At 43.7% G+C, this 1,127,827-nt stretch overlaps 10 protein-coding genes and 4 long non-coding RNA genes across 34 annotated transcripts; 7 read left to right on the top strand and 7 right to left on the bottom strand.

The window, feature by feature from the left end:
* The first annotated feature begins 83,094 nt into the window (after positions 1-83,094).
* Positions 83,095-92,125, top strand: IRF1 (interferon regulatory factor 1). 2 transcript variants are annotated; one of them, XM_090020581.1, is made up of 10 exons: positions 83,095-83,249; positions 85,419-85,510; positions 86,606-86,705; positions 86,906-87,082; positions 87,480-87,529; positions 87,661-87,796; positions 88,007-88,132; positions 89,336-89,379; positions 90,272-90,398; positions 90,939-92,125. In XM_090020581.1, exons 2-10 carry the CDS (start codon positions 85,424-85,426, stop codon positions 91,043-91,045), a joined length of 954 nt encoding a protein of 317 aa, XP_089876707.1. In that variant the 5' UTR covers positions 83,095-83,249; positions 85,419-85,423; the 3' UTR covers positions 91,046-92,125. The 2 variants fall into 2 exon arrangements, with proteins under 2 accessions (XP_089876707.1, XP_089876705.1); XM_090020579.1 differs by having other exon boundaries at positions 90,936-92,123.
* A 24,792-nt stretch (positions 92,126-116,917) lies between these two features.
* LOC149856237 (uncharacterized) lies at positions 116,918-170,115 on the bottom strand. The gene is made up of 3 exons (XR_016444491.1): positions 169,847-170,115; positions 133,066-133,229; positions 116,918-117,793 (listed from the first exon to the last, which is right to left on the bottom strand). It is a non-coding gene; the product is annotated as an uncharacterized LOC149856237 (long non-coding RNA).
* An 11,467-nt stretch (positions 170,116-181,582) lies between these two features.
* Positions 181,583-224,747, bottom strand: LOC149856236 (organic cation/carnitine transporter 2-like). The gene is made up of 10 exons (XM_090065293.1): positions 224,151-224,747; positions 209,666-209,769; positions 206,620-206,774; positions 205,459-205,630; positions 199,259-199,385; positions 194,088-194,188; positions 191,050-191,264; positions 189,694-189,876; positions 188,454-188,589; positions 181,583-186,610 (listed from the first exon to the last, which is right to left on the bottom strand). Exons 1-10 carry the CDS (start codon positions 224,541-224,543, stop codon positions 186,523-186,525), a joined length of 1,674 nt encoding a protein of 557 aa, XP_089921419.1. The 5' UTR covers positions 224,544-224,747; the 3' UTR covers positions 181,583-186,522.
* A 2,508-nt stretch (positions 224,748-227,255) lies between these two features.
* On the bottom strand, positions 227,256-277,459 carry SLC22A4 (solute carrier family 22 member 4). Its single transcript, XM_090064692.1, has 10 exons — positions 276,949-277,459; positions 259,979-260,082; positions 255,432-255,586; positions 245,352-245,523; positions 240,708-240,834; positions 238,458-238,558; positions 237,283-237,497; positions 236,451-236,633; positions 235,057-235,192; positions 227,256-231,849 (listed from the first exon to the last, which is right to left on the bottom strand). The coding sequence occupies exons 1-10, from the start codon at positions 277,339-277,341 to the stop codon at positions 231,738-231,740; spliced, it is 1,698 nt and encodes a 565-aa protein (XP_089920818.1). The 5' UTR covers positions 277,342-277,459; the 3' UTR covers positions 227,256-231,737.
* A 1,609-nt stretch (positions 277,460-279,068) lies between these two features.
* On the bottom strand, positions 279,069-309,610 carry LOC149856234 (uncharacterized). Of its 3 annotated transcripts, none has more exons than XR_016438351.1 (4): positions 309,499-309,568; positions 287,076-287,216; positions 282,120-286,453; positions 279,069-280,887 (listed from the first exon to the last, which is right to left on the bottom strand). It is a non-coding gene; the product is annotated as an uncharacterized LOC149856234 (long non-coding RNA). The 3 variants fall into 3 exon arrangements; XR_016438350.1 differs by having other exon boundaries at positions 282,120-282,231; XR_016438349.1 differs by lacking the exon at positions 287,076-287,216 and having other exon boundaries at positions 282,120-282,231; positions 309,499-309,610.
* Positions 309,611-316,242: 6,632 nt separating this feature from the next.
* On the bottom strand, positions 316,243-409,252 carry PDLIM4 (PDZ and LIM domain 4). The gene is made up of 7 exons (XM_090064564.1): positions 409,094-409,252; positions 384,968-385,119; positions 369,021-369,105; positions 334,091-334,269; positions 329,700-329,857; positions 322,891-323,011; positions 316,243-322,267 (listed from the first exon to the last, which is right to left on the bottom strand). The coding sequence occupies exons 1-7, from the start codon at positions 409,184-409,186 to the stop codon at positions 322,063-322,065; spliced, it is 993 nt and encodes a 330-aa protein (XP_089920690.1). The 5' UTR covers positions 409,187-409,252; the 3' UTR covers positions 316,243-322,062.
* A 54,744-nt stretch (positions 409,253-463,996) lies between these two features.
* P4HA2 (prolyl 4-hydroxylase subunit alpha 2) lies at positions 463,997-517,407 on the top strand. Of its 4 annotated transcripts, XM_090064955.1 has the most exons (18): positions 463,997-464,102; positions 467,007-467,058; positions 468,749-468,846; positions 477,794-477,902; positions 482,588-482,684; positions 490,575-490,726; positions 492,577-492,714; positions 494,534-494,773; positions 497,741-497,940; positions 499,291-499,467; positions 504,855-504,925; positions 508,413-508,512; positions 509,317-509,370; positions 511,362-511,421; positions 511,488-511,553; positions 513,760-513,828; positions 515,528-515,624; positions 516,859-517,407. In XM_090064955.1, exons 3-18 carry the CDS (start codon positions 468,838-468,840, stop codon positions 516,927-516,929), a joined length of 1,710 nt encoding a protein of 569 aa, XP_089921081.1. In that variant the 5' UTR covers positions 463,997-464,102; positions 467,007-467,058; positions 468,749-468,837; the 3' UTR covers positions 516,930-517,407. The 4 variants fall into 4 exon arrangements, with proteins under 4 accessions (XP_089921081.1, XP_089921080.1, XP_089921079.1 ...); XM_090064953.1 differs by lacking the exon at positions 511,488-511,553 and having other exon boundaries at positions 464,004-464,102; XM_090064952.1 differs by lacking the exon at positions 511,362-511,421 and having other exon boundaries at positions 464,005-464,102.
* Positions 517,408-563,005: 45,598 nt separating this feature from the next.
* On the bottom strand, positions 563,006-566,797 carry LOC149856231 (uncharacterized). The gene is made up of 4 exons (XM_090020731.1): positions 566,589-566,797; positions 566,469-566,501; positions 565,452-565,574; positions 563,006-563,329 (listed from the first exon to the last, which is right to left on the bottom strand). Exons 1-4 carry the CDS (start codon positions 566,742-566,744, stop codon positions 563,057-563,059), a joined length of 585 nt encoding a protein of 194 aa, XP_089876857.1. The 5' UTR covers positions 566,745-566,797; the 3' UTR covers positions 563,006-563,056.
* Positions 566,798-640,759: 73,962 nt separating this feature from the next.
* ACSL6 (acyl-CoA synthetase long chain family member 6) lies at positions 640,760-747,663 on the top strand. Of its 6 annotated transcripts, none has more exons than XM_090064730.1 (21): positions 640,760-641,045; positions 688,278-688,498; positions 694,568-694,682; positions 700,374-700,438; positions 701,159-701,260; positions 701,405-701,504; positions 703,102-703,280; positions 703,936-703,968; positions 707,100-707,151; positions 714,373-714,446; positions 719,998-720,075; positions 725,353-725,487; positions 726,612-726,746; positions 728,356-728,451; positions 729,632-729,704; positions 731,247-731,335; positions 733,172-733,288; positions 735,650-735,793; positions 737,238-737,339; positions 738,294-738,365; positions 742,317-747,662. In XM_090064730.1, the coding sequence occupies exons 1-21, from the start codon at positions 640,787-640,789 to the stop codon at positions 742,455-742,457; spliced, it is 2,382 nt and encodes a 793-aa protein (XP_089920856.1). In that variant the 5' UTR covers positions 640,760-640,786; the 3' UTR covers positions 742,458-747,662. The 6 variants fall into 6 exon arrangements, with proteins under 6 accessions (XP_089920856.1, XP_089920857.1, XP_089920855.1 ...); XM_090064731.1 differs by lacking the exon at positions 719,998-720,075 and adding an exon at positions 719,863-719,940; XM_090064729.1 differs by having other exon boundaries at positions 719,863-720,075.
* Positions 747,664-749,580: 1,917 nt separating this feature from the next.
* Positions 749,581-773,277, top strand: MEIKIN (meiotic kinetochore factor). Its single transcript, XM_090020633.1, has 15 exons — positions 749,581-749,591; positions 749,809-750,017; positions 751,895-751,985; positions 752,192-752,270; positions 753,465-753,525; positions 755,062-755,202; positions 757,630-757,749; positions 759,229-759,268; positions 759,783-759,847; positions 760,850-760,944; positions 762,407-762,589; positions 765,038-765,121; positions 766,808-766,936; positions 767,290-767,452; positions 771,806-773,277. Exons 2-15 carry the CDS (start codon positions 749,840-749,842, stop codon positions 771,850-771,852), a joined length of 1,476 nt encoding a protein of 491 aa, XP_089876759.1. The 5' UTR covers positions 749,581-749,591; positions 749,809-749,839; the 3' UTR covers positions 771,853-773,277.
* Positions 773,278-774,758: 1,481 nt separating this feature from the next.
* Positions 774,759-779,141, bottom strand: LOC149856228 (uncharacterized). The gene is made up of 3 exons (XR_016444409.1): positions 778,978-779,141; positions 775,782-776,015; positions 774,759-774,951 (listed from the first exon to the last, which is right to left on the bottom strand). It is a non-coding gene; the product is annotated as an uncharacterized LOC149856228 (long non-coding RNA).
* A 65-nt stretch (positions 779,142-779,206) lies between these two features.
* Positions 779,207-870,134, top strand: FNIP1 (folliculin interacting protein 1). 6 transcript variants are annotated; one of them, XM_090064406.1, is made up of 19 exons: positions 807,994-808,683; positions 810,212-810,280; positions 817,292-817,418; positions 826,990-827,133; positions 837,247-837,347; positions 837,639-837,713; positions 838,226-838,317; positions 840,924-841,007; positions 842,020-842,091; positions 842,885-843,020; positions 843,535-843,736; positions 844,531-844,616; positions 853,528-853,674; positions 856,114-856,283; positions 858,829-860,266; positions 860,656-860,824; positions 863,624-863,821; positions 864,304-864,419; positions 865,643-870,134. In XM_090064406.1, the coding sequence occupies exons 1-19, from the start codon at positions 808,673-808,675 to the stop codon at positions 865,719-865,721; spliced, it is 3,516 nt and encodes a 1,171-aa protein (XP_089920532.1). In that variant the 5' UTR covers positions 807,994-808,672; the 3' UTR covers positions 865,722-870,134. The 6 variants fall into 6 exon arrangements, 5 of the variants coding, with proteins under 5 accessions (XP_089920531.1, XP_089920536.1, XP_089920535.1 ...); XM_090064405.1 differs by lacking the exons at positions 807,994-808,683; positions 810,212-810,280 and adding an exon at positions 779,211-779,410; XM_090064409.1 differs by lacking the exons at positions 807,994-808,683; positions 810,212-810,280 and adding an exon at positions 781,330-781,349.
* An 11,800-nt stretch (positions 870,135-881,934) lies between these two features.
* Positions 881,935-886,871, top strand: LOC149856226 (uncharacterized). The gene is made up of 3 exons (XR_016438375.1): positions 881,935-882,026; positions 885,208-885,380; positions 886,652-886,871. It is a non-coding gene; the product is annotated as an uncharacterized LOC149856226 (long non-coding RNA).
* Positions 886,872-894,611: 7,740 nt separating this feature from the next.
* On the top strand, positions 894,612-1,126,863 carry RAPGEF6 (Rap guanine nucleotide exchange factor 6). 5 transcript variants are annotated; one of them, XM_090020827.1, is made up of 31 exons: positions 894,612-894,974; positions 945,935-946,005; positions 946,436-946,492; positions 947,521-947,604; positions 984,700-984,769; positions 995,653-995,796; positions 1,046,036-1,046,167; positions 1,061,544-1,061,727; positions 1,062,540-1,062,676; positions 1,063,547-1,063,705; positions 1,064,278-1,064,430; positions 1,065,250-1,065,414; positions 1,068,436-1,068,543; positions 1,070,519-1,070,722; positions 1,071,245-1,071,353; positions 1,073,761-1,074,004; positions 1,078,860-1,079,017; positions 1,080,699-1,080,713; positions 1,083,524-1,083,764; positions 1,085,776-1,086,159; positions 1,091,456-1,091,667; positions 1,092,468-1,092,591; positions 1,095,002-1,095,025; positions 1,098,489-1,098,709; positions 1,103,042-1,103,233; positions 1,107,214-1,107,339; positions 1,108,970-1,109,083; positions 1,114,636-1,114,861; positions 1,116,277-1,116,788; positions 1,120,927-1,121,238; positions 1,122,616-1,126,863. In XM_090020827.1, the coding sequence occupies exons 1-31, from the start codon at positions 894,906-894,908 to the stop codon at positions 1,122,639-1,122,641; spliced, it is 4,977 nt and encodes a 1,658-aa protein (XP_089876953.1). In that variant the 5' UTR covers positions 894,612-894,905; the 3' UTR covers positions 1,122,642-1,126,863. The 5 variants fall into 5 exon arrangements, with proteins under 5 accessions (XP_089876953.1, XP_089876951.1, XP_089876954.1 ...); XM_090020825.1 differs by having other exon boundaries at positions 894,613-894,974; positions 1,107,208-1,107,339; XM_090020829.1 differs by lacking the exon at positions 894,612-894,974 and adding an exon at positions 895,222-895,552 and having other exon boundaries at positions 1,107,208-1,107,339.
* The last annotated feature ends 964 nt before the right edge of the window (positions 1,126,864-1,127,827 follow it).

The following is a 1,127,827-nucleotide window of genomic DNA, read 5'->3' as shown; positions in this document are numbered from 1 at the left end:
ACTTTGTGGTGTCAGTGCAATTCAATAATACTTTTTTTGGCACTACAAGTTATATAGATATTGCTAAAGCATCAGCAAAAACCGGACTATCAGCTATCCGGTTAGGTACAAGCTACAGAAAGGTTCATGCACTATGTTTATGCCTTCTGAGTCCTTCGGTCTGCTTGTCATTAGAGTTCTGGTTGTTACCTAGTATAATGCGATCAATGATGTTTGTTCTCTCCTAGTCATATATTCTTTTTCATTGCTTTTTCATAGAATCATAGAAAATTCAGATTGGAAGGAACCTCAGGAGGTCATCTAGTCCAACCCCCTGCTCAGTTCAGCACCATCCCCAACTAGATCACAGACAAGGCTTTGTCAAGCCAGGCCTTAACAACCTTCAAAGATGGAGATTCCACGACCTCTCTAGGTAACACATTCCAGTGCTTCACCACCCTCCTAGTCAGAAAGTTTTTCCTAATATCCAGCTTAAGCCTCCCTTACTGCTACTTGAGACCCTTGCTCTGTGTTCTGTCATCTGTCACCACTGAAAACAGTCCAGCTCCATCCTCTTTGCAACCTCCCTTTCAGGTAGTTAAAGGCTGCTATTAAATTCCCTCTCAGTGTTTTCTTCTGCAGACTAAATAAACCTGTTTCCCTCAGCCTGCTCCAGCCCCCAAACCATTTTTGTTGATCTCTGCTCCAATTTGTCCACATTATTTCTATAGTGGCAAGCCTAAAACTGAACACAGTACTCCAGACGTGCCCTCACCAGTGCAGAATAGAGAGGAATAATTACTTCCTTCAATCTGCTGGCAACACTTCTACTAAATGCAGCCCAGGATGCCATTAGCCTTCTTGGCAACAAGGGCACATTGCTGACTCATATCCATCTTATTGTTCATTGTAACCCTCAGGTTCTTTTCTGCAGAGCTGCTGCCCAGCCAGTCAGTCCCCAGGCTGTACCAGTGCACGGGATTCTTCCATCCTAAGTATAGGACTTTGCACTTGTCCTTGTTGAATCTCGTGAGATTCCTTTTGTGCCCATCCTCCAGTTTGTCTATGTCACTCTGAATCCTAGCCCTACCCTACTACTACAACCCCAGCTTCGTGTCATCTACAAACTTGCTGAGGGTGAAATCTATCCCATCTTCCAGATCGGGAATGAAAATATTGAACAAAAGCACTCCACTTGATACTGGCTGCCAGCTAGACATTGAGCCATTGAGTACTACCCGTTGAGCCCAACACTCCAGCCAGCTTTCTATCTACCTTACAGTCCATTCGTCAACCCATACTTCCTCAGCTTGCTTGCAAGACTGCTGTTGGAGATGGTACCAAAAGCCTTGCTAAAGTCAAGGTATATCATATCCACTGCTTTCTCCACATCCACAGAGCTAGTTACCTCATCATAGAAAGCAATCAGGTTGGTCAGGCATGACTCGCCCTTGGTGAATCCATGCTGACTGTTTCTAATCGTCTTCTTCTCCTCCAAGTGCTTAGAAATGGATTCTTTGAGGACCTGCTCCATGGTTTTTCCAGGGACTAAGATGAGGCTGACTAGTCTGTAGTTCCCTGGATCCTCCTTCTGACCTTTCTTAAAGTTGGGCACTATGTTTGCCCTTTTCCAATCATCTGGGACCTCTGCTGATTACCATGAGTTTTCAAGGATAATGGTCAGCCTGGTGCAGTAGTCCCCAAACTGTGCTGCCTGGTCCAGTAGTCTGGGAGCTGACCTTGCCTGTGAAGACCTGGGTAAAAAAAGGCACTGTGTACTTCATCCTTCTCCTCTGTCACAAGGTTGCCTCCCCCATTCGGTAAGGGACCCACACTTTCCCTGACCTTCCTAATGTTGCTATCATACTTGTAGAAACCCTTCTTGTTACCCGTCATGTCCCTTGTTAACTGCAACTCCAGTTGCACTTTGGCCTTCCTGACTTCATGCTTGAATACCTGAGCAATATTATAATCCTCCCAAGTTATCTGTCCAAGCTTCCACTTCTTGTAAGCTTCCTTTTTGTGTTTAAGCTCTGATCTAAGCCAAGCTTGTCACTTGCCACATTTTTTATGAGATTCAAACAATTTTGTTAGTCTAACCAGAAAGAATTCTACCAAGCTTTCTTTGCTATAAGACTTCTCCCATTCTAGCATTTACTGTTGTTTCAAATAAGAATTTACCCTTACATACATTTATTTATATCGGGGTGTCCAACCTTTTTAAATGTGGGGCCAGATCACGAACTTTTTATTACCATGAGCCATATTCAAAGACGTCACAGGAAGTGGTGTCACATCAGGAAGTGATGTCACGTGACCTTTGACACCAATGAAGTTGCAGGGGTTGACATGGTGCTGGTTGATATGGCATGCATGCCCAGGTTGACGTGGTGCTGCAGGAGCTGCTTGGCTACATCCGGCTTGACTTGGTGCTGGAGAAGCCGCTGGGCCAGGTCAGGGTTAACCTTGGGCCTGCCTGGCCTGCCGGTGCCATGCTGCTGCAGGACCCACCTGGGCAGACCCGGGTTGGCACCAGCCAGGAAAAGCAGCATGCAGTTGAAGTCCCATGTGCAGCTGGGGACAGGAGGAGGCTGGCCAGGTCTGCAGCGGCCAGCAGAAGCGGCGGTGGAGCTGCGTGCCAGTCGGGACTGACTGGTGCAGGTTTGTCCCGTCCTGAGTGGCACACGACTCTGCTGTGGCTTCTGCTGGCTAGCGCGCACCTGGCCGGGCTCCTCCCGTCCCCAGCAGCACATGAGAAGCGGCCCCCTCGGGGCCTCGTGCACAGGCCGCTGGGTCCGGAGAGCCGCAGTGCCGGGGGGGAGAATGGCCAGGGGAGCAGGCGCCGCCTTGCTGTGGGGCAGGGCAGGGCAGTGGAGCTGGCTTGAAGCAGGCAGGTGAGGAGGCAGGCACGGGCCGGCAGTGCCAATGGCTGCTCCTTGGCCTCCCGCGCGGGGCTGTTCTGGCAGCGCAGGGCATGGGCACGGGCTCGTGTTGGGGCAGGGAGGCGGGGGCAGGAGCACGGGCGCTCCTGAACACACATCCTCCCTACCAGCGACCGGCATCCTCCCCGCCAGCGACTGGATGCAGACCTCCATCCTCAGCCGTTCAGGCTACAGTATACAGTATACCTGAACCGCCAAAGAGGCAGCTGGACATAGAGCACCTCTGGGCCAGGCTCCTCCTGCCTCTCGCCCAGCCCGGCTCCGGCAACTGCATGCCCTGCCGCCCTGGCCCAGCCCCGAGGCACCCCCAGCTCCGCTCGGGAACTTACCTCATGCCTCCATCCACCACGCAAGCGGGCAGGGCATGGGCCATGCAGTAGCTCTGCTGGCCATGCACCAGGGGCAGTGGTTGGAGCCAGAGAAGAAGCTGCATGCGCTGTCCCCAGCTTGTCTAATCAGGTGCAGCCGGGGCAGCCCCGCACCACACAGCACAAGAGAAGTGGTGCAGGCTCCTACCCTGGGGGTGTTTAAGAGGAGGTTAGATGAACATCTTGCTGGGATCATTTGACCCCAGTATTCTTTCCTGACATTGCAGGGGGTCGGACTAGATGATCTGCTCAGGTCCCTTCCGACCCTACAAACTATGAAACTACTACGACCTGGCTCACTGATGAGCCTGGCCCCGCGGGGGTAAGCAGCTCCCCTCCCCTTGCTGCTGGTTGGGGCCCACGGAACGGACCTGCCCGCCTTGCCTCGCTGCTGCCTCACCACCGCCACCGCTGCCATGGAGCACGAAGCAGGCGCCTTGGGCCAGATAAAGATGGCTTGGTGGGCAGCATGGTGGCCCGCAGGACGCATGTTGGACAAGCCTGATCTATATGAATGAACCTGAATCAGGATCATACTGAAGGATGTAATGATGAAAGTGCTTTGCATTATTTTTTAGCTGTCTGAATTACCCAATATTCAGATAAGCAACCAGACTTCCAGAACTATCTTCTGTTGAAAAGGGAAAATAGATTTATAGTAATACATTGTTATAAAACTAGAGTAAGATCATGGAAATGTAGGACTGAAAGGGACCTCCAGGGTCCCCAAATCCAGTCACCTGCTATCACTGCCAGCCATATAGTGTAATGCCTTTTATATCTGTATTAAGCTTTGTTAAAGAACCAGTTAGGTTTTTTGCTCTGTTACGCTGGAATACTTCTAAAACCTAGCTGCTCTGAGGGTTACAAGTTTTCTTTTAATTTTCAATCCAGTTTATGCCCATTCATATCAACATGGTTGGCTACTTTAAATAGATCTTTTCCCTCCCTCATGCATATTCCTTGGTGTTCTGATAGAGAAGAATTATGTACTTCTTGAATCTCCATGCCTTTGAGCGAAATACACTCTTTTATAGTCTCCTCTCATGACAGAGATTCCCTGATCACCCTAGTAGCCCTTCTCTACGTCTGTTCCAAGATTGTTAAACTGTACAGAATATTCCAGATAAGTTCTCACAAATGCCATGCGCAGTTACATTAATACTTCAAAGAAATACATTGATTGATACATCTTAGGATACCACTCATCTTCTTCATGACTATCACTTTGGTAGGTGAGAATTGCATTGTGATCCTCCAGTACACCTAGGTCCTTCTGCTCAGTTGTTTTCAGCTGATGGGCTTCTGGTTCATAGCAAAAATGTTGTTGTTAGAACAAATACAAGGTCATGTACTTGGGGAACTATTAAATTTCAGTCCACTTGTATTATGCCAGTCCTCAAAGTCATCTAGTTCCTACAGCAATATCTGGACCCTCCTCTGTATTGTTGATGTCTCTAAAAATTGTGCCATTACCACATTTCATCTGCATACCGCCACTTTCTTTTGCCAGTATCATTAATTAACAAGTTTTCAAGCAGCAAAAATCATGCCTCAGATTCACTTCATAGGCTACCATACTCCCACTGCAGTTCCACTGATCCTAGAGAAACCCCACCAATAATCTCCATTCAGCCTGATACTTCCCCTTTCACAACACCCATTACCATCTCCCCTGAAGGTCATTCATATAGATATTTAACGGTTCTTGTACTAATCCCCCCCATCTTTTCCAATTTAAGTAATACTTTCCCATATTGCATATCAGGTACTTCACTGGAGCCCAAACAGGAGACAGGTGCTGTACTTGCTTTCTAGATAATAAGTTCTTTTATCAAAGAAAAATACTAGGTTAGCTTGATATGAACCACTGTTGGTAAACCCATATTGCATTTTTCTTATGTCTCCATTTCTTTAATATCCTTTCCATTAAAATTCATTCTAAAGTCTAATAGCTTACATTTGCCTAGATCATTTCCACCTTCCTAAATATGGATTTTGCTATTCTTCAGTCACATTTTCCAACCTCAGCTTATTAAAAATACTTATTTCTGGACCTGTACTTTTATGTCAGTTCTTCCAGAATTTGGGGGTGGAAATTATACAGTTCCTTATTTTCTCTCCACAATCTGAGAACATAAGTTTGTTAGCTATGACAGCTTTTCTGTAATGTCCTTATTATTTACCTAAACTATTTCTGAAATGGCATCATTTTCTGTTGACTTATTAAATATTTTATGACAAAAAAAATCTATTGGGCACACTCATGAATATCTGAAGCCTACCTATACTATCAGCATTTGTTCTCCAAGGTAAAATCTTTTATAATAAAAGGATACAATTCCTGGAAGTACTTCTCTCTCTAATAACCATTAAGAATCCATACCCAAATCCAACCATGGGGGATTGCAACAGGTTGCCCTCCCCTGAGGCTGAATCAATTCAATCTTTGCAGGTGTCTCAAAACTGTCTATATTGAACCGATAAGCAAAAAAGTGATCTGACATTCACTTTTAAACCAGAAAGGCAGCCAGATCCTTGTAGTAGCCGGGGGGCACTAGAACAGGTATCCTAGCCTGCTGGCCACTGCAGAGAGCCAGGAGCCTGGCATTTCCCACCCTCATGCCCTCTTCTCAGGCTCCAGCCAGCTGAGAATTAGTCGGGAGTGCCAGGGGTGGGAGGGGGAAGTAGAGGGAAAATCCTTCTCACACCCCTCCCTCCATTCCTGCACCAGACCCTCTTCTGGGGTCTTCCCAGCATGGGGGAAGGAAGGAAAGGGGGAAGACCCCAGTGAGGCATTTCTCCCTCTATCCTCCATGCCCAGAGCCAGGAGCTGGGCAAGTCCCCTAGCCACACCCCCTACTCAGGTCTGGGCATGAAAAAATCCTTTCCCGCACCAGACCACCAGCCAGGGTGGGAAGTTGCTCCCTTTTCAGCCAGTGGGCTGGCTAAGGAAGGAATGGGTGGCAGGGAAAAACAGCTCCTCCCCCTGCTTGGCTCTGGACCCCCCTACCAGGCTGTGCCCAGCATGGGCAGGGGGAAAGCCTGCAGTGGAGGCTTTACTCTCCTGCTTGAGCTGGAGCCTGGGAGGGGGCTCCAACCATGCCCCCTCCTTGGCTGGAGGGCCAGCTGAGGAGGGAGTGAGGGGGAAAAATAGCCCCCCAACCTGGCTCCAGACCTCCAGCTGAGCTGTGCCCAGCACAAGTGGGAGGGGAAACCTGTAGTGGGGGTTCATCCCTCCCCCCCACCTGAACTGCAAGCCAGGAACCAGGCTGATCATGCAGCTCTTCCCCCTACTCCTCAGTTGGCAAGCCAGCTAAGGAGGGAGTGGGAGGAAAAATAGCTCTCCCCACCCAGCTTCAGACCTCTGTAAGGCTGTGCCTGGCAGCAGGGAGCACAGCTGTGGGGAGGAGCCCACAGTGGGGGCTTCACTCCTCCCGACAACAGCCAGCAGTGGAATTGGGAAATGAAAAGCTAGCACATCAAATAAGGTCGCCATGACCTCCCCACCCCACTTCTCTTTCTTCATTCCTTCCCTGCTGCCCCATCCCAACAACAGCCACCACCATGACCCCGCCCCTTCACCTCCCCCTAACTGGCGCCCGCCTGGCCCCATGCAGCCTCCCTGCCGCTGCTCCCTTCCCTCTCCTCTCCCTCCCTCCTTCCCCGCTGCCCAATGCCAACAACAGCCGCCACCGTGACTCCCAGTTTGGCTCCCCCCGCCCCACCCCACTCCCCTCCCTCCCTCCCTGCCCACCGCTTCCCCTCCCTGCCGACTGTTCTGGGGGGCATCAAGGACAGGTGGGGGGGCACCAGCACTGTGACCCCCACTTTACCCTCAGGCAGGGAGGCATGAGGAAGTCCCACTGCTTGGGCAGCCAGTGCGTGTTTCCTGCCACCATAAATTTCCCCAGCAGTGGCTCAAACTTGGGCCCATGCAGCCCAGGCCTGCGCAGCCAATTGCCACCTGCCTTCTCAGTGACACATGCGCAGTTGGTCAAAAGCATTACGGACAGTCAGACACACAGACCAACACACAGACAGACAGACTAAGCCTTTTATTATATTAGAATGTTTAAGTGCCTTGAAATTCTTTGGGTGTTTAAAAGCAAATTATTAATCTTTATAAGGGAGAATACCTGCAGATTTCATCTGGAATAAACCAAATGCAAGATCCACTCAGTTTTCCATTGATCTAATATCCAAAATACAAAAGTAAGGGCACAATCATATGCCTATATTTAACCATACAACAAATACTCCTATTTTCTGTGAAGTGGCTTTTTGGTATCATGTGGCAAAATGACAAATCTTATATGTAAAGGTATTTTTCCCTTATTTGATGTCAGAGCAAAGGAAACCACCAACCTTCCCCCACAATATGTAAAATAATTAGTAGCTTGTACCTCTTGCTATGCAAGAAAATTTTCCCATCTTGGTATTAATAGTCAAGGTGTGCGTATATAAACAGGTTCCAATGTCAAAAAACATAAATCAAGTATAGGCTTTCCTGAACATGAAAATGCTGTTTCTCTATTTGTTCCTCTTCAGTTGCAGCTTGTCCCTCTCTACAGAGAGTGTGACACAAGAATTTCTGCTTAACTTGAAAAAATTAATGACAAAAGAAAAGGCAAGCGAGGTGGGTTATTAACTCTTTTCCTTCATTTTCATTCATGTTTTGCACTATAGCATAAGTCTTGGTGTTGGCTGTTTTCAGTGCTGGTTGATGGCCATAGTTTCTTCTTTGTTAAACTTAAAATGATCAAGGTACTGTGTACTGAGCCTTCCGCTGTAGTCAGTTCAGTATTTGTTTCCCCAAAGGAAGTTCAGAAATAGAAATGTAGATAAAAAAAGATATGTAGCTTGAGATGATCCACAATATAACAATATCATTTACAGCTATCTTTTTCTGTTGTGTTTTTTGTTTTCATTTATATTTTAGATCTTTCTTCCAGTACCATACAAAATAAAGGTAAGACTTTTAAGGTTTCTTTTTAATATTATAATCATTTCATATTCTAGAAGTCCACATACATGCAAATGATTGAAGTTCATCTGCAATGCTTAGTAAGAGATAGTGTGAGATTGTGGGAGAATGAAAGCATGAAATAGAAGCATTAAAACATTAGACATGGCTCCATCCTGCCACGATTTACCGCAGTTAGTAGTAGTTGATTTAAGTTTAGGAAAACTACTCACATACACCAAGTTAAGCAAATGTGCAAGTGTCTGCAGGATTAGGACAACTGAGACACAATCTTACATGTACTAAAGCCAGTAGCCAAAACCTAATAGGAGAAAGATGAGGGTTTTTTAGCCTGTGATAACGATTACAAATTGTCAAGTAAATATGATTGGGGAAACTTAAAATATTCATTTACAATTTAACATCTGTTTCTTTGCCAAAAGATTAAAACTTTAATAAAAAGAATAAAATTTAATCTACAGCAGCATGTTATATGAGCCTTCTGTTAAACTCCAATATGTATTTTGAATATTGTCACTCTGTGCTGAAAAGGCCAGAGTAGATGAAATGTCACCTCGCAGTGACCTTTAGACAGGACAGAATGGAGTCACTGGGGACTTAGAGTTCATCTTCATTATGGGGGTCTCAAGCCAAGTTAACAAAATTAGGGGCTCAGCGTTATCAAAGGTAGCCAACGTTAGAATGAATACTTAATTGTTATCCAGTCAAACCAATACCAATGGATTCTGCATCTTTCTACAGTCTGATCTGATTTTTTATTTGTTCTGCCTTATTTGATGTGCTAGCTTTTCATTTCCCAATTCCAGTCATTACAAAAAATATAAAATACTAAATAAAAGAGAGCAAAATATCTATACAAAATATAATACCAGCAGTGTAACAAACCAAGTTGGTGCCCAGGACAAACCTTGCAGGAGAGCAGGGGTGCAGGTTCCAAGAGCCCGGGGGTGGTGGGGGGTGGGGAGAAGGGAGGTAGGTGGCAGCCTTGCCCACACTGCAGACTTCTAAACAGTTTTGGCTGAGGTGTTGTTCTGCCCAACCTGGCTCTGCCGTTCTTAAATCAGCAGCAGCCAGGAACTGTTTCAAAAGTTCCCGGCATGGGAGTTCTACTGGATAGGGGCGGTGCAGACCCTGTGCAGGTCGTAGGTGGTTCTGGTGCCTCTCCTAACTTGGCATCTGGGGCAAATGCCCCTCTTGCCCACCCCTAGTTACTCTACTGAATACAATACCGGTTTGCATGTGACCGGCACCACGTATGGATGGTTAATTGTTATGTGTGAGTCACTAATATTAAATGTTTTTAAATAGAATCTCATTTTGGTATTGTTTGATTTTTTTTTTCAGGGCACCAATGTTCATGATTGCCTGAATATTACCATGCAGCAACTGGAAATGTTAAAAGAAGACTTTAGGGAAAACACAGAGGTGAAGGACTGCCTTATTAAAATGTACCAAAATGTCAAGCACCTGAAAGCGAGAATAGCAAAACTAAATACAGTAAGTTTCTTCACATGTTACCACTGATAGTTAGGCATCTGGAAAATAATTTAAATTTACTACTACTTATTTACTTATTTATCTGCATTAACAAAAACAAAATGACATCATTCTGGTCAAAATCCTTGCTCCATTGATGTTGACGGCAAACTCTTATTTACTATAACAGCATCATATAAACTTTCGGTGCCTATTCATTGTGAAAACATCTACTTTATACAAAATTAAATTTACATTCCCTTTTATCTCCTACGTTTGTTTACCTACATGTTCTATTTTTCTTTTAAACTAACTTTGTAAACTTTTTAGGGACTTTAGATTTAGATTCTCATCCAGCAAAGCATTTTTTATTTGAATATAGAGTACTTAAATTGAGATGTATGAATAATCCTATTGAAGTTAATGGAATTTGGATAAAGTTCATAGTCTTTTAATAGATATATCGAAGTTTAAATTGAACGGGCAGATGAGATTAGTCAAAAGATCCAAAAAAGGTCAACTACAACCCATTACTCCAAGACTTAAAATAACCCATGGAGAAGCATTGCTATTTTTCCACATTTTTATTTTTTTAATTAACTTAAGTATTTTTTTCTTCCTCTTAGTAAAAAAAGATTGCATTGAATAAAATAATCACTCTTAATTTATGCTGTTTCTGTGTTTCAAACAATGCTTTCTTTTTTAAAATGCTGCTAGTTAAATATTAACTTTTTTTTTGTTTTAGAAAACTGCACAAAAGCCCTGCCTGATAAAGGATGTTGCACTGAAGACAGCAGAAAGACTTTATGCACAAATCTTTCAAAAGCTGCATGAATATTACTGATACCAGGAACATAAGCTAGCTGGATATTTCTGATAACACTATATGGAACATCATCAAATTAGGGAAAAATTACCACGGAATTTCAAGAAGATATTCACAATATTAACGTGAAAAGGCAAAACATGTTATTCAGTGTTTTTGTCTGAAATTTATAGTGCATTCATTTATTTATATATTCATTTATTTATTTATGCATTTATGTTTTATTTTATAGAATGCCTTTATATTTATATGGAGTCTTTATTTTTAAGTATGTCCTTAAGTCCCATTGAAACAAATGAGCTTTCCTGACCTGAATTCCAAATTCATTTCTATAAATATACTGTATGAATCAGTATGTGTATATGATCAATACTACAAATTATGTCAATATATTTATTATGGAAGCAGAATGCACCTAATTGAAGAAAACTTCAGGGTACTATTTATTTTCAAAAGACGTCAGATTGTAAGCTTCTTAAGGCAGGAAGTGGGGTCGCTATCTGTTTCATCAGTGTTGACAACTGGGCCATGATCTTATTATTACTGATTGATAATAATTCATAGTTTCATAGTTTCTAGGGTCGGAAGGGACCTGAGCAGATCATCTAGTCCAACCCCCTGCCATGGCAGGAAAGAATACTTGGGTCAAACGACCCATAATAATAGATTGTAGTTTTATTTAAAAGTTGTCTGAACCCATTTTAAACTGGTATTTCAATTAGTGAATTCTATGTATATGATTTACCAACATAAATAAAGATTTTGCATTTTTATATAAACAGAATCGAGAGGACTTAATGACGGAATTTTTCTCAAATCATGATTGAAAAGGTACTCTTACTAATGCCAAAAAATGTCATATTTTTATATCATGGAAGATATGATTCTTACAGGCAAAGTTATTTTTCACATCTATTGTTGTGAATACGTGTTTTGGCTCATAAGGTAGGGTGTTAAGCACCTTATGTATTGAACAATATTTGTGCTATATTTTTAAAGGAAATTATGAACAGAAAATGGATAGCTACAAGAGGATAGCTGATTGGCACAACTGACCTTGAATTCTGCAAATATTTGCACATGTGCTTTAATTTATTACCATGGCTCTGGGCCTTCTTTTCCACATAATTTTAATCATGAGTAGGGATGTACTCAAATCATGGAGCCTATGGCCAAATGTCATGGGCTTGCTGCAGCCCCGGGCTCCGATTTTACGGACATATCAAGGCCGCCCCCCAATTCAGCCAATCAAGGGGTGTCTGTAGGTGGCTGCTTTTCTGTGCACAGGTTCGGTATGAGTAATGTAAAAAAAAGGGTAAAAACTGACCATCTATATATTTAGGCTGGAAATCAGAAGGTTTCTGACCAGAGTACTGAGGTTCTGGACATCATGCCAGCAGGAGTAACGAGCGAAAAGTCTTAGCACAGAGCTTGAAAAGTTTATGATATGCTCTTTAGTTATGATGAGGGCTCTACCCAACTCAAGGAGGTGGCCAGTTGAATTCATAGGGAGCTCACAGGGCCGGCTGCCATTTTCATAGTCTGATCATGGTGCATCTGCCCCGCCCCCCCCCCCCCCCCGCATGCCTCTGACTGGCGAAGAGGCCCCAGTGGCCTCACCCCTCACTGCTAATTGGTTATGAGGGCTGTCCATCATGCAGTCCCACCCCTCACCACTGATTGGAGAGGAGCAGGGCCACATGATAGGCAGTTCTCTCAGCCAATCAGTGGTAAAGGGCAGTAGCCATCTTGGGCTCCCCTTCATGCCAACAGCCCCCTTCCACCCTGCCACCTGGTGGGCTGCATGGCCAGGCTCCAGTGCCCACTAGGAGCCAGCATTTTATTTTCAGTAAATGTTTTTTTTTCCATAGATTTTGCAGAAATCTGCACAATCATGATTTCAGTAGGTCCCTTCTTGTGATAGAGGGCTGGATTTGAAAACTCCAGAGGTCTCTCTCCAGCCCTGTGTGCTGTGTTTTTCCTATTTTCACATGGGGTAGAACCTGAACCCTTATGGTGTGTAGAGGAGCTACAGCAAACCTGACAGTACAGCTACTGACATGCTGGCAGGGTCCAGATGGTGAGGGACATAAGGGATTATACGTATGTCCATATCCTCAGCAAAGTTGATGACTTTGATGAGTAACAGATTGAAAAAATATGCAATGCTCTTCTAATGACACTGTGTGGGAGGCCTAAAATTATGTAATTTTCATTTAATTTTGTGTGACTCAAATGTTTGTTTGCAATAGGCTTTTGTTTCATTTATAATATGTCTGTGAGATTCTGCAATCAATTTGAGTTTACAATTTACTGTACAAACATAAATGGTTGTAGGGTCCAGGGCTTGCGCTGTGGTTTTTTTATCATGGGGCTCATGTAATTTTTAATTTACATTGATTTTTGACATTGGAATTCCCCAGTACTGCTCCCTGTTTCATTGTTGCAAAACCATGAAATAGAAGAATTACACCAACACAGTTGTTTTATGCAAGGCTCTACGTGGTCATGCGTGCTAGCGTTTTGGAAAAAAGTTTTCCAGAAACTCTGAACTTTTACATGCAGTGATGCAAATGACCCACTTACATCTTGTGAGCCTGCTCAGTGAAGTGTGCGTTTTGGCAGGAATGAGCAGTTGCACACACCTGAGGTAATGGTGAGGGACATAAGGGATTATATGTGAGGGACAGGCATTTGGCAGGCCAATTGGTGGATGAGTGATTGAAGTGTATTTTTGTGATTGAAGTGTATTTTTGTTGCTTGTATGATGATTGACAGGTGTTTGCAAGTTTTGATTGGATGAAAGATATAGCGCAATTTCAGCCTTTATAAGAGTTTTCAGAGCATATGTGTGAGGTCAGAGTCAGTCCTGGTCTGTTCCTGTCCTTGGTGGTCCTTCAAGTTGGTGGTAGTTGCTGATGACTTTGGTTTGAAGTTTTTGGTGGTCTTTTGGTGGGAGAATTGGTCTCTCATCATGGTAAGTGTCTCCTCAGAGTAATTCTCCTGAGACTGAGTGAGGGGCCCTCCTAGGATTGAATACCCGAGTAGAGCAGTTGCTTACTGATGCATAAAGGATTAAAGAGATATTTGGAGGTCAAACTACTAATATTTTGAGTGATAAAGTATCACTCCACCCTTTCTGATCAGGGGCAACCAAATCACTGTTCTGCACTGGGAAAACTCAATAAGGACAGTGTAGAGGATCTGATATATGAATGGCGTTGAGTGCTGGGTGGACTGAATACTTACCGGAGTTGTTTCTCTGTAAATTGTCTGTAAGAACATGACAGTTTGCGGGACGGAGTGAGGAATCTTGAGTGAGCAGACACTACCGAGTGTCTTGAGTGAGCAGAATGACTATGAGTTGTAGTGCGCACAGGGCCGGATTAACACATAGGCAAATGAGGCACATGCCTAGGGCCTTAAGTGAAGAAGGGGCCCAGTTGTGATTATTTTACATATTATAATTATTGAGTGAAAAAAAGTAGGGGCCCATGAAATGTTTGCCTAGGGCCCACTAAAGGGTTAATCTGGCCCTGGCTGTGCAACCATCATTGGGTCCTCCCTGGCTATGTACAGATGGTCAAAAAGCCAGAGGATGAATCAATTCAATCTTCGCAGACTAGTCTAATCTTCATAGACTGAACCAATAAGCAAGTGAACAAACATTCACTTTTGATTCTTGAAATGCAGCCGCATGCCTGCACTGGCCCAGGCCAGAAGCCAGGGGGTGCTAGAACACACCTCTGTGCTTAGCTGGAGCAGACAGCTTGGGCCAAGGCTAGCCTACCCACCCTGCAAGGGAAGGTTTGCAGGGAAGGTGTAAAGCATCCTGCGATGCTGGGAGACTGTGAGTAAACTAGTATCTGGAGGGTGTTACCAGATTTGCTCATCACTTTGGGGTGTGCTCATTTATTAGGGATCCATTACTAGGGTCTTTGTAAGTCTATCAATGTGCTGCTTGCATTACTTGTGTTTCTATATGGAGCTGTATCTCTCCCTTCAGCAAGTCCTCACCCCCCCATGGAGCTATCTTGCAGGACTCGTTTCAGTGGGGCTAGGTTTCTCCAGCCACCAGATCAGTCAAATACACACACACGCACACAGATTAACGTGACATGCCTGACCCGGTTGGGTAGATCAGCATGTATAGGCTGACACCCTCATATGCCAGGAATCAGTTCATTAAAGTAACAATAAAATGCAGTCAGACACAAGCACACAAGTGAACAGAATACATCTGAACCTGACTAGGTGTCCAGCTGACACCCTCATGGACCAGTATTCAGTTCATTAGGGCACGTCTGAGCCAAACTGGGCCAATCAGCCTGTACAAGCTGATCCCCTTATGTGTCTCAAACTCAGCATGTCCCCATCTTTTGCCCTAACTGTCCTAGTAGTGGTAGCCTCTTGCTGAGTGGACCCCACAGTATTTTTGGGCTTCACAGAGATCTTTGGCTTAGGTAAAAGAAATGTTGCTGCAAAGCAAGTGGGGAAGGGGAAGTAGAGAAGGAAAAATATACCTGGTTACTACCAGTTTGACTATAAAAGTTCTTTATTGCTAAGTATATGAAATTTATAATGGTACTTGTAGTAACAGACATACAAGGGAAAAAAACAAAAACAATTACAATATTACCCTGGTTTAATTGAGTATTTGGGGAAACTTAGCTCAAGCTTAACTAATAAAATTCAGGTTCAGAAAGCTATGCCTAGAGAGAAAAAGAAAAAGAGAGAGAGAAAGAGGGAGAGAGAGAGAGAGTGAAAGCTGGGATCTCACCGTTCCAAGGCACTCAAGTGACTTGTTGACAAGTAAAGTTCCCAGCACCATCGTGGAAGGGAGATGATCTGTTTCTCCCAGCTTCTTTAGAACAACAGCGGATGGCGTCAGAGAGATTTTTCTCTCTTGAAGCACCCTGTTTGATGCTTTACAGCTTTCTTATACCCTTAATCCAGCCTCTTCAAAGTATTCTTTTAATTGTGTGAATCAAGAGGGTCCCAAGCCATAATTGACAGGGAAAATCCTGTTACATAAACTGTTTCATTTTAAATGAATTACCTTTTTTGGTGACAAGGGGTTACCTGGTTTGGAACATCTCAAGAAACTGAATAACAACCAGGAAAAATATTAAATTTTAAGGAGTAATAAGACACCTAGGAGCCAGCTTGAAGTTCTTATGAATATAGAAGATATACTGGAAGGGATACCACATTGTTTCTTCTCAGATGGCCTAGCTATGCTTGCACTGTGAAGTCAGCATCAGTGTTTTGTATTTTACTTGTTACAAATAAGCCTCAGCTTAGCATGACTTTCAGATCTTACTGTAGTCTTTTAAAAGACTTCAGGGAATTACTTGGGGTGTTCATAAACGTTGTGGGGAGGACTTCCACCAGCCATCCCGGGAAAAGTACGACAGCATTTGTGGTCAGGGCTCCAACAGGCTGGACGCTGTGATAAGCCCTTAACCATTGTTCAAATTGTGCCCATACCCCCTCTGACTCAGTCTCTTGCCTCAGCTTTCCCTAACCCGGCAACCAAGTTTTAGTCAAGCAAGTTTAAATCGGCCTCCCATACTGGGACTGGGAAATGTATGGCCCAAGATGCCTATTAAACTTTTCTTCTGCTTAGTTTTGGGTAGATGAGGTGTGTGTGGGGGGTGGCTTGAGAAGAGGTGGACAATATTGCCAACACCAGTCCAATCCAAAATTGTTCACTGCAGAGAGTTTTCTGAACTCTTCATTGGCTGCAGGATGTGATAACATCACCCAACCTTTAGGCCTTAGTGCTGGCACAAGTGCTAGCCCAGGCATGGGTCCTGGCACAGTAGCTGGAGCTTAGTGGTAGCTGCGGATTTGGCATCATTGCTAGTTGCCATGCACCACACTGAGTTGCTACTACATGAGAATATGGTCCTACTCTCCAGCAGCCTCACTCCCCACCAGCATTACCCATCACACCTTCTGGCATCCCCTGTTCTCTTCATTCCTCCACGTCATCACTACAACCATGTCATCTATGGACTTGTTATGCTCACACAAGACTGTCAGCTCACCCCACCTCCAACATGGGACAGTTGGTCCATCCAATGTAGAAGAACCTGTCAAAGTAATAAAATGGGAAAGATTTTTCTTTTTCCTTTTTTGCCTTAAGAATAAAAAAGAAAGGAATCACTCACCTTATTTTCAGCACAAATATACATCACAGTTGGCCATTTTCATTATATTTGGCATGCCAGTATTTCTTTTCTGTGTGATCCATTACTGAGAACAACTAATGCAAATATTAGTCCAGAGTGCAGTAGCTCTGACTCATGCAGGCGGCAGCAGAGCGTGAATGGCCCTAATACAGACTGAAAGGAAGAGGAGGGGAGGCTTGTGGCACACCCTGCCCTGGGATGGGGTTGCTGTACCATGCCAGGCAGCCTGGCCACACCCCCCTTCCACTCTCTTTCCCCTTCCCCTGGGCAGTGTCCCCTGGCCGGTCAGCCCCTGCGAGCACAGGCGCCAGCCCCGGTGCTACCAGCCCCGCCACAGAGTTCCCCGTTGCCCTCAAGAGCCCTGCTGCCCCTTTCCCTTGCTGACGGAGCAGGCAACCCCCCTGCCCACCCTGCTCTGTTGCAGCCCCAGCCCCTCTGCCCTGCCCTGACCAAATGTCTGGGATTTTGCTTTGCTCTGCTGGTAGGAGCAAGGGGAGAGTGATCGGAGTCAGCAAGGAGCACCACAAGGGTCTGTGCACACCGCCGCAGTTGCAGACAGGTATGTCTGTGCTCTCTGTTGCCTCTGATCATCTTCCCTCTATTCCCACCAGTGAAGCAAAGCAAAATCCTAGACATTTGGTCAGATTTAAAAAATCCACCCAGATGGAGATCAGAAGGCTTAAAAAGAGGACATGTCCAGGAAAACCAGATACGTGGTAACTCTATTGGTAGGTGTGTTGCCAGCAGGTCAAGGAAAGTGATTACTGATTCTTCCCCTCTATGCAGCACTGGTGAGGCCACATCTGGAGTACTGTGTCCAGTTTTCAGCCCCCTCTACAGAAAGGATGTGGATAAATTGGAGAGAGTCCAGGGGAAGGTGACAAAAATAGTGAGAGGGCTGGGGCACTTGACTTCTGAGGAAAGACTGAGGGAACTGGGCTTATTTAGTCTAGAGAAGAGGACATAATAGCAGCTTTCAACTACCTGAAGGGGGGTCCAAAAGAGGATGGAGCTGGGCTGTTGTCAGCCGTGGCAGATGACAGAACAAGGCGCAACCGTCTCAAATTGCAGCAAGGGAAATTTAGGTTAGATATTTGAAAGAAATTTCTCAGGGTAGTAAAGCACTGGAACAGGTTACCCAGAGAGGTGGTGGAAGCTCCATCCTTGGAGGTCTTCAAGACCTGACTAGACAAAGCCCTGGCTGGGATGATGTAGTTGCAGATGGCCCTGCTTTGAGCAGGGGGTTGGACTAGATGTGACCTCCTGAGGTCCCTTCCAGCCCTCATTTTCTATGATTTTATGATTCTAATGGTCTTACTGTATCAGTCTCACTTTCACCCACAGATAACATTTAGTGTAACATAGTTACCTATTAGCCCTTATGAAAGGATGAATCCCACAAGAGAAAACCAAGAGTTCTACTTAAAATAGACTTTCAAATCCTCTCACCCCCCCAATATCCTTTCAACTATTTAACAGAGAATTATAGTCTTCCTATGTTTTTAACTATCATGTTATTTACATTCTGAATGATAACTTTTGACATCCAGTTTCTGTGGTAACATTTTCAAATGTAAATTCATGACAGTTGAGAGGGCTCAAGAAATCTCTCTTATACTCATTACTGGTACATCCTCAGTAGCTGCAACTTTATGGAGAAATTAATGAACAGAAAAGCATATTTTGGAAAGATGAGCAGTTTTGCAAATCATTATGTTATGTGTGTGTAAACAAAATGTTTTGTGGTTGTTCATAGTACGTTTCTGGAATATATATGATGGTTTAGAATATAAAATATATTCTACAAAGAGAACACTAAGAGCTGCAAAATGAATTTGACTTCGTCTGGTTGAGAAATGTCCTGCTACAATGCAGTTCTGTTGTCTTAAAGAGTATTACCTAGTTACATGATGATCCTACAAACACCATCGACTGTGCATTTCCATTTCTCTTGTTTACACTTCCTGGTATTCATTCAAACTAAAAGACAAACATGTTTTTACACGTATTAACAAGCCAAAACAACTTAATAAATTAAATGATTTCAAAGGAATTTGTCCGGTGCAATGTTTTTGGTTACTTTTTTGCTAGTAAATGTATTCTGAGTTTTGGGTAAGTAAATTTCACAGGCTCAGTGCAGAGATGTGAGAATGATTGCTAGCTTTTGTCATTCCTTTTCCGCCAGCATGATAGGATGCGGTGGGGCGCACAGAGTAAGGATTATCATAGCAGAGTGGAAACACTCATAGGCAATGCATAGGGGGGACACATACCCCCCAAGATTGCTGCCACTAGCTTCTGCTGGCAGTCTCTGCTCGCCACTCCACCCCCCATCAATACCGCTGCCAGCGTCTGCGGCTGGTCCCTGCTTGTCGCCCACAGCCATGGTGCCCCTCCAGTCTCAGGAGGCACCAGTTGTTCATGGAAACACTGATAATTTAATCAACACTGATTAATAAGAGGGAAGATCATGGACAGCTAAGATATTTATGCAATAGTCCAGAATGTGCTTAAGGGTCAAGGTAATCCTGATCCACAGCCTACTAACAAGACAGGCTCATCATGATTTTAGTTTTCTATTTATTTTGGTGCAGCAAGGGGATGTGACCCAACACATGGGGAGGCCCTGCCCTTCTAGGTAGGAGCTAACAACAAGCGAGTACCAAAGCACATGGTACTGAGGTGGGGCAATGCTGGAATTGGGAACAGGCGCAATTTGTCAAGTGTTTGTCACAAACACAGCATTATTGCCAGCTCTCATGATTTTTGTCATTGTTCTTAAAGTCTATGCTTCGGGAATGTGAAAAACTTAGCTCTTCCTTTTATACACACACACACCTGCAATATTTTTATATATTTTTAAAATCTTTTTAAATATTATAAAAATATTGCAGTAGCATAGACTTTAAGAATAACAACAAAAATCATGAAACTTGGCAACACTGACCTCAACAAGACTGGGGATTGGGATGAGAACACACACTGAAATGAATGGAGCACTTCAGGACTTTCAGAAGGACTGCTTCAAACTTCTCCAGGTGTGCCCATTCACCTGAGAGTGTGGATAATAGCAAATCTGTGGCCAATGTAACCTTAACTTTGCCTTTTTTCAGCAAGGTCCCAGTCTGCCCATAACACACATGTTCTCATTCTGCCTTTGTAAAGAGTGCAGGATGCTCAAGAAATAGGTAATGTGATCACTGCAGGACAGAGCATCACTCCTGACTTTGCTTATGCAATGGTAGGGTTCAGGTAAGCAGTACTGAACAGGAGCACCCCATACCTGCTGTCATTCCCTGAGCCTATACTCAGAATTCAAACCCCATGCTTGCCCCATTTTACAGTCACTCGATCCATGTAAACAATGTCACTGTGCTAATGTTGGTTTGTGTGTAATGCAATGCCCTTACTTACTTATAAAAGTCACATATTATTTTCAAAGTCCAACCTGCTCCCCACTAACAATCCCTATCTCAAGATGATGTTGTACACCACTGCTGACAGGCACAACACAGCTTAGCCATGAGAAGAGGCAGGCTGCATGCCTCAGGTATGCACACGCTTACTTCCATCAGTCTCTCTCTCTCTCTCTCTCACACACACACACACACACACGCACACACACACACACAGAGAGAGCAAGGAGTAGGCAGAGACACATAGGTCTCCCCAGCCAGAGGGTAGAAGCCTTTTTCACATTGCTTTATACTACAATCATAGGTCTGCAATGCTTCTCCAACTAACTTCTCCATCATCCAGGACCACTACTGGCAACACAATGAATGCAACTGGGATACCTGTAGACAATGTCCAATTGCAACCACCAAGCCCTGAGGGCCAAGTTAAGGTTTAGTGGGTGCACAACTTGTTTCTATTGCCTGGTTTTGGAGGTTTCAGTTCAGCTGAACTGCCCTTCCAGCATGTCATTTTACCAGGCTTTCTTAACTCTGAAGGGACCAAGTTGTCAGTAAATAAGCCTTATCTGACTTCCATTGCTACATGTTTATCTAGATGAAGAGCAAAAATGCTACTTCAGACAGTTGCAATCTCAATATAAATGATTCTGGCAAAAGATTTGGGTGGCATTAGTGAACTATGGCCAGATAACAGTTCTTCAACATCCTTTGCCAAATTTTGCACAATTAGAGGGCTCCGACTGTGTTCAGCCAGAGCAGTGTGTTGTATGCTAGGCTCTTACCTGCCCGGCAGCAGCAAGCACATTGGCACGGCACAGCTGAGCTCCCGGGGTAAAGGCAGCAGGGCACAGAGCCCTGAGCCTGCAGCGGGCAGCCCACCGCTGTTCTGTGGGGGCCACATGTCCCCTATGTCTCCCTTGGGGGAGAGCACAGCTGCTGGGAGCCATGCTCCCCCTCCCTCCATGCCTCTGGATGACCTGTCCCAGCCCCAGGGCCCCATTTACCCCAGCCCTTGCTCCTGCCTCACTCCTTCCCTCATGCAAAGTCTTGCAATGTTCTCGCAACAATTGGCATTACTGCAACGTTCAAGTGATGAGTAGAGACCAGAAGACAAGGAAAGCAGGTCTTACATCACTGAAGGTGCTATTAAATTTATAATGCTTATGCATGCTTATTGGAGAATAAAGTAGCAATGCCAAAGGGAGCAGAGATATCTGATTCATCTCTGTTCAGCACTGGTGAGGCCACATCTGAAGTCCTGTGCCCCCCATTACAGAAAGGATGAGAACAAATTGGAGAGAGTCCAGCACAGGGCAACAAAATGGTTCAGGGGCTGGGGGACATGGCTTATGAGGAGAGCCTGAGGAAGCTGGGCTTATTTAGTCTGGAGAAGACAAGACTGAGGGGGGATTTAATAGCAGCCTGCAACGACCTGAAGCAGGTTTCCAAAGAGGATGGAGCTGGACTGTTCTCAGTGGTGACAGATGGCAGAACAAGAAGCAATGGTCTCAAGTTGCAGCAAGGGATGTTTAGGTTAGATATGAGAAAAAACTCTCAGTAAAAATGTAGTAAAGACTGGAACAGGTTTCCCGGAGCGGTGGTGGAATCTCAATCCTTGGAGGTTTTATAAGGCCTGGCTCAACAAGGCATTGGCTGGGGTGTGTAGTGGAGATGGTCCTGCTTTGAGCAGGGGGTTGGATTAGATGACTTCCCGAGGTCCCTTTCAACCCTAATTTTCTATGATTCTATTGTATACAACCATCTCTGGTACATCTGATCTTTCACTTAACTTGTATTTGCATGTGTAAAAGGCAATCTAGGATTTTGGAAAGGGGGGTTGCAAATGGTGTACAGTACGGGTGTGTGAAGCGGGTCCTATGGTGTGTCCCACAGGAGTGCAGGGGGGCCTTCCACATGCTCGGCAGTGAACCCAGAAGTGGACCAGAAGTACTTCAGGTCCACTTCCCATTCTGCTGGGGAGTGCGCTGGGGGCTATCCCGCACCCCTCCAGTTTGGCAATGGGCCACAGGGGGATCCCAGGTGCCCCCAGACCCAAGAGGCACCAGTCACTGAGCTGGAGGGGCGCATGGCGGGGGGAGGGGGCCCACGCATTCCCTGGTGGATGCGCAAGTGGACTGGAAGTGCTTCTGGTCCAGTTCTGGGTCTGCTACCAAACGCACTGGGGAGCCCCCCATGCTTCTGTGGGATGCTCCATGTGCCCCAGCATTGCAGCATCTATGAGCCCCTGCTACCTAGAGGTATGTAGAAAAAACATTTAAAGCTGTCTCTATGTCTGAATCTCTGAATCTTTCCGAATCTGTCTGAATCGATTTGGAGGACTCCGATTCAGTTTTGGAGAGACTGAAGGGTCCTCTGATTCAATTCAGATTAGGAGATTCGGCCATCAAATTGGGCCGAATCTCCGCTGAATCGAATCAGGGACTGCAGTTTCTCACAGCCCTAGTGTTCAGATCATCATATATAACAACATATATTTTCTCCTATTAAACAGAAACTAGAAGCATTACTAATGCTATATTATTCAGGTTAAGGTAAAAGCAAAAACAAATATAAATTTATTTAAATGTGCACTAATTTGCTAGATAATATATTAAGTTAATAGAACACAACACACAAGGCAAAAATAGTCAAAAGACATTGTTTCATTAGTCCTGTAGTCATGATAGTGAATGTATTTCTTATTTAGATCTGTAAAACAAAATATAGCCTTCTTGAGTGCCTTGACAATGCCTTTAATGTTTCACTGTCAGTCATTTCTACATCTAAGTTAATATTATCACATCTGAGTTAAGGCTTTTAGCTAGAGCTGACACCAGTCTGCAGGGCTTTAAAATAGAAGAGAGACATTACTGGGAATAGCTAACAAACAGCAAAATTGCAGAAGAAAGGATAGCTTGAATAGTGGAACATTAAAACCCTTGAAAAGAAGAGGGGGTCATTAACACCTGTAGAGTAGATTATAATGAGCCATGAAATTAAGTGACTCCCCCACTGCCTGAATAGAAATGCCGTTGCCACTGCCTGACAACACTTGTGCATCTGTATAATGTTAGTACCATTTTGCTCAACAGTTTGTACATTTTTATGCTTCAATTTACATGCATAAGTATTTGCAAGGTCAGGGGCTGTGCTTGCTTAACATTGCACTGTTGTTTATGCCTATGTTTTAACTGCCTTATTGCCTTTTGGACAATGCTTTGGCATTTGGGAATAAGGATTTAAAAGTAAATAATCAAAATACGAAGTAAGGGGTTAGTGAGATAGAGGGCTGGCTATATCTACATTGTGTAGCTGCAGGTAACCATTTGGAGCTGCAGGTACCTCTAGCGGTCTAGCTGCAACAGCATGGAGTTCAGCCTGGGATAGACCCTTAAGGATGATCTCACCTGGGTTTTTCTTGATCCCCTGCTGCTGTGAGCTACATCCTTACCAGTCTGCCTACCTGAGCTGCAGCCACACCTCTGGAGTGCAGCCCAGACAAAAAAAAGACCTCAGAGGTATACTTCGAGCACAATGTTTGCTAAACTCCGAAATTTGAGAAATTACGTAAGCGGAAGAATCGAACAGCTAAAAGCTTCACCAACACCAGAACTCTTGGGAAATGTTGCAGAAAGCTATAAAACAAGAAAAGGGAACAGAGAAATTAAGGCAGGCAAAGCTCACAGTCAGCATCAAGCAGAAGACAGTGGGGATGTACACATGCTTGACACAACCAACACAAGACAGGGCAATGTAGTGGGAAAATGCAGTGTAGTATGTTTCTGCAGGAGTTTGTATGTGGCAGCACAGAGAATGACTATGGCATGACTAGTTCAGCGTCTTCTGTGGAGTGATGGACACTGGGGCAGCAACCGAGGAATAGACTATCACCCTACACTCATTGGCCACTACAGCTAAAACCAGAAGAGGAAACCCTCCACTTACACAAAATAAATATGTTAAAAGGGGACATTTTGTATTACCCTACAAAGAGAGAAATTTTGGAGGCTGTGCCCGAGTTTAAATCCTTTTCCCTAATGGATGCATCAACTGAGGCTCTGGCAAATGCCTGTAATAAAACAGGATGTCTATACTCTTCTTTTGGAAGACACTGCTTCCACTGAAGGTGAGGGGTGGGGGTCATGACCTGGATTTAGGGTTGGAACAAGAACAGGTTGGGAACTGCTGATCTAACAGTAGACAGTAGTATAGTGAGTTAGATTTTAACCAGTTCTCAGTGAAGTCTGACAGGTAAACCTTACTTTCCCAAATTAAGCTTAGTAGAGAACAGCAGTAAAATAATTAAATGCTTAATAGAAAATACTGCAGTCCTACTCTTTTCTGTGCAGTATTTAGCACTGTTATAGTCTCGGAAACTGAGAATTGGAATTCTCATTGTAATAGAGGTGAACATTTGTTCCTATGAGGACGTGGCATTTATAGAAATATCAAAAAACTGAAAAAGCTAAAGAAAAGGAACAATGTAATTTGTGGTCCGAGCTGCCGCTACAAAATTAAATTAACTTGGTATGCATTTCCTATGGAGACCAAGCATCTCAAAGAGTAGTGGTATCACACCAGGCTGCCCCAGATTGCCATGTCACATAAATATATACTAAGGAGAAATAGATGGCATCTTCTGCAACCTCCAGACAAGAGAGAGAGAAAAGGAACTATGCTTGCTGTTCTGCTAGGAAAGGTCTCTGTTAGGCAAAACTACAGCAGGTTGTTAGTAGGATAATAGAAGGTGTGTAAGTTTTGGAGCCGTTTGTTATATCAAAGTGGTTTTTTTACCTGCTGTTTTTCTGGGAAAGAGATACTTTACTGTATTTTAAAAGAGTTAACTTCAGAGCAAGAAAGTTTCTGAGGGCCTGCAGAAGTCTGTTATGAAGAGGCAATGGGAACTGGTCACTGAGCAGGAATATAGAGTCACAGAAGCATGGTAAAGTGGGGCTGAAACGGTATCTCTTCACTGCCTCAGAGATAAATACGCGAGAGACTGAATTGCTCAGCTACCAGGATAATTAGTAGGGCTGTGCGAGGCTTCGCACCGTGCTTCAGATCCGGAGAAGCTTCAGATGCTTCGGCGTCCGAAGCAGCATGTCCGGATCGAAGCGCTGGCTTCTTTAGGCTTTCCGAAGTGGTTTGGAGCTTCTGAAGCAGTTCGGAAAAGCTTTGGAGCCGCCTCGGAGATCTGACCATAGGGTATAATGGGGAAACAATGAAATATATATAACGTTGTTGTTTTTTTGGCTGATTTGGATGAAATTTGCAGGGATTGTATTTCAAGGAGATAAGTGCAGGAGTTTGGGGGAACTGCACCTCAAGCTGCAGACAAGCAAAACTCGTGACATAGTTAACAGTGTGTGTGTTAAGGCGCAGCAGGGTGCAAGCTTCAGGGATGGTCACCTGGCCAGGACCGTACCAGGGGGTGAGGAGGTGGGGTGAAATGGGGTGACTGCCCTGGGCCCCACACTTTGGGGGGCCCTGGAATTGGGCCGGTTTTGCTTCTGGGCACTAGCCACGCCCCCTCTGCCTGTGCCACTGCCGCCACCGCTGCTGCGTCCAGGCCCCACACAGGCCGATTTACCCTGTGCCCCGCACCCTGCTGTGGTTTTCTCTGCACCTGGCTCTCGTGTTAAGTTATACTTATCTGTCAAGGCAATGTTTTTTTAACAAAACCTCTTTACCATTAAATATAAAGCTACTGCATTCTGCTGATTGCTATTGAATGGGCAGGTTTGGTGTTTTAGGCGAAAGCTTCAAGAGATTACAGCTGGCTATTCACAGATGAAGTAACTGTTTATTTTTCAAGTGAAAAGATTTTTTTAAGGATCTGATCCTGAAATCTTATTTCAGTAGAAGTCTGGATTGACTAACGTAATTAAACATGAAGATTAAAATAAACAAAGGCTTAACAAGAAATCTTTTCCTATCAGAATGGCATTTTTTAAAATCAGATTTCACAATGAAAGCTGTATTATTCACTTCCTTACTGAGATTCAATAAATGGGAGAGGATAAGTTCAGGAGATTACACTTCTGACCCATTCAGAGCATTTTAGACAAATGATGAGGCTTCTGTATTTTATTTTGCTAGCTAAGAGCATCTATGCTGCTCCTGCATCTAAAATGACAGCAATCATTCATGAATTACTGGATTTAACAACATATATGACAAATACACTGCAAGTGAATAAGGTAACTCTCAGCTTAGATCTTTCTACTTCAAAACTTATATATGCAGTTATTTTATCCTTGTAAAACTTAACTTTTATTGAGACTTGATAAACATGCTACTACAATACTATTTCTTTTATTAGGGTTAATAGAGATGAGATTTCAAGACTTTAACCAATTATTATGTTCTCTTTCAGAGTTTTAGGATTCAAACTCCAGTTAAAATGGAAGTAAGTAAAAAGTTTGATACAATTAACTTCATGACGCTGGATGAGTACATATTACCAATTGTAGTGCCCTCAAACTGCAGTCTATAGTTAAGATAAAGAGATTATTCTTTCAATTTAATGTTCAAATGAATATTGAAAATGTAAAGGTATCCATTATAAGTTAATTGCCATGAAATTAAAAAAAGAAAAACTTGCTATAACTAAGTATTCAGTTAGCTTCAGTTCCAAGAAAAAGTATTTTGTGATGTGAAATGAAATCCAGCACAGTAAACTTCTTGTTTTTATATAAGAAAACATGTAATATATAGGTTACATAGTAAATAATGTGATTTTGCATTTTTAAATGAATTTGGTTGCCTTGATTTAGGTCTTAGGCGATAAGTGGCCACATCACAAAATACTAGTCACAGAAAAAGGCAACACAAAGGAAATAAGGTTTTTTAAAGTTTTTACTTTTAAAAAAGATATTTCACACACACACACATTCTTGATATCATTAACCAATCTATAGGACTGCAAAACATTTATCAACGTTGGACTCTGTTAAGCTCTAGGTATACAGTCAATTTTTGTAGCACTCAGAAGAGCTAAATTTCTGTGTCCTTTACTTTTAATGTTGGAGCAGATCACAGGCAAGAATTTTTGTGGGCAGGCTGCAGTTGCAGGTTAGTGCAGGTTTCAGTTAGTTAGGGTACAGACAGAAGTGCAGCTCCCTGCTGTAACTGAGAACATTTTGCAGGAAGCCTGCTCAGCTGAGGGAGCAGGACAGAGCCACGGGCAGCTCATCCTGGGGGGGGGGAGGGGGGCTGGTTCCCTGCTGCTGTGTGTCCCTCAGATTTGTGTGCAGAGTGGAGCCAGATGTGGGTTGCCAGGCTTGGGGCTCCCCTCCCTGCTGCCCTCCCCACAGTGCCTCCATGGCAGACCTGGGCAGGGAAGTTTGGCTGGTATGAGGCTCCTTGGTGCTGCCACCAGGAGTCTCACACCAGCCACACCATCATGGCTAGGTGCCCCTGCCTGCCTGGCAGCAGTGGGGGGTACAACTCCGTGCTCCTGCCAATGCTGCCAGATAGGCAGGGGGCACCTTGCCATGGTGGTGCAGCTCGTGGTACTTGCCATGGTGGGGCTCCCAGCAGCAAGCCTGAGCCTCCCTGACCTTCCGTGCTAGGTCTTGCCTGCTGGGCTGTGGAGGCCCCTGGCTCAAGGCAGCAGGGCAGAGAGTAGTGGGTAGTCCACATCTGCCCTGCCCATGGGCTCTGTTCTGGCCATGCTGCCCAGGGTGGGGGGAGCCGGGCTTTGTGCTCTGCTCCAGCTGCATCAGCCACCTCCTACCGTGGGTGGCAGCTGGGGCTCAGGTGCTGCTGGTGGGGGCAGGGGGCTGCAGGCCCTGGCTCTGGCTCCATAGTCCTGGCAGCTGGGGTCCCTCTCTGGTAGGGCTAGGGGGGGACAGGGGGCTGCAGGTTGTGAGAGAGGCACCAGCAGAGCTGGGAAGGCTGGGGGCTTTCAGTGGGGAGTGAGGGGCACTGGCAGGGCCCAGGGGACTGTGGGTGTGGAGTTAGGGACATTGGCAGGGCATGGGGGGTGGGCATTTTGGGTGGGGAGTGAAGGACACTGGCAGGGCTAGGGGGCTGTGGGTCAGGAGCAAGGGGCACCTGGGTGGGGTGAGGGTCTGCAGGTTGGGGTCATGGAGTCATGCTGAGGAAAAGGTTGGGAAGCACTGCCCTAGAACAAGCTCCCTCTGCTTCCTTTACCCCCTCCCATTCTGCATACAGTGACAGGCTGGGAGGCAGTGTAGACACAAGTTACAGAAGACACGTTATAATCTGAACCTTCATGCAATAACAGTTCCGATTTTCACCGGATCAGACATTTTGAAGAGGTCTGCAGCCACTCACTTGTTTGGTCACAGCTCTAGACTGCTTTCTGTGGTGACATCAGGCGAAAATTGTCATTTCTGTCTGCACCCTTAAGTGTATTCTGAAAAGACTACTCAGTAACATGTCTTCTGTGGGCTGTATTTGGTTCTGATTACTACATTGTAACCTGCTCCTGCTCTGGGAGCATGAGAATACATACAAACTAGAGATCTCCCTGAGGTCCCTGTTATCTCAGGTGAAAGCTTTAAAGGACTTCTCTTTCAGAATCTGCTGAGCCATTTTCCTCTGCAGCTCTGATAAATGGATTAGGCAGCTAGGTACAGACGTTCAAAAAGCCCAAGGCAGAATTGATCTAAGTTAAGCAATTTTCTGTAAGCGGTGTAGTTTAGATTGGTAGCAAACAGAACACACATTTGTACTTTGGGGAGGTGGGAATCTCAGACCGGGTTCTGCCATTTTTATACTAGTCTGTGTGTGCCGAAGCTTTGTTCTGTTATGGTATAGACTGGTTTTCAATCACTTACTTATCCCAGTGAAAGTGTAACATCTGTACCTGGCCTTTGCCTGTTTAGTTCTTGGTAATACCACCTTCAACTTGGTGTTTATCTCAATTTAGAAGGAGTTTCATTTGGTTTGTAGGAGCCAGAATTTCAGATTTAATTGGTTGTCAACCTCCCAGCACAATTTCTCCTTTCATAATGTCATGTTTTCCTAGGGCATTCACAATTTATCAGTACCTTAGGTGGTTTAGTTTTCTTTTGTAGGTACTAATTCTCACTGAGTAAGAGCATTTGGCTGTTAAACTTTCATTGGCCGGGTCCACACAAGCCAGGCTTACTACTTGTAGCAGATTTCCTTTTGAGAAAAAATGACATTCCTGCTTGCCAATTTTAAATAAGCAAAAGTTGCCTGAATTATCATTTTTGATAAAATCTGTGAAAGCCTGCAATGAAGGAAATGCTCACTTTGTAGAGTCAATGATGTTAGGGGTTCATATCCTAAATCGCACCAGTGGAACCAGCTGCCTTCTCAGTGGCATGCTAACCGATGATCAGATACTCTAGTCTGGGTAGACTGAGCTGTACAAGAGCAATCAGTTGGCTTAATTAAAACTGTAAAGGACTTGAACTCATTACACCACTTTAAAAATCATGCATATCTATTTACTTCAAGCTTTCTAAGGCATCTGCTTGGGGAGTGATTATTTACCCACTGACTTGAGCCCATGCACCCAGTGTCCCATAGGCCTTGAGCTATTATTGAGGAAACACCCCAACATGCATCTCTTCCAGTCAAGTCAGCTAATTTGTTTTACTGCCTGGCTGTTTAATGGCAAATGTACGTTACTCCCAGTAAACCTCGTACCATTCTCTCAGCTTGGTCTCCCTGCAAGACATGGGCAACTGGTGCCATCTTAGTTGGTGGGGCACGTACCCTCCCCCACGCAACCAGTTCTGCCAACTGGGCTGGGTCCCCCTGCAGCCAGTCCTGCGACGTCTGATCACTGTGGCCGATTGCGGCAGCCACTTCTGGGACTGGCTGTGGCTGCAGTGATCAGCTGGCATTTGCAGGGGGGGCACCGGCACTCTCAGAAGGTGCATGTGCACCCCCATGTACACCCTACGCATCACCACTGCGGCAAGACAAGGTGTTAGTTCTTTTCTCCCATGTCTGAGGACTTGACTTGCCCAATAAAATCATGTGTGCATTTTGACTTTCAGGTAGAAGAAAATGTACCTTTTTAGCAAAGAAAAATCCAGAAACAGCAACCACAGTCAGCTTCTTGCAAGGCAAAGAATACTCTTGGTCTCAGATCAAGGGCTCAGACTAAGAAATTATTTGGCTCTTGTTGCTACTCTTGATATCTGCAGAAAGTTCAGTTGCATCTTTTCCCTGTTGCTGCTCCGCTGTGGCTAGCTCATCTCCAGCTAACTCTTAAGGCTCGCTCCTGCTCCAGTTAATGCTTCCATGAGCCAGTCTGCCTCATCTAGATACCACTCTCAGTTTGATAAATTCAGCTTTAGCTTACTATCTCTTGTGTGGAGTTGCTTATCTGTCCTGTCATTTTGAAGTCTTTCTTTGAGAGTGGTTTTGCTTTCTGGAGTGGAGGTTCTGCACAGAAATTTGACTTCCAAGTTATTTTCTCCTTTCCTGAAATTGTAGTTCAAGGGAGATAACTTTGAGTTCCAATAGTGACTTTGAGTTCTCAGTAACTTTGAGTTTCAGATAGTGAACTGTCTGTCACTATCCAGCATGCTTTGCTTTTGCCTGGAGGTGTAGAATCTTATCTTCTAACTCCAGCAATGTACACAAGTCCTTAGCCTCTACCTCTTCCTGCTCTAGCGAAGTGGTTAATTAAATATCTGATTAAAGCAAAACATTTTTTGCTGCAATTTTCCCTGCAGCTTACTACAGAAATGCATAGCATGCTACAGATACCTTTTAATTCTCCATCTTTAGCTGAGTTTTTTAAAATTCTTCTATAACCACAGGAATGTTTTCTCTCCTGGCTAAAATACTCTAAAACAAATACATCTGCTCTGCCACCTTTTTCCTAGGAAAAAGCTCCTAGGTTGGTTTGTTTTTTGCACAGGCTAGGCAAGTGCAGTTCAGGTACTTTCCTGCCAGCCTCACTCTTGCCAGCGTAACTGTTCACTCTGCTCATATCTCACATCCCTTTCATTTATCCAGTCTATCTAATCTATTGTAAGGTCTTTGGGACTAGGGCTGTATGAAGCTTCAGTCCCCAATTCAATTTGGCAGAAATTCGGCCCGATCTGGTGGCCGAATCTCTGAATCCAAATTGAATCAGGAGACACTTTAATCTTTTCAAATCGAGTCAGAGCCCTCTGAACCAATTCAGAGAGGTTCAGAAAGATTCAGCAATTCGGACATAGACATAGCTTTAAAAGTTTTTTCTACATACCTCTAGGTACCAGGCGACTCGTGAATGCTGCAATGCTGGGGTGGATGGAGTATCCCACAGAAGTGGGGGGGGGAGAGGGGAGGAGTCACCAGTGCACTTGGTAGCAGACTTGGAAGTGGGCCAGAAGCACTTCCAAGCCACTTCCGGGTCTGCCAGAGAATGCACTGGGGGGGCCCCCCCGTGCCCCTCTAGCTCAGCGACTGGTGCCTTTTGGGTCTGGGGGGCACCCAGGGTCCCCCTGCAACTGACTGCGGAGCTGGACGGAGTGTGGGGGGCCCCCCAGCATGCTCCCCAGTGGGTCCAGAGGTACTTCTGGTTCACTTCCAGGTTTGCCGCCCAGCATGCACGGGGGGGGGGGGGCCCCTGTGCTCCTGTGGGACGCTCCATCTGCCCCAGCATTGCAGCGTTCATAAGCCGCACCTGGTATCTTGAGGAATGTAGGAAAAAAACATTTAAAGCTGTGCCTATGGCCGAATTGTTCCTTCTCTGAATCAGGATTGAATCTTCAGATACAGATTCAGCTGAATCGAATTGGAGACAGTGATCTGAATCAACAAATTGAATAACCGTCCCCAGTTCAGGCCAAATCTGAATCAAATAGGGCCTGTTTCGCACACCCTTATTTAGGTCAGAGGCCATCTCCTACTGTGTACCATGCCATGCACATTCTTAGTGGGAGTGTCTACACGAGATGCTAAATGAGCAGTAGCTTAATATTACTGTGCTGTAGTGTATCGGCAGTATTAAACTACTGCGCAGTAGCATCACTAAAAAGCCGTGCGCTGGTGCTACTGAACAGTAGTGCTGGTTACTATGCACTGATTTAGTACTTGGTTATACAAATACTAAATTTAATGTGCCATAACTATGACACATTAATGAACATGTAGACATGCCCAGTTGGTCTTCAGGCACTACAGTAAGAAACATGCTTAATTACTATTATTATTTATCTCTGTCTTTATTAATCATGCACCTAATTTGTACAAGCAACCACAAAAATGATGCTTATAGTTTCAGCTATTTGCAAACTGATTTGTGCCTGCAATATTGATGAACATGCATAGATAGGAATTGCACAAAGGTTTGATTTTCTAAGTTACTGGGAATATAAATATCAATTTCATAATCAGACTGCCTCTCAGCAGTGTTGAAACCCAAGGCAAGATTTATTTTTAACTGCACAATTACATTTAGCAGTTGATAGTTCTTGCAACTCCCTTTGAATAGTTTTCCCTTTTTTATTTCCTTAGAATGCAGGTTGTGCCAGCAAAATCTTTGAAGGGCTAACATCTCTGGAAACTCAGGTCGTGGAGGAAAAATACAAGGCTTTTTTTCAAAACGCTAAAGCACTGAATAAATTGCTCCCACAAAACATGGAAACAAAGGTAGGATTTTCCTTCTAAGCTATCTGTGTTCATTCTCTCAGAGATCAAATGCTTTTCAAAGGCAACTGAGTTTAGTACACAAAGGAGGAACTTCTGGGTTGATTTTTTATGCAGAATACCCAATTTGTTAGTGTGGACTTTTGCTTAAAATCTAATAGTCTATTTTGACTTTGCACGGGGATCCTTGTGTCTTGGAAAGCCACTTAACACCTTGTGTTTCTAGCTTCAGTTGACCTTGTTATTTTAGTTATTTTTAGTATAGCTGTTTTTGTTTTATCTCTTATTATTGAAAGAGCAAAATTGTTCAGAAATTTAATTGATTTTTTCCTGCAATGCTGACCGTGTGCATGTGTGCACATGTGTGTGTATGTATGTGTGCATGCATGTCTCTCCCTCTCTCTCAGTTTGACCTATTTGCAAAAAATGGAAATGTACAATCAAATATTTAATTAGATCATGACAGAGGAACTTGTAAAGATTAAGGGATGTTTGTACAGTATATTCAAGATGCAAAGTATATATTGAGTGATTTCCAACCTTTTGGCTTATTTTGCAGACAACTTGTGATACAGAAGGAATGAATGCAAGGAAATTCTTAGAAAAAGTGAAATATTTCCTTCTTTCCCTCCAGATGGAACAGCAGAGTTAACACAAAGTTTACATTTCTTCTAGTGTTATAATTCCTCACTTCCAGATTTCAAAGTGCCAAGAATATAATTTGTGTTTCCAAACGGGAGTTTAAATTCTGTACAAACAAGAGGTTCTGGTTATATGTACAATTGTTAGCTCTAAATCATTTGTTTTATCTCCTGTAATGTGTCAGACTAATCCTTGGTGTAACTCTGGTTTTACCAGTTACACCAAGGATGAATTTAGCGACATACAAGCAAAGGAAATATATTTATACAGGCATACCTCGTTTTATTGCGCTTCGCTTTATTGCGCTTCGCAGATACTGCGTTTTTTACAAATTGAAGGTTTGTGGCAACCCTGCGTCGAGCAAGTCTATCGGTCCCATTTTTCCAACAGCATTTGCTCATTCATGTCTCTGTGTCACATTTTGGTAATTCTTGCAATATTTCAAACTTCAGCAACCACCACCCTGATCAGTCAGCAGCCATCAACATTGAGGCAAGACCCTCCACCAGCAAAAAGATTACGACTCGCTGAAGGTTCAGATGATGGTTAGCATTTTTTAGCAATAAAGTATTTTTTAATTAAGGTATGTACATTGTTTTTTTTAGACATAATGCTATTGCACACTTAACAGACTACAGTATAGTGTAAACATAACTTTTATATGCACTGGGAAACCGAAAAATTTGTGTGACTCACTTTATTGCGATATTCGCTTTATTGCGGTGGTCTGGAACCAAACCCGCAATATCTCCGAGGTATGCCTGTATTCCACACCAGTTATTGTAGCCACTGTATGACTTCACATTTCATGAACTGTTACAAAATTCAAATGAAAGTATATAATAACGATATGTGGTATGACTATATTTCCTTTGCCTTTTAATCCTGTGAAGATTAGTTATGTGGGGATATAGGTCCACAAGGGACTGAATATTCTCAGGGGTTATGGAATGGAATACCCACAGATTCAAGTGTAAGGTCAAAGCTGTGCTAGATACATTTGCTAGTTTTGCAGTATTTGGTGGGGGTGTACTGTTCTTTTTTTGAACTTATTTATACTGACAATACCTTTGTTATAACTCTGTACTGGGAATAGCCTGTTATGCCAGAAGTGCTTTTGCTGGTGTAATTTATTGTGCTCAGGGAACTGGTTTTGGCTACACCAGCAACAGCACCTTTTCCAATATAAGATAGTGGGAGGGTTTGCCGTATAACTGTACTGTCAAAAGTAATCTATAATAGGCCTGACCTTAACAACTGTTTTGAAATCCACCAAGGATAACTATCAGAAGTAATTTTCACCTAATATTTCAACTATGTGTTTTCTCTGAAAGGAACTCATTATACACTGGTTATCAGCACGGGATGCAAGTGGTAGTAGTGACATACTGCTGACACAGGCATTACTTATCTAGGTTCAATGCCTATTGAAGAAGACCTGGCTACACAAGGGGCACAGGCAGAAGTGACCATTTTTGCCTGATCTGGCCACAGAAAGCTGTCTACAGCCATGTCTAAATACAAGTACATGGCTGTAGACTGCTTCAAAATGTCCAGTCACATGAAAATCTGAACTGTCATTGCATGAGGGTTAAGATTAAGATGTTTCAAAATAGAGTGTCTTCTGTAACTTGTGTGTGATGGGCTGGCTGGCAGTGACCTGGCCCAGGGGTTTTGAAAGGGCAAAAGATGATTGGAGGACTTGGGATTCCCTTTCTGCACCAATCAGGCCCCAGAGACTCACCCCCCGTGTCCCCTGATTGTCCCCTTGTGTCACCTGGAGGGAGATAAAAGGGGTAGCATGGACTGGCTCAGGAGAGCCCAGTGAGGGACAAGGAAGGAGCTTCACAGAGCTGGTAAGAGCTGAGCCAGCAGGGCAGGAGCAGTGCCCCAGAAAAGCCTGAAAGAGCAGGACTTGCAGGCAGCAGTGGGACCCTCAGCACAACGGCGTGTGGCTGGCAGGAGAGGCTCCCCACTGGGCTCCAGGATCCCTTGGGAGAGGCTGCAGCCAGCGGGAGAGGCTCCCCTCTGCTCCAGCAAGGATCTGAGCAGCAACCCGAGAGGCTCCCAGCTCTGCTTCCAGCTCCTCCAATCAGAGACCAGGCAGCTCAGTGTGAGGCTGGGGCTCGGGGAAGGTCAAGACCCCTAGCAGCCTGGAGCAGTGCCACCAGTGGTGGCTGTGTGGCAGCATTCCTGCCTACCACTGTGGAGATCTGGATTCAAGTCCCAGCTGAGGTGACTTGGGATAAGTGAGCTAATAGTGGAAAGGGGCCATTGTGTTTTCTCCCCCCTTCAGGTACCAAGGCCCTATATTTCCTTGTCATTTTGCATTTTGTGCCTTTTTTATAGTTCACCAACCCATATTGTTTGTTCTGCTGTTTATGTTTTATATTTTGTTAACCCTGTTTTTTTGTCAATGATTGTAAGTGTCTAACCTTTGTTGGATCCTGCCCCCTTGAGGCACTGTAGTGTCCACTATACCCCCCGATTTATACCTGGTATGTTCCCAGTATTAAAAGATATATGGCTAATTCCCCATTGGTGGTCTGGCTCTGCTCTATAGGGGGAGGAGAGTCCCTACACCCCCCACAGTGCTTGTGTACTTGCTTTGATCCCTTCAATTGGAGAGGGGGTTCCTCTTGGAGTACCGCCCAGGTTGCATGCGTCTTGGCTGCCTCCTAGCCTGTCACTGTTTTCAGACTGGGAGGGGGGAAAGGGAGTGGAGGGAGTTCAGTCTGGGGGGGGGTTCAGCCCCTGCTGGAGGGTGGGGAAGCTGTACTTGAGTCCACCTGAGGTGGGGGGGACTCCACTTCACCCACCCCACCCTCCAGTGCCACCTGGGGAACACCTAAAACAGTGGTTCCCAAAGTTTGGATGGCAACAGCAGGTGGGGTCGCAGGGGTGGGGGAGCTGTGGGTTGGGAGTGAGAGGCCATGCTGAGGAAATGAGGCCATAAGTGGGGTCATGCTGAGGAAAAATTTGGGAAGCACTGCCCTAGAACAAGCTACCTTTTTCCCCTCCCATCCTGAAATGTGAGCTGGCAGGAAGGAGGGACTATTGCTTGGGGAAACCAGACCCAGGCTGGCAGCCAGCAGCTAGATCCCCTTCCCCACCCTGTCCCCCTCCAGAACCAACAGTGAACTTCTGTTTGGTCCGGGGATCGTTGCAACTCAGAACACTTCCTGCAAAGTGTTCTCAGCTACAGTGGGGACTGCACACCTGTCTGCACCCCAAGTGTTGCAGGCAGTGAAGTGGCATTATCGATGAGGAATATGCCAGTATGTCACATGCTACCTTAGAGAATTCACCACCTGTTCCCCACTTACAAGACTGACCTCTCTGCTCACCCACAGAAGTGGCCTTCCAAGAAAGGAATACAGTGCAGAGGACCAATAGGATGGGAATCTTACTTTTTACCAGAGGCCTTCAGTCTGCTAGGCTCTAAGTCCAACAAATCTTAGCACTAATGACCAAATCTTTAAGGGCTTTACCTACTTAATTCTATTTAAACCAGTAGGAATTAGGTCCTTAAACATCATCCATCTGGATATAAACCACTTACAGAATTAACATATTTTCATAATAGATAAAAACAGGTAAAAAATATTTAGCATATGCACAATAGTCTAATTTTCTGAGGTTAACTTAGGGTATATTTAATGAACATGCTTTTGAGACTGCTCTGCGACAGGGTGCGTCTACACAAGATGTTTACTGTGGAGTAAACTAATTAGCTCTGCAGTAAATGACATGCCTCTACATGTGCACCCCTATTAGATTTGAGTTAGCTAATTAACTCCACAGCAGGATAGCACTTGTAAATGCAAGTACTATCCTGCTACAGAGTTTTTTACTCTGCAGCAGCCCACATGTAAATGCTGTTTTGGCTGGCAGGAGAATGAGGGTGTGTAAGTGCAGGGGCTGCCTGCTGGCTAGCCCCACACTTGGAGCACTTTTGTGCCCCAGCCAGCCACTCTGCAGCATGTTGAGCCAACAGGCATCAGCCCCAGGCTGGCAGGCTAAACCCAGAGCCCCATGCCAGCTGGGGCTGCTGCAACCTTGCTCAATGTGCAGCGGTCCTGGGTGCACATTCAAACAGAGCACCCAGGAGCAATAAATTCCAGGGCAATAAGCAGTAAGAATATGCTCAGGCATGCAAGGATGAAATCAAGAAAACCAAAGCACAATTAGAGTTGCAGCTAGCAAGGGATATGAATGGTAACAAGAAAGGGTTTTTACAAGTATATCAGTAACAAGAGGAAAGTCAGGGAAAGTGTGGGTTCCTCAATGAATGGGGGTGGCAACCTAGAGGCAATGAGGAAAAAGCTAAAGTACTCAGTACCTAAGGGACTGCTAGACCTAGTTTTAGGGAAGCAGAAATTAAGCAGCTGGTCATAACAAGGTATATGAGAACTCAGGGCATTATGGTGCATGCCTCGAGTTCATTGGAAGGTACAAGACCAACTGTCTTCAAACCCTAGAAGCTAGTGCCCAGAACTGCATGGTAGCAGAGCCACTAAAGAAATGAGTGAGGGTCCATGAAGAGCTGGGTAGTCAAATGACACTAGGCCTTCCTTGTTTCCACCAGTTAACATGGAGGGAAGGTAAGTTCCATGACAATCCCACTGTGAGATGGGTACATTACAAGTATTCTTGCAGTAGTTAAAAGTTAGCAGTACAGCTTTTAAACGTCCAGCCTCAAACTCCAGACCTGCCAATAATTTACGAAGGTTTTCCATACAAATTGTCCCATGTAGTTTTGAATAACAGCAGGTACAGGCCTGATGTGGAAGGACAAGAATCTATGAACTTCTCATTTATTTCCATAAAAAAGTCCTTATTCTCACAGCCTAAGGCTGGAGGCTGCAACTTTGTAAAGAAACTTTGCTGGAAAAATTTTCACTTAGTTTCTGAGAACTGTGCTGAGTCTGTTGGTAAAGTGTGTGTCCAACCCAAACAATCAGAAGTATTTGATGTTGGGATGTTTATGCTGCTCCACAATGTTCTCATTCTGGGAAAAGTGTGGAAAAGCCATGTCATATTGCTCTATTCAGCCAATTTCAAAGGTAAAATGGTTGCAGTATTTCAATAGGATCCAGATGTGAGCTCCAGCACAAATAACTCAGCAGTAAGCAGACAGGAGTTGAACTCCCCAATAGAGAATGGAAACAGATGCTTAATGTGGGGTCTCCAAGAGCAACTTTTCTGCCACAGAGCAATAGTATACTGTAGAGACATACAAAATGGGCTTTTGAGACAATGGGGGAATGTAGTTCATGAAAGTTAATGTATGGCAAAATGACTTCAAAAAGTTTCTTACATAACTCCACTCAGAGTATGAAATTGCTGTGAGTTAGTGTGTAGCTGGGACATTCCTCCCTCATCCCCTTGTCCCACAAAAAAGCCATGGGAAAGGCCCTTAGGAACAAAGGGCCTTAGGAACAAAGCCGCGGGCAACCAAGGCCCAGTTAAAAATATATACAATTCTACATGCAAAAAACATGTCCAATTTATGTCTGCACTTAGTGTGAATGGGAATACAAGCTAGTTTCATGTGCGTAGAAATGGCAACCTTAAAAGAAAGCTGCAGTACTTTTGATAAGGTGACAGTAGTAACTTGGGGAATGAAGAGCCAGTCTCTCTCAAGTGGTTCAGGGGGCATCGGGCATCATCTTGGTGCTGAACAATTCTGCAGGAACCTCACATACCACCTTGCTACCAAAATGATTGCTGCACATGCACAACCACTACTGTCACTACTCAGTAGAAAGCTGCATCTGCAAACCAGGCCTGGCCACTTTGGCATTCTGTCACCAAGAAGATGGACTCCTGTCTCACATCAGAAGTCAGTCTGTGGACAAAGGAGCCAAATCTCTTGTAGACCCAGTGACTGTATCCAGAGAGCTGCAGATTAGCAGCCCAGAACTGTAGGCCCATGGAGGAGTATGTCTTCTGGGCAAATAAATCAATTTCTTCTGCTCCTTGTCATTTCTCTTTCCCTGACATCATTCCTAGATGATGATAACGCTAGACAAGTATAAAAAAACCCTTTTACTTTGGATTGCAGTATCTCTTCTCCAACTTAGGGAAGATGAAGTTTGCCTAACCAGTTCAGCAGTGTCCACTGTTGTCTCGTTTATACTTAATGCAACTTTCGCTGCAAAAAATGACTGCTGCGAGATCCATTTCAAAGCTTTTTCTGAGGAAAGGCCAAGAACTTGCCTTTGCCCTTTACCTCTTTCAGCGAGGTTTTCTTATTTCAGGTCACCCAGGCTGATGCAGGTATTGTGTATGATAACAAGTTGCTGTTCATGCTTTTAATGCCCTGAAAAACACTTTGGGAAGGGGGAGGGGAAGAATCTGGGATCTTGGGTCTGATGCTGGGTGCAGTGGTTTTCCCAGGATGCAGCCTAGAATCCTTGTCATAAAATCATAGAAAATGAGGGTTGGAAGGGACCTCATTCAGTCCAACGCCCTGCTAAAGGCAGGACCATCTCCAACTAGATCATCACAGACAAGGCTTTGTCCTGTCAGGTCTTAAAAACCTCCAAGGATGCAGATTCCACAACTTCTTAAGGTAACCACTTCATGTGCTTCACCAACCTCCTCACAGGAAATAGATATATAGATATCTGCACGTCCACACACACAGATAGATATAGATATCTATCTGTATATATCTATATACAGATATCTATATGTATGTATCTGTGCATGTGTGTGCGTGTGTGTATAACTGGGAAAGCAGCAGTAAAACCAGTGTGGATTATAAAGTGTTCTTAGGAATTATTAGTTAAAATTCTGCTACTGGAGCTGACCTGTACATTGGTTGGGGTATTGTTCTTGGCTGGGGTGGAATGAAATTGATATCTGTCTATCTGTCCATCCGTAAAAACCCATGTATAGGAAGGAGGCACAGAAAGATTTAACCCACTTCCTGTGACTCAGACTTCTGTTGGTTACAGAAGACCCTCAAACGATTGTGCTTTTATTAGAGTGATCACCAATACCTCATTTCCAGAAGATAGAGGAACTCTATATGAGAGACCTCTACTTCCCCTTTTGCTGCCTTTGTCCATCTGCCATATTTTTTTACTAGATCTGATTATTCATAATCCAAAAGTTTGATGTGAATGCACAGGCCTCATTTTTTAAAAATCTAACAGCATTTAACCTGACATTCCTAGAAGACCAATCAAATATTCATTCTTGACAAGCACAAAGAAATGACACATTTTTCATGTGTCTCACTGCATACTGTAAGGGGACCCCTGCCTCCCAAAAACAGCCATGGCCAAGTCAGTGATCAAACATGCGGTAAGTGGCAGGAAGTTTGCTTCAGGTATGACAGAGGTGTGAGACAGCCAGGAATGTGGGTGGCCATGGAAATAAAATGCATTGTCATAGGGATTTTACTCATGCTCAACCCACACTAGTACATATTCAGTCTTTTTTGTTGAACACCAATCAAGAAAAATGCCAGAAAAATGGATTACTTTCAAATTAGGGCTATATGTTCACTGCACAGCTGATCCAGGTCACTACTAACCTTCCTTCTGTCTACACACAAACACCTGTTACCTGAATTTAGTGGAGCGTTCAATCCTGGCCAGCTTGGAGTATTACTTAAAGCTTAGGTGCTTTCACTGTCTCTGGTACCCTGTCCATTTTGCAGTGAGGATGCAGGCTAGACCATTCATAAATTCATAATTTTCTAGTGCCTTCCCCAAACTCTCTGCAGATGATCAGAAGGACAGATAAGTTCTCTCTCCGTTCACTGAAAGAGAACCAGACTGGTTCAGTTTACCTGTAGCACAAGGAGTCATAGGACAGTCCAGCAAAGTCCTAGCTGTATGCATGGGTGAGTGCAGCATCAATGAGGACACGGTAACTCACTGCCATGTCATGGGTCTGCTGTTGCCCAGGTGCGGCTAGTCTGGGTTTTTACACCTGAGTATCAATCATCTGAGGTAACTGCTGTGAATGTACTTGACATGACACTACAGAAATATCTGAAACAAATCTTCCTTTATCATTGTGTAGTGTAAATGTGATACATTTCACTAAACCAAATTGAATAATGAGTCAACACTAAACCTGATGTGAAACTAATGGTATGAGTAACTGTGTACTAGCTTACCTACAAATTGTTTCACACCCCACAACTGCAACTTGATGTTTAAAAAGATTACATCAAAGCACCAGTGTAGCCATTGTAAACTGTATGTACCAACTTGTTCTGATATGTTCACAAACAGTGAAATAGATACTTCTACTTTTACCTAAAACTTGACTTATTTTTCCTGATGGCAGCTGCAAAAGGAGCCTGAAACATGACAATGGCCTTATTAAAGAAATCCTGAAATAAGAGCAGTGTTTTGCCTAAATTCTCTCTCCTTCACCTCCTCTGATCTTTCCATCAGGCAAGATAGAGTTGGTGAAGACGCTTATGACAAAACAAGAGTTTTATGGGATTGATATTCATCAAACTCTAAACATTTTGCAAAAATGTCTGTCTTCGGACAAGTTTGAGTTGAAATGCTTACAGATTTTTCACTGAAACTTGTCTGGTTTTCTAGCAAGGCGCTAGGGGGAGTCCAGGTTTCCAGGGTTTGTGACTGTGAGGGCTGCCCTATGGCTGGGGGACATAGAGCTCCCAGCACTGGGACTCCAGGATAGTCCAATGTGCCAAGGCTTCCAGCTGGGAAACAGGAAGTTGTGAGAGTCCCAACTCTAATAAGGACTTGTCTTCCAGCTTTGCAGTGGGAACCAGAGCACATACAAGGTGTGTACACATGTCTAAGTTGACTTAAAAGAAGGCGACTTAACTTAGTCAGCTTAAGTTAAGCCATGTTGGAGTGTACACACATACAGTTCCTTGACATGGTGGCAGCCATCTTGTGACCCCTCATACTTAGAGTCAACTTAACTAATGAGACTCAAGATAATACACCTTGGAAGTGTATTATCTTGCACTGCTTTTAAGTTGACTACTCCACATCCATGTGTATGTTCTGACAGTTAAGTTGACATAAAAAAGTTAAGTTGACTTAACTGTCAGAAAGTTATTTCATGTGTACACACCCACAGACTCCTTGGCCTGCCACTTTTCCAGGCACCCAGCTTAGGTAGGCAGTAGCCCAGTGCTTGGAAATGCTGAGATCAGTGACAGCCCAGAAGGCACAAGTTTTGGAAACCCCAGCAGCTGCTGACTGACACTGATATTGTGACCAATTTTTTCCTGGTTCTGAGTCGCAATGAAAACAAATTTTAACACAACAAAACTTTCTACTATCCAGAAATCCTGAATTTGAGGCAGCTCTAAACATAGGTCCACTGCTCAAAAAGTTTAAACGCAGTACGGTACACTCTGAGGAAGGGAAATGCACAAACACTAGACTTGAGATTTTGATGGCGACAAGACTCAGAGCAGAGTAATCTCAAAGTTCAGGACATGCAGAGCTGTTACTCTGGTTTTGTGTCTGACAAAAGGCCAACACTCTGGAGTTCAGAGCTGGACCTAAACTTTACCAAAAACTTCAAGGGAAGAGTACCAATGTTTTGGTCTACATACATATTTAATAAAAATAATAATTATTTTAAATACGCCAATATTAATAGGCTGTTCTCAGAGAGCACAAAAATAAGCGATGGCCTTTGAATTCAGTGAAAAGATTCCTTGTCACTCAGCAGGACTTTGGATTTGGCCCTTGACGAGATCAAAGCCCTGCAATTGAAACTACTCAGTCACTCTTGCTTTCCATCTTCTGGTGATTCATATCCTGCTCCAACACAAAAGCAAAATTCTTAGAAATCATAATGGGTAAGTTTGTTCATTAGTGAGAAAAAAAGTGCAGATAACAGCCAGAATGACACAAGGTTGCCATCTATGGGACATGTTGCTCTTAAACACCAGCTTCCAAAGAAGAACACAAAAGACAGGTAGAGAAGAGTGTTATTGCTCAAGTGCTAATTCACCCAAGTCTGGCAGCATCCTGTGCAGTTTAACTGGGAGTTCTGGGGCTAGTACGTCAATCCCCCTGTGGAAGTTGCCCACCCCCCTTAGATAGCATACTTGACAGGGAAGTGGGAACTGGAATCTCTGACTACAAACAGTGCTGGAAACTTGCCTCTGGAGCCTAGTGGTAACAGCACTCCTATGGGAGGTGGAGACCTGATTTCTGATGATTGGCATGGTTTATGAATTTTACATTAGACTGGGATGGGCAATTATTTGGACCCATGGGCCACATAGGAATTTTTGGGGAGCTGACACAGGCTGGGTCACCACCCCCACCAAAAACAGCTCTGCCAGGCTGCTGCCACTGCCGCTCATCATGGGCAGGGGTTGCACAAGGTTGCGTCTCTCCCTCCATCTCTCTCTCTCCCCCTCCCTGCCCAAACATTCCTGGAGCTACAAGCATGCCCTGATCCATGATGTCCCAGCCCCATCCACAGCTTACACTAGCTCCTGCCCTGCATGTTGGAGGCAGCACTGGGCAGGTGCCAGTCTCAGCTGAGGATACAGGCAACCCCCACTTAATGCTGTTTCGCTTAGCGCTAGTTCGCTATAACTCTCATTTTAAATCGATACCTGATTCCACTTAGCGCTCAGCAAGTTTCCTTATAATGCTTGTAGTCGCCATCTTGGGTCATTAAAAACACTTGCAGTCACCTTCTTGGGTCATCAGAAACTTTCGGTTTCGCTTAATGTTTGGTTTTTCAGGAACTGATTAAGAGTGCTAAGTGGACGTTGCCTGTATGGCCAGCAGTTCACACTGGGGATCAGGGCATCAGCATGTCAGCTGCTACATCAGCGTGTCAACTGTGGTCCTGGGCAGTCGCCCCAGTTCCCACCAGGACCCTGCCAGCAGTGTCTACAGCTGATGCCAGTGCCTGCCCAGCTGGTGTAAGCTGTGGATGGGGCTGGGATCTGCCTGGCTGCCCAGCATGGCACAGCAGCTGGAGCTGCCGGTTTCCTGCGAGCAGGATCCCAAACTTTTGCAGCCTGCGTGTGAAATACAGTCAGTTGGTGGACCGGATCCAGCCTGTGGGCTGTATTTTGCCCATCTCTGCATTAGACATTCAGGATTCACAAATGGCTTTCACAGCAGCGCTAGAACTCAGGACTCCCCCTAGCGGCCATAATCCCTAAGGCACTCTCTTTGCTTGCTTGCACTCTCCTTGCTAGCTTCAAGACTCCTGCACCTTTAGCTTCAACAGCAGCAATAGCCAGAGTCCTTACATAGTTTAATCTATAGCAGCAGTTCCCAACCTTGAGGTCCCAACCCCATTTGGGGTTGCAACAATAAAAAAATGAGGTCACAAAGACACTCAACTGTGTCAACCAATTATGATGAATATGCTTCCCATTTGTAAATATGCAGCTCTTGCACATGGCAGTTATTTGTCCACGCACGACAGGTGCAGCGCCAACACAAGGTGCTCGTACATGACAGGAAACTGATGTAAAATCAGCATGTTGATACTGCCTGGCTGACATACATTATTACATGACAGAGGACTCTAATATGGATGCTTTTCTCTGAAAAGTTTCTGCTTCAAGTCCTAGCAGGCAAGGAGAGGCAAAAGGAGGGCAAGACACAAAAGCAGAAATTTGATTAATCCTTCACAAGTCGTTTACAAGTACTGAGGAGAGCGGGGAAGAATGGCTGCATGTGTTTTGTGTTTATTAGGATATTCAGGCCCAAGTGTCACACTAGTTCAGGGAATAGTAAAGCTTTTAAATGTGACTGAGCAGAAGAATTTGTGTTTAACCATGTTTATCTGCTAAATAATTCCTCCACTGGATAATGTCAGTTTAACATTCAAGACTTCTTCTATGTGTGTTGTTTGTGGTTTAAGGCTATAGTTAGAATGAGTTAGAATTTGGATTGATAAACTATGTATATGTATTTATTTTCTCTGGTACATCATTATTGAATGAATTCACTTTATTTTCTTTTGGTTGGTTTGTATTGCTTTGAGTGGGAATTTACAGAGGCGGTTGTATCGAGCAAGCGTTAACATTAACTGTGAACAGTAAAGGCAATCTAGTTTCCTGTATAATTTTTGTGTATTATATACTTTTAAGTCTCAATTGAGCAACTGCAACATCTAGGATTGTTTAATGGTATAGCAGCACAGTATGTCATGGATGGCCCCACGAGCAGCCGTGAGCTCGCGAGCGCCCCTTTGCCGTGCCAATTAGGGTGGTCTGGCATCCTCTACTCGCCCGCCACGTCTTTGCTGTTGAGGTTCAGAATGGGAGGCTGCCTACTTACACCTAACGACACCTTGCTGGTATCACCTCTGTTCCAAAGTGGGGGTGCTCTCACCCCAGCCTTATGGGCAAATGCGTGCCTCCAAACCTCCCCTTTAGCACGCCCCAAGCCTCGCAGCTGTCCCCGGGGACGTTGTCTGGTCCCCTGCCCCTCGGGTGCTCTCCCTCTGGCACCCTGGGCTTGTCTGGGTCTCCCTAGCCCCCCCCGGGGTCTCTGCCTGCGCTCACCGCGCACCTCGTCCACTCTGGGGCCTGTACCGCGCCCGCTCTGGGGCCTGTACCGCGCTCACCGCGCACCTCGCCCACTCTGGGGCCTGTACCGCGCTCACCGCGCCCTCTCTAGCGCTGCACCCTCTCTGGGGCCTGTACTGCGCTCTCAGTGCTGCGCCCTCTCTGGGGCCTGTACCGCGCTTGGGGCTTAGGTGGCCGTAGCCGTGCCTGGCCCCCTTGACCCTTTCTTGGGTCTTTTGCCCCACTGGGCAAAGTGCCACCCTTATGGGCCGGGGTCCAACCCCGTGCTCCGTGCCACTCCGGCACAAACAGTTGTGCCCCACTGGCACTGTGCCCCTACTGGGCACCCAGAGCCCCCAAGCTGCTGGGGAGCCCCGCTGAGGCCTCCTCACTCCCCTACAGCCTCACCCAGTCCTCCGGTTAACCATAACTCAAGCCAAGCCCGAACGGCTGTAACAAAACCAACAAAGAGCCTACCCGCTCGTAACGTAAACTCCAAGCCCCTCTCGTCAGGGTGTTCTCGTCCCTAGCATCACCGCAGCCGGTCAGTAAGGTAAAGCTGCAACCTCCAACTCTGGCCGCTCAGCTCAGCCACAGAGCTTCTGCTCCTGTGGCATCCAGAAGGGTACTGCTAGCTAGGGCTTTGGCCTAGCTGTTTATAAGTGCCTGGCCCTGCCCCCTCCTGGCCACATGACATGCCTGGTTGCCCTAGCAACCCCCATCTGTGTCGCTCCAGGGTGCTTCAGCAGCCCTATTCCTCCTGCTAGTAGCAGGCACCCTGGTGCCCTGATACACAGTAAATATAACCCACAGTAAAAGCAATGAAATAAATGTCAAATAAATGCATTTAATAGTTTGTTTAGACTTTGTATTCAATGTTGTTTTTTTAAATCTACAAAGAAGTTTAAATGATTTTAAATGTTTTAAACGAAATCTATAAAGACCATAAACGGTATAATGCCATATTTACGACTTGTTGATCTTGTCTCTATCATTTTAGGGTCACAAAATATGTCCAATGTTTAAATGGGGTCATACTGAGGAAAAGGCTGGGAAACGCTGTCTACAGGCTGGTGTTTAGGAACCTCCCTGGGAAATACAACACATAGGTTCGAATCCTCTCAGGCCATGGGCTTTGGTCCTAGGTCTCCCACCAAGGGTTCTAGCTACTAGGAACCGGGCAAACCCTTGATTGTTTTCTGAGTTGAATGTACTGCCATTTATGCAAGTTAGATATGGTCTGAACATGCCTAATGGATAGTGTCTATCAAGGGACTTGGATAGCGTTGAGGTGTCTCCCAGAAACAATTTAACTCCTAAGGAGCTGAGGTGGGAGTTGGGTGCATGTGCTCCAGGGCAGTGGGGTAGGGGCATGTTGGAGCCAGGGTGGCACAGGGGGCCCCCCCAGTGCACTTCCCAGTGGACCTGGAAGTGGACTGGAAGTACTTCTGGTCCACTTCTGAGGTTGCCACCAAGCATGCAGGGGGCTCCCCCACACTCCTGTGGGACACTCCATGTGCCCCAGCATTGCAGCAATCATGAGCCATGCCTGCTACCTCGAGGTATGTAGAAAAGTTAATTAATTAGAGTGGCTCTCAGGAGCTGCTTTAATTAAAGTGCCGACAGCGTCTCATGTATTCAGCATCTTGCACTTCAAAATGGTGGCGGGGATGCTTTAACTAAAGCTCATTCAATGAGGGTGCTGAATACGAGACGTGGGGGCTGTTGGAGTGTGCTAATTAGCATGCTCCAGCAGACTCGATTAATCAAGTCTGTTCTGACACTATGATTACAGCATGTCAGAGCAAGTATCCCACACATCTCCAGGCACTCTTAGGTGCTCCACCTGGATTACTTCTGAGCATGCACAAAGCCCCAGGGTAGGTGCCTAAGTAGGGTGATCACATGTCCCAGTTTGACCTGGACAGTCCTGGATTGCATAGACCAGTCTGGCATCCCAGCCGGTTGGTGAAAATGGAAACAAAAGTCCCAGATTGGTGCCAACCCACCCACACTGTCTGGTTCAGCTCCTTCTGAGCTGCAGCTAGAGGTGGGGGTGGTTTGGGCTGGGCGCTGCTTCTCCTGTCTGGGATGGGGATCGTCTTGGGCAGGACAGGACAGGGTGGCAGGGGAATGCTACTGTAAGCGCAAGCTGCTCATGTGTGTACATACGTCTGTGTGGTGCCCTGGGTGAACTTGTATTTTGGTGCCTGTTGGCGCCCTCCTGAGCAGCAGCTGGAAGTGGGTGACAGGCTGGGCACTGCTTCTCCTACGTAGGGTGGGGACTGGCTGGGAGGATGGGGGAAATGTCCCAGATTTCCTTAAAAATAATATGATCACTTGGGCTGTGAAAAGCCTTGGTCCCTGATTCAATTTGGCAGAGATTCGGCCGAATTCGGTGGCGAAATCTCTGAATCGAATCAAAAGACACTTTAATCTCTCCAAATTGAATTGGAACCCTCCAAATCGATTCAGAGAGATTCAGCGACTCAGACATAGAGACGACTTTAAATGTTTTTTCTACGTACCTCTAGGGAGCAGGGGCTTGTGAGTGCCGCAATGCTGAGGTGCATGGAGCGTCCCACAGAAGCACTTCCAGTCCACTTCTGGGTTTGCCGGGGAGCACGCGCCCCTCCCAGCTCAGTGACTGGTGCCTCCTGGGTCTGGGGATTGCCGAGCCAGGGTGGCACAGGGGGCCCCCGACTGCACTTCCCAGTGGACCTGGAAGTGGACTGGAAGTACTTCTGTTCCACTTCCGAGTTCGCCACCAAGCATGCAGGGGGGCCCGCCCCCCACACTCCTGTGGGACACTCCATGTGCCCCAGCATCGCAGCGATCACGAGCCATGCCTGCTACCTCAAGGTATGTAGAAAAAACGTTCAAAGCTGTGTCTGTGGCCGAATTGCTGATTCTTCGAATCAGCATCAAATCTTCAGATTCAGATTTGGCCAAATCAGTGGGGACGGTGATCTGAATCAATGAATTGAATCACTGTCCCTGATTCAGGCCAAATCTGAATCAAATAGGGCCCGTTTCGCACACCCCTAGTGATCACCTTATGCCTAAGGAACTTCATAGTCCAAAATGGAGGCATGCAATGATTTTTATTGCTGGCACAAGCCTAATCTGAATTGTCATTTGGTATTTTGCTGGCTAAACTCCACTTATACTTCACGGAGTTGCCTAAGGCAGGGGTTTCAAACGAACCTCCTGCCCCAGACTAGACGCTGACCATGGGGCTGTTTGCAGGCCAGATGCAGCCCATGCCACAGGGTAGCTCCAGGGTAGATCCCACTGTGTGCCACATCCCCCATGCCAGAATTAGAGCTGCTGCCACTGACAAATGTTTCATGCCAGGACTGGCTCTGGCTCTGAGTGCATAGCAGTGGTGGTGGAGGCTCCAGTATGGAGAACAGAATATACAGTACCAGCTCCAGCTCTGGCATGAACATGCAGCAGCAATGCAAAGCACAGGGTGCCAGGTCAGGCTTTGGCTTCAGCATGAATTACAGGACATGGGGACCTGGATCCAGATATGGCATGGGGCAGATATTGGTGCTGGAATGGAGAATAGGACATGCAGCTGTGGCATGGGAACACGATATGGGCACATGACTTGGGCTCCCTGCTCCATCGCAGAGCAGGGAGTGGTGGTGGCAGGTGGTGGGCTGGCAGCCAAGGAGCTGGGGCCATGGCAGTGGTAACAGGTGAAGTTGGCAGAGGGTGACGGGCTGCATCAGCCTTCACTTACCCTCTTGACACCAATCACAATGTGCACCAGGGCCAAAAGGCCATGGATTGTGTGGCAGGCCACTTCCATCCTCCACCTGCCTGGTCAGGCCTCCCAACTTCTGAGGGCCAGTCTGTAGGATGGCAGGCCAGATACAGCCCTCAAACTGTATGTCTGACATTCCTGGCCTAAGGAACCAATTTGAATTGGGCTCCAGGCAGCTACAAGTTAGGTGCTGCAGTGCCAAAGCACTTATGAATCTAGTCGTAAGTGACTTGCTCATGTAGTTACCATGGTGTAGAACAGAGAATTTAAAGCAGTTCTCCAGTGTCTGAGGCTAATCATTTTATGATATGTTTTTCAATAGTTCAGTTTGTTTTGGGCTAACATATGGAAGAAAAAGAAATGATAGTCATCATCAAAATTATTTACAATGAAGCCTAGTACTTTATGCCTTATGTTACTAATGCTACTTATACATAAGTAGCACGAGACATAAAGGGTGGTTTAAGATTAAGAGTTTGAAAGAGGGCTTAAGTAGCATAAGTCCCAAAGAGTAGTTTAAGATTAAGAGTCCAAAGGAAGGCTACGTGCATGATTAGGACCCTAGAGACCAGGTCATACGAGGAGAGGCTGAAAGACTTGGGACTGTTGAGCCTGGAGAAGAGAAGACTCAGAGGGGACTTGGTGGCAGCCTATAAGTATATCAGGGTGTACATCAGGGCTGGGGGGAGTGTCTATTCACCAAGGGCCCCTGGGGAAGACAAGAAAGAATGGGCACAAAGGCTAGGGATAAACATTCAGAAAGCCTGAGCCCAAATTGATTCAATCTTTGCAGGTTAGTCTAACCTGCCTAGGCTGAATTAGTTTGCAAGTGCACAGACATCCCCTCTGGACTGAAAAAAATGCAGGGATATGCCTGCAGTGGCTCAGGCTAGAAGCTGAGGGGCACTAGAGCAGCTCTCTGTGCCCTTCCACAGTGCTGAGCTGAGGGAGGGGGTATGGCCAGGCCCTGGCAGGAGGCTCTGATTAGGGAGGAGTCCCTCCTCACTGGTCAGAGAGGGATCCAACAGGAAATTAGTTACATACCAGGGGGCATTTATCACCCCATCAGCAAAACAAAAGAATCTCTCATTAGTTCAATCTCTTCTTAAACAACCTTCTCCAAAGAAGGAACAGAGGGACATTATCAGCTACCTGTTGATTAGCTCCAAAAAGCCCTAAGTGGAACCGTGCTGTCTGCCTTGTCTCCCACAGCACAGACCATAGCCAGCCTGTGGCATGCTAGCTAATGCTAGGAGGTGTCTGTGTAAGGCAGAGGGGAGGGGGGCAGCTGGAAGCCAGGCAGATGCCCTATACCTGCAGTTTCTGTTGGAGCTACAGCCAGGGAGCAAAGGGGAGGGGCCAGCCCTGCTGGATTGGAGCAGACAGCAGAGTCCTGCCTGGAGTTGTGAAGCAACTGGGATGCTGGAGGATTCTGATTTAACTTAAATCAGGAAGGGGTCTGGGACAGACATTATTGCATAAACTGGTTTGACCCAAATCAGTTAAGTCTGATACTACATTCAACCAGGTTTATCTCAAACTGGTTTCAGCCATTTTCAGACCAGTTCATGTGCACTTAACACCTGTTCTGTTACAGGTTTAAACCAGTTTCTGATCACTTAAACTGGTTTATGTGTAATGTCTGTCCCTAGCCAAACTGATTGAAGATTGCTTTAGGCCACATATAAAGAAAAACTTCTTTACAAGTTGAATGCCAAGAGTATGGAACAGGTTCTCGCCAAAGGTTGTACAGTTGATACTGCCTGGCTGACATACATTATTACACGACAGAGATATCTAATATGGCTGCTGGAGGATGCACCAGCATCCACCATGGCGATCTTCAAAAACCATCCTGTCGCCCATCTTGCTGGGGTCATCTGATCCCATCAGTCTTTCCTGACTAAGTGCTGCGGGGGCTGGACCTGATTATCTATAAGATCCCTTCCAGCCCCTAACAACTATGAGACTATGAAACTATACATGCCCATAACAATCCGCAAACTGATGAAGTCTCAAAGTATTTTAAGGGGTAACAGATACATAAAGGCTAGGGACAGAAGTTACACAGAGACCAGTTTAAGTGATCAGAAACTGGTTTAAACCTGTAACAGAACAGAAGTTCATTGCAGAAAAACTGCTTTCAAAATGATGAAAACTGGTTTACGATAAACCTGGCTGGATGTAGAATCAGACTTAATTCATTTAGGTCAAACTGGTTTATGGAACTTCTGTCCCAGACCTCTTCCTGGTTCAAGTTAACTCAGTCACTCAGCATCCAAAGATACTTTGCAGCCCTGAGCTATGCTGTCTGCGCTAGTGAAGCAGGGACTGCCTCACCCCTCTGCTCCCTAGCCCGCTTCCTGGCTACCTCAGTCAGCCCATAGGGATGGGGATCTGGGGAACAGGCCCCCAGATCCCTCTAGCCAGGGTCTACACATCTCATGAGGGGAATGAAAGCCCCTATGGTGGGGACTTTTTGACCCTTGGCAACCCTCTCTCTTCCCCTTTTCCAGCTGCTGATTGCTTCAGTGACTGCCACAGGAGGGAGGGAGAAGTCCTCTCAGTGGGGTGCCTGCCCATGCAGCCCAGCATGGGGCCACCAGGAGCCCCTGCCTTGGGATGGCTTCCCCCCACCCCAACCCAGGGTCCCCAGTCTGGGACAGCCCCAGGGAGCAGAGGGGAATTCTTTCCCTCCCAAACCCCCAGGGCTGCTTGCCTGTGAGTCTCAGGCAGCCTTAGGGAAGCAGAGGAAAATTCTGCTCCTCCACAGCTCCTGCGAGTCCGAGTCAAAACTAATGCAGGGGAGTGGAAGAATTTTCCTCTGCTCCCTGGGGTACCCTGGGCTATCCCTGAGACTCACAGAGGCTAAGGCAAGCAGCCTCGGGGTTCGGGAGGGGAACAATTCCCCCCAGCTCCCTGAGCTGGGGTGAGGGGAAGCCCCCCAAGGCAGTGGCTCCTTGGTGCCCGCATGCTGGGCTGCATGGCCAGGTACCCAGCCAGGAGGACTTCTTCATCCTCCCTCCTGTGGCAGCCACTGAAGCAATCAGCAGCTAGGAGGGGGACTGATTCCCCCTTGCTGCCCCGTCCCCACCCCCAGCTCCCCAGGGCTGCCTGGGCTGGGAAACCCAGGCTGGGGGAAACCTCCTGAGGGGGAGACTCCCCCAGGCTGGGCCAGCACCCAGACAGGGGGCTCCTTAACCCCCTGTGGGGGGACAGCATGGGGTGATGACTCTGAAACTCATGCTAAGCTCGGGCCTACTCACAAAAGTTAAAATACAGAATACTGATGCTAACTGCATAATGCAAGAGGATGTGAGTTCATGGCTAGGCCATCTGAGAAGAAATAACGAGGTATCTCTTCCAGCTTATCTTGCTATATTCAGGATGATTTCAGGCAGGCTCCTAGTTGTCTGGTGTGTAAGCGTGTAAAATATCCTTGTTTAATTAGTATGGTAAATATTTCTTTTGCGATTAGCTCCTGTTTATGTGCAGGAAAAGACATTCTCCATATGTGAGATGTGTCTCCTTCTGATTTAGTTTGTTTTTGTTCTCCCATGATATACGTTGTTTTCCAAGGACACGTATGTTTTTCCTGGTTGTTAATTGGTTTCTCGATATGTTCCAAACTGGATAACCTCTTGTCACTGAAGAAGGTAACTCACTCAAGTTAGAAATTTCTGATAACCAATAACGAGCAGGTTGATTAACAGGATTTTCCTGTCAGTTACTGCTTGGGACTCTCTTGATTTACGCAACTAAAAGAATGCTTTGAAGATGCTGAACTAAGGGTGTAAAAAAGGCAGTAAAACAGCAAACAGCGTGCGTGATTCAAGAGTGAGAAATCTCTCTGACACCAGTTGCTGATACGCCCGACTTACTGGAGAAGTTGAAGAGAAACAGACTGCCTCTTCGTCGCCTGTTTGGTGAGATATCCTCACCGTATAGCTAATTACTGGGCTTTGATTTGGTTTGGGCTCGCTTGACTTAACTTTGAATACTTGTAGTAAATTAAGCCTTTCTGTCACTCATCAAACGTGGTGTCGTGTCAATCCCTGGGCTAGTCTGGAATCCTAGGTTTTATTTGCTAATACGGGGTGGACACTTGCCTGGGCTGGCAACGGTCAGCAGGCTGGGAGATGAACTCCTGCACCCCTGCCTACTGGCCCGGGTCAGTGCAGACCTCCCCCTGCTTTTCCCAGCTGAAAACTGGATGTCAGTTCAGCTGGTTATCGGTTTAACCTATGCATCTTAGAGGAAGCTACCTTGATTGAATTGAGTTTGCCTCGGGCTTCTTGACTATCTGTACTTAGCCAAAGACAGCAGAGGGCAGTAGTTCAAGAACAAAGAGGTTACCGTTTTTGGACAATAGGTGGCAACATAGGATTAAAAAATAATACATGGAACATTGGGGGGGGGGGCCGGGGGGGCATCATCTTAGTTTAAAAATAGAAGTGGTATTGCCATTCTTTACATGTGTGAAACATCAGCTGTGTTTGACTAAGATAATGGTGCATTTGATCCTAAAGTTACTTTTCATTGCTCTTTTTTAGATTTTAAAAGGTATTGGCTATTTTATAGATATACAACAGCACAGAGTTGTGCATTAATATCTCGGTCATTCACTATCATGTAAATCAGGTCACAACATGAATAAAACACAACTCAACCTTAGAAGGTATAATATCACAGAACCAGGTGATAGGTGAGCAGTAATTCAAAATATCAGGTCACACTAGATACAAGGGGTAAACTTCAGCCTGGGGTCGCTCACTAACTTCAGTGAGGCTGTATCAACCCTGAATTTAACCCAGTGGCTAGGATTTTGCTTCGGATTCCCCATAATTACACTATCTCAAATGCAACTTCAGCTGGTGACTATTGGAGTGGTAATATGCTGCTGGCTTTCACCACTTGCATGGCTCAACTTTTGGCAAACACATGAACACCATGTGGCAAGGGGGTGACCACCCACAGACCGGCATTGTTGCAAGGGGAGGGAGGGTGACGAGCAGCAACTGCCTGCAGGTGCCACTGGCAGTGTCAGCGGCGTCTTTTTGCAGCAGGTACACTATCACGCTCAGGGGGTGCATGTGCACCTGCTTGCACCCCCTACGTGTCACCAGTGGTCAAACGGGTTTAAGTGCCAATGATCAACCTACACCAATTCCAGTTTCCATTGCTGCCTCTGGTACAAGGTAGACATGCTGATGGGCAGATGAGGAATTTCATAATACCATGAGGAATTTCCTCAAGAGGGTCCAGAGGAGGGCCACTCGTATAGTTAGGGGCTGACAGGACAAGCCCTATGAAGAGAGGGTGAGGGACCTAGACCTCTTCAGCCTCCACAAGAGAAGGCTAAGAGGTGATCTTGTGGCCATCAACCAATTCATTAGGGGGACGCAGCAAGGGATTGGAGATGCTCTGTTCGCCAGGGCACCTCCTGGGATAACAAGGAGCAGTGATCACAAACTGACAGAGAGCAGATTTAGGTTAGATATCAGGAACAACTTTTTCACAGTAAGGGTGGCCAAAATTTGGAATGAGCTTCCAAAGGAGGTGGTGCTGTCTCCTGCCTGGGGGGTCTTTAAGAGAAGGCTGGATAGGCATCCAGCTGGGGTCATCTGAGCCCAGGACCCTTTCCTGCCTAGGCAGGGGGTCGGACTCAATGATCTGTTGAGGTCCCTTCCCACCCTAGCATCTATGAAACCAATGTCTCTGCAGCCAATGTACCACAACTCATTTTTTAACTTAGATTTTTAAAATGAAAAGTCCAGAACCTTAGACTTTTACAAGTTTTCTAAATTATATTGTGTTTTCTAAATACAGCACATATTGTCCCTGCATATGCATGACTTGCAGCTATGACCAGTTCTCTTTTCAAGTAACTAACTACTGTCATTGAAATTAGCCATCACCACACATGGTCCAAAATGGATTCCCCTAGAAGGTCCCACTGAAGTCAAGGGGAACCTTACATGAGTTGTGCTTACATGATCAGCCACCTGCCCTTGCCAGCATAAGCAATCATTTCCTTTAGGATTTCTAAACTGATCTTATAATTTCAGCCTGTGTTGTTGCTATGTTTGCTTTTGCAAGTGGTCATAACACACTAATCATGGAAGCATGTTAGGAGTATAGCAGACAGGTCCAGAGCTTTGTTACCTCCACCAGGCTTGAGGACAGCACACAGACAGTCATCTACCACTACAATGATTTTTAGAAGGGCCTGTCTATACTTTAATGTGTGTGCACAACCATCATTAATAGTTATTCCCCATTAATAGTTATTAATAACTATTAATGATGGTTATGCACACATAACTATTCCTTCCATCCAAGAACAGCACACACCAACTGCAGAGACTTCCTCAGCATGGCAAAGGGTTTTTAAACTCGAAAGCTTGCTTAAAGTTTTTTTTTCCAACTATTTAAGTCAGTCTAATAAAAGATATCATATTCACCTAAAGAAGCTTGTCTGCCTATAACCATCATTAAGAATATCTGAACCAGTGTAACGCTAAATGAAATTTTGCCCTTAGAACCAAAATAAAGGTAAGGTTTTTTGGGTGGGGGTTACCATTCTTATCGCTCTGAGAAACATAACTTGCTCTGGTGTTTTCTGGCTTATGAATCCTTAGAGATCACACTGGGACTGAAGAAAGGACTTGCACTCTGAGCAGCCCCAGAATGGCAGTGCAATGGGCCTCTGGAAGACTGGTAGGGAGGAATGATGTGTCTGGATCTTGAGGCTGATGAGCAACTGTGCACTTGCTGTATTTTTCACTACCTTTATGGGAGTAAGTGAAAGAGCCTTGCTGAGGGGTCAGAGGAAGAGGAGGCGGGCAGCAGGCTCGCTGAATGCTCTGAACAGAGAGTGGGGCTCTACAAAATGCTGCAACTAGTTGGTAACTCAAGATGAGAAATAGCACCTAGATACAGGTGAAGGCAAATTTGTGAACAATGTATGCATCTGGTTAAATTAGCACATTGTGCTTGGCTCTGATGCAGACCGTGACTGTCACAACAATTTCAATGAATTTTCAAAAAAATGAAATAAAATGGCCCCACGTATGAAACATCCTGAATTGCTCAAAACCCTTCACTGAACACAAGCAAGTATTACACAAAACTAAAACCCTTTGTAAAAGTTGAAGAAGGAAAGCTGGGAAAGCACTCATATCCATGATTTGGAAGCAACAGATTTGTGTGTATGAGGTAGTCAAAAATGTTCTGCGGGCCTCACCATTACTCTCCCTTCTCTTTATCACCTATAATAAAACTCTCTCTCTCTAATGGGTTGCAGGCCCTAGATGAGTAATAAACCAATCATCTCTTGACTTCCGACTCTTTGCATAGATGGAGCAGTGTCAGTACTCTTCTCCAGTTACTGCATGTTTGGTTTGTGCTGTAGGAATAAAAAAAAAAAGAAAAAAGGAGAACTACCTGCTGTCCACGTCACTGGCCATGCCCTCTCCCTTGATGGCAGTGAAGACCAGAATCTCAACAAAGCACCAAGTGCCAACATGGGGTGTGAATACCTAGGCGAGCAAAATGCCAATGAGCTGGATTCATCAAAGGTTATACACAAGCGTGTAAACAAGAAGGGAACATCTGATTAAGAAAGTCCTAGAACAACAGAGTGCACTCAAGTAAACCAACACACTGATTTGATTGTTGGATACCAGTTCAGTGGCTGCCAGACACACAGCACATGCTGTGGAATGAGGATGATTTCATATACCTATTTGCTGCAGGCAAACTCACCCTCATCTCAATAAACCCATTTGTAAAGTGGTTTTATTGGCATTAATTAAAGCACTCATTAAAACACTCATTATGCATGAGAAGGTCAGGCACTTTTTTGTGAATTATGTTAACCCACAACCTCATTCAAGCATAGAGAGGCATCAGAGACCTGAAAGTTGTGACCCTAAATCTACCCAGGTGCTCTTTCAGTTCCAGGGGTACTCTCTTACAGGCAACCAGACCCTGCCACCCACTTGTTATTAGCTTCACAAGACAAACAAGCTAATGTACCACACCTATACACTGCAAAGGTAGCAGGAAGGATAGAAATAAAAAAAAAATAGCAAAGGTTTTGTGGTCATGCATAAAAGGGCATTGAAAGTTGATGTGGAAACACCCAACCCTAAACAAAACTTCATTTTAATACCACAGAGCCATTTCAGAGGGACAAAGCTGTATCAAAGGCAACAAACAAATGGGTGGGTAGAAAACAATGTTCCTGTAGCTCTAGAAAACCAAGAGAGGAACTTCTAGGGGGTACCTCAAGAGGGTGTCCGGGTAGAACAGCAAAGGATCTCATTAGCCAAAAGGTTTCTCATGCTTCCTGTCTCTCTGGTCATGTCTACATGGTAAATTTACTGTGCCCAGCAGCCGCGGAGCCCCCCGCTGACCCCCAGCACAGCCAGAGGCAAGCGGGGCCCATGCTGAGAGGGGGTTAACCCCTTAGTGAGTGGGAGGAGGTGGCTGCGTGGAGCCAGGCTGGGTCAAGCCCTGCCCAGGCCCCTACTTGGCCCAGCCCTGCAGGGAGCCATGCGACTGGAGCGGCACAAACACGCGTGCTTGTCTGCTGGCGTGTGAGTTAGTGCGGAGTTCATGCAGGAGGGTGCACAGGAGGGCCCGAGACCCTGCCTGCGAACCCCCCAAGGTAGACAGTCCCAGCCATAGCCAGTCTACCAGAGGCATGACAAGGGTGGGCACACACCGCACCCTGAGGGTCCCCTCGGGCTCTGCGGTCCCCCCACCCTGGCATCTCAGAGACGGCCACCCAGACGGAGCCCATGGTCCCGGGCTCCACGCAGGCAGAGCTCCTGGCTCTCAGCTGCAGGGGCTGCCTGTCCCTTTTTCAGGCTCTGGGGCCTGGGAGCGTGGCCACCTCCCCTTGTGGGATCTGCTCTTTTTTGGGGTCTCTGGGGCGCCAGCTGGAGGAGCTCCAGGCCACAGTCCAGAGACTGCATGCCATCAGGGACTGCGAGCAGGAGATCAACTCCTACTGCCAGGCCCTTCTGCCCCAGGAGCCGGAGGGTCGACCACAGTTTCCCTCCAGCACAAGGGAGGACTCCAGGACCTCCTGCTCTGTCCAGTCAGGGGCGTGGACCAAGGTGGTCAAGGGCCCCAAGGCCCGCCGCACCAAGGCCCCCGCCCCGCCGGAGCTTAACATCAGGTACGCACCTCTTGGTGCTCCAGCAGAGCCTGCAGAGTTGCCAGCTCCCGCAGGCAACACAGGCCCAACTGCAGCTACCGCCCCCGCTCTCCCCACGACAAAATGTGAGGTGTTTCTTGTGGGAGACTCCATCCTGATGGGGACTGAGGGGGCAATCTGCTGCCCCGACCCCTTAGCCCGGGAAGTCTGCTGCTTCCCGGGGGCCCGCATCCAGGACATTGCGGAGATGATCCCTAAGCTCCTCCAGCCCACAGACCACTACCCCATGCTCCTTATTCACGTGGGCACCAACGACACAGCTCGGAGCGCTCCCAGCCAGGTCATGAGGTGCTACAGGGATTTGGGAGTGGGGCTAAAGGGTCTGGGGGCACAGGTGGTGTTCTCGTTGATCCTCCCAGTCTCAGGGTAAGGGCTGAGGAGGGAGAGGAGGATCCACGTAGTCAACCAAAGACTGCGGTGCTGGTGTCATCCGGAAGGCTTTAGCTTCCGTGACCACAGCCCGCTCTTTGGTGAGAGAGGCAGCGAGCTGCTGGGAAGAGATGGCCTCCACCTCTCTCCCCTGGGGAGGAGGCTCTTCTCAGCCAGACTGGCTGACCTGCTCCACCGGGCTTTAAACTAAGCCCGTTGGGGGACAGGGGGACTACCACCACTGCTGGATCGCTGAGCAACCCTTGCAAAGCCAGCAGGTCAATGCACTTAAGGGAGCCCACCCCTGCCCCAGCCTGGCACAATCTGTGGGCAAGGCAAGAGCCCCCAAGGGGACACTTGCCCAGCTGTACACAAATGCCAGGAGTGTGGGGAATAAGCAGGAGGAGCTCATCCTCCTGCCCAATGCAAATAATTATGACATCATAGGGATAACAGAGATCTGGTGGGACTCCACCCATGACTGGACCACGGGTATAGCTGGCTATACCCTGTACAGGAGGGATCATGTAGATAAAAGGGGTGGGGGTGTAGCTCTCTATGTTAAGGAAAGCTACATGTCCCTGCAAGCTGATGCTGGCGACCAGGGTGGAGGACTGGAGACCCTCTGGGTTAAAATCTGTGGGGAACACAGCACAGGGGACACAACGGTGGGAGTCTACTACAGACCTCCCACTCAAAGTCCTGAGCTTGACCAGGAGTTCGACCGGGAACTGGCTGAGGCCACATGCTGCAGGCCCAGGGTTGTCATGGGTGACTTCAATAACCCGGACATCTCGTGGGAAGATCACGCAGCAAAATCCGAGCGGTCGCAAAGCTTCCTCTCATGCGTGGATGACCTCTATCTGACTCAAGAAGTCTATGGGCCAATGAGAGGTACAGCACTGCTCGACCTGGTACTGGCTACAGGGGATGACCTAATCGGCGACCTAGTGATCGATGGGAAACTGGGTGACAGCGACCATGAACTGATCACCTTCACCATCCGCCATAAAGCTGGCAAGTCAGTCAGCAACACGGAAGTCCTTGACTTCAGGAAAGCCGACTTTGACAAGCGCAGGAGGCTTGCCAGTGAGGCCCTAAGGGACCACAACCCCAGGGAGAGGGGAGTTCAAGAAGAGTGGTTGCTCCTCAAGGGAGCAATCCTCAATGCACAAGCTAATTTGATTCCATCTCCGAGTAAAGGCACCAAGAGGGCACAGCAGCCCCCCTGGCTCTCCAGGGATCTAGCAGACCTCCTGAGGCTAAAAAGAAAGGCCTACAAAGAATGGAGGACGGGATTCACCTCCAAGGAGGATTATTCTGCACTGGTCCAGTCCTGCAGAGAGCAAACCAGGAAAGCCAAGGCTGCAACTGAACTCCAACTAGCTTTGAGCATCAAGGACAATAAAAAGTCCTTTTTCAAATATGTGGGGAGCCAGAGGAAAAGCAAGGGCAACATTGGACCCCTGCTGAACTAGATGGGGCAACTGACAACTGACACCAGGAAAAAGCCAACCTATTAAATAGGTACTTTGCGTCGGTCTTTCATCAGTCCCATGGGACGCCCATGCCTGCCATGGGACAGGAAGGTCCGGGTGAGGGAGATCCCCTGCCCTCCATTAATGCTGACCTTGTGAAGGAACATCTTGAGAGGCTGGATACCTTCAAGTCAGCCGGCCCTGACAATCTGCACCCCAGGGTACTCAAGGAGCTGGCGAGGATCATAGCCCAGCCCCTGGCACAGACCTTTGAAAACTCCTGGCGCTCTGGTGTAGTGCCCAAGGACTCGAAGAGGGCCAATGTGGTGCCCATCTTCAAGAAAGGGAGGAAAGCGGATCCGGCTAACTATAGGCCCATCAGCCTGACTTCTATCCCCAGGAAGATCTTAGAAAAGTTTATTAAAGAGGCCATCTTTAACGGACTGGCCGACGCCAACATCCTGAGGGATAGCCAGCACAGGTCTGTTGCTGGTAGGTCTTGCTTGACCAATCTCATTTCCTTCTACGACCAGGTGACCTATCACCTGGATAAAGGAGAAGAGATTGATGTCATGTATCTTGACTTCAAAAGAGCCTTCGATCTGCCTTCACCATGATCACCTCTTGGTGAAACTGGCCAATTGTGGCCTTGGGTCCACCATGATCCACTGGCTGGGAAATTGGCTCCGTGGTCGGACCCAGAGGGTAGTAATTGATGGCAGTCAATCATCGTGGTGTCCTGTGACCAGTGGGGTCCCCCAAGGCTCTGTTCTTGGACCCATATTGTTCAACATCTTCATTAATGATGTGGACATTGGAGTCAGAAGCAGGCTGGCCATGTTTGCCGATGACACCAAACTTTGGGGCAAAACATCCACACCAGAAGACAGTTGGTTGATCCAGACTGACCTGCGCAGGCTCAGCAAATGGGCGGATGAGAACCTGGTGGTGTTTAACACCAAAAAATGCAAGGTTCTCCACCTTGGGAGGAAAAACCTGCAGAATCCTGATAGGCTCGGCAGTGCTACGCTGGCTAGCACTACGGAAGAAAGAGACTTAGGGGTCATCATTGACCACAAGATGAACATGAGCCTGCAATGCGATGCTGCGGCTACTAAAGCGACCAAAACACTGGCTTGCATCCATAGATGCTTCTCTAGCAAATCCCGGGACATCATTCTCCCCTTGTACTCAGGCTTGGTGAGGCCATGGCTGGAGTAGTGCGTCCAGTTTTGGGCTCCACAATTCAAAAAGGATGCGGAGAAGCTTGAGAAAGTCCAGAGAAGAGCCACTCATATGATCAGAGGTCAGGAAAGCTGACCTTACAACGACAGGCTGAGAGCCATGGCGCTCTTTAGCCTGGAAAAGCACATGCTCGGGGTGATCTGGTGGCCACCTACAAGTTTATCAGGGGTGACCGCCAGTATCTGGGGGAACATTTGTTCACCAGAATACCCAAGGGTGGTCGAATGGTCATAAACTGCTGCAAGACCATTTCAGGCTGGACATAAGGAAGAATTTCTTTACTGTCGGAGCCCCCAAGGTCTGGAACAGCCTGCCAGCGGAGGTGGTTCAAGCACCTACATTGAACACCTTCAAGAGCAAATTGGATGCTTATCTTGCTGGGATCCTATGACCCCAGCTGACTTCCTGCCCTTTGCGCGGGGGGCTGGACTCGATGATCTTCCGAGGTCCCTTCCAGCCCTAAAGTCTATGAAGTCTATGAAATCAATGCCCTCATGTCTGTGGCATTGTTCCTCCAAATTGGAAGCAGTGTAACCTAATTTGTGCAGTGTCAAGTGACAAGTACTTTTAAAATTTCATGAAACCACCAACATTTTAACAAGAGGCATAGTGGGGTTTTCAAAGTAGAACGGTATAAACATTTCAATGAGAAGGAATTGCCATAGTATGTAGGAGTCCTGACCTTGGACTAAGACCACATAGCATTAGAAGCTGCCTTAACGCAGAACAGAAAGGCATAGGTACATGTCATAGATAGTGATATTATATTCTTAGGATCTCATGGCAGAGTGCAAAATTTTATTTTTGCTGTGCTAGTTTTCAGATAGCGAAAGAGAATCAGAGAGAGATTAACATCACACATGGTGCTTGGAGTGGAATATGGAATAGAATTTGGATTGAACCATTACTCCTCGTACTCTAATCTCTAAATGAGAGAGGTTAACATGCAAAAAAAAAAAGTTTCTTCTTACCGATTGGCTGTACAAATTCATCATGCAGGTATAAGCAATCTCCTAAAGCACAGGTCATGTCTAGATGAGACTCTGATTGTGCAATAGTGCATTACTACTACACAGTAGCGCCATGTGGCATGAAGCATGATGCGATGCTACTGTGCAGTGGTAATGAGCTATTCTGCAGTCAGCATCACCTAATAGCTGTTCGGAGACGTTACTGTGCAGTCATTTAGTACTTGCATATGCAAGTCTTAAATGACTGTGTAGTAACAACTGGGCAGTCAGTGTCTTGTATAGATGCAGCCAAAAGATATGAAATGCTCAGAAAGTATAGTTAAGTCTATATATTACATTTATGAGGCCAGCAGCAGCATCATCAAACCTTGCTTTAGATGGGCTGATTTGTACACCTGATGCAATGTAGCCAGGTCCACATGGCACTGTCAAACACCACCACAAGGATGCAGGTGCACCACTTTGGTTACCACTACAGGCCACCCACACAGAGTGTGGTGCATTGTTTGACAGTGCCACAGCTTGGGATGATAAATTTATTGAGTAGACATGCCGTATGAGGATTAGCTTGGTATTAATACCTAAATATAACAGCTACATTAATTAGAATCTTAAGAAGAAAAGATGTGGAAAAAATAAAAATGAAAAATAATGGAGAAGTTTCCTTATTAATATTCTAATAATTTCCAGGAAAAGAGGGTCTATGCCACGGGACTCTCTCAACAAATTTGTTTGGTTGATTGTACAGTAATGTCTGTAAGTGAGAAAAAATTACGCTGAACACAATCCAATCTTCTACTTCAGAAAAAAAAGGTCTAGACCTGGGAGTGTCAAAGATAAAGCCTGAGCATAGTATCTGGCTCATGGAGCTCCTTTTTGGCACGTACAGCTCATGTCCCAGACTGGCAAGGGGTCGGGCTCTATGAGTATGTCTATACAAGACACTTACTAAACCTAATAACACTGTGCAGTAGTGTGCTGGTCAAAACCTGAGCTAAGATGCTACTGTGCAGAATTATTAGGCTATTGCACAGTAAGCATCACAAAAAAATGTATGCTAGCACTACTGTGCAGTAACTGTAGCAAGTACTAAACTAAATGCGCATTAATGAACGTGTAGACTTGCCCTGTGTGTAGTATGGATCTTAGACTGGCTGGGGCAGGTGCCATGTGTAGCATTAGTGTTGAATTGGGGCACTTGGATCTGGCACGAGGGAACACAGGGGTCTGCAGGCCCGACCAGCCCGTGGAGCAGCTGTGTGCCACTCATTTTAGACCACATGGCTCTGACAACAGATGGTCTAAAATATCCAGTTGTTGCATTACCAGGTGCATCTGATCTTCCTGCAAGACATTACCAATGTTTTAGTATCTAAAATTTTATCAATTGAACATTTGATTCTGGGTGCCAAGGACAATCCCTGGTAATATTTAACTCAATTGGATTGACTGACATAAATCCACAGGCTTAATTACACCTGGCCGCACATACCAACCAACAAACTCACATCATTTACTGGAAAGCAGGTGTTCACCAATATCTCACAAATGCAAACACCCAACAATACCATAAATAGGCACTAAATGCACTTACAGGAAAAGGCAATACCTTCAAGTTTCAACTTGATCAGTGTGATCAGTTCACTGCTAGCTGGCTATAAAGCAAAATCCTTAAATAGAGACTCCATTTTATAAAAAATGGAAGTAAGCAATGATAGGTGAATACAGAATTAAATACCCAACTAGAAATGCTCTGCAGTGGAATTCAGATTCTGTGTTAATAAAGGCAAGCAAAACTTCTACAATAGTGATATAGATAGAGGCCTACATAATGGGACACATGGTGCAAATATATATAGCTAATCAGATTCATCTGGAATGCAGGGTTGTCGAAAATTTTCTCAAAAACTACTGCCTTACTTTATCTCATACCTTGGTCATGGTGCAAAGTATAAATGGGTCCTACTATATTACAAAGATTAAATATTTCTATTTAAGGAATGCTCTTAATAGCTTTCTGTTAAGTCCAGGAAGAACCAATAGTTTCGTAATACAAAAAATCCTTCGTTGTATATTGATTATATTATTTCAAGTCAGTTCTGCATAGTATGACCTATAAGAAGAGTCACTCCCACTGTAAGACGACATGTAATTTTATGGCATAAAAGTTAGAATATTTTATTGTTTTATTTTCAGAAAAGCATTAAGGGAAACTTCTACTTAGCACAGGACTGAAACATCTCATTGCCTATTTAAACCAAAGTATATTCATCTGTAATGAAAGTTCGACATTCAAACCAAAGGAATCATCATCATAAAGAGCCAAGATGACAGGGAGTCCCAGAGAACCCCAACTGGTTAGATCATGGGCAGACGCACCCCCCCGGGTCCCACCCAGATCACTCAGGCATCACACTTTTGGGAAGCAGAGGGGGTCATGATGATCTGGCAGTTTATCTGGTGCCTCTCTACTAGCATCAAGGTGCTGTTTGCACACTCAGTCTTGCCTCATACCACCCATCACCAAGAAGCAGGCTCTTAGATTCATAGAAAATGAGGGTTGTGAGGGATCTCAAGAGATCATCTAGTCCAACCCCCTGCTCAAAGCAGGACCAGGCCCAACTGGATCATCCCAGCCAGGGCTTTGCTTAGCCAGGTCTTAAAAACCTCCAAGGATGGAGCTTCCACCACCTCTTTGGGTTATCTGTTCCAGGGCTTTACTACCCTCCAAGTGAGAACGTTTTTACCTAATACCTAACCCAACCTTCCCTTGCTGCAGCTTGAGATAATTGCTTTTTTCTGTCATCTGCCACCACTGAGAACAGCCCAGCTCCATCCTCTTTGGAACCCCCCTGCAGGGAATTAAAGGTTGCTATTAAAATCCTCCCTCAGTCTCGTCTAGTCTATTCTTCAATTCTCTTCTCTTCTCCAGACGAAATAAGCTCTGTTCCTTCAGCGTCTCCTGGCAAGTCATGTGCCTCAAACCCTGAACCATTTTTGTTGCCCTTCACTGGACTCTCCAATTCATCCACATGCTTTCTGCAGTGGGGGGGGAACTGGACACAGTGCTCCAGATGGGACCTCACCAGTCCTGCACAGAGGGGAAGAATCACTTCCCTCAACCTGCTGGCAACACACCTACCAGCGTAGCCCTGGAAGCCGTAAGCCTTCTTGGCAACAGGGGCATACTGTTGGTTCATATTTAACTTATTGTCCTCTGTAACCCCCGAGTCCTTTTCTGCAGAATGACTACTTAGCCAGTTGGTCCCCAGCCTGTACCATCCTGGGATTGTTCTGTCCTTTGTGCAGGACTTTGTACTTCTTATTGAACCTCACAAGATTTCTTTTGACCCAATCCTCCAATTTGTCTACGTCTTTCTGAATCCTAGCTCTACCCTTGAGTATATCTACTACACCCACCAGCTTGGTGTCACCTGCAAACCTGCCGAGGGCGCACTCTATACCATCTTCCAGGTTGTTGATGAAGAAATTGAACAAAACCAGCCCCAGCACTGACCCCTGGGGCACTGCACTTGATGCTGGCTGCCAACTAGACGTCAAACCATTGATCACTACCCTCTGAACCTGACAACTCAGCCCATTTTCTATCCACCTTACAGTCCATTCATCTACCTGGTCCTCCTTGGCTTGCTTGCAAGAATGTTGTGGGAGACAGTATGAAAAGCCTTGCCAAAGTCAAGGCATATCGTGATCTATCAAGGTATATCATCAATTTTTATTTTATATCATTATTTTTATCAAGGTATATCACATCCACAGAGGCAGTCATCTCATTGTAGAAGGCAGTCAGGTAGGTCAGGCATGACTTGCCCTGGGTGAATCCATGCTGGCTGTCCTTGGTCACTTTCTTCCCCCGCAAGCACTTGGAGGGGAAACAGATTCCTTGAGGACCTGCTGGCTAGAGGATCTTGCCCCTCTGCTTAAGGTCAGACTGATCATTATGTTTGGGGCCAGAAAGGAATTTTACTCGTGAACGATGGGATGGACCGAAGGGTTTTTGCCTCCCTGTGCAGCCGAGGTGTGGCCGTCTTCCTGGGATCTCTTGAGGTTGTATTGAAAACGTTTCATAGAAGCAGGATGTTGGCTGCCTTGGTTCCCATGCTTTAACTGTGGCAGGTTAGGGTCTGCGATCAATGTTGTGTCAAGGCTGAGGATCCTTTTATGTAGTTTAGGTTTTAGATCGTATAGGATGGTTGGGATAGGGATGATCCTGGCCCACGCCAGGGCTTGGAGGAGTAGCTGAAAGGGACCTCCAGAGCTCTAGTCCATCTATGACTTGACAATTGTGGGGCAGGGAAGGAGTAAAGGCAGCTTCCCAAAGAGGCATGGGTTACCCACCTCTTTGGCCCACAGATGTCACAGAGGGTCACAGTTACCCAACTAAGCTCGACTTGTCTGGGGCGCCAGTGCAGGCAGATGTGATGTGTTGCCAGCAAAGTTTCACCAACCAACCCACATGAGAAAAGTGACAGGCAACAACACCTTGCACCCACCCCGTGAGCAAAATCCCTAGGGAGACGTGCACGAGGCAAAAGCAGCCTGGTGTCAAACAACAACTACACACCAGAGCGAGACCTAGCAAAGACGAGAATACCCAAGTACCGGTGGGGGCACATTTCTCACAAAAAAGCCACTCTCTCTCCAATCTCAGCTCTGATCCCCAAAGGACACTTACAAAACACTTCTCAGAGACGTGCCCATGAACTCCACTTCATCAACCTCCTGGATACAAAAAACCATGGGCTAAATATAGACATTGGATTTATGACACATTATAACCTGCCTGACTCCGACTCCGCGCCCCCCGCCCCAGCCTGGCTCTCCCCCATTGACTCCTCAACCTACATCTTCACCCACTGCCTGTCCTGAGCAGCCCGCCCGGCCTCTGGCCTCCTTACTCTTGCCCCCCTCCAGGAAGAGCACAGCCAACTGCAGAGGCTTCCTTCGCCTAACCAAGGGTTTTTCAACCTGAAAGCTTGCTTCAATTCCCCCCCCCAACTATTTAAGTTGGTCTAATAAAACTAATAAAAGATATTATTGCTCTCGAGCAAATCCCGGGATGTCATTCTCCCCTTGTACTCGGCCTTGGTGAGGCCGCAGCGGGAGTACTGTGTCCAGTTTTGGGCTCCACAATTCAAAAAGGATGTGGAGAAGCTTGAGAGAGTCCAGAGGAGAGCCACGTGCATGATCAGAGGTCAGGAAAACAGATCTTACGATGACAGGCTGAGAGCCATGGGACTCTTTAGCCTGGAAAAGCGCAGGCTCAGGGGTGATCTGATGGCCACCTACAAGTTTATCAGGGGTGACCACCAGGATCTGGGGGAGCGTCTGTCCACCAGAGCGCCCCGAGGGATGACGAGGTCGAACGGTCACAAACTCCTGCAAGACCGTTTCAGGCTGGACATAAGGAAGAATTTCTTTACTGTCCGAGCCCCCGAGGTCTGGAACAGTCTGCCAGCGGAGGTGGTTCCAGCGCCTACATTGAACACCTTCAAGAGTAAATTGGATGCTTATCTTGCTGGGATCCTGTGACCCCAGCTGACTTCCTGCCCTTTGGGCAGGGGGCTGGACTCCTCCCGAGGTCCCTTCCAGCCCTGATGTCTATGAAATCTATGAAATCTCAGATTCACCCAAAGAGCCTCGTCTGCCTGGTGTCACCACCAAAGCCCTTGGGTTGGCACCACGGCCGCCCGGACCTTGACGGGGGAAATGCCGGGCGCGGGCCGTGCCCCGCACCCGGGCGCGGGCTCCGCCGGCCTGAGCCGCGCCGCTCACGGGACCGCGCGGGGCTGCCCCCGCCGAGGCCTGGCCGCGGCCCGAGGGCTTTTCCCGCGAGCCCGGGCTTTCCCGCCGCCGGGAACTTCCCGCCGGCCGCGAGGGATTCCCCCGGCTCGGACGGCACCTGCGCGGGGGGCCGGGCCCACAGCGCCCGGACCGCTGCAGGGGCCGCCCGCGGCACATCCTCGGACCCCCCCCCGCGGGCGGCCGCACCCGCGGCCCCGCACACGCGTCATGGGGAAACGCACCCTCCCCGCGATACACCCCTGCAAATCCCACCCGTCACGGGCCATAACCTCCCCGCCCCCCGTAGGCAGGTGCGGCCGCCCCCGGGCCCGGGGAGGACGCGGCCCCGGCTCGGCTGCTCGGGCCTTCCGGCCGCAGCTCCCTCTCCCGGGCTCGGGCTGCTATTGCCGATTCCCGGAATATCCTCGATTTCATTCACGCGCTCCTTTTGCAGGAAACCGAAACTTTGCTCTCGTGGTTAGCTGCAGACGTGCCAAGATAGGCGGGCGGGGCCCCTGCAGCGGGAGCCGGGTCTGTCTCTAGTCCTGCCTCGCAATGAAAGATGAACCCACGCACTTCAGTCACGTCAAGTTGCAATAAGGGGTTGCCATGCAAAGAAAAAGCAATAGGCAATATCCCGACAAGCTCAAGGTGGCCAAAGCCAGGACACCAGCATCTTGTCAAGTGACAAAGCCGGCAGCGTGACAGGGCTGAGAGAGAGATATTCCCGCATGGCCTGGGTCCACAGAAAAGTTATACCTGTGTGAGACAGGGAACAAAAGTTTGCAGCATTAGAGCTCAGGTGCAGGACTTCCTCTTTTTCAATGTACTGTTACTGTTTTTGGAAACATTAAGGGGGGATTGTATAGATCCGTTTCTAATAACAGAGCAGAGTAACATTTGACTATTATCTACAGACACTATGCCTATCCAAGCACACACTGTTTGCTGTGGAGCACATCAGAAGAGAAATGTGCTGGAGACAGAACCTGAAATCCAAGCTCTTGGGTCCCCAATCAGTGGCAAAGGGATTCACACTCGCAGTGGGAAGCAAGCATCTAGGGTTTTGTTTTGCACTCATATCAAAAAGCACGAGGTACTTGTATTTCGGTTTCATAAGGCCAAATTCTTGCAGGTACCTCATATGTTTTCCACCACCGGACGAAGACAGTTTCTAAGGACAGCTTTGAAGATTTGGGTGTGTGGACTCCAGATCAGAACCATGTTGTGGTTTGACCCTCAATCCAAATCCTTCAGTAGTAAAAAGACAACAGCCCAAATTTACGCTTGAGGTATTTCACTCAGAGTGCCCTGTCTCTGAAGAGCTTGTGATCCAAAGTCTCTCTGCACCAGCGATTCTCAACCAGGATGCCACGGCATCCTGGGGTACCATGAGATGCTTGCAAGGGTGTAATGGGGTGCCGTGCAATGTTAGCACTGTTAGGTGTTCAAGTGTGTGTCACAAGAGAAAACCAGAGATTTCCAGTAGGAATCCATAATGTTGAAAGCATCCTTATCTGTCATGGTCTTTTCTGAGTTCTTTGAAACAGAATAATCACCCTTATTATATTTTCCTGTTGTCAAAAAATGAATGAAAGCTAAGAGCTGGCATTTCTGAGGGGTGCCTTTAGTCTACAAAGCGATGCCTTGAGTCTAAAAAGGTTGAAAACCACTTCCCTACACTGTCTGGGAAATCACACTGATTGAGTGGATTCATGCTAACGTGGTGAAACTATACAATGTGGACAGGCCTAAATATGCCATCTTAACCACATTTAAACCACATCAGCTTGAACCTCTTTAAAACCTTGGGTTTAACCACCTTCAGCAATTACAGTTTGAATTCCACTGTACGATGACCACCTCACATAGCATCTGCAAAGGAGGTTTCCGTGTGCAGTGAAAGAAAGTGACAGCCAGAGCATGGAAAATATCACAAATTGCTGACTCAGAAGTCCAACTTCTCCATTTGTACAAGATAAGTCAGCAATTTTGAGATGAGAATCGGTTATTTATGTCCTTCCAACTGAAAATTTAGACTATAAGTGTAATCACCCAGCAGAGCGTGCCTCAAGTATTAATGGCATGCTTGATCTTTGCCAAAAGTCCAAGAAGAAGTGAGGAAACCTCTATCCCAGTAGCACTTGCATAAGGGTTTAGTTAATGTCAGGATGATAACAACAATCAGTAGGTGCATTAAAGGACACTTGAAAATGCTTGGGTTGGGCAAAATCTTAGATTAGGTTGACAGCAAGGGGATATATAGGATATGGGATTACGGGGGGGGATGGTAGAAAATAAAGTCATGCCAGATTCATCATCCTTTAGACCAGCATTTCTCAACCTGTGGGTTGCAACCCAAAAGTGGTCGCAAATATGTCAAAGGGTTACAAGCAAGTGCCAGAAAAACACATGAAAGCGCAGGCCGTGTCCAGCAGCTGGATGAAGCAAGTGTATGGAGGGTGGGGGCTGGAGGGACAGGGCTTGGGGGCTGGAGGGGTAGAGGGTGTGTGTGTGTGTGTGTGTGTGTGTGTGGAGGGGATGGGTGTGGGGGGCAGGTGTCTGCCGCACTGGGGGAAGGTGGCCATGTGCTGAGGCTGCGGCAGGGCAGGGAGGGCATGGGGCATCGTGGGTCAGGCACTGGCAGGACCAGGGGGGTGTGGGCTGGGACAAGCCATGGATTTTTGCAGATGGGTCCCAGGATGAAAAAGGTTGAGAACCACTGCTTTACACATTCTTCCTGAGGAGTTCCCCCCATTTGTCTCTTTGGTGTGGCATTCTGGCACCCTCTGCCTTCCCAGGACACAACTAAAGTGGCTGGAGGGACAGTGCTTTATTTGGATGGGTTATAACAGGGGTAGGCAACCCCCAGCACACATGCCAGAGTGCGGCATTCAAAGGCGTTTTGTTTGGTATGCACAACTTGGGGCAGACGGCGGGGGAGCCATGGGGGGCCCAATCCTTGTTGTGGCAGTGCAGCCCTGGCCCCTTCCCTTCCATCTGCCAAGGAGCGTGTGCACCTGCTACCAGCAAGGAGCCCAGCCAGGGCTCCACAGACCTTGGCACAGCTGCTTGCAGCCTCCCTACCACCTGCTGCAAACAGCTGGGGCTCTGTAGCAGGAGGCTGCAAGAAGCTGCACCAGGGTCCACGGTGCCCTGGCCTGGCTTGTTCGTGGCAAAGGTTGCACGTGCACCTTAAAGCATATGGCAGGGAAGCGGCCAGGGTTTGGGCCAAGGGGATTGGGCCCCTTGCAGCTTCTCCTGCTGTCTGCCCCTAGCATACCAACATCTTACAAGTCGAGGTTGCAGGTGTTTTTGGCACTCGGCCCCAAAACATTGCTGACCCCTGGGTTAGAAAGCTTTAAGGACCAAATGAGTTTGTCTAATAACATCTCTACAATCTCAACGACTGTACACAAGCATGGAGAAATGCCTTTTCTTGCTCTGCGGAGGTAAGCAGACATTTTCAGTGCAGGTCTTACTGAGGCTGTGTCTCTCATCTCCCAATGAGAATCACTTTCTGCTTTATTTGGTTTTTATCTATTTACCAAAAACTTGTGTGTGTGGCCGAAGGCTAGAGGACTTGATTCCATGCTGTTGCATCCCTATTTGTCTCGTGAGACCTTCTTTGGTATAGAACTAGGCTTTTGAAAGGGAGAAAATGTTGTGTGTTGCCCGTGGCATTTTCCTTCTAGCACTTGCTTGGACAGACAAATACTGAAGTATGTTGAAATATAATTGTGTGTCCTCGTGTGCTGTTTATATGACGCAGGAGTAGAACCCTTGCCAGTTTTGGCAGAGAGGAATTGAATCATCATCATTCCTTTTGGACGGGGAAATCCATAAGATTATTTCATGTTGTAGTAATACTTTAAATATGCAGGGCAAAGGCACAAGGCAGGAAAAATATGGGGAGCTGGATCATATTTGCCTTTCTCTTTCCATGCAAAAAGTGAGATTCTATAAAGTAGACAGGTCCTGGCCCAAAGTAGGCAAAATCAATGCTGACTGGCTCTGAGCATAATCCAGAGCGTACTGAAGTCAAAGGAATGAACTCTCTTTGGCTTTGCTGGGTTTCAGATCAGGCCTTTAAAACTACAAGAATATTTAGCATTACACAAACGTGCTCCATTGGAGTCGAGCACTTCTTGTGTAGGAGTGCTTGATGAAGCCTGATGAAGCCCTTCAGGGTCTTTGCAGCAACCTCAGTGGATCAAACCCTTAAGATCAGATTTCAAGAGAGGTCATATACCAATGTCAAGCGCTCAACAGCCATAACCAGGGCTGGACCGTCATGAAAACGGAGGTCACGTTTACTCAGTCACTGACCTACGGGACCAATTCTGTCTGGTATTTAAACAGCCAGCACTTCCCAGAGTGGCACTCTCCAGATATTTCAAGAGAGCTGAACCATCAAATTGCACCCGACCAGCTGACTTCATCTGAAAAATCTGCTTCTGTCAGGGCTGAGCCCTTCTCCAGCTTCAGGGCCTAGCACTCACAGCTTCCTTGGTGCTGATAGGACTATCACCTTTCAATCCAACTTGCAAATGGCATAATTCTGTAGTAAAGCCAAGCCTAATTTTACTTGCATCTTTTCTTGACATGTAAAGGGACTAGGAGTAAGACAGTAATGAACTGCAGTTAGCAGTAACCATGCCGATTTGGCATCTGCCCAATGTCTGCCTTTAGCAGACTATCTGTTGTTTACAAGCCTTGCTTAGAGAACCCCTCCCCTGTGCTTTCCCCTTACTGCGAGGGGAAAACCAGCCTCAAAGACCGTCCTCTTATTGTAGTGGCCAAATAATGGAGCTTAAATAATAAGGGCATTTGGCAAGATTCGTGTAATATTGTCTTAGCACAAGACAGCAAGCTATGAGAATCCCCACTGAATTACCAGGTTGATTGACCCTTGCCCATATAAAAATCAATCAAATTGCATTATCAACCAGTTCTCCTGCAATTATATTTGATCCCTATCTGAACAAGTATTGTGAATCGAGGTGTTCCAGGTTCCATAGTCAAACAGGACGTTAATGGTATTTATTGCTAGGAACAGAACCTGCTTATCACAACCTGTTATTTAGAGCTGTGTGACTTGTACAGCATTGAGCTGTGCCCTTGTTATGGTACAAGCCTATCAACTGCATTACAAAATTGCAGTAAAACGCTGGAGGCAAATTTGTACTTGCTGTCAGTTATGTTGTAACCCTGACACTATCGAATGCAGGCTTGCAAAAAGGAAATTCACTATTCCTAAACCATCTTCTTGAAATCCTCCAGGGACTGAGATTCCATAACTTCTAATGGCAGCTTGTTTCACTGTCTTGCTGAAATGTCACTTGCTTTGTTTACTCCCCCCACCCAATTTGATCTAAATCATCGTTGCTGTAGTTTAAACCTGCTGCCTTACGGCACACAAAAACAATCTTTCTCCATCTTCTTTATGGTAGCCTTTGGCATACTTGAAAATACTCACTTAATCTCCTTTTCTTCAAATTCAGCATACATAGTTCCTTCTAACTTTCTTCACACAGCTTCTTTCCTAATACTTTTTGTCATCTTCATCGCACTCCTTTGGAGCTTTTCCAGTTTCTCTACATCAGATTCCCTACCTGTCAGATTCCTCGAAGGGTGCTGCAGGCTCAGGTTTGTCCCTGCCTGAACAATCCCCCACACCCTGCTGCTCAACACCTCTCCAAGGAGGTAAGCACTGTAATATATACATTAGTTCTTTAAATTGGGCATCACTCCATTCACAACAGGTATGGAGGGTATCCTGACTCCAGTGAAGGGTGCCAGGAGTCCAAAAAGGTTGAGAACTACTGTCCCACATCTTCTTTAAAATGGGGAACCTAAAATTGCTTCACAGTATTCGAGCTGAAACCTAACCAGCCCCAAGAAGGAAGGTGCTATTATCACCCACTGCATCTTGTACACAATAATTCCATTAATGCAGCTGAAAATTGAATTTCCTCTTTTATGATAGCATCTCACTTATGACCACTGTTGAGTTTGTGATTCACCATAATACCTAGAGCTTTCCTGGCACTGTTACTGTTAAGCCAATTATGCCCGTGCTGTATTTGTAAACAGAAAAAGAATTCCTTTCCCATATGTAACATCTTACAAGTGTTCATCCTGAATTTCCCTTTGCTGTCTGTTAGGCTCTTCTGATTTTTATTCCTGTGTTCCAAAGAGTTTGCAGCCTCTCACTGTTTTGCATCATCTGCATATCTGATCATTCTACTCTCTATTCCTGTATCCTCCTCATTAACACAACTGGTAAACAACAGGGATGTCAGCTCCCACACAGATATCAACTTGTGGGAGACTATTGCCCAGGACCGTCCCAAATGGCATAAGAGTCTGCTGTAGGGATCTCAGTACTCTGAAACCTCACAAGAAGAAGAAGACTTGGAGAAGTGGGAGTGGCAGAAACAGTGTGTCGAGGACCAAATCCAGAATCCAGCACCACCCACCCCACATGGAAACACGTCTGAGTTTCAGTAGAGTCTGTCGATCCCGGGTAGGCCTCATGAGCCATCTTCAGACACAGATAAGACAATCATGGAAGACAATTACTTGCGACTGCAAGGGATTGCCAAAGAAGAAGAAACAACACTGGATCCAGAACAGACCCCTGTGGAATCTCAATCTGGCTGCAGTCCTTCAACAAGTGCAGTTTGCTGTTGTTAATTTAGGCAATTACATATCCACCTAATTCCATCTCACCCACATTTCTCCAGCTAATTTATGAAAACAACACATGGGATTGTGTCGAAAAGCCTTATGAAACTCCATTTTTTCAAAGGTGAATATTTTACTGATCCCAGAGGTGCTTTGTGCTGAGAATTTCGCAAGACTCATTAAATACACAGTTGGAATTGTTACCTAAGGCACCTGAAGCAGGAATTACTTAACAGCAGCAGTAGCAAAGAACTCCTGCCCTGAGGACATTAAACTCCCTAATAGCTAATACAGTGTAAAACCATCCAAATCTTTAGATATACTATATACACTCCAGACAGTACCCTCTTAAAGAACTGTTGCATGGTTCTCTGATGGTTATGCTCTTTGTATCAAGTTTCATTGCTTAATTATGCTCATTATTATTTCCAACCACTAGAGCTCTCCAAAGCTTGGTTTTCATTTAATCAAGCCATATTCACTTAATTAAGCTGCAAATGATTTAAGCAGATCTGCCTTTCAGATCCACAAATCCACAAGCCCAAAACCGTTCAGCCCTTTACATATTGTACTCTAGCATCCCAGTATTGTGTGATCCTCTGGGTCAGCTATCCTTCATTAGTAGCAGAGGGCATGACCCCAGTTTTGTTGCACATGCTACATGGCTCAGAGGTAGAAGGACAGAGTCTGGCACGTGAATGGATGCCTGCAGAATGAGAGATGTACCGGTTTAGCAGGTGGTGTGAGCCAGGCTCTTCTGCCTGCTAGGGTGACTGATCTGGCTTTCTGCATATCTCCTGGAGAGGAACCAGGCAGTACAGCTGTCAGAGACCTGGGCAAAGTGCGCCAGCTGAAGTTTTGCCAGGAAATCTAAATGCTGAATGCTGTGTCAATAGCTTGCTGGGGCAGGGCAGAGTTTATGCACTGCTCGCTGCTTGGAGAGGTCCTGTGCAGGACTTCCAGGCACAGACTTTATTTCTGGTCCTCTTCTGCAGTTGGGAAACTAACCAAATACCTCGGGTCTGAAAACTTGGGCCACCTTTCCCAAAACCCTCTCAGCAGCTTTTGCACATCCCTTACAACCAAAGGTGTAAGCTTTTGAGTTTATATATTACCTCTTTACCATGATATGGGTTCAAGTTATGGCACAAGGTTCCCAAACACAATCACTGCCTATGTAAAGCACAAGAGAGCACAAAGATATTTCTTATCCTGAATTCAGTGCCCCACAGTCTAGCTCACCTTGCCCTTGCAAGTCCCTAGAGTTCAACCCATGCTCAGGTAGGCAGGTTTCCCTCTTGCCTCCTACAGCAGCTCCCCTCTGCAAGGGCTGATGAAAATGGCAGTGGCTTCTGCTATTTCATAACCTCTCAGTCTTCTTCTCAACAACTTCAACAGGCGACTTGGTTGCTAAGCAGTGTCTTTCAGGCTTAACCACTTTGCCTGGGTAGGAGTCAGCGAATTGCCTGGATGGTTCTGTTTCAATGACAGAGGAATTAGGTTAGCCTTACTTTAGACCCTCAACAGTTCGCCCTGTATCACTGCCCATTGGAATCTTAGCTCCAGATGGAAGTAAATAGACAGCAGGAAGGCAAAGATCAGTATTACAATCCAAATTGAGCTTGTAGGCCGACAGAGTCATAAGCAGAGACCAGTCATCTCAAGCAGAATTCCTGAACTGTACGTATCTGGACGCACCAACTGGTGATCTTATGCCTCAACCCCTGGTTACCAGCAGCAACACAGGCTCAGCTTGGCTTTGGCACCTGTAAATTTGTCTCTGTGGAAGCCCATAAGAACAGATGTTTGCAAAGAACTGAAAGTGCTCATCGCTCAGCCCTTCCCAGGAGCAAGTCCCTGACCTAGGCCACTTCCTTTGGCAGATAAGGGATCTAGTTGTGCAAAGCTGGTAGAACTGTTTCAAATCTCAGCATCCTTTTACTTTCCCAAAATATGCAGAGAGATTGTTAAAACAAACAAACAAACAAATAAATAAAGGGCTGCTCCAAAACTGATGAAGCCAGCAGGGAGACTGATTGATTTGGATTGGCTCTTAGATGAGGTCATTCTGGGAAACTGTAAACTTCCCATCCCAGGATATATTTACTTCAGCCCAAATAGCAAAGCAATCAGACAGCCAACTGGCAGAGCTCCAACATTTTTTGCATGATTTTCCTCGCTGTCCCTTAACCAAGCTTTCTTTTTTGTAAGAGAAGCATTTATAAGAAATGGAAACAGCTAGAACTATGCAACTGCAATTCTAGCTCTGACACACAGGGAAAAAAATGTTAACTCTATTCTTCATCAACTGAAGTTAGGATTTTGCACACTGAAGCCAGTGATTCAATTCTTAATGAATTTAACTCTTTGCAGGCCTGATGGCCTAAAGGAAGGTACACAGACATGCCAAATGTAGCTAAGGGCATCATTTGGCCCTAAGTTGGTGGACAGTATTGGCTATGGATGAATCAGTACAATTCCCAAAGGCTAGAATTGGTTCCCCCTCTTCTCCAAAAATAAACAAGTGCCTCTGAGTTTAGGGGTGAAGAAGATCTGCATTAACGAAGGATCTGGAAGACAGAAAAATAAATTATAAAGGTGTGTGGGGGAGAGAGGAGGAAGCTGAGTGGGCTAGGAACTAGGGAGGGCTCGTGGGTGTTGCCATGGACGTTGATCCCTCCAGGACGGAAAGCAGTTGTCTCTTGGGGTAGCAGGAAAAGGAGTGAGTGACTTGCAGAGGGGTTAAAGGTGGACACCATGACATAAAGGGCATGGAAAAGGTGCAGGGGCCCAAGAGAGGAACAAAAAATATGAGCAAGGGACTAGGGGATCATTGATAGGGGATTGCAGGAGACCTGAAAGAAGCATGGGGAAGGGCAACTGGTGGCAGTCAGCTCCTGTCTGCAGGAGAGATACCTAGTACAGACAGAATACAGGAACAGGGATCCCGCGGCTACCCCTTGCAGGCTTTCTATACCAGCGTGATTCAAGATGCTGAACAAAAGAGGGACCTGGAAAGCTGAGACTACTAGATGATTATGAATATAGCTGCTCTCTGCAAAAGTTTTTAATCAACTTCCTCCCAACTGTTATTTAGGAAGCCTGGATTCATAGATACAGTATCTTCCCAATTTGCCAGTTGCATGCATTCCTGTATGACTATCACATCATCCAACCTGCACCCTGTTGAATCTTAACTTTGCCCCCTTGTTCTGTTCTGGTATTGAGATGTAGTATCAGTTATTTTGTTTTGAAGGCAATTCCCATGGCCAGAGAATTAGCCTGAAATCTTACTTCCGTTCCATACTGTGCTGAGTTTGCAAGTGACCTGGGTGAAGGCACCCAAAGCCAGGCTTTGTAATTTCTCTGGACCAGAACTTTAGTGATATTTTTAGCAATGCTTTAAAAAATCTGGGACTTTGAGCCTCCATTCCCTATATATAGAACTGGGAAATGAGTATTTCTCTTTCTCAGAGAGATTTTGTGAGGATGACCATATAAAAAAGAGGGAGGTATTATTCAGGCACTAGTGTTGGGGCCCTCATTGGTGTCTAGGATAAGTGTAACAAATGATGAGAAAGGAACAAATGGTGAGAAAGGAAGAGTCGCTGGAGTTTAAGGAGTATTAGAATTCATGCAGAGCAGAGAAGAACACTTTAATGAATGATTCAACTGTTTGTTTCTTGAAGCGTGCTGATACTCAGTCGTTAGAGGTCTGTGTCACTGTTTGTAAAGTGTACACGTTTGTATTTGTACTATTTTTGAACTATATGATTCAACACCTACCATGAGCAGGGCTTCGTTCTGGAGTGACTAAGTTGTTAGTATAAATAGAACACACGGGAATAAGAGATGGAATATTAACAACTTCTTGGTACTAAGAACGTGAAACACAAAGAAGTTGGTAAGAGACAGTTATTTAGTGTTGTTTTAATTTCCTGGTTTCAGTCACGTGATATCTAAAAGAAGGAAACAAATCAACACCACCCAGTTTATGCAAAAATCTTTTGCAGGTTATGCTGTGGTATTCTGCAGCGCAGACCTGGGGGAAGAACGTGAGTCTTCGGGCCAAACTCAATTCTCAGTTATGTTACACTGAACTGAGTGGAGTTACTGCAGACTTAAATCTGCAGAAGAAAGAGCAGAGCAAGACGTGATCATCCTTTTATGCCTTCCTATTCTACATTTATTTGCATTACAATGCCTACCCATAAGAAGTGCTCAGACTGAAAATACACAGCAATAGACAGCAAATCACAATATACATCTCACATGCCGATTAATGATACTGTGGCTCAGAATATAATAAGATTTTAAAGTGAAGTAAGTCTTATAGACCAGTGATCACGAATGACGTGTGCCCCGGAGGCTGGGGGGGGGCACGGCAGGCTCTCACAGGTGGCAGCGGGAGCATGGCAGAGGCAAGTGGGGACCTGCCACAGGCAGCTGCAGCGCTGCTGGCGTTGGAGGGGGGAAGTGGCGAGCAACGACCAGTGGTCGGTGACCACCCACAGACACTGCTGGCCATGTCGGCGGTGGCCAGCAGTGATCAGGGACTGCGCATAGACACTGCTGGTGGTGTCGGCGGTGAGGGGTGTGTGGTTTCACAGGGGGTGCACCGTCATGCTCAAGGGGTGCATGTGCACCCCTACACATCACCAATGCCAGTGGTTTTTAACCTTTTTTCATGTGAGGACCCCTAAAGAACTTCAAATGGAGGTGCAGACCCCTCTGGAAATTTTTAATGGAGGTGAAGATCCCTTTGAATTGTAAGTCTGGTATTCACATACTTTTGATTGATCATAGTCATCTTTTGCAGACCCTTAGACAGTCTGTGGACTCCTGGAGGTCTGCAGACCACAGGTTGAAACTACTGTTATAGACCATCTTTACACAACAATATTGCTGACAAGGTAACACATCTTCTCCACTGCTAGTTACCTTCAAAATAGTCTGGAGTGGTGCAATTTTTCAAATAAATGATAGCTCATTGTCTTGCACTGAGTGAAGGGACTGCTTCGTGCTGAGAATTGGACACATCCTGTCGCTTCTACCATCTTGTCTGCCAGTCTCTCCTGACCTTATTAGCCAGTAGGTCTTGTCCTTTAGATGGAAAATCTTTTGCAATAGGGACTGCCATTCCCTGTGCAAACGTAACTGCCCGTCCCAAAGGGTCCTGACCTGTGTGCCAGAAGTATAAGGGTTAAATAAAAATATATGAATAAATAAAGATTTCTGATTTTTATTTTATTTTAGAGTCTATGCTTCTAAAAAAAAAAACCAACCAAAAAGTCTAAGACATAAAGTATGCTTTTTCATCATAAAAACAGGTTGTCTGTGAAGGAAGGACAGGAGTTGGGTTAATCTAAGTTTGTGAACTTCAAACCCTACTTGAATACTGTCAGGATGCCAACATGAAATGATGAACAGTGTTTAAAAATGCATGCAGCCTGCTGGATCCCAGGCACGCTCACTCCCCTCTCCTCTCAGGGGCTCCGGTCAACACATCTGGCTCCACTGAAATGGAGGGAAGTCCTTCTATTGACTTTGGCACACGTGTAAGCAGCCCAACAGATATAAGAGAGGACAGAACGTGGGCCCCTGACGCAGTTACTTGCTTTATGTTCTTTAGGCTAGTCCTTTCAAATCAGTCCTTCCCTGACACACAGCTGAGGCCTGAGAGAGGATGGAGGTTGTGGGTGGGGGGAACAGAAATGTCCCCAGATCTTGCAAAAATGTCTTCATTGTTTCCATGCCCCTCTCCTTTGCAGTGGTTGCTGTGAAAAAATAGATGCATAAAGTAGGATTTATTTTAAATGGCTGCTATGAGCTGCTGAGCATGGTTCTGGCAGAAGATGCTGCTGGAAAATCAAAGATACCCACATTGTGCAAGATTTTGTAGCACTGTAGGAAGGAAAGACTGAAACCACTCTCAGCCCCGACAAGTCAGAATATAACTAGGTTAAGAGATCTAGTTTAGATCATTCAGATTTTGAACCTGGTTACAGGGAAGTGATGATGGTGGTACTAGTACATTTTAAATCAGATACGCTGTAAGCAGGGACCCTGACTCAGTTCTGGCCTCCACAGGACCGAGCTGCTACTTTTTAGACCCACACGTACATTCCCCAGCATTTAACATTCCTGAATTTTGAGCTGCTAATTAATGCAAGATCATGCCTGAATGCATGATAGATAAGGCCAGCACCTTGATTAAGGTAACTGCACAAATTGATTCATAACTCTCTTTCCAATGTCAGACCTTATGAGGAGAGGCTGAGAGCCATGGGGCTCTCTAGCCTGGAAAAGCGCAGGCTCAGGGGTGACCTGATGGCCACCTACAAGTTTATCAGAGGTGACCAGCAGGATCTGGGGGAACGTTTGTTCACCAGAGCGCCCCAAGGGATGACGAGGTTGAACTGTCACAAAGTCCTGCAAGACTGTTTCAGGCTGGACATAAGAATTTCTTTACTGTCCGAGCCCCCGAGGTCTGGAACGGCCTGCCAGCGGAGGTGGTTCAAGCACCTAAACTGAACACCTTCAAGAGCAAATTGGATGCTTATCTTGCTGGAATCCTGTGACCCCGGCTGACTTCCTGCCCTTTGGGCAGGGGGCTGGACTCGATGATCTCCCGAGGTCCCTTCCAGCCCTGATGTCTATGAAATCTCCATACTACAGAAGTGTAAAACTAGTCATTCCCCATAATTTCCCCTACACTTTTATTTTTCTCAGATATATTTTATAGGCTTTGCTTCCACTGGCCAAAACAGATACTTTAGAGCACTGGAAACCTCACAGGACTGATGCTGAACATGTACACGGCTACAAGGGGGGCCTTAAAGAGTGATTGCACGTGAGGACTCAGCAGGTGGCAACCTGCACAGGCGTGACACCCTCCAAGTGTTAAAGAGGACTGCGTTGCCGAGTCTTGCCAATGAGACACAGAGCCACAATCACGGGGTGCTGCTTTTAAAGTCCCACAGTGGCTTCTCCTACAGCGGGAGCGGTAACCTCAGGCGCACAGCCCAGCTCCTGGCTACCTCACTATACTGCCTTGTAGAGTCAACTGGAAATCGCATTGTTATTTCCTTCTGGTCTTAAACTTCTCGGGGCTGCCAAACAAATGGGCAGCTCTTCAGCCGGCGGCCAGCTGAGCTGCAGCCCTCCCCGCTGCCTTGCTGGGATTGTTCTTAAGAAAGAGCGTGGAGGAGCGCAGGCGCTGACCCCAAGAGCGCACGGCCTAGGCCCGGGGTTGGCAAGCGATTTTGAGCAGAGCACCAAAAACACCCGCAGCCTCGACTCCTGAGCTGCTGGCGGGGGGCGGGGGGGCAGGGCTGCTGCAAGGGGCCCGAGCAAAATGCTGACAACGGGCTCGGGGGGCCCAGGCCGTTCTGGCTCCTGGCCCGCCGGCCTCGGCCCCGGGCCGGGGGCGCAGGGCTGCGCCCAGCGGAGCCACCTGCGCGGGGCGGCGCGGGGACCGGCGCGGGGCGGGGCGGCCGTACTTCCCCTGCCTCCGCCGCCGCCGCCGCCGCCGCTGCAGTGACAACAGCCTGATTTCCCCGAAATGATGGTGGCGCCGCGGCCTATGGGCGGCGCGCGGGGCCGGGCGGCGGCGCGGATTGGCCGGCGCGCGCGCGGCCGGCGGGGAATCCCGTGCAGGGGAAGGCTATACCCGCGCCCAGCCCGCGGCCCGCACTGAGCGCTGCGCTGCGCTGCGAGCCGGCACCGACCGACGGGCTCAGCCAGGTGGGTGGCGCGCGGCGGCGGCGGCGGCGGCGGCGGCGGCGGCGGGCGGGCGGGCGGCGGGGGCCCGCGGGCGCGGCTCGGGCTGCAGCGCGCCGCTTCCCCGGCCTGAGCCGGGCCGCCGCCGGACAGCCCTCCCCGGCGGCGCGGCGCGGCGCGGCCCCGCGCCTCCGCTCTGCCTCGCCGCGCTCGGGCAGCAGAGGCGGCCGGAGACTTGAACGCGCAGCGTGCTTCTGGTAGAGGGGTAGTCACACACGCTCTTCTGCTGTAATTCTAGCACTGTAATAGCCTATATACTTTTAAACACACGCACACGTCTGTAATAGTCTATAAACTAAAAGTATATGAACTATTATAGACGTGTGCGTGCGTTTAAAAGTATATAGCCTATTATAGTGATATAATTCTTCTACTTTTAAATCGTACTATTATATTTATATAGTTATACTAGAAGAGCGTGTGTTTAAAAGTATACAGCCTATTATAGTGATATAATTATTCTATTATTATATCATACTATTATATTTATAGAGTTATACTAGACGCGCGCGTGTTTAAAAGTATATAGACTATTATATTGATATAATTATTCTACTATTATATTGATATAGTTATACTAGAAGAGTGTGTGTTTAAAAGTATATAGACTATTATATTTATATATATTATATATATAAAAAACGCATACGCTTTCTAGTATAATGATATCAATATAATAGTCAATACATTTTAACACTATTTCTAGTATAATTATATTAATATAGTCTGTATACTTTTCACACATGCACACACTCTGTTTCTAGTACAAATATTAACACATGTATTCTCGAGGCGCACACAGCAAGAAAACACCTGGTACTGTGTAGGAGGGAGCTGTGGAGGACGGAGGAGCTGTGAGCGGAGGCTGTTTTCTGAGGGGGGAAAAAAACAAGCAGGGATGTGCTTGAAATGGGTCCAAATGCTGCCAGCCTTGCAGCCCTTCACATTACTGCCTCTCCTGGCCCCAAAGCAAAACATTGCTCTCCACGTGGAGAACTGGCTGGCGGGAATGGGCTCAGCAGAAGAAAAAGGGAGTGCAAAAGAGCTGAAAGTTCACTTGGAGAAGAGCCTCTTGTTTAGTCTCCTCCCAGGTTAGGAAGGAAGCCAGAAACTGGACTGTGCAACTCTGCCTCCTCTGCCTGCCTGCTCAGGGAAAAAAAATTGCTGTTTGGATACCTCTGAAAACTGGAGTTCCGGTTTTGAAATTATTAGTCAGAATAACTGTATCCATGGCAAGAGCTAGTGCTAGAAGGAGAAGCTCGCAGCAGAGTGCATAAGTTTCTAGCAAACATGTTGCACTTCCTTGAAGGGAAGCTCGTTAGCACTAAAGAAGAACTGGACACGCCCCAGGAAATTGTTCTTTTTTTTCTTTTTGGTAGACTAAGAATCATTTTAGAGAGCAATGTCCTGCCCCCATCCTCTCCCCAACCCAGTTAAATACATTGTAACAGTTATTTAAATACTATAGTGTGCAGGCAGTGCTCATGAAAGCCTGGCAGCCCTGAAACCCGCTGTCTTTTGTTGTTGTGATTCATGGCAAGGCTGACACAGGAAGTGGCAGTTTAGACTTCCCTCCACTGCCCTACCAGCGCGCCTTGCCCACAACCTGCAGCAATTACCTTGAGAACGAAGAGGGAGGAGTTCAGAGCCCACAAACCTTTGATTCTTTTGCATTTTCCGCTGGGATTGCCAGGAAGAGTATCCTGGATGTGCCCTTGATTTGAGACCTGAGTATCTGTTCACCGGGTAAAGGTTCGAGACCAAAAATGCATTTCAAGTCAGCCGCCAAACAGGATCAGAAGATAAAAGTTCCCTCTTGCAACAGAACTGGGCAAGTGTCCCAAAAAAGGGCAGCGGCTTACTATCCCAGTGCTGGTGTCTCAGGTCATCCAGTTTCCTGACTGCACAGCTTCATTTAAGGAAATTACTAGAGCGATGATTTAAGTGGATTTAGACAACAGTGCCGTTCAGATACAAGCAGAAGGTGTTGGAAGAGATCCAAGTTGGCCAACTTGGTTTTTGCTGGCCCTTAGCTGTAAGGACAGTAGTAGGCGTGGCAGGGTTGCATTGCTAAAAAAGCATAGAAGGCAGAAGAACATTTACCTGTTTGCTGATGCTATTTTCCTTTCACAGACAAAATGCCAGTGACAAGAATGCGCATGAGGCCTTGGCTGGAAATGCAGATCAATTCCAATCAAATTCCAGGACTGATCTGGATCAACAAGGTGGGGACTCTGTCGTTACTTCTGTATCCATCGGTCATACTCAAGAGGCCCTCTGCTCTCAGCTGGTAGTAAATACAAATCCAGGTCACATACCTAGGTCAGAAGGAAATGGAGAGAATCTACCCACACTATGCAAGACAACGTTTTTTGTTTTCAGAAAAGTAGCAGCTGTCAATCACTTGACCCGACACTTTCTAAGTGATTTCAAGTGATTGACATCAATCACTTGACCCAACATTTTCTAAGGAATCCCTGGTTTGGGGGTGGAGAAAGAGGCAAGACAAGTTTGGGAACCAGGGACACTTCAGATGAGCCTGTAACTGTGACTCGTACTTAGGCCAAGTCCTTTTGTACTTGCTTAAGTCATCTGGGTTAGATCCTAACCATTTAATGGGACCATAAAACCGAATCTTAGGTGATGTTTAGCTTGTGTTCAATTAAAATCAACACTGAGTGAGAACCAACTGCAAAACCCTTGCACATGTACGGTGACTTGCTATCCCAGTGCTGGTGTCAGGTCATCCGGTTTCCTGACCGCACAGTTTTATTTGAGTAAATTACTAGAGTGATGGTTTAAGTGGATGCAGAAAACAGTGCCATTCAGATACAAGCAGAAGGTGTTGGAAGAGATCCAAGTTGGCCAAGTGTTTAGGCTCTTCCTTACCGATTCAGGACATACCTAATTCTCTGAATGTTTTCAACTACAAGGCACCTTGAATACACCTGAAAAAGGAAGTCTCCGTTTTCAATGAGTGTTACACTGTAACAAATAGTTTTTCTTGTGATGTATGCAGATCCTTAAGGATGGGCGGGAGTGGGGGACACGGGGGGCCTCAAAGTCTTTCTGAGACAAGACTGAGTCATCTGGTTCAGAGATTGGAAAGCCACATGACTTTTGGAGGAAGGGGGGGGGGCTAGAGGAAAGACAACCTTTATAGTCTGTAGTAAATTATGGAAGTAGGTAGATGTTTAATTCAGATCTAATGGTAGCCTTGTTTAGTTCCCTTGCTTTTGACAAATTGTCTCTAAGTTTATTTTGGGTCACAAGTGGGTGTATCTGTTTCCTGTATTTAACAGTGTATTGTTTAACTACAGGATAAGATGATGTTCCAGATCCCATGGAAACATGCAGCTAAGCATGGCTGGGACATGGAAAAAGATGCCTGCCTTTTCCGAAGTTGGGCCGTTCACACTGGTACGTGCTGGTGTTTAGGCACCCTCCATCATTTAAATACATAGGGTCTAATGCTGCCCTGACTTGAATCTTATGTAATTATCCTGTCTGTTTAGTGCAACAAAACAGAAATGGAAGGAAAGCCATCTATTTTGTGGGAAAGTATTAGACACTGCAGAGCACTCTGAAGGTCTGAATTTTACACCATCTCTTATTTATAGGGAGATACAAGATAGGGGAGAAAGAACCGGACCCTAAAACATGGAAGGCAAATTTCCGCTGTGCCATGAATTCATTGCCTGATATCGAAGAAGTGAAGGATAAAAGCATCAATAAAGGCTCCAGCGCAGTCCGGGTTTACAGAATGTTACCACCTTTAACAAAGCTACAGAAAAAAGGTACAAACATAGCAGCGCGCTTGCCATGTAGGAGATATTATTGCAGTCAACATTATGTTTAGCATTTCCTGTTCTGCTTGCCAGTGGTGTTATATAAATATTTTGAAAGTAACACCACACTTTTGTGCAGTCATTGCAACTACAAGTTATGATACTTTCACCTCCTTTCAATCCCAAGTTCTTAAGAGTTTTTAAACACTCAGTTCTTGCAAAACAGCTGGGAGGGGTTGGGGTTAGGGACAGACATTTGACAGCCATTCCCAGAGCAGGATCACATCTGTCAATGCTCAGCACCACTGGACCCCATTTTTCACATGGGGATTATGCTCATGTAAATGGAAATATCCAAATCGGCTGCAGGGCGTTTCTCACTTCTCCCTTATTCCTGTTTGAACAGAAAGGAAGTCAAAATCATCTAGAGACTCAAGAAACAAGAGCAGGAGAAAGGTATGTAGCAGTTTAAGGAAATCAGAGGCACTTTCTGAATTCCTCCTCTCCCCCACAAATGGAGATCTAATATATTTGTGAGTATGTTTTTGCAAAAAGAGATATTTTATTCTGTGCTCTTATCTTTCTAGTCATATGAGGACATGAGGTCAGATGAAGCAGTAGAAGCACTAAACAGCACAATGATACCAGATGACCACAGCAGTTACACAGTTCAAGACTATGCAGGACAGGAAGTGAAGGTTGAAAGCACATCTGTCACCCTCGGTGAGACTCAGTTTTAGTTCTTTGAACTTAACAAAAGGTGTTTTTCTTGCCAAACTTCAGCGCACGAGATCAGCTTCAGAAGAAAAGTAGAAATAGCTACCTTTTCCTGGGCTGATCTGTAACAGGTCCTTTGAAATGTGGTTAGCAAGGGATTGAATAGAGCTTTATCGTCTCCCAGAATCTAACTCACCCTTTCTGCACGTTCCACAGATCTCTCACCATGTGATATACACACTGCAGTGACCGAATGGAGAACCCCAATGGAAATAGCACTGGCTGACAGCACAAATGACATCTACCAGCTTCAAGTGTCACCTCTAGCTTCATCTTCCGAAGGTTGGTATTTTCAGAAAACACTGGGGTGCCAGAAAGAGATGATAAAAACCGAACAAAACAGCCCTATTGTACAAATGACAAGGGCCATCTGGATTTTCAGGATTAATGGGCTCCATTAAAACACTTCAAATGATTCAGATTGAGGGGCCCTAGATTGCAGCTCTTAAATGTGTATGACTCCTAGAGAAGTCCATGGGACTTGTATTTGTAGGAAAACCCAGGGTTTGGATCCAGTAAATTCTCTTTAGCTGTGTAACCTGACCCCAGCTCAGACTCATAATGGGATATACTAGGGTAATCCACTCTGTAGAGTATGTAATGATAGCCAAGTAAAGTAAGGGTGAAGATTTCTGATTTTGAGGTATCACAGTACTTGGTATGTAGAGAGGAGTTGGGGGGTATTTCCTATTTGTAAAGCATCTCCCAGCTTGCGTTAAAGGCAGGATGGCTTAGACCATCAAACTCTGGTCTTCCAGCCTGGCAATTCTAAGCAAGCAAAACTAGTCCTCTGCATCACCTAAGCTCACCTGCATTGGTTCACTATCTACCAAGTAGAAATACGATCCATTATGTGCTTATCATTAGTTTAAACAAGATGCAATCACAGAGTCAGGAAGTAGAATGCAGAAGGCATTGCATGTGGCAGACTTACATAAAATTAGGAGACAGGCATTTCTGCATGTTAGAATGATGTGTCATTTAAGGTGCAGATGTCCTCCCTGATCATATATGCAAAGCCAAAAGGAGTGGCTTTTGCATCAGGGCACGTAAGGATAAGATATTTCCCCCAGCCTGCTGGCAGGGTGCAGAGCAGATGCACAGCAATCCAAAGCTGTCACTTGAGTGCATATGCTCTTGTAACATGTTCAAGAGAGTGAGGACAAGTATAGTTTAGGAGTGATGCCACCATTCACATGTGGATCCAAGAAAGAGATTCTCAGAAATAACTTGTCTCAAAAAGATAAACTTCATGTTACTAAACAGAGTTACACAGGAAGAGACATGTGGGCTTTTCCAGTGCAAATGCTCTTCAGAGCCTACACCCACAGGGGTGGCAGAAACATGTAATCCTAAAAGACCCTAACCAGAATGCAAACTTGACTGTAGTAGTAACTAAATATACAAGTGTTTTATGCCAGTAAGAACATAGTACTAAAGGCAACATGCTTTTTCTTTTTTTCATGCATTCATAAAACATAACAGTGACAGATGAGGACCAAGAGGAAATCAAGACAGACCTTTTTAAGGTAAGAATCTCTTTTCTTTTCAGAAGAAACATTGAGCAAGTTGATATTGGCATCTAGGAAGAAAGAAATAGCATTTGGCATAGTGGTATTCTGGGTTAACGCAAGCAAACAGTTACTATAGTTGCGTCAGGAGGCTTTTGGGAGAGAGAAATAAAATTGAGAAGGAAAGGACTTTTTGCAGACATGATTTGGAATACACATATGGAAATATTTGGTTTTCTGTCACTCTCTGTCTCCCAGAGAGATTCAGTAGTTAAGTGAAGTGTCAGACTGAGACATTTACACCCCTGGAAGGAATATCCCTAGCTTTGGGAACAGATATGCATCTCCTACCTTGCTATGCATCTAGGCATGTGTCACATTCACCACTATTAGGAGATAGGCCCTTTCCTTACAGGAGTCTTCCGACTGTGGTGTGCTCTGCATTAAATTAAGTTTCTTCTGTTAGCATAACAGGAGTCTCACAGATGTAGCAAGAAGATGCTAAAATTTCCTTCCTTCTCTTTGGTGTTCCTAGAAGCAAGGGCTACAGGGAATGGGCATAGTATAGGCAAGTTTTGTGAACATTTCCCAAACCACGCTTCTTAGTCTAGACCTGCAGTAACTTGCTCTTCCAGTATAAGGCCACCTGAATAGAAGCTGATAATGGCAGCAAGGCTGTCAGCTAGCCAGCCGAGTCTTGGATCTTGCATAGGACACAATGAAACCTGCCCCTAGGCTTAACTGCAATGCCAAGTAGTCTCATAAATCCTGTATGGGCAGTATTATAGCTACTGAGCAGTTTGTTCAAGGAAGTTTGAACATTTAAGTCTAGCACATTCTTCTCTCCCACCCCCTTAAGAAAAAGCAGGAAGTTTCAGGCCTTACCCCTCATCTCCTTTGTTTCTTACAGCTGCTTGAACAAGACTGGCATACAACCAGCATTGGAGGGAAAGGCTATCTTACCAATGAGCCTGGCACACAAAGCCTGTGCAGTTACATATACAAGGAGCAGGATGCTGAAATTGATACCACCTCAGGTACAAATTCTTGAATTTCTAGAGGAAAGTAACTCAGAATGCAGCCAGGGGCAGAGAAAGAAGCTCTGTGCACAAGGTGGATAAATTGGAGTGAAACAAAATGGGTAGGATGCCATAACAATGAACTGCTCCAAAGTCTGCAGCTAGGATGTTAGTACAAAACTGAAGGTGTTTAATGGGATTTAAAATGGAGACTGCACTAGATTACCACAGATTTGTTTAATGGTTATTTTCGTATACAGACAGTGTTCTGGGTGGGATACTCTGCCCAGAAATTGGTGCTTAACGTAATCTGTATTTTGGCTGAATCAGCTTACCAAAGGGAATGGTTTAAAAACAGAAAGTTGTAACAAGTTTCATAGCCTATTTAAAGTATTTCTAGATAAAAAAAAGCTTGCAGCTCTCAAAATGCATTCAGGTTTCATTTAAGGAGTTTTACATTCGCTTTAAGTATTATTAGTAATTACCATAGTATTAGCACACATTACTTAATTGCGTACAATTATTTACTTTTCTTTTCCGATCTTCCCCCTCCAGAAGAAATCGAGCTGAGGCTTTGCACTGATATGAAAAGCAGCAGTCTAGAGTTCTCTTGGCTGGAGACAGTAAGATCTTCGAATATGCAAGCCATTCCTTGCAACTTCTAAACCATGTTCTTTCTTCGAACCACAAACGTTTACTCCTGGTATCTTCTGCAAGCCCTAACAGAGTGGAAGTTGTTACTGACTGTGGAGAAGGAACAACATTTACTATCCGTTGAACTTCTCTGATTCAAAGACCATTAAGAAGGAAAGCTCCATGATCACAGATATATCCCACCGTGTTAGAACTCTTCACATTGAAGTGATTAACTAAGCCATTGGCATATACTTTTATAATTGCTTCCAGTGTGAAGTTGTTCATACCATATTGTGAAAGGAGGTTCCATCTTTTCTGGGGGGGTGAAGGTCAAAGGTGCTGTGTGTCACGAGAAGTAGGGCTCAGATTTATATAGTCCTTGTCTGTCTTCTGTTTTTCATGCTGGACATTGCAAGCACTGCTTTTGGGGAAGATTACAGCTTTTACAGAAGCAGTGCTTCAGAGACAGACAGCCCTCCATCCCCCTACTAGTTCTGGTTGCTGCTTACCCAGATGATACCTGTGAAGTTATGAGCTTAATTACAATCATTGCATATTCCGATTCAACAAAAATTGCACTAATTGGCCCTCTCTTCGATTATTCCAGCATATAGAGTTCATCTCCAAATACAAGTCTTCATTTCTGTAAATACGTTTAATCAAAAAAAAGTTTTAAAAAAGTAAGTTTGACACAGGATTTGCTTCTGTGTATTAGTTGTTCAGAAGATCTACTCACAGGACCTTACCCTGTTATCATTATGTATGGTATATATCTATTTTTCACATACTTGCTGTCAAAAAGCTGCCACAGTGTGGGATTTCCCCCTCCACTGATGGCCATGCTAATTTATTTATATAGTGCCTTTTTGAGAGCCACCTCAGTGCTCTAATTTGTAAAAGAATACCTACAACAGAAGACACACTGAACTATGAAACAGCTCTTAAAGAAAACCAATGGCATGAGCCTAAGCAAAACAGTGCAAACTCCAGAATTGAAAGAGGGCTTTAGTTTAGGCATATCTGAAAAATCTAATCGGATCACTAAATAGTAATTGAACTTTCTCTTGTATATATTTTTGTATATATTGTGTTGTACATTTATTTTAATAAAAAATGTGTTTTATATATTAAATATACTTGACGTTTTATTGTCAGAAAAAGAATGAGAAGGTGTGTTACAAATTGTTCAAGCGTTTGATAATTAAGAGCTCGTTTGCTGGCAAAGGCATTCAGATTGCCAGTTCCCCTGCCTACAGGGTTGGTTCAAGTCCTGACTACCAGTCACACTAAACACATTAGGATCAATGGGATTTCTTTCTTCCATTTCCCTGGGAGTCAGGTTTGGAAGGCAGGGTAGATTTGCACCTTATAGACTAACCAAAGTAGATATATCTATTTAGCATAGCACACGAGCTTTTGTGAGCTGAAGCACATTTCATCAGAGAGAGCATGCGGGAGAGAGGGGACGTAATGCTGGGAGAGACAAGCAAGTAAATCCATAGGAACAGAGGAGTCAAAGCTGGCCCCAGTAATGGGATAAGAATTTGATAGCCCCTTTTGAACCAGACAATCCAGTCCATGGCTGACTTCTTGTTCTGCAATTTCCCATTCAAATCGGTTTTTAAAAGTTTGCTGTCTGAGGACAGCCACCTTTAGGTCAGTGACTATCCAGGAAGGTTAAAGTATTCTCTCATGGAGAGATTGACCAGTCTGCCCAATGCAGACCGGAGTGGGGTACTGTAAACAAGTGATGGCGTATACGACATAGGTGGAGTTGCAAGCGAGTGAACCTTGGATGTTATAATCATTGGACTGAATAACACTGATTATCTGGTCTGTACTGAGGTTGGGACAGAGGTCCTGTCTATATCAGGGATGTTAAAAATAAATAAAATTGCTGGACAAGGGCTTTTGTGACCAGTACAAAAGATTATGATGCAGTTAAATGATCCAATTAAAAATAACAGACCAAGCTAGGGAGTTGAGACCATGACCAAAACACTCGGGACCTGATCCAAAGTTCACTAAAATAAGTGGGGTGCTTGGAAAAATATTCCCTGAGCCTTAGCTCAGGCCTTGAATTATTACTGGGCTCCTTTAAAATGGGCTTATAGTTAGCAGCATCTTTGTCTGCCTGCTGGGAATGGTACTGCACTTCGGATTTTGGTGACTAAGGGTGTCTTTACATGTGCTGCTGGGTGGGGCAGGATGCATTTAATTACTCTGAGAGCTGTTCTAATTAAAGTGCCCACAGCATCACGTGTAGTCAGTATCCTGTGCTTCAAAATGGTGGCGGAGGTGCTTTACAGCTCTTTTGACCAGCTTTAGTTAAAGCACCCTGCCGACATTTTGAAGCGTGGGGACCCTGACTACGTGACGTCTGGGACTATAGGTGCCCTAAAGCATTATGTTCTAGAGCAATTCTATAAAGCTCTATATTAAAGGGGCTATTTCCCTTTCATATGCACTCAAGCTGATTTTAAGTCTTTTATAGGAACCACACAAGAGAATATAATGGTGGTGCCTTGGTTAGCTCATAAGCAGCCATGAAAATGAGAGAGAGGAAAAAGGTGAAACCATTTGTATTGAATGTGAAACAGTGTCCATATCAGCATTAAGAGACAAGGCTTCAGCATGCATCACTATAATGACAAGAAACCTACAGGCAACCCCTGCTTAATGCCGGTTTGTTTACTGCAGTTTCCCTATAGCACTTATTTAAAATACCTACCTGGTTTCAATTAGCACGCAGAGCGTTTCGTTATAACGCTCAGCACGGTGGGTGGGGAGAAGCAGTGGTGGCAGCGGTGGTGGCGTCGTCATCAAGTGAATCAGAGAGTGGCAGCCGGCAAGGCCCAGGGCGGGGTGGCAGGAGCCCGGGGCCCGCTCTGGCCGGTGGGCGGGGAGGAGTGCCGGTGGTGGTGAGAAGGGGCGGGCAGAGGGTGTGAGCACAGGGCCCAGGGCGGCAGAAGCACAGGGCCCAAGGCCAGGGCTGGCAGGATTGTGGGGGCCGGACCAGTGTCAGCCAGTGCTTAAGGACACGTGCGCAGTGTTCCCCACCCCAGGCCACAGCGGGACCAAGCCTGCAGAGCCCCCTGTCCCCGGGCTGCAGCCCATGACCCGTTCTGCTCCAGGTACGCACTCACCTGCAGGGTGCTAACACCATCCTGCGCTTCCCCCCGCACTAGCCGAAGCCCCGCTGCCTTCTTGCCATTAATCCCTGGGTGGGCGGGTCTTGGACTCAGGCCCCACGGGTGGGGTGGCTGGGGCTGTGCACGGGTGCGCTGGTGGCTAGCAGGTGCAGGCCAGCAGGGGCCATTGCAGCAATGGAAAAACGAGGCCAGGAGGAGCCAGCGTCTTCCTCGGCAAAGTCCGCGCAGTGCCTTGCTAGGAGCGGCAGGAGCGCAAGGCCAGGGCTGGCAGGTGGCGTAGAGCCCATTATATTTATTTACATTAAACCCTATGGGAAAATGGGTTTTGTTTAACACTGTTTTGCTTAGCGCTTGGTTTTTCCAGAACCAATTAAGACCGCTAAGCAGGGGGTTGCCTGGTATTTTGATTTTTAAAAAAATCCAGAACTTCAAACGTGTTATACAGCAGAAAACAATAAACTGCATCAGATTTCTTATGAATGGGCATTAGCCCATAACAGTGCTTTGGGTTGGTGGAGAGCTGGGGATATTCATCTGCACATTAAAAAGAGAGAAAGTCTGTACAAGATATGCTTTTAGGAGACAAGAGTGCTTGGGAACACCACTGTGATTACAGGCTTGAGACAGCTCTGGGAACAAGATGAACGAGGCTTAAAGATGGAGAAACCCTTTGCCTCAGTGAATCACAAATAAGACTTTGTAAAAATGTCCTGTGACTGGGATGCTCATTAGAAGCTCTGTTGTTGGAGACCTGCTAAAATTACCGGCCAATAGAGCACAGTGCTGTTTTTCTGTTTTGTCAGTCATCTGCTTTTCTGCAAGATTCCTGGATGTAAATGTGATTACTGTTAAATTAAAAGGTTTCATGGCTGGTATGTGTAAAGGAAATCAGCAGAGCTCTGGCCCCAGTGCAAACTGATGACAATGCTGGCTAGAGTAGATCTCCATATAGAGTTGTAAACTTGGAAGGCTGCAGGCCCTGTTAGGCACATCATTTAGCTCTGTCAGTCACAACTTGACTGCATTTCCTGTGCATTCTGCTCTTCTTCACTGGGAATAATTATATTAATTTCCTCCAGGTAGGGTGCGTTCCCAAGAACAAAACTTAATTGCTGATTGAGCCATCCTGAGCGCTGTGCTTTGGAGAAAGCTTCATGTCAAGGTTTTCAATTTCCTTTTGGTTTATACCCATGACACTTGAAGTAGTTTATAAGAAAGCTGCCCTCCTGGAAAAGAAAACACAGGACTTGTTTGACTTGTATACACCTTTATAGACCTGATAAGCTCCATTGGGACTTCTCCTGGCCTAAACAAGACCAATTCTGGCTCTGGTGCTCTGAGATGCAAAGGACAAGCTGCTATTTGGCATATGGTGATACTAACATAAGAGGAAACATGTCTTTGCAGAATGTCCAATTCTGGACATACCTCAGCAAAAACTTCGTGGATTATCTGGAATAGTCCCTAGGGCCACTTCATAAACACTTTGTGGGGCAGCTGTGCATGCGGAGCAGGCAAGCCAGGCTCTGCTGTGGCACTCTGGAGCACAGTCTGGGTGCAGCACGGACATGCCCGGACTGCCGGTTTTAAAAATAAAAGAACCCACACTTTATGTGAAGAACAAGGTCAGCATTTCCCATGGAAAGCAAAGGAGCAGCACCAGTTGGATTTTTGACGCTGTCTCTTACAAGAGCAACAGAAAAGTTTTTCTATGTCCAGGTAGGTTGTGTCCATCTTCATCTGCCAGTTGCTCATATTCAGGTATTTATATATGTTACTTTTTCTTTTTTTAAACTCTCAGTTAAAGTATTAGAGAGGACAACCTCCATCGGGAACAAGTTCCAGCAGGCTCCTAAAGAACTCTAAAATTGAAGACTGAAAAACACAAAGCCGTCCCACCCCACTCCCCGGCCACTTCATCAGATTTGGTGCAATGATCATACAAAAACAGAATTCCTTGGGCTTCAAAAGCAAAAGATTTTGTTGCTGAGGATATGCCTCCATGCATACATTTTATACACCTGCCTTTGTAGATCACTCACTGCGTTTTGATATGGAAACCTGTGAAATACTGCAGTACAAGGAGGCTCTTTTCCACGTGTGCTAACCTCAAAATGGTCGGACAAAAACACAGAAACTGGTACATGCGTGTACTGCCCTTCCAGCCCCATGGCATGCTTAACAGCTTAAAACACTTCGGATTGGACGTGTCATGCTGATAAACCCGATTCTGCACTGCCTAGCCCCAGTGAGAGTGCCAGGCACTTATGCAAATGATCATAAACTGTCATTGGATAAGAACGGTTACATTTTATACCCACTTTGCCTATGAACTACCTGCAGGAGGCACGGGGACAGGGGGGGGTTGGAATCTATCCTTAACTGTGCCTTTGCTTGCAGCATCCATTCCTGTTCCTGTGCAGTGAAATCATGTGACTTGTTATAATCTGTCCTATAAAGACCTACAGTCATTCAGACAAAAGTCCATAGAGAGGAAAAGACAGAGAAGTACTTTGGCTTGTGTTGTCACCCCTAGGAATTTACAACAGCAACATGATGAATCATGGAGAGGGAGAGCAAACTTTTCCCCTTAAATCTTCATCAGCAAATGTTATGCTGACTGTATGTTCTTCTGCATCAAGTTAATGCTTCCATTGATTTATGCCCCTTCTGTGAAATTAGATAATGAGGCCCTTATGAGTTATTACTTTCTCTACAAACAATCCTAAAAGGAAGAGAGTTTTGTGTTTTAGTTATGCTGCAGAGCAGGGGCAATCTTTTTGTGCTATGTTTGTATAATATGTGGCATGACTGGACCCGGACCCCTTCTGGGAGATTCCCTCATCTGTTACAATAATGAATAACTAAAACAAGCCTTTCTTGTAAACAAGGCATTGTACAAGCAGGTTTGTTCAATAAGTCATTAATGCAAAACAGAAACCAGGCTGAATTCAGTCAGACGTTTGGATATTAGTCATAGAGGAAAGTGGGGCTGGAAGGGATCTCCAAGTCATCTGGTTCAGCCTTCTGCTCAAGGTAGGATCATCCCTGACTAAACCATCCCAGCTAAGTGTCTGTCTAGCCTGCTCTTGAAATTTTCAAGGATGGAGATTCTACAACTTGTTTAAGTAGCCTGTTCCAACGTCTAGCAACTTTTACAGTCAAAAAACTCGGCCTAATCTCCAACCTACATTTTCTCTTTTGCGGTTTGAGACCATTGCTCCTAGTCCTGTCCCGTACAGGGGAAGGTCTAATCTCCCTCCACTTTACAGTCCTAGAAGCTGTGCAGGGAAACTATACAGGCCAGAGCAATGGACAAAGTCGAGTGTGGCGATGGCTGTCGGGAACCTCTGGGTTCCAAGTTTGACCCATTATGTCACCATTTACCCAACTAGTAAAATGGGGATAAACATTAACATTCCCTCCCTATGGATGCTGTAAGGATTAATTAGTTGTCTATTTCTTTTGTTTACATGTTAAAGAATTGGTGCGGGGGAGGAGATTAAGGTCCTACAGCCTTTCATGTCTTGAGCTTCATAGGATCAGTTTGACTGAATGGTAGACATACAGAGGAACTGTGCATTAGCTTCTTCAATGTCCCACTCCTTTGCTCTGTTTATACTTAGCCAATTCCCTCCTGATAAAATCCGAGGCTGACAAATAGCCATGCGTTCATGACCATCCTACTCTTTTCACCTTACACCTCTTCCTTCCTATGCTGTTTAGGCAGAAATTACAGCAAGTGGTTCAGGATATCTGGTAAAATCTAGCAGTTGTCATGGATGTGTTTGGTCTCTAGGTACTACCACGATACAGATAAAGAGTGGTGTTCCGTATCTTCACGCTTCAGACGAGTACCTCCCCTTTCCTGTTCCATAGTGGAACTAGACTCTATACAGGCTAAATGAACCCAAGAGGCTGAAATCCTAAAACATCTCAAATCCAGACAAAGCATTCACCCTTGGCCAAACCAAACAATTGTGAAATCACAGTGTCAGCATGAAATGGCAGAGTTGTTTCAACCTGCTGGCAATGGCAGGCAAGGTCCTTGTTCATGAAGGACAGCTATTCAGAGATGCCAGACAGCAGTGGTATAAACTAACAGATATCAGCCACTGACTGAAGAGTCTAATGCCAACTGATTTGAAGTTTGGCATACAACAAGACTGACCGATAGCCAAGTGGGTATGGGGTGTTGGTCTATGCCCCTGCATGCTCCGAGAAATGCAAACAAGCCACTGATTTTTGATCTAGTCACCAACGAGTCTTACCACAAAAAAACCAAAACCAAACACACCCTAGCTACTAAAATGAACCCATGAGTGAACCTTGCTATGATACTGACCCAGTGCAGAGGTATAAAAAGGAGCCTCTGAAAAGTGACACAAGTTGGACCTGGAGCCATAAACTAGAGAGCAATCGGCACAGCGCAAAGACAGACAACAACATTAACAGTCTTGGTAGGTCTATTTTCCAGAACCATATAAGCAAAGTGACTGAGAAAGGATGGGTGGAAAACCTATCGAGTGCCTTCTCCAAGAGAGAGGGTGAAACGTCTTGTTCATTTTGCTTGCAATTCGGAAAGAAAAGTTCTCCATGAAGCTTAAGGAAACCCACATAAAAATCAACACCCTGACACACATCAGGGAGGTCGAGGTGCGGGTATCATTACCTCACTAGCTCACATGCATCATGTTCTTTGAAGAATGCTCCAGATTTTGACAAGGACAGAGGAGACCCCAAGCAGAGATAACAGTCATACCCTGCAGCTTGGAGTCACACCAGCTAAGAACTTGTTCAGTAGCCACCTTTGGTTGCCTCTTATAAGGCGGGTGGTACATAATAGGTATAGGCAGGTGACTTTGTCCTCAGGCAAGTTCCTTCCCACTGGATTCTGGATCAATGGGATAGTATTTCTGCTTCAACAGAAGGAAACACCCAAACCACCAGGGAAACCTCTTCCAATACATATGTGAAAGCTTCAGCTAAGGACCACAGCCAGCAGGAGATGGAACTGCATGGATCGAACAGCCCGGGGCACGGGGCAGATTCCACATCCCTGCCGCACACTGTTCAGTGCTTTACATTGCGTCACAAATTCTAGACCTATGTTGCCATATAGGAAAGGACATAGGATCTTGGTTGCTAGCTAGGTTGTATACACCACTCTTTTGGAGCTTTTTGGGGAATTCCAGATGTTCCTATTTACTTAATGGGTGCTTCTGCTGCCATTGGAAATTAAGATAATGCCGCTCTCTTCCGTTATCGCAGCTCAGCTTGTGAGAAAGTATGTGGGGCAGTGGTCAAAATACAAGTTTCAGTGCAGAAAGCTGTAACTGACTGTAGAGCTTTGAGTAGCAGCAGAGGATATGGGGGTTTTGCTTATGCCAATCGTGTGATTTTTCATTTGTGTCCCTAGTGTTCAGCACAACACAGAGGAGATGAGTACAGCCACTTCCCAGAGTGAGTTCAATTACCAGAATTTCACATATAGGTTTCTCTCGCTTCATGCCGTACATGCGTTCCTGGAAAACGGCTCATAACTTGAATTTGCATAAAGGGAACCCACTTTGCAATGTAACAAATAGGGATACATTCAAGACCGCGACTGTACTGACGCCCAGACAATTTGATACTCACCAAGAGTGGATAGTGACCACAAGCACGGGGTGGTGGCGAATGTTACCATACTGGGGATGGCAACTACAGAAACACATGTTGCAGACAACGAGTGCAGATCCACACCGGAGACTATATTTTGATGTGCATCACTCCCACAGTGCACCGCACAAAGAGGCTGACTGTAGGCTTCCACTACACCGATCGCATGAGTGAATTTACCTCGAATATAATGAATTTTTGGTATAAAACGGGTCATTGCGTAAGAGTGAATTTGCACATACAGAATCCGCATAAAGCAAGGGAAACCTGTACTGGTTCTTTGCAAGGCACTTAAGCAAGACATCCCATGTTGGGCACAAGCCTAAGCATCTTAACCCCCCATATTTAACATTCACATGGCAACAAATGTATGCCACTCAGTTTGCTAATTTAGTTGTCTGACTTGACTCATTGACTGAACATTCTTGCAATCCTTAGGGAGATTGCTTATAGTATAAATCTACCCATGCCAGCCTAGTTGTTAAGCCCAGTGTATGTGTGAAGCAGCATAAAATGAAGTAGGTCAACAGGCACATGTCCCAGGCAGTGTACAAGCAGGATGGTGAGGTGCCTTACCCTCCTGCATCTCACTCCAACTCTCTGTCAAGCGCACAGCACTGCAGCAGCTTTCACAGAGAGCATTGCAACTTGTAGAAGACATATAATATAAATAACAGATCCTGATTAGCATTGAGGGCTAGAAGAACAACAAATTGCCTTTCCATATGTGCAACCAGAATCTTTACCAGCTCCTAAGAAATCCAATTAAAAACAACTATGAAAAGGCTAGCAACAGATGTCTCATTTGAGACAGTCCTGATGGATCAGAGTCAAGCCTTAGGACAGGAAGACCAGCACAACCCTTTATACATAAAGTCCTTCCAAGCTGCATTGCTGGCCCCTCCAACAGACTTGTCCCTGGAATGAGCAGCCATGAATTTGAATGAGCCAGATTAGTTTACAGATTTATACAGCATTGTCCCCTGAAAAAGTGTTAGCACATTTTCTCAGGTACTTCACAGATACTTAATGCAGGACAATGGGCTTGTACCACTGCAGGATCCCAAGATGAAAGGCTTTACCCCTAAAAAATGGGATGTCTGCACCAAAAATGAGCCCACAGGTGAAGACAGTGGGAAGGGTTCTCATGATAGCAGAGAGCAATACAATCGTGTTTAAACTAGGGAAAAGGCATCTTAAGTGTTACATACCAAATATTACTTAAAAATTATGATTGACAAAGCTTTGTAACCAACCCCAACACCAGACACATGGTGATACCCCATATACAGCAACACCATTCAGCCATAATACTCCAAACCACTGAAGCTTGTAGTAATGCTATAGCCACTAATGCCGTGACTGGATATTAGTCAGCTACAGATCAGGAAATCTGAATTCTCAGCAGAAAGTTAAACCAGTAAGGGACTAAAGTCATTGTTCTTCAGAAAGTTTACCTTGTAGCCCCTCACTGTACTTGTCAGCCTTCAAACTCCATTGAAATCTATTGACTGAAGTATAAAAATGGAAGAAAAATTATTTATTTGAAAAGCATCTAAGGACACTCTCTGTTCAGAGATGTGCCTAGGGCTTATCCTATAAGGAACTGAAAATCAAAATCAACTGTATCAGGTCTTTACTTCATGTAAAGAAATGTGGCTACATGCACTTCAGCAGGACCAGGCCGGTCTACAGAAATTTGGGATTTAAGCTCAGATGAATGAAAAATGAGGCGCTCTACTAGGGCTCAACACACAAGCCAATGCACCATACTGGACTTGCAAGCAATGCCCAGCCCACAGGAAAACTTCTCCATGTTAATAAGAGGATGTTGGCAACCTAGAAGTCCCCAGTTTGATTGCCTTTTTTTAAAAGAAGTGTTATTTGCATAATGCCTACATGAAACACATTGGGGGAACACATTTTCTTTATTTAGCTGATTTGGATAGTCCACTGTGTGTTGAGTACCACCAGTTCAGGGGGTCCCTGGTGGAGTGTCTGTTTCTTCTGCTCTGTGTACGGCTCTTTCATGATGTAATGGGGGAAGCAAAGAAACCCCAAACACGCAATTAAGACACTGGAAGAGATTTTGAAACCACAGCAATTTGCAGGCCCAGTACCCGAAACTACTTTTAACTCACTTCTTGCAATAAACTAGATTTCAGACTGTCCGTGTTTCCCTTTCATGGAGGGACTGCAGCTCAAACGAGTCATATCCTGCCCTCATTGATTTAGCATCCCCTTCACTTGGAGCTTGATCCAGAGCCCACTTACAGCAATGGGAATCTTTCCACTGGCTTTAAAGAGTCCCCCAAAGGCTGTTCGTGCCTCTGTTAGGCTATTACCTTAGTGCAGAAGAAGCTTTGATTCCTAGGCCTTGGTCTCTAAAAAGTTGTGCTTCTGCCACCCCCCAGATCCACTTAGAGTCAGCTTTCTGCAGAAGGCAGGGAAGATCTGTGTACATGCTGGTTTTGAACACCTAGCTGGCCTATATGAAATGGCAAGCAACTGCTGGTCCAGGAATCAGTAGATAGCAAGAAAAGAACAGCTCATGAGGAACTGTGGGAAACCACTGGAGGGTTAGCAGCACTTGGGTAGCATAAGCCTGCTTAGGTTAGGCAAACAGTTGATGGGTGGTTCACTCCAGGTTTTTAGTCTATGCCCTTTCTTGGGCCAACCGACTCAAACTGAAAGCAGCCCCACACTTACATGAAAGGTGTGTGCGTTTAGCGAGGACTTGAGCTTGGAACCATTCCTCAAGCTAATTAAGTACCTCTGGTCAAGGTGGAGTAGCCGACTAACTTTATTGGATGCTCTCGATTCACAGGGAGATGAGAGAAGTATTGGCTGTAGGGAATCGGATTAGTTATGTCCTTCATTTTGATACTTACCCATTACCAGCTCCTGCTTTTTCAGTTACACCTGTGAAATGTCTGTACAATCCATTTGCTAAGATTAAGCTTCTTTTTAGCAGGGAATTCTGGATCATTTCCGTCCATGTGCAAAACCATTCATCCCACTGGCTCTTTGGATAAGCTACCAAATGCCAGAAAATGAACCAAGCAATTCACACTTCTGTTAAAGCCCAGCAAAACAGCCAAGATACAACTCCGAAAACTGGGGAAAATGCTCATTGAGAAAACCAAATGAGTCTTTTCTCTTCTTCCTTGAAGAACTCTCATAAGCCAATACTGGGACACAGCTGATCAAGCGAGAGATGGCAATACTAGAAGATAGTAATGGAATTTGGATGCCTTACCAAACAAAGAAGCTGCAAGATACATTAAAAATGGAAGCATTCAAATTACTATGATAACAGGGATCACATAAGCGGTACAGCAGTCTGATAGTACAAATTATACTGTTTGGGAATGGCAAAGTCATGTACAACATTTTTATCGTGACTCCATTTGCATCCAGCCTGAGCTAAGACAGATGTGAACAGCCTGACAAGTTGACTGCAGCTTACCCAGACTTCCATGAATCATGATTCATCTCTTTGGCAACTGGCATCACTGTGTTGATCATCAACACCAGCATTAAATATGACATATTTTTAGTAATATTCCACTGAAACCATTGGAACATAAATGCCCCAAGGGCCTGATTGAATAAAGTGAGTCTTACTGGGGCAAACAGTTTTACTAAAGGGCCACAGGCTGGCCCTTACTTTGCAGCACGTTTCTGGTCATCTCAACAAGGCTGGATCCGATTCTTCCCTCATGTTAGCACATGCAGTGAAAGGAATTGGCCGAGAGCAGAATAAGGCCATGATTTCAAACTATGCAGAAGGCTTCCAAAAAATTAAATGCAAAAGGAAGTTATGCATTTTTAATACAGGTGATGCCAAGCATCCGTCTTTCTTCTCACCCTGAATTCTTTCCTACCACACACAGAAAATGACATTGGAAACTCTTGGATTGAAGGGGCAAACCAGCTTCAGGCTCCTGCGCAAAGAGGGTAGACAATTCTTATGTTGTATTGAAAAGAAATTATTCACAAACCACTCCCAACATAAAGGCACAAACTGAATGGCCTCTATTTTTAGATGCTGAACTATAGACATTTTGGCTTGGTTTATAGATGTACCAGGTTCACAGTCCCAAACGAAGTCTCTGGAAAAACAGAAGTGATCAGCACCATTAAATATCATGCCCGAGTTTAGCTCCCATTCCAAACCAAAGAGCACTGCAACTTCCTTCCAGTCACACATGGACATGATGGAGACTGAGATTTAAGCTCCCAACTCACTGGGGTAGTTAGAGGTTTGCACACACTTTTGCCATGTGGACCACACCTTAATAGAAAGATTGTTGTATGGACACCTCTTCTCCCATGGACACCATCTGTGGGAAGCTCTACCAAGAAAATACCACTGGGATACTAATGTACTTTTAGGTTTTCTTAATACAATTTAGCTGCTAGCAACAAGGCCATGACTCATCTGCTTCCAGCAGGCCAGAGCTTGAGCACCTCTGTGCTGCAAAAGCACGTGCTCATTTAATTTATGTCTAGGTTTTGAGGAAGCTGCTGCCACCAAAAGGACAAAAACCCATACATTTCTTCCTCTTGGTCTTATGAGAATTTCCGAGAGGTATCCAAGCACGTGAAGAGAAAGATGCTGGCAAAAGAAACAAGGATTCTGAACAGGGGGAAAGTCTAGATGGTAAGCAAGGAGGGAACGATTGGTACTTCTGTGATCATCACTCAGGAAAAGCATCTGCTAAGTTTAAATACTGGTAAAGAAGGGTAAGAGCTTTCTGTCATGAAGAGATCTTGCGCTGGTAAAGGGTTTTATATTTTCAGAATGCTGCTAATACCTTGATCGGTAGCATCTTTTCTCAGAGGAAGGGAAGACAATGCAAGGGAAGTAAGTCATTCAAGGCCCCAGAACAAACCAGAGGCAGGACCAGGGTTAGAGCTCTGGAGCTCCTGCAGTCCAAGATTACAATGTCTTAAGTCTCTCCCCCAGACCATATTTGCAGGATTTTGTATCAATTGGTAGCTTTTAAATAAAACAGCTGAGCTCACGTAAGCTTTGCTCCAGCAAAGTACTTAAAATATATGTAACTTAAAATACTCAAGTAGCTTCCCATGTACTTACGAACCATTCTGAATAACCTCTACTTTTACTACTTCTGGTCCATAGTCCTAGAGAGGTTTGTTGTTTTTAACCTATTCCCATGTGTTTCAAGCTGTATTCTACCTTATATAAAAATGCAACACTTCTTGTGCAATTAGTTTAGTTTAAAATCTGCTTTCCACAAAGAAACTCACTCCACTGTAACCCGCCTGAGGTATTCATGCAAAGCATCTACACAGCCTGAGAAAGTAGCAAGTGCATAAATATAAATAACTGTCCCTGCTGGCAGCCTCAGCCCAGACAGAAAGGCTTGAGAGAGAAACAGCTTTTAAACCGAAGTGGTGCACCACCGAGCAGAGAGCAGTGTGTGGGAAGCCTGCATGCTATCTGCTGCGTGAGGTGCTGACCTCATTCTCATGTGATCCTAAAAAAGCAGAGGAGGAAGAGAATGATGGGAGTCTTCATGAGCTCCCCCACCTTTGCCAAAGTGAGAAAGGGGAGAGGAAAGTGATGAGAAAACAATGCAGAGCTATGTAAAGGTCTCTGCTTGTGCCACAAGATGATGAGGTGGCAGTGGTAGGAAACCATTACACTGAACTGTTACAACATTGAATAGAGGTGTACCATATAGTATATTGGTTGCGTATTGGATCAGCACCAATAACAGGAAAATTAATATTATCAGCCTTAGCATTTTTTGGGTGATAATATCACTGATAACTGCCATGTGCATGTGTGCAGCTGCAGCATGCACGCAGCCAGACATGCAGCCCAGCAGTGTGAAAAGCAGCATCCGGCCAGTAAGTCTGTTGAGGAGAAGAGGTAGGAAGGAGGGATGGAGCGTGGGGGCGTCAATTGAGGCCCCCACAGTGAGGGAGGGAGTGGGACGGGGGCAGAGGCAGGTGCTGCCTGGTCAAGGCAGTGGATGCGATCCCAGGGCTGGAAGTGGGATGAACCCGAAGGCGGCTCATCCGTGGGGTGCAGGGGGGTGAGAAGGAGGGGCAGCTCTCTGCTGCTGCAGGCACCCCTGGGGGAGGTATGGGGGGGTATGTGCCCCCCCAGATGTGTGCAGGGTGAGGGCAGGTTGCCTGCTGCAGCTGCAGGCTCAGAGCCAGGCGCTGTACTGTTGCTTTCCTGGCAGGGGGGGTGGGCTGGGGCTGTGCTCAGAGTGAGTGGGGGCCAGGCAGGCAGTGGTGGCACGGGGGGGGGGTAGGCTACAGCCACCTCAAAATTCACCAAAGCTGTCCCATAGTTCTCCCTGCCAGTGCTGCTGCTGCCCACCCCGAGGACAGCCCTGGCCCGTCCCCCACCCCTCTGGGAAGAGGCTAGTGTAGTCCCTGGCCTTGAGCCTGCAGCAAGCATCCTGCTCTCACCACGTGAACAAATCAATGGAGGCACATGCCCCCATGCCTCCCCTGGGGTGTGCAGTGGTGGGGAGCCACCTCCCCTCCCAACCCCTCTGTACCCCTCCGTCACCATGGGGGCCTCAAACTTCCCCCCGCGTGCCCATTCCTTCCTTACAGATGCTGCTCTCCCAGCTGCCAGGGTGTATTCTTGTAAATTGGCTATCAGGTCGGTATTGGCCAAAATGGCTGATTCATAAGCAGCTATTAGTATTGGCCAAGAAAATCTTTATTGGTGCACCCCTAAAAAATGTAAAGCCTGATGTTTGGCTAAGAAATGTGCAGGCCTTATCTTGGGCTTGGTTTAAACTTACCTCTGCCACCACTGCCAAGGCACCAGAGTACAGGCATACCAATTCATGACTGCATTCACCCCTTGTGCTTTCAGGTGCACCATGGGAAGGCACCAGGTATTGAAAGGACCATGGCAGCTGCCTGATGGTGCACAAATACCTACCATTGCCTTCTGCCAGCAGCCAGCTCTAGTTTGCTTGGAAGAGGTGGCATCACGCTGCTGGCCCAAGGAGTTGTTCTGTCAGAGGAGCTTTGGACATGGAGGCACTCAAGGTTTTACATACATCTTCACTGGGAAGACCAGCTTCCTTCTGCTTGCCATGCATGGAGCGGCAAGCACCTACCCCATCTCATTTCTCCGTAAGGCTCTGAGAGGAAGTCACTTCAGCCTACTTTACAGAACAGCAGATGGTCAGTCAGCTGGAATAGTCTTCAGGACAGTTTCACAATGAATGTGTCACGGCCTGATAACCCCCAGACTACAAGGGCTCGTGCATCATGCGGAGAAATGAGAACCCGCTTTTTAAAAAATCTCCCTCAAGAGTATAAGCCTGGTTGTTTGACTCAGGAGTCAGCTAGTTGTCATCAGCATGACAAGGCACAGAAAGGCAATAATCACCTGAACTAGGATTTTGCCTCTGTGTTGAGAACTGCAAAAGAAGGTGCTGGGATGTTTGTGAACTATGTGCCTTTCCCCTCCGTTCCTCCAACCCTATTCTCATTCCCAGTCCTCCTGATCCCAAGATCTCCAAATTGGCCTCTGCCGAAGCAAAGGGCAGAAGTCATGAGAAGGGCTAACATGACTTGACAGCGCTTGCTGCCTTCTGTTGAGCAAACCACTGTTTCCTGAACTGAGGTGTCAGACATAAAATACTAGACAGAACAGAGCAACTGCCACTGGTGACGAACAACGGTGCTCTTTTCTCAATAGCAAACTCGCCTGTCTGCCATTCTGCCCTTGTACAGCCCTTGTGAGGGTGCGGGTGAGAAATTCTACTCCAGCATGGAGTTTGGAATTGATTTCTTACTCCAGCTGTTGTAGTTTCTATTCAGTAATGGACACACTGGAAATGCCTGTGGACTTTTGGCCCAAAAAGCCCAGTCTAATGCTACCCCAAGCTAGTGGAAGGCTTCCAAATGATTTCAGTGAGGACCAGGCAGATCGCTTATTCTGTAGTCCTGGACCTAATGCACTGTCTGCAGAGGCATCCATCCTTCTCTTTATTTTTCTTGAGGTTTCTGTCTCATCAGGAAGCAGCACTATTCCTTTGACCAGGTACAAGGCTAGCCAAGAGACTCCAGCAGGATTGAGGGCCCTTTATAGATCCACCAGTTGCGTGTTGTATGAACAATATTGTGTTGCTCTCGCCCTTATACGGTGCTCAGAAGAGTGCAAAAACACGTTTACGCTCCAGCCTGGGTCTGCAGGACAGCAGTGTTGCTGCTTTGGTGTAATAACTACTCCCAAGCACAGATCATTAGATAACAATTTCTGTGGTCAAGCAGCAGTGGCTTTGATGCTGCCAGTGCTCAGACAAGAATAAAGCCATAATGTCTCAGCATAGCAATAATATTTATAGACCCCTTGGTCACCTTTACAGTTGTTACATAGATGCATCCTCACTACAGCTTTATACAGTAGGACACTGAAGCTTTAGGACATGGCCAAAAACTTGTTTGCCATGACAGAGGGAGTCTCAGTTGGAAGAGGAATTAGGGTGAAGTCTTGACCCCACTCAAGTCACTTGGGGAATTTGAGTTCATGGGTCCAGGATTTTACCTTGGACATCAGATTTCCCTATGCCCCATGTGCTAGGCTCCCAGCACTCAGTTAAGCCTCTTGCAGTCACCTCATTTGCTCGCTCTCCCCACCCTGGTAGTTTTCCAGTACTTGGCACCCAGGGAGCTATAGAGAGTTTTCTTGTTGCAGCAGGGAGATCACCGCAGGCAATGTGGTGCATAAAGACTTCCATGCTGTCTTTTCTTGGGTGTTGGGTTACATTTCTCATCTTTTGAGGTTGGCTTCTACACCAAATTCTCAGGTGAGCCATTTCCTGGTAAAGTCTAAGCAGCCTCATAGGAAATCCAAGCAGTGCTTTTGCCATCTCCCCGTGTCTAGGGCTTTCTTTTTCAACAGCCTCTCCTTGCATGTGGGATGCCAAAGCCAGAACAAGGCTTCTCTGCTGTACGGCACAGCATATTTTGAAGTGGAGTAATGACCCAGACTGGAGTTTTTTCTGAGGGAGCATATGAGGCCCAAATTAAACCATCTGTATAAATTGCAGTGATTGATGCTGTCTAGAAACCTGCAATGACTCACATTTCTAGCAAAAGCTTTCTTGCTTACCCAAGGCATTTTACTAAACAAAGGTGCTATTTTAATGTGTCATATGTTGTAGTTATTAAATGTTGTGTAAAAGTAAACCTTAAATTCATCATCCAAAGCCCAGTGAATGATGAATCAGCATTAATAGGAAACTGCGTCTTTCCCCTTTTAAATAAAGTCTCGTCAATAAAATTAAATCTTCCCCTGACAAAAAAAAGATAAAGTCTAGGTGATAGCTCTGAGCAAGTCAAAAGGCATCTTACTGATGAGCTTGTTTCTGCTAGTACTGCTAATACAGGGCTGGGCAAAGTCCGGGCCAGGCCGGATCAGGCCCGTGGTGGACTCTATTTCCCAGCAGCACCTGCCTGCATCACGCAGCAGCTGGTTTCCATGAAGACCCCAGCAGCGGCAGGGCCAGGGTTGCCATGGAGACCAGCCCAGCCGCGCTGGCGGGGAGCTGCTCCGGGGCAGTGACAGCGCGGTCCGGAGCCAGGGCAGAGCTGCGATCCACTGCCCGCATGCCCCAGGCAGGAGTTTGCAGGCAACGGATTACGACTCCGCCCCGGGTCCAGACCACACTGTCACCACTGCCAGATCCCAGCCCGAGCCCCGAAGCAGCTCCCCACGCAGCCGCACGCCCTGCATTGCTGCTGGGGCTGGTCTCCATGGAAACCGTGGCCCCACGCTGTCGCAGCACCCTTGCTGCTGGGGCGGAGGGAAACCCGCCGCAGTGATGCTGGCAGGGGCTGCTGGGAAACGAAATCCGTCCGCTAGCCGGATGCACTAATTTCACCCACCCCTGTGCTAGCAGCAGAGAGGGATAAGGCTGTTCATAGAGCTGTCCTTCACAGCAGCACATCCCAGGGAAGCCACCTCTGCTTATCTAGTGTCTACTAAAGTGCTTGGGTTTGTTTGCATCGACCCCACAACTCTAGGTTTTCTTAACCCAAGTGGGTAGAAGAAGTGATCTGGACAGCAGACAATTACAGCCCCTAGGAAAGCCTGCAGTCTGTACCACGCTGGAGGCTCCCCGTGGTAGGTTTTATTTAACCTAGTGAGAACCAGGCCCACTATATCCGTCTCAAAACTTCTCACTGAAGCTGGTGGGAGTTGAAGACCATCCACACAAGGAGGTACGGGAAGCAGAGACAGCATTCAGTGCCACAAAGGATCAGGCACACTGCAACCCATGCTTGACTTCACACACCATTTTTGCCTGCATAAAGACAAACGTCACCAGCCTCCCCTGCTCTGCCTGGAGACAGCACAATACAGGACTCATGTCTTAAACACTCTGAGAAGGAACAAGCTGAATGGAGAAATGCAATGAGAAGGAAATATGGGGAGAAGCATCAGAAAGTAGAGGCCCAGCCTGAAAAAGGCAGAAGAGAAAGCAGAGCAAATCCAAGACATGGCATCTTTGCGCCTGGTCTCTCAGAGCCAGAGCCTGCTTCTTCTACAGTAAACGCTTACCGTGTTAGAGATACCCCTGTGTACACAGATACCTTGAGGGATTTCTAACTCTCCTGGTCAAGCCTCTGCCCTCAGGTTGGTTCCCAACACAGCATTTCATAGCACTTCTCTTCAGCTCGTCATTCTGTGCTCTCTCAGCCAGTCCCTGCTCTACCAAGTCACTGTTACTGCAGCCGTAACTCACAAAGGCCGAGACATCTGGAGCTGATAAAGCCTTTACTAATTATTTGCAACTCCCCTTCACAAGAGGAGTGAAGCACATGTAGTGCAATGCCCTTGTTAGTTTGAACTACAAATAACATTACAAATATGAACCATTCCTGGACACCAGGTCACACAGAACCCATCAGAAACCAACACCCATTAGAGACAGAGTTGCTCGAACCAGACCCAAGTTGTGTTCAGCCTAGAAACACACACGTCTGTTCAAGAGCCCTACAGTTTTCCCCACTCCCTTACCATATCCCTAATTAACTAGTCTGGGTATGTCCCACCCAAGAGCTGGGAAACACCCTTATACAGTTCACTCAGGACAGCAGCATTGCGTCTCTAGGTTTAATTAGCACCATGCATTGGAAATGGACTTGAACACAGCAGTCAATAGTGATTTAACAGCAGAGTACTTAACTGTGAGTAGGAGATCACAGGAGGTAACCCCATACAGCTCCAGGCCTCTCTGTCTTTTCAGAGCCTACCAGGCTGTGCTCCTTAGAAGCTGCACTTTCCATACACCCACAGGTAGAACAATACTAGAAAAGGAAAGCATTATTTTTTTCTTTCCCTCCTCAACCACAGCAAGGAGCAAGCACAAACTCCAGGCAGACTGAGGTGTCCCTACAGCTGTGGCTCTACAACTGGACCTATCTCAGAATCCCCTGCTTTGGGATATATGAAACAGCTGGCTCATTCCTCTCCCATGCAGCACTAGCTAGCATTAAACTAAAACCCCTGTTAAGATGATGAACAATAGTAACTGAATATGCTCTCTTATAAAAACCTTAAAAACAGAAGTTAACTCTGAAGGTGTAGATAAACTTTGGAGCTAACCCAGAAGACGTAGACACAGAGAGAGAGCGTCAGACATCCACATGCCCCAATTAAAGCATTCAAATAGGCATAAGGTCTGCCTATAGTGTAAACAGCAACATACTTCACTGGGCAGGGTCTATACTGCAGGTAGGACCTTTGTGTTTGCAGTAACTCTGCCTCCTACTTCCTTGCCCTCCCTTCTTTATGGGCTGAAGGATACAGCCTTCAGTTATGCTTGCAAATTAACACTGTGGTGTGTAAGAACCTGTCAGAAGTGGCTAGATCAACTCCTCTTACAATATGGCAGGTATAGCAGAGCAGTGTTAAGTTAGTGCTCAGAAGCCCAGGTGTTAGGCTCTGTTCAAACTAAGAGGTTTCTGTGGTCTCTGTCTAAAGTCCTCACCTCATCTAGTGAAAACGGTCGCAGAGAGAGAACAACACGCTCAGATATACTCTGTGTGTATGTCATGTTAGGACACATTTTCTCTCTCTTCAGAAGCAGATCTATTCAGATGTTTTTCATCATCTTTGTTCACTATAGCCCCAGACATATTTGGCACCTTCCTTTGTGGAAAAACCAAGCCTGTGGTTATGTGCGTTGGACTAATACACCTGAAACAGCAGATACAGTGCAGGCTTGTACAGTAAGATGCAGAAACGTGAGCATCTTCACAGGCACAGCTACCTCATTTCTAGTCTTGAAAAGCTTCCTAACGCTCTAAAACACTTACCATTTGTCTAGGCTGTTTGGGATGGGAAAACCCATCTAGCCTTAGTTTTAAATGGGAGAAGAGTGAGACAAGAGCCTCAGAAGAAGCCGGGGGGAGAAAAGAGAAAGTGTTGGCAGCAAACAAAGAGTAAGAGGGAAACCTGTGGGGCTCATGGAAGTGGGTATGCTTTTCATGGCTGTTTGACACAGTTGGCAGGAGCCTACTGCAATTATCTTACTTGGTCTAGCAGGTGTAGAGCTGTTAAGGGGATGGGGAATTCGGGAAAAGAATAAGCAACTTTCCAGTGGATGGCACAAGGTTGCTAAAGATTGCATTTCAAAGACCAAAATGCACCCCAGTGCAACTCAGGAAACCCAGCCAAGCAAGTGAGAAGCAATGAGATAACAGCCACTGTTCAGAAATGAGAACTGAGCAATAAGCATTGAGAGGAAAAGAGAAGTCTCTGGGCCAGTCGGATGTTTCTTTGTGTAACTTTTCCGGTGCAAACACAGCTACTCCCTTATTTACGGTAGTGTAGGGGGATCAGAGTCAAACCCGTGACAGTTGATGCTGGGGGTCATCACACTGACAGTGATGAGAAGGTGGCCCCATGGTATTTTGGACTACATGGCACAGTAGAGTGAAGACTTTATTCCTCTTCTCATGAACAAGTGCAATTGGAAAGCAGGCTTCTGACACATTCAGTTTAGCACAGGCTGAACTGAGTCACTTCCTCTGGAGTAAAACTCATTAAAAGTAAAAAGGACTCTGAGCTCTAAATTGTTTCAAGGGCTATTTTTAGTTATTTGTATCAGCCTTAGACATGCTAAAAGGCAGAAAATCTCATGCTAAAGAAAGCTTCTGCCTCAGATTCACTAAGATACTTCGGAGCCCAGCTGCAGATGGGGCCTGCTGGGGCTTACAGAAGTGCCTGAAGAAGTTAAAACCTAACTTCTGTCCAACCCTGGGCTCCTGGATAGCTGTGATAGCGTGCTTAATGGCTGGTGGGGTTGCCTTGGTATGTGTTAGTACACATGGGCCTTGCCTGCCACGTGGAGGCATTTTTTTAAAGCTGTAAAAATACTACAATCCTTGGAGGACTAATCTAAACTAGTTAAAAACAGGAATTTATAAGTTGTACTTTGGCAATAAGATCACAGGCTAATCAAGCCGGAACAGAAGCAGCCTTTTGGGTTGTAAAGTGTTGTGGCAATAACGTTCATGAAAGTGTGTGTGTGTGTGTGTGTGTGTGTGTGTGTGTGTGTGTGTGGAGGGGGGTGATTGGTAACTATGGCTTGTTGATCTCTGCACAGGAGTCACTCTAAGGTGCCTTGGTTAGGACCTTTACTGGTTACTTCTGAAGACAGGTGATGGTCTGAGAACTAAATAGGTCTAGAGACTGAGCTCCAGGGGAAATGCACACTGGTAGGGCAGCGAAGCAGCCTGGGTTGATTATGTCCTGGAGACGGGAGGGAAGGTGTCATGTGTTCAGGTTGGACAGTCTCGAGTGTCCCACGACCATTCGTTCCCTGAAGAAAATGTAGTAAAAAGGAACGCGTTATCAGGCAACGCATCTGTAGTCATTGTCTTTGTTCAGCTTTGCACTGCATTTTCTTATCTCCTGGAGGGGCAACAGCAGGACTGGGCCAGGACGATCAGAAGTAAATCCACTATTAAAACACAGGAAGGCTCTACTGCGGTTTGTAACCGAGACAGCTCTGTGTTCCCTTCTCTCTGTCACGTCTATGCTCATAATGAGGAGGCTGCGAAACCACTGCAGGCCGATTTCTCTCAGTTTTTTTATCAAAGTCATTTAGAAACGTTAGCCAAGATTAGTGGAGAAGCAACATCATTGAACTTGCATTCACCTTTAAGCAGCCTGGGAAATGTTAACCACAAATGTGAAGTGCACATCTCCAAAGCCACAATCTCTTGCTCGCTCTCTCATTCTTTTTGTACTCAGCAGCCAGGTCATTTGATTGGAGTTTTTAATATTGCAGGAAAGAAGAAATGAGAGCTCCAAGGGTCTATTTCCTATCGCTGACTCCTGGTTTCACAGCTTACCACAGCGGCCTTTGGTTTATTTTTATTCAGCATCTAGATCCAGGAAAGCCCTTTAATGATGTAAATGAGCAACCCTATTAGGTATTCAAGCCACAAATAAATCCATTCCTATGTATGGTTCTTTGGGTAAAGCTGATATCTTTTATTAGACCAACTCAAATAGTTGAAAAAAATTCTTCTTTGTAAGCTTTTGGGCACAGACGCCCTTCATCAGGCTGAGGAAGCATCTGCAGTTGGCATGTGCTCTTCCTGGATGGAATGGTCTGCATGCAAGAAAGCCAGTCAGTGACACTGTAAATTAAGGAGTCAATGGGCTATGTACAGCACTTGAAAGAGAATCAGAAATTTTTTTAAAGTTCAAGTTTCAGTAAAAAGATTGCCATTTTTTTTTGCAAAAATTCATATACATTTTCCCAGCTCCAACCATCCCCTCTAGTTTCAGTTGTGAAATGCAGTTAGCACTTGTACAACCATTTTCACTTACAAATACTTTAAGCATGTTCAGATCACTATAAAATTAGCAGAACCATTCAGGATTGTTTTACCATCAGTTGTGCCACAGATTTCCTGTGTGATCTTGGCTTCTCTGTAAATTGGGGACAATACTTCCCCATATTGCAAGGCCTTATTTATTTATTTATTTATTTTTAGGAGGAAATCACTGCTGCTCAAGAAAACCCTTGGAATCAATTGCAAAGGGCTGTAGAAGGCTAACGGATTACAATACTTTTTTGGACTCTTCAAATTCATTGGCTAACAACGGGAGATCCAGCACAGTTTAAATTCATTTCCAACGCATGTTCCAGGTCAGACACAGAAAGGTAAGCATCAGTGTTTGTACAAACGGATTCTCAAATCAATCCGATATGCTAAGCTGTCATTTGTTCTCCCTCAGCATCTTTGCAAGACAGGTCAAATAGTTGTCAAGAACTGGAGTGAGCTACTGACTCAGTTTAACCAGGTTTACATGGGCTGCGTGATTTACATTTCTCGGTTTAACCAGGTTTATATTACTAACTGTGTGATTTAAATTGCATGTTAATTATGGGGTGTGTGAACTGGGCCCTATTCAATTTGGGCTCGGTTTGCACACCCCATAATTAACATGCAATCTGAATCACGTACCTATTGTGCCCAGTGTCCTGTATTGTCTTCCAGCTCTACCAAGTTACACACCAATTCTAATTTAAATATTTTTCTCAATAAAGCTTTTTCAAAACAGCTGTCTGTCTTGTTACACAAAAGTGATCACAGGCTGTAGCCATCATACTTATGGAAAGGAAACTTGGAAAAAGAAGAGGAGGAGGCCAGGAATTCTGAGAACAGAACAGATGGTCTTGGGGCTTTTCTGTGTGAACTCATTGGGCTCAGTCAGAGGTAAAGCATCAGTTTGTGAAAATGGCTGGTGATTTATTGAAAATAGCCATCTCTGTGAAAGGCAGCCTTAACTGAGCGTTGATGGTGGCAGTGACGTATTAAGAAGCATCTGAGGTTGTGCAGTCAATTGCTTTTTCCCCTTAACATTTCTTATCATGGCTACCACTAATTAAACTACATTAGTGGAGAGCACTACCATAGATCAGACACTGGAGCCTGCCATTGTTTTAACTTCTGAATGGTCTATATCTAGGCTAATAGCCCCCGAGTGCAGCATACAGCATCAAGCAAACGCAATGGCTCACGTACTGATACAGGATTGCTCAGGAAGTGAATGACTTATTTCCTGTATGTGGCCCAATAGTTAGTAGCCACTGGGGTCAGCTGTTGTTACAGATGATCAGCCAAATCCCACTGCATTCATATAGCTCATTAATATCAATAGAGCTGCATCAATGTGCATGATCTGAGGAGTCCATACAAAAGTTGCCTTAGGTCAGTATGGGAAGATGCATCCGGGTTTTCCTGGACGTGTCAACTTTTTTGGCCCCCTGTCTTCCTGTCCAAGCGGGATTTTAAAAAGGTGTGTAAATGTCCAGGTTTTTGCTCTGCCTCTGCTTTTCCCAGGCAGGAGCAGCTTGGATGCTTGGGGCTGGGAGCGGTGGGCAAGGTGATTGGCTGTTGGGGGTCACGTGCTGTGCACACGGGCTCTGTGCCCGGAGCTGCGTGGGCAGCAGTGCTGTGGGGGGGTGGGGGGGCTCTGGGTGGGGAGTGAGGGGCACTTGCAGGGCTGTGGAGCAGGGCTGGGGGCATGGGGGGGCTGTGGGTCAGGAGTGAGGGGCACCAGCAGGGTTGAGGTACAGGGGGCTGCAGACAGGGCCATCCTTTGGGAGGGCAAATCGGGGCAACTGCCCCAGGCCCCGTGCTTTGGGGGACTGCACAGAGCTGGGCGGGAGCCGGGCAGAGCAGCCACAGCCCCGTCCCTCAGTGTTAAAGGGGCCTCGCACAGGCTGATTTGCCCTGGGCTCTGCACCCCCTTACGGTCATCCCTGGTTGCGGGCCGGGAGTGAGGGGCACTGGCAGAGCTGGGGGACTGGGGCATCAGAGTGAGGGGCAGAGGCAGGGCACAGGCATATCACTGGCCCACCACAATCATATGCCTCTCCCCTTCTTCCCCCACCCCCGTCTCTTCCTTCCCACAGGTGTCCTCTTTTTTGATCCTGGAAATGTGCTAACCCCAGGGAAGATCAGCTCTTCCCATGATTCACTCAACAGCCAGGTTCTTTAAAGAAAATCACTCATGGAAGGCAAAGGATGTTCAGTCAGGGACCTTTTAATTCAGCACAGGCCTTTCTTTCTTCAGTTTTTGGCAGTGGTTCGAAAGAAAAGCCTTGCGCAGTGCCACTGCTTCGGCCAACACTTCCCTAGGAGCAAATTCTAGTCTCAGGAAATCACCAGAAAGTCTAACATTGATTTCGATGCCATACGACTGTGATCTTTAAAGGCAAATCAAGTAGTGAGAGCAAGCACGGCAGCAACGTTAAAACCAGCAAAGGTGCAGAAACTAATTTAACTGCTGACTGGGATGAATATTAGGTTGTTCAGAAATCATCTGTCATCTCTTGCAACCTAAAAATACTTTTGCAGCTCCCTAATGTTATCCAGTCTGTTTCCTGTGAAAACATTCTTTTGAAGTTCAATATGGGAAGCATGGCTACTTCTTGACTGCTAGATAAGGCACAGAGGCATGACAACAGTAAAGGAATGAGACTTTAATCTTTGCCAGTTCCAAAATGGAAACATCACGTGAGCATGAATTAGGCAAGATTATGGTTTATCCCATAAAGTGGAATGACAATCCAAAATCTCGAGTCATCTGTAGGGAAATCCTTCAACAGTCATTTTTGGCTCTTTGTGCCCAGTTATAACTGTCAGTATCCAGTTGATTCTTCCCGTTACCAGCGTGAGGCGAGTTTTAGATGCCTGTCCTGTGGTGGGCTCAGCAGTCCCAGAACAGAAAGCTGTCAGGTCTTTTCATGTGACGCTCCAAAACTGTATGAAAAGGCCACCGTACCCAATCTGCACAGCTGCTGTCCTCTGCAAGCCAGGTCCCAGGATGGGAAGTTCTTAGGTCACCATCTCGCTCCATTTACTTTTCTTTCCAGACGCACATGTATTTTGTGCAATACAGGCATGCACTGAGCCCTGTAAAAAAAAATGGGCAAAGTTAACATCTAATGGAACCAAGGACTCTGTATTGCTTCTGGGTTAGCCAGTGATTACTCCCCTCTCTCCTTATTATGCCACATTTAGTCCATTATAAGAGGGTGCACCTTCCTTCTGCTAAATGCATGTGCAGTCCCATAAGCATATGGGGAGTAAGGTTTGTTATTTTTTATGTGTGTCATGATGCGTTTCTAGAAATGCTGTATTGCTAATCATCCCTGGAGTGTCTCCATGCCTCAAGCACCGGAGGAACCGACTGCCTCACCAACATTAATGAATGCAGACTGATAAGACTTGTGTGAGTTAGGCATGTAGGAGTATCCCCAAAGATACAGCAAGGAGTACAGTGCAGAGGGCTTCTCTGGGGCGGGAGTGTGTTAGTCAGGGCAGGGAATTGCAATTGGGCAATGGACCTATACTGTACAGGACTGCAGCGAGACTGTTCTCTCCCTTTGCAACCCACTGGAAGCTAAAGTGTTTGGTAGAACAGCCCAGTGGTCTGACCTGCCCAAGACCCTTCAGCAGGAAGGTGGGGAGACCATGGATACAAGGTAGTGCTGTGCAGAGATGTGTGTGCTAGCTCCTCAGCCAGAAGCCTCGTAACCTTGTTCACATGCACCTGGTCTAATAAACGTTTGCAGAGACAGCATATGAACATGAGTACTCTGATCCTGATTCAAGAGTTAAGACACAGATAGTCCAAGTACCTCTGCATAGCACTACCTCATACTATATAGACATATCCCTGAGTACCTGGACACCAGCTCCAAGTTCATGGTGCTTCCCATGCTCTGAGACCCCATCCAGTCCGCCTTTACCCGGCTAGCTTACAAGCTATGTAAGTCATTTCCTATGTGCCTCTGAATTTCGGGATTTCCCCCCCACCCCCGCTATCTCCAAGGTGGTTGCTTGCTTTCCTAGTGACCCGCAATAAGGCTGAAAAGGCAGATATGGAGGCTTTCACATGCTGTCCAGCTTGTAAATAAAAACCAGGTGGTGGCGTCAGGCAGCGCTGGACTCTGTCTCACATGGTTTTTTACCAAGCTTGGCTGTCTAACAGCTTGGCGTGTCGTCAGGTGATTGATGTCCTGTTTATTGCAGGGCAGAAGTGGACCGGGGAGGCGTCCGAGACATTAGAGCCAGGCTTGAAACAGCTGCCTCTTTCTCCAGCTGTGAATTCCTGCAGGGGAATTCCTCACTGCTATAACATTTTGGAGTCAGCGTCGCAGCTGCACTGCACCTTTGTGACCCTTCTTGAACAATATCTTTGCCTTCTACTTTTGACCCTTTCCTCCCCTCGTGCAAGGGCCCTGGTGCCAAAGGGACCTCTATGTAGTGCTGCAGTGGCCAGAAGAGCCATTGTAGCATAAATGCAAACCACCTCTAATACCTCCTTGCTGAGAAACAAGGCCCGCTCCTTCAGTCCTACCACACCAGCCCATTGCTGCTGTCAGGCTCCCCCGAGCTCACTGGGAACACACGCAAGACCCCACTTTTCCCCCCACGAACTGAACAGGCTGTCGGACTGCCAGGTCGAGCGTGTGTCTGGCAGGAGCAAGTGAGTGGGGCTTGTTTCTCAGTGGCTTTTCTGGGCTTGATGGGAAGACCCTATAGACTTGCTCTAAGGCAGGGGTGGGTAAAATGCAGCCTGCGGGCCAGAAGTGGCCCACCAGGCTGTTCCATCCAGCCCACGGGACCCCTAAAAAATGTAGAAAATTAATATATATCTGCCCCTGAATGTCTGTCATGGGGCCCTCGATGGCTTGCCAAAACTCAGTAAGTGGCCCTCTGCCCAAAATAATTGCCCACCCCTGCTCTAAGGAGCCCCTACTATAAGCTATGGCAGGGCTAGGCCAGCTGCCAGCAATAGCAGAACGGGGGAGGCCTCTCCACATCAGATCGTCCTGACGGAGGGACAGTTGAGTCCTCGGACTGTCCATCTGAGATCGTGCTCAGATGGATTATTAGAAGATGTCAGCAGAAGAAGGAGCTATGTGACAGGATATCACGAGAGGAAGGTGTATCCTAGGGTCTGACTCCCCCACAGGAAACCACATCTGGCAGGAAAGCAACACACACAATCTGGGACTGTCTGAAACCTCCCACTCAGTAGCTGTGGCGGTTTCTTGCAGTTGTGAATATCAGGAACTCCCACCTCTAATCTGCTGGGGACCTGCTGCAGCTTTTCAGAGACACCAGCCATTTCTCTAGCTCAGGCCTTTGCCACAAGCTTCTTCCTCTTGAGAGCGTTTCAGTCACTAGGGTATGCAGGGTTCAGCTTCTGCTTTTGAACCTACCACAAAAAATATTGAATTCCCTATACTACACAGCATGAGAAGGGTCACCCTTATGTTCCCAGGTCACACGGATGAGATCCAGAGGTGCAGAAAGACCAAGTCACACACCATGTCAGTCTCTGGGAGAAGTGGAAAAAGAACCACGGTCTCCTGACTTCAATGCTGTGCATTATTCACTAAATCATGCTTCCTCTCTGTACAGTTCATTACCGAGCTGATAACAGTTTATATACCTGGAAGAGAATGCTAGCCATGAGTAAAGAATCCAAATTTTGAGAGAAAGATTATTTTATACATCACAGAGCACTGCATCCCAAGAATCTGTCACGGGAGAATACCGGGCAAAAAAGTCTGTCCCTTAAAATGAATCATTCTGACAGCATCCAAAGCAAACAGCTCTGAGATTTTATTAGCACGATTTTGTGTTACTTACAAATTTGCAATGTAGAGCTGAATGAGAGATAAAGGGAGATAGTCTGAAAAGTCTTGTCCTTTCATTAAAACCCCCCTGTGAAATGTTTGGCTTTCCTTTGCTGAAAACTGAATCTATGCAACTCAATCACTACTGAAAACTGGGGGAAAAAACCATCAATTTTTTACTGAAAAAAGGATGCATGGAAAGCACACTGCCCAAAACATTTTTAATATGTAAATCTAATTTTCTATTGAAAATGAATTTCAACCAGCTGCACGGCAAAGCATTTCTTAGCAAGCACTTGTCATGGTGGTAAGGAGTCCCGGCTTCTGAAGTATCTTAACTCTGATCAATCCATGGTGAAGTATACAATATACAGAAACAGATCCTCTACCATTATTCAACTCACTGGCCAATAAAGTGACCTAGTGCTGAATGGCCAATATACCAACCAGCCAAATCAATGGTTCCTTTTGGCAAGTCCCACACCATGCACTACAGCAACAATTGATGTCTGAACCATGCTCCATCCCAAAATATAAACAAAACCATTGATGTGCAGAAGTTAATCAACTCAACTGACTACGAATGACCACCTTCTGGTCATGATCATCTGACCCCGGAGGTCTTTCCTGCCCACATGCAGGGGGGCTAGACCCAATGATCTTGTAAGGTCCCTTCCACCCCTGACATCTATGAATCTATGAAACTACCACATACATACCCTTACTAGAGGATTTCCCCAGCTTGCAACGAGGTGGCTCTGACAAGCTGTATAAGCAGAATAAATCCTCTCATCTCTAACCCCTGGCAACACAAAGCTTCATTCTGTCACACCCACTATCTCCTACAGATCAACAGGCCTAAAGTGACTGTGGGCTCCGGGCTCCCACCCTGAAACAGCAGCAGCTTCAGATCAAGCCTGTAGAGCTTTTGGGTTAAATAAATGTTACTGAACTGGCAGCCAACATACACATGCATATTATTATTTGAAACATCTATATTACAGTGTCAGAGCTTAAAACTGAGATGTCAGTATAAGGTTAGAACTTGTGTGATCCCAATCTCCTGTTCAAATCACACAACTCTCTCCAACTAGGAATTGTTTGCTCTAAAATAAAAACATTTTAAAAAGCTATCAGCATATATGCCTTCTTGTCTGGATGTTTCTGAAATTTTACATGGAAATATTAGAAGTTGCTACAACAGCAAAGACCTATTGGGTCATTGATGCCATCAATACCAAGGGTAAGATATAAATCATGGTAAAGCATGAGTAAGATATTAAACTGGTTAAAATCATATTCATATGATTTTAGTTTAAGCCAAAAGGTCAAGTAACCAAAACAACAAGCTCAAGATATTTTAACCTCGTTTTTGTTGTATCTGTGGCTGAAACAGCACACAATGCAAATACTTTCTCCTTCAATGATTTTTGGGATGGTTCAATGATGACAGAGATGTTACTTCAATTATTTCCATTCACAATGCTTCCCATTGCTATAGTGCTACAAATCCCATTGCTACACTAAAATGTTGCAGTTTCCCTTTACTGAAAATATTCATTACCCATGAATGTGAATCTTTCAAGCTTGTTTAAAAACACAGATAGAAAAAATGACCGTGTTCTCAAAATGCAAATGCATAAATAGAAGGATGTGGATAAAACCTAATGTTATTTGTTATATACAGTGAGTTGTTTGTTTAAATAGGCAGTTGAAGCCCCCCAGATATTGCATTTAATTTTGTAGCCCCAGGATGCACTTATATTACTCTGCCAATAATATATTTTTAAATGCAGGGGACATCATGCTTGACAACCAAAGGGTATGTCTCACAAAATATTACAGGAGAGACAGGGGAAGTGGTTTGGATAAAAATTTGCCCAGAACTCAAACCAAACTTCCATTCAACTGTTTTAAAAAAAACATGACATTAGAAGACACAGCTCTGTACTCCCTGGTGGGTCATTAATATGTATAGCAAAGGAAAGCTTAAAAAATCTGGGAGGTTGGGAGACAAATACCTCATCAGTCCTAGTTCCAGCCAAAGCAAGGCAGAAAGTAGCAGATACAGCAAGGATGAATTTTAATTTAAGCCAAAAGGTCAAGTAACCAAAACAACCAGCTCAAGATATTTTAACCTCGTTTCTGTTGTATCTGTGGCTGAAACAGCACACAATGCAAATACTTTCTCCTTCAATGATTTTTGGGATTGTTCAACAATGACAGAGATGTTACTTCAATTATTTCCATTCACAATGCTTCCCATTGCTATAGTGCTACAAATCCCATTGCTATCGTGCATATAAGACTCCTTGCTTTCTTTTGAAGACCAGATGTGTTTAAGGGAGCTCAGATAACCTCCTTATCTTAAAGCCTGAACCCCAAACTTTTGGATTTTTGCCTACCTCCCAAACAGTGACCATTTAAAGGCAGGTATGGGCTCGAGATACAACAGATTCAATTCAGATCGATGTCTAAATTTCAAAAAGACCCCACAGTCACGTTAGGTTGGAAAATATTCTGTTTGGATGCAAATCATTGGTGTACAAGCTTGATTTCCTTACAGCCCAGACAATAGGAAGACTGTTGCTGTGTAAGCCACAAGAGTTGCACTTTGTTCCTTTTGTGCATAGCAGGGTTGAAACCTTTGCAACTCAGATAAGAAGATGTGAAAATTATTCCATAAATCATGGGTAAGTGAGCTGTGCATGCTGAGGACTGTGGTTGATGGCAGGTGGTACACAGCATCCAACGTCTCTGCTCCTTCCTTTTGACGTGTGTACGGAAAAGCACTGAGACAATGCTGGATGTATAGCTAACACAGCTGTTCTGCCAAAGGAGATGGTTAGAGGCCTCCTCACCCCTTTTGGATTGTCCGTTGCTGTATGTGCAGCTGCAGTACAGCCTCCTTATAGTTTTATTTCCTATAAGAGTTTTCCTTGACCTCTACTCAATACTTGATGTCTTCTGGCCTGGTCCACATGGAAACCTATAGGGTTCACAGCTATTTTATTCCTTTTCAATCTTGGAAGATGTGGACAGAAGTGACAATTTTTGCTTGGTCTGGCACCTGAAAGTGCTCACAGCTGTGACCCAACACAAATGCATGTCTGCAGAGTGTTTTACAAGGCCCCGATCCTGTGACAATCCAAACCTTCATTGCATTACATTTTTTTCCAAAGCAGAGCACCTTCATTAACTTGTGTTTGCGTGACAAGAGCAGGGGCTGGCTGATGCAGTCAAGCACTGCTTACTCCCTGCACGTTTTTCACAATGGGAGGGCGGGGGGAAGGGAGAGGAAGGAGCTTGTTCTGGGGGGTTGCCCAGCCAGTGCTGGAGGGTGAGGTGGGTGGATTGGAGCTGAGACAGAACGGGAGCTGGGGCCAGGAGCTGCGGGGAGTGGGGGCAGAATAAGGGGAAGAGGCTGCAGAGACACAAATTGAGGTATTCCCCACCCTCCTGACCAGAGGATCGGTCTAACTCATGGTGCTTTCTGTAAATTACTGTGATTTAGACCTGGGAGCTTCACTTCTGTCTGCACCTTGGATCTCCAGCCAGTAGTCACATTGCTACTTGCTGAAGCTGAACTTGGAGAAGTCTGCTCTCAGAAAACACCCAAGATGCTGAAGCTATTCTGAGACAACTTAATAAGGAACTCTGGTTTGAGGCAGAGACCCAACACCAACACTGCTCGCAGATATCTAGTAAACATATCAGCCCAGGAAGTGAAAGGTTCATCATCATGTTCATTGTGGGCTCTTCCCTGCCACAGCATATAGAACTGTAGCCAAATCATCATGCCAGTAAATAAGATCTTTTCTGATGCTGGTACCAGCATATTAATGTGGATTTATGTTGTCCTCCTAATTGGTTACACACACAATTAAAATAGAATATCAGTTTGCAGAGAAATGGGCCTGAATGTGCAACTACAAAATGGAACAAAAGGGATACATGTAAAAGCCAGAGGAAAAGATAGTATGTTTTACAGATGTGCGACATATTTCTTTCACCTTGAAGTTATGTGCTCTGTTGTCTGGTACTTTCATGAAAATAAATTTCTCCCTTTATCACTAACAACCGCCAATACGTAACAAAAGTCCTCTGCTGGGCCAGTGTGATGGTTCCAGTACAAACACAGCTGATGAAATGTGTCCTAGCCCTCTCCCCAAACAGTTAAGACAGCTTGGTTTCAATTACTGTTATTAGCATAGACCGTTGTAAAAGAAGCATAAAGTTCACACAACGTTTTTTTGCATAGCATTTCATGCCAGCTTATTATGATGGTTTGGTACCAAGTGAGTAGAGAAAAGAACATTTTATAAATAAGGTAAAGCAAGGTCTCTAATACTTGTATTAGAATAGATGTCAAGAGGGGAAAAGGCCACAGATTGGCATCTGAGATGCATTAGAAAGTATCCAATACCACTTACAAAAGCTGTTTGAGAAAATTATGCTGGCACACATCCAGGAGGGGCCAGCAGGGGACTGCATGCTTAGGGGCAACCAACACGGGTTCATCAGTGGCAGGTCCTGTCAGACCAACCTGGTGGCCTTCTATGATCAGATCACCAGATCATTAGATACAGGGGTAGCAGTGGATATAGTCTTCCTGGACTTCCGGAAGACATTTGACACTATCTCTCACCCCGTTCTCATTAAGAAACTGGGGGGCTGTGGTGTCGATGCCCACACAGTCAATTGGGTCGCCAACTGGCTGGAGGGCCGCACCCAGAGGGTGGTAGTGGATGGGTCCTTCTCAACCTGGAAGGACGTGGGCAGTGGGGTCCCCCAGGGCTCGGTCCTCAGCCCCGCACTGTTCAACATCTTCATCAGCGACTTGGACGAGGGGGTAAAAAGCATCCTGTTCAAATTTGCTGATGACACTAAGATGTGGGGGGATGTGGGCACACTAGAAAGTAGCATCAGGCTTCAATCAGACCTAGACAGGCTACAAGGGTGGGTGGATGTGAATAGGATGGGACTCAACACAGACAAGTGCAAGGTGATGCACCTCGGGAGGAACAACCAGCACCATACCTACAGGCTGGGGAACTCCCCTCTTGTCAGCACGGAGGCGGAATTGACTCCAAGATGAACGTGGGCTGGCAGTGTGGGGATGCGGTCAGGAAGGCCAACCGCACCTTGTCATGCATCCACAGATGCATCTCGAGCAGGTCCAAGGAGGTGATCCTCCCCCTCTATGCAGCGCTGGTCAGGCTGCAGCTGGAGTACTGCGTCCAGTTCTGGGCGCCACACTTCAAGAGGGATGTCGACAGCATCAAGAGGGTCCAGAGGAGGCCACTCGTGTGATCAGGGGACAACAGGGAAGGCCCTATGAGGAGAGGCTATGGGACCTGAACCTGTTCAGCCTCCAAAAGAGAAGGCCGAGGGGGGATCTGTTATAAACTAGTCAGGGGGGATCAGCAGGCATTGGGGGAGTCACTGTTCCCCCGAGCACCGCCAGGAGTGACCAGGAATAACGGTCACAAGCTGGCAGAGGGCAGGTTTAGGCTTGATATCAGGAGGCGCTACTTCACCGTCAGGGCGGCTAGGGTCTGAAACCAGCTTCCAAGAGAGGTGGTGCAGGCTCCTGCCCTGGGGGTTTTCAAGAGGAGGTTGGATGAACACCTTGCTGGGGTTGTTTGACCCCAGTATTGTTTCCTGCCATGGCAAGGGGTCAGACTAGATGATCTACTCAGGTCCCTTCCGACCCTAGAAACTATGAAACTATGAATAGCAGAGCTACTGTGGGTAAAGAATACTGAAAAACCACAGCCTGAAGGATCTCACAGTAGGAGGCTCACATTAACTTCAATCAAGAGTACAATTAAAGGCATAATTTGGCCCAAAGAGGATGATGGAATTTGAACACTGATGCTGCTTACATGACCATATCACTTATATAGCTACACAGAAGAAAAAAGACCTTGAGAGTTTAACTAGGCTCTCAAACTTTTCACCACAGCTAAGTTCACCAAATCGCTGAAAAGCAGAACAGCAAACACTGATTTCACTATGAACAACACTCAGGCTGTGACACATGAGATTCCATACAAATAAGAAAACTACTGGGTAAAAGGCGCTGAAAATCACGGCACTAGCAAAAGCCCAAAGTTAAGTACAGTTAAGGACAGAAGAAAAATATCAGTAGTTCATAATGCCTCATATCAAAGTCAAGAACTACCTGGAATAGGAGAAATACTTCTGACCTCAATGGAGTAAGCAAAGCTTAAGATTTTTTAAAAACTGGTGTGGGAGAAAAGCCAAATCTTTTCCTGAATAGTGGGATCTGCTGACATATGGGCTGGGGACAGAAGTTACACATAAACAGGTTTAAGTGATCAGAAACTGTTTTAAACCTGTAACAGAACAGAAACTCAGTGCACATAAACCAGTTTCGAAATGGCTGAAACTGGTTTAAGATAAACCTGGTTGAATGATTTGGGTCAAACCGGTTTATGAAATTTCTGTCCCAGACCCCTTTCTGGTTCAGGTTAAATCCCCCAGCATCCCAGCATGCTTTGCAGCCCTAGGCAGGGCTGTGCTGTCTGCTCTCGAGAGTAGGGCTGGCCCTGCCCCTGCCCCTCCACTCCTGAGCTGGAGCAACGAGGGCAAGTTGACAAAGCAGGGTGGGGAACACAAGCACAGCTAGGGATGCAGCCCAGTCTGCAAGGGCAGGGGAACTGCTCCCCCACCCCCCAGCAAACCCCAGCTGAGATCTAGTGCCTTAAAGGCCCCCCCCCCCCTCAAATTTACTGCTGGCTGCAACTGTGGACTACAAATCCTAGAGACACCTGGAAGCAGGAAGAAGAAGTGATGAACAACCCTGCAGAGTCCTGATACTATAATTCTGGATTGCAAATCCCAGAGACCTCAGGGGCAGCAGGAAGAGGAAGTGAACACACAGCCAGAAAGCCGTAGTCTAGTGCCCTCCAGCTCCTGCCTTGAGCCACTGCAGACATGTGGCTGCATTTCCTGATTCAAAGGTAAATGTCTGTTCACTTCTGTTTCAATTTAATTTATGCATTTTAAACTAACCTGCAAAGACTGAATTGATTCAGCCTCAGTCTTTTTGACTGTCTGTACCTAGCCAAAGAAGGTAGATGTAGGCAGTAGTGTAGCTGAAGGAGGGTGACCAGCCCCCATTGCTAACTTAGGCAGGGCATTAAAATAGCAGCCACCACTGCTACCCCACTGCTACCACCAGCTTAGCACTGGCTTCTGCTCCATGCACTGCCACCCAGGGCACAGAACTCTCCACTTACACCTCTGGATGTATGAGATGAAACACCTTGCTCCAGCCTATTGTTTGGGGTGACCCAGGTTGGCCACACTCCCTTTTTGCAGAATGCCAATGATCAGGCTTAGTTTCATAAACCAAAATCCCAGCCCAGGGGGTTCTGAGCCCCCCAAGAGTGTGAAGCCTTCTGAAAACAGATTCCAGTTCTGGCCCATCCCTAGGGATGAGAACTGAATTGACAGGTGTCCATCTAGCCTATGTGAAATGGTATTTTTAAAAGTATTTTGCATTAAGAAGATGCAAAGGTAAAACACAGGCTTGATGTAGCAGCCAGGGCCTGAAAGGCACATGTCCTGGTTGCAGAGTTTCCTTGTAGAGAGAGGGCCAGGAGCTGTTCTTGGGATAGTCTGCCATTCCCATGTTCTCCCTGTCTGAGTCCAGGATGGGAGCAGGGGCAGAGAACTGACAAAAACAGGGGTGAAATAGGAACCCATTCAGCCTGTTTTTATTCTCCACAAGCCTTGGGTTTAACACTAGTTTGGAGATGGTTATTTTGTCCGACTGAGCCTCACTGTCTCATTTAACGAGGCACCGATCAAGGATATCCTGGCAAAGGTCACACTGACTGTTACTTGAATATACAACGCCTCCTCATACAGCTGAAAAATTCTTTGAACAACATTCGACTGTAACCACAGCCACACAAAACCAATCAGGCTAAGGAAGAAAGCAGAGAGCTTCTTACAAACCTGGAGTCAAGTGGTAACATTTTCACACATGACCAATGCAGAAATCCTTCTCTGCATCAAATCTCCCATCTAGAGCTGGTTTTCTTGACTTCAGCTCCCAGCTCACTCCAGCCCTGCAGGACAGTGTTGAAACCCTTTACTTCATTCTGCTTTGCTGATAGCAGTATATGGAGAGCTGAAACAGCCCAGCCTGCCATGCCATGCCTACTACCAGGTATCTGATTAAAGAAAATCAGCCCGCACTACTTCAATCTAATGGGAGAAAGGCGTAAGGGCTCTGCTAGATCTCGGTCAAAATATTTTAAACCAAACATGCTTTAGTTGAAAAGTGGCTTTTCATCAAAAATGAAAATGTTAATGAAAAAGTGTATTTTTTTTTGAGAATTTTTCCACGGTTTTTCAATAAAATGACTTTTGAACAGTTACAACACTTGAATCTTTTTTTTTTTTACTGAAATCATTCACTTTGAATCTGTCACATTTTTAGCTTTCAAAGCAACAAAAATGTCATAGAAAACTGAAGTACTTGATAAAATTCTTCCAAAATTTCCTGTGAACAATTTCTAGTGTTTTCTAAGTAGCTCTCCCTCTGCCCTGGGAAAGGACAATCTGCAAAAGTCAAGGGGATCCATACAAAGGTGATGAAGAACAGGCATTTAAAATTACTTGTACCAATCACTGAATGCCTTGGCCAGAAACAAAAGGTACAGTAACTCAGAGGACTGGGTAGGCTAGAGTAGGACCAAATGTTGTACACTGCAGGACAAGAGATTTTAGAATAGCTTTGATCCTATTTAACTGCAACATATTTGATTGTGCCTGAATAATGAGACTTGGTGGGAAGATCGTTGTATTTATGGTTATATAGTAGACTTCATATATGTTCATCTTAAATGTATATATAAAGAAAGAATAATAGTGATGTGTGGTATCAGTTCTAATGGTTTATGTAATTAATGGAGAATCACGTGCACTGTCACAGCTCAAATTTCTGCTAATATAGTCCTGTTCCCGTAGGCCTGTAGGAATAATAGGAATCAAACTGCAAGAATGGAACACAGGAGGACTTCATATTAATCAAATAGAAATACAAAGGGATTACTGAGATTACAGCTAAAATCAAAGCCAATACCTGTATGTTTGGAGTACCATTTGTACTACCAGCCCTTTAACCCTGAATGTCTAGAAGTAATACTAGGTAGAGAACTGACTGGAAATTCACTATATTTTTTTAACAAATGTAATTTTTGTTCCATGGGTAAATGTTGATTTTGCTGCTGTTTTTATTTTATGTTGGGATGATTTCCTGGTGGGAAAATCAATCTGAAATATTTCATATCAGGTTGCTTCATTCCAAACAAAAAAACCCACTTCATTTTATTGAACTGAATTGAAAGATTTTGTTTCAGGTCAGTTGGCCATGAATCGGTGTCTTCCTAAGCTCCTAGTGTGGTCCCTTGTGGAATATATAGTTCAGCCCTTCGAGCCTATCGTCTTCTCTATGGGCCACATTCCTAAACGGGACGAATCTTTCCTAATATGCTCTGCTGTCACCTCTGGATGAACTTTGGTAGGTCCACGAGCATGAAGCCCGGGCAGGAAGCCTAGAGAGGAATGAGGATATGAGGTATTTGGGCTGCAATTCTCACAGAGTGGTCTAGGAGCACAGGAGGGGGAAGTTCAACATTTAACTGAACTGAAACAAAATTTGTGATTTGGGAATGTTGGGAAATGTTTCCATAAAACTCATTAAACCACAGCATTTTGACATCACTAGACATAAATTATTCAGACTTTTTATTCTGCCAACAAGCTTTAGATCTTCTCACCCTGATTTGGAAGGAAAAATGCCCAAGTGTCAACATTTCCCATGGGATAGAAATTCCAATTTTCTGGGCTGTCATTAAGCCGCACTGATTAACGTCTGCAACCTGATTTGGGAGGAACCCACTAGAAATGGAGAAGAAAGAAGATTCTCCTTATGCAACAGGGTTTGTTTTTTTTAGTGTGATCTTAATTAAATCACCTGATCACTTTACTCCTAATGCTCTTCTTCCTATAGACAAGATTCACCAGGGCTTATTTACCTATTCCCTTGTCCCCATTAACCTGTTTACAAGAAAAGTAATAAATTGATAAAGCAGAATTGGGGCCATGAGTCACCTAACTCAGGAGCTAATATTAAAAAGGGGTGACTGCAAAGGGGAAAAAAATATCATAAAATGTTATCAAAACTTCTTGTTCATATTACCATATTGATTACATTTTGATGAACAACTGAAGTTTTGGGGAACTCTGGCCTGGTTGTACTAGAGACCCTTTGAACGCAGTTCTAAGATGGGAAGTTGTGTCTTTGGCAGACATGTCTCTTGGATGGCTGGCTGGCATAAATCTCCTCACATCTCCTCTGCCCATATGTTGAGCATTAAAACTGTTGTTGCTATGTCTGGTAAAATACTGAGAACTGGTACCTCCACTGGCTTCAGCAAGTGCAGAGGGCGTTCTTCGCTATGCAGACTCTGGCTCCAGTTGTTAAGATGAGTAAGGAACTATGGCTACTGAACTATACAATTCTTTTGGAAAAGTGAGGCAGGCATTCCCACTCTCTCCTTTTTTTTCCAAACTTATACTGAAGAAAACATTGCAATGGACATTAGAAAGAAATGCTCTCCACGAAGGCACGATGTCTCAGTATTTTCTAACACTGCCTGTGTGTGGGGATCATGCTCTGAGACATGTTTGGGTGGTTTTATATAACTCCATCAGTTAGTTCCTTCTTGGGACAGACCAAGCAGTTTGAAGTTACTAAGTCATGACCTAAGCAGCCCTTTTCTGGCACTGAGCTTATCTGTCTAGCCCAGCTGCCAGGCACTTTTATAAGTGGCACCATCCCATATAAAGGGTGGGGCAAGAGGGACGCCTTTTCATGCTGAAAGACCATTGCTAGCTATCTCTTTATACCAGACTCAGTTCCTTTATCAACTAAAAGAGCAAAACACTAATACAGAATGGTCCTAAAAATACCTGACTCTTTAGCTATACTCAGTGGGCATGTCTACACTAGGGTTTGCCCTGGAGTCTCCAGGAATTAGAGAGAAATCTCCAGGAGACTGCCAAGAGTCACTTGGGAGATAAATGACAGGGCATTTATGAAAATAAATATTAAATGTTGAATCTGATTTATACAGTTGCCCAGTGGGTTTTTAAAATGTAACAGTAATATGGATCTGCCTTCCTGATGTAAAGTCATTAAGGCCACTACATCACGTGATGAAACCTCCTGGGATAGATTCAAAGAGAGCTGGCAACCCTAGTCTATACGTGCACTTAACGCAACTGAATAAACATGGTGCAATTTGAGATGGAGTAAACTAATCCCAATGGCACCATCCACACGTCCATTTAAATGCAGTAATTTACTCCACCATTGGCTAGTACCTGTGTCTGATAGAACTATCCCATGCCAGAGTAAATTAATCTACTGCACACTAATTGTGGTGCACATGTAGACTGTGACACTTTATTGAGCAATAAAGTGCATGCATAGATGTGCCCAGTGAATATTGTTCTCTTCCTTTTCCCCTTATAATGATAAATCAATTTTTAAAAAACAAGGCAAGAAATCATATTCTACATTTGATATCTGGGCCCCAGGCACTCCATGTGACTAAGGCACTGGCACAGGAGTTGGAGCTCAAATGCCAATTCGGCAACAGTTGTGCTCTAGCTGTTTCAATAACATTACCACAGGATCACCACCATTCTCTTGGCAATGCTGCAATATCAGAAATGGCATGGAGCTTCTGGAGGCAATTGGCAGGCCCCTGTGTATTATTACATTATTGTGAGATGCCCCCAGTATGAGGTAATTGGATTACTTTTAAATTTTCTCATAAAGTAAGTGATCTAAACCAGAGCATCAGCAGATGTAAATCAGTACAGATTTATTCACTCGGGCATAGCTCCTGTATGATACCTGGCCCTTTTCCTTTTCAACCTCTGCAGTGGTGAAGAAAACCTTTAAAATAGAAGCTGAATGTACCCAGCTATAGAGGCAGCTTTGTGCAGCCTAAATGAACGAATAGCTGTGATGTGTAACATGTCCCTATCTATCTCTAAGAAATACTGAACTGAATCCCAGCAAGTACTATTCAGAGTGCACCATTAAACATTTTGGGTGCTGGTCAGATGAATGGAGATCTGAAGTGGTAGTGGGGGATTGTGGAGTACAGCAGGGGAGTCAGCTGATTTTAAGGGTAACTGAGGGTCACAAATCCCCCAGCACCATGAGCTACTGCTGAACTAAGCTCCAAAGTGCGTAGTAGGTTCAAATCTGCACAAGATTCCTGATCTTGCCTGCCTTCACAGTGAAATCATGGTCAGGAACCCCTGGAAAGGACACCCCAGACTAGTATTTGCATACAGTAATATAGGGCCAAAAACATTCACTGCCAGAGACAGCATTTGAGAAGAATTCTCAGGGACAAAGCAAAGTTGCAGTTGGCCTTCTCCTTCAGTGTACATGACTGAAAAAATGTTTACCGACTGCTGATTCTTGGGTTTTGGATTCCTCATGGACATTCATCCACCATGCTCCAACTCTCCGTTATTCATCGCTGACAGAAGCCAGGCCATTATTGTCCTCTATGTGCATCATCATCTGCCTACAGGCTCCAGTTAGGATTGAAGTCTCTTTGGACCAGGCACTGTACAAACATAAGAGGACACCATCCCTGAAGTATTTAGTGGAGGCCAAGAGGTTATGAGTATAACAAATGGTAAGGAGGTTGGAGTAAGAACTCTTAAAATATTCAGTTCACCAGGCTACTACAAAGTGTGCTGACATACGGGTAGCTCCCCAGTCTAACTCATGGCACTTTACAGAAAGTGCCATGAATTAGACCAAGTCTGACCCAACAGCTGCTCATTGTTGGCAGGGCCAAATTAACCCTTTAGTGGGCCTGAGGCAAACAAACTCATGGGCCCTGGGCTGGTCAAGTCCCCCTCTACCCATCTCAGTGCTTCCACCCACAGGGAGCGGGGCTTGGAGCAATGTTGTCAAGTCTCGCAAGAAAAGAAAATCAGCATTGCCTTTAAAAACAAGCCTAACACACTCCCAAAAAGGGGAGTGGGGGTGGGAGGTGTCTTTGGGCAGGGGGGGCAATAGGGTATGTTGGGGTATATATGTGGGGGGGGTTGTGGGGCAGGGTGTGGGTGTCTGGGCTGTGACAGAGGTGTGGAGACACCCCACACACTCCTCCCGTGGCGCACAGCTCCCCACCATCAGCAGTGGCTGCCTTGAGGGCCCACGCAAACATCAGCACCATGCAATGTGTGGCTCTGGCCAGTGCTGCATGGTGGTGGCGAGGAGTGCAGCCCTGCCAGCCACTTCTCTTGCATCAGGCTCCACATAGCCCACGTGCAGCTCTGTGGTATGGGGGGCGGGGAGAAGCAGTGTGGGCTGGAGCCAGCTGCCTTCCCCGCCCCCTGCTTCCCATGACCTTCACAGCAGGGTGGGGGGAAAGCAGCTGACTCCGGGGTTTCCCTCATAGCACAGTGCTGCACGTGCACTGCATGGAGCCCAACATTAGAGAAGCGGCTAGCGGAGCTGTGCTCCTTGCTTCTGTCTTGCAGCTGTTGCTGGAGCTGCACCCAGGCCTGCACTGGCTATAAGTGCCCCAAGGGCTGCTGCTGATGGTGGTGGGGGTTGTGTGCCATGGGGAGACTGAGTGGGGGGGCTCCACACCTCCCACCCTTCCCCACTGTCCTTCACGCCCTCACCCTGCCCACCTACTGTCCCCCCGGGTGTGGGCGCCACACTGCCACCCAACTGCAGCCGCACCCCCCTGCCAGGCACCTGCCCTCTCCCTGCTTGGTGCCCGGAGCAAGCCAGGGGCTGGGGAAGGCACACAGGTCCCTGGAGCAGCAGCACCAGCAGCCCCACTCAGAAGGGAAGGGAGGTGGATGGGGCCATTTGCTTCACTGCTGCAGAGGGAAGGACCAAGACCCCCATAAATCATGGTCCTAGGCAGGTGCCTAGTTTGCCTATGCGTTAATCTGTCACTGATTGGTGGATCAGGAGTGTGGGTGATCAAGCTCCACTTTGAAGCTCATCTGCGGAGCTGCTCTGGAGTGGGGTGGGGGGGAGGGGGGTGTGGATTGGCGCCTTCTCCAGTCCACATGCCCCATCCTCCAGTGCCAGCTGGGAAGACCCCAGACCAAACTCATGCTCCTACTTTCCCCCTCCCATTCTGAAGACAGCGCCCAGAGCATATGAACTTTAATGAAGGGCCTCCACTTGGGAGTGCCTTCATCTGAATCCTCATGCAATTAAGGTTCGGATTGTCATGTGTCTGGGCATTTTTCAAGTGCTCTGCAGCCGTGCACTTCTGTCAGTGCATGGTTGTAGTGTTTTCAGTGGCCGATCGTGTGACAAATCGTCACGTCTGCCAGCACCTAAAGTGCACAACTTGAACATTCAAACCCTATTAAGCATTGTTTGACTCTTCCAAACCATCCCCTTGTCTTTTCCCTCTGGTTCTTGCGATGTTTTTCATTCCTTTTACGTGTAAATATTATTTTAGCCCCTTTATGTCCCATGTCAGGCGAGTGCAGTGAACCATCTTATGGGGAGATTATCCAAACACTGTACAACTGCTTTAGCCTCCATTAAACAGCCTGATGCTGCAAGGCCCTATCTAGTTGCCTTTTCAGGGACAGACAAATCATTTTTCTACCACAGAGGTGATAACCCTGAAATATGTTTTTTCCTGTCAAAGATAAGTATTAGATACAAGTCCACCCCCTCATCAAGGTCTTGTATCCTTGCGTCTTATCGTCTACTACTAAGTACATTCCAGCTCGAGGGAGTCCATCCTAGACATCTATTAAAGTGGCCAAACCTTGGGCCTAACCTGTCCCCTACCCTTCTTGTAGCTTATGGCCAAATCCCACAGGCAAGGATAAGGCCTCTGTTTTTGAGGCAGGTATTGAAAAGAATAGATGCACTTAGCTGAGGCAGGTGCTTAAGTTTTCTTCCTATGCACATCAGTTAGTCTGCCAGCTGCAAAGCACAAGCTTTTACTTGACAAAAATATCTACCAGTTGCTCCCCAAAGACCTGCTAAGCACTCATGAAAAACCAACGTTTTCCAGGTCAGCGGCGTTGTGACTGACTCAGTCACTTGACCCTGACCTTAGCCATGGTTCTCAGGATATCCATAATCCTCCATTTCTTTGCAGAGGCTGCACTCCCACATTTTTATTCTTCCAAAACAGAGTCCTTCTTTCCCCACCCCCCTTCTACCTCTCCTACATGGCAGTCCTGCATACCTTCAAATGCTGAAGGGAATGGTTTATTTTTAACACTGGGGAGTGAGAAATAGGAAGTGAGCACTGAGAGGAGGCTTATGCAGATGTTAGATGCATGTTCGTACCACACTATCAGATTAAGACGGTGACTGTTCATTGCTGATACATCTTAGCGCTGTGAAAACTGGGCCAATGTGCAGGGCGCTGGAGGTCCCATAGTTATCGTCTACCTCTTATATAATCAACACTACTGTGGAGTAGGGAGATGATATTATTTTCATTTCAGAGACAGAGGAATTAAGTGGAGAAGTTGTGATATGTCGAGTGTAAATTAGGAGCCATGCTTAGACCCCCTGGGTAGAGCTCAGCTATTCCTGGCTCCCAGCCCTTCACTCAGGGCTAGACCCCACTTCTGTCATGACCATACACATGCAAAGCATAACTGAAGCAAAATTATATCTAACTGCTGAAGGATCAGCCGCTTGAGTGTGATCTTAGTTTCCCACTTCTGTGTTGGCACTGCTAATATAACCAGTGCTTAGTTCAAGTTAAAGGTAAACCAACATGATTTCAAGGCAAAGGACTTGAGCAGTAAGCCAGAGTAAATGGAAGAGGAGCCAAGAATGATGCTGCTTTGATGCCAAACAGCACTCCTTGGTGTCCTCACAGTTATGAGTAATGGGGATGAGAAATAGAGCAGGGGTATGAGAAACTTGGATTACACTGTAAAGCTCCCAGCAAGAGACGGGTACATTCACTTACACACAGCTTTCTGAAATAAATGACTTTTCGAGGTCTCTTCTTCTTACTTTTGGCCAAGCTGGGTCAAAATTAACAGAACTCTGGACCCCTGGAAATATCATTCTCTGGTGTGGCTGCTTGCTATCCTCCAGCCTGCAAGTGCTGAGCATCTTCGCAGGCAGCCCAGTCAGCCTACACTTACTGCTCCTTATTCTGCAGGTCCTGAGTCAAAAGTGGCTTTAGCACTTATTATCGTATGCTTTTTGCAGAAAGTTTTTTTTGAACTGCAAGCATTTACCAGTTAGAGCAAATCCAGGATTTTAAAAATGTTTTAAAAGTATTTTGCCCCACAGGATTGTGCAAGTGTTAGCTACTGTAATGTATTTTTTCCTTTTGGACTGGAGAACTGCCACAACTGACTTGGGGTTGTATGTGTTGTGACTCTTTAAATAACACTGACCACATAGGGCTCCTGAATCAGTCAGGCATGGGTGTTGTTGACCTAGAAAGTGGTCATCTAATAGCAAACATCTGTGATGCATGCATCCTTCTTTCTCTGATCACAGGTTTCCTCCCATTAGTCTAAGCAACTCCTTTCCTCCACTTAAATCTTGGGCCCTTCACCTCCCTCTTTCTTGCTTGCTTTGCTGGTTTCCCATGTTTGCAAAAACACCCAGCTCTTAATCACCCCTAAATCAAACTTCAGACTTACAGATAAGCTTACAGCAAAGGGCTAAATTAGAAGATAATGTAAACAGGAGTATAAGGTACAGAGCAGTCAGGGCTGTGATATAAATCAAATGCCTGGGGGAAAGGCACTGTAGCAGGAAAAACAACCAACAAGAGAGTAAAAAGGAACAAGATAAACCGGGACTCCCATACCTTACCTCACACCTTCCTGTTCACACTTTCCTGCTACAGCCCTACGGTGTTACCCCAGCTTGCATTTCAAACACCTCCTACCTGGTCTGATCGAGGTATCACTATCCTTTGGGCCACCTTAAAATTATGAGTCTAGTTCAAGAATAATGCAAACCTTCAGTATTGTGCTGCACGTTCACGCCCCCTCTCATTCGGTGCTTGGTACACAGCACATTGTCTTGGTAAACCTTGGGATAAAGTCCAGATGCTATTTGCTCACACAACTTTTACTAGTACAGCTCTGTAGTAATGCTCACCTGGCAACTGCTTAAACTCAAGGCCTGTACAAGTGTGGTTGAGGCAGGGAAGCCCCAGCATATCCCACTCATGCTGAATGGTGTTGTTAAGCAACAAGAACAAATGGGTTGTTTTGGGCGTTTCTCAAAAGTGCAACAAGACAACAGCACAGAAAAGCCTTTTTTCCAGCACTGACAACAGTATACATCTTTCAAATAATGGTTATAGAAACTGAACAAGGACCCAGGGACCTCAGTTCTGTCCCTGGCTTTGCCATGTGTCACTTGCTGGTTTTAAGCCAGCCATTTCGCCTCCATGACCTGATGTGACTCTTTGGGGATATTTGGGATAATGAATCTGACCTCCTCTGCAGAGCACTTAGGGATCTATGGATCATCTATGGATGAAAACCTGTGTGCGAGAGCCGACTATGGCAAACATACCAATGATACGCATGTTGGGTACCAGTTGTGTATAAAAGGAACGCTAAGGCTGCTACAAAGGGCAGGTCTGAGCTACGCCTGGTAGGCCTGACGTCAGTGGAGTTCAGGAGGGTGATGGGTCTACGTGCAGCAACGTGTGGGACTGGGACCTTATTCAGAAAGTGAAACAGGACTGTGCGTGGCTAAGTGGAAAGCTAGGCTGAACCCTGGTCTGGACATGTTTTTCCTCACCTGCTCTTTAGGTTTCCTTCAGCAGCATTAGAGGACATTGTATTCAAAACTAGGAGCTAGAATACTACCTGCAAGAAAATGTGAACACACACAGCCACTTTTTAGCATGGAAAACAGAGTAAGTCTTTCCCATTATGTTATGCAAACATCCATCCTGGTGCTGCTCATACACGTTTAACCAAGCTAGCAGGTTGCAATGACGGGGTGGAGTTCATAAGTGTTCCTAATGGAGACATAGTGTTGGCATCCGGCTTGAACAATTACATCCTGTCTCCTTAAATTCCCTTTCAATGTCACTAAGCCCAGGCAAGCTGCTCCCTTTCAGTGGGGTGGAAAGTGAACCCTGCTTTTGAAAAAGGGCAAAGGTCCAGCACACAAGGGAGGGATGGGGCTGGCATTACAGCCAGCCACCTTTGACCCCTCAGTCCAAATGACCAAGTACCCATGAACAGCTGGGGGCAGCCCCTGGCATAAATCCAGAGTGCATAACTCCAAACTCCAGTCCCTGGAGCCCCGGAGATGTCTTAACCATACTGCCATTAGGGCCCTGAACCCCTCATTTCTTGCTCTTAAAATATCAGCGTCCTTATCCCCAGTTACCAGCTGGAGACCACAGCATCCTTCTTCCCCTTGAAGAGGAAATGAGCTGCAGTCTCTCCTATGAGACCAGCTTGGCAGATCTGTCTTCACTCTGACATGCTCTCCAGCAAAGCCAGGGGAGGGGAGAATCGCTGATGCAGGTCAAGACTGTACTGAGTTTACTAGGAGAACTTGTCAGCTGGCTAGCTATTGCCAGATTCTCGCTGCTTTGCATTTCTGAGCAATTAAAGGCCATGGGATTGGTCCTCTCATTTTTTTTTTTTAAGTGAAGGTTAATATAGTTTCTACAGGATAAATACAATGAAGTGATACAGAAAGTGATTCAAATGATCTCTCTCTAACCAAATAAAAGATTCATTAGCAACTTTCCCCCCCCCTTTTTTTTCAAACTTGTTTCTCCTCTGGTGTTCAGCCAGCTGGAGGCATTGAGGGAAAAGTCAAGCACTTTTTAAATAAAAACATTAGATAAATATTGTGCAGACAGATAAATATTTTTAGAAAGCCTACATAAAAAAGATAACAAATATTGTTACTATTCAGTGATGGAAGATATTTTCCCATAAAAGAGCTGCAACTTGGAAAAGGTCTCTTAGAGCTAAGCCTTCAGCCAAAAATTGTCTGATCCAGTCCAACAAGAAATAAATCTGAGCATGTTCTTTTGCTACCCTTCACATATGCGTTTTAATAATAATAGTTTTAAAACAATACAACTTGCTGGAATAAAACAACGTAAAACCAAAATACCTATTTTGTTATTAGAAGAGCTCGTGGAAATGTGGTAACACACTATAGATGATATCGAGCGATAAATTCATTCTGGCAACTACACATGGTAAAATATGGAGGGGAAGATAATTACATACAAGAAGTGTGTGCCACTTGAATGGAGGGTTAAATAACTGCCAATAATATGATTCAGAGGTCAAAAATACCACCAAAACCTCTGCTCTCAGTGGTGTACTGTGGGTAACACAAGGCATAAAAGGAAAAGGAAGCTTAATGGCATGGTGAAAGCGTAGGTCTAGGGACAGGAACTGTGCCACAGTTCATTTAGCCCATGTCCTGTTCTTCCCTGCTTGTAAAACAGAAACATTGAGTCTAACCTAGACTAAATTCACTAACATGTATAAAGCCTTTCTCAAATGAAAAGAGCTAAAAAATATGAAACCATAAAAAATATAAGCCATCTAGAGCAGGAGGGTGCACCAGGGAATCTCACCACTAAGGCTAGTGCTACTGTGAGTGCTGTCTGCAGGACTCCCTTGGAGGTAATGCATCTCCCAGCTTCACAGCACATCTCAAAGGTTTGACTTCTAAATATATATTTGAATTAGAGGAGTAAAGTTTCCAATTTAAGAATTAAAACGGGTCATCTTTGACTCGTAAATGCAAAAAGGAAAGGGAACGGTGTCTAATTGCCTTTTAAAGTTCTCCCTGCTAAATACTGTTTTTTTTATTAAATGTGTTATGGTACTGCTATAGTAATGCAGCTGGAAAGCTCTGTTTCCCCATCGCTGCCTAAGAGCAACACTTACGTATGCATTTGTGATGTATTCATAGTAAGGGAGTCTGGGGACAAAAGATGTACCCACAAAGTTGGTTTGTCCATATGGAAAGGCATGACAGCATCAGCAGAAATAAAGGGAAAATTGAACTAAGTTACAGCGAAGCTCTAGAAATATTTGCTGTAGCAAAAGCCTGACAACAAAGCACAAAGTCAAGTGAAGTTTGGCGAACAGTCATGATTAATTCAAACATTTCCCTCTTGAATAGCATATAAACTTGTTATGCTATAAAGAGGGCTTAATTTACCAAAATGGCCCAGACTCCATTTATGGCTACATATGCTGCAATCTCAGTACATAGAGATCTGAGTACTTTTCTGTGTATTCACTCAGGTAATTGGACTGCTGATTGCTCTCAGCCAGAAATTATCTATGCCTTAAAAACTGTACCTACCATTTTTTGTGGGTCTGAGCACGAGAAACCTACTAGACTGCATAGGATCATAGAAAATGAGGGGTGGAAGGGTTTTCAGGAGGTCTCATCTAGTCCAACCTCCTGCTCAAGGCAGGACCATCCCCAACTAGATCATCCCAGCCAGGGCTTTGTGTAGTCGGTTCTTAAAACCCCCCAAGCATGGAGTTTCCACCACCTCTCTGGGTAACCTGTTCCAGTGTTTTACTACCTCCTGGTGTGAAAATTCTTCCTAATATCTAACCTAAACTTCCCCTGCTGCAACTTGAGACATTGCTCCTTGTTCTGTCATCTGCCACCGCTGAGAACGGTCCAGCTCCATCCTCCTTCGAACTCCCCTTCAAGTAGTTGAAGGCTGCTATTAAGTCTCCTCTCAGTCTTCTCTTCTCTAGACTAAATAAACCCTCACTGTGTCCTCACAAGTCATGTCCCCCAGCCCCCGTATCATTTTTGTTACCGTCCACTGGACTCTCTCCAATTTGTCCACATCCTTTCTGCAGTGGGGGGCCCAAAACTGGACACATACTCCAGATATGGCCTGACCAGTGCAGAATAGAGGGGGAAAAAATCACTTCCTTTGACCTACTGGCAACACTCCTACTGATGCAGCCCAGTATGCCATTAACCTTCTAGGCAACAAGGGCACACTGCTGGCTCATATTCAGCTTATTGTCACTGTAACTCCCAGGTCCCTTTCTGCAGAGCTGCTGATTAGCCAGTCAGCCCCAGCCTGTAGCAGTACATGGGATTGTTCTGTCCTAAGTGCAGGACTTTGCACTAGTCCACATTGAACCTGATGAGTCTATATGTTATTTAACATATCTCTAAAACATTCTTTACTACATAAGGATAGGGGTTGCCAAGCTTTTTTTTTTTTTTTACTTAAAACTGAGTTTTGACAAAACAAAAATCAAAATTGCTTCTCCATGAATAGCTGAAGTTTTCCACAGCAATTTTTGATGAAGATTTTAACTTTTTTGTTGTAGTTTTTGTCAATATTTTCCTTAAGAAAATGTTTTTCTCAGTAGAATTTGCTGGGGCATGTTTAGCCTGCATGGGCTACATCATACATTACACTTAGGACATGTTAACTGCATTTAAAATGCAAGCACCTGTGTGTTCAAGCAGTAAAACACATGCTAAATACCATCGTATCAGTGTAAGTTAGACCTTTGGAGAAGTATCTCCAAATCAGATTAAGTAACATGTTCAGCTGCTGTTGGCGATTATACAAGCAATCACCTAGCCAAGATATCAGCCAGGGACCCTTCTGCTGTACCAGGCCGCTAAGTGGGATGAGGGAAGCCACAGATGTCAGGAGGAAGGATCACTCCCAGATCTTTCACTTGTCAGCTTCCCCCAGCATCCGTTTGAAAGCTAGGTACCAGCTGATCCAGCCCTGGCATGGCAGCAGGGGCCGTTCAAGGTCATGCTGCGGCGTGGTGCCAGGGCTAGGACCAACCATCAGCCAGTGGTGCACGTTAGAGATCGTAGCAAACATTACCATGCGATTGCTGAGAACGTGTCCTAACTTCAGCACCTCACAGATTTAACATGTACTAAGTCCTGTGAGACAAGACCCCATGTGTACGAAAGAGTTGAAACCTGGGTTTCTTCACTATTTCCAAAACTACTGAGTTTAAGATGCTCAGTGACTAGGTGACACATTATATTTGTGCAGCATGGCAACACACCTCAGAAAAAATCATGAGACAGTTTCCTCATTACCCAGAATCCTGGGATTTAAATAAAAATAAATAAATAAATTGGATTCTTTTTATTCGCCGTCTGGGTTTTGAGATGTTACAGGTCATGATTTCAAGCAATTTTCCCCATGAGCCCACGGGAAAGAACCTTTAAAAATGAAATCTGAGATTCTTTGGCATTCACACAAGTCCAGAAGCCCGGGTTTCCAGGGAAATATCATGGATCAAATACCATGCGACTTTGCAGCAATAACTTTGTCAGTAGGAGATCAGTGGTCATCTTCAACTTTAGGGAGTCCCACTGACTACTTTGTCCACTGGATATAGTTTCCAAAATTAAGATGCTGAATGCCTTTACGCCAATGGGATTCATTGCTTCTGCCCTATTATTAATTCACTGTTTACAAAATCAAAGTGGTGATTTACCCATGCTCATATGTGTGAACACTGAAATATCTTAGAGAAATAATTTGCTTCTAAGAACTAGCTCCTGTTCCTAACTGGGAAATATTTGGGTGCTGTAATGCACAGTGCAATTTATTTTTAATTTCAAAGCTGCTGCTCCGGTAGTACCATTATGTAATCCGAGCAACTGGCATTTCCTACTGAAGGTCAGAAGAACAAAACCCAGATTACACATTTGCAACATAATACAAGACAGGCAATTTGTTGTCAGCTAGGTTTTTGTAAGAGAAAGATGAGCAACAGATCTGAGGAATTCCCATCCAATGCTACAACTTCATTCTTGTCCTGGAGGCAGGAGACTGGACGCCCACCTTGCTGGGTTATTTGCCTTCACCAATCTTTCCTGCCCAGAGCAGGGGGCTGGACCCGATCATCTCTTGAGGTCCCTTCCATCCCTAAACTTCTGTGAATCTGTGAGGCAGCAGCCCTTTAAACAAAATTGGCCTTGAAACTCGTTAAATGTTAGACTTTCCTCTCCCCTTCCTTTCCAGTTTGCCTAATACATTTCAATAGTGATCTTGGTTTGCCTATGACCTATATTCCTCGCTCAAAGACAATCAATCAGTTGCCATTTCTGAAAGGTCCCAAGCCTGTCTATGAAGTCAGAGAACTTATACCATGTAGCAATAACCTTTGAATTTGATATGTTCTCTGACATTCCCTCTAGTCTCAAAAAAGCATTTTTTCACACGGGCGATTGCCTCTAAGAAAGCCCAGGATAATAGTTTTGTAAAGTCATATTGTAAAGCCATCCAGGTAGGAAGCTTCACAAATCCTGGCACGCAGTCACTTTGGTGCAGTGCACCAACACCATAAAACAATCTTGTTCACTTGCCAGTTGTTCCATACCTGTCCTTCTTCTTGGCCCCTTGAGATTTGCAAATCAGCACACAGCAGATCTGAATGATATTTGTGACTAACTGAGGCATTCAATCAGGATGGAATTCAAAGTCCAGCTCATCAGAGAAGTTTAAACCATGCAGAAGTTCAACCCATGGCTGGCACTTAAGAATTAGACTGCCTACGCTGTGAACTTTAGCAAATTCTCCCACTACTGGTTTATGACCGGTGTAGCTCTGTGGAGTAGTGCAAACAAGGCACTAAACTGGATTAAAACATTTCCAAGTTTTAACATTGCATTTGTTCCACAAGTTTTCTATATTTGCAAGTTTCTTTGAAAACCCCCCAAAACAAGCCCGTTTCTCAAATGAAAATTTTCACCCAAAATGATAGGGCGGGAGTAGAGGAATCAGAAGATGAAGGTGGGGTGGGGGTGGGGGGTGGAAGTAAAGCTGGAAAAGCCAAAAATTAAAAAAAAAAGAAAAAGCATAACTAAAAAAACTGATTAAACTCTAATTTTTTTTTTTGAAAATTGATCATTGTATTTTGATTCAAAACTGGCCATTTTAAAATATAACATTTCTAATTAAAGAAGGGTGGGGATGAATCAGGTCCAGGGAAATGGGGCAAAGCTGCAATCCTGGGGCCATGTTTACAATTGCATCTACTGCATCAGCATGGTAGTTCTGTAAAGCTCTATTTTAGTGGGTGGAAAATGTTTTGAAAATGTTAATAGAACTAAAAAAATCAGTTTGTTGAGTAACGGTCAAACGAAGGGGAGTGATGGCTTTCAATCAGCTAGTCTGCCCCCACAAGCCAACTCCATGAAAACATCTGCCATCACTTTAGATAATCCATCACCATCTCTTCTGGGCTTTTCATACTTACGTGAACAGCTGCACGAGCTCAGTTGGCAACTGTGTTTACCTATGGCAAAGTCCTTAGCCTATCTGTAGTTTACCTCTGGCTTTCCTGTCCCACACCCTTTTTATTTCTTTGCTTCCTGTAAGTCAGAGTGAGACACATTTTCACATGAGACACACAATACCAGATGCATGTGGAGCATATACCACTTACAGGAGATTTATGGCTAGGTGACCCTAGTTCCTACCTGATTCCAAAGATAACAAGTAATGTTTAATGACACCTATAGAGGAATAGCAGATGCCACTCCTTTATAAGGCCTTTCTCTGCAGCACAGTTGAATTTGTTCTTTGAAACCACGTGACTAACTTTCACGGTGTCAGGTTTCCATTTAATTAGTACATCTTGTAGCCAGGGTTATAAAGCAGAGCCAGCAGGAACAGGGTAAGATCAGATAGTGCCAGCCTCAGCAGCTTGTGCATGTACGCACACCCGTCCACACGCATTCATTATTTCACTTCTTTTTTTTTGTTTTGTCATGAATTAAACTAGTAGGCAGTAAGCTTAAAACTAACAAAAGGAAGTTCTTTTTCACACGGCATATCAGTAAAGTGTGGCGCTCATTGTCACCAGATGTGGTGGATGCTGACAGTTTAGCTAGATTCAAAAAAGGTTTGGACAAATTCTTGGAGGAAAGGGGTATCGGTAGCTAGTGAGCACAGGAGTTAGAGATCCAGCCTCTGAATCAGAACTTCCTAGACCGTAAATGCTGGAGGCTGCAAGTGAGAGAGGAGCAGTGGGAAAATCCCTGGTCATCTCCAGTCCACTCTCCCTTTCCACATCCATTCTCTGCCTGTGTGACAGGAGACTGGGCAAGATGGATCTAGGGTTGGGGGCACTTGGGAGCTGCCCTGGCAGGTGGCCCAAGCACCAGGTGGCAGGGGGGCTGTGCGTAATCTCTCACCCCACCCTCAACCCCTGTGCCCCAGTTTTCCCACCCAGAAAAGCTAACATCCCATCCCCCACCTGGTGCCAGGGCCATCTGCCAAGGCAGCCCCCAGGTGCCCCCAACCCCCCACACCCCAATTTTCCTGCTCAGAGGAGCAAACAGCTCCTCCCCACCCATCCCCAAGCTCTCTCCTGCCCTGTCCCTCTTGCGTCCCTTTTGTCCCCAGCAAACAGCCATATCATGGCATTTCATTGCAAATTGCATTTTTTTTTATGTGGAAATCACCTAATTTAGTGATTTTCAAGCAAAATGCAAAATTGGGATTTAAAGCAGGCCCTAGTTATCAATAAAGAATACTGCGGGGCGCCAGTAGCTGCCTCGAGGATAATAAAGGCTGGTGGACTGGCTATGGAAATGGGAGCCAGGAATACAGATGTACCAGTCCCAGCTCAACCACCAGTTTGCTTTATCACCCTGAGCAGGTCGCAGCTGTCCCTCAGATCACTCATCTATCAAACGGGGTTAACAAGACTAACTGGGGCAGAGCAAGTGTGTGTCCCTACGTCCTATGTACTCTGCCCATTTCTATTTCAAGGCATTTGGAGCCATGAGAAATCTAGTTCATTGTTCGAGTACATGAGAAAGCAGAGGGACTCAGGACATGGAGATCTGAAAAGGCTTCCTGAGTGACATGGCCAACTCATCTACTCCGTGCACATCAGTTTCCCGCCTGTGAACTAGAGAGTGCTGTCCTACCTCGGAGAAGCATTGGGGGAATTAACACCTTTGAAGGGCCCAGATGCTCCTCATCAGTGTATGACGGTGATAAGTCCATACAGGGAAACAGATGTTAGAGCTGGTCAGGAATTTGCTACCAAAATGCCTTTCTCTCCCATGCAAGTCCCATTCCCTTGTTGCAACATGGAAGGTGTAATCAGGCTTGGGGGCTCAGGCCACAGAGGCAAGGGGCAGGCTGTAGCACCACCAGACACCAGAGCAGCGGAAGGAGACATGGATTAATATCTAACCAAGTCCAAATGAAACATACGGACATTTCCAAATCAATTTCTTTCTAAATCCTCCCCAAATAATCCATATCCTGACTTTTCATCTCTATTCAGGATGAACACCAATTCTGATACAGGATACTGGTAATTTCCCTGGAAAAAGAAGGAGGAAATTCTCCTTTTTGATCTAACTGTAACAGACCAAATCAGTTAATTTTAGTCTCGCCCTAACATAACACCTTGGTGGGAATTCATTACAGCTTTAGTCCGCAGACTGCCTAGGCCCTATCTTGCCCACACTGAAGTTCTTGACAAAATTCCCATTGGCTTGAATAGTACAAGTGCTGACTCCCCACGCGGAAGGGAGAACAAGCCACAGTGAGGTTTGCTTCCCCAAAGTGGCGGGGTGGGCATGCATACAGTTGTACTGAGCACGCATATGGGAAGGGCACTGGTGTGCAAGGGGCTGCCCACTTTGGACGGGCCTAGCAGGGGCTTTCTTTGAGCTCTGGTCGCTCGCAGCAGAACAGAGGTTCAGCAAGGAACAGCACAGAGGAACAACAGAGGGCAGCCAAACTGCCTCAATTCAACCTGCATTTGGAGAATAGGCGTTGTTTTGATCATTAAATGTTTTTCCCCCCCCCAGAAATAGTTATTGCTCCAAGTAGCAGCAACTGGCCCAAACCTTCTCTATTGCTGATTCACTTATGATTCAATTTTCCCATTATCATGGCACCAATGCTGGGAACCACTGGTGCGCAAAGGAAACCAGGCAAGTTTAAAACCTAAAATGTCCCAAGTAAACACAATTCACCTGGAGACTCACAGATCAGTAATGAGCAGAAGTGTTTGGGAGCCATAATCCTTCCTGGGCAAGACATGTGATACTTAAGCACTCAGGTTCTCACCCAAATCCCAGGTTCCCCATGGTCTAAAGAGCAATGCCAGCTCTAACAATTATTTTGTCAATGTCCCAGAATTTTTAAACCTAGTTTTTATTAGCACTGTTTATATCGGCAACAGTGTCTAAAGGAGGGGTAGGCAAAATACAGCTTGCGGGCCAGATCCAGCCCATTGAGTGATTTTGCCAAGCCCATAGCAGGTCCCTTGGCCCACCTATCCTGGGGCGGGGGCAGGCTGGGCCATGGTGCATGCAGCTGGTCCAGTCACCCCCGGGCGTGCAGTGGGGCTGGGGCAGTGCAGTGGTCAGGCTCCATCCTGGCAGCCCCAGTGGTGACATCTACTTCTGGCCACTGCTGCCAAACCCAACTCTGCTGCCTGGGCACCCCTGCCCATCCACCCCACCACTGGGGGTGGGAACCGCATGGGCAGGGTCCATGGCTGGGTGGTTGGCATGGGAGCTACAGGCCAGTGGAGTGCACTGTCTGGCAGTGAGACATGTGAGCAGGGCTGGGGAGACCCTGGGATCTTGGGCCCGTGACAGCGTGAGGCTGGGGCTGGGACCATGGTCGAGTCACGATCCGCTGCCTGCATGTCCCTGCAATGGGCACCAGTTCTGCAGGCAGAGGCATGCAGGGACCAGTTCATGTCTCTGTCCTAGCTTTGGCCCTGCGATGTCACCACCCCAAGATCCTGGCCCTGGCCTTGGGTGCAGCTCCCTGCCGGGCCGTGTGCCTTGTCCATGTGGCTCCTGGAATTGCAAGGCCACGACGGCATGCAGCCAGGGCCAGGACAGAGCCCTGGTTCTGCATGCAGGGACAAGTGGGGAGAGCATCACGGCTCTGCCCCGGGCCCTGAACCTGCGCTGTCACAATCCTGTGACTGCCCCGTGATCCTAGCCTCGCTCCCCTGTCCCGCTCCTGAACACTGCTCCCTGCCACCCACAGCCCCATCCCACCTAGGGAGTTTTGGCGAGTTGTTGGGTGAGGATAAAAGGGTCGGGTACTGATCTGGCCCACAACAGCTCAACAAAACTCCCTACGTGGCCCGTGGGCCCAAATGATTGCTCCCCCTCACCCCAGCTCTAGAGCAGTGTTTCTCAACCAGAGTCACGGCTCCGAAGAGGTTCCCAAGAATATCTGAAAGGGTCTTGAGCAGGTCCCCAGAAAAGCCTATGAAGGCATGGCTTTCTCCTTGCAGGCTGGCAGCGTTCCAGCCTGCAAGCGGCAGCTCGGGATGACTGGAGGCAGCGGGCCCATGTGCGTCTGCTCACACGGATGCACGTGGCCAACATAGAGCAAGGCCAGGTCGTGGGAGCAGCTCCGGCCACTGGATGCAGGGGTGGGTGGGTGGGTGTGTGTGTGTGTGTGGTGGGGCAGGGGGAGTGGGGGAAGAAGGCGAGGGCAGCCCTTCGCAGTGGCACAGGGCAGTGCCCATACACGCGTGGGCTGGTGATACAGGGCAGTGCCTATACATGCAGGGGCCTGCACTCACTGCTCATGCTCTGGCCCAAGTGGGAGGCAGCTGAGGGCCCTATGTGGCAGGGATGGGGGCAGGGGACTGCAGATCAGGAGTAAGGGGCAACAGCTTGGCCCAGGAGGCAGGGGGCTGTGGCTTGGGGGTGAGGAGTGCCAGCAGGGCCCGGGGGGCAGGGGACTGTGGATCAGGCATTGGCAGGGCCAGGGGGTGTGGGTCAGGACAAGCCATCAATCTTTGCAAACGGGTTTCGGTAGGAAAAAGGTTAAGAACCACTGCTCTAGGGGCTGTAAGTGAGGATCATTGTGCTTGACCCTGTTACATACACTTCACCAAACAAAGGCTTGTCCTGAGGAGTTTACAACCTTACTAAGCACAGCTCTCTGCTAAAGATAATATGACCCTATCTATGCTTTGCCCTGTACCTGCATTTAAAGCCAGGCCTGACCAGGCAAACTGAGTTGAGCATCATCCCTTGCCAACAACCAGTTGATTCTCTAATGCAAATAAACCCTTTGAACACAAGGACGTTTTAATTCTTTTCTCTGTCTGGTATCCGACAGCCAGTTATGCCAGCACCTTCTCTTTAAAGAGCTGTACTGAAGAGGCTGCTTTCTTTTTCTTCTACCACAGGTTGCAATTGGTGAAAAATGCTGCTAGCAAGACAGCTTGCTGAATATAAGGGCAACAGTTCAAAGTTAGGTTATGTCTTTGAACTCATGCTGGTTCGATATTGCTCCAGCTGCTTATGCAGAAATGGTCCTAAAGAGAGAGAAACAGCAATCTGGGATCATGACATGATTAAAATGGAAATGGCGAAGAATTCAGCAAACAGGTACACGCACTTTGAAAAAGTATCCAGGCTGAATTTATGGTTAAATCTGTTAGGTCACAACATTTTCCTTTCCTTTCAAAACACATCAAACAAAGACTGAGCTAACAGCAGCTTTCCAACAATCAAGGTCACAATGTGCGGGGGCGTCACTGACAGGTAAATGTTAACCCTGTACTTAAGCCCTAAGAAATAAAATCTGCATTAAAATGAAGGTTGGAAATATAAATTCATTCATTAGGGGAAGCAAAGCACTTTGGAGAATGTAGCTGTCCTCAGGGATAGAAACAATCTGCAGTGATAGACTCCCTAGAAGTTCACCCCTTTGTCAACACTTACATAAAAGCTATTTGGTGAAATCCCTATGGCAAAATTCCCCTGATGTCCATAAGACCGGAGGGAATTTCACTCTGTTTCTTGGGCCTAAACCAATTTGGAGTCTCCAAAGATCATTGCTTGGAGCTTAGAAAAGGTGCCAGAAAAGGAAGTAGCTGCTTTGATTTTTCCATGAAAGAAGTTCCTCAGCGGTGCCCACCGGTACCATGCCATTGCAGCAGCTGAAAGTCCTTGATTGCAAACACTACCCAGTCCCCAGATACGCCTCCTCATGCTGTGGACATGTTGCACAAGAGACTTGGTCCTGCTCTAGACTCAACCATGGAAATTAAAGACAGAAGTCGAGCTCATTGATGTTGAAACACATTGCTGAAAACCTGGGTCAGACCACAAAGTTCTATCTACTTCTGTAGTGAAAGGAATTGTTTGGGCTGGAAGCAAATGAGCTGGAAAATAAAGCTGGCATCAAGGACCTGACATACAGTTTGGGAATTTGAATGAAGAGAAGAGACTAAGTGAGGTATACTGTGGTGTCCCTGGTTCAGTGGCTCGCACCAATTCAGACTTTTGTGGCCACTTAAAGCTTAAAATCTGTGCTAGAAAACAAGAAGCTATCAATGCCCAGCTTAGAAGACTAGCCAGCTTACACACCTTAAGGGAAGTGAAGCTTATGTGCTTCCTACTCCATCAGATTCATAATGGAATACGGCTGAATTATTTTGCAACTATAACTCAGCCCAAATCCTGGAGATCGATGAAACCAAAACACCACTCTTTGTCCTGGAAATGCATTTTTCCAGCTGTTTCTCCAGTGAGAGGATAGGGCACATGCAGAGAACTTAATTATGTGCATATTTCTTTAAAATTCATACTAGATATTGTTTTGAGATGTGCTATTTAAATATTTTTTCATCCAAAAAATAGTAAGTATCCTCACAGACACTGGGTGCATACACACATACTAACTTGCTGACAGTTAAGCCGGCTTAACTTTTTAAAGTTGACATAACCGTCAGAGTGGACATGCATATGCGTAGCAGAGTCAACTTAAATGTGGCGCAAGATAATACACCTTCGAGGTGCATTATCTGTAGTCGCATTTGTTAAGTCAACTGAGTTCGCATGATGGCTGCTACCATGTCAAGGAGATGCATGTGTCTATGCTCCAATGTAGCCTATGTAGTTAAGTCAAGTTAGCTGAATCACCTTATTTTAAGTTGACTTTGTGTGTATGCACCCATTGAGATTCTGGGTGAAACAGAGATCAACTTTTCCAAAGGTGCATGTCTCTAGTTAGGCTGCTAAATTCCCATTTGGAAGCAGGCCAATATTCAGACATGGTAAACACTCCCCCGACACCCTAAGAAACTCAGCAGGAGCTGCTGGGTGCTATATCACTTCTGAAGAGAAGGCTGCTTCTCTTTGGGGTGTGTAGTAGGCTAATGCTGACTTTCAGCATCATTCACTGTCTTCACTTACAAAATGCTGTGCAAACTGTGCTGTGCAACTAGACGTGGTTAAAGATTTGGGGTGGGATTGTCAGGGCCTAACTGCCCCCATTCAAGTCAACCGTAAAAATGTCCTCAAGCTGCACAGGAGCAAAGTTAGCCAACTGCTGGTCCCTTTGGGGAAAGACGCCATGCTCATGATGCGTTCAGTTCTTTTCACCGGCTGGCTCCTTGGAGAATCCATAAACGCGTTTTAGTCTAGGAGAATCTGGTTGCTAGGAATGTCCTGGGGTGAAGATGACTTCAGATTTCTCTTTCAATTCAGCTTTCCCAATAACAGCCCTTGTCTTCTCATAGAGCACACATGTCAAAGTACACATAGGTAAAAAAAGCCTTAAGGAATGATATGAAGGTGTATGACTCAGTACTTTATTGCATGCTGTCCTTGGCATAAATTAAAAATAGAGCTATACTATAAAAATAAAATTCACAGAGTCAGGCATTAAAAAATTTGTGTCAAGAAGACTATTACAGACACTGTAAAAAAACAGCTGTGCTTAATTTCCCAGTCAGCCATAAATCAGCCTCCAGACACTCCTATTATCCAAGTGACCCTACAGAAATTCCAATTAAACAACTTTTAAAGCCTTTTCAGTGAATTCTGTGATACAAATTGCTGGCCCCATACTCCGTACAACTGGCTGTGAACTTCTACACAACCCAAGCAATTTGTTTTAGCAGCTTCTAGCCCTGTAATCAGTTGTGGGAGGGAAGGTTTGTTTCCAGAGGTGATGCAGAGCAAAGGCAGCTTGCCATCTTGCAGATTGTGGGTGAGGACAGATGCATCTCCAACACATGTGCCAGTGTCACAGACCTGTGAACGTGTTACACATCTATTAACCACAAAGCTTGTTTAGAGGAAGATGATGCAACTGCTGCATTGGAAGTGTGAGCTGCATTGTACAACGGCATTTACCGAGTCAAGAATGAGATGAAAGGCTGCTCAGAAATCTGGTGCGTGCTGTTACGTTTACTGACTGCCCCTGGAGAGCTTTGGCCAATGCCTTTTATTATCTGGTTAGGGATAAAAACACTGGGGAGCAAACTAGTGAATCTGGGTGGAACAGCAGGAGGAAGACGTATGAAGCATATCCCCGTAACATGGCCGTGCAAACCCACAGCCACGTAAACCCATCTACAGGGGCTGGCCCAAAGGTTGGAAACAACACAGGTCGATTTTCTTACCTGCTGGACCATCCGGCTCATCAGCTTTACCGTACGCTGGCTCCCCCCCATTCAGTGTACTCTCTCCCACCAGAGAGGCACTTTGGGAGCAGCAGCAGTTGGCAAGAACTTGCAAGGCAAAGGGGTCTATCTGTTTTGGTGACTGAGGCCCTTTTTATTGTAAGGAATTGGGATGATGCTGTTCCACCAGGAAATGGTGAGAAAGAACTGATTGGCACCCAAAAACAACCTACAGAGGGGTACATTTGGACCCCATTTTTTTATAGCCTGAATAATCAGTCTGCTTTTATGGGGTGTTTTCTTTTTGGTTATAAAGTGGCAGGCGGCAGTTAAAAGTGGCAAAACACCCTCTGCCATAACTATCTTCTGTAAACAGTTGCTCATGATGGAGGGAGCAGAGGGCAATTCTCTATAAGCCACTTGACAGATGCCGCTTCTATGGAATAATACTGGCAATGATGTAACTTTCCACTATACGGTCTTCCTATAAGCTATTATCCTTATCACCAAGTGGGAATCATTAACCCCAGGAACCAGAAGTGCATCCAGATGCAGACAGTGCATGACATACTTTCAAATAGGCTGGGCTCAGGCTTCATTTTGCAGGAGTTCTAAGCTCGGTGGCCATGCAATTTCATAGCTACTTGCAGTGACAGCTAAATACTCATTTGTATGTACAAATGCATGATATGAACAAGCCACTGCAGTGATCTGGACTCCAACCCATGCAGCTTCCCACTGAGCTCCATGGAGGGAGGGAGGCAAAGGAGAGGAATCCCAGTTTATGGCTTGCTCTCTCCCATGGAAAGACCTGAAACTTCTCCAGATGGGTATGTGGCCCAAGGATCAGACTCTTAAGTCACCTCAAGATACATCAGTGAGCCATGGCAAAGATTGAGGGATTGCTGATGACAGCTATGGGAAGTACATGATGGCCACAGCAAAATCTGGTGATAATCACAGCTGGGACTGGAAGTGCATAGGGACAACCAGAATAGTCAGAGTCATGCTAGGAAGGATCATAAAGCAAACAGCTCACTGTCTCCACCATTGCCAAGAATGTGAATGGCTTATAAACAAGCTAGAGATAATGGAGCTTGACAGTTCATTTCAGAGTTGCCACAGCCCTGCAAAGCCCTCCTTTTGGGCACTGACTGCAGTGACTGGGCTGCTCTGCTTGGGTCCCTATGCTAGTGCTTTTTCATTTTAGGCTTCCCTGACTCTGGCTGGAATCCAGGCACTGCCTCTCGCTCTAGGGGTAGAGACTCTGATATCCCTCTAGACAGCTGAGAGCCACTGGTCCAACTATCTAGGCCCCCAAGACTAGTGTCAGCTCTGCTGGAGTCACCAGTCACTGGAGCACATCCTTCCCTAGGGCTCCAGTCTTGTGGGCATGCTGGTTTTACAGTTGATCTCTTTGGGGACGTGATAGTTATTTAACCAAGCAGGTGCAGGCTCTGCAAAAGGGGCTGCTAAAAAGGACAGTTCCTTACTTTAGATAGCACACAGGCTATCTGTATCTGGGCAAGACACCACCATTCCCTGCCCTGGTTTTCCTACTACTCTTGAGCCTCCTTTGCATCAGGGCCCTTTCAGGTAGTCAGAATATCTCCCTTAGACTCCATTTCTTCAGATCAGGCTTTTAATTCACTCTCTGACTTTTATCTTCAGCTTCCTTTAGTTTTAGCTTAGGTCCCAATATCAAAAAGTCCCCTCGTCCACCAAAAATCTGCCTCTCTCCTACCCCAAGCTTCTTTTACCTCCTGGATTTGCCCAGTTCTTGTTTTTAAAGGATTCCCGTTCCTGTTTTGAAAGGGTAGTAACCAAATGCATCATTTTTCTTTTGTCCTTTCCTGAAGAAATTCCTTTCCTTCAAATGCTAGCCCTCTTCAGAAAAGTTGGAGATAACTCATTTAATCAGGGCTGCAGTTCCTCCTATGTTATGCCAGGTCAAGGTCTCCTTAAAAACGAACTGTTCACAGGCAGATGCCCCAAGTATCTCTCCTAAAGCACTTTTATAAAATGGTCAGTTCATAAACTGAGTCATAGGCTATAGTTTGTACATGGACAGCTTTTCCAAATTGTGACAGTGGTAACTTCTCATATTTCAGCATTCGTTTTGTTCCACGCTGGAATGAAAATAAAACCTTCCACACATCATCACAAAAGTGGAACAGGGCTGAAGTGTCCATATTTGGATCGGTATCTGCCTCTCCATCCACTGATAGTGAGAGAGCACTGTCGTGGGACAAGAGCTCCTGTTAGTGTACATACACACAAGGTTCATACCACCAGCCACTAATACTGCAACCTCTGACATCTTTAGCAGCCAAATGCAGAGGTACAACAATAGCTTTTGAACAGGAAATGCAAGCCATGATATTTAACTGCTTCCTCTGGGGGAAATTTTAGGTGGACAGAATATAACTACCCAAGATGTTGAATATTAATAAAAACAGAGAAGAAGAAATGATAGTCAAGGTTCCCCTTGCTCCGAGTCACAGATTCCAGGTGAACTGGCAGCCAGACACAAAGCTAAGGCAAAGCTCATTTCAGCATAAAACTACGAAGCAAACAAAGCAGCTGGCTGCATCCAGGGAAGGGCGGTCACTCACTATTCAGATATCGCTGCTTTATGAAAAGGATATTGGAGAATATCCCTTTTACTGTAATTAGCTGGTAGAACTGGTTTGACAGCACTCTGGGTCATATTAATGTATGCCAATTTGTGGTGCCTCACGTAGGAGAATAAATGTATTTACGGTGCTGTTATGCAAGAGAAAAAGAGACCTTTTTTCAGGTTAATTGTCAGTCTCATTTCAATTAATTTGTATACTGGAAAAGCACCAGTGGAGTCAGTTGTATAACTAGGGCAGGGCCTCCTGCGGCAGGGTTCACTTATATACAAATGCATCTCACCCACAAACCCATGGCCTTTTGTCTCGGGCAGGTGCAGCATTTCTTTAAATAGCTAATGCATCTTCTCTACATATGTCGAATGAGACCTTTCCACTTCTGAAGCCTGTGGTCTTATACAAGGTTCATACCTGGAGCACACCCACTGAAACCAATACATTTGTGCACCTTTTCTCCTTCTCTCCATAGACCTTTTTTAGGTTTCCTATCTGGACTTCTGACCCTTAGCAATGACACTAGGAACATAGGGGGAAACTGTAGGTTGTGCCACTAAAACATTATTAAAAAAAACAGGGACCTGATCCAAATATTAGTATAGTTATGAAGAGTCTTTAATAGGAGTTGGACTGGCTCGCATGTTGAGAAAGGGTTTTTAACTTGATATCAGTACAGGATTTCCTCTTTTACCCAAAGGTAATAGAAGACAGCAGTATTCTTTGCTGTGTTTTCATCGATAGATACTCAAGGGGGTTTCCATCCTCCAGTAACATATAAACAATTAATACTACCTTTACGCCTTGATCTCTAGATCCTGTCAAGTTTTTCTTGTTCTCTTCTCTCTGAGTTGATGAAGGCTGACTGCCAGCCATATTGTCTGAGTTCAATCATCCCAGATCTAGTCATCTAACGAAGGTGCCTCTCCCAAGTAGCATAACAAACTCCCACTGCAGTCAGCCATTGTTTATACAACCAAGAAATCATGCCTGGATAGGTAAAGACAAATCATGGCTGCATTTGGCTGTTATGCTTTAATATACAAGCACTGTAAATTAGACCTTTGTGGCTTGAGAGCCACTGGCCCTGTAGTGCAACTCATAAGCTCACCTACTTTTTTGCTGTTGTATTTTTTTGAGAATTACCAGCTATTTCTAGCATGTAGCACGTACAGTGAGACAATGAAACAGAACTAGAAGGACAAACAGGAAGCACATGATATTTAAGAAGATTTAAAGCTGACCTTACATATACTGTAAGGTTGGTTTCCAGCACTCCTCCAAACACCAGTTAAATCTTACTCTGCAGGTAGCCCCACTGAAGCAAGTTGGGCAGGTCCTGGATTAGGGGCACAGAGTCTGGCTCCTAATAAATTCACTGTCATAGCAAGAACACTTGTCTCCTGATGCAGCTACACACTTCACAGAAGAGGAAGGCATTTACAAGCGTTGCTGTCGCAGCTTCGGATGAACAGAACCAAAGTTTAGCATTTAACATGCTGCAAACAGACTCGGGGCCTTCTCAGCAGCTCTGACTGTTCGGGCACTACGCTGAAAACTAGAGTGAACTCTGTATTAGGGACTCAGTTGTACTCTGTTGAAAATCCAGTCCTCCACCAAATCAGCACAGATTGTGCTGGGGCAAAAAAAAATCCCCATTTAGCTTCCCAGATGTAGAAAGAGCCACGATTTCTGTGTAGCCGTGTCACTGTCAGGCAATGCACAACCCGGAGAAGGAACAGCTTACTTACTGGCGTTCAATGGAGACTGGCAGTGTCATTAACAATGTAGGTGACATGCCTGCAAACAAACTACTATGCTGTATGAACTGGGCAGAAAGTTAAGGAATTTCTGTATTATGAAAAGTGCTGCACCCAGGGGACTGAGCAGCCTCTGTAAACAGAGCTTCCTCTGTATGGGCTGAGATATAAACCCAGCCAGAAAGATTGTGATTGTGGGTAGGAAGGTCATGTCCCACAGATGCAGATGAACCCCCATGCTCTACTGAAACTACCTCTGTGGCAAAAAGATGTCATCACATTGGTCACAGGACTGTCCTACAGCCCCTGCCACCAAAGGCAATCCCGATAATGACTCTGGTACGGATATGGACACAAAGCCTACTCATCTTTTTAGTTTGCTGAACAGCTACCACACAGTGGCCACTGCCCTGGGCTAAAACTGAACCTATATACCAGACAATGCCTGTCCTCTTTCCTGTAGTACGAGGTGCCAGCCAGGGTAAAATGGGCTTGAGGTAAGGAACAGAAAAGGGCCCCAAAATAGGCTTTTTTCCCCATCCTTTCCCAGCAAGTCCCCTTTCTCCATACATGGCTCATCGCCACAGAAGATCACATCCCCATCCCAGTGACACCCCCTTGTCTACCACTTTTTTCTCCCTCCCATGCTCCAGAAGTGATGATGTCCTGCCATGCTCACTATTATCATCATTGCATTGAGCTCATCTTTGTGCGAGTGCTTCCAGAGAGTCCAAACACTGTGAGATGGAGCCAGAAAAAAACCTCTTGGTGGACACATGGCAGGGCCCTGGCAAGGACAAAGAAAGGCCTCCGGAGCCCCCAGTGAAGCGAATGCCCTGCAATCTCTCTTGCTTTTAGCACTACTCTCCAAGTCCACCCCTACGTGAGTGGAGCTCAGGGGCAGCTATCCAGCTTCCCATTGCCAGGATTTATCCACGTTGAGCACCTTGCAAGCCTTTCAGCCGTGGCTGAACATGACTCTGGTGCCTGCTGAAGCCTACTGCAGGAGGGAAACCTGTAGGCCAGGGCCTGAACCATCGCTGCTGTGAAGCGATAAGCATAGCTGCTGCAGCCGCTTTTCTTCCCCTGCAGCAGCTCATGATGAGACAGGAAAGGGTGGGTTGGGTGTCAGGTTGCGAACAAGTTGTGACAAACATGAGGTGAAATACTGAAACCCCTGAACTGTCAGCACCACTGAAGAGACACTGAATCTCCCTCTCAAGAGCATTTCACGCAGCTAACCAGAGAGCCTGCTGGAACAGGCCGTCGGGGAACCGGGGTGGCCAAGGCCCCTGCCTCGGTCTGGTGTGATGCAGGATGCAAAAATGCTTTGACTGAGTTTTGCCCCTCGAAATGCAAGAGGCAGAGGTTGGCCCTGTACCTCGGTGCATGGCTGCCCTGCAGGGAACGGTGGTTGATCTCCAGCAGCATCAGTTGTCTCTGAGCTCTCTGGTGCCACACCACACTGAAGCAGTATGCTCAACCCTATGGGAAGGAGGGGGAATTTAACCCAGACTCCCAGCTACAGAAAACAAAAGCAGGACTGAAAGCGAATTGCCCCCAGGCCTCTTCAACTGGGAGGATGCTGGGCCCTGAGAGGGAGTTAAACCTGGGGATAAATAGGGAGATAGCTCAAGCAAGCTCTGTAGACGCCTCTTTCCCCCTTCAAACCAGCTGTTTGCACAGTTTCCTGTTGCATGCCACAGGTGTTTGGACAAGAGGATGGGCAGGGAAATGTGTCACTGAACTGCAGAACCTGTGCTGCATCTCCAGCCTGCAGGAGGAGAGGAGAGAAGAAAGGAAACACAGAAAGAGGATATGAAATTCAGAGAAAACCACAACCCTCTCTCAAAGTGCTACAGACACCCCAGAGCCAGACTCCGATCACAGATTGCTGTAAATCTGGGTGCAGGCCACTGAAGTAGTTGGAGTCAGTCCACCTTGGAGTCAGTCCACCCTGATTGCCAAGGCAATCAGAATCGGCTGGCACAGGCAGGCAGATGTGTTGGGACACCCCATCCATCCCACCTAAGCATCGCTCTGTGTGCAGAGGGGTTGGAGAAAAGTGGTTTAAGCACCTTGACCTTCCCCTTCCTGAGATCAACGAGTTCACCTTCTAGTGCAACTTCCAGTGGCCTTGGGCTTGCTTTAACTGGAGGTGGCTTGTGCAGAGCCCTTAGGGTGTCTCTGCATGTGCTCTGGGATGTCCGTATGTGTGTGTGTGTGTGTGGGTGGGGAGGGGGGATTAATTACAGCGGCTTTTGGAAGCCACTCTGATTAAAGCACCTGCAGCATCTCATGTATTCAGCATCCCTGTGCTTCAAAACAGCAGCGGGAGCGCTTTAACTAAAGCTTATTTGACAAGCTTTAGTTAAAGTGCCCCTGCCACAGTAATTCTGAAGTAGGGGGACACTGAGTACGAGTAACACCAAGGCTGCTGGAGAGTGCTAATTAGCACATTCCAGCAGACTTGATTAATTGAGTCTGCTCTGACATGCTAATTAGCACACACCAGAGCCGCTTTTGGGCATATGTATATGTGCCCCTAGTGGTCGTTATACTAGCTGGGACCTGCACCCTCTAGGTTAGCGGCTCTCAATCTTTTTAGAGTCAAGGCACCTCCTGGAAAATGCTGGCTTAGTTTTCTCTTAATTTTTGACTGCAGAAAAAGAATAGAGCACTTCTCCTGTTGCAAAGGACTCAGAAAGAGCACAACAGGTCAGATTAATTTTAACATTGTGGATCCCTATTTGAAATCTCTGGGTTTATCTTGTGACTAATGCTTGTACACTTAACAGTGCTAACACTGTACAGCACCCCAAAAGGACTGCAAGGTACCCCGGGGTGCCGTGGCACCCAGGTGGAGAATCACTGCTCTAGGTACATCCCTTCCTGGAACAGAAGCTGCTTGAATGGTAGGAAAGAGCCGTACCCTGGCCAGGGAAACCAGGGGTACTCCCACCCCACGGGGGCTGAGCATTAGATATTTAGCCTGTGTCTGCTGCCAGGACAGCACAGCACTTGGGATCTTCTCTCTGGTGAGTATCATTAGCTGCCAGGGAGGCCAGAATTGCTTTTAAGCGTAGCCTAGTACATTGGAGGAGACTTCAGGAGCGGAGAAAACCCCAACTGATTTCGGCAAAGATTCCTTTACAAGTGATTTCTGCCAAAGAAAGACAGCCTGGCCTGACTGCTCAGCTCCACCAAACAAGTCAAAGGAGCAAATGAGGATTTCCACTAAAACAGAAGATCAACACAAACCAAGCAAAGCCTAAGGATCCAGAGGACAAAATCCCTTGCAGGAACTCGCACGGCGGGAGCCCCACGTGCACGCAGCACAAGCTCTCGGTAAGAGTTCAGGATGTGAGCCGTTTCCTTTTTGTCTTTGCTCTTCTCCGATGACCTGCTTTGGTTTGGAATAAGGCTGTTTTTGCAGGTGCTACTGCCCTCTACAGTCATGAAGAGGGATGAATAACAGGCCCTCGCTGCTGGAAAGTGGTGTGCAATGCCCGTAACCACAGCTGCACCAACCACACTGCAAGAAAAGTACACCCCAGTTTTAAGCGGCGTAGTGCTTTCTGCAGGAAATTCTCCCTTTGCCTGATGCTCAGCCTTACCCCGAAGAGAATTTCTTATCTCTAAAATGTGAAGAAAATCCATCTAGCCCTGGCTGGTTACAGAAGCACAACCTCAGCTGGGTAATAAGCCACAGTCCCTGACTCAGCTACTAAGGACATTTCCAAACCCAGCTGGGATCCTGGCCGAGACTGCCCCAGGGGATCAGACATTTGCACCCGTAGCTTTTGTAACTACAAAGTCAGCCTGGAGCTTAGTCCAGCGTCTGCCAAAGAGAGAGCACCAAAGCCTGTCTGCTTGTGTCAACCAGGAAAATGCAGAGAGAGGTAGTTGGCCTCAGGGAGAAGCCGAAGTAGAGGTGCACCTTGTAGACTAACTGATGCAGAGATGCATATGCTTTTAGGAGCAAGAGCTCACTTCATCAGATGCAGCTGTAGGGCCAGCGCACCACTGCTGTCCCTGAGCACAGAGGCTGCTTTGCCGAAAGACGGCAGCCTGCTCCCCTCCCCTGCACTGGCTGGGGGAACAGGACCACCAAATATAGTAGAAAAGGCTGCCTGCTATAAGGCTGCCACCCCCCACACCCACATACCAGGGCACTCCAGAAGACTGCATCTGCTGGGATAATGCAGCTGGAAATACCCTTCCCTCTAGGCTGTGCCTTCCTCATGAATAGCTAACCAAAAATTCACAAGCTCTTCACATGATCAGCCGAACAACCCAAACCCCCAGCCCTCGAATGCTCTGTGCACTTCTGCTTCAGGCCACAAGCATGAAGGCTGCTTTTCTCCTGATGGGTGTTATTTTCAGACTACGATTAACCAACTCTGCTGATTAATATGAAATTATAAACATCATCCGGCCAAGCTCATGACCCTGTGGCTTCAGTTTTTTCCTCTTCTGAAGTCAGCTGTAGGTTCAGCGACCAGATGTAAGAAGCAGGTACAGAGTGTTTTAGTCTCTGATCTAGTGATGTTGGACTTGACCGGGTTTACCTCCCCATCTTACAGCAAGGATTCCCTTAGTCTGGTCAGAGCTCTCCAGCTAAGTGAGGTTGGGCCGGGCTGAGATCTGATCTGGAGACTGCTAAGAAAAACTAGATGCGCTGCCCGTGACAGCTGTAGCAATTCAGCGGGTGGCACTGAGCTAGTACGGAGACAGGGCCCGAGCCTGAGGATGGGGCAGGCTGCGCTGCTGGCAGGTACCCTGGCAGTAGAGCACTACCATGCCTACGGCAACTACTGCTGCTCCAGGACCTGCTGCTTCTGCAGTGCTGTTGAAGGGAGCTGATAAAGGTAGTGGCTTCTCCTCAAGCACCGTCTCTCCGGCCCATGCTTTTAGCCTTCTACGCAGGCCGTGGGGGAGTATTTCTTTGAGCCTTTTCACCCTCCTTTTCATCTGAAAGGAAATGAGTGAGTAGGCGAGGGACAAGGCAGGGCTACATCCAAACTGCAGGGTTTTGCCAGCTCACCTTCCACACTGGCCTGCAGCCCTACCTGCTGTTAAACCAGCTCTGCCACATGAAGCGAGGCCTCTGCTGCTGCCCTGCACCTGGTAGGAGGCATGTGCGGACGTTCCCGTGCCTTCTGCCAGCTGCCACAATCCCTCCAGGAGCCGGGGCCTTTCCTTCAGCACACTTCCCAGTCTGCCGGCCCGGCTGCTGGGTGCAGCCATAAAGAGCAGCCAAAAGTGCATGCATGGGAATGCTCCCCTGCAGCTTGGCAGTGATGCCTGGTGCTTGCCACTAGAGCTTCAGGCATCAGAGGCAGAGGCAAGTTGAAAGGGTCCAAGATGGGACTTAGACAAGGACTCAGCAGTTCTGGGATCAATTCCTGGCTCTGCTACAGACTTCCCGACTGACCCCAGGCAAGCTGCTTCACCCCTTTGTGCCTTGGCTCCCCATCTGTGAAATGGGAGTAATTGGTCTTCTGCCATCTGTCTTGTCTATTTAGTTTGTGTTTGCATGGCCTCAAGAGCAGTGTTTGTCCAGATGTTGGCTAGAAATTTTAGATGTGGTTGCAATACTAATAAGAAATGAGTGTGGGGGGAGAGACATGCTAGGAATATAGCAGGGGAGGAATGAAAGTTTTGGGGCTGGAGATAAGCAGACAAGGTTTTTTGGGTAAATCTGATATCTTTTATTAGACCAACTCAAATCATTGGAAAAATTGTTCTTTGCAAGCTTTCAAGTACAAACACCCTTTGTCAGGCTGAGGAAGCACGCGCCATTGGTGTGTGCTTTTCCTGGATAGAATCTAAATATTGGGGCTGGAGATATGTATTGAGGTGGATCTGGAGATATTTATTGAGGTGACAGAAAGGAAGACATGAGGTAGGAGAGTGCACATACAAGGCAGGGAGAGGACTGGAAATGGGACAGAAAGGAAAGATGGGCTCAAGAGGATCCCCTAAAGCAGTGATTCTCAAGCTTTTTTGTACCAGGACCCATTTGTAAACAGCAGTCCTGACCCAGTGCCCCTCACTCCTGACCTGCTGGCTCCCACCACCAGGCCCCAGCCCCACCGTGTCTGTGGCAGGGTGGGGTTTGTGTGGGGTACGGGGGTCCCAAGGAGCCCCTTGCAGGCTTGAACGCCGCCAGCCTGCAAGGGAAGAGCCACCGTTTCCCACCTTTTTCTCCTTTAAAAGAGAATCCATTGTTAAAGTTTGTTCAGGACCCTTTCATATATTCTTGTGAAATATATTCATTGCTCACTTTTGGGTCACAACCCATGGGGTGAGCAATGCTGCCCTAAAGGAGGAGAGATGTGGAAGAGGATGACCAGGAGGAGTGGAAGTAAAGGAAACATTTTGGTGTCGCAATGCTATTGGACTGTCAAACTATTCTGAGTAAAAGCAAGACACTCCTCAGCTTGGTGTGGGAGGCAGCAGCTGAGCAGAAGGTGGGGTGGGTGGGTACCAATGCTGAATGAGAAGTTCTTTGCAGTGTGGCAGCAGCAAGTTATGCAAAACCCTGACCTAGATGCATTGGCAGATAAGGTTATAAGTGAAGGACAATGCAAAGAGATTCCTCAATCCCTTAGAGTTCTCCCCTGCCCTGAGCATTACTAAACCCAGCTGCTGAGCATGATTCAGCTCTGACTCATAAACAGGAATTTTCTCTTCTCTTTGGAAGACCCAGGATTGTTCCTCATCACAGGCACTTCCAAAAGCGTTCACTGCAGCAGAAAACTTCAGCCTCCCTTAGAGCAACTTCCCCCGGTTACTGAAGATTTCTTATTTTGCCCAGAGACACACTGCCTAGACTTTCCTAACCTGCCAGGCCAAAGCAATGAAGAATTTAAGAATATCCCTGTAAATGGGTTATGCCTTCCACAGCATGGCTGTGTGCTCGTGGAAAGTCACAAAGAAAGCAAAAAAAAAAAAAAAAAAAGTAACAGAGCAACCAATGTTAAACTAGCCAGGAAATAAGACTAATGGGGATTTCTTTCTTGCTCTCATCTCTTTTGATGCTGTCCTTGGAGACCTCAAAGTTAATATCCAGAGCCAAGACGAGGCCTGTGGTATCTGGTTCTAGGAACACCCCGTGAGTATGATTTTTTCTTGCTGTCTCTGCCACCGACCACAGGAGTTTAGTCTCCTGCTGCTTTCTTGGAAAACAGGAACAGAAGGGAAGTGAAAGACTGGAGGAATCTGTGGGGGAAGAGCAGAAGCAGACACGACTCCCCCGTCACAGCCACCAGAGAGATGGAGAAGCAGACGAAACAGAAGCTCCTTCTCGTACAAGGTTATGAAGCTTTATGTGTGTTATGACAGATACCAAGCAGAGACTAATACAGAAGATGTAGGCTCAGCACCCAGTCCTAAAAGACATGTAATCCTTTCCTTTCCTGAAGGTGCCAGAGAATCTGAGGTTTTTTTTCCCAGGCCCTTTGCCTAAACTCTTCTAGATGTGCTGGGTGGCGTTCCTGAGCTCTGTACTTTACATCTATCCCTGGCTAATGGGCAAGTTGGGTGCATTTTTTAAGCACTGATGCGGCGCTCTTTTAATGCACCTACATTTAATCTAGGTTCAGTGGGCTAGCGGTGCAGAGCCAGCCCCTGAGTGCTGTGAGGGAGAAAGGGGATGGAGGAAGGCTTACCAGAAAGACTGGAGCTCAGAATTTTAGGGCATGTATACACGTGCCTGATGCCTGCTCTGATGCATGCTAATTCTGTTAAAGCAGAATCCATTAGTCGTGCCTGCTGGAGCATGCTAAGTAGCACACTCCAGCAGCCATGGCTTCACATGTATTCAGTGTCCCTGCACTACAAAATGGAGGTGGGGGCACATCCCAGCCAGGGCTTTGTTGAGCCAGGCCTTAAAAACCTCCAAGGACGGAGATCCCACCACCTCTCTGAATAACCTCTTCCAGTCCTTCCCCACCTGCCTTGTGAGAGAGTTTTTCCTAATGTCTACCCTACACTTCCCTTGCTGCATCTTGAGATAGTTGCTCCTTGTTCTATCTTTTGCCACCACTGAGAACGGTCCAGCTCAGGGGTTGTCAACCAGGGGTACGTGTACCCCCGGGGGTACTTGAGAAGGCCCTAGGGCGTATGCACGGGTGGGTGGGGATGGGGTGCTGCCATGCACCATCCTGCACTGCCGCACAGGCACCGCTTTGCATCTGGCCATGCGCCACTGCCCCCCACAACTCCTGCATCTGGCTACCAAGGGTACAGTGCTCCACGTCCAGCCACAGCGGGTGCACTGATCCAGAAAGGTTGAAAACCTCTGGTCTAGCTCCATCATCTTTGGACTCCACTGCAGGTAGTTGAAGGCTGTTATTAAATCCCCCTCAGTCTTCTCTTCTGCGGGCTAAATAAGCTCAGTTCCCTCTGCCTCTCCTCCCAAGCCAAGTGCCCAAACTCCCTAAACCATTTTTGTTGCCATCCGCTGGACTCGGATGGGAGGGGGCAGAAGGGGCACATGCCACATGGAGGGGTGGGGGGGCACATGCCCCCCAAGATTTCTGCATCCACAGCAGGGTGCAGAGCTGCAGCTGGGCCAAACCAGCTCTGGGCAGGACCTGCCTATGCAGCTATGGCAGCAGCAAGGGGCTGTGGGTTGGGAGTGAGAGGCAACAGCATGGGCAGGGGCAGGGCACTGGCATATCGGGGCTGCTGATTACTACCCGTCAAGTCTGACAATCCAGTCAGTTTTCTATCTACCTTACAGTCCATTCATCCAACCCATACTTCCTCAGCTTGCCTGCAAGACTGCTGTGGGAGACGGTATCAAAAGCCTTGCTAAAGTCAAGGTATATCACATCCACTGCTTTCCCCACATCCACAGAGCCAGTCATCTCATCACAGAAGGCAATCAGATTCGTCAGGCATGACTTGCCCTTGGTGACTGTTCCTAATCACCTTAGTCAATGCTGACTGTTCCTAATCATCTTCTTCTCGTTCAGATGTTTAGAAACACTACGTGTTTAGAAACATCTATGCTAGGGACACACACACGCCTCTAGCTACAACATTGTGATGGATTACGAATTTCCAGGAACAAGAGTTTGCAAGCCAGTCAGCTGAGGTCAAATATTGTCAACTGGCTGGTCGGTTGCATATTTTTGACCAGTCAAAGATTAAGGCAATTTTACAAAAAATCTGTATTTTCTGTGGGTGCTGTTTGTAGCTATGTTGGTCTAAGGGCATAGACAGACAAGATATTTGGGTAAATGTGATATCTTTTATTAGATCAATTGAACAGTTGGGAAAATTGTTCTGTGCAAACTTACGGGCACGGGCACCCTTCTTTAGGCATAGGGAAGAGACTCCCTATGCCTGACAAGGGCACCTATGCCCAAAAGTTTGCAAAGAACAATTTCCCCAACTATTCAGTTGGTCTAATAAAAAACACCACGTTTACTCAGATAACCTTGTCTACATTTTTTTTGTAGCTTTATTGACAAAATATAATTTTTTATTGTTTTTTTGACACATTTCTTAATGGAAAATTTGTGCTTTTTCTTTGTATTATTTGGACCTATTGGCAATTTTTACGATTGTTATCCGATACTTGACTGGTCAATTGACCAAACTTCATTTGACCGGTCAAATACCCAACCCTGCCAGGAACAAAGCTTCTCTAAAATTTCACATGCAAAGCTACTTTAATAGAACATGATTTAAATTACAGGACCCAAGCACTGAGATATAAGGAAATACCAACACAATCTTAATTCGGCTCTATTGTTTCTATGCCTTATGGTATAGGCTTTAATTATACCATCACATCTTTTTCTCACATGGTTTATTCAGGGTATGGATGGATGGTGCTCACTTCTGGAGCAGCTATTCAGTATTTTATTTCATTGTTCAGTGTGTGGCCCCTGCACAGCACACTGTTCTCACCCTGCTCTGAAGACAAAATTTCTTTCCTTGTGAGGTTTCGTTTTGAGTTTATACTCATGGCTGCAGTGTCCACCTGCCTCACAAACAGCAATTATTTTCATGGCAATCAGAGAATGGGGGAAGTAATACACAGGGACCTGGTAGAACCACTAATTTTAGATGCCCAATTTGTGACACTTAGGACTTGATTTTCTGAGCACTGGAACAGAAAGGGGGCCCGAAAACGATCATTTAAAAATTATTATTACCATTATCTCTGGTGAAGGGGAGTCCAATACTAAAAGTTTGCCTGGGGCTGCCAGGAGTCTAGGTACGGTGCTGGGCAGAGGCAGGGAGATAAGACAACTCTCCTCTTTATGGTGTTACCATGAGACCAGCCTTGATCTTCCTGCCAGCCTGTGCCTTGTGACAACGTCCATCTTCTCCAACAAGAGAGTCCAGGCCTGTACAACCCTCATTCATCCCCAAAGCAAGCGCCTCCTATGCACTGAGTGAGCCAGGGGACCAGGGAAAACAGGACCATATGATTGTATGTGGATACTCAGTGCAGGTGAATTAAGAGAGTCTGAGCAACCCTGATTCAATGGCTGCTTAGCTTTTCACTGTGTGATGCTGCAGCCCTATCATGTGCGTCTGCTTGTCGTTAGTGCAAATTGCCTAGGTTTAAAAACTGAACCGAGAACAGAAACGCTGTCACATAGCATCACACTGACACCTGCATGGGCCATCGATGGGGACAGACTCCACAGACCTGCCCAGAGCAGAGGGACGCGTGGCAGTAATTAGCTGCCATCCTCTCTGGAGACTAGCCGCAGAGGGGGATTTTGACATACACTTTGCCTGCGAGGGTCACAGATATCGCTGGGGGCAGAGGATGAGTGAGATTCATGAACCTGGAGCGTTTCAGTGAGCGCAGGCTCTTCTGCCCAGGTCTCTCTCCAGGTTCATTCTGCCTCAGTCTCTCCGCTCAGTCCATTGTTGGCTTTTGTCGCCTCTCTCATGCCCACCCCATCCTTTCCACCAGTTTTTGCCTCACCAACAATCGCCATCTCCATTGCTCTGTGTCAACCTCTTTCCCCGAGTTCCTTGTCCAATCAGCATCACGCACTAATTTGTGATCCTCACCAGTCTTTGCCCAATCAGACCCAGTCTCTCCCCAACTCCCAGTCCAAGTTTCTCCCCCTTCCCTTCCCATGCTCCTTGCCTTCACCTGATCCCCCTGCCCCAGGACAGCCAGCAGCAGCGGACAGCTGCCATTTCAGAAAGCGTCCTGCTCAAGCCAAGGCTGGAGCGGTTGCTGCGGACACAGTCCTCGGGGAGTTAAATTTCCAAGTCTAGGCAAACAGTGAACTATCAGGACTTTATAAACTTGGCCAGATGTGGTCAGATTTTTCATAACAAAAGCAAGAGGCGCATCCCTGACACAAAAATGAACGGCTTGCTCCACCCCCCCGCCATTCCCTGCCAAAAACATGCTAAATTTCAAGGCACTGCTCAAGTCTGGGAGAGGGGAGGCACGGGAGCTGTTCCAAGAAGCAGCCACCAGAATTTTCTACAGTTCCCGTATGCCTCATCCTTGTATTGGGTGGGAATGAAAGACTCACACAGACAAACCAGACCCAGAGCCTAAGGCAGATGTCCAGCCTGAAAAACATCAGCTCAGAGTTCAGCTAAAGCCATAAGCTGCTGGGAAAGGGCTTTGCAATGAGATCTGATGAACAAGCCTACCAATATGCAGCGCTCTTGTAGCTCTGTGGGGACACAAAAGAAATTAAACTAAAGGAAAATTCCAATTACCCAGCTAATCCTGGGCTTGATTTTTGGAGGTGCTGAGGAATACAGCTGTGGCTGCAGGCAATGGGAGCTGCTGGCACTCAGCACCGCTGAAAATTGGACCCTATAAGAGACTAGTCACGCAAAGAGCCAGCAACACGTCTGGCAGCAGCTTGAATGGTCACAGGGATGGATCAAGTGACAGGAAGATTATCTACTTCTTGTTATTACTCCATTAACTCCATATCTGCTTCACCCAATCACCCAGCAGCCCAAAGAGAGGGAAGGGAAAAAAGGGAAAAAGCCAGGAGGGTAATGAAGACCTGCCCTACTGCCAAATGGACAACGGCAATAGCCATGGGCACAGCTTGCTTCAGACAGAAATCTTGCTGTGTCGATGGCCGGGTCCCCATCATGCACACAGCTGCCTTGTGTCCCCAGGCACCCTCATCCCCACACCTCCCTCACCAGTCCCGAAGTGCCCTGTCTCATCTACACACACCCCTGCCACCCGCCCCCAACCTTTCCCTGAGTATATTTGCCTTCTCCACCTTCCCCAACCACAGCCTTGTCCTTGGCCTCCCCAGCCCTCCCCTTCCTCACCTCTCTTGTGCTCAGTCCTCCTAAAGGCACAATGAAGACAATGGATCCCTCTGTGCTGAGGAGTTTACCCCCTGAAATCTCATCTAAGAGGCCCCTTACCTCCAAGAGTGTTTCCTCTTCAGCATGGTCTTGAAGGGATCACTGTGCCCCAGGGGGGAAAGCCTGGAGCAGGCAGATGGTCAGTCCAGTCCAGGCTTGCTGCTATGTCCAGAGGGATTTAGGGGTCCATTTGCTCTCAAAGCCACTTCCAAGGATATGTTAGTCCCAATCCTGGAGCCAGGGGCTATCATCTGTGAACCCCAAACTGGGCTGCTTTTCTCTGCGAGGAGAACAAAAGCTACGCACTTTCACTTTTCCTTTCCACAGGATCCTGCAGAAACGAAAGGGAGGGGGGGAAAGGGTTTGGGGAAAGTGAAAGTGCTGGGTGGAGGAGGTGGAGCGAGGCCTAGGGTCTGATCCAAACCAGCATGCAGAGCCCTCCCCAGGTTTTTTATACCCCAGGACCATTCGGAGTCCAAGAGCAGAATGGAGAGAAACCACAAGTATCCGGGAGGGGAAGGGGGCCCTCAGATGCTGTTTGGCAGTGGGAGAAGGTCCTGTCCAACGTGTCATTTGATGGGTTGTATAAGCAAAGTTCTGGCCCAGCCGGCTTTTGCAAGAGGGTTTGCTCCTCAAGGGGCTCCTGAGCCAGGCCTCACCGCTCAAGACAGTCTTCAAACTGCAAACAAATAGACAAGTGAGCAAACAAACCCCCCAAACCCCGATGCCCTGTTATGGGCACTGGGGGAGGAACTCCTTTGGCTCTGACCCATAGGCGCCGACTCCGTGGGTGCTTTGGGGCTCAAGCACCAACCAAAAAAAATGAGTGTGCGCTCAGCATCCATGAGCCAATTTGCATGCAGACATTAAAGAGAACAAACAACAAAAACACACTTTACCAGAAGCAAATTACTTTGACCCAGGTCTGCAGCGTCTGTAAAAAACAGGTGATTCAGAGGGGAGTTTTGGTGCTTTTAGTTGAAGTTGATTCAATCGGCTATTAGATAAAAGCCCCACAAAAGCCCCACGAACGCTCCCTATCCTTACAGACGTCAGGAGAGCCAGGCTGAAGTAATGCACTGCCTCTTCTAGGCACGCACAGGGCTCACACCAAGTTAAAAGTAAAGCATTGTTTGGGGTGGGGGGAGAGGGAGGAGGGGGTTATGTCTGCAACCAGGCACTGGCATAAACCCAAGTCAGCACCTTTGCTCCCACCCCAGCCCAGGAGCCTGGCCATTTATGGTCCTAGCTGGCTCCTTTCCTCCATGCTGATCCCTTACAAATCTCCTTCTCTCTGGGTTTTTAAGCTCCCAATGAGTCACCCTCTTATTAACAGCTCCTCCACAAGTGCAGCTACTCAACAGGGCTGGGTGTCCCCTCTTAAAGGGACAGGCCACCCTGTGACAGGTTGCATGTGGCTTTTTGCTCCATGTTTTACATTCCACCGTTCCGTTGGGACTCATCTTTGCTCCCACTGAGTTTATTGTCCTAGTCTCAGTCTCTCCTCTTTCAGATCTGGTGAACAACATCCAATTCTCCTTTTCCCAGTGCTTAAATTGGTCTGGAAAACACTGGGGTTTGGGGGAGGGGAAGGGGGAAGTGCGGGGTGTCTAACATCTATCCTTTGCCTATGTCCTGCAGCAGCCGTGATTAGCTGTTCTTTCCCAGGATGTGGGCAAATGGGGAATGCAACCAATCAAAAGAGGTTTCCTTCAGGTGGTACATAAAAGCATGCCTCTTGATACCCCCTGGCTTGCCTTTCTTTCTGCTACCTGTTGCATGCCATGCATGCACTTTAACCACCGCTTTCCCCTTTCCATTTAGAAAATTCTCCAGTGGAATATTTACAGTCATCTTCATTTGAAGTATACAATCATCTACACTCCCCCATAATGAAAAATCCCTGTGAAATCACCAGCATCAACATTTAACTAAAGGGTGGGAAGGATAAACTGACTGAATGCTCTAGATAGCTGCAAATTCCTGGAAATTAGGAACCAACAAATTCTTGATAGAAATGTGAGCAGTCAACACTTAATGGCAAAATGCTCCCCTGGAGCCAGGAATACTGTTGGGCCCCAACAGGAGGGGAGGCTGTAGGGAAACATGCATTCCTTCTTCCTCACACCCATTTAGCCATAAAGCCACAGCAACATATTTGCTCTTGAAAAATCTTATAACGTGTCAAAAGCCAAGCATTACCATTATTGCTCTGCATGAAGATAACCCAGAAGGCCTTGAAAAGATTGCATTCCCTCCCTTCAGCAACTTGTTCACTTCAGCCACTCCCCAAGCCCTAGTACCATTGACACAAAACAGTATATTTGTGTATCCAACGCTCAAAACTAACTCAAAAACTAACTGTGTGAGCGTGGGGGAAGTTCTTTCCTCAACCTACACCCTCAGGTTCAGATCGGTGGCTTTGGGTGATTACTAGATTGACCACAAAGATATTTGCTTAGCTTCATGCCCATTCTTTCCTTTTCTTCCTTTTCTGCTTGCAAAACAAATGGTTTTGGGGTGATGAGGCTGAGGGGAGAGGCTCTTCAGTTACAAAAGCTAACCCCTCCCCAGCCACGGGAAAGGGTCACACATTCTCACAACAAGGAGGCTCAAGTCCTGGCCCGTTAGTGAGGGCTACAGGTCTGACAACACGGATAGCTTAAGCCTGGGACGCTATACAGGAAGCTGGGATGTGGGCAGTCTGACAGACTCAGGCCAGGAAACAAGCCAAAAGCCAGAACCAGAAGGGAAGCCAGAGGTCATGGCGAGGTAGGAACCATAGAAACAGGCAGAAGCTGAGAGAAAACAGAGACCAGAAGACCAGCCAAGTACTAGGAGAAACTGGGAACAGGGAAACCAGCCAAGTCTCAGGAGAAAGGATGGTTAAAACATGAGTCTTACCACCAAATGAGCATGTCTACATGAGACATGAGTGAACGTCTCAGCACCTACACGTGCACCCGTACTTCGGAGGCAAGACACTAATCAGCCCTGCAGCAGGGGAGGATTTATAAATACAAATCCTACCCTGCTGTGGAGTTTTTTCATGCACAGCAGTGCACGTGTAGATGCTGACCTGGCTGCCTGGGGCAAAAGGGTGCTTCACTGACAGGGGGTGCCTGCTGGCTAGCCCTACGCTGAAGCACCCTCGTGCCCCAGCCAGCCCCTCTGCAGCACACTGACTCGGATGGAGCAGCCCCGGGCTGGCAGGCCGACCATGCGGGTTCCAAGTGCTGCGCATGAATAAGCTCCAGAGCTGATTGCTTTGGAGTTAATTGCCCCAGGGGTGCATGTTCAAACGGCATTCCCGGGAACAAAAACTCCAGAGCAATAAGCCCCAGATTTTATTTATGTGTACTAATTTCACATGTAGTTTTGCCCAACGAGGCCTTCAAACACCTGCAAGAGCCCAGCAGTTCCCAGCTGCCCGTCTATGGCACTCGCAGTTCCAGAGGCCAGCTGAATACTAGCCCCTCGATAACTTCTGCCACCATTGCTAGCAACTGTGAGAAATAGTCCTGGTCAAAACTGTTTCATCAAAATGGTTTTCAGCAGAAAATTGGATTAACAACTAGATGAATTTTGTCCACGGACAGCTTTACTTTCTTCAAGAGTTTTGGATCAAAAAAGCCAAGCATGTCCTGCATTTGAATTTTTACCAAAATTATCAAACTTTTTATGGCATATTTTGAAGAAAATATATTTTCCCTCAACATTTTCCAAAGGAAGCCTCTGATTGCTGGCAAAAGAAAAGAAAAGAAAAGAAAAGAAATAATAAAAATACTCACGATCCTCATGCCACATATCACTGGCTGTTCTGAAAAAAAAACTAATTCCACTGTACAATTATGCTGTACTATCACATAGCCTAAACAATCTGTTATTTAATCACAAATGGGGTAGAAACATCTGCACAAACTTCTAAGGCAAGCATCGGCTTTAAGAGAGCTAATGGAAGCAACACTTTGCAGGCCAGATCCAGCCTGTGGGCCATAGGTTGACAATCCCTGGTCTATAAGGGAAAAATCTGTCTCCAAAAAAAGCAGGAGCCTGTATCTAGCTGAAATCTGCACACAATTAAGCAACTGTAAATAGCAACTGGATGTAATACAGGTGTTTAAATAATATTGCCAAGCTCATGCTATCCCAAGAACTATTCCCAGCCAGGCTGTGTAAATGTGAGCTTTCCCCTGTGGCTTCTGGCTTTGCAGTAAAAGACACCTGACCTCAGTGCCAAAGACACCAGAAACTCAAAACATTATGCCTGGCAGGCTCGAGCCTGCCAGGGCATTGAACACCGATGGAAGCATCAGTGCTGCAGACAACTGGCCTGGAATGGAGAAACGATGAGTGTAGGCACAACTTTAACCCTGGATGAAGAAGTGTTAAAACTGGGGTGGGTTTGCTGCAGCTAAAATGCTTTCAGCTCTTTCACATGTAATAGTTGGCATGTACCAGCTGCTGCTCTTTTGAAACATTTCCTCTTTTGAATGGGCTTTCAGCGTTCCTACATCCACACCCATAGTTTCAAAACTAGAAGCAGATTGGCGGGGGAGGGGTTACCAAGTTACCATTGTTGACCCTTTGGTCCACCCAAACTTTAAACCAACTGCCTGGCAGTGGCATCAGCATTTTTACTCAAGCAGCAGTGAGAAAGTCACTTGACTTCATGGCTCATTATAATTTACTGATTTCTTCTGAACTCTTCATACCACAGATGTTAATGACCGCCCCCCCCCCGCTCCTTTTTAACCATCTTGATGTTGCACTAATCAAACCAGCCATTTTTCTGCAGTTCTGCTGTTTGTTGGCTACTCCTGGTAATGTACCGCCTATTTCACAGCCTTAGACTCATTTAACTCTAGCAAGAATCACTAACTCAGGTGTGGAAAAAATAAATTCAGGTGGAAACATTAATTCAGGTGTGGAAATAACTTTCAGTGAAGCATTGGGTGAACTGTCAAGATGCTCAAGAAGGTGAGATATTGTTTTATAAATTATTTTATAAACTGGAAAGCCATATATTTAATTCAAATGGCTACAGGACTAATGGAAAAACATCTTTTGATTTTTTCCCCCTAATTTAATGTGTTTTTATACATAATATGTGATATGGCAAAGTAATGCATATTCCAATAAAGTTTTGCTTCAGCTGAGCATATTAGTAAAGCTTCTAGTTTCTTTTTAACTAAAGAAATGTCCAATGTGTTACATATGATAAGGCATCATGCCATCTTGCACACCCCTTTTCAAAATCCTAGATCCTTCCATGCTCAGGGCCGCTTGACCGTATGTATGGAAAGTTAGCGTAACCTCCCATGCCGCTCACCAGTGTGTCTTGTTTGTATGGATTTTTCCAACTTTGCAGCTGCTTGAGGAAAGGACAGCTTGTTGCTGGGTTAGATTCTGGAAGGTCTTCAGGGGTTCTTGCCTGCCATGTCTTGCTGGAATAAATGTGTTTAATTGGGAGAAAAATTGTATGTACTGCCACTTCTGGTACCTTCCTTCAATCCTCCCATCCGCCTTCCCGTTTGGGGCTCCGCCTACACTCCACCCAATACCAACCAAAAATGTTATTTCTCAGTTTTCTAGGTCTGGTCTGGTATAGGTTCTTATATCCTGACCTTTTGAATTATACTAGTCAGATTTGGATGTTGTCTTGTCTGAGTTTTCTCAGGCCGTATTGGGTCTGGTCTAGACTCCTTCCCAACCCTGGGTTACCTTGCTCTCCAGTGTCTCTCTTCCTCTTTACGGTCTGTACTTGTCACGGTTCGGGCATCTGTCTCTCCTTTTCTCCTCAGGATCCTGATTGGTCCAATCCTGCAGGGGATGTCTGGAGTCCACAGCGCCACTTCAGGTAGGTCATTCAGCCCCCTGGGGTTCAGTTTATTTTTGGAGGCCCCTTCCTGGGGCAGCCACCACTTTCCTTCAGTGGGACTCTGCTCCATTCGGGGCCAATCTGGGTGTACTGGAGAACCCACTACCAGTTCCCTTGTCTCCCGTCCACCGGGCTTTTTATCCCAGCTTCAGGGGGTTGGCCTGTGAATCAGTGCTGGCATGCCACCATAAAGCATGCCCATGCCAACAGTCCTGGCTCCTCTGGGATCTGTTGTTCTTTTTTTTCTTCTTCCTCTGACGCCGTGTTGTTTCTACCATGGCTCCACTTCTGGCGCATTCCTGGTCAGTGCGGCATCCTGGCAGCTCCACTCTTCACCTGTTCCAGGTCAGTTTTTCCTCATGGCCTCACGCCTGCCACAGTTAGATAATTATCTTCTGATAGTCTCCCTGATGGTTTGGAAAACGACTTTTGAGACCCTGAAAAATACCCTACATTTGAAAGCCTGTCTAAAACTATCCTAACTACAGAGCTGGTCCAATAAAAAGTATAACCCACAAAAATCCTGCCCTTAGATCCTTGAGATTTTTCCCTGATTAAAGACACTTTTTGAGTAAATCAGAAAAAATGGACTTGGTTCACCCAAGGTCAGACCCCCGCAGTGTGTACAGATGGCTGCAATTAAGATTGCTTAAGAAACCAAAGTTTTGAACAGCAAGCCAAGAGTGAGTGAGAGCAAAGCATGTGCTTTCTTACTGGTTTGGGCATGGCTGAAGAAAACAGCTGGGCCCTTGTAGCCTGGCCTCCTTCTATATAAACCTTTTAATTTAGTTTGCTGTTTTGCTTCACTCCTGCATGGCCACAAGCTCTAGGAAGTCCAGTGCTGTTGCAGGGAGAGTTTTCTTAATGATTAGGTACTTTAAAACCATTTTATTTACTTTGGACATTTAATCAGTTGGCCAGTCTCCCTGGTGATTTCCTGCCAATCAGTTGCAACCCACACGTGGCTCGATGGCACGGTACTTGCAGCTCTCTGGAAATTGGCCGAAGCCCTGCCCACTTCTTCCCAGGGAGGCTCTGGGAGCACAGTCCAGCACTTCTCGCCACTCCAGCTTTCCCCACAGGGTGTATGCCCCGAATCTGCCCTCCTCCCTCCTCCTCTCCCTGCAGGACTGCTGGCTCAAGAGCGGGGCTGCCAGGGTGGGGGCTGCAGCCATGCCACTTACCCTGGGGTGTGCTCCCCATGGGGAAAGCCAGAGCAGCTCAGCTGTGCAGGGGGGACAGGTGGTCACCTCCATTCTAGGCTTCTCAGCACCACAGTTAAAAGGAACGAGATAGCACCCAACAGGACGCTGATGGAATGAGACCAAGGACCCATGAAACTTTCCCCCACACTGTTTTGCCCCTTTTGGGCTAAAACATGTCTTTGTGTAGCCCTCGCAGGTAGATCTGACAACAGGATGATGCCCTCACTTTGCTGACAGTAGCTGTTCGTAACTTTTAGAGACGGTTTTAAAAAACACACTTTGCTGTTTTGCTGTACGTAGTAATCCATCATAGGTGGATCCAGCACAAACACAGCAGATCCTGGGTCAAGTTATAAACAAGTGCAAATTCCAAGGGGAAAATATATTTAAAGAGAGCTTTGGATTTATTTTTAGAAGCACTGTAAATCACCAATAGGCTAAAAAAGAAGGGAAATTGGTTTGAAGACATAATCACTACGTCTTACATGCATGTTTTATTCATTGATCTCAAAACACTTTACAAAAGTGCATCATCATCACTACTGTAAGGGTCCAGAAACCGAGGCACAAGGCTGGAAGTAACTCGGGTTTACCCAGACCGTAGCAGAGCAATTAGCCCAGCTTCCTGTAGGTGAGACATTATTTCCATAAACCCGTGGCTCTCTTTTTTCATTTTAAAGAGACTTGAGCACTGTGTCTAAAGGTCAGTGGGACATTTGAAAATTTACTCCAAGGCCCCAAGTACTTAAGGCGCTTTAGCAAATGGGACTGAGGAGCCTGACTTGCTTCAAACTAGATGTTCAAAAGGCCTCTAGGCACCAAATCCAACCAGTGAAGACAAGCGAAACTATCAGACTCAGAGACCTGACTTCTACAAATCTGGTCCCTGGGCACTTGTGGAAGTTTCTCCCTGGCACTCAGATTTGGGCTCTAGTACTGAGAGCGCACCTTATTTTTGTGTGCAAGGTCCCCCAGCTGAAAAATAAGAATATTGCTGCTTCCGTGCTTCATGGGTGACTTGTGTGGAGAAAAATTATTAATACCTGCAAGGCACTTGAATATTAAGTTAGTGAGTGCTCAAAACAAAGGCAGGCATGGATAGGTTTACTCTATACAAATACTTTAAACCAATAATTAAAGTAATTTTCTCTTACATTTATCTTCCCTGTGCCCAGGTGTTTTCCTCCAAATACCGCTACAAGGTTGAGGGATGATCCCTGTTTTCATAAGTGCTAATGCCATCATTATCCTCTGCAAAGGAAACACAACTCTAAATATAAGTCTTGTCAGGAAAGGATGCTTGTGACAAGCATACAAATAAAGAGGCAGGGCACCTGTAGCAAGTGTATGTGCCATTTTAAATCTACTCATTTTATTGTATTTCAAGTTTACAACGGATTTTTCATATTTAAGAAAAAACCCACAAAAATTGTAGTTTATATTGGTCAGAGGCCTTCAGACTAATGATGCTTTGGAGATCTTATCACCTGAAAAGTTCTGTTCATGAATCGCTGCCATATAGGCAGCTTAAACTTCCAAAAGAGAACTGACCCATATATCCTTATTCCTTTTGGGATTCTTCATTCTGTTTCTTCAGGACAAGAAATTGGCTATTAAAATCTCCAAAATCCTTGGCAAGTTGTCATTGGACTTCCTCTTCTGCCCCTTCCTCAATCTTTCTTTTGAAAAAGACCAAGCAATTCTTGCTATAGGAATTAGTGGATTAGTTATAATTTTTATGCGAGAGGCAAGAAGTCTTGTGGGGGGGACAGGTGGTCACCTCCATTCTAGGCTTCTCAGCACCACAGTTAAAAGGAACGAGATAGCACCCAACACAGTTGGGATAGACATAAGCAAGCTTCTGGGTATCACAATAAGCTTCCTCAGGCCTCTATGAGAGAAGCCGACACAGCAGAACATTTTTTACTCTTTTTTTTTTTTTAATTTAGCCAAGGTCCTCATTGAACTCACTACTTTGAGTCAGATCCCAGCTGAGGAACTGTTTTGTTACCTTTCCCGCCCCCCCATTCTCACTCAGTTATTACTAGGGAAAGAAAGATGCAGTATTACATTATCATCTCAAATACAAACACTTTTGGGTTTGGATCCACAATTCATATGGAACTATATTTCTTTTTTTGCTATAGTTTGGGATGGGCTGCGGTCACACCACTCCTATTGAAGCAGTGCCACTCGCTAGAAAGGAATATGCAACCAGGGGGCCAGAACGATTGCACAAGCATGAGGAAGTATGACTGCATATTCTCTTCGTGGCAACACTCTCGGGGGTGGGGAAGAGTCCTGGTCCGTGCTCCAGGGGTTGCTTGCTCATATAAGAGTTACTGGAAAAAATTCATAATGTATCCTTCGTTGTTTTGGGAAACTGCCTTTTTAAGAGGTGCCAGCAAAGCAGAGGCTCATTATGCTGCGCTGATCCCTTGGAACTCAGGCATTGAATGAGACACGCATCTGTCAGGCTCCTTGGCTTTGAGGCATCGCTGGACAGCGCGGTCACACGGTTTGATTTCCAAAGGTGTTGAGCACTTGGTGCTCCCATGGACTTAAGTGAGGTTTCTAGCTGCTCAGCACCTGTGGCCATCAAGCTAACTGCTGTGCCTGCACGGATTAAGCAGGAGTGCTGTTTTTACTCATTTCCATGGGTTCTTTGCTTAGATCAGGGGCTGACGACCTGATATAAGCTGCAGACTGGAACAACCAGGCTCCAGTCCAATGTCAGCTGGGTGGCTTTGGCAGTGCATCAGCAGATGCTGGGGATTTCCTTGGGCCCACGCCGGTGCTACACAGATGGGAGTTGCACGTGCACCACTGCTGCTTCCCTCAGCCCCTGCCCTCCCGGTTGCAGCATAGACACAGCTTCCAACAAGTGAGGAGCTGCACTAGGACCAGGGCTCTGAGAAACAGTACTGTCCCATTTCAATTTGCGTTTCAAGGGAACAGCGTTTCATTTTGAATTTTGTTCCAATTTGAAACTGCTGTTCTGTTTTGTTTTGTTTTGTCAAAACAGTATTGCTGTTTTGACGTTTGACCCATAGGCTATAATGGGGAAGCTCAAAACAGCCTATTACTTGTCATTTTTGGCCTGATTTAGATGAAACTTGCAGGCATGGTAGCCCTTTTTGAGGTCATGAAGCCTGCCAAGGTGTCAAGAAGATAGGTGCAGGCATTTCAGGGAAACTGCACCTCAAAGTCTTGAAAGCAAAAAACTCATGGCACACGTGTGTGTTAAGCTACAGCGGGGTCAAAACTGAAGGGGTGGTGGCCCCTGTTGAGGCCACAAAGCTGCCAAGTTTCAAGGAGCAAGGTGCAGGAGTTCGGGGAAACTGCACCTCAGGATGTGCATAAGCAAAACTTGTGACATGGGTGACACTGTGTATGTTAAGGTGCAGCAGGGTGAAGGCTGCAGGGATGCTAGCCCCTGCTGAGGCCACAAAGCCTGGCAGCTTCCAAGGAGATGGGTGCAAGGCTTCTGGGTTCTGGTCCCTGCACCTCTGGCTGCTGACAGGCAAAACTCGTGACACGGGTGGGTGACACTGTGTGAGAGTTAAGGTGCACCCTCACTCAACTGACACCAAGGCAGAAAGCAGGGCAGTTCAAACAATGCAGTTCAAACAATGCTTTTATGCAGTTTTTCCATCCCTCCCCCAGAGTACCGGGATTGGAAGAGACCTCAGGAAAGGATGAGTCATTGGTCAGCTACACAGTCAGTAATGAGAGCAGTCCTCCCCAGCCCCCCTTGAAACATTTCGACTTGCCTTGTTTCGAAGCTCTCTGTTTCATTTCAATTTTGCTGTTTCGAGCTTGAAACAAGTCAAAACAGCATTGAAACGAAACTGCTGGCGAAATTTCGCACAGCCCTACCAGATACCTGTAAATTGCATCCACATTGTTATCACTTCTCCCCTCTTCCATTCCCCCAACACCCCAGGTGTGGCTGAAAGCTGCCCAGCCTCAGTGCTGTTTCCTGCTGGCTAGAAGCTGCACTCATGCTGCAATGTGAGACCAGGGCATGGAGAAGTGATGGTAGTAAGGGCATAGGCAAAGCCCCATGCCACTTACATGCCATTGAAGCTACCCAGTTCACGCTGGAGCCAGGAGAGCAGGAAGAAGTCACAGTGGCACAGGCACAGCTGGAAGCTGCACAGCTGCAGCATGGGTGCGGGCACAGGCAAAGCTCTCCAGCTCCAAAGACCGGATCCAGTGGCTCTGCATGCCTTTCTGACCGCTGGCCTAGAACGTTTCTGTTGCCAGACAATGAACTGAATGAATGCTGCCACCTGATGCAGAACATACACAACCAACAAGATATTTCTCAATCTCATCTCGATCTTTGGAAGAGGCTGGATCTCTCTTGTTTTTACCTAGTATCAATCGAGGAAGTGCTCTTAGCCCATTTGCTTTGCAAAGTTAACCTTCTTGCTGTGCTCTGCTTCCTAGTCATCCTTCCGCAAACCTGGCAGCCTCTGGCATTGATGAAGCTCCATTTGGTTGAGAAAACTGAAGTGCAGTGTTTTCGTAGAGAAAAGTGACTAAAATCCACTTGAAAGGCACTGAACAATGGAAGATAAAGCATAAGCCCTGCAAAATTTGAAAGAGTAAGGAGGAACAATTGAAAAAGGCAAAAGTCATTATATGAATGATGAACAAAACCCCCCAAACAAATATAAAGATGTAAAACCACTAGGATAATGCTTCATATTTCGAATTCTCTTCAAAATTATTTTATTCAGTATTTTACAAACAATATCATAGTTTTTATAAGAAAGTACATCAAGAATCAACTACTTGAAATCAACTTTGTTACATTTCAGAATATTTACATTCATAGAAGAAATGGGTTTCTGATTTATAAAAATATTTGGCTTTCTATATATATATGCACACACACACACAAAGCTGTAGGCAACAGTGGCATATTAGTGGTTCACGGTGCATTTGCAAGCAAGGCACTATGCTGTCATGTAGCGTGATAAAATCATTTTATTCAAGTTAAGGAATAAGCTGTCCAAGTTTACGGCCCACTCCTCAAGCATGCCAGTAACTTTATTCACAAGATTCAGCCCACCAGTTCAAAGGGGACCACTCCAGTGAATAAACTTACTCATTTACTTAGATGTTTGCATGTTTAGGGCCATGGAAGGCAATAAACAAGCCACCGTGGGTAACAACATAAAAGGGCATAGCTGTATTGTCCAGCCAGGTGCCTATGACAGTAATCACTAGCAGCTTCCAAGATGCCAGCCACATGGTAGTGGTGTTATGTTATACTGGATCTAGTGCTGTTACAGCAGATCTCCTGAAGTAATTAAAATCTCTGGAAGGAAAATGTTTTCCCCAAACATTTGGATGAATAAGAATTTGCAATTTTCAGTGTTGCCTGCATGTGAAAAGGCAGTATGCACAAAAGTGCTGTTTTCTGTAGCACCAAGGAAGGATTACGTGATTTAAAGCTTAAGACTGGGGATCAAAAGCCCCAGTTTTATACCCGACAATGTTACAGACTTTTGCTGTGCCCAGCAGCAAGTCACAACCACTCTGGGCCTTTCTTTGCCTATCTTGGGAATACAAAACAGCGCATTTACAAACAAATTAAAGGCCACATGTGCTCCAGGCTCACCTGCTACAGAAGGAAGAAGTATTAGAATTATATAATAAATATTACATTCAAAAGTAAACAACAAATTCTAATTAATGGTTTCAAAGTACAGATAATCCTGCTGAATATGTATGTAAGCCTTCACAGACACTTATGAAACCCTGATAAGGTGGTCTTATCTCCTTTTTATGAACAGGGTCACTGAGTTCTTGAGGTTAAGTGCTTTGTTCAGAGTGGTAAAGGAAATCAGTTCAAGAGCTAGGATTTGAACTCAGAATTTTCTGGCTTCTTTTCTAAGGATCATTTGGCCATGCCTTTCTGTTATGACAGATAACCATATAATCTACGTGGTCAGAGAGTGAGTTTACATACCATGAAGTCAATAAATCCTAGAAGATGAGTTAGAATATGGACCACTCTAAATAGTTTCCAGTTCTGGTGAACTCAAAGCAACCTGAATTCACGTAGTATTCTAATCCTGGATGGGCATTACAAGGAACTGAACAACCCTTTAACTCAAGGCCAGCTTCTGCCACTTTCTAAAGAGCATTTAATTAATTCTTTGAGAACAAGAGGACTAGCTCGAGACTACTTCATATGAATTAAGTGTGATAGAACAAGATTTTCAGTACTGCATACTGAAAATCTTCCCATCAATGCATCTATATTCCATACAGTTTTTCTTCTGTTCATTGAGCTAACTATCAGCATGTGAAGTGGTACTATTTCTGAAGTATTTATAATAATGCAGATCGGAGTATACAGTACTTCTGGATGGCTCCACCATGGAACTCAACCCTGTGCCTTAAAATACTTTTATGTTATGCCCAGAGGAGTCTCCTCCTTTTTATGTGGAACCTCCTTTAAACTAAAGAAAGAAAGAATGGAGCATTTCCAAAAAGTCTGGATTTGTCAAGAGTCAGAAGATCCTATCCCAATCAACGTAATACTAAAAGGAGGTGAAAGGCAAACCATGTCTTTCAAAGACCATGACTGAGATTGTATCCTGATATACAGTACTTTAGGTCTGAAAGATTCATTCTGAACACTTCATGTTCAAAGGTTAAATACAATGTGATGCTATCAGAACATCCTGCATGCATCTACAACTGGGCTTAGTCCCCTACCAAATGTTATTGACTGCTCACTGATCTCTCTGATAACAGTTTAGGAGGGAACGCCTTGGTTAGATTTTGAGTCTGAATCCTCTAAAATTGGTGCATCCTCCTCCATGTAATCTAGACGACCTACAGATTTAGACAGTATAATAATGCAGAACCCCACACCAACACCCAATATTAAATACCCATGCACCTAACAGAGGCACAAAGGAGGGTTTTCCATTTTTTAGAAGACCAGCAGGGAGAAGGAGGCATGTTTTGACATCAGAAAGGCATATTACTGGTTTGACATATCTGCGCTGGCAGCAAAATTGGGAGATTTTTCAAGTCAGCTGGTTCAGTCAATGGTCTTAAGATTGCTTAATGAACTGTGGAGCATTAAAAAAAAATTCAAGAAAGAAAATTGCCTTCAAGTAACAAAATAGAGTAAATCAGTGGAAAAAGCAAGTGGTAAATAAAGTGTTAATAATGTGTTAGATCTTGGCCAAGAATTAGTTCTAATTTTAGAATATGCATCAGCTGCAAGTACATGTGCATTAAGACCTCTTCTGAAACAATTCCCAACAACCTCATGCTCAGGAAGAGGTCATAGGAATACAGTAAGCCAGTTATGTAAGTAGAGTCATTACTGAGAACTCACAACTGATGTCTTCCACTTCAAACTCTTGTGGCTACCAGCCTTTTGCTGTAAAGTACAGGAAAAAGTATGCTTTCATATGCTGCCACCCATGTCAGTTTAGAACGGATCTTTTTTTTATTATTTAACCACACATATCTGCACTAACTTTTAGGATATCACTGTGATTAGATTTGTCTGTTTTATAGCGAATGCATAAAATGGGCACAGAAATGGCAAATTATACCATGCAAGAGCAAGCTTTAGAATATTTCAAAGGCTTTTATTAAACAAGGCCCCATATTAAGGGGGACTCATGGTTTCATGCATGGTCCTGCTACATAGATTTGCCATGTTGAGGCCATTGTGTAATCTGGAGTGAGGCTTTAAAACATTCACTTTAGGTTGACCACCTTGTGCACTAGCTTCAAGTCATACAGCATGCTATAAAATGCAGTTGCCAGGGATGCGCCACTGTCAAGAAAAGAGCAGCCCTCTGAATCAGCTGCATCTAACTGGTTACAGCACACGGAAACATATTTAGATTCTTGCCCACCCTCCAAAGACCCACACAGTGCAACATAATCCAACCTCAAGGGCACAGAAATAGTCTTATCTATGATACATTAACACTGGCCAACTTCTGGCTACACGTTTACAGGTACAGACAGGAGGAACCAGACAATCCAATTACTTACAGTATATACATGTGCATGTGAGAAAGTGAGACAAAAGGGGGGGTCTACACATTCTCCTATAAGGCAGGAAGTAGTGCACCAAAACTGCTGCTACAGCATGATCACCAGGTAAAAGAGCAAGAAATCCTGGTTATCTAAATGCTTAGCAAATGCTAAATTTAAAAAAAAAAAAAAGGAAGAAAACCAGTAGTAAAACGTAAAATGTTTGTAAACTGCATTACTAGCTTTGATTATAAAAAGGTTAGATTCTATTTATTAAACCATAAAAAGTACCACAGAATGTCTCCAATAGATTCATCTCTTAAACTTTTCCAACCAAAAATACTGCACTTTCAGAATTGTGCAAAATGAGATGCACAGAAAACATTTCCTGAAAGAAATACAGATAATACCTAGACAACTTCTGTTTCCTGGTATTATTTTCATCATGATTTCTTGGTTTTTTGCACTTTTATTTAAATGTCATGGATTTCATGATATTTGTAAGAAAACAAGTTCACATAAAATGATGCTATTGGCACTTAGTCAAGAAATTTTTACTGTCAGTAACACCCATGCAGTTCCACTGCCTTCAAGTCAATGCAGCCACACAGATGTAGAGGAGCCAAATTTAGCCATCAAATGGAAAAAAAAATGACAAAGGAAATTAAAAAATCTCATGAAAACAGACATTTGTTTGCTCCCTGAAACAAGCTGCACAAAGGCTTTAAGACCAACTTAAAGGATTAGCTTGTAATGTATTCTAGAAGAAAAACAAACAAACAAAAAAAGATAAAACCTATTTGCATTGTTTAAAATAAATGTGAATGGAATAAACCACATCCCAGTATCAGGTGTAAACGATTTCACCCTGTGGCCACGTTAAAAAGTTATTTGACATGCAGTGTGCTACCAAAACGTAACTAGTGCAAACTCTTTGCATTAGAAAATGCATTCCAGCTAAGATAAAACACAGTTTTCAAATTTGTTTCTCTATGCCCTTAAACCAGCACGGCTACAACCTACACCCCTTTCTCAGTGTTTTCCATTTTTCCCCTGCCTGAATTTGTTCATAAATGTGTCATGGACAATGCAACCTCTGTGAAAATGTATACCATTAGAAAACTGTCAACCCAAATGTTTTTGCTACCTTTTATCCTTTAAATAAGCTTTTTGCTCTGGAATGGTGGTGTCTGTCTGTCAAGCAATCCAACATCATTGGCAGTCTTTTGTTACTAATTAGTACGAGTTGGCAAGTTTTAACTCTTGCTGATATGCAGTATGTTTTGTGAAGGTTCCCTAAGGACTGAAGTCACTCCAGACCTCATCTTCAAGCACCTTTGTACACAGAGTTTCATCATTATTTGAAGATGCAGACTCTGACTCTGTTGATCACATAGTGCTCAGTATAACTGACATATTAAACAAATGCTGACAGAGATTTCAGGGAGGGACCTCCAGTATTTGTGTTCATATAAAATGGAACCTACTGAAAACTGTGCTTAATAAATAAGTTTATAATTACAGGAAATTAAATGTTGCCACCAGCACTTTCTTGTAGAAAAATTAAAGAAAAGTCTCTCTACTTTTCAGTCCATCATGAAGTATGCAGTGTAGATGCATCAAACAGCTGTGCTTTTAAGAATCACGGGACGTTCTTCTTCATCCTTTGAAACCCTTGGACCACTAGATGAATGTCTGTATTTGATTCTGGAAAAAATGGAAAAAAATAACTGATAATACAACACTCCTGAAAGAAACATCCTCTGAAATCCCAAAGTTAGTTTGTAGGAACTCTGATTCAGGAACATAGGCATGTGCCTGACTTTAAAATATCCCATTGACTTTAATGGTACAAATCACACCTTAGGCTATAAATGGACGACACCAAATGAAGACGGTCAGCTGTGCTGGGGTGTCCCAGAAAAAATGATCCACTTCACTGGGTGACACCAATTATCCACAGGTTCAGGCCTCTACTGCTCCTGACGCCCAATCCTGCAGGACAACTGCAAACCGGGGAACCCACTGTCACACCCCAACTTGGGATGAATCTCTGTCAATGGGGGAACCACCCAGGGCCATACAAATGTGATTTGTGTGTGTCCAAGGAATCGCCTGCCAGACAATTCTTAGAGTGCGCATCTGTAAGCAGGGAACCTGCAGTATTCACTGTGGGAATCTCCATCCTTCCTGGGGCACATCTCTGCAAACAGGGGAATCTGGGCAGGCACTCCCAGGGCTTCAGGGACCCAGTCCTGTGCACCCTAGGAAGGACTCTAGTGTGTGCAGGATATGTCCCTGAAGACCTGCGGCAGTTCGAGAGTGCAGGCACCTCTGGACTGCTTTGCCCTCCCACCGTAAAACAAACAGACACCTGTTGCAAAAAAAGCAGCGCAATTTTATACCACCTATATATTGTGGCCACAAATGCTGTGGTGCAACAAGAGGTAAGGATGTTTGTTTGCTAGACCGTTGTGTCACCACATAATTTGTATGGCAGCACAAAGGAGCCATTTGTTACTGGCCTTACAGTCACACACATGTTTAAGTATCTTCCCGAACTGGGGCCACAGTTAAACCCTGAGCGCCCGCGTGCCTACCTGGCTGTTTGGGTTAGGCCATCAAAGAAATGCTAACCTACCAAAACACAACTGCTCTGCCCACAGCCATGTCCAGCAATTTGGGAGAACAAAGGGGTGACTGCTGTCCTGAGTGGCCCGTAGTGTGCCTCTTAGTGCTGCTCTCATAAGAGCCCAAGCATTATATTGGGCTGCACAATCTGGGATGTTAAGGGACATCTTCTCAGAGCCCTGTTAGTTCAACAGGTTGAAAGTGTTCTGTACTTCACTGATACCCAGGTGACTTTCCAAAATAAGCACATCAGGAGAATTTGGATGATGCATGTCTATACTGGGGAAGACTTTCAGACAAACCAACCTGACTAATCAAAACCATCTGATCTAAAAACAAACAATGTCACCTTATGTACTCAGGTGTTAATGCTACTTTTGTTAACAGCTTTAAAATATGGTTAGAGTCTTAAAACTATGTGAAATGGCTTACTTTTAAACACAGAGGCTCTTTATGTGAACTTTTGCTTGCATTAAACACAGCAGTGGAAGCTGTGTTGAAAACAGGAAGTTCAAAGAACTGCAACTGTAGAGCCAAATTCTTCTTTTAAGGAAGCCTATCCAAAGCCTGCCCTCCTTTCCAAGTAATGAGCTAATAGTTGTTTCTTGTATATTTACGCCTAACCTCTTGACCACTTCTGTTACTTTACTCTAAATTCCATCCACTTTGTGAGCAACTGTCAAGCAGCAACATGTGTTGTATGTACAGCATATCAGTCAGACACCATCTTGACTCTTAACTCCATTAATATCATGAGTAAGACCCATTTTATTGTGTATTTCTTTTTTCTTCAAGGTTTCTCATCTGCCAGGCACTTACTATGCAGCTGGAATAAAACAGCTAGGAAGCAGCTTTATGAGGGTATTTATGACGAATGTTAGTGGTTTCCTAAGAAAGTAGAGTAGAAAACAACCTTTACCCTTTAACCTGCAGCATCTGCTCAATCGTGTCTGGAAGAGGAATACCATAACTTTCTGGGAGAAAGAGAGTAAGGATTCCTGTCAGCACAGTCAGGCTTCCCATCAGGATGTATGGGAGGAATCTGTCATAAGCACCTGGTAAAACACAGGACATGCTAACATCAGGTATACAGTGTTGTCAACCCCACCATGCCAAAAATCATGAGATGAAAGATAAAAATCAGGAGATTGGTAGGTAAATCATGAGATGCTATTTTTAAAGTATGTGTGTGTGTATGGGGGGGTGTTATCTGTGAAGGTGTTGGGGGCTGTGGGTGGGGGGTTTGGAGCCTGGAGAGGTAGGGTCCGCACACACCTTGGCAGGAAGTGGGGTACTGCGGGTCAGTAGTGAGAAGCAGCAGCAGGGCTGGGCAGGCTGTGGCTTGGGACTGAGGAGCAGACAGACAGAGACACAGATGTAGAGGCAGAAACACAGACAGCACCCAGCTGGTAAGTTGAGGGGAAGGGGCAAGGGGAGAGGGAGATCGAGGTTCTTGCGGTGAGGAAGGGAGTGGGGCAGGGGCAAATGGGGCCCCAGGGCTGAGGCACATCGCCCAGAGGTGTGGAGGAAAAGGGGAGCACAGCTCCCCACAGCAATGCACCCCCCGCCGGGGATGTCATGGTGGCATGTGCCCCTGCAGGGCAGAGGCGGACTGCCTGCTGCAGGCTGGGACTCTGTGCCCTGCTGCCTTTGCCCCGGGGGCTCAGCTGTGTGATGCCATTGCTACCCTGCCAGGTGGGCAGGAGATGTTGGGTGCATTGCTATGCATGGTGTGTCCTCTGCCCACCTGGCGGCAGGAGACACACTGGGGTTGGGTGGCTGAGCTCCTAAGGCAAAGGCAGCAGGGTACAGAGCCCAGCCCACAGCAGGCAGCCCATCTCTGCCCCATCACTGAGTCCTAAATTTCCAAATGAAACAAAGCATTCAGTGATCTTGGATTTCTAAATGCTTTCTGAGTTGAGGTTACCCATAACAGAAAAAGTAGAAGTTGCTGGGATTCCACTGTAGCATGTTTGCTAGCTAACCTGAGATAGATAGAAGGGAACTGCCTGGATTTTATGAAGCAAGATGAAGGAATGGCCATGAAAATATATGTTTAACCCAGTTCACTGGAGCAGAACTCAACCTATCCTTGCAATATGGTATTTTTTCTCCAAGGATACGCCATTTGGGGGGAAATACAATAACCAGAATCTTACCAAGGTACACAAAGTATGGCGAGAGGATGCTGCCCAACCTGGAGGCCATGGAACTTGCTCCAACTCCCATATTTCTCACAACTGTTGGGTACAGCTCAGCAGTGTACACATAAACCATTGAAAAGGCAGACGTGATTCCAAATTTCCCAAACATGACCAGGATAATGGACATGATCTGAAGAGCTGAAATAAAGAGCCGAAGAAAAAGCATAAGCACAATGCAGCACATCACCAGGCTTATTAGTTCAAGAGTTATTTTTACATTTTCTCTTCCATTAATCCCTGGTGTGTATGGGATTTGGAGTTTTGTGCGCCAACTTTCTTAATTCATTTAAAACCAGATTCTTGATAAAACAGATCTGCTTTTCTCACAAGGATATCTAGCTCTTCAAAGGTTAAAGGACTGAGATGAGAGCCCTTGAGAAATGCAGAACTGGAAAGGACCTTGTGGGCTACTGAGTCCAATCCCTCACTACTACAGGCAACACTTTTAGATAATCCACTTCATGAATTGATTAAAACCCTTATTAGAATTAGTTGAAGTTTTGACCTTGCTGCACCTTTTTGAAGTCTGTTCCGATGGGTAGAAAGCTTATCAAGAAGAAGAAACGTTAGCAATGTATTTCTAGGGCCTTCCTTCAATCCTAACTTGTGGAATGAATTCTGTAATAAAAACAGATCATGCCTCAGTCCAGTTGGCTTAAAAGCCAGGAAACAAAAAACATCCCCACCTCTGATCCTCTGAGGATAAGATGGTTTGGATTTTAGTTTTTATTTCTTTTGCAAAATAGGTGCATATACTATGACTGATAAGAACCTGTTCAGGGTCAAAACCACTAAGGGAAAAACAATGGTGGCAATTTTACTGTACTGAGAGTAGAGATCTAAAGTGATGGGACTCCAAGTGCACAGTGTCTTCCTTTAAACATATTTAACTACCAAACGTTCCCTTAAAAAACAGCACCACACATTTACTTTTCAGGCTTCTGCTCATCACAGGCTAATGCGGAAAATAATTGATTGACAAATGGTCCCAATTCTCTAGGGAAAGATCACCTACAAGTACCACCCAGGCAACCCTCATGACTTCTCTACTGGCTTTACTCCTGCTGTCACAGTAGGGTTTGACTGCGGCAGCATGGGAATAAACAGTGTTCGAGAAAGAAAAGACTCAGAAAAAGACCTGATGTCTCATGCAAGCTTCTGGAGCCACAGAGGTGGAGGAGAGGGACAAGGATAGGAAAGGACCATCTGCATTTGGTCCACAAGATTCCTCTCCTCCACATCTGCTGAGTGCTCAGCACTAGATTTCACCCCTATAGTATATGAGTTTTATATCAGCTAAAAGGTCCATACATGCAGGCACCAGCTGAATGAAGAGAAGAACACAGCCTCCCAAGAACAACGCAGCTGATACCGAATACCGTCGGGGAAGATTTTGGAGAAGCAGCCAGGAAATAACATAGGCTGGAACTTCGGTAACCGCCGAAAGGAAACAGTTTAAATAGGCATCTCCATGCAAGTTAGGAGTGTCAAGTGAGAGACCAAAATAGCCGACAGAGATTATCATCCTGAAAGACATGGAACAAAGGAAAGAATCAGACGACTTGGCTCCTCTCCGTCTGTCTATGACCAATCTGCCAAGAGCCACTCACGTTATTACAGTGCATTCATTTAGTGCCTAATTAATTAACATTGATTTAATGCCTACCAGGCTCTCTCATTTCTGAAACTAGCCTCAAAAATGTATCCGGCAGGGAACAGTCAGACAAGGCTTCCCAAGACTTAAATTCTTTGTCCAGTTTTTCCTTGAATTGAAAGCAATTTCTGAAAACCCTCAAGGCTCATGTGACTGGAGGATTCCAGGGGAATTTTGCTGGTGCCCAAGTACATGAAATCACAGCCTACTAGAAAGTCACCATTGCTGAATGTTCTTACGGGAACAGTGGCTGCATACAGCTTCCGCCGTCTTAGACCCAGTATGTATCTAGTTCTCTCCAATTATACTGCTGTAGCAAAACCAGTTCATGCACGTGTCATTCCTCAATGAGGCAGCATGGGCCCTTGCTCACTGAACTGATTCCTACCAGCACCTAAGGCTTTTAACACAGAGCTGAACAATCTGGATGGCAGAGTTAAGGGCAGCAGTCATGTTCAAGATGCATGACTGTTCACTGCAATAACAAAACCACTGAAAAATAATGACAGGCTTAGTATAAAAGCTCAGGGTTGGAGTAGTGAACTTGGCCAGCTTCCAAAGTTAGGACGCAGCCCTGATGAGATTTTTATTAACTACGGATAGCGAAGGGCAAAAGGGAACGCTGGGCAGAGGGAGCTGTGCTCAGAGAAAGAAAGCTCTGACTGCTCTTTCTGCTGACCTGCGTGCTTGCAGTGGTTTTGCAAAGCAAGGGAGCTAGAACCTGGGGAGGGAAGGTTATGTTTCAACAGGAAAAGGATAAACACTAGACTAGAGAAATGGGGAGTTAATGACTACTGGTCCTCTCTGAATGAATACATATGTGCTCTCCTTTACCATTAATTGTAGCACTGCCCACAGCCATCAACCAAATCAAGACCTACAGTGCTTGGCACTTTGCTTGGCCCAAAGTAAATAATCACCCTACTATAAAAAGCTTGAACTCTGAAAAGACAACCTCTTTTCCCTTCTAGCTTCAGGCACAGCTAAAAGGCTTCATGATTCAATTGCTTAAAACAAAATAAGGAGCTTCTGGTATACCTGTGGAGACATAAACAGGCCCTTTGTAAAGCAACATGACTAAGAGGTCACTATGACCTAGCAAGTTTCCTCCCATAACCTGAAAGCCAAAGCTTTGCCTGGCCAAAGAATTATTGTTCAAAGACTTTAATGAGATAGACAAACAGTTCTCCCAGCAAACTGTCCTTTTGAAACCTGCTGCTGACTGAATTTCCTTCTGTGCCATATGCAGATCTGCACGTCCACAAATTAAGCCCAAGAGATTACCCAATTCAGGGCTCCTTGCACCAATGCAGTTTACATTAGGCTGTCACACTCGAGAAAACAAGTTCTCATAGAGGGATTCACATATTACTTAATGATGTGGTTTCCCACTCCTGACCAATGAAAGAGACTGGAAAAGGGATCTGTTATAGACTCATTGCCTCTGAACCAAATCTCAAATGGTCTGAGATGGGTGATGTTTGGGAGGGAGTCACCCTAAAGTATAAAATATTAGATCCACAGTTCATAGTCCAGAACCATCTTTACATTATTCACAGAGGAGAAAACAGTGGTCAGCTTTTCCAAAGTAAAAAAAACACTATGATGGCTGCTGGCTGTGAACTCAGAGGACAGGGAGGTCAGGCAACTCTTCCAAAACCAGCAGAATTCCCATCCGCAGTGCACACTGCATGTGCTGGACACAGACATTTTAACACTAGGATTTTCCAAATGAATACTCTCTGCATGAAGTAAGCATATCTGGAATATGGAAACAAGACATCAGGCTTGAAACAGTTTTCTTCAACAAGTGAAAAGCAAGGTGGGCTAAATAAGTTAATGGGTTCAATACTTTTCTCATATTCACCATCTAATTAAAAATGTGATAGTCACTTATGTAAATACTATCTACAGACTATATAATAATTGTGGTTCTTTGAGAGGCTCGTCTTTCAGGTCTGTGTGTGAGGGAAGGGGGTGGGGGTGGAATCTAGTCCTGTACAGGGGAGGATCCTAAATAAATTAATTAATAAAATGTAAAAAACAAAACAAAACAAAACACACCAAAAACCCAGTAGCACTGCACTCAGTAGCTTGTATATAGGCAGAATTATTCCTAAAGACCTACTCCAAAATAATTCCCATGTGATTACTCTTACCCTGGAATATGAGCAAGTTAGGCTGAACAAGCTGAATTCACTTCCACAGGAATTTAATGAGGAAGAGCAAGTCTACCTTAAATTCACAGCCTAATATTAATCAGAATTAACTTCCTTGTACAGACAAACCCAGCCAAGGTAATTTTTAAACAATAAACTTGAACTAACTTCTCTAACAGCTATTAAATTACAGCTACAAAACAATAGTCCTAATTCATCTCTTTGTAGATCAAGAGATATTGACCCTGGAGGAACTGAATGGCAGCTGATGCTCCTCCACTCCTTATGCATTTGATTATTGTATTCATTAGGATGGAGATAACTGCCAAGAGTGTAAGGACAATCACTATGTAGCATACCCCAAATGAAAAACATCCTGCACTTCATCTTAACCTGACTTAAGCTGTTCTTTGTCCTTTGAATTCTCACTACTTGTGTCTGTGCCACTTCCTATAAATAATTCTTTAAGCATTCTTAGCCAGCAGTCACTTACTGTTGGCTTCATGCTTGTGTTCTTGGAGCATACTTTTACTTACCAAAGAATCACTGACATAATAGTGATAGATCGGATATTTCGGGTCCTCAATAGGTCCAAAAAGCTGTACGTCTGCTGCACCTGGGAATCCAAGTCTTGCATCTGAGGGGGAAAAAAAAAAAACAGTACACAACCATAGGAACAATGTCACTAGAGCACAAGGCTGATCATAAAGAAGACATGGACAGTGCTGATTATCTGAACAGGTTGTAGACACCTTGCTTAGTGAAGAGATTTATCTAAAGAGGATTAAAACCTGTGCATTGTTCCTAACAGCAGGAGTGATGAACATTAGAAAAACTACCAACCAGAATAATAGATTGCATGCTTTAAAGGAAAAGGTGTCGATTTACCTCAAGCTAATGCTTTAAGAGATAATTACAATTTTGGATTAAAAGTTGTAATTATATCATCACTTCTGTTCTTTACATATCATTACTGGGAGGGGTCTTTGCATAACTGCTATAAGGTACAAAAATACTGAAAGTTAGGGCTCTGATCTTGCAAATATTCAAGCAGTATGTAAATTTAGTTAATAAGAACAGGTCTCACTGATTTCAATTGGACTGTTCTTGTTTTTAAAGTTAAGCATCTGCTTAAGTACTCACTAGGATTAAGGGCTAAAAACTCTGCTTTTAGTAAAAACTTTGTAGCAAAAATATGTGGTAATTTCAAAACAAAACTGCTTTAGCATTTAACAATGAAAAGTGATTTAGACTTTCAACATACTGGTCTTTTGCTTAACCCACAGGAAATTCTTGGCTCCCACCTATTTGCTGACAATCCCTATGACAAGAAGACCCCCTGCCCTGATTCCCTCTCCCCCACCCCTTCTCCAAATATAAATAACAGAGACGCCAGAAGAAGCACTTTGGTCTTTGTGAACCCTTTGTGAATACATAGGACAACATTTTCTAGTAAAGAAGCCTTAAGTTATACTTGGCACTTTGGAATTTTCTATATTATTTGAAGTGGATCTAGGAGCAGAAGTCTCATCAACTTTATACTGCAACCCCTTATGGTGCAATATAAACTAACTGAAGCACTGCAGCTTTCTTGACCTATAGAAGTTTGCTATAATAGAAAATGGTCTTAGATATAAGTGTATCACATGTTATTTGCTTACCAATTCTTGATTGTGATGTTCTCATAGAAAGGATATTAAAGCAGTCTTGGATATGTCCTTTTTTAAGACCAGACATGCATTTTTTGTGTGAAGCTTCTTAATATTAAAAATAAAACTACTAACAATCCGGAATAACTATACAATACCCATGTTAGCTATTCAAGACTATAAAATTAGATTATGAAATTAGAAAAAGAAGAAATAACAGATCTTGCATTGATTCTTTTTAAATGATTATATATCCATTGTGGCAACTTTAAATATTTAGAAGATAACATCCCCTGTTTGATATAAGAGGGGCTTTTTGCATATAGGCTGCATCCCAATTGCTGCTATATATATGCAGAGATCAGCACCATTAGCCAAAGCAAATAAAAAAAAAGCTGTGCATTAAGTTCCTCTCTCAAAAATGACTGAGAAAGGGAAATTCTAAGAAACAGTATTTAAAGTCAATCCTCTCAATTCCTTAAACTTGCAAATAATACTTTACTTTAACTAGTAGCCAGGACTTCATCTCTTCAGAACATCTCATGCACTGTGTGTAAGTTATACCAGGCAGAGAATATAACAATACAGTCACACAGCATGAATTTTGGGAACTTTTACTTAGAAACATTTCCCCCCCAAAACATTACAATGGACTAGCGGCACTGTTTTCGCAGCCAATGTGACAACCAAGCACAGAACTAATTACAATGCTGTGCTAAGGTGGCTATATATAGTATATAAGATTCAGAGCTTGTGTGTGCAGGTCTATCTTGAGCTTCTGTGCACAGTGACCTTCTGCTGTACAGCGGTATCCTCAAAGGCATCCAACCACTGGTTTTGTACTGTAATTTACTCCCCCATTTTTCTGGTCAGCATCAGTTCTGTATTTCTCTCTGATGGAGAAGTTTTTGAGACAAGCTGGCTCATGTGGATGAGGAAGTATCTCATCTGTTCACATCAAATTCCTTTCCAGCTAGATCATTAAGAGATCTGAACTGGAGCTAAAGCATGGACCCTGAATGCAAGGGCACGATGTGTGTGCATAGAATGAAGCAATATGTAAGACCTGACAATATTCTTCATCAGGTCAAAGGGCGGCACAACTGTCTCCCATGTTGCACTGAAACCAATGGACTCAAATCCAAGAGGAAGAACTCTCATTATTAAGAGTGATTAAAAAGCCCACCTTTAATCTTCTATATAATGTATCTGCTCTAATGTGAATACAGCCTTTCAATAAGGCTAATGCAGCTACCATGGGCAAATGCAAGCTGTTTTTAAAGCAAGCTGTTTTAAATACTTGTTTCTTTCAGGGTACTGCAGAAGACAAGATAATAACAATCTAATGTTCACACACACCAGGACTCAGCTCTTCTACTCTGAAAATCATCGTTGTCCGTATAAAAAGAAAAACTTCCTACATTTTCAGTGGCTTGAATAGTGTGCCACTTCCATGAAACCAGGCTGCTGAATGCAGACAAGCATGCTAGCAGCCTCTCTGCCGCCAGCTGGGCCTTTCTTGTAAATCATGTGATCTTTCCTAAAGGCCCTGATTTTGCTCCTGTTTGTTGCTGAGAAACCAGCAAACAGGAAACTAAGAAAACCCAGGAACACAGTAAAGTTCAAAGTGTCACAAGCTGTGAAAAAAGCTCTGCCTGCTAATGATTGAATAGGCAGACAATAAAAGCCTTAATGGGGCAAGCCCTAGCAGGAAGCCTGGGAGGGCCATACAACTGCAGTTAAAGGAAAATAGCACTTTGAATTTAACCCCATAATCTGAAGCTTCATCTATTTAACTGAATGGAAGGAAGAGTGGACAAAATGCTGGCCATTCATCTGTCTGCTATCCAGGGATCCAACTGCAGGATCTGGAGCTGTTTCAAGACTCCAGAGTCTAAACAGAGCCTAGGCCACTGATTATCAACTACGGTGCTATGGTACCCTGGGGTGCCTTGAGAGCCTTTCAAGGGTACTGCAGAGTCTGGTATCTCTCCAAGGATTTCAGTGCGACTTCCAAAAGGGAGACAAAACCTGTAGAGCTAAGGTTCAAATTTATGGCTAAAACCAGATGCTGGATTTTCTTAGCCTTTTATCCTGGAATCCTACACTGGCCAACCCTATTGTCCCATAATAAGTAGATGAAAAGTATCCAAAGTAAGACAACTGCAGGTAATTTGCCATTCTACAGGGTGAGGGGAGAGGACAATGACAGGCACAGAGGGGTGCACACACATGTATGTGTGTGGGTGGGGGGGGAGGGGGGAAGGTGGCATGCATGTGTGTATCCTTCCTCTACCCAATTTAATGCAAATCAGATCAGCCCAGGATTAAACCTGAAGTCTGTTTTTAGCCTATGCTGTTTTAGCAACAGCTCTACCAGACAAAAAGACTCCAGGGACACCAGGTAGAAGCCAGGGAAGGATGTAGAGTAATGACTCTATCCTAAGAAGTCTTGACAGGCATGTCAAGTTGCACCTGCATCTTCTTTCATGTAAAATTTAGACTAGAGAGGTGTCCAGCAGCCCTGACCAGGACTGGGACTGCACTAGAATGGGCCTTGAACAATCACAGAATATATCCACATTGCAAAATGAAAACCTGTCCTGGTAACAACTACACCCAAGACTCACTCAGTGGCTCAGGTTTCAGCACAACCAGAGCATAAGCTCTTTGGACACTCTGACATTCTTCCTTGCTACTACAGCCCAGGGTAGAGGTACACCTGCCCCTGCTATAATCACCCCTTTGTCTTGGTCAGTGGACATACACTCAGGGAGTACTTACAAATTTAAGGAACGTACAGACTTTCCAGTTACTTGAGAGGTGGTTAGCTCTGTTAGTCTGAAGTCAGGTAGAAAAGGCAAGGCAGGATGATACGTCAAAGACCAATTAGTTCAGGGTCACGAACTTTCATAGGCAACAACCATAGCATCCAATAAAGTAGATCCTTGCCTGCAAAAAGTTCAGGTCTCTGAACCAGTTAGTCTCCAAGGTATCACCCTGCCTTACCTACTTCCAGTTACTAGGTACATTCCAGCCCTGAGTGAGCCTGATTTCCTGCCACTCTAGATGTGCAGTGCAGCATAGCAAATGCTAATCCATTTCTGCCAATGTCTGCACTGGTATCAGTGAACACAATGGATTCAGAGGCTACTTAGTGCGAAAGATGCAATTCTGAAGGCTCAGAAAAGTCTCGGTAGATAGTATCTCCATCCTGATGAAAGCAGGAAGTACTGAACAAAAATATTGGAAAGCCTGATCTCAGATGAATTAAGGTTCCAGCAAGGCTGTAGCTGGACATGGCTGGGCTTGGTCCTGTCATGCTGTTAGAGGCAGGGTTACATTAGATCCCACTAAAATAAAATGCCTAGACCCTGAGGGACACTAGTTGGTAAGGACATCCTCAAAACAAGGGCGGGGAGGGGACTCTCCTTTGTCAGGACTGGTCCCTCAGTAATGGGGGATTACAATTATCTCTTTATTTTTTAAGACAGGTATGGCCCTACTTTGCTGTCCCCTCACTCATCCTTTTGGAGGGTTGGGTTTCTGGCTGGGGCATTGGTCTTTATGACCAAGATTAGAGGCTACGAAAACAACTGAAAGAACTGCACCTTATAAAACAGCCTGAAAATCCAAAAACACTCCTCATCCCACAACTGGGTCCTGCTTCAGCAGACTGACAATGAGTATTTTCAGGTATTTATAAGATAGCAGAACGCATACATAGCCCCAGGGAATATATGATACAGCACTGAGCAAGGAGTAAGCTAGCCAACAAATCTAGCCCCTGTCCAAAAGGCACACATGGCTACAATATAGAACAAAGCCGTAGCGTGCCATCCCCACAACTGCAGAGGGGTCAGAAGTTTTATGAATATGGAAGACAAGGGAAGGGATTCACTCATTAGGTCCTTGAGGCAGGGATTATATTTTACCCATAGAGAAAAGGCCAGGCACATAGTAAGAACCATCCTAATGCAAATGAGAAAAACCAAAAGTTAAAAACAACTTTAACAGTAATCAGAGCACCACGCAGTTTCAACACATGTGAATTTTACCTCCACAGGGTCAAATATTACATCAGGAGCTGTAATCCGATTAAGTTTTGCAGCTTTACGGAGGATCATTTCTGCCTCTTGAAATCTTCCTTGGGAGATTAGCCACCGGGGGGATTCTGGGATGACCCTGCAATAAGTTTCAGAATAAGTATGTATGCCTTTCCAAGAGACCACTGTTGCAAGAGACAGGCATGCACATGGCCACAAGCACCAGCAATTTAACATGCTGGGAACTGGAGAGATTAAAATCGCAGAATGATGAAAAGCAGATTAGCGTACTGTAAAGAAACAAACTAAAACGTTTCCATTCCTTTCAAAAGACATGAAGGGGTGTGTACCATTTACACTTGCAAAGTACAGAAAGGAAATATTTTATCTAAAGAAATTAAGGCAGCATGAAACTGCACACGCTGTATTCCACTGGAGGATGGTATTAGTCAGACAATACATACAAAAATTAAAAACCGGAGAAGCTATTATTGGATGAGACACAGGGAATTTACTAACTATTCATCTTCACAACAGAAAGACTGGGGTAGGTAGTGTTTAAAAAGAGAAGTAGCACCACCTCATGGATTGCTTAGAAAACAACAGCACTCAGTTAACTTGTGAAGGAAAACAGGTCATAGAAATGCCCAAATGCTGCTTATTGCAAATAAAATGGCACAGGCCTCACCTCCCACAAACTAGTGCCTTCCAGCTGTGCCCTGATCAAACACTGACTCTCAGTGTAGCCCACAGACTTCAGTCATTCCCTTCTTCCTGCAATGCTAAGGGACTCAAACCACTGTTTCAAAAAACAGGCATGGGTTCGTGTAGGAAGGAGCTTTACAGCCTGCCCCAATTCACCCCGAGCATGACGTGGTGCAGAGGAAGGCAGTCAGGGCCAGAGGCTGTTCTGCTGTTTCTAGCAGACCTCAAACTAAGAGCATTTGTTCTTTCCTCCTTCACTCAAGAGAAGCAATGACAGCATGGACCTGAGAAAAATATTCCCCTTATTTGTGGAACAAGTAAACTGTGTTTATTCAAAGTGAATTTTAAACGCATTTAATTCGTCTTCCCCTTGCACACTGCACTTTACCCAGCTTGCCCAATTTCACTGTTGGGTTCTCACAAACTAGTGTAAAGCTACACTGTTCAGGCTATGAACACTAGAGAGGAGGACGATCATTTATTCTATAAGACCTGTTCACTTTCATCTTTTTCTCGGATTGAATATAAGTATTCTTAGCAATACTTGGGGGGAAATTCTGATGCGACAGCGTCTTGCTAATGGCAGCTGCATATGGCTATTTAACGGACACCATACAGAGATACACAATATTTACTTTGGTACACTTTGTTCATGGGCAAGTAAAGTTGCTGAAAAACAAATTTAAAAAAAAACCTGATAAGCAGGTGAATCATGAAGGTACAAGGGAAATAGCACATATATCAACCCAAGTCGAAATCCTGCTAGCATTTCCAAGCAGCCCTGTAAATCAGCACAGACCTTTCTGCCAGCAGGTGGCCAGAACCCTTGAGCTTCACCATATTAAATAATAAAAAACAAGGGGCATCTCATACTCTTCCAGAACATCAAGTCCAGCAAAACCCAAACCTTTGAAAACCAGGACAGAGTTAAGGATGCTGGGACACGTGCCTTAACTCTGTCCCCAAAACTTGCGATACACCAAAGCCAGTGGTCTGACAGCACTCCAGCAGCATCCAGTCTGACCATGCAGCCGTGCCAATCGGTGCAGTGATTAGCGGAGGCAGGAGAGCAGAGCTGAGCTCCTGATATGAGCTGATCTCATCTGTGGGCCTGCCCCATGGTAGACGAGGGAATCTCTGCACGATCAGAGAAAAGAAATCCTTGAGCACCAAGAGAGATCCAAGGTGCTCCTTTGGCAGCTCTATTGTGTAGCCTGTGTCAGCAGGGATGGGGGAGAGGGAGTCAGGGGTCTTCTTGTCATGGGGACTTCAGCAAATAGGAGGCAAGAGTATCCTGTGCATTTAATGGTGGATGGGAGAAAGTCTAGAAGTAGATAAGGCTATCTACCTAATGAGGAAGGGCTCATGAAGGGCAGTGAAGAGGATGTAAAATTCAGCAATAATATTTCTCTTTCTGGCGTGGGCTCCACAGTTTGTCTGGAGAGCAGATGTGGGTGGCTCCCACTTCAGTACCCTATAAAAGGGAGAGGGTGACTATAAACACACCATCAAATTGAGGCAGGTGTCACAAAACCAGGCAGAGGATTCTCTGGCTCCCCTGACAGCAGGTGGGGCCATAGGGTGGCCATTGGTTGACCTCTGTCCTCTACCGATACGAAACTGGACGCCTATGTCCTCTATTTTTTTCTTGAAAGACATAAAAGGCGTCCGGTTTTGTATCAATAGAGGACAGAGTAGCACAAAACTGTAAGGTCCTCTATGATGGCCACCCTAGGTGGGGGAGGCTACGTGGAGGCCGTGTCCATTACGAAAGAGAGGGCTCCCTGTGAGGACAGCTGCAGCTGAGGAGCTGTCTGCGACTGAGGGGGGTTTCACAGGCATTTTTATGAGGCCTGGATGATAGTCTGAATGCAAGGTAAGGATTTTGTCAGTTTTGTTTTCAAAGTATTTGATCCCTTGTTCTTTTGTTCTTCTTTTTTTAATTTTTCTGTCACTTTACTGAAGAGCTCTTGGTAAATTGTGATTTCTCAGCAAATCGATAACCTGTGCACACCCATTTCAAAGACAAGAGGACTGACAAGCTCACAGAAAGCCAGTGGGCATCTCTGGGAGCACCTGGACACCTAGGGTTTTGTCACAGCAGGTTACCAGCGAGCAAGGCTTACTGCAAAACAGCTGACTAGGTCACCTGCACTTACCCTGAAGTAAAGGACGGGATGCCATATTGCACTATTATGCATTGGAATGGGGTGTGAATTTGCTAGTGGGGCCTTGGGAGGAAATCAAAGCTCCCACCTCTGTCCTCAAACCTTGGCAGTTTTATTATACACTGACTGCATCAAGAATGTGAGGTGTGTATGTGCATGCCTTTGTGGTCTTCTCCACATCTGCTCCACTATCCCACATAATGTACTCCCCAACCCTGCTCCCCTTCCCAGTTCAGTAAGCCAGTTTAGAAAACAGTACCTTGGAAAATGTCACATCCTGCTGTCTGCTGCTATGCTTGGGTATTGACAGGCAGCAGCTTGCCTGGCTCATCGACACTAGCTGAGTGCTGACCCGGGCCTCTTACACCTACTATACCTCTGTCTGCTGCACCCAGCTTTCCCCAGCCATGCCCTTGGCTCACCTTGCTACTCTGATCCTGCCCCACACCTTCAGCTCTTGCCAGCTGCCCCCGGCAGTATAGTACCTCAACTTGTTCCTTGGTTTCAGAGGTTTAAATCTGGGTTACCTTCATGCCCTCCAGATCATGTCTCATATGGTAGAAGAGGAGAGGCCCAGATCATGCTAGTGGGGGGGTTCCCCCAGATATGTGGAGGCAGGAAGAGGGTCTCAAACACCTCAGAAGAGAAAGACCCTCCACAGACCAGGGCTCCTACTTGGGGGACAGGAAAATGGGCTTAGACTCCCAAAGAAGGGAAGGACTCTGCCCCAGATCTTAGCTCTCGAGGAGAAGCAGAAAGAAGCATCAGATACCCCCCGAGAGACCAGGGCCCCCCCCCAGATCCTGTATTTCTATCTAGGTCTTTGCTCTTTAATGAATATCAGGTTCTATATATCACTTCCTCATGAGGTGTAATCAAGATCAGAGGCACAGCTTGATTACTTGGCTTTATGCAAAAAAAAAAAAGCTAATAAAATCTGTCACTTTGAAAATGCTCTCGTCCATGGTTTCTCTCAAAACCCCCTGATTTATATAATCTCAAATTTGCCCAACTAACCCATTCTGCACCACCAAACCCAAGCAACTGTGTATATTCTAGAACTTTTGGACTAAGGAGGTCCACAATTTAATACCCAAGCAGATCTGCACAATCAAGTGCTTGCAGAACCTGAGAAACTTTACAAGAGCTTTTGGGGAACAGCAGAGGCAATAGCAGATAAGATTTACTGGGGCACTGGGCAAACAGAAAACTGGAGGCTTCCCACACCCCACTATTAACATGAACGAATCAAGGCAAGGCAAGGCATGGGGGTGCCCTGGGTGGCTGGGGGGAAGGAAAGGGCCCTGCAGCTGTGGCTGGGCCAGGGGCTCACTGATGTCATGGTGCTTGGTGGCCTGGGAGCAGTTGTCATGGAGCACGTAGCTCTCCACCTGAAGTTCTGCAGACCTGTGGACATTAGCACTCTAGCAGGTCAACCTGAACCCGATCTCGGATATGTCGGGCCTGCTGGGCATGGCAGGGGCCACTGGCTCCCCACCCAGTCCTGCCCCAGGCTGGCCCTGAGAGTCATACCTGCTCATCTGCCCGCGGAGCCTTGCCAGTGCTGCAGACAGTGCATGGCTGGGAGCCGCCAGCACAAGGTGAGGAGGCTGCCCCCACAGAACTGCTACCCCAGCTGCAGAGTCACCACATAGGAGTGTGCGCTGGGCAGCTCCACCAGGCCCCCAACCATGCACCTGCGCTGCAACCAGGTCTTCCCATAGTGCTGCCCACAGCTCAGGGCAGGACCCCTGCCAGTCCCCATGCACGTCAGCTCCGCCTCAGCCTGGTGCCTGGTGTCCTCCAGTGCTGCGGTGCCTGCAGGAAGGCAGCCATTCATGGCTTGCCCCCAGCACACAGTTAGCCTCCCCTGGGAATTTTTCCCAGGGGGCTCCTGAGCCCAGGCCCCGCATATTAATATGCCTGGGTAGCAGGCTGTGTCTGGGGAACTCCTTGCTCAAATAAGCACAAGCTTGGAACGCTCTTACTTGGCACCTGCAGGGTACAGGCTAAGTTCTGGGGCACTGAAAGCAAGCATGTAGGTTTCAGAGTGTTTCACAGAATCATAGAAGTAGGGTCAGAAGGGACCTTATAGATCTTCAAGTCCAACCCCCTGCCAGGGCAGGAGAAAAAACTGGGCTCAAATGATCCCAGCTAGGTAGGCATCAAGTCTCCTCTTAAAGACCCCCAGGGTAGGAGCCAGCACCACTTCCCTTGGAAGTTGGTTCCAGATCTTAGCCGCCCTGACTGTGAAGTAGTTCTTACAGATGTCTAATCTAATGTTTAGTGGAGGGCAACACCTTTAAAACCTTAACTGTAGCAGAGCTGCTGCACAGTTGTAATGTGTGCAGACTTCTCATCAACAGCCTTGATTTGGCTCCTGATTTTGTACCAGTTGCAAATATATTTTTATAACTCGTTGGCATCCAAATATCTGATCTGGGGTTCAAATTATGTTATTATTATAATACTGAATATAAAACCATATTTCATAACTCATCATTATTGACACGTAGTCCATGATGACTTTGGTCATTGGTTAGGGTTGCCGTTTCTACACCTTAGCAGTTCATGAAACAGCTTCAGATTTAGGTTATGCTTATGCCATCCAGCTTCGGAGCAGCAATGCTCCAGTGCTGCAACTTAGCTTTCAGAAGCGTTACATCTAAAGTGGGACTTCAGATGTTGTTATCATTATGCCACTCAGTGCCATGGACATAATAGCACTTTGCAGAAATGACCCATAAAATACATGTGGGCAGAGGGAAAAAAGAATTAAATCCCCTCACAGCTACTCTTTTCCCATTATTGAATAGGAAAAGGGAGATAAGTTTACTGTCCATCTCCCTCTGACTTTCAAATACAGCAGAGATCAGTTAACCTAAATGGTGCTGATTGATGGGGTTTAGGATTCTGTGTTAGTGCTACAGTGCCATCTGCCTGGTTGCACATTAGTTTACTGACCTGTTGCTTTACGTAGAACAGTGCTACCAATGGGCTGGATTCTGATCCCAGTTACACTGGTATAAAAGATATTTATACTGGCATAATTGAAAAGTGACTCTGCCTATGTCACTGACTGAGAGGAAGAACTGAACAGAAACAAGATCCAACAAAACTGATTAAACCTGCCTATTTCTATTATCTATGCTTTTAACCTAACTGCTGAACAAGAGGACACACACAGGCACACACGCAGTTTCAAGTAATAACTTGTTTCTAAGGGCCACTGCTGTGCCAAGATCCGACACTGTGGTCATGTAGGCCTTGCATCTGAATCCTGGCAGCCACAGCTGAGATTTTTCAAAGCCTCACACCTTTGAAGGTAGATGCACTCACCACCACAGAGGAATGCAGAGCAGCCCAGGTAAAGTAAGAGCCAGAAGCAGTGTCCGCCAGTCTCTGATGAAGTAAGCAAACAGCGGCAGCAACATATAGCCAAACGCATAAAATATGCAAACACCTAACGTGCAGTATATTATGCGAACTGATTTGCCAAGAATTTCTGTGCCTGTTCAAAACAAGGGAGTACAAATTAGCATTACGATAAAAACAAACAAAACAAAAGCAGTCAAATATGATAATGCTACATAAGAACCAGAACTACCCTATAACAAAACTACTCCTGACATGCTACAATAGATCATTATATTAGACGTCCCCCCCCCCGTTTTAAAGAGATAATCACTAGATCTCTCTCATATCACCGATCTTTCCTCCTGGGAAGTACTGGTATGAATAAAGACAGCAAAATGGAGAGTTTAAGCTCTTCTAAGCCAGCAAGGAAACTATTTCTGATTCTGAACTCCTAGAATTCTCCATCTAACACCTAATTAAAAACTCCTTAAAAAGCCTATTTTTCTAGGCTCTGCCTGGTGAATCTTGCATAAAAAAAAGTGTTTTTAAGTTAACCTCTGATAGCTCCACAAGGGTGTTCTGGCCAAAAAACAACCAACCAACCCCCAACAACCAGCCACATAGAAATACTTCTTCAGACCAATGTTGAGTCTATTTCACTTCCAATCAAATACCACTTACTCTTTGCTACAACAGAATGGATGAAATGACAGAGGTGATATGATAGTTTAATTTTTACAACAGGTTATTCTCAAGTCATCCTTCAATTTGTAATTGTTATAAACAAACATGTATTTAGATCTAAAGGACAGCATCTAAAACTTTGAATTACTGGTTCTGTGCCTCTAACTGGATATTAAGGAACATGTACCACAGCTCTCCAATTACAGGATGCTTTTGCCTCAGATAAATATCAGTTCCGATTTTCTTCGTTTGCTTATTTTAATTTGGCAAACAAAGACGTTTACTAGCACTATCTTGCTATTTTACCAAAAGGACATTTTGAAACAGACTGGAAATTACCCATAAGGCTATATTCTTATTAAAAGTGCTACTTGGGAATAAAACTGCCATTGCTAGCTGGGGATGGGAGGAAGACGACATTGCCACAGAACACAGGTTATGCATAACATATTTTCGTACCAAGCACAAAAGCCGCCACATAGTTAGAGATCTGTCCCATGCCGACGAGGACAAAGAGCATTGAAAACATCTCCCAGTTGATGGAGAAGACTTGCAGAAAGCTGAAGCCAGTTTGCACCCCCATGGTCACAAACAGAACATTCTTCCTGCCAAATCTTCAAAGAACAAAGACAAAAAAAAAATGTAAGAGGGTTATAAAATAAACCTTTGTGAAAGAAATCTGCGTGTCTACATGAACAAGGGAGCAACTCAGACAGCAGCAGAAAAGCATACATACATACACTAAGAAATACACTAAGACTCTCACTGGGCAAAATCAGAATATCTTAAGGGCTGTAATAAAAGGCTTCTTTGGAGCTGTGGTGGGAGGTTCTCTCTTCATTGTTGGACTGAACATGGACACGTGTAGCCATCTAGAAAAGGAGTTAGCCGCAATGCATCTGATTAGGTACTGGCGTTTCAAAAAAGCTGTTCCCTTTCTCCTTCGAGTCAATATCAAATCCATATTCCACTGAGACATTAAACATTAGGTGGAGAGGTGGAGTCTTTTAGAGAAGCAGCAAGCCTCAGGAACATACTAGTTTATGGTTATTAAGGAACCATTTCTGCAATTCTAACTCAGCTATACCAAGTGACACCTTGCTCTGTTAATAACTCAAGTGATTTCCAATGGGACTGTTTGTTCCTTACCAACATAAGGGTGAGTGAGTTTGAGACTAAGTTCTGGCACTTATGATTGGAACAGAAGTTTTAGCCTCAACGCTTTGGCAGGTTCAGTTTATATTTGTATTTTAGCCTGGTTATCTAAATATCATAGCTTAACCTTTCCTTCCTAGTTTGGTGGCTGAAACCCTGCAGATCACACATATAATTCCACTTCATAATTAAGCTTGGTCAACACACAGCAATTGTACAAGGAGGACCAGATATGGTAGTAAGGAGTATGGTATAAATTTTAGTTTAGCGTAAGAAACAATGATGCACAAATGAAGCAGCATAAGGTTTTAGCTCACCTATTCGCTCTGATCTGCTGCTTCCTCACTTAATCTTACCCCTTAGAGGAGGCGTGCTCAACTCTTGGCCCATGAGACGCATCTGGTCCCTGGAGCCGTGTCATCTGGTCCATGGGGCTCCGCACAAGTCCATGGAGAGCCCCCTGGGCTGTGGCCCTGCATGCTAGATCAGGCACAAAGGGTGGCATGGGGCCATGTGGGAGAGGTGTGAAGGCCTACTAAGGCCACGAAGGCCCAATCCTGCTGTGGTCTGGCCTGCAGACTGGCCCTGCACCTTTCATGTGACCCGCAAGGCCAAAATATTAAGCAGCACTGCCTTAGAGCATAATTGAACAGCACTGCCTGCTATGAGCCCAGAAAGGCAGACTGCAACATGTCTGTGCTACTATGTCAGAGGCAGACTTCTAGATGGTGCTACAGTATAAGACATACCATAGTGGAGAACTCCATGGGAGTAAAAAGTTGCCTAAACAATCTCCCATGGGATAGTGTGGTGTTCCAGTTATTGAGCTAGCTTCCATACATACATACTGCTGTATTAATATCAGCAGAAGATATGCTATATGTATTAGCTGAATTACCCTCGCCAACACCATCCTGCAGGGTTCTGTGGATGGATGAAGAAGAGGAAGACCTAGGATGGGCTGGACCAGCAACATCAAAGACCGATTGTAACAGGTATTGCAAAAGACCAGGAACAATGGAGGCAAGTTATTGCTCTACTGAAGGTGCCCAAATGGTTGGTGTAGCCTCAGGACTGACTGACTGACATATTAGCAGGGGTTGTATTTAGCAGTGTTCCTTTACATTATCACTAAAGTACAAACACTGCCGAGTCTTCCTTCACCAGTGTCAGATTCGAAGGGTACGTTTATACAGCAAAATGGTGATGTGACTAGATTGCACGTTAGCCTATGAATGATAGCTTAATTCACATAGCACAGGTAACAAGGCAACACAGATTTTCACACAGAGTTTGTATTCTGGTTGCCAGCATGTGTTGAAATCTGTGCTACCCCATTTTCACTAGTATGGTGCAGAAAGCAATATCAGTACTGATACAGCCCTGCAACAGAAGTCCGTCCTTGACAGAAGAAAAAGAGGGCTGGATCCCAGAGATGAGACCTCACTAGTATCCCACTAAAACTGACAGAGGCATTGCCCAGGTAAGAACTTCAGGATTTGGCCTATAAAGCTGTAAACCTATACAAGTTTTGTTGTTAAATCATCAAACAGAACCCTCCCCGCCACCATTATTCAATGGGAACCGAGTGGCTGCCACATGCTGGGATGCATGTTAGACTTCATCCAGCTTGCAAAGCACATTTAAAACAAAATTCAGCTATTTGAAATTCAAGAGTGCTACTATTTTTTTCAGCTTTGTGTGGACAAACAGAGCAACCCATGGTACCGCTATCAGTTGGGTCAGAAAACACAGCAACAAACATCTATGTTACGGAGACTGATAAGAAACATTGATGCTTTCCAGACCCCACGAACACAAAATGTTGGACTTAGACCTTGAATTTGACATGAGGTACAAGAGAAGCTATAAACATTTGTACAAGGGGAGCTTTTGACTTGGCCTAGGGAAAAGCAAACATGAGTTGGGCAAGTACCAAGAATAAAGGATAGATCAAAGAAAATCAAATAGTACACCAGGATCTGATTTTCAAGAACAGCCTGTAAAATTGTGTCTTTTCATGGATGAATGAGTTGAGAAGTGACCTCCTCCTGGAAAAAAGAGGCCCCCATAATAGCATTTTGCCTTGATTTTAGGTGCTGCATGCTGCACCAAAGCTTTGTCTACCAAATAGATGACCCAACAGCAAACATAACAGCACTCTGTCCTCGCTAGTGTTTTCTTATAAGCTACCAATACTAGCACTGAAAAAGGTCACAGAAATATGAGGATCAGTTTAGCCAAAGAGCATAACTTTTTACCACAGTATGAAAAGATTACACTGGTTGAATTCACTTTAGGAATTGTTTGAAAAATAGTAAATCAGATCAAGAACAAGTATATACTTTACTTGTCTGAGAGCTGTCCTGATACAAAAGATCCGATTAGCACGCCCACAAAAAACAAGGAGGTAGTTAAAGGAGCTTTCCAGTCATCATCACACACCAGATTCCACTGCAAAAGAAGAGGGCAAGACTTAGCATTAAAGCATTATTGACAAAACACCTAAGATTTTTTCCATTCTAAATTAACCCAAAGTAATCCAAATGTTTGGGGGCAGCAAATGATTATAGCGTATGTTCTGAAAGAAATAAACCCTTCTCAGAAGAGGAGAACAGTCAACCTGTTTGGGGGAAAGGAGGCAAATGGCAGGACCCAATTCCCGAATCTCCATCTGCAGCGGAGTCTGAATTCCACATTATTTGGAGAAAGTGAGACACCCGCAACATGCAAGCCGTGCATCATATGCAATCTTCCTCCAAAGCTTATGCCTTTGAACAGATACAAAGTAAATTGCATAATAACCTTTCCTCATGGTTTGTATCAACTCCCCTAAAGGCAATGGAAACACCCAATTAAAGTAAATGAGTGTAACTGAGCTAATTCTGACAGGAGTTAGACATGCCCTAACTTACTGCGCACACAAGAAGAGGATAATGTAATAAGCCTTCCATTAGAGCGCTGGGACAAGATGCAGACAAATGTAGTGCAAATACGACATATGTTACTGCAGTCTCCCTCCAAGCTCTATAAAATGAAGACTTGTGGGCAGAAAAAAGGTATATACAAATGAGCTAAAGGTTAAAAAATATGTTCTACAAACTCCATCAAGGAATATGATTTTTTTGAGTCCCTTTATAGAAATGCAAATTCAAATACTTACTTAAATAAACTGTTCAGGCTTTTTTTTTTTTTTAAGTTGGAGAAAACCAGAAGGAGGGAAGAAGATGTTCCATAAATTAAGTAAAGGTCTGTGATAGCTTTCAGCTGCTCACGTAACTCAGGGGAGTTAGTACAGACATTCCTGAAACAATACAGCATCAAGCACTTGAAATCTATATTTAAAAAAGAGTAGTTGCCAAGCGGAAAGATCGGTTTCATTTGTTTTACCTGAATATTTTTCACAATGAATGTTTGGTTTTCAAGCTATACAAAACAAAGACAATAGGGAAGTCAAGTCTCGTGCACATCCCTGTTATGCCGACAGCATAGGAACAGTTACAAAATCCACCCCTTCCGAAAGAGGGGGGGGGGGGCCTTGATCGTTAATTGGCTTTAACAAGGGACCACTGAGTTCAGGAGGAGGGAAGCTTTGACAAGGAGGCCTCACAGGAGAGTGAGCATGAGACTGGAAGCCAGAAGGCCTCATGCTCTATTTCTGGCCATGCAACTAAGTATGGCCAAAATTTACTCATCCAAATGGACCCCCCTCAACCTTGATTTAAATCCTAAAGTGCAGAACGTGATGCAGGTGGCCAGGAGGGAACTGCACAAGACATGGGCAATATCTGGGAAAACCCAGCAACTAAGAAAAACTACCATAATCACCCTCCTCACTGTGCACATTTGTGACCACAAAAAAAGTTTGTTAAGACAATACTCAACTTCCAATAACTACAATCATTATGCTTTTATTATGCTATTGTCCTGCTTGCACTCCCTACTAGTTGTTCCTTGATTTTGCCTGGCATTTGCATAAGGTTAACTGGCTTTTCTATTTACCTTTGTTAAACACTGGTGAAGGACTAGCTTCCCCTTCCTCCCCAGCCCATCATTAGTCTAGAACTTCTGCAGTCTTCTATGATTTGCTAAAAATGAACATTAATGGCTCAAATTTCCTTGGGTACTTTTTTAACTGCCCCCCCCCCCTTTTGTGGTTTGGTACAAAAAACAAACCAAAAACCACCAAACCTACATTCAAGTAATCCTGTTCTGCAGACTTCAAAATGCTTAACTTCAGAAAGTGAAATATTGTACTCCTTAAAAACTGGACAGTGCATTTCTACCTAGATACAGAACAGTTATGTTAACAAATAGTGCTGCCTTTCCTGTGCTGTTAAAGTCGTGGTTTGGAAAATACAGGTCTGACTCTCTCTATTAATAATCAACTGTAGTGGGCCCTTGAAGAGTTCCTGTTTTAATTTGGTAGGCCTTAAAAAATGTAAAATAAGAAGGGTGGAAAAAGAAACCTGCTTAGTATAATTCCACAGTAAAAAATATAAGCCAGCCTTCATTATCTAGTATTAGGCGCAAAATAATTTTCCAAGACAGGTTGATGGGATTCCCTTCAATAAATGTATATTTATTTATCTATTTATGGGATTCCCTTCAATAAATGTATATTTTGGACTAAAACAATGGATTAGACTATTGCCACAAGCAGTGTCTAACGTCAAAGACCTTGGTTGGGCAAGCCAGTTTACACAGATTAGAGATTTTGATACAAACTGTTCCAAAACCTTCCCACAGTCAGGTTCCACTGTTTATCTTCACTTAGTGTTCTGCCCTGTTATGGCCGATGCAAAATAAACTCTATTATCTTAACAAGAAAGCAATACATGGCTAATTGCTGAATTCACTCTAGTTTAGAATTTATTATACCTACTCTACAAACAAAAGAAAGTTGTACAACCTTTTGGGAAATTTTAGCAAAGCACATTTAGCACTTTGAAAATATGTAGCAAGTGGTCATCATCAAAATTTACATAACTGACTGTTTTCACTGGCTATCCATCAAATCACACATTGTACTTGACCATCGCCTAATATGCCAATATCATCATATAACACACAGTGAACAATATTTCCAGCAGGAACACTGTAATAATAAATACCTTATCCTTTGCTCGTCCCACCCTCTGCAGCAATTAATGGTATTAGGCATTGATTTACACATATTAACATGGGATAAAGATCCAACTGGCTAAAGAGTAAGTCATGCAGAATGTCACTAGATATGGGACAAGCTAGGTTTTTGGTGCTAGCTTTTACTGGATCAACTGCATAGCTGGATGAAATGCAAGACACACTTTTAGACACAACATGCTCTCACTGGACATTGTTCAAGGTATTAAGGTTTAAACCTTACCTTTTTACTAAGTCACAGCTTCTCTTCCTAGGTTGTGGTTATTACTTGAAATTCAATCAGCCCTAGCTGCCACAGAGTCAGCAACAGCTTCAAGATCTGAATGAAGCAGCACAAGGAATGTATTGGGGAGGCAAAGGTCACAATCAAAGAGAAAACCTACATACTAATCTGTTACACAACTCGCTTGGAAAGCCAGTGCCTCACTGCCTTAATTAGAGATGAGAAAGGACAGCTATAAGTGTCTGTACAGGGTGACCAAGGTCAAAGAACCACATGGGAAACCTGGGAATGGATGGTCAGGTCATCTGAATCCTCACCCTTCCCTAGGTCTTTATTTGCCTTAGTCTTCAGCTACCCTTACAAGTTGCACTGGCCTACCTCTCATGGCCAGAGGCACAATTCCTCCATCTGGTCCACACCAACACAGCTATACCAGCAAAGGCCCTAATGTAGACACAATTATACCAGCAAAGGTCTTCTGCCATTTAAGCTGTGCCAGAAAAAGAGTTCCCTTAGATTATTGCTGGTACAGCATTATTGGCATAGCTGTACCATCAAGCCCGCTCAAGGGTACACAAGGACTGACCGCTAGTTCATAACAACCCCCTGCGATTTGTATGCCAGGCACAAGTGGGGGAACACTAATTGGTTAGGGCCTCCTGCAGAAAACAGCAGGTCCTTTTGCTTTCAGCACAAAGCACGTTCCTCTGCAAGAAAAGTGAAACCAGCTCTATAACTAAAAACATTTTTTAAAATTTACCTATTATTTCATGAACTCTGAACCCTTTAATTCAGAGACTTATAAAGGAATGTTATATTTAAATAGTACCACTTCTTACAGCTACTGGGAGTTTAAAATTGTTAAACTGACTAGATTGGTATTTTCTCATCATATTCCCCTTAAATAGTTTATACAGCACCTTACATCCACTAGGAAAGCCTGCTGCAAGCTCTGTACAAAGTTCATGGGAGTGAAACAAAGACAACGCAGAGATATAACATTACAACTATGTTATCTGCAGAACCAAGCCAGACAACAACACTGGAAATAACAAAGACTATGATACCAAAGCAGAACTGCAAGGAATTCAAGTAGAAAGCAAGTGCTACCTTCTGTTGAAAAAAACAGCCAAGACAGCAAGGCTAACTAATCCCTCTAACATTCATGGCAAGTGCTATGAGACCTATAGTTGAATTCAGTGGTCAAGGCTGTTTCACCCACTGCATCACCAGAATCCCAGTTAACTCAGAGGGAAGACAAAATAGCAAACCCTCATATAACAGACTGGCAATTCAGTTTTACTACAAAAATCTGCAGTATTTCAATGCGTTGTAAAATCTAAGTCACGAATCCAGCCATAGCAGAGTTTTCCTATGGGGGGAAGAGGATTTTGCTATAAAGTATCACTGGTTGCAGGGTACACTTTGCCACCACTGGATTTGCTTGGAAAGTTACAGAAGTAACTGCAGGGCCAAGGATCTGTAATTTATTACCCCACATGGAGCAGGCGCGTTTCTCAGATTACGAAGAGCTCCCCCACTGCAGCAGCACTGCTCTGACATTAATGACGGCTTCATTTCCTTAATAGTAATACCACAACATTAAAACAAAGATAGAGCATGACAAATATCAAATACTTCCCCAGAGGCTTATTTGTTTACATCCCTGTTTATATATGAAAGCTCCTTCTGAATCCTGCAGTTAGCATATTTTTTCTGCTTTCTAAGATTACAAGAGACAAATGTAAAATTGTTAAAAAAAAACAAAACAACCCACCCCAACAGGGGGGGATTAAAACTTGTTCATATGTTAAAATCTTCCTTTTTAAAATTAAGCTGAGAATAATCGTCTTGTTTTCCAGTTTGGGTAGGTGTTATTCTCCGCTCTTATGTCCTACCCTGTAGATGGAGACAAGACCTTCAAATGATCTGTCATTCTCACCATTCAGTAGTTGTGACTTTGAATTTATTTCTGCCCTTATTTACTCTGCGTCTTTTGGAGTAACCCATGTACTGTATAAAATGCATGAATGTTGCTTGTCTTTGGAGAATGATCACATGTCCACATTACTATTTTATTTACATTTAAGAGACATTTGTCATTTTACTGTATTATATTAAATTATCCAAAACTATATTTATTATCCACATATGTAAAAACATGCTGCCTTTATTTTTTAAATCCTCTTGCAGTTCTATTAAGATATTGCGAGTCTCTTATCTCTACAGGTGATTTGGTGAGTGAGAAGGTTATAATTTAAATATTTTAAACAACGAAAGATGTCAGGGTTTTTGGGAGAAGCCATGGTTGAGGCAGCAGGGTGGACAACGATATCAGATAAGAGGGTGAAGTAGTCATTGCATTCTTTAAAAACCAAAGATATTTTTAGTGAGGCTAATGGAAACATTTGTTCTATAAATATAACATATCCATCACGTTAAAATTAAAGCTGTTTTCATTTTAACTGTAATAAAGAAATACTTTCCTGCTGTTTGCAACTATAATGCCACTTCACATGGCCAAGAAAACCCTTTCAAATGCTGTTGTCAAGAAAGTGCTTCTGTAACAGTGGCATTGAAGCCACCGTAGACTAGGAACAGAAGTTCCACACAAACCAGTTTAAGTGATCAGAAACGGATTTACACCTGTAACAGAATAGAATCTCAGTGCACATAAACCAGTTTCAGTAGTATCAGACTTAACTAATTTTGGTCAAACCAGTTTATGAAATTTCTATCCTAGACCCTTCCTGGCTCAACTTAAATCAAGAGTCCCCCAGCATGCTTTCCAGCCCCGGGCTGGTCTGTGCTGCGTGCTCCAGCAGAGGGTTGGGGGGGCAGAAGGCAGAGAGATACAAAGACTGTCATTCCCCTCCTCCAGGCAAACCCCAGCTGGGGGCTGGGGAGGGGTTAACCCTCCCCTTCCCGAGTACAGAGCTGCCTTGCCCTGCTAAACTTACTGAAAATTACTGCTGGCTGCAGCTGCAGCTGTAGACTACAAATCCCAGAAGCACCTGGAAGCAGGAAGAAGTGATGAGCAACCCTGCAGAGTCCTGATTCTGTTATGCTGGACTGCAAATCCCTGAGACCTTGGGGGCAGCAGGAAGAGGAAGTACTAGAGAGCAATGCTCTAGTGCTCCCGGGCTGCCCCTCCACCACTTATGGCCTGAGCCACTGCAGGCACGTGGCTGCAGTTCCTGTATCAAAGGTTTGCAGCTTGGACTAACTTGCAAAGAATGAATCGATTCAGCCCTGGGTTTTTTTTTTACTGTATTTAGCCTTAAAGATATCAAGATCTAAACTAGAAAGAGATTATAGTAAAATGGAAGTCTTAATTTCAAGCTAGTCATTTCAGTTTATGACCTGAAAAGCAAGCTGGATTTGTTTCTTTTTCTGACAAGATCAATGATAAAGGTCCCATAATCAAAACTAAACTTTTTTCATAATTGTGCTAGGTCTACAAGAGAAACAGGAATGAAACGCATCTAGCATTTAGCTTAGCAAGAACAAATGACATTGTACATGGAGAACAGATAGATTGATTACAAATGCTGGAGGAAATGCAAAAAGAAATACAAAAAAGGAAGAAATACAGTAAGAATCCTGACAGGGCTTCTGCTTCTACTTCTACTAGGTTACCATATGAATACAAATGAAGCAGACAGTAAAAGTTGTGCTTGGTTGAGACAGCTTTGATTTTGGCTTCAGCCACTAATTCTGTGTTTATAAAAATGTAGCATTTTAGAGACGAGTGAATCTAAGCTATTTACAAAAAGAACTGAACCGTGGACAAAACTGCCACGTTCTTAAGTTCAGGGTTCATCTAGGCCAAAAGCTTGTAACCATCAGCCCGTGGAAATATTTAATCTGCCCTGCAGACATGAGGCCACAGCAACATTTGCCAACTGTGGGGCCCTTGATGACTCTGAAACTCATGCTAAGCTTGGGCCTACTCACAAGTTAAAATACAGAATAATAATGCATAACTGCATACTGCAAGAGGATGCAAGTTCATGGCTAGGTCATCTAAGAAGAAACAATGAACCATCTCTTCCAGCTTATCTTGCTATATTCAGAATGATTTCAGGCAGACTCTTAGTTGTCTGGTGTCTAACCATATGAAATGTCTATCCTTGATTAATTAGTATGGTAGAGACTGCTTTTACAACTAACTTGTGTTTATGTGCAGGAAAAGACGTTCTCCATATGTAATAGATGTCTCTTCCTGATGTACGTTTTTACTGGTTATTAATCGGTTTATTGATATGTTTCAAAATGAATAACCTCTTGTTACTGAAGAAGGTAACTCATTCAAATTAGAAATTTCTGATAATCAGTGCTGAGCAGGTTTTTCCTGTCAATTACTGCTTGGGACTCTCTCCTGATTTACGCAACTAAAAGAATGCTTTGAAGAAGCTGAACTAAAGGTATAAAAAGGCAGTACAACAGCAAACAGTGTGTGACTTCAAGAGTGAAAAATCTCTCTGACACCAGTTGTTGATATGCCCAACTTACTGGAGAAGTTGAAGAGAAACAGACTGCCTCTTTGTCACCTGCTTGGTTAGAAATCATCACCTTATAGCTAATTTCTGGACTTTGATTTGGTTTGGGCTCACTTGACTTAGTAAATAAAGCCTCTCTCTCACTTGCCAAACAAGGTGTCGTGTCAATCTCTGGGCTAGTCTGGAATCCTAGGTTTTTATTTGCTAACAGCCCTCTCTCCATGAAGCGGTGCCTAGTTTCTAGCATCCACTCACCTCTGACCCAGATTGGATCTGGACTGCAGCCATAAAAAGTTGCTCACTGCTGATCTGGGCCAGTGGTTTTCAACCTTTTTAGACTCAAGGCACCCTTTGGTAGACCTGCAGCATTCCTTGGAAAATATCAGTGCTTAGTTTTCACTCTACTGCCTACAGAAAATTAATAGAGCAGTTTTTCTGTTGCAAAGAACTCAGAAAGGCACAGCTGTGGATTTCTGTTTGAAATCTCTGGCCATGTCCAGGCAAGCAGAAAAGTGTGTTTCCCTGGGGACAAGTAGCAGCAGCGCACTTTGTGCCACGGCCCCCTGTCCCTGGGGAATGCTTGTGCCACATGACAGGCGACTCTGGGTGGGGTATGGGAGGCTGGGGCTAGCAGCTGCGTTAGCCCCAGCAGCAGCCTTATCTAGGGTCCTGGGTAGCGCTGTACGAAACTTCAGTCCCCGATTCAATTCAGCAGAAATTTGGTGGCTGAATTTCTGAATTGATTCAGACAGATTTGGCGATTTGGACATAGACACAGCTTTAAATTATTTTTCTACATACCTCTAGGTAGCAGGGGGTCTGAACACTGTGGTGCTGGGGTAGATGCAGTGTCCCAGAGAAGCATGGGGGGCTCCCCAGTGTGCTTGGCAGCAGACCCGGAAATGGACCAGAAGCACTTCTGGTTCACCAGGGAGCGTGCGCGGATCCCCGCGAACACTTCTGGTTTGGCGACTGGTGCTTCCTGGGTCTAGGGAGGCTGCAGGGGGACCTCGGGTGCCCATTGCCAGGCTGGGGGTTGTGGGGAGGTCCCCCAGCACACGCTCCTTGGCAGACCCAGAAGTGGACCGAAAGTACTTCTAGGTTTGCTGCCGATCACACTGGAGAGCGCTCCCATCCTTCTGTGGGACGCTACATGCGCCCCAGCACTGCAGCAATCATAAGCCACGCCTGATACCTAAAGGTATGTAGAAAAAACATTTAAAGCTGTGCCTGTGTCCGAATCACTGATTCACTGAATCAACACCGAATCTTCAGATTTGGATTCAGCCAAATCAAGTCAGGGACTAATCTGAATCAACGGAGCAAATCACTGTCCCTGATTTGGGCCAAATCTGAACTGAATAGAGGCCATTTCGCACAGCCCAAGTCCTGGGGGTCTCTGGGAGCTGCAGCCATGTCTCTCCTGTAGCAGAGGCTGGTTGGCAGCTGGAACGTGGCTCCTGCCAGCCAGGCTCTGGTTTTGGGCAGTACGCACTGCTGCCATGTGTGTTGCTCCACTTTTTTTCAGTGTTATTTCACCATCCCTTCAGGTGTCTGCCAAAAGCCATTTTCCAGACCTCATTGCATGTGGGCTCTACATAGTTACAGGCATCTGCCCATGCACACTGATTTGAGAGATCAGGGCCTTGACTGTACACTTTATGGCAGTGGTTGTCAACCTTGCCAGACTCCATAACTCTTCCAAATTTAGCAGCACCCCATTTCAAAAATTAATTCCACTCATTTTTTGGCTATGGAAAAAGAATGGAGCGATTCTTCTGTTGCAAAGAACTCAGAAAGACTACAACAACAGGTCAGAATGTTTTTGACATTCTGGATTCCTGTCTGAAATCTTTGGGTTTATCTTGTAAACAATCTGTAGGTGTTCAAACACCTATTGTGCATCACCCTTAAAAGGATCTGACAGAATCCCAAACTGCTGTAGCATCCTGCTTGAGAACTGCTGTTTTATGTGCTGAGGCAGTTTCTTTGCATATACATCTGTGCAGAGCCCAGCACAAGGATGCATCAACACTGAGAAGAACCTCTGGATCATAGGGGTGCACTGATAAAGATTTTTTGGGCTGATACTGATGGCCAATTATTAGCAAGCCATATTGGCTGATACCGATCTGATTGCCAACATGCAGCCCGGCAGCTTGGAGAGCAGTCCGGCTAGTAAGTTTGTTGCAGGGAAAGGGGCACGGGGAGGGAAGTGGCATGGGGGGGTAGAGATTGAAGCCCCTGTGGTGAGGGAGGGAATGGGGCCAGGGCAGGGCCCGGTGCTGCCCAGCCAGGGTAGGGCAAAGCGCAGGGCAGGGCAAGCCCCCCATGCCCCTACCCTCCCAACATACTTACCAGCTGGACGCTGCTCTGCAAGCTGCTGGGCTGGCCATGTGCACGTTGTTGCTGCAGGCATGCACACGGCTTTTACTGGCAACATTATCAGCCACATCAGCCAAAAAAGGGCAATTGTTGATAATGTCAATTTTCCTTTTATCAGTGCTGATACGTTATGGACCAACGTATAGCTGCACCTCTACTGAATAGTACTGCAATTCCAATAATAATAATACATAAAACAGAGCGGAGAGCAGTTGGTTTAGGATCAACTTTCCTTTGTAAAGTCTAAAAAACACTATTTACATTTTGTTAGGGAGAGAGAAAAGCGTAAACGCCCAGGTATGTAAACACATGCCTCACCATGTTAAAGAATGACTGTAACAACTTTAAATTTAAGCTTTTGCCAAGGAAAATGTTACAAGATCCTCTAACTGTAAGCATAAACACAAGTATAAGAATAACACATAAGAATAGCAAAACTGAAACTGAGGAATGGATAAATTTGTAAGACTGTTGCATTATCCAAAGTCAGTTACCTCTTCTGTATTCCTTCTTTCCAGTCCCTTTTGTTATTATGTGTTATTCGTTATTTTTTAATTAGATTTAAATCTCCCCCTATCCATAAAAGCTCAGTGCAGCTTACAACAACAGATAAACAATCCACAAGATAAGAAACAACAGACTCCCCAGTCAGGTGTAAGGGGACAAATTAGAAGATGAAGGGTTACCATTCATACCTCCCCAGAAGTCCTTTCTCTGACAATAGAAACTTTAATTGAACCTACCAACTTCTTTTGGGGGAGGGCGAGGCAGGGGGAGAGGGGGATAAACTCAGGATTATTCTGCTCCCACTCACATGTGAACCACTCCACTGACACCACACATAACATTTTCAGGAAGGACTTAATTATTGTACTTAAGTGCCTTGCATCTTTTTCATTGCTGTTGCAAACCTCTGCTGTCACAGAGAAAGACTGACGAATGACATAAATGGCAATGTTCTACATGGCACCTGGTTTTCCCTATCCCTCTCCACACAGGTGTTTGAAAGGAGTCATAAATATAAAAAGCAGTCTATGGCTCCATAAAAGCATTAAGTAGACCAGCCTGATTCAAAAACAGAACACTGGGATTAATTGGTGCTTCTGGGTACTTAAAGAAGAAAGAAGTGAAGGGTGTTCTAGGCTTCTTTTTGCACCCTACAAATACACATATATGCTTTCACTGGAGAATCATAGACAATGAGGGTCGGAAGGGACCTCAGGTCATCTAGCCCAAGCCCCTGCTCAAAGCAAGAGAGTAACCTGCATAAAATACAGGATTTTTCTTCTTCTAGAAGTCAGCTAAGGCTAAATCTAGGCCAAAGGTTCTCACAACTGCTTTGATGAATCAAACAGACTTGGCCAAACACAAGATTAGTTAATCATGAAAACAGTGGGAGAGAGCCAACAGATTAAGCAAGTTTAACACTGAAAACCTGAAAGTATGTGAAAGGCCACAGCTCTTGCAAAACTCACCCAGAAGCATAAATGGCTACGATGCATGAAATAAGGGTTGCCGGCTACTGTTAACTCTCACAAGCATGGGGACCAGAAAGGATTTAAACAAAATATTTGCCAGACAGTGTAAATGGGTGTGTGGGGGTGTGCATGTGGGTGTCTAAAATTATATACAACCTCTCACTGAAGCAGCTCCCACTATGTTTAAGGGCAGGTCATCAGACTTTATTTTTCTGAAAGTTTATAATTCAACCATTTTAATTCAGAATTGGACTGAAGCTCATTACACAATTCCTTAGCCACGAGGCAAATTAGTGGGCAAAATCATCTCTAATCCAATTAGCGTGAAAAATTCAGTACTGAAACAACCCAGTGATATAAGAACTGGAATAATTCGAAAAGTGTTCAATCATCTTCTACAACTGGGTCTTAGGCCTTTCAGCATTCAGGAACAAACACTCTTGAACAAAGTTCAGAGCGGTTTGCAAAGCGGTACTGCAAAAGCAATTTAAGTGACACCCCTATGCTGGAAGACACAGAGGACAAAACTTCACTCAATCAGTTAACAAACAAACAATTCCTAGTAAAGTCAAGCGCAGTTCTCAAGAAAGCAAGTTTTTCCCTGTGTGCACTGGCCAATATAACAGTGTCATCTGGAACACTTCCCTACCCCCAGATCTGTTCCTAAAAAACATTTCTGGGCTGTGCTCAAGTTGTTATGGCAGCAGTTCTGTGCACTAAGCCTATGAATACTGAATGGGAGGGGGGGTGGGGGTGGCTGCACTCTCCATTTTAATGAACTGCTGCAGACACAGAAATCCAAGGCACAGAGGCGGGAACAGCAAGTTTTAGCTATACACATCTGCATCTGAGAAAACTCCAATAAAATGCAGGTGTAGCATCAGCCTGCTGTTTTAAAGAGTAGGTTTCAAACTATAGCATCCCTTTGTATTCATCCCTCTGCACTTTAGTCTTGCATCTCATCTCATACATTATGCAAGGTCATTCAGCCACTGAAAGCTCCCCACATGCTAACAATACTGATGAGCTTCAGGCTTTTTTGATTACCTTAACTGGACCTTTAATTACTTAATAAATACAGTGCAGCAGATTATAATCTTAACAAGGTCATAGCAATGATGAGGCAGTGTAAAAATAGGATTTGCAGCTCTGCCACTGACTGGTTTGAGGTTCCTTGGAAAACAGTCCTGTTAAATGGGCCTTTGAAAATGTAGCAGTATATAGGACTGCAGTCTGCAACAGTACAGATCAGAAGGAAAAAGATCGGCTCTTAAGAGAGATAAGCAACATTTTGGCACCATAACATAAATCCAAAACACAATTTTGGATTTAACTTGGAGCTTTTCTATCTTCAAGTTGTTTATACGTATGACTGATGCTCCCTATCAGTGAAGAACTTGGTACAATACTAATATATGAACAATGTATTTAGAAATGCATAAACATTTAGAAGAGTCACTGTGCACGTGGAACAGAGAAGTTTAGAACTATATACACTACTTTCCCCGTGTCAAAATTCATCTTGGGCCTTAAATTAAGATAGAAGCTGGGCATGTCTCCATCAGATGATTAATGCCCATTGCACTAATTGTCCTGTGAATTAGCATGGCTGGCAAAAACTGCGCTAATGCACAGTATATAAGTTGAATAAGCATTAAGTGTCACAAAAAAAATTAGTTTGTACTAATGTGCAGTGGTGCTGATTATGGCATCGTTAGTACCTGTTACTGCAGTACATAATTATGGCACATGAATGAACATAGACCAACCCTCCAGATGCCAACTTTAAACCTAGGACACTTACAGAGTGAAAAACTCCAAGCCACTGAAATATGCTTACAGCAAGAGACTGACCCTTCTTTAGTTACAGCAGTACTGCAGGCCCTCCTGCAAAGAAACACCATGCTTCTGCTTTTGCAGAAGTTCGGAGAAAGGCCATGAGATCTTGACAGAGGAATTTACATAGGATGCTGAGAAAGGCAAGTAACTTTCACTTACGGTTCCTGCCTCAGAGATGCTTTGCTAGAAGTGGGTGTTTAATCAAAACCGAGGCCATGTGTTGATGCAAGCTGAACGGAACTGTACTTTGGGTAGAGAAGGGTTTGCTGGTGACATGACTTTTGTTTTTACAGCCTGCCTTCAGGGATAGAGCTTCCAGTGCTGATCTTTAGTCTAACAAATCCTCATCCTGTTGCAACTGAATTTTCATCCTGCGCACTGCTGTCACCCAACACAAGCTCTCCAGCACGTGCTTATTGACCCTGTAAAATGCTTTGTGAAGTATCAAATATTTGTATGCCACTTTATAAAGAGCAGGGGCAGGCTCCCCCACGGGGGGCCAGAGGCAGGCTGTTTTTCAGACTTAAAGACAACCAGCCCTTCAATTAAGGAAACTTAAGGCCCTGCTACATGTTCAAATTAAAGCTGGATAGGAACCACCTCTAGTCCTTACACACCACCAAGCACTTACAGCAGGATGACTCTTTATAGCCGGACAGTCATTTTTACTGTGGGATAACTACTTGGCAGGTGCGCCTGGTCCCAACTTGTTGCACAATTCACCTGCCAACCGCATGACACACACAACATGCAGCAGGGGCTGGAGCTGCTCTACCTGCAGAGCCCGCAGGGGCAGGCAGCTCCCAAGAGGCAATGCCTCCAGCTCCCTGAGAAGCAAGCCAGACAACGGCTGGCCTCTAAGTCCATGCACTGGGGGTGCACGGGGGTGGGCGCACATGCACCCCGATTCAGGCGACGGGCAGGCAGCAGTGCCAGTGCCCTGCCGCAAGCATCAGCTGGGGAGCAGAAGTGCCACGGGCACTCCCCGGTCAGCGAGACCGGGTCCCCATCACTGACTGGGCCACGTGCCCCCCTGCCTAAGGTGGCACAAACTGCCCGTGCCCAAGTCGGTGGCTCTCACCCTCTTTTATACCAGGACCCACTGGTAAAAAACATGGACCTTGCGCCCCCAGCGTGCGGGACAGGGGCGGTCTCCCACGTTTTCCAACCGGAGGAGAGCATCCTTGTCTCAGGTGACTTCCCTATGCCTCAGGGCCCCCGGTGGCCGGCTGGGAGCCCGCGGGAGGAGGCGGCGGGCCGCACCTGCGTGACGATGGTGCGGTGGTAGACGTCCCGGCTGTACTCCCAGCCGTCCAGGCAGCGCTCCTGCGGCAGGCGGGCCAGGTCCACGTCGGTGCCGGGCCGCAGCCCCCGCGCCGAGAAGTTGGCCAGCTCGGCCAGGCGGTAGCGGCGGCAGCGGCTGGGCACGTCGCGGCCGCCCCGCAGCTCGCGGGGGAGGCTGGCGTTGGCCCAGGCGCTGCTCAGGTTGGCGCCGGGCGGCAGCGCGCAGTGGTGCTCGGGCACGCCGGCCAGGAAGACGATGGAGATACCGCTGAAGCCGTTGGGGACGATGCTGGCGCTGAGCAGGAAGAAGACGAGGCGCTGGAACGGGCCCCACTCGCCCAGGAAGGCGCTCAGCTCCTCGTAGTCCCGCATGGCCGTGCAGCGCCCGGCCCGGCCCGGCTCGGCTCGGCGGGCCCGGGCTTTCCGGGGCCGGGCCTGGCGGGCGGGGCCTGCGCACAACGCCCAGCCCGCGGCGGCAGGTGGCGGCCCCGGGCGGAGGCCGCCTCCTCCTCTGGGCGGGGCGCCGGGACTGCCCGCAGCCTGGAGCAGACGCCTCAGCCAGCAGCTCCTCGCCGTCCCCGGCTCCCGGCGCCGTGCGGAGCCCCGGGCAGCGCGGGGGGGTCCCTCAGCCCAGCCCAACCGGGCGGCGCCGCCGGCGGGGCGGGGCGGGCCTCCACGTGCGGTCCCGCTGCAGGGCTGCGCCAAGCCGGCCTGATGGCCAACAGCCCACGCCCCCCCCACAACCCCTCCATCCACCCCCAGAAACCCGACACCCCCACCCCTACAAACGGGAGCTTACCCCTGCAAGCCCCGACACCCACCTCCACAAACCCAACCCCCGCCCCACAAACACCGGCGATGCGTAGCAGGTGCACCCCGGTGCATGCGCACCCCTGCAAAAAGCAGCACTGAAAGTGCCGTCGGGCAGTTGCCACCACCAGCGGTGGCTGTGGGCCCTCTCCAGTCACCCCGGCCACTGCCACCCTGTCCTCCCCCACCGCTGCCAGCACTGCAGCTGCCTGCAAGAGCTCACCACGCCACGTTCCCGCCACCGACAGCACCAGTGCCACCTGTGGGAGCTCGCCGTGCCCCGCCAGCCCCCGGGCCATGTGGCGTTCATGCCCACAAGCCCGACACCTACCCCCACAAACCCCACCCTGCAGGCTCCCCACCCAGCCAGCTGCCCAGTTGCGTGCCGCTGCGCTCCGTGCCTCCACGTGGGCTCTCAGCTGGAGTGGCAGGAGCTTCCTGCAGCTGGAGGCACAGACTCACCCCAGTTAAATTATGCAAAATTATGAACGGTCATGCATTTTATGCACAAAACTGCACAAGCACACAACTGCATAATTCCTCCGGGGAATAACTGGAGGCCTCATGAGCAGGGGCAGGACTAGGTGCTGTAGCTGTAAGTTGCCATTAGAGGGCTGGGGAGCCAGGACAGGCATCTACCCCTGCTCTAGGGGTGGGGGCGGGAGAAGTCCTGGGATACCGGAGGACTTCAATTTGGGCCCCTCATCTGTGGGGAGTGGCTACATCTTAATGAAACAGGAGCTGGGTATGGACCAGCTGTCCCAGGGCCCAAGATGAACTCCTTTCAAGCAGCTTAAACATTCAGTCCCAGAGCTCTGGCTTATAGGCATTCAAGGTTTACAGTTTGCTCTTCAGGGACTTGGGGATAGTTAAAAGCAGACAAATGCATAGACTTTATATGGTTTCCAAACACAATTGCTCTTTTCTGTAGCTACCACAGTAATAGGCACACCTTCATGCATTTTCCTTCCTCAGTGTCCTATCACTTCTTAAGCATTCTTCAGGCATAGGGCAGAATCTCCTCAGGAAAGGCAGAGTTGCCCTGTGGATAAAGCAGTGAGTGGCCTGGGACTCGGAAGGCACTGGCTCCGTTCCAGTCTACCGGGTGACTTTGGTCAAACCACTTTATCCTTCTGTGACTCATTTCCCCAACCTATAAAATGGAAACAAAAGTAAAGTGCTTTGGCAAAGCACTTAGAGGCCTACTAACAAAAGTATTACAGCTTTCCTCTTTTTGTCCTGACATGGAGTATACATACATGCATGCAAACTCTGAAAGTTGGTGTCTTTTCATTATGCTTCTCCCCAGCAAGTTTACTGAGTCCTTTTCCTTTTTTCCCCTCTTCCATTCTCCTCTGTCAGATGAAGACTCCCTGGTCAGGTGATCAGTAATCCCTGACCTTACACAGCCCCCAGAGCCAATCTCCTTGTCTTTTGTAGCAGTGAGGAGCCAATGTTTTTGGCAGGTGTGCCGCAGATTAAGCCATGTGCTTTCCCCCAAAGGGCCACTCTGATCCCTTTCCCCCGTCTGATCTACTCCTCTGCTTTACACTCCCTGTGCTGCTCGGTGTCTGCCCCAGTCTGCCGCATACCACACACGCAGGCTTGTCTGTGCCATTTGTGGTGGGTGTGCTTTATGTCGGCCCCCTGCTTTAACATACCCCATGGCACTAGCGAGTCTCCAGAGTCTGCTCTCCCAACCCACACCTAGCTACGTGGTGCACACCAGTCCAGCCAGCGTGTATTCCCAGCTCTAGGAAAGCAACTAAGGAGCTTGGAAATTAACCAGGTAAACTAAGGGCCTTGTTATGCAGCAATTTTGGGCAGCTCCTGGAGCTCTAAACCCCTGGATTCCTGCCTGCCTCTGCTCTAAACTGAACACAGCAGTCTGGTAGGAACTCTACCAAAGATGTGACAACTGTGGCTTGGGATGTCTATAAAACAGAGTTGTGCAAGACTATTACTGTACATCTCCATTAAAATACACTACCATGGACCAAAAACAAATAAAAAGAAATGCTGACACATTGCATAATTGCCTGTTAAGGCCTCTCATTTATAGTAGCTAGGAACAAAGGGTGGTGCATTCCTAGGCTTGCCAACTAATGAAAACACACCAAAAATCCTGTGCTTTGTAATGATGATTTTGTTTAAAATATTTGGAGTAACCAGATACTTCTACTTGGAGCCAGCTGCAAGTTCATTCATATAAACACCCCTTACCACCCCCCACCCTCCAAACTCCTCAAAACAAGACATGTTCAGATATTTGATGCCATTAAGTTTTAATGTTACAGATTTTTTATGACATATACAAGTATGAGCCAGCATAAAAACCACGACATAAAAACAAAGCATCCCACAAATGTTTAGAAACATCCCACAAATGTCTAGATGTGCATCTTGACAAGCAACATAATACGACACCTCCTCTTGCAAGCCCAAATGAAAAATGAAAAACAGCCTTTTGAAAAGTTAGGAAATTCTTAGCTTGGGGAATATTTACACACCCAATTACCACAGGGAGACAAGGTTGCTGTGTAAACTGAAAGTCTAGAATTATTGTTTTGAAATTCCACTATGAGATAAGCATTTGACCCCCTACAAATGGATCAATGCTGGTAGTGATCTTGAGTGCTGACATCCATAGAAAACCCCCTCAAAAACAGTGCTTTACTGGAAGAGAAATCACATCAGGTTGACCTGGCTCCCCAGCATCTGCACAGCTCGCACAGTTCTGTGGTGCTTTTATTTTATGCTCATTAGATACAAGCACCAAGAAGCCATGCCAAAGTGCCCGAGCTACGCAGACACTGGGCAAGCAGGGTCAAAATGATACGATTCCTTTTCTGCTCATGGGCTACACTCAGAGGTGGGGCATGCCAAGCTGGAAGTAAAGCAGCGTTTTGTTTTGTTTTTCCATGTCTGTAAGCACCCCTTTTGTGCCCAGGTTGAAACTCAGTGTATTCAAAATGGATTTAAGATTAGCAAAAGGGTATCTGTGCCTAAACTAATTAGCTTGCAGGTTCAGGGCCTTATGATCCAGTTCTCTCAAAAGAGCACTGTCAGGATTAAGTGAAAAAAAACCCAAACAACCCTTAATCTTGGCAGTTGTCTCATTCAGGAGAGCTCACCTTAGAACTCCACTTACTGTTTTTGCATGCTTAATTCCTGCTAAACACACTTTAAAGGACTCCCTGAGACTTTCCGTTCACAAAGTGCTAATATGCAAGAGGCTTCGTTCTTCATTTATGACCCACAGAAAAAACAGGTTATTTAATAAATCAGTGCAAGTATTTATCACAATAAACAACATAACAAGTGGAAATGTGGCAGTTGCCACTTACAACTTAACAGATGCAGTATGTCGTGTTAGATCCCACTGGGGACAGAAAACTACAGATACAGCAGGGTACATACAAAATCAGAGGGGCAATACATGAAAAATAATGCAACTCCCTCTGCAATCAGTGGGCATGGTACAGCTAATGCTCCTCCCTTCCCAACTCCCAAGCACTGCTTTATAAGGATATCCAACTACTCATAATACACCCATAAATATACGTTTGCACATTAAGTCCCATCTGGTAATGTTTCTTCAAGGTTTATAAGGCAGCTACACTGGACAGGCAGATGGCCTATCATGACAGTTGTAGTGAAAAGTTGAATCAACTCACTGAGAATAAATTAAAGCTTTGTCAGCAGCATTTTAGACCCATGAAATTCTCTTAGGTTACAACATGTTAACTAAGAAATAATAATAAATATGCCAGCTGCTTAAGTTTCCTTGCAACCCTTGAACCTGACACAAAATTCTGATCTTTGGACTTCATTTTTGTAGGCATCAAGGACAGATTTACTGGCAGGGGAATAACATTTCCCTTACAAATGCTCTATCCAATGAGACAATCACATTCCTCCTGTTTGTTAATTTGGCTTGGACCCAGTTCTAAAGTCTCCAGTATAACAATGTTATATAATAAAGTCCCCTTCTGTTAAAAATTCAAAAATGTTCTAATAAAACAAAAAAGCTTGTTACAACTTGAGACACTTACCTAGCTGTGGTAAAGGTGTCAGTACCCACAACCCAGAAAATGAACCAATTCATAATGGGGTGTTAAAAACAATAATAGAAAAGGAAAAATTAACCTTTTTATTATCCTTCAAAAGGCAGAAGATTATAAAAAGATTTCAGTAGGATCTAGAAATATCCAAAGTCTATCATCATACAAAACATCAACTTTGTATACAAAATATTTTCATAAAAACATGGCCATGATACATGCTAAATCCCCACATCTGATGTAAACAAGCCCATCTCATGCTAATATACAATTAAAGATAATTGAAAGAATCTAAATACTTAGAGGTTTTTAAAAAAAGAAAAAATGTAATTCATTTTACATCTTTCAGTATGATCATATTATTCAAGAAAATTCTGTTTGAAAAGATGAACATTGTGGCAAGTATCATAAGATATGGCTTGCCTCATACCACATCATCATCATGGCAATAGTGTTTATACAAAAGCAACTTGATTTTCAGAAGTTGGAGACTTTGAATCTGTAACACTTCATTCAGTTTTTTACAATGGAATACTAAAACCGGATGGAGCCTTTATAAAAAGGAGATATAAAATACCTAAGATCATTCAGAAGCAAGAGGATATATATTATATTTAAAAATTACAACTATTTTCTTTTCATAATAAGAAGTGGTTTATTTGCAGCAGGCTAAATTTCTTCTGCAAGTGGGAATGACATGCCAGAAGTTGATTAGCTATATACTGAGCTGCTCTTTCAGAAAGGCTGTGCATCTACAATCCTGAGGGACACTATATAGGATGGAATTTGAAAGTTTATAGCATTTACAGGGAAATAAGGAAACAGCTTTACAGTGTCCTGCATTGCAGACAATTTGGCTACTCATCTGTGTTTGTGTTAACTTTTTAAATATTTATTTATAGTATTAGGATTTTGCAAAAGAAACTCCAACTTCTTTAGTGCTTTTCTTTTTAAAGATATAATAGGAACGTTAAACCTTTTTTGGTAAATTAACTATGGCTCCAGGTTAACCCTCATAAAAATTTCACTATAGGTGAAATTTCGTCTCCAGTGCAGAATATAGGATTCTGGGGAGGTAAGATTCTTGTGGGGTCTCTTCACATTGGGGTAAACTTTTTCTAAATAAACTATGTACAACACGGTACAGCAAAAACTCTGTTATCTGGAACCCAAGGGGAATGGGAGATGCCGGATAACCTAAAATGCCGGTTACCAGAAAGGCGTCTTTGCCTGCCTCCCGCCGAGTCCGCTGCATCAGTGCACCAGGGCACAGGCACCATGCTGCCTCTCCCCTACACATCCTAGAGTGAACAATCCCTTCCAGACATATTGGATGACATGTAAACTTTATTAGTTTATCAATAAATTCACTGTGGCCCAAAGTGGGACTTCCAGTTTCAATTTGCCATGTCGACCGGCATGCTGGTTAATGAAGTGCCAGATAACACGGCTTTTACTGTACATATTTAAAAGTGGAACTGAGGAATTGAAACTTGCTTCTAAAAAAAGAACATACTAAGAATCGGCTATACTCATTCACCAATGAAAAGACACCTTGAGCTTAAAATTACAACTACAGTTCTTTTTAATAAAAAGCAGTTTATCTGCAAAGGTCTAAATTTCTTTTGCAAGTGGGGGATAACAGATTGGGAAGCTGTGTTCTTTATCTTGATCACTGACCGGCTTACTCTAGGCCTATATAATTATGCAAATTGATTTTGACAAGAGATTTAAATAAGGTTGATTCTGCTTTGCACAGCAGGGTTGGACTGGAGGGTCTCTTCTATTTTTCTGTGATTCAAGGGGTCACTTGGTCTCTCTGAAAAAGGGTCAGCTTTTGGAAGTGTTGGTTGTAGCCATGTTGGGCTAAGGACATAGGCAGACAAGGTTCTTTGGGTAAATGTGATATCCTTTATTAGACCAAGTAAATAGTTGGAAAAATTATTCTTTGCAAGCTTTTGGGCACAAACACCTTCATGAATAGAGAGACTCTCTCTATGCCTGAAGAAAGATGTTTGTGTGTGAAAGCTTGCAAAGAACAATTTTTCCAACTATTTACTTGCTCTAATAAAAGTTATCAGTTTTTCGGGGAATTTATAGTACTGTCCAGTGAACAAAATCTAAAAGAGGTTCCAACCATCTTACTTTAAAATGTACTTACTGTAATTCAAAGGGCACACGTGTGCTTTGCTAGGAATGTTCAGCTGGAGTTTAGCCACAGACTTCAAAGGAGGCTAGGATCTGTCCCATAAAGATTTATGTACCCTTCAAAGGAGTCAGAAGACAGACATGCAGTTCCCATTTGATCAGTAAATTTGCATAGTTGGGAAAATACCCGCATTTTTATTTGGTCTTGTAATTCACCCTTAAGCAGCTTTTGAATCCAAGATTCATAGAGTCAGTGTTGTCATTCTTCTTAATGCTCATGAGTGTCCTGATTTTCAAAAGTATACCACACTTGCAGCTCCCAACGTCTCAATTAAGATTGCAGTTGTTTGAAACCTCTGAAAATCAGGACACTCATGACTCTTTTTGAGGAATCCAATGAAAGTAGATGGCATCTATAGAGCTAATATATGTATTTGGTGCAACAGCACCATGGTTTGTAGGGTCATAATTATAGAGGACCTATAGTGTTAATTATGATTTTTTTCCCAGTAGGAAATTGATCTGGAGACATCCTTGGTGTTTTTCAGATCACATGGACGTGCACAGCCTTAATCACGACAGGATGATCAATCTCATGGTTTTCTTGAGCTTCTTTTAAATTCCTCATGTTGCTGTTGTGCTGTCTGGTTTTGAAACTGAAAGTGAACAAAATTCAAGAGCTACAGACTGCTTTAGAGAAACTGCCAAACACTTCCCCTCCCAAAATGAAACTACTAAAACACTGGGGCTTCATCACCTTTTATCCCCCCAATATCCACCTTGCATCCAGGACTCTCTTTCTTCATGAGGAAGGAAGAGAAGATTTGCCACTTAAAACCATGTTATAATTACAATGTGAATATGTGCAGTTACTTCAAGCATAAGCCACAATGCACAGAGAACAATGATCATAAAATGCGATCTGTCCCTTCAAAGACAGGTACCTGGTTTCATGATGGAGCTCTTCACTCAACACGGGTGGTAGTGCTGAGTATGGGATTAATTATCAGCGTGCCATTGGAATGTTAGCAGTTGCCAGAACAGACCGCACCTGGCTCAGGGGCAACTCTGCACAGGTATTATAATCCAAACAGACACCATGTTGGGGCAGGTTAATAATCAGGTTCAACATTCTCACTGAACAGCAATTCTATTGTTGAAAACTCCTAATGGCAAATCATTATTATTTTAAAAGGTAATTATAACAAGCATTAGAGCCAGCTGGAGATTGGGCATACAGCATCTGTTTATGCATGTGCATGCCTCCATAATATTTCAGTAACCATGTTTCTTAAGGGTGACCCAAATAATCCAGACCAGTGTAGCGAGAGTGCTCTGGGTAGTGCTTACAGCTATATGAAGGGAGTAGGGGAGAAATCTGTGTAAGACTGTAGCATTAATAGATTATAGCACTAACTGGGCACATCTACACAATCATTGATGCACGTGGCTACCAGCATTACTGAGCAGTAGCACCAGCAAACGCCTTTTTAGTGACACTACTGTGAAATAACCTAATAATACTGTGCAGTAACGTATTAGCACTGTCCATGGTGCAGTTAGTGTCCTGTGTAGATGTGCCCACTGTTAAATTACAGCATTGATTCAGCTACCAAAAAGAAAGTCAGAAGACTGAAGTCCTGTATTTTTAGAATAGAACCCAATATGCATCCGTTCAAAGATGAAAAGAGTTCAGATGAAAGAAACAAATTTCACTAAATGAAAAGTCTATCAGTTCATCACCAAAAAGCAGGGGAAGTGCTGTATGCACATCTCCCCAGTGTTAAGCATGCCTCTGGCAGAGATAAAGATAAACAGGTGTATATGGGAAAAACACACAGAGAAGTGCCTGCCTTACATGAAGCAGGATTTGTGAGATGAGTCAATATCTTCTATTGGATCAAATTGTACAGCTGAGAGAGACTGGAGAGAGAAATGCTGGAAAGACAGCTAGGGAATTGCTCGTAGGCCTCCAGACTCCCTGCCTTTCATTTTCCAAATCTTAATTCTTCAGTAAACTATAAAACATAATGTATATATTGTGTGTGTGTGTGTGTATATGTGAGATAGTTAAAAAAATGAAATCTACAATCTATATATACATATAGATACATAGAAAAAGTAGGATATTGAAAAGGTAATTATTATACCTTAATAATAAAATAAATAAAAGCCTTAGTCTGTCTGTGCATAAAGCTTTATTCGCACTGTGTTTGGCTGTCTTGGCAGCCAATCAGAGTGTGAACAAATCGGTCGGGACAGCAGGCAGTGGAGCGCTGCCACGATGGTGGGGGACAGATGGAAAGTGGCAGTAGTCACGTGAGGGCGCAGGAGATGGGGTCAGAGCTGCCACAGCAGGGGAGGGACGGGGGTAGTAGCCCTGGGCTCTGAACGCTGGGAGGGAATGGGGTTGGGCCCAAATGGCAGGGGCGGGGCCACATGAGAGGAGCGGAGGGGGCAGGGCCAGATGCTGGGCTCTGTCCCCTCCAGCACCCCAGGGGGCAGGCATGGGGAGAGTGGCTCTGACCCTGGTGCCAAAGTGGGAGGGGCGAGGGTTGGGGGGAGCCTGGCCCCAGGCCTCTGTCTCCACCCAGCTGCCCCCATTGGTAGGTGGTAGCAGCAATGAAATGGAGGGGGGGGGGGGGCTGGCCCAGTCCCCTCTGCAGGCTGTGAAAACAGAGCAGATGGGGGGATGGGAGGGGTGCAAAGCCAGCGCTGCTGGCCCCGTCCCACCCCGCTGGCCACGCCCTGCCCCCAGCCCTGCAGGTAATAGCCATGAGCAAACGGGGTGGGACAGGCGTTGTTCAGGGGATGGAGGTAGGGCAGCCTGGCCCAGCTCCAAAGCAGTGGGGTGGGGAGAAGGAGTGGGGAGGGTGGACACAGACCTCTGTCTCCAGCCACCCCTCCCTCTCCCCATCATTCTTGACGGGCAATTGGCGCGTGTGCATGTGCGTGCATGTGTGCGTAATGCTATCATGTTATTTAAGTATGTAGGAAGATAACATTCCCATTTACTCTTTAGTGTGTGATGTGCTGATTATGCTTCTATAACTACAGAATATGAATAGATGTAAAATGCTAACACCCTACCCGAGGCATTCCTGACTCTGAAAGTCACTGAGCCATGCTGTTTCAAAAAAACATTAAAATACAACAGAAACTGCTTTTTAAAATGCACATCCTCTTTACCAGGGATCGGGCTGGTGGCTGAACTCTATTTCCCAACAGCCCTTGTCTATGCTGCTCCCAGCCAGCTGAGCCACATGCTCATGACAGCCCCATGCTCCCAGGGTCTAAATGGACACTGGCCTGTAGTGGTGCAGGTAGGGCACAGGGCTGAGCGGGCAGGTGCTCCAGGGTCAGGGCCAGGATCTTGCAGTGGTGACAGGATGAGGCCGGAGGGCAATGGATCACAGCTCTGCCTTGGCCTCTCCCCCCTCTCAAGCTCTCAGGGGCTTCCCAGCCCCACCCATCTCACTCCCAGCTGCAATGCCATCCCAGCCATGTGCCCTTCTCATGCGGGTCCCACCCCTGGTGGTGGGCAATGAGACTGGGTCTGGTGACAGTAGCCAGAAGAAGCTGCTGCCACAAGGGCTGCTGGGAAATGGAGTTTGCTGTGGGCCTGTTTTGGCCTGTGGGCCAGACTTTGCCCACCCCTGCTCTTTACTAATCTCATATTAATACTGTAGTTAATTTTTTTAAATTGTACCCATGTGATATGGAGCTGCTCCCAACTTACCACAAGAAAAAAAATCAGAGGTCACTTTGAATGTTTTGTTCTGTTGGAAACCATCTGACAAGATACTTATCTGCAGAGTGTAATTTGTTGAGTGGATCTGCCTATAAAAATTAAACCCACTTACCATTTTACTTTTAGCATCTGGTCCAAGTTTTCGGGGAGAGGATTTCCATAGCTTTCCGGAAGGAACAGAGTAACAATCCCTATCAGTACAGTCAGGCTTCCCATGAGAATGTAAGGCAGGAACCTATCATAAGCACCTGGCAGAATACAGGATATAGCAACACTGGTTATACACCAACAGTTACCACAAGCTCGTGGATACATACAACAGTAGCGTAATGTACAATTCATTTGGAATAATCTGTGATTTTATATTTCTACTTAACCCTACCACCACTACAAATTAATCACAGATTGAAGCTGTTTGTAGCACCTGCCAATAGTAACTAAAATATATTTCAAGATATAAAAAAGTCAAACTAATTCAAGTAAAGGAAACAGAGTTTTTAATGCAGTAAAGTATGTACTTGTGACATAACAGTATAAATTTCTGATTAAAAATAAATTGCTAGTTTTTATGATGCAGAGAGTTAGGATTAGCAGTGAAGATCTCTGGATAATGCAGGGCAAGCTAAAAAATTGTGACTTGATTTCTCTCTGGGTCACTAGGTGGATGAACCCTACAGCCTAATTTAACTGAAGCAAATATCAAGAGCCCACAAAATTCTCCTAAGCTTATCTAAATATACATGACTTTCTCCAACAGTGGAGCGAGGGGCTGAAGGCAGGCCCTTGGGACACATGTCTGAGATCCCATAATGGGCAGAGGAAGAAAGGCATAGAATAAAGAAGCTGGAGAAGGACAGAGATAAAAAGCTAAAGCGAGGGGAAAAGCAACCAAAAAAGAGCAACCCAGCTAGAGGGGCTTTAGGGCAGGAGGAGTCAGGCTTGGGTGGGATGGGCAGAAGGGACTGTGGCCACAAAATTGCATAGGCAACTTCTGCAGAGGTATTTTCTAACTTTGTAGACTTAAGTGTTCCTACAACATGCTCTTTGCCTTTCATTATAGATGGGGCAGTTAGGCCCAGCTTGTTTTTTCCCCCCCTCTTTTTTAACCTACGACCTTACACACAAAACTGAAATCAAGTATTCAAAGTTAGAGAACAACAGAACTGAAGTTGTCTGCAAAACATTCATTGAGGCCCCCTGTATGTGCACACAACATGGTACAGTCCTAAATTACTTAATCCCATGCAGTCATTTCACAAGACCCCTGCCTTTTTCAGTGCCCACAATGGAACTGCCCTGCAGATGACTTAGAATCTCTCAACCCAAGTAACAGCCTAAAAATGAGACCCCAAATGAGGCATTACATCACACTCAGGGCTGAAATGCTATTTCAGAAGTCAGAGACCAGGCCAATTCCAACTGGACAACTTTATGCATAAAGACTTTTCTGTGCAGTTTTCTGATCTCTGTGCTCAAAATCAAGCCAAGTCATAGGAAGCATCTTACCAAGGTAGACAAAGTAAGGTGCAATGATGCTGCCCACTCTGGAAGACATAGAGGTAGCTCCAACAGCCATGTTTCTTACTATGGTTGGGTAGAGCTCAGCAGTGTAGACATAGAGCATGGAGAATGCTGAGGTGATCCCAAACTTCCCCAGCATTACTAGGATGACTGACAGGATGTGTAGGGCTGAAAATAAAAATCAAATAAAGATGATAAATCTACATTTGATTCCTGCAACCATGACTTCTATGTACTTTTACACCCCAAGGGTTATTTCCTCCCCAATTTTTGTTTCTTTGCTCTTATAATAAAGACACTTTATTTAACTTCAGCATCCCATCCCTACATTTTACATTTCCTAGCTACCCAAGGGTACATGATAACAATAGACATGGGCACCTTATTTTGTACTCTGAGGATTTGATTCTCTCTCAGTATAAGAACCTTCTTAAAACGAAGGCTTTGACTCTGCAAATCAACATACGGCTTGCTTAAATTCATCCTTATTCAGCACAGCACATAAATATCACTGCTGTCTACATCAGGAGAACTTGTAGGTTTTCTAACTAGAGAGCCACCAAGATCACAACTGGATCTTTATTTTTCCAGCTTTATGCACTGGTTCCTCTAAATAGTTTAGTAAACAATTGATTTTCAGATGTGAAATCAATGATAACTACATATGGGGGGGAAAAATCAGGCCAGAATCAACTAAGATTTAGCATAAGTGTGACCCAGGACCATTCTGGTTCCCAACTTCTTCCTGGAACAATAAACATGCCATCATAAAATAATCATGGTATTTTATTTCTACATCATGAGTTGAAGCTCATACATGGGGGCACCAGCTGAATGAAGAGAACAACTCCTCCTCCTAAGAACAAAGTGCCAGCTATCGAATACCGCCGAGGCAGGGTCCGGAGGAGCAGCCAAGCAATCACATAGGCTGGAACTTCAATGACAGCTGATAGGAAACAATTGATGTAGGCATCTCCATGTAAGTTAGGAGTGCTGAGTGACAGTCCAAAGTAACCAACTGATGTCAGCATCCTGAGAAAGGTGTAAAGAGTAAAGAATCAGAGAAATGCTGCTCTAACATCTACATTACTCAAGATCCTGCTTCAGAACCGCACAATACAAGACCTTAACACAGCTGAGATGGACTAGGAATTCCAACAGATGCAACATAGTGCAAGCCTTTTAATGTTAAAAATGCATGAACAATCAGCTTCACAGCAGCTTTTAGAAAACCTGTTTCAACTGTCCCTCCTCCCATTTGTAGTTCATTTAATGAAAACCTCAGTGCATGTTTTTCATAATGGCAAAACACTATTACTAGCACAGTGAAGTCCTGAAACATTTCAGTGCGTGGCAAAGCACCAAGTACAATCTTGTTTACAGTGAACTTTTTCCTACAGCAAATTCAATTTCACTCATTAGTCCAATCAAAGAGCTCCACTGTGTCTCATCTATGTGACACTGTAAGAGGTTCAGATTCCAGACTTTAAAGCACTTCAATTTGATGTCCAAAAGGAACTAACTGGTTTCTCCAATGGGAGGTGGCATTTTCTACAGGAATAAGGATTAGGAAACTATGATATCTAGGAGCCCCAAACACGTATCAGAACTCCACTGTACAAACAGAAGATAAGATGGCATTGGGTTCCAATTATTGTTCTGCCACTGAACCTGCGTGGCTTTGAACATGAATATGGCTTACATAGACCCCAAGAAATAACAGTTAATTCACATGGAGAGGAAGCTACAGTTGTAGTCATTTTTCATTTTTAAACAGTATTCTGAATACATAAATGGTCTGGTGGTACAGCTATCTTGCTGGTGCGCTTGGGTGCTCACACTCCCTGCTTACATGTTTGCACACCCCATGGAGGTTCCCATATATAAACAGGTTCCAGATTATGAGACCAGTTATTACATAATCTTGTATCAGGCACCAAAATCAGGCATTGTTTCATTGACTGGATACTTTCAGGTGACACTAATACTTGCCACAAAAGCAGGGACATAACAGTGATTGTTGCGATGTTTCGGTTTTTGAAAAGGTCAAAGAGATCAGATGTCTGCTGTTGCTGAAGATTCAAATCCTGCATCTGAAGGGAAACAGAAAAGAAAACCAAAAGAACCCTTTGCTCTTCTAAGAATGGGAATTGTTCCCTGGGAGATCTCACAGATCAGTCTGAGCTACGGGAAATCAGCTGAAGACGCACATACACACACACGGAGGTTGCAAGTTCCTTCAAGCTCAGTGGATGAACAACTAGACAGCATGCTCATTCACTGCTAGCCACCCAGTTCTGCATTAGCAAAAGCACTCCACTGACAGGAAACTTAGTTGCTCTTTACCACCAATGCTTCTTTATTTTACTTGTGGCAAAGGACAGCTCTGATGCCACAACAGTTAGATTGCCTGTACTCCAATGGTCTTCTCTTGAGGAAATCTTTGCAAGAACTTCTCCTCCTTTGTGCCTTAAAAACCCTTCCTAGAAGTGACCTCATTACCAGTGGTTACTTTCAGCACAATTTCTCATCTCTCGCTGTAGCTGAAATTAACAATCGGTGTAAGAAAAAAAATGAGTAAGAATTCTAGGTTTTACACAGTATCAGCAGTAATCAATTACAACGGCACATGAGAAAAACTAGTATGGAGCTCAATAACTCACCAGAATGAAAATTACCACCCTTGCTCTCTTTGGTGAGAGAGGCTGAGACCTAGCTTGGTGCTGCAAACAGTTTCCATGCTGCTCTCCACTGATTTCTGCCACACACCCACCGGACTTCCTTGGTTTGATCAAACTAATTCAGAGCATAGAGATAAGCCTTCCACCTAAGAATTACCCTCTGCTTGAGTAAGTGGCCATAAATTATACACAGAATCATAGAACCAGAAGGGACCTGTATGATCATCAAGTCCGGTCCCCTGCCATGACCTAGGTATAGAAAGAAGTTGCTATTCTCTGGCAACTGTGTAGTATATAGATGCCATGTATACATAACATATACAAGATACTAAGGTAATTTTAGGGGAACAGTCAACTAAGGACCGAACAGCCATGGGGACAAAGCACCACAGACTAAATTATGGTACTGTGGCCTGTCTGGGCAAAACTTAACTGCTGCTTCCTTGGCTGTACAGAATTGGCTAGCTGGAAGATTTCATTTTCTAAAATTTTCTGTACAACATAGTTCTCGGGCTCCAAAATCACTTTAACAGGAGATAAAAGGTACAATTATAAACTGCTATCTGATATGACTTTTAGGGCTATATACTCATAGTTGTGCAGCTGGGATGGAGGGAGAGGGTAACAGACTGCCCTTTAATCCAAAAGTAAGGTGGCAGTGACGACAGATAAGCTTTTCTACAGCAGCCAGAAAAAACCCCCCAAAACATTTCCAGCATTAAAAGATGCAACAAAGCTATGGCTGTGAAATAGGGGTGGTGCCTCTGTCTCAGAGAGCTATTAGAGGAGGACTCGTATCTTCAGAGCCCATTTGCTTTTTGAGAAGAGATACAAGTGGCATAGCAAAAAGAAAACAAAAGGGCATGTGCACAGTTTAGTCTGTCAAGCACTAGATTTATCACATAGTACAATTTTATAGAAGATACAACATAAGAACTTATCAAAAAGGGCAGCATACCAAGTCAGAAAGACTGCTAGGTGTACACTGGAATTGCCTTCACTCTGCACATCCTTAGTAATGAGGTGCACTCCTTCAGTTCTGTGCTGTGGTTGATCAGTGAAGCCTTGCTTATTCCCTTGGTATTTTTGACTAGCAGTCATATATTTTAAAGCTTTGGGCACCAGAACAACTGCCCCTCATACAACCTCTCTTTTGGAAGTGCTAGTGTTAAGTTATCAGCTGTGAATGCTGCATCCAATTGAGATGAAAGTTTATTTTCCTTTGATTTTCTCATCTGGGTGAGGAAGCAATCCAGGTTTCCCAGGGACAGATTCCATCCTATAAGAGCCTGTTCCTAACTGAAAAGCACAGAGAGTCATTACTAAAAATGAGAGATCTTACTACCAAAATAGAAAAGCAAGTCTAATTTCTACTTTTCCACTTGTGATGCCAGCTGCATTACTGTCAGCATGGCTCATGCCAAATATGAACTATTAGCTACAAATCTGGTGGCAGAGCTATTTTTATTTTGGCTTTTCAAAAGAATATGGAAGCGAACTGTCCAAACAGGACGACACGAAGAATTATTAAGTAGCAAATCAAAGACAGGTAAAAATATACCTCCACAGGGTCAAACAGCACATCTGGGGCTGTAATGCCATTCATCTTAGCAGCTTTTCGGATGATGACTTCTGCCTCTTGAAATCTTCTCTGAGTGATCAGCCACCGGGGAGATTCAGGAATGACCCTACAACAAGTTTCAGAATAAAATGACTCCACATTTCCAGGAATCCCGTGACTCCACTGATTGTGTTCATTATCATATCTTTTCCCATCCCCTTAACAGATTGGTTCTTACGGTAGGGTCCAATCCAGCCAGGATGTAAGCATGTGGGTAAATTTACTACCATGAATTGTCCTTTTGACTTCAATGGTACTACAAGTACACCGGTAACCTAACTGACTAAGTGGTTGCATGACTGGACCCCTTTTCGGTACACATATCTAAAGTTAGCTGCGCTCTTGGTTTGGGCTTTTTATTTCTGAAAGGGGTAGCTAATATATATCAATGAAACTGAATATTTTTGCCATTTAATGAGTAACTTCTGTTCTGGCTGGTATCAAAATCAAGTATATATAAGCCAGCTGTATGGGAATGGCACAGGAAGCTGAAGATATGACACACAAATGCTTTATCTATGCAATGGATATTAAAAAAAAAAAGAAGGTGCAGACATTTAAAAGTTCTGTACCTCAGAGAGCTTCTACATACCACTTTCCTACCATAGGCGAAGCTGCTCAAAACCTGTCAGGTAGGAGGACCGTGGCAGTGCCATCTTGCAGCTATGACTGTATTTCACCAATCCAAACATGATCATGACTGTTCATATCAAACACAGAACAGAGGTGCATGGATCTCCTTCACCCCTTTCTTTCTGAGCTTTAAATCCTTCAACTGCTGTCTTGCCCTTCCTAGTCTGTGGTCCTTCTTCTCTCTGGAAGAACAGGTCAGAGACTAACTTTCCTGACAGATAACCTAGTGGCCTGCATGGCAGCTGCTAAAATTCTTTTCAAAGGCCTCAAGTGCCACCCAATTAATAGTTTTTATGCTACTAAAGTAAAATTAGGACCTCAATCCAACTTCATTACTTTACAGGTCATCCAATGAATAACAAACAAACAGACTGCAGAAACAAGGGGTATTCAGGACACCTTTGGAGTATCTCTCTCTCACTTTTTGATTGGATATTTCTTGAAAGGAAATGACAAGAGGCACTGGCACCGAAATACCTTTGAGTATCCGAGTCTAATGCTACTGGCAGATACTGTGCAAACTCCCCCCCCCCAACACAAAACACACTGCTGCCAAAGAACCTCAGTCTCCATCCACCTTGGTATCTTGATGCTGCACCAGACCCAGAGGATATCATTTAGGCAATATTTATTCAATGTTTGTGATGTGGACAAACAAACAACAACTAGGAAAATACTGGCCACACACTTTTTCACTAGTGCCCCAGCCAGGATTTTTCAGGAAGATCAGTGCAAATTATCTGGAGAGTCCTTAGGAGTTCTCGCAGATATTTATATACTTCTTTTTGAGATTTATCCTCAGCAGCTGTTTCTTTCTCTCTTGTTCAATAACAAAACAATGCTGTCAGCTGCAAAGGAGTTGCAAAGAGCCTGCATGCATATATCATGGATTCCAAAAGCATTTCAAATTAAATCATTTACAGTAATGCTTTTGCACAGGAAATCTGACCAATTCTCCATTCAGGGGATAGCAAACTGGTATTGGGGAAACAGTTCTGAAAAGGTTTAACATTCTCAGCAATTAAACAACAAAACAAAGCAGCCGAAACCCTGCAGAAAGGTTAAGTTCACCAAGATGGGATTTCACAGTCCATAAGTCTGGTTTAATCTGTTTTACTTAAGAGTGACATAAAACTATGGCTTTCTTTGATATATCAGAAATGAGGTGGCTTCAAGGAACGAGAGAGAAACTTGTGGGGCAAGACTGGCATGAAAGGAGAGAACTCTTTTCTGAAGGAAACATGCACCTTCTTGGGAGTAAAGGAAATACCCCACATTTCCCACCCCTACCTTCTAAAACAAGGCTCTCTCCAGGAAACTAGTGCACTGACTTCCCAACACAGATGTCCTGCACATAGCTTCTCTTCTCTCATCTGCTGACCAGGCCAAACAAAACATTAAGCCTTCCCATATTGTCTATGTTTTCTTTCCTTTTCACACTGGGAGTACATAATAAGCTGTGGGTGAGTGAAGGGAGAGCTTTAATATTTATTTAAATGTATGTCAGTTTGTAAAGCAGTGGGTGGATGACAGCAGTGCAGAGATAAAACAGACAAAAACCAACACACAGACAGCCAAGAGCAGAGTGTGGACCAGCCTCTGGGAAAAAAGTTGTTAAGGTTGGACAGATGGAATCAGGAGGGTCATGTTTTCAAAATACAGCATCCGAGTGCTACATGTGCAGAGCAAGGAACGTCTTTTTTTTTTTTTTTTATGTTGCTGCTGAAGCTTGCTTGTTCCTTTGGCAATCTGGCAACTGGAAAAAAGTAAAGATACAGGAAAGAGTGCCTAACGGTACTTCTTTACCCATGTGATACAATGGTTTGTTGGCACTTTGGGTGCAAAACCCTGTCAGACAGGCATTTCTCATAAAGCCTAAAGGCCAGATGATCCTTACCTACTACACTTGTCTACAGAGGCTTCAGACCTGTGATAGGCACTCATGTTCCTGGACAAAAAGTGGAAACAGAATTCCTAGCAGGAGGGTGCACACTCTAGCCCATCTCATCTCAGCTCACCCAATTGCCAAGAAAAGGCCAAGAACACTTACCTTAAGGCATGTGCCCCAGATACAATTTTAGGTCTTCGCAGAAGCTCCCCCTTGATGGGCTTTCAGAGCTCAAATACATGCCCTCTCCCAGAGGAACTGCCACCTTTGATCTCAGCTGTGTGCTCAGCCATACAGGGGTCAAAGGAGAACAGGAATACAGAAGGAACAGAGAAAAGGTTCTCCTTGCGGCAGAAGCCAGGAAAAGCATCTAACAGTCCCTGCTGATTTAAATGGAATTCTTTAACCAAGGATCCGAGGAGTCTCACCTACTTTAGATTTGTTTCATAAATGATTTAAAATGCACAGACCCCCCCCATAAACACAGGTCTCCAAGGAGCAGGAAGTGAGGCACCCCCAGTCTATAAAGGGGCCAGACAGGCCCCTTTATAGAATGAGGATTTTTAAGCCAGCACAGAGAGAGAACAGGATCTTGAGAAGAAGGTTTCTTTAGGCTAGATTAACAAACACCGGATTGCTCTGGAGTTGCTGATGCTGCTCTAAGGGACAGCAATGCCTGGTTTCATTCTGTGCAACTGAATGTTATGTATGGTATCAGGTACTTGTACTACAAAGGGTCTCTGCACTGCTACAGACTATTAATCCATCAAGCCACACTTGGAAGTGAGAGTTACCTAGTATTTGGAGCACATACTACCTACACAACATATAAACTAAGTGTTGAAAATTGCTGACATATGATCCGCTACAGACTGCTGGGCTAATCCATAGTTCTTTCCAATTTTTAAAGGCCACTTCAGAGGAACAAACACCTGGTTTCCTGAACCAATCCAGACTGCGCCAGGACTTTAAGTCTGAGCACAGATAGAAAAGTTACACCATACTACATTGCCTGGAAGAAGGCAGGATTGACATGCACCTCTCTTTTTTTTTTTTAACTCACATAAACATGGTTTTGGTGTTCCCTCTAGTGGGGAATCTGGGTACAACACCCAAGATGTACTTCTTTATAGTAACAGGGTTCGAGTGTTGTAACTCTTGCTTCTTACATGCTTTATGATCGCCCTTGTGTTGATTCAGGCCTCACACATGCAACCCGATTCAAACAGGTAATTCTCTACACATGAACAGATCCCCTCCAGCTTCACTACCTTCCCATATGGAACAAGATAGAGGATCTTAGTCTAAGTTAGAATCTTGTTTTCAAATGAGCCTGGCACCATTTGACTTCTCCAGGGAGCATTGTTTCCCCCACTAAACTTCTCTGACTTTTAAGATTTTGGTTTTTTGTTTCATATTGGTGCCAGGGTCAGCGAGAGTACACGAGTTGGGAAAAGATTATAGTCATTTAAATTCAAAGAGATCCCCCTCCCTCTTCAAGGGCAAGATATGTCGTATATAATGGTGCAGCTACATAGGGTAGTGGCAGAAGATTACACAAGAATTTTGTTCATTGGAAACACTGTACACTGCAAGATGCACAGCTTGTGTGTTGTTTCAATAAAGAAGATTTTATTATATTCCAGCAGTTGTATCTATATAGAGAGAATAAGCTTCAGAAAACAAATGAAAGAAAAAGTAAGAAAGGAAAGCTTGTACAGTGCAAATCAGCAATGAGAGATAAAAAAGGCAGTAAAGGTCATATGAAGCTAAGAGTCAGATAGTCTGGAAAGAACTACTAAACGGCACTGGAAAGCCAGCCTGAGGCAGACTCGCACAGTGTCAATGGGGATTACACAGACACTTGTTTAAAACTGGCTTAATGGTTCATCTCCAAGGCACTGCTCTTCACTTGGCAACCACAATGCCGAGAAGTGAAGGAAACAAAAATCCACAGCCAACTGAAGTTATAACCCAACTGGTTATATCACAGTTTAAAAGAGGCAATCAGCTACAGAAAGGACTTCCTGAAGCTGAACACCTTGCAATACAATTAAACTCACCACCACAGTGGAACGCAGAACAACCCAGGTACAGTAAGAGCCAGTAGCAGCATCCGCCAGTCTCTGATGAAGTAAGCAAATAGTGGCAGCAACATGTAGCCAATTGCAAAAAATATGCAAACTCCTAATGTAGAGAATATAATACGAACTGATTTGCCAAGAATTTCTGTGCCTGTTCAAAACAAGGGAGTGTGGATTAGCATTTAAACTCTTTTTATTTTTTAATCCATGTCTAAGTATTTTTTTCACATTTACAAGAATAAGCCAAAATACAACCTTAGAAAAGATTTAGAAAAGAAAAGAAGCCATTTCCTTTACAACACAAAGTGTCACTGTCAAGGAGTTCTGACCCAACATTAAAGGAACGTTAAAATGATGTTACTTTCATGGAAGAGTCCCTTAGATTTCAACTGAATATTGTATTTTGAAGTTATGCTGTTTTAAAGTTCAGCTATCATATTGTGTGGAAATATGACATCCAGCGTCCCCTGCTGATCCGACAGAAACAGACTTCAAGGAATACAGCATTACTATTCACTTCTCTCCTGGTAACACCCGTGCTGCTGCAGAACCATATAAAATATCTGAATAAAAAAGGAACTTTTCTTTCACTAGCCTTCTACATTTCTGCAGGACTAGTATCAACACTTGTTCAGGAGACAGGAGGGAAGAGTCTTACATTTCTTTAGTGAAATCTGCTATTTACAAAGTGTGGCACCAGAGGAAAAAAACCAATTTACAACATCTTTTGAATTTTTGTCCTCAACTGCCATCAGTTCAAAGACATTTGTGACTATAAATACTCTGATGTGGAAATTTAAACTGAACTAGTAACTCAATAGTAATAGTCTTCATAGCTTCTAGGGTCGGAAGGGACATGAGCAGATCGAGTCCGACCCCCTGTCTTAGGACACAGGAATTGGCATATTAGTCCATAACGCCCCCATATCTCTGTAATGTGTCCCACAGTAGTCAGGGACAGGTGCTTCTGAAGAAGATATATGTATCTGGTGATGCACAGTCCAGTTCCTTATAGAAATGCAGCCATACCATGGGGATCAACTTGTGCCTTGAATCTTGAGAACAGAACAATGGCACAAGTTGTTCACTGCAGAGGCTGTTAGCTGCCTGAACAGAGCAAGACTTAAATATTCTGCAAATTCATTGCTTCAGTGCCTTCCTACAGTGGCATGTTCAACAGGGTCACTAATTGTTGAAAGCAGGTGTCATGCAAGAAGAAAAACAAGGACACATGCGTGACCTTCATTGGCCAGATTTGCAAAATGCTGAGCACCCAGAAGATCCCATGGGCTTCAATGACACTAGTAACTGCACTGCTACTGAAAAATCACGTTGCTTGTCTGGGTGCTTAACTCCAAGCGCCTGTCTTTGAAAATCTTGGCCTAGGACATTTTTAAATGTCCACCCTCCTTTGCAAAGTCAGCCTTTTAAATTCGTCTTTGCATGAGAGTCCCTTTACACTTGCCTCTGATCTTTCCCATGACCCTTCTTTCCACCTTTTGAGTTTTTCTACATCTTTAAAGTTAAGTGAACTATACTAGATGCAGTTCTACGCAGAATAATGCCACCTCTTCCTAGTATATAATAGGATATCATCAGTACTGACAAAATCCAATGTCAGATTTGCTTTACTCACTTCTCTTGCTCCTGAAGACATTCTGATTACCCGAGTGCAGTGAGCTACAGCTCCACTTGCTCCTCTGCCAGCCAATTCCCAGTGTTGGCAGTGTGGCACTTAAGCATTGCATTCTACCACTATTGAGGAACGGCTGGTTGAAATGCTCCAACAGATTCCTCAGAACACTGATCTGGCCCTAGGGAAGGTAGGTAGGGGGTGTCTAAATGTGTTCCTATGAAAATAAAACAACTAAAAAAAATTGACACCACATAATCCCTAATTAAAATAGATATAAACTATCCCCTCAGGGTATTTACAACTCAAAAAATATACTATTGCATAATAAAACCCTGACAGTTAAATAAACTACCCTGTGTTTTCAGCCTGCTAGCCCAACAACGTGCTGAAAGAATAAACAACATGATGAACAGCCTCATGTTTTATTAGTAAAGCAAACTGACAGTGGCTTTTAATCAGTCCTGTCTTACCAATATTGGCAATACTGATTTTAGTTCCAATTCCTGAATTACTCCAATCATTACCTTTCATTTCTTCCTGTTCTGTGCATCTAGAGATGTCAAATTTCCAGAAATTTGAAAGCCATGGGAGAAAAAAACTAAACAGAACACATTTTCCCTTGGGATTTTTTTCCTCCCGGAAAAAAACAGAAATTTTGGGAAAATTGAAATATATGCAATACGTATTTTCTTAGCACCCTTTACAGATCTAAATTCACTTTGGTACTTTAAGAATATAACATTAATTCTGTATAACTTGGTTTGCTCATAAAAATATCATGTTTGGTACATTTATTACATTTAAAAGTATAATCAAATAATAATTACAAATTTACTAATTGAATTTACTTTAAAATGCTTTTAATTTTTGTTACAAATGGAGCTACAAGCTGCTGAACTCAAAGGAACCTAGCATCTCTTAGTTTTTGCTAGTTTATGAGAAACAGCAAAAATTAAAGTTGAAAATAGAAGAAACCATCAACATTATAGTAAAATAAAGGAAGTTATAATGTATTCTGAACTTAGTCTCCTCCACAGTGTCAAGCAGATACAGAAAGCACTCATTTTTCGAAAAAGAGCTGAGAAAAAAGGGGGAAAAACAAGACTCATTGAACACAAATTCTGCTACATGAAACTGTCTAATACCAATTTCTTTCACATGCTGCAGAAGATGGAGGAAGCTGAAGCATGCGAGAAACAAGAGGAATTAGATGCTGTGATGTGCAAAGGTCTTGCCACCACTCTGCAGAAGGGATATGCTTGGCAGAGTCCCAGACTGGATTCCTGGACCAAATACCTGAAGATACTCTGTATTCTGCAACATTTGAAAGTACCTTTCCAACATCAAGTCCTAAGTGTGTTGCTTGTTTTGTAACTCAGTCAAATGCAGCAGCAGTGCTATCATCACTAACATGTCTGCCTTTGAACCTTGGATCCACAAGATTTGCAGCAGCATTAACTGATTGGCAACAAAATTCTTCCTATCTGTTAACAGTCTTTCACTTTTCTTTCTTCTGTACTTGTAAGTGGAGATGCACTTAGATTCTCAAAAACAGTTGATTTTATCTGGGTAATTTGGTAAGGAATGTTTGACAAAAGTGCACTGTCTGATTCAGATGCAGTGACTGCTGAAGAAACTGGCCTTAGAATCTTCAGGGAGTTCTGCAGCTGAACCCAAAAGACATCCTCATTAAGCACAGTGTTCCTTACACTTCTGGGTACATTAAGATCCTCAGTTATTACTGTTTCTTGAAGACCTCCTTTGTTTTTTAGTAAATTTTCAAATGAGATCACCACTGTACCCCCTCTAGTTTTACTACAGAGCTTGAGTGTGTCACTACTTTATTCTTTGCATTCTTCTCTTCCTGCTTCTTCTTAAAGATTGCAGCTATGAGTATGTTTTATGTTTTATAACTTCTTTTGCTCTTCTATAGATCTTTTGCAGAGTGTCCAACTTCACAATATCATTAAAATGCAAGTTTAGCCCATTCTTTCAGCTCCTTTGTGCTGCTTCTGTATACTTTTGTGGATCTCACGGTCACAGGGCCAGGAGGAGGCAGGTTCCTTCTAATTCCAAAACTTTTAGACTTGGTCTGTCTCTTCTCCTGAGGCTTTTGAGCAAGCAGGGCAATAAGCTCCTTGTTTCTAATCTTTACAGGAACAAATGGATGCTGCCGCCAGTGTCTACTCCCAGTCCTTTGAGGCCCAGTCAGGAGGACAGGAACAGATCCACCAACCTCTAGACCAAAAGTCAACAACAGAGGAAGTCCACAAGCAAAGAAGGCACTGAATCCTTCTTCCTTCTCTTGTGAAAATGCCAGTGCCCCCTGGGACAGAAATTCAAATGCAAGAGCAAGATGTGAGTTGTACTGTACTGCTTGTCCTCGGTGTACAGGAATTGCAATATGATACTGTAGATAGTCTCACATAAAAGTCTTCCTATTACATAATTATTAGGAAACATTTTTGGTGAGTAAAGGGTAGCAATATATGAACACCTGATCTTAAACATTTTATTCATCATTCTAAAAGAAAATATTTCATAAGAGGTTTTTAAAAATTTTCCAAAAATTTTCAACTTTTTGGAAAAAACCAAAAAAAGGTCTCAGAAAAAAGACGGGGAAAATGTTTTTTTCCTCCAAATTTTTCAGGTTTTTTTTCTGGGCCTTCACATCTCTATGTGCATCCTCTCTCAAGTCAACTGTTCAAACACTTGCAGAACAGGGAACACATTTTAATAAAGAGACTGTTATGTGGACCCTTCCCTCCTGTTTCCAAGGCTGCAGGCCATTTTCCCTCCATCCATGCTCATTTGATATCCCTCCAGCCACTTCAGGAATGACCTACATTATAAAGTATTTGTGCATTTTAGCTCTCATTAACATGACTGGGAGCTAGAAAGAAGCAGGAGAGTCAGCACCACATGACAGCCAGATCCCTGCACCTGACCTGTAAGGTGTTAAACCAACAATTTGAGACTTTCTGATTTAGCCAGGTCTTATTCATGAATTTTCCCCTTGCTCTGCATTTCCTGTAAAACACTGTGCAGAATTTTATTAATCCCTTTTGAAAGCCTGAATCAGGTGCTCTTAAAAATAGAAGTCCTGGGCAGTTTCTGAACAATAGCTAAAGTTTCTGCCACCTTAGCCTAAGGAACAGTTCTGCAATACCCCAAAGCTTACTTATGTCTATCCCAATCATACAGTTGGCCCAATAAAAGATATCACCCAGAAGAATTCTTGCCTCTTAAGAAGTTTTACTATTTAACAGAGTTTTGTGGGGGAAATGTGGAAAAGAGAATAGCAAGGGTCCCTTCTTGAATTCCAGACAGGAGAAACTCCTTTGTAGACTGGAACAAAAGACTGTCTATGATTGATTTCATTGAGACAAGGATTAGGCCACAAGTATGACAACTTGGCCAAAAGATGGAGGAAGCCTCTTTTAGGAGATTGCAAAAGCTGACAGAACCAACGGCAGAGAAGTTGGTATGATCTCTCAAGGCTGTTTAGTCTTCAGAAGAGCCATAGTTAATAACACTAGAGAAGTGGTTCTTAACCTTTTGTGATTTGGGGCACTCCTCATGACACTCGATATAGTCCTCAGACAATGCCAGCTCTTAGTCTTCACCTGTGTTTTGACTACAGAAAAATGAGAGCAATTCTTCTGTTGCAAGGAGCTCAGAAAGACCACAACAGTTCAGGCTGTTTTTAAAACCATGAATTCCTATATGAAGTCTATGGGTTTATCTTGTGAATCATGTTTGCACACCTTACCATGCTAACACTGAGTGGCAGCCCGTGGCACCCTTGAATGGATCTCAAGGCATCCCAAGGTGCTGTTGCACCCTGGTTGAGAATCACTGCTCTAAAATCACATTCAAACTTCTGTGATCTGGAAGTGCCTTTGGTAGAGTTAATTCTACTGAAGAGCAATTCTCTTGCTTTGCCTGGAAGCATGAAAGCATTGATGACCACTGAACAGGCAGGGGGAAATTGTTTAGGATTCTCTTCATTCTTCTATGGGTGCAAGGAAAGAAAGGAAATGGGAGAAAATGGGGAGACACAATTCCTTTCCAGCAGTCTGAAGGTGTTTTTGGTTGCAAGGAAAATTCTGCAAAAGAACAACTGCACCACAATCCTAACGCTGCACCATGATAACTGTGTTGGTAGATAACTGAGTCACAAAAGGTGCAGTACTGGGATATTATGAGAGTGCCATTTGGATGCACTCCACTAGATGCTGGAAGTAGCTACTCCAAGCAAAGAGCCACTAGTCTACTCCACGAAAAAAGAAGGTAGTTCATACCAGAAGGGCTGATTAGCAGCACTGTTAACATCTTATACAATTAAACAACAACCACCAAAATCAATTTTAGCCGTGGGTCTGAGCTTCCACATTGTGTTGCTTATTCCCATTAATTTCTTTTTAACACCATCCTACGGGAGATTCTCAGAGACAGATCACTAATGATACTCTCAGGAGTTTTCACAATATGCTCTACAAATAATTAATTTGGTTTTCCTTGTTTAGTGATCCTTACTGTAACCAATTTAAGGGTTAACATCGAACCCAGTTTTGAATGATATTGTAGGGGGACACGTCTCTGGACTGATGTAAACAGTCAACTGAAGCAGAGTCTTTTAAGGTGAGAAATTTATTGATATCAGCTCAATTTCTATTATTTCATTTTTGGAAAAGAACAGCAGCAAAAAATCATAGGTTGAAAGACATGAAAAAGAGGACAGTATCTTGTAACATAGATGTTGTTATAGATGCACATCTCTAAATGAAAACGAAGCCTGGCAGCTGACTCACACAGAGCACAGTGCTAATGCAGTAGCTAATCCTTTAGAGACATGAGCAGCATAAGCCTTCAAGCACTTGGCTTATTCTCCAATAAAATGCATAGCTTACCCATAAACAAGCAAACTAAACAAAGCAAAACAAAAAGAAAAATATCCTGGCATAACAATTCTATCCTAAAGCCTCTTGGGCTACACACACTGTGTATCACTATGGGCTTTAGAGTCTATTGTTCCCAGAATGTGACCTGGACTTGAATAAAAATCCATCAAGTGGACAGACAAAGGTCACAGAAATTTGGGGTGTTAGTTATGTAATGCATCAAATCATTGAATACTGCTATAACGACAGAAAAGTCCAAGATCAAAAACCAGTCCAAGAGACACCTGTTATTTTGGACTGCAGCCTTTCAGTAGCCAAGTCTTTGGAATAATTCCACTGTAAACAATTTGAAAAAAAGCATTTTCTCTCCACTCAAGGTTGCTTCCAAGGCTGTTTTGTTTGGGGTTTTGTTTTGTTTTTTGCGAGAGAGCTACAGAAATTTCCTCTGGTGTCTGTTTGCTTGTGCTTCATGCACTTATAGGTTGTTTTAGGAGAAGTGTGACATTTAAAGCAATGATGTGGAATTTTACATTTTTGTATTCAATTCCTACAATTTTAGATTAGTCAATTCAAAAACATTTATTAGAGCAAAATATTAAAACATTAAAGCAAGCCTTTCATTTACATTTACCTGAACTCCTTGTCTTTCTTCTCCTTTGCCGGAAAAAGAGCAATTTTGCAATTCCGGGACAATACCTGTGTCTTTACAGTTTGGTATATTTTTATAGTAACTGTCTTTGAATACAGAGAGTAACAAACGTCTGAGACTATTTAAAAAAAAAAATACAGAAAAGCTTTCCCAGGCTGAAAGATGCATCTACAGAATTACAAGAAAGGCTTAGAAAAAAATAAGTTATTCCCACTAATGGAAGGACCAGTCCTGCCAGATGTAGTGGATCATTCTAGATCACCTAGTGAAGTTTTTTCAGGGCTTACTAGGTTGTTGTGAGTTTTGAGAAAATAAATTAAGAATAGTTAATGGTTCAATTCAAGTCTTTTGTTTGGCTTCTAGCCATAATGTTTGATTTAAAATGGGGAAATCTTGGGTAAGATCCTTACTTTACAAAACAGGACGACTGTCAATTAAATGTGTCTGGGTTATAATGTACTTGACTTTGAATGCCTGCTGTAAACATGCCTGGGCCATTGTTTCTCTCTAGAAGCTCTATGCCTAGCAAAAGCTCTAATGAATATAAAATGGGAAAAAATTACTCTCAGATGCAGTCATCAATAAAACATTAGCAACCATTTTTAATGATAAATGTCTACAATATTATTTTTCATAAATCACAGATTTTCTTGAGAACTTGTTTTTCTTTTGGCTAAGAAACTAAAAATACACAGGGAAGCTCAAGCTCCATATTTCGGTCATTTAAGGTATTTACTTCTAGAAACCACTATATCTACCGTGCAACAGGCAAAGTTCACATTTCCAGAACTAAAAGCCTTCAGCATGCTCTACTCATGCTGCCTAGTAAGAGCCAGAAAAACAATCTCATGGCTCACAGGGACTCCCAATAAACCCATCAGCTAAGTCACTAAATTGGTCTCTCTCACACATCAATATCATCTTTGGAAGGGTAGGGGTGAATCCAACCTACAGAGCACCTGCATTTCAGTAAGAACAAGAAAAGGGATACCGATTTAAGTGGGGGAAAAAAAATCACTTAAGGGGAGGTGAGGGGAAAGAGGCAAAAAGTTTTGGAGAGAGTGTCCCATCCCACAACACAGGACAGCTGCCTACAGTACTTATATACACCTGCATTAGGAACAGCATGCAATGAACAGGACCTAACATCCTAAACAACTTCCCAGCACTTGGGGTTGCAATGGTACAGTTTACCGTCATCAAAAGTTAAGATCATTTCCCAGTCGTTTAGACTGTGGCTTGAGCGAAAGCTTGCCAAAGCTGATAAGAATATTCCAAGTACCAAGTCCATAAAAAGGATGCATTGTCATTCTGATTATCTATCAAGCCTCTTCTCTAATGAATTGAATATCTGAATGCATATGGAATTTGCCACTCTTAAAACACTTAATTAATATTTCAAAAGAACATTAAAATAAATTTATAAAAATGAAATTAATGAGGTGATTTAAATTCATTAATTTTGGCTTCCTTTAGGTCAAAGCTGCAATTATACAAGTAAGAAACATCCTGACATTTTCACAGCCACGTTGTTTTAAAATTCAGGCTTTTTTTTTTTTTACATTAAATAAAATAGGAGAAAATTAAAAAACTTAGTGGACATTTTTTTGTGATTCTAGAAGAAAATCATCCCTGGTGTGGCATTTGCCAGTCACTTCAGTGACATTTCTGCCCACTCCACGTGAAATTATAGTCAAAAACCTTTCTTTTTGGCTCAACATATGCACTTTATGGGAAACTTCAAGCTGCATTAAATTTGACTGGCAGAAACAAACAGTTTCCCCCCATAATTTAACCTCTTGGGAAATCATTGATTAATACATCATATAGTTGTGGAATATGGATCATTTTAATTTACAACACTTTAGTTACTGAACAACGCAGTTCAGCAGTGACAAAAGAACATGCAGCTTGACTGAGTTTGTGGGTTTACCTGCCCAGCCTAATTTTGACCCCAGATCTTTTGTCACAGTGCTGAAATACAGGGAGCAGAAAGAAAGCTGCAAATGAGTGGGTGGAGCAAGGAGTGAGGCAACATGGTTTTCCAAACTGAGATGTGTTTGTTTCGATAACAAGCCTCGAACACTCCCTTTCACTATTGCAACAGCAACTGTTTTCTCTACTGAGAGGATGAGAATCAACAAGGTTTTCAGGCTAGATTGCACAGGATAAATTTCTCCATGAGAAAAGCATGAATGCCTCTTTTAACAGTTATTTCCACTAAGGACAGAAATACTAACAAAAGTACTGCAGTGCCACTGTAATTTCAAGGAACGGTCAAGGGACTGAAAAATGACTTCCAACTTACTTGAAGACTATTACTGTGCATGAATTATTAGAAATTTCTTCAAATTCACTAGGTGAGCAGCTCCCCTCATACGTACTTAGTGAATGCAACTCGGGCAACGAGCTAAGCACATGATTTATTTTAAACACTTCATTCTCACTGAAATCAACAGGACCTACACACACGTACACCTACCTTACTGAATAGGACCCCCCCCCACAAAAAAACCAGGAAACTTGATAACAGGTTTTTTTCTTGCTTCTGCATTTTTCACTTCTAAAGGTCTTGGGAAATCCTGTAGGGGGTTTTTGTATGTTTGTTTGACATAATTTTCACCCCCATTATTATTTAAAAGATGTATGCAATACTCTTTCATAATAATCTACTCTAATATATACTCAGCATATAGTCATGCTTGTTTAACCAGATTCCTATAAGCTCCCAAGGAAAAATATCTTCATGAATGTGATTAGGGAGGGTGGAAAATGTTGCGGTCTCCACAACGATGTTACTTTTGTTTTGTTCTTCCAAGCATTCACCACTATACAAAGCAAGCATTAACGCAATTCAGACATGTTCATACCTAATATGAAGGCCACAACGTAGTTAGAGATCTGTCCCATTCCAACTATAAGAAACAGTATTGTGAACATCTCCCAGCTGGTAGAGAAGATCTGCACGAAGCTGAAGCCAGTCTGCACAGCCATGGTTGCAAAGAGAATAGTCTTCCTGCCAAACCTTTTATAAAGGCATAAATGAGAATATTATACAAAATCCATAAAAAATATTTCTTGAAGGTGGGCTAAGCAAAAGAGCCTTGGTATAGACACCTAAGTCAAAGTCACATGGCTCATCAAAAGTGATAGCAGTCAAAAGCTTAAAAAAATACTTAAAATATAGGAGCTTTAGAACCCAAGAAATTAAATCAAAGAAGAAATTAAGAACAGAGATCCTGAAGAGTATTTTAAATCAGTATCATTGCAACACAGAACATATCATAGGTAAAAAGCTGTTAGAAGAATTACAAGACAGGCAGAAATAAAGAAATGACAAACAAGCTCACTTATGCAACGTTAGTTCAGTTTTTCTGCGCTATGATGCAGTCTTTACTTACATAAGCACATTTTTTCTGCCTTGTTCAGGGACCTGGATAGGTGGATAGGTGGTGCTTAGCAAAGAAACTGCCATTTAACAATTTATTTTATTCTAACTGTTCAGTGTGCTCTGTTGCCCTAATAAAAGCACATTTTTCAAAAAAAGCTCTGCAATAGAATCATTTGTGTCTTCATGGACTTTTCTATGACTGTATAGAATTTAAAGGTTTCATGGAGTCTTATAATGTTAGGCAACTTCAGTAAGAAGTAGAGCTGACCTAACAAGTATGAACATTACTCTCTTTCCTGCAGGACACTTCTGATTTTTGCCAACAAAAATAGCTCTGCACCCAGAGCATGGAAGACTGCACAATCCATACAACTGCAGTGTAATAGTCAAATTGCTCAAGGCAGCTAAGGAAGGCAAGAGTGATGTTTTTGGCCACTTAGTCTTTTAGGACAATGACAGCAATGGTTTACCTATACTTTCCTCCCTCTTTCACCTCGTTTCTTCTCAACTTCTTATCTATATACTTGCATTTTTCTCTATGGAAAAACTAGGTGTAACTTTATCTCGGAACTCAAAGGCATACACAGGTATGCATTGACTTGAGTGTAAATGTAACAACGTTACAAGGCTTGCTAAAATTTTATATATTCCTAAGAAATCCTATCGGTGCCCAGGCAGCAGCCAGCAAAGTGAATTTTTGTGAAAACAAACATATGTTCTAGAGATTTTTTTGGATGTTCTCAATACAGAAATGGCGCCAGAGAGATTTAGTGATTATCAAGTCTCATTTTAAGGATAAAAGATTAGCTGGCTTTTGTATCAGGGTCAAGAGCCAACAGATTAATTTTGGATCAAGTGGAATTAGATATCTGACATTTAAAGGATTAAAACATTCCATCGTTTCACAAATCTACATTCATCAATCCTCTAAAGTGGATTCCTAATTCAAGAATAGAACAATTACATAAAACCTTGAGGATGCTCTATAAACAGAGGACAGGGGAATAGACAATGCAACATGAGTTTTCAGAACAATGCTGCAGCACAAAAGCCAAATTTGATCCCTTAGTGAGTAAACAGAGCAGTTGGGATTAGAAGCTGAAAATGACTTTTCCAGTGTATGGCAGTGGTGAGACCATTACTGGAACACTGCTTAAAGACATGGAAGATGTCTGTAACATTTAATGAATATTACACGTTAGTCTAATGGTGGGTTGCTCCTGTATTGCTGCTCTATGATTAGAAGCAACTAAATCAGGCACGGTTAGACCAGGGGTGGGCCAAGTCTGGCCCATGAGGCCGTTCTACCCGGCCTGCAGTGCCCCTACAAAAATTTAGAAAATACTGATCTGTCCTTGGTTCCTGTCAAAAACGTCAGGGGCAGTAGGACCTAGGGTAATTCCTGGTGGGCTCCTGCAACATCAGGGCCTGCCCAGCCCCACCCCCCGCCAGAAGCCCCAAGAGGGGCTTCTGGCCTGGGACCATGTGGCTGCACTGCGCCAAAAACTCAGGTAAGGAGGGAGGACCATGGGCAGGGAAGGAGCCTGAGGAAAAGTGGCCTGGGGAAAAGCCACCCTTCCCCTGCACCGTGGCTGGTGCTCCCTGCTGCAGCTGCCCACAGCCCGTGAGGGGCTGTCCTGAGCAGGGAGAAGCAGCCCCAGGTGGGCTGAGAGAGGCACTGGGCACGGGGTGGACAAGGGACCCTTTTTCCATGCAGCTGCTTGGCGCAGAAGAAAGCAGCCCCCACTTGTTGCGCCAGGCAGTGTTCGCTGCTGCTGTCCGCTTGGAGCTCGGGCGCTGGACAGCAGAGGTGGCACTGACAAACACTGCTCAGCACAGCAAGTGGAGGGGCTGCTTTCTTTCATGCTGAGCAGCTGCTGCTGCCAGGCGCAGCCCCAACAGGCGAGCCCGGAGCTGATGCAGGGCCCAGGCTGGCAGTGGGGGCGGGCTGCAATCTGATGCTGAGCATGGGGAAAAAGCAGCCCCTCGCCTGCCCCATGCCTGGCACCCCATGCTGCTATCACTCACAGCCCATGTGGGGCCGCCTGTGACTGCTCAGGACAGCCCTGCACAGGCTGCGAGCCGCTGCAGCAGGGAGCGCCAGCCATGGGGTGGGGGAGAGGCCGCTTTCCCCTGCCTCAGCACCAGCTCCTTCCCTGCCGGCGAGCACGGAGTTGGGGCTGCGTCTTGCCCCCCACCTGTACCACAGGGCTGCGGGGGCACTGGGAGCGAGCAGGTCCGGGAGTCAGTGGGAGCACGGGGCCTGCACCAGTGTCCCAGAGCAGGGCGGCAGGAGTACAGGGTCCCAGCCAGCAGGGCCTCTATAGAGCTGGGCCAGCTCCCCACTCTCCCTGCTGTGCAATCCAGCCCAGCTGCACACACCCCTGCCAGCCTGTGTCCCACTCTGGGTTTTCCTGGCACTGGCCCTGAGACATTGGTCCCAAGATGGTGACCAGGGGGTGGGGCACCTGTCAAGGGGTGGGGCTACCCATGCGGCCTTCGACAGCTTGCCAAAATGGGTAAGCAGCCCTGCACCCGAAATAATTGCCCGCCCCTGACTTAGACTACATGTACACTGAACAGACACTTCTGGGAATGTCCTCCAGTTACTAATAATTAAAGACCAGTGCTACTTAGAGGGCTATCCCTAATGGTGGGCCAAAAACTGGTTTAATCAGGTTCAAGCGACAGAGGGCAAGATAAAGGACTTCTGGGCAGTTAAAAGGATAATCTATGAAGGATGGGGGAAAGAGGCATGTAAATCAGCCCAGAGGTTAAGGTGTCTGGGATACACTAGGCATACAAAAGCTGGGAGTAGGTCAAATCTCCTGGCAGACTGTGGTGTTAATTTCTCTTGTGCTTGTTATCCTGTTAAGATATCAAGCACTTAACAGGGAGGAAGGACATTCAGGACTCAAACCTGCTGAGGAATCACAGATGGTAAAAAGGCAGTGGCCTTGTACCCAGCCTAAGAGCAGGAGTATAGTGGAGGCCTAAGGGCCAGAAAGGCAGTACTCAGAGAGAACCCAAGAGTTGCAGCTAACCCTGACTTGACACAAGGCACCCTGTCCTCATGCTTAGGGTTTGAAAGGATGCTGAAAAACTGGAGAAAGTGCAGAGAAGAGTCAAAGAAATTATTTGTGAACCTCACAATGGGAGACAAAGAGCTATTCAACGAGACGACTGAGAAAGGACTTGGTTACAATGATTAGGATTTATGGAGAGAGAAAATACCATGGTTCTTTACTTTAGCAAAGAGAAGCATAACAAGAATGAAAGGCACAAGGCTGAAGCCAGACAAATTCAAATTGGAAACCAGGAACAAATTTTAACAGTGGCAGTGATCAACTGTTAGAACAACCTGCCAAAGAAAGCGGAGGATTTTCCATCTCTTGATTTCTTCAAGATCCTTTTCTGGAAGATATGCTTTAGCCTAACATATGTCATTGGGTTAAATATGGCTGCATAATATAATGGTTATACAAATATCAGACTAGATTACCCAATAGTCTTTTAGCTTTAAATTATAGCAAATATGTATCCATTCCTGATGAACCAAGTTAGGATTTTAAATAATTTAGCATCATCTTTATTCTTCCTATTTTGGAGCAGCTCAGTTTGTCTCCATCAAACCTTCTTCTGCATACAGGGACCAAAATTATACATTCAATTCAAGCCATCCCACTGCTCCTAGACTGGCTTCTCAGTGATGGTATTAACAAAGGTTTTATTCTTCAGGAGACTATTTGAAGGGAATTCACAGAAGAAACCGTTTCTGAAGTCAACTCCAGAACATCTAAGCGCATACATAAGTGCTTTGTAGAAAGTTCCTGATGTGAAGGGTGTTAATTCTAAAGGGGACAACTGAACAAATGGTAGGTTAGGACTGGGATTTTCAGACACACTTACGGAGACCCCTTATACCCCCCATGAAAATCTTAGCATATACATGAATTAGGACCCTCATTTTGTTTAGCATAGGTCACTAACACGTGGTCTCCGTTTCTAGACGCAGAAGAGATTTACCTGTCTGAGAGCTGTCCTGATACAAAGGATCCAATCAGCACCCCCACAAAAAACAAGGAGGTGGTTAGTGGGGCTTTCCAATCATCGTCACATACCAGATTCCACTGCAAGAAAAACAAAGCAAGATTTAATATTTCCTATTTCTTAATATCATTTTATAACTGGTTCAGCAGATGATTTAAATTAGTTATTTATTTTAGCAGTAGGCCAATTTCAACATAATTTGGACTCGTCTTCCTATATTTGTGTTTCCATTTGGCTGTGGATAAGGGGTATAGCTATTACACAGTGACGGGTCCCAACCAAGAACCCAAATGCAGAGACAGTAAACAGGAAAGGAAATGCAATCATTTCAACTCTGGGGAGAATGGAAAATGTAAGAACAGAAGCCAGAGAAGAGAAGAGAAGGACACTTGCCACTCCTCCAATATGCTTACAGTTGTAGCTGTGCCCCCATCCTCCCATTCAATTCCCCTATGGTTTATCTGACCACAGAAAAAGGCCAATCTGAGCTCAGTCATAGCTGTGGCCAGAAGACGTTGGTTGCAGTTGATATACCTACAGTGCTTGCAGTGCTTATCAGTAGGGACCTACTTAAATGGTAGTTTCACAATTTTTGCAGAAACCACGTAACATGTTTATCTCCACCACTGCTGTGAAAAATGGCACCGGCTGCGATTTCTCAGGAAATCAATCCTCCAAAAAATTAATAAAAATAAAATGCTGGCTCTTTGCTACTACTGCAGCCTGGCTTTGCAACGCGCCCGTGAGGGAAAAGCACCAACTGGCAGGGCAGCACAAAGAGCAGCAGCCATGACGGTAGCTGCCCTGTCGTACCTCTCTGCCAATCAGCACCGAGGGGTGGAGCCGCATGAAGGGCAGCCAGCAGTCAAGATGGCAGCCAATCCCTTGTCCCTCCTCCCACTGGGGCCTCTCTGCCAATCAGTGCCAAGGTGCAGGGCTACTACAAATCATCATAAAATCAGCTTTTTGGGTTGTGACCAAGCTACAAAAATTGCTTTCTCTTGCTGCAGGTTAGGTAGGTCCCTACTTATCAGCAGTGTTGGCTATCCAAAGACAGACATCCCAGAGAAGTCTAACTTTCAGAAAGGTTTGAACACCAGTTCATGCAAATCAAGACCTGTAAGAGTATCTTAAGTTGGGAACGCAGGACCTCTAGTAACTCCTAGTGACCTGTGCTACTGTGGCCATAAAAAAGGGGTGGAAGTTGGGTCTTGTTCACAGGCACAGAGCTGAGCAGAGAAAATGTGAGGAAAGCAGGAAGCTCCAAAGAGTCTGAGAAATATCTAAACCTCAGCCAAAGACATATCTGTACACTGTGCCCCACTGCTTACCTTCTCTACATCACAACGTAAAAATATTTGCTAGTACTGAACCTTTATCCTAGAAGATCTCTTTCATTAAACTGTCCTGGTTCTGAAGTTGTTAGATTACTATGGTTTTCATTTTCAGTGAAGAGAAGAAGGGCATTCAGGGGAGAGGAGTGAGGGCATTTTTAGTTGAAACATCAGCTCTGGAGCTTTGTTCTAGTTTGCCAACATGAGGACTGCCATGCCATGGTGAATATTTTCAGTCCCAGAAAACAGGAAATGATATGGTCCACCAGGAGCAAATAGTGGTTGGAGCTGATGTGGAACAGAGGTCAGGGAATGCACTTCACAGCATTATGTTGCACAGAAGTCCCTTCAGAGTTGGTCTCTGAACATACCATGGGGTAAAGCGGCTGGCATGCACATCCTCCTTCCCCATGAGGCTATGAGGAAAATAAGCAAGGATACTCAAAACTGAGAAATTCAACCTTATCCTTCTTTCTGAATGGAAACTGGGGAGCAGTGGCCAGCATAGCCCCTACAAGAAGTAACGTTAAGTGGCCACAGATATATGTAGACAATCCATGGGGGTAAGAGAAGAGGTCAAAACCTCCCACTTTCCCAGAAGGATTCAGCAGGAAAGCTGAGTTTCCAGTGTCCCAAGCTAGTTCTTTGGCAAGAAAAATAACACCACAAGAGCCCAAGTGGAAAAAGACCATTGCAGATGCCACTTATGTTAAAAAAAAAAAAAAAGGAGGCTCGTGGCTTAATGCAGGATAGAAGCAGGCCGAAGGCTTGAAAGTGGTGTGATCTCAAGTTAGTGAAAGTTTCCATTTTTACCAGAAGAATTGTCGTATTTCTGTATATGACAGAGGCAGTGTCAGGTTAAATACGCTGACTTTTTTCTCATATTAGCCATCCTCTGAAGCACATTCCATTTTAATAAACTACAGAGGTCATTAAGTGTTTGCCACCTTTTCTGTTGCTGATATTAGTCTTGATTAGACATGTAAAACACAAGTCATCATTGGAATAATTTCTCCTAATCATCAGCTTTAATTATTTCAGCCTACAAGCTAAAGTTTTTTAAACCTACATTACAGAGTAAACCTTGGGTAATAATGAAATAATCTAATTAAGCCTCAGATTAAAGCAGAGGTTAATTTTAACAATAGGTTTATAGCCATAATTCTTGGACTCCATGCCTTTACAGGAACCTGTCCCTAGGTAAATTGGAACATAGTTTTGGGAACTGTTTGCCAGCTTAAACAAATATTTCTTAAATGCATGGCAGGTAAAATATTTCTCCAGCAGAAGTTTCAGTTATTCTGATATTTAACCTGCTTTTCAAACAACAGACAGTTGCAAGCATTTGCTTGCATAAAGAAACTCCTGCCTACATACTCCATATAGGCAGTACTCAGTATTATGCTTAAAAAGAAAAACTGAATACAGGGTATGAGCAGTACACATTTCTTGTGTTTCAGTGAGGTTATCTTTAGTACTCAGCCCTGGCTGGTGTCTAGAAATAACACTACAATAAAACCTTGCATTCTTTAACCCTGATTTCTACGTGTTCTTTCTACACCCCAACATTGTGGCAGGAGATTAAAAAGGAAGGTCTGTACCAAGTATAGCTGATAGCATTCTTCAAAATAGCTTGTAAATTAATAAACATGCCTTTTCTTCCTGACATTTAAGCCTGTAGAGACTGAGACACATTAGACAACAAATGCTTTTAGATGGTTTTCATGGAACAGTGAAGTCTGAATGACCTACAAAGGACAAGGAACACTTCTGAGGTTATACTTTAGCGTACCACAGAAAACACGGGTTAAAATGCAAAATAATTTGGACTATTTCTTACTGCTGATCTGATTCACAGATTACTCTCCCCTGTCAGAAACAACATCTCTAGCAGCAGAATTCACTTAAATTAAGTCATCTAGCTCATCTCCAAACAATACAATGCACGTTTCAACAGGAGCTTTTCCAGTGTTTTTTATAGTCTACTTTGGAAAAGTCTCAAGTTCTGGGGCATTTATTCCTCTTATTGTGAGGGTTCACCCACAGTGTACATGAAGTAGTATGATTTGGTAGAAACACGAAATTCATCAGTTTTACTTCAACTCTACTTGTGTCAAGTTTGGGCAGGTTGATTTCTTCCTTAAAGGAAAACAAGTCATGCCTGTCAAAAGTTTTGAAAACAAAGATGTAGACAGATTCAATGCACGCTAGCATCAATGAGTGGGAAACATACAAACAAACACAGGGGCTTATGTCACAGTTTTTGCAGCATTTTAAAATAACTTAAGCCTGCAAGCCTGACTTTTGCAAAGACATTTGCAAAGTTCATTTCTGAAAATGAACAGAGATGTTTATGTAGAAGTGTTTTTGTCTCCATTAATGGATGGCTCTGATGATTTTATTGCTCTTTATAACTTTGCCTATCAGCAGCAGAATGAATTAAACAAGATTTCAGTAAATTTTACTGCTGCCATTTACAAATGAGTATGCAGCAGCCAATAAAACAAAACATAATATTTTGAAACGCTGGGAAAGCACTATAGGTATCTAAAGAGCTTCATAAGCATTAAGAAATACCTTGGGGAAATCAAGCTGTTTACATTATAATGGACAACCCCTCCCTTGTAAAACAGAAAGAATAAGTAATTTTCCATTTCAACAGAAGCAGTCATTTAACTTCAAAAACTATAACAATATTGACATTTCAGTTGCTAAAAATACCACCATATGCATTTCTTTAACACTAAGATTTCCATAACAGAAGTAATATGTTGGGTGCCTATCAGATGCAAATATGATACAATCCGATCTTGAATATAATTAGAAAGACAAAAACAAAACAAATCCCAGGAAAAATGGGAGAGTCAGGGCTACAGTTCTGAAATTTAGGCATGCAACTGTACATAGACAATATTAACTTTCAATGTTTATTCTCACTGGGAGGATGAAGAGGTTTAAATTTCAGTAATTAATTCTGTAAGGATGGATTTTATGTTACAAGTAAAAAAGATCACACACATACATAGGGGCTACGAACATAAGCAACTGCCATGATTGGCACCGAGAAACTGATTCCCCAATGGTTTCGTGATTCTATATAAATTAGTACTCGGCCTGTTTTAGAACACAATAATTTAATTGGCACATGATAGAACGAGAAACTAAAGTCTTAGGGAGAATTCAGAGTCAGACTGTTAACATTATTTTGGGCTATGATGCAAAAGTTGTCAAGATCCTCGGGACTGTAGACAAAAGAATATGGGGAAAAAAAGAGAGAGATTCAGAGACTAGAATGCTGATTTACAAACTGAAAATCCATATAAAATACCAGAATAAAATCACTTCCATTCTGTACTAGCATTGCTACAACAGTATAATTATATAATGATAACCATAGTTTATCATTTTAATCTACATAATTTATAAAGCTATATAACTAGAAAGCTTTAATTGTACCTGCTGGCCAGTTTCCATGCAACAAGCTCTTAAAGTAGGAATTATATTCCTTTAATGTTAAAGTCACTAATGAAACCACACCCCATAAATGGGACAAGGAGAGAGAAGGAAAGGAGAGAGAGAGAGACAACAACTCCCAAAGGTAAACCATACATATCTATGAAAACAAATAAACATGAATGCAGAATCCATCCATTAATACAAGATGGTACTCCAAGTAACTTTTTATTATATACACATGCACATCTTTTAGTTTTCTAGTCCTGAATATTAAAAGATGCTATGTTCACTTTCCAAGTCTACAGACTAAAGAACTATCCATGATTGATCTGATCTGCCTCACTTATTTAAATAGGGCTGATGACTGAATTCCTGACGAAAATCTGTCAGTACCCAACTACTTCACAGCTGATCATACTTCCTGTTAGTCTGGTCCTATTTGCCAGCCTGTGTGTTCCTTGTCTTCCATATTGCAAGCACTTAGGAGTAAAGAGCATTTCTAAAGTGCTTAGCATCCTGGAAACATCACTGCAGCACATAAGGGAAACAGCCAGCTCATGTGCCTACCCCTGTACAGAAAGTGTCTCCTGCATTCTCCTGGAGCCAAAAGCCCCCAGCATCCTCTCCTTAGCTATAAAGATCTCCTACTGCCTTTCATCCCCAACATATTCTAAAGAACAGTGAGGCTCTGTCAATTTTTTTAAGTTAGTGAAGTCATGAAGACTATATTAAGTGGAAAAATGAGTAACTCAAATTGCAGATACTGAATTTATCTGCAGCAGATGCAGAATTGAAACCTGCTGCAGATTCCAGAGCAAGTTTTAGGCAGAGTACAGTGTCTTGTGGGCAGAGGTCTCGAAAGCTTTGTTCTGTACAAAATGTAGATCTTCCCTCCCTCGTTCAATGGGAGAACACTGTAGAAGACATATTGTGCCCAACATGTAATGTACTCTGCCAAAACTTTTATAATACTGCAAATTGGAACATTTCCAAGGCTTGTACATTAATGCTACGATACTCACTATTGTACTGTATGAAATAGTCAACCTGAATGCACCAAGTTAGCCAAAACATGAAGGTTAATGAGAGGCACATCATAAACTCTTTCCATAAGTGCTTTGGACAGGTCAGGGAATGGGCAACACAATATGGGGGTGTTTGCCCTTTAGACCAGTAGATCAAATCTGGTATAGCTGGAGGTGACCAAAATTTACTTTGATTGAATCCTTAATGGCCTACAGAAAATACATCCAGTTTAAATTTAATCCAGATTCTAATGTACCTGTGGCTTAAAGACTGGCAGCAGTCACCAAGGGACATTAAGCCTCAGCCTCAGAAAAATTATTCTGCATGTGCTACATGCCCTGTTTACATAACCTAGAATGACAATGACTTCATTTGTTTTTTGCATCAGCATCGTATCGTTGACTCATTCACCTTCACTAAAACCTCAGATTCTTTTTGGCAGTACTGCTACCTAGCTGGTTATTCTCATAAAGGATTTTTCTTTCCCAAGTGTATTATTTTCAAAGTGCTTTTACTGAATATCATCTTCTTGATTTCAGATCATTCTCCAAAACCATTGTGAAGATACTGTTCTCCAGCCCCATCTCACCTACAAATTGTATAAGTTTACCTTCTAGTGTATTAATGAAAATATTGAACATTATTAGATGCAGAATAGGCTACTGCAGGACATCACCTAATTTATCCTCCCAACAGGAGAACAAATCCTTGATAATGACTCTGACTACAGTTTTTTCAATCACCTATGTACCCACCCTCATCTTGCTTATTTAAAGAAGGAAAACATATCACATGGGCCTGTGTAAACAACAAAACAGTAAAAAGTCAAGATATATCACATTTATGGCTTCCCAATCCAATAAGCAGCTTTGGCTTTAGTGCCTGAAACTTTACTCTTTTTACAAGCATGACATTAATGATTCAAGGCCAGGTTTTATGTTTCTTCTGTTGGCACAAGTAGCATATTAGCCTACATTCCTTTCCTATGTTGTGTGAGAAGATGACAAATGTTATTCCTGACTGTCACTACCGAGTTCATAATAGACGCTACTACTTTTAATTGACAATAACTACACCTAGCTATTTTGAGGTAATTAGCAGCCATATGACTGATGATACATTTTAGCAGTCCCAGAGTCAACTGACAAAGAGAGGAAAAACAACAAACTAAGACATTTGAATGCTGCATATACTTAGTAAAACACCAAACTTGAAAGATTTTAAGTTAGCTGATTATTTTTTTCCTTTCCCCAACATCCTGGAGCATACAGCACAGACATTATTCCAGTGTTTCCAGGTTTTGCTTTAATCCTATTTAAAATACATTCTTAAAACCTTTAAATGAGATCTACCCAATCATGCAGTCCTTAATACCATAAGATGGTCACCTTTCTAAATAGCAACTGTAATTTATCATCATTTCCCCCCAAAATAACAGCAATTAAATTTTAAAAAATCTAAACTTTTCTGCTAGAGTAACTGTAAATACACCTTTCAAAATATCTGCATTTCAAATGCACTATTCATTAACTAGCTAAAACGCCATTCTCCAGGATTCCTGGCCAGACATATCAAGAGGGCAAAGTCCCTGTAAACCTAGAAGGAAAGTGCATTCACTTTACCATTTAGGCAGGAGATTACCATATTTTAAATCTTTCTGTGATCACCAAATACCTTACCCCCACACTCCTACAAACCAGTTACAGCACATCAAATAGTGAACTCTACCTGCTGCAGGCAAAAGAGAACACTAATGATTCACAGGTTTTTTGATGGATTACTGCCTTAAAGTAACAGAGGAGATTGTTTTCACTGCTCAAAGCGGCAGTGCTCTTTGAAGGGATCATCACCCTTTTCCTCACACTGTAACTCAATCAGAAATAAATGATTAGCTCCTTTCAGTGCTCCAGCACACTGTCTTTTCCTGCATCATACTTTGCAGAGATCATAACACTAAGCAAGAAGCTTCAAGAGATTGGCAATGTAACTACCAGTTGCACAATAAAAGATTAACGCAGTATATAACTCTGTTTAAAAAGATTAAGTCTATGAATCACAGGAAAGCAGATTACACAGAGAGTTAAGTCTAAAGACAAACAGGTCAGGCAAAATGCAGAAATGGTCACTAACAGGCAAGACTGCAAGAAGTCTACAATGTACAAATTCTACTTGCACCAGAACATAAAGATGGCATCTGCTGATAAGGTTAAGTGCACTGAACCACGAAGAATATCACTAGATCCTGTATTCTTAACCACAGTGCCAGCATTAGGTTGATCTACTTAAAAACCACTGCTGAGAAAAGTCAGTTAATGAGTGGATAATCTCTGCAGGTACTTTACACCCATGGTTGTTGGCATTCAATTTGTATATGGAGGATTTTCAGTACTGCACCTTAGACTGGCGGAACTGTCTACTGTGGAGGAGTTCACGTTACAGTTACCCATAGCTAGAGATTATGCTCACTGCTGTAAAGTGAGCGTTAAAATGAGCAAGGGAATAAAACAGCCAGTTGGTAACTTAAAAAGAAATAGTACCTCTTCTCTCAGTACAGTCTGGCTCAGAAAGGGCATTGTAATTACTAGCTGATCAGTGATAGTGACGGTGGAGAATTCATATCCAGCAAGTCCAGCACCTGCAAGGTCTCCCATGACTTGCACAGGGCTGTTATTCAGGACACACCAGTTACATTAGCTCTTCAAAGCTAGGGACAGAAGTTGCACACAAACCAGTTTAAGTGATCAGAAACTAGTTTAACCCTAAAGCAGGACAGAAGTTCAATGCACTTAAACCACTTTCAAAAAGGGCCGAGACTGGTTTAACATAAACCTGGTTGGATGTAGTATCAGATTAAACTGATTTAGGTGAAACCAGTTTCTCTCCCAGACCCACCTCATGGTTTGAGTTAACTTACTGTTCCCCAGCATCCCAGGATGCTTTGCAGCCCTAGGCTGGGCTGTCGGATCCAGCGGAGCAGCGTTGGTCCTGCCCTTCTGCTCTCTAGCCAGAGCACTATCACTGCTCTGCGCTATCACTGCAGCCCCTCCCAGGCTTTTCTCCAACTCTGAACTCCAGCGGAGTGTGGGGGTGTGTGGCCAGGCCCCAGCCAGCACAGAGGTGGGAGGGGACAGATACCCCCGCTCCCACGGGATACCAGCTGGGGTCTGCCAGGGGAAGAGGGGGTGGGGAGGGGGAGAGAAGCCAGGCTTTCCCCTCCACTCCCTGATTGAGTGGAGTGGCAGCCTGGGAAGAGCTGTTACGCTTCCCCGCCAGGCAAACCCCAGCAGGGGTCCCATGCAGACTAGGGAGGGGGTTTAAACCCCTTTCCCCCCTCCGCCTCAGCATGCTGGCCCAGGCTGGGGCCAGGCTGCCACCCCCCCCGAGCAGGAAGTGGGGGCTAAGTCTGGGAAGGGTTTTCTCTCCCTGGCCAGGCAGACCTCAACCAGAGTCAGTGCAGGCCAGAGTGGGGGTTTAATACCCCCCGTCATACTCAGCTGGCCAGCCAGGGCCCAGGTATGCCCCCGCACTCCACTTGAACAGGGGGGTGGGAAAAGCCTCCAATGGCTTTTCTCCTAGTTCCCCCCCTTTCCTTTGGCAGTGACCCTGCAGCTTCTGGCCTGAGCCCCTGTAGGCATGTGGCTGCATTTCCAGAATCAAAAGTGAATGTCTGTTCACTCGCTTCTTGGTTCACTCCACTCAGTTTAGACGAACCTGCAAAGATTGAATAGATTCAGCCTTGGGCTTTTTGACTGTCTGTACTTAGCCCGAGAGCTTCACTGATTTTGTCTGTCCCCAGAATCAAATCAAAGCTTCAGTTTTCCTCTACACAGCCTAGCGGGTGTGCCTGCACTGTAGAATTAATACCACAGACTTGCCCCTGTGTACAAACACCAGGCTGGAGGGACTTAGATGTAAGCAGACATACTGCAATGGTCCCTACGGCTAAAGTAAAATGTGCGCCGGAGCCCAAGTACTTAAATTAGTGAAAGGATGGTAAGCAAGCATTTTCAAAGAAACCTCGCATTTGCTTCCCCTCTGGTTTGACTGAGATTGTCCCCTGGTTAGTTCATAATGATAGGCTGGAAGCCAGTCACAGACCTTGTTAAAACTGAGGGGTGTATTAACCCCTCTTCTTTGAGACTAAATTAAAAGAGCCTTTAACCTTACATGGAGTGAGACAGCAGAAGAAAATAGACGCTATGGCCCAGGACAATGGTCACATAGCAATACTTGAACATAGGTAAGCATGTGGGGTCAGGGGTTCACCTATGTCTAGCTGGGATGCACAGAGAAAAAATGCAGGGGTGAAGGGGATTTCCAGCAAGCTGTCTTTCAGAAGCAGAAAAGGAGCAAGAAGCAAAAACAGTCATGAGCGTGGCCCCGAGTGGCAGAGCCTCTTGAGGTATAGACTGGCTAGAAAAGCAGATCTAGAGAAGAAGAAAACTATCTGCTCTTTGCTTCTCTGAAATCAAGAGATAAAAGACTTTATGTGCATTGTTTGCAAGTTGTACCTCTGCACCTACCTATGAATGAGAGTTACTCCCAACATTTGAAAGCAGTCAGAAGAGCATAAAGCAAGTCAGATGCAAAAAAAAGAACTTAAGAAAGAAAAGCAACTGAAAAAGCAATTGCAGCAACATCTGGAGGTCTCCCAGAAGGGAAAGAGGACCTACACTTAGGAGATAAATTTGGGGCAGAAGCTCTCAAGTGTCCGGGCAGATTGCTAAACCCAGCTACAAACTCCACTTTGGACTGGCAAGACAGATCAAACATGGCAGCAAAAACTGATTACCATTGACCAAGAGGCTTCATGACAAGTGAGAGAAGGAAAGCTTTACCCAATCCAGAACTTGCTATCAGGGAGGAGCTGCAACAAGCCTGCTAAGAACTGAAACGAGCTGAACTAGGTTGAGAGTGAGGCCAGCCAGAGACTTTGGGTAACAAGTTATTTGCAACACTCTCTAACCCTGTGGCCTGCAGAGGACCCAGTCAGACTGTCCCAGTTCAGGGACAAATGCTTGCCCTGTCTGAGGAAAAGCAAAAATCTAGAGAGGCTGGAAGGCTCAGTGGACTTAGCCTCGTAGGCTGAACAAATGGCTGGATGATAAAGTTTAGGGTTCCAAGAGTCAACACAAGTGGTCCAGCTGATAGTGCAGCAAAAAAGAAACAAAGTTACTCAGATTTACAGATTGTAAGGCCGAAGGGACCTCGGAAGATCATCGGGTCCAGCCCCCTGCACCAAGCAGGAAAGATAACTTGGGTTCAGGTGACCCCAGCAAGGTATCCATCTAGAATCCTCTTGAAGATTTCCATCATAGGCTATTGCATCACCTCTGGAGGCAGCTTATTCCACCGTCTGGACACCCTGGCTGTGAAGAAGTTTTTCCTAATATTGAGGCTGAATCAATCTTCCAGGAATTTGTGGCCATTACTCCTGGTTTTCTCCTCGGGTGCCCTGGTGAACAGTTGCTCACCGAGCCCTTGATGTACTCCCCTAGTGTAGTGGTAAGCTGCTACCAGGTCCCCTCTCAGCCTTCTTTTTCTCAGGCTGAAGAGTCCCAGCTGCCTCAGCCCTTCCTCATATGGCTTGCCTTGTTAGACTGATCATATGGGTGGCTCTTCTTTGAACTCCCTCAAGCTTGTCCACGTTCTTGTTAAAGTGTGGTGTCCAGAAGTGGACACAGTACTCCGGCTGCGGTCTCACCAGTGCTGAGCAGAGCAGAGGAATCACCTCCTTGGCTTTGCTGGAGATGCATCGATTGATGCATGCCAGAGTATTATTTGCCCTACTGGCTACAGCATCGGACTGCTGGCTCACTGTCATACTGTGGTCTATTATTGCCCCCAGGTCTCTTTCATTCATGGTGCTAGTCAGTTTGGTGTCGCCAAGCCTGCAGGTGTGCTGGGGGTTGCTTGTCCTGAGGTGGAGCACTTTACATTTCTCGACGTTGAACTTCATAAAGTCTTCATACATGGTTTGGCAGGAGTTGCCAATCTAAGATAGTCAGGACACAGCTAAGGGCTCTTAGGAGAACAAAGGAAACAATCCCACCTGAAGTAGCAGAGGCTATGTAGAGTACAGCTGTTTAAGACGCATGATGGAAAACAGACTTTAATTCTATTAAAAAATATCCTGAGCAACTGAAAACAAGGGAAATTAGCCAGAGCCACTTATCTACATGCATTTCTGCTACTTTCAGTGCAGTAGCTGTAGTCATGTCAACTGGTGGAAGGATTATAGTAGCGGTGCAGGGCTGCCATTTCAAGCAACTTAGGGGAGCTATGTCCCTTTGGGAGTGCGTTTTTTCTTCTCTGCCTGACCTTTGTGCATACAATTAAAGGAAAGAAGTGCCTTGAAAAATCCAGTCTGCCTTGTTTCAGCACTGCACTGTATGGACTGTCAGTAGAGGGGCACAAGCATCACCTTAACATCAGTAACCAATGTACTTTATGGATAAAGGGTTTGTTATACCTTTGGTACACTGTCTTTCCAACAGATCTGGGTCACAGCAGACACCCCAGAATCTATGTTCACCCAAACATCTGGGACCAGTGTTCAATGGTCAGGGTGAACTGTTAGATGCAAAGGCAGAGCTACTCAAGCCCTACTTTGTCTCAACATTCACAAAAAGATTAACCTGCAACCAGACACCTAATAAAGATTATTTGGATAAGGAAGGGAACAAGCTGAGGGACGACACAGCAAAAGAGACGGTCAGAAAGATTTTAATGGGTTTGAATGAATTCAAGTCAGCAGGGCCTGATGAACTTTATCCCAGGGTACTGAAGGAACTGGCAAAGGAGATCTCAGAGCCCTTAGCAATGATCCTCATGAAGTGGGAGATGGGCAAGGTACCAGAGAGCTGGAAAAGAGCCAACACAGTGCCCCTCTTGAAGAAAATCCAATAAAGACAACCCTGGGGAACTAGACTCAATAAGCAGGAAAAGTTACTAGAGCAAATCCTAAGAAAATCCATTTTCAAACATCTGGAGGAGAAAAGGTTGATTACAAAGAGCCAACAAACTAAAAACAAATCATGTCAAACTTGATCTTCTCTGACAAAATAATGCTTTGGGCTGATTTGGACTTCAGCAAGGCTTTTGACAAGATCCCACATAACCTTCTCATAAACAAATTGGAGAATCATGAGCTAACCAAAACTACTATTAGGTGGACAGACAACTGTCTAAATAGCTGCAAGCAAAGGATAACTATAAATGGAGCCAAGTCAGAATGGCAGGAGGTTCTGAGTGGAGTCCCACAGGCATTTTAAAAGGGATGTGTAAAAGTCAGAGAGGGTCCAGAGGCAGGCAACAAAAATGATAAAGGACTTGGAAGGCAAAGGCAGACAAGGAGAGGGTGAAGGAGATAGGCACATTCAGCTTGCAGAGAAGGTACTTAAGAGGGCACATGATAGCAGTTTTCAAAGAGCTGCCATAAAAAAAGGAGAGTAAACACATTTTTTTCTTGCTGCAGAGAATAAGAAATGGATCAATGGTTTGAAGTTGCAGAACAGTAAGTTTAGACCGGATATCATGAAAAACATCACTGTCAGAAGACTGAGGCAGCTGGACAGACTACCTAGAGAAGTTGTCGAATCTCCATCATTGGAGGTGTTCAAGAGAAAGCTGGGCAGGCATCGGTTCATCCAGGCATAGCAATGCCTGTGTTCTACTATGGGTATTTCTCATGCTTTGGGGCTTCAGTTCGTCACATGGGGCCAGGACAGAATTTCCCCCCCTCTTGCTGCTGCATGTGTCAGGCAGTTTTTTCAGCCTTCCTCAGAGGCAATGTGTGTGTTGGCTTCAACTAAGGCTAGGGATGTGCCAATGGTCTTGCTGGGCCTTAAAACCATCTGCAAGCTTGCTCAAGATTCTTGGCCCTTTACTCAGAGTCAGACTGATCGACATTATTTGGGGTCAGGAAAGAATTTTGGGAGCAGTTTTGCACCACAGTGGTGACTGTGGCCCTTTTTCTCAGATCCTTGAGCTTATTTTTAACATTTTGTGTAGCAGCTGGACATACTGACTATGTAGTTTTGCTAAGAGGCTAGACAATGGATTTATATAGGATAGTTTAAAGTAGACATAGTATGACTGGAAGGGAACTTGAAAGGTCATCTAGTCCAAGCCCCTGCCTATGACTCAGTGACTACGACTCTCATAGCAAAGATAAGATTTCACATGCCTGAAATCACTTATTGCAAAAGATACCAGTAAAAGTCCTAAGAAGCAATATTTGAGGCTTTCCTTTTATACATGAAACAAGGCAAAAAAAATAACTTTTAATGAAAAATTTTCTAAGTCACTTCTAACTTAAATACTTCCAAATTAACAGAAATTGTACCATTGTTCCCAAATGAAGCTTTCTGATTTTGAGTCCAAAAGGCTCTGACCATGAAGCCACATCAGGAAGGCAAAGCCACTGCTAAATGAATTATAAGCTCCTCCTGTTTCAGTGCCAACCCTTTTTGAACTGAGAGAGCCAACAAAGACATGAAGATGAAGCCAGGAAGAGAGGAAAAGAAAAATAACACACCACAGAAATTCACATACTCATAGCCAAGACCACAGCTCCAAAGGCTACACAGTTACAGAAACCTGTCAACATAAACAATAACATCTAACTTTTTAATCAACTCAATCAGATAAATTAAAAAAAAAAAAAGCCCAAGAGAGCCCTCTCCACATAGTGTATCTGTAGTTTTAGAATTTGTAGGTACAATTTTTTAAGACAGTGATTTTCAACCTTGTTTTATTTGCAGACCCCTATAAATTTTCAAAAGGAGTTGCATACCCTTTGACTTGTAAGTGTGGGTATTTGCACACTTCTGATTGATGATAGTCATCTTTCATGGACCCCACAGAGTCTGCAGACCCCCAGGGGTCTGTGGACCACAGACTGAAAACCACTGTTTTAAGACAGCTTCCTAAAAGGTTCTCTGCTACTGCACTGAAGTATATAAAGGTCTTCAGCAAGGCACAAACTAAGTGGGGAAGACAAACTGTCCCCACTCAAAACAGACTATATTAGTCATCCTGAACCCAGGTGCTGCAGCACCTGGGGGAGCCTTCAGATCCCTTCAAGGGTGCTGAGGTGTGACATGCAATATTAGAGCTATTAAGTGTGCAAACACGATTCACACAATGAGCCCAGGGATTTCAAATAAGAATCTATGGTGTTAAAAACGTTTTGACCTACTGTGATCTTTCTGAGGTCTCTGCAGCAGAAGAACTGCTCTATTGCTTTTCTGTAGTAAAAAAAAGGAGTGAGACCTAAGAACTGGCATTTTCTGAGGGGCCCTTTGAGCCTAACAAGAGCCTTCAGTCTACCTAAGGGTGAACTGAGTCTAAAAAGGTTGAGAAACACTGGGCTAGAGGGATACCAAGGTGCTGTCAAATTCACAAATAAGCAGACTTGGCATATTTACCCAGAATTGTTTCTTAGTCTATAACTGGTTGCACAAGCAAGCTCCTGTCTCTGCGCAAAGGGATATTATAGATGGTAACAGGGCAGCCTGCAGGCACAGAGCTTCTGCACGGAGTCTTATTTGTAACCCTGGTAGGTGCAACAGTGATTTTCAAACTGACATGACTCCTTTATGCATTTGCAATTACTAGGAGTACGAAAAACCTCTAGAACTCACTTTGCGTTCTTTTCATATCCCAACAGCTCCCAAAGCGCAATCTAAAGCTGTGTTAAAACATGAGGGCCAATGAGCGAATGCCGCCCTGGGGATACTCCTTTCCCAGTCAGTCACCTTTTATCTTTCCAAAAAAACAACAACAACAATTCCTGACAACTTTGGGGAAAACATTGCAGAATATCCTGGGTGGTTTTATGAGGTTCAGCAAGAGCAGTTATCTTAACATTTAGTGTTGAATTCGGTGGATCTGCTCCCTGCCCCTGAGGGACACAGGCCTGCTTGCTGTGCTGAAAGACCATGGGCTTAAGCCCATCAGGAATTACTGGAAACCTCCTTAATAAGGGAGGCCGATGGGAACACATCAACTAATTCCAGGGGAGAAATAAAGAGGCAACAAGAAGGGGAGTGAGGTCGATTTTGTGGACAGATTCTGGGGCTGGCTGCCATTTCCACAGGCTGAGCATGCCAGGGCCCCCCCCCCCCACCTGACTGGCCATGGGGCCCCAGCAATCCTGCCCCTCCCCAGTTTGCCACATGACCTGAAAGTGCAGGTTAATTACCTTGATTAACCCCAAAGAAGCCATTAATCCATGTGTTAATAAGCATGAATTACTGGCTTCACTGGGGTTAGTCAGGGTAATTAAGCCACTGCTTGGAGCCACTCTTAAGTGGCATCCCTGCCCTAGTCCCTCCCCGTGCTCCCAGCCTACAGGGCTTCCCGCATGCTTTTCTCTGCTTGTCGGCAAGTTTATTTATTCTTTCTTGTTTTTTGGCCAACTGCCCACCCACCAAAAGTGCAGAGCCTGCCTGAAATCATTGTTTTTGAGTTCACCTGGAATTGCCGTTTCCGTAAGAACTGCACAACTGCGATTTCAGTAGGTCCCTACCTGCTCCATCTGCTGTGCCGTGCTCCCCACGCCCCCAGCCTGCAGGGCTTCCCGCATGCTCTCCCCTGCTTGTGGGCAATTTTATTTATTCTTTTTCATTTTCCTGCAGGGCTTCCCGCACGCTTTCCCCTGCAAGTTGATTTTAGTTATTTATTTTTGGCCATCCGCCTGTCTGGAATCACCATTTCCGTGAAAACTGCACAGCCCTGTTTTCAGTAGGTCCCTACTTACTTTACAGTAGGTAAAGCATCATGTCTGTCCCTGGCCCCAGGGGGTGACATTTAAAAGGCAAAACAACAATGGTCTCAGGCCCAGTTGGCTCCGAGTGGATCCCTCCTATCCATGCTACCCATGTCCCCCGGGCTTCAAGTGCTGCCATCTCCTCCCTCCTAGCTGGGGCCTGAGATGGCAGGGAGGTGGGGATGCCCCCAGAGGGGGGGATGCCCCAGAGCAACTAGACGTGGGGCAGGGGCATCCCCCCACGGCCAGGCCTTGCCCTCCGCTGCAGGGGGGCACTGGCGGCGAGCACAGGGGGTGTCTGTGCCCTGCCCGGCCAGGAGAGCCCCTGGGCCCCCACAGCCGGCGGCGGGCCGCACCTGCGTGACGATGGTGCGGTGATAGACGTCCCGGCTGTACTCCCAGCCGTCCAGGCAGCGCTCCTGCGGCAGGCGGGCCAGGTCCACGTCGGTGCCGGGCCGCAGCCCCCGCGCCGAGAAGTTGGCCAGCTCGGCCAGGCGGTAGCGGCGGCAGCGGCTGGGCACGTCGCGGCCGCCCCGCAGCTCGCGGGGGAGGCTGGCGTTGGCCCAGGCGCTGCTCAGGTTGGCGCCGGGCGGCAGCGCGCAGTGGTGCTCGGGCACGCCGGCCAGGAAGACGGCCGACATGCCGTTGAAGCCGTTGGGGACGATGCTGGCGCTGAGCAGGAAGAAGACGAGGCGCTGGAACGGGCCCCACTCGCCCAGGAAGGCGCTCAGCTCCTCGTAGTCCCGCATCCTGCCGGGCGAGCCGCAGCGGCCACGATGTGCTGGGCCGGGCCGGGCCGGGCCGAGCCCGCCCCGCCAGGCGCCGCCTCCCGCCCCCCGCGGCCGGCGCCGCCTCACCCGCGCGCCTCCGCCGCCATCTTGAGCCCCCTCCTGCCCGGGGGGGCTGCCCCTCCCCCCAGGGCATCGCCTCGTGCGCCGCGCTTGCCCCCGGCGTGGGGCTGGACGCGGGTGTCCTCGCAAGGGCCTCCCCGGGGTCTAACGTGGGCGGGAAGTCTCCACCAGCCCTTGAAATCCCCTCCCTCATGGATGTACTTGCTGGATCGCACAGGCTGCGTGGGTATCTGCAGTGCACATGCCGGGCTGTATTAGCAGTGCACAGGCTGTTTGCAGGGGTTCTCAGCCTTTTTGCACCTTACCTCCCACCAGGCATTTTGTCAAAAACCCTAGTCCCACCGCGATAAAAACACAACCCCACAGAATTGCGCTGCCCGAGGTATCTGTCAGTTCTTCTATTTGAAGTGCAAACAACGGATTTTTCTTCAGGCGGGCAGTGAGTTGAAGTCCCGCCGACGCGACCTTTGAGTCTCGCCAGTGGGAGCTTCCCCTGGGCTGAGAAACACTGCCGTATTGTAGATGCGTTTTATGTGCTTGTATACAGCGTATGAGCGCGTGTGCCCTTGCTGATGAAATGTATGTACTGTATCACCAATTTCAGCTGGTCTAATAAAAGATACCAGATTTACCCAAAGAGCCTCGTCTGCCTGTGTCCTTAGACTGACACGGTTCCAGCCTGCACCCCTGTATCACCGGCCCTCGCTCCTCTGGTTACAACGCTGCAGAAGGTAATGCAAAGCGTACCAGCCTCAGCTGTTACAACACAGATTTTGCATTTTTTCAACCCATTTTCTTGTGACATACAAAGGTTTTTGCAGGTGTTTCTAACAAGGAGGTGACAACCCTACTACCGCTCCCCACTGTTGGATGGAGGGGGCCTGCCCCCCACCAAGGTATCTCCTGTATTTGGGGGGGGGTGTCAGTGGCCCCCCTACCTTTGATGGGCTCTGTGTTAGCTGTTACTCCACAAGAAAGAGATCTGGGAGTCACTGTGGACAGTGGCTAAAACATGGGCTTGGTACTCAGCAGCCATCGAAAAGGCAAACAAAGCGTTTGGGATTATGAAGAATGGAATTGCAAACAAAATGGAAAGTGTCATCATACCCCTTTATAAATCCCTGGTGTGTCCTCACCCTGAATACAGTGCCCAGCTCTGGTTCCTTCAGCTCCAAAAGGATATAGAACAGGGCTGGGCAATTACTTTGGGCGGGAGGTCTGCTTACTAAGTTTTGGCAAGCCATCGGGGGCCTCATGACAGGTGGCCAGGGGTAGATAAATATTAAATTTTCTACATTTTTCGGGGCTTCACGGGCTGGATAGAATAGGCTGCATCTAGCCCCCGGGCTGCATTTTGCCTGCCCCAATATAGAAGAAGTCGAGAAGGTCCACGGAAGAGCAGCAACCAGGATTGTGAGTGGCATGAAGGGGCTTCCACACGAGGAGAGACTACAGAGGCCAGGACCATTCAGTTTAGAAGAGATGCTTGAGAGGGGACATGAGAAGGGTTTCCAATATGCTGAAATGGTGACGAGAAAGTAAATAGGGATTTATTATCTCACACAAGAACTAGGGGTCACAACATGAAACTAGTAAGTAATCAGTTTACAACTAACAGAAGGACATTCTTTTTCACATGGCAACATATAAACACGGCACTCATCGCCGCCAGATGTGCCGGAAGCCAACGATTTAGCTAGATTCAAAAAAGGGATTGGACAAATTCTTGGAGAAAAGGGGCATCAGGAGCTATTGAGCGTCGGAGTTAAAGATACAGCCAGTGAATTATAGATTCCTAGACTTTAAAGCAGGGGTGGGCAATTATTTCAGGTGGAGGGCCGCTTGATGAGTTCTGTCAAGGGCTGCAAGGTAGCCTGCCCCTTGACAGGTGCCCCCCAACCCCCTGGTCGCCATCTTGGGACCAGATGTCCTCCCCTTAACCCCTGACCTTTGCTACCAGAAATCCCTCACCTTGCCCTGGAAGTACTTCTTTTGGGAGGTGGGGAGGGGTGTTTGCCATCTTGGAATGGAAGAAAACCCCAATCATATACTAAAAACCACACATCTACTATAACCCGTTTTAATTTTATTTCAAAAAAATATTTTGTCCTGATTTGTGTGTGTTTGCATAGTGTATCTAGAGATGATTGCAAAATCAAAAGAAAGCCTTACTCTTGTGTATTGTGTAGGGGTATGTGGGGTGCGTGGTTTGGGGAGTATGTGGTTGGGGGTAGGTGTGCATGGGGTATGTGGCGAGGGTGGGTGTGGGATGTATGTGTACAGGTATGGTGAGGGGTTGGGGGAAGGTGTTGGGTGTGTGTTGGTATAGTGTGGGGGGGTGGGATGTGTGTGGGTTGGGTGTGGGCATGTGGGGGGCTTCCCCTCGCCTGCTGGCAGCAAGGGAAGCCCCTAGGAGAGGGGAGAGCAGTGGGGAGCCGAGCCTGGCACTGCCAGATCTCTTGGCCTGCTGCAGTCAAGCCTAGGTTGGCTCCCACTCCACCTGCCTGTCCCATGCCCGCTGGGCAGGCTCCTTCACGCCTCTCCCCCTCCATCACACACTCCCCCACCCAGCCATGCACAAGCAGGACCAAAGTGAGGTGCTGGCAGAGCCCGCCCTGCACCCTGCTCCCACCAGCACTGCAGCTTCCCCTCCCAACCTGCTGCCTGCACTGCTGCAGCAGGGACAGGAGGAGGGGTTGCTGAAGGCCAGGGAAGCCCAGCAGTTTCCTGGGTGGCTGCGGCAGTGGCACCAGCAGCCCTGCCTGGAAGCTGTGCCCAGTGGTCAGGGCTGGAGCCCTCCAGTGAGGGAGGCTGGGAGCACCGAACATGCTGTTCCAGGTGGGACTCAGTCCAATGTGGAGCGCAGCAGGGGCAGCCATTGGCTGGGCTGGATACAATTAATTGGCGGGTACCTGACTGCGGGGTGGATCCGTTTCATGGGCTGTATTTTGCCCACCCCTGCTTTAAAGACTAGAGGCTGCAAGTGAGAGAGGAACAGTGGGGGAAAAACAACCCCGGTCATACCCAGTTCACTCTCCCTTTCAGCATCTACCGCCATGTGACACAGGCTACTGGGCAAGATGGACCTATGGTTTGACCCAGTAAATGGCAATTTTTATGTTCTTATTCTTTGTTTTGGGCACTGATCTGTATTGGCAGATCTAGGATTTTGCAAAGCGAGGGGCAGATGGCGGGGTGCATCATCACATATGAAACAAAATGTATTTTTTCCAGTTAAAAATAAACTACAGACTTTACTAAAAATCTAGGGGCCCAGCGCTGTGTTATTCAGTTTAAGATTGAAGCAAAAACAAATATAACTTAATTGGAATGAGTTAAAAACAATCTGCAAGGCTGTGAAATAGGAGCTACATGACCAGGACCCGCTACAAGACAGCAGGCTTGCAGAACAAAGGATGGCTTGATCGGTGGATCATCACGACCCTTAAAAAGAAGGGATATTTGTTAATACCTGTGGAATTAAGAGTTTAGAAAGGATCAGGTAAATCAAGGGCAGACATTTATTTTGGGGGGAGGGCCACATAATAAGTTTTGGTGAGCCGCTGAAGGCCACATGGGTAGCCCCGCCCCTGACAGCTGCCCCGCCCCCTGGTCACCACATTGCGACCAGAAGTCCTGCCCCATAACCCCTGACCTTTGCTGGAAGTCCTTCCCCTGGCTGCCCCCACCCCAGGGCTCCTTGCCCCCAGCACAGCACTGGCTACCTCTGTCGCGGGGCTTGGCACCGGGTACCTGCAGCTCCTGGCACTGTGCGGGGACCTGCGCAGCAGCGGGGGAGGCAGTAGGCTCCAGTGCGGGGCTTCCCCTGCTGCGAGTGTTGGAGCTGCAGGCACGCAGTGCAGAGACCCAGCAATAGGGCAGGCTCTGCTCCCTCCCCCCAACAGCGCTGGCCAGAGCTGCACCCTGTGCTGGGCACGAGTGCCCTGACCTCCCCATCTGCTGCTGCTGCTGGCAGCGGGGGCTGCGTGCCATGGTGAGGAGTGTTTGGGGAGGTCCCTACATCCCACAGCTTGCCCAGCTGAGCTCCACGCTCCCGCTGCCCCCCTGGCCACGGGCCCCACACCTGCTCCTGCTTCCGCCCAGATGCAACCGCCTCCTTCCCCCACCAGCCCCATCACTTCCCTACCTGCTGTCCTGAGTAAACAGGTTTCAGCTGCAGCAGGAGCCCCCCTGGAAGCTGCTGGCTGGGCAGAGGGTGGAGAGCAAGCCTCAATAGGATATTTTTTGGGGGGGTCTCATGGGTGGAAAGGCTGGGCTGGGTGCAATTTGTTGGGGGGTGCAGTGGACCAGATGAAAGTGCCTGGCAGGGTGGATTCAGCCCACAAGCTGTATTTTGCCCACCTCTAAGGTAGATGATAGCGAGCCATGAAGTCAATTGACCGCTCAGCATTAATGCCCCAATTCTAAAAGCACACATATAATTTTATTCACATGATTGGGACAGCTCAGGGCCAGAATTAGGAAATTGGTTTCATCTGCTATCACTGCGCTACACTTAATTTTCATTGGAAGTTATGGAGCTAACTTCTCATTCATCACATTCGTATTAGCTGGAGTTGTGGTTCATTCAACTACAGTTCTGTTCTCCATCACAACACTGCATTAACATTTCCACCCACTGACTCCTTCTATTCAAGTTAAACGGTTACACCAACCATGACACTTTGTAGCTGTATATATCTCATGCATAGTCAGATTTCTCTGGGCTTTTTCAACGAAACTTCAGGCCTTGGCAGAATTACTCTTTGCCATTTTTACAGTAGCTATCTGGAGAGTCAGAAATAAAAGAAACATATTTAGCATGGACTTCTGAAACAAAGCAAAGCAAAATCTATTGTTTTAAACAGGTTGGCAACCCAAGATAATACCTCCAGTGGGAATAATGTTTTCAAGTGCTGGATTGTTTCCATTGTCATTTCAAATTATTATACGATTGTACTCTGCCAAAAGCCATTACCTCTGTTCATTCAAAAAGTTCCATCTGTCTTCTATCAGCCCTGATGTAGCTGCAAGCTAACGAGCTTACCAGTTAGGACCTGTCCCCAGCGGACTGACTACGTCTTGGAAACAGCCGTCTTTTGCTGCTCTTAAATAGCAGCTTTGAGGAGCACGACGGAAATCATCAGTTACTCTGATACAGCATGACAGTTTACTGATAGGAATTGGGACCCAACTGCTGTCAAGTAGTACTTGATAACGAATTCTGCCATCATTTACAGGAAACGTAGCTTTTGAGAGCACTTGCAACCATTGCTTTGCAGAGGGACTGTGCTGCACACCTTAATGTAGTTGGCACCAGTACTTCAGGCCACCCTTCCTTCCCTAAAAGTGGTAAACAGACACCAGGAGCAGGCAAGCGAACAACGGAGGATTTTGTTCTGTATTGTTTACTTTCAAACAACCAAAAAATGTAGCAGTACCTCATAAAGTCAATAAAGCTATGGTTCTGGCATCTAACTCACTGAATGGTTAGGAGTAAGAGAGCCTGCAAAATATCCAGATAGCCTTAAGAAAAAGAAACGGACTTTTTGAAGATCTGTCTGCCACTCCCTGTGGTCTTTACTTGCCAAAAGATGCTGCGCTGCCCACTCAGATAAGATATTCAAGGTCTCCCAGACAGTGGGGACTCCAACATTTCTTCCACAGACCAGTGCTCTGGTGACATGCAACTAGATATATATAAACCAGTTGTTCAGTACAAGCCAGTACTGTACTTTAGGAAAGGCTGTGGTCCAGCTTTTGGAGAAGTCAGCGCTGGCTCCTTGTGGGTTGGCATTCAGAGCACAAGTTGTGGCTCCCGCGAGGGAGTGGGAGACAGAAAATCTGCACCCCACGCTTGTGCCCGTGCATGGCATGGCCACTTCCTCAGTTTTGTTCCGTCTGCAGAAGCTTAAAGAGCAGAGGGAGCCTGTGGCTGAATCCTCTTAAGGCAGTTTGGGGAACATCCAAGACAAGGAGTGTGACCGGATTTATAACATCGCTCTTGGGAGACAGGCTCAGTAGCTTAGTAGCAGTGATCTGATTTAAGTGGCAGGCCATTGCCCAACTGCAGAGATGGCTCACAGATGGTCAAGGGATCTGGGCTCCTGGAAGCACACGCCTGAGGCAAAAAGCTGGACAGTGTTGTCCTTTGTCAGTCAGACAGATTTGTCCTCTTGCTACTAGCTCGCAAATAGATAAACACAGTGGGGGGGGCATTGCATTAGTACTTCATTTTATGCAGATTTATAAAATGCCAGTAGTTCTATTGGACCAACTTCAGGGTGTTGCAGGTCATTTGCATTACAAAGAGAACATGGGGAAGAAGTCAAGTTTTTCCCCTGGGGGGAGAACTGTCTGCAAACAGTGCATGCAAAGTCCTGTTTGCTTGAACACTGCAGGAGTCAAGCCACAAGAAGAGCGTGTCTCTGTCCACAGTTGCAAACTCTATTTCCAGTCAATATATAGGATGTTCTGAGCTATTTCTTGGGTTCCATTCTCCCTGCTTATTTTCGCTGTGTGCTTTTTTCTGTCTCTCTGACACCAGCAAGCACAGATCATCTAATCCACCCTGCTTTATATATCAGCCTGGCCTTGAGACAATGCTTCTACCCAGCCTTGACAGGGCACCCCGATTAGGGTCTAGCCTATATTGTTTTGGCTTTTACTAAACAAACAGTATTTATCTGCTTTGTTATTTAGGACCAAGGGAAGGGCAGCTATACTGACAATGCATTTTAATGAGGTTTGACCCAAATCATAATAAAATGCAGTAGTAACAAATAATGCTGTGTGAATAACTTATTTAACAGATCATTACTCAAAACAAGAAATAGGAAATTTTTGTTTCAGGACAAATGAAGCATTCAGGGTTGGTTTTTTCCCAGTATGTTTGGTTTTTTAGTTCCCTGTCAAACAATTGTAAAAGGAAACCTCATGTCAAAATTGATATTCAAAATATTTACAACAAAAATTTAAAATATTGGCAGCTTTCATTTTGTTTCTTCATTTGTTTTAGCTGAAGTCATCTAGCAGATTGAGCACATATTTGCAAATAGCTTCAGCTGATCTGAAACTGCATTCTTCAGTGAAAATACACCTTGTTCAAAATACTTCTTTTTGGTGTCATAACTCAGATTGCTTCACCAAGGCAGGCAGATCAAATTAGCCCTATTTAATAGATGGCAAAACTGCAGTATGGAGTTTGCCAGTGTACTCAGCGTTACATAGGAAGTAAGTGTAGTGGAGTTCATGGGGTAGAACCCAGGTCTCTCCTTAGGAACATTTTGCCTTCAAAGTCTTTGGCACATAATCCTTTGAGTGAGGAGGTGGGCAGAGCCCAAGTACCTCAGTCGAAGACAGATCCACCTGAATCAGGTATACTGTACAATTTTTGCCAATTAAAAACAAAGGGTAAAATCCTTAGCCTCATTGAAATCAATTGGAGTGTTGCCATTCACTGAGTACAACACAGCCTGCATGGGCCAACATGCCTATTCTTCTAGTGTTCCCTCTTGCTGTTTCACCACAACCCTCCTGCAAACCGATCCAAAAGATCTTGTGCCCTGATTTCATTTCAATTCTGCTGCAGCACAGATGTTATTTTTTGGCCCGCACTCAGTAAAGTAATTGCTTACAGGAGTGACAAATATATTACTGCCCTTAGTGCCCAATGCCCTAGCAACAAACATTTAGTGGCCCAATTCTCATCTGCATTAGAGCCATTTTAAGCAACTTCGCTAATGTAAAAAAAAAATTCCATCATCATAAAACTACTGCCACATGAGGCAGAATCAGGACCTTGCTCTTTATGATGGGCCAAGTTAGGAATTAATTGAGCAGAGAAGTTGTAACTCAAGTAATTATTTACTGAAGGCAGAGCTCACTTGCATGTCAAAAAGAATGTGAATGGGCTGTTTTGTTCTTTGGAATTAATGCCACATACTACAGTCCTGGGCATTTCTGTTCCCAGCTACACTGGCATAGGCACAGTAAAGCCCACTGTGTGCTTACACAAGTAGCATTTTTGACCAAACTAGGTGGTGTTAGGTGGGCTGGCTGGGCTGCTGGCCTGGAGGAGGTCAATGCAGCCATTTATGCAAGAGAGACAAGTAGGATCTGGCCCTTATCAGCAGGACGTACAAAGTGCTTGAGGACACAAAAATTCATTCTCCTTCTGTTCCAATAATAATAATAAGAAGAAGAAAGCCTAGTGGAGAGGGACTCATACACAAGACAATTATTAGGGAGAGACTGTTACAGTAATTTGCAGAGCAAGGAATGTTAGAATTAAGGAACTCCCCCAACTTTTTAATAGAAAAAAAAAAGACTGTAACATGTGAAGAAGCAAGCTGTTTGAATTGTGTCCTGAGGGAATAGATTAGACATGATGCCACTTCAGCCCTTCACAGGGAAGAAGAATTGACAGCTTCCTTTAAACCCTTCACTCCTGACTTACACGGCAACTTCTCTGTGGAGGTAGATATACAGCAACTATATTCAACTACTCCACAGAGAAGTTGCCATGCAAATATTATAGAAGCTTTCTTGAAGGGCAGCACCAGAAGTGCCATCTGTCCTGTATACACTAGTCGCCAATGGGGAAGTAAGAGGTGGGACCAGGAGCCAAGACTCCTTTGTTCTAATAGTACCTCAAGGGCTCCTTGTCAAATTAACAAAAAATCAACCCATAAAAGAAAGGCCAGATAACACCACATCACCTTTGTCAAAGCCATCTTCAGCTGAACCAGAGATTATTTCTACTTCTTGCCATTGTTGAGAACTATAAATATAATTACATTTCATTGTTTTTCTGACATGTGCCGTGGATCCTTCTTTTTGCTTCTAAGAGGGCATTTCCCCTGTTGTGGTTTGGGAGGCTCACTCGCAGGCATGGTAATGAGTCAGTGCTTGTTCACACATTGCGCTGAAGGGAACGGTAAGTTGTAGCAGGCACTAAGCTGCTTGATGCTGATCTAGTATAACATTTGCTTGCATCCACTTGATCAGACTTTGGGTGAGAGAAGAAGCAAAGGAAATTATTTCTTAACCTGTGTTTTTCACCTTCTAAATTCTTCTTACCTCTGACATGCTCTTGCATGTAAAGGTTGCTTAAAATTTGTTAGATCTGATGTATGACATGGCATAGCTTATATAATGGATAAGACTAGGTATATTAATATGAATCAGGACATAACCTGTTAGGTACATTTCTATATGTTTTAGTCTTATTTAGCAAGCCTTTGAAGCTGAGTTAGGTAATTGAGTATAAATTGGGTGCGCTTTGGCATCTTTGTTCTTCAGCCTTGAATGATGTTTCTTGCTGGATAAACCAAGGTAAGCGCTTCTTTAAAACTCAGTTTTAAACTTAGGTAAGAAGTCCTTTTCCCCTCAGAGGCTGCCACCTGTGAGAGGTTTTTCAGACTTTAGGACTAAATATATTTAAAATTAATCTTTTTCTGTATAAATTTTAAATATTCTATCAATAATGAATATTTGATTGTTTAGTTTGAAATACTTGACCTAAACTGATTTATTATCTACCATTTGTATTTCAATATTAACCTCACTAGTACAATTTAGACTTATTCTCTTGAATATTTGGTTTTGGTGGGACAGGCTCCCCAACTTACCTTGGTCCCCAGAACACCTCTGGGGATCCACAGTACCAATATTCAGCCTTTGAGCTTTTCAGTGAGGGACTACACACCTTGCGAACTCATTGATGCTGTTTCTCCTCTGTTTAGGGACACTACCACCCTGGTCTCGGAGCACTAAACAAAACACACAGATTTAGTCCTCTCTTTCCTTCATCAGGCATGGGTGAGATTACAAGTACATTTATGTCAATCTTTATACACACTTGGAATTTTTTTGCATTGGGCTCTCCATCACCTCAGCCATATTTCCAGGCTCCCTTCTGCCAAACAAGTGAGGCTCCTTCTACATCCTTAGTCCATTCCTTTCCCCTTCTATCAAGCCTCTGGGAGATACCTGCCCAGCAGGCTGGAAGCCTAATGAGGCATATCCAGCCTCCCTTTGACACAGTAAAATCTGCCTACTAATTCTTTTATGCCTGTCACTTCATTGTCCATGACCTTCTTTTCCCCGTTGACTCCTGCAGGATAAGGTCAGTGATGCAGATCAACAGCATAAGTTGAAACACGAGGGTACTAGGAAAAGGGGAATGAGTAGAAGCCAGAAATGGATTTCTTACCTGTGCCTAAGCTTACTCTCACTTACCAGGGTCTGGAGTCCCTCTTTCCTCCCCAGTGCACTTTCCTTATAAATCAAAGGTATTGCAAGCTACCATGTCTTTGGAACCCTACATATTTCCTGAGACGTATTCAAGCAAGCGGTCTGGAGTCATGGTTTGTAAGAGAGGTTCATATGGTAATGAAAAGTCAGGAAGAAATTGAATCTTTAATACAGTCACATGCACAGAAAAATAAAAATAATGACGCGGAGTGAATGTCAGATAGAGCCAAGTCATAAGAAAAGGCTCTAATTGCCTCCCAAGATAGCAATTTGGATATTTTAGCATATCAGATATATTAATTACAAGGAACTTTATATTAGAAGCCAGCTTCAATGCTGCAAGTACCAGGAAAATCTCCAGGGACTTCCAGCTGCAGGGACTGTTGTCTCTTAAATGCTCATGTCATTAGCATGCAACTTCTGTTAACAGTAATGCAGGGTGACCCTTGTAAATCCTTCACACATGGATGGGGAACAGGCCCCTAAGTATGTGCTAATTCCTTATACGGTATTTGGTTGTCCAAAATTGCCCACTGGGGCCTAGTTTTGCCTACGACCTATTTAAATGAATTCTGACACACATTACCGCTGCTTTGCAAATTGGATCCAGCCTTTCAGATCTGTCCTCATTTATCTCACTAGGAATTAAATTCCAATCGAGGTCTCAACATAGCCTCTAAACTAGTGATTCTCAGCCAGGGTGCTGGGGGCACCCTGGGGTGTCATTAGAAGGTTTGAGTGCTGCAAAGGGTAAGGAGATAAGCAGGTGTGAAGAGATAAGTTCAAATTCAGGCTCCTCCCTGCCTGGCTGCTGCCCTGGCCCCACTGCCTGGCTCTGGTACAAGGAGTTAAGCACTGTAATAAATAAGTTAGCTTTTGAAGTGGGGCGCTGCTCAGTTCACAGAAGTTATGGAGGGGGTGGGGGTCAAGTCCCATGAGGGGAGCCTCAAGTCTGAAAAAGGTTGGGAGTCACTGCTTTCGACATAAAACCAAACATCCAAGGTACCACGCCAGTGCTCTGCTTTAACCACAACAGTAAGAAATGTGACTGCTACTCACTATCTTTTACAACCCAGTTAGCTTTGACTCATGGTTATACTGTACGCTTCAGTACCTCATTTGCAACAGAATCAAGGGTAACTCAGGAATCAGGCCGTCTTTTGGGAGTCTTCCTCAGTGCTCTGTAGAGGTGCACCGTGCTAATGACTGTGGCTTCAGCAGGGCTACGTGCAGTGATGTACTGGTGATGTGTGGAAGTGGGCAGCTGCCTTCACTGTACCTTTTCGGGGTCACCTTATCAGCCAAACATTTGTTACTTTGGAAATACTTGGAAATGCTCTTTTTACAGGGCTTCTCTGAGGGCTGTCTACTAGGTATTCACTTCTCCGTAGAAAGAAAATTACCATTCAAAGGGCTTTACATGGCTTCCAGTTTTAAAAAATGCTTCCAGAAAACGAAAAAAAAAAACCTGCTGGTCCTGGGATCGCTCCAGTGTGTTCCACACTAAGGTCTGGAGCCGGTACAAGGATATGTGGCAATCACAAAACTCACTGACCTTTGCTCCTGTTACCAGAGACCTTTCTGTAACTCACCCTCTTCAGTAAAACCACTGCATGCATGCATTTCTCAGAGATATGTCCACTGGCAATACGCAGTGGGTGCATGCAGGTGCATGTGCACCCCCTGAGATTGGTCGCTGCCAACATTTTGCAGCTTGCTCCTTCCCCACAACAGCTTCTGGTATTCAATACACATGGCTGTCCCATGAGGAGCACCTGCTTACTTGCACTGCACAAGGATTAAGTCACAAAGCTGCAGGTCATTAAAACACTCCAAGCAGCTTTCCCCTCCCCTTCTCCCTCTGTGAGAAGCAGGGACAGTGGTGATATTTATTTCGGTGTGTTGATGCTATGGAGCCACCAGGGGGAAGTCATTCCCTTCTAGATATGCTGCAGTGTCACCAGACCAGCCTGAGAACTGGATGGGAGGGACAGGATGTTAGGATATCATATAATTTTCTGCAGCAGCCAGTGTTGCATTTTTAGCAAGTCAGATACCAACATTTGTCTTATTATATAAACAGTGCTTGAGATCTCAGCTGCTGCCTTGCACCAGAGATGGATCCTGCCCAAACAGGAGGCTTTTGCATGCAGCTGGTATACAGGAGGAAACAATATACCCGAGCCGTTGGAAGCCTCTCGAATTCACTCATTAAAAGGATGCTTGCTGTGCAGGGTTTGGGTTTGTCTCCCTCGCTAGTCATGGACACTCCATTACAAGATTCATTTCACATCCCAAGTCATTCAGTGTTGGGACTTGTTGTCTTGGACATTATTATATAAAAATATTCTCCTGGGGAGTCTGATCCTGCTGTGTCTTCAGCAGGACCTTTGCCACATGAAAGAATAAAGGATTGGATTGATAGTGAAAACAACAAAATTTGACAGAAAGAAATTAACTCCCTGGGGACATCATCTACCCTTGTACCCTTCCATGAGAAATGCCCCCTGTGCAGGGAGATCCTATTCAAGCATGCCTGCCTCCGAAGATCCATCCAGAGCACTGCACCTGCTTCTCTATCTACATCTCCGGCAGCTTGATTTTATACAAGGGAAAGTTTTAGAAATCACAGGAATTGAGGGTTGGAAGGGACCTCTGGAGGTTATCTGGTCCAACCCCTGGCTCAAAGCAGCACCAGCCCCAACTAGATTATCCCAGCCAAGGCCTTGTCTCCCTGGGTTTTGAAAACCTCCAAGGATGGAGCTTCCACCACCTCTTTGGGTAACCTGTTCCAGTGCTTTACTATCCTCCCAGTGAGAAATAAATTATTCCTAATATCTAATCTAAACTTCCCTTGCTGCAACTTGAGACCACTGCTTCTTCATCTGTCATCTGCCACCACTAAAAATAGTCCAGCTCCATCCTCTTTTGAACCCCTCTTCAGGAAGCTGAAGGCTTCTATTAAATCCCCCCTCAGTCTTCTCTTCTTCAGACTAAATAAGCCCTGTTCCCTCAGCTTCTCCTCATAAATCATGTCCCTCAGCCCCCTCACCATTTTCGTTGCTCTCTGCTGGACTCTCTCCAATTTGTCCACATCCTTTCTATAGTGGGGACCAAAACCTGAATGCAGTACTCCAGATGTGGCCTCATCAGTGCTGAACAGAGGGAAATAATCATTTCCTTTGACCTGCTGGCAACACTGTATGCCATTAGCCTTCTCGGCAACAAGAACACACTGTTGTCTCTTCTTCAGCTTATTTTCCACTGTAACCCCCAGGTCCTTTTCTTCAGAGCTGCTGCCCAGCCAGTCAGCCCCAGCCTGTAGCGGTGCATGGGATGGAACAATCCCAAGCGCAGGACATTGCACTTGTTCTTGTTGAACCTCATGAGATTCCTTTTGGCCCAATCCTCCAATCTGTTGAGGTCACTCTGAATCCTAGCCCTTCCCTCCAGCATATCTACTATTTGCCCCAGCATGGTGTCATCTGCAAACTTGCTGAGCGTGCACTTTGTACCATCTTCCAGGTCACTGGCAAAAACATTGAACAAAACCAGCCCCAGGGGCACTCCACTTGATACTGGCTGCCAACTTGACATCAAGCCATTGATTGCTACCCTGTAAACCCAATGCTTCAGCCAGTTTTCTATCCACCTTACAGTCCATTCATCCAGCCCATACTTCCTTAGCTTGCCTGCAAGAATGTTGTGGGAGACTATATCAAAAGCCTTGCTAAAATCAAGGTATACCGCATACACTGGTCTCACCACATTCACAGAGCCAGTCATCTTATCATGGAAGGCAATCAGGTTGGTCAGGCATGACTTGCCCTTGGTGAATCCATGCTGACTGTTCTCGATCACTTTCTTTTCTTCAAAGTGCTTAGAAATGGATTCCTTGAGGATCTGCTCCATGATTTTTCCAGGGACTGAGGTGAGGCTGACTGGTCTGTAGTTGCCTGGATCCTTCTTTTTTCCTTTCTTAAATATGGGCACTATGTTTGCCCTTCTCCAGTCACCCAGGACCTCTCCTGGTTGCCACGGGTTTTTAAAGATGATGGCCAATGGCTCTGCTAATATCTTATCAGCCAACTCCCTTAGCACCCTTGGGTGCATCCCTTCTGGCCCCATGGACTTATACATGCCCAGCTTTCCTAAATAGTCCCTAACCTGTTTTTTCACCACTGTTGGCTGGTCGCCTCCTCCCCAAACTGTGCTGCCTGGTGCAGTAGTCTGGGAGCTGACCTTGCCTGTGAAGACTGAGGTAAAAGGCATTGAGTGCTTCAGCCTTTTCTGCACCCTCTGTCATGGGGCTGCCTCCCCCATTCAGCAAGAGACCCGCACTTTCTCTGATTCTCCTTTTGCTACCAACATACTTGTAAAAACCCTTCTTGTTACCCTTCTCATCGCTTGCTAGTTGCAACTCCAGTTGTGCTTTGGCCTTCTTGCCTTCATCCTGGCGTGCCTGATCAGTGGTCTTATACTCCTCTCTAATTACCTGTCCAAGTTTCCACTTTTTATAAGCTTCCTTTTTGTGATTTAGTTTACTGAAGAGTTTCCTGCTAAGCCAGGCTGGTCTTCTGCCATGCTCATTAGTCTTCCTGCGCATCGGGATGGCTTGTTCCTGTGCCCTCGGTAAGGCTTCTTTAAAATACAGCCAGGTCTCCTGGACTTCTCTCCCGCTCAGACTGGCTTCCCGGGGGATCCTGCCCATGAGTTCCCTCAGCGAGTCAAAGCCTGCTTTTCTGAAGTCCAGGGCTTTGGTGCCCACTTACATCAGGGCTTTGGTCTCCATCCCCTGATGAACCCCATTTAAAGCCCTTCTCACAAAGTTAGTGAGTCTGTGAGTGAAGATGCTCTTCCCTTTCTTCACCAGGTAGCTCCCAGCACGCTCTTAGAAGAACATCCCATGGTCGAAGAAGCCAAAGCCCTGCTGGCGACACCGCTTGCACAGCCAGAGGTCTAGATCGTTTGCTCACCTAGTGTTTAAATCTTCTTACTCCCAGCAGTTCTGGGGGCTGTAAGAGGGATGGATCAAGAAGTCATCCTTCAGCAGAGCAGGGTAGACCCTGGTAGGGGCAGGAATGGAGAGCAAAACATGCCCAGTGCTACCCCTTGCTGCTTGCTTTAGTAACTACAGGTGAAATCCGAAGTCATAACTCCCCTCCAAGCCTGGCTCGCATGGAGCTGTGCTAACTCATAGTCAGTCTTGGAGAAGAGTGCTCAGGAACGCAGGGGGGAGAGGGTAAGAGAAGGAAAGATACTCACACCTTGCAAAAAGATAGCAAATCTTGTGCCACAGAGCACCAAAATCAAAGCTCGCACTGGACTCAAGCTGAAAGAAACAGAACAAGAAAGCCCTCCCTTTGAGTCGGGTAAAAACCCACAGCAGAAAGAGAAATGGATCGTTGCTACAGAGGGGGGCTCATTCACGGAGAAGTAGTTTGGAAACCCTGAAAGTGAGACAGAGAGACAGGGAATTTCAGGGCTCTCTTTGCCCACCAGGTATCACTCTGGCTATTTATTGTTTTGAAAGTATTACCCAGATAATTCTTGGATACATTAAAGCCACCAGTGACATCAGGCTGAGGGACCCACATGAGATTTCTGCTTTCAGGGCTTTCTTCTACCTTGCAGTAAAATTCCCTGACTTCTGTGTGTCTGAAGAGTTTGGGGATTCAAACTCAGTTGCTAGGTGGCAATGCAGAGCAGCCATAACAGTTCAGATCATGCTAAAAAACTCCCCTGTAGATTTTTACCTTCCTCGCGGACAACACCCCTTCTATGCCTTTTGGTTTGTCCTATCCAATCCTTGATGATAGCTGCAGCAAAGTCAAAAATAGCCTGCCTTTATTTGTATTTATTTGCACTGTGCTTATTAGTGCCTGGAAACCGCTGTTACAGCCCAAGATTTGCCAGGCACTGTACAAACATAGAACAACAAGCCTGTCCCTACTCCAGAGACCTTTTGCACCAAACCCAAATTTAACAAGGAACACTACAAGGCTTGACAAAAATCTGGGCAATCTTTTGTTAATACTGAAATGAGGGGCTGTGCGCTTCCTGGTTTTAATCAGGATAGGAAATGCTGAAAATCCCCACAAGGCCCTTATTGGTTCAGGTAGGTCAGGCTGGGCTAACACTCTACACCCCACCCCAAGCCGAATAAAAAGATTAAATTAACAACAATTTCCCAGCTTGAGGTCCCATTACAGCCTTTACTGAGGCTTCCCAGACTGGAAAGCATTTCAACCAAGACCAGTATGAGTTTCAGGGTTGCAAGGCAGAATGCACATGGATCTGGATCCAAGCATTTCCTAAGCCTGGGGCCCTGCTACACCAGAGTTGGGGGTTTCATGCTGGGCTTATGGCCAGTGAATTTGGGTTGACAAAAGCTGTGCAAAAGTGTGGGGGCAGTACACACAGGGTGCGTCTACATGTGCACTTAATTTGAAGCAATACGCTCTGGCGTACGTTGCACTGGAGTTCATTGCTCCTGGGCATCACATTTGCATGTGCGCCCAGGACTGGGCTGCCTGCCAGCTCTCCCTGTATTGGAGCACCCTTGGGCCCCAGCCAGCCTCTCCACAGTACACTGAGCCAAGTCAGCGCAGCCCTGGCTGGTAGGGGATCCAGGGGGTCAGCCTGCCAGTCTGAGGCTGCTGCAACCTGGCTCAACGTGCTGCAGAGGAGCTGGCTGGGGCATGAGGGTGCTTCAATACAGGGATAGCTGGCAGGCAGACCCACACTGAAACACCCTTTGCCCCAGCTGGATGGGTCAGTGCCTACGTGTGTGTTGCTACACAGAAAAATAACTCTGTAGCAGGATAGTGCTTGTATTTACAAGTACTAACCTGCTGCAGAGTTTCTAAGTTTCCTGTGGCTTAATACGGCCACCTGTGTAAACACTGACATGTTTACTGCGGAGCTAATTAGGCAACCCCACAGTAAATGTCTTGTGTAGACACACCTACAAATACTCCCCCCACTGGAGGCTCCTTTGCCATCAGCCAAGCAAGAGGAACTAGCTTTACACAGCTGCCATTCAGATAAGCATTGGTCGGTGGCTTTTCATGTTGATCAAACTTCTGACCGCTTTGCGATTACCCCATCAGACCTCCCGCCGTGGTGCCAAGAGCACAATGGGATTGGAAAGTCATTGTTCTTTATCTTGCTTTCACTCCAAACTCAAAACAGGTCTTGGAATCAGATTCTGTCTATTCAAGACAACTTCCTCTGGGGCGCCTGTGGAAATGAATTGCATGTAACCGGGCGGTGATGGAAAGTGAAGACAAGCTTCACTCATATTTCAGGAGGGAAGAGGGAGCTTGGGCCTTTTCTTTTCTATTCTTTTTTCCTTTTGGAAAGACTAAAAGTTGCATAAAGCCCAAGAAATTCATGCTGAAACGGGCTTCACAGTTGGTTCCCACAGCTTGTGAAAATATGAAACCCCATAAGCCTTGGGCATTTTCATGAAAAGCAGACCTTTACAGGCATGGAAGAAGGAATTGCCATAATTAATTAAACTGAAAAGGCTGTTCTGAGAGAGTGTCCCGCCTCCTTTTCAGCTCATAAGAGAAGAAAAGGGAGGTCAGCAAGGGCTTGTTTCATTTATTCTTTATTACAACAGAGGCTACAGAATCAAAACCGCCACGTGAATCCACATGGGACTTTTTAAGGCCAGCTCCAAATCTTGCCCAAGGAGGTTGGCCCTCCAGTCAAGGAGAGGGAGGCAGGAGGTTGCTGCTTTGCCAACTGCATCAGATTATTTTCTTTTCCCCTGGCTCAGTTCACATTACATCATAAAAACAGGGAGGCAGGATGGGACAGGACTTACCTAAATAAAAGAAAAGCAGCACTGTGGATCTTGGTCTGGCCTCATTTAGAAAGGGTTTAGACTTGGAGACCAGTGGCTCACCTTACTTTTCAGACAGTGAGGATGAGAAGGAGAAATTAAGTGGTTCATGGGGCTGCACAGGCTGCTGGATTCATCCAGAACTCGGGTGATGCCAGACAAATCCTTAAGCATCAGTTGAGGGCTGCAAACATCCATCATATCCAGGTGCTAGTGATGCAGTGAGAACACAGCCCAGTTCCCTTAATCCCCAGCACTGTGGCCTGTCTGGTCCTCATTTGTGCCATAGATATGTGTACTGGTTGGAATTGCAGAATACACCAGTGTTTGATCAAGACATAGCTAATGCTGAAAATCAAGCATCTGCAGTGGAGCATATCAAAGTACTTTACAAGCAGCGACCAGCGAGGCAAGGCATGTCAACACCATCACCTTCATTTCATCCAGGAAGGAACTGAGATTCAGGAAGGCTGAGCGACTTGCCGAGTAGCACTGTGTGACAGAGCTGGGAGCAGAATCAAGGCCTTGACTCCCAGTTCTCCCACACATGCTTTTGCCAGAGACCTGCAACTTGAACTGTATGGGCATAAAATACAGAGGTGTCACTTACCACTGACTTCACTGGCACATCCTCCCTGAAGAACAGGTCCAATGGAAGACAGCCTTGTACAAGACTCAGATATAAGTAATACGCAGCAAGACATCTTCTTATGTTGGGTATTATCTCTGAACACTCACCTCTTATACGGCCTCAATTTCTCAAGCTGCAGAAACATTTCCACAGTTTAAAAAGTGGAAACCTTGACAGACTGTTAGAAATCTGATGCCGAGGAGAGCTTTTTCATAAACCCCCAGGTATACAGGCACTTCAGACTTACCAGATCTGGCCTCAGGGAATGGAAAAAACCAAACAAGGGGCATGGGCCAGCAGGAAGCAAAAGCTGCAGGGAAGCCCAGCCAGAGAAGCATTAAGCTTTCTTTTAGCAGACATAAAAACATTTAAAAAAAAAAAAGAAGAGAAAATATCCTCCTTGGTGGTCTGTTGAATATTCAAACTAAGGTCATTTGCCTAAGTCAATAGCAGATGGTAATAAATAGTGGTGAGGAAAAGGTAGTGGTGTATTTCTTTCAGATAAGACTGGGATTCAAATGCTTTCATGCTGACTAGGCTTGGGCCAGGTCCTCCCTGCCAGTGGCTACCACTGTTCTAGAGAAGCATGCCAGTTGTTCCCATTTCATTCGCTATGCCCACTGTTATTTATTTTGCTAGCTTTAATAAAACTTTAATTCTTTGAAAAATAAAAATGGGGCATGTCTACATGTGCTACTGCACTGTAAGCTTACTGCGCAGTAATATATTGCACACTAAGCTTTCCCTGGCAGTGCTTCTACACGTGCCCATTAGGAGCAAATTTGCTCACAGCAGGACTAGTTCAGTCCAGGGCTACTCCTGCCCTGCTCTGTCCCCCTACCGTAGCCAGGCAGAGCTTCAGGCTCCCCCAGGTACCAATCCCAGGCTGGCAGGGGGCACCAGGGTCAGATCTGGGTTTCAGCAGGCAGGGGCAGCTGCCTTCCAGCCCCTCACCCCTGCCTCAGACAGCTGCCTGTTGCCCAGCCTCCAGTCAGCTGATCAGGGCAGAGTCTGGGACTCTGTCCCCTGCCCTGGGCAGCTGCCTGCTCCTCAGCCCCGCCATGAGATCGGATTCGGGGCTGGGCAGCAGGCAGTTCACTGGGGCAGGCGATGATGTCCCAGCTTCCGCTCCAATCGGCTGATCGGAGCAGGAGCTGGGAATCAGGCAGCTGCCCGGGAGAGCAGTTCCCCTCCTCCCCCCAGTCAGCTGTCTACATGTGCGCTACTGCGCAGAAAATCTATTATCTGTATTTATCCCGGTAGTAGCCAACCATGCAGTAGACTAATTTCCAGCACAATAAATGCTGTGCATGTGTAGATGCTGCTGCTTTACTGTGCAGTAGATTAGCCTACTGCACAGTAAAGTGTCTCTTGTAGATGTGCCCACTAGGTGAATACCTACAGTTGCCACATGGCTGGCATAGGCTAGAGTGAAGAGCATAGGGTGGGAGAGGGCTCAAGGGGTGAGTAATGGTCAAGTCAACTTCTTAGCTCTTTTATTTGGGCATGTCAAAGTACCTTGACACCTTGGCCAGGCAGGCCTCATTGCAGTGTGAAGTATGTTGATACTTTGTCACCATTTCACTGATAGAGAAACCAGTCAACCCAGGGGAATGGGGAACTACCAATAGCTGGCTGCTACTAGACATTCCCTGGGCTACATGAAAGGGTCTGCCTGGTCCAGGTTAGTTCTAAGAGACCATGTTCCCACCATTAGACCGCCCACAAATGCATATCCTGATTGGCTCTTTTCTCAGAGAGAAGAGCTCTCCAGCACTGCGAGAAGGTGCCCTGGTGCTGGTCAGGGCCAGATGCAACTTTTGTGCATCCAGCCACAGAGCAGGGTGCTATGGTAAAGCACATGCTTCCCTTACAAAGAATCTGCCCTGACCTCTCTGAAATCCAAACTGCTATCTCAGTCCAGTCCAGGAAGACAGCCATCCAGCACTGCCGCATACCGCCCTCTCTGCCTCTGCTCCTGCCTCCTCTCAGCAGATCCACGCCTGGGCCTACCAGAAGCCCCTTTTTCCACTTGTCTTCACTGCCAGGGGACAGCCTTCTTGGCAGAGCAAGAGTGAGCCCTTTGCAAATGGTTTGAACTTTGCCTGGCTGGCATAAAAACCAATGGCGCACCAGTAGGCAAAAAGCACAGGCTGTTTACCAGACAGGCCAAGATGTAGTCCCGATGAATCAGTGCTTGGCAGTGTTCAGTGTTTGGTCAGCCCATGCTGGATGTATTCTCTCCAGCTTGGAAGATGACTCTGATTTTTCAGGACTAATACTTTTCAAGACTGGCCTTTTTTAAGAACAGCCAAGCAGTTCCTTTGCTTGGTGTCTTTATTGGCTTGGCATCTCAAAGTGCCAGCCTCAGACACAGTCCACAGTCCTGCATCCGCTGCTCCTGATTCTGCCTGCTTTTTAGACCCAGACTTCAAAACTGAATTATAAAGCTGCTCAAATGCTTTTGTGGATCCAGAGATAGGCCTTTGGGCTGGGAGTCAGCAGCCTTTGTTTTCCCCAAAGAAAAGAAATAGCCTTGCACGTAAGCTGCCCTTACATCGACGGTTCCATTTCTGCATTCATCCTGGGGACTGTTCTCCCGAATGAAATAATAACAAATGCATGCAAAAAGAAAAAAGGATAAGAAAGGCTTCTGCCTCTCCTCTGGAACAAAACCCCTCCTTCCTTTATCTCTGCTGGGATCTCTCCATTCAGGATGGCACCAGCAGTTTTATCTCAACAGGAATGAAACAGTCAAGATTTCTCTAAGGCCCCCGAGGCAGCCATCCAATAACTAAAGTTAAACAACTCTAAACAAAAGAAGTCAGGCAAAAAAAAGGTGTGTGGAGGGGGAAATAGGTGGGGGCAGGGAAATGGGGTTGGACATAATGGTCTGTGCCTCCGGAGTAGGAAACTTTAATGATGATTTATGGAGAAGTAAAACAATTAGAACTTCAAAATCAATTTGGCTCCGAGCTGCCCTCCTGTGTAACTAATAAATAGTATCCACATCACGTTTGATCTGGGAAGACAGATTTTCCAAAATAACGATCAGTCCTGATGAGGTGCTGTTGTACACGCCGTGTATTACAGGCTTCCCAAATTCTTCCCTGGTTAAGATCTGCTGTTGTTCACATTCCAGGTGGGGAAGAAGAAAAGAAAAACCTTTCATAACTATGCTGCAGGCAAAGATTATGCTCCTAGCCCCACACTGTAATTTAACAGTCGAAGTCCTTGAACTCTGTCCAGTCCCATTATGTCATCTCATTTTTAGAAGCAAATAAAAAACCCTTTACTCCTAGAAGGGGAATTTGGAGTAGCACATTTGGGTTTGTAAATCTCAAGCTAGGAGTGTCTTGGAGTTAAATCCAACAGGTGAACAGGCAATTTACTGCTTTACATGGCTCCAGCGAGGAAAACTTGGTGTCAGAGAAGTAGTTGGATGAGCAGGCCTGCCTTGGAGTATATATAGTATGTGGATGGGGGAGAGAGTGAGAGCACAAGTAGCCCCCTTTCAACTTTTTATAAAGCTTCTAATCCATTTTTATTAAAAGATGGGTGACCTGGGAAATTTGGATCTAAAAGTTTAAATTTCCCTTCCCTATGCTTGGAGTTTGTTTGCATTACGACGGAGGCCGTTGCAGTGATGGATTCCAACTTCAGAACGAGAGTGCTCCCAGCTGGAGGTCTGGCGTGGGCCGCTCTTTAATGTGCCGGGTTTTTGAACAGCGCTTGCCACAGTAATGTGCAGAGACTATACCTCCTGTCCCAGCACGAATAATTTACCCTATTTTGTGGTGTCTGAGGGATAGCTGGCTTCTGGTGGGTTGCTCTCAGGGATATTTTAAGAAGGGAATTCACCTAGAAAGTAGAAACTTCCTCCAAAACTTAAATACAGACCCCTGCGCAAATGCAGGTTGGGATGACTGCATCAAGGGTCCACCCTTTCTGAGGATATTTGCTTCAGAGGGACGTTCTGGTCGAGGCTTTCCCCCAGAGCTGCAGGAGAGGAGGTTTCCGGTACAGAACAGAAATAAAACAGTCATAATGATGGGGCTAGGAACATCTTGAAACTCTTTGGGGCATGTTAAAGAAACCTGTTAGAGTTCTATTTTCTCAGTGAAGAAAAGCTCCATTTGCAGTTAAATACCTACCATGCACTCAGCGGTTGGACAGGGAGTAGTTCCTGACATAGTGCTGCCAGTGATCAAAGCTCCATGGCCCAAAGTGACAGAGGCATCTAGGCCCCAACTCCTATTCCCAACAACCAGCTCCCACTAAAATTAATAGGCGTTAAAGCCCTAGCTAAGAAGCATGCACTTAAATGCCTTGCTGGACCTTGTAAGCATTAGCTAGTCCTCACAGTGCCCCTGCTTAGTAAACTATTGCCATCTTACAGGGAGAAAGAAAGCAACTTTGTCCGAAAACAAGTCGGGGCAGAGCCGGAACAAGAAACCAGGACATCCTAACCCTCAGCATGGCAACTTATGTGGCAGTGCATGTACATAGGGATGGTTGTTTCCAGCACCAGCGGGCACAAAGGGTGCAGTGAGCACATACACCTGTACACCCATACACCTAATGCTGTGTCAGCACTTTCAGATTGGGTTGCTGCAGTACGTTCTGTTGAAATACATGCAGAAGCTGCAGCTGGTAGGAAACACAGTTGCACACTTGTTTGCCAGAATTAACCACGGGAACATCGCTCTATAAAACTGTTTAATAAAACAGTTCTATAAAGTCTTGTGGCACTGAGCATATGGTGCAAAACTCAACTGTGTTACTATAGTGGGCCTAATCCTCTTTTGGAATAAACTAGCATATCCTATAATACATATAGGATGTAAAAGAAGCCTTTATATAAATCAGATATATTCATCTATAAACAGTAATAAAGTAGATTAATGCAAACACTAATGCTCATGATTTCTGAAGTGAAAATGCAGAGCATTTAAAAGGCAGAGCAGAGGAAGAGATATTGGTGAGACAAGGATAAGGGCCTGATTTCCATACCAGGAGTCTATAGGCACACATCATGGCTGGGTCTGCAGAGTTTGTCGGGGTGAGTGTAAATTGTTAATTAATGAGGTTTGTGCTGTATGCTCACTCTGATACCTTGAAAGTACACACCAATTAGACATGCATCCACATGACAACTTATGAAAATCAGAGCTTGCAAAATGTTGCTCACAGTATATTTTGTCTTTTAAAATATGTATGGGCATCTAAAATTATTAATTTATTTTCTTAGTTAAATGAAACTTTTATTATTAAATGCCTCCAATAGGAATTTAATTTTTATACACCAAGTCTCCTAATTAAAAAAAAAAATCAATTATTAAAAACAGATTTATCAGGTTGTACCCTTTTAAGCAAGTGTGCGTCCCTGAAAGGATTGTTAAACCATGGTATATGTGTTCTCAGTCTCTGGGTACCCATTTGAAATGCTATAACTGTAGCAAACCCCCCATTTTTCTTTTTTTAATTTATTTTAAAATGCATTCCCTCCCCTTCCCCAACTATTTCTGACTTTTTCTCTCCCTCTCTATTCCCTAGATAAGTATAAGTATGCTAAGATGTAGGATAAGCTTTAACATTTTATGTATTAAAATTTAATTTTCTCTCTCTTCTGCAAATAAGTGCCCTGCTATTTTGATATAGATATCCACTGTTTTATAAGTGATAATTATTATGTTTTGTACTGATTTTTTTTACTGGCTTTATATTGTGTGATTACTGTTTTAGGCCTATATATGTAAGTTAGCATAAGTCACATCAAGTTTCCATCTTGTAATGTCAAGCCTCCATCTTATCCCCATCCCCGGTTGTGTAACCCATGACTCACACCTACCTGTCCTAGATAACTTGGTTCCTGAATGAATGGGGATGAATGAATGAAGGTGCTTGAGGGACAATGGCAGTGGATCCAAAAATAGCTCCTTCTGAACGACCAAACCATCAGAACTAATACCTGGACCAACGACCCAGCCCTTGGAGCCACCCTCAGCATTCAAGAAACAAAAGATGAGGCGACCCACCATTGTGCCAGGCTGCACATGCTCAGTAAGGACATCTGGAGCCCTCTGGGGCAGGACTGACATTGCCTGGACAGGCCCTCCCCATAGGAGATCAGAGGTAGTCTGCCCTGTAAAAGGGGTAGTGAAGACTGACTCCTTGGGATGCCCTCTCCATCTGGCCCAGCACCATGACACACCACCTATCCACCCAGAGGCGCTGCTGGTGACCCCCCTCTGGACAACACCTACTGGAAAAAAAACCCTTTCCAGCCTGGATAGGTAGCTATCACTCCCACCCCTTCTTCAACCAAGGACTTGGACTCTGTTTTTCTTCCCTACCTGGACTCCAACCCTCCCACCGAGTCTCTGTCTCTTGCTTGTGTGTGTGTGTGTGTGTGTGTGTGTGTGTGTGTGAATCAATAACTTCATGGGGCTGTGTAGCGTGGTGCCTGTTTAATAAACCTGTTATTTGGACCCCTGAGTTGGGTTTTGCTTTACTATGGTCCAATCTCTGCTCCTCGTCCCTCTAACTTCAGTCTCAGTTCTCCCTCTCCTGCTTCTGGCTCACTGCCACCTCCAACACCTGTCCTGAGCTCCTCTCTGCCTGCAGACCCCCTGTTTCTTTGCCACGGTCTTATCCCCACTGCCTTTTCCTCTGAGCAACCAGGTTTCTGCCTCAGTTTCTTTCCTGGCTGTGTCCTCCTTGCCACCACTTATTTGCCCCCCCCCAATATCTCAGCTGTCTGCCTCGGTTTCCAGCCCCAAGCTCCCAGGTTTCTGCCTCTCTCTCTTTCCTGGCTGTCTCCTCCTTGCCACCAGGCTTCTTTTTTTTGCCTCCCATGCACCAGTGACCTTGAGTAACCCTGGGGCCACTTGATCTTAAGCAAACCCAAGCCTCAGTTCCTCAGCCAGCTTCTCTCTAGTCCACCGGTTCTAATCCTGGTTCTGGCAACTTTCACTCCCTACACTTTAACTCTTTCTCTCACCTTAACCTTCCCCCAAGTATCCCAGGTACCCCAAGAACACACATACATACCGTACCATCCATGTTATGAACTTACCTGTATGTGTAGGTGGGTTGTATGTGCATGAACTGGTGAGTGTGTGTGTGTGTGTGTATATATATCTCATTGTGTGCATGATATCTGAATTAGTGATCCGTGTAGGTGTACTGAGTGTGCGGGTATGGACAATTGATTTTGTCTAACTTTTGGGGTGTATAGTGTATGTGCTTGAATTGGTGATAGGTATGCATGTGCCTAGGCTGGTTTGGGTGTGTATGTACCTGAGTTGGTAGTGTATGTGCGTGTGTGTGTGCACTTAATTGATTTGTGTGTTTGTATATGTGCAATTGTGTCACACCCTCCTGTCTTACAGCGCAATATTGAGATCCTGAGAGTTGGCCTGACCCCACAGGGCAACATAACAACCCTATTAAATCATTAATTATAAGAATATCATAAGTACATTTAACTCTTATAATTTAAAATCGTTTGATATTATTATTCGGCTTCCTGGAAAAGTGGCCAGACACTCAATACACGCCTCCAACCCCTGCTACAAAAAGGTGTCTGAAAATGTGTTTTCCATTAACAATTCAACATTGGTGGGGTAATTTTTAAATGCACTTTGCTTCAATGTCCTACAAATGTATGTAATGGTGGATGAATGGCATCTATTATCAGAAGCAGATTTCTGGGTACAATATATTGCTTGTTACAAGCTCAAAGTCTGCATTTACTTATTTTTGATTTGGCAAAAGATCTCTCCCTCACTCTTTCCAGTTTCCCTTACTCTATCTCCTCCAGCACTGTTAATACATTTTGAAGACAGACCTAAATACGGGATTTTTAATACGCTGAAAACATTCATCTGAGACATTCCATACATTTAGTGGATTGTCTTCCTGTTGGGAAAGACTTATGTTGACTAGCTAAGGCAGATGACCCAAGAGTCTCAGGGTGTGGGCTGAATAGATTCGAGAGAGGAACACCCTAGGAACAGCCAGATCTAGGAAAAGCCTTAAGCTGACTTTTATGCTATCCTGTTTTCTTTATTAACGCATCCATTCTCAGGGAAGGAGGAGTGTTTATAGAGCAGCTTTGGAAAGATGTCTGCCCACAGGGTCATTTTGAAGCTTGGACTGTGAGAGCATGAAGCTTGGCATTTTAAAGCAAAACACTTCTTCAGCGATTAAGAAAAGGGGAGACAAACACAAGGAAGAGAAATGTTATCAAACTCCCTTTGTACTTAAGTGTGAGCTTGTATTGGGAACCGAAAGCCTTTTAGCAGTCCATGAAAAGTGATGTTCAAGATGTAACTGCTTCTGCGTACATATCTAAGCTTTTGAAAAGCAGAATTTAAGTAATTGTCAAAATGTCATTTACCTTCCGCCAGGGACCTGCCCCTGTACTAACACTGCTTGAGCTAACGTGGTGACAGATTCTACTCCATTAGGAGCAGAGAAAAAACAGTTTTCAAAGGTAACCCTCAGCTAGCCAGAACTGTGGCAATATATTCCTCTGAGCAGATAATCCAATTCGATTTGCAACGTACAAGACTTTAAACTTGACCTGCAGCCAAGCAAGCAGAGAGAGGAACGGCCACGGCTCCACCGGTAACCAAACAGGCCTGTAATCAGGGTCTGGGTTAGCCTGGATTTACTGTACACTGGCCATTCTTTTCCGTAGGGACAATTATCTTACAGCAAAGCCGCACTAGCATGCAAAAAGGCATGTGTGGGAAATCTCTTGCATAATTCACAACACACAGAAAACAACTGAGCCATGGCTTCTTTTATATGGACGCAGATCTGTACAAATAAAGAACTAGGAGTGTTGACTCTGACAATATGAAAAGCAGAGAGGACAGTGAGTTTTAAACACATGCAAGTATGCACGAACACACCAACTTTAGGCATTGCAAATCTCTTATCTTACGGCTTTCAGAGAGGACAACTAAAATAGGGTTTCTGTTGTCAAGAATCAGTGTATGTAGAGACTTGTATAAAACATGCAGAGAAAAATGGCAACCTGTCCCCAGAAGAAACAGAGCAAAGCGTTTGCCGTGAGTTACAGGGGCCGCATCTTCTCAAGGACAAAGAGAAATATCTCTGCATGGATACCACTTACATGAATGCTAATTGTGTGCTAGCAGGACTCTTGGGTTCCTGCTAAATAGCAATGGTCCTTGGCCCTTTGGGCACTGCTGAATCCGTTTGTTGGGTGGAGAGCACTGGCGTTCTCTCCATGGTGTCATGTAGACACATACTTTGATCTGCTGCTTCCCATTTAACTGTAAAATCATTAGAACCTTTTTCGGAAGGGAAGACTTCTGTTACCATTCACTCCTAGAGAACAGAGATGCTTCCACATTACACAAGTAAGACCACTGCAAGTCTGCAGGCAAATTGCCTGAAAAGCCTCTCCAAGTTAAAAGGAAATGATAGTTGTAGGCTAATTGATCTAAAACTATCCTTTCCAGAAGGTAATTTTGAGCAGGAGTCTCAGTTCAAAGCTTCCTGCAGTGGAGTTTTCAGAGCTCAGCAGAAGCAAACCAGCATTGTTCACCAAATGACGGAGAGAAATCCAACACGATGGTTAAAATTGTGCAACTGCTGAGGCTGCCATCCCATTAAAGGACAATTAGGCCATGTGTAGGCTTGAACTTACAAGTTAGTATCCCTGACATCCCCTAGGCTGAGCTGCTTACTCCAAAATGTACAGCTGTGAGGCTCCTAATTTTTCACATCGTCCTTCCAAGCAAGTATAACACTGTGACAAGTAACTGGCTCCTGTTAAAATCAACGCAGTAACTGCAAACAGCCCTTTCCAGCACAGGCGGACTAAGCAGAGAGCTGAAGTCTGAAGCTTCAAGATGTTTCCAAGAATTAGCTAATGTAAAAAACAAACAGCATTAAACCAAACCACTGACAGAGTTTTCCTAACTACCAGAAGAGTGTCTGTCACTTTTCAGTATCAAACCTGCTAATTACATAAGCCATTATGAAATGCAAGTCACTGAAACTAATAACCAAAGACAAATGAAATCTGTGGGGATTTTTATGTCCTGCCTGGAGCATTTCTAGAGGGGCTGAATGCTTTCATGTTCCTCATGTTTTTTAACCCTACCTAGCAGACAGTCTTTTTGATCTTTTAGCAATCAATAGGTTTTAGGATAGCAATAATTTGAAGAGACTTAGGTTCAGTAATTAATACTTTTTCTCAGGGAGAAAGGATAATAGAACTGAGACTGGGTGGGACTGAAACACCTGGGTGACCTTCAGCGATCAAAATAGCTCTTTCTTGTTTCCAAGTCTGATTTTATTAGGATGGCAAGTTCTTCAGGATATAGTCTGCCTATTAACATGCCCCCAGCACCAGCCTCAACTGGGGGCTCTCAGAGCGGTTGTCATATGCACAGTGATTTATTTGGTGGAGTGAAAGCAATGTCCCGCAAACAGGCAGAATTTGAAAGGCTTCCCTGTGGGCTTTGAGCACATCAAGCAGCAACTAGCACAATGTGGGAGCTGTCGATGGGCCTGTCTACAACATCACAGCCAAACCCCTTTAAATTTAAAATATCAGCCTTTCTGCATATTCAGGCCAGGAAAGAAAATGATACCATCCTTGTTTTAGCTGAAATATCTAACTTTCCCCCCTCCCCTACTTTGTTTGGGCCCACAATACTAGGAAACACTAGAACAGCTACTTTTGAGAGATTTGGGGCCTTGTAGATGCAAATCTGACCAGAAGAGCTCATGACATTTCATTGCTCTCCATCCCAGACTTCTAACCCCAGTCTGGATCTGGACATAACCTCCTCATCCCAGTATTTAGTAAAGTCTACCATGCTGCTGCCTCATACAGCCCCACAGAGGATCTGGTGTGGGGCGCAGAGGTGGCATTCTCCAGTAGAAGGCTGGTTTTGTAAAGAATATGCCATAATACTCATGTTTCAGCAAAAACCCGGAGTGAGGTAGTCAAATAACAGCCTGTTTCATATCTAGGCTGGATAGCATGTAGAGAAGAATGCAAATAAAGAATCATCAGAATTGCATGTGGCCGTTTACCAGGTAAAGGCTCCAGCTGGTAAGATTTTACAAGACTGCATTAAAAGACGCTTGTCTTACAGAAGTGAAGAGCCCACCTACCAACTTCCACGGGATTTGGACTTGTTACTTTCGGCAGTTTAGTCAAAGGGATCTGATCCTGATGAAAGCAAAGCTGCCAGCTGAATGAGTAAAATGTGGAGGGAGAGGGGCTTGCGGCTGGGACAAGCCAATTTTAAAGGACCAGCTGTTCAACAGCTAGCGTTAGGGTTTGAACTGAGCAATCACATGATGGATGAGGGTGGGTAGCATGTGGAGAGAGACAGTTACATCACTCTTAGTGTTTTTTACTAGGGCTGTGCAAAATTTCTCCAGCTGTTTTGTTTTGACGCTCTTTTTGAGCTCGCAACAGCGAAATTGAAATGAAACAAAGGGCTTCGAAGCAGCCTCCAAACAAAAGGGCAGTGCAAACATTTTGAAAGATTTGAAATGTTTCGAGTTTTGAAGCTGAAGCTGGGCTTGCCTGCAGGGAAACAAAAAGCAAGGAGAGGGAGGGGAAGAGCGGGGAGGGCTGCTCTGATATTGACTGTGACAGTTTGGCTGCTTGAGATGCTGCTGCTGCTACTGTGCCGCTGACTCAGTTATAACCTGTTGTCACTTAAAGTGGTGGACTGGGCTGAGGCTCTAGGGGAGGAGGAGGCTTCACTGGGGCACACTACCGTGTCATGTAGAGGCCCCAGCGCCGGTGCAGGTGCGCCTTAACACACACACAGTCACATGTCACAAGTTTTGCTGTCAGCAGCTTGAGATGCAGCTTCCCAGAAACCCCTGCACTGATCTCCTTGAAACTTGGCAGGCTTTGTGGCCTCAGCAGGGGCTACCATGCCTGCTGTTTTCACCCCACTGTGCTTTCACACTTACAAGTGACATGAGTTTTGCTGTCAAGACTTTGATGTGCAGTTTCTCAGAAACCCCTACACCTATCTCCTTGAAACTTGACAGACTTCATGCCCTTAAAAAGGGCTCCTAGCTCTGCTATTTGCATCCAAATCTGCCAAAAAATGACAAACTGATAGGCAGTTTTGTGCTTCCGCATTATAGCCTATGGGTGAAACATGGGAACAGTGTCAAAACAGCGAAACAGTTTTGACGAAACGAAGAGGAACAGTGCTTTTGAAACGAAATGAAACTTGAAATGAAACACTGTCCCATCAAAATGGTGAAATGGTGAAACAGAAGTCAAAACAAAATGGTACTGTTTCACACAGCCCTAGTTTTTACCGATTTGGGCAAATGATTGTTGTTTGTTTGAAGGTACAAGTTCCCTGTGTTTCTGGAAATCAGGGCATCTGAGGCACTTCTGAAATTTTGCCTTAACAATTGTGATTTGCTTTCCCTATTTATACACACCACAAAATTTGGCCCTTAAGGTGATTTAATGCCCTTTTGCACCACTTTAATGGTGCAGCTGTTTACACATGCTGGTGGTGTAATGCGCGTTAAATGACTTCGGGATGCAAGAAAATAAAACATGTCTGAGGTGTTTTAGTTTGCTACCTTACAGCCTGGCTGAGCTGCGCAGGGGCCCAGTGCTTCCCTCAGTGGCTGTGGCACCCCTCAGGACCACCCAGGCCAGACGCCTGAGGGTGGGTGCCTCCTGCGCGACGCTGCCGCTGCCCTGGACGGAAGCACTGGTCCCCATGCCCCGCAGCGCAGGGACCATTTGGCCTGCTGGCAGCGTGCCCTCTCCTGCCCGCTGCCGGAGAGGCAGGTAAGGATTGGGCCCAACCCTCGTCATGGGGATTTACTTCACCCTAAATTGATGCAGTGTTTTTGAAAACCCACTGCTTCAGTTTCGGGAGAATTAAACTGATGTAAACCCCCGTGGCGTGTACGAATGGCTGGTAGTAACTTTCTGAACCTCCACGGTCAGGATTGACATTTTGTGGCCCAGATTGCTCGTCGGAGATGAACGTGCCATCCTGTCTGTCCTTAAAAACAATGAGGACGAAATGCCCTTCACTTCTCCACGCTAGTACCACGGAGCGGAGGCATAACAATCCTTTTCTGTGCCATGGGTGGGTAGCGGTGGTCAAGCAGGAGCAGGGTCAACTGCAGCTACGGCAGCTTTTCCTGTACTCCCTCAAATCGTTGTGCCTCAGTCACCTCCCCCGAGTTAGACACAGAGGGAAAGAATTAAGTAAACCCCTCCCAACCTCCACAATTCAAAAATATTAATTATAAATACCCTTCTTTCTGAAGCTTGCTTTCAGCTGTGTGCTTGCATTTCTTTTATGGCTTCCAGAGTGGAAACTGGCAGATAGGGAAGTACTGAACAGAATAATGAAATCCTCTGTGTCATGCTTGCGTTTCAGGTTTAAATTTAGAACATGTTATCATAGCAGTTTGGTTTGGGATATACGATGTGCTCCAGTGACTGAGAAAAAGACGGTGACTTCATGCTTTATGAGAAACATTTTTACAGATGTGGCTTAAGGAAAATATTCTTCAGGAAAACCAACCACATCTGCAGATAGTATGCTCATTATGTCACTAAAGCTACCCCTGTACTCCTAGCCTTTATGTACAGTTGAGGCCACTCTCTCCTAAAGAATGGAGTGAAGCAGATCAATATAAGATCTGTGCGCTGGAATATTGATTCTCTAATTTAAGTTATGGTTTGTGTAGAACATGAAGGAAACAACCTCCTAATTGAGTATGTCCAATACTAAAGGAGCTGTTGAAAGTCAGCAGCGGTCAGAATTAGCATTGTAGAGCACGCAATACCCCCAGCACATAGCTAAAAAAAGAAAAAAGTGAAAGATATCCTAAACCTGAGGTTTCTCAAAGTTGCCAGGGGATTTAGCAGCATGATTATCATTGCAGTTCCTGGGGGTTTTGCATGTAAATCCTCTAAGATGCTCTGAAAATCCCTCTGCCTCAACATAAAAAGAATACACACAGAGGGCCCTGATTTAGATCCTGTTACAGTCAAAGAGAGTGCTAACATGAGCTTCATGGAAAAGTGGATCAGGCTGAAAACCGATGTCAATGGGGAGGAGGGCAAAACCTTGCGGCCCTCACCGGGTGTGCCGCGTGGAATGGTGCATTCAGCTGGGTACGTGGGAGCCTGGGGCAATGACCTTTCCTGGCCTCCTCTTATCCAAGTCTCAGAGGGAGACAGCTCCATCCCAGCACCGTAGGGCTCAGTTGTTCCGCTGACCCATGGATTACAGTGCACCCACAGCTCATGATGCTGTCACAAACCTGAGGAGGAAAGATTTGTTTGTTTAGCTCCTCCTTCTCCAAATTCCCGAGAATCTCACATTGCCTTTTTCCTTAAAGTGAATTTCATGCATTTAAAGAAACAGATGGAAGCTTGAAAATGCGACCCAAGAACCTGAAAAGCTCAAAAAGAAAAAGAAAATCAAGAGAGAGAGAGAGAGAGAGAGAACTGAACATTTATTACCTTTATGAAATCTCTTGATTAGCATGTTCTAACCTGTGATTTTTAAGTGTGTGGATTGCCCTGCTGAGTGACTTCTGTACATTTGTCCCGTCAGGGAGATGGAGGTGAGCACATCAAACCTGCTCTTCCCTCCCTATACCGGCTGGCATGATGCCTGCAGGATCAGGGCCTAATCAATAAAGAACAGAAGAAAACAGGAGGAAGAGGATGATGATTGTGGCTAGTTTACTTTGCAGGCCGCCTGTCCTGTCTGCTCCCTGCGCTCTCACCACAGACCGTCTGGAAGGCCCAAATGCTTGTTTTGGTCATGCTTCAACGAGAGGAACATGGAGAAAAAGCAAGAGCTAGTCAACACCATTTGGCCCTTTCAAGAGTGCTTGTTGGTTTTTTGGAGAAGGAATAAATACTGAAAGCCAGGCATTGGTACAGAGCGTATACTTCATCTGCAGCAGAGAAAGGAGAACTGGAATCAAGCACACAGGGCCTGACTTGACCTGTACTCCCGTACCTCTATGGGAGCGAGAGAGACCTCTCAGGTGGCACAACAGAGAAGCTGGCACTGGCATAGGAGGATCATGCCTCCGAAGCCAATGTGACCCTGACTAAGTTCAAGCAGCCCAGAGGTTGTTCTTCAGCCTAAAATGGCCAGTGCACAGAGTACTCCAACCACTCCCCCTTCTGCCTCCACATCTGGATGCAGGGCCCAGGGGTGCCTTGGCGGAAGCAGTACAGGGGGTGCGTAGAGGAACCTGGCCTGGGAAAGCTGCACAAATAGAAATCAGCCTTAACAGAAAGGCAAATCAGGCCCTCCATCCTCAGAAATTAATTCTGCATAGATGGAGAGTGGTCACTGCTTCCACCAAATTTCACAAAAGTGGGGGGAGCTCAACACTTCTAAATCGGGATCTACTGCTATGCCCTGTGCCCGAGATTTGGGGTGCTAATGGGTCCCAGGTCTCCAGACAGGGCACAAGACTGAAGCGTGAGGCGAGACTCCATAGCTGTCCGTCACCTTGACTTCTGAACTTCGGGACAGCCTCACAGACTCCAGCCACTGCAAGGCAGTTTCCCTAGATTCACATTGGTACACCTGAATCATGAGTTCAGCCATGGGCTTTTAAAAATACATATATAATTAAAACATTTACAGTACTTTTTTTACCTGGTATTTTACATAAGTGTAATAACAGGGGTGGGAATGAAGCAACTTTCCAAGCATCTTCCTCTGTGCTCGCCAACACATCCTCACTTGTTTTGAGTTGGGCACCACAGCAAACACCAACGCACACGTGAGCAGCGAAGGACGATTTGGGCACTGTATAAAGGCAGGACATGCGATGCAGGAGCAGCAGCTGGGCTGCATTTGCCAGCTTCAAATGGTGGTGTAAGGGGCAAGGCATCATGGGAGGAACAGTAACGTTTGGCACGATGACAGTTCTGGACCATAATCAGCCTTTCATAAAGGCCTGGAAAGGGTGCAGGGGGGCAGTCGCTGATGCTGCTCTTACCTTTGCTGGAGCCATTTTAGCCCTGATGGCAGCCTTGAACCGGAGTGGTGTTAAAGCCACCGTTGTCTGCCCATTCAGGGCAGCACTCTGGAGACGCAACACAGAAATCTGGCCTTGAGCATGGCATTTCCCTCCAGTGTCCTTGTTGTGTCCTGCCTTGGAAGCCAGCCCACTTCCCCCAGACATAAATGATGAAGAACACAAACAGCCAACAGGAGTTGGCCGGGTGACAGCCCGACAGTGCTAGGGTCAAGCTCAAAACAAAATTCAGCCCATTTTATCAGTTCCTCCTATGAGTGAAAAGTCACTGGGATAACTGAACCTTGTATCAGGGTGTAGCCAAGAGGTGGTAGGGGGTGGGGAAGAGGTGGAAAGACCTCCATTGTAGAGCTTACCTTGGCATCTTGAGAAGAAATGGACATCCTCCCAGAAGAAAAAAAACTACTGTGGGAGTTACCGTCATAGTAACAGTTCACCAAAGGTACCCGATTTCCTTCAAAAGTTCACAAGGCACATCAATTTTCTTTTAAATAAAACAGTGAGGTAGACCTGTTGCCAGGGTGCCGGTGTAAAGCAAGCTGGACCTCCTCTACAGCTGTGAACTCTCTTGCTTGTGCCAGGCTTAGCAGTCGATCCCAGTAGGGCAAAAATGGCAATAGGCCAATCTTCCAGACCCAACGTTAATTGTAATGAGATGAGAAATTTGGCATGAGACAACAATTAACAGCTGAGGAAGACAGGGATTCATTATGTGATATTGGCAGAAATTAGGTCCAAATGGGCTTAAAAAATGTTTCAAGGGAAGTTTTCTGTGGAGAAGTTGGTTTGTTTGTTCATTCATTTTATACTAGTTACTGAAGTAGGACAAATTTTATTTCTAAATTTCCTTCAGCTGTGGCCCACCCACTGGTCCTTGGCCATGAGCTGCTGGGGAACATGGGAACAGGCTGGGTTTAGCAAGCTTTGCTTGTGAAAGCTCTGGGTGCACCTGTGTTCAAAGCAGCACTCAGGCTCTACAAACCAACTGAGGAGTCAAGTACAAGTCACAGAATAAAGCTGAACCAAACCATCTTGTACAGCCTCCCAGAAACAGAGGCTATTTCAGCATCGGGTCCATCCGGCCCTCAGGGCTCGTCTTCATGGGGAAATAGCCCAGAACAGCCGTTCCAAAGGCGTTCCCAGCTCTTGCTCTGCATTGCAATCGTTAGTTTTAGTCCACTTTGCAAGTGGATTAATCTAAACCATACAAAGGCATGCTTAGGGCTCATCTACATAGAGACCTGCACGAACCAATGTTAACAAGGATTAGTGACACTGCATTAAACCCCTGTGCGGACACTCCCATTCAGGCTTCAATGTTGCTGGGTGGGCCTTCAAATTGCTGCACCATAGGGTGCAGACAGAAGTGACAATTTCTGATCTGGCCACAGAAAGCAGTCTATAGACGTGATCAAACACAAGTGTATGCCTGCAGACCACTTAAAAAATGGCTGATTGGGAGAAAATTGCATGACGGTTCAGATGAAGACATTTCAAAACATCATCTTCTGTAACTTGTGTCTGCGCTGCCTCCCAGATAGTTGCTGTTTTCAGAATGGGAGCGGGGAAAGGGAGCGGAGGGAGTTTGGTCTGGGGTTTTTTCAACCCTTGCTGGAAGGTGAGGCAGGTGTATTGGAGCCTCCTTCTACTCCCGTTGTGGGTGGGCTCTAATTCACCCACCTCACCCTCCAGAGCTTGCTGGGGAATGAGCTCCTCCCCCTCCCTTTCCCCTCTCCCATTCTGAAAACAGTGTGAGCTGGCAGGAAGGAAGGGCCATTGCTAGGGGAAACCAGCTGCAGGCTGCAGCCAGCAACTAGTCCCCTCTCCCCTGGAGCAAACAGCGAACTTCTGTTTGGTCTGGGGGATTGTTGTACTTCAGAACAATTCCTGCAAAGCGTTTTCAGTTCAGTGGGGAGTTACACTTCTGTCTGTGCCCTTGGTTGTAACACATACAGGGGTCAGCAACCCCTGGCACAGGTGCCAAGCATGGCGTGCAGGGCCATTTTGCTCGGCGTACCACCGTCAGCCCGGGATCTAAGCAGCTGCTGCCAGCCATGGAGTCCAGGCTGCTTCCAGCAGATGGCTGGGAGTCTGCAAGCCCTGCTGGAAGCAGGCTGGGCTCCGTGGGCTGGCTGCAGCTGGGAGGCTGCAAACAGCCGCTCCGGGCTCCGGCATGTCGGCACTCTCGCACCTTTCAAGGTAGACATTGTGGGTTTTTTGGCATTCCGGCCAAAAACCATTGCCTACCCCTGACAAAGCATGAAGAATGGCTTGGTCTTTCTTGCTGGGACTTACATGGTATTGGGTTGTGATGCTGTGTGATGTGGAAATCTGTGCAGTAGGGTCTCGGTTAAGACCATTAGTTCATGCTGCGCAAGCCTCCAAGCAGCTGTCCAAGGATCACTGTGGGGCTTAACACCAGCTGAAAGACTTAAGGACAAAAACCCTTTATAGTATATACATGCAGCCCAAGAGCTCCTTGACTGCCAAACCTAAAAGACATCAATCCCTTTGCTTGCCTGCTATTCCATGCCAGTAGTTCAATGCGTAATCACCTGATCTCATGTGTTTTTGTTAGGTATGAACAAAAGGCAAGAGCCATCTTGGGACAGCTGCAGCTCAGAGTGACAGTGGATGCATCTACACGTTCATTAATACACTGTAGTTACTGTGCATTAAGTTTAGTACCGGATTAACCAAGTACTAAATCTATGCGCAGTAACTCACGCTACCGTGCAGTAGCACTGGTGTACAGGTTTTTAGTGATGCTTACCGCACAGCAGCCCACGGTGCGGTAGTGGCGTATTAGCGTGATTTTTGCCTGGCATGCTACTGCACAGTGATATTAGGCTACTGCACAATAAGCATCTCATGTAGACGTGCCCTGTTTGCAGGGATGCTGTAGGTTAGAACAATATGGCCTTCATGCCAGACAATTTTGCAGGTCATGGGGCCAAGGGGATAAGCAGCAATTCTCAACTATTTCCTTTTCCACCTCTAGCTTTCCAAGAGACTCAATAACAATTCTAGTTCTGAGTATAGGATAGGTCACATCTGGACCCAAATTACTGTGGTCTGAGAGTAAACAGTATCAGCTGCTTACTGTGTTAATTTACTGCCAATAAATGAATATCCATTTGCACTAAGAATCCAGGAGACTGCATCTTGTTACTAATGGTCTTGTGAGCAGTTTTCCAAGACAAAATGATTTTTGTTATATTGTTTATCTTTCCATTTTAAATAGTTTTGTCCTTTTTAAATCCCATTAATAAAGAGCAGAGCAAGAATGCAAGGTTAGCAGCGTCTGCATATTTTTAACTTCAAATTGTATGCTGTTCTCAGAAATAAAACCCTCTGTTATCTGTACTATAAACACAAGAGGCAGACTCGTCTGTAAGTGACTCATGTAGGGATGAGACGGGACCTTAACAAAGCCACACAGGACAGAACGTGTGAATGTTCTGTCCTTATTGAAACAGATCTGGTACAAAGGGCACGGTCCTGCAGGATTCATTCCTAAAAGCTGATAATAGGGGGAACACATTCAGCCTTCTTAATTGGACTATACCTTGGGCCTGGAGGAAATGGATTCCTTTTGCAGGGATCACGGCCATGCTTTCTTACCAGGCAGGCAAAGCAATGAGAGCTCCTTCATACGATGAGCAACAAAAACTAGGTGCCTATACATTCAAACAAAATTAATTCCACTGTGTATACAACACAATTTGCTCCGTATAGCAGGACTTGGACCCCACTGTGAAAATAAGGCTGCCATAAATCGAGATGATTTCCCAAAGGCAATACGGATAGACTGAGAATGCATTCTTTTTAATGTTTATGAAATGGCCAATCTGGTATCCACCTGCATCTTGATATTGTGGGAACATCAGTGTGCGTATGATGTATACATACCAGTGGGAGAATAGGCCCTGCTGTTGAAACTGTGGCCAAAATATAATTAAACGGGAGACAGGAAACCAACAATACAACTTTACTTTGTATTCAAACAAACTGCATTTGCCAAACGCGTTACAGAGTTAAATAATTGAGTTAACAGACACTGACAGTGTTTGCAAGGCTTGTTTCTGCCCCAGCCTGGTGAGGCAGGTAAAACAGCATGCTGATTTTAGTAATTTGTTACAAGACAAATAATGTAAATGAAATGGAATGAGTCCAGGAACCAATTTGCCACAGGATATTATTTTGCGAGGTGGCTCTGTTTCAAGCAGCTCAGGGGGATTGAATGAGTTGATTACTCATAAGAAAAAGGAGCCAGGAGACAAGTGTGTGGAAAAAATGATTTGTGGAAGCCTACTTTCAACTGAAGAGCGAGGTGCATCACAGTCCCCCAGCTCTGAGCTCACCAGCGTTATTTAGCAGCTGGATTAGGCTATGGAGGATCCTGCACCTAAGTGATTTATATGTTCCATACACCAGGGCAATGAAACAATGTATGAATTTCTAAGGTGCGCCTCATGTTCGGGTTGCAACACATCTGAAGGTCACACTGAACAGCTGCGGTGTGAAAAACAGCCTTACACATGAAGCTGAACAGGAGACACAAAGGTAATGAGAAGTGATAGATGGCCAAACCTAGCAAGCGTGTAATTCTTGCAACATTAAATTAGAAAAAGCTGGTGAGGCCAGGCCCATAGAGCATGGCCTCCTGTCCAGCTCTGTTTCAATCCAGTCTTGTTTGCTTGTAAAGCCTTGATGCTTGGCTCTCAGTGATGATGCTTCCGGCAGATTGCCAGGTAAGCATAAGATCCATGCCTGTTGCGTGCTGGCTAGCATCCTGTGTTGCTACAAATTGTCGAGTAATGAGAAAATGGGTAATGACCTGGAGAGGATGTTCGACTTTATGAATAAGAAATCTCTGTGGGAACCAGAAGGCTGTCATGTGACCAGCTGGAGCCACACGTTATCTAATGGGTACATACACTTTTGTCTGGTACCAGATGCTGTTACGCTGTGCCTTCCAGATCCTTGCAATGGACGGAAATGACTTTTCATTGTTCTCGCTCTGTTTTTTCATAAAGAGGACACTACAGCTTCTCTGTCATCTTCTGTTTCAGGGTACAGATACACAAATTACGGTGAGCTAAAATCTGAAGCTAGAGGTGACAATCTATGCCAGTCTGAAATCAGGCAGAAGTTAAGGCAGGGGGCTTCAAAGACTAACTCCTTCAAAGGCACGGGCTTTTGTAGGCAACAACCTACTCCACATCAGATACCTCCCATGTGCCTGCTGCTCTGTGGTAACTGTCCACGGGCCCGTTCTTACAGTGGGATAAGAGAGAGCTAACCTGTAGAAGCTTAGCCATGTTCCACAGAGGTAAGCAGGCCAGTGTTAGCCTACACTTACTGTGGGGTAAGAGCAAGTGTTGCATGGGGAGTCCTTACTGCCTTTTTAACTTTCTGTAATTTATTCCTTTATTCCTATGCATTTCACGGTCATGAATGAAATCTGCTTCACAACACCCTTAGGAGGAAGTCTCATCCTTGTTTTATGGACAGAGACATGGAAGCAGAAAGAGGTTATTTGCCCAATCTCCCATGGAAGCCAATGCCATGTTGGGAAGAGAAGCCATACCCCTTGACTTCTGCCCCCTTGCTGTCTATGACTTTTCATATGAGCAAGCAGGCATGACCTTTAAGTTAGAGCAATAAAAGTTAGAGGAGATGAGCCATAACTAATATATATAATTGTCGGGATCACCAAGCTCAGACGGTAGTAATCAATGGCTTCAGTTGGCAGCTGGTATCAAATAGTGTGCCCCAGGGTTCAGTCCTGGGGCTGGTTTTATTCAATATCTCCATCAATGACCTGGAAGATGGGATGCGGTGCACCCTCAACAGGTCTACAGGTGACACCAAGCTGGAGGGAGCAGTAGATACACTGGAAGGTGGAGCTAGAATTCAGAGCCATAGACAAATTGGAGGATTAGAGCAAAAAAAATCTCATCAGGTCCAATGAGGACAAGTGCAAAGTCCTGCACTAAGGATGGAACAATCTCACACACTGGTACAGGCTGGGGACTGACAGGCTAAGCAGAGCTCTGCAGAAAAGGACTTGGGGGTTACAGGGGACAATCAGAGGAATATGAGCCAACAGTGCACCCATCTTGCAAAAAAGGCTAAAGGCATACTGAGCTGCATTAGTAGGAGTGTTGCTAGCAGAGTGGGGGGAAATGATTCTTCCTCTCAATTTGGCACTGTTAAAGCCACACCTGGAGTCCTGTGTCTAGTTTTGGGCCCCCCAGTACAGAAAGGATGTAGACAAATTGGAGAGAATCCAGCAAAGGGCAATGAAAATGGCTAGGGGGCTGGGGGACGTGACTTAAGAAGGACAGGCTGAGCGAACTGGCCTTATTTCGTTTGGAGAAGAGAAGACTGAGGGGGATTTAGTAACAGATTTCAACTACCTGAAGAGGGGTTTGAAGGAGGATGGAGCTAGACTGTTCTCAGTGGTGGCAGATGACAGAAGAAGGACCAGTGGTCTCAGGTTGCAGCAAGGGAAGTTTAGGTTAGATATTAGGAAAAAAACCCTCTCACCAGGAGGGTAGTAAAGCACTGGACAGGTCACACAGAGAGGTGGTAGAATCTCCATTCTTGGAGGTTTTAAGACTTGGCTAGACAGAGTCCTGGCTAGGACGATATATTTGGGGATGGTCCTGCTCTGAACAGGGGGTTGGACTAGATGACCTCCTGAGGTCCCTTCTAACTCATTTTCTATGATTCTATGAAAGAAACTGCAAAAGGGCCCAATAGTTAACACTAAGGTGCTTGTCTGTATGAAAAGCAAATCTACTTTACAACCTCAGAATTAGGTAAGACAGGAGCCCACTTCATAAAATTCCTTGTAACCAATTAAGTTTGGCCCAGTAACATACAAGGCTAATAAAAAAAGTCCAAGTAAATGTTAATGACAATTGCAAAATAATACATTCCCAGTAGTGACCTCAAACACAGGGCAATAATATTTTATACTTGAATACTGCTAACCCCCTAATCATTTACAGTTGTCCAAAGTATTTATGCTTAAATGGTTCAAACCATTAACCAAGTCTAATGATATGCAAGGGAAAAAAAGAGACTCAATTGTGTGACAGCCTTTGAGCATTAGCTGCACTTTAATAATTAGAAGCCCTTATCACTGGAGGGAATTGTGATACATTATTGTTAGCTGGAATGTGCACAGCAGGCCCTTCTCCTGCAGAGAAATGCCTTGCCCTGTTGCCAAAAGAGTTAGGCATGCACACAAAGAGAAGTGGCAACCCTACATTTACTAAATACTGAGCTCTTCAATGCAGCTGTTCTCTGGATTCATGATTTTCCAGCACAAGCTTGTGATAAACCCTGCCAGCTCGACAAGGACATTCAGTACTGAAAAATCCTAAACCCTAGGGCTGCAACATTAGCAGTTTCCATTATATTCTTTTGCCATTTGCTCTTCCCAGCATAAATCGACCTACCAAAAATGGGACACTGAGCAATCCTGTTCTCTGAAGCCGAGAGCTTCAAATGTAATAGCAAATCTGATATTTTGAAGCCCTTTCTGTGAGCTGCAGCACCTGGCAGAAGACTCTTTCAGTAGGTGACTTCCATGCCCAGCACTGGTCTCAATATTTGTGCCCTTTTTTTCCCCCGCTTTCCTCAGACTCTTTCCATGCAAAACCAGCATGGGAAAGAGCAGCTGCCCCGATGTCCTATCAATATTCTTTTCAGTCTGCAGAGAAGGGGCAACTATAATGCAAGTGGGAAACATTTCTTCTTTCACAATACAGCTTGCCCAGGTGCATGAGGTGGGGAAAGGAGGTGACTGTGGTTCAGTAGAAATAGTTCCAAGCAGTGATATCTTTTTCAGAGGTTTTGCTGTGCATCCTTTTCTAGAGAGTGAGCAAAGGACATCTGCTCCTAAAGCCATCTCATCAGCTTGCACTGAAGGCTTTCCTTGGGGTCAGATGGACCGCCGCGGGCGAGTTCCTGCTTCCCTCACAGTTCCTGTTTGCTGCTTTTTAAGCAGCAGGAAGAAACCAGCTCTCTGAACAGGGCACAGGAACTGTAGCAGTGTGCACTTTAACCCTGACTTTGACACAAATAGGTGATGTTTTTTTCCGTTCTGTTTTTAGGCTGTTTGTACAGTTCAAATCCTCACTAAGCAGCCTGTCTCCGGGTGACTACACTGGGAGGGAAGGGGACACAGAGGCACCACTTTCCCATGGCGGGCACTATAGCACTGTCTGGAGTGCAACGTCACAACTGCGGCTAGAACACAGTAACAGCATTTGCCTCCTGCCTCTTCTCATGGGCGATCAGTAGCTGGGAGGTGAACTTCATACAGGAAAACAGTGTCTAAGCTGCTTAGTTTTACTGAACTGGTAACAAAAGGCACAGGGGGTGATGTATAATTCTAAAGATAGCTAAAACTATAACCAAAGCTAGATCAGGTCCATCATGGACAATGCAGGAATAACTGTAATGGAGGGAGAACAGAGAAATCAGAAACATGAGCACCAAAAACAGTTTAGGACTAAGCCAGGTGGCCCCAGTACTATTTTAATGCTGCTGTTTCCACAGGGCATCTATACACATGCTCCGGGTTGGAGGGAGGTGCGCTTTAATTAGAACAGTGCTTAGAGCTGCTCTAATTAAAGTGCCCACAGTATCACATGCATTCAGTGCCCCACTCCTCAAAATGGTGGTGGGGGCATTTTAACTAACGCTCATTCAATGCTGAATATAGGGAACGCTGGATACACATGGCAAGGAGGCTGTTGGAGCACACTAATTAGCACACTCCAGAAGACTTGCAGCAGACTTGATTAATCGAGTTTGCTCTGATGTGTGCTAATTATGAGTCAGAGCACAGGTCTGTCACATGTATAGGTATGCACAGTGCCCTAGGGCAGGGATGTCCAGCACTGGCCCATGGGCTGCACATGGCTCAGGGGGGCCTGTAGCTTGCTCTACTGTGGCTCCAGACCCTTAGAAGTTGGGCAGCCCTAGGGGATGTGGAGTCAGAGAGTGCCGGATGACAGAGGGTACTAGGAGCAGAGCTATAATGAAACCAAAAATAGAAGGAAAAAACCACACTATGGGTTGTAGGTGCCAAGTGTGAAGGTTAATTCTCTTTGATAAACTCAGAGGAGGCTTGCAGACCTCGAGTAAGGCTATGCGATTTAAACGTGAATTTCCCTGTTGTTACTATTTTAAATATCTTTTTTTCCTTGGCACAGTCACCTCTATGTGAGATCAGATTTAGCTTAGAGACTCTTTCACTCCATCGTCAGTGCTACATTGCAGTTATTGTACTTAGTTTCCACATGGCTTCAATCTTTTATCACTCTGAAAGCTGCAGCGGCATGTATTACTGAAAGGTATGAAATGAAAGCAATGCAATAAAAGTCTGTTTTTTTTCTTAAAGTGCCTTATTTCCTTTTGCGCTTTTTAAAATGTTTTCCTTACATTTTAAAATGAAGAGAGGGGGAAAAAAAAGAATACTGGTTTTATATGAAACAAAGTAGAAAATTAATCAATATTTACACAGATCTTGGACAAGGCTATGGCAGGAACTAAAAACCCCAAAGCAGAGTGTCAAAAGGAAGGAAAAAACCTGCTCATACACTTTCAACACCATCCCTTGGAGATCCCTAGTGTAAACCGTTTTATCTATAAAAAGGCATTTTACTGAGACTCCAGTCATCAGAGTTGATTACAGCCATATTTTAAAACTAGCGCCGTGCGTGTGGGTGGGCGAGCCACCTTTTAACCTCTCCAGGAATAGAGTATGGGTTTAGACAAGTTCAACTTTAGCATTTGGATAAACAGCTACCACGTCATAGCCTTCTGGGGGCTTAACCCTTTCCTTCGCATGTGTTTCGCAGTACAGCTGCTCCTCAATGAAGAAATACCCCCTATGCTTCAGGTTTAGGCCACAGTCATCGCACATGAAGCATTCTGGGTGGTAGAGCTTGTCCCGGGCTTTGACGATCGTCCCTCTGTGGAAAGCAGGAGAAAGAAGGCTAAAAACCAAGCTCTGTGTCACAGCAGCAGCAAGCGTGTGCCCCGCGGAAAAAGAAAATGTGGAAATAAAGGGCTTTGTGAGACGTCTACAATCTTTCGCATTGTGGCTTTGAGAGACGTCTACAATTTTGTCCATCTCCCTGGTCTCCACGATACTGTCTTTGCTCCCTTTGCTAGCCATCTAAGGTCTTTCCCTCTAGTCAACCCTCTAGTCATATAATGGCTTACTTCAGCACATGCTTTAGCCCTTATACTTCCCACTTCCAAAATGCCTGGTGGCTTCCTCACTTCTTGCCTAGATCTCCCCACGGTTTCCTTCTTCCTGCACACCACTCCTGCAACACCTTTCCCATGCCAGGGTGGCTATCTGGCACCATGTCCCTCAAAAATTCATGCCTTGTGTAATGCCTTATTCCTGTTTTGGCTCTTACGTCCAGGCACTGGTTGGCAAAAAAGACCAGTCAGCCTCTGCCATGAATTTTAGCATATGCACTTCTATTAGGTGAATGGAGCAGTTAAATGCCTGTGGACAGCTAACAGCTTTGCTCTATTCCACGGTATTACAGAACTTGAACACTGTCACCCAGCATGTACTTACACAATCCCGTTTCCACATCGGGTGCACTCGGGAAGCATTTGCAATCCAGACATGGCACCGCCAAGTTTTGATACTGGCGATTTGATGTTTCGAGGGCCAGCCAGCCTGTTGTGTTTTTCACCTACCAAAAGTTTTGAAAAGATACAGGTTAAAAGCTGTCCCCTTCTAAAAAAGTCAGGCGATTATGTTTCTTCCTGGGAAAACATGCTATCTCGAAAGGGCAACAACAATTATTTCTTGCCATTTGCTAATAAGAGAACAATAAAGAAAGTAGAGGAGCCAATTAGACCGTAACAAGCTGAGTGTTGACCTTCACAGAAAAGTGACTGGCCTCACACAAATCCTTTGATCGTCACGAGGAAGCCAGGACGGAGCCTCTGGGGCTGGCACTGAACTGCTCAGAGGGATAGCAATGAAACAAATGGAGCCCAACCATTAATTCATCCTGATCTAAACATGCACCATCAAGGATGGGCTGAGCCCTCTCATCCAGGATCTGGGGGAACGTCTGTTCCCCAGAGCGCCCCAAGGGATGACGAGGTCGAACGGTCACAAACTCCTGCAAGACCGTTTCAGGCTGGACATAAGGAAGAATTTCTTTACTGTCCGAGCCCCCAAGGTCTGGAACAGCCTGCCAGCGGAGGTGGTTCAAGCACCTACATTGAACACCTTCAAGAGTAAATTGGATGCTTATCTTGCTGGGATCCTATGACCCCAGCTGACTTCCTGCCCTTTGGACAGGGGGCTGGACTCGATGATCTCCCGAGGTCCCTTCCAGCCCTAATGTCTATGAAATCTATGAAATCCAAACAGACCAGGACTGAATTTGGCTGTGAGATTCGGCCGGGAGCTAAGAGACAAGTACAATGAGAGAAAAGGTCTGCTGGTGAAAAAAAGAAGAGTAAAAGCAAGGGAGAGGAAGATATATCCAAGATGTATTTTGATCTATGACCACTCCAAGAGAAAAAAAGATGAACAACTTTTTCAGTATAAACCAAAACCACACAAAACCAAAATGTTTAAACAAACACAGTTATATGAATTTCTCTTCTCAGGAATTGTATTTGTTTTATTACATCTGTCAGGAGCTGAGAAGATTTTTGAGACCCTAAAGTAAAACAGCATATTCAAAACTGACCCTTCCCCCCCCCTTTCATATTTGGTTTTGTTTTACACTGGAGACCAGCCAAGAGAAAAGAAGCAATGAAAGCTTTATGCCTGTGACTGGTACACTGGCAAAGCACGGAGAGTAACCAGGCGCTCGCACTGTAATCACACACGTATGTCTACCTTGAGGACAACTGGCAATCAAAAAACTGCAAGATCCTTTGTAATCCCTAAGATCACAGCTGCCATTTCGAGCGTGCATGCCACCAAGCCTTCAGTCAGCAACCCAGCCCTATCCAGCCAACCACTTAAGCATGTGGTTAAGTTTAGGCACATGCTTACATTCCTTCATGACTTACATGACTTCAGTGAGACTTTAGGACGTGGAGAGTACTTCACTGAGTAAAGAATAGATACCTAAACCCCCACACATCTATTTTTGAACCTTTAAGCTTGATCTAACTCTAAAATGCCTTATCTTAGTATCTAAGCAAGTTCATTCTCAGCATTTTAGTTGTCAGTGTTTAATTATGCCAAGTGGTTTACCATACTTTGGATGGATTTATACAATGTATTTCTGAACTGCATGACTCGGTAGTGCTTCCTTCCCTTCTTGTTTAGAATTTGCTTCCTACAATGATCTCGGGATGAGAAACACACTGCATGTCTCTTCAAGAATGTAGGTGTAATGGGAAGGGAAACTTTTCCAGCTTTTGGCATAAGCCTGGGTATGTTCCTTCCCACTCCTATAACTGTTGCCAGCACACCTGCAGTTTCATCTTTTTTCAAAGCTCTTTGCCTTTAATGTAGGGCAGCTACTATATAACAGCATTAGCAGGTGAATAAAAGGACCTAAAAATGGCCTTACCCCACAAAGTTAGGGTCTGCAGGCCTTTGAAGTGTTCTTCTCACCTTGCAGTGACAGCATTGACCTACAGTCAATGCTGCTCATCCAAAGTATGCTAGGATCATGGTTTGATAGTCAGACAATTAAGATCAGGAAGAGGGGGTCAAAGATCGTTTGACCCCAGTACTTTTTCCTGCCATGGCAGGGGGTCAGACTAGATGATCTGCTCAGGTCCCTTACGACCTTACAAACTATGAAACTATATGAAACTATGAAGACTATGCTCCCACCAAAGCCCCTGCTCCAAAATAAAATAAAATCTTAAGGTTTTGAGAAAAGTTGGAATAAAAGAGCCCTTCGGTATGGGCGAGACTGGCTGACCCCGAGACTTATGCTCTGCAGGCTCCTCGCATGCTTGGTTGGACTCAAGCAAAACTTGTTCACCACCTTGGTGAATATGAACCAAACAATCGTGCACGCTGTTAACTTCTCACAGCTCTGAGATAAGTCATAACTTCGTTTGCCCGTTTTTAAATGTTTACTGCACTACATGGGAAGCTGCTATTGATCCTAAGGGAAGAAACTTGTGGAATGAAGTGTTTACAGCAGAGCCCCAGAGCAGGAGAGATTTTATAGTAAGGCAGGACCTTCACAGTGCGAACTGGAATGATGGGCCCTTTCTCTCTGCTTTTGCAGGCACAAAGCCCCATACTAATTTATGTTCCTCTGCTAGGCAGCTACATACTTGAACTAACCAGTCCTGAACATTCTTGTCTAGGCTTTGTGGTCAGAGTACTCATCTTTCACGGTTGACGGGCACCCACCGAGGCAACTGATATGTTTCTTTACAAATCCTGTAAGAGCCTCAGCAGGAAGGATTTCTTATTAGAGGCACAGTGTGGTATTGTTCATAACTAAGAAAAAATCCTTCTTCTACCTGGAACATTTCACATATATTCCAGATCTTCATATGAAACCCCAAGTCCACTAAGGTCATGGAGCTCATGACTTTAAAGAGAAAATGCACCCTAAACTTGGACCCCCTAAACTGTCTATATTTTGGTATAAAGAACAAGAAATAGGAAGGCCTTAACCCCCTAGGATGGTTAGAAGCTTTTTCAGATATTTCAAAAATTCCAAATGAAACCAAATCTCTTAAACTGAAACATTTCCCCAGAGTAATGACAATTCCCAATACTTCTGCATCAGAGCACAGAGGCATAATTCGTTAGAAAACAAACTTGAGAGAAACTGAAGAGTCTAATTTCAACTAAGGCGAGTGAAATACAGAAAGAGGCTAAAGAAAATAAAAGTTCAGATTGCAAAAATCCATAATGATCTGAGTTCTATGTTGCCTAAGTCTCCTTTCAGACGGGAGTATTTAATTTTAAATCTTTTATTAAATAAACCTCAATAACTTTTCAATCATATAAACTGATTCCATAGTTGCAGACTGTGTCACGATAATGTTGCAGACTGTGTCATGATAATGTAAAAAACATTAGGAGCTGAGCAGCAGGTTTAACCTGACTGAGAGAGAAAGGATGTTGTTGGGTATAGGCCAGAAACTTGCTCGCTGATCTTCTGGTTGGTATTGGTCATCGACTTTATAGCTCCAGACCCTGATTCAAGGTGTTGCCACAATACCACGAGGCTGGCATTACAAAACCCCTATTGAAGGAGAAGAAGGGACAATTCCTCAAATGGTATTGTGCTTTTAAAACACCCTGTTAAAGCCATGGAAAAAGCAAGGTCCCTGTGTGCTCAATACTTTCCATCATGAAAGAAGGGGAGGAAAATACAGTCCTTACCAAGCGCTGATTCAGTCACTTTCGGATTTCTCTCTCCTAGTAAGGAAGTTTGGCTTTTGGCTATGAATGATTAGTACTTTGTGGGAAGATCTGAAGGTACGGTCAGAGGCTGGTATTAGTGCCAGTTCACTGTGCCACCCTAGAATGCCAGGGAACTTCCATGCCTGGGCTACTACTGCTCGTGCTTTCCTTAAGGCCCTTCTCCTGCCAGTCAGTCCTTGAAAATGTCAATAGCTGCTACAGTGAAAGCTTATGCACAGGCCTTCTGTCACAAACCCATGACTACAGACTTATCGCTTGCTTGAAGACACCCAGTCCCCCTGCAGCTGTGCCACATACAGTGTTCAGCAAATGCCCTTGGGCTTCCATTTGTCCTGTCTCAGCCACTTGCCTCTGGCAGGAGATTGGTAGCAACTTTTTAAGTAAAGTGAGACAGCAAATTAGAGAGAACCCCAGATATGGCTTCCATCCTTGAGCCATACCTCAGTGGTATGAATGTAGTTGGCTGGAATTGGGTGCTTTGGAGCAAAGGGGAGCAGGACTTGTTCAACTCAAGCCAACTGTGGCCAGAAGGCTGGAGGTCGGCAAACTCTCTTATGGACTCTCAAAAGCCACTGACTTCTCCAGAGCATTGTGACCCTTAAGAAGTCAAAGGTCTCTACAAATGTGCAGGCTTGATCCACTGATTCTTGCACGTACTGATGTCAGTGTCAGACTTGTGAATGAAGTCCCACAACAGCCTTTTATGGTCAGAATGGATCATCTAACATGTAGGGAAAGCAAGGAAAATGTAGCTTACTACATTGCCAACTCTCACAATTTGATCACAGTATTGGGTGTTTTTCCGCAGGGCTCTGGCTCCTGAATTCATGTGATTAGGAGAGGATCTCCGTTTATTAAATACATTTATAGCCCTGACTGTAGAAAAAGCCTTGAAAAAAATGGAGCCCCCAAAGCCCAAATTTCTACATGCAAATAAAAAGAGTACAACATTTATTGTTTAAAATGTCATGGTTCTTGGGGTCTGCCTCAAGATTTGTGAGTGTTGAGGGCTGGCAAACCTGGGTTATATTAAATCATTTGTTATCAGAGAAGTTAGTTGCAGACCTGGGAATCAAACTAGGATCTTCTGACTTCTGTTCCTATATTTCTCAAGACTATCCATTCCCTTACATAAATGCCACTTATTTGAACAGGCAAATAATATTCTATTATGTACTGAGACAGCAGGTCTAAAAATATTAACATTTAACTGGATGCCTACGAGGAAAGAGCTACAGAGCTGATAAGGCTGCAACTCTGGGTCGCTTCCACAGGATGTCCAAATCAGCCCAAAGCTGCTGACTTGAATGCTGACTTGAGATGTGCATTCAAGCGCCCAAGCCTGTAACCAGAGCTCTGAAAGTTCATTGCCATAGATGCGGTTAATGCTGGAAGGGTCTCTGCCGCAACTCTCGGCACAAAGGAGGTGAGCTTCAAAACAGCAGGAACAAGAGGAGTCAGTTTCCCAGGTTCTTTTAAAAAGCCTGACAAGTTTGGGATATGACTCAAGAGGGAGAGAGCTACAAAGTGGCATCACAAGGAATAACAAGTCTCAGCCCAGGACTCCAAATCTCCAAATGTGAAGCCTAAAGGCAAGCTGCCCTCAGCATAAGGGTAGGGAGAATTAAGCTGAGGCTAATCCCTAATGTGTCAGGACCCAAGCAATGTCCTTGCACCCTTTTTTGCTTTGGTTTCTTTTCAGTTTCCAGCATAAAGAGTGAAAGAAAGCTGCTGGCAGGGTCAGTTGCTGAGGTGGTTTGTGGTTCAGGACACAGTAGAGCCAGAAGCATTTGGGAAACAGCTCTCTGCAAAGCAAGTGAAGCTGAGGTCACTCGCTCTGTCTGAGAACAGACGGAAGTGGGAGGGGTGGAAATTGAGCCTTTGAAGTATCCCAGAGACACTCCCTTACAGACACACACTCTGTCTGTAGGAATCTAATGCTGTGCAGCAAATGCTGATCTCTTAAGTGGGCCAGACACATCAGACTAGGCTGGCTGATGAAATCAGGGCTGTGGCTTCGTCATGCAGCTCAATACATTCTTTTCCAGGCACTTAAGTAAGTGTTGATGCAGCTACATATAACACAGAACAGTTGGAAGTCTGGGTTGCAGAGGTCCCTGCCCACATGTGCAGTGGGAATGGAAACCTGAAAAGAGCCTTCCTCACTTGCAACTCTGGCACAGCTGGTGTGGATGTCTTCTGGTGGTGGCAAGCCTTCAAGGATAGCCAGGAATGACAGTTCACTGGCTAGGACAATATTCAAAGACTTGAGTGATCTAGGTTCAATTCCATATAGGACCCAGGCAAGTCACTCAGACTCTCTGGGCCTCAGTTTCCACCAGTAATATGCAAGAGTGCTTTAAGGATAAATGCATAAAACATTGCAAGGTGCTCTTGGGTTACAGCAATAGACTACAAGGTTGTGTCCATTACAGAAGGTGGCATGGCCTGACATCACGTGCCACTCATGACTGCAGTGGATACAGTGGTAATGGCAGGGTGATGACACTTCACAGACTTGCAAGGCCTGTATGAGCTCATCGAAGAAATCTAGCAAGGCAGCACAGACTCCTGCCTAGCCTGTTCTGATGGGAAGCACTATGCACAACTAACAATGTGGGGCTAGCTGCCTTTCCCCATGCTAAAGTGCCGGTCAACTCTGAACAGAGGCACTGACATACCAGTTGAACAGCTTCTTCATTCAGAAGGACTTTAAGCATATCTGTGGGCCATAAAAACAAATGACTGCTATTTGCCTCAATGATGTCACAGAGATTTTAGCAGCAGGGCTGTGAAAAACATCTAGCCAACTGACTCTAGAGAGGAAAGAGAGGTGCTGAAATGTGTGTTTTGAAGGGGCCTGAAGATAGTTTTCTTGTGGTTAGGACATGGGATATTTTAAACAACACAAGGAATCTGAGAACCATTGGGTTTTCAGAGGTGTGGGAGACTCACTGGAAAACATTCCAGGTATAAACAGTCGGAAGCACCATCTTCCTTACCATTCTCCCCGGCTTCTAACATGCCTTGCAAATATCGGAAAGATCCAGACTGCTTAGGCTCTGAGACCGGCTTTTCATAATCCTGAAGCATCTTGTACACATCTGACTCCATGTCGATCCCATTTCTGCTCCGTGGAAGAGACCTCAAAGGGTCAGCACTGTTTGAAAACAAAGGAAGGTCAATGTCAAGAGCTAATCAACCCTTGAACAGGTGCAGGAACAAAAACATCAGCTGATTAGAGATGGGCAAACTTTCTGGAGCTTAAGGTTCTGTAACCTGCCCCAAACATTTTGAGGCAAATAAGCCTGCATCTGATGGAAACTCTACAGCTGTAAATTAAATCCATGTTTATTTTCATAGTGATTCAATTAAACACCCTTCTCCTGCCCTGGGGAAGCCCGCTTTAGGGAAACAGTTGTGCAAGGCATGAAAGATAAATGTTTATGTTGCTTGTTCTTCTACTGAGCAACATAATGAAGACTCAACCAGCTCCAAAATCTCCTGGAGAGAGGGCAGCTGCTAAAAAGCATTGTAAATTGCTACACATGGAACATATTGAAAAAATGCATAAAATAATGTATTAATGATTTGGGGCATTGGAAGCCACCAAATCCTTGCTAGAATATCTGGCATCAGGGATACTATTTGTTGTTGCCAGCCAGAGCCCCAGTGGGATATGACGTTATCTTAAATGAATGCACCTTTTCTAATGCAGCTTCCTTCTAGGTGATTCCAACTTTAAAAGGCATGTTCATGGGTTATACTGCTGGACCACAGCAAGCGAGAAATAGACAAGTTAAGAAAATGCCCTATGTTATGGCTCCGTCCCCCATCTCCTTTGATCTGCTTGGACTGGAAGCCCTCTGGGGCATGTGAGACTGCCTTCACATCTGCTTGCGAGGCAACTGGCACAATACTGGGGACAATTTAAATGATATTGCAATAAAACAATAAATAGTAAATCCAGGCCCCAATCCATCACTCCATCCCTACACAGCAAAGCAAATCTTTTGAAATGTAGGTCCCAGTGACTTCAAAGAGACTTTAGCTTAAGTGCTGGCTGAATGGGGATGGATTTAAGGTATGCATTTAAATGTTCTACTAAACCAAGGCCTAATACAGTTTCTTGGTGAAAGCAGTTTGTCTGCAAGGATCCAAGCATATAAAGATACTAAAAACAGCAAGAGCACTTAATTCTGTCAGGCTGCTTAACACATTTTAATTGCAATCGGACTCACTGTCTCCACTGGCATTGTATTTGCATACACACAAAAATCAAACAAAATTCACATTTGACAACTGCCCAAGACTGCGTGCTGTAGAAGTGATCTGGGTCTCAAAGTCTGGCTGGTCACAATGTGCATGTGGTGGGATATAATTTAGGAACTCCAGGCTAAACTCCCAAGATCAGACAAGTGTGTATCTTGTTTTCACAGTTCACCCTGTGGGACTGGATTGCTCGGCAATTCCCGAGTCCTCCAAAGGCCGTGATGTCGATGAATTCTGGAGACGCAGAGGAAGGGCTGCTGCTGAGCACAGATGGGTGCGGTTGGAAGCTGCTGAAGCTGCCGAGGCTGGGAGGTATGTTATCTATGCCAGTTGTTCTGGTGTCTTGCGCACAAGTTCAGCGTTATTTAATGACCTTGCTAAAACTCGCTCATCCCTCACTTGATATGTTTTCAACAAGGAAGTAAATCTGTGTTTTATCAGATCCAGGCAGGCCGCAGACTTGGAAAAGACTGCGCTCGTTGACCCAATACTGAACCTACAACTGGGTTCAAAATTAGGCAAAAACATGTTTGCTCACTGCTGAAGTTAAACCTCCCTATTTTTTAGCCAACATACACAAAAAAGAGCCATTTTGTTCCCAGTGATTTCAGTGCAATTCCCAGGACTTCCAACCTTATTAACTTCAGTAGAGCTGCATAGGGGTAACAGAGCAGAACATGGCTGATACTTTTACTGAAGTGTGAATTTGGACAGGCATGCAGCACTTCATGATGTGGAAAAACAAATCTTCATGTTGTTTTGAACTGGTGTGGGCATTATTTCTCATTTAGACTATTTTAATGGCTCTTGTGCAGTATATATTAGTAACAGCTGGAGACGTGAAAATACACCAGTCCAAATGTTGGTCCCCATCAAAGTTTAAGATACTCATCTGAGCTGTGTGTGTTTTCATTTCTAAAAGCGTGAATATCTCTCTGCTTTCCTAACAGCTATTTTAACCCAACCTAGACTTTGCCAGTTTGTTTAGTTTAATTTTTATGAAAACAATCTCTGGGGCTTCACTTGAAAGTCTGCAGAAGAACAATCCTGGCTTCTTCTTCAAAATACAATCAGGACCAGGAACTGGGGAATCTACTGGTGAATGCTGGGGTCTCAGGTCTCAAACTAGGAACCTCTGACATGTATGATAAGCTTAGGTCTATCAGCTTTATCCCCTACTGGAATCTAAGCCAGGGCTTGCCAGCCGACTACTGCATTTATCTGAATCCAAGACAAGGTTTCCCCCCCACCCCACCAATCAACATAGGGGCAAGCGGGAGAGCCTGGTCTTGGATTCAAATATTGGCCCAAGCTGGAGCTGAGCTGCTGCCTGCCTTAGGCCCTGAGCTCAGCCTTGGCTTCAGCCCTGAATTACTTCTGCCCCAGGCCAGGATGGTTTGTTTGGCAGAGAAGGGCATTTGCAACTGGTGGAGTGTGGGGGAGATCACAGGCAGGCAGCAATAGGGGAGACCCACCTATGCAGATCTAGGGAGAGCATAGGAAAGACTGCATAGCTTGCCTCCCTCAGCTGCTCCTTTTCCCCTTTATCTTCTGCTCTGGCTCTGGTCCCTCCAGCCCCAACCTGGCCCGGCCAGGAGCTCCCAGTACTTCTCCCTGACAAGGCTGGACTGGGGCAAGGCAGGGCCGGGCGGCTGTGGCTGAGTGCCCTGGAGCAGGAGCAGAACTGCAGCAAAGGGGAGAAGGGGGTGGGAGGTATGGAGGGAGGGGTGGCAGGGGTCAGGTACCAACTAGCTTGGTTGATTAATTCAGATATGAACTCAGTATCCTCAGTGCAAGCCAGGAGAGTAATAACAGCAGTGTACAGGGGTAGGTCTGTTTTATCCTCTTTCTTCCAGTTGCTACACACATGCGTGACACACATGACACAACACGACACACCTCTTTGCCACCTCCACATCTAAGTTAGACATTGTTTGGATGCCCACGGTAGGGCAATTTGGTGTAACTTGTACCATTTGGCCAGTGACTCTGAATTTGGCTCAGAGACGCTTGCAGCAGGTATACTCGTTTGCTCTTCAGGGTGGGGAAATGCATTTTGCTGAATCTGGCTCTTCCTTTCTAATGAACATAGGCTCCCCTCCTAGGAAGACCCTGTGGCAGCCAGCGGAGGTGGTTAAAAGAAATTAAGAAAAAGTCTCTCAGGCCTTTCTGAAACCCACACTTAAAAGGAAAATGTCAACTCAAATTTTTTAAACAGACCATTTTTAGAAAGTGCTAATTGCTGACAGAACACTTAAACTAGCATGTTCTGATTTTTTAGCAAGATTCCTTTGAAAACATTTAAAGTTTTCCTGTTCTCTTGTTAAAATTTATAAAATGTAAGGGTCTTTTCATCAAGAGAAATCCTGAGTAAGTGGCTGTACAGAGGAAATGGAAGGAGTGATAGTACACAGTGGGCTGCCACATGCACAAAATATAAAGGTGAAGAAAACAGAGAATGTCTTTAACTGATACCATTGATTAGTCAGTTAGTTTAGATGTTAACTGGAGGTATAACAGAGCCACTGTCAGGCAGAAGTGGTCTATTCAGGAAAAAACACTGCCTTTTAAGGAAACAGCAAGTCTGAATGCTCACACCAAGTGATTATTGACCAGTCATGCTGGCAATGGAAAAAGCACACACATACAAAATCCCTCCACTTATCACTTACTGGACTGCTTGTGCTGTAGTTCACATGTTCTGATTCAACAAAGCCATCACTAACACTCCCAGGATTTATAATGAGCTCATGTGTTGGATCCGAGTGCCAGAGGAGCAGTCAATGAACTTTACCCAGTACAGCAGATGTCCACCTCCCTCCACACCCCCTCCAGCCTTCTGAATAGGAATAAAGTCTTCAATTCCAAAAACAAAGGTTTCACATTTCAGCCCCATGCTAACTTCATATCTTTGCTGGCACACTGGGACTGAACCAGCAAGCTCTAATCACAAAGCATTTGTACAACCCCTATACCCTACAGACAGGCCACAAAGCATGGCCTGGTACTTCTACACACATACCTGCTTTGCATCTCACTTTGTATAAGTTGCAATTAAAATGGTCAAATTCCATACTGAACCGTTAACAATAGAAGTGCATGAATTAAGCTTTTCTCACACCTTTGGGAAGCAGCAATATGGAGCCCACTCAGCTGTGCTGGCAAACTGGACTCAGCATTGTTATTGGCATAGAGTCGCGTTGGATTATTGTACTGTACGTTCAACATCTGTTTGCTGTCAGTCGGGCTCCCTCCGGCAGTGTGAGGCACTGGCCTTTTGCTCTGAGCAGGTCCATTATCCTATGGGAGAAAAAAGAGAAAAGATGTATAGTTCCTGGTACCAAATAACTGTGCTCTGACTCGTAGGCTGGGCTAACATTTGATCCGTTGTCTGTACGCAAGTAGAGGAAGACAAAGAAATTGATCAGGAAAAAGGAAGCCCAAACTAGAGCTATAATTTGCTCAGGTTGTGCAGCCTTCATTGGTCTGTAATTAAATACGCTCGAGCGCTTCTCTGGATTTACCACCACTAAAGATTCTTTACTTTCTCCACAACATCAATATTCCTTATTTTGTATACCGGAAAGCTGGAGCCCTGATTCCAGTCTCAGCTACACCACTTTCTACTGGAGATACACAAGGGCTGTTCATTTAGGCCACAGCAAATAAATATAGCGGTGCACCAATAAAGATTTTCTTGGCCAATACCAATAAGATAACTGATATGTAGTGTATTTAACGCCATTTCTAAGCATGGGGATGCTGATACAGGAGACACAGTGGCACTTTAATTAGAGCTGCTGTCAGAGCCGCTCTAATTAAAGTGCTGCTCCCCCCACCCCGCTCCTGGAGCACATGTAGAAGTGCCCGGGCCAGTTGCAGCAGGTGGGGCTAACCTAGCAGTGCCCGGGACTGGCTGTGCAGAGCCCCTGCCCTTCAGCCCCAGTCTGGGGGCAGCTGGCTGAGCCTGCCTGGCTGCCCAGGGCTGGGTGATTTTGGGCCAGGCTCCTTGCTCTCCTGCCTCTGCCCAGGGCAGGGCCATGGGACTGAATGAACCAGACCCTGGGAAGGGCAGGACTGGCTGGACGGAGGGGCTGGGGAAAGGACCCTGCTGCACACAGCAGGTGGAGAGGCTGCCCGGGGTAGTGAGTGGTCACAGGGGTAGAGAGGTCAGCTTCTGCCGGCCCCTGCTGGGTGGGGAGGGACAGAGTCTCTCCTGAGCTCCTTGAGACGGCGGCGTGTGCGTGACCCAAGGAAGCGGGGTGCGGGGCAGCGGCTGCCTTACCCCTTCTCCTTCAGAGCCCTTGTCCTGCCCCGTGCCGCCTGGCCACACGAGGGGCTTGAGCACCAGTGTGGGGTGAGGCGGGCAGAGTGTGGCTTGTGAAGGGGTGCAGCTGTGAGGGGCCTCGACCCATGTAAGGCAATGCCTGCTCTAGTGCCTCACACGTAAAATGAGCCCCTCAATGTGCAGGGGAGGGAGGAAGAGCCTCTCCTCTCGGATTCGGGGGTGAAAGGGGTTAGGCAGCTGTTGCGGCTCCCACTCACACCCTGAGCCCAGGTTGGGGCTGGAGTCAGACCCACAGCAGCTGCTTGTCCCCCCCACACTGCCCTACCCCTTATCGGGGACACTGATGCATGAGACACTGGAGCTGCTAGAGCATTGTAATTACCACGCTCCAGCAGACTCAATTAATTGAGTCTGCTCCAATGCACTGGAATTACAGTGTGTCACTGCAGCCTCCCAGCTTGTGTATATGAGCCCTCCATTGTGAGGTACTAGGAAAATGCGTATTAACTAAAGTGAATGCTTTTTAAGTGACGCTTAATGTGCATTTTCCTAGTTTAATGCCCATTAAGTATAAAGCATGTTTTTTTATGTGATGCTTTAATGCATATTAAAATAGGCTAATAAGCATTAAGGCGCACATGTAGACATGCTGCATATATATCCATGCAAGCCCGATTAATGTGTGCGTTAAGGGAAGAATGGACTCTTATGTGAGAGATGTGGTATTATGCTCATTTATACACTCAGTTTTCAATATTCTTGTATACCAGGGCTCATGGAGAAAAAAAAAAATCAAGAAAGAAAGAAAAACATATTGTGAACAAACAATAGAGTACATGGTTGGGGCTGGAGTAGGTTTACTTGACTGATAGGAAACAAATGTGCATCATTGGTACATACAATACTGGCACATAGTGTAAAAAGCCCCTCAAACAAACTGGTAAGAAAAACAAAAAACCAGATCCAACTAGAGAAAAGATTTCCAGGAATCCAATCCTGGGGATCTCCTGAACGAAAAACTCCCATTGATATCAATGGCACTATTGTCGTAGTACAGGGGTGGGCAATTATTTCGGGCAGAGGGCCGCTTACTGAGTTTTGCAAGCCAGAGGGCCGCATGACAGGCAGCCAGAGGCAGATAAATATTAATTTTCTAAATTTTGGGGGGGGCCCCGCAGGCTGGATAGAATGGCCTGGCGGGCCACATCTGGCCCATGGGTTGCATTTTGGCCACCCCTGTTCTAGTAGGTAGGGCTAACCAGGGCTTTCAGTGACGGAGCCTAAAACCATTAAACATGTGAGATACACTGGACTTGGTGAGACTGTGAGAAGGCAACACAAGTGTAAAATCAGCACAGAATTGGGGACTTCCCTGTAATATTATTTCAGAGAAAATGAGATGTCAGGCAGGATTGTTTCCAACATCATAATTAGTCCAAAATAATCTGTTCTATTCCCATTAGGGAATAAAATCATTGTTAAAACTGTCCCCAAATTATATTCTCTAAGAAAATAATTACCACGCCATTGCTCCCAATTCCTAGATTTATGGTACTATTTTCAGGGAAGTTAAGCAAACACTTTCTTCCATGCCAGAAAAGGAAATGGATAATCATAAATGTTTGAGGAAAAGCAATGGCACAAATTGGCTAGAAGATGCATAACATTTAGTAACATAACATTTAGATACATAACATTTAGGATTATATCTGCTGACACTTTTACTGTACATGTCTCTGGAAGATAGGCCTGACATTGCATGGCACTGAATGCTATCCTTTCTGAGCCCAGGGTCCAGCCAGCACAGCTCTGGGAGGGGTACGGCAGTTTGGGATCTTGGACCAACAGAACCGTGCTGGTGAGAGCCTCTGGTTTAGGCCATTTTACCCACAAAACTGTGCTTTGTTGTTTTGCTCCAGGGATGGGCACGTCCATGCTTGGAGCCCCTTGTCAATGTACCATGCTAGTAAGGCTAAGGGAGAAGCTAGCACCTGACCTTAGTTAGCTGAGAAGGGGGAAACCACAAAGCCACATCCATCAGCTGGTCGGGTTTAGCACTGAGGTCTGGCAGTGCTGTTTTACATGAATGAGCAATTCAGAAGGGTGCCCATGCAGGTGCATGTGCAGTTCCTAAGGGAGTCAGGACGATGCAGCACGTGTTTGTGGGGAGCAACTGGATTTTGAGTCTTTGGGCTAAGGTCTCCTTTCTACCAAGAGACAGAGCAAGTCTGTTATGGACTACCTGAGCGCATCATGCCAGAGGCTCTCGCCCTCCCCTCCCCGGGTGTGAACCCAGAGGCAGAGGACACTGCCTGCACCCAGGGAATCACTGACAGGCCTGAGAAAGAGCTGAGCTATATTGTGGGGCCGGGCCCCATCCCTCTGTGCAGGGTTAGAGCTTTTCCTTGGTTGGAAACACACAGGAAACTTTGCTAAGCCACCCCCCTGGACTTTCCAGCACTCTTCCCTCATCTTGTGTGTTCTTCCCTACAAGGGATGGTGGGCTGTTTAGCACAGAGGTAACAGAATTAAGGGTTTGGGTTTTTTTGGGACTAAATGTTCTTTAAAAAAAAGGAGTGTAGAAAGCTATGATCTCAATGGATTCCTTTAATCCCAGGCAGTTTGTAAACCTTCAAGCATTTGTTTTTGTTAAATAACAATGATCTGTAAAATCAATAACAAATGTTTCTATAAAAGTCTAAAAATTACTGCTTTGACACTTTCCAAACTGCATAAAAAAAAAATCAGCGTTGGACACCAATGCTGAGCCAAGTCTCCTATCTTGCAGTCCTGTGATTTTAAACACCAACTTCTCGGAGTCCTGTGGGGTCCTCCCCAGTGCTGTGCTGCCAGACTGTACGGCCTCGGACCAGTTTCTGTGTGAAATAGTATTAGTCGGCTTGAAAGAACAAATGACTCTTTTACAAGAGATGCCTTCCCTCACTGTGGTTTTGTGGCTGGATTGCAGCTCAAGATGGTCACTCTGTGTGAGGAGAAGCAGATCCTTTTTGATCCCATGTTGCTTCTAAAAAGTCCTACTCTGTACCCCAAAAGAGATACTCTTCTCAAATTAAAATGAACCAGATCGTTTCCAGGCAGGATGCCAGCTGCAGGGAACAGTTCCTTGTAGCAGTGAGAGAAATCAAATACTCCTTGCTTTTAAAGTGTTCTTTAAAGCAATCAGTTTGAGTATATTTTTTATATTGGTCCTTAAAGCCACACAAACATTTCAGCAAAGCGCCTAATCCTGCCCCCTACTGCGATCTGTAGCAGCAGGTTTGGGCATTTTTACAGGTACAGTATTCAGGTCCATAAAGAATAAATGGTTAACTCAGGACTTGGGCACCCAGAGCCTGATTTTTTCCCCTGAAGTGCTCAGGGACAGACTTTCATAGGCCTAACACCGACGGGGAGGGTGATATTCCCAAGACAGCTTGGTTTCCATTTAGACCCCCAGGTAAGAGTCTCTTTAGTTTTCCATGCTCTCGTTGTAGCTCTTATGGTTAGATCTTCCAAAGAGCTGAGTACTTGGAGTCCTGCAATCTTGAAAGTCTGGACACTTCTTCCGACACCAAAATGGGAACTGAACTTTTTTGAAGTCCTGATCCAAGAGCTTTAGAAGAGGAGCTATTAGAAATGGTTCTGGGAATGCATGTGAGAATATAGGGCTCCCTGCCCAGTTGCCAAGACCCAACTGAATGCCAAGGCTGGGGATGTGGTTTGCTATGTGCCTTGTTATAAAGTTTTGCTTCTGCTACTCTTATCTCACTTCCTGCTGACACACTCCAGCAGCACATGCAGTCCTCCCCTTCTAATGTTTTTCCCAGATTTCTAACTTCTTTATGGAGTTGAATTTCTCTTCAATTCAATGCTGAGCCAAGTCTCCTGTCTTGCACTCCTGTGATTATAAACACCAACACTCAGGTGACAGGAACTCTGGGATTCATTAAATCTTGGTCACTGTAGCTAATTATCCTTTGACCATTATAACACCACATCATACACATTTTTCATGATCACCCACTTCCCCTGCCATGTCCAAGGCTCTCCCGGGAATTCAGTGACATCAATTCCTAGAAGAACAGCTGTTTCCCACCTACTCAAAGCCTTGGCCTTGGGCCTATTGCCTAGAATTTCAACTTACAGGCTGCTGGCGTCTTGTTCTGGTGAAGAGTATGGGTGTTAACTGGCTCTGGCTTGAAAAGAAAAATATAGACAATATTCAGTGTTTGGAAAGCTCATTTTTCTTTGTCTTCCTTGCATCACTCCTCCATTGTTTCTCTACCGGGGGACTTTCCTTCTGTAGAAAATATTGTTGCTGGGATTGATTTCAGTCTCCTCCTTTCTCTGTAGCTGCCTTGGGATTTTCCCATGAGGCCCATGCAAGATTTTACACTGCACAAAGCACTTATGCTTTGGCCCCTAGGCACCTAGATTCAGATGAATTTTCTGGCTCTTCATATTTAAGATTTGCAACCCACTTGGGGCCTAATTTTCTTTTCTCTGCTGGTTCATGTCCCTCCTTTATAAATTATCCTAATTAAGCAATGGGGTGTTTTGAGATCTCTCTTACAATTTCCCTGATAAGACCTAGTTTTGCTGGAGGGAACTCTTTTGATCTCCAAGACAGAAGCACTATGATGCATTTATTCATGCCAGCCTTCCATGAGAGTCCACTGAAGCTGCTACCAAAATGTAACAGTGCTTTGGGGCCCAGCCTCTGGGTTGGGTTTCAAGCTCTCAGAAACCCCACCTGACTCATAGGGAAATTGCTATCTGAGCTGTAGGCCCAAAGGTAATTAACAGGAGGTGCTGAGGTATGATCACACAGTGAGCCCTTGAAGGCAGGACCAGCATTTTCAGTCCCCAGGACACCGGGGACCTCGTCCTTTGTGTATTATTATGAACACAAAACTACAACAAGACTGAGATCTACTCTCATCTCACTCAGTGCACGAACAGCTGGCTAATTCTGAAAGCTGTATTCTGCGGTCAGCTCTGGCCTGAGCCTTTACCTCCTTCCAAATATGACACAGATGGAGATCCCCAAGCCCTTCTTTCCTAACCCACCTACACGAAAGATGAATGGATGAAGAGAGAAAACAGACTCATGGGATATGGTGAGGAAAGGAGTTGCAGGATATCCGCTTCCAAGTTCACACCAGTGGATTCCTGGATTCCCCAAAACAGCTGGATCATGCTATCACACCCAAGAACAGCCTTACTACCACCCTTTGATTCACCTTCTCCATCCAACCCCACTTGCACTTCAGACACTGCCTCTCTCAGGTGTGTGCACACGAGCATGTTGCTTTCCTTATACAGAAACGCACTCATCTTTTATCAATAATTTTCTTCCCTAGCACTGCCCTTACTTAATCAAGGCTAGAATGTGTGGTCTAACTGAGGCACCCTAGCAAATTATTTCCAGAAAAAGGAACATGCGACTATATGGCTCTGAGTGTTTCTCTTGGCAGATGCAGAAGTGGAAGGAGAGTACACATGCACATTGGGGGTAACAGCAGCACTGGCAGCAGGCACCCATTATACCACTCACTGCATTAAGTGCGAACTCTGGCGAGGAACAGTAAGTTGGCTATTGTATTTGGAGCTACTGGATTTCTTTCCAATAACTCCTCATTCACTTTGTCAGTCTAGCATACATTGTACCACAGAAAGAGCCTTAAGTATCATAAGTGCCACAGCTTATCACAAGATGACAAAGGAGATATTATATTGCATTTTGTCAGCCAATAACTTCTGGCCTTTATTGTTACCAAATGGTTCAGCATGGAGAGCACCAAATGAACTGTCTTATGAAGAAACAAATTTAACGACTGTCAGTAGAAATATTAGGAATGCCTATACTCTCATAAGGGAAGAGAGTTCATGAGATTTGTACTGGGAAGTCTGGAAAAGAAACAGACCTCCCCACCGCACAATAAGATTTATCTGTCAAATTTTAACTCTTGATCAGAGACTTGAACCATTTTTGAGTTTTTAATGCAATGCTATTATTTTGTAACAACTTTGGGGGGGCAGCGAAGGCAAATGCTTTGACAGTTGACCCTTTGAGCCATAGGTTCTTGCAAGTGTGCGCAGCTGGCTTCCTGGTAGCAACAGAAATACGTTTCCAGTGCAAAGATATTTGTTTATCTTTAATCTCTCCTTCAAACAAGCCAATGAACAAAGATGTGAGAACAAACAAAATACCACTGGCACTGGATGCTGGTTAAAGAATCCAGCATGTAGTAAAGTGTTTTGTTTGCAAGGATAATTAGCTGTTCATAGTCCAACAAGCTCATTCCTGACCTTTCTTTATAAAGGATAGAATAGACAAGAATTTGGTTCTGCACAGATCCTTTCATATGCAGTTTATTTCAAGGCCCAGAGAAAGCAGTAAGGTGTAGCAGAAAGATAGCTCCAAAAGCCACCCGCACTGGAGATCAAAGAGACCAGGACGTACTCTACGACTCTTGTCCCCAGACGCACAAGCTGCTTTATCCTGACATCTACCTACCTACTCCCAAGACCTAAGTTTTCTGTGATGTTCTCATCCCCCTGGTAACTGATAAACACAGGAAAAAAAATGAGAAAGGAATTACTGCTGGAACAAATAGTCCATTGATTAAATAATTGTTATGACCATTTAAAAAAAAAAATGAAACAAACATATAATGAATATTCAACTGAACAAAAACTGTTCATCAGTATGTTTAGAAAATAAGTCATGAAAGCTACACAAGAACCATCTTGACAACATCACAAGTGGACTGCTCTGACAGATTATCAAAGAAAAAGCTGAACAAAAAACGCATTTTGGCTCAGCCATGAAGCAGCTAACATCATTTTACCCAGTGAATGTCTCTTGCTGCGGCTCCTTTACAGACTGAACACTTATAGTAGCAAGCTCAACAATCCAACAAGCTTCTTAAAATGGAAACTTTGCAACAAAAAGGAAAGCAATCTCCCTAATACATGAGATTTCCTCTTTTTTAAGAAAGAGAAAACTTCCTACTGCTGGAAAACAGCAAATTGTTTGAAACTAACACCTGTTCTCATTTTCAACCTGATTCACATCATCAATAATAAACATTTCAGACAGAGCCACCTTCACAGGTGACTCTTTATATGCTTCTTTCCATTCCTAGAAGGTGCTGCTAGACAACAGTGTGTTCCCCCGCCGGCCGGCTCTACCTGGGAGTTTCCTTTAGCTTTACAGTGTCTTTCCCATTGTTCTAGTCTACCAGATGCAGCCTGTGACAGTCCAGGGATCAAATCCATTTTCCAAATGCCTGGACATTCTCATGTTAGGAAACACGTAGTAGATTGAAATTTTCTCTGCTTTTCACAGGTTTTCACAAAACATATTACCTCCTGTGACAGGAGTCTCACTTTTGGAGTCTCTCTGCACGTGCAGCTCCGGATTTCTGCAATGGGCCCACCACCCGCCTATTCTCGCCTGCCACATCTTGATCTTGTTCATAAGTGAAGAATGATGAAACCTAGCAGGAGGCTGCCCATTTATGTGCGCCCTGATGGTCGGGGGCGCTGTCTGCGGCTCCCTTCTTCCCCTGCACTGCAGCCCAAGCCTCGCAGTTGTTGCCGGAATGATCCTCCCCCGGGACATAGCATTGGGTCCCAGCCCCTTCTTTCGCCTTTTGGGTCGTCAGTGCCCTTCTCACTCTCGGGCTTTTTACTGCCCCTTGTCTGGGCTTGTCGTGCGCTTCCTGCGCTCTTTGCCCCCTCTAGGGCCTTTTCCGCGCCTCTCGCGCCCGTTGCCCCCTCTGGGGCCTTTTCCGCGCCTCTGGGGCCTATGCCGCGCCTCTCGCGCCCGTTGCCCCCTCTGGGGCCTATGCCGCGCCTCTCGCGCCCGTTGCCCCCTCTGGGGCCTATGCCGCGCCTCTCGTGCCCGTTGCCCCCTCTGGGGCCTATGCCGCGCCTCTCGCGCCCGTTGCCCCCTCTGGGGCCTATGCCGCGCCTCTCGCGCCCCTAGGGCCTGAGCGCCCATTCACAGCTGGGCTACAATCCCCACACACCGAGCGCCTCTCCGGTACTCGAAATGCTGTGCCCACTGTGGCACTGCTCACTGTGCCCCCGCTGGGCACCGGGAACCTCCCAGCTACTGGGGAGCCCCCGTGAGGCCTCCTCGCACCCCTACAGCCTCACCCGGTCCTCCAGTATAACAGCAACAAAAATCACGAGCCAAGTGGCTACAACATAACCAGAAGCCTACCGGCTCGTAACGTAATCATAAGCCCTGAGCTCATAGACCCAGCTTCACTCTATGGAGGCTCCGCCTTACCTCCGTCCAAGTTCCCTTTTCCCCTGCATCATTGCGGCCGGTCAGAGCGGTCAGGCTGCACCCTTGACCTGGGCTGCTCAGCTCACCCGCAGAGCTCCTGCTCTTGTGGTCGCCAGAGGGGAACTGAACTCCTGGCCTTCTATCTGGGTTTAAGAAGGGCTAAGCTCCGCCCCTTCCTGGCTCCTGGCTTCCCTGGTTGCTAGGGCAACCGGCACCTGCACAATCCTAGTAACTGGCAGTTGTGCTTCCCCTTTTCTGCTCCTAGGGGTCTCTCCCAAGCTATTCCTAGTCTCAGTTGCAGGATGCCTGAGAGCCCTGCGACACCTGCCCACATAGTTATATGGGTTCAGAAACCCACACATAGGCATAGGCATAGAAAGAGATTTGGTAAGTTTCTATCATTACAGTCTAATAGAAATGTTATTTCCACACTTACCAATACGATGCTGTGCTTTCTGGACTCGCACACACTTTTCTGTATTATTAATTCACTGTGGAGCAGATTCTGAATCGTGTATTCATCTTGAGTGTAACTTACTTCACAACTAGCCCTGTTCAAATCACTAGAACAGCTTGTATAGGAAAACAGTTCTCAAGGGTCATACCCAGAGTCATAGGAAACTCCGTCAGTGCCCAGGGTGGGGCAGGAAGGGTATGACAAACACTGCAGGCTGTAGGAGGGTGAATGAGGGAAAGGGAAGCCTTCGCCCCTCTGGCTTTCTGCTCTGTGAAGGCAGCTGCTGCAGCAGCAATGTCAGCTTGGGCAGTACCAGCCCCATGGCATGGGCTCCCTGGAAGCCACCTCTGATGCGTTGTTGCCCCCCGCCCCGCCCCACTCCCCTAAATACGCTACTGGGAGTAGGGTAGGCCTGTGCGAATAGGGAAGTATTCGATTTGGATTTGGATTCAGGTGATTCAGGGGACAGTGATTTGATTTGGAGATTTGGATCACTGTCCTGAATCAATTCAGCCGAATCAGCTTTGGAAGATTCAGCACTGATTCAGAAAGATACGGATTGGTCAGGGAGAGGCAGGCACAGCTGGGTGGCTCCTCCAGCTGTGCCTGCCTCTTCCCAGGTGAGGAGAGCTGCAGGAGAAGCCCCCATGGCTCTGCCTGGCCCCTCCCCCACCTGGCCCAGCCTCCTGGCACTTAAGAAAACAAAAAAACAAAGCCCCACACTCACCGGCTACAGCAGCCTTTGAGGGCTTGTGGCAGAGCCCCCCCACACAATGCGGGGCAGCAGGGATTGACCCCCCCCGACACCCATGCGGCAGCTGTTGCATCACGTGGGTACAGTGCAGCTCAGCAGGGAACCTGGGGCTGCTGGGGCTGAGCGGTGCTGGGCTCTGGCTGACAGGTGGCACCACCCCAGCTCCCAGACAGCACGTGGTGCTGTGCCCAGGGCCGGTGGGGGCCCAATGCAGGCGCAGCTCACTCCAGGCAGCAGCAGGGCACAGCCTCTGCTCCCAGTGCTACTGCACCTGCATCAGTGCTGGGAGCAGGGGCTCTGCCCTGCCACCACTTGCCAGCCAGCATGGAGGGCGTGGGATGCGGCAGCGCTCAGAGCAGGGGCTATGCCCTGCTGCTGCTTGCCCCCTTTTGCCTGGAGCCAGCCATGCCCGCATCCCACCCTCCTGCCCCATCTGGGCAAGAGGCAGCAGGGCAGAGCCCCCGCTCCCAGCACTGCCGCACCTGCATCCTGCACCTCCGCCACCTCCCTCCCTGAGTAATGCACCCCTCACCCTGGCTGGGCAGCTTGTCCCACCCCAGCCCCAATCCTTCTCCCCCATGCCCCTTCCCTTCCCCCTCCCCCAACCCCAAAAGACTTACTTGCTGGAGGCAGCCGTCAGCTGCCTGTTTAATCTATGGCCAAATCTCCAAATCGGACAAATCTTTTCCAAATCTTTTTCTGAATTGATTTGGATGCTTTGAATCGATTCTGAGCTTTTACTTTGTCTCCCTGTTCAATTCAGATTTGGTCTCTGAATTGGGCCAAATCTCCTCCACATCGAATCAGCTACCAAAGCTTTGCAGAGCCCTAGGGTAGGGCTAGGTCCACTGTGGCAAAAACTCCAGCGGGGCATTCTGGCATCCCTTTCTAGTGGGCGCTTCACCCTACCTAGTTATGCTACTAACAAAATCCACTGCTAGTGTGAGCAAGTGAAGCACCATGAACTTTAAAGAAGCTATGCCAGGTCTTACAAGCTGTTGCTGTGGCCCAGTATGCATGAATGGCACAACGTAGCTCAAATTATTTTGTGCTGTAGATGTAATATTAAGTTAAAGGGCTGTATTTAAATAATACCCCCCTGCTGTCTATCTTTTAAATCAGGAAGATGGTAAAAATCCTATGGCACAGTATGTCCAGCCAGAGGAGTGAGGAATGTATAGCTTAACAATTCTCAAACTTTTAAATTACTTTGTAAAACAAGACAAGGCTCAAAAGCTAAACCCTTCCATCAAGCAACCATTTCTAATGGTTCCCATAACCAGGAAAATATGCAACCAGCCAGGAATTCTGGAAAGGGTTAGGAAACTAGCCTCTCTTTCTCTCTCTTTGGGAGAGTGTTTATCATATTTTGTAACCACACTTCTGTAGACAACAAAAAACATAAAACACAGCAAGATTTCAAAAATATGACAAAGAGCATGAGACTCTGATTGTCTGCTTAATGGGAATACTGCTCAGCTTCAGAACTTGAAAAGATCTTAAATGAAGGATTTAGATCTAAGCTGTTGTCTTGGCAAGCACAGTCTTGATGTCCTCACCAGGGTTAGGATAAGGTTGGTATCAGGATTTCGCAGCTATGTTCCCTAGTGGTGTCTCGTAAACGTTCTGGGGCTAACTGCCCTTTGAGTTCCCTGTAAGAGGGGGCTATTCTAGGCCAGACACCATTTCTGAATGTTTTGGCACCTTCTCTCTTTTAATACTTTGACTTTGTTTGATTTCCAGCAAAATGTTCCATTTTTCTTTCTAGCTTGTTTAGCTGGAGATCTTCTATCATGGATAGGATTTCCTTCTACAAAGGCACACGTTTTTAGGCAGTTGTACAAGACAGGTTCTGGTTCAAAGCACAGGAAATTCATTTACTTCACTGGGCTTTAGGTCAGGCTGAAAGTACAAACATTAAAGGCACATGGTTGAAGGTACAACCATTAAAAAACACAAGTTCTTCACTATTCAAACATTAACAGCTTTGTGTGATGGCAAATGTTATTAATCCCATTTTACAGCTCATGGTGGTTCAACCTCTGTATGGCCAGGGTCTGCAAGACCTGAACACACGTCGTGTGGACCACATGCCTCCTACACAACATGCTGCACTGCACTGCACTGCCCCCCTAGCCTCCAACCACGTTGTGCCCAGTGGGCAAACCCTGCTGTGCTGCATTGGTGCCCCCACATGGCACAGGGTCCCTGAGCCTCACAGAGGCAGGGGCCAGAAGAGGAAGGTGGAGGAGGGAGGGGGAGGCCAGAGATTCCTACAGCAGCAGCAGGCATAGTAGTGCTTGTACCAGGAGCCCAGGGCCTGCAGGTTAACCCCTGGCAGTCTGCACATGGCTCATGGGCCAGCAGCTGGATAGCCCTGTTATAGGTGATTTAAGAGGCAGAGGGGGTTAGAAATTTGGGCTCCTGAACTTAGCATTAAAAAAGTCTGGTTTTAGGCTTAAATAACTAATGGCTTGATTCTGAATAATTCTGCGAAGCTGCTCTTTTCACCCATCCAGGTATGATAATGTGTGGAAGCTTTCCCCCGGGCCACAAAAGGAGCCCGCTATGGGATCAGAACCCAATAACTTTTGATACTCCTTGGCTTGTTCCTAGACACCACAATGCACTTCTACAGCTATAGAGAAAGGTTTTAAAACCACAAACAGCAGCCAGGCAACTAATTCCTGGGGGCTTAGGCACCTAACAATCTCCTGTACAATGCTTACCTTGCTAAACAAGGGAGAAAAAGTCATCTGCTCTCAGAGACCGACTTGCAGCATGGTTTGGCTGTGTGCGCGGAGGGGTGGGGTGAGAAGTGCAGTTTTCAGTTGGAGGCACTTCAGCATCCCTCATGTTCAAAAGCACGCTATCAGTTTGGAGTGCTTGGTTCATTACCCTGGGCATTTCCTGTCACAGCTTGCTGGTTGCTGCAAGCTTGCTCAAATAAAGGACTTGAGGTTTGCCACATGCAGCAGATGAGTTCAAAATGCTGTTTGGCGCCAGAGCCACTTTGAAAAGGTATCCCTGGTGAACGTGTGTCTGTGTTTGTCTCCGAGGCCTCCATATAAGGTGGTGTGGAGTCTATGAATACTAGAGCCTTTAACTAGCAGTTCTCTCCCTGGGCCTGCCTAATTGAGTTCAGATGTGTTCTGTAAGATGACAAGCATGTCTCAATCCTAGTCTCTGCAGTATAGGGCTAAAAGAGGTGCCCTTGGCAGACGCTCCTCAAATCACTGTCCTGGACGAGAGAAGACAGCAAAATAATAATTGCAAGGTAAGCTAACAGAAAGCTCATTTGCTTTACAAATCTGATCAGCAGTGCCCATAAGCACATACAGACAAAGAGAACGTGCAGCAGTGAACTGGCCCTAGCCAACTAAAAGTCATCTCATAACCACATGCTTATTTATACTGAGGCATACCTCTGAAAATGAACAGTGAGCCAGCTCAGTCTTTGGATTCTTTACTATGTTCTTGCTTTATCCAGGCATATAAAAATATTTACCGCCCCCCACAAATATAGGGATAATTATATACACAATACTTCAAAATTTAAGAGCAGAACAGCACAAATAGGCAAGCAAGCCAAGTACAAATAACAAGAACAAATAATGATCACATGCATCATCTATGAAACGGACATGCACGAGCTGAATCCAGCCCCGGAGCTCATGGGCATGCTTAGTTTCCCAAGGTTAGCTATAACAGTCAGCTCTGGTTGTGCTGTGCACTAACAAATCAGACAGATTTTTGTCATGAGCCATTGTGGTCTCTCACTGCTTATTTGAAGCAAGTAAAACATATATTGAGGTATACAGTGGTTGTAAGCAGAGATCACTCAGGAAAACACCACTGGGCAGGATTTAACATTTCTTTTGAAGTGATCAAAATGCTCACCCGTACAGGGGATTGAGCCTTCAGGGTAATGTAGAAGTATGGTGCCCATATCTATTTGTGGCCACCCATATCTGCTTTGACTAATGCTGTCCCATAGAGAACAAAACACAGAGGATAAAAAGAAAAAAACCTGAAACAAATGCCATCCTTTTAAATGCTGGCATGCAGCTTCCAGGACAGGCTGAACAGCAACAAACACCAAAATGATTTAAATGTATTTGACCTGACCTCAGGACGTGGGGCTGGATCTGATGATCTCTTATTTCTCTGCATTTCTGATTCTAAGACGTGCAAAGGTGACAGTCTTGTACTTCCCTGATACTGGGGCTGCTATGTATATAGGGTTAGTTCCTGGGTGCAAAACCTGCTTGAGAGCTATCTAAGTGAAGGTGGCTGTTGGCTGCTGCAAGGGGCTGCAACTGTGGCTGGGAGATATGTGGCTACCTTCCATACTGCTAGCAGCATCTAGATGGGCTTTTTATTGCCATCCAAGAGGATGGTGCTGATGCCTCCAAGCAAATTCTGGACCAAAGGAAGGTTCCCGTTTTTGTGGGGGGGTTATTTCAGAGCTGGGTAAACAGTCTGTAGCCCACTTTATGTCAAGCATGGCCCAAGTCAGCCACATTGCCTCAGAGAATCTGCCTGAAAAAAGATCTTAGAGGGGGTCAGTTCCTGAGGGGGTTAAAAGGTATTCTGAGATCTGAGTTGATTGTGCCTGCTCTCCAGCAGTGGAAACACTCGCAGACAGTCTGGCTATAGACTCCTCAAGTTTCCCTTATCAGCATTTTGCACGGCTGGTTACCTGCAGCTCTAACTCTGGAAACAGAATATAACATGTCAGAGTTGGCAGGCAGAGAAAGAGAGATAGGCCCAAAGGCTTTGAGGACCTAAGGTGCAATTTAACCTAATGCCAAGTCCCACTCCTGATCCAGAGTTCGCAGTCAATCCCCGATGGCCTGATTTTGATCTCACTGAGATCTGTTGTATGTTGGTGTTATTCCAGACTTCACTGGAGTTACTCCAGTTTTCTAGAGTAAGCTGGCTCCAGAAGGTAACCTCACAGCTTGCCCCCTTAAAGTTCAACCTTAGCTACAACATCCTTTTATAGCCAGCTCTCCATGGAAAGCAGCAAGGGAGGCAGAAATTTAATTAACAATTCTTTCCTTTGCTGTCTCCCTTTTCCACTGCAAAACACCTGTTAGCAAATTTAAGGAGATGGTGGGTTGAAAGCCCTGGAGACTGAAATGTCTTATTTAAGCAACAGAGAAGGTACAGTGTGGGCAAAGTTGATACCGGCTTAGTATGAACATCAAAACATGATAGTGCTGGCTTTGGTAATATTCACTGGTAACTGGACTGAGGCTACCAACATTATTTAACTCCTTAGCTTCATAAGTGCCAATCTTCTTAGCTCAAGTGACCACAGGTTAGCTGCCCCAAAGAAGGTGGGAATGGAGCAATGTAGCTGAACCAGTTATCTGCCGCTGGTCTATGGTAAGCTACTCTCCCTGACCCCAGTGAAAGGATGGTACCAGCGACGAATCCTGCTCCGAGGGCACACCTCCCAGTTACAGTGAATACTGCAGGGGAGGAGAGTGCCAGGAAGTCAAACTCTCACTTTCAGGGAGAGCTCTCCCTGCTCTTTGCACGGATCAAGTGCAAAATATGGTCCTATATACAAAACTTTTTTGTAAGGCTATTGAGAGCATCCTTGGGAAGCCCACAGATTAAGCAACTCACAAGAGGCCCCTTGTTAGATCTTATTTCAAAGTCTGAGCTCTGAATGATGGAAAGCTGACAATGCGAGCCTACAACTTTATCTAAAGAACTACAACGTATTAAAATTGAGATCCTTTTCATTTGCTTGTCAGACTTTCCCCAGTGGATAAGCAGATTTCAAGTTAATTTTAAATTTCCCTTGTAAATACAACCCTAGCATTTAGCTCATTGGTGTAGATTAATAGATAAGAGAAAATAGGGCTGATTTAGCTGGCTGGAGCCGGAGAAATGAGTGACTTTTTGTTTTAAGAGAGCTTTCAACTATCTTGCCAAGAAGTTACTATTTCAAACAATGTATCTAACACCTAAGAAGAAAAGCCACTCCACAGCCTCTGCTCCTCCCCACATACCCTTCACACTCATCAGAAAAATCACCATGTATTTTTTCTAAATCTCGTTTTCCTAAACATTTTAAACTTGGAAAGTCTTTCCAACCTCCCTTTAGTTAACGACAAAGCAGAAAATGTTCATCTGGAATATAACTTCATTTGGATCCTGTCATAAGTAATAGGTTTGCATCTGCCCCCTAATAAGGTTTGGTGGAATTCACCCTGAGAAAGCTCCACAGTTAATATGGAACAGATGCGACAGGGGGAGGGGAAGGATAAGGAAAGTCACAAAGCTATGAGCTTTATTCCTCAGTGCATATCCAAGAAAGCCTTCACTGAGTGGTATCACGAGGGGGGAAAATGCACTGTAATGGTTAGCAGTAGAAGTGATTCCTTCAATTCTGCATCTCTTATCTGGCATAGTCCTTGCCAAACTGCTGAACAGTTTTTAAATGATAGCGTGTTACTGTCTGTAATTTCCTCCAAAACTCCCACCAGCCACAAGAGAAAAATCATCATGTAAAAGGTTTGCTTTATTATGATTGTTCTGTTTGAAACCAATGATCTGGCCAGCCTTGTAAGCAAGCATGGATTTTTACCAGTACAAAAATCCTATTTCCAGCAAATACATGTTACCATGACCATTTCCCCAATGCACTAAGGTTAAACAGTCCTATATAAAACATGCATATTTGTAGCTGTTTGACGACCATAAACTGCAGACTATATTCCCACCCCCTTCCCCATGCAAACACACACAAGTTCATGAACCATCAGAGCTGGCAAGTGCTCTTTCAATAATAGTGTGCACCCTATAAATGTACACACTTCTGGAATACAAAACCAGAGGGGCTTTTTATTTCTATTTGGGCTAGAAATACTTATTTCTTCAAAGCATTAGTAATTCTTAAATAGTATATATGTTTTTAAAAAATCACCATAAAACACCAAAAACAATCAGAATGGAAAATATTCATGGTAGCTGGATTGCAGGAAGGAAACCACTCAAATGCTTCTGTGATCATATCAGGCAATCAAGCAAATTATATTAAAGCAAACCCCAAGTTCCTCCATGCCCAGGCCAAGTTCTCTGCACGCAGAGTGGGTAATCAAATCCCCACGCCAGCTGTGTGGGGCTGCCAGCTGGCCCTCCAGGCAAGTCCATGGTGTACCTCCACCATCATTAGTAACCCCACTGGGAGAGAGCCATTTGTGCCTCTCCTGGTACCTTTGCCCAAGTCACTGTGTCTCAGGCACAGCATGGCTGAGTAGACTTTGAAGACCCATGGAGACCTCCTATCCTGCCAGTGGTACAACTAGACCAGGGCCACCGGGGCATTCATCCCAGGCACTGACATGGGTGTGGGGGGAGAAAAATAAGTCTGGTGCTGCAGCCGCACAATCACACCAGCAACCAGAAGTCACCACTGCCTCTGCATATGGCAGCTACCCCTGGCATCCGGCCATGCTGTTATGCCTCTGTCTCCTGCCGTTGAGATGCAGTCTGGTTAGAGGAAGTTTGAGCTGTACTCTTCTAGGGTGCAAACTCCATGGTGGGCACTTTAGGAACAGATATGAAGATGGGGTACTTGTCTAAACAGCTTATGGTAGAGGTAGGAAACATGCTCATACTTTCTCCGTCTCTCTTTCAACAAACATAGAAGGGTCAGGAGTAGAAGCTAACCACAGCAGTGTTTAGTGATCAGTGCAGTTCAGCATGTGCTTTAGCAATACACTGTGGCCATCTGATTTGTTTCTCTCAAGGGAATGATAGCCCCCAGTGCTGACTTGTAAACTTATCTGTGGAGTGAAACAAGGCAAGCATGAGCCAAGCTGGGCCTGGGGTTGTCTGTGCTTTAACCATTCAGCAATTGGTGACAATTCTGCTTCATAGATTTCATAGACATTAGGGCTGGAAGGGACCTCAGAAGATCATCAAGTCCAGCCCCCTGCCCAAAGGGCAGGAAGTCAGCTGGGGTCATAGGATCCCAGCAAGATAAGCATCCAATTTGCTCTTCAGTCTCCTTAGTCCAGGGGTGGGAAAAATACAGCCCACAGGCTGCATCCAGCCTGCTAGGCCATTCTATCCGGTCCATGGGGCCCCTAAAAATTTAGAAAATTAATTTTTCTCTGCTCCTGGCTGCCTGCCAAAGATGACAGGAGACATGGGCAGGACCCAGGGGGAACCAGCAGCAGGACCCAGCAGCCTAGCCCCGCCCCCCAGCCATTTCCCTGCCTTCCTGTCTGCACTGCTCCAGCACCATGTGGCTCCTGGCTGCTTCACCGGAGCACAGGAGCATGAGGCCCATGCTGGTACCCCAGGGCCATAAGTAGAAGGGGTGTGTGTTTGTAGGGCGAGTCCCACATGCACACCCCACCATACACATGCACCCACACTCCACCCTTACACTACCATACATGCAGACCCCCACAACCACATCCCCTCACACACCCCATCCATCCTCTCCTCCCACGCTCCCCCCACAAACACCATACCCACCCACACTCCACATATCCACATACACACGCACATGTTCCCTCACCCTACCCCCACACCTATCCAGACCCCACAGGCACACCCACACCCTCCCTCATACCCCACACTTCCACAGCCCCCCACAAACCTATACCCACTCCACAATATACAAGAATAAGACTTTAAGTTATTGTGCAATCACCTCTGTGTACAGTACAAAAACACATGTAAATCAGGACAAAAATATTTTTTGAAATCAAATTAATTAATGTTGTAGATGTTTGCTTTTTAGCATATAATTTGGTATTTTCTGGTTCCAAGATGGCAAAACCCTTGCTGAAAGGAGTATTTCTGGGGGCAAGGGGAGGGAGTTTTGGTGGCAAAGGTCAGGGGTTAGGACGTCTGGTCACAAGATGACGACCAGGAGGTGGGGCACCTGTCACAAGGCAGGGCTACCCATGAGGCCCTTGACAGCTTGCCAAAACTCGGTAGCAGCCCTCTGCCTAAAATAATTGTCCACCCCTGCCTTAGTTTCAGTGTTGCTCTGTTCTTTAAAACAGCTCCTGAAAACTCATCCCCTCATATATGATATAAATAATAAGACCCAGCTCTTGCACAGTGTTATTAAAATTGGATCTTGCAAATGAGTCCAGTATTGTCGTCTGTTTTACAATTGGAGAAACTGAGGCACAGGGAGGCAACGACTTGACCAAAGGCACCCCACTGGCCTAGGACAAAGCTGAGAATAGAACCCAGGTCTCCTGAGTCCTAGTCCAAGCTCTAGCTCCTCTTCAGTGTCCTTTTGACCTTAGACTCCCATTCCTGACCAAGCAAATCTTTAACCTTGCTGGCACCAGGGCAACTAATTAATATCTCAGTCATTGTTCTTTTAATAATACGAAAATATTTTACCAGAGGCATGTTCTCTCTCTTGTTTCGTATCCTGCTTGTTTCTCCATACCACCAGACCAAAATCTTTTCTTACAGCAGGCAACCAATGATCCCCCCCTATCATTGGCACATCAGGCTGAAAAAAGCAGTTAAGCAAACCTGGATTATGCACTTTCTATTAGATTTAAAAGATATGCCCTAGAGCAACCATGGAATTAAGTGAACTGAAACATCTGTTAAGTAGGCTGAGGAGTTATCACTCACCCATTTCTAAACTGTTTGCAAGCAGCGAGGCAACAATGAGATGATCTATGTTTGGCATCTCCTAGTTTTTCTTGATATAATTTAGAAAGGAGGAGAGGGGCACTAAACTCCTTCATGAAAGTTTGTTTCTACGAGGGGAAGGCTTGTGATTTACAGTGAACTATTATTAAGATAAGAGGCTATTGACTTTTATAGCATTAGAAGCCCAGAAAAACAGACCACATAAATATATATTATTCAAGAACCGATATGAGAGACTAAAACTACTCCTTTGTTATAAATGTTAGTGGCTCTGTCTAGCTTTAGGATGAATCCCAAACCCCTCCAAAGTACAATGAATATCTGTCCAAATCAGGGAAATGATGAGAATCAAGAAACAAATGGATCAAGTCAGGATCAAGAAACAAAAATTACTGCTTAATCTTGGACTGTATGTGTCAGAAACTGGGGAGCAAAGGAAATATACCCTGTAGTCTAATATAGCAAGCCAGCTAGGGAAAAATATCCACTTGGAAATGAGAGCTGTACAGAAGACATGACTGAACATGTACACCACAAGCAGCCCAGGCTAATCTTCCTTACCCGAACCATTTACAGTGTCAAGGGCTGCGTTATCTGTCCGAGGCTCAGGTAGAAATTCCAAACCACTCAAACCTGCTGTAACTGGAGTCGCCAAAGAAAGGATTCATTGTATTCACACCTACTCAAGAAAAAAAAAATGGAGAAAATGATGCTGATCAGAGTGGAATGCATTATATATGCATTCTCCTACTACCCTAGGAAAAGATTCACATCTCACTGCCTTCTCCTTAGCAAAATGCCCTGCAGTTAATTTGCATTTGATCCCAACACCAGAGACAGGTGACTCCACAAGACTTTCACAAACAATCAGACTACACAAAAAGAGCTGCTTCCTCCAGAACACCCAACATAACAAGGAGCTGCGTTAGACTTGTACGTGAGCCAAGACTGCCCTGTCCTACCCCAGCTCCCCTTTGCCATTCGTTATCTCTAACAACCAGTTTTTCCCCTTGACTAAATGCTCCCTCCATTAATACAATTTCCAACAGCACAAGCAACCTGTCTTCATTTACAAGTATTGAGGCTGACATGTCTTGGCTATAAATATTCATAGAAGGCCTTTCTGGTATAATGCCCCCCACCCCTTCCTTCTCTCTCCTAACTAAAATTATCTACAAAACTCAGCTGAAATAAAGCCTGATACAATAACTCGGCTCGCAGCCTTTAATACACAGTGTGAGGTAAAGCACTCTGGAAGAATTGATTTGGGATCTTGGGATTTCCTCGTTGGCTGGTTTAAGTTAAACTTGGTTGAGGCGCACATTTCTCAGTGACAGCAGAGTTGTACACTTCTGTCTGCATAGCGCTGTATGAGTTTGCCTGAGCCGTGGTTCCATCCATCACAGCTGGTCCGTGGGAGGCTCAAAAGGGCAGATGACCTGAAGCCACACAATGCTTTGCAAGGTTTCTCTGGAGCCAGCAAGAGAATGGATTGCTTATTGGAGTGGGGGTTTCTTCTCCCTGAACGGCTCCACATCTTCAGCTTGTGTAAAGTGACTTCATTTCAATGCCAACTGATGCCAGGTGAGGACCTGGCCCTCTGGCCTTTCCCTGTCCTGAGACGGCAAAGGCAGCAGTACTATGTTTAGCTGAAATGTCCTATAACTCCCAATCCCAGGTGAGGTGGATGGCTTGTAACTGGAGTTTCTCAATTCTTTCTTTTGGTGCCTTTCATTCTTACTGGAAAGAACTACCGTACATGACCTTCACATCAGGTCCCTATGCCTGAAATATTAAGCAATTATTGCATTTAAAAAGATAAATTTACAAATGCAAAGTAATGAGAGATGGTTTAATACAGCAAGTTGCTGCCTCTTCCTCAATAATTGCCTGATTTGCACCTCTGAAATCAGTGCTGTTGATTTCAATGCACATTCTAATGGGGGCTGAAGGATGTGATCCATCCTAGTGCCCACCCTCCCGCAGCTCACAGTGGCTTTCTTTGGGAAAAGTGTGTAGGGTTAGACTGTTAACAGAAGCCACAGAAACTGTTTCATTTTAAGAGCTCAAGATGGACTTGAATTGTGGTGCCACAGCTTTATACTTTAAGTCACCTGGCTCCCTAAATGTCTCTCAGAGATTCACAGAGATGGAAGAAGTTACGCAAGAAAGTCAAGTGTGATTAAAATATATTCTACTTATCTTGCCAGTTTCAGTGCAGTGATCATGGCTTTTAGTACACGTGTATATAGAGTAGTTGAAGAAGGGTTTTGTAAAAAAGCCGCATCTGTTTTATATGCACTCCTGCCCAAGAAAGAGAGCTAATGACAATGGTGGGATCACACAATCTATTTCTTCCTTCACCTGATGTGGGTTGTATAGGATCCACTTGTGATTTTTAATGGCTTTTTGACATGCTGCCAGCATTTGTTTTACATCATTTCCAATAAACCAAGTATCTTCAAGTGTGTTCCCTTCACTGCCCTGCCCTTTGTTCTTTGTTCAGGCAAAGCTCCATAGTATTTGCATTGAAAGGACATGTGGAGCCTAATGCAAGAATACCCACTCAGCTAATGTTGAACAATAAACTCCGTGTTAACACTCAGGCTTTTCCTACTGTTTCTTCTAGCTTTCAAATTCTCTACGACAACTCCCATCCCCAGGTAATTTTATAGATAAAATGGAACTAAAATTCATGCAGAGCAGTCTTCAAACTGGATATAAACTATTTTCTTCTTTTTAATAATAATAAAAATGAGAAATGTAATTGTGTTATAGATCCTTGACATTTATAACTAAATAGACAGAAGCGTAGAATATATTCTGAGAACCACTGATTCACTCCTAAAGATATGTATCCATTTTCATTTGAACTGGAAAACAGAACAAGTTTTACTGGAGAGCTAAAGGCCAGTGAAAGTCAGGACACTTTTTCAGTAAAGGTAATGAAGGTTATTCATTCTTTTGTAAAAATAGCAGGTGATAGACATAAACATTCAAAAGTGTACTCAACAGTCATACTCCCACACTGCCAACTACTTTGAAGCCTTTAGTATCAACATCATTTCCACTAGAAGGATGCAATGCTTGGAACCACTCCCTTAGCTGGAATAAACTAATATGGCTCCAGGGCTTTACTGGAACTGAAGATCTAGTCTGCTCCTGTTTCTCTTGGCTGGTTACAAAGTAAAAGGTGGTTTGAAACTTAAAGGGATTAACTGCTCCAGTCCCGTGTGCTGTGCAGCTCCCGCCTGCACCCGCTTCCCTACTTGGTACCGGAGTGAGCAGCAGCAGCTGCAGCCCCACGTGGAAGCCGTGGTTGAACCCTTCTGCGCACAAGTGTGGGAGTGAGGCACAACAGGGTATGTTGGTTGGGAGGGGTATATGTGGGCACCTTACTTCCACCCTTGTGGACAGCAGGGCTGGGTGGGGTACAATTAGTTGGTGGGCACCTGTGGGCTGGATGAAATTGCCTGGTGGGCCATATTGGCTCACAGTCTGCATTTTGTTCACCACTGCTCTAATGAAAACGTGTTCCCGCCTCCCTCCCTTTCTGCACCCCCAGAGAACATGTAAAGACACCCATGTTGCCTAGATTTTGATTTCCCAATGACTGCTTTTAACATTAGATTTTAATTCCTCAGTGGCTTTTGCATTCCTGCTTAGTGCAGAACCACTCATCCCCGGCCTTTGGTTTTACTCAAGTTCAGAACTTCAACTAGCAGCTATTCTGCAGCACCACTTCATTTACCAGCAGCCAAACTCCCAAAACAATAATTAGCACCAATTAATATGCAAAGGGGCCACAAGCCAGGACCTGAAAGAACAGGCCTAACTCCTGGACAGTTTGACCCTTGCAGAGTAACTTGATTGACCATTTGGTAGATTCAGTTTTTAAAGTTTATTTTCAGAGGCATACCCAGCATTCAACTCCACAGGCCCATTCTGTAAACATTATCCAATTGCCTGTCAGGCATGATGGGGGGGGGGAGGGGGGGGGCACATGGGTCCGGAGGACCACCAGGCACCACCCTGTGCCGCTGCCACCTCCCAGGAGCAGGGGGCGGGGGAAGCTTGCCCCTACTGTCCCCTCCGCCCCTCTCGGCCAGCACCCCTTGTTGCTACCTCCTCCAGGAAGCAAGGCTGGTGGGGAACACGGCCTCACCCCCAAGCTCCATCCCATCCATCCCTGCTGTTTCAGACAACCAATCAGAGCATGAATAAAGCGTTACGGACAGTCAGACAGACAGACTAAGGCTTTTATTATATTAGAATACCCAAGTTCTCGTATATGTAAACAGAAAGACATTTATTGCATTGGGCACAGCTTACAACAAGGAGCTGCTTTCAACTTGTACATAAGTCAAGACTGCCCTGTCCTACCCAAGTTCCCTCTTGCCAGCCTGCAGACTATTATTTCATAAAAAGGCAGCTCACATCTAATACATGCTTCAGTCCTTCCTGCTAACAAGTCCTAGCAATACCTGTGGATTGCATCCAACTAAACCACTGCAAAAACACATGGCTCCAGAAGCCCTAATTGCCTTGCTGTAACTGTTCACAGCTTAGTTACAGTCTGAACAATCCCTTGAGATTCTTTTTCCAATTCACCAACATGCAACTTCCTCACGATTCTCCCATTCCTATAACTCTGGCAGTGTTAATTTGCTTTTTGTCTGAGGGCTGGGAGGTCCCACAGAATATTCCTAATTGCCCTGATATATCTCGCCACCCTGACCACACTATTATTCATCTCCAAGAGCTTTGTCTTTATCTCCTGCTGCCATTCCAGAGGTCATCACTGTTCTCACCTGGTATTCTGGACAAACCAGCCTTCGACCATACTAATAGGCAAACTTTTGTTCAAAGCAAGGCATCCATATGATTCAGCATTGCACAAGCAGTTGATGATGTTCAATACTTTTCACATACACATTTTCCCTTTGGAGGAACCAGAGAATTGCACTGTTTAGAATTGTTTACCTAACATACTGGTTGCTTAGCAATATGAAGAAACTGCAACAAAGGACTACAAAGAGCAATGCATTAATTTGAAGTACGCAGCTATAAAAAATGAACTGGGATGATAGTTATACCTCCCTCTGGACAGCAGGATCTGCAGGTGTGCTCCTAAGTCTTGGGAATGTAAAAGAATTTGAAACCAAAATACAATATCCTCCTCCGCACCTGCCCGCCCAGAACATTTCTAAATTTGTGCTGCCAATAAGTGTTAGTATTTATAAATATATATAATTTTAAATTGATACTCAAATATGCCTCTGTATGTTGGTCGGTATCTGTCAAGCTGTTTCCTTTTTCTGGATAACTCAGGTTATTACTCTTATTATAGCCCTTATTTGCCTGTGATGGAATGAGCTGAGTCAAAAATGACTGATACAATACTATGTTGGCAAGGTTTAAGTATAATTTTTCATACTGTTACTGCATCAGTGCCTTTTTCATAACTTAAGCACATTAGGATTACTGAAAAAATGCATAATTCAAGAATTAATTCTGGGTAGTAAAGGGCCCCAGGCAAAACTAAACTGGAAGCTGTCCTAAGAACATGCATCTACATGTCCTTCATGAATCGGACTCCCATAGAAGTCACCTGTTTTTGCGTATTCATAGTGAACAATTTAGCAATTTAGCATAGCAATTTACTCCATTTCATGGAATTACTTATGGAGAAAAATGCTGGGGGTCGAGCTGGATTCCAAAACACCAGTAAAGGACTGGAATAAGCCAACTGAAACCACTATGAATCTTTTCATTGGACTTTAATGTGCTTTGATTACAGTCCATACGTATGAAAACTTCATCAAACACAATCTGAGCATTCAGAAGCTATCTTTCTAAATTCATTTTCTTTAAAACATGGCCACACCCAGGGTAGGTCACCACATGATGTGGTTAGTGTAATAAAACCTTTGTTTACAACTTGATCTAGTGGCGTATTGTTTAAAAGACCTGTACCAGGTTGCATGCAACTCCTTCTCCTAGTAAATCTGCCCTAAATAGATCAGAGTCCAAAATCCCAACATTTGAATTTGAAAAGTTGCACGAATTCGTAGTTGACTTGAATTACAACAGCTACTGGGCTTCTCCATGTTTGTTATCTGTAGGGGTGTCTACATGCGGCGCTACGGTGACATAACGTCCGTGGGGTCTACGTGTGACCAGCACCTACTTCACCATAGCAACACACTCCACTGGTATAGCGCGTCACTACAACGAAGTAGCTTGTAAAAATAACTGTGCGCTGCATGTACGGCACAGTATGGGGTGTTACCGAGCTGTGATTTAGTACTTCAAAGAGGAAATACTAAATCACGGCACAGTAACAATGTCGCCATAGCAACGTGTGTAGATGCACCCATTAAATCAGTCCTCAGACAAGAAGCTAGAAGTTCCTATGTGATGAGGAATTTAATATTATGCCAGGGCATTAGCTCATCCTTTCCCCCCCAAAAAATTGTGAAATGGAAGCCTTTTTTCTTTTGCCATGGGAATCTTTCAGTTAGGCTGGAACAATCAGGAGCCAGCAATTCTTATAAAAGCTTTTTCTAAGCAACCCTCACTCAAATCCTCTTTAAAAAAAAAATTAAATATAGGGAGGAAGGAAAGTCACCTTCAGAAAGGAAATCCTCTATATCCAAAAGACAAAGCTTGAGATCAAAATTTGTCCCTGATGTTACTTTCCTGAAGTTAATGGAATTGTATCAAGTTTGGTCCAAACTGCCCCAAGTCCTACAAACATAGATTTGGGAGCCTTTCTGTACAGGATTAACTCTCTGAAATTCTGAATGTACACCGACTTGACAAATTAGCGTAGTAGGACAAAGCCTAATGATGGAAATGTACTGAAGTCACATTGAAAAGCAATAGAAACTGTATGAAAATTACGATTTTTTTCAAATTGCATCAGTATTTTATAATAGGAACACATTGTTTATCCAGTTATGTTCCAGAAAACTGTGGGAATAATTCCGTTTGTGACATTTTACATTAAAAAAGCTATCAGTAAAACAAGGAATGTTAGCTATATATTACCAAAATGTCTTATTTTTTTAAACATAGGTGTTTCCATTTGTGATCTAAATGGTATAATTGATTACGCATTTTTATTTTCCTCATATAAAAGCAGGTTCCAAAGTATTAGCACATACATTATCATATCATATGTCTAAGCCTCAAATACACTCAATGACAAGCCCTAATTGGAGGCATATACTGGTATTCCCTCCCATCTAACAAATTTGGGATTAAACTATGAAACTTAGCCAGGTTTTAAACAGGAAAAAATCTGTGTAAGAAAAATAAATATTTATAAGAATGTTTAAGTCAATACAAAAGTAAGGAAAGGAAGAATCAGATAACAATGCAACCTTTGGTGGGTCATAGCTACCTGGGAAAAAGGGGTTGAGGGAAAAGGGCTACAGCTTTGTCCCTTCTGCATCATCCTGAGGAGCCCATAGCCCCACCACTTCACTGTGTATCACCCTCAGATATGCTTAGTCTCAGAGAACAGCCTAACATCATCCCCAAAGGGAAGAGCTGAAGAGCCAGTGAAGATTTTTATGACCACGTTCTCAGGAAGGTTTACACTGGTCAGTCATGGAGAGCCATGCCTCCTGTTGATCTGGACATTTCCAATGAGGCTGTGACCATGATATCTCTATGCTCCTGCTCATCCACAGAAGAGGAACAATGCAGTTTCCCTTCCCCTTTAATGTGCTTCATCCCTGCTATGGAAAGGCCATATCTGGCTTTCAACTGACTTACAATTTAGAAAGAGATTTATATCAAATCACAATGGCAGCCTTTGACACGCACTTTCCATTGACTATATACAGCACAGAGTAATAGGAAAAAAACAGGTTGACCATCTCTAGGGACTGAAGCTTCATCAGTCTCCACTCCCAGTCCTTAACCTCCAACTGATGTAAGCAGCATCAGTTGAGCTAGTGTCAATTCCACGGTGGATTCTTTGAGATTTTGCCCAATATCCTATTACTTGCTGAATTTACGTGAGTTACCAGATGGCAGCAACTTTTGGTTGAGATAACTAGAGATAGTCCAGGGCTTAACTACATTGGAGAGCTGCTGCCACAATAGCCAGGGTGGCACAGTTATGTCAGCAGAGCAAACTGGTGGAAACATGAAGCAAGGCAGCAGCAGCAGTTTTTCTCTGCTGGCATAAACGCATCACCTCTTGGAGTGATGTTAGTTGAGCCAGCATCAGCCTCTTCTGTCAGACGTGCATCCAGAGTGGGGTTTTGCTGACGTAGCCATACCCGCTGAAGGGTTGAACTTTTCACACCTCTAGCTGACACAGCTCTACTGGCAAAGTTTTGTGGATCAGACAAAGAAAGATTCAGCGCTGCATTACCCACCTAGTTTCCCTTTCCAATTCCTGCCATGCGAAACAGATCGTGTCAATTGAAGTTTCTGCTTCAGTTCCCCTTGTGTCCAAGGCATTTGAATCTACTGTCAATTAGCGGGGACAGTGTTCAACCTCAGAGTCTGAAATATGAGCTTCTAACGCTCATTGTGCCAGTAAGCTGTCAATTCTGGCGGTCTGCAAGTGGTCACGAAAACAAACATCCTACTCTTATTAGCACCATATGGCTGTATTTTGACTAGAGAGCAGGCACTACAAGAAATTAAGTGCAGAAGAATTTTTCGAAAGTAATCGCTCTTCCCTGGTAGGTCACTGGCACACCCCACAGTCATTGTCTGCTAGAGAATGAGAAATAGTTGCTATGCATACAGTCACCATTAAAAGGAAAAACCAGACTAGAGTTCAAAATCCTGAAGAGTGAAGGTCTCCTTGGGGTACACAGCATTCACACATCACAAAATAACGCCATTAGTATGTGAATGAAATAAGCACTTATTAGATGTTGACCGCTGCTATATGTTTGTACGGTGCCTAGTACACAGTTCAGAGAGTTTAAAGCCAGACAGCATGATTAGATCATTTCATCTGACCAGTGGCGTAACTGGGAAGGGGTGAGAGAGTTTAATGGGACTAGAGGCATCCACCCCGGCAGCCAATGTGGGGCGGTGAACAAAAAAACCATGGCTACCGCTAGCAGCTGCATGTTTGCATTTGCTCCCATTCCTTTGCCCAGGGCACCCAGCTGTTTCCCTGTACTGCTGAATCTAACTCAGCATATGTCACAGGCCATTCAACTCCACCCTGCTGCTCCTAAATCAAGTCTCAACACCTGCACTTGACTAATGCAGATGCTCTGCAAAGGCATCCAGTCTTGATTTGACTGATACGGTCTCCCACAGCATTCTTGCAAGCAAGCTAAGGAAGCACAGGTTGGATGAATGGACTGCAAGGTGGATAAAGCTGGCTGGATCACTGGTTAAACGGGTAGTGATCAATGCCTCGACATCTAGCTGGGAGCCAGTATCAAGTGCAGCGCCCTTGGGGTTGGCCCTGGGGCCAGTTTTGTTCAACATCTTCATCAATAACCGGGAAGATGGATGGGATGGATTGACCCTCAGCAAGTCTGCAGATGTCACCAAGCTGGGGGGGAGTAGTAGATTTGCTGGAGGATATGGCTAGACCTTGACAGATTGGAGGATTAGACCAAAATAAATCTCACGAGGTTCAATAAGGAGAAGTGCAAAGTTCTGCACTTAGGACAGAACAATCCCATGCCCCGGTACAAGCTGGGGGCTGACTGGCTGGGCAGCAGCTCTGCAGAAAAGGACCTGGAGGTTACAGTGAAAACAAACTGAATGTGAGCCAGCAGTGTGCTCTTGTTGCCAAGAAGGCTAACCAGGTACTGGGCTGCATTTGTAGGTGTACTGCAAGTAGATCAAGGGAAGTGATTATTCCCCTCTATTTGGCACTGGTGAGGCTGCACCTGGAGTACTGTGTTTGGTTTTGGGTCCCCCACTGCATAAAGGATGTGGACAAGTTGGAGAGTCCAGCAGAGAGCAATGGAAGTGGTGCAGGGGCTGGGAGGCATGACTTGATGAGGACAGGCGGAGGGAACTGGGCTTATTTCATCTGGAGAAAAGAAGACTGAGGGGGATTTAACAGTAGCCTTCAACTGCTTGAAAGATCATTGCAAAAAGGATGGGGCTAGATCAGGGTGGGCAATTACTTGGGTCAGACTTGGGGAATTTTAGTGAGCTGTTGCCGGCTGGGTCACCACCTCCCCTCCCCCACCCTGTGTCAGATCAGCACCTCCCCTCTCCGTGCCAAGTCAGCATCCCTTGTCTCTCTGTACTCCCCTACCCCCCACAATAGCTAACCAAAACGCCCTACGTGGCTCTGCCCCACGCTTGGCTGGGTGGATTGGATGGGGCTGTGGGCAGGCATGGACCAGCATCCCGGAGTGAGCAACCAGGGGCAGCGCTGGGATTGCTGGATGGTGATAGTGTGGGGCCAAGGCCCCGGGCGAGTTGCGGGGAACAGACTGTAGCTCTGACTCCGGGTCTGACCCTGTGCTGTTACAACCCAGTGATCCCAGGGTCTCTGTGGAGATTGGCTGGGACTCGCATGGGCAGGGCACATGGCTGGGAGGCTGGGATGGGGCCACAGGCAGGCAGGGAGCAGCATCTGGAAGTGGGACAAGCAGGGCCAGGGCCAGGATTGGAATCATGGGGTGGTGCCACATGGAGCCAGGGTTCAAGGCAGAGCCACGATCTGGTCCCCACGTGCCCCTGCCCATGGAACCCGTACCCGTTGCAGGGATATGTAGGCAGTGGATCCTGGCTCTGCCTGGGGCCCCAGATCTGTGCTGTCACCATCCCACTATCCCGATCCCAGCCCTGGGCCTAGCTCTGCCCGCCCTACTCCCAGATGCTGTTCCCCACCTACCAGTGGCCCCATCCACCAAGCAACTGTCTCAAGTTGCAGCAAGGGAAATTTATGTTGGATACTAGGAAAAAGTTGTCTCACCATGAGGGTAGTAAAGCACTGGAACAGGTTACCCAGAGAAGTTGTGTATCTCCATCCTTGGAGATTTTTACGATCTGGCTAGACAAAGTCTTGGCTGGAATAATATAATTGGGGATGGTCTGCTTTGAGCAGGGAGTTGGATTAGATGACCTCCTGAGGTCCCTTCCAACCATAATTTTCTATGATTTGAAGACAACAGTAGGGCTCCGGCCTCTGGCAGTTACCACAATACATGTAACATGGCACCAAGGCACAAGGCTTAGATTTGGCTCAGGCCTTTCCCTCTTTTCAGGTTTACTTGGCTTGGTCTACAACAGACCTACACCTGAAACCAACCATTCAGTTCAAATCCACATTTGAACATGATCCACATCTGGACCAGGGGTTACAATATAGGCTAGTCTCTGTAAACACTCATTAAAGGTAAGATTTATCAAAATACCAGGTGCATTTCCTAATTGGTATAGGTTGCTATGTTATATGGCAGAGTGGAAACTCTTAAGATAAATCAAACCTAATTGAGACAAGGCATGAGCAAATAGACCAAAGGCAATAAGTTCTCTTTGGCAAGATGAGCAAATAAATCTAGAAGTCATGGTTCTGGGGTTAGAAGCCAGGAAGCTCTCAGATACGTTTCTAACTGTACAGCTCATCACATCCCTCCCAACCGTCATATCAGTGAGAAGCAATGGAATTATCAACTACAAGGAAGAGACTTGTATGACTTATCCACTGGCTGAGCAATAGCTTTCAAATTCCCTCAAAAATATAACAATGACCTTGAATTGATGCTTTTCGGACAAAATGACCCTACTAAAATAATAAATCAAGGTATTAATACACACTTCTTTGTGTGTTGTAATACAAAACAGTAGAAATCAAACAGATTTTCTGCTTTTGGCTTTGTCCAACATATCATGGGAGTCAGGACATTATAAACACATAGCAGATAAAATTCTAGGCAACTGTTAGCTTTTCTCCCTGTCTCCATTTTCATCTTTAAATAAACTTTTTTATGGATAATCATTGGTACAGGCAAAAGTGAAAAAGCTTCAAAGGTGTGTCTTCCTAACACTATAAAACTTTGTAGGAAGGAAACACATGTGTTCCACATTGCTGGAAAGCATTTGGGGCAAAAGCTTGAGGTCTTTTTTAAGAACGGCTCCAAATCTGTTCCTGTGATTTAGGATTAGAGAAGGATGGCTCTATTCAAAGCAGACTGTTTTTTTCCCAAGATGCTAGAAAGTGCACCTACAGGCTATACATTTTGAGCCAAATTATTACTTTACAATGGGCCTTTCTTCTTTTTCAAGTTTATTAATGCCCCTTTACTGAGGGGTTTCATTTCGCATGACCTAGAAATAACCTCGGGGCATGTGGACCCTTTCCCTGCTGATCAAAGTAGCCCTCCTGAAGGCTCTATAATCCTTAACTCCCCTGGGAACTGTGGGGGAGGTTTTTTGGTTTTTTTTGTTTTTGGTTTTTTTTGGGGGGGGGGTGGGGGGGGTCCTGTAGTGACAGTATCTGTCTTCCAGTGGCCAGTCCTGACAGCCCAGCCATGAAACTGTACATCATAGAAAGTTCAAAGATGAAGACAATGGCTGGCATGTTCAAAGGGCTCAATTCTGTGCATTTGTAGGAACATATGAGTGGAAGGAGCCAAGCAATAAAAATGAGACCAATTCCTAGACTGCGGGCTCCTCGGGAAAGGACACTGTCAACCCACATGTCCCCACGGCACCCTCCACAGTGACACTCTGGCACTAACGAGAACCTCTCAGTGGTCCTAGCTGTGGGCAGAGGCTTTGATGACAAAGACGCTCACTAATTCTGTGGACTCAGTAAGGTCTGAATCAGGGGAAATCTCACAGCAATCACCTACTGCTTTTCAAGAGAGAGAATTTAGTCCAAAGACATGCTGAGATGAGATGGTGGGAGTGAAATGGTATATGACCCCATTAGATATTTTTTCTTTTGTACACTCATTACAATTTGCTGCCAAAAATTGTTCCTATACTTTTAGTTTACTTTACAGGTTGCTGGTTTAGACACATTTGAGGTATGCTTTGTTTCAGAAAAACACGAATCTATAACAGATTCCAAGTCCACCTGATTCTGCTTCATGTAACTGTGTCCTGTTTTTTAAAGAGACCATATGTAACATGTATTAATAGGAAGATTCAAATCCAATGTACATTAAACCACAGATTTGTTGCATCTGGCAGTCAAACTGCAGAACATTTGTTCCTAATTTAACATATATACACAGTTTTGGACACTTCAAAGTCTATCAAAAATTTGTCAGAATAAACTGCTTTAATTAATCAAACACCAGAATACAAAGCCATGATGCACAGATTGCCTTGTGTCTGCAACAGCCTAAAAAGTATCAGTGTGACAGTGTCCAGGGTATGAACCTAGACATTATTTCTCTCTACAGCTAACAAATGTTTTCTTACAGCCCCACTTGAGTTCTCCCATATGCTGTATGAACAACTTTTGAACCTTTCTGCTGTCAGTCGTAATGATATTTTCCCATTCTCCACTACTGAAAAGTCTGCAATTTCAGTTGTTATCACGACTGCTCCACATCTTGTATTTACTTTTATTTAGCCTTAGGCTATGGGGCCAGGCACCGTTAAAGGAAAACCCTGGTCACTAGGTACTTTATTAACACAGGAGAAAAGCAAAAGATCTCATGAAAATTCCACAGGGAAAATGAAGCAGTAATCCTTAACAAAGAAAGAAATAGCCCAAGCAAATCTAGAAACTCAGTGTCAGCACAGCCAGCCAAAATATTCTTGGGTTAATATGCTAAATGCTTCTGCAGAAGGTATCAGTCTGACTTGTAACACAGATAAACGTTCAAGCAGGAATGTAATATAAACTGACATACTTTTGTCTTGCTAAGGTTGCAGGCAGTGTCTCCATGACTGTTGCTCAGGACTTTGCCAAGCTGCAGCAGGGTGAGAACTGGCCAACGCCTTGTCAGCTTTCACTGCTGCTATTCATCACCTTGCGGGCCCCTGTGAAAGCTGGCAGCAATCATGTCACTTCCCTCGTGCTATGAGAAAGACCTGACCAGTGGACCAGCAGCCCACCCCCAATCCTAGCCAACACAGGGTGGTTGTACATGCCACAGGGACTTACTTCAGTTTAATTCTCCCGAAATTGAAGCAGTGGGTCTTTAAAAACAACACTTCAATTTAGGGCAAAGTAAACCCCCATGGTGTGTACACATGGGTCAGGCCTGATCCTTACCCCACTCTCCTGTGACTGGGAGGGGAGGGTGAGCTGCCGGCATGCCGAGCGGTCCCCGAGCTGCGGGGGGGCTGGTGCTTCCCTCCGTGGCGGTGCCCCTCAGGCGGCACCTGCCCGCAAGCACCCGGCCTGAGCGTGAAGTGAACCCCAGAAAAAAAGATTTGCAAAGAGCTGGAGAGATGTAGTAAGGAAATCTCCTTTTTAGAAACGTACAAAGAAAAAGCTGACTGACAATGTTCCTGTTAAATACAACACGCAGCCATTTAACCCATTTAAATCAAGAGAAGATCTCTGCAGGCACAAGCATTTTCCCTGCATCTTGTGGCTAGGTGGCTTCTTCCTTTTTTGATGAATTAGCCAAGAGGAAGTGTCTGCAAAGTGTCATCGTTCCCATACCTGTGGTTCAGCCTCTACGTTGACCCTGTAAGCTTGTGCTTTTCCATCTTCTGGAACAGTGGGGGACCAGGCCTTGGTTTCAGCTCTGCAACAGAGAATTAAAGAAAATCAGAACGGAGGGTCCATAAAGTGTGGGCGTCTCTGGAGGTAAGCGAATGCTGTTCGGAAGCACAGCAGCGTTTGTGAGCAACATTCAGCAAAGCACCTTGAGCCATTCTCTGAACTAAAGTCGTGGCCCTTTAAACATTCTCTGTGCCTATTAAAAGATGATAGCATGATGCAATTTCTATGCACAAATGTTATCTTTAGTCCTGCCAGGCAAGAACACTGGAGCAGGCTAATATCACTGCTCCAAGACTTTTTCCATGGGCCTGGATGCTTTTTCCATGGAGGTGTCCCACTGTACAGATGGGATTAGATCACTGACACATTTCTGTTCAGCTCAGTGTACTGGGCACGTAGGACCTGCTTTCCAGTTAGTTCCATATATTAACAACCCCCCTGGTTTTCGCTCTAAAATGCAGGACGGAAGGGGCATTCACCAGGTCTAGTATGTGTGCTCACAGGCATTTCTGACAACAAGGGAAGCCCCTTCTGAAGTGGAAGCACTGTCATGTCTGGGGTACAGTTTCAAAAACAACCAGTTCAGAAGTGCAGAGGCACAGCAGTGAAGGTATCTGCCGTATGGCTCTAGAGTGGAGAGTTTAGGTCTTGCTCTGGGTAGCACCAAACACTACCAATTCATTTTGGGTAGGGAGTCAAAGGTGAGGCACGATACTAGCCATATGATACCCTTGGGTGGCTTAAGGCAAGCTAGGCATGTTACCTTGACTTAACTGAGGAGCCAGAGTTGTTTTTAAACATCTAGCCCCTAGTCATCTCATGACAACTGAATTGCTGAAAGACATGAACACTATTATTTTGCATTTTAGCTCATGATTAAAAACAGGATTTATGTTTACATGATCCCCATCCCTGTAATGTCCCAGAAGCCTATAGTAGATGCTTCTAACATAGTTCAGAGCAGTTTAGGGCATTAGTTCAAGGAATATTTAACATTAGAACAGGGCCAGATCACTTCAGCTTTTGTAAACACGTAGACAAAGCATTTAAAAATACATCCTTATCTGCACGCCACTCTTAAAATGGAAAGTAAATACATATATGAAATGGCATCCTTTGTATTCAAGTAGCACCTACCCTCTAAGAGTATAATAGTATGCTAAAAACCCAGAACAAATTGGGACCCTTGAAAGCCACATGGCTAGTTTTTCAGAGCTTTGTATAGCCCTAATCCTGAGGTCACCATACTCTGGTTTAGACCCTGGCACAAAGGAAAGCAAACTTGGAGCTGTTCTAGTAACTGCAGCCCTTCCCCACCTGTGGGGGGAGGACGGGTGTCACCAGAGTTCAAAGGTGGAATGGGGACAATGTACTTGGCCTGCAAAATTTGCTGAACAAGTGAACTCAGGAGAGGATGGTAAGTCTCAGTCATTTTTAAACTGGAGGGAACCTCCACCGTCTCCCTCATCTTCATCATGGAAAAGAAGAACCAAGAACTGTATGCACATAACACAGAACTCTCTGTTTAACCTCAAAAGCCATGTGCACATCATTTTTGGAAAATATGAGAAGTTTCCTTATTCCAAATAGGTGTAGCTTATTTGTTGCAGCCAAGAATCCCTTTGCTGGACTCTGGCCTTGATTTGCCACATACCACAGCTGAATTTGGTTTAATTATCTGCAGCGCCTGAGTTTGGAAAACAAGAAATGCAGTTTTAACCCAGAAATCTCTGGCTCAAATGTTTTACCTACATTCTGTATTTCTCCTGACAGTCCACTTAGAAATCTTCTGCCTGACCCAAAGCCTATTAAAATCAATGGAAATAATACGACTGCCTTTAAACAGGATTAGAATCACGGCTAACAATCTCGATGCTTTCATTTTTCCATGTCACTTCTGCTGTCTATGATAAGCTTATGAATTTGCAACAAGAGATAGGCTTGTTATTTTTACAGATTAATATTTTATTCTGATTAACTCTCATGACAACTCCATTCTGGAAAGGAGATCCCACATGCCCAGAAATATTTTATTGCTTGTTTCTTTTTTCACAGAAAAATGAATCTCCCAGGAGTCCTAACGTTCTCACCACACCAAGCCCGATTCAAGCTTAAATTGACAGCTATCCATTTGGGAATTTCTGATGAAATTTCAGGGAATTTGAGGGGGTTTCCATTGCACTGAATTGGTTTGATGTCGCACTGCAGCTGAGAACCAGACAGTTACAACATTCTTGTTCTGATCTGCTTTGACAACTGAATGCCAAATGCAGATTTAAAAGACTCCCTGTTTGCCAGCCAACAAGAGAGGAAGGATTCATAAAGGAGCTCCAGCTTCAAAAGATAAAGTGATAAAAATAATAAATTCTGTCTGCCTCACGATACCTAAGGAATATAGCCATCGCTGTTTGCCCACACTGTGGAGTGCAATTACTCAGGTCTCCATAAAGAGCTCATGTTGCCTGTACCAGGAACACGGGGATTACACTTTCCAAAACTATTCAATATGTCTTCATAGATGCATCCTGAAAGATATGGTTGGAATGTAGTCCCTGGGCTCCAACTTGGAATCTGACCCAGAGAGCGAGCTTTTTGGAAAAAAAATAAAATCAAAAACTTCTCCACATTTCTGCCTTTCAAGAAAAAATGGTTTAAGTGGGAACAGGACTGGGCCCTTGAGGGGCTTTTCTATTGCCATCAAGGCACTGTCTAAAAGGGTCTGTACAGAGACAAGTTCTCGTCCCAGATGCACTGTTTCCAGTTGATCTGCTCTGCACTGACACCAGCATGACAGAAATCAGGGCTCAGCCTCAGGATGCCTGCAAGGGAGCACTGCAGAGCAGAGCCAATTGATCTGGATTGTTTCTCCCCTGTTTTTCATTTGGAAGAGTGGAATTTCCTGCCCAGGACCGCCCCCCCAGAAGTGTGCCATGCCAGGGTATTTAGTTTTTCCTTGGCAGCTGAACTGTGCCTTACTGGCCTTTGTGCGCACAGTGAATGGAGCCTTCTTCCCATTTGCACAGTCTGTGGATGGGACAAGACTAGATAGTGCAAGAGCAGCTTCATCTGTGCCTACAGAGAACCCCAGAGAGAGGAGATCGATGTCCTCGGAGCGAAACCAGGAAAGCAGAAAGAAGTGAGCTGCGCTGAGCAGCGCCCAGGGAGGAAGCGCTGGGTCAGTGCAGCTCCACACCACCCTGAAAGCAGGGCTGTGCCCTAGGGCACAATTGAGCTCTGGGAATCTATGTAATGAAAATCAGACCTGCTCATGTAGTAGGTGACAGATGAGCCCTCGTGCTTGACTGTTTCTAATAGGTAGTTAAATTTATGGCTCAAGGACAAGCAAAGTGTTCTCAGATGTGTTGTATTATGTTGTAAGGAATTAGAGTTAGCGATGTGGAAATCATTACCTTATATCAACAAAGCCCCGCTGCAATTCTGTGTCTGCTGTGACAACACTAAGAAAATAACTAGCAATCCTTTACTGCCATTCGTTTACCCAGTGGTTGTGAGAATCAACCCACTATGGAGGCATAATTAAAAAGCTAACAGAAACCACAGACACCTTGTATCCTGCCTTACGTTCTTTTTTCCCAGGAAATTCTCAATGTCATTTTAGAAAAATTGCTTGCATGTGGAGGCATATTTTACTGAAAAAGTTTTTCATCTGGTAATAATCTGGAAGTCTTGTTCTCTCCATTTGTAGAATTGCTCTAAAAAATAAATAAATAAATCACAGGAATTCCTGGATCATATTGTGTTTCTGATTCTGCCACCCCCTTATCAACTATAATTTAGCATTTGGAAGGATAACTGACAACCTTGGACACCAGAGTCTCATCTTGCAACCCAAGAGGTGTGACCATAGACTGCAGCTGCTAAAACTTCCAACATGGCCATGTCTTTGCTAATGGCTAACCCCTGACTGATCCATCACCTCTGGAGATGAGAGAATAGTTCAGTATTCAAGACCGTGTATTTGTAATGAGTCTACAATTAGAGCCTCTGGTGGCTACGAAGTAGTGTTCATAACTCCATGGGATAATTTCCTCTTGGAATCTGTTGAAGACTAGCACTTAACCAGCAATGGAGTTAAAACATCACACCGCCAGACTGACACAGAGGGGAACTGGAACAAATGAGAACAGGAGGCAGTGTAATGAACTTTCACCATGAATCCTAATGAGTAGAAATTGGATTGGTTAAATTAAATGCTTCACGTCAAAAAAGCGCGTAAGCAGATGCTCAGAGTTGAACATGTGCTTAAACTCAGCCTCGTTTATTAACAGCATGCGGGCAGGCATTTCAAGTTAAGCACCACTGCAGCACTTTGCTGAACTGGGGCTGCAATCTTCCTCCTCCACGGCAGGTTCTGAGCAGCTGATCCAGCTGTGGGGCTTCCTCCTTCCTTCTGGTTAGTCTAGTTCCCTGCCTTCTGGGCTCTGTGCAGATATTGTTGGCTTGATTAATTCAGGAGGAGTCCAGAGGGAAAGCTGTGATTCACTTTTCCAGTTGTGCATTTACTGGAAACTTGGGACCATCATATATTTTAATATTTCCCATATCCCAGCAATATTGCTGCAAATGTACGTATGAACTTCCTCTCAAGGAAGTCTCATTAAGCTTAATAGTATTGACATGGCAACCTGCAAAAGGACATTGACAATGTTAAGGTCTGGAGTGTTTTAGGGATACATTTTCAGGAGGGCCATTTTCCTCCTATAAGCACTATTCTTTTGGGGTAAAATTCATCCCCATGGAGAGACCCAGCACAAGGCCTGCGTACCACAAGCTCCCCAAACAGTTTTCCGTGGAACACAAATGGTGCATAGGCCTTGTACAGGCCCACAGCATAAGAGCGAATGTCTGCTTTTGTAAGGCAGAGAAGAAAGGCAAGTATGGTTGGGCTTTCGGCACAGGACTGTGGTTAATACCTAGGGCAGTTCAATGCAAGGGCAGAATTTGGTTACAAGTCTAGAAGTCACTATAAATGAAGCCATGAGATTCCATGTTATTCTCTCTTAAGCAGATCATACCTGATCTGATCTGTTCACAAGTAAAAAGTTGAGCTGATTGGCACAGTCTGCTTGTGCTCCCCTCTCTGTAACCATCAGTTGTCTCCTGTCTTATGCTTAGAGCTACGTTTTCTAGAACAGGGACTGCCTTTTTGTTCCATGCCTGAACAGCACCCAACCTCAATGATGCATTTGTCCACAACTGTGGTTTCTAGGCACTATGGAAATGCAAACAAACAAAAATGTGATTACATAGCCAAGTGATCATTCCCAGGATATATTTTGGCTAGGAAGAACTTCAGAAACCACAGTTTGGGATGAGAATATACATCAGCGATGAAAAACTAGTAACATTTGGAGTTGGAAAGCCAAGAGAAATCTAGGTTACCCGTTTCCAGCTAAACCTGGGACATTTTTAGTCAAAGTAGCTACAATCAATAATTTGTTTTTACAGCAAACATATTCCTTTTCCTGAATCTTGGTATGCACCCGACTTGCAAAAGTTGGCCACTTGTGTACATCCGTGTTTTCCATTCTGGTCACAAGCTTTTAGGGCTGGTAACTTCAACCCACTTTCCTGGCTGAACACAGGACCACTAAGCACTTTGTAGGCTCTAGCACTGCATTCAGCAGCACAAATCCAATATTTTTTACCCATAGAACAATCTAGCCAGGGAAAGAAGTGTGAAGCTGCGGCAGAGTTGATGTTAGTAAACTTCAAAACCAAATTTACCCTGCTTCTTTGCAGGCTATCAGAGTGCACATATAGTACATATCTCAGAGGGAGGAGAGAGTAAATGCATCCCTTCCCGGTTTGATAGTCATCTTCCTGCATACCTTTGAAACAGCTTCCATTAAAAATAAATGAATGTAGGAAAGATTTACCATGAGATGATCTTTATCATTGGTTTACTTTTTTTTTTTTTTTTTTACTTGAAATCTTTGGCCTCCAGTCAGACGTGTAAATTTTGTGTTTAAAGAGCAGATTCTCAGTGTAGTGTTTCTGTAACCAATAATTCACTGCATGTAGCAGGGTTAATAATAAAAAAAATATATACCTTCAAGCAGCTGCCATAAACCTGCCATGTGACACTCTTCTGGACATATCATGATGATGGATGAGGCACATACTATACTACCTTGGCTCCAATTTTAACAGGATAAGTAAGGATGACACTGAAGCATGCTAACTGATTTATAGGACAAGTCATCCTAAATTGTTCTGGTAAATCTTCATTTGTACCATCACTTACTTTTTCCCATGTAAACCAGAAGATGCACTGGTTCTAGCCAGTCCTCCTAAGTCCACTTGAACTCCTGCCCTCTGATCTGAAAGCCAGTAACTGTGACCCTAGTGTCTGCCCCCTTACACAGGAATGCATTACATCAGGGACCATGTGGGAATCGGTGACATAAGCTGGCTTCATTCAGAGCCTGATGAAGATTTTCCTCTGCTTCATTCTGAACAAATGGGCTACTGTATGACTTTGTTTTCTCCAGCACTGGTGTCTGAAACGGCCCCACACAGACAAAAGACACAGCTCTACTCAAACTGAAGCCAACAGGAGTTTTTCCCATCTCCAGTTTCTTCATAGTAAACAAGTCTCCAGCAGGAGTGTGGTCCTTGTTAAAGGCACAGTCGAGATTATACATATGCTGTGCAACCCTGCACCCACCCAGGTCAGCTCCAGCTCCAGAAAGCACTGCATAGGGGAGACCTAGCTTGTGAATACTATGCTTTCTCCCCAGCACCCAGCTCTTGAAAAAGGGTGGGACATGCACTCCTCAGGCAGCCTGCCATACCACCCAGTACAGGGAGTAGGGGCATTATATCCTCCCCGCTCCCCAAGAGGGAACAGCACTCACATGTTCCCTATGCACAAGCTAGCACGAGCCCTATGCACAAGCTAGCACAGGTACCATAGAAGACTCCTTGGCCCATCTCTCCTTTCTGACCCATCAAGGCAGGGACAGGCACAAGTGTGCCAAGTCCTGCTGCCACTGATGTCTACTTTTGCTTCCGTGCAAATGTACATGGGGTCTGACACTGCTTGCACTGCGTCAGCAGACATTTGTGTGAGCCGTGTCAGGCCTTGAGTACATTCGCACTGAAGCCTTATGTACCCATCAGTGCTCTTCTGCTGAGCTTCACTTACTCACAGCTCTGTTCTCCAGCAGAGGGTTCAGCAAAGTAGGGCTCCAAGCTCATTTAATAATTGCTTTTATTTTGGGTTAGAAACAACAGCTCTTTTGTAGTAACAGAAGCTGCAGTGTAACCACAAGGGATGTTAGTACTTAAAAGGAGGGAGAAGCCCATCTTTCAGAAGGATTTAGAACAGACATGGCAATGGATAAGCAGTGACACGACAAGGTGTGTGGTTATGTTTTATACCTGCATGCCTGAGGTGCGCTGTAAAGTACGAGGCCCCCTGCCAAATGCCTTCGAGCCCGCACACAGGGTATTGTGAGTGTGCGCACGCATCGGTATGCACACATCTATGGGCTTGAAGAAGGAGCATCCTGACTGACACTGGTCTTTGAAGTCTGTAATTACTACACTGCCGTGGAATCCATTGCCAGGTTTATGGAAGGAAAGCAAGCTTCATTTCTTTGGAGACTGCCACTTGGAAAACAAAATTCCCAGAGCGTTACCTGGTCCTGGCTTCGGCATTTACAACTAACTGTAACAAAACAAAATGCTGCTCCATCGAAACGGATGTCGAAGCAGAGCGCCACTGTTGCGCACAGCCCTACTAGCCACTGCTTCAGCGCAACGGCACCACCTGGTTACAGGGAAATCAAACTAGAGTCAGTTTTGTCCAATTGGCGCCCCCAAACCACAACAACCCATCGGAGTCGAGGGAAGGGACTGAGTCCTGTGGAAGAACGCTCTTAAATATTAGCCGGACTCATTAAAATGGCCCAGTTTTCCAGGTACCTGCCCTCCCGTTTGCTTTTCTGAATCTCTGAAAGCTGCTTGGCACCTCTGTGAATAAAGCAGCCTATATACATGCCTAATATCGGCACGCACATTTGAAAACTGGGGCTGGGGCTCTTTGGTAAGCAGCAGGCTGTTCATCAGCAAAGGTAGGAGAGCTTCCTTGCAGCTATGCTTTTCAGCCCAGGTGTCCTTTCGTCTCCTTCAGTCCACACTACTGTCCTTCTTACGCTTTGCCTGTCTCACAGCTCACCACCTCGAGGAGGATCATGCTGCCAGAAATCTTTCAGACTGGAGTTGGTTTTTGTGGCAGCTGGCAGAGGTCACTACATCCGGGAAATGTGGAGGGCAGCTATGTACCTGGACAAGTGGTGCGAATGCGGGTTTTTTTGCTTGAAGAGCCATTGACTTTCACAAATGGCTGATGGGCACCATCATGCTCAGGACAAAAGTCTAAGACTAAGCGATCTGAAATCCCATTACAATTAATGCAAACTACATATCACAATCCTCAAGGTAGCTTTGAATATCTCATTTTAAATATCTCAATATTTGATTCTCTGCTGTGACCAATACATTGCTTTTGTTGGCATGGGCAGCCTGTGCGTGGAACATGGCAGGCTGCTGCAAAGGGGATGGGCAGTATAGTGGCAGATAAGGAAGGGAGCACAGGGCAGGACACAGAAAGCTGAGCAGCAGCTTGGGTAAGGGAAAGGGTTCTGAACAGCACTTGATGAGAGTACAGGGCTAATTTGTGGCATGCTGCCAAAAAGGTTGCCTCTCTTGCTTTAATGTTAAACTGAGAGAAGAGAGAACTTTTTGCATTTATCCACAGTCAGGTAGAGGTACACCTCACATGGCTAAAACACCATTTAAACCTGGAGTTCCTTCCGTCAAAAGACAGGTGACATGCAAAAGCTGGGCATACATACGTTTGTTCACCAGAGTGCCCCAAGGGATGACGAGGTCGAACGGTCACAAACTCCTGCAAGACCGTTTCAGGCTGGACATAAGGAAGAATTTCTTTACTGTCCGAGCCCCCAAGGTCTGGAACAGTCTGCCAGCGGAGGTGGTTCAAGCACCTACATTGAACACCTTCAAGAGTAAATTGGATTCCTATGGTTTTAAGTGAATTGTGCTCAGTGCAGAAAGGAAGCAGGGAACTTAGTTTGATACTATAAAATGCATCTTTTGCTAGCCATAACAAGGGAGGAAAATATTCAGACTGCACCTTGAGTTTCATTTAAAAAAGAGAGAGAAAGAAAACCCCAAAATACTGTAGACAAATTCTTATTAAATCAGTCACAGTATTTGTCTTCCGGTGTAAATACTTTGGCACTTGCTGACCATGAAATTGTGTATGTGTAACACAAGTACAGTGCTATGAGAACTAACTAATAACTTGAACAGAAACCACACCTTGACAGCTTGGTTTAACCAGCTCATATTACTCATATGAGGACATTTTAAATCCTGGTAGCTTTGGCTGCTCTTTCAGGCAGGAGTATAGCTGGGCAACACCTGCAAAGGGGATTCTGTGACTCTTCACTCAAATTCTGTACCTTTTTACGTTGGCTCTATGCACACTCCCTTCATGTTTACTTTCCATTAAGTCACTTAAATTCCAGTTTTGCTGGTGTGAACATTTGTGCTATTGAATTGCTGAGTTTAAGTACATTTCAAAGTTACACATGTGCAGGGAGTGTTTATGCAGTCATCCCACTGGGGAACAGAAAAAAAAATACAAATAAACTACCACTTATCTAATCTATCATAACCACCAATGCTTTAATGCTGGCAAGTGGCATGGGCAGCCTGTGCGTGGAACATGGCAGGCTGCTGCAAAGGGGATGGGCAGTATAGTGGCAGATAAGAAAGGGAGCACAGGGCAGGACACAGAAAGCTGAGCAGCAGCTTGGGTAAGGGAAAGGGTTCTGAACAGCACTTGATGAGAGTACAGGGCTAATTTGTGGCATGCTGCCAAAAAGGTTGCCTCTCTTGCTTTAATGTTAAATTGAGAGAAGAGAGAACTTTTTGCATTTATCCACAGTCAGGTAGAGGTACACCTCACATGGCTAAAACACCATTTACACCTGGAGTTCCTTCCGTCAAAAGACAGGTGACATGCAAAAGCTGGGCAACACAAGGAAAGCTATGGTGCTACACAAAATCCAGTCATTCTGAAGTTTTATACTTTACACATCACCAGATTATAGGAGTGCCTTATCCGAGTTAAGGTTAGAAGGGAACCAACCCTAACTTAAGCAAGGACAGACTATGGGTGTTAGTGCCGTGATGTCCAGGGTTGTTGATCTGTCCCCTTTCAAAAGGACAAAATTCTTTGTTTATATTAATTATTCCTCTAGTCAGATTTTCCTTCTCAACTTCTCAGAATTGAGTCAAAGGACATTTCATGAATGCAGTTTGAAATACAAAACCAATTTTGTTAAAATCCAAATCCAGCAGAATGTCAAGGGTTCAGCAAGAAAGGGCGCTGGGTGAAAAAAATCCCAAAAGCAGCAAAAGGATGAAAGATGTTCATTGAGAGGTTCATTGGCCTACCCTTGGATATGATAATTAGTCACATAATCACAGCTGGACTGGCAAGCTTTAGACAGTGCCAGATATTTGCTCAGCAGATGCAACAAATAAATAATCCTGCCATTCCAGAGATGTTATGTCCATGTATACCACTATTTTTAAAAATCCTAATTTTAAAAGAATAAGATTTTTATACCAATCTATAAAGCATTTCTGGTCACAAGCAAAGGAGGGCAGGGGCAAGAGGGGGTGATATAGACTGTTGAAGGATGTTCACAGGATAGAATAGCATCACACTCAGTGGCTTAATTGGTGAACTAGGATGGTACCTAAAGCCAATTCCATACAGGGCTAATTACTTCACACCACTCAAACTGAAAAGACTTTCAGTAGTGTGAGACTAGCAGCTCTAGACAACAAAACCCCAAACCATACCTATTATCCCCAGGGATACTTGGTTCACTAAAATTATCTCACTCCTTTATTAGAAAGGCAGCACTTAAACAGTGATTCATTTTCAGTGAGGATGTAATTCTGAATCCGTCTTGAGCAATGACTAACAACTGAGCAGAATTAATTGGCAAGTCAAAGGATCACTTGGGACAGAGGAGAGAAATCCAACATCCATGTCACCAAACAGTCAGTTTGGCCAAGCTAAGAATAGATATAATAAAATGTTACTGTAGTTACTTTTCTTACTGTATAAAATAGTTTTCCATTTTCCCTATTCAAAGAAAGACCTTAAATAGAGATTTATTAAATTAACTGTTAAAGCATCAAGGCAATTGTGCAGATTTATAAAGAATTAGGTAGCCAGGTTTGAAACAGCTGCAAAATCTAATCCTTAAACTAATACATGAAAAAAATAAAATAAAATCAGCCACTTTGGATCCAGTTTCTCTCCTAGATGCATCTGCACTACTCTCCTAAAAGTGAATGGATATTGTGCATGGACACTGAGAGGTTTCTTATCTCCCCAAAATTGGCCACGTGTTGCCTTTACCATTTTCACCAGTTCAGTGTCATTAAGGTCAGATGGACAGTTACAAACACAGTCATAACACCTGAACAGAAGATGTGAACATTTCACCTAGCAATTCCTGCATCAAGCATGAAACTCCTGGTCGAGTAATAAATGTTTTGATTTAGATTTAGAGCCTTTTGGAAAAAAACATTGCACCTTCTCTCAAAAGTTCAAGTGACAGAGAGTCTATCAAATTTCTTGGTCGATGGTTGTAAAGGCAAAATTACACCCACTGTTAAAAATACACCCCTTATTTCTAGTCTCAGTTTATCTAGATATAGCTTCAAGCCAGTAGATCATGTTTTGCCTTTGCTTATTAGATCAAAGAGTTAGTATCAGAAATACCCTTCATGTACAGGAGCTTCCATCATCTCTTAAGGTTCTTCTAGATAAGTCAAAAAGAAGGCCTTGTTTAGTTTCTCACTATAAAGCATTCTGAGCAGCTGCCAGATTAGTGGTGATGCGTAGGGGGTGCACATGCAGCCCCTGAGAGCACCATGCTCCCTGCTCAGGCAATAAGAAGGGGGGCAGGCAGGAGTGCCGGTGCCCACCCTGCGAGCGCCGGCTAGGGAGTAGGAGCGCTGTAGCCGCTTCCCGGCCACCGTGATCAGCCGCAGGGGATCCCACCTCCGCCCCGGTCACTTACTAGTTGTGGGGGGGCATGTGCCCCGGACTAAGGTGGCACCAGTCAGCCATGTGTCAAATCCTTCTGCAGAACTGACTCTGGTGTGACAGACAGTTGCACCGGTGCAGTACAACTCAGATCTCTTCTCTCAGCCACTGATGTGACTGAGGTAAGAACAAAACTATCACAATGGAGATTGACTTTCACTACAGTGCAGTTAACATTTAGTGTAGACACGTGCTAGCTACAACCATATATAAACACAGCTGTGATCAACAGGATTGTAGCACACATTTGCTGACCAGTACAACCATGAATCTTACTGATAGAGAACTGTGCTATAATAAAGCTGTGCAAAAGATGAACTTTCTTACATGACACTGATGACATTCAGCATAGATTTGAACACCTCTGACCACCCAGTGGAGCAACACCTTGATACACCCCAAAAGTTGTTAAGCAGTACACGGAAGAATCACTAGACTGGGCCTCAGAAGACCTGCATTCAGTTCAGGGCTGCCGGGGCAAGTCACATCTCTTTTTTCTATGCATGAAGATGCTGAAGTATGGAGATAATGATGCTGAGCTCCCTTGTAAACCCAAGAAGATCCATGGATACAGAATGTTATATAAAAGCTAGATATATTAACTAAGCTTGGCTGTTTCCAGTAGGATTCCATTCCCACAGCAGACCCTGACCGTGTCCGATTTTCCATCAGACCTCTCCAGAATTATTTAAGCACAGCCTGGTTGGGCGCTGGTCTACTTCCAACACTGGATGTTAGTCATCAATTTAACTTTATATTTGGCCTTTCTAAATGGAAAGAAGTCTCTCTTAAAACTGTTCTGGCAACAAAGTTTCTACTCACTGCTCATTTGATCTTATGCCATATCATGAAATAGTCATGTCATTTAACTTTGGAGGAAAAAAAAAAAAAAAAGATACGGGGTTTTATAAAATAGCCCTTTGGAAGAAACCGTGAACCAATTGACTAAGTAGAGACAGTCAAAAAGCCCACGGCTGAATCAATTCAGTCTTTGTGGGTTAGTTTAAGTTGCAGAGATTAAGCTGAGAAACAACTGGACAGATATTCGCTTTTGATTCAGGAAATGCAGTCACATGCCTGCGGTGGCTGAGGCCAGAAGCCAAGGGCACTAGAGCACAGCTCCCTGGCACATGGCCAGCACAGGCTGTGTGTTCATTTCCTCTTCCTCCTGCCCCTGAGGTCTCTGGGATTTGCAGCCCGGACTCACGCAACAGAACTCTGCAGGGTTCTCAGCCATTTTGAAGCTGGTTTATGTGCACTGATCTTCTGTTCTATACAGGTTTAAACCAGTTTCTCATTACTTAAACCAGTTTATGTATAACTTCTGTCTCCAGCCATTAAGTTTAATGAATCCTTCATAACAGCTCCACATTTTCATTTTTAAAAATATCTGTTACTGAGCATAGGCTGGATCATAGGGCTGGATGCAGCTCCCACTTGAATACAGAAGAACACTAAGTGACAGCTGCAGGGATTTGGATTGGGCATCAGTGAAATCACACAAGACTTAAATCCATTTATAGTCAAATTAAGACTCCATTTCAATGCATTTCTGTTGATCACTAATAATGAAGCCTCGCTCCAGTTCAGTATTTAAAAAAAGGTTCCAAGGTACTTGCTCCTTGGAAAATAGCCCCTCAACACGTAACTTATGGTTCCAGCAAGATTTTCACCTCTGCCTTCTCTGCCGTGTAGTAGAACAGAGAAGGGGGAGGAGGAGCGGAGAAGGGGCTTCTAGCTTGTTGGTGGAGATACAGGGAGTCCTCATTCTTCCGCTTTTGGTGTAACCCTCGTTTGGTGTCATGTACTCTGTCAGCCTCACTTGAGTGAGCCACTTGCAGGGATATGCAGAAAAAATGGTCTCTCTGTAGTTGTACAAAACCTTTCTTCTGGTGAGATGTTTTTCCAAACAAACTACTTCAGTTCATTTGGGGAGGAACCTTCATTTGCTCATACAGGACCTACCACAATGCGCTCCATTCTCAAAGAGGGTTGTTTCATTTAGGGCAGCTGTACAGAAGGAAAAAAAACAAACCACACTCTCCAATAAAGAATAGCACTTGTAAAACACTAATAGCTAATAACTTCATGCTGGATTTCCAGGTCCAGAAAGCTAAAGAGTTTTTAGAAGGAAGTATAAACAATAAATAGTAGCTCTTTACTTGAGGAAATGCCTTTTTAACTTGAAGTGGAAAAATTTTATAACCTTATTTAAATCTGTTAAAGATAACAGTCACTATTGTGCCTTATAAAGATCACTCATTCTGCTGAACAATTAAATAAATCTGTGGTTTAATTAGAAACATTTGGCCATGGAATGAGTTCTAACGGCAGTAAAACCAAAAATGCATTAATATGCAACTTTATTTTGCTTTAAAATTGTTCCAAAATAAAGGCAGAATGCTGTGAGGTTTGTTAACTAACAAGCTGCCCATTTAAAAAAAAAAAAAAAAGGAAGAAAACTCATAGGATGGGATGCTTTTCCAAGCCAGACTTTGGTTCCAATTTTGCTATCAATGAAGTCAGAAGATTTTGCCACTGGTTTTAAGGCTTCAATTCTGCCCCCCCAGACATAAATCTGCTTCTGCCAGAAGTCCTACACCGTGCAGATGTGGATTCAAATACCAACAAACACAGAATCATAAATAGGACTTAAGAAGTCATCTAGTTCAACTTCTGCTCGAGGAAGGATTATCCCAATCATCTGTCTAACCTACACATCCAGTGACAGAGTCCACAGGCTCTTTAGATAATCTGTTCAAGTGCTTAACCATCTCTAGAGTTTGAAAACTCTTCCTAATATCCAACATAAATCCCCCTTTTTGCAATAGGCCGATTACTTCTGTCCTGTTCTCAGAGGAAAAGGGAACAGTTGCTCACAACTGTCCTTGCAACAACTCTTTTCCCTATTTTTAGCTACCAAATCTCCACTTAAATCTTCTCTCCCCCAGACAAAATAACCCTAATTTTTCAAACCTCCCTACATCAGGTTTTGAAGACTTCTGCCCATTTTTTGTTGCAGCGAATTTGGAAAGAGTTCATGGGATCACATCTTTTGTGAAGTACAGAACACAAAACTGGGCATAGGACTTGAGGCGAGGTTCTCCCAAGCTGAACAGCGTGGAGGAATCACTCCTAGTGACTTCCACACAACATGAAAATAGGTTTTGGTGCAGTGTTATTAGATTGCTAACTCAGCTTGTGGTCCTCTTCAACGCTCAGGGCGTTTTCTGCAGCATTGCAGCCTAGCCAGTCATTCCCTTCTTTGCATTTATACACTTCTGTTCCATCCTAAGTAAAATACTTTGCACTTGCCCATAGAGACACTTTTCCTATTTCTTTCAGGCCAGTTTTCCCTATATAGCAAGGTTATTTTGAATCCTAACCCTTCCCTCTTTCTGTCTGCTCCACAAGCTTGATGTTATCTACAATTTTACCAAACGTCCGCTCCAATCCATCCTCAGTGAAGATACCAAACAGTACTAGATCTTGGGGAACCCCAGCTCCTTTCAGTCTGGACTACCACAACTGAATACTTCCAATGCAGTCTGTTTTAAAGAGAAACAAAAGAGAATAGGAACAGTCACAGCTGCCTCGTGGCTGCAGATGAACACCTCAAGGAAAGGACATTTCTGTACAAATGTGGACACAGCAACTGTACTGGATGAGTTATTAAGTGTGTAAGGACACTTACCTGTTCACAGATAGCAACAGTTGGTCCATAGATGCTTTGATCTTGTTCTGTGCCTCTAGATGAGTCATGTTTTCTGTGCTCTCTCCATTAATTGCCAGAATAATATCTCCTGGGCAGAGGTTAGCCATGGCTGCCTTACTCCCAGGATTAATCTATACAAGGGGAAAAACAACAGCAGAAAAGAAGCATTATGAAAAAGGATGTTTAGTGTGAGGATATGAGAGAGTAAAAACATATGGTCTGTTGTTCAGAGTAAATCATAGGGGAGAGGTTTAGGGGAGCAGATATCCAAGTTTTTCTGGAATCTAAGCTACCATAAGTGAATAGTTTTCTATGGAAAGGGCCACTGTGTTTTGCCAAGACTGAAGATGCTACCACAGTTTGAGCACTAGGCTCAATATTCATATTCTCAGATACAGTCACAATTTTTGGATGCCCATTTCTTCTTTTCTGAAGACAATGATCTGCAGCTATGCTGGATAATGTTAGGCCTGCATCAGAAGCTGAGCTGTTTAGGGTACAGACAGAAGCAGAGCTGACCTGAGCAGGGTGCGGGGCCCAGGGCAAATCAGCCCATGTGGGGCCCTGCTCCCACCCTGATCCTGCACACCCTGGATGCAAAGAAGCTGCCATCAACGGGCTGGGGGGTAGAGAGCAGCTGGACGCAAAGCCGGCAGCAGCAGTGTAGAGTCGTCATGGCCACTCTGCCCAGCTCCACAGAGCCCTCCCAGGGTCCAGGATCTGGGGCAATTGCACCGATTCCCCCCCCCCCGGGACATCCCTGGACAGAAGTGCAGATCTCCACTGTAACTGAGAATGCTTTTCAGGAAGTATTCTGAATTACGACGATCCCCCGGACCAAACAGAAGTTCATTGTTCATTCCAGCAGAGAGAAGAATCTAGTTACTGGTTGGGAGCCTGCAGCCAGTTTAGCGTAACAATGGCCCTTCCTCCCTGCAGGGCTGCAAAGCTTTTGGAGGGGTTTCCCAGCTGACACTGGAGGGTGAGGTGGGTGAACTGGAGCTCCCCACCTCAGAGGGGCTCCAATACACCCGCTTCACCCTGCAGCAGGGCTGTAATACCCCCAAATCGAACTCCCTCCACTCCCTTTCCCACCTCCCATTCTGAAAAAGGCAGCAGGCTGGCAGGCAGCACAGACAGAAGTTACAGAGGACGCTCTGTTTTGAAGTCTTCATGTGACCCCCTCATGCAATGAGGGTTCAGATTTTCACTCGGTGGGACTGTTTTTTTTAAGCGGTTTGCGGCCATGCACTTGTGTTTGGTCACAGCTATAGACCACTTCCTGTGGCTAGATCAGACAAAAATTGTCACTTCTGTTGTCTTCAAGTCAACAGTAAGCCTTTGATTGGGTACTATTTGCAGACTCAATTTCTCACTTAAAAAAAAGCCCCACGTAATGAAGGACCTGTTTCAAAGCAAGTTGAGCAGCTACAGCCTTTGGACTCCTCCAGTTTATTTACAGGCCTTCATGAAATGTAAAAAGCTTCAGAGCTGAGTCTTGATGAGAAAACAAAATATTGTTTCTGCAATTAAAAAAAAAAGCAGCTATAGTATGCAGCAGCTGCATGATAGCAACTATCCTAACAGCTTCCTGCAGAGGCAAGACGTTCCTCATTACTGATCAGCTTTTCCTGACTACCATTCAGATAACGTACCACTTTCCAGTGCTGCATGAAATATTGTGCTGTTTATTAAATCGCCGTAACTTTTTCCCTGCTGTTCATGCATTAATGCCAATATTCAATTATGTTTCGGATTTTCCCCATGCAAAGACATGAGATGCCCAGGTGGCATTTGTGTCTGGACTATACAAACTCAGAGCCTCTCTCATAACAAGGTCTAGTTTTTGTGTTGTTTGCTTGTATTAAGGCCCAATATGGCTTTAATTTTCACAAGGATAATATAAAATACTACAAATTGGATGTGGGACAGCTGCCAATAAACATGTATTCAACTATATAAACTGTTGATAGCTATATATTTGTCCTCTAAATTTCTCCTCATAGCCTCTATTAATCCTGTCACATAGTTGCTTTAATAACCAATAGTATGGCTTATCTAGTGAGAATGTGCATTGTCTGATGAGATGATTTGTATTTCATTGCCCTCAAAAAGTAATGCTTTTTGGATCTCATTGAGTCTCTGTTTATATTATAATAATCTTATGTCTCAGGAGACAGACAACTACTTCAAACATCATTTGGTAGAGCAACTGAAACTTCCCTTCTGATCCCAGTCTGTCTGTCAAAGAAAGTCTTCTTTAGGGTCAACTGGAGATTTCTCCTCCCCATCCCAGTAAAAGTAACGTTAATCATAAAATGACATCCTGTAACAGCTCTTGGCTAGTTCCCTTTCTCATGGAGATTTCTCACTTGGTTTCACTTCTACCACAACAGAGAGACTGTGGGCTGTTTGCAATACACTCGCACCGGGATTGTAAGTGGCAGGGCTGTTGATTTTACAGTGCTGGCACTATTAAGAATGATGTTTTGTATAAGAAGAACAATCGGATTTGGTTTGAGAATAAAGCAAAAGGGCTCTCCAACCAACTGACTCGGTCGCTTCTGGAGGTTTCCAGGCAAGGAAGAAGAAACCATACCATCCACAGCCCCAGAAAGGACATTTCCTATACCAAAACCAACAATTCACTGTTCAACTCTGCACCAGTTCTTATATAAATTAGCCTTATGTGGAGCCAAATTCAGGCCCTGTCTGATTTTTGGATGCCGGAAGCCATGGCCAAGCACTAGAGATGATTAATAATCATTTTCAGCCTCAAGGGACACATAGGGCTCTTCACTAAAACAAGTGTAAGCATTATTCCTGCCTTGAAAAAAGAGTATATTTGTCTGGAGCGAGGAGGAGCACTGGTGTTATCTGGCTTCAGGCCCCTGGCAGGAATGTAATGGACAAAAACCAATTGAGTGACCATGACTGGAAGCATCCAGACCATGAAATGCATGCAGAATGCTCCCCTTTCATGACTATGGCTAGAGCATGAAATCTAAAGTTTGACAGAGATCAGCTTCAACAACAAGGTAAGCAGAACTGGCCGCCTAAATCTGGCTCTTATGTTCCAACATCATGAATCAGCTTTTATGATTTTTTTTTTTCAATATTTTGTTCTCTATACACTGCTCAGCTTTCTAATTCCCTTGCTCACTCGCTCCACTGTGACAAATGTCTATTTTGTGCTGTTTAAAAAATCAAAAGAAACACTAGAAATGCAATGGATTCCACTCCCCCCCCAGCAAGTTTATCCAAATTGGAGATGCTTGGAGAATAAGCCATTCATAAAATGGGACACTTTGTGGTTTCATATATTTTGGTTTCTGATTTATTTCAAATTACTTTGGCAGCACTTTCATATTAGATTTATTTTATGCTGTTCATGGGAATGCCTGAAGGTTGGGAATTGAATTGCATTTCCAGATCTCGTTAGTTTGGGACAGAACACTGATGTTTTGATTACTTGGGAGTTACTAATGTGCAGCAGGCTAGTAACATACCTTAGGCAAATTCTCCTGATGCAAACAGTTCATTCCCATTGACATTAAATAGATTGGACCAAAACCAGCAACAGGGAAGCATATGTTAATATAGACCCTTTATGTGTTGCCCTTGGCCCAGACTGCACTTCAATCTTCCAGGGTAGATGCTGTGTTGAGCACAGAATCGCACTGGCTTCAATGGGACACTGTGTAGGTAACAGGGATCTACACAAGAATCCCATTACTGGATCAGGACATCTGCAGATACAATAATGCAGTTGCTATACTGATTAGATAAGGGATATACTATTATCAATATAGTACAAATATAGTTCCCTTAGGTCAAGGGAGAGGCCTGTGCTTTGAGTGACAAGTGACCAGGGTTCTAGTCTCAGTTGTCTAGGGACATTACTTTGCAATTGTGAAGGGGTCAAGGCCCCGGGGGGCCAGGGTCGGGCGGAAAACGGCGGAGTTCCGCCTAACTTCCGGGTGCGAACCCGGAAGTGGGCTCGGGAGCCTTTCCCTTCCCGGAACCCGGACAGATCCGGGTCGGGACCAGCCCGGAAAGATAAAAGGAGCCCCCCAACCCCAAACAGGGAGAGGGAGAGGCTTCAGCAGGAGCCTACGCCGGCGGCAGCGGAGCCGGGAGCCGTGGAGCAGAGGACGGCGGAGCCGGGAACTGCGGAGCCGTTGGCAGCGAGGCCAGCGGCAGCAGAGACGGTGGCAACAGATCCGGAGGGTCCTGGTAAGAGGAGCCCCGAAGGAAAGACCCTTCTCCGGCGGCTGCAGGCCGTTTGGCCACTTAACAAGACCTGCAGGGTTGGAGGTAAGCCCCAACGTGCCCCCGGGTCACGAGCGACAGGCGGTAGGGGTACATTGACCCCAGGGCCGCAGGAGGCAGCGGCACCCGGACTAAGCCAGGTACCGTGAGGATTCTTATACGGTCCTGCAGCGGGAGGACGGAACCCCACTGCGGGATGGGTGGACAGACTAAGGGGCCCAGGGTCCCTGCCCAACTGGGGCCGAAGGCTATTGGGAGAAGGAAAATAACCTCCGCCCCAGAGAAGCGGGCGTCTACGTGTGGACTGACTTTATATTATCTTGTTTCTTTGACCTTGTGACCTACTAGGGGCTAGCCCCTGTAGGGAGCCACCCAGGGGGCGGCTAACCCGGAGGACCGGGTGAGGGTGTAGGGGAGGAGGAGCCCTCAGGACCCCTGGACTTTAGAGTCGAGGGATCGCGTCCGGACTGCCCGCTTTCCCAGACGGGTAAACCCCCCAAAATTCCATCAAGTCGTGGCAGGAGAGAGATCGGCGGAAGCGCAACACGGACAGCAGATTCCCCCTCTTCTCCAGGGGCCATCTAGGGGATACACGGGACCAGCACCAGGTAGTCCACCCCATCCCCCCACAGCAATGTATAAAGTAATTGTGTATGCTGCAGACTGAAGGGCTGTGGGGTTCAAAGTGATGCAACTGAAAAACGAGAAAGAGAAGAGATTTTAGGTAAGAGTTTTAACAGCCTCAGCATTAAGACCTAGAGTCTGCTCAAACTGGTTACCACAGTATGTGTAATGACTGAATCGGGTTGGAGAAGGGTCAGAGAGCAGGCAAGGTTGCATGTGCTACAGGTACTGTATAAATACTGTACAGCTAAAAACCTGTGCCACCCAATTCCATTGTTGCCTCCTGTATCATTTGAAAGTCACTTTTTAACCAGAGATCAGGGCCATTTTTTAAAAATAATGTATACTTATGTCTGCTGATGAATTTAGAGAACTGGGAGGGAGCGTGTTTAAAATAATATAGGAATGTGGATTCAATACGTTGAATTACTCAGATGAAAAGAAGAATGGACCAAACCTTTTCAGAAAATAGCTAATCAGTCAAAATTGTTCTAAAATTAAGATGTAGGAACACAAACAATTTCAAAACTTATGGTAGCATCCAGAAGGCAGTTCCTGAGCTGAAACAAGTTGTTTTCCATAGAGCCAATGCAGGTTGTACCACTTGAGGATTCGCCCTGCCATTTCCATGTTAAATTGTTTCCTTGGGAACTATAAGAACAAAACAAAAAAAACACCTTGCAGTAAGCCCCCCGCCACTATTGTTATAAATCGGATACTAGACAGTACTACAGGGTATTTCAGGAAGCAACAGATTCACTCCTTTGGTGAACACCTCTGGTTAACTCCCATAGATGTTATTCTAAGCTAAGACTCACTTCTTCCATGATGCCCAAAAGCAGTGAGTCAATAGGGAAACCCTTCCTCTGGGCTCCCCAGTGCATCCTGCTTATTCTGCATCTATATGATCTCTGTATTACAGACTCTTCTGGATGTGGGCTGCCTGCAAGGTAAGTTTTATACAACAATGAGTATAGGAATGGGATTCAATTACTTAAGGATCTTGAGCCCTACTGATCATATGATCAGCTAGCACAGACTTTTGTATCTCAGGGAAGTCCACAGGAACATATAGGAGTAGGAAAGTATGTGTTAGGAGATCATGTTTTAGGACTGGGAACCATAAACATTTGTGCACTCTGTTCCAGAGACATTCTCTTTAACATTTTCTCTATTTTAAATTATTTATTACTGTTCAATCATGCTGACCTATCTACCTACGCTCGCAAAGCAGCATTTGCCTTCCTTTTCCAATACCTTGGTACTTTGAAGACATCTGTAGAAGAAATTTCTCAGCTTGATCCTCCTTTGCATCAGGATAAAAACACAAGGATTTAAGTGGAATGGTTTCAATTTTAGAGATGCAGGTATAATAAGAGAATTGAACTCTCTCTTTTACAGCCTGTTCAAAACACTGACAAAGAATGCTAGATTTCAAAAACCTATGCCATTTGACCACCATTAGTGACATACTCTGGAAGAGGAATATATTTTATGTGGAAGCAGTTGAGGGAGGGTCAGTTATGCCAAATAATAACTTGCACATATTAAACATAATTTGCAGACTGTACAAAGCCACTATTGTTATGTGGCACAAGGTGAGAAGCTGTACAACATACTAAAGCATGACATCAGTACCCACGATAATAATGTTTACCTTTTGTAGCAATAAGGTACGGAGTATTTAGAGAGAGACTTACAACCAAGAACAGAAAAAACAACCTGGCCTTAAACAAGAAATCCAGGAATTATCAAAGGAAATGTTTCTTTTTGAGACAAGCCAGAATTTGGTGTCAACTGAAAATTCCATTCATGTTCCAGGTCATCAATAACAGATGTTAAATGATGCTAGATCTAGCTCTGGTCTCTAAGTTACCCCATTAGCTAACTTTCCCAACTCAACACATTGTTAATTATCATTTTCTTGAATACCATCAGAGCCAATATAAATGCACAGCCAAAATAAATTAATTGGATCTACAATGCAGATAGAAGACCCACCAGGCTGAACAGATGTAACTCAGTAATCTTTTACAAAATACTTCAAGTCTGCATGCCCTTGTAGACCTTTCCCACCATTTCCAACCCCCCATTTTTCAAGTAATATGTTTTGGGGAGATTGTCTATGCGCATGTATGGGCACAAAAATATGTTGTAGATGCACAAGAATCATCATGTGTTTCTGCATACTAGGTGATGATCACATGTATAAATGGCATGGACATCTGCCTTACCAACTAAACTATAAGTACACCACTTATAACAACATGCTCCTTATGTAAAATAATATGAAATGAGAAGGCTCATTACCTCTCCCCCCAAAAAAACCTCCCAAAACAATCCATTACTTTTATTTTCAAATGCTGATGTGCAGACATTTTGGAAACAGAAAATACAAGAAATTAAAAACTTGTAAATAAATTTGTGACAAAGGCATAGGGCAATTTGGAAAGTAAGTCACTGATGCAAGGGCAGGCAAGGTTATTTGGGTAAATGTGATATCTGTTATTAGATATCACATTTACCCAAATAACCTTGCCTGCGTATGCCCTTACATCAACACAGCTACAACCAATATCTGTGATGCAAATCATTTTCCCCTTACGGTATAGATAACAGACTCCCCCTGTGCTCGTCATTTAAGTATTGGCAATGGTGTAGGTAGCCTGTCTCTTTTGAGGTTTGCTTCTCCATATACAAAATATACACAGGTGCCACCCATGGTGTTTTAATTATCACTGCAGACTATTTTGCCTTGACTTAATTCTGGAAGCTCGATTCATCTCTTTCCAGTCCCTTTGTGCCACTCCAGCTGCCCATAAACATTTTTGGCCTCGAGCTGAAGTTCTTACATTGGGCCTCCAATTTCTCCCAGTCATACTACTTTGCAGCTACTGAATCTATGCCTGTAGCTGATTTACTTATATGTTTCCATAACCATGGATCAGACATGCTCCACAAAAGCCCACAAATCCAGGGAGTGCAAAGACGGTATAAGTGCACTTGTGTCCACTATTCTGCCCCTGCACCAAGCACAGGAACAGAAAAACAGACTGCCTTCTCTGCATTTGAGCAGTTAGCAATACAGCAAGCCAACAGCATGCTCTATGCCAGGGGCAGGCCATTATTTTGGGCAGAAGGCCACTTACTGCTCTATGCAATACAAAAGCCATACAAACTCAGCCTACGTCCCAGAGAGCTCAGACTGACCCAGACACACAGGAACGTCCGAGAAACACAGAGGAGCTGTTAATACAAATGGCGATTCAAGGGAGACTATACATTTACTCTCTCTCCATCCCTCTGTGCTGTGTTGGAGACACTGACTGATGTGGGCGATCTGATAACACAGGAAGTTACAAATGAACTGCGTTTGTTCAGTTGGAGAATGAGCTTTTCAGAGGCTTTTCGCTCATTTTTACCCCATCCCCTTTTTCAGAACTGCCACTCACCACTTTCCTTTCCTCCCAGGGCAATGGAGCAACAGCATCAACGAGTCTCTTTGTGGTCCTGCCTGCAGCTGCTGACACGTGGAGTGGTCAACCCTCTCCCTCAGAGACTGCCCCACTTCCGTCATGATATGTAGCCTGCTTCTCCAGAGACTAAATCGGCACGGATTGCTTTCAAACTTATGACCTTGGCTGCGGATGGTGCTGCTACGCCAAGTTACAGTATCCCACAAGTTAAGAAAAAATAAACAGCTGAGTGGATGCTTAGATCCTATGGAATAGATTTTAAAAACACAGTGGCTATCTTATCTAGCCACTGGAGCCTGGTTATGATTTACTAAGTGCTAACATCTGACTTCAAGCCAGCAAAAGAAAATGCATTGAGGCTACTGCTTTCGTGTATGAGCTGGAGCTAGGAGTTGTGCAGCATCATTTTGTGACCTACATTATCTAGGCTAAGAAAAGTTGACACTCAGAACCCTGTTCTGCTTGTCCTCAAGGAGATCAAAATCGGCACCTTTCTGGGATGACAAACGGCAAGCTACACATCCAGCCATAAGGGGCCAAGGGGTGAGAGCCATGGTGAAACCTCGGGGCATGAGCTAAGGGGGAAGAAAATTGCAAGCACTCCCCCCCCAACCCCCCAAACTAGCATCACATGGATCATCACCATCCTGGCCATTTAGGGACCAACTCCGCACTCATCATTCACATTAGAATAACTTTCCTCAAACCCAGTTGCAATCAGACTTTGTGCTCATGTCACAGTTCTTTTTCCCAGCGTCTATTCTTTGTCCTTTTAGGCCATAACCCTTCAGTACACATCCTGTGCCTTCTTGAATTCCTGAAGAATGCTCAGTTTGGACCCTCCCGTAATGCAGTTAAAAATGACAAATTGACAAGAAGAAATTTTTTTCAGTACGCACATTACACTAACTGCATTTATTAAATGATGAAAATGTTCTCTCCCAGCAATCCCTTAATTTTACCTTTAAATATGAAGTCATAGAAATAAAAATGCGCTCAGCCAGCAAACCTGACTTTCAAAGGTATTTTAATGAACCATCACAGGCTACTGTGCTTTTTGCTCTTTATCAGTAATGCTTTTTACAGGCAAGTTAGAGCAACTTTCTGTTCTGCAACCATGATCAAAAGGCCTAGATCTCATATGGTCACATGTGGCCTTTCAAAGGTAACAAGATAATGTGACAAAATGAACAGCTCCCCACAGAATCAGTAATCTTGTTCTATTATCAGATAGCAGGCTATATAACACTGCAGTATCTTTATTGTTGGCTGTTGCTTTGGTTTTGTTTTTTTAAAGTAAGTAAATATTAAAAGTTAAACTATGCACTAGTGAAGCGCAATTCCCTTCCAGTAATTATTTACCAGTAATATTTTCCTGTCCATTTTATTAAGCTCTTATATTAGTTTTGTGCCTGAGCTATTCATTTTTCTTACTAATGTGATCTGAGTGCCATTATATGTGATGGGAAACATTCTGATTCATGTACACTGCAAAGTACATTAAGTAAAGCACAGTGGTTATAAAGGTAAACCTTTTCAGTTGTAAAAGGAAAAGGAAAAAGAGAGAGAGAAAAACTTAAGAACTGGTGGGTATAAAACACAGTGTTCGTGGTGCTCCTGGTTTTGTACTTTGCAGTTGGAGTGTGATAATCTTAAGACTTTGGGGATAAATAGTTGCCAAGGTTAGTCTGTTGATGGTATTTAGATGCCTAAAGATGCACCTCTAAAAATGTGGGCACCCATGATGATGCAGACGCCACAATGCTATAGACAAGAAGGTCCTGTGGTGTGCAGCTGTGATCCCATTTTCCACCCCTCTTGTTCATAGCCCATGAACAGAACCAATTCTCCTCCTTATCCTCAGTGGCAAGGATGAACTGCAGATACACTACTACAGCTACACATAACAGCTACCTCCATCATGCCCACAAAGGCTTAAAAATTTTGCAGAATCAAGCAAGTTAAGAGCACAAAAAAGTCACCCATTGGCCCACATAGGTAAGAAGGCAAAGGACACAATTAGACCAGTATAATAAATCCTTCTGGCAACATACCCTTTTATTTTATTCAGTGAACTGGTTTCAGCTGTAGCAGGAAAAGTTCTTTGCCCATCTAATTTGCACCTCCCATCACCGTATGGATACACCTACATTTGGAGACATTTCAAAAAGGGCATTGTTATGTGTGGATAAGCTGGGAACAATGCAAATACAGAAAAACAGCTTCAACTTTAACACTGCTTTGTTCAGGGTTCAATCTGAAGCAGTTTTCCTACATTGAAATCCTTCCCAGCCTGTCCACACATAACAGTTAGTAACAGCCACTGCCCTTCTGAAACATCTCCAAATGTATGTGTATCCACACCCTCAGAAAACTTTCTAGCACAGCAAACCTTATCTTGGGTAGACAAGCCCTCGTACTCCATTTCTGGAATCAAGCAGAAGAGGCCTGTGAAAGTTTGTTTGGAGCAATCCCCCGTGTGCTTCATTGGAGACCAAACGAGGTTATTTATAACTTTTTATTAAGGATTCCTGGATTTTTCATCCAATGCATAAATGTATATTATACCCTTCTAATACACACATTAAAGCAATGTTTTATCAGGTTTCCACGGCACACAAGTATGAGAAACCAAAATTTATTTTGCAGTTGATTATGAAAGTTCAAAAGATGGGTGAACTTGCATTGTACCCTACAGGTATCACTGTATCTTTCTCACTCAAAAGCTTAATAGGATGGCCTGAACCCCAATCCTGTTCCCACTGAGACCAGGAAAAGGGATGCCATTCTTGTGGAATGTGAGGTTTTCTGGAAAAGGAACAGTACTCATTTTCTGACATTAGGCATAAGGGGGGGGGGTTCTGTTTTTATTTTTATTTTTTAATTTGGAAATCCCATTGTGAATTGTACTCAAATAAACACCCGCGTCATTAATTTCCAGTGAAATTACTCTGAACCTCTGGTGGATGTGAACGTTAAACTTGGTGAGATTAGTACTGTCTTTTCATACACCTGTATTCCATCAGAAAGGATAAGCAATGGTGTGAACTTCAGAAGTGACCTTGTGATGCTTGGATGTTTTTCACTCCTTGCACACAGTACAGGTGTGCAAGCTAGTGATATCATTTGCCAAACAAATTCATTAAAATGATTTTTAGAAATAGCCATGAACAATAAATTTCTCCCCCCCAAAGAGAGAAGAATCAAGTGTTGTGGTTTGCCTTTCTGTAATTGTTTCATGGAACAACCCATGTTTCACTGTGGAATTATGTATCCTGTGATGTAGCAGCCAACCCAGTTTTAGGACGCAGGTCCATAGAGTTTTACAACAAAACACAGTGTTTCCCACCATCATGCATTGCTGGCATTTGTTAAGTACCATATTTATTCAAATAGAAGATGATACTGAATACTAAGATGATGCTCCCTCAAACATTAAATATATGGAAAATTTATCATTTTTTTACAATTTTTCCAGGTATAGAATCTAATTATTGGAGGTTTGCCTTGAATTTGTTCCCGCCCCACTACTACAGCAGGGAAAGTAAAACTGGGGTGGGGAGGTGGGTGTCAGGTAGCCCTCTGCTCTCTGCTTCCCTCTGACTTTTTCCCCTGTCAGCCCCTGCTCTCCCCGAGCGCATGGAAGTAAGGATCAAATCTGAAAACAACCTTTATATTAAATATGGTTGTAGCAATTTGCATTTAGTACCCATGCACCCAGGTTATCCAGAAATGATATGTTACCTTTTTTTTTTTTAAACCACTGCAAGTTTTAGCAGAGGTACTCCATAAACACACTTCTGAGCAGCACTTTGGCACCTACTTATATGTAGTATACAACACTTAATCTGAGCCTTCAAGAGGCTGACATGATATTAGCCAAAGGCTTGTGATTTGCCACATAGTTCGTTGGGCTGGGCTCCACCAGAGTCAAAAGCATTTCAAACCAGTTACCCTACAGCTCCGCATGACTCAGTATGTGTGTACTCCAGATACCCCACCCCTCCACCAAAGGATCCCTGTGCCATTTAGCCCCCTCATGACTGGAACTGGGTGATCTTGTCAACAGTCCTGGGACGCTACAAAAGTTTATATGCAGATGAAGTGCAAGGCAACCTGGTCCAGCTTCACCTCATGGAAAACATGGTCAACTAATCATATAAACCAGAATGAGAGAGCAGACGACAGAGGGATTCTGAGCAAACTGTATGCAATATTGTGGCTCACCATGACTGGAAAGAGTCAGCGGTGAGGGGGACTGTACTTAATGGGCATTACCGTATGTCTTATTCAGGTATGCTACATTAACCTGCCCTTGTGGTAGGTTCCCATCAGCATATCAAATGTAGCAATTTTGGCATCAAGAGGAGGGGGTCAGGACTGGCTCTAGCCCTCTCAGTGCTGGCCTAGCATTGCAGCAGTACCTCTAGGCCCAGTGCCATTTCCCTGCAGAAAGAACACCTGCCCCAACGCCCACTTTTTTTAAGGGCAACATACATTCACAAACAAGATTCCCAGCACATTTGCCCAGTGTGGGCCATGTGTATTATAGTCATGCTCAGTGTTGGCTGCATTTAAACAACTACATAGTTGGTTTTCATTAATGAGCACATGCCGCTTTTGGCAGCAGTTTAATGATAGACAATGTATTTAGTGAGATTTTCTTGTATGCAATTATAAGATAAGGGGCTTTTTTCCCCATGCGAATTGCGGGGGGATGGGCAGGGAACGACACACCTTGTCTTTTATTCGAGGAAATATGATATTTAATTTCTCAGCCATCTACTACACTTTAATGATAGTGATGCTGATAAACTTAAGAGCAACATTTTGAATTATTTACTGTCTCTCATATCCAGCCCCAGAAGCCAAGTGGTTTTATAAGAATCCTACCTTTAATTTAAAAACAGAGGGGGGAGGGAGGCAGCAGAGAAGCCTTCACAGCTGTTAAGACTGAAACCACGAAGCATGTACATCCTAAAAGCTGGGAAACTGGATTACAAATAAAACTAATTTTAAAGTCTTGTGAATTTTAAATGAGTTGCCTAACTTTGGGGGCCTGATATACAATTTTTACATGCTTGGGGCTGACCATATTTTTATTTTTAAAACAACGAGATGAGGGTTGTGTCTTTGTTAAAAACTAAAATGACATGTAATATTTTGGTACTGGAAAAGTACAAGTCATTTTAACCATTCTGATCCAGGAAGAAGCTAGTTTAATTTTAAAAAAGTGTTAAGTATCTAGCATTTTGACTGCATATATTTTTACAGTAACCCATCTCAGAGCAATGGTTGAGGTTTTAATTTTAAAGCTGTTGATGTCATTAGACTAACATGTTTAAAATGCTGTAAATCCTCCTTATGTAGAACATTTTCTATTTTGTTCAGCCTGGGAAAGGCCGTTGCTGTTATAGGGTGTGTTAGGCTTATTTTGCTAAGCTCACATCAAGGTCAGACCTCATATGAATGGAACTATGTGAATCATTCTTTCCACCTGGTTTCCCATTCTGGATTATCAGTGTGCTTGATTACAGCAATTAGCATTAAACTTTCACTCTAGTGCAGTCTACCATTGTTATCTTCTAAACCAATACCAGGACCAGCCAGTAAGATTTTTATTCTATCCTTGCACCTATCTAGTAAAATCTGAGAACAGGGCCTTTAGGCAATGCCAGAGTATATTTAATCAATGTCCACATGTTCTTCGACTGAATTATTATAATTGCAATTCTGGCTGGGATTGTCCAAGATTCTCATTCTCAAAATAATCAAGTGTATTTGTGAGAACACCTGACATAAGCAAAATGCTTTTCTTATACCTGTAAATATACTTTGAATTAAAAAACTCTGCTACCCTGTAGTTCTCTCTTACAGGGGGGTATATAATCAGGCAAGACTAATGGAAAAAACTTTTCAGCATTTATTTTAGGCTTTGTGTATTCTAGCCAGTAAAGTTAATCCATCTCAAAGCTCTAATACACACTGATTACAGCAACAGATGAAATGATACAAGCTCTGTTAAGCATAGTCAAAGACAAATATTAGAACTCCAGAGATCAGAAAGCAAGCCAGGGAAACCAACACACAATAGCAGAAGACAGGGTAGAAGTGTACCTGATGGACTGACTGGATTTTGGACTCAATGGACTTGAGGTGTCCCTTCATAACTTTCATGAATTAGGTGGCACTCAATTTCTAAAATTAATTTCTATATTACAATACTTACTACCTTATACAGGGGTTGGACAGTAGGGGTGGGGGAATTGTCCAGGCAGGAACACACCCGAGTCTGGCTTATCTGTTTAGCTCCACATGCCTCACCTATTTCCATACACCTCATGGTACACTTCAAGGCTAGGGACAGCCATTCAAAAAGCCTGAGCCCGAATTGATTCAATCTTTACAGGTTAGTCTAATCTGCAAAACTGGAACCGATATAGAGGTGGACAGGCATTCCCTTTTCAGTCCAGAAATGAGGGCGCATGCCTGCAGTGGCTCAGGCTAGAAGCCGGAGGGCACTAGAGCAGCCCTCCCTTGCCTTCCATACAGCTGAGCTGAAGGGGGGTGTGGCCAAGCCCAGGTAGGACACTCTGATTAGGGAGGGGTTCCCTCCCCGCTTCTGACCAGGAGGGAGCCAGCAGGGAGTTGATAAAGCACTGAGTTACACAGCAGGGAGCTATACAGGTAGTTGTTAGCATTTAGCACGCATCAGCAAAACAAAAGGATCTCTCATAGCTTCATAGTTTCTAGGGTCAGAAGGGACCTGAGTAGATCATCTAGTTCGACCCCCTGCCACGGCAGGAAAGATTACTGGGGTCAAACGACCGCAGCAAGGTGTTCATCTAACCGCCTCTTAAAAGACCCCAGCATGAACTGTAGCCAGCACATGGTCTGCTAGCTAATGCTGAGTGGTGTCTGTGTAAGGCAGAAGGGATGGGGAATCCCTGCTTGAGCAGCGGGGGGAGGGAGCAAGCCAGGCAGACACCACTTTGTCTTCAGTCTCTGCTCGAGCTGCACCCAGGGAGCAGAGGGACTGGGCCAGCCCTGCTGGGCTAAAGCAAAGAGCACAGCCCTACCCAACAAAGCAGCTGGGATGCTGGAGGATTCTGATTTAACTTAAACCAGGAAGGGGTTTAGGACAGACACTGCATAAACTGGGTTGACCCAAATCAATTAAGTCTGATACTACATTCAACCAGGTTCATCTCAAACCAGTTTCAGCCTTTTTCCAACTAGTTTATGTGCACTGAACATGTGTTCTGTTAGAGGTTTAAACCAGTCTGTGTGTAATGTCTGTCCCTAGCCCAAAGGATCTGGCAGCACCCAGGGTGAGACTAACTGGTCTAGATGCTATGACAACTCCTTTTATCTGATGAATTGATCTGTTGCTCAGACAGCTTATACATCTCAGATTCAATTAATCTATCAGGTGCACGTCTTCTCTGCCTTCTGCTTGGCATCAGACTAACCCAGCTAATTGCCTCTACTCATAAAAAAAACAATGGTCTAATTTGAGGATCTCAAAACAGGGGAGAAGGTGGGAGGGGGGGATACACTGTGGCCCTGGCTTAGTCTAAAATGTTTGTCTTGTGCAGTATTGTGATGTGCACAACTGTGCCAGGACTCAGCATCACAGTGATAAGCATCCTAATGATCAGGCCGCCTTACAGCTGGAGAAAGGGTTTACCAGCATTTGTATATGCCAGAACAACTGCTCTGTCAATAGACAATTTTATTCTTCTAGTCTCCCTCGGGGACTAATGGAATTTAATGGGAACAAACATTTGCTTGAATTTAAAATAAAACCTGAAGCTACTCAATTTCCTTTAAACTAAATACGTCATCATTCAAACCACATAAGTTCAAAGTGGACTGTAAATCAGTTATTTTTCATAAGTTACTTTGTTTTGTATAAATCTGGAGCAATATTGAAAACATTCTCTAATGCAATATTAGAAATGAACAGGCAAGTAAATGTATTAACTTAGCCAGGACAGTTATGAGTAATTTGTTTCATGCAGTGAAGTATGAATTTATTCCAAGCATCATGGTCTAAAAAAAGGCTTGGAGTAACTTATCTGACTAAGCTGAAAGATGTCATTGACTTCAGTGCAGTTGGAGAGGAGTGAGGCCCAGGTAGCAAGTACATTTTAAGTAGGCATAATGTACATAAGAGTTTATCTACAGGAAGTCAGGGCTCCTGCTTTCTAGTCAGTGCTTAAATGCCAGTAGTAGGTACTATATAAAAACATATGATAGACAGATAACCCCAGTCTGCCATACTATACAACTTAGGTGTAATAATACCTCAAAGAGGATGTAAGGCTCATTGTCTGTCAAGTGCATTGAGGATCTTGGAAGAAAGCTGCTGAATGCATTATTCTGTTTCTATTATTACATCGAGGCTGCTGGAAAAGATGAAGCATCAAAGAAATCTGAACTATGAGCTGGAAGTACAACAGCATTCCCACAGAGCGCTATTCATACAATCTGCAGTTCTTAGACTGATCAACTAAGCAGCAGCAGTTGACAGTAACCAGATACTTAATTAAATCTTAAATCTCATTTCTATCACAATAACTGTCAAGTCATTAGGCCAGCTTGAAGCAGCTGTTGCCTCTGAGTGTCACAAAAGGAAGGAAGAGAACAAGATGTACTTAGCTCAGCTCTACTGGATTGTAAAGCTGGGTATGAAACCTCATGAAACTCATGCGCTTGCTCTCGTGGCTCAGAAGACAGCTCTAGTGAGCAATGCCATTCCTGGCACTGCATTGCTATTCTAGTGCTGACACTAGTTAATCAAACATCATGGCATATTTCAGTACAAGGTATGTCTGAAGCTGCTGAGCAAACCCAGCCTTGCCAATTCACAGAAAGTAGAGAAAGAGTGAACTGAAGTATTTCTTCCTTCTAGCAGACCAGCATGTATTCCCAAGTCTGCTGTCCTGTCACTGATCCTCTTTTATTTATTTAAATTAAAACCAGAAGCAGTAAGATCGTATTATTAAAAGTGTCCCAAGCATGAACTGTATGTGCAGGCAGGAGTTCCAGCCTCCCGACAGTGATCTAGCACTGGAGTTACGGAAATCCCCCCAAAACCACCTTTATACAGACACGGCCACAAGTGCAGTGCAGCTCTTTACCCACCTCTGAGAATATCCACCTCCTGCTGCTCGCTGCCTTGAAGGACCAGGCCATTCTACCCGGTGAAGAGGTAGAGGGATAGGGGTTTTCAAGAGAACACAAATCTACTTCAAGAATATATGAGAGTAGCAATCATGTAAACTTTTCTAGAATGGACAACTGTCTGAACCTCACTGCTTGAAAACAATGGGCTGAACTGGCGTCGGCCTTAGCGGAACTAAAACGTGAAGGCCAAAGTCTGCCTCCATTTCCAGCTTTGCAATCCCATTTGCATAAATAGACTTTGGGAAGTGGGCGGCTGTAAAGGCTCCTCATCTTCACGCTGCGTGAGCGCTATTTTCAGCGTGCTTGCTGTAGGCCTGAGAGTGCTGACAGACCTCCACATTGCATTCAAATCAGGGACCGGGCTGCTCCAGGCAGAAGTTATTCTGTTCCATGGCAGTCTACTAATAGGCAAAAAAACCAATTATTTATCTGCTGAAGATTTAAAGGACACACACACGCAGAAGATAAATGGCTTGGGTCTGGTCCTGATGTAGGAGTCAGAACCAAATTATTCAGCCCTGAGCTATTAGGGAGACATCATTGTCAAGCTAAAAAATAGTGCATCAGCTCTTGAAATCCTCCCCCTGTCTGCACACAAGTTCCTGTTACAGGCTGTGAACATGCCCACAAGATTCAAACCCAGACGTTTTTTCAGCAAACAAAATCCATGAAAGTTATCTGTTTTATGGGGCAAATACTGCAAACATAACTCTCCTCCCCCCATTTGTTTTATGGGGGCAAGTAAGTTTTTTTGAACTTCTGTATACATACGTGAAAGATTTGAACCAACAATATATTTGAATGTTTTGTATACTATGTCTCTAATTTCTGCAGCTGAAAAATAAGCATTTTAAAGTCATACAGAACTGAGGAGAACATCAGGGCTCTTGTTACTTTGGAGAAGCACTGGAGAAGCAAAAAGCAAGCTATGAAAACACCCAGAAGCCTAAAGGAGAGTGAGAACAGATGACATCATGGGCAATTAGCTACAGGGATGCGACTGGCAGACCGAATAAATGATCAAGTTTGTATTATTGCAGTAGTATGTAGGTGCACAGGCGCAAACACTATAAGCAAACCCAGATTTGTCTTTAAAAAGAACCCTCAATTCATTATTTTCTTAATCTTATCAATTTTCTTAATTTTTTCAAACTTTCAGGATTTTGAAAAATAAACTCAGAACCTTTTCCGGGATCAGCATTTTTGTCTCCTGGTTTCTAAGCCATGATATCAAACTTAAGTTTCTAAATTTATGGTAACAGAAAATAATGTACAAAGTGGAAGGTTTAAGAAACCCACCAAACATTATGAAACCTCTAGTAAAAAATAAATAAATCACAGGAGTGCGCAACAATGCCAAAAAGATCAGCCTGCTTAATGGCCTTGAACAGGATTACTGCATTCTCTGTAGGCTTTTTGTCTCTACTCTACGCTGCCTTCATCCTCAAAAGACAGCTATGTCAGCTGGGGCAGGCTATAACCGCATACAGTCCCGTCCCGATTTAGAGAGCCACTAAGCAGGGGTTTCTTGGACTGCAGTGAAGTCCACCTAAGGATTTTAGGTAATGCGAATTGTTCTTTGGTTCTGGCCCTCTCTTTTGGGATAAGGAAGTATACTAGTTTCGTTTTTCCTTACCAGTCAGTTCAGTTTAATAGATTTAAATTTAATCTATTCCCTTGTCTGAGCAGAATGTTGAAATATTTTGGCTGAGGGGGAAAAAAAAAAAGAAAGAAAAACATCAAAACCACATGCCTTTCCACAGAAATTTAAGAAGGGAGGGGGTAACATAGGGGCATTTTCACTGCCCTTTGGTTTCATAAAAGCTTATCTCCACTAAGTCTTATAGCGCAGCCCAGTTTGATCTGAAAATGTCCTATTAAACCTGCCCAAGTACAACAACTGTCTAATAGCAATAACAGATACAGCAATTCATACACATCTAAGCTCAAGAGTCTAGCATCCACATCCTAGTACAGCCTGCTACCAAGTTAAGCTCTCCATTCAACCAAATGCATGGGTAAAGTCCTTCTTTGACCATTTTCAGATATTATTCCTAAAAGCAATAATGCAAAAATTAGTGCTGATATTTTAGGGCCTAATCCTGCAAGCTGCTGAGCAACCATTCACTTTGACAGTGCAGAGTTCAACACCATGCAAGCTTGGATATTTAGGGCACACATCAGGCATCATAAACAAGAGACAATACCATAAAGTTACTCATTGCATGTATTCCTCTTCATGAAAAAAGTAAATCAATCATCGGTGCTGAGTAAGGTCAATAAACCACAATCACAGCTCCTATATTTGTTGAATCAGATCAGATTTTGGAAAACCAGCTGCCTGCACAGAGTCAGGTTTTATGGCTTTCCCTACTTCAACACAGGAACACCGCGGTCTCAAAAGTAACAAAGTACACTTTGCTCCCTAATGTAAGCTTCTTTGCCCTCACAACAGAAACATTTTATGAATGCTGAGATGATTACATGCTTAGTGGTGATAAACTACACAATAAATGGGGGAAGGTGGGTGGGGGAGGCTAGCTGACTTACTAAACTACATGCAATCTGAACTGATGCCTGCAGGGCAATTACTTCTCAGGGTACGTCCAGTGTATGTTTAACAGACAACTACCCGAGACGTTTGTTCATTCCTCATCAGCAACAGTCAAAACTCAGACAACTGCTATTCACAAGGGATTCTCCAATTCAAAAATCACAAACTCTCTCATAAAAATCCCCTAAATCTGCATTTTTCTGTGAGCACACACACACAGATAGAAGAGTAAATGTTTTCGATCTGAGCCTTCGAGAGGCCGAGAAGCGATTACATATATATCTATAGATATAGATAGATTTTATTATGGAAAATCAGAGCTTCCCTTGCCCCCTTTGCTCACGAGGATGCAGGTCCAGCAGTGGCTGCCCCTTCCCCCACTGTTTTGTGACACTAAGCAGCCCTGATATGCTGGTGTCCTGCCCCTGCCCATACCATTGTCCCCTCACTTCCAAACCATAGCTCCCCCTATATCCTTGCCAGTACCTCTCACTCCCAACCCACAGGCCCCTGCCCTGCCCCCCGCCCCCCAGCCCTGCCAGAAGAGGCACACAGCTGCCTCCTGCAAACTCAAAGGATTCCAGTGGTGCAAGGGTGGGGGGCAGTCCTTTAGGGGCAGCAGGGGACTGTGTGGCTGAGCTGCTGTTGCCTATGCTCTTCGGGGCAGGGGTGGGGTGGCAGCCACATGAGATCAAGAAATGCTGCCCAGGTAGGGGACGGAGAGGGCTGTGTCCAGGTTGCATGGTGCAGCGTAGCATATGAGCCCCAGCCTGGAGGAGCAGTGCACCACTGGCACCCCTCCTCCTCCCTCCAGTCTGTACTGGGCTGGATTTGGTCTGCCTGTGCCCACACGAGCGGAAACCACTGCGGGCAGGGCAGAGACTGCCTAGAGCCCCTTGCTGTCCTCCAGCTGCCCAAAGCATGGCTCAGGCTACAGCCATGGTCAGCTTCATGTTGCTGTGCCGGTCCCCTCTACCACACCCCAGCCCCAGCCCACTGCACAGGACAGTGTGTGGTGCCCCAGCTGTTGCCTGTGCTTCTGGCCATGCAGCTCCACAACATCCCTGAAAGCCCATCCCTGCTCCCTTCCCCTGCTGGATGGGCGGAAACCTACAGGCAGGCCCTGCTGGCAACAACGCTGAGCTGGGCTTGCCAGTGACACTGAGCACTGCTCCAATTCCCCTGCTCCGCTGCAGCCCCAGCACCCAGACACCTCTCCCACACAGCCCCCCGGCCTGGACAGTCCCCAAGCCCTGGCCCTCCAACCCCCTTGTCCCATAGACTTACCTGTATCCAGGGCTGCTCCCACCACCCTGCCTGGCTGGATGCACACACATGTGGCACTCTGTGACTCCAACTGCCCTCTCCCCGCTCCCCTGAGCCCCAGAAAAACTCCTTACAGGCTGGAACGCTGCCAGCCTGCAAGGGGAAACCTGCAGTTTCCCACTTCTAAGGGGAAAATCTGAGATTTTCTCCTTTAAAAGGGAAAATCCGAGTTTTCCATAGGAAATGGAAAACCCAGATCCCACAGGGTTTGAAAACCCAAACAAACAAACGTAATTGAAACAGCTGATAACAAACAATAAAATAAATAAAACAATAAAACAATAAAACAAAACAAAACATGTAAAGCTTTGTAATTTTGAAGGCAGGGGTTACTGATTGCAAACTAAGTGGTTCTTAAAAACAACATCAAATCACCTCCCACAAAAAAGCCCAGACAAACAAGATCCATTTCCATAGCTATCTGTCAAACCCAGGGTACCCACTGATCCTCTTCTGCAGCACCTGCTACTAGTGAGGGAAAAGACAGCCCACATGCATGTAAAGGTGGGACCATCGCTTCTCCTCACTATGCCTATATGTCTCAGTACAACATTTACTACTGAGCACACAACCACATGAAAAAGATCCTGGCAAGACCAGAAGAGGGTCTATCCTGTAGGGGGTCAAAACTCTTGCAGCTCCCACCGATTTCAGTGTTGGTAACCCAGAGCACCATGAATCTTGCAGGACTGAGCTAAATAGGTGGCAAACTGAACAAGAATCACACTCAGGCCATCACATTGCTTACTTGCACACATTCTGTTTGTAAGGATTTCAGAATACGTGCATGAAAAATAGTTAGCAGTAGTATTTCAACAGTGATTTCTAAATACACCTGTGTGGGACTATACGTAAGTGTGTACTTGACTAGTGCGGGGCCCAACACACTGTCTTATCTTCTCAGTGAAAGATCTCATTACCGTTGCTTGCATTTTCCTTAGTAAGAGTTGGACCTAACCTCTGTGCCACTCCATCAGGAGCAGACCACAGGACAGTTCTTTTTGGGTAAAAACTTGAAACAAGAATTACATAATTGTTAATATCATGTGTCAAATGTATTAAAAATAATTAAAAAGAGGTTTCTTCTTTAAGATACTGAGCACAGTAGGATTTCCTGTGATTAGAAACTTTGATTTCACTTATACCAGTCCTACATGTTAATACTTTACAAACTTACCTTTAATAGTGACTTTGAAAGACAAAGAAGAGTTCAGAAATAAGGTTTTTTCCCCACTGATGCTATGCTCCTCAAACTGCCCCTAGCTATTTCCATTGCCACTGTTGACAACCATATTTTATATATTATTCTATTATTCAATTTAAAAATGTATTACATAGTTTACTAAAATATGCTAACTGAAGTAAAACTGCCCATGGGGAAAAGGAGACTAGAATACATAAGATAGTTAACATCCAACTGTGCTAATTCAAAAAAGGCTGCTTGACGTAATGCTAAATACAGAAGGAAAAAAATCCATTTGTAATGCTACTGTACATGTGTAGACAGCATCCCACATCAACCTCCTCATTGCAACAAAGAACAGCAACCCTCCTCGTCACAAAAAGAATAGCTTTATCATAATATTTAGCACAAATGCTCTTCCCAAATGAATTTGACTCAGAAGGCCAGACTTTTTATTACAGAAAATTAAACCCGACTTTTGGATAACAGCCAGGATGATGAATCGATTTGAGTTCAGCTATGCAACATATAATATTTCAGCCTGCAACACACGCGGGGTAAATTTTGGCCCCGACTCATATCCTTGAAAACCTATTTGAATAAACAGGCTTTGCAAGTGTAGCAGAGGGAGAAAGTTTGGCACAACGCAGCAAGTTTGCCAGCCAAGCTGTCCAAAGTCACTTTCTTTGTGCCTCCATCATGTGAATAAGGGAAGGCAAAGCTCTCCTCCCCTTATCAGGTGAAAACATCATACTGCTTTACTTTCTCAGACCTCAAACAAGGAACTAAATCATTAGGACCTGGCTTTAAAAAGAGAGAGAAAGAAGGTCCTGTAGCACCCTGGGTTCCCTTCAGATGCTTTCGGGGTGCTGCAGGATGCCCCCCAACATCAGCATGGTTTGGTGTGCAAATGAGTCACAAGGTAAACCCAATGATTACAAATCATGGTAAAAATATCATTAAATTTTTTTTTTGACCACTTTTAGTCCTATTGCAAAGAACCTAGAAAGATCACATTGCAAGGGGGGGGGTGTTGCATTGCGGCTCTGGGGGGGAGAGAAAAAAAGTCGCATTGCGTGGCTCTGGGGGGGAGAGAAAAAAAGTCGCACTGCGTGGCTACGGGGGGGAAGTCGCACTGCATGGCTATGGGGGGGTGGGGGGGAAGTCGCACTGCATGGCTATGGGGGGTGGGGGGGAAGTCGCACTGCATGGCTATGGGGAAAGTGTTTTTATATTTTTCCTCTAGGTAACAAACGAGTGAAAGCAAAGAGCTGGCTTTCGCTGATGGGTGGCTGGAGCCGGCGCGGGCTGACAGCCACTCGGGCAGACCTCGCAGCACCCCGCCACCGACGGCGGGAGGGTCTCGGGGCCGGCCCCACACGCGCCTGCACCCACGCAGCGCGGAGCCGGGCTCGCACGGGGCACCTGCCCGCCCCCCAGGGCTCCCCGTGCCTGAGGCGCGGGCGGAGGGGACTCACCCGCGAGATGGCGAGCGGGGCGCTGAAGTCCTTGCCGCCCACCAGGCGGAAGCCCCAGGGCGAGGGCCCGTGCAGCGCCACGGTGCGGGGCATGGCCGCGCTCCGGCCGCGCTCTGCCGGCTCCTGAGGCGCGCCCGGCGGCTCCTCATCCCGGCGCCGCCCCCCCGCGCGCCACGCCCCCGCCTCCCCCCGGGGGCGGGGCCCGGGACCGAGAAACCGGCGCGTCGTTTGCGGGGCACGAAAGCGGCGAACCCGAGGCCAGGTGCGGCCCCCACTGCCGCAAAGAAAGAGAAAAAGAAACCTCTCCAAGCGGGGTTGGGAAAGCCCGTTCCCTTTCCAGTCAAGGCCGGAATGAGAGGGCCCCTTTCCAAGAAAGACTGAGCAAAGGGCCCGGGGTTTACAGGAAAAGCCGAGCCACCCAACAGATGAGGGCTTCTGAGAGCTGCCAGGACGCTGCCACCACCGACGTGGGCGCCGCGCTGTCCGGGGGTCCGTCTCGGGTAGTGTGAAAAGAGTCGCCATCGCACTCAAACCGTGACCCCAGGTGGCCAAACTGCAGACGTTCGCGTTTGAAAATTGGGCCCCGAGTAACTTCACCGCGGTAGCTCTCCCTCACTTCTGTAGGAGTTCAGACTTTGTCGAGAACAGACACGCTGGACCGGGGGGACCGCGAACGCTGCGGGCGACCACGGCGCTGGCAGCGGCGGCGGGCGGCGAGTGCTGACCAGTGGGCGCAGCCAGCCGCAACCGTGGGCCGTGGCAAACCAGTATCGGTGGCACCTTTTTGCAGGGGTGCACCGCCGCGCGCGCATGCGCCCCCTGCATGTCACCAACAACTGGGAAAGTGCTCCTAGTGTACACATGCAGCTTATATCAGCAATGCTGGACTTTTACCCAGGTAGCTTATTCCTCCTGCACACATCAAGCCAGACAAGCTATGCCAGGAAAACTTCAGTTTTGCCAGTATGTTAGGGGCTTCTGTTAGCACCGTGATGCCCTCTCGTACCTCGTTCCTATATACCTGTAAATATATCAGATATCTGTTGAGTAGGCAAGGCATAGGCAAGACATATACTACACATACTATACTACAAGGCATTAACATCAATCAGAAAAATGTAGCCTGTCTGGGCTTTGAAGTTAATCCCTTGGTGAGGCAACAATATCATTTAATTCATACCTTTCCTGTTATTGCTGTTAGGTGACTAGAAGTGGTTTTCTGAAAGGCTGGGTTAGCATACAGAAATGCAACACTTAAGTGCAGGGATCTCTGCTCAGCGAAGGAAGAGACATGCACTTCTATGTCAAAAGAAATCTTAGATTTAGTAGCAAATACAACAACAACAAAAAAGAGGCTTCAAGTTTTCTTTATGCCAGGAATTTTCCACTGGCATTCGCTACGCCATTGTTAGTGTTGTGGTTTCTAAAATGCAAAGCGACCTCTGAGCAGCAGGCAGTGCATGCAACCGAACGTCAGAGAGAAGACAGAGCAGAGCAGTACTTCTAACCCAGGGGTGGGCAATTATTTTGGGTGGAGGGCTGCTTATCAAGTTCTGGCAAGCCTTCCAGGGCCGGCAATGCAAGAACACGGTCAGTAGGACTAACCGTGGACTATCCACAGATGCATCTCCAGCAGGTCCGAGGAGGTGATCCTCCCCCTCTGTGTGGCACTGGTCAGGCCGCAGCTGGAGTACTGCGTCCAGTTCTGGGCGCTGCACTTCAGGAGGGATGTGGACAACATGGAGAGGGTCCAGAGGAGGCTGCTGGCATGATTGGGGGCAGCAGGGCAGGCCCTACGAGGAGAGGCGACGGGACCTGAACCTGTTCAGCCTGCACAAGAGAAGGCTGAAGGGGGACCTGTGGCTGTTTGTAAACTTACTTGGGGGGACCAGAGGGGTTTGGGAGAGACCTTGTTCCCCCGAGCACCTCCCAGAGTAACAAGGAATAATGGCCATAATAGTTGCTAGGTTTAGACTAGACATCAGGAGACACTACTTCACAGGGCAGCTAGGATCTGGAACCAACTTCCAAGGGAAATGGTGATGGCTCCTACCCTGGGGGTCTTTAAGAGGAGGCTCAACGTTTACCTGGCTGGGGTCATTTGAGCCCAGTTTTCTCTCCTGCCCAGGGCAGGGGGTCGGACTAGAAGATCTAAGGTCCCTTCTGACCCTACATCTATGAACCTATGAAATAAGTGGTTAAAAATTCAACTATCCGCCCCATCAGGGTACAAATTTCAGAAGTTTGATTAGAAAACTGTTACCTGTGAGATACTTTCTCTTTGAGGCTAGATACTAAACCAGATTCACCCCTGGGATAATCCTGGATCTGTCATCCAAATTAACTAAAGTGGATTACTTAAACCATATAAATTTTCTGTCTGGAAACTCCCATTCAGAATTCAAATCACTTTCAAAAGTAGTTGAACAAAATAAACCCTTTTAAATTCTAAATAATTTAATGCAGTCTACCTTCTAGAAAAGTTAATTTGGCTTAAGTTTTCCTGATTGTCCTCATGTAGGCCAAATGTCAGAGAAATTGCATCAGGATTGAATTTGGCTCATTTCTTGCATTATTTCTAGGTATCTTCACCCCAGGAAGGAAAACATTAGCAAAAGGTCCCAAATGATCATTGGTTCTCTGTGCCCCTTGCTTGCTCTCTCACTCCTGATGAGAGTAATGGGAGTGGACTGAATGACTTAACTGTAGGTAGAACCAGGCCTTTCATATCCCTCATTTATCAGAAGTGTAACTTGAGAAAAAATAAGGAATTAAGTCCTTTTGAAAAGATGACTCTTTCTGCTTCTTGAATAGCAATCATCTGGGGATGAGATGGATGCAGCAGATGTAAGTGCATTTTCTCAGACATAAGCACAAATGATTAAAGTAGGATCTAACATGAAATTAATAATACACTTTTCCTGTTTATGACTCCTCCCTTTGCATATTGTACATAAAGCTTGCTGTGCACATAACATGTCGCATACACATCTATTATTTTCTGTAGAAGGAAAGATCAACATGCGTCTAAGCAACTATAACTAATGTCTTCCCCTTGAAATTTTCCTTCTGAAATCTTATCACCTCATTATTCCTTTTTGGAATATTCCATTCTGGTTCTCATTATCTGTCAGTTGCATGGACTGCTTCCTTCCTGAGTTATCATGTAGTCAAAAAGTAGGATATCTAACTTTAGGTTCTGTTTTTAAATATGCATTCAGGTTTTTTCCTTTGCTACCCCCATGGATCAAAGGGGGTTTTTTGTTTCTCAAAGTAAGGGTCAAGGAATGATCCTACACTGGCATTTGAAACCATTTGCCTTAGCTGAGAACTATTTAGCCAGAGTTGACAGCTATTATCAAAACGGGGAATTTGCTGTTCTACAAATAACCTTCCTGTATCTCAAACTGTTTTATCACCAATTTTATCTCAGTAGGTTTGGAAGTTAGCCATGAAGTCTGTAGCAAGAGATTTGGTCAGCAAACGAAATAAGATTTCCTGATTTTTTAATAACATCTTGGAGGAATGGTACTAAGATCACTTGATACATCCTGTTACAGCTGTTCTAGACTATTTAGATTTTTTCCTTTAGAGCTTTTCTTCCAGTTAAGATAGATGTTGAAACTGCTTTTCTCCTTATATAGCCAAAACCCATAGCATTAATAAGTTGATCTTATTGCATCTATCAAAGAAATCTCTGAAATGTTTAACTGAAGTTTGTTTAGTTTTCAGGGTTTGAGGTAGAACTCTGCTATTCAGTGGATTGTAGGTGAGAAACTAGTACTGTTGCTGAGTATTAAAAGCAATTTAGGAGCTTTATAGCGCATAAGAAAAGTTTGAATGCTTCACATTCTTCTTCTCCATGGTCAGGCTAGTATTTGCTTTGCAGCACAAGTACCTAGTAGGAATATGCCACTTGTAACCAGGGATGTACGGAGTCTGCTTTAGAAGTTTCTCTCCTCAGCCAACTATTTAATTCACTTTGTGCAAACAACAGATTTAGAAATGCCAATTCCATGCAATGTTGAAGAAACAGCCAAAGAAGATTAAACTATGAATCATTTGTTTCTGGCTAATTAAAAATACATTACATTTAAGGAGCAGGCCAGCTGAGACATGGGAAGTTGAAGTTCTGGTACTAACATATTCTCTGGTTGCTAGATTGTTAAATAATAAATGTAGTAAAGATTTCACTGAATGGTCTGGAAAAAATGCTAATTTTATAATTCAGTGCAGGGACTCAACTAAAAGGCCAGACCTGATAAAATAGAGGCAGTGTTTCTGCATAAATTGCCAACACTTAGTGTAAATTGAGAGGAAAGCTCCCCCCCCCGTCCCCAAGTCAATAGGATTAGCTGTAAAGTAGGTGAGGATAACTTCAGAATTGGGCCCTTTATTGCTACATAATAAGACAAGGTACAAGTATGTGTGTGTATATGAAAATTTCTCTGCTTTCCTATTTCCTCAGAAAAACCTTCTACTAAAAAGTCCCTTTTATAGTGGCATTCATAAAGTTCAGAGATATTTGTTATATTTATTTTACCCAATATTTCCAAATGAATCATTTTTCTGAAAGAGTTCCTACTGAGTTCCTATGTTTGCTAATATGGCAAACATAAAAAAAGAGAAAGAAACTCCAGTTAATGTTATCACTTGTGAATTAAAAAACTCCTATTGTTAACTTAGCGGGAAGAAAATATTTTTACAGTCTCCTCCAGCTCTTAATAACTGACATAAGTATGTGATCATTCCCTTTCAATAAAAGTGCTAATATTTTAAACTATTGTGTAAATTCAGTTACCTTCGAGGTGGTGCTTTGCTTACTGCATGTATATTTAATCTTTAAAAGAAGTTGGGAGTCTAGTGCAATTTTTTGCCTTAGAACTGTGAATAATTGTCTTGAGGCCATCTATAAACAGCTTATTGCATAGATTGGAAACTCAGAAGTAGTTTTAACCAGCCAAATAAATAATAAAATATTGCTTATCCTGACTATGTCTACATGTGCGCTTTAATGCAGTGTCCTATTCTACTGCACATTAAAGCAGCGCATAAAAAACTGCGCTAATACACTAATGTGTATGAGCTTGTGCTACTGTGCCTTAGCACAGCCTAATGTGCATTTATTTGGTACCTCATATTGGAGGTACTAAATTTACTGTACATTAGAAAAAGCACATTAATGCATGTGTAGACATACTCCCTGTCTAGCAAGAAGCATGCATCTCTCAGAAATTTATTTCTAATGCAATTGCTCCATTTTTCAGTTTCCAGTCCAGTATCTGTGAATATTCTTGAATATTTGTTTAAAAGTGGTTGTTTCCTTTGACATTTCTGACTGAACATTTTAACAGAAAGCGACACCCAGGAGGCTAAAATGAACTCCAAATTTCTATTTGAGTAAATGTTCCCAAGCAAGGCATTTGAACAGCTCTAGTGCTAACTTGAACATACATGCTCCTTGCCCTTCCAGTAGTCAGCACTCACATTTCTCAGAGCATGGCCTCTGTTCTTTTCTTACATTAATCATAACTCCGTGACAGTTTCAATTTACTTCTGCTTCCGCTGCCCAAGCCAGCAGCTTCTGGTGCCTCCTTAATTTCACTGGGAGCTTTCCCAGGCTTGCTTACAACAGATCCTTAAATGGCCTGACCATGCTTCTTTAACTAATAGTCTTTGTTTAAAGAGGAAAAAAACCCCAAAAAGAAAAGCCTATAAAAATATTGTCAATTCAGTTTTGAATCTCATTATTTGGATTAAAAGTCCAGGAATATCTGAGTCCCGTGATGGATTTAACTGCAGGGTTAAAAAGGATTACTATGTTTACAGCCTTTGGTAAATGTCTCAGGTCTGAGCTAGTATTTTGGCTTTTGAAAGGTCTTTGGAACATCCCCAAATGTTGGCAGTAATCACTGTAAATTGTATTTAGTTCATTTATCTGTCTAAATCTTGAATAAAATGCTTACCATACACATTAGTACAAAATCAGGTATCACAAAGAGGTAATTGGGCTGTTAGAATTTCTTGTCTTGCCAACAGTAGAACTGAGAGATGAAGCTGAATGCTAGTAGCTTTTTAGGATAATTACAGAAAAATCTGTGTGCAAAAATATCATCCCAGATCACCAGTTCTTTAGGTTCTTATAGAAGAAGTGCTGCAGAACCCAAGTGTTTCACACTAATAACTAAGAGACTCATCATGCATTACTGAATGTGGTTTATGTGAACAGCAGAGCCAAGCCAATACAGACCAAGATTAATTGTAGTCATTCATTTTTACAGCTGTAAATGGTTACACTTATCTATTAAGTCATTTATCATATTATATCATAGTCTTACCTCAGTGAGTAGGAGCCCCAGTAATGATTAAAGGGTCCTTGGTGGTAGGTGGTTTATCAATTTAAAGCAAAAATTTATAAACAGAGCAGAGCAGAGCAGGGGCGCATTGGGGCCCTGGGTCCAGCCCCCACCCCCCACTTGCGCCCTGCCCTGGAGTCACGGGTTCCTTCCATCCCTGACCGGTGCAGCGGGAGCAGCAATGGGAGCAGATGCACTGCCCCCTAGGCCCGGAGTTGCCCCTGCCCACAGGTCCATGCTGCAGTTGGTGCCAGGGGTGTGGAGCCACAGCCTGCCGGGCACTTGTGGCATGGACCGAGCTCCAGGGGCTGCTCCTCACCCCACTTTGGCTCAGTCTGGCTGCAGCAGCACCTGGCAGCCATGGTCCGCTGCATCAAGGACTGAGCGCCAGGGGCTGCCCCAATCCGGCTGCAGTGGCGCTTGGCTTGGCCCAACTACCAGTTTCACCTGCCCTGGCGCAGGGCTTCATCAAGCAGTTACTCAAGTCTGCTCCGAAGCAGCAGATCTCCGGTGCATCACAGGACAAAAAGGTACATGTATAAATACCCTGAATGCCCAGAGCAGCTCTACCAGATGCCAGGACCTAGCCTTATTTTATGTGGTGTTTGGTGGCCTGTCATTAAATTTAAATTTTCTGAATGATGTGAGAGGCAAAAATGGACACTGCTCTTTTTCTATACAAATTTAATTTCTGTGTATACAGAATTGCTGTGTGATTGATGAATCATAGTTAGAAAAAGACCTAGAAGAAATATTGGCACAGTATTGAAAGCAGAAGATGTGATTACACCCATGATCTGTTTTTCCTGTAGTGCTAATTGTTCTCATTATGAGATTAAACTAATTGATTTCCTATCAAAAGCAGTGGTGCGGAGAACAAAGTAAGAAACTCTGGCATGACATGAGTCAGTCCGTTGACAATTTAATTTAAACATTGATCTTGTTTTCCGGGTTGTTGTGTTTTTTTTCCCCTTTTGTGATCAATGCAGATGGCGGTTAGTATATTTTGCAAACAAGCGTGCTGAATTTTTTTCTTGTTTTACAGCAAACCAACAGCTATTGTACATGCTCTGGGTAGAATGCTCCTAGATAGGCTGTGAGAGCTTAACCTTTTGGATAAGTTCTTATCATCTTGTATATGTTGATAGTAATGCTTCCTTTTTGGGTTTTGTACAGCTACAGAATGCAGACAACTGGAGGAGATTAAGCTGAGCCTTCTTAATTTATGCAGGTCGAGGAAAGTTTGGCTTTTATCCTTGGAGATAAGTACAGCAAACGAGCTGTTCTTAAAAGGCTGAGCTCTGCAGATGCCATAATTGAAATATCAGTAATATCAAAAAGTTTATGAAGTAGATTTTACAGGGTGTTCTTAACTCAATCCATCATTTGCAGCTGTCTTAAATCAACGGAGTCCTTTGTCCCCGGGAGGCAAAGGGATACATTGCCTTCATCCCTTTCAGGCCAGGAGAACCTGATGATGAGCCTGATTCACCACTGCCCAGCCACGTAGCAAATAGTCACATAATTAGCAGGAAATACTACCACTGACCTAAAGGCATGGATACACAAACACGGTCCATGCAGGAAAGGAATGTACAGTGTCAGCTGCTCTGGGCAGTTGCCTTTGTGCATCTTCTTATCCCTGTGATATGTGGAAGATAATTGGTGGCAGCTTCCCCCTCTTTTACTGGGAGGTAAGCTACCCAGGCTAGTTCATTTCCTACAGAGGTAAGAGCATGCCCAAGGGCAGTTATCATAGAGCAGCTGATGCACTGTGAAGTCTTGCCCTCCTTTATCTTCTGGTACTTGGCTTGCACACCGATGCCAATAGTAGTATCTTGCACTCCCTTTGCACAAATCTGCATGGCTAACCACTGTATGCAGGTGGCAGTGGTGACTTAGGTTGATTGGGTTCTGTTGGATGGCAGGAGATGAAAGCTGATGTGGAGCAGGTGAAGTGTTGTAAAGTTGCGCCCCTTTTTGGATTACATTCACCTGCTTGTGTGCCCTTACACAGGGGGTGAGAACAGAATTCACCCCATGTAGCCTAGTTCCCTAATGCTTAGGGTCAGAAGGGACCTAAACAGATCATCAGGTCCAACACCCTGCCCCAGGCAGGAATGAGTGCCAGGGTCATAACACCCCAGCCAAATATCTACCCAGCCTCCTCTTGAAGACCCCCAAGGTAGGAGACAGTACCTCATTTGGGAGCCTAGTCCAGAGCCTGGCAGCCCTAACCATGAAGTAATGCCTCCTGATGTCCAGCCTGAACCTGCTTTCTAACAATCTGTGGCCGTTATTCCTAGTAACCCCAGGTGGTGTTACCTGCTAATGTTGTTTGCCAATTATCATGTGGATTGTGTTTGATTAATTTGGTCTCTGTCTGTCTTTACGAAACACTCATACTGCTTGTTTTCCCCATTATTCCAGACCTATGCTTAGGCTGTGAATCATGACAAACGATGTTGCTTTTTTCAGGTTTTGTAAATTGGGTGATATCATCCACTGCCAGCTACATGGAGGATATGAAACATTTTTCACAAGTGATATCAAATTTGAAAAACTTGGAAAAAAAAAAGGAAATGAACTTTCCCATAATGTCAGGTATCCAGGTTGCAGCTGTATAGGTCTAGAGGAAAAAGCAATCAGGGCTTGTGGACAGAGGTGATATCTTTTATTAGACCAAGAAGATTTTTGCAAGCAGAAAACAACTCTGACCACCTGAAACCGAATATCCTGCTCCTGCCTTTGTATAAAGTAATTTGCTTCATCACAGCTTCATGAGAGAGCTGAGACCCCTTACCAGATAAGAACTGCTGCCCAAAGGGTTTTTCCATCCATTGACTCTTCTGTGAAATCCTATGAAATATGAACTTTCATTTCTACCCAGGAGAACTTTTACAATCTTTCCTCTGATGCCTGATGAAGGGTGTTCGTGCCTGAAAACTTGCAATTAAAGGATGTTTTTGCAAAAATCTTGTTGGTCTAATAAAAGATATCGCCTGTGTCCAAGAGCCCCGATTGGCTTTCCCATTATAATTCCATATCTCTTCTGAATTTGATTGTTGAATGATAAAAAGCAGTTCTATCACAATAAAAAATAGTTGTATTTCTGATGCTGCAGGCTCCATCAAACAGAATTTTGAGCCCTAATAATTATTTTCAAATTTAATAAGAATCTCATAAAATCTTCGACCAAAGATGAAATTCAGGCAAAAAATACTATGGGAGGGTTATTGTATTGTTGAGCAATGGATACCTTTCTTATTAATGGCATAGCCCGCTTAACATTAAATAGTATTATCAGGTAAATTGGATTATAAATGCGAACGACTGGCCAGGCAAGGGAATCAAAGCTCAAAGTTAAAAAAAAAAAAAAAAAAAAGTTTTCAAAGCACTGTCTGAGTAAAAATAAAATTAAAGAACAGAAGGCATAATCATGTCCTCCTTGGAGAAGGAAAAACTCCCATGTAAAAGAACAGGGGTTCAGTAAAGAAAGCAAGGGTGGCCCTCAAAACTACCCACTATTCATTTTACTGTGGATGAATGGGACTGTATGCTGTTCGTGGTTTATTTTAAATTTTACTTCATTTAAAACTAAAGATTACTTTTGTAACATCAGATTCTTAGCCCTGCCTGGGAACTGAACACCAAACTTTCAATGCGTTTACGAAGCTGAGCGCATCGTATAAATCCTCCAAATACAACATTCACTTCTGTGGCTTCTGCTTTCAATAACAGCTAAAAGAACATCCCGCTGAGCCTGCTATCCAGGCTATTTTGTATATATGAAAAGATGAGCTGTTTCAACAGTATCTGTGATATATCAGGCACAAGCAGGATTTCCTTTAGTGTTAAGCAGGTGGATCTTTTTGCTTTAATAATCTCTACTTTGTATGTGTGTGTGTATGTGTATGTATATGTATGTATGTATGTGTGTGTGTGTGTATATATATATGAGTTTCTCTGCAGGTAGTTTATATTTTTATAATGTTTTGGTCTCGATAGCTCACAGGATATTTTCCAGTAGTTATATCTTTTGGAGCAGCAAAAGTAGGGTAGTTTTAGCTGTACTTTCACAAAGATCTGTATCCCTGTTAAGTCCAGCAGTTCCAGTGCCTTCTCTTAGGTTGCCTCTAGTATTGTTGAATGTCATAAAATATCACTTCCTCATTACAATTCGCACCCTTTTGTGACCAAATGCCAGATTATCTGCACAGAGTATTTGAAATACACTGAAGGACTCAATCAGAGAGATTTGCTGTCGTAGAAATAAACGTGCATTTTGAAGTAGCTGATTCTTAGGTAAATTATACCACATAAATGATCAAATATAGCCAAGTGTACCTATGTTTCTAGGCAAAAAAAATTTTTCATCAAGGGGACATGTAAATGGGTTAAATGTCTCAGAATAAGTTTCAATGTTGGCCTACTTTGCCCAAAGAAAAGCTTAACTTCATAAGTTTATATTAGTGCCTTAGTATCTATATATTTGAATATTTTCCAGAATTTCTACATTTTGGCTTACTCAAAAGGATGTGGTCCTGCTAAGCAGAGGTATTGGAGGTCAGTCTACATGCTACACTGTGCAGAGAAGATTTAATGAAATTTCTGCCTGGCACTGCCTATCAGTTTCTCATTTTCATACTTGCAAAATTAATTCAGACTTACAAACAAGCCCATCCCTGTCTATAGCAACCAGACACTGGGGTTCTGACATTTTCAGACTTTGGGTTGGCTGAGTGATGTCATTTGAGGGACAGATTTGGTCGTGAGTTTGTTACTATGCAGGGTTTTATGCATTTACACATTAGCAACAAAAAAACCTCTCTGCCAGACAACATGCTGATTCTGGTTAGTGATTAATGGAGAATGAGGTGGAAACCTTTGACCATTCTGTAGTGTTCATAACACAAATCCCACCCCCAGAATTGGTACTCATGCTGAAGCCTTAGCAGAGTGTCCAGCAAATGAGTTGTCCCCTCATCTATGGACATGGACAGAATTAAATACAGTTTCTCATATGGGGCTGTTCTATTTAGGAGGAGGATTATAGCCTGTCCTGTTAGAGGGAAAGGATGGTCTATTGATTAAGGTGTGAGCTGGGAATGCAGAACCCTGAATTTGGAGAAAGGGTGACACCTGCAGCCAGTCTAAGAGACACTGCATTGAATGAGCTGGCTGCAAAAGAATAGGCGGCTAGAAACCTAAAGAGTATGAGGGCCTGTCACAGAGTGGGATTCATAGATGCCAGGGGCTGGAAGGGGTTTCTTGAGATCATCAGGTCCAGCCCAACTGCGCTTGGGCAGGAAAGACTGCTGAGGTTAGACAACCCCAGCGAGATGGGCCTCAAGATGTTTTTAAAGATATCCAGAGTAGGTGATTATACCACTTCGAGGGAGAACCTATTCCAGGCCCTGAACACTCAAGTTGTAAAGAAGTTTTTCCTTGTGTCTAACCTCAAGCAATCTTCTAGCAATTTATCACCATTAGTCCTAGTCTTCCCCTGGGGAGCCCTGGTGAACAGATATTCTCCCAGTCCCTGATATGCCGCCTTTACATATTGATAGGCTAAGTCCCCTCTGAGTCTTCTCTTCTCCAGGCTGAACAGACCCATGTCTCTCAGCCTCTCATCATATAGCCTACTTTCCATACCTCTAACCATATTCCTTTGGACTCTCTCAAGCCTCTCCACAAACTTCCTGAAGTGTGGTGCCCAGAACTGAATGCAGTACTCCAGCTGTGGCCTCACCAAGGCTGAATAAAGTGGGAGGATGACATCTTTAGTCTTGTTTGAGATGCATCGGTAGATGCTGCCAGTGTTTTGTTTGCTGGCTACAGCATCTCTTTGGTGGCTCATGTTCATTCTATGATCTATTTATCAAGACCACCAGGTCTCTGTCAGTTGTGATAGTGAGTGTAGCACTGCTGAGTCTGTAAGGTGTTGCGGGTTGTTTCTCCCTAGATGGAGCACCTTTACACTTCTCAGTGTTGAACATCATCAGGTTATGATCTGCCCACCTTGGGAGCCTGTTCAGGTTGGCCTGTACCCCAGCCTATCCTCCAGCGTGACCGCAGTCCCCCATTATTTGGAGTTATCTGCAAACTTTGCCAACAGTTTTTAACACCTGAGTCCAAATCATTAATGAATATGTTTAAAAAGTACTGGTCTGAGTATTGAACCCTGATGGACACCACTGGTCACCATGTGCCATGTTGACTCAGTTCCATCTATTATTACTCTCTGGGCCCTGCATTGGGGCCACTTCCCTAGCCACCGGATCATTGGATTATCTAGACCGCAGTTCTCAAATTTTACCATGAGCATGTTGTGGGAGACAAAGTCAAAGGCTTTTTTGAAGTCCAAGTATATGATGTCAACTTTATCTCTTGTCAAGAAGACAGACCAATCGGGATCCTGGGGCAGCCTCCCTTTGTAGAATTAACCAAGTCCATCAAGCTGTGGCAGGCGGGGAGAAAGTGGGGAGGAATCCAAGAGCCAAAGCTGAGCAGGTGCTGTAAGGACACCAGGACGTGGCCCCTGGAGTCTCAGACCTGTTATAGGGATATTCTTACTTCCCCAACTCACAGAGTATTATGAGGACACATCCATTAAATGACTGCAGGGTGCTCAGATGTAATGGTAATAGATATCACATATCCATGGTAGATAGCCATCTTGCCTGTAGTTTGCCATTTTGAATCAAGCCCAGGTTGTTCTCACCCTCGGATGGCTATTTGTTAGCATGCAAAATGAGTTTGGAGCTGTCATTCCCAATGGACTATTGCCTATAGCACTAAAGTCACCATAGTTGATACTACCTGATGTTCTTGTTGGAAGTCTATTAAGTGTCTGATCCAAACCTTGATACAGTTAGTGCAGGAGTGGACAAAATATGGATGGGCTGGATCTTGTGGCCCATCAAGGGATTTTGTCCACCCTGAGGTAACTCTCTTGGCCCCACCTAGCCCAGGCACAGGAGGAAACCCATGCTGTGATGCATGCAACCGGTCCCACCATACCTGGGTGCTCAGCAGGGCTCAGGTGATGTGGCAGCTAGAGTTGCTTCCTAGCAGTGGTGTTTCCTTCCAGCGGCCGCTGCCAGTTGCTGCTGCTGGACCCAGCCCCATTGCCTGGGCACCCTGGCCTGTCTGCCTGGCTCCCACTGGATGGAGTGGGTGGGCAGATGAGGTCTCCATGAAGACTAGCCTGGGACCCATGTTCGAAGCCACGTGTGTTTGGGTTGGGGGTGGGATGGGCAGCCATGGCCAGGATAAGGGTCACAGGATGGTGGCAGTGGGGGGCCATGGCCTGGGGCAGAGCCATGATCCACTCCCTGAATGCCCCTGTATTGGGCAGTGATTCTGTGTGCAGGGAGTGGATCATGGCTTTGCCCTGGGTCGCATGTCATCACTGTCCTAAGATCCCACTCCTAGCCACCTGTCTGAATGCTATGCCCAGATCACCCATTGCCCCATCCTATGTGCCCTGCCCATGTGGGTCCTGGGTCGGTCTCTGTGGAGACCCTGGGATCACTGGCAGTGGCATCACAGGGCCAGGGCCTAGGCCAGAGCCATGATCTACTTCCCACACACTCCGGGCTGTGGAACTGGCACCTGTCACGGGGCAAGTGGAGAATGGATCGTGGCTCTGCTCTGGGGCCTGGCCCTGTGTTGTCACCACCCAGTGATGTTTTGGCCCTATCCCTGCCTGTCTCTCCTGCTCCCAGATGCTGCACCCTGCCTGCCTAGCCAAGTGGAGTGAAATACCACTTAGGGCGTTTTGGTGAGCTGCTGGGGGAGAGCAGGGGGTGCTGACCTTGCATAGGGTGGTGTGACCTAGCCCAGAACAGCTCACCAAAACTCTCTAAGTGGCTCTCCAGCCCAAGTAATTGCCATTTTCCCTCCCCCCCCCCGCCGAAGTTAATGGAAAGACTCTTAGTTTCCCCAATATGGCAAATCAGACCCAATAAATACCCTTTGTGTCTAGAAAAAAGTAAACCTGAAGAGGCTAAACCATCTTCTCACTGCATGCAGAGCTGAGGCACATTTGGTGCCCAAATCCATTTCCATGAATAAACAGAGATGAGTTCAGCTTCCTCGGTAGCTAGTTCACAGCAGTAAAGTCTGATTAAAAGCTAAACTGAAACTAAATTTAAAAAATACACAGTGCTCTGGATTAGCAGAAAAGAAAAGCAGAGCTAAAGTATCTTTAATGTAGTGAATTGATGTACTGTTGGGTTTCTTTGCTAGTATATTTCTGTGTTTGTCTTCCCTGACTTAATTTTAAAACTAAAAGAAACTTCATGATGCATGTATAGGCCATGAAAAGGATAACCTGGTTAGCATATGCAAGGTGTGAATTGTTCATAAATGGTTAGAACACACAGCATTCTCTCTGTATTATAGTAAAAGGGCAAGTTAAGCAGTGGAAACCTGTCTAAAATGTTTATATGATTTCTTACTGGAGGCTATGGAGGAAAAGCATGGGTTTATTCAGCTGTAACTTTATTCCCTGATGTCCAATACAAGTCTCAATATCTTTAAAATTTTTATATGTTTGTGCATACATATTTCCTGAAAGTAGAACACACCAAATGAAATCTTTTTAAAACAAGACCAGAGACTCAGGAATCTTAAAAATATAAGCAATACTTTTTTATTAAGTGCGCAAAAAAATTATAAAGTCATTGCCTGTGCTCATACTTAGTACAGTCTCCCAGCCTACAAGTATGATTTCATAAAGGGCCTGCTGGAATGTAATATATCAACCTCCTTAAACAGACATATCCTGTTTCTTTTGTTTCCTTGTCTGTTTTTGCAGAGACTGTTGCTACAACACCATCCAATGCTGGTCTCTGCACTCAGTTGTTGATCTCCATGCTAGTACTGCCTGCTTCTAGTCTTGCACTTGACTCTTTATAGTGTCTGCCTGTTTGTACTGCATGGTCCCTCTTCCCCCATGCTTGGGGAAGTATGAAAAGAAACCACATTTTTCTTCAGATCAGTTCAAATATATCACCACCATTCTCATTCCTATGGTGTCACTGGGTTCTTACTGTCTAATAATAATCCACAGACTTTGTCAGTACATTTGACTCTATCTGTCCCATAGCTTTATGATATCTACTGTAATGTATTTCTTGAAGAAACATGCTCAGCACAAACGTGCATTCTTTTCTTCCATTTCCCTCCCCCCAGTTTGAAACATGAAGTTATTCAATACTGAAAAACCAAATCTAGGAACAAAAAGCTTGTTTCCCTCCCCCCCCCCCCCCCCCGTGCTCATTGTCATGTATCCAACATTTATTGGAGCACAAAGGTAAAGGAAGTGAAGAGGAAGAGTGGTTGCATCATATTCATAACCATCCTCACTAGGCCAAAGTTTGTTGTAACTGGACAGCCTATTTTGATTATTGGAGCTACACAGGAGGCTCTCTGGGCAGAATTTGTCCCACTGTCAAATGGCTGCAAAAGCGGCCCCACAATTAACAAGGTTTCCAAGGATATGTGGATTCCTGTGTATTATGCAGAATTGTGTCTAATGCCATTATGAGCTTGACTCCAAGTCTGTTGAAGGCTCCCATTGGTCGTGGTAGGGAATGCTATTTTCACAAGCTGTTTAAAGCATTATTTATTCTGAACACAAATCAAATGTTAGAATGATCAGAGCTTCTACCCAACATAGTCAGATCACTTCTTTCACTTTTAACATACAGGGCACTCCTTGTCTTGCGACTGGGGGTATATCCACCCTACGTTGGATGTGCTAGGGAGTACTTTTGCATAAATACACCCCACTCATTTGCTCCTGGTCTGTGCCCATCAAAAGCTGACTGAAGGTCATGTATCCTCTTTGAGTGATTTTGGGCAAGCCCAGCACTGCTGCCTGTGCTCATGACAAGACTGATAGTGGTGCCGGGTGCCATCTGGTGTGCACACCCCAAATATTAGGTCAATGACACTTTGGAGCAGGTGGTAGGGACATTTCACAGCAGGGCTCTTCAGCATGCTCCAACACAGTATGGATGTTTCTTTAGAATTTCTCTTTTTTTCTTTATTATTTCTCTTTATCGTGACTTCTCCAGTAGGAGATAAAAGATGCAATTGGACTCATGGGGGGAAAAAAGCATGTGACAGAAGAACCAAGATTGTTCCTGAGCAGGCTGTCTAATGACATTTGAAACCTAAACTCTAAAACAAATGCAGAACAAAGAACAAATTCTCTGAACACTTATGTAAGTTTCAGACACAATATTACATGTATATTCTGCATTTAATTAGTCATTATCTGTTATTATTAGAATAACAGAAGCCCATACTTTTCTATAGCTTAAGCATTTCTCTTAAAATATCTCCTTGAGTATTTTAATCTGTTTTTACACATCTGGGGCATAGAAAGGTAAAGTTTTCTCCCTTAGAGAGACATGAGGTATGTGGTCAGAGTAGAACCCAGATCACTTGACTTGCACCTCTACACTTCAAACAAAAGACCAAATGTCCTAGAAACTAACTCGGAAATGAAGGCACTGGTAATTTATTTGAGAAGTTTGTTAAAAAAAAAAGAGAAAAAAGACCTTTTCTGTGAACACTGCTACTTGCAGAAGAACCCAAAGAATTGTATTGCAACCTAAGTATCTCATGTAGTCATGTTGGGATACAATAGCAGTTGGTTGTCAAAGAAACTGGCAATTTTATAGAGGTTTCTGAAAGCAAGGTAAGGTGTTAGAAGACCAAGCAAGCACTAGTAATTTTGTCTCAAAATGCTAAGCAAGAATGAGTTGTTCAGAGTTAATATGTTTCTGTTTGGCTTTATAGTTGTTCTAGAGATCATGTTACTGTTCCTAAGATGCATCCATGCCAGCTTATCATTGACCATGCCAATTAACTGTCTTTTGAGTTGATTGATCCCATGATACTGCAATATTGCCTGTGTTGCACTGGACCAACACATCGTTCTGCAATTTCCTGTTTTTTTGGAGGTCCAGAGGCCTCCTTGTCATTTTTCAGGCCACTCCAGTAAACTGTCATTATTTCTGTGAACCACTTAAGTTTTATAACTGTTTTTATAGTGATTGATGTAGCTACACTGAACAAGTGGATGCAAATATTTGACACAGCTTAGTATTTGTTTCTTCATTTTCATGGATTTAAAGTCAGTTGTGCCTGTTTAGAACGTCTCAGGAGTGAAGTGAATTGTTTAAACATATGTTCAAGGAAGTTTTTCAGTTTATTGATCCCAAGGTAACAGCTGTGCTTTTAGAGAACTTCTCTAGGTCAGTGCACTGTTGTTGCTTTAAACGAGAGTGAAAACAATCCATGACAGTATATGTATCTTTTATTTTACAAATAACGTGAAATCTCTGGGAATTATACACAGAAACATACCATGGTATAAGACCCATCTGCTCACCTGAATAGGGGTTTTCTACATAAGGGCTTAGCAATTGTGCTAGCATTCTTCTCCAATACACCCGTCGGGAGGCACAGCTGGGATTTAATCATGGTATTCATGTTAATCTAATCTTGTGACACCTACATAGGGTAGAACAATCCTATAGATGTTGCATGAATTCTGTACCTTGGAAGCCAAGCCACTAAATGGCCCTTACTGGCAGACGCACCAAATTTCACCTCCCTTCTCAGAATGGCTGCATCCACATGAGCATGGATGTTTGTTTCTCCAGGCACAGCTAGCAGCGGGACACCTTGTGCTGCCACTAGTTGTCCCTGGGGGATGCCTTACCCCGAATAGGGTGGTGGTGGGGCTGCAGCAGTGGTGCTTCTGCCACTTGGAGCCTGGCCGGCAGCCGGAGCATGGCTCTGGGTGGCCAGGCTCCAATTTTGAGCAGCGCGCGCTGCCCCAGAGTGTGCCGTTTTGCTTGCTTTTTTTTTTGGGGGGGGGGGGGGTGTTGAGCTGTTTTTTGTTTTTTTTTACCTCTGGATTTCCCTGGGGTCAAACCCCCATCCTGGCACTGCTCCCTTGCGGCACAGAGAACAGCTGAACATGCAGTATGTGGCACTGTGGACATGTGTGCCGCACCACATGCCAGACAGCTGGGCTCGTCTGGATGCTGGCAATCGGTTTTCAGTCGCGTGCCAGCTAAATGAGCAAAGGAAGTAGTAGAAGTCATATTGCTTAACATATAAAACTGATCTTGGTAAAGAAACTGGAGCACATTGTATTGGGGAAAGCGGGGAGAGCCTTCACTTCTGGTAGAAAGGGCTATGTGATGTATCTGGTCTCTTCTGTGTTTCTATGACTATCTGAAGATAGAGCTCATGGGTGAGCAGCACTTGTGCTTTTTTCCAAGTGAATTGTTGTAGCGTGTGTTTTCCTGAACATGTTTAAAAACACTTGTGGAAGGGGGTATTCTTAGAGCATGAACCAGACTTTACCTCTGTAATAGTGTTGGACACCTTTCTAATCATCTTTCTCAGGAAAGAGACCCATCTAGGGTGGGTGGCCCTAGGGTGATCTGATCAGGAAAGCCAAAGCTTTGTTGTAGGGAACATTATGGAGGGAGGCTTTTCACTACTGAATGGCACCCAAGCTGTGCAGCAGTTGGGACACAGAAGCCCAAACAAGCCACAAAAGCCTGATGCTGGGCTGAGCTGAACTTGTGCTGATTTATCTCCATTTATGGAGTTATTTTATGTCAGCCTGAATATTGCATTACTTTTTGTCTGCTTCACTTAAGACAAAATATTTGATGACCTAAACAAGTAACTGAATCCATTTTAAACTCCAAATTACCCGCTAGTGGTGGGCTAATGGTTACTTTTGGAAAACGGCTCATTATGTAACCTTCTTGCCGGGAGAGTAATCAACAGGATAGACCGTCCTTTGCCATAAACCAGACTCTGCCAAAGTCTGTGAATGTCTGTGGCTTGTTTTTTCACTGGCTGTAGAGTCTGTCCTGATTTTTGTTGTTGTTGTTTTTATCATATTGGGGTGACTTGGATCCTTTTGGATATAGAGCTGATGTTAACTCCCTTTCTGAAAGCAGCTATGATACTTTTAAGAAGATAAAGGGTCTTGATTTCACAGACACACACATGCCTTCAGGACTGGATGTCTTGGAGTACTTGGGAGTAGGATATAGAGATTGTCCCCAATTATATTCTGGCAAACTTAATTATAATCTAATTGTCCTCTGAAGTCTTTTTGGCCTAGTGCAGGCGTGTCAGGATTATGGCCCACAGATTGGAGCTATCCTGTGAAGCCCAGTCATGTGAACTGAGAGGCTGGTAGAGGGACATTCAGGAGTGGGGTCTGCTATAGAAATTTGGGGCACAAAAACTCACTGGGCATGCATGTTGGTGGTAAGGGGCAAACAACAGCTGTGTTTAACCCCTGCCACTCACTCCACCACTGCATCCAGACCTAGTCTGTAAAAAGCCTTGGGGTCCAGATCTAGCTTGGAGGGGTAGGGTGAGTTTGGCTCCCCTGAAGTCATGAATTCCTGGCGTTATTTCTTGAGACACCGAGGTGGGCAAACATCTATATCACAACAACAAATTCCACCTGAATGGGGACAATTTCAGCAGACAGACTGAGAAGTAAAGAAGGTACAGAGACCGCGCTGATATGGGTAAGCACTCTTCCTTTGCTACTCAGACTCCCGCCTGCCCTGTGGAAAGTAGCAGCGCACAGTCTTCAGTTCAAACTCTGAGCTGTTCTGCAGGATATGTATGTCCTGTTAGCTGTCTCTCATAAATGTGTCCTGTGCTACAAGTTTTAAGCAGATCCTCTCTTCTCCTAACCTTTATCATATAAAGCTGCAATGGGCCCTTATCTCTGAAGATTTGTATGTAATGAATTGTAAGACACTCTTTTCCCCCCCCCCCCTTCTGTGCAGGCAAGTTACTTTGGATAGATGTGATATGTGATATCTTTTATTAGACCAAATAGTTGGAAAAAAGTTCTTCGCAAGCTTTTGGGCACACATACCCTTCTTGCTCAAAATTTTGCAAGGAACTTTTTCCCAACTTTTTAGTTTGTCTAATAAAAGATATCACATCTACCCAAAGAACCTTGCTAGCCTATGTCCTTAGACCAGCATGGCTACACCCACTGTCCTTTCTGTGCAGCAATCTGTTACTGGTGAGGCTTGTAAAATGAAAAGATCTGGGCCTGTACAATTATCCTTCCCATGCACTTCCTCTGGTTTCTTGAACCTGCATGGCAGCTTCAGCACAGGCCAAAACAATAAACTTGAGAGTTGTGTTTTCTTGCATCTGCAGTACTGAGAATTGATTGGAATCCTCCTTATTAAATCCTTGCAGCATTGAAAGTTTACAGTCCCTAATTACAGATGGCAAACATTAATTGGGGGAAACAGGAGGGAGAACTTCTATAGCCCTTTAAAAAAAAATCAGGCCACCTTGTTCTTTGGTATAAATCAGCATAGCTTCATTGACTTACAGCCATTAAGGACCTGTCCCGTACATACATAACATGTATTTTGTGAATATTTTGAATATCTTTTACCGCACGGTTCAATTCTTTCAATTTGTCCTGAGACAAAACTGTCATTTTGAAATCAATAGGAGGTTTTTACGTATATATGTGTTAACTCGGATAGAGCTAAAACAATACAGTCAGAAATACAGTGCTATGCATTTGCAATGCCTGAGGGCTATAACTATGTACTATAATTTTGTGTATTTTCTCATAGAGCTAATAATATAAAACTAGCTCACAGCTGCCTTTCCTTTTCTACTGAGGGATACAAAAGTCAGTTACTTATGTAAGTTTTTTCTATAGCTAAATATTTTTTATTTAAGAGAACTTCTATGTGGCTATATTTCCCTATTTTTATTTTGAGGCCTCTATCACGTACATGCATGTGTGAATGGATAGGTAGTTTCTAACAATGTTGGCAAAATATTCTCCTGATACTGTGAATGTTAAAATGATTCAATTTTAACTTTAAATGTATAGACCAAGACTTGGAGCATGTCATTAAATTATGTACCTTTTGGCTTTTTTCAGTAGGCTAGAAAATAAAAAGCGCCATGCTTAAATTGAGTGCTTTTAGGCCTTTAGCCACATGTCCTAACATTTATGTTTTGTTATTACGCAACCATTTTTACCACAAATATTTTGCTTGCTATTGGATTTGCCCACAAATGGGACAAAGCTATAATAGAAATATTGCACCTGCGATTTTTTTCAAACAAATCTAGGATGTCTCTGTGACCGCTGCAGAGAGAGACCATTTCTTTTGATCACTTTACTAAAAAACCCCCTCTGTTTTGCCATCCTAAATATCAAAGCAATATGTACTTCCTCCCGCACCTGCTGCTAAGGACCTGAATGAGGAACTTGCATGTAGCAGCACTCCCAGATCTTAGCAGCATGAACAGATGGAAAAGTATAGCAATAACACCACCTGGGATGTCACATTCAGAAAAAATCAGCCTCCTGATAGGGAGGATCAGCCTCTTGCTAGTGTCAAAGGAGTAAAAACTATACCTGGTTTTCCCCATCTCTTTTGGAAGGTAATTCCACCTGCATTAACCATGCTTCCCAGCTACCTTGTATAGTAAACTCATTCCACTGTCTTCCACTGTCCGCTGCACAAAAAAAGTTGTAATTTGAGCCAGGTTCTATTAGTTCCCAGTATGAACCAAACCAAAACCATGTTTCACATACAGTGAGCTTTCCTGTTCATCTACTAGTAGATGCCTCTTCTGCAATAGTAGTGGATGACCCTCATTCTCAGCTGAAAATTATTAGTATTCAACTTGGAGATGAAAACCTGAACATGCTAAGTAAGCTACGTGCACATTGTCTGTGATTTGTGTGCACGTAGGCACCACAGCATGACTGTTCAGAAATCATTTTGGTCATAATGGCCTTTCAGCATCCCCAGCTGGTTGTCATATGCTGAATTTGGCAGGCATCGCTGGCATGTGATGTATTTCTGGTGGACCACCAACCCCTGATATACACACATGTGCTCTGTGGTAAGTATATTATTATACATGTTGGGCAAACTTTTCCAAAGCCCCTTATTTAGGAGCCTAAGTTCCTGATTTTTTGATGAAGGACACGTTTGTGAGTTGTTTAGGGATTTCTGAAATTTTTACCCACAGGACCTCACCAAAACCATGTACATCTTTTCACTGACTTGAAAGGGCTTTATATCAGGCCTACAGGAAGGGTAAGATGTTTTCAGTGATGTTTCTTTGAAACTTGCCTCATGTACATGGAAGAGGGAAAGAAAAATCTGGTTCCCATTGAAATAGCAGCATTTTTAATACAATGAAAAGAAATGCTCAGTGTTTGACTTTTTGCTGTTTTAATGCATATAATAAATAATGTATTAAACCCTCCTTCTTGTTTTGCCTTGTCCTTAAATATATCCTTCTATGAGACCACCACTGGGATATTATCAAGGAAATCAGCAATACTTCTGCATTCACAATCCTAGGTTCACGTGGACATCTGGCCCAGATTCACTTGAACATCTGGAATGGTTTATATTATAGCAATGTGTTAGCCTAGCAGGAGGTGCACAGCACTTAGATACACTGACCTTGAAGCTTTCTTGTGTCTATAAATGTAGTATGGACTTCCTACAATGGTGTATTGCTTGCAGGTACAAAATCATATAGCTGCCATTAATGCTTCATGGTTATGTCATGGACCTACTTCGGATGATCCTTTTTATTATTATTTATTTTTCCACAGAAGTTTTGCAGCCAGATTTCATGCCACATAAAAATGAATGATAAGCATCTATAAAATTGTGTGGTTTGGCTGCCTTCTGATATAAATAAATAGATAATTGCAATACTCACAAATCTATAGCACTTTATAACTGCTAATAACTTCTACTTGCAGCCCTGCTGTGAAATGACATTACTTCATTTTAACAGAAGAGAAAACTGAGGTACAGAAGAGATTAAATGACTTGATAGAAGTTGGAGCAAAAACTGTGCTTTCAGAAATGCACGTCTTTGACCTAACCATGACCCATCGTTTCCATCTCCTCCCAGAAGAGTTTTAAATCTGTCCTAGTCATTAGAGAAATTGATGCTCTTTGTGAACAATCTCAAAAGTTTCTATGTGAAAATATGTAGCAAAAGACATGGTAGCATAAACCATTCTCAGAAGGAACAAACTGTTTATATGGCTTTCAAAAATTCTCTGTTTGCAATTCAGTATTTTTAATTTTAAAATATCTTTGGAGGCTGAAGCATTCTGCAATAGGCCTGTTGTGCTTAAAACCACTTCCTAGACGTAGGGAATGGTGTTGGGTCTACATTTTCTTTTTCTGCCTGGAAGTCACATTAGGAACACGTGCTTAATTTTATAGAGTATAAATAACTTACCATCTGCTCTTCCTATTGCACTTAATGAAGTATTTGTTCCTTAAAGATTTCAGTACTGCAATTGTGCAGTTTACAATGCACTCGTTCAAGGTGTACCACCATTTTCTTTAGAAATCTCAAGCAAGTCTTGATCCATTTCCTACTGAACAGTGGAACAATGTCCACTAATTTCACTTGTAGCAGGACTGAACCCTTGGTGAAGTCTGCTTTGAAATAAAACCTGGGAAACCTTTTACTGTCTCTAAAGCGAAGGAGATCACATATTCCACTTCTTGCTAGATCCAAGCAAGAAACATACAGGGAAGCACTATAGAGTCTGGCTTTTGTTGTTTCTGTGTGGTTGGACATGTGGGCTACTTTAATTTGCTAATGTAAGCCACAATAGCTTCATTTAAGTTGGTACAGGCAGTCCTTGGACATAAGATGCAGTTTTCAGGAATCGACTGTGTCGTAAGTTGAAATGTAACTCGGACCCAATTTTCTCATAAGAAACGATGTTATAAATGGGGGATTTGTTCCTGAACCAAGGCCCGATACCCTATTTTCACTAAAAATACCCCAGAACTTTGTACTCAATCAATTAGAGATGAGTAATAGAACTATATTAATGTATTTATATTGTAAATAGCAATCATATTGATTTGGAAGGACTTCTTTGAGGTGACTTTGCTGGTCTTTTTGAAGGGTTCTTGGCTGGAGTCTTCTCAGGAGTCTTGGCTGCAGGTGTTTCTGGAGTCATGTCAGCTTTCTTAAAGAATGTCCAAGGCAGTTTGGACATGTTCTCCAGGGAGACGAGCGACGCAGCAAACTTGTTCGCTGGCGTGGCATCGCATCGGATCAAGCGTTGCAAAGTTGAACTGACGTCGTAAAGTTGAAACAGGGTGTCAATTTATAAACACTGTAAAGGTGAACCGTTGTAAGTTGAAACGTTGTAAGCCGAGGACTGCCTGTATAGCTGTTCTGATTTGCATCATTCCAGAATCCAGTCCCTTGTTCTGACTCGTACAAGTATTTGACCAAATGTTAATCTGAGGAAAGCCATATTTTCAAAGATGCATAGGATCAAATTCTGCCTACAGGTACATTACTGCAAGCCTAGAGTAATTCTAAGCTTTACAAAATTCTAGGATTTTTACCAGTGCAGGTGAGAGATGAATATGATCCCTTTAGCATTGACAATATTTAGCCGAAAATGGTGAACTTACACCCGTAGCTTTAGAATGTGTTCACTGAACACATTCTGGGGAACAGCTTTGGGGTTGTAAAGAATCCCAGTTCAAAAAGATGCACAGCACTGAACTCTGCTGTATTGCAATGCTCATGGATTGCACTGAAGCAGAATAAAAATCTGCTGAAACATATACTAATAATTGGTTCCAAGGGATGCTTTCTAAAGATTAAGAGAGTTCTTTGAATACTTCCCCTGCACTTTATGTAGCCTTTCTTATAATGCAGAGGTTAGATCCATGGATTATGGATGTGGCAGGAACATGAATTTCCCATAAGTTGAAACCAGTCCATGTGGGGTAGGGAAAAGCCAACCAAAGCAAACTCCCCTGTCACTGAATAATCAAGGAAATTCACCTCCACACACTGTTTAAATTGTAGGTCTAAAGAACAGTGTCTGAACCAGCCATCTGGGCTCTCCCTCCAGGAGGAAGCAATGTGGTCTAGCAGCTGGAGCACTGGACAGGGATTCAGAAGACAAGTGTATTCTGGCTCCGCCACTCACTCACTGGGTGACCTAGGGCAAGTCACCTGCTGTGCTGTTATTTCCCCATCTGTAGAAGCAGGGCAATGCCCCTGTCCTCCTTAGGAAAGTGTGCTTGGAGCTCCACCCATAAAAAGAGCTCTTTAAGAGTTTCAATTACATTAATGAGATAAAAAATAAAAATAAAGATGGTTTAAGCTTTGAGATTCTGAAGACTCTTTTTTCTTCCTTTATTTTTTAAGCACAACCTTCAATTTTCCATCCTTTGTCTATGTGCTCTGGCCAAGAAAGCCATTATAGGTCTTGCCCAGCATCTTGTTGTGATTCAGTGTCTGGTTTTATGGCAGCATGTCGGATAGAGTTACCATCGGGGTTGTTTTCATTGCTGAAGATACGCTTCAGGCTTACATCATGTCATTGTTATTGGGCTACGCTCATGCTGTCTCAACTCATTTTATGTTCAGCTGCTACCCTGTAACTCTTTTCCAGCTGTCCTGGCCTTGTGGGTTTAGTTCTTGCCCCAGAACTAAGTAAGTCTGGGTCTTTCAGATGAAGAACGTGGAGTTCCAGGCTGTGCCTTCATGGTCACTGCAGCTGTGAGGTCTGGCTTCGGTCCTTTCCATCCAAAGATGTGCCCAGTCCACACAAGGATTAGAGGTAGAAGTAGCTGGCTTAAGTCTGTCTTTCTGTATTTGGAAACTGTCCTCCAGAATTAGTCACTCTCTCGTCTACTGTAAAGTTCATAACTCCCTATTCATTGAGAGTCAGATGTATGGGGTAAGCTAGCATGCCATCATTCCTTTGACATCAATGGAGCTGTGCTATTCCACACCCACTGGGTTGTGAGCCGTATGTACTGACTTGTGCAGTGTTGAGCCACATTGTACGATGCAAATCTAACCTGTAGAAAATAGTATTGAGATTTCTGATGTGTTGCAGTCATTTCACCTGGGCACTTACAGTTATCAGACAGGAGAGTACTAATTAAGTGATGGTAAAAGAACATTAGTTTTGTGGAAAACTGTTAGCTTTCTCTCTCCTTATAAAACTGAGAAAAATGCATTTTAATGAACTGAGCTAGGGTGAATGGATGTCAGTGCCCTGTACTGGGTGGAACTGGAATCGATTAACTCTGGTCTGGGATCTTACGTTGTTGCTTGCTGATGGGGTAGCTCCTTTGCTGAAGTAGCAGAGGCTTGTATTTTAACTGCAGCAAGACTGTTTATGTAGGAGAAGGTGAATTTTTCTTGTTCCAGGAACCTATTTGTTGAATTGAGTTTATTACCTCCACTTCATTTTCCCCACTTCCTTTAAACTCATTATATATTAATAGTTATGGTACACTGACATTCAAATACAGAGAGAGACTGTGCACTGTAACTCCTCCTGACTCCAACAGAGGCTACGGCCACTAAGCCCACCTGAGGATTTAGTACACGTTCAGACAGCAGAAAGAACCTCATCAGGAACTTTTGCAACTCTGTACTCATAAATATTTGTTCCACGAAGAGCCTGACTGTGAACTTTCTTGTGCAAGGTTCATGTTACTAAGATGACCTAACTGGGGAAGTAAAGGTAGTTGTGGTAGATGAAATCTCAGACAGGATGCACATATAAAAAACTCACAAGGTGGACTGGAGCACGATGGTGCACTACAAGCAAAGTTTCTGGAAAATGGGTTTCATGCACCCTCATCACTTCCCTCGTGATGTGCTATGTGACTCGTGTTCGCATCCCTGGGAGTTGTCAGTGCACGAGAAGAGATACAGCATGTCTTCTTATGCTCCGAGGAGAAAGTGGAGTGAGAACATATCTTAACATGGGCAACAAGCCTCCCGCTCCTGTGGATGGGCTGGCTCATGGATTTTAGATTATAGGACTCTGACTTTTGTGCCGAGATGCACTGCTTTAATTGCAGCTGCACAAGAACTGTTTGATTTGGGAGCGAAATCTGGGGACAGAAGATAGCTCCAAACCTCTCTTCTGCTCCACCAGCGCTAGGCTGGAAGGCCAAAATGGCTTGCCCATTTTATTACAGCCCTTAGGCTGGCTTAAATTATACCAGCTGCAGTGGGACTGCAGTGCACAGGGACTTGTGCGGTGGCTGAGAATCAGGCAGATCGCTCTGCTTTCTGCTACACTCTGCCCACCCATGTGTCTCTGTGTGGGTGGGGAAGGGGCTGCCTATCCCAGCTCTACAGCCCCCTACTAACACTCCTGTGTCCTGGAGTTAGGGAAATGCTCTGGCTGGGAAGCTCCTTTTCACAAGTGCTTATTTTTAGTAAATACAGAAGTACATTTGAGTCTGCTTCTGTATTGATCACAGAAGCCATGGAAAAGTGGAAGGATTGAAAATGTTTTATTGGCCTCGGGGGGTGGAGGGGAGGTACCAGACATGACAGATGCTGCAACTTCTGATACCTAAAACAGGAGCGTGACAATGGCATTATCAACGCTCAGCTGTTCATTGGTGCATGAACTAAACTGATCAGGGAGCTGCAGCAAATACTTTTAGACAAAATGAAAACAAATTGGTATGGAACCGAATCCAGTTATTGCACCAGAACAACCATAACATCTCACACATTTATCGCTAACTACTTTGGCTCGTGTTTTATTTAGCAAGTTGACAAACTATGGCCTCAGCTGCTCTAAACTATTTGGTATGATGATATGGAAAAATGCTCACCCTGAGAATATTATTCCAGTTATTTAGAAAGTGGGGAAAAGAAAAGAAAATCAACACTGGGCCTTTTTTTCTCCATAACATCCTAATTAGACAAGCATGCAACTTGATGGATTTGGTGTGATTTTTTTTTTTTTTTTTTTTTTTTTTTTTTTTATTTCCTGGCTGCAAAAATGATTTTCATAATAAGGTCTCTACTATTTTATCCTCTGACCTCTGAATTGCCCCAGCTGTGACAGGAACAGCAGATGTATGTGTGTGTTATTCACAGTCCTGAGGTTTAAACAAAAAATGACTCGTCCTGTCTGAAATCCCCAATAGAAAAAAAAAAAAACTGATGGAAAAAGGGGTTAGACCAGCAGCTTTACTTTTGTTGCTTGCTGTCTTCTCATCTGACTGATTTATAATTTAATGTTGTATTACAATCCCTGGTGTTTTTTTTCCTTTGGTATCATGGACAAACTCGTTAGGACAGGGGCGGGCAATTATTTTGGGCAGAGAGCCACTTACCAAGTTGTGGCAGGCTGTCGAGGGCCACATGGGTAGCCCCACCCCTTGACAGGTGCCCCGCCTCCTGGTCACTGTCTTGGGACTAGTGTCCCAGGGCCAGCACCAGTGGGCCCAAAGCAGGGCACAGGCTGGCAGGGGTCTGTGGAGCTGGGCTGGGCTGCACCAGCAGGGAGAGGGGGGAGCTGGCCCGGCTCCATAGAGCCCCTGCCAGCTGGGACACCGCACTCCTGCCACCCTGCTCTGGGCCCTGTGGGTGCTGGCCCTGGGACATGGGTGTGGGCCCTGCTCCCACGCCCACCCAGTGCCCCCCTAGTCCTGTGGTACAGGCGGGGGGCAGCACGCAGCCCTGACTCCCTGCTTGCCAGCAAGGAAGGAGCCGGTGCAGAGTATGGGGAAAAGTGGCCCCTTGCCTGCCCTGCTACAGCCACTCGCAGCCCATGTGTGGGTGCCTCTGCCTGCTCAGGACAGCCCGCGTCGCAGGGCAGGGCGCCGGCTACGGGGTGGGGGGAGGCTGCTTTCCCCATGCTCAGCCCCAGCTCCTGCCCGCGGTTCTGGCTGGGGCAGCCAGTGGTCCCAGGCCAGAAGCCCCTGCTGGGGCTTCCTGCTGCTGAAGGAGCCCTCCCGGGCTTCCCCTGGCTCCTACTGCCCTGTCATCTTTGACAGGAACTAAGGACAGATACATTTTAATTTTCCAAATTTTTTTGGGGGCCCTGTGGGCTGGTTAGAATGGCCTCACGGGCCAGATAGAATGGCCTTGTGGGCCGGATCCAGCCTGCAGGCCGTAGTTTGCCCACCCCTGCATTAGGGGGTCATCTGCTTTGTCGGTTAGGACAGGTTTTAGAGGAAAGGTGGCTGGATGCATGATGCTGGGAAACAGAGGCTGGCGTAAGGAGGGGAAGTGTCCAGAGGAGCATGTTATATCTTCCAAAGATGTCACACGCACTCTGCTCAAGTTTGGCTGCCAGGCATGTGAGAAAACAGGACAGGTCCAGCTTGCCTAGGCATGTACTGGGGGACTGACAAAACCATCTCTCTCCCTCATTGTGCTTGGGCCACTTAGGGAATGGCAGTAAGTATTTCACTTGTATGCATGAGAGAAGCAGCTCTCTGCACTCTTTCACCTCCATCTTCCCCCACAGGTAGGGAACAATTGCCTCTGAAATGGCAATACAACATAGGCATCTGATGAAGATTTACTAACAGTTCCTTTGGGAACTCAGTGTTTATGATGCTGTTCACTGTCTCACCTTTATTTGTAGTGTGCCATCACAGTTCATGGCAGTATGGGTTTTCTTTTCCCTGTGTTTTTTATTTGGAAACAAATTTTGGTTTTTATGCAAGGAGTAAAAATGGATATTTATAGTTATAAATATAAGAAAGTCACTTTTCACATTAAGAACTGACACTCTTCAAAGGCTTTTGGAGAAAATAGGAAGGCTCCAAGATTTCACTGGATTTGACATAATTTTTGCTTTATATTCCCTATCAGTTGTGCTCCCACTAGCAAATGCTTCCCTGCCCATGTGCTTGGATTCCCTGTGAAATCGTATGGACTTTCTGTTCCTAAACAAAGTGGAAATTGCATGATGACATGGAAAATACCAATAATGTTGCTAAGTTGTGTTACCTTGACAACTCGAATTGACATAAAAAATAGTGTCACAGTGAGTTGGCATTTCATGGAGGGTACAAACTGGGTTTTGTTCATGAGCAGGAGCATAACTGTGGAAAGTAATCTGAATAGTTAATTACTGCTCTGATGGAGTTTGTCTATTGATTCTTTCTAACCTCTTGGTAGAAACTGCTCTTCTCAAGACCAGCTGCAAACTTGCTAAGGGTGTGCAATATACCATCTTCCAGGTCCTTGATGCAGGAATTAAACAAAGCCGACCCCAGGACTGACCTGTTGGGCACTCCACTTGATACAGGCTGCCAACCTGACATCAAGCCGTTGATTATTACCTTCTGAGCCCAATGCTGCAGCCAGTTTTCTATTCACCTTACAGTCCAGTCATCCAGTCCGTACTACTTAGTTTGCCTTTGAGAATGTTGTGGGAGACTATCAAAAGTCTTGCTAAAATCAAGGTATACCGCATTCACTGATCTCCCTGCATCCACAGAACCAGTCATCTCATCATAGAAGGCAATCAGGTTGGTCAGGCATGATTTGCCCTTGGTGAATCCATGCTGACTGGTCCTAATCACCTTCTTTTCCTTCTCCAAGTGCTTAGGAATGGATTCCTAGAGGACCTGCTCCATAATTTTTCCAGGGACTGGGTTTGTAGTTCCCTGGATCCTCCTTCTCCCTCTCCTTAAATATGGGCACTATGTTTACCCCTTTCCAATCATCTGGGACCTCTCCTGATCGCCATGAGTTTTCAAAGATGATGGCCAGTGGCTCTGCAATTGTATCAGCCAACTCCCTCAGCACCGTTGGGTGCATCCTATCCAGCCCCATGGACTTATACACATCCAGCTTTTCTGAGTCGTGCCTAACCTGTTGTTTCGTCACTGCAGACTGCTCACCTCCTCTCCAAACTGCTGCCCACTGCAGTGGTCTGGGAGCTGACCTTGCCTGTGAAGACTGAGGCAAAAAGGCATTGAGTGCTTCAGCCTTTTCTGCACCCTCTGTCACAAGGTTGCCTCCCCCATTCAGTAAGGGACCCACACTTTCTCTTCTGGCTACTGAAATACTTGTAGAAACCCTTCTTGTTACCCTTCACATCTCTTGCTAGCTGAAACTCCAGTTGCTCTTTGGCCTTCCTGACTTCATCCCTGCATGCCTGAGCAATGCTCTTATATTCTTCCCTAATTATTTCTTCACCTCTTATAAGCTTCCTTTTTGTGATTTAGTTTACTGAAGAGTTCCCTGCTAAGCCAAGCTGGTTTTCTACCATAACTTGCCAGTCTTCTTGCACATTGGGATGGTTTGTTCCTGCGCTCTCAGTAAGTTTCTCCTGGGCTCCTCTCCCTCCCAGAGGATCCTGCCTATGAATTCCCTGAGTGAATCTATGACTCCTTTTCTGAAGTCCAGGCTCCTTACCTCGCTGCTCTCCATCCTTCCTTTCCTCAGGATCCTGAATTCAGTCATCTCATGGTCACTGCTGCCCAAGTTGCCATCCACTACTACATTCCCCACCAGTTCATCCCTGTTTGTGAGCAGCAAGTCAAGAAGAGCATGGTCTCTAGTTGGCCACTAGAAGGGAGATACCGTTCTTCTCAGCCTTGATTGACTTGGTTAGTAGAGGGTGAAGGCCTGTCCTTACACTGCAGGCAGGCTGACTCCTGCGAGAGTCTAGCAATGCCTCCAAATGCAAGGATCTCGCCTACACAATTTATGACAATGGGGGATCGCTCTCGGATTTTCCCTCCTAGTTTGCTCCTTCAGCCTTTTGCCTAGGGGCAAGCAAGACTAGGGGGCATCTGAATTCCAAGGACTCCCAGGTTTGGGGCTTTCATGCCATGGGTTTGGGAGTATCTGAAGCCCCAGGCTGAAGAGTCTGGGAGGTTGGATACTTGCTGGTGGAAGTGCCAGACAGACTTGAACAACGTGTCTCTGCTCAGTTGACAGAATTTGCAACTGATTTGGCCTGAGACATGAAATTTAAAAAAAAAAAGTTTGTACTATGTATTATTAGCTACCAAAATACTGCTCCAAAGTGTGTTTATCGAATACCTGTACTGAAACTCGTAGCTGTTTGCAAAAAAAGGTCATCCAGAATTGCTGCATTTTACCTATGCCTATACAGTAGCTTATATACAAATGACTACATATACTTTTATTTGAAGTTAGTGTTTTGTTTGTCCCTTCTTCTCTTACTTTGCCTCTTACTTCTATATGCTCAGGAAACAGAGCCTGAGCATGGTCTGACAGTAAGGAGGGCTGCAGCGGGGGAAGGGGCTGCAGGGGGAAGAAGGTGAGGGCAGAGGGCAAGAGGCCCACCTGGCCCCACCAGCCACTATTTTCCCTGCTGTAGTAGTGGGAGGGGAACAAATTTAAGACACACCTCTGATTCCATACCTGAAAATTATAATAAATATATAAAAATTTCCAAGTATATAATCTAATTATCAAGGTGTTGTCTTAAATCCAGGTCTTAGATTGGAGTAAATAGTTTACAAAGGGGCTGACAGAGGCTGATTCTCCACCACTTGCATGCTGGGCCATTTCCACTGGTGTAAAGAAAAAACAAAGGGAGTATGAGACACCACCGTTCTGGTCTGTAGTAAGCTTACTACGCTTTGCACAAGAGTAACGGGCACCACAGGGAGAACCAGGCCTCAGGATTGGGCCCTTAGTGGGCTCTCCAAGGTGAGACTGTTTAGATCAGGATTTGTTTTCCTGTGACATCTGGACGTTGTCCCTTACTCCTACCGCACTGAAATTCCCTGTGAAATGGCTTCTCAAGAGAAGCTGAGGGGAAAAAAAAGCTCTTGCTGCTGCTGAGCAATAATTTTCAGTGTTGGGTGGGGCACTAGCTCTTCAATTCCTGCTGACTTTCAAGATAATCCTGCTCTGTACAAGACTTCAACAATGTGGGTCAGCCCTATCTGATGGGGCTGTACCAAAGGAAGAAGGAGCACAATGGCATGGGTTATGCATGGGCTGCGATCCCTACCTCGCTTTATTAATCCATGCCATGGCTACTGGCTGAGTTCCACCATCACTTTAAAAACCCTTTTCAGGAGCTTATTCGACCAACTGGATTTAAGTGAGAACCAAAATCGATTGCTACAAATGCACTCTTGGGTCCGACTGACTCCCTACAGTGTTTTCAAATGTGTTAATTGCCTCTCAAAACTATTGTGCATCTTTTTGGACTTGTGCTCCACACTAACTTTCCTCCGCTATAATGGAGTGACTTTAGGACCAGATCCTACGGCCTCTCCTGAGTCAGGGAAGGGGAAGGGTGTAGCCAAGTATCCCATTGTGCTGGTGCCAAGGAAAGAAAGCAAGGAGTCGCATGGGGTGGGGGTGGTTCTTGGGGAATCTGTATGCAGCAGTGATGGGTACTTCACTAGGCCATGGGGATTCAGTGGGTCTGTGCACGACTGCAGCTATGGTCAGACTGCATAGGTACCCAATTCCTTGAATCCCTTCCTTTTGGAAGTGTCTTTGTCTTTTAACCTTTGCATATCACCTTCCCCTCCACCCCTTCCCTCTCCTTCTTCCACCCCTCAACTCCACTTAAGTAGTTGTTTTATAGGCAGTATGTGCCCTCTAGTGGCACTCTGTGAGCCACGCTTTAGAAACCAGCCGAGGTTGTTTCATGTGGCCCGTACATAGGCAGAGATTACGTGTCTGAACACAGTTAATAACCATGTTCTGTGAAACCCCACTGTGCCCTTGTGGTTTTTTTTCATATTGCTGTTGAGCAAAAGACACAACACGGGCAAAGATCTGGGCCATAAATTTGTCACTTTGGGCCATCAGCTCTTTCACACTCTGAAGTGTTGCCCTCCAGGGGACACTGCAGGCCCATTAACAGTTCATGAGGGCAGTGATGGCTTCACAGTGAATTCATTTTTAAGACACAGCCTACAGCCAGAAATGGCATAAATTTAGCTAAATAATTTAAACCAGAACAACCCTTGTTGAAATGAGGTTAAGACTATCTAGTCTTAGTTTGCTCCTCTTAATCGAGGTAAAGAGTGCCCATGTAATGGGGTTGTCCCAGTTAAATACATCAGTTTGGAAAGAGCTCAGTCCCTGCAACTTCAAGGTGCAGTGGGGGGGCTAAGTGCTACAGGATGGCTCATTCTCCATGCCCATTCATTTCATTGCCCCTTTGCTGACATTAAAATAAAGACTCCATTTAATACTAACTTTGGTGCTGCAAGGAGGGCATTTCTCTGCCAGGGGCTGTCAGATTCTAGCTTTCATTCGCAGCCAACCTGACTTGCACGTGGACTAACAGCTTGAAAATGAAAGGAACAGATTTCCCTGTACTGAACCAGTGCAAATCCAAAATAATTCCACTGAAATGAGCATTGTGGAGATGCCCACACTGGAGTACCTGAGAGCCCAACATGTACCACCAACTCTGTATTCCATTACCAGCCCATAGAGCCAGGCTGTTTTCTTTCTTTTAGTACATTTAATATTTTTAAAAGACTAGTTGACTAGTCTTCTATGGTGAACTGTCAAATGGAGTATGTTTTCGTGGTGCACCAAAGAAGTGGTACAAGGACACCCTAAAGGTGTCCCTAAAGAGTTTCAGCATCAACCCAGAGTTGTGGGAGCAAATCATTCGTGACCATCCATCCTGGAGATCCCAAATCCAGAATGCAGCACTGGCCTTTGAACAGCAACGCATGGCAGAAACAATGAAGAAACGCGCGGCCAGGAAAATGAAAACCTCCCGTATCGGGTCCTCATCGCTCCCCTGCCCCTGCTGCAGCAGATTGCTCAAAGCAAAGATGAGACTTATAAGTCACCTAGGTACTCACGTGGCCTAGCCTCCACCCCACTTCATTCTATTCCCTTTCCCTTTTTTCTCCTTTTCCTTCTTTCTTTCTTCCTTTCTCTTTTCTCCTTCCCTTTTTCTTTCCCACTTCTTTTCTCTCTTCTTCCCTTCCCTTCCCTTCCCTTCCCTTCCCCCCTCACCCCACTGGATGTAGTCGTCTTCACCCACAAAGGATGAAAGTATATAGTTGGCTGTGTCCAAGCGAGCACAGCCATGCAGTATGTGCACACAGCACATACAGGCAGTCCCTGCGCTGCTACCTTGCAGCACGGGGAGTTGACCCCAGGAGATCCCAGGGTCAAAAAACCCCCATGCTGAAAAAAAGCGGGGTAGTGCACATGGCGACAGCGCATGCCATCCAAAACCAGAGCCTGGCCAAATAGAAACACACTCCAGCTGCCAGCCAGGCTTCCTGCCATGGCTGCAGCCCTGGGAGGCCCCAGGACTCCAGGTAAAGCTGCTGTGGCCAGCACAGTTGCTGGCCCCAAGCTCCCCTACTCTACCTGGGTTAATCTGCCACACGCCAGAGTGCCCACGGCGCTCTCTGGGAACAAGTAGCAGCAGCACAAGGTGTGCTGTTGCTACTTGTCCCCAAGGAAAGAAACACCTGTACTCATCTGGACATGCCCGTTAAGTACAGACTGCAAAAGATCTAGACTCTTACAGTCTATTGGATAAATAAGGATTTGGGCACATACGCTAAGTTATTTCCAGATAAACCATAATGGCTATACAAGAGCCATTAAATCTACCTTCTAATTTTTTTACCATCTTGCTTTATTAGAATAATTTAAAATAGGGTTAGAAGGGCCCTTGAGAGCTCATTTATTCCCACCCCCTGCCTCCACTATACATACACTGTTCCTGACAGGTATTTGTCTAACTTACTCTTAAAAAACAAATGTGGATTGAGATTCCACATCGTCCCTAGGTCATATGCTATGCTATCCTTACAGTTAAGAAGTTTTTCCTCAAGTCTAACTGAAATCTCCCTGGTAGTAATTTAAGCCCATTTTTCTTTTTCAGTTCAAGCATAATGGACATGCAGAAAAATTTATAACCTTTCTCTTTGCAGTAATGCTTTACATATTTGAAGACTGTTGCCATGTCTCCCCTCAATCTTCTCTAGACTAAACAAACCCATTTATTTCACTCTTTCTCATAGGTCATGTTTTCTAGCCTCTGAAAAGTCTGAGCTCTCTCCAACCAGTCCACATCTTTCTTGAAGTCTGCTGCCCCATGCTGAACATGGCACTCCAGCTGAGGCCTCGCCAGTGCTAAGTACTGTGTTGCATACAATACTCCTGTTTAATATACACCTCATTCTGATGCTTGCTTTTTCACAACCATATAACACTGCTGACTCAATCTGTTTATGATCCACGATATTACACCTAGATCCTTTTCTGCAGAACTACTGCTTATTCAGTCCTTCCCCGTTATTTCTACCAATGTGTAGCACTTTGCATTTGCTATTATTTAATTCAAAACCCTTTTTCCATTTTGTTTAGATAATTTTGTATTCTAATCCTACCTTCCAAAGTGTCCTCATCCTCTTCCAACTTGGTGCTATTTGCAAATGTACTAAGTGTAGTCTCTGGTCCATCAACCACATCACTACTGAGCAGTACTAGAGATGGCCCTGTGCAGTTCCCCCCTTTATACATCTTTGCAATTTGGCAGTGAACTGCTGAGGAACCACTACTCTTTAGGCAGGGCTCTATTTCACTTCACACGCCAAAATGGCTTTTATCCATGGCTGAGTTCCCTCAGCCTCTCCTCAGAAGTCATGTCCCCTAGCCCCCTCACCGTTTTTGTTGCCCTCTGCTGGACCCTGTCCAAACTGTCCACATCTTTTTCTGTAGTGGGGGGCCCAAAACTGGACACAGGGCTCCAGATGTGGCCTTACCAGTGCTGAATAGAGGGGAATAATCACTGTCATTGATCTGCTGGCAACACTCCTACCAATGCAGCCCAGTACGCCGTTAGCCTTCCTGGCAATAAGGGCACACTGCTGGCTCATGTTCAGCTTATCATCCACTGCAGCCCTCAGGTCCTTTTCTGCAGAGCTGCTGCCCAGCCAGTCAGCTCCCAGGCTGTACCAGTGCATGGGATTCTTCTGTCCCAAGTGCAGGACTTTGCACTTGTCCTTGTTGAACCTCATTTTGGCTCAATTCTCCAGTTTGTCTAGGTCACTGAATCCTAGCCCTACCCTCCAGCATATCTACTACTCCCCCCAGCTTGCTGTCATCTGCAGACTTGCTAAGGGTGCATCCTATGCCATCTTCTAGGTCACTGATGAAGATATTAAAGAAAACCAGCCCCAGGACTGACCCCTGAGGCACTCCACTTGATACCGGCTGCCAACTTGACATCAAGCCATTGATTGTTACCTGCTGAGCCTGATGCTCCAGCCAGCTTTCCATCCTTCGATTCCAACCTTGCAGTCCATTCATCCAGCCTGGACTTCCTTAGCTTGCCTGTGAGACTGCCTTCTATGATGAGATGACTTACTCTGTGGATGTGGGGAGATCAGTGGATGTGGTATACTTTGCTTTTAGCAAGATTTTTGATACCGTCTCCCACAACAATCAGGTTGGTCAGGCATGACTTGGCCTTCGTGAATCTGTTCCTAGTCACCTTCTCCTCCAAGTGCTTAGAAATGGATTCCTTGAGGATTTGCTCCATGATTTTTCCAGAGACTGAAGTGAGGCTGACCCATCTGTAGTTCCCTGGATCCTCCTTTTTCCCTTTCTTAAACGTGGGCACTATGTTTGCTTTTTTCCAATCGTCTGGGACCTGATTGCCATGAGTTTTCAAAGATGATGGCCAGTGGCTCTGCAATCACATTGGCTGACTCCCTCAGCACCATTGGGTATGTCTCATCCATCCCCATGGACTTATACACATCCAGCTCCCTAACCTGTTCTTCTACCACTGATGCCTGCTCACTTCCTCCCCAAACTGACTGTTCAGAGTCCCAGGGCTGCCATGTGCTGGTAATAGTAATCTGCTTCTGCTAGCAGTTCTAGCCAATACAGTGACGAGAGAAATTGATCCTGTTCTAGCTCCCAAATTTTGAAAAGAATTGCTAAGTTCCAATTGCAGAGTCTTTTAAACCGGAAAACAATTCATAGAAATCATAGAAACCTGGGGTTGGAAGGTACCACAAGTGGGCAAATAAGGACTATAATCTCTGAGGAAAGATTAAGAGCTGCCTTGACCAGCATAGATCATATGTCTAACCTGTTTTAAAAACCTCTGGAGTGAGGATTCTACAATGTCCCCGGGTAGTTTGTCTCATTGCTTCACAAGATTTGCAGCAAGGTTAGATACTAGGGGAAAATTTCCCAAATGTCTCTTGCTCCTTCATGTCCTACCCCAGTAGACATGGAGAACTACTGGTACCTGTTACCTTTTATACCTATTATTTTTTTTTACGTATTTGGAGTCTGTTCTCATGCCCTCCCAGAGCTGATTCTATACTAATCACCCCAGGTCCTTCAGATTAACCCCATACGTTAATCTTGTTTTCTCTGGGCTCTCTTCTGCTTCTCTATATCATTCCTGAAGTGTGATAACCAAGCCTGGACACAGTGCTCGAGGTGAGGCATCACCACTATTAAGAAGAATGGTATAAATATGCATAGTGCGTTACATAAGTCATTCAGGCACATACGTTGCATCCTGTTAATACATGCCAGAATGGTATGTACCTTTTTTGCAATAACAGTCCATTACTGACTCGTATTCAGTTTATGATCCCTCTACCGCACTGCCGCTCTGCCAACTATGCCCTGGTTTGTATTTTTCCTTTTGATCTTTCCCTTCCCAATCGTTGCACGTACCATTAGCAAATTTCATCGTGTTCACTTCAAGCCACTCTAACTTGTCAAGATCATTTTTTGAATTCTGAGTTGGTCCTACAAAGTGCTTCCTGCTGTTCCCAGGCTGATGTCATCTGCAGATTTCTTAAATGTTCTTTCAGTTCCATCTGGCAATGGAGTACTGAAGTGAACGGGGCCGAGACAGACCACTGTGGAGCCCCTTGGAAGTGCCTTTCAAGCTCTTCCCAAGGGATGCTACATTTCAAGGCCCCGAGGTGTTGAAGTCTGTTCTTTCAAAATCTATTGTCCCCCTTCTGCTCTTCTTACGCCTCTTTTTCATTAGCAATTCTATCACTTTGTGATCACTTTCACCAAAGTTACGTTCTGCCTTCCAATTCTCGACCTCCCCCCCCCCCATTAGTTGAAGCAAAATCTAAAACAGCTGTTCAGCTGGTGATTCCTCTCAACCTACACCAAAAAAAGTGTTGCCAGTATCTGAGCAAGAAATACCCAACTGGACACTTAAGTCCCCAGGTAATTCAGATGGCTGATCTTCAGCATGTCATTTGAAAGCTAGGCAAATGCGGTGTGTACTCAGCGGAGAGCCAAAACCACCCTTCTCACTATCTAGTACCAGAGTTTTTATTTTGTTTTGCAGCAGAGAGAGGGTTTTAAAAAGGAAGAGTGTGCTAGAGATGCATTTTTAGCCATGAACAGAGCTTTCACTTATTCTGGGCTTTGTTGAAAGTGTATCTATGTATGAAACAAGGTGATGAGGGTTTTCCACAGAGCCTCCCATTATGTTTCCTTCCTGAGGTCATTTTTGAAGGTGGGTACTGGACCATCAATCAAAATGTCATTGCCAAATAGCTGTAAAACAACATCTCTTATGCTTCTTTCCTCTATGGAACATATTTGCAACCCTAAGGCTTACGCTTTATAGGAGAGGTTGGATGTGGAGTAAAATTTATGTTATAGATGATCTCAAGTTGCCCTCTTGTGGACAGTCTGACTGTTACAATATGTGGGGGATATTTATGGGAACTGGGTCAAGCTGTCAAGATCTTGGCTTAGTTGATTTAAGTGTTAAGTTTGAAACATTTGAAACATGTTCAGTTGAGATCTACATACAGCATACTGCATACTCAGTATACAGTTGAAAACTATACACTATATCCAGATATTTGCAGTGACAGCTCAGCTTTTTATCTTTCTGAGTTAGCTGAGTGCCACTGCAATATACTGCATGTGACTTTTTGCCTGGGACCTTAAAAAGCAAGGTCCTGCCAACTCTGCTTGAGCAGTAGGAGTTTTCATAGTTTCATAGTAGGTAGGGTCAGAAGGGACCTGAGCAGATCATCAAGTCCAACCCACTGCCATGGCAGGAAACAGTACTGGGGCCAAATGACCCTGGCAAGGTGATTGTCCAGCCTTGTCTTAAAGACCCCCAGGGTAGGAGCCTGCACCACTTCGCTTGGAAGTTGGTTCCAGATCCTAGCCGCCCTGACCGTGAAGTAGCGCCTCCTGATGTCTAGTCTGAATCTCCCCTCTGCCAGCTTGTGACCGTTATTCCTGGTCACTCCTGGCGGTGCTCGGGGGAACAGGGACTCCCCCAGTGCCTGCTGGTCCCCTCTGACTAGTTTGTAAACAGCCACTAGATCCCCCCTCGGCCTTCTCTTGTGGAGGCTGAACAGGTCCAGGTCCCTGAGCCTGTCCCCATAGGGTCTGGCCTGCTGCCCCTGTTCATGCAGGTGGCCTCCTCTGGACCCTCTCCATGCTGTCCACGTCCCTCCTGAAGTGTGGCGCCCAGAACTGGACGCAGTACTCCAGCTGCGGCCTGACCAGTGCCGCACAGGGGGGAGGATCACCTCCTTGGACCTGCTTGAGATGCATCTGTGGATGCATGACAAGGTGCGGTTGGCCTTCCTGACTGCCTCCCCACACTGCCAGCCCATGTTCATCTTGGCATCAGTGATGACTCCAAGATCCTTTTCTGCCTCTGCACTGAGAGAAGGGGGTTCCCCAGCCTGTAGGCATGCTGCTGGTTCTTCCTCCCCAGGTGCAGCACCTTGCACTTGTCGGTGTTGAATCTCATCCTATTTTCATCTGCCCACCCCTGTAACCTGTCCAGGTCTGGTTGCAGCCTATTGCTCCCTTCTAACATGCCCACATCCCCCCACATCTTAGTGTCATCAGCAAATTTGAACAGGTGCTTTTTACCTCCTTGTCCAAGTCCCTGATGAAGATGTTGAACAGTGCGGGCCCGAGGACCAAGCCCTGGGGGACCCCCTGCCCACATCCCTCCGGGTCGAAAATGACCCCTCCACCACCTCTCTCTGGGTGCAGCCCTCCAGCCAGTTAGCGACCCATTGGTCTGTGTGGGTGTCGACACCACAGCCCCCCAGTTTCTTAATTAAAACGGGGTGAGAGACAGTGTCGAAGACCTTCCGAAAGTCCAGAAAGACTACGTCCACCACGACACCTGCTTCTAAGGATTTTGTGACCTGGTCATAGAAGGCCGCCAGGTTGGTCTGACAGGACCTGCCTCTAATGAACCTGTGTTGGTTGCCCCTAGCATGCTCTCCACCGCTGACCCCTCGCAGACGAGTGCCAGGATAATTTTCTCAAAAAGCTTCCCTAGGATCGAGGTAAGACTAATGGGCCTATAGTTTTCTGGGTCCTCCTTCCTCTCTTTTTTGAAAATGGGGACCACATTGGCCCTTTTCCAGTCCTTTGGCACCACACCAGAGCACCACAAATGCTTGTAAATCCATGCCAGGGGTCCCACAATGACCTCTGCCAATTCCCTCAGTACTCTAGGGTGGAGATCGTCTGGACCTGCTGATTTTAAATACATCCAGTCCCTCCAGAAGTTCCCTGACTAGATCTTCACTGACCCTAGGGCTGGGTGCACATCCCCTGGAGCCTGAGGGTGTCCCAGTGGGGGGGCTGATCTTGTCCCTGCTCAGGAAAATGAGGGCAAAGAAGTCATTAAATAGGTTCGCTTTCCTAGCGTGTCCTGCAGAGGCCCCACGTTACCCGGAACCTTCTTTTCACTCCCTATGTATTTAAAAAGGACTCCTTGTCCTTGATCCGGGTAGCTAGTCCCAGTCCCATCTCCGCCTTGGCCTTCCTGACCGCCCTCCTGCATCCCTGAGCAGCCAAGGTAAAGGCACCTCCCTTCCATTGGGTGTACCCCTCCTTTTTAGCTAGGAGACATTCCCGGATGCTTTTGGTGAGCCATGGGGGCTTTTGCGCCTCTTTGCCCCCTTTGATCTGTGTTGGGATTACTTCCCTTTGGGCTTGGAGGATCGTCTCCTTAAAGGATGACCACTCTTCTTGGACACCCAACTCCCTTCCCCTCTGGGACCTCAGTGTCTCCCTGACTAATCTCCTTACCTCATTGAAATTGGCCCTCCTGTAGTTCAGGGCTGCTGCCTTGCACTGGATGGTGAATTCCATCGCTGTTGCCCAGGTGGTCGAGCACCTGCAGCCCCCTCACCAGGTCATTGCCTGTGGCCAGGACCAGATCCAACAAGGTTTCTCCCCTGGGTTAGATGGAGGTCCTGTATTTTGGCTAGGAACCTATGTGAGCGGTCAGACCTGGCTGACTGCTCTTCCCAGCAGATGTCTGGAAAGTTTAGGTTGCCCATGATGACCGCGTCCTTTGACCTAACTACCTCTGTGAGCTGACTTAAGAATTCCTGGTCTAGCTCTTCCCCATGGTTGGGAGGTCTGTAGTAGACCCCCACCGCTAAGTCCCTTTCCCCTTGACCTCCTTGTATTCTAACCCGGAGCACTTCAGCGTGCCCCTCCTCTGACCCCGCGCTACTTGTTGAGGATGTGTATTTCTCCTAGATGTAGAGCACCACACCCCCACCTTTCCTCCCTGTCCCATCCCTCCTGTACAGCCTACAGCCCTTGATATTCACTGCCCAGTCATGCGTTGGGACCCACCACGTTTCAGTGAACCCCATTGTGTCTGGGTTGGTGTTGGCTAGCAGGAGGGTAAGTTCACCCTGCTTGTTCCCCATACTACGAGCATTAGTGTAGAGGCATTTGAGGCCTCCTGAAGATGCATGCACTGCCCCACTAATCCCACTACTACCTGGGCCCCTGTTGCTTACCTGGGTATTTGTTCTGCTCATCGTCTGCTGTTCTTGTGGGTGACGCTTGGTTTTGTGGTCCAAGGCTTCCTTTGCCCTTGTCATCCCCTTCCCCCTTCCTTTCGTCATGCCCTTAGCCCTTTTTGGTGTAGGGTATGCTGAGCTGCTACTTGCCACCTCAAAAACGGGTGCAGGTGCAAAGCAGAGATGGGCTTTAATCCAAACCATTCTCTGGTAATACGTACATGTGTGAAATCTCATCAAAACCAGTCATTCAGCCAACACTCCTTTCCATACTACATCCAAACACCTCTGGACTTTGGGATATTTTCAGTCTGGATCTAAACTTTGCAGCCCCATTTATGAAACAAGATACTACATACATACATGGTTCAGCTGAGAGGTGGTCCTTACTTTAAAAAGTACCAGTAATTAAGTATAGGATTTGGCCTGTAGGTTGGGGAAGAAGGAGGCAGTACATGGGATCTGGAAAAGGAATACAGTAATAATGTTTGGAGTTTTCTTGCATTTTCAGTGCACTGGGACACAGAGCGGTGTCCTCCTAAAGGGGACCTGGCCGTGGTATACCCTAGTAGTGTCACTTTGGGAAGCCTCATAGCCTGACTTTTAGGCAGTTAATCCCCAACTGCAGTTCAGAGTTGGGAAGATCATTAGTTAAAAGCTTTATAATGAAGTTTTTAAAATTCCATAGACACTAGGGCTGGAAAGGACCCCGGAGGATCATTGAGTCCAGCCCCCTGCCCCAGGGGCAGGAAGTCAGCAGGTATCATAGGATCCCAGTGAGATAAACATCCAAATGCCTCTTGAAAGAGTTCAAAGTAGGTGCTTGAACCGCCTCCGGCGGCAGTCTATTCCAAACCTTGGGGCCTTGGACAGTAAAGAAGTCCTTCCTTCTGTCCAGCCTGAAACGGTCACGAAGGAGTTTATGACCATTTGACCTTGTTGTCCCTTGGGGTGCTCTGGTGAACAATCGTTCCCCCAGATACTGCTGGTCACCCCCAATAAACTTATAGGTGGCGACCAGATCATCCCTAAGCCTGTGCTTTCCCAGGCTAAAGAGCCCCATGGCTCTCAGCCTGTTGTCGTAAGGTCTGTTTTCCTGGCTTCTGATCATGCATGTGGCTCTCCTCTGGACTCTCTCAAGCTTCTCCACATCCTTTTTGAATTGTGGAGCCCAAAACTGGACGCAGTACTCCAGCTGTGGCCTCACCAAGGCCAAGTACAAGGGGAGAATGATGTCCTGGGATTTGCTTGAGAAGCATCTACAGATGCAAGCCAGTGTTTTGCTTGCTTTACTAGTCGCAGCATCACACTGAAGGCTCATGTTCATCTTGAGGTCAACCATGACCCAAGTCCCTTTCATCCGCAGTGCTAGCCAGCATAGCACTGCTGAGCCTATAAGGATGTTCCAGGTTTTTCCTCCCAAGGTGGAGAGCCTTGCATTTTTCAGTGTTGAACACCATCAGGTTCTCATCCGCCCATTTCATGAGCCTGTCAAGATCTGCCTGGATCACTCTTCTGTCCTCAGGTGTGGATGCTTTACCCCAGAGTTGGTGTCATTGGCAAACTTGGCCAGTCCACTTCTGACACCAATGTCCACATCACTGATGTAGATGTTAAACAGTATAGGCCCTAGGACAGTACCTTGAGGCGCCCCACTGGTCACCGCACACCACAATTGACTTCCGTCAACCACCACTCTCTGGGTCCTACCACAGAGCCAATTCCCAGCCAGTGCATCGTGGTGAGGCCAAGGCCACAGTTAGCCAGCTTTGCCAAGAGGTGATCGTGGGATACCGGATTGAAGGCTTTTTAAAAGTCAAGATATACAACATCAATCTCTTCCCCCTTGTTCAGGTGATAGGTCACCAGATCGTAAAAGGAAATGAGATTGGTCAAGCATGACCTATCTGCCACAAACCCATGCTGGGGGTCCCTCAGGATGCTGCCATAAGCCAGTCTGTTAAGGATGGCCTCTTTAATAATCTTTTCCAAGACCTTCCCCAGGATAGAGATCAGGCTGATGGGTCTGTAGTTTGCTGGATCCACTTTCCTCCCTTTCTTGAAGACGGGCATCACGTTGGCCTTCTTCCAGTCTTCAGGCACTTCACCAGAGTGCCAGGAGCTCTCAAAGATCCATGCCAGGGGCTGAGCTATGATGCTTGCCAGCTCCTTGAATACCCTTGGGTGTAAACCGTCAGGGCTGGATGACTTGAAGGTATCCAGCCTCTCAAGGTGATTAGATACCTGGTCCTTTGTGCAGGGCCTGGGGTTCCTCACAGGTTCAAAAATTTGGCAGTAGGTGAATGGTGCCATTGTTCCCCTGCCACCATATTTCCAGACTTGTATGGAGCCCTGCCAGCTGGGTGACACAGCGCCATAGGCTGGATCTGGCCCACAGGGCAGGAGTTGAGCACCCCTATGTTAGCCACTGGGCTACTGGGACTAAAACATGAGGGCTCCCTCTTCTCCCCCCACACTCCCTTTTTAGATGGGATGGGGAGGAAGACTTGCATTCATTCAGGTATAAGCCCACAGAACTGCATACCTACCTGACCAGCACTTACTTTCCTGCATGTGGTCAGTAGCCATGCAGACATTCACACATCCACACTGCACCAGGAATAGCATCGCAAACTGTGTTTAAATGCCAAAAATACTACTTACACAGCTGGGAAGAAGCCCTTTGGGGGCACAAAGGGAAATGGAATTCTGCCTGTTCTGTTTGCATGTTAATCATGGCCTTTAGGATTTTCTTTTGTCATGATGTCTTGTATCTATATTTGACAGAGAGCGCTAAAATAAGACTCTGAACATCCTATACCAAAGCACGTGCCCTAAGGAATGAAACAGCAGAACCCATATTCATGTTCACAGTGAGTTCATACTGTCTGCATCTCTCTCTCAGCATGTTCTGTTGTATAATTAGAGAGTGGAATCCATTTATTCTGCTATTTATTTTTTTTCTGATTTGTTTTGAAAAGTGCTCCATTCCCACCACATGGCATCTGCTCCCTATCCAATCACAAGAAGAGAGGAAAGGCTCAGACTTTCATACTCTTTCTTCCACTGGGATGCATCAGGAATTTGAATTTGGCTTGACTATTCTTCAACAGGTATAGCAAGGAAGTTATTTCCTTTGAAATAATCCCAGCAAGTGCACAGTGGAAAAGCAAGTGTAAATTTACATACATATGGAATTCAGGCATGGATACGCAGAAAGCAGGCTTTCCCTACCTAACAACTCAAGAGAAATGCAATTCATGACAGTATTTAATAGATCCTTGTGAAGAATTTGTGCGCTTGGGCATTCACTGTTTACTTATGCTGAGTATACAGTACATATAGTCTTGCACTAGGCAGTCATGAATAAAAAGGCTACTGTTTTAACTCAGGCATCCATTCTACAAGCCAGATGCACACCAAAAAGTACTTTTGCCACTCCAGAAGTTGATAAATTTCCAAAGGAATCTTACCTCATTTTTTCTGTGTTAGTAGGGCTGGCTCAGACAACGGATCCAGACACACACTGAAAGCACTAGGCTGCTTTAATAAATCCTATTTTTTCTGTCTACATTATAGAAATAGAGATGCTCAAAAGGTATCTGAATATAGAAGCCACTTCTTTTGGTAGATAGAACAATAAAGAGAAAAAAGAAGATTAATATGGGATCTTTCTACCTGGATACTGTGCAGGGATTGTGGAAGACCTGAAACAAAAAATAAGAAGCTTCAGGTGTGGAGAGAACAAAATGGAAGGATTAAATCTTTTGCACATGAAAAGAGAAGATGCCATCCTCCTTTTATAGCTGCTTTGCTGCAAAGTGTTTGGTTTGTTCATCCCTGCCTGGGTCAGGATAGGAGTAATATCTGGGATATTCTGGAGTTGGGAAGAGCTGCAACAAACAGAGCTGATGTATTTACAGTCCGCATCAAAGTAAGGATTGTGTCCTTTAAAGTGATCATGTTTTTAGTTTGGTTCACCTTCCATCTGAAAGATTACGGGTGCAGAAGGGACTTGGCACAAGAGCACAGGATGATGCAGGATGGATTGGAATGTAAACCAGAGCGTCGGAGCCGCGGCTAGCCAGCAGGAAAGGAACAGAGCCCGGCACTGTTGCCCGACTGAGTCCCAATAGTATGAAAATGACCCATAATGCTGTTCTTGAAATATAAAAGCACCACTGCAGAAGAAAGAAACGAAGCTACTGCTAGTTCTTTTGTCTGTGCTGGATTTCAGCCTTAAGGATGATGGCTGTGTACTGTACCAGTTACTGCAAATTACCCTTCATGTTGGGGACAAGAGTTTTTTGCTCATCTCCTGAGTTCAGCCAGCTTCAAAGTGTATTTATTATTAAGACTTGGGGTTTTCTTTTCCTCCATCTGCTGGCTCTTGTATTGTCTTTTGACCACATCTCCTAACTACATCTCTCCCTGGACCTAAAAGGAATAGTCAGACTGACAAGCCTTTCCTATTTCTGGAGCTGATTTATGCTGGAGTCTGTGCAGGATGACTCATAGGCTGGTCTTACATTGCCTGCAGTCAGATTTAAGCTCTTTGTTTAAATATGGTTGAGGTAGGGAGGGGGGAAGGCACAGTATGGGGCTTTAGGGGATCTTGGGTCTGGGCTCAGCTCTACCAGAGATTTGCTTTGTGGGTTGCCTGCAGTCACTCTACTTTGCTGTACCTCAGTTTCCCTAGCTATGAAACAGTGGTAATAGTACTTCCCTACCTTACAAAGGTGCGGCTAAATCGATTGTTTGGAAAGTGTGCTATGATCTCTGTCTGGGAGATGCCGTGTGATTTGCTCAGTGAACTTAAAAGCCAGACAGTGCCCTGTACCTCTGTTTGGGAGACTCTGCATGCAAGGTCTGTTACTTTTGGCTCCTCACCAGACAGATTTAAACGGGGGCATACAGACTGAACGGTGTGACTGGGCCTTCCTGCAGCAGCTGGGGCTGGCAAGGACAAGCCCTGTTACTTTTTCACAGTCGACAGCAGATGAGAGTAGCTCAGACTCCCAGTAGTAATTATTGGTTTCTACTAACCAGTTTTAAGGAAGCTTCTCTAGTTGCTGTGAACGAGGTCAGATGCTGACAAAGCAACTTCCTATGGACTAGGACATCATTTAAAACAAAACAAAACTTGAAAAATCCCATTTTAGCAGTCACTGTACTTATGCAGCTGCTCTGTGCTCCTGAAAAGCAGCCTATGCAGGTAGGTGTCTACTTGTATGTAATTATAGACCTAGGGGCATAGCTTTAACTGCACCTTTTTCACAACGGTTGCCCATAGTGTATGCAATTGCTGATGTCTCCTCATGGCTGAGATGTTCAAAGAGTGACTTGGGGACCTAATCTCAAGTTCTTTTGCAAATCCAGCTCCCAGTGAAATAGAGGTTTACAAACCCTTTGAAAATCCCTTTTTAATAATCTTTTAAACAAGCTGTACCTATGGAGAACGGAAAGCTCTTTGCTTTTGTGCAGGGTAGACAGACACTCCTCAGTCTGCCCGGGGGCCCATTAGACACTGTAAAATAAACTACCCCGGTGACTGCTGCATGTTTCTCCATTTGCAGAGTTTAAATGGGCTTGTAAACGTGCAGCTGGGCACGGTTCAGAGATCTGCCAGACCATCCCTTCCTTGTACCATAATTACATTAAACAGAGACGCGAGCCATCAAAATTATTTTCTTGGCTTGCTTCACTGTTTTTTCTATCAGACTCATGTTTAGTTTCTGGCGCAGGGACAGCAGGAGTTACTGCTCTGCAGACAACGACCGTTTCTATCCAATCATTGTCAGTTTAGATCAGATGAGTTTTTGCTTGGCAAAATTTTTTATTGGACCTTTGGACCATCACAGCTACAACCTGACTTGGACCCCTAGTTAGCTTGTTGGTTTTAGGATGTAACAGAGGCAGTAATCCTTTCGTCTCATCTTGCTGAACTTCTGCTCTTTCAGCATCTTCAAAAGGCCCAATCATGGTAGGTGTGGAGCCCCTTAGCTTCCAGACTACTCAGCTGGCACAGCACCTAACAGAATCAGGCCCTGAAGCCAATTTTTTTGAAGCCTGTGGAGACGTAAGAAGCCTTTTACTTGCTTCAGTGGAGGTTAAGTCCATGTTCTATTGTCCAAAAGATGATTATTATTTTTTTCTTTTTTTTACAGCCAGCAAGTTTTGCAGCCAAGATCTCCAAGTGCTCTCAGAGGACAGAGCTGGGGTGTGATTAGCAACATACATGATCAATTAGTGTTCCCAAAAACTGACCAAAATGCTTCTGGGCTAACAGGCTCTGGTCATCACAGTGGCAGAATAATGAGGCCAGGAGGCACAGCCACTCGGGGACTAGGCATTGGTTTCTCTGCACAACTCACTTAGGCACTCAGTTTAGTTCTGGGCTAATTTAATCATACTGTAATCCAAACACATAGGAGATGTTAAGGTGTGTTGTGGCCCATGCTGCAGTTAAGAAGTTCTGGGGGCAGGGCACAGGCAAAGGGGTTGCTGGATGGGATGGAGGGATATGGGGAGAATAATTTTTGGGCTTTGCAAATCATGCTAGAGCTTTACAGCCCTTAATTGTTGCATGTCAGCTAATCATGCTAGAGCAGGAGAGCCTGTGGGTCAGATCCAGCCCGCAGTGGCATGTCAACTGGCCTGTGTAGATCCCCATGGGTGCAGAAATTTGATGGTGGGAGAGCAATGACACTGCTCCCCCCCCACCAAATTTCAAAACCCTTTGGGGGTCCTGGGCCCTGCATACTGGATCTGGTGCCCAATTCCAGCATGCAGGGCTGGGCTGGGTTGGGGTGTCACTGGACCCCAGGGCCCAATCCCAGTGTAGGGTGGTTGTGTAGAGGCAGTGTCAAGCCCCTAGGACCCAATCCCAATGTGCAGGGGGGTGAGGGGGGGCTGGCCCACTGGGACCCAATTCCAGCATGAGGGGGGAGGGAGTGTTATTGCCAGGATGTTGCCAATCCTTGCAACATGGGCTCCTGGAGGGGCAGTGTCAGCCCTCCAGACCCAATCTTTATGCACAGGAGGGGAGCTGGGGGGAGGAGGGAGGCAGGAGAGGCAATGCCAGGCCCCGTAGACTGATGGTTGCACAAGAGTCCATCTGCAGGAAAGAATCTGGCCCAAGTGGCCAAATGGATGAGCACTGCTGTGCTAGGGTGTTACGTGATAAGGCCTCAGAGAGGGATGGGGAGTTGGAGAAGGATAAAGTTGGCCCTTGTTCAGTAATCAAAAGGGGCTATGAGCCAAGGATGAGCTTTTATATAGGAAATCCAAAGGAAACTGTAACTCACATCTGTGAAGAGCTGAAGGGAGAATTTTTCTAATATAGATGGTGCTACTTAGGGTCCCCACTGCTATAGTTATATGAGCTGTTGCGTCCTGAGCGAGGCAAAGGAATCAACACTTGAAAACGTCTACTTTCTCCTACTGCTACAAGGCCTTCCTCACCCCAGCAGGGAGGCCAGCAACCCAATATATTGCCTTGGAAGTGGACAGTAAGATGCAGTTAGAAACAATATAGAACCCCTAGGAAAGAGTCCATGTCTTTATGATACAAAGAGCAGATGGGCTGTGTGTGACTTGAAGGGCCTCCACAGCTGACAGAACTAGGAAACAGGCGCTCCATGGACACGATACACGTTGTGCCCCAAGATGGTATTTGCACATGTGATGGGAATGATGAGCAGTGTTCTCTGCAGGAGATGTGGCTGTAGTCCTGGCTTATCTGTTCATAACTGGAGGACAGTGTGCTCAGCAGCCGTCCGTTTTACACACATCATCCCTTATGCTCCCACGCTGGCAGGTCACAGAGCTGAACTCCCCAGGAACTTGATGACCATGTTCCCTGGGTCAGTGTGCAACGTACCAACAAGACGGGAAGTGGGCGACTGTCGGTTCTTATCCAGCATGCTTATTTTCAGATGGGAGGCTTCATTTATGCCCACTCAAAGCTCATGTGATGACGTGAGACCTTACTTGCCCAAGTGCCTTTTCCATTTGGTGTCTGATATTTCTGAGGTCTACATGGGTTCTTTCTCAGGGGTCACCAAAGAAGCCTGGCTTAAATGCTCAAGCATGAGATCACGAAACGGACTCCGTGGTATTTGGCAATATAAGGTTAAGCAATGTCTAAATATCAGCTTCAAATGATCGCTGAATAACTGTAAATAACCTTGTGGAGAAGCACCCAGCTAGAGCTATAGCACCAAAGCAGGTTGCAGGCCAAGAGCAGGGCATACTGTACAACCATGCTAATTTCTGGAAATTTCCTGTTTTTCTAATCCTCTAGAATTGAATATCAAATTCCCTGTGGCATGCCAAAACCTTCCCTGCCCATGCTAAACTTAAGAGTCTAAAGGATCAATATTAATTAGATGACACCTCAATACACACCATCTTCCCAGATACAAAGCAGTATGCTATTTCAGCCATGGGAGTTATCATAAAGAATCTACTTGGACTTTTGGTTGGCCAGCTAAACTGTGCAAAGGTTATGTTGGTGATGCCTTGGTTTTCTAATGACAAATCCTGATTCTTCCTCTTGCTCTTGCTTATTTTCTCTTTAAATATAAATACATACACATAAGCAACGCCATGAGTTATGTAGTTACATAAGTTACGCCTTTTCTACTGGGGATGTTTTATAGGCATTTATAAAGGACTGAATTCTAACTCAGTCTTGGGGAGGAAATCCTGTAGCCACTGCAGCTAGATTTCTCTCTGTCCCTGTAGCCTTGATTCACCTAATAACATTATTGTTTTGATGTGTGTATGTACTGCTGGAGGGCTTCAGTGTTTCCTCTGCCAAGCTGTCAGAGAAAGGCCTGTAGGCAGACAATAGGGAGGATCCAAAAATATGTGGGTATGCAGGGCTCTTTGTAATGGTGTCCTTTGATTGACAGCTCAACTCTTAGGAAAAGTAATGGCTTAAATACCAGCTCCACTCTTGAGACCAAGAGCCCTGGCCTACAGCCATCTACACAGAAACTGTGGAGACTCCACTTGTCCAGTACTGAAGTACCTGTAAAGCCTGCTTCCTGGAACGATGACCAATGTGAATGCTGCTCAGATTTTCTCAAAGCATCTCTTTAGTCTTTAATAGCTGCCACAAAGCACAGCAAAGGCATTTAAAAAAAAAAAAGCTGTAACAAGAAGCCTGTATGCCAGTATCTTAAAGATGGGCATAGGACTAGCTACTTACAACCCAGCCTGCAGGGCTTGGCTCAGTCTCCTGAAAACTCCTTCTCCTCTTCTCCAGGCACACTCTTTCTTTTTTCTAATCCATTCCAAAATTCATTTTTTCCTTAATTTCCCACCTGGCCCCGCTGCCCCTGCCCATCTCTATCTTCTACCTTGGTCTGACATAGGAAATTAACTGCCACTTCAGTGTTGATGAGACATCTTTGAAACAAACTCAAAATAGGCTACATGATTTATAGCAATTGAACTTTTTACACATGAAAAGGGAAAGAAGCAAGCCTCCAATAAGTAATAGGACATGTATGTGCAACCTAGGAACTTCCCTTTTGAGGTTTGGAGGGTAAAGCAGCTAGAGACTCTTCTCTTGCAGCTTAGGATATTAGTAATTGCTATAAACCCCAGTGAAATGACATCCTTATGTTAGATAGTTGCTTGTCTAGTTTCCATTTTCTCTTTGGATTCTGTTAGCATGAGTAATCTCTTTAAGGCTTGTTCTTCTGGTTCACTACAACACCAGATCTTCTCCTCAGTTCATTCAGTGAAATAGAAAGTTGCTGTTATTGGTGGCTTATCTGTTTTTATTCAGTCGCAGCTATTGCTTAATGTTTGACACAAGCTGTCAATTAGCTAATTAGCAGATGATCCTCTGACTCCTAATTAGCATGGGTTTTTTAAGTTATTACTAGCAGAAACTGTGTCCTGACTGCTCTGAAATGTGCCAGTGGTTTTAGCAAAATCCCTGCTTGACAATATTCATCATCTCACAGAAACCACTGCAGCAACTGGCATTATTGGCAGCAGTTTTGCTAGAGGAGCCAAGGGTTGCTCTGGCATATGACAGTAGTCTGCAGGACGGGGGCGTTCTGAAACCAGTCCCTTTCCTCTGGTCCTTCAGGGCTTTTGGGATATATCAGCACATGGCTATTATGTCAGGATTGGGTTTCAGCATGGAAATCCATACAAATTCATGGGTTTAAAGTCATTTTCCTTGTACTTTTAAATTTCCTGGCTCCCATTTACGAAGTGATGTGAGGTATCACAAATATCAGAAATCTCACGCTAAACTCTTCTGGTAGCTATGACAACTCTTCTGGGATCTGTAGCATCTCAGAAGGGTGCAGAAGCAAGGGATGGAAAGCAGATTCAAACTGATGGCTGCGCTCAGGTCAGCCTCGTTGGCTGGGAACTTTAAGTCATTTTTATGGACTTGCATACAGTGCCAGTTTCTTTCTGCAGTTCACTTTTAACTACCGACGGAACCAAGATCCGGTCACTGCAACTAAACCATTCAAATGCTCAAGGAAGATCGGGTACCAGGTGTCAATTATTTTAACCTTTACACCTCAGGCTTATTTTGTTGATGAACCAGCCTCGAATCCCCAATTCCCAAACCCCTGTGGAGCCGTTTGGCTTGGGAGCTAATGCTTGTGGATGTGAATTTGGCTCTCAGCTACACAGCTCTCCCATCTCTGCTTTTAACATTATGAAGTTTAGTACTGTGTTCTTCATTATAATGTCTTCAAACTACAGGTCCCCAGCCCAGCAGACACTTAAACATTTTCTCAGGCATTGATAGTGAAATGAGAGTTACTACGCACAGGCTGAAGTCGGCTGCTGCACGGCGTCTCAGCCAGATGGAATTAAAATATCCTCTCAGGGCGAACCTCTGCTGCGAAATCCCTGTGCCATCCTGCACCTTCCCCTCCACAGCGCAACATCTGAAGGAAAGAAAAAATACTTGGCAAGTGAATAGAGCTGAAACCCACGGGATGCTTAAAATGGGCTTGGTGTTGCTTGGAGCCAGGGGTGGGCAAAATGCGGCCCGGGGCCTGGATGCAGCCTGCCAGGCCATCCTATCCGGTCCGTGGAGCCCTTAAAAAATGTAGAAAATGAATATTGCTGTCCCGCAGCTGCCCGTCATGCGGCCCTCGAGGGCTTCCCAAAACCCAGTGAGCGGCCCTCCGCCCGAAATAATTGCCTGTCCCCGTTAAGGGCATAGCAGAGTCTCCCTATGCCCGAAGAAGGTCGTTTGTGCCCAAAAGCTTGCAAAGCACACTTTTTCCTACTAATTACATCTGCCGAGGGTGGCCGTCATAGAGGACACTGGTTTTCTGCTGCTCCGTGGATACGAAACCCCACGCCTTGACGTCCTCTCTTTTTTCTCTTCGAGAGGAAAACAGACGACACCAAGGCGTTGGGTTTCGTATCCCTCGAGGATGACTGGACTGTCCGCTGCGACGGCCACCCCACGAACTTCTTCCGCAAGAGCCTTGCCTGCCTTGCACTGCCCGGTGGCAAAGAAGAGGCAGCGGAAGCCCCCTCCCGTGGCTGGGTTCAACCTTGAGAGACGCCAGGCATCCCTTACTGGGCACGAGGCACCTTGCGTAACTAAACGGAACCCCCTGTGTTTTAATCCGTTATAAATAAACAGCACCGCCTGTGTTTTAATCCGTGACAGCGGGGTGCAGTTCTACCCCAAGAAGCCATTAGACAGGGCTGCGCAGCCACGCCAGCTGGCACCTCTGGAGGTTTGCGAGGGGGCAGCTACTACGAGCATTGCGGCAGCGGCCGGGCGCCGCGGTGAGGTCCGCGGCGGGGGGGTGGAGTTCCCACTGTGGCAGCCGCCCAATCGGAGCAGAGAACATGGTGACGTCCGCGGCGGGGGGCGGGGCGAGCGGGACCCGCAGCTGGAGCGGTCGCGGCTGTTCTAGAAGCGGGGCGCAGCTGCATGTTGGCGGCCGGGGCGCTGCCAGCCGCCAGGTGAGGGCTCCCTGCGCGGGCGCGGGCGGGGACAGGCAGCCCGGCCCCTCCGCTCCGCTCCGCTCCCGGGGCGCGGGTGCTGCTCCGTGGGGAGCAGGGCTGGGGCTGGGGCTGGGAGGCAGGAGGGTGCGGGGGGCAAGGGCTGTGCCAGCCACCGGGCGCCAGGCACTGCGGGGTGCAAACTGCATCTGTGAAGCCTCTGGTCTGGGTGGGAGGCTAGGGAAGCATCCTGCCTGGAGCGCTGGGGCAGGGCTGAGAGCGAGGCGCCCACCTCCACCCCTCCCTCGTGCCCCTTGCCAGCGGGGTTCACCCCTTTGCCACGTCTCTCGGCTCCCTCTCCGAGCTCCTCTTTCTCCCTTGTGCAGATGCAGGCAGGCGGATGACCCAGCTCCTTGGCACTCAGGGAAAGCTCAGGCAGCTGGGGTCACGGTGAGGCTGCGGGAACGGCCCAGCCAGTGTTTCGGTGGCTGCCGCTGGGTTGCGGGAACTGCCACGGTCTGGCTAGCCTCGGGGAGGGTGGCCAAGGCCAGAAACGGCCCAGGACGGTGGGAGAACTCGACAGTAGGCGGATGTCTCGGCATAACCCCCTGCAGACCCCTTTGCCAAGCCCGGGCTAGCCAGCGGGTGTGTGTTAAGCCTTCAAGCCGAGGTTTGGTATCCCTTCCAGAGCGTGTCTTTTGCATGAACTGTGATAACTGCGTTGTCTCGTTACCCACATGAGCGATCAGTTCATCTTTGAATCTTAAGCTTGTGGCCTCAATGATGTCCTGTGGCAGTCCATTCCATAGTCTAACTGTAGGGTGAGTGGAAAAAGAGTTGCCTTTTATCAGGCTGCAATTTGCTACCTATTCATTTCAGTGACTGTCCTCTTGGTCTTGTGTTATGAGACCAGAGAAATGCCTGTTTGCCATTCTCTAGCCCATTCATTTTCTCTTGATTGCATCCACATCCACCCTCTTATTCAACTCCTCCTTGTGGTAACAGTCCCAATCTGCTCTGCCTTTCCTTGCATAAGGGTTTTCCATGCTCTCAATCATTATCATTATGCCTTGTGCATCTTTTCACTTTGCAGTATCGCTTTTGAAGTGGGTTAACCGCATACAATGTATAATAATTTGAAAAAAGATTCACACTTGAAATAGGTAATGCTCCTGGTATTATTTCATATTCTTTAAACCTTTTCTGTAGGGTTTCTTCTAGCTCTGGCAGAGGTGAACGACAAATTTTACCTGGCCCCCAGAAGGAAATGGTGGGAAGTCATTTGTATAGCTGTCAACTTTCCCTACAGAAAAGGAGGGTGGTTTAAGTTCTGGAGGGGGTTGAATATCGGACTATAGAGCCCTTGTTGACGTGGCCAACAAGAGGATAACGTGGCCCATGACTGGGAATAAACTGGAAAAATGATGAACATTTTAAACAGTGAGTAATTAATTCTTGGACCAGTTCCCTAAAGGATGTGGTAAGCTCATCACTGCTCCTTCAAATCATGACTTGATTCCTTTCTCAAAGAAATGCTTTATTTCAACCATAGGTTGAGGTGAAGGGCTCTTACCCTGCTTTCTGCAGGGGCTCACCCTAAATGGTCCCAATGTTTCCTTCTCACCTTTAAAATCTGTCACCTCTTTGGTGTCCAAGGCCAGAATGACTTTCAGGTTAGCTAAAAAGAGCCCAACTACCTTTTAATAGCAGATTCAAAGTTTTGTGGTTGTTGCTTTTCCCACCGTCTGCCCCCAAACAAATTTCCTTTAAAACATGGCCATGGCTAACACTCTGGGCCTGATTTATCTTTGTCTTGTACTTCCTATTATTACTAAGGGACTTTGCACTTGATGTGAATTTGGCTTAAAGCTGCATGTGAATTTAAAGTGCAGTATAAGATCCTAAATAACTAACTCCATATGTGAACACTTATTCAGAATAGTATCCACACGCAGACTGTTCACCCGTGGAGCTATTAAATGGCATCTGTTCTGCTTTGAATTCACACCCTTTGATAACCAAACCTAAGTTTCAAGTGCAGGTGGGCTTTTTTTTTTGTTTTGTTTGTAGCTTATTTTGGATTATCTTAAATCTGTTCTTGATGCTCTAAATTGAACAAAAGGGCTATTACTTTTTTGTTTCCTCCTAAACCAGAATATGCCTGGACATTAGGAAGCTTGCGTTTGTTTAGCTGTATCAGTATGTTAAACATGCAGGGCAGACTGAAGACTTCTCTTTCCTTTCCCATCAGTAATTTCCCTCTACTGTTCTTACCCTTCCCTCTTCATTTCCATCCCCCAGAATCTTTCTTATTTGACTTTTTCCTCCCTCTCTGCCCCCATCCTTCTCCTGGGCTGGAACCCAGCACATAGATTCAGCTGGCTTCTTCTGTCGTGTGCTCCAGGGAAAAGGAGGCCTCCCCACTCCACCTCTCCAGACACGTGACTTTAAACAGGAGCAGCAGCGAGAGCTTGGAAAGTATAAGCAGAGGGAGTGCAGGTCTATGTATAATATCTTGTTCCTTCCCAGCATCAATAATTTGAACCTGGGACCTTTAGCCCTATGGTATACTACTCAACAGTGCAAGTAACTGTGGTTTGGTAGCAGAAGTAGGTTATTTTCTATGTGCAATTTAAGCATGGGACATGTCTGGGCAGTTGGAGAGAAGTTGTCCAAACCCAAAGCAATAATCAGCACTCCTGGATGCTCCTGCGTGCAGTGGTAGTGGCAAACGGGAGCCAATTAGCTGAGTGACTGACGTGGATCTGCAGTCAATGTGGAGACAACGTCCTGAACTGTCTGTTCCTGTCCCGCTCAGGAATCCAAGCAGTCATCGCCTGCGTTGGCAGATATGGAGGCTCAGTGGTCTAAACAAGCTTTGACATGCAATATTTTTCATTAGAAACCTGTCTCCTCATTTTGTAGGTTTGTTGGGAAGAAAGTGTGCTGAAAAGGACCCCACAACCACCTTCAGCAGGTAAATCACACAGACCTGTGGCACTACAGTCTGGTCAATGATTGTGTGTGTGTGTACACAGCAAGGGATGGACACAGCTTGTATTTGATGAGCATAACCTTGCTGTACTTGGTGGGTAAGGATCTGCCTTCTTGCTCACTCTGGGTTCTTGGGTACATGCAGCATTTACACCGTGGTCCTGTACTTCATGTTGTCTTTAAAGGAGCTAAGTCAGGGTTAGCACATGGCCTAGTCCTAATAAAACATGTATATAAGTCAGATGACTGCTCCATTTACACTTCTTATTCTGTTCAGGCTGGCAGCCTTGCAAGGCAAGAAGATATGTAAGCATGTAGAAGGGTTTTTATTATTTTTTTTCTGTAGCTAGTTCTGTATCTATAGTTTTATGTTCATTTGTGAGAAATTCACAACCTGATGTGCCTTAGCTCTACCCTTTCCAGATAATGTCTTAATTTCTTTATCTTCACTGTAATAGGGCTGGAGAAAAGGGAACCCAAACAATTCCTTGAAAACGACCCCGTTTCATTCCCCCCCGAATGTTTAAGGGGGTTTTGTTTTAAAACTCTTGTTTTAAGTTCCAGGAGCATATGGAATCTAATCTTATGAATTTTTAATGCCTAAAAGATCCGGGCTTTGTGCAGTAAAATGCACTTTCACTTTATGACCAGAGAATTTCTGCAAGCTTTAGAGGAGGGTAACAAAACACATAGCTGCTCCCCGTATGGGGAGCTCGTTGAGGAGGAGTTAATGAACACTAGAGGAGATGGTGTTTAATGGGAGACGAGCTTGCTGTTGTTGTATGGTAAAGGGTGGAGAGTACTGCTGCTTGCCATTTTTTTTTTGACCGTCAAAAAATAGCCTGTTGTTTGCAGTTTAATGGAACAATTGGGAGCTAATCCAGATGCTGATGTTTCGTAAGGTTACAGAACTAGGGCTATTGCAAGGTCTCTTGTGCATTTGAAGAAATAAATATGAATCGGAATAAAATGATTGCCAGTCGTCGTGCATACAAACAAACAGTTTTGGCATCGATTTCCTTTGGCTTTCCTTGAAAAACAGTTATTGTATTAGTTTGGAATCTAGGTTTTCATTATTTTCAGATGCACATTAGGCATATTAAATGTTTTGGCAAGAAAGCTGATGATGCAGGAATATGGAGATGTATGATGGACGCAGTGCTGAAGTGCCAAGGAAGAGGTGTCCCTCTTGCCCCAGACAACAGTTTTCTGATTAAGCACCCAGAAGCAACTAGTGTTAGTTAGCTGTGTACATATAGCCTGGTAAGTGTGCTACGAATCGCAGCAAGGAAAAGTTTTAAAATAGCATAGTGCAGTCTGGTGTCTGGGCTCTCTCCTGCTGTGCAGAAACTGATATATGTTTCTTCCCCCTGCCCACCTCCTTAGGTTTAATTACTTTTGGGGGCAAATTTACTGTTGATCCAAGCAAGTGCAACACTAGGGAGTGCAGTTGAATTTGGCCAGGAGTTAATTAACTTTTTTGTATATGTGAGGATCTTTTAGTTAAGGAGCATAGTTAATACTGTGGGGTTCTTTGCTGTCCTGCTGATAATTAACACACACAATGGCAAAGTTAACTGCAGCAGTGTTTCTGTTTAATGTTTTCCCCAGGTCTTCAGAGATCCTCATTAAAATCCCACGTGAAAATATTTTACAACTGCTTTTCTCTTTAGGTTGTCAGAGCACAGTATGCTTTATGATACCACCGGTGTAAAATCCCAATTGTGGTTGAGCAGAATCCCTGGCCTTTGCCTCTGGAGGAATGGGAGAGGTATTAATCTCCATTTAAGTATCATCAGTTTCCTATCCTAAGCCACCCAGAGTGATAGCACTTAGTACGTTAGATGATGTCTGTCTCCAAAGTAGGCAGTTCTTTTCCTGCAAAAACGGACAGTGAAATACTACATGTGGTGAGCTGAGTACTCCATTGTGGCGGCATCTTTCCCCACGTCCCGCCCATCAGCACTGTTGCTTATAGAGGCAGAAAGTGCAAACAGACTCAATTCAGTCACCAGTTCAACCTCAGATTACTGTTTGTACATGTGATGACCACTCTTCATGTGTGCCACGCCTCTAAAGCAAACACTGGAAGCCAGTCCATTGCTATGGATATCACTTTGAAGTATTTTAATTTCGTTTGGCTGTGCCATAACTGATTAAATATAGATAGTGGAGGAAACCAGCTTTAGCTTTAGGTTTTCAAATGAATTTTAAGTCTGAGTAAGCACAGAATAAGCCCAAACTGCACTTCTTGTAGGCTGAGTTTCAGTGTTTTACCAAGTAATTCTTATTGGTGGAGTATTAATCAGATTTGGGTCCCAATTTTGTATTTCCTGTGTGCACAACTTGGTATAAGGGCCTTGCTACACATTCACATTTATTTTAGGCAGCTCCTTGAGTTCTTAACCCTTGGATTGTTCACACATTAACACTTGAAACTAGTTTTAAGCACACTTTAGGCTGTTTAAAATTGAGCCACTCTAGGGCAGGTTTATCTCTGATTTGTATTACCCAGCTCCTGTTCCACAAATGTGTGGCCACTCCCCACAGATAAGCCACCCAAAATGTAGTGTCCCCCCCCAACATCTCAGGATGCAGTGTCTCCCCTTGAACCCTCCTGTGGACACACTCTCCATCCCCTGAATTTTACTGCCCAGGGGGGCAGTTCTGGCACTAAGCCCCCTCCTACCCCAGGAATGTGACCTGCAACCCTGTGAAAGCAGCCTGCAGAGCACATGCTAGCTAGCCAGGTCGCAGGGCACAGATGAGTTCAGGAGTGCGGTTTAGATGTGGTGGGGGCAACGTGGTAGGGGATCAGATCGGCTCCCCATGAGCTGGGCTTCCTTCTGGGGCAGGGGCAGTAGCTTCCCCAAAATCGACTTCCCTTACTGCTCCTACCTTCCAGTCATCCTGGGAAGCGAAAATTGTACCCCCCCCCCCCCCCCCCAATCCCTAATCCCAGTTTATTAAAACATGAAACCTTTAATTTACTTCCTCTATTCATTTTTAAATTTTTTTTTTTATTTCTTTTTATTTGATCCTTCAGTGGCTGACTTCCTTCATTTTCCCCACCCTTCCCTCACCCTCATTTTTCTTTCCACCCCACCCCTCCCATTAACTCTCTGCCTCCTAGCTTCATGATCTCGTGGCATGTCCCTTTTACCCCACAACCCATCTCTCACACCCCCACAGCGTAGAAGCCTGTCTTGGCTCACCAGCTCTCTACTGGCAAGTCACAGCTGTGCAGATGGGGAATAGTCAGAGAAGATTTTTAACCTTAAGGTGTGAGTGCCCCAAACTTGAGCTAACACTTAAATCGATCAGCATTTGAACAGCTTGCAGTACAGTGTGTAGGGGTGCAACAATAGAGATTTTTTGGGCTGATACTGATAGCCGACTTTTAAAGAGGCATATCGGCCGATATCGATCCAATTTCCCATGCACAGTCCAGTGGCTTGAAGAGCAGTGTCCAGGTGGTGCATTATGGTGGAAGGGAAGGGGTGTGAGAGGGAGGTGGATTGAGGCCCCTGCGGTGAGGGAGGGAGTGGGGCAGGGCATGGGACGGAGCCGCAGCTTGTCTAGGGTTGTGGGGGGGAAGTGGGGGGAGCTCTTAACTGCTGCATGTACCCTGGAAGAGCGTGGGGGGCTTGTGCCCCGAGATTTGCACGGGGTGGGGTTGGCTGCCACTGTGGGCCAGGGCTGGGGCTTCACTGGGCACCTCCCAGCAGGGGCTGGGCTGTGCTCGGGACAAGCAGTGGTAGTGCTGGGAGGGGAGCTATGGGAGGCTGCAGCTACCCCAAAATTTGCTGTAGCCCCCCTAACCCCTCTCCCAGTGTTGACATCTGCCATGCCCCTAGTGCAGCCCAGACCAGCCCCCACCGGGAAGAGCTCCGCGTAGCCCAAGCTCCAGCCTGCAGAGCTGCCTTTGCCCCAGGCAGTGTCCTTCCAGGCTGCATGCAGTGGCAGGAGCCGCCCACCCCGCCCTGGCTGGGCAGTGCCTTCCAGTCTCAGCCCCGCTCACTCTCTCCCTCACCACAGCGGCCTTGATTTGCCCCCCCCTTCCCTCCCTGCTCCCCTTCCACCACAACACATTTACCTGTGCGACCTGGCTGCTCTCCAAGCTGTTGGGCTGTGCTCCTTGCTGCCTACGTGCTGTGCTGCAGCTGCGTGCCTATGCAAGGCATTTATTGGCCACATTGGGCAAAAAAAGTTGATTTCTGATGCAGTCAATCTTCTTTATATCTGTGCCGGTCTGCTATTGCACCTCTAACAATGTGTAACAAGGCCATAAGGCTTGCAGGGTACAATGCCATGCAACAGGAAGTGGTATAACCAGTAGCAGGAGAAATGCAGTCACTTTTTGTTGTATCATTTAATATGAGTTCATTGCAGGCATATCTCTTGCTAAAAAAGGAATAAATAAGTCATGGTGTATTTGCAATATAACATACTAAGAAAAGGCTTTATTCAAGAATTTGCAGGGACCCAGCTGTTACAGTATATGTATGTACTACTGCCCTCTCCACTTGAGCCATATGCCACTAAGAGTAAACAGATTTTCCTCTAGGGGTTTATTCTTGATTGTTGTAAGCAGCAGAATAAATGCTAACTTTGAGTGACCACAGTGTGCAGTTCCTGACAACTGGATAACTTTTTGGCCATCTCTCTGTTATAGTGTTGTAATTTCCCTTTCTTGTTGTCTAGCCTATTTGTTAAGTAGTGCAGCAGCCTCCACTACAGTAGTATCCAGGATCCTTGCAGCCTTGGCTATTAATATTCACAATATCCAGCCAGGGAGGTGCTGTTATTCCCGTTTTGCAGATCAGTATCTCTGGAGGCTGGACCCAATGATGTCATGAGGTCCCTCCCAACCCTAAATTTTTGTGAATCTGTACCTCAGTCCCCAAAGTCTGGTCTACAGTACAAAGCTTTGCCCTGTGGATAACTTTTTCCTTCCTCTCCGCCTCTACATCCGGTGCGTCCCGCTATCTTGGCAGAACATGGCTGTTCTTGCTTGGGGTGGTGTCTGGCTAAGTTGTCGGGCAAAGCCTCTTCTGCCACCATATACTATATTGGCACTTCGAGACTTTACTACCGTGACTCTTGGCATCTCTGGAGAAGTATGGATTTCATTTTGTATCATCATCAAGGATTTCATCAAGTATGAGGCAGGCAGGTGCTTATGTGTGCTGGACTTCAGATCAGACAAGAAAAAACCTGGCAATTCTTAAAGCCTTCTCTGTGAAATGGGTTAGAGAGGAACTACTGAAATCTGTGCATGTTTGGCTTTTGGCATGAGTCGCGTGTTAAAATAAAACCTCTTGGCCTGCCAGTGTTCATGGGGGAGATCTCAAAGTAGCAAGAGTGTTGTCACACTTCTCCTATTTTTTGTTTTGTTTTGCTTTTGTTTCACTAAGTGAGATTTGTGGTTTTTAAATATTATTGGGTCTGCACTTTTGTTGGTTTCGGTATGTTTTTGTTTATGGCGACAGATTGCTTTTGTTTATTGCCACTAATTGCTTTCTCTTCCAAGGTCAAATGCTGTGGCTGATTGGCACTCAGCCTTGGTTAATGGCTGTGATGGTACTAGTCTGTGAGGCGGTTGGGAGATATGTTCCGACTTGCTGCTTGTTGTCTGAAAAAGGAAAAGATGCCCAGGAACTAGAAAGATCAACTGTGAGATCTTTCATCCGAAGATTCATTACACTCTTAACTATCACCTCACTGCATCTTGCTTTTAATACAGACTCCAGAAAGCAAATGCTAAATGTAATGCAGTTCCTCCTGAGAAAAATTGTGGTAACGTCTAAATGAAATACTATTGTTGATCTTACAAGACGAATCACTTGAGTAATGTTCTCTTGCTTTGGTTGCATTTCTTTTGTTATAGAGCTTATCCTAAGAGATTCAAGCTGCTCTGCCCAAGGAAAATTGGGGAATAATTGCACTTCCTCCTCGTTGGAGGAAGCGTCTCAGGAAATGAATGGTGACTTATTTTTCTGATAGAGCGAGTGTATGAGCTGTAGTTGGGAGCAGGACCCTGAAGGAACAGATAAAGCTAACTAACAGACGCTTGCTTTCCTTTCCAGTCCAGCAATGGGAATCCTTCCATTGGCTTGAATAGAAGTTGGCTTGAATTCCTGCCTGGACATGAAACTGGAAGAATTTAATACTTAGCCCTCCTAGACACACATGACTCATAGTTACAGATCAACCCCATGTTTCAATGGCAATTTGAATAGACATCATTGGAAGAGCTAGAGCCTAACATGGGGAATTTTCACCCCATCTACTTTGAAAGCTGCTTTCCTTCTGCCAGCAGCCTGACCAGAGCACACTTTCCAGTGGAAACAGTGATTGATTAAAGGGCTGAAATTCCAGAGAAGCCACTTGGCTTCTTGAGTGTGTGACATCATCTCAGTTGGCTTTATAGAGCTAGGGGCACGGGGTGGGGAAGGGGGTTATAGCCAGACAATGGGGGCCTGCCCCGATTGCATCTGCTCTGGCACATCCCTGAGGACGTTTCAGGGATTCTGGCTTAAAACAGCATAAGCGAGTGCATTTGCTGTTCCCTGTATTTAAGTAGAGGCATAGGCAGCAAGCTTGGGGTAGGCTAACCTGTTAATGCCCCTTTCCCCATCCAGGCTGGCCAGCAGGCCCATAGCAGCTGCAGTGTAAGTTAGGGCAGGACTGCTGCCCCATATTGCATCCAGCACTACTTCTCTAGTTCAGCACTGGACTTTGAACAGGCCTGGATCTTTTATGTGGAAAACAATACATATGGGAAATACTTTAAGGAATGGGAGTTTCAGACACTTTTTGGCACTAGTGCTTCAAGTCTCTGTGCTTGAATGGATAGGTGTTAATGTTTTGTCTTGTTTTCAGGAGTTTTTGAGAGCTTATTTTAAATACAGTGCTGTAAATGTGTTTGCTCCAAAAAAGGAGTTTGTGAAGCTGTCTGGAGCCTGCTGTGGTGCAGTGGTGGTGCGCCAGTGTCTTCTGGGGAGCAGCTGTGCAAGGAATGCGTGTGAACACTCTTGACATCTCTACAGCCAGGTGTCTCTCTCGTTCAAGCTGGCGTCTGCTCCCTCTGTTTACCGAGCTCTTCTATTTATTGACTCGAGTAAATCCCGGCTTGATGGCAGAGCTGCTAAAGATCTGTTACACAGTCAAGCTGCTAGATGTGGTGAATGTTCTTCTTGGCAGACGTCCTGAGCTATGCGAGAATATGGGGGGCGGGGGGTTGGAACAGAGAGTTATGCTGTTTAAACTGGAAAATTCCTTCAGAAGTCACTTGGATGAGTTTTGCCTGATGTTTCCAAAAAAACGCTGCAGGAAACAAGAACAGACTATGCAGATGGACAGTCTTGGTTTAATACAACTGAATGTGTGCACCCTCCCAATATTCTTGACTTTACCCTGCTCTCTGCTATATCACTTGCTGCGGTTTGAGCATTGGCAGACCTTTCCGTGGCACTGTTCATTCAGCTTTGCTTGGTGATCAGGTTACCCATGTATTAGAAACCTATTTTACTCCAGCGCTGAAATAGAGCGGTTCAAACATACGGCCGCGGAAAGAGCAAGTTCAGTATGATGCAGTGGAGACGGGGTTCTCACTTGCTCACGTATGCACGCTGCATGTCTTCGCGTGTTGGATCCTTTCTGTTGAGAGCAGAAAGAAGCGGTTTTAAAAGCAAAACATGGTTTGCTAATGTCATAATAGATAGAAAACATTTGGCATGCCCCTGGTTCTGTAAGGCAGACTTACTCTTGACTGAGGTGGCTTTATTATTCGTATTGCAGCAGTCCCTAGAAGCCCTAGTTAAAGGATCAGAGCCCCCAACCTGCTTGCTCTGTAGAAACATAGTATTAGGAGAAGGGGAGGGACTTCATGGCTGAGGGAAGGGGGAGAGCCAGTCTTTTTCTCAGAAGACAACAGCTGGATAGTGGCATGCGGAGATGGGGGAAATGCAAGGAAACAGTGAAGTAAGATTGATCCATCAGCATAGTGCCAGTTCAACCATTTGTCATGGAAATGTCTGCCTCCTGCCTGCCCCTTTCCCAGGTTGAGTGCAGCGTGTTGGCCGTTTGTCCTCAGCTTCGACCCTTTCCCCCTCCCCTGACGAGGGTACCATCCAAAGTGTGGGGGGTATTTTGAAGGGACTCATCGAAGCAGAAATTGGTCCGGAGTCAGAACTAGCTTTTGATCAGATATGGCAGAAATAAGCAAATGTTTGTAAAGTAACCTGAACAGTTCATCTGCATCTGCCCCCGCCTTTTTCCTAAAGTGGTTTCTGTATCAGTGTTGCAGTGCAGTCTCTGTAATGAGTGTGCCGGCTGTGGTGGGCGTTCGTGGTGAGCAATGGTCGGAGAACAGCCAGTCCCAGGGTGACCTGCAGGGTGACCTCTGGATTCCACATGGTTTGGACTTGTCATGTGTTTGCTAAAAGGCATTTCGGCCCCCCCCCCGGCCTCCCAGAAGAATTACAGCTTCTAGAAAAAGAGCTCTTCCATGCATATCAACTGCTTTTAACCCATTTGTCCACTACCACTAGCTTAGCTGCTTGCCCGCTATGTGCATCAGGCCCCTTCTGTTTCATTTGTGTCCTAGCTCTTGGGAGCTGCAAGTCTTGCCATGCGTCCCTGTTTCCAGAGGTGACGTTACATCTGGGATCTGGAAGTCCTATGGACAGAACAAGGCTGGGAGCATGACTCTGTAACGAATCAAACCGTTTTCACTTGCAGCTTTTTTTTTTTTTCCAGTCTCTGCTGCCAGTTGTCCTTAGCAAATGGCTTTATTTTAACCTCCCTGGATGTCCTTTCCAAAAGAACATCAAACAAAGCACTTAAGAAATATGACCTCAGTTATTTTGAGGATTTTTTTGTTTGCTTGCAGACAGGTAATCCAGTTTCACAAACCTTTGAGGTGGGGAGGAGGGAGGGGAATGTTTTAAGTATGTTTAAGACTAAGCTTTGGGCCATACTTGCTGAAAAGCTATATGGAAAGCACTGTGAAGAGATACATCATCGTGGGCTTTAGTGTTTTGTATGTTGGTGTCTTCAGAGTAAAACTACTGAATTTACAGGCAGCGGGAGATGGTTTTTAACAGTAGATGCTTCTTAGGTGGCTGTGTACAGCAAGTTGAACTCAGGTCTTTCCAGATCCTCTGTCAGCAGTAATTATGATGAGGCCAAAACTCAAACAGAATTCAGCTGCCTATGTGCGGCTTTCGTTTCTACTCCTGTTAGCACAGAACTAATACCGAAATAACTGTGAATATGCCAAAAAGGCATATCTGCTGACAGGCGTTCTCACATAGTCACTTTTCTGAAATTTTCCCTTAGTGGTGTCTTTTTCTCTCTCTAACGTCTCTAGAGAAACAGGCTAAATTGCCACAGCAGGTGGAGCCTTGTAGTGGACGTTTCCCTTCCATTAATGTCAAATTTAAGCACGATAGAAAGTGACCCTGTAACTATGTAGCTTTAATTTGAGCAACATGTACTTCCCTTGGATGCTGCTGTAACTAATTATCATGATGTAGGAAGAATGAGAAACAAAGGTGAATTCAGGGCAGTGGGTCAGAATTAGAGCTCTGCTGCATCCACGTTGAACTGGAGTGTCTGGGAGACAGTGTTTATTAAATGATTCAATGGGAAGCAGTGGAAGGGATGGGCTTTTTTGTAATGCCCAATTTCTGAGCTGTTGGAAGGACGGACTGAGTGCTGGGTACGCGACTCTATGCACCATGCTGCAACAAAATCCAGATATGGCTGCCACTAAATCTCATTCCTGGCCTGTTAATGTTTGATTGGGTTTAACAAGCTGTTCTCCATGCATTAAAAAGGACCGACCAGTTCTCTGCTACCTTCCTCCATTATTTTTTGTCTGCGGGTGTTACATGCTCTTTGATAGATTCCTCATGACTTGGGGGAGCTGTGCTAGTTTTTGAATGGGGGCAGTTAGAAATTGCCTAATTTTCTTACCCTTTTACTAGCTTGTCCTTTAAGTGGGTCTGACATGGAGGTAGGTTGCATTTACAGTTTGTAGAGGTCAAAGACAGATGTTGAGAAGCTAAGGCTAGAGCTTGATCCTAAGGCTTGAGCTTCCAGGGCTTGATCCTATTCCAGTGAATCCATGGCAGTCTTTCCCTAGACTTTAGTAGGAGCAGGACCCTAGATTCTGGATAAGGCCACTTAAACTGCACCATCAGAATTGTTTGCTCCTTTTACACCAGAGCTACATTTGGTCCCAAACCCATTGAAGTCAAGAGACTTTTAAAAACATACTTGAATTAAAATGTTCTTCCTCTGTGCATTTTAGTATAATGGGATATAGGTGGCAGCTGCAGTTTTTTCCAGGGTGGTGTTCCCTTTCTTGAAAAGATACCCCTTGTGCCTAACTACCATTTTCTCTATGATTTTGAAGAAATGGACTTTGCTTCCATGCCAGGCCTTATCTCTGGCACTATAGTGTGAGCCAGGCCTTCTGCAGGCCAGTGTAACGTATTCCTGTCGCATTTTTCATGCTTGATGCCAGATTGCATGCATTTTTGAGAGCAGTCTTTAAAAATCAACCAAGCAATTCTGTTCTTCACTGTTCAAATATAAATCCTTATTTCTAGTAGAAATGGAATTTTAATTATTCTTTATTATGATGCTAACAAGTTTTATTTGCAAACAGTGTATCTGATTTTTCACCCTTTCCACCCCCTTCCCAGAGCCTACGGATTGGAGCCTTTTTAATGATGAAGCCCTGGATGTTGTTGCTGCTGTTGACCTGCATTAGCTGCACATGGACCACACAAGCAGAGTTTTTCACCTCCATAGGTATGGAAGGAGTCTGTGCAAGATGAAATGATAGATTTGCAAAGTTGGAACATGTGTATCCCACTTCCACTACAGTGTGTGTGTGTGTGTGTGTGTGTGTGTGTGTGTATAAATGTTTTTATAAGCGTCACATCAAAACTCAATTGAGCATCATCTACATCAGAGATAGATGGCCTGTTGCAAACCCCTAATGCAATTGTGTGGAGTACATTTTGCATTGGTGCAACATAATGTGATTAAACTACCTCATTGTGAACACCAGCAGTGATGAACAAATGGGTACAATTTCTTTGCAGGCAGGGCCTCTTTACTGAATAGGCATACAGGAGAAAAAGATGCTCAGTTATCAACAGTAATTGTGCACTTGTTGGGCTTTGAGCACATTACTGCAGGCACTCTTGAAGGTTTAGTGTTAAAATATTAATTTAAAAAAAGAAAAAAACCTCTTTATGCCCCAGAAGCTCTAACAATGTAAGGGCCCTCTGAGGGAGGCTGTAGAACATAAGCAGTGGTGACTAATTTCCCTTTCTAATTATTTCACATCAAATTTAGTGATTTGCATTAAAATTCCGTGGCATTTCTGCCGTTTGCATTATGAATATTGGGAGCTCTAACAGTTCACTGGGTCACATCCAATTAAAACCCCTTCCCACTTTCTGAAAGGTGGGGGACAGAATACAGTTTTCAGCTGTGTATGCTTACTAGCTCAGATTTGTTTTCTAGATGTTTCATAAACGGACAAATGAAGAAAAATCCACAGGCGAGATTGTTCATTGTATCTAGCAAGCCTGTGACCCTTGGATTCAATTGCAAGCAGATGAATGTTGTTTTCATCATGTATGATTAAAGTGGACCCTTTCTGCTATGGATGAATGGTTTCTCCTTCCAGCCCTTTCATGTGACCTGATCTAAAAATAAATCTTCTGCAGTAAAAACTGCACACAAAGCTGTCTTGCAGTGAATGTAAATGGTTACACGAGGCCAATCAGTGAGAAGAGGAAAAATTAACATGGGGGGGTTTATCTCACTTTCACTTTAAAGGGACCTTTGATTTCCAACCCCCCCCATTGTACTGTATAGCTGACTCAAACATTACATAGATAATAGTTGGAAATCTAGAATATGGTAAAACTGTGGATTCTGCTGGTGCTTTAGTTCCTTCTGCTGCAAAAGCCCCGTCTCGACAGACAGACCTCTGAACTCTGGTATAAGCATAGGCAGTTTTTAAAATTAGTCCCAAAGGAATCAAGACACAAAGCCTTACTGAATTGCAGCAGGTGCCTGTTGGGTGTCTGAGCGCAAGAACCCACCCTCCTGTTTATATCAGCAGTTTTTTCAGGGACCCAGGGTGGTGTAGGGTGACATGTGGATATCTTAAAGTTCAGTTAGGCATCTAATATGTGGAATAAGATGTGGTCCCAGGTGTGTTATTTGTAACTAGACAATGACACCAAAGTCGGAAGAAAAGAAGTCGAGTCCCGGCCAAAGCAAATCTCTCTGAGCTGCATTTAAAGGTATGCAGTGAAAATGAACAGTGACTTATTCTTTGTCCTTTCCTGCTAGTTAGAAGTTTATTCTTTGTGTTCACGGTTGCTGTGAATGTCCTTCTTCTCTTCTTACGTTTCCCTGTTTCTGAGCCTTGCTCAGGCAGGATGCTGAGCTGAAAACAGAACGTGCTGCTAGGTTTCACCTAGGAGGGCTGCTTAATTATGTCTCAATAGTAATTATTACTTTGGAATGCTGAAAATAAAATCTTTAGCTACGTTTGTCAGTCTAATTGGATTCAGTGCTTAGGACCCAAAAAGCAAGACCTCCTCAGTGGGTACAATTTTGAAACATTTGACTGGGCATTAGACATAGAGGGCTATAGGCTGTTTAGAAGAGATAGGAAGGGGAAAAAAAGTGGGGGGGTTGTGCTCTGCAACTTCGATGTGCTTAGGGCAGTAAGTCAGGGAGGCTCTCGGAGCCCAGGGGTAGCTAGTATGGGGGTCCAGGAAAGCTGGTCCTTTCTCAAGGAGGCTATCCTTGGGGCGCAGCAGGACGCAATTCCTCTGTGCAGGAAGGCGGGAAAAGGGTCCAGGAAACCTTCATGGCTGAGCGTGGATATCCAGGCTGGCCTGAGGGCAAAGAAAAATGCGTACTGGTGGTGGAAGCAGGGGGCAGGGACAAAGGAGGAGTACACCTCCCTGGCCCGAGCTTGTAGGGATTTGGTGAGGAAGGCTAAAGCAGCACTGGAGCTTAGATTAGCTTCTGGGATTAAGGATAACAAAAAGTCCTTCTTCAAGTATATAGGTAGCAAGAAGAAGTCTCGGGGTAACACTGGACAGGGGTCGGCAGGGCAGGGCAGGGCAGGGCAGGGCAGGGCAGCTGGTGATGGACGCGCAAGAGAAGGCCGAACTCTCCAACAAGTTCTTTGCCTCCGTGTCCCTGTCTGCTGACAGTGGGGCGCTCTCGGGTGATAGCGCAGAGAGGCCCGGGAAGGATGCGAGTCTCCCGACTGTTAGCTCAGACCTAGTTAAGGATTACCTGGAGGGCTTAGATGTGTCCAAATCGGCGGGCCCGGATGACCTTCATTCGCGGGTGCCGAGGGAATTGGCTGGTGTCATTGCGGAGCCATTGGCACGGCTGTTCGAGGACTCCTGGTGCTCGGGCCAAGTCCCTGAGGACTGGAAAAGGGCCAATGTGGTCCCTATTTTCAAGAAGGGGAGAAAGGAAGAGCCTGGCAACTACAGGCCAGACAGCCTCACTTCTATCCTGGGGAAGGTCTTTGGAAAAATTATCAAGGGCCTCATCTGTGAGAGCCCTGCAGGGGAAGCGATGTTGAGGGGTAACCAGCATGGATTCGTGCTAAGCCGATCCTGCCTGATTAACCTGGTCTCTTTCTATGACCAGGTAACAAAGAGCTTAGATGGGAAGGAGGAAGTCGATGTTGTCTTCTTGGACTTGCAGAAGGCCTTCGACACAGCGTCCCACCCAGTTCTGGTGGGCAAGCTGAGGGGCTGCAACATGGACGAATGCATGGTCACATGGGTGGCAAACTGGCTCCAGGGGCGCACCCAGAGGTGCGGGGGGACGGGTCGATGTTGACCTGGGAGGGTGTGGGCAGTGGAGTCCCCCAGGGCTCGGTCCTTGGGCCGGTGCTGTTCAACATCTTCATTAGTGACCTGGACGAGGGGGTGGAGAGCACCCCGCTCAAGCTCGCTGATGACACCAAGCTGTGGGGTAAAGTGAATACACCGGCAGGCAGGGACCGCAACCAGGCAGACCTGGATAGGTTGGAGAAGCGGGTGATCTGAACAGGACATGGTTCAACAAGGACAAGTGCAGGGTGCTGCACCTGGGGAGAGGGAACCAGCATTATGGTTATAGGTTAGGGGCTGCCCCTCTCGGCAGCACAGAGGCAGAGAGGGATCTTGGAGACAGGATCGACTCCAGGATGAATATAAGTCGCCAATGTGATGAAGCAATAGGCGGAGCCGACCGCACCCTGCCCTGCATCAACAGGGGCAGCACTAACAGGTCCAGAGAGGTCTTGCTCCCCCTCTATGCGGCGCTGGTCAGGCTGCAGCTGGAGTCCTGTGTCCAGTTCTGGGCGCCGCACTTCAAGAGGGACGTGGGGAACCTGGAGAGGATCCAGAGGAGGCCACTCGCATGGTTGGGGGCCTCTGTGGCCAGCCCTATGAGGAGAGGCTGAGGGACCTGAATCTCTTGTGTCTGCAAGAGGAGACTGAGGGGGGATCTTGTGGCTGCCGACAACCTTATCAGGGGCCAGCAGCAGGGACTCGGGGAAAGTCTGTTCACCAGGGCCCCCCCTTGGGGTCACCAGGAACAATGGCCACAAGCTGAGGGAGGAGAGGTCTAGGTTAGATATTAGGAAGAACTACTTCACGGTAAGGGTGGCCAGAGCCTGGAACAGGCTTCCCAGAGAGGTGGTGCTCTCACCTTCCCTGGAGATCTTCAAGAGGAGACTGGATAGGCACCTGGCTGGGGTCTTATGACCGCTGCTACCCCCAATGCTCCTTCCTGCCCATGGCAGGGGTCGGACTAGATGATCTGTCCAGGTCCCTCCCGACTCGTTGATTCTACCATTCTAAGAAGCCTTGCTGCTCCTCCCTGCCACCTGCACCCCCTCAGTCCTTGCTTCTGCCAGTCTTTGCCCCTTCCCCTGCGTCCCTCTGCTTACAGTCAGATACTGCTTGGGCTGCTGTGTCCTGGAAGCTCAGCACGTGGAAGCTCAGCCTTTGCCTGGCCATGCAGCAGTGTCAGCGCTGCTGTTTGGCCAGGCAGGAGAAGAAGTTTTCATGTGCTCTGTGCTCCAGAGAGACCCCAGCCTGAACTGGAGCCAAGCTGCACCTGACAGTAAGTGGGGGTGGGGGAGCAGGTGGGCTGAAGCTGCAGACGGGAAGTGGAGGTGGGAGCAGGAGGCTGCTGCGTGTTGGACTCTGGCCCTGACCTGGGCTCAAGGGCCAGAGTCATATAAGGTGAGTGACTGTTTTTCTCATACTGTTTTGTGTGGTGGGGGAAGAGGCACCTCACCTCGTATTTGAGTAAATACTTTTTTAAATGTTAATACTTTCTAGTCTTTTACTAGCCTGAGAACATCTGGGAAGTTTTCCCTCTGGCTGCAGAAAAGAGTGGTTCCTAGATGTAACTCTGTAATAACATTTTGTCTGCTTCCATTTCAGGTCAAATGACTGACCTGGTTTATTCAGAGAGAGACTTGGTGCGATCTCTGAAGGAATATATTAGAGAGGAAGAGTCCAAGCTCTCTAAGATTAAAAGGTAAGAGAAAGGACTGTGCAACTGTTTTACTTGGACTGTAAGTGTCTTCATGCCTTCATCTCTGTCACAGGATCTGATGTAGTATTTCCCCTGGTGCTAGGAAAAGCATAAAGTGGGAGCATAAAAAGCGGAGAACACTATGTGCCCTCCCTGATTCCCTTGAGGACAGTAAGGATGAGCGGTCTCCATCTTGGGGTTCTCTTGTCCATTCCTCCATTCTTACGAGAGAGCAGTAGTCAAGAGCGTTCTGCTTTGCTCCCCAAGTCAACTGGTTAAAACACTTCATCTTCAACGAAGATGTGGCCGCCGTTACCTGTTATTCCTCTCTGCTGCTTTGCACTGATGTGCTTGACTTAAACTGCTTCTGTGTAGTCTACTTGAGCATTTCATAGCATGCAGATAATAATAGCATGCTTGTTTGACCGTCGATTCAAAGCATCATGAGCTCAATTATTGCATTGACTTCCTGTGTGCTTCTGATGGTAAACTTAAAGGTGGTAATTAAGGTGGTAATCTTAAAGGATCCAAAACATTATCTAAGCCTAAGTACAGACAGTCAAAAAGCCCAAGGCTAAATTGATTCAGTGTTTGCAGGTTAGTCTAATTCGCATAGATTAAACCAATAAGCAAGTGAACGGACATTCACTTTTGATTTCAGTGGCCTAGGCCAGAAGCTGGAGTGCGCTGGAGCACACTACCCTGCTCAGCTGGGCAGACAGCTTTGGTTAAGGCTAATCTGTCCACCCTGCAAGGGGGGTGAGGGGGAGTTGTTGGGGAGGAGGTGCAGAGCATCCTAGGATGTTGGAGGACTGACTTGACTTGAAGTTGGAGGGGATCTGGGACAGAAATTGAATAAATAGATTTAATCTAAGCCACTGAAGTCTGATACTGCATCCGTCCAGGTTCATCTTGAACTGGTTTTGGCTATTTTGAAAGCAGTTTATGTGCACTGAACTTCTGTTGTGTTACAGATTTGAACTGGTTTCCAATTGCTCATACCAGTTCATGTGCAATTCCTGTCCATAGCTCAAGTCCCTAAATCCCCAAGTCCTCTTCTTAGTATCTGACTAATGCTGGAGGCACCTAAACTCTTCCCTTTATGACCTGGGATTCCCTAGCATCTGCTGTTCTGTGCTAGTTGCATGCCCAGAACTAGCCCTAGGCAGTTGTGAGCTTAGGATCCTTGTCTTTCTAAGTCCTGTTTGAAATTTAAACAATAGGTAAAGTAGTTTGTAATTCTTCAGAAGGACCTAACCTTGCAGGCATGCTTTAACCAGGTATAGCACATGGCAAAGGTACTGAATTCAACATTACACACAACAGTCATAGCTACCTTCAATCAAACACATGGCTGGAGGAGGTTTTCGTAGTGCTTGCCTATTACATACCATTCTGGAGGTTTCATAGTTTCATAGTAGCTGGAGTCGGAAGGGACCTAGGTAGATCATCTAGTCCGACCCCCTGCCTTGGCAGGAAAGAGCACCGGGGTCAGATGACCCCGGCAAGGTGCTCATCTAACTTCCTTTAAAAAATCCCCAGGCTAGGAGCCTGCACCACTTCCCCTGGAAGCCGGTTCCAGGCTCTAGCCGCCCTGACTGTGAAGTAGCGCCTCCTAATATCTAATCTAAACTTACCCTCCGCCAGCTTGTGACTGTTATTCCTGGTCACTCCTGGCAGCGCATGGGGGAACAGGGACTCCCCCAATACCTGCTGATCCCCCCTGACCAGTTTGTAGCAGGCCACCCCTTAACCTTCTCTTGTGGAGGCTAAACAGGTTCAGGTCCCGTAGCCTCTCCTCATAAGGCCTGCCCTGCTGACCCCTGATCATACGAGTGGCCCTCCTCTGGACTCTTTCCATATCGTCCACGTCCCTCTTGAAGTGTGGCGCCCAGAACTGGATGCAGTACTCCAGCTGCGGCCTGACCAGTGCCGCATAGAGGGGGAGGATCACCTCCTTGGACCTGCTCGAGATGCATCTGTGGATGCATGACAGGGTACGATTGGCCTTCTTGACTGCCTCCCCACACTGCCAGCCCATGTTCATCGTGGAGTCAATGACGACTCCAAGATCCTTTTCCGTCTCCGTGCTGGCAAGAGGGGAGTTTCCCAACCTGTAAGTGTGGTGCCGGTTCTTCCTCCCCATGTGCAACACCTTGCACTTATCAGTGTTAAACCCCATCCTATTCTCATCCACCCACCGTTGCAACCTGTCAAGGTCAGCTTGTAGCCTATTGCACCCTTCTAGTGCACCCACATCCCCCCACATCTTAGTGTCATCAGCAAACTTGAACAGGGTGCTTTCTACCCCCTCATCCAAGTCACTGATGAAGATGTTGAACAGTGCGGGCCCGAGGACCGAGCCCTGCGGAACCCCACTGCCCACGTCCTTCCAGGTCGAGAAGAACCCATCCACTACCACCCTCTGGGTGCGGCCCTCCAACCAGTTGGCGACCCATTTGACCGTGTGGGCATCGACACCACAGTCTCCCAGCTTTTTGATGAGGACAGGGTGAGAGACAGTGTCGAAAGCCTTCCGGAAGTCCAGAAAGACTACATCCACAGCAACCCCTGCGTCTAATGATTTGGTGACCTGATCGTAAAAGGCCACCAGGTTGGTCTGACAAGACCTGCCACTGATGAACCCATGTTGGTTGCCCCTGAGCATGCATTCCCCTGCAAGGCCCTCCTGGATGTGTGCCAGGATAATTTTTTCAAAGAGCTTACCCGGGATTGAGGTAAGACTAACTGGCCTGTAATTTCCCGGGACCTCTTTTTTTCCCTTTTTGAAGATAGGGACCACATTGGCCCTCTTCCAGTCCTCCGGCACCTCACCAGAGCACCACGAGTGCTCATAGAGCCGCGCCAGGGGTCCCGCAATGACCTCGGCCAGTTCCTGTAGAACCCTAGGGTGAAGATCGTCCGGACCAGCGGACTTGAACACGTCCAGCCTCTCCAGAAGTACCCTAACTAACTCCTCGCTAACCCCTGGCCCAGGCGTGTCTCTCCCGGGGCCCGAGGGGGGCCCAGCAGGGAGGTGGCTGAACTGGTCCCTACTTAAGAAGACAGAGGCAAAGAAATCGTTAAATATGTTAGCTTTGTCATCTGGCGTGATGACTAAGTTGCCCATCGTGTCCTGCAGGGGCCCCACATTACCCGGGACCCTCTTTTTACCCCCTATGTATTTGAAGAAGGACTTCTTATTGTCCTTAAGCCGGGAAGCTAGTTCTATCTCCATCTCTGCCTTGGCCTTCCTGACTGCCCCCCTACATCCTCGGGCGACTGTAACATAGTCCTTCTTGGTGATGACCCCATCCCTCCATTGGGTGTATGCCTCCCTTTTAGCAAGGAGACATTCCCGGATGCTCCTAGTGAGCCATGGGGGTTTATGTGCCCTCCTGCTCCCTTTGACCCTTGTTGGGATTACCTCCCTTTGGGCATGGAGGATCGTCTCCTTAAGGAGCAACCACTCCCCTTCGACATCTGATTCCCTTCCCCTCTGGGTCCTCAGCGCTTCCCCAACGATCCTCCTTAGCTTGTTGAAGTCAGCCCTCCTAAAGTCTAGGGCTGTTGCCTTGCTGCAGCCCTTTGCCACCTTACGCTGGATGGTGAATTCCAGCAAGCGATGATCACTGTCTCCCAGGTGGCCCATCACCCGCAGCCCCCTCACCAGGTCATCACCCGTGGCCAGCACCAGGTCCAACAAGGCGTCTCCCCTGGTGGGGCTGTGCACCTCCTGGGTTAGATGGAGGTCCTGCACTCTGGCTAAGAACCGACGTGAGCGATCAGACTTGGCTGACTGCTCCTCCCAGCAGATGTCTGGGAAGTTCAGGTCCCCCATGATGACCACATCCTTAGCCCTCCCTGCCTCTGTGAGCTGACCTAAGAATTCCTGGTCGAGCTCTTTTCCCTGGTTGGGAGGTCTATAGTAGACTCCCACCGTTAAGTCTCTCTCCCCTGGACTGCCTTTTACTCTAACCCAGAGCACCTCAGAGTGCCCCCCCTCTACCCCCTTGCTAATTAACGAGGAAGTATATTCCTCCTTGATGCAGAGTGCTACTCCTCCACCTTTCCTTCCTATCCTGTCCCTCCTGTATAGCCTATAGCCCTTGACACTCACCGCCCAGTCATGCGATGAGTCCCACCACGTTTCTGTGATCCCTACTATGTCAGGGCTGGTGACAGCTAGGAGGAGGGCGAGTTCCTCCTGCTTCTTCCCCATACTTCGAGCATTCGTGTAGAGGCATTTGAGGCCTCCAACGGTTGTGCCCACTGACCCCCTAGTCTCAGCAATGCCCCGTCCCCCATCACTTACCTGTTTCACCCTTTTGACCATTGGTCTGGGCTCGCTGGCTGTCGCTGGGCCTGGTAGTTCATCGTCTCCTTCGCCCTCATCTTCCCCCTCCCCCGACGAGCCTAGTTTAAAACCTGCCGAAGGAGGTTCACCAACCTGGAAGAGAACACACGCTTACCTTTAGGGGAAAGGTGGAGCCCATCCCATCCCAGCATGTCTCTCATCACGATGTGCCGGTCATGGCTGAGGAAGCCAAAGCCCGCCTCGAAGCACCATTCCTGTAGCCTCCAGTTGGTCTCCGCTATGCACATCTCGTGGCGTCTGCCTCGACCGCTCACTGGCAGGATGGAAGAGAAGACCGCCTGTGCGCCCATCTCCCTCAGCACGCCTCCCAGAGCATGGTAGTCCTCCATCAGGCGATCAGGGGCTCTCTTGGCCGCATCGTTAGTACCCACATGGACAAGGACCATGGGGTAATAATCGGTGGGCTGGATGATGGACTGGAGCATCCCCTTCACATCCTGAATCTTCGCTCCGGGCAGGCAGTAGACCTCACGTGCTGAGGGATCCTGGCGACAGATGGGGCTCTCCGTACCTCTCAGGATGGAGTCACCAATCACGATGACGCGACGCTTCCTCCTCTTAGGCCTCTTGACTCCCGCCGCCCGCACAGGACATTGTGTGCGCAAAGTCTCCTCCCTGGTATCTTCCGCTGCTCCCTCCTCCTCCAGGGCTGCCAGGGCCTCATATCTGTTCTCCAGATGGACAGGAGGAACTGGTGCCGCAACATGGTTAATAGCCCTGGCACGGGAGACCGTCTGCCACTCAGCAGTGGAGGGCTCATCCCGGGCTGCCCTCTCCTCTGTCGTACCACCCTGCAGAGAAAGAAAATACCTATCAATTTCCTCCTCTGCCTCACGGATTCCCCTCAGCCTGCTAACCTCCTCCAGGAGCCCCCGCACCCATTCCTCCAGGGTCCTGAGGCGGATACCTACAGGACAGGTGCAGGAGTCCCCAGTCCCTGCCCCCCCAGACCTTGCCGGGCAGTTCCCGCAGGCCAGGGGGTTAGAGCCTTCCACTAAGAAGTGGGACACTTACATTCTAGCTTCTCTGAGCCTGTGGGGATTCAAACCCACATCTCCCACTTCCCAGAAAAATTCCTGAGTCACCAGGCAAGAGGCTGTTTTGGAGGGGGAGACACCCTCCATCCCTTCTGCTGAAATTGAGCCACAGAACAGCCAAAAGTGTAATATTCCTGGGGGCCAGGAAGAGAACAAGCACAAAGAAATATGCCTGTAGCCTAATTAGTATTGGCACTTCGCTGGAAGGGGAGTTCAGGCTATTTCTGACACTGCCATCAACTGAGATATTTCTGCTGGCAGTCACTTTTCTGATGGCTCCAAAAGGCAGTTTGTGGTTAAAAAGCACTTTCATTCACCTAGGGGATTTGAGCATTAATACATGCTTTGGATGATGCATGGATTACAACATCGCAGATAGAGGGACAACACCCAGGTATCTCGGAAGGATTTAGGGTCAGGCTGAGTCAGAAGTGCTGTGCATCCATCACTGACACTCTGCAGTGCTCGAGAGTCCCAACTGTTTTCTGTGGGTAATGAAACATCGCAAATGTAATTTAAGTAACCAGGCAGGAGCCAATCTTTCATGAAATTTTAGTTCTTTAAGCAGTGGGGTGGAATCTCTCTCCATAAACCTTAAGATCCAGTGACAGCGTTATCTCTTAAAGGGAGGCTGCCGCGTCAGTTTAGGTTTTTGTCAAAACAAGCCTTTGCATAAATATCATCCGCAGAAACATCTGTCTGAATTTCAACTACAATTTTATTTTCAGTAGAAGTAATTTGGATTAATTTTAAAAGCCAGAACCTTTTTCCCCCACCTTACCTAGTGTTAACTTAAATGTTGTAGCATCCTGCTAGTATATAAAGAAGTGGAAATAAAAGCCAGATCTGCTACTTTTACTCATGCAGTAGTTCTCTATTACTCGGTCTCAATAGTTTCATTGGCATTACTAGAAGGATGCGCATGGCCCATTGGTAAAGGTGGTAGCCTGCAACTTTGGAGTCTGTTTCAGTGCCATGCCCTGCCACTAACCTCTTGTATGACTGACCAGACCATTTAGTTGATCTCTGTGGGACCCTTGGAAGAAATGTGCTTGTCCTGGGTTCCCTCGGATCACGAGCAATGTGCAAATCCTCTAACACTTGGATACCCAGGTTTTACTGGTATGATAAATGCACAATGAATTAAAGACTACTACTAATAGTCCTAATAGTTAATACTTGAAACAAATAATAGTTTCAGTACTATTATTAATCTTAGCACTGCTACTGCTAAGATACTGCTCAGTGAGTAATACCAGGGTTTGCTACTTACTCTGTAGAGAGTGAAGTAAATCTACCGTGATTTCATTTTTACTATTTATACTATTAAAACTGCGAGCTTGAAAAATGTTAAGGTAACTTTTTGTTGTGGTAAAAAAGGGGTTCAGGTTAAAAAATAATTTCTTTAAAGGTTTTATGAGGAAGTAGCTGTATATTCTACTTTGGAGCCAGGCTATTCAAATGTATAGAGAAAGATGAACAGAGCCATTTATCGACAAATTGTTTATCTTGTTTTTGTTAGCACCATCTTTTTTTCATGTCCTACTTGACTTGGAGACTCTAAGATCACAAGTGGAAGCTGATGGGCTGCTCTCAGTGAAGCCCAAGAGCAAAGATGTTTTACATTTCTGTTTTGCCGTGACAGAGTACTGACTTTAAAAAGTGTATTGAAGAGAGGCAAAACTTTGGCACGTGATTCTTATAAGAGCTAATATATTGGTGGACTTGAGGGAGACTACTGTAGCCTTAGTAAAATGTCTAGCTAAAATAATAATTTGGATCATATGTCATGCAATGGCATATAAGGGCTCATCAGTAACATATTTTCTCTTTTGAAGCTATGAAGAAAAATTCATCCCCAGTATCTGACATTATCCTCATTTAGCTATTGTCATCGGGAGCCTCTTTTATAACTTGAAAAAGTCAAGAGTCCAGTTTCCGCTCTCCTTTCATGGGGTTCCTGTAAGAAGCTAAAGAGATCTTAGAAAAGCAGAGTGATTTTGAATTACTGAGATGTAAATAAGTGACTGGTTCAGAATGATTATGCTGTAATCACCTTGCACTGTGACCATTTTATTTGAAAAGGGTACTTGGGGCATCATCACAAATTAGATTCCCTTAAGAGGGTAACACAGCACTAGTGTAGTTAAATTGGTTGTCACAGTCAGGGCAGCTAGGATCTGGAACTAGCTTCCAAGGGAAGTTGTGCTCGCTCTTACCCTGGGGATCTTCAAAAGGAGGCTAGACAATCACCTTGCCGGGGTTGTTTGACCCCAGCATCCTTTCCTGCCCACAGCAGGGGGTTGGACTTGGTGATCTGCTTGTGTCCCTTCTGACCCTACCAACTATGAAACTATTTCACTTGGGCAGAGTGAAAACTAGCCCTGAAGCTCTGCATGTGTTTTAGATGTGAAATTAAAATGACTTGCACTTATAAATCCGCTCGCAGATTCAGGCAAACTCCTCTTTTTTTTCCAGCTGGGCTGAAAAAATGGAGGCAGTGACTAGCAAATCAACATCAGATCCAGAAGGGTATCTGGCACATCCAGTAAATGCATATAAGCTGGTGAAGCGCTTAAATACCGAGTGGCTGGAATTGGAGAATCTAGTTCTTCAGGACACTACAAATGGTAAGGCATTCAAGGCAAGAAAACACTTTTCTGTAACTGCTGTAAGACCATCTCTTCTTTTCCCCACTCATACAGTGGAAACTCAGATTCAGTCATGGTTTTCAATATTGTCGCTAGAATTGTGGAACAGCTTCTTGGTTTGTGGTTACCATTTCCCTTCATTCAACACCCAAAGAAATCCTGAGCTTGCCCAGAAGCAGTTTCCCTAGTTTAGATTAGTTTTAGTTTTATTAGTTATGGGAGGCCTTTATGCTCTTTTGGAACATCAGGTGAAGAGCAGGATTGCGTTTCTAAAGGTCCAAATGTTAAGACGCTTGTCTTGAGAGTTGTGTTGTTAAGGCATAGGTCTTGTTCCACTCAGTCTTCCCTATCTGCTTTTCTTTCTTTTCACACCAAGCCCATGCGTGTTTGGTCTTGGTTTGATTTGGCCTTTTGATAGACGGATGGGAAGATTTCAAAATCGAACCATGCTGCCCAGACTGGCTCTCCAGGGGTTTCTGATCATCTCCAGCACTAACAGCTGGTGGATATTGTAGAGTTTGTGTTGATGACAACTATTTTAGTTCTTTATTCATGAGCCTATTGTAAACAATCCTCCATATGCTACCCTTTTGCAGCATAGCCTTCAGAGAGCCTTCCTTGGATAGTTTCGCTTCCTCAAGCTTAAACACGTCTACTGCCAGTTTATTTTTATTGGACTTTCTGAAAGTAACAGAAGAAAAGGAGGAAATATGTTTTTTCTCTGAACTGCACTGCGTGTTTTTTTCTTTCCACTCAGTTAAGGCTAAAGTTCAGGTGCTTTGAAAACTTTTTTTTTTGGTGAAGACTTTATCAAATGGTGGAATAGTCCCTCTGAAGAAAACATAATGCTAATCTTTTTGGACAGACAGTTAATTCTACTGTGTTTATATTTCTCATCTTAAAAACTTTCTTTGAAAACTGGTACAATTGTGCTTTGCTGTAAGATTTAAAATGGCAGAGTTTTGTTTTTCTGTTCTTTAAAAGGGTTGTGGGATGCTTCAACCTATATACCTATTTGCATTTGACTTTATTCGGTCTGTTCTGTTAGTTAGTGCCTAGGAAAACAGGAACTAAAATGACTCTGCTCTTATAACCTCATGACGTTGACCCAGTTTAGTTTTTTGTACTAAGCAGAATCCACCTGGTCTCGTGGGTTAATTTCTGTAAGTAAGTACTTGCAAGTAGTACTTGCATGTCTTTGTTAAAGATGGGTCAAAGTGCAGTTTCAAACTGCAGTGTGGCCTGCCCTTACCCCAAGAGAGTAAGTGCTTAGTTTCTTTCCTTTGGAAATCTCACAGGTGTGATCTGGTTAGGGCTGCCGGTCTGTCTTGGACCATCTGAGATTTTTCAGGCTTGTCTGTATTAGCTGGCACTCTGCATTCAAACTTGAAAGGCCTCTTGAAACCTAGTGGAGAAGGATCGCAGCGGTCTTGATGAGACACTGCCTTAACAGAAGTCAGGGGAGCTGTCAACATGTGTGGTGGGGAGATGCATAGAGGATGCATGTATGAAAAGCAGTGTTTGGGCTATAATATACATGGCTGTACTTTTGTTAATAGCTTAGTCTTTTCTCATAGTATGCAGTTTGTTGGGATTTCTGGCATTTTTTTGGTTTGAGTTTTAACTTTTTTATAAAACAAAACAATATGTAGAAAACAACGTTTAATGACTTGAGCCTGGCAAAAGAATGATTCAGTTGTTTGATACCTGTTGAGGAAAGTTGCAAAACAAACCTGATGTTCATGGTCCTGAACCAGTCTTTTTTTTTTTTTTTTATCTGATTATTTGAATAGTGGAACTAATTCATTCCTCCCTTTTTTTAACTTAAGACTTTATTGCAAACCTCACAATACAACGCCAGTTCTTTCCAACTGAGGAAGATGAGACGGGAGCTGCTAAGGCTCTGATGCGTCTACAGGACACGTATAAGCTGGATCCTGAGACCATTTCTAAGGGAGTACTACCAGGTAACAGAGCAGTTCTTTCCTCTGCGTATTCAGCTAGGTTAAAAAGGTGGTTGACACCTTGGACCTTTTTAAAAACTTTTACCAGTCTTCTGAGCAGTCCTATTATTTCACGTGATTTTAAAGATCCGAGAACCTAAGAGTTGTTTGAGTTTTGGGGTTTTAATACTTAAGGGTTTTTCCTGTTATCCTTAAGAATTGGCCATCCCATGTCCAGTGAAGGATATGTGGCCATATGAAATCTTACACTGTACCCGTAACTGAAAGGATGGTGTGAAGCTCTGCAGCCATGAGCACCTTCTCAACAAAACTCTGTTAAGAGTCTTCAAAATTCATTAAGTGGTTTGTCAACAAAAAGTTGAGGAAGTTCTCCAAAAAAAATGACCAAGTCCTCCAAATGTTGCGTGAGTTCATAGAATGTATTATGCAAGTCTCCTTAGTAGGTTGTTATATGTCTAGTTTCTTATTGAAAGCCATTTTGATTGCAAACTTCACCACACTTTTACTGTTGCATTTTAGCCCTCTTAACTGGGAGCCCTGAAAGTGCTATCAGACTTTTGTTGGAAGGGTGCTCCTAGCAGAGGCTTAACAATGAAGAAGAGTCAGGCACCATTGACCTGGCTGATCTTCCCTGTAAACAGAAGCATCCAAGAAAAATGAGCTGGTTACAGTCCAGTAAACAGGTTCTCCCAGGTGGGCTGTAGCTAAGCAACAATTGTCTGATATGGGATTTGGAGGCTCCCAAGGGATATACCTGATGGAGGGGGCTGCATAAGAAATCTCTGGTAGGTATGTGTGAGAAATATGCAATGAGATGGCAAGGCAAGCAGAAGGAAATTGGGCTTCTTAGTATCGTTAACATTTCAGATCCTCCAGTCACACCTGTTTTCTCCAAGTAGCTTACACATGTGTTTATATTTTCCCAGAGCAACAGTCTCCCTCAGGGACAAGAATTTTTCATCTGAATTTTTTTGGTTTTGGTAGTGTAGAAGCAATTGTGGCAATAGTGTAATCATGTCTTGTTGCATAGATACAGCTCTGAAGACACAAGCTTCTTTAAGTGCTAGTTCAGGCTTGTTCATGTGCAAATTGCACAAAGTAAGGGTGAGTTGGGATTTTTGGCTGGTTGACTATGTTTTGCAGGGAGTCATTGCAGTAGGCACAATCTTTTAAAAAGCAAAAACAAAAAAAAAAGTGTTGATTTATAGTATTTGGAGTTCCGATTGCCTTAATTATGATTGTCACACAGCCAAGGACCACTAGCTCCTCATTGTACTGGTCACTATAGAGCAATAATACAGGAAGTTCCTTTTCTAGGGAGCTCCGGCTGTGACAGTACGGCTCAGCAGTTTGAGCACTCAGCTGGGATTTGAAAAACTTGCATTCTGACTCATGACAAGTCACATGGCCTCTTTTTGGCTTAGTTCCCTACCATGAGTATCACTTCCTTAACACATGAGGAAAGGGAAAGTGAAAGGGGAAAATGCACTGAATATTTTGGCATGTTCCTATTCCATGGTAACCAGGGTATGTGGTAGGCCGAGGGCAAGATAAGATTTAGATTCCTGATTTTATGCTAAAGTCATTGGCTTCCATGGAAGTTTAATCTCATGGAATTGTGGCCAGTTATGGTCCTTATCGCTCTTTAAGCTAAATGGATCTTACTGAGCAGGAGAGGGTCTAAAAGCTCACCACTATCCGCTGTCACGAGGTTTTTCCAGATGATAAATTCCATTGCTAACTTGCAGTCTGTTTCCAAGCAAGACAGCTTTAACTTGGGAACATTTGAATAGGGGACTTAAAGCTTTATCTCTAAATTTAGGAACAAAGTACAGGTCGTCTTTGACAGTGGATGACTGCTTTGGCATGGGAAAAACAGCTTACAATGATGGAGACTACTATCACACAGTGCTGTGGATGCAGCAGGCTTTAAAACAGCATGAAGAGGGAGAGGAATCCTCCATCACAAAAGCAGAGATCCTGGACTATCTCAGCTATGCCGTCTTTCAGCTCGGCGACTTGCACAGGGCCATGGAACTCACCAGACGTCTTGTTTCTCTTGGTAAGAAGAACAAATGATCCAGTTTTTTTTAAAGCCAGAGCATACTGTAGGGGGCAATGCCCACAACATCTGCGTCCCATAAACATTAGGCTATTCTGCCGTGTGACATACCATAAACGCTTACACTGGATCGACAGTTTATTGTGCTGAACACCTTCCATCTCAAAAAGTATCCCACAACCCATGCAAAGCTTACGCAAAATAACAAGCTTGTGTGTGTTGTCCTTGCATGAGGTTTGTTGTTTGCATGATGGCAAAGCTGGGGTTTGAACGTGAAGGGGAAGGTCTCCGATCACCAGGGATCCTGGCTTTCTCTGGTAAAACATCAAGAATGCTCTGATTTCTTTTAAAACCCCCAAAATCCATGATTAAAATGAAAGGCCCCCCTTGGGCCTGCTCCTGCCCTTCACTCCTCCCACAGCCCCCAGCCCTGATGGTGCCCCTTACCTCCCACCCACAGCTCCTGCTCCCCCCCGCCCTGTGGAGGGGTTCCCCCAGCTGCCAGGGCTACAAGGCCCGGGACCCAGGTCCACAGCTCCCTGCCTCTGGCAGGAGGCAGCAGCTGCTACAGTGGAGCAGAGTCTAGTTTCACCCCTGTTTCCTGCCCACGGCAGGCTTGCAGGGGTGGGTCGCTGCCTGCTGCTGTGAGCTCTGCGCTACCCTGGCTGGCGAAGCATCCCCTGCCTGTGTGGCTGCAGCAGGGGCAGCAGCACGGGGGTGCATGCAGGCAATGCGGAGCTTGCAGTGGCAGGCAGCTTTCTGCATGGCTCTGCTGTTCCCTGCAGTGCCGAGTTGCACATACTGACCTCCCCCCTCCCACTTCCTGCAGGCTGGAACTCCGCCCGCCTGCAGGGAGCTTGTCCCAAAACTGCAAATCCACAGGTTTCTCTGGTAAAATGAGAAATCTGCATTTGCCTCTAGTAAAAAGGTGAAATCCACATTTTACTTCATTTTTCTATGGGAAACTGAAGATCCGGATCCCGCTGATCACTTGCTTAGGTGCTGTTTTCTCATGCGAACCTCTTGCCTTCCTCACTCCTGTTTGCCACAGATATTTATAGGACGGGACGCTTGCCCACTTGAATGAACTGGGTCTAGTTTAGGCCTGGGCAAGCTGCCTAATGCTTCTAATCAAGCTGCAAGTAAAGGTCTTGACAAGGTTGAGCTATGGAAAATGGAATTTTTGAGGTGGCCGTGCCCTAAAGTTGGCCATCGGCACATGGTGCCCTAGCTTTCATCATAAGCTATCTTAAAATGACTTCCTTCAGGAGCTGCCTGTGGGTCCTGAGGTGTAGATTGGCCACTTCTGATCTAGTTCATGCCTTTTTTTAAGTGTCTTCAAGTTGTAGCAGTTGTGCTTCCACCGCTTTCTCTCTTGGTTGGAGAACGAGCTATAGGTGAAGTGCAGTGGGAAGGAATGGTGGTTATACTTAGCCACATTTTACATCGAATATTCTTCACAGCTTATGCCTCAGTCAGCTGGGGTTGTACCCCTCTGCACTTTTAAATAGCCTTTAGCTGTCTCTTGGTAGAGGCTGAAGAGTTATTATATTAAAAAGAAAAAACAGTCACTAGTATAACTAGGTAAAACTCTCTGATGTCCTCGAATGAGATTCATCCTTCTTTTACGTGTTTATTAAACGTTGTCTCCTATGCTACAGCACACCGCAGTGTACTTTGCCTATGTTAAGCTTTTATCAGCACCACTGCACAACAGACCTGGCCTGCCAGTAGTGGCTTAGTGGTGTTATGACGTTTAAAAAGGGCACTTGTTACTCTACCAGGATAGTTTCATAGATTTTGTAGACGTTAGGGCTGGAAGGGACCTTGGAAGATCCTTGAGTCCAGCCCCCTGCTCAAAGGGCAGGAAGTCGGCTGGGGTCATAGGATCCCAGCAAGATAAGCATCCAATTTACTCTTGAAGGTGTTCAGTGTAGGTGCTTGAACCACCTCCAGTGGCAGGCCGTTCCAGTCCTTGAGGGCTTGGACAGTGAAGAAATTCTTCCTTATGTCCAGCCTAAAACGGTCTTGCAGGAGTTTATAACCATTCAACCTTGTCATCCCTTGGGGTGCTCTGGGGAACAAGTGTTCCCCCTGATCCTGGTGGTTACCCCTGATAAACTTATAGGTGGCCATCAGATCACCCCTGAGCCTGTGCCTTTCCAGGCTAAAGAGTCCCGTGGCTCTCAGCCTGTCATCATAAGGTCTGTTTTCCTGGCTTCTGATCATGCGTGTGGCTCTTTGCTGGACTCTCTCAAGCTTCTCCACATCCTTTTTGAATTGTGGAGCCCAAAACTGGACGCAGTAATCCAGCTGTGGCCTCATGAAGGTCAAGTCCAAGGGGAGAATGATGTCCCGGGGTTAGTTTGTAGTTCTTTTTCGTGCAATCTGGGAATGGTTCCTGCTATAAGATTAAAGAGTGGGTGGGGGAGGAAGAGTTGTTACTAAGAGTAAGGGAGAGCAGCCCTGAAATTGTTGCTAGAAGTGGATTCAAACCAAAAGCCCAGAGATGAGCACACAAATCTCTCTGCCAGACTTATTTTGGTTTGAATCTGAGGTATTGCAGAGAAATCCAAGAATATTTTTGTCTTGGAAGCAATGCAGCATCTTGCACAACTAACCAGGCCAAGCAAGCAAGTTGTAGCACCTGGACTGTACTCTTACCCTAGCTACTCCCACTTGCTTTGAAATGCACATTGCCTGTACAGGTCCTTACAGGATCATGACCAGCTTCCTTGTAGGTGAATTGCTCAAGCTCTCCTTGCATGTATGCCTATATTGAATCTGACTTTGTGTTAATATGACATTGGAGGTTGGAGCTTGTGTGTCCATTTGAAAAATAGTGTTTGCTGTGGCGAGGCTGGCATGGGCAGATGACTGCAGTATTTTGAGATGAAGTCTTTCACTGACCAGATTCCTGCAATGGTGTAACTCGTTAGTCCTGTCTATTTTTATTCCCCTCTGAAGATTCCACTCACGAGAGGGCCGGAAGCAACTTGCGATATTTTGAGAAGTTGTTGGCGAAGGAAAGAATGGAGACGTTATTGAACAAGACATCCACTAGAACAGAACCGGTGATGCAAGGAGGGGTCTATGAGAGGCCTTCTGACTACCTGCCTGAGCGTGAGATCTATGAAGGTCTGTGCAGAGGTGAAGGAGTGAAAATGGTAAGAGAAGCATAAAATACCAACAGTGATAACCAGTTTGCATTGTTCTTCCCAAAACTTGCACTGCACTACACACTTCCAAGTACTAAGGCCTTTCTATAGCTTATGGCAAATGATCTAGTTCATACTTCACCCTGAAGCCTGTAGCATTCTTGGGAGTGGGGAGGGAGAGAAGAAAGGAAGAGTGGGTGAGTTCAGTCCAGCCCATCAGTTACAGTAGTATTTACTGTTTTGATATTGTCCCTTGACTCCCTTGAATTCTGCTCTTGGGTTTCCATCAGAGTTCTTACAATGTGGTAATTTGCCAGAGATCAGAGGGTATGGTATAGTAGCAGACTCCATTCACTTTCTAGTTGCTCCATTTCAAGTTGACTGCTGGGTAAATGCAAACTATTACTCAAATACTGTTTATAAAAAGGAATAATCTGCAGAGAATCGTTTTTTCCCTCATCTTAGTCCAGGAAGTTTACTATTCTCTGCCAGTAGGTGGTGAAAAGAACATAGTTTTTACTGCTTTGGAGAGCTATATATATACCTATAGGAAGTGTGGTTGGTAGCTGCTTGTCTCCCAGCAGGTAGCCGCAGACCTTCCTAACTGTACTGAACTTATGTACGAGTACTCTGTGTTGCTGAGAGGGCTTGGGTTCTTCCCCTCGTGGGGTGAGTTAGTTATTGCCCTTGGAAGCAGCCTGCAGTGGAACTTGTTTTTATATGGTGCTATCTGAACAGCCAAGTAGGAAAAAGTGTCTTCCCGATGCTTCTCTCAAAGGGTGGTGAAAACAGTTGTCCAGCCAGTTATGCTGAGCGTGCATGGTAGCAAAGCATTCTAGCAGCCTTTTCCTGTTTTGAACTTTGTCCCTGCAGGACATCTTAATCATTGCTCAAGGAAGGGGAGAAAGCATGATTTTTAATACCTGTTTCAACTATGGTTATAAATCCCAGAGTAATTGCAGCCTTTTTGTCTTCTGGGCTTTAGAGATTTTTTTTCCTTCCCTACGAACCCAGCTGCAATATCTTGCATGCAAGACAGCTGCCTACTTTGTCATTTGGTCTCCATTGTACATTACAGATTATGATTAAACACTCACAGAGTAAAGTTCCACAACACTTACTCCAGGGTGCACAGGAGGAAGGGCTGCTCTCTGCTCACAGATGTTTGCAGAGACATAGTCTAGTTTTTACCTGGTTAAATACACTACGTCCACTGGACTGGACATCCAATTTTCCAGTATCTCCTTTAGCATGGCAGAAAGCAAACTGTTTTCATAGCTTTAAACATTTTTAAAGGAATAAATAAGTGCTTGAAGAAACTAATTAAAGTGTGTGTTGTCTGGGGATTTTATGGATCAGACACCTCGGAGGCAGAAGAGGCTGTTCTGCAGGTACCACGATGGAAACAGGAATCCCCATCTGCTCATAGCTCCCTTCAAGGAAGAAGATGAATGGGACAGCCCTCACATAGTTCGATACTATGACGTCATGTCAGATGAAGAAATAGAGAAAATCAAAGAATTAGCCAAACCAAAAGTAAGCATTCCTCGTCTTGTACTTCATCTCACCATTGGCTGCTAGTTCCATGCCCTAGCTCTAGCAGGGAAGGTGGGGTAAGTGGATATTAAACATGTGAAACTGAGCTAATGTTGTGTGAAACTTTAAGGTGAATCTTGCTTAAGTGCCTTGTGGACTGTCTGCCTGGCATGAAGCAATGCCATGTACAGCTGTGCAAGGTAGCCCTGTATGTGCTGGATCGTGGATCAGAAGGAATACAGCCACGCTTCAAGATGATCTCCATCTAAGTTTACTTGGCTCTTTTAGGGATTGGGCATAATTAGATGGGGTGCAGCATTGCCTGAGTGGCTATGCTGCTTCTGAATTGGGAGTGGACATACACAGAGCTACCTCCTAGATGTTAGGATCCCAAGGCCCAGGCTTTTAAAGGCATTGCAGTGTTGAACAAAGCAAGACCCAAATCCCAGTAAATATCAGTGCATTTAGAAGACTAAATCCCATTGATTTCAATCAAAGTGAGTTTTATGTGGGTTTTTCAGAGCCTGAAAATGCTGCTTGAGTTAGGCTCTGGTTGAGCTTGTTGTGGACAAACCTCAATAACACACTGCAGTTCAAGGAAGTAGGGCATGACATGGAGTATAACGAATAGAGCATGCTTTGTGCACTCCTCCACGGTAGCTCACAGCCTTTGATTATTAGAACTGGTTTCTTTGCAGCAGGAAATACTGGTCAGTGTAAAAGCATTGCATGCTCTTTTTCTAAAGGTGTTTTGAGATACTGGAAGTATCTCTATCCTCCACCTTGCGAGCTGCCAGCAGGGCAGAAGAGGGATTGGTTTGGCAGCTCCCTTCCTTCCCATCCAAAGCACATGTCAAACAGTCTCAGAATTTATTTTTATGAGCCTAAGTTTCGGTGCATTACTCAGATTGTGAATTGTAGTGACAGCATAACCGATGAACAATGATATGCTGTGCTGTACAGGTACCATGAACCTAACATTTCTTGTACATTTGTCTAATCTTTAAGGACTGAAATTACCTCCTTTTATATGCTAAATTCCAATAAGGAAAACAATTGCTACTGAAGATGGCGCGCATTGTGTTCTGCCAAGTTTGACAAGAAGTTAAAACTCACTACACTTATGGTGGGGTAATGAATTATTCATGTTAACCTTTTTCTTTTAGCCATTGCTGTAAACTGTAAACCCTGTCAGGATAATCATTGTGCTTATATCATTTTTAATAGAACATGCAAGTATAATTGGATCAGAGTGAGAAATTGATACCTTCAGGAACATGAATTGTATTTAGGAAGTTCATGAAGCTCAGACTTCTGTGCCTACCAGCCAGCTGCCTTGGCAGCAAACTTTTTATGTCTGTTTTGAAGCCTTGCTCCTCCAGGAACGGAGGTTATTTACCACAGTTCCACCGTGCTTTAAAACACTTCTTGGAACTTTAAAAGTTACTCAAATTCAAACCAATCCATGTTACTGACTTTTTTTTTTTTCTTTCTAATCAAAGCAAATTAGTTTCAGGTAAGATGGTCGTTAACAGCTCATTTAACCGAGCCTGGAATATATCCTGTATATGAAAACCCAGGGGCCTTGTTCTCACTGTTTTCATATTGGTATACCACCATTGATTTAAATGGAATTCCATTTGATCCGCACCCCTGTATGTGAAATCAGGGTGAGGCCCAATGAAAGTAGGTAAACTATATAGTTTTAGATGTATATGTACATGTGTATATATATTCTGGTGCAGCTCGCAAAAATTTAATTTTTTCAATCTCTATGATCTAATTGCAGAGTTGCTTTGAAAGTGCGGTGTTATGGCCAAAAAAGTGGAAACTAGAATGCTGTGATGGGATAATTCCTTCATAAAAAAATATTTTTGCGCCAGGAAACTTTAGTCAGGAATCATGAGAGCTTTGCAGAGAGAACTTTTAAGTAGGGTACAGTATGAGTGTCCTGGATCTTGGGACCGCCTGTGTTTTAGTCTAGAAGACCTCCTTGAAATCTCTCCTCTCTGTTCCAAGCAATTGTGAAATTGGTTCATGTTAAAGTGCCAAGTGAAGATAGGTATGCAAATATTGGGTTTTTCATGTTTCATTTACAAAACACAGTTGGTTTTTGTTCCGATTATGAGGCAATTTTAACTTTTAAACAGGAAATCACTTGCTTTCTAAGTAAGTGTCTCCCGTGAACCAAGAGAAAGTTCAGTAAAACTCTGGATTTTACTGGCGTGGAACAGTTCTAGCAGGTTAATATAGGATGAATCTAAATTTCAGTACTGGGCTTGTTTGTAATCCCGATGCATCTGCTTAGACAGAGGTATAGGAGAGAGTATTTATGGAGCTTTGCTGGATTTGGACAGATAATACTGTTGGTCATCTTGGTTTGCAGGGAGAGCTGTGCTCTGAAAGTTTTGAAGCAGCAGCTGGGGGATGGTCTAAACTGGATCCAAAACTCTATTTAAAGAGATGATCTGGTAAAGGAAGGTTAGATGTAATTCTCTGAGTAGAGCAAGTATTTCACACCAGTTCTATACATCCTACAAAATACCTGTTACCCAGACTGTTCTCTCTCCCATTGAAAGCTTGGCCTAAAGAAAGCTTAAAGAGCTTGGGTCTTGGCTTTAAAGAGCTTGGCTTAAAGAAAAGATCTGCAATACTTTTTACCTTCTGTTAGCCATTATCTGTTGTGAGTAGGTCTATCATAAGCTGAAAATAGTGTGTGAAAGAGTCTGTTTCACAGTAAAATGAACCATTTGGTCACCAAACAAGAGATGACAGGTTAATGATGTAGCCAGGCATATTTTGTCTTCTCTTCATTCAGGTCAATTCGTGGCTACAGAAAGAAACCATATGGTGAGCTTCAAAATGGAGACATAATGAAGAGTTTGGAAAGCTAAATTATATCACTAAAAGCAATGCCTCATTGTACAAATAATGAACAGAGTTCGGCCAGCTTGACTTTCCTGCTGTGATTTATGGAGCAGAGATCTGGAATAAAATACCAAATGAGTCAGAATCATGGGAATAATAATGCCAAGAAAACTAATGAACAGATTATAAGACAAACCAGAGCAGGACATATTTAGGGGAATATGAAGGAAAATCTGAGCAGGCAATGGGAAAAGAAAAAGAAAAGGGAAGAGAAATGAAGGAGAATATGTAATTAAATGGGATGGAAGTGGTGGGGGAAATGGACTGAAACTGTTTCACTACCTACAGAACATACTTGCAGTGTAGACTCATTTGATTCAGCAGAGTAGAAATTCTGGCTTTAATTTATTTTCGGTGGAGTGTTTAAATCCTGAGTGACCCAGCTGGTTTCAGTGGAGTTGCTCTGGATTTAGAGAGGTGTCACAATCCTGCTGAGTTGCAAAAAGGCTTTGCATCGTTCATCTTCAGAGCATACAACTAACCTCACAGCATCCTTTTGAGGCAAGGCTGTGCCATGCATCTTACAGACGGAGGAACTGGAAATGTAATTTAATATCTTTATATAAGGTTAGACTATGCACTGCAGTTCTGTGGAGTGAACACACAACACATTTAACATAGGTGTAACTTGCTTTACTTTTGTAGACCAATTTTAAATTATGCTGGGGTCCAGTAATCAGCTCTTGTGGGGTAGCTTCCCTAGCAAGTACTATTGCGGTGTCTGCCCACTAGGTGGGAGGGAAGCCAGGTATATAGCCTGTTTACGTGAAGCAAAGGGCTGCTCTGGGATAGACGTGGGCATGCTATGCCTGCACCACTGTCCTTGGCTTTCTCTTGGAGTAACTTCGCACCAGATACTAGTAAGGTCCAGTGGTGTAAGGCTACATCTCATGTCTGCTGCTTGTTCATACTGCTGCAGCTGTGGCATATTTAGGGTGTTTGAGATGTGACTGGAACTTTCTGAGCTCCCAGTTGCCAGTTTTATTGTTCATTTGCTAGATCAGTGCTTGAACACTGCCCTGTAATCCAGGATCCTTTGTAACCCCCAGCCCAACATGTCTGTTCCCAGCACCTGTGCCACAAGATGAGCATGAACCCTTTCTTCAGGGTATTGTCCATCAAGAAAGCCAGTTGAGACCTGTCTTTCTTTGAACTGCCTCTTTTTTGTCATTTTGGTCGGCTCTAAGTTGCTCAGGTGCTTGCCCGACCTACTTCCATGAGCTCTTGCTGGCTACCTGGGCTGATTTTTTTTTGTCTGTTTTTCACTTTAAAAGCAATGGATGGAATTGTTCTGATGCAGGAGCACTCAACCTCCAGCCCGCAGGCCAAATGCAGCCCGCAGAACTGGACATCCGGCCCACGGGGCTCCCCATGAGTGGGGAAACTTGGCAGTGGAGTCGGATCAGGGCTGGGCCATGCCCTGCATTGTGGGACTGGATTGGGCTGGGCCAAGCAACTCTCCACCACGCAGTTGGATCGGGTTTATGTCATTCCCCTCCCCCTACATACCAGGAACAGGGCCAAGCCAGGCCATGCCATTCCCCCACATGCTGGGATCGGGGCACTGTCCCTCTGGCCTGTTGGGCAAAAAGTTTGGACACTGTTATTCTAATGCACCCACTCATCTTCCTTGCATTCAGCCAGCCTGTTCCAGAGGTCCAGCTGTTCTTGTCTTATTAAAGGGGTGGAAAGCTGCTTGAATTTCTTAATTTGCTTCCGTTCCTTCTTGCTAATATTGACTCAGCCTGTGCTAAAGGCTGTCTTCTACACCTGATCAGCAAGCAACATTGACTACCAGTGTCAGGAGATGCTATGGATTATGTTGCCCAGCCTTGTGGGCCAGATGAGTGGTGCAGTGCTGGTCTCTGGACCAGATATGGCTCCATGGACCTCCTCCAGCTTGCCATGCCATGCTTGCTACATGTGCACATCTGCACCATGCCTCTGCTTTTCCCCTCCTCCCCCTAGCTGGTTCATGACCTGTGCTGCACCAGCTACTGCGCATGGTGCCTATGCTGCTGGTCCAGGACTGTGTGATGTGCATCCTTGAGGGGTGCTGCATGTAGCACAGATCCTGAAGTCTATATATAGACCCAGCCCCTGCATGCAGGAATGGTCTAGTCCACTCGGCTTAGGTCAGTTTGGACCCATGGGCACCACCAGGAGCCAGGTGACAGGGCTCTGGGGTGGATGTGGCCCATAGGTTGTATCTTTGATGCCCAGTATAGCCCCTTAATTAGCCAAGGATCAATGGTTATGCCATCCATGTTTCTCGGTGGACTGCTGTAGCGTGAAATCAGAATTGGCTCCAGACTGGAGCTCTGAATTTTACCCAGAAGTATATCTAAACCAATACTTTGAGTCTGAAAAATGAACGTGATGCATGTGTGGTCGTTATGCAACATGATAATGACTCTTTACCACTACCCCTCCCCCCTTTGCAATCTCTTTTAATGCAGTTGGCACGAGCTACAGTGCGTGACCCCAAAACAGGTGTCCTAACAGTGGCCAGCTACAGGGTGTCTAAAAGGTAAGGTTACTTGTCAGAGTGCTTGCTTTCTTGTCTTCACAATCCACTCCACCTGAACTCAGCGCTGCAGCTGTCACTGCTAGTCCATGTGCTCTTGCCATTCTCCCCTGATCTGCATGCTTTTACTGACCTGATGTCACAAAAGTGTTAACAATCTGAGTGTTAACAATTTTAGTCACATTCGCTATAATTTTTAATCTCTGACTGCATCTTACATGAGGAACAAACCTTTTTACAGGTTTTTAATACGCCCTCTTTTTTTATTCTTGATCCTGGAAATGGAGTATTTGCACATTATTCTTTCTCCAGGGTTTAGAGATTTGATATAGATTAACTTCTATTTATAGCATCTGTACCTTTATTATCTTCTAAGATATTTTTTACTTCAACCCTTATGTTAATGTGCAATTTAAAGTAGCATAATAGAAGTTATTTTAATGAGGGTTGTTTTTTTTGTTTTTTTTTTTGTGAGTCTCTGTCCAACATACTAATATAGGTTAGTATAACTATATTCATCCTTTTGACTTTTGGTAGTCAAATTACTTATTACCAGATAGCTTATAAAAACTGATATGTGGTAATTTTTATAGTATTGCATAGGAATCTTACAATAATGCTGTGACAGTTTGGAAGAAAAAAACTTCTTCAGCAAATAATCCTTGCAGGGCCAGGATGAGGGCTACTTAGTGTATTTCTGTTTAAGATTAATCAGCTTTTATCTCTTGCATCTCCTCTGCCATATTCCTACGAAATACTTGGTCTTTCTGGAGGGGTAATGGGCATGTTTTCCTTTGCTAAACTATAGAGGTGACTGCTTTCCCAGCAAGTCATCTGAGTTCAAAGGTAAGAAGGATGAACTGCAAGCTTGCAGTAGGCTGGTGGTATTTCAAGAGGAGAATTTTGCTGGCTTTGCTGGGCATATGGGGCACTTACACACGTGCAGGGAGCCTGCTCTGACACTGAAAATCCAGCACACTGGAGCAGATTCAATTAATTGAGTGTACTGGAGCATATAAATTGATGCTCTGGCAGCCTTGCACATCACGTGTATATCAGCGGTACAGGGCACCTCCACACTGAGACAGTGATGGTAGTGTTCTGTGAACTAAAACCCGTTCCGTGCGCTTTAGTTAAAAGTATACCCACGCCATTTTCTCAGCATGGAGGTGCGCTGCTGATGCACGTGACACGTGGACAGTTTTTTAATTGGTGCAGCTCACTTATTAAAAGTGCCCGGCACTGCATCAGGAGCACATGTAAAAATGCCCATGAAGCCCAGCTCTTCTTTGGGTGAATCTGTCTATGTGAAAATGCTCTTCTCCAAGAAAAGGAGGCTTTTTTACCAACACCAGAGGTACCAGGACTGGATTTCATGGTGTCTGAAAGCTGGGTGCCAGGCTATCCAGGACAGCCACATCAGTGAAGTGTCAGCTGCTGTTGTACTGGCACAGTCTTGCCTGTCTTGTCCATTTCTAATCCATGATTGCAGTCTCTTTTATCTTGTGTGCCAGTGTGGCATTTTCCTCCCTTCCCAGATGAAACCAAATCAGTCAACACCACAAACTTGCTATAACCACCATTCTCACCCCTTTCTCATTAAACTGGGGGGTTGTGGTGTCAGCACCTCCACAGTCAAATGGGTCGCCAGCTGGCTGGGGCCGCACCCAGAGAGTGGTGGTGGATGGGTCATTTTTGACCTGGGGGGATGTGGGCAGTGGGGTCCCCCAGGGCTTGGTCCTTGGGCCTGCACTGTTCAACATCTTCATCCGTGACTTGGATGAGGGGGTAAAAAGCACCCTGTTCAAATTTGCAGATGACACTAAGATGTGGGGGGATGTGGGCACGCTAGAAGGGAGGAATAGGCTGCAATCGGATCTGGACAGGTTACAGGGGTGGGCGGATGAGAATAGGATGGGATTCAACACCGACAAGTGCAAGATGTTGCACCTGGGGAGGAACAACCAGCACCCACCTACAGGCAGTACAGAGGCAGAAAAGGGTCTTGGAGTCGTCACTGATGCCAAGATGAACATGGGCCGGCAGTGTGGGGACACGGACAGGAAAGCCAAACGCACCACAGATGCATCTCAAGCAGGTCCAAAGAGGTGATCCTCCCCCTCTATGCGGCACTGGTCAGGCCGCAGCTGGAGGACCGCGTCCAGTTCTGGGCATCGCACTTCAGGAGGGATGTCGACAGCATGGAGAGGGTCCAGAGGAGGCCACTTGCGTGATGGGGGACAGCAGGGCAGGCCCTACGAGGAGAGGCGATGGGACCTGTTCAGCCTGCACAGGAGAAGGCCGAGGGGGGATCTAGTGGCTGTTACAAACTAGTCCGAGGGGACCAGCAGGCACTGGGGGAGTCACTGTTCCCCCGAGCGCTGCCAGGAGTGACCAGGAATAACGCTCACAAGCTGGCAGAAGGGAGATTCAGGCTAGATATCAGGAGGTGCGACTTCACGGTCAGGGCAGCTAGGATCTGGAACCAACTTCCAAGAGAAGTGGTGCAGGCTCCTGCCCTGGGGGTCTTTAAGAGGAGGCTAGACGAACACCTTGCTGGGGTCGTTTGACCTCCAGTGCTTTTTTCTGCCATGGCAGGGGTCGCACTTGATGATCTACTCAGGTCCCTTCCAACCCGACCAACTATGAAACCAGGCAGGTCACTATTCAGAATGGGTTAGAAGTGAAGCACGTAAGCTGTTGCTGGTTTTCCCATGACTAACTCCACACTCTGCCGTGTGTTTATCTGAGTACACTGTCTCAGAGGTCTTAAAATGACTGTGCACCTAAAGTTCCACATTGCTCAGGGTGCTTTTTTTTCCTCCTCCCCCAAGATAACATAGAAAGGAATGCCATTGCTATTATTACTGTTAAGCCACAAGCTGGCGTTGGTGTAACTTTCCAGAAGCTACAGCTGCTGTTTTCTTCCCATATTTTATTTCATCACCCCCTTAAACCGAGCTTCCGTGTTCTTCAAAAGCTACCTTATTTGCATTCTTTTTGAGACCTCAGTTATTGGTTGCCCATCTTGAAATGGCACTAAGATATTGAGAACCTGCAGCCTCCTTTGCAATCTGCAGATACCTGCCAATGAGGCCTAAGTTATCTCAAGTTGGATGTGAAACAGAAAACGTGAGAGTCCTAGCTTGAACATGTGGCAATATCCGCATCAAAGGCTAACTGAAGGCTTTTTTTGCCTTCTCCTTCATAGAAGGAGTCAGTACCTTTTGCTGCTGCTCCCTCCTCCCCTTTGGTAGTAGTGATACTGTATGTGCACCAAAACTAAAGCTCTTCATGCCTATTTCTGCTGTCTGTTAGATGAAATTGGAAACTTTTGCAGGTCAGAAAGCTTATTAAAAACCAGCAAAGTGTCTGGGATAGACTTGGTGTACCTGATAGCAAATGGATAGTTTTTGACTCTTTGCATTTCAGTGTGATTTAGATTTTCTTTCAGTGTTCTTTTTCTTCCCTTCCTCCCCCACCTCCATAGCTCATGGTTGGAGGAGTATGATGATCCCATCGTTGCTAAAGTGAATCACCGAATGCAGCATATCACAGGGCTGACGGTGAAAACAGCTGAACTATTGCAGGTTTGTATCACCGTTTCCATGAACGACTTGTGCCCCCGGCAGCTGGGGCTGTCAGTGGCGGGGGGGCGAGTGCCAACCAAGGGTCAGTGACTACTTGCAGACACCACCTGCAGTGGCCAGCAGGGATTGTGGACCACCCGCAGGCAGTGCCAGTGACAGGGTGGCAAGTAGTGACTGCCTGAAGGTAGGGGGTGCACTGCCCTTGACTTTTTGTAGGGGGTGCACTGCCATGCTTGGGGGGTGCCCGTGCACCTGTGTGCACCCCCTACGCGTCTCCCCTGACCACTTCTTTCCAGGGTCAACATCCAAGTGTATCCACCTTCCACACCAATCGGAGAATCCAGTTCTGGCCTCAGACGTGGACACAGCTAGGACAGTATGCCATGCCTCTTAGCCATGGAAACCCTAAATGCAGCAGAACTGGATGCTCCCATGGGAAGGGAGGGCCAGAAGCTCATGCAGGCACTTATCCAGTCTTTGCTGCCAAACAGTGCAGTGGGCAGTGTGCTCCATGCTTATGGTGTTCACAGAGGTGGGGAATATGGCTACGCAGTAGGACAAGAGGGCAGAGGATTTGCTGTCCTGGGGACCTACCAGCTGGAGGAAGGACTAGACCCTGGGCAGGGCAGGATGTTTTCTTTTTCTTACCTTACATGTGTGTAGATCCATCAAAAATAAGTAAATAAATTACCAGCTCCATTTCACGTATGGCCTTGGTTCTGTCTTTTGCCTTAGTTAAGCAGAGCAAATGTTTTCCTTGCAATCAGATCTGTAATCGGATGTGCATTTTCCCTCACCCCTTAGGTTGCTAATTACGGTTTGGGAGGACAGTACGAACCACACTTTGACTTCTCAAGGGTAAGAGCATAATTTCAAATGCATTCTGCATATCATAAGCCTGTGCTTTGATAGAGCAGTGCATTGTCAATGGGGGGGAAGTGGAATTTCAGTACGAGTGTAGCGCCTGTGTGGCGATTGCTGACCCCCTGCTGTGTCACCATTGCTGGCAGTGTGCAGCAGGCACAAGAATACTTTGGAACCAGGAATCCCATAGCACACTTTCAGGTGGGATTCTTTCGTGTCTATTTGATTTAAACCAAAGCTTCTGTCATTAAGAGAAGGCTATATTCCTACACCATTCCTGCATGGACTTCTGCATAGTATTCCATTGGTTCCTTGAGCATGTAGGTTTACATTAGTAGGTAGGGGGGATGCAGGGGTCGCTTTGAAACAAATGCTGAGTGCTAGGACAATTCAGGTCCTCGGCAAACTTTTGCTGTCGTAGTTCTGACTTGCCAGCAGTCCTCCCCTGTTAACTTGGGGATTATAAAACTTCTTGATATAAGTCAGCACAGCTAATTCTCTTCAGAGCTGCTGAGTTAAAGTGGATGAGCCATCAAGCTGGCCAGTGTGATCTTTATTTATGGATTAGTTGGCTAGGCCGGAGCTGCACTTGGACTTTAGCTGATAATCATTGCCGTAGTTAAGACAAGGCGGTGCTTGGATTCGTGATGGGTTTGAATTGGTCCTCCAGGCTCCGTATGCATTGCAGAGTTCAGAAGAAAAAGTTGAAGAAACTTTCTATTTTGCAGTTTCTCGAACCTATCCCACAGCTGTTGGCTTGGTCAGAGCACGCTGTACAAAACATGTAACCAAATGTTGTGGTTATTTTTTTTTTTTTTTTTTTTAAAACAAGCAAACAAAAAAACCTCACTTAAAGAATATTTCTTGCTTCGAAAATTAAATAGGTCATGCAAAACTTTTAGATGCATCTTAAGAAACCCAAATTCTAAAATCTGCATGTGACCTGGCCTTGGCAGAAGTGCTTCAAGCCTGTGGAGTTCCAAGTTTTAAGCACTGTCTTGTGAATTTCTGGCTTTAATTTGCATACACATGTTTTAGAACTGCAATGCCTTGTATTACCCTTTCAGAGGCCATGTTTGCTCTTGGATACAAAACAGTCTTTGAGCTATTTCATGTTTTTAGATTTTTTTTTTTTTTAACCTTGATTTGTTCCATTCCCTGTTTCATCTTTGTGACGACTTTCTTTGTTCCTTAGTAGCAGTTCATCTTAACATCTCCTGGCTGAAATAATTTATTGCTTGGCAGTGGGAATCATCTGTCGCTTTTATCTGTGGGGATATTGAGGGAGAGATTATGGGGATGGTCAGATGTTTTCTCTACTTCTAATAGGCATCTCGTGTGTCATCTTTAACAAGCAAGGCCAAGGCATTGCCCAAGAATCAGTGACAAATGGGATTATTGTCCTGACTTGAGGCCAGTCGGTCAGTGACCTAAGCTGAGGTCATTATTACTATTATAGCACTTCACCGCTAGCCCCAAATGCATTTCCTTCCCTGCAGCAAAATGTTTTGGGTCTTTTATTTTTTTATACTGGAGCAGTTCATTTGACCTGTGCTGTTGCTTCTATACAAGGCATTTCAGAAACTGGGTTCTTATCTATAAACCTGCTGAAATCAGTGTACACTTAATGGTCAGTACAGTGGCCAGCCACACTGAAGTCTTCAGAGATGTGCTCATGTTGAGGTGCATATCTTTTTTGTGTGCATGTACACATGCTTTGGGACAAGGTGCCATTAACCCTATTCTGCTGCCTGAAGAAGGTCATTAGCGTCAAGTTGGTGTTGCTTTCCTTTATAACACCTCAGCATGCAAGGTGCAAGCATTTCCAAACTTGGTTTGGCTGCAAGGTAGCCAGTGGCTTTATCTGCTGTCCATATGCAGTGCCCAACTCCTGGACTGGGGGCCTAAAGCTCTTTCTGCAGACCAATGTGTAACGTTAGCAGGAGCCTGTTTGGAACTTGGGTTAAAGTTGTTATCTATTACAGCGACCCTTTGACAGCACACTCAAAACGGAAGGAAATAGGCTAGCGACGTTTCTTAACTATGTAAGTACCTCTGTGTCCTTGTCTGTGAGCTTGAAGTTTGCAGTTCATTCTCATTTAATTTTATAGAAAGATGAGCCTGATGCTTTCAAGCGTTTAGGGACTGGAAATCGCGTGGCCACTTTTTTAAACTATGTAAGTATGACAAATCCACTATCCATTGAGTGAGGCTTTCAGTTGCATTTCCTTTACAATTAACACATTGCACAAGCTGTAAAGACACAGCATCTTGAGTTGGGGGTGTTCCTTGTTCTCACAGCATCAGCTGCTATTGGGTTTCCTTAACCTCGTTATAAAAAACCTAATTTGTGTGGGGACCAAATGTTCTTCTCTTGGTTACACTAGTGCAAACTCAGTGGATTTGCACTTGTGTGTAAGGAGAACTTTTTAAAAAATTGATTTTGAAACTGCAGTCTTGGAGGGCTTCAGATATAGTATTCCACTCAGCACTAAATGTTTAGTCAAGGGGTCTCATTTTTCTTCAACCAGGATCTGGTAGCACCTGATGTTGTGGGTCCCTTGACAGCCTCTTTATTTTAATTGCCCACTAAAAGCTGGTGTACTGTAGACTAGATTATTGCCTTCACAAGAAACAGGATAACAAAGCTCCTAGCTTAACTGAGAAATTGGCAAATAGAGGAGTACTGAAAATGGTAGCATAGTGCATGGTCAGCATGCAGCCAAAGAACCATATACGTTGGAGGTGCACACATATTGACCATTGAATACAGGAGGTCTGCAAGCTGGTTCAAAACAGTATATGGGCCCGTGTTTGTTTTGATGGCAATTTTTTAAATTTTGACAAATAGCCTGTAGTTTACCTGGCAACTGTAAAGTGAAGATGGGTTAATTTGATCTTCAGTGACTGAGAAGCATCCTGGGAGGTTTTTCAAATTTCAGTTCAGGCTGATCAGTTCCTTTTGAATTGCAAAGAAATCTTGTATTGCCATGTTTAACATATTACAAGGCGTCCCAAGTTGCCGACTATAAAAGAATGGTTTGTTGCCGTAACATAGGTTTTTAACTTGCAGAGCAGTATGCACCATGCTTTGTAGATGGAGAGAGCTGAGAAATGACCCGGTAGAGCCAATGGCAGCCTGTGCCCTTTTATTGTTGGTACCAAATAGTACGTCAAATGTTAATAAGTGTTTAGTTTGCTGCTATAAACCAAACATCAACGGGGGAAAAGGTGAAGATTGTTGACACTTGTCCAGAAATGGAACTGGCAGTTTTGCTGCTACAGGCAGCACTGAACCTACTACCAGACCTCTCCAGTTACAGCCTGAATCCCAATCCTTTGAAATCCGTGGAAGTCTTCGTTGACTTCAGTGGCCTTCAGACCAGGCCCATAAAGTGTAGCCCTTTAATGGGAGTTGGTTCAGAATAGATCAGATAAAAATGCATTCCAGTGCAGAAGGCCAAAACAGAAACAAGCAACACTTGAGATCATCTTTATTAGCTGTAGCATTTATTTTTTAATTTGAAAACTTTAATTGGTGCACAGAGCTCTCTGCTGTAGGGGTGAATGACATCCATAGCCTATATGTAGGGATCTCCATAAATCACACTGGAAGTAACCCCCTCCCCCACCCCCCCAAAGCATCTCCTTTAATATTTTCATTTTGCTGCCTACCGCCACCCATCACTGCCCCGATTGGTGGAGGGGCTTCACTGGCTGGGCTGTTTGCCACTGATTTGCCAGGGAAGTGAAAATCTCTGCCAACTGGGGGGGCGGGGGGGCAGTTTGGGGACGGGGGGGAGCAGCAAAATGAAGAACAAAGGACCCATTGCAAGTGGCATTTCTGGTACTGTTTATGGACATCCCGATCTGGATGTGCAGAAAGCAGAGTGTGCAGTTTCCTTGTGGTACATTGTATCTCTGTCAACTGCTTAGGAGTCCTTACAAGTAAATGATGTAAACCAATTCAAAGGATGTGGTTCCAATTTGCAAAGGAAATGTGTGGTGAAACAGAAACTTGTTATTTATCCTTTTGTTAATTGGATTATAAAAAGTTGCAGAGAATTTTTTTCAAACCAATTTACACTATCGATTTATTTACAATGGGTAGCTTCATAATGGCAAAGTACAGAACTCATACAGCAGAAGTTATTTGTATAGCAAATTCATGAGTAACATGGAGTGAACAAAAATATCCCGGTGCTATGTGCCTGAAGAGATGCTCATTCTCAGAATTCAGCATCCTTTTCTGGCTAGTATCTTTTTATAGAGCATGTGAATTATAGCTTTCTGTTCTTGCAAGTGCTGTGGGTATGTTAGTAACTATTCAGTGATAGTGATACTATCTTAACATGTATGCATTGTGGTTACTTATTTTCTCAGATGAGCGATGTAGAAGCTGGAGGTGCCACAGTTTTCCCAGATTTTGGGGCTGCAATTTGGCCCCGAAAGGTAAAACTGGCTTATCTTTGTTTCTCTCCCTCTTGTCTGTTAACCTGAACGTTGTTTATTCCATACATTTTTAGCAAGCCAGCTAGCATGGACATAACAGTGGACTTAGGGGCTGTCCTAGACTTTAGACCAGAGGGTGGCAAAATACGGCCTGTGGGCTGCATTCAGCCCATTGAGGGACTTTTTCCAACTCCTGGCAGGTCCCTCAGTCCCACCTGGCCCTCAGTCCCACCTGGCCCATGGTGCATATGGCCTTCCCAGGCGTGTAGTGGGACTGTGGTAACTCTACAGCTGGACTGCATTTTCAGGTAGTCCAGGTGACAGCAGTTCCTTCCAGCTGCTGCCGCCACTGGCCCCAGCTCCGTGGTACTGGTGGGGACCTATGCACACAACCCTGACCCCAACCTAGCCCGTGCCTGCTCCGGACCAGCCAGGACCTATGCACACAGCCCCGGCCATGGCCTGCCCACAGTGAGTGGCACCCAGGCAAAAGCTGTTGCTGAGCATGGAGGAAAAACAGCCACCTCCCCCTTGCTGCTGCCAGGCCCTTCTGGCTGCAGCTGCCTGAAGCCTGCACCTGGGCTGCCCTGCAGCTTCGCTCTGCTGCTGTCACCACCACCTCTGGGCCATTCAGCAGGGCAGCGGTGGCATTGGAGAGGAGCCACAGGGCAGCCCAGGCAGGGGCTCTGAGTGGCTGCAGCAAGAATGGCCCAGCAGCAGTGAGGGCGAGGTGGCCATTTTCCCCTGTGCCCAGCAGCAGCTTCTGCCCAGCTGCTGTTATTGCCACTGCTGCTCAGCATGGGCGGGCAGGTTTGGAGCAGGCATGGGGTGGGCTGGGGTCAAGGTTGTGCACATGGGTCCCAGCTCAGCTGGTCCAGAGCTGCTCCACTCTGGCTGGAGCAGGTGCAGGATGGGCTGGGGCTGTGTACGCCGATGCTGCTGGGCGCTAGTGGCCAGGGAGGAGCTGCAGTACGTGTGGGCTCCAGGCTGTTACGAGGAGGGAAGGGTACTGACTAGCCCATGACAGTTCCCTGTGTGGTCTGCCAGCCCAAGTAAATGCCCGCCCTGCTGCAGACTTATGTGATGCTGTATAGAGACAAGGATCCCTAATTTTGAGTAACTAGTCTTTTGCTGTACACAGTCCAAACACTGCATAGAGCTGCTCCTTTAACAAAAAGGGAATTGCATGCAGGTCAGCTTACTCTGCTCAAAACACAGAAAATGCTTATCTCCTCTTTCCTGGGGACTTCCTTTCATTTAAATCCAAACAAATATATACTTCAGCGTGAGCTACTTTAGCAAGGCACTACTTCAGATTTCTCTGTTCCAGGGCTCCTTGTTGCCTGTTCTTAGTTCTTAGTGACTTAGATTCCCAACTCACTGACACTCCTGAGTTTATGTTTCCCGAGTTCTCATATCAGCCAGTACAATGGCTCTTTATGCTGGGTCATAGCACAATCATACGAATAAACCAGAAAACATTTAGACTAGCAGAAAGAGGTGAAGCCAATCCTTAATTTGGGATTAAAACTATTTTGTACCCCTGCCAGCAGTGAACTTTTAAGAAACCAAGTGCCAGGTACACTTGCACATTTTACATCTGCAGGCCTTTGGAAGCATTCTGAAATCCTACATTTCATTTAATACAAGCATGAATCCATTGCATTTTATTTAATACAAGCTTGCTTTCACTTTTCAGGGTACCGCAGTGTTCTGGTATAATCTTTTCAGAAGTGGTGAGGGTGATTATAGAACAAGGCATGCAGCTTGTCCAGTACTAGTTGGGTGTAAATGGGGTAAGTAATTGTTCTCTAATTGACTTCAGCAGTTTTTTTTAAAAAAAGAGATTTTTATGAAGATATATTAAAGAAAATAATTTGCTGAATGTCTTGTACAGCAGTTCTGTAATGCTGGTCTTGCCAAGCAGGACTCCACTATGCATCATAAATACAAATGACATCATCAGTGTGGCATAACATTTTAGATGCAATATTACCTTTGATCTCAATTATTGCATTTACTACTCAGTGTCCTTGAAGTTATTTTAACCATATTGACAACCCAAAGGAAAGGAAATTCTGCTATTTCAGGGTGATACATCTCCTTTAAGTGCCAACTTGAAAATCCAGGGTGGTTAGAGATCAGGGTCTTGTTCCTGCAAAACTGTACTCATGGACTTCATCTTGAATAGAATAGTGTACCTGAAGTCAAGATGAGTGCTCCTAAAATTAGAGCCAAATTCTTTTTTAAACGGATACTTTCTTGGCTGCAGCCCCAGGAAACGTGCTTAATTTATTGACCTGATGTTCTGGAAAATGACAGCATGGTTGGTTGAGTAGTATCTGATCTACTTTTGCTGTGCTGGCACCTCCAGAACTTTCAGGTGTAATAAAGTGAAGATGAAACAACATAGAAAGAGGAACAGTTTCTGCAGTGCAGTTAGGATTGCTCTGGTCTGTTCAAATTGCCCTACATAAAGCGGTTAGAATTCTCCCTGTACCCCGGCATGGTTAACTTCATCCTTGCCCTGGAATATTTTTTCCACCCTCTGATTGGAATAGAAGATATTTATGCTATGTTGTAGAAGCAAATAGATGCAGATGCTGTTAGACAAACCAAGTTAAATTCTACGGTTAGCCCTTAGATGGTCATGTTTGTGACCTTGGAAATGATGGCCATATATCTTTTTGGGAAGAAAGGTGTGTCTTAGCTACATGGAAATAGCTAGTTGCTCTCCCACCTTAGCATGGGCATAGTTTGCTCTCCCATCTTAGCACGGGCATTTCAGGGTGTGGCAGGGACCTTGCCGGAGCAGACTGCAGAGTGCTCCCAGCCTTGGTGGAATGATACTTGGGGGGATGTTCCTTGTGCTGCTTCAAGTTGTTTGGATTTGGAGAAGTACCTTCCTCCTTGCTCCCTGAATCATCCCATCCCTTGTGAGGAAGGGGAGGAGAAGGAGGAGCATAGCATCCAACTCACTCCCCTTGCTTTGTTAATCCAGACACGGGTTTTTACTTCCTTGTTTTGCAGTTTCAAACAAGTGGTTCCATGAAAGAGGGAATGAATTCTTAAGACCTTGCGGCAGAACAGAAGTCGACTGAAATCCACCCGGCTATGCATTTTTCTGTTTGTCTGTCTTCTCTTCTCTCGTTTGTTCTTCCAGTTCATTTCTAAGAAATGATCCATCTTCTATTATCAATGAACCCTGGCACTTTTTTTAAAAAAGAAAAATGTCTAACATCTCTAAGTGAAAGAAGCAACAGGCCTTGTCTACTTGCAGAGTTTGCTGACTGATATTCTCTCCCATCCCTGTCTTCCCTTGATTCCCATCCTTACCTTTTTCCCCCATGCTCCCAATTTCTTTCCTCTGTAACAGCAGTGCAAACAATGCTCTTTGGTGACTGAATGCATTTGAATTCCTGGTCTTGTGCCTTTCGTACCTCAGATGATTTGGATGTTAAATATTTCATCGAACCAAAGTTTTTAAAAAATGTTTTTTGTGTTTTTTTGTGTGTACATGTTGATTTTATTGTATTTCTATGGATTGCAAGTTTTACCACAAAAATAAATGGCCTTTCAAAAGAAGTGGTGCTTTTACTGTCTGTGTGACTTTAATGACTGTATCAGTGTTTATCTCTTTGGCTGCCTGGAGATATGGGCATGGATTGTTAACTTGGTTTGGAGATGCTGATGTTCAGATTTGGGCTAGAGCCCCAGCTGGAGCTCTTTCAGCAGGGTGCACTGACCCTGCATCTTCTGGGGGGAGGAGTTGAGGGTACTCAGTGCCATATCAAAAGAACTTCTAATGCATACCCTGAAAATTAAGCTGCAAGGCCAAGGGAGGAAATGGCTTGCAGTAGCTGGAAATCTGTCCCAAAATGTGTAGTGCCTCCCTAATGTCATTCTTGACCTATGTTGGGGCCCCACCTAGAAGCCCTGCTTGTAGAGTAAGAGTTAATGGTCAAAGAATTTGCTGTATTGTAAACTGGCTGGAGTGTTGCCTCTAACTGACTTGGTATCAAAATGGATGTGTAGCCTGAATAAGGACCTCAGTAAGTAGGCCAGAGCTTCCTCTACTTAAATAAAGCTTTTCACTTTTACTTGGAAAAATAATGAATTCATCATCTTCCATCTTTATGACTTTCTAAAGTCCCTGGAGAATAACTATATCGGACAGTCTTTTGTCCATATTGTTCCAATTAAAAAAGGTGAAGGCTACACCCCAAAATACTAAACCATTCCTTCCCTGAGGGTAGGTACTTCCTTTGTACGACACTTTGTTCTTAACTGCAGGTGAAGGACTGGGAGTTCAAAGGTGCAGCTGGCAAGCATAACTTAAGCACATGCTTGGATAGATTTGAGCATATTTTCCATCTTGTCCTTTATGATGACTTTGAGGTAGGCATGAATTCTAGCCAGGCACACAATAAGCCAGATTTCCTTTTGCCCTGGGACTTCTATGATTTGCAGAGATGGATAATGAGTATAAGGTAAGTTCAAGGACTTGGTCATATGACTATATACAGTGCAGGGCATCAGGCCCATTACCTATATCCATTATGGTCAGAGAAGGAAGATGAGCATATTCATAACACAGACCCATTGGGGAGAATTTATGGAGGAGAAATGGACAAATGTTGAAGATGTTAAGAAATATGGAGTTGGATGACTGCATTCCTTGCATACCGTGTATCAAGGGAGGGTTGATTTGGGTGGAAGTTGTGTTGGCTAATACTGGTATAAACATGAATAGAGTACTAACGATTTGAGGTGAGCTCTCTAGTGAATGGCATAGTACTTTAAGCAATAATCCATGCTTTTAAAAAATTTGAGTTAATGGTAATGATATTGACACATGGAATGGTCTTTGATGGAATAAGTGAAAGAAAATTCAATTAACTTGATGTCTAATGACAACCATAATATCCCAATAAGATGAACATTGATTTCCTTTATTTGTCATCCCTTGTCCTTTTCTATAGGTAAGTCTAGAATGGGCTAAAACTTGGAATAGTTACTGGTTAGAATTCTCTTGGCAGCTGGAAGCAACATGCCCGATACACTGCTGTATTAGGTTTCATCTGTTGTTCAATGAATGCCACAAGAAAGAACTCAAGTAAACATTAAAGCAGAATTCATGCCAACTGTGGCCACAATGCAGCAAGGAATATAAAGCAGGTGCCTAAATTAGAGCATTTCAGTATTTCCATGTGCTTTTCTTAGGCACATGTTGAATAGAAGCAGATACAAGGTACTCCTGTAAAGTCTTACTTCCACTACAAGAAGCAAATACACAGTTAAAAAATTATCTAAGGCTGAAAAATTATCTAAATGGAACTGATAAGTCATTGTGGACGACAATGAATCACAGGTGAAGAGGAAGTGCATTACATCATATTTATTTACAAATTATTCAAATAGCTGTAATAATAAAATAATTTGCAAGCTTATTCATAGATTAATTCTGCATTTGAAGTTTTTAAAAGTGCTTTTCATAGTTTCTGTTTTTACCAAACAGAAAAACCAACTTGTCTAGCTAAGACATAGAAAAACAATGCAACTTGTCTGAGGTTACTTAACGAAGTCAGCATTCATAAACAGAGCCCCGGCTTACCTGAACGTAGATGCAAATGCAGGCAATTTAACCTGCAGTTTGCTTTGTACAGAGCACTGTGGGTTGCAGTTCAATAGCTCATTTTTCTTTCCCCTTATTTGTCCTGAGTTGCCCCCTACCCCTCGAGCTGGGAGATGGGCTTGAGTCTACCAGCTGTGCCCCCAGCCCCCCAGCGTGCGCCGGAGGGTGTGTGACTGGGGTCCTCAAGCCTAGCTCTGGGCTGCTGGGTTGGATTCAGTCCCTGCTGCAGGTTCTCCCCCCTGCACTGGGTGACACCTGGCTGGGGGTCCAGTGCTGGACCTGGGGGATGGGGTCCCCCCGTCAGGGCCAAGGAGTGATAGTGCTTGGGCTAGGAACAGAAGGGGGGAGCAGAACCTGCTCCACGGGAGCAAACGGCACAGTTCAGGGCTGCAAAGCATCCTGGGATGTTGGGGGACTGTGGATTAATTGGAATCTGAAGGGCATCTGGGATAAGAGCTCCATAAACTGGTTTGACTTAAATCAGGTAAATCTGATACTACATCCAACCTGGTTTATCTTAAACCAGTTTGGGCCATTTTGAAAGCGGTTTGAGGACACTGAACTTTCTGTTCTGTTACAGGTTTAAACTGGTTTCTAATCGCTTTTAAACTGATTTATGTGCAACTACAGTCCTTAGTCCAAGAGATCAGGCTAGAACTCGGCCAAGTGTCCCACCATCCCAACCACCTGCTACTGCTTTATTTTCTCCCTCCCCCCCAGTTAAAAGTTGAACAGTGACTGACCAATCCTTTTACCCACATTCCGTGTCTCTTGCAGCGATGGTGCTGTGAGCTTGTCTTGGAAATTGCTCGAATCCTTGCATGTCCCTTTGTTGTGTTGTATACTGTGTTCCCTCTCGGTAATGTGATTTCTAAAGTATTGATCTGTTGAGCCTGGAAATGAATCTGCAGAAAACACCAGGATGGCGCCATCAAACTCCTGAGCGTCCAGTAAACTTGCTGAAACCTGTGTGTAGCTTGTTAGATTGCATCCTTCATTCTGCTTCATAGTTTTATCCCAGACTGACAGATCATGGCAGCAAACTTGAAAATCAACCTGCAGGACATGGTTTTCCGACCTAAAAGTGAGAAGCTTGTGCATGTCTTGGAATTAGCAAAGCCTTGCATTACACAGGGAGAGGAGAGTCCTTATCTCCGTGTTACAGGTATGGGGATTGACTTCATGTATGTCTTTCAACCTGACAATTCTCTCTTTAATGTACTACTTGTGCTTCTAAATTTCTCAGGGAGAAATATTTTAAATGCAGGTATCTTTTTTCCAAACAACATTTGTTGGGAAATACTTGGTTGTAATTTTTTTCTTATAATTTGATTTTTATCGAGTTTTATGAAGCAGTTTTAAGCCTGGATTTTAGATCAGGTTCATTTTATTTAACTAATTTGGGTGACAACTGATTTTTAAATAGCGAAGTTAAATGAACATTTAGACATAAAATGACAAGATTCTTTGCATTGCCTCGTACGCTTTTAAACCAGTATGGACTTTTAAAGCGTTCTATCGATTATGTATAATAATGTTAGAATTTTATAGTAGAATTGATATCACAAACATGGCAATAATAATTTACCAGAGAATAGTTAGGATTAATTCCAATTATTCACTATTTTTCCTGTGGAAATATTTTTGGATCCTATCAAATTTTACTGGTAAATTCTTTAAATTCTTCATCAACCTCCTTACTTTAAGATGAAAGGCGCTTGTCTTTATGCACTGTTTATTTTTTTCTTTAAATTAGTGGAAGGGTACGCTGTCCCAATGTCATTTTAAAAATGATTATGGGAATTTTCATATATGAAAATAAAAACAAATATTTTCAGTAACTTCACCAGTGGTAATTTCCCATCAGAACATTCTCCACCCCTTAAAAGATAAGTTGCAATTAAAAGCTTTATCTAGTGTTTCCATCAACCTAAAGTGTGTGAAGATGTGCTACAAGATAATGGACACGGAACAAAAATAACTCAAAAAACCCCCGACTTAAATGTTCAAAAGTCTGATAATGAGTGAAATCCACATGCATTTATTTAACTCTCTCCCAATATTTTTATATTTTTCAGTTTTATGCTGGGTTGGGCAAAGAGGGGAAAGGAGGGACAACATTCAAGGTTGGTTGGTTGGATTTATATCCTGCCGTATCTAAAAGGATCAGACCAGCTTAAAATAAACACCACAGACGGGATTCCCAAAACACACCCCACCACCCAAAACCTGAGAGCTTCGACCTTCCCCTACCTGCCAAACACCCATGCAGGCGAACCCCTTTGTTTCGTTGTTCCTGTTGCACTGCTTTCAGCATGTGAAACTCTAAAGCGAGAATGTGAAGGTGCATTTTCCTCCTTTTTTATTAATTATAGTCATATGCAATAGGCATTAAATTCATCACTGTATGCTGTTGTAAAGAGCACAAATTTGTAGCAAATGCTATTTCCAACTGATCTTCAGTTGCTGATTCATAAATCCCAACTAATAAGAATGAGTTATATGTGTAAGTACTAACAGCGTACCTCATTTCTAACATGGCATAAAATCATCTTCTGGGTTTTTTGTGGGTTTTTTTTATGGATCCTGTACGGTGAAAGTTTTTTTTTTTTCTCCCCTACAAGATGTAGAATTTCTCTATTGTCCAAATAATGGTACAGTCTGAAGTAGTAGAAAAAATATTTTCACGCAGGTTTTTTAAAATAAAAACATAAAGGACATTATCCTGACAGCAGTCAGTAATGAAGAGCTTTTGTGGATTTATGGTACTTTGGAATAGCCCTGTTTCCCTGAAGAGCTGCTTTCGTGCTATGATTCAGTGGATTTGTTTTGTGAGTTGGTGACAGACAGTATGACTGTGTTAAGATGCAGGCAGTTCCACTCTGATGTTTCATTTACGTACAAAATAGTTAGCTGTATACAGCGCTCGGCTATTTTTTTGTAAGGGTGTGAAAATCATCGCACCCAAAGAAAAATCCATCTCCCCTCAGTACCCTTAACCCTAAGCAGGGAAGTGCCATCACTGTAGTGTTTGTGACTAGCCACCCCCCAAGCTTCCTCCCACACATGCATGTTCAGCTGAAAAAATATTTGGAAAAATGATTCAAGTTCTCAAATAGTTTCCATGTGACAAACTGTTTCTTTGTAGTGAATAAATGTAATTGCTAAAAAAAAATTAACTTTAGCCCTTTTCATTCAAAAAGGTCAAACGATGTCATTTTTAACTCCAGGTTTTTCCTACTGAAAAGCAAGAGGGGAGAGAAGTTGCTTTAATCTCTCTGTGTGTGCAGGGGCTGGTGAGGAGTGTATTACTCCTGCTCTATATGGGGATCATATCAAGGTCCCTATCTGATGTAATGGAAAAAAATCAAAGCAAGGAATATTAATACTGTCTCTCCAACTGTAAAGAAGTTGCATAATTCTGTAGTAGGTTATGAGCCTGTCAAATAAGCTCTGGTTTGCACTCTGAACTGTTTGAACAGCAGAAAAAAATGGTGTTTGGCTGGTAGGGCTAACTCTAGGTAGAAGTAATTAGGTGGGATTTTTTTCCGAATGCACTAAACCAGGGGTGGCCAACCTGCAGCTGCGGAGCCAGATGCAGCTCTTCAGAAGTTAACATGCATCTCCTTGAATCTTTGCACAAGCACTTGGTGACCATTTGGAAGCTGATCACCGTGTGCTTGTGCAAAGATTCAAGGAGATGCATGTTAACTTCTGAAGAGCCACAAGTTGGCCACTTCTGCTTTTGGTTAGTATTGGAGTTCTTTGGACAGGCATGCCTTAACCCTCAACCTTGAATCTGTGCAATGTACACAGGGTATCCTGGGCCCTGGCTATACAGAGCTGCCCTGGGAGTGGGAACCTAGAGGCAAAAGAGCAACTGTGAGCAGAAGAACAACTGCATTAGGAAGTATTTGCACAGCCCTGGATTTGATCTGGAACAAAATAGGGCTAGGGCAGATTTATCTCCATTCAAGCGATTTTATAACGAGGTTGCAACTCTACCCCTCGTGCCTCTGGGGCAGCTGGAGTTTTCCTGGAATACCATGTCCATATGTCCATGGCCCTTGACTGAATCTTTGTTTCTTCTACCAAGGCCAGTAACTACCAGCCATGACCCGAGGGACAGAAGAAGTGAGATAGTTGAATACTTGAAGGCTGGAGTTGGTTGTCATAGCTGGAAACCCTCTTAGTCTGCGTTCCTTCAAGGACAGAAAACACTGAAGCATCAAAACCCCTAAGAATCCATCAGTTCTGGGTATGATTCAGTGATGCTTTTTAAGAACAGAATGGGCTGTTGTGCCATGAGCTGATGTTTCCTGGCTGGGTGCTGGTTTCTGAAGCCAGCCTCAAATGTGTCGGTATTTTAATGTGTTTCCTTTCGGACAGATTGTGGCTGAGCAGTGTTCATGTGCTCCACCCACTGCAGACGCCCGGCACATGGCAGTGCTTGTGCTCTAGGACCATGCCAGCCTGACCACCTCAAGGTGAACAAATCCAAGTGTGTGTGGATGTGATGGGAGTGGAGTAATAGATGGATGGGCAGACAAGAGCACATCACATACACACACCTAAGCCTGTCTTTGAATGCCCAGAAGAAAGTATGACCTCTCCTAGAACCTCCCTGGAAATGGTCGAGCACCATCTGCCCCTGAATGTGGGCAAGCACCATACGTGTGTAGCTTGAAGTGTTTTGGGATCTTGGCAATTCAAACCAAGCTAGTTCATTGTTTTGTTTACTGCTTAGTAAAAAAGAGTGTGTTGATACGGCATGCTGAGCAGCACACAATTCATAGCAGTGCTGTACAAGTCTGTTATGGAAAAGCATCCTCATCTCTTAGGATGCATAGTCATAAGAAGAACAGCCACCCCCAAGCCATGTCAGTAATGGAAATCAAGTTCAGAGAGGTGGTTTGTTAACCCCTGGTATGAATGTTGGTGTGGGTACACACATTGCACCAAGTATTTTGCAACCACACATCCGTCCATTTACGTTGGGAAATCACCTAAAAATCGTGGTCCAGCCATGGACAACTCAATATTTCAGTTAGTTTCTATATTTAAAGCTGGCTATCACTATTTCCTGTCCCAGTTACCAAAGAAGATGTGAAAATCACCTATCTAATCACTGCTGAGAAGATAAGACGCGTCCACTATAATATCAATGGTGTGTGGTTGGTGAAAGATCTAATGGTGATAAATGGAAAAGAGGGTGTGCAAGTTAAGTCAGTTGTTCTTGATGTTTGTATGTTTTCTCATACAGTTTATAGGGTCAGGGTTTCCTCTGACAATCGAAGGGCAGCTATAACATAAATGTTACATCTATTCTAGTAGAGCTGTTGCATAGATTTGGTTAAAAGGTAAACATTAAGCCATTTCAGACTTCTGAACATGAACACTTGCCCTGGCAGATGAAGATCCAAAATATGGCTGCCTACTACTTCTACTCCAGTCCTTGCATGACAAGACACTTACTATTTTCAGAGGTACTCAAGTCACTTAGGCTCCTGACTTCCATTTCCCTACTCTTAGTCACCTAGGAGCCTAAATCACTTGACAGCTAGTAACCTGGAAGAGGTAAGTTTTTGTATGAAGTACTGCACTGACAGTATGAAGTACTGTCAAACAACTCCTGTGGACTATCCTGCCAACCAAAGGGGACTCCCTCCCACCCCTCATTAGTAGCAAGTCCTTCTTGGCAACATGCTGGTCTCAGATGCTCCTGATAAGAGGGATCTCCATCCGTGTCTGAAATTTACCCCACTTAGAAAAGCTAGGGAGCCCAAATGCTCACCAGAGACTGCCCTGGGATCATGTACTTTGAATTGCTGAGAGCAAAACCAGCCCTGCTAAATTAAACTCATGTAGACAGGTCTGGTTTGGGAGCGGGAAGATTAGGAGAAACAAACCTTGTCCATAAGATTCATGCATGTTAACGACAATTAACGATCTCTTGGTTCCTCCTTTCTCTGCATTAACCCAAGCTGAATGCTTTAACAGTTTCTGCCTTTTCATGTTTCTGTGTTCATATAATTAAATCCTGATCTGGAGGTACAGCAAGCAAAGGGAGCTTTGGGCGGGTCTATGCAGACACTCAGGCCATCCTTAGCCTGCTCCAGCCGAATGAATTGCCCATTTCTGTCTATAGATCGCTGCACCAAACTGCCCGCACCTGCTACTTACTTGAAGCAGAGCCTTTCTAGGAAGTCTACTTATCTCTTCTTCAGGGGCATAAAGGAAGAAAATGGGGTGCAAAAGGGCTAGAAGTCAGAAGCAGGGAATTAAGGAATTCCTGCTTGCTTGTAATACACTTATAAATTCTTGAATCTCTGCAGAAAGGGAAGGACAGAGAGGTGAGGTGGGTGAAGTCGACCTCCGACCTGGAATTCAGTAGCACTTACGGGGCCAGGCTGGGCTGCTCTTGTGGGTTAGGCTAATGACTTAACAATGTAGGTCAGGGGTGGGCAATTATTTTGGCTGGGGGAGAGTGGGGTGGCAGGTATGGGGGGGGTTTGGGGAGGGCAGATATGGAGGGGTGTATGGGGTGGGTGTGGGGGGCAGGTATGGGGCAGTGTATTGGAGGGGTGTGGTGGGGAGTCCCTGGCCTCACATGGCGGCAATAGCATGCTGGCCAGCCCCACCTGGCCCCAACACACTTCTGCCCAAGTGCTCAGCCCTTCACGGTGGCAGCGTGCGGACCCAGCCCCGTCCGGCCCCATAGCACACGGCTCCCACGTTCCACCCAAGTCTCCAGCCCCATAGCTCCCAGTCCCCTTCCCTCCTCCAGGAGTCCCTGGTGCCCAAATTCTTGAATTTAAAGAATTTACCTGTAAAATTTGATTAATTTTTTTTTTCCTTCTTCTTTTTCTTTAATATTAAGTCTGGGTGGGGCCTTTATCTGAATTCCCACTCTTGCAGGGAGGGAGGCTGGGAACAGCCACAGAGTCTCCAGGCAAAAGTCTCTGCCAGACAGAAGCTGCTTGTCTGCAGCAGGCTGGGGCAGGGGCAGGGGCAGGGGCAGGGGCTGGGGCAGGCCAGGCTGGGGTCAGGGTTTGTTGCTTGGGAAGAAGAGCAAGAACTTCAGCAGGGGCACTGGTGCTCACGCCTCCTGTACAGCAGCACTAGCTTTCAGAGGAGCAGCCAAGGGCCAGGGCTGGTGATAACTGTCTTTCAGCTTTGGGAGAGACCCTGTGGCTTGGACAGAATCACCTGGTGGGTCCAATGCTGCCTGCACGCTGTATTTTGCCTGCCCTGGTATACATGATCAAACACAGCAGCTGATGAAGTAGGTCGTTGCCTGTGGAAATGTGCACCTTTCTGAACAACTTGGTCTATAAGGTGCCACCCTGCCCTGCCTTCTGCATAACTGTTACAGTAGAGAAACCTTAGGTATCTCGAACTGTGATTCTGGAGCAAATCAGGACAGTCCAACAGGTGTCAGGACACCAGTTCTTGCAACACGACCTTTTTGCTGCTGCTGAACTGATACGGAGACTCCCCAGAAGGAGCAGGTCTCTGGAGCTGTTTATGCCAGCTTCGCACAGCAGGGGGCCCCCGTATGGCAGGAGAATCTCACCTTTCAGATGATTTGCAATGTTTTAACTCAAAGGGATGCTGAGGATCTGACCACTCAAGTATAAACTATTCACAGCTTCTCCATAAGTATTTTGGTATATTGCCTAACTGTGGCTGGAGCCTCTGGGAACAACAATGAGAAAAAACATCATGAAATGCTAGATACATAAGATATTATTAATTTGTATGTATTTTTATGTATTGGTTATAGACTTCTAATGAAACTAGCCGACGGTTCTTGGACATCATAATTTTTGCTGCTTGTACTTTGTAGTATAACCCCAGATTTGACATGCACTTCGAACAAGTTCATACCTTGGAAGCCTTCAGCACTGCTGCCAAGTATGCCTTTGCGCACTGTGTGAGAGAACTGAGTAAAACCAACTATGGGAGGGATGTTGAGTTTTTGTGAATTTTGATAATGATTTCCTAAGAGAGACTGGTCACTTCTACATAGCAGAAGATATAAAGCTGACCTTGAAACTTTGTCTGCAGGGACTGAACTGTGCATGCTTTCTGGGATGTGTTTAGAATAGTGTCAGGTCTGTACTACATGAGGATTTGAGTTCAAGCCTTATTAAAATTGCCCCAGGTAATATTAAAACTAAGTTCTACATACATTAAGGCTGATTCTGACCTCACGTTCATCACTGCCAATCAAAAAAATACTCCACTGTTGTTAGGGTGCATGCAACCAGAAACTGGTTATTGTATGCACTGCATGCTAAACTGTAAAATATTCAGCCAAGCAATTAAAGACCATTCAAAACGAAGACTAATAAGCTGCCCACTTGGCATCATTTTGCATGAGAAACTGTCATGGATAAAGTCTGAAAACAAAGCATATGTTTTCCTTGCACCTTAAATAATTCAGCTCCGATCCCTTCCAATTCTTCAATTTTAGCGAAGAGCCTCTGGCTTGGTCTAGTCCTTTTGATAGTTCTCCTCCAAATCCCCATTAAAATCATGAAAGAGTTAAGGATAAAGGACAACTACTTGATCTTAAGCACCATCTGAATCAAACTTATACACATCTTTAAGTAATTTTGTTTCATAGAAATTGAACTTTCTCCTCTGCTCTGCAAGGGTTCCATATTTGAGCCAAACGCTTATATAAGAAATGAAGTTCTCAGTAATATGAGATCTCCCTACTGCACTCTGTTATTGACCATTTGCATGAAGATTTGTAGCATTATCTACCTTTTAAAACTTCTTTGTATAGTTATGTACTAATAAAGAAGAGGGCAGAAGTGAAGGTTTTTGCAAAGTGTTTGCTGTGCTGAAAATGCTTTTAAAGGAGTTGAGCTGTAGGTAAAACACAGGTGACCCAAACACCATGCCTTCAGTGTGGTGCTGGGTATTACACTGTTACAGCACAGACTAAATGGCTTTTAGCAAGGGATCACTTCAGATTCTGTTTGTATAGTATGTTTTCTCCTTGTCCCCTGTGTGCACTGAAAATATTAGACCATTCACCTTTTTGATCAGCTGCAAGGATATGTTTCCAGTCGGGTGTGTGGTCCCTGCTTTACTGAAGCTGCAGCCTTCGTTCCAGGTACTGCTGCTTCCTGCTGGGAAAGGGCAAGGTGGTTGGAACAAGTGCTTGCGTGGAATTTGATGGATTGTGGAAGGGGAGGGAAATAAATGTTCTCTAAACAAAGGGCCGCGTGCTACCTACTTTATTCATAAGAAGTAACCTCACCAATTTCCCCAAGTTAATGGTAGCTTCTCCACTGATTGCATACAGTGGCAGGTGCATAAGTTGTCTAATGTATGTAGCATCTCATAGTAGAGTACAAGCCTCACTATTTTTCCTGGGTATCGGCCCGAGATGATACTTGGGCATGATGTAAAAATGGGTGCTAATCTTCCCGGACCTATGGGTTCTGCAACATCTCAAGGCACTACGGAGACTAAATGCTGCTTAGGTCTGTGTCTTGTATCAGTAGAGAGATCTCTTATAGTTTCATAGTTTGTAGGGTCGGAAGGGACCTGAGCAGATCATCTAGTCCGACCCCCTGCCATGGCAGGAGAGAGTACTGGGATCAAACGACCCCAGCAAGGTGTTCATCCAGCCTCCTCTTAAAGACCCCCAGGGTAGGAGCCTGCACCACTTCGCTTGGAAGCTGGTTCCAGACCCTAGCCGCCCTGACCGTGAAGTCGCGCCTCCTGATATCTAACCTAAATCTACCCTCTGCCAGCTTGTGACCGTTATTCCTGGTCACTCCTGGCGGTGCTCGGGGACTTCCCCAATGCCTTCCCCAGTGCCTGCTGATCCCCCCCGACTAGTTTATAACAGGCCACAAGATCATATCTTGAAGATGTATGAACATTTCCAGATTGACTGCTGCTAATTCAGCTTGCCCACTGAGAAAAAGATCCTGAAGCTGACAAAGATGAAAAACGTTCAGAAACCTTTACCATTTACCTGGACTAAGAGTTAAGGTGCTGAGGCTGCCAGCTGTCTCCGTTTTTCCACTTGCCCCAAAAGTAATGGGGACAAAGTTAGTGTCTCAACACAATTTGCTTGGGAATATAAGTAGTGGCTCTGATCCATGCAGCTCGTTTGTGTGGGATTACTGGTGCCTGTGGGACTACTCATTCCTTGGCTGCAAGGCACCTGCTATACATGACTTTCCTTCAGAACTGACTGAGCAGCTGTTGCTAAACTGGCGAGTTCAGGATCAAGCACCTGTGGCCCAGATGTGTGACTGCACATGTGGCAGTCTTGAGCCCTCCATGGGACAAGTCACAGCTCCTTAGCAACGGGATCCATTATTAAAAAGCCTTCCCAAGTGCAATGCATTATACTTCTCCTTGGTTCTCTTATGATTCCCTTCTCTTTCTCCTGTGGGTGAGAAGGACCGAAACAATACTGACTCAGCCCCAGGAAGCAAATAAGCAAGCCTTTCATCACCTTTAATATACCATACGTGGTATGTTAGTCTATCCCCACCTAAGTGGAGTAAATTGCTTAGGCTTTAGCTTGCTTTTTCTCTTCATCTGTCCAATTTCATAAATGGAACCAGTTCTCTATGTCACATATCTGAACTGTAATCGGGAACAGACAAAAGACTCTGACTTCTACTGTAGCCACGCTGGCTTAAATCGGGATTGACATGGCTGAACTTGGCATGGTGTCGGTGGCACAGATGAGTGCCGAGTTGGGCACTCTGGCTCTTGGCGTGGCTGTCAGGTTGGACTGATAAAGTAGTGTGTGCTTTGTGTGCATCCAGTCCTTGAGAAGGACAATGTCTGCGCATATTTGTGGAACACAAAACAGTCGATTAAAGAACAAAACTCTAAAACTGCCACATCACTCTGTGTCTGGTTTGCATTATGCGGTTCAGGCATCCTCCCTTAGTCCTATCATGGTTGTTTGGATTTTTGTCTGCGGTGCCGCTTCTAAAAGGAGGCAAAAATCCAGGTCCGGACTGCGTGTTGCTTTCTTCTGAAAAGCAGATCGAAGCTGGACCCAATTCTCTGCTGCTCTCCTTCCCCCACAAGGCGATTTCTGTTTCCGGAGTAGAAGGGAGTAACTTGTTTTCAGTCCACAAACAAGGCAAATGATGTCATGGGGCTCTGCTTCAGGCACAACTCCTACCTTTGCCAAAGAAAATTCATGAACATTTCTCTTAATCGGGAGATCAGCCCAGGAGAGACATCGGTTCCTGACAACCTCACGTTCAAATTTTGACTTACAATATGCAGAAAGATTCTACATGCAAAGGGCCTCCTGCATGGCTGCAAGCCCTGCTCGTGGCAGCTACCCACTGAGTTCAGCTGAAGCATGCATAGAAAGGTAGACTGCCCAGTGAGGGCTGCTGGTGCTATTAAAATCTAAACTGAAGAGAATAGAAAAGGAAGCCTTGCTTGCATGATGCACTCCACTTGGAGTATTTGGAGTTGGGGAATGTGGGGTGAGTGTCCTATGATTAGCCCCTGCTGTACCCCCTCACCCACCGCCATCTGTGAGATCAGCTGGTTGGGTACACAAAGGGGCAGAAATGGGAGGGTCTTGCTTCAACTAGTGGGACGATGTGGGAAGAATCGTGACTTCCCAAGTCCTCTGGCCTGCTCACAGGGTGCGGGGGGAGAGGGGCTACAGCAGGAGCTAATCCTAGCACACACCTGACATTCCCCATCTTCCTCATACTCAATGGGTGCATCATGCAAGCAAGGCTTCCTTGCCACCCCTTGCAGAGCGAGTACAGAGTTGCAGTGAAGCCTGTGAGTACTGCCCAGAAGGCATAGAAGCTGGAGGATCAGGCTTGGAGAACATAAGCATTAATGGGGACAATTTTCTGTTAACATAGCAACCTTGTGTACACACGCAGCTGTGCAGAGCAGCATGTTGCTGGAATTAAATCTGTCTACAAGCACCGGGTAGGCCAGTTCTGCAGGATGTTTCTCCGCGATGCCTCGCCTGTTCCAGCCTTAGCTCTGTGCCAGGTATTTCCTGGAATTCCACACCGGCGCTTCAGAGACTCCAGAGTGGATATAAAACACTAGTCCCTGGAGGGCACTTAGTGCAAAGAGAGGAGAGTCATTTCCAGTGCTTCTCACCTACGTGCAAAGCATCACGGCAAGAATGTATAGGCTGCTGCTCCCATTTGGCATTTACACCTGCTTCCGACAGGCACAAATGATGACCCAAAGGCAGAGCAGCATGCCAGTCATGTCCGTTGCCCCAGACAGCTATGAAACGGCAGGGGCAGTTTTCTGCAGTTTCACTTGTTAATGCCTACAGCAGCTGAGTGGCCAAAGTGTTGAGTGCCCGATCTCATGGGGCCCAAACCTCATCTCAGTAGCCCAAATGGGGCCCTCTGGTCTTTGGCTCAATGATGAGTCATATAACTGAGTGTTACCTACAGCTGTTCAGACAATCCTATCATTCCTATTAAATTTCAAGTCGCCAAGGTAATAAATCCCTTGAGACCTTTCAGTGCATCAGCCCAGCGTAGCTGGATTTGTGCCATAGGAGTGAACGGGCAGAGAGGTGAGGCTGGGTTGTTATGAATGGTGCAGTATTTGAAGCTGCGTGAAGGTACCGGGTAGCATGCTGCACTGGAATCGCCAGCAATGCTGAGACTAGCCTCTGGTGTGTGACCACGTTCTGCTACAAAGAGTATTAATTAGTTCACTCATGAGCTGAACAAGAGAAGGCTGCTTTTTCCCCTGGATGATCCATCACCCAGGTCAGTGCAAATGCTTTGTTTAGCTCTCCTTTGAGACAAACAAGAGGATGTTGCTGGAAAGTGTTGTCGCGGGAGGGATTTTGGCCTTTGCAATTAGGTGTTTGTTGCTGGCCTGGTATTTCAAGATGTTGTTGCAAAGCTCTTTTACCCACCTCATACTTCAGAAAGGGCCCAGGTTTTGTAAGAGGGAGCTGGGTGTGCTAAAAATTTCACAGACTTGATGGGTGCCCTGATATGCATGGCAGTCCTGCCTAGCGTAGTACCGTCATACTGAAAGTATGGTACTTGCCAGCTTGTGAGATGTAAATCTGGGTTATGTACAGGCATCCAAAAACCCAAGGCAGAACCGATTTCTACGCAGATTTTCTAAACCATGTAGATTGAACCAATACAGAATTGAACAGGAGGATAGTTGGAGAAGCGCTGAGGTCCCGGAGGGGAGGGGAGCCAGGTGTCCAAGGAGAGTGGTCGCTCCTTAAGGAGACGATCCTCCAAGCCCAAAGGAAGGTAATCCCAACGAGGATCAAAGGGAGCAGGAGAGCACACAAGCCTCCGTGGCTCACCAAAAGCATCCGGGAATGTCTCCTTGCTAAAAAGGAGGCTTATACCCAATGGAAAGAAGGGGTCATCACCAGGGAGGACTATTCTGTAGTTGCTCGGGGATGTAGGGGGGTAGTTAGGAAGGCCAAGGCGGAGATGGAACTGGGACAAGCTTCCCAGATTAAGGACAATAAGAAGTCCTTTTTTAAATATGTAGGGGGTAAAAAGAAGGTCCCGGGTAATGTGGGGCCCTTGCAGGATGCCATGGGAAACTTGGTCATCACACCAGACGGCAAAGCTAACATGTTTAATGATTTCTTTGCCTCCGTCTTCCTAAGTAGGGACCACCTCCCTGCTGGGCCCCCCTCGGGCCCCGGGGGAGGCACACCTGGGCCACGGGTTAGCGAGGATTTAGTTAGGGAGCTTCTGGAGGGGTTGTATGTATTCAAGTCAGCCGGCCTGGATGATCTCCACCCTAGAGTTCTAAAGGAACTGGCCGAGGTCATTGCAAGTCCCCTGGCACAGCTTTATGTGCACTCGTGGTGCTCTGGTGAGGTACCGGAGGACTGGAAGAGGGCCAACGTGGTCCCCATCTTCAAAAAAGGCAGGAAGGAGGACCCGGGAAACTATAGGCCAGTTAGTCTTACCTCGATCCTAGGCAAGCTGTTCGAGAAAATTATGCTGGCACACATCCAGGAGGGACCAGCAGGGGACTGCATGCTTAGGGGCAACCAACATGGGTTCATCAGTAGCAGGTCCTGTCAGACCAACCTGGTGGCCTTTTACGATCAGATCACCAGATCATTAGACGCAGGGGTAGCAGTGGATATAGTCTTCCTGGACTTCCGGAAGGCTTTTGACACCGTCTCTCACCCCGTTCTCATTAAGAAACTGGGGAGCTGTGGTGTAGACACCCACACAGTCAAATGGGTCACCAACTGGCTGGAGGGCCGCACCCAGAGGGTGGTAGTGGATGGGTCCTTCTCAACCTGGAAGGACGTGGGCAGTGGGGTCCCCCAGGGCTCGGTCCTCGGGCCCGCACTGTTCAACATCTTCATCAGCGATTTGGATGAGGGGGTAAAAAGCACCTGTTCAAATTTGCTGATGACACTAAGATGTGGGGGGCGTGGGTACATTGGAAGGATGCAACAGGCTACAATCAGACCTCGACAGGTTACAAGGGTGGGCGGATGAGAATAGGATGGCTTTCAACACAGACAAGTGCAAGGTGATGCACCTCGGGAGGAACAACCGGCACCATTGTCAGCACGGAGGCGGAAAGGGATCTGGGGGTCATCACTGACTCCAAGATGAACATGGGCCGGCAGTGTGGGGACACGGTCAGGAAGGCCAACCGCACCTTGTCATGCATCCACAGATGCATCTCGACCAGGTCCAAGGAGGTGATCCTCCCCCTCTATGCGACACTGGTCAGGCCGCAGCTGGAGTACTGCGTCCAGTTCTGGGCGCTGCACTTCAAGAGGGATGTGGACAGCGTGGAGAGGGTCCAGAGGAGGCCACTCATATGATCAGGGGACAGCAGGGCAGACCCTACAATGAGAGACTGCGGGACCTGAACCTGTTCAGCCCCCAAAAGAGAAGGCTGAGGGGGGATCTTGTGGCCTGTTATAAACTAGTCGGGGGGGGGTCAGCAGGCATTGGGGGAGTCACTGTTCCCCCGAGCACCGCCAGGAGTGACCAGGAATAACGGTCACAAGCTGGCAGAGGGTAGGTTTAGATTAGATATCAGGAGGCGCGACTTCACAGTCAGGGCGGCTAGGGTCTGGAACCAGCTTCCAAGAGAAGTGGTGCAGGCTCCTACCCTGGGAGTGTTTAAGAGGAGGTTAGATGAACATCTTGCTGGGGTCATTTGACCCCAGTACTCCCTCCTGCCATGGCAGGGGGTCGGACTAGATGATCTGCTCAGGTCCCTTCCGACCCTAGAAACTATGAAACTATGAACTATGGTCAGTCTTCCCTTGCCGACACCAGGAAATGCCTCCGCTGACCACTGCCTAAAGGGTGCTCTTTCAAGCGCCACCCAGCTTCCCCAGACTCCCCGTTCTGACCCACCAGCAGGAGTTGTTTGTGGGAGAAGCCCCCAAGCATGGGCCGCCATCCTCTTGCAGCCCAGCTCTGCCGGCTGGGAACACAAAGGCATCACCCCCTCCACCAGCTCCCAGCCTGGCACCTGTGGTGGGGTGGGCAGGGGGAATGCACCCCCACTCCAGCTAGGCCCCCCACAGCAGGGACCAGTTCAGGGGCAGTGGGGAGGAAGCCCCCAGGCATAGGCTTTCTCTCCCACCATCCCCTTGCAGCCCAGCTCTGTCATCTGGGAATGTGAGGACCCCCATCCTTTCACCAGCCCCCATCTGGTTACCTGGGCAGGGGAATGACCCCCTGCTCCGGCCTGGTCCCCCCTCAGCAGGGGCCAGCGTGGGTCCATTCTGCTCAACTCAGCTGGGGCTGCAAAGCATGCTGCTATGCTGGAGAACTACAACTACAACAACCCAAGGACCCAGGGCTCGGTCCTTGGACCAGTGCTGTTCAACGTCTTCATTAGCGACCTGGACAAGGGTGTGGAGCACCCTGTTCAAGTTCATTGATGACACCAAGCTGCAGGGTAAAGTGAACACACTGGCAGGCAGGGGCCGCATCCAGGCAGACCTGGATAGGTTGGAGAAGTGGGTGGATCTGAGCAGGATGCGGTGCAACAAGGACAAGTGCAGGGTGCTGCACCTGGGGAGAGGGAACCAGCATTATGGTTATAGGTTAGGGGCTGCCCCTCTCGGCAGCACAGAGGCAGAGAGGGATCTTGGAGTCAGGATTGACTCCAGGATGAATATGAGTTGCTAATGCGATGAAGCAATAGGCAGAGCCAACCGCACCCTGTCCTCCATCAACAGGGGCATCACTAACGGGTCCAGAGAGGTCTTGCTCCCCCCCATGCAGCGCTGTCAGGCTGCAGCTGGAGTCCTGTGTCCAGCTCCGGGCGCCGCACTTCAAGAGGGACTTGGGGAACCTGGAGAGGGTCCAGAGGAGGCCACTTGCATGGTTGAGGGCCTCCGTGGCCAGCCCTATGAGGAGAGGCTGAGGGACCTGAATCTCTTCAGTCTCCGCAAGAGGAGACTGAGCGGGGATCGTGTGGCTGCCGACAACCTTATCAGGGGCCAGCAGCAGGGACTCGGGGAAAGTCTGTTCCCCAGGGCCCCCCTTGGAGTCACCAGGAACAACGGCCACACGCTGAGGGAGGACAGGTTTAGGTTAGATATTAGGAAGAACTACTTCACTGTAAGGGTGGCCAGAGCCTGGAATAGGCTCCCCAGAGAGCTGGTGCTCTCCTCTTCCCTGGAGATCTTCAAGAGGAGGCTGGACAGGCACCTGGCTGGGGTCTTATGACCCCTGCTGCCCCCAGTGCTCCTTCCTACCCATGGCAAGGGGTTGGACTCAATGATCTGTCCAGGTCCCTTGCCACTCATTGAGTCTATGATTCTATGAACTTAACTTGATTTGCTATGAGATCTGGGACAGAAGCTGCATAGAGCAGTTTACCCTCAATCAGTGACGTCTGACACTACATCCATCCAGATTTATCTTAAACCAGGTTTGGCCACCTTGAAAGTGGTTTATGTGCACTGAACTTCTGTTGTGTTACAGATTTGAACTGGTTTGGGGCCATTTATACTAGTTTATGTGTAATTTCTCTCCCTATCCCAGAGACAGTCACCAATCTCTTTAAACTTTGGGTGTCCCAAGCACTCTTTCACGGTTAATAGCATGTGCTATCAAGCCCTTCACATAGAAAAAACAGCTGCAGAACCAGGAGGTGGCTGCATAATATAATAGGCTGAATTTCAGATCAAGTGGTTTTCTTGGACAAAGCTGTCTGTTGTGTGTACCAGAGATGGTGAGCCAGGAGGAGGAAATGCGGGTGTGAACTGGAGAGGAAGCAGAGAGATGGAGCTTCTTTGGCACTAAGATCACTAGAGAGACGCACTGGGATTTCTGAACTAGGAGACTGGCTGGAATTGCTGGGTTTTACTGTACCATGTAAATACCTTGTGTATTTTTTGGGGCTAGGGCTGAGTTTTTTCCCCCTAAGAAGCAAAATAACACCAGGAATTATACTTGAATGATGGCATCAGTTTTCATCATAATAGAAACAATTCTGCAAAGTCCTGAATTTTGGTTAACAGCTTAGACCACAACTGCAAAAACTATGTGCATGTCAATGAGTAGGATGGATGCCTGTATAACTTACTCATCTGTTTTTTATTTCAGCTTTATAAATAATACTATTGAAGGTAATGGGGAGAACTACTGAAGTATAAATACTAGGATTGGGAAACTAGCATGTTTTATTTAACATGGAGACATTTTTAATTGACCTGGTGTATTATTAACATCTGGAATGAATACATCTCCCAACTATCTCTCACTGTTATACAGTCCAATACAATCTTATAATAAGGTGTATACCTGTGTCTGGAATATGGTTTACAATATGCAAAAAGCCTGATCTTGCTAACTATTTAATAACAATATTTTAATACAATACCTCTTAGGAGTTCTCAGTCCTCTCATACCTTTTTTTTCCCATGGCTTTATGAAAAGGTGGCTGGTGAACTGAGTTTAGACACATGTTCATTCATATATGGCAGAGTCCTATATGCTGTATTAGATATAGTAATAGTATTGCATTGTTAGGCTGAAAAGTGCTAATGATTTGAGTTGGGTCCAACTGATTTGTATTATGCAAATTAGGAAACAGAAAATAATCATTAATTAACTGCTGCGTATAAACTCTTTTTTTTTTGCTGATTCATAAGCGCAGTTCAGTAATACTTGCAATGTTTACCTGATCTGCTAGATACTCACATATTCTTAATGCATTCCTGCCCACCAGTGCCTATTTATAATTGTATTGCTCATAAGAGATGCTAGTCTTTGAAGTCTTCTTAGTAAGAAGCTATGCAGGGAGTATCTCATTGTGGTTTATCATGAGTGTGTTTTGCTCTGATCAAATGATAACTCGGATTTTTTAGATAACTAGCCTGGTTTTACTAACAGGAAATAGAAAATGACTAGCGTTCTGTCATAAAGGGGTACATCAGATGTATTTTTAAAGGCTTGAGTGAATTTACATGCAAGGTGCAGCAACAGGGGCCTTTTTTTCCCCCAGGGATGGAAGGGACTGTTATGACCATTCTTGCCTGATCTCCTCTACAGTACAGAGACCAAATAACTTTATCCAGAAGCATATGGTATAATATTATACTACAGTAGTTCCATAGTTCATGTATCAAAGCCATAACTTACGAAGATTAAAGGGGGCCAGGGGTGGTAGCTGTTGCAGGACTTTTAATCTCTTACTGCCGAAATGAGAGAGCCCTCTGGTCTTTTATAAGGAGAAATGTCAGTCCATTAGCAGCTTGGAATTTGGCTAAAGGACTCTGCACAAACCTGGCAAAGTGCATGCAACATCTGACCAGTGTATTGCACTTACATGCAGCTGTGAAATTAGGATGATTGATACAATACAAGGGCCAAGCCAATTCACTTTCTGAAGTTACTACTCTGCTGAGTGTGAACCATGCATGAAATTGGGGGCCTGCAAACTTGTTAAACATTGACACAACAATTGTCAACACAAGTCTGTAGAAGTGTACAAGTAATCTGGAGCTCCAAAGTTGCTAATTACAACTTTGTGACAGTTGGTTAGATGGGTTTGTATTTTGCACCATTCCATCATGTTAATGCAGTGTGATAAACAGGATGGTGCATCCTGCCCTATCGCATAGACATGTTCTAAATACTTCTCTAAAGATAAGAAATATGCGAGAGCATTTACTGATTGGAGATTCTCAGAGGCCAATAAGCGTTTATTAGTTAAAAGTGTGTTTAGTTCCTTTTAGCATTGCAAGGATTGTCCTGTAACTACTTCATAAAATGGTACTAGTTGTTCTTGTTCTGTCTATCTAAAAATTCATGACCTGTGAGACCATTCATACTTCTCCCAAGCATGCTGAAATTCAGAATAATGGCTCTTGTAGAGTTTGAATCAGAGCCACTCCCACAAGTCAGTGGCAGTTGTTTGCTGAATTGCTATTTTAATAGGTGTGCTGCTCAGTTAACAGAGTTACACATTTTCTTAATTTTGCTAAAGCTTCGAAGGAGGTAAAGGTTAAAATGGAATATCCTGTTGAAATGGCTCCTCCCTGCAATGTTTATGCATCAGTTAACTTGGTTTAAGGCTGCTTGTGGTTCCCCAGCAGCAAGCAGATAAAGTTGTTCATGTCATGCTAAGCTGTTGCTCCCGATTTATGACTTATAAAGATGGAAGTCTTTTGTTCATCATTAATGGGGAAAATGCACTTTGTAATTATTGAAAGAGCCCACAAACAAAAATAAGAACAAGGTGTAAACAGTGTGGGCCTGCCAAATTTGAGTGTTTTCTTAAAGTTGCATTCTCTCTCCCTAGTCTTTTATCTTGTATATCTCTTACTGTCTTTTTAAGTACCTGTCAAGAGCCCTTCTTATCATCATAAGCAGCACTTGTAAACAAAGCTATCATGACATGTAAAATGCAGAGCTGCTGAATTAGTTTGTAAGCTTCTTTCACTGGATGAGAATTTGTTAAAGGTTTCAACCCTACAGTTATTTCCCATTTTAAGAGTGAAATTCTTTTAACAAGGTGAGGATTTAGGCATGCAACATTTAGTTGTCTCCTTTTTGGCCAGTTTTTGTCTTGGAGTGTTTTACCCAGGGATGTAGAAGGGTGAGAGGTTGAAATACTCATACTTTACATGCAACCCCCGCCCCCCCAAAAAAAAAACCCAACCCAACAACAACAACAAAAACCAGCCTCTCTAAATAACTTGCTTATGCTGAAAGGATCCAATCTAGAAAGGTGCCAAAGTCCATCAGCCCTCTTCAAACTCAAAAGATAATGACAGCATTCAGAATCAAGCTCTGTCTGGTTCAATCTTATGAACTGGGCCCTGGAAGACCAATACTTTTGCAAACACAAGATTTCCTTTGCTGGTAATTTTAATGTATCTTTTTGCATCCTGATTTGTTACTCTCCGTCAAACCCTTACACATGTGCTTAATTTATGAGTAGTAGTACTGCTGACATAAATTAGTTGCTTACGTAAGTGCTTGTAGGATGACCGACTTACTTTATTCTGAAATATAGGGCAAATTCTCTTGTGGCAAGAATAAACAGGAAACGACCATTTTTAGGTAGTATGTAGTTTTGGGTCAACACCAATTTATTAACCAGTTCTTCCTTAGGCACTAACTCTCTTCTCCTGATACCTCTTTTTGTACATTTAGCACTGCATCTTATCCACCACATACTAGTTTATTGGTTTGTGGTTATCGTGACCATCAGCAGTAAGTTCAAGAAGTCAGAGAAGTCCTATAAATTACTTGAACCATGGAGATTTCCATTTAAAACAATTACTCAAAAGTTAACTCCCTGGCATTTCAAGAAAATTGGCGGTTGGCTCCTTTTACATGTGGACTCACTTAAACCAGTCAGAGTACCAGGATAATCCAAATTTTAATGTGAATCAATTTCCTAACAAGCCCAAAGAATACTTTTTAGCTCACGAGTGCTATAATCCAGGCTGATGCAGGCATGTGGAAGCAGATGTGGAACAGTTAGGAGATGCTAATTTCTGTGTCACTAGTTTGAAACCCAGCTCTGGCCAACAAACTCTTATCAACTGAAGGCTGTTGAGGAGGCTATGGAAAATTAATGGGTTGGCATTGGTCACCAGATGTCACTCACCAAAATCACCAGTGCAAACGTGGCACTTCTTATTATTTTTGTTGACAAAGAAGCCCTAGAGACTCTATTGAAATAAATACTGAAATACTTTTTCATCTATACAAGTGGACCCTCTGGGTCATCTGGGACGGTGCCTCCCCTTTCTGCAGCCTAATGCACTCACAAGTTGGTGGGGGTGGGCTGCCTGCCTACCCGGCACTCTGCGCTACTCTGACTCTCGGCCAGACTGTGCCCCTGCACTGCCTTTATAATTCTCAACAGCTGGCCAGGAGCGGCCTCTGGAATCGGGGACTGTCCTGGCTAAACTGGGACATGTGATCACCGTAGGCATAGGCAAGTCTGTTACATTTCTCCCTGATCTGCACCCAGCTTTTGGAATAAATTAATGGCTGTTCTTCAGGGCTGGCAATACTAGCAACTTATAGGACCGCGACATAGCTACATTCACAATATTCGCTACACTTGGTAATCGAAAGAGTTTATAACAGGACTTTCAGTGGCCAAAACAGGTCAGGAAGTTCTCTGTGCTAAATCAGTACTTCAAGGAGCACAACTCTAATGAAGGTGATGTTTCTTTTTGAAGCCAAAGTAGGTCGCAACTGAAGTTTTCAAAATGGCCCCTGATTCTGGGTGCATGTACTTTCAGAAACTAAACTTGACACACCAGCATGTATCAGAGTAGAATGTGGTCCAGGATGTTTAGTCTTCAAAACGGCTTCAAAAATTGATATTAGGGGAAGTAGCCAGAAGGTACTGCTCAGCCTTTTATTTTTCTAATTAAAGATGGAGTAGCAATAGACTAAACAGGTAAAGGATCAATGGATGTGGCAATAAGGAGGCTGCAATAAAGGAAAAATAACTTGCTGTACATGGCAAAAATCTAGTTGTACAATCAGAAAAAGATATTTATGGCCAGGTGATGTTTGGGCAAAATATTTCAAATTGTTTGAAGTTAAGTGTTTTGTTCTATAACCATCTATCAGTGTATCGGCAGTTGGTCTGAAACACGAAGAACTTTTTTATCACATAATTATCTCTCACAGTCTCTTCTTTCAGGCTTAATGTAGGTTCTTTCCTGCACTGTATTTTTCCTTTTTCACCGTACCAGGACTGACATTTTAATAACGAAGCTGTATTTTATAAATGATTAGATGTTGATGTAGGGTCTTTATGAATTAAATATAAAAAATGGACAACCAGTCCAAAGAAGAGGAAAGAAAACGTGCTGCCTGTCAGGCAATGATTATAGCACGTGAAAAAATATTTGATTAAGCGCCCTTCAAATGTGCACTAGCAGCAGCAGATGGTTTTCAAAACTAAATATACTGCAGGACTTGCACTGGAATCTGACCAGAGATCATGAACTCGGTGAGTCCTTTTTCAGCTACAGAGATGCCCTTTCGACTGATAGTGAACTTGCTTTTTGAATAAGAAAAGTATTTCATCTTCCACTGTTGCCATGAGCTGACATCTGTACCAGAAGCAAACAGCACTTTTGAGACAGTTTTTTTAGAGGGATTTCTAACTTCAAGTGCCCAACTTAAAAAGCTTTTCCCTGTTCTCAGGGGAGATGAGTATGAACATGCTTGTTTTGCCCCCTGCCCACGTCAACTGATGCATTGCACCAGAAGCAAATTTAAAAGATGTGGCCTTTTACTTGTTTCAAGTAACAGGGGTGCAAGCAGGCTTGGGGGGGAATCAGCAGTCCTGCATGGGATTTGGGGGGGGGGGGGGGCAAGCAGCATCTGCAGCAGGGTTGGGGAGCAGGGAGGGTTTGTGGGGGCAGATTGGGGGGGGCAGGTGGGGTCCATGGGGTGGTTGGCAGGGTCTGGGAGAGCTGGGCAGAGGGTTCAAAGGGCCTGAAGGATGGTTGTGGGGGGCAAGGGCTATTTTTAGCACACCCCGGTGAATCTACCTCCACCTCTCTTGCCCATCCCCTTACTGCAACTTACAGAATTGGCAAATGCCACTGGCTGGTCTGCAGGGGTTGGGGTGAAGGGGGAGGAGGGGACAGGGGGCTAAAATAGCTTGGTGCCAGGGGGCAGGTAGGCAAATCTCAGCCCTTGGGCGGGGGCTAGCGGCTGGACTTTCCCACCCCTGGAGCTGCGCTCTGAACTGTACAGAAGTTTGGGAAAGTAGCATTAATCTAAAAAATGGGCAACCTGATTTAAGCTAAACTATCTCTAAAGTAGGGTTAATTTAAGTCAGGTTGGTCATTTTCATACCCATCTAACTTCATGAGATCATTGGATCCAGCCCCCCCTGCACTTGGGCAGGAAAGACTTCTGGGGTCAGATGACCCCAGCAAGGTGGGTGTCAAAACTTTTTTAAAGATCTCCAAGGCAGGTGAGTACCACCTGTGGGGGGAGCCTGTTCCAGACTCTAGACACCTGAGTCGTAAAGAAGTTTTTCCTTATGTCCAATCTGAAGTAATCTTCAGTTTGTGTCCATTGTTTCTCATTTTCTCCTGGGTGCCTTGGGGAACAGATGCTCCCCCAAGTCCTGATGTACACCCCTGATATACTTATAGGTTGCCACAAAGTCCCCTCTAAGTCTTCTTTTCTCCAGGCTGAACAGTCCCACATCTTTCAGGTTCTCCTCGTACAGTTTGCACTTAGATGGGGATAATTAGGAATCTGACTGTAAGGTCCACACCTGGGCAAACTAAGTTATAACAAGTGGCCATTTTTAACATGATCTAACCTCCCTCTAACTGCCCCCTCCCCTTCCCAAACACCTGTGTGCACCCTTCGAGAGAGACTGCAACCATGTTTGCAAATGCCTGCACTTGTCATTCTAGGTAGTATAATAGCTTTCACTGTACAGTCTCTGATTAAGGGCCTTTCAAGGCCGGTCACAGCCCTAGATAGATCCAAGTGTCATAACTATCTGCTCAGATTCTGGGGGAAATAAACAAACCCTGCATCTTCTCTAAAACCGGGTAGGCCCTGTTCCCAATCTGCCTATCCTTGAAAGCTTTTCCTATTAAAGGACCCAGCTATCTACTGGGAGGGCAGAGGGGCAAACAAGGGCTGGAAATTTAGCTCCTTTGCAAGAAGCTCCCCAACTTTAATGCAAACTGCCAACTCCTGAGTCAAGCAGCTGTGCAAGAAAAGGAAGCTATTTAGGCAGTTTTTCAAGAACTGTTCCCATCACCAAGTTGCTTTCAGGGACGATTTTACTGAATTCAGAGTCTTACAGCAAAGTTGTTTTTGCACCTTTCCTAAGATGATAAATCACTTGCTGGCAGAGTTGAAAGCCTTCTGCTGAGGCTGCTTCCCAAAAAGAAATGTTGCTGAAATGCAGTCACTTTGCCACATAAACAGAAAACATCTTTAGAAGGAGTAGTTTTGGATCCCATGCATCTGAATGAACACCTGCCAAAACTCTTTGTCTCTTATAAATGAAATTAGTTCAAAAGAGAAGTCTTGTATTTGAAAGGGAGATAAAGGAGAGAAACTTTCCTCTAAATGCACAACTTTCCTTTTGAGCAAAGCTCTTGAAACAGCCCAATCAAGATTAAAACCCCCCTCATCACTGATAGGTCACTGGCCCTATGGTTTCACTTTCCTTAACAATTTTATCCCGATGAACATAGTGTCCCGTGAGACTTACTATGTGGAAATGGTCTGCATTTCCCTTCATTTTAACTTCAACATTTTAACTTTTTATTTTTATTTTTGTGAAGTAACCTAACAGGAAGCAGCTTTTTCATTTTTGTGGGTGGTGGGAAGACACGGGCAATAACTGATTATGGCCGCCTTTGAGAAACAGGAGCAGCTAGTGTTCAAATCTACCTCCGTAGGGAGATGGGCTTTGTGAATGAAAACGAGCTTGGCAATTGCCAGAAATCTTTGGCACAGTTGAGTCATGGCATGAGTAGCAGTAGCGCATTTAATTAGCAGTGCACCTGATTATCCAAGAGCTAAATGCATGTTGACAGGGTTGCAGTTGGTGGAAAAATGCTGTGCTTCCATCAATGTAATTTGGCAGCTACTAGGACCACCCTGTTTCCCAAGTTACCCTTCAATGGCCCTCATTCCTGCATCGCATGTGGGAGCTGGTCCAAGTCCCTACGCTCTGCCAAGTGGGCCGCTGGTCCGAGTCCCTGCGCTGTGCCACCTGCCAAAAGTGCACGTGCTGTCTCACACTCCCCTTGAATAGGACTCGGGGCTTGAGGTTGAACAGTAAAGAGGACGCAAGAAATGACAGGAAAAGATCTCTTCAGGAAAGCAAAATGCAGGAGTAAAGCCTGCCGGGGCAGGGATTGAACCCACAGCCTTTGGATGGGCAGCCCCATGCTCTGCCAGTTGATGTCTCTTCATGTCATTGGCTAGCTCCCTGTCAGTCAGAGTAGCCAGCTGCAGGGTAGGAGAAGCCACTGGTGTCCCCTGGTCTCTTCAAGCAAGAGGGGGGGTGGGGAAGAAGGGACAAAGGACACCCAGCCACCCGCCCACCGAAGCAAGATGGGGCAAGAGAGACATAGCCACCCACCTCCAGAAGAGAGCACCGGGAGATGCCGATGGCGCCAGAGTGACCCAGGGGAGACGAGGGGGAGAGCCCCCCGGAGCAAGAGGGAGCGGTGGGGAGGGGAACCCAGAGATCACGAGAGCACAGGGTTGGAGGGAGGAGACCCAAACATCCCTAAAGAGAAACTCTTCCCTCATGACTTCCGTCTCCATAAAAGACAGTGTGAGGGAGGGGAGACTTGGGGACATCTGCCCCCCCATCCAGACGTCACCCCAAGCAAGGGAGCAGGCAGGATACACGGAGGTGGGAAGGAGTGCCGGCAACCCGGGGACGTGCTCTGGGAGGGGGAGGAAAATACAAAGCCTCATCCTGAGGGAGAGGCCAAAATAGTTCTGGGAACACGTAGGGAGTAGGTGCAGGGGAAAGGAGGAAAACGGAGACCTTTGTCTGGGAAGGACTGAGGGGAAATCATCCTCCGGGGGAGAATGGCGCTCCGGTGGGAGTGTAGAGCAGGGAGGCAGAGAGAGGCCTTTGGGAGAAAGAGGCCAGCTCCTTTGCAGACGAGAGGGAACGTGATGGAGGGAAAGGCTCTTAGGGAAGGAGAGAGGAGAGCTTTGCAGGGGGAGTAGAGAGAGACCCTACTGCCTTCCCCCCAGGAGAAAGGAAAGAACGGTAGAAGAGGGCTATTGGGAAAGGGCCCGTGGCTAGGAAGAAAAGAGCAGAGAAAGAAAGCAGGGTTCAGGAGATCCCTAAGGAAAGAGTAATGTGAGTTGAGAGTTTCCTGTCTCAGGAGCAAAATGAGCTCCCTGGGGCCCACAGGCCATCTACTGGGAGGGCAGAGAGAGGCAAACAAGGGCTGGCAGAGTGGAGGGAAACAGGAAGAAAGAAAATTAAAAAAAAAAACCCTATTCAAATTAAAGCAAAAGGTGAATAAAACTGAAAATGAGAGAATGGGAAGCTGAGAGACGCAGAGTGAAAAGTGAAAAGAGGTGCTGCATTGCTACTGTTCGTATAGTAAATTCTACTCTTCTTAGTAGCACTAACCATGTAGCCGAGCACCTTACACGCTTGATGACAATCAGGCGTCTGCTTCGGGCTCTGAGCGACAGGGAGACATGCAGGTGGAGGTGGTGGACAGCAGTGACAACAGGTGCAATTGGCTGGCGAAGCACGCTGTACGGTGTTAGGTTTGTGTCCTTTGATCGGGTTTTTATCTTTTGTGTAGAAAGCTTGGCACCAGAAACCTAAGCTGGGCTGCATGCACGCTTTGATTTCCTGTAGCAGGTGAAGTGCTGGCACCGGGTGATTTGAGTGATGGTTGTGATAGAAGCAGGAGAGTCCTTTGAGTGGAAAGACTCATCTCTTTTCATGGTTCTGAGATCCTGGGTGTTAAGGACACTGTAAGCATTTTGGTTTGGTGCCTGCTTCTTACCAGTAACTTACTGTAAATGATGAGTTAATCAAATGCTAGTCCTTGTGGATTTTTTTTCTTTGAAGTGTCTTAAAATCTATACTCTCTTTCTGAGAATTTTCCAGAGATGACTTCCATCCCCGCCCTTCTTTGGTTTCTGCTCGTCCTGCTGACTTGCTGCACACTGGTCTGTGCTTGCCTCTAAGTTTGGCTACTTTATGGATTGAAACTGGCTGGCAGTATTTCGTTGAAACAATATTTCTAACAGTAGTTAATTCTGCTAGTGAGTGTTAATTGGGTTTTGTGGACTCAGCAGCTTTCTTAATACAGGTTTCCCTCACTTTATGCGGGTTCTGTTTGTGCGAATTCGCTCTTATGCAATGACCCTTTTTATACCAAAAATTCATGATAAGCGAGGTAAATTCACTCTTATGCGATCGGTGTGGTAGAAGCCCGCAGTAGCTGCTCTGTGCAGGGCATTGTGGGAGTGACGCGCACCAAAATACAGTCTCCTGTATGGATCTGTGCCCCTTGCTCGTTGTCTCTGACATGTTTCTGTAGTCGCCATCCTCATTATGATAGTGCCCTGTGCTTGTGTGCACTGTCTGTGGTTGGTGAGTGCCAAAATTGTCTTGTAAAAGTGGTAGAAATGGGCCTGGGGGTCAGTACAGTTGAGGTCTTGGAACGTATCCCTATTTATTACATTGTAAAGTGGGTCCCTTTATCCACATTCGAGGTATGCATCCTTTTCCAGGCACACATGTACAGCATAAAGCGAGGGAAACCTGTAGTTAATCCCTGCTAGGGAATGCTAACCAGGTTCCCTTGGCTCAGCAGTTGACTATTCTGCATGGATGTATTGGGGGTGAGAGAGGATCTAAGCTGAGACAGTCCCTTTATGAAGCAACCAAGCCTGGTGAGAGCGTTTGTGCTAAATTTCACGTTGTTTGTTGTACCATGTCTGTTCTGTGGGATTTGGAATATATCTGTTGATAGAGTTGACATCAATAGTCATCAGTTGTTACATACAATGTCTATATGAATATAAAAGGTTTTGTAGGAACTTTGTGAAAAATAGATATGAAATGCATGCTGCTGCTATTGCAGACATGATTTGCTTAAAGCATGGACCTCCTCGCAGCCAATATTTTTCTGTGGTTCCACAATCTGAAACCCAGCATTAATTTCCTGTATTCTGCTGTTTCAACACTAATATAATAATGTTTGTTAGACTTCTAAGTGGCATTGATTTCCGCTCACGAAAAACTTCAAAAAAAAGATGTGGGGGCTAGTGTTGGGATTTTAATGAGTACTTTGAGGAATGATGGAAGACCCTTTTTAACTGGAATGAGGAAAAAAGGGAATAACTCATGTTTAAAATGTCTGTTTTGGAGAACTGCAGGATGTGATTAACAACAGGGCTTCTGCTGACTGGTTTGAATCTAGGCTGGATTAGTGGGGACCAGAAGTCTTCTTTGTTTGAGGGCCGTTTAGAAATTGCATATCATTTTCTAAGGGACCAGTGGCTGCAACATGAATTTATTTGCATAAGTAATGCCAACTTACGTTGGGACAAATCTTACCCACCGATAACGCATCCAAGTGAGATCCTATTCCATCCTGAAAAATCATTAATGCAGAAGGTGGATGCTTCCCCCTTCTCACTGCTTTTTGTGTCTTAGTCTTAAAACCAATGTGAAGACAACTAGTTTTTTCAGGGACTCAAGCAGAGTGGAACAGGATCTCACTTTACAAAGAACCCTTAACAACAAAGCAAGCAAATATGGTTGACAGAAACCTCCACACAACCCTGAAAAGAGGGTCTTCAGCCTAGAGGCATGCTAGTGAGGCAGTCACCTGTCCTGAAAACACAGACTTCCACCTTCAGGTTGGCCAGTCATGGACCTCTCAACAGCACTGTTTGCAGAAATAAAATAAAACCTCTCTTGGAAAAAGGCCTGAACCACACAGGAAATGACATGACAAAGCAATGACCAGGATAGCCCTTGCTGCCTCTGTCTCTAGCTTACCTTTCTTAACCACAATTTTATCTGAAACTTTTATTCGGGGAAGTTTTCTTACAGCATGGAACACCTATTTCTGCAAATAGCAGGTCTTCATTTCTATTTCTGACATAAACTAAAACATCCTGTTTTAAAACATTGCTTGTTACGGAGCATATTGGCATACAAGCAGACTTGTACGTTTTGCTCTGTTTTGTTTTAAACAGGATGTCACAATTGATTCAGTTTTCCATGAGAACTTGTCGCCGATACCAACGCACTCAGGTACGTCTGTTTCTATAATTAGGGAAAGGGGATGGACAGGTTAGACTGCTCGCAGAAGGGATCGCCTCACGAAGATCTGAGGGTAGCTAGGGAACTGTTTCTGAGTATTTTTATTGTTTTGGTATTGTAAGAGTGATGTTGTAGCCACAATGGTCCAGAAATGATGAGAGGCCAGCTCTCAGCTATGGTCTTTCACTGGACCAACTACGTAGCTGGGATGATGTTAGACACACTTTTATATGCAAGATGTTCTTCCTCAGGCTTCTGATCACAGGAAGCCAGACACAGCATAGTGAAAAACAGCAGAGGGGAGGGCCAGAGAGAAATTCTCAGGAATAGCAGATATACACAATAGAAGAAACAAAGCTGATTATCGGGATCAAGGCCTATCAAAAGGGAGGAGGGTCTTTCTTGTCTTTCCTGTGTGGAAAGAATTCAGGATTTGGCTATATGGCACATTTGATTTTATCCAATATCAGTGTTTAGTGCTTGGTTCTTCATGTCCAGCCAGCTTACAAAACACCTCTCACAGGCCATCCTCCAAACTTCACTTCATCAATCTACTGGATACAAAAAATCATGGACTCAGTATAGACATTGGGTTTAGGACACATTATAACCTGCCTAACATCTGACCCCCCAAGTAAACTCTCTATTTACCAGGCATATTCATTCCCTTCCCTGCCTGCCCCCTGCCGCAAACCCCTCCCGCCCACCTGTCTGTCACCCACTGACTACCTCAATATACATGTTCACTGACTGGCTTTCTTGCATGCATACTGGCCTCTGGCTTCTTTACTATTCCATCCAGGAAGAGCACACACCAACTGCAGACACTTCCTCAGCCTGATGAAGGGTGTTTGAACCCAAAACCTGCAAAGAAGAATTTGTCCAACTATTTGAGTTAGTCTAATTAAAGATATTGGATTTACCCATTGAACTTTGTCTGCCTATGTCCTTAGACCAACACGGGTACAACCTACACCCCTGTTCCCAAGTTTGACTTTTAAAGACATTGGGTAGATTACCCTTGAGTATGAGGATAGTGAAGCAGAGAGAGAGAGAGTGGTTGTTCCATGAGAAATGCGGTCATAATATGTGCAATTTTGTAAGAAATGTGCTTGTACCTGGCTTCTTGTGATCAGAGACCTGGGGAAGAATGTTTTACATTTGAAAGCTTGTCTAACTTGATCCCAGCTACATAGCTGGTGCACTAAGAGAAATCACCCTAAGAAATCCTTTTCTCTTGCATATTATATAATGACACATAAAACAGAACCCAGCCAAAGACCCTTGCCAAAGAGATTTTGTGGTAGTTTTTTGTTTTACATAAGGGAAACATAGGTAAGGACGTATTAATTGTAAATAGCAATGATAAATATCTTTTGTATATGAATCTTGACATGGATAGAACATGTTTCAGGGGGCTAGTATTTATGGAACTTGCCAGAACTAAGATCTGGGTTTCAAGAGGAAGGTTAGCTCAGGCTTCATTCCTTCCCAGAGTGTTTGAGGGAATTTGTTGCACAAAAAAAAATAGTTTCAAAGTCTGCATCAGGATTCAAATCTCTTACAAGGCATGGTACTGAGAATGAGACTTTGGTTAGAAATAAGTCAGAACTAGAATTAAAGTAGGATGCTAAGAGCTTGTGAGACCCAAGATAAGTTTTACTTTTTAGATAAAATTAGTAGGTACCATTTGTTTTAGCTGATGGACTGCTGATTTACCATCAGCTTAGCTTAAACAAATGATTTGCTAATTGAAAGTTTTCTCTTGACTTTTTTAATCATTTCTGCTTCTTTGGCATAGTGGCTTTCACACTGTGTCCTTCAACCCCTCCTCCCCCCGCCCCCCCCAACAACTTTAAAGAGGAAATCTATTCACTAGGGAGCTTTGATAAAGATATTTTATTAATGACTTTTTTCCCTTAGTAAGATGTTGCTTTTCAAGGGAATTTGACTCCTTCTGAGTAAATAACATTGGAGTTGAGTCAGATCCTTCTCACGTAGCCAAGTGCGATAAGCCCTTTGCCTGGTACAGAATGCCACTCACGTTATGTATAAGTGATAAGCTTCTGGCTGCAAAGGAGGAGCAGTCCTGTCTCACCCAAAGAAATGCCTTATAATGTTCAGCTAAGATGAACAGATACAGTAACCTCAGTTTCTGTAGTATTTCCTTGTTCTTTGTTGTGCCGATGGAAGGAGATAACTTTGTCTGCAACGTCCAGATTATCTAATTGTGCAGACTAATTTTGGGTCTGATTTATGCAAAGCACCTATTAAAAATATTTGAATTAATTGGGCATTTCATTTTATTGTCTTAAATACTTTTTAAGCTGAATATCACATACCATATTGGTCTTTTTTCTTTACAGAAAAGTTGACTTAAAAGGGCTTGTAGCTTCTCTTTAATTTGCTTATAAGGGGTTATTCCCTGGTTTGCTGTGTTATAGTAATAATATACCTTTGAAGGCTTGAAAGGTGGTGAAGTGTAGTTGTTTAGGTGATTTATCCTTTTTTCTCTTGTATTTAGAAGGTTTATTGTTCTGTGATTTTGCTGGAGGTTCTCTTGGATGCCTTTAAGCATGTATACTCTGACCTCTCATGTTTCTCATGTTACCTGAAGGAGTGGGTGTAGTCAATCTGCAACAAAGACTTCCCTCCTCCAGTAATGTTTATCAATTGGAATTAAACAGTTGGTTCATTTTTCTAACAAGCACAGCTGTAAATAATGCCAAGCAAAGTCTACCTCAGTTTGATTCATTTAGTCTGAATTTGAGGATACCACAAGGAAGCAAAACAGTGGCAAGCCGAGTCTTACACTTTTTGCTAGTTGCCTTTATTTATACATATTTTTAGTTACACAACTTGAGTCAGTAAAGCACGTGGAGCACGGTAGTGTTTTGCTTGATTTTTTTCAACAGGAATAATTGTGCTTAAATCTTAGCATGTGCTTTAGGGATTTGCTGACTGAGGTTGCATTTAGATGGTAATCTGTAAAATTTATCGAACCATATATATAATTATAAAAAAAGTACTGATCATTCAGTTTTATAAATCAATTCATTCCAAGTCTGTTAGCTCTTCAAATAGCTTTCCATATGCAGTAAATGCCTTTTAATGGTGACATGATGGTGCTCTTGTGCAATTTATTTTAGTCTTAAATAGCTCTTGCTATAGTAAGAATTATCATCTGAATATATGGTAAAGAAAATAATCCTGCAGAAATGGTGCTGGTTAGATGTAGTTGCTCTTACTAGGTGTTGCTACAAATAAATACTAATTACATATGTTCAGGAGCTAATTTATTGGCATGAACATTCATAGGAATGTTACATTTCAAGCAATCAATGGCATTTGTATGTGTAGGAGGTGAATCATATGTTTTGCACTAGAGGCCTGCTATCCACCTAAAACAGAAACTTCATGTATAATTTGTTTCCAGTTAAACCTTGCCATGAAGGTCACGGTTACTGCCTGTAGTACTTAATGGATATTATGCTTTAATTCTTCATTGATTGCTTTTAGGCATATGCTATATATAAAAGGGTTAACGGAGGAAAAACCCGGTTGCAGATAGGTGGGCAAGGAGACAATGATCCAGCAGGTCCTACTGGGTATATATAGATATTCAGAGAGGTTAGATCACATTAAAAATAGCTACCTGATCTAACATAGTTCACTCAGTTGCAAGCCTTACACTTAGTTCTCTAGTTAGGCTGATCTAAGTGCAAGACTTTTAGGACAGTTAGATCGGTCTAACAATGGCTGGTCCAACCTAAGTTAAGTGTGCCTCTGAGGTCGTCTAACTTAGATCGGTTACCAGTCTAATTGAACTCCTGTACAATTCCCAGAGCAGTCCCAGGCCTAAGAAAGTCCAGCAGCTGGCCTCAGCCCCAGCTCTGGGGCTGTGCTTTTCCAAACCCCACCCCCCAGCTATTTTTAGTTTCCATCCCCAGTTGACCAGCTAGCCCACCCCACCTCCCCAAGCCCACCAAAACCCCTATCCTGCAAGCTGCTTCTGGTGCTGGTTTACTGACACTTGCCAATGCCAGGAGCCAAACAAGTAAGTTGGGGTGAGAGGAAGGGTGGGCAGGATGGGGGGTATTAGTTCACTGCAGGGGGTAATTCATCTGGGAGTGGGGGAGGGTGTTAAAAATAGCCCATGGTCCCAGGGGGTGGGGGAGAGAGCCCCCATCCTCCCAAGCCCCCCCCGACCCCTCCAGCTCCCTGCCTGCCCTCCCGAGCCCTTCTGCAGACCCCACCTAGCTTCCCTATCTTGACTTACCTTAAATCAAGTGGCAATTTTAACTTGATCCAACTTCACCCTAATCTCCCCGAATGTCTGTGCACACCCACTCTGCAAACAATGAATGAACAATGCTGGGACCTTTTGCTGCTGTGAGGTTTTGTCTATAGGGTTTGTAAACTGGTTCTGTCATGTACACATCAGTCCCGGGTGGTGCGTAGGAACAAATGACACCAGGTTGGTTTCAATATTGAATACTTATAGTGAATGCCTTCGGTGATATTTGCACCTTGATACTAATGAAGAAAGTAGATGCCTGCTTGTTAAATGGTACCATGAAAGGATCATATTACAGCTCTCCACAATCTGGAATAGCAGTTTGTTAGTTTACAGATGGAGTTTAATGTATTCAGTTTTGAGTTGTGGAGTCCTAAAAGATCTGGGATGCCTCTGTCCTTTCCAAGTAAAACTGTGGCAGACTGCATTGGCAGACATTCAATATGGTGCCTCTGTGGTTTAAGGAGAGAGGTCTGCTGGTAAATCTCTTTCCTTGGAGGTCCCTCACTTTCAGAACTAATTAATTTTCAGAGCATAATAGTGTAGGTGTCAGGAGTGGCCTGAGAGGCTTAGAGTAACTGTGAGAGAGATCAGACATTTTTTAAAATTGTTTTCCTCATTTTTTAATTATGTAGTAACATTGGGAGAAGCTGTTCTCATCTTGTTTCAACCTCTTTTACTAAAGATTGTGGGTGTGCTGGGCATTGGTTCACTGTTATACTAAGTGTCTTGAATTAGTTACTGTTTTATAAACTGAGACAAGAGCAGTAAGTTTTTCCCAGTATTTGATGTGGTTGTAAATACACTGGACTGAATTGTTGGACATTTTGATGTATATTTCATAGATTTCATAGACATCAGGGCTGGAAGGGACCTCGGGAGATCATCGAGTCCAGCCCCCTGCCCAAAGGGCAGGAAGTCAGCTGGGGTCACAGGATCCCAGCAAGATAAGCATCCAATTTACACTTGAAGGTGTTCAATGTAGGTGCTTGAACCACCTCCGCTGGCAGGCTGTTCCAGACCTCGGGGGCTTGGACAGTAAAGAAATTCTTCCTTATGTCCAGCCTGAAATGGTCTTGCAGGAGTTTGTGACCGTTCGACCTCGTAATCCCTTGGGGCGCTCTGGTGAACAAACGTTCCCCCAGATCCTGGTGGTCACCCCTGATAAACTTATAGGTGGCCATCAGATCACCCCTGAGCCTACGCTTTTCCAGGCTAAAGAGTCCCATGGCTCTCAGCCTGTCATCGTAAGATCTGTTTTCCTGACCTCTGATCATGCGTGTGGCTCTCCTCTGGACTCTCTCAAGCTTCTCCACATCCTTTTTGAATTGTGGAGCCCAAAACTGGACGCAGTACTCCAGCTGCGGCCTCACCAAGGCCGAGTACAAGGGGAGAATGACGTCCCGGGATTTGCTCGAGAAGCATCTATGGATGCAAGCCAGGGTTTTGGTCGCTTTACTAGCCGCAGCATCGCATTGCAGGCTCATGTTCATCTTGTGGTCAATGATGACCCCCAAGTCTCTTTCTTCCGTAGTGCTAGCCAGCGTAGCACTGCCGAGCCTATCAGGATGCTGCAGGTTTTTCCTCCCAAGGTGCAGAACCTTGCATTTTCGGTGTTAAACACCATCAGGTTCTCGTCCGCCCATTTGCTGAGCCTGTCCAGGTCAGCCTGGATCACCCACCTATCTTCTGGCGTGGATGCTTTGCCCCAAAGTTTGGTGTCATCGGCGAACTTGGCCAGTCCACTCCTGACTCCAGTGTCCACATCATTAATGAAGATGTTGAACAGAATGGGTCCCAGGACAGAGCCTTGAGGGACCCCACTGGTCACAGGGCACCATGATGAGTGACTGCCATCAATTACTACCCTCTGGGTCCGACCACAGAGCCAATTTCCCAGCCAGCGGATCGTGGTGGAGCCAAGGCCACAACTGGGCAGTTTGGCCAAGAGGTGTTCGTGGATACCAGATCAAAAGCTTTTTTGAAGTCAAGATATATGACATCAATCTCATCTCCCTCATCCAGGTGATAGGTCACCTGGTCAAACAAGACCTACCCGCAACAAACCCGTGCTGGCTATCCCTTAGGATGTTAGCCTGGGCCAGTCCATCAAGGATGGCCTCCTTAATAAACTTTTCTAAGATCTTCCCCAGGATAGAAGTCAGGCTAATGGGCCTGTAGTTAGCCGGATCCACTCTCCTCCCTTTCTTGAAGATCGGCACCACACTGGCTTTCTTCCAGTCTTCGGGCACTACACCAGAGCGCCAGGAGTTTTCAAAGATCCGTGCCAGGGGCTGGGCTATGACGCTCGCCAGCTCCTTGAGTACCCTGGGGTGCAGATTGTCAGGGCCGGCTGACTTGAAGGTATCCAGCTGCTCAAGATGTTCCTTCACAAGGTCAGCATTAATGGAGGGCAGGGGATCTCCCTCACCCGGATCTCCCTGTCCCATAGCAGGCATGGGCGTCCCATGTGACTGATGAAAGACCAACACAAAGTACCCATTTAATAGGTTGGCTTTTTCCTGGGCGTCAGTTGTCAGTTGCCCCATCTGGTTTAGCAGGGTCCCAACGTTGCCCTTGCTTTTCCTCCGGCTCCCCACATATCTGAAAAAGGACTTTTTGTTGTCCTTGATGCTTGAAGCTAGTTGGAGTTCAGTTGCAGCCCTGGCTTTCCTGGTTTGCTCTCTGCAGGACCAGACCAGTGCAGAATAAGCCTCCTTGGAGGTGAATCCTGTCCTCCATCCTTTGTAGGCTTTCCTTTTTAGCCATAGGAGGTCTGCTAGGTCCCTGGAGAGCCAGGGGGGCTGTTGTGCCCTTCTGCTGCCTTTCCTCCGTGTTGGAATAGATTTAGCTTGTGCATTGAGGATCGCTTTCTTGAGAAGCAACCACTCTTCTTGAACTCCCATCTCCCTGGGGTCATGGTCCCTGAGGGCCTGACCAACAAGCCTCTTGAGCTTGTCAAAGTCGGCTTTTCTGAAGTCAAGGACTTCTGTGTTGCTGACTGACTTGCCAGCTTTACGGCGGATGGTGAAGGTGATCAGCTCGTGGTCGCTGTCACCCAGCTTCCCATCGATCACTAGGTCGCTGATTAGGTCATCCCCTGTAGCCAGTACCAGGTCGAGCAGCGCTTTGCCTCTCGTTGGCCCATAGACTTCTTGAGTCAGGTAGAGATCATCCACGCACGAGAGAAAGCTTTGCGACCGCTCGGATTTTGCTGAGTGATCTTCCCACGAGATGTCCGGGTAATTGAAGTCACCCATGACAACCAAGGTCCTGGAGCAAGCGGCCTCAGTCAGTTCCTGAGCGAACTCCTGGTCAAGCTCAGGATTTTGAGTGGGAGGTCTGTAGTAGACTCCCACCATTGTGTCCCCTGTGCCGTATTCCCCACGAACTTTTACCCAGAGGGTCTCTAGCTGTCCATGCCAGTCGCCAACATCAGCTTGCAGGGACATGTAGCTTTCCTTCACATAGAGAGCTACACCCCTGCCCCTTCTGTCAACACGATCCCTCCTGTACAGGGTATAGCCCTCTATACCTGTGGTCCAGTCCTGGGTGGAGTCCCACCAGGTCTCTGTTATCCCAATGACATCATATTTCTTTGCACTGAGCAGGAGGATGAGCTCCTCCTGCTTGTTGCCCAGGCTCCTGGCAATAGTGTACAGGCAAGCAAGTGTGCCCTTGGGGGCTCTTGCCTTGCCCACAGATTGTGCCAGAGCTGGGGCAGGGGTGGGGTCCCTTAAGTGCCTTGGTCTGCTGGCTTTGCAAGGGTCGCTCAGCGGGCCAGCAGGGGCAGTAGTCCCCCCACCCCCCAGCGGGCTTAGTTTAAAGTCCGGTGGAGCAGGTCAGCCAGCCTGGCTGAGAAGAGCCTCCTCCCCAGGGGAGAGAGGTGGAGGCCATCTCTTCCCAGCAGCTCGCTGCCTCTCTCGCCAAAGAGTGGGCTGTGGTCATAGAAGCCAAAGCCTTTCCGATGACACCAGCTCCGCAGTCTTTGGTTCACTACGTGGATCCTCCTCTCCTATATATGTGTAGAAAGATAGACTTCTGTGACTGCGTTATAGTTTCTGTCACTCTTATAACATATGGAGAGCATGGGCAATTGCATCAAATAATTTCAGTAAAAAATTAAATATGGACCAAATTGATGACATGGACCAAGATCAATGTGGAGGGTGTTGGGTCTTTGAAGTACAAAGTATCTTCTCGGGACTATGAGGACTGCAATTGATTTATAAAAGACGAGCAACCAATAGCATTTAAAACCTAGCATTAAACTACGAGCTTTGATTCTTATAGTTATTTCTTAGACTCGGCGCCTTTTATGTCAAAGACACAAAGTTTTGCAAACTTCCAGGGAACACAGGCCAAGTTCTTGTGGTAGTTTAACTGTGAATATTTTTTCCTTTTTTGTGGCCTTAGCAAAAGAAACCTGAACAATCCCAGTGATTCATAATTTGGGACATTCTGACTTAAATCAGCCAAACCACAATAATTTTTCAGATAGGCTTATATGCATCTTCTTCATTTAGGAATATTTCACTTAATTTTGATAAACTGGAAATCTTGTCAGCCTAGGCTGTGCAATGAGCAGAGAAGTTGTAATCTTTCATTTCAAACCCCATCATAACTGGTAATGTGAATACTGGTACTTTTATATTAATTTACTCAGTTATTAAATTAAGTAACTGCCAGATAATGTTTTTTTGACAGTGAAAGCTTTCTTGTAAAATTCAGGCATTGTGTCTAAAAAAGCTATACTTGTTTAATGTTTCTTTTGCACATCAGATTAATTGAGCAGAGCGGGGGATAGGCTGCAGCTGTTATTCTTAAATTCAGTCTATCTTCCAATCTGTACAGAGCATTGGAAAAAAAAATGATTGCCTCTTTTGCATTTACCTTTATCATTACATGAGGGTGAAGGGGTAATAGCCTATCAAATGAAATCAGCTAAACCGCAAGTGAAAGGTTCTGTTGATTCCTCATAACAAGAAAGCAGAAATAATACACTGAATATTTCTGCATAGAACAATGTTCATTAAAAGATACTCTTTAACTGGGTCTTCAACTCAGATGTGCACATTTCAACCAAATAACCTTCAAATATAAGGATTATTTTTGCCCTCAAACTTTTGATAAGCCAGAATATAGGACCACAACATTTTATGGGAAGTATTTATATTAGTTGAATGGCTTCCTCGCTGTACAACTTCCTCTAGATATTTTATCCTGTATAATGAAAATTTGCTTCGATTAATTTTAGTCTGAATGTTGTACCTATCATTCGTTCAGTAATAATGACAGGTGCACCCTAAAGCTACAGTTTAATTAGACAATGTGTGTATCCGGTTTGGAATCTGGCTCCCAACAAAATGTAACAAAGGAAATTGAGGATTTCAGAAAAAGCTTTAATGATGTTCACTGGTTTCACTTCAAACTGAATATTCAGGTGAATCATTCTTCTAAAGATTTCAGAGGCTTAGGACAGAGAACTAACACCAAGACAAAATCACTGGTAGCTAACGTAATACAGTGGCCACATTTTAGGGCGGTGCGAGGCTTTGGACAATGCTTCAGATCCGGAGAAGCTTCAGACGCTTTGGCATCTGCAGAAGCATGTCCGTATTGAAGCACTGGCTGCTTTAAGCTTTCCAAAGTGGTTCGGAGCTTCTGAAGCGCTTCGGAAAAGCTTTGGAGCCGCCTCGGAGATCCGGCCTTAGGGTATAATGGGGAATCAGTGAAATATCTATACCTTTGTGGTTTTGTGTCTGAGTTGGATGAAATTTGTAGGGGCTGTAGTCTTTGCTGAGAGCATGAAGTCTTCCAGGTTTCAAGGAGATCGGTGCAGGGCTTCTGGGGGAGCTGCACCCCAAATTCTTGAAAGCAAAACTCATGTCACGTGTATGTGTTACACCACAGGGGGCTGAAAACTGCAGGGGTGGTGGCCCCTGCTGAGACCACAAAGCCTGCCAAGTTTCAAGCAGATCATTGCAGGGGTTTGGGGGGGAACTGCACCTCAAGGTGTGGACAAGCAAAACTCGTGACATGGGTGACACTGTGTGTGTTAAGGCGCAGCAGGCTGAAAGCTGCAGGGATGGTAGCCCCTGCTGTGGCCACGAAGCCTGCCAGCTGTCAAGGAGATCGGTGCAGGGGTTCTGGGGCCATGTGAACTAGATGCTGAGCTGATTAGTTCTGCCAAAATAGCGTCAGTTTTGAGTGCATGAAGTCTACATGCCTAGGAAGTTGCACTGGCAAAAATGTCTGGGGAGAGCTAGAACTTGGTAGGGCTCTAGAGCAGAGGAGCCCGCTGAATGAACTGATGTCAAGCATCTAAATTGAACCTAAGTTCTGTGGTCAGTGCCTCAGTCTTTTTTTTTTAGATTAAATCTAGGCACCAATGTCTTGCTATGCCCCATCAGGAGCTCCAAAGTAGCAGACTCGATGTAAATTGCTTCACCATTGAGTGGTGCAGACACTGGAACCCAAGTTTGCCCTATTCAGGGAGCTGCTCTACCCACTGGGCTAGAGTCATTCCCTCCCAATTTGTGGCACAAAGCAAGGTGCCCATTTCCCCCTGTATGTTGTGTAAGGAATCAAGGTACTTGGCTCAGTGTTGTGGCTTCCAGCAGACTGACACCTAAAAGTTAAGTGCTGCATTGCTTATGTCCTTTCTTGGGCCTCTCCCTTAGCTAGTTCCCCCACAGATAGGGAGTCCTTCCCTGGGACAAAGAGACAAGGGAGTGGGTTTATTCAGAAACCCTCTGCTTATGTTTGACTCCTAGCTGTTTGTTTCAGTAAGATCACAATTTGTATCTAGGTCTCTTGAATGGGTTGACTGGGACACAACGAATTCCAGCAGCTTGTGGAGTTCACATGCAGTTGGTTGCATAGCTTCACTTGGACTGAAAGGCAATGCAGCGTTGCCCCAGCTGTGGACAAGATTCCTCATCCCGCAAATCAATCTTTGCCTTTTGTCAGTGTTGGACTTGCTATTAATGATTTTGAATTCTTAAAATTACATACTGTAAGTGCAGTGTAATTGTTGTAGTGGCCAAAGACGTTCTTTACCAGTAGATCATGTCCTAGTAGTCTGCATTTTGTAAACCTGTTTCTTAACGGCCGGCTGTGTTGCAAAACAGAGATATAAACTATTACTATTATCGACACCTGTTCGGCAGATTTTACACAGGCAGAAATCACTGTGCTAAGTTAGGCATGGCAAATGATCTAAGGCATGAAAAATATCTTTTCTAAGGGATAAATATCTGGCTAGATTTGACCCTCACCCTGGTAAATACTCTTTTGGCACCAAAAAAGGCAAGAAACTTCAAAACAACCTTCCCACACCCCAGTAAAATCTTTAGTTCAATCTACTGCAAAACATGTAGTGATGGAAATGATCGCTGAGATCACATCACAATTTAAAGTAATACATGTTGATTTTGAATGTTTGAATTAAAAAACTTTAAAAGCACTGGTTTCAGTACTAGATGGCATATAATAATCCCTGTGATTAATGGATTAAGTCAGGACTCACTTCAGTTGGATGTGGATGTCAGATCAGCTTTGAAAATGTAATCCAATACCCTTCCTCCAGAAATATCTTATTATCAGCCTGGCCCTCACTAAAGCTTTATGAGCACTGAGCATGCACTATGCCTGGAAGGTCAGTGTCCATGGGAGTAACTAAATTTCAACAAGTGGAAATTACTGACTGTTGACTATTAAGGCCCTGTTTCAGCAGAACATTTGAACTGTCTAGTGCAGTGCTCTCCAACCTTTTTAAGTAGGAGGAGATCACCTTTGGCATTTAAAAGCAACCCAAGATGTACCATGTACTGCTGCCACCCCCCACCCAGTGGTAAGTCCAGGGGGCAGGAAGTGAGGGGAGAAGCTCAAAGCAGGGGGAGAAAAAATGTATTTGGGGGGTGCGTCTCCCCAGCAGGTAAGTCCCACTCAGCTGGGGCCCCACTCAACTTACCCCTGCTCTTGCCTCCACAGCACTGTCTCTCACAGACTGACCTGCTGGGCTGGGGTACGCTTGTGCATGCACGCGAGCACTCAGCCCCCCCTCCCGTCCCTCCCCCCCAGCCTCGGATCAACTCTAAGAGGCTCCGAGATCTACCAGTGGATCGAGATCTACTGGTTGGGGACCACTCCCTTGTCTACTCATATGTTGAAAGTTAATTATAGACCATATATTTCTTGCATATCACACATGACCATAAAAGCCACCTATCTTGTTTTGGGAAAGCAGAAGAGAGAGAGAGATTTCTCCAGAGTCATGGCTGGATCCTGACCATGGGGGATCCTGACCAAGTGACTGAATCCTGACTTTCCCTGCTGAGAAAAGACTCCACTTCTAGCCGTTTCAGAGTTGCTGCTGAATTGCTAATTTGGCAGTAACTGTGAAAGGTTTAAAACTAATTATGATGCCTCAAGATTGCACTCTGCCCTTCCCTTCCTGTCTAGGATTTCATAGATTTCATAGACATCAGGGCTGGAAGGGACCTCGGGAGATCCTTGAGTCCAGCCCCCTGCCCAAAGGGCAGGAAGTCAGCTGGGGTCATAGGATCCCAGCAAGATAAGCATCCAATTTACTCTTGAAGGTGTTCAATGTAGGTGCTTGAACCACCTCCGCTGGCAGACTGTTCCAGACCTCGGGGGCTCGGACAGTAAAGAAATTCTTCCTTATGTCCAGCCTGAAACGGTCTTGCAGGAGTTTGTGACCGTTCGACCTCGTCATCCCTTGGGGCGCTCTGGGGAACAAAGGAAAGAAGGCCAGCCCTGGCAGCATCCCTTTGCAGCCATTATAGTACCCCCTGTGCTTCAGTTCTGGTGCAAAAATTGACTTTGTTGCTTAAGACACACGCTTCAATGGCGAGGACTGATTTTCTGGGGGGAAAAGGTCTGTGGTATGCAAGTAAATCCGGAAATTGCTGAAATAGTGTTGTAAGGCCAGGTGCTACATGTGATCCCACTTCACCATGTTAGAGTCCCTGAAGAGCCCTTGAAGCCAAGATGATGCACATTAGCACTAAGTCACAAGACGTAACAAGGGGGAAGCAAGAGCACCCTCTTAGCATCAAAGTTTTATCAGGGACCCAAGAAAGGTAGAATAGAATTTGAATCGTTGAGTTAGACCGCTAATAGGTGGGACGGGCTGCGGCCTATAAATCCTATGGTCACCTCCCATTTCTAGTATACATGTGTCCATAGGCAAATCCAGGACTTTGTGAAGTGGGGTGCAGGAGAAGTGACCTGCACCTTCGGGCTGGCAAACCCCTGCTCCCCTCCACGGCACCATACACAAGAGCAGGCTGCAATTGTCCCTCAAGCAGGGAAACATCTCCCCTTGCCCACCCCTCCCTTTCCATGGTCAGTGGCACATTCCCTCCCCTGCCTGCTGCTGTCCCCAGCTGTCCAAGCGGCAGGGGTGGGAGAAGGCCCCAGGTACGCTTCTGTCATGCTCCAGCTAGGCTGCTGGTGGAGCCAGGCTCAGTTAAAGACAGCTCTGCCTGCTCTCACGCTGGCAGGGAGGAGGAACCTGCCTCCTGCTGCTACTGCTGCCCCAGCTCTGTGCAGAGCCTGGCTGGAGCGGCCAAGAGTGTCTCTGAAGGTCCCTCCAGCTCCGACCCCCAAGACAACTGGAGACAGTCGTAGTGATGGGCAAGGGAGAAGGGGAGAGAGACAGGTTCTGACTCATTTCCAGGTCTTAAAAATGTTCCTGGCTGCTGCTGCTGTGGCATGGTCAACTGAAATAGGGTGTCTGTGCTACTGCAAGCCCAGTAGATCTCCCCCGAATGTGTCCCACTACGTACATGGCTCATGCTTTTTCTGCAGAGCCCCTGTATTCTTGCATATCTTGTCATGATTCACAATTCCATGTAACTTCCAGTGATAATAACAAACCTCACCCACTCTGCCTCCATTTTTAATATCAACATTTTAATTGCGGTTGATGAGCTGTCTGTATCTCTTTGTAAGCATAACACTCAGTACAGGCAAGGAGTCTACAAAAAAGTTTTGGTATTTTTCTTCCCCTCCCCCTTCTCACCCCAGTTCCCCAGTTGCAAATGAGATTCTTTTCTTGCAGAGCCATCATTTTTCAGTATTTCTTGAGTGCTGCAGTGGCAGTGATCAGCTGAGAAGCTATTTCTGTCATAGTCCTGGGTCTTGTTACATAAAGCGACAGTCTGGATGAGTTTCAAGAAGGTGATAAAGTTTTCTTTAAAAGAGTTAAAATTTCTTTTCGTGTTTTTGCACCTGGCCTCATCGGTGTCAATCTAAGTTGAGGAGTGAGAAAGAGAACAGTGTCAGCTATTGATACAAAAGCTGTAAGCCAGTTTCCATTCAAATATTACATATATTACATCACTCAGGTCAAATGATCAGTACCAAGCATTAACCCAGGGTAATGTCCTGTATCACTCTAGGTGGCTTCATATTAATTCTACAAATGTTAATATGAGCCTATCTGCTAATTAACCTTTAATTTGCATAGCCCTGTGCTGACCCCTCCCATCCTGCCTCCACCTTCCCTCTGTAGGTGTTTCTTCCACCAGGGAGGTTGTTGGCTACTGGATGCAAATCAGAGAAACCAAAATACATGTTCCATATCCCACAGGACACGGGCCCTGCCGCCTGAAAATTCATCCTAGAGTGTCCTACCATGACCTCAGCCATTATAAACCAATAAAGCACTAGTTCCTTTTTCAGATTATTTTGCAGTGTTTCTCAAGTGCACCCTGTGAAATTTCTTTGTGACTAAGAGATTTACTCAATAAGACCATCAACGGAGTTGCAGGTTTTAATGGACAGGATAAGTACTAGACTGTCAGGATACAAATCTGTGCCCTAGAGTTAAAACTGGAAACCTTCACTGAAGACCAGAGCAGATAACATTTTTGCAATTCCTGCTTTCTTTGGGGATTTTTTTTTTTTGATCTCAGAACTTTGAATGAGCAGTTCTATCCTCTCTCCAGCCCGTCAAAAGGAGGAGAAGAAAAAAACACTTGTTCCCCAAAAGCCGTGTTGATAGGAGCCCTCCACGTGTGAACATCTCCTTTCTCCTTGGGTTTCCCTTGGTTTTGTGCTCCCAGCCATACCCTATTCATTGACGAGCAATTGGAGAGAAATCTTTTGTGAACATTTTCCTCCCCTTTATCTCTGTTGGGCAGCCAGTTGTTTCTTAATCAGGCAGTTTCATAGAATCATAGAAAATTAGGGTTGGAAAGGACCTCAGGAGGTCATCTGGTCCAATTCCCTGCTCAAACAGGATCATCCCCAACCATATCTTCTCAGCCAAGGCTTTGTCTAGCGGGGTCTTGAAAACCTCCAAGGATGGAGTTTCTACCACCTCTCTAAGTAACCTGGTCCGGTGTTTTACTACTCTCCTAATGAGAGAATTTTTCCTCATATCTATCCTAAACCCCCCTTGCTGCAACTTGAGACAGTTGCTCCTTGTTCTGTCATCTGCCACCACTGAGAACAGTCCAGCTCCATCCTCTTTCAAACCCCTCCTTCAGGGAGTTGAAGGCTGCTATTAAGTGCCCCCTTGGTCTTCTCTTCTGCAGACTAAATAAGCCCAGTTCTCTCAGCCTCTTCTCACAAGTCATGTGCCCCAGATCCCCAAACCATTCTCACTGCCCTCCACTGGACTCTTTCCAACTTGTCTACATCCTTTTTGTAGTATTTCCAGTGACTTTACATTGAATTAAGGCTTTATGGTCCTACTCATTCCATCACTGGCTATCAGTGGAAGTGACATACAATGATAAATTCTCAAGACTTGGCCACTTGTGCTTTCAAAAGGTGTGTTCTTTGGGGAAGAATTTACTAAGTCAGGAGTCAGCAACCTTTAAGGAGCAGCAGCCAAAATAAGGCAGCTGGCTCTCCAGGCAGGCCACTGCTTGTGAGCCAGCCAGTGCTGCTCTGAGCCACCTGCTGCTGCCCGTGCTCTCTCTGCTCCGTGTTGAGGGCTGCTTCATGCCTCCTACTGCTGCTGCTGCTGCCCTTTTTGCTTCATGATGATTCCTATTGAGAACTGGCAGCAAGACCTGCAGTAAGGGGGTGTGCAGCAGAAAGAGCATGGAGAGTTGGGGTGGCAGCGGATGGCACTGCCGAAAAACTGGAGCAGGGCAGTGAAGGGGGGATGCAGGTGGAAGACAACCTGGAGGGACTCCCTCTCCATCAGTGCTTGTTCCCCCTTCACTCCTACTTTCGCTACTGTGCTGCTGGCCAGATGCAGTCACCTGATATGCTGGATCCAGGCCATGGGCCATAGGTTGCTGGCCCTTGTTTGAAGTAAACAGAGCAATAAAGAGAAGAGCAAGTGGAGTAACTCATAGCTGTGCAGGAAAGCATGCAAGATTAAAGTTGAATAAGTAATAAAAAATAAAAACCTACCTGCAAGCGTGGGCAGTCCCTCCTCAGACTTTTCATAGCTTCTTGCACCACATTCAGGCACTTGGTTGTGTTGGACAGTTCCTGAATAAATGTCCGTGTGGTTTTAGATGTACAGTTCAGATCCTGAGATAAATAAGTGGGTATTTTATAGTAGCATTATACAATATTTGATTACAACTTAACTTTGTTTTCTTTTTTTAATAATTACCAGTCAAATCCTACTAAACACGTTAATTATTTTTAGCACAGACTTAGCTCCTTTTTTCCTATCTGATTGCCATTCTGTCTGAAATGTCCTAAACACTCACTTTACAAATCAAACCTGAATTCTGTAACAAAAGACTTGATGGGAATCTCTTTTCTAGTTTGTTGCAGTTATAAATTGTATAGCATTGAAGTCAAGCACGTCTTTTCTTTGACATGGTTGAATTATGCAGAGAGGAGCTCTCCCCATTTTCCTAATTTAAAATCTGTCATTTTTCTCCCTTTTCTCATTTTCATATGACCCTTATGTAGAACAAGATGAGAACAGAAGACCCCTTATAAATGGATTCATAGAACTGATAAAATTAATTTGACTTTCTAGGTATTTCCCATAGTTAGTGTCATGTCCTGCTAGTACCCAAACTTGCAACATTCAAATTCTAAGTTGTCTTTAGCAGCATATAAAAATGACATTTGTTTTATTGGTACTTCAGGTAATCATCAAAATAAATGCCATAAATTACACAGAGTATAAAATGTTTTTCCGAGCCATTCTTGTAATTTCTATTCTTTCCATGATGTAGCTGCATTAGTCTCAGTTTTCTAATCAAGAATTAACTTGAAAAGTCTTTGGCCCTTTTTTCTGAGCAGGTTTGATGTGATTATCTAGTCTAGTCTAGATTAGCTAAGCAATCCCTTGTAATGCATAATCTATGAATATGTTGGGAGATTCTTTTTCATATGTTTTGTAAACCCATCAGTACATTTATAACAATATAGTATAATAGCATAGTAGTAGATGTTACTGCTTACCGTCACATTTGATGGTGTTGCAAAGCTTCTACCCTAAAAAAAATGACAGAAATCCATCATTTTCAAGTTTAAAACTTATATCAAAAAGAATTGTTAGGAAAAATACTGAAAATAACTTACCATACCATTAAAAGTGCTCTTGTTAAGTATGCAAAGCATTTCCTGAATTCTATAATTTGTAACAGGTTTATGTTCTGAGTATTGTGTTATCTCCAGAGGAACGAAATGGCTATGTATCCCAAGAATAAAACATATCAAGAATATGTATGAGTACATTTTAAATGTACTGTATTTGAGAAATTTATTTGTAATGTACTGTAACTTGTGTTGTATTCAGTCTCGTCTGTCTGTGTAGGTAGTCCGTGTGCTTTTATATATATATAGTCACACACTCTTGAACATGTGATTACTATCTTTATCTCATTTGTACATCACTGAAATAGGAAGTAGGATGAAACAACATGTGCAAGTTATCTGATTTTAGATGTTCTTGTGATGAATATTCTTTACATTTTCAGACAATTTAAATGTAAAAAACATGAACCACTTAAATTGGGTAAAAACCTTTAACACAAACACCCAAGGTGATGCATGTAGTGGTGCTTTTAATAGTTTGGAGGGAAGCTATTTGAGCTTTACCATGAATGTTGTTGTTCCTGGTACAGTGTTTTAGCCTAGTCCTCTCCTTGTGTAAATTAACATAGCTTCATTTTGATTTAACTGGAGCCTAAGTGATGGTCACCTATGGAAATCTGGCACACAGTATGTTAGTCGGTAAACTTGTGCCACCACTGTTGGCACACAGTTCAACTCTTTGTTACATAGACCAGCCTTCCAAAATTTTAATTCTTTAAAGCAAATAACTTTTCTTTGACCTCTAAGTAAGATCTTATGTTTTTGCTTTTGTCACTGTCCTAGTATATTTTCCAAACACTATTGCAAGTCTCAATGCTAGTTTTGAGTTTGTAACTGTTGAACTGGTCCTGTACTCTTTATTAATGTGATTTATGCCCTTCCACAGTATTTCACAAATATAGTTAAGGGGCAGATCCTAGAAATGTTTACAGACATGCAAAAAAGCAGATGAACTCAATGGGTGCATCCATATATGCAAGCATGTTCACTTGTAGCAGCTCAAATAGAAGTGCAAATCTGAGCCGGGGCTTTTTGCCTTGGCACGTGCTCGGACAGGTGCTTTGTTGTAGAGCAAATTGTGCCACTTGGGGCAAAATAACCCTGCCTGGCTCCTCCCGGATCTGCAGCCAGGGGGGAGCTAGAGCCTGGGGCCAGCACCTGTGCTGTCCCCAGCTCTATGAAAAGCTGCCCTGTCCTGGCCCCATCTGTACAAAAAGCTGCCCTGGCAAGCAGCCTGGGGCTACTCGCTCTCTGTAGCTTCTGGGGCCCGGCCACTTGGTACCTGGGGGCACTATTCCTTCTGCCAGCAGGACTGCTCCAGCGGCATCCCAAATCCATTTTTTAAAATACCCCAAATCCATGTTTTTCCACAGTTAAAACAAAAGATCACTACACACACACACACACACACACACACACACACACACACACAGAGTCTCTATCATCATGATAAAATAAATTCTAAATACCTGTATGTGTTGTTGTGTACTTCTGGTTTTCTTCATACATGATGGGTGTGTGATGGGGGTGTGAGGTGTTTGCAGGAAGGGGGTGGGAAGAAACGTGGAGGAAGGTGGGTGGGTATGTGTAGATGTGAGTTGTGTGTGGGTAGGTGTGGGGCAATTGCTGGGGGGACTGTGGGGGACCTTATGGGGGAGTGGCTTAGGGGTCCACTGGCCCCCACAGGGTGCATCCCCTCCCCACAGCACATGGAATGGTCCCCCACACAGGGCCCCCAGCTCCCCCCTGGAGGGCCACAGCCCCTATCCCCCACAGGGCCCCAGCCCCCCTGCCCAGGGTCCCAGCTCCTCACGGAGGGCCCCAGCCCTGCCCCCCTCCTATCCAGGGCTAATAACTTACCTTTAGCAGCAGCAGTGGGAGTGAGGCACCCTGAGCCATGGCAGCTGGGTCCTGCAAGCCCTGGGGCCTCTCTGCTGCCTGTCAGGGCCGTGCATGGTGACAGGACCCGGAGCAGGATGTGGGGACTGCGTGCTGGGCCCAGCCAGGTCCTGGGGCCTCTCTGGTGCCCAGCCAGGCCGGGCCATGGTGGCAGGACCCAGAGTGGCATGTGGGGACCATGCGCCGGGCCCAGATGGGTCCTGCCACCCTCGGGGCTGCTCCTGCCACCTGGCTGGGCTGGGCCCTTGATGGCAGGACCTGGCACAGCATGTGGGGACCATGTGCTGGGCCCAGCCAGGTCCTGCTGCCCTCGGGGCTCCTCTGCCACCTGGCCAGGCCATTCCTTCCACCTCTGGTGGGGCCGGGTGGCAGGAGCAGCCTCAGGACTGGCAGGACCTGTCTGGGTGTGCTGCATGATCCCCACGCGCCACACCGGGTCCTGCCACCATGGGAATGGCTTGGCCAGGTGGCAGAGGGGCCCCAAGGGTGGCAGGACCTGGCTGGGCCTGGCATGCGGTCCCCACATGCTGCGCCCAGTCCTGCCGCCATGGGAATGGCTTGGCCAGGTGGCAGAGGGGCCTGAAGGGTGGCAGGACCCAGCTGGGCCCGGCACATGGTCCCCATGTGCTGCATTGGGTCCTCCCACCAAGGGCCTGTCCTGGCTGGGTGGCAGAGGGGTCCCAGGACTGGCAGGACCCAGTGCAGCACTCGGTCCCTGCCTCTGCCCTGCTGTGCTTGCTGGGGGGGGTGGCATGTGGTGGGACCTGGGCCAGTCCGTGTGGCTCACTAGTCCAGCTTTGCACTGGAGCAGGTCACAGGGCTCTGGGAGGCACGGGTCCTGACTGACACCAGAGAGTCTCTTTTGGAGGACAGACCTTCTGGCATGGTCTGGGACCATGCCTTGCTCTGCTCTTCTGCTGTGTGGTTTTTTTAGACTCCTGGATATCCAGGGGTCTAATTGTCTCCCTGCTCTGCAAACTTGGAGCACAGGGAACATTTTTTCGTTCCCACACAAGCCTCTTGCCCCACCTCAGAGAGGTTTGAGATGGGGCAAGAGGCACATGTGCGCTCGTCTGGATGTGCCCAATAGTAGCAGACTAGGGAACAAAGTTACAAGGGGCAAGTATTTGCAGGAATGAACCCAAGTGATTAAGCACCAGACATCTAGAAATAAAAAGATCAACTAATTTTCCAAATATTTAATTAAGTATTTCTACTGACTTCATAGAGCTGCTTACATGAATAGCATAAGAAAGGTGTGGTCATTAATTTAAGGAAGCAAAATTTGAGGGCACTCTGAATCTGAATGATGTGTGCAATTTGCTTAGACATAGCAACAATATGGAAATTGGTTAAAAATCAATGTTAATGTATAATGTATGATAAGTTTCTTTTAAGTTTCTGGAATTAAATCCATTCTCCAGCCGTTATCCCCTACCTTTCCCCATATTTAATAAGAATTCTGACTTCACAAGAGGATTGAAAAGAAGTGGCTCCATCAATGTGGCAAATACAAATTAAAAAGACAAGTTCTTAGCTGGTGTCCATCAGGATGGAGCTTTGCAGAATTCCTCAAAAATGTATACCAGTTGAGAAGATCAGCTAAATATTTTAACACTTTTTTTTAAACCTTCAGATAGTGCTACACAAAAGGTCTAATGTAAAGCAGAAATGTCTTGGGACTCACCATACTGTACTTCATTAGATACATCATTCCTGTTGTAGATCGAGGTCATGAATATTATTAAAAGATTTTATATAATGTATTATTATCATGCAATGTATTTTAATACTATTCATAAATTACATTTAATTTTTTTCCTTTATTAAGTGTGATCAGGTTCTTATCTTAAAAGAAACCCAAACTTGAATGATGGACTATTGGTGTACAACATTTACACATTTATTAGAATGTAGAATCCCATTTTGATCTAGTGTGCTATATTTTCCCACCCTGACCTTTAAGATTGTATAGTCATTTAGAGACTTACGGTGCATATTGCTGTCAGAAGTTCCAGTAAGATACTGATCAAGCGCTGACATTATAAGAATAACTTTTGCTCAGTGCTGAAATAGACCAGGTGCCCAAGTTAAGAATGAGCGAGAATCAATCGCTAGGGTTCAGGTACAGAATTAGGAGTCGGATAATCTTGATTCCGTGAGCTTCTCGCCCACGGTGACCCTGGGCAAGTCATTTAACTTTTCTGTGCCTGTTTCCCCAAAAACAAATGATATTGTACTTAATGAAATGGTTCAAACTCTTGAAAACAGAGCAAATGACCACCAGCCTTGGCAAATGAGATGGTAGCTTAAAATTCAAACATGTGACTGTGGCACTATTTCTGAACTCTTCTCGGAAAGGTCTTTTGTTTCTACAGTTGGGAAATAGTGATCCTTTGTACAGATACCTTTTTTTTTTTTTGGATGCTGAAGATTCAGAGCTGCATCTCTGCTGACAAATGTGTCATCACTATGGGTGTGCAGTATAGCTCATGCACTTCAGAGAATGAACCAAGAAGGCAGCAGGGTCTAGTGCAGGGGTTCGCAAATCTGGGGGCTGAGAGCCCTACTTTCAGGTGGCCTCTGACCTTTTGCAACCCTCTGTCTAATCTAAGCCCATCTGACTGACTGGGGAGAGATCTCCGTACCATTTGGTGTTGTGACCCCTAACTTTTGGAACTGTAGGTTTAGTGAATAAGACCACGGGTAGGAGACTCTAATTATTTTCTCAGCTATGTAAAATTGGGAAAGTTACTTTATTACTCTGAGCCTTGTTTTCCTGTGTATAACTGGGAGTAATGATATTTCGCTTGGAGTGCTTTGAAGATACAAATGAACAATGCTCATGTGTATCATGGCTACAGTACAAATTGGACTTTTCCAGTTCCAGTTGAGAGCACCTTTCAGGAGACAGTCCTGGTCTCCTTCACTGCTCTCGTGAACTGTGGAATTGCCTAGTCTGAACTATATTTGAACTGCTTTGAACTATATTTCTGGGCCTCGCTCTGTCAGCCCCACCTATAGTAACATCACCCAGCTGTTGGACACTGGAAAGCTCTTTTCCTGAAACGAGGTGTGACGCACAGCCAGCTCCTTCAAAGCATAGTGCTTTTACTTGCCAAAAGGTAATATGCCAGGCATGCTAAAGAATAAAAAAGAAATACATGTTTTCTCTTACCTAAACCTTAAACTTCCCTTGAAAGCCATGGTAAGTCCCATTCATTGCAGTTACCTCTGTCTTTGGGGTGTGAGGATGTGAACACGGGGCACGTTTACTCTAATCAATTGACTTTTGACTGTGCAGAAGTGGTAGACGGGATTTGTGGGGCGCTACCACCCAGTGGCCAGGTACTGTAATAATGCCACTTGAGAGCTGGTTTTGTGTTGGCTCCTCACTCTTTGGGAGAAAACTTACTATGGATTAAAAAACAGGGTAAATTGCTACACATTGTTCACACCTAGGCAGAGCGTTTATTTTTCTCTCTCCCTCAGCTTGTTTCTAGCCGTACTTTCCCCTTTGGTGACATCATATTTAGACTTTCTTCTCTTTCAGCCCCTTTAAGGATAGTTCCTTTTTGACACTATATGCAACCGGGCCCAACCATAAATCCCCCAATTTTTCTCTTGAGGCTCTTAGCTTCTTCACTGGGTTTTGTTTGCAACCTCCAACAATGTTCTGTTTTTGATCCTGTGCAGTCAGGCAAATGCTAGCAAATGAACAATATTAAGCACATTATGTTTGCTTATATAAAATAGCTAGACTCATTCAGTTCTTCACAGTTTGCAAACCAGAATATTTGCTATGTGTTCTCTTCTGTATAAAGTTTGTCATCCAGTCAAAGAATGGCAACCATGCCTTGTGACTGAAGTATCTCATCCACATTAAGAGTAACAGGTAGTCGAGGTTTAGTTTGTGACCCCCATGTAAGCTATTTGCTTAGAGAAACTTCTATATAGATACTTGTATATAAAACATCTCCAGGAATTTTTAAAAATGGACAATGAATATTGTTTTGAAATAATTTGTCCATCTGTAATATGAGGATTCCTCATGGAAGAGTCAGGAAGGTTCATTCATTACTGTAAAAATGCTTTAAGAGTGTTGGTGGAAGTAGTGAGCTATTCAGAGAGTCACCTCATATGCTCTGCATTACATAGTTTCATAGTTGGTCGGGTCGGAAGGGGGCTGAGCAGATCACCAAGTCTGACCCCCTGCCATGGCAGGAAAGAGTACTGGGGTCAAACGACCCCAGCAAGGTGTTCATCTAACCTCCTCTTAAACACCCCCAGGGTAGGAGCCTGCACCACTTCTCTTGGAAGTTGGTTCCAGGCCCTAGCCACCCTGACCATGAAGTCGCGCCTCCTGATATCTAACCTAAACCTACCCTCCACCAGCTTGTGACCGTTATTTCTAATCACTCCTGGCAGCGCTCAGGGGAACAGTGACTCCCCCAATGCCTGCTGGTCCCCTCGGACTAGGTTGTAACAGGCCACTAGATCCCCCCTCAGCCTTCTCTTCTGGAGGCTGAACAAGTTCAGGTCCCGTCGCCTCTCCTTGTAGGGCCTGCCCTGCTGCCCCCGACCATGCGAGTGGCCTCCTCTGGACCCTCTCCATCCTGTCCACATCCCTCTTGAAGTGCGGCGCCCAGAACCGGACGCGGTACTCCAGCTGCGGCCTGACCAGTGCCGCATGGGGGGGAGGATCACCTCCTTGGGCCTGCTCCAGATGCATCTGTGGATGCATGACAAGGTGCGGTTGGCCTTCCTGACTGCATCCCCACACTGCCGGCCCATGTTCATCTTGGCACCAATGACAACTCCAAGATCCTTTTCTGCCTCTGTACTGACGAGAAGGGAGTTCCCCAGCCTGTAGGTGTGGTGCCGGTTGTTCCTCCCCAGGGGCAGCACCTTGCACTTGTCGGTGTTGAATCCCATCCCGTAAGTTTTCTTTAGCAATGCTGCAAGGAGAGGAAGTGTTTTTTTACCGTCACTGCATCTGATAATCCCTTGTGTTCACATCTAGGCTCATAATGTAGGAAGGTTTTTTCAGCTACTCTAGTCATATTACAGTAGTAGAAATGCTGCCTGTTTTCATATTCTTCATGAATAGCAAGCCAAAACCAACAACAGAATCTTATGAATCTTGGTTGGTGGTTTTTTGGTATAAGATCGCTTCTCGGCCTCTTGAAGGCTCAGATCAAGTGTAGTAGCGCCCCGACATCGTCGTCACGGACCACGAGGCCAAGAAGATCGTGATGGTGGACGTCACCATCCCCTTCGAGAACCGGCGCCAAGCCTTCACCGAGGCCCGGGCTCGCAAGCGGGAGAAGTACGCCCCACTGGCCGACACCCTGAGGAGCCGCGGCTACGACGTGACGGTGGACGCCCTCATCGTGGGGACGCTCGGAGCCTGGGACCCCAACAACGAGAGCGTCCTCCGCGCCTGCCGCGTTTCCCGCCGCTACACCAAGCTGATGCGCTGCCTCATGGTGTCCGACACCATCCGCTGGTCCCGCGACATCTACGTGGAGCACATCACGGGCCACCGCCAGTACATCGACCCCTCCAGACCTGCCGCCGCCAGACCGGACCCGGAGGACGCTGCCGCCTGAACCGCCCCCCCACCGCTTCGCTTCGCGTCGAGAGGACTTCGCCGCCACGGATGACCCCGTCCCACCCAAAGAGGACCCTCGCGATCGGACTTTATGGACTGAGACGCTCACTCCGAGCCACTTCCTTCAACATCACGGACCACTGTAACGGGTATGTGTGTATCTATCTTCTTTCCCTCTCAGTGTCGCGATCCCCCCCTCCCCTTGCCCCTTCCCACATCCCCCCACCCCCGGGCTTAGTTGGCTAACATTGTATCGTATGTAACCTAGTCGCGTTCCCCTCCTCTCCTCCACCCCTCGATTGTTAGTCCCTCGCTCGGGCGCTCTGTATTTCCATCTCAACTTTGTCATCTTTTTCCTGGATTCCCCATCCAAAACATCTACTAATAAAAGTCAATATATACAGCTGAATTTTGTGGATACGCAGAGTTTTGAGAGAGCAGATTTGGAATGGATGTTTAAAAATAGATGGGTTGAAACCTCAGTTCAGCAAAATATTGTACATTTTAACTTAAATCTTATTATAGAACTTACCTGAAAACATTTATGAACAGCATATGGATGCAGAAGGAACTCGTTTTACTCCCACATCTCACCTTTTTTGACAGCTTCTCTAAGGGAATTATTCCAGTCTGGCAGCAATGGCATTCAGTAGTAAGGGAGTGCCATCTACAGAATAACAAGTGCTAGTACTCATTTTACAGTCCAAACAGTGTTTTGCTTCCCAGTTTTTCACTTCAAAGCTGTGTACAAAGTGTCAGAGTAATGCCACATGTCAAGGCTTCTCTAAAACACACCAGTGGTCTGCTTACATTTGCTTGCTGCAAAGTGCCTGCAGAAGCTAGCTGAAATAACAAGTGAAATGCTTTGTTCTGTTATGCACCCCCTCTTCCAGAATAAAAACTTTCAACTATGAAGTCAGTTTAGTTTATGCACATGGGATATTTTGTGGTTTGATTTGCATAACCAAGATGTCATTTTCTCTGAAGGCTGAGTAAATGTGACATTCTGTGGGCATGCAGTTAATTGTATATTGGTAATACACAATTACTGCTGCAAAGTATGTGGTACTGCCCTCTTTTTTGGATAGATGAACACCTGCTAAGTTAGTTAAAGGAGCACCTACTTTTCCTGAACTGCTGGGTGGTTCTGTACTTAGGCTGTGTGTAGACAAAAGGATTAGAAACTGAATTCTAGTTACACTGTTTCTTTGGGGTTGCAGGTAGTCACAGCATGAAATTTACTACTCTTTCTCAGTGAACTGCACCTCCGACACCTCGCTTGCAAGGCTATCCCAAGCCTCAGGTATATCATCATCCCTCTTGTCAGGGTCCCTCCCTCCAGACTGAGGTTTTAAACTGCAAGTCCTTTGCATTTCATTGATAAAACCTCATAAACCCAATAACCATACTGATTTAGCACGTAACTTCCTGTCTTGTACCCAGAACCCTAGCAGACATAACATTCGTATTCATATCTCCTTTGTTCCTCCAACTGGACAAGAGCTGTCTTTCCACTGTTTGTAGTTTATGGGTGTTCGAGCCTTTTAATCCAGAACCATAATAGGCTATTTCTGCCTGGGGAATGTTCATTAATTACTTCTCCCAGTCACTTTAGTCTTTAGAGCAGTGGTTCTCAACTTTTTTTTAGACTCAAGGCAACCCTTGGAAAATGAAAGCTTAGTTTATGCTTTTGTCTATTGGAAAAATAATCAAGTTATTCTTCTGTTGCAAAAATAACTCAAAATATTTGTAACAGCATGGATTCCTATTTGAAGTCTGGGTTTATCTTGCAGATCATATATAAGTGTTTGAATGCCTATTGTGTTGTGCCCTGTTACACCCTTTAAAGGATCTCATGGCCTCCTGGTTGAGAATCACTGCTGTACAGTTGAGCTAAGAAGAAAAAACTCTTTAGCCTGTCTGTGAAGATGCATGTAACCACTCACAGCAAGGAAACAATATACCTTGACTATTTCAGGGTCCAGAATCCACAGCAGCCATCATATCACGGTAGAATAGTCTGAATATGCCATGTTTCTAAAACATCGCACCCATCACACAACACCATGGCAATCATGAAGCCTAGGTAGCTGCATATTCTTTTGCAATATATATTCATAACTCTAGATAATAGAAATGAACGGGTGGAATTTAGAAGAGTACTTGGTGTGTTAGAGATAAAACAAAGTAAAATATTAAATGGCAAGGGCTGGTTCTTAAGCTTTGCCGAGGGCTCTACAGACAAAGGGTTTTATCACAGGGGCTATGACCTCACAGTGAAACTCTCTTAGTACAGGCTGCCAAAAAGAAGCTAGTGCTGCTGTTCTTGAGTTTTGGTCCAGATGGCTATAGGCTCTCTCCCTGTGAGGCCTGAAATTGCTTTGGCAATTTAGACAGGATACCAGAAATGTAGGGCTGGAAGGGACTGCATGAAATCACCAGGGTGAAATCCATGCACTGAGGCAAGATCAAGTATACCTAGGACTCCCTTTATGGATGTTTGTCTTACCTGTTGTTAAAAAACCGCTATGTCCTTCTTAAAGAGCCTTCACAGGCCACCCCACTACCCTCAACGTTAAAAAGCTGGGGTGGTTCTATCCTTCATATTCAACTTCAAATCTTCTTTTTCTGCAAGATGAGTTGATTTCTTGTATTTTCCCCTTGGCCATGGAGAAGAACTGATCACCATATAATAACTTTTCATGCATCCAAAAACTGACATCTCCCTTAGTTGTTCGGGGGTTACAGTGCCTAGTTGCTAAAATACTCTAGGGTGAATTTAATTAGGCCCCACAGACTTGAATACTTCTATCTGCTCTTTATCCTGCTATTTAGTAAAAGCTGCATTGTGTTTTAGTCAGCGGTTCTTTCGGCTTTCAGGCTCTTTGTCAGCTGTAATTGATGTTGGAGTAGGAGTTATCAGAGACATGTAACCCAGTCACAATCTATTCTTGCCATAGGAGAATCATAGCAGTTCATTCTAGATCAGGACTGAATTACCCATCTACAGTTACTCCTAATAAGGCCACATAACATCTGGAACATTAACAGGCCAAATATCTGTGCAAACATAAATGTGCTGTTGCCAAAATCACAGGAGAAATCCTAGCTTTTCAGGCTGTTTGTAATTTTAAGAATAAATACATTACTTAAAAGTTAAAAGATCCTCAAACTCCGGTTGCCCTGTAGTAGTAGCATCTAAGAGAGAAAAGGAAATTGACCATACCGTAATAAAAATGTACATTGACAAATCCTTAGAACTAGTCCCACATCTGATACGCTTGTTTAGGAAAATCTACATGCAATTCATCTTGGGTTACTCTGCACCAGAGCAGTAGGAAATATTAGCACTGGGGGATCCAAGTATGGCCTCCCATGTTGGATGCACCCATGCCCATAGGTACTGCTCAGGGATCATCCTTATGCTTTTGTTCTCAAGCCCTTGATCTCAGACCTGCTTTGAAGAAGCCTTTCTTTTCTCTCTCAGGGGTCATTTTTACCTGTATTACATAATATCAATGTTACATGTAGTTAGTCAAATATTAGCTTTTAAAGAGATCTGTATTCTCGTGAGATTGTCAAACATTTAGAATTTTAGACCCTCCGTACCCAAGAGTAGGATGAAATGCCTCTCCCGCCAGATATCCCCTTAGGGCCGAACACAGGCATGGGTGAACTAGGTGGCTGCCCAGGGTCCGGACAGAAAGGGGACTGAAAAATGGTAATTTTAAAATTATTATTATCATTATCTCTGGTGAAGTGGGGCCCAATACTGAAAGTTCACTCAGGGCTGCCAGGTGTCTGCCTACCTGCTTCCCCTTGCACTTGCATGGGAAAGATCTGCCAGTCTGGGAATTTTCTGTTCTGTCTTCCACTCCTGCCTATATAAAAGGGGATGCAAACATCTACTCCATGATTAACGAACAACAACAAAGTTAAACATTTTGTGCAAGAAGGAATCAGAACTTGTGGCAGTGGTGGTAGCTTTTATTAGATCAACTAGATATTTGCCAAAAAAAAAAATCTTTATTTTCCAGGTTTCAGGCACACTCACTCTTCCTCAAGCACAGGAGAATGCAAAGATTGTAAAATTGCTTCTTAGTAGAAATGAAAATTCATATTTCACAGGAGAGCTGAAGGTGTTGTCAGATCTCCTGGTTGGAATAGTTCATTGTGTGCAAATTAGGTTCAGGTAAAAGTTAGAATAATCTGTTTACTCGGTGTTGTCTGGCATAAAAAAGATGTTGAATTATGTGTCCTTCTAGTTATGATGTTTCATATTTCACAGGAGGAAGGGGCTGCTTTCCCAGGGAAGGAATTGCTCTTGTATTGAGGCAGCTTTGAGCTTTTGTGAACATGCAGATTTAACTGGAACAATAGGAAGGAGCCAGGCTTTTGTGCAAAACGGCTTTTATTCATTTTTCCATAGATTTCATTGCAGTTTCACACATTGGTGGCATACAAATGCTTCATAGTAACAACATGAATGTTTAACATTCATTTACAAAGTTTGCATCTTATTACATTTTTATCTTGATTTGTTCATTGTGAATTTTTCATGAAAATTTTGTGACATCTAGTCAAGATTTCAAAAGCTTTATAATGTGAAGAAACACAGCCCTACACTGAGTTTAAGATGATTTAGGGGTATATAAGCACTATAATATCAAGTTCTTTTAAAAGGTGCTTTGAATAATTTGATTAGACAACTGCTGAAAGAGAAGTTAATCAATACTGGCTTCTCCTCAGCACTTCAGTGCAAACAGAAGTTTCCCATAATAAATACTTAGATACACCAGTATAAAAATAAATATTTTAAATAACTTATAAATAAATAGAATAAATAAATACAATAACTTATTAAAAATAGAAAAGTACTGATATCAGAAATTCAAGTATCAGCAAATGCTTTCTGTAAAGGTTTTAAACTCTTCAGCTAGTATACATGTAATTATTAAATATATAAACAAGTTGTGGTCACAGTTGAACATCACAGGATCAAGTCTTCTGATAGGCTGGGACTTTGGTACTTCATCCCTTTTGAATTTGCAGTGTTATATCCTTTGGTCTCCATAGTTTTCGTTTAACAATTTTAAAAAATCCTGAAGCTTTTTGCTAAATTCATTAAATGATGTTTTTTCTTTTTTCACATCACAATGACGCTCTGCTGCCTTTAAAAATAAAAATTATAATTCAAACACAGAAGTTGCAAATATATGTTATTCTTATTATTTAGTGTTACTGCTTAATCTTAACAAACACGCAGTGTAGAAGGAGAGATCGTTGCCTAGCTCAGTGTGTGAGAAAATCCCCCAGGGGGCAGTAAACAACAACAGGTTAACCTGTGCTGTTGTGCCAGTCCCAGTGCTTGCTCCTCGCTGGCGTGGGTGAGTTTGGAGTTTGTCCCCATATCCAGTTCGATTTTTACATCTCTCTTTGCCTCTTGGTTTTAAGACGGAAGAACCTTAACCGAAGAGCCTGGAATAGGCTCCCCAGAGAGGTGGGGCTCTCACCTTCCCTGGAGGTCTTCAAGAGGAGGCTGGACAGGCACCTGGCGGGGGTCTTATGACCCCTGCCGCCCCCAGTGCTCCTTCCTGCCCATGGTGGGGGGTCGGACTCGATGATCTGTCCAGGTCCCTTCCGACCCATTGATTCTATGATTCTATGATGTGTGAAAGTTATTGAGAATAGGAGCATTTTACTCCATTTTTATCCAACTTTTGTTATGAGCTAAGCACAATTCTTATTCCCTCCCTACTTTCCTGTCCTTCTGGTGACTCAAAATGCTGTGCAGTTATGGACTAGAGGCAGAGCCATGTCTCCGATTTTGGCATACCAAACAGCAGAGTTGACAGCTTCACACTGGGGAGCGAGCTGACCCTATACCTGAGGGAGCAGCACTGGTGAGCTCTGGGGAGCAGCCTATCTCTGCAGAGCTGATCATCAGGCAATACATTTTTGGCTCCTGTAGGCTATGGTAAATGACTTTATTTTATTCCTTAATGAGTGAAATGCATTACAGAAACAATAGAAATAAACTAAAACTATAGATTAGATTATTCCGTCATCTATCCATGTGTTCAGAAAAGAACTGCTTACTTTTAGTGTCCATAAGTTCTCACTATAAACCTAGAGGGACATCAGAACATACGCAGGCACGTGTATACACACACACACACACACACGTACAGACACGTGCGCATGCGCACACATACACACACAAGCAAAAACAAAACAACAGAACTTACGTTCTGGTGGGCGGATTTCTTTAGCTCTTCGTGAATTTTCTTCAGCTTGCCAGTGATGGTTTTTGTCCATTTTCCAGCGTCACTTTGTTTACCAATGTTGTTATGTTCCAGTAATGTAATATATGTATTCAAATATTCAAGTTCACAAGCACCCTAGAATAACAAATCAGAGTCACCACCAGTACTTTCAATACCGTGCGATGTACCGTTGTCTTCCCAAGCCCTCTCCGTCAATACACCAGTTGTACTCTAGTCGGTAAGAATGGTCCATGCTTCTTCACATCACTAGAATTCAGAGGCCTGTTTTTGGATGTGATAACCCATTTATTTGCACCTCTGACTATCTCCCCCATAAAATAGGAAGACTAATAACACTGGCTAGAGGCAAGCATCATCAAGCTTTCTTATACAGCTTTTTTTGGTCTTAAAATAGCTGAGAATACTAACTGTTGACTGTCTCAGTCACAGCTCAGCAAAGGAGAGCTTCCTCTGTTGGATTTAAGAGGGGTGAAGCCAAGGTAGAATCGGGTCCCTTAGAATAATTCTGAAGCCATTCCTACAATTATTCAATTAGGGTGAAATTTATCTCTTGGCAGAATGCCAGTAAAAGGCAAATGTACCATTTCTTCTATGTAGGATCTTATTTTGAAGGCAGAAGCTCTTCATGGTACTTTCCACAGGTTGAGTTTCATTCCTGAGGCTACCTTTTGCCACTTTTCCAGGTGTGCTTTAGTTGGTAGGAATTCTCCACAGAATTAACTGAACAGTTAAATTTGTGTAAAATAGCTATTCCCACTGAAGTCGATGGGATTTTTCATAGTACATAAAGTTAGGAAGTTGGATAAGTCTTAGCAGGATTGTGCCTAGTGGTATTATTTAGTGTAGGCAAGGGTGGCAGAACTGGACTTTTAGATCTTAAAGAATGTCCACTGAAAAAAATGCCTCTTAAGTAGAAGGAAATCTTAATGCAAAAATTAAACTTGATATTTTGAGAAAAGACCAAAAAAAAAAAAAGAAAAAAAAAAAGAGAAAATTTCAGTTTCTTACCGAGGATGATTTCTCTGGCCCTGAAAACTTTTCTTCTTTCTGAAAAGGGATAAATCAATGTTAGCATCAGAAAGTGTAAAGAGGATGAAACAATAAATTAAGTGGATATCTTTTTAAAAAGCATAAGAACTGGCTTACCAGTTGTTTCAGAGCTTTTCCAATTTCCTCAATAGTTTCATTAATCAGAATGTTCAGTCTTGGTACTGGTTGGCAAAGGGCTCCAACAATAAGCAAAATCAGGAACAGGGGCTGCATTGTGATCGTTCTGTGCTTCAGCTTCTTGAACTTCATTAGGCTTGTCTCTCTCGTCTTATATACACAGCGTTCAAGGAAATGATTAATGTTACCACCGACACATTGGGAGGAATTACCTAGCTGCTTATCTGATTGAGTCTGCCTGCTTCGTAAGATAAAGTTACATTTTTCTATATAAATATGAGAACTCCTTTTTATCCTATACCTATAAAAGAACTAAGCCTGATTTTTGTTTTTAAAATCTTAAGTATAGTTGTTAACTACCAGGAAGAGAAAAGGTCATAGGGATGCATGGTAGTGTTACAGCAATACAACTAGACTTTTTTCCTCTTTTCCATCCGTGCCAGTGACATTGTACCATCACATATGTTTTCCATAGGAAATATACCATGAATGTTGCAATAACATTACTCATATTCACACAAGTCCCAACAGGCCAGCTCCAGCTTAATGCTGAACCAAGCTTGGTATTACCTCAATCAAGGTATTAGACCCAAGCAGTAACAATTCCATTCTCTTCCATGGGATTACAATATTTTTTCCACATTTTATGTTGCATCATTGATTTTTAAGCAGAACTCCAAGCTGAAGCATCATGGGGTCCCTTGCTCCATATACACTGCTCCTTTTTTGAGATTTTGGGGACATAGATTATAACAGGACCTGAGGGACTATGAGTGCCCCCTACTCCAGCTCTTTTCTCCTTGGTCCACAGAGCAGAGGGGAAGGCTCAGTGCTAGGCTTACTCTTTCCTAATTACATTAAATGAGGCAGTGCAAAGGAGACAGGAAAGAAACTACATCCTTTCTACCCAGGCAGTAAATGACTCCTTTTTTTCTCTTAGAAAATATATTGTTTCTTAAACTCTGTTTGTTTTACTTAAGTGTCCATGATTGTACCTTGAGAATACTATACATGTTCTACATTTTCCTAACTCAAGATGAGTCAGCCCGTGGGTTTTAATTTCTGCCTTTCTGTGCTAGAAGAACCACCTGAAATTAATTTCTGCAGGTAAGAAACCCAGCCTCAGATACGTTTGCCAGGTCTTCTCTGGAGCCATTAGCCACAACCATTTAGCAATGATCTCTCTGTAAGATAATTATTTTAAAACATATTTGTTCTGACTTCAACATGAGTCAGGAAGTACTGTAACACAGATAAATAATCATCTCCCATGACAGGGCAACAGGTGTTTGGAATAATGAATTTATTCATTCAGTATCTTAGCACGTAGAAATGTTATTCCAAGTATGTTCCTCTCTATATTTTCCTTGCTTTCCTGATTCCCAATTATTTATATGGTTTCATAATGTCATAGTTTTCCCAATATTGGACAGCTAAAACCATCTCTTGCAGAAATGTACCGTTCCTGAATTCATCTGAATAAAACATGTTTAAATAGTCTTATTTTTATGCATTAAATTAATAGTGTAACTTTTGTTGAGATTGCATGGAACCATCTTTTTGCCTGGTAGAAGCAGTAGGAATTTAAGAACTGTTGCTAATGATGAACTGAGGGGGCTTTCCAATTTTTGTATAATTTTGAGTTGGCTAAAGAAATTAGAATAATCTTTTGGTGCTAAATTAGAACAGAATAAAAGATGCAGTGTGAGCAATGGAGAGATTCATGGCTGGGGAAACTAGAGCCATTAATTTGCAGCCGCCTGTGGTTCAGTCACTTTCCTTTTGCCACTTGATGACACGCTTGTAGGTTCTTAGATTGCACCTACGGAAAAACAGAGATTGATAATAATCAAATGGTGGCAAGGAGTTTGTGTATGCATGAGAATGTGTTAACTACTTAGCCTCCAAAGGTACTGACTCATTTGCAATTCATATATTTTAAAATGAAATCATTCTGACGACACTTTCTTACCTCTTGATAGGGGGATCATGGACAATAAAAGGCTATAGGATGGAATTTCCCATGGGTGCATATGCTAAAACTTTATACTATTGCTTCCAACTCTAGCTTTACTAGAGAAAGCAGGAAAGGTTTAGGATTAATTCACAGAATCATAGAAAATTAGGGTTGGAAGGGACCTCAGGAAGTCATCTAGTTTAACTCTTTGCTCAAGCAGGACCATCCCCAGCTATATCATTCCAGCCAAAGTTTTGTCTACTTGGGTCTTAAAAACCTCCGAGGATGGCGATTCCACCACCTCTCTGGGTTAATTAAACACCTCTGCATTATATTTTTAGTTGGGTGTATCATCTATCAAAAGATCTGTTCCAATTTACATATGGCATCAACCCAGCATTTAATTATGAGGACTAAAAGTGTCTGATACGGAAATACATTAAATGATCAGACAAAATCTTAACAAGTAGGAATTTACTTTAAGAATCAACAGGCCAAACCCCACCATTTTGTAGAAGATCTTTCTCTGTCATGCATTTAGGGTTCCCTGCACTGAGGAACTTCTCGGTGAACTGTTATAGTACCTTTTTAAAATGTAACATAACCTAAATATCGCTGCTTCAGGTATCTGCAATATCCATAATAGGTCTGTAATAGGAGTTGGAAATGCATAACTCCACAATCATTGTAGAGTAGTTGGACTATATTAGTGTATATTTCTTCCTGTATAATAATAATATACTATGAAAATCATTTTGATTATTATATCATTGCTGTGTAGTTTCATAATATGTTTTAACACTGCCAAGTCTTGTAAGGGCAAACTTCCAGTGTGGGTAGAGATCCTGAACATAGTCTAGGCAAAACACTAAAGTCCTATTTTGAGGATTTAAGTGTGTTCTAAGTAGTACACAATCAGAAATCTCATCCTGCGAGGCATCTCCTGAGCTAACAAGTCCAACCCCCTGTTATTATAGTTTCATAGTAGCTAGGGTCAGGAGGGACCTGAACAGATCATCTAGCCTGACCCCCTGCCACAGGAATGAATGCTGGGTTCACAAGACCCCAGACAGGTGATCATCCAACATCCTCTTGTATTTGCCCAAGGTAGGGGTGAGGACCACTTCCCTGGCGTGTTGGTTCCAGATTTTGGCCACCCTAACTATAAAATATTGCCTTCTGATCTCTAACCTAAACCTATTCTCCATCAGCTTATTACCATTGTTCCTCATCACCCCAGGTGGTGCTGGGGAGAAAAGGGCTCTACCTATTTGTTGTTGATCTCCCCTGATGAGTTTGTAGGCAGCCACCAGGTTCCCCCTCAGCCTCCTCTTGCTGAGGCTGAACAGGTTCAAGTCCCTCAGTCTCTCCTCGTAGGGTCTGTCCTGCTGTCCTCTCACTGAGCGGGTGGCCTCCTCTCAACCCTCTCCAGGCTGGCCACATCCCTTTTGAAGTGTGGTGCCCAGAACTGGACGCAGTGCTCCAATTGTGGCCTGACCAAAGTCGCATAGAGGGGGAGGATCACCTCTCTGGACCGGCTTGAGATGCACCTTTGGATGCATGACAAGGTATGGCTGGCCTTGCTGGCTGCGGTCTGGCATTGGCAGTTCATGTTCATCTTGGAGTCAATAATGACTCCAAGATCCCTTTCGCCTCTGTGCTTTCAAGAGGAGAACTCCCCAGCCTGTATGTGTGCTGTGGATGCCTTCTCCCAAGGTGCAGCACCCTGCATTTATCTACGTTGAACCCCATCCTATTCTCATCTGCCCATTTTTGTAGTCTGTCTAAATCAATTTGCAGCCTCTCTCTCCCTTCAAGTGTGTCCACCACACCCCACATCTTAGTGTCATCAGCAAACTTGGACAATGTGCTTTCCACCCCCTCGTCCAAGTTGCCGATGAAGATGTTAAACAGTGTGGGCGCGAGAACCGAGCCCTGGGGTACCCCACTCCTCACAGCTCGCCAGGTTGAGTACAACCTGTCCACCATGTCTCAGGGGTGATCTGATGGCAACCTATAAGTTTATTGGGGTGACCACGAGGATCTGGGGGAACGCTTGTTCACCAGAGCCCCCCAAGGGATGATGAAGTCGAATGGTCATAAACTCCTGCAAGACCGTTTCAGGCATAAGGAAGAATTTCTTTACTGTCCAAGCCCCCAAGGTCTGGAACAGCCTGCCATCGGAGGTGGTTCAAGCACCTACACTGAACACCTTCAAGAGTAAATTGGATGCTTATCTTGCTGGGATCCTACGACCCCAGCTGACTTCCTGCCCTTTGGGCAGGGGGCTGAACTCGATGATCCTCTGAGGTCCCTTCCAGCCCTAATGTCTATGAAATCTATGAAACCACTACTCTCTGGGTGCGCCCCATCAGCCAATTTTTTACCCATTCAACTGTGCAGGCATCAATGCCACAGTCGCTTAATTTATTGATGAGGATGGGGTGAAAGACAGTGTCAAAGGCCTTCTTAAAGTCTAGAAAGACCATGTCCATGGTGACACCTTCACCCAAGGATTTAGTTACTTGGTCATAAAAGGCAATCAGGTTGGTCAGGCAGGACCTGCCTTTGATGAACCCATGCTGATTGCCCCTGAGCATGATCTCCCGTGCCGGCCCCCCACAAATGTGCTCCTTGATGATTCTCTCTAAGAGCTTCCTGAGCACCAAGGTGAGGCTTACAGGTCTATAGTTCCTTGGGTCCTCCTTCCTCCCTTTCTTGAAAATTGGGTCCGCATTAGCCAGTTTCCAATCCCCCGGCACCTGGCCAGATGACCACGAATGGTCATACGGCCAGGCCAAGGGCTCCAGGATGACCCCTGCAAACTTCCTCAACAGCCTTGGATGGAGGGCATGTGGACCTGCAGATTTAAAAATGTCTAGCCCTTCCAGAAGATCCCTAACTAACATCTGCACTGACTGAAGGCCTGACAGAGCTATCCCTGAGATTGTCCCTACCTCTGGTAGGTGGGATGTCCTGGTCCCTGTTCAAGAAAACAGAGGCAAAAAAACTGTTAAAAATATCAGCTTTCTTGTCTGATGTAGCCACAAGACTACTGTTTGCATCTTGCAGAGGTTCTACATTGCCTTGTGCCCTCTTCTTGCTCCCAACATACCTGAAAAAGGACTTTTTGTTGTCCTTAATACTGGATGCTAGCCTGAGTTCCATCTCTGCTTTGGCCTTCCTAATAGCCCTTGTACACTCACGGGCTGATAGCGTCTCCCTTCCACTGGTTGTACACCCCCCTTTTAGTCCTCAGGCATTCCTGAATGCCCTTGCTGAGCCAAGCAGGTTTCTGAGCACTCTTATCTGCCTTGTTTCTCTCAGGGACTGTTATCCTTTGGACCTGGAGGATTGCCCCCTTAAGGTATGAATATCCCTCGTGGACTCCCATCTCCTCTACCTTCTGGACCCTCAGTGCTTCCCCCACTAGTGTCCTAAGCTCATTGAAGTTGGCCCTTCTGAGATCAAGAGCTTTAGCCTTGATGTAAGCCCTTGACACCCTGCGTTGGATAGTGAAATCCAGCAGGTGATGATTGCTATTGTCCAGGTGGTCAAGGACCTGCAGTCCCCTCACCAGGTCATCCCCCGTGTCAAGGACCAGGTCCAGCAAGGCATTACCCCTAGTAGGGCTGTGCACCTGCTGGAGAAGGTGAAGGTCCTGTAATACAGCTGGGAACCTACGCGAGTGGTCAACCCTGGCTGTCTGTTCCTCCCAGCAAATGTCTGTGTAGTTTAAGTCACCCATGGTAATAACATCCCTTGACCTAACCACCTCCATAAGCTGACTAGAGAAGTCCTGGTTCAGCTCTTCCCCCTGCTTGGGTAGTCTGTACTAGACACCCACCTTAAGGTCCCTTTCGCCACACCCCCCTTGTAGTTTGACCCACAGTGTCTCTGCCCAATTCTCCTCTAACCTGAAGCTAAACTAATTCTTTATGATGTGAGGTGCTCTTTGACAAAGAGTGCAACCCCCCCCCTCCAGCTTTCCTCTCTATCCTGTCTCTTCTATATAGGGTGTATCCCTGAATGCCCACCACCCAGTCTTAGGTAGGGTCCCACTAGGTTTCTGTGAGCCTTACTAAGTCTGGGTTCTTACTCACAATCAGGAGGCACAGTTCCTCCTGCTTACTCCCCATACTACAAGCATTGGTGGAAGCTATGTCACATAATTGCTTGAGCTCCGTCTTAAAACTAGTTAAATTAAAATTGGTTAGTTTATTTTGTTCTCACCAGTTGCATTGGGAAGGTTCTCAGAACACTGCTACTTTGATGTTAGAGGTCATGTTTTTAAAAATTTCCGGTTTAAGTTAAATGTATCCATGGATAATTTGTTTGTTTTATTGTGTCAACATTGTCCTTTAACTTACGTAGTTCTTATTCCTGGATGGCAATGCAAAGTAAATGTATTCTGTAGTAAGAAGTGAACTGGTTGCTTGCAAAAAAAGTTATTACAGCCCCTGGGCTTTAGGTGATGAGTAGCCAGTTTGCGTTAACTCAGTAGTCAAAAACAGCCTGTGTGCTAGACTGGGCCCAAGGAGCCCTATCATCTCATCTGAAGTGCTGCCTATGGATCCACATGCCACATTTGGTGCATGCTGTATTGGCCCATGCCCTGCATTAATCAAAGGGCTATACCAGAACCAAATGGAGCAAATACAAGCCATGTTCTACATAATAACTTACAGTGTAATAGAGTTACTATACATTTTTTTCAATGCATAATTTTACCCTCCGTTCAAGTGATTGACTAGGTAGTGTTGGGTAGTCACTGGATACGGGGGCTTGCCCTTATGTCCGGCTGACATTCACTGGTTTTCCCTGGGGTGCTGCAGCCCAGGGTCAGTCTAGGTGGGGCTCTTGCTCTCCCTCTTCCCACCTGCCATGACTTTGATGATTAAAGATTTTCCTTTGAGGTATTAACGAAAGGAATGTCAAGTGACTACCCTGTCTCCACCAAGACTGACCTCAGTGAAGGGTTCCTCTGCATCTTCAGGACCCAACTGGGTACTTGCCCTGCTCCTGGGGCATCAGTCTTGTGCCAAGCACTCCCAATGTCTGTCCTGGCTGCTGTCAACCTTCTTTGCCTTCTCCCTCTCCCTGGCTCTGTCCACGGCCCCCGGATATTGCCCCAGCCACAGATTCACACCAATCCGCCTCACCTGCCGAGGTAATAAAACTAGACTGGGGCGAACCAGGAACTCCCACCACAGCGTGGAGGCTTTGTTCTGGTGGGGTTCCAGCTCCTGGTTGGGGAAGCACCCTAGGTGAGTACCCTTCTGTCCCTCACAGGTAGCAGCATGGTTGTGTGTCATATATCTGCTCCACTTGTCTTCTGTCTTAAGAACTCATTCCCCTGCTCATCCTAGTAGTCTTATATTGCAACTGCTCCACTTGGAAGTCTTTTTTCTTGAACTTCAGTGACCAGAATTGTTCACAATATTAGACCAGGTCTCACCAATGCCTCTACTTGTCAGGATTTTTTCCTATGCCTATGAGGAAACCACCAGTACTTTAAAGCATTATGTTTTTTGCAAGAAGGAAGTCATTGTTCTGCATGTCGTTCAGATAAATTAATAAAAAGCTTTTAAAAAACATAATGATCAAAATTACTTCAGTTCACTAAAATAAACAAGACCTCTGGTACAGATTTGTAACTTTTTTCCACAAATGAGGGACTTTTCCTTTCTACGCTAAACTCTCTGGGCATCATGTTGTTTCTTTTGGCAGGTGGTCTTCTGGGCATGATTGTCTGGCTGATAATGAGAGATCTTTTGGAAAAAACAGTATAAAAGGCCTGGGAACTGCAACATGGAACAGTTGCTGGCAGAAGAGGATCTTTTAAAAATAAGTACTCCCTCCAATGGGTTTTATAAATTACTCACACAATAGATATTTTTTATTGTGAGTCACAGCTCTTGCCTCCTTTATAAGGCAGAGGAATATGCAATAAAAACCAAAGGAAGAAACAAATAGTTTAAACAGAGACTAATCCACTCTGTATACACTACTTTTCTGAGCCACTTGTTTTTAATCTGTCTTTATTTCTCTTCTCACCCTCACCAGTCATGCACGAGGTCCTTAGTGCATCAAGATCCATTAGGCCTGTCACGGTGGACGTAGTCTTTCTAGACTCTAGGAAGGCCTTCAACATGGTCTCTCACCCCATTCTCATTAAGAAATTAAGCGACTGTGGCGTTGATGCCGACACAGTCAGATGGGTCGCAAATTGGCTGGAGGGCCGCACCCAGAGAGTGGTGGTGGATGGGACTTTTGAAATCTGGAGGGATGTGGGCAGTGGAGTCCCCCAGGGCTCAGACAACATCTTCATCAGTGACTTGGATGAGGGGATGAAAAGCACCTTGTTCAAATTCGCAGATGACACTAAGATATGGGGAGAAGTGGGCACGCTGGAGGAGAGGGACAGGCTACAACTAGATCCAGACAGGTTACAGGGTTGGGTGGAAGAGAACAGGATGGGTTTCAATATGGACAAGTGCAAGGTATTGCACCTGGGGAGGAAGAACCAGCAGAATACCTACAGGCTGGGGAACTCCCTTCTTGTATGCCCAGAGGCAGAAAAGGAGCTTGGAGTCATTATTGACTCCAAAATAAACATGGGCTGCCAATGTGGGGATGCAGTCAGGAAGGCTAACCGCACCTTGTCCTGCATCCACAGATGCATCTCGAGCAGGTCCAAGGAGTTGATCCTCCCCATCTATGCGGCACTGGTCAGACCGCAGCTGGAGTACTGCGTCCAGTTCTGGGCGCCGCACTTCAGGAGGGATGTGGACAACATGGAGAAGGTCCAGAGAAGGGCCACTCGCATGATCAGCGGGCAGCAGGGCAGGCCCTACGAGGAGAGGCTACGGGACCTGAACCTGTTCAGCCTCCACAAGAGAAAGCTGAGGGGGGATCTAGTGCCCATCTATAAACTGGCCAAGGGGGACCGGCAGGCAATGGGAGAGTACCTGTTCCCATGAGCACTACCGGGAGTATCAAGGAATAACAATCATAAGCTGACTGAGAGTAGATTCAGGCTTGATATTAGAAGGCACTACTTCACAGTCAGGGCGGCTAGGATCTGGAACCAACTTCCAAGGGAAGTCGTGCTTGCTCCTAACCTGGGGGTCTTCAAAAGGAGGCTGGATAATCACCTAGCTGGGGTCATTTGACCCCAGAATTCTTTCCTGCCCATGGCAGGGGGTTGGACTTGATGATCTACATAGGTCCCTTTTGACCCTACCAACTATGAAACTATGAGCAGGCAGCTATTTGATCTGGCTTCAGATCTGGCTCCTTCATATGCCAGGGATCTGATCCAGAGCTCTGGACTGGGGTTCTGCTTTGATCCAGCTGAAGTGGCTCCGAGGCTTTGGAGCTGCCTCAGAGATCCAGCTATTGGGTATAATGGGGAATCAATGATATATCTATAACTTTGTTGTTTTTTGTCTCATTTGGATGAAACTTACAGAAGTGGAACAGCACCTCAAGCTGCTCAGTGGCAAAACTTGTGACATAGATGGGGCAGTTGATTGTCTGTATTGATTATTTCCTCTCCTTTGTCTGTGGTTTTGTAGGTGTTAATTGTTGTTAATTAAATGGTTACATTAGCTAGCTACTGTGTAGTGAGCTGGTCCCTGAGTGAATCATGATTGTGCAACTGACAGACACAGTCAGTCCCACAAGCACCCATGTCATGAGTTTTGCCCGTTAGCAGCTAGGAGTGCAGGGCCCCAGAACCCCTCTGCACCGATCTCCTCAACAGCTGTCAGGCTGGCCACAGCAGGGGCCACCATCCCTGCAGCTTTCACCCTGCTGCGCCTTAACACACAGTGTCACCCATGTCACGAGTTTTGCTTGTCCGCAGCTTGAGGTGCAGTTCCCCCCCAAACCCCTGCACTTATCTGCTTGAAAATAGGCAGGCTTCGTGGTCGCAGCAGGGGCTACCATCCCTGCAGTTTTCAGCCGGTGCACCTTAACACACAGAAGGTCGTCTATGTCCCAAGTTTTGCCTGTCAGCAGCTTGAGGTGCAGTTCCCCCCCAAACCCCTGTACTGATCTTCTTGAAACTTGGCAGGAATTGTGGCCACACCAGGGGCCACCACCCCTGCAGTTTTCACCCTCCTGTGGTGTAACACTCTCATTAAAGTTTTCTGAGTGAAAATGAGTGCTCTTTAGGTGTGGGGTGGCGGGCTACATCCTCATCTCCATAGCATCTTCACTTTCCTAAATTACTGCTTGTCGGAAGCTTATGGAGAATTGTGCCCATTTCCCATTGTTGTTACACATATTTGTTAAAGTGATGATTCATCATCCTCCCATTCAGCAGACTGAAACTCAAACATAAGCTAAATGACAGGACTAGGCAGCCAGCACAGGCAATTTGTAGCCAGTGTTTTCATGATAGTTGCCTCACCCATAGTACATTTTAATTTTAAAGTGCCATGACAACACTGTGGACAGGACTGAGCACCTCACACTCCTCCTTCACTTCTTTTCTCCCCCTTTCCCCAAAAAGTTCACCTTGAAATTTTTCCTGAGCTCACACCAAGAGGTAGTAGAGTAGTGTGTTATCCAAACCATCTGGACAGTGGGTAAAGGCATAGAGCAGAAAAGAAATAAAAGTATGCAATGAGTAATTATTAAATATTTTTGGGAAAGAAAACAGTGGAATATCCCTGCCTAATTGTGTTAAATCCATTGGCTGCAGTGTTGCTGAGGTTAAGAATTTCCCCACATTGCTCATCCAGCTGTGTGTCATCCCTTTGGTTTGTGTGGCTCTTTGTTTTTCTATCTCTCTCTTCAACAGAGTGATGTCATCATTAGTTTTCACTGATCCCATTTTTTGAGAGCTCAGGAACTCCTAAAGCAGTGAGTGGCTAAATGTTTTGGCCCTGCTTCTTAAGCTACATTTGAGCACAGGAACAGAAAAGGATTGGGATGGCTCTATGCCACCGTAGCCACATTTGTGATTTGGGGTATTAGGAGTTATTAAACATTTTGGGCATGTCTACATGTCACCCTATGGTGATATAGCTACGTGCTACATCACTATTTGGCGTGATATGGCAATGTATTGATCCCATGGGTCTATATGTGATTGCTGGCAACATGTAGATGTGCCATAATGAAGGTCACTTTGGAGGCTAAGGTCAATTACTAAATTGAACCCCCCCGCCCCAAGATGCACAGGTGAGATGGACTGGTATACCAAACTTTTATTCGTAAGTCCAAGTAAAACAGTGCAACAGTTCTCACACAGGAGGGAGGCAATATAGAATGGTCAACATTCATATTATGCACACAGTCCTTTGGAGAGAAGAGGCACAAAGCAGCTGAGAGACGCTGGTGCTTAGTTAAGCTCCAGTTTTTCTTCCTTCATAATGGAAATATGTTGGGATGTATCTTGCATGCAGTTCTATGCTAGTATTCTGGATATATTCTATACTTCACCTTTTCCACATTTGGAAATGTTCCCTTTTCCTTACTTGACCTTCCATACCTTATTTAATCCCTTTACTATATTATCCCTTTACTATATTATCATCAGGGCCATCCTGGAGGGGGTGAGGGTGGTGAACTGAGGCCCTGGGCCCTGCGCTTGTGGGGCCCCATGGAGCGGCTGGAGCGGTCACGGCGATTCCATGCTGCCAACAGCTTCATGTCTGGCTGCTTGGCTCCCCTGCTGCCACCGAACCTGCTGCTGGCTTCCTTGCGTCGGGGAGCGGGACCCCACGCCCTGCTCGGATCATCTCTCATTATCATTAATATTCATTAGTCTCTGTGTCAAGACTTGTGACTGTTAGTTACGTATACTTCCCTAAACTATCAACACTTTGTGTTCCTTGCTTTAGAGCAGTCATCTGACTTAAGGGGCTTGACTGTTTCCTGCACCTTACTTATTGTGAGCTTGTCACCCAAAGTTACATGCCTACTATCTTCTATGGAGGGTAAGGCAATTGGCCCTATTTACTCAGGCTAGGTCTACTTTTGATGCAGGTCCCTACAGATCTGCTAAATAACAGTAGTAATTATACCCGTAAGCATTGCTGAGGCTTACCCATAGACAATACCATCTTTCTGCCTTTCTTTCTGTTCAGGGCCCTCTCTGGCTCCCAACATAGTGTAGATCTAATCTAGATCTTCTCTTTTCTCATATACTTCATTTCCCTCTCTACACATCATTAATGCGGGCAGTGGTGAATCACCCTTCTCCTTTTTTAGCCCAGGTGGGGGAGATTCCTTGCCCTCCATCAGAGCTGACCTTGTGAAGGAACACCTTGACAGGCTGGATACCTTCAAGTCAGCTGGCCCTGATGGGTTACACCCAAAGGTACTCAGGGAGCTGGCGAGCATCATAGCTCAGCCCCTGGCATGGATCTTCAAGAGCTCTTGGTGCTCTGGTGAAGTGCCTGATGATTGGAAGAGGGCCAATGTCGTGCCTATCTTCAAGAAAGGGAGCAAAGTAGATCTGGCAAACTACAGGCCCATCAGCCTGACCTCTATACTGGGGAAGGTCCTGGAAAAGATTATCAAAGAGGCCATCCTTAACAGACTAGCTGAAGGCAATATCCTGAGGGATACCCAGCATGGGTTTGTTGCAGGTAGGTCTTGTCTGACCAATCTCATTTCCTTTTATAACCAGGTGACTTATCACCTGGACAAGGGGGAAGGGATCAACATTGTATATCTTGACTTTAAAAAAGCCTTCGATCTGGTATCCCAGGATCACCTCTTGGATAAACTGGCTAACCGCAGCCTTGACCTCACCACGATCCGCTGGCTGTGGAATTGGCTCTGCGGTAGGACCCAGAGGATGGTGGTCAATAGGAGCCAATCGTCTTGGTGTGCTGTGACCAGTGGGGTCCCTCAAGGCACTGTCCTAGGGCCTATACTATTTAACATCTTCATCAATGATGTGGACATTGGTGTCAGAAGTGGACTGGCCAAGTTTGCCAACAACACCAAACTCTGGGGTAAAGCATCCACACCTGAGGACAGGAGGGTGATCCAGGCAGATCTTGACAGGCTCAGGAAACGGGCGGATGAGAACCTGATGGTGTTCAACACCGAAAAATGCCAGGTTCTCCACCTTGGGAAGAAAAACCTGCAGCATGCTTATAGGCTCTGCAGTGCTACGCTGGCTAGCGCTATGGAAGAAAGAGGCTTGGGGGTCATGACTGACCACAAGATGAACATGAGCCTTCAGGGTGATGCTGCTGCTAGTAAAGCAAGCAAAACACTGGCTTGTATCCATAGATGCTTTTCAAGCAAATCCCGGGAAATCATTCTCCCGTTGCTCTCAGCCTTGGTGAGGCCGCAGCTGGAGTACTGCATCCAATTTTGGGCTCCACGATTCAAAAAGAATGTGGAGAAGTCTTGAGAGGGTGCAGAGGAGAGCCGCATGCATGATCAGAGGTCAGGAAAACAGACCTTATGATGAGAGGCTGAGAGCTATGGGACTCTTCAGCCTGGAAAAGCGCAGGCTCAGGGCTGATCTGGTGGCCACTGATAAATTCATCAAGGGGGCTCATCAGGATCTGGGGGATCATCTGTTCACCAGAGCACCCCGAGGGATGACAAGATGGAACGGTCACAAACTCCACCGCGACCAATTCAGGCTGGACATAAGAAAGAACTTCTTTACTGTCCGAGCCCCCAAGGTTTGGAATAGACTGCCACCTGAGGCAGTCCAAGTGCCCACTTTGAACGCCTTCAAGACACATTTGGATGCTTATCTTGCTGGGATCCTATGGTCCCTGCTGACTTCCTGCCCCTGGGGCAGGGGGCTGGACTTGATGATCCTCCGGGGTCCCTTCCAGCCCAAATGTCTGTGAATCTATTACATCTCTTACTTTCTCTCTGTATTGGCCATAGTGGTTTTAGCTGTGATGGCAAGGCAGTTGTGTTTTCTCCATTTCCTAGTTGACATCTGTAGGACTGTCCATCACTGCCTTCTCTAGTTGGGGGAATTCTTTGTTCTTGAAAGACTCAGAAGTGTATATCTGAGTTTACATTTCTCTGCGTAAAAGCCTTTTGCTCCCTCTTTTTCCCTTTTCCCATTTGCCCTTCCTATAAAAAAGAATGATATTAACACAGCACCAAGAGGAGATGTAGTGCATGAGAAAGTTATGTTGTTCCTGCTAATCCCTTCTGTGGTCCGTGCTAGCCACTACTGCTTTAGAAGTGCTGCATCTAGCCAGTTAGAGGTTATCATTAGCAAGTAGCAACAGGGGCTTCTTCTAAAATGTCACTAGTAATAATTCTAGCAGCTGAAGTTCAACCCCTGCAAGTCAGAGATGTTAGATCTGGAACCAAGTGCCTTAACTGTTCAGGAAAAAATAAAGCATCTAAAGTGATCCTTGCACTGCCATTGGTGTGGCTCTAGCATGTGTGGACATACAACGCCTGCTTTAATCTAGCTAGCAAGGCAGATGATAGTAGCAAAGACACGGTGGCATGGACTGGCAATCTAAATACATTTCAGAGTCTCTGGCCAGCTAATACATGCCACTCCATGCTAGGTAGATTGGAGTATTATGTACTCTTGGTTATTGAGTATTATAGGGCCAGGTTATGAAGCTCTCGTGTCAAAAGAGAGCTTGAAATCTTCAACAAACGTTGTCCTAAAGGATAATACACTATTTAAAGATTTTTCCTTCTGGCATATTGCCAAATTCATTCAAAATGGCAGCAGTAAATTACTGACAGTGTGTCCTGAATCCTTGCCAACAACCTCTGTGACTCAACAAGATTTCAGACTATGTTAATTTAAAAAGGATATTCAAATGTATATTTTGTTGTCTAATACATTTTTCTGTGGTGATGCCTGAGTCTCTCAGTAGCGCTATGTAACAGTGTGGTCTAGCCCTTTTCAGTGGGGCAGTCAGCTTTGCACTGGAGACCAAGTGTGGGTGATTAGCTGGCAATTAAAAGCCTGATGGGAGAGAGAGCAAGCAGCTCAAGCTGGGGAAGGACTGTTTGTGGCCAGGAGGCAGAATGAAACCCAGGGAAGGTAGCTCCTAGAAAGGAGCCAGAGCTTAGATTGGACATGAGGAAAACCTTCTTTATTTTGGACACAAGGAAAAACCCAGAGGTGGAGATCTGTTAAAAAAAAAAAAAAAAAAAACCCAAAAAACCCGTTTGGACGCCCACCTTGCCAAGGTCATCTGACCCCAGCAGTCTTTCCTGCCCAAGGGTAGGGGGGCTGGACACGATGATCTCGTGAGGTCCCTTCCAGCCCCAAATTTTATGAATCTACAAGGCCCTCTCCAGCCACCTGGAGAAATGAACAAAACCAAACCTTTGGCCTTTGTTACCTGTTCTGGGCAAAGATTATAGTTTGTATTGTGCGGACTGACTGAGGGGCTCCCAAGAGAGCAAACCCAGCCAGAGAGGCTGGGGGCACTCGAGTCTGTTTATGGATTATTGTTTGGACTGGCTGAGGGACTTCTAAGGGGACAAAGCTCATCTACGTAGCAGAGGACACCCCAACCCAGTAGGAGCAAAGTGATATTTGTTTAAGTGCACATGATACTATAAGCTATAAGCTATATTTCTTTAAGTGCACATGATACTATATAGCTATTTTGGGTAAAACCATCTGATGAAGAATAAGTATTTCCCCATTTTTTCTTCTACAATTCTTAGAAAAGTTTAATGTTAATTGGCGTATTTATGTATGGCAGTGCAAATACCTTTTTAATATGAACTTTGAATTATTAATGCTTCTCTTTTTCTCCCCGCTTTTTACAATTAGCAGACAAATGTATGTGAAGACTTTCTTCTTTTTAATGAGAATCTTAAGTCATTTCTCTTTTCCTTTGCTTACAATTATGATTACGTTTTTATTCCTCCTATAAATAAAAATAAAAGCAAAATGAGGCCAATTGTAATGGAAAAAATAAAACATCTCCCTTTTAACTAAATCTTTGAGCTTACATGTAATTTAGGATTTTTTAAGATCTTGATATTCACATTATAGAATTCCTTTGAATATAAGATACCCTTCAATATAAGACATAACCAAATTTTCTGACTTTCAATTTAAGAAAAAAATAAAGACACACTTATAAGGTTATGACCCCATTAACTTTGTTTCCATTTTTATTTTTTTCTCAAATGTAAGATGCCATACATTTTTAGAAGAAATATTCCACTTTAAAAAATGTATCTTCTTTTAAGGGATATGGTATTTGTGTTTATTGTAGCACCCAGACACCTCATTCAGGATCAGAGATTTCATTATTGCCATTAATACTGTAGAAGGGCAACTTGACATGCATTCTTCAATAACTAAAGTTCACAAATAGCTTTCTTTAGGATTTCCTGTTATTTGCTGTGACTCAAATAAAGTTCAAACTGGGTGTATCTACATGTGTACTTCAGTGTGGAGCTGACTATTTAGCTCCGCAGTAAATCATCACACTCTACAAGTGCACCAGTCTGAGGGCTTAGTAAATTAATTAACTCTGTCATAAGATAATGCTGTTCCCAACAGTGCTATCTTACAGTGGAGTAATTAAGTGCAATGAAACACACATGTAGATGGTGACGGGCTGGCTGGGACACGAGGGTGCTAAAGTGTGGGGACACCTAGCCACCGAGCTTTGCTGGTTCTATACCCTTGTGCTCCAGCCAGCCCCTCCACCACGATGGGCCGCTTGTACACGTGATGGTAGGGCCATGTACATGTGACAAATGATGAGAAATTGTCATTCGTCTAAGAATGGCGTCACTGTGTACACGTGCACTATTCTTTTCATGTTAAAATTATTTGTGGGTGGGAACTTAGACCACCTCTGATGTATTTTAGTTTGATCGGAGCAAAATAATTGTGCAATGAACACGTTATGCGGCGTGCTGGTGGCCAGAGAAGGCGACAGGGGCAGTGCACAAGGTGCTAGAAGCCCGGGCGGGCTCGCAGAAGCTTGGGCTTGGTGGGCTTCCAGTGCCCTGTGCACCACCCCTGCCACCTTCTCTGGCTGCCAGCACACCCAGCTGTCCACCTGCCACTTTCCCACACTGCTCCAGGAGCAAGCCAGCCCATTCCCAGGTGATTCCAGGTGGCAGGAAGGTGGCCGGGACAGTACATGGGGTGCTGGAAGCCTGTCAAGCCTGAGCATCTGTGAGCCTGCCCGGTCCTTCGGTCCACTGGAGTGGCACCCTCTGAGGCCACCTGGGCAGGCTGCCAGCAGGGGGAACCACCACCATGGAGGGAAGGACCAGGGCCCTCCACAGCTCAGGGGCCACCGGCAGCTCACCTCCCAGCCATGCAAGAGGCAGGCAGGCTCTGCGAGAAAAAAAAAAAAAGGATCAGGCCCCTCGCTGCTTTTTTTTCCTTTTCTTTTTTCTTTTTCCTGAGTGAAGCCTGCCCACGGCAAGGTGAGGGGTGGGGAGGGGTGAGCTGATGGCAGTCCATCGCTCTTCTGTCACAGTGATGGAGGCCCCTAAATTGAAACGGTGGGTCACAATTAAAAACCCCCAAACTAAAAATCCAGTGTTTCAATTTAGGGAAACTAAACCCACCCCCAAGGTGTACAAGCACCCCTGGTGCTCAGGGCTGTCCTCCCCTCTCATGAGCCTGAGTCTATTTTCTTTACTTTTGGTCCTTTACAGGAAGAACACCCTTTGTCTCTCTCCTTCGTTTTTAATTGCAAACTGTATGCACCCTCTATGCTACTGCCAGGAATGGGGAGAAGTTTTATCACAGTGCCTCTTGGGTAGTCTTTCAGGGAACGCACCCCTCTCAGTGTCAGGACCTAGGTGTTCATTTTGCTCATAAGCAGGGATCCTGGTTTTCCCTGATTAAAAAACAAAACAAACACTATTCAGAGATTAAGAAAGTAACCCAAAATCCATATTTTTCCATGATCAAAATGAAACACCACTAATACTTAGATAGATATACAGTAATATTTCATTTTGATCATGGAAAAATGTGATTTTTAGGTTACTTTTTTTAACTAGAAAATTGGGGTTTGGTTTTTTTATCTGAGAAACCAGGATCCTGCTCATAAGGGCTCCTATGACTCTGCTGTTTTAAGACTAGGCCTCTGGTTTGAGCATACCTATTTCTTGGTCTTGGTCAGCGAGTCCAAATGAACTTGGGCCCACATTGCAGGGGGACCCAGCCAGGCAGCAAGTTGGGTTTGAGACAAGATAGCCCTTTTGAACAGGATCCTAGTCATGAGTCAACAGAAATGTAGAGCTCAAGTATCTTTGGTTAAAATGGTAACACAAACTCATCTTAAGCTGCTGGCTTCCTCTTGCTCGGTTAGGAAGGCCTCTGTCTACTACCCTGGAAGGCAGTCAGTATGCAGCAAGCCTTCCTAGCCCTGTCCCAGATTTGGAATCCCTTCTACCTCTGAGAGAGAGAATTCCTTAAAAAGCACCTGTGCTCTGTTTCGGTTGCACTGCTTTCATGTATGCAGGTAATTAAGTACAGATAATTGTCTGTTCATATTATAAAAAGTCCCCTTGAACAGCAGTTATTAAAAGTTAGTAGTCCAGTTGGTGGTTTCTGGTGCGTCTCCAAAGTTCTTTTTCCATGTTGATCATTCTTTACACTTAATTCATAGCAATCTCTTCTCTTCCCACGCATCTGCGTGACAACACTCTGTCCCTTCAGGGTTTTTTCCCTGTCGTCTTCTCTGGAAAAAAATTAATCCGATGAGGCCAGGATGTAGCAGTACTACAGTGAGTGAATAAAGTGTGTTAGATATTCTTCAAGATATCGTAACTTATAAGAAATGGCGATATTCTTCAAATGTTTCTTTTCCTATGAAAGGATAAGAAAAAAGTGTTAGGGGAAAGGTATTAAGAATATGCTGAGTGAAAGGTTTATATGTTCTGGAAATATCGTAGAGATATTTGGAAAGTGTGGTGATCGCATTTTTAATCATCGTGGTTAATAATACAAGAATCTTATTGAGGACCATGAAAGACCATTGCAAAACTCAGACCAGGGGTTGGATCCTGATGTCCATGGTGTCTTCAGAAATAAGAATATAGAATTTTCTTTCTTCAATTTTATTTAAAAAATTAAAACCAAAAGTCTCTATATAAGCAGAAGCAATGGAACATAAGTATTGAAGCAGCCTTTGGTACGGGTATACTGCTACTCAGTATTTCCCCTGCCCACTATAATACAGCCACCTTTTCTGTCCCTCCACTAACCCGCCTCCAATATGTGCATGACGTGTTGTTTCCTTTGCTGATTGTACAAGTATCCGGTTATAGGTCATGACAGGTATCCCAGCCATAGAACTGTGTGGTCTTGAAAGGGATCTCAAGTAGTCATCTTGAGTCATCTGGTATTACTAGAGCCCCTTGACTTATTGAATCTGTTCTTATAAATCTCCAGTGGCAGGAATTCCAGAGTTTTCCTAAATAGCTTGTCTGGGACTTAATTTTCCTTTATCACTTGAATTCTGTGTTCCCCTGTCCCCATCCCCCCCACAGCTTTTCCCTGCATCATCTCTCTTGCTCCAAAAGAAACTGTTTTCATCTTGTCTTAGCTCTTAGGGCACAAGGAAAGCAATGGATCATCATCCTCTTTAGAACAATCCCTCCCATATTTGAAGAATTGTATTGTTTCCCCTCTGTTTTCTCTCTGCTAAGCAAAGCAAAGCCCAGCTCTTTCAACGATCCCTCATGATTGTGGTTTCTAAACCGATTTTCAGTTTTGTTCTCTAATTTTTCTCTCTCTCTCTCAAAGCATGGTTACATTTGACACTATTTCAGTTGAGGCCTGAGCAGCACTGAGTGGAGCCAAATAATTTACCTCCTGTATCTTCTGTATCTTATACTCCTCTTAATACATTAAAGAACTGACATTCCCTTTTTTGTACTGCCTAATTTAACAATGAACTATTAATAACTATTCTTTGAGTGCAGTTTTTCAATGAATTGTGCACCCATCTTAGAGTAATTTCATATTTTTAGTTTGCTTATTAGAAGCCTTATGAGAGTCAAGATATAAGCATATCTGTTGCTTCTTGCCGTCCACCAGACCAGCTATCTTGTCCAAGAAAGAAATTTAGATTTTATTTAGCATAATAGGTTCTCAGCAAATGCATGTTGACTGTTTTATCACCTTATCCTACTCTAGTTGTCTACAAACAGATTAACATGTTTTGCAACTGGTACTTTTATTGTTCCATCAAGCCCTCAGTCAATATGTAGGCAAGGCAAGGGCCCCTAAAGGGAAACATTTGCATGTCTATACACAAATGCCAGGAGCCTGGGGAATAAACAGGAGGAACTTGTTCTCCTGCTAGCTGCAAATAACTACGATGTCATTGGGATAATGGAGACCTGGTGGGACTCCACCCATGACTGAACCACGGGTATAGACGGCTACACCCTGTACAGGAGGGATCGAGTGGATAAAAGGGGTAGGGGTGTAGCTGTCTATGTCAAGGAAAGCTACGCATCCCTGCAAACTGACATTGGCACCCACGGTGGATGACTTGAGACCCTCTGGGGAAAATCCATGGGGAACGTGTCACAGGGGATACTATGGTGGGGGTCTACTACAGACCCCTACCCAGAGTCAAGACCTTGACCAGGAGTTCACCAGGGAATTGGCTGAGCCCGCACAGTGCATGGTTGTCATAGGAGACTTTAACTACCCAGACATCACGTGGGAGGAGCACTTGGCCAAATCCAAGCGGTCGCAAAGCTTTCTCTCATGTGTGGACGATCTCTATTTGATGCAGGAAGTCTACAGGCCACCAAGAGGTAAAGCACTGCTCGACCTTGTACTGGCAACCGGTGATGACCTAATCAGCAACCTAACAATCGAAGGGAAGCTGGGTGACAGCGATCATGAACTGATCACCTTCACCATCTGCCGTAAAGCTGGCAAGTCAGTCAGTAATAAAGAAGTCCTTGACTTCAGGAAAGCTGACTTTGGCAAGCTAAGGAGGCTTGTCAGAGAGGCCCTAAAAGGCCACAACCCAATGGAGAAGGGAGTTCAGGACAAGAGGTTGCTCCTCAAGGGAGCAATCCTGGATGCGCAAGCAAAGTCCATCCTGTCTCGGAGGAAAGGCAGCAAAAGGGCACAGCAGCCCCCTTGGCTCTCCAGAGAACTCATGAACCTCCTGCATCTTAAAAGGAAGACCTACAAAGGATGGAGGACTGGAATCACCACCAGGAGGAATACTCTGCTTTAGTCCAGACTAACCGAAAAATGCAAGGTTCTCCACCTTGGGAAGAAAAACCTGCACCATGCTTATAGGCTCGGTAGTGCTATGTTGATTAGCACTAGAGATGAAAGGGACTTGAGGGTCATGGTTGACCACAGGATGAACATGAGCCTTCAGTGTGATGCTGCTGCTAGTAAAGTGAGCAAAACGCTGGCTTGCATCCATAGATGCTTCTCAAGCAGATCCCGGGACATCATTCTCCCACTGTACTTGGCCTTGGTGAGGCTGCAGCTGGAGTACTGAGTCCAGTTTTGGGCTCCACAATTCAAAAGGGATGTGGAGAAGCTTGAGAGGATGCAGAGGAGAGCCATGTGCATGATCAGAGGTCAGGAAAACAGACCTTATGATGAGAGGCTGAGTGCCATGGGGCTATTCAGCCTGGAGAAGTGCAGGCTCAGGGTGATCTGGTGGCCACCTGTAAGTTTATTGGGGTGCTCATCAGATCTGGGGGAACGTCTGTTCACCTGAGCATCCCAAGGGATGACAAGATCAAATGGTCACTAACTCCGCCATGACCTATTCAGGCTGGACATAAGAAAGAACTTCTTTACTGTCCGAGCCCCCAAGGTTTTGAAGTAGACTGCCACCAGAGGCAGTTGAAGCACCCACTTTGAATGCCTTCAAGACACATTTGGATGCTTATCTTTCTGGGATCCTATGGTCCCCGCTGACTTCCTGCCCCTGGGGCAGGGGCTGGATTCGATGATCCCCCCGGGTCCCTTCCAGCCCAAATGTCTATGAAATCTATGAAATATGAGCTTCAGGCCAGTCAGCACTCTTGAGCCCGAATGAAGATTTAGGAACCAAACTTCATTACCCGGTTTGGCTCCTATTTCACCCCCTATGCTCACACCTCCAATAATTAGATTCTGTGCATGAAAAACTATAACAAATGTATACATTTCCCATGTATGGAATTTAATTATAGGGGGTCAGTATTTTTAGAGCAACAGCTGGTGATAAGATGCTGCTGTCCTGTGATAGCTTTCTCAGCACTTTAAAAAATCCATAGTGGAAACGATGGAGTAGAAAATGATTCTTCGTGGAAATTTAAAATATTGATGAATCACAATATTGTTCTACTTAATCACTATATGTCCTCACATCATATTTTTCCATCTAATGGATGGTTTCCAGTTATGAATTGTCATCAAAGCTAATGAATGATGGTTGTTTCTGTATTATTACATTCATATTCAAGCTGTGACCAGGAAATATGCATACTGTTCATACTTTAAATGAAGTTAAATTAAATCAAAAGTGAAAGCATGAATAAAATAGAATCCATCTGGATAAAACTCATACTAGAAAGGAACCGTAAAAAAGTACCATAGGTATTACGATGCATTTTTTTTCTTCTCTTTTTTAAGAAACCCTTAGGTTTAGAGTTGGAAATAGAGAGAGATTTCTAAGAACCTTGGGAAACATCACTCTTTGGGTAAATGTGGTATCTTTTATTAGACAAACTAAAGAGCTGGAAAAACGTTCTTTGCAAGCTTTCAGGGACAAACACCCTTCTTCAGGCACAAGGAGCGTCTGCTGGAGATTTGCATACTCTCCTAGGTTGAATAGAAGCCAAGATGCAAAATGTAGGTCTGTGAAAATGCAAATGCATGCCAGTGAAGATCAGAGGCGGTGTGAGACAGGTGGGGTGGGGAGGCGGAGGAAGAGGGGAATGTTGACCTGGGGGTTGAACAGCAGAGGAGCTTTAGTTATCTTTAACTATCAAAACTACATCAAAGATGCTAACAGACAGCTCTCTGACACCACCTACTATGAAAACTAGAGGAAGATTCTACTCACCTTTTTACCTGAAAACTCAAATACACCATCAAATCATTTATGTATGAACTACAAGAAAAAATATAGAACTTGATCCCCCTCCATCACTACACTACCCAAGCCAGGGACTTTTTAAATGCTCCTTAAAATCCACAAACAAGGGAACCCAGGCAGACCCATAATACCCAACCATGGAACCCTAACTGAGGAACTATCAGATTTCATCCAATCCATCCTAAAACCTCTTGTCACCCAAAGAGCATGTTGTGTCCAAGATGCAATAGACTTTTAACAGAAACTTAAATACATAGGCAACCTTCCCAGAAATACCCTCCTAGTCACCATAGATGTTAGTAGCTTAAATACCGACATGTCACACCAGGATGGCATCCAAGCCTGCCTTACATATCTGCAAGAGCAAGATTACAACTCGGAGTATACACCTACAGATATTACTGAATTGATACACTTTATCCTCGCATACAACAACTTCACTTTCAATAGCCAACACTTTCTCCAGACCATGGGCTCAGCTATGGGCACCAGAATGGCCCCACAGAATGCCAACCTTTTTATGGGCCACCTGGGAGAAGAATTCCTCAAGAACTGCACCATCAAACCCATGCTATACCTACAATGAAATCTTCGCCATCTGGACCCAAAACCTGCAATCTCTGATTGATTTCCATCACAAATTCAATAATCGTCACCCCTCCATCAGACTACCTCTTGAATATTCCAGCACCAATATTTCCTTTTTGGACACTATTATCAAAATCCAGAATGATAAAATGCAAACTACCATATACAAGAAACCCATGGACCAACATACATATCCACACAGAATAAGCAATCACTCTAAACACACCAAGAAAGCTGTAATATGCAGCCAAGCCCTCCGATACCACCAAATTTGTACTGATGAGAATACCCATGATCATCACCTCACAAATCTCAAAAGGGTTTTCATTCAACAAGGACACTCCTCCAGAGAGATAGATCTTTTGAAAGAGCCACCTGGATACTACGTGATGAATTGCTGCAATACAAAAAGAAAATCCAAACAAATCGTACACCATTAGTTATGACATACAATCCTTTCCTGGAACCTATACAGAACATCATCAAACAATTGTAACCCATTCTAGAAGAAGACCCAATTTTTAAAGGGATCTTTCCAGAACCATCCATCCTAATCTTTAAACAAGCACCGAACCTCACCAACCTCATCACCAGAAGCAAACTTCCTATGGCCCAAAGCACACCAAATGGATCCAGGCCATGCCAGGACAAAAAATGTAAAACCTGCCAACAATCTCCACCATTCCCACAATAACTACGCACCACAACAAAACCATCACCATTCTTGGATCTTACACCTGCACTTCCAGAAATGTAATACATTTCATCCAGTACACTAATTGCCCTGATGGAAAATATGTAGGAGAAACCAAACAACTGTGTAACAGAATGAAAGCACACTGAAAATCTACCAAAGACAAAAATACCCAATTACTTGTGGATGCAAACTTCTCACAAGACAACCTCTCTCTCTTCAATCTCTCAATTTTAATCTTCAAAGGGAATTTACAAAACACCTTTTGTAGATGAACCCATAACCTTCACTTCATGAATATACTAGGGCATGCGTAGATGAAATGAGGGGCATGTGTGCACGACACTTTAAAATGGGTTAAACGATTTTGCACCACTTTAATGGTGTTGGTGTTTGCACCCGTTGGTGGCGTATTGTGCATTCATTCCAGCCGCTGTAGCACATTCAGTGGCATAATGTGTCTTAAATGACTTTGGGGTACAGCAAACTAAAACACTTCTGAGGAGTTTTAGTTTGCTGCCCTACAGCCACACAGTGAAGCACCAGGCTCCATGCAGCTCATACTCATGGATCATACTCTGCAGCTGCAGTGCCGCTCAGGACCACCTAAGCCAGGTACCTGCGGGCAGGCACCTCTGGGGGGGCGGAGCAGGAAACTGACACTGATGTGGAGGGAAGCACCAGCTGCCCCCCCCAATAGTCCAGGGGCCACTCCACCTGCCAGCAGCTTGCCCTCCCCTTCCTGTTGCCAGAGGGCCAGGTAAGACATGGGTGTACATGACACGAGGATTTACTTCGTCCTAAATTGAAGCGGTGTTTTTAAAAATCCACCACTTCAATTTAGAGCCCCCATTTCATCTATCTGCACCCCCAGATACAAAAAAATCATTGACTTACTAAAGACATTGGATTTATGGCACATTATAACCTGCCTGACATCCGATAACCCTAGTAATCTCTACATTTTACCAGCTACGTTCTATCACAAGGTCAACATTTCCGTCTCCCCCTCCCCAACCTACTTGTCTTGCACCTATTCTCTTCCATTGCCTCTGATCTTCATTGCCACACATTTGTATTTTCGCAGACCTACAGTTTGCATATTGGCTTCTATTACACCCAGGAGAGTATGCAAGCCTCCAGCAGACTCTCTCTGTGCCTGAATAAGTGTGCTTGTGCCTGAAAGCTTGCAAAGAACATTTTTTCCGACTATTTAGTTGGTCTAACAAAAGATATCACATCCACCCAAAGAACCTTGTCTGACTATGTCCTTAGACTAAGACAGCTATATCCAATACCCCTTAAGAACCTAGGGAGAATTTATTAATAGTAGAAACTATAATTATGGGAGACTTCTTTAATTTTGCTACCATTATTGGTAGGGCTCAGACATTTTTTGTTGAAATGATTAATAGATTTCTCTTTCAAATTATCAATGAGAAACAGCAGGCAGTACTTTTTTTACATTTGGTTTTAGGGAGCAGCAAAGATCTTACTGAAGAGCTGATTATGGAAAACTAGTTAAAAACAGGCGAGGTATTTGGGGGGTGTATTTGAGAGCTTGAGGATTTCAATGAAGAAAATAATTGCAAATCAAAAGTGAACATACTGTTTGGTGCACTGCACTCCAAGAAAAAGGAAAATATTGGAGGATATAGCACCTTGAACAGGATGTTAATGTTAAGCAAGAAGATCAGCAAGGAATAGGGATTGGTGAGGTGAGGGATCCTCAGAGGTCAGAAAGCACAGAAAAAAGTGAGAATGGCCAAAGTCTTAGAACCTTACAAAGAAAATTTCAAACAAAAGCAAAAGACTCTGCAGTTATATAAATAAAAAGAGAAGTGGGAGGATAGAAGTGGAACTGCTATCTACTGAAGACAAATAAGAACAACGTAGGAGTAGTCCAAATACCAAATGAATGCTATGTCTCTATCTTCTATAAAGAGTTGTAAATAAAGATAATTACTTTGTACCAAACTGGCATGAGGATATGATGATGCAAATCATCACGTTTGAGGATTGAAAAAAACATAGATTGTTTAAGGCGACTGTGGCCGTGATAATTTTCATTAAAGAATACCGAGTGAAATAGCACATGAGAGAGCAATTTTCTGTGGCATGGATCTTTAATATATACATTTGTTAATTCAGGAATTGTGCCTTATGGTTTAAGATTGCAAATACAGTACCTGTATTTAAAAAGGAAAGAGTAGTGCCCTGGCTAATTACAGGCTTTTAGTTTAACTTCAGTATTATGCAGGCTTAGAACAGATGGTGAAGGAAAGAGTAATTGAGGATATGGAGATAAACAGGAAGTGGAACAAACCACAAAATAGTTTTATTCAAGGAAGATTGTGTAAGACCTATCTACCATATTTATTTGAATCCAAGACAACCTTGAATTTAAGGTGACTCCCCCCCCCCCCATAATTAGATTCTATACATGGGAAATGTGTAAATTTGTTATAGTTTTTCATGTATAGAATCTATTTTTCTGGAGGGTCATCTTGAATTCTCCCATCCCCCCACCCACACTGCTGCAGTAGTAGGAGGCCAGATGGTGGGAGAGGCAGTAGTGGGGGCAGTCTGTGGGGGGAGTCAAGCAGCTTGACTCTTACCCCTGAGCCACTACACACTTTGCCTGTCCCTCCCCCTCATCACCTGTGCTTCCCTGAAGCCTTAGGCCCTCCACCCCCCCCCTCGGCTGCCTCTTCCCCTTCCTCCCCCATCACTTCCCACCCCTGTAGCTTTTGTTTCCCCCTCGTAATGCTTACCCTTACTCCATCTCTAGCAAGCAGTGGCCTCACTCCAGCTTGGGGCATAGAGCACATGCTTGCCCAGCCAGAATTGCTGCTGCCACTACCAGGCACCATGATCTCTGCCCCGGGTTGGAGCAGGGGCTTCTGTCTGTCTGAGCCTGAGCAAGGGTAAGTAGCAGAGGCTGGGTGGGAGACATGAAGAGAGGCAGGGAGGGAGGGAGGGGGGAAGACCAGAGGCTTGGGGGGGGGCAGAGGTTCTGAGGGGTTAGAGGTGGGGGAGCAGGCAACAGCTGCAGCTCTGGAGTGTGCCATTGTTGCAAAGAAGGTTAATATCATACTGGGATGCGTTAGCAGGAGTGTGAACAACAGATCAAAGGAAGTGATTCTTCCCCTCTCTTCTGTGCTGATGAAGCCACATCTGGAGTACTGCATCAGTTTTGCCTCCCCCCACTACAGAAAGGTTATGAACAAGTGGAGAGAGTCTAGGAGAGGGCAATGTAAATGGTTAGGGGGCTGGGAGAAGACTGAAGGGGGATTTAAAGCAGCCTTCAACTACTTGGGTAGTAGGAAAAACTTTTTCACAAAGAGGTTAGTAAAACACTGGAACAGGTTACGCAAAAAGGTTGTGGCATCTCTACCCTCAGAGGTTTGTAAGACCCTGCTAGACAAAGCCTTGGCTGGGATGATCTTGTTGGGGATGAAGGACCCCTTAAGCAAGGGGTTGGACTACATGATCTCTTGAGGTCCCTTCCAGCCCTCATTTTCTATGATTCCATGATTCTAAGGAGTTGGAGCCACAGCAGCTGCCTGCTACCCCATTGCCTCATACTCAAATCCAAGATGAAGGCCCCCCCATGTTAAATGGGGGGGCTTATCTTGGATTCAAGTAAATACAGTGCTACCTTTCCCTGATAGGAGAGATGCATTCAGTGCAGATTTAATCTGTCTAGATTTACACAAATCATTTGACTCTGGGTTATTAATGCTGTAATCTGCAAGATCCATAAGGAGTTACCTAAAAGAGATATTACAACTAGTTCTGTTGAAAGGGGAGTTATGGGATTGGAGAGAGCGTACTAGTGATGTTCCTCTGACACTGGTTTTGAGTCCCATTCTGTGGCATATTCATTGGTGGTCCTGGTGCAAGAACTAGTTATGTGTTAATGAATTTTGTGGATGACATAAAGGCCAATGCATAAGAAAATTGGATTTTGCAGAAAGAATTGGGTAACCTCATGTTGTGGTGCAATAGGAATGATACCAAGTACAAAGTACACTTTGGGATTAAATACCAAGAACTTTTGTTATATGATAAAGACACACAGACTGGAAGCAACAGGGGAAGAGGGGCGTGGGAGTACTAGTCAATCATAGAATGAACCATCAGTGTGGTGCAGATGTAAAAAAAAGATCACTGCAATTTCCAGATGAGTTTTCTGGACTATTTTTAGTAAATGGTACTAATACTTCCCTTCAAGTCATTAATAAAACTTTTAGAACTTTACATACAGTTCTGTTACCTATGTTCAAAAAAGTTTTATTTAAACTGGAACAAGTACAAGGAAAGGGGCTACTAGGATGTTTAAGAGAGTGGAAAGGAGTTAATGAGATTGTTAATGAGAAGGGAGTAAAAGACCTTTAGCTTATTTCTTTTCATTCACTGTAATTCTATGATTACCTTTTATACATGTATCTGCCTGGCATAGATCAAGGAGGAAGAAGTGGTATTTGAGTTAAAGAAAAATACTGGAACAAAACTAGCCATAGACAAATTTACACCGGAAATTATAAGTTTTCTAACAGTCTGAATGAGGTTTTAGAGTCATCTTCCAACCATAGTACCAGAGACAAAGAACCATATTTACTTGGCAAGTTTATGGACTGGATAGCATGACTGTAAGGGTGTTCTTGGGGTAATCATCATATCATGTGACATATTGGCTCTTCAGAGTCAAGATACCTGAAAGAAATAATATTGATATGAATTAAATTCTGCAATCACACTAAACCTGAGCTGAGTGCAAAACTCAGGGATATACAACGGTCTTTATTTTATTTAGATTTATTAAGAAGAGTTTCCAGGAGTTAGGATTTAGGTCTCTGATAGGCAGGATGTGGGAAATCTGTACTGCTATAGATGAAATCATGCTCCTTAATAGTCAACATTCCTGTAGGGTAGGGTGATATCTGACTCTTAGTCAAAGTCAACACAGCGGCAATTTAGACATTTTAAGTATGTTTGCATTTTTAACTGTATAGATCATTCTGGAGCTAACACCCATGGTAATCAATTCTGAAAAGTGAGCCCAGTGATGGTGAATCTACTTCAATTCCTTTTTTTCTGTTGTTTGTATAATGAATGCTGTAGATCAGAATCCGCTTCGACTGTATTTGTTTTCAAATAAACATATACAAAATGACATTAACAAGTCATTAACAGTAAGTAGTCAGGCACTCAGAAGTTGGAAACTCCAGATTTGAAGTTGCTTAGGCAACCTTAATCCATCCCCCATGTCTACGTGCTTTTGCCACCAAATCACCTACTATGTTTTCCATGGGATCTCTGCTTCCTTCTGTTCACAGGATGCTGCTGCAGTGGAAAACCATTTTAATTTTGTTGTTTCCACATTTTATGTGTTTGACTTTGCAATTTAATAAGTCCCATTTAAGACAGATTTTTGTGTGTAATTTCTAGGGCTGTGCAAAGCTTCAATCACCAATTCAATTCATAGGAGATTTAGTCCAATTCAGGGGCCAAATCTCCAAATCTGAATTGAATCCGGAGACCCATTAAAAGCTCTGACTCAATTCGAAGCATCTGAATCAATTTGGAAAAGATTTGAAGATTTGGATCGGCTAGGGAGAGGCAAGCACAGCCAGGTGGCTGCAGGTTCTTCCACAACTCTTCCAGCTGTGTCTGCCTCTCCCCGGGTTGGGGGAGTTGCGGGGGAAGTCCCCATGGCTGCCCCACTCGGCCCCAGCCTCCCGGCACTTAAGAAAAAAAAAAAGCCCCACGCTCACCAGATGCAGTGGTCACCCAGAGCCTGGCAGTGTTCAGCCTCAGTGGCCCCAGCTCCCAGACAGTGCACAGTGTGCTGCTGGGCCATGCTGTACCTGTGCCATGAGGCAGCTGCTGTGCAGGTGCCAGGTGGGGGGGAGAGAAGGGGTGTCAATCCCTACTGCCCCCCCACCCTTCCCCCATGCTGCACAGGGGGGTTCTGCCATGAGCACCCAGACGGCCTGATCACCACTGCTACAGCTGGTGAGTGCAGAGCTTTTTTTTTTTTCTTTTAAAGTGCTGGGAGGCTGGGGCTGGGCAGGCCAGCCATGGGGGCTTCTCCCACAGCTCCCCCCACCTTGGGATAGGAAGGCACTGCTGGAGGAGCTGTGGAAGAACCTGCAGCCGCCTGGCTGTGCTTTTCTCTCTCCAGCCGATCTGAATCGCTGAATCTCTCCAAGTCAGTGCTGAATCTTTGGAAGTAGATTTGGCCAAATCGAATGGGGACAGTGATTTGAATCACCAAATCGAATCACTGTCCTAATGGAATACTTCCCTATTCTCACAGGCCTTGTAATTTCTGATACTTCCAAAACCCCTGAGAATAAAACAGAAAGTTCCTCCTATGCTATCGCACCAATTGTCAGATGGTTCATCAGCAAAACTGAAGCTTTTGGATCCAGTGCCAGACTCTTGTCACTGGAGCTATTAAGATTATAAAAAGTGCTCATAGGTTGTCATCCATGTGTGAACCAATATGGGAGGGGGGTGAGATGCACTTTTCTTGTGGGTTCCACAAATATTAGCTAAAATCAAAAGAATGATGAGACTCAAAAATCATGGGTTCCATTACCATCCTATGGAGGAAATTTTGCTCTAGTGTCTGCCAACCAGAGATGTGGGTTTTCCAGAAATTTTTCCAGTACCTTAAATAGAGTCTGATCTCATTTAGCATGTTTATTTGACTTCATTTATTAAATAAAACTAAAAAAGTACCCCATGTCAATTTTATGTCTCAATAGCCACAAGTATTTGAACTGAAATATTTGATTAGGAAAAAAATTAAATACAGCACACTTAATGTGGTTTAAGTGTTATAGTCAAACAAATTCAAAGCTTTATGTGGAAAGACATTATTTTTATTAGAATACTTGTAAAAATGTAAAGACAATACACAAAAGCATGTACTTCTCTGACATTGTTTGTTTAAATTTAGGAAAAAAACCAAAGGCAATGAAAGATGTTGACACACTAATTTTAGCATACCCAAAGAACTGCGCATGATATGCCATGGTTGTTCATTCATCTACTTAAACAGAATTTAACTCTTCCACTGAGGTCATTGAGGGACCTCCAGTTTCATTGTCACTATCTGTAGAATCATTTGCACTACTTATTAGTTCCGTTTCAGGGTCAGATTGAGGCAAAGCTGATTTAGAACTCTTTCACTAAAGGATGGTTTTATCAATGAGACTATGGGCAAGGGCAACTTCTCAGCACACTGCATCTTCTTCACTAATTGTGCTTCTGACTAACTTTCCAGAAGCAAGAGATTCTGAGAAATAGAAACAAACCATACCAGCATAAGGAATCCTCTGATACTATAGAGATCCAGTAGTGGCTCCCAGACTGCAAAAGTTGTCCCTGCAAAGCAAGTATGGTTGAGGGTCAGCAAGCCTAGGTAGGGCTTCTGTGTCTCAGCAATCACTAACTGCTCCATCTTTGAGACTACGAAGGCTAAGCTGCATGACTTGGGTACCTAGAGAGCAGCAGAAAGGCAGACAGACCAGGATAAGGGGGCAGAAAGGTAGTTTAAACAGATTTTTGCATATCACCTACCAGTCAGTGCACCCTGATCTGCACAGTGTGTCACATGGCTGCACTCGAGGTGGCAGGGGGAGCCGTAGGCCACATGCCAAACATTGTACTTGAAAGATAAAAGTCTTTTGGAGATGAGCAGTTACCCTTCAGCGTATTCTCTGCCTGGATCCTGGTTTTCGCTGATAAAAAAAAATAAAATCTCAAATTCTGGTTAAAAACCCCTGAAGGGCCCTGCTGGTGCCCTTCAATCCCCATGCACAGCTCCCACTACCCCTCAGCCCTTCTCCAGGGGGCCCCAGCTGCCAGGCCTACAGGCCCAGGACCCAGGTCTGCAGCACCTTGCCCCCTGCAACAGTGCCCAAGCTTTGGCTGCCATGTGTGGGAGGTAGTGGCTGCTGAGGTGGAGCAGAGCCCAGCTCCCCTTCCCCCACAGGCATGAAGGCTGGAGTGAAGCCTATGTGGGGATGTGGATACAGGCTGTCCACTGCAGGGTTGGGGCTCCCTCCCCTGCTGCACTTCCCCTGAAGCCTCTGCAGTCCAGCAGGCAGTACCCAGGGCAGACTGGGGTCGGGTGGGGAAGCTCAGTGCCATTGCCACAAGCCCCACACTATCATGATGAGGCACCCCCTGCCCACCCAGCAGCAGCAAGGGGTACAACTCACTGAGCTATCCCAACTGGCTCTGCCCTGCCACACTGGATCCCACCCACTGAGCCACAAAGGCCCCATGGGGAGGGCAGCACAGTGGGGACACCTGAGCCTGCAGCTAGCATCCTGCCCCTACCCCACACACAAATCTGGGGGCAAGTGCCCCCCCATGCCCCTCATCATTATCTCTGGTGAAGGGGAGCCCAATACGAAAAGTTTGCCCAGGGCTGCCAGGAGTCTAGATACGGTGCTACAGTCATAGTCTATGAATCAATTGCCTTTGACAGCAGGAACATCCTGAGTGCTTGCTTCTGAGATAAACCTGTGTAGTGATAAGACAGGTATGTCACTGTCATGTTCTCTGTCTGTGCCATTTACAATATATCCAGACTTTGTGGAGATCAAACTTTCCAAGTCTGTTTACTTCAAGTTAGGCACATATTTCATAGAATCATAGACTCATAGAGTAGGGTCGGAAGGGACCTTATAGATCTTCAAGTCCGACCCCCTGCCAGGGCAGGAGAAAAAAAACTGGGCCGCCCTAACTGTGAAGTAGTTCTTGTGGATGTCTAATCTAAATCTACTCTCCAATAATTTGTGTCCGTTGTTCCTTGTTATGCCAGGGGGTGCTAGGGGAAACGAGGTCTCTCCCAAACCCTTCTGGTCCCCCCTAGTGAGTTTATAGACTGTCACCAGGTCCCCGCTCAGCCTTCTCTTGTGAAGGCTGAACAGGTTCAGGTCCTGCAGTCTCTCATTGTAGGGTCTGCCCTGTAGTCCCCGGATCATGCGGGTGGCCCTCCTCTGGACCCTCTCAATGTTGTCCACATCCCTCCTGAAGTAGGGCGCACAGAACTGGACCCAGTATTCCAGCTGTGGCCTGACCAGTGTTGCATAGAGGGGGAGGATCGCCTCCTTGGCCCTGCTAGAGATGCACCTGTGGATACACGACAAGGTCCGGTTAGCCTTCCTGACTGCATCCCCATGTTCATCTTGGAGTCAAGAATGACTCCAAGATCCCTCTCTGCCTCTGTGCTCTCAAGAAGGGAGTTTCCCATCCTATAAGTGTGCCGCTGGTTACCACTGCCCAAGTGCAGCACCCTGCACTTGTCAGTGTTGAAGCACATCCTGTTTTTGCTAGCCCATCCCTGTAACCTACCCAAGTCTTGCTGCAGTCTTTCCCTCCCTACTAGTGTGCTCACCTCACCCCAAATTGTGGTATCATCAGTGAATTTAAACAGGTTGCTTTTCACCCCATCATCAAAATCGCTGATAAAGAGATTGAACAGCGCAGGCCCCAGGACCGAGCCCTGGGGGACTCTGCTGCCCACTTCTCCCCAGGTTGAATATGAGCCATCCACCACCCTCTGAGTGCAACCCTTCAGCCAATCTGCAATCCATCTGACTGTGTAGGCATCAATGCCACAGTCACCCAATTTCTTAATGAGGATGGGGTGGGAGACGGTGTCAAAGGCCTTGCTGAAGTCCAGAAAGACTACATCCACAGCAACACCTGCATCCAAGGCTTTTGTGACCTGATCATAAAAGGCAATCAGGGTGGTCTGACATGACCTGCCCCTAATGAAACCGTGCTGGTTGCCCTTGAGCATCATCTCTGAGGCCGGCCCATCACAGATGTACTCCATGATGATCTTCTCAAAGAGTTTCCCTAGGACTGAGGTAAGACTGACGGGCCTATAGTTGCCTGGGTCCTCCCTCCTCCCTTTTTTAAAGATGGGGACCACATTGGCTACCTTCCAATCATCTGGCACCTGGCCTGAGCACCACGAGCACTCATAAAGCTGTGCCAAGGGCCCTGCAATAACCCCTGCTAGCTCCCTCAACACCCTGGGGTGGAGAGCATCTGGACCCACTGATGTGAACACGTCCAGCCCCTCCAGAAGCAATCTAACCCGGTCCTCCCCAACCTGAGGTCTGGAGGCGTTCACCTCGAGTCTGTCTTGCATCACAGTGGGGAAGTCCGGTCCCTGCCCAAGAAAACAGAGGTGAAGAATTGGTTAAAGAGGTCTGCTTTCTCCTCTGGCGCAACCACCAGATTGCCCAGAGGATCTTGCAGGGGCCCCACATTTCCCGGTGCTTTCTTCATCCTCCCTATATATTTGAAAAAGGACTTTCTGTTATCTTTGATTTTGGACGCAAGTCCTAGCTCCTTAATGCCTTAGTTTTCCTGACAGCCCCCCTACAGGCCCGAGCAGAGGAGGTATACTCTTCTTTGGAGATAGCACCCCCTTTCCACCGGGTGTACACTGCCTTTTTGGTGATCAGACATTCCTGGATGCCCTTGGTGAACCAGGGGGGCTTTCGGGCACTCCTGCCCCCCTTGCTTTTTGTTGGGATGGTCACCCCCAGATGCAGTTTGAATTCCATAGGTAAACTACTCTTCATATGAAGTATTCTTTCTGGTAACATATTCCAGACCTGTGTACTGTTCACACTAGGGTGGGACTAATGGAAGAAGGGAGAAAGTGACTCAGTAGGAATGGGAAGGCAGGCTGAAGGATTGGCAACAGAGATGTGGGGCGGAAAGTTTTCCAAACCAGAAATATTTCCAGAAAATATCCCAGTGCTTTATTTGTCCAGGGGAAATTTTCCATTTCTAAAAATTCATTGATTCATAAATTTCATTAGTAACAATGAATGGATGCCAATACAGTATTAGGCATGGTTGGCAGTTGCAAAGTTATAATTAATGTTTTTCAGGTGTTTATCCCTAGGAAGTGTGTGAGAGAGTACATATATGCTTCACTGATTTGTAAACAGGAGGGTAAATGCACTCTCGTGATAATCCAAACCAAAAATCAAGTTGTGCAGGTCAAATCAAAACAAAATGATCACACTGCTAAGTGAGTGAAGGGGGAGTGAGGGGCACCAGCAGGGCTGTGGGTGGGCAATAGCGTGGGCAGGGCATACCAGATCAGGGCTGCTCAGTGCCACAAAGCCGTGGGGACTGGAGGGACAGCCACAGCTGGACCTGTGTCCTGGTGAGTGAAGTGGGGTCAGGGGTCTCTGATTTTCCATGATAAACAACCCAAAATCAAACACCAAAATGTATAGGTATTTAGAATGTATTTTATTATAGTGATTGAGGCACTGGTAGGCTTCCAAATTGCTTTAACTGATGCCTATATATATAGTGACATTTCATTTTAATCACAGAAAAACATGGATTTGGGGGATTTTTAATCAGAATTTGAGACTTTTTTTATCAGAGAAAATCAGGATCCCTGGTTCACCAGGCAGAGAATATGCTGGAGGGTAACTGCTCATCTCCAAAAGACTTCTATCTTTCAAGTACAATGCTTGGCATGTGGCCTACAGCTCCACCCACCACCTTGAGTGCAGCCAGGGGATGTACAGTGCAGGTCAGGGCAGACTGACTGGTAGGTGGTATTCAAAAATCTCTTTAAACCACCTTGGGTTTGTGTTCAGTCATAAATATGTGCCTATACTGGAGAAACCTTAATAATTACTCATAATTTACTGGCCAGCTACTTATTTTGGCAGAGATGCCTTTTAGATTACTTTTCAACCATGTGTCAACAAGAAATCCCCTTTGCCTTGTCAGACCCAAAGGGTGTGCCTACACATTCATCCATGCACTTTAGTTAATATGTATTAAGTTTAGTACCTCTATTGTGAGGTACTAGAAAAAGACATATTAGCTTAATTTAATGAGCATTAGCTAAAGAGCACCTTTTGTGACACTTTAATGCACATTAAAATATATTAATGCACCCAGTGTCAACATGCCCAGTAGTTCAATCCCAGTATCCTCCTCTGTGAAGCACTTGAAATTTATTCCCATGTCAGCCTTTGTTTCTAACCCCAACTCTCCTTTCTTTCTCTGAATTAACAAATCAGTGGCCTAGAAAACAATTTGTTCCGTCAGGCTTTTCTTGACATCCAGGGAAATCATTTGTTGCTTTGGGTACCTGCATAGACTCAGATATTGGTTTAGGCAGAGAGTTTAAAATGTGCATCTTGTGTAATTCACATTAACAGGTTACCACCTGTTCTGCTAGTAATTGGTCGAAAATGGAATAGTGTAGCAGGCATGAGAAAAAATGGGGAAAAACGCAAAAGCTTGCCCAATAACAGAATGAATTCTCCACTTTCCCCCCGGAGCCTTAGAACCCAGGACACTGCACTCACACCTGGCATCCTAGCACTCCTCTTGCTGGTTGCTGCAGGTGCTGTAAGCAGGTAACTGGACAGTTTGTAGCCACAATACTGAGGCAGAGAGCTCCTTACTAATGACAGATTCACCTGACATCAAGCACTGTGTTGAGCTTCCAGTTTTAAATGAGCTCTAAATTAAGCCATCAGCTGAAGAAAAGTGAAATTACTACATTGGCTTTTGGTGGCATGCACTGTGGCGTCTCCAAATGAGCTTTAAACAAAGTCTCTCTGAAGTTCTCAAGGTGCCTATATGACATGAAGGTAATTTCACTTTCTAGATTTGCCATGCTATTTTTTGACACCCATTTATCTTTTAGTCATTTTTCAATGGCCAGAACCAGCTGCCAGGATTTTTTTCAATGCTTATTGTATTTATTTTCCATAGCACAATGCAAATGGCTATGGCTATGCCCAGTGCAATGGTCCACAGTTTCTATGAATAATACTTTATGAGGCTGAAAAGCAGAAAGAAGTACAGTCCATAAGGCGTGACCTGCAAGGTAGAGACAGAACAGGTTCAGTAACTTTGGCAAATAAAAATGGCAATTTTCCACTATGGGAAAAATGACCAAAAATGCCCTATGTTAATCACATAATGACCTATATATTTCAGAATCTAAATTTATTAGGTTACTAAATAGAGGTATTGGAGCCTAAATTTTAAGTATCTGTGATCTCATGGAAAAAGCACTGACTTTTTTGTTCTTTCACATTTATAGACTTCCTCCATTTCTAAACTATAATCAAGTAATGTGTTAGATTTCTTTTTCTGAAGCAATCTGAAACAATAACAGATAAACGCCATGACTAGAATCCTTTTTTAGTATGTGAAGGAAATCTTATCCTATTCAATAGCATTGGGTACTGCACACAATTATATGCATCACAGAAGTCTTTAACTAAGGCCATGCCTACTTGACAAGCTTCCAGTGTCCATCAGCGGTGTCTTCAAACACAGTATATGGGCTTCCACATACTCTAGAGGATATGCGTAAGTTAGTAGTTCTCAACCTTTCTTGACTCATGGCACCCATTAAGTTTTTGCTCTTAATTTTTGTAGTAAAAAAAAGATAAATAACAACAATAATAGAGGAATTCTACTAGTGCAAAGAACTCAGGAATATCCTAGAATCATGGAAAACGAGGATTGGAAGGGGCCTCAGGCAGTCATCTAATTCAAAGCAGGACCAGCCCCAACTAGATCATCCCAGGCAAAGCTTTGTCTAGCCAGGTTTTGAAAACCCCCAAGGATGGAGATGCCACCACCTCTCTGGGTAACCTGTTCCAGTGTTTTACCACCCTCCTGGTGAGAAAATGCTTCCAAATATCTAACCTAAACTTCCCTTGCTGCAACTTGAGACAGTTGCTCCTTGTTCTGTCATCTGCCACCACTGAGAACAGTCCAGCTCCATCCTCTTTCAAACTCCCCTTCAGCTAGGTGAAGACTACTATTAAATTTCCCTCTCAGTCTTCTCTTCTCTAGAATAAATAAGCCCAGTTCCCTCGGTCTTTCCTCAGAAGTCATGTCCCCCAGGTCCTGCACCATTTCTGTTGCCCTTCACTGAACTCTCTCCAATTTGTCCACATCCTTTCTGTAGTGGGGGACCCAAAACTGAACACAGTGCTCCAGATGTGGCCTCACCAGTGCTGCATAGAGGGGAAGAATCACTTCCCTGGACCTCCTGGCAACACTCCTACTGATACAGTCCAGGAGGTTGTTAGCCTTCTTGGTAACAAGGTCATATTGTTGATTCATATCCAGCTTATTATCCACTGTAACCCTCAGGTCCTTTTCTGCTGCAGTAGGCCAGGATATTTTTAATACTGTGGATTCTAATGTGAAAACTCTGTTTTTTTCTTGTAAATCATGCTTGCACATCTAAAAATGCTAATATTGTGCAGCACCCTGCAGCACCCTTGCAAAGATCTGAAGGCACCCCGGAGTGCCAGGGCTCCCTGGTTGAGAAAAACTGATCTAGGTGGCTTCCCTCCTGACTCCAAGTTTGCCACTGTCAAAATAACCCCCAGCGTCATATTTGGACTCCCCAAAAGCTGCAGTGGAAGGAGACGTTCAGGTCTGCTTCCAGTTGCTCAGGGTAACTCCTGAGCTGTCTGCTCTGTTTGCTTGCACTCCAGCAAGAGCAAATGCACAAGGCTTCTTTTGTTGGCAATAAACTCAGAGTTGGGGTAGAAGATATAAAAGGGATGATGCTCTTACTCTTTAGACTTTGTAAAATGCTTTGGCATATGCAGCTCTGTGTTTTACTGTTAATTGATATTCTAACCCGGAAGAGACAATGTTAAGGACAGAAGGGAACTTCTCTATGATTAAAGAACAAGCTGTGTTTGGGTCTCTATATTCTTATGTGCATTTATGGTGTTCAAATTATAAGAGGCTTTTAAAAACTAAAGTGCAGGGGCAAATTTTCCTACCAGGAGTTCCAAGTAGCAAGAAAACCCCCAGAAAAAAGTGGCACAAAGCATGTGAAAATAGTGTGTGGTGGAGCAAACACTGAGATCGGGGAGCAGGCAGCTCTAGGCTGGCTGCTCCTTTTTTCCTACATGTTACCCCCCCAGCTGGCTGGGGTGCAAGGTGAGTCAACATAGAGGCTACCTGCTGGCTAGCCCTGCAACTTTGTCCTGCTACTATTTCTGCTGCTGCAAGCACATGCCCCTGCTCGTATGGACGTGGCCAATGAGACCACTTTAATTTTAAAACACTCTGCAGCTAGCAGAAGATGTGTAGCCATGTTAGTAAGTTGCTCTGCCTGGGCTTAATAACCCTGCTGAGAAACCGGGTCTACTGGCTTGAGTAGAGGGCTGCACAATGGGGCTGCACTGCTTCTGTTTCCCAAGCTAGCTCATTTAGAGCTGTCTGGTGTCTCCGGATATCACTAAATCATGCTGTGTCACCATATCCAAAATGCTATGATCACACCTGTCTCTCTGTGGTCCTTGTTAGCAGCTCAAATTGCTCTCTTCCTGTCCCAAAGCATGGGGCTGTCCTAGGTCACAAAACCTTGAGATCCCTCAGCTGATGCTTCTGTCAGAGTAGAAGAGTTAAAATATTCATCATTTACATGAAGTACCCAATTCACTTGTCATGTTCCAGCTAACAGTATAGTATAAGCATACTATAATTTTGTTGTTAAAATACAGTATTTAGGGATTAATTAAGTATATTTTGTTTTAAAAGTAACTGCTTGGCTCCAGCAAATTTTGGTTTATTTTTTGAGTTATGGCAGTATGAGTGCAGTCATACCAGAGTCCAAAGATCCACATCAAAGTTTACTCCATAACACACCTACCGATTTGTCTAAAGCAAGAGAAAGTCAGGAGTACATTTTCAAATTCCCAGTAACACATTAAGGGAAGATCATTCCTTAAATGTCAAAGTTTAACTACGGTTTATTTCTGCTTTAGTTATAATACCTTCCGGGAAGCAGGAAAATGAACTTTAATTTTCTTACTAATTCTATGCATTTTCATTTGGTAAATATCAGTTTTCCCTCCTTACTCACCACTCATGCTACATCTGTATAGAGGCATCTATGTATAGACCAGCTTGGTCCCACGTTACCACTTCCTCCTCCTGAACATAAGCATCATCAGTTGATTTATATTAATACCATAGATCGATGGAACAGGTTTACCTAACTTTCTGGAATCCATAGAATAATTTAAATTGCATCATTTTTAGGCCCTTTATATTGAGGTCTTGATATATGTACTTAATTAATTTTTAATTTCACCCATATTTCCCAACAACCAACAAATCTAACTGCCCTTCCAACCCTCATAATACTTAGTTGTTTGGGATTTCAACCTAACTCATTCCTTGGGTTCCTTCAGTCAAAATGTTCTTTTGTTCCTATGAAATCCTGTGGTTGAGACCAGTGCTCCTTAATGCTGCTGCCGTCAAAATCCAAATGTTATACTATCTTTAAACAAAAACTATGCATATCACTTGATTTGCATCTGGCTCTGCTCCGTTTACAGTATTATCGACAACACAAACTGGAAAAGACGCTGCTAGCCAAGATTTAATAGCTCATTGATCAGTTCCAAGATGAAAATACGTGTGTTCTTATTCAAAACTCCACCTCAATACAATCTAAGTATATTCTCTCCAGAATAAATGTGAATATTTGTGTAATAGACATTCATGTCAAACAATACATTTAACTTTGCATTTTGCAGTCCCTAGGGCACTAGTCCAAATCCCATTGAAGACAATAAATTCTCACGGACTTCCCTGGGCTTTTGCTCCGTCCTCAAGTGTGTTATTATCATAATGCCACCTCCTAGCACCAGATGGCACTGCACTCAAGTTTAGGGAGCCAGAATGAAAACATTCATAAAGAATGAGAAACAGAGCAAGAAAACTTGTTCTCAGGCTGCATCCACACACTATTGTTGAGCCTGCCTAACCAATGAATTAGCAGAATTTCACCCTGATAATCTCAGTCTGCAGCTAGACGGAGGAAATGGTAATTCATTTCTATTTTTAAAATCTACCTGAGTTCGCCACTCCCCTCCCATGGTTTAAACTGATACAATCAACAATTGCACCAAGTCAGTAAAAGCCAAACAGCCCTCTGATCACAATTTGCTGCCATGCCGTGCATCATTCTGTTATACCGCAGTGAACAAATAAAGGCATCCCAGCCTACCTGCTGACTGATCTCTCTTCATATACTGATGAAGCGAAGAGAACAAGACCTGATTATTAGCTGTGTCCTTGGTAAATGCTACTTAAATTCTCGTTTCAGTCATTGATTCCAAAATAATGGAGGAATATACTAGAGCGTCTCATTAACCTCTGTTCAAAGTAACTTTTGTTAATATTGATATGAGTTTTACATAGGTACCAGGACAAACTGTACCCCAACAGCTCTATTAACTGGAAAAAACTGAATGTTTTAGTTAATTTATTTCTCATTTTCAAGTTTACTATACTTACATGTTCCTCATGTTTTCACAGCAGATACAATTAAAATGTTCTCGTCGATCCTCCCAGTCTCGGGGTACGGGCTGAGGAGGGAGAGAAGGATCCACGTAGTCAAACAAAGACTGCGGGACTGGTGTAATCAGGAAAGCTTTGGCTTCCATGACCACAGCTCTCTCTATGGCGAGAGAGGCAGCGAGCTGCTGGGAAGAGATGGCCTCCACCTCTCTCCCCTGGGGAGGAGGCTCTTCTCAGCCAGACTGGCTGACCTGCTCCACCCGGCTTTAAACTAAGCCTGCTGGGGGATGGGGGAACCACCGCCACTGCTGGCCCGCTAAGCAACCCTTGCAAAGCCAGCAGACCAAGGCACTTAAGGGACCCCACCCTTGCCCCAGCCCTGGTACAATCTGTGGGCAAGGCAAGAGCCCCCAATTGGACACTTACCTGTCTGTACACAAATGCCAGGAGCACGGGGAATAAGCAGGAGGAGTTCGTCCTCCTGCTCAATGCAAATAATTATGACATCATAGGGATAACGGAGATCTGGTGGGACTTCACCCATGACTGGACCACGGGTATAGGTGGCTATACCCTGTACAGGAGGGATCGTGTAGATAAAAGGGGCGGGGGTGTAGCTCTCTATGTGAAGGAAAGCTACATGTCCCTGCAAGCTGATATTGGCGACCAGGGTGGAGGACTGGAGACCCTGTGGGTTAAAATCCGTGGGGAATATGGCACAGGGGACAAAACAGAGGGAGTCTACTACAGACCTCTCACCCAAAGTCCTGAGCTTGACCAGGAGTTCGACCGGGAACTGGCTGAGGCCGCATGCTCCAGGACCTTGGTTGTCGTGGGTGACTTCAATTACCAGGACATCTCGTGGGAGGATCACGCGGCAAAATCCGAGCGGTCGCAAAGCTTTCTCTCATGCGTGGATGACCTCTACCTGACTCAAGAAGTCTATGGGCCAACAAGACGCAAGGCGCTGCTCGACCTGGTACTGGCTACAGGGGATGACCTAATCGGTGACCTAGTGATCAGTGGGAAGCTGGGTGACAGCGACCGTGAACTGATCACCTTCACCATCTGCTGTAAAGCTGGCAAGTCAGTCAGCAACACAGAAGTCCTTGACTTCAGGAAAGCCGACTTTGACATGCTCAGGAGGCTTGCCAGTGAGGCCCTAAGGGACCATGACCCCAGGGAGAGGGGAGCTCAAGAAGAGTGGTTGCTCCTCAAGGGAGCAATCCTCAATGCACAAGCTAATTCGATTCCTTCTCAGAGGAAAGGCAGCAAGAGGGCACAGCAGTCCCCCGGCTCTCCAGAGACCTAGCAGACCTCCTGAGTCTAAAAAGAAAGGCCTACAAAGGGTGGAGGATGGGATTCACCTCCAAGGAGAATTATTCTGCGCTGGTCCAGTCTTGCAGGGAGCAAACCAGGAAAGCCAAGGCTGCAACTGAACTCCAACTAGCTTTGAGCATCAAGGACAATAATTCCTTTTTCAGATATGTGGGGAGCCAGAGGAAAAGGAAGGGCAACATTGGACCCCTGCTGAACCAGATGATGCAACTGACAACTGACCCCAGGAAAAAGCCAACCTATTAAATGGGTACTTTGTGTTGGTCTTTCATCAGTCCCATGGAACGCCCATGCCTGCTATGGGACAGGGAGATCCGGGTGAGGGAGATCCCCTGCCCTCCATTAATGCTGACCTTGTGAAGGAACATCTTGAGCAGCTGGATACCTTCAAGTCAGCCGGCCCTGACAATCTGCACCCCAGGGTACTCAAGAAGCTGGCGAGCATCATAGCCCAGCCCCTGGCACGGATCTTTGAAAACTCCTGGCGCTCTGGTGTAGTGCCCGAAGACTGGAAGAAGGCCAATGTGGTGCCAATCTTCAAGAAAGGGAGGAAAGTGGATCCGGCTAACTACAGGCCCATCAGCCTGACGTCTGTCCCAGGGAAGATCTTAGAAAAGTTTATTAAAGAGGCCATCCTTAATGGACTGGCCAATGCCAACATCCTAATGGATAGCCAGCATGGGTTTGTTGCAGGTAGGTCTTGCTTGACCAATCTCATTTCCTTCTACGAGCTGGTGACCTATCAGCTGGATAAAGGAGAAGAGATTGATGTCACATATCTTGACTTCAAAAAAGCCTTTGATCTGCCTTCACCATGATCACCTCTTGGTGAAACTGGCCAATTGTGGTCTTGGGTCCACCACGATCCACTGGCTAGGAAATTGGTTCCATGGTCGGACCCAGAGGGTAGTAATTGATGGCAGTCACTCATCATGGTGCCCTGTGACCAGTGGGGTCCCCCAAGACTCTGTCCTTGGCCCCATATTGTTCAACATCTTCATTAATGATGTGGACATTGGAGTCAGAAGCAGACTGGCAAAGTTTACCAATGACACCAAACTTTGGGGCAAAGCATCCACACCAGAAGACAGAAAGGTGATCCAAGCTGACCTGGACATGCTCAGAAAATGGGAACCTGATGGTGTTTAATACCGAAAATTGAAAGGTTCTCCACCTTGGGAAGAAAAACCTGCAGCATCCTGATAGGCTCGGCAGTGCTACATTGGATAGCACTACGAAAGAAAGAGACTTGGCGGTCATCGTTGACCACAAGATGAACATGAGTCCACAATGTGATGCTGTGGCTACTAAAGTGACCAAAACGCTGGCTTGCATCCATAGATGCTTCTCAAGCAAATCCCGCAACATCGTTCTCCCATTGTACTCAGTCTGGTGGGGCCGCAGCTGGAGTACTGCATTCAGTTTTGGGCTCAACAATTTAAAAAGGATGTGGAGAAGCTTAAGAGAGTCCAGAGAAGAGCCATGTGCATGATCAGAGGTCAGGAAAGCAGACCTTACGACGACAGGCTGAGAGCCATGGGACTCTTTAGCCTGGAAAAGCATAGGCTCAGAGGTGATCTGATGGCCACCTATAAGTTTATCAGGGGTGACCACCAGGATCTGGGGGAACGTTTGTTCACCAGAGCGCCCCAAGGGATGACGAGGTCGAACGGTCACAAACTCCTGCAAGACCGTTTCAGGCTGGACATAAGGAAGAATTTCTTTACTGTCCGAGCCCCCGAGGTCTGGAACAGCCTGCCAGCGGAGGTGGTTCAAGCACCTACATTGAACACCTTCAAGAGCAAATTGGATGCTTATCTTGCTGGGATCCTATGACCCCAGCTGACTTCCTGCCCTTTGGGCGGGGGGCTGGACTCGAGGATCCTCCGAGGTCCCTTCCAGCCCTGATGTCTATGAAATCTATGGAATGTTTTGCTCAACTCAAGAGTACTCTAGGTAACATGACTTTTTGAGCTATTTTTTTAACAAAGCTAACAATCTTTTAAATACTGGCTAATTGTTTTGCACAGTATTTTCATCAGTTACAGACATGAGTATGTTCAAATAGTTTTAGATTAGGTAAGGTAAGAAGAAATACAGTGTCTGTATACACATTAAAGTAGTAATTTCTATTGCTTTTCTTCTCATATAGCACAAGATACTTCTGGATATTGTACGAGGAAAAATATATCTAAAGAAACATGCTTAAATTTAAAATTTCAATTTTAATTTTAGGAAGAAGGAAACACATGGATCAATAATAATTTGCAATGGATGATAGGCCCACAAACATTTTGAGAAGAGTATGAAATCTCATGTATGTAAAATGATAAAATAAATCTCTTTTAATACAAATGAAATGATTACATAACCCACAATTCTCCTTATGTACTTGGGGGTCATTTGGGCTAGGTACAAACATTCATAAAGCCCAAGGTGGAATCAATCTAAGTTATGCAGTTTTCTGTAAGTGCTTAGTTTAGATCGGTAGTGAACAGACACATATTTGCCCTTTCGGGGTGGGGCAAAACTTAGACCAGGTTCCACCATTTTTAAACCAGTCCATATGTGCCAAACTTCTGTGTTATTATGGGTATAGACCCATTTTGTGTGCCAAACCTCTGGTCTGTTATGGGTATAGACTGGTTTTCTGATCACATATACCAGTAAAAGTGTGATGTCTGTACTTGGGTTTGGTGAGTTATGTAAGCAGAGTACATAATTAATCAGAGAAAAGAGATAAAAGAAAGAAGAAGGAAATAGATGCCTAAAGACAGAAATGACTTCTTTACTCCTTGTCAGGTGAAATCTGGGAACTAATTATGACACTCCAAGGAGCGAGCAGAATTAATTTAGAGTATTATGCTCAGAATGAGTGTTCTTAGATAATGTGTTCGGTTCCCTTAGATCCAGAGGCTACTGCAGGAAGTGGAAAGATTTTCACTGGTTTCCACAAGCACTGAATTGAGCACTGAGATAGGATTGTGATCTTTCTGTGGCACAGGAAATTTTAAATATTATTATTACTAGGCTTTGAAAATACACAGGAATATGAATGTGTAGATCCATGTGGCAGAGGCTGACTGCTGGCATTGTTACATTTCAAAGCCAGGTGAAGTATTAATATTAAACTGTAGGGCTGTGCGAGGCTTCAGACAGAGGTTCGGATCCAGAGAAGCTTCAGACGCTTCGGGGTCCAAAGCAGCAGGTCTGGGTCGAAGCACTGCCTTGTTCGGCTTCCTGAAGCGGTTCGAAGAGCCGCCTCGGAGATCTGGGCATAGGGCATAATGGGAAAACAATTAAATATCTATAACTTTGTTGGTTTTTGTCTAATTTGGATGAAATTTTCAGGGGTGGTATACTCTTCAGAGTGGATGAAGCCTGCCAAGTTTCAAGAAGATCAGTGCAGGATTTTGGGGGAGCTTCCTCTCAAGCTGTGGACAAGCAAAACTGGTGCCATGGGTGCTGTGGGACTGGCTGTGTCTGTCTTGGGGCGGGAGGGGAGACCCCGCTTCAGGCCTGGCTGCTGAGCTGCTGTGCTCCCAGTTACCAATCAATCAATCGTGATTCACTCAGGGAGCAGGGACTCAGGGCCCAGCTCAATACACAGGACTTAGCTACTACATAACGACTTAATGAGCATCAATTAGTACCCACAAAACCAGGCTAAGGAGAGGAAAGAATCAATGCAGACAATCAACTGCCCCAAGAGAGACACAGTCTTGGCACGAGTTTTGTCTGTCAGCAGCTAGGGGTGTGGGGCCCCAGATTCCCCCTGCACCAATCTCCTCCACAGCTGGCAGGTGTCACAGCAGGGGCCACCACCCCTGCAGCTGTCACCCTGCTGCGCCTTAGCACATGCAGTGTCACCTATGGCACCAGTTTTGCTTGTCCGCAGCTTGAGGGGCAGCTCCCCCCAAACCCCTGCACCTATTTCCTTGAAACTTGGCAGGCTTTGTGGCCTGAGCAGGGGCCACCATCCCTGCAGTTTCAACCCCCTGTGTTGTAACACAGCTGTGACATGATGTGGCTTTCAAGAATTTGGGGTACAGTTCCTCCCGAACCCCTGCACCTATCTTCTTGAAACTTGGAAGGTTTTATGCTCTCAGCAGAGGCTACCATCCCTGCAAGCATCATCCAAATTAGACGTGAAACAGCAAAGTTATAGATAGTTTATTGATTCCCCATTATACCCTATTGCCAGATCTCCGAGTCAGCTCCAAAGCTTCGTAGCCGCTTTGACCAGATCGAGGCAGAAACCCAGTCTGGAGCTCTAGGTCAGATCGCAGCCATCCAGAGCGGCCGGATCAGATCGCTGCCAACTTGCACAGGCCTATTAAACTGGTCGTAGATAATTGGTCAGGGCCATTTCCTGTAAGGAGTGGCGGAGAATGAATGAATGTGGTTCCGTAGCAAGAAAAAAGAAAGTAAGAAGAGCGACATGCAAAAAAAGTTGATTTGTTAGGCCCAGCTTGTATAAAAAAACTTTTGCTCCTTCATTAAATGAAAGAATGAAGGTACCTCCTCGACTATAACTTTTACATTGCTGTTTATACGCATTAAGGGAACAGAGATGTGGTGGAAAGAAATTAATACAGACACCGAAGACATGGGACCAGGGAGTTAGAGGCAACATAAGAATAGCAGAGCTGGGTCAGAACCCAAAGAGGAACGTGGGATCCCAGCACCTATGCACTGAGCTAGGAGAGAGGGCAATTGCTAATTTATTATTTGCATTCTAGTAGCACTTAGAAGCCCAGGGTCCTATAGAGCTAGACGCTGCAAGGATTGTACTGGTAGGTTGTCACTAACCCAAAGAGCATACAGTTGGAAAAAGTAAGACAGGCAAAATGCAGGAGCAGGGAAATGAAGGACAGAGAGAATATTATACAGTAAGTCTGGCAGTCGTGCCTCTTGAATCCTTCTATGATGCCTTAGCTGGAAGACCATCCTTCCCCTCTAACTGAAAAAAGAAATTGTACTGCAGGTTGGTTTCCTCAGCTACGATGATCCTAGAATGTGTTTTGCTTCCCAAGCTCTCCCAGGGTGTGTTTCTCTTAACCTGTACTGTACCGGCTGAGCAAAGGTTGCTGAGAATCTATTCTGCTATAAATATCTCTGAATGTGAGCAATCCCTAGAAGATTCATTCCCTCTTGGTCTCCATGACACCAGCAGTCTATCCACAACTTGCCTGATGAACAGCTTTTTTTCTCACCAAGAATGATCTCTTACTGTCTTTAAAGCCTATATTACCTAGTTAAGCCTCAGCAATTACTGTTAATGGCTATACTATGATATTTTATAGATTACTGAGGTGCACAAACAGATAAATCTCTATTTTATCAATCTGTTGTGTGGAATGCACATTTCTAGACAAAATGCAAGGCTAAATGGATGCTTGTACATGCCAGCTTTAAACTGATATCGCTAGGACAACCCTAGTTGAGAGACTATGGGTAACATAAATCTTGCCTCCTTACATGCCAGCAGTTAATTTACTAAGAAACAAGTCCATGATAGTATGGCATTCTCAATGATAAGCCATGCAAGTTGCCCAAAGACACTTTTGTGCAAGTAACGACGGAGCCAAGTTTGATAAAGGCTTAAGAAAAACTCATCTCTCCAGTACACTTCAACATCTTAAAAGAGATGGCCACCCACTGCAGTCACTGAAGCAGCCTTTTGGCAAGGTATGGCTTATCTGTGGCAGACAGGGCAAGGGAGACTTGGGAATGGTGACATGCGATGTACCCAAAACGCCTTTCAGCATTTTTTTTATAGCTATGATGAAGCACTGAGACAGAGGGAATTTCCTTGGGGATTTCAAGCCACGCTGTCCTTGCTGAAAGTATCTTATATTTGTACTGTTCAGCAGTTAAATATTTGATTTGTCCGTCTTTAGCAGACATGCTAGTCTCCAGTTCCCAATCAGAAACTGATGTGCTGGTGTATTTAGAGCATCCATTGGGAAATATGTCATACAATCAATCTCCTTTTTTCCCACAGATGGAAAAACTACCTAGAACGAACAACAATACCAAAATAGAAGAAGCTGAATTAGAAATCCAGACGCATAATTTTTAAAGTACTTCCATAATGAGTAATGGCTACCTGAGTCTTTCAGTCTCCTTATGTGGCTCTGGCTCTGGCAGTGGAGGTTGAAACATGGCTCTAGCAAACTAATTTTGCTGTAAAGGTAAACTCCAAAACCCATTATCAAACAAGTCTCCTTACAGCAGACCCAGAATGGAATTTGAATCTTTATTTCTGAATAGAGTGATGAGAGGTAGAAGAATGCATAGCAGTAATGCAGGTGGCTGGTCTTCAATGTAGATGGTGCAGCAGAAAAAAAAGGCACTTTTGGTGCTTTTATAGGCACTTCAGGAAAAGCAAACAACAACTGTGGCAATATATGCCATATAATAGTAATTCTTCACACCACACACACATGCATACACAAACACCCTAGTACCAATAAGATCAAAAGTAAAACTTCCAGTGACTTTAGTAAGAATGTGGTTCATTTCTTTTTAAAACACTTAGACTGATCTTTTACTAATGCTTAGTAAGTTTATAACATTTAGGTTATTTTCCCCAGCTGCTGGGGAAAAAAGTCTTCTTTAACCATGCAACGAAGCTCAGATCTAGACTTTCTCTAATGTTCAGGAAAAGGAAGGAAGGAAGGTTTACTCACACAACACCAGAGGGATAACCTTTGCTTTCCTGGAGGGTTTGAAGTTTGATGTGAATGGTCTGCACAACTGTAGTCTATACAAAAGGTTGATTCTTTCTGGGCTCCCAAGGTTCTCTATCACAAAGGTTCCTTTATCTCTTTTGAGATTTTTCTGTTTTCTCAGAAAAGATTATCTTGGATTTCCTTTCTATCATGTATCTTGTTTTGTATGCAGGCAAAAGAAGGGGAGATGAACCATGAACCAGATCTTCAGTGCTTGCCTGGCAATAGCAGAGGAACCACCTTCTCGAAGGAGAAGGGCAACCTTTTGGCCAAAATGAAGGTTTGTGCTCAGTCCCTTTCACCCTTTACTGCAGCAGTTCCCAAACTGTGGGTCATGACTCCAAATGGGGTCACAGCATTAGTGGATGGTGTTACAGGGGTAGGGGACTGTGGGTTGGGAGTGAGGGGCCATGCTATGGCAATGGGATCATGTTAAGGAAATGGGGCCAGAAGTGGGGTCATGCTGAGGAAAAGTTTGGGAAGTACTGCTCTACTGGGGCATTTTTACATTTGTCTGTGTAACCGCACTGGGCATTTTGAAAGGAGCCCAGCACCGCAATGCATGCAGTTGTTTAAGTGACAAAATGCACATGAGTGCTGAGAAAATGGCAACGGCATGCTTTTGAACTAAAACACCTTGCATGTCCTTTAGTTAAAAAACACACGTTTTCTGTGTGCTGACGTGCATTTTGCTGCGTATAGAACTGCACACAGTGCAGTGAAGTTTGCCTCGGTTTACATGAAGAGCAGACTCGATTAATTGAGTCCACTCCAAAGTGGAGGATCCCTAGCGCGTTGCCGGGAAAAAAAGTATGTGTAGAAATGCCCCCTGATGTTTTTGGGGTGAACATCCTGCCTTAGGTTCACTTATGCCTTGAACCTCTGTCCTTGGTCCTGCAGGACATGAAAGTTTATATAACCTAATCTTGGGTTAGGTCTGCTGTATATTTATATGTGCATTAGATCACTTCCACTTACTTCATCCCAGTACAGGATTTCAGAGATGGACAGAAGAAAGGGAGGGGAATGAGTGGGAAATGGAAGAATAAAGTAGTTGATGGAGTGAGCTGAACCAATTTCTTCTTCTTACTTCTCTTCCCTCTTCTGTGGGGAGGGATCATTCCATCACTCCTCTTTCTTTGGTTGATCAGATTATCTAGGTCCTACTCCCCACTCTGTTATTGATTTCCTCAAAGATCTCAGGAAGGTCACTTAATCTAATTTCACCTTTCTGTATCTGAGGATGTTATTTATTTTCTTGCAAGAGATTACTTTTTGTGCTTTGAGATTATCAGAGAACAAGTGCTAAAGTACCACAAAATATTTAGCCTCACAACTAGTATAAAGTAAGAATTTTAAATGCTCAGCTTAGATGATAAAAGAGTGATTGTTACATAACAGAAAACAAATTATTCCTCCCTGGGCACACATGCAAATAATCCAGGAGCAGTTTACTCTCAGGTAAACTCTCCCGGGTAAGTATTTACACATGCAGAGACATGGGAGCAGATTTGCTGCTCCTAGAAGCAGATTGCTCCTGTTCCCTGCAGCTCTGCAACAGCATCCAGGGGGCACACTAGACTCCCCCTGTGTGCTAGCCCCGGGGGCCAGAAGATAGCCGTCTCCTGGCAGGGGCTGGGATATTGCTCTCTGCCCCTGGGAATGCCTGCTGCTAGGGCATGCTGCTCAGACACCAGAGCCTGGGTAGGGACAATATCCCCCTGCCCCAGAAACAGGGAGCTCCCAGCCCCTGCTCTGTGATCATGGGGCCCAGGCTGGGAGATCCTTATCTCCCTGCCTGAATCCCATGGTTGTGGGGCTCATCTCCCAGCACCAGCTCCACAGTTGTGGGGCTCAGGCTGAGATAAGTATCACCCAGAGCTGCCTTTGTGACCACAGAGCTGGTGCTGGGAGATAAGGATCTCCCAGCTCTGGACCCGATCATGGAGCTGGCACTAGAAACTCCCTGCTGCCAGGGCAGGAGGACATAGTCCCTGCCTAGGCTCTGGTGGCAGAGCCTGTCCTGGCATCAGGCAGCTCCCAGGGATAGGGAGCAATCTCCCACCCCCTGCTGCCTGGCTGATCAGGAGCACTTGTGAGTAGATTTGCTACTTGTATTTGCAGGTAGCAAATTTATTTGTGATTAGAGCCAATTACTGCTCAATAGGTGTCTACACATGCAGACGCAGCTGCTTACTGCACAGTAATTAGGTCTACTGTGTAGTAAAGCATCTTGTGTAGATGTGCCTCCTGGGTACAATTTTTTTTTGCATCATAGAGGCTGACAGAGAAAGCATTAATTTTCTTCGAGCGTATTTCTACAATCTTACTTTACTAAAGCTCTCAAGATGTTCCAGTAAAATCTCCACAGGTATCTTTTACTAGCTATCCCACAAACTTTCAACCTATGTGCTTAGAAGGTTGAAAACAGCAGTGTGTTTAGCTCTGTAATTGCTCACTTTTTAATGTGGCTTTGAGATGAAATATCAGCATCTAAAATCAGCTTTACCCTAGCAACCAGAGATTCTACCCCATACAAATTCTGTGTGATAAAGACTCTTTAGAAATCCTAAATAGCCCTTTGCTACACTGGGATTTCCACAACAGTTATATCCATATTAATCATTTTTCACAAGGGAAATGCCTGTTTTTTCCTAGCTTTGTGGCATACCTTGATATAACCAGCTTTAAATGCTGCAAATTAGGTGACTTTCCCAGACTTATGCTTTAAAATGTTGACAGTGATTTCAGATGCAAGGTGTTCATGTTTCTACTAGCTGTAACCTAAAGAAAACAATAATAAGGACTGTAGTTTGGACTCAGTGTTTTACCTCCAATAGGCAAGCCAAGAAAAAGGCATTGAAGTACATAATGGGTGGGATTTTCAAAAGTGCTTAAGGGCACTGACCACCCAGCTTTTGTTATAACTGTTTGGTGCATGAGTCTGAGAATTAATAGCATGAAGGGTGTGTTTTAATGCACTTGCTGCCAGATATGTTTTAGTTTGGTGGTTCTGGTAGTTTAATATAAAGAGACATTCTGTTTTAAATGTAATATTGCTAGTGACCTCTGGGACAAGACTTAGGGTGGCTTATGTAGCAATCCAAGGCTGGGAGTTTGTGTTCAACTGTACAGAAACAGCTGATGGGAAGAAATGGACCATTTAGGCAATAGTGAGAAAGGACAGAATTGTTGATCAGACTGGAGGAGAAAGAAGAGGAGTAGGAGTGTATCAAGACAATGATTTTCCTTAACATAAAGTTAAATGTTCCCAGATCAGCTTTCATCTCCTCTTGTTCAGATGCCAATTGTGAATATTGGCTAGCTGCAGAAATGCTTTCTGGGAACAGGGGAGGATAATGTCTTTTGTAAAGCAGAGTTCCTACCCATAAAACAGATGCTGAACAGCAAGCTGTGGATTTTTTCCTGTTTACAGCGAACAGGATAGAAATTAGAAAATCTTGAGGTTTAATGTTTAACTGCAATTCATATCAAGGGTGTAGGTTGTAGCCATGTTGGTCTAAGCACATAGGCAGACAAGGTTCTTTGGGTAAATCCAATATCTTTTATTAGACCAACTCAAATAGTTGGAAAAATTCTTCTTAGCAAGCTTTCAGGCACAAACACCCTTCGTCAGGCTGAGGTAGCATCTGCAGTTGGTCTGTGCTCTTCCTGGATGGAGCGGTAAAGCAGCCAGAGGCCAGTACTTATGTAAGAAAGCCAGTCAGTTAAAATGTAAATTGAGGTTGTCGGTAGGTGAGACGTGGTGGGGGTGGAGGAGAAGGGAAATGAAAGTGCCTGTAGTCAAAGGATGAGAGACAGGAAGGCTGGGGGGCAGGAGAAGGGGATGGGGCAGGTTATAATGTGTCATAAATCCAATGTCTATATTTAGTTAATGATTTCTTTGTATCCAGTAGATTGATAAAGTGAAGTTCATAGGCTCATCTGTAGAAGGTATTTTGTAAATTCCCTTTGTGGATTAAAACTGAGAGATTGGAGATAGGGTGGTTTTCTTGTGAGAAATGTGTCCCCACAGGTAATTGGGTATTCTTGTCTTTGATAGCTTTACCACTCCATCCAGGAAGAGCACAGACCATCTCCAGACACTTCCTCAACTTGATAAAGGGCAATTGTGTCTGAAAGCTTGCTAAGAAAGTTTTTTCCAACCATTTGAGCTGGTTTATACATGCCAGTGGGTAATATAAAGGTGCATACCATAATTTCGATGATTTCGAACCATCATTTCAACAATGGGAATAGTTTAGATATCCTGGTGATGCACAAAGTACAAAAACTGAAAGATCTTTCTGGCTAGATGTAACCTTGTCCCAAAATGATTCTGTTAGAGGAATGAATAAGTATAATGTTTTTTATATGATCATAATTTTAAAAGCAGAAGAATAATCATTTATGCTGGTAGATCTTAATAAACCACAATTGGTAGATGGTTGGTTTTTAGATATGAAGGAGTGCTGAGTCACTTTGCACTTAGTCAGGTAGTGTCATAGAAACTTTATCATTTTGTGGTTTAGGATGATGGTGACTGGAGATGATGAATGCCCTGAAATTAGATAGCATCCTAGAATTTTTAGATTGAAATTTGCTGCGTAGTGTTCCAAATATGCAAATAATGGAAGGGGAATTTTCGCAGAGAGTTGTCTTTTTTATCTTAATATTGTTTAAGGTGACCTGATAAGATTTAAATTTTAAAATAAAGATAATAAGTACTAAAGTGGCTAATAATAATAGTCTAGGGAACAGTGATTACAATTGAATAAACTACTAAATTTTACCATTAAAGGATTTTTGCTATCAATACATATGATAAATGTATCCATGATGTTGTAAAGAGTAGGTATATTAAATGAGATAAGCTGGACGTTTGTAAGAGATACTGTTGATGAAAAAGATAAAATTAATGGAAGGAATGGATTTTGGTTATGCAGCACTGGTAGCATTATGTAGAACTTTGGATACAATATGAATGAATGACAAATCATTATCATTTAATTTTGAACCACAAAAGAGCTATAAAGATTATACAGAAAAATCTTATTGTGTCTTGTTATTGCAGTGGTCACCAACCAGTGGATCTCAATCCACCAGTAAATCTCAGAGCCTCTTGCAGTAGATCTTGAAGCCTCTTGGAGTTGATCCGAGGGTGCGGTGGGTGGCGGAGGGAAGGGGCAGGGGGTAGATATAGGCCCCTATGGTGAGGGACAGTGCTGCAGAGGCCAGAGTAGGGGTAAGTTGAGTGGGGCCCTGGCCAAGTGGGACTTACCTGCTGTGGAGGTGCGCCCCCAAAGAATTTTATTTCCCCCCCCACCCTGCTTCCCTCCCTGTGACTTACCTGCTGGATGGGTGGGGAAGAGGAAGTGGCAGCGGCACATGGTATATCTTGGGTGGCTTTTAAATGCCAAAGGTGACTTAAAAAGTTTGGAGACCACTGCTCTATTGGTTACAAGAAGAAGTGAGAGAATAAAGAGATCATGTTAGGCCCTTATTCAGGAAAATATACTGTGACACAAGGAGCCAACTCACAGCCCAGTCACACCTTGATGTCCTTTTGTTCTGATGTTAATAGGTGGAAGGCTGCCTTTCCATCTGCCCTGAGATCAAGAGCTAGGTGTACACGCTCCAACCATCCTTAAATATGTCCCATGCCTCGCAGATGTTTCTAGGCCTAGCACCCGGCCTCCAGTTAGGTGGCACACACCAGGCCTTGTCAACTGCCTTCTCTACCCCGGGGCCTCACAATTGCTCCCCACAACACCCTGCCCTCCTGCTTGGGCTGCTTAACTGCCTCCTCATCTCTGGAGCCATGCTACTCCACCGTCTGTCAGGGCCACACTACTTTGTACAACCAGTCAGGCTCAGGGTCAACCACCCCGTAGACTCAGGTGGCACTCCGCTTGCTGTGCCTGGCCCACCACTCTGCCTCTTACTTCTGGTTCAAGGTAGAATACCTCTGCAGGCTCAGGTAGCACTCTCCTGCTGTGCCTGGCCCAGCTCCAGGGTCTACCACCCCACAGGGCTCAGGTGCAGTTACTCTGCATGCCTGGTCCTGAACTACCTCCAAAGCTCGCTTCAAGTTGGGGGCAGGGGTTTAAGCACCCCAACCCACCTTACAGCAGGATGGTCCTCAAACCTGGCATTTTAGTGGCCCTGTCCCACCACAGGCAGGACCACCAGGCCTCCCTGTCCCAGAAGGGTTCAGTTTCAGGTCATGTCCAGGACCAATGAGGCTTCCTCCTTCCCTATAACCTCACCCTTACTCCCAAGATATTCCTGAAGCAGGAGCTCCACTAGGCAATGTTACTCCCAGAGCTGCTGGGCACAAACTGCTCTGCTCTTATAACAGAGATCTCCAAAATGGCCACCCCCATCAGACACCTAGTGGCTGGCTGCTCCAGCCCTTAAAGTGATGGAGCACTAAAGCTGCTCCGTGACACATACCTATTCAGAAAGTACCTAAGTCAGGGGGAATTTAAAGTGTTTAAAGATAAGCACACGCATGAATGCTTTCATGAATTAGGGGCAAGAACAGGGAAGGGGGAGAGAGAGTGAGCGACAAGAGAGAGAGAAACTAACACAAAGCCATCTACAGTCAGGAATGGGAGGCAAAACCAGAGGTAGTCTATAAACATGCTGGTTGTGTTAAAATCAAGATCTATTGGAAGGACAGGCAGGTAAGAATTGATTACAATGAAAAAAGAGTTTGTTGGCCAAGGTAAATAAGGAAAATGGTAACAATGAAAGAATGGGAAATGTTGCAGCAGCAGTAACAGTGTATTACAGATTTTGCTACAAATATCCAATGAATGGAACAATAAATGTATATAATTTATAGTATTTACTGAAACCATACAACAATATTATCTGTTCTGTTTAATTTTAGCTCTTATTCCTTGGGAAAATAGTAGTGGACAGGTGGTGATATTAGACAAAAGTTAAATTGTTTTCTCTATTAGACCAATATGTAAAATCTTCCACTAGTGGAGAGATCCATTTTCCTCTCATCTCTTCAAGAAATAAACACAACAATAACCATAGAATCATAGAAAATTAGGATTGGATGGGACCTCAGGAGGTCATCTGGTCCAACCCCCTGCTCAAAACAGGACCAGCCCCAACTAGACCAGCCCAGCCCAGCCCAGCCCAGCCCAGCCCAGCCAGCCCAGCCCAGCCAAGGCTTCGTCTAGTCAGGTCTTAAAAACCTCCAAGGATAGTGATTCTACAACCTCTCTGATAACCTGTTCAAGTGTTTTACTATCCTCCTAGACAGTTTTTCATAGTATCTAACCTAAACTTCCCTTGCTGCATCTTGACACAGTTGCTCCTTGTTCTGTCATCTGCCACCGCTGAGAACAGTCCAGCTCCATCCTCTGTGGAACTCTCTTCAGGTATTTGAAGGTGGCTGTGGTAAAATACTGGTAAAATAATCTATCTTGCCACAAAAACATATCCTGTCTTAATATGGAGTCCATAAAGACTGTACATTTCATTAAAGTGAGTCCTGTGGTGTCCAGTTAATGTTGCAGCAAATTTTTCTATGTTGAAATTTGCCTACTTTTGAGTTTGCAAAATGCTCATAAAATTAGAGCAATATTATGAAATATAAAATATTTAAAATGTAACTCATATGAAAATGAAGAGTGATTGTAAAGTTTTATGGCATTTGTTTTCTTTTACCAATTTCAAGAAATGTTGGTTCTGGTTCGTCAGAAGTCACAAGGGCAAACACAAGGTGCTGGTGCTGGTGCTGGTTCTGGTTCTTTTCTTTTGAAGCCTGCTCTAAACTTCTAAGCCAGTCGCAAATATGCCGTGTGTGGCTGCAACGGGAAGCAGTCTGGGGCTGTGGAAGCCCAGCGTGACATCCCGCAGCAACAGCCTTTGGGGCAAGGTGGAAAAGGGGAGCTAGAACTGACCATATCATGGGGTGTGGGATGTAGTCGTGACTTGTCCAGTCCAATGTTTGTAATTTTGTTTACACTTTGAGTTATAAAAAAGATGCATGTTATAGCCACTGGTGTCCTCTTTTTGTGTCTGGATCTCCTGATGGCTAAGATACTCTTCCAGTGGGCTGGAGTAATGAGATGGAGAACCTAGATGTGAAGTATGAAGTTTAGTTGATATTATCATGTGCAGCTATGACAAAACACTGTACTGTGACTGCCTGCCTGCCACTGTGTATCCACACATCCCACCAGACCTGGGACAGGAAGTTGTTCATTACATGTTATTGGGTGCTATTGAGGAGGAAATATTTTGGGATTATGGGCTAACAGACAGCTAGGCCAAATAGTTTGGCCAGGTTTGTCTGTGAGGATATGGTGTATGGAGCAGTGGAAAGGTACCAAAGGCCAAAAAAATAAGAGTATGTATGTTGACTCACAAAAAAACAAGGATCTTGGGGCAAGAGCCAGGAAGCCTATAGATGTTTTCCCAAGCTTTCTGAACCCAGCCAGACCCCCAAGGCCCTCTGTGGAGAGAGTGAGCTTAGAGTTGGGGCTGTTGCCTTCATTGTATTTGCTGTTCTATGAATGATCTGTGTTCTCCTGTGCTTGAGTGAGACGATAGTTTCAGAACTGGTGTGCAAAGCCTGAATGCACGCGGTTGCCCTTGTGTACTGCAGAGAAACAACAACAGAAAGGCTCACACCTTTGGGAATGGATGTGCTTACGCTATTGGGAGGGGATGTGAGCAGTTTGTTCTAGTCACAGCCATCCATGTAGCTGCCTTGGTCCTAAGCTCGTGTATAAGCAGGCAAAGCCATGATTTACACTGAGGTGGTTTATCCTGGTCTCAAGCAGGGACAAAGTGAAATTCTACTGATCACACCCTGTGACAGGTTTGCCTCTCCGGGGTTGTACTGATAAAGTGACTTCAGAGGCTGAGATTCCTCAGGTCTTACATTATCATGTTACCAGCTTCAACATTTTGGCCAGTGGAGAGACATCACATGTGATCTCACCCCCGGCTTATCCATAGCGCAGTGAAGTTTTTTCTGCAAAGGCCTTTTCAGGCCAACAGCTGAGAGAAGAATTTTCTAAGATGAGCAAATGGGGGAATAACTAAGAACCCAAAACAATAACCCCACCACAGACTGTGGAAATCAATGTTGTGCTCTGCTCTCTTGTGTCGTCATTCACTATATATTTAGACATTAGCATTTCCAGAGGTGCTCAGCATTTATCGCTTCTGTTCATTTGGTCAGTTGGAGGTGTTGCAGCCTCTCTGAAAAGCAGGCCTGGAGGGGCATTACAGTGCAAGACACCGCATATGGGTAATTTCTTTGAACACAGGTTAAGATAAAGTTTTCCCCCTCGCCGCGTCTCTTCCTCCTCCCCTCTTCCTTGCAGCCTATGCTACTGGATTCCCAAGGTGGGGGGAAGGCAGCCTCTTCACATCTGTGACCGGCATGCGAGCAGGATGCATTGCCTCCTTTAAGAAGAAGGAGCTACATGTCCCTGGGAAGGGGTGGGGGAACGGTTGCTAAAAATACCGTCCTATGCTGCGGACTAATTGACAAACGTGCCGTGCCTTGGAGCAAGCAGAGTGGTCCATTCCCTGCTGCTGATGCTGCCTCAGTCACTGCAGTGAGTGTGCTGCAGTCCCCCCTCAGCCTGCACAGTCTCGTCAGGCCGCCCATGCTGCAGCCGGATCCAGCAGGCATGCTCACCTTCTTCTTAGTGACTGGTGGCTCCATCTGGCTGTTCATGGGTAAGTGCTTTTTCAGCTCTCCCCCTCCCCTCCCTCCCCTCCCCCCCCCTCCCCGACTGTTACCTTCTCACCCCTTTCTCCCCATTTATTTCTATTTCCTCTCTGTTCTGTATTGTTATTTTTTAATCCTTTTCTTTTGTCGCTATTAATCAGGCGTGGCTGCCTGCATGTTACACGAGAAGCAGAGAGTCCATTCTCCTCCAGCCAGAGGGGAACCATAGCTTGGGAGCTTTACCAATTAGGACTTTTATGAAATGACCTCTGTGCATTTTTTCCTTTATTCTGTTTCAGCCGCTCAGCACATTCATTGCTCCTCTCTGCCCTCCCACCAGCTGTGCCCTAAGGTTATTTCAAATGCAGTTAAAGAAAAAGAAAGAAGCGAGCAATTGAAAACTCACATGGCTTACATTCAAAGATTGCTCGTCAGTGTAATGCTGTGTACATGTAATATTGAAAACAGTGCGGTGAAATATTAATGCAGCTTGGTTAAAGTAATTACAACTGTTTGCTCAAATGACTAGATTACATAAGGTCTCTCAAATGATCCGGCCGGCTTGTTCAGCTTGGTCCATCCTTTAGAGTTTTGCTCTGTTAGGGCACTGTGCGTCTCTGTGTGTCTGCATTGTGTGATAAAATAGAAAAAAGAATATATTCCACATTGCTGTGGTGGCATGTAGTAATGTGTTAAAGTGTCTCACCAGGCAGGGAAAATTACTGCATCCTTGGAATAGGTGTTCTTCTCCTTGGTACTTACAGATTCTGTTTTAAATCCTGCATTGATTCAAGCATTCTGAATGTGTGTGGGAAGGGGGGCTGGGAAGGCAGACTTTTAAAAGGAAAGGTAACTTCTAATAGCTATGCTTTTCTCCTCACTAGTATAATAACTCTTCTCTATAGAGATAAAGCCATCTGTTGGGTAGAAATACAAATAGAACATGGTTTTAAAGATGTAGTCTCTTGTCATCATTGAGTTAGATTTTCTGCTTTAAGGAAATGAAAAAATAGACAGGGGTTGTTAGTGTTCATATTTACTCTGCTTCTCTGGTTTATGAAGGGGGATAATTTTAGCAACGAAACAAATTAAATTTTGCCCTTGGTTATGTCAACTGAAGTCAGCATGCGCTCACCTGAATCAGGGCCTGAATCTTCTCCCATTGAGGTCAATGCAAAACTTGCCTATTGCAGAGTTTAACCCAAAGGGCAGGTATATGTATTTGGAGGCAGAATTTGGTACAGAATTTCCCTATGGTAACTGTCAGGAAACACAGTATATAAATACTTTGGCCTCTGGGTCCCAGTTTGCCCTGAGCTGTACTACTGAATTTATTCAAGTTGTGCATGTGTAATTGGGAAGAGAATTTGGCCTATGTTATGAAAGTATTTGCTATGCAAGCCTCTCCAGTCAGTTCTCCGTCTCTATCACATGTATAGATCAGACACTGTTGTGCGCGCTCACTGTCTTGACTTTTATTTGTTCAGACACATGCATGCAGATCCATGTCCAAGTGTGTCTGCCTTGCAAGCCTAGTTAGATTTGATTTTGTGGCTGTAGAGGTGAAAGCCTGCTTCATGAACTCACTAGGCCACGGATTCCCCTGACTGTCTTCCTTTTAACGTGTATAGTAATTTTTATTCAGTGCTTTGACCCAAGATATACGCGGTACCCTTGGCAGGAAGGTGCAGTTTTGCTGTCCCTTTACTAATGCCTCTGTGGAGAAGCAGCAGAACCTGAGATGTATAGTAATCATTAATACCAGCCCTTTGTTTGAAATCTCTAACTAGAGATTTTTAAAAGTCTACCTAATGGCTTAGCCCCAGCGCAGCTGTGCCATTGCTGGCAGTTGCTCTAATATATGTATTCAATTTGCCAGTGTGAACCCATCCTGTGAGACTCCAGTTTCAGGATTACTGTTCTGCCGATTTACATAAAAAATGCATGTTGCTTTCACTACAGCTTTGTGCAAGGTTTTAATTTCATTTAAAGCCTCCAGTCCAATGATAAATATCATCACCCCTTGGTGAGGACTAATCCGCTGAGTTACGTATGCTCTTTAGTCTATGATGTTCAATTTAGGAATAACTGTAAGACTCTGGGCAAAGCTAAGTCTGTTTTAAATTCTGGAAAAATTACTGAAAGTGCTATTTTCCCATACAGTTTCCTGTCATTCGTTCAGGCTTTCCATTAGCTAAACGACCTGCTGTGGGGCATGGTATGTCTACTTCTTTAGAGAAATAGTGCAAATAAAATTATTTGCCGACTTTACTCCCAAATAACATGTGTGTTCCTCAAACGACTCTTAGCTGGGGAAGTGACTCGGGGTATCCTGACAATATACGATTTCTACATTCAGCTGCAGTGGGACTTGTGTAAGTGGCTGGACACAAAGTGTGGGGTGCTAAAATCCCACACTCCCCCTCTCTGCAGTATCCATTTTTCCTATAGAGATTTTTACGGTTCAGATATGGTCTCAGTTAACAGCCTTGCTGCTGAGGACATTGGGATAACTTTCCTCTTGCATGCATTGCTATAACTTTGCCTCCATTGAAAGTATGCTTTCTTGCATATATGTTTGCGTGATCTAAGCAAAGGCAAGAAAAAGTGTGTGCATAAAAAGCCCCTGTGCTGTTTGAAAACCAGGCCGCAGTTAGTCGTGATAGTTGTGTGGGAAATGGCATAGGGCCTGCTCCTGCAAGCCCTTACTCGTGACCGCCTTAAATGAGTAGCTTCATCAGAGTCATTGTCTTCTATGTGTATGATTACAGATCTATTCAAGTTCCTTTCAGGATCATCATAGTCTAAGGTAAGCTTAGATAACCTTCTCCACTGTGGGGAGATGCTTTCTATAATACAGAAGGGTAGAAGCTCAGAAGAGCCTGGCTTAATCAGCCATCTTTATTCTGTCCATATTCATTTCTCTTCAGGAACCTCTCCTGGTGCTCCCAGTGCCTAGCTGGACTCCCATACCCCCATGTAGCATCAGGTCTGGGGCCCATTCTGCCACGCAGTACGGTAGGGTTTTTCCTGCACATGATTCTCAACCAAGGAAATAACCCAATACCGCTGTGCTTCTAGCTTTGTTGTTCCCAACAAGATGATCTTGGTCTCCTGCCAGGCTTAGCTACAGATAGTCCTGTCCCCTAGGCACAGTGACACCTCGGGTTTGTTTGTTTTTATTTCCTTTTAGGAACGGATTCGTGTAAGGCAAACAAAGGCATCTGACTCTACTACGGTCTTATTTTTTCTAAAAAAAAAAAAAAGAAAATGAAATAGTAAAACTTAAAAGTTAGAATGAATTCAACAAAAGGGACCATCATAGAAAAGCAAATGATAGAAGAATGTGAGGAAGAGCACAGAGACAAGGTTTTAACAGTTTCTTTGCCTCTGCTTTCTTGAACAGGGACCGGGACGTCCCACCTACCAGAGGTAGGGACAGTCTCAGGGATAGCTCTGTCAGGCCTTCAGTCAGCGCAGATGTAGTTAGGGATCTTCTGGAAGGGCTAGACATTTTTAAATCTGCAGGCCCCCATGCCCTCCACCCAAGGGTGTTGAGGGCTCATCCCAGAGCAGTTGGCCTGGCTGCATGAGCATTCGTGGTCATCTGGCCAGGTGCCGGGGGATTGGAAACTGGCTAATGCGGACCCAATTTTCAAGAGAGGGAGGAAGGAGGACCCAAGGAACTATAGGCCTGTAAGCCTCACCTCGGTGCTGAGGAAGATCTTGGAGAGAATCATCAAGGAGCACATCTGTGGGGGGCCGGCAAGGGAGATCATGCTCAGGGGCAATCAGCATGGGTTCATCAAAGGCAGGTCCTGCCTGACCAACCTGATTCCCTTTTATGACCAAGTAACTAAATCCTTGGATGATGGTGTCGCCGTGGACGTAGTCTTTCTAGACTTTAAGAAGGCCTTTGACACTGTCTCTCACCCCATCCTCATCAATAAATTAAGTGACTGTGCCATTGATGCCTACACAGTTGAATGGGTAAAAAATTGGCTGATGGGGTGCACCCAGAGAGTAGTGCTGGACGGGTTGTACTCAGCTTGGTGAGCTGTGAGGAGTGGGGTACCCCAGGGCTCGGTCCTTGGGCCCGCACTGTTTAACATCTTCATCAGCTCCTTGGACAAGGGGGTGGAAAGCACATTGTCCAAATTTGCTGATGACACTAAGATGTGGGGCGAGGTGGACATACTTGAAGGGAGAGAGAGGCTGCAAATTGATTTAGACAGGCTACAGAAGTGGGCAGATGAGAATAGGATGGGGTTCAACGTAGATAAATGCAGGGTGCTGCACCTTGGGAGAAGGCATCCACAGCACACATACAGGCTGGGGAGTTCTCCTCTTGAAAGCACAGAGGCGAAAGGGATCTTGGAGTCATTATTGACTCCAAGATGAACATGAACCGCCAATGCCAGACCGCAGCCAGCAAGGCCAGCCATACCTTGTCATGCATCCAAAAGTGCATCTCAAGCCGGTCCAGAGAGGTGATCCTCCCCCTCTACGTGACTTCGGTCAGGCTGCAGCTGGAATACTGCGTCCAGTTCTGGGTGCCGGACTTCAAGAGGGATGTGGCCAGCCTGGAGAGGGTTGAGAGGAGGCCCCCTGCTCAGTGAGAGGGCAGCAGGACAGGCCGTACAAGGAGAGACTGAGGGACCTGAACCTGTTCAGCCTTAGGAAGAGGAGGCTGAGGGGGGACCTGATGGCTGCCTACAAACTCATCAGGGGAGATCAACAGCAAACATGTAGAGACCTTTTCTCCCCAGCACCACCTGGGGTGATGAGGAACAATGGTAATAAGTTCATAGGTTTAGGTTAGAGATCAGAAGGCAATATTTTACAGTTAGGGTGGCCAAAATCTGGAACCAACTTCCCAGGGAAGTGGTCCTCACTCCTACCTTGGGCAAATTCAAGAGGAGGTTGGATGATCACCTGTCTGGGGTCTTGTGAACCCAGTATTCATTCCTGCCTGTGGCAGGGGGTCAGGCTAGATGATCTGTTCAGGTCCCTCCTGACCCTAGCTACTATGAAACTATAAGGTCCCATTGGGTATATATTTAACAGTCGATATTAAGAAATTGCATGGTACTCAACAAGACACAAAATAATAGCGGTCCCTGACCCTGAGGATTTTACAGTCCAAGGGAGTTGCATAAATCCAGGACAGGCTAATGGGTCCTGAGGAGCTGCTGATTCTCAGTATTTTGAAGTTAAAAAGTTAGCTCTCATTGGCATGGAAAAGGTCATTTGCCTATCATAGGTTAGCGATCTGAAGTGTGGAGGCCTGGTGCACTGAGTCATTCCCTGCCCTGGGACAGCCTGGAGGAAGACATGAAAAAGTGAGTAGGAGGAAGAGACTGTAGGTACTGTATGCCTGGCAGCAATGGTGCGGGCTGCAGAAAAGAGGGTAAGGATCATAAGAATTAAGACCTGCTTTGTAAGACAGGGGGAGTGAAGGCATTGGAAGGCAGTGACATGGCCAATCTGGTTTTATCAGCTGTGTTTTGGATAGTGCTATGGGGGAAATGAGTCAGTGGGGACAGCCAGGGCATGATGGGGTAGAGGGGCTGCCCAGTGAAGATTCCTTGGGAACACTGAGCACTCTCTGCAGCAGGGCTGCAGCCTGCCTAGGATGTCTAGCATGTGTCCACTCTCCAAACCAGTCCTTTCCAGGTCACAAGAAGTCCAATGGTCACAAACTCCTCCAAGACTGTCTTAAGCTTGACATAAGGAAAAGCTTCTTTACTGTCCAAGCCCCCAAGGCCTGGAATAGACTCTCTCCAGAGGTGGTGCAAGCACCTACTCTGGACTCTTTTAAGAAACGTTTGGATGCCTATCTTGCTGGGATCCTTTGACCCCAGCTGACTTCCTGCCCCTGGGGCAGGGGGCTGGACCTGATGTTTTGGGTTTTGTTTTTTGGGTTTTTTTGCAGGAGGGAGTAAGAGGGGGGGAGGCCTGTGGATTGAGATGGATTTAGATGCATGTTTGATTCCTCTCCCGCCATGGATATTACAAATATGTTCAAGTACTGAAAAGAGGAAAGAGCTTAGGAGACAGATGGCAAACTGAATTAACTGAATACCCACTGAAAGAGTAAGGCTGATTTGGGCTTATGCCAGGTACAGGGAACTACAATGCTGCATCATTGTAAGATTATTGTTATTATTCCTCCACCACCAAACCCTGCAGAGCAGCACAAGGTTTGAACCTTTCCCCATATTATCAAGCAATTTTATGAAGCTATTAAGAGACATTTTTCAGCAAGCAGCCTTGTTTCTCTGCTTTCTGGATGAAAAGCCAAAGCTAAAACTGACAACTAGATGACAACTGTCATCTAAGTCCAGGTCAGGTTTAGGGGAGAGTGATAGGTAGAGGGGAGCTGACTAAAGACTTTTTCTTCTTTTCGGCATGCCCATGTATCTCCTTGCATTGCTAGAATAGACCTTTGCTGCCTAAAACCATGGGGGCAAAAAGTGCCCACTTTCACTTGCATGAGGCCAGGATATTTCCCCTATTCTATCCCACATACAAAGTCATGGCAAGCCATGCATTAGTAGCCAGCCATCTTGATCATTGCAAATAATTGGAGTCTATTTTGGCACCTGCTGAAGCTTCCTCAAGCCAATCCATCAGCACAAAGCAACTACAAAGTAACTTAACTGGCCACCTGCATCAAGGTAGCTACTATCATCCTATGAAATCTATGAAAATCCACTTCCATTCAACTCCACTGCAGGGAATACAGCTTGCGAAATGTTATGTAGCCAAGGTAACCTCACTTTGTGACAATTTCAGGCGCTGAAATGAGCCCGGTCAAGATAAAGTAGACTTAAGCCAACCCTACTTGAGTTCACACAAGAGGCCAACCTGATACTCCAGCCAGCCCCAGTATTTGTAAAGCAGAGTTCTGTAAGATTGGGAGATCAAGCCCGTTATAAACCCTGAAAAAGCTCAGCATAGTGGGAAAAACAGCAGCCCATCAAAAGCACAGCGTAAGCAAACTTATCGCCTTAACGCTCTGGTATCTGTGTTGGTTCCCCACTGCAGATGGAGTTCAGGGCAAGATTTCTGACTGAGTACTCAGAGTTGTCCATGCAATGGGCCCAGAGGCCACTTCTCCTGATGCTCCCATTGCCATGCCCTGATACCACTGGTGTGTTTCACAGGAGCCAAGGAACTGTATGGCGAGATTCGTGAGTGCAGTGCATAGGATATCAAAGCGGGTGGACTAGAGTACAGAAATCACTCTTGAAAGAGAAGAGCCACAGGCCACCCTGTATTTGCAACCCAATGTAAGACCTCATTTCTCTAGCTTAGCTTCGCTCAGTAATTTCATGCAAACATGTAAATCCTAACCCCCCCCTCCACACACACGCATATGTGCACACACACAGAGCAATCAACTAGTCATGTTTTTCAACTTGCAGACTCAGAACTAGAAAGTGAGCAGCTGCTATTGTTGCTCCAATTTTAAGTGCTTTGCCTGGGCTTCTGATAAGATCTATTCGCAACTCAATAAATTATTCCATCATTGTGGTAAAAGGCCTTGTGCTATCGTGAGAGACTGAAGCACAAAAAATGTCAGTTGGCACCACATTTCCAATCTGTCCATGCATTGTTTCTGCAATGCTGTCAGCTCTGGTGGAGGTCATGTGCTAAAACAGAGAGAACCCTAAAAAAGGATAATCTTCTAGTTACTGACACGATAGCTAATCATTTATTCTTGAGTTCACACATTTATTCTTGTAAGCTGGGGCATTAATAATTAGAAACAGTTCTCTTTCTTGTTCTGTCTCCTCAAGGAAGAGGCTTCTTGCAAGCTTAGAGAGCACAAAGATGCTGGTACAGATGTATGCTCTTGAGATGTGGGATACCATTAAAGTATGCAATCAAAGTATAGTTAGAAAAAAACTTAAGCATATGAATTTAAAATATCAGTTGAATATGTAGAAAATGCACCTGTAACGAGTTAAATTCCAAGCCTCAAACCTGGGACCCACATGCTCATTGGATGCCAAATCTGCATTTCCAGAAGCTTTATTTTCAGTCATGCCAGTTCAGCATGAGTTTTAGAAAAGGCTCTTGTAGAGACAATAAAGACCTTAGCATTGCTACAGTAATGCTTGGTACAGGTACATGTTCTAATGGACTTTCGTTAACTGCTGTAGTCTTGTGTCAGCATTTAGAGATGACATGGCACTTTATTGTGTACTTTTTTCTTTTGCCATACATAGTGTCTTGGAGCGTTCAAGGTGACCTGCAGCAGAGAAAAAAGCCTTCAGCCTATTTTGCTTCTCCACAGTTTAGAGGAAAAAAAATCTGAACGTTTTCTTTCTTTTTTTTAACATTACCTTCCAGTCACTTGCTTTTTAAATTCAAAATATAGACCCTGTAGCTGAGAGACACGCTGAAGACTGTGCATTTACTCCTAGTAAAATGTGTAAGTATGGGCAATAGCAACAAGTAAGAATTAACATCTAGAGGACAGAATTTCAAAGGAAAATGATGCCCCCAATTGTCATAGATTCTTCAGTGGGATTTGGGTGCCTTATTCCTCTTGAATCTTTTGAAAATCTCCCACTAAATTTCTCTATTTTTTATTTAGCTCCCAATTAACTGGAATGCCAAATGAACACCATGGAAAAGGATGTCTGTTAAAGTCAATGTCTACCTTGTTGGTACAGAGATAGGTCACAATATGCATCTATCAAATCCCCAGGAGGTTTTCCAGGATATGATCCAGGAAGATTACACTTAATGGTTAAGAAAAAAAGGCACAAAGTATTATTTCAATCTTTCACATTATACATTATCTTAAAAGAAAGTAGTAAAAGAAATAAGCCCTTCTTTCTGACACATCATTTCTTACCCTACAGGAAAAGGATGTAATTTCTGCAAGACCTCATTTAATGGAATTCACCATATTATTAGGAAATCCCCAGCCAAGAAAGGATGATTTCAAGGTTCTAGGTGTGCATGTCACTATATGCAAAGGAAATACTGGTTTTAGCATTTCCACTTGCTGAGTTCTTGTGGTCAGCATATCTCACAAATGTCATGTGTGACCAAAATAAACAAATGTCATGTTAAACAGGGTGACAGCTCAAGGAGGCCAGTGGCAGGTGTCTGACCACTCTTAAGTCAATGGAATTTTTTAGTTTGTCTTCAGATACTCAGTGTCTGCATCTACACAAGACAGTGACTGCACAGGCATTACTACGCAGTCATGTAGTACCTGTATAAGCAACTTACTGTGCAGTAGCGCCAACAAATGTCTTTTTCGTGATGCTACTGCGCAGTAGCCTAATACTATTGTTCAGTAGCATGACAGCAAGGTTGTTGCCACACCGTAGTACTGGGCTACTGAACAGTCAGCGTCTTGCATAGACATGGCCAGTGACTCTTCTAAGTCAAAAGTCTACTGTTTAGATCCCATGGGGGACAGTGATACCACCCACTTCCCCCCATCTTGGGTAAAAGAATCAGGGGAAAAAAGTAGTTCTGTGGGGAAGTGGGTGACAGAGAGAACTGATAATAACAGAGGGAGGCCTTGACCTCAGTTTGGGTCCCATTTGAAATCAGTGTACAATGACCTTTGTGAAAAGAATTCACCATCTTAGTCTAGTTTCTATCCCTCACAACTGCTACCAAAATTGTCATTGTTGCGCTCGGTGACTGTGCTGGGTACACCATGACTGGTTGGATCCTGCAGTCTGAACTCTCTCTTCATCTACGTATGTGGGCTGTAGGTCCAGGCTACCTTGTCTGCACATTACCGCTGCCCAGAAATGCCAGTCATCAGTACTGCCAATCCAGCAGCATTCACTGCGTGGTTTTTCACTTCTGGACCAAACCCTTGTTCTAGGTGAGTGATAAGACAAAGGACTTGAAGGGACCTTCTGGGTCATCAAGTATAGTCCTTACTGCTCCAGTAGTTGCTCTTGTGCCAACATTGTCCTTCGGCTTAAATAGTTCTTCCTGTTTGGCATTTCCCCCCCCGATGTAGTTATAGATAGCAGTCGTGTCCCTTCTTGGCTTTCATTTTGTTGGTTAAGCAAGCCAAGCTTTTTTTAGTCTGTATATGGCACCTGAGAGCGTGTACAGTGACATTTTGGGAGGCGAGAGAGAGTTAAAAATGGCTACCTGATCGAAGGTAAGTCAGGATGGGAAGGCTTTTGGGGATCATGGGTGGGGGGGAGGGGGGCAAGCAGGGTCAGTGTGCTTTGGGGCAGGCAGGCTCTGCAGAGGTGATTGAGGGGCAGACGGCGTCCATGGGAGGAATCAGTGGCTTCAGGGGGCCAGGCGGGGCCTGCAGGGAAGTTGGGGTCCAGGAGAGCTTGGCAGGATCAGTATGGTTTGTAGGGGCTCTTTCCCCAGATGAAGTTCCCCCCAGTGAACCAACCCCCAGAGACTCTGACCACCACTGCAGCAGCATGAGCCATGGGGAGAGTGGCAGCCATGCTTTCATCTCTTATGGCCTGGATGTGGCCCACGGACTACCAGTTGGACAGCCCTTATTAGAATTATAAATCACTGTCCCCTTTGGACTGATACCTTTAGACATCCATGTTACTTCACTTAGACTTTGATCAGTGCCGTTTAAGATTCCTGATACTTTTCATTGTTTTCTGAATAATGTACTGGGTACCATCTGGATTTACTTTGAGAATTGCAATTACAAAATATTAATCATTATTAATTACTAATATTCTTTTTCAACTCTTCCAGTGCTGGCTAGCATACTGTTATGACTTAATTATTTATCTGGAGCCATTGTTTGATTTGAATTTTTTTAGACCCAGTTCTCCAGATGATTCTTCAACGACAAGATTAAAATTAGGTTTATTTTGACAAAAAGCCATTTGTTCTCTACAGATAGTATTTACTTAAGATCACCTACTAAATGTGCACTGTGACACACTAGACCCAAAGTAAAATCCATCTGACAAAATGCAATTGTAATCTAACAATAGACTATAAAGGCTGAATTCCCTTTCTGCCTCCTTATTTTATGATGTTAATATCCTTCAAGATATATAGGATTCCATCCACAATGCATTCAGAAACTCAGAATTAAAATAACTTATTGCAGCCAGAGGGCAGTCTTTCTAAATTAAGACTAGCTTAAATTCCTAACAGAGGGTAGCAGTGAAGTTTGAATTAAAACATTCACTTGTTCTATATTAATTTCTATATCAATTTAATTTTAATTCGCTTAATTTTTTTCTATACAAGGGTGGGGCTTTTGAAGGCACCTGGTCTATCCACAAACTGGCACTAAAATAATTACATTGGTTGTAGTTCACATTTTGATGCTGTTTAAATTAATTCCTTTTTGTTTTAAGGTAATTGGAAAAAGACTATCTTAATTCAAAATAAGCCCCCACAGCCAGACTTGCATGAACATAACACAAGTTATTAATTCAATTGTTTTAATAATTTCTGTACAAGTTTGTATGGTAGATCAGTCTTAGAAGTAACAATTCCAACAAAAGTCAATGCAACTTGTGTTCTCATGTCATTTAAGCACTTTTAATCTTTTTTCCACTTATAATTAATTAAAAAAACGAAATAAAACCAATGCTGTCCCCTCTCCTCCTCCACCCAAATGTTAAAAGTCTGAAAGGCTATCTACTGAGAATTGCAAAGGTACAAAACAAGATTCAGTAAGCAGGTAACTTTTAGGTGTATCTCACTATATAGTAATTCATGTAAAAGCCCCGTGGAAGTTCATGGAGAATAAGTAACTTCTTACTGAATGTGTACATTTGCAGTTTCATGTGTATATAGCAATTTCATGACTATGGTCATGTAGAGGGTTGAGAAACATATATTTATATATATTCACTGCTTTTTAACCCTCTGCATGGCCGTAGTCTTGAAACTGCTATCTGTGTGTAAGTATGTCAGATATATGCATGGCCAAAGTCATGATCTGCTGTATGAACTGCTATATGTATATAGCAGTTCATGACTTTGGCCATGAATGTATCTGATATACTTACACACAGATAGCGTATGTATATGGCCACGCATACCATTTACATGTTTAAAATAGTATTTTAAAATAGACTTTTAGGGAAAGAATGATAATTTCTATTGATATCTGCACTAACATCCAACATTTTTTTTTCAGGGGATCTTATTCTCTGTTACATGTTTTTAGGCTTCTTAGAGTAATTTCCAAGAATTTTTGTACTATCCTGATAAATTCTACATGTTTCCTTAATGGTTTTCAGAATTAATGTGCTCTCTTTTCTTTTACTTTTCTTTCTTTCTTTTCTTAAAACAACAGCTATGCTACTTGTCTTTTATTTAGGACATTTGTCCCTTTACTAAATTGTTGGAGTTTTGAAATTGGCCTTCCTAGTTTGCTGTGACAAGATAGTGGATTGAGAATGGCCTGGAATAGTCTTGCAGAAAACAAGCCCTAAAAGCTGTACACAACCCAAGCGAGTGAACGAAAATAACCTCGCTACTGCACTTCAATGTAATGCTTGAGTCCTAATTTTATTTTGTCCTGAAAGGATTTTTTTGTTGTGCTTTGAGAACTGCCTTATTCTGGCTGGACTTTCCAGCCAAGTATCTGAAAGATGGTGATAATGTTTTTTAAAAAACCCTTTCAGTTGAGGGGCTGGTGAGGGTGGTGTGATACTGTGACCTGCCAACAACAATTCAGGCTTGTGTTTCATTTAGGGAAGTCTATTTGCATATTCCCTATTCACTTTATTTGCTCAAACACGTTTGAAAAGGCAAAGTTCTTAGTTATTGAGACAGAAGAATGAGCTGTCTGAGCTGTGTACTTTAACACTTGGAAAACTATTGGCAAACGAAGCTGAGAAGAGGAGGTCTAAGCAAGAAGAAGACCTTAGAGAGAATATAAAATATCTACAGAGTGCATTTTAGAGGCTGCTTTTTGCAACAGGAAGAGGCAAGATGTTGTACGTGAGATAAAGTGTAGTTTAGGGCCCTTTCTGAACACAGACAATAAACACAACAGCACGTAACACTCAAGATTAAGTTTTTCAGAAATTAAAGGTGTACATTTATATGCAATCATGATAAGTTGTTTGGGGCTTTTTTTTGGAGGAGAGAACAGAAGTTTGCAAGACCTAATATGAATAGCAGAGTTTTCAGGACTGATTTAAAATATAACTAAAAAACCCAGGTCTTACAGTTTTAGGATCCTTAAACATTGTAACAGTGCCTGAAATGCCTAAAAAATAAGAAAGTGAAATAAAGTAGAGATAAAAGTGAAATCGATAGCCAAAACGCTGGCGAGCATCCATAGATGCTTCTCGAGCAAATCCCGGGACGTCATTCTCCCCTTTGTACTCGGCCTTGGTGAGGCCGCAGCTGGAGTACTGCGTCCAGTTTTGGGCTCCACAATTCAAAAAGGATGTGGAGAAGCTTGAGAGAGTCCAGAGGAGAGCCACGCGCATGATCAGAGGTCAGGAAAACAGATCTTACGATGACAGGCTGAGAGCCATGGGACTCTTTAGCCTGGAAAAGCGTAGGCCCAGGGGTGATATGATGGCCACCTATAAGTTTATTGGGGTGACCACGAGGATCTGGGGGGAACGTTTGTTCACCAGAGTGCCCCAAGGGATGATGGGGTCGAACGGTCACAAACTCCTGCAAGACCGTTTCAGGCTGGACATAAGGAAGAATTTCTTTACTGTCCGAGCCCCCGAGGTCTGGAACAGTCTGCCAGCGGAGGTGGTTCAAGCACCTACATCGAATACCTTCAAGAGTAAATTGGATGCTTATCTTGCTGGGATCCTGTGACCCCAGCTGACTTCCTGCCCTTTGGACAGGGGGCTGGACTCGATGATCTCCCGAGGTCCCTTCCAGCCCTGATGTCTATGAAATCTATTAAATCTATGATACGCCTCTTTTCACTGTTGCCTCAGACTGACTGAAGTGTAAAATGTTAACCAAGCAACATAAATGCTGAAATGGAAACTAGAAACCTTTAAAACACTTCTAATAATCTGAGAGGTTATTATGTTATTACTAATAAGAGAAGAAAATAGTTTCAGCTCTGCAATTTACTTAGATGTATTTTAGCAAGCATGGTTCTTAGTTTTGTTCTCATACCATCCACTGACCTGAGGGGACATTCTTGAAGTTCAAGACACTTGGGAATGATGCTGGCAGGTCTAATGGTAGTGTTCCTTTATTTATATTAAGCCCATTGAGTGTTTTTCCTTCCTGCTGTTTTTTCATAAATGGTCAACATTATGTCAAATAACATAAGCATTAAAAAGGTAAAATAAAAACATGAGTGAAATCAAGAAAGGGAAAATAAAATTAACTATAGTTATAGTATCATAATATATTATATACATCTCAAAATGTAATACTTTTATAGTTTCCGCACAACTTTCACTAATATAATAAATGAAACTTTTCAATAGTTAAAGTGTCTATAGTAGAATCAGATTGTTCCAGGGTATGTATGGCACTTGTTAATAGGGATGTCGTTGGTAGATTTCTATTTAGTAATTAGTTACACTACTAGGTTAAAAAGTATGTTGTAAAAATGCTGATCCTGCAGTTTAAATTAATGACACTGCAGGATATTGGAACAGTGTAATGGTACTAGATTCTAATGGCCCAATCTAGTCCTCACATGAGCCTTTTAATTGACTTACGTGAGGGTGGCACTGGGCTTCATTACTTCATTACTGGGACAAGACAGTTTTCCAGATTTTGTGCCTGGGTAGTGCTGCATCCTCTCCGTTCTAAATTGGAGGGAGGCAAAATAGTTAAAACTAACTTGGTGTTCTGCCCACTGAAGTGATTTGGACTCTTTCCATCAGTCTTAGAGGGCTTTATGTCTGGCTTTTTCTGAGGAATTATCAGAAAGTTGATTTTCTTCGTACTTGTAAAATGTAGAAAGATCAGCTCTAGCTTACTGAACACACTTAGACCATGTCTGTGCCGCCTCCTGCCTGAGCCCAGGGCTGCTTTCAAGAGAAAAGGTCTGCCCACCCTCCCTCCTGCTCCATATACTCTCAAGCCTCTCAGTTAGGCAGGGTTGACATCTCAGAGGGGCCAGGGCATGTTGAGGGAGAAAGTGGGCTAGGGTTGTTCTCATGGGTGTTCCTGGCATGGGTAAGGAGCTAGAATAGATGTGGCTTACGTTTGAGTAAGAAGTTTGTGTATTTCTGTTGGAATAGGAATCTCCTGGAGCCTGACTTGGAGGTGCTGCACATCTGCATTTCTGCTTTGCTCCAGCTGGAATCTGGATACTTGGCACCTCTGGAAATCAGACTCTTGAATTCTCCATATTTCAGTTTCTCTTTCTGAAAACAGGGATAATAAATTTGGGATTTTTTTAATTCCCTGGTATCATTCAGACTGGGAATGGCCTTTGCATGCTGCTGCCCAGTGTTCTCTAGGAAAATGGATGGATTTTTAGCTGCAGCTTTACAACTAATAGGAATTGTGCCTCCTTTGGATGTATCAGTGGCCAGTGAAAACATTGCTTCGTGGCTGTGCGTCATCCTGTTTCTGGATTTATAATATGGACAGGTCTGAATTGATGTACCCGACAGTGAGAGGATCTAGTGTTGTTCTCTGGACTGCTGCATCAGAAAGAGGAATTTGGCTTCCTCTAACTCTACTGTAACTATTACTCTACTCCGCAAATCACCTGGCAGAGAGTGATGGGAGCACCTTCCAACTCACATACCGGTTACATCATCCCTGCAATGCACTCACCATCTGCCGTGATGCTAGGAAACTCAAATCCAGTTGTCTTCCCTGGCTCTCTGCTTCATTTCTACTGCTGTTGCTTTACTGAGCCAGTATGTATTCCACCAAGTTGCATCAGGGATGTGCAACAAAGTATATGTTCTGTTAAATTACCTTCTGTTAATATTGCATATACTGTATTTCCATGAGGGGAGATGGTTTTGGATTGGCACTGGATGGGCACTCAGAAGAAATTAGTTTGGTTCCTGGTTCTAACAAACTTCCTGCATGACCTAAGATTTGTGACCTTAACCTATTTCTACCTTGGTTCCCATTTGCAAAATGAAACTGCTAATCTTCCTTTTCTTACTAAGAATGTGTGCTCATATAGCAATACTGTGTGTGTGGTAGTGTGGGGGTTTTGTTTTTTTTTAAAGATAGTTGTACACTGCCAAAAGCTTTAGGGTAGATGCTTATATATAGCTTCTGTCTCTCAGCAAATAGATATAAGCTACATCAGCAAAACCATGGGGTTTTTTTTTAGCTATAAGCTGCATCTCATCTACACAAAGAGATTTTGCTGGTGTAGGTTATGCAGCTGGAGCTGTACTGGCAAAGCTTTTCTAGTATAGGCTTGGTCTTACATAGCAACAACTAGATCTGCAAAAGGGTCGAGGTGCCAAACTCCCACAGAATTTAGATCTTCAAACTCCCAATCAGTTGGTGTCTAAATGTCAACCAGTGACATGCCTGTGCACCTGAGCCTGTCCAGAAGCAGGCCACCTGAGTCTTGACAGTGCTGATCAGGTAGACACCCAGGCTACACCCAAGAACCATTTAACCTCAGCTAGATTTCTTCTGCCTTTTGCATCTGCAGCAGGCATTTTCAGAGTATGCTTATCCATCCAAAAACACAGCCAGAAGGCAGCAGTGGTGGGACCTCATTTAACCTGATAGACTCCTCACTCAGGATCGGAAAGACCTGGGTTCCAATTTTTGCTGTCCTGAGAAAACTTGAGCCCACGTATTTCCTGCCTCCGTGGATCATGTCCTAACCACAAGGCTATGCCATAGTGGCCAGGGAGTCGTCCTTATTATTGAAGTTGTTCAACTTTGCAGGGCAAAGATTAATTGAGCCAGAGGGAGAACTGAGTGACTCTGTAGCCTGGTGGTTAGGGCATTTGTCCTTGAGTGGGGAGAAGATATGTTTTGGTTTCTGCTATATTGAATACTTAATATAAAATGCTTGTGTGGATCCATCTATGTCCCTAAGCTCTTTGGGGCAAAGACAGTCTCTGACTATGTGTTTGTACAACATCTAGCACCATGGGTCCCACTCTCTTTTGGGAATTGCTGCAGTGCAAACAATTAATAATAGCTTGTGCTCTCTCAAGCAGGGCTAACTGCTGCAGAAGGCTTCTGGGACTTATTAGTAGCAATATACTCTAAAGCACTGTCACTTTCTGTTTAGGCAAAACCAAGTACTGCAAGCTGCAGGTGAGCTGCTTTTAGATCTACCCAGGCAGAATGGGACGAGGCGCTTGATAGGCAAGTGCTTACAGACCTATATGCTTGTAAAGGCCTGCTGAGAAAGAAGACAGGTGAGTTGTTAGCTGGTAATAAGGAAACATTAAAAATGGCCATATCTACTTCCCTTTGAGCGACAGGGACACAGTGGCAAAGTGGTTACAGCTTTTCTCTGTGGATCCATACCTTGCTTTGGACTCAGACCAATGGCTGCCCAGGCTATTCCGCTTGTAAATAGGTACCTGGTAGGGGTGTGCAAAGCGGGCCCTATTCGATTCTGATTCAGATTCGGCCCGGATCAGGGACAGTGATTTGATTCGCTGATTCAGATCACAGTCCCTGATTCGATCTGGCTGAATCCAAATCTGAAGATTCGATGCTGATTCAGAGAATCAGCGACTTGGACATAGACACAGCTTTAAAACTTTTTTCTCCATACTGTGAGGTAGCAGGCATGGCTCGTGATTGCTGCAATGCTGGGGCTCATGGAGTGTCCCACAGGAGCGCGGGGGGGCCCCTGCGCGCTCGGCGGAGAACCCGGAAGTACTTCCGGTCCACTTCTGGGTCTGCCGGGGAGTGCATAGGGAAGCGATTGGCCATGGCAATCGGTGATCAGCTGTGGGGGGACCCCGGGTGTCCCCCCAGACCCAGGAGGCTCCAGTCACTGAGCTGGGGGGACATGGAGGGGTCCCTCAGCACACTCCCCGGCAGACCCAGAAGTGGATTGGAAGTGCTTCTGGTCCACTTCCAGATCTGCTGCCGAGCACTCTGGGAAGCCCCCCATGCTTCTGTGGGACACTCCATGCGTCCCAGCATTGCAGCATTCACAGGCCACCTGCTACCTAGAGGTATGTAGAAAAAACATTTAAAGCTGTGCCTGTATCCAAATTGCATAAAGGGGTTGCCATTAAATATCTAGCCCTCTGCATTAGGTGACACAGCTGCAGAGCTCTGTACACAGGTAACATTGGTGAATTGTAAACCGTTTGTCTAGTTTTTACTGGGACCAGAGTCCTTTGAGAAGAGAAAATCTCACCAAAGCACAAACTGTATGAAATCCTGGTAATAGCAAATGTGTTCTCAAGGCATGTTACTTAGATATTTGGGATAAGATTTTTTTTAATAGGGGTTTTTTTAATTCAATGCACAGGAAGGATTTTTTGTTCCCAATGAACAAAGCTTTCTACCATCTGCAGTGATTTAGCTAGTGTGAGATGCTTTAGTTTGCATTCATTGCGTGACTGCTACTTAGGAAAAAAAAATCATCCCTCCTGTTGAACTGCTTTTGTAGGAATGTTTGTTACAGCTCTACAATCAAAAACCCTTGTCCTCCTTTCAGGTGGCTGGGAGCAAAAAGACTTTCAATCTGTTTAACAAATTGATGTGTCAGAATCATTTAGCATTTAGTAATGGGCTCTGCAAATTTTCTAGACTTGAGAATGCTTCTTGGTCATTAAAAACTTTGCTATCATGAGCTACACAGTATCACCTAGTACCTCAGGGGTTACATTCTGAGTATCACTGATGACTCTAATACAGACTAAGCTGATATTAACCATGCTTAACTACTTTCCAGGGTTTGCAGATGGGAAGGGGGTGGGACATTCTGCTGTCAGCAGTTCCTTAATGACTCTTTGTATCCAAGTTCTTGGCACATTTATTCTCTACTGTGAGCTGATTGGAGGAAAGACAAAAGAAATCTCATTTGTTCATCTCAGACCCGTAAGTCTGTTGCAATTTATTTCTCTTGTACTCGCACCGAGTAAGACTTAGTTACAGAATCTGGTGATGTCTTCATTATTCAAGTTTTGTAACTTCTGTCTTGCTGTAGGAGAAAACCAGTAAGAGCTGTAGCCTTTCTATAGGTAGGACAGAAGCTTTAGCTAATACTAACTGTGAAAGCTCACAAGCAGTAAGATCTCTAAGCAGTTCCAGAAAGGTAGGGCATACCTTTTACAAATTTCTAAACATACCACATTTGATGAAAGGCACTGCAAAATCTTGAATATAAATTACATACACACAACCTAAATTGATACTACTTTCAGTGTGAAAAACAGTAGCTTTTACTGAATGTCTAGTTTTTAATAACTAGGAGAAAACTCGTAACCTTTTCCAGCTTTAAAGGACAGAATGTTAACAAGAAAAAAAATAGGGCTTGTTAAGAGTTTCCTTCTTTTTTCTGATGGATTTTTTTACAGCCTGAAGGGGGGAAAGGGTACTCTGCACTCATTGCCTGTGATGTGGGGGGCAAGAAACCTTCAGATAGCTGGGTAACTGAATATGGAAAGAGGGAGTTAGCTTTGTTAGTATGCAGTCAGGCCAAAGGCAGGGTAGATATGCAGTTAGTCTATAAAGTATGTAAGATATATGCATGGCCAAAGTCATGAAATTGCTCTCTCTCTCTCTACGTGTGTACACACACACACACACACACACACACAGCAGTTTCATGACTTTGGTCATGCATATGTCTTACGTACATATCTATAGCAGTTTCATGACTATGGCCATACAGAGAATTGAGAAGCTCATCTGCAAAAACAATGAGCGATTTTTTTGGTTTAAACTTAAGGCATTAGCTTTCCATCCAAGAATTGCCTAGTAGTTACTCTAAAATCCTGATGCATAAACTAGCTTTGGTTATGGCCAGACCTCTAGGTTGCATAGACAGGGCATCCTGGGGATGTTTGTAATAGAGCCAGATATATAAAATTTATAGGTGAATGTAAGCAAACTACAGGATTCTTCTGGCACAAGTGTTAAGTGCTCATCAGCTTTGAGCTGCTAGTAGCCTCCTGCATAGACTGCTTTCCCTTGCTTACACACAAGATTTAATCAACACAAATGTCACAGTACTAATATAGTTACTTAGAGAAACCAGCCCTTCCTTACTGAACTTTATTTTCTATGGGCCAGGTCCCGAGATTCTTACCCCTCAATATTTATGCAGCTCCTAGATAAACTCACACATGATTCATTGGGAGTTTAAAAAAAAAAAAAAAAAAAGATTATAAAAGAACTAAACAAGGAGCTCAAGTTTTGGACCTAAGTAGAACTTGCTTAAATGTCAGTATTTTGTGTATAAGAATTAAGATTTTCTGAACCTTAAGGCATGTCTAACTTAGCTTCAAAAACAGGTGCTTTCTCTCTGGAGACTCTTCATGATCCCCACTTAATTCCCAGGACACCATCCCTTCTCACTTAAGGTGTCTGTAGGAGAAGCTTCAAAGGGGAGAGAGCATAAAAAGCCAGCAAAGGGATGGGAGGTTCATCTGGCTTCCCACCTGTGTTAACAGTCACTCTCTGCAAAGAGCTGCAGACAGAGGCTGAAGGCCACATGTGCATTGATTTTCAAACTCCACACTTACTGAATTGGTTTAACGGTTAGTTTGAGTATCTCTTGCCATTTTGGAGATTTGGATATGCTGAATTTAAATATCCAGGTGAACCTATAAAGTTTGGTTTACTTCCTGTCCCTGCATACAAACACTTGTATGTTAAATTCCTGGCAACGTATATAGTGAATATGCTTGTATATGGACACTTTGCTAATTAAATAACCCCACAGATGCTAGGGTTAAGCTTAAATATAAATTCCTTCTGTGCTCTAAATGTAGACTGAAGTTTCTGATTTGTGTAGGTCTTTTTTAGCTAATTGTACTTCTAGTGAAAGCAATAAAAGACTGTGAAATTAGGGGCTTAGAACTTGGCGGCTCTACAAATCCTGGGAAAGGAAAATAAAGCACAAATCCTTTTTTCTGGGGACAGAAGAGGATATGCTGACATACCTATATGGCTGGCTCTGGGCAATAATATTCCACTCTGGTCTAATTGCTCTATCCTGTTTTGGAAATTTAAAGATTGGTAATTATGGGATGATGCCAAGTTACTCTGTATATAGTGACTATGACTGCAGTTCCTTGAGTCTACCACAGCATTTTCTAAGAAATATTCCACTGCTGCTGCTGCTGCTGCTGCTGCAATAGTGGGAGCTCAAGTGTAGACAAAACTCAGGCTGTATCTTCACTGTGTCATCTAGGTCTCAGGTCTGCCTGGAGATTCAACGGTTAATTTGCTAGATTCTCTTGCAACCATGGAAAGTCCGAGGAAGCAAATACATACATGCACACACATACAGATGTATGCAACATACACATTGCATAAGTTGGAGAGTTTAAAAAAATGAAGAGAAAGCTGGCAGAGGAATATGATTGCTGAGTTACCAGAAAACACTCCTAATTCTGACAGGGGTCCCTATATATTTCTGCAAATTTAAGATGATAGAGAACACTAGCAAATCTGACAGCCTAGGTATTGTTGCAGGGCTGGGACAGCTTGGAAATGCAGGTCTTCCTTTTCTGCATAAACCAAACATCTGTCTATCATACGTATTTTAATAGCAGTGAGAATGTTAGTTCCTAATGCAATAAATAATGGCCTATTTAAAAAAAAATTTTTTTTTAATGTGAGTCTTGAGGAAAATATACACTGGATACACTTTTAAAATGGAGATTTTCTTGGGCCTAGAAAAGGAGTATGAGATGATGATTTTTAGACATTCTTAGCATTTATTGGCTTCCTTATTTTATTGACTTTAGGGCAAATGTGTGCTGAGGGACTTGTCCCAAGTTTTATATGGCAAGCTCAGCAGATATTTGGCATTATGAAAGGTCCTCTGCCATCTAGAATAGGCTTTATGCTGGAAAGTATTAACAGTCAGACTTACTGCCTGATACCCTCTGGGAGGGAGGAAGGAAAGAAGGAAGGACTTTTGACTTTTTAATTACTTTATTCAGGGGTTCAGGGATACAACAATGGTGGCCGCTTGCAAAGCAAAAGCACAAACAACTTACTACCAACCCAAAAATTAGATCGGACAAGTCTCTTTGTCCTCGGATCCAGAAACCAAATTGGGCAAGGGAGGAAGGAAGGAAAGATTACAGATGTTATTTGGCTTCACATCTTGTCACCAGTGACCTGTCACTTGCCTTTTCTACTTTACAGAAAGAGTCAGCAGGTCCACGATGAACAACTTTTACCTACCTCCCCTACTGCTGTTTGTCTTGATACACAGACTTGGAGTTTGTGTAAAAAAATATTCATTTTTTGAAGTGTTAACCCAGACACCAAGTTATGGGGCAGCGTGGTCATGTCAGAAGATAGGTTGCAGACACAGGTGAACCTGGACAGGTTTGAGAGTTGGGTAGACTGTAACCAGATGAAGTTTAACACTTCCAAGTGTAAGGTGCTCTGTCTGGGGGCAGGGGCAATGCGTAGGGGTTGCACATGGGTGCACATGCATCCCCTGAGTGTGGTAGTGCACCCGCTACAAAGAGGTGGTCGCTGGTGGGGTCTGCGAGCAGTCCGTGATTGCCACGGACCACCGCTGACACTGCCGGCAGTGTCTGAGGGTGGTTGCCGACCCCTTAAGCTTCCACTTACCGCCACTGTGCTCCCACCGCCACCGTGTCCCCCCAGCTGCCGGGGGCACACGTCATTTATGTCTAGGGGCAAACAACCCTCAACATACATACAGTCTCAGTGGTGACAGCTTGACTTGCACCATGGCCGAAAGGGACATAGGGGTAATGATTGACCATTGCATGAACCTAAGCTGTCAGTGCAATGCGGTGGCCAGCAGAGCAGATAACACGCTGGTCCACATCAACTGATGCATCTCGTGTAAAACTAAGGAAGTGATACTCCCAATGTACTCAGCACTGGGGAGACTGCAGTTGGAGTACTGCGTCCACTTCTGGGCACCGCACTTCAATAAGGACGTGGAAACACTTGAGAGGGTCCAGAAAAGAATCACCCATATGATCAGGGACCTGCACGGTAAGCCATATGAGGAAAGGCTGAGGGACCTGGGCCTCTTTAGCCTAAAGACAAGGTTGAGAGGGGACTTGATAGCAGCTTACTGCTATATTAGAGGAGTCCATCAGGAGCTCGGGGAACAACTGTTCACTAGGGCACCCCCAGGGAAGACCAGGAGCAATGGATATAAACTCCCAGAAGGCTGCTTCAGGCTTAATACCAGGAAAAGCTCCTTCACAGGGTGTCCAGACTGTGGAATAAACTCCCTCCAGTGGAGGTGTGATCACCTAGGGGAGGCTGGACAGTCACCTCGCTGGGGTCACCTAACCCCAGCTGTCTTCCTGCCTAGAGCGGGGGGGCTGGACCCGATGATCTGCGAGGTCCCTTCTGGCCCCTGGCAATCTGAAGCCATCGATTTAGTTCTATGGACATCACAGATGTAACAAAATAAACAGTCTGGTTTAATCACTTCCTTCAAGATATGTTTACACAACTTCTCAGGATCAAGACAGGATCTTTAGGCATTAGATCATGATTGCTAATTAATGCTGTCTGATTGTCAAACACCTGCTGTAAGTGAAGAATATATAATATTTAGTCATGGCTGCATCATTAATCAATTGTTGCATTTTTACCCTTAATTCCCAATATTGTGATACTTTGTGGTTTGCAGATTTGATGCAACAGCAATAGGCTGTTCCCAAGTTTGCTCACTTGATAGGTCAGCTTTGAAGGCTTTTTAATGTAGTTTTTTATTCAGCACATTTCCTTTTTCAACATACTGACAATTTAGTGGTTTTACAGGTTTTTAAAGCTGTCCATTGTCTTCAAGACAGTTTATCCTTAGTATTAATAAGTGTAGGTGGTTAGGTCAGAGATCAAGTGGAAGGTCTTGCCCTCCACCTCTACCTTAGGCAATTGCAAAGGTGAATAATAAGAACTATTCTTAATATTGTGCCAAACACTGAAGGCCTGAATAGCAGAGGTGCTCAGCGCACATACAAACATAACTGAAGTCAGTGGGATCTTCAAGTGCTCAGCACATCTGAAAATGAGGCCCTACTTTATTGTTCAAATATCTCAATGGCACCACTAAATTCAAATTCAACTGAGTGATGCCTTCCTCCAGACATCGAGCTGTCAGTGAGGCAGTGCAGGCTAATACAAGAACCATAAAGCAGAAGATAAGTAGGCAAATATTACTGTAAAAATGTTTCACTATCCTTTTCTCTTTCTTGTTTTGCTAGATCACTCTCTCTCCCAGAGATCTTGTCTAATGTTATGGAAAGTATGGAGATTTCAGTTTGCTTGGGCCATAACATCCCTAGACTGGGGTTATAGTCCTAAGTGTAAACCTCTAACTCATGCAATATAAATAGAAATTTAAATGAACAGTTAAAATACAGTTGTGTTCCTTGTGGGTTGCTTAAAGATTCACATCTTTTGCTGGTATGTATTTCCTCTGGCATTGTCTTTCTTTCAGATGCTGAGGTAGAGGGAAGCGGGTGGGTTGTTTTATGAACTGTTTATGGGACTCGGTCAGGCCTGCCATCTGTGGCACACGGTAGGCAATTAGAAAATTGCCCTGCATTTTTCATAGCAAAATGTTCAAGAACTGAGCAGCAGGGAGTAGCACAGCTGATGAAGATGAAATTTTATTATTTTGTTTTTCCATTTTGTGTCGCTGCACACTACTGGGTAGGTTTTCAAAGGTGCTGAGCACCCCTTCCTTTCCTCTCTTGTGTCCTTTTGACAAGGTATTTAGCAGAATTCACATATTCATTGGCATCTGATAGGCTGCACCATGAGCACTTCTGCTATGGCCTCAAATCTGTGACCACTGGGCTATGAAATGTGTGCCTTAGTACCTGCCTCATCCTGCCAAGTACCCTTAGTTTTTATTAATTGAGTTGGGAGTTGTGGCCGTCAGCTACTGAGTGTCAGGATGCTATCAGGCTGACAAAAATGAAGTGCTGTTTAAATGAGACTACTTATTATATTGAATAAAAACAATTTTAGAGAGCCATGAACAGGAAAGTGACACTTTTCTTTCTAACACCAAGCACCACAGACAAATAATTGTATTCAATGTCTGACATTTTTTGTCAGACAAATTTTGTTCAATGTCTTCATTGCTGACCTGGAAGATGGCATAGAGTGCACCCTCAGAAAGTTTGCAGATGACGTCAAGCTGGGGTGAGTAGTAGATACGCTGGAGGGTAGGGCTAGGATTCAGAGTGACCTAGACAAACTGGAGGATTGGACCAAAGGAAATGTCATGCGATTCAACAAGGAGAAGTGCAAAGGCCTGCACTTAGGACAGAACAATCCCATGCACCAGGGTGCTGACTAATGGGCAGCAGCTCTGCAGAAAAGGACCTGGGGGTTACAGTGGATGATAAGTTGAATATGAGCCAACAGTGTGCCCCTGTTGCTAAGATGGCTAATGGCATGCTGGGCTGCATTGGTAGGAGTGGTGCCAGTAGGTCAAGGAAGTAATTATTTCCCTCTATGCAGCACTGGTGAGGCCACGCCTGGAGCGCTGTGATCAGTTTTGGGCCCCTCACTACAAAAAAGGATGAGGACAAATTGGAGAGAGTCCAGTGGACGGTGACAAAAATGGTGAGGGGGCTAGGGAGCATGACTTATGAGGAAAAACTGTGGGACCTGGGCTTATTTAGTCTAGAGAAGAAGAGACTGAGAGGAGACTTAATAGCAGTCTTCAGCTACCTGAAGTGGGGTTTAAAAGAGGATGGAGGTAGGTATTCTCAGTGGTGGCAGATGACAGAACAAGCAGTAATGGTCTTGAGTTGCAGCAAGAGAAGTTTAGGTTAGATATTAGGAAGAATTTCTCACCAGGAGGGTAATAAAGCACTGGAACGGGTTACCCAGAGAGGTGGTGGCATCTCCATCCTTGGGGTTTCCAAAACACAGCTAGACAAAGCTTTAGGTGAGAAGATCTAGTTGGGGCCAGTCCTGCTCTGAGCAGGACTGTGAGCTAGACGATTTCCTGAGGTCCCTTCCAGCCCTAGCTTTCTGTGATTAAGTAACATCCTCCAGGAACTCTGTATAGAGGGGCAGCATACCCGGCCTACGGATAATCTTCCTGATGCATTGTTTCAACTCTCCTCACTCTTTGGCTCCAGTTGGGGCCAAACCCTGCTTGCTGCTCTGAGTCAAACATCCCTCCTTACATGAGTGATCCAAATTAACTGATGTCAGGGATAAATTTAGCTCAGTAGAAATTAAGTGCATGACTACATGGTTCTTTTCTTCTTAAACCCAACCTACTCTCCAGCCCCAAAAGGTAACTAGGAGTCACAAGTGTTGATGGTATTTTCATAATGAATGCTATTTGAGTATTTTGAACCTATCTCCTGTTCAATGAGGTGAAAGAAAGATCTAATGCCTTTTCCACAGAAGATAGGCCTTCATAAATCACTGTGGAAGAGAGATGCCACTGATGCAATACAGATTGGTCAGGACGCTGGGAAGAGTAGAGGAACAGTTGCTGGCTGCTGCACTAGCATTCTGGTTTCACTTCCTGAGTTCCCAACACTAATTTCAAGGTTCACTGAACAGAGATCTAGCCCCACAGGCACAAAAGAGGTTCAGGCTAAAGAGGCTTATGTACTATTGAAAGCTAGTTCTTTAATAGTCTTCTTGGTCTCTTGCCAGTTGAACAGATTGGGCTGGTCTCATTTCTAAGGGGAGGAAAAATGGGTTGTTTTTTTAAATAGTAATAATTTAAAGTAAAATTAAAATAACTTGGTTTTATATCCTGCTCCTTGTTCATTGTATGTTTCTGGATTCCTTGCTTGCTGCTTCCCAGGCTGCTCCAGCTCCTGTGTTCATCTCCGCTTCTGTTCAGTTTTGACTGTATTCATTATTTCTGTTTGTGTGTGGATCTGCAAGACTACAAAGACCCAACTTCTACCTCAGTCACCAGCACCAGCTGTCTTTGTCACTTACTAGGTGACACTAAAACAAACTATTTTAGTTTGCCCTTTAAAACGTTTGCCCTTTAGTTTACCCTTTAAAAAGAATTTAACCCCTTTTACTATCTCCTAGAGTGGTGATGGCAGAGTGGTTTTTCATAGATTTCATTGACATCAGGGCTGGAAGGGACCTGGGAAGATCATCGAGTCCAGTCCCCCACCCAAAGGGCAGGAAGTCAGCTGGGGTCATAGGATCCCAGCAAGATAAGCATCCAATTTGAAGGTGTTCAATGTAGGTGCTTGAACCACCTCCGCTGGCAGACTGTTCCAGACCTCGGGGGCTCGGACAGTAAAGAAATTCTTCCTTATGTCCAGCCTGAAACAGTCTTGCAGGAGTTTGTGACCGTTTGACCTCGTCATCCCTTGGGGCGCTCTGGTGAACAAACGTTCCCCCAGATCCTGGTGGTCACCCCTGATAAACTTATAGGTGGCCATCAGATCACGCTTTTCCAGGCTAAAGAGTCCCATGGCTCTCAGCCTGTCATCGTAAGATCTGTTTTCCTGACCTCTGATCATGCGCGTGGCTCTCCTCTGGACTCTCTCAAGCTTCTCCACATCCTTTTTGAATTGTGGGGCCCAAAACTGGACGCAGTACTCCAGCTGCGGCCTCACCAAGGCCGAGTACAAGGGGAGAATGACGTCCCGGGATTTGCTCGAGAAGCATCTATGGATGCAAGCCAGCATTTTGGTCGCTTTACTAGCCGCAGCATCGCATTGCAGGCTCGTGTTCATCTTGTGGTCAATGATGACCCCCAAGTCTTTCTTCTGTAGTGCTAGCCAGCGTAGCACTGCCGAGCCTATCAGGATGCTGCAGGTTTTTCTTCCCAAGGTGGAGAACCTTGCATTTTTTGGTGTTAAACACCATCATGTTCTCGTCCGCCCATTTGCTGAGCCTGTCCAGGTCAGCCTGGATCAACCAACTGTCTTCTGATGTGGATGCTTTGCCCCAAAGTTTGGTGTCATTGGCGAACTTGGCCAGCCTGCTTCTGACTCCAATGTCTACATCATTAATGAAGATGTTGAACAATATGGGGCCAAGGACAGAGCCTTGGGGGACCCCACTGGTCACAGGACACCATGATGAGTGACTGCCATCAATTACTACCCTCTGGGTCCAACCATGGAGCCAATTTTCCAGCCAGTGGATCGTGGTGGACCCAAGGCCACAATTGGCCAGTTTCGCCAGGAAGTGATCATGGGATAACAGATCAAAGGCTTTTTTGAAGTCAAGATATATGACATCAATCTCTTCTCCTTTATCCAGGTGATAGGTCACCTGGTCATAGAAGGAAGTGAGATTGGTCAAGCAAGACCTACCTGCAACAAACCCATGCTGGGTATCCCTTAGGATGTTGGCATCGGCCAGTCCATTAAGGATGGCCTCTTTAATAAACTTTTGTAAGATCTTCTCCAGGATAGAAGTCAGGCTGATGGGCCTGTAATTAGCCAGATCCACTTTCCTCCCTTTCTTGAAGATCGGCACCACATTGGCCTTCTTCCAGTCCTTGGGCACTACACCAGAGCACCAGGAGTTTTCAAAGATCTGTGCCAGGGACTGGGCTATGATGCTCGCCAGCTCCTTGAGTACCCTGGGGTGCAGGTTGTCAGGGCCAGCTGACTTGAAGGTATCCAGCTTTTCAAGGTGTTCCTTCACAAAGTCAGCATTAATGGAGGGCAGCGGATCTCCCTCACCCAGACCGCCCTGTCCCGTGGTAGGCGTGGGCCTCCTATGGGACTGATGAAAGACCAACGCAAAGTACTCATTTAATAGGTTGGTTTTTTCCTGGGCGTCAATTGTCAGTTGTCCCGTCTGGTTCAGCAGGGGTCCAATGTTGCCCTTGTTTTTCCTCCGGCTCCCCACATATCTGAAAAATGACTTTTTATTGTCCTTGATGCTCAAAGCTAGTTGGAGTTCAGTTGCAGCCTTGGCTTTCCTGGTTTGCTCCCTGCAGGACTGGACCAGTGCAGAATAATTCTCCTTGGAGGTGACTCCCATCCTCCATCCTTTGTAGGACTTTCTTTTTAGCCTCAGGAGGTCTGCTAGGTCCCTGGAGAGCTGGCGGGCTGCTGTGCCCTCTTGTTGCCTTTCCTCTGAGATGGAATAGACTTAGCTTGTGCATTGAGGATTGCTCCCTTGAGCAACCACTCTTCTTGAACTCCCCTCTCCCTGGGGTTGTGGTCCCTTAGGGCCTCACTGGCAAGCCTCCTGAGCATGTCAAAGTCGGCTTTCCTGAAGTCAAGGACTTCCGTGTTGCTGACTGACTTGCCAGCTTTATGGTGGATGGTGAAGGTGATCCGTTCATGGTCGCTGTCACCCAGTTTCCCATCGATCACTAGGTCACCGATTAGATCATCCCCTGTAGCCAGTACCAGGTCGAGCAGCACTTTGCCTCTCATTGGCCAATAGACTTCTTGAGTCAGGTAGAAGTCATCCACACGAGAGGAAGCTTTGCAACCACTCGGATTTTGCTGAGTGATCCTCCCACGAGATGTCCAGGTAATTGAAGTCACCCATGACAACCATGGTCCCGGAGCATGTGGCCTCAGCCAGTTCCTGGTTAAGCTCAGGACCTTGGGTGGGAGGTCTGTAGTAGACTCCCACCGTTGTGTCCCCTGTGCTGTGTTCCCCATGGATTTAACCCAGAGGGTCTCCAGTCCTCCACCCTGGTCACCAGCATCAGCTTGCAGGGTTGCATAGCTTTCCTTAACATAGAGAACTACACTCCTGCCCCTTTTATCTACACAATCCCTCCTGTACAGGGTATAGCCACCTATACCTGTGGTCCAGTCATGGGTGGAGACCCACCAGATCTCCGTTATCCCTATGACATCATAATTATTTGTATTAAGCAGGAGGATGAGCTCCTCCTGCTTATTCCCCATGCTCCTGGCATTTGTGTACAGGCAGGCAAGTGTCCCCTTGGGGGCTCTTGCCTTGCCCACAGATTGTACCAGGGCTGGGGCAGGGGTGGGCTCCCTTAAGTGCCTTGGTCTGCTGGCTTTGCAAGGGTTGCTCAGTGGGCCAGCAGTGGCGGTAGTCCCCCCATCCCCCAGCAGGCTTAGTTTAAAGCCCAGTGGAGCAGGTCAGCCAATCTGGCTGAGAAGAGCCTCCTCCGCAGCGAAGAGAGGTGGAGGCCATCTCTTTCCAGCAGCTCGCTGCCTCTCTCGCCAAAGAGCAGGCTGTGGTCATGGAAGCCAAAGCCTTCCCTGTGACACCAGCTCTTGACTTTGGCTGGGAGGTTAAGGCATCTTGCTGTGGTTCCATCAGCCTATGTTTGAGCCCACTAAAGACTTTTGCCAAAGGCCGCTCCCAGCTGTAAATGGGTCCCAGGTCAGTCAGGTCAGGGACTGAAAGGTGGCCAGGTGTAATGTTAACCCCATCACTCCTTTGTGTGTCAGTGGCTATAGCAACTGGTGTCCAATAGACTGGTGAGTCAGGCAGACCCTTAATTCTTTTCGATGGTCTCCAAGGACTACCCCTGCTCTATAATTAAATAGCATCAAGTGATTTCTTTTGTTTCCTGAAGTAACTATATTAGGACTTTAGCCCTGGAAAAACTTAAGCTTGCCTTTATGTGCTAGGGATGCTCCCATAAAAGAGACTCAGTGGAAGGGTTGGACTCCAGGTAGGGAAGAGAAGCAGAGTCCAAGTCCTTGGTTGAAGGGGGGGTGGGGGTGATAACTACCTATCTAGGCTGGAAAGGGGTCTTTGTCCAGCAGGAGTTGTCCAGAGGGTGGTCACTGGAAGGGCTTCTGGGTGGATAGGTGGTGTGGCATGGTGCTGGTCCAGATGGAGAGGTCCATGGTTCCTGGATGAATCAATGTGAGGTGATGGCCCATTTGTTCCAGGCCATTCAGTAGAGGCCTGCTACCATTGTATTTCAATCATTCCCAATCACTCTCATTCATCCGGGAACCAATTTACATGGGAAGGGTACGTGACTCATACAGTTGCGACACAGGAGCTGCCCAGGCAGAGGACACAAGATGGAGACTTGACATACAAAATAGAAACTTGACATTACTTTGGTTCACTTACAAACACAGGCCTAAACCATACAATGTCCATATGAAACAATAAAAATCAATACAAAAATGATAATAATACAAGATACAACAGTAAGAATTAATAATACAATATAAAACAGTGGATATCCAAGACCAAAAACTTGCTACCAAAATAAAAATGTTAAAGCTTACCCTAAGTCTGAGTTCGCTTATGCTTGTCTATAGGGAATAGAGAGGGAGAGAAAGAAAAGCCAGAAATAATTGGGGAAGGGAAGGGAATGCATATCTATCATATATATATGACCCTACTGCTTTATATATATATAAAGAAAAACTGGGGTTTTTGCTACAAAGTAAAGTATGCATGAAGTGTTTGGCAGCAGTAGAGTCTTAATTATCTTCAGAAGCCGAGCAAGAGTGTCGCAGGTGACTCTTATCAAATGTTTCTGGGTCTGAGTCACAGTCTGCTCCCTTATATTCACCCACCATGCCTCGATGAAAAAGAAACAGGGAGGCTAATTGTTGGAAACTGGAATAACATGAGACTGTGATGGATTCTCTTCACAGGGCTCTGCCTCCTCTATACCCTGTCCTCACCAGCCCGTATGGTGGATATAAGATTTTTCCGTAAGACCTGCACTTTGAGTAATCAGCTAGGGAGCAGATCCTGGCCAACCAGCCCCATGCCCTCTCAAGGTCCACACTTTCTTTTACAAATTCAAAGTCCAGATAACTGCTTAATGTGAGCCTCCCTACCAGCACCCCTTTTCTCCCCAGTTGGCTCTGGTAAAATACTTCATAGGGGTCTCTGGGATCAAATCTTATAAGCAGTTTTACCCTAAGTCCAACATCCTGAACCTGGGACTACTAGTCACAGTTCCTGAGGCTGGCTATCCTCCACCAGCTGTCTGCTATCCTGACCCCAATGTTTCTTTAGCCCGATGTCTTTCTCCAACAAGCATCTGTCCTTGAACTGCATAGCCCCAAGGCCCTTATTCACTGCTGTTAGGCCTATTTCTGTTCCTCTGCACAGGTCTAGCAGATAGTACTCTCTATCCCCTCTCTAGGGAAGAGTGTGTATTTGCCCTCATACCTTTAAATGAGTCAGCTCCTGTGCTGTTCAGTTGCTGTTGGCTCCTTGTCCCACATGATTCTTGGTAGCTGGGAGATCTTCCTCTCTGAGCTTCAGATATTTCTAGGTTAACCTCAGGTCATTTTTCATGGCTGCCATGCACAGCTGCAAACCCCCTCAAGTTGGCAAGTGGGTCAGGCGGGCCCCTAAGGCTGTCCTACTTATCCCAAGAAAGGGATCAATTCTCCATGGCCCATGGTAAGTTTCCCAGTGAGGCAAATGGGGTCGTGGTGCCAATTTATGGCCCAAGAAGCAACGAGCCTAGTTATCACCATGCTTCTGCATGTAATGGGGTCTGGGAAACCACTTTCTATTACAAAGAGCATATTTAAAAAAGAATACTTCAACCAGCATAGCTAATGAGTCTCGAAGAGCTGGAAGCAATTGCATAGAATAAGAGGAAGAAGCTATTAATCAATCAATTTGTAACTTAGCCATAGATTTTACGAGTCTGAAATTACTAGTTGCAAGGATTAGGCAGATGAACAACGTGGAGGTGTAGGATGGCCTTAGCCGAGCATCTAATTTGCATGCAAATGGGATCACACAAATTATCTTAATTACCTTCCTCCAATGGAAGTTAATTCTGTTTCTGCTTATTCACCAGCAAAGGAGGAAATATCAGATATTTACAAACACAAAATGACCATGCGAGGAATCATATACTACTGGCATCAAGCTGAAAACTAAACGATGAATCTCTCAGTGGCTACATCATTTGCTGTTGTATTATCAACAAATAAGAGAGCTAGTGGGATTTTCAAGTAAAATTGGGTGTTTCAACCCTATTGCAATTCATATCCCTTGCAAGTTTAAAGGGGTTTTGGTACCAAGGGGATTTAGGCTCTCTTGGAAGGCCTAAAACAAAATGTCTGTGTAATAAGAAAGGATGCTGAATACCTGCTGTTATTTCTGATACCTCAGATGCATACAGATCCTGATTCTAATTCTCATTCTTCTCAAAGCAATCTGAGTTCTACCATTGACTGAAGCAGGTTTAGACACATATTGGACACACACAATCCATTATTCGATCCAAAAAATAGTCTCTGCCAACTTTAAATACAAATCTAGAAATGCATCTCTAATTTAGATTGTAAGTGCTTGAGGGCTGAGTCCTGATCCTGACCAAGGCTTTAGGGCACATGCTGAGCCTAAATATATCATAAGAAGGTGTCTAATGTAAAGCAGAAAGAACAGAATTGAAGAGCATTCTTGAATGCTGTCACTTTTTACTAGTGTACCTACCATAAATTCATTGGTTAGAATATTTACAGAAAGTAAGTACAAAGTAGGCACAAATACCAATATCTATCAATATGTTCGAACACATGGTTAGCCCAAAAGTGCATTACTACCCATGTTACATGCTTCTTGCATTGCAGTGGATGGCACATAGTGAAGGTACATCGTTCACAAACATAGAATCATAGGAAAACAGGGCTGGAAGGGACCTGAACAGGTCATCTAGCCAAACCCCAGGGAGGACTATTCCCATATAAATCATCCCTTATGTGTCTGAAAGAATACAGAGCAAGAGTGTGGACTGTCCAAAGCGGGAGGGTGGGTGGGGGAAGAATTGTGTCAAATTATGAAACCATGTCATAATCTCAAGGAGAAAAAGGGGGTAAAGTTTAAGAATGTCATAAGTAGCGTTGAGTTACAATTGGCCAATAAGCCCAAATAATTGCAGAATAGCACATAATTAGGGCTCATTAATTGCCGCTGAGTATAATGGGTCACTGTGTGTACAAGTGAAAAGAAAATACAGTGTTGGTCGTCAGCTGCTGTGATTAACCAAGACATGTGGTAACCAAGGTTTAGCCATCTAAAATGTTTGTGGAAATAAATATGACAAATAAATGTGTTTCAAATTTATGACAAATAAATAGGCCACTGTTTCAGAAGTTTGTGTTTGCAGTGCGGACAGGCAGAGGGATCCTTAGCAATGTGCTCTCAAACTTGCATAAGCCAAGTCTCCTTTTTGTTTTCACTGCTGGGTTATTGATTCAGGGGTGTGCATTTGTTCTGATGTGGTTCCATATGCTTTTGGTCTATACACGTCTTTCTCCTTCCAGACCATCTGTTGTTCTTGTGCTTCATTGTACTCAGCTTTTGTTACACTCCCGTCTTGCAGTGTAATTCTTCCACAGTGTCTTCAGCACTGGAAGTCTTATGAGGCTACATGTTGCAGTCAACATCAAAGCACGGCCATAGAATTCCTGTTTGTTGTTAATGATGCCACAGCGGTTCTCTGCCAACTTCAGGGTATGGCACTGCCATTTCCATTACTGCTATAGTTTTAAATAAATGAAAATAGAGGAAGGACTTGTCTCAACGAGCTGCACATGAAAAGGTGGCAATGTATAATTTTATGTGCCTTGATTTCCCCAGCTTATTTCACATTTCTGCTAGGTAGAGGTGAGGCTAGGGGCAGTGTTTAGAGTTCAGATATTGCATTTGATGCTGAATCGGAGGTGGATTTAGAGTCCAGGTTTGATGGTGTTGAAATCCGACTAGCTATTAGCCGAGAAGGTGGCTCGTGGGATCAGCTGTTCTCATGAGACTGTTGCCAGCTTAGGCTGAAATCTTGTGAGACTGCCAACCTATCCTTGTGAGACTTGGGCTGCAATCAAACCAGAACTTACAAATCCCTCAGTTTGGATCTGAACCAAATCACCGAGACTGAAACAGGATCCACATCATTTCCCACCACCTGAAATGTGTAAAGGCCCATGGTCAAAATTGTATTTGGACTGTGTTTAATTTTAATTATAGCAGTCATCATGAATTCATAGCCTGTGGTCTCCAAAGGTCCTGCTTTCCCCATCTGAGTTAATGCAAGTCAACAGTAGCTGAGCAGCATTTAATGACGCCAGTTGTTACCATGATTGCTTTCCCACTGAGTCCTTTCACGAGGCTTCTAAATTATATTGTGCTGGCTAGGGATAAAAATCACAAATGTTTACTATCATTATTGTTACACTGCATCTCTTTCTGCTGTTATGAATCTCGGATAAATGGATTTCAGTTATAAAAGAGGACGATAGTTCTTTTCAAGTGTCTGGAGGCTACTTTCAATAGAGTTTTTCACAATAGAACAGCAGTGGAAATATACTTCCTGTGCATGAACATGCAAAATGCTTTCTGCATGATGCTACTTTAAAATGTAAGTTTGAAGAAAAAGACCCAGCAGCATTCATCATGATGGCTTATCCACTCTGATGCATATTAATTGCTGTTCCTGAGAGTATGAGGCTTTGCTACTACATGATTTGCCTGAGAGAGAAAAAAAATTCTTAATAAGTCAGATATTGTAAGGCAGTTATCTTAGTCACACTCTAAAAGCTTTCTCCCATTTAGTTTTCTTATTATATTGTGTCATAATGATGATCATTTTCCCTCTCGTGTATTCTGTGCAGTGTCTGCTGTAGTTTATAACAAAGACTCTGAAAGTTTGTCTTTGAGTTGTACTACTTTTCTGACCAAATATAGTAACTAATATTCTGTAGCTATTATGCCGTGCACCTGTGTGTTTGTGGGTATTTTAATAACACTTGACCTGCCTAAGCATATAGTGCATGTTCCAAAGCACGTTCAAGCCAAATGGGACTCTTTACACTGAGTTTGAATCAGGCCATTAGAGACCAGCATGATGTTTTGGAGCAAAGGGACAGTGAGTCCCAGTAGCAATTTGAGCCGTGCATCCGTGGGGAACTAGAAATATCAAGGAGTTGATCCCGCCTGTTTTGCAGAAGGGGTGGGGCTTGCATAACGCGTTTGAGTCCAGGGAGTTGGTTTGGATTCACTTTACAGTCTTGAAGGAGGTCGCCTACACTTCCAGTGCTGTATTCTTTATCTGCTGCTCCTGAAAGGGTAGGGAAGGAAAGGAAAAGATAGTCCTGCATCAAAGGATGTATGGCTGAGAGCATCTTCAAATCCCCACATGGACCAGGTAAGTAACTAAACTTTGATTCAGTGTCTGGCCAGATGAAGCTCCCTCTATCCTTTGCTTCTCTATCCTTTGCAAGGCAAACCCAGCATTTCTTTGCAAAATCTATCAACCTTATCCAAAGCCAGTAGCCTGTCACTGGGTATAAAAATAGTCTCTTCTGTCAATCAACCTTTTGATCATAAAAAAAACCCTTTCTCATCTGTAGCAGCTGGTGGTGTGAATTCTTGCCACTGAGCATGGTAATGAGCATGGTATTCCCCTTCAGTCCCCAGAGGCCCCCAATAGAAGTCATTGAGAAGCTGAAACAATAATCAAAGGATGCGTGACCATTTAGTATTGAAGACCCTAGGATCTACTGGAAATTGCTCACATTTCAATTATGTGCAGTATATTTGATATGAAATGTATAATGTATATAGCTGTAAAATGTATGTAAATGTATAATGTATATAGCTGTAAAAAGAGGATTACAATAGGTATTATTTAAACAAGCAATTTTAATTTGCACTACTTTAATAGCAAATAAAAATAATTGCTGGTTTTGAGTATCCATTTCTACTTTTTTAAAAAAAAAGCAAAAATAAAACATGTAAACTCAGTGAGTGAAAATTGTCAGGGGCTGATATTAAACCCAATATGATACCAGCCTATGCAGCAAAGGTCCCTGTTATCAACTTTGCTGTTGAGAGCATTCTGACTTTTCTTTTATTGATAGAGTGGTGGGGGAGTCCGTGGAAACAACATAATGGTACAAATTCTCTTCTCTTCTACAACAGTAGAATTTTACTAACATCACTAGAGTTGCAGCCACAAGCCCCATTTTTCGGGACCAAAAAAATTAGACAGTATTCGGCAAATGCATTGTAAGATAGAGCTTTACTGGTTCTAAAAGCTGTTTCTGTAGTCTAATTTTCTCACTGAATGAACTGCCTCTAAATCTGACTCTTTAGTTGGAAAGGTTTCAGTTCTAGTAAGTTCTCTGTTTCTCCAGCTGTCGTCACTTTAGATATGAATGAGCAAATGGAACAGTTGTCAAGGACACCAGTTGCAGGGAAAAAGCATGTTGCTTTTGTAGCAAATGCTGTGCAGCAAGGAAATGTTCTTTTACTGGAGCCAATCAGGAGAGAAGACTTCTAGTGCCAGGGACTCTGTGCAAGTTTTGGGAATTGGTAGAGAGTACAGTGTGGGCACGCTGTTAAAAAAGACAGTGTTTTTCAATCCTTTTTTCATTTGCAGACTCCTAAAATATTTTGAATAGAGGCGCGGACCCTTTTGATCATTGGGTATTCATATACTTTTGATTGATCGTAGTTATCTTTTGTGGACCCCTTAGACATAGTGTGTAGACCCTCAGGGGTCTGCAGACCACAGGTTGAAAACCACTAAACTAAGACATTGATGATACTTGCTATAGATATTTAAAGCTCTTCTGTGTATTGTAAAATTGCATATGTGCTTTTTCAGCAAAATAAAATTCTACTATTTTTTTTTTTACTTGTGTCTAAGCTAGGGACAGCCATTCAAAAAGCCTGAGCCTGAATTGATTCAATCTTTGCAGGTTAGTCTAACTTGTATTGAATCAGTTTGCAACTGTACAGACATTCCCTCTGGACTGAGGAAATGCAGGCACATGCCTGCAGTGGCTCAGACTAGAAACCAGGGGGTGCTGAGCTGGGGGCGGAGGGGTATAGCCAGTCCCTGGCAGGAAGCTCTGATTAAGGAGGGTTGTAAACCCCCACCCTGCCTCCATGGTCCCAGGCTTTTCCTTCCTTGCTTCTCCACGGGTGGGAGTGTTGCCAGACTCCATCTCTGGGCTAGCACTCTGAGGCAGAAGGGGGAGGGGGGGATGCAGTGCATACATCTGTTGATGATATTGAGCTTTTCAATTTTCCTCTCCCTGCCTCATACTGCAAACCTGGCAGGTGAGGGAGCCAGCATGGAGCTGATAACACAGCATTTATCAGCCCATCAAGAAACCAAAAGCCTCTCTCATTAGTTCAAGCTCTTCTTAAACAGCTTTTTCCGAGGAAGGGACAGAAGAACATTACTAGCTGACCTGTTGATTAGCTCCAAAAAGCGCTAAGTAGATACTTTTCTGTCTGCCTGTCCCAGTGAAATTGGAGAAACACACAGCCACCTTTCAGCCTTAGTTTGCATACTACATGCCTAGGATCTGTGCAGCTGGGGTCCATGCTGTGGGAAAGGGCAGGGAGGTAGGGTGGATTCCTGCTTGAGCAGAGAACAGGCCTGCAATTCCCACTGGAGCTCTGCCTAGGGAGCAGTCTGGAGCGGAGAGCCCAGCCTAACTCAGCCCTGGGCTGCAAAGGATCTGGGATGCTGGGGACTCTGACTTTACTTTAACCAGGAAGGGGTCTGGGACAGACATTGCATAAACTGGTTTGACCCAAATCAGTTAAGTCTGATACTACATTCAACCAAGTTTATCTTAAACCAGTTTCTGTCATTTTGAAACTGGTTTATGTGAACTGAACTTCTGTTCTGTTACAGGTTTAAACCAGTTTCTGGTTACTTAAACTGGTTTATGTGTAATGTTTGTCCCTAGCCCTAGAGATAAGGGAGGGTGCAAGCATACATGTAAATCCCACTCTTCTTCTTTATCTACTGCTCCTGAAAGGGTAGGGAAGGAAAGGAAAAGACAGTCCTGCATCAAAGGATATATGGCTGAGAGCATCTTCAAATCCCCACATGGACCAGGTAAGTAACTAAACTTTGATTCAGTGTCTGGACAGATGAAGCTCCTTCTATCCTTTGCAAGGCAAACCCAGCATTTCTTTGCAAAAGCTATGTTGAGGCATAGCTGAATGATAAAGGAGTTTTCTTGGGACTTCTAGTTTTTAGAACACAAATTGGGCCTGTGATGCAATGGTAGGAACATTTTCATAGCGTAGCTTCACTGGACATTGTTAAAACTTAAACTGTGTTATACAAAACATATGGCACTGATTCTGCTCTAAGTATGTAATGGCTTGAAGGTGTGGTATAAATGGTATAAGGCAGGCATTGGCAGCCTACAGTCTATGGGCCAACAGTGGCCTGGCAGGCAATTGTATTTGACCTGCAAAGCCAGGATATCAGCAGCAATGGAGTCCGCGTGCGGGGACAAAGGGCTGCTGGCTTGGAGGTGGTAGTCCACTTTTGGACTCGTAATTCATCCCACCATTTCTAAGAGATTGCCAACCCCTGATATACATAAAGTGGCATTTTGGCAGCTAGAGATCTCTTGAAATGTAGCATGATGCTATCCAGTAGCTATTTAATTATATATTTGTAGGTTGTAATGATTTATACCGGTCTCCTTGGGATAATGTATTTGTAGTACTTTAATTTCCTTTAGATAAATTAAGCAATTGAATAAGCCCCAATTAAATGACGCTGTTGGGTACTAAGGTTTAGTTCTGCTTGATGTGCAAATCCACATTCAGAGAAAACACTAGAATTTACCCTTCCAAAGACTCTAATTGTGACACTCTTCAAAGTTGAATGATAAATTAACAGTCACAAAATAAACATATTTGAATGACTTTCAATACAATATTAGTTTCAGTGCAGTGCTTTGTGTAGCTTGGGTATATGGGAATGTTTTTGTTTGTTTTTTTTAACTATAATTGCTTTATATCAGATTGCAATAGAGCATTTTTATACTAATACCTCTTTGAGCGGAGTAAGCTGCTCTGTGCTCATCACAAAAATAGTGAACGTTCTAGGAGTCGTGTCAATAGACTGTCTTTTATTATAAGACCTATAATACGGACTTATTTTCCTGCCCCACTTAAGGAGGCTTTTGAAGGTACTGCTCTCAGATACTGAACATTTGGAATTTTAGAGCTGTCAAAGTGATTAGGCTTTAGAGGAACTCAATGATTTACTGCAGAGGCATTATAACTGGAGAAAGTTTTCATCCTAAACCTGGAGACAGTCCAGAGGTTTGAGACATCTTAGGACCTTTTGTCCACGTTTATACCCTTGCATTGTCACCCTTCTCTAGTCTGTTTCCCAGCTTTTCTTTTTTTACTCTTTTTTGTCTTCCCTTCATAAAAATAATTTAGAAATCTGATGGAAATGTTGAAGCTTCAGCTTAAACGGTTTAAAACTTCAAATGGTTTTTCCTGGAATATTACCAAGGGTTTACATACCTGAGTAGTATTAGAGAGAATTCGCCAGCATGTTGAATGCCAGTGAGATTTTGTATTGTACACCAGCAGAAAATATTTCTGGTTACTATGGTACCTATGGTTATATAACAAGAATTTGCTCCATGAAACTAAGCTTGTTATAGGCAATGGTACCATGGGACAAAACAGAGGAGTAATTCTGACACATCAATTTGCTTTTATTCTTAGAGGTAAGTTAGCAAAGGGGCATCATCCCTTGCTGGGAAGGTTCCTTCTTTTTCCATGTGAAAGGCACCAGGTAAAAACTGAGTTTTGTTTGTCTGGGTTATGCAGAAAAGTGGGAGAAATGAACCCACAAAGGTTATATCATTTCTCTCTCTCACGCTGTCAGGCTGTGAGCATATTTTGCCTATGGACTACGTGCATCTCTAATTTTATTTCTGTAAAGCACTTGTTTTTTTAAAGTATGCACGTACCCATTTTAGCTACATGATGCTATAGGACAGGAGTGTCAAAGATCTGGCTCACAAGCTGAATCCAGCTCCCAGTGCCGGCCCTGGGTCTCAGTTGACCCGCAGCTGGCACTCACCAGACAGGGCCCACTGGGACCCACCCTGCATGTGGCACTCCTGCAAGGCCAGTCTGGAGATGTCAGATCCAGCATGCATGGTGTCTGCTCTATCTGGTATGGGACACAAACCACACACAGCACCTGCTTCAGCGAGTCCAGAGCATGTATTGTGTGTGGTACAGTCCTGGACCAGCCATGGAGGGGTCTGGATCCAGCATGCAGGAGTGGGGAGGCCTGTGGGCTCAGTGTGGCCCATAGGGCTAACCCTAGGGCATTCATCTGGCCTGTGAACTGGTCCCTCACCACTTACCTGGCCCCTGGGGCCAAATGAGTTTTGTCACTGCTGCTATAGGAGAACATTTCAGGTTGGCAGAAAGCAATTGCCCAAGCAGAAAGTTAGCCAAGACAGTGGGGCTGAGGGCCAGATTACCTCTAATGACCACACGAGTTCACAAATGATAAATGTACCCGATATACTTAATTGATATCCACTCTTTGATTATATTTGAGATTTTATTGCAGGAGATGGAGTGAATGCAATTTAAATGTTTTCCTCTGTGGGTCATGTGGGAACTTTGGTTATTATGTTATATTTTATAATGTATCACCCACCAGCAGATGCTATTAACAAGAGGTTAGTTTCATGGACCTGCTAACGTTGTTCCTATAAAATAGGAATGTATGATGTAGAGAACCAAACAGTCCCATTCAGGTTGCATTCCCACTAACCTCCCCACCCTTCAAACAATTGTAAATAAAACGTCAATTGTTTAGAAGTTTAAATATAACACCCTACTCTCTGGAAGGTAAAAGCCACAGCTTTGATTTTACCCTGAAATATCTCCACAGCTTTCAAAATCCACATCTTTCTTAAATTACACCATGCTAGCATCTAGCAAAGAGCTCAGCGTGTCACCAGATACAGGCCAAGCACATGCAATAATATGCCAATGTATGCTGAGATGTAGATGAAGGTGGAGTCAGCTTTCCTCTCTTACATACAACATGTACATGCTTCTGGACTCTACCGAGGTCCTGGGCCACCTTTTCGCTTCAGATCAAGAGTTGCCTTCAGGCAACCAAGGTCTAGAGTAACCCTCTCTGGTCACAGTCTCAGCTTCCAAAGTTTACCGTGGGTGTGTAATGCTTCATCCCTCAATGAATAGTCCCTGATATTAAGTATAAGCAAGTTTTGTCTGGCTAATGATAAATACAATATCTGTAGTGAAGAAGCTTGAATTCTTAGACCTTTGACCTCTTCCAAACTGTACATATATTTTCTTTTTCCCCTCTAAACCTTTTTCCTAGTTTCTTGTTTAGTATTTGCTTGATAGGTGGCTACATTACTGCTCACAAATGGCTGTTGACAGAGGTGTTATCCAAACCATAAGGACAGGGACAACATTCAGTTTAATCCGAACACTAGTCAAATGCTTTCTCCATTTCACAGGCACCAACTCACAAACTTTGCCAATTAACTTTGGAGTGAGTGTGGTTTGGAAGCTGGTCGTTTAAGCAGAGCTGGATGAAACTTTTGGACTAACTGTCTGTTTGCAGAAAGATGCATTGATTTGCAATGACCTCTACAGCTGTTGTAGCCTGGTACTGGAAACCTGCAGTTTTTCACATTGACTATTTTTTAAATCATGGCTAATATAGTGTTGTGGAAATGCTGTTGCAGGACAAAGGAATTGATGCTTGGGACATGCCTGCTTATTGGTCAGCTGTGCTAACTCTGACTCAGTAGGGGCTGCTGTTTTGTGAAAGTGAGGCTGAGTTCCCAGAACAGTATAATTGGACGCTACATGAAAAATCAGATCTCTGGAAAAGTGCTTAGATGGACAGAGAAACAGACATTTAGGAACAGAAACATAGGGCAAATGTTTTATTAATATTTATGATTATTGCTGAAGGGCTTAGAGGCCCCAACCAGGGTCCTGACATTAGTGCTAGTTTGATTTTTTGTATCTGTTAGGGAGGATGGTAACTGTATGCACAAATGCACAAACCCCTCCCGTGCAGGGGACCCACATAGAGATCCAATAAGAGTTTGTGCAGGTGCAACCTTTCCCTGCAAATGAGCATCTGTACAGCCAGACATTTGGGCTGACAAGGCTGCTGTTGACAAAAAACCACACGTTTTGTTTCACTGTCCTTGTACCCTGCTCTCCTCCTTGTTCATTTGCCATATGCTAAGGTTTCAAGTCCTTCTCCCCACTCCTTTGTGGGGAGAAAGAGGAGGGGGAGCAGGGTTGCTTTTAGGTTACATGTGTGTCCAAGATACACATACTATTAAATATATATTGAATATATACTGTGTGTGTGTATCAGTCTGCATCTAGACGTGTATATATAATATTACTCATCTGCCTCTGCTAGAACAGTTCTCCCAAGCAGAGTCTGCATGAAGTAACAAAAAATGTATTGGAGATAATAGGCCTGACCTTCAGTGTATCCTAAGTCCCAGGACGAGAAGCATGGTCTTTGTTCATTTCAGTGCTTCTTTTGTCCATTAAATCCTTGGTCCCCCTTCCCGGGAACAGAATGGCTTCCATTAATCACCCAGTGACTATGCAGACTGAGAAGAGGCCAGAGGGCAAGAGGGAAAAGGATGCTTAGATCCCTTTATCATAAAAGCTGTTTTTTTTCCCTCTAGAAATCTGACCACTGATGCAGATTTAAATTGTGCCCTGGCTGAAAGGAGAGTATTAACCCTTTAACTCCTTTCCCATCCCAGTCATTTACCTAATTTAGGTTTGTAGGTTTAAAGCTAAGAGGTCTCTTCAGAGTTTACTTTCCTCAGTCCGTTTCAGGCAGGTATTGAAAACACTCGCTATGGCTTCTTGTGTACTCTGCCGTTGATGAATCTGCTGCACGCGTATCAGTTTTCCGCCAGTGTAGTTCCATTGACATTAATGGAATAACTTCCTGTTTACGCCTGGGCGAGGGAGAAAGCTGGACTCTGTGCAGGAGGCCCAGAAGCCATTGCAGAGAGTGGAGACTGCATCCTTTAGATTTTTATCACACAAAAATAAAAGGCAAAGGAACATGATAATGCACCTGTCTGCATTATCGAGCAGCCTCAAGGAGTAGTTGGTAGGTTGGTAGGGTGGCCTTGAGGCAAGATGAAGGGAGGCAGCATAGCATATTCCCATCATGCACCACCACAAGGCATACCTCACTGGGGGCTCCAATTTGACCATGTTGAAAAAGCTTTAAGTGAGGCACTAATTGCCCTAATGTCATACTACATCAAAAACCAGTTATGTGCCAACCCAGCAAAAACATAAGTATGTGCCTTCCATCTGAAAAACAATGAGGCCAACAGCCAGCTCAACATTACACAGTCTGGGACCCCACTGTCCTGCTGTCCAAACCCAGTTTACCTTGGAGTCACCCTCAGCTGAACCCTCTAGAACAAAGAACACATCATGAAGACAGAAGCGAAGGTGAGCACTCATAACAACAGTTTATATAAGTTCACCAACTCAAAACGGGGAGGTAACCCCTCAACCATCCAAACCACTGCTCTGGCTCTCAGCTTTTCCTCTGCTGAGTACGCATGTCTTGTATAGGAGAGATCTAGTCATGCTAAGTGCCTTGACCTGATCCTGAATGATAGCTGCTGATGCCTGACGCCTACTAGCCTAAATAGCATGTACCTGCTGGCTGGCATTGCTCTGCCTAACATCAGAATAGCAGCGGCCAGCAGGATACAACAATGAAGATGTGAGACAGTAGTTACACGGCCATCCCACAGCACACAAATATCTGAAATCATGTGGGAGCTTCCTCACTAGCACCCAACCTCTCGTTACCACACCCAAGGAGATGTGACTACAAATGTGGAATGAGAGGCTGAAGAAAATGGCCAGTCCATCAGATGAATCTTTACCACCAGGAGTTGATGATCCATGGCCAAAGTGGTGATGTCTCGTCTGTCAGACACTCCAAGGAACTAATAAAGAAGTGGGGGGCTATCATTGGTTCCACCACCTGTGACTGTGGCACAGAGCCTCCGACCATGCAATACCTGGTGCAATGCCTGCTACTCGAAAGCACACGTACAAGGAAAGATCTCGCTAAGTACAATAAACAAACACAAGCATTTGGTCAATGCATGTAGAGCTGTGAGAAGAAGACCGGGGGTTTCCTACACCAAAGGGATTTTGGCATACTTGGGAATTCCACAAGACAAATTATGGAGTGGGAGGAGAAGCCAAGATGCCTATTCCAGCTCTCAGACAGCGATGGCTTCCCCACTCCTTGGCTGCTGTACATACATGCATATCAGCTCTGAGTAAGGCCTGGCTCACTTGCTCGGTGTACTGAATGACTCTGCCAGCTACAGTTGTATTTAGCTATGTTCCAGGTCAACTGTTTGCCTGTTTTGTTTATGCAAAAGCTTCACTGCACTGATACAAGAAAGAAGCAGAGATGCTAGGACCCCCTTCCTATTTATACCACCAAAAAACCCGCAACTTCCTGAGCTCTAAAGGGGAGTGATTTTGACATTCCTAGGTGTTTCCACGACTGTGACAAGTTAGCTGACTTGTCTCAGAGAATATCTCCTACACAGACTGCTCTTTTTATGGAAGGAAGCAGAAAAAAGAGGTTATATGCTTCCTCCCCCTTGACTGTAGTTCTGCAGGGAAAGCAAATCATTTCAATTCCATGGCTAGCCTTTCTAGGGCCAGACTTACCACATGGGGTGATTGTGGCTATAAGTTAATGTTAATGCCTAACAACCTTGACAGTGCTCCCATTTAAGCTGAGGATCTGCAACTCGAAGGATTTTTCTTCCTGTTCATTCTTGTCTCCCTTCTGTACCTCTGGTCAAAAGAAAAGATGCAGCCAGAAAATAGTCCAGTAAAAAACACTTCGGTTCAGGGTCAAGTACCCAGGGCCAACGTGGCCTAAAACATTTGCTGTCATCTGCTGCTGGCCTGAAGATTGTGCCCCATCCCTGTCCAACATTGATCAGAACATGGTGGGCCACATGTTCCTGAGCCCCAGGCTTGATTAGTGCAATTTGGTACGCATAGAAATGAAATGGAGGGGTGTGAGAAGGCTCCACTCGGTGCAAAACACGAAAGCTCTATGCACTATGATGGCACCATGCTGCTGCTTTGTTCCCTGCACGGGCTTTAGAGTGTCAGGTCTCTCTTGGCTGTTGCAGAAGTGAAGGTGCTAAACTTGCTATCACTGTTGTGGGTTCTCTCAAGCATGCTGTGCTGCTCTGGTTGGCAGCTTTCCAAACGAGAAGCAATGTGACCGCAGCTGTGTGGGTGGGCTAATTAGCTTGGGGAAGGTAGTTGGCACTGCCAGTTTTGCTAATTAGCCCACCTGAAGCACCAGACTTGGCTACCAAGTCTTCAGTTTATAGGTCAGCTTGCCTGTAGCATCCTTCAAGGAAGGATGGCCAATTTATCTTTTGAACATGCTCTGAACCTACTGTGGGATCACTCATGGCCATCTGGGACACCTTACCTTCCGTCCAAAGCATGAAACGGTTGATTAACTAGGGGAAAGCTTATGACCAGAGAACGTATAACTTTCTCAGGAGCTGGACTTAGACCCTGGAGCTTGCTCCTTTTGACAGAAGAATTACAAGTGTAATTCATCCTTCACTTCAGCTTTTTCTTTATTTGTACTTCACACATACAAAACCAATATGCAGATTAATCAGGCTGTTTTTCAGCCAGTCTGGGAACATTAAAAAAAATAAAGGGAGAATAATTTTATTTTCTATATTTAGCTGTGTGAATGGTGCTACAATAAAAAAAGTAATTGAGGCCTACAACAGTAAGCAGGTGGATTGAAAGAACTTCAATCCATAATGGGCAAAAAATGACAGGCATCCTCAAAGATCAAGGATCGCAACATAGAAAAGAAGAGTTTTAAATATCTGCTGCTAAATTCTTTTCCCAGTATGTTGTTTTTAAATGTGCTGCTCTGTAATGACTGTAAAGTGTGTAACATTGGACGACCGCCTTGCTGATGGGAGCAGTGGATCCCTCTGTGGAACGGCTGCTGCCACTTCAGGTTGGCATGTGCTTGTCACCAAACCTAACCATCTTGCCAATAAAAAAATATCAAGTCACCATCTCTTCTGGGAGTCAGCCACTTGCTGTGTCCCAGAATCACCCTCTGCAGGATTTCTGTTGCCCTGTTGCTAATCAGACTTTTTTTCTGTGCCATTTGTTTGCAGCTAGGCTTGTTTTGTGGACAGCTGGGTAAATGGGTCAGCATAGCAGTAATGCATAAGAGGCTGGGAAAAAAATCCATTTCTTTGCCTGCCTTCCTAAGAAGTACAGTTCTCTGCTGCTTCTGTCGGCTGCGTCTGCCAATCCCTTTGTAGTAAAGGATTATTTTCCTTTGGGCCTTACAGAGTTCGCCATTTCAATCATTGAAAGGATGCAAGCACAGGAAATTCTGAGGAGTCTGCGGCTGCCTGAATTTGATGACTTCAGCCAATTTTTTCGCAACTTGCCGGCCACCGCGTTAGTGGGCATTGGTGCCTTTGCAGCTGTTGTCGCATACTGGTTTGCTAGCCGGCCGAAGGCTGTAAAGCCCCCATGTGACCTGCTGCTGCAGTCAGAAGAAGTTGAGGTAAGGCGAGCACTATTTATATTCAGCCTTACGAATGCAGAGGTGGGACTGGAGGCTGTGGCATGGAGATTCTGGGGACTGTTTCTACTGCCTTTTATCTTGCGTAGGCATTTATAGCCCTGCGGTATGAGTAGGCTTTCACAACCACTTCACATGGGTGCAGGTGGTTCTACGGGATGTACGGCTGCTGCGAGCCAGGCTTTCCCTATTTATTGCGCGTGCTCTGCTGCCCTCATTTGAGCTGTCTTACACAGGCCTTTGCACCATAGGTTAATTTGACCCATGCTTTCTTTTTCCTTTTAAACTCCTGGAAAACACCGTGATTCTCCCCCTTGTAGTCTGTATCTTGGGTAACCACAGGGCCCAGGAAAATTATAGTAAATGCCACTGAAAAGAAACCATGGTTTTTTGTTCACACAGATGGTGATAGTGATAACATCTGGTACCACTATGCACATATGCAGTCATAGTGACTGCTGCAGGCTTGGTTATACTGTGAAAAATTACACCTTAACTGAAGCCTGAGGTGGACTTTTACCTGCTCCCAGTGCTTTGAAGGAGCCTTAAGTTTTAAATGAAGCTGTCTCATGTTACTTTTCAAGCATATTCTTGTACTTTCTCTCACACCAAATTAATACTACTGTGGGCTAAAAGTGTATTGATTGTTTCTCCTTTAACAGAATTTCACTGTCCTGAATGATAAAAAGCATAGATAAAAATTGAGATGTCCTTTGATTTGTGATTAGAAGAAAGGTGATAGATTTCTATCTCCCCGCTGGCTTCTGACTCCCCTTATAACTTAGGCAAGCCACTCAACTTCTCTCTTTCTTGGGTTACTCACTCAGAAAGTATGTTGATAAAACCTGTCTGGAGTCCTGGGATGTTGAGAGAATTAACCGAAGTTCATAGAAAAACCCCGTTGAAATCTCAGGATTAGAAATGGAAATGGACTAGGCAAGGTAGTTACATTTCCATGAGATTCCCCGTGTAAAACATCAGGTGCCCCACTGACCTGTGCTCTCAACCCAACTGCTAGAAATAGAAGGAAATGCAGGGTGCTACGCGCTACTCTGGGGTTAGCCACAGTCACAATTGCTGTATGAAAGGAAATGGCCTCATTGGGGATGGTGAGTTCACTGAGCTGATTTGTGCTACGTCAGTCTGTGGGTATTGTCGAGACGCTATCACGTGGGAGCTGTTGTCACTAACATCCTCTCTCTCTCTCTCTCTTTCAAAGACAATACATAGGCAACAGCATGTTGTGTGCTCGTAGGCATAGGAACGTTAGAGATACCAGGGAGCTGAGGGGAACGCAAAACAGTACATGGCGCAAAGAGAGTCCAAAGCTATGGCTGAATTATTCTGGGAGGCTGAGTTAGTAGCAGAACTTGGCTGATTCCCTCGGTGTCCAGATGTACCAGGTGGTTTGTGTTTGCCAGCCCATTGCCTTTTGTGGAGCATTCAGGCTCTATGTATCTTTGTCCAAGTCCTCTTTCCAGGCCCTGGACTGCTGGGGAGTTTTCAGGAGTTGGCTAAGGAAAAGATCTAGCCCCTCACTGGATCTACTCACAGAAGAGAAACCTCATTGCCAAAATAGCCTCTGTGCCTCATCTCCCTGTCAGGGACAATGGGGAGCAGATCCTCACTGCAGCCAGTCTACCATCTCCATCTTGTTCTCTGATTATCCCTTTCCTTGAGCAACAGGCAGCTCTCATGAAGGTGAAGCCATAGCATACAGGAGAGTGAACATTACCTACACAGGGGGTGCATCTACACGAGATGCTAACTGCGCAGTACACTAATAATACTGCACAGTAGCACGTCACAGCACAAACAGTGCTAATATGCTACTGTGCGGTATGATTAGGCTACTGCACAGTAGCGTCACTACAAAAGGTGTGCACTGGCACTACTGGTCAGTAACACCAGTTACTGAGCATTAATTTAGTACTTGATTATACAAGTATTAAACTTAATACACAGTAACTACAGTGCATTAATGAATGTGTAGATGTGCCCAGGGAGATCTACGTCCTTCTTCTAAATCCTGCTGCATCAGGAGACAAATGTGTCCTGAAGTGCCATTAGCATTCCCTTTTTAAAAGGGCATAGAGCTTCTGCAAGCTATTCTCACTTCTGCTGCCGCACTGCCAAGCTACTGCATGAATCTGCACTTAGCTCCATCTACAACATTATCACTATGGTTTCAGGGGTGAGGCTGTTAATAAATTTCTGCAACCCAGAGCTCTGTTTGGGTTTCTTTCTCAGTAATAGAGAGTGCTGACAGAAGTGATGTTTTGTTGAACAAGTGACCTCCTGAAAGCGCTCTACAGCCATGCCCTGACAGATGTACACAGCTGCAGAGTGCTTTAAAAGGGTCCAATCACATGGCAAATGAACCCCCATTGTGTGGCGGTTCAAATGAAGATGCTCCAAAGTGGAGCAGCTTCATTAACTTCTGTCAGTGCACTGGGAGCAGGGCTGGCCTGATGCAGCCCAGCTCTGCCACCAGTGCTTTCTTCAGGACAGGAGGGGGAGAAGGAAAGGGCAAGTGGACTGGGGGGCCTCCAATCCACCCACTCCACACCCAGCACAGGCTGGGCAAACCCCAGACCAAACTTCCTCCTCTCCCTTTCCCTGCTCCCATCCTGAGGACAGCACTAGATCTGGGAGGCAAGGGGCAGGGGTGGGGGCAGGGCTAGGAGAGAGAGGATGCAGACACGAAACTGGAGCATTGATTCCCCTACCCCCTGGACCTGACATGGAATGGCTGCTGGGTTGGGGGGCGGGGGGTCTCTGTGACTCATGGCACTTCCTGTAAAGTGTCATGAGTTACAGCAGGGAGCCACACATATGTCAGCTTATTAGTTTATCATTTACAATTTGCTTCCATCATTTACCGGTTTATAGTTGTTCTTCAAAAATCTTTGGGAGCATAAGTTGCCTCCAGCTCCGGTATGGAGTGTTATATGTTATATGTTTATTTCTGGGGAAATTATCCCAATGCTTGTTTGGGGTTTTTTTGGGGGGGCTTTTTGTGTTTTCTTGTCGGGAGGGAGGGGGAGTTGGTCGGGAGTTGGGGGGCATTTTTTCGTTTTTTTCTGGAAGCAGTTTTCATGTAATATGAATGTTAAGGTTCTCTCCACAATTTCATCTGAATCTCTTAAGTTCTTGGGATGGTGGTAACATATAGGCAGCTAGTGACCCTACTATGCACAATGATTTCCACTGCTCTTTTTAAACAAGCTGATTGTCACTAGCAGAGACGGTCAATGCTAGCATGCTGGGATACGTTTAGATTGTATGAAATTGGAACTTTTGTACATATATATTTTTTTAACTTTTGGCTTCACATACAGCTTGTGGTAATAGTATTCCTCCTTTATATACAGTTACTTATATATAGTTATGATTTTTTATATAGTGTTTACATAAAGCTGGTGAAAACCTTTTTGAAATTAAAAACTGGCTTTGTGACCAAAACCAAACCGTTTGTGGAAAATAATTGTCAGAATACACTGATGGAATTTTCTGGTAGATATTTTTTCCATAAACTAAAAAGTTCAACACCTGAAAAACATTTTATGGAAAATTTTTAAAAAACTATCAAAATTTTGCACATTTCTCTACTTTTCTTGATAAATGCCTATACTGAAAAGATTAGCGTTTTTATCTCATGGACTTTAAGGGAGCATGATATCTAAGATCGATCCAGCATACAAGTAAAAACATATTCTGCCTTTTGAAAGTTCCCTTTGATACCAGAACAGATATCAGCATAGAACAGGCAAATGTTGTGTTTGGCTTTACTGATTTTTGTCTGAGTTTCTGCTTGAGTCCTTTATGAGGTTGGTAGCAGTACCAGTATAACATGTTGGCCTTTGTACTGAGTAGAATATATATTTCATGAGACTGCAAGGTATTGTTTTTGTTTTAAATATAAGCTACTTCATCCAGATGAAAAAGTCATGAAGAAACCAGTGGCTGGATGTTCACAAAGTCAACCAGAAGAGTAATAGCACAGTAGAACAATGTAGCAAGCCACTTGATGGATTCTTCCATCATCCATTCCTCATGCAGCCCTTAAGACAAGCTCGGGTGTCTTTCTGAAAGATATACTATAGCTCTCAAGGAAGCTATGGGCTTGATACAGAAATTGTTGGGTTGAGCACTTTAGGCTTTTTATGCAAGAGTTCAAGTGAGGTGATCATAAGTTTCTTCTTGTCTTAAAACCATTGAATTGTTCAAAAAGTAAAAGCCATAAAGACATATTGTCCCATAAATAAGTGTCTGTTCCAAAATTCTGACTGGTTGGTTGTTTCCTGTGGACTTTTACAGTCTTCCCTTAACAAATAGCATTTGTTGAATATTTTTTATTAGGGAGGGTTTGCTAGATTTTGGTTTCTGTAGTATTTTTAAGGCCCTGCTATGTGTTAGGTTAGCCAAATTCTTCATCCAGGTCTCCTGGGAACTTTACAATGTTACTATGACCCAGAATGATCCTTGTTAGGTTGCTCTGTTTGTGAGATCTGTGAATGTGTTAAACCAGAGGTTTGAGTGACTCATCTGGATTGGATTAATCTCTGCATTTGTACATAGCCCACTGTTGGTGCAATGCTTTTGAAAAAAAGTATATCACCTGTTTCTTAAAAAGAAGACTGCGGTTGCAGGGGGGTTATTTTGAGCTGTTATCGTTTTAGACAGTGCAGGTTAAATAGAGCTAAGCCTGGAAAGTACTTACACAGGAAACCCCCAGAGTAAAACTAGATTGCTGCTGTGATGTTGCTGATTCAGTCCGTTTGAGTTACTATTGCGCCACTAGTCTAAACATGGCATTGGGAGATGCTGTGGTGATGGAAAGTAAGCTTTCCAATTCTACCAGGTGGAATCCTGGTTTAGTTGATGTCAGTAGACAAATTCCCCCTTTTGCATGAGTAGGATGTGTTAAACCCCAAATGGCAAATGGCAAGCTGACACATTTCCTTTTTACTTTCAAGGTAGTATTCATTTGGTATCTTCAATTCTTTTGTGTGCTATTCAGCCCCTATTGTATTACACCCAAGAAACAGCCACTGTCCAAAAATTTGTGACTGGACTGCAAAATTCTTCTGAATGACACATACTGTATATGTGAGGTTTCCAGGACGATATAGTTCTGAATTACTTATTCAATAAAGTAATCTACTAATGGCCTGCAAGATTTCATCTTAAATATATAACATTTTTAAAGGAAGAAGAGAAGTCAATTAAAACCAACCAAAGAGATTATTAATGATGTTTGTACTTAATGAAGTTTGATTCTAGAAACATTAGTCCCTCATCGCAGTACATTCATAAATGTTCTAAAAAGTTGGCTGGAACTTTAACTCTTCTAAAAAGTTAAAAGAGAAGTGGTAAGAAAATAGATATTTATTTAGTTTTTTTAGGGGAAAAAAAGGAAAGTTGTATGCCTGACTAGAATTTGCCTCTATATTAAGGGAGGGTGAAAGGGAGAAGTCATTTGTGATTGGAGTGACCCCAGAGATCGGTATCCAGCGGTGAAGTGACTGGTTTCTCAGGACCAACCCAAAAGCCTTGTACTCCTAGTTCACTGGCTGGGGGCTCAGTTCTTTTCTTCCTCTATTTTATGTACAGAACTGTAAGCTTTGGATGACAGAAAATGATTGAAAAAAATCATTTATTATTACAAAATAAGTGTGCCTATGAAATGAATTGCACAGGATGCTTCACTTTAGAAAACCTGGTAGCTTTTATACTTTTCTGTTTCGGGGGAAGCAAAACAGCAGGGGGTTTTGTGAGAGGTTGAGGGCAATATCAGCAAACCTTCCTGTCTGACTTCTGTGGGTGATTTTAGCCAAAAGCAAGAATTTATGGCCAGGCTTAAGCAACTCTATAATTCAGCATGTCCCACAAAAAAACACTTTTGATTACCTGGAGCTCTCAATCCGTGTGTTGCACTGGCTGCACACATGAGCTTATGAGAGATCCATAAAAAATTGTAACGAGCTTTGTGTTTGATACCACTGCTTGATCTGGCAGCTTCTTCATTAGATGTTTTCTTTTCCACAGGGCCTGGATGGAGCTCGGCGGTCTGTGATAGGGGACTGCCCACAGCTGCTAACTCACTACTACGACGATGCAAGGACAATGTATGAAGTATTTAGACGTGGATTCAACATATCTGGTAAGTGTTTGATGACATGTAATGCTGTCTGGCTGGTCAGAGAATAGATCTGGCTTTGTAGCCTTTACAAAGGACTGCCGTGTGGTACTAGGAGGGCCCAGTCTTGTTCCCAGCAAAGGCCGTTAGAGTTTTGCCATTGGTTAAGGTTGGACTAAGCTGCTGCGTCACTGTGCTGTTTGCTGCAGGCCACCTCCTATACTGGAAGTGGGGGCAGACTCAGAAACGGCGTGACGGTGCCGTCACACCACACTTGGGCTGCGCCTTGCACCGTGCTGAACTCCTGCAGCTCTTTGGTGCTTCAGTGCAGCTTCTGCTAGGAGCTCTGTATGTGCTGCTTAGTGCTTACAGCTGTGTGCTCACTGCATGTAGGCATGGGCTCTGCCCAGGCTCCTTTCTTGCAGGCAGCTCTGGAGCCTGCTTCTCTTTGCTCTTCCCCTCCCCACCCCTAAACTGTGCAGCAGGAGAAAGGAGGTGGGGAAGAAGCATTAGTGACTCTCAGCCCCTGGTTTCACTCAGCTCCAAGGCTCTGGGTTGCCACTGCTCCTTCTGCCTCCTCCTTTCCCTGCTGCTCAGTTCAGCAGCAGGGGAGGGGAAAAGCAAAGAGCAGCAGGCTCCAGAGCTCTTTGAAAACGGGGACTCCAGGCAGATGCCGCAGCACTCCAAGAGGAGCTGCTGAGAGCTCGCTGGCATCCAGGATCACAGCCAAGGGCTGTTGCCACATCCCCTTCAGCTGTATGGCAAGTGTACCGTGAGCTCTCTTCACTGAGCATATGCTCCATTCCCATGTCACAATCCTGGGTCTGCCCTTGACTGGAAGCAATGTAGCTGTGTCCACGTGGCAGGCACATCAGGCTGGCTATGTAGCTCTGCTGTGTGACGGGGCTAGTTAAGGCACTCATGAAGTCTCGGGAATGCAGCTGCATTGCTCCCGCTTCAAGGGGCAGTGCAGCATGCTTGAGGGTGCTGTTGTTGAGGGATGGTAAGTTCACTCTGTAATCATAGCCTAAGGACCAACAATGTGTGGGACTGTAGGGCTAAGTACTGACAGTCAAAAAACCTGAGGGTGAATCAATTCAATCTTTGCAGGTTAGTTTAAGATGCATAGATTGAACCGATAAGGAAGCAAACAGGCATTCCCTTTTGATTCTTGAAATATAGCCACATGCCAGCAGTGGCCGAGGCCAGAAGCCAGAGGGCAGTGGCCTGGGCTGGAGCCAACAGCTTGGGCCAAGGCTAGCCTGCCCACCTTGCAAAGCATCCTGGGATGCTGGGGGACTGTGAGTTAATTTGAATCAGGAGGGAATCTGGGGCAGAAGTTCAATAAACGGATTTAACCTAAAACAGTGAAGTCTAATACTACATCCATCTAGGTTTATCTTAAACCAGTTTCAGGCATTTTCAAAGCGGTTTATGAGCACTGAACTTCTGTTGTGTTACAGATTTGATCCGGTTTCTGATCATTTATACCCATTTATGTGTAATTTCTGTCCCTAGCCTAGGAGTTTTGGATGCAGAAGTAAAGGAAGTGAAGTCTGTTGTCAGCCTTTTTAACAACCACAACCAGCATGTCATCCATGAAGGCCTGTTCATGAGACACTACAGCATGAAAGTCATGGCAGTTTTGCTAAATTGGGTATTAGGAGTAAATTTGCACTAATGCCAACTGGATGCTCCTAAATCCCTTGTTTTTCTCCAAGCATTTAAGTCACTTTAGCACGTAAGAAAATGTTACCTTGTGACCTTATCTTTCAGTCTTCCAGGTGCAAAGTAAAACACATACATCCATATTGAAGCATCTTCATAAGTAGATTGGTTTTCAGAGCTTCTGCACTGAGTGTGCAGCTTCAGAGGCAAGAGGCTTGCAGGAATGGGCCACTGATTTTGTAAATGGCAGAAGTTTTTGAAACTCGCTACCTCCTTTGCCAGTAAATTAAAGCCTTCCCACAGCTGAACTTCTTCTGTTGACCTACATTGGACATAGTGGTCTGTAAAAAGTGCTACTTTAATTGAATAGAGATAAAAGAGTGGAGACAGCACATGGGGAACAGAAGGTATAAAGAGAGCATTAATTTCACAGAAATTCAAGTCAGGGAAGTGAGCAAAAAATCTCTCCTGTCCTCTGACATTAATTTTATAGTTTGAAATGTCCTAAAGAAAGGAACACAAGAGTGCTACTAAAATGTATAGTTTATGTAGAACCCTCCATGGCTAAGTACAGAAGTTCAGAAAACCTCAGGCAAAATCAGTTCAATCTTGGAAGTTTTTCCTAAGATGCCTAGATTGAATCAGTAACAAACTGAACTGATGTTCAGTGTTTGGGTGGCCAAGACAGGCAGAAGCTTGCACTGGCCCAGGCCAGGAGCCTGGGGGTGCTTGTGTGCACCACCTTCATGGCCAGGTTGCCTAAGGCTGTTGAACCAGCAGTCCAGGCCTGATTGGCAGCTGGGATCTGGGGAGTAGAGGGGGAAGACCCACCAGGGTCTTTCCCCCCTCAACCCTCCAGCTCCTAGCCTGCATGCATCTTCCCCAGCTACCAGCCTCCGAGGGAGGAGGGGTGCAAGGGGGCAATGCACCCACACCCCAACCTGCACTGCCTCCCCACTGATGGGTCTGCATTTTTTCAGCCCCCCACCCCCCAGCTCAAGCTGGGCTGGGATCACCCAAGCCCTGACCATTCTCTAGCTCTCTGCCTGCAAGAGGGGCAGGCCTCCCCAGCCCATGTCTGCCCACCATGGAGGGGAAAGCACCCTGGTGGGGGCTCCCCCCTTGCTTCTCCCCACCCCACTCTGGGAGGCAGAGGGCTGGGGAAGGGCAGGAGCTGGCTTGAGCTGTGTTAGGGAGAGAAAAGCCCCCTCCCAGTGGGTGCTTCCCCACTCCATGTTGGGCAGACCTCAGCTCCTTGGAGGTAGATGGCTGAGGAGGGGGGTGGGTCGGAGCCAATCCCAGTCTGGTCAGAGGTGCAGAGGGCAAGCGAGAAGCTCCTGGGTGGGGGCTTCCCCTCCCCACCCCCTGGACCCTGGCTGGGGGAGTGAGTGCCAGGTGGGATTGGGGAGGGGTAAGTTACCCCCCTCCAGGAGGCAGACGCTAGGGAGGGGGCAGGGCTGCACTGGTCCCTGCCTGGCTTGCTGGGCTGCAAGGGAGGGAGCAAAAAACTTCCACCACAGGGGTTTTTCCCCCTGAGGCTAAGGGGGCCTGGGTATCTGTTCCCACTGGGCTGACAGGCCCAGGCCTTTTGCATATTCCCCAGAGGTGGGGTGGGGGTCAGAGCTTTAATTAGCGTGGCTCTGAGAACCACTGTAATTAAAGGGCCACAGCGGCTTGTGTATCAGTGTCCCCGTACTTAAAAAGGGTGTTGAGGGCACTTGAACTAAGCTCGTTCAATAAGCTTTAGTTCAAGTGCCCCCACTGCCATTTTGAAGTGTGGGGACGCTGATACACAAGACATGGTGGCTGGCTGGAGCACAGTAATTACAGCGCATCAGAGATTAATTGAGTCTGCTCCAACGTGCTGTAATTACAGCTCATAGGAGAAGTCTCCGTGCTCGTGTATAAGCACCCATTGTGCCTCAGCTCTATAACATCTGGGGACATGGCCAGCCTCAGTCCATTGGAGCAGACAGGACAGTACAGGGTTGCAAAGCATCCTGGGATGCTGGGGGGGGGGGTGAGTTAACTTGAATCTGGGACAGAAGTTCAATAAACTGATTTAACCTACATCAGTTAAGTCTGATACTACACCCATCCAAATTTATCTTAAAGCAGTTTCGGCCATTTTGAAAGCAGTTTATGTGCACAGAACTTCTGTTGCTTTACAGGTTTAAACCAGTTTCCAACCACTTAAACCAGTTTATGTGTAGCATCTGCCCCTAGTTTAGATGCCTAGTGTGCAAAGGAATTAATGAGCATTCATTGTCTGTCTTCCTGTGTTTGAACAGTGACTTCCTTGTTGGCAGGACTAGTCTGAGTAAGGCAACAGGAGCCAAACTGGAGTAGCTGAAGATGACAATTCCTTGGGTTTTGCCTTTTCAGCCTCTGCCTTTAGGTACAAGCTGTTTCTTTTGTCTCCTTGCTAGCCTCAGAATATCTGTGCAGGAGATACAAGGATCAAAGAGTGGGAAAGGGTTTGACCTTTATTGAAGGGGGCTTTGTAAGCCCAGGTTTTCATTATGTGAGTCTTGAATCTGAGAAATCTTGGACTGGGAGTGTGAATTCCAGCCTCTTAATACCTACATAGACTACAGTTTGAGGCCCTGGGCAAAATCACTCCAATTCCGTTTCCCATATAATATTTACATTTATAATATTTACTTAAATTTTAAATAGACATATCACAACGATTGTCATGGACTCTGGCTTTCGTTCTCTGTAAATTTAAGGCAACACTCTTTAAAAGTCATTTATGTTATCTATATATGAGAGTAATAAATTGAGGAAAAGACAACCAGAAAAAGGCGCATGTGTGTGACAGAAAATGCACAGAAAGACACGTATACCCTGGAGGTCCTCATCAAAGCCACACGAACCCCATGATACTGCAAAATTTGGGCCTGAATCCACCCCATATTGTAGAACTGTGCTTGGGAAGCTAAGCTGCCATTTTACAAAGATTTCCATATTTTGTGCATTATGTTGAAAGCTTCCACTATATTCCCAGATGTCAAATGACCACATTTTCCATGCCTTTTCCCCTGATAAATTTTACAGCACATGTATACATTTTTAATACAAAATTTTGCACCACATTGAAAATATGAAAAAGTATTTAAAAGTAATTGCATTTCAGTTAAATTGAATGACACCTAGAATAATGTATGAAGTCTATATTAAGTACACTAAAAGCCTTCATTCTTTTTATTTAATTATCTCAGAATATCCAGTCTATGTTCTTATTACCACTACAAGCAATATACGTGATAGGCCAGGATCTAATTGTGCTAGATGTAGTACAAGGACAAAATGCCCTGCCTCAAAGAACTTGCAATTCCAGCTTCTTTTCATAGCATTTAGGTCAAACCTGCTGCAGGTTCATAGGTATATGATGCCTTTTGAGGAATGCTGATGATTTGAACAAAACATGCTTATTTTTTCAACGTCACTACCACACTCAGTGAAGTAGTAACTGTTTTACACGATGCAATATGGTGCTGTGCAGCATAAATTCCTCAGTAGAGAGCTGGATTATGTGGGATGAAGTACAGGGGAAAAAGCATAACATCCAAAATCCTCATCTCCTTTGCACAGTGAAGCATATGGCTTTGCCTTTCACTCATTTGTAGAAGTCCATTTTTTCTAGTAGTAGTTTTTTTTTTCTTCACAAAGCTTAATTTAAAGGGCAGCCCCTCCTTTAATCCAGTGGGAGGTGACATTGGCATGAAGGCATTTGCCAGACAATAAAGGTCAAACTAAATTAGGAAAAAGATGTTTCAGTGTTATCACCACCTCTGCTTTTTTGAAAAAAGTCTTGAAATAGTCCTTTTAGGAGCTTGCAAATCTACCCTCCATTATGTAGGATTGTCTCACTTTTAGTTTGACAGCGCCCTACCTAAACTCTGGCTCCGAGAAACGTGGATTGACTTTGATAACGACAAATAGCTTATTTTCAGAACGCTGAGTGCTCAGGGCACTGTACAGTGCATTAGCTCTTGGCTCGGAGACCCCCATAACTTTTTAATTTTTGTTTATTTTGTTTAGAAAATGGTCCCTGCCTAGGATTCAGGAAACCCAAGCAGCCTTACCAATGGTTGTCGTATAAGGAGGTGAGGTTATTGTGAATCTCTTTCAGCCTTTCGCCAAGAGTTCTTAGCCTTTCCATCCAGAGGTAACTGTTTTTAAAAAGAACTCAAAAAGTGCACGTGATCCACAGGGAACTTGGTAACGTTCGGGTTGTCCATTCTCTTCTTTTCATTTGGGGCTGACCTTCGACATCTACGGTAATCCTTCTGTGCTTCTACTAAGTTGTCGCACTGCAGGTTTGAGAGCTTAGTGATGACTAATATTACAAATGTACAAAACATCCGTCCTTTTCAAGTTCCAAAGCTCGGGTGCAATCCCGATTGGTTTATTCATGCTTGTAGTTCCTTTGTGCTTCAGTGGGCATGTGACTGTGATCAGACACGGATGCAATCATTTCTGGTGTGGGACAGTGGTGCAATATTACCCCAAATACTGTATTATATTGAGAAATACAAGCTATTCATTAGCTCGCAGACCAGAATTAAAAAGCACTACAACAAGTTAAACTGATGCAGCGAGTTTTATGTACGTAGAATTGAATGGTTAGGGTTGTAATATGTTCAAAGCACTACACTGAAAGTGTCATGAGATTTCTGTTGGCTAGAGGGGAGGAGATGAGTCCCAGTATTATGTATTACCCCAAAAATTCATACTGGAGCCCATCTACCTGGGTATAATTCATTGACATTTTCAGTTAATTACATTCCTCTTTCTCATCTGTTCTTTCTCTCTCCTGCTTCCAGGTTGCTGAAAGAGCAGAAGCTTTGGGATCAGGATTACTTCAACAGGGATGCAAGCCATCAACAAGCCAGTTTATCGGAGTCTTTGCACAAAACCGTCCAGAGGTGGGATTTTAGTTTGACCTTATGCAGCATTAACATTACTGAGTTTTGATCTTGCCTTAAATTTTTAATCTATCAAGTGGTTTTAATCACTTCCTCTCCTTCTCTCCTCACCCCACCCTGCCTTTTTTAAATATTTCATTCCAGTGGATCATTTCTGAACTGGCTTGCTACACCTATTCCATGGTGGTGGTCCCCCTATATGATACATTAGGGCCTGGAGCCATTCGTTACATTATCAATACAGGTAACAGGTGTTCAAATGCTTCTTTTCTTTCCTGTTTTCCCAAAGAAAGATGCTTTCACTCATTGAATCATTCTGGCTGGAAGTAATCTTAGCTGGTTTATATAGTATGTCCTTGCATATAATGATAGGATTGATTTTATTATTCCTAGATTTAACCCTAATAGCTAGGTTTTATACATATCCAGCTCTTCATTCCTTTGCTGCTTGTCTGCTGAAGAATTCTAGGTCAATTTTTTAAAGTTTTTCCTAAATTCTAACACATATACTTTCCGTGTTACAACTTGAGCACATTTCTACTTATTTTGTTCCTATCAAGTAGTGTAAATTATTGATCCTATCCCATAATAACCTTGCTTTTTTACTTGGAACATTATGGATTTGGGATCTTGCCATTCTGCCTCATCTACTGGGTTCTCTTGCATGGCAGGGTCTATGCCATCATGTAACTCAGCATTCCCATAAAAATGAGACACTTCCTACAAAAAGAACATGTCTTGAGCAGAAGCACTTCAGCACATGCTTAGCTATAAGCACTAAAGTCTCATGCTCAAAGTTAAGCTGCTTCTTAAGTGCTTCATGAGATTAGGATTTAGGATAGCAAAAGCAAAATGGAAAAACTTTGTTTTCTTCCCAGTCTATATGATTGTTTTTAAGGGCCAATCTAAGATATACAAATGTAGAAGAGCAGCACAGATTTTTAATGTCACATAGCTTTATATTCAATAAGAAAAATGAGAATCTGAACACACCGATTTTCCTCATTTTCCTCAAGACATCTGAAGTCTACTTTAATTTGTATATGTATGTAAACAATGGGCCAGATCCTGCGTTGATATAAGATGTCAGTGTGTAATTAACTGTTTCTGCAGCTTGAAGATTAAATCCTATCAGTTTGTTCTTTTTAAACCAACTTTTATCTTTTGCATACTGTCCTTGCACTGCACCTTTACATGTTACAAAAGTCCTGTGCCCACAAAGTCCTGTGCCCAAGTCCTCCCTCCCCTTTCCCTTACCTCCCCTTCCCGTAAACCTCCAAGGGAGCTCCAGTTTGCAGAAGGCATTTCAGGTTGGCTGACGGAGAGCTTTGCTTTGATTTCTGTAGCTGCAGCATAGTTCATGATCACAACAGCAGTCAAACACTGACAAGATCTACCCAGCAAAGATTATTAGCTCAGTGTTACTCTGCTGTTCCTTTTATAATTTCGGCTGCTACCATTTTTTAAATATCCTCTTTATAACAGGAATTTTGTACCATTCACAGTTTTCTCCGCCCCCCCCGGTTTGATATATTTTTAACCAAATCCTGAAATAATTGTACCTGCCACTCTGTCCGTTGTGCTGCAAGCCAACATTTCCTTTAAAATTCAATGGATTTCATAATGTCCTCATCTATGCTGTTAAGAATTGATTCATAACAGCAAGGGTTAAATACTAAAATGAAATATAACATTTTTATTAAAATATAGGTAATTCCAAGATATAATGGGGGAAATATGCAACATGTCAAAGACTGATTTGTGATCACTATGAAGCCAGTGTTTAGATTGAAACAAAGGTTTTTTGAAAACTCCTGTTTTTTGTTTTTTTTTCTTCTCAGCTGATATTTCCACAGTAATTTGTGATAAACCAGATAAAGCCAGAGTGCTACTGGATCATGTGGAGAAAAGAGAAACACCGGGCTTGAAGTCTATCATTCTGATGGACCCTTTTGAGAAGGACCTGAAAGAAAGAGGGAAAAAATGTGGAGTGAGCATCCAGTCCATGCAGGAAGTGGAGGTGCAGTTTCTATCCCTCTTTTAACGTGCCCTTGTAACCAGTCAGTATATACTGGGACATGTGGCTTGGCACAAAGATAATGTACAGTACCCCAGAGGACAAACAAAAACCTCTTTTCTACCCTATTAATATGATACAGCATGCAACAAGGCAGTATAAAAGGATGCTGCTTAATATTACTTTCCAACAAAAAGGGGATCCATAATTTCAGAAATTCTTGACTCGCTTCCCCGGTAAGTGATAAGATGTCACCAGCCACTGAAGCCAGGCAATTTTAAATCTGCTTTAAGTGAATTATCCTGGCAGAGTTCAAATGATTGCACTTGCCAATTAAATAACTGACCCAGCAAGAATCAATTCAAATATTATTTGGTGACATCCAGGAGTTGCAAGAATGCAAAAAACAGTTTATTATGGATAAAGATAAATTATTATTAGCAAGGGCTCAGATCAGCTAAGTTTTTGCTTCTATTCCATTTACTTTATTCTACACCCTTGTTACCAATAGGCCTTTTTTTAAACTGCGTCTTGTAAAGATGTCAAGAGAGCATTTTCCTGCTCCTGTCCCTTTTCCTTTATTAATACTCAGTTTCATCAGCATGTTGGCCCACACAGGTGCGAGTACTAATAATTTTTCTTAATTTAATTATTCCAGGATTGTGGCCGTGAGAGTCGGCATGTCCCTGTGGTGAGTCAAGTCATTCTTGTCTCCAGCTTTTACTTGCAGATAACTACTGTAAACCCATTTCAGAAATGAAAGACTTCAGTTTGCCCTGCTGTACTGACTAGAATATTCCTCAGAGGGAGGTGACAGATAGTGAAGATTTCATTATTTTCCACCCATGCTCTGATTGATGGACTGCCATTTTTTAGATGTATGTTATTTGCTTCATACACTCTAGCCTAGTACGCTAAATGGGACTGCACTGCAGAAGCTCAAGAAAAGCATTTTAGAATACCAGATCCTTCACTGTACTTTAAAGAGATTTGTGAATGCAAAGTAAAGAAATAAGCAAGGTAAATTAGGTTAATCATCTTTACACATCTGCTAAAAGTTCATTACTTCAGACTTCAAATTTCAGGAATTACATTCATATAGTGGTGTCATTTTTAGAGAGCAGGTTAACTATCATTTTAAAAAAAGGATAGCACCCTTGCCTCTTTGCTGCTGGAATTGAGGCTGGTTCTTGTGGACCTTGGCTAATAAAACAGTTAGGGTTTAAGGTTTGGCTTGGGGGTGTGCTGGCTTTGACTAGGTAGGATGATGTGCCAGCTGGCCAATTTGGAGTAGGTTTTTTGTTGGGGCTGACTGGCTGCCCTAGGCTGAGATTACAGTTACAGGTTACAGTAAACTTTGTGTTTTATTCAAAGAGTCTTTTCTTGTTAGGGAAAAATAAAAACCCTCTTGAAGGGAAAAAAACTTCAAGCAGGCCTACGCTGCTGACTTCACTGGGGTTTGAATCAGGCCCCAAGAATATTCATTAAGTGTGTCCAATGCAAACCAACAGCTCCCACTTATTGCTCCTCCTTTTGTTCTTCCACATTTTCAGATCCATATTTGGGTTGTATGAACTGTCCAAATGAAGTAAGGATTTATCCGTGTGCATTTAATTAATTATAAATCAAAGCACAGAATAACAGTGCAGGCTACAATGAATTTAATGACCTTAACAATATTGATTGAGTCTTTGTACCTGGAATCCTTACTCAGGCAAAACTTTGGAGTACCTTATGTGAGGGCAACAAGACTTTCCCTGCGATGCTGGAACCCATCTTTGTGATCTGCATATAGACATCTCTAATCATTTTATAATAAAAATGCTGCGGAAGGTAGAAACTTAATACAGATCCCTCCTCCTTCAGTCCTGCAAATCCAGTATATAACTATGACTTTAGTGTAAGTTCTTATTGGAGAACTGCTTTTATAACTCTTCTCTCCAAGGGACTCACTGCACAAAGTCAACTTCTCCTTATTGTAAAATCCCTTATTTTCCTGACATTAGCATTTAAATTACTTAGCATATTGTCACTAATAGTGCTGGGAATAAAGCAGCGGTGTTTGGCTGTTGTATTCTTGTTGAGATATCTTTCCTGAAACAAATAAGGGACAGGCCCTGCAAATACTCATGCACATGAGTGGCTTCATTCTATAGGCCTATGCTATTGAAAACAATAGTGTAGGACCAGACCCTGAAAAAGCAATTACAGAATTATATTGGAAGAGGATTTTGTGTTCTGTGCAGCAGCGTTGCAAGTCCTTTTCATGGCTTTAGTGACACTATCTCTGATTCCATATCACATCAACTCATCGTCAGTGTTCCTTCGGAAAAGAAACAGTAATGCGAAGCAGCAGCTTGCAATGGTTGGCTGCAGCACTGTCATGTGTTATCTCCTGATCGAGCGTAAGGTGACGTGTGTCATCCCTGCACAGTGTGCTTTCTGCAGCCTGATTAAATTCTAATGCTAAGTCACATTGATTTAAAGTGGTATTAGCCTAGCTTAACCAATGCACCCTGGGTGGATTTTTCCCCTTCAGAATCTGGAGAACCCGCTGGTGCATATTTCCTAAGACTCAGCATGTTGAGCATTTCCAGATTTTCAAAAGTGGACACCTTTTTTACAGATGCACCCCAACTCACATCAGGCTGGATTTTAGAAATCCTCAGCTCTTACAGCTACTGCTGATTTAAAATGCAGAGGAAGGTCTGTTGGTAGCTCTGAAAGTTAGCCTCTAATTACAGAGGGACCCAAACATGCCTACACAGTGTCCCTGGAGAGATCAGGAAGGGACATTTTTTGAACCTGGCCTGCCCAGCCATGCCAAAAATGTGTCTCTGGAACGTCCCCCCACAGCTGCTCTCAAATACGCTGAGGAGAGAGGCTTCAAGGACAATGATGAGAATGCCCTTGCTGTAGTTTCACCACTTCATTTTCCCATTTGCTGTGTATAAGCTGAAGTGGGGGTGTGCCATGCTCAAGCATGTTGCTGCCTGAGAGACAATATTTGAAAATCTTAACTTCAATGTGTAGATTAAGACTGGATGAAGAGCAAAGATGTGATTTCCCAGTAATTTTACTGTTAAAATGGAGAATGTAGTCATATCCCATGGTCAAATTATTTATGCTTCTAAGTAAGCATGACAATGCTTGGAAATCCCAAAACTGTCCCAAATGTTATTTTGTCCCCTATAATCATCCTGGCAAAAAATTAGCACAATAAAAGTACTGTTTATTATTTTGATTGTTCACCAGTTAGAAGAAAGAAACACATCCGTGCGACTTACAGAACATAACATGGGGCAAGCAAGCAGAGGATACTTGAGGAGAAGAGTGTGTTGGCAATCCTATGTTCATCCCAGTTATCAGATGCTTATTAAATAACAGAGCTGATGAAAACCAGAGCAGTAGCTTTAAATGCTTTTCCAAACAACAAAAGGGGCCTAATTCTTGATGGATACTATTTTAATTAGTAACTCAGATTGCTGCACTGCAGATGCTTAAGGGCTATGGGTTGGGTTTTTTTCTTTTTTAATTAAGGAGTATAGCATGTTCCCTAGGCAAGGATCTTGCATGACGGACTAACCACATTAAAGCATGCTCCTTAACACACCTAGAGTAAAACCCAGGAGAAAAGAGAGAGTATACACCAAGAATCTATTTACTGCCTATTGAGAGACTCATACAATAGAAACTTTATCTAACGGGGTTGAAATTGGATTGGTATGATAAACGAGTACAAAGGCTAATTCACTGCTGTGATTGACCCTATAATTTTTGATGTGACCTTGTAAGTCTCTTGTTTTCCTTGTGTTTTTCTAGCCTCCTCGACCAGAAGATCTATCAATTGTCTGTTTTACTAGCGGCACTACAGGTAACAGCATTTTAAATGTGGTACATTTATTACATTAATCAAAAACACTCTTAATAACAGCTCATGCAGTATGCATTAACTGTCATACTGATACGGCCGTGAGAGATAGTTTACATATTTAAAAAAAACCCAGTTATCTGTGTGTATGAAAATGTAACATGCATATTACAAGTCTGATTAGACTGGAATGAAAATACAAATTTTGTTCTCTGGCATTCAACAAAATATATATCTTGGCAATGTGATTTTACAATTGCAAAGAAATGTTCTGTCCATGCCTCCTTGGGCACTGCATTGTTTCTCATTTTGCAGTATATCTATGGACCTGTTGGTTGATTGTTTCTTTCTACAGATGTAAGAAATAGAAAGCCTAGCTGACACTTAATCCCTGAATGCATCATGACATAAAAACATTATAAACCATTACTTAAAGGCAAGCCAAAATACAAACGTGAATTCAATGCTTTTCCACAAGTGCTCTTCAAGCACCAGTCTGAAAACATATCATAATGTGCAGCATTTGTCTACGGAGGGGGAGTACTTTCCAGAAAGTTCATTATTTCTTAAGTACTGATCAAAGTACTTCTATTCTGTCCACATCCGTCTGTTCTCAGGGTTGCCTGCCACCTTATACTATCCTCTAGCATCTGCAAAATGGCCACTGTTATGTTAGCCAGATGAGAGTCATCTTTTGAAATTTAATTACTGTCTGGTGGGACATCTGAGAAGGAAATTTCCTGTTGTTTAATCAGCTTAGGAAGCAGTCTGTGCAAGAGACTGGCTTGTTAGCCTACCACCTACTGGGAAAGACTTGTATTGCAGAACAGGTAAATGGGCTCATTTATCAGTTCTAAGTACAGTACTCGATTTTTCTAAATCTTCCAAAAGGCAAATTTCCTGAATCATTTGTGTTTTGGTTTGAGAAACTGCCTGGGCTTTTCTGCATCACAGAGTACACAAACAAGCGCATAGTAAGAAAGAAAGTTTTGTGGTTCCATACAAATCGTGCAACGGGTATCCTTAAGTAAAGACTGGCTGCAAGATCATATAAATACCTACTGGGGTGTGCTTTCCAAATATCAATGTACCACTGCAAAGTCAATATTATTTCATGGCCTTTGCTTACCCTTTACTGGCATCCATTGTACCTCAGAAAGGGGTCTTGTAGACTAGCCTAAAAGACCAGTGGTAAAATAGCACACTATATCCAAGTAGAAAATCTGATTTTGCTGCGCTCTGAGTTGAGGATGTTGAAGATCCAGCTTATTCAGCTCCCATGCAGGGGACTAAAGTATTTTTCTTCTCAGCGATAAGCCTCTGGGCAACTCAGGATCTACACCAACCTTCCCCCTGTGAAGGTGTTCACAACTTCAGAAGCAAAAAGTGCCTCCTTGGGCTAGTACAGCAACTAAAGGAAGAACTATTACTGCTTCCTTGCTGAGAGAGCTCTCAAAGGCTCCAGTGGCAGTAGAATTAGTCCAGGAATTGGCGGCATTCTAGGTTTATGTGGGGTTTTAGAGTGAAGAAAATCTAGGGGAAATCATTCCTTTATTGTCACTTACTGTTTTCAGATACTTTTTATGCCACATAGTGGTTTATTCTGGACAGAAGAGGAAAAGTAAACGTGGGAAATGCCTATTGGTATTTGAGTAGGTTCAGACCTGAAGCTCTGCTGAGGAGCGTGACAGAAAAACACGCACCTTAGACTGTTGTACGCACAATCAAATGATCTGGGAGAATTACCCCAGGTTTGTTTTCCTGGCAGAAAAACTTATCTTAAGACACTGCACAGCCAAGGGGCCTCTGTTCATGCATCTCAGTGTGCTCTGCAGGCTCCCTTAGTTAGCCTGAAGACAGATGGCAGCAGTGCACAAAGCAGCCCTGATTGGCTGACCCAGACTGCTCAAGGTCAGCCTGTGGAATGTGGTATTGTCAAGGTGGGGTGTTATGCTTCCTGCTCAGCTGAAGCAGCGGAGTCCAGCGAGTGACATACTTTTCCTGGGAGGGGTGGGAGTAGAAGTACCCTGAGATGCCAGAGGACTGCTGTGGCTTCTCTCAGAAGAGAACGTGTACAGACACAGAAACTCTCCTGACAGCAATTTAACCTTGGTTGTTCCCAGGTTATTTTTCTCCTGGTACAACCATTTTTGCTTTGGGAGAAAAATCTTGAACATCTGTACACTCATAGTTTCTCATAGGGGAGGAGCAGCTCTCCCAGGAGAAACCGAATGTCTGTATGTGGACTAAGAGGGCAAATGAAAGGCCCCCTAAACTTGACATTTCAAACTCTGCCAGTCACCTTCAGCCTGAGCACTTCTAGAGGTCATGGTCCACATTCCTTATAACCCCCAAACCCGTCACCTATGCATCCTCTTGTGCATCCTGTCTGAAGTTTCCCTGCAGGGTTAATCTACCTGACAATTTTACCGGGTGATGGTAGTACTCCTGGGATTTTTAAGCATTAAGGTGGAAGTACCTGGCCCAAATTGGGCCCCAGGATAATATAGGTATAATGATATGTAATGACTGTTGAGACAGTGTCAAGCATTTTTAAAAACGTATTTTTAGATAAAGCTTTAAAAAATGCCTTCTGTGTCTTGAAACCACTATTTATAGAAAAAATTAATTACTTCCATGTTTTTAGGTTTAAAAACATATTGTGGTTGTTTATTAATAAACTCGGGAGTTAATTTTTAATATGCTGTTTTGTCATTCATAGGATCAGATGTGTCAAATTATCTCACAAAGGGATGAGAGGTGTTGACTCCAATATTTGAACTTGTGTTAGAAAAGGGCCTCACTTCATTGTTGTATTTAGCGTCACCATGACCCAGCTTGAGGCAATGGCTGTTGCTAAAAATGAAAATGTGCATAGAACATCATTATGCAACTACGTATATTGATTTGCTCTGAAAACTGTCCTTCGATTTTTTGAGGACAGACCAGTGACTAATGTTCCAAAAAGTCTGTCTCCAACAGAGCACATTGGGGTTTCTTTGGAGGCAAATTGGATGTTTATGAGGTTTTCATGGTTCAGCAGCGTGCACAAGTAACTCATGGATACCAGCTTTGTATAAGCAGTTATTTACAGCTGCTTACAAGTGACTATAGGTCACACCATTCATGAAGCAGTGGAAGGGAATTCAGTGTTAGAACAGATGCATTCAGTGATATCAGTAAGATTCCTTTTGTGCATGTGAGAAGTATCGAACACGTTCCACACTGAAGCGGCACAGGAAAACTCTTATAGTTAATAATTAATGGATTGGAATCAGCTGTCATTGCTGACATTCCTCAGTGTCTCAATGGCTGTGCTATTCTGAAACTATTTTGAACTGTTTATCTCTGTGAAGCAAATCCAAAAAGAAGATACATTCATGAATTTGTTGTTAATGTAAAAAAAAAGATAAAATAAGTTGATATTATGAATAGCTCATGATTCCCTCCATAATGAGGGATACTACTGATATTTTATAATCCTGATCTTGAAGCAACGCAGAATCAACACCAACACGTCAGTAATTATTGAATGAAGATTCTGAAAACTGGTGCTCTTCTCTGATATTTGCAGTCACAAATTCTCAAGGATCTTGAACTCTGCTACGCTTCTAGAACAGGGGTCAGCAACCCCCGGCACATGTGCCAAGCATGGCATACAAGGCCATTTTGCTCAGCACACCACTGCCAGCCTGGCTTCTAGGCAGCTGCTGCCAGCCACGAAGCCCAGGCTACTCCCAGCAGGCAGCTGGGTGGCTGCAAGCCCTGCTGCAAGCAGAGCAGGCTCCATGGTTGGCAGCAGCTACCCAGAGCCTGGGCCAGTTGCAGCCAGAAGGCTGGAAACATCTGCTCTGGGCTCCGGCATTAGCTCCATACTGGCAGGTGCACGCGCACCTCAGAGCGACGGTGGGGGAGCAGCCTAAGGCAGCGCAACCCCCGGCGTCTCCCCCGCTGCCAGCACAGAGCCGATGACTGGGCTCTGGAGCCCGGAGCAGCTGTTTGTAGCCAGCCAGGCTCCACAGCCCCGGCATCAGCTCCATGCTGGCAGCGACTGCATGCACACCTCAGAGCAGACAGCAGGAGGGCTGTGCTGCCTCAGGCCCTATCCCCGCCATCTTCTCTGAGGCACGCATGCACCCACCAGTATGGAGCTTATGCCATACCCTGGAGCAGCTGTTTGCAGCCTCCCGGCTGCAGCTGGCCCAGGCTCTGGTAGCTGCTGCCAACCACGGGGCCCAGGCTGCTTGCGGCAGGGCTTGCAGCTGAGCCTGCCTGACTCCCACCCACTCCGAGCCCAGCCCCAGCCCAGCCCCACACCAGGATGAGGCTGGGGCTGCCCTTTGCCAGGAGCACCACACCTTTTGTGGGCTTAGCTGTGCAGGGTGCGTGGTTGGGCTGATAGGCCGGCTCTGGGCCAGGGCCTCGGCCAACTGCGCTGCAGCCTGGGGGCTGGCTCCCCGGGAAGCACAGGAGCTCTGGCAGGACCAGGGCATTGTTGGGTCAGACTTTGTCCAGTGGCTCAGGAGCCCGGCTCCGTGTACCCGGGCATCTGGTTCTGTGTGTCTGCGTGCACTCGTGTCGAGTTCTGTGTGTCTCTGTGCGCACACGTGTCTGGTTCTGTGTGTGTTCTGGTTCTCTGTGTTTGTGCACGTGGTCCTCTGTGTGCATATGTGTGAGTCTGGTTCTCTCTCTGCTCTCCTTTTTCTTTCTCTCTCTCTCTCCTTTTTCTCTTATTTGTCTCTTTTTTCTTTCTCATTGCAACATGCTCAACAAAAAAGGAATACACAACAACAAAGGCAACATTTATGATTATTAAATATATTAATATGGAGTGCATCCTGCCATGTACCACCCCCCTTCCCTTTTGTTTTTCCGGCATGCTGGCACTCTGGCACCTTCCAAGGTAGACATTGTGGTTTTTTCGGCACTCCTGCCAAAAAACCTTGCCTACCCCTGTTCTAGAATATCAAACAAATAATGGTGGTTGGAGTAATTCTGGCTGATGTCCTGGATCATCTGAAAGTACAGTGAAAAACTTCAGAATTAGTTCTTTCAGAACTTAAAATTATTTATTCTAGGTGCCATAAGATTTCTGGCAAGTTACCGGAAGAAAAATACTTCACATGGTTGGGATCTATAATTTAGGAATACATATTAGTGAGGTAATAGAGAATGAAGAATTTCCAAAGGTTGTTTTGAAAATATCATTCACAGGGAAAAAAAAATCTCGGAAGATAGGAAAGTACTTCCTCTTAGATGGTGTGAAATGGAAACTGGATGAATAGACTCATGACTTCAGGAAGAACTTATGAATGCAATATTATGGAAGAACTTTTGGTAAGATGACTATAAATCACATAAGCAATATGTGGATCTCCAGTGGACATCTGCTGTTTAGCTTGGATCAGAGGATTCTTTTTAGGTCTAGATTCACATGACCACGGAGTTGTTGAGAGCCTACCTGATCCACTGGACCAGTTACTGGCACAAGAAGGGTCTGCTGTTTTCCTAACGGTGGATTATGAAATCAGATGAGCGCATGTTACAGCAAATAGTCCAACTTTTAGAACTATCTCTGTGTCATATACTTATTTGTGAGAGCTGGGGGTGATATGTTTAGACACTTACTAAAATACTGTATAAGTTTGTTTTATTCCAATAAATACCTGAAGAAGTAAAAATGTTGTGTTCAGGAGTCATTTAATTATTTTATTTGTTGGGTGAATTGCGTGTCTGAAATTAAGGAATAAAAACTAGATACCCTTATTCACACTCTTTTGTTAATTGATTTCAGTCCCACACTATTTCTGGCCAGTGATGGCACATAAAGCCAAAGTGAGTGGGGTTTTTCTGATATGGATGTATGCCCAAATCGGTGGGGACTAGGATGGTATCATTAGTCTGTGATTTCAGTAGGAACTCAAATTTACTTCTCTATTTAGAACTTGGCCAAATACATTAACCCCATAAACCACCTTGACATCCCTCTGTCCCCCCATCCTGACACACTTGCACACACACACACACACACACACACACACACACACACACGTTTGAAGGACATAATATATTTATCCCTTGGTTAAATTCTGCCTGACTTATATCTTGGACAGGCCCATTAATTTCAATGGGATTGCACAAGGCAAGGTTTAATTCATGATCCACCTGTTACATGACACAGCTCAATGTAGTCTGTTTAAAAAGGGAAGCCTTCTTTAAGAGCTAGTTTTACTCCCACAGTCTCAGGAACTACAATATTGTGTTTTTTGTTGAAAAAACACAATCCACATAAAATATCTTGTGGGGGCAGGGCTGAGGAAATAGGGCCTAGTTCTGCCATCCTTACTCTAATTAACATTTTGCTCCTTGGATAGGTCCTGGGGTGGTGATGAAGAGGGTTGGTGTTGAGACACAAAGAACATGTCCTAACCTGGCTGCTAACAACACAAGGCTGGGCTGTCCCTTCTCTACTCCAGCTACTATTGTGCATTACATCTCTTTGCCCTGGGATGAGAGGGCTGCTAACAACTCAGAGGTGACATGTGTCACTGAGTAATCTCCATGTTGCTGTGATCACCAGAATTGCTATTGAAGCAATTGTGAAATAGCTCACACTTATTTAGGAAAGGTGGTAACCACAGTATGAGTGATCTTCCAGAGAAACTCCAAAAGTTAGGTACAATTGTTCTATAGGTAATTCTCAGCCAAAATCTAGATGACTGCTCTCCTTGTGTCAAATGGTATTTTGAGTAGCTGCAAACTTACAAAGACTTATTCTAATACTTTTCCTTATGTACCTTTTCTAAATGGTCTCATTGATTGTGATAGCTTCTGCAACATGTAATCCTATTAGAGAATGTTAAGCTGGTCTGTAGAAGAAAACTTTTTATGAAAGCATGACCTATTCTTTTACTATAACACTTTTGATAAAAAGTTGCAATTCATCCATAAATCTTTTGATTTGCTGGCTGATTCACAAAACCCCATCTAAAAGATTGACATTGAAGCTCTGCTGGTGGTGTGCTCTGTATTTAAATTGAAATAATGTAATGCGCACTAATGTGTTTTAGTGCACAGAAACAGTTCATTTGTGAAAATGACATATTTTAAGATTTGGGAAGAGAAGCTGAAAAAATGTTAGTGGTTCTGTGTCTTAGAAACTTTTGGAAATTTACTATAGACTTTTCTATTAAAGGTGTGTTCTTTATCTCTATCTGTTTCCAGGGAACCCCAAAGGTGCTATGCTGACTCACGGGAATGTGGTCGCTGATTTTTCAGGCTTTTTGAAAGTGACAGAGGTGAATACCCTGACTTGAAGAGTACTGCTGCCTGCTAAGTGTATTTCATTTTGAATTTGTGGGTTACTTTGAATTCACCCAAGATGGAGAAATATCCCCATGGATGTAGGAAGTGAAATATCACTTTAAGAGCTCAATCCATTGAAAAAGGAGCAAAACTAAGCTCTCAAAGGTGAATGATATTAGATCCTTCACAGTGCTATATTTTGGCCCTGCCCCTGCAAGAAGTTCAGTACTTTTGGGAAGCACCTTCTGCTCCTTTTAAATCAATTAATTCAACTTGCAGGCTGCCAGAACCCTGCTAATATTCTAATTGGTGCTTACTACTAAAAAAAAAGTTCTGTACCATATTCCAGCAATGCTCATGCCACAAGCCAATCTCCAGGGAAAAAAGCCTTTCCATTGTTTGTTTGATAGCATTGATTATGACTCCAACATATATATTGTATGCTAACAACTGCCACCTATGAAATATATTCCAAAAATGGCCAGTAGTAATTAATTAAAAATACTTTGTTGCCTCCTGTATTTCAAAAGTACAGTGAACTATGTAACATATGTTGAAAGTACAAACTGGCCCAGTTTTTACAGGTGTGATACACTTTGTATAGTGTATCAAGTTGCATTTAAAACAATTATTTCTATATGGGAAATAGAACCGTTCTAGTGTGCTAAATTTAAATGAGTAAAATAATGTACTGGTATATACAGTACAGAAATCATTGACTATATATGTGAAATACCTTACCTGTAAGTAATAAACCACGGTGTTTTATCCTATTTAGGGCCAGTGCTCACAATATTACCGTACTATGTCCTGAGTCTTGCATGGAAATACTTGTGCATGTGATGTGAGCGCTTCCATTAAACTCATATGCATAAGTGTTATAGCAAAATTGGGGCCTCAGTATTTTTCACTACAAAATATTGATTAAATAATTTACTGTGTAAGCACTAAGGTCCAGACCCTTAGAGGTATTTATGCATTTAGTTCTTGCTGCTTTTAATGGGAGTTATGCATCCACAAGCCTTTGAGGATCTGGATTTAGGCTTGATCCTGGAAGCTCAAGTGCAGCTGACTTAAACGGAGTTAAGCAGTTTGCAGAATTGAGTTCTGTGGGTCTGATCTGATGTTCACTGATGTCAGCACGATTCTTTTCCCTGACCTCAAAGTGCACTGGATCAGTACCTAAGCCTGATTATAAATGATTGCAGACTCGGGATTTAGTTTGTCTCAGAACTGCTGGAAACAGTACGTGTGATATCCATTGCCAATTTATAGTATGTTTTATTGCAATAAGGAAATTGCACAAAGTATGGAAGTGTTCAAAGGGGAAAATCATGAAATAAAATATGGAACAAAGCAGTAAAATACCAGAGATTTGAAATCTGCAAATTTTGTACTATATCAATGAAACTTTGTGCAAGAATTGTTTTGTTCAGTGACTTTATGATGGAATTGTTTTTAAAAAATCAACTTAAATATGTTTTTCTAAAACTCTTTTGTCAAATATCAAGGAAAGACACTTTCACTGCATCTAAACATAATATTTTTATGTGTTCACCCTGGAAAAAAACTTAACCATGTTGTCCAAATATAAAACAAAGGCACAAACTATTTTTCTTTTTAGCAAAATTGGAAAAATGATGATTTTTCTCAGTAGTTGTTTTACACAGCTCTACTTATGTATCAGAAGGTCAGTTTGAAGGAACATGTGGGTAAATTGGCAGGGCTTAGGATCTTAATCTGCTATATACAAGAGACTATTTGGGCTGTGAATAGATGAAAGAAAACACTGTAAAACATGATCTATGCCATCAACTGACCTCAGTAGATGGTGTTAGAAACACAGGCTAAAAAGCAAGTCAACCTGAATATGTCTTTCCATGGGATAGAAATTCCTGTGGTTATACCCCAGTCCATTATACTGTGCCGTGGGTTGGCAGTTACACCAGAGCAGTGGGACTGCCAGGTAGATGGTACTTTGTGTCACTAGAGCCTTGTACCTTTATTGCACTGATATAACTGCTGACCATGGTGCAGGGTAATAGACAATCAAGCATCACTTTTCATAATACTATGGAAACCCTATTTTATGTAAAGATGCTATTTTCCTTATTTTGTGCTTTTATGAGGCGAGAGCTTTTAGGTTAGATTAAGTCATCTAAGATGGGACTCAGTTGGGCTCAGGCAGTTAATATAAAAATAGTGACCAAAAAATCCACTGTTCAGTTGCTGCCTGATCCTGGAGGCACCTACATTTGCAGGACCTTTCTGTTTGCCCTGAAAGTTTTCTGGGCACCTGCAATTGAGCCCAGAACTTGCCTAATCTGAGGAGCTAGTTACCCAACACCTGTCCAGAAGCCAGAAACTCAGCAGAGAGGTGCCTGGATCCCCTGGGGGCCCTAATCCCATTGGTCTTTTAAGAGCATGCTTAACATATATTCGTCTCAAGATATAGCTACACAGGAAGATGCCTGGGGGTGGGGGGTGCTACTACTCCCACCTTTCATACAATAGCTGACTAGGTAAAGTACTTGTACAGGAGGAAGGAGACCCATATCCATGTCCCTTCTCAGCCTGAGGGGTTTAAACCCACAATGCTTACGTCCCAGGAGAGAGTCCCACCCACCAGAATATAAACGAGACTGGTAGAGGCTCCCCATGCCTCTTCAATTCGTGTTAGGCTATTATGCAGAAAGGAGAGCAAGATACCCGTGGCTAGAGAGAAAGTGCTAAAGGGGAGCATGACCCTGTAGCGTAGTGATTAGAGAACCCACCTGAGTTCTGCTCCCTGCTACACTTCTGGATCGTATAATGGATAAATAGACCTCCAGTTGAGGAGGGCCCTAAACCTGTTTCCTGCTTCCTGTGTAAGTCCCCAAACCAAAAGTCCATTACATAAAATGCTGTGACCACCTCCTCCCCCAACACCTCTTAAACGAGAACGGTAAGCCCTGTTTAGGCAAAGTGTGTTGGAGAGAATGCCAGGCTCTAGCTTCCTGGTGGACAGAGGAATCAGCCTGCAGCCCTCACTCAGGCTCTTTAGAGCTGGGAGGGTGGCATCTTAGGTACAGCTAGGTTCTCAGCATTTCCTATTGACTAGCATCAGCATGCTGGCTGTTCTGGATCCCTTTTTGAGCTGCATAACTCTCCCCATGCATAGGGAGCTGAGGCACCTAACTCTGGGCTCCAGGTTACAGCACCAACCTTGTAGGTACAGGTACTCCTCACTTAATGTTGTCCTGGTTAATGCTGTGCCGTTATTACATCGCTGATCTATTAGAGAACATACTTGTTTAAAGTCGTGCAATGTTCGATTATGAAGTTGTTTGGCCGCTGCCTACTAGTCAGTAACTACTGTGGATTCACTTAACATCGTTTCACTTTAAGTCGCATTTTTCAAGACGGTAACTACGATATTAAGCAAGGAGTAGCCTTATCTATGTCCCTTACTGGACTCTGATAAATTTCAGCACAATAAAGTAAAATAAGGAGACAAAATCCTTGGATTATTTATATATATTTTTAATCCTTTTTTTCTCACTTCTCCCACTCTTGTGAGGCAGTGAGAAAGTCCATGCTGAAAATTAGGAGAAGCACTAACAAATAATGATTGCACCGGAATAATCCAATGTGCTATTCTAACTAAAATCAATCATTAACCACCGGAAGAAAAATTCTTTCCCTTTCAATCTGATGCTCTGACTCTTCAATTAGAGCCACACAGGTGGAACTTTGTACACCCAGAGAGCTCCACTAACTTTAGTGGGGCCCACGTTAGGCATAAAAGTTCACCTGCATGGACCCAACTGCAAGATCATTACTATAACTAAGGAAAAAGAACCCAAGTCTTTCTAGTATAAAACTTCTGATAACAGTTTTCTGCTTAATAGGTACCGTTTGTAAGCCCAATCTTCGAACTTAAGCACCCAGGCTAGGGGCCAGATGTCAGCTGTGTTAAGGTCACTCTACACTAGCAGAATGGCACAAAGTAACCTTAAATGCTGTCCGAGTGGGACAACTGAAGGCTCCAGTGGGGTGAAGGAACACTGAGCTGTTGTAAATTTGGGATAGCTGGGTTTCAAGCAAGCGCCCCTTAGTTAGGGTTGGGTGATGTTCTTTAATATGGATAGTCAATTCTCTGAAAAATGCAGTTTCAAGTTCCTAAAAAATATTTATAAATTCAAATTGAATTTGGTGGCTAGTTTCAGCCAAAAGAAAAAAAAAAAAGAAAAAGTCAAGATATTTTAAATTCAAAGCTGAGCCTAATTTAATTGTAAAAAGATGAAAATGCTGGCTACACGATGACAATTTTGGACTGAAACATTTTGTTCCAACCAAAAAGAATTTTTTGCAGTTTCTTTTTCAGTGACTAAAGCCAACAACATTTTGTTTCTTGTTAAACCCCAATTAAATTATTTTTGGCTTCCGGCACCAAACTGAAAAATTAACTGTTTGGACAAGTCTGTGTCTGAGCCCTGGCTCAGGGACGTTTTGTGTATGTCTACACCGCACACTTGGTGCTACTCTTAAGCTTCCTCCGCCACCATAATCTGGCTCAGTTGACATAGCTCTTAAGGTTGCCTATAGGACATAGTTCTGGAGTGGTTTTGCCACTGGTTTTCCAAGTTTGGCCTATGCAAGCAAGAATGGATGGGCAGGGCATGCTTGAGAGTGGGTATCTGCAGCAGCATTGAGGACATGGTGTAGAATACACCCTTTGTGACCAGCTGGGGAAGGACACATTATTCCATGGCCCAGAAAAGATGGGAAGCCAGAGCAGAACATGCTTTGCCAGCCCCCAGGCGGTTCTCCTAGAACTGCCTTATCGCATACTGGGAGTCAGCTTAGGCCATGGCCAACCGCAGTATGGAGGAAAGTGCAAAAGTGTTTGAGGATCCTTTTTCTCTTTCCATCTCAGCTGCACAGCGGGTGAGTAGAAGCATGTGTGTGAACTCGGCACAGCTGAGGATTCTGCCCATAACCTTCAGATCCTGACTCTGGATGTTTCAACAGGCACTTGAGTGCCCAGAAAACCTTTTTTTCTGAGATAAACGATCACTCAAGAGTGCATATCTTGATTAAAAACCTCTGTCTGTAAATTGGGCTCCTCCTCAGAATTAGCACCTGTTTACCATATGATTCGAATAAATCTAAATACATCTTCTGCAGCGGAGAGAGGTCTCCGCTGCTCTTTGTGTGCATCCTCATGCTTTTTAAGACTCCTACTAACATAGTTTCATTGATGTCATGGCCTAACGCTTCACTTTGTATGCTGCTCTCTTTCTCTCTTGATGATCTTTACCCTTTTGCTCCTCTGGTGCCATTTTTCTTTTTATTGTTTTATGACTTTCTTGTTGTCTTCCTGTCAGTGTTTCTTTCCTTTCTGTCTCCCATGCCCTTCACCTGCAGAAAGTGATCTTTCCGAGACAGGACGATGTGCTCATCTCCTTCCTGCCTCTGGCTCACATGTTTGAAAGAGTTATACAGGTAAGAAACCTGTTTGAACTGACTGGGCCTTGTGGGGCTCCTTGTGTTTTCTTCCAGAGTCAGTGGTCTCCTACTTGTGAGGATGTACACATATCCTATTTGCCTTTAGCACACATGTTTGAGAGAATGGTACAGGTAAGGTCCTAGCCTCTGTGGAAGTTATCTTTTTCCACACAAAAAAATAAAAGAGTAACTGTAGCAAAATTAGTGATGATATGCTGTGAAATGCAAATAGTTTGTACTCCAAAAGGTGTCATGGGCACAGCACCAAGGCTCCGATTCTGATCTCAGCTACACGAGACTCTCCAGAGTTGCCTTGGATGATAGCAGTGTATATGACATCAGGATACTGCCATTGGCACATGTGCAACAATCGTTAGCTGCATGATTTTTGGCAGGGCAGGTCTTCAAAATATTATAGGACCATTAATCATGGCAGTAGAAATAATTTTCTTTATCAGCTGAAATATTTTATTGAGTAAATAAGCAGAGTAATGAACACTTGCAGAAACTTAAAAGCAGGAAATGTTTGTGGCAGGCCAGCTTGTCATGTGCAATAAGTAGAAGCTGTCATCTCTTGGAAATAATGGCAAGCAGAGCTGATAACTCATGGCAGCCCGCAGAAGTGGCTTGCTGGCTTTCCCAGTCAGACAGGTGGTAGCTTGTTACAGCCCCTGTGCTGTGCATGGGATCAGATTAGATGTTCACTGTGGTCACTCCTGGCCTAAAACTCTGCATTAGCAATTGGCTGTGAAGTTTGGGTCTGGATTCATTTCTAATTTTAAATTTTCTCACGGTTCAGGGATGACTCAGGTTTGATCTGAGTCTATACTTTTTGTCACAATCCACGATTTTCCAAAGCTTTAGTAACATATGTGTCAGACGTAAACTACTCACTGCTGGATTAAGAAATGCATACTTTAGAAATATGTGATTTACAAAGGATTTAAAGTCCAGAGTAGCGTGTAAATTACGCATAAATCTCAATTCCCAGGACAGTTTGGTAACGCTACAGCGATTTATGCGATGGCTTTCTTGTGTTATACAAATCAGACTTGCCAGGAGGTATTGTTAAAAATACTGAGGATTACAAAATCCTGTGACACAAGGAAACTAGAAACATTTGAAAGAACTCACAGGATGTTACTGTATAAAAGAAGCCTCTACCTGTCAGTCACTAAGGAGCTAAGGGTAAAAGGCACAACTGCTTCCAGTGCAAAACCTCCTTTATTACACAAAGGTGTTCAAAAAGGCATAAAAATCAACTTTTAAAAGACTCTTTTAACATTTATGTGGCAAATAGAATAGCGATTCTCTGATTTCAGGCACTTCTATGCATTCTTCAAACGAACGCGAGCTCCTAAGATTAAACCTCCATATCCCACCTACTCAATTTTTTAAGCACTGTGTCCATGACTGCCTTTTCCCATATGGATTTTTAAATTTCTTCCTCCTTTGCCTATGCATTACAGCTTGTGAATTAGACAGGGTGATATTCTTAAAACCACAGCCTCATATTTATAAAATACATATAGTGTTTAAAGTAAAAAATCTGTATATAGAGTTTCTCTGAGTAGGGTTGAAAAAACAGAATAGAGGCATTCAGTTGCAAAGGGAATAGCACAAAAAAAGCTCATAACTCTTTAAGGAACTTTTTCTTTGTTTAAGCTATTGTGAGAGCGCGAAACTATGCCAAAATAATTGTATGCATTTCATTTGAATGTTGAAAAGCAGTGTTAGAGCATTTGACTAGGACTCAGGAGACCTGGGTTCTGCAACTGTCTGCCTGGAAAACTAGTTTTCCTCAGTTTCCTCACCTGTAAAAATGGGGCCATGATACCCATCTCATTTGTGTAGTCTTTTGAGGTCCACTAATGAACAGCACTAGGTAGCATTATCATCTCAGAAAGATCATTGTAAAGTACCATTCTGGGATTTCACATTTACCTCTTGTCATTCTAAACCAAAATTTGCCTGTCATCAAGTTAAAAGATGTTAGGTGAAATCCTGCTGCCTTTGAAGTTTTGTCATTGATTTCAGTGAGACTAGAGGGTTTCACTTGTTATTCCGAAGACCCAGCACTGTAAACTCAGGAATCTAATAAAGATAAAAGCCATCACCCTTGCATGGTATACAGCAAAGTAGTTCTATTGATGTTACTGAAATGATGCTAATATCTACTGGATGAAGATCTGCCCTCCTCCCCAGTGTTTCCTTTCTGGCTGGTGCATCACCACCGGGACTGAAGAATTATGCAATTAGAACCTGGGTGACAGATTGCTGTATGGTCCCGAACAGACTCCAGATCCCCTTCTAAAAATAGTATTGTCTCTACAGTTCTAAGAACAATGAAGAGTAGTGACAAAACCCTGTATTTTAGTTTGTCAACTAACTAGCTATGACTGATTATAGTATACAAACAGAGCAGTTTTAATGAGTACACAAACAGTGCTATTTTTATATACTTCTAAAACTGCAATTTAATTGTCCAGTGGCCATCTATGTACAATCTATACTTTGCAGAATACAGTGCATAAATCAAAGGCTGTTTAGGTCATATTCAAAATGAAGCTATATAGGTCTAAAATGCTGTAGTCACTATGAAGATAAAACTCCCTTTAAAGAGGGAACTCCCCTCTTCATACACAGAATTAGTCCTGTACGTAACAACTCATAGAATAACATATTATTATGGCCATCTGTTGTCCATTTTACTTTTTAGTTAAAACAACAGAATTGCTAACTCTGGAAGAATCAGCTGTTTCCCTACTGGGAAACAACTTTTCCATAATGTTTCTTAAGATGCATTTCTTTATTATTAATAGGTTCTTACGCTACGAGCTGTTATGAGTAGATCTGGGACTTCTGTATCCCAGAGGTCAGGGCTGATCCAATATTCTGCTTTAGGCCTTTCTCTAATTTAAGGAGAAAAAAGCCCAAACAGCCTTTCTGTATATTAGCATGGCACAAGAGACATTTAAAGGATCTATCTGGATTTATTGAAAAAATAGTTTCTCTTATAAATATTAGATATCTAATTAAATATTATGTTCAGCTAACAGCCAATAGCTATTCTTTTGAACCAGGGCAGTAATTCTCCATCACTCTGAGTGTTACTGATCCCAGGAGAATCACCTTAAGATAGAAAAATGCTCATGGGAGCTGACACCTACTCTCCCAGCTGCCAGAGCCAAGAGGCAAAGCAGAACTTTGGCTGATCTATGTGGCATCTGGTATAATTGGGAGCAGGCGTCTGGCTGATTTAGCCTGTGCAGGAGACTCAACCAAGCTACTTTTAGCTCAGTTTTAAGAGAGAGTGCTCTTTGCTCCCTTGTTATTTCAGTAGCACAAACATTGTGTTTAGTGCAGGAAACTGGGGGCATACATCCCATTCACTAACTTGGAGTTACATGACTGCACTGGCACTGACTGCTTTGGAATTGCAGTATGGCTTAAGGTAGGGCAAGATTTTCAAAGGCACGAATGAGACAGGTGTCCAACTCTTGATGATTTCCTATGGGAGCTGAGTACCTGACTGCCCTTTGTGTTTTGAAAAACTCCCATTGTGCCATCAAAAATCCATTAAATTCAGAAATATATAAAACTACTAGCAACAGTGCTGCAGAGCTTTGAAAACGCAGCAACATAGTATGCTACAGTGCTACACAGAGTAAGTGAAATGTTGAATTATCAAGCTAAACTCTAAATAGCCTTTATTGATTTCCAGTAATATTATTTTAAATGTATTTTAAAACCTATTCACAAAATTAAAAAAAAGCCTAAACAAAGACATTGTGTATGGTAACTTAGCCTGTGTAGAGTTCCATGTTGCAGTAGCTAGGCTACTACTACTAGGCTTCTGCGGCTGCAGTATAGATATTAGGGGTATGTAAAGCAGGCTGTATTTAATTCAGATTCGGCCTAATTTGGGGAACAGTGATTCCATTTGTTGATTTGGATCACTGTCCCAATTCAATTCGGCCAAATTCAAATCTGAAGATTCGATTCTGATTCGGAGAATCAGTGGTTTGGCCATGGACACAGCTTTAAAGTTTTCTTCCACATACCTCGAGGTACCAGGCGCGGCTTGTGAATGTTGCAAGGGTGGGACAGATGGAGCGTCCCACAGGAGCATGGGGGGTCTGCTGCCAAGCATGAGGGGGACCCCCTGCCCCCCGAACTCGGTGATTGACCATGGGGGGATCCCGGGTGCCCCCCTAGACCCAGGAAGCACCAGTTGCCGAGCCAGAGGGTGGGGTGAGGGTCTCCTATGCGCTCCCTGGCAGACCCGGAAGTGGACTGGAAGTGCTGCTGGTCCACTTCTGGGTCCGCCACCGAGCGTGCTGGGAACCCCGCCATGCTCCTGTGGGATGCTCCATCTGCCCCACCATCTCAGCGTTCAGGAGCCACCTGCCACCTTGAGGTGTGTAGAAAAAACATATAAAGCTGTGTCTGTGTCCAAATCACTGAATCGCTCCAAATTAACTTGGAGAGATTAAAGGGTCCCCGATTCGATTTGGAGATTTGGCTGCCAAATTGGGCCGAATCTCCGCCAGATCGAATCAGCGACCAAAGCTTCGCACAGGCCTAATAGATATGTCCATAGTGTGAGCTGTGATTATTTTCCCTGCTGGTTCTTTGCTTGAGATCTGCAAGCATCAGGGGGATCTTCAAGGCTCCACATTGCACCCAGAAAAGGAAACTTTTTTAAAGTCTGGAAAGTTGGAAACTGGTTTAACATTTGCCTCATAATTCAGTATCTCTATAGTCCTCCTGGCTTCTGTGAGCCAGAAGAGTGCATGATCTGATGGCAGGACTAAAACCTGGGTCCTTTATTTTATGCATGTCCAAACTGTCATCTGTTTTCCCCCTGCTTCAAAGGAAATGCATATTGGGTCATAGTTGTTCCAACTGCTAATTGCAGATGTTGTCAGAGGACATAAAAAGCCACAAAGAAAACCTCTTTTAACTGCAACGGACCAGTATAGAGATTTCATGAAGTTTAGTCCATAAGAGACTAATGTTTTCATCGTTTCAGAATATAAAGTGAATGTAAAGAAAATAGCAGGCAGCAGGATGTGGAAGCCCAGGCTGGTTATCAGCATATTGATTGCTAGAATCAAATATCACCCTAATGCTGTCCCAAGGGATGTTTCTAGAACATGCCCTATTGCCAGAAAATATACTCACAGTCTGACGGCCTAGCCTGTAATCTGTGATCTGAGCTCGTACAACCCACTATTTCTGCATATAGTGCACCCTTCACCATATGGTTTAGATGTTTATAAAACCACACTTTAGCCACAACAATTAATCCAATCTTAGGAAAAGCTTTAAATAGAGAGAAGGGACAACTTGCCACAAGGAACAGAAACAAAAAAATAACATGTATTCCTTTTTCCCATATTGCAGTCTGTAGTATATTGCCATGGAGGGCGAATTGGATTCTTTCAAGGAGACATCCGCCTCTTATCTGATGATATGAAAGCATTGCGTCCGACCATCTTTCCTGTCGTACCGAGACTATTAAATAGAATGTACGATAAGGTGAGTTTAATCTGTTTATAGCAATGAAGTTGATCGCTGCCTCACGCTATCCTGAGAGACTTTCTTTATCTGGGTTTTTCCCCGCCAGCATTGTGAACTGGTGTTTTTCCTGCACCTCAGATGCCTTAGACTCAGTCCTCAGATGGTGCAAACTGCCATAAACCCTTCTGCAGTCACTGAAGTTATGCTGATTTACACTCATTGAGGATTTGGTCCTGATCCTGTTAGTGCAAGTCATTTGGTGACCTACCAGGGGCTTCAGTGGTGCAAAATCAAGAGCCAAGACAAATCTGAATTCAAGACAGATGAGCCAAAACTTTCTGTTCCCTTAAACCTGTGCTGGAACTAGGTCCTCCCTCTTTACTGGGAGGGACAGTAGAAGGATGGGCAGGAATAAAAAAAGTATAAAGATTTCAACCCTGCAGCCCCCAGCTGACTTTCTAGCAAAAAATCCTTTGTGCTCCAAGACACTTGTTTAAGCAATCCTTGGAGAATATTAGAGAGGACCTCTAGAGATCTTAGAGAGCCTGTCGAGTGGCCATTTTTATTGTGTGTGACCACCTTAAAATATTATCCTTGAGGAAAGAGCTGGATCTACACCGCAAATTGCTGACCCACATTTTCTCATGTGCCAGGCTTTCTGGCTTCTCAAGACAGAGAGGCTCTAATCTGGAGATCCACTTTGTGGTGCTGTCTGATGAAACACGAGGAAACATGGTCTTTAGCACCTCAGATACGAGCAGTAATAGTTGTCTGAGCTGTCATTATATTCCAGTTGCTCACCTCTTGTCCAGCTCTCATGGTTTTACTTAACCATAATATTATGCTTATCATAGAAATCCTGCAGAAGCACTCATCATGCAAAGGTAGTCAAACCTTCTAGTGTCTCAACTTCTCCTTTTCTTCTAAGAGAAGAGTAAGCATCATTCAGAATGGATTGAAGCAAAACATCATTTGAAATATTACTGTACTGGAGTATTAATTACATTGTTGGTATAAGAGTAATACTTTCACTGACATGAGCAGAGTTTATCTACTTAAACTGATTCTTTAATGTAAGGATATGGTGCTTGATGTTTTCTTTCTTATTTGGTTACGTTTTGTGCCATTCTGCCTTCTTTCAGATCTTTAGCCAAGCAGATACCCCAGTAAAGCGCTGGCTTCTGGAATTTGCTGCCAAACGTAAAAAGGCAGAAGTTCGAAGTGGAATCATTAGAAACGACAGTTTGTGGGACAAACTTTTCTTCAATAAAATACAGGTAATGATTTGAAAAAGTAAATGTGAGCAGTAACTCAAGAAACAGATGGAGCAAAGCTTTGCAATGTCTGCCAGAGACATTCCCGCGCCCCCCATCAATTAGTTTTCAATACCAACACGGCATACTTCAGTGTTCCAGTGAATCACGAAATGGGGCATGATATCATTTTCAAGGATTGTCACAAAGAGAAGTAGCTAATTTTGGACAAAAATGAGTTTAACAGACTTGTTTTCTTTATGGATTTCTGTTGCGTACATCACTGAGCCTTCTTCAGACCCGGCCACTGGATATAACTGGTTTTCCCCACTCAAACTCAACTTTTATTTGTAGCAACAAAGCACCAAGCAAGATGAAATAAAATAGATCATAGGAGAGAGCAAAGTACTTGTTTTATATGTAGGCCTGTTCCAAAAGCCCTTGAAAGTCTCTCATTGATTTTAATGAACTGAAGAGCAGAGACTTGGTCACCATATATCCCAAAGTGTTATTTTTTTCCTAGGAAATTCCACATTAAATCATAAAGGGGACACCTGCATTTAATACTCTTCTCATACAGTGTGTTAAACTTACAGTTTTTAATAAGTGAGAAAGGAGAACACAATGCCAACGGCCCGATATGAGCATTCAGAATGTGCCAGGTGTTTGCCGCAAATCCCCTTAGTAAAACAATCGTCAATCAGATAAGCCTCTGATGTGCTGCACTGCTACAAGACATGCTGCTTAAATTAATTTTTTGTAATTGGATGTCTTAGCCAGTGCTGTGTCGCTTTATTTTTACATTAGAGAAATTGATTGCAGCTTTCATCTGCAGACTGCTCATTTTCAGCCTGCAAAGATAACAGATTTCATAGGATGCAGATTAGGCAGGCACGTGTCTTGACACACACAAGACAAATCATATTGATTCAAGGTCTGGTCAGAATGATGACATCCTTTTACCTCAGAGTCCAAGATTTTTTTAATCTTTACTTTTTTGACTCTTTGCATCATTAAAAAGTGACAAAAGGGGTTAAGGTGACACCACCTACAAATATCTGAAAGACTTCAGAGAGGCTGCTGGGGGGGACTGGGATCTGTCTGAGTCACCTGCAAACCTGGGACTTTATAGTGTGGACTAGTCTTAAAGATGATCATGATATTCCTCTCATTTATTTGAATATAGGGTAGTCAAAGCACATAGACAAGTTTTCTCTGAGGCATTTTTGGGGGCTGTTTCTAGTTCAGATATATCCAGTCATTGATTTTTCTTTTAAGCTTTGTCTGAATGTCTGTGCTCATAATGGCAGACAAAGAGGTCAGTTCCAGGGTTGCCAACTGTCTGTAAATTTATGGACAATCCATTAAAAAAAGGCTTAAAACATCTATCCATAAAGTCTGTAAAAAAAAAAAAAAAAAAAAGAAAAGAAGAAATAATTGAGCCATCCACAAAATAACCAAGCAACCAGACAGAGCAGAGCCTGTTGGACAATAACTTTGTTCTTGAACTATAACTTTAATTTGGATCTAAGTAATAAGGATTTGATCCCATAGAGGAAGCTCCAAGGATCATACTAATTTAAATGGTGTGAGCCAGTTTTTTGTCTTGTCTTTCATTTCCTTTACCTGACAGGCGAGCCTTGGTGGGTGTGTTAGGATGATTGTAACTGGAGCTGCCCCTGCTTCTCCTACTGTTTTGGGCTTCCTTCGGGCAGCGCTTGGATGTCAGGTAGGCTATACCTTCCTGATTGTCAGAAACATTGTGTTATAGCCAGTAATTTTGTTATTGTTAAGGAAATAGGGGAAACCTATTTTTTAAAGGGCATGACCAAGATAAACAGCAGAGTTCGGTTCTGGATCTTTTTGCAAATTTGGGACTGTTTGTATCTAAGGTTGGTGCCTGGGTCCATCTCTGGAAAGACGTTAAGGATACAGTGGTGCTACAAAGTCAGGGTGCCTGTACACAAGCCGGGAGGCTGCTCTGACACACTGTAATTACGGCATGTTGGAGCAGACTTGGTTAATTGAGTCTGCTGGGGCATGCTAATTAGCGTGCTCCAGCCAGCCTCCGCATCTCATGTATCAGTGTCCCTGTGTTTCAGAATTGGGGGGGGCGGTTGTTTGAACTAAAACATGTTTGAGCTTTAGATTGAGCAACCCCACTGCCATTTTCAAGCACAGGGACACTGATACATGAGACACATGGGACACTTTAATTGGAGCCGCTTTTGGAGTTGCTCTAGTTAAAGTGCCCCCTCCACCCCCGCCTCATCCCTGAAGCATATATAATAACACCCTCAGTGTTTAAAGTTACTGTTAGTGAGAATCAGTTTAGAAAACAGAGGAACTTTGGATAACTTCTCTCTGAAGCACTGAATACTGAATGTCATAAAAGGTCCCCTGGAAAGAAGATGCTGGCTGCACCATTTGCTGTAAAATCCAGGCAGTCATCTCACCTGACCAGAATACTGCTCTGGTGTTCAGCAATGCAAGGAGGAAAAGGGGAATAATCAAAAAGTGGCCTCCAGAACTAAACACTCTTGTCTTAAGCCAGAAGCAACAAGTTTCCAAAAGACTGGTCTTCAAAAATGTGCTGCTTCTTTTTGCAAAAATGTTTGTGTGTTTTTCTCATAGTTAAACTTATTACTTTATTTGAGGAAAAACTGTAGGAATTGTTCTTTCCTGCCTCTCTTTTCAGATCCTTATTGTCTTGTGTATTTATGATAATATATAACATTCCATGTGCAATGAGCTCTAGGGAAGATTTACCTGTATTAAATATCAATCTATTGTGGCATAAATCCAAAGCACTGTGCATCAAGAAAGAAATGCTCAGTGATTTATTTTTTTTTGATCTGCAACGTTCAAAATTGTATCTCCAACTTAACATTTAGACATCTCTTTCTCAGGTTTATGAAGGCTATGGTCAAACAGAGTGCACTGCTGGGTGTACCTTTACTACTCCAGGTGACTGGACATCAGGTAAAAATTATAGTCCGTTAACCTCCAAAAAGAAAAATCTGTTTATTTTGAATGTTTTGAGCCATAATACAAAAGGATACTATACGATAGTTTAGCATTGTGCTGAATAATATCAAGTGAATTGGATGTTCATTACAGTGAAACATTAGCAGCACTATCTTAAAGCCATTCTGATCAGATGCTATTTAAGTTTCCCTAGAAAGATTTCAAATTGTGCATTAAACCCTGATCTGCGGTAGCTCCAGCCCTCCAGCTCCAGACCTGCTAATCCTTTTGAATTGTATGGTGTGTTTGTTCTGTGTACCACTGGAACAAAGATGTAACCACATAATTGGCATTCATTTATGACTAAATCAAATGCTCGGTAATGGGAAGAGCATGAGATATGGCTTAGGGTCAGCCTATTTGAAAGAGACTACATTACTACCCTTTCAAACCTTTTCGCTCTTACAATTACTAATATAATTAGACGAAAACCATCAGTCATGGCAATGCTCAGCAAATCATAAATAAAAGTAGTGCAGTAAGAGTCATCGTCTATATATATAGAAAGTTTTTGGAACACACAGGATCAAATTAATTTAAATGGGTACTTGCTGGAAAATTGAATGTAGACTAGGAGTGAGGCTAATAAGCCAGTTTCTTCTGAATGTTAATGTGCTACAACTACAGAAAGGAACAGCACGTCTTTTCCCATCATAAATTGCTGTCTATCAGATTGTTTTCTCCTCTACTCAGAAATGTCCAGCTACCTATAGGGAGAAATATAGACATAACACACTCCGTCACACACGGTTTTTTTGTTCCCTGCACTCTGTCCTTGTTCTAGTACCCTAATAAGCACTTGATTCCTGAACAAATACTCACAATTGCTTGTCAAATGACAGAAGCTCACCATTTAATAAATACTGAGCTTGTCTCTTCCCTCCAAATGGAAAGCAGACTTAAATAAGAAAGAACTATGGGGTAGGTAAAGTCACTGGCTACCAGGGAACCACCGTACCTGGCTTGCTCGCTTCCTTTTTCCAGTTTGACTTTCACAGTGGCCATTTGTAGGGAATATTTTGTGGTCTGAGGACCCTTAAGGGTGTAGCAGTCTGTCTCCCAGAATAGCTCATCAGAGTCAGTGACACCTACCATAATTTAGAGCAAATTAAACAGCTACAATATTCACTGAGAAAATGTTTTAGTTAAAGCCATTATAACTGACTTTTCTAGGTGACATGGATACAGAATTTTGGGTTTTGTTTTTAACAAGCTCCTCTGAGTTAAGTTTTTTTTTAAATGAAAATGTGATTTGAAATCCTGTTAGCCAAAGGAAGAAGGAAAGCCAAAAATATCCTGAATCATTACATTCGTGAAAAATAGGAATCCTATGCAGACAGGAGGTGAATGGTTTTTCAAAGACTGTAATGGATTCTGCAAGGAGGCACACATGCTTTGAGAACACTGAGCTAGAAATATGTGAGGTGCCTACTAATAATTCCTGAGCACTATTTGTAGAGAAAAAGTGACAGATGACTTTTTAACTTTGATTCCCAGGTCACGTAGGAGCCCCTTTGCCATGCAACTTGATCAAACTGATGGATGTGGAAGAGCTGAATTATTTTGCTTCCAAAAGTGAAGGAGAGGTATTGTCTCAAATATTACATAACCCACCTGCTAACATTTTGTCCCATTCTGTTCTAGAAACCTGTGAGCTATTCATATTCATTACCTGTTGCATTTGGCAATCCTTTTTCAGAGTACCTAGTTGTAGATGCATTATATGCTACTCTTAGGAAATGACAGGAAAAGCAATACAGAGGAAAGTTATCCAGCCCAGAGCAGATTGCAATGAATCAGTAATATGACTGCTCCTCCAGCAAGTGCTTCTTACTTTTTAAAGAGCTGAGGTTTCCACACAGAATCCTGTAGAATGAGGTGGGTTGACATAGGGGCATAGGCAGTCATCTGAGTAGGTCCTTTGATAGGATCAGGGCCTAGGATTGCTAAGATCAGGTCCTTCAGTCCTCATGCTTCTCTATTACACAGGGAGTATTTCATACTGAAATAAACAATGAAAATGTTTTGGTACTTAAGACATTTATGCCCCTGATTAAACAGAAAAATATCCGCTTTAGACTCATCAGAGTAACAGCATCATTAAGATCATGCTATTTGGCCTTACTTGTTTAAGGTTCCAATTCAGCAAAGTATTTAAGGGCAAACTGAATTATAAGCATGCAGTAATGGGCGTCAATATACTATGTGCTCTGCTCCTCAATTATCATGCACAATTTTGTGAACACACCCATTTTTCTTGTTACAGTGTTCGTTTTGACTAGATGTCAGTGAAATATTCCCAGCGTATTTCAAAATGTTCAGACACTGAGCATTTTCCTGTTTCACTATGACTTCAAAAAAGATCCAGTGTTTTTCTATATGTATTCTCCAAAGCATGTGTTTAGTGAAAATAAGTCCTTTTTAAGTAAAATTATTTATGCTGCAGAAATGCATGGAATGCTGTGAGATTACTTGCTTGGGCAGTTAGTTGTACAGTTTTCATGGTAGTTTTAGGGATGATGAAACAATAAAATGCCAGATGTTAGTACCAAAAATTGACCACAGTTTTACAAATATAAAAAGAAAAAAAAATGTGAGAAAGAAAGCAAGTCTTCGGGTGGTGGGATAAGTGGAAATATTATTTTCTAGAAAACTCTTACTCAAAAGAGTAAATGTAGACAAAACGGGGGCATGTGTGCATGACACTTTAAAGCAGGTTAAAGCTTTTGCACTGCTTTAATGGTGTTGGTGTTTGCACGCATCGGCAACATATTGCGCATTAATTCCAGCTGCTGTAGCAAATTTGGCAGCGTAAGGCACCTTAAATTACTTGGGGGTGCAGCAAGCTAAAATACCTTGGAAGAGTTTTAGTATGCTTCCCAACAACTGCAAAGTAAAGCACCAGGCTCCATGTGCTCAGGGGTTGTGCAGACATCCCGTGCAGGCAGCCCAGTAGCAGCCCAGGAAGGCAGGCTCCACTGAAGAAGAAAAAAAAAAGCGGCAAACCTGATCTTTTTTTTTTTCCCCTTGGAGCCTGCCTGCCTGCATGAGTTATGTGGGGACCTGAGCCTTCCCTTTGAAGCTGCCGTGCCCCCCGGAACTGCCCAAGCTGGGTGCCTGTGGGCAGGTCCACCTGGGGGGTGGGGGTGTGCCACTGCCGTGGAGCGAAGCACCAGTCTCCCCAGCCCCAGCCCAGGGACCTCTCTGCCCACTGGCAGCTTGCCCTCCCCTCCCCACCTCTGGAGAGGCAGGTAAGACATGGGTGTACATGACATGGTGGTTTACTTCGCCTTAAATTGAAGCAGTGTTTTTTACACTGCTTCAGTTTAGGGCCCCCGTTTCGTCTACACATGTCCTAATGTGTTAATATGGCTTGATAACAGAAGCTTTAGCATTTATCATGAACCACAACTCATTTGCAGATTTGTGTGAAAGGACCCAATGTTTTCAAGGGTTATCTTAAAGACGAAGAGAGGACAACTGAAGCGCTGGACAAAGAAGGCTGGCTTCATACTGGAGACATTGGGAAGTGGTTACCTGTATGTACTGCTCCAACACTCAGTTCTTACATAAATTGTCACTTTCTTTGAAAATTCTCTAAACTTACATTTTAAGGAAAGTTGTTGTTGACTGTTTTATTGTTTTGTGGACCAATGATATACCAACCAGCAAGACTTGTAGAATCCTCAAAGCTGAGTCCATATATCTGGATCCCAATTCAAAGTTGACTATCTTCTGCAGCCCAGCAAAAAGGAGAGTTTCTTTGATAGCCCATTAATCCTTGTGGGTTATCAAACAGACCTACCTATACCAAGATACCATTTTAATATTCAAAGAAAGTCACTCAACCTTTTCTGCTCTTTGGAAGAGATCCCATTCAGTAGATGGGGATAAGGAAAACCACTTTTGAAATACAGGAATCTCTGAGGTGGAATGAAAAGAAAATTTCATGAGTATTGAAAATAGGATATTTGATTTTCAGTGCTACTGAACACCTTAAACTACTATTCAAGTGAAAGGGAATAGCAAGTCATGCTCTTTTGAAAGTACATCTCTACTTCCTAAAAGATAATATTTTTCATGTTTAACTATAATGGTATTTGATAAAGAATTTGGCAAAACAGCAACATCTAACGTGTTAAAAATTTTAAGGGCTGAAGAGAGAAAAATGATGATGGCAACTACAAAATGGCAAAATAATGCAAAACATCTGAAAAGATGGAGGCATTTAAATTTTCTTTGAACTTTTTTACCCTGCATCATTTTGGAACCCATTTCCCAATTTTACCTAGTTGACTTTTTCCATTGTTTCTAGCTTGCTAAATGGATATTTTGCAGAGATTTTACAAGAAGAAAAATTGCTCTCACGTTGGCTTGAGCCAAAGTGATTAATGTGTTTATGTAAAAATATTCAACATTTTAGACAATTTTCTGAAAACCAGAATATCACTTCCTGGCCCGTTGTGTTTATCACTGGATGTTCAAATATACCCTTAAAGATATTCCATCATGACTAAAAAAGTAACTTACTTTCATTAAAAAAAATTCTCCTGATCCTGAACATCTCCCAGAGGAGAACTAATCAAATACAATCATTTCTGCTGGGCAACTTGACCCCAGCTAATCCAGGGTACGACTGATTTCCTGCATTCCCATACATCAGGGGAGGGCAATTATTTTGGGCAGAGGGGTGCTTACTGAGTTTTGGCAAGCCATCGAGGGCCGCATGACAGGCATCCAGGGGCAGATTAATATTAATTTTCTAAATTTTGTAGGCTGGATAGAATGTCCTGGAGAGCCGCATCCAGCCCACGGGCCGCATTTTTTCCACCCCTGCCATACATGCAAATAGTACCTATTCTTTGTTCTCTCTGGGGCTAGGGACAGACATTCAAAAAGCCTGAGCCTGAACTGATTCAATCTTCACAAGTTAGTCTAACCTGGCTAGGCTGAACCAGTTTGTAACTGAAAAGACACCCCAGAAATCTAGGCGCATGCCTGCAGTGGCTCAGCCTAGAAGCTGGGGAAGGGTGTTAGAGCAGCCCTCCCTTCCCTTCCATGATGCTGAGCTGAGGGGGGCATGGCCAGGCCCTGGCAGGACGCTGTGATTAGGGAGAGGTTCCCCCCTGAACCCCTGACCAGCCCAGCAGGGAACTGATTAACACAGTGTTTATCACCTCTAAGTCAGTGTTTACCAGCCCATTAAGAAAACAACAGAGGGACATTACCAGCTACCCGTTGATTCTGCCTTTGTCCTGTCTGCCATGGCAGGGACCATAGCCAGCATGTGGTCTGCTATCTAATGCTGAGAAGTGTCTGTGTAAGGCAAAGGGGATGGGGATCCCTGCTAAGCAGGGAGTGGGGAGGGGAGGAGGGGAACAGGGGGAAGCCAGGCAGATGCCTGCAGTCTCTGTTGAGCTGCAGCCAGGGAGCAGAGAGGAGGGGCCAGCCGTTCTGTGGAGCAGAGAGCCCCACCCAGCCCAGAGAGCATGCCGGGATGCTGGGGGAGTCTGGTTTAACTTAAACCAGCAAGGGGTCTGGGACAGACATTGCATAAACTGGTTTGAGCCAAATCAGTTAAGTCTGATACTACATTCAACCAGGTTTATCTCAAACCGGTTTCAGCCATTTTCAAACTGGTTTATGGGCACTGAACATCGGTTCTGTTACAGGTTTAAACCGATTTCTGATCACTTAAACTGGTGTATGTGTAATGTCTGTCCCTAGCCCAGATGTTCTATTCCAGGCAATAGGCAAGATATTGTGCACTTCTTCACAAATGTATTGTTAGCTTTATAACGAAATATAGGCTGAAATGTAAAAACAAAGAAACAAGAGGTTTATGGGTCCTGTATATTTATGTAACTTTGGGGGCACCTGTCATTTCTCTTTCTGAACAGAATGGGACTCTTAAAATTATTGATCGAAAGAAGCATATATTTAAGCTTGCTCAGGGAGAATACATAGCACCCGAAAAGATTGAGAATATCTATATCCGCAGTGATCCTGTTGCCCAGATATACGTTCATGGTGACAGCTTGCAGGTAAAATGTAGTGCTTCAAAATAATTGTCCGTGTTTTGTTCTTTGTTTTGAAACACCTTGTTATTTTAAAGTTAAACTCTTGGATTTGCAGTCACAAGTGGAAAGTGTAAGAGATTCATTTTCATTTCATTGCTTTCCTCCTCGCCATGAAGCTAAGCAGCATGAAGTGGGGGAGAGGGAGGACTTTGAAGACTTAATCTCTAAATCCTTTCAATTCCCTTTTTAAAAGTTTTCTTTGCCACAATGCCAAGAGAGAACCTGACAAAAGTTTAACCTCACTGTTATGCTGAGTCCACTGCCCATCACACTAACCAATATTGTCCCATTGTTTCCTTATATCCCCTGTTGGTCTGTCTGTATCTGTCTGTTGCTTCTGTCTTATACTTGGATTATAAACTCCTTAAAATAAGGACTTTTTGTCCTTTTGTACAGTACCTACATACTGTGGTTTTGATCTATAACCAGGGATCCTTAGTGATATGCTACTAAAACAACAGTAATAATGAGAAAATCATGGCATCAACTTTTACAAATAAAAATGGCAAGAGCACAAATGCTAGAACTATACCTGAATTAGATCTCTTGTTGTGCACTGGGCCAGTGTATCACTCTCTGTTATACAGGCCTGCCCAGGGCATATGTAAGAGTTTAGTCTTCTCTGTTCACAGCTTGGTAAAACAATATTCTCTACTCAGACAGAACAGTTAGGGCTTCGTCAAAACTGGCTACTGAGATTCTGCTCACAAAATTGCTTTAAAGTCAGAAATCTACAGTTGCACATACAATAGACATAGCTGCACATCTGCAAATCCAGTTTGCATCACCAGGTTGATATTTTAAATACAAACAATAACTCTTATGCACAAATGACTGACATCAAGAGGAATCTCGCCCAAGAGTCAAAGACCCAAGAACAAGAACATTATAAGTGAAATTACCCAAATTCTACTCTTATTCATATCAGTTGTTTAAAACCAAAGTATTCTATTAATGTCGGTGCAGAACAGAATTCAAACAGTAGAATCTGGGGCAACCTATTATATTTTTTCTGGCGAATATATTAACTGTCCGAAGGGATGAGCACAAAAAGTACTTTTTCATATATTTTAGCCAACATTCATAGACATCATAGAAAACAGGTCTAAAAGGGATGTCAAGCAGTTATCTAACCCATCCTCCCCCAAGGCAAAACCAAATGCACTCAAATCATTCCTGAGAAATAGTTTTCTAACCTGCTCAAAAACTTCCAAAGTTAGATATGCCATAATTTACCTAGGTAATCCATTCCAAGCTTCACTGAAATGATTGAACAAGAGAGTGTTTTGAATATTAGGCAAATCGAGAGACAGTATTTATTTACTGAAACAGTATGCTGTAAATATAATTCATTATTTAGCTGTACACTATTTTTCCAGCTTTCTTTTCTTTTTTCCCTCTGGTACAGGCCTTCTTGGTGGGAATTGTGGTACCTGATTCTGAAGTCATGCCAGGCTGGGCAAAAAAAAGAGGGTTTGAAGGAACATATGCAGAGCTCTGTAAAAATATGGTGTGTCTATATATATCTATACATTTGTTTCTGTGTTCAGTTACCAGTGAACTGTGACATCATTTCATGCTAGAAAATGACAAATTGAAATAAAGGTATACTCACAAAAAGAAAATGGGCAGGGCAAGCCTGAACTATCTAGTGCTGTTTGTGTTATATTATTGATGTGCACTGAGCATCATCTGTTGTCAGAGACAAGATACAGGAGTAGATGGATTATTTGTCCACTCCATTATAACTGTTCTCGCATTTTTCGGAGTGTTCCTTTGAATATATCTCAGTCAGTCTTTATTTCCTATCATTAACCCTATGTAGTTTTTTAGACTCTCAGGAAAAGTAATGCTTTCCCTCCTATTTTTGTTGAACTCAGCTAAAACAATATATCTATAAAAGTTCCTTTACAATGGCAAGATTCAAAACATAAACCAAAACGTTCTAACTTTGGTTCTACAGCGAGGCACTTCAATAAGTATTTTCAGGAATTTGCAGAAGCAGAGTAATTTTCAGAGGAACTAAGCATCTGCTTGTGATATAAAGTCAGTAGGAGCTGAGGGCCCTCAGCTCACAGTTGATAAGATCAAACCTAAGCAGGCAAGTACTCCCACTATTTTCAGTGGGACCATTCATGTACTTAAATTTAAATACACATTTGTTTTCAGGATTAAGACCGTAGAGTTCTGTCCTTGCCCCTGACATTTAAAAATATTGACCTTGTGTCTTCCACTGTATAAAAAATGGAAAAATATTATTACACTAATTTATAAAACAATCATATATTTTTCAATTTAGAAAGCTAGTTCTTCAAACACAAGGAGTGCTAATTGATGTATAGGCTGCCAGAATCAACAGTGCATCTGATACTTTGTTCAATAAACCCTTTTATTTTCTTGCTGACAATATGATTACTTACATATGCTATGGAGTTAAATAGAGAATCTGTGTGTTCTAACTCAGGAACTGAAGAAAGCAATAATGGATGATATGGTGCGGTTAGGAAAGGAGAGTGGACTTCACTCTTTTGAACAGGTAAGCTGAAGACTTACAGCTTGCCTCACAACTCACCCCTGCATGCTGAATAAGTTGCTGTTAGTATTTGTTACCTAATGCCCAAAAGTCTGATTATGACGTGCCCGTGAATCTTTACAGTTTGTATTCATGCACTTATTTCAAAATCTTTGGTTTGGTTGGGTAGAATGCATGATTGATTTTGCAGGAACAGTAATAAAAGGTTAAATTGTTATTATTTTTACGGTTGCACGCAAGGATTTTGATGAAACGCCAACCAATTCTTTTCATTATCTTCAATTAAATAAAGGATATAGTCCCTCATTCTGCTTTCCCCCCACACACTCAGCACTTGTATTAAGTTCCACGGGAATTGTGGCACATAGGTAATGAGTAAAAACAGCAGGCAATATGTAATCCCTCTGGTATAATCACCAGTGGTCAAGACAAATATTCTTAGGAGCCTGATGCTACTTCTATTGAAAGCAATGTAGCAAAGTGAGATCAGGTCCTTAATTACCATTCATGTAAGTGACCTAGAAAATAAAGCCGTTCTGTTTATTTTCAGTTTATGTTCTAATCCTTTCTGATGCTTGCATGAACATTTCTAAAACAGAGCTACAAACTTTCCAGCCAGAAAGTGCTGAAACCAAGGCAGTATTTCACAATGTTAGCAAATACTATTGCTATTGATCAAAAATGTAAAAGAAGCCTCACATCAAGTCTTTCTTAAAAGTTAATAATTTATTGCATATTTGCTGTTGAGAGTACCAATATAAAAGTGCCAAGGCATTAATTATTTGTATTTACTTTAAAAGTTGTTTTTATTTTGAGTCTATTTTTGTATAAAAATCCAGTGAGAAATCCACCATTGTACGGTGAAGCAGAAGCTCCTAGAAACTTCAATCTACTTGTCTTCATTTTTCTATTGTCTCAGTGACTGCTATACAATATTCCACATGGAATATGGCTTATAGTACACAAAATTGGATGTCTAGTAATTAACCTCATTTGCTCTGCCCTAACCTTTCCCAATTCACCCTATGCAAAAGAAAACCTACGAGGTTAATAGGAAAACCCAGCTGTCTTTCTAAAAATCGAAGGAGAAACATTGTGAATGAAAAAAACCCAAACCCTGAATTTTTACATTTCTAAAATAAGGAGTTTTATAGGTAGAGCCCCCTTTACTCTCACTTTGTAGCAATATGTGATAGAATCGAAATCTGGCCCAGATCCTCTGACCAGAGTTAACCGTGGAGAAGATCCCTTTACACAGATCTGTCTGGGCTGAAGGAGTGTGTCCAATGGGATAGTCATCCTGTCCTACGGCATGTAGAGCATGCTGCCTCTCCTCTAGATTGTGCTGACCTCTGCCCTGGCATAGTGATGTGCTTGGACCGTCTCTTTATTAACTCACAAGTTTGGCCAACAGCAGGAGAACCACAGACAGACATTTTGGGCGCGTCCAGACGCGCGAGGACGTTTGGTTCCCCAGGGACAAGTAGTGACGGTTCACCGTGCACCGCAGCTACTTGTCCCCCAGGAACACCCGTGCCACGCGTGCTTTGGTGTGTGGCAAGTTACTGCGTGACAACGTAGTCTGGGGGCAGTAGAGGAGGCTGGGACCAACACTGTGCTGGCCCCAGCAGCTTTACTTGGAGTCCTGGGGGCTTCCTGGGGCTGTAGCCATGGTGATCCTGCTGGCTGGAGCCTGGCTGACAGCCACAGTGCAGCTCTGGGCGGCCTGACTCTGCTTTCAGTAGCGCGTGCTGCCTGAGTGTGCACTGCACTTTTTTTCCCCAGGTTTTGTTTTTCTTTGACCCCTGGATATCCAGGGTAAAAAAAAAAAAAACATGCTGAAAAAAAATGCGTGCCCTTGCAGCATAGAAAACACTAGACTGTGCCATATGTGCCCCTGCAAACGTGTTTGCAGTGCAGTATACTGCACAACCGTACTCATCAGGACACATTCCATGGGGGCAAGCGGGGCACCAGTCCTAGATGCCATCTCAGGACTTGGGACAAAAATTACAGCTGCTGCCACTGCCTAGCTTCACTTTTGTTCTTATGACTCCACCTGGCAAATGCAAAGCCAACCGGGGACACAGAAAAGCAGTGGACAGCTAGGGAAACCTTGTCTCAACTCCATGGCTCATGTACCAGCCTACAGCGGTACTAGAAATGTGAGGGAATCTCAACCCATTCCCATCTGTGTTACCTGGCCTCCTGCTGTGCTCAGATACACCAGGGATTAATAACAGCAGGCTTGTAAAATTCTATTTGCGTAGGATGAGTGATTTTATATTGCTTTAATTGGTTGGTAAAACATCATTAATCTTTTGTATGCTCATCATCATGTTAAGTTCTTCTGTGCTTACACCAGTCAAACTCCAGGACAGTTTTACAAGGCTGCTGTTCCATTTAAATTCATACTTCTGCAAGTCCCTATTGCTCCCCTGCCTTCACACTGACACCCTCCTTTCTCTGTGGGTAGTTACATGGATGTCTGGGGATAGCGTAGCATCATATGTGACTGCTTCTGCTTTACTCTGCTGTTTTTTAAGAAGAAAAACTCCTTTTTACTCCATGTAGTAGGATCAGAGCACAACAGCCCACATGTATATTAGAGGTACAGGGTAATTTCTTCTGAGGGTATGATGAAGGGGCACTGTGGCAGAAGTTTATGGTTCAGGAAGAAAGCGGTCCTAAATAAAAGTGGGAGTGAATGATGGACGACACTGTGAGAGACAGCCATAATAGAGAGAAGCTCTATTCAAATTTTCTCTCTCCACCCTCTGAAGGCTTGTTGTTTTTAGCTTGTAACAGCAGTATTAAAGGCTGATGAGCCCTTAAGCAAAGAGATGTGTGGCTGTTTAGTAATGGGTACAGATCTGCAATAGGATTAACAGGGCTAGGGACAGACATTACACATAAACCAGTTTTAGCAATTTAAGTGATCAGAAACTGGCTTAAACCTGTAACAGAACAGGTGTTCAGTGCATGTAAACCAGTTAGAAAATGGCTGAAACTGGTTTGAGATAAACCTGGTTGAATGTAGTATCAGACTTAACTGGTTTAGCTCAAACCGGTTTATACAATGTCTGTCCCAGACCCCTTGCTGGTTTAAATTAAACCAGACTCCCCCAGCATCCTGGCATGCTCTCTGGGCTGGGCTCTCTGCTTCACAGCAGGGCTGGCCCCTCCTTTCTGCTCCCTGGCTGCAGCTCCGGGAGAGACTGCAGGCTGCTCCCCCTCTCCCTCTCACCACTCCTTGTTAAGCAGGAATTCCCACCTCTCCTCTGCTCCCTCGCTGGAGCTCCAGCACAGACTGCAGACATCTGCCTGGCTTCTCCCTGCTAAACAGGGATTATTTCCCCTGCCTCTCTGTTTTATATCTCTCAGCATTAGCTAGCAGACCATATGCTGGCTACAGTCGCTGCTGTGGGAGGCGACAAAGGTAGACAGGCTTTTGCAGCTAATCAACAAGTAGCTGGTAATGTCCTTCCTTGGAAAAGCTGTTTAAGAAGAGCTTGAACTAATGGAGAGAGGCTTTGTTTTCTTAATGGGTTGACAAATACTGAGTTGGGGTGATAAACATTCTCTGCTGGGCTGCTGAAGATGAGGGGGACATCAGAGCATCCTGCCTAGGCCTGGCCATGCCCCCTCAGCTCAGCTCTGTGGAAGGGAAAGGAGGGCTGATCTAGCACCCCCTGGCTTTTAGGCATGTACCTAATTTTTTTCAGTCCAGAGGGGATGACTGTTTAGCCTAGCCAGGTTAGACTAACCTGGAAAGATTGAATCAATTCAGGCTCAAGCTTTTTGAATGTCTATTCCTAGCCCATGGGACCCGCCAAGCCTGTTTTATTGGTAACCTATGTAGAATGGGTATAATTTCAGGAGTTTTGATTCGTCACATGTAATAGTATGTGATGCTTTTTATTCTTGTTCTAAATATATGCCTTTCTATTTTAGGTCAAAGCCATTTATATCCACTCCGATATGTTCTCAGTACAAAATGGCTTGTTGACACCAACATTAAAGGCTAAGAGACCAGAGCTGAGAGATTACTTCAAAAAGCAAATACAAGAGCTTTATTCAAGCATCTCCATTTGAAGCTGCAGGAAGGTTCTTCTGAATAATGGACTTTGTAGCAATATTAGAGTAATATTCAAAAGTACAGAGCCAGAATGACAGTTGAAATGAATAAGCATCTGACCTTATGTCTGAGCATTTTTGTTGTTCCAAGACTTCACCACTGATCTAACAGTAATTTTTCTTTATCAGCCATAATTCCATTTCTTTTTACAGAACACCTTAGGAGTAACAGCAAAAAATATATATAAAGTCCAGCACATCCTAAAGCAAATCATAGAAGGTTATATTAATGCCTACACACATTATGGATTGAACATAGGGAAAAACATAGTCTATATGTGATTGTGACTCTAGATTAGTGACAAAAACCCTGGATAATTCAATAATGCGGTCTACCTCAAACAAAGAGCGATGCATGGTGAAAGTCTGTTTTCCCTGATCTGGAATTTTAAGCTGGATATTTGTTTGTCTTACTTTTTTTAAGTGATTGCTTTTATACTCTGCAGGACATAAATTCCATTGACTTGATTTAATCATTCACAATCTAACTGACATTCAGAGTAGAATAAATACATACACATACCATGTCATCCAGTATCCTTTATACTTAATATGCCCATCAGTGTATTATACCTAATGGAAGATGCCAGATTAGTGCCACCTTGTAATTACAAGTCTATTTTTAAGAAGTTATAAAATAGGTCTCCCTGTATTTCTTTTGCCAGTGTATCTGCACTCAATTTATAGCACGGCAGATTGCTTTTCTTTATGGGCCTAATCCAGCGTAGCGTATCCATGAGCGTTACAATTACTCACATGAGAAAGAGTGTGGAAGCATTGCTGGCTCTGTGGCTGACTGATCCGTTCAGGAGGAAGATTAGCCTCCGTTAAGAGCTACTAAAGAAAAAACTGCACAACATAAAGACAGATGGTGTAAATGAGGTTGTGTCTATCTTCCACCCTCCTGATTCCTAATGTATCCCTTCACAGGCTGCTGGCACTGTGTGATCCAGTTAAATTAACTCATTTCACAGGTGCAGGTAGAGGAATGGTGCCCTGGCCCAGTGTATAAATGATAATTATGAATGACTCTTAGTGAAACAAATGTATTCGGGAGAAGGGGACAGACCCATATCCCTATCATTGACATGACATGGTCGTGGGGCTTCTTTGTGGGGTTGTGGAATAGAGAGGTGTTACTTGTAAGTCCCCATGTTGATAGGAAAGAAGATTCTCCAACTGTTTTCTTCCCCATCAAAATTTCATTGTAAAGGGTTGTGATGGGGGCAAGGGACCTTCAAAACTGAACACGAAATTAGGGAAAGACTGATAATTTTATGTTGTGACTACTTTAAAATTCTTCTTTGACTACCTGAAGACCTCTCGATCATATGAAGCAATTGGTCTGGATGACGCCTTAGACTTCATCTATTGTGAAGAAATGGAGTAAGAGCAGACTCTGGAACTATGGGCTCAGACATCATGGCAAGTGGCATGATATAAATGCTCAGAGAACTATAAAACTCCTGGAGCCTATGTAAGCTCCATGGGCCAAAAGCCCTGAAGGCTTCTTTTAGCTGGAGAGGTCCTAAATATATATATATATTTTTAATAACTGCTGTTTGTTGCACCAATCTGCATACTAGCATGGGGCTGCTAGATGACACGGTTTGCTAGGGCAGTGAATGTACACTTATTTTTCTGTCTTAGACTGGAATCTATTCTAGGTTTTTAGACTAAAAAGCTTAAATGAAACTGTTAACCTCAACTGAAACGTACTTTCCCTCCAAGATTCCACTGCATGCTTTAAAAGAAATGAAATAAATTGAATTAATGAGTTAGTTCTATGCAGAGACTGATTTATTAATTTCAGAACAAACTGTTATAAATGCAAAGGAGACTGCATCTCTTGTACAGAACATGTTTGTTGGATTTATCAAATGTGAAAGTGTTTAAATCCCAGTGGGTCTTCATTTGCATCTTGTATAATCAGGGCAAAGTGAAAGTGAAACACTGCCACTGTGGTCTGCTAGAATTTTACATCTTCTATATACTGGTGTGCATGATTATACGTAACTCACTGGTGAATAGGTTCCCCTCTATGCCCAATTCACAAAAGATATGAGTTGTTGCAGCCAGCAGTTACTCATTCTGGCTCTTAGCCTAAGCTGCAATAGCTGCACAGCCTAGGTTCAGTTCCCACTCTCACAGCTGAGGTGGTCATCACATGTAGGCCATGCCAGGCAATGGAGAGTTGGGCCCTATACCTTTCCTTCACCTAAACAAAACAGGATCTATTTTTAATAGATCCTTATTTCTTAATTAAGCAGAAATGTAAAAGAAGCTATTTTTGGATGGCCTTTCTTTACAGCATGAATTTAATTTGCTTGCCTTTTCTTCTAAAGTGATTTCAGTTCATCTGACTTTTCCAGACAACTGAACGCTAATTTTGTGCAGAGGAGGGCCCTATTTATGGCCCACGTGACTTTATTTAAAGGAAAAGTATATAATACATTTTTTTCTATTTGCATATAATGTCTGTGTTCTCCCTTTCGGTATTTAGTAGGAAGTGTCAGGTATATTAAAGGTAAGAAGATGGAAAGAAAAGAATAGAAAGAAGAAAATTTGTACATGACCACACCAGGGTGAAGAATTTCAGATGAATGAATGGCCACATGGGAAAATTGCATATATTTTAAATAATGGGGAAAACTGGGTGAATAAGCTGTCCCCAGTTCTATTATTTTTGCAATCAGAAGAACTTCCTCTGCAGACCAATGTTATAATGGATTAAAATCCTAAATCTATGCTTACCAATGTGATGGTTTCAAATGTGCCTCTTTAAAGATCCAGGGTAAAGATCTTTTACCTTTTTCTCCTAATATTAATACATTTCTTATGACCATTGCAAAGAAAATCCTAATAATTATGTTGGACCCATTTGCAACATCCTAGGGTAATAAGTACAAGCTCCATTCTGTATCTTTGTCTTATTGGAAAGTTCCACTTCAAAACATAAGTGACATTGAATAAAATGGTAGTGTGTATTGTCCTTCTCCAAAAGGCAAGTCTTTCTATGGGATTAAAAATAAGCACTTTCATCTTACCTCTTGAAGATACGGGGTCTGACATTAAGATACTGGGGGCATTAACTGCATTTGGAATACCCAGTGGGTACAACTTAATTGAAATTAATGGTGTTACACTGCTGTAAAATCAATATGGATCAGAATCTGGTCCCTATGGTGTGCCAGTTATCCAGTCTCCCTAGAATGTCAGAGCCTTGAGCAGACTGATGTGTAGAGACAGATTTACAATCCATTTCCTAGACCTCTGTATAATATGTGCACTGCATATTATGAAGTGTTCTCTTCCCTATATTTACTTTAAAAAGAGACTCCTTGGGCCTGATCCAGTACTACTGAAGTCAATGGAAAAATCACTTTTTATATGCATATATGAAAACCTGATTCAAATATATCTTCAAGCCAAATCCCAGTTAGAGAATTATGCAAGTTATATGTTGTTAATATTCATCGCTCAGCATATTTCACAGTCAACATATCCATCATGCTGAATGATCAAAGAAACAAAATAAACATGAGTAAAACACACAAAAAATCAGCACTGGGTCCTTATCCCATGAGATTGGCAATAATGTCAAATAATTATGCTGTACAGAAAGGCAAAATTACAGGGTAAAATATTTGATAAAATGCAGTAGCTGAAAGAGATGCTAAATCCTTTACTGCTACAATACTCTTTCAATATTGTAATGATCTCTCAGAAATACTAAGGTACAGTGTCATTATTGCTTTGGATATGATTTTGTTTCATAAAGCAGAAAAAATGTTTTAATGATTCTTCCAGAATGAAACAAATTGACCTATAAATTTATTTTTCATGTGTAAGAAGCACAAACTTGTGACCTATATGTAAATAAGCTACTATAAAATGAATGTACACAGGAAAAGAGTATACTATTTTTGCATGTTAGCAAACTGCTTAAAGATGTGTTGATGTCTCTCAGAAAACTTTGAAAGTTTTTTATTTAGTAACAATTCTATTTGTATATTTTCTGTATTTCTCTTATTCACTTTTTTATTATAAAGGGACAGATGTATGAAAACAGGATCTTTGTTTCTTCTTGGAGTTTGCTTATTCTTCTTCACCTATGGGTCCTTGCTTGCAACAAGATGAATATTTCTTTGTAGCTGCTAAGCTAACTTTGCTCCTGTTGGAGTAAAGGAAGCTGAAAGTATTTAACACTTTGGAGGGGCTGTACAAGGACTTGAAGTAACAAGGACACATTCCCAACTCAAAATTTATTCCTGGAATCCATGTGCACAGCCCTACTGACCCCAGGAGAATGATGCCTTATAAGTGGCAGTCTAGCTGAGAGGCCTGTCTGAATCAAAATTAGTTCCCATCATTATCTGACATTTTAAGGATGGAAGATCCTGTATGAAATTCTGGACCCACAGAAATCAATGTGAGTGTTACCCACAATTTAAAATCATACTTATGCTTGCTGTCTTTAATCAATAATGGGAGGAGAAAGCCAGAATGTATCAGCACATCAGTGGAAATGTTCCTAAATACAATGTTTTCTATGATGCATCAAAACCTCTTTAAACCCTTCACTTTACTATACGTTTCTGTATGCATTTTAGCAACGTACCTGCAACAAATGCAAATAAATCAGGCATTTTCCAAAGTGTTGCTTATTCTATTTTCAACTAAAAGTGAAGGGGCATAAAATGTGACTTATAAATAAGTGTAAAAAAAAAAGTATCTTAACTGTAATTAAAGGGGTTTTTTTTTTAGTTTTGGTATATTAGCATGTATATCAAAAATATAAAGGGCCTCTACAGAAACTTTTGTAAAGAATAAAGAACTGTCAGATTTCTCTAAATTGCTCATACAATATTGTTGATTGACATACAATAAAATCTTTTATAAAATCTCTTAGTATTCCAATGCTCTGTCCATGTGATCAGTAACTAGTCATTCAAAGCGTGTGCCTCTAGTAAACATCTTGTGAAAAACCCAGTGACCAAATGAACACTGGAACCTGAGACTTGTTTTAGCAATCTTCAGTGAACACAAATTGTTTCAGGTTTCTCTGAAGACAGCCATGCAGCCTTTCTGTAATGGTTTCAGCTCACCTTTTTAAAACAAACAGTAATAAAATAACCACGTGTATACGCTTAATATGAAATGACAGTTGGGAATGCATATTTTTTCAGAACTTGTGTTGAAAACAATAAAGTTTAAAATTATTCAGTCTCTTATCCCAGTTTTTGTGTAGTTATGCTTCTCCCTTGAGTGATAATCCTGTAACATTTCCAAAAGATTTTAAATTGTGTTTCAGTAATTTATCTAATCTAGGGCTCAATATAATCTGAAGTACTCTGCTATGCTAACAGAATAATAACCTAACAGATAAACTTGGATTCCAGGATGTGATATCATGAAATTAAACCTATGTGCATGTTAATATGAACAAATAGATGACAGATATCCTATCAGTCTGCCATAAAGGGTCCTATGCTGTCTTCTGCCAAAAGACGCTAAACAGAATAGGAGTCCTTGTGACAGTCTAAGGCAGTGATGTCAAATTTATCCGGTCTTGTCTGGGCAGGGGGCACAGTGAGGTTGACACCCCTGCCTTAGTAGACTGTATCCGTGTGTTGTTCTGTGGACAACAGCGCTGTGTAGTCCTGGCTAACGTGCAGAGATGTATCAGGAGGCCTGAAGTAGACTAGTATCCCCTCCATTTTAGAACAGGTCGACGTTTTCTTCATGTCACAAATCTGAGCCTGATGGAAAGCCTGCCTATCCGTGTGCTTGTAAGGTTGTCCCAACACAGATCCTGTCTAATGCCATCGCTGCCGGGAAGAACTGGACATATTACCTAGCAGCACCCTGTAAAACCCGGGATCCAGATCCGGGGGTGAATCACTGTCACGAGTACACAGTACATTACCATAGCCAGAATTTTTTTAAAAACCTTGTTTTTGCCAGGATCAGACTTAAAGAAACCCTCGCTTCCCATGATCAAATAAATGTACCGACACCCGAAGGAAAAAAACCAAGGGATGTGCCTGAGGAGCTGTGTCTCGCTCTACGGTCTGTTCTGAACTTGCGCACAGTCGTTTTCCACACGGCCCGCCGGTAATGTCAGTCTAGTCAGTTGATCTCAATTAAGGAAAGCAGAGAAGATTGGCATTAATTACGCTACCAACCTTTAATTTGGCTTTTACAGATTACGTACTGTTGCCTGGCCGCCTTTCTGCCTGGGACAGTTGTCAGGCTAGCCAGCGCCTACAATTACTTCTTTTAGGTACAGGCACATTAAAATATAGGCACGATTCAGCGCTGCATCCCATGAGACAGGGTGATGAGCACAACCCCCGGTTCACCCCTGGGGCAGCACTTTTCAAACTTTTAAAGCTGAGACCCCCTTTGAGTTGCAATTTTGTCTGCGCCCCCCTGCCCCAGAGCAGACCCAGGAAAACCAGGAGGCCGCTGGCCCCGAACTGGGGTGGTGCTGGGGGGGAATATTACAATTTTGCAAAGAAACAGTTTTAATATTGTGCATAAACGGGGCTGGCAATGTCATGGAGGACTGGTCGCTCTTGCTCCACGAGTGTATGAGTCTGGGGCCCCTGGGAGCCCAGCCCGGGCAAGCTCCCTCTTGTCCTCATCACGTGTGACTGGGACACATTTCTGAAGGGAATTTAGCTCCCAACATTGCGATGCCACAGCCCGCCACTCGCGCCGGAAGGACTCCAGGTGGTGGGTGACACCAGGGCCGGGTCCAGAGTCGTCGGACTCGACCTCCTCCCGACCAGCCTCGGCCTCCGCAGTGGGGCGGGGCTGGGAGGGCGGGACAACCTTGAGGCGGTGCGGTTTGGAACTGGTTGCGGAGCGCCGCCGCCTCTTGTCTATTGGCGACACTCTCTGCCTGTCACAGCCTGCTGCCCGCCCCCCTCCGCAACGGCCGCGGGGTCAGGGACGGTTGGGGTGGAGGACCGCCCCCGGGTGAGGTCCTCCTCATTGGCGGGAGTGGAGGGGGTGGGGCAGAGTCTGTGACGTAGGTGGGGGCTGGGCTGGGCTGGGCTGCGGGCGGTAGGGGTCTCGCCGTCGGTGAGGGTCGGGCTAGGCGTCCATAACCCTGCTGGGCTTCGGGCTTGGCTGCCTCCTGACCCTGCTGGGGCTAGGCTGCCCTCTCCCGGGCTCCATGCACCGTCCATCCCATCCTGCACCACTCTGCACCCCAGGCTTCTCCTGATCCCATGCCCCCCCTGCACCATGCTGCACTCCATGCCCCTCCTGACCCCTCTTCTCTCCTGCTCTGTTGCAGCCGTGGTGGGAGCAGCGCCACTGGAGCCACCATGGAGTGGGCCAAGCTGCGCACCTACACCCGAGGCGCGAGGCAGAAGAAGGCTGCACACTGCTCTTCCCCAGTGCCAGGCCTGGCAGCCTCCTCTCTGTGCCGCCAGGCAGGCAGCAGCAATGACAGTGCCCGCCAGCACCTCTTCTCCCCTCCTGCCTGGGAGTGCCGTGTCCCAAGTAGTAGCTGCTCTGTTTTACTGCTGTCTCTTCCCTCATCTGTATCTTTGGGAGGGGCTGAGTTTCCCCACAGCCTGGATGAGGGCCAGTCCTTCCCTGAAGGTTGTTGGATGCCAGTGGGTTGCTGGGTGCTCTGTGGGCTGGGTACCTTGATAGTCCCGTCCTCTATGCACTTGCAGCGGCTGCGTGAGGCTCTATGCCAGCTTGCTGGGGTCTGGTTCTTCCCTGGCTGATCTAGAAAGTGGGAGTTTTGCTTCCTCACTGCTCCAGTGTTGGACAGCACTTTTCCTAATGTAGTAACTGGAGCCTTGCTTATTTCTTTCCATGATGATGTCGTTTCATGGTGCCATCAAAGTGCGTCCCTCTCTAAATGCATGGCAAAGCCCACAAGGTCAAAACCTCCACCAAATTTATCTTTGCACTTCCAGACCTTCCTGGAAGCAGTTAGTCCCTAAAAGCAGCATGCTCCCTACTGGTTGAGCGAAAGCAAATCTGGAAAATGGGACTTAGTGGTTTCAAAGACTGAGAAGAATCTTTGTAGGATTCTTCAGCACAGCCGATGACAATAAAACAAGCTAACGAGTTAGAACTTGAAATGGCTTCCTCTTGTGAGTTGCTTTTATGGCTGGGGGGAGGTTGTGTCACCTAGTGGATGGGGTACCCTCCTAGGACGCAGGACATTTGCATTCTAGTGTTGGCTCTGCTGTGCGCCTGCTGGGTGGCCTTGGACAGGTCCATGTGTGCCTGTTTCCCCAGCTGTGGAATGGGTGTGATGAACTTTGCTTTCTTGAAAACACTGATGAAAAGCAGTGAATTCAAGTGTTATTTTATCATTTTCACATCCAGTTCACACAAGGTATTGCCTTCTCACCCATTTGAGAAGGAGATGCCTTCATTTAAAAGCAGCCCATTAAAAGATTGTGTGATTGGTTCTTGTCTTGGCTCTGCTTCACTGGTTCCCACTCTCAGTTGCAGAAGTTGTGTCCGCCACTTGAATCCTTTTACGTAAGGTAGTCGGTCCTGGTAGCAGCTCTGGGGAAGAGCCACAGGGAAATAATGTGTTTATAAGCTGCATACGTTTATGAAAAAAGGCAGAGGGAAAGCGGTTGGTAGATGATAGTTTCTGGTTCTTATCTTGTCCAGACACTGGATCCCAGAGAACCTTATCTAGGGCCTTTATGGGCAGACTGTGTAATGGTGTGATAGAGGAAGCACTGCATAAGAATTGTGAAAAGCAAAATGCATGGTAGTGATCCTTAAGGTCCTCTTAAAGTATTTTTATAGTAATGTTTCAAACCCATGTACCGTCTGTCTAATTTTCGATGTTTTCTTTCCCCCATATTTTCTCCATCTAACACTAATTTGACAAAGCTAACTTGGGTCATACAAGCAGTGCTGCCAAGTTTGGAATGGACTAACAAATGACCGGCTCTTCTTAAGTGCTTGCTTAGTTGTGGTCTTTAGGATAGCTACCTCTCTTGAGTCTTTGTAAAATGACTTAAAGTGCTTCCAGTAAACCCAATGTAAAATGTAGCTGGAGTCAAACTTTTGCAACCCACACAACAAAAATCAATAGCAAAGGATATAATTTGTTTTCTGGTCTGGCAAGTGTGAGATTAGCCATACCCTGTATGCCTTTGTTAAGCTTACTTTGGTCTTTTGATTAAGTTGGTATGTAAGTAAATTCTTTGGGAAGAAATCCTAACTAAGCTCCTTGTCCAGAATTTCGCACTAGTATTGTAAGCATCATAAAGACTGTAGGCTGTATGTCTATTGAGACATCCTTTATCTTGTCTGTCACTCTCCCATGATTTTGCCTACTTTTGCTTTAATATTATTGTGATGGTGTTTAAAATTAAATATTCACTTCTCCTTAGATCTGAAAGTAAATTCCAAGATGAAAACCTTACCAAAAATCAAAGAAAAAGCTGAAGTGGCCCAAGTGAGCAACAGTTCATCAAGTCAGAGGTTGGTGGTAACACGTTCAAAATACATCATTATTAATATTAGTTAACTTAAGTAAACTTGTAACTGACTTTTTTTGAGCTTCATATGGTTGATTCCTGGTAAGCCCTTGTTCCTTGAACGCTTTCGACTATTCTAATGAATCTTACTTCTGGATAACTGTCGCACAATTGAAAGGATAGCTTTGTTGTGTTCTTCTTTTAATACAGTGCACAAGTAATTAACAAAGAAGTTACAGGCATGGAAGAAAGCGAAGATGTCAGGGAAAAAAGTGCTACTCTAATAAAGGTTTGAATATTCATGTTTGCTCTGTTAATCTGAGTTTTCATTGGCCAGTACATTTGATAGACTAAATGTGTGGGGGGCGTGTCTTCTGTGAGCTAAATTCTACAGTTTTTAATTATTTTTTATATGTGTACAGGTCTCAAGAAAATTACTAAGTCTTATGTACATACTTGGGACTAAACTTGGCCCTGTAACTTTGGGGGGGGGAGGAGGTGGTAGTGAGGGGTTGTGCTGTAGATGGTCAGAAGGAAAGCTACAGTGTAACTGTTCATACTCAGCAATGTTAGTTAGTATCACTACATGCTGCATGACTAATCAAGGTAATTCTGTACAAGTCCTGTTCATTAGACTGCGATTCAAAAGACCTGGTTATTACCAGCTCAGTCCCAGGCATACTGTATAACCTTGGGGAAGTTGCACTGCTGTTCTGTGCCTCAGTTTCCTCATCTGCACAATTGGACAATACCTCCTTTGTTAAGCACTTCAAGAAAAATGATTAGAAGACTGTTTAACAGTGAGTTATTGTCACTACAGGAGAAATTTCAATTAATAGGATATGGTTGAGTTGAAGTGTTATCACTTTGGAATATAAAGTAATTGAGGGTTTTTGAGTATAACAGATTATATTCATATATAAATCCTGATTTTTCCAAATGTGCAGCTTTGTGGATATGAATAGTCCCTTGAATTCTATGATGCTGTTTGCATATATGCATGGCATTAGGATCAGGTGCATCTGGGTCCAGTTTTATACAGTTAATACAATTCAGTTTTCCTTTTAGTATCACTACTGGAGATTCTAAAAGTAAATGAGCAAATGGTGTCCTGCCTTACTTTTTTTCCCATTGTTTCATATGTTGCACATTTTGCCATGTTAAAACTTCTACTGATTTGTAAGGTGAATTCTGTGAAAATTTTATCCAACCAAAAATTCCAAGATCAAGCCAGTTGTCACTAACAATAGCTTCCTCAGTAATTTAGGTGGCAGTCTTGCTAATGTTGCATGAAGAACAGTTCTATCGTGCTTGAAGTCTCAATTTTTGATCAGACTAAACTAACTTAACAAACTAAACTTACATGACAAATCGATTGCAAAATAGGCATTACTGTAAAGTTTCTCTTTGTAACAGCCTGAGAGTAAATTTGATTACATCTCTTGATCTAAATTTTGCTGTTTTCATGTGCACCTGCTTTTAGGAATCTTTGCCTATCAACTCTGAAAGTAAAGAGAGTTTAAGAACTACCGACACTACTTCAGGTAAGGCTGTTTCAGGATCTAAGTGTGCAACATGCATAAAGATATTTAAAATTGGTATTAATAGACAAGTTATTTCTGTACAACTAAGACGTCTTCATTATTCCTGTGCTCAGGAAGAATGTAGGTGCAAGCTTACACTTCAGAAAGGAAAGGCTGTGCAACTCCTAGTTGGGTTTCTGACTCTGATTCTAACATTGGTCAATGCACATGAAAAACAGGCTTGGACTGCAGCACCAAATATATTCAGTCTTCATTTAGGATCAGAACCCTGTCCCACAAAAATCAGAAAAATCTCTAGTTTTCTTTATTAACTTTATGAGTCACATAGTCTTGCATTAGTGCTGGTTAATGGCATTGGTTGGCCATTTATTGACAGAAATTTACTAGGCCCTTTTAATACTTGGGTTACCTGCTATTTTGGTGGGGGAAAAGGAGCCTGCTTTCATCTAGCTTGTCTTATCCCTAACTCAAACTAATATTAAAAAAAAAACAACTCTGGAATTTAAAAAAGTGTCCCATGAATATTGGAGTAAGCAAACTGAACATAATGGCATGTAGCCAGTTCAGGCATTTATGTCTTGTGAGCCTAGCATACTTCTGGGGTTGTTAATATTTTCCGTTAAGGTTCTTAGATGGGTAAGTGGTAACAAGTACATTTGAGTCTCCAGAATGTTATTTTGAGGATTGGTAGCTACTTTGATAGATACATGACTGGGATTTTAGAACAGGTTGAGTGATGGCCTGTTGACTAGGTTGTTCCCATTAATCAGAATATTGTTACTGTTGGAAATTGGCATAGAATATTCAGATTGTATCAGGACATCTATCAGTCTCTAGCAGCGGAGGTTTATTATAGATTTAATATTAATCCCACTTTAAAAAAAGCTGATATCTAAGCCTTGGTTAAAAAAAGAACCAAACCAACAAACTGCTTTACCAGAAGTAGCAGCACATTACTTTGACCTGGCTCTGCAGAGTCTGTATAGATCAGGCGCTTCGGCAGGGCTTTTTGGTGTTTTTAGCTAAGTTGATTCAATCAGCTATTAGATAAAAGTGCCAAAAAAGCCCCAATAAATCACCCGATTTTATACAGATGTTGGGTGAACAGGGTCCACTTAAGGTGCTCCCTCTTTTGGGCATTTGCAGGGCTTGGTTTGGGAATGTGCTGAGTTTTTAATTTAAAGCGCCAGTTTGTTTGTTTATTTTATTCAATGTCTGCACGCAGCCTAAATCTGGTACAAGTCAAAAATAATTGCGGCTGAATCTTAAACATATTTTAATCTTGAATAAAAGGAGTGAGATATCTACTATTTTAAGAATAGATTATTTTTAGGATGAGAACATAAACCAGGTTTTCGTTTGCACTTTTGGAATCAAAATCTTGGTTTTGAAAACTATTGATAAGAGGGAATTGAAGATATTTAGTTTATTGAAGGATCAGAGCCTATGCCTCTCCCTTGCCTGATACGTAGTGATAAGCCAATTTGACGTGCATCCAGCAATATTCCCACTGATTTTTCTTCTTTTTAATTATAGGAATTACTCTGCCAACTGGTGTTTCTACATTTCTGCTGGATTGTTTAGACTTGGCTTCTTCTAAAGATGTCAATATAGAAACTAATGATAGTATGGATAGCTGCTCAACACCTGAAACATTCAGAGATGATGATGGCTTAGGTAAAACTTAGTTCTCGAAATACATTACTTGGATTGGTAATGGAAAAAAATGTCAAAGGTCTAAGCCAAGCCTGTTGAGCCAGCATGGCTAAGGCACCTTAGTTTCCATAGTCAGCAGTGTGAAAAGGATAAAGATAGTTAGCAGTGTGCCTAGACAACTTTGACTCCTCACCTTGAATGAGCAGGTACCCATTTGCAGCTAGGTTGATAGTGGACAGCCTGTGATGCCAGATTCACGCTTGTACCTCAGGAATAGTTAAGATATCTTACTATCAGTGTTGCCTCAACCTGCCAAGCAGATAGGTTCACAGATTATAAGGCCGGAAGGAACCTCGGAAAATCACCGGGTCCAGCCTCCTGCACACCAAGCAGGAAAGACAACTGGGGTCAAGTGCTCCCAGCAAGTTGACTGTCTAGTCTCCTCTTGAAGATTTCTGGGGTAGGTGATTGCACCACCTCTGGAGGGAGCTTATTCCACAGTCTGGACACCCTGGCTGTGAAGAAGTTCTTCCTAATGTTGAGCCTGAATCGATCTTCCAGGCGTGTGGCCGTTACTCCTGGTTTTCCCCTCGGGTGCCCTAGTGAACAGTTGCTCACCGAGCCCTTGATGTACTCCCCTAGTGTAGTGGTAAGCTGCTACCAGGTCCCCTCTCAGCCTTCTTTTCCTCAAGCTGAAGAGTCCCAGCTGCCTCAGCCTTTCCTCGTATGGCTTGCCTTTTAAGACTCTGACCATACGGGTGGCTCTTCCTTGAACTCCCTCAAGCTTGTCCACGTCCCTGTTAAAGTGTGGTGCCCAGCTGTGGTCTCACCAGTGCTGAGCTGAGCAGAATAATCACCTTGGTTTTGCTGGAGATGCATCAATTGGTGCATGCCAGAGTATTATTTGCCGTACTAGCTACAGCATCGCCCTGCCAGCTCGTATTCGTACTGTGGTCTATTATTACTGCCAAGTCCCTTTCATTCATGGTGCTAGTCAGTTTGGTGCCGCCAAGCCCATAGGTGTGTTGGAGGTTTCTCATCCCGAGGTGGAGCACTTTACATTTCTTAACATTGAACTTCATCAGATTCTGATCTCTTCAACTTGCTAGCCTGTCTAGGTCTTCCTGTAACTGTAGCCTATCTTCAAGCGTGACCACGCTTCCCATAACTTGGTGTTGTTTGCAAACTTGGCCAGTGAGTTCTTCACCCCTACATCCAAATCATTATTAAAGATGTTGAAAAATACTGACCTGAGCACCAGCCCCTGTGAGACATCGCTGCCCACTTCTTGCCAGGATGACACCAGTCCATTCCCTACAACTCTCTGGGTTCTATCCTGCAGGTGTAGAATGATTTAAAAAAAAAATCAAATGCACTAATAACAAATGAACTTGTCTTCTACTTACTGAGTTGGGTTCCTGGGCCCTGAAAAACTACTCACTTTAAAATCTGGATGGGTCTAATCCTTCAGTCTTGGGACTCAGCCAGATCCTGGTCTGATTTAAAGTAGGCCTTACGCTGCTCCAAGTTACACTAACAGAAACAGTTCTTTGGGGAAAGTTTAACCAAGTTTGTTGTGGCCTAGCCCCTCCCTTAGGGTGATCCTGAACAGCACAAAACAGTTGGACATAGGATCCAGATCTAGCCCAGTGACTGTTTTTCTTATGAACTTGATCAGGAATTAAAATAGGTCAATTCAGATTTTTGGAAAAAATCAAAGGCAAAAAGACTTCAAACTTGGTCACATGTATTCAATTGAAAAATATTTGTAGTGCGTAACACTTGTGAGCTTTATTTCTATGGTTATTGGTACTCCAAGAATATCCATTCTGACAGGTGTCAGGATTAGTTATGAAAGAAAGACACTGTCTAAGACTAAATAAATACTGAAAGATCCTTCTGCATGTGATGCTTTGGATCTCTATATCATAGTTGTTACATATTCTGACCATGGGGGGAAAAAAAATCAAATCCAAGTGGTTAACAGACTTAATGGTTGAATATTCTAGGTCTGCTTTCCTAGAGACTTGTGCTGTAAAGTTTCAAAGGTTTTTGTATCCATATGTTCAAGTTTGTTTACAAGCTGTTCCAGTGTGACAGTTTGATCCTGTTTTGAAATGCTTTGAGACCATTGGATGCAAATCTTCAGTATGGCTTGTCTGATCTCCTCTCTGACTTTACAGAGATTTCAGCTCTGATTATGTAGACATAAAAAATCTTTTTACTGTTGCTTTTGCAAGGTACAACAGGAAGAATCTGGTTGGGAGATCACTGACTTTGGGGAAGAGTTTAGTTAGACTTGCGCATCTTCCTATGTACCTGAGCATGTTTCACCAAGTGGGGAAGTTATTCATATTTCTAGTGTCAGAGGTCTAAATTATGGAACCCATTTTAACTGAATGGACTTTGGAGTGAGAGGTAACTTGCAGTTATCTCTTCTGTTTTCAGATGGACATTATTCCAATCCTGAGGCGTGTTTCAAATGTAAGAATTCTACTCTACTGGACACCAGCAAAGCAGTGACAATTGATAAGATGCCACAACTTGCAAATCTTTCAGAGATATTAGGTAACCCTCTTATATGACTTGAAATACCTATTTCACTTAAAACTAGATAAGCCGTTCACTCCAATGCAAACTCTGCCTTAGTAAGTCTCTGTGCTTTAGATGCTACTGTACAGGAATTGAGGCACTTCCGCAATAAAGTCCGAGGCACCGCATGTTTATGTTCACATCCACTGCATACTTCAGAAACAAGTCATAAACACTGTTTATCTTTTGTAACTATTTTTAAAATGTAGAGGTGTGCTGATACATTGGTCCCATATCAGATTGGCACCCATATGAGGAAAATTGAGAGTATCGGCAATCAGCTTTTTTTGTCTGATGTGGCCGATAATGTGGTACAATAAATCTTGCGTGCGTGCACGCATGCAGCCACACCACACCGCGCAGCCTGGTAGCTTGGAGAGGAGCCGGGTCTGGCTGGTAAGTATGTTGTGGGGGAATGGGCAAAGAGGGAGGGAAGGGGCATGGGGGGGTGGATGGAGGTCCCAATGGTGAGGGAGGGAGTGGGGCTGGGGCTGGGGCAGGGGTAGACACGGCCTAGCTGGGGTGTGGTGGGGCAGGGCATGGGACAGTGCTGCAGCTTGGGGGGGCATGGGGAGGTGGGGCATGGGGGGGTGCCCCTGGATCTGTGCATGGGGCAAGGAGGGGCTGCGGGCTGCAGTCTGGGGCTGGGCTGTGCTTGGGGTGGGTGGCAGTGGCACTGGGATGGAGAGGGCTGGGGAGCTGCAGCCACCTCAAATTCACTGTTGCCCCCACTCCCAGCAGTGCCACCGCTGCATGCCATGAGCCCAACCCAGCCCCGCACTGGGAAGAGCCCAATGCAGCCCCGGTCCCAGCCTGCAGTGGTAGCCCATCCTCGCCCTGTGCAGACCCAGGGACACACGCCCTCCCATGCCCTCCTGAGGTGCATGTAGTGGAGGGAGCCACCCCCCTTCCTGTGCCCTCTGGATGAGCTGCGGCTCTGTCCCATGGTGTGCCCCGCTGCACCGCAGCCCTGCCCCGCCCCGCCCCAGCCTCACTCCCTCCCTCACTGCGGGGACCTCGATCGATCTCCACCTCCCCCCCTCCCCCCACAAACATACCATGCAGACACCACTTTCCATGCTGCAGGGCTGAATATCAGAATCTGATTAGCAGAACTGACCGTAAGGGTGTGCGGGGCCCAAGGCTTATCAGCCTCTGAGGGGTGACGATCAGCCAGAGCGTGAAGCCGGTGGCACATGACAACCATGTGAAGTGGTGGTGCCCTCAGCATGTGCCAATCGCACTGTCCGCACGGCCTGTACAGCACTGTTCACGGGGCCCCCCAAAGCATGGGGCCTTGGGCAGTTACTCTGATTCACCACCTCCCCCAAAGGGATGGCTCTGCAGATTGATATTGGCTGATATGGCTTGTTAAAAATTGGCCATCGGTATTGGCCCAAAAAATCTCTATCAGTGCACCCCTATTAAAATGGAGGTCTCATTTCTGTTTTTTAGAACCTGTACTGGAGGATCTTCAAGACCAATATGTTGGGAGGTAATCTGTAAAGCAGGCATTTAACACATCTTTAAATAATAAACTAAATATCTTCACTTACTACAGTCTTAGGTTGATTCCTTAGACACTGTGTGTGCCTAATTTCAATTACATGTGAAGTCCTACAGGTTTGAATGGGCTAATACTTGTATTTGCAGGTTTGGGGAAAAATGTCTACCAAGGCAAGCTACCTTCTTACCTTTGTATTTAAATGATCTCTACTACACTCTACCCAAATATTTTTATTGTTTTCTGTATATATTTTACAAGTACTTGATTTCAGTGGTTTTCGTTCTATGGTTTTTAAATAAGAAAAAATCTTCAGAATTTTAAGATAGTTGACTAAACCATCGGGATTTGACTCGTTTTGACCAGTAATGTTGCGCGTGATTGGCTAATTAGAAAAAATAATTTGTAACGGAATTTCCGTAATGGACAAGGCACAGGACATTCTCTAAATGATTGCTTTCTTGATTCCAGCAAACTTGATATCAAATAACTGTTTTTATCATAGAGAGAAATCATCAACATGCAGTAACAATCCTTCTGATTTGACAAGTGCTTCAGCTGTTGTTGCAGGTAAAATATAACTAAGACAGTATTAATATTTACAAACTAGTCTAACTTAATGGGTAACGGAAGCCATGTATACTGATTCCAATGGAGTGCTGTTCTGCTAGAACTTCTCTACCTTACAGTCAGCTTAACTCTAACTTGCAGAAAACCAATAAGGCAGTTTGGGTTGCCAGTCTTGGTAGCAGTCAGTTGTACAGCTGTTTACATTAACTTACCATCTGAATTTACTTCTTGCTGACCTGAATATGACTGGAAGATGCTCAGCTGGGTGGAAAGCTTCAATATATGGAATATATAAAAGGTTTGATAACACACAAGAAAGAAGGGGCATATAAGCGATCTTTGGGAAATACTGGAGTGGGGGAAGTATTTGTTGTGTTTTGACTTGCTGTATCTGGCCTTGTCAGAAAGGGATGAGTGAGGAACATTTGCTGATTTTAATTGTGTTTAACTTTTGGCTGTGGTATGTAGCACTGGATAAGTGCTTGTTTAAAAAAAAAATCTAATCTAATCTAAATACAGCCTGATCTGTTGAAGAATAACAAGAGAGTGGAAAGGAAATGAAGGCTGGAAAAAGCTGAAGCATCTCATAAAAGAGGCTGAGAGAGTCCTGGTAGGATTGACTATAAGACATTAAAATTGGACAAGATTATCCATGTGCAAAATCCTGGACACCTTAACATCTTTTCACATGAACATGAAACATACTGCATGGGCTTCCTTAGAATGAAGACTTGGCCTGCCACATTATCCCTGTGGTAGGGCCTGAGCTGTGCTTTGGGTGGAGAAGGAATCCATGTTAATTAAAATTTCTTCTACAAATAGAACTAGGTTTTATTGATGCTTCTGCAAGCTGGGCAGAGAAGAGAGCATCTTATATTACAGTATTCTGTGTGTGCTGGTGTGATCTCAGATTTGGTTTTCCAAGGGATAATTTATACTGTGTGAGTTGGAAAGTGATTGCAGTCTTTTTCTATTTAACTACTCAATTAAATTGTTTTATAGGGAAACAAGTATGTAAAATTATACCTGAGAAAGAAAAAACTCCAGATGTAACACTTCACACTTTCTGTTTCTTACCTCCAAAATCAAAGAGGAAGGTGAGTATTTAGATGAATGCACTTTGTCCAAATATAAACATCCAATACTACTGCAGTGGATACTAAGGAAATGGAACAGCTTGATGCCTTGTCCATCAGAAATGTTTAACAGTAATCACTAGTTTAGCATGTCTTTGGTGTAATGATAAGCATGAAGCATGTGAGAGGGATTATTTGTATATAGTTTTATAAATGTGTGCATCTTTGTCTTTGATAAGACTTTGTATCCATCTAGTAGTCAGCAAGGTTGTAAACTTGGTGCTAAATCCTTGCATGTATACAAGTAGCCAAAGCTAGTGGTTTTATGTATCCCAATTACTCATGTTTATCAAACAACATGAGTGTCAAGATGTTCTGACATCTATTTTCAGCATACAACAGAAAGACCAGGGCCTTTCAAGAGGAAACATGGGAACTGTTAAATCTCTTCTCTGCAGTTGAAAGGCAGTGTCTGCAGAAGATGGGGGTGGGAAAAAATTGGACCTGCATCAGTCCTAATGGAAATATAAAGCTTTACATAACCCAGTACATTTTTGCTTTTCTGTTTTCAAGCCTTTCCTTTCTGACTACTATGTTTATTGAGAAATATGTTGAATAAGCTGTTCAGCATCAGTATTTACTTCTGGAAACTGCCTGTGAAAGGAGATCTGTGGCAAGGACCAAACTCACTTTGACTTGCTGAGAGAACAGATCTAATAAGCAAGGATGCTATACTCAGATTCAGTCTGAAAAAGATGAATGAATTGTACAATTCCAGCACCTCTTTTGTCAGAGTGGGTCTTTCTCTAAGAACAAACAGTGTCCATAGGGAGACTTAAGTGATACATTAAGTGATAGCTTACCCTGGATCCATGATGGTAATACATGGACTAAAAGGCGGAAGTAATGGAGTTGTGATCTCTGGTCTGAAGTAAACCTATGTTACCTTATCAGTACAGATACTTATAACTAATAGTAACTACAAGTGGCAGTGTAAATTAGTAGTGCTCAAATTTCCAACTCTGCGGGCCTGATGACTGGCACAAAATTGGTCTATAGACTGGATCCAGATCAAGGTAAGTCTGTGGGTGCAATTTGGTATGCTGGCCCCAGATATGGCCCTTCACCAGCCCAACCCTGCTCACCAGATCCATTGAGTGACTCTGTGCACTAGCCCCACCACATGCTTGCGTGATCTAGTATGCATCCAGTCCCCGTGGCTCTAAAAATCGGGAAGTCCAGGAGCAACAACACTCTCACCACACTCCTGTGGCCAAATTTTCAAATCTCTGGGGAGACCAATGGGTTGGATGATATGGCCTCATGGGCTGGATCTTGTTCACAGGCTGGAGGTTGAGCTTCACTGGTGTAGATCAAGGATCTGATTCAAGAACTGATGAGTTGTTTTATTATGCATCTGTATAGCGTGTGCTGACCATGGGGGCTGTTTTGTAATGTGAAGTTTAATTGTTTATCTTTATAGCTTGATGCTCAAATTGCTAAACCCAAAAACTTGAAATGCAAGAAAAAGGTAAAATTCAGTGAGCAGGTAAAAGGGGGGATGTTTTTGTCCTGTCATCTTGAATCTGCTGTGGAACACATCAAAACTGAAGCTGTGAGATTGACAGAAGACGTACTGTCATCTGAACAGCCAGAGAGTGAAAAGGTAAGACTTTCCACTGAGCAGTTTATTTACAGAGACTTAAAATTGGAAAAAAATTGGAGTAAATCAAAACTGCAAAGTTAGTGGAGCAATGACAGAAGCAGTGAAGGCTGAAACAGAGCAATCTGAAAATGAGAGAGATCAGACAAATCTAATGATGGTATATATATTGACTGTAAACAATGAAAATTAAGTTTATTTTTACATATGCAATATATGGGTCAGATTCCACATTCTTTATGTGCCCAGAACTCACTAAAGTATACACAATAGAACAATGCCAGACATGCAGGATCAGGCCCTGTGGTGTTGTAAATTGGTTTGCAGTTGGTTTTGCTCATTGGCTATGTCTGTGGATAACATCTTTTGACCTCTCATCCAATGGTGAATGTTTTGAAGATGCTACTATGTGGGTTATGACACGACCTGTTCTGAGTAGAGCTAGAGAATGTGGTTGCTAAAATGCTAGCAGCTGATCTTACTGTTGTAGTGCTCCAACTGCAAATTGTATAAAAAAACCTTGTGTGGTCAGAGCCAGGTAATTTCTAACAGTACAGAGATATTGAACATCCTGGGCCACCTTTGTAATAGAATTTCATAAATTATAACGCCATCCCAAATGGACTTTGCTTAAGTTTGTTAACTTGGACACCTGATAGCTTTATTCGTAAATGTAGCTGAAGGTTTGATTAAAGATTGCATGGTCTCAGTGACTGCTGTGCAGACTTCAGTAGGAGTAGTTGGGTCAGTGCTGTGAGTAATTTTGAACAACTACCTCCAAAAATCCTGCATGTGGGAAGGATATATCTCAAACACTGGACAGTATGGAACAATCCAAATGAAATGGGAGTTGCACCAAAAAATAATTTTGCCTTGTGTGCTGCAGAAATCTGATGCGTAAAACACTGTTAAGAGTTTTGGAATACTATTAAAATTTAGCCTGTGAATAGGCAGCACAAACAATTTGCCACTTTTCCAGGAAACTCTACTTTCTTTTTATAGTAGAAATAGGCAAAAATTATAAGTACTGTACTGAGTTTGTGATCATGCACAAAACCAAAGTGGGCAGGGACTCTTAAATGACATTTAAGTTGACACCTAACCTATGGCCTTCAATTGCTGGTTTTTATCATTTTTATTTTTAAACTGTAGATTCCTTTAAGCAAGGATTATCATTCTCTGTTTTGTTCCATATACTTTCATGAATGTACAGATAACATAATGCAGACAGTGAAAGTGACCAGAGGACAGTAACTGTAGAAAACCAAACTAAGTAATGGGACTAGATTTAAAAAATAAACCTAAATTCCCCCAAGCGTAATTACCTTTCAGATTTCTGGAAAAATAAATTATTTAGTGGATTTGAGTTGCATCATTTAAGAAGAGAAAGTAGTTGTCTGTAACCCAAGTGGTCTTGTAATTGACTGCAAGAGGAACATGAGCCACCAATATGATGTTGCTGGTAAAGCAAACAAAGCTCTAGCTTGCATCCATAGAGGCTTCTCAAGTAAATCTCAGGATGTTATCCTCTCGCTGTACTTGGCCTTTTAGAGGCCACAGCTGGAGTACTGCATCCAACTCTGGGCTCCACAATTCAGGAAGGATGTGGAGAAGCTTGAGAGAGTCCAAAGGAGAGCCACACGCATGATCAGAGGGCAAAAGAATAGGCCTTATGAAGAGAGGCTGAGAGCCATGGGACTCTTCAGCCTGGAAAAGCACAGGCTCAGGGGGCACCTGGTGGCTGCCTATAAGTACATCAGGGGTGTGCATCAGGATCTGGGGGAAGGTCTGTTCACCAGAGTGTCCCAGGGGATAACAAGGACTAATGGTCATAACCTCCTGCAAGACCGTTTTAGGCTAGACGTAAGGGAAAATGTCTTTACTGTCCGAGCCCCCATGGTCTGGCATAGACTCCCTCCAAAAGTGGCACAGGCTCCTACTCTGGACTCTTTCAAGAAACATTTGGATGTTTATCTGACTGGGATCCTTCCCCTAGGCAGGGGGCTGGACTTGATGATATTCCGAGGTCCCTTCCAGCCCTAACATCTATGAAATCTATGAAAACCCTAGTTCTTTCTAGGTTGTTTCTTAAATTTAGAATGACAGGAGAATCCATTGAAAATAAAGAAATTATTCTGATCTTGAACCATTATATGAGAGGAAATGTCCAATCCAGCCACAAACGGTGGGTACTGAAGTGTAAGCTGTTGTTGCTTTGTTTCAATACCTAATTCTTTATCATCATTTGAAGAACGCAAAAACTGTTCTATCATTCAGACATTTAGTCTCATAACTCTAGGAATCAGACCTTGAAATTGCAGGTAAATTTCAGTGGAATTCTTCAAATTAACGTTCTGTGCACAGGAAATGCAGTGATATCCCTGAGACTGAAATTGCCAGGAAGGTTTGTTTACAACTTGGACACTCTTTCTCTCCCCTGTTTCTGCACAGGAAATGAGTTCCCCAGGACTGGTCACAGAAAAAAACAGAGAACTGCTAACAAGCACAGGATACTTTCACCCAGAAGATTTAGAGGTAAGGAGTAAATTAAAATCTTGGTGGCCACTGCCTTTGTAAAACAGTAGAAAGAATTAACCCTGTTGGCTAACCTCTTTTTATAAATTCAGAGACTTAGAAGTATGGTTGCACACTTTACTTGTGCGTGCAGTTGTCTGATTACAAATCAAAATCTTGAGCAACAAAATTGGTATTATTAAACTTCAGTCAAAATGTTTAGAATAGATATTTGTGTGTTAAAAATCAAATGTTCTACTTTTTTAAAATCACTTATACCAAAATGAACACTTTTTAGCTTTATTTGTACTATCTCTTCATTTTGAACAATTTCGATGAAAATGGGTAATACTCTTATTGAAACTACATTTTCAAACTCTTTTGGCATTTTAACATGTGCTCGGGGGGTGGTGAGGGGAGGGGTGCTTTAATTAGATTAGGTCCAAGAGTTGCCTTAATTAAATCACCCCAAGTGTCTCGTGTATCCGCATCACCATGCTTCTAAATGGTAGCAGGGGCACTTTAGGTAAAGTCATCACATAAGCTTGAGTTAAAGCACCCCCACCACCATTTTGAAGTGTGGGGATGCTGATACGCGAGATGTGGAGGCTGGCTGAAGTGTGCTAATTAACGTGCTCCAGCAGACTTGATTAATCGAGTCTGCTCTGGTGCACTGTAATTACAGCATGTCAGAATAGCCTCCCAGCATGTGTACAGGTACCCTTTAATTGCAGTAATGCCAATGAGCTTTTCAGTTCTGTATAGGAACAGGAGACAAAATCACGAATCAGACTCAAAATATTTGTAATACACTAATTGTATTTCCTAATTGACATAATAAAACCTGGGGTTGGGGAAGGGTGCTGCTTCAAGAAGACAATTTCACAATATGGAACGAAATTCAGGGAAAAAAAATCCTACTGGATTCCTCCAGTGTTTTGTGTGTGAAATGTGTATTTCCTGAACTTGCTTTACAGACTTGAACTTGTGAGTTCTAAGAGTCCTGAAAGGAAAAAACCAACACCCAGAACTAATCGCAGAGAAAAACAAAGAACTGTTAACAAGCACAGACAGGATAGTTTAACTGAGAAGACTCGTATTTTCTGATTAATTTTCTTGGACTACAAATTGATTCCGTTTTACAGTCAAAGAAACCAAATCAGAAAATATAAATGAATTGTTGGGTGACAGACAAGACTCTTCTATATAATCAGGAATCTCTTGTTCCTGATCATAGAAAAGAAGGTTGGAAGGGACCTCAGAAGGTTGTCTAGACCATCCCCTTGCTAATAGCAGGATCATCCCCAAGTAGATCATCCCAGCCAAAGCTTTGTCTAGCTGGGTCTTTAAAACCTCCAAAGATGGAGACTCCACAACCTCTGGGTAACCTGTTCCAGTACTTTACTACTCTCCTCATGTGTTGATTTTTTTTCTAATATCTAACCTAAGCTTCCACTGCTGCAACTTGAGACCACTGCTCCTTGTTCTGTCATCTGCCACTGCTGAGAACAGTCCAGCTCCATCCTCTTTGCAACCCCCCTTCAGGTAGTTGAAAGCTGAAATCCCCACTCAGTCTTATTCCCTCTAATCTTATTCTTGCAGCAATAGGCCTTTTCAGTGAAGAAGTCATAATTTAAGTTCAATTATATTTATTACTTAAACAAGCAATATTGATGTTTTGTTTCTTGTACTTTGCTTGAACTATAGTTTAACTTGTCACCAGTGTGCAAGGCGTCCTTTGATGAAGATTTATTCCTAAATACAACGGGTCCATATGTGAATTCAGCAGAAATTATTCCTGCACCTCTGAGTCCTGAAGAAACAACTGTATATCAGGTTGTAAATGTATTACACGCCTTAATTTCAAGTTTGAGTAGTTTTATGATAGAATACGCCATAGTTAATGCACACTTCAACAAAGCTCTTAATGATAGCTGTGCTTAAATGCCTAACATAAAAAAAAATCAAGATATTGCCTTAGCATTTATTAAGCATATAACAGTACTCTTAATTTAATATTCCCATATTGATATGTGTAATCTTTAATAGTATTATACCTTTATTAAGTACACATAGTATTTGTGCACAGTTCTGACTGAGTATTCCTTAAAGGAGATGCAGGAAAAGCTTGCTCACGTGTAAAAATATTTTCATGGCTGAAATTTTTTTTTTTTCTCCTATATTTTCAGTCTCCACATCAGAGACGAGAAATCTGCTCTATTGTTAAAGCTTCACCAGGTGTTAAACCATCTGAGCATCACCTAATTCCAGTTAGTGGCAGTGTGTGTCTTCCTCCTGAAGGGATGCCTGAATGTAATGGAAACAGGAGAATGTTTCATACGCAAATGACAGGTGACTGAGAGTGGGAAGAAGTGTATAGTTTTTATAAGTAAGTCATTTTCAATGTAAAATCTGGAAAAAAAAAATGGAAGTGTTGCAAGAGTGAGCCATACTGGGGATTTTAACTCTTCGTTTGGACTTCCACACATAAAGTCCTTGTGTTATTGGATAATAGTGCTTACTAATAGAAATGTATATTAGTGAGGACTTTCACATGCTTATAGTGAAGTTGCTACACATCATAAAAGCACAAGGACAGTGAGGGTTCAGAAAATCTTCCCCATAATCAGCCTCCATATACACGCCAGCCACACTTAGTCTGCCTCTGTAGCCTATTGCTTAGAATACTCTCTGAAAGCAGGGGTGAGAGTAAGTTTTTTCCATGTTGGTACATCAACGTCTGTTCAACTATCTAAATCCTCAGACATCCACTTCTGGCACAAGTGCCTTAATAGAAGTTTTAGAGAACAGCAAAGATACTGTAGTGAAAAAAATCATGCCTGAAGGCAGCTGGTTTTGTCTGGTCTATCTTCAAAGCTATGAAAAGTCTTGGGAACCACACAGCCATTCCATTCTTGTTTTCTGGAATCTACAGTCAAGGCTCTCAGCTCCTTAAGCCCTTTGATACCTAAACATAAGTCATAATTTATTCTTCCCTCCTTGTCAGTATTTCACGAAGCTATTTCATGGATTCACAGAGTTTAAGGCTAGAAGGGTCGATTAGATCATTCAGTCTGACCACTTGCATCACCCAAACCATTACATTATGCCCAGTTACCTCTCTGGATTCAATATGTTGTTTGAATAGGACATACCTTCCAGAAAGCTGCACAGTTGTGAAGCCTTCAAAATTCACCACTTCCATTGGCAAAGGGACTGAACTGACTAATCACCTTCCTTATTATAGATAAGATGCATGTTGGGGTTGTTTTGGAGGGGGGGAGAGAGGGGGATTTGTTTGTTTTCTAACTCTCGTGCACTTCCAGCCATTGGTTCTTGTCATACTTCTCTGTTAAATTTAGTACCCACTCTTTTCTCCCTAAGAACATACTCAGTGTAATCAAGTCACCTCTTAGTTTTATTTTATGAAGTCATATGGATGGGGCTTTCAGGGGCTGTCACTGTGAAAGGTGCATTTTGCAGTCCTTAAATGTTTTTTGTGACCCTTTCTATACTCCCCAGTTTTTCCAAATTCTTCTTAAAAGGGACACCAGTATTTTATACAGTACTCTGGTATGTCTTGTCAATGCCTTATACAGAAATAAAATCACTTCCCTATTGAAGTTTTCACTTGCAGATTCTCAGCAGGCCACTGGATGGCATGTTTCTTCTTAGGTTGAACACCATTCTCTTTAAAGAATGCTGTGCCACTTCAGTCTAATATCCTTTCAGAAAAGAATCTAATTGGTCAATATTTGGTTAAATAATGCAGTAGTTTAAAGACCAGTTTCATCCCAGAGACCATGATTAGTACAAAATGGCTTTTATTGAAGTTTTCAGTGGAAAAGATGGTATTTGCATGTGAGACGTTGAGTATATACAAATACCTAGAACCTGGGTAAGTACTTTAAAATGTGCAGGTCAAAATTGTCATAGCTTATATAGACCAGGAAATATATAGTGTTCATAGAATCACAGGAAAGTAGGGTTGAAAGGGACCTCATGAAGACATCGAGTCTGGTCCCCTGCTCAAGGCAGGATCCTCCTTGACTAAACCATCCCATCTAGCCTAGTGTCTGTCTAATCTACTCTTGAAAATTTCCAAGGATGGAGATTCCACAACCCCTGTAGGTAGTATGTTCCAATGCTTGACAGCCCTCATACATGGCAAGTTTCTTCTAATTGCCAACCTAAGTTTCCTCTGCTGAAGCCTGAGGCCATTGTTTTAAATAAACTATCCTACCGTGGCCTCAAGCTACAGCAGAGGAAGCTTGTATCTGAGACTAGTAAAAAAAAAAATACAGAAGGTATTTCAAAATAATTGAAAGCCACCTGGCTGCCACAAGCATGTGTACACATGCACATGGTGCTCTCTGCCTCCTGCGCCCCATTTCCCACAGCCCCTTGCAGGCTGGAACCCTGCCAGCCTGCAAGGGGAAACCCATAGTTTCCTGTGATTTTTCTCCTTTAAAGGGAAAAATCCACATTTTCTACAGTGAACAGAAAACCTGGATCCCTGTTCATGGAATTGATCTTGCAGTGTGGTGAGCACTCTTGCATTAACATAGTAGAACCACTTGGACATGTGTATAACAAGCCCACAAGTTGCTAAGAGCACCAGGGATTTGCTTAAAATTTAAGAAATGTGAGAGGTTTCATTGACTGCAATGGATATTTACTTCTTTAAAGATAAGTAAGAGCTGCTTCTGGTTGTTCAAGAAAAACCCCTGATTATACATTTGCCCTCATACCTCATTCACCCTGACCAGACTTATGTTTTTTTGTATCTTGTGGCTCTAATGCAGACATGTCTAACTCTCTTGGGTTCCTGGGTGGATCTGGGCTCTAGGACTTCTCACAGCCTGGATCCAGACCCACCTCCAGCAGTGGGATGAATGGCAGTGGCATTTACTGCCAAGGGAATTATCATACCCATCACTTGCTTCTCTGCTGCAGACACAATAGTGGTTCATATGTCAGAATTCACTGGCGGGTCCCTTCCCTGCTTGCCCCATCCTTGATCTGGCTGCTTCAGGACCTCTGTGGAACAGATAATATAAGTCTGAGGGCTGTATCTTTAACACCCCTTCTCTATTGTGTTTTGAAATATCTATAATGAACTGTTAATAATTGCAAGAATTGAATTGGAAAACTCTAAAATTCCTTTTCAAGGAAAGCTGCAATAATTAAGACTTTCAAAACTGAAGACCTAAACTAAGGTCCCACAGTTAGATTCCAAGTAAGGGTCCTATTTCTTTCCCCCCACCTTAAGTACTAAGCAGATAGTAGCTCCAAATAAAGTATGGGAGACTGTTATGTACTTTAGACTTCAGTCCTAATTGATGTACAGCAAGGATGTTGGAGATCTGGCCCATGGAGCCACTTCATTCAGTCGGAAGTGCTGGCCCTGGGTCTCAGTTGACCTATGTGCAATGTGTGCCAAACTGGCCCTGCGTGCAGAGCCTAGGACATGCCGCTCCAGGATCTGCACTGCAGGCAGCACCTGGGTGAGGTGATTCCAGCGAATGTCTTTCTCCTTCTCCCACCACCCCCACTTCTCTGGTCCAGGATGTGAACCACGTGGCATCTGGTTCAGGGTGGATGTCATATGAAGTGCAGCCTCTGGAGTGGGTGCCATGTGCAGTGCAGTCGTGGATGAGCTAGAGTTGGTGCTAGATCCAGCATATTGGGGTGAGAGATGTCTCTGGGTTCCCCTTCATGCTGCTAGTTCCACTGCTTGCTTTGGCTGGTCTGGGACTGCCACATGCAGCACTCACTCCAGCACCTCCCAGACTGGAATGCAGTGTGGACAAAGTACATGGGCCAGCCCTGCACCATCGACTGGTCCTGTGCTACCCTGATGTAGAGGTAGGTTATGCTGTACCAACAGTATTCTAGCTATTGGGTTTCTGACATGCAAGAACATTACCGATGTTCAAATCCAAGTTTTTTATTCTTTTCTGTGTACTTAATAACAGTGATGGCAGTTCATTATTGGAAGAACTTAACGCTGCTTGTAGTGGCTTCTGAGTTATTGGTAAATTCAGAAGGACATACTGGATGCAGTTGTGTGGAAACCTCATGCATCTTGAGATAATGTACATGCTTTTGTAAATGTACTGAAACCCTCATAAAAACAAGTGTACATATACAGTAGAGATTGATGCCATTGCAAGCAGGATCAGAGTAGTACTTCTGATCCTTATCTCTTAAATGCAACATGCAATTTAGCAAGGATCACAAAGTTGTGCTGTTGGCCATTTTTCCTACAAGTTATTGGGGCAGGAGTATTATTTAAGCTGAACAAGTGGTTATATTTTTTACATTTCTTTTTGGAGGAGTTGTAACGTAGCAAGGGAGTTTGCTGCTTTAATCTTGCTAAGTAAAAACAGCTGTTTCTTGAGAGCAAGCATTTTGGATGAGACTCCTGGAAGAGGGGGACTGTCTGCATGCTGTTTGTGCCTACTTCTTTTCAAGGAATCGCAGTCAAGATATTCACAGTTCAACTTTATTTTACATTGAGAATATACCCATGATTTCACCTGTACCAGAATGCTGACCTGCAAGTGGCCTCTTACCAGTTAGAAGGGACAGAATACATATCAGTTACTCTGCAAACCAGCTAAGGAGTTAGTTTAATGAATTCTCTCTGTGAAATGCATCTATTTACAGATGATAAACTAATTTCACTTCTTAATTTTTCAGATGTTATTACAAGTACCAAAAACTGGGTCTGCAGTAACCGTAGCTAAGCTGTTTGCTTGTCACAAGAAGTGAAAACTAGTAAAGGTTCCACCTTAGGGTGTGAAATGTCCGATTGAGAAATGGAAGAGAAGACTCATGAGTGCAGACTACACGTGCTGGTGGCTTATGTATTATCTGGGCTGTAAGTTGGTAAATGCTTTATGTAAAAAAAAAAAAAAATCATTAAAGTGTTGTTTTTTTTGTTTTTGTTTTTTATATACTTACAAATACATTTGACTTTGGGCATTGTTTCTTAAGTAAACGATGCTGTCTGTTCACTCAGTTTAAAAAGGAGGAGTAGGAAACCAAGCTGTAAAACTTAAAACTCTTTGGTTTTGTTATGCCAACTTGTGAATATTTTAAAAGAAAATTAACAGTTTAAATTACATTTAAAAGCCTGACTACTTTTTTTGGAGGGAAGAATAATGCTGCTGGAAAAGAGAAACTACTAATGATAACATGATATAAGTAATGTATATACTTGTGTGCCCCTTAGTTTTGATCTACAACTCCTGCTTTTCTTGTTCTGAACAGGTTTAACTAGTGCAGTGGGGGCCAGTCTTTTTGGCAAGTGTGCCATATATTAGCTCTACATCTTCCCCAAGTACAATGCTGATCCTCTTCCCCTGCCTGATCTGCTGCTGTGCTATTTGCTTCCTTTCCTGTTCTCGTTGCCTGATATGCCTATTTGCTGCTGTACCTGCCTGATCTTCTGTGTGCCCCACAGAGGCTGCCTGTGACATTTTGTGGCACATGGGTCACAGGTTACCCACCCCTAAACTAGTGTATTGTGGTGCTCTGGTCATATGGACAAATATCTATTTTAGATCTAGATAAAATACTGGATTTTCAGTATCTGTGTCTAAACACTTACTGGGCAAGTAATCTCAATGAAGCCTGTCACTAGCACTGTACAAGTTTGGAGCTAGAAAACTCAAAACTACTGTATCCTACAAATAAAAGACTTTCATTACATAAATAAGGATGTAGGAAAGTATTTGTTGGAGGGTTTGTTTGGGGAGGTGGAGGCTCAATATATTTTGGAACTCTTCTCTCAGCAGACTGGTATTTCGGTAGAACAAAAGTAAGGTGACTGATTTTGTAGGAGCCTACGGTAACTGTAACTCGATGAATTTAAGCGTCTTTATATGTTAAATTCATTTGAAAGTCCCAACCTATGAGAGTAGACCTTACATAACTACATGCCTGCTGGATAGTAGTTTAAAGAACTGTGGGTTAGGTCTTCAACCATATTACAAATTTCGGAAACAAGAACCAGGGGAACTAAAGAGCAGTTTTAAACACATTTCAGTATGCTAATTTTGTAGTCTCAACCTCATCCTATGGCTTATTTACCACATCACAAAACTATATATAATTTAGTGGAATTCAGTTTAAACATTAAAGTAAATATATTGTTGTAGCTAAGTAGTTTTGCTGAGCTATCCTTCCTTAAGGCCCACCATTACTAATATACTTGATTAGTTGTCCTATAGGTACCTAGTCCTAATTACTAGGAGCACCTTTTTTTGAGATTGCAGTAATATGGTGTTTTTCCCCCAGCCACATGTTTTTAAAATAAGCCTTTAAACCATGATGAGGAAGCACTTTTTACATTTGTTTCACTCTATTAGCAGTTTTTGTATCTTTTAGTGGAGGCGAGATTTTTAGAAGCCCTAATTTACATATTCGGTAATTCTGTTTATTGCAGCGTTAACATCTGTCTTGTGTTTAAAAGAAGAAACTTGCTTTGGATTAAATTTCTGTTCTATCCTGATCTTTTCTTCATAGCCCCAGGATAACCTCTTTTAAGATGGGAGTATTAAGAAAAAGAAAAGTGGTGCCTTTCACTATTCCACAGAGCACTGAATTTTTCTTTTAGAGGATGAACTTTATATAATGTCTTCTTTGTACCGGCAGAAAAATAAACTAGGACTAGATCATTCATGGACAGATGGTCAGACTTAGTTTTAACACCCCCCGCCCCAAACTCTTCCCCTGTTCATATGCAAGAAAGGGAAGCCCCATCCCCCACAGTTATTTTCCAAAACAAAACTTGACAAGGTCGCTGCATTATTAGATTCCCGTCTGCTGGAACCTGGGACACTTCTCTGCTGTTGACACAAACACGGCAGCATAGTCTAAATGACATACTGCTGATTTCATCCAGGAATCATCTGCATGATGCAGCTCTTCGTGGTGTCAGTTTAAACTCAGCATTGCGTTAGATGTAGCAGAAACTTATTTGTGCCAGTCAAAAGTCCTGATTTCAAATTACAGACTCAAGGCTTTGGCTGTTAGACCTTCCTAGGACCAAAGAGTGGGTAGTAAATGTCCTTTAAGTCTTGGGTCGGTTATATGAAACCTATTCTTTTTGTCCTGCCCCCTCAAGCACATGCTACATTGATGGGAGATCTTTTCAGCACATTATACATTTTTTTTTCCTTTTAAAAAAGAAGAACCTTAGTAACTTGAATCCCCAGAATCGGACAAAGCAATCATGACAAGCAGCAGTAGATGTCACTTCACGTAGGAGTCTTTTTGTAAGAAAAGTCCTTTAAAAACACTATAAGGTGCTTTTCTAAACACTTGAGAATTGATTTATATTTGTTATAATTTATTTCTTTAGAAATCAGAATTTTGTGAGGACTTTGAATCTCAAAGATCAGTTTTTACCTATGTCCAGCTATAACCAGTAAATAGCAAAGGACCTGATAGAACTCTGTTGATTTCAAATGCCTAAATAAAAAGGTTAAAATGAAGCCACTGTAAAAGTTGTTTCCTGCTTATGCAGTAATGGAACACATTCTTGTGATAACTTTATGCTGAGGCCAATTCCCATTATGCCAGTTGCTACTAATCATAAGTTCCTATTAAAAAAAATAAAATTGTACGCGTGGGAAGATTCGAACAACTGATAAGTTTAATTAGTCTGGCTCCTTGATTGAATTCTCCATTTTGTTTCAGCTATGCATCTGGTAAGACTTGCAGGGGAATGCATTTCACCATACTTTATTTTTCATACTAACTTGTTTTTTGAAGTAATGCGATGTCCAAGAGCTGCAGTCAAAAACGAAGACCCCATTGTGCCAGGCATTTCACAAACCCTGAGTAAAAGATGTTCAAAGAAGTTACCAGTGCAAGTACAAGACAAGAGAAAACAGGCTGATAGAGACTGACAACAGAAGACAAGCAGTAGTTATAGCACATCAAAGGCCCATGCGTTGTCCAGTTTTTTTGCAGGCTTTACTGTAAACGAGAGTAGAGAGAGAACGTTGAGCCTGTCTATGAGGAGCATTTCCAGGCATGAAGAACAGTGAGAAAATATGAATGTGCTTGCTTGAAAATCAAGCAAGTCAATGATGGGGCCAACATCATAGGCCAACTGGAAGTGAGAGTCAACTTCTCAGCACAGAATGAGACGGGGACAGACAGGGATTTGCACCTGGAATGGGCAGGCAAATAACATGTGTTTGCAATCAAGACTGTAATCTCATGCAAATGTCATTAGAAGCAGAAGAATGAGTGAACTACAGTGTTGAGAGAAGTTCTATAAGCAGCCCTACTCTCTAAGGCTGGAGATACCAGCATAAAATTTGACAGACAACAAACACAAAAAATTGTCCAATAACGCAGTTTCTTGTTATGGGCAGTCACTCATTTGCCCGGAATTTGCAGGACTGGGGAAGGGAGAGGGATTTGGGACTGTTTAGCCTAGAAAAAAGACTTTGGGGGGATTTGGTGACAGCTTACAAATATATCCGTGGAGAGCATCAGGGGCGAGGCGAACAGCTATTCACCAAAGCACCCCAGGGGAAAACCAGGAGCAATGGTCTCTCACTCCTAGAAGGTTTCAGACTGGGTATAAGGAAAAACCTCGTGGTTCATGTGACCAGACTCTGGAATAGACTCAATGGGGGTGGGTACAGGCACCTACCTTGAAGATCTTCAGAAGGAGACTGGATGCACAGCTTGGTGGGTTATTACATCTGTCAGCCTTTCCTCGTATGGCTTGCACTTTAGGCCTCTAATCGTATGAGTGGCTCTTCTCTGCCTGCCCAGATGATCTCACAAGGTCCCTTTCAGGCCAAAACTTCTGTGAATCTGTGGTTGAAATGTTTCTTTTCCCTCCAAATACTTGCACTTCTGTAATAATCTTCTTTCCTTGACTCTAATGGAGAGTTTTATTACATGCAGTCAGTTGCCAGGCCAGCTGTTTCTGTACCCAGAGATGGAAATTCTATTCATGCAACAATGTCTGCTCTTGTTCTGTTTGGTTTTTGTCAGAGATTAGGCATTTCCCCGTTTCTTTGTCTTCTGGTAAAAGTGACTGCATTAAATTTCAGTGAAAGTGGAAAATTGTTCTTCAGTACCAGTGGGTAAAGGTTATCGGTCACAGTCTTACATGGATACTGCTTAACAGATTAACTGTGCGGCAGTTCTTATTCAGTGAAGTTAATGGGACGGCTCCATAAATTTTGGCCTAAAATATCTCTCTGAATTAATGTAGTGGAGCCATTTCAAATGAGTCATGTAAGAGCTACACTAAAATGACTGAATTGCTGGAAAATGCATATTTTAACTATTTTTATTAATATAGCATATACTAGATATGTTTGGCTTAATACTTATTACATCTTTATAAGCAAACTAGCTAATTGTCCATAAGAAGGACGGATTTCAGAGAGTGTTTATATAGCCCCCCCTTCACCCCTGCTTACCCTTTGGGGCTGGCCAGGTAAAAACTCCCTCCACTGCCACCACGTCATCCTCCAGCCTCTGGCACAGGGGCTCCCTCCCCCACCAGCCTCCGCCTTGTGGAGGGGCTTCTCCCCACTCCCCTCCTTCCCTCTCCGTCTCCTCCCCCTCCCTGCTGGCTGTTATCGGGGCCGGGGAGGATGGAGGGGAGACACCACCACTGTGATCCCTCTTCCCTTCCTGCTTCCCTCCCTCCCTTCCTTCCCTGCTGCCTGGCCCTGACAACAGCCACCATGACTCTCCCCTTTGCCTCCCCCTGCCCCGTGCCTGCCTGAGCCCGTGCAGCCTCCCTCCCTCCCTCCCTGCCAGCTCCCCATCCCTGCCAGCTATTGTCAGGGCCTCCTTCCTGCTCCCCTTCCTTCAATATTAGAATTGAAGGCCAGATGATTCTTATAATCTAAAAATTAAATTACAAAGCCTGGTTTCGATTATAGGTATTCATAGATGGAAGAAAAAGTTCTCCCCCTCTCCCCCATTATTTCTCTGAGTATTATGGGGTCTTTGTGCCACCAACTTTTATACGTAATAAAGCTTATTGTGTATAGGTGGATATTTCCTTATATCGTAGTCCTGTAAAGGCTGAGGATGTCTTAGGCCGCAAACCTGTATGTCTGAATAGACAGAACCAGTGAATCAAGAGCCATTGTCTGGGTGTGGCAGTTTGCCTACAGGTAGCTACTTATAAAAAGAGGCCTTTATTAGACTTAATCTTTCATTAGCAATCTTCAGTGATCTTAGTAAAGGCCCACTGAAGCAATTTTTAGTTTGCAGAGGAGGGGAGATGCAAAATTAGTTTTAAATGATGGCAGGTGCTTCTCCTGAGCCCCTCTGTCAGGTTTCACAAGGATTTTTGGAAATATAAATGAGTGTGTGGGAATATATGTACATATATACATATACACACATATTACTCTATCTCTACATTATATACACACACATACACACAAAGATTTGTATAATTATATACACACATATTATATATACATGTGTGTAATTATACAAATTTTAGTGTATATATACTACATATAGTGTATATGTATACTTGTACATGATATATATGTATATATATTTCCATAATCATGTATATTCAAGTCTGTCTAATTTAGTTGGTCTAATAAAAATCTCACATTTACCCAAGGCAGACAAGTTTCTTTGTGTAAATCTGATATATTTTATTAGACCAACTCAAATACTTGGAAAAAGTTTTCTTTGCAAACTTTCAGGTACAAAGACCCTTTGTCAGGCTGAGGAAGCAGTCGTTCTGTGCTTTTCCTGGATGGCATTTTACCCAGAGAACTTTGTCTGCCTATATTCAAGTCTATATTTTCACATGTATACACACATCTACAACTGTGTATATATTTGTATACAAGTTTCCCTCACTTTATGCTGTACATGCGTTCCTGGAAAATGGAGCTTAACTTGAGTTCACATATAGGGAACCTATTTTACAATGTAACAAATAGGGATATGGTCCAAGACCTCAATTGTACTGACCCCCAGACCCATTTCTACCACGTTTACAAGACCATTTTGGTACTCACCAACACAGACAATGCACACAAGCACAAGGTGGTGGTGAACGTTCAGTTGGTATGAAGAGATGGTGGTGAAGGCTTCATTGATGGATCAGGGAGAGGGGTAGGAGATAAGCTAGTGTATGGGTGACTAGTGCCTCCCAAGTCTGGGGGGGGCACCAGCGGGGCACAACTGGGGGGGGTCCCCCAGTGGCCAGCTGGTGACTGGGGGAGGGGATGGTACCCCAGCAGCTGGTCTCTGAGTGCGCTGGCAGCAGAAATGTTGGCACTTCCACATGTGGTACCATGGTGGTGGAAGTGCTAGCACTTCTGCTGCTGACGTGATGCCAGCGAAGCCAAATTCAGGAGAAGTGTGAGCCGTCCATGCTCAGCTACCAGCTGGAGCAGTTGCTGCTGGGGGGGCATGTGCCCTCCTGGCAACTACAGAAATGCGTGTCGCAGACGAGTGAGGAGCAGTGATGTGGGCGACTGGTCCCTCCTGAGTCTGGGGGGGAGCACCAGATCACCAACGGGAGAGGGTCCCCCTGCAGCCAATAGCAGACCAGCAGGATTGCCCAGGGGCCAAGTGTGAAACCATCAGTGGTGAAACTGGATGTACACTTCTGGTTTCACAGTTGGTGCTCCCAGCGGGTGCACAGCCAACCTCAGGGGGCACCCGTCCACTCTCTACGTGTTGCCAAGCAGCACACATCCACTTACGAGAGTCGATTTTGGTGTGCCCCACCCAAAGCAACTACTGCAGGCTTCCACCCCACTGCTCGCCTAAGAGTATAACGAATGTTTGGTATAAAAAGGCTCCTGGGGTGAGAGCGAATCAGCACGTACATACATACATACCCGTCTGTACAAACAGGCTGACATTCCCACAGCCCGGCAGGACTCGGGGTGGTGCAGACAGAGCCCCTGGGGGCGAAGGCGAGGGGAGCACGCACCTTTACAAGCAGAGGCAGCAGCAGCAGCACCTGGCTGAGTGCGGAGGCCCCTTTCCCGCGCTGGGAGGCGGGGGCGGGGCCTGGGGGTGAGGGCGGGGCAGAGCCGTGGCTCCTCCCCCTTGGCCCTGCCCCCCGCCTCCCGCTGGCGGCGCCGAGTGACTCAGGCTCGTCATATGACCGCGGCCCCGAATGGAGTCGGGCTCGCTGGAGTAGCCGCCGACGCCGCCCCGGGGCCGGGTGCGTCCCGCCATGTCCCCCACGCTCTTCCAGAAGCTCTTCAGCAAGAAGCTCGGGTCGGGCTCGCTCGCCCGCGACCCCCGCGACGACTGTGTCTTCAGGTACCGCTGCCCTCCTCCGCCGCCGGGTCTCGGCTCCCCCCGCCCCGGGGATGCGCCTCCCGTGAGGGGCCGTGGAGACGCCATTCCTCGGGCAGAGCCACCTCCGGGCAGGGGGATCGCGGGGGCTGGGGGAGGAGGCGGCTGTCCGGGTTGAGCCACCTCAGGAGGCAGAGGCGAAGTGGGGAGAAACCCTCTCGCTCCTCCGGGGGCTCGGCGGGGCTCGACGCTTCCTTACCCCCCTTGAAGTGAAAAGGCAGGCTGTGACCTAAAACTGCTCCAGAGATGAGTTGAAACGATGGGTCAGGGAAAAAGTTTCTTCTTTGCAGGGCTCCCCTCCCAGAGCAGAGTTGCGTGTGAAGAAAATTAGGAGAGGGAGGCTTAGCAAACTTTTTTTTTCTTCAGTTGACAGCGTGGTTTTGTAACTGAACAAAACGGATTTTTTTTTTCTTTTTCTGGCATGGGTAATGCGCTCCCCTGTTTTTGGCGTGTGGGAACGTCTCCTCCCTGTTTGATCGTTGTCTCTTTTCTGACTTGTGTTCTCTGAGGTGACGCAGGGTGAGCGGTTCTCTAACCGCTGGTGAGCAGGAGGCTGGACTGATTTCTTTCTGAATCGTTCCACGTTGCTTTCGTTGCTTCAGCACCTCACAGTTTTCACTGCGAAGCAAATCCGCTGTGTTCCCATAATCTTACAAAAGTTGGTGGAAAAGATTGGAAATAACATAGGATCGACTGCAATGGCTGTCAGCCTGTAGCCGACTTCCTGACCCCTTGGGTGGGGGGCTGCACCCCATGATACTAGGAGGTTGCTTGCAGCCTTAAAGTCTGTGAAATCTACCTTGAAGGGAGCTTGTCATAGTTGCCAAAGCATCTCCACACCATTTTTCCTTCAGAGTGGTTCCCATCCTTTACTGACTTGCTGGATGGGCCACAGTACCTTGTTAAAAGAAGTGGCTCAGTGTCACTCTAATACCTGGCACCTAAGTTGGTCAGCTGGGAAAAGGCTGTTTCTTGCTCTGCCAACACACTTCTTAGGGATAAATATTATATTCTTTCTTTTAAATTTAGTGTATAACTCACCAGCTTTCATCCCTACTGCTGAGGAAGGTGACAGTTGTATGTATGTTAAGAAAAAAGAAAAGAGCATAAGAGAAACGTTATACTCGGGCTTCTTCCTTATAAATAAAGTTGTTTTGTTTTTTTTGTTTGCTGTTGGGTTTTGTTTTGTTTTGGTTTTTTTTACCCAAACTGGGTATGCATCTGAAAAATGACCCTTGCTCCTTTTTCCCCCTCAAATACAATTACAGATGTTTATATGAAAGATCAGATGCTCAGGTTAAGTTGTATTTCTAACTTACCATTAAATAGAAAAGCATGGGCTATATGGAGTGTCAAAAGGTATCCTGCTGGCCATTTTACTAATATAATATTTTATTAAAATATACTTCACAATAATAAAACTTAACAAGCCTGCAGCAAAGAATGCCATAAAAGAAAAAAAACCCTCATAGTTGTAGGGAGTGCAAAGACCTTTTGTCTCTTGAAGGATGCTTGAAGTTCCCTGTAAATGGAGGAAATAGATACTTTTAAGTGACGCCTAAGTTCCAGATAGGTCCAATTCTACACACGTGCACTGTTTTTTCAAATGAGAACTTTGGTTTCTTCTAATATGGGCCAACTGACCCCGAACTTAAATATCTGTCTTGTCCCCAATTCCCCACCCCCCTTTTTAGAATGTTGACATGAAATTAAAGAGAAGGATGGTCTTGTGGTTAAAGTAGCAGTAGGCAGGAGATCTGGGTTTTATTTATTAGAGTGAGGCGTTGTTATTATTAGTTATCGTTTTGCCACAGATATCCATTATACAAGGTGTTTAATTTCTTCCATAGGTAATAGGGACATGGCGAGGATTGATAAATGCATGCAACTTCTGAAGAATGTGGTACGGAAGGAAAAGTTTCAATATTTAGCTGTGATCTTTGTATTAACAAGAGTGGGAGATTGAGTAGGCCCCTAGCATTATAAAAGCCAATGAGATGCCTGCCTTTGAGTTTAATGGGAAGAGGGTCAGAGCCCTGAATCTTTACTCTGCAAGTGGCCCAACTTTTCAAAAACATTTGGCCTTCATCCGTGCCCATCAGCTCACTATTGAAAAACCAGACCACGTGGTTAAGAGAGCAACTTGGGCAACGGTTTGAAAAGGTATCTTGGGGCGGATGTGCTTGAGGGTTGAGATGAAGTTACTGCAGTTTGGGTCTTTTAAAAAAATTTGCAATGGACAGTTAAAGAGAATGTTTAAGAGTGATTCTGGTGGAAGGTACGGGATGCAGTAACTGCTTTGTGGCTTTGGAGTTACTTAGTACAAGTTACTCATTCTTTCTTGGCTATGTATAGATTTTGCATCTGAGTCAGCCTTGCAGATAGATTATGAAAATTTAGCGGTGAAGGTACAAATTGTGCTTGCTCTTATGTCCAATATCTTAATTATATCAATATTTTACTTGCTTGTTTCGTGCCAGAAAAGTTTATTTACTATGACTGAGTATAATTTTGCAAGGCTGATTTTTTAAGTCAAACTGTGGGAAGAGCTTCAGAACTGAGCGTGAACAGCAATTTAAGAGATTTGGGTCCGATAATGAGGTGCCCATAAATTACTAGGTTAGGGCCTGATCCTTTAAGTGGTTCCACACATGAGCAGCTTTACTTACACAAGTGGTTGTATTGTCATCCATTATTGGCATGCATAATGCAGCTATTTTAATGGCGGTACATAAGGTACTTTACACATGAGAGTGCATCTCAGCTCCTTGGACTCGTTTAAAAATTGTAGCTGAGATAAACTGGAGACATGAGAGAAGTATAGAACACAGTGCATGGTTGTTATTCCTCTTACTGGAAAAGTTTTGACAGATTTTTGGGATCATAGATTTTAAATTGATATCAGTCAGTTCATAACTTCTTTTAAAAGGCTTTTTAAAAGACCCTATGCAGAGTATAAGTTTTTAGTAAGTTCCAGTCCAAAAAAGAAGTACTAGTAAATTAATGAGCACCTGTAAAATGTAGCGCACACATGCTAGGTGGCATTGTTGATATTACTAACTTCTGGAGGCTGTTGGTGTATTTACTACAAGCATTGTATTTATTTTATGGATTTGTAGTGGTATACGACAGTGTTGCACTGAAGAGGCAACTTTTAGTAACTGTTTAATTCAATTTATTGTTACTCTTTCTTCAAATAAAATACTCTTAATATTATCCACCAAAGCCTTAGTAGGTTAAACTAGATATTGAGGTGTAAAAGCAGACTGTCTCTGCATTGTTAAAGCATTACTCCTGTGTATTCAACATAAAATGTAATAACATAAGATGTGTGGCAAGAAACTTACCAGAAGCTGTAGCAAAATGCTCACCTCTGAGTGAGTTCACACTCCTCTCTTGGGTCTTATAAGGTAGTTTTCAGTTTTAGGTTTGCGCCCTGATTACAGACCCCCTGGCCTGCTGCAAAGAATTATTTGGCCTATCATATTTGATTATGGATTGTTGCATTCTTATATCTATGTGCATATATGTTAGTGTGTGTGTCTATTTTAAATAGAGCACTGAGTTCCCTGTTCCATACGTAACAGTTTTGGATGCTTGTTCTTTGTGCATCTAGATATTGCTCTCAATTAACATTAATTAGTAGTTCTTCTTCAAGCAGAACCCAGTGAAATTCCCAGCATCTTGTTTTATCTGCAAAGATGTAAATGATCAGCTTTGAGTCTAGTTTATAGTTCCTGCCTGTAAGCTTTATTCTGCTTTTTATGAAGCATTTGTTACAAAGGTACAACTACTGGGGGAGGTTCCAGCTTTAAAAAAATCAGATTCCTACCCTTCCCAATAGCAAGTATTTTTGCAGCAATTCCTTCACTAGATAATTTTTTTTTCCCAATTTTTATTTATTTAGTGTGAGGCATTTTAGTATCTGGGGGAGAACATGCAGATTTTGAATATCAGGATTTGGAACAGATCCTGGAGTCATGATTAAATACCTTTTATCCCCTTCTTTCATATGGACCTGGGCACTTCAACAGCTCAGGAAGCATACCTTCCTTGGAGCCTTTCTGAAGCACATGCTGTTCTGTTACAGAGAATGGATTGTCCACCCAGGTCCCAGTATCTGATGCTTCTGAGGTTGGCTGGTGAATAATAGCATTTCCTGAAAGCAACGTGGGCAAATATCTACCATCAGCCCTGTCTCCCTCCGGCCGTATGTTTCAGTAGAATTAAAGTATTTGTGAGATTTTTTTTTTTTTTTTTTTTTCCCCTGTGACAAATTTTGGCAGATGAATTTAATAAAGGAATTGGAGTAACCCTAGAAATAAAAATGGGTAGCATAATACAAAGAGGTTCTAGGAGCTGAAGGAGACACTCAGTCTTCATAGTTATGCTCACAAACCAACTGCTGTCATGTTTCTTACAACAGGAGATTCTCTTTTTCTTTGAATTTAGGAAGGATATTAGTTTGAAATGGATTGCTAGTCAAGAGGGGTTACAGGACCCCTAGAGGCTTGAGGAATGCCCATGTAAGATTAACATGGAATGTGAAGGTCTTCTTTTTAAAGATTCATCTATTAGCCAAACAGCCTCTCTCAGACTTTTCAGTATGTTTTCTCTGGGTTTGTACGGTTAGTCATCACTGCCAACACGGGTGATGTGATGGTGTTATGAGAAGCTACTTCAGATATTTGTCTTCCTTTGCCTAGAGCAGCGAGGTTGGCAGGAAATACTTTGCTGCGTGTTTTCTCACAAGGGAGAGAAATATAGTACCTGAGAAGGTTCAGAGCTAGTGGTATTCAGACAGTTGAAGTGTCCTATTGTCAGACCTTGGGCTTGTGAGTTCAAAGTAATTTAACCCACTTGATACAGTTATAGACAATGCCCATCTTTCTTCACCTTCTGTAGCATGCAAGGAGTCCTAGTCCACCCAATCAAAGGCCTTTTCCTACATTTGTCAACAATCAGTTTCTTTATACTCAGTTTTTCTGGGCCAGATACTCGAACCCAGTATTTCAGCCCATTGCTAAGCCATTCTGGTCTCTATGAACAATGGAGTTTGCAAAAATCTTTGACCTGGCGTTCTGTATCCGAACAAGAAGTTTAGAATACCTCTTTTAGCAGTACCGTCAAGCTGGTGTTATCCTTAGCAACATGAGGCTTGGGAATTGTACCTGGAAAAAACCTGTCCACTTCAAAAGTGTTGCGGGTGTCTCATCAACTGAGATTACATTTTTTTTTTTTTTTTTTTTAAAGCTGATCTTAAATTTATCATGATCAGAAGCTTTATTTAGCCTTAAGTTTTCAGTAGCTCTTGGCTTTTACAGCAGTACCAGTGGAACCTATCCACCATATAGGCCTTACTGAGTTTAGAAAACCTACCTGTGACAAAAAGCAGTTTATAACCTTTTGTGCTACTAGAGCCTAATGTTATTTTTAAAGTAAAATCATGAAAGATCTGATAAGTCTTTCTTGTTGCACCTATTTCTTAAAATTAAGCTGTTTTTTCTTCTCTTCTTTCATGCTTTTCTAATAACTTTGATGTAATAGCATTTGGAAAGTCTCTAGTTTCTTGGCCTTACTAATTAGCTTAAGTTTTGCAAGATTTATTACATCTTCTATGTTCTGTCATTACAAATTGTACTTAATTTGCCCTCCAGCTATGATGACTTTTGCCAGTGTTAGAAAAAATATTTTTAACGTGTCCTTGGTATATTTCTGTTTTTAGATCACATATTGCGGTTAGTTTTTCTTTATTTTACTGATGCTTTTCCTACAATTTGATTTCTAATGCATTCTCTGGTAGGATTCACTCTTGCAGCAGAAACATATAGGCTAGTAGTTTCTGATTAGCATCCATGCACAGTGGATAAAAGTGCACCTGCACTTCTTAAGATGGCCTCTGTCTAAGTCCTGCTGTGTGCTGAACCTGTGGCAGCTTACAGGTCTGGAACTCTTTACAGGTCTAGGAGTACTGTATTTCTCTTCAGGTAGGAGAAACCTGAGCATCATGGCTTAAAGCACTGTGTAAATGTGAACATCAAATTAGTCTGAAAACCATGTGCTTGCTCTAGTACAGGGGTGGGCAAAATACGGCCTGCGGGCCAGATCCAGCCTACAAGGCCATTCTATCTGGCCTGCAGGGCCCCTACAAAATCTAGAAAATTTAATATTTCTCTGTCCTTGGTTCCTGTCAAAAATGACAGGGATCAAGGGCAGTGTAGGACCTAGGGGAAGCCCCGGTGGGCTCCCACAACAACAGGGCCCAGCTCGCCCCACCCCCCCAGCTGGAAGCCCCAGCAGGGTCTTCTGGCCTGGGACCATGTAGCTGTCCCATGCCAGAACCTCAGATAAGGGGTAAGTGTGTGGGGTGGAGAAGGGCAGGGAAGGAGCCCTTGGAAAAGTGGCCTGGCGAAAAGCTCGGGGGGAATGGGGGAAGCGGCCCTTTCCCCACCCCGCACTGCAGCTGCTCGCAGCCTGCCTGGGGCTGCCTGTGCCTGTTCTGGACAGCCCCACATGGGCTGCGTGCGACTACTGTAGGGAGTGCTGGCCATGGGGGCAGGCAAGGGCCTGCTTTTCCCCACGCTTAGCACCAGCTTCTTCCCTGCCAGTGAGCAGGAGGTTGAGGCTGTGTACTTCACCATGCCTGTGCCGTGGGAGTGAGTGGGCATGGAGCCAGCAGGAGCTTGGGACCTGCATCTCGGGGCCAATGCCAGTGGGACCAGAGCAGGGTGGCAGGAGCATGGGGTCCCAGCTGGCAGGGGCTGTATGGAGCTAGGCCAGCTCCTCCCTCTCCCTGCTGGTACAGCCCAGCCTGGCTCCGCAGACCCCTGCCAGCCTGTGCCCTGCTTTGGGCTGCACTGGTGCTGGCTCTGGTCTCGGGACCAAAGACATTGGTCCCAAGATAGTGACCAGGAGGCGGGGCACCTGTCAAGGGGCGGGGCTACCCATGTGGCCCTCGACAGCCTGCCAAAACTGGGTAAGTAGCCCTTCGCCTGAAATAATTGCCTGCCTCTGCACTAGTGACAAGGCAACAACTAATATGCTTAACCCTGGAAGATGGAGAAACATTTTTTCCATCTTTCATTTTCCAGCTTGTGGCTTTTTGCCTTTGATGGCAGCTAGTTTACAACCAGCTTTCCTACATAATTGCATAGGGCTAAATGCGGGCAGTGTTACAAGCTCCATATATTCAGTAGTGAATAGTTCAGTTTCCCTAGGAAGAAGGATGCAACTCAACATGTCATAGGGAGAGACTGTTAAAGGCATCTATATTATTAATTAACTTATTTTGTTGTTTATGTTACTGTAGTGTGTATATATTCTCTAGTTGTGGAGCAGGATCCAGAACCAAAAAATAGTCACAGGCATTTAACTTCTCTTGGCAGCCAGTGGGAGGTAGGTATCCAAGTTCCCTTTGTGCCTTCAGAAATCTCCCCAAAATCCACATGGTGCGTGCCTTTTCCCTCTTCCCATTCCTTCGGACCTGGGTGAAATTAACCAGTTTTGAAACATTAAAGTTGCCTTTTTGCTTCTTAGCAATACTGCCTGTGCCATGGCTGAGATCTTCCTTTGGCCAATGACTTCTTTTGAACTCTGCAATGCAAGATCCTGTAGCTTAGAGTAAGGATCACGAGTTTGTTGCGATACATCCGTGTCTGGGCTTCCCTCCTTGTCTGCAATACCACTTCCTTGTCCTGGAACAGCACGAGTGTTCTGAAGATGGGATGTGGTTTCTGACCTTCTCCATATGGCCTCTAAAGCAATCTCTTTGAGTATTTTGCTTCCAGCAGCTCATTAAGTTCCTCTAAATTAGATTAAAGTTCATTGTAAAGAGGTTGTAGTAAAAATGGTCAAGAATCTGGAGGTGAAAAGGGAAGCAGCATAAGGGATTCAGTCTGTATGGTCTGGACCAGGATTGCAAGGTGTTAGGCTCAGTACAAACATAGAGCAGAAAGGTGGTCCTTTGGATTTACCTCCTATTGGAAGCCTAATCTAGCAAATACGTTATGGAACCATTTCAGTACTTGCTTGGATGGCCTAGGTGTACTAATTGTTTTGCCAACTGAATAGAGTTACTTCCTCTCATTGAACGTCAGCTTTTCATGCATTTCTCTGATTGCACTTGGCAAAGAACTGGGATATTTTTTTTCCTAGTAAACTCTGTGAAGAAAGCATTAAATAAGTTTCTGGCTGCCTCTTCCTCCACTGGCTTGCAGTGGTGGAAAATGAACTGTGCATTATGTCAGTGGAGAAAGCCATGGATGTGTGACCTGGGGAGAGGAGGCATTGGTATTTTCTTTACGGTAGAAGAAAAAGGGCGGGGCTTTCAGATATACTCATATGCTATGCTAAGAAGTGCTTTAAGACTTATTTGGGGTGCTTTTGGGACAGCATCTCTATTTTCTTGCTCCTCATCAAGTCTTGCAGAAGTGGGCCTGCGATCATGGAGTGTATTTTTTCAAGAGTACACTTCTGAAGCTGTTCTTCCTATTTGAAATGATGAGTCAGGAATGAGTTACAGAGCTTCCACTGTTCTCCTTGTGTCAGGTATCCAGGATATAACCATATTGGTCTAGAGGAAAAAGGAATTAGGACTCATAGTAGAGATGATATCTGTTATTAGACCAACAAGATTTTTTGCAAAAATTAAAGAATTTATTTTTGCAAAAATCTTGTTGGTCTAATAAAAGATATCATCTCTACTGTGAGTCCTGATTGCATTGTTCTCCATGCTTTTCTTTGGGAGATTTGGCACTTTGTGTAAAGTCAGTAGAGTACAAATGCACATTCGCTGGAATGCATTGGATTTATTCAGTATTTTGTGGAGAAATTGGCCTCCAGATGACTTGGAAGCAGCAATTTTACTGTGGTGTTTAACCCCCCCTTTCTTTTTAAACACATTTTACAAGTGGAAAACAATGCGGGGTAGCTTCATATTCACAGGGTACATTCTCTCCCATTACTACATCAGTAACAGACCATTTGCAAGATCATGTATTTGAGAGTAACATGAGAATTTCAGGCTCACTGGGGTATTTGCTGTTACATTGGACTTGCCTGTTGGTACTTGGGAGCTGAATTTGGCTCTTAGACTTTTATAAATAAAGGTCAGGGTAGAAGGGCTGGGTGGGGGACAGTCTTCTAGAATTCTTGAGGTGGGTGTGGGAAAAGTGTGTCAGCTAAGTTCTGCCAAATTAAAAAAAAAAAAAAAAAAAAGGAAGTGATTTTGTTCATTGGTAAATTACTTGCTAATGCATCAGTTACTCAGCTTCACACCAAGTTCTAACATCAGTCATTTAAGAAATATTCCTTTGGAAAGTCAAATTCGTACAGCGCAGATGTGAGATTCTATTCTGCTTAAAGGATTCAACCATAAAGATTCTATTCATCAGGTGCAGTCCCCTTTGCAGGATTAATCATTTTATTTCTAAAAATAAAGGTTGAAGTTTGTTCTGCGCTTCAGAAGTATGTGCAATTATTGTGTAGCCTTTGAACCTGATTCAAAAAGATTTTTTTTTTTTTTAAATGATGCATTGTGAGACTTAGTTGAGAGAATTCTGCCCACGTGCAAAGGAACAGCTACCTGGGACAGCTTTTTCATCCCCAAAACTGATAACTTGCAGAGAGAATGTCATTCGGAAAACAATAAGATCTCTTTCAGAGGCTTAAGAATAATTGCTATTGTAATGAAAAGAGAAATACACACTTGTTGGAACATGTAAATTAAAGCAGGAAGTAGTATTCAAAGTACCATATACATATACAGTGTGTGTATCATTATGTAACATGTAAGCACAATGTTTTTCTTGCTTCAGGAAGTAAGTACTTCCTTCTGTGTCCTCAAGATCTCCATTAACATGTGTTATTCACTTTACAAGTGGTCTCTTTGCTATGAAATTAGGTTCCTTGTACATGCACAGCATGGTGAATAGCTTGTAAGTTTTAGACCCCTGTGCATGGTGTTTTAGACTGCCGACTGTTTAGAGAAAATTTGCAAGCATAAAAACATAACTTAAGCCATTGTTGCTAGTGGTTTCTGCATATATGCTGAAACTGCATTGATGAAACAGACTCCCTGTTTGACCCAGGTGAGCAGGATCATTGTCCCAGTCTCTCTTTATAACAAAAGGATCTACTCTGCCCACCTCAGCTGATTCCTTCAAATGAATTGGCACCATCAGTAATCAATCAAACTGACAACATTAGAAGTACCAGTACAAAAGCCATTGCTGGTCTCTGATTCTGAAAAGTAATCCTCAGCAGAAGGAACCATGCAGAAATGTGAAAATCATCTACTGTATACCACTGCCTGCAGTGTGCTTCTCCAGGAGTGTTTCCACAGTGTCTTCAGCCATAGTTGTGGCTTTGAAACCAGCTCTGAAAATGTTAAAGAAACAGTCCTATTCTGTCCATTTGATCCTGGCATTCTTTAGCTACTGTTCTGTCCATCCTCCCTGAAAGGGGAATAAAGGAAACTCTTTCAGACCATGTATATTGTATTAGAAATATATTAAAATGTTTTTCTATCACTACTGCATGGTATCAGTGACATAAAAAAATTTAAGGGTGGCAAAAACACACTTACCTTCCAGATTGTGTCTGTGTGGGCTGCATATTGGGCAAGGAACAGGAGCCAGATATCAATGCCCTGTCGCTTGTTTTAGCTGATTTTAGTGAAGAGACTGAGGAGGGTATAACAACTTCAGGCCAAATTCAGCCCTGGCTTAGGATCCTGGCTATGTGCCCACTTTTAACCAGAGCTAAATTTGGTTTATTTTCTCTTCATCTCCTTTGCAAGTGGATTGTTCACTGGAACACCCCTTAGCACAGGGATTTATAGGTGGCTGCTGCTGCTGCCATTATTGTTTTTTGGTGGTTTTTTTCTTTCTTTCTTTCTTAGCTACAGCCATGCATCTCTTGTCTTTCTGGATTATTAGAAATTTTGTCCTGGTTACAGGACTGTCAGAACCTTTCTTTGTGACTATTGTGACCGTTTCTGCTGTTAAATAAATGTTTTGGTGTCTGAAGCTTGGGCTGCTCTGGCCTGCCCCATTTTTGTGTGTGTGTGTGTGTGTGTGTGTGTGTATCATTTGACCATATTTTTAGATGGCAGGTAGAGGGGACAGTAGATCTGCAAGGAAGTACATCTAAATGGTTAGCCAGTGAGTGCAGACCAAACGAGCTATTTTCTTGTAGTTTCTTTGTCATTTCTCAGATGACTTAATTAGTGAATGCTGCCCTTGCCATTTCGATGTACTGTTGAAAGGTGTACAAGCTTCTTTCCAGGATGGGTAGTGTGGTGCCTGATATTAGTAACTGATAGAAAAATGGTAGCAGTTTAGATGTTAGTGAAGAACAGTAACAGATGAGAGACCATATGTGTGCGTGCGTGTACATGGGGGGGAAGCAGGTTGCAAATGCAGAGCAAGAGTGCTTGGTGTTCTTGGGACAGCAGAATGATGTTCAGTAAACATGTGAGTATGTCATGCAGTATATGTGCCAGAGTTCTTCTGGTCGTAGCTATAAAACAAAATAATACTATGTAAAGCTACAAGACAAAGTTTAAAAGAAGTGTTTGTTAGGATGGTGAATTGGTTTTCAATGCTGGCTGTTTCTATTTAAAGGAAGACTGCTATATGACATATGACTAAAATAGACAGAAAAGGCTTTTTTTTCTTCATTACTTAAACATTTCAGTTGCCGTAAGTTACTGGAAATTATGCTATTTTTTTTAAGCAGAAAAGGAAGTCCCACTGACAACTTGGATGATTTTGAAGAAGCTGAAAAGACTAGAATAAATGTAGTGGGTTTCAACTATGATGTACCATTTTGGACTCCAGTTCATACCTCAGACATCACTAATACACAGTTTAATTTCCACAACAAACATGCAAGGAGACATGGATTTAGAAAAAGGGAGAGATCAGTATATAGATCTTTGAGACCCTGGGTAACAATTATCTTAAAAGCACTGTTCTCTTTTTAAAAATAGGCTTTGGTGCAAGATAAAACTGGGTTGCTGTACTTTTCAGTCCTCCTCCCCTGGTACCTCAACTGAAAAAAAATTCTGGTTATCTAAACACATGCTCATTTAAAAATGAAAATGTCAGATACCTGTATATATTGAATTGTTTTCTGATTTTAATAAAGTACCCCTGTTCCATGAAGCTCATTCTAAACAGCTGCTCTGTGTGCGTGTGTGTGTTTTCTAGAGAGTCTTTCACATTTTGAGATTAAAAGGTAAGATTCCTGGTTCTGGGCACTGGTCTAAAAGGCCCTTCTCCCTTAGCAGCAAGGACTGTGTGTATGGATGCAGAATGTTTTCCTGCCTACCTTTAGCATTCACCTTTTGAAGGTTGCCCTTAAGTTTTGTTTTCCCTTAGTAGCTTGTAGGACAAATCAAGCAAATTGCTCTCATGAGATGATATTAGTCTACAACCAGATTAGTGAGAGGGCCAAACAAAGTAAAACTCAAACTAGAGTAGTGACAGAACAGGTACACAGCCAACAGAGAGAGAGGGATCAGGGAGTGTATTTGTTTGAAGGCAGAGCATTTCCACATAGTACAGAATCACGGGGCACTTGGGTGGAGGGTGGGGGAATGAAGATGCTTATGAAAGGCCCAGTCCTGCAAAGTGCTGAGCCTGCTCACATTTTATATAGGCTAATGGGAGTTGAAGCCTTTTGACACCTGGAAGGTGAGGGCCTGGGATCAATGAAGTACTAGAGCAGGGGTGGACAAAATGTGGCCCAGGGACTGGTTGTGGCCCGCCAGGCCATTCTGTCTGGCCTGCGGGACCCTTAAAAAAAAATTTAGAAAATAAATATTTATCTACCCCTGGCTGCCTATCGTGCGGCCCCTGATGGCTTGCCAAAACTCAGTAAGTGGCCCTCTGCCCAAAATAATTGCCCGCCCCTGTACTACAGTGATAAGTGGAGAGACAAAAGTGAAAACAGAATAAGGAGAAAAAAAGATCAGGAAGTATAGGAGAGAGATTCTTTTGGAGCTCCCTTTTTACTCCCCAGCAGCCAACTTAGTGAAGTCCATGTTTGCATGCATGTGCTCTGCCTGATCTTTTAAATGGATCTGTGTGGGTACTGATTTCTACCTGTTCCCTGGATCACACTCCTAGTTTGAATAATCCCTCAAGATTTTTTTGGATTGACGGATACCAGGTAGCCAGTATTTAAACTTCAGCATGTACAAATGACAGGAGATGGGAAAGAAAAGAGCCCTAGTGTGAGGTCTCGAGTTGTGATTTCCTCCTTCCTCTCTTTTTTTGCATTGCTTTTTTCTTGTCCCTTCCTACCATGCATTAACCTTTCTGTGTAGCCTGGCCCTATATAAGCAGCCAGGGACTGTTTCTTCTGTACCTGGACTTGGGCCTCTTCATTCTTTATCAGCAGTCGCATACAGGCGCTGCCTTCCACGTGTCAGTAGTAAAGCAGTTTTGGAAAGAACATAGTAATTACCAGGCTGCTGTGCATGGTGGGAGTGCAGTGATAATGTTCTACAACCCGTCTGCCCCCATCTTCCCTGTACACACACTTGCTGTTGTCTGCCAGGTGATGCAGACAAATGTAAGGGGAGCAATTGGAGGGAGAGAAGTCCACGTTAACAGGTTCTTTTGGCTTTCACTCCTTGAATCCTTTCTGTTTTCCTTGTTCATGACATTCTCCCATAGGTTTTCGTCTGAGAAATTGCATTCCCTTTGTTAAAGGCATAAGCAGGCTGAAGCCAAGTTGCTTTCCACACCATCTGTTTTCCCTTTCCCAAGTTACCTTCTGCCTGGGAGATGTGTAGTCTCGACCCTCCCTCTTGTTCCATCTGGCTGCTGTGTTCCCCTGTGGTGGGGATCATTTTAAGTGATCCATTCTGTGCCAAATGGAGATCATAGAATCATAGAAGTCGGGTTGGAAGGGACCTTGTAGATCTTCAAGTCTGACCCCCCGACCTGGGTGGGAGAAGAGAGAAAAGACTGGACTCAAATGAGTCCAGCCAGGTAGTCATCAAGCCTCTTCTTAAAGTTCCCCAGGGTAGGAGCCAGCACCACTTCTCTAGGAAGTTGGTTCCAGCTCCTAGCCGCCCAGACTGTGAAGTAGTTCTTGCGGATGTCTAATCTAAATCTAGTCTGTAATAATTTGTGCCTGTTGTTCCTTGTCATGCCAGGGGGCGCTAGGGGAAACAGTGCCTCCCCTAAACCCTTCTGGTCCCCCCTAGTGAGTTTATAGACAGTCACCAGGTCCCCCCTCAGCCTTCTCTTGTGAAGGCTGAACAGGTTTAGGTCCCACAGTCTTTCAATGTAGGGTCTGCCCTGTAGTCCCTGGATCATGCGGGTGGCCCTCCTCTGGACCCTTTCAATGTTGTCCACATCCCTCCTGAAATGGGGTGCACAGAACTGGACGCGGTACTCCGGCTGTGGCCTGACCAGCATCGCATAGAGGGGGAGGATCACCTCCTTGGCCCTGCTAGAGATGCACCTGTGGATGCACGACAAGGCCCGGTTAGCCCTGCCAACCATGACCTCGCATTGTCGGCCCATGTTCATCTTGGAGTCAGCAATGACTCCAAGATCCCTTTCTGCCTCCGTGCTCTCAAGAAGGGAGTTTCCCATCCTATAAGTGTGCTGCTGGTTTCTACTGCCTAAGTACAGCACCCTGCACTTGTCAGTATTAAAACGCATCCTGTTTATGTCAGCCCACTCCTGTAACCTATCCAGGTCTTGTTGCAGTCTTTCCCTCCCTACTAGCGTGCTCACCTGACCCCAAATTTTGGTATCATCAGCGAATTTCACCCCGTCATCCAAATTGCTGATGAAGAAATTGAACAGTGCAGGCCCCAGGACCGAGCCCTGGGGGACTCCGCTGCCCGCTTACCCCCCAGGTCGAATATGACCCGTCCACCACCACCACCCTCTGAGTACGACCCTTGAGCCAATTTGCAGTCCATCTGACTGTGTAGGCATCAATGCCACAGTCGCCTAGTTTTTTAATGAGGATGGGCTGGGAAACGGTGTCAAAGGCCTTGCTGAAGTCTAGAAAGACTATGTCCACGGCAACACCTGCATCCATTGCCTTTGTGACCTGATCATAAAAGGCAATCAGGTTGGTCTGACATGACCTGCCCCTAGTGAAACCATGCTAGTTGCCCTTAAGCATCATCCCTGAAGCCGGCCCATCACAAATGAGCTCCTTGAGGATCTTCTCAAAGAGTTTCCCAAGGATAGAGGTAAGACTGACGGGCCTATAGTTGCCCGGGTCCTCCCTCTTCCCTTTTTTTGAAGATGGGGACCATGTTGGCTATCTTCCAGATGGGAAGACGGGAGCAGATCAAGTGATTTTATGTTGCCAGCAACTCCGGCACACCAGCCTGAAAACATCCTGGTAGTACTGACAGCTCCAGCTATCCAGTATTTGCCTCTTCTCTGTGGAGGTGGCAGAATAAATGGCTTCTTGTGGTGCTGTTATTAGTTCATAGCAGGTTACCCACTGCACAAGGGCTTCCCCTACCCGCTAAGCACTTGTGGTAGCTGATTTAGTATAGGAGTTGGGGGGGGGGGGGAGGGAGGGAGGTGGAAGGCTATAGAAGAAATGATTATGTAGCTTTTCCTCTGGAGGAAGAATGAAGCTAAATCTGCTGCTCCTCTTAGAACAGGAGGGAACACTAGGCTTTTTGTTTGAGGGTCTCTCTCATGGTTTTACATGAACAAGACCAAATATAAATGCTGATGCTGCAGGCATCGCGCTCCAATTCAGCGGGGCTGCACCAGGAATGGTTTTGTGTGCTGTGACCAGGGAGTCCCAGTGGGAAACAGGCAGGAGTCGCTCTTACCCCATCAGACGAGCTGCTGGCAGCCTGCACTGTGCTCTGAGCAAGTTTGTTAGCATCAGTCACACCAGGGGAGGATTTTTATGGAATATTTTTAGTGTATCCCTACCGAGTACCAGTCTAGCCCAATGGCACAATGCTGTCTTTTTATTAGCACTTCTGTTGACTTTGTGACTTGTGAAGGGAAACTTGATTTGGTCTGCAAATGATGATAAAGACGCTGCCTGTTGTTGTGGGTACAGTTTGGGTGTATTTTGTTATTGATATGCAGGGACGGGAAACATGGAAACCACTTCCTTCTGATCCTGAAACTTCCCAGTTTCAAACTTCCGAACTATGACAAAGCAAATGCATTGAAGCATTTGGGGCTACGTTTCTAATGATATTTAGATGCCCTGATATGCCCCAGCTCTAGCTAAAACATGTGAGGTGTTTAGTAAAATTTCAAAAGGCCGTAACCAATTTAAGCACCTAGTTCCCCTTAAATCCAAATGTACTTCCTATCTAAATATAGTCACTGCTCTTTCGCAGCAACATTTTGGTAAGAGCAACAACTTCTTGCCAGCAACATCTTCCCAGGAGCATTTTCCTTAACTATGTATAGTCGAAAGTTGATTATTCAGAATAATTGAGGTCACTGTCGTTCTAGGTAATCAGGCACCTCAGTATGAAATGCTGAAAACTATAACGATTGTACGGTACAGCAAATATTAAAAACGATTGTACGGTACAGCAAATATTAAGAACAGCAACAAATAAATATGGTTCTGTGTTTTTTGTTTTTGTTTTTTTTAAATCGCAAAGCACTAGTAAATAAATAACTCGCAGTTGTCTTGTTGCCAAGCAAAGCCCAGCTGCAGGCTGCTTTTTTTTTTTTTTTTTTTTAACCAGAATATTTTGTATTTAAATTGAATTACTGAATAATTGACTCTGCTGTATGCAAATGGCACTCCCCATACCAACAACAGCCACTTAGAAGCAACATAACACCACCAGCATGTTGCTACAGACATCAGCTGAACTCTTGGAAATCTGGCCCTGGAATACCTAAGTCTCTTTCGGAAGGCACAGAAGCCCTTATGGCCATGTAGTGGCTTTACTCTCCTAAGCCACTGAGCTACTTCTGAAAATGTTACTTGTACAAAGTTTGTACAGTTCTTACAGCTGATGGGTATACAGCCTCAGACACTTTTGAGAATCTGATTTTTTTCAGATGTTGGGTGCTGAGATTCTTCTGCATATCAATCCTTCTTTAGGTCTCTTGATCCAAGCCCCCCAAATAATCTGAAATGCACTGAATATCTTGGTTATATCGTATTTTTCAACACTTTACCTTATTGTGAATGTTGATTCCTCTTAAAACAATTAAAAATAGTCTTATTATTATTGCATGCCTGTGTGGAGGTAGAAGTTATAAACCCACCAGCCTAAGACTACTGCATTTTTTGAAATACACAACAGCCTATAATACTCCTCTTTTCTTCACGTTGCCATTCCCAGTTGGGTGAGTTCAATGAAAGAAGAATATGAGAATGATATGAGACAATATGTTGAGTACCTGCTGAGTGGAGACTAATGTGATTCTTTAAAACGTATTTTATAAAGTGTGTTTCGGCCAGTCTTCTTCCTCAACGTGTGTTTGATGCTCAAGTCTATTTTTATGTACTATGTGACCATAATAATTTTGAAGGAAATATGGGAGCAGGGCACCAGGGGGTGGGCCTGGGCAGGACAGTGCAGCGTGTGCATGCACACATACCCTGCCCTACCCCTAATCCCATGGCTCCAGAAATCCGGACCAGGGAGAAGCCCATTGGCTGGGCTCCCTGGAGAAGACTGAAGCAAAAGTCCTGGATTGGTAGAAATGCCCCACATGGCTGGCTCCTGATTCAGGAGCTAAGCAGGTGCAGGTGGGGGAGCAGGGGGGAATCAGGATAATTGGGAGATGGCAGGGAAAACACTTGAAAACCTAGTGTGGCTTGGAGCGTGAATGGACCTCAGGTTGGGCTTTCTGGTCCAGATCTAATGAAACACATGCTAGGCTTAATTTTAGGGCCGCAAATTTAACCCATTAAAATGTAGGGCTACTAATGGGTTAACATCTACATCCATACCTAAGGGCCTTGTTACAAATTAATTTTAGGTGGCTCCTGGAGCTCTTAACTCCTGGATTGTTCACATATTAACACCTGAAACTAGTTTTAAGTACTCTTTAGGAGGCTTAAAGTTATGCCACTCCAGTTTAGGTTTATCTCTGGTCTGTGTTGCCCAGCTTGTACTACACTACTGTGTAGCCATTCCAGGCTACATGTTAGTGTGAACACGCCCTCCACCTTCTCCCTCCCTTGCTGGCCCAAATCAGGTCCACTGTCCCCTCCCCTTGCTTGCTTGTGGCTACCTGCACTATTTGTGCTCCTGGGGGAGCAGGCAGGCAAGGGTTAACTGGTGATGCTGTCTGGGCAGGGCTCAGCCTCAGGAAGAGCAGTAGGTCAGTAGCCATGGTGGTGGGGACCCGGCAGATAGGTTAACTCTTTGCTGCCAGCTCCCCCAGGACAGACAGTGCGGGCAGCCACAAGTAAACATGGGGGAGGGAGCGTGGAACTGGGGGAGCCCCATCTCGGCCACCAGGGAATTTTGGTGAGCTGTTTGGAGTGGGGGGGAGCAGGGGTTAACCCAACCCGCAACAATTTGTCAAAACTCTTGATGTGGCCTGTGGCCCAAGTCATTGCTCACCCCTAGTGTAACATGTAACAAGACTCCAAGTGTTGTGTTAAGCAGGCTGGAGCGCTCTGCATGTGCCAGATCAGAATTTGTGGTGTACTTTTTCATAGCTATGAGGCTAGCTTATTTGTGTCATATGGTATATTCATTAGGAAGCCTCAAATTTTAAGCTTTTTTTTTTTTTTTTTCCCTTTCTTTTTTTCTTCTGTGTGGCATGTTCAGGTGTCTGCCCTTTAATTTTACCCATGTCATTACAGTTACATAATAGAAAAAAGAAGTAGTTTTTCAGTATCTGCCCTACATAGGCCTCCTGAAATAGTTTTGGGTCACCTTAGAGTTCTTAAATTGGAAAAGGAATGAACAGCATGACTCTTGCCCTGGAGAATTGAGCAGTCTAACCTGTTCACATTAGCCTTTGTGACTATTGTTGTTATATTGCAGCAGATTGACACTCTTGTTCCTTCCACAAACACAGTTAGGTAGGTGGGTGCCCATCAGATTTGAAAAGCCACAAGGGTAGAATGTGAGGGGAATAATCCGCCCCCTCAGACATGGAAAAACCTACACTCCTTGAAGCCACTTAAATTGTCCAGGATTGTGAACTGGGCACTTGAATAGTCTTTGCCTACATGTTCTTTAAATCCAGGCTGTAGAAGACTTCAGCGTTCTTCAAAGTTGAAGCCTTCAGTGTGTTGCTAGCATCACAGTTGATGCTGCCCTGGAAAGGATTTAGAACTGCAGTATTAATGTTCTTCCTTGACTAACACCATGATCATGATTTCTTCCAGCCTCCCTGTTATGGCAGCTTGGCCAGCCTGACAGTGCTTCTGGCCTTAGCAATGGTGTTCTTAAGATAACTGTGTAAGCCTCGGGGTACTATATGTTGTTAGACAAATTTAGTTACGTGAGACTTGTTCATATCTTGAATTGAGCATATCCCTGATTGTCATAGCAAGCTGCTTGACTTATCAGTGTAATAATAAGGCAGTTCATCATGTCAAGTCATCTTGCATTCAGATTTATTCCTTTATGCTCTTGACTTTTTTTAGTAGCTTGTTGAATCTTGTAGCTTGTTTTAACAATAGAAATAGATTGTTGTTTATAAGGATTATTAAGTATTTTTAACTTCATGATGACTTCCTGTCATATCATAAAAATGGACATAAGATGTAAGGAAACTGAAATGTATCTTCTACATTCTCTGGCTAGGCTGCCTCCTAAACTAGAACAGCTGCATTTGTGCATGCAGGCTAATTACCCTGTGGGTGGGCTAATTATTGTTCAGCAATGCTAATTAGCCCGCCTGAAGTGCTATTCAGAAGAGGCCCTAGTGCCTGCAATTCAGGAAGCAGCCTGCCCTAAACTGTATGGAGTATGCTTTGGAGTTGCCAGATCTGGGGATAAGATTAGCATGTAAATTATTAGCCTTTGCTTCCCATTTTGTACAATGAAGACACTAGCACTATTCCCGTCTGTAGGGGAGTTGGGATTGTAGACAAACTTAAAACAGTGTGGTGTTTTAAATACAGTGGTAGTGAGGGTGAAAGAGGTACCCAAGACAAGACAGTAGTGCTCAACACAGTAACACATTTGTGTCTTCTGCAAGCTGTATCAGAATGGGAACTAAATGAAGTTCTACATACTTCTCTCTCTCTTTTCACCCCCCCCATCCCACCACTGCTCCTCTCAGTGTATTTTTATCTTATCTAAATCTGTCTGTTCCATCCTGACCCTTCAAATACCTGTTACTGGATGTAGCACTCTGCATGATTATTCTTTGTGATTAGGTGCAGTAAATCACAGGTGCTGAGTACTGTGGGCGTTATGTTTGGTAGCACTAATTCACAGAACTGGCCCTGCAGTGCTGAGTTCTTCCAGGGCCATCTTCATTTGTCATTGTACAAAATGAGAACCTGATAGCTCTTAATTAAGGTAACCGATGATAAGATGAAAACTGTTATAACTGTGAGCTACTTTCAGTGGTATTGGAAGTTCATGATTATTGTACATTAGCCAATGTACAGAATAAACATAAGTTTATAATTCTGTTTCATTCTTTATAATTGTTTAGATAGCCAGCCCTTGCATTTTTACTGTGAAACTGAGACTTTTTAAGTGCAATGCAAGGAGAAATAGGACTCACAAAAAGGAAATGTGCCTTCCCTTAGGCATATGTGTAAGTCCAGTGACTTGTATGCAGCTACTCACAGGCTTAGGGTTAGATGTGTTTGATGAATCAGGGCCTAAAAATCTTATTCATAAAGGATATTTTGTAATTAGAAGGCATATGGAAAGATAAAGCTGAAAATGTCTAAAAATATTATTATTGGGGGAAAATACTAAAAAGTCTGTGCTGTAGATAAATTCTATTCAGAATTTACCTAAGGAAATTAACTTTGCGTGACAAATACCATATTGCAAAGCACAAATAACCTGAAGAATACTGATAGTTGGAAAAATATAGTTTTTCACTCCTTACATTATGTGGATAGTTTATACATAATTAAATGTCAGTGTATTCTTATCAAGAAGAAACAGTCAGAATTAGTTTCAGTAATGTACCTTGGTATGAAACCAGGACTTTATATTGCAAACACTGAAGTTTTTTTAAAGCATCAGAATGTCTGAATTGAGTTGGACTGAATGCCAGAAGATGAGTTTCCTACAGGTTTTCGCATTTGTAAGTACTCATGCAGCCTGTAAATTGGTTTACCTTGTGCCAAATCATTTGATGTTTTTAAGAGCCTGTTGCTATGGTAGCTGCACCCCACTTCAAAAATCCTGCATAAGATGCATTGCCGTAGGCAGGAATAAATCCTTAGCAAAGTTGTATGTACGCTCTAGAAAATTAAGCAAATACATCATATTCTGACACGCCTTGGGCCTGGATAACCCGAAGAAGGGTTGTGTGCGTCTGAGTCAGCTCATCTACGTTACTTGCAAGGTTCAGTCTAAGAAACTAGTAAGAGTAAACCAGCTGATCTGGGGTGGGAATTGGAGAAACAGTGGGTTCATAGAGTTAGCCAGCAGCTCAGACTGCTGGAACATTCGTTTCTTAGTAAAAGGTTGAAGTGATCAGTTTATGGGTAAAGAAGTGTGAGTTTCACTTTTGAGAACTAAGTGTCCCCTTGTGCTGTGCTAATTCAGAAACTGGCAGAACAGGCATTGCTATTTCTTTGACGTTAGGGCTTGCATCCCTATTTGCTTCTGTCTCATTTGTCTCATGACTGAATGAATCAACACGCAATTAAGCAGTCACATGAGGGACAGGGCAAAATGCTGCTCATACACTGATCATTGTGAATCTTTGGAGGATTGTTGCTTACGTCTGTTGTCTTCCTTGTGCGAGGAAACTCTGAATGGCAACCAAATGGTTTGGGGTTTTTTTCCCCTCCAATAATAATGGATTGCATAAACTGCAGCAAAATCAGTGCTACGAATGAGATACAGAAGAGTCAGAACAGTGGATCGGGGGGCGGGGGATGGATTTCTGAGCATTTTGAAACGCTTGTTTAAATTCAAGCACTGTGAATGGTTTGGTATTTAAAAGATTTTAAGCTCCGTAGTACAGTGCTCACGCAACTGAGACGACTAATGGTTTTAACTAAAAATGCAACTGGTGGGCAAGGAAAAGAAGATGAGGTCCACTAAATGGCATAAGGAGACTTGGCTTTTTTATTGCCAATTTAAAGTTTATGTTTTTTAAGTAGCATCAAGTTACAGGGGCTTTGTAAGAATTGCCTTCCAAGTCTGACTGGCAAATACTTGTCTGGAGATTTACTGGGTTCTCAATTATCACCCAGTCACAAGTGCAGTCACCTTTAATCAATTATACGGCCATGGACTACAGCCAGAGAATGCTCAAATCCCTCCGCGGCATGTTCCAGCCATATCACTTTCACAAGCAAGACCGTATTTTTCCCTTATAAGATTTGTGAAGCAAGCACTTCAGGACATTTTAATAAATGTAAGCAGGTTTCCACCTTGGCGCTAGCAACCTCTGCTGCATCCCAGGCCCCAGGACACGGGGTGGGGATTCTGGGGCTGGCATCTTGGTCATCTGTATCCTGTTAGCCAGTCTGCCTTCATCCCCTTGATGCCAGTCTTTTCTCACATGGTTGTTGCAGCGTGAAGATCTCCACGAGGGGTCGTTTGTGAACCCGCTGAACTGGCCAGCAGGCCAGACATGTTGGGGATGGAGACTGTTTGGGTTGGCAGACAATGTTTAGTTATAGGAGTTTGCGGGAACATGCTCTGCCAGTTAATTAGCTACATACGGATCAGAGCAGTGAGGCAGTTCTCTGGAATGTGCCAGGCAAGTTGGTGATAACCCAGAGTGGTTTATTACTGTGCTGCTTATGAGAAGTTGTAGTATCGATAGCTCCAGGCACTCAAATTATGGTATACAGGTACAGATTACATTTATCTCTTATTTGAATATTCCTTTTGAAATGTGAGACTTCAGAGGTCGTTTGGGGCTTTTGAAAATTACTCAGTTGTTGAACATATTTTCATGTAAGTGCTTTACTTGTATAAAATACTCACTTTGTCTTCATATTGAGCCTTATGATTTGCCAGATATTTAGCTGGTGTAAACCAGCTTAGCTCTTTGGAAATTAATGGCAGCATTGTCAGAACTCGCCTCTTTTTTGCAAGTTCCCCAAGTTTTGGTATTTTTTTTTTTTAAAGCCCCCAGCTTCTGTACTTGTGTTATGAGAATCTCTGAGTTTGTTAATTTAAAAAGAAAAACTTTCTAGCCCTTAACATTGCAAAGAAAACCTTGAGAGCATGAACGCAACTCAGAAAACAGAAGGTGACTAGAGATGCCTCAAAATACATTATTAGTTTTTCGGGGGTTTTTAAATCACGATACTTAAACTAATCTCATTTTGGAGTCTGATTCAATGGTTATGTTATGCTTGGGTTTGACACCACTGTTACGAGTGGAGTTACTGTGACATTGGTTTAAAAGCTGGCCCACATACCTTCTAGAGATCTTGCATTCAATTTTTTCCCTATTGATAGTAAATTCAGTACTTTGACTTGTATGCCATTTTTACATATTTGAAGTTATCAGACCTAAATGAACTCTAGAGCTCAAAGTAGTAATTCACCATTAAATCATAGAAGAGAGAGGCTGAAGAACTTGTAAATATGAGCCAGCAAACTTGCTTTTGTGCAGCCAGAGCCTGTTGAGATTGCTGTGTGTCCAGCACTGATAGAGCCAAACTTATTTTTTCATATTAATAATTCACAGTGTTGGGGAAAGAAATTTTGGGTGCTGGTTTTAATGAGAAAGTGTTGTGTATATTGTCTGCTAGAAAACCTGATGTATCAGACATATGGAGAAGTTGCATTGCTGACTATTAAGTTGTCCTTCAGGATCTTCAAGCGGCTGGAAAGCAGGGGCTTAAGGATGAAAGCAAATGTCCATAATTACACAGGAGAAAACCCCAACATTAAAAGGTCTCCTTTGCCAAATGAGAGAATGCTGTGTTCTTTTTAAATAAGACATTAAAAATTGATATGAGCCCTTTGTGTTCCATACTCTTAAAATAACTATTTGCAAATTGTTCTTATGTGGATGCATAAGTCAGGATTTCCCCCCCCCCCAAAACTTTCCATAAAATACACACAACACTGAACTACTTACACTTTATTTTTAATAGCTACAGGGAAAGATTATTCAGCTCTCTGAATACTCGGGAGTGCACAATAAAATAACTGTTTGGCAGGGGGAAAATGCCCTGTTGTCTTGCAGTACCAGTTGGTATTATGTAGGTTTGGTGTCTCATGTCTTATTTATAGTAGATTGCAATGGGAAACTGGATACAAAACAAACACCGATGTTCCAGTGTAGCTTAACTATGCATCAGATTCTTTCTTTGATAGTTATTTTTACTTTAGACATCTTTACTTTTTTTAATTTATCATGTGGTGATTAAAGGGACGTAGCCATTCTGCTCAGTCTCAAACTTTAACCATCTTAAAAAGGCAGGTAAATCCTATATAGCATCCCCCAAAGATACTTTGGGATAGATTCTCATTTCTGCTGAAACCTCTTCACGCTAGTACCAAAAGTAAATTTGAATCTCCTTGATTTTAATGCGAGGTTTGTGTTTGACTATCATTATGCTTTAAAGTATTTTTCATTAGTACCTCCCATGATCTGATTTCCTTTAAAGAAGATCTGTTTGGTACGCCTGTGTGAAGCGGCTAGTATTCGCTTCGGATTTGGCCGATTTGGGGACAGCGATTCGATTCAGTGATTCAAATCACTGTCCTGATTTTGATTTGGCCAGGCCAGGCGCGCCTCTCTCCCAGCCTGGCAATGGCTGCCCCAGCTCCTGGCACTTAAAAGCCTCAACTTGGTGCTGCCAGGTAGGGGATGATCCCTGCTGCCCCCCACTGCCCCATGCTGCATGGGGGGCTCTGCATGAGTCCCCTGACCCCCCTCCTAGCCTCCCCCAGGTGCTCTGCCCAGGCCAGCTCCACCCCTTTTAAGGAACCCTCTTTCCCCCCCCGCCCCCCCCCCCCCCAAAAAATAAAAAAAATCCCAGACTCACTGCTCCTGCTGGCGGGTGGTGATCCATGCTGCCTTGTGTCCTGTGGGGGGCTCTTCACGAGCCCCCAAGGCTGCACTAGGAGCAGTGAGTCCTGGGGTTTTTCTTGGGTTTTTTTCTTAAAGAGACAGAGCTGACCTGGGCAGGGTGGGGCAACTGTGGGGTGGGGGGGCTGGGGAGCTCATGCAGAGCCCTCCATGCAGCATGTGGCAGTGGGGGGGGGGCAATGGGGATTGCCCCCTTCCACCTGGCTGCACCTGGTGAGCACCGAGGCTTTTTTTTTTTTTTTAAGTGCTGGGAGCTGGGGTGGATGGGGTTGGCCATGGGGGGCGGGTCTGGGAGAGTGAACAAATAACCTAGCAATTACACCAAAAGGAGTTAATTTCTTCTGGTTTTATTTGTAATTTGTGATTGAACTGAGGCCCAAATCCAGCACTGGACCGTAGGCTAACAGATGTACATATGCACAGTCCTGCCAAGTGTAATGAGGCTGAGGCTTCTCAGTCCTCTGAGCTGCTCCATGGAAACATGCTTGAACCCAAGCAGCCTGACAGAGCTCAGTAGGGCTGTACTTGGGCACAGGCATCCTTCAACATGGAGCTCATTGTGGGATTAAGGGCCAAGTAAAGGCCAGGCTTTTGCCAGACTTTCTCGTTTTGCATTAATTAGTGTGTTGACCTTTCAGAATGCTTACTGTTCTGTTGCTAAAGTCCATATTTATGCCCCTAAACACAATGCCAGTGCGATTTTTGCCTCCTTCCCCCCTTTCACGTTGGACCCGGGGCCGGAGTCTGGTTGCTTTTGCCACTTGAGAAGTGTGTGGGTTGAAAGCCAGGCAGACCCCAGCTGGGGTACCACGTCTGGGAGATGGGAGGGAGCGGGGATTAACCTTAAGCTACCGGCATCTGCCCATGCCCCCTGCTCCTGCCGCTCAAGCAATGAGGGGACACTCTGGAGCAGGGTTTCCCACTCCAACTCCCACCCCCTTCTCAGCCAGCTGGAGCAGTGATGGTGCTTTGGCTAGGGAGGAGAGGGGTGGGACCAACCCTGGTCAGCTGGAGTAGACAGCACAGCCCAGCCCAGCTCAGGGCTGCAAAGCGTCCTGGGATGCTTGGGGGGCTGTGAGCAAACTTGAACTAGGAAGGGGTCTGGGACAGGAGTTCCGTAAACCGGTCTGCCTAAATCTATTCGTTCAACCAAGTTCATCTTAAACCACTTTCAAAATGACTGAAACTGGTTTATGTGCACTGAACTTCTGTTTTGTTACAGGTTTAAACTAGTTTCTGATCACATAAGCTAGTTTATGCGTAACTTCTGTCCCTAATTTATGTGACCAACAATTCATGTTGTTCTTGCTTTAAGACTTCTGGAGCAAATAATGTAGTTTTAACAAGTGTATTCAGTTCCAGGGCAGTGAGTTGAGAGCTTGTTGCCACACATGTCTGCGGAATAAAATGAGACTGTGTTACCTGTTGGTTTGTGTCATGGGAATGGGGGTGTTTGAACTAGCAGCAGGTCCTGGCAGATTTTCTCTAGTTTGTGGCAGTTGTTAGTGTCTATATACTTTTATGTGCCTGGACTTTTTTTTTTTTTTTTTTTTTTTTTACCACTTCATTAGTAAGAATCCATTCCACTCCTTTTCCTGGTTGGTTGTTAACTGAAGCTGTGTCCTCTTTCAGTGCTCTTCTCTTGAACGTGCATCAAGTTACTGTGAGGTAAAATGGAAACTTTGGTTGTTACTCCTGTAAATAAACGTTTACATAATACATTGATTAGCCTCAACTTCTCACCGTTACATTTCTGGCTAAAAAGGTCACTTTTGACATCATTACCCTTTAGAAAGCAATGCATACGCTATGTATAAATGACATGAATGGTTTTAGAGCAGTTTCATCCTGACAGGAGTGTATTACTGTATACAGCATGTGCCTCTTCATAAACCAGAAAGGTGACAGAAGTATTAGACAGTGTTGCTTACACATCAGTTTGAAGGGGGGTTGTAACTATTAAAAGCAGAATTTGGTTTTAAGATCGTTTCACATGTGCTTAATTTTACTTGTGTGAGCAATTCCACTGACTCTTTGGGCCACAGCTATATAGAATTTAAAGCACACGCCCAACTGTTTGTGCTTCTACTTTTGAGAGAGGCGGATTACCGCCTGCTGTGCCCATATTGTGTCTTGTACAAAAGATTGTAGTTCTGGATTTTATACTGAGTCAGATTCTCCTTTCAAGTTTTATTTTCTGCCTTCAGGAGACTAAAAAGAAATCCCGCTACCGGTCATGAGGTGAAACTTTGGCTTTATTGGAGTCAGTGACAAAACTCACAATGACCTCACTGGGGCCAGAATTTTTTTTCCCTGGAGTCAAAAATTCCACCTGTTCTACGAGGGTGTCTGTCTGCAGAGGAACTCCGTGTTCTTCTGTGGAGCTGATCCTAGAGGGCCAAATCTCAGGCTTCAGGAATGAATATACATGAAAATGTATACTTGTTCATCCTATTTCTGTGAAATAAAAAGGTAGCTAATACTGGTGACCTCTGTGGTGTGGTTAGGGGGGAGAGAATTTTAATTTTGAAGAATGAGTATTAAGCTGCACGTGTGTTGCAGGTACTTGTAGATATTGGGTAAAATCAAAGGAAGGTTTCCCCAAGGATGATGGCCCTCATTTTTTGCAATTCTCTCATGTGCTTCCAAAATATTTAGCGTCTTTTATCGCACATCGAGCTTCCAGGTCCCGTTCCCTCCCTTTTCCCAGGATGTTAGGATAAACTGTGTAAACACTGAGCTTTTTGCTCTTGTGATTATATTACTAAACACCCTTCCTTCCATGGCCATGAGTTAACACAAGAGCAGTTATGAAACCCTGTTTACAGCTCTGCAGCTGGTCAGGGTTTCTTTATGGGTCTTATTTCACATCTCTCCTTTTTAAAGTGTATATTGCCATCCAATTATCTGGACTATTCCTGGAGTTTCACTTGTAATATTAATGAGCTTTTACAAAGCATACAATGCCTCCTTTGTTCATATAGGAAACTGTTGAAGAGGGAGGGGAGGTTTCTTATAACACCCCACCCCAACAATAAAATAAAATAGAATGCATCTGCTTTTCCTTAGTATGCAGTCATACTGAAGTTATGCAGTGTGGAGCGTGCATGTCAGCAATTGCACCTTGTGCACGAAACATGGGCAGGCATCATTTTTCTGTTTCCAGTATAAAGCAGGGATCCAAACAAGACCTTCTGTATAGCTAAACATTTTAAAGGCCTTATGTTAATGGTGAATTCTGTGTGCATGAATATAAGGCAAAGCTAGGATTGGTTGGCAGGCTCACTGCAGATCCAGGTGGCATATACTGACAGCTTTGGGTCACATGATGGCTATTAGTGCTTGCTTTTCCACTCCTCTGGCTCAGCTTGTCAGCAAGGGTTGAATGCAAGCATCCTGCAGCTTCCAAGAATGTAAGGGGGAGGGGAAGTCTGGGGGGAAGCTGCTTTGGTGTTTTTCTCCCCCCCTCATCTTCGATCAATCTGAATTCCTGACAAATGTGGATTGTGGAGGTGCAGAACTGCAGCCACAGTTGCCAAGGGAGTCTGGTCATGCGGCTCAGCCCATATCGGATTCGCTGAAGAAGGATAGATTAAACTGGCATGTACAGTCTACGTTGTCTGCCAAAGCAGCACTTAGCTTTCAGATGAATTAGATTGATCTTCTCTTCTCTGCAGTAATACACTTGAGGAGACAAAGGAACTGGAAAAACAGACAATATTTACTTTAGTAAGGATCCTGGACTGTGCAGCAGAATGGAAGGACAGAATATTGGTTATGAAACTATAGGGGACTGTAGATGGATCCTCGCGCGAAAGCCCGTGTTTTGCTTCGACAAAATGATTTCTTTAAGGCAGTTTTTGTGATCCTGTTGCTAGGATTAAGCTTTTTGCATTGCAGCATGGAGCCTTTTGTTTGAGTTAAATTCAGACCTCTCGATATGTCACCTGACAGTCTTGTGGTTTTGGATGAATATGGCTCATTGCTATTATTAACCTGGGTTGGCAGCTGGGCATAACAGGAGTTTATAGGGATTTTGAAAAGTGGAACTGCTCAGGGGATAAAGATGCTTTCCAGGTATGGAAATAAAGTTATTGCAATTGTTTTAACAATTTGGACACTGTACTTCCTAACAATTGATTTGCTGCTCTAATTTTTTTTTTGTAGAAATATGATGCTTTATAGAGTTGGTTTGGCTTTCTGATTTCTGCAACTGTATAGAAAATAGCTCTTTTCTGTATTTTTAAATATCCTAAGTTAATTTGATAACTATAACTTTGCAAAGATTAGTTTTGATCTGCTGAAGTAATGGGAAGAACTGTATTAAATGCTAGCAGATTTAAGTCAAAGGGATTTTTGTTGGTTTGTGTATATTTTTGTATATCAAGGCATTTTTTCCAAAAGAACTAATGAGGAAAAGTTTGTGTATGTGTGTTTTAAAGCCTCTCGAAACTGAACAGGTGTTTTCTAAAATGGCATGCTTTTATACATGCCCTCAAATCTGGAGGCATAGATAGTGATCTGGAATGACAAGAGTTAACTTTAAATTCTTAATTAATTGCTGGAGGTCAAGTTGTAAAAATAGTCAACATATTTATTGATTCCTTCCCACAATACCTTCAAGGCTACTGTTTTCGTGGTTCATGTTTTTAATTCTACCATAGCTAACCTGTATATGTACCATGTCTTTATTTTCTGTGTCCGCTTGGTTGGAGGCCAGCAAAGAATTAAATCCATGTTCCACGAGGCATTTTTGGGTGTGTGTTGGAATTTCGAGAGTGTGAATTAGGCATGGAGTGAGAGCTGAATGGATAAACAGAGGCAAGTGACTAACAGGTGGGAGTTAAAAATGAAAACAAACTAAAGTTAGCTTCGTTTGCAGTTTAAAGAATAAGACAGCAAACTAGAATTTGGGAGTCGGGGCCAGCAAACGTGGAAACCAGCTGAAGTTTATGTCCCAGTTCAGTGCACAGAGTGCAGATGCCTGACTTGTGACCAACTGTTACAGTATGTGCATGGTGTGAGTAGCTCACAGTTCCTGAACCCCCAGTAGTACAGCTATTCAGAGTGAGCATTGCTAAACTACTAGATGAATGAGACAGATTTATAGACATGGCAGAGAGCTGGCCTTTTCACTGCTACAAAGCCTGCGGCTGGGCCCTCCCTTTCTTCTGGGTATAGGGAACCAAGAAATATGAACAGGAATCCTCAGCTTTGATTTAAAAGAAAAGTTGGTTTTTAGCCCTAGTCCTTAGGATGAACTTTGCAATGTAACCTCATGCGCTCTTTCCGGCCCAGGGCAGGGGGTCAGATTCGATGATCTAATAGGTCCCTTTCAACCCTAATAACTGTGAAACTAGTCCATAGGGCTGAAAGCTTGTTGCAAATCCCTTCCTAAAGAGCAGAGGGGATTCAGAGACTCCTTGCAGCCACTGTACCCCCAGCTCTTTAACTTCAGACAAAGCCATGAGTAAGTTAACAGCTGTAAGTGGCAGTGTTGCCCAGGGTACTAATGTAAGCAATTTCCCCATCAATTATAATGGATCCCCTCCAGAGCCTTGGTCAAGTCACATAGCTCAGTTTTAATAAAAAATTTTCCCTGCAGGAATGGGGCCAATGGACACAACCTTCCCATGAATGCAGATCTAAGGACATCCGTCTTGCAAAACGTTTTGTATGTATCAGCTCAGAGGTTGTATTAATGTAGAGATCCCCTTCCTCCCCATGGCCATATGTGTTACGCCACTGAAGCTTAAAGAGAACTGTTGCAGAAAGAGTTGTGCATGCAAACCAAGGCTATAAATTTATCACACCCATCATAGGGTATTGGATAATGAATTTCATCTGGTTTTTTGGGTGTCTCTAACCATCAACCTAGCATCATCGGTGCATCCCTAGTATGCGTCCAGCTACTTGTGTTTGTTCTGGAAGATCTACACAGCTGTATGGCAGCAGTCAAATAGGGAGCAACTGGCTGACCCATGTCAAGAAAATGATAGAGAGTATTTGTCCTTACTATGAGTCCTACATTCTGTTTGTCACATCACCATAAGGCATGAGAAGAGGAAAGGTCCAGAAGTACGTGGAGAAAGTTGCTGGGGACTGGAAGAAGGCTGTCTTCATTGAAGAGTGTAAGAGCAGAGATGACAAAGGTGTATAATACACTGAGTGTCACAGAGAAGGCCAATAACCTACTTCTTTTTCCCCTTTCCCATAGTAAAATGTATGCAGGATTTTCAATATTAATAGACAACACATATGTATAAAATGTTGTCTTTTATAACATTTCCACATATAAAAGAAAACCCCTAAAAACCTGTTTAACTCACTGCTTCAGGATGTTTTAGATATAGTTTAGAAAGGTACTAAATACAGATTACCTTTACACTTTGAATGTAAGCTCCTTTGGGGCAGGGACATTACTCATGTTAAATATTTGTGCAGTGTAGTTTGGATTCCTAACGGGCCCCTCTAAACATTACCGCAGTACAAGTAGTAGTAAATAATAATAATACAGAAATAACTGCATTGTGCGGTAGGTAGTCTCATTAAAATTGTGGGCTATGAATCTCTGTAGGCTTTAACGAGTAAGTATTCCCTCTGAAGGTGAGGGAAAATGTCATCTCCAGTACATAGCAATGTAGTCCCAGCTGCATAACGAACTGCACGCTTTCCTTTGAAGCAGTTGGCGCTGGTCACCATTGGAGAGGGAGCACCAGACGAGACGGACTAGTGCTTTTTCAGTATGGCTGTTCCTATCGACATTCTGAAAAGGTGCTAACATGAAAAACATGCAGAACAGATAAGCTGGCATAAACTATAAATATCATTTGCGTAGATGCTTTTAAAAATAGTTTGAAGTGATTCATCACCAGGCAGTTTTCATAACTGTGGTTAACATGTTGAAAACAATAGTTTCATAGTTTCAACTTACTTTTTCAGGAATTGGGCATATTCCTGTGTAGTGATCTATGATTTTTACCTATTTGGTGTCTCTCTCAGTTGGCTTTCATTTCAACCATACATCTTTTTAAACTTCCAGAACTGTCTTGTTATTTAAAAGTAACCCAGTGGTCACTTAGGTAAGAGTGAAACAACATTATTAACATAAGTTGTTAATGACAAAAGGGATTTCTGTTGATCTTGTACAGAAAACAAGTTTGTGTTGTCTTCAGCTTTATGGGTGGGGGAGAAGGCAGCATTTTTTGTGTGATGGTTATTAAAACCAGCATGGAGCAATGCATAGGATCATTCCATTACCTCTAGCGGATAACTTCTTCATACTCCAGTGCGTGCTGTGTTTTCGGGGATGTGTAAAGAAATCCAGCTGTAGGCTATGTAGAATTCTGGATTGCATCCTGCTTGCCCAACTCCCAGCATTGGTGTTTTTTGTTTTTTTTAAGGAACTGCCCAATGGATCTGCACATGAAGAGTGAATATTGGTGTATTAGAAGGTAGGGAGGTAAGGCAGGGAAAAGAGAGAGCTGTTTAGCTGGACCAGACCCATTGGCTCTCTGTGACTAAATGTGTGCTGGATGTTTGTTTCTAAAGAGATGTGCAAATATTTCTCTTGTTTTTGACTAGTTTTAATTAGTTTGGTAACATCTGGATTCTGCAAATTGCCTGTTCCCCAACTTCTTCCAAATTCAGTGCAGGAGCAGATGTCACCATGATATTCCTAATAAAATTAAAAACAATGTACCCTGTTGATTATTCTATAATGTGATGCTTTAAAGAACCCCGCCCTCCGCTTTCCAGATTTTAAGTCATTTTCAGCTATGTGCATAGCCTGCTTGCAGCTTGTCCTGTTAACCTGAAAACTCCCTTTTATCACTAAGACCTTTCTTCCTCATTTGGGGCTCAGAGTGTTTTGTTGGGAAGATCTAAAGACTCCATTTTATGGAGTCCAGTTTTCAACTAACCTTTAAAGAGGCTGAGTTTTTGCAATATTTTGCAACTATAATGGAATATGTACAATATTTTTTAATTGGGTGGGGGAAGGAATTATCCAAAGCATCTAAATAATTTGCATTCAATGGATCTTGTGCCTCTAAATCATTTTGGTGCTTATGAAAATCTTACGCTGTGTAAACTGGCATTTGTATTCTAGTAGTGCCAAGGGGTCTCTGTCAGGATGGCGTTGTGTTGTATGAAAAGAAATAATTCAGCTTCTTTTCTGCTATGAGGTCAGAATGCTAAATTTACAATGACATAATTTTCCATGGCAACAGAGAGTGGTTTATTTAAAAAAAAAAAAAAAAAAAAAAAAAAAAGCTCCAAAGCAAGATCAACCAGGAACATCTGGATTGTTCAGAAAGATCTTCTTTTCTCATTCAGATTTATAACTCAGTTGAGATTTCCACAACAGGGTGGGAGATTGAGACACATTTTTCCTTAAAATTAAGAGAACTTGTGAGTGAATTGGATATCAGTTGAACTTCATAGTAAGATTCCATTTACAAACACAGTTAGTGAAATGTGTCGCTTTACAAAGGATCTGCCACAGAGTTTTGCCCTATATTACACGGAGTAGTTTTGTTCGTTTTCCCTGGGTGCTCTTCTTAGGTGTCAGACTTACCAACACTTTAAATCTGCTAACGAGGAATGCTGTTTCTTGCTAAAATATGTCTCTGCTGAATGGAACAGGTGTGAGCTTGAGGTGCCAGTCTGCTTGTATTTACTGTATATCCTACTGAACCTTCTGCTAATACTCTTTGGTTTCTTCTGGTTCAAGGAACAGTCCACTACTGCCAAGGAATATTTTTTGCGAAGCTAAAAAGAGCTTTACAGCTATATTATGTAAGACAGATAACACTTAACTCATCTGTCATGAAATATGATTTAAAACATACATTCGTTACTGGTGTATATACTTGAATAGAGAAAGTTAGTGTCCTGTGCAGAAATGGAGATATAAACAAGCTTTTTTTACCTTGTTCAAATATCTTGTTGAATGCCGTAAGGTTTTTATATTTAGCTTTCTGTCCTCTTAGCGTTTAGCTGCTCTTGGGGCTTCTTATAAGCAGACTTTCCAAGTATCTGGAACAGTTACTGCCCTTGTCTGCTAGTAATTTCAAAGCTGAATATCAGAAGTACTAGCTAATGAAAGTCAGGCTTTTGTTTAAAATGGATGCAAATTCAAATGCACAGTAAAGGGTAGGGCAAGTAAAATCCCTCCTTTTCTTTTTTTGAGCAGTAGCTGGTTATTGCATTGTTTGTTTGTTTGTTTGTTTGTTTGTTGTTTCATGAGTTGTCATTGACATAACTGTTTTCCAAACTTCCCATCCACTTTCACTGAAGAGTGAGAGAGGGTTCCTCCTTCTGCTGGGAGTGTGAGGTTATCTGTTGTCCTCATCTCACTGGGGAGAGATTGGACAAAGCCAAAAGCTTGAGCTTGAAATTGCTTGGCGTCTCTCTCAGTTAATGGCTCTTTTCAGAATTGTCTTAATTGCGTTTGACAACAAGCGTTGTGATGCCCCTTTGCTCTGCTTCACTGAAAAAGACATCCCCGGCTCATCGAAGGATTCTCAGGCCTGTCAAGAGACTGTTCACTATAGACGACAGCTTTATCCATGCAGAATCTACTGCAGGGGTGGGCAAGATGTGGCCCACCAGGTCATTCTATCTGGCCCATGGGGCCCCTAAAAAATTTAGAAAATGAATACTCATCTGCCCTGGTCTGCCTGTTATGCAGCCCTTGATGGCTTGCCAAAACTCAGTAAGCGGCCCTTTCCCCAAAATAATTACCCACCCCGATCTACTGCCACTTCAATAAATGACAGAATTCCCCTTGGTTTGTATGTAAGATTGGACATTTGATCAGAGACAGGATCAACGTTTCATGCACAAGCCATACCCTGCAAGTTGTGTTGGTCTGAGAGCTGGTCTAGCAGAGTATAACTTTTTCACGTAGAATTTGGTTATTTGATAATCCATCTTCCTCCTCATGTGCACACATGACTCTTTTTTTTTTTTTTTTAAACTACCTGGCCTTAACTGAGTACACAGAGGGAAAGCCAGGCTCTTGCAGTCAAAGCTCTAGACATCAATGTATTTTACTTTTAAAAAATTTTTAATTTAATTTTAACTTGAGCAATCTTGAGTTGCTCAAGTTCTCCCCTGTGATCTCTTTGCCGTTAGTTGCATAGCATCCTCTCTTCAGCTTCTGTTTTTCTCTCTTGTTACTAAATGGTAGAAGCCAAACAGTTGAGAAAATGGACTTCCTCCCTTAAGAGGCCCAGGTAATTCTACTTACAGTACCCAGATTCCTTCTAGATGATCTTACAGAAGTTATAACCTTATGAATTTCTATTAGTATCCCCAGTTTTTTTTGGGTGGGGGGAGGATTCTGTATCTTTGGCTTCATACAGACATTCAGTTTCTCTAGTCTCTGCTCTCCTAGGAGAAACCACAAGTTTATAGCTCTTCAGGATTTTTTCCCAGACTAAAAATGGCCACTCCAGGAGACAAATAACCTGGGAACAACCAGGGTTAAATCACTCCTAAAAGAGTTTCTCTTGGGAGAGAGAAAGGTCTGTACATGTTGTGATTTCTCCCAGAAGAGAACATAGTCTTCCAGAACCCCCACTCCCTCCTTTCCCCCCAGGAGACAGTATGGTACTCCCTGGACTCTACTGCTCCCAGAACACACCCTCTTCACAAGCCCCACATTGTGCTGCAGGGAAACACAAGCTGACCATGGGCAGTCCGAGTCAGCCAAGCAGGGCTGCCCTGTGCACTACTGCCATCTGTTGCCAGGCAAACTAAGGGAGCTCGCAGAGCATGCTGTGCTGTGTGCCCCCGTCTTCCCTTCCACCACCCTTAGGCTGTACAGTGTGAGCACTGCAAGCTCTTCACTTTTCAGGGTTTCAACATTTGAATGTCTGTACCTGCAGCTCTGAGTGAGGTTTTTTTCCCCCCCTTCTATTAAGAGTATAAACCTGGGAGAACTCTCTCAGATGATTTGAATATGTATATGTAGCCACTGACTATTGAATGAATTTTCTGTAGCTAAGTTCTGCTACAGAAGTTGGCAGGCTGTAGGTGACTTATATTGGCTCACTAAGGGGGTCAGAGGGGAGGTGACCTTTTGGGTCAAGTCATGGAAATAGGGAACAATGAATCTTAATGCTGTTTTAGGGATATGCATCTAAAATTCCCAACTGTTAATTTATAGGCATCTAATTGTCGAAAAGATATGGGCAGGCGCAGCTCTTTCCCTAGGGACAAGGAGTCTTTCTCCAGCTGACTTACTATAAGTTTCTTTCTGTAATTGTCAGAGAGAGCTCCATGTGATTCTCCTTGATAGAGTTACATCTCTTATAGCAAGGATAGCTAGATAGAATTTCATGCTGATTTAGAAAGTGGCTCTGCTTTTTTATTGTCTGGAAAGCAAATCCTGCCTACTCTGTGGGTGGAACTGGCATCTAGCAGTTCTTATTTCCAGGAAATGAAGAGCCACAAGTTTTAAAAAAAAAAAAAAAAAAAAAGTCCCAGAGATCTCCTGTGACAGTGCAGAGCATTGATCTTTGGCTTGGTGTGTCATTTTTAGTTGTTCCACAAGAGTTTTTTTTTTTATTTGACTTACTGCGATGCATGCAGTCAAACCTCTGCAGAGCAAGTTCTGTACAATGAAATTGTTCATGATAAGTACTAACAAATTTACTGTGTAGTAATAAAAGCAAGACCATCCATAGAAAGAGGGGAAAAGGGCCTTTCAGGCTTGAACCCTTGAACAAGATCCTCATTTGTGAAGCTTCCACAAAATTCAGTGGACATCCTGAATGCGGAGCTTTCAGAGGTTCACGTCTTACTAGGCTACCGGATCAGTTGCTGGGAATAAATGTGTTTTCAGAACCCATAATGTGAGCTCTCACTTTGGCCCCAGTCTAGTAACACACTTTATAATACCTGTGATTAGGGACCTACCTAAATAATGGCAGAAGTTCATGGCACCTTACACATACACACCCCTACCTGTGGTTTTTGCCTCTTGACCAGTGACTGGTGGGGGAGGATGCACAGCGAAAAGACTGGGATTAAAGGTACCGCTGCACCATGAACTTCTGCTATTTAGGTAGGTTCCTACCTGTGGTAGCAATTGGGATTTGTGATTGTCCTGGTATTGGAGGACATTGTTTTAAACTTACTGAAGATCTGTTCTCTCATAGCTGTGGGTAGCTGTGACCTGTGATTCTGGTCTGCTATAAGAATAGCAAGATAATCATGAGGAGTTTAATGGAAGTATTTTATTGCAGTGGGGTTTTTTGACAGGTAAAGATGGGAAATGCATGGTAGCTTTGGCACATTAGCCTTCTCAGTTATGCAGCTAAATGCTCACAGATAGCACTGCATTTTCCTGTGGTTCCTTGATTCTGGCAGCTGGAACTGTGAGGGAAAAAAATCACAAGATGTGATAACAGCACAGGAATTGACAACACTGGATAAATAATTACTTCGGGAGCGTCACACAACTTACACCATGGCACTGCAGCTATTTATTTACAAGCACTTTGTAGTGAAAGCGCAATGTTTGCACAGGATCAAAGGGTTTTTAAGAAAAATGTCATTGCATCTCTTGGACTTTATTTGAACATCTGGCTTTATTAAAAAAATAATGTAAAGAAACAATGTCAGAAGTCACTGTGGTAATAAATTTTTCTGCTTCTTTATTTTTTCATTGAAGCTGGCCTTTACCAGAGTTTGACCCAAGTCAGATCCGACTGATTGTGTATCAGGACTGTGAAAGAAGAGGGCGGAATGTCTTATTTGACTCCAGTGTTAAAAGGAAAAGTGAGGATGTACCTGTGTCGGTGAGTATTTTTCAGCTGAAATGTGATTATAATATATGACTTCTCTTTTTACATAATACAGGAGTGAATACACAAAGGTCAGGACAATAAACATTTTGTATTCATTTATTTGTTAACCCTTTGAACACACACACACACACACACACACACACACACACACACACACACACACACACACAGAGTGTGGCAAAATGATCATGTTTGTGTGCGTGTGTATAGCACATTATTCAAGCTTCAGGGATTGCCTCTAACAGCTCTAAATATTTTTGACATCTTTTAATTCTGGGACTTTTCTTTTTTCACCCTCAACTTTGAAAAGTTTTGAAAAAGAGATGTCTTCCTTTTCTGTGCCCCCTAGCCATGCAATGCTGTGCCTATATGGTTGAAGACCATGACACAGAAGAAACTGAGAATTTGATCCGTTTATGATGGGGATCATATGATGTGGCAGCCTGCAGTGGCAGGGAACTGGACCAGCTGACCCAGGAAGTCCCTTTGCATCTTGTGTCCCAGGTCTTGGTGTTCTTTTGCCAACCTTTTTTTCCTGGTGTCTTGTGTCACTTCTTTGGCAGAAAGTTTCTTGAAAGCTTTGGGGGTTTTGCCTTTTTGCTGCAGAATGACCTGCTGTTTATTGATCTGTGAATTTACAAAGTAACTGCTAGAGCAGGACAAAGGAGAATGTTTGTAGGGGTCAGGCATGAGAGAGCTGAGTTTCAGTCCCAATCTTGTCACTGACTGCTGGTGTGAGCTTGGCCAAGTCACTTAGCCTCTCTGACCCTCATTTTCTCCACCTGCAAAGGTACAGATATTAGGCACTGCATGAACTCAATTTGGTCATGTTTGGTTATCTCCATTAGGTGCTGCCTAGTGGGTATAAAACTAGGTACTTTAAGTATGGCTACAGAAAATGGCAGTTTTATCACAAAAAAATTGTTTCTGCATTGGGTGCGGGAGCATATCTGTAAACTGCACCAGCCAAGTTTGACAGAAGCTGCAATTTGTTCTTTCTTATCCAGACTGACTGCCTGCTACTTCCACCAAATACCCTATCTAATTCTTGTGGGAACTTTGTGTGGTTCTGAGCATAGATTTTTAATGACTCTTCATAGCTGAATATAACAACTTTTATATCCACAAATTAACAACCGGGTTTCCTTGTTGCGGAGTTTTGATTTGATGTTTGACTGGGGTTTAATTCCTGTAGCAGCAGCACGAGACATCACAAAATGTTTTAGATGTCCCTTACTTTTTAATTTTGAACCCGTAGCAGTTTTATTAGGCTAAAAGTACAGAACTGTCCATGTATCTTTGCCAGCAAAAGAGTTCATACTTTTAAAAAAGAGTTCTGCTCGTATGTCACAAAACAAAATGTAATAAACAAGGTTTTGTCAGTCTGTAGTACATACCTGTGCCGCCTATTTCTATTCCTATCAATTTCTTTGAGTCTAGAAAACGCATTTAAAAGAGTGTCTTTACTTACACAGTGAACTTTTGAATTTTGTGGGCTGGCTTTATTATTGGAAGCATAGTTCATTTTGACAGCTGAATATCTACAGAGTTCCACTAAAAATACTTGTTTCATTAGACTGACAGTTCAGCCAATACCACTCCTCCACAATTTCTTCTTGTTCTTTGTGCCATGTCTCAGTGGGGAAAAAATAGCCAACTGTATTCCCCATCCCCATAAAACAACTATCAGATAAAGAATTGTTCCCAGGCTGTGAAGTAAAATGCATAGTGCTAACCTCCAGTGCTTTTATGTAAGTTTTTTTTTTTTCATGAGAGAATTGTTGACGACACAGTTCTTGTCACACTTCCCACCTTGACAGGGTCATCCCGTGCAGCCTTCCTTGACTCAACACAACATTTCAGTAACAATTGGGTTTTGCAGGTAAAACTTGTGTCCAGCTGTCTTCAGCTCAGCTTGCTCCTAGTGCAGTAGTCTTTTGTGGTTACAAACTGGAATTTGTCAAGGAGTTGTGTTATTTCCCCACTCCATCTTGATTTTTCATTAACAAAGACACACCCTGCATATATAAAGAGAGAGATCTTGGCTCTAAGCACATTCCAAGGCACTCTTGCCCTTTTGCAGTAAGACTTGTGTGTGGGATGGGCTCTCTGTTGTGAATGAGTATCTGTTAAGTGCTTCACAGAAGTCAATGCCTTCTGCTCCCTCTCCTCCTCCCTCCTTGGATTTACTAATGTGATTTGTATCTGTGAGTTTGCAGATATACAAAGCATGAGATTTGTGAACATCCTCAGCACCAGTCTAACCAATTGATTTGAAGTCCATTGGGTTAGGCAGAGGCCAAGCAATTTTGAAAATCCTGCCCCAAGGCATCATATGACTGTGTAGGCTGTTCTTTTCCTTGTATAGCCAGCTGGGCAACAACTCTTCATTTCTGATTTTTTTTTTTTTTTTTTTTTCCTACTGTTTCCAAGAAGTATCATGAAATTTAACTCTACTTTACATTATCATTGTTTCCTTTACGTGCTTGATGATAACGTAAAGTAATATCAATCCTGTTTGGTGTCTATATATAGATAGATATAGATATAGATTTCCTTTGACTCCTGTCTCATAACCCGAAGAAGTAGTCAGTGAGATTTTGGAGTGTTCAAACAGTAAGTGCTGAAGGCAGGTGTCCGATTTTCTCAGATATAGGGTTATAAGTGACATGCGTGGCGGGGACAGAGAATTAAATTTGCATTTAAATGAGGGATCTATTAATTGTAGAGAGTCTTCAGCAGAAAAGTCACAAGATGATAGATTAATATGAGCCACAATACTAGGACCATAGCTTATTTTGTCTTTCCAGTTTTTAAAAGTATGAAGTACAGAACAAATGAAGAATGATGAAAGGAAAAGGGGGGAAATAAAGATCAGGACAATTAGATGCACTCCTGAATGAATAATGTGGTGTGTTTTGTTATTACTGGAAATGGGACTACAATAGATAGCTTTGGTGAGGACTGCCTGTAGCTCATTTTGTAGGAGAGGTTGTTACTTTTTCCTGGGGCTTTGCAGGGTTAAAGTTCTTCAGCCAGGCTGACAAGGGATCCACGGGCCAGAAGCCTTAGGCTGTGCATCCTGAGAATGTTGGCTGAGTGGTGTGCCAGGCATTTTCACTTAGATGGGAGATATACTTTGGACAGCTGTTGGGTTTTTGGCCTGTAGGATGAGGCAAAGCAATTCCCGTTTGTGTATCCCGGACCTTTTTTGGTACTTGGCACCACCAGCTCTTTCCCAGTGTTTCAAGGGATGTCCTATTAATTAGTCAGCCTTCTGTATCCAGGTGCCTTATGCCATCTTAGACCCTCTGCTGAAGTATGCTGGTGGCCATTCTTTTTTCCCTCGTAAACAGCAGAAAGTTGGGCAAGGCTCCACTTTTGGTTTTGCCAGGATCTCAGAAGAAGAAAGTGATAGCATTTCTCAACATTGTGACACCAGATCATGAGGAGATGTATCAGCATAGGAATTATTTGCATAATGACTGTGTGATGCAAAGAGGAGTCATTACTAATGCCTTTACCAAATAGCTTGGGTCCACATGTAACACCTACCTCTTTCAAATTTCATTAGTTACTCAGAGGTTGGAATCAGTTGCATTAGTCTTACTGGCAGCTCTGTTGGTCTAATTCACTTGTGTTAATGTGAATTTTGGCGTTCATACCTCAGCTGTGGGACTCAGCCATCATGGCACTGCCTTATGCTATTTGTAGGAAACAGCATCTACCCCATACTAGGATGTCTCCTGGTATCCTCACATGTATGCCCAGTCCTTTTTATCCTTCACACTTTCCCCATCCTCCACTCCTTATTTTCCTCTGAATATGCAAAATCCAGACCAAGAGGTGACTTGGGCATGTGCCTTCTCAGTGAGGCCAAGGTTATAAGTTTGTGGACAGGGAAAGGCTTTCTTCAGAAGTCTTTGAAAAAGTAATACGGGACCTGATTTTAACTTTGCTATAATAAGAAAACGGACTTTTCACATTCCTTTTAAGATACATGAACCAGACGGCAAGGCCCAGGCTAAATTCTCTGCCTGCACTCTACATTTCCTGACACTTCAAATGAGTGCTTGACTTCTCAACCTTGACGCCGCATTCACGCTGGCCGTTTGCTGGGACTCCCCAGTACTGTACTGTGTTATATTATGGTGTTGCTGTATGTTATTCATACGGCACTGTAAACGCAAGTGTGGCTGGCATGCAAAGACAAGTAGAAATACAATGTGATTGCCCCAAAGAGCTGGCAGTCCAATTGGATGAGAACATATCAGAAATGATGCCACATGGGGGAGGTAGGAAGGGAAACTAAAGAAAACAGTGGGAGGGGAGCCCTGAAGGAAAGCCTCCCCCAGGGAGAAGTATAGGTAAGACTGTTTTTTTCCTATATGTCTTGTTTAGCAACATTTTTTTGCTCTGTGTTTTGCCCTGATGTTTCATGGTTCAGTCTGGTGAGCAAAGGACACTTTCAGAGGGGGAGTTGACTGCAGAGGGTTGTTTAGAGACAAGTGAGTTTTTGAGTTTGTGGCAGCCTGGAAGGAGTAGGACATCCAGTGTGGTCAAGGGGAATCGGAGGAACTAGAGGAAGAATAGACGAGGATAAAGGCAGGGCTATAAGTAGGAGCCAAGTTGTAGAGAACATAGATTGCGAGTCAAAATGTGAATGGGCACTGAAGATAGGTAGGAGTAGAGAAGGAAGCTGAAGAAGGAAGTGACCTGCTCCAAGGGTTGAGAGTGGAGGAGGACTTGTAGCTGTGACATTTTGGAAAGAGTGGGAAACAGGGAAGTGAGAGTCAAAGATGGCAGGAAAGGGAAGCCTGTGGGATTCGAGAAGAAAGTGAACCAACGATTGTAACATTTGGGTTAAAGAGCAAAAGGTGGCCCAAAGATGATGGGGCACGCGAGTCCCATTTTCACCAAGTTACATACTTTAACTGTACGGCAAGATGGGTGACACTTAGCTAAATACTGACTTAACTTTGTAAATCGTCACTTACGAGGTCACATTTCTCCAAAAGCACATAAGTGGCATGTTGTTTTAAAAAAGTCAGGCATTCTACAAAGCTGGAAGATGGGAGAAATGTTGGGATACTAAATTGCTTGAGAGACTAGTGATGGGATATTGAGCCTTTTGCCTTTGAAGTGACCTATATAAAATTGAGATGGTGATCTCAGTCTGCTTCCTAGTGAACAAGTTTTCAGAGTGCAAGAGACTAAGTAGGAAGATGCAGATGCCAACTGTAATGGTAAATAGAGTCTGAATCTTCTCAACCCTTGATATGCCTTCTAAATAGATATGGAGGCATATTCGTAGCAGTGTGGCGGGTTATCTTCCCTGCTTCTCCTGTCTGTAAATGCACATAGGAGCCCAACAGCTCTAAGAAAAAAATCAGGCAATTTACATGATTACTGTTCTAAAAAACAGCAGTTCTTCCTCTTACACATGGAGCTGGAAAAATGGGCAATAATCTATTCTTCTACGCAGATGCACAAATATTTATTTATCAGCTTTTACGGTTCAGACCATAACAGGAATCAAATGTGAGATTCAGTTTCAGTCTATGAGAACAATTTCTCTTTCCTTAACACAGTGCCCACTTTGCTCTGGGGGTGAGGGTGTCCAAATGGAGAATTCACAGACTGAAAGCTTATTATGATTCTTGTTGATCATTGAGGGGTTTTTTAATTGCCCTGTAGTCTCTGAGTCCTTCCCCCTGCCCACCCCCCACGTTCTTTTTTGCTACATGGCTTTTCTCTATTACGCAGACTACCTTTTTTAAATGCACTTTTTGTACCCCATGAGGAAACTCCTTTTTCCTCCAGCTGACGAGGGTCCACAGCTCTTAGATTCTTGCAGCTTTTATATAGAGATGTCCTGTCTTTTCCTTTCTCTGCTTTATTTCGGTCTCACTGGTCATTTCAGAAACAGCCTCCTCCAAGACTAGCCTCGGGCTCCCTGCTGCTATGTTGGTTCTGAGACCTTGCAAATGTTAGTTCTCCTGTGTTAGTCCTGTTCAGTCTCTTTTAATGAATACCTCATTTAGGAAAAGAAACCCATCCCCTCACCTACCTTACTCTCATTTACCATACCAACCCCTTGACTTTGGCTCCCCCTACCTCTTAAAGGTTTTTGTATTTTCATCCTGTTCTAAGTGGTACATATGGAGTAAGAGGCAGAGGTGCTGCATGCCTCCTTCTCATTCAGTAAAGAAGTTGCAGACCTTTGCCAGTCTGTTGTAAAGCCATCAAAGGGGTGGGAAAAGCTGAGCAGCCTTGGGCACCCTCCGGGTTGAAGAAGACTATGGAGAGAAGAGCCTACATGCGGAGGTATATAGCTGGAGGCTCTGAAAGCAAGGCCTTTGGGGAAGTGCTGCTTCAGAACAGGCTCTTAGTGCTATTTACTTGGGCACCTTGTGTGACCATGTCTTTCACCAAAGCCGCACCAGCAAGATCTTACATACACAAACACTGTACAGGGGATACTGCCAGGCCTTCATAGACCATTGTACAAGGAGCCGAGCAGGAAAGGAACAGAGAGCATGACAGCAGTGGGAAACCAGCATGGCAGCCAAGAGAGGCAGGCTGCCCGCAACGTCCTGTCAGCAGATGTTTCTGTGTCTGGCAACCTTGTGCTTTGCAGAGGGTGCCAGCAGCAGTTGGCCTAGAGACTTGATTTATTGCAGCCATGTTTCTTTGGGAGGAGAAAGTACGGATTTGAGTCTTTTTTTTTTTTTTTTTTTCCCTTGGGCATGTTGGTGAATGCTACAGTTACCTCTTTATTTTTGGAAACCTGACTTGAGTATGCCTGGAATATTATACTAGAGCACCAGTCATCCCATTCCTTTGTTGCATAATATCTGGTGATTTGTTGCATCTAATATTTCATTGACATTCAGATTCAATAACTACAGCAAAGTGGTGCATAGCAGATACTTGATCTTGCAGCCTGACAGGTTGCTCTTGCACACAGGCTAGGTACTAAAATTGTACGTCCCAAAATTTTTTCAGTGTTCTGTGTTTTAGAGATGATTTGCTACCTTCAAGCTGCTGACAGATGGTATCTAAAAGATCTTGAGCATTTGACCTCTTTTACTTCACAGGATCCTTATTTCATTACTTTCCATTGCAGAGACCAAACAGCTCTTCCCTTCTAGTATTTAAATTAGGAAAGTTTAACTTCAGGGTATCTTGGTTAGCAGCAAGTCTCGGAAAGCTGCTATGCAAAAATATATTTAAGTGCTGGCAAAGAAAAGTGATTAGGTTATGCAAATTTTAGACTCAATGCATGGGTTTTTTATTCCTATATGGCTATAACAGATCTATAAACTGATAGAAGCCTGCTTATTGTCACATCTTTTAAAGAGGACTTGCAAAATGTGATGGAAAATGCAAAGCTGAAATGTGGTTTGCCTGCAAAACCTGCTGTAACCCTGTGGATTTAATGTGGTTTCATCACATGATGCTTGCCTAGGCCAGGCCATTGTTGTTTGTGTCAGAGATAAAATGCAACTCCAGTTCACGAGTTCCTACTAAAGTCATATGATTGTCATTCACATGTTCCAGCCATTGTGTACTATGCACAAGTCACAAATATTGGCCATTAGCAAGCCTACACGTTGCATGAGTTCAGTGTGCACACCCAAATCAGGCTGGGAGATTTATTACCAGGGGAAGAAGTTTATGGCTAAAACTCAAAGGGAGGGCTAGAGAACAAAATTCTATCCCTGCCTCTGCCTCAGACTCACTAAGATGTGGGCATATATTTGCCCTTAAAGCACTGGTGCTTGAGGTTTTGGCCTCCCAGGCCAGATGAATGGCGTAGGCCCTGTGTCACCCCTGTCCAGCCTAATGTGCTGGGATTGGGCCCTGTGTCACCCTGTGTGCTGGAATCAGTTCTTCACTGCCCTCACCCAGCCCCACATAGGCCCCTCACCACCCTGTGCACCTAATCTGGTGCCATGGGTCTGTAAGGAGTCCTACAGGGTGGATGATATAGGATTAGGGGCCAGATCTGGCTCACAGGTCGGGGATTGAACACCCCTGCCTTCCCCTGTGGCAGCTCTACCTTTCCTAGAAACAGTGCAGAGTCTAGTACAGGCAGAGTTAGACAGTACTACCTTTTTTTTTTAATGCAGCTGCCCAAGTCCTACCTACTCTTGAGGCCACATTAAAGCAAACCAGTGCACTGTGGCAACCTGATAGTCCTCACACCACTTAGATTAGGAAAGAGTCCCTTTCCCTTCTCCTGAGTAGCTGCAAATGATTCCATACCCATCAGGCACATGAGTGCAAGGGTGCTAGGAGAGAGGCTTATAGTGTGCCTTCTTGAGGGAATGGGCTGGACCATGAATAGTGTCCAGTACTGAAAGGTAGTTGGCAAGACCTCCCAAGCAGGCTGTTGGAGTTGACACTGTATTGAAATGTATGGGACAGTTCACAGCTCTCAGATACTTTGCAGGCTCAGGCAGATGTCTGCTCCATCAGTGACAGCTGGGCAGACTTTTCATTCTTTTGGTTAGAATCAGGAGGTCTAGAAATTTGCACCATGTTTTAAACTGACATTTGAGCAGTTGATGTAGATGTGCAATCCCAGAAGCCAGAGCATCATGCATGGGTTCTAATCTCTGTGCCTTAATCCTTCATAGAAGTGCTTCCACTTGCTAGTGGTGGTCTAGCAGTTTGAGGTGGTAAGTTTCAAGGGAGAGAAGGCCGACATCAACAGGTCACTGGGCAATCTGGAAAAGTGTAAGCTGTCTATATACCTTAATTTTGCCAACCAGGAGTGTGAGAAATGCCTACCTCCTGCAGGCTTTCTATGATTTAATTAGTGTCTGAAAAGTACTTTGAGGTCCTTAGATGAAAAAATACTCCATGATGCTAAGGACCTACATTTTTTTGAAGCATTGAAAATAGGTCTAGTGTCTAAGGGCCTATTTTGCTGGGCATGCTGATCCATTCGATCACCCCCACTCTAACTCATTATGCCCCATATACCCAAGTACCTGTGTGCAAGTCCAAAAGCAGCCTGCATCTCTGCTTCTATTCCTCGAGCTTTGCAAACTCCTCTCATTCATGCTGCAATGTATTCTCTTCCTGCTGCCTCATACAGGCTTTTAACTTCTTCTCCACTTTTCCCAGAATCCATCTTGATTTCTTTCTACCATTAACCTCTGTTTTCAGGTCTCTGCCTTTCTGGGTTCCTGGCCAGTTGGTGCTTAAAATAAAGATGGAAAAATCATGCCCCCAAATCTTGCTTTGTAAAAACTCTTAAGGCTACCTTTAGTTGCTTGAAAAAATAGAGTTGTGGTGTTTTGTGAGCTCCCAGTTTGGTTTCTAAGTTAAAAAAAAACAAACAAACAGTTTCTTTCTTTATAGACAAGACGGCCTTTAAGAGAGAGGAATGATTATTCTGCTTACCTTTTTTTTTCTGCAGATATTCCTTTTGTTGCTCAGTTTACTTCTCAAATTGAAAAATACAGCACCAGTCCTTTCTAGTGCTGCTAGGCGGTGGCTTCAAGTATGTGACCCTTATTGTGACAAGTCAGGTTTTTTTGTTTTTCAGAAACTCTGCAGTGATGCTCAGGTGAGAGTCTTTGGGAAATGCTGCCAACTGAAGCCTGGTGGAGACAGTTCTTCCTCTTTGGACAGTTCAATCAATTCATCGTCCTCCTCTTCAGATGCAAAAGAGCAATGCCCAAAATATCAGGTGAGTCATTTCTTTGCTGTCATTACCCAGGCCAAATTCTCTTTGCAGGTTAAGTATTGAACGCTTTAAAATGCTTTAAATTAGATGGAGACTGTGGAGAAGGGTATCTTTTTTTTTTTTTCCGTTTTTTTTCTTAGCTTTGACCCAGGTACACATGGACAAGTTTCATAGATTTCATAGACGTTAGGGCTGGAAGGGACCTCGAAAGACCGAGTCTAGCCCCTTGCCCAAAGGGCAGGAAGTCAGCAGGGGTCGTAGGACCCCAGTAAGATAGTCATCCAGGTTTCTCTTGAAGGCATTCAAAGTGGGTGCTTGAACCACCTCCGGCAGCAGTCTATTCCAAACCTTGGGGGCTTGGACAGTAAGGGGGCTTCCTTATGTCCAGCCTGAAATGGTCCTGAAGGAGTTTGTGACCATTTGACCTCGTTATCCCTTGGGGCGCTTTGGTGAACAAACATTCCCCCAGATCCTGGTGAGCATCCCTGATAAACTTACAGGTAGCCACCAGATCACTCCTGAACCTGCTCTTTACCAGGCTGCAGAGTTTTATGGCTCTCAGCCTCTCATCATAAGGTCTGTTTTCCTGACCTTTTTATCATGCGCATGGCTCTCTTCTGGACTCTCTCAAGCTTCTCCATATCTTTTTTGAATTGTAGAGCCCAAAACTGGATGCAGTAAAGTTAGATGAAGATGGGACTTTACAGCCCACCAGCTGCCCTGTAGTTCTGCCTGTGGCCATACTCTTAGCCCACAGTGAGTGAAAGTTAACTCACAGTAGCTTGTATTAAATTGTATTTTAGACCATTTGTTCTGTCCTTCTCAGCTATATCTGAACAGAGCTTTCACAAAAAAGCCCCTTCCTTGCAATTGGACCCTGTGAGCTTTCGGGATAGGCTGAAGGATCTGGACCTGAGCTGTGTTCCTGGAAGCATTTATACTTGCTGTGTTTGTCGAAGCCCTCCTCTAGTGCCAGATTCCAGGCTTCAGGAGTTTTTAACTGCTCTAAATTAGCAAATGACTTTAAAGCATTATAGGTTAGGGGAACTTTTAAAAAAGGTGCCACGAAAGTAATCCGGAAATATGGGACTGTAAACCTATACACATGTGCTATTGAACAGTGTTATAACATGAGGATTTAGGCAAACGTGAGTTATGTTTGACAAAAGAGTAGAGGTTTTGGCTGCAAGAGTGGCCAGAGTCCTCAGACATGGATATATTTCTGTAATCTCTGCTTGCACAGATCACAAGTGTTTTATATTAAGCTGTCTTAAAATATAACTGAGTCTTTACTTTTTGTAATGAAGCAACTGTATATTTGAGGGAGGCTGCCTCTTGCACAGCTTCAGAGATACAGTATTACTGACGTCAGTCTACTATAGATGAAAATGACCAAACCTTCAGTGCCAACTTCAAATACGATCACATTAACTGTTGCTATTTTTGACCTGTTGCATGTTTTCCTTGTTTTCTCTTGCACATCATACTTTTGCGTGTGTGATCTGTCCCTTCACAGCCCCTACTGCTCACCATACTGTAAACATGCCATTCCCATAGGGTGACAGCACACTCCATCTTGGGGAAAGTGGCTTTTAGAAGGACTTCACCTGTAACATCTCCTCTTGGTGCTCCAAGCCAGGGTGGGCTCAAGCATCAGAACTGAGCACAGGGAGCTTTCCCATGCTTTCTGACTGCCCTCCCTCTCATCATATCCCACTAGCTGCAAGGCAAAGTGGAGAAGGAGTCTGCTAAACTAGAAGGAAACAAGATGAGTGTATCGGAAGAGACAGTGAGGCAGATAATAGGACTGGGGTCTAGGTAGGGAAGTTTGATAGAGACTAGTTGGGTATGGAGACTGGGAGTTGGATTTGTGAGGGGGCAGAGAAGACTTCTGAGGCAGGGAGCTCAATTGGGAGGTTAGGTTGGATCTGGCTGCACCAAGAGACTGGGGCTAGGGATCAGTGTGTTGGGAAGAACAGGGGAGTTGGGGTGGAGAAAGAGAACTAGCTTTGTGTAAAGAAGCTGGGCACTGAACTGATGAGAGGTGGAATCAGGAGAGGGACTAAAATTGGATAAGGATCTTGGGAATTAAGGCAAAGACCAGGAGTCATTGAGGTAGGGTTGAATGGAAGAGGCAGATTGGCCAAGGATCTAGGAGAGGGAAACTTGGACCAGAAGGTGTAAGGAAAAAGGAAGTAAGGAGTTGGGGCAGGAGGTGGGAAATTGGGACTGGCTGGGAAAAGATTCTGGCACCAAGTATTGGGAGTAGAGGAGATTGGGAATGCTGGAGGGAAAATCGGACTTGGATAGTAAGATGAGGACCAGCTAGGGAAGAAAGGTGAGAGTGGGGCAGAAAGGCTGAAGTGTGAGAATGGGACTAGAATAACGAGCCTGGGGGAAAGGGAAGCCACTGAGCTAGAATAGGGTTCTAACAGGGTGGAAAGGAGGAGATGGAGGTAGACTAGGAGGAAGATCTGTGTCCACTAGAGCACGTTCCTCTCCAGAGCTTGCAATATGACCCCGGATTCCTGAGTCTTATTCTTCTGATGTCAGCAAATGTGTGTGAAACCCTGAGGCAAAGTGTGTCCCATCCCCCACAGAAAGAAAGAATAGCAACTCACTGTTGCTCTCAGCTACTCCATTTCCTGCTGATGAACCACATATGTGTCAGTGTGATGACACACGATGGGATATTTATTTGCTTAGAATTTTTTTTAAAAGAGAGTTTTTTGTGCAGCTAACTTGATCCCCTTCTAGGCATGCATTATGGTGCAGTGCGTAAAGATGTAGCAAAGGAGCCAGTTGTGTGCAGGACTCCAACCAGATTGTTACACACCTTCCAAGTTCTGCAGCATAAGCCTGGGGTCTTGCAACAGCAACCGTCTTTAGTACACAGTTAAAGGCTACATATGCACATGGGAGCCTAGATAAAGTTGCTCAGGCACCTGGCATGCTTGCATGTTCTGAATGTTGACTGCTTGATCTTGCAACTGTAACAAAGTTGTTATATAAGGTAGCTTTCTGTGTTGAATGCACACTTAATGTGCAGATTTCGTAGTTGCAAAATGGAACTCTAATGACATAGGCTAAGTTGGAGTTTCCAAACCTTTTCTGTCCCATGGCACACTGGCTGGATGCAGGACAGAGGGATGGGGGTGCTGAGCAGCCAAATGCAGAAGTGTGTGGGGGGAAGTATTGGCGTGGGGCTGGCCAGGGCCATGCCCCCCAAGATTCCATGGCATACCTGGACATGGCCGATGGCATACCAGTGTGCTGCGGCGGTGTGGTGGACGTGGCGGATGGCACATCATTCGGTAAACATTTGGCTAAGTAGAGATGGTTAAAAAGCCCAAGGCTGAATCGGTTCAGTCTTCGCCAGTTAGCCAAAACTGTGCAGATTGAACTACTAAGCAAATGAACAGACATTCACTTTTGACTCTGCAAATGCAGCCACATGTCTGCAGTGGCTTAGGCCCTCAGCTGGGGGGCGCTAGAGCACACCTCTTTACTTGGCTGGAGCAGGCAGCTTGGGCCAAGGCTAGCTTACCCACCCTGTCGGGGAGGGGGTTGCAGGGGAAGTGCAAAGCATCCTGGGATGCTGGGGGACTGTGAGTTAACTTGAATCTGGAGGGGATCTGACACAGAAGTTCAGTAAGCCATTTTAACATAAATCAGTGAAGTCTGATACTGCATCCATCCAGATCTATCTTAAGCTGGTTTTGACCATTTTGTAAGTGGCTTATGTTCACTGAGCTTCTGTTGTGTTACAGATTTGAACCAGTTTCCAATCACTTATACCAGAGTGTGTGCAATTTCTGCCCCTAGCCATAAAATTTATAGAACATATGATGTGCTTCTGTTTTGTTTGTTTAACTATATGTGACCAGGGCATGAATGATTTAAGTTGTTCTGTGGAGGATGAAATATGGCATTTTTGCCCCAACTTGGTATTGTGGTATTCTTAATTACATCTCATCTAAAGCAGTTTATGAATGTGATTAAGAACACATTGATACAGCAGAAAAATTCTAATCTTTGCAGTGGTTACTTAGATAATATGTTGCTGCTGCTACTGTTATGCCTAACAGTAAGCCTTGTCAAGATTGTGCTCTTGTATTGTTCCCATTCAGGCTGAAGGTTTGTTTGATTATGAGTCCTGAATTTGTAAGTACTGCATTGAAATTTTATTTATGTGTGCAGAAGGTTACATTGTTGAGTAGAAGGACAGTATGTACAGCAAGTTGAAATTTCAAAATACGCTAAATCTATGGTTCATAAATGCGATTTCTAAATTATGTAAATTTTACCGACTCTAATATGCTAATGTACAGTAACAAATGCTTGCATTTTTATGCTGTTTTTATATGAGCTTATAACTATGACCCAGGGAATTGGTTTGTTTCCAAGATGGCATTGCCTTGAGTTGTGCCCTTTCGCCATATGCACTTCAGTTATTACTCATTTGAGTTTTTAATTTTTAACCCCTTTTCTCGGCTGATTGCACTCAAGTTGGTCTTTGGTGACCTTTATTTTCTAGAGCTGGGAGGCAGCTGACCTGTAGCAAGGCTTTCATGCAACATGTAGGCACCTGTAATGCATGCTGAAGTTGTCATCATTAGGTGCATATGAAATGCCAAACTTAACAGGCTGATGGGGTATGCCTTCATCGTCTTTGCCTGGACCATATCTTTCAGAGATGAGAGAGAAAATCTCTATGATTTGTATTTGAAACCAGATCTTCATACGTGTTGCTTGTAAATATATTCCTTGCTAGAGCTTTTAATGTCCATACATTCACACATTTTTGAGCCCTCTGATATTTATTGTTTAAAATCTAATTGCCAAGTAGACAACCTGATACCATAGGAGATGAGGATGGGAATTTCTCCATGACCCACTTAGTGATCAGATTTTTGCCCTGACACATAACGACTAGTAACTGTTGTAATTATATCCTCGTTTTTATAACTGTAGTTGCTATTCTTACTCACTCTTTTTTTTTTTTTGGGTTCCTGGGTAGTAGTGTGTTCCAGAGGTTAGTTATATGCCTGTTAAATACTTTTGCCTTGGTATTCAAGCCCAGTTTTCAAGGCAGTAAGTGAAGAAGTTAAGTGATGCAAATGAGTTGCCTTTTAGTTCTCGTAGCATTTTCTTTGCTCATATATTGTTGAGTATGGTAAATAGAAGGATTCAGTAGCTGCATTTTTACCATTCATTTTTTCCTGGGAGATGGACTGTGTTCCTGATTCTGCCATTGACTTGCTCTTTGACACTGGGCACATAATTTAGATTTTACCCAAATGTAACTGTTGCATAAATCTAAATTTAGGCATCTAAACCACTGTTCCAGGTTTTCCCTACGGGTTGTACAGTGATTTCAACCCAGTATTGATGGCAGGAACTGAAAGGCTGAGCAGTTTCCAAGCTCAAGGTTGGAAAGGTTGACCTAAGTTCTTTTGCTCCACTCTCCGAGAGCACTCAAAACATGGTGTGCAGGCCAGATCTGGCCACACAGCTGAGTCATCTGGCTTGTGGGGCTGTCCACAAGACTGGGAATTTGGCAGCAGGGGAGTGGTTGCAGTGTTAATAGTTGTGGCTCTGGGGGTCTTGCAGCAGTTAATGCTGGCTGCCATTGCTCCTCCATTGCCAGATTTTTTTTAAAGAACTACAGAATCGGGTTCGTGGTCCTGGAGCAGGTATGTGCACTGGAAAGGTTGAGTACAACTTGTGTGTTGTCATGTATGTCTGGTTTCAAAGTGTCTTAATTGTGAAGTATCTGAAGTCCGTGGACATGTCCAGATGAGCGTGCACATGAAATTTGTGGCACTGGGGACCCGTCTACAGTGCTGCAAACCACACGTGCCACACATGCAGGCATTCACTGTGCTGCTAATTTGCAGTATGGTGGGTTAAACCTGTGCTAGAAGAAAGCGGGGCGGTGTACACAGTGGTGGTGTATGTCACCCAAAACTGGAGCCCAGCTTGCCAGAGATGCATGCTCTGGCTGCCAGCCAGGCTCTGAACACCTGGATCACTGCTGCTGGAGCCCCAGCCACCCCTACCCTACCTGGACTCTTTTTTTTTTTTTTTCCCCCTGAACTAACCCCACTGGCAGGAGTGTGTGCTGGGGAAGAAAGCAGCGGCATGATTTTGTACCACTGCATTTTTTTTCCCCTGCATAACTGGATGCCCCTGCTCATGGGGACATGGCTCATGAGTCATTATGGTACTTAATTTAGTTGGGGTCTGGTCTGAAAAGTCGGGGTAGTGCTAAGCTTCTGGTAACTTTAGAAAAGTTGGCAAGAGAAAGTATCTCCAGAAAAGAACATTTTTACAGGAGAGGAAAAAAAAAAAAGGTGACCCTGATCACTCACGAGTATGTATGACTGGAAGGACAGCACATGGAGAGAGGAAGGAGCAGTGTTGGTTTCTGTCAGCTGAGAGGTTATCTCCAGTTGATTAGCCTCAGTTAACTTTTAAATTTTCAGCTGCAGATTTTGCTTGCTGTATGCAATACTTTTTTTTATCTAGCGTATGATGTTACATAATGACATTCCCCTTTTGCGTTTAATTGGTCTCACTTACGGCAAATGGTTACCAATCAAGTAAGGGAAATGCATGCTTACTTGTGGCATCAGGCATTCAAAGGTGGCCAATCATAAAAACAACAATAGACAAAAGTGAGATTAAATGCAGCATTCTGCAGACAGGTGGTCATGATTCCAGTTTTGTCAAGAGAGTGTGGTCCAAACTGGCTCAAATCTGAGATCTGTGTTGAAAATCGCCACTGTGTTCATAAAGCTTGTCATCCTTGCTGTCTGTTTTCTGATTAGGCAAAAGCTAAGATTAGGTTATAGATTCTCCATTCAAGAAAGGACTTAAGCACATGCTTAATTTTTAAAAGTTTGTCCCATTGATTTCGGAAGAGGTTTTTTGGGGTTTTTTTCTCTGTTGAGCCAACCAAGAAATCTGTCCAGGCATCCAGATGGAAAATAAGAAGTCACTCGTATCAAGTCTTGGGCCCAAGTTTAAAAAAGCAATCTAGAAAATTACAATTTAATTGTTATTTTCCAGATGCATATAATTAGTTGGCTTTTAAAAAATCTTTTCTGCTTCTCACTTCAGAATCTGTACAAATATATTTTAATTTTAGAAAAACAAATTAATTGCCCTTTTAAACATTCCCACTTAATTAAAAATGTTGCATCCTTTTTATATCCTCTAGTAGCAACACCCTTTTCATGATGCTTCACAAATGCCATCAGCTCTTCCCTCCCAGTCACTGTGACATATGAAGAAGTGGTTTCTTAACCCAACATTTAAAAAATATCGCAACTTAAATATGAGCTCATAAGATCACTAAATGATTTTCAGAAATGTTGAGCACCTGTATTTTCTGTTGATGTCGAGAGGAATTCCAAATGATCAGTACCTCTTAAAATGAAGCCAGGTCTTTAGATATCTAAATAAAGATTTAGGCCCCAAACTTGTAAACAGTTAAGCATTTTACTAATGTGACTAGGACCTACTCATGACCAGAATGTTTATCATGTGCCTAAGCCTTTGTGGGATTGGAGCCTAAGGCATTACTTCTAACTACAGCAGATACCAAAAATGGTCAGACATTTTATGCTCAAGTTGTTTTGATTTCCATTTAACAGCCTAGCTGTTTCCATTTAAAATTTGTTCTATACTGCTTAAAAACAATCCACATTCAACTTCTGAACTTTTTTTTTGCTGTGTTCTACAAGAAGGGAAGTTATCAATTATGATTAAATTCCTAAATTTTGCATGTAAGTTATGGGCTTGCTCCAAAGACTCCTGAAGTCAATGCAAAGGCTCCCATTACCTGCAATGGATCAGGTCCTAATGAAGCAATCAAATGAATTCTGTTTCTCTTGGAGCCATGTCTTGGATTGTTTTGGAAAGTCAAAATTAACATCTCTTGCTATCATTAATTCCCTTAAAAAATGTGTGTGTGTTTGTCCACATACCCGTCTACAACTGTTTTATCTGTTGCCTTCATATGCTGATTTTTAAAAAAGGCTTTCCCCATATGTTTTCCAAGAAGCACCCATAAACTTCCTTGCGATTCGAATACTCTGTGAAACTCCTTTTTTTTTTTTTTCTTCATTTTTATTTTATAGTTAGGAGTTTTAAGATTTTTTTTTTTTTTTTTCCCCCCCATGCAATGACCTGTACTACTCATTGTTATATTTAGGTTTGTGTGATATGATCCAACTATTGATATTTGTCAGTTGTAAACTGCATGTACTAAAAAAAAATTTTGAAAAATAACACTTATGTGAATGAAAAAAGACATTATCGAACCTCCTCTTAAATCTTTCCGTGCATTTGAGCCAGGCTCAACCCAGACCGATGCTTTGTGGGCTAAGAACGCCTGTCATTTAGCAGTAGTGAATGCTAATGCTGGCTGCTTAATTATGAATGTATATGTTGTTCTTTTAGCTGGTGCCAAGCAATTTAAATCTTCCTTAACCTGGTGTTAAACATGTGTGAAAGTCTAAGCTCTGGTATTTTTAATATAGAAGTTGCCAAATAAATATTAAAAGCAGATGGCATGCCATGAATTAGAACTAGTCAAATTCTTTGTTTCCAACTCAGCCCTATTTTTCAGTTTTGAGGATCCTTCAGCAACTGGCTCAAATTTGCATAGTCATCATTCATAAGTCATAATGATGATGGTTATTTTTATTAATGACAATAATAGACATTGGGATGGCTAAGAGATCGTGATTGGGGGCTTTGTTGCAAAGTAGGATGCTGTTATTACAGTTTTGTTTGTATTGTGATAAGACCAAGGATGCTCCATTATGGACCAAAACCTCAGTGTGCCAGATTGGATGCATGCGTGTAAAAGGAAGAGAGAACCTGCTGTCTCATTACAAGATGAAACCACAAGGTATCAATGAGACTGCTAGGTCAGTGTAACAAGGAGCAGATGCTGCATGCTGGCTGTGTAGGCACTGTCAAGTGTTTTGTAAGTGGAACTGCACAGAGAACTTGAAAGGGAGCTTTAAATGAGCATATTGTAGTGTCTCCTTGGCTTTTGCTGGGAGCTCTTCTTAATGCATAAAGCGTAGAAGCGTGCCCAAGTGCTTGAGGAAAATTAAACAGAGGCAGTAACAACTAATAACACGGTGAGAGCAGAGGTGGAAGGTTGAAAGTCTGATACCAGTTCAAAGATGGTAGGTGGGATGGCTCTAAGACAAGAACAGGCTTAAAAGTGAATGTCTTGTTCATATTTGCAGAGAACTTGCAGCAGGTTGTTTGCTGTTTTTGTTTTCATCAATTTGGCATTAGTGGTTCATGGTGTACAACTAGTCACTTCAGCCACGTGGGGTGGTTGCAATGTCTTGAAGAAATGGCTGAATGTTTTTAAAGAGAAAGATGTATGAGATCACTTCAAATGGAGGGCAACTGATGCTGAACAACAAATCACAAGGCCTCACAAATACCAGCAAATCAAACTAATCGGCTTTATTTCTGAGCGCAGTTGCACATCCCTTTCAGCATCCTTTGGTTACCTCTATAGTGGTGGTGTGTGCAGTTCTCTATGGTCTTTTTGGGACTTATGCCTTCCCTTTTGCTTTGTAGTTGCCTATTGCTGTAAGAGAGCTGTTCATTGAAAAGACTATAGGAGCCTGTCCAAGCTCTACATTATTAAGAACACAGTACTTTTGGATTTTTTAACTGGTCGCACTTTTGTGCTGTAGCAGTCTACTGACATTTTGGAACTTGAGAAAATGATCTGCCCTACTTGTTTTCTGTCTGGGGCTGCCATATCTTTCAGTATGAATGACAGCTGCTAGTGGCATCTTTCTTTTATACTCAGCTATTTGTTTTATGAATTATTATGATGCTTAGTTCAATCCACAAACAAACTGTAAGCTCACTTCTCACAATAGAACAACGTGCCAGCTACTCTATACTTTCAAGTGCTTGACATATTGCTATGTTGCAAATGCACTTTGTGTCCAAAAAAGAAAAGGATTTGTAATGAGAAATATTTTGATATATTTCCATGTTGTCTTGAAGTATGTTATTAATATGCTCAAGTACATCAGGGTACATAATTGATTGGTTGTTTTACAGGGTTCTCGGTGCTCCTCTGATGCCAATATGCTTGGAGAGATGATGTTTGGTTCTGTGGCCATGAGTTATAAGGGCTCCACACTGAAAATTCACCAGATCAGGTGAGATTCTTTGTGGTGGTGGTGTTTGTTTTTACTGAAGTTCTGCTCACAAGATTCAACGCTGGGGTTAAAGGGGTCCATATTGGGAAAGAAGCTATTCAAATGAATGCCCTCAACAAAAACCAGAGGCAGCTTCTAGATTCAGGTAATGACAATTACCCTGCTGGTGTCTGAGATGCACAGTGCTATACATGTTTTACATTAAAGCCTGTAAATTCTGGACGGACAAGGGAGAAGAAAAGGAAGTCCAGAGATATTATTTCTGTACTGACTCTCTCTCTTGTCTCCTAGGTCCCCTCCTCAGCTCATGCTTAGTAAAGTTTTTACAGCCCGAACTGGAAGTAGCATCTATGGAAGTCTAAACACGTGAGTACATGATAAATGGTATGTGATCAGTATATGCTACTTGGAAGAGAATTCAGGCAGGAGTTTCAAGGTTCTTTTTCAGATAATGAGGAACTTTTTATTGTTTCCTGTGTGTTCCTAGTTGCTTGTTCTCTTGACCCTTTACTTGAGGTCATCTTCATACAAATTTGCTTGAAGCAAAGGGATGGGCAGTTGTCCTATAGAGCAGATGTATGTATTTAAGCAGCGGGACCCTGCACGGTGTGGAGCACTTACACTCTCAAAGGGAAACTCATGGGGGTCTCAGTCCATGAAAAACAAGAGATGTTACAAAAGAGGTCCATCTCTAAGCCACCTGCTTTTGAGTTTCCATATGTTAACTACGCAGTTGGGCTCTCTTTGTATATATTAAATCCTAAGCTTTTCCCAGTGAAAAACTGCACTTTTTGCTTGTATGTTCCATTTGCATAATAGATTCAATAATATTGCCTTGTATAAAAAAGGGAATTGGTGGTTTTGTTTTGTGTTTTCAGGCTTCAGGATAGTCTTGAGTTCATTAATCAGGACAGTAATACATTAAAGCCAGACCACAGCACACTTATGAATGGACTCCTTGGAAACATAGGTAATTCAGTTTTTATTTTATGTCTTGTTATCTCTGTTTAATTGAGTTATCACTAGATTTTAGAATGTATTTAGTTACCAAAGATTGACAAGTACTGTAACTTAATAGAAACGATCGCAGCCCAAGGGACTTCATGGAAAGAAATCTTGGCCTGACTTTGAGAGAATAAACCAAACAAGTTCGGGAATGTGCTAAGGGGTCTCTGAGATTGTCAAGACCTGCCTTCCAGTCCTGTCAATTTATTTAATATTTTTATTTTTTTAAAAAGGGAAGGGAAAGTTCTAGCCCTCTTAAGTATGTTCACTGTTGTCTTTGTACTGTGCTGCAAATAGGTAGACTCTCAAAACCAAAAACACCCCAAGTCAAAGATTGGATAGACTGGGTGGAAGACCAGTTTGGTGTCTTTGGTGCTGTAGACAAAAGCTAAGGAGTTTGGCTGAACATTTGACAGATATTAAGCCATAGAAACCTTATGAGTAGAAAGACTGTTAGCCTTGTGATTGCTACTGTACTGCCAGACAAGACTCTCAAAACAAAAAACACTCCAAACCAAAAACCTATGTAGCAGAATATCACTGTATGCAAATAGACTTCTTCCCAGAGTTTTGAGTGAAAGTGAAAGCTTAGCTATGCAAAAATGGATCAGAAACGCTATTTTTTTTTTTAATCAGGTTTTATTATTGAAGTTGTAAAAATGAACTGCATTAAAAGAGAGGCTTAGAAACACAAAATGAGTGTTTTTGTTTTCCCCACCAGTGCATGTAAAACTCTTACCATTGTTGTCATGATCATTATCATCATGCTAGCTGAATAATACTAATAGTAATAATAATAGTTTTCTGCTACTTTTCTTATTGGTGGTTCTTTTACAAGGGAAGGCAGGTGAAGGAGCTTGAGACCGCTTGTCTATTAAATGTCTCTGACTTTTTACTCAGTGTTGCCGTGGGGCTTGGGTGAGGCTTTCAACAGTGCCAATTCAATGCCAGAGGCAATGAGAAGAAAGGTGCCTTTCTTACTTTGGTGCTTTTTGAAAATCTCATTTTGCATCCGTAATCTGTAGGAAAGCAACTTCTGTTGGCAAAACTGTTAGTGTGGAACGAAAAAATTCCACAGTGAAAGTTAAAACTTGGAGCATTGTCGCTGTTCAGCATCGGCATGAGATGATGCATCGGCACTGATTTCAGTCCATCAGAGCCAACTATCCTCCTTGATCTTAGCATTATACTGGTGATGGCCTTCCATAACAGTAAGAAGACGACAACACTCTTAGTGCTTTGTTTCAGGGCACTAGTATGTGGACATTTATATATGTTGGGACGTAACTGTTTCCATTTGGAGTTACTGAGGTATGCACCCAACACATAATAAGGTAATGGTTCCAAAGAGGAGACTTAAACACTTGAGACTGAGTGAACCTGCACAAACTTTCAGTCCATTCAGAACTGTTTGTTTATAGTTCCTGTTTCAAGACACAATGAATGATGGGTAAGTTAAGGCCAAGAAGTTAATCTGTAACTGGAACATTTCTGACAAGTAACATATAAGGAATACTTCTGACCTACTGGCTCTTGCCAACTTGTGATATTAAAAAGTTCCTGTGTGTTTTGGGAGGGGACTATTTACAGTCTTTTTTTTCAGACACGCCTGTTTATAAGCTAGTCCCCATGTTCTTCCATAGTAAAGAACTAAATAGCTAAAAGGGAATGCAAAAAGCTTTTGTTAAAATGCAGCGTTCTGGGCTTTTAAATCATTTTACATAGAGTAGGTAATAACATCCCAAATCTAGCTTTTGAGTAGAGCTAATAATTACCTAATGAGAAATAACTGTGTGGGCTTTGTTGTTTTGTTTGCATAGAGAGAACAAGCATATACTCTATTTCCCTATTTACCTGTAGATAATAAAGTTAATACAGAGTTTTAAGACTGCAAATACATATTTTCTGTTCATCGTTTTGACTAATATTATATCTGTCCTCATTTTCTTGGGTAACTATTTTGACCTTTCTTGTTAGGTCTGTAAAGTTTAATTTACATCTGCTGTCTTTTCCTTTCCATCTTCTTCAAAGGTGGAGTCCCCCAGCTATCTCCTCAAATTGAGCTGTTAAAATGGTCATGATAAAGCAGGCTAAATCTAACATATGGGATTCAAACTAAGTTTTGACCTCATAGGGTTTCATAATTTCTTCATAAATTATGAGGACCTGACCTGACAAAAAATGTTTTGCATTTGAAAGTTCATTCTGAACTACATAGTTGGTTCAATAAAAGATATCAGCCTAAGAAATCCTTGCCTCTTTCAAATTTAATGATTTTGAGCAAACTTTTGATATGGGTAAAACTGGAAAAGTGGATCCTATTTTTAAAAAATCATGGAAATACTGTTGTAACCATGAGTAATACAGCTTGAATTGATATTCCTGTTGAATGTAAGAGCTATGTTTCCCTGTATCTGTTGTTCTGCATTTATGTTGGCTTATATCTTCTCCCTACACAGTCCCCTGGACCTCTTCCTCCTTCCCCTTCCCCTCCCTTACCCCATCCCCACAGACTCTGTTCTGCTTTACTAACCTCATTCTTTCATATGTATTTTACGTTTTGCCATGTAGGTCTTTCACAGCTTTGCAGCCCCAGGCGGGCGTTCTCTGAACAAGGTCCGCTCCGCCTGATCCGGAGCGCCTCTTTCTTTGCAGGTTTGCATTGTGCTGTGTGGGTAGTCTGCTTAGTGTTGCACAACCGGGTGAGCTTGTAGTTTAGCCCTGGAAATAAGATCTGTTTAAAAACATATGGTAATGCAATTAAAGGAGATGGAGAAATTATAAGGTGGGCAGAGGGGCCTATTTTGCACCCTTCTCATGTAGAAGATGCATGTTTAAAATTCCAAGAAAACAGGTAGATGCTTTAAAATTTCTGTTCTCTTTATGAGCTTTTAGTTTTATAGAAACATACACATTTGTGTGGTGCGTGCATCTTTTTGGAGGCAATATTTGTAACTTTTTTTAACTGGCCTTGCTTCAACTAAATTACAAGTAAAAAGTAGTCTGGGGTTGCTAGGAAACGAACAATTCCTGGTTTCAGGAGAGGGGTCTTATTTCCATGGCTGAGTAGCTTTTTGTTTCACAGATTTGTAAAATGTATCACATTTAAAGATTATTGAGATTTTGAGACACTTGATCTTGTGTACACACACAGTGGCTGTGAATTCAAGTAGCTTAAGGCTTAGCTGAACAAGCAATACACTATACAACATTTTAACAGGAATTGGTTTCCTTCCTGGTGGCCATCTTAAAGTCTTTTTAGAAAAATTCCTTCAAACATGGTCAAGCCCTGTATACAAATCTATCGCTGTAGTGATATTAGCTTTTACACATCTATTATCTAAGTTACTCTTTTTATCTTTTGCTTTGGGCTATAGCTGCATGGCTAGCACCCTGTTGATGCATTAGAATTTTACTGTAAAACATTTTTTGTCTCCACAAAAGTGAATACAAGTCTGGCTGTTTTTCTATTCAAATGTCTGAGCTTTTCACATCAGTGTTTTGGCTTGTTCAGCTTAGCAGCATCTTTTGGTGATGGCCTTGTGCAATGCTGTTGAAAAAGATCTGAGTTAATGAGCATGTTTTAGTTGTGTTAATTAAATGGAGCTCTACAAGCCAGGAAAGACACGTATATTCAGTTGCTTAATTGATGTGCTTTGTTTTACAGTTCACAGCAACCCTATGGACATGCCAGGCAGAGAACAGAGTGAGGACAGAGACAGCGGTATAGCCAGATCTGGTAATGTAGTCTCATATACTGATCATCACTCTGAGACCAGATGTTCATTCAACCTGTTAACTAAGTAGCCTTCGTTTCACTCAATGACCTTCCCAAGAAATCCCAAAATTCCACTTAAATACTCATCAGATTTGAAATGCACATTTTTATTTATATTTGTGCAGATTCTTGAAAGAGCATGTATCCATGCATCCTACGGTACTTTCTGGTGTCTGAAAACAGTTTCAGGTCCCAAACACAGCAGTACAATATAATACAACTCGTCACCCAGGGCAGCTTAAGCACACATATGAAAAAATCTTGTCCAAGCAATGCCGTGTCCCATCGGCTTGCCTGTGTGGGGCCATATTAACCTCAGCTATTAGAATGCTATTTCCCCCCCCAGACACTCTACCCCCAGTTGGCTCAGGATGCTGTGTCTGCTGGGACTGGGGACTTGTCTAGTGCACCATCCTTCCTGGCTATTGGCAGTTACGTTTTTAGAAGAGAAAACATCTTACTACTTGAAAAAGGAATTTCCAACCTTGCCCTTGGAGCTTGGTGGGGCAGTGAGATGTACTGGTGTGTGACATCTATGCTGCTGATCATCTAAAACTGGAGTTTTGGGACTGTTCCAGCCCATCGGTCCTGGATATTTTGAAAATAGGAAATGAGAGAAACCAAATGATATGTGGCACAGCTAAACTTTTGTGAGGCACCTTGAGTTGGCAGTGTTATTTCTCAAATGTCATATTCTTTCTTCAGTGTGCCTCAATTATGTATAGACTTATAATTGTTCCTCTTATTGTTACAGCATCTCTTAGCAGCCTTCTCATCACTCCATTTCCATCTCCGGGTTCCTCGCTTACCAGAAGCTGTGCCAGCAGTTACCAAAGACGTTGGCGTCGCAGTCAGACCACAAGCTTGGAGAATGGGGTCTTCCCTAGATGGTGAGCCAGAAATTATAAACCTGGCTGTTTTCTTCCATGCAACAACATCTTACCACCTGATTTTGCTACCAAACACCAGTGTAATGCTGTTGCTTTGTATGGAGCACTTATGCTGGTGAAACTCAAATTTTTAGCATTGGACTCCTGTTCCTTTTTAATGTTTCATCATAGTGTTTACCACTACTAACATAATGGAATGCTTCCAACAAAATACAGGTAAAATATGGAAAACAGTCCCTGAGATCCTAACAAATAGCAAACCAATGGAGTGAGCTGGAATATAACCAGTTGCAAATTATCAATCTGATTCTAGACTTGGAGACTTAAAGCTCAATAATTTGTTGTGCTTGTATAGTTACAAACTTGTTGTTATCGAAGAAAATGTTTCGAGAGTAAACACAGACAAAAGGAGATCACTTAAGTTAAATGTTCTGATATTTAATTACACAAGAAATCAAACTTTCCTTTGAAAGCAATCAAGTGTGCTAGCTCCTGCTTTTTTTGCCCCTTCAAGGTCTGTAGAAGAAAGCTTTAATTTGTCAGATGACAGCTCTGGTCCCAACCCAGGGATTGTTAGGAAGAAGAAGATCGCCATTGGGGTGATATTTACACTCTCAAAGGATGAAGATGAAAACAGCAAATTTAATGAGTTCTTTTTCTCACACTTCCCTCTCTTTGAGAGTCGCATGAACAAACTGAAGAGTGCAATAGAACAGGTAAGCGCCATCCCTTTGCATTCTTGTACTTTGCTTTTTTTTGTTTACCTTTTTCCCCTTTCACATTCCCTTCCCTCAAGTTTAGCTATTTATGTGTAATACAATGATCTGCCTTCTCTGCTGATGGAGTTCCCCTTGAAGGGAGTTATGCTCACTGAGCTAGATCTTTGACTGTGCTTCCTATGGCTAGTATAGAGAGGGGACTGGGCTGGGGGCGAAGCATGCTGCATTGTATTGAAAGAACCACTGTCTTGAATTGGAGCCCCTGTATTGGCCAAGATGGAAAGGTGACTTGATGCTGTCTCCCTGTGCAAGCTACATAAGCGCCCACACCAGTGGATTACATTGCAAGATTTTAGGTTTTTATAGGTTAGAGGGTTGCCAGTAATTCTTTATTTTCCTTTTGCTGATTTCTAAACGTGGCAGATTTTCAAAGAATGAATGCGCAGTTTGGATATTAAGTACAGATGGATTTGCCTCTCAGCCCTTTTCTAGAAAATGCTTCACACTGGGTGTGCAACCACAGAAAAAGATTCAGAGTATGAAAACTTTAAATGCTTTTTTGGCCTGAGTGAAAAAGGTGCAGAAGAGGAGGAGGCTGTAGATACACGTGTCTCATATCTCTCTCTCGCTATAAAAACTGGCATTGTACCATTATTTATCATTTAAAAAAAAAAGAAAGAAGAAATGTTATTTGCATGACTTGCTGGATGAAAGATAAGGGCAAACACATGACTGTTTTCCATTTGCTGCCATGTCGGGTGTTAGTTATCTGTTTAATGATTGTTTTCAAGGCTATGAAAATGAGTCGGAGATCAGCTGATGCCAGTCAACGGAGTTTGGCCTATAACAGGATTGTAGATGCCCTAAATGAGTTCAGGTAAGCATATATAGTTTCAAATCTTGTGCTGCTGTTCTTTTAATTCCACTTCAGTCCTTCCATCTTTCTTGACAAGCTCTTTCAGGTAGTGTAGGTTTTTTCAGCATTTGACTATCTCTTATTTGAAGTTAAATATATGCAGTCACTTTGCCTTTACTGTGAAAGTAAAAGTAATAAACATCAATGATAGCAAGGACCAGCCTTTGTAGTGTGCATGCATATGTGAGCAGAGGCACCTAAGCTTGGAGGAAACAGGCTTTTCTTTGCTTCAGTTTGTGAAGGATTGAAAAAGTTATTGCCTCGCCTCCAAGCTGTCCTTCAAGACCCTTAGGAGTCACAACCCAGCAGTTAAGAAACATTGCTCTAGGCCTCCCTCCAGAAAGGTGAGAAGCATCTTCTAAAGAGTGTTGTGCAAGCTTTTTTCTCTATGATAAATCCACAGTGGAAACCATGCAAGGTTATAACCAAATGTCTACTTAGTAGTTGCTACCCTTTTGAGAAGTAATACAGGATGAACATTTTACCTGTATTTTTCCCTTTACCACAAGAGCAGGGAAGTGGGAGAAAAATGAAATCCACCTTTTCCACTTTTTTTTTTCTTTTCTCATCTTTAGGTGTTGGGGCGGGGGGAGAGTGCAAGGGCAACTACAGCAGCCCCCTTGTTGCATTTCCAAACAACTTTCTTTATCTTGTAATGACCCAGATCCTCAGTTTGCTGTCCAGCTTCTCTGTGCCACAGGCTCTTCTGAATTGCCTGCACAATGTCTGCACAGCAGGGGCATGTCAGGAGCAGGAATGAGGGGCAGGCCCACTGTCCACAGTACTGATTACCCTCGGGTCTCCCATATGCTTTGGGGTGCATAGGTTATGCCAGGGGCCATTCCAAAGAGCAGTCAGGAGTACTTGGGTAGCTCAGGGGTGGCTTGCATTCCCTGTGACCTGTCATCCATCCCCTATCAGGGCCCTGCAGGTTCTGTGCTGTGCAGACAGTAGACTTTTACCCACAGCTCATTTTTGTTTGTTTGTTTGTTTCCCACCCCCCCATTCTTACATAAGTTGTTTGGTTGAGCTCCAGCTGCAGTGTAATGACACTTACAGGTTAAACTGAGAAAGCAAAGGCTGCAGTCAGCCTGATGATGCATGCAGACGAAGAAAATAAAATGCCCCACTTTGTAGCGCAAGATTGGCAGCATTTTTGGCGGAGCCTTTAAAACAGTATAAGATGTGATGGTTCACATGACACAGATTGCGTAACCCTCTGCGGACGCCTATGTGCATTACCAGTTCTGTGCCGAGGTTTCCATGGTGCTGTAAATATTGTTCCATGGCAGTGTCACTGGGTGAATTCGAGCCAGTATATTTTCATACAGATGAATTTCCTTGGGCAGCAGCCTTCTTTTTGATTAATATTTTTTTAACTAAGCCTTGTAAGAGGCATGAGTGCTGTGAACACCCCACTTACAGCTGATTTCTGCAGCCCTTTGGAGCCTTGCTTCCCTGTGCAGGGTCAAGTTGTCACGTTGTGTTGTAAGAGTGCCTTTTTGTGAAACACAAAAACCATGTGATTTTTGTTCTTCTTTTTTTTTTTCTGACCAAATGTGTCATAATGTGAGCAGTGCACGTACATACTTAGCATTAGATTCTGGCACTGGTCAGATTTTGGATCAAATGAAATGCCTTTTAGCTCCTTTGAAAATAGGAGTCAGTTTGTGCACTAGTCAGCAGATGCCCGTGCCATTCTGATAGCATTGCTAATGCATCCCATTGCTGGTGTAAATCAGCACTGCTTCCAGAAATCAGTGGAGCAGTTCAGATTTCTTCTAGATGAGCTGAGCTTGTGACCCCCTATTTCCACTATCAAATAATCAGTCAACCTATTCCTCAAGTCAGGTAACAATGAGCAGGTGGCATTTAAATATCTGTCTTGGTCAGCAGACAGAGATGGAAATCACCAGGGAAATATCCTCATTATGACTGTGAGCAGTGTCCCCTGTTACCTACTTTGTGTTTTGCCTGTGTTTCCCTCCTTATGCTTTCCGTTAATTCTTCAGCGAGTAGACTATGGCAGCATTTTGCTTTCTCCTTTTCTACCTTCCCAGGATATTATTCCATCGCTTCCAAAACGCTTGGTTTTCCTAAGCTAAAGAAACAGAGACTTTTTTTAACTGAAACCCTTCTCGCTCCCCCACTCCCCCCGGCCTCCCCCTGTTTCTTTCCAGAATACAAACAGTTCTAGTGAAGTTGCTCTGTTTTTTTAATTAAGTTCATTTTATGGTGGTGCCTATAAAGATGCGGGGCAAGCTAGATTGTAAAGGATTTTCTTTGGTCATGGAAGGTGCTGTAGTGTACGTTGGCTCCCACTGGTCCCTTGAGGCCTTTTGAGCAGCCCGTGAATCCCTGGGGATACCCACCCATCACACTTGCAATTCCCTGACCACACTCCCTTCCTCTGTTGTCCACAGGAGTAATGGGGATGTCAGGGTTTGCCCCTGAGATGTACTGATGTAGGGAAGATCATCCAGCAGCTGGAAAACATGGCTTTAGGCTAACTTTGTGCTGCTGTGGGAGATGATTTGGTTCAAAGGTTTTCTGCATTTACCTGCCTGCTTGTAAGGAAGAAGCTGCGCCTTTGTTTGCTGCTGTTATCTGAGACTGAGGGAAGCGACGCAGTCTTAGCAAGAGGCCCCGGCAGACGCTGTTTCCTGCTGCCGATCACAGATGTTAGCGAGTGAGTTGCAGGCTGGGTATTGAGCACCAGGGCTGCCTGGCATCACTTCATCTTTTAAAACCCCTTTTTTTTATTTAAAAAAAAAAAAAAAAAAGGGTTTGTTTAAAAGTACTCAGGGGTTTCACTCCCGGCACTTGCCTTAGAGGCTCGAGGCTCTCTTTAGCTGTCAGATGTTCAAACATGTGCTTTATGAAATATGCTTATTCAAATACAGCAGCTTTTCAGACACCCTCAGAGCCCTCTGGGGTAGTGGAGTGCATTGATAATGCTGATTATGCGTCTGACTAAAACTCATGTGGCATCACTGTGGTGTGGTAAATATGCAAATCAGCAAGGAAGCATTAAGGACAGATGAAGGGAACTCCCTCCCCTAGCATGTTTACAGCCAAACTTAGGCCCAGTTTTTAACAAGATTACCTTGCTGACTTCAGTGGTGAGCACTCAGAAAGTAATGGCCCAGTGTAGCACCTTGCACTGTCTGCTGCAGCAAGGTGTGCATGTCTGCAGTGTCCCAGAGCAGCCTGGAGTGCGGGGGCAAAACCCCCCAGTGCTTCTAATCCAAACACCTGCAGTGCTTGTTTGCTTGTTTGTTTCCATCCTTTCTAAAGAAAATACCTGTTTTTATGGGGAGGAGAGGAGTGAGGGGAGCATGGAAGTGAATTTAACAAAGAGGTAGAATTGTGCTTTGATAGTACTTCATCTCCAGGGCATTCCCAGTGGTCCCTTTTTTTATGTGTATGAACAAAGCAATACTCTGCTGCGCCCAGGCAATGCTGGGAAGTGTTTTATAGGTGGAGGCACAGAGGCACTTGTTGGGGTAGGGGCCATATTTTTTGTTCCTTGTTCATACAGTGCCTCACGCAATGGCATCTTAGCTGCACCAGGGTCTCTGAGCCCAGTACAGCAGTGCAAATAAAAAAGAAGGATGAAGTGATTTGCACCAGGTAACATGGGAAGTACAGCACAGGAAATAAAAAACAGAACTCATGGTCTTGTGTAGGGAACACTGCTTCAGCAGCAGCTCTTGCTCAAAAGAGCGCAGCGCCGCGTTCAAAATCAGCACCATGAGACGTGCCCACAGGACCGTGCGGCCCCGCCCCGGGAGAGGGCTGTGAAGGCTGTTTGGTTGCAGCTAATTATTTTCAGGTGAGAAGCCTTGTAGGCAGGAAGGTATTTTCTGCAGAATTTGGCCCAACACCCTGCGCTCAGGGGCCTGCAGCTTCCCACTCCAGAGTGCCTGTGTGTGTCTGCACGGCCCAGGCAAAAGTTCAGGCTCCCAGAAGCATTTCTAAATTAAAACTATTTTAAACATACTGGAACCTTCCCAGGAACAGAGTCGCTCATTAACTGAACTTTTCCTGACTTGTCACTTTAAGATGCTGAGGTGAGTGCTGAATTGGGGAAGTTGGGGTCGAAATGGCAGGGGGGGAGGTGGTTTTGCTAAATACGGCACTCGCTACAGACCGTGGATAATGATCTATTAGAGCATCAATTTTTAATTTTCTTCTCTGTTTTTCAAATCCATGTAGTTTAGTTAAGAAAACATTGTAGAGAAGTGAAAGGAGTTAATTTCCTCCCCCCGTTTGCAGAGTCTGAATGCAGTTAATCCTTGCCCTTGGTTTCTGTGCCATTACTTACATGTCTGGTATTGAGGGTTCCCTTTACTGCAGTCACATGCCTGCTGGCAGGCGGCCAGTGGAATCTGATCGCTCTCGGAGGAAACACTATCAGTTGCAGATGCAGCCAGGGTTACCAGAATAGTAAATAACGAGTCACAAGACTCGATCTATCTTTTCAACGAAAACAAATATTTTAATATCTTGATTTTAGAGGAGAAATAGTGGTTTTTTTGTTTTTTGTTTTTCCTTTGCAAACAGCTGAACAGCTGCACAGGGCTTGCTGTGTCCTGAAGGAGGGCGCAGGGCTGTTTTGCATTGAGCCCTTTTTGTATCGCCCCTGCTTCTAAGGGGGGCCTGCCCCACAGCGTATGTTTTAACACTGGGTTTAAGATGTATCGTGTACTTTCTATCCAATTCCTGTGCCTTGGGGGTCTCCCCCTTTTTATGCCCTGTTGATGGGCTGAATCATGCCCTGTGGGAGGCTTTTTTTCCGTATTCATGTTTCTATTCCTAATCCTCACGTGGAGATTACTAGACAGCCCCCAATGCACTGAGGCAGCAGAACTATAGGGAGACCTTCAAGGTCTTATGTCTGAGTGCAGACAGTTGGTTCCTGTACCCGATGCCATCCACGCAGCCCACTTCCTTATCACGTCTGGTAGGGCCACAGCACGTTGTCCTGCCCTGTCCTCTACTTCCGAGATCCCACGCAGGACCCAGAGAAGCAGAGCAGCCTTTAGGACCAGGCAAACCCTCAACTGTCTCAAAATACACTAGGAGCAAAGGTGGCTTCAAATCCCCTTTCTCCAACCTCTGGGCTGCTTTCCTGCTGTAAAAGCAGGAGTGGAGTAACTGGGAATAGGATCCCTGCCGAAGAGATTTTGATCAAAAAGGAAGGAGGAACTTTTTCTGTTGCACACAAGATAGAATTTGCTTTTTAGAAAAATGAAATTGATAGAGTAAATATAAAAAAGGCCCAACGATCTTCACTGCCTCAGACTGTTTTGTCGAATGCTGTACGTTGGAAGCTTTTACAGGCTCTTTGCGTTTCAGCCTGGGCAGTGATTTTTCCATCTGCTCTGGGGTTCTTGGCATTTGTGTGACTTTTTCCTTCTTTCTGCTGATCCAAATTGCCTGGAAACTGTTTCTCCTTCCTAATTCTCCCATCGTACCAGAAGTGTTCCGTGGGTGGGCTTCTCAGCTGCTCTCATCCAGCACTTCTTCACTTTTTAGTGATCTTCAGGGGTTCAGCTTTTTGGTAGCTACTTTTTGAGTGTGTTCACCTCTCCAATATGCATGACTACACAGGCACCAACTCCAAGGGTGCTCTGGGGCTCAAGTACCCACCGAAAAAAAGTAGCGGGTCCTCAGCATCCACAGAGCCATGCTTGCAGACACTTAAAACCCTAAAAAAACTACGCTTTCCCAGGAGAAGCAGCATGTTATTACAGACACTGCAGAGCCGAGTCGAAAAGAAGGGGCACTTCAGTGGGGCTTTTTGGTGCTTCTAGCTAAAGTCAGTTTAATCAGTTATTAGATAAAAGCACCGAAAAAGCCCCGTTAAAGCGCCTGATCTTTACAGGTGCTGCAGAGCTGGGTCAAAGTAACACGCTGCCCCTTCTGGGCATGCATGGGCCTTGACATGGAAACGTGCTGAGTAAATGCTGGGGTAGGGGGGGCGTTGGTTTTTTGTTTTTTTAACATATTGCAAATGTCCACTGGCCCAAAACAAAGCCGGCGCCTGTGCATAACTATCCATTTACTGTTCTAGAAGTGTTCGTTCTGAGCAGAAGATAAGTTTGGGGACAATGAATGCATCAAGTGGTTGTTCAGAGAGTACCTTTTATAAACAAGAGATTTGACTAGGCATAACTTTACCAAAGGATAACTTGGATCTGCATGTCATGTAAAACACTAATTGCTCATTACCCTTCAGAAAAGCAGGTTTTCCCCAACTACTTCTTTATAGAAGTGGTCAGGCATTTCCTATAACTTACTGACTTATTCAGAGTTGCTGACAGCATTGGAATATTGCTGGTTTAAACTTTTGAATATTATGAAAATGCAGGCTCCCACAATGTCAGAAAGCCTGTGCTTTCTTTAAAATTAAAACTATTTTTGGACACTAATCTTTGACATTTTAATCTGATGCTTTATTGGACAGCTCAAACAGTAACTAGATATTTACTGCCCTCCAGATGACCAAAGGTGACGTGGTTTGACATGCAATAACCCTTGAATCTGTACTACTATAATGTCCATGGATTTGGTAGAGCTATTTGTCTGCCAGTTTAAGGGGCAGTTTGTAAATTATATATGCAGTGGAAACTGCCATAGTCTGCAAACATGTCAGAGTTGTATGTGGTTCAAATGTGTAATGTATGAAAAGAAGGAAACTGGAGGGGTAGAGGGGAACAAGAAGAAAAAATACCAAACCAAATTGTCTCAAATCCTTCAGTTCCTTTGTGTTTTCAATAGGGCATAGGGTGGCTTTGATTTAAATCAAATCAATTTAAATCACGGTCAGGAAGCCTCAATTTAATCAGTGTTTTCTACAAAAAGTGCATTCTTGTTGTGATTAATATTTTTTAAGGTTATACCAGACAACTCAGAGAGAGCTGTGGGTTGTATTTTTAGAAGGTACACACTCCGTTTTTAAAGCAGTGATTTGAGATTTTTTTTTTTTTTTTCCAGATTAATTTTGCAGCAATGTCAGGAAACTGAATTTATGATTTGGTTATTTTATTTACCAGAGCTAATTGAAGCAGATAGTTCACCTCCCAATGGCTTCACAACTATCTCCAATTTACTAGATTAATCATGGATATTTGGGGGATATTTTTGCCATGCTGTATTAGGAGGACAGCACTGCATCTGTGTGTTGTTAGCTTAGGGCTTTCTTCACTTTTTCTTCTAGATTTCTTCCCATCTTTGATTTCTTCTCTCTTTTACAGCCTGGCAAGCCTGCCGCCATGATGATAGGTTTTCCCTTTTACTTATACCATTCCCTCACTAGATCTCAAATTAGTGGAGAGGCTGTACTCAGAAACCTATCCCTCAAGACTTCTGGAATATTTTGCTCAAAATGTTTCTCTTTCGTTTCTACTGCCCCTCCCTCCTTGCATTATCCCCATGCTTCTTGCCCAGATCTACTCCACCCCCAACAATCCTCTATTTGTTTAATTTCTTGAAACTTTGCACTTTTAGAGAGAGGCAGGGGCTTGACTAGGCGTACACAAACTTGTGCAGACAACAGGTCTGATGGATAGGTAATCAGGGCTGTTCTCTCATCTCCATATACTGCTGTTAACAAGGATATTGTCTCTGAAGAGACAAATCCACAGTTTGACAACTGAAACTAAACATCACAGAGATGCTTAATGGGATCTTCTAGACTGAACGCTGAGTCTCATTGGGTAGAGTGTTGTTTTTTTTAAAATTTTGACTAATTTATAGAGGAGCCTCTGAGGACCCCATACAACTGGGCCCCAACATAGTCCATGGCCTGTTCTGATGTATTTTATAAAACTTTTCTAAAAAGGTTATATGAATATATGGTCTCAAATACTATATACAATTAGAAGTTATAATCCCTATTCTATGATGATATCTTTTGAGCCTTAACATATCTTAATTTGAAACTATCTTTATATAGGTTTGCTTTTTTAAAAAGGCATCTTAACAAAAAGTCATAGGTTTTTATCCACCCTGATAGGGAAGTTACTGAACCCTTTGGCTAGGGACAGAAGGTACACACAAACTGGGCTAAGTGATCAGAAACCGGTTTTAATCTATAACAGAATGCAAGTTCAGTATACATAAACTACTTTCAAAATGGCCAAACCCAGTTTATGATAAAGCTGGATGGATGTAGTCTCAAGCTTAACTCCTAGACTCAGAGTCCCCCAGCATCCCAGGATGTTTTGCAGCCATGGTCTGTGCTGTCTGCTCCAGCAAACCGCCCTACCCACAGCTGTCACACAATAGTGGCAGTAAAGCCTCTACTCCCTAGCCTGCTTCTGCCTGTGCTTGTCAGCCCAGCAAGATGGGGCACGGTGAAATGAACCCTAGGGTCCCCCAGCCGAGGTCTACACAGCATGAGGGGAGGGAAAACCCTCGCCGTAGGGGCTTTTTACTCCGCCACAGCCTCCCCCTTGCCTCAGCCCTCCCCAGCTGCCTGCTTCTGAGAGGCTGGGGGCTGGCCTTAGCCCACCACTGGTTCCCACCCCCCCCAGGTGCCATCCATTCAGTTTATCAATTCAGTCTATGCAACTTAGAAAAACCTGTGAAGATTGAATTGATTTTGCCTCCAGATGTTGAACCTCTGCACTTAGCCTTACAATAGCCTGGTTGTATTTGAGATCAATTTAGTTAAAGGCTTGAGATATTTAACTCGTAAAGGAAGCAAGGTGAATTAACTATAGTGAAAGATTCTTGTTCTTATAGTGGACTTTGGATAACAGTTAATAGCCAAAATTTGCCTTTGATGTAAATGGGAACAGGACCTAATATTGCAGTAAAGCCTTTACCAGTATGACCTTTCCTCCTCTAATTTTCTTTTTAGAACAACTATTTGCAATCTGTATACCATGCCACGGATTGGGGAACCTGTCTGGCTGACCATGATGTCTGGGACACCAGAAAAGAACCAGCTTTGCCATCGTTTCATGAAGGAGTTCACTTTCTTAATGGAGAATGCCTCTAAAAACCAGTAGGGTGTTTCTCGACATTTATTAATTGATATAAATTTTGTTAAATACATTTTGTCATCAAGTATTAAAATCACTGTTTTATGATTGAAAAAAGCTAGAGGGAACTACAAGTCCACAGCTGTTCTAAGTTTAAAGGCAAGAGAGCAACAAAAACCTTTTATTAAATGCTGCCTTCACCCACAGTCTTATAAAGTCTCACATAAAGAGCAGGCCTTCCAAAGATGTCTATAAGAAGTGAGTGATGGGAGAGTGTGTGTGTCTGGGAGAGAACATACCTTATGCAAGGCATTAGCCTGGCCTTTCAAAAACAGTGAATAAGAAAAGTTTTAATGAATGAGGTCAGAAAGGAGTACAGTAGGAGCCATGTGTGACAGTGCCTGACTTGCAAATTGGTACTGAGCCTGACTTCCACAAAAAGCCACAGCTTTATGGAGAATGAATAAGTGTTTGCTGTATTAGAACCTGCCATTTGGCCCAAAGGGTCAGACCTAAGCAGCTGTCAAAAATTTCGAAGAGGAAGCTCCTTCGTTAACTCAGCAATGGAATCTAAGTTTACTGTTTCAGTATCTCTTCAGTCTTTTTTCACAAAGTAGGAATATGGGAGGTCTGAAAGCATGTGCACGAAAATCCTGAAACAAGCATGTGGAGTTTTAAGCGAAAATAAAACAACAAAATCAGCTGTTAACTCAAAAAAATCTGCCTTTAGATTGGAGAAGGTGCAGCAGCTGGCCAGTGTAGCTTGGGCAACATCCAGGGGGAATGTGATTCTGCTGTTCCTCAAAATCCTGTACTTCTAACACCTGATGGTAATTTTGTGATCCATCTCTCTCCCTAACAGGAAGGTCATAATTAGCGTGCAGCATGGTACGCGTTCTTTAAGCAAGGGATCTCTTGTAGCTGTGTGAATGCCAAGCAGACTTCAGCAGAATGTGAAAAGCCTCAGTGATTTGTAGTGGGAGTTAAAATGTTTTTCCTAAAATAAGTTTCAACAGAGGTGGAAGCATTTGGCCAGGATTAACGGCTTCAGCCTTCTGTCAGTCTGAGACTTGTGCTGCTTAGATTCATTTTAAAGTGTTTTGCTTGTGGGTTTGGTTGGGTTTTTGCTCTTTTTATTTTTAAACGGAGCAGCACTCTGTCATCCCTTAAATATCCCAATGAGTGTTTTAACAGAACTTAACTCTCAGCCTGATTCTCAACTCTTATTCCTTTTTCATAATGGTGTGACTCTTTCAACCTTAGTGGAAATGCTCCTAATTTACATTGATGCAAGTGAAAGGAGAATCGAGCCCAGCACCTGCATTTTTTTTCCACTTTTGTTTCAAATCTCTAGTCATTTTCCTCCTCCCCACCCCTCCACATGGTCTCCAGTCATTGATCAAAAAAAAAAAAGGGAAGGTGGGGGGGATGGACACTACATTTCAGTCTTTGTCTTTTAGGATCTGCAAAACTATTTAAACAGGCGTTAAATTAACCCTTCCAGAAAACACTGCAGTTATGTTGTTCATAACTTCCCTAATCCAGTCCCATTTGTACTGGTTTCCAACCCACAGTTTTGCTCTCACCTTTCTTGTGCAAGTATATGATATCCACGTATTGTACAGTTTAAAAAAAAATGTACAGTGAGCAAATGTGCCCCAGATCTAAAACTTGGGATCTGTGCTGGCTTGTTTTTATACAAATGAACAATATGGTAAAGAGCAGGGTTTCTTTTTTTATAGCATGCAGAGATGTATACTGTCATTCCCATGCTGTGGGCCCTATTTCCTGAGCTGTTCTTATTCATGGCATTGCGTATTAAAGCCAACAGTTTAAAAGTCACTGTTGGATCATGTAGTCTGACCTACATAATACAAGTTGTTGAACATTTTTCTAGATTATATATCTAGTAAGCCCAGTAACTGGTAGCTTGAGAAGATGCCCCTGAGTGGGGGAAAAAAACTACTGGACAGCAAAAGCTTTACTAAAATGGAAAGTCAGTGCAATTAAAACCCAGTCTTCATCTTTAAATGCAAGTTCCGTGATATTTTAAAGATTTTCTGTTGGCAACATTGTATTTTGTGTGTCAACATTAAATATATTCGGCATCTCTTTTGGTTTTAATGGAGAGCTTTAGCAATCTGTGCTTATAATAAGCTTATTAAATAGAAGGCTCATAATGTTAGCTAAACTGAAGAACTTAGATATGCATGAGATAAAAATGTTTGACAATTCAATTCTGATAACCTTTAAAATAAATTTCTCTCTTCTGGGCTCAATACATTTCTACACGGTTCTCTTCTAGCCTGATGCAGAAAGAGCCAAGGGGATCTGGAGATCTTTATGGTCTCTACATTTCCAGAAGCTATCATCCCTGCCCTGTGGAGGCTGTAGAATTGCTGTTGCTGAAATGCTGTGAATGTTCGGCTGGAAAAAGTGACCTTGAGCGTTTTCATTTTCAGATTCCTACCAGCTCTGCTGACTGCGGTTCTCACTAATCACCTGGCCTGGGTCCCCACAGTTATGCCAAATGGGCAGCCACCTATAAAAATCTTTCTGGAAAAGCATTCCTCTCAGAGTGTGGACATGTTGGCTAAGACTCACCCATACAACCCACTGTGGGCACAGTTAGGTATGTCTGAAACTTTCCATCACGATCTGTTGTGGTACTACATACGTGTATAGAAAGCAGTGATTGCAGGGAAAGGGTAGGGTTGAGGTTTTTGACCTAGATGATGCTGTTTATCCTTCCCAGGTAGGAATTGTTGCACAAAGTTCAGCTCTATACATCTACAAGCTGCACAGTATTAATTATGTGCTCTGTAATTATTTAGGCACTACCAGTAATAAAACGGCTGCAAAAAGTGTGGAGTCTCTTATTATTTATGCAGGGCAGATTTTACAGTGGCCAATAACATGGCAGTGACGAGGGATTCTGGTTTCCTTCCATGGGTCTAGAGAGAAACTGCATATTCTAGGCATTGGATTGCTCCCATTGACAAGTCTGGTTTGGGGAATAAGAAAATTACTTTGTCTCTTATGTCAATTTAATATTTAATAAGAAACAGAGAAAATGAGACAAGGAACGGCAAGGAAAAGTGAATACTGAATGGTCAAAACCTGCAGACAATAAATGTTCTGGCATTCCAAAACCCATCGGAAGGAAAGAAAGACTCCCATTGAATTTGTAGATGGTTTTATTGCCACCTAGTGGCCATCCCACAAGGAAAAGGACATAAGCATGGTCAGATGGCAAGCACTGAATACTAGGGCTGTATGAAGCTTCAGGTGGTGATTCAATTCGGTGGCCAAACCTGTGAATCAGAATCTAATCAAGGGACCAATTAAAAGGTCCGACTCTGTTCACAGCTCTCCGAATCATCGGAAGAGATTCGGAGAGCTTTGATTCGGGCAATCCCTGATGGCTGCAGCAGGGAACTGCAGCTGACTTCCAGCTGGTTAGGGGAGGGGAGAAAGAACCATGGGGGGGGGACCCCTGCCAGCCTCCTGATTTCCACCCCCCCCAGCTCCCAGTGCTTTAAAGCAAAGCTCCGGTGCTCACTGGGTGCTGCCCCTTTAAGAAAAACAAACAAACAGAGAAAAGCCCCGGGACTCGCTGCTGCTGCTGCTGCACCAGCCTCAGCAGAGCCCCCCCCCATGCAGTGGGGGCAGTGGGGATCACCCCCCTGCCTGGCAGTACCCGATGATCTGAGGCTGTTTTTTGTTTTTTTCCCCCAAAGAGCCGGGAGCTGGGGTGAGTGGCCAGCCATTGCCGGGATGTGGGGGATGGGCCTGGCTGATTTGGCGATTCAGCCAGATCTATTCTGGGCAGTGATTTGAATCGCCAGATCGAATCGCTGTCCCCCAAATTGGCCGAATCCAAAGCAAATACTGACCGCTTCGCACAGGCCTCCTGAATACTCTGTGAGGTTCCCCCACCATGGCACAGGCAGGTCGTTTGTCAATAGGGGCAAAAAACCTCTTGGAACTCAAGAAATCAGCCGGAAGCCAGAGCTGGTACTGTGGAGTCCTCCTTATAGCTCCCCATGGGTTTCCCATGCTGCTCAATACATCCAAAACAGAACCCCTCTCAAGTCCTGCCCAGATAAGCCAGGACTCTATTATCCATTGCCCTCCAAAGATGACAGAGCTGGGTAGGAAGGAAAAGAATAAGCTTTGTAGTTTTTTGCATCCCACATTATCATGTTCTAGCTCTTGGCACAGATTCACTTTCCCCTCTGCTTGCTTCTCTGCAGGTGGGGTGGGGGGTGTTTGTGTGTGGTATCCCCCTCTCTCCTTGGAAAGTAGGATCAGCAACAGTCTTTTCCCCTCAGCAGGAGCTGCTGATCCAAGGGCTTCTGCAGCTGGATCCACACTCCCTGTATTTGATGTTCTACCTGAGGGATAGGGGTGGGCAGGGGGTGTTGTTGGTTCTATGAAAGGAAGAAGCCAGAGCTGTCTGAGACGCTTTAGCCTTAAAAGTGACTGCAAAGATAACCCACAGCCAGGAATGAGCTGTTCTGCTAGATTCTCTCTTTCAAAATGGGGGACATCAGGGAGCAGAGCTGCACGGTAAGCATACACAAATGAAATCAATGCTACTGGAAGGTACTTGATCTAGTCCAAAGTCCTCTCCATTTGCAGAACAAGTACAGCACCAGCACTGGCAGCTCTTGTTTCCCTGTATTGTCTTGCCATTGTCTGCAAAGCCTGATGGGGAAGATTTTCCTCCAGAGAGAAAAGTTTAGCTTTGGTTTTTAGGGCTACTGAATTTTTGGCTTCACTGCTGAGACTACCAGTGTGATCATGGCTGTTGCCTGCTCAAGTGAGCCTCATCAAATTGTTATCCACAGACTTTGAAGCTTCTCCAAGCGAAAACTTTTAGTAGTTGGGTCAGTTTTGCTGATGTAGGCTGCATAGCTTATTATCCATCCCCTATGCAATGGTTTCCTGATGCAGAGATTGAATTGTAATTTCAGTGGCAGCTGCTACTGTTGCTGTTAAAGCTGTGTTGGCACTGTAAGGATTCCCCTAAAAATACTGCTTAGAACGGAAATACTTTATTCTGCCCTGAATTCATCCCCTTGGGCCTCAGTTTTTCAGTCTGTGTTCTCATTACTGAGACAAACAGCACCATTAAATTCCCTGTATTAAAGTTGGGTTTTTTGCTCTTATAGGAGACTTGTATGGGGCTATCGGATCACCTGTGAGACTAGCAAAGACTGTCGTAGTTGGCAAAAGACAAGATCTGGTGCAGAGGTTGCTTTATTTCCTCACTTACTTCATAAGATGCTCTGAGCTCCAAGAGACGCATCTTCTAGAAAATGGAGAAGATGAAGCCATAGTGATGCCTGGAACTGTTATTACTACCACACTGGAGAAAGGAGAAGTGGAGGAATCGGAGTATGTGCTTGTCACAATGCACAGAAATAGAGGCAACTTGTTATCTTGGGAATCTGAGGAACTGAGGACTTCTAACTGCGGTTGTAAATACTGCAAGGGCCCACTTCCCCTTGGGCCAAACACAGAAGCTGCTTCACAGCTAGAGAGAGAAGATGCACAAAATGCCTCTAAGGTAGAGCTGGAAACTTCTTTAGAAGAAAGTAGAACAACCTCAGCGGCTGACTGCCAAGAAGACCCTACTGATGTTAAGCATTGCAAAGATAATTTGAGATCCTGCCTGGACACCAAGGTAGAGACGGTAGTCTGCATGGGGTCAGCTCCAGCGGACAAATGTCCACTGGCAGAGTCTGGATTAGAGCCAACTGCAGACAACTGGAGGACTGAGGAGTCGCTGGAATCTGGTACCCAAGCCCTCAGTGTAACAAGATCCACAGGGATAGTTGTGGAAAAGAAGCCTCCCGATAAGCCCTTGTCTGACGCATTCCCTTGCAATTCAGCTGAGGCTCAGACAAAGGTGACTTTTCTGATTGGTGATTCTATGTCACCTGACTCGGACATCGAACAGAGAAGTCAAGCAGTAGCGGAACAAATTACTAGGCATCACAACCAGCCAGCAGTGAAGGAAGGAGCGGCTGCCGACCAGAACTGTGAAGCAAAGCAAACCATCGAGGACCAAACCAGAGACTGCAGGACATCTGAACCGTTCCCTCAAGTTGCCAGCAAGCATCAGACTTGGAATCCAAATCCTTACAGTACTGAGAGCTCGAGTCTTTTTGATGAGTATTTTACTGATGATGGTTCAATTGAAACCCAAACTATTGATGATATTCCAGTGCGAGCAACTACAGACATTCTAGATCAAAGCAGTAGTTTAACATTTTCTAAAAAACTGTGTACACAGAACAGCAAACAACCCAGTGAATTTTGTAAGTTCATGGAATCTGTTCGCCAAGAGACATGCAAAAACTGCTTTGCTGAGCAGGACCAAAAAGACAAAGTTGCTATTAGTGTCCCCCATGGGGATAGAGAAAATGTAGAGAAAAAAGTTGCCCCAGCAATTGACTGGGACATTCCAAGAAATGAGAGCTCAGATAGTGCCCTTGGTGATAGTGAAAGTGAAGATGCGGGTCACGATCTAACTAGACCAAGCAGCAACTATTATGGGGGAGAGCAGGAAGATTGGGCGGAGGAAGAAGAGATCTCTTTTCCTGGGTAAGTATTTCAGCAGTAGCAGACACCTAGACGAGTGCATTTCTCCTCATTCCCCAGAGCTGCAGGCCAATATGGCATCAGCGGTTGGAAAGATTCTCTTTAGTTTGGTAACTGTAAAATGAATGTAGAGAAATTGGTGAGCTAGAAAAAAATTAAAACCTCATTAATGATGCATCATAACACTGGCTCATATTTTCTGTTCTGGTGTTTTATGCAAAAGGCTACACCATTCCAACTGCCTTTTGAAATGAAGCTTCTTTTTAAAAATGTGCTTGAACAGAAGTTTAAAGAAGAAATGATTGACACTAACCTGTTACACTTGCTTAAACTGAAATGAGCAGAAATTGGTTTCAGTTACAGTACATGTCCATGATATACCTTTCTTTCAGGTCAAAATTAGTTGAAGTGAACTCTGTCCAGCCCAGTATTGCCAATTTTGGAAGGTCCTTGCTAGGTGGCTACTGTTCATCTTACGTACCTGACTTTGTTTTGCAAGGAGTAGGAACTGATGAAAAACTGAGACAGTGTTTGGTGTCAGATTTGTCGCATGCTGTTCAGGTAATTAAACTATATCCAATAAACGTATTTTTCACAATAAAGAAAAGCAACTATTTCTGAAACAGCAAGCCTGTTGGAACTGGAAGTACTTTTTGTTATATCTGTGTTCTAATTTCCAAAGTCCCATTGTGCCAGGGTCTCTTCCCTCCTCTCATCTCTCAGTTAATATACCTGGGAAATCTGCTCCAGGTTGCCACTTAAACTCGAGACCCGGTTGAAGGCAATAGAGGAGGCCATCTTCTAGGAGGCGAGAGAGATGTCCATGTTAAACTAGCTCCTCTTCTTGATGGAGCAGCCGGTTGGTTACTGGGATCCTGAGCTGTGAACTGCTATGACCATTCTAGACTGCCACGTGCTTTTTCCCATGAATATCTCCCTAACAAACTCTCCTGTCCTGAATAGTCTGTGGAACAGAACTTGTTCTCTTGCTGAAGTGAATATTCAGCCCTCAGAAAGACTGAGATCTATTAGTGTTGTTATTTTGTTTTCAAAGAAGCTAAGCTGCTTGGCTTGGCTTTGTGGGGAAGAGGCTAACCTAATGATGGACTACATTGTGCCCTAGAGCATGTGGGTAGTGGTCTCTGCTCTCTTACCCCCCACCCTGACCACTTTCATGTAGAAATGGGTCTTGGTAGAACTGTATCTTCCTGGATGAGGTCTGCTCCAGGCACTATCTGTCCTAGGGGACTGGACAGTGGATGGGGCGGGGGGAAGAACATCCTTCCCTACCCCTCTGGCTCTGTGGAAATTAAGGGACGAGATGATAGAAATTACGGAAGCAGAAACATGATTCTGTTCCCCTGCAAGCCAAAATCTCATTCCGACAGGAGCGAGGTCAGACGTGGTAGGTAACTATAGATCCTCTGGATCATGGTGTACACGCAAGAGCTCTAGTCACCCAAGATCGTCCATGAATATATATGCCTAGGCAAGAGTATGGAAGAGTGGAGGCTGCCCAAGACCTCCCATCCCCTGCCCCAGACCATTAAGACAGAATCCAAAGGCCAGGCGAAGTCCAGACGTTCGGTGCCTTGATGGTTGTAGCTTCTGCCAGAGAGCAACAGATAAGAACTACTGCTGCCTCCCTAATGCCTTAGTGAGGACACATTTCTGTCAGGATGATGTCCCTTAGGCTTTTTCCAGCCAAGGAGTACCCACAAGGCAATGGGGGCTAAGGTTTTTGGCTAGATGATGCATTTTATCCTTCCCAGGTAGGAATCTTTGCACAGGATACAGCTCCATACATCTATGAGCTGCACAGTATTAATAATGTGCTCTGTAATTATTTAGGTATCCAGGTTGTAGCCATATTGGTTTAGAGGAAAAGGCAATCAGGACTCGTCGTAGAGATGATATCTTTTATTAGATAGCGTCTTGTTGATAAATATCTTGTTGTTAATAAAAGTATCATCTATATCTTGTTGGTCTAATAGGGTATCATCTCTACTATGAGTCCTGATTGCCTGTCGTCATTTAGGCAGTACCAGTAATGCCTATATAAGGCCCTATACTCACCTTTATTTTGGAGGTTGTAACATTGTGGTATTTTATAGGAGCTACCCCACCACGAGTAGCCCCACCACATTGCCACCAGGTCCTCCAGCCAGATACAGTTTACAGTCACACTAGGACCATGGTCAGACATAAGTAGAAATAAAAACTAACTTGTTGGGAGCATGTCTCTCAGGGTATGCACATGGGTCCTCTGAAATTTATTTTTCTTTCCCCAGTGCAGCTGCCTTCCATGCTAGTCAGCATCCCTGTACGTTCATTGGATGCAGCAGTTCATTTGCGTGGCCCTTTCCCTTTGTTTGCTGCCCTGTCTCTGCACATAGCCCTTTCCAGTGATTTACCCACTGGTGCCCCTGGGCACATGGGTGGATTTTGCCCATTTTGAATAAATCACAGCCGAGTCTTGAGCAACAGGGGCAATATCTCAGGGTGACTTCTGGCATCAAACCAATACTTCGTCTCTACAAGCTGCCAAGGAAAGAGGCACGTTCTTCAAATGCTGTAGCTTCATTTTTACCAGCAAATGCTGCCAGACTTGTAAAATCTTGCATAGATTTTTTTTTTTTTAATGTTGGCATTCAAAATAAAACCCCGTGCATAGCAAAGCAGCACCTTAGTACTGCTGAGAGAGGGGAGTTTGTAGGCAGTTATAGCCAAAAATTGTAAGGAAATGGCCCACAAAGGTGTTTGTATCCATTGCAAAGAGATCTTCCAAAAGCGTTAGAAAAGTGAAGGTTGGCTTTGTTGTTTTGCTCCCTCTGGCGGTTCTGCAGGGGTAGTTAACAAACTCCTGCTGATGTGGAAGGAAAACTGATTACAACCAAAAATGCAACTGACTCGACTGTTTGAATTGTCCCGGCTGCGCGAAATAAACAAGGCAGCACGTGTGCTGAACAGCAGATTAGATTTTTTGAGGCTTTTCAGTTTTTTAATAATCTGAGTTTCTACATCTTGAATAATCTGATCAAGATGGGTACGGCTGTTGGGGTTTTCTCTTTCTGATTTTAACCTGTCCATTTTAACTTCAGCTTCATTCCAACAAGAAACAACAAAATCAAATGTTAAAAGACACACTTTTTAGACAATCATTTCAAGCCCGGGAGCTGAAGACTCTTAACTTTTTCAATTGCCTTAAGACTTTTTAAAAAAAAAAAAAAAAAAAAAAAAAAAAAGTGGGGGCCTCCATTGCTGTCGAGGAGATTTGTTTTGTGTGCGCTGACCTGCCTTTTGTTCTTCTTGTACTTAAACTGTTCACTTTCTTTTTTTTTCTTTTTTTTTAATTCATAGCATCCTGTCTTGGATGAACCAATTGCAGAGGCTGTCTGCATTATTGCAGACATGGACAAGTGGACAGTACAAGTGGCCAGTAGCCAGAGGCGAGTGATTGACAGTAAACTGGGAAAAGAGGTGTTAGTCTCCAGCCTTGTCTCCAATCTGCTTCATTCCACTCTTCAGCTTTACAAGCATAACTTATCTCCAAATTTTGTAAGTATGAGCAATGCTCGCAAGAGCTGACATGCTGTGAGAATCTGCTTTTAGGAACGTATTTGTTATGGTAGTTTAAGTTACTGCCATACTGCCCGGTTGGCACAGTCTGTCACACTGTGCATCATCTGACAGCAGTAGGGCCCCTTTAAACTTCATTCCCAGTTCCCAAAAGCCGGCTGTCACCCTGATTCAGCCTGGGTGCAAAATGCCCACTGATATAGGCGGGAAGTCTTGCTAGTGCAGAAAACACTTCAGCAATTTATTTTCAGAACAAGAATTTAAATAGAGACTTGTTTCATTTTGATTGTGCATTTCCCAGTAGTTCCTGAAGGATGTTTTCAAAAAATTATTTTCCGTGATGTGACTGACAACAAGGCAGTCTGATTATGGGGCCTGGGCTGTTTCTTTTTGGGGTCTGGAAGGGTTAAGGTACTGGAAGGAGTTTGCTTTCTGACATGGCCTTTTTCATTTGTTTCTAGTGCATCATGCACCTGGAAGATCGGTTACAGGAACTGTATTTCAAAAGCAAGATGCTGTCTGAATATCTCAAGGGCCAGATGCGAGTTCATGTTAAGGAGTTGGGCGTGGTGTTGGGGTATGATCACAGATCTGTGTGTGTGGTTTCCACCCATGTCCCCTGATGTGTCCTTCCCACACCTCCTAGGCCTCTAGCCACGGGTATGGCAGTATGTACTGGTGGTTCCTGAGGCAGGAGCAGGACCTCGGGCCCCTGCTACACATTTACATATATCTTACACAATTAACTGGCCAATAGTGCAATACTTTTAGACTAGCCACACATGCAAAGTAATTATCACAAGATAAAAATAACTGTCCAGCTATAAAGTTAGTCCTTGAAAATGTGTAATAACTCAGTAGCTGGTTTCTATCCAGCTTGAAGTTGAATGTGTAGGATGGCCCTTAGTTTGGCATAAATTTCCCAATTCCAGGTTCCTTTCCATATCCTTGCCCAGATACTAAGGATCCTGTTCTACCCCCCGTGCCAGAACCACTCATTAGCTGGACAGTCCTTGCTGAATGATATATGATTCATCCAGATTGACATTTCCCATGTGGCAGAGCCCAGAGAAGACCCTGTGTGTCACATAAGCCATCAGGAGGGTGGGGCACAAGGAAAGAAGCTTTGTAGGAGGTGTTCAGAGCTGGCATGGAGACTGGCTTCCTATAAATACCTCAAGACGGTTGTTGGGTGAGGACTGGGGCATGTAGATCTGGGCTTGTGCATGTGGAGCTGTAGACTGATGCAGCTGCTGCAAAGAGAGGAGCTGCAGCTTAGGGCTCTCATTCCCCAGCTCAGGGACAAAGTACTTCCATTTCCTTGTGTCCTCGTCTTGTGACTTGTTCCCCATCCAAAGCTCCTTTACTCAAGCTTTGTACAGAAAGCAAGTCCAATGCCAGCCTGCCCCCTGCTCCCCTCTGTCATCTCACCAACCCTGTCAGCCTGATGAGACTGAGAACAAGCATGAATTGAACCCCGGCCTCTCGCGTCACTATACAGATCTGTAACTGTCACCAGGCAGATCTGGAGCAAGTGTTGATGTTTAAAAACGAGCTGATTATGTGGGTTTGTAACAAGAGTGGTGATGTCTTAAGGACAGGAATGTAAATCCTGCTTTAACATTACGTGAAGAAAGTCTGGCCGTGCAGAGCTTTATAAAAGAAAAGGTACAGCTGTTGGGCTTGACTACCCAAGTGCAGATGTTTGCATTTGGGATGGTTTACATGGCAGCCAAAACGTATGGACAAGGCACCTAGTTTGGGGGTCACATTTCACAGTGTTTTTCCTCTTCCTCTTAGGATTGAATCCAGTGACCTCCCTTTACTGGCAGCTGTAGCAAGCACTCACTCTCCATATGTTGCCCAGATACTACTTTAAAATGCCGAAGGGCATGGACATTCACGTTTTTTTTCCTGGAAACAAAATGGAAGGCAAGGAACATGAAACATACTTGTTCCAACTCCTTTTTGCTTGAGGCAACTGAAATGAACAGCTTGCTGAGTGGACTGGGTCTCCATAACTGACTGCACATTATGTACATGCTTGGAGACTACTTTTATTTTTTTTCATTCTCCCACTTCGGCCATTTATTTAAAAAAAAAAAAAAAAAATTCAAAGAAAAAAGACGAGCTGAAAAGCCTGAGATTCTGAGTAATGAAGAAAACCCAAGATCATGGAGAAAGCTGAAGAACTGAATGTAGTTTGGGAAATTTCTCAAGGATGGCTAATTACATGTGGCTGAAAGTGGGTAACGCAAGGAAGAGCTGCTTTGTAATGATTTACAATGCTATCGCTGGTAGCAGACTTAACAGGACAAGGAAGTAGCTGCCTTGAGATTTGTCTTCTCTTCCAGGAATGTATTAAAAGTGTTGGTTTTCAGGCCGCAACGATTTGTAGACAACTTCTACTTTTTCATTATGCAGTGAAATTCTGGATATTTCTCAGAGGAAAAGCAATTTTTGTAAACAGCTTATTACTGATACTCGGCTCTGAAATTCATTTGTAATCGTTCCTAGGGGAGGGGAGGGAGCCAACAAGCAACCTAGCAAACATCATCCCGTTTCCTTTTCTTGGCTTGACATTGTAACTGGTATTGAATGTTTATAATGTTTAGATGTCTCTTTATACTAAGTGATGCTCTTGTTTCAAGACTTATGAAAAACGGAAAGAATTCAGTTTAAAACCACCACTGCAACCAAAAAAGCTTAGAGAGAAAGTTGATTGACATTTCCTGGTGGTGTGCCCAAAATGGCATGAGTATTACCTCTCACTACTTTTTTACAGTATATAATATTCTTGCAACATCCTTTTGTTTATACAGCAGTTGGGCAGCGGGTGAAATAAGCTAGAAATAATTGTACCAAAGCATTGGAGGAAAAAAAATTCACTATTACCCTTAATTGCTCAGGTAGCTAATTGCTATATTTTTTAAAGTAATTCTACAGATGCGGATACTGACTACGCTATTGTGTAGTAATATCAAAATTATTTTTAGACAGAATATCCCCATGATGGAAATTATCTTAATCCCTTTTCTACCAACTTGTAACTACCAACAAGAAATGCCGTCCATCCCGTTCTCGGCATTTCTCTTTCATTCATCCATCATTGTCATTGTATATACAATTGGTGTAAGACCAGCTGATGTGGAACCAATCTGCTGTAAGTAATGTAAATATGCAGTGGGTGGGTGGATTGTGCTTTCAAAAGGATCTACTACCTCAGTTTAACTGGACCCTGCATTATGTGCTTCTTCGCTTATGTGTCCTAGCAGCCACTTTATGTCGTTGATTATAGAGTTCACTTCCATCGACCATTTTCAGCATGCAAGAGTTCAACAATGTCTCAGCAATGAAAATGAAAGGTACTTCTTCACTCATTAGGTAAACTAAATTTACCATTAGATAAATACTGCATTCTTTCTGTAACCATTTCTTCATCAATGTAATATGCTCTTGTGGTTTTGCTGATTTGTTTTAAATACAAAACTATTTCCCTCCCATCTCAAACTTAAAAACAAAAGGTAAAATTCCAACCCCCCTGAAGTCAATGACAAAGTGTGTCACTGAGTTGACTGGGGCCAGGATGTCACCCAGTATATTTGGCAGTAATATTAAAAATCAAAACTTAAATTTGAGGCCCTGCCAGGGCGAACCTGTGCCATTGTTCTGAAGGCCTGGGGTCTAAGTGTGATAGGGAGCCTGACTCAAACATGGGAAGTGTGGTTGAAAAAAGCCTGTCTGTATGTAAAGTGCAGTACTAACTGCTGCAGGTAGGTGACTTATGTTTCAACTTCAGAATATTTCTCATTTGACTTCCCCTTTTAATGTCCCCTTCTTACTATTTTAGTATTTTGCATCAAGTTGCGGAAAGAATCCAAACGGGTAGGGGCCCAAATGTAGCAACACGCGTATCAGTAACACAAGATTGGGCTCTTAGGAATTTTAAGCTATCCTTGCTCTAACGGATGATATAGGCAATCATTGCCATTCTGAACATCGTTCACATTTTGTGGTTAATCTGATCGTGTTAGTGCTATTGGGCTCAGTACTACAAGGTGCCAGCATTTGGGACCTGGAGCATGAAAGCACTTGAGTATATGTTAACTGCACTTGAGTATATGTTAACTTGAAGTCTGTGTCGGTACCACTGGCTACCTTGAGATGACTTGAGTGTTCAGTTGAGCATGATTGCAGGCTCTGCCACAGTGCTGAGCGCCTTCTATGATCAGGTCTGTAATGAATTTTTTCAGGCAAATGCTATGTTCTCCTCCTCCTAGTTGTCCTTAGGTCAATCATGGTAATTATCTTAAAATTCAGTTTGAGCTGAAGAAATAGGTGCCCTCTGCTAGCTTGAAATTAATGCTGCTTGAGAGACAGGAGTTTGTTATTGGGCCTTGTTATATAGTAATTTTAGGCAGTTCCTGCAGCTCTAAAGCCCCTGGACTGTCCACACATGAACACCTTAAAGAGATTTTAAGCACTTGCGCAGCTCAAAGTTATGCCACTCCAGAGTAGGATCATCTCTGATCTGGACTACCTAGCTCCCACCCAACTAAGGTGTGGCCACTCCCCACAGATGTGCTGCCCAAGATGAAAACCTCCAGTATCCCAGGGTCTGTCACCAGTCCTCTAGTGGCAGCTCACAACTATGGCTCCTGCTCACCAGACCTCTAGTGGCAAGTCACAGCCATGCATGTGGGGAACAGTCAGAGAAGGTTTCTAGATGTGTAGGGTGTATGTAGACGAAATGGGGGCCCTAAATTGAACCGGTGGGTTTTATAAAAACACTGCTTCAATTTAGGGTTGATTTTTAAACCCCTGTGTCATGCACATACCCTGCTGATTTACCTGCATCTCCGGCGGGGAGGGGAGGGCAAGCTGCTGATGGGCAGAGCAGTCCCTGGGCTGGGGGGGTGGGGGGCTGATGTTTCCCCCCGTGGCAGTGGCAGCCCCCCCCCCCCCCCCAGCGGTACCTGCCCACAGGCACCAGGCTTGGACGGTCCTGGGCGGGGGGGGGCACCACAGCTATGGAAGGAAGCACCAGGACCAGGCCCCTGTGCAGCTCAGGCTGGCAGGCTTGGGGGGAGGAGGGGGAAGATGAGGCTCGCTGCTTTTTCTTGGGTGGAGCCAGGCTGCCTGCAGGGCTTCCTGTGGAGCTGCACGAAGCCCGGTGCTTCGCTCTGCGGCTGTAGGGGCAGCAAACTAAAACTCCTCCGAGGAGTTTTAGTTTGCTGCGCCCCGAGTCATTTCAAGTGCAGTATGCCGCTGAATATCCTACAGTGGCTGGAATTTAATGTGCAATACGCTGCCAAGGTGTGCAAATGCTGACACCATTAAACCAGCGCAAAAGCATTTAGCCCACTTTAAAGTATCGTGCACACATGCCCCTTATTTCGCCTACACGCGGCCTAACGGTCTGACTGCTCCAAACTAGCACTAACACTGATCAGGTGTTGTGTGGTCGCAGCATAGTGTAGCGAGGGCCGTTCAGTGAATTGTGCTCTTCTGCCCAAGTGACCACCCCCCTCCCCCAAGACCATTCTGATGTGATCATTCGTCGGTCAGTCCTGTGCCAAGTGGCCACACGTGCAGCTTCACCGTTGTGCTTTTGCACTGTAGCTGTCGGATCACCAGTACTAGTTCCCCATGTGACCCAAGTACTTGAGCTTTGGGGCTGAAAGTTATTGACCCTCTTCCTATCAGTATTGCCAATGAAACGCTAGCATGATGGGAAGTTTTCCTTTAACTTAACTATTAAGGTACGTGAAAATGGTCTGTACACTTGTTGTTTGCATATGTTTTGTTTTTTTGTTTTTTTTTTTAAAAAGGGATCTTTAACAGAACTATAGGGTTGAATTTTTTTTAAATGTATCAACTTTTATGTACATAGAAAACTAATCCATTTGTTTTTCACTATTCCCAATGTTCATTAAGATGTCTTAATTTTCAGGTGGAAAACATGAAATGTACTAGACACACAAAATAGCGAAATTATTTTTGTTGCAATTGGCAAAGATGGGGCTGCTAAGAACAAAAATAAAACAAAGTAATAGGAGTCTACACCTTGCACACACTTTCCCAAGTCGTTGTTATAGATGTTTTATGACAATTTTTTTGCTTTCTCTAAATTATTTAGATGGTGGTATGTGTACAATGCTGGGTAAAATGTACATACTTGTTATCTCCTTTGGTTTTTTGTATATATTTCCCAAGATGTGCACTTGTATTATAATAACCATTCCCAATTTCAGGGGAAACTTTGTGCAATAAATACAGTTATGTCAATTTACTTGCTGGTGCTGGTTTCTCTTCAGTGTCTTTCTTTTAATTTTGTGGAGGCAGAGTGTTGGTGAGCGTGCCAGCTGTAGGAGGGAGAGCTTGGAAACTTTGCATGCATGTTATTAGATGCCTGACACTTCTGTTTAGGTGTCCTCGTGATTTTCAGAGGTGTTGGAACTGATTTTTTTGTGCCTAAAGTCAAGTGTCAGAGTTTTAAGTTTGTTGGCTTTGGTTTCTATTAGTGTTGATCATTTCCAGGAGTTGCATTTAAAACCATCCCAGAAGTAAGCATACCCCATTTATACTTAGTTTATGAAACCCTGAGTCACTAAAGAGGGGAGCAGGGGACAGAGACTGCATACCCTAGTGGACAGTGGTGCTGGTTGTCTCATCGTTTCCAGATTAGCTGCATCTTATCCGTACTTACGGTGAGGTGCAAGCATTTGAATCAAGAGGAGGGCCTGCCTTCCTACCCCGTGTCAGCTGTGTGGGCGCCACGTCCTTCTTTGCCTACCACAGCTCCCTCATTTGCCTTTGCAGGATGCTGCACTGGAGCAAGGCTGAGACCTTCCTTGCCAGGCTTTCCCTTGTTTCAAATTCAGATGTAACCAAATTGCTCTCACCAAAGCTGAAGAAACCCCAGAATTCAGCACAAGTAGTCTGAAGAGAGATACTGGCAGGGATGGGGGCAACGAAAGGGGATTCTGTGCAAATAAATCCAACCAGCCAGAGCTGTCACTTGATGGTGAGTTGGCTTCACCCCACCGACTTAGTGCTGTCCTGGATCTAATTTATTCACTCATCTAAATCCAACTGGTGCCGGGAAGGTGTGGACTTGGGACTGAGAGGGAAGGCTGTTCAAGAGAGTTTTTCTCTTAAGGAGTGGTACCTATTCTGAGTAGAATATTACTGATGTGCATCCTGGAAACCTTCCAGCAATTGGACTACCAAAATTCGGACAGTTTTGCCTGGGATTTCGAATTGCATCTGCCATAGCCTGGGCTGTGCCTCTTATTGTGGAGTTGTTACACATCTAGGAGGAATGGAAGCCCTAAACACAACCCTCCAGTGTGTTTTTTAGACTCGCTCTCACAAAAACATTATGAAAGCTTTCCGGAGAGCCGGAAACCGATCAACTGTTCAGACTCTTCTCTGAAGTTCCATTTCTCAACTTCCGTCTCCTGAGCAACACAATGTATCAAGTTATTTAATATTTCATGTGGTTAGAGCAACGTAAAGGCAATCGCACGGAGAATCAATGGGCTTTTAATAATCGCAAGCCTTGGTTTTACTGCTTGGCATGGTAAATGTATGGTGTGACTTTGAATCAAGAAACTGAGCCCATGCTCTTGCAAAACTGCAAGGTTAGGGAACATATATGCACTGAGATGTGCAAATACTGGCAAGACCCTACCTACTATGATGCATTAACCCATGTGCTTGCATTTCATAACAGTATGCTCAAATGTTGCTCTGAACTTGCTTGGCTGGTAAAACAGCTCTTCTGCATAACTGAGCAGAACGAATTTCGTGTCCCCAGAGCAGACGACCATGAGTTCTCTTCCGGATGCTGTATGCAAGCGGTTAGCCAATGATCTTTTATCTCACTGTGGGTATTTGGCAAGAGCTTGTTAAGCTGGTGGTAAATTCTGTAACATTACCACTGCAGCTTCTTGAAAGCATTTATATTAATAGCTGGCAGTGACTTCATTCTCAGCTTTGCTCCTCTGCTTTTTTTGGGTGCAAAACTTGCTGTCCTGTATTTCTTTAACTTCCTCTGTTGTAACTTTCCACAGTTTCCCGAACCCAGAGGAATGGTTACTTAACTTCTTGCCCAGCCAGAGACGGGCAAATTGGGACACGTCCTTTTCCTAATACTAGTAGTCTGATTCCTTCCTCTTGCCCCTGCGTGACTGACAGATAAATGTAAGGTATTCTACCTAGGAAGGAGGAATCCCCAGCACACCTACAGGTTGGGCGATGTCCTCCTCAGCAGCTCAAAAGCTGAGAGATCTTGGAGTCATAGTTGACTCCAAGATGAATGTGAGCCAGCAGTGTAACGAAGCCATCAACAAAGCCAATCACACCGTATTAGCAAATGCATGGCCAACAGATCAAGAGGGGTGATGCTCCCCCTCTATGCAGCACTGGTCAGGCCGCAGTTGGAGTACTGTGTCCAGTTTTGGGGGCTGCACTTCAGGAGGGACACGGAGGATCTGGAGAGGGTTCAGAGGAGGGCCACTTGCATGATTAGTGGTCTCTGTGAAATGCCCTGTGAGGAGAGGTTGAGAGATCTGGATCTCTTCAGCCTATACAAAAGACCGCTGAGGGGTCACCTTGTAGCTGCCTATAAATTTATTAGGAGAGGACAGCAGGGAATTGGGGATGCGCTGTTTACCAGAGTGCCCCAGGAAGTAACTAGGAATAATGGGTGCAAACTAGGGAGAGTAGATTTAGGTTAGACATTAGGAAGAAGTTTTTTACAATAAGGGTGGCCAGAGTCTGGAAGGGGCTTCCAAGGGAGGTGGTCCTATCACCTAACTTGGAGGTCTTCAAGAAGAGGCTTGACAGTCACCTGGCGGGGGTCCTCTGACCTCGGTCCTTTTTCCTGCCAGAGGCAGGGGGTCGGACACGATGATCCATTGGGTCCCTTCTGACTCTATAATCTATGAATATATGACAGTGTTCCCATGCCCAAGCAGGGCCTGTTGAAGCATTTGTGATTCTTCTGTATCAAGGGTCAGCCTTGTTTTACAAGCCATAGGCCAGCCAACCCAGCTCTGGTCCAGCGTGGCTATGGCAGCATGTCAGTTGCTTTCCCCATGGTGTGCTGGAGCCAGGCTGTTGCCAGCTGTGCCCGTGCTGCTCCCAATTCTCCCAGCCCCTGCTGTCCAGCTGCAGTGTGGGTGTGGCTTCGAGTTGGTGGGAAGCTGTGCTTGGATCAGGTATATACAAACTGCTTCTTGCTGCTCTCCCTCCTCTTTTTGTCTGCATGGTTGTTACTCATTTTTCAGGCTCTGGGGGAACTTTTTAGGACTTCGTAGTCCTATGCAACCAGTGCTTACCCATCCCAGCAGCTCGGTACTTGGAATATCTTACAGGTTTGAAATTCATGAAACTGTTCAAATCAAATCATCCGCGACTTGGACTGGTAAAAAGCACCACCCTCTTCAAATTTGCAGATGACACTAAGATGTGGAGGGATGTGGGCACACTAGAAGGGAGGAATAGGCTGCAATTGGACCTGGACAGGTTACGGGGTGGGCGGACAAGAACAGGATGGGATTCAACACTGACGAGTGCAAGGCGCTGCACCTGGGGAGGAAGAACCAGCACCATACCTACAGGCTGGGGAACTCCCTTCTCGTCAGTGCAGAGGCAGAAAAGGATCTTGGAGTCATCATTGATGCCAAGATGAACATGGGCCGGCAGTGTGGGGACACAGTCAGGAAGGCCAACCGTACCTAGTCATGCATCCACAGATGCATCTCGAGCAGGTCCAGGGAGGTGATCCTCCCCCTCTATGCGGCACTGGTCAGGCTGCAGCTGGAGTACTGCGTCTGGTTCTGGGCGCCGCACTTCAAGAGGGATGTGGACAACATGGAGAGGGTCCAGAGGAGGCCACTTGCATGATTGGGGGCAGCAGGGCAGGCCCTATGAGGAGAGGCTACGGGACCTGAACCTGTTCAGCCTCCACAAGAGAAAGTTGAGGGGGGGATCTAGTGGCCTGTTACAAACAGTCCGAGGGGATCAGCAGGCATTGGGGGAGTCCCTGTTCCCCCGAGCACTGCCAGGAGTGACCAGGAATAACAGTCACAACCTGGCAGAGGGGAGAATTAAGCTAGAAATCAGGAGGCACGACTTCACTGTCAGGGCGGCTAGGGTCTGGAACCAACTTACAAGCGAAGTGGTGCAGGCTCCTACCCTGGGGGTCTTTAAGAGGAGGCTGAATGAACACCTTGCTGGGGTGGTTTGACCCCAGTACTCTTTCCTGTCATGGCAGGAGGGTCGGACTTGATGATCTGCTCAGGTCCCTATGAAACCTGGCCTGTATCTTTCTGAACAACTCTGGTTCCCAGCACTGTTGTGTATTGGTCTTGCTCAAAGGGCAAGATTAAAGAGCTCGGTTTTAAAAAAAACAAGCAAACCATGGGGTTCAATTGTGTGAACCTTGGAAAGAAGAGCAAATCCCTCCCGCTCATCGGTTACTGGGGAACTCTAGTGGTACATAAAATAGAGCATTTTCTTCTCCTCCACAAAACAGGATTGTCTGGCTGTATCTGTAACACTTGGAGTTCCTGCTGCTTTGGGAAACCAGAGAGTGGGACCATAAAGAGAACCCGGGTCCCTTGCCTGTCCACTCCAAAGTCAGTTCACGACCCTCGCAGCCACCCAGCAGCACTTAACTACTGGCTATGAGCTTTATGCTAGTTGTCTTCACCAGAAAGTCATTGTTTACTCCCATGTGATGTGAATTGTTCAGCTCACACGACCTGTGCAGTTTCACCCATCTGCCAATGCACAGTGAGAAACTCGGAAGCTTGCTCTAACGCCATAAATGCTGTATTAAAGGGCCAGATCTGGCTCTGTATGGTAGAACAAGGAGGAGCTTCTTGAGGTGTCATCTTCAATCAGTGAGTTACCAGCAAGTGAAGGGGTCCTCTGTGGGGCCAGGAGCATATTCTGTTGAGCTCACTGTAGCAGGTTGGAGTCCCAGGGTTGCCATGCTGCCCCTAGGTCCCCTCTCTGTACCATGCCAAGCATGCTCCAAGCACCCTCAGAATCTCGGCTGCCACATCTTTGATCCCCTAAATCACAGGGAGGCTACCCTTCATCCTCTTGGCTACGGTTCCTGCGGTATGCTGGACCGGTGTTCAGTACGGGTGTCCAGGTACACCCCGCCTCTTTGGAGGCACGCATAGCCCACCACCCTTGTACCATGCCCCAAGCCTCGCTGATGGACCAGATGTTCGTTTGTGTCTCTTGCCTGGTGCCTCTCGGGGCCTTTGCGCTGCCCGCTGCCTCTTGGGGCTTGGGCTCCCACACTGTCATGGTTCCCCTATGAGGCTTCCTCCATCCCCTTGTAGCCTCACCCAGTCCTCCAGTGTAACAACACAACAAAACACAAGCCTCTTCGTTTTAACTTAAATTCCGGCCTCATGGCTAAAACATCCTCTGAGCCACACCACAAGTGCTCCCTCTCTCACCCGTATTGCCAGCTGCACCCACATTCAGGCTTTTCTCTTCCTTCGCTCAGGCAGGGCTCCTTCTCCTTTGGTCACCAGCAAGGTCCTCCTCCTGGCCCCCACCTGTGGTTTATATAAGGGCCAGGCCCTGCCCCCTTCCTGTCAGCTGACTATGCAGGTGTTGGCTACTTGCTTCCCCTGGTTGCCCCATGGTCATGGTCCTGGCTCACCCAGTAGCAGGCACCTTAGTGCCCTCCTACACTCCCATTCTTGAAAAGGACCAGGGTATGCTCCAGGAGAGTCTGCAAGTGACCACAGCATGTGTGCCCACTGTCCCGGCAACTAGGCACGCCTGCCATGTCAAGCCACCTCTTCTGGAGATGTGTTGTGTGCATTGGCTACCCGCTGCCAACATGTTTAAGCACCATCTCAAGTGGTGGGCAGAGATCCTACCCTGCCACCTGTAGCAGGGAAGAAGAGTCTTTCTCTTCAGCTCACCCCCTTCCTCTCCACCAGTTGAACTCCCGGCAGCCAGCCTGCCCCTCTCCACCCCCTTCCTCCTTTATTTTTATTTCCACAAATATTCGCCCAGCAGTGAGATCTGCTGTTTCTAAACCTCGGCCTCCGCCAGTTGTTCATTCCTCATTTGACACAGTTAAGCATCTGTTCTGAGTGTGAAGTTGCAGAGAGGGCATTCAGATTTGGTCTGGGTTCACAAGAACAGCACAAGGCCTCAAGAAGTTTGTACACGAGCCATGTAGTAAGTCCATTAGTAAGAATATGAGAAGAAAATGATCCAGAAAAGAAAGGAAATACATTAGGCAATGAATTTCTGTAAGTGGTTAAGATAAAGAAATAACGGTCTTGGGGCTTGGATGATCTGGATCTCTTTTTGGGTGCTGTGAAATGGCTGTTCAGCTGATGGTGGGACTTACCACTGTATCTGCCGTCCTTTCTGCAGCACAAATTGAACGCCTTATTTAAACAAGAGAACTGCTTTTTCTGTGAAATCTGTCATTGCCCTCATCCTATGCAAGCAAAAGTCCCGGCTCCTTTCCTACCACTTCTCTTTTTCCCCCACCCCCACATCTAAAATCTCCCTTCTATTTCCATCTTTATCCCCTGCCGTGTGTGCGATTAATTCAACCGCTAGGGGTCAGGCTCGGCATCTGTAGTGAATAATTAGAATATGGTCTGAGGGTTGCCCCCATTCCTGTTCTCATTCAGTTGCTGCTTCTGGCTATGTAGCACAGCCTGATTTTTTTTCCGTCCCTCCCATATCAGATGCTGAATTTTATATTTACAGACGCGTTGTTTGACTTTTGCAATTTCTGTTGTGAGATATTTGCTGCTGCTGTTCTGTGCTCTGTAAACCACAAAAAATGAGGAACTTTCTGTCGCCACTGTATATTTGGCTGTTCTTTTTTGTTCATTTTAAGCGCATATCCAAAATGTTTGTTTAATTTGGAACTGACTTTTTTCTCTCTTGTTAACTCCTCAGCACTAGCTTCGATACGGTCGGCAATGACAGTGGAACAAACTGGGCTTTGCGGCCAGGAGGAGGATGACAATGGTGACTTCCACGGAGCTCTGCTCAAAATGTCACGTGCCAGTACGCTGACCTCGTATCCCTGTAGTACTGCGAATCAGTACACTTAGGTACATGTATAGCAGATCACAAATTTCTTTCCTAATGGTGGTCTGAGAACGCAGAGAGATTGGATTGATTCATACACCAATTAACTTGAATTAGTATGTGAAATGAGACATAAGGCAAGGTAGATTTGCATCTTACGGACCAGTGGTTCCCAATATTTTTTTTTAACTCAAGACTGTTAGACTTGGCCCCTGGTTTTCTTTTCGTATTTTTTCCCCTGCAGAAAAATACTACTGACTTTCTTCTGCTGCAAAAAAAAACTCAGAAAGGTCAGAACATTTTTAATGCTATGAATTCCTCCGTGAAATCTCTGCGTTCATCTTGTGAATCATGTCTTCACACTTAACAGTGCTAACATGGCATGGCATGCCGTATCCCCCTTAAAAGGAATCTCAAGGCATCCCAAAGTGCCACAGCATCCTGGTTGAGAATCACCGTTCTAGATTAACTAAATTGGAGATGTATAGCATTAGCTTCTGCAAGCAGCACGCTTACTTTATCCGACATGAGACAAAACATAGAATAAGCAGCAAAAATGCTGTATTTTCTCAAACAGGATGGTCTAAATTCACAGTTCAGACCAAGACAAACCTGTTGATGTCACTTGGGTTGCATGGGAACACTGAGTAGATCTTGGCCCCCTTATTAACAGGAACCAAATGATTCCCTTGCATAGCACAGAGAAGAAAAGTACTATTTGCAGTGGCAGAACATGCCGCCTGGCTGAAAGAAATAAGAGAAGGTGCAGTACTTGCCTGAAGGATGTTGTTCTCATTTTCTGGAGAAAAAAGAATGGTACTTTTTTAGTTGTAGTTAATAAACAATATTTAGAGACTGTTTTCACTTACTGAGCATCGGCTGTGGAATTGCTAACGCTAGAAAGCGGTCACATAAACTGTAGGTCAGCTCACACGATGCAGGCATTTACCACACACCTACACTTAATCTCTAAGAAGGCCCTTGATCACTTGGCAGATGTTTCTGTACCTGAGGTTGTGCTGAGGACCACTGGATTGGATGTCACAGCTTAGAAGGTGTGGAATGGCTCTCTTAATGATGCTGTCCATATTTAAATGTTTGAGTGGATGTAGTAAAAATGTCATTACTTGGAATATATTTACCAGCATGTTTATATACACAGTGGCTGTTATACAGGGTAGCAAAGGGCTTGTGGATTTAATTTGCTTGTTAAAAAGACTTCGCTTTGGGTTTAGAGTCCTTTGAAAAGAATGCATTCAGCAATTCTTGTGTAATCGCTTCAAAATTACAGTTATGGAAGGGCAATTACTTTTGAATAGCTTACTACTAAATGCACTGAATCCTGAGAAATTAACTACCACATCTACAAGGAACAGATCTATTAATCATAGCAGCTGTTACTGGAAATCTTGTATAATGTTGGTCACTTGCAGATGAGCAGAGAAGAAGTGCATGCTCCTTTTGGCATGTATTAACAATATAACTGATAAAATTTGAGGAAGGCATTCTAGGAGAACAAGATAATTACAGCTGTGCTGCTTCTGCTGTGATAATTAATGATCATATTCACTTCATTCTAAAGCCTCATTTTTCTTAAATGGCTCAAATAGCTTAAATAAAGGTCTTTGTCATTTCAAAACAGTGTTCTGAAACTTGGTGCGCTGTAGAAGTCATCAGCCTAGAGGCAATTTTGATTTCAAAATATAGTTTAAATCTGTTAACCATTTTTTTTAAAATTATGGGGTAGGGAAAAACAGAACCTTCCCACGGGAATAGATCTATTTTGTTAAGAACTTTAGCTGCAAGTTGGCCTGCTGTTAAAACTGAGGGCCGCCACTAATGTGAATCCACGGAGCTTCAATTTATACCTGGTCCTGTAGTGGATCTGGAGGGAAATAGCCTTTGCACACAATATGTATTTAAAGAATGTGAGTGTGTTAAGCTCCACATTGTCCATGACCTCCACCCAGCTTTGCATGTCAGGTAGCTGCCCACTCTCCCTTGCATACTCCACGTCATAGACTTCAGTCTGCTTTGTTAATAATCTCTTCCTACCAGTGAGTTTGGACCCAGTCTTAAGCCACCTCCAAATCATCCTCTTCCTATCCTCTTCCAGGACCCTGGGTACCACAAGTGCTTCATTCCTGTTTCAGATCCAGCATCAGAATTCACTACTGTGTACCCTGCTGGTGCTGGCCTCTGTCCTTTCCTTCTTTATCATGCTGTTCTCAAATTTTAGTACATAAATAGATGCATATTTTTAACAGAGCTCATTGGGGATGCATGGAAGAGCAACTAAAAGTTTATTCTTGATCTTTTATTGCAATAACCCTCAACCCCCTGCGCTCCGTGCCCAAGCACGTTTTTAGATCTAGGCTCGACTTGAATTTTGACTCTCTGAGGTTCCAGGTTCCTCTTTAGTTCCTGCACACATCAGTGGCAGTCTTCAACTAGGCTAATTTGTTTTAGGCATTGTGAAAGCTGACAGACTGAAGGAGATTGAAATCCTCCACGCTTTAGGATAAACGTAACGCAAACGGGAGTCGCATGAGCTTCCTACAAACGCCCTAACAAATGTTCTTCTCATAAGTTTTGGCCACATAATACCAAGATGTGAGAAGGTAGTTATATGTCTATGGTTCAGTCACCCTTGGCTACTTCCTGCTCAGGCTGCCAACAAAAGGGGCACCTGGGTATTGGTAAATGGAAATGTTGTTATCTTAAGTGTAAAAAAAAAATATTACATCTCTGCTGGAACAAGACCTCCTGCCCAAAGCTTTCCCTGGGACCACTGCTGGGGAAATCAGCCTCTCCGGACTCATGGTCACACTGCACACCCCCGAGACCAGACATTGGCAACACGTGCAGCACGGAGTCCTAAGCGTGTGCCCCATCAGCCTGAGAGCGGCCACGGGTTGCATGTTTATAGCCTCTTTGACCTATACTTGGGTGTGTGTAAAGTGGGAGCGAGCGGGCAGGGCTTACTTCCATGGCAGTGTCCCAAGGTCCAGCGAGGCTGCCTCTGTATCTCCTTCACCATTCTGTTCCCTTCTGGATTGTCTTTGTAGGTGACTTGGCTCTCCCGCCACTGCTGTGACCCTAGCAAACTGGCACTGGCTTGCTACAGCCTCACCATTTTTCTCAGTGCATGAAATAATCACCACCTCCTATCCAAATCGCATATCCAATCCCAATTTTGTTCCCATTACTGTGTCTGACACTGTTAAGTACTCTTCCCCATCTCCTATCTTTTTACGTGTTCTCCAGGCACTAGGCTCCCGTTGCTCTGTAATGTTCTGACTATTGCCGCCTTTGCTTTCAGGACTCTTGCCTCTTGGTCTTTATCCATTTTATGCTGAAAGTGTTTTTAGACCTGGAAAAAGGCTTAAGGGTGGTCTTTGCTAGTTCAATGTTGCTTAACTGGCAGTCAATAAATTGTTTCTAGTTCCCTTGTTAACATTCTTAAAAATGCAGCACATTTATAATGCCCTGTTGGAGACGGACTCGATTAATAGTCCACAAACTAGCAACCGCAACAGTCAGAGTCAATCGTTCTATACATATGTATGTGCGTGTGTGTGTGTTTTATCGCAAAGGCAATTTTGCAGTGGGAGAAACCGGGCCATGAAGGCCAATTCTTTCAATGCAATGCAGATTTCTATGGAAAGAATCTGCCTGCTAGCCAAATCTTTAAGGAATATTCATTGCTAGAACAGCATCTGAAAAAACTTGCATTTTCAGGCTGCTTTCTCTTTTTAGTGTACTGGTCTAATATTCAAACTGCTCCCCATATTAGCAGTAGCGTTCAGAGACGATACTGTAATTGCAGGCCAACCTACTTGTGATGTACAAATATAAAAATTACAGTAGTCTTGGTAATTAAATAAAAGTTTCCTGGTACACAATTTATATTGACTGCTTATTAAAAGTTACCTGCCATTGATAGTACTGTTACTGGTTTCAGATTAATTTTGAAATTCAGTGCATTTCCTCCAGGTCAGACATGATCTCCGCATAATTTTCCATGGGCTCCATCTTTATAATGAAACTAGTTTAAGTTTCCCACACACCTTCCATTAACGTACAGATGCCAAGTTCACACTAGACTCTTGAATTCTGGGTATTCGAAACTCCGGAGTTCCTAAAACTCATCCAGCTGAATTAAATGCATCTTATTAAGAGGGGGTTTAGCTTAATATTGGAGTTGTTGTCTTGCTTGACATTTTCAAACTGAGTAGCGATAGAAGCTTTCACAGTATGAAAAATGCACAAAAAATCAAAAGAAACTCTCTGTGCCTTTAAGCAAGACTTTTTTTTTTACATCTAGGATGAGTGGTGGTTTTGTAGGCACTGCTTCATGTTATTAAAGGGAAAGGATGCAGTATAGCAACACACTTCTTTTTGTAGCAGAAATAGGATGGATTTTTAGCACACGAAGTATGACCCACTGATTACCTACATGAAACAGTATATAGTAACTCACTCTGCACAACTGCCAACAGTTAACGTTAGTCTTGACATTTCTTACTCTGCAAAAGCCCACTAGACAGGTCACCTTCCCCCATGGATTTGTTGTCATCCTTGGAAAGTCAGTGGCTCCCACTCAAACCTTGCTATATCCACTAAAAGGGCCATCCAACTGCAGGTCCTATGTCTGCACTGGCTTTGGCCTTCATTGTTCCCTAATCCCAGTCCCTAGCAGTATGGCTTGGATCCATTTTTCCATAGCCCCCCTGTTTCTAAAAAAGGGCCCCTGCATTGTCCTTTCTGACTTTAATCTGGAACAAAGGAGAGAGGATATTAATCTCTAAGCTTGGACAGTCTCAATCCTCTAACCAAGCACAGATCCTAGAGGCTGTAAAAAGGCCTCCACAAGCTCCAGAAATAGTGTTATGAAGCTCCAGAGACTGCTTTTATACTTGCTATGATGCAGAATTTTGGTGTGGGTCTATTCGGGCTGTAACATCTGGAGAGAAAAAGGCATGAAGCGGAAAGAGAGGCTGCTGCAGATCTTTTTGGAGTTAAAAATAAATGAGAGTTTGCATGAAGAAAGGCAATTTAGTCTGTTATGCTGCACCACGTGAGTATAGTGTGCTTTTGCACCCAATTAGAATCGGCTTCATTGAAGATTATAAACTTTTGGAACTTTGTAGGTCTGAAATGTTAATGGTTTCATTGTGCTGCCTGGGATGTTCTTATCTTGGGCATGAGCATATTGTTGCATAACTAAATATTTCATTCTCCCTTTAATACCTTTAAAAGCTGGAGAATAGATAATAGGACATAACAAGGATGCTTGTCACTGAGTGGAGATGAAGGATAAAAATGGTCCCTAATGAGTGTCTCAATTTTGGGATGCACAATGTAAGTTGGCAAGATCCTGATTTTTGTAAGTCCTGAGCAGCCATAATCTTTTTAATGTTAATAAAAGCAAAACGTGCCCTGAATCTCTGAAAATTAGACTCAAACTGTCCAAGTGTGGCGCACCAAATCAAAGGCTTCTGCTGAAATGTTGGACTATGACCACCAACAGCTCCCGACTCTCAGCCCTGTACTCAGTCTACTATATTACTCAGCTTGCCCATTGCTGTAGTTGAGAAGAAATTTTCTTGCATGCATGGATAGGCAGACAGATGTGTACAATTTATGAAATGAAAATAAGGGACCGAGCTAGCATGACAGAAGGAAAAGCACTGTAGCAGCATCACCACCCTTTCGTACTGAGCCTCAGGTTTTGGCTTTTTTCCCCCCACTATGCCAGATGGTTATTTCAGTTTAATCCCTTGTGGCTGGTGTGTGTGTATGTAGGGGCTCAACTGCCAGCTGAGTGCTAGGAAGAGGACTTCCACACCTCCCTTGAGCTGTCAGAAGAAATATTAGCAGCAGGCCTTGAGGGGTTTTTTATTATTACCTAACAGAAGCAAATATTTCAGTTGCTGAATAATAAAAGAAGATGGACATATAATAAAATATGTTAAAAGTACAAAATGCAGTTGACAAGTAGCCTAATAGTTGCATCTGTTACAGGCGATTTTTTTCAAAGTCTCTAAAGCATATCATAATTTTGGTCCATATTCAGATGTCTTGATGGTTCCCAGTATTCCTTGACATGAAAGTATAAACGTGATCTGTTCCATAAAGAGAAGAAATATGATGTCAGTAGCTGATTAACAGTTTCTTAAGCTGTTTGATTACAGTATAAGGAAATATTTAGTTTGTTGGCCTCTTATACATTTTGGTTGGTTATTACGGTAACTGATGTATTTTTGTCATGTACTCAGAGTTATTCCAATTACATCATTTTGGTTTGGTTGGAGATGCTGAAAAACAGCTGGACTGGAATTCTGTTTACCCTAAGCTTTTTATCATGTTTTAACTGGCTCTTCTGTGGATATACCCAATTATTTTGACAGATTAGTAATATCAGTTTAAGTGCTGCCCACTAACAAATATCAAAGGTGTCCATGATGGTGAGCTTGGGTTGAGCAGGTGTTTGACTGTCTGCCTATCTAAAGAACCACTCAGCAGAGAAGAGCAAATGATACTGCATGCTCTTTCCTCAGTACCTATATTCTAATTGCTAATATTCACAAAAGCTTAGGGTGCTTATAAAATTATCTTGGCACTTGGTGCAACTTGAGACTTACTTTGCTTAAGGAGGAGTGCAAGGAGGTATCACAGTTTAGAAGCAAATGAACAGCTTAGACTCCTGATTATCAGACTGTAGGTTCTGAGAAGTTTTGCCCGTGGAAACCAGGTGAGGTTTTTTTGTTTGCTTTTTAAGTATTTAATCTGCACATTTATTTTTGCCAAACCCACTTGGTTATGAACTCTTTCTTTTCAGATGGCTGACAGTATTATAAGAACAAAAAGTAATAATTTTCAATGAAGGATAAAAGAAAATTTTCCAGTTTAGAGGTCACCTTGAGCTTAATGGCAAAGGCAAGACAAATGGTGTAGGCAATAAAACACAGATTGCTTCTTGTCAATGCTCTTTTTTTCTCATTGAAGATCAGAGATTGGACATCTGTATTCTCTCCATCGGTACTTCAAATATCTAGGCAGGTCCATATGCTCTTTAAGGATTTGTCAACCAAATGCTGAGGCAGCAATCAAGTCCTTATAGGTTTCGTGTACAAAATGAAGAAAACAGCACGGGGATTTTAAAGTATTGTACTTTATTACGAACTCACTTCAGAGAAAAGAAGCACAATTGTTGCATCATGGAATGCGGACCTCTGCTTACAACAGCAGCAGCCGGTTATATTTTAGACTGTGTTTTCTATCTGTTACCAGTGAGCTTGTCAGTTCCTGCTTGGATGTATCGTAAGCCCGTTTGAATGCTGTGTTTTGATACATGCCTGGAGGCGGACTGAATGATTGAGGGGACTGGGAATTGGCCTTTCAACAGTATATTCACTCGTACCAATTTGACACAGTTTGGTGACTGCAGTCTAGAACCTAATGGACAGATGCCCATGTTTCGGATATAATTACAGCTGATGTGCCAGTTGAATTAGTCACCAGAAGGCAAAGGCAGAAAACCAAGCTTTTTATTTTATACGGCTAGTTTTTTTTCATGGTTTGGAAGAGGAAGGAAAATGGCAGTGACAGAAGAGTGTGTGTCCTTACTCTGATGATCCTCAGAAGTAAGGCATCCTTGGACAGTCTCTGTTAGGAATGCCTCTATATGAACAGGCAGTCAGGACTCGTGGCAGAGGTGATATCTTTTATTAGACCAACTAGATTTGTGCAATAAAAAAGGTCTTTAATTGCAAGTTTTTGGGACAAGCACCCTTCTTCAGGTATCGGAGAGAAATTTGTAAAAGTTCTCCTGGGTAGAAATGAGAGTTCGTATTTCATAGGAGAGTTGAAGGTGTGGTAAAATCTGCTTGTAACAGATACAGCAGACATACATACAGACGTCTGTACGAACAGCCCCTGGATCTAGTCACCTAATTTTTGTCGTAGTAAATCATTTCTAACTTGTTGGCTGTTAGGTCTTTCTTATTTTCCAAGCACTCATCCAAATGAGTTAGTGGATACACTTTAAGCAGCAATCAGTGTTTCATATTTTTCATCTGCTATGCCTTCTCAGCCAGAAACATGTTTGGTTTTTTTTAAATTTCCACCTGTCCTCAATTTTGCCTTTGTCAAACTCCTTGAACTGTAAGGAGCTAAGGTTTTTTTCTGTCAGAAATAGGAAGACATATCAAATGCTTAATCACACTATGCCAGACATGTAGTTTTCTTTCTTTCAGTGAGCAGCTGCAGCTTGTCATCCACGTCTCCTTGGATGTTAATGTGGTCTCAAGACCCTTCAATCTTAACACTTGCTGTACTCACAATACAGTCACGCCAGCAGTCAGCACATTAGAGAGCATGAAGGATTTGTGACGGAGAATTTAAAAAGCAAGGGAAATCACAATTGAAGGTAAAGCCTGAGTTCTCGTTATAAACCCCATATCTAAAAAGTGATTAGGTCTCTCATTTGTTTCACTTTTTCTGGTGGTTGTTGATGAAAGCTGAAGAATAAGTTTGCCTGGATGTTGACTTCTGTAAATGTTTGGAGGTAAATAGTAGGGCTGTGCAAAGCTTCAGGTGCTGATTCGATTCGGAGGAGATTCGGTCCAATTCGGTGGCTGAATCTCCAAATCCGAATTGAATCAGGAGACCAATAAAAAGGTCCGAATCAATTCGAAACTCTCTGAACCGATTCGAGCAGTCCCTGCCTACCATCGCAGGGAGCTGGACCTGGCTTCTGTGCCAGGAAGTAGGGGTGAAGGAGGGGGGGGCTGGGAGGGGGCCATAGGGGGCCCCCACCCGCTCTCACAGCTCTTAAACCCCACCCCCAGCAAAACAAAAAACCCATTCACCGGCTGCTGCCAGGCAAGGGGGCATCCCTGCTACCCCCACTGCCCCACACTGCATAGGGGGCTCTGCCACGAGTGCCCTGGCTCCTCTGCCCCCCCATGGCTGCCCCATCCACTCCAGCTCCCGGTTCCTTAAAAAAAAAAAAAAAAAAAGCCAAAAAAAAGCCCCACACTCATGGTGGAGCCCCCCCCATGCAGCATGGAGCAGCAGGGATCACCCCCTGCCTGGCAGCAGCCGATAAGTTGGGGCTTTTTTTTTTTTAAAAGAGCTAATGCTGGGGCTGCGTTGGGCAGCCATTGACAGGGCTGGGAGAGCAGGTGGGAGACGGGGCCTGTCCGATTCGGAGATTCGGCCGATTCAGCAGCTGCCGAATATTCAAATCCAAGTCGGTGAGCCTGATTTGGTACAGCGATTCCAATCACTGTTCCCTGAATCGGCCAAATCCGAAGTGAATATTGGTACTTTGCAGAGGCCTAGTAACTAGCATTTTAGTCTTACCCTTCTGTTAAAATCTGTGTGAGAAAGCAAAATCATTTCAAACTCTCAGTTATATAATAGGCTTTTAGTTTTAGATCATGTATTGTGATACGGTAGAAAGCTAGAACTAACGGTCTCATACTTTTATTACTTTAAATCTATAGTTGATATTTTACTTTTAACTGAAATCCAAGACGTATTTAACAATGTTATTTATGTATACATGGTAACTAATTGTGTCTATATTAAGGTGGATACCATTATGGTTGTTTGTTTGTTTTCTGTGATGAGCTATTCCTTAATTTTGTTTGTGAACTTATATTTATGTATTTTATTTTGAAATTGTCTTGGTAGTTACAGACTCATCCTGAGCTCAGCTCCCAGATAGGTGGATTCCTACATCCATACAAAACCTCATTGACTACAAGGAAGTGCAGAGATCTTTGTGCACAAGGTTCATTGTGAACATTTTTTTGGAAAAATCACAGTTCATTTACACCATTTATTAATAATACTGAACTATCTGTTGTGAGCAATAGTTACAGAAGAATTTCTCTCCCTTTCCCCCAGAATGTTTTTGTCTGTCTGCTATATTGTGAGTGCTTAAGGGCAAAAAATGTATTAAGATTTGTTTTGCCAAATGTTGAACAAATTGTCTCAGCTTAACTAGTAATATTGATAACTTCAATGGACCTCTGAATGGATATTTTCCCCTACACAAACAAGAAGCTCACCTACCAAGCTATAACATACTTGTTCATTTGTGGAAGGGAGGAAGTGGATTGCCAGGTCCTGAGAAAAATGTACAGGATACGTGAACTGCAGAGAATGACCTGTGAGGTTTTGTTTTGTTTGCCTGTATATGACTGGTGTGCATTTTTCTAGTTGGAAGAGATAAGGAAAATATGTCCTACACTGAAGAATTTGTGTGGATGAGGTTGAAAGGCATAAGAGTAAAGGATGTTCTGGGGGGAGTCAGAGGAAACTGAACAACTGAAAGAGCACCTGTTCTCTTCTATCAGAGGTCTTTAACTGGGCCTAAAGGGAGGGAAATTTCTTCATGGGTTAGCCTATATTTTTAGATTTTTTTACAGACAAAACTGATCTCCTCTGTCCCTCACCCCCATGACAACCCATCCACATATATAAAACAAGGGAGGAATTTTCTTGATCCTTTCCCTAATATATTTTTTTCAATTAAAAGATCACAAATATGTTTTGTACTGTGATGAATGCAAATGATAGTGGTATGCAGTAACTATGGTTTCACTGTGTAAATTAATACGATATAGACAGAAGTAAAATGGGTTTTACTCTAACCATTGTCAACAAGCTCGCTACTTGGCCACTCCTTTAATACCAACTTTGGAATTACTTACGTGTGCAAGCTTCTTAATTATGCCAAATAGTGATTCTACTGTGTAGGTAAGTGTGCTGTATACCAGTGCCCAGTTAAGATTATAAAATTTTTCTCTGTTGTTCTCAGACTTCTCAGGATTCTTTGCAAACTATGCTTGACAGCTACAATGGCCACTGAAATAATTGCAGCAATTACAGCCATTACCTGTCCAAATTAGGTTTTTTCTGAGATGTAGTTAAAAATATAAGGTTCCATTCCTCCTAAATTTGTACATCTTAGTTATTTGACGATGCGTTTTTGTTCTGCTTTAACAAAACAGTAGCATAATACAGTGTGTGAAAGAGAGTGATTATTAATTCTGTGATATTTTTACTACTAATCTGCCAAACACCTAGAATAGTGGTAGAAAAAAGTGATAGTATTAAAAATCAGGATTAAAATTTCAAATACTAATTTTGTGCTTCATTTTATTTTTCCCTTTCAATTGTTCTTTTAATCTTAGTACATTTTAATTCACTTAAAAAAACCTGCAAGACTTGACTGAGTTGACATAACAAAGAAAAAACTACTTGATTCAGCCATCACTTATCTGGAAAAAGAATGGAAATGGACACCTGGGAAAAATATGTAATCCCTCACTTCTCTTTTGTTGCTCAGAGAAATTATGGATCTGCTGTTTTAAGATCTGTATTCATAGCCTGGGTCTTAGAAACAAAATTTGTTTTATATTTCCATTCTTCCATGTTGTCAGCAATTTCCCCCTGCCATTCCTGTTCTATATAATTACAAACATTCTCTCCGCTTCATGCCCATAGATCTTCGTGCTATTGGAAAGAATGTTTTCTTCATTATAGTTTACGAAAAAAGATATGTTCTCTCATATGACTGATGCAGATGTCTGATCCTTAAAACAATGGAAGAGAGGGTGATCAATGCATTTAGCTTTACTGTTGCAGTCCAGGGGGAAAATGTCATCTTGTTTCTTTATCGGTATGTGTCTGTGTTCTTATCCAGTTGACTAACAGTTTGAAGGCATGTTTTACGTTTCATCTAATATGAATGTTAAATTGGCTGTATTATGCAGTTAACTGTTTATTTTATGATCATCCCTATTAATTTATCTGTGACTGTGCCTGCAATGTACCAAACAAACATTACATTAAACTGTTCAAAATAGAGGAAATGTCAAATCTCCTAGTATTTTTCTTTAGCGAAGTGACAACAATATTATAAGCTAGAGCAGCAGATAGTGGTCTTATAGAGTGAGAAACATCAGGAGTAAAGGGGACTGTACATGTAGAAAGAGTGAAATGGAAAGTGAGAAGGGATGGCACAAGAATTAGGATGGAAAAATGGGAGCTCAAGGATGATAAGGGGTGAAAATTTTTTATAGTTCTGCAACTGTGATTTCATAAGGTTAGCGAGTCAGGCCTGGTCAGTATGTTGAAGAGAGTCTTGCAAAGATCTGTGGCAATCCCTCATAGTCATGGATGATTGTCTTCCATGATTGTCTTATCTGTGTGTTTGAAGGTGGTTGATGAGGACTATTCCAGATAGACAGACTGTTACTACAGCTGGGACATGTCTGTGTGGGCTGGGTCATGCGGGAATTTTTATTTGGTCTGCGACACACTGTTTCTGTTGCTCCCGCTTTTCCATCTCCTGTTGTTGAGGTTTCAAAGTACTGAGAGTCCTGCAGCAGACTCTTTCTCCATTTGGGGTGGTCCTGGGCAATAATCTCCCATAAATCGACATCAATGTTGCATTTCTTAAAGTTGGCCTTGAGGATGTCCCTGAAACACTTTCTCTGCCCTCCTCTTGAGTGTATGCCTTGGCTGAGCTGGGAGACTAAAACTTGCCTCAAGAGTCTAGAGTCAGATATCTGGATGATTTGGTTGACCCAATGAAGTTGATGCCAGATGATCATTGCCTCAATACTTGTGGTGTTTACTTACAGGAGGATGCTGAAGTTCGTGTGTCTCTCTTCCCACTGGATTCAAAGGATCTTCCGCAGGCAGCATTGATGGTACTGCTCCAACAACTTTTAGATGTCTCCTGTATGTTGTCCATGACTCAGCCCTGTAGAGGGGATCACAAGTGCTTGATAAACCATGAGCTTGGTTTTGGATCTGATGTCGTAATCTTTGAACACCTGTTTCTTCAGGCATGCAAAGGCTGCACTTGCACATTTGAGGCAACGTTAGATTTTTTTCGACAATGTCAGCCTTCTGCAAGAGATGGTTTCTGAGGTAGGGGAAATACGCAATGTTTCCCAGAGTTTCACTGTGGATCTGGATTACTGAAGTTGGGGTCTGTTCATTAGGAGTTTGTTGGTGGAGGACCTTAGCCGTCTCAATGTTAAGCAGCAGTACCATTTTCTTGTATGCCTTGGTAAAAATGTTAATGATTGCCTTAAGGTCTGCTTCCAAGTGAGCATACGCTACAGCATCATCAGTGTACTGGAGCTGGTGGGGTGGTTTTGGTCGGAGGGGGGGATTGCGATTGGGATGGTTTTGGCTCAGAGCTGACTGAGGTTAAACGGCTTACCATGCATCTAGTAGTTTAGCTCCACTCTGCCTGGAAGCTGCAGCATCATGGCAAGGAATATTGAGAAGAGTATTAGAGCAATGACGCAGCCTTCCTTTACTCCCATTTTAACTTCAAAGGGATCTGTGATAGATCCATTACTGAGAACCACCACTTGCATACAGTCCTACAGGCAGAGAATGGTGACAAAATTTGGTGGGCATCTATACTTCAGAAGGATCCACCACACCACTTCTTGTCTGACAGAGTATAAAGTTTTTGGGAGGCCAAAGGAAGCCATATGGAGAGATTTATGTTGTTCCTGGAATTTCTCGTGCTGGCAAGCTGTGAAGATCGTGTCAGTTGTGCCTCTTGATGCCCTAAACCCACACTGAGATTCCAGGATGAGGTCTTCAGCAAGTGGAAGGAGACGCTTCAAAAGAGTTCTTGCAATGATCTTTCTTGTGGTGGACAGCAAGGCAATCTCTCTGCAGTTTTCAGAGTTGGAGTTGTCTCCTTTCTTGAAGACTGTCACAATCATGATGTTCTTGAGGTCATCTGGGATTTCCTCCTCGTTCCATATCCTTAAGATGAGGGCATGAAGTTGCGAGGCAAACTCCTCTTCTCCCTATTTTAAGATTTCAGTGGGTATTCCAGATGCCTTGTTGTTCTTCATGTGCTTGATGTCTTTTCTAATCTCCCCAAGGGTTGGAGGGATTCTGAGATCATCTCTGACTGTGAGATGGAGTTGAGAACACTCTCATCACCAGTGGAGTCTCAATTGAAAAAGGTCTTCAGAATGGTCCTTCCAATGGGCATTGATGACTCCCTTTTTCTTGATTAGGTATCCTCCTTCCTTAGGTCTCAAGGGGATTGGTCCCTCAGTACTCAAACTGTAGGTGGCTTTGGTGGCACTGAGGAAGCGGTGCATATCATGGATGTCAGACAGATATTGAATCTGCTTAGCTTTGTCTTCCTACCATTTGTTCTTTATATTGCGTGTCCACCTTTAGACCTTGGCTTGTTGGAGATATTATCGTTTTGCCAAGCGCAAAAGACCTTGTGCTTGTGACTGGTCAACGCTTGAGTCTCTGGGTCATTCTCATCAAACCAATCTTGATGTTTTGTGAAAGCAAATCCAAGTGTCTCCTCACAGGTACTGATAATGGTGGCCTTGAGGGCACCCCACATGCTGCTGACATTCTTCCATTGTTGTTGATTGGAATTTGCTACTTTTTTTTTGTTTCCCTCCTGATAAAGCCACAAAAGCCACATTCCCTCCTGAAAATTCACATGCTTTGACAGTGCTGTGACATGGTGAGTACAGGTCACCACCACTAATAAGCCTCCCCACCCCCCAGCTATGGGTTTACAAGTCCTCAGTAATGGAGCAGGTGGAAGATGGTAGACTCTCAGTGACTACAAAAGTGGATGAAGGCTGTAACAGAACGATATCCCCAATTGTCTTGGTCTCCTCGCCACTGGATCACAGTCCTGTTTTGTCAGGAGCCATGTGGAAGCTGATGTGCAGCAGCTTCTCCACAATAAAAGAAGTCACGCCCAGGTGTCTTTCACGCCAGCATGTTCCTCAAGGCCTCTGGCAACCAGGTAATGGTGACAGGAGCAGGATTGTGAGATCTGGAAGCTCCTAGTCATGAATTGGCATGAAGGCAGAAGTTATAAGACGATCGTTTACCACTTGGATGAAACAGGAATGCAATTCAGCAGCTATAACTGTAACTGAGTAGACCTCCTCAAGATCTACATGGGAAGGGGGCTAGAAAAGGTGACCTAAACATATCCTGCCTAATATAGTATTCTGTATTTTTTCCTGACTGGATAACAGTGTCCAATGGGATCACCTTTACTGTGTTTGAAAATACCAGTGAAGACGCATCATCATTTTCAGGATCTGGAACATCAGGACCCTTATGGACAACTCTGACAGTGAATACCCAGAGTGCTGCGCTGTAATCGTGGCCAGAGAACTCAGGTGACATCAGTGTAGGTGTACTGAGTGAGACCCAGTGAGCAGGAGATGGGCATCTCAAAGACCATGGAGGCAGCTATACCTTCTTATGGAACGGTAAACAGGAAGGAGGATGCCAATTTTACGGACCTGGTTTTGCCATTAAGAATGAACTCATAAACCTACTCAATGAGCTCCCTGGTGGAATTAATGAATGCCTCATGACTCTCTGTCTTAAACTGGAAGGGAGCCAAAATGCCACTGTCATCAGCACGTATGCCCCGACTCTGGATGCTGCCAATGAAACCAAGGAGGAATTTTATGTCAACAAGTCCTTTCTGATGTTCTCTGGGGAGATGGATTTATTCTTCTTGGTGATTTCAATGCCAGAGTTGGAAGGGACTCTAACTTCTGGAATGGAACCACTGGCAAGGAAGGATAGGAAAGGCCAACTCCAATGGCATCCTCCTCTTGACCAAATGCGTGGAACGTGGACTCACATTCACCAACATCCTGTTCTGCCAGAAAAACAGGCACAAGACATCATGGGAACACCCATGATCTAAGCATTGGAATCTGATTAACTATGTCATTATTCGTGTCCTGGATCGCAAAGATGTCCACATCACCCAAGCTACGCTAGGAGCTGATGATTGCTGGACTTGATCACCAACTCATCTGCTCTATGTCACCCAGACTAGCTCCCAAACAATGGCTGCAGGAGAAGCAATGCTGATGGAAGATCAATGTAGAAGGACCCAAGCAAGTGAGACCTCTTTGAGCAGTGCCTCAATGAAAAACTGGTGAGTCTTGAAAAGTTATCCATGTACGAAACAAGAATGGTGATTTCAAGACATCCAGCTTTTCCCTTTGTTGGTAGGGAGCACTCCGTTTGGGGAGTTGCAAACCTTCACGAGGAATAAAACTGCCAAGTGACCACTGTTGCCTGTGGCATCAGTTCCTTCACTCCTTCTGAATGAATGTGGTTGCTTTAATCTAGGGGTGTGACTAAATTCCAGTTTTGAAAGTTGCAGGCTTCCTTCTATTTTCAGCCTACAGCATCAATTTAATAGTTGTCATTGCACATCCTAAATTGTATTTACTGTTACTATGCCGTATGAAAGAACTGTTCTGTTCTTTCCCAAAGGCAGCTGCATTTCAATGAAGGGAGAACTGCTTTCTTTATAAGTCCCTACCTATAGGGGCATTTTTTTTTTCAACTTTATGCTTTCAATCCCAGTGAAAAAAATGGGGGCATGATCAGAGTTTGAGAGAGGATCTGATGCTAGCTTATGACATGCTCTCTGGGCAGCAAAACGAAAGAAGTAAGCCCTGGTACTTTTAATGGGGGGGCGGCGGGGAACTGTGTGTTTGCCATTCGAAACAGATCATGAGGGAGTGAAATCTGTCCCATTTGCCACCAGCATGGGGCTGGAGGCAAAGGAGATGGGGTTTCCCCGATCCCCTTTAACATGGGAACAAGAGACTTTCGGTAACACCCCCCCTCTGAACAGCTAGGTAGCATAGGTGACATGGGGGGCTACCTGCCCCCCGACTGGCTGCTGCTGATACTGCCACTAACATCTTCTGTGGGCAGTCGCTGCTTGGGGCCAACACTGCTGTGGCTGTGTGTGGGCAGTCCTTCCTGGGCCTGCTGCCACGGCCACCTGCGGGTGGTCCCTGTTCGCTGCCACTGCCTGCAGGTAGTTGCCGTGCTCCCGCAGCCTCAGAAGCCACAAGTCCTTCATGCCAGGAAGGATCTGGGTGCTTAGGGGTGCAGTAGCTTTCGGTGCCTGCTGCTCAATGAGGGTGGCCAACCCTCCCGGATTGGCTGGGAGTCTACCGAAATCGGCATCCATCTCCCAGTGACTGCATCTGGGAGACTGATCTGGCGAATGGGTTGAACGGTCCAATTCATCACACGATGTCAGGCTGGGAAGAAAAATGAATAAAATCTCCTATGCTCAATCTTTCTTGACAGAAAGTGCTAGCTCTTGTCACTCATTTCTTGAGTGTGGAGAAATTGTGGCAGCAGAGGACCTGCTCCAAGCCCTCTGAAAAAGCACCAGAACTCGCTCTTTGGCACCTCCAGGCTGATCTTGGGAACCCTGGTTACAACCCCTGACAGGCCCCAGTGCCACACGCACCCTGCCTACCACCCGGGGGCTTCAGAGGGGAGCTCCTCCCCCCATAGCCCCGCCCCTTCCCTCACAGCCCCGCCCTTTCCATCCCCGCGGGCTTCTGTGCGCTCCGCCCTGGGACAAGGCGGGCTCCCACCGCCCAGCTTTGCCCACCGCGAAACTGGGACCCCCCCCCCCCCCGCATGACAACCGGCTCCTCGCACCCACCGCGCAGGCGCTACTGCCACCTCTCGCGATGCTTCTACAGCCGGCCGTTTGGCAGCTCTCTCCTTGTGGGCGGGGCCTCACCTCCCTCCTTCCCTCTCCTCCCTCCTCTCAGCCGGGATTTTTGGTGTGCCGGCGCCGCCCTCTCCGAATCCTGCGAGGGGCTGTTCCCAAGGCGGAGCGCCGTCGCCCTGCTTCCCTCGCGCTGCGCCCGCCCGCCCCTGAGCGTTGTCCGTGGAGCGGAGGGACGCGAGGAACTTCCAGCGCCGGGATGGGTCGGCTGGAGCTGGCGGCGGCGGGCTCCCCCGCCGGCCCCACGTGCTGAAGCGCCGGCCGGGCCCCCCGGGGATGGCGGGGCCCGCGGCGCGGAGCGGCTGAGCCCAGCCCCGGACCTGCCGGCGGCCCAGGATGGGCTCCGCCGTGGACCCCAAGGTCCAACAGGCCCTGCGGAAGAAGTCCCCGGAGCGGAGCCGCGAGGTAACCGTTTTCGAAGCCTCGTCGGGACTTGCATCTCGCTCGCTAGAAGTTGGCAGCGAGCACGAGCCCAAGTTACGGCGTTTCTTTAAGTCCCCGAAGTGCTGACAGCGCCCCCGGGGTGGGGCCGGGCTCCCCGCGACGTGCTGGGGGGGTGGGGTGGTAATGCGCTGCTTCTCTTCCAGGGCTGAAACTCGTGTCCATGAAGCCACTTCTTGCTTCATCGCTGAAGGCTTTCGGACTCGGGCCGTGTGCGTCCCCGCGGGGCTGTTCTCCCCTGCGCAGCCGCTTGTGCTCTGGGGGGGAGGTGGTTTCTCCTGAGAGAGTGAGGGGCGCTCTCCTGGGAGAAACCAGAGGTGGGCTGCGGGGCGCGACCAAGTGCAAGTCGCTCGGGGTGGCGTGGTGTGGCATTGCGAACGGGAGCTGACAGCCATGGGGAGAGGGATCCCGGGAACTTGCGCGGCTGCTTCGCTCTAGCGCGAGTTGCAGTCGCCGGCTCGTGAACAAGCTGTGGGTTTGGGATCGGCTGAAGAGTCCAGACAAGCAACGTCGCAGGAGGCTCCTTGCACCAGGCCGCCCGTGTGAGGTTTCTCTCGGCGTGTTTTCCGCTGGAAGTTGTGATTGGAGTTTGTTCGCTTACGTCTGCTTTTGTGCCTCGCTGTGATTTCCATGCGGGGAGGACAGAGGAGTGGTTTTGAGGAGTGGAAAAAAACCCTCTTCTCTTGGAGTTGAGTCTCTCTGAAGAGACGGGGAAACATCCGTTTGTTCTCCCTTGATTCTCTGGGGAAAGGAATATCCTGCCTGATCGTTTCTATAAGCTGATTATCAAAAGGCTACCTAATGAATACTGGCAGAGATGGCTGAAGGAGGAAAGTAACCAAAAAAAAATAAAAATAAAAAGCTAAAACCCATAGTTAGCCTTTTTAAAGTAACTTATGGGCTGTCCCTTCTGCTCCAGTACTAGTTTTGAGGAGAGAGAGTTGGCTTCTCTCTAGTGCTTTTTTCTCCTCCCTGGTGCCTGACTGAATGGTGAGGCCCTGTCTATAAGAAATGCTGCTTTTCCTTCTTGCTTTTCTTGTTTTCTTTTTGTTGCTTTTTTTAAAAAAAAAAATGTTTTACTTTAAATGTTTGCTGTTGTTTTGTTCTCTGCTGGCCTCCACTTACATATTCAAACATAGAGAAGCTTGCTGTCTCAGACATCTAGCTCAAATGGTATTATTTAAGATCAATGAGCACATATGTCATGCTGTTCCATAATGCATTTTGCTTGTGGGCACATGTAGCCTTTGACGTATGCTGAATCGTGTAAATCTTTTTTTTTTTTTTGGCAGTACTGGGATCAGATATTTGGTATATTTTTAGTGTTCACCCAACTGAATTGTCATGGAGTTCTCCAGTGTTATTAATTAAATAGTTTTGAATAGTTCTGTCCAACAAACCTATGTTTAAAATGAACCTGATAAATATGAATATTATTATTATTATTTTGTTTGACAGTCATTCATATGAATTCATTAAGGCTCTTATTCCACTTTTCGATCCACATTCACTTCCCGTTGTAGTTGTATGCCAGTAAGTTTGTCCAGGATGCTCTGCTTCCAGAATCAGCTTAACTTCTTCACTTGTATTGCTAATAGTGTAGATCGTTAAAATTGATTGAACAAAAAAACCTAACTTGTATCTTGCTAGAGCTGGGTCTAGCAAAGCTGGAGGTACATAATAATGGGGCTATTTATATGCCTAAAGTTAATCGTGTGCTTAAGTCTTAGTCACGTGCAAGATTGTGGCTCCTGATCTTTGCCTTTTCTTTATACCTCAGGAAGGAAAATTTTAAAATCTGTGAAGGTGTTTTCTATTTTATTTTATTTTATTTATTTATTTATTTTTGGTGATGCAATGTATTTTGATTTTTACCTGTAGATGTACTTAGTTTTTTTAAATGATATAATTCCTTTAAAAAAAGTGTAGAAGGATTTTCTTTATTGGTATTACTAGTGAACCCAGGACTGTGCTAGGTGCTGTAGAAACGAAGAGCAAGAAGCAGTCCGATTCCCAAAGACTTCACAATGAATCAGTGGAGGTGTCAAGACAATTGTGGAGTATGGGGAAACAATGAGATGCTTATTGTCCAGCGTTATAGGCAGTAATTATAATAGTGACATTTCTCTTAGTCTGAAGAGTGCAGCTCTATCCCGCCTTCTTCCTGACTTCAGCCTAACTGTTGTCAAGGTTGGAGTGGGATAAGGGGGGGTGGGGAGGTAAGCATTGGGTTTTATGTAATACATTTAGAATTCACAGGAAACTTGTATTAAAACGCAGTCATTGAAAACAGCTTACCATAATTTATTTTCTTCTTTTTGACTTAATTTTGAAAAATCCAGTTTTAGAGTACTCTGGCAGATTTCAGTGGCAAGATCTGAACCTGATTTGCTTACATATGGTTTCTTGTTTCATAACTATTGCTGATACAGCGGTCTCTCTGGAAAACAAGGTTTTGACAGGTAACTAATTTGCATGTCAGCTTTCACGCGTGGGTGACCCTGCTAGCCAAACAAACTAAGGTGGTTTTTAGCTAATTTGTTAAATTTGTGTTGCCAAAATAGGTCTGGCATTGTACTTTTCTATATGTAGATAAACATATCTGAGAAACTGCGAGACTCAACTTTATGGACTGATACGACTGTTCCATGCCAAATCAAAATCTGTCCTGATGGGGCAGATTTTTGCGTTCACAGAGAATCTGTGCCACGGCAGGTTTTCACTCATGTGGTCACATTCCAAAGCTTGTTAATTGTTTAATATGCATGATTTACACACTAGCATGTAGACACTTGATTCCTTTTCAGACAGCTCCTCCATACAGGCAATTTTAATTTCATTGTTGTAGGGGAGGGGAATACTCTTTGATTTGGGATTGTTGTGTTAGTGAGAATTTTGTTGAGCTAGCAAAAATCGTTGCAGCCTTATAATGCAGTTGTTTTAGTACAGGCGGTCCTCAGACTTAAGACACAGTTTTCAGGAACCAATTGTACCGTTAAGTCAAAATGTTATAACTCGGAACCAATTTTCCCATAGGAAACAATGTTTTAACTAGGGGATTAGTTCCTGAACCAAGGCCTGGTACTCTATTTTCACCAACAATAACCTAGAATTTTGTACTCAATCAATTATGGATGAGTATTATAGCTACATTAATGTATTTATATTGTAAATAGCAATCATGTTGATTTGGATGGACTGCTTTGAGGTGACTTAGCTGGACTTTTTGAAGGGCCCTTGGCTGGAGTTTCCTCAGGAGTCCTGGCTACAGATTTTTCTGGAGTCTTGTCTGCTTTCTTAAAGAAAGTGTCCAAGGAAGTTTGGACAGATGTTCTCCAGGGAGATGGGTAACGCAGCAAACTTGTTTGCGGGAATGGCGTTGGATCAAGCATTGTGAAGTCGAAACTGACGTCAGAAAGTTAGAAACGGTGTCAGTTTATAAACGTTGTGAGTGTGAAGCACCGTAACTCGAACCATTGCAAGTCAAGGACTGCCTGTAGTGGTTTCTGATGCTAATTCTGTTTCTTAGATACTAATAGTGTGAAAGTGTACATGTGCAATGGACTGCTTTAGACTCCTGGCAAGAGACAGGCTGCTGCCTTAAGTCTGTCTTGTGAAAGATCTTTTAAAGTACGCAGAATCATACGTCTGCGTTAGTAAAGATGAGAGATTATCTGGGATCTTATTTTATCCTGTTTTAACTAAGCTGGGAATTGTCAGAAGTGATCAGTCCTCAAGTGGTCGTGGAATGATGAGGCTTGAGTCTGAAAAGTGTGGGGCACAGTGGGCCAATTGAACCTCCTGAGGTTCTTCACCCTGGTGCTTGATAGTTTATTGGCAAACTCTTTGCTATAGAGAAGTACTTACTTAACAGTGTTCGAAATGCACGTGTGAAATGTTGACATTATGAAATGTGAGGTGTGCAAAAACACCTGAAGGAAAAATGTGCTGTTGTTCTTAAACTGTTGGCTGTATTTAACCATATTAAATGTGGGTGTGTTTCGCGTGGCGATCACTACATTTTTGTTAGCTGTAAAGATGTTTTTTGATGCATGTCCCTGTAGTGCCTTAGCTCACCAGTCTCATACATCACTGAATGTATTTTACATGTCACTAATAACCATTAGTCTGAGGATACTTTAATTGAGAAATCATCAGACTGGGAGGAATGGAAGACAAATGTCTGTGCTAGCCTGTACAGTCTTGCTTGCTAAAGGTTTCTTACTTGGTCTCAAAATCCCTTATCTGATCCGTACAAAGGCTGCAATGTTAGTGTAGTTGGGGAGTTGCTTAATAGGTAAAGATAAAGGCTCAGTGGCTGGCAGGAAAAATGACAAGTTAGATACAGAGTGATTTATGCTACCAGTTGTGGTGTTGCTTTCACTGTCTTCCTTTCACAATGGACTCTCTTCTCAGAGCAGCCTCTCTCTTTACAGATTTCTTGATGACTTTGCTCTTGCTACTGTTCCTTTCCAAATAGGAGAGAGATTAACCTTTAATTTGTCTTTTGGAGGCTGACAGGTGTTTTCAGTCACAAACTTGCAAAAATAAGCATATTTTGTTTTACACTCTTTGTACTATGTTATGTTTCATTATTGTTTGGAAATGTTAGTACTGTTTTTATTTGGCATTTTTAGCCCTCCCTACTCTGCTTTCTGTTTTTTTTTTTCTTAAGACAGTGGAAAGAAACAAGCTAGCACTGTAACTTGCTCAATTGGTATTCTTAGTACAGTCTTAGAGAAGAGGGTATTGGAATAGTTTTTTCATGAATCTAAGCAATGCACAGTGTACCCAGATACTACAATGATGGGCACTATAAAATGGCTCTAATAAATAAAATAAATGACTGCTGACAGCATAACAAAGGCACTGTTGTGCTGTAGCACAGCTGAGCCAAGCAGAAGAGAACATCTGCTTCTTGTTTCCAGAAACAACTGGTATTTTAAGGTAGCTTTTCCATGCTTCTGTTAACTTTTCTCTGAGCTCAGTAGGTGAAACAAGGGATTATTTGATGTTAAAATCCATTTTTCCTCAGTGTGTCATGAGAAAGCTGACTAGTACACAGAGTAGCTAACAGGGTGTATGTTAAATGACCATGGTATTTAACAGTGATCCATTTTTACTTAACTCATCTGAATCTCTGCAAATCTGGATAATCACAAATGTCTTGTAAACAACAAACAAGAACATGTTAAATGAAGTTAGAAATGGTGTTTCTGTTTAATGAGAATTTCTCTCTCATTAGATAGCATTGAGGCACACTGAAAATAGGAGTCATGGTGGAAATGTAATTTCTGCAATAATTTTCTTCAATTTTAGCTATATCTTGCTCTTCCTTGTTGAGAGGTGCTATATCACTTTGACTTTTTATTTTAATATAACAATAACTTTTTGGAATGAAGACTGAAGAATTGTAGCCATTATTCAATATAAAAACATCTGCAGTGTTGTGAGGTTGCATTGTTTTGGCCGTTGTCATTGCACAATTTGTCATTCTAAGTGTATTTGGGAGCCACATCACAAGAGCAAGCTAGCCACATCAGGAGGTGGCTACTGAGAGTATGACTTGGTCTCTGAACTTCCAAAGACACTTGTGCTTTTCTTTGAAAAAACTGAGCAGTTCTCTTGACTACAGTGGGGTTTTTCACTGTGCATAAAGTTAAGCACATCCTCGTCTGCATAGGTAGCCTAATCAGCATTGCTGTCATACAATGGCTATTCTTACTGTAGCTGTTCTGGAATAACTTCCTGTGTGGACACTGAAATAATTTTGCTTTTGGAAGCATATTCTAGTGTAGCTGCCCTGGTCAGCTTCCTGATGCAGAAAAGCTATATGCCTCTCAATAGAGCTATGTGCAACATCTAGTTTGTATGTTATAGACTCAGTGCTTGGTGCAAAATTTGTCTATAGGATGCTACTGTACAATGCTGGCAGCTTTTTAACAGTATCTTTAGGACTTTTGCTGGTAGCAGAGGAGATGCATCATTGTTTCTTTGTTTATCCTCCGCAAAATTTTCAAAATGTAAAAATCTACCACTAACTTCTTTCCTCCTTAATACACATGAAATGGTTCTGTGTTGAATTGACGTATGGTTCTAAAAAAAGTGATCGCTTCACCAAAATGTTTCATGACCAGAATGACTGCAGAGTCCTGTGGCTGCTCTTCTTCAGGGCCTAAACCATTTAGACATATGCATTTGGTACTTTGTATGTTTACATGCTTGATTTCTTATATTTGCTACAACCGTTTTTAAGAATTCATACACTGGTTATCAGTCAATCAAATGAATGATTGCCTGTGGGAAGTGACATGTTGACAGTCTACTACAGTAAATACCTGGAGCTTGTAGCCAGGGGGCTTGGAAGACCTGGGGATTCTGCATCATGCCAGACTCCTGCACCACAGGGCTGGGTGCAGGTTGGGAGGGGGCTTGCAGCACAGTTGCGGCGGGTAGGGATGGTGGTGCAGTGTAGTGGCAGGGCACCTGCTGCACAGTGCAGCAAGGGGTTCCTGTGTGGTGCCGCATCCTGGTGGGGGTCCACGTGGAGTGCAGCTAGGGCGGGAGGTGGGGGAGCATGCAGGCCTTGGCTCCTAGGCAGTTGGACAGGCCTGGATCAGTTCCACTTCACAGTGAGCATTTCCCTTCCGATCTTGTTGTACAAACTCTTTGTGTGAACAGTAATCGCTAACTACGTGATTGGGCACTAGCAAACACCAGTGGGGTCCTGATCTGAACTGAGGGCTCTGGTTCTCCCAGCCCCATTGTATTAATCTGATCTTTGAGCTTGGAAATAATTTTTCTCTTCACTTTATACGAGTTAACCTGTACCTCTTAGACATCCAGGCTGTAGCTGTGTTGGTCAAGAGGAAAAGGCGATCTGGACTCATAGTAGAGATGATATCTTTTATTAGACCAACAAGATTTTTGCAAACAGATTATTTCATTGCAAGCTTTTGGGCACAAACACCCTTCATCAGGCATTGGAGAAAAAATTGTGAAAGTTCTTCTTGGTGGAAATGCAAGTTCATATTTCCTGTACCTCTTAGCACATTCTTAGTCTGAAGAAGATGGAGGAATTCCTCCTGAGGGTACGCATCCTGGTAGGATGGAAAGACTTTCTTAAAATCGGTCCTTTTTTCATTGTTGTTCTGCCTGAATATGCAGGAAAAGAACATGGGTGCTTAAGTGCTGCTATTTTAATACTCTTTTGCATATTTCTCAGCTTGAAGTACTGTAATATCCTTTCTTGCACGCCACTCCAAAAATATCCAAAGCATAATTAATCAAAATCTCTTTTTTTAATTTAAGTATAACAAAGTATCTGCAGTTAAAACACTACTGGCTAGTTTATTCTAAATTAGTTTGATTTACAAACAGTAACTGGACTATTTTAAAACCAGTCAAAATATAACTGAGGTCAGGACACATGCCAGATTTTAGCCTACTGTTAAAATAAGCTTAGATCTTCAAATACAAGGTTTGTAATGGTTTCCTGATAGAATTTTAACTAGACTCATGATTCTTGTATTTTGCCAAGCTCACATTTCATTGAGCGCTATTTTATTTTTTTTGAATGGCTGGGTTGGAAGTCTTCCTAGTATTAGTGTTTGGATTAATATATTTGGAGGCATAAATCCATATTAGGTTCCTCTGTCAAGTTTTGGACGGATTACAGTATTCATAAATGAAAGTGTATTTTGGCTGTCCTGTTGCTGTTGTCTGGCTGGAAATACCTGCAAGGAAGTTTGCTAATGGCTCACAGAAGTCGGGAATGCTCTAGTTCTTTTAACTGTTAAGGTCCCATACTCCAGTGTGCCATGGAGGAGAGGTTGCTGTTTCCCAGCAAAGCCTCATTTACTTCTGCCAGGGTTGGTGCAGGTGCAGGATTCCACCTGCATGAAGTAGCTTGAGCTTGCAGGGTCAGGGCATTCCTTGTTAAAGCAAACATACTTGTTTAATGAACTGTTGCTGATGAATGTGTTACTCAATTTTCAGTTTCCTCATCTAATGTAAATGTCTTGAACAAGCATGAATAAGTGGTGCTGTGAATACTGATGTTAGATGCGTGGCTTTTTTTCCCCCAATAGCCCCCTTCATATAACTGGAAAAGTAGAAGTTGTTTTTTAAAACAAAATTAAGACATTAGAGGTAGAACGACTCAGCTACAATAGGAATAATTTGTTTCTATTTAACAAGAAAGTTGCATGAAATGGGCACATTTTTTAAATTTATTTTTTAATTAAATGTTGTGACCTCAAAGTGGGAGGGCATTTATAGATGTGCTTTGGGAGACGGGGAGGGGCACTTTAATTAGCGAGCCTGACTAGTTAAAAGCGTCTGTGTGTCATGTGTTTCCATGCTGAAAAAACGGTTGTGAGGCTCTTTGAACTAAAGTTTGTTCGGTAAGCTTTAGTTCAAAGTGCCCTGCCATGATTCTTTCGGGAACTCTGATACACTTGACGCTGGAGAACTTTAATTTCTGTGGTCCAGAGTCTGTTCTGATGTGCTGGATTGACAGCATGTTGGAACACCTTCCCTGCATGTGTACAAGTGCCTGGTGTGTTTAAAACTGGAATAAAACTGCCCATTTTCTTTTCACTTTTAAGCTGGGTGTAATGCCAGAAAAAGTAACCCTGTGGTATAAGTTCTGGAAAGAATGTGGAGTCTAGTGTACTTTATTCATAATTTAGGATGCAACCAGTAGCAGGGGAACAAACTTTAAAATGAGATCTTATGTTGAATGGCCGCAGCTCTGTGGATTTCCTATTCCTGTGAGAACCAAAGCCTGAACGAGACATTTTCATTGGCTACAGATTTTAGGTTTTCCTTCTAGCAAAATGGAGTTTTTTCAAAAATATCTGCCACTGATCTCTGTAGTTGTGATGTATTAACAGTCTTTACAGAATCACAAGCACTTTGCCAGTTAAAATTTCTCTTTTTATGTGGTCTTCATGAAGCCTGTTAAATAAATTTACTGTTCCTTTGCCTGCTAGGGCTTAGAGGTAATGCTAGAGTTGTTGGTCATGGGCCCTCAGTGGGTTTGTGTTTGTATAAACTCTATAACTGAGCACACTGAAGATAAATGTTGTCAGGTTTTGACCTGTGCCTTTATTAATGTTGCAGAATGGCATGGCTTTGCTGTTTTGAGGGATAAAAACATACACAATTATATGTACTTCTGCTGCTGCACTAAGTGTTCTTTCTTTGATTTTTGTATGTAGCGTCTGAAGAGTGGTACTTTCCCTTTCTAGAGGGATAAAAACTTGGTCAGCCTGGAGATGATTGTCACCAAGATGGGTAGTCCACCCTACTTTTCAGTCCGCACTAAAAGGTCAGCCGGAATCAGCTGGTGAGCATGCCTCTTGGCATCTATCTCCCAACTGGTTCTTTTATGCCACTCCGACAAGGCAGCTTCAATGCAGTAGAAAGCCTGCAGCTATACCGGACATTCTTATGTGGAACAAGATCATGTTACTGTGCATTACTAACTCCTCTAACAAAGATGAATGTGTGTGGATATTGTTTGCGGAGCGTTTGGGGTTTGTATTTAGTGCGTCATTAAGTTACAGAAGACAAGGTGAAAAGCTGCTCTATTATGCATGCTTGTCTACTGAAAGTAACTTGCTTGCTGATTCATTAAAATGCAATGGTGAGTAGTTAAATAGGTTCATCACAGGAAATAGGTGAATGTATTTCTGCAAGCAGCATCTTGTTTGCTTCATCACTCAGACAGTTTTTGCTCCAAAATGTCCATCTGGTATGTATCATAGAAGGAGTATCCAACCCAACTAAATATAGTTTAGAGGAAGTAAAATTTTTAAGTGTTGCTAAGTCTGAGGAGCCCCCAGTATTAATAAAATTTAGATGCTCTCCAGCTTCCAGCAATTGTTCAGCATCCAGCCTGTGGGATTCCTAGGTCTGTTTTAGCCGGATTCCTATTATATATAAATAACATAAATGTGCAGGCATATGTGTGATCTCTTTTTCTCTCTCACACGCATGCACACCCACATTATATATGATAAACATGTTTCTGTTGGCAAGCCACCAAAAATTAATCTGGCTAGGTGGTACTACTGCAGCTTGATTTACATGGCTGTTACTATTGTAATTATTTAGGGCATTTTTGCATATGCTCTGAGGGTGGGGGATGGCGCTTTAATTAGAGCTTTAATTAAAGCGCCCTCAGCGTCTCATGTATTCAGCATCCCTTGTGCTTCCAAGTGGTGGTGGGGGCGCTCTGAAGCTTGTTTGCCAAGCTTTAGCTGAAGCACCCCACCACAATTTTGAAGTGCAGGGACGCTGAGTACATGAGATGCGGAGGCTGCTGGAGCGCTCTAATTAGTGCGCTTTAGCAGACTTGATTAATCGAGGCTGCTCCAATGCACTGTAATTGTAGCGTGTTGGAGGAGCATCCACATGTCTTCAGGTACCCTTAGGTGCTACCCAGCAGGTGTTCATCAGTAGTTTGTGGTGGAAATCTTGTCTCTCTTCGTTCTAGGTCGAGATTAATTTAATAAAAATGGTATAGCTCTATTGTCTCTGAGAAGGTATCAACAAGATAAGTTTGCTTTCATTAAAATATATAGTATGGAACTTGGTGGAAAAAGTCCTATGTACCCATGCAAAAAAGGCGAACACATACATGATTTGCTGAAATTCATAACCAGGGATCTGGGTTTTGTTTGCCATGGAAAAATGTGGTAACGCCTGGATTTTTTCCTTCAAATGAGAAAAAGATGGTAAATGGTGGGTTTTCCCTTGCAGGCTGGCAGCATTTCAGCCTGCAAGGGGCTAGAGGGAGTGGGAGGAGGGCAATCATGTAGAGGGTACCACATGCACATGCGCATGTACACATGAATGTGGCAGCCAGGCAGTCTGGAGAGCAGCTTCTCTCAGGTAAGTCTGGATGGTGAGGGTATGGGAATTGAGGCCTTTATAGTGAGGGAGGGCACTCAGCAGGGTTGGTGTGTGGGGCCTGGGGCCAGAATGCATGGCTGCAGGGCCTGGGTGTGGAGTGGGTCGGAGTTAGGGGCAGCTCGTCCGCGCGGGGGGGGGGGGGGGGGGGGGGCGGGGAAGAGGCGGGCTGGCTCCCTGCTACTTCATGCGCTCCTGGGAGGGGCATGTGCCCCCCAAATTTGTGTGCTGGGCAGGGGTGGATGTAGGCTGCTTGCTGTGGGCATGGGCTCCCTGCCCTGCTGCCCTTCCTCTGCGGTCTCTGCAGCAGAGGAGTGGGTGTGGCAAAGCAGAGCGGGGCTGGGAGGCTCTGCGTTGCCTCCAGGAGCCCCGCATCACCATGGTAGAGTGTCCCCTGCCTGCCCGGCAGCAGCAGGGGTGATGATATCCAGTTGTGCACCTCACTACTGCCCAGTTCTGTCCTGCCACCCTGGGTCTTGCCTGCTGGGCTGTGGAGGGCCCTGGGGGGAGGGTAGCAGGGCAGGGAGCCTGAGCCTGCAGTGGCCAGCCTGCATCTGTGTTCTCCCACAGACTCTGCTCCAGCCATGCCTCCTGCGGGGGGAGGGAGAGTTGGGCACGGGCCCTGCTTGGGCCGCAGCAGCTGCTGCCTCCCATGGGGAGCAGACAGGGCTTGGGTGCTGCTGGGGGAGGCAGAGGGCTGTGGACCTAGGTCCCTTGCCCTGTAGCCCTGGCAGCTGGGGGCTGTTGCAGGGGAGAGTGAGGGGCAACAGCAGGGCCCAGTGGACTGGGGGGAGGACAGGGGGAGTGAGGAGCACTGATGGGGTCCTGGTGGGGTGTAAGGGGCACCGGCAGGGGTAGGAGGGTTTGAAGGCGGGGGGTGTGAGGGGCACTGGCAGGGCCAGGGGGCTGTGGCTGGGAAATAACTGGCAGATGATTTGTGACTTTTAAACAGAGAAAACCAGGATCCCTGAATTCATAACACTATGAATTAACTTATTTTAATGTGTCACTGTGTTTTTGCAACTAACTATTCTTACTTTTGAAGTTTTTTTTCCTTGGTAACTTATGAAAAGTCTTTTTGAGAAATCAGTACTGTGTTTCATTTTTACTATTAAAGTATTTTTGAGCCACTTGGGAGTATAGGTCTGCTTAGTCTAGAGTTTGACTGTTTGCGGGGGTTGCCAGAGGTTTTTTCCATGGTAAATGATTTGCTTGATGCACCTTCTTGAAGTAATTGTTCACTTTCTTAACAGCAGCTACAGTCACATACTTCAGGCAACTTCCTCTTCATAATAAATATTTGAGTAAGGCTTTTTTTCCCTTTTAAGAAAAGATTTTGACAATATATTCAAGAATAGTTCCAGGTTAGGTCACTTGTGTATAATATTAGGTGTCTAAGGGACACCGCAGAGTTCTTGTAATATGCTTAGTAAATTTAAAGTCTGGTATTTCTGTGTGGAAAGAACCTTGCCTTTTGAAGGCTCTCCCTGCTGTTACGAGGGAGTGGTTTATTTTTCCTGACTGAGTTCATATGTGATCTTTCCAACGCAAAAATACAATAGATACAGTGTAGTATAGACTTCTAGAAACTAGGATGATTAAATAAAATAGGTAATTTAAATAAGAAATGAGCATTTCTACTGGTTTAACAAAACTCTTAATGTCTTAGTAGGATCTTCAGGCCTTTTGTCATAAATTATGGCTGAATTATTTTCTGAACAAGTAAGTCTGTAATGTGCTACTCTGTCCTGCCTTCTGCCTGACTTCAGCCTAACATGGCTGTGTCTGTGTGCAAATGCTCATTTCTCCCAGGGGAAATTTCTCAGAAATTTCATGGAGTAGACATCCTTCTGAGAGTACAGACCTTCAGTCTGCAGCTGCCTCCTCACCCCTGGTCTTTGTGCCTTTCTATGATCAGGGTAGATCTGGTCTGGGGACAGTGAGGGGAGAAGTGGGGAGCTCTGGTGTGAGAAGCAAGGGGAGCAGTTGGCAGCTACCCCTCCTCTCCTTTCTCCCTATCTACAGGGAACTCAGGAACAATTACCTCCTTCCCTTCCCTCCCATCTCTTGCCTTCTCAACACTAGGGTCATCTTGGTGTTGGGATGGCATGGGAGCCTTTCTCTTGGCTCCCCTTCTGGACCCCAGGAGGAGTTAAGCTGGAGGGAAAGTGTGCAGACATTCAGTCTCACAGTAGAAATGCTCCTGGGAAAGACCTGACCCTGGTTGTTCCAAGGTTCTTTTTTTCCTGGAACACTCATTTCTGCTCCAGGAGGAAAAGCCTGGATGTCTGTACACTTCTAGTTTCTACTGGGAGAACAGCGATTCTACCTGTAGAAAAAGTGTTTGTATGTAGCCTACCCCTACCGTGCATGTGGCAAAACTCTTTTCCTAAGTACATTGTAGTAGAGGGACTTGTCTCCCAAGTTCTGCAACAAGAGTTTCTATTCCTATTCCTACTTCCTTTTGAAGAAGAAGAAAGGGAGGAGTTGTCCTTCATTAGTCCTCTGACTTCTTTGCAAGAAGAAGGGTAACTATTTTTTCTCTAGATCCCATGAGCAGGTTTGTGACTTTTTTGCCTTGCAGAAAGAGACTTGCATCTCACATGAATTAGCTATTCAGTGGTCAAGAAACTTAGGGCATTTTTTACACGTGCAAGAGCTGCGGAGCTTTGAAAAGTGCCTGGTGCTGTGATGCTTGCAATTGTATAAATGGGGAAATGCGCATCAGCACTGAGAAAACGCTGGCGGTGCACCTTTGAACTAAAACGCATCAGAGGTGCTTTAGCTTGAAAGCTCACCACTGCCATTTTCTGCACGCTGATGTGCTTTTCGCTACTTATACAACTGCAAGGGGTGCAGTGCACATGCAGAGCGGATTCAGTTAATCAAGTCCGCCCTGACCCGCGGGATCTCTGGCACGCCGTGGGATGAAAAAGCATGTATATAAATGCTCTTAAATATCAGTTCTGAGTCCTGTCTTTCAGAAGCGCTGTGTGTTTATATAATACTGCTTTATGGTTGTGCACTGCTTGTGGAGACAAAGCTTTCCTCTGTAAGCCATCCCAATCGGGATGCATTTCCCAGTCAGTCATAGAGATGTTTGCATGGCGAAATTGAATCATTTTTCTTTGTAAACCATTCAGAAGTGAATTTGGCCTCTGAAATCTCTTCTTTCTCTGATATTGGACTCTTGGTTCTCTCTTGGGCACTCGGGATCTTTGGTTCAGGTGGAGTGCATTTGATCACTATCCATGGTTTCATTTGCAAATTGGGGGCAATTCTTTTTAGCCTTCCCCTTTACTTCAGCCAGGATTTCTGATAAAAGTGATCTGTTTATTTCTCTCAGTTAAGAGGACACTTTTCTGCAATGGAGTTGAATGAAATTTTCTGTCCTTGATTTAAAACCACCTTTTATAGTCTCTGTCACTTTGCCTTGTAGAGCAAGTGCAATGGCAGACCTTCCCTGCGCAGTACTACATTGTGGTAAAATTGCAGTTAAGCACCACCTGAACTTTGTAACAAAAAATGTGTTTTGGGCTTCCAGTTTACTACAGTAGAGGGACCTGTCTCCTGAGTTTATTAATATTGGTTTTCCTTAAGTCTTATAACCTTCCTGGAAAAGCTTCATATACTTGATATTCTCAGAGCTGCATCCGTTCCATTCTTTAGACCAAAGTAATTCTTCGGGGCTTTCAGACTTTTTATGAGAAATCAACGATTGGGCTGCTGCCTCCAAGACACGCTTAGAGTAGATTTCACGTGAAAGTCTCGTATTGAACAAACTGCATTTTGGGTTACAGCGTGTAGATGGTTTTAGGAAAGTCCCGATTCTTCTGACTTGCAGGGTGGCTACTTGGAGTTCTCTTTTTCTGTTTGAAGTTGCTTTCATGCACTGTTTCATTATTTAGAGTCAGTTTGCCTATGGGGGGGTGGGGAGGGGGAAAGGGACCCATGTGGATAAATGCATTGAAAGAGATGATTTAATTTTCAGTAGCTGTCTTTTTTCCAGGAAACTTGTCTTCATTGATTCTACAACCTCCCTCTCCCCTCCCTTGATTTAGAATATTTGACCTTGATTGGTCTCTATTAGTGAAAGAGTTGAGTGATCGTTGGGACAGGTGTGCCCTTGTTACCATTGGGATGGGGGACATAAAAGTAGGTTGGGTTCATGTGCAGCCCCAATAGACATTAGAAGCTAAGAATTGCAGTTTTACATGTGAGGTGCTTACTGCCACTGTAGGATCCATGTAGGCAAATGCATTCAAAGGTCTCCAGTTACTACATGTAACCACTTTAGTTTTGTTTGCTTTAAAAAAAAACAAACAAACAAAAAAAAAAATCTGAGGTACAGACACTAGTCAGTAAGCAGATTTGGTTGCCTGCATTAGTCCTACCCTTTCAGTAAGTGCGCACGTGCTGTGTTCAGCTGGTAGCATGTAGTATTGTGTGAGGTTGAAGTGAAAGTGTGAGTCAGGGCTTTCCTTTGGCTCACCTGCCTGTGAGTCAGATGAGGTGCTTCTGTGGCATTAACTGCTTGTTAAAGTTTAGCAAAGAAGATGAGACTAACAAGTAGAAATGGTGAACAACAGGAGTAAGAGTGTAGAACCGGTGCATCAACGAGGGGACACTGTCGCAAGTGAAACAATAGATTTTTAAAGCTAGAAGAGACTGTTGTGGTTTAGTCTGATCTCCTGCCAGAGACCAGATGTAGAGCACATCTGGAGTATGGGCCAGCAACCTACAGCCCGTGGAGCTTTTGGATCTGACCCTGTGGTCCAGTTGGGCTCTGGCAGTGGGGACCTCTCCCTGCTGTGCTGCAGTTGGGCTTTGAGGGGGCACATTCCCTGCCCCATGCTAAAGCTGGGCAGCAGAGGTGGCTGGGTCTCACCATCTGCCTGTCCTGAACCCAGGCTGGGTCATTCTGGCCTGCTGGAAAAAATGGCTGATCCCTGTTCTAGAAAAATATCCAATCTTGATTTAAACATTTCCAGTGATAAGGGGGTCTTTTATAATGCTTGATAAGTTCTCTAATGGCTAGTTACAATATCTTTACTGTTACAAATATAAATCAGCCCAAATTTTCATCTTCTAGTTTCGGGATCTTCATTAACTTTGAAGAGCCTTATTATCAGTTTTCTTCTCTACATATGGGTAATTGTAGACTATGATTAGATTGTGTCTTAACCATGCCTTTGATAAGCTAAACAGGTAACATTTCTCAGGTCTTATGATCAGCAGGGATCCTGGTTTTCTGTTTAAAAATCCCAAATTCTCTGACTAAAGCCCCCCAAATCTGTGTTTTTCTGCGATTTTAAATAAAAGGCCTATACATATATGCATATACATGTACGCGTGTGTGTGTATCAGATGAACATATATATGATCAATATATTTTATTGATATATTTACAACTTTAAAGCATTTTGGAAGCCTACCAGTGCCTCAGTAATAAAATACATTCTAATTGCCCATATATTTTGGTGTTTGATTTCGGTATTTTTATCAGAGAAAATCACAGTTCCCTCTGCCCCCTTCTCTCACCTGGACACGGGTCTAGCTGCAGCTGTTCCCACAGCTGCTTTGTGATGCTGAGCAGCACCGATTATGTGGTGCCCTGCCCATGCCAGTGCCCCTTATTCCCAACCCACAGCCCTCCAAGCCCTGCCAGTGCCGCTAATTCCCAACCCACAGCTCAGGGCCTGGGCTGGGCCTGCCTCTGGTTGTGCAAGCCCCTTCCCTTCCAGGCCAGCCTCCCCCTTTTACTGGGGAGCTCGAGGCCCGGCTCTGGAGGCCACTTCTACCTGAAGTGCCCCCACCCGCCAGACACTGCTGCAACCCCCAAGTGGTTCCTAGGACCGTGAGTCTCCCCTGGGGCCAGCAAGGCTCTGGGCCAGGCAGGGTGGCAAGCAGGCTAAGCATGCTGCTCCTTTCTCCTCCCCTCCCCTCCCTTTGTCCTGCTGTGCAGTGTGCCTCTACCCACCACCTTCAGTGCTAATCCCAGCAGCGTGGCTGTGGCAGCTGCTGGCAACAGGCTGGTGGGATGTGGTGCAGCGTTGCAGTGAGTATTGGGGCAGTGGTCACCAGCACAATGGATGGCACTGCCCTGGCCAGGTAGTGCCCCCAACCTTGCCCCAAGGGCACCTGGCCTGGTGGGCAGGGGTGCAATATGCACTTACTTCCTCCCTCCCTCCTGCCTTGAGCTGCTGCCACTGCTGGGCAGCAGCCCCAGCCCAACTGGGATGAGCCACAGTGGGATGAGGCAGCCTGCACGAGCCCCAGCCTCTGCTTGCCATGTAGGACAGGGTGATTTTGCCACCCACAGAGCCCTGCCTTGCCCTCCGCCCAGCCTGCCAGCTCTCCCTGGAGGCTCCAGCCCCCCCGGCAGCATGACTCTTGCCCCACCCCCAGCCCTTCCATAGGGAGGGCCCCAGCTGCCCCGCAGCACCCAAAAGTCCTATTTACCCCAAAGGCAGCAGGAAGAGGTAAAGTGAATATGATCCTGCCCCGACTGACTCATTCTCAGGCTGCGCCCCTTCCTTTCTGGACAGGGCTTAGACTTTCCTGCCCTTTGCAAGTAGCTGTTACAGGCTGGCACTGTGCCAGCCTGCAGAGAGCTGTTTGCAAAAGGGGAAACTTGTTTTTTCCTGCTTCAAAGGGGAAAATCTGTGTTTTTCTGCAGGAAACAGAAACTCCAGATCCCTGATTATCACGCATGTTTTCCAAACCTGTAACTGTTCTTTTGGCTCTTCTCTGAACCCTCCCAGTCTTTCAACTTTGTCCTTGACTTATGGCTCCCAGAACTGGACACTATTCAGAAATGGTCATGCCACTGCCAAATATAGAGGGAAATGTAATGCCCTACTGTTTGTTATTAGCTGCTCTAAGCTTCTGAGGACCTCAGCCCTTCTGATCACAGTGCTGTGATGGTAGTTCTGCACCGGAAGTACACCCGCTTGATGTTTCAAAATGAATTGTAAGCAGAGAATTTAATTCATTAATTGGCTTTTAATCTATGCAACGTGTGCCATGTTGATTCCATTTTACTTGATCAGATTGTCATGTACTACTCAGTCAGATACCTTTCTAGAATTGTATTGCATTAACATCACTTGTAATGTAATAAATAAATGTAAAGTTGTTTTGAGAGCATTTAGTTTCTGTAAAATCATTCCCATGTCACTTATCCTATTGTTTTGCCTGAAAGTGATGTCAGGTTTACATCACTAGATGGTTATCCAAGTCATTCTGGTTAACCTTTTGAAATATTATCATATTAAATTCCTTCCAGCAATCAAAAACTTCCAGCTTTGACAATCCATATTAATGGTCCAGAGAGCTCCTGGCATACAAAGTATCAGGAGTTGCTGATTTTAAAATGTCTATTTTAATAGATGTTGTTTACTAGTTTCTTCACAATGGTTACTTTCATCATCAGTATTATGAATATTGCATCTAATTTCTTCCCAAATCCAGAGTAGAAACATTTATTGCTCACATCTATCTTTTCTGAATTATTACTGTCCATTCTGTCACTTCCATCTAATAATAGAGTAATATTATTACTAGAGTTTAGTTTCTTCTTAATAAGCTTGAAAAAACCCCTCCCTCATTTCTGCATCCATTGATTTCTTCTTGTCTCGTTCTGCTTTGCTTATCAAATGTGTACAGTTTTGCTTAATGAAAGCATTAAGATAACGAGCCAACGTTTCTTTTAAGGAACCACCTAGGAAATACTTAACCTATCTTTTGAAGACTGCTTGTTTCAGATGCTAGTCCGTTTATAAAATCTGCTTCTTTCTTGAAAGAAAGCAATATCCATGAAGTCCTGAGTACAACCATATTTGAGCTCAGTGAGGTCTGCCTGAAAATGGTAAGTTTCCAGTTCCTCCTGAATTGGAGCAGGAGCCAGTATATGGGAGTGTTGCAGTCCACATACTGTTGTGCCGTGGTGTTGGTGCACCATTTTGTTCCCAATTTCAGAGCTGTTTTTCTGAGCTGTGTCTGCTTTTAAATGTTTAATAGTAGACAGGCTTTCAAGTTACCTGTTCTTTAATGAAGGCGTTCCCTTGTTAATTAGAAACTTGTACTTGGTGCAGTTCACGCAGAGTCAGTCCTGGACACTTTTTGTCCCTTTCAGTGAGCAACATTAATGTCATTATCCAGATGTAGAAATTTTCAATTAGGCTGTATTTATTAGTGTTGATAGGAGAAAAAATTTTTATATAATGCCCTATAGGATAAAACTGGATAGCACCAAAGAGGTGTTAAGAGTTCCCTGCTGGGAGCAATTTCTGGGATATTTTAGTAGTTCCTTTGCCTTTGGGAGAGGCAAGAAGTAAGTGTTTCATCTTTTTTAGTAGTTTGCTTACAAACACTGTTTCCTCCTGAACTGGTGTGGAGAGAGGGTGTGTGGAAAGCTGGGGCAAGTGAAAAATATAAACCACAGCATTAGCAGTAGTATGGAATCAGGATAGAAGTTCCTGAATACTAGCTCACCTCAATTCACTCTGTTGCCTTGGTCACATCTTTGTTCTCCTATTTGTAAATTGAAGCTGCTTTATCTGATTAGAATTGGTTGGGATTACCTCTACAGCCCTACAGTCACTAGCTTCTGGCAGGGGAGTGCATGCAAGTGTAGTGACTTTAAATTTACTCTTACTTTTTAATGAATTAGATGTCAAGTTGTGTCTCTAAGTATTTGGGTTTATGCATATGCGGAAAATAGTTTTTGCGCATTGAAACTTCAGTATGTGGTAATGTGGGTCCATGGTATAGAAAATGTTGAGAATCACCGTGATTGCTTATTTTTTTTTGTTACTAGAGAAGCTAGGATATGTTGTGTTAGCCAGACTTTTACCACTTTGGGCAAGCTTGCAGTGTGGTTATCTTAAGAGTAGCAGGAGCAGACTATTAATTATGACAGTGTGAATAGAATATGAGCCACATCTGGTACTTAACTAGTATCCTGGGATGAAACCCAGCTAAAGTGACTCCAAATCACCTTTTGTATCTTGTTGTTAGGGGGATAAAGAGGCTCCCACGGTAAACTAGGCACATGTCCAGGGCAGCTTGAAATTACAGTAGCTTCTCTGGAATTTCCCTGGAATACCTTACATGTAGCAGTATCACCTGCTGTGACCGCAGCCGGGGGCTTACAGAGTTAGCCGTGGGCTCATGTCGGGGGCTTACAGAGGCAGCTTTGGATAGTGACTATGAGTGCTGACAGAAGTGACGTGCTGCATGATTGGCAGTACGGTGCTTTCAGGGAGGACGTGCCCTGATGGAAGTGCATGGCTGCCGAGTGCTTTGAAAGTGCCCAATGCTGTGATCATCTGAACCTTGAAGGTTTAATATAAGGTGCTCCAAGATGGAGCACCTTCATTAACTTCTGTTAGTACTTGTGCATGATTGGAGCTGGGATGATGTGCAGGAGGATTGGAGATCCTCTGCCTTTCTGCCTGCCCCAGCCCCTTTCCCCTTCAGCTCAGACAGGGCAAACCCCAGTCTAGAGCTGCCTCCCCTCCCTTGTCCCTCCCTCCCATCCTGCAAACAACACTGGAGCTGGGGGTTGGGAGGTGGGGAAAAGGCTGCAAGCAGGCATCCTCTCTCCACTGGATTGACTCCCAAGTGGAGCTTTTTATTTCTTCTTCCCTCTCACACCCACTCTCTGCCCCAACCAAATAGTGAACCTCTTTTGGGGTGGGGGTTGCTGTAATTCTGTAACTCATGGCACTTTCTGTGAAGTGCCACGAGTTAGAGTGGGGAGCTGCATGTCTGTGAGCACCCTTTAAAGCAATCTTTTGCAGTATCTACACTGAAGGAATTGGTACAGGGCTTTATGACCCTTTGGTCTGGTATAAAGAGGCTAAAGCAGTGGTTTTCAAACTCTGTTCTGTTGAATTCTGGGGTTCCACAGGAGATCATCAGGGGCCTTCAGAGCAATTTGGGTTACGGTGGAGTAGTTTGGGAGGCGGTATTGCATCATTGCCATACCACTTTGGCTCAATGTCAGCCTTTAGGATAGGGGTAGGAGCTCCACGACAGAAGTAGTGATACGAAAGCGTTCTGTGCCTTTAGAAAGTTTGGAAACCACTGGGCCAGAGCATGGGTGAGAAGGATTTTGCTTCTGTTTCTGCCATGTCTGTTTTTTATTATTATTTTTTGTTTCTTGCTCATACTTGAATCGGGTATGATCAGTCAGCCGTCTCCATTCTGTGTAACAGATTGTCATGAGGGAATGCTGATTTTTTTAAATGTCTCGGGGCCAAGAGCCCAAATCTACAAGAGTATTTCAGTGCCTTTCATTCCTGGATGTGGATATTCGAAGAACCTAGGAAGTGGAGAGGAATGAGAAGAATAGTTGCTTCATTTGGACTCTGAATGCGCCACAGAAGAATTGTGACATATCACCATGGCGTTGCTCTAGTGTTCTTGTTGTAATCTTGCATCATATGGTAGATGGGATGGCATTATGTCATGAGAATGCAGCATCCCAGTATAAAGTGCCAGTTGATGTAAACGGACAGTGGCCCATTGAAATTAGTGAAGCTACATCGAAAGCCATGCATGGTACAGTGCATTAGCTTAATATTTGGCCTGTAGTTTGCAGTGTAATTTTACAATATAGTAACACTGCTATTTTCTGTTTTGTAGCCTGTGATAATAATCATGTTAATAAAAATGTGCAGTATCTTTACTAAATGCAGGGTGGTGGCTTAAATATTTTTCTGTGACCCCCAAATAATTTTAAGACCAGTGATAGAGTTTAATGCAGGTGTTATCAGCTGAATATTGAGTGGTGACAGGAATTAAAATATCCTGATATGAGGTCTTGTATTGATTGTGCTAATAGGTATTAAGCAAACATTTGAGTTCCTTTCAGATACTATATTTGTCATTTTATGTATGATGTTTGCTTAAATTATGCACAATTCCTGAACCATTTAAAGAAAATCCTAGCACTAGTATTATGAAAGGAAAAACCTGTGGCAATGCAACTTTCTTCTGTCTTAATCTTCCTCTGTACTTGAGGTTCCTCTGGAAGAATTGCAGTTGTTGTTTCATTATCTTGAGACTAGCATGAGAGACAAGGTCAGCTCCTGCAGTTAGCCCTGCACCATGGGTCCGTGGCACGTGGTACTAAAAGGACAACAGAGAAAGTAAGGTAGAGAACCCTACTCTGAAATAAGATTTGTAATCTCACACTGGATACATGTAGAGCCCCCAGTAGACAGCAGTTAATAAGGTACTTCTAGACAGGTTTTCTAGCTTGTGAACGATGCTTGCTCATATGGCTCAGTGGCTCTCAACTTGTGGGACTCAAGGCATGCCTCAGAAAATGCCAGCTCTTAGTTCATCGCTTGTTTTCGACTATGGAATAATAACAGAGCAGATTTTCTATTGCAAAGTATTCAGAAAGTTCACAACATCTCTGAATGGTTTTAGTGCCCTGGATTTGTATTTGAAATCCCTGGTTTATCTTGTGGACCTTTTTTGCAAACCTAATAGTGCTAACATTGCATCATGCCCAATGACACCCTTGAAAGGCTCTCAAGACACCCTGGGGTACTCTGGTTGAGAACCACTTATATAGCTCATCTTATGTGCAATAAATTTCTCATCTTGGTCCAGTCCCCATTGTGTAAAAGACCAAATATATTGACTGGATTAGGAGACTGAACAGTCTATTCACTTCTTTTAGTTTTCATGTGAGGGTTAAAGCTCATTTATAGGGCAGTATAGTACTCTGATATACCATACCTGATATTTTAGTAAAAGACTTTGGGCATCAAATTTTGCTCTCTGCAAGATGTGGGTCATGGGATGGGTTTGCAGTACTTCCTTTAGGAGCTCTGCACTTTCAGAGTAGTTTTGCCTTCAGTTTTTCAGTGTCAGTATTTAAGTCTTAAACTTGTTTTGCAACTAAAATAACTATCCCACCTCTGTTAACTTACTAAAATGTCTTACTGAATAACCCTTTTTTTGATCAATGTAGTTTTATTCTGACCTATGAGTAGACTTTGCATGCCCAAAACTCCTTCTAAACCGATCACTTTTAAATGTCTTCTCTCCCGTTCTAAATCTCGTTGGCTTGCCAGCAGCAGCAGGGCTCCAGTTCTGTTTGCCAATTCAGCTTTTCCAGAGGAAGTTTTTTCTCTGCCAGGCACAGTTCTGGAAATGCTGACACTGTGATGAAACAGCAGCAATTTAAAAAAAAAAAAAAAAAAGTTCTTGGACTTCATTCTACCAAAGGTTTGTATCTACATTGTCCAGGACTCTGACTTCTATTTGAAAAGGGTTTTATCTTTTGGGTGGGGTCAGTGGTTAGCAGAAATGCACTTTATCCTTTGTTACATTTCCACATCCTGTGCTGCTGCTCTGAACACCTATATCTACTATCTATAAACTGGAACCAGGAGATGGTGGGGAAGTAAGTGTGTGTGTGTGTGGTGGGTGGGGGAGAGGTGAGGCATTCTGCTCTGAAAGATGAAAAAGCCATCTCTGGGTTTATTAAGGAGATTTCTGTTCCTTGGGGTGAAATGCAGTTCCTAAGACTCAACCTGCAGCCATGTGGAAAGGTTAGAAGGTGCTGTGTCCAAGGACTTGGGGAATAATGCATTAGCCTGATTTAGAGCCTTAATATTGTTGCTCTAAAAATTCAGTTTCCAAGCCCCAAAACATTCTTCTTGAAAGTCTAGAACAAAACCAGGCTCCCACTTGGCTTGATGTTGCCATGTGTGATTGGGACTGCACCTGGAGCAGGCACTGTGGCGTGGTGATTTTTTTTCAGATATGGTGATGGAGAGAGGAACTGTTTAGTTGATGGATTTTTCTCCTCTATTAAGATAGATCATTAGTCTAAGAGGTAACCTTACTTAGACCTTTAAAGAATAGCTTCTTGCATGGAAAATGCAAGGTGTAGAGTACATTTTAGGCTTATTTCTGCACCTGTCCCAAATGAATGTATGGTCTTCTTGGCTAGTGCTGGATATTATCAGGAGTCTAACAACGTGTCAAGAGTGGTAAATGTGAGGGGAGCGTAAAGATATGGGAATCTGAAAAGACAGAACTGGCTCTTGTTGAAACGCTCATCTGAGCCTGAAAGGAGGTGGTGTTTCCTAGACTGTGCAAAGTCCTGCAGTGTGTTTAGATAATGCACTGTCTTTCTAAAATTCAAGCAGATGCTTTATCATTGTTAGGACTCATAAACTGATTCCAAAAGGCCTGAAAGAGGAAAGATGGATTAAGCAGGTCTAGGCTATCTAATAGTTGATGGCTTTCACTTAGCAGCTCTGTAGTGCAGTGATTTACTAGTCTCTTTATGCCTTATTAAAGTTGAATTGATGCTTTTTTTTAATCTTCAGGTTCTACTGTTAGCTAAGGAAGTGATAACGAAGCATTTTCCGTGTCTTATCTTTTTTTAAGTGATTTGAGGAATTGCTAGACAAATCTCAGAAGTTCCAAATTTTATGTCCAGACCCAAAACTTAAAATGTATTGTCTGTTGGTTCCTTCATGAAGGAAAGTAATGTGACCAGCACGACAAAGAAAATGGTCATCTTTTCTACAGAAAACTGAAATTCAGCATTCACAGATCCTTTACTCTGCCCATTTGCAAGTTGTTTTAGAGCAGTGTATGTCTTTGTGATGCTGGTGGGTGGCTGTAACCCAGATTCTGATATGCAAGGAGCAAGGGGGACAGACAGGCAGTAGGCGAGAACAAAAAGTGTTTTATAGATGTGCTCTTGGAGGCAGGAGAGGGCACTTGAATTAGCACAGCTCTGAGAGCTGCGCTAATTAAAAGTGCCCAGACTGTCATGCGTATCAGTGTCCCCGCACTGAAAAATGGCGGCAGGGCACCATTTGAACTAAAGCTTGTTGTTTGAGCTTTAGTTTAAAGCATCCCACTGCCATTTTTCAGCATGGGGACACTGATACATATGACACTGGAGCGCTGTAATTACCACTCTCCAGTAGACTCGATTAATCAAGTCTGCTCTGACCCACATGTTGGAACAGCCTCACTGCACGTGTATAGGCGCCCAAAGTTTATCAAAATATAAATAAACCAAATGCTAAGTATTTTCAGTGAATTGTTGGGAATAAATAAGGTTGCCCAAATAGGAAAGCTGGATGAGAATCTCATTTTTGGGGGAGGGAGGAAAGAAAGGAAGAAAAAAAACCCACTTATGCACATTGCTGTTTACTAAAATAGATGTGATCTACAGCTGATATTGCTGATCAGTCCTCAGGGTTTTTTTTCCCTCTTAAAGTCTAATTTTTTCCTCACGTTTTAAGCCATTGTTATTGTCCTGGATAAAAGATTATATTAACAACACACTATGTCTTGGATTCAGCTTCTTAGCAGCCCTTTACTTTGACTGCATTTGATTCCACAGTTAAATAGTCAGCAGAGAAAGTATGGCTTGTGTTTCGGGCTGTTTCTCCTCCCCTCCCCCTCTGTTCATCTCGAGACAAGGCCACGAGTTGCGTGGAACATCTCTTCAGTCCAGAATGTGAAGTTCCAGGTTAGTTCACCAGGCCACTGCAGGTGAAATTCAATTGATTTTATGTATTTGACTAGTGTATTGCCCATCAAGAATGGTGGGGGAAGGAGGCGGGGACAGAGGCCTGCATCTGCCTCGGGCTGGGGCTGGGGCCTCTCCCTGCCTCCCCCTGCCGCTTTGGGCAGGGGCCTGGGCCAGGGCCGTTTTTCCCCCCTCCCCTTTGGGCCAGGGCTGGGGCCGCTCCCTACCTCCTCCCTGCCACTTCAGGCCATGGTTGGGGCCGTTCCCCCCCTCTCCTCTGCTGCTTGGGGCCAGGGCCCACAACCACTGTGGCGGCTGCAGTGGGGTGCAGCCACTGGTAGCCCCTCTTCCCTTCCTGCTACCCTCCCCTCCCTGTCGGCTGTTGTGGTAGGGGAACACTGGCCCCTTCCTCCAAGAAGCAGACCCAGGAGGCGAGGCCGGTACCCTGGCCTCACCTTCCCCCCCCCCCCCCCCCCGGCAACCTCCGTCCCCTCTGTTATGGCAGCACTTTGTTCCCTGCCGTCCCCCGCTGCCTCTGTCTGTGTAGAGCACTCTGATTGGCTGCCAAGACAGCCAGGCACAGTGCCAGTAAAGCATTATGGGCCAACAGACAGACTAAGGTTTTTATAATATTAGAATAGGGGAGTACATTTATGTAGCTCAACTGTAAATCTCCATAGTGACACATATTGTTCAGTGGGATCATCAGTGATAAGCATGATTACAAATAAGAAATATTGGAAGTTAAGGGAGGAGTTGATAAACTTCTGTTTGTTGGAGAACAGCATCCCCAGGTTACAAAGAAATAGTTTCCTATGACTTAACTAGTGATCAGACTTCATAGTTTATTTTCTGACAGAATGGCTTTGCTTCTTGACTAAGTTGAGGAATTCCCTCAATTAGCCAACACAATTTCTGTTACAAGATACCAGCAAGTATTATCCAGAAATGAAGAAGTATAATTTTAGTGAGTTTAGCTGACTGTTCTGCTCCTGTGGATGATACGTGGGTTAAAACAAATAAAAATGGCACTGTGACAGGAGTATTAATATCGGAGCCTTTCTGGGAGTGGCTCTGCCCTCCTGTAATGGGCCAACTGCCTGCTTACTTTCCTGCCACGCCTTGATCTTACTTGATTAGAAGATGGTTGTAATCAGCAGGAGGCTGCCCATTTTTCCGCACCCCCGTGATAGGGGGTGCTACCTGCGGCTCCTTTTTCCTCCCCTACACCGCAGCCCAAGCCTCGCAGATGGAGTTGACGTGGTTTGACCTGGGCCCTGTTATGTTCTGGCCCTCCTCTCCCACTCTGGGGCTCCTCGCTGCCCCCTCTCCTGCTCTGGGGGCTAGGGCCACTGTGCCCCGCAAATGCTGCGCCCTCTCAGGTGCCGGGAACCCCCCACGCTACTGGGGAGTCCCTATGCGGCCTCCTTCAACCCCTAACTGCCTCACCCGGTCCTCCGGTAAAACAGTAAACATAAAACATAAAGCCCCTGGGCTACAACATAAAAACTAGACCATCTGGTCAAACAAAATCTACTGCCTACTAGAGAGTGAGGGAGCGGGGGTGGGGAAGGAGGGCTCCCCAACCCCAGCAGCGACCGGGGAATGCTCTCACTGCCAGAGTCCTCCCCTCTCCATCCGCACTGAGTCCCTACTCCCACAGCTGCTGGGGAGGGACCACCCCCCGGCCTCCTACCTGGGCTTAAGAAGGGATAAGCCCTGCCCCTTCCTGTCAGCTGGTTTTACCAGCTGGCCCGGCAACCAGCACCTGTGCAGCCCTGGTGACTGGCAGCTGAGCCTCCCCCTTTCTGCCGCTAGGGGTCTCCCCAGAGCAGTCTCCGCTCTCAGGCGCACGGCACCTGAGCGCACTGCAACAGGCACTGCCAGCTGTGAGGTGAAGAAGCACCTCCAGCATTTAACAGTAGTCTTGCAGATAAGTGCTTGCTCGAGCAGGATGTTTAGGTGAGCAAAAGAGTTGAGCAAGATATTTTAAGAGCTGGTCTACACAAGAGCATTGTGTTGCTCTAACTATACTGAAAAGTTACTTCTTTGGTATGGATATAACTGTGGCGATATAAAGGTGCTTTATGCCAACTTAGCTTTTCTGATACAGGAAGGATAAGTGACCATTGTAAATCCACCTTAATAATGACATAACTGTATCTAGCCCGGTACTTTTACCAGCACAACTATTTTGGTTTACAAAAATGGATCCCTAAACAGAAAAATTTGGGGAAAACTCAGTGCAGACCAAACTTGAGATTCTAGGTCAGTATTGTCAGTATAAGGGTTGGAAATGCCGTACCACTTAAATATCTTCCAGACCCCTGCAAAGTCAGCCTCAAATGTCTGATCTCTAGTAGACAGAAGAGGGAGAGAAACAAACAGCTACAAGGAGAGAAACCGTTTTAAAACATTATATATATATTTTTTTATATATGTACTGTGAGGGAGTTATGTGGGAAGGTATGGAAGATTAAGCCTTCAGGACTGTAGTACATTCCTTATTCCTTCAGTATATACATGAGCAATTTTTAATGACGTCTTGAATCGTTTTACTTACACAGAGCATACTAATGTAAAACTTCTCTGCTGTAATGAATGGATGGTAAATCTGAAGTTACTAAAAGAGAGAGATCAAAAAAATGCCTTTTTGTGCAGATCTCATCAGATAATATGTCAAAACTTTTTAGCCATACTTGCATTTAGGATGAATGGTATAACACTAGATTCAAGTGAGATGCTACTTTTTGAGAGACAGATATGCTGAGGGAGTTGGCCGATGTGATTGCAGAGCTGTTGACCATTATCTTTGAAAGCTCGTGGCTATCAGGGGAGGTGCTGGGTGATTAGAAAAAGGCAAATATAGTGCCCGTGTTTAAGAGGGGAAAGAAGGAGGATCCAGGGAACTACAGATGACTCGGCCTCATTTCAATCCCTGGAAAAAGTATGGAGCAGATCCTCAAAGAATCAATTTCTAAGCACTTGGAAGAGAAGAAAGTGATCAGGAACAGTCAGCATGGATTCACTAAGGGCAAGTCATGCCTGACCAACCTGATTGCTTTCTATGATGAGACACCTGGCTCTCTGGATGTGGAGAAAGTAGTGGATGTGATATACCTTGACTTTAGCAAGGCTTTTGATACCGTCTCCCACAGCATTCTTGCAAGCAAGATGAGGAAGTACAGGTTGGGTGAATGGACTGTAAGGTGGATAGAAAACTGCCTGGATCGTTGCACCAGTATAGGTTGGGGGCCGATGGGCTTTGCAGAAAAGGACCTGGGGGTTACAGAGGGCGATAAGCTGAATATGAGTCAACAGTGTGCCCTTGTTGCCAAGAAGGCTAAAGGCATATTGGGCTGCACTGGTAGGAGTGGTGTCGACAGATCGAGGGAAGTGATTTTTCCCTTCTATTCAGCACTGGTGAGGAGTCCTGTGTTCAGTTTTGTGCCCCCTACTACAGAAAGGTAAGTTGGAGAGAGTCCAGTGGAGGGTAACACAAATAATTAGGGGGCTGGGGCACATGACATGTGAGGAGAAGCTGAGGGAACGGGATTTATTTACTCTGCAGAAGAGAAGACCAAGGTGGGGATTTGATAGCAGCCTTCAACTACCTGAAGGGGAGTTCGAAGAGGATGGAGCTGGTCTGTTCTCAGTGGTGGCAGGTGACAGAACAAGGAGCAATGTCTCAAGTTGCAGCAAGGGAAGTTTAGGAAAAACAGTCTCGTGAGTGGGGTGGTGAAGCACTGGCATAAGCTACCTAGAGAAGCTGTGAAGTCTTCATCCTGGGAGATTTTTAAGGCCCAGTTTGACAAAGCCCTGGCTTGGATGATCTAGTTGGGGATGGTCCTGCTTTGGGCAGGGGGTTGGAGTAGATGTGACCTCCTGAGGTCCCTTCAACCCTCAGTTTCTATGACATAAAATTGTGTCAGGGGAGTTGGAAGTTGGGTTCTCCATCAGTGTCACCCCTTTACTTGCCTGGTGGAGCTCTGTTCACTCATCTTCTATATTTCCCTGTGACTGTTGGGCTTAATCTCAGGAATAATCTGAGGCTGTAAACTACAGCTCTGGATTTTTAAAAATGAAATACTTCTAGCATGTTGAGCTTATGCTGCAAGATGCTTGTTCTCGTTTTGGAAGTACATCATGTTTATTATGTTCTCGGGCAAGAGCAAAATTCTGTAAGGAGTCAGACTAGTGAGTGAGGGATGGGCCGCAATAGCATCCCACACGGCCGCATGGCATCAGTCATCTTTACAGAACCGCTGTGGATCATAAAATGAGCCTTAGTGTTGTCCAAGAAGGGAAACCAAAACTATCTTAAATTCCTCCTTCTTTTTTCCCATTTTTGTTTGTTTAAATTGCGTCCCTAGATGGTGTTTAGGCAATGCATTATTCCAAGTGAAATAACTAAATGATAGAGTACTGTGTACTTAGATGATGTTGGAGCTTATGAAACACAGAGGATATAAAAGATTTTTTTTTAAACTTATGACCACAAGTAAATTATGAATTCGATCTTTATGCCTCCCAGAATTGTTTGAGACAATGGCTGTAGTGTTGTGGTGATTCCTTTTTTTTTTTTCTTAAGAAGTAAATTTACTTTGGTTTATATTTTGATTCTTTCATGCTGGATGTCTCATGTGAAAATGCTTTCTCTTGTTTGTTAGCTGTCATAAAACATCACAAAGTCCAGATAGCTGGCAGGGACTGTAATGACATTTTTCATAAAACTGAAAGGAAATCACCTTATTGGAGCAGGATGATTCTACAAATTGTTTGTTTTTTTTAACCTGAAGGAATTAGGTCCACTTCTTGGTGAGAATTTCTTATTGTATGCTGCATGTATACAAATCTGTTTTTGAGGTAGAGAAAAAGGGGCTAAATCTTGGTTGAAGTATGTAGTGTGGTGTTAATGGAAGAGAGGTTCAAAGTGAGATCCCATATCCCTGGTCACCCCTCAACTTCAGTGATTAAATTTTGACAATGGTCTTCTATCTCCTTGTTTTTCACAGTAGCAACTTGGACTTGATGTGTTGGAATATTGGCTGAAAGTTCAGGACAGGATACTACTGCCTGTGCCTCTAACGGGGCATTTTTTTGCCAAGATAGCTGTCAGCAAGCTTTTTAGATTGCTATCTTGTTTCTAGAAACTTGTATTCATGTAGTAATGTGTAGGGTCTGTTGTTCATACCTGGAAGGTTTTTTTTTATTGCAACAGGTGGTGCCCATTGCAGTGCTTTCTTGCCTGACTTCCTGGGTAGTTTGAAGCTATAGCTTTAGAAAATGTGAATTTTTTCTGTTGACTGGATGTGCAAACTTACATATTCACTATTTCACAGCTAAAAAAGCATTCTTAGCAAGGAGAGGGAATGCAATTTGGAAATTCATTTGTAACTGTAAGTAGGAGTCAGCTGGGAAAATGCTGCTATATGGTTTTTTGTTTTTTTTTCCAGTTTATCTGTGAATCAAAAGATTAGAGAGAAGGAGCCCTGGGCAGGGCTAGGGCTCCTTCTTGACAGAGCCCAATCTTGCAGAGCCACCAACACATCCGCACTTTCCCAGTTAACATCATGTTCCCCTACAGCATTCTGGACTTGGTCTGGAGGTCAGTAGGATCAGTTCTTCATCCCTCTACTGGCAGGTTCTCTCAGTACTGTATTAGTGACGTGTGGTTAATGTTTTCAGGCTTTTCTACTTACAGCTTTACAAGGTCTAGAATTTTTTTTTGACTTTTTTTTAACAATGGTTTCACTTCCATGTCTTCATGTGGTTCTAGGATTTGGGGAATAGGCACGCTCCTGATGTGCCTATATTTTTAATCTGACCCATTACTTCAGATATATCTGAACCCCTCTGAGCAAAGTGAGGTTGGCCAGCAAATCAGGCATGTATGTATTAAACATTTGAACAGTCTTCCATAAGCTGTCTCATTTTAACCTCTCTCATGTGTGAAGCTTGGCTTCTGTTTGGAACTTGGAAAATGTAATTTTTCCCCAGTTTGAGCTATGTTGGTATCTGCTCCCATGGATCAAAACTCAGCTGCAAGAGGAGAAAAGGAGGGGTGGCTACAAAAAACCACCAGTGACTGTTCCCATTGCTAACTTGAGCAACATGTTGCCCTTTGGTCAGTTAGAAACGGCCAGCTATTGGGAAGCAAGTGTTAGGTGGAGGGGCCTAGAAGAAAGGAAGAGTGGAGGCAGAATCTGGAAAGGTGGAATTAACTGTACCAGACCATGGGAGAAGAGATCAAGCTCGGGAGCTATTCAGTGGCTCTGGAGGCATCAACTCCAGCATGGTAGCTGCCATGCAATTGCACAACAGGAAGTTGCCATCCTGGGCAGTTTACATTTTAAATAGGCCGAATATAGTATGTGTGTATAAAGGGATGCTGGTGTGGGGGTCAGTCGTTATAAAGAGAGAGAGAACAATAGGACATGTTTGTAACATGGAAATTCGGTTTTTTTGTTTGAACGGTGGAGAAACTTTCACTAACTGTATCTCCGCAGCCTTAATCTAGATTAGTCTCTCTCTTTCCCTTATCCAATTTCAGTTGCGTAGTAGGAAAGCATGGCTGTTTTTGTTTAAAAGTAACAGTAAGGAAATATTTATGGTGTGTTATCTTTGTTTTGGCCTAATCTTTTTCTGCCTCATCTGTTCTGTTTTTCTGCCTGGTCTTTCTTTCCTCTCCAGATATCTTCTGTCCTACACCCTGAGCATTGCTATGTTCTTCAAGATCCTAGTCTCATGGGTGATACTTATTTCTTTTTACCCTTTAAATGCAGTTGTCTTAATGGAGTTAGCTGCTTTTCCAGAAACCCAGACTCTGTTGTGAAGAAGTATTTCTACCTCTATAAATAGCTGGAAACAAGGAGAAGAGTCAGCACCAACTGTGGAGCCAATTTTCCATGAATTAACAACTGTATGGATCATAGTTTGGGATCAATTTGTTTGATTTGTGCCTTTGGAGAGCAGGCTACTTTAATACATAAGACACTATTATAAGAAGTTACAGCTTGTATATATTTTTGATAAGAGTATAGGAAAGAAAAAAACTGTAATCTGCTGTGGATGGTTAATCCTGTGATATTGTCTGAAGAACATAATACTGTTTCTGAAGTGGTTGGACCAGTTTGTTCTCTCTAAACACTTCTGGGTGGAGTCTGCTCAGGCAGTGACTTTAGCAACAAACCCTGTTGCCGCTTGCCCAGTTTTATAATGTATACCTCAGTCATTTTGGGCTTCCTTTAAATGTATGCAGTCTCTTGAACCTCAGCTCCTGTGCACTCCTTGCTACTGCTGTTCCAGTTGTCACTTTGCTGCCCTTTCTGTAAAGTATCTTCTAGTCCACTTGTTCTGCAGATCCCCCTTGCTCACTCATTGATATGTTGTAATTAATTCTGAACTTTCAAGTTGGGCTTTTTTTTCCTTTTTGGTAATTGAGTGATTTTTGTGATTCATTACCCTGTGCTGGGGCTTGGAAAAACTGCTTAACTGGTGAATGAGGCAGTATTTTTTCTGCATGTTTTTAAACCTTTAAATTTAAATTAAAGTGTGAATGGTGCTGACTGTGGAAGGAGTGTGAGCAGGGCTACTGGAGGAGGCATTGATTTAATATTTATCATCCTGCCCATCTCAGCTTAGGGGAATCTTACAGGGTTGCTGCACAAACTGAAGTGGCCACTTTGCTGCAACCCAAAGAGGGCAGTTGATAACGCGTTTCTCCATATCTTGCACCAGTGTCCGTGAATTTATTAAACTTGGGGAGAGAGATCAGTGCAAAATGTGGCCAAAGCTATTTATATACACGTATCTTCCTATCTTTGCTGGTATTGTTACACCATCAGGAAAGGATTTGAGAGGACTGTTTTTTCAAATTGGCCTTAAATAGAGAATAAAGGAAATCTGGCTGACTTCAGCCTTCTATGAAATAAAAGGAGGGAAGTAAGGAAAAAACATGAACCACAGTGAGTAACATTTCCTTTTTCCTGCTACACCCCTGACAGTGTGACAAAGTCTCTATTGAGACTGATAGGATTTCCAAATAGAAGATGCATTCAGTCTATCCAGGGAGCATGCTGAATCATCGTAAGGAAAGCTGTAAGGAAGTCTCCCATTTGCTGCTTTTTCAACTTGCTGTCTGTGCTCTAAGAAATGCATGTGTTTGCATATCTCAAATCTTTGCATATCTAGAATAAGGACTGGAGAAAGTCAGCTTCTGCCTAACAAAACCAGTGGTAGCTGTGTGAGCCACATGCGAGATCTGGGTTCAAGTCCCAGCTGAGGTGATTTGGGGGGAGTGAGATAACAAGAAGCAAAATCTTCAGCCCCAGGGGAGGCACACCTAGGGCAAGGGTCAGGGAGGATCTAGTCAGGGAACTTCTGGAGGGACTGTGGATGTATTCAAATCAGCTGGTCCGGACGATCTGCACCCCAGAGTGCTGAGGGAATTAGCTGTGGTCATTGCAGGACCCCTGGCATGGCTTTATGAGCATTCGTGGTGCTCTGGTGTGGTGCTAGACGATGGGAAGAGGGCCAATGTGGTTCGCATCTTAAAAAAAGGGAGGAAGGAGGACCCGGGGAACTATAGGCCAGTTAATCTTACCTCTGTCCTGGGGAAGTTTTTTGAGAGAATTATCCTGGCGCTTGTCTGCAAGGGGCCAGCAGGGAGATTATGCTTAGGGGCAACCAACACAGGTTCATTAGAGGCAGGTCCTGTCAGACCAACCTGGTGGCCTTCTACGACCAGGTCACCAAATCCTTAGATGCAGGGGTAGCAGTGGACGTAGTCCTTCTGGCCTTTCGGAAGGCCTCCGATACTGTCTCTCACCCCGTTCTCATTAAGAAACTGGGGGACTGTGGTATCAACACCCACACAGTCAGTTGGGTCGCCAACTGGCTGGAGAGACGCACCCAGAGAGTGATGGTGGATGGGTCATTTTTGACCTGGAGGGATGTGGGCAGGGGGTCCCCCAGGGCTTGGTCCTCGGGTCCACACTGTTCAACATCGTCATCAGAGACTTGGACGAGGGGGTAAAAAGCACCCTGTTCATATTTGCTGATGACACTAACATGTGGGGGGATGTGGGCATGTTAGAAAGAAGGGATAGGCTGCAGTCAGACCTGGACAGATTACAGGGGTGGGTGGATGAGAATAGGATGGGATTCAACACTGACAAGTGCAAGGTGCTGCACCTGGGGAGGAAGAGCCAGCACCATACCTACAGGCTGGGGAATTCCCTTCTCGTCAGTGCAGAGGCAGAAAAGGATCTTGGAGTCATCATTGATGCCAAGATAAACACGGGCTGGCAGTGTGGGGATGCAGTCAGGAAGGCCAACCGCACCTTGTCATGCATCCACAGATGCATCTCGAGCAGGTCCAATGGCAGTGGTGTCATCGGGAAGGCTTTGGCTTCCATGGCCACAGCCCGCTCTTTGGCGAGAGAGGCAGCAAGCTGCTGGGAAGAGATGGCCTCCACCTCTCCCCCCTGGGGAGGAGGCTCTTCTCAGCCAGGCTGGCTGACCTGCTCCACCGGGCTTTAAACTAAGCCTGCTGGGGGATGGGGGAACTACTGCCACTGCTGGCCCGCACAGCAACCTTTGCAAAGCCAGCAGACCAAGGCACTTAAGAGAGCCCACCCCTGCCCCAGCCCTGGCACAATCTGTGGGCAAGGCAAGAGCCCCCAAGGGGACACTTGCCTGCCTGTACACTATTGCCAGGAGCCTGGGCAACAAGCAGGAGGAGCTCGTTCTCCTGCTCAGTGCAAAGAATTATGACGTCATTGGGATAACGGAGACCTGGTGGGACTCCACCCATGACTGGACCACGGGTATAGAGGGCTATACCCTATACAGGAGGGATCGTGTTGACAAAAGGGGCGGGGGTGTAGCTCTCTATGTGAAGGAAAGCTACATGTCCCTGCAAGCTGATGTTGGCGACCAGCATGAACAGCTAGAGACCCTCTGGGTAAAAATTCGTGGGGAATACGGCACAGGGGACACAATGGTGGGAGTCTACTACAGACCTCCCACTCAAAGTCCTGAGCTTGACCAGGAGTTCGCCCGGGAACTGACTGAGGCCGCTTGCTCCAGGACCTTGGTTGTCATGGGTGACTTCACTTACCCGGACATCTCATGGGAAGATCACTCAGCAAAATCTGAGCGGTTGCAAAGCTTTCTCTCGTGCGTGGATGACCTCTACCTGACTCAAGAAGTCTATGGGCCAACGAGAGGCAAAGCGCTGCTCGACCTGGTACTGGCTACGGGGGACGACCTAATCGGCGACCTAGTGATCGATGGGAAGCTGGGTGACAGCGACCACGAGCTGATCACCTTCACCATCCGCCGTAAAGCTGGCAAGTCAGTCAGCAACACAGAAGTCCTTGACTTCTTCAGAAAAGCCGACTTTGACAAGCTCAAGAGGCTTGTCGGTCAGGCCCTCAGGGACCGTGACCCCAGGGAGATGGGAGTTCAAGAAGAGTGGTTGCTTCTCAAGGAAGCGATCCTCAGTGCGCAAGCTAAATCTATTCCAACACGGAGGAAAGGCAGCAAGAAGGCACAGCAGCCCTCCTGGCTCTCCAGGGACCTAGCGGACCTCCTGTGGCTAAAAAGGAAAGCCTACAAAGGATGGAGGATGGGATTCGCCTCCAAGGAGAATTATTCTGCGCTGGTCCAGTCCTGCAGGGAGCAAACCAGGAAAGCCAAGGCTGCAACTGAACTCCAACTAGCTTCAAACATCAAGGACAACAAAAAGTCCTTTTTCAGATAGGTGGGGAGCCGGAGGAAAAGCAAGGGCAACGTTGGACCCCTGCTAAACCAGATGGGGCAACTGACAACTGACGCCCAGGAAAAAGCCAACCTATTAAATAGGTACTTTGCGTCAGTCTTTCATCAGTCCCATGGGACGCCCATGCCTGCTATGGGACAGGGAGATCCGGGGGTTGGGGATCCCCTACCCTCCATAAATGCTGACCTCATGAAGGAACATCTTGAGAAGCTGGATACCTCCAAGTCAGCCGGCCCTGACCAATCTCATTTCCTTCTACAACCAGGTGACCTATCACCTGGACGAGGAAGAAGAGATTGATGTCATATATCTTGACTTCAAAAAAGCTTTTGATCTGGTATCCCATGATCACCTCTTGGCCAGACTGCCCAGTTGTGGCCTTGGCTCCACCACGATCCGCTGGCTGGGAAATTGGCTCCGTGGTCGGACCCAGAGGGTTGTAATTGATGGCAGTCACTCATCGTGGTGCCCTGTGACCAGTGGGGTCCCTCAAGGCTCTGTCCTTGGACCCATACTGTTCAACATCTTCATTAATGATGTGGACACTGGAGTCAGGAGTGGACTGGCCAAGTTCGCCGATGACACCAAACTTTGGGGCAAAGCATCCACGCCAGAAGATAGGCGGCTGATCCAGGCTGACGTGGACAAGCTCAGCAAATGGGCAGATGAGAACCTGAAGGTGTTTAACACCGAAAATGCAAGGTTCTCCACCCTGGGAGGAAAAACCTGCAGCACCCTTATAGGCTCGGCAGTACTACGTTGGATAGCACTACAGCAGAAAGAGACTTGGGGGTCATCATTGACCACAAGATGAACATGAGCCTGCAATGCGATGCTGTGGCTAGTAAAGCGACCAAAACGCTGGCGTGCATCCATAGATGCTTCTCGAGGAAATCCCAGGACGTCATTCTCCCCTTGTACTCGGCCTTGGTGAGGCCGCAGCTGGAGTACTGCGTCCAGTTTTGGGCTCCACAATTCAAAAAGGATGTGGAGAAGCTTGAGAGAGTCCAGAGGAGAGCCACGCGCATGATCAGAGGTCAGGAAAACAGATCTTACGATGACAGGCTGAGAGCCATGGGACTCTTTAGCCTGGAAAAGAGCAGGCTCAGGGGTGATCTGATGGCCACCTATAAGTTTATCAAGAGTGACCACCAGGATCTGGGGGAACGTCTGTTCACCAGAGTGCCCCAAGGGATGACGAGGTCGAACGGTCACAAACTCCTGCAAGACCGTTTCAGGCTGGACATAAGGAAGAATTTCTTTACTGTCCAAGCCCCCAAGGTCTGGAACAGTCTGCCATCAGAGGTGGTTCAAGCGCCTACATTGAACACCTTCAAGAGTAAACTGGATGCTTATCTTGCTGGGATCCTGTGACCCCAGCTGACTTCCTGCCCTTTGGGCAGGGGGCTGGACTCGATGATCTCCCGAGGTCCCTTCCAGCCCTGATGTCTATGAAATGAGGTAATCCTCCCCCCTATGTGGCACTGGTCAGGCCGCAGCTGGAGTACTGCGTCCGGTTCTGGGCGCTGCACTTCAGGAGGGATGTGGACAACATGGAGAGGGTCCAGAGGAGGCTGCTGGCATGATCGGGGGCAGCAAGGCAGGCCCTATGAGGAGAGGCGACGGGACCTGAACCTGTTCAGCCTCCACAAGAGAAGGCTGAGGGGGGATCTAGTGGCCTGTTACAAACTAGTCCGAGGGGACCAGCAGGCATTGGGGGAGTCCCTGTTCCCCCGAGCGCTGCCAGGAAATAACGCTCACAAGCTGGCAGAGGGGAGATTCAGGCTAGACATCAGGAGGTGTGACTTCACGGTCAGGGCGGCTAGGATCTGGAACCAACTTCCAAGCGAAGTGGTGCTGACTCCTACCCTGGCAGTCTTTAAGACAAGGCTAGACAAACTCCTTGCTGGGGTCTTTTGATCCCAGTACTCTTTCCTGCCATGGCAGGGGGTCGGACTTGATGGCCTGCTCAGGTCCCTTCCGACCCTACAAACTATGAAACTATGAAAATTTGAGCCCGTTGTCTTGACAGTCAAAGGATGCCCGCTGTTGTTTCAGTTTGTTTCCAGTCTTACATTCTTGTATCTCCCCTTGTTTCTCTCCTGATTTAATTTATTTATTTATTTATTTATTTATTTTTTTTTATGGAGCACCAGTCCTCTGTAATATGCCACACACACATGTTGTGCCTGCTTTCAACGACATAGCTTTCTTCTCTTGTGCACTTTCTGCCTAGGATTGTACACAGGCAGCGTCTCAATCAGAGCAAGCACAGGTAAGGAACCCACAGCACGTGTGCTAGTGTAACACAAAGGCATTTTGCTTGGCATGTGCGCCACGGGGAAGGGACCGGGCGGGTTCTATCGCAACAAGGATTGGACCTGTTGCGGCTCCCCCAGTGTCCGCTTCTGGCATGCCAACATCTTACAGGTCAAATTTGTGACTGTTTTTGGCACTCTGCCCAAAAACATTGTCAACCCCGATCTAGCACATGATTGGCATCAAGCTGTTTGGCATGGCTGTTGTTTCCAAAATACAGACAAGTGTCTTCATTTTTGTAAACGAAAACCTACAAGACATTTTTAAAAGCTGCCATTTTTGCTTGCCCATTTTCACGCATAAAGATAGCCCTAGTTATTAACCTAGGAATAGCGTGAATGTTGAACTGGTCTTTCCTTCCCTTGAATGATCCTTAGGAGAAATTTGTTCTTTATGGTGAACTTTCTCTCATCTCTTCTGGAGACTCTTCTTTAAAAAGTTTTTGTAATTTTGAGTTAAAGGTATTAAGAAGTAATGGACTTTTCAATGGTTTGTCTTAAAAACACCCCTCTCATCTTTGTTTAGCTTTTCTTATTTTGTTTCTTGTGAAGTCAGAACAGTTATCAGTCCAGAAAAAGCTGCTTTATTTATTTATGCTATTATATTTTTTACAAAATCTTTTTATGCAATCAGTTTGCATCCTAAAAATCAGGTTGTGTTAAACTAGGGAGCCCTAGCTGGTTTGGCGAGCTCACTGGGGCTGGGTGTAGGGAGCCTTGAATGAGCCAAGCATATGTTCTTTCAACAGGAATTTAAAGTGTTTGGGGTGGAATCGAGAGACAGGTTTCACATAGTTTTTTGGGACAGGTTTGCAGCCTGCCTGGAGCTTGCAGACACGGCTGTTTCTTCTCGGTCTTTTAAGTGAAATTTCTGTTGTACAAGTTTTAAGTGTTTTCTCTGTCCTTTCTGAAGCATAATTGATAGCTGGAACACCATAGTTTTCCACACACCTTGTTTTTTGGAAAGCAGACTGTAGAAAAAACCATCTTTCCAGGTATGATGGACTGCATGAGACAAAGTAAGTCCTCTTGGAAGTGTAAATTGTGCAGGAAGTGGGGCATCCCAGGAGACAGTCTGGGTGAGGCAGCAAGAACTTCCTTTATGGCAAGACGGCAACAAGCCTAGGTCTCAAACCCTTGTGAGGGCAGTTGCAAGATTCTTTATATAAAGAATTATGTACAGTAAAGTCCTGTAAACAATAAACTGTTGTTTCCATGCCCCAGGGCTCATCAAGGTACTCCAGACTGCATGCAGCAGTTCACTTGCCCCGAGCCAGTTTAATTTCTGCTTCAGACCCAATAATATTTACTAGTAGCGAAATTGTTTCTTGTTTATTTCTGAGCCCACTCATTTATCTCCCAGTGAAGGTGCAACCAGTTTATGAAGCCCAAACCCATAGGTGTGCAAGACTGAACAGAATCTCCCAGGTCATAGAGTCCAGTCTTTGCTAATTCAGGCAGCCTTGTCATATAGGGTTATATGTTATAACCCTTTCTGATTGTTCAGAGCCACAGTTTAGGGTAGCTTGATCTTTTTCAAAATAGCAAGAACACAAGCAGAATTTTCACGTCTATGGGATTTGAGTAACGTGGTCTAGTTTTGTTGTTTAATACAGTTGAAAAACTCTGTACCTCATCAGGGAAACAGTTTAGAGTACTCCTACTGCCTTGTACTTATAGTTTGAAACTTCAGTAATTGACTTTCATCTGGGTAACTGCATTTTTTATTTTGACATGTCACACCCTTTGGCCCCGGTCCCATCTACACAATCTGTTTTAGAAGCTTTCTGATGAACTGTTGGGTAGGAGTTGTAATTGTATTTAGAATCTCCCATTATCACATCATCACTTTTTCAACGAGATCCTACTGCCAACTTTAGAAAGTTTGTTTACTGGAATAAGAGTTCAAGTGATGGGTGGGAACATTTAAATAACAAAAAACTCTTAAATGTTGAATGGAATGATCTGCCCAAGCAATAGGTGGGTAGGGAGAAACGTTTTTCTTCTTGAGTCTCACTGAGAACCTCACAGATGAGGGAATAAATCAACCTATTAATATATAGCTCCAATAAACTTCAAAGAAGGCTGCATAAATCAGGTTAGCCCTAGGGCAGTACTGTATTGTTTCAATTAAGCTGACCTTCCCCTTGTCCCCCCCAAAGAACCATAAAAATTGCACTTTACTTATGTGCAGTTGACCTGTGCTTAAGTCTCTGACCGTCATGACTTCTTTTATTTTAACCACAGTGTTTTTGTGCATTCAGTAAAAACACCAAATAGAAATTTTTTTTTTTTCAATATAGTTTCCATTTTAATATTTTTACCACATTTAATTTGGATCTTTGCCTTGGCTACTTTATTTTCCTGTCATATTCTAAGGCTAGTAGTGGTTCAAGGCATTTTTTGGAAGTTGAAATGCAAAACCATAGAATCATAGAAAATTGGGGTCGAAAGGGATGTCAGGCAATCATCTAGCCCGGCGTTTCTCAACTCATGGGTCATGACACAAGTGGGTGGCAAGAATATATGAAAGGGTCACGAACAAACTCTGAAAATGGATTCTTCTTTAAAAGAAAAAACATGGGAAACAGTGTCTTTTCCCTTGCAGGCTGGCAGAGTTCCAGCCTGTGATGAGGGGCTGTTTGGAGCCCCCTGTGCTCCACACCCCCATCTTTTCCATCCCATGCACTAGGGGTCTGGGGGCAGGGGCACCAGGTCAGGAGTGAGGGGCACTGGGTTGGGACTGGCCATCCATGTTTACAGATGGGTCCTGGTTCAAAAAGGTTGAGAACCACTGATCTAGTCCAGCCCCCTGCTCAAAACAGGACTATCCCCAACTATATCATCCTAGCCAAAGCTTCATCTAGCCGGGTCTTAAACTCCAAGAATGGAGATTCTACCACCTCTCTGGGTAACCTGTCCCAGTGCTCTTTACCTTCCAAGTGAGAGCGTTTTTCCTAATATCTAACCTATACTTCCCTTGTTGCAACTTGAGACCATCGCTCCTTATTCTGTCATCTGCCACCACTGGGAACAGTCGAGCTCCATCTTCCTTTGAACCCCCTTTCAGGTAGCTGAAGGCTGCTATTAAATCCCCTCTCAATCTTCTCTTCTCCAGACTATATAAGACTAGTTCTCTCAGCCTCTCTTCAAGTCATGTCCCCCAGTCCCCACACCGTTTTTGTTCCCCTCTGGACTCTCTCCAATTTCTCTACATCCTTTCTGCAGTGGGGCCCCCAAAACTGCACACGGTACTCCAGATGCAGCCTCACCAGTTCCAAGTGGAGGGGAATAATCACTTCCCTTGATCTACTGGCAGTACTCCTATGAGTGCAGCCCACACTGCCGTTAGCCTTCTTTGCAGCAAGGGCGCGCTGCTGGCTTATACCTAGCTTATTGTCACTGTAACCCCCAGGTCCAGCCAGTCAGCCCCCAGCCTGTAGCAGTACATGGGATTCTTCCATCCTATGTGCAAGACTTTGCACTTGTCTTTGTTGAACCTCACGGGATTTCTGTTGGTCCAGTCTTCCAAAATTATTTGGTTTTCTTTTCAGACTTTGTGTCAATAGGAAGTTGAACCTTTTTGAGTAGTTATCCAGCATGCTTTTGAGTTCAACCAAACCTTTGTTGAACACAGTGTGAACTTTGCATTCACATTAGTGGTATTCTTTTATTACACATTTTACATTATTATTTTCACTTGGAGCATCAGTAATAGTTTGGTGAAAATGAATCTGCCTAAAGGAGTAGATTCAGGGTAAAGTGGTTCCATTACTTGAATTGCCTACTGTGCTGAAGGGAGGACATCAATATAAATGGAGGCTAAATGTTTTTAACTGTTAGTTTTTGTTGTCCATATTTTTATGCTGTAATAACTGACCGATCTCTGCCACATTTTGGTGCCAAAGATATCCCCTGATGTCCTACTTTTTCACTTTGACATGCAGGATGTTATTCAGTTGCACATCTGATACAAAGAATATGACAAAATGGATATTCTGCATTTTGCAGGGCAGCTGCTGTGCTGTAAATGTCACAAGACATGTTTACGCTCCTTAGCCCATTCAGTTGCTTATTTCATGCCGCTTCCTTCAACTTCAGCCATAATGAGTCAGAAAGTTTTATATGCTACTGTTTATAAATTATATTGTAGATCAGCAGCTTCTCAGTTCTGGCGGTTGGAATGAGAACATCCCAGCAAACGAATCTAGCAGCCTGAGAGGCTAAAAAAAAATAAATACAGTGGACTAAGCAAAAATACATGGCCTGCTTACCTGGAGGCTTGTCCAGCAAACTTGCTCTTTGGCCGCATCCAGACGGGCGTGGACGTTTGGTTCCCTGAGGACAAGTAGCAGGGGCACACCTTGTGCTTCAGCTACTTGTCCCTGGGAACGCCCATGCCGCATGTGCTTTGGTGTGTGGCAAGTTACCCTGAGGGCAGTAGGGGAGGCTGGGGCCAGTGCTGTGCTGGCCCCAGCAACCTTACCTGTGGTTCTGGGGGTCTCCTGGGGCTGCAGCAGTGGGGATCTGGCTGGCAGCTGCAGCGTGGCTCTGGGCAGCCCAGCTCTGTTTTTCGGCAGCATGTGCTGCTGGTGCATGCGCTGTTCTATTTTATTTCCTCCAGCAGGTGTTTTTGACCTGTAGATATCCAGGGATCAAAAAACACTTGTGCGGGGAAAAAAAAAACAGAGCAGCGCATGGACGCGTAGTGCACCCTTGCAGTGCAGATAACACATGACTGCGGTATGTGACCTTGCAGATGTATTTATGGTGCCACATACTGCATAACTGCGCTCGCCTGGACGTGCTTTTTTATAGCTGATGTTACTTTATTATAGGTACCACCTTACCTTTTATAGCTGACGTACAATTTGCAAAATCCCCATTTCCCTCTCAGATTTCCCTTTATTTCATCCATACAATAGATCTGTAACTTCCAATTTATGAGGAGCCTGATGGGCTTAGTAAGAACATTGATCTAAAACTCATTAACTACATAATGATGTAGAGTAAATAGTTTCATTCAGTGATTGAGGCATGCAGATGAACATCTGAAATTAGGTAATAGGAACCTTACGCTTTAAATCTAGAGGGATGAAAGTTCAGAAAATAAAGATTTAAAAAAATCTGAACTGCCCTATGTGTTTGCCCTGGAATAGGGCTGACAACCTACAGGCTGCGGGTTGGGGTTTGGTCTGTGAACCTTTTGATCCAGTCTGTGGATGTGGGGTTTTGGTGGCATTTTTCTCTTGGCTTTTGCAGGTGCTTTCCCTGTGCCACTGCTGGGATAACTGCTGGTAACAGGCGCTTTCCATGTGCTGCTGTGCTTGTGAATGAATGCTGGAGGTAGAAGAGTCCTAGCACTTCCTAACCCACCTACCTCCAACCCCGGGGTAGGTCATTCCAGCCTGCAGGTGCAAAAGGTTGCCTAAAATCCCTTGGAAGGATTTTAAGTGTTTAGCAGTGGGGGAGTATTTGGAGGTGCGGGAAAGCAGTGCAGCAAAGATGGGAGGATAGTCTAAGGGGGCAGGGTTGCAAGATAGCTTTACTTTAATTTTGTTGTGGCTAGAGTAGTGAAATCATTGTTGCACTTTGATATTATTTTTTATACTGCAAGTTCTTAACTTTCTTGTTATGACAGTTTTCTCCATTAAATTCTCTTGTTATTCTTTATACCAAGTTTGGTCTGTATCATTAACCCCTTTGTGGAAGTTGAGCCATATATCTTTAAACAACCCTTAATTTTGTTTTCAGTTTTTTTGAAAGCAGTGAGTGAAATGGATGTCCATTAACATAAAGATTTTTATGTTGAACTAGAAAGTTAAGAAATTGCACCGAGCAGCCAAAATCACTGCTTATTTCCACTAGGTGGCCACATAACCTGTGATTAATCTATAGTTCAAGCAACTGAATCGAAATGTATTTTAAACTAAATTTTTTTTTATCAATATCTAGTCCCATTTTGTGTACAGCATCTAAGGGTGGAAATTTCCCAAATAAAAAAAAGTGTAAATTTTTCAAGAGAGAGAATGATATGTAAGCCTCACTGTCAAGGTCCTGGTGGATTTAGCTGTGAATGTGCATGTGTCTGCTTTAGCGTCAACTATTTTAAAATCTATTATGTAGTAAGGGCAAAATTTGCATGGTGTAGCCATACAGTCAGTATACTATAGCAGCAGCAGATCAAGGCATGCAAGTTTCAAGGAGGACATGTTCTGTAGGATAGTCTTCCCAATCTGCAGTATGCATACAAAATATGCAAATTATACAGATTAAAGAAATAGGCCATTCTTTGAAAATGAAACATTCCTGAAGAAAGAAAAGCAAGTGAACTCAGAATACTACCAGCTTCTATTGGCCAGTGAATAAGTAGATCATAAACACAGCTCACTAAAAGTGCAGTGCATAACATTGACTTTTTCGGTTCATAATCACTTAACTAGTTGTACTGTCCAGTGTAAGTCAGACCCGTTCTCCCATAGTGATACCAGAGTGACCTGAGGTTTTTTTTTTCCTTCTGCTTTTGTCTAGTGCAGCTCTCTTCATCTCTTCAGACTCGGTTCTCTCAACAGCCCAAAGCTGATGTGTTAAATACTTTTGAAAGGAGGAATATTTTCCCAGAATTGAACCTTCCTGAAACCAATTTTTTGCTCCATTCCTCCACTAGCCTCTTATTTATAAGTACTTTACAGTAAGAAAGGTAGTATGTTTTTAGGCTGCTCCAGTGATCCTGTTTCTCAGGTTCCAGTCATTTCTGAGCTGGTTGTAGGATGCGTGCTCAGCAGTATATTGAATTTGGCCTCAGTGGTCAGAGAATCAGAACCCAAGGTTCGCAGTTATGACCTGTGGGATGCAAGCAAGTGCAGCAGTAAGAGGGGGAAGTAGGTAGTGGGTACCCCTCTGCACCCCCAAAGCAGGATGGGGATATGCTGATATATTCCTGAAGATGATTTATTTTTCTAGATGTACAGACATGTACCCCAAACTCTTCAGCTGTTGGCTTACTTAGAGGCAATAGGAGAAAAAACAAATGAGACTTGTTTTCAAATCTATTGAATCTTTTTTGTGTGTGGATATACTGGCAAAAAGGTATAGGCTGAATGTGGTAGTGTGTCTTATCATCCACATCCCATGTTGCTACTTGGTACTAGGCATCTCCTAGTGCAGGAAGATTGGGGGAACAGGTAGTAAGTTACATGACCTATAAATAGGAACTTTTCCTGGCCTTTAGCAAGAATCTAAGTCTTTGGCATGAGCTCTGTTTTGTCCTCCCAGATTCCTGTTATGTGAACTGTTTGTTTTGTGAATGGAAATAATTAAGCGATAGGGTCTGGTTCATAAGCCCATCTGCAGAAGAGCCCTTGGGCAAGGACTTGTTAATTCCTAAAGTATACAGGTTAAAAGCCTTTTTATAACAAACCCTCATTTTTACTTATAAGCTTTGTCAGGTTATAGTTTTCCAGAACCTATGCTAGTTTGACTGTTTAATGTTAAACATTTTTGCAGATATTTCTTTATAATGTGATCATAAAGAGAACTATTTAGAACACTTTTCAAACATATGGAAACACTTTGTTACCTGTATGTGTGTCTCATAAAGAGTAGAAATCTCATTTTAAACTTCTTAAGAGAATTCCTTGCATTTTGCCACCTGAAAGTTTTACTAAGAGGTGGAGAAAGGAGCTTAAAGGTTAGCTGAAATATAAATTAGAAAAAGTATGCATTACAACCAGATGCAGATCTAGCATTATTTTAGTCTTGATTCGTCTACTTAAGGAACTTTTGAAAAGATTAAAACGTATAGGACTATTTTATGTGTTTAGCTCTGTGTGGAAAACTTTACAATGAAGATACAAGATATAGAGGTGAAGTACCAACCCTCCCAAGCAATACAACAAAACAAACAAAAACCACCCCCCACAGCACCCTATGTCCCTGGTCTAGTTGGTTGTAGTGCATTGCTGCTGGATGACAATGATGCTTTAGGTAGGTATGCAGGATATTTATTTAAAGTCCTGATAAATATCCTTATGAAGCATGCTGATCAGTCATTCAAAGAACAATATATTTTGAAGTACAGGATAGTGATATTGTTCCACTGTTTCACTAGATAAAGTGCACCAGTGTGTCATTTCCGAGACCCTTGTTTTGGTTTCATACCTTACTTTGATAAAGCATTTGAATTATCCTTGTTTGGTGGGTGCTGTTATCTTGCATTAAATTGGTTGGGGCAGCATCATACAAACATTGGCCAGGAAGGGTCCTACCGTTCTCTGTAATTGCAGGTAGATGCATCCTATAATTCCTTTCTTATCTGCTGACAAATTGCTAAAAAGCCTGTGGATTTGGCAGTTTGTTTCTCCTGCTTGAGAGTACAGTTCTCCTAAGCCAGGGTAAAGGCCCTAGCAAATCTAGTTGGAAGTAAACACAATATTATTTTTTGGTATTGGAGTCACAGACCAGGACTCCACTGTTCTAACCACAGCACAAACAGACCAGAAAGGCTGCATCTGCCGGAAAAACTTAGGCTTTAAAAATAGAACAAGGAACAATGGATATGGGCAGACAGACTGCTGAGAACAATGAGATAATTACTGATGGTCTCAACGCACCAGCAATCACTGTTAGCAGTTGGGATTTATACAAGTTAGAATTAGGTGAATGCTTTACAGGCAGTCCTCGGACTTACGACACAATTGGTTCCTGAAAACTGTGTCTTAATTCAAAACACTGTGACTCAGAACCAATTTTCCCATAGGACACAATGTTATAAATGGGGGCTTGGTTCCTGAACCAAGGCCTGATACGCTGTTTACACCAAAAATGACACAGAATTTTGTACTCAATCAATTATAGACGAATAATATAGCTACGTTAATGTGTTTTATGTTGTAAATAGCAATCATTGATTTGGACGGACTTCTTCGAGAGAACTTCTCTGGACTTTCTGAAGCCCTCTTGGTTGGACTTTTTGAAGGGTTCTTGGCTGGAGTCTTCTCAGGAGTCTTGGCTGAGATTTGTCTGCTTTCTTAAAAAAAAATGTTCAAGGAAGTTTGGACAGATGTTCTCCAGGCAGATGGGCAACACAGCAAACTTGTTCGCTGACATGGCCTCGCACTGGATCAAACGTTGTAAAGTGGAAACTGACGTCAAAGTTGAAGCAGGGTGTCAATTTATAAACGTTGTAAGCGCGAAATGTTGTAACTCGAACCGTTGTAAGTTGAGGATGGCCCGTATATCAAAATATTGTCAAATAACACATTTAACATATTTAGAGTCTTTTTCCTTGTTCCCTTTTCTGTCACTAGACTTGATGCTTTACTTTTTTTGACTCTTTTTTGAATGAGGGCCTAGGCTGTGTGGGGAGGGATTGCAGGTGAAAACTGTTGTAAATAATGGCTTGTGCCATTATTCTTGTGTGGAACATGGCCTATGGAAGGACTCAGTTTTCCTATATGAACAAGCCATGGGAGTGTGTGGGCTTTCCTGTTTGAACAAGCTGTGGAAGGGTGAGTTTTTCAGGCTTGTAGGATGGTTCAATGTCATGCCTAAGAAGCTGAATAATTTCTGGGGAAAATAGTCTGAAATGGAAGAGTGGGTCTGAAGAAAATATGGGAGATTTATTACTGAAGAGTAAGCACATCCACTGTGCGCCTAGGAACATAATTTTGACACAAATAAGGTATGTGTGGTGACGGAGTATGCAACAGTGCCGTGTCTTGTGACTTGTGTAGCCTCACAGAGGAAGTCTTGGGCAGAGGCACAGAGAGTTCAATTCTCCAGCAGTGTCAGCTGCCTTAACCATGAGAGAGGCCTTTTGTGGAAATTCCTCACTTTGTTTTCTGTGCAACTTCCAGCTTCTTCCGCAATTTGGAAAAAATTCTGCTGACAGCAGTCTCCTTACTACCCAAACTGGATCCAACCCTTGGCCAGGTTCATCAGTGTGAAGCAGTAGTCTTGCAGGAAGAGATAGAAGATGTGTATGTAATTAAGCACTATTTTAAGTGTGTGTAAGTGTGCGGGAGGGGAAGAGTTGAATTAGGACCACTCGGGGGAATATTGCCAGTAATTCTGCTAATGTTTGAGTTCTTGACTTCGCAGTCTTCCTCATTTTCATCATGTAGTCTTTGAGCATAATTATAATTTACTAAATAAGATAATGGATTCATTTCTCCCTTAAAAGTGGATAAGCGAATTAACCTCATGTAAATACTGGTGCCTCAAGTTACTCTGAAGTAAATAGAAGGTGAATGTGTTTTTACAAAATGTTAAAAAGTTGTGTAGGTTGTAGTTTTGAAGAGCGTCATACTTCACGCTTTTCTGTTTTCAGAGAAAGTAGTAATTAATATATAAAAACACTCTTAAATAGTGCAACATTTTATTTGAAGATGTAGTCTAAGATAGTGTTTGGTATAACCCATTCTTGTACAGAAAATGAGAGCCACCCCATTTGAAATAAATTGTGGTCTGACAGTGTATAATGAAGATTTGCTTTTGGTAGAAGCCTTGTTTCTTGAGTAGTTTCATTGTATTTACCTTAAAGCGTATTTTCTGGATGTAGTATATGGGGATAATATTTAAGCAAAACAAATGAAATGAAAATGAAAAACATACAGAGTCTGACTGTGTATATAATATTTCTTTGTGGGAAGAATGTATTGACAGTGAAACCTATAATGTTTAAGATGGGTTTGTACAGCACCTATAGCACAGTGAACTTGTGATCCCTAGGGTTTTTAGGCTTTCCAATAGTACAAATACTAAAGTAGTTAGGAAGGAAGAAGTCCTGAAATCTTAAATCAAGATTGGGCTCGTGAGCCCTGTTATAACCAGATGCTTTGTCTTTAAATAAATAGTATATTGAGCAGTCTTCTGCTCAGCTTTCACAGGTTTTGTTTATGGTGTTAGAAATCTGCGATCTTTATTGCAATAATTTTATTTGGCCTCTAGCTATTTCTGGACTTTCATTTTTATACGACAGAATCCATATCCATTATGTTCCCAAAAGTTTCGTAGCTCCATACGTAACTCTTCTCTAATAAAACTACTGTAAATTCCAAAGCCAACCCTTGCAGTCTTTTATCGTTTGTGCAAAGTGTCCCCAGTGCCTTTAGAAGTTCGGAGCACAAATGTTCAAGTTGCAAAGACATTTACATATATATGACTATTGTACAGTGTCTGGTTTTAATGCTAACAGCCCACCTGTTCTAGATAGTAAAATAAATGGTGAATAGCTCCAGTGTGTTTTCCATTAGCATGTGGTGTACTCTACCAGCACAAATATTTTTGTGACTAAAAGGGGATCAGTGTAGTGAGAGATCTAAGCAGCTGTATCTTCTCATTTAAAGATCAGAAACTTATTTCCACACAGAAAATGAATTGACACTTTCTTTTAGAAAGTGTTATCCTCTTACAGATACGTTTTAGCTGCTACAGTGAAGTAGCTCATCATTATAGTTCTTCTAGGCTCACAGATGCATCCATTTGTATGTTTAATGAATAAAGTTGGGGAAAAGGCTTACTGAATACTTATTTCATGTTATTACTAGGAGAAAATTAATCAAATTAAACAGCCTTTAATAAAAATTACTCATGATGCTAACATAGTGATGCTGGTAATGTTCTGCCTAATATGCCTTAGATCCAGGGCTTGGTCCTTTTGAGCAGTTCTCTTGTTTCCAGTGCTGGCAAAGGGTAGGGCTGCTGTGAAACTAGTCTCTGAAGTTTTGGAAGTGGAAGGTGAAGGAAGTACTTTTAACATGGGAAGGGGAGGGGTTTTCTCTGTGGGTATCAGCAAGGTGTCAGATGTGGACCTGGGATATCTTTTCCTTCCCAGACATTCAGTCTTGGGTTAGGATAAAAATGTTTTCTATTGGTTTTAGTAAATAGGAGGGTTTATGTATTTCTGTGCTCTTTACTAGCATAAAGTGCAGTTTTGAGAAACTCCTCAATTTTCTGGTGTCACCTCAGTAGATAAGATATACTACCCTGGTTTAAGCAGGCACTGCAAGGTTTATAATGTGTTTTTAATCATTGTGGGATGCAAGGCATTGATATATGGTGCATTGTAGTTCTTGGACAATGATTTATGCATTTATAGAACTCTGTAAATAATGTAGGCACGAGTTATTAGTAACGACTGCTTTAGGGTCTTGGCTACTTTAATGCTTACATGTTGGAAAACAAACTTGTTTTTTCGACAGCTAACTTACTGTGGGTTAATCTTTCTGTCCTGAGCTGTTTTCTAATCCATTGCTTTGTTTGCATGTGTGTTTCCTGTGTTGCAAAATAATTATCTAAGATGATTAGATGCTAAACTTGAATACTTCATAGATGACATGTTTCTTTATTTTTTTTGTTTTTCTGTTTTCAGGACTTAAATATTATCTATACTTATCTTCATGGAATGGACATATTGTCACATCTCAGGGAACATCAGCTAAGGTAAGGGTTGTGTGGGATAATTGGCATTGTCCAATACAAATGATATCTAAATACATTGTATGTTGCAAACACTCTTACTTGTGCATTCGAATGATTTTTGGCTTATGTTAAATGGAAGGCAAACAAGACAAAGCACAAACAAAATTGTTGGAAGTACTTCAGTTCTTACAATTCTGTTGCTAGGAGTAATTTCAGTGTGTGTAGGAGTGCTTCAGAAACACTTGAAGAATGTCTTGTGCAGTATCTACATGGATAATAAAAATGGCAATTAGGTTTGAGCTTTATAGTTAAGGGTACATTTTTTTTAACAGGAAAAGTCAAACATCAAGTGTTGACTATCAGGGAAGTTTCATGAAAGGGATGATATTACTAAAGCTATTATTTCTTTTTAGAGTTTAAAATTACAACTACATTTGTTTTTCTTTCTCAGAATAATGTCTTCAAGTGCCCGCTATGAAAGATACAAGGGAAACCAAGTTCTCTTTTGGTATGTAGCTTTAAGGTGTTAATTTTTACTCTCCTGGGGAGAAATGTAAGACTGGTTTGCTTGTTAGAACATGTTTGTACCCTTAGTTTTGGGGTAAGTGAAAAATAGAAAACTGAGCAGCATTTAAAATTGATACCATTTGATTATACAGCCATATGTCATTTAGACAGTGGGATGGTTATACAGATAAAATAGGGTGTCATTTCTAGAAATGCCCATGGAAGGTAGCCACACAACTTTTGTTGAAGGAGTAGATGTACATATGCGTATTTTAAATGTGTTTTTAAAAAATGTGCAGGTTGTAGCATGTAGAAAACCTAACGTGGTTTTTGGGACTGGTATTGATGATTCAGTAGATGGCACTCTTCCCTTGAAGTTGGTACTTGAACTTGCCAGGGAGTACTGGTCCCTTTGGAGGAGCCAGCCCTCTATCTGAATAGTCTCAAACCATGGGCTCCGATTGCTTTTGGAATTTTAAAAATCCCTTATGGCACCTTACCCAAGACTAGAGAGATTAATTCTCAGCTCCTTCTTAAATTCCCTTTTTTTGATAACTATTTTACTTAATTTCTTTCCACAATTTGTTGTTGGATATTGTATTTTTTTTCCTCACAGTCTATGCTAAACTTACGTAATGCTGTGTACTAATTGATGCTAAAGAATTTGGTGTTGAGGTAAATGATTCGTGCATATAAAGATTGTAATTTGCTTTGAGATGGAAGTGAGTTTACTTTAAGTACAGTTAAACAATTTTTATTTTAAAAAGTGTGTTTTTCTACTAGCTCCAAATATGATACTGCAAGTGGTAAATTTTAGCCTAAGTTTTCTGCAGATCTTTCCGCTGTGATACAAGTAATAATTTTGAGGCTGTGCTCTAATAGTAGTTGTAGTAATGCTGTAGTGCTACTAGTATTTTTAGACATCCTAAATCGTCAGTGCAGTTAAATATGAGCTTAGATACATTGGTCTTACCTGAGGCACTGTATGTTTTGTATTGCTATCAATGATTTTGGTTTTCTTCATCACAGCTCAGAAACAATCGCCAGATGTTGGTACATTCTTCTTTCCGGATCTGTGCTTATGAAAGACTCCATGTTTTTACCACCATGCAGGTAATGCGCACGTTAATTTTTTAAAAAGACTGCAGCATTTTAACATAAGCACTTCCTTGTGTTTATTACTACTGTCTTAATTACTGAACAAGTCTAGAATTCACATTACTTCTCATCACTACTCATTTTGCTTATATTAGGTAATGAAGGTCAGTTGAGTTGCTTTATTTTTGTTCTAGCAGGTCTCCCTATCACGCTTCTTGCATTGAAGAGTTCATGTAGTACTATCTAAGAGGCCTTTTGGTTTAAAAATCCCCCATGTTGACTGTTTCCATGTATCTTGGCTTTATAACAGCTTATTTTCACAAAATCTGCTACAAGGAGAATGTGAATTTGTTTTAGTAGGGTAGATCTGCGCCTTATAGAGTAACTAAATTAGATGGATTTATCTAGCACAAGCTTTTGTGAGCTGAAGCTCACTTCATCTGTTGCTGTGAAAGGACATGCCCAAAGCAGTGTATAAGAAGATAGAAATTTTGAATACAAAAGGCAGAAGGAGGAAGAAAAGGGGGTCAGTGCTGGGAGAAGCAAGCAAGCAATAAGAAAACCTACAGGAACAAAGGAGTTACACAAACTAATCCAGGTAATGGGATAAGAATCCACAGTCCCTGTTTACAGCATACTTAACAACCCGGTTTGAGCATGATTTCTTGTTCTGCAGTTTCCCATTTGAATCGGTTTTTAAAGGCTTACTGCCTAAGAATAGCTACACTGAAGTCAGTGGTGGAGTGTCCAGAGGGAGGGTGAAGTGTTCTGCAACGGGCCTGCTTGTTGTTCTCCAGGTGATGTCAGATCAGCGTTCATCCTTTCATGTAGGGATTGCCTCTTCTGTCCATTGAGGGCAGTGGAGAGACACTGAGAAGGTGACATATATGACTTTGGTAGAGTTGCAAATGAATGAGCCTTGGATGTTTTAATCTGTGTTATTTGGTCCATCTATATTTGTTGGGGCACAGGAGGCATCCGGGAATGTTGTCAGGTCTGGTGCCTTGGTGAGATGGGGAGTTGGGCAGCCTGTTGCTTGAGAGACGGTGTTTGAGATTGGGGGCTTGCTTGTAAGAAAGGACAGGTACTTTGAGATGGTCATCCTTTTCCAGGAGGTCATTAATGATGCGTCTGAGATCTTCAAGATGAGCTGTAGATGACAGCCAGAAGGACTCGGATCACAGTCCCAGGCCAAGGACAATCACATGCGACTTGATTAGATTTAACAGCACAGCTTTTTATGAAATAAGAGGATAGAGACCAGTCATGTCACTCTCAGTAAAAAATGACAAGTGTCATTGTGTTTCAGTCTTGGAGCACAGCGAGCACATTATGTGACATGTTTTAACTGGAACCTAAGAGTTCACTTCAGTTAGGCCTGGCTCTGCTGTGATACTCCGCTTGACCTTGTATGTCCTTCTGTGTTTCACTTCTGTCTTCTGAAGGCATATTTAGTACATTTGTATTCATGCTGCTTATTCAGAAATTGTAGCTGAAAACTAGAACTCCTGTTTAGAGGAAGCTGTAGAATTAGATTGGTGGCTCTATGGAGAAGCAATTTGACTTTACCTGATACTCTTTATGAAAGTCATTAATTTCTTTGTATTTTTGGGACCTATGGGATGGGAAAGAGGATGAGTTATTTTTTCTAATTTACGTGGCTATAAGAGAGCTGTTTTAGCAGATTGTAGGGATCCTGAAGAGTTCATTTAGAAATTGCCCAATGCCTGAATGAAGTGATACAATGACAATGCAAATTTAAAGAGAGAGTACTGCTGTGGAAAATGTCAGAATGAGCCCATGAAGGCCATGTCGGTATGCTATTAAAGTTATATTACTATTAATCCTGGGGGGCTCTCTCTCTCTTCTTTTTTGTTAAACTATTCTGAATGTAATGAAAAAGAAATTTCTGATATTTCTAAGGCCTGGTTACTTCACAGGTAGCACTGCCTATTTTGTGAGTGCTAATACCTGCAAGATAGACTTCAGCTCCATGCCATCTTCAGAAAAGCATTAAATAGTTGTTTTACTGATTTAAGAATTCATTTAATTCCATTAATTAATTAGAAATATGTTACCCCCCTCAAAGAGCTAAGGCTGTTTACAGTAAAAACCAAAATAAATTATAAAACCTGATGAATTACTAAAATAAAAGAGTGTATAATAAAGCAAACGCTCTGAACAATGATGAAGAATGGCCCCTCATTGAAAGCTTGCCCAAAACAAAAGGTCTTGCATTGCTTCAGGCTGTGACAGGGCACACAGAGGAGGGAGTTCAGAGCTGAAGAGCAACTCGTGAGAATGACCTCCCGCATATTTTTGCCAAATGAACTTGGCCCGCAGATGGTGTTGGCAGGAGGTTTCTCTCGAGTTGACCTTAGGGAGAGTAATCTCACTGAAGTCAAAGGACTTGTATCTGTTGCTCATGGTTCATTTAAAAAAAAAATGCCTTGCATTAATGTCATTGACGGATACCCTCTTGCCCTTACGATCTAAAGGAGTGCAAGTATGCTGTTTAAATGCAGAGCTATGCTACTTGTACTTGTTATGTTAGTGCTTTTATATAAATCATCTCATTGTCAAATTATTGCTGTCATTAAAAACAAAAACAAATGAGAAATGGCTTAAATACTTCAGAAAGTCACATTTTTATCATTTGTTTTGATTTGTACGTGTGACTTTCTGTAGCATTTTTCAGATGACCTCTGCCAGAAGTGTAAAAACTTACTAAGAAAATGGAAACTGGGTACAGCAAAAATACATACATTTATGCTGCTTATATCTTGGCAACCTTAACTAACTACCGTCAATCTGGGTAAGTGGGGAAAATTTAAGTAAAGACTGTATCTGTTAAATTTCTTATCTCAAGATCAGTCCTTTCTTGCAGTCTATTAAGGACACTCATCTTGATTGCCCACTTGTTCTCTTCTCTCACAGCATCTTATTTTTTTCCCCCACTGTTGCCTGTACATGGGGGGAGAAGGGGGATTGAAAATTCAAAATTTGAAAAGCCATCATCTTTTCCTTTTAGTTAAAAAAACAAAATAACAGATCATCCTTAAAAGCTCCTCTGTGATGAGTACAGATCAGTGCTATTTAGAATGTGTTAAGCTCATGATCATTTTTATCTTATGAGACTTAACTGAAAGAACAGAACATTTGCATATATTAATTGTATACTGTACCACCTACCTCTGCTATATCCCTTTATCCAGCTGTTCCACTTCTCCACAATGCTAGACAAGGAATTTTCTGGGATAAAGATCGTTTTATTTCTTTGTGCAATACTTAGTGTACTACTGGCTGTTAGACACCATTTTTTATACAAATAGTTATACCATTTAAATAATTTGACATAGATATATCTCTTGGATACTTATTTTTCTCATTCCATTACTCAGATTATTTTCTATGCAAATTTTCTGTCAAAACAGGTTTTAAAACACTTAGTTTACGCCAGTAATGCAAATTAACGTTGTGATGGGGCTCTCAGTAGTTTGAAATGGATTGAGTCCATCAGTCATTTTAGGATAAAATTGACCAAACAGATTTATAGGAAGAGTTACGGGACAAATAATTTCTGCAAAATGAGGTGCGTGGGACAACCAATAATAAATAAATAGTTGTTTATCATTGCTGGATAGAGCTGATTAATGACATTCCCTCCTAATGCTAAATCTTCTCAGTTTTTTCAGTATGTCAGCAAATGCAAATTTTGTTTTTAAACCAGGCAAATCATAACAGACTAGTGTTTGTTTGTTGGGGTTTTTTGTGTGTGGGTGTTTTTTTTTTAAGCTTGCTCAAAAGGAAATCCTAGCATGTGTTTTCTGACCCAAGCAAGGATGGGGCAAGAAAATCCAAAGATTTGCATTTATACTGATGATTCTTGAACGTGTTGATTAACCTTTCTCCCCTTTCATCTGCTTTGTTGAAGCAAACTAAGCAGTTTGCTTGTATGCAGAAGAGTCAGTGCTAAGTATGTCTCAGTTGCAGAGGAGCAGCTCTGAAGAAGAGTCTTTCCAAATCTTACAACACCTGGCTACGAAGGCTGCGTTTGAGTTGAAACCCTGCTTCCAATGTGCAAGGGCCATATCTCAGATGCATGGACTGGGAACCATCCAGCAGAGTTATGAAGCTCTTGTATCCTGTTTTGGATCAACCAATGTTTGGCATGTATATGCTTTGTGCCCTCTTGTTTAGTAGTTGAAAAGAGTGATGAAAGGTGGTAGTCATTGTTAGTGGGCTCAGCTTTGAAACGGCGATTTTTTTTAATTTTTATTTTTTTAAGAATGAAAGAATTAACCAGTCCACAGATGCAACCATTCAACTTAGGGTTTGCTACAACTTGATTATTTTTTTACTAGAACAATATAGAAGTTTAAAAGAATACATGTGGGTATTGTGGGCTAGGGTTGATTTACAGTGTTAAAAGACTTAGCTGTAAATGAAATGATGGAAAATGCTGCTTCCTTAGGGCTGAGTGTGACTGCAACTTTAGGGCCTTTGGTTATAAACTGTACTGGTAAGCCATCTGCGCTTCCCACGCAGTCACAAAGGACACCTATACACTGTTAAGCAAGACTGCTGGAGTGTGGTAATTACTGCGCTGCAGCATCAACAAGCTTTAGTTAAGGCACCCCCCCACTGCCATTTTTCAGCACAGGGATGCTGATATACATGACGCTCTAGGCGGTTTAATTAGAGTGGCTCTCAGAGCCTCTCTGATTAAAGCATACCTCCCCCAATCCTGGAGCCCGTGTATAAATGCCCATAGTACTCACTGTAGTGGAAACTTCAGTTTGGGGGTCATTGGACAATGGGTATGTTACAGTGCTGCAATCGCAGCTTTTCAGGCTGACCAGTACTATCTGCTATCTCATTCCTACATCTGTTCATATCTGTCTGTTCTTTTGTGCCTTATGTTTAGATAAATTCTTGAGGCGGCCACCATATCTTTTCTCTGTGATGGCACGGAGCTATCAATATCAGCCCAAAGGAGCCTCAGTCATGGATCATGGTCTCAAGGCTTTCCTGTGATCAAAATAATAAATAGGTGCCACTTTTATAATGGATGCCAGTTTCTTTCCTCGCTATTGCAAACTTAATGGTTGGTTATAAAACTGCGATTCAAAGAAGAAGCAATAGTGTATGACAGTTTTGGAATTCTTGGCGCTGTTGGCATTTTCCTTTTGCTTCCTGTAAATACTATAAATGAAGAATTTAACAGGATTTGGTAGGTCTTAAAATCAATTCTTGTTTATAATCGGTACATTTGAGTTTTGCAGCAGGGGCAAACTTAGATGAGTGAAACTTCTTCAAGCTTGGTTACTATAGGCAGCAATTTAAGCTCTCAACTTTTCAGAATGAAATTCAGCAATGCCCAAGTTAAGTACATCACAAGTGGATATCAGCATAAAGCTGTGTTGAAGTCTGTATTAAAATTACTGTATTTACCTGAATCCAAGATTACTTTTGAGTTTAAAGTGACCTCCCCCAATAATTAGATTCTAGACATAGAACATTATAAATCTGCTTTAATTTTCTATGTCTAGAATCTAGTTATTATCTTAAGTTCACCCCTCTTATCACTGCCACAGGGAAAAAAGTGGCTGGTGGGGCAGGCAGCCTGCACAATGCCTCCTGTCGTCTCCTTGCCACCTGCCAACCCAGTGCTTTTTTCCCCCCTGCCACTTGTCTCCCTCTGGGGCCTGTCTCTCTCCTTCTTTTCTTCCCTTCCCTTCCCTTCCCCCCCATACCTTTACAGCTGCTCTGGCTCTGCTAAGGGGCACGGAGCACATGGCCAGGCCAGGCAGTAGCAGCAGTTCAAGCTCCAGCCTGGTTTGGGGTTGGAGCCAGAGCTGAAGCAGTTCCTACTGCTGCTCTGTGGACCCTTTCCTGAACGTCTTTCTGCTCCGCGTGTTCCTTTGCTCAGCCTCCCCTTGTGCAACGTGCCCGTTCCCTGTGCTCCTGCTCCATGTGCTCCTTTTCCCACCCCCTTTCCTATGCGCTCCTTGTTCTGTCCATCTGTTCCTTTGTGCTCCCCATACGCCCCTTTCCTGTGCTCTTTGTTCTGTGCATCTCCTCTCCCACTGCCCTTTGCTCACCCCCTCCCCTGAACTGTGCACCTGCTTCCCTGTGCTCTCCCTGCATTGCATGTCCCCTTCCTGTGGGCTCCCCCTTCATGGCACAGACCCTTTCTCTGCATTTTCATGTGAACCACATATTCCTGTCCCTCTTTTGAACCCCTGATCCACACACCTCTTATCTGCTGCGTGAACTACCATGGCCCCATCTGGAGCTGCTGAAGCTACTTGCCTGGCCTATACTCAAATCTAAGACAAGGGTCCCACCCCCATGCTAATGGGGTATAAACTTCATTTGGCGTTTGAGTAAATATGGTTAAAATTGTCTTTGTAAACTATTAAAAAGAGTACAGCTGCTTTTAAAGTGTATAATGAGGGAAAGCAACTGCTACACAATAATTAGGGTCACAGTGCATGGAACTGCTGGTACTTTACAGTCTAAATAAGGGATGCAAAAACACTAAGGAATTACCTAGTTTAAGTAGAGAGGTAATCTGAGAAGGAAATGAGTATGCTTTCTTTTGGGTTATTTAGATCATTCCCTGTCCTTACCTTCATTACAGAGCAGAGATAGAAAAAACTGAAATATGAGCTAGTTACTTTTAAGCACAAGGAATTGGAAGGAAACATTTATTTGGAGCTCAAGTACTTAATAATATCTGTGTTTATTTGCTTGAGAAGAATTAAAAACTCTATATACCTTGTGACTCTTCAGTAAGCATATGAGCAATAAAGGTATTTTTCTCCTAAGAAGAATTTTTAAAAAATGTTGTTAAAAGAGCATCATGTCTCCACCAAGTGTCAGTGGCTTTGCAATAAGTTAACCTGCTTAGGAATACAGTACTTCATGCTTGGTCTGCACAAAGTACATGATTGAAAAAAGAAAGTATAAAGAAGAAATTTGTATAGTACTATATTATTTAGGCTCTGTATAGCTGTCATCTAAATATAGCGTTTCAGAGCATTAACAATCACTAGGTAAAATTTAACAGTTACATTGTGCACTGAGTGATTATTTGTGACTACGATGGGATACTTATGCGCTGGTAGTTATAAAGGCTATGTACTTAAACAAATACGTGTTTTGGAATTCGCAGCATGTAAGCATACTCCAGTATTGCCATATATACTTTGTTTTTTAACAGCAGCATTAGTGATCAATGCTAAAATGCATGAATGTGTATTTTATACAGCTAGAGATGCAGCTAAGTCTTGACAAACTGTCTTCTAACAAGATAAAGATTTTTAGCTAATTTGGTACTTATTTAAGTATGATCTGTGTTTTCTTCATACCTTTACTTCTCTAAATATTAACTTTCCCATAAGCCCCTTATTTCTTCACTTCAGTTGATTTTGCTTTTTATATTTATACTAGCAAATTGCTTATCAAGAACGATGGGGGAGATGGGGGGAGCTTGCTAACCCAAACCTTGGTCAGATAAATTCAGTTTCTAGTTTCTCTACGGCCACTCTAGAACCATGGTGTATTTATATGTATGGTTGAAGTGGTCTGCTAGTAACACCGAACAGTTGCTAGTAAAATAAGTGCTAGTGCCTTTGCAAGGACAGCTGCTTATACAAGTGCCTTTTGGGGAGAGAGTTGTTTTCAGTTGCCTGAGGGATGCCTGCTTGTTTGGGAATGGGGCGTCTAAAGCACTTCTTAAATACTGGCTTTGTCGAAAATGATAGGTAACCATCCCAGAATCTGTCTTACATGCAGTATCATATTATCAAGCTAAATGTAATTGCAGGAGATGCTATGGCTACAGTTGTTTATTAGTATGATATTTACAGTCTCAAATTGGCTAAAAGTCAGAAAATGTTGGCTATGGCATAGTATTTTCTCTTTATCTCTTCTTCCTTCTACTGAGGCTCCTGCTGTCAGTTACTACCGTTAAGAGGTTGTATAAGTTATCCTTCCTTTGCAGATCTCTTTCCATCCATTATGGATCAGTAGATTGTTTCAGAATGAGCTGGGCTCAGGAAAACATTTCCTTTGTGGATCATTCTCGCTGGCATCCTGTCACACTTTTAGCTTCTCTCATTCCTTGGAGTCTCGGAACAGTAGAGACTCCCTATGTCTGAAGAAGGGTGATTGCGCTCGAAGGCTTGCTAAGAACTTTTTCCCAACTACTCAGTTGGTCTAATAAAAGATACCACATCTACTTAAACAGCCTACCCTGCCTTTGTGGAATAGTAATTTACAGCAACATACCTGATGGATGGGAGCTTCACCTTTGCAGCATTAACAACTGGTGGAGTCGGGATACTTCACTAGATGGACTTGATGATCTTCTCTAGTATTGCAGCATTACTTTCCTCCATTCACTATTTCTAGTCTCTGTTTAGAAGACTGGATTTTTCATGTAAGTTGTAAATGTCACAGTGCCTTCATGTTCTTGTTGATGCCTTGCTTTGCCTTTGTCAGCTGAAATAAAAATGCCAGATCCTTGATTGATGCAAGTCATAACTCCAATTAATGGATGTCTCTTCACAGACTTTAAACACCTGAGGATCTGTCCCAAAAAACTAGATGTTACTCATACAAAGTGGTAGTTGTGATGCTGGTCCAAAATACTTGAATATCTCTTAAATATGTTTTTCAGTACAGCTTTATCTAAGCTTCTTGACCCAAAATGGTGGATATAAAGAAATAGGATTAATTTCTTATGAGTATGTATTCTACAATAGGTTCGGTATTCCTATAGTCACACTCAGCTTCAGATATGTGAAGGTGATTTTTGAGTCCACATTGTATTGTTTGTGGATCTTATGAGTTGGCATTTAGATGAAGAAACCCTCAATTAGTTTCATAGATTTCATAGACATCAGGGCTGGAAGGGACCTCGGGAGATCGAGTCCAGCCGCCTGCCCAAAGGGCAGGAAGTCAGCTGGGGTCATAGGATCCCAGCAAGATAAGCATCCAATTTACTCTTGAAGGTGTTCAATGTAGGCGCTTGAACCACCTCCGCTGGCAGACTGTTCCAGACCTTGGGGGCTCGGACAGTAAAGAAATTCTTCCTTATGTCTAGCCTGAAACGGTCTTGCAGGAGTTTGTGACCGTTCGACCTCGTCATCCCTTGGGGCGCTCTGGTGAACAAACGTTCCCCCAGATCCTGGTGGTCAACCCTGATAAACTTATAGGTGGCCATCAGATCACCCCTGAGCCTGCGCTTTTCCAGGCTAAAGAGTCCCATGGCTCTCAGCCCGTCATCGTAAGATCTGTTTTCCTGACCTCTGATCATGCGCGTGGCTCTCCTCTGGACTCTCTCAAGCTTCTCCACATCCTTTTTGAATTGTGGAGCCCAAAACTGGACACAGTACTCCAGCTGCGGCCTCACCAAGGCCGAGTACAAGGGGAGAATGACATCCCGGGATTTGCTCGAGAAGCATCTATGGATGCACGCCAGCGTTTTGGTCACTTTACTAGCCGCAGCATCGCATTGCAGGCTCATGTTCATCTTGTGGTCAATGATGACCCCCAAGTCTTTTTCTTCTGTAGAGCTAACCAACGTAGCACTGCCGAGCCTATAAGGGTACTGCAGGTTTTTCCTCCCAGGGTGGAGAACCTTGCATTTTTCGGTGTTAAACACCATGAGGTTCTCGTCTGCCCATTTGCTGAGCTTGTCCAGGTCAGCCTGGATCACCCACGTATCTTCTGGCGTGGATGCTTTGCCCCAAAGTTTGGTGTCATCGGCGAACTTGGCCAGTCCACTCCTAACTCCAATGTCCACATCATTAATGAAGATGTTGAACAGTATGGGTCCAAGGACAGAGCCTTGAGGGACCCCACTGGTTACAGGGCACCACAATGAGTGACTGCCATCAATCACAACCCTCTGGGTCTGACCACGAAGCCAATTTCCCAGCCAGCGGATCGTGGTGGAGCCAAGGCCACAACTGGGCAGTTTGGCCAAGAGGTGATCATGGGATACCAGATCAAAAACTTTTTTGAAGTCAAGATATATGACATCAATCTCTTCCCCCTTGTCCAGGTGATAGGTCACCTGGTCATAGAAGGAAATGAGATTGGTCAAACAAGACCTACCCGCAACAAACCCGTGCTGGCTTTCCTTTAGGATGTTAGCCTGGGCCAGTCCCTCAGGGATGGCCTCCTTAATAAACTTTTCTAAGATCTTCCCCAGGATAGAAGTCAGGCTAATGGGCCTGTAGTTAGCCGGATCCACTCTCCTCCCTTTCTTGAAGATCGGCACCAAAGTTTTGTTCTTTCAGATTCTGACAGCACATTGCAGACTCCCAGGGATTGAAATTAAATGTTGATTATTTGTATTTGGCTAAGGCTTTTGGATAACAGTCCTCTAAAATATTAATCCAACTGATCATTTTGGTTCCTGTTTTTTCTTCCTCAGTCTTTTCCATATGGAAGTATAGAAGTGCATGAAACAAACTTTGTGCTACGTTGAGATTTATACTGTTGATTAATAGCATAACCAATAGGATTAAAGACGAATACCTTATCTGGCATACATTTTGTTAACTAAATTTAGTCTGAATATTATCCTGTTAATCAGGCAGTTTTATCCCCCAATCTGGTTTCAGAAGGTATTTTATTCCTGCTTCATCTGGAAGTTGATGCTCTGGAGTCTATACTGATGTTTCTGTCAAGCTTTCCAGAACTATGGTGAGGTTCTGTAGAAGTTATGTATAGAAGCTCAGTGCTCACTCCCCACTTCTGGGGAGGGGGAATATACTGAGAATTTTACTTTAAAGTATTGTCCTCTGATTTTGCTTGAGGTGTCTACCTTACATGCTGGTGCCTGCTCAGCACACTCTTTTTATGTTGTCTTTCTCTCTACTTCCTTGTGACATTGACTGAGATTTGTGATTTATTTCGGCTGCAGCTTGCCCAGGTATAGCAGCAACTGGAGCTGTTCCTCTGCAGTCTCAGAAAAGCACTGCGTAAATGTGTATTTATTACAGATTTGAAGGTGATCTTCACAACTAAAACCTTCCTGTCCCCTTCTCCCCAAAAACTACAGCTAAAGTACTGCAGAAATTCAGTGTGGGGCAGTCATCTTAGCAGGGCTGAATGGCTTTCTCACTCACCATTGAGTAAAAGTGCGTGGTCTTCCAAGACTGCTGAAGTCTCATGAGTGATGTTAGACAAGCTGTTATTTCTTCTTTAAAAAAAAAAAAAAAAAAGTAAATGAATAGATAAAAACCTAGCAGCGTGCAGCTGTGCTAGTGTGTAGCATTGCCTGATATATTAGACATTGGCTCATATGAATAGAATGAAATTAGAATCTGGCTCTAATTCTTTTTTTTTTTTTTAAGATGAGATTCTTCAATGCAGATCTGCTTTTTCCTCACTGAGGGGGCCTAAAATCCATAAATACCTTTTAAAAGTCACAGCAAAAAAAGCAGTGTGGAAATTGGGGAGAGACTATCCTTAATTTTTTGTGAAGGTAGAGATAAAGACCATGCAGAGCTTATTCTCAGTTATAAAAAGCAAAAATATTACCTAGCTCTTAAAAACACTTTACATGAATAGATTGCAAATAAGTTTATAAAGCTTCTCAGTATGGTTAACCCAACTGAACAGCTGGGAAAGTTGAAGCAGGTGGAGAGAGGTGAAGCAACTTGCTTAGTTTCACCTAGTAGGCCAGTGGCAGAGCTCATTAGAGCCCATATCTCTGGAGTGCCAGCCTGGACTAACTTGGGCCATACCGTTCACTACTCAACTACAGTGTTGTAGTAGTCTGGAAAACCTGGAGAGAGAACAGGTAACACCAAAAAGTAGTATTCAAGCAATAAATTACCAAATAACATTGAGATTTCTCAAGTACCAGTAGTGAAATTGAAGACAGAAATGCAGTGTGAAGTGGAAAAAATGGATAACAAAAGATAGATCAGCTAGGAGACAGATGATACTAGTGATTTTATATATATTTATGGCTTGATTTTTCAAAAGTGCAGCACTTGCTGTCATTGGTACTGTTAATAAAGACTAAAAAAAATATTGCAAACCAAAACCTTAGTGTACATCATTTCTGACTCCTAATTATCTGGTAAGGGAGCTGAAAGTGTGCAAAGTGAGGAAAGACTTCCATTTGAATTTGTCTCAGTGAAGTGACCACATAGTCTTATCTAATTTGCACCCTCTCTTCTCGTTCCTTTCAAGGGGTTCTGCAGAGTGCAGTGCACATCAGTGACACATTTCAGAAGCGGTTTTTCATACACATTAAAAAAGCAAAAACAAACTCTGAAAGAAACATTTGGAAAACAAGAGTGACCTACAGCTTTCACCCGGGAGCTGCTTTTAAGATACCATAGCCAAAAAGCTGTCATAAAAATGAGGTGGCTTGATAGAAAGTGGTAGTATAGATCCAGGGCATTGTAGTATTGAAAGTTAAGGATAACTATTTTGGATATCTGATCTCTTGGGTCCTTGCAAAGTGAGGCAAGACAAAATCTTTCAGCAAGTCTGTGATGAGAATAAAATGAAATACATACTTTTTCAGTTTCTATATCAGATGAGCTGGGGCCTATAGAAATAATATTCAGACTGATGCATTCTCTCTGCTTATTCCCAAGCAGGGGGGATGAACAGAATGAAAATTATGGTTCCTTGGCCAAACTTCTCTCATGAAGGAGATGTAGATTCATAGATCCTAGGGTTGGAAGGGACCTCAGTGGGGCATCTAGTCTGACCCCCTGCCCCTGGCAGGCAAGAAGAACGGTCACCAAACCTAGGGTCATGTGAGCCCAGCCAGGTGCCTGTCCAGTCTCCTCTTGAAGACCCCAAGGATGGAGCGAGCACCACCTCCCTTCGGAAGCCCATTCCAGATCCTGGCAGCCCTCACAGTGAAGAACTGTTTTCTAATGTCCAGTCTAAACCTTCTCTCCAGTAGCTTATGGCCATTGTTCCTTGTTGTTCCAGGGGGTGCCCTGGTGAACAGATCGTCTCCTATTTCATGTTGCTTCCCGCTTATGAATTTGTACGCTGCCACGAGGTCCCCTCTCAGCCTTCTTTTGGAGAGGCTGAAGAGGTTAAGATCTCTTTTCCTTGTAGCCTTTCCTTGTAGGGGCTTCCCTGCAGGCCTCGAATCAGACGAATGACTCTTCTTTGGACCCTCTCCAAGTTGTCCGCATGCTGCTTGAACTACGGTGTTCAGAACTGGACGCAGTACTCTGAGGCACTAGTCAGGCCGCAGTTAGAGAGGGAGAATCGCCTCCCTGGACCTAATTGTGAAGTGCCTATGGATGTACAGCACGGTGTGATTGGCTGTATCGACTACTTCATCACATTGACTCATGTTCATTCTGGAGTCAGCGGTGACTCCAAGATCTCTTTCTGCCTCAGTGGTGCTGAGAAGGTCGCCCCCCAGCCTATAGGTATGATGGCAGTTCTTTCTCCCTAGGTGCAGCACCTTGCACTTACTGAATTGTATCCTGTTGCTCTCTGCGCACTTCCCCAACCTGTCTAGGTCAGCCTGGATCTGGTTCCTCCTCTCCAGGGTGTTAGCTTCACCCCATATTTTTGTCATCTGCAGATTTGGACAGGGTGCTTCCCACCCCCTCATCCAAATCACTGATGAAGATGTTGAACAGCATCAGCCCCAGAACTGAGCCCTGACGGACTCCACTGCACACATCTTTCCAGGTTGACACCCACCCATCTACCACCAGTCTCTCGAGTGCGACCCTAGAGCTAGTTTGCTACCCAGTCTACCATGTAATCATCTAAGGCAAATCTCCTCAGTTTATTTATAAGGATGGTATGGGATACCGTGTCAAAGGCCTTCTTGAAGTCCAGATAGATCACATCTACTTCGACTCCTGCATCTAAACATTTGGTGGCCTTGTCGTAAAAAGAAACTAGGTTAGTCAGGCAGGACCTGCCTGCTATAAACCCATATTGGTTACCCCTCTGCATCACATTAGCCAGCAGGCTCCCACAGAAGTGTTCCTTGCTTAATTTTTTCTAGGATTTTCCCAGGGATAGAGGTAAGACTGACTGGTCTGTAGTTTCCTGGATCCTCCTTCCTCCCCTTCTTAAAGATTGCCAGCTATGGCACTCGCTAATTCTTTCAGTACCCGTGGGTGGAGTCCCTCTGGTCCCAGTGATTTGAACACTTCCAATCCCTCCAAGTGTCTTTTTACTGTGTTGGCACTGCCTGTTGGTCAGCTGATGTTCCCCTTGTTGGTGTCCATGATGCATAATGAGGGTTCGTCCAGGTTCCTATTTAAGAAGACAGAGGCAAAAAACTCATTGAAGAGCTTTGCCTTGTCCTGCTATCCGTCACTAAGCCCCCCTGCCTGTCCTGTAGGCGTCCTATGCTACCCTGCACCCTCTTTTTGCTCCCAGCATACCTAAAGAAGGACTTTTTATTGTCCTTAACTCCTGCCGCTAGCCTGAGTTCTAGGGCTGCCTTGGCCTTCCTGACTGACACGCTGTAGGTGCGGGCCAAAGCGGTATACTCTTTGTTGCTAGGTTTGCACAGAACTGGCTCTGTTTCCTGAGCCTTAGAGTCTGAGAAAACACAGAGTCTGTTTGGGTCTCTAGTTCCTACAGGACGAACAAAGGAGCAGGTAGAGCTGGAAGAAATATTTTTTTTCATTATAGAATCATAGAAGATGAGGGCTGGAAGGGACCTCAGGAGGTCACATCTAGTCTAACTCCCAGCTTCAAAGCAGGACCGGCCCCAGCTAGATCATTTCAAACAAGGCTTTGTCAAGCCGGGCCTTACAAACCTCCAAGGATGGAGATTGCACCACCTCTCAAGGTAATCTATTCCAGTGCTTCATCACTCTCCTTGTGATAGTTTTTCCTAATATCAACCTACACCTTCCTTGCTACAACTTGAGACCACTGATCCTTGTTCTGCTGTGTCTCACCACTGAGAACAGTCCAGCTCCATCCTCTTTCCAACCACCCTTCAGGTAGTTGAAGGCTGGTATCAAATCCCCCCTCAATCTTCTCTTCTCCAGATGAAATAATCCCAGGTCCCTCAGCCTCTCCTCACTAGTCATGAGCCCCTGAACCATTTTCGGTGCCTTCTGGGCTGTCTCCAACTTGTCCACGCCCTTTCTGTAGAGGAGGCCCCAAAACTGGGCATAGTACTCCAGATATGACCTCCCCAGTGCTGATTCGAGGCGAATAATCACTTCCCTCAATCTGCTGCCAGGACTCCTACGAATGTAGTCCAGCATGCTGTTAGCCTTTTTGGCAACAAGGGCACACTGTTGACTCATGTTTAGCTTAGTGTCCATTGTAATCCCCAGGTCCTTTTCTGCAGAGTTGCTGCTTAGCCAGTTGGTCCTCAGCCTATAGCTATGCGTGGGATTGTTCTGTCCTAAGTGCAGGACTTTGCACTTGTCCTTGTTGAACCTCATGAGTCATGACATTTCCTTTGGCCCGATCCTCCCATTTGTCTAGGTCTCTGAATTGTAGCCTACCCTAGGATGTCAAGGATCTGCAAAGTTTTGTGATCACAGAAATACCAACTATTACTTTGTAATGAAAACTCTCCCTGTTCCCAGTCTTGGACTAAAGAATGGCCAGGAGTCTCAGGGTAGTGCTTTTTCTTAGCCAGCCATTTTGCTAGAAGTGGTGTGAGCTTGGGGAATAGTTTGGAGGCACTTAGGCCTCTTTGTGGATTCCCTGAAAGCCACAGTCTTTCCCTATGGATTTTGGGAATCAGTTAAGTTGAAGTACCCTGGCCACTGTATAGGAAAACAAACTCTGCTCACCCACTCCCCTCCCCTTCCTATAGGTCAGTTCACCCATCATATTGTGCATTAAAAATGGAGTTTTCTGTTGATTGTTTATATAGGAGAATAATCTATATACTGTTTTGGGGTGTAAAATTGGTGTTTTGCTTATTGCAAAACTTCTGTGAAGGGATTGCAGTTCTCACTGAAGATGCAGTACAGAATAAAATATCATGTTTTTGATAATGGTGGAGAGAAGCTTGACTTCATGCTTTATCTCTTGCAAGCTGTCAAAATCAGATGCCAGTTACTTTCATAGTACACTGTCCTACATCTGGAATAGCAGGGTCTAGCCAGAAAGCATGATAAGGTTTATTAAATTATGCAGTTCAGAAGCATTGCTTGAGCTTAAAGTACAATATAAACATCTACTATATTAAAAAAAATCTATAAAAAAAAAATATTAATCCACTGGGTCTTGATTTTTTTTTGACCCAAATAACTTTAATTAGGATTGTAAAATATAAAAGCAGTAATTGTTTTGTACGTAAATATTCTGGTGGGAGGAGGAGAGGGAGTGGAAAGGGAGAGAAGGTGGATGTTATCTGTGGGCAGTGAACATTTCACAAATTCTCTCTTAGTGAGCTGTTCTAAACTATGGTTTTAAATGTTGCACAATGTTTCTTTTAAGTTTCTTCCAAAATGAACACTCCACAGTATTTTATCAGGTGTGAACCTTCATCTCTTCTTGTAGAATAAAAGGTAATAAAGATGGATAAACAAAGCATCAAGATAAAGTTGAACAGATACTACCTTTAACCATTAATTATCATTTAACATTGATTTTCCAAAGTTTGTACTTGAAATAAAGCCACATCTGAATAATGAGCTTTTTGTTTTTTATTTGTTTTCTGTTTTTAAAAAAAAAAAAATGACTTGCCACAGTAATCTCTCTGTCCTCTTAATTTTCTGTAAATAGTGAGTATGTAATTAAGGGGGCACTGGAACTATTTATTTGACCTCTTGACAAATCAAGTTTGTTTTAACACATAGGAATAGTGAAATGGGAGTTGTTCTTCTGAGTGGAAAAAAAATGCAGTGGTAACATTATTTTTAAAAATAGCAGTACCTTGTAGATTTGTTCATAAGATGCTCTTATCTGTTAAATATTCTGCTCTCTCTGTCTCTGTATGTCTTTTTTGTGGGAGGGGATGGTTTGTTCAGATACCTTTTGTTAGTATGAAAAGAGAAATGACGATGCCTTAGTCTTCTATTAAATATGCCAGATGCTTCTTGGAATACCTTTTATGCGGGAAAGACATTTTGATGAGGGTAGAAATAAGTGCTTCCCAAGTAAACCAAGGACAAGCTGTGACTTTTGAACCTTTAAAAATATATATAAATATAGATTTCAAACTTAAGGGCTAAGTGCAGACAGTCAAAAAGCCCGTGGCTGAATTGATTCAATCTTTGCAGGTTAGTCTGAGCTGCATAGGTTGAACCAATAACCAAGTGAACAGACGTTCACTTTTGGTTTTGGAAATGCAGCCACACGCCTGCAGTGGCCCAGGCCAGCAGCCGGGGGTGGGGGGTGCTAAAGCACACCTCCCTGATCATCTGGATTAGACAGCTTGGACCAAGGCTAGCCTGCCCACCCTGTGAGGGTGGATTTGCAGGGGAGGTGCAAAGCATTGTGGGATGTTGGGGGACTGAGTTAACTTGAATCTGGAGGGGATCTGGGGCAGAAGTTCAATAAACCCATTTAACCTAAATCAGTGAAATCTCATACTACATCCGTCCAGGTTTATCTTAAACCGGTTTCAGCCATTTTCAAAGCTGTGTATTTGCACTGAATTTATGTTGTCTTACGCATTTGAACTGTTTTCTGATCACTTTTACTGGTTTGTGTAATTTCTGTCCTTCACCTAAGAGAAATAGTAAAATTGTTACTGATGTAACAAAACAGGGTGTCTGTCCAGGCCAAAAAGAGAATTTTTGGTTGTGGCTTTGAAAAATCTGAAAAGCATTTGAAACTTTTTTTTTTAAAAAAAGGTCTGGTTGGTAAATGCAGAATTGCAGTTTTTCAATTTGCTTTTGTGAGCTTGCATTTGAAAATCAAATGCTTTCAAGTGTCACTGTCTCCAGTTGTTAGAACTGTTTCACTAGAGCTACTTATGATAGTGAAGTTTAGTCATTCACTTAGGTTTTATCTGGTTTGGGGCCTAAAGGTTTTGGCTTTGCCAGTTTCGTGTTATTCAAGTGCTGTTACTCTTAGAAAACTTGTGTAACAGGTACATGCCAGGTACCCATTTTATATTGTCCCTTCCCATTTCCCCCCCTACCCCCATCCCAATTTATGTAGCATAACTGCAATCCATAAATTCACAGGACAGCATTTGGCATTCTCTAGACTTCATGTGCATCTTCTTGTAATTCTCTTCCAAGTTAGGGAAAATGTACATATTATTTAGTGTCTGGAATATATATTTAAAGGCAGGCAACTAAGTACTAATGTTCCCTTGGGTTAAGCACAAAGGAATCCCTGAGGCAGTGCAAAATAAAATACCTGGCATTTAACACTGGAAATAACAATGCAATGGCAGTAAGAGATTTCCATTATTTTTACATGTACAGGTGCAGCGAGGCGCTTGTATTGATGTTGTTTATATTTGGATCCTGGTTAATGTTTTAATCAGAAACTTTCTTTACACATGTCAATGTGATGTGTCATTTTAATCCATCACATTTTATCATTTGTTTTAATTTTGGTTGGGCAAGGGAAGAGGAGCTGACTTTTTTTTTTTTCTTTTTCTTGTTTTTGTAAGGTGACTCTGGGACTTGTATAGTTAATGAAACACTTGTATCTTTAGAATAGCAGTGAATCAGAAGAACAACTAGGTCTAAAAATAAAATGTGTTAGTTATAGAAGCTGTTAGAAAGCAAAGCTTTTTTTCCCCGTACATGAAGAGCATTTCTCCTATGACAGTGTTATACACCAGTGTCTCATGTTTAATAATGGAGATGTTCTAGCTTGATATTTAAATTTTGGTTTACAGAACTATCTTTCTTTTGGGCATGGACTAACAAAAAACTAGTCATTACTGGTTTTAAGCTTTCTTTATGTATATTCAGTTGAAACCTCCTGTATTTTCCAAAAATGTATTGAGATTCTTTTATGAGCAAACAAAGCCAGTACGTCATTATGATTTAAAAGTTTGGTCATGTTTCTCAATAGTGTCCATAATTATGTAAGGATGTTGTAACGCATGTTACCTGAACCTTCTTGTAGTTCTTTGTATGAAATAAAACATGGGAACCAATTGATTTTCCACTACAGATAAGTATAATTTGAATTGTTTCTTGTTTTTTGCTATAGTTTATGGTATAGTCTGAATGAAGCTTGTTTCTCATTAGTTGTATCCTTTAAGATTTATTTTCAGGATTTCTTCGTAATGAGGTCAAAACTGGCAATTGGATTATTTTCGCTGTCTCTTTGTAAGCCCTAGAGCAGATGATACATACTGCACTAAAATAAGGCTTTCTTGTTTAAATTCTCAGCTGATGTTTTCTTTCATTATAGATTTCATAGATTTCTAGAGTTGGAAGGGACCTGGTAGATCATCAGGTCCGACCCCCTGCTCCAGGCAGGAAAGAGCGCTGGGGTTAAGTAACCCCAGCCAGATGCCTGTCTAATCTCCTTTTGAACACCTCCAGGACAGGGGAAAACACCACCTCCTTTGCAAGCCCGTTCCATAATTTGGCAACCCTTACCATAAATAATATATTCCTTATGTCCAATCTAAATCTATTCTTCAGTTTGTGGCCATTTTTTCTGGTAACCCCGAGGGGTGCCCTGGTAAACAGAGTGTCCCCTATTCCCTGCTGACCGCCCCCCCCCCCAATGAATTTGTAGGCAGCCATGAGTTCGCCTCTCAACCTTCTCTTGCGGAGGCTGAAGAGATTCAGAGCCCTCAGTCTCTCTTCATAGGGTCTTACCTGCAGGCCCTCAACTATATGAGTAGCCGTCCTCTGAACCCTCTCAAGGTCATCCGCATCCCTCTTGAAGTGTGGTGCCCAAAACTGGGTGCAGTACTCCATCTGTGGCCTCACCCATGCCGCATGGAGGGGAATTATCACTTCCCGAGACTTGCTTGTGATGCACCTGCTGATGCAAGAAAGAGTGCGGTTAGCCTTGCTTATTACCTCATCACACTGGCGACTTGTGTTCATTTTTGCATCGATCAAGACTTGGATTTTTTTTGACTGTTGTGATACTCAGAACGGTACCCCCCAGTCTATAGGAGTGTTGGAGATTCATTCACCCCAGGTGCAGCACCTTGCATTTATCCTTGTTGAATTGCATCCTATTCTGATCTACCCACTTCCATAGTCTGTCCAAATAAGCCTGAATTTGCTCTCTGCCCTCCAGTGTGTTAATTGTGCCCCATAGTTAAGTGTTATCTGCAAATTTGAACAAAGTGCTTTCAACACCTTCATCCAAATTGCTGATGAAGATATTAAACAGCACTAGTCCAAGGACAGAGCCTTGGGGGACACTACTGCCCACATCCCTCCAGGGAGAAACCGACCCATCCACCACCACTCTCTGGGTGCGTCCCATAAGCCAGTCTTTCACCCACCTTACTGTGAAAAAATCCACATCTCAGCTACTCGGTTTACTTGTAAGAATTGGGTGCGACAGCCTTTTTAAACTCCAGGTAAATACTATCTTCTTCCTCCCCTGCATCTAAGCACTTTGTGACCTGGTCATAAAAAGAGACCAGGTTGGTGGGGCAGAATCTGCCTGCTATAAACCCATGCTGGTTGCCCCTTAACATTATGTTATCTGCTGGCCCCCTGCAAATGTGATCCTTCATGATTTTTTCTAAGGTCTTACCGAGAATAGAGGGGAGGCTAACTGGCCTATAATTACCCGGGTCCTCCTTCCTTCCCTTCTTGAAAATAGGGACCATGTAGGCCCTTTTCCAGTCCTCTGGGACCTGTCCCTAGTGCCACGAGCGCTCATACAGTTGAGCCAGTGGTTCTGCTATGTCATCAGCCAATTCCTTTAGTACCTTTGGGTGAAGATCATTGGGGCCTGCTGACTTTAATACGTCCAACCCTTCCAAGTGCCATTTCACTAGGTCAGTGCTAACCGTTGGTGGATTGGTGTTATTCTCACTCCAGACTTAAAGACTCATTGGGAGGTGCATTTGTATCAGTGTCCAGGAAAAGAGAAGCAAAGAAATTATTTAAGAGTTCTGCTTTTCCCATTCTGTCAGTTATGAGTTGCCCTAATCCATTCTGTAATGGCCCTATGTGACCCTGCACCTTCTTCCTGCTCCTTATGTACTTAAAGAAGGACTTCTTGTTATCCTTAATCTTTGTTGCCAACTTGAGTTCTGTATCTGCTTTGGCCTTTCTCACTGCTTCCCTGCAAGTATAAGCCAAGTAGGTATACTCTTCCTTGGTGGCTGCCCCCGTGCTTTCCCCGTCTGTAGGCCTCTCTTTTCCTCTGAAGGCTCTCCTGGATTTCCCTGCTCAGCCAAGAAGGTTTTTTAGCTCTTTTGCCTCCCTTTGCACATACTGGGATGGTGTCCCTCTGTGCCTGTAGGATTAGTCCCTTGAGGAACTCACTCCCACCCTTCTTGGACTCCCATCTCACAGATGTGATTATCTCTCAGTCGTACCCTAACCAATCTCCTGAGCTTGTTGAAGTTGGCCTTCTGGAAGTCTAGTACTACTGCCCTACTATTTGTTTTCCCTCCCCCTTACATCGGATAGTGAATCCTATCAACTGGTGGTCACTATCCCCTAGGTTAATATGTACCTGTAGCTCCACCATCAAGTCCTCCCCTGAGGCCAGCACCAAGTTAAGTAAGACATCTCCCCTAGTGGGACTGCATACCTCCTATATTAGTTGCAGGTCCTGTATGCAGGTTAAGAACCTATGTGAATGGGCAAACCTGGCTGTCTGTTCCTCCCAGCAGACACCTAGGTAATTTAGATCTCCTATGATAACTAGGTCTTTTGAGCGTGCTGCCTTTGAGAGCTGTTTTGAGAATTCTAGGTCTAACTCTTCTTCCTGGTGTGAGGGTCTATAGTAGGCCCCCACCACCAAGTCCCTTTCCCTCACAGCCCCTTGTAATCTGACCCATAGGACTTTGATTTTCCTGTCTTCTGTCCCCATCTTTATTACAGAGGATGTATAATGATCCCTAACATATAGAGCAACATGCCCCCCTGCCTTTCCCCAATTTATCCTGCCTGTATAGCCTGTAGCCTTCAATGCCCACTGCCCAGTCATGGGTAGGGTCCCACCATGTTTCTGTTAGACCAGCTAGGTTGAGATCTTTGTCTGGAAGCAGGAGTGCAAGTTGCTCCTGCTTGTTTCCCATACTTCTGGTATTGGTATAGAGGCGCCTAAGCCCCCCAGTAGGTGGCCTTAGTATTCCCCTATCCTGATTCTTAGTGGGCCCTTTAGTACTTACCTGATCATTTCCAGTGTGCAGTTTGTGGCTTGTCCTACCCGATTTCTTCCTGAACTCGGCATCCCCATCCCCCAATGAAGCTAGTTTAAATCTCTGCTTAGGAGGTTTGCCAACCTGTAAGAGAAGAGACTCTTGCCTTTTGAAGAGAGATGTAGGTCATCCCATCCCAGCAAGGTCTTATCCTGGAAGTGTAAGGATTATGGTCTAGAAAGCCAAACCCTGCATGGTGGTACCAGCTCCGAAGCCGTGAGTTGACCTCCTCAATGCTGTTGCCATGGTGCTGGCTGTTAAGTTGTCTAGTCTTTAGACATTCTCTGAAGACATTGCTTTATGAGCCTTGCACTGTCTCTGAATAATATACTTTCCCTGTTTTTCTATATTCCTCTCTATGTAAAGTTAGGATCTAAAGACACTAGTTCATGAATTACATAGGAAGTGTTTACTGCATATTGCAGTGGTGGGCAAAATACAGCCCACGGGCTGGATCTGGCCAACGAGGCCACCTGAAAGACAGAAGCTGTTCTGGGAAGGTAACTGCACCAGGGTTGCCTGTGTGTTTGGCTTGCTGAGGGCTGTTTGGTGGGTTTGTGTGCTTGGGCGTAAGCTCTGAGCAGCTGAGAGGATTGCTACCTGGGTGTGACAAAAGGCTCTAACAAAGGCGCCTAGCCTGGCCCAGGAGAGGTGTATAAGGAGACACTCCAAGCAGCCAGGGGAGCAGCAAATGGGATAGTTTGCAAGTTGTTCCTGAGTCAGTTTTCAGGTCAATTAGCTGCCCACCTCTTTGAAGGGGAGCAGAATTGCCAACTCCACCGTGCCAAAAATCGTGAGATGAGCTCTTTAAAAAATCAAGAGAATGGCATGTGAATCATGAAATGCTATTTTTGAAGTGTGTGGGGGAGTTATTTGTGAAGGTGTGGAGGGCTGTGATTGTGTTTGGGGGTTTGGAGCCCGGAGAGGGAGGGCCCATGCATACCCTGACAGGATGTGGGGTACAGGCAGTCCTTGACTTAAAACGTTTCGAGTTACAACATTTTGCACTTACAGTGTTTTATAAATTGGCACCTGTTTCAACTTTCTGACGTCAGTTTTGACTTTACAACACTAGATCTAATGCCAAGCCATGCCAGCGAACAAGTTCGCTGCGTTGCTTTTCTCCCTGGAGAACATGTCCAAACTTCCTTCCAGTGTCAGCCGGGTGGGGGAGTGCCTGCGATGTAAGCGGTGCCTTTGATGGTATCTCTCAGGGAGAAGATGAGATCTACAGGAGGAAGTGGCCAGGCTCTACCATGAGGACTTTGTTGATTCCATGTTGGAGGAAACCTCTAGGATTGTGGAAGAAGGATTGTCAGAGGCAGTGCTAGAAAAGGAAGAGTTCATGGACTCCCAGGAAAGTGGAAGCTGGAAGCTTGCAATCTGTGGCAGTAAGAAATTTTTGTCGTCCCCACATGCAGTGGTTTGCCTGGAGAAAAGATATGGAGCACTAGCAACAGAGGAGGAGCACATTTCATTGGTGGAAGAGGCCAGGCCAGGTATTCCCAATGTGGGGAGGATCGAGACCATTGCCACGAAGAGGAAGTGACGGGTGGCGGTGGTTGGAGACTCCCCTCTGCTGGGGATGGAAGGGTCCATTTGTCGGTCTGATCTGTTGTCCTGGGAAGTTTGCTGCTTGCCTGGAGCCCAGATCTGAGATGTCACAGAAGGATTGCAGAGATTCATCCAACTGTCTGACTACTACCCCATGCTGTTCATTCATGTGGGCACCAGAGATGCTGCTCGGGGGAACCCTGAACAAATCAAGAGTCACTAAAGGGCTCTGGGTATAAGGGTGAAGGGGACAGGGGCACAGGCTCCATCCTTCTGGTCAAGGGGAAGGGCCCTGGCAGGAGTGGACGCATCCTGCTGATCAGTGCATGATTGTGCAGGTGTGTTGACAGCAGGGATTTGGCTGCTTTGACCATGGGATGTTGTTCCAAGAAGAAGGACTGTTAGGAAGAGACAGGAGCCACCTGACAAAGAGAGGGAAGAGCATCTTTACAAATAGGCTATGTAACCTAGTGAGGAGGGCTTTAAATTGAGGTAAGTGGGGTTGTGGGAGACGTGGAGAGGGCAACAGGGGGGGGCCTCCTCATTCTTTCTGAAAAAGTAGGGCAATTGGTTATCTACCTCAGGTATTTGTACATGAACACATGGAGCCTGGGAAACAAGCCTGGGAAGAATTGGTGGTGGATGTAAAAGTGGATGGCAACTTGGGTAGCAGGGACCATGAGATGATTGAATTCAGGATCCTGGCAAAAGGAAGAAATAAGAGCAGCTGAATATGGACCTTGGACTTCAGAAAAGCAGACTTTGACTCACTCAGGGAACGGATGGGCAGGATCCTCTGGAAGGCCAGTCTGAGGGGGAAAGGATTCCATCCTGGTTGTAGTTTAAAGAAACTTTACCGAGGGTGCAGGAACGCACCATTTTGATGTGCCGGATAGAATGGCCTGGCAGACCGCATCTGGCCCCCAGGCCGCATTTTGCCCACCCCTGCTTTAGGGACTTTTTATAAAAGCTGGATGTGTACAGATCTATGGGGTGAGATGCAATGCATCTGATGGTGCTGAGGGAGTTGGTTGATGCAACTGTGGAGCTGCTGGCTGTTATCTTTGAAAACTCATGGCAACTGGGGAGGTCCCGGATGATTGGAAAGGACAAACATAGTGCCCATCTTTAAGCAAGGGAAGGAGGAGGATCCAGGGAACTACAGACCAGTCAGACTCACCTCAGTCCCTGGAAAAATCATGGAGCGGGTTCTCAATGAATCCATTTCTAAGCACTTGGGCTAAGCCCAAGGCTGAATCAGTTCAGTCTTTGCAGGTTAGTTTAAACTGCGGAGATTAAAGTGAGAAACAACTGGACACGCACTTACTTTTGATTAAGCAAATGCAGCCACGTGCCTGCAGTTGCTCAGGCCAGAAGCTAGAGCATACTGCTGGCACATAGCCAGCATGGTCTGTTTGTTCACTTCTTCTTTCTGCTGCCCCTGAGGTCTCAGGGATTTGAAGTCCAGAATCATAGCAGCAGGACTCTCCAGGCTTGCTCATCACTTCCTCTTCTTGCTTTCAGGTGCCTCTGGGATTTATACTCCGCAGTCGAAGCCAGCAGTAAGTTTCAGTAACTTAAGCAGCAAGGCAGCTCTGTACTTGGGGGAAGGTGGGTTTAACCCCGCTCCCTGGCCCCAGACCCGAGCCAGGGTCCTCCTCTACCCCCCTCCTCCCTTCTCTGTTGGAGCAGACAGCCCAGCCCAGCCTAGGGCTGAAAGGCATGCTGGGATGCTTGAGGACCATGATTTAACTTGAACCAGGAAGGGGCTGGGACAGAAGTTTCATAAACCAGTTTGACCCAAGTCAGTTAAGTCTCATACTATATTCAACCAGGTTTATCTTAAACCAGTTTAAGCCTTTTTGAAACTGGTTTATGTACACTGAGCTTCTCTGTTGTTACTGGTTTAAACCAGTTTCTGATGACTTAAACCCATTTATGTGTAACTTCTGTCCCTAGCCTTGGAGAAGAAGATGGTGAACGGTCCTCATGGATTCATCAAGGGCAAGACAAATGACTGGATTTGTAGATGCGGGGAAACTAGTGAACATGATATACCTTGACTTCAGCATGGATTTTGATATGGTCTCCCACAGCATTCTTGGAACCAAGCTGAGGAACTATGGGTTGGGAGAATGGGCTGTAAAGTGGATATAAAGGGCTGTCTGGATTGTTGGGGTCAACAGGTAATTATCAATGACTCAAAGTCTAGTTGGCAGTTGCTATCAAGTGGAGTGCCCCCGGGGTTGGTTTTGTGGCCAGTGTTGTTCAATATCTTCATTAACAATATGGAAGATGGGATGGAGTGCATCCTAAGCATGTTTGTGGATGACACCACGCTGTGGGGTGTAGTAGATACACTGGAGGGTAGCACTAGGATTCAGAGTGACCTAGACATATTGGAGGATTGGGCTGAAAGAAATCTCATGAGGTTCAAAAAGGACAAGTGCAAAGTTCTGCACTTAGGATGGAAGAACGCCATGTACTGGTACAGGCTGGGGGCTGACTGGCTGGGCAGCAGCTCTACATAAAAGGACCTGGGAGTTGTAGTGGACAATAAGCTGGTTACGAGTCAGTGTGCCAGTGTAGTTATGCATCCTGGGCTGCATTAGTAGGAGTATTTCCAGCAGATCAAGGGTAGTGATTATTCCTTTCTGTTTGGTACTGGTAAGGCCACATGTAGAGTACTATGCCTAGTTTCGGGCCCCCACCATAAAAAGGGTGTGGGAAATTGGAGAGAGTCCAGTGGAAGGCAGCAAAAATGGTTCAAGGGCTGGGGAGCATGACTTCTGAGGAAACTGGGCTTATTTAGGCTGGAGAAGAGAAGATTTAGGGGGGATTTGATAGCAGCCTTCAACTACCTGCCGAGTGGTTCCAAAGGATGGGGCTGGACTGTTCTTATGGTGGCAGATGACAAAACAAAGAGCAATGGTTTCAAGTTGCAGCAAGGGAAGTTTAGGTTAGATATTAGGAAAAACTTTCTCGCAAGGGGTGTAATAAAACACTGGAACAGGTTACCCAGAGAGGTGGTGGAATCTCCATCCTTGGAGGTTTTTAAGACCTGGCTCGACACAGCCTTAGCTGGGATGATCTAGTCGGGGATGGTCTTGCTTTGAGCTGGGGGTTGGGACCTCCTGAGGTCCCCTCCAGCCCTTGTTTTCTAAGATTCTGATAGTCTGTGGTAATCTCTTTTGGAACTAAGTGTAGAACTCATTGCTTTAATTTAGGTTTGCTCAGTTTATCTAAAAAAATATTATGCATCCACTGCACGAATAAACAAAAAGCCTTTAAAATTAATCAAAATATCTCCCTACATCTGGAAAGAGTTCATAAGAAGGGGAGATTATGTCCATTCCCTGAGGGGTACTTGGATATGAAAATGATGAGCACCAAATAGTAATTAAAAGTGATCTGTTTTTAGAAAGGAAAAACACATTGACATGCTTAGAGTTTGAAATGAGAATCTGAAGACACATTTGACGTGTTCTGTGTCATGAAAATGGTCCATTTATTTGGAAAAATGTCTTAGTCTAGTAGTTTAAATTTTCATTTTATCTCTTTTCATTCTGAATAGGTTTTAGGGTTTTTCAAAACATTGTATTCCTTTAATCCTTTTCCATTCCTAAATCTCTTATTTAATGCTGAAATTATCTTGTTTAACCATGCTACTTACACAATGTTAATGAATTCAAATATTCATAAATTAGGACATTCCAGAAATAAGGCTACCTGTCCTGTGTTAATGTTGCCACTTGGTCTAGCCTCCTGATAGTCTATAATCACATGATTGCATGCTATGCCTTTCCATGTGGCTCCTGCCACGGTTAGTGGATGGGTTGGGGTAGGTCATTGCAAGCAATAGCTCCTTAATATTTATTTTCATTCAGCTGGTGGTCCAATTCTTATTTACTGTACATAATGCAGAGCTGTTATTACAGAGTTATTCATTTACTTGTGGCATGTCCAAGGATGCTCATGCTTATTTCTTTGGTACTTCACTGCCTCAAAATTACTAGCAAAACCATTTTCTTAGTGAGAAGAGCAGTATCTCTATTACACTTGGGAAAGCTGGGACAAAGGGTTGGCAGGAGCCAGTCTGTCAGAGCTAAGATTAGTGCCCGTGTTGTCCTGACTCTGAAACCTGTACTCATTCCTCCCGGTTATGCTTGTTGCTAGATGTACTGAGGGTTCCTACTGAGAGACTATGTAGTTGTCGATGTCTAGCTCTGCATGTCAGAATCCCTGTGTCTCAAGGGAGGCACTTAAAAATTGAGGACAAATAATTGGTGATTATCCATTCAAAATTGGACTTGTTTTGCATCACATAAAGAAGATTTTGCAGGAATAAAATACCATTCTTCATAGTCTTTGTCTTAATAACAAAATTTCATCTTATTCCCTCTCTACATTAGTGCTACTGCATTGGCTTGCTGCAGGAGAAGGCTGTTATCCTGGGGTTGGGTAGCTTGGGCAGCTTCAGCTACATTCTGGATCGAGGTAGTGATGAAGAGAACCCACAAGAAGGGGAAGGAGCTACTTTCCCATGCAGGCTGGGAATGGGCTGGTAGGGCCATGTGCTAGATCTAATTTGGATGTGTAATTTCTTATAGAAGTGGGGAAAAATTCCCTTCTACTTCTGACTATTATATACAGGTATGCTGTTAATGTCTGTGCCAAGTACTTTTTTTTTAAACTGCGTAATATGATAGAGCCCAATGTGGTCTATGTGCTTGTCTGTTGCAGTTGCGTACTTTTGCATGTGTAGAGGCAATGTGATTGCTAAGATATATATGACAGGTAACTAGGATGAGAGGAAACTAATAAATGCTAAACCCAGCTTAAAGGCAAGTTTAAAAAAAAGGGTATTGAAAGATCTTGTCCATCTTTTTGTCATTATTAAATATAGTCTCCAAACAAAGCACATTGCATGGTAAATTATTGACAAGTAAAAATAATCCTACCCAAAGAATGTTTGTCAAAATGTTTCCATTTAATTTAGAAAAAAACCAAAAAGGTAGTTGTCACCAACCCTAAAAAAAAGCTTTCTGTGGAATGGAAGTCTCCTGAGTTTGGTTAATTTAGGAATTTTTAAAATACCTGACACAGGCTTAACTCTTAATCATGTTATTCAGGGTCCATGCACTGTATAGCAATGAGGGACTACATTTCACAGCAAGTACTGCTGAATTCTACAGGAGTTTTAATTTTATTGTATTCTCCTGGAATCCCCTTCAGTTGTCTCCTAACTTGAAAGATATCTTTGCAAATTCTAGGCAGTACCCAGTAAGGGCTAGATGATGATGATGATTCCAGAACACAGTTAAGAAGAATATGGTTTCTTCTTTTACTACCACAACAATGTTTTATAAACATAAAGTTATAAATGTATAACTTAGGAAACCTTGCAAAATTACCTGCCTTTTAATTTTACTAATTGATTAGCACCAGTATCAGTGTTTATAGTACGACCAAATACGTTTCAGGAAACTTGTTTTTATAAATATTCACAACTTCATTCTTAAGCATAATCAAATGGCTAACTAATTCCAACCCAAATCAATTTGGCGTTCTTATCCAGTGAGGACACGCAACAAAATTATTGCTGAGTAATTTACCCTGAATGTTTTTTGATAGTAAAAGAAAACATACAACTGGCTATCTCTAATTGACTGCCAGGAGCAAGTGCTAGTTCAGCCCCTGCCTGCTAGGTGGTGTGGGGGACAGGCAGTTTACAGTGAAGGATGACATTGAGTAGGGAAATAGATAGACACGCATCACATCCTACATAGCAACTTTCCCACAGAACAAGGTTACTTTGCTTTTCTGGGTGATAATTTTACTTTGGTTTTGACTGATTTATAAATAGGGTGTTAAACCCAATTCACCACACAGTAAATGTGTTGTTTATTTGTAGCCTAAGACTTTCACCAATCAAGTGAATATTTAAACTCCAGTATTGGTTAGTCAATCTTCAAGTGAAAGCTCTGTGGACAGATGGATACGTTGAAGATGCTCTGTGTTGTAAATACGTCTTTTCTTTCACACATGCTATGCCAATAGTTATGTAAATGTAATCGATGCTAGTGGCCATTACCTTTGTAATTCTCCCCAGAAGGGTAAACAAAATCCCTTGCCTTGAGTTAATTCTATAGCTTACTCTGTTCCCACTCTAATCATTGTTTTTTTCACTATTATTGCTATTTTTATTTTAAAAGTGTGGTAATTCTAGCAAAAAAATCAAACAGACCAGCCCTCTCATCTGAGAGAGAGCACTCAGCTTGCATAGTACAATCGATGGCATGGTCAATAAAGTAACTAAACTTGACCTTATTGACTTGCAAAAGTGAATCATTTGGTCTTCATAGTTCATAGCAAGTTTCTCATATTGGAATGTAACCCATTTATACTAGGCCTGTGCGAAGTGGCAAGTATTCGCTTCGGATTCAGATTCAGACAATTTGGAGGGACAGTGATTTGATTTGAAGATTCGAATCACTGTCCTGATTCGATTTGGTCGAATCGGATCCGAAGATTTGGCCATAGACTAAACAGGCAGCGGTCCTCACCACGCAGAACACAGCTGCCTTCAGCTAGTAAGTCTGTTGTGGTGGACGGAGGGAGGAGGGAAGGGGCGTAGGGGAGGGAGGGATTGGGACTGGAGCTGGAACAAGCTGCTCATTCAGGGTGGCGGGGGGCAAGGGACTTGGGGAGGGGGTGTGGGATACATGTGCGACAATGCTGGGAGCGGGGGCTCTGCTGCCGCTTGCCCCCTTCTGCTTGAAGCAAGCTGCACCTGCATTGCGCCCCTGCCCTGGCTGGGCAAGTGGCAGCAGGGCATCGCCCCTGCTTCCAGCGCTTCTGCACCTGCATCCCTCGCTCTCTTTCCTGAGTCCCATACCCCCCCTGCCCTGGCTGGGCAGCTTATCCCAGCCCCAATCCCTCCCTCCGCCCACCACAACAGACTTACCAGCTGGAGGTAGCTGTGTCCAGTGTGGTGAGAACTGCCTGTTTAGTCTATGGCCGAATCTCCGAAGCAGTGCCAAATCTTTTCTGAATTGATTCGGAAGCTTCCCATTTGATTCAGGCCTTTTAATGGGTCTCCTGATTCGATTTGGATTTGGAGATTCAGCCGCCGAATTGGGCTGAACCTCCTTTGAATCGAATCTGGTACCGAAGCTTTGCACAGCCCTAATTTATACTAATTGGCCGGTGATGACCAAGTACTTTATCTAGTTTACAGAGCACTTGACCTTTGTTACAGTTAGAGTACTTTTTGCTTTCTTCAGTGCATAGTGTCATTTTACTCAGTTTTTCAAATGTTGCAACATCAGTAAAGGGAAGAATTTGTGAATATCAGAATTTTCTGCCAAAGTTTTCATATGTTATCCAAGTTTATTTTTTATGTTTTTATGTAAAGAAAAATAATAGTTTCATCGTTTCTATGAAACGATGAGACTATTATTTTTCTTTACATAAAACAGGTAAAATAGATTGCTTAAATCTCTTGAACACTGTTCAGGGGGAACACAATTTAATCATATTTTTCTGCATATATAAGGATTAAAATAAAAGCACTCATCAGGTTTTTTGAGAAGTGAAAAACAGGATACTGTTTCTTGTTCTAAGAATGAGCTTGTATAATGAGAGAAATAAAATAGCTGAACTAAAAAGTGTGTTGTCATTTTAAAAAAATTAATTTCATTCATGGGAATTGTCTATAGCTCTCCAGCAATATTCTTTGTTAGATTTTAACCTTGTGCTATGTGAAATTAATGTTAACTCGCTGAATTGTTGAACCTCTTTAAGAAGTTGTAATTTTATGCATCTTTTATAACTAATTCATTTGAATATATCAACTATTTTGCCCTTCGTTAAAAAAGGCCTTGTTAAAGAAAGTCATATACAATACAACTGTTGGAAACGTAACTGTCTATTTGATTCTAGAGTACAGTCATAAGGCATTACTAAGTAATTTCCTACTTTATAGCTAACAAAGGGACTTCCTTGTGTTTTAGTCCTAGAAGAATTATATTTAAAGAGTAAAGGACACCTTGAATAGGCATGTTGCAAAGTGATGGGGAAAGGCAGACTTACTAAAATGTAATTCCAGCCAATCTAAGGAATAGCTTTAGAGATGAATTGCATGAATGTCCTTATCTTCTGTAACAGTGCACATTGTTGAAAGAGCAGGCAAACCTGTTTTAAATGTACAAGATTGTTTTGGAGATTATGATATTTGGGTTATACGTGGTATAGGCAAAGTATGAACAGAAGGCATCAGCTGTTCAGTATGAAAATGACATTTCATTGTGGAAATCATACTCTAGCAGCCTCTTGCAGTACAACAAATGAAAATGTTAGTCATTGTCATTGTCACCTCATGGCACCCATTCTATTTAAAGGACACATCTTTTCTGATACATTAGTGAAATCAGAATTGGACAATTCAAATTGCAGTGCTCCTGTTGATTTTAATGCTTTATCATAATGATTGTCATAATTAGAATGTTAATATTTTTGGTTGAAAAAATCTTGGGTTTCATTAAAATAGTTACATGAAGTTGACCCAGTTATTGTGTTCATTAGAAATGTTTAAAGGTTTTGCATTCCCTTCCGTGAATGGTTAGCCAACCATTTAATCCTTTCATTGTTTCTGGGAAGTGCAGGTTTTTTAATATATGTTTTTTACAGAACATCCATGCATAAGTCTGGAATATCTTATGTATCTAAAGTTACAGGTGTGCTTTCTGGATTGATTTGCTAACCCTTCAGTTGCTTCTCTATCTTGTTTTCTTCTATCCATTCATTCATCATACTTTTTATGCATCACTTTTCTCTCATTTTTTTTACTCCTCCTTTTAAATTCTTTCTCCTCATTCACTCGCTCACCAAAATTATTCATGATTCTATGCTTGTGTGTTTGTATAGATAAAACTGTGGGGCATTAAATAGTGGGGTGGGGGGTTAACAATACCCCATGTATACTTGTTGTCAAGGTTCAATTTATTTCATAGTCAAACAGTTTGCTGTGGAATTCATTCTCTGCTGTAGAATTGTGCTTCAGAATCTAAAATTTCATTTTAAAAACAGTTTTGAGCTCAGTTTGAGTTAAGACGTTAACCTTGAAAATGTGATCTGAAAGTTCACTAACGCAAATTCACACGCATTTATTTGCACCTTGAGTTTGCGGAGAGCTGTGATTTGCTCTTGTTCAGGGACACTGGGGGAGAGGGGAAGGGTTAGATTGTGGTTAGCTATAATGTGAGAGCTCATCTCAACCTTTTCCCTAGTCCGGATGCAGCCTATCACCTGTCTACTTAGATAAATTTAACCTCAAGGTTTGACCCTGGTCAGCTTGGTCAAAATAAAATGTATAATCTGCACCTACCATTAAGAAAAGGTACCACTTCCTATCTAGAACTAGAAAAATAGAATATATATTATTTAATACCTAACAAGCACTGATGGATCATACACAGCTGTATGATCTATTTTTTCATATTTATTTCAATAACAGCTTTTCTTTAACAGTATATCTGAAGTCTATCTATATCTGGAGTTTTCCATGGAATATAAAGCTCCGAGGCTGTTACTCATGTCTTTGCTCATCCTGAACTTGGTGGCAGCAGCCTGCCAGACTGCTCCTGTAACACAAGGAGTGGACTGCAAGGAGCTTATTGAGCTGAATCCAGTTCTGACTCCAAGGGCAGTGGGATGAATGATAGCATTAGGGGCTACCAAAGGAGAAACAAGAGAAGGAAAGTGTCTTTCAAACAGCTACCTGACGTTGTAGCAGGGATGCCAAGCTCACCTATGTCTCCAGAGCACAGAGCTGCTTGCTGGCTGGATACCGGTAAACACTAATAGCTGCAAAGGTATGCCTGTGTGAAGCGGCTAGTATTCGCTTCGGATTTGGCCGATTCAGGGGACAGTGATTCAATTTGGTGATTCGAATCACTGTCCTGATTCGATTTGGCTGAATCTGGTTTGGCGATTTCAGCCACCGCTGAATCGGCTGAATCTTCGAATTGGCCCCATCCCCTGCCTGCTCTCCCAGCCCTGTCAATGGCTGCACCACTAGCCGCAGCTCCCGGCTCTTTGAAAATGTGCTAATGCACCATTAAACACACCCCCTGGCACTTGCTGGTTGTTGCCAGGTTGGGGGGGCAGTCATTCTGTGTGGGGGGCTGTCACGAGCTCCCATCCCCTGCCCGCTCTCCTAGCCCCAGCTCCCGGCTCAAAAAAAAAAAAAAAAGCTCAGAGTCACTGGCTCCTGCTAGGTAGGGGGGCGATCCCCACTTTCCCCCACTGCTCCATGGGGGGCTCTGCCATGAGCCCCCAGAAGCCCCAATGGCTGCTGCAGCAGGTGGTGAGCATGGGGCTTTGGGAGCTGGGTCTGGGTGGGACAGCTGTCCCTCCCCACTGTCCCACTGGCTGGGACAGTGTGGAGGGACAGCTCAGGACAGTGGGAGGCAGCAGGGATCACTACCCCCCTCTCCCCCACCATCTGGTAGCAGCCGGTGAGTAGAGGCTCTTTTTTAAAGAGTCGGGTGCTGGGCCAGGTGAGGCAGCCATGGGGGCAGGGCAGGGAGAATGGGTGGGGGTTGGGGGCTTCAAGTTGATTCGGACCTTTTAATTGGTCCCTTCATTCGATTTGGATTCGGAGATTCAGCCACCAAATCAGGCTGAATCTCCTCCGAGTCAAATCGGCACCCGAAGCTTCACAGGGCCCTATTGCAAAGGACATTGTGATGTGTATGCAACAAAGAACAAGGACTCCAGATAAAAATCAGGAACGGTGGCAACATTAATAAATAAAACTTCAGAATGATTCAAGGAAAGTACTGCAATATGAGCAGTAATAATCCCCCTCCTTGCCCCTTGCTCTTTCTGCATTTCTGGGATTAATTATTTTAAGCAGGGTTACTATTTCTCTTCAGTTTGCTGTGCATAAAGATATGGCTCAGGGAGCTGCACATTTGTACTAAAACCTGAAAACCATGCAATTCTAAACTCTGCCTGTGTCAAAGGTGTATGTAGCTTTAATGTTACTGATCTGTTCTCCACTCTTATCCCTGCAGTGTCCAAAGATTTTTAAAAATCTTTTTTGCCCTCTAGCAAAACCTGAAGAGAATACCAGTGACTGGAATGCACGCACGTCAGCCTGTATGGAGTCATAAGTTTGTTCAGTGTTTTGAACAGGATGAGATGAAATCAGTTTTGGTTAACCCTCTCTATAACAATTGCCATTGTTTCAGGAGAAGAAAATAACTGCATGTCATAGTGGGGGAGAAAACAGAACTAGGAGAGAACTCATTATAGTCTCATTGTAAGTCTGTAGTCTCTGCTGAGACTTCAGCTTTGATAAGAGAGAGCACAAAGAGCAGCGTACTAAAACAGGAAGCATTAGCACATTGAGCCGTTATGTCAATCCTTTCCTTTCCTCTTCCTTTAAAAATATCTGCCTTGCTTAGTGTGTAACTTAAAAAAAAATGGTATTATCTATTAAATTTTGTCCCTTTCCTGATGTGGAAAGTGCAATGAGTTTAGTATCAATGATTTTAGAATTCTTCAGTAGCAGCACCTTCCATGGTCAGTCAGTGGTTATCAGCATCATTTGTAAATGAAGAGCTCAAACTTCCATTGCTTTTTTTTCAACAATGCTTTTTCCTTATATTGCTACTTCTGCAGTGTGACTTTATGCTTTATTTAGCGATCAGGTGCAGAAAAGCATGTGTGCCTGATCCAAAACTTGGATGTGCTGCACTACAACATTGCAATCCAGACAATTCTCTGGGTCAACCGTAGAGGACCCTTAAAGTCATTGGATGCATTCCTGATTGACCTGGAAGGTCCCGAGGTGCCTACAGTTATTCTTGGGACTGCCCCAGTCTGAGCAGCGAGGCTTTCAGTGTCTGTCTGTGCCCCACTGAGGACCAGAGACTAGATAGAGTAATACTCAAATTCTCTGAGGGACTTGATCTGATGTGGATTGTTTTTGGCTTTTTTCCTGCTAATGACTGTTTAATATAATGCATAAACAATCGTGGGCATATTGGATTTCACTTGAGAGGGGAACCATCTAAATCCCTAGACTCTTTTGTCTTGCACTTGTCTCGCTTGCTCACCCCTCCTACTGAGATTTTTGGACTCTTCCTGCCCTGTATAAAGGCCCAAAATACCTTACTGGATTTTGAATGGTTCTCTCAGGACCAGATGCTTAAGTTAGTGATGTCTTGCCTCAGCCGTATGCCTTAAATTTATCTATGGGTTTTGCCTGAGGCATCTAATTCCTATTGTATTCTTTGGGAGTTTGGTGCCTAAATATCGTTAAAACTTGAACCCTTTATTTTCAGAGCCTCAGTTTGTTCTCCCATAAATTGGACATATTGTTTTATTTTGTAAACTGCCCAGTACAATGGCTAGACAGCCAACCCAAATGTCTGGTTCGCTTAACTGTTTCAAAATGAAACTACGAAACCTCTCAGTTTGTTACTTTTAGGACTTGTGTTAACTCAAGCTGCAATTCAAGTTTTGCCCCAGCTGGAACTTCCGTTCTCACATGCATCTCTAGTTTGTTAAGCCATGCTTTAAGCTCAGGCCAGCTGGACTTTTGGTGTGGTCAGAGCTCTCATACTGGTGGCACTCAAGCTCATAATGCGGTGTGAATGTCGCAGGAGCGTCACTTTGGCTACTAATCCAGGCACTGGGCTACTAGTCAAATCATTCTGTGTAATTTGAATGCTGGTTTCTGTAGGGAGCATTTTTACTTGAGCTGCTCTGGCTGGAGTGGAGTAACTTGTCTAACAAGAGCTAACTGTTGCAGTGAAAAACAAACCTTTAGTTAGCGCATATAGCTTCGTGTATTGTGTGTTGTTTTTTATTGCTTGCTCTTCTACATGTTTCCTTGGTGGTGTTCTGTACTTTCACTTGCATCTTGTCCCTCTTTATATTCTTTAGGGCTGTGTTTGTTAAATAACACAGAGACGCAGAACGCAGTACAGTGTGGTCCGTTTGACAACAGTACAAAAACAGTTGTTTCACAAAGGCTTCCTGGGTCTTCTGTAGAAGTGCTTGGAGAGGCTGTGCTTAGAGATGCTGTCTAAATTAAAAATTATTACTGACAGTTCCAGAAAAATGATTCAGATGCTTATGTATGATAGCTTTTATGAACTTTCTCTTTCCTGAGGGTATTGAACTACTTGTCTTCTGTAATCTATTTTTACACTTAAAAAGGTAAAATACAACATTTTTCCACTTTTTTCTCCCCCCACCAGTTTTGGCAAGCAGTCTGGAGGCAAGAGAGGATGCGAGTGTATTGTACTGGAACCTTCTGAAATGATTGTGGTAAGAAGAGATTTAAAAATTGTGTTTAATGGTGCTATAAATTTCAGCCACTTCTTTGTGTGCCTTTTATAACAGGAGGCTTTTTGTAAAGCATCCTAAAAAGTTATAGTAAAATTGGTTTGGTTCTAATTATAGCTTTTTATGACAACAATAGCTATATAAATTATACTGGATGGGTAATGATGATTAGAATGGTTGTGTCAACCTTTCTAAAATTATTTTTACTTTTTTCAGTTTGAGACCTGCCAGTGCTGGCTAGTTTGGTACTCCTTAGTCAGTCACTTGGTGTATGTTCATTTTCTCTTTGGGTTATCCTGCGCAAGCTTAGCTAGCTCACCCTGTTTGGCTAAGGTACTCTTGGTGTTTGCACCTCCATTTAATAGGAAGCGTAGGATGAAGGCAGGAGGAACATATGGAAGTTTAGCCAGTGCTTGAAGCCTGACTCTTTCACCCTAGACATAACAAATGCAAGGTAAGTTTAGCCTCTCTGTGCTCTGTAGGTGTTATGAGAAGCTGTATTTGGGTTTATTTTAGAATTGTGAATACTGCTGAGTTGATCTGCTGTACCAATTATGATTGGGTTATCGCCAGACTTGCGTGCTGATCTTGTTAACTCTCAAAGTATGTTTGCAATTTGATTGTCTTAATACACAGGTCCTTTCCAAAATGGACTTGGGTTGTTTTTGTCTCTGACTTGGCATTCCATTACGCTTTTCACAGATTTGAATAAAAGATACTAGTGGGATTGAAAGTATCTCCATGTTTGTCAACTCAGAGCACATCTCCAAAGTGCATTGAATGAGCTTCCTGTATTTCTAGACATGATTAAGCTAAATCTGATATTTTTGATGGTCTAGAAGCTCTGTTTGAAAGGATCCTATTTATAAAGGTTAAGTCCTCAAAGTAATAAACAATGTGCCTGAGACTGTAATATCTAGCTTCTGTCTGTGGTTTATCTGATTTTAATACTCTTTATTCAATCTTCTGTACCTTTTCCTGTGACTTGGGGAATAATTTGTTTCAAAGAGTAGATAGATGCAGTTCTCCAAGTCTTATGACATTGTTCCTGAGCTTTGAAGAATACATCTTCAGTTTGTCTTCAGCAGTTGGGCTGAAGCTAACAGTATACAGAAGTAGGCCTTAAGGGCTTAGAGAGCCTTATAGTACCAAGCTTTACTGAAAGCCCATGTGAGGCACTAATGTTATAAGTGCTTCTGGTGTCATGGGTACCACTATCCTTCCCACTGGCATTTAGAATGGCTGACCCAGAGAATGGTATATGGTTCTGTCAGCTGTCCAGGCAGACACTTCTTTTTTTTTTCTTCTTAAGCCTTGGAGGACCTAATTTCAAAGGTTATGGACACGGATGTGCGGGGCCGTGTGTGTCACTGCTGCAGGGAGGTATGTAGTAGGCAGGGCTGTCCTAGGGGGGAGGGGGTGCAAATCAGGGTGACTGCCCCGGGCCCTGTGCTTTGGGGAACCCACGGAGCTGGGCGGAGCAGTGGCTCCATGTCCAGCCACTTACTGGACCCCTTCCACCCCCTGACGCAGCTTCTTCAGTTCGGGGCCCATAGGATTGTAGCAGGGGCGGGGCCCTGCATGGGCCGATTTGTCCCGGGCCCCATACTGTGCTTGGGTCGGCTCTGGTAGTAGGGCTGTGCAAAGCTTCAGTCGCTGATTCAATTCTGTGAAGAATCGGCTTGATTTGGCAGCTGAATCTCCAAATCAAATCAAGAGACCTTTTAATCTCTCCGAATCAGTTCAGAGGGTTCCGATTTGATTTGAAAGATTCAATGATTCAGACATAGACACAGCTTTAAATGTTTTTTCTACATACCTCAAGGTACCAGGTGGCTCGTGAATGCTGAGAAGGTGGGGCGGACGGAGTGGGAGCGTGTGGGGTCTTCAGCGTACTCAGCAGTAGACCTGGAAGTGGACCAGAAGCATTTTTGGTCCACTTTTGGATCTGCTGGAGAGTGCGCTAGGCCCATCTCCCCCTCCCCCCCATCTCCTGTCCTTCTCTTGGCTCAGCGACTGGTCTGAGAGGGCACCTGGGGTCACCCTGCAGCCGCTCGCCACGCCGGGGGGGCACAGGGGGACCCCCAGTGTGCTGGGTGGTGAAATAGTTCTGGTCCACTTCTGGGTTCACTGCCGAGCACATGGAGGGTCTCCCGCCACTCTCCTGTGGGACGCTCCACCCTAGCATCGTAGCATTCATGAGCCATGCCTGGTACCTCAAGGTATGTAGAAAAAACATTTAAAGCTGTGTCTGTGGCCGAATTGCTGATTCTGCGAATCTTCAGATTTGGATTCAGCCGAATCAAGTCGGGGCAGTGATCTGAATCAACAAATCGAATCGCTATCCCCAATTTGGGCTGAATCCTGAAGCGACTACAGCCTGTTTCGCACACCCCTAGTATGTAGCACTGTTGAATTGAAAAGTATAGTCCCTGGGAAAGCACAGATCAGACCTAGCTCTTCTTGCAACCCAAGGATGTCTGTCTCACCCCCTATAAAGATGGATAGAATAAATAGGGAACATAAATAGGAAGTAGAATGGAAAGAGTTGATTTACCTTTCTGTGAGTCTGGTATAATAAAAAGAGGTTTCCTTTTCCTTATGGAGTAAATATAATCTGGATGCTCGAGACCCAAGAAGAGAGCTTGATGGAGTCATTTGGAACAGAAACACTTTAGGGTTGTTGTCACCCTTGTCCCAAACTAGCTTTCTCCTGTGGCTAGATGAGACCTGTCAGAGTTAAAAACCTAGGATCGTGTCCCCATATGTAGTTCAGGATGTTTTTGAAAGCATCAAAGAAATACAGTAAGAAAGAGGGAAACATTTACTTTTTATGTCTTTTGAAGTTTATTAGTGTTTTTACTGGGACATATCTTGTAACAGTAGTTGATGATTCTAGAGTAGCTGAATGAGTAATAAGTGCTTGATTTCAGACATGGCACTTGAGTTGTGACAGTAACTTGAGCCAGGAAAACTACCTTTTTAAAGACTGTCTATTGTATTCAACAGTTATTTATTTTTTTCCCCCTTCAGCTGGTATTGGCTGTTACAACTACAAATAATGGGTATAATGTTTTTGGACAAAAGGCAACTTTTAAGATGGCTGTTAAGAGTTAAGTGCATTTAATGGTTATTTGAATGAGGATGACTGAGGCCTGTGCGTACACAGTGACTGCTCTGTCAAGTTCTCTGGAACCGTACGTGCCACAGTGGTTTTCTGATGATTTGCAGTTTGTATGTATTTACCTGTATGATCCTTTAGCTATGGGATACTAGCATTTTGAAGTGAGCTCTCGAGACAAATCTTAATTTAAGTGTAAATCCATTAAATTGTTTGATTTGGAATACCAACAGACATCCTAGTTGCCTTGCTATCAAGGGATATGGATACCGGATTTTTTTGCAGCCATTATGCCTGCATGTTTCACACAAGTATAGCAGATACACTCCAAATTTACCTCTGCTTCATCCAGGGTCAAATACAGGGCAATATAGCTAATGTGTATTGCTACAGGGTCATTCAAATGAGATGGCTAAAGCATACGAGCTGCTTCCTGCTCTTGAGCAGTAGCTTCCCCTCCCCTTTTAAATCAGATGAAAAGGTATGTTTCTTCCCACCCTTTGACTAGCGTAACTGAGAAAAGAATATGGACCATTGTTTATGAGCAGTCAAGCAATTATTTTTTTTCTTTTAAGAAGCTATTACAATGAGGTTTGATCTAGTTAAAAGAAAACAAACAAAAAATTCAGGTACATTGTTACCTAGAAAACATTCTTATATTTTGCGACGCCATTTCTGTCCTAAGTGGAACTGCCTGAAGGGGGAAGTGACTCATTGCGGTGTCACTCATAAATTCCGTGACATTGTTTGAATTTCCCTAAATTGAGAATTGATGAGTCACTAACTACAAATGAGATTTGGAACATGACATGGACTATAATCTAGAGACAGAAAATGTATGCTGTAAAATTCTTAAGAGATACAGATGTCATTTTAAGTAAATTATCCTTGATGATAAGAATACAAATAGATACGTTCATGAAAAGTACATTGTGTATAAATGTTCTTGACCACACTATTCCTATGTCAGTTGAGTGGAAATGCAGGTGTAGACATAAGCTTAATAGTTATAACTGAAGTTCCATATTGAAATAAGTCTGAAGTAGTTATGAAAATGTGTCGGCCCTGAGAGGTAAGAATAGGGGTGTGCAAAACGGGCCGTATTCAATTTGGATTCGGCCCCAATCGGGGACAGTGATTTGATTAATTGATTTGGATCGCTATCCCGATTCGATTTGGTCAAATCCTAATCTGAAGATTTGATGCTGATCTTTGGAGAATCGGTGATTTGGCCATAGATGCAGCTTTAAATGTTTCTTTTCTATGTACCTCAAGGTACCAGGTGTGGCTCATGAATACTGTGATGCTGGTGGATTGAGTGTCCCACAGGAGCATGGGGGTCTCCTCCACATGCTTGGTGGCGAACCCAGAAGTGGACCAGAAGTATTTTCGGTTCACTTCTGGGTCTGCTGCCGAGCATGTGGGGGGGCACCCCTGTGCCTGCCTGGCAAAGCGGTCTGCTGCAAGGGGACCTCCCCCCGACCCCTCCCCACCCCCTGATGCCTCTGGCTGATTTCCTGGGGCCACTGGCAGATGCATGGGCTGCCACCACCCTACTGCTCCTTTGCCTGGCCTGGCCTCCACTCTCTGCCCAACCCTGGGCTGCACAGGGGGAAAAATAAGTGTTGTACCCCGCCCCTCCCTCCTCCCCCCCCGCACAGGCTTGGGGACAGACCACTGCTGTTCTGCTGTCCCCCTGACTGGGCCACACGGCCCCCTGCCCTGACCTGGCTCTGCTCTTTCCAGCTCAGCTCTGCTTTCCCCCACCCCCAAGGTCTGTGCAGACATGGGAACAGGCTGTCGCTGCCCCACTGCATGGCGACAGCCCTCTCACCAAATTGGCAGCTGGGGTGGGGGTATGTGGAAAAGCAAAACCTCTTATTTTTACATCAATCCCCACTTTCCTGCTCTCTTTTTTGCAGGGCTTTGTGTGTGTGTGTGTGTGTGTGTGTTTGTGTGTTGCTGATTTTGTGAAAATTACCTGATTTCACATTTTCTTTGAAAACTGGGGGACTGAGAGTTAACTTGAATTGGGAGGGTAACTATAGCCCAATCAGTCTAACTTCCATTCTAGGGAAAATCCTAGAAAAGTTAATCAAGGAGTCTAGCTGCGATAAGCTTGCAGAAAGTAAGATTCTGAATGACAGCCAGCATGGCTTTGTCATGGGCAAGCCTTGCCTTACCAACCTCATCTCCTTCTATGACCAGGTAACTCGCCACCTAGACACAAGAGAGCAGGTTGACATTGTATACCTAGATTTCCAAAAGACCTTTGATCTAGTATCCCACGATGTCCTCGTGAGAAAATTGGAGGATTGTGGGCTTAACTCTGAGACAGGTGGGTGAGAAACTGGCTGCAGAATAGGACCCAGACAGTCAAGGTGAACGGACCTGTGTCATCCTGGCAAGAAGTGGGCAGCAGCGTCCTGCGGGGTCGGTGCTCAATCCAGTACTTTTTCAACATTGTTATTAATGATTTGGATGTGGAGGTGAAGAACTCACTGGCCAAGTTCGTGGACAACACCAAATTATGGGGAAGTGTGGTCACGCTTGAAGGTAGGCTACAGTTACAGGCAAACCTAGACAGGCTAGCAAGTTGGGCAGATTAGAACCTGATGAAGTTCAACGTTGAGAAATGTGAAGTGCTTGACCTCGGGACGAGCAACCCCCAACACACCTACAGGCTTGGTGGCACCAAACTAACTAGCTCCACGAATGAAAGGGGCCTCAGGGTAATACTAGACCACAGTATGAATATGAGCCAGCAGTGTGATGCTGTAGCCAGTAGGGCAAATAATACTCTGACATGCATCAATCGATGCATCTCCAGCAAAACCAAGCAGGTGAGTCTTCCACTCTACTCAGCACTGGTGAGATCGTAGCTAGAGTACTGCGTTCAGTTCTGGGCACCGCACTTTAACGAGGACATGGACAAGCTTGAGGGAGTTCAAAGATGAGCCACCCGTATGATCAGTCTTACAAGGCAAGCCATATGAGGAAGGGCTGAGGCAGCTGGGACTCTTCAGCTTGAGAAAAGGAAGGCTGAGAGGGGACCTGGGAGCAGCTTACCACTACACTAGGGGAGTATATCAAGGGCTCGGTGAGGAACTGTTCACCAGGGCACCTGAGAGGAGAACCAGGAGTAATGGCCACAAATTCCTGGAAGATCAATTCAGGCTCAATATTAGGAAAAACTTCTTCAAAGCCAGGGTGTCCAGATGGTGGAATAAGCTGCCTCCAGAGGTGGTGCAATCGCCTATGCTGGAAATCTTCAAGAGGAGACTAGACAGATACCTTGCTGGGCTCACCTGAACCCAAGTTATCTTTCCTGCTTGGTGTAGGGGGCTGGACCCAATGATCTGAAGTCTCTTCCAGTCTTACAATCTATGGAATCTGGAATAGAAGTTCAATAAACCAATTTAACCTAAATCAGTGAAGTCTGATACTACATCTATCCAGGTTTATTGTAAACTGGTTTTGGCCATTTTGAAAGCTGTTTATGTGCACTGAACTTCTGTTGGGTTACAGATTTGAACTGGTTGATCACTTTTATACTGGTTTATATGCAACTTCTGTCCCTAGCCCTTGGGCCAGAAAGATTTTAATGGGGATGTCAAACCTAAGAACACGTGTGGTGCAGTTTGTCCAACCTCCATATTTATTGTGAGCACATGAACAGTGGGAACTGTGTGTAGTGTTAGTCAATAAAATTATCTGACTCTGTGTGGGGTCACAGCTAGGAAAAGTTTAGAAACTGTTATAATAAAGCTTCATTTTTATTTTTAAAACGTTGTCTGTAGAATAGCTGAAATGTCTTTGCTGAAACTTTCACAAATAAATTCAGCCCGAGACAGATGCCCAGCAGAGAGAATTTCAGTCCGAACTGTTTGTTTGATGTTTTATAAACGGCTGAAAATGGCCTTCATTGGAAAGTGTCAAGTGACCTAAAACAGACTGTTACTTTCATCAAGCATAATAAGTATGCTGTTAGAAATTGTTATGGATGGTTATAAGTCATGGTTAGTTGTAATAATTTTTAACCATTTGTAAGTTGTTATAAATGGTACCTTACTATAAATATAGCAGCTATGAGTTTTGAGACCTCTGCTGTTTTGCCTGGTATCAAAACGAAAGAAAATGATGTATGTATGTACAATACTACTAAATTTCAAGCTGTGTTGTATAAGGGGCTTTCAGCTTCTTTGATATTTTTTGACAGTTATACAGTAGTGGTATTAACTGAAGGAAGCAGGTGGTCTTATTTTCTTAGTTTCTACTAACAGTTGATTTTTTTTTTTTTTCCCCCTCCCCACCTCGTTAACAAGCCTTGGGCTCAGTTCTTATTTTTCATTTAGAATAAGGGAAGGAAAATAGTTTTACATCATAGTAGAGGATTACTTTGCCATAGTTCTACGCACATCGTAACAATGTCTGTGGAACTCCATGTGAGAGCTATTATGATCCTGGAAGATACCGAATGCTTTCAGTTCTCTTGATAATAGGAGCTTGGCACCTGTAAGTAGCTATGTAGAAGCTTATAGGATTGGACTCGGACATCAGAAAAGCAAGTAATACATTTGGCATAGAACTGCATTTCTCATAAACCTGGGGTGTCAAACTCACTGCGTGCCCTGGGCCAGATCTGGCCTGAAGGGGCAGTGGCTGTAGCAGGAAGAGTCGTGGTAGGGCAAGCAGCTGTAGGACTGTAGGATGAGTGAGTCTGTGTTGGCACAGCCCTTGCTTGCTCTTTTTCTGTGGATGGTCACGTTCACTTGAGCTCAGGGCCTTGGATTCTGTGGCTGTTCACGCCTCCTCTAGCCGTGCCCCCATTTTCAGTAGCCTTTCAGTAGCCCAACTGGCCAGATGAAGTGGCTTTGTGGACTAGATCTGGCCTGTGGACTAGATTTGACACCTGCTACAAATCAACAGGTGCCTGGATATGGTATGTAAGTTAAAATTTGAAATCAAGCTTGTTATTTTAATAGGGCAACTTTAAAAGAAAGTAAAGGTTCAGATTTATATTTGTTCTACTTACCAGTTGCTTTGTCAGTAACTAAAAATCCATATATTCTGATGGTCACCCCTCGAGGCCTTTCCGTTCTGTAAATGCTTGTTGCTTGTCATTTAAAAACTGCTGGTGAAACTTCCACTAAGGCAGGTACTGGGAGAGTCGCTGCTGTCCCAGTAGACACCAAAAGTGCTGCAGATATTTAGGCTTTTTCTCCCAGATCAGAAATGGCTGCTCTTGGAGAAAAATAAGCTGGCCACAACCAGAGTTAAATTGCTTCTGGGAGAGGTTTTTTTTCCTGCAGACTGAAGGTGTATATGCTTTCTCCTGATTTAATTCCTCCTGGGGACCAGGGAGAGCGGAGCCACTGGAAAGGCTCCCTGTTTTCCAGGACCAAGGAGGGGCGAGGGCAGCTGTTCCTTCCCTGCACCATAGATCAGGAGGTTAGGGGAGGGGAGCAGCAGCCACTGTTCTCTACCTTTTCCCCCACACCAAGCAGTCCTCAGTTTTGGGAAGAGGCAGGGGACTTTTTGCTGGCTCCCACTGGCACCCACTTAATGCCTAGCTGAGCACCAGGCTGGTAATTTAAAAGCCGGCAGCTGGGAGCAGGCCTCAGGGAACCTGCTTCTAGCTGTTGGCTTTTTAATCATTGCTCTGCCCCTGGGTGGGGCGGCAAGGGGGAGCTGGGGACATTCTCCATGCACCTGCCTGTGGGTCCCTTTGGTGTTGAAATTGCTGCCTCTGCTGCTCATTTGAGTGGCAGCGGACAAAGGGGAAGTGGAGAGACTGGAAGGTGGCTGTGTCCTGGACTTTCCCCAGCCCAGCCAAGCACTTCAGTCCTGGCCTCTCCAGATTCTCCTTGCTGCAAGACCAGGGCAAGACAGGGCTTTGCCACCACAGCAGAGTGCCCCCGTTTCGCCCTGCGCTACCCTCGGTGAGCTTGGACCGGTGTTGGCCGAAGCACAGCCTTGCCGCAGCAACTGAACACTCCCTCCTCCTCCTGCACCCCTTCGGTGATCCCCGAGGAGTACAAGGAGCAGGGCTGTTCTCCCGAGGAGGAGAACTGGGAGAGTTCCCACCATGGGAGAGAGAGTGCTGATTGACAGCGTGGGAGCGGGGGGATTCTCCTGGGCCAGGACCTTCCCTCTGTCTCTGGCAGGTGCTGCTTTTCAGAGCTGACCCAGGGAGCGGCCCGCTAGTGCCGCCTGGCTGGAGACTTGAAGCCTGTGAAGCTCTTTAGCCGTGGGGGCTGGAGCAACACGTGCAAGTCCAGCTCCTGGGCTGTTCCTCTACTGGAAGAAATTTCCAGTAGAAATGAATGTCTGCACACTGCTTTAGTCGTGTTCTTTTTTTCATATCCATGTGGTACGACATTAAATTCTAATCCAATGTTAATCAGCTTGTCGGATTTGTATCTCTTGGTCAGCTCAATATCTTTCAGCGTAATTTTTCTTGCATTACCCAGCTACGAAAGCAGTTATCCTGTCTGCTTTCAAGTGGTGGTGTTTTTATCTGTAGGAGATTAACACAAAAATTCCTAAAATTTGCCTCCCTATCTAGGAATGGGTAGATCTGGTCTCTCTCTCAAATTGCTTATACAGAATGAGAGTTAGGGTTGGCGTGTTCATTGTTTTCAGTTGTTTGCCTTCTGGTTTTGGTTTTTTTTGGGGTGGGGGGAGGGGTTGGCCTGTTTCTATTCTGTCTTCTACAATTTTGGCCTCAAGTAAATTGATCAAGGTCTCATAACTGCTGGAAGAGAAAATGAAGTTTGCTATTGAACTATTTCAGTAGACATGTTTTAGTTGTATAGTCATGCTTTTAAATTTTAGTATTTGAAACTTTTAAAAATCGCGAATAAAGAAAGTAGAAACTACTGCATGTTAGGTGTATTACAAAGAAATTAAAAGCCCAGTTGCAGCCTATTTGTATATGCCTGTCTGTTCTGTTTCCTGCTTGAAGTGTTCTTCCAAGACATCAGAAGGAAACATGGAAGGATGGCCTGTTTTTCATGTGAAAAAAAAGTAATTGGAACATGCCAAGTACTTCATTTTAAACATAGGAAATGTACATAAATATGCCTTCTTTTTAATGTTGATGTTCAAAAAAAAGCTATTGAAGTTTTAGAGCAGTTGCACATTTTTGAAAAAAAATATTTTCTGTGTGTGAAATACAGTGGTCATAAACAAAGATCACGGGAGAGCTGTGCGAGATTCTAGGGTTTTCCTCGACTAACTAATGTGTCCCACTTTAAGTACAGATCCCTGCTTTAAAGCCTATTGGTCTTTGTTAACATGTGACAGCTAACATGGTTTTAATGCCTAACCTTGTAACTATAGTAAGTATAACATTTTAAAATGACTGTGCTTTGGAGTTAATATGTTTTGAACAGTTGATAACTAGTGTGCAGTTGCTGTTTTATAATATACGTGTGCAGTAGGAGGGTTTGCTGCTGGTAAGCAACTCTGTGTAGAGGATACGTGTGGTTCTTTCTATTTTTCTTTTTTTTTTTTTCTGCTTCCTGGAAGGAAACTGTGGCCTCCAGCTCATTGTAATAACATAATTTTTGAGCCATGGAGCACTGGTTTGCTTAAGAGAGTTGTATAGTCTGTTTCCTAAGCAGATTAACTGTTAAGAGCTAATATTAATGCCTTCCTCATGAGCTTAATAAAGCTCCATCGACTTTCAATGATATGGAAGAATTGGATGTTTAACCAGGATCCTGAACATGTGTTTCAGGTGGAGAACTCCAAAGACAATGAAGAAAATATCTTGCAAAGAGAAGTTCCCATCAGACAGTCTCGGCGAAGGTTCAGGAAGATTAATCAACGGGGAGAACGCCAGACCATCACTGACCATGTGGATGCTAGCAGTTATCTTTCGGTGAGCATGTTTTCCACTACATACTGGCCTGGCTGTTTGACATCTCTGTGTCAGTCTTGCCTTTTTGGGGGGGGATGTTATGAAGAATTAGAATCTTTAGTTTTTCATATTTGATTTGTATAGTTTTTCCAGCTGAAGAATGGTTAAAAGCACTCTAGATTTTGAAGCTGTAGGTGGTAGTTCAGCCACGTCTGCTCAGAAAAACAATGATTTGGTTTTAAGCCCTTTTAGCTGTCTGTAATAGGAACAAAACACTTAGAAGGTCGTTGGTCAATTTGGGGTTGCGCCCCAAACATCCACAGAAATGTTGTTAATATTTTTAACATTGTAATTATTAAATAAGGAATGTCTCAGATCACTGAGATTTTTTTTCTTGTTTTGACTATAGACCATATTCATTATGCTGTATTTGGCCACAGGTGTTGGGGACTTGTACAGTCTTGATGTTCCACCTGTGGTTTGTCAGTTCAGGTGAAGGATCAGAGAATGTATTTGACAACAGCAGAATGTTAAATCATGCATCCAGAAGAGTAAAACATTGCCTTGTCTGGAACACTAAATATATTAATAAAGTATTGTGCCAAGACGCGTGCAGCTGTGATTCTCAGACCACAGAGCTTAAACACGTTTTTGTTTACCATTATTTTTATATAACCACATGCTTAAACCCTATCAGCGGTTGATTGAATGTGGGTGGTCTAGACAAACAACTTCATTTTGAAAAATAATTGTTTTTGAGGTTTTGTTGATTTGAATTTAAATCAAATAATGAAACAAATTGCAAATTAAAAATGAGCATTACCAGGAACCAGGTACCTTCTTCCTTTTTTGATAGCTTAAGTTTTTTAATAGAGCTGAATTTTAACTAGCCTCTCTGTCCAGAAAAGAAAAATGAAATCATTTACAAATAAAAAAACCCAAGTCCCCTCCAACCCTCAGGGCTTGTAGTTGGCAGGCTTTCAAAGCATTTAAAACACAGTAATTAACAAGTAAATCTAGCTAATTTTTCTCTCTCTCAGAAGGAAAGTATAGTTTTGGCTTGTGACTAATTCTTATAGTGTTTTTCTTTACATTCATCTTCCTGTGTCTCCTATTTCAGGGGTTGACACATACTGACTTGTGCCAGTAGTTAGTAAGTGGCACAAGTAAAAGGTAGTGACTGAAGTTATGTCCTCAAGCTCTGAGCAGTCATGACTAGGGTATGGATCATTAATGAGAACCCAGCTTTTCTGGTTTTCGTTGTGGGGAAACATGCATCTTCACTCCTCCATTGCCTTTCTGTTTAAGACTTCGGTAGCATCTGACTGAATAGGTTGTTGTCTACAAAAGCTCATGCTTCTCTGAGCCAGTTGGTCTCCAGTGTGCCACCCTGCCCTGCCTTCTGCTTGTTAAAGACTGAACATGTGCATTGAGCAGCAGTTCCTCAAGTTTTGATTGTTTGCATTTCTCAGGAAGGGAGAATCTCGTGAGCAGTTGATGTCTGTCTGTGTGGTCTTGAGAGCTCCTCATTCGATGAACAAATGAAATATGTAGCTTTCTGGTGATTTTTTTAAGGATTGTTACCAGTTAATTTTACAACTAGGTGAAGGCTTGTCAAAAGATTTGTGTTAATCGGCAAATTGTGCTAAGTGTATTATGTTTGTCAGTCTTTTGCTGTGTGTTTATGATAACATGGTGTATTTACCTATTTTTGTATGTGTACCTGCATATTGTCCTTGTGACCATTTGAAATATTCTTGGCTTATAATTGTTAACATATCAAAATCCATTAGTATTTTCATTCAGTTCCATAGAAATGAGAAGTGGGAGAAAGTCTTCACATTCCAAAGCTTATGTTCTGGTATCTTACTTTATTTCAATTTATAACAACAGCAAAAAAAAAAAAAAAGTCCCTGTCTACCAGTTCAAACACTTGACTTGGGAATCAGTGGCAAGTTCAGCTGTGTGGAGTTAAGAATACTTTATGGTACAGTGTCTGCCAGTTGGTTGTCTCTGTTACCAGCTGACCAAATTGCAAAACCATTCTGCCATTTATAGATCATGAAAACTTTCTCTATGCATGACACTTTTGGATATTTTTTGTGGCAAAAAGATGTATAGTGGACAACACAGATTCCTAGGAAATCTAAATGCAAGAGGATCTAGATTCCTTGAGCCATGTTTGCAAATACAAACATTCTTTAAAAATAAAAAAAGAGGTGAAGTTTTTTTAAAAAACAAATTTAGTCATACTTTAATAAAATTAACTAGCTTAAACATTTTGTGGTACTTTTTTGTGGGGGGGGTTGCATATATAGGTTTAACTTGTGTTGGTGTTAGTGAAAGCTGCATGCACACATTTAAGAACAAAGATTCTAGTAATATAGTATTTTTGGTTCCCTAAGGCTTTAAAAATTTTAGATAAGCAGTTGTCTTGCTCAGAATTACCTTTCTGCATGCGAGCTCATCGGTTGCATACATTTCTTCATCTGACAGTTGTTCATAATTATCCTCCTTATAGCTGTCCTAGGTTTATTAATATACTTAATTGTGATTTCCATTGCAACTTGATCAGTGTCAGCTTTTCAGGAACAATAGATGAAGCAAGTATAAGCAGGAGGTATTGGGAGAAATACTTTTAATACTTTGTGAAGTCTAAAGTTATGCTAATGAGAGAAATTTTGACAATAACTTTGAACTGGAAAGGTACTATAATGCCAGAACTGGAAAAATGTTTACAAACCTGCCAACAAGCTTGCTTTGTTGACACACTTATAATGAAAAATGACAGTGTATTACTTCACTTCCTTGCTTGCCACTAAATGGTCTTTGATAGGGGTTGAATATGGCATGTTAGAGCTCTTAAGTAAGTATTATTTAATTATCACATTTTTCCATATTGCACTCAAAGTATTACCTCCAGAGAATAAACTAGTTTCAGTACTTGTGCATCCAGTCCTGCATATACAGTATTACATTCAGTCTGAGAAACTCAGAAAAGTATCCTGTCTGGTACAGGAAGTTTTTAATTCCTAAAACAAACTTTGTTTGTGATTCACTGCTTCTCTTCTTTTATGCCAATCAGGCATTCTTGCTCCCAGGCTCAAATAGAAGCTGTCTTGTATTCTTATATAGAAGAATTTTCCATGAAACTCTTAACTCATTATTAAATCTCTTCCACATGTAAGTGCACTGTGGTCATAATTAAGAATAAGGTTAATCCTTATTTTTATGAAATGTAAGCTATTAAGTGCTACTGCTGAGATGCTTATTTCCAGCTGTTTCTTGCATGGTACTGCTGATGGGCATTAATAGAATATGTTGTAAATGATTATAGATGTTTTTAAAGGTCTTGTAAGCGTAGCTGTTATATTTAGTGAGTATTTTTGACAGGCATGTAGAAAAGCCTCAATCAGGATAAAAACAGCTCTTTTGTTTTATAGTGGTGTAGCCCAGGTGTACACAGGTTTGTACTCCCCTTTCTAAATGAGGGAATTATTGGCAGGGCGTGTGCTGTGGAGGGATACAGGAGCCCAGCGGCCGCCTCTGTCCCCTATAGAGTTAGGCCCAGTCAATCAATTACTTAACTGTATACAAATTTATTATTACCACAAAACCATTAAAGGGTAAGGTTGTAGACTATGTACATGTACAGATTTACAAAACAATAAACCCTATACCGTGTGTGTGTGTCTATATCCTTTGTTCTCGGTTGTTCTATTGGACACCCGTATTTCTGAATAATTATTGGGGTGTGTGTACGTACACACACACACACACACACACACACACACACACACACACACACACACACACACACTCTCTCTCTCTCTCTCTCTCTCTCTCTCTCTCTCTCTCTCTCTCTCTCTCTCTCTAATTATTCAGAAATACAAGTGAGCAGTAGAACAACCCAGAACAAAGTATATTGATCGGGCAGCCTTATAAATATACAAACTGTTACTTCAGCTTATTCACATAAACTATATAAGGCACAAAAATAACAAGTAATCTTTAGACTACTTGGATGCCCCCCGGGGCAAGGACCCCACTCCCAAGGTATCACTACAGGAAAGGAGGTGGGGGGGGAAAGAAAAGAAGGTGACACCAAAGACTCCTAAGCTGCCCACCCAGGAGCGGCCCATGTGTTGCCCCTTCACAACCCTGGGCGTCCGTCCCCCCCCCCCCCCGTGTGGGGACCCTCTCTCCAGGGTAATTTGCTCCTCCACAGTCCCGGAGGGTTGCCTCCCGTTTTCCAGGTTGAGCTCTGTTCCTCACCAAGCTTTCCTGCTGCCCGACTCTGCTTCTGCTGGCCTGACTTAGGGCCACATGCACTGCTGTGTGTAGCGGACGCTTTGCCTTGTGCTAGGGGTTGGAGGCCCAGGCAGCCTTGTGCAGCACCAGGGCTCAGTGTGCTCCCAGACCCCCTGTGCAGTGTCATCTGCACTGAGCTGCTGCCCTGTGCTAGCAGCTGTAGACCTGATCCCAGTTGCTCCCAGGGTCTCTTGCCCTTTGTGCAGCGCCTCCTATACTGAGCTCCCAGCCTTGTGCAGAGCTTGGGGATCTGAGCCACGCAAGCGGCTCCAAAGATCCTGCTTTATGCACTGGCCTGTGCGCTGGCCATACACCAAAGATTGCAGACCTGAGCCACCTCATGCAGTTCCCAGGATGCCATGCTGCTCACCAAGATCCTAAATACTGGAGCCATCGGCAGCTCCCTGCCAATGGAAGTCTTCAGGGGCTTTTCCAGGCTACTGCTTCGCCCTGCTGAGCAGCTCTCCCCAGCTTTCCTGAGCCCCGCTATTCTCTCTTCTCCATCCCCGATGCATCTGTCTTGTGCTGGTTATGCAGCTCCTTTTATACTCTCCAGGGCTCCGGCCCTAAAGTCTTCTGGACGTGACAGTGTTGCAGTCTTCAATCAGGTCCAGGGGAGCTCTTCTCCCCCTCCCCTCAGGAAACGGGCATGGCTTCACTTCTCCTGTTGCCTCCTGATTGGTGGAAGGGCTCCACCAATCAAAACAGCAGATCTCAAGCCTGGGACTCAACCCAAGCTCCAAAAGTTAAGCCTGCGACGTTAGTATTTATTTATTTATTTATTTTTGAAAGATGTACTTTCTGGTGATCTTTAGTACCGCACATAAGAAACGAACTTATCGTTGGGAAGTGGATTTTCCATTCTTGAACCAGAGTATTGAAATAATAGTAGCTTCAGGCAGTTATCTTTGCAATAAAAAGTTACTGTAAGTATTAGCTGTACTTTAAAATGCAGGAAGGATAGTAAAATATCCATGATGGCATGTTCAGTGGTGCTGTGGAAGAAAAAATGGATCTTAGGGTTAATTTATAGGTGAGATTTCAGCTGCTAAATCAGACTTTTGGTTTGTAAAACTTAATGAGCTTCAGAAAAAACATAAAAAGTGAACAATCTTTTTCATCCTTTAACACTTTACGTATTGATGGCACATGTGTGGATTCGCGTCAGATATTTGCCTTTGGGAAGCCTTCATTTTAAAAAAGCACTTGTAATTTATGATCTAATGGTATGTGATTTGATAGAAATTTCTGTCTTCGTTTGGAAGCTGCCTAAAATACTTTTAAGACAATTTTTTTAATATAATTTTTTGTGGAAATATTACTTTAGTGATATTTAATAATATATTAAACACATTTATATTAAATATCAAATTATAGTTGTTTGTATTTTTGTTTCCTGCCTTTTTATTTTAAAACACATGTTTTAACGTACTGAGTTCTTACTAATATTTGTCATTTTTCTGAGACATAGCAATGCTTTTCCCCCTGCTTCCCAACTTCCATTATAAGAGGATGACATGGTTTAAGAGATTTAATATAATCTGTCCATTTCTTTGGGATGGTGCCCTAATAATTGCACCACTTTCAAAATAATAATCCTGGAAATGTAGAGTGGTATTCATCTTTTGAGAAATCTGCCTCAGAAGGTTACTTGACAGGCAAGTTGCTTGTTCTTTAATCGTATACTTAATGTAATCCTGTTCAGGTTCTTGTGGTTATCCTAGATTTTCTTGCGGTTGAAGGGGAGATGAAGAATGCTTTCCGGGGGGGCTTGGAAACCAGGGGCTTGTCTCCATTATGGGGCTGCTGTCCTCATGGGTTGTGTTGTCATGGTTCTGGGAGCGGAGCCCTCTTTCAGAGACGTGGGGTATGACGACAAAATAGCTACAGCACCACCTTGAACAGCAGAAGCTAAGGGCATGTATAGATGTGCTCTGGGAGGTAGGAGGTTGGGAGAGTGCTTTAATTAGAGCAGCTCCAAGAACGTCATGTGTATCAGTCAAAGTGTCATATGTATCAGCATCCCTATATTGAAAAATAGTGGCAGGGCCACTTTAACTAAAGTTCATCTAACGAGCTTTAAAGCACCCTTGCCGCTGCCATTTTGCAGTGTGGGGATGCTGATACACAAGTCTGCTGGAGCGCAGTAATTACCGTGCTCCAGCAGACCTGATTAATTGAGTCTGCTCTGACAGTTTGCCAGCAACCCTTTTCTGTCAGAACAGCTATGTCCAGGCATGCCATTTTGCTGGCATGGCTGCATCGCTCAGGTCTGTGATTTTATTTATTTATTTATTTTGTGCTCCTAGCAGTCATAGCCATGCCAGCAAAACTTCGTAGCTTAGGCTAAGATACTACCTCAGTGCTGGATGCATCAGGAGTTTTATAATGTGTTTTAAGTTTCATTTTGGCCAGTTTACCTGGTGCTGAAACAAGGTTTACTTGACCTGTAGTTCTTGGGACTTCATCTTTTTTGAAAATTGATGCAAAATTTGTGTGATTCAGTTGTCGAAATAGCAGTTGATGTTAATGCAATTCCATATTTTTCTTAGTGGTTCAGACCACTTTATTCTTTTTTATATATATCGTGCTGTCTTTGCAATGTATTGGACTTCAGTGTTTGTTACAACACCTTTTCTTTTGTAACTTGAAAACTGGACAGTGTCTCATCTTTATTCTTTGAAGAGTAGTGGTGAAATCCCGATTGCGTAGGAGTTCACGTGCATTCTGCCATTGGCTACATGACAGATAGGGTTTCACAGGAAGCTGTCTTCTCAGCTTTCTTGGAGGTGAAGACTGATGCAAAGAAGTAATTTGGCTTCTCTGTTCTGTCATCTGTTCTTATAACGTTGGGCATTTGAAGATCACTAGCCATTATTCCACTTACATTTTGAATGCTGTAGTTTACACTCCATTCCCTGGCCTGGATTGTACATATGCTGCGTACACAGTCTTTCACTAGCATGCAAGTCTGGGGAAGTAATGAAGTGCAAACTCATATAAGCGGTTAGGTGTCTGTACTTTTGGCTTAGTCATATTGATTTTTTTTTTTCCTTGTGAAAGAAATGGCCTCTGCAGTGAATTCATTTAGCGCAGGCTACTTTGCCTTTTGCTTATGTCCTAGATCTAATACAGTCTCCAGCTTTGCATGTCACATTTATACTCGCAGGAAAGGATGTCTGGTTTACAAGTCTGACCACAGTGTATTACAAGAAGTGCAGCAAAAATGTGGGGTTGCTAAATCCTTGAGCGTTCTAGGTACTAAACTCATTGCCAGCTGATGAACTTGCCTTAGAGGTGGGGAAGGGTAGGGAAGTGCCGACTGATAGACGTATCATTTACGCAGGGCTGTTAACTGATGGTGTCGACTGCTGGAGGAAACTGCTTCTCTGACTGGATGCTAATTTATTGGCAAAGAAATGAGAATGTAATAGATTTAAAATGGCACCCAAGATTACAGTGCGAGGTACCAGGCAGACTACCTAATACTTACTGATGAATTTGCAGCGATGTCGTCTTTGGTATACCTTAGGTTTCATTTATTTGAGAAGGAAAGACCACCATGTTTGCACTTATTTTATCATCTCAATGTATTAGCTTTTCCTTGTTAATCCTACTGGCTAGTTATATCAGGTACACTACTATCAAAGACGTCTGCATAAGTTATAGTATGTTACTGGCGATGATGATCGTTAGCGAGAACATAAATACTCGAAGGTATAGTGCATTAAAATTCTTCTCCATAATTTCCATAGATCACTTTCCGGACGGCTAGCCAAACTAATTAGTATGCGTGTCTACAGCCTCCAATGTAATATTGATGGTTATGAAATATTACTACATAGAATAGAAAATGGACGTTGGAAAACCCCATTTTGTTTCCTTAATTAAAGGGATACCATCAAGAAATATGACAGAACATATACCATTGTATTTAATAACATAGCACATAGCTTTTAAAAGAATACATGTTAGTATTGGAAAACTGAACATTTTTGTTAAAATCCTCCTGTTAAAGGCAATGCACACAGATATTAACATAGATTTTATCAGATCAAAACTGTGTAGAAATGGCCATATATTGTCGATATAACCCCTAATTCATTCATAGAAAGTATAATGATTAAAATATTATATTTTAAAGACTCCATACATACTTTGCAGATTTTACTATGAGAATATATAAGATCATTGTGTGCTGACAAATGATTCTGAAATGCACAGTTGTTTAACAACACGCAAGAATTATGCGCAGCAAGTGGGGAAAAAATGTATATTCAGCTGAAGCTTCAGAGGATTTTTTTTAAGGCAAACACCTGCATTTACTCAAATGAAAACTTCGCCAAGTCCTTAGAGTTAATATCCATCCATTCCTTCAAAAAGAAAAATAAAGCCATAAGATATTTTAATAAACATGTATTATCAAAACCTACTTTTTTGTATCTCTTCCAAAAGGCTTCATAGTTTTCCAAATGCTGGGTGTGGGACATTGTTTCATTACAGAGTAGGAGGAGATGCTTGTCACTCTGTCAGGATGATGTCCTTTAGCGCGAATCATCAACATGCAGCCTTGGAAATTTGCTGATTTCTCATACAGAGGAGAATGGCATTAAGATTTGTCCAAGATGCTGATCTTTGATTTAATTTTCAAGAATTCAGTCTTTCATGTACGTTTTTATTTCTTTTGCCTGAATAGGAAGTGAACCTCAGGCATGTGGACAACTGACCACATTTAAGGGCCTGTGCTTCCACTTGCTGTAAGGGGGGATCAGCTTGCTTTCTTCTCCTTTTCAATATCCCTGAGTAAGCACAGGTGTCCGTGTATTGTATCCCTGTCTAGCCTGAACTGTATTTGGGTCTTTTTTTCCTGAAGCACTTAACTGGGCCACTGCTGCTGATGCTCCTCCCAGCATCGGTTTGAGAAGTAATTTTTATTGCTGATATTAGAAACTTGTCATATTCATTTCGAGCCAGCGCTGTTTGGCGTAGCAGTGGAGGCATCGGATCTGATCTGTCTGAATGCTACTTGGTAAGATGATTTACATCTGTTTGTACTTGTTTCATAGTACTAGGACAGCAGTGCATTTTTACAGACAACAAACCTTTAAACTATTTTTTAAGTGAACAACTCTGTGGAAATGGATGACTTAAGACCCACCCCTGCCTGGCAAACCTCATCTCCCACTGGCCAGTGGACTACAAAGTTTTTTTTTTTCCCAAGTCTTAACCAAAATTACGACTTGTAGCACTTTGAGTCTTCCTGGTGAGAGGGAGGCGATCGAAGGAAAGTTCTTACTCAGGCTTCTAGCCCTGTGCAGCTTCAGTGTGGTGACTGTCTCTGTCAGTATACAAATCATCTCCCCAAAACTTCCTAAACTTTAGCAAAGTAGAAACATAAAAATATCACAGTCTACTTACAGAATACTTCTGTTTACCCACAGTTTGGGATAACACCTAAACATCTGTGTCTTTCTAATCTTTTATTTCTTCCTTGGCCACATTTAATTGCCATACAGGCAGCTTCATAAACTGTGTGGTACTTCCCTCTTGAAATACCTGAGGGGAAGAATGAAGGGTTCTGATTTGTGAAACCTGCCCAAAAGGGTCTGATGTACCAAGGAGATGGGACACCAGTCCAAAACTGTCATACCAAATGACTCGTTGGCAGCCTCTGCTCATGTAAAATATGAGATGATCCTAGGAGCCTGCTAAAATGGGTTGTCAGCCTGTTTTGGGTCTCCAAGTCTAGTCTGTTTTCTTTGCATTTTTGTTATATCCTTAACTTCTCTTTAACATTACTGCAGGGTTTTTTTGAAGGCATCTGATTGTTTTTCATAGAAAAATACTTTAGAGCAATTGCCAGCAATTTAACACTGATTTTTTTTTTTTTTTTTTAAATAGATAAAGCGTATTGTTCTGGTTTCTTTTGACATCCTCTCAACAAGTTTTCTGTTCGATATTCAGTATCAGTCTAAACCAATCCATTATGCTCTCCTCACTATCAAATGCAGCTTTTTTTATGGATAAGCTTAGTGTGGATAAAAATACAAAAACCGCACTAGAGTATTTTTATGCTGAGAAAAATCCTGGAAGTTCAGGTGTTTCCAATTTAGATTAACCCCATGGAAATTATGCACAATCTTTGTTACGTTACTGTTTGGGGCCAAGATTGGGAAGATAATTTTGTACATACACTAATGATTGATTGACTTATTTTGCGCGCAGAACTTGGTACGAGAACCCCTCAATAATAGCTGTTAACTACAATGGTATGTCTGGTTTTGGTATAAAATGGCTTACTGATCCCACACCTCCTAACCAAGTTTAACCGTGCCCATGGTTTCAGAGTTGCACATTTGGCATGTGTTTGACAGTACCTAGGTATGGGAATTTTTTGTGAGCAAATGGGTTTAGGACATCTGTTCGGCAGGTCCTAGCATATTCTTTGATGTCCTACTTCTTTCATGTTGATAATCATTCCCACCAAAGGTTTTGAGATCCTGATTTTATCTATGTAATTCAGCATTATTTGGGGTGTTATGGAGTGACAATCAAAACAGAAACCTTGATGCTTTCCAGAATATTGGAATTATATCTACATTAAGCCATGTTCTTTACGTAGCTGCTGGGAGCTGACGAAATGTCCTGAAGTTTCAGTCCTCAGGCATCTGGGACGGTCATCAATGCACGCAATTTTTTAATTTACTCAAGTCCCAGATTTCTAAAATCTGTTGGGTTTAAGAAGCAATTAGAGTTTGTATTCATATAAAAACAATTAGCTGTTCACGTTAGAATGTTTTCTGAAGGAATTTGACGGTAGTCAGTATAACGGCTGATCTGGAGTTGTTTTCAGTTTGTTTTTTAAATCAAGTTAAAGGAAGTGGGGGGAGGGAAGGGAATCAGGGTGAAACCTGAGGGATATATTGCTGTTCTGCATTTTTCACCCCTAATGCTTGTCACGTTACAAACTGCAGTTGGGATGAAACCTCAGCAATGGTTTGTTATGTAGTAGGCAACTCTCAGTCATCTGGATCATGACGCACGCGTAAGAGGTCTAGTCAGGTGCCTGATGAATCTGCTCGTACAGAGTTCTGTGACCATCGCACCAAGATCTTTGACACATGCACCTAGACAAGAGTATGGAGGAGTCGAGGCTACCTGAATCCTACCGTTCCCCCTCTAGACCACTGGGACATTATCCAGAGGCCAGACTGAGTCCAGATGTTCAGTTGGTAGTAGCTGCTGCCAGAAGGCAACAGGTAAGAATTGCAGTGGGAGTGCATTTCTGTCAGGGTGATGTCCCTTAGCCTTTCTCCAGCCAAGGACTACCTACAGTGGGGGCTAGGGTTTTGGAGTGCACCTTATTCTGAAAGTTGCAATATTGTGCTGTTTTATATGAGCTGCCCCACCATGAGTTGCCCCACCAAATTGCCACCAGGCCCTCCAGTTGCATGTAGTTTACAGTCGTACCAAAGACAAATGGCTTGCTCTACTGAGAAGATAATGGGTCCAGTTCAATCTGCTCTTCTATCTCTTGTGATTTATTCCTGAAATCCTGTACTAATGGACATTTTTAAGTGTAAGAAAGAAAATGATCTGAGTTCTATACCAGACAAAACTGCACGCGAGTATTAGATACCAGTAATTGCTTAGGGAAAGGTTTGTAAATTTATACGTGGCTAGACTTTCAGCACAGAAATAGTTCAGTGAACAGTCGTGAACTTGGTTACAATCTTCAGAGCTATTTATATTCTGTCTGAACCATTAAATCCTTCTTTGTATATCCCAGTACACCCTGGGTTGTGTAGGAGTGGGCACCAGTTTGGTGCTCTAGTCCAGGGTAAATTCTGCTATAGATCCAGTATAATTGGGGGAGGAAAGGCCTTCTCTCCTTTTCTTCTGAACTTTGTGCCAGTAGACTTGAGAAGGGGCCCTGTTACTGTTGCCCCAAGAGCCTGCTTTTTCCTTTTAATACTCTGAAATATTCTGCAAATGACCATTCAGTCAGGTTCTGGTTGCCCCCCAAAACCCTGCAAATACTGGGATCAACAGAGTTACTGGCCTGAATTTCCAGCAACCCCTAGTTGTGAAAAGTTCTTGTTCTTGGTAGCCAGCATTTTATGCTGTCGTGGAGAAACTAACAACTACTGAACCTCTGTATACAGTCCTCCCATCCTTGCTGTGTTTTCCACAAGTTCTCTCAGGCCCTCCCATTTTTTATCTTGGTTTTGTTTTTTTGTGCTTTTTGTTTTTGCTTCTCTTTTTTTTTCATTCTGTGCATGTATAAAGGCACTTTTCTCACATTGCAAGAGGCCTTTTACATCTCCCCTGCCCTGCCATATAAGAGGCTTTCTGGCATTGGCTACATATTTAGAGCATCTTGAGAGGTTCTCTGAATAGTCTTCTTTTTCTTGGAGAGCCCTCGTGCAGGAGAGCTAACCGTTGAATGCCGATGATCTGTTCTGTGGACTCTGTCCTGAGATGCCTTCTTTCCAGTTCCACTAGGGCACTTTCTGTCTCTTCCGATGAAAGAGAAGCCTCTATGTGGGTGAGCTCTGCCAAGCCACAACCTGGCATTTGGATCATTTTATTGCTAAGTACAGCCATCTGGATCTGAACCCCTCAGCCCATATGGCTTTCAGATGTGGGTGCTTAAACAAACTTACTCTCATCACATATGAGCTCATCCTTCCTTTTTGGAGTGGGGGCGTACAAGGTCTGATTTTTAAGAATTTGTCCCTGGCCTTTCTCTATTGCAGTCCCCCTCTTTTGCCACTACAGAGAAATCCTGCATTTTTCTAAAACTTGACTATCTCAGTCACACTAGGGGCCATTGAGTATGCTGCTGGAAACCATATCCTGGACATTCGGATTGGTTTTATAGTTATTTTGAGATATGGCAAATGAAGGGCAAATCTCCACTCAAGTCTTTACCTCTTTAGGTAAGACACCAGTAAGGAACTACAGTAGATCAGTGCATTTCCTTCCTTCTTGGGAAGTTCTTACTTGGTGGAGCAGTCTGAAGAGGGGTGAGCACCACAATTTAGACTAGGTTCCTTGACTTGGCTGACAAGAAAAGGAAAAGGAAAGCCTAAGGGCTATATTGGTTGGACACAATAAAAATCATTTGTCATAGAAAAACACACTGTAGCTTTAGATGTCTACAAAGTCAAGTGTGTAAACAGACAAAAGACTAATTATGGTTCTTATGCTCAGGGTTTACAAATGTGCCTAGCAGACATTTAGCAAAAAATGGCAATAATGAAGCAGAGAATATGCACATCGTCGGATGCTGTCTGAGCTTCATCAGGTTTCATTAACTTCTAACCCCCATATGTCTGCATTTTGGAAACTTTTATTTAAAAATGTTCCAGAGGTTCATGCTGGCTCTTAATGGCTCTCAAATCTATAATTTTAGTGTAACACACACAATACAAGAGTCATTAAAACATTTTCACAGAGAGTGAGAACAAATGCTCATATATGCGAAGGAAAATACGCAAGATTAATAGAGCCAGTGTTTTCTATCCTACCACAATGCTCTTAATAAATAATTGTTTCTGGATATTTAGAGGGGTATGCATGTATTTTTTTTTTTTTTTTTCAGAATAAGTGTTTTGGAGATCCTTAAAATTCACAGTAGCAGTTTATAAGGAACCTGACTCAGATAAAACAGTGCTGATAATGGGTGGTAAGAAATCTATAAAGAAGGATTTCCATTGAAAAATTCTGAAGTGGAAGCAAAGAAAATGAAATGGAAATATTTGAAGTGACCCTTTAATAATTTTATCTATGGAGCATGATATTTTTGTCATGTAGTTACAAAACTTTTACTTGAAACCTTTACTTAGTGAAACCCAACATAGGTCTAGAACAGGGGTAGGCAGCCCCCAGTATGGGTGCCAAAGTGTGGCATGCGGAGGCGTTTAGCTTGGTGTGCGAGCCTCTGGGTGGACAGTGGGGAAGGGGTTGGGGCTTCAGTACCACAGTGAGGATTGGACCTCTCACAGCACCCTCACCGTCTGCCCCTGGCACACTAACATGTTACAAGTCGAAGTTGTGGGTGTTTTTGGCACTCTGCCCAAAATGTTGCTGATTCCTGGTCTAGCATTTTGACAAGCTGCCCCTAGGAAAGTGAAAACCAACGACTGTATGATGTAAGAGATGTGGTAGTATATCTACTGTTTGCTTTTTGATTTGTATTTTTGTTTTCTTAAATTTTTTACCATGTCCATGGCTCAAGAGATGAAGTAAGTGTGTGTGTGACTGCAATTTCTGTACTGGAAAGAACTAAAATTGCAGTAAACAGAGGACAAAAGAATCAGATTCAGAATAGATTTGGTGTAGGATGCTGTCCTGATACTGAAGCAGCATACGCTTCTGTTATAGCAAAACCTTAAATATCATTCTTTGGAGACTTTGACATGGAACATTAAAGATTTAAAATATATATATGGCTACATTCGAGCCAGAGCCAGAAAGCAGACCACTACATTTACCCTATAATCCGTAAATAACCTGTAGAGGTAGGCTTAGATAAAGGGTTTTGAAATGTGCAACCTAACCTCTCTTTCTGACCTCTCCACTGAAAGGAGGAAGTGGACATGGCCTGAAGGTCAGAACTTTGCATTGAAATGCCCGGTACTTCCCCTTTCGCGCATGCTGGCATTGTTCTTGTTTGTTATGCCCATCATGCTGCTGCTCGAGTATGTGGCTAGAGTATATGTCTGTAACAGACAGCCTGCAGAATGGAGCAGTAATTTATAAAGATTCAAATTAGCGTGATAAAATGTATAAATGTCCAATAGCGTGAATTGGGGCTGACCTTTTCATGTTTAACACAACAGCTGAAAAAAGATGGTTAGAGCAGCTACCAAGGCTGAAGGGGAACTAAATTCCCGATGCCTTTTTATTGTTCCTTCTGTACCGTTGCTTCTAATTTTAGAAGCTTACATCACTTTAGTTACGAAGACAGCCTCCCTCCCTTCCCCCTCCCTCCCTCCCTCCTTCAGAATGGATCATATTTTCATACTGCTTAGGAATCTTACTGATTCTTTTGATAGGATTTTTCTACAGCATGTCAGTAAGCATTTGACTGCTGTGTTAGAAACTGGTGCACATAAGTAACCAATGGCAGCACATATTGTCACCCTGAAGGAGGAACTGAGGGCAGCTTGCCGTCCCACATCCCTCCCTTCATTTGTTCAGAAGGGCCAGGAATAGGGTGGAGAGTTTTTTAAAACAGGAATTCCTGAGACGTTGTAATGAGGAGCTAACCTTGCCACAAAAAATACGGTGACTCATTTCAGCTGCTTAAGTTAAATGGGAGGGAAAAAGCGGACAAGCGTGCCAGCCGCACTAAATCAGGAAGACTTTGCCAGGACAGCAAGGAGATGCTTCCAGGTCCTGCTGTATCTGGCACTGTGCATCACACTCCACTGTCATTGGTTCCTTCATTCTCCAAAAGATTTACAGTGCTCAGATATATTGAGCTGACCCTTTCCTGCTGGTACTTTTACTGCTGCCATTTTTCTTTGTACAAGTCAGACTGCTGTAGCTGGAAATCCCCACTTGCAAAACAGGAGCAAAATGAATTTGTTTCGGTTTCAGACCATTTTGCTTCAGTGTGTGAAATGGCAGATTGCTTATCAACCAGCTGGTCTCCAACCTGCAACCCCCACATTCTTCTTGGAGTCGGTATAATGGTATAGTTGCAGAAAATGACAGAAAGAAGGGTACTTCTAGCTGAGTAGTACAGCGATGTCCCCCTCTTCACCAATTAGATACACTGGTAGCCTTCACACCCTGTAACTTGTTCTTCTGTTTAGTCCCAAGACTCCATAGTCATAGATAGTCCTTTTTGTGAGCACACGGGCAGTTGTATGCTTTTTAAGTAGTTTTTAAGATCAGTGCTTGTCTTCACTGTGCATCTGTAGTATTCAAATAACCAGCATTTCTTGAATTGATCTGCGAAAAGCAGTTACTATTTGGTTAGGTATCTATTGGTGTCAACTGTCCATGCAAGATTCGGGATTTTTGCATAATTGCAATTAATGTTACCTCTAAATAAATAAGGAAAACCTGTTTAAACTGAACCTAAATGTATATAATTAAAATGTGTCATTGCCATGTTTTAAAATCCTATTTTCAGCGACTTGTTAGCAATCATAAAATGCAGATTTAGTTAATAGCAGGACTAGGAGAAGCTTGATAGAGAGCATAAAGAGGCTACCATACATATGTGTAAATTTATGGAGCAATATTCCACCCATGAACAGAAAGCAGCTTTAGGAAACAATAAAGGTTTGGGACCCTCCTTCCATCCTTTTTCTCCTGCAGCCTTGATGTATAGCTCAAGATATTCTCTCAGCTGATTTTCATATTCAGTGAACACTACCCCTTAAAATGAGAAGTGATTTTTTTTCTGTTACTGCTTTTGTCAGCTATTTTAATTCTTAAAATCATATTTTGGTTGTGATCACTGTTGAATAATTTCTGCATGAGGGAGATTCCCTCCCTTTCCCCCTCGCAAGCTACTGTAGTATTGTGATTTTGACATCTGTCTTCAACAAACCATTTATAAAAGAACTTGTGGCACAAAATAGCGCAAGGAGCTTGGGTTAAATAGAGCTCCAATATAGAATTAGGTCAATTTTTTCCCCTGTTCATAGCTGTGTTAGGCTGGCAGGTTTGCATGCAGGGTCTCGGATACATTCCCTAGGGAACTGCAGTAGCTGCAGTCTGATTGGTGGGAAGGGGAAAAGGATGATGTCATCTTCACTTAAAGGCAAAACTAGAAGGAAATAGAATTTTGTTCCCATTATTGAGCTTGTGTTTACAGTAGTTGTAAAATATGGCATTCACGCCAAAATCTTTAGTGGATTGAATTTCATGCACAATGCAGCAGCTTTAAAACGCAGTTGCAAGATGACTATCTGCCCAGCTTTGCTGAAGGGGAGAATTTGCGTGCTATCAGCATACATGCAGACAAGGGGAGAGACTTCCTGTAGCTAATTTTTTTAAAAATTGTAATTATAGTTAATCACGACGGGAAACAAGTAGCACCACACAGAAGAGTCTGGACATCACCTGATTATTACTGATGCTGAGAGGTTTTATTAGTGTGGCTTTGAACCTGATGTTTTCATTCAAAATGCCTTGGAGTAATATTGCATGAGTCATTTGAAAAGGTATCACCCAGCTAGGGTAGTGAGCTGGTGCTGCTAGCCAGCCTGTTTTATTACAAATTTTAGCTGCTGTCCTTTCAATATGATTACATGTACTTCCTTGTAAAACTGGAATATTTATTTAAAATTCCCATGGCGGTTAAAAGTAGAAAAATATTTACTGAAGAAGTTAGTTGTTTCCTCCTTTTATTATGGAGTCAGAAGTATTTACCATACATATCTCAATAGCTAGTTGGGGTTTTTTTTTGTTGTTTGACCCAAGCAGGTATAATCTACTTTATCACAGAATTTATATTCCAGATAGTATTGGAAAGTTATGGGAAAAAGGTGTACTTCGTAGCTGAGGCGAATTCAAAGAAGTCGGACCAAGAGCAAACCTTGGTTTGTGTTCTCTTGGTCCTGAAAGCAAGATGGAAACAGTAAAACAATTCAGTTTATAATGAAATAGGGTATCCTCTGTATGTAACTAGGACTAGCTTAGGTTTTTGAAAGTGAGACCTCTCTTGAAAAATGCCTGTTCGACTCATCAGCGAGTGAGCTTTTTTTTGTTGTTGGATGCCTCAAGTAGCCTGACTCAGAATTGAAATAAAAAAGGGGGCTTTGCTGCGAGGTGTACCTGCTGTGCAGCTTCCTGAAGCAGCATACTTTTTTGTTGAGAAGGGAAGATCTGGTCTTCAAGGTGCAGTTCAGTATGGGGTGAATGATGGTGGCATGCGTCGGAAACTTGTGGCCAAGACACTTGCCTGTGAAAGTGAAGAATTTTAATGAGTAAGGGAGGAAGATGGAGAGCTTAGTACACAGCTGGTGGCCTCTTCCTGCAGCTGAAGTAAAGGGACCTTTAATAGCTTTGAGTCTGGCCTGGTATTTGTTTTTCTCTTCACAAGGTGGTAATGGCAGTCTGCCTTTCAGGAAGGAGCAGCATCACGAGACTGGCGGCCCGAGGGGCAGGAACTCCTCGGTACCCTCCTTGAGTAGCTCTCTGGTGTGCTGGGCTGGTGTTCAAGGCGCTTGGCTGCTGAAAAATGTTTCAATTTTCAGTTGCAAAAAATATCTTGCCCTCTAATTAGAAACTAGAAATGTTGCTCCTTTAAGTGCCACTGCAGTGTTGCAGCACAGAGGTTTTTTGTTTTGTTTCGTTTTTTAAATATCAGCACAAATATTTAAAAAAAAAAAAGAAAAAATCAGCTTCCAGCACGTTTGTTCTTCACTTAGGTTATTTCTCACTGTGGTTTTTCACCATCTTCTTCCAATAAGAAGTTTGATTCATGCTCAGACAAAATCCTTTAAAGATATAAGAAGAGGGAGGTTAAAAATGACATGCAGAGTTGCATGCTCAAAAAGCTGGAAAAGATTTTTCCTGTGAGAAGAGATGTGCAGACACGCATGTGCACGCTCACACGTGTGCACACATGAATAATATATATATTTTGCTTCTCGTGTGTATTAAGTTTTAATAGGAAGATGAAAAAGGCTTACCCAAAATACTGCTGAAGGTAAAGTGAGAAGAGATGCATGGTTTCCGAATGTTAAAAATCTTGAGTTTTGAAAAAATATTCATAGTTTTTTGTATGTGCACTGGTAGGTCATAAAATGATACAAAATATAATGTAGAACAAGTATGTTTTGCTGAATTGGTGTTGTACAGAGATATGTGTTTATATTAGGTCAATAAAGATGCTCTGTTGGCTGCATCTGCAGATACAGTAGCCAATTGATCTAATGCAGTTTCTAAAGGCTTTCTATACAGGTGATGTCATCCTTTTAGCTCAGTTCCCCTCCCACTCTCTTTCCTCCTTATTAGATATTTCATCTTGCTGCGGAGCATCCAATCGATGGGAGCTTCTCCTGAGGGAGCTGCTGAGAAGCAAGCAAAGATAGTAGGAATTAGGACTCCAGCATTCAGTCTCGCTGTAGCTGTGGACATAGTATTTTGTAGTGTATTATATGAATGCTTAAATTGGAAGAGCTAGGCTTGGATTAACCATGGTATCTGGCTGATGCATTAGAATACTAAGCAACACTGCAGAGTTGTAAACTGCATATAGGAAAAAAAAAAGAAAATGAGAATCTAGAAAGAAGAAAAAGGTTGGATTGCAGAGGTTCTGAGACATTCCACAGTGCAAACCTGTTAGAGTAGATACCCTGAAGCTACAGTCTGGACATTAATTCAATTCTTCAGTTATGGAAGATGAGTATAAAGAAGAAACTTTAATGTCAAGGGCGTGGGATTGCTGAATTGTCTAAGAGGCAGGAAAACCTTTGCAGTGTTTGATCTACAATATACACATGAAGTTTTGGAACACGAAGATAAAGCAGCCTTAATTGCTTTGGGGGGGGGGGCTGTGTATGTGTATGTGTGTGGGAAGACTTGGAAGAATTCAGGTTTCACCTTTTACTATAATGTTGTGTTAACCTGTAATTCTAATTCACATCAGAATTAATTCCATTGTAGGACCGTTTTTCAGGTCCATGCTTAATACCTGGGGGTGCCTGTGGATATTTGTATTTGAAGTCAGGAATACTAAATTGTTTTGATTTTGCATTTCTGTGCTTGTTAAAACTGGAACATTTTTATAGGAATTGCTGCTGCTGCTGCTGCTAACTCACTGCAACACTGAAAAATACTGAGATATAGTAGATGCTGTAATTGAATTCATCAGTGTGAAAATCAAGCCTGAGAAGTTGTGAGCATGTATGTTCACTGCTTTGGTTTATGATTTTTGAGGAGAATCTGCTGAGGATTTTGCTAAAGAATTTTCCTCTGTGGCTTTTATTTGAGAGGAAACTTTCCTTCTCAGCCCAAGAAATGGCTTTTCTTGTTCGCTGTTATGCCAACTGTCTGCAGCCATGGGCCTCCAAAGTAAGTAAGACTGTATCACTAATATGTGTTCCTTGAATCATACTGCCAGCTGTGGGACTGTTTCCATGTTTGATTTAAAAACTTAAAAAATATCCCTATGGCTGATCTGGATGTTGTGTTGGGATCTATCTGTTCTATAAGAATAAGTTGTGAGTTATTCCCAAAAGGGATGGGGGGAGAGCTTGAAATCTTAATATCATGCAATATATTAAAAACCTAGAATTTTAACAGAATGTGTAAAAACACTTGTTTCGTTAACACACAGGTCTTGCATATTTAGGTCTTCGATGTATAAGCCAAATAACAGTATTACTGAAATATGACACCTGCAGGATTTGGCTAGGACTGCTTGGGCATATTGGTAATTTGATAGGTATCAATATTCTAGCCCGCTAATGGGTTTAATTTTTGAGCTATATTAAGCTATGTTCTTGGTTTCTCAGAATTAATATTAGGGAGTCGGTTAAGTCGGCAGCTGAGCTATGTAGTAATAATTAACAACTTCAAATTATATTAATTATTTGGATGTGCATTTAAAGATGTGGCTTTTATGTGAAACAATGGTGAGGGTTATTTCTTTTAAAGGAGGTAACAAAAACCAAGACTACTTGAGCAGCCTTTCACATGCAAAACCTTTAAAGAAAATAATATACTACTTGTCTGGCTCTTAAATTTTGGTAACATTCTTTCAGGATATTATTCTAATGTCTGGTCCTACTCAAGTCAGTGGGAGGTTTGCCTTGACTTCATTGGAGCAAAGATTTCCCTCGGGGTGACTGTCCCAGAGAGCTTAGCTTCTAAGGGATGTACAGAGTGTGAAGGTACACTAGGGAGCAATACAGACAAGCTATATAGAGCAATACAAACGGGCTGTATATATTTTATAGCATGTGGAATTTTTTTTTTGTATTTTTGTGCCATTTAAAAGGCAAATAAAAGGTAACTGTTCTTTAACATAAAACCCAACCTCGGGCCAAGATTTTTAAAATGTAGGTGCCTAACACTGGGCACACAAGTCGCAGGCACCTGTGGCCTGTCTTACAGAGGTCCTGAGCCAGTTGATATCAGTAGAGCTGCAGGTGCCTACCTCATTTGAAAGTCGGGCCACATTTTGCTTATGCATATCAAGAATTCGAGTCCTCTAGTTCCCAAGTTTACATGCATTGGCCTGTGTATTTCTTATTGTCTGCTTCATTTTACTTACTCTGGGTCAAATTGGCTTGTATTAAAGAGAAAAGGATCAGTTTATGAAACTTGGACTGACCCATACTATATTAATAAAAGACATTTATAAATAATGCCTCTTATAAAAAGTGAAATGCTTAGTCATATTGTGCCTTTCAACTGAGATTTATGCATTTAAGGGCCTAGGCCTAACCAAGACACCAGAGGGAAAGAGACTTTTGTTTAAAAATCTTTTTGGGACAAATTTGGATCCTACAAAGGCAGTTGCATGTTCGCATAAACATTGTTGGTGCTACCCAGAAGGCTGTACTAATGTTATTTTGGGTGCCGTCACTAAGCAATATGAACAAAATTCTGTAACAGTTTTTAGCATCATAATGCAAGCTTTATGACATTTGTAAGCTTCTGCTAGTCTGTTCTGTAGAGACAATTATATGTACCTGTTCACAGCTAAAAGTTTGACTTTGCATTTCTTTTAGTTGGTCAGCATGCATGTTGTGCTTCAATGAAGAAAAAGTACCAAAGGTCAAAAAATACTGATCATCGGAACTATAACTTTTGAGGCTGTTTTGTGTATTCGATGTATTTTGTGAAGTGCATGTCTCTCCCTTTTACAATGAATATTATCACAGTAAATATTTAAAACACAGTAGTTGACTGTACAAATTTTAAAGGTGCTAGTTTCGATATATATTTTTTTCAAACAAAAAAACGCCAAATGCAGTTTTTGTGGGATTTTGTTTTGCAACTAAAGACCTTTCTTGCCTCTGTTTTTGGTTGTAGCCTTGTTGGTCTAAGGACATAGACTGTCAAGGTTCTTTGGGCAGATGTAATAGCTTTTATTAGACCAACTGTGTAGTTGAAAAAAAAGTTCTTAGCAAGCTTTTGGGCACAATGGCTCTTCAGGCATAGCCGGTCTCTGCTGTTCTGGGACTCCAAGAAATGGGAGAAACTAAAAGTTTGGCAGGATGTCAGAGAGTATGTGAATAGGTAGAAATTAGGAAAACAAAAGGTAGAGAGGGGAAACAAGGGGGGAAACCATGAGGGAAAAAATACCCAAAGGTAAGTAAGGGAGAGACTACTGTAGTGGTTTTCCAAGGTAGAAAAGAGACTGTCTGTGAAAAGGTAAATAGCAGCAAGTTAGGAAGACAAAAGGTATAAAAGGAGTGGAGGGGTGGGGCAGGCAAGAAAAGTGTAAAAAGGTCAGGCTAGGCAGGTACCTGATGAATCAGATGTCAGGCAGGTTGTAATGTCTAATAAATCCAATGTGTACATTGAGTCCATGATTTTTTTTGTATCCGGTAGGTTTCTGAAGTAAAGTTGTAGGTTTCTTGCCTAGGAAATTCATAGCCTCTTACCGAAGTGGTAACTTAATTGTTGTTTACTTTTTCAGTGATTAAAAGTAAATTAAAAAGAGGGTTTTTAAGTTTAAATTTAGAAAGCTCTTTAACTCATGTTAATATCTGTCAAAATTAAGCTGCTTTTAAATTGAGGAATAGGAAAATAGATGTATAATTGAAGTGCTGACTCAACTGTAATTATAGCTGTAACAAATGTGACCCTGTAGTGTTACATTGCTTGTATTTAATCAGAACAAATTGAAGTCATATTTCGCATGATTAATCAAAAATAAGATACACAAAGTATCCATGACTGTGGTGAGTATATAAAGAGAACCTGAATAGAACAATAATAAAAAAAATAATAAGTGCAAGCTGTTGCACTGAATTAGTAATCACAAGGGAAAAATAAATAAAAGTGTGGGTTAACCTTTTGTAGGTTAATGCAGTTGAAGTTGTGGCAATCTTTTAGCAAATGTTGTGAATTTTTGTAGTTTTAGTGAGAATTGAAGCACCTTCTTCCATATCAGTTCTTACTGGAGTCAGAAAAAGTACTCCTTAAAATTCTTCAGGTATCAGACTACCCAAAGGGCACCCTTCTGTGCAGAAAGATGATTTTATATAAATCTAATCCAGCTATTATTAGTATGCTGGTAGTGCATAGCAGTACAGTTGGGGATCAGGACCCTATTGCATTAAACAACCACAAAAGAAAGAGATGGCTTGTGCCCTGAAGACCTTTATACTCTAAGGTAGGGATGGCAACCTGTGATGCATGTGCCCTGGGTGGCGTGGCAACCTGTGTGGGGCATGCAACAGATTGGGCATGGAGCAGAAAGCAGAGCAATAGAGCAGGCAGGGGAAGGGGGTTGGTGTGGTGCATGCAGAGGGTACGAAGCTTACTTTGTGGCATGCCTGCCAAAAAGTTGACGCCTGCAGCTCTATGGCAAGGATGAAAGCAGGCTACAACAGATTCAGGCAGCGTTAAGAAATGGTGATTATGAAGAGCAGGCTGAACAGTGCTCATCGTACCTAATTTGGCAATGGTGAGGTAACTGTTTTTGTAGGAATTGTGATAGAAGAGCATTTTAAGGAGGGAGTTCAAGGAAGAGAGTGAGGTGGCTTCCTATGTATTGGAAACACCTATGCATATGTAAGCAGTGGCATTAGAGGAAATTGTCAGGTTCAATTTTTGTTCTATCTAATTATATCATATTAAATAACCAATATTAAAAATAAAATATTAAATCTTTTAGTAATTCTTTTTGGAAGTATATCAAAACTTTCTCAGTGTCTACTAAAATGTCTTTGTGTATGTGCTTTTTGCATTCGATTTTTAAGTATTAACACATTTTGAAATCGCTATTTGATTGAATTCTGACGTTCCTAATTTAGAGGTAAGGGGTTCCACACCAGTAGAAATGACGGTCAGTTAGGGAACTTCTGGAGGGACTGGACGAATTCAAGTCAGCCGGTCCAGACGATCTCCACCCTAGGGTTCTAAAGGAATTGGCCGAAGTCAATGCAGGACCCCTGGTGCTTTACGAGCACTCGTGGTGCTCTGGTGTGGTGCCGGAGGACTGGAAGAGGGCCAGCGTGGTTCCCATCTTCAAAAAGAGGAAGAAGGAGGACCCGGGAAACTATAGGCCATTTAGTCTTACCTCGATCCTAGGCAAGCTGTTTGAGAAAATTATTCTGGCACACATCCACGAGGGGCCAGCAAGGGACTGCATGCTTAGGGGCAACCAACACGGGTTCATCAGACCAACCGGGTGGCCTTTTACAATCAGATCACCAAATCATTAGATACAGGGGTAGCAGTGGACATAGTCTTCCTGGACTTCCGGAAGGCATTCAACACTGTCTCTCACCCCGCTCTCATTAAGAAACTGGGGGACTCTGGTGTCGACGCCCACACAGTCAAATAGGTCACCAACTGGCTGGAGAGCCACATCCAGAGGCTGGAAGTGGATGGGTCCTTCTCAACCTGGAGGGATGTGGGTAGGGGGGTCCCCCAGGGCTCGGTCCTCGGCCCCGCACTGTTCAACATCTTCATCAGCGACTTGGACGAGGGGTAAATAGCACCCTGTTCAAATTTGCTGATGACACTAAGATGTGGGGGGACGTGGGCACACTAGAAGGAAGCAACAGGCTACAATTGGACCTAGACAGGTTACAGTGAGAATAGGATGGGATTCAACACAGACAATTGCAAAGTGATGCAGCTAGGGAGGAACAACTGGCACCATACCTACAGGTTGGGGAACTCCCCTCTTGTCAGCACAGAGGCGGAAAAGGATCTTGGAGTCGTCATTGATGCCAAGATGAACATGGGCCCGCAGTGTGGGGATGCAGGCAGGAAGGCCAACTGCACCTTGTCATGCATCCACAGATGCATCTCGAGCAGGTCCAAGGAGGTGATCCTTCCCCTCTGTGGCACTGGTCAGGCCGCAGCTGGAGTTCTGGTCCAGTTCTGGGCTCCGTGCTTCAGGAGGGATGTGGACAGCATCGTGACGGTCCAGAGGTGGGCCACTTGCATGATCAGGGGGCAGCAGGGCAGGCCCTGTGAGGAGAGGCGACGGGACCTGAACCTGTTCAGCCTCCACAAGAGAAGGCAGAGAGGGGGGATCTAGTGGCCTGTTACAATCTAGTCGGGGGATCAGTAGGCATTGGGGGAGTCCCTGTTCCCCCGAGCACTACCAGGAGTGACTAGAAATAACAGTCACAAGCTGGCAGAGGGGAGATTCAGGCTAGATATCAGGAGGCGCTGCTTCACTGTTAGGGCAGCTAGGATCTGGAACCAACTTCCGAGAGAAGTGGTGCAGGCTCCTACCCTGGGGGTTTTTAAGAGGAGGCTAGATGAACACCTTGCTGGGGTCGTTTGACCCCAGTACTCTTTCCTGCCATGGCAGGGGGTCGGACTAGATGATATACTCAGGTCCCTTCCGACCCGACCAACTATGAAACTGTGACGCGCATGCACTAATAATTTCAGCCAGTAAAATGCATGCCTAGTTATCATGTGTGTGCATTGTAACCGTGTGTGTAACGTGAAGGTCTGAGGAGGAAGATGCTGAGAGAATGGATACTGTGTGGTTAGGTAATATTTTAAAGATGAATTCTTTGAGGATGGCATTCTGTCCTGGAAGATGTTAATGTCTTCACTGGTCTTGTATAGAGCTACAAAATGTTCAAATGGTGGAAGAAAGTTTTATTTACTATTCTAGATGTTTCCTAAGCATATTAAATTCTTGATATATCATTGAAATATAGCTTATTTTCCTTTTATTAAGCTTCTCTGTTTTCTTCCACTTTCCTTTTCAATGAAATCTAACAACACTCTTTTTACTTTAATGTGAGCTCAGCAACATCAAATTCTGATGTTATGGTGGGAGAAATGTGGCTTCTGGCTGTTACAGCAGAGAACTGGGTTGTGTTTCTGTGCTGCTGTCTTACAGTTGGACCCGAGACAAGGTACTTTTTTGTCTTAGCTTTACCAATCGATTGGTAAAGCTAAGTAAAGCAACAGCATCTCTCTATCTTATAGAGAGGGTGCTAGAAGGTCACAGGATTCAACTCTGCGAACCTTAGTTGAAAGCCTCTTTCTTTGTAGTGACTTTTTTTTTTTTTAAACTGATCAGGAGAAATGCAAAGCATGGCTAACTCCATGGCTGGCTTCTACCAAATAGTGTATTTGCCAGTGTGGAATTGTGACCTAAATAGTATTTCTTCATTGTAAACTGTTTTAATACAGCGAGTATAATTGAACCCACTCTGTCTTCTCCTCCTTCATTTCAGCACTCTAGTTTCCTTCACTTGCTGGGATCTCTTCTGTCTCCTGTGTAACCAATGCTTTGATCATACTCAGTCTCTCTTTCCTTCATGCATGGCCCCGTCTTTCTCACTCCCTGATGCTTTGAGTCTTGCTATCCTTCTCTGTGATTTTTCCAATCTTCGGGCATTTAATTTAGCACCTCATGAGTTTGGCTGTTTGGAAATTTATTGTTTTCTTATCCCCTGTAAGAGAAGAATTGGCTCTTGGCAGAGGAAATTGTACCTCCCACTTACTTGGCTTCTATTGACAGCACCTCCTCAAGGGATCAGCAGATGCTTTTACTGACTGTGAGCATACTGCACCATGCAAGACCCTATTTAATTATCTACGCTGTTCATCACTACACACTTTTGAAGGTGACCTTCAAGTGCCCCGTAGACCACCATCTAAAAATTTTCTTTTATTTACATTTTATATTGCAAACTGAACTGTGTTCCTTAAAACAGCCCTGCTTAATTTCTGTAAAACTCTTTTCTTTGTTTATCCAATTTTGTTCATCATTTTATGAAGAAATAAGTTAAAATGGCAAGGTATTCAGGTAGTTGCCATTTGTTGCAGTAAAGTATAGTTGTTCTGATGCTTACAACAAGATATCAGTGAAAGCCTGATCCTAAATAACAAGTTAATGGCAATTTGAACACCTTTTTGGAACCCCTCTCTGAAAGAGAAAGCCTTGTATTAAACCTGCTTTTTGTGCACTTTTGTTTAAGTGGTCTTGAACTCATCATAACATCCATATTATTACAGGCACTGATCTCGTCAATAAATAAATGTAGATGTGAGATTTGCATATCAACCACCACTTCACACATAGGGTCTTTGATGTCTTCGTTAGGCAAAAGGACAACCCTCCAATAAAGGGAGAAAATGTTGAAGGCGCTGTTACTTGAAGGGTTGTTATATTTGCATTATGATATGTCTTGTGTTTAAATATGCAGCTAGACGCATTGCTGTAGTTGTTTGTCACTTGGGTGTAACAATGAGCAGAGCTAAGACTTAAAAGATAAATTGTGGCAGTTTAAGGATACCTGAAGAGAGATTATCACCGCAGTATTATACCCATGTTGTGTGTGTATAAATATTAGAAATTATACAGCTCTTGTGCACCTTCTGAAAACGGGACGCCTTGTGGCTGTAGTAGCAGTCTCAAAAACAGAAATTGCTGTATGTTACTTAGTTTTCAGAATTTTATTGGATTTCCTATAAAATAGTTTTAATATATTTTGCCATTAAGTTTATTTTAGTATATTTAGATAACTGTGTTCTCATAGCATGCGATGCAATTACTTTTTTAAGGTCAAGAGTAGCTAGTAAAGAAGTTTTTTTGTTTGTCTGTTTGTTTTGTTTTTTATTTTCTACTGAGCTGGGAATCATTCCCCTTGCACTTCCTGGTTGTATTATGTTAACACATTTAAGGTATAAGTGAGCCAAAGGACAGCTGATGTCTGTCAGCTGACAGTTACTTCAGCGTAAGAAGGCACAACGTGTGTATGTCAGGAGCCCTCAGTTAAGTGTTCTGGAGCTTTTACTGACACTTACTGGCAGTTTTTCTTTCACTGAAATTGGAGCTTGCCCATGTCCATGTTAAGGTATATGTGCATGGCAGATGAATTAGAACATAGTAATAATCTAATTTAAACATATACAATCAAGTTAGTTAGTTGTTATGGTGGGTTTAAGCGAACAGCCAAATCGAGTTTGAAATTCTGTACTTTGTTCACCCCATTTTATCTAGGGATCACTTGAGAGCCTCAAAAATGGGTGATTGTACATGTTGTAAAGGCAATTATGAGCTTAGCAAATGCTGGAGTTCGTACCTTTCTTGGGCTTGGGAAAGCCTGAGCACTTTGCTGTTTTTGTTCACCTTGTTTTGACTTTTTTTGTATTGTTCGCTCCCTCCTTCCCCCTCAGTGTATCCGTTTTGGTAACTGAAGAGGTCCTACCTCTGTAGGTTAACAGCATATGGATAGCTTTGAAATTCCATAAAAATACCTATTTGATTGTGGAGGGATAAAACCTGACATGGTCCTTAATTTTAATGCATGTATGTTTATAGTTGTTTGAAGTGGTGTACAGAGTTTCATCAAGCATACCAAGATGCACTTGTTTGCAAGATATTGGCTGGTAGCAGTTCTTGATTTTTAAATTTAAGTGTATAAAAATATATATGCAGTTCCATAAGTGCTGTGTTTCTGTGGCTCAAACTACTGGCCTTCATAGCCGTTTACTAGTATTTTTAGGGTAGGTTAGATGGACGAATATTTGACTTCTTTGTTAAAAATAAAATGAAACAAAAAAACCCCTATTACTGCATATGCCCCATGGTCTTGGGTACATGTGACTGCTTGTTAGTTATCATAAGGATTTCAATGAGAATAACTTGTTTTTCACCAAGGAGAAAGTGAGGATAACTATCATTACTTAAAACCTTGAAGACGACTTTTAAAAGCTGAAGCAGAAGCTCATGTTATTTCGAACGGGTCATGTGTACAGCCAGGCAGTGATTGATGCCAGTGTATGTAATGTGGCTAGGACCATGCATATTCTGTTTGGGCAATCCCGTGTACCAGGTAGCTGATTTATCTAGCCTTCATCTTTGAAAAAGCAAAGCTAAAAACGTGGTAAGATTTTTGCTGGTGTGAGGGGGAGCGTAGGATGGTGGTGAGAGACCTTGAGAATACTATCGCAAGGTTTTTCCTGGAAAGCGATCAGGAAACTGTGTTGTAGTTCACATGTAAATAAAAACATAAACCGTGAATTCATTTAGGTAAAGTCTTGAAAAAAGTGGACTTTGAAGATGCAGAAAAGATTCAGGCCTCTTTCTGTGAACTGGAATAAAATGCTTTTCTTGGATTCTTGTCAGCAGTTGTTGAAAGCGGTAGATTAGTTAGCAGCATAACAAGAACGTTTGACTTGCCCACAATTTTTGAATGGGGACAAAGAGGAAATAAGCAAATAGTCCCTTTTTACTTGACTCACTCATAAGTGATCACCTGCTTCTGTATTATGAGGACAAATATAACATTAATGTTAACTGGAAGAGAGAGGGTCTAGTAATATGAACATGCATCATATCTAGATATGAACATATCTACCACAGAACTATATCTAATAATGGGGTTTTCCTAGAAAACAGTGGGAAATAGTAGGACTAAAAAGATGAAGTTGGTTATAAATCTATCATATTAATATGAAAATTGCTAAATTGGAATTATACTTGGAATAATAGGGACATACTTGCCTATTATTTAATGGTCCAATTAATATACCTAAATGAAGAGTTTGCTGAAGGAACAACAGGCAAAATACACCAGCAAAGAGCATGGAAGTACTAGTGAGAAATGAGTCTGCACAGAGACACTGCATAATTGGTTTGAAATATAAATCCAGAGTGGTTCTGCTGTGTCAGACCAAATTAGTCAGGTGCTTCTGTTGTTATAAATGAAGGGCAATGGGATAACATGTTTTGGGAAATTCTTTTCTAGCGAGTGCCTTTAAAATGGTGGAGTCTTTCTTTATAAAGCATTTAAAATCATTGGCTATTGATTATGATAACATCAAAATCTAAGGAGTAAAACATGCATCCAGAACATGAGTAGAACTGCTGTCATAAGCACTTTGCTGTGAATGTTGCGTCAGAATCTGTTCTGGATGCAATCCAGGAAAAAAATGAACGAGCAGGCAAAGTAGGTTGGTGCTTGAAAGTATTTTATCTGAGATTTAGTGATATAGTATTAAATGAAAAATTCTTGCAATGCTAGATGAAATAACACTTTGACTGAAGGCACACCTTAACACATTCAGATTTTCAGTTGAACATGGGAAATGTACTGTAAATACTTTCTTTTTTAATAAAAACACACATTTCCAAGGCTTTTTGAATGGCCAGGGTTCAGAGATTGTGGGATATCACATGTAAAATTCAGAATTTAAAAATAAAGATATGCGGGCAGAACTTTTTCACTTGGAGTAATAGATATGTGAAAAAGATTATTAAATAAGGGCATCAGAGGAAATAAGACGTGGTCTAGAGATAAGTATGAAAGGGTACAGTTACCAAAGCAGAGAGATGAGAACTAAGAGATCAGCATAAAAGGGATTGTTTACCAAACAAGGAAGATCATTTAACAAAAAAATAAAATCCAGTCATATGCCTGATTTTAACTAAATTTCTTCTCTGAGCATTAGCTGTTAAAATTGTAGCAAATTGTTTGCCTTAATTGGCTATAATGGGGTTAAGTGGTAGCATTATCTAAATCTCAAAGGTTAGTGAATAAGAACACCATTGATGGTGTAAATGTATGTGTTAACGACAGCGGTTTAAAGTAGTTGAAACTTTTAGAATGGAGAGAAGCTGTGTTGCTAGAAGAGATAATAGGAATATGTGCAACAAAATCTGGGATCAGGCCTTGGGATTTATATATACTTTTTGAGACGGAGGTTGCACACAGTATAGCTATTGGAAGTTACATTTTCCGATGCTTTAGGGATATGTAGAGGCATAGCCTGATGCAAGATTTAAAAAGAGTTTCTGAGTTGCCAGAAGCTTTGGTTAAGCTTTGCTATCCTTTCTCCCTGTATTGCAGTCCATAAGTCATAGACCTGTGACATCCCAGTAGGGTTTCTGTGTAGTATGCGTTTTGGCCAAAAGCCCAGATCTTCATAGAAGCAAATATGGCAAAAATATCAAACGGTGATACATAATGAGAACAGATAATTTCCCCACATGTTTAGAGCCCCCCATCTCCTCCCCAAGAATAGTAGCCTAATTTCAGCATTTAGTTTTGGGTACAAGAGTGTGCGTGGTATTTGCCATCTCTCTGAGGTCGATGATAGCAATATATCCCATCTAAACCTATCTACACAATGGAGAGGGTTCAAGCAAAATTGATTCAGAACTTTATTTTCAAATGCTTTGAGGAGCAAAGTGAAACTAAAACCTTTTTTTTCCATTTTAAAACCAGCCCCTTAAAGCTTTTATTCTCAGGTTCAAATGTTGGTTTAGAAATATGTTGTACAGTAGCTTAAACCCATTAAGCATATTGTCTTTGCCGGTTATGTTTCTGGTATTAAAGAATCTTCAGTTGGTGACAAATTATTCCAGTATGTTTTTAATAAGCATACAGCTGACCATATTGTACAGTATACTGGGGGAGACCATTTCTTATAAAGAGGAGTACAAATTTCTTATGTTGTTTATCGATAGTTGAAAGTATTTCATCGGTATCTTTGCTTTTAGGTCTGTCTTGGCAAATTGAGCTGTAGATTCCTCTCCAAAGTAATTTAGGATTGTCTAGATTGGAGCTGGAGACGAGACAACTTTTTTTCCCTTAAAGTATCAAGTGTATTATATGTTTGACTCTTTCATAGCAAAGATAATAGTAAGCTCTGAGGTGAATCAGGGAGGACTTTTTCATCCTTTCTTATACAAAAAAGGTAGATCCTTTCTTCAAGGCAAACATTTCTATTTTCTCTCCCCATAGAGAATAGGAAATAAAACCATAAATCGGATGGTTTGAACCTCTTAGTAACTTCTATTCAGTACCTTTTGTGATTTATGGGGATGCTTACTGTCCCTTATGAAATTCATGGCATTTTTTCTTTATTTTCTGGCCATTGTTCATTTTTTGCAATTTTTATGCTTGCCAAAAATAATTGGTTACTTTCCATCCTGTAAGAACTCTCAATTTACCTAGTTATGTAGGGTATACTAGACCATGAGAAATTACTCTACTGAAACTTGCTAAAACTCCCACGTGTTCTAGGATTTGTGACAGTTCTACTACTTATTGCAAGATCTCGACTTCCAAATTATGAGTACAAGATTTAGTGGCACCTAATAAATAGCTCTGATCCATAACAGCATGTACTGAATGTAGGCAAAAAAAAATTAATCTGTAGTTTGATTCTTAAGTCATTAGATTAAATTCATGAAGATATGAAATGGGAAACCTTTTTTCAAAGAGTTATGTAAATATTCATTGACTTGTCTGCATTTTTGAAAATCACGTTGTTTACCCCAAATGTGAAAATGTTGGCCTTTTAACTGAAGTGTTCTAAGGCTTATTAGTGCTAAAGAGTTTTGATGTCATTGGATGGAAGGCATTTATGTCAGTGCAAAGTGGGGGTACTGGTATTAGATGTTTAATGAAGAGCTCACTGGCCAAATTCATGGATGACACCAAGTTATGGGGATGTGTGGTCAAGCTTGAAGATAGGTTGCAGATAGAGCTGGACCTAGACGGGCTGGCAAGTAGGGCGGATTGGAGCTGGACCTAGATGGGCTGGCAAGTAGGGCGGATTCGAATCAAATGAAGTTCAGTGTTGAGAAGTGCAAAGTCCTCCATCTGGGGAGAACAACCCCCCCCCCCCCACACACACACACACACCTACAGGCTTGGAAATGACAAACTGACTGGCACCACGAATGAAAAGGACCTGGGGGTAATAAAGACTACAGTATGAATATGAGTCAGCAGTGTTATGCTGTAGCATGTCAGGGCAAATAATGCTCTGGCGTGCATCAATCGATGCATCTCTGGCAAAACTAGGGCAGTGATTCTTCCACTCTACTCAGCATTGGTGAGATGGCAGCTGGAGTGCTGTGTCCAGTACTGGGCGCCTCACTTCAACAAGGACATGGTAAAGCTTGAGAGAGTCCAGAAAAGGGCCACCCGAATGATCAGAGACTTGCATGGCAAGCCATATGAGGAAAGGCTGACGGACCTGGGACTCTTCAGCCTGAAAAAGAGAAGGCTGAGAGGGGACTTGATAGTGGCTTACAACTACATCAGAGGCATACATCAAGGGCTTCATAGATTTCATAGACATCAGGGCTGGAAGGGACCTCGGTAGATCGAGTCCAGCCCCCTGCCCAAAGGGCAGGAAGTCAGCTGGGGTCATAGGATCCCAGCAAGATAAGCATCCAATTTACTCTTGAAGGTGTTCAATGTAGGTGCTTGAACCACCTCTGATGGCAGACTGTTCCAGACCTTGGGGGCTCGGACAGTAAAGAAATTCTTCCTTATGTCCAGCCTGAAACGATCTTGTAAGAGTTTGTGACCGTTCGACCTCGTCATCCCTTGGGGCGCTCTGGTGAACAAACGTTCCCCCAGATCCTGGTGGTCACCCTGATGAACTTATAGGTGGCCATCAGATCACCCCTGAGCCTGCTCTTTTCCAGGCTAATGAGTCCCATGGCTTTCAGCCTGTCATTGTAAGATCTGTTTTCCTGACCTCTGATCATGCGCGTGGCTCTCCTCTGGACTCTCTCAAGCTTCTCCATATCCTTTTTGAATTGTGGAGCCCAAAACTGGACGCAGTACTCCAGCTGTGGCCTCACCAAGGCCGAGTTCAAGGGGAGAATGACGTCCTGGGATTTGCTCGAGAAGCATCTATGGATGCAAGCCAGCGTTTTGGTCGCTTTACTAGCCGCAGCATCGCATTGCAGGCTCATGTTCATCTTGTGGTCAATGATGACCCCCAAGTCTCTTTCTTCTGTAGTGCTATCCAATGTAGCACTGCCGAGCCTATAAGGATGCTGCAGGTTTTTCCTCCCAAGGTGGAGAACCTTGCATTTTTCAGTGTTAAACACCATGAGGTTCTCGTCTGCCTATTTGCTGAGCTTGTCCAGGTCAGCCTGGATCACCCACCTATCTTCTGGCGTGGATGCTTTGCCCCAAAGTTTGGTGTCATCGGCGAACTTGGCCAGTCCACTCCTGACTCCAATGTCCACATCGTTAATGAAGATGTTGAACAGTATGGGTCCAAGGACAGAGCCTTGAGGGACCCCACTGGTCACAGGGCACCACGATGAGTGACGGCCATCAGTTACAACCCTCTGGGTCCAACCACGGAGCCAGTTTCCCAGCCAGCAGATTGTGATGGAGCCAAGGCCACAACTGGCCAGTTTGGCCAAGAGGCGATCATGGGATACCAGATCAAAAGCTTTTTTGAAGTCAAGATATATGACATCAATCTCTTCTCCCTCGTCCAGATGATAGGTCACCTGGTCATAGAAGGAAATGAGATTGGACAAACAAGACCTACCCGCAACAAACCCGTGCTGGCTATCCTTTAGGATGTTAGCCTGGGCCAGTCCCTCAAGGATGGCCTCCTTAATAAACTTTTCTAAGATCTTCCCCAGGATAGAAGTCAGGCTAATGGGCCTGTAGTTAGCCGGATCCACTCTCCTCCCTTTCTTGAAGATCGGCACCACATTGGCCTTCTTCCAGTCCTCGGGCACTACACCAGAGCGCCAGAAGTTTTCAAAGATCCGTGCCAGGGGCTGGGCTATGACGCTCGCCAGCTCCTTGAGTACCCTGGGGTGCAGATTGTCAGGGCCGGCTGACTTGAAGGTATCCAGCTCCTCAAGATGTTCCTTCACGAGGTCAGCATTGATGGAGGGTAGGGGATCCCCATCACCCAGATCTCCCTGTCCCATAGCAGGCATGGGCGTCCCATGGGACTGATGAAAGACTGACGCAAAGTACCTATTTAATAGGTAGGCTTTTTCCTGGGCGTCAGTTGTCAGTTGCCCCATCTGGTTTAGCAGGGGTCCAACATTGCCCTTGCTTTTCCTCTGGCTCCCCACATACCTGAAAAAGGACTTTTTGTTGTCCTTGATGCCTGAAGCTAGTTGGAGTTCAGTTGCAGCCTTGGCTTTCCTGGTTTGCTCCCTGCAGGACCGGACCAGTGCAGAATAATCCTCCTTGGAGGTGAATCCTGGGTACCCTTGGGGAAAGCCAAGAGTAATGGCTGCAAACTCTAGGAAGATCGATTCATGCTCAACATTAGGAAAAACTTCTTCACAGCCAGCGTGTCCAGGCTGTGGAATAAGCTCCCTGGACCCGATGATCTTCCGAGGTCTCTTCCAGCCTCGTAATCTATGAAACTATACTAGGGTAAACAGCATCTTTCTCTTCCTGTCTGTTACTGAAGAGGAAAATAACTGACTCTGTTTGTATTCTGTGACACTATTTACTTCTGCTCTGTGTTAGTCACACAAACAATTGAATAACCTTGGTATCTTGATGACTGCCCAGTAACATTAGCAAGCATTGTCAGCCCTTCATCCCAGTGCCACAGTGGCAACGTTTGCACAGTGAAGTATACAATTTATGTGATATTTTAATGCCTGTAGTTTTGGGAATGTGATTCCTGGTAACATTAATTAGTATTTTCTGTAGGGAAGATGAGGTTTGTAATACCTGGAATTAGATTTGGGATTTTAATTGAACTCGTATGAAATTGACTGTTATGCACAGGACTCTGGGACCCGCCCCAGCATAGCCGCAGGCCTGGGATCTACAATACGCTGGTTGCCTGTCTCGGTCTCAGGCGCGGACTGGAACCAGTTTGAGATTCTGGTGTGGCTCCAGGGCTGGGGCTCAGGGTCCGAGTCTCAGACTGGTGTGGGCCTAGGGCCAGACTGACATTCAGCTGATTGTCAGTTCCACCTGTGGGAACCCACCCAAGCCTCCAGTCAGCTCTCGTGTGGTCTAGGGGCTGAGACGGTAATCAGCTGATTGTCGGTCCCAGCTCCAAGACTGCACTGATTCATGCTGGACTGTTGGTACCTGGCTTTCAACTTGCTGGTGCAGGGGGAGCCTGAGATTGGTATCCTAAGATCCGCCTGCACAGGTAAGTATTAATGGTGCAATGGAGATCTGAATGCTGGTCCCAGAATCATGTATCCTGCTATCCACATGTGCTAATATTAAATGAATTGAACTGCATCTTAAAAACATCTTATAATTTGGGGAAAAGTTAGTGTGATGCCTCTTGTGAGGGTGTGCAGGTGTGTGGCAGCAGTGACTCAGTTTCCTCAAGAATATCTCAGTTTAATGGAAGGGTACAAAGAAGTTTGATGTATTCACACACACACACACACACACACACACACACACACACACACACACACACACACACACACACACACACACACACACACACACACACACACACACACACACACACGGATTCATACAGCAAACTGTAATCTGCGTGGAATCCTAACCACAAAATTACCCCTCTCAACTGTACAACTTAAAACGCCAACTCCACTAGTCTAACAAGGACTCTTTGGGGTGAGACTCTTCACCATTGTCCTAGATGGCACAAGGACTTTCATGGCTCCAGTTACACTGACTGCATTCACTTCTGCAGCCTTTTTCAGTGCAACTCATGCAGGCCCTGCTGTGTCACAGCAGTCAGAGTTGCTCTCTGCTGGGGTCTCCTCGGGTGTGGGGGGAGGTCAATCCTCTCCCTGGCTGCACTCAGCCCAGGCTCCTCCGCAATCTCCCTGGGGCCTCTTGCAATGGTGCATATCAGGTTCCTTCCACATGGCTCCCGGCAAAATGGCTCCCACCATGCAACTCCTTGTTTCTACCTCCCCTCTCCTGGCCCTTAAAGCAATCTAGGGGCTGTAGTTCAACCCAGCGTCCTGGGTCTGGTTTTAGAGTGGCCCCACTATGCTCTCTGCTTAGCCCCTTGCAAGCTCAGGATTAGAGGTTACATTAGTATGGACATACCTTGCTCCCTCTAAAGAAACGGTAATTAAAATGCACACATTTTTGTACAGTGCACGCATGATCTGTCTTTAGGTTGGAGCTAACAGTTTTTTGGTTTTTGCTTTGAGGCATTTTGATTTTGCGAAGAATAAGCTTTAAAAAAACGTTTAAAGACAACACATGCTGCTTCAGACATGAATGATAGTTAATTACTTGGCAGTGGCTAATCTTTTAATGAAAAGGACTTAATATTGCTGACTGTCTTGGTGTCTGGGTATGTTCTGCAAGCAGACAAATTCTTGACTTTTTTTTTTTTATAGATTTAAAATGCGCTGTTCCTTCCCCTGCCTCCTCCCCCTTTGATGGAGAGAGAGACTCACCAGACAAGGGAATCTACACAGAGACCAATAGGAAAAGCTTGTGCCTGCTTAATGGGCTGGTAATTAAACAAGTAACAAAGCAAAGATGCTGCATCAAAATAGTAGTCTTGGCTGTTTTAAAACACCTTTTAGCATACCAAAAATGTACTGTTATAAAGAGATACTTAAACTGTAACATGAGACCATGCTCAGCCATTTATTGTTAAATATTTGCTGAGAACTGTGAAGACACTTCTGGCAGAATTATGATATGGTTTAACAAAGTGAGGCATATTTAGTTTTTTATATTGCAATTTTTTTATTACTTGCCCCCATATGTCATAGTTTTACCATATTTTCATAAAGGGGGTTGTATTTAAAGCTCAATTAAGGAGTTGGTCACATTACTTATTGACCATTGTTTTAGGTTTAATATAAATGAATGGTAAAAGAATTCAGTAATTTTTTTTGTGTGGACTGTTTTTGCTTTTATTTGGTGTAAATTACTTTACATTTTTCCAAGATACTGTATTTAATAATGCTGCTTTTATCGTATTGGTGCGGACATTAATGTGACTGCATCTACATTTTAAAATTGTAAGTGGTGAAAGTAATTTTGTAATGCCTCATTTCTATATTTATGTAATATATGCTACCAGTCTGCTTATGGTTGGTTGCACTTTTATCCAAACTGATTTTACTGCTTTTGTTCCTGAAACTGAAGTGCACTTCTCCTTTTTCAAGGATGCTGGAGCGCCCAGTAAGAATTTGATGGGGTCGGGAGGGAGGAGTTCAATTTCTTTTTTTTTTTTTTTGCTGATGGAGAAATAATTCTGAAACTGAAACACACATTTTTCATGGCTTGAGAAATTGTGGAGTTGGCAACTTGAGCAACTGAGTTCTGCTCTGCCATTAGTTACTGGGACATTTGAGCAAAGGAGGAAGATTGTACAAAAGGGGATGTTTTGTCACTGATTTCCAGTTGGCTAATGTCAGCCACTGAGGTTTTCCAGTATACATGTGTTAATTTGAAATCAGTGGGAGCTATACATATTTTAGAAAATGATCTTAAATTGCATTAAATTCGGCTAAAATGCCTGGACTTGGAGTTCATAATCTCAAACTTTTCGGCAGGAAGGAACATTTGCATTTGAAATAAAACCTAGCTATGAATTTGAGGTAAGGTCTGTTGTAGGCTGAACTCTGAAAAGTACCTTTGTCGTTTTTTGAAACTGGTAGATGCGTCTGTATGTATTATCTTTCTCAGCAAGAGCAAAGTATTTTTTTTTTTAGTAATGTAAAGCACATGCATCAAGAGTCTATCTAAATGGATGAATGCATCGACAATGGATATTCTGCATGCCTCAAAGAGAAGAAGAGGTCTGTGGAAGATCACGGTTACCAACATCCTCTTTAGACATGGTACCTAGACAGACCACGTATGGTCATTAGATAAAACACATATTTTGATGTTCTCTCAATGTCATACATGTATCTTTACAAATTTGTTACCTTAGCATCAATAAACAGTTTTGAAAAATGAAGTTTAAGCCTTTAATAAAGTAACTAAATTATAAAGGAAGACTGTATTCAGGTCAAGCATGCAAATACAGCTACGGCCTTTTCATTCTCTGCTATCTTGTGGTCTCAGCAGAGCTGCTTTAAAAATTTAAAAGAAAAGAATCAAGGAATCAGTTAGGCTTTAAACAAAACCAGGTTCCAAACAGAATCTCACCCAGTTGTTCTTCGCTGGGTAGCCTGCAGCCGAGACGTGGATCCCCACACCTGCAGCAGGTATCAAACTTAAGTTAGCGGTATAGAAGCACTGCTGCCATTAAGTAAAGGTGAGTCAATACGAAAGATAAGATGCAGCTAGCCCATTAGTCAGGGAGGAGGGAGAAGCAAGAAAGAAAAACTGAAAATCAAAATCAGAGAAGTGAGGAGTTGCAGAGCTATCTTCTGCGTTCGCAGTACTGGCAGCCCCTTCTAACCCGAAATTTGGGACAGGGCCAAGAATTTAGCTAATTTATGTCACTTTGTTTCTTGACAGCTTTAGACTATATGACCTGTCTACATTTGGAAATTTCCCAGCAGAGCTATAACAGAATAACAATTTAGCAGGGTAACTGTTCCATAATAAAATAAACAGCACCTGCACAGGAGGTGTCAAATGCATAGCTCTTCTGATAAGTGTCCCTACATAGATTTGCCCCGCTACTTCATTGCTCACTATTAATTTTTGCCCCTTTTTGTTTCAAATTTGACCCATGGATATTAGATTATCTGTATCCAGATTAACATCACAGTCCTCCCTTCACTCTGCAAATGGATGCCATAATTATTGGAGCCATTTTTGTTCGTGGTAGAGAGGCCAGTTGCATATTAAAGGAGACTTTTAAAAAAAAGTACAGAAAAGGAAGTCTAAGCCTAAAACAAATTATTTTCAAGTCAAAGTTAAGACATGATAATTGCCTATCATGTGGAATCTGTTTGACTGCTCCCTTACATGAGCTCACTTAAAAACAAACAAGAAAAAACCACCATATGCACAACCCTGTTCATTTGGCAGTTAGGTCATGGATGTTGCTTTGCATACCCCAGTAGGCACTTTATCAACAATGAAGGGTTTTTTTGTCCCCCTTCTCTCCCCTGCCAAGAAAAAAAAAAAATACATCACACCACACCACACCACACATTTAACTTGGACAAATTTTAGTACCACTAGCAAGTATGCTCATGTCTTTTAGAGTTCTAGGATATGGTTTATTCTTAAATTTCTCGAAAAAACCTTTGTGCCACATTTTATAATGCTAAAAAGCCTGTTGACACGTTATAAATCTTGTTTTATGGCTGGAAGATTGAAATGCATTTTGCAATGTTATGAACATTTGAGAATATGCTTATTGCAAAGTTTTGTTGTGTTTTTTTTCTTTTTAGAGCAGCCTTTGTATTATATTTGTTCTAATTTTAAAAAAAAACTTTTAAGCTCAGCTTTTTAGAGGTTGGTGATTTCGTATAGTTCTTTCGTACGATTACTTTCACTGAAGTAATGCCATGATAGGTTTATAACGAAGTTGTACAGTTCCTTCATTGCTCTGTTTATATTAACTGGAAACTTCTAAAGAAAATGGTTAAACTGTAAATGGTAAAATTTCATGTATACAAAAGAGATTTATGTACATCCAGCTTCGCAGACTATAATGAGACTGAAATACTGTTGAGGGCTCCTGTATGAGTGAAGCCACATTGGTTCACTAATTTTACTACGAGGCTTCAACAGAATTAATTTGGTGTGGTTTGCCTCTTATAGATGACTCTTAAGAGCTGCAAAGTTGTTCTGTTTCTGTGTCTCCAATATCCTTTGCTTCTGACTCAACACATGGAAGAGTACCAGCATGTATTTAGAACATCTTCAGTGTGTATAAGTGTTGAGCAGTACTTTGGCAGACAAGGTTCTTTGGGTAAATGTGGTATCTTTTACTAGACCAACTAAACAGTTGGAAATGTTGTTCTTTGCAAGCTTTTGAGCACAGGCTCCCTTGTACTCCTGGGTAGAGGGCACACAGTTCACCAGCAGAACTCTATATGCCTGCAGGCGGCGGGTGTTGGTGCCTGAAAGCTTGCAAAAAACATTTTTTCCAACTGTTTAGTTGCTCTAATAAAAGAGATCACATTTACCGAAGAACCTTGTCTGCCTATCTCCTTAGATCAACATGGCTACAACCAGCAACCCTAGAGTAGTACGTTGACATTTCTTTCACCAAAGCTGAGGCTTTTTCTTGCATTGTCCAATTTTTTCAGAGGTGTCCAACACCTCAAGCTTCCATTGATTGTAACGGTTCCTTTGGCCACACATTTTTGGGTTAATTGGCACTTTAAAGTTGGTATGTTCATGGAGGTGGGGTGGGAGGGAAGTGAAATGCGCAGCCAACGTATTTACAAGAAAACAAAGCTACAGGTCCACGCTCAGAAGCATTCTGTATTTCTGCTAGTTTTGTTCATTTTATTTGTTACAGTATTGTTGACAGCGAACCATAAGATAAATGTTTACTTGCCACCTTTTTACTCTTCTGGGATGGCATTTAATTGATTTCAGACATGTCTGTAAACTGTCTAAATCAGTGGTTTTCAACCTGTGGTCCTCAGACCCCCGCAGGTCAACAGGCTATGTCTAAGGGGTCTGCAAAAGATGACTATGATCAATCAAAAGAATATGAATACCCACAATTATAATTCAAAGGGGTTCGCACCTCCATTCCAAACATTTTAGGGGTCCGCAAATGAAAAAAGGTTGAAAACAACTGGTTAAAATGAGTTATGGGGGGGGGACCCCGCTCTGCCCCAACACCCCACACCAGTAAGGTCCTTTCTATAAGGAATGGGCTTGGAGTGTTGTACTGGGCTATAACTTAGTAGCATCAGCAGTGAAGTGAAATAACACACCATCACCTTCAGGGATTTTTTTCTCATCTCCTGATAGTCCTTTCCTTAATGTTTGTGAAGGAGTGGATGAAAGGAGGAAAAGTTTCTTCAAAGATTGGAAGAAACATTGATACTTGCTTTTCACTGAACTGAACTGGGTCCCCAGGAGCTATTCTGTTTGTATGAATGCATATGCTTAACTATAACAGTAATAGTAATATGGTAGATAGAACCACCGTGAGCTTGTAGCACTATTGAAATAACTGATTAAACATTTATCTAGGTAGTAGTCTTGAGACTGTGTGTGTGTGTGTGTGTGTGTGTGTGTGTGTGTGTGTGTGTGTGTGTGTGTGTGTGTGTGTGTGTGTATAACAGTAGTCACTGCTACTCCACTGCAGTTATGCTGCATGTATAACCACACAGGTACAAGGCTGGAAGGGTTGATCAGTGACTCCAATGCTATAATCATATTTTATTTACCTATAAAGAAAATATCTGTTATTTTATAGAATTAGAAGAAAGAAGTGTTTCTGGGCCTCAAGTTTATTCTTCTTTTGGAAGATGAAGTTAACTTTTGCCTATTGCTGCTGTATTATTTGCTACCTCTTGATTTGCAGGGAAAATGTTGCTTTTGGGAATCGCTGGAGGGATATTTTTAAAGTCACGGATCCTTGCCTCTTGAAATTGCTTTCACTTGAAATGCATCTAAATAAAACCTGTTACTTCTCAGTTCTCCTTATGCATAACGTTGTTCAAATTATATTTCAACAGTGCAGACTGGCATCTTTTAGTATCCTGTCTACCATCTGGGTTTTCCTGTCCTGATTCTGACTTCTGATTTTTTGGTACTGGTGGCACAGTAGCAGATGTGCCCCCCTGTTTCTGTAGGGGCAGTTGTTTTTCTCTTGATCTACCCCATCCACACTGCAATCAGGTTCTTCAGGGATGGCTATAATAGTCTAAGCAAAACTAAAGCTATATGTATATTGAGCCATGAACTTCTCTACCCTACAGAGCATCATTTTCTTCTTACTTGCCATCTGTTTACCACCATATTGGATAAAATGAGGTGCTTGATAGGAACCACATGAACAGTATTTGGTGATATTAATTTAAATTTTTCACTTTCATACTGGAAGTGGAAGAGAGTGCTAATGGAGTGCTTTCTTCATTAAGCAACTTGTTTTAGTGTTCGTCAGTGCACTCCCTCATAGTCTCTTTCCTTGCACTACAGCTAGTTAAAATTCAGAAGTAAAAAAAAATGTGTTCAATTCCAGAATGCAGAGGAGAAGTCTGCCTTTCTGCAAGTTGAGTTAAAGTTGCAATATCTTGTGTAATGTTTCAGTGGGCATTTGTAGCTTCAGTATCGGTGTATAGATCCTGGCTTAGCTGTGGTTCTGGGGGCTTTGAGGCTACCAGGTCCCTATCAGTCTTAGTTATCTGGCGGGAGGCAGAAGTCCAGAGCTTTGGAGGTAGAGAAGGGCTAGCTACATACAGACATTCAAAAAGCCTAAGGCAGAATTGAGCTAAGTTGTGTGGTTTTCTGTAAGTGGTGTAGTTTAGATCAGTAGAGAACAGAACACATGTTCACCCCTTGGGGAGGGGCAAATCTTAGACTGGATTCCACCATTTTAAAACCAGTCCGTGCACTCCGAACTTCTGTTGCATTACATGTATAGACTGGTTTTTTATCTTAAATCAAATATATTGGTCTTTGATCTTATACCAGTAAAAGTGGAATGTCTGTACCTGGCCTAGGGGCTCCCAGGCTTCTTGCAAACTAGAGAGGAGTCTGCTATTGGCTACATTCATGTATTGGTTTCAACAACCTTCTAGTGTTTCATGAGAAATTTTATAGTTTCCGCACAACGTATTCCAGTGAACTGTTCCATAGAACTGTTTTGTCAGATAATTCGTAATGAGATCTCATTGCACTCATTTACACCAGAAGTGGTGGAAAAGGAGTAAAATATGCAGTGTTTTATTTGACTAATTTTAATCCAGAAACAAGTTAATAAAATAACCGTATACTGAAGTGAGATCCGTAAATTTTAATTGGCACTCTTGAATGGGTTTTTACTGTTGTGACTTGTTTATTCCTAATAATCTGTTTCTGCATGGAAGAGGTCCTAGAGCTCTCTGGTAGATCAAACTTGTCTTTGCTATTACTTGGTCTGGACTTCTCCTCTCCAGCTATCTCTTGAGAGGTTTTTTGTGATAATTTTCAGGTCTTCCAGGGAAGTGACCTTTGCATATAATCTCTTTAAATGCCCCCTATTTCAACCTTGGCCTTTTTGTTAAAATTAAAAAAAACCAAAAAGCATCTGAAGTTAGAGAAGCCAAAGGCCCATTATTGCATGATTCTTGAGTGCTGAGCTAAAGTAACACGGATTTTTGTTTAAAAAAAAAAGAATCTGATTTCTAGCTTAGAAGCCAGAGTAGCATTTCATCTTAAATGCTTTTCACTTTAGAAAAAGGTCATTAGTCTTAATGGCTTCTCACCTTTCATCAGCAACAAAATGTTTGCTTTAATATTAATCTTGGTATCTGGGTAGCACCTATGGTTACATGAATAATTTAGATGAAAGCCCCACTTCATCTACCTAGTCAAAGCCTCTGAAATTAGTTTCTTTTCAATTTAATCATGCAGATTCAGAGTTGTATACTTTTGTATAGTACAGAAAGCATGTTGCATCAGATTTACTGTGTAAAAAGCAGTCTCAAAGCTTAATAAAACTTAATGTGTTCAGCAGGTAAGTTCCTGCTGTATATTACTAATAAAGTGTTGCTTTTTTTCTGTGGGTTCTTTTCTTATGAACTCCCCTCATACACTCTTGTTTAGCAGTTAGCGTTTTTCACTATTTTTGCCTTCAAAGCTTCAAAAAATTATATGCGAACTTCAAGACCTCACATCTCTCCTGTCAGTTAGGGCCTGTTATACAGTATGGAAGAAAACTTTATTTCTCAAGATATTTTAGTTCTTGTATTTTGTGTTCACTCGTAATTCATAGTGGGTTGCAGGTGCCATGATCTGTTCGTGAACTTCTGTTTTATGGATGTATACACACAACCCACCCCATTCAACCCACTAGTAAAACTTTATAACATTTATATACATTTCACACAGTATTGTTTGCTTCTTTGTCAATGTTTAGATTCCTCTCCAATTTTAGGCATTTTACATTTACCTTCTGGGTATACCACAGAGTGTAAGATTTAATTGCGAGTAGGAGGAGGGGCATGTGGGAAACAGGTGCAGGGGATAAGGGCAACGTTGCTCTCTGATTCTCCAGTCTGGACAGCAACAGTCAGGCCTATTCATAGTCTCGCATATTATATATTGCACCCAAAATGCCCTTCATAACTCAAGTACCTTGTCACCACCTCTCTTTTTTGAACTTCTTTATTATGTTTGCAGCCTTCTGCTGGCCCTCTCCTACAGGCCTCCCTGGTTGGGGCTTTTATTCCTTCAGTAGTCAGAGTACAATGGTGCGATCCCTTCCCAGTTTCCTTCTTATTTAGCTCTAAAGGATGGAGTGAGTGGGGACACAGTCTTAATGGGTCATCCACCTAGTGATACCCCAGCACCCTAATAATGGGGGGGGATAATGCTTCTAGCAGCAAATGGGTCTCCCCACTGTTTTCAGTGGGAGGGGTGAGCACATGCATATGTATGTGGGAGGAAGTGGGTTAGGCTCTGCATATTTTACAACAAACTGTTTTTAGCTTTCTTTAAAGCCTCAGTGTAGACTGCAATTTACTTAGCAACATTAGCCAGTCATTGCTGTGGAAGCCCATCTTGATGCAGCTTGCTTGCATTTTTGCTTAGGTCTAGGTGGTGCTAGTAGACCTTTACGCTCACACTAAATTAACTTGCATTTAAGTGCGGAGAATTTTAGGAGGAAATACTCAGCTTGTATGACTTCCATAAATAAATTAACCTTTCATCTGTAGCTTTGTTTTCATCAATAATGGTGTGCTATAATTTCTGATTTCTCCTACCTTAAGCAATTAACCAGCTGGAAGAAGGGTTCGTTACACACACAGTAATAGTTGGATTTATTCCCTGATAGGTATATAAAACATTCCACTCCCACCCTTTGAACATGGTTTCACAAGGATCCAAGGCTTGCTGCAGAGATGGAAAATATTATGATTAAAATGCAAAATTGTTCACTTCTAATCAGAAGTAAAACATTTGAAGCTACATGTGACCTGAGCACTGAAAATAATCCTATTTTAAAGCACCAAAGTATTTGTACCCAATAAGAAGGGCACAGATTAATTGAGGAGGAAACAAATTCCCCTACCCTTACCCCAGCATATTCTCGGGCAGATTTTATGAAAGTGTCCTCAGAAAGCATCTTTTTTCTCAACCCGATTTGCAGCTTTTAGAACCTTTTCCCATGATTCTGGTTCCTTATTTCAAGCCCACGGGGGCAGGAGCTGTTCTCCATTTCAAACAGCAGTACCACTACCCATATCTGTAGTATGGGATGATGTAAAATGAATAGCAGAAGCCAAATCCCTAGCAAACTCCATGGAGTTCTCCCTTTCAAGAGGTATTTTCAAAGTGGTAGTATTTAGCATTTCATGTGTGACATGCTCTCTAACCCTCCCATTCAAAATTGTTTTGTACTCTAATTTCTCACCCTCCAACTCTGCCTTATTGCTTTATTAGCAACCTTCAGTTGTTGGCCTAGAGGGTGGCACACGATGCCAATTTTTATTCCTGGGGACCATGTGTGCCACCTTTGGAATACCACATTTACATGTGTTCAGGGGAAGTCCAGACTGCTGTCGTTTCTAGGTTTGTATGGCAAAGCAGCAGGCCTCTGTCACTAGGACAGACTTTCTAAGAAAAGAAAAAATGCTTTTCATTTCTGTATTAAGTTGGGTTACCAAACTGCTCAGTGATACTGCAAATTGAGTGTGCTTCATTTGTTAATGAATTATTTCAATTTGCCGTCATCAACCTATGCAGTGTGTGAGAAAGCAGGTGGCTGTGGGAACCATAATTTTAAATGTCTTGCCTTATGCATGCAAACTTGCAACCACAGTTTCATGGTTTCTTGCTAATTTTAATTTCCTTTTGGTAGAACAGGTCAATAAAGGTAATACATGTTTTAGAAAGTTAAGCTTTCTTGTATTTCAGGAAATGAAAGCTATTTGCTTTATTTAATATCAGATTGTACTATTTCTTGCAAAAAAGTTGACTTCGACCAAAACAAAATGTATGTCCTATTTCTGCATGTGCTTCTATTATATAAATGCAAAACTATCCAGGATTTTACATGCATTCATAGATAGATAGGCACAGATCTAGCCAGGATTTAGGCCAGAAGTGAAGCTTCATATGTGTACTGCTAATAAAATGTATGCAATATAGACTTGGAAGTGGTCATTATTTATTTAAAACGCAGGTCTGTGAGCTTCTTTTTTGGTAGTGCGCAGTCTGGGTATGGGTAATGTATTGCTGTGATCACCATCATGGTTTCTCTCAATGTCGTAGTTCAGTGGTCTCCAAAGTGGGGAGCGCAAGATGATCCATCGGGGTGCGGGAAGAAAATATTAGAACTTCTATTTATATTTATATAAATATCCATATATTGGGGGTGCGTGCTCAAAAATATTTTACTGATAGGTGTGCGTGATCCAAAAAAGTTTGGAGACCACTGCTCTAAACTACTTTCACTCATTATCTACAACATAGTCAAGTGGCCTCCAAACTTTTTTGATCGCGCACCCCTATCAGTAAAAAATTTTTGAGCACCCCCCCCCCCCAATATATGTATATTTATATAAATATAAATAGAAGTTCTAATATTTTCTTCCCGCACCCCGATGGATCGTCTTGCGCACCCCCCTGGGGTGCATGCACCCCACTTTGGAGACCACTGGCTTAGAGTACTTCATACTTTTTTAAAGCACTTTTAGTAACTTTATTACCAGATCCTGCAAGTCATTCTCACAGCCACTAACTGTCATGTTGTTACAAAAGCATCATATCAGTGTATTGCAGCTCAGTGAGCTCTGAAAGGAGGAACAATCAGTTTGGGTGATAAAGATGACATATAAAAGACAGAAGCTGAGATTTATTATAGGCAATTTGGTAGAGTGGCAGGCAGCACTTAAAGGTCACTTGTCTCAAAGCTTATACCTCTTTCAACTTTGGAAATATTAGTCTATTTTCTTGTACATAATACCCTGCATCAATTGACTTTTATAGCAAAACATTACAAGGTTCAGCTTGAACATTGCAAATTCTTCCATGTATTTTATAAGCAATAAGAATAAATGCAGTTGCTAACAGTGGTAATGAACTTCTGTTCTATAACATTTTTTGACTGGTGGTACCTCTAAGTATATCCCCTCAGTTTGTAAAGGGTATTTCATATAAAATCCTTAACTGTGCAGTCATCCTGCATTAGGTGTTGATGGGGGATAGGGGGTTCATTTTGAGAGGCATTACTTGCTCCAGCAAAATTCTTTATCTTTCTACCGCAAGAGTCTGTCAAAACAGAAGAAATGTTCAGTGCAGCCAACTCATTTATTAAATAATGGACATGGAGCAGTAATAGCTTTAGAAGCTCCGGCTCCTTTTTGTGGCATTTGATAGTGTTGACCATATGTTACTGCTGTCCAACCTAGAACAGGAGATGGGGGCTGGAGAGAATGCACCAAAATTGTTTCAAGTCATTTCTGAAAGGACTAGCAATGGAAACTGTACCTTTGGCACCAGCATTGGTTGCTGTAGTACATGAGCTGTGCCTTCATTGTGCATGACATCATGGTTTAATGGAAGGATTTGAAGAATGATAATGTAGTAACTTTGTCTTACGCCCACTAATCTAATAACTGGAGGCTGTGATGGTATCTTACAGCATATGATAGAAGGTTGTACAAAACCACATTTTTTGAAGATAAAAATATTCACTAAGGCAGTGGTGTCAGACAAGCAGACTGTGGAGCCGTTTCATCTGGGACTCCTACTGGTTCTGGGAATTTGGAGGTGGGCCAGCCACTGAATTGTGGGGTATGGAGCCTTGTTGGGGTATGTGTGAGTGGCAGGAGCTGAGCAATGGGTGTGCAAGCCCCTGTGCTGCTGCCGCTTGCCCCACTGCTGGTGGTGGGTCTGGATCCGCCCTGAGGGAGCCCTGCAGCTTGGTCCTGGCTCTGTACTAAGGCAATAAGAAATGCCTAGTACTTGTTACAGTGCTTCAGTTAAATCTGAGCTGTCTCTTGCTTTGCCTTTTTTCTCCTGTTTTTGTTGTGTAAGAGGTCATTTCACAGCATATGTCAGCTCTTCAGTGGATGTGCTGACAGATACCCGATGTACCTTTTGGCCAGTATATTGAATTTTGTCAGCTGAGTGTTTTGACCTTCTTACCGTTCTCAAATCATGAAAGTGGGATATTTACTGAGACTGTAAAACTTTGGTTATTAAACACTCTTCAGAGTTGAAAATTTCCACGTCCTTGGAACAAGTGCACTGTTTCATGTCTTCTTTTGAAAATATTCTTTCCCCAGTTTTTCTCAAAGAGACAAAATATCTCCATTTCCAATTATATCTGAAAATAATATTATAGGTCTACTCAGGCAAGTTAATTCACAGTCACCTTTTTTAGATTAAAATCTAATAAAATTGGAAAAATCGAGTGATCCTTGTGTAAAATAGTGGCGTTAGGGTGCTGGAATGTCATAGCTGTTATTGACTAGCAGGCTTCGCTTGTTTCAGAATTTAGGAGATGAATCCAGTTGATGAACAGCTTAGGCAAGTAGTAAATTCAAAGACAAATAAATGTGTTGTACAGATTCAACAGATAGTGTCCATGGCAGTTCCTATCGCTTTGTGTAAGCCAAAATATACCCATAATATCAAAGGGATCTTTCAATCTCATTTGTAAGCTGTTTGTGGGAGGAACAACTTGTTTTATATTCACACATGAACATTGCAAATTCCTTGAACAGATACCTGCACATTGCTGTAATAAAATAATAATAAATAATACAATGCAACTGTTTACCTCATTTAAAAAAAAAAAAAAAAAGGAAGCCACACAAAAGTATGTGAAACATATCTGAAAACTCCTGTAACATTTATGGTTGGGGCAAGGTTTTATGCAAGTTAACGTTTTCTCCAGATCTGGCTTATAAAACAAGTCTGATGCAGATGTTCAAAAAAAAAATCTTTATGCAGTAACTTGTGTTCAGATCAGACTGACACGTTTGCTTTCCTTCTCTTTACAGCTTCCAGCAGATCTTACCAAGATGCAGATTACAGACAATCCACATCCACAGGTGACTCATGTCCCTTCCAGCCAGTCTGGATGTAGCATTGCCAGTGACTCTGGGAGCAGCAGCTTGTCTGATATATATCAGGTAAAATTGCAGAAGTTTGTTTTACTTGTTTTTACAGGCCGTGAACATTTGTAACATTCCACATTTTGCCTCATCAGTAAGATAACATTTTTAATAACTGTAATGTCAGTTATTTATGGGGCAGCTTTATGGAAACATTTCAGTTCCAGGCAATACATTTAAGTAACCGCAGTATAACTAGGACTGTGCACACAGATGATTTTTCAGTTCATTATTCTTTGGTATGAATACAAGGTGAGTAAGATGCATGTAGTATGTTTTGGATACTTGTAAATATTTTAGGTCATAGTAGTTTGTTGTCGTTTGGAAGCTCTTGGTACAGACTCAGAAAATGCAAGGCTAGCTTCACTTCAGACAAGTCCATTAGAACAATTTGACCTCCACTTACTTGTCTCCAGGTGCAAATTTTTCTACTCTTAGGATCTGTCTCCAATATGCAGTGTGAACCAGTCAGGTCCCATTAGATTTCAGGCACCTGTATGTTCTCCTTTTGAATACTAGTGACCATATATGTATATGTGGACTAACATCATGTTCTTTTTTTTTTCCTCCAAGAGATTTATTTTACTCTTGGCAGATTTTCACCTGCTTGCCCATCATCCCCTGCCCTTCATCCCTTGCCCTGTAGAACATAGTATATTCTAGATCTACATTATCCCTTCCAAAGATCCTCCGGTCTTAAGGCCCCAATGGTATGGAGAGACAAGTCATTTATCTTGTACAATCAGATCCTTAAGAGATTTCTGTGTCCCCTGTGGCAATGTTTCTCTGTTTTTCAACCCATGGGTCGTGACCCAGAAGTGGATCGTAAGAATATATGAAAGGGTCATGAACAAACTTTAAAAATGGATTCTGCTTTAAAGGGGAAATCATGGCTTTTCCCTTGCAGGGGAACTCCCTTGCAGGCTGAGTTCCACACTTATCTCCAGGTAAAAATAAACTAAAAGATTTACTAATATGCTAGGGTCCTAGGGCTGTATTATTCAGTTTAAGATTGACGCATAAACAAATATAACTTTATTGGAATGAATCTTCAGGGCTGTGAAATAGGAGCAGCTAACATACAGCAGAATTTCAGGAAAAAAAGGCTAGCTTGATTAGTGGACCATCAAGACAATTAAAAGGGAGAGAAGTACATTAACACCTGTAGAAGGAAGAGTTTAGAAGGAATTGGGTAGATTATAATGATCCATGAATTTAGTTGACTCAGTGCTGCGTGAACAGAAATGTTGCTTCCCCTGCCAGGCAGTTGATTTTAAACTTTGGGTGAAGCAGGAATCAAAGTGGGCTGCAACTGCACCAGTGCATCCCTTCTCTTCCTCCCAGATCCGCTCTGGCATAGTATTGTGTTAGCATAGTTTTAATTCTGTAACGATGGCGCTCTCTCTAAGTGTTAAACGGTTCAGTTCTGAAAGTTATTTTCTTTTAAAAATGGTTGATTAGTTGAATTAACTCTGGAGAAAAGAAACTTTGGTAACATAAAATGTTGAAGTGTTGTGGAAGATACCAGTTGTACTGGGCCTTGGCAGTCAGTTGAGTTTCTTTTGAATGTTGAATTGTTTGGACGTATAGTATAGGTAACATTTTGACCTTAACAGCAAATCTAAAAATGTCAGCAGAAGAAGATTGGTGGTATGAACATAAAGCTTTTATGATTCATGTGTAGTATGCGTGAAATGAACATTTTAAATTTACAGAGCCTTAACATTCAGTAATTTCTCCTGAGTGACTGCTGCAATGGTAATGATAGACATAGGTGGTGGGATGTTGGAGAGTAAAAAGTAATAAACTAATATTTTTATAAATTTTACGAACAGGTAGGTGAGTGTTGAAATTAAGTTTCACTTATCCCAGCCATTCCTCTGTCCAGGATGTTAAACAGGAAAAGCATGTTTATGACTGATACATCAACAGGATATTATTGCTCTCGTGTAAGAACTGATATGAATATGCAGTGGTTAACCCCTTACTTGATTGCACAAACAAATAAAAATAGGTAACTTAAGATTCTTTCTTCCCGGTCACTGCTACTGTCTGTCCTTGGAGCTGTCCATGCTTTTGTCCCCAACTCTATACATTGTAACTTCTAATTGGTTTGGCATATTACAGAAGCAGTGGTGTTTCAAATGTTGCAGAACTCCACTTTTGGTACCAAGAAAACAAGTGGTCCTTTTCTCTGAGTCAGAAAGAAATTAATTTAAATGCATTTATTTTTTATAAAGTGGGAGGTTTTAACATTTTATTTTATTGACTTGTTTTGCACCAATTGCTGCAAATGCACCTGGGTGCTTTTCAGAAAATGAGGCAATTTAGATGAAAAAGAGGGAAGTTAAATAGTCATGAATGTAATGACTCAAACAGGAAGGATGTATAACTGCTGCAGACAACCACAGTGAACTGTGACAGACATCCTGAAGGAAAGGCAGCCCATAGGCAAAACACAAGCACAACCTAGTTGATCAAAATTATATGGGGAAGGGGAGGAAGGGTGGCACTAAGGAAAAGACGACTGTTTAAGAAGGGTTTTATGTCTTTATATTAAGAACTGGCAGTGCCTTCCTTGCTGTTCATAATTTTGGTAGGTGTGTGTGAACAGTAGGCAGTGAGAACTGGTGACCAGTGATGCTTCCAGTTTGTAGTATCATTTTAAAATTGCAGTTAATTGAGTCAGAAGGTGCCTTACTTTGATACTCAGAATGTCTTGTGCCTTTAATAGTAGCCTTCAAATTGACAGGGTCTAATCAGTTCAGGGTTGCTGTTAGAAGCCTTGAAATTGGCCTGTGCTAGTAAATCTCCCAAGTTACGCAGTTAAGCTGAGTATAATTATATTTCAAAGTAGGCAGCGGAGCCAAAGACTTCTTTTGCTCTTAGGTGGCATATGCACTTAACCAATATGCAGATTACCAATATTAGTTACAATGTTAGCAGTAACCAAATAATTGTGACTCGCATTTTGCTATGCGTTTCAGCAAACTATGCACATATCTACCATGGATATAACTGCAGTTTATCATCCATATTTTCAACTTTAACTACATTGTAGTTTAGTTTGTTGAAGGGATGCAATCAAGAACTTATTTTGCTTGTAATACCTTTTGTGCTTTTACTACCCATAAACCACAACATTTTTAATAGCTTAAACATTACTGGGTTCCAGCCTGCTGCTATGGGCTGTAGGTTTGTTGTAATGCTCCATTTTTGTCACTGATTTTGGCAGCCTCTGAGAACAGAGTTGGCTGTTAACTTGCATTTCCTCTGTTGGCTTCTCATTGCAGTGACATGCCTGCTGTTTTCATTTCAATTTAAGTATCTCTGCTACATAGGGGTGGCAACTGAGGGTTCATTTTCTTCTTAAAAGACGACATCCCGTTGACCAGCGGTCCTCATTTTTCACTGGCCCATTAGCAACATTAATGAGCAAATAATGTTTTGTAAGTGAAGTCACATCTTGCTCCTCCCACGCACCCTTGGTTATAACTTTTAAATTTCCTTTGGTTCAAGCCCTGTTGATGGGAATCATAGGTAACATATTGTCTGGAAGCCATGAGTTTGGGGACTGTTGGACTAGATGAGGGTGTCCAACTTACTTCACCCCATGGGCCAGATGACCCACCTCTAGCAGCAGGTCAGTGGCTTGTTGGTGTGGTTGCCGGACCTGTAGTCCTGGTACAGCTTTGCACCCAGGGCATAAAACCTACCATCACTTGCCCTCCCCCTTTTCCCTTGCCCTTTTCCCCAGCTACCAATTTTAGTTGCCACCAGTGAGCAAAGACCCCAAATATGGTGGCAGACAAGGTCGGGGTGGGGTAGGGTGGGAGAGAGATGGGGTGAGTGATGGTGGCATTTACTGCTAGAGCCGCTCCAGTGCAGTGCAGTGTTTCTGACAGCCATGCTAACAAGTCCTGTCAACCATAATTTAACCACTCCAGCTGGCTACCAGCTGGGGAGCTCTGGCTTGGATTATACATTTCAGTCTAATCAAGTTTTGCTCTTAATTAAAGTAACTTTGAAATATGTTTGTCTGTGTGAAAGTTTAAGCTCCTTTTGGAATTCCAGTACCTTACAGGAATTGAAAGTTCCAAAAGTTCATTGTAATAAACTGATAACAACTCTGTGTTTTCCATGAATAAATCAGAATACAAGATGATAGTAACCATTGTAAATTAAAGTCATTGTCTGCACAAGGCCATATCTTTATTTCTTTAGTTTAAATAACAATAACATTGTTTCTAAATAAATAAAGTCAAGATTGGACTTGGACATTATTCTCATCACTTAGTGCATGTTAATTAATTAAGTTCATCCACAATAGTAAAAAAAAAATGGCAGTTTTTGGATCAACTATATAATTAGGAAAGATGGTATCATTGGTAGTTGGCAGGGAAACTAATCTCTTTCCTAATAATAGTTGATCCAAATAGTTGGTCCAATAAAAGGTATTACTGTACTGACCCCCACCCTTTCTTGTCATGTATTCCCTGGACCGTCATAGCTGCAACAGCACTATGACCTAAGGAGAATATTTTAAGGCAAATTAGGTTGTGGGGGGTGCTAACTGATGACACTTACATGTATTATCTCTTACAGATTACATATTAGTATGATTAAAATGCTAAATAATTTAGATCTCAAGTCTTTGAGAATATCCATGTGATCAAACTTTGCTGCAAATGCAATTTTGTTTATACTTGGTAATATACCACATGTGTAGTACTAGAATGATAAGTGTATGTCTTAAAATGGAGCACTGAAAAAGGTAACTTCACCATCTGAAATTATTTTATTTTATTCAGGACTTTTTGCCCTAGGTCATGCTAATTAGTTCATGGGCAGGGAGGTCTTTGCTTTTGTTAAAGACCCAATCCTGCCACACATTATTTGTGTACAGGATTCTAGAACCACAGAATATATTTACATGGTGCTGTTTATAAGGGATGGCGATTTTATTGTTGCCACTTTATACTCCAAAACGTAGATAATTATGCATTTATTATGTAAATATACTTACAGACTATGTAAATTTTGTTTGTGGGGGGGAAAAGGTGTATCTTAATGATTTTAATACTAAATTTGTTGTGGAATGTGAAGGTTGGTAGTGTTAGTGATACTGGGTAAAATCACGTAGGGTATTATTCTTGTGGGGGGTGGAGCAGCTTCTATAAATATCTGTGTGAATGCTGTGTATAGTTCCTCATGTTTCTCCCAATATCATTTGACCTGCCAACACTTTGTGGACCATCTGCAAATGGTCCTTGGAGGAGGGTTTGAGAACCATCTGTTGCATCTGTGAAGTAGCTGAATACAAACTGGCACTTAGTTCTTTTCCACACAGAAAGGAAGCTTGCAAGTGTTTGCTAATCATGCCCTAAATAAAGTTCAACAGCAAAAAAACCCCACCCTAAACCATGGCAAAACTTAATTCTACACAAAATTAGAACCTATATATCTAAACCCTATTTAAGTTTTAGTTTATGAAACTGGGAGTAAGGTTCATTTTGATTGAAAATGCTAATGGAGATGAAGAAAGGCTAAAAAGTCCTTGAATTAGATACTGTACTGTTTGTCTCAGATACTGCTGAGACTTTCCAGCACAATTTTTACTTGGGCTTACTTCCAAAGCAGTTAATGTGAGCTATGTAAGCCAATAAAATGATGTAATATATAATGCATTTAACCCTATACCTTATTTTTCTTGTCTGAAGGACGTACTTGTATTTAGTTCAAGCCTTATTTCTTAGATATTTATGCCAGCAATGGTTGATCATGGATAATAATTTTGGGTAAAACGCTATAGATTGAGGGCATACAAAACAAAGAATGTTGCTTGATTTATCAAGGCATTAGAGGTCAGCATTTAGCCTGTCATTGTCAACCATATTAAAATGTTAATTCACTCCAGGAGTATAATATCACAGACTATTGTTGTGATGACAGGAACTTGATAAAAATATTATTATTTAAATTCTTCAAATGAAGGTTCACTGTTCTAAAACAATTACCAGTGTATGCAGTCTAGTTCTTATTATTTTGAGTCTCAGACTTTAACCCTATACCTCTCCTATCATCTTACCCTCACTTAGTCAAGGGTCCCACCTTGATAAACATTTTGAGTTTGAGACAAGGAAAGAAAAAAATTTCAGAAGACGATCTGGGCTTTAGTCTGTCTATCTATAGAGATCTTCAATAGCATTATTTGCTCATACCAGTGGAACATAGACTGGCAAGGTCAGTAATTCTGTGGTATAGGCATGGCATTAGTTTTATTGTACAAAGCAGAGCAGATTCCAGAAGAAAAACACTGTTTCTACCTGAAAGAATGTAACTTTCTGTTAGGTGTGTATTCTCATCCTCTTTTCAACCCCTAACCTGTTTTATAGGCTTTAGGACTGAAAAAGATGAGTTTTGCACCAACGATAATTTTAAATTCTCTGTTTGGACAGAAGAACATAGTTATGAAAGGTAAAAGAACTTAATCATGACAGATCTTTATACTCTCACTGGAATCTTTCCTTTCGAATTTGAGTTTGTCGTCATCTGTCCATTTTACCCAAACTTACCATAACTTTACAGAAATTGCTTAGCAAGCTAGAAATACCTTGTGGCGAAGGTCCTCGCCTCTGAAATAAAAGTTAAATCGACTGATGTTCATTCATGGAAAAGGAGGATTATAATAGCTGAATTATTTTTCCTATTGGCAATAGTACATCCACAACCCTAGGGGCAGTGAGCATGTTTTAATTTTTTTTCCCAGTGATCTGGTAAGAGAAATATTAGCATTTTTCATTCAATATTGAGATGTTTCACTGATTTTTATTTGTGAGTTTATAATTTTACCAACATGCAAATATATTTTATACATTAGAATATGGAATTGCATAGATAACAGATATGGTACAATCTCTTTTTTTATTTACCTAAGTATAAGATACAATATTTAGATGTATATATGGAACATGTATAAATATGTTATAATTTTCTATGTATAGACTGTAATTATTGGAGACTTGCCTTGAATTTGTCCCCCTCCCACTGCTACAGCAGGGAAAAATAAATCTAGGGGGCTCACGTGGCACCCTTGCCCTCTGCACCTCCAATTTTTTCCTGTAATAGTGCTGTCTTATTACCAGACCCTGCTTTCCCTGAACACATTGAAATGAGGGGCAAATTTGAAAACTCCAACTTGAAATAAATGTATCTGTAGTAATTTGTTTATAGGCAAATTGCTCTGGCTACCTATAGACTTAGGTTACCCAGAATTGGTGCATTTTCCCTTTTTTGCAAACTGCTGCAAGTTTTAGCTCAGGCATTTGATAAACACACTTCTGAGCAGTACTTTTTTATATACTTATATGAAGTACAAAGTATGCACGATACTAGTCCAAAGCCAAAAGGCTCATGATTTATTGTACAGTTCATTGGGCTGGGCCTAGCAGAATCAACAGCATTTTAAGCCATGGTGACCCCACAGCTCAGCATTATTCAATATGTAAGTGTATTTGAGGTACTACCCCTCTCCCCACAAAGGATCCATGTGCTAATTAGCCCCCCACTCATGACTAGAACTGGGTGTTCTTGTCACGAGTCTTGAGATCCTCCAAAAATTTACGTGCCAGTGAAGCATAGGGCTGCCTGGTCTGGTCCATCTCATGGAGGGCAGTACCACATCGATCGCATGTCATGGGTGAAGAGAGGGGTGACAGAGCCTCTCATTTATACAGCCATTTGGTGATGCTTGCCAAACATTTAAGGCTGGGGAGGATACAGGAATCGCTGGAAATCGGAAAGGCAGGTGCAACTCGGCTGTGGGAGTGAAGGGGAAGTTGAAATGTATTCAGTGTAGTGGTTCACTGTGAATTGAAAAAGAGTCTGCGCTGGAGGGGACTGAGCACAATGGACACTATCTTATTCAGATGGGCTGCACTAACATATCTTTGTGATATTTGTCCACTGTGGACCATGTTTTCTAGTCGTGCTTGGTGTTGCCTGCATTTAATTAGCTTCATAGCTGGTTTCTGTTACTGAGCACATGCTGCTTCTGGCCGTAGTTTGATGCTAGACAGGGTATTTAATAAGGTTTTCTTATATGAAAATATAAGGCATGAAGCTTTTTTCTCCCTGCTGATTTACTCATAGTTTAGTAAATATAGGTAAAACTGTAAGCTAAGTCCAGGGTAATTTGCCTATCTGCAAATTACTATAGGAACATTTATTTCAAAGTCAGTGTTTTCAGGTTTTCGGGAGTTGGAGACAGCGAGATAATTGAGTTCAGGATCCTGAGGAAAGAAAGGATGGAGAGAAGCAGAGTAAGGACCCTGGACTTCAGAGAAGCAGACTTTGACTCACTCAGGGAGCTCATGGACAGGATCCCCTGGGAGGCCAGTTTGAGAGGTAGAGGAGTCCAGGAGAGCTGGCTGTACTTTAAAGAAACCTTGCTGAAAGTTTAGAAACAAACCATCCCAATGTGCAGGCAGACTAGCAAGTATGGCAGAAGATCAACTCGGCTTAGCAAGGAAATCTTCAGTAAATTAAGTCACAAAAAGGAAGCTTATAAGAAATAAAAACCTGGACAGATAACTAGGGAGGCGTATAAGAGCATTGCTTGGGCATGCTGGGATGAAGTCAGGAAGGCCAAAGCGCAATTGGAGTTGCAGCTAGCAAGGGATGTGAGGGGACAGCAAGAAGGGTTTCTAGAAGTATGTCGGTAGCAAGAGGAGGATCAGGGAAAGTGTGGGTCCCTTACCGAATGGGGGAGACAACCTTGTGACAGCAGCAACAGTTTGGGGAGGAGGTGAGCAGCCCTCACTGGTGAAAGAACAGGTTAGGGATTATTTAGAAAAGATGGACTTATACAAGTCCATGGGGCTGGATGGGATGCATCTGAGGGTTCAGAGGGAGTTAGCTGATGAGATTGCAGAGCCACTGGCCACGTGGCATACCTTGATTTTAGCAAAGCCTTTGATACGGTCTCTCAAAATGTTTTCACAGGCAGGCTAAGGAAGTATGGGCTGGATGAAAGGACTGTAAGGTGGACAGAAAAGTGTCTGGAGCATCAGGCTCAGAGGGTAGTAATCATTGGCTCGATGTCTAGTTGGCAGGCAGTATCAAGTGGAGTGCCCCACGGGTCAGTCCTGGGGCCGGTTTTATTCAGTGTCTTCATCAATGACCTGGAAGATGGCATAGAGTGCACCCTCAGCAAGTTTGCCGGTGACATCAAGCTGAGGGGAGTAGTAATGTTGGAGGGTGGGATTCACAGGGACCTAAATAAATTGGAAGATTGGTCCTTGATGAACCTCATGAGATTCCTTTTGGACAAGCGTGAAGTCCTGCACTTAGGACAGAAAATCCCATGCGCTGTTCCAGGCTGGGACCTGACTGGCTGGGCAGCAGCTCTGCAGAAAAGGACCTGAGGGTTACAGTGGACAATAAGCTGAATGTGCCCTTGTTGCCAAGAAGTCTAACAGCATACTGGGCTTCACTGGTAGGTGTGTTGCCAGCAAGTCCAGAGAATTGAATATTTCCTTCTATTCAGCACTGGTGAGGCCACATCTCGAGTACCGTGTTTAGTTTTAGACCTGCCACTACAGGAAGGGGGTGGACAAATTGGAGAGACTCCAGCAGAAGGCAACAAAAATGGTGAGAGGGCTGTGGGACATGACTTGCGAGGAAAGACTGAGGGAACCTGGCTTATTTGTTTAGAGGAGAGGAGACTGAGAGGGGATTTAATAGCAGCCTTCAGCTACATTAAAAGAGGATGGAGCTGGACTGTTCTCAGTGGTGGCAGATGACAGAACAAGGAGCAATGGTCTCAAGTTGCAGCAAGGGAAGTTTAGATTAGATATTAGGAAGAATTTTCTCTCCAGGAGAGGGTAGTAAAACACTGGAACAGGTTACCCAGAGAGGTTGTTGAATCTCCGTCCGTGGAGGTTTTTAAGACCCAGCTAGGCAAAGCCTTGTTTGAGATGATCTAGTTGGGGCTGGTCCTGCTTTGAGCAGGGGGGTGGACTAGATATGACCTCCTGAGGTCCCTTCCAACCCGCATTTTCTATGATTCTATGTAGTGTATTTTCTCCCTAGAAAATGCATATGTTTTGGCTATAGACACTCGCTTCATTTGTGCCAAGAAAAGCATCTTTCTCCTGGCACAGAAAAGAGAGAGCATAGAACTGTGCAAGGCCTTTTTTTATGGAAGACAACTGGCTCTTTATGGTTGGGAGTGCTCTCATTTTCTTGCAGAAAATCTCTCCTCCTGCACCAACTTGTACAGCTGTATGCTGCTCTATGGTTGTAAGGATGTCCAAAGCCCCACAGTTCTCTGCTCTCTTCCCCCCACTCCCAAGGGAAAGGAGGGGAGGGAAGGAATACTGGGTCCCTGAGAGCCACTCAGGGCATCAACCCTTTGGAGCACCTGCTGTTTGTGCCAATGCCTCTGCCAGTGGACAGACCTGAGTCACCCTGGGTCAGTGCAAGGGTATGGGGCTGGACAGCTGTGGGAGAATGCCCACCCTCTGCATTCCCACTGATCAGGCTTGGAGGCGTGCTGCTCCATTCTCCCATCCCTGCATAGTAGGGGTGTGCAAAGCAGACCCTATTCGATTCAGATTCGGCCCAAATTGAGGACAGTGATTCAATTAATTGATTTGGGTGTGCATAGTAGGGGTGTGCAAAGTAGGCCCTGATTCGATTCAGCTGAATCCGAAGCTGAAGATTCGATGCTTATTCGGAGAATCAGCGATTCAGATACAGCTTTAAATATTTTTGTATGTGCCTCGAGGTACCAGTGCGGTTTGTGAACGATGTGGTGCTGGGGTGGATGGAGCATCCCACAGGAGTGTGGGGAACCCTCCACGTGCTTGGCGATGAACCCGGAAGTGGACCAGAAGCACTTCTGGTCCGCTTCCGGCTCTGCCGGGAGTGCACAGAGGGCCCCCCCATTCCCCCCAGCTCAGCAATCAGCTGTGGGGGGACCCCAGGTGTCTCTTCCCCCTCCCCCCCAGGCCCAGGAGGCACCAGACATTGAGCCGGGGGGGGATGCAATGCACTCCCCAGCAGATGCGGAAGTGATCTGCTGCTGAGTACACTGGGTGCCCCCCGAATCTCCGCTGAATTGAATTGGGGACCAAAGCTTTGCACAGCCCTACTGCATAGACTGGGGCCTTAGTGTGTGCATGGATCAGCTGGCTTTATCCAAAGTGTCCCTGGGATGGGTCAAGCCATAAAGAAATGACCCCTAGCCATTTTCCCCATCCTACCAATCAGCTGACCAGTCCAGTGACCTGCAGTTGTGCTTGGGGTAGGTGGCAGGGGTGGGAGGTGGAGGCAGCACAGTTCTCTTTCTCTGAAATTTGCCATGCTGGAATTAAACACCTGTCCTTACCCTTTTCGTATTCATTGCCATGTACTTTTCAGTGACACATCATGCTGTTCAAATCCAGATTTCTATAGCCAACAAGAACGAATATGATTAACTTCTTGGCTCAAATTAAAGAAAGGTGGTTAATGAAATATCTGTGGATATTGAAAAAATGCCTTCCATCTGTTAGAAAAGCTGTAATTAAATCATTTAAACACTGCTTGATAAAATGTTGTATGTACTTTTGGATAGTTCTGTTTTCTCTTTTTTCCCAATGTCATTGTCTTCTCCCCTGTGCTGCTGTTTCATTTGACTTCACAGCATGACGCCCATACTGGTATCCAATAATAGCAATAAAAGTATTGCTGCAGGTATAGGATCCTGGCTATCGTTACACATTACTGAAGTGCAGCAGGCAATAATCCAGTAACACAGGTGTTACTTTTCTGGTATCATCCAAGTCTCTCTTTTTTTTGTTGCTAGGAGGTTGGGGGGCAGGAGGGGGAGGCGAAATTGAAGAAAGAAAATCCTTTACTTGTTTTTATAGTATAAGCAGTAGATTGGACTTTCTTGGTCTCCACCATCATCTCCAAGTAAGAAGGTTTGAGAAGCTGCATTGTGAGCTGTTCTTTATTGCTAATGATGTGATTCTGTTCAAGCTTGTTTTAGATTATTCTAACAAATATGGGGACATTTGTCACTATTAAGATGCTACATGGCGAATGGAGAAAAATTTGGACATTTTTTTTTAAAAATGCTAGGAAAGAAGATGTATACAAAGTACATTTTTTTTCCAGGTCCTTAGAGGGAAAATTGATGAAGTTTTGCTTTGCATTACAAATTCAAAGAAACTTTGAAACAGCACAGTCTGAACAATGAACAGTGTGGCTAAGGACAGACATTACATGCAAACTACTTCAGCCGATCAGAAACCTGTAACAAAGCAGATATTCAGTGCACATAAACCTGTTTCAAAATGGCTGAAACTGGTTTGTGATGAACCTGGTTGAATGTAGTATATCACACTTAACTGATTTGGCTCAGACTGGCTTATGTGCACAGCATTGTCTGTCGCAGACCCTTTCCAGGTTTAACTTAAACCAGACTCTGCCAGCATCCTGGCATGCTCTCTGGGCTGGACTCTGTGCTGCAGCCCAGCAGGGCTGGCCCCACCTCTCTGCTCCCCAGCCAGAGCAGGGCCAGGCAGGGGTGGGAGTCTGGCCAGAGTGGGGTTTAATTCCCCCTTTCCTGTCCCACTGGCAGGGACATGAGCCAGGTCTACTGGGTGCTTCCCCGTTGGTGCTGCAGCAGGGGGCCAGCGTGGCCCCTGAGGCAGAGGGGGCAGGGAGGGGGGTTATTCTCTCCACTACAGGTGGGTCTGAGCAGCAGAATAAGCCCCCTCCTGTCCCCTCCTCCAGACACAGGAGGTTGGGGGAATAACCCTTGTCCCAAGGGGCCCTGCCGGCCAGTGTCTGACGGGAAGGGGAGTAACTGCTGCAGGTGGGTTTCAGATAACTGGAATTTTTGCATAACTGGCAATCCCCTTGCTCGGGGGATGCCAGATAACAGAGCTTTTACTGTACTTGCATATTAGGGATTGTCCGTGCAGTACCTAACTGGTGAGGAATTTGGAAGTGAGTGTTAAAATGTAGTATTTATTGAATGAACAGGTGATGCTTGAAATCACATAATCATTCCTCCACAGCCACATAGGTTTGTACCCAAGATGAATTAGTGCGTATCCAGTGACCCTGAAAAGGCTAATATAACCAGCATGACTGGTAAATTGGATAAGTTTTAAGCATGGTGCAACTTGAAATGTTTGGTAAGTGGGGACCATTTAGCTTTTGCTATAATAAACTGACTATACACAAGCAGTTGTCTGATTTTTGTTGTTGTTGTTTGTTTATTTTAGAGGAGAAACAGTTGCAGATGATGCAAGGATGTTTCACTGATTCCAAAGTAAAGACCCCGTTCTTTCAACTCCTCTAGCTTCATTTTGATCCCATTTTTCCAAGCCAGGAGTTGAACATCCTGTTTGTGTGTATCCGGTTTTCCCTCTCACTCTGTTCTGTAGCACTAAGGGATTCTACAACTTCCTGAATGCTACCAGACTTTATTTTTGGTGGCTTCTTGATTTGTTTGTTTTAATACTGCACTGTCCAGCTGGCAGCCTTTGGGATTACGTTGCAGCCTCTGGGCTCCTGCCCAGCCTCCAATCCCTGCATCTCTCCAGATGCAACAGCAGCCAGAGACTCTGGGCTCCCCCCTACCTCTGGCTGCTGCTTCCTGCCCCAGGGGGTGGGCACTTTAACAGGATGGGAGCTGAGGGTGAGCCTGGGGCACATGGTGCGCTGGGTGGGTGCAGGTTGCAGTCTTGGGCCTGTGCTATAGCAGTGAGGGGGCCGTGGCCTACCCTGCTGCAGCCTGTTGGCTGTGTAGCTTCTGGCCATTTGGAAGTTCAACAGCCCTGTTTTAATAAATAAGATGGATCAAACATGGAATCAAAATTTACTGTTGGTGGATAAAATTCCATGTAAAAGAACAGGTTTATATGGCACATGGCCACACACAATGCATTACCTCTCTCTATATTTGTTGGATAATAAGTAAGTCGCATCTGATCTTGGTTGTCAGGAGTTTAGTTTTAGCTGTAAAAAGGAAACAAATGACTTGTGACTGCTATCACAGACTCTTAAGAAGTGTGAAAGACCATTTTGTCATCTCCAAGTGAAGTAAACAGAAAAAAACAAATTAAACCTTTCCAGCTGAGCACTGGCTAGTACTGAAAAACACAGGTTTGAGTTGGTTTTATCTGCTTCACCTGACATGACCCGATTTTATTCCTGACTTAATATATATTAAAACATATGTCAAGAATATGTCCATCTTTCATTTCAGCCACTGTTATTTTCACTGTTGGTCAGAACAGTATTCTAGAATTACATAAATGTATTCTTTTTCTATCTCTTCCCTTTCTCTCTTCCTCTTTTTTTGGCTAAAAATTTAGCGTAATCCCTAGTGTTGCTACATTATAAAAATTACTTGTGCCCTATAGTAAGCTATGAAATGGAAAGAAAAACCTTGAATTATTAAATGATTAAACAAAAAATCCCTTTGCCTGTAAGAAACCCAGGATAACCTGGCTCACGTCTCTCAAGTCTCTTTCTCTCTCTTTTTTTTACTTGACATGTAGAGCCAGCCAGCTATGAGGCAGTGACTAGCAAATCTGCTGGCATAACTTCCTTGTAAGTTGAATAGCAGTTCTTTTAAAAGAATGCTGGCCCTCGTTCAGTTCCCCTAGCAAGTCAAAATTCTGTTATCAATAAAATAAGCACATTGGGAGAAATACTACCTGGTAATATTATTGATGTCCGCTCAAAGTCAGTGGGGGTTTTGCAGTCTCTCTCTCTCTCTCATATTGACTCCACACTCACTATACCTTTTAATATACTTATAGTTTTCTAGAAAAAACATTTATTTTATCTAGCTTTAGTGGAGGGCCTAAATAGTTCTGGAGCTTTAATTTTCACGTAGAGCATGCATTTGTAGGATTTTTAGGTTTGAAGTGGCTTGACTGAACATTGTTTATTTTGTAAAGTTACACTTGCAGCACGTTCTTATTTTTTCCCATTTACTGGCGACATTTCTGGAGCTATCTCTTCCTGAAAGTGGCTTTGTGATTAAAATAATCTACGGTCTAAGAGAGATCCTAATGGGTAAATTAGCATGTGTGATTCAGTATACTGCTTTTGTTTTCAAAAAGCAGAAATGATCACCATTCATGAGTGGTACCTTATATAATGACAGTTTGTGTGTGTGTGTGATCAATAAGTATTAATACTAGTTTTTCTGTAATGGCATACTTTATTTTAATATTAATTAAGCTGACTATTTTGATCTGTTATTATTTCTAGTCCATATTTGTTGATCATAGAATGTCTCTTCATCTTTGTGGTTTAAGCTGAGGGAGAATAAACCGATGTCAAAATTGAACCAGCTGCCTGATAGATTTCTTTTCTTCAGGCTACAGAAAGTGAGATGGGAGATGTAGATTTAACAGGACTCCCAGAAGCACCTGTGGACTCTGAAGATGAAGAGGAGGAGGAAGATGAAGATATTGACAGAACTTCAGATCCATTATTAGGACGGGACGTTGTACGAGAGTGCCTTGAAAAAGAACCTGCAGATAAAACGGATGACGACATTGGTGAGAAATAAAAAGATCTTGATTTGGCATTTGGTATTATAATCCAGATAATAGACATTTTTTTAAGAAGTGTGTGAGCACATTATTAATAAAACCATAGCCTCATAACTTTTCATGGTGTATCTTGGAGAACTTTCGGCTCTAAAGAGTTTATAACCTAACTAGTTTATTTGTCTTTGATCTCTTTTATATAGGGCATAGAAAGCAAGATACTTCAAATGTTAGGGCTGTGATATTGCATTAAGTAAATTGATGATTACAGTTTGATAATGAGGGAGGCCTGAAGTAATTCTGACTATGTGTAACTGCCTAATTTGTTACCAAATCCTAGTGAAGGCATCATATTATCATAGGACAGAAAGGCTGACTTAAATTGCAAAGGATTTGAGCCAAAATGACAGTTCTACAAGCTGTAAGCGCTAATATGAAGACTAGGACTGTTTAGACTTTTCCTGTAATTATTTTCCTACACTTAGAAAAAAATAGTTTGATGTTGCCGATATTAACAATCTAATAACAGCCATGCAGTTGGGATATGTTATAATGTTTAAATTGCTCAAAGTTCAAGTGTTTCTCTGCTTAGCTAGATTGATGCCTTAATAGTCAATCAGACTGAAAAGCCCAGTTCCATTTATTGCTGTTAAAATGCATACTGTGCTCATTTAGCTGCAGGCACTAATAGGGATTGAAATATCACTGAGCAATTCTTTCAGTGAGTTTAACTCTGAGGTTTGATATACCTGTCAGGGGGTTGGTACCTTAGAGGCTCCAGGCCTTGCAATCTTCATATCAATATTTCCTTTATGTAATAGAGCAATTACTGGAATTTATGCATCAGCTCCCAGCTTTTGCAAACATGACCATGTCTGTGAGAAGAGAGCTTTGTTCAGTTATGATATTTGAAGTGGTAGAACAAGCGGGAGCCATCATACTTGAAGACGGACAAGAAGTAAGTTATAGCATCTGCCTTAATGATGATGCATGTGTCTTGATCCTCAGGACTTTTAACATGTTGAAATCATGATATATAATGGTATTAATTTGTATTTATAGTAGATAAACTGCTAACAGCGTACTAATGTTTAAGTACTAACCACCTTGTAAAAACCCTTTCAAAATTTTATTTTTCATCCTATAAAAAAGAAGGTCTCTTGTTCTTTTGGTGCAGTAAACTTTTAAAACACATTTTGACCTCTTGTGAAATTTCTGTTTATTATGGATTGATGGAGTCATTTAGCTCCTTTCACATATCTGAGCATCCAGCTGTCCTGTTTTAACAGGTATATTTAAAAAAACATTGCAGAAGAACATGGCTCCACCATTATTGTTAGAGGTCTACTTTGTTTATAGTTTTGCGGTTTTCACAGAAACTGCGAAAAATGGCATTGTCCATGATTGCCAGGAAATAGTGCATTGGCTGTGATTTCCCATTAAATCAACTAAAAAAAGCCCCAGTGTATTATTCATATAATACACTGTTTTAGAACGTCCCAATGCTTACTGCAATATAAAGACAATGCTACAATCACTGCACCCAGAGATCATGTGATTGAGAGTTACTGTCTGCTAGTGATATAGACGAAGTGAACACACCAGTCAGGGAAGTGATAGTGTTTTTACAGTTAGCATTAATTAGTATTTCTAATTTTTTTGCTGACTGTTGCATAAGACAATGGATGGCATACATTACAAAGAAAGGACTGTTATGACATTGTAAGAACAATGTGTTTTCTACCATGTGGGTTAATTTTTCTGAGATTAATAATGAAATGTCTTCTGTATAAAAATTTGCTGAGTTGCATTTTTAAATTCCCTCTAGCTTGATTCTTGGTATGTCATTTTAAATGGCACTGTGGAGATCAGCTATCCAGATGGGAAAACTGAAAATCTCTGTATGGGAAATAGTTTTGGGATTACTCCTTCTCTGGAAAAGCAGTATATGAATGGAGTGGTTAGAACCAAAGTAGATGACTGTCAGGTAAGTTTTATGCATGCCTATAACCCTCTTATGATTTTAAGGGTTCAAAAATAGTCTGTTTTCATCTAATGCAATTCCTTTTTTCTAGAAATAGAAAAAAGAAAATTTCTATCTTGTTTTGTTAATCTTAGGTTAGTTGCGGTTTTCCTTCTTTCTTTTGGTAGTTCAGATTTCTTTTCCTTTTGCTGTCACATGAGAAACGGGAACTATTTGTGCTGAGGTAATGGGCTGTTAAAGGACCCTAGTCATGCTGTTTGTGCATTTGAAAGGCAGCAAGAACAGTTAAATAGAAAATATACATTTCTAGTTTTTAAAGAAGTAAGTTCTCTTCTAGAACTGCTTCTTAAGGAGCCCAACAAGAGTACAGTATACCATTTTGTTAAATATACTATCCTATAGTAATTTCACTTGTATTCCATAATTTAATATCTACTGGAACTAGACAGGACAGAACTGGATTGATGTCAAATGGTAAGTTAGCACTGCTATATAACATGGGTCTGGGTTTGGTGTGTGGACGTGTGCTTACCTACTACAGATTTGTTAAGTGGTCCCATGTCTTTCTGGCACAGTTTGTATGCATAGCCCAGCAAGATTACTGGCGCATTCTGAACCATGTGGAAAAAAACACTCATAAAGTTGAGGAAGAAGGAGAAATTGTTATGGTAAAGGAGCACAGAGAGCTGGATCGCAGTGGAACCAGGAAAGGACACATAGTTATTAAGGTGACTTTTCTTTGCTTGCTAAATAATTTTCTTGTCAATCTATTACATTTTAATTGATTAAAAATATGGTAAGAACCCAGGACAGATGTTCAGTTTTATCTATTCTAAAACAGTCTGATTAGGAAGGATTTAGATTTTCATGTAAATATACTAGCCATTCCTTGTCAATAAAGTAGGATCTGTTCAGGAAAGATTTTTTTGATTTTGTGTTTAAAAAATTACACTGTTTTTATAGCTACTGTCTATATATGTTGTATTGGTTTAGAAGAGGGACTTAATTGTTTTTTTAACCTAGGAAATGTACTTGTTTGTTGTATCAACATGCTACTCCTACGAAGGGCACTTTTATATGTGCTCGGGGGGAGGGGGTGTTATGCTTTAATTAGATGAGCTCCGAGAGCTGCTCTAATTAAAGCACTGTCATGTCTCATATCAGCGTCCCCATACTTAAAAATGGCTTGTTCAAGTGCCCCTGCTGCCATTTTTAAGTGCAGGGATGCTGATACACGAGACACAGGAGACTGCTGAAGCGCAGAAATTGCCACGCTCCAGCAGATTTGATTAATTGAGTCTGTTCCGATGCACTGGAATTCCACGTGCCAGAGCAGCCTCCACGCTTGTGTATAGACACCAAAAGTGTCCAGGAAGAAAGAAATGGGAGAATGGGATGTAACCTGTTTTTTGATTATCTCTTTCTAAGAGCTTATCAGGCAAAGAAAATATTGCATGGATCTAATCTAAAGTCTGGATAGTGTCATGGAGTAGGATTAGGAACTGTGTATCATTTTCTGAAACCCCCTTGTTTTTTTTATTCTTAAGGCAACACCTGAGCGACTCATCACACATTTAATAGAAGAGCATTCCATCGTTGATCCAACATACATAGAAGACTTCCTTTTAACATACAGAACATTTCTCTCAACCCCCTTGGAAGTTGGGGATAAGCTCTTGGAGTGGTTTGAAGTAGATAGCCTCAGGGATAAGGTTTGTTTATGACTTACAGATAAATATTCTTGCAGAAAATTTCTCAAACACATCCTCATTTGTAGAGCTGCTAAATCGTCATGGTTCCAAAATAATCAAAGCATAATTTATTTAAGAATGATGTATGATTTCAGTAGCATCAGGAAGCATTCTTTCATGTTATTTCAGGCATGTAATGTTTGATTTCAAATTCTGATACACCTGTGTAGCTCTTTACAGTATATGGTCTCTGATTTTAAAATACAAATGCCATCCTGTCTCATGGCATCCAAATCTAGACCTATGTTGATGAATTTCACATGGCGTAAATATTTTGCTATGTTGTCCTATATTTTGAGTATAAATAACACACTGAGTCCTCTTAGAAAAAACTTCTCTATTAGCATATAATTTCTTGGGCATATCAGTGTTTCTTTCATGGTCATGCATTGCATCTGTCTTCCACTTTATTTACGGAATGCAGCTTTTAAATACATCAAGCTTTCTATGACCATGATACCAACCTTTAGGGCAGCTAATAAAAGTACTTTTGGAAATGGAGATGTGACTGTAGCTGTCATGTAACTGTACTCTCACATAGGAAAAAGTTATGCAGTATGGGGTTTTAGTTTATAGCCTATTAGTTTAAAAGGTGGCAACAATGCTCTAGTTCTACTTCATCATTTATATATACTAGATTTGAGCTAAAACAAAAACAGCAGAGCTGTGAAGGAGCCAGTTTCTAAAATTACACACTTTTCCTGTGCCTTACAGCTGTGTTTCATATAGTTGCTTCTGTGTTTCATATAATTGCTTCTTTCTGCTGTTCACTCTGACAGTCACCATCACTTATTTTAAAAAAAAAAAAAAGAGAGGAAAAAAAGGAAGAAAAAATATGCAGGTCTACAAAAAACTTTTGAAATTAACTTCTATTTTATATTAGTTGATACTCAATTGACAGGGCGTTCTGAAACAGCATATACTTAAAAGAAGTGTTTCCTCTCAATATACTACTTTTAAAAATGAACTGAAAGCATAGGGCTAGAGAATGCAAATTACTTCTTATCAAGCCATGGCTTCAACACCATTTTTACAAAAGTGGAAATTTAGCACTGTTGCATATGGCAGCATTTATGTATTTATTTATTTTTGACTTGCAAGGGAAAAAGCTATCTCAGCAGATAAAACAGGAAGGAATAAATTTTTTTAAAGAGTGAAATTGCTGTCATTGTTAAACTCTTTTTTAATGGGGATTTTTGAGCAATTAACAGATTTTACTACTATATTATGAGAGTTTTACGAGAATTCTGTAGCGCAGTGAAAGGCAGTATCAAAAGTTAGTGACAAAGCTTTCCGAATATAATGTTTTACTAGTATAGTGTATTTCCTAAAAATTATTCTTAAAGAAATGATCCTTCACTGTGACAGTGAATGAAAGTTTAAGGTTCCTGAATTAAGCAAAGAAAATTACAAATAAAAGGTGAAAAGATAAGTGCAGGTTCAAGAAAAATAGTAATACAGGCCATCAGATCCAATTTGATTTTCCCTTATTTCATCATTTTAATTGTGCAGTCAAGAAAAAAAAAGTAAAAATGACCTGTTTATGGTTTTCAGCTTTGAAAAGACTGTGAACTTGCTGCTGAAGCCAATGGAATGTCAGATTTGTTTATAGTAGGGCAGTCAACCAATTAAAAAAATTGATCATGGTTAGTTGCACGATCAAAACATTGGTCACAATTCTATCACAATTTTAATCGCACAACTAAAATTTATGTGCAGGAAAACTCAGTGATGGAGGTACTGCGTATGGTTGGGTTGTGGGTGGTGTGTGTGGGGGTGGAATTTGGGAAGGTGTGGGGGGCCTGTGGGTGTGTGGGATTTAGAGTCTGGGGAGGGAGGGTTCCCACATGCTCTGGCAGGGTGTGGGGTACTGTAGGTCAGGAGTGAGGGGCAGCAGCAGGGCTGGGATGGGGCTGTGGCTTGGGAGTGAGGGGCTGACAGACACATGCACAGACACCGCCCAGCAGGTAAGTCTGTGTGGGGGAATGGGTGTGTGGGAGCAGGGGCTGGGATAAATGGGGCTCCAGAGCTGGGGCGGGTCATGGGACGGAGCCATGGGTGGCTCATCCAGGGCGTAGGGGGCTCCCATTGCTGCGCATACCTTGGGGGGAGGCATGGGGAGCCATGTACACTCTGAATTCATGCGCAGGCCATAGGTGGGCTGCCTGCTGAGGCCCTGTGCCCTGCTGCCTTTATCCCGGGAGTCTCTTGCTGGCCGCGCCTGGTCCCTTACCTACCCAGTGGTGGGAGGCACAGCATGGCATCATGTGGCTCTCAAGGCAACAGCAGTGGGGAGCAGAGCCCACTGCTCAGTGGCAACCTGCCTCTGCCCTGTGCACTAATCTGGGGAGCATGTGCCCCCCAGACCTCCCCTGGGGGTGTGGACAGTGACCCAAGCCCCCTGGACAAGCTGCCCATGGCTTCATTCCACAAACATCCCCAGCCCCTGTGCCTGCTTCTGTCCCACTCCCTCCCTCCCTCACCATGGGGACCTCAATCTGCACCCCGCACACCCCTCCACGCCCCTTCCCCTTCACAGATTTACCTGGTGTGCGCTACTCCACATGCTGCTGGGCTGCATTTCTGGCCATATGCAGGCTGCGGCTGCATGTCCGTGCATGCCCCTCCTTACCTGCTGCAGCCCCCCAGAGTCCATGCCTGGGCTGCCCTGCAGTCCTCTCCGCTGCCACCACCGCCCTGCAGAGCAGCCCAGAGGCTGCGGTGATGGTGGCGGAGTAGAGACTGGATGCAGGATCCAAAACCACGTACATGATTAATGCTTTAAAAAAAATAAGGCGAACAATGATTAATGCCTTAGTCGCAATTAATTGACAGCCCTAGTTTATAGCATATACATCTTGTCATGTTTTATATCTTAATATTAATTATTAAACCAAACAAACTACTTCCCCTATCCTCTCCCTCCAAAACATCAACAAGAACCACAATTAAAACACCTTTGTGTCAATGTTATTTTTCCAGGTTACCAGAGTGGTCTTATTGTGGGTAAACAATCATTTTAATGATTTTGAAGGAGATCCGGCTATGACACGTTTTCTGGAAGAATTTGAAAAAAACTTGGAAAATACGGTAGGTCTATAAGTAATCAGTATCTTGCTTTGTGGTGATTGGTGTCTTATTTTTTATCTAATTTAAGAATATAAAAAAGAGTTTGGTTACATGGTGGCAATGTATAGGCACCTTTAACAGAAACCTATTTGTTCTAAATCATAACTGATTATCTCAAGTCCAGGAGTAAAATGATGTAGACAGTATTCATTTTTCTGCCTCTGTGGTTTTCCAAGAATCATAGAAAATTAGGATTAGAAGGGACCTCAGAAGGGGACATCACCAACTAGATCATCCCAGCCAAAGCTTTGTCTAGCTGGGTCTTAAAAACCTCCAAGGATGAGGTTCTGTAACCTGAGTAACCTGCTTCGGTGTTTACTATGTTCCTAGTTAGAAAATTCATCCTCATATCTAATCTAAAGTTCCCTTGCTGCAACTTAAGACCATTGGTTCTTCTTCTGTCATCTGCCACCACTGAGAACAGTCCAGCTCCCTCATCTTTTGAACCCCTACTTCAAGCATCATAGAATCATAGAAGTAAGGTCAGAAGGGACCTTATAGATCTTCAAGTCCGACCCCCTGCCAGGGCAGGAGAAAAAACTGGGCTCAAATGATCCCAGCTAGGTAGGCATCAAGCCTCCTGTTAAAGACCCCCAGGGTAGAAGCCAGCACCACTTCCCTTGGAAGTTGGTTCCAGATCCTAGCCGCCCTGACTGTGAAGTAGTTCTTACGGATATCTAATCTAAACCTGCTCCCCAACAACTTGTGGCTGTTATTCCTTGTTATGCCAGGGGGCACTAGGGGAAACAAGGTCTCTCCCAAACCCTTCTGGTCCCCCCCAATGAGTTTATAGACTGTCACCAGGTCCCCCCTCAGCCTTCTCTTGTGACGGCTGAACAGGTTCAGGTCCCACAGTCTCTCGTTGTAGGGTCTGCCCTGTAGTCCCTGGATCATGCGGGTGGCCCTCCTCTGGACCCTCTCCATGTTATCCACATCTCTCTTGAAGTGAGGCGCACAGAACTGGACATGGTACTCCAGCTGTGGCCTGACCAGTGTTACATAGTGGGGGAGGATCACCTCCTTGGCCCTGCTTGAGATGCACCTGTGGATGCACGGCAAGGTCCAGTTAGCCCTGCCAACCGTGACCTCGCATTGTCGGCCCACGTTCATCTGTTTTTCTGAAGTCCAGGGTCTGTACTCTGCTGCTCTCCATCCTGGCTCTCCTCAGGATCCTGAACTCAATCATTTCGTGGTCACTGCTGCCAAACAACTGCTAGTCTCCCCACCTATTCATCCCTGTTTGTGAGCCAGCAGGTCAAGAAGAGCGTAGTCACTAGTTGGCTGGTGCGACACTGGCACCAGGAAGTTGTCCAAAAACTTCCTGGATTTCCTGCGCGCTGCTGTGTTGTCCTCCCAGCAGATGTCAGGATGATTGAAGTCCCCCATGAGAACCATGGCTTGTGATTGGGAACCTTCCGCTAGCTGTTTGAAGAAAGCCTCATCTGGTCTATAGCAGACCCCCACTACAACATCACCCTTGCTGCTGTCCCCTCCAACCTTAACCCAGAGACTTTCAACAGGCCTCTCTCCAGTTTCATACTGGAGCTCTGAGCAATCGTACAGCTCTTTTACCTACAGCACAACTCCTCTTCTCCCTGCCTGTCCTTCCTGAACAGTTTGTATCCACCCATGACTATGCTCCAGTCATGCGAGCTCCCACCACGTCTCTGTTACTCTGATCACGTCATAGCTTCATGCCTGTGCAAGGGCTTCCAGTTCTTCCTTCCAATTTTTGTTTCCCAGGCTCTGTGCATTTGTGTACACACACCTAAGGTAACTAGCCAATTGCCCTAAATCAGAAATAACAGGAATTATTTCTTAAGAGCTGGGTTCTTAAAAATATTGTTTCATTTTCCTGTAGTTCCTTCTTCTCAATCGTGTTTCCAGTTCGAGTGGAAGAAACATTGTATTTACTTGTGTGTGTTCTGGTTTACAGAAAATGAAGGGGCACCTCAGGTTGCTGAATATTGCTTGTGCTGCCAAGGCAAAGTGGAGGCAAATTACCCTGCAGAAGGCTTCCAGAGACTCGCCTCTGTTTTTCAGCCTCCTGGGAGGAAGTGAGAAGGGTTTTGGTATATTTGTAGAGACTGTAGAAACAGGCAGCAAAGCAGCAGAAGTTGGGCTGAAGCGTGGCGATCAGGTAATGCCCCATAAAAATATTCACGTGTCCAATGTAATTTTAACAATACTTTGTCAACCAGTTACAGCATATTCAAGAACATGTTGGTTTGAAATTTAAGACTTAAAATAGTAGGCATTTGCTCATTACTGAGTGACCTCTGTGCTATTTGAAGGATTACGCTTTGAATGTGGAATTCTTTTTCATATTAAAAATACTATGGAAAAGTCAAAAGTATCATGAAAATGGTTTGTTTTAAGAAACACTGTTAAAGGGATATTCTGTAATTATAACGTAACTTATAAGCCTGTTTATTCATACAGACTTGTATACAGGAACCATTTACATTTAAGTATTAGGATTTTTTTAATTAAGGAATAGTTTTGTACTGTCTACTATTTTTGTACTATCCATAAAGATAGCAGTATGGTAGCCTCTGAAGATTTTTATGGTGCCTGTTTTATCTCATTAAATAGTACATTTAGAGCATTGAAAACAGTTAATGATATTCAATCTAAAAATTATTTTTTTCCCCCTTAAAAGATAATGGAAGTAAATGGGCAGAACTTTGAGAACATTACATTTGTGAAAGCCCTTGAAATCTTGAGGAACAATACTCATCTTTCCATTACAGTAAAGACAAACATTTTTGGTGAGTCGGCTTTCCTATCCAATATAAAATAAACCAGTGTTCCTATCCTGAAAACCTCGGGACTGCCGGAAGGGTTCCTCGGCCACCTGTGACTTACTCCAGCCGTGCCTCCTTTTGTGTAGGCACATCTCCTGGGCCAGGGACTGTAAGTAAGGTGGAATGGAGTAAGTTCAACCAACTCTTTACTCCCTGGCAAATCCTCAGTTGACCATTGAGCGGCTTAACTGCCCCAGTTGACCATTGGTCATCTTGACTGTCCGTTGATGAAAAATGCCTGAAGATGGAGCTGTAAAACCCAGCCCGGAGTGCATGAACCAGTAGTCCACTCACTTCTCTGTCTTTTCTCAGTCATATGTTCTGCCAAGATGTAAAATCCAGTTTTCCTACAACTTTAACAATGGGAGGCAGAAGCATAGCATGACTGCCTTGTACAGCTGAACTAGAAAGCAGTGGCATGATATTAGATTTGAATTGTCAGAATGAAGAATTACCTCTTTACAATCTCTGTCAGACCAACTAGACTTTAGTAGTGGTGTGCAAATAACAATGCAAACACAGATGTTGTAAGAATGACGTTTCCCTAAAACGCACATGGTTTCCCTTTCCTGACTTAGTAAATGTGTTGCATATGGGGTTTCTAATAGTCTTTTTCTTTCCTGGGCCTCATTTGCTCATGTTCTTCCTTCAGTGATCTGTCTTTGTTCACTGCTGATTTTTTTTTTTTTTTTTCCTTAAATGACTTTCTTTTTTCTGTATACCACTGTAGAGGTTAAAAAAAAAAAATCTCTTGAACTTTGACATTGTTTATTCTCACAAGCAAAACACGGACAAAACAATCTTAAAAAATCCTCTGCATTCAGTGACTTATGCTAACAGAAAATGACATTAGTAATTGTACCCCTTTGGACAGCTTCCTGTGCAGGTTACCTTGTTCAGAGAAAAATAGGTTCAGTATAGCGTATATTTACAGCATTACAACAGTGTACATAGAGATTTATATGGGAGAGCTCCGAGTAATTTTTATTGCTCCAAAATATTATATCAGGGTGCTTTCTCTTTTTCCCGATGTGCTATTGAGTGCTAAACACCTGGGATTATGCCGTTGTCTAGTCACATAATTTATCAGTGAACCCCTGTCCTCATACTTGAATTTCTCCTATGAAGGTGTTAAAGTCTAAATTTTGCTATGTGGTAAAAGCATGCCATTTGATTTGGAAATTGTATCTAGAATATGTTGGCTGCCTGGTTTGGGGAGAAAGATGAGTAATTCAGTGATGAGCAGCTCTAAATTGTGTGAATGTCACCATATGTTTTCAGCTGAAAACATTTGTCTAATCTCAGCCACCTCTGAGATGTAAAATAAATAAATAAACTCCTGGGTGGAAATTAATAAACACTTTGAGGGTAGGTGAACAGAAACACTGATAAGATTGGTGGAATATTTTTCTTGCAATAATGTTTTCAGGAAGTACCAGTGTAAGGGGTTGACCAGTTATAGCTGATAAATGCAGAAGAGCAGTTAGTGCAGATTATATTTTGTAACCTACTTTATTGAAGATGAAAGAAAATGGCCTTGGAAATGTGTCAGACAGTCTGACAGGTATGTTTAAGGAAACATCTGCATCCCATTACCTAAAAGATGCGGACACAGAAAGTCAATAAATACTAACAGTTGATTGATATGAATGTACTGTTTCCCCTTTTATGAAGCTAATTATCTATAGTGAATGGTAACATAGTGCAGTTAAATTTGCTATATTGGGGAGTGTCTTCATGTGCCCCTATGGCGCTGTTGTTACTGCACCGGCATTGAGCACTCCTAAAAGTACTAAATGTCTTTTAGTACTTCCAAAAGTAACTATTAAATGCTGGCACAATAACAGCCCGTATTACGCCGTGCTGGTGGTGCACAGTTACGTTTAGCCCTTACGTCGCTGTAGCAATGTACTGTACCCAGGGAATGTCATGCTACAGTGATGCAGCAGCAGCGTCTTGGTTTTTGCCCATGGATGCTACGTTGCTGTAGCGCATTACTACGACATCGTACCATCACATGTAGACGCACCCAGATATGCTAATTTAGAAAAATGTAAGTGATGACATTTCTCCTAATTCACTTTCTTTTGCATTTATAAGATCCCTCCAATGCAGTATATTTTCTCCTTGCAATTTCTTTTTTGCTAATTCTTTAGGGCCTACTCCTTTTCCAATTGTATGCAATAGCAAAACTCTACCAGATTCAGTGGGAAGAGAACTAAGGCCTTAAGGCATCTTCTGTCAGCATGCTTACAACAATACTATTTAATTTTATTATTAATATTATGGTGATTATTGAGGGTGAAAGGAAGAGTTAAAGAACAGCTTTCAGTGGGTAAAAAAATTATAATTAACTTGCCTTCTTTTACAGTATTTAAGGAGCTGCTTAGCCGGATAGGCCAGGAGAAAAACGGAGTCCCACATATTCCAAAAATTGCAGAAAAGAAAAATAACCGTTACTCCATCCCAGATATGCCAGGAGACATGGAACAGATATTTCCACGTGAGAAAGGAAACAAAAAACTGAAAGCAAACACTGTATCCGGTGGAAGAAATAGGATCAAGAAAATTTTAGACAAGACTCGTTTCAGTATTTTGCCCCCAAAACTATTTAGGTAGGTGAGAGTGTTCTGGTAAAACAGCGCTGTCGTATAGAACTTGTTACCTAAGAGGGGTAACATTATCGGACGCTTTGTTAAGGTTGTTTGTATAGAAAACAGAAGCCAATATGACTTGCAATTATACAGCTAAACCAAAATGTAATTTCCCTTCAAGTATCTACTTTCTAACATACTTTTCTTTCTGCCATCATTTTGTATGCTTGTCTGTATTTCAGATAGCTGATGGATTGCCATTATTTTCCATAGCACCATTGTTATAGTATGAACATGAGAATCTTACTGTGCAATTTTGGCACTGAAAAGTATTCATTATTTTGCTTTCTTTTTTAAAATGGGTAGATGTGTTAAAGGTTCTGCAGATCCTTTTGTTTATAACAACCCCCTTTTTAAATGATACATTTTTAACTGTTTTGGGGAAAAGATTTTACTGGGTGTTTTCTTCCTTTGTGCATGCAGTTGAGTATCTGCATTTGAACTTGGGATATTTCTTTAATGTTTATTCTTTGATTTATAATACATAATATATCAAATGTGCTGTATATCAAAAGATGACTTCTATATGCCAAACTTTGTTTGATACACTGCTTATACTTGCAGCATTTTCAATTATTAATCATTTTAAGAGTTTAAACTCATTCTGGATAAGACAGCAAATCTAAATGACATGTTCTACATGTTTTTAGATTAGCAAATAGAAAAATGCCTCTTTTATTAAGTTGGAATGGACATGTTACTAGAACAGGATTTTAACTAAAGTAGAACAGTGTTGTTGCAATAAAAATTAGAGGTGGAAAAATCCTAACCTGGCAAACTGTTTACTCCTTACCACCTGCTTTATTGTTCCTTAGTGCTTTGTCAGTTATGACTCAAGCACTTTCACTTGAGAGAGACTACTGGATTCAGGTTGTCTTGAGACGCACTGTATTGCACAGGCAAAGTCTTACCTTTATGACATTTTCTTGAAATTCAGTAACATTTTCTTGCTTGCTTTTTTTTATCTGTCCTTGTTTTAATCAACTAAGACAGCTTCTGCCTGTTCTTAGCCAGCACCAAACTGGTATGCTTGTTCTTTAGTACTTTTTCAGGGCATGCTATTTCTATGAAAATAGCAGGGGTGTTTTACTATGACGCAAGATCAAAATGTGATGCCATTTTAAAGACAAAGGAATGCCTTTTTCTTAGTTTAGTTTTTTCAAATGTTAGTTCACATTCAAACACTGATTGTCAAATTGATCTTTTGCATCTGCTTGTTTTTGTCATCTGATTTTTTTTCTCTCTTCACTTTTGTTCCTCTCCTGTGTGTAAACCTTGTTGTTTATGTTTCTCAAAAGAAGCCTAGAGCTGTTAAAATGTTTGCTGTATTCTCCTTGTTTTTCAACATTGTCTTCTTTCTGTTACTGCGTCACTTCTCAGGGGACTATTTTGGTAAGAAATTGCCTAATTATATATTACGGGGGTGTATCAATACAGCTTCCTAACAAGCCATGGATGCTTCCTCACTTCAGTGCACTTTTTTAATAATGAAGAATACCCTACATAATTCCAGTAGCTTTTCCATGTGAAATTTAAAAAGTCTCAACCTTAAGTTTTCATCATCGTATTTGATTTGTTGTCCCTTCTACTGAAAAAGTATTAATCTACCGCACCTTTGTCTCTGAGCAATGAGTGGGGTATTGAAGAAGTAGAATTTTGCCAGGTTACTGCACACTTGCACGGATCCCGATTTTGTGATATCATTATCCTAATGTCACTTAATGTAATTACTACCAGATCTGGTAGGCCTTTCAGTTGGCAGCCCTGTAAAGTAAAAACAGAATGGCATCTCAGCTTGAATGCTGCACACGGATTAATTAGATATATATCTTAAAAACCTCCTGAGTTTGTGGACCCTGAAACCATTGCCTAAATTGATAATCAGTGGGTGTTGTGTGTCTACATGTGCCCCCCACGCCGCAGTTGTGACTGCGCTGTCATTTAGCGCTAGCTTTAGGAAGTACTAAATGATGGCATAGTAACAGCCGGTACTGCGCCTCCCGGTGGCGCGTGGTTATTTTTAGCAGTTATGTCACCGTAGCAACGCTCTACAGCATGGTAGCTCATTGCTATGGCGACATTGCGTCAGTGTCATGGTTTGTGCCTGCTGATGCTACGTCACCATAGTGATATGCTACGTCACTGTAGTGCATCACTACGGCAACGTAATGTCACTTGTAGACGTGCCCTGTGACACTTCTTTTCTCACATTTTCTTTTCCTTAATCTTGTTGGTCCCCATTTTGTCATAAATTTCTTCAGTTTATGAAGTCCAAGACTGATGCCCTGATTAATGAGTACCCTTCATCAGAACTATAGTCCTGGCTGCCCCTCGTTCAGTAATCCCCCTTAATGTTTGACTGTTCTTGCTGTTTGTGTGCATCACATCTCTGTGCTGTCTTCACTGTTGAAAAGCTTACTCCTATTTTCTTTTCCTCTCATCTAAACTACTCTCGAGTCCTCCTCCTTCTTTTCTAAGTGGACTGAAGCCATGACTCCATTTTCCAATTTTCACTTACTCTGTCTACCCTGAAGAATCACAATAGCATTCCATCTTAAATATCTTTACTGGCTTCTTATCTGTTGAATCAGAGCAAAATTATTTGTCTTAATTGATCCCCTTCTCCCCAGTCTGTAACCCATGTTTTTCTGATCTTTAGCATATTTCTGACGCATCTTCAACACTAGATATTTTTCTGTCCTCACTATCTGAAACAGCTGGTCTCTACTGATTAAATCTTTGTCCCTTTTCAAATACCACCTAAAAATCCATCTTTCTTCTTTATTCTGAGACTTTCCACCCTTATTCTGTTGTCTCAGCTTTCAGCTTTCCCTGTGCTTGATCCTTGAAATTCAGCTGTTATTTCCTACTCACGTGTGCTGTACCATATCTATAGATGCTGGCTGTGGCCACTAAGTTACTTTTATGAATAGACTAAAATAAACTGCCGCCTCCTGGGATACTTTTGTATGACTGATGCTACATAAATGTGTGTGCATTTTGTGCAGTACCACATCTACTATAAATAGAAGCAAGTTGTATGTAGATACATCAGTTACAGTAACTGGACTCCCACTTGGTACATTTGAATGAGAAACGAATTGATTTTAGTTTCATTATCAGAAAAAAATATGTTTCAGGGTAATCAAATTGTGACCAGCTTTTTGCTTCCTAAATCATGATGTAGAGCTTCTCTCAGTCTTCTTCATAATTGAAATTAAAAAAGAATTATTTGCAAATAATATACGTGAAGCCTAACAATTTAGCTGATTGTCTCTAATTGTTCTTAATAATGGGTAAGACGTTAAAAGCTTATTCTATCCTCTGCTACTAGTCAGATTATATTCTGGCTTCCTATTGAGGCAAGAGCTGGTGATTTAGGCTTTCTGAGATGAAGGGCCATATATTTATTGATTCTACTTTGGCCTACAGTTTTCTCAGGGCTTCAGTGCTTTTTTGCTTGCCACACGCTGATAATCCTTGATACTTCTGCTATGTGATGAGCAGGAATCCTGGTTTTCTCTGATTTAAAGAAAAAATCCCCAATGTTTGGATTTAAAAAAGTAACCCAAAATCCACTTTTTTCCATGATTAAAATGAAATACCACTATTCGTGCGGCATGTCATTTTAATCATGGAAAAATGTGGATTTTGGATTACTTCTTTTAATCTGAAAATTGGGGATTCTTTTTTATCAGAGAGAACCAGGATCCCTGGTGACTAGACCTCTCCCACCTGCCATGTTTTCCTTGGGTAATGCACTGCAGCAACCTAATTCAAGAAAGGCAGGGCATGCCAGTGAGGCACAAACATCAGCATTTCCTCTTTTACTTGGAAGGAACTTTCTGGCTTTCTGATTCTTAAAGTTCTTCCAACAAACTCTCCACTTAGCTTTGGAGAGTCCTTTTTTGCAGGAGTAAGCAGATCCAGCAGCAACTCTGCTGCATCCCTGGTGCTGCTTTTTGCAGACCTTGGGTACTTTGTCATGCAATCCTCTGGAGCACTTTTTAACTGAGGAAGAACCGGAGGTAGAAAACTGGACAACAGGAGCATCATGGTCCTTCAGAGAGGCTTCTGGATTCAAGAATGTAGAGCCCCTTTGAGGAGCTATTTCAGATGCAAATTACATGCATATAATATACGTATTTTAAATATATGGCCATGACTAGTAAAAGTGCAGTCAGCTGTCCTGTTCAGATGATTTGCATAGTTCCACCATGGTAGAAATTTCTACTGCAGTGCTTTGTTGGGCTGAGCATTGCTTTAACCATTTCTGTAGATTTTCAGTGTAAATGGAAGTAGATGCCCAAGTATGTAAATGGAAGTATAAGCAATTTTTCTTTCATTATATACTACCAAACAAATACATCCTATACAGGGTAGAAGTACTTAAATATTTGGTAATCACAGTAAGTGGTTTGTAATTTGCTGTTTGCAGCTAGTGTGCTATTATCCTTAGAGGATTTCTTTGCACTAAGACTCACTATTTTATATATATATTTATGTAGAATATTTTGGTAAAATAGAAATACAAGTAAGGAATGGTGATAAAGCAAAAGGACAGCTTCTTTCTGTGGGAGAAGTTTTTATATAAGGAGTGTTTAGACTGCCAGGCATTTTTTTCTGGATTATGCTGCGTGTTAAACCATTTTAATTAATGCCACTGCTGTGTACTGCTTTGTTATTGAAGAAATTAGTGCTTAGATTGTTCTTCTTCTGCATCCTTGTGTGTGCAGAGTAGCAGTGATTTTTTTTTTTTTTTTTTTTAACTTCTGCATAGGCTAAATGTAGGTAATTTTTTTTACTTGTTTTGCAGTGATGGCAGTGTAAGTCAATCCCAGGATGACAGCATTGTTGGAACAAGGCAGTGCAGACACAGCCTGGCCATCATGCCTATCCCTGGAACACTTTCATCCAGCAGCCCGGACCTGTTGCAACCTACAACCAGCATTCTTGATTTTTCTAATCCTTCAGGTAAAATAATACCTTTCTTCTGATGAGTCTGCTTATAAGCTTAGAGCCAGAGAGCAGTGTAGTAGCTAAATAAATAAGGGCCAGGTCACAAATCAGTATGCAGTCGTTTTGGATGATGCCTTTTTAATGAAAACCAATCTACTAAGCCACTTTTATTTGCCTTTTCCTAAAGCAAAAGCTCTTAATATTTATGCAGTATTGTCAGTAACAATGAGCTCAGTGAATAAAGGCTCTGCAGCATTTGCTTAATTTAGCGTGGGTTGCAACTTTTGCTAAACCAAAGGTAGTAGATGGAGTGGGGGGAAAGCCGCCATCTTTTATCAGAAGCCAGTGTGTCAAATGTAGTGGGCATTTGTTCATGCCATGGCCATGGCAGTTCCTGAACTGTCCAAGAAAACCTTAAACAGAGCCTTACTTCTTTAGCCTGCTACTCAGGGCTGCTTCACTGTAACTTTTGAGTTGGCTCCAAAAGCAAAAGCAGAACTGTATTTAGACCAGGGGGTCTAAACCTCCCAGCCAGAAACAGCCTGCAGCACTGTCATCCAGCCCACGGGGCTCCCCCTAGGTATGGAAATTTGGCAGTGTGGGGGCAGTGGCACTGCTCCTCTGCTACCCAAACTCTGGACTCATGGGGAGCCCCAGGCCCTGCATGCTGGATGTGGTGCCCAATCCCAATGGACAGGACAGTGCTGGGCCCTTGGGCCCAATCCTGGTTTGGGGAGGGGGCTAGGAGGGATGGTGCCAGGCCCTGGAGACCCAGTCGTGGCATGTGAGAGAGGGAAGGGGGTGGTGCTGGGCACCCAGGCCTGATCTAGTTTGCAGATGTGCCCTGTGCCACTCCTTTGGTCCACAGGGTCAAAAGGTTGAGCACCAATGGGTTAGAAAGATAGATTTGCTTCCTATTCAGTGGCTAGGCTCTGTTTTGCTTCTCTCCACTTCTTGACCGTCTTTTGCCAGCTCTCATGCCACAGTGACTTGGCTTCTGTCCACCTGACCCCTGTGAAGAAATATCCTAGGAAGCATAATGAGTAAGGGTGGGAGAGTTTTAAGCTAGTGATACTGGTGCTGCACTTTTATAAGCATTAAAATCAATCAAGTATATATTATGAAACAGAAAAAACCCTCAAAGAAATATTTTTAGTTTTTAACTTTGTGCCCTCTGCATTGCTGCTGCAGGAATACAGTAGTGGGTGACTGTAGGAGGTATCTGATTGTATGTTGCCTGTAAACATGTCAAGTCAGAATCATGTTTCCCTATTGCCAATATAAGTTCTATGTATAACTATATGTTCTGTCAAATGCCGTATGGCTAAGACTTAGATTTATGTAAGTTTGCAGATCTCTTTTAAAAGGGATGTGTACGTGTACATTTTTATGCTTACATATCTGTGACAACACCCTTTGCATTTGCTGCAAATTCATTTTTACTACTTACAAGAGAACCGTGCATTTTCCCTGAGCATCTTCATTTAAAACTTGGGTAGGTTTTTCCATAGTCATGAGCTGTAGCTAACTAGTCTTTTAAAACCTATTCATAATTCAGATTTGTCTGTAGTAGGTGTAAAGTCATTTTTGAATGTTACATGTTTCTGATTATTATTAGTTTAGTTATGTCTAGATCTTGATTTTTTAAAAATTAACTTAAATGGATTTTATTTGTTTTTCTTTTTGGTGTCTGCAGCTGTTGGTTTTTACTGTAAGTATTTTGCCTTACTGGTATCTAAACTTTATCTTGCATATCTTATTTGTTGAAGTGAACAAGTTTGTGACAGTATTTGCTTATGTATTCGAAAGGTGTGCTGCATGAGCATTTCATAATTAAACCAAGTATTTATTTTGTTGGGTGGCAGAAAGATTGGGGGGAATCAGGATGATTTGCTGCAGAGGTTAGCATCCTTTCGTTAACAGTTAGTCCTAATGAAGACATAAAAATAGTTGCAGAATGAGGCCAACACCAAAAATAATAAAATGGCTGCTGTGAAAATTCAGTTTTCAGTTTTATCTACTTAACTCTCTTCATGGGGTCACAAATACAAGCTGGCACAACTCTGTATAATGAAAGCTAGAAACCTGTATATAAATTCTAAACATAAAACTGAAAATTAATCTCATAATATGTGTAAATTGTCAGGCTTTCTTCAACAATACCAGGTTTTTTTACTAGGGGTAAACATAAAGGGGCAAATCCTGTTTCACCTTCATGTACCTATATGATAGCTACATAACTGAAAGTTTTGGTGCTTTCACAGTTTACCTGTGTAAAATAGTTTGCCCTTCTCATGTACCTGCTGGCTGGGGGAGAAGGACCATGCCCTTTTTTAGCTCAATAGTTAACCAGTAGCTAGAGCACTTTTCAGTCAGTGGGCAAGTGGGGTTCTCAGTCCCCCCCCCATCCAAAGGGATTTGAACCTTCATTTCCTACTTCCTAGGCAAGCACTACACGTACCAAGCCACCAGCCAGACCGTGCTCAGAATGCTCTCCAACACTGCCTTCCTTACCACTTTCCCTTTTAAATGAGGACTTTTGTTTTTTAAAAAAACCCCAAAAAACAAAGAAAACAAAAAACCTATTTTTATCAAAAAGTTGTTTTTTATTGTTACTCCCTCGGCTGCATGAAACATTTAAAATTCTTTGGATCCTCTTCAGCCAGCTAGAGAAGTATTACTATAAACCTTCATAATAGTGGGAAGGTTAGTAAAAGCAATGAAGAAGTTTTCCAGCTATTTCAGTTGGTCTAATAAAAGATACCAGGTTTACCCAAAGAACCTTATCTGCCTTTAACAGTACTCAGCACTTCTTTTTTAGAAAACCATTTTCTTAATACTTATTTTCTCCCCATCTTCACCTTGATTACAGCTGCTGCTGAGACTTCTTTTTCTTTCAGCTGTATAAACCTGCTAGTATCAAATCACAAATGACTACTCATCTTCTATTTCAGAAACCATGACACTTTCTACCACAGGTATTGTTGGTCATGGCTGAACCAAAGTTCAAAATCTCAGAGTTGTGTGTTCACCTGAGCTGATTTCCTTTTTCTCATTAAATGGAAAAAAATGGAGAAGTTAAGGGATAGCGTAGTCAAGTCTTCATATAAATAATATATATATTATTAGTATATAATAGTAAAGAAGGATTATATTTATATACCTATATACCTAGATTTTTACAGTGGCACCAATACTGTAGTATTGGGTGGCAGAGTAAAAGAGGATTTTATATCTATATAGCTACAGATATCTATATAGATATCGAGAGAGAGAGAATCCTCTTTTACTCTGCCTCCCAAGTACTACAGTATTGGTGCCACTGTAAAAATCTAGGTATATAAGTCAAAGTATTTTTATAGAGAAAATATTTGGTTCATCTGTTGAAGATGCCTCTTCATTTCTTTCACCATAGGCATTATGTGCCTTGCCTTGTGATCCCTGACCAGACAGTTCAACATGAGTTCACACGGTCTGCGTGCACACCGCTACCCCTGGATTTAAATTGCCCCTCAGGGGCAATAAATAAGTAAAGCCTGGTCAAATTTCAGTAGGAGAAAAAGCGAGCATAGGTCTCTTTATAGTAGAGGTTTGAATATCTGATGGGGCCAATTACATGTTTTTTCCGAGAATTAGTTCTAAATAATCCTGAGATAGAAGGAATGATAGCTGACTCTTCTGAGACAATATAGTCACAATTCCAGTTGTTATAAAAGTATCTTCCCTCTTTCTTTTTTTTTGTTCTACAAAAAAGTGCCAGATTGAATGGTTGTCAGTTTATAAACAGAAAATGGCGGGGGGGGGGGTGTCTGTTCCATTTTAAAGGACATGATTTTTCCACCTCAGAAAGGTGTGCTTTAATAAATTAACCATAACTACTGAATAATTGTAATTAAGTATATTCAACTGAAAGAGAATTGTTCACAAGGAACATGACTCAGTAAATTAAACCGGGAACTTAATTGATTAATGAGACATTTATTTCCTGTTATAATCTGCATAAAGAACAGTTATTTTCTAAATATTAAGTATTGTAAATAAATGCAGAATAAAGAGCCATCTTTTTGGCTGGGGCGTTCTACAGATCAGAGCCTTAAAACAGAAAAAAATACTCTGAAGCTGTGGATATGAACATTTTTCTGGTATGGCTTTATTTGTTTGTTTTTTAGAGTTTTTTTTTAGAAAGCTTGCATGCAAATTATGAGATTTTCCTTTCTGTCAATTAAGGTGACAATGTGCAAAGCAGAAAAAATGCAATAGGTGGTTTGTGCTGCAGCACGCACGTGGTCATACCAGAAAAAGAAAATTATTTGGTGTTTTAAGTGAGATTACAATTCATCCTGTGTTTTTTTTTTTGTAAATTTTTAAATAAACATTTACACGTTTGTTAATGAACATGTACATCAAGATTATGGGATAGGGGGTTCTTCTTTTTTTTTGCTGCTGTAGAATACATCAAACCTCTTTTTATCTTTTCTCTGTAGTAGCTTTGCATTTTAAAGGTATTTTTCTTGCATTTAGATATTCCAGATCAAGTTATTAGAGTTTTCAAAGCAGATCAACAGAGTTGTTACATTATCATCAGCAAAGACACTACAGCGAAAGAAGTTGTGAGTCATGCTGTGCATGAATTCAACTTGACAGGTGCATCAGAGACCTACTCTCTCTGTGAGGTGTCTGTTAGTCCTGAGGGAGTCATCAAACAAAGAAGGCTTCCAGATCAGTTCTCAAAATTAGCAGACAGGATTCAGCTCAATGGAAGGTAAATGTGCCCTTGGTTTTTTTTTTTGGTTGGGTTTTCGTGTCCTTTAACGTTGAAGCATTTGAAAAAAACATATCGGAGAGAAGAATCCTAATTCAGATTGGAAGAGAAAGTTCAGAAAAGCCTCTGTATTTTGGAGAACTGTTAAAAACATAGCTGTGTACTTTGGTATACAAACTTACGAACAGAATTACTGCCCTAGGTAATGTGCAAATGAGTAGCCTGGAATTATTTTGAACTGTAATTATAGAGCATTATCCACTTACTGAATTTGACACATACTTTTTCCTGCTTTTATGTCAGAAAAATGTTTCATGCATCAATTCAGTACATAATTGGAATATCAGGCACACTTAGAGCAGGGGAAAGAAGGCCTGAAATACATTACTGTTACCTGAAGGTGATAGTAATGTATTTCTGCCTTCTGGTACTTATGATTTCTGATGCTTTGCATCTGTAAAATTGTAGAATTACACTGAATTCCAGTGCCATTTGTCAGCACTAGGAGGAAGGTGTCCTTCAGCTACTTACTATATTTGGGTAGGAACTCATAAATGCTAACAACTCCTGGAACTTTCTTGCCTAATGGATCAAGCATTAGCAACACAGCTTTTCTGGTAGTGCATCTGTTTCTGGACTCTCAAACTGAGTTTAAAAAAGAAGCATAAATACAGTACTTTTTCTCCTATACAAACAATTGTGGTCATAGAAGCGAGTCCTCCTGCAGTCATTTTTGTAATGGCTACAATGTTATCCCGAGACAGAGAATACATAACCAAGTTGTACTTGGACAATCTGGCTGTTAAGTATTCAGATGATACAAGGAAAATATTGTTTATCATTTTAAAAAAATCAAAGGCAAGCAGTATCTTTTAGTAGACCAAGTTTTTGGTTGGAATTGACTTGGGTAAGCTTTCAGATGCAGCGCATTCGTCTTCAGATCTGAGCTCAGACATGAGGAAGGATGCAGTGTATTTGAGAGAGCTTGTTGTCAGGTCTGAACTCAGACCTGAAGAAGGGTGTCTTGCATTCCAAAGCTGGTCTAGGTCCATCCCAGCCATGCAATTGATCCTATAAAAAAAAAAAATATACCACCCACAAAAATCCTTCATGGCTACAGTATTACTTCAACACTACAAAAGCAGTGAAATACAGTCAGCCGTTGGATCACAACCCCTTTCAGCTGATGAGAAGAAGATGTATGGTGGTTCCCATTTAAAAAGGGAATAATGTATAATATGGTGATATTTACCTTATCAATAAGTTTCTTTTTCTAAAATGTACTATTGCTGTGGACTGATATTGCTAAATCATTCCATTCTTGTGCAAACTATTCTGAGTATTCTCTCAAACACAACGGGTTTCAGCTCTTTGACTGATGACTTGATCCAGACCAGGAGAAATATGATAAACTAGAAAATTCTGTTTGGTCATCTTTGCCAGATAGCAGTGAGAGTTTATGAAAGAGATTTGTAAGTCATCTCCTTTGGACCATGAAAGTGATTTTTCTCCGTACCTTTTCCTTTCCCTACTACTTTGTTTTTTATGCACCCTACTAATATGACATTTTCCATTTAAAGCTGGGAAAAAATATAACATCAAGATCTCAGTGTTTCTTGGGACCAACGTCTGTCTAAAATGTTAATTTACTGCTGCATTTGTAAATTGGCAAGATACTGACCTTTTGCTGATGAGAGAGGCTATTATCTAAACAACTGTGTATATGAACAAGTGAATGGTGAAGTGAAAAAAGGATTAAAATGGCTTTAAGTAGTTGAAAACTAGGTTTTATTTTGACAATAACAGTCTTGTGCAGGAGTTGGAGCCTGATACTGAGAGCTGTCCTGTGCTGTTATTCCTTGTTCTGTCACTGTAAGAGTCTGGTTTGTACATCTCTGAAGTTAGGATAGTGCCTACCTCAAATGGTAATGTTAAATTTATTTGTGCTGTCAGAACCTCAGAGAAAGGCCACTCTAAATTTAATTTTTTATACTGTACAATTTATATTTAGGTATTATCTGAAAAACAATATGGAAACAGAGACCTTATGCTCAGATGAAGATGCCCAAGAGCTGCTCAGAGAGAGTCAAATATCTCTTCTTCAGCTGAGCACCATTGAAGTGGCAACTCAGCTTTCAATGAGAGACTTCGAATTATTTCGCAACATTGAGCCTACTGAATACATTGATGACCTTTTTAAGCTGGACTCGAAAACAGGAAATGCTCACCTGAAACAATTTGAGGATGTCATTAACCAAGAGACATTTTGGGTTGCCACAGAAATTTTAACAGAGCCCAACCAGCTCAAAAGAATGAAAATTATTAAACATTTCATTAAAATTGCCCTCCACTGTCGAGAATGCAAGAACTTCAATTCCATGTTTGCAGTTATAAGGTAATGCACTATACTTTCGACAGTTTTTTGGACATCTGATATTGTTTTTTATTCTTATTAAATTGCAGTTGTATCCTATGCACGGTAGCAAATGCAAGTTTGTTAACTTACACTGTTTGCACGGTTATAACTTGGAGTGGTGCAAGCACAATTCCATTTTAAAAGACCTGCCACGGTTCTCATCCTTTCATTACAGTCTCTTCCATTATCAAAAAATTCCTCCTGTTCCATGTTTGTGCTGTGGTTCACATGATTATTCCTTACCTGTTACCCAGGCTTTCCTGTCTATATGTAGTGATGATAAACAGGGAAAGAGAACATTGAACTAAAGTTTTTTCCAGTTCTATAAACCTCAAGAACCTCAACCTCAAGTGCCTGCTGCTTTCCATGAACCTCAACCTCAAGTGCCTGCTGCTTTCTGTGGTTGTTTTGCTTCTCCAGGTCATAAGCACTCTTGAACCTTTGAATCTACTTTCTTTTCCCCCTTTTCTTACTCAGTATTACTTTCTTCCTGTGCATTTGAAGCAAACCTGAAACGAGGTTATTTTCTTTTTTCTATCTGTATATTCTCTTCCCTCAAACTTCCTCCAGTCTGTTTTACCTTAAATCTGCTCATTTTAATTTCGTTTCTTTTTCTTCCCAGGCACTCCACCTTCATTTCTGTTCTCTCCTTTTAGCAAATGCAGGGTCGTCTTTTACATTTGGGGTCAGTGTCTTATTGCCAGCATATGCAACTTGATTGCATGAGTCAAATGAGTATGTCCACCTGTGTAAGGCACTGTCATTTGTCAGAAAAACGTAAAGAACTTCTCTCTGGACTGATTTTTATTTCTGTCCAATACAAATACTGTTTCTGAGAATACTGTATTTGAAGTTCTTTCCTTTCCTCTTTAATTTCTTTAGCCTAGGGGTGGGCAAAATATGGCCCGCGGGCCAGATGTGAGCCACCAGCCCATTCTATCCGGCCCATGGGGCCCCTAAAAAATTTAGAATATTAGTATTTATCTGCGCCTGGCTGCCTGTCATGCAGCCCTCCATGGCTTGCCAAAACTCAGTGAGTGGCCCTCCGCCCAAAATAATTGCTCGCCCCTGCTTTAGCCTAATTTACAAAGCCATGTCTGCTTCTATGATCATGTTCTATGATCTACATGAACAAATCACTTCTTGATCATGCTCTATGATCTACATGAACAAATCTCTTATGTCATACTGTAGGACACTTAGGGCTGTGACTGCATTGTGTACTGCTTATGCACATATAAAGAAATATATAACTTTAGGGATCCCCTGGGAGAAGTAAAGGCTTTTAAGAAAACTGTCTTGGGAGTTTCTCTTTCCAGGTCTAGAGAGAGAGGCTTAGCATGGAGAAGGAAGGTAGCCTCTAGCTAAAGCATACCAGATGGGACACCTAGGACTAGACCTTGTAAATGTGTAAAGAGATCTAAGTGGCATATACAGAGGTGTTTTTTTCCCCTTCATTTCATGATCCATCTTTAAGACTGAGCTGTTATAGGTTAAGAGACTTGCCAACTCTGATACAGTAATTGAAGCCATTTTTCCTTAGTGTCCTGAGGTATACTGCAGGTGGTTTTATTGAAAGTATATATTCCCTTACATCCATAGGGCCATGTCTGCCACTTCAAACTATTACAGTAGTGGGTCAGTGTTACCCGTAGTCATTTTTTACATTAAGTAGTTCTATGAAAACAAAATCCTCCTAAATTGCATTAGTACTGACAACTATCCCAGCTCAAGCTTGTCCCTTCTTACCTTGTATGCCTTACATGCAAGAGGCCGCACTGAACCATTCTCTTCCCTTCGGGAATTTAAGACTCAATGAGGTTCCTACCTTATTGGTTGTTTTGCTATATGTTTATTATTTTCATCATTTTCTGTAGAAAATATCAGCCTAAGAATACAGTGTGAGCTGCTGTGACCTGTCAAACTAAGACCATAAGTCCTGTATCAAGTAGCATGCTCACTTATACATTTTCTATAATCTTGTAATATGACTAGAACGATAAAAAATATATTATATGATTTCAGGTGTGCCTTATTTTGCAGCTTAAATCATATTCTAGATTTATTTTTGCATGATTTACAAAATAGCAAAGGTTTTTCCTCCTTTGTGTTCTGATCTATACAGAATGCTCCGTTGTTTAGATTTTCAACACTTTTTTTTTTTTTTAGGACTGTCCTTCTGTGTTAATGTTGAACTGCTCTGGATATTTGTGGGCACTAGGATGTTATGTGCAAGTACCCCATCTACACCTCTGTGATGTTATTAAACTAGCAGACCAGAATTGTATGAGAAAATTTGCAGCAGATTGTATTTGAGAATCATAATGGTTCAAATCTGACAGTAAAACTAGCACATTTTATAGTTCTTGTCTGTATCCCTAAAAATAGTAACTGTGTTTTAAGCAGATTACTGTTATGATTAAAGGCCATTAAAAGTATTGTGACAAACTGGAGCAAATTATTGTTTCAGAAAATGACAAAGGGCATCAAGCACAGTACAAGCCTACCTTAAGTAAGGCTTATTAAAATATAGTGAATACAAATCCATTTATTTACTCACCATTTGCTGTTATTATTGCTAGCAATTTGATAAATTGATTGAAAAGAATTGTGGTATCACCTGTGTGCAGAATTTGATGCCAAAAATGATATTTTGTAGCCTTTTCATTAATAATCTGTGAATGCACATACAAGAAACCACTAAAAGCGATTGTCTTCTGCTCAAGCTTTGTAAACCCATCACTGTCACAAAAGACTGTTAAAACTAAGAACTATACTTATACTAGTAGTTCCTTGTACAAACCAATAAGCAGATAAAATGCAGATTTACAATGCCTTGAGCGTTTACGAAATTTTCATCGTGATTAGAAGATTGGGATTAATTTCTACCTTAACCACTTTCAGCGTTTCTTCTCAAGGACAATAGTGTGATTTTTATCACTCTTTATAGCTTGAGCCCTTTCAGGTTGGTCTTTAAGTAGTGAGCTAGAGGTAAAAAGCCATAATCTGTTGCTGTTACAGGGTTAACAGCTTTGTTTTCCTAAATGAAATTTCTGGGAAAAAATAATATAGCACTTAAAGGATTAAATTGTTTCATCGATTTTATAATTTGGCTATTTTACTATAATGGAAGGTTTTAAAAAGTTTTATCATGAAAACCATATTGCAGCTGGAGGATTAACTATTCTTTGGAAGATTTAACTGTACTAATTGAAAATACTGTTCACATTTAAAGGATTTAATGTGGTAATCATTTAGAAGAATAGACAAATAAGCCCATTTTGAGGATGCTGGCTTTTCTGTAGGGCTGCCAAATTATTTCACAAACAAAATATGTCTTGATTATTGTCTGTGTTTAACTGCTTTTGACATCCCAGAATTCAATTCAGTCACTTCTGTGGGGCTAGAAATGAGTGCTGATAATGTATTAAAGGCCAACACCCTGCCTTGCATGAGTGCCTGTAAGAGAGGAGTGAGTAAAGAGCAATGAGTCTTTCTCCCACTGCATCCAATGAGAGAGGCCAGTGGCAAATTGCAGAGAGGCACAGAGAAGGGAAAATCTGTGACCCATCCCATCTGGCCAATACATCTAGGACCTAGGTGGTCATGCAGGCAGCTCTGGATGTGCACACTTGATGGGTTGCAAGCAAGTGTATTCCCACTTTGCAGTGTGGGGGTCAAGGATGAGAAGTGCTTCCATAATTCCAGTAGTGTCCTTTGGCCATAGTGATAGAAGCTATTCACTCCCTGACTTAATGTGGTGCAGCATTTAATTGCCTTAATCTGCTCGTCTAGGTTATGCATAGTGATGGGGAAAAGGAATGCATCCCAATTTCAGTTATGGTCTTTAAAAAAAAAAATGAGACCATATTTTTTGTGCCAGTGATTTCTTTGGGAGTATAGGTAAAAAAAAAAAAAAAAAAAAAAAATGCATAAGCAAAATTATAGGTAATTCCTTTTTTGTCATATTTAAAGGAGGCTTAATTTTTTGGCGTCTTCCTAAGATCTGCTTGAGACTTATGAAAGGAGAACGTTTGGCTTTCATAGGGAGATATCATGGTCAATAACTGCAAACCATAGTTTAGTGACTCAAAAGCAAAAGGTTAAATGTGACCGCTGTGTATTGTTAAATTATGCAGTGTACATACATGTTTTGTTCTGGTCAGATACTTGAGAAAACAGGTTACGGGGCTGCGACCGAATGTAACTGATTTAGGTCCCCGCCTAATGGTGCCCAAGAGCAATACTGGTGGATTCCAAACTCAAATAGTACATCTCCTGAAATGAAACACCACTTCCTATGGTAAGAAGGGCATGTAGGGGAGAGGGGCAGAGAGCGCAAGGGGCAAGCTATCCTTTTCTTGGCAGCTGTAATATTTCTTCCTTTTTTAAACCGTTCTACTCCTATATAAATGACCTCTTTGTCCTTCCAGATGTGTTCAGGGAATGCATCAAAGCCAATTTTTTTTTTACCTGCCAGCACTGCAAAGTTTAACCAGCTCTCTGAATAGATTGCTGTGCGTTCTGCTTCTTAACCTAGACAATAGAGATTCTGGAAAATCAGGATTCACCCTATACTTTTGTTGATACCTGATTCAGAATAGCACTCCACTTGCTATTTTGCAACTATGGGGGCTATATAGCACTCTCTAACAAGGAAGTTATTAAAGTAAGCTGATATTTCAGCAATTATGCCATAAAGGATGGACATTTTAATTTAGTTTCTAAAATTGACACCTCTCTACAGTCTCTGGGAGTATTTTACAGTGATCAGGGAAAAAAAATCAAAGATGCAGTAACAAGATTTAATATTTCTATCGCTTCTACTGAATCATCAGTACTTTATCTAAAAGTCTTCTGATCTGCTTTTAAAATTCTCCGAGTGCTGCTACACACACTTGGTTTGCTACTGTAACTGTAACTCCAACTAGACCTCCTAATTGCCTCATTAACTTTTCATCCTTTCTAGACTTACTGTGGTATAGATTTTTACAGGCATAAAATGGTTACTAAGTTACATGGCCATTGGTAATATATAATTGTAATAGATTGCTTTAGAAATGTTCTTGTTACTAGTGTTTTATGAAACAACTGTTATACTTTCATTTTCACTTGCTGTGTTTTATTCATAACATACTGGCAGTATAGGAAGCACTCAGATTTCAGGTCAACTTTGTGAAAATCTATTTTGCCTAAATAAAACAGCCCTTTTTCACCTTTCTGAATGCCACAAATCCTACTTAGCTTTTAATGTAAAATATATCTCTTTTTACAGTGGGCTAAATCTGGCATCGGTAGCACGACTCAGAGGTACCTGGGAAAAATTACCAAGCAAGTATGAAAAGCATTTCAGAGACCTTCAGGATCTTTTTGATCCATCTAGAAACATGGCAAAATACCGCAACATTCTTAGCAGTCAGAGCATGCAGCCTCCAATTATTCCACTCTTCCCTGTTGTCAAGAAAGATATTACATTTCTACATGAAGGTAATTCCAGATGTACGGAAGTAATATAGCAAGACATTGAATAACACTTTAACCCTTTATTCCTCATTGTCCAATGGTCTGTAGAAAATGACTAAGAAGAAACCAGCGGTATGATGCACCCTCTATCTCTCTATCGATCCAACTAAAGTAAATATAATGTAGAATGCATAATAGAAGAGGTTGATCCTTGAGAAAAAATCAGTAGAAATGTTTAATGTTGTAAAACTATGCTTGAAACTTCACTACCTCCAGTGTTGGGATGGAAGAGCTTTTGATCATGCTAAGCAATAATCAGACTACTTCTGATATGTTTCTACTGTAATATTTGTGGGGTTACTTTCATATTGTGGCTTGCAGAAAGTTAACAGGATGCACCACTTCCTACTCAAAATACTCCCATTTATTTACAACATGTCCTTTTTAACACTGTTTTCCATTTACAAATAGTCAACATTGAAGGATATCAAATAGGCCATATCTACAGAATGCCACAGAATTGTTTGAAGTAATTTTAAAAGGGCAAACATTGCTGATGTCAGTTGTATATTTATGTAACATATGAAGATAAATTGTTCCTAGTCAAGTTATTCCATGTTCCTCCTACTGACAGCTGCCACCTTAGAATTGGTCTAACAAGGGCAGAGCTAGCCTTTCTAAATTACTTTGAGTGGGCTTAACTGGCACGTCTGCTTTGCCACTATACTACTTTCTGATTTTGACTGATGTTTGAATTGATAATATGTTATTAGAAAAGGTCTGTGTATTGCTTATACTTTTTGTCTGTGTTTTAAATTGCACAGGAAATGATTCCAAAGTGGACGGCCTGGTAAATTTTGAGAAACTCAGAATGATTGCCAAAGAAATCCGACAAGTTATCAGAATGACCTCTGCTAACATGGATCCAGCCGTAATGTTCAGGCAAAGGTGCGCAATTAAAAAAAAAAAAAAGGATTAAAAATGGCTTTGATACTGTGGGTAGGGATGTTGGTTTGTATATGTGCATGAATTTGTTTTACAGTCCACTAATTTCATTTCTCATTAATACATACCAAACTGAAGTGTGTACCAACGGAAGTTGAATTATGGTGTTACCATTAATGCTACTAAAATTAAATGGTTTAGCTTATTTTTAAAACTAACACAGATAGCTCTCCCTTCAACAAAGCAATTAATGGTTAATTTGGGCCAGGTTTTAAGGTTCCATCTAGGACTTACCTATGCAGAATGTGATTAGATTTAAAATTAAAAAATATGATTGAAATGGGACATGGTAAAATTAGCATATATGTATATTTATTTAACATGCTTTTAAGCACAAATATTGGTGGTGATTATCTGTAACGTGACCAGTATCTTGAGGTATAGTAGCAAAATACAGTATTAATTTCGTTATGTGGCCCAGGAACATTCTTCCAGTTATAATTGGTCAGAGGATAGGTGAAGAGGGTTTTGTTAGCAGTAGTAGTAGCAGCCACAGCAGCAGTAATAACAACATCATTCTCTATATGCTGTATGCACATGGACTGTAAATCAGATCACTGCCACTTACACTTTTGGCCCCAGACAGCTGTTAAGTTGCTCACAATCCATTGGCTCCAATAGAAGCAGCAGCTACTTTGTGCCAATTGTGTAATGTGCTTGAGTCATGTGATCCATGGAGATGCTATGTGCATTCCTCATGCCCTGCCTTGTTGCAGCTTGCCAAATTAGCTTGTGCTGGGCAAGCCGCAAGTGCTGTTGTGTGACTAGCAGCAGCCGGATCAAGGGGGATGCTCTAAACTGAATAATTAACTTTTTATGACTTTGAAAATGACGTGATGAGCATCTGGGTCAGGAGATCTGCTCTGCATATACTCAATAGGTATAGGATTACTTGGGTTATTTTAGCAGGGAGAAAATGGGGTTTTACTACTGTATCCTTCAGAACAAGAACAGTTTTGGGGGAGCAATACGGACTATATTACACCTCATGCATCGTCAGTGAGAATGTTAACGAAGTTCCCATTGATGAGCCACCTGTGCAGTCTTAATTGTCTTCAAATTACATCCTCAGTTACATCTGTGTAACTGAAGGCAATAACATATTGGAATAAATGAAGCCCTAATGAGAGGAAACAAGATTCTCAGGCAGAATTTTGCCTGCAGAAGTTTTACATTAATGGTTGCCAGCTTGACCTTCATTTCTCTGGGTGAAACTTCCAGGTTGACAGTTTGAAAAAAGCACAGTTTTACTAGAAAGTAGAGTAAATTTAATATGAAAGTACTAAGGTACACATGTGAAGACTCATTATGACATTTTGAAGATCTTCACTTTCCAGAGCGGGAGTTCATTTTCATGATAGTGTGAACAAATAAGCATCCATATTTAAAACAATATAAAAAGCTCAAAAATAATTCACTTGATGAATTAGTGGCATAAAAACCCTTTGTTATATGCGTAAAACATATGTACAGATTGGGTCTATAAACATTTCCCTTGTTCGCTAAATGCTTCGTTAATAGTTTAATTATTATATTTAAAAATAATCAATAAATACTTAGTTTTTATGTTTCTAAATTACAACGTGCTTATTAGTTATCAATTTAACTATCAAAATGCTCTCAAAACATGCTTAGTGCACTATTGTTACAAGTAGAATCTGAAATTAATGGAGAAAAGATTGTTTTCAGTTCATTTACATTCATTTTCATTGTTGCTTCTGTCCTAGTCAATTGGTTTCCCTCTCCTGTGAAACGTTTTTGTTTGTAGAACACAAATGAACAAGAAGTGCTAATTCAAGTCTTTTGAGAAGTTTATTACCAATTAGGATAGGGCATCTAATTCTCCAGCATTTATTTGGCAATTTTTTTCAGCAAATCAAAATGAAAAAGCATAATATCCACTTGTAAGGGTCTTGTTACCCATTAAGATTAGAATGGTCATACTGCACTAAATTAAATTAATCTTGTTATACTTACTGCAGTTTGAACTTTTCTGAAAAATACAAAGCTATCAAAGCTCTAAAAAATACAAAACCGTCATCCACAAAGTAAACTCATTTGTGGGGGCTATTTAATGTGAAAATTTAACTGGAGTTTAGTTTTAAATATGAAGGTTTAAAACTGAAAAGCCTACTGTATGTTCGTCTGTATCCATTCTAGTGTTGTAAAGTGTCCTGCCCAACTGTTCCATTAAAGTCTTGTGTTATTGTTTGAGAAGTATTTTTGCCTGATAGAAATTTTTCTTTTCTGGACTTTCCTGTCTACATCTTTCTTCCTGACTCTCAACTGTGATATTTTTCCTGTGCTTTTCTGTTCAAATACATGCTTCAATGTATATGGCTCTTGCTTACAGGAAGAAGAGGTGGAGGAGTTTGGGGTAAGTGTAGAGATGAATGCAACTAAGATAAAATAAAGGTTATGCAAACTCTTAACATACTGCATCCTTCTCATTAGTGCATGCTTCTGAAATACAGCATGCATTTTATTAACCCTACAATACTTATTTTTGGTATACAGACATAGGGGGAAACAGAAACAAGGTGGTAAACTTTTTTCAGTCAACTTTATACCTGTGGTATAAAGATCCTGTGTTGCCTTCATATTATAGATAAGTTTTGCTTTAACTGAAATTTACTGCAGAATAAAAAAATGATGTCCAGTTACAGTGAAATGAAAACTATTTTTGAAAAAAAGAAAAACAGCTTTTAAAATCTGTCTGAAAAGTTTAAACCAACATGCATTGTTTTATACTGTATACATGTGTTGGGCTAGCAAAATTTACAATCCTCTCAAAATATGGGGTCCAGTTATAACTGTTAATTGCAATATCTTGTATTTTTAAACCAGACTTCCAAAGTATCATGGCTTGCATTTGAGGCACATTGCAAAATCCTCATTGGCTTCATTGGGAGTTTTGGATGTATAATAGAGCTGTGCAAAATTTCGCTATCTGTTTTGTTTTGACGCTGTTTTGACTTGTTTTGAGCTTGAAACAGCGAAATCGGAATGAAACGAAAGGCTTTGAAACGGCCTCAAAATGAAACGAGGGCATTTGAAATGTTTCAAAAGTTTCAAAAAGTTTTGCGTTTTGAACCTGTGCTTGTTTGCAGCTAAAGAGAAACCAAGGAGTGGGAAGAGGGGTGGGAAGGACTGCCCTCCATATTGACGGTGTAGCTGCCCAGTGACTGTCATCCTTCCCTGAGGTCCCTTCCAATCCCAGGGCTCTGGGGGGGGATGGAAAAACAGCATAAAAAGCACTGTTTGAACTGAGCTTTCTTTGTGCCTTCACACTTACAAGTGACACAAGTTTTGCTCTGAACAGTTTGAGGTGCAGTTTCCCAGAAACCCCTGCACCTATCTCCTTGAAACTTGTCAGGCTTCATGGCCTCAGCAGGGGCTACCATCCCTGCAGTTTTCATCCTGCTGTGCCTTAACACACACATGTGACACAAAGTTTGCTTTCAGGAGTTTGAGAAAGCAGCAGTACAGCAGTATTACAGGGCAGCTTGGCACCTTGGGAAGTGGCTCTGCACAAGGCAACACTCATTGCCGTGCTGTCATCAGTTGTGGTTTGGCTAGCTGTGGCAGCACTTATATTTTGGTCCCTTTCCCCTGAAAAGGTGGCACCTGAGGCTTCTGATCTGGTTATTCCCTCCCCCTGCCAAGTTATGCTACTGAAGGAGGATGATCAATGAAATTAATTGCAATTAATAGCAACTCTTGTCCCTTTGAGGACATAAATCCATTAGTTCTCGGGTCATCCATAAAAGATTCTCATAGTCCATAAAAGAATGGTGGTGGCTTGTATTCCATAAAATAATTCAAAATGTGAATTTCTAAAGTAAAAAAAAAAACCCCATAAAAATAGAAAGGATAATGAATCTTTTGGGTCTCCTTCATACATGTTCAAGCAAGAAAAGGTATGATCCCATTTATAGTTTGAAGCTAGTTTTCATCTATGCATTCTCTGCTTTTCAATAACATAATCGGTACAAAAAAAAATCCCTTCCACATCCCACAGGCAGCATATGCATGTTTCAGGGCTTCATAGCAGGTGCCACCAACATAGAGCAAGATAGGAGCTGCTAAAATATCACCTAGTTACATAGTTCATACAGTTCGTGGTAGTCTTTCATTATTCCCTAGCTATAAATGTCTGACTGATGCCTCCACCAGGTTTGAATGCACCGAAACATTGATGATTCAAGAACTCCTCTTGTGAGTTTGTGCCCTTCGAAAGCCTGTAACAAATATTTGGTTATTTTTTAACACACTTGACCTAAAACTTCCTTTTGCATCTTGATCCTGTTATTAGTCTAAATTTGATGAAAGTGGTTGAGCTCTGTAAGTGATTAAATGCCATTCTTTGTATAATAGACAGCTGTGTCTCCTATTCTTCTTGTCCTGAGGCTCAACATGCCCAGCTCTGTTAATTTTTTCTTTAAACAATAGGCTTATTTCTGAATCTTCCAATTATGGTTCCTTTCTTCTGAACTTCTCCTGTGAATTTTGTGAGTCATTGCTATTTGACAACCCAGATCATTTAATCTTTTGGCCTTTTGCCTTCCTGTATACCTGAGGCTGTATATCTTGCCATGCATGACTCCTTAAACAAGTCATTGCTCTTCACAAATTTGTTTACACCAAATTCACTTTTAAAAGAAAATATTTATTCTTGTGGATACTTTTAGGCATAGTTTATACACGTTTGAATAGTTTATACAAATTTGATTTAAAGCTTGTTTTAGAAGTTACCTTGCAATGTGTTTGCTTTGATGAACATTTGTAACAAATTTTTTTTTTTATTGACCAGGACAGGTTTTCTGTTATACTCACACAGTTGAGAAAGTGTGAGACTTTATGATGCTAGAAGAGCTAGCCAAGTTGGATAGTAACCAACAGTAGTAACTGTCAAATGAATCCTTGGCACTTCTAGTTAAACAAATGGTGATTTTTGTCCCACTTCCAACTGAAGCAAGTTGTTCAAAAAAGATAGTCCTTTGACCTTACAGGCAATGAAGAGGTATTGAAAAACTGTCACAGTTATCCATAGACGAGGTCTGTCCAGTCTGGGCGTAAACACGTTGATTGGGTAGCCAGAGCAGCGGTTAGAATATCACTGTCCATCTCTAGGTACTGTTTTCTATATGTCAGTCTAGTTCTGTGAGGAGCATAATTAAAAAAAAAAAAAAAAATCAATCTCCATCCTTACTAGGTCCCAAAACAAATCATTTATGAGTGGTATAATAAACTTTGCATATATGAGACCTTGACTTCCTTCCTTGGTTTTGTTTTTTAGGTTTTATTTTTTTACAAATTGAGTATTTTCTTATATTTTTGGGATTGCTCAGTGATACAGTAGGAGAATTCAGTAATTATTCCTTTGTAGTCATTTGAGTCTTGAGGAGTTACGTGTGTTCAGACTCAAGGAACTGGTCAGTTGGGGTGAGGGGTGAAATGACTTAAACTATTTAAAATGGTTTTAGGAAATCTGTCTGCCAGTTCAAACTTGGCTTGATACAATAAGGATTTGGGAGGACAAGACCAAGATGCATTACATTAGCACAGCTGTTTAGAAGCTTACACAGCATTTTTTTTCTGGTTCTTGCCACTTTCGTGAGTACAGTCCTTTTCCAGATTTAAAATGCTGCTATCAATTTTACCAAATTACTTTAAGACAGATGTTGTTTTAATGCTATTCATTTCTCTAACTCATTTGCATCAGCATGCACTAGCCCTAACTGAAGAGTGTTGGTATTAATCTGCTTCAGCAAATTCTACTTAGCACCTCAGTCTTGAAGCAAACCTGAAGTTGACTGCTTTGCACTCTTATTTTGTAGGTCTCTGAGCCAGGGCAGCACAAACTCCAATATGCTCGATGTTCAAGGAGGTGCTCACAAAAAACGTGCCCGACGCAGTTCACTCCTTAATGCCAAGAAGCTATATGAGGATGCCCAGATGGCCAGAAAGGTGAAGCAGTACTTGTCCAACCTGAATGTAGAAACCGATGAGGAAAAATTCCAGATCATGTCACTTCAGTGCGAGCCTGCATATAGCACGTGTAAGTAAAGCAAGCGTCACTTCAGTCTGCCAGAGGAATGGATTATCCCATTTGCCTTGCCAACCTTTTTGATTATGATTATGTGCTAAAAGCATAACGAATGTGTGCTAGCAGAAGTAGCACAAAATCCTGTTCAGAGATTGTCACTTCTTGGTTGCGTACAAGATTTTAAAATGATAAGCTTACCCCTCAAGCATAACTTCAGAATTATTTTTTCCTAAATTAACTGCAGTAAGAAACGTGTTTGCCAGTGCAGCTGCTAACAGATTGGCTAGGGCAGTTTCAGCAACCCAGCATTGGCTTCTTTTGGTTGAGTTTGCAGAAGCTTGGAGTGATGGCTCCTTGTTTTTGACCTTTACTTGTTAAGATGTGCGTCATTTGATCAGTATAGCCAAGAACTGTATAGCGCGTTAGATCTGCTCTCGCTGCATTGTCAATTTACAGAATTAGGGAAAGATGGAAGTAACATTTACAGTATGAACTGCAAGGAAATGAAAAGACACAAAACCAATATAAAATCTATCTGTGGAAAGGGACAGATAAGCTAATTCATGTATTATGGCTTAAAATAAGAGAACAGCAGCAGAAAGGAGAGTTATGCCAATATTGACCGATGAGCTTGATACAACTTGATAATCAGAAATGAAGGGTTGTGGCAAGAGAGAACTTGCAAACTGAATTCCCATGAAACAGCCTAATTAAATATAGTTTAAACTAGATCATAGATTTCATAGATTTCATAGACATTAGGGCTGGATGGGACCTCAGGAGATCAAGTCCAGCCCCCTGCCCAAAGGGCAGGAAGTCAGCTGGGGTCATAGGATCCCAGCAAGATAAGCATCCAATTTACTCTTGAAGGTGTTCAATGTAGGTGCTTGAACCACCTCCGCTGGCAGACTGTTCCAGACCTCGGGGGCTCGGACAGTAAAGAAATTCTTCCTTATGTCCAGCCTGAAACGGTCTTGCAGGAGTTTGTGACCGTTTGACCTTGTCATCCCTTGGGGCGCTCTGGTAAACAGACGTTCCCCCAGATCCTGGTGTTCACCCCTGATAAACTTATAGGTGGCCATCAGATCACCCCTGAGCCTGCGCTTTTCCAGGCTAAAGAGTCCCATGGCTCTCAGCCCGTCATCGTAAGATCTGTTTTCCTGACCTCTGATCATGCGCGTGGCTCTCCTCTGGACTCTCTCAAGCTTCTCCACATCCTTTTTGAATTGTGGACCCCAAAACTGGATGCAGTACTCCAGCTGCGGCCTCACCAAGGCCGAGTACAAGGGGAGAATGACGTCCCAGGATTTGCTTGAGAAACATCTATGGATGCACACCAGCGTTTTGGTCGCTTTACTAGCCGCAGCATCGCATTGCAGGCTCGTGTTCATCTTGTGGTCAATGATGACCCCCAAGTCTTTCTTCTGTAGTGCTATCCAACGTAGCACTGCCGAGCCTATAAGGGTACTGCAGGTTTTTCCTCCCAAGGTGGAGAACCTTGCATTTATTGGTGTTAAACACCATGAGGTTCTCGTCCACCCATTTGCTGAGCTTGTCGAGGTCAGCCTGGATCACCCGCCTATCTTCTGGCGTGGATGCTTTGCCCCAAAGTTTGGTGTCATCGGCGAACTTGGCCAGTCCACTCCTGACTCCAATGTCTGCATCGTAGCTGAATAGCCCGACAACTCAGTACATTTCTAGATTTTTAAAATAAGCATTATAATTCCATATGATTTAGATATTTAGATATTTAATTATTTGACATGGCATAAAGAAATTGAGGTTATTTAGCAAAAGAAAAAATTGTACATTAGCAGATGAGATTAACACTGTGCACTTGTTGACTGGCTTGCATCTGAGGATTTCAGAGCACTTCAATGGCTAAATAGACTTCTCAAGTCCTTTATGATACAAGTAATAATATGCTCATATTATTACTGGGTTAACAGTCTGAAGAGAACATGACTAGTTTATTTTCGTAATGGTAGTTCTTTGAAACTCTGGCAGATGGGTATACTTGTGCCTAGTTAAGGACATGAAATCCACATATATTCATTCTCTCATTGCATTTGAGACTGCTAAATGCCTAAAGAAGCAAAACAGCTATCCTTAAGAAAGAAATGCAAAATCTTAACAGAGCCTTTCTGTTACTTGTACTATATATTCAGCAAATATGGTAATAGTACATTAAGTTCATGCTTAAAGGCAGAAACTGCATTTTATTTTTATGTTCCATTTTCTGTAGCGGTGTCAATAAATAATAGAACATATAAAAATGAAGTCTCAATATATGATTTATATGCAGACTTGAAGGATGACCTTATTATGCCCAAGTGGCAGAAACATGAACATTATGAGGTCATCTTTCAATTCTCATAAATAAATTATGTACCCAGACTTCAAGTACTGTATGTCCTGTTTATGCAACAGGAGGTTTAAGAATTTGTTTAGCAATAAAAAGTTTGTGGTCTTTATTGATTATTTTATTCTATGGGCCCAAGCAATCCAAGTCCACTTTTTGTAAGCCTTTATATAAGAGGGTACACATGAATAAATGTGATGGAGGGCTCTACTAAGGTATAAATAAGAGGAAAGCAAACTGTTTCACAGATTCACAGAAGTTTAGGGCTGGACGGGACCTCGTGAGATCATCGGGTCCAGCCCCCCCTGCTCTGGACAAGAAAGACTGTGGGGGTCAAATAACTCAGCAAGGTGTGTGTCTAGTCTCCTTTTGAGGATCTCCAGGATAGGTGCCTGCACCCCCTCCCTGCTGCTGGGAGTCTATTCCAGAGTCTGGTCACATGAACCATGAAGAAGTTTTTCCTTGTATCCAGTCTGAAACCTTCTTCTAGGAGTTTGACCATGGCTCCTGGTTTTTCCCAGGACACCTTTGGTGAATAGTTGTTCACCTAGCCCCTGATGCTCAGCTCTGATATATTTGTAAGCTGCCACCAAATCCCCCCCACAAAGTCTTCTCTTTTTTAGGCTGAATAATCCCATATCTATCAACCTTTCCTCATTATGGCTTACTCTTCATGCCTCTAATCATATGAGTGGCTCTTCTCTGTGCTTTCTCAAGCTTCTCCACATCTGGCTTGATGCGTGACACCCAGAACTCAACACAGTACTCCAGCTGTGGCCTCACCAATGCCAAGCAGAGCAGGAGAATAACTTCCTTAGTTTTGCTTGAGATGCATTGGTTGATTTTTCACTAAACAGCTAGGAGGAGTTGCTTTGGACTCCTGTACCAGTCATCTTGAAACATGAGCAACGAACAACTTGTGCAAGCGGAAGACTTGAATATAGGTGACAAGGCGTGCTCTATTCTCAGCTGTCAAATATAGACTCCAGCCAGTGTTTCATCGTAAGAACTAGTTTTACCTACCCCAGTAAGACTAATTCTCTTTTCTGACTCTTACCCTGCTAAGGAAATAGTGAATGAAAAGAAATGTGGCACAGTGACCTTGGTTTAGCAAGAAACATGACCCCAGTTTAGCAAGCTACCTAAGCATGCACCTAACTTGCAGCATTTGTGTTGATCCTAGTGCGTTCAATGGGTTTACTCGCACTCTTAAATTTAGGCTCATGTTTAAATGTCCTCCTGAGTCAGAGGCTTGATTCATGGACTTCTACACTAGTGTAGGTAATCTTTTTTTGCTGACATCCAGAAAGGTACAAATACGTTACTTATCAGGTAGTTTTCTGAATATGAAAATACTCCCAACTTTGCTTGAAGCAAGACTTGATACTAGTCCTGAGTCTGGTTGCCAGAACAGCAGTGGCTCCAGTTCTGTAATCCAGATACTGCAGAGTTGATTTAAGGGAAAAATGCAGCTTCATAAATGGCACTAACTCAAAAACAAGTTTAGTAATTGCATAGTAGTTGAAGTAAAAGCTGAAACGATTCATCTTGTGCTACAAGTAAAGTGTGCCACCTAGTGAAAGTTTTGTGATGCCATTTGAAGAATAAGCATCTATTTTCCATCCTGTGTGTTGTGCTTAGGCTTTTCACAAGGAGACACTTGTATGCTTGCAGTAATACAATATTTTCTCTGTGGAGTTCAGATATAACGAGTAAACCAGACCATTTTTGCTTTGTCATTTTGCCTGTATGACTGTTCTGGAGAATTTTAGGAATGTTTTAAAATAGATTTTGGAGGCTTTTATGCAAAAATTAAAGAAGTCAGAAGCTCCTTGAATTGATTGCATGTACTTTTGTCATATGATAAAATGTTCAAATGTGGCTGCTATTGTCTGGCTGATGTCTTCGAGATAACTATAACATTTTTACTGTTTAGAGTGGAAGATTGGTTATTTTCTGGGGGTTTTTTCCCTTTAAAACAGTGACAAAGAATTTAAATGAGAGAAGAGGTGGGAAATCCTCAGAAATGTCTCCAATACCCTTGAGGTCAGTTGGCCAAACCACAAAAGTTCAGCAGCATCAGCAAAACAGAATGAGCCAAGTTCTTCAAGTTCCTGCTGTTAATTTGTATCCCAATAGAAAAAAGGGATCAGCAAAGGACCATGTCACGTTTAGTGAGTATTTGCAATTTATTTTCACATTTTCAGTTTTCTAAATTGTGTATTGTGTCAGTTCAGTAAGGAGGGAGGAGTTGAATTCTACAACAACCAAATATTTGAAATGCTCATTATGCAAGTAAATGTACTTACCTGTCCAATACATTCTGTGTTTTAAGGTGTTATATATCCTTTTCACCTACAGAACATCTCGAATATATTTCCATTTAGCTACATAACAAAACATAGGCTAAGTACAGACATTGAAAAAGTCTGGCGCACAATTGATCTGAGTTGCACAGTTTTCTGTAAGCGGTATAGTTTAGATCGGTAGTGAACATAACATGTATTTGCCCTTCAGTGGGAGTGGAGGGGGGAAGGGGCAAATCTTAGACGAGGTACTGCCATTTTTAAACCAGTCTGTGTGCTGAACTTTGTTCAGTTATGAGTAAAGTCTGGTTTCTGATCACTGATACCAGTACAAGTGTAATGTCTGTGCCTGGCCATAACGTGCATCTCAAAAGAGGATATGAAAGGTAGTCTGAACGATTTGCCCATGTCTCTCTGTTCTTAATGTTTTAATTAAGAGATTCCCAGTGTTTGTAAAGATGCTTTCTTGCTTTAATTTTATAGGCCTCTTTCCTAATCTATAAATTAGCAAGAAGAAAAACATTGCTACAAAGAGTACTTTTTGAAAAAGTTAGCCTGCTTTAGTTTCTAAACCAGGCTAATAAAAGTGATCCTAAGCCCGCCAACAAAAACAGTCAGGTAACAAGTTATTTAACGTTGTGCCTAACAAGTTTTTGCCCTTTTCCTGAATGGGACTCTTACCAAACTGTGTAGAATTATATTACTTATTTACTTTCATAACATAATTAATATAATGTGTGTTAGGGAATGTAATCACAAAAATAAATTGCAGGAAATTTAATATTTCAAGGCCTGGAGAGCCATTGTAATAGCATTATGGTCAAACATGAAATGTATGTTTTAATATTATTACTAACTCTTAGTGAGCATCAAGTAGTACTTTATTTAGCTATTTGCTTTGTTTTCTAAAATTACTGATTCTAAAGCCAATACATGAAATTGCTGCAAAAATATTTAAATCTCTTCCATCTTTCTTACTGAAGTTGGATTACTGCATAGAAAGGAATGTGAGGTTTAGGGGACTGGAAGGAGAGCAAATGAGCATGTTTTTGGCCAGTGCAGAGCGGGGGGGAGCATCCCCTGGGATTGGGACGGGCGGAGCCCTGGATTTTCGTGCCTGTCCAGGAGCTGCTTATTCTCTCTTTTAAAAAGACAGGTGATTAAAATACATAGACACAGTGCACAGGCATATGATAGGTGTCAAGCATCTCAGTCAAGATAGAGTTAGATATGAGTTTGCACAGTAGCAGAATTTGAGGGTGTGTATAGACAAAATGGGGGCTCTAAATTGAAGCGGTGGGTTTTAAAAAGCACCGCTTCAGTGTAGGGCTAATTAACTCCCCATGTCATGTACACACCTTTACCTGTCTCTGCGGTGGGGAGGGCAGGGTGAGCTGCCGGCAGGCGGAGCCATCCCTGAGCTGCGGGAGGGGGAAGGAGGTTTGGTGTTTCCTTTTGTGGAAGCAGCGACACCCACCCGGGCGGCACCCACCTGCAGGCACCCAGCTCAGGCAATCCTGGGGGGCACTGCATCTGTGGAGGGAAGCACTGGGCCCCTGCCCTGCTTTGGCAGGCAGGCAGGCTCCAGATTGGGGGGAAAAAAATAGGATCGGGCTCGCTGCTTTTCTTGTGTGCAGCTGGCTTTCCCAGGCTGCCTGCAGGACTTTCTGCAGAGCTGTGGGTCTGGTGCTTTGCTCCACGGCTCAGAGGAGTTTGTTTCCTGCACCCCAAGTCATTTAAGGCACATTACACTGCTGAATTTCCTACGGTGGCTGGAATTAATGCACAAAACATAGCCCGCCTTAAAGTGTCGTGCACACGTCTCATTTTGTCTACACACAGCCTTAGGTACTTAGTTAAGCTTTCTGGCTAACACTTATGTGCTAAGCGGTTAGATGCAGCTTTGGAATATTGCTCACTTGGCCTCGCTTGCACTTTAGATAACTTGATGTATTTTTGGAGCTGGCTTTAAGTTCTTTACTATGTGATGCAAGTTGCTCTCGGTTTCTTAGCAAGCAGCATGGTACATCAAGTGTGTTGTGCCACATGACTTGCATAACTTCCTTTAAAATGCAAATCCAAGGAAATAAAACATACATTAAAATGCTGCCGTTAAGGGGGTAGAACTCATTTTATATTAAGCACACTATCCAATTTTTTCTTATTCTTGTCAGATGCAGGCTGTAAGATTTAAACTCCACATACATAAATGGTATTAGGTTTTATTTATCCCCTGCAGCATCTGAAATCAGACTCGGCGCTCTATTGAAACTTTCATGCCAGACCTAAGTGGGCCTGGTTCCACTTAGTCTTACCTCCCTTTTTGAAAACAGCGTAGGACACCTGTTGAACTGTTGGAGGTCAGGCCTCTTGGATCCTGGAGCAATTCCAGTATCAGTCACACCCTCTCAAACACTTATAAACCATTCCTTAAACAGTCTTGTGAACATAACATTTCACATCTGTGTATTTGTGTGCTCACTGCACAGTATGAATACTAATAACTGGCAAAATAAATCAGGGAGACATAAATACAATACTAAGTCTATAATACTCCTCGGCTTTCAAGATAAAATAGTCTTTCTTTGAAAGGATTTGTTTGGGAGGGCGGGAGGTATGATTGTATTGTGAACTCATATAAAATATAGTAAGAATCATTGCATTTCTCAGTGCATTTCTTCTGAACTCTGCAGGATATGAAAGCCAAATATTTGGCCCTTCTTAGGTGTATGTGGTGCAAATGGCTGAGCTTTTAGTCTACAAAAAACGATTTTCCCTTGTTTGTTCATCATTCGAAGAGTAGAGAGCAAGCTCTAATACGTCACATGCATTAAAAATCCTAAAGCAAATGAAACATCACATCTGTCTCCTAAATGCTTGATGTTCATTTTTGAATAAGCATGAAGCTAAAATTATAATGGTCTGCATGTAATCGTCTCTTCTGTGCACGCAAATGTGTCTGAGCACCTAAACATCTTTTTGCATATACAATAACCTGATTTTCACATCAGTGATTCATAGTAGTAGGGTTGGAGGGGACCTGAGCAGATCATCTAGTCCGATGTATTATGTAATAATCTTCATAATTGCTGAGACACACATAGGCATGCCTGTGAAGTTCATTTTTCTGTGCAGACCTCAAGCAGCTTTTCATCTGGCCTTATAATATTCTCTGTTGAAAATGGCATGCAGTTGTTTTCTAGTTAGCCCGTGAGTCGTACACAGTTGGAAGTATTCTTAAAACTGTGTTTGCATACAGCTACTCAGAGGTCTTACGTCTGTCTTGTGTACTTGAGGTGAAAATCATAGTGGGAATTTAATAGAATACATAGTACCCTATAGCAAATGTGCAGTAGGGAATTGGAAAGGTCCAGTTCCATGTTTTTCTTCAGCTGTGCTCCCTATACACCTTGTCTCTTGAACTGACCCTCTCCGTGCTACGAGCATATGCTTTTCCATACTGTCCCAGCAGTGTGCTGGAAGAAGACTTCAGATCCCATAGCTTAATTCAGTCCTTGGTGTCTGTGCCAGAACTGCCAACCAGCCTGTCAATTGTGATGGTTCCAATTATCCCTTGGAAACCTCTAAACTCATTTCAGGTGGACCACGGAGCAACCATTAGATTGTAATATCTTTTGGCCACTGCAGACTTGAGCTAAATTTGAAATGGCAGACCACTGCTGTGTTATACATCCCTTTGATCATTTCACACCTCTTTTTCTTCATGTTTTTAAGTAGAATACACTAACCATTGCACACTTTGAATGTTGCAGTTAAAACATAGTAAATGTACTGCTTGAAAGAAAGATAATGCATAGTTAGTTTCTCTGTCATTTGCTTAGATACAGGTTCTCCTCAGAAGTCATTAAGTTTGTCGGAGGAAGTAAGTAAGAAACAAGCAGAAGATGCTGTGTCTATGGCATCTTCTTTGCACTCCAGTCCTCTTGCATCTCCTCAGGGCTCTCCACGCAAAGGTATGGATATTTCAGTAATGTTTACATGCTATACCGAAGCTTTAATCTGAGGAACTCAAGATTTTGCTATAAGTATTCCCTACCCACATTTTCAGTGATTCTTTTAATTGATTCTGGGAACTGGGGTATAGCGCCTTTATGTTGAGAGTAGCTTTAGAATGAAAAGGTTTGATGGTAGGAGTAGATGAATGTATTGCAGTAAAATATAATATGATTTATTTTCCTAGTCGCACCTTTTTCGCACTTAAGCCCAAAATTAGGTGCTTTAGAAGATTTTTATCTGCAAAGTCCCATTTTCAAAAGTTACTTTAGTAAATGAGAATAAAATGCCTGTCACTTGAGGAGTTTTACAAAAGTCACCCTATATCTGAGTGCTTACTTTGGAGGTTTTATGTACATCTGTTTTAGCAAATATAAAGTGCTCTGTTAAAGTAAGTGTGTCAAGGAATCCATCAGCCTCCCTTTAACTTTGATTCTAATTATGCAGTAAGTCTGCATTATGATTTTTCCTGTTTTAATTAGCTTCAATATATTTTAATGATTAAGATAAGTCTTTCCCACTCCCACCAAAAAAAAACTTCTAATCAAATTCTAATTTTTGCTGCACTGTGCTCTGATGGTATGGTGCCACCGTCTTCTGTGGCTCTACAAAACAGGATTCAGCAATTGGAGAAAAGTACAAGGCATGACAAATAAGTAACTCATCCTGTCAACTCGCAGGACTCACTGTTCATATTTTTATATCTGTATGCAGGGTCCCCCCTGTTTATCATGATGTCCCAAGACTTGCCTTTATTTTTATATGCTGTACCTACATTACAATCCTCACTAGCCAAGGTTAGATGGGATGCCCTTTGAAATCTGTTAACATTGCTTATTAGTCAGTCAGAGCATAAGCATCTCTCACCACTTTCTTTACCGTGAACTGTTCTTGTTGTTTCTGAATAACTGAAAACTCTGAGAAACTGGATTGAGATGTGATGGCCAGGCAAGGCAGTTTACTGAATCTTCTTGCCCTTTTCAGTGGGCGATCATACTTGACAGAGAATTTCATGAGACTCTTTTTCTGCCATCATAAGACACTGTTTCATATAAGAGGAGGACTGATATATATATATATATTTTTTTTTACACTATCTGCATGAAAGTGTCATTGTGGCTTTATTACTTGGACCTGCTGCCAGTTCTTGATCTACGCTGTGGCTTTCAAGGGTTTCTTTTGCTTCTGTGTTTCTTAAAAACATGTGATTTTTATTAACTTTTATCTGGTTCCGTGAAAGCCATGTCATGTTTCTTAATGTTATTTCTTTAGTTTGACTTGCTTTCAACTTGTTTCTTTTCTTTTATCACTAACTTGTTTTGATCAATCTGCATCCGGTCGTGTCTGTTGTGCTAACAATTCATTACTTTACTAAAATTAGATGTGCACTTCATAAGCAATTGAAATACCCCATCATGAATATTCTTCACTTAGCTCTTCAATCGCAGGGTTTTTCTCTCTTGAGCTATACCCCACTGCCATTTTAAAGGGGGGAAAAGCCCGTCTATTTTAGCTGAAAGTCAAAAAGTTTACTACCGTTCATGTTATGTCATTTGACCAGTGTCTATATGTTTTATATTTCTTTTTTAGTTGGTAACATCCAGAGGTCTGATAATTGCAGTCAGATGAATCTTTCTGGATCCTCTTCATCACTTGCCAGTGAAACCAGTAACAAGAACAGTGGGCAACGCAGCTACGGAATAGGTGGGACTTATTTGCAAAACAAAATTCGGGAGATCACTGGCAGAATGACACGTACTTCTAGAGGCAGTGAAAAGAGAGACTATGTGGCAGATAGAAATGAAGCAGAACTTGAGTGTACAAACAGAAAGAGACTGAAATTTCAAAGACTTAGGGAAAGAAGTTTCTCCAGGGAAAGACCAGCTTTTACCAGTGAAAACGAGGCAGATCACCGCCAAGCTACTGAAAGGAAGGAAAAACAAATGGACATAAACAGTGACATCCTAAGCATAAGTAGCCACGGCAACAGGAGTCAGTTTTGTTGCTTCTGCTCACGGTTAAGGCTTAAGAGGAGAAATACTATATGATGCCATATGTCCATTTTTATCACAATTATACATACATATTGAAGCATAGTAAAATGCGTATTTTTAGCTTATTGACAAATATTGTTAAGCTTTTTGATTAATTGTAGCATATTTTGCCCAGTCAAGAGTGTACAGTATAAAACGAATCAGACGTGTCCTATTCCCAGCTCTTTTTTCATGTTAAATCCTTCTATTCTCCTTTTTACTCTGCTAAACTAGCTATCTAAATTTAGGTTAAGTTATTTTATTTAACAGTTACAGTCTGTTTTTATATATATATAGTGTTATTTAATATTGTAATTTCCAGATAGCTTAAATCTATTTTAAAAGAATAAATATTTTGTTTGCAGAAATCTTTAAGATCTTCCAGTGTACACTGTGATGATATTTGTTTTCATGGTTTAATCATTTAACCTCAAGAGAAGACATTTGCTTTAAGCAAAAGTTAGACATAGGCGAGTGAAATCTCAAAATATATAGTATTGTATATAATTATCCTGAAAAGTAGGACCTTATCAAGACATTAATGTACTAGTTTGATAAAATTTCATGAAAATGTCAGCTTCAAAGTTTATTTGTGTTTTTAAGCTTCAGCAAACATAAAACTAGTCTGTCAAAATGTAGGGGTTATGTAGCATGGCCATTGACTCTGAATGTCAGTGTGTGAGATCATCACGGTTATCTCAGTCTGCATGTCATCAATCACTGGGATGAGTATGCATGACCCTAAAATTGTATTCATATAAACAGGCCTGTTCAGATTTTTCTCTTAATTTTAAAGTAAATATGTCACCATCCAACCCAAAGATAAACGTGTAGTTTTTGTTTGCTTTAAGGAGGAATTGAGAAACTGTTGACTGAGAGCAGGAGGTTAAAAAGGGAATCTGTCTGACAGCTGAATCCCAACTGGGAGTTTGCCTGGTACTTCAAAAACAAAATGGATCATGCTTTGATTGATTTATCAGGAAATCTGTACTGAGTATAAGCTAAGTAACTTAATGATTCGTGCTGCTCCCCACGCGAAGGCTCAGGTCTTATACACATGTGGGCAGTGGACAGTAAGATGCTTCACAATCTAATAAGTCTGTTGTCTTTCTCAGTCCAGGCAGGGGGGACTGATGAAGTCCAACTCAAACGGACTTTGTTGCCTCTACATGTGGCCGTACGGCACCTTTGTTAAGGCGCCGTCATTTAGTACTCCCTGTTGGAAGTACTAAAAGATGGCACAGTAACAGCCTATTTGGTGCCATGCTGGCCATGCACAGTTATTCTTGGCCGCTATGATGCCGTAGCAATGTGTTATAATGAGGGAGCGCTTTGCTCTGGTGACCTAGTGGTGGCATCATGATTTTTGCCAACAGATGCTATGGCACTGTAGCGTCTTGTGTAGACGCGCCCTTTGGAAACTTGAAGAAGAATGTCTTTCTAAGTAATAAAAGAAAGTTGAAGTGTTTATCTAAGGTGGGTTGCCCTTCTCCAAATAAGAAACATCCCATAAATTGCTACAGGAGGCAGTTATCTTAAGCAAACTGGTAACAAAAGCAGATTTGAGAGGTCTGTGCTTCTAAGTTAATTTTACCTGCAATAATATTTGTTTTAATTTTAAAATAAGTCTGTCATAGTAGGATAGAAAGAAAACAGGACCTGATATGGTTTCATACAAGATGCTTCTTTTAGCTACCCATTGCTCCAAATCAGCTCCTTGGACCAAATTAATTGAATCATTAATTAAAGCAAAAAGGCTTTAATGGTCTGGCCAAATTTCTGTTGGCAGCGTATAACGTATTGCAAGAAGGAGCTCAGAGTGATGAGAGAAGCATTTGTCATAATTTCCATTTAACATAACTTTTAAGGTCAAAACAAGAGGGCAATTTCACCGTGACATGCATTGCAAATGATATGCCATTGCAAGTGCAGTCTGTTCTGTACTTGAAGGGAAGCACAGCATTACTGCAGGAGGCAAATCAGTAAAACTCCCATAACTCATGCTGGAAATCAGCTGCTAGCAAAAACCATAACTTCCAACATATGTTACTTCATTTTAAATAGGTTTTCAGAGTGTGTTTGTTTCATAAAATAACTGAGCTGATGTCTTAGAAATAGCCCCACTCAGCACAAGAGGGGTTTGTAGACATCTAGTACTTCGAGTACTTAAAAAAAAAAAAAAAAAAAAATTCATATGCTTCTCAGGAAACAAGATGTCAGTCTGTAAATATCAGACAAGGGCCCGCAGGCCTTGCCTAACTAATGTCCGAGCACACCACATCCTTGCTTGGCGGGTAAGGGATTTTCCTGTCACTTAGTTTTTGAAAACAGAGCTTGAGCCTCAGAGAATTTATTCAGAATTTCAAAGTGTGCCAAGTACAGCCAGGTCTTTGTATTGGGACCAACCCACAGAAAGGGAACTGAGTTTAGGGTTAATGAAAGCTGATTTAATTGTATGGATTTCAGGTCTGGATCAAGTTTAACACATCCAGAGTCATAACAATCGTAAGGCTTCCTGTAAGACAGATTTACCAGAAATGGGGACTTATCTAACCCAACAACCAGTAACTTCTAATAGTCCCATTTTAAATGTTGGTAGCCCAGATAAATCTCTGTGCAAAAATCATGTGTATTATCAAAGCTAGAGGGGTTGTTTGGGACCTTTTTTGACTCAAGGAATCTCTCTTCTTTTCCTCTCTCTCTACCAGTTTGGATTCAATGGTGCAGAGTTAGTAGCAGTCCTTTGTAGCACTAGTTCAGCTGTACTGCCTGCTGTGATGGAGACTCACACCATCCTAGTCATTTTATTCTCAGCAGGTATTTAGGTAAAGCACTTCAGTTCAGGAGCACTGGGCTACACTGTAGCTTCCAGCATTGATTGTTAAATGCTTTGAATCTCCTATGTTGTACCTTTGGGGTTTCAACTCTCACATGAGAACTGCTAGCTTAAATTAAAAATTAACTGTAGAGTAAAGAATGAAGTAATTATGTATCCATTTACCCTGTTTTAATCAGAGTTGGGAAGCTGAATAGTTATATCCTAGTCAGCTAGAACTGTAATAGTCGCTGAGCCATTTGGAGCAGATGATATGTTTAAAGGGCAAAAATCTGCATCTGAAACCTATCTGCTCTCAGTTCTTGGTGCTATGTGGTAACCTTTAACTTACCTTGGACTGTGCTGGTTGCGAATAGACATGCTGCATATTCTCTAAATCAGCCTTAGAGCATACGTTGGTACTTTTAAAACAGAGGTTATTTACTACAGATGCATTCCTTGGACTGCCCTTTATAAACTCTTGTGCTGGTAGCCTTGTCTTTCGGTTGACAGTGGTTGTGTCTACACGGGCAGCAGACTGCAGTTACTGTGCAGTACCGTTGCCACACTTTTTTTTTTTGATGGTACTGCACAGTAACTCATTACTACTTTGCAGTATGGTTGCTGCATGGTAGCAATGAGCTACTATGCTGTAGTATCTTGTGTCGATGCACCGAGTGTCTTCAATGTGATTTTCTTCTTACCAAGAATTCTCAGAAGACTCTCGTGAAGTTAGCATGGTCACAAGCACAGATCTTCAGGAATGAAGTGCATCTTCTGTGGCCCATGCTCAGAGCTGTTTTTTGAATCTACCTGTATTGGATCTATGGCCTGGGTTTCCAGTTAATGCTACTAGACAATATTTTTCTTTCTTTCTTTCTTTTAATATGGCACCTACACTTTTCACTTAGCATCCCTTGTTAGTATTCCCAGTGGCAAGGGGTGAAAGATGAGGTTTAATCTAGTTTGAAGTCCAGTCCAAGCAGCGTTTTGACAGAAAACAGAGTTCTGTTTTCTTTTGAAAAGAGCATTTTTGTGCCTCTTAGGTCAGAAGAGTTTTTTTTTTCTACCTTGACAGCTTCCCTCCCTGCTGCCAGTTGTTTTCTGCAGCTGCAAGTAATAACTATCCTGCCCATATTGTAGCTGTGAATATTCCTCCTAATGTGTCAAATCTTTAGACAGACTTAACAGTCTTCAAAGAGAAACCGTAAGAAAATGAGCAGAATAAGAAATGTTACGATGTATGGCTATGGTAATGATTATTAAATTAGTTTGCTTGGATTACAGTAGTACCTGGCAAGCCTCAAGAATCAGGGGATCATTGTTCGTGGCACTGTATGAACAGGAGCAAAAAGGAGAGATCCTTTTTCAGAGAGCTTGAAATCTAAGTATCAAACAGGAAACAAGGCTGAAGACGAGGCAAAATGGGGAGTCGGAGGGTGAAAGCTTTGGATCCTAGATGAGCAGCAGTTGACTGGACCAGAAATTCCAGCGTGCAGGTCTAACAATGCAGTCCTAGCACAGACACAGCTGCGCTTCTTCCGGGGTCACTTGTTCCATCCTATGTGTGAAACAAGCTCTGCCGAGTAAAGCCATTATCTGGCATAACTGTGTCTACAGCAGATGCTTCTGCTGGCACAACCTGTGAGTCGGGGATCACAAACCTTCTTACCTTCTTTCCCCAGTATAGCTATGCCAGCAGAAACCAATAACCTTTGAAAATCACAATCTTATACGTCACTTAATGCTGCCAGAGAGAGAGTTTGATTTATAGGAGTTATATCTGACGGGGGGAGAGAGAAGGACGTCTTGAGCACCAGCCAAGTAGAAGTGAGCTGTGCATTTGGTTGGCTTGTGGGAGTAAGTCCTGTTGTCTGGGTCCAGCTCCTGTGAAAGCTCTGCTTCCCGTGCCTGTGAGCCTCCCACTGTCATTTCCTGATTCATTATTGTCTAAATACATACAAGAACGAGAAGGAGCATATGGTGCATTCCTCAGTACTGACAGTTAATTTTGACTTTAATTAGCATCTCCTCATTCCATCCCACAGTCCTCTACCCGAGTCTAATGTTGAATCTCACAGGCACCCAGGCTGCGCAGAAGAGCTCTGGGAAATGCATTGCTTGGATGCTTAGGTTGCAGTATTAAGCCAACCTAAAACACCAGCGTAATGGCAACTTCACTTCTTGCCATGGAGCTCCCACTAGCTGACTGCTTCGTGTATTCACGTGTTGTATTGATAAATTCTGACAGTCTTGAGGGCATCAGTAGCATAAAACCTTTCAAGAAATGCACATCAAACAGCCTGGCTGAGATGTTCTTGATATAGTGCTTTAATGTGGTGGCGAATAAATATTTTATCTGTTTTGCTTGCTCCATGTCTAAAGCAGGCTTCTCTTTTCTTGTTTAGGTTATGCTCTCATACCTTCTGCCAAGTCAGATAATTTCTCAGACTCCAGCCACAGCGAGATCTCCTCGCGGTCCAGCATAGTGAGCAACTGCTCTGTCGACTCCATGTCTGCAGCCCTACAGGACGAGAGGGGTTTGCCCCAGTCTCTTAGTGTCGTGGATTTGGTGGGAACAGAAAGAAAAGAACATCCTCCACCATCGGCTGAGTACAGTCAGCCTTGCCCAGGGTGAGGAGCTTTCTTCCTGCATGCTTGCCTGAGAAAAGAGTGGTGAAGGCTTAACTAAGATACTGTTATCAGTTATATTGTAATTATTCTTACTATTATTAACTGGTTGACAGCAGTCCACATGATAGCTGCTTGAAATGTAGGGGAAGATGCGGGGTTTTTCCCAGGACAATTGCACTATAATTTAAACAGATAGCAGCTTGTTTGCATCAGCAGGATGTGGTCGGACGTCTCAGGCAAGAGACTGCAAGTGCATTAAGCACTAATAAGATATTTAACAAATAACCTGCTGTACAGTACTGAGGACGACAGCTGAATGAGACTAGGAAACAAGCAATTATCCACTGACAGTCAGCAATATCAGTCGCATAAATACTTTAATGTGTGACCCAAATATTTTGTTGGCGGGGGGCGGGGGGGGAGGAAGGGGAATGGGAATGGGATTATGGTAGAATAGGCAAAGGAATACAAAATCGTTTTTCATGCTTCGTAAGAGTTCCTAGATTTCAAAATATGTCAATATATGTGGATATATTAATCCTACATTTTATATATTATTCTCTGTATGTACTTATGGCATACTTCAGAGCTGCTAAGAGGCTTTGACTGATAATCAGCAGTTTTTCTTTCTGTATTCTGAATCCTTATAAAACAATGATTTATGCATTTTCCTTGATCATGAACTGTCAGCAATAAGATAATTTTTCCTTTAAAGAAATAGTTACTAAGTAGCCGGTCTTTTGAATCTCTGTATTTCTGTCACTTTAAATTCCTTCTATAAATATTACAAATGCCTCTGAATCAAATTTAGGAATCTGCAGCCCTGCAGTGTTGTTTTCATTTTAAATAACACTGGTTTTATTGCTTGCTGTGCACAAGCAACTATTTGGAACAAGTTAGCTTCATACATTGTTCAGGTTGTTTCATGCTTTGTGGTTCAGTGTTTGTGGTATTTTTTTCCCCCCGTGTTCCTGCAACTTAAAAAGAAAATGTTGGCTTTGGTTTTGTAATAGGAAAAGGAAAAAAATTCCAGGATTAATATGCAATTTCACACTCCTGTCCTAATCCAAAGCCAGTGATTTTAATAGACCATGGAGCAGGCCCCCAGATGCTTGCTGCAGATGTCTTAAATCCTGAGTGCATCAATGGAAGTTTGGAATAGTGACTATCCTGGTCTAATAATGTTGTTGTGCAACACTGGTGACCTCCTGAGGACTAGACGGCCCCCTGAGGTCCCTTCCAACCCTAACTTTTTACGATTCTACATTTGATCCTGCTGCCTACTAACCATACTTCCAATGCAGATGACATTAGTTTCTGAATTCACGGGAGGGAGGCAGAGGGTGATGCGGTGTGGCCATCTTTCTACCAACCTGTGGGTTTTTCTTTCTAATTTATATTGTCTTCAAAAATAGTTGGCCCCTACCTAGACCGGCTATAATCAGAGGATTGGCTGTCACATCATCCATGAGCAACGAGGAGATCTCCCATGAACATATTACAATAGAAGCAGCAGACAGTGGCCGTGGAAGCTGGACTTCATGTTCAAGTAGTTCTCATGATAACTTCCAGAATATCCAAATTCAGAAAAGCTGGGATCTCTTGAATTCTTACCGCCATGCTCACTTGGATGGACCTATTGCTGAAGTAGAACCCACAAACTGTTACCCTGAAGAGGCGTATTTGTATTCCGAAGCCTTTTCCAAAAATAACAGGCAGTCCAAAACCAGCATGGAATTGGATCAGTCCCGGCAGAGCTGGGCCTCCTCCAGCTCTCTGTCAGACACGTATGAAACAAACTATGGGACGATTAAGCGGAGAGGGCTGGAGAACTCAACAATGGAGCAGACTGAGATTTTGGACTCTAAACCAGGCACTGATGCAACTTATAAAACGGTTACTTCTAGTACAGAAAAGGGCCTAATAGGTAAGCCAAGTCAAAAACCTATGGAAGCTTCCACATCTGTTTTGCATTTTTATATTAAGTTGTTAACAAATGACATCAGCTTGAAGGACAGGGTTGCATGTTAAATCCAGCTTTGCATGTGTTTTTAATTACAGTAGGATTCAGATAATGTGTTTGCAAACCAACATTTTTTTGGATTAGGAAAATTAAGCTAATAAGGCAGTCTTCTGGGATGACAATTCCTGCACATAGTATCAATGTTCCTTTATTTTTTCGAGGCTCCTTTGGGATCTCCCGTACACCCTCACCATTGTAATCTTTCTTCTGGCAAGGAAGGCTGAACTTGTGAATCTGTCTGCCTTGCTCCATCCATCAGCCAGCAAGGGAAGAGGGTGACTGCTGAGTGGTTTAGAGCACCTTCCTCTGTAGGCTGAGCATGCTGCATCAACACCACTCCTGTGCAGATTCCTTTCCTGTCATCACATTGCACTGCATTACATTGCACACTGACAGGGGAAAAACTCATTCTCTTCTGCAGAAATATGCCTTCCAAAGATGCACGGTTTTACTGAAAGGCATGCTCTTTCAGAGTCTTAGTGAGGAAGGCTGCCAAACTGGTAAGACTAAAGGAATTGGACTATATGCAAGATAAAATACGGAGTAAAGTTTTCTGAAAATAAATGCTTAAATAAGAGTGCATCTGAAACCCAATTTAATTACTAAGCAACTTGCTAAATTTGCTTTATCATCAAAGGGTAATTGTCTGAGCAGCCATCCTTCTGCCACACATTGGGTGGAAGTTTTGTATTGCATTCCTTCTTTCTGGCTGTATGGAAAAAGTGAGTGCATTTAAGCTGGTTTTGTACAAAGCTCCCAAATATACTCCCTTACACATACTCTCCCCTTGTTATCCTGTCATAACTGCTCATGCATTTTTCACAAGCGCCAACGTTTTGGCACATAAACCCCTCAATACATTCTTGCTTATCTCTTAATCCTTTCTATTTCATTTCTCATTCTGTGTGTACCACACCACCAACTTTAGTTTCTACATGCAGATACAATACATCAGTAAGTAGCTTTCAGCAAATGCATTGCATCCTATTGTAGTAAAGAAGAAAAATAGGTGCAGGTTGCTCCTGGTTCACAAATCGCTCTTTAATACTGCAAGCCTGTGAGCCTACCATCATCAGGCAACACACCAAAGATATTCAAGCTTTATTTCACTACTTGTTTATTTTTGGTGAACTCATTGCCACCAAGGGCTGTAAGGATTACATGAATTCAAAACATTGTGCATAAAAGTGAGACTTTTGCTTGCTTGCCTAAATAATACTGTTGCTGAAAGCCCCACAAGGGAAACGGTAGAAACTGTCTGGTTTGAGGTCTTTAAAACAAAGCAAGACAAAACTCAAAAAACGTAGTCGGGGAAAAGTTTTGGCAGAATGATTAAACTCTATGGGCTAGTAATTCATTGGCCCCTCTGAAGTCTGTGACAAGCAATCTAGGTTTCTTAAGCCTGTGCATTTAAAGGAAAGGAATACTAGACAGTGACCTGCCATCCTGGAGCACTTCTTGCATTCTTCATTGCTGTTGGCTGGTATGGACATCAGCTTATATGCCTCAGCTGCCTGCCTGCCTTCCTGCCTGCCTTCCTTCCTTTCTTTCTTTCTTGTGTTGTCACCTTTTTCAATTATTTCTCATTGACCAGTCTGTCTACTGCATAGGGTAATTGCAAGAGTAAGTAATTAACTATTTTTAGAAGATCTGCACTGTGCTTGGTGTAGAGATTTCTGTATTTACCAGACAGTAAACCAGAAACATATCTGTGGTCTGATTTTTAGTGCCTTATGCTTAACTTGCAGAAATGGCCTCTCATGTTTCTGAATACAGTTTAGATTTTAATTGCGAGATATGAAAGCTATGCAATACCCAGTGTTGGAAGACAGTCCCTAGGTGTTAATTTAGACTTCACGTGATCACATTCTGCATGCCACTGTTTCAGCCAGAGAGGCAATTGCACGTAGAGATCAGTTCAGTATTTCTTCTGTCAATAGATGGGGAGTGAGAATATTAGCGAATCTGTTCTGGGTGAAGATGGTCCCACATATGAGACTTCTAAAAGAAGGGGAAATCTCAGTGGGAGGAATAGAGAATAAGGGAGTCTCTGAAGACAAAGGACCAATTTTAATTGAATATGTTCTCAATGTCTGAGAACAAGTGAATGAGCCAACAGGACGTGTAAACACTTTTGCTCTTTCAAAACCCTCATTTCTATCTAAAAGTGTTTTAGATACAGAATTGAAGTGGCAGCTGCTGAAGTATTTCTCATTTGGCTATCTTCACTTTCCAAGATTTTAAGTGATGCACACAGACAACAATAAGAATTAGGGAGATGCAGTGGTGTGGATACCAGTGGTTGTACTATATACAACTCTTCTGAGGATGGTACCTTCTTGAGTTTAGAATTAGAAGACAGAATTAGTTTTGGGAGCCTAATAAGAAAATTAATGAGATTAATGATGCTTTGCCCTTATATAATGTTCTGTTACTCATAGGATTTTACAACTACTAGCCATGTCAAATATTCTGAATTAGTCTTTAGTTTATACTTTTTTTTCAAATGATAGTATGTTGATCAGAGACTGCAAGGCCAAATGATCTATAACTTTAGGGTCAAGAAGCTTAGTTTAGTTGCATTCTTACTCCATAGGGGCTTTGTCTACAGACATACAAATTAGACTGGTTGAAGTAAAACCATTTTTTAAAATCAGTTAATAAAACCTATGCAAATACCTATGTGGACACAATTCGGTTGACTTTAGTTTGATTTGGCTACTTTGGGAATCTATGCACATGCTCCAGGGTGGTGGGAGGGGGTGCCACTCGAATTAAAGCACCCACAGCATTACTTGTATTTAGCATCCTGCATTTCAAAATGGTGGTGGGGATGATTGACACAGAGGCTGCTGGAACACGTTAAGTAACATGCTCCAGCACACTCAGTCGAGTCTGCTCCAGTGCAAGCTAATTAGCACCCGTCGGAGCAGAAGTCCAGCGTGTGTATAGGTCCCTTTTATTATTAACCACATGTAGACGATTTAAGTGTGTTCAAGATTTATAACTTCTGCTCCTGTTACCAACTCCAATAAGTAATGTTTCAGTAGTTATCACTCTTGTTTTCAAACTTGTTTGTTGTAAGCCAGGGGTAAACTGATTATAAACATGTCCATACAAACTTGTGACTCAAAAAATTGCGTGTTAAAATGATTCTAGATGAATAGATGGAACCAAGTCTAACCTCAAAGAATGTCTGGTGTCATCCTGCACGTTAGCGAGTGCAGTGGAGTATTAAAGCTAGTGCTTTTACTGAATCTCTTTTCTTATTCCTGAAGAGGCTTGGAAGTCTGGAGCTGCCAATCTATGCCTTACCCCCTCACAGACTTATTACGACCTTGGGCAAGTCACTTAACTGCTCATGTATTTTAATTGCCTAGCCTGAGAATGGAGTTGAAGAGTGCTGTCTCTTAAAAACTACTGTCATAATTTTATTAGTATTTGTAGAGTTCTCTGAAACCTGTAATGGAAGGTGCTATTGGAGTATGGAGAGTAACGACTAATAAAATTGCAATTTGAATGTTTCAGTGCATTTAAACAACATGAGCGCATCTCCACGTGCATTAATGTGCTTTAGTTAATGTGCATTAAATCCAGTACCTCCATTGTGAGGTACTAGGAAACTGTACATTAGCCTATCTTAATGCACATTAACTAAAGAGCACAGTTTTTAATGATGCTTAATGCTCATTAGCCTATTTTAATGCATATTAACTAAATAGCATGTTTCTAGTGATGCTTTAATGCACATTAAAATAGGCTAATGTGTATTAACGTGCAGGTGCACCCCGTGAGGCCATAATTGTAATTTGCTTCAATTGACATCTCATGATACGATTTCAGTAGCTCTACTGCAACATCAACTTTTCAAAACAAGTATAAAGTATAAATTTAAAGTTTGCTGCTGTTGTTTTAACCAGTGTTTCTGCATTTGCCTTTTGTTATCAGTTTCTGTTTTGCCATTGTAACATTTCATGATTTTTAATGTTTTATTTCCTTTGTTTTCTTCATTAACATTTCCATTGCTTATTTCTTGTGCCAGTGTACTGTGTCACCTCACCTAAGAAGGACGATAGGTATAGGGAGCCACCGCCCACCCCTCCGGGATATATGGGGATTTCTTTAGCGGACATAAAGGAAGGATCACCCCACCACCCACACTTAAAACCTCCAGACTATAGTGTGGCAGTGCAGAGGTCAAAGATGCTACATAGTGACCTCTCTAGACTTTCATCAGCTTCTCTCAGTAGTGAACCAGTGGCCTGTATTTCATCGAAGATGCCTCAGTGGCATACCCGGCAGCCGTCCCATCCTAAACTAACAGATATGACTGACGCAGATAGTGAAGAGGATGGTATGTTAAAGAACTAACTTGATAGATTTTAAATGAACTGCTGTGTAAATCACTTCTCAGAACTGTGCAAAGTATTTGCCTCACAGGCTAGTTCTTGGGTTTCTCGCTGTCACTTTTTTGAGACTGAATTCTTTTAAGGTCAAATATATCTGACAATTAAATATGCCTTCAAATTCTAAAAAAAAGTGTGCTGGGCAATCCTATCGCTAAATGGGTGCTTAATTGCAACATGCTATGCCTGGAAGGGTGGAACTGAGACGCTGAATCCTTAGCATGCTCTGTTTCTCTTCCACTCCTTACCTGTTCCTTGAGCAATTCTGATCACTAAAGGGACACTGTGAGGTTAAATATTTTATTTTAAAATAATTTCCACTTCAAGAATGCTTACGTTCCTGAGTGGGGCTCATTGTCCTAGGATTACTTTTTGCATTTTTCTCAGTCTGGACAATGACCATAAACCAATTTGTGTCATTTTCATAAATTTGGTTTCTAGTGTGGTTTTCATGCACTAAAGCGGCGTTGCAATCTTTAGTGCATGAACATTACAGAATTAGATTTGTGGAAAAATAATTGCAAATAAAAAGCATTCAAGGAAGTGTTTTGGTTGTTTCTGGGTCTTGTAAAAGCTTGCTTTTATAAACACTGCATTTTTGGTCAAACTTGAGATGACAGCGTCTCCTTAAACTAAATTTTTCTGCAGTCCTGTTTGAAGCAACTGCCAGTGCTGCATGAACAGCGTATATTCTCTGCAAAAATGCATTGTGCTTGAGATGGCTGCTCTTGTGTATAGTGTGGTTAACTCCAAGCTTACCTACCTGTGGTTTTTAAAGCTCCTATTGCCTTATGTGCCACTGCTACCAGCCCTCTTTCCTACTGTCAATGAACCTAAAACTCTTACACTTTAATATAACGTTGATTTGCTTGAATATTAATCCGGTATAAAACAAGCATGCATTTTGAGCCAATTTTCTTTTTCTGAATAATATGATAATAAATCATTCAGTATATTATATTCATTTACATATCATGATTTAAGTTCATCTGGTAAAATATAAATTGATTAACATTGGTTGAGGTGTACAATATTAAGAAATAGTAATGCAAAGAGGGCAAGCAATTGCTTCAAGCACTTTTATTCCAAACTTTTCAACATGGCTTAGTGAGTAACTAAGGTACATGCTGGGTGGTAGACATTTTTTTAATGATCATATTTATGACATTCTGGTCATTTGTTAGACTCTGGAGGTATCAGAGGCTAGTACAGTCTTCACAAAATCATCACAAATATCGGGGTGTGATCAGCATATTGAATACTGTTTTGTGCATTCACAGCAGATGTCTGATATAATAATTGACTCTGTTTCTCCTCTTTTACAGAAGATGAACAAGTATCAGCAGTCTAATCATACGGATATCTGTGTAAACCACTCCAAATCATGGGCCATGGAAAGAAGGACCATATGATTCTGTTAGCTTGTGCTAACAACTTGCTGCTACTAACCTCAAAAGTTGTATAAGCCTCTGTCATGGACAAGATGAACCTGGCTGGATCATACATCTTTAACTTACTTCAGTCTACCACAGTCTAAGAAAACAATTCATGTCTGTGAGAGAGAGAACAGTTTCCAAGGGGAGTACTGACTGTCTACGTATTGAACATCAGTATCCTGAAAAGGACCAGTTTTAACACATTTGGGACCACCAATTGTCAAGAACCACTTGAAACTTGGGAGCATTATTCTGTATGATACCATATAATCTTTTGGTAGATTTCTGTCACAATTATTTTCTACCTGATCATTATAATTGTAACTTGGAGAGTGTTATTTTATGTACTTATTAAAAAAAACAACAAAAAAAACCAACTTCAAAATTTCAGCAAAACCAGGGACACTGCTGCAGTATATGAAAAGTAATTTATTGGTCTGTAGTTTTTAGAGGGATTTTCTTTTATTTGTGCTGGGAATGCTCTGGTTGGCTAATGTGAATACGTAAAAGAAAATTGGAGACTTCACAACAGACGCATAAAACCTGGAGCCTACACAATGCAATGTTAGTTCATTCGGAAATACCCGGATTTTGTGGTGTGTGCTAAATGTAAATACGATGAAAACCTGAATACAGCAATGAAACACTGCCATCTCTTGGTACTGCCTTAAAAATCTGTAAAATACCTATGAAAGCCTTTAATGATCAGGCTGCAGAGAAAGTCCCAGGAGTTCATCACTGCATTCTCCCCAGAGTAAAGGTTTGAAATGGGGAGGCTGCAGTTTCTGCGGAGGTATTGAGTATATTTGAAAGTCTCCAAGCAGAATTGCACCCAACTTTTTTGCACTGCAGAGTGCAGCATAAGAAACACATTGGTAGTCACCCAAAGGAAAAGTAGTGTGCAGGAGGCTCAGGAACATTTGATATTTTTGTACTCGTACCAAAAATATTACACAGAAATGAGTTTTCTGCTTCCATCATGGAGTAAACCCCAGGGTTGCATAGGCGTTAAATTAATGAGGGAGGGAAGTCTCCGGTCTGGTCTGCGGGGCTGGTATTGCTCTTGTTGGCTGATGAAATACAACATACAACTGATTCTGCAAACGTAGTGTTCACTGAAATCTGTGAGAGCTTTGATTTCAGTGGGGCTAGTACTCAGCCACAGTGGTCTTGTACGATTAGGATAAACTCCCTGGCTTTCTTCATTTTTACTTGGCCTTAGCCAATCAGAGTACATGGGGTAAAACTGGAAATACCTGCATTTCCTTTCAGTCTAGCACATGGTGGCCCAATCAGCTGTTAAAATTGGACGTGAATGTGTGAATATGTACTTTAACATTCTCATTGTAAATCGTAATGGTGATGTTTGTAATCTAAGCTAGAAAGAGGATGTTCGTCATTTTTACAGGTGCCTCAAAGAAATTGTTTCCGTATCTAAATTGTGAAGAGCTTTAAGATTTTTTTTTTTTTTGGTCTCCTTCTTTTTTCTTTTCCCCCCTACTCCTTTCCTGGTGCAGAATGAATGCAGCATTTTCTAAAAATGACACAAGTACCAAAAACAACCAAAAGCCTTTGACGTGTATTGCCCATATCAACTCGGGGTTGATGTTAACTAACACAGGAATGTGTTCGATCAAGCTTGTATTTGTCTTCATATTTGTGCCAGTTGAAATATTATCCTATGGCTGGAACATACCTTAGATTGATTCTTGTAGCCTAAAGTCATAAATTAGTCACAAGCACTAATATGAAAAAGGGGATGCCTAATTCATAATTAATTGTTTGGCTGCGTGTTAATTTTGGGTATGAGCATCTGAGGAGGGAAGAGCTGGAAAAAATCCTTTTGAAAAGCAGATTACCCGTTTCCGTTCAGCCTTCTCAAGGCCTTAATGAATACAGTAGACTTGTGCAGGCCTTAATGAATCAAGATTCATAAATGTGTCAAAATGATCCAAGGAAAAACTATTCTCTTCAGTATCTGTAGTGTTGATATCAAAGTCCTTAAAATTATCTTTCTTGGGCTATAAATTGCAAATTCTAGTAATCCTACAGTAAACTGTAGTCGATTGTTAACGTCTCAGTGTCGTGCACAATAGGCTTAACGTTTAATCAGAAAATCATGTGTTTTGTGCCAGATAAATTAAGGTTTCAGTGGCTTCAGCTATTGATATGTAGTTTTATTTCAGCCTGTTAAGCCAAAAGGAGTAAAGGTTTGTTCTTGAGGTGACCACCTGTCTCTTAGAGGGGCTGATGCTACTTCTTCTACTGATGTCGGTGGCAAAACTCCCAGTGACGTCAGTGAGAGCAGCATGGAGGCCCTCATCTGGTATCCATTAAGCCAGCCATTTGCTATCATTTACTTGTTTAAACTTGGTGTTTGCACATGAACAGCATCAGCCTGTTCAGCAGTAATTTTCAGGACATTGCTTTTAAAGTGAGTGAAAGTCTTGCTTCATCAGAGTTTCCTAATATACAGTACATCTAGTGTAAATAAATTCTGCATAAACTATTGATAAATGAGCTACTTTTTCTGCTTCTTCTGACTTGCACAGTGTGGCTTGCCTCTGCTCGTCCTTGCTGTGATTTTGTTTGTTTGAACTCAACTGATCACATTGATCGGGGACAATAGCCAAATGTAGTACGTCTTGTGTGGGTTTGAAGAGACATTATCCCTTTTTAGTTTTGAAAATTGCTTAATTCACATTTTACTTTGCTCTGTTCAAGTGGTATTTCATGAAACAGCGCAGTGTGAGCAAATGACCTGTACTGCACTCCAGCCTCATATCACTCCTTTCGCTTTTCACAATCCTGACCTCTGCGGAGTACAATGTCCTTCTCATATTTTTCTTCCACTTATGCACATTAATTTGCTTGCTGCTCCAGTAACTATTTGCGTGCTTGTAACTGTTGTGAGGGAAATGTTTACTGGTTGTGATCTGAGACGCATTGTAGCATTTCATTGTGTTTTTTTTAAATCTCAAACTCCCCAAAAATTTACAAAGCCACATAGTATCTATCCTTAGGTGAATTGGCCTCCACACATTTGCAGATGAAATTAGGAAACTGAGCTTCTGATTCACTCATTTGCATATTGTGTAAATACAGGGGACTAAAGGGGGAATTGCTTTGGATATTTGCTGTATGCTCGTGTTAAGCTTTTTGTGGTAAGAAGAGTGGAATGACTGGCAATCGTTGCAAGATTGGGAAGATGAGGCATTTTCTTTGCTAATCTGCTTAGCCCTTAGCTATAGAAGTAGTGTGGCACAGCCCATGATGCTTCTTATCTAGGAGATGATTACAGGGGGAGACGTGGCTTCCTTCTAACTCGTTACGCATCTTGATTGTGTGATGGTCTGGATGTCATCCTTGCCTATTCAAAGCGTTGGGAGGTGGATGTTGGCCAGGACTTCCCAGGACTGAGTCCATGGAAGCATCCTTTGCTGAAGGAATCTGTATGCTAGCACCTCCCTCGAAAAGATAAATCTCTCTCTCTCTCTCTCTCTCTCTCTCTGCTCCTCCTTTATCTCTGAAATCACTTGATCGCGGGCAACAATGCAAATGTATGACTGTCAATTTAAGCTTTTTCTATACATGCGTTAGAACGAGATTTTTTAAAAAGATGTTCTTACCACTGCCTTCAGAAAAACCAGAGTAAAAAAGGGATACTCTCTCTTTAGACAGCCTTTACATATTGTATTTAAAATAAGTTGGGGCGTGGAGGGGGCGAGGGCAAAAACCCTCTGGAATTCACAGTTCAGCTTTAGCGTACGTTGTGCTTTTTATTGTTTTATCTTTATTTTTTTATACCTGGAATGCAGTTTAGCTTGGTATTAATGACATTCTAAATATGTGAGCATATTGGCAAAAACTGCACAGATGTAATGATATTCCAGTAGCAATTGTACTGCACAAGTCAGTGATTGTAAAGTATTCTGTAACAAGCAATGTTTGTCTCCTATTTTTTGATACCTCTTACACTTATGTCTTTTAGAAAGACAGTGCCTCTGTATGCTTTTTGTATTTTTACTGAGTGATTGTAAATATTTGTTATATTTTTGGTTAAGAGAATGTTTAAAAGTCCTGTTTATTATCCAATCTACTAATATGTTGGAATCAATAAACAATCTACATACATGACTAGGTTTCAAGCTCAGCTTTCTTGACCATAAAAAGGACGTATCCGGGAGGATTACTAATCCTTGGACCCAGTCTGACCATGTCAGAGGGCCTGTGACGACTGCATTTTGTCATCTGTGGCACCACTTCCAGGGTCGCCGAGAAACAGCAGTTTCACAAATGTTACTATTTTAAAGAGGAGGGAAAAAGGAAGGTGGTGGGGCAGCGGGAGCCCAGCGGGAACACGGGGATTGAGCAGTGACCACGAGGTGGAGCCAGGGCCGCTGGTTCCCTGCTGTCCGGCTTCTCCGCCCATGAGTCACCTGTGGCATGTGGCTGCCTGGGGAGCCCCGACAAGGCTCCACGCACAGCTCAGCGCGCCGTGGATCTTGCCTCGGGCTGTGGGACGAAGCCCATGCAGGGTTGTTTTAATGCACTTTTACAACAGCAATTTCCTTCCAGCTTTTGGCCTCCTCCAGAGCCCGGAGGCGCTCGCACCATGTCTGCAGTGGGCTCCCCTCTCCCACAGCGGCAGGGGCTTGGCCGCGGCCTCTCCGCTGCCACCCCCTCCACGGTCTCGGGGCTGGGACGCCGTGCTGGCGCCTCGTCTTTGTGAAACGCCACTCTGCCATGGAAAAGCACAGCCCGGGGTACAAGGATTCCCTAATGAGGAGGGTCCCGGCAGTTCGCAGAAGGGTAAGTCTTATGTACTCCCCAGCAAAAAAGACTGAGGGTAAACGTCCTTTTTCAGGAGTCGCTTAGAGAGAAAATGAAGTCTTCAGCCTTTGCGTGCCCAACCCAAAAGTATTTGCTGGCAATTTTCTTCTTTGCAACCGCATCCCTCTTTCCTCCTCCCCTCAGGCACCCAGAGAGGCGCCTGCCCGCTGTTGCCCGTCTCGGACAGGTGCAGCAAATGAACGTGTGCCCCAAATCCTTGTTCTGCGCCTCAGACATGGAAAGGGGGCTCTTCCTGCCCGCAGGGCGC

This window comes from Crocodylus siamensis, chromosome 10 (genome assembly GCF_052110815.1).
Source record: "Crocodylus siamensis isolate JL-2025a chromosome 10, ASM5211081v1, whole genome shotgun sequence".
In the NCBI taxonomy this organism is placed as follows: domain Eukaryota; kingdom Metazoa; phylum Chordata; order Crocodylia; family Crocodylidae; genus Crocodylus; species Crocodylus siamensis.
Note: the sequence above shows the minus strand (reverse complement) of the source record. Positions and strands in the feature narration are given on the sequence as shown.

Excerpts from the sequence above, each read along its gene's own strand:
- IRF1 (XM_090020579.1), top strand. The coding sequence starts at position 85,424 with ATGCCAGTGACAAGAATGCGCATGAGGCCTTGGCTGGAAATGCAGATC. Across the intron at positions 86,706-86,905 it reads AAGTTGGGCCGTTCACACTG|GGAGATACAAGATAGGGGAG; the intron begins GTACGTGCTGGT and ends TCTTATTTATAG. Across the intron at positions 87,530-87,660 it reads GAAACAAGAGCAGGAGAAAG|TCATATGAGGACATGAGGTC; the intron begins GTATGTAGCAGT and ends TTATCTTTCTAG.
- LOC149856236 (XM_090065293.1), bottom strand. The coding sequence starts at position 224,543 with ATGCGGGACTACGAGGAGCTGAGCGCCTTCCTGGGCGAGTGGGGCCCG. Across the intron at positions 209,770-224,150 it reads ACCGCACCATCGTCACGCAG|TGGAATCTGGTGTGTGATGA; the intron begins GTGCGGCCCGCC and ends CTTCTTTTGCAG. Across the intron at positions 194,189-199,258 it reads TAATATTTGACCCTGTGGAG|ATGCAAGACTTGGATTCCCA; the intron begins GTAAAATTCACA and ends TTTCCCCCTCAG.
- SLC22A4 (XM_090064692.1), bottom strand. The coding sequence starts at position 277,341 with ATGCGGGACTACGAGGAGCTGAGCGCCTTCCTGGGCGAGTGGGGCCCG. Across the intron at positions 245,524-255,431 it reads CGTTGTGGCCTTCATATTAG|GCACAGAAATTCTTGGCAAA; the intron begins GTATGAACATGT and ends TGTTTTGAACAG. Across the intron at positions 240,835-245,351 it reads TTCTGCGTTCCACTGTGGTG|GGTCATTCCTGAATCTCCCC; the intron begins GTGAGTTTAATT and ends AACTTGTTGTAG.
- PDLIM4 (XM_090064564.1), bottom strand. The coding sequence starts at position 409,186 with ATGCCCCGCACCGTGGCGCTGCACGGGCCCTCGCCCTGGGGCTTCCGC. Across the intron at positions 369,106-384,967 it reads CTGTTGCTATCTGTGAACAG|AGCTGAAACCAAGGCCTGGT; the intron begins GTAAGTGTCCTT and ends TCTCTGTTGCAG. Across the intron at positions 322,268-322,890 it reads CGATGTGGAAACGGGATTGT|AGGGACGATCGTCAAAGCCC; the intron begins GTAAGTACATGC and ends TGCTTTCCACAG.
- P4HA2 (XM_090064955.1), top strand. Across the intron at positions 508,513-509,316 it reads AAACAGCTGAACTATTGCAG|GTTGCTAATTACGGTTTGGG; the intron begins GTTTGTATCACC and ends CTCACCCCTTAG. Across the intron at positions 513,829-515,527 it reads CTGCAATTTGGCCCCGAAAG|GGTACCGCAGTGTTCTGGTA; the intron begins GTAAAACTGGCT and ends TTCACTTTTCAG.
- LOC149856231 (XM_090020731.1), bottom strand. The coding sequence starts at position 566,744 with ATGTACTCATACATATTCTTGATATGTTTTATTCTTGGGATACATAGC. Across the intron at positions 565,575-566,468 it reads CAACACCATCAAATGTGACG|GATCTGAACTGTACATCTAA; the intron begins GTAAGCAGTAAC and ends TATTTATCTCAG. Across the intron at positions 563,330-565,451 it reads GGGACTGCCCACGCTTGCAG|ATTGACACCGATGAGGCCAG; the intron begins GTAGGTTTTTAT and ends TCCTCAACTTAG.
- ACSL6 (XM_090064729.1), top strand. The coding sequence starts at position 640,787 with ATGTCCCTGGGAAGGGGTGGGGGAACGGTTGCTAAAAATACCGTCCTA. Across the intron at positions 725,488-726,611 it reads TAAATAGAATGTACGATAAG|ATCTTTAGCCAAGCAGATAC; the intron begins GTGAGTTTAATC and ends GCCTTCTTTCAG. Across the intron at positions 728,452-729,631 it reads GGGCAGCGCTTGGATGTCAG|GTTTATGAAGGCTATGGTCA; the intron begins GTAGGCTATACC and ends TCTCTTTCTCAG.
- MEIKIN (XM_090020633.1), top strand. The coding sequence starts at position 749,840 with ATGGAGTGGGCCAAGCTGCGCACCTACACCCGAGGCGCGAGGCAGAAG. Across the intron at positions 750,018-751,894 it reads CTGGGAGTGCCGTGTCCCAA|ATCTGAAAGTAAATTCCAAG; the intron begins GTAGTAGCTGCT and ends ACTTCTCCTTAG. Across the intron at positions 766,937-767,289 it reads AAGAAACAACTGTATATCAG|TCTCCACATCAGAGACGAGA; the intron begins GTTGTAAATGTA and ends CTATATTTTCAG.
- FNIP1 (XM_090064405.1), top strand. The coding sequence starts at position 779,322 with ATGTCCCCCACGCTCTTCCAGAAGCTCTTCAGCAAGAAGCTCGGGTCG. Across the intron at positions 827,134-837,246 it reads AGCAATGCCCAAAATATCAG|GGTTCTCGGTGCTCCTCTGA; the intron begins GTGAGTCATTTC and ends GTTGTTTTACAG. Across the intron at positions 843,737-844,530 it reads TGAAGAGTGCAATAGAACAG|GCTATGAAAATGAGTCGGAG; the intron begins GTAAGCGCCATC and ends ATTGTTTTCAAG.
- RAPGEF6 (XM_090020825.1), top strand. The coding sequence starts at position 894,906 with ATGGGCTCCGCCGTGGACCCCAAGGTCCAACAGGCCCTGCGGAAGAAG. Across the intron at positions 946,493-947,520 it reads GGAAACCAAGTTCTCTTTTG|CTCAGAAACAATCGCCAGAT; the intron begins GTATGTAGCTTT and ends TCTTCATCACAG. Across the intron at positions 1,063,706-1,064,277 it reads CCAAAGTAGATGACTGTCAG|TTTGTATGCATAGCCCAGCA; the intron begins GTAAGTTTTATG and ends TTTCTGGCACAG.